The 1,153,433-nt window shown below is 37.0% G+C and overlaps 1 protein-coding gene across 3 annotated transcripts; it reads left to right on the top strand.

Annotated features, from left to right (window-relative positions):
- The first annotated feature begins 286,715 nt into the window (after window positions 1-286,715).
- Window positions 286,716-1,046,724, top strand: CSMD3 (CUB and Sushi multiple domains 3). 3 transcript variants are annotated; one of them, XM_075706423.1, is made up of 71 exons: window positions 286,716-286,893; window positions 377,631-377,853; window positions 410,487-410,599; window positions 456,132-456,326; window positions 502,555-502,762; window positions 540,811-540,923; window positions 573,391-573,693; window positions 584,648-584,725; window positions 589,685-589,772; window positions 600,250-600,374; window positions 622,320-622,441; window positions 650,393-650,496; window positions 656,323-656,435; window positions 709,819-710,001; window positions 711,127-711,453; window positions 719,687-719,881; window positions 729,497-729,635; window positions 734,722-734,909; window positions 738,103-738,291; window positions 748,508-748,624; window positions 756,019-756,234; window positions 756,875-757,063; window positions 770,619-770,788; window positions 779,278-779,434; window positions 788,925-789,116; window positions 793,860-793,986; window positions 794,815-795,017; window positions 817,572-817,763; window positions 826,880-827,018; window positions 829,206-829,393; window positions 834,001-834,195; window positions 861,558-861,674; window positions 898,081-898,194; window positions 898,872-898,967; window positions 899,847-900,050; window positions 902,782-902,906; window positions 906,874-906,970; window positions 908,997-909,101; window positions 916,175-916,293; window positions 917,690-917,759; window positions 919,454-919,570; window positions 925,109-925,318; window positions 929,100-929,288; window positions 932,331-932,508; window positions 935,343-935,488; window positions 938,161-938,241; window positions 939,394-939,507; window positions 944,729-944,917; window positions 945,325-945,471; window positions 948,036-948,224; window positions 953,885-954,070; window positions 955,411-955,605; window positions 957,296-957,469; window positions 968,955-969,128; window positions 971,497-971,670; window positions 974,487-974,672; window positions 983,632-983,805; window positions 989,829-990,011; window positions 991,683-991,859; window positions 997,940-998,119; window positions 1,001,927-1,002,100; window positions 1,005,753-1,005,926; window positions 1,006,186-1,006,259; window positions 1,015,413-1,015,524; window positions 1,017,298-1,017,477; window positions 1,028,611-1,028,676; window positions 1,030,918-1,031,076; window positions 1,040,422-1,040,534; window positions 1,042,623-1,042,710; window positions 1,045,066-1,045,201; window positions 1,046,565-1,046,724. In XM_075706423.1, exons 1-71 carry the CDS (start codon window positions 286,716-286,718, stop codon window positions 1,046,722-1,046,724), a joined length of 11,115 nt encoding a protein of 3,704 aa, XP_075562538.1. The 3 variants fall into 3 exon arrangements, with proteins under 3 accessions (XP_075562538.1, XP_075562539.1, XP_075562540.1); XM_075706424.1 differs by lacking the exons at window positions 573,391-573,693; window positions 955,411-955,605; XM_075706425.1 differs by lacking the exons at window positions 573,391-573,693; window positions 584,648-584,725; window positions 898,081-898,194; window positions 898,872-898,967.
- Window positions 1,046,725-1,153,433: the final 106,709 nt, after the last annotated feature.

Raw genomic sequence — 1,153,433 nt, 5'->3', positions numbered from 1 at the left:
TAAGGCAGTTTCTGAAACACTAAGACGTAAATGTGAATTGACAAGAACACAAGAACATTTTGGAGACAGAAAAGCCAAAAGCTTGTTTTCCCATATTTAATTGAAATAGAGTACAGGTAGACAATAAGAAATACAGCAGTAAAAAATACACTGAAAGCACACAAAGTAAAGACTGAGTACTTTAAAAAATAGCTGGAAGGGGAAACAACAGATAAACAAGCAAAGGGGAAAGGAGGGATAGAGGGAAGACCCTGAAACCTTAGATCTTGAAAATCTTCATGGCAGTCTAAGTTTTTCAGAACTTCAGGTAAAGGAAAATTTGCATAGCACCTTTTATTTTCCTTCAGTTGCAATCACATTTGCATTAAGCCATGAAGTGTAGATACATGTAACCTGCACTGATCTGCAGTGTGTGATTCTGATGTACAGCCTCCAGTGATTATCCTGAGTAAACGTGTACAATCTTTCTCCAAATACATGTGAGCTCTTAGATGACATGACTGCAGTGGATTTTGGTTCCTAAAATGGAACGATAAAAAAGGAAAGGAAGGGAATTCTTTCAGTTGCTGAGATCCTCTAATGTGGAATGTCATAGAGGAATGAATTGTATCATAACTCAATACAGTAAACTGTTTAAGCCTAGGGATATGACACAAAGCAGGCTCTGTTGGCCTGGTCCAACATATCATGTAATCACCTTTATCTGAATTCCTACTGGGAGCATAAATGCCTACCTTGTAAACTATGCAAATTATATAAGACAAATTTATTATACCCACATTTATCCACAGACCCACAGACTGACTAAATGTGCCATTTATTTGATTTAGCTAAACATAGAATTAGTTCTCAGTCAATAAAAAAAGATTAGATTAATAATTCTTTTCTCAACTCTCATTTACTTTTTCCATAAGCTACGAATCGTCTTCACAAGCTTACCTAAAACTTCACAGAGAAATCAGTACCTCCTCTTTAAAGTCATCTTATTCTCTCCTCCACTCTCAGTGTTTGGCCTTCTTGTAAAATGATTCACCCCTGGCAAGATTTCTCTGGGAAGGCTAGTTGGTCACCTGAATTTGAGAACGGTAGTTCTCTGGCAATCAGCACAGATTGCTCAGTGCTCCTCTACTCCTAGATTCAGGTCTTGCATTCTCTGAGGCTTCCAAGATATAATGTGCCATATTTGGAGGGTCAAGCAGTGAGGTCCTCATATGCTACAATACTGAAAAACAGGCTGGAGCACAAACAAATGCCGCAGCTGCAATTTTCAAGGAGATATTGATTTTCCACTGAGCAGGTGATCTGCCACTACATTTTGTTGTATGGTTTCATTTAGATAGTACATGTAGATTGTATTCACTGGTGGGTGAAACTTCGGAACAGATTTTATTTTATTGAAACTGTTAATCCATCTTTCTACTAACAATGAAACAGATGCCAGATACCCCAATATCACGCAATATGATGATCTGGCAGAAATGTAAGATTTGCAGACCTCATGACATGCACATTTAACAACAAAGTGATAATATTTTCCTTTTAAAATATAATTTTAAAACTAAAATTATATTTATAGTATTTGGATATGTATCAATCAGGAGGTTAATAACTAAAAACCTTTGTAAACAACAGAATTTAAGCAAACATTTGGGGTACATTTCAGGCTTACAAACAGTAAAGTTATTCTGTGTCCTTCCATTAGAGATATTTTAGCCACTGGGAAAGGTATTATAGGAACAACCAATTTTTTAATTAAGAAAATCAAAATAAAATTGCTTTTCTTTACTATCCTTATTGAGCTAGGACATGCTGGGTGTTGAAACTAATACAAGAAGACTGTGCCACAGTACTTGGGCTTCTTGTTCTATATGTCTACAATGACACAACTTAAAGAAGGCTATAAGAGGTATTTTTTTTCTTGAGGACTACACTGGGCAAGAAAACCCATCTAGTCTTGGCTCAAAATATCTAAGTTAAAGTGGCAGTTACTGTGGATGAGGGACAAGAAAGAAAAACCTTAGAAAAAGTCTTGAGAGGAAGAGGCATGAAGTAAATCAGAGCTGTTGATAATCCATATGATAAAATCCTTGATTCCGCTGTTCATAGAACATACACACAGCAACCACTTCTAATCACTAAACATTGGATTTAAAGAAACAGAGACTGTACGAAAGTATTTATATTTGAGATACAACCTAAGTCATGAGAAACAGTAACTGTGTGATATTTTCCCGTGATGATTCTGATTTTGAAACATGTTTTTGCTCTGGTCCCCTTAATATTTAAGCATATTAAACATGTCCTTATTCCTAGTTCTGAGATAATCTCGGTGTGCTACTCCTACAGGTAAAGCAAATTGAGGTTTTTTTTTTCCATGAAGCAGCTGTCCATCAAGAAAAGCTGTTTTATCTAACACTTTCTTTTTTGCAGGCATATGTCAAATTTTGACAACATGATTTACAGGAAAAAATACATGATATATGGTTCATGGGTTATATGAACAAAATCAAAATATTTTACTCCAGTGTTATCAGAACTTTTCACTGCCATTTATTTTCCAATCTGCTGATTAATGCTGCACTACATTTAATACGATAAAGACATTTGAGATTTTGAAACAGCATTAGAATACACTGTGATCTCTTCTGAAATATTTAAAGGTTTCTGTTGTGCTGCTAGTGTAGACAAAATACAAAGGTAGAAACTACTTTAGTTTTCTGAGATGAAATTAAAAGAAAATATTATCTCAGGCTAATTATTACTTGAACTTTTACTCATATTTGAGCAAATTTGGAGGTAAAATTGGCATCTGAAAGCCTTCTTTCCTTCCTTAAGTCTATTCTGGCATTCTGAGAAATGTGCATATGTGGAGAGGGAGAGGGACAGGGGCGTGGATATTATGAGGTACAAATGGAAGGAGAGGACAGAAGGGAACTTTGGGGGTTCCAGAAAAGGATAAATATCTTTATAAGCGAGCGGAGAGGGTAAAACAGATTGGAAAGAAATCTTTCCTACCTGAAGTATCTTCTTATCTCCTTAGACCCTTTTATCCCTCTTCTATTCATTTCTCCTTTCCTTGGCTTGGTATAACTCTCAGTTCCTCAGCCATGAACCCTCTTTTGGATTTAAAAGCCTAAATGAACCAACCAATCTTGTAAGACAAAATTTGTTTCCATGCCCTACCTTTGGTACATAACTTTTCTTTTGCCCTTTCTGTTTTGTTTATTCCCCCTCCCACACCCCCCCAACATTTTCATGCTGATGATGTTCTTCCACTGTTTGGTAACCTTCCTTCAGCCCCCCACTGCAGAGATTGATAGTTCAGACAGGTTAATCAAACCCTGATTACCCCAGTTCAATTGGAACTTCTTGGTATTTAGTCTTGAGAACTTTACGGGCTCCCAGGTCTTTGCCATGAGCTAATAGGACCCTTTTTGCTACAGGAAACATCTCAGTTTGTGTAGCTTTATGAAAGACAGCAGTGAGGATCTTAGGTATCTGAGAGATTTTTAGAGCCCATGAAGTTAGGCTGCAACCAAGTGGTAATTTTGAAAATGTTGATGTCTCCTAAAGGATTTCAGTTCCAGGAATGGAGTCTTGAGAACTTTATTTAAGTTGTAGTTTCTTACAACTTAAAACCAGCAGAAAAAAACAATTCTAAGGGAAAAAAAAATAGACAAATTAATAGTTATTTTTCTTTCTTTTTTTTTTTTTTTAGGTGAAGAAATAATAAATTATAGGTCACGTTATTTGTCTAATTTTCATACAAAATTAATTAGAATCTCTAGAGATTTCTATTAACCCCTGTTCTTCCCTGCTTTTCAGCATGGTAATTAATTCAATGGAGAACTTTACAGACCTTGTATGTACAATATATGTGAACAGTTTAGCTATTCAGTTCAAGACTCAAAGAATAATTATATCTAGCCTACAGTCGGGAATACCCATGACAGAAAGAAATACCAATTGTCTCATCAAAATTCAATTTATCAGATGACAAAAATAAATGAACCACAGAAGGCTAACAAATAGGTGAGAGCAGTCACAGGTTATCATGACCTTTGCTCCTTAGCCTTTAAAAAACAAGACTGATATCACATCTGGGGATTCATTGCTAATAATGCCTCTTCCAGTGAAGTGACTGAGCTCTCCAGGCTCCTTCAGAACATTTAATATGAAGCAGGGATGTGACAGGGTTGAGCTGCCCTTTGTAATTTATTCTTGAAAGTAAATAAGATACAGTAGTTGGAGGTATGCAGAACATGCAGAGACAGATAATGATCTGTCAGCCAGCTGCAGTCTGTGGAGGGAGTGGGGACATCATTGATTGTTCCCTTGAATGTATGCGCTGTGCTTTGTAAGTATTTGGCCAGAGGTAGGAAGGAGAATGGATCTACTGTCAATCTCTCTGCACAGGCTTGAGAAGTGCATACTCCTTAAGCAGTCCCTGCTGAAGGAACTGCCTGAAGGAGAGTGTCTCAGGCAACCTTTAGAATTAATAAATCAAAGGCTCTGAAAATGCTGTCACTGGCCTTAGAGAATGCAACACAAGATTTTTTTTTTTCCCTGCAGCAAGAAACAACCTATCTACCAAATAAACTAAGAAGGTTGTAGTAGACGTCTCTGTCTCAGCCAGACTTTCCCAGCTATGCCTGTGGTTTGCCCAGTCATTCCCCTGTGTTGGTTCATTACCTATTCATCATAAGCCTTAACTTTTCATTTGAACTTTGAATTTGAATGGGATTTTTTTCCTTTTTTTTTTTTTTTTTTTACTCTGTTTCCTGAGGGAAAGTTTTCTTACCACTTCTTTGTTATAGACAAGGTATATAAACAAATGTTATATACATATATTAATAAGTGCTTCTTTTGTTTTGAAAAAAAAAAATTCTGTATTAGCAATGGTTCAAAAACTAAATGTTTGTTCTTTTTGAATATTACAATAAGTCTACAGTAAGCCTAAGTGAAAATCCTTAATTATAAAATATAATAGATTACTGAAGTTACATTAAATGTTCACAGTTGTTGTAAACATAATTAAGCTGAAATACCAACATGCATAATATTAAATTCTTGATTATTTGTAAAATGTGTCAACAGTTTCTATAAATATGCGGAGTCTGGACTGGCCTTGTAGCAGGCCCTTGCTAGTTTGCTCACAGTATCACACAAGAAAAAAAAAAACCAACAGTTCTACACCTTTATATAAAAGGTTACGAAATAAGGTCAAGATATTATCAGTAATATTGTTATTTTTAATTTTATTAACCTTACATTTTCATAGAGAGTACACTATACCCAGTGATAACTGCAGAATATATTAATTAATTACTGTCAGAGCTCTACCCTGGAGTTTTTCTGATGTCTTTACTTAAGTCAGAATTCATTATTTTGGGAAATTCAACCTCACATTTTGATGGCTGTACAATTAATTTGATCAAGATAGTGTTATGTTGGTTCTCTGCAAGAAGTTGGCATATGTAACATAAAACATATTGAGGTATTTCTGCGTAGTGCATTTGTTATAGTTTCAAAGACCAAGAAAAATCTTTACTTCAGTTCAGATTAATTTTAGTAGGTGGTATTTTGAGCCTTTCCATTATGCCTAGTTCAGCTGAAAGAAAAGCCACAGAATATAAGAATAAGCAGAATTAAGAAATAAAAGTAATTTGGACAGGAAAGATTTTCTGCATCTGTGTAGACTAAGCTAAGGGGATGTCTGTGGGGTCTTTACACTCACTAACGTGGCCACACAAAGTTCTGGAGGGTATAGTGGGCTTGAAATGTCTGGATGCAAGCCAGATTCAGCCTGGAAGAAATATAGCTTCATTCACGCAATCCTGCACCAAAATAATAAATCATTCCTCTCCAGACTGCAGTGGTTATGCAGCTGTACTAGCTCTCATCTCTGCAAGCCTTGGAAGCTCTGCACTGTGCTCCACTGTATGGTCTAAATTTACCCTAAGTGTTTGCTACAGGGCAATTGTAGGTACCTTCAATTTCAGTACACTTCAAAGACAGAAGTAATGTGTATACTGCATATTGTGGCAGGGGCATTTCCTGAAAAGGACAAAATGAAGCAGCAGTACTTTTCAGATTTGACTGTGCTTATTTTCAGAAACCTGCATTTTAATGAACTGAACTTTTGTGGCACACCACAAGATATCGCCTAGAAACTGTAACTCCGTATTAATGAAGGACTGGTATTTTTCATTTCCAGTTAATTTCTTTAGGAATTTTTGTTTGATTCATTTTTTATTGAATTGAGACATTTTTCTTGTAGGAGATGATAATTGTTTACATAGTTAATGTTAATAGCTAAGTTGAAAGTGAGATACAGCCATAGCTAGGTAAAGATTCTGGATACAGTGTGACTCCTAAATATTTTTGCCCTTACTTGAACATATAGGTATAAAAGAATATGTTATGCTTATGCTAGAAATGAGCCAGTAATGGGCCCTTGCCACAAAGAAGGCAAAGAAAGCTAATGGCTGCATTAGACAAAAGTGTTGCCAGCAGGTCAAGAGAGATGATCCTTCCCCTCTACTCAGCACTGGTGAGCCACACCTGGAGTGCTGTGTCCAGTTCTGGGCTCTTCAGTACAAGAGAAACATGGACATACTAGAGAGAGCCCAGCGAAGGGCCACAAAGATGATTAAGGGTCTGGAGTATCTCTCCTATGAGGAAAAGCTGAGAGAGTTGGCACAGTTGAGCCTGGAGGAGAGAAGGCTGAGAGGGGATCTTATCAATGTATATAAATACCTGAAGGGAGGTTGCAAAGAGGACAGAGCCGTGCTCTTTTCCAGTGGTGCCCAGTGACAGGATAAGAGGCAAGAGGCACAAACTGAAACATCGGAGGTTCCATCTGAACATGAAGAAAACTTTTTCACTGTGAGGGTGACCAAGCACTGGCACAGGTCATCCAGAGAAGCTGTGAAGTCTCCCACCTTGGAGATATTCAAAAGCTGTCTGGACACAGTCCTGGGCAATTGGCTGTAGGTGGCCCTGCTTGAGGAGATGACCTCTAGAGGTCCATTCCAACTTCAACCATCCTGTGATTCTGTGAAATCTCTGGTGCTATTACTTACTGATAGACTGCAAAGAGGAAATGTCCACGGTTATGTTTGCTATGATCCATTACCTGTCCAAGACTTTATTTCCACATTGAGTGTTTGGATGCAATGGATCTTGCACCAGGTGCTACTTCTGAGCATGCACAACTTATACAGAGAGCCAGTTGCTGGAAGACCTTGGGTCTGCTTTGCCAGGGGGTGCTCTGGATGGTGCCCCAATGAGTGACTTTCAATCAGGACACTGAATGCATTGCTGGTGCTCCTGAATGTGTACCGCAGGACTCCCAAATGGAGACAAAATGCAAATTCACACCAAAAAGGACCCCTCCCACTAATTTGCTAATGTAGAGCACCCATAGAGCTTAACCTGTATCCCAAAATAATGGCAGTGGCTAGAGTAAATTGTGAATATGAGTGAAGATACATCTGTTTATTTCTTTCTCCATTTATCCCTTCCTAAAGATCGAACCATGTTTGTCAACATTTCTAATTTATTCTAATTTTATTTATTCTAATGACCCAGTAGGTCAACATCATTAAAATAATACTAGTGTATGAAGAGTTGCTTTTTGCTGTGTGATACCCTCTGATACTGATAGTTTTATTACAGACAGGAGCATGTTATAAATTAGCATAGGTCTTAGATACTACAGTATTAATCTAGACTTCCTTTTATGAGGTTAACCTAGCTGGACTCCCTGTCTTTGGCCAGCCCTTTCCAGCTAGGCCCAGGACTTATTCACTCAGTCCCTATGTTGGTCCCCTACCCACAAGCAGTTCCTCCACTCCTTGTATGAATCACACTTACCTCAGCTTTACATTTGAACTTTTAGATGTTTCAGATTTCCAGTTGCTCTGGACCTAGTTGCTGCCTTTTCAGAGGCAGAGAGTATCTCAGACCAAATGGCAGCCTTCTACAACCTTTGTTTGACTTTAACAGTTTGGGAAAAAAGGGAAAGGCTCACTCTCTGGGACTCCATAGAACCCATGAGGAAATCCAGCTTGTGTGGCACGAAGGAAAAGCAGTTTAGCTGCAGCCAGGGAGCCCATTTTCTCCCACAAACCCCAATGATTAGGATTGTGCTTACCTAAGGAGTCTGAGTCTTTTGTTCAGTGCCATGTTAAAAATTTTCCCAAAGGAATAAAGAATGACCAAAGCACACTGAGATAACTGTGTTGTGATAAGGATTTGTGGGCCAGTCAGAGACATGGACTGAATGTGTAGCATCAATCACTGCTGACCTTCAGAAATGCTGTATATGTAGAAGCCTGCGTCAAATGATGCGTTTTGGATACTTAATTTTATCTTACTCATGAAGTACACCAAATTCTAATAGAATCCAAATAAAAAATTGGTTATTCTACAGTAGAGGTCTTAATAAGATTTTCAGCTCAATTAAATCATTCCAGAGAGATGAAGACACTCTGAAACCATAGGTCTGAGAAGTATGACGTCTTCTGTGCTAGTCTGTGTGCTCCCTGCATACTCTAAGCACATCCATTCACTTATTACACAAAAGTACAGGACTTCCAAAGCACATAGAAAAAGAAATTCTAACCCCTAACAAAGAAATATTGGAAAGAAACCCCCTTTCCAAAGGGCATATATTCCTTCCAGTTTCCCTTGTCCTGCTGCATTTTCCACCCCCATCTGTAAGAAAAAGCCCGTTCTGGAAGGAGATTGTAGGAAAAAATGCATCCCTTGAACTCCTGGAAAGGGCCAGCTTTGGTTTACACTATACATACAGAAAGTGAAAGGGCTACTGCGTTCCTCCTTAAGGTACCTAATATTTTCAAATTGTAGGATTTTTGGTTAAAAAATATTTTTGCAATTCAGTCCCTCCATGCACAGTGTAATCTATCTGATTTGTAAGATTACATGTGCACACAGCAAGAGCTATGTTTAGCTTGTTCAAAGCTATCATTTTAAATTTCACTTTCTCAGAAAAACAGTAGTGCTATGCAAAAGCCACTAGCTCTCTGATATCAAACGGTATTAGCCTAAGATTTGAGGAAGAATCTATTGACCTCTAAGAAAGCTGCTTATTTTTCTCTTCCCAAATTCCTGTATTTCAGGAACACTTTACCTAGACTTATAGTATCGACTCTATGCACTCTTAACTTCCTAAATGCTCCAAATAAATGTACAGGTTTTTGAGCACCAGACAGCCTTCACAATGAGCCCTCATTGTGGGAGATTGGTATGCCACTGTCCCAGAGAGAGACTGCCAACACAAATATAGCAAGACTGAGGCAGGTGGAATGGCTGAAGGATGACCAGTGCTGGATAAATACCTGTTGACTTATGTTCAAACGTACTGAGATGACCTACACTTGCAGAGAAGACCATTCAAGACTCCACTAGGTGGAGCTAAAAAACTAGCCCTTATGTTACTTGGGGCTCCCTCTGCTCCTGCTCATTACAGGTATACCAGAGCTTTTCCCTTCTGAACCCATCTCCAGGTCAGCTTCTTGGCTAATCCAGCTCTGCTGCCTGAGCACATGGCGCATGCAGCCTGGGGCTTCTTCAGAGATCCAGGATCTGGTCAGAAAGTTTGACGCTTTTTTTTTCTTTGTGGAGCCGAAAAACCTACCTCATTTACTTGTGTAAATGACACAGAACTAACCTTTATGCAAAATGGAGAATAATTTCTAGAGGAAATGCAAGGGAAAACTGTACCTAAAAATTCATGAAGCTGAGGGCCACTTAGTTTGTCTATAGCCACTGTTGTATTTTCTGTTATGAATATTGTAATAGTGTAGACTTACTTGTTCAGACTGAGAACTCACTGTACAAACATTGTATAAGTAAGGACAGGAACTGGTCACTGGGTAGAACAAATTTACTTTGGAAAAAAGCTTTCTTCTTTTTTCTTTTTTTTTTCAGGTTACAAAGCATCAGAAAAGTCTAAGAAGAGAGCAATATATTTAAGGGAGACAGCATGTGTAGTGAGAGCTGTTGTTGGCATGGAACACATCACGTCTGAGAACCCAGTGGTGTTATTGTATCATCTACTGATTGTGTTGCTACTTCAGAAAACAATGCATGAAGGCTGGCTAAATTGTTTTTGAAATATCATCTTGGAAGCAGTTTTCCTCTCTTAACACCCCAAGTGGCAAAAGCAATTGAAGGAAAAGTAACACAATCAAATAGATGTAATGCAAAGGCAAATAGGCAGTAGAACCGATAGTTTTCCTCCAAAACAGCAGGAGATGGTAGAAGATTGCAGGAAAGGGAGAAAAAGAAGTGAAATAGAGGTGTAATAAAAAGTACTGAATCCAGTGACATAACTTGTAATTGCAAATCATAGACCAGTGGGACAAAATCAAGGATGACTTTTCCAGAAACTAAGAGAAGACTGTTTTTTCTTTCATAAATGTTTTGTAATTTTCAATATTCTTTTATATAAGTAAAACATGAAGAAAAAAATTAAATTGTGTGATTTTTTTTTAATGTTTATAACTCATTCAGGACCATAGTTTCTGCTGTAAATTACTATGATATGTGCTACCAAATAGGTTAAGAATGTTGGAAATTCATGTATTTTTAATAGTCAAGCCTATAGGCCACTTCTTACATACTGTTCCTTTTCCCTCATGTCTTGTTTTCCTTTCTTTGCTTTTAATTACTTTTTTCCTTCTACCAGTCTTCCTTTGAAGTTTTTTTTTCACTGTTTTTCCTTCCTAGACTTTATTTGAATGCATTTAGCAAAAATAAAGAATATTTATTTTGGGAGTTCTTTTTAGAAGGTTTATGTTCTTTCAGGATGAAAATTTTTATGTACAATTCTGATTTTGTCATTCTGTTTGTCAGTTTCTTACCAAAACATTGACTAGTGTGGCTAGTAGGTAATGAGTGGAGGCTGCACACTTTGGAAAAAATACAGATTTTATATGCAATGTATAGCACAGAATTTTAAGGAATTTAATATAGCTGGATACAAACTACTACTCTAAAATAAGAATGAGCCATAAGTTTAATAGCCAGAGTGGGCCAACATTCTCTCCAATTCCTATTTCTGAAACCTCTTCATAAAAATGTAAAATTTGATCATAAAAAGCAGTATTTTCCAAATAAATTTCCAGTTTCATCAACACTAATTCTAGCTGTTGTATTAATGAATTAGAGACCCGATCTGTTTTCTTTGGAATCAGTGGAAAACTGATTTTAGTGGATAGCAAAAAAAACCTCTTAGAAATCAGGCACTCTTTCACACTTTGACTGAAAACTCTGTCAACTGGGTGAACTTCTGTAGTCATGACAAAAATTAAATCAAAAGAAAATTCACAAGTTTTCTTAAATGAATATGATAAAATGCTTTTTATTGTAGGTTAACAGGTGCTCTCACTCATTTATCTCAGGGCAAAAGGGAAGAATATACTTGCATCAGCAATTGTTCTGAATCATACTGATGATCCTTTCGATTTTCAAAGTGATTATTTGGCAGTTAACTTCTTTATTTGCCTTCTACCCAGACTTTTATAGCACAACAGAGATATCAGCTCATAAAGAGCTAACATGTTACCTTATTATATTCCAGATTTCTTTTTTCTGACTGCTCAGATCATATTCTGTTTATCTGGGATGGTGCAACCATAAAACAATGGCATTCTCCGCTTGCAGTAACAAAGCTGCAGAGGGTTTAAAGGTGAAAAGTTTAAGAATACTAACATGAAAACCAGCTGTTATTTATTACTGCCCTGTGGTGTTGGTTCTTAATGACAAGAAGTGTGTAGTTATCACCAATTTTGCTAAAAGAAATGAAGAAAGAACAGAAAGCAGGCTGAGAAGTTAAGAATACTACAGACAAACTGTTGAGCTCTGGACAATAACGTGACAAACACAAGGTCTGTGGAAAAATGACTTTGCCAGACACTGTGATCACAATTCCTGCCCAGGGAAGCTTTAAAGTTACATTGCTAACTAGGCAAGAAATTGTACTGACCTTTTCACTGTATTACAAGCAGACCGCTATAACATAAGTGATTGCTATTGAAATTGATTTTGGTAGCAGCACAGAAGACTCGTTTCTGTTGTTCATTGTGCGTTTGTCTTTTTAACAGTTCGAACTCATCTTAGTGCTGTGTAACAATATACCTGTGCTCAAACTGATTAAACTATATTGATTAATCGTGACCTTAAACCCATGTACAGAAAAACAAACCAAAATAATCCCTCTTGAAAAAAACCCACAAGGTTCATATGCTCGCTGTTAGTTGCACTGTTTTCTCACTTCAGATGCTCTTACCTTCTACAACATGCTGTTCACAAACAAAACAGGAAAATGAATCAGTGTAAAATTCATAACATCATTCTTTTAATATGACCATGAAGTGATTCTGAAAAAAACAAAAACACACAAAAAAAGAAATATTACGCTCTTAAAGCTTTTTCAAGCAGCTCTAAGAATAATTTTTGCTGCAAATTGTGCAGAGTTAACTTATCATACAAGTATTGAAAGAAACCAATCTCCCCATTCTGATGGGAATTAGGATGACATTAAATGTAATTATTTTATGTAGTTCTACTATAATAAGCAGTGTGGTAGCCTGGTGACATACTGATATGTTTTATATTTGTTTATTATAAAATTAATTAAGCAGGACCCCTTTTTTGTCTTTCTAATACAACAATAAAGTACAAATAGTGAGAAAATTTAATTCAGCAACTGACTTGCATCCATGTTTTCATATTTTTTGTGTTACAGAACAGAAAGAAAAAGTACAGTTGGAAACCCCATGGAAGTTTCATATTTTAAAGCCTTTTCATGAGAAAATCCAGATCTCCCAGTGAAAAAGTATCTCAGACTCATTCCTAACCCCCACTCCAGCCACCACTACCCTGATGGATTCTCATGCATAGAACAATTATTTAGTCTTTTTGTCTTAAAAGCACCTACAGAAGTTTGAAGACTAAAACAAAGTAAGTGCTAACCTTTTTTCAATTATTAAGAGATGAGGTGCAACTTGATATTGAATGAGTATTTCTGAGAGTCTGTTGTTATTCATATTAAATTGTTTACTGCAACTACACCAGATTATGATGTACTCACTGTGGAGTCGTCTATTATCGTATATTTAATTCATGGTGTTACGGTCAGGAGGAAAAATAATTCAGCTTTCAGACCTGAATGGTGTGGCATACCAGTAGCTCAAGATAAAACCTACATATGGATTTTGCCATTAGCAGAAGAGATAAATTCTTATGCTATGAGACTGATGGGCTTGGTGCTAGTAGTTCACTAAATGAATAGCCTTACATGATGGCTAATAAGTTTTACAAAGCATTAAACTGCCCTAGGAATTAAGACATTCACCTATCGGAGATACCTGAAGTACTACCACAAAGTGAAATATATTTGTCTATGCAAACACAGCTATGTGGCAAGATAGAAAATGGTATAGGGAGGGAGGAAGAAAGGAAATATTTTGTGACCTTGCAAAAATTACACAGTAATATTAATTTTTATTGTTGGTTTCCACTCTGAACTTGCCTGCTACTGTCCCTATAACTATTTGATTTGACAAGGAAAGTCATCATTGTCCTAAATTACAATAACGGAATAGGCAGGTTGGGCATTAGTGACAGAATAATTTATGAATCAAGTAAGAGCTTATAAGCAAGTACTGCCAACACTTCTTATTGTGCAGTGATGGAAACGAAGAGATGATGACAGTCACTGCCTCAGTCATAGGATGAAATTCCCTACAGCATTGTTTTCAGGAGCACCAGGGTAAAAAAAATAACGTCAATGGAAAATAACAAAGGGTTGATCCTCCTCTCCACTGAAAAGAAAAAACTCTTCTCATCAATTGCAACAAAAAACATAAATAGGCTCTTCAGGTTGTTATTGTTGATGTTTCAGCATAGGATAAAAGAAAATTCAAAATCACAATTTATAAAAGTAATCTTATTAAGCTACACTTAATTGTTTTAGTGGTGGAATTAGTAGTGTAGGTTAATGGTTGGACTGGATGATCTTAAAGGTCTTTTCCAACATAAATGGTCCTATAATTTTATGATTCCATGAACAATAAATGGGGGTGTCCTGGTTTCAGCTGGGATAAAGTTAATTTTCTTCCTAGTAGCTGGCATAGTGCTGTGTTTTGGATTTAATATGAGAATAATGTTGATAACACACTGATGCTTTAGTTGTTGTTAAGTAGTGCTTACACTAGTCAAGGATTTTTCAGCTTCCCATGCTCTGCCAGGTGCACAAGAAACTGGGAGGGGGCACAGCCAAGACAGTTGATCCAAACTGGCTAAGAGGATATTCCACACCATATGACTTCATGCTCAGTATATAAAGTGGGGGGAGTTGGCCAGGGGGCAGCAATCACTGCTCGGGGAATGGCTGGGCATCGGTTGGAAGGTGGCGAGCGGTTAGCATCACTTGTCTTTTTCCTGGGTATTCTCTCTCTCTTGTTCTCTTTTTCATACAAGTTGTTGTTATTGTTGTTGTTGTTGTTATTATTATTATATTTCAATTATTAAACTGTTCTTATCTCACCCCACGAGTTTTCTTACTTTTGCTCCTCTGATTCTCTCTCCCATCCCATTGGGGACTGGGGGAGGGTGAGCGAGTGGGGCTAAACCACAACAGGGGGGTAATACTGACTCCGTGGGACCTAAATTATATCACATATCTGTTAAATATTTTATGGGTACCAAACACTTGGCTTATGCTAAGCAAATTTAATAACAATTGACACATGACTCTCTGCAGACTAAGGAAGGGTATTTCAAAGTTCATACTTTAGCAAAACATGCCCAGGAATAGGGCTTTGCTTATTCTGAACATGTTAACTTGAATATAGTAACTGTAACTCAGTTTTGACAGTAATACAGAAAAGAAAAAAAAAGTTATTTGTATTTTCATCAAGTCTTAGCTTTTGCAGATAGAAAATTACACCTATATAGATTTCCTAAAATAATAACTCTATTTTGCGGCAACTGTAGGTGCATTGTAATTATCAGTCTGTGTTTACAAATCATGAGCCTAAAAAAGTATTTACCACTTATTATCAACAGAAATATTTAATTTCTTTCTTGATACAGAATGCACTAGTAATAAAAATTAGTCTTTCTGTAGGAAATTTGAAGAAGCTGTATAATAAAGTTTTCTTTTTCTTAACCTAGGTAAATCATACAATGGCATGCTAAAAGAAGCAGTCTCCACAGTCTCCATCTGTATAAAACAGCAAGTAAATGACCTATTTTAAAAGGCCATTGTAAAATTTACTGTCCTTGTTGGCTTCTTCCTATAGATCTTACTGTGTCTGTAGTCAATGGAATTTTTATCTTTGTACTAAGAGCACATAGGGAAATGTCTGTATTAGAATATAACTGATTTGAGTTGATAGAAAGCGCAAAAACATGACAATGTAATTAAAAAAAGAAGATATTTTAAACAGTGATTCAGACAATGAATTAACACTACTCCTTAAAATATTGTATAGGCTGCAGTTTATTGTATCTGTTTGGTTTTGGTTTTGGCTTTGGTTTCCCCAGGCCCTCTGCCATAACTTCAGAAATAATGTGCCATTAGATTTGGAAAGGTACATCTAAAAATCAAATGATTTAGATTCCTATCCTACTCCAATGATTCCAATCAACCAAAGGACTCATAGTGATTTATCTGGCAGCTGAATAAGGTTATAATTACATAATAAATCAAGAAGACAACATATGTGTTGACCTCCACTATAATCAGGTTGACCATATCCCTGGACTTAATTCTGTAACAGTCAAATGAATCAGTAGTCAAGCAATTTCCTGCTTGTTTTTCATATTATTAAGTTCTATCTTCACAACCCATTTGGAAGGGAATTAAAGATTATTCTCTACATACCTCTCTAAAGAACAGAATATTTACCCTCTTTAATCATATTCTTTTCTAATTTGTTCCCAGTTTTTTTCATTCTCTCAATGATCGCAATCTTAAGCGCTTGCTTCTGGTCTTAAAGCTTTTTAACTTTTTTTAACTCTTTGAGAAAAAAGAACCCAACACTTTTTTTTAAGGAAACGAGTAAAATATCCAAATCTTTGTAATTCATCTGTAAAACAATAGAAGACTCAAATTCTGACGGTTAAGTTGCATGTAGCAGAAGTAAGTGTAGTCTAGATTCTGTAAGAATATTTTATATATTTTATTACCCTTTCAGTTACGATAACACTGATATGATTTATATTCATTTCCTACTTACCAGACTTACTAGTAATTTCCTTCAATTGTTCTTATAGTCTTACTCTTTCTTTATTAAAGTGTAAAGTGTAATCCAGTGTAAAGGTGTAAAACAAATCAGCAACAACACCCCCCTCCTCCAAATCCCAAGGTACTAATGAAAAATAATCTTGTTTATTCATGATTTATGAGATGCTTAGGACCTATTTCACACTTCATGTCACTCAGTCCTCAGTAGATCAGAAATGTAGGAGAGATTTTGTTAACTTCTAATTCATTACATTCAGTTTATGAACATGTTTTTTTCTTAATGGATAATTAAATTCAGCATCCCCCTCCCATAAAAACCACAAAAAAACAGCAGAAAATAAATAACATTCTCAGACTCTTATATGTCCCTATTAATCATTTAAAAAAAAAAAAACAAAACACCAAACCTACAAGATATACAAATTATAAACTTCAATGTTGGACAGGAAGTGAGAACAGCAAAATCTATATGATGGTATTGAGAGTGACAGAAACAGCCCAGATGTGGCTATCCAAACTGGACTTTAACCATGATCCTAGAATAGTGATTAATAAATTAGTCTGTTTTATCTATTTTCAAATTCATTAAAGCCTTGGGTGTACTGTGGTGGGTTGACCCTGGCTGGATGCCAAGTGCCCACCAAAGCTGCTCTGTCTCTCCTCTTCTCAACTGGACAGGGGAGAGAAAATATAATGAAAAGCTTGTGGGTCGAGGTAAGGACAGGGAGATCACACAGCAATTACCATCACAGGCAAACACAGACTCGACTTGGGGAAAATCAGTTTAATTTATTAACAATCAAAACAGAGTAGGGTAATGAGAAATAAAACCAAATCTTAAAACACCTTCCCCCCACCCCTCCCTTCTTCCCAGGTTCAACTTCACTCCCAATTTTCTCTACCTCTTCTCCCCAAGCAGCACAGAGGCACAGGGAATGGGGGTTGCTGTCAGTTCATCACACATTGTCTCTGCTGCTCCTTCCTCCTCAAGGGGAGGGACTCTTCACACCCTTCCCCTGCTCCAGTGTGGGGACCCTCCCACAGGAGACAGTCCTCCATGAACTTCTCCAACATGGGTTCTTCCCACGGGCTGCAGTTCTTCATGAACTGCTCCAGCGTGGGTCCCTTCCACGGGGTGCAGTCCTTCAGGAGCAGACTGCTCCAGCGTGGGTTCCCCATGGGGTCACAAGTCCTGCCAGCAAACCTGCTCCAGCATGGGCTCCTCTCTCTCCACAGGTCCACAGGTCCTGTCAGGAGCCTGCTCCAGCATGGGCTTCCCATGGGGTCACAGCATCCTTCGGGCATATCCACCTGCTCTGGCGTGGGGTCCTCCACAGGCTGCAGGGGAATATCTGCTCCACTGTGTATTGGGTTTGTGTGGCAAGGTTTTGGTAGCACAGGGGCTACAGGGGTGGCTTCTGTGAGAAGCTTCTAGAAGCTTCCCTTATGTCCGATAGAGCCAATGCCAGCCGGCTCCAAGATGGACCTGCTGCTGGCCAAGGCTGAGCTAATCAGTGAATGACTTGGCATGAATTGGGGCCAGAATGTAAAATACTGACCAAAGTCAATTATCTCGAGATCCTATAAATAGTGATCGAAAAGGAGAGCTTTCAAGCTCTCTGGGACCGCAGTGGGCTGTGTGACCCAGGATGTCCCCCTGAGTTGGGATACCTCTCAGGGTAGATTTTATGAGGATTGAAGGATCATCTGTTGACGATTTTGCGAGGACTCAAAGGCCTGATTTCGTGATGTTCACCAACTGTCCGTTGATGAATGCCAGCACATAAAAGTGCGTAACTCATTAAATTCACGAAAAGAGAAATTTTAATCACAGGTTAACCTTGGGGGGTGTGTGTGCAATCTGACTCACAATTGTTTGTCTTTCTGTGTGTGTGTGCACGATTTGATTTAGAGCTGTTCCTTGGTCTGTCTGTATGTGATTTGATTTAAACCCCTTCTGTGTGTACAACTCTGCTGTAAGTTTTGGGTGACCCTTGCCATTCTTGAATCTTTAACTAAGTCACTATTTTGATTGTAACAAATTCTGTCAAATTGCTCTTTTAAATTGGCTGATGCTTCAGTGTTGTTAAGAATTATACAACCTAATTTTGTGATATATCTCAAAAATATTAATGAATCTTAAATTGCAGCTAAACCAAAGCCATGTAAAAAAATCGTATTTGTGACAGTACCAGAGCAGAGATTCCCCTGCAGCCCGTGGTGCAGACCATGGTGAGGCAGGCTGTCCCCCTGCAGCCCACGGAGGTTAAAGGTGTAGCAGATATCCACCTGCAGCCCATGGAGGACCCCACACAGGAGCAGGTGGATGCCTGAAGGACACTGTGACCCCGTGAGAAGCCCACACTAGAGCAGGTTTGCTAGCAGGGACTTGTGACCCCATGGAAGGGACCCATGCTGGAGCACTTCATCAAGAACTGTAGCCTGTGGGAAGGACCCACGCTGAAGAAGTTTGTGGAGGACTGTCTTCCATGGGAGGGTCCCCACACTGGAGCAGGGGAAGGGTGTGAGGAGTCCTCCCCTTGAGGAGGAAGGAGCAGCAGAGACAATGTGCGATGAACTGACCACAACCCCCATTCCCTGTGCCTCTGTGCTGCTTGGGGAGAGGAGGTAGAGAAAATTGGGAGTGAAGTTGAACCTGGGAAGAAGGGAGGGGTGGGGGGAAGGTGTTTTAAGATTTGGTTTTATTTCTTATTACCTTGCTCTGTTTTGGTTGTTAATAAACTGATTTTCCCCAAGTAGAGTCTGTGTTGCCTGTGACGGTAATAGCTGAGTGATCTCTCCTTGTTCTTATCTCAACCCATGAACTTTTCATTATATTTTCTCTCCCCTATCCAGTTGAGAAGGGGAGTGATAGAGCAGCTTTGGTAAGCACTTGGCATCCAGCCATGTTCAACACACCACACACTGTTAACTTCCATGGGCTGCAGGAGGACAGCCTGCCTCACCATGGTCTTCATCGCAGGCTGCAGGGGAATCTCTGCTCCGGTGCCTGGAGCACCTCCTCCCCCTCTTTGTTCACTGACCTTGGTGTCTGCATAGACGTTCCTCTCACATATTCTCACTCTTCACTCCAGCTGCAGTTTGTGTCCTGGTTGGTTTTTCTCCCTCTTGCTTAAATGTGTTATCACAGAGATGCTACCACCATCACTGATTGGCTCTGCCTTGGCCAGCGGTGGGTCCATCTTGGAGCTGGCTGGCATTGGTTCTATCGAACATAGGGGAAGCTTCTAGCAGCTTCTCACAGAAGCCACCCCTGTAGCCAGCCCCCCTCCCAAAACCTTGTTATGCAAACCCAATACAGTGTACATAAGACAAATTTCTTCTCCAAAGATCCGACAGTAGATAACAAAAGTTGAAGTTGTTTGGTTTTTCTCTTGTTCAGCTGATCATCATTCCTGCTGCCAGAAAACCTCAAAAAACAGAATTCTCAGCTCTAGGTTATTTCTTTTTTGTGTTCTTATCTTCTCTTTGCTTGAGCCAATTCTAAATAGTTTCCTTTAGCTTTAGAATCACAATATTGGAATATTAATAATTTTTATCATTAAAACATTAATATTTGGCAAAAGAGCTCTGCTAATTTCAAATTAATTTTACATTACAGAACTGCAGGTATTTTTTTTCTTCCTTTCTATGAAATAGTGGTTTTATTGAAAATGATGGCAGGAAAGTAGTTTCAGTAATCTAGAAAAAAACATAGTAAGAACACCATGGTTTCCTCTTGATTCATCAGCAGTTTGCATCTCTCATGGTTTAACCCCAGCCAGCAACTAAGCACCACGCAAACACTTGCTCACTCGCCCTGCCCCGATGGGATGGGGGAGAGAATCAGAGGAGTAAGAGTCAGAAACACTCCTGGGTTGAGATAAGAACAGTTTAATAATTGAAATAAAGTAAAATAGTAATGATAATAATAACAATATAATGATGATGATGATGATGATGATGATGATGATGATGATGATGATGATAATAATAATAATAATAATAATAATAATAATAATAATAATAATAATAATATACAAAGGAAGTGATGCACAATGCAGTTGCTCACCACCCGCTGACCGATACCCAGACAGTTCCCGAGCAGCGATCACTGCTCCCCGGCCAACCCCCCCCAGTTTATATACTGAGCATGACGTCATATGGTATGGAATAGCCCTTTGGTCAATTTGGATCAACTCTTCTGGCTGTGCCCCCTCCCAGTTTCTTGTGCGCCTGGCAGAGCATGGGAAGCTGAAAAGTCCTTGACTAGTGTAAGCAGTACTTAGCAACCACTAAAACATCAGTGTGTTATCAACATTATTCTCATACTAAATCCAAAACACGGCAGTATACAAGCTACTAGGAGGAAAATGAACTCTATCCCAGCTGAAACTAGGACAGCATCCACATGTAGATTGTGGAAAACTGTTGCTTTTCTTTTATCATAGAATCAGAATCATAGAATCGTTTAGGTTGGAAAAGACCTTTAAGATCATCCAGTCCAACCATTAACCTAACATTACCAAGTCCACACTAAACCAATTAAGGGTAGACTAGACTAAACCATGTCCCAAAGTGCCACGTCTACCTGTTTTTTGAATGCTTCCAGGGATGGTGACTCCACCACCTCTCTGGGCAGCCTGTTCCAGTGCTTGACTACTCTTTCCGTGAAGAAATGTTTCCTAATATCCAATCTAAACCTCCCCCCTGGCGCAACGTAAGGACATTTCCTCTTGTCCTATCTCTAACTACATGGGAGAAGAGACCAACACCCACCTCACTACAACCTCCTTTCAGGTAGCTGTAGAGAGCGATAAGGTCACCCCTCAGCCTCCTCTTCTCCAGACTAAACAACCCCAGTTCCCTCAGCCGCTCCTCATAAGGCCTGTGCTCCAGACCCTTCACCAGCTTCATTGCCCTTCTCTGGACATGCTCCAGCACCTCAATGTCTTTCTTGTAGTGAGGGGCCCAAAACTGGACACATATTCCAGGAAGGGATTTGAAGCAATGTATTCCACTTCTCTGAAGAGTGTTGTGCATCTGGTTATTCCTTCTTTGAGAAGTGATTCTCTCATTTCCTCCTGATAGAGAGATTAATTTGGTCTGTATTATTTATATATTCATGTAGAAAGCAAAATTAAAGAAACCAAAGCCTGCGGGCAGTTACTTGCCCCAATGGGAAATTCAAATTGAAAGCTTCTAAAACCCATGATGAAAAAGTATGTTTTCTACAGCTAGGTTAATGACCAACTCAGTGACGAAAACAGATTTAATTTTTAGTCAAATAGAAGACTTGGTTCATTTTTTTTTTTAATTGCAAGAAAAAACATATGATAAATGTATTGAAAGATGCATCTCCCAAGGTCACTGGTGGATTTGAAACACTATGGTCTCTAGGACTTATACACCTGAATTTAAAAAAACAAAAAAACCCCAAAGAACAACTGCTTCTGAATATGGGCTAGGACTCCTAACATTGGAAGGCATAGAAGTCAGTCAGTTGCCTGTTTCCTCTTTTCTTTGCTTGTTTTGAACCATTAAAAGACATTCTATCAATTTCAGTACTTAAAAAAAGGCAATAATTGATTGAAAGTCCTCTCTGCCTGAGATATATTTACAACAATTATTGATTATGATAATTTCATGATAAGAATTCCTAGTTTCTACTGTTGTCTGTGAATCCCAGTTCAGCATAACATTTACATTCTCTGCTATGCTTTAAAAGGCACACTATGATTTAAAAGGCAACAGAGTGACTGAAATACAGGAGCACTTATCCGCAAGAGTTTTCCCTTGATCAGTATCAAGGATGGTATTTCTTAAATAAGATTTTGGATCATTTTAGTTGGTAATAAATTCAAGTGGCTGTAAAAAAAAGAAAGTGAAAGGAGAGATTTTATTTCTAGTGCTGAAGGGACATATGGATGGAATGCACTAGTACAACTTTGGGAAGAGTTAACCTACTGGAAGACAAAGTATGCTCATAGTAATATTGCGCTCTGAAGCTCTGACACAGTATTATGCATTGTTTGTTCCTGCTCTGTGAGTACCTCTGGCATGAAGGAGAAATGACATTTCATGATATGGGCCCAAAATACATTCCTGGTATACATGCCCCAGTACATGCTCCAATTACTTTCTGACATTTCTCAGCATAAGAGTGTAACAGAAAAGTGGTGCAGTAATGAAACAAGGCTTTTATTAAACTCATTCAAATATGCATTTACTGTCATTGATGTAAATGAGATGAATAAGCCCAGGTGGAAACATTCAGGCTCAGCACAATGTTAAATATGAACATTAAAAATTTCTTTTTGTTGGCATCCATCAAACGAGTGCCGGCTTTTTTATTTTTTTCCCACCTTGGTCAGAAACACTTCATTAAGTTAGTTTATTGTAAATATATTTAAATTAATTCAAGGCAGAATTAGAAAGTCAAAAGTATACAAAGAGTACCTGAAAGTCATGACATTTGAAAATCCCCATCACTTCCTGTTTCTACTTTCTGGTAGACTGCTACAGTTAGAAGTAGTCTTATATTCACAGGCTCTGGTCCTCATAGGGGACTTAGGGAGGTGTTTCTGCCCCTCTACTCTGCTCTGGTGAGACCCCACCTGGAGTACTGCGTCCAGCTCTGGAGCCCTCAGCACAAGAAGGACATGGACCTGCTGGAGCGGGTCCAGAGGAGGGCCACAAAAATGATCAGAGGGCTGGAACACCTCTCCTATGAGGACAAGCTGGGACAGTTGGGGTTGTTCAGCTTGGAGAAGAGAAGGCTGCAAGGAGACCTTATTGCGACCTTCCAGTATTTAAAGGGGGCTTATAGAAAGGATGGGGAGAATCTTTTTAGCAAGGCCTGTTGTGACAGGGCAGGGAATAATGGATTTAAACTAAAGAAACTAGACATAAGGAAGAAATTTTTTACAATGAGGGTGGTGAAGCACTGGAAGAGGTTGCCCAGAGAGGCAGTGGAGGTCCCATCCCTGGCAACATTCAAGGTCAGATTGGATGGGTCTCTTAGCAACCTGATCTAGCTGAAGATGTCCCTGCTCACTGCAGGGGGGTTGGACTAAATGATCTCTAAAGGTCCTTTCCAACATTAAGCATTCTGTGATTCTATGATTCTATGATGACTTCAGATACCGCAATATCTGCTAGAGGGACAACACAGCAGGGCAACAATAATCAGGAGATTCTGGAGAGCATTGATGACCACTTCCTGACCCAGGTGACAGAAGAGCTAATGAGGAAAGGTGCTCTGCTGGACCTTATACTCACAAACAAGAAATGGCTCATTAGGAGAGTGAAGGTTGAAGGCAGCCTTTGCTGCACTGACCATGAGAGTCAGGAGCTCAGAATCCTAAGATGAGGGGAGCAAGGCAAAAAGTGAGATCACAGCACTGGACTTCAGGAGAGCAGGCTTTGGCCGCTTCAAAGATCTGCTTGGAAGTGTCCCATGGAAACAGGCCCTGTAGGGAAGAGGGACCCAAGAAAGATGATTCATATCCAAGGATCACTTCCTCCAAGCTCAAGAGCAGTCTATCCCACCAAGTAGAAAGTGAGGCAAAAATGCCAGTAGGCCTCCATGGAGGGCCAAGGAGCTCCTGGCCAAACTCAAACAAAAGGAAGTATACAGAAGGTAGAAGCAGGGACAAGTATCCTGGGACAAATACAAAGCCACTGTCAGGCCATGCAGGGATGAGGTTAGGAAAGCCAAAGCCCAACTGGAATTGAATCTGTCCAGAGAAGTGAAAGACAAAAGAAGTTATTCTATAAGTGCATAGGTGACAACAGAAAGACTAAGGAAAATGAAGGGGGCAGGTGACCTGGTGACTCAGAACATGGAGAAGACTGGGGTACTGGATCTCTTCTTTGCTTCATTCTTTACTAGCAAGCCCAGCCTTCAGGAATCCCAGGCCCCAGAGACCGTGAGGAATGTCTGGAGCAAGAACTTACCCATGGTGGAAGAAGATCAGGACAGGGAATAGTTAAGGAAACTGCAAGTACAGGAATCCATGGGTCCTCATGGTATGCCCCCATGAGTGCTGAGGGAGCTGGCTGATATAATTTTGAGGCCACTCTCAATAATATTTGAATGATCTGGGAGAGGTGCCTGAGGACAGGAGTAAAGCAAATGTCACTCCTATCATCAAGAAGAGCAAGAAGGAGTATGCAGGGAACTACAGGCCAGTCAGCCTCACCTCAGTTCCTTGGAAGGTGAGGGAGCACATTTGCAACTGCCAGTTGTATAATTCTTTGTTGCTGAGGAAGCTAGTGGTGAACCAGAAATTTCCAGGCTAAAGAGGACACTACAATTTTTTTTTTTTTCCCCGAGACACATAGTATCTTTAAGTGTGCTGTCACCACCAATACTCTGCCAATGGTGATATCTCCAGTTTTATCTGCTAATGATATAAGAGAGGGTGTTTAGTTGGAGAACAGAGGACAGGTCTTCTCCTGGCATAGAACAGTTGAGGCTGGCAGGTAGCTCTGGAGATTGCATACTCCAGGCCCTGCTGAAAGGAGGAGCGACTAGAGCACGTTGCTCAAGGCTATGTCCACATGTTTTTTTAATATCTCCAAGGATAGAGACTCCACAGCATTTCTGGGCAACCTATTCCAATGTTGAATTACCCTAACAGTAAAAAATATTTTGTTATGTTTAAGTATAATTTCCTATATTTCAAAAAACTGAGTAATTCCGGAGAAGGTACTTCAATGTATATAATTTGAAGATCTTGCCATAAGAGGAACTCAAGACGTCCTGAGTAATTTAAGTAATGTTAGATGTGAGACTTGAATAAAATGAAGAGTTCATAGGTCATAACTGAAGCAAGACCATTTGAGGCTTCAGATACTTTTGATTTGGTGCTCTTTTCCCTCTAGTGTTCCGTCCTACGTTGGTGTTATCTTTCTTTTTACCAGCTTCTTCCACAGACCAGCAAGAATGAGTCCTCTTCTTGTTTGGAAGCTGCACCAAGGCAGCACTGCCACTGGTGACTGATCACATCTGGTGCCCCTCTTACCTCTGCGTTTACTAAGACTCTGTTCCTAATCCTGTGAGACTCTGGTGTTCATTCACTGCAGGAAGATGTCTACCTCTTTTAGCCAAAGAAGAGGTTTTAGAAAACATGTTCAGCTGATTATCCACTATTATCCTCACATCTTTTGCAAATATTCACCTTGTGAAATGTCCCATATAATTTGTTCTTAGATAAGTGAATCATATGTGCACACAGTAAAATATGCATTATTTGTTGTTTTACAAAGCAACACATGACACTGTGTTGGTGAACTGTAATATTTATTATTTATCAGTCCCCACACTTTGCACCATCTGAATACTTTACCTGTGATTATAACATTTATATAAAACGGATCACTAGAATCAAAAGAAATTCTGGGATCTCACCAGGAATAACATTCAGTAAGTGATAATTCTCTATTTACAATTATTTTTGAGAATTTAACAAATCTGTCATATTATTTTTTTATTGCTTTAGTTTCATAATTAAAAACAATATATATATATATTGGAGCTTTGAAGATAATCCTATTGCTGCATTAGTGTTGAAATACAAAATCATCTACCTCCATCTAAATCTGGACACACTTTTTTAGTCAGGGTGACATGAGCAGTTTCTTGTCTCCTTTTTCATGTATGGCAGTTACTGAAAGAAATGTGAGACTTCTGTTTTCTCTACCTCAGGACTGAATAGAGAGAAGAGAATCAGTTCTACCTCTATCCTTGGCACTCTTTCTTGTATAAGCGGTCTGGCCTTCATTCATATTTATAATACAGGTTGCAACAAAGCAAGACCTTGGCACTAGTTCTTTCCTCTCATAAATGCAGTCTGATTGCATCACAACCTTCAGGGGAAAAAAAAAAAAGTCCATTTCTTAATTAAACCCGCAAATGAAAAAATCTTTCTCCTTTTCCCTCCTGACCTTGTAGTCCCTCCAACCTCCACTTCCTTTCCTCAGTCAGGGAAGTAGAAGGTACTCCCATAAAAATATTTAGGAGACAGAAAGCAACATTATTAGAGTTTAAGGTCATTCATCAGTGTTAGTTTTGAACTTCACAGCTATTTTGTGCCTCTTTTAAAAGGTTCCTGAACTTCCATGTGTTAATCAGTTAATGTGTGGAAGCTTATTAGCAAGCCATATTTCAGATCTCTATACAGGACGCAGACGGTGGACCAGATGCTATGGGCAGCCCTCGAGACCTGAAAAGTACAAAGGTAGATTAAACAAAAGCAGGAGACAACATATAAACAGAAGTTTAATTGCAGTCATTTAATTTTTAGTCCGTTTTATCATGAGTCCACATATGCTCTGAAGTACAAGCAATGACCCCAGTCCAGCAGAGAACTTAACCATCTGCTTAACTTTCAGCACTCAAGTTGGCACACTGACATGCTTGAGTACTTTGTGGATGAGTTCTGTGGTGGTTTTAAGATGTCATAATTTCTGTGTGATTGAGACTTGAACTGGCTTTCCCTTAGAAAATGGGTTTTGACATACACTATAGCCCACCAAAAAAAAAAGATTACATTTTTCTGGCATATTGTGTTCAGCCAGAGGACTTTATTGGATCACACTTATTGACTGTGGAAATACTTTGCCATCTTACTGCTCTTTTTTAGGTGTTTACATATCCTTCTTGGACATGTTTTATGAAGAAGAATAGACGTACCTTTTTTTCAGATTTCAGCAAATTATTTAAGTTACCGGTGTTCAGTGGAAAGCAGGATATTCGACAAAATTGTGATTCAAGCACAAATGAAGATACCTAAAATGGGTCAGTACCTGTGCAGTGAATGTCTAAAACCCTGTTGTTGCCAATGGAGATCTGGACAGTCCAGTCAAAAGAGCCTGGAGAGCAATTTTGCTCAACCAGCTGTGTTGCTGTCCAGCTGTGTAGACCTCCAAGTGCTGTTGACTCCATTGTCTAAAACCAGGATTTTTTGAAATTTAGCTCATTTACAGACCCTTACGTATGCACACATAAATTTCAAGTTCTTCATCTCAAACTGAATCTCACCTTTAAATTTAGTTGAGATGAATCCCAGTCTAAATCTCTGTGTATAAACATAAAACTTGGTAGCATGCTCTGCCCACAGAAGTTTTACAATTTACAGTGCCTAGAAATTGAAGATAAGCAAATTCAGTCCAGTAATAAGAGTTTTTATTCAAATTGTGAGATAATTAGCTACAATATTAAAAAGTAGATTGGTTGTTTCTCTAGTTCACCTTATCAATTGAGAATGCTAATCCTGGCTTTTACTGTAGGTCACATTTGGTATCTCTTCTGGCATTATATAACCTATGATATTTGATCTATCACAGGATTCACAGATTTGCCTCAGCAGAATTTAGAGACAAGCACTGGTTCTTAATGACCCATTACAACCCAGTTTGTAAAACGGTGTTGCTTGTTTTGTTTTGTTTTTATTATTTTAAATGCATTAGATTTACACTGTAAGATTTAAAATGCAGACTTCTTATTGCCTTGTGAAGAACAACCCATGCAAACTACAAGTACCTATTTCAACCAATCCACCAAGCACTCTCTAACAGCATTTGTGACAACAGGACTTTAATTTTAAGTATAGATCAGTGCTATTAGTGCAGTTCCAAGATGGGACTTAATGTCATTAAATAAGCAATCAATTGTGCAGGCTTCTAGCTGTCATATAATAAATCCAAGCAGTCAAAACCAACTCTGTCCCTACATTTTTTGTTCAGCTGGGTAGTAGCCTCTTTTTTTTTTTTCTTCCACTTTTCAGAAGTGATTGATGCTCTGAAGAAGGAGAATTGAGAAAGGCTATCAAATTTACTGTCAGAACATTAGAAAGGTCAAAGAGTTGCATAGTTTGTACCAATCACTTCCAAATTATAAGGAACATTATAACTGGGCTCTCTGTTCTTTTCTTAATGATTGTGTCAAGAACAATAAATAGCACAACCTAAATAGCACAGCCTATGATAAAGAAGGCAAAACACATACCTGTGTAACATTTTTCATGAATTCCATCCAATAAGTATAGATTTTTTCCCAAGCTTTGTATGAGTTCATACTTTTTCACTTTCTACAACAATTTTTTTTTTCTATATTCTTATGCAAATAATGATCACTACAGATCACTACTGGCTTTCTCTGACTTTGAGAAATAGGAATGGTCATATTCTTGACTCTGACATTGTGCTGAGAAATAACTTGTGGTTTTCCACTGACAAATAAATGTTGCAACATTGCCTGCAAATTAGGTGAGAAACTATAGAATCATAGAATAATGCAGACTGGAAAGGGCTGCTGGATCTCATCTGTTTCAAGCCCCCAGATAGAGCAGGATCAACTTACATCAGGTTGCTCAGGGCCTTGTAAAGTTTGATTTTGAATATCTTGAAAGACTGAGGTTCTGCATCCTCTCTGGGTGACATGTTCCAGTGTTTTACCATCCTCATCGTATTTTTTTCCCCTAATACGTAATCAGAACTTTCCTTGTTGCAGCTTGTTCCTGTTGCTTACTATCATTTTACTTTATACCTTCAAAAAAAGTCTGTCTCTTCTTTACAACCTCTCATTAACACAGTTGGAAGCAACAATAAATCTCCACTAGTCTTCCCTTCTTGAAGATGAATAAACTCAGTTCTCTCAGATTTTCCTCTGTGATGTGCTCCATCTGCCTAACCATTTTGGTGGTCCCCCACTGAACAGGTTTCAGTCTTTCAGCATCTTCCACCTACAGCTTCAAAGGTGCTATGAAAGAGGATAATAAAGTCTTCATACCCCCTAGCTACAGCCAAGTGAGGAAACACAAATTATTTTGGGGAAGTGATCAATTAAGTTCAGCATGTGACAATACCACTGAAATCTTGTTCTCCTACCATTTCTTTTTAATCTGTCAAAGACTGATCCCCTGTCATGCACTAGCATGTGCCTTCATGCTCTATCGTGATCTACAGAGACAATTCATATGAAAAGCTCACTAGGAGCCATCAGGTGAGCTATGGACAGTGGAAAACTACCAAATCTAGTATCCAAAAGTTTGGTTCCCTGACTGAAAAGAATGCAAATATGGACCATTACAAAATGCATTAACAGTTTGGCTCACATGCATACAGCAGACTATGGTTTTCACTGCCATCAAATCCTACTGCTAACTGTCTCCTGCCTTGTAGATGGACTTAGTCCCATTTCAATGACGATTTGTATTTTTTCAAGAGTTGTATGTAATGCCCTCCCTACACACCCAGAATTCCTACTTTAAGAACATAGTGGCACAAGCTTTGTTCATGGTTTAGAGAAGGAGTCATATAAGAGAATATTTAGTTTGCTTTGTATCTCCTTTTGAGAAGAAAACTCTTATATATATTATCTAATACTGACCACTGTTTTTATATTTAATCAACATGATACTTCCCCTTCTCAAGCTGTTCTAAAAAAGAAATGTATGGATGCCTCTGTAATTTGGGTATGTTGTAATAATTTTTCTAAAACAGGGAGGGAGGGAGGCAATTAATGAAACAGAGAAGTTTAAGAAATATTATTTTTCAGTAGAAACTACTTTGTGTGGCCGATGCTTTGCCTATGTATTGCAATTAATCTTGCTGTACTAAGCATTGAAAAGTTTAGCTATAATGAATAAAATTAATTTTAAAATTACTCTAAGTCAGGGATGGGAGTAATGTCAATTTTAATGGGAATGAATGTTAGCATAGTGAAAATAGATTACAAAATTGCAACTCTTTAGAACTGGTCAGTTTAGTTTAAAATGTAATCACATTATTCATTTATTGAAGTAATGAACTTAAAGGATCTGGTCTGAATTCTCAAATCTGTTGCACAAATCTTTATATTCATTTAATGAAATTTGTTCCAAAAGCAAAATTAAGCCAAATTCTGTGTTATTCTCCCCCCAAAACAGTTAGTTTTTGTATATCCATCTGAAAGTATCAGTTCTAGTTCAATGTTACTGATGGTTTGAAGGGCATAAATTTAGGGGGCATCAGGAGGATGAAATGTATTTTTAATTAATACTTTAAGATGCAGAATTTCGTATCAAATTATTGGGGACAGTAAAGAAAGCCCAGACTCTGCCATTAACATGCATACTACATGAAGTAGTACAGTCTTTCATAGCAGTTAACAGCTTCAAATATAGGCAAATCCATGACTGCCATCACAGTAACACCTGTGGGACTAAAAAACATGAATATCCTTGTCACCACAGTACCAGTAAGAGCCAACAAAACCATTGCATTCTCCATTTATTTAACGTATTTGTGTGAAATTCGTGAAATTTCAAGAAAAAATAAAAAATAGAAATTGGACCTAGGTCTCCTAATCTCTGCCACAGACATTTAGATATATGTGTGTTTGCCTATGCTGTATTATGGCATTCATTGCACTTTGGTGGATCCAGGTACATTTTTGCTTACATGAAGATACTACTAAAATGTATTCACAATACAGTGAGACACCAGATGAAGGACAATGTTGTAGAATTGTCTTTCTGCAGGACTTATATTACAAAAATGAAAGTAAACAAATTAATAAATTTCATAAAAGCCTTGAAATACATATATAACTGCTACTTCCTTTTAAAAACAGGTTTTCTCATAGAGGGCAACTACTGTGAAGAACTACTTTCTGCTAGGAAAGTTGTGGTATTTAACTCCTCAGGCTTCATACTCTCTGCTTGGACTTTCTGATCTTCTACATTACTGCTTTTCTTTTTTTTTCCTCCATCTTTTCCTTTTTTTACTTTTATGGCCATATCTTAACCCTACACTATCTGCTCCAGCTAAGCAATTTTTTAGAAAAAGAAAAAGATGGCTGTGAGGAAAGACAACCTAAACCTCTATTACTTCTTCCCAGTTACTCTCACTTATCTGAGATGAGAAAGAGATGGTGGGGACAAACTATCTCATAACATAGACACAAACGTATGACCCAAAAGAAATTAAAAGCTACTTATCCATAGCCATTTTCAGTAGGGGAAAGAGGTAATAAAACACTCTGGAGTTAGAATGTCAATCTGTGGTACTATTTGTGTGTGATAATTGAGACACAAGAGACAGGACATTTGGACCAAGCCCCAAATGGTAAAATAGTAATGGTCCTGAAGACTGATTTCACCAAGAGTTGCGGAGTCCAGGAATGCCAACTTTCCTGACAGAAGCTACTTTGCTATTCATCCAGGAATTCATCCAGTGTAGAAGGGGTTTTGAGCTTTGATTTCACTGTACCCTGAAGTGGTAGCTAGAACACCTACTTTGAATTTTGCAGAGCACACAGTAAATTACAGCAGGAAACTGTCTGGTGCAATTTACTTACCATTTAGATCTGTTCATTTTCTCTCATAATTCATTTCACATTCTACTCCTGAGACAGAATTACTATATTCTGTCTCTAACCCAGAGCTGCCTAGACAGTTCTGATCTGAGGAATTTTTCTTTGGATTTTCCTAACTGAAGAACCCCATATATTAGAAGCCTAGATATAATGAGAATAGGTTGGGGTTTTGGTGGGTTTTTTTTCCCATTTCCCATCCTCATAAAAATTGTGGTCACGAAGCCTGATCCATCCTGTGCTGTTTCCTGTTCTCATTACAATCTCTGTCAGTGAAATGAGACATCAGAGAATTTTAATACCCAGTACAATCTCTGAAAGACAGTAATATACTGTGTAACTCTGACCTTTTCAGTGTTCTCTAATTTGATTGGCAGGAAGCCATTCTTGTTCTCTGTTACATTTCTGGCAATCTAAATCTCAAAAGAGAGGCTGTATGGCCAGCCAGTCGAAATGCAAAGTATGTCAGATGCAATGAGTAGGTCTCAGTAATATAATTTACAGATTACATTAGACACCACTGAGAAATGAAATTCTTGTCACCAGTCAATTATTTTATGATAACAGTGTTGATAAACAGCCAAAAGAATAAAACAATTCACTTTGCTAAAAGAGGGGTTAAAAATGCTTTTTTTCCTTTGGATACTGATGAAAAGGATGGTGTTACTAGGATCAATAAAGAGAGTGTAGTAATGCCCACACGGACAAAAGAGATATATAGCACAATATAATCCTTAACATTTTATAAATACTTTTCCAAACCCCTTTGACTGACATTTTGATTCTTCTTTCTTCTGGCATAAAAGAAAAGTAAGAAAAAAAAAAAAGAAAAAGAAAAAAAGTTGTGTGAAAATAAATTGCAAAAGAAAGAAAAGTAAATATTCTCTTGCTAATGACTGTTACAGGAAACAAAGCTAGTAAAGTCTACAGTCTAAAGACTTTATATTCTCTGACAACACATCAAAGTTGGTATCCAGAACTTAAAAGAACAAAACACAGATAGAAATCCAGATGTCTAAAAGCTTGGCATCTAAGCCTGAGCTAGTCACTCCCGTGTCTCTTTCTAATCAAGGTAACATTCACTTCAGCTTGTCCTTAGAGAGGTCAGATGCATTTCCTTCTAAAGGTGCTTATTTCTACCCACTGATTACAAAATGAAGCCTAGAGTGACTAGCAAGGGCTTAGATATTTAGCTTTCAGCAAGGTGGGTTGACCTTGTCTGGCTGCCAGACACCCACCTGGCTTCTCTCTCACCCCCTTCCTCAACAGGACAGGGGGAGAAAATAAGATGAAAAAGCTCATGGGTCAAAACAAAGACAGGGAGATCACTTACCAATTACTGTCATGGGCAAAACAGACTTGACTTGGGGAAAATTAACTTAATTCATTGTCAATTAAAACAGATTTGGATATTGTGAAGTAAAGACAGTAAGTAAACCACCTTCCTCCCATTCACCCCTTTTTCCCAGTCTCAACTTCACTCCTTCATTCCTGACTTCCTCATCTCCCTGCACCCTGAGCAGTGCAGTGGGGATGGGGAGTCGGAGGTTGCAGTCAGTCCATGACAGTTCCTCTCTGCCACTCCTTCCTCCTCACACTTTTCCCCTGCTCCAACGTGGGTCCTTCCCATTGGCTGCCACCCTTCAAGAACTGCTCCTGCCTGGGTTCTCTCCACAGGCTACAGTCCTTCAGGATACACCTTATGCAGAGTGGGCTCTCCACCAGCCACAGTTCCTATCAGGACAACCTGCTCAAGCACGGCCTCTCCATGAGCTGCAGCTTCTTTCAGGAAATATCCACCTGCTCTGGCATGGTCCTCTCCATGGTCTGCAGGGAGATACCTGCTCCACTGTGGTATCCTCCACAAGCTGCAGGGGAATCTCTGCACTGGCACCTGGAGCACCTCCACCCCTCCTACTACTCTGACCTTGGTGTCTGCAGGGCTGTTTCTCATAATTTTTTCCCCTTATTCTTCTCTCTCACACTGCTATGCAGTGTTTTGTCCTATGTTTTTTTGTTGATAGGCTCAGCTTTGTGTTGTGGTGGATCTGTTGCAGAGATCGCTGGAACTGGGTGGAACCAGCTGTATCCAGAATGGGCAGCCCCTGGCGTCCTCTCACAGAGGCCACCCCTAAAGCCCCCTCACTGCCAAAACATTAGCATGGATACCCAATAAAAAACAGCATAGATACACCTCCCAAGACTCCAGAAAGAAATGGCCCTGAGCTCTGGACACTCAGAATTTGTATCCATAACTGTGTTTTAGAGGATAAGCTGTGGGTCATCTACCCATCTGCAGGATAACTTCAGGCTGTGGACATACTATGGTACATTATCAACTTAAAATATTGCTTTTCAAATCAGATATATAGCTCCACCATCATATGTTATTTTAATGTTTTTTATTAATAGCGGTTTTCAGTTGTGGAAGAATCACATTAATCTTTTATACAACTAGTTGTACCTAGATTAAAAACAAAGATCCTTCGAGACTTCTTACATACAAAAAGCCAGAAGGCAGATATGTTTGCTCATGAAGAAATGTTAGAAGACAGTAAATATTCCTTCTCCTTCTCTTCTTCCTACATTTCAATTATGTTTCTACCTTGTTTCGCTGAAGAAAGATGGTTCCCTGTATACAACTGCAAGACACCCACTCCAAAAGTCAATGACAAGGAAGGAGCCCAAGGCTCTATCCTTCTGTCCTGACAAGCATGCATGTTGTACCTCCTTGAGCAGTATTCATGTGCATAGCCCCAGTGACTACATGTTACTTTTTATAGCAGTAGAATCTGACAATGGTAATGCTGGAGAAAGCTGAAAACTGCCTCTTCGCTTGCCTTTGTTAAACGGTCAATGACTTATCTCGCAGATATCAGTGGATTCACTTGTCATCTGGTTAAACAGAGGAAGCATTTAAAACAACACAGAGGTGGAAAGTGGCTGAAAAAATTGAAGTCACTGTCCCAAACAGGAGTTCAATAAAACAACAGATAATAAGTTCAGAATAAGTTCCCTGGAACTGTATAAAATATGTGGGAGCTGTATCATTTGTATTCCATCCGTGCAATGGTGTGTGCTTGTATGTGAAAGGAGGAAAAAAGCAACAGGGAATCAGAAGAAATGGAAGATTCATGGAGGTCAAAACACTGTGGACAAGTGCTTGTACTAACTGAAAAGGCTGGTTAGAAAAATGAGAAGGAGCAAATTGTTTCCTCTGGCTTGATAAGGCCATTTGACTGGCTCATGAAAATCAACAGGACTGAACCCAAAATAAGTAAGCTCCATCAGTAATTTCTCTTACCAATGGAAACAACCTGTAAGCCCCAGAATATTGGCTACCTGCTCAAGGGAAAAAAAAAAGAAAAAAACCAAAAGAAACAAAACCCCAATACACAAACCAAACCAAGCCAAAACCCCACATCAATTTTATTTAGATTATTATTAAAAAAAAAAGAAATGGTATGCTATGTCCTTCCCAAAATTATTTTGAATATGTTGTACAAATGAGAAGCTGTACACTTTCTTCAAAAGGCTGCTGTCTCCATTTGTAAGAATTTCTTGCTGCTGCAGTCACGGATATATATTAACTTTCTTCCCCTCCACCTTGCAAATCTGTCTGCTATAAGCTAGGAAAAAGAAAATTTGCCTTGGTCACAGTCTTGTAGGGGAAGAGGCTGTTTCTGAACAAAAATAGCTCAAAAATCTAAAATATTAGAATTATTCTGACTTTGAAATTAACATTATGAGACTGACTTAATCCTGATTTGCTTAAATTTGTTTCATTGTTTCAATCAGCTAGAAAACACTTTCTTGTTCTCTCCAACATACAAACTAGAAATCAGAAATATTTCTGAAGCATTGAGAATTGCTAGAGAATTTGCAAAAACCTCCTTTTGAGTAATACCAACAGCATAACAGACATATTCTTCATACAAAGGAGATCTTCACCTACTGGATTTATAAAATATTGTTAAATTATACTTAATGTGAGTTGGATGAAAGACCAAAATGCTGTAACTGTGTTTCTTTTACTACATGCAAAACAAAAATTACAAGTAATCAGTAAAATGACACAGCAGGAAAAAAAAAATGCAAATGCAAAATTAATTGATTTAGAAATTGTAGCAGTATGCTTCTGCTTTTGACCATTTTTTCTTTTGCATTGTCCTGCTGCATTAATTTTTCACATCTAGTATGGAAAGACCATGTAAAGAATCTCCTCACCTTTGAAGCTGTCGACTTCTTCACCTCCATAATTTTCCATATTTCACATGGTAGCTCTTACTCATGGCTCCTGCAAAGTCTGTGTTAGTGAAACCACAGAGTACAAGGGAACATGACAGTGCGTGTCTGTGGCCTATCAAAGGCTCTGTGGCCTATCAAAGTGAGGGAAATGTTAGGAAACACCAAAACATTTAATTATTTCATCAGAAAATAACAGTCTGGATAATATGAGTTTGCCATTTCCTAAATCAAAAGTATTCAACCAGAGGAGACTTTAAGGCGAAGGTCCAGCCAGGGGGTTGCTGAGGGCCAGTCAGTCACCCCCATGGATTATGACTGCCCCTGTTAAGAAGAAAAGGAGGGTAATTGTGGTGGGTGATTCCCTCCTGTGGGGAACTGAGGGCCCAATCTGCCGCCCGGAGCCATCCCACAGGGAAGTCTGCTGCCTCCCAGGGGCCCGGGTTAGGGACATTACTAGGAAACTGCCTGATCTCGTAAGGCCCTCCAATTATTACCTGTTGCTGGTTGTACAGGTGGGCAGTGATGAAGTTGCAGAGAGAAGTCCAAAAGCAATCAAAAGGGACTTCAGAGCACTGGGGCGATAGGTTGCAGGATCGGAAGCACAGGTAGTGTTTTCCTCAATCCTGTCAGAGGCAAGGAAGAATGCTAAATGGAACGGGGAGACTCACCTGATTAACAGGTGGCTCAGAGGCTGGTGCCACCAGTAGAATTTTGGTTTTTTCAATCATGGGGAGGTTTACACGGCACTGGGCCTGCTGGCAGGTGATAGAGATCAGCTGTCTCCAAAGGGGAAAAGGATTCTCACCCATGAGTTGGTGGGACTCATTGAGAGGGCTTTAAACTAGGTTTGAAGAGGGAAGGGCATATAAATGGGCCCGCTAGTGAGGAGTCCAGGGGCAGCATGGCAACATTGGGTGTGAAATTGATAGCCTATCTCAAGTGCATGTACACAGGCTGCCCAGAGAGGTGGTGGAGTCACCATCCCTGGAAGCATTCAAAAAACAGGTAGACGTGGCACTTTGGGACATGGTTTAGTCTAGTCTACCCTTAATTGGTTTAGTGTGGACTTGGTAATGTTAGGTTAATGGTTGGACTGGATGATCTTAAAGGTCTTTTCCAACCTAAACAATTCTATTATTCTATGATTCTATGACTAGGAAAGGAAACAGTCAGTAGCAGCTCTCAACTTGTTTAACAGAAGACAGATTAACAAATCTGTCCCTGAATATGGGGTTTAGGATTTTTCTTATTTCCATTTAAAGTATTGATGACCTTTATTAAAAACATAAGAGATGTTTCTTTTTTTCCTTTGTCTTTTCTTCCTTCCTTTTCTTCATTTGTCTGGTCCTTTCTTTTCACTGCTATTAGTGCTATGTGCTTAGAGTCAGAAAATCACAGGGGAAAAAATCTCTTTTCTTCATTAATAAGGGACAGGGTGTTTGAGATTGAAGCATGGGAAATGCCATGTTATATGGGGTGTGTGACAGCCATTAGAGAACACCTTGTATTTATCTGTTCAGTAATTAGACAGTTTAGACTATTTTCTCTTTTTGGCCTCTGTCCCAATTACACAGGAGATGCTTATTAGGTTACCAGTTAAATATACTTGTTGGCTTTTACTTACAAGTGGTATAGTTACATTTATTTAAAAGTTCACACTATTTCTTCTGTGCTATCTACATATTTCAATACTGAGAGCAAGAATCCATCTTTTTGTCAGTTTCTAGAGGGAAATGCCTGAAAGATCACACTGCTGTAGAACGCAATAAAAGAACCTGAAAAATCTTTTATGATGAAGGTGTAGTGGTATGAATGGAATCATCATACATCTTCATGTCAGAACATCTGTACTCTTCACTGACACAAAGACCTCTCCATTAGCTGAGGGCCCTTTACCCACTGAAGCCATTTGAATTCATTCTTTGATCCTTGACAAAACTCAGTGTCTGACATATTAATGTTATTCTGGCTCCAGGAGAATATCACAAACAAAATCTTTTATTTTGAAAAAAAAAAAAAAGATTATGACCCTGGTCTAGGGACAAGAGCAAAAGGACTTATTTTCTGTGATTTTCTACAGATAGCATTAGACAGTGAATATATATATATATATTTTAAAAGGAAGAGTTATTACTGAAAATATAAAGTCATTAGGAAAAATCTGTAGTCCAGCTATAAACTTCTTCCAATGGGTCAGAGAACCTTTTAAGGTCTGAGTCAAATGAGAAGGCATTTTGTAAGGTGAAAAACACCTTGATATTTGCAAATTCTGCATAGATACCAACAACTGTCATATCAACAGTTTACTTGAGAAAGAAAAAAAAAAGGATTCCAAAAGTTTCTGGGATACTTTAGTACAGTGATCAGCTCCTCAAGTTACAGTATTTTGGAAAATTTATATCTCATCTCATCTCGTCTCTTGGGTATTCTAAGTTTATAGGTCTCATGCATTCATTTAAGAATAAGAAAGTCTGTAAAGTTAGCCTTTAGTCTTATCAAGGATGTTACAGCATATATTAGTACTGAAATTTAATACCAATATGAAGGGTGGCCAACCAAACTACATTTAACTGAAGAAACCTGAAGAAAGTCAGGAAGAGAAACTGAATTTAAAAAACAGGTCAAGCAGAGCACACTTTAAACCATTTGCACCTGTGAGGGAGTGTCTCTTTTTGAGATACTCTGACAAATGAAGAAAATACTTCAGTAAATCAGGCTCTTATCTGGAATGAAGGAGCTCAGCATGACACAAGGTTGTTTGGATCAAAATCTTTTGAAGATCTCAGTTATTTCATGCTTTTTCAAGGAACTGTATTCTCTGTGTCCCTGTTACTTAATAGTTTTCTTTCACCACAGATAAGTTTGCAATGCCATTTTGCAATACAATTTACAACTCAACTATACAGAGAAATCAGTGAAATTAAAAAATAAGTAAAGCACCAAACAAGACAAAGCATGAAACATGATGGATTCCCTGTGTGGTTGTTATCCTCCATAGAAACTGTGTTGGACTTGGAGGTCCTGTCAAATGGCAAAAAAGTCATAATAGTATGTAGTCACACACTCTAGCACTTTACAATTGTCAGGTTAACATATCCAGTTTTAAAATATGTAGATTTTTATATACAGTTTCCCACATCATGTCTTGATAACATTAAACTACTTTTAATTGTATAACTGGATGGGAGACAGAAAGGACTACTAAAAAAAAAAAAAGAAAGAAAAGTAAGAGAGGGGAAAAAAGGGATCAAGAGCAGCACCTAAAATATTAAACTTAAGAAAATCAGGAAGAAGAAAAATTATTAATACTTTTTGGAACTGATTCTAATTTTCCTCAAGTCAGTCATAAACCTGAGAATAAACTAGCAGAAATCAGAGCAGACCCTAACTCAGGGAATTGACTGGTTCTGAGTTCACTGGGATTTTTAGTTCACCTTAAGCACTAACAGGCTGCCAACCTGGGGCTGTCCAATTGCTGTAGCTCCATATGTTTAAAAAAAATCAAAACTACTCTGTATCCTCTGAGGATTTGACCTGTTGTTTTGAAATTCCACGGTTAACAGAATTAAAGATGACAGAAAAACAAACAGAAAAACCTGAATCACTCTGAGTTTCCACTATGTCACTGAGCTGTCACCTTAAAAATCCCAGGCAGAGCGAGACAAACAAGCTATAGTGAGGGATCCCAGTAGAGCACTCTCCCTAGCAACAATAGTCATGTAAAATGAGTTTCTGCATCCTCTTCTTGTTCAGGTAGCTGTCCCTGGTTTAGAAACATGCAAATACTACAGTCAGAGTAATTTTTGAGTCAATTGATATTTGTAAAGATGCAAATGAGAAAAAAAGTTACACAATACTGTGTTTTCTGACAGCGCATACTTTGAAAGAAAGTTCATGTCACTCTTCAAATTGGAATTGTGTCTATTTTTGAATATCACCATCATAGTAGTTTATATTTTTATGTTCTGTTGCAAGCTTTAAAGACTAGAAAACTGATGTCTTTTGTTATGCTTATTTAAGGGCATTTTCATGTCAAGCTTCTGACCAACTGAGGTTCCACCTATGTTTCTTAAACAGTTCATTTTCCCTATGATACCAGGGCTAAGTTCTTTTTACATTTGTTTCTTTCAGTTTAATCAATCCAAAGATAAAAATAAATACATTCTCTGTTGCATCTTAATTCAGTCTGTTTTGGAGTACTTAGATCTTACAGTCAGTGTAAGGAGAGCCAGTTGCATCCAAAGTGTCTGAAAGTGATTAGTAGCAAAAACTGAAGGGAAAAATATTACAGACGTTAAGAATATGAAAATGAGTACATCTTGGTCTAAAAGTTTGCAGAATGCAGTAACTGAGAATTCACTTTCAGTAAAGGACTGTTTCTCTTATTCAATTTCTTGATCTATTTGGTATCCAGAACAGGTAGGAATAAGTTCTACAAAGTTACCTTGCACCTTGAGAAAAAACCTACTCATTTTCTTTAAAACTGATATTTGGCAATTCAGTTTGCTTACCTTAGTTTTTATAAGGGATTATTCCCTATTTGCATCTGCATGTCATTCATGATTTTATATTGAACACATTTTTTCAAATTTTAAATCTTATTTGGTCTTCTATGTCTCTGATCTCTTGTAGCCAGAATATTTTCTGCTTCCACTATTGCTTCATCTTCTTGAGAAGGTTTGACCTGAAGTAGGAACAATGTTCAAGTGATACCATGGATTTATGTGCTGGCATAATTACATTTTCTGCTTTGTTTTCATTTCCATTCTTAATATTTCTTAGCTGATCCTTTTTTCACATATTGCAGACTTTGTCTCCTTTTTGACAAAGCCATGCCATTTCTGCTACATTCAGGAAAGTACACATTGCACAGCATATCTAAAACATAAGTAGCTTTCCCAAGTAGCAGCTTATCCTTACATCATAACAGTCAAGTTCCAGTAACATCTGCTGTACACACTTGGGTGCACTTGGCTGTGGTTTCTTCATGATGCTTTTTAAGGACCTGTGATCTGCCTGCACAAATATCCTGTGCCCAAAGGTGAGGAAAGTAGAATTATTCCATTTTGAAGAATGCAACCAGGAGCTACTTTCCTGAACATATCTGACCTTGTTTGTATCTAGAAAATGCTATCATCTCTATTTTTCTAAATGACACTCTTCAAAGTCCTTAAAAAGCAGTACAGTATGATTATGTTGTAGGCTACTGCACTGGATTACAGTACTTCAGGATCAGTGACTCACATATGTATTTCATTACTTTATTAAATATTAGTTCCTTCTTTCCAATTATTCCTGTGCTGCATCCTTTTTGTATTACTTGAATATTTTCAGGCTTTTGATTGATTTTTGTAAAGTAAATTGCTGGCCTTCCCTTATATTGTATGGCCTGGATATATTTGTAATGGCTTTCTGGCTCTCAGTAACTTAAGAGAGTTTTTCAGAATCAAAATATATCTGAAGGCGGCGGCAGTAGGTCTTTTCAGCTTCAGTTTGACCTAAAATACTTTCTGAAAAGCTGCTTCATACAATTGCATCTCTATACCATTGTTATGTGTTGCCTTTTCTTTAATTTATTTAAGTAAGAATATTGTCTGTTATAATCAAGATGCTTGCACTTCCATTCAAAGGCTAGTTTACTTTATGTCAGTAATGACTTGCAGGCTCTGTTCATACCCAAAGCCCTTTGTACCCAATACTTGCCAAGAGGCATGTGAAACATTGTGAGGCTGTTCCAATGACACTGATACTTTGCATGTAAAAATACATGCAGTCAGCAGTTTAATCTAGTAAATGAAGTAGAGTGTCCTCAATAGCTGGCAGAGATTCATAATTCTTTTTCATTGCTTTGTTCAGTGGTTTTGTATGAATTAATCTGGACATTTTCTCTCGCTACTAAATTTCTGTTTTTATCTAGGCTAGTTGCAGTAGGGATATTGAAGTATTTTTTGCAGGTTTTTCAGTTCCTTTTGCATGGCAAAAATCTTCATTTTGGATATGCCATTATGCATGTGCACACTTTATATTTTGCTACAATTCTGTCTACAATCCCTAATGAGCGTTTTCCTTCCTTTCCCTTTCTGAGGATACCTTCAAATTATCCTTTCGTCATATCTATATGACTGCTTTGTTACCCAGCAACTATATCTCAGAGTAACACACTCTTGTATATGTTTCTTATTGCACATCTTATATTTGTCCACTGTCTTCACTATTAGAATCATTATGAGACCCCACAAACGTTTTTCCTCCATTTGGTTCAAATTAATATTGCTATTTTGCAGCATTGCTTGGATTAGAGCTATAACTGAATTAGCCACCAACCTGATAGCCTAGCTGCAAATATGGCATTTGAGTGGTCTTTGCAATATGTGTTCATTAAGGATCTCTGGATATGTTCTCCATAGGCTATAATCTCTTCTCCACTGGAGCTCTGAATCTATTCAGGCAATACCTGGACTGCAGATGATTTAGTGACAGTGGACACAGATAAGGCTGAGGTCACTAAAAGATGTCTTTGTCTCAGTCTTCACCAACGGGGCCTCTAAGGCACCTGTGATCAGTGAAAGGGTTCAAGGTTGAGAACTACCAGCAGTGGATAAGGGTTGAGTGAGGGATTACTTGAGAGAGCTCAACCTATACAAGTACCCAGAAATCAACATGTGGCATCCAGTAGTGCTGGGAGATCTGGCTGGTCTCCTCTTTGACAGGTTGTGGAGATGGAGGGAGAATTGCCAATGACTGGAGAAATGCAAATATTGCACCCATCTTCCAAAAAGGCCAAAAGAGCAATCTAGGGAATTACAGACCAGTCAGCCTCAGTTTGGTCCCTGTGGAACACATGGAGCAAGTCATGTTGGAACAAATTTATGGCCACATGAAGATGACTGGGGGTAGTAGTCAGCATGGATTTCTAAAGGCTAAATCATACTTGACCAAACTGATTGCTTCATATGATAAAATAACCAAGACTACAGACTCGGGGGAGAGCATTGGATGTCATCTACTTTGAGCAGTAAGGGTTTCAACATTGTTTCCCACAATATCCTTGAATCCAGATTGGGACATTATGGTCTGGATGGGTGGACAGCTAGGTGGGTAAATAACTCATTGCATGTTCAGGCTCAGAAGTTAATGGTTAGTGGGTCATACTCTGCCTCAAGGTAGGTAACACGTAGAATAACACAAGGGTCTACCGGGGATCCTGTCTTGTTTGACATCTTTGTCAACGACCAGGAGAAGGCACTGTCATCAATTTTGCAGATGACACCAAACTGGGGGAAACATTCAATGCCACTCAAGGCAGGGCTGCCATCCAGAGGGACCTGGAAGAACAGGCCAACAGGAATCTCAGGAGAGTCAACAAAGAAAAATGCAAAGTCCTGCACCTGGGAAAAGACAAGCCCTTGCAACAAAGTTTGGGCACTAATTGGCTGGAGAGCACCTCTGCTGAAATGATCTGGGTGTCTTGGCAGCAGGGGAAACATGAGTCAGCAGTGTGCCCTGACAGCAAAGAAGGCCAGTGCATCCTGGGCTGTATTTGCAGGAGCATTCCTGATAGATTATGGCCCTCTACTCAGCATTAGACCAAGTGTGGAATACTTCATCCTGTTCTGGACCTACTGTATGGGAAAGACTGCAGGAATTTCAGCAGAGAGGCAGTGGGGTGGCAGGGAGGTACAGCTCTTACCCTGTGAGGAAAGGCTGAGGGAATGGGGCTTGTTCAACCTGGGGAAGACTTGACTTCAGGGGAGGTCATCAAGAAGACAATTAGGATTCTGAGGTCTCCTCCAACCTGAATTTTCCTACAGTCTTATGAAACTCATGGTGTAGTTGCAACACTGAGACATGAGATGGTTTAGTTTCATCTTACCTAGTGATTGGACTATTGCTTTTTCTCAGTCTGTGGTATCTCCTTTTAACACCGTAGACACTGGACCAGAAAGTTCATGTTCTCTATCCTTTCTCATCCTTTCTCTGGTTTTCTTTTGCCTAAACCTGCGTATGCTGCTGCAGTAGTAACAATTGCTGTAGCCTTTCCTTAAACAAATCTGATGTCTTTACAAGTTGAATGACTTTCACTGTGGAGCTTTCACATAATCAATCTGTAGAACCTCTATTCTGCTTCAGTAATTGCCCACAATCAAACCTTTAGTTTTAGTTCCCCAGCTGTATCTGTTTGCTCCATTATCAGGTGTTCTTTTTTTTTTCCCCTACCTTCCAAACATATTCTTTTCCTTTCTGTGGGTCCTGGTAATCTGAGTGCTACCACTACTTCTGATTAACCACATGAGATTCCATGGATGCATCCACAAGATATAAGCTATCTCCAAATATTTTCAGTTATCCCTACATGAAATAATGTAGCCAATGTAGTGGAAGTACTAGTTCAGATTATCACTTATCCCAACCCAGTGGCCTGGTTTCTCAGCAAGATTACTGATTACTCAGTTGAAGTAAAGCACTGCACTGACTCAGGTGTAGCATATATAGTTATGCAGCTAGCTTGTGTATAACTCATTTAGATGTTTTTGAATAGAACTGTATTACCTGGAACAAATATCACCTACGTTTCTAAAACTAAAAAGTTTTTTTTTTAAATTAAAAAAAAAAATCTTAAGGAGAGAGTGTAAACCATGCAAATAACATCCAAGCCACAGTAGACAGTATAGCTAGTTTTAGAAAACTAAAGCAAGAGGTGAAATAATCATATGCTTTCACTTATTGTAAAGAAATATCAACATGGCACTTGGGGCCAAGAAGAACAGACCTATTTGTCCCTGCTTGAGCATGAGCTTTCATTAGACATATTTCAAAAAATCATATTATTTAAATAACATTAATTAAAACATAAATAAATCACTATTCAATGAGAAAATCACTAAAAAATATGCTTCGTTCATTCCCCTATTCTATGCCTTCATTCCCATGTTAGACCAGTTTTACTGTTTTCCACTGAATGCACAAATCTTGAACATTGGATTGAAACAATAAGCAGAGTCATGTACAAAAAAATATAGAAGTTGCTGTATACAGTAACTTAAAATATCTAGCTCACAGTATGGGGTCTTTGCTTTTTTTTTCCTTCATGACTACCACCACTTTTTTGCAAGTAATTGCTTAAGTAAAATGTAACAGAATAGCAAGAAAGTTTCCAAAATATATAGTACTTAATTAAAAGCAGGCGACTCCTGCCGCATTTAGGCTGAGAGTCAAGATGATTCCACATTCCAGTTTCAGCCATGGAAATGACTTTGGAAAACTTTGCTGACTTTTTCTCCTTGTTCCTTATTCAGCTCAGCTGCACAGATGAGTAAAAAGCAAGTCACAGTGACAGCCAGCTGCTGTGCCTAACCCATACTCTCTGGGGAAATAAATTGAAAAGGAATAGGGAGGGATCAGAACACACTAAATCGCCTACCATTTCAAAATAGACAATTGCAGGTAGCAAATAAGTGTCTAAATAATGTGCACAATCTGAAAGTCCTTAGTAGGCATCACCAAAATTTTTCGTCTTGAACAGGTTTTTAATCTCAAGAAAAAAACTACTGTTGTTGACATTTTCTTGGGAGGTGACAAAGCACTGTTTAATACCTGGCACTTGGATTCTACCTTCTGTACATACTGTTTTCTGCTTATGATAATGAACGTGTTTTATTTAAAACTGTGTCAGGGCAACATTAAACACTGCTAGTACTTGGCAGCCTGTGTGTAGTCAATGATGTATGAGCAGTAAAAGTCTGTAACAGTGTAAAATCTTGCTAAAGTTCCCACTGTCTCTCTAATCAGAATGGATTTAAACACTGTGAGTGAGAGGAGTTTCAGTGCTCCATCACTGACCAACGTCAGGATTGAGATATACTGGCACAGTAGTGTAGAGTGAGCAGTATTGCCGATACCCCTTTTATAGCAAACACCATTTCAACTTTGGTAACATATTCATCATCAGATTGGCCTCATGAACAGTGATAGCTTGTGTGTTTGCCATTGGGATTAATACCACCTATTCTGGGTTTTGTGCAGAATGAAGAAGTGTAACGTCCTGTTGCAGATTTTGTAAATACATGTGACTTTAAGCAAATAAATTTAGAGTTAGGTGCCTAAAATTAGGTATCTGAATTAGCGGTTAATAAATGACTACACAGCGGGCTGTTGTTTTGCTCCAAAAGAAGGTAAAAACCCTAAATTTGTTACAAAAAGCAAGAAATCTGTTGTTTTGTGTTCTACCTGATACAATTTATTTCCCAGTCCATGATGAGTCTGTTTACTAAAGAGAACAACCATAAGGTCCCCATGAATGAAAGGCAGTAGGCAGTCTCTCTCACAGTGTGCCTTGCAAATGTTCACAGATTTCACGCTCCTCTTAGTCTTTAGCTTAGTCACCAATGACAGATCACAACTGTAAAGATAGCGATACTTCAGCTTGGTCCCTAGATCAATCCTCAATTTGTTTTCACTGCCATGGGTGCTAGCAGTGTAATTCTGGGACTGTGCCACAACCACAAAATGTTTGTTTTCAAAGTAGTTTTTGCAGTAACTGAAGCTAAGTAATGCACTTGCCCTTTATGTCAACCTACTTGGTAGCATAAAACGTAATTGTGAACAGTTTATTGCAGAATTATTAGTCTTACACACTGAAGACAGCAGAAGAGGACATACTGCTGTGAGGCACCTTGCCAGACACTGGTGATATCAAAGCTGTGATGCCAACACATTTTAAAGCACATGCTTTAAGTGCCATTGTTATCTGAGCCTTATTTATATCTCATAACTGGAAAACGCTGAGGTACAGAACAGAACTCTGCACCACACAGATACAGCTGAAAACATAACACAGCCCAAGTACTGTCGTTTCAGAATAAGCTATAAACCTGATTTATTAAACATACTCTACCAATGTTACATCAGAGATGGAGTGGTTACAGAACCATTTACATTTTAAGAATGTATAATTATGATTCCTCCTTAAGAAGAAGGAGGATTTTTTACAAAATGCTTAGTATTTTTCAACATGCTGGGCTGTGTAGAACTGATAATGAGTTGAAAATTAAGACTGTCAGCAGTACATTTGACAAATGAGCACATAAGCCAGTCAAATCCAGAAGCTATAATGAAGTTTTTGTTTGGATTCTTCTGGGAGGGAGCTGGGTGGTTTGGGTTTGGGGTTTTGTTCCCTTGTTTGGGAGGAGTGGCAAGAAAGAGAAGGTCTTGGGGGAAGGGAATACACCAGTTCATTACAGCTTTAGAAACATCCCTAGAAGTCTTGTGACAGAAATAAAATTATTCTTTACCATTATCTGCAGTTTAAACTACTATAATAATCATAAGTATTTAATAGACAGAAATCTAAAGCCCTTCATCAGTACAAATTCCCAATGAACTCAATGGTAATTTTGCCTGTGTGAGGACAGAGTGTGACATACACCTGTCTGAAGGAAGCCAACACAAAGTTTATGCAGAACTAAAATCTGTCATATATTCTGTTCTGAAGGCTTATGTCTGATTTAGGTGATGAATTTTTTCTTTAAAATCTCAACTCAAAACTGCAGGATTTTCTCAGAAATTATACTTACCTCTCTCATCATAGTAATCATCACCATTTTTTAAGGTTTTTTAGTTAGTGTTGCAAGCATTGCACCACATATGTCTCACTTTACTGGTATAGCAGTCTCCTTAGACATAACTGGCTAATTTAGCATTTAAATCACTTGGGCTATGTTAATGTAAAGCAGGTAGGTGAACACTAATTTTGATAGGATGGCTATATGAATGAACAGCGAAAGATTTTGCCCTTTCATGAATTAATAATAATAAAATGCAAATCAGTTTTATAGAGACAACTGCAACAAGATAAATGTTCTTGGCATTAAACACAGATGTCCAATTACTTCATGAGAAAAAAATCTTTAGGTTTTTTTAGATCCATATGCAAATGTAAATTATATTATCACTCATTTTCATTATTTTCAGTTTTTAGCTACTCAAGCAAATATTTATAAAATATTTTCTTTGATGACTGGCAGCATGTTCTAGTGAGGCCATATCCTGGCTCCCTTATTCACAGTTATTGAATATATTCTCCATGAATACTTTACTTGCATTGAGCTGGACATCTTGAGGACTAAGATGCTTTTCAATGAAAGAATGCCAGAACATGTCTCCAAATGCTCATGTAATTGGGCATGTCGTCATGGTTTAGCAGAAAACATTTTGAGAGAGATGTTAAATAATCATGCAATTCACATTTTACACTGTTTTAGTTATCTCAGATGCACAGCATTATTCTGAGTGAGAATGGGGGATTAGTAGGAGATGACAACTAGATATCTAAGGTAAGGAAAAAAAAAAATCATCCACCTACAAAACATAAGAACATTAGGCCTGGACTATTGAATAAACAATACCTGCCTTTTGATTCAACCTATAAATGATTAACAGATATTATCAGGAAGACAGGTAGAAGCAATGTGGTAACAAACATGAACAGGAAATCTGAACTTAATCTAAACTAGACAGATGAGCAGACAAAAGCTTTTGATAACAGTAGCATGTGAAGATTTTTTTTGCTTTAAAGATATGGGAAGATTCATGCAGGCTTCTGTGTAAGGGGGACAATTAAATAAGAATGCTCAAGGAACATTGTGAAAACAATGAAAGAAGATTTGGGAATTTAATCAATATGGGAGGGTCACTATGGAAAGGAAAATATGGAAAAAGGATGTCAACAAGAAAATAGTTGCACCAAAAAGTCAGGCAGACTATGTAGCAAAGATCTTAATTGATGTTCTACCTTATTTTCAGGATATCTATACGCAGGGGAAAAAAACAAAATCCAGTGAACAAAATTATCTTTGTGAGCATCTGCAAGAAAAATGCTCACTCTTACCTGCTTAGTAATTTTAAAGGCATAAACTAGAAAGATGTCCAACGTGAGTATATAACAGACGTATGAGTGCATCTGGGAATCAATACATTATGTTCACAGAATTATCACCTTACATTCCACAATAACATTTTTTAATCTGCTCTTATTTAGTGCTTCAGCTGCTGTCATATATGTTGTAATTATACTGTGAAAGATACCCAACTGTAGTGACCAACATTAAATTGGTTTGTTGAAATATGTAGGGGGTTACACATTTTTTATATCAGTGTGCATCTTTGTAGAAATGACAAATAAAAAATTACATTAGAAATAAAGATACTAGAAGAAAGAAATTAAAAAGAAGACAGGAAAAATTAACAATGTTTGGAGATAAGTCTAGTATGTTCAAAATTAAAGACTGAAATGGATGAAAGTGATAGCTGGATGTTAGAACCTTTTGAAGCTTTTATTGCTTTGATGAAAATATGATCCACCAGTCCCTTGCAGCTTCAGCACTTCACAGTGGAGAATGATGTTCATGTTTTCTTCTTCAGTCCACTACAAATTTGATAATCTCTGAACACTTGGGTTTGTCTCCAATGTAACATCTATAATAAGATGCAAATGAAATAATATTGTACTGATTGGCTAGATAAACACATACAACAAAGCATATGGTTGCTGTAATGTTAGCGTATCACACCAAAACTATTACACCATGAATAAATTTGGCCCACTGCATTCAATAACCCAAATAATTTATGATGGAACTTTCTGTTGCTCATTCAGCCAGAACAGCATATTCATCTTTTTCTTACTGAACACACTCTTAAATTTACATTGTAAAAGTATAGAGAATTCATAGAATGAAGATCATTGACAAAAAATGTTACCACCTTTCCAGTAGAGCATGTAGAAATAAGAATTATGCTGGTGCTTATAAGCAACTTCGTTCACTTATTTTGAGGCAATCACCACAACAGAGTTCACAGCTGCACACAGGTCACAATTTTCATCTCAGGCCCTGACTCTACAGCTCAAAGCTGCGAGCACTTTATATGGCTATTTTTCTGAACTCAAATGGACTTTGGGAATCAGGTACATTTCCAGCTTTTATTTCAAAATATTTAAGATGAGTTCTTTTGAGATTTTACTTCTGGGTCTCTTAAATACGCATTTACAGCATACCATGATTTAGAGGAGCTACAAAATATGAAATAAAGCTGCTTATGGCATCAGTGTAAGTCAGCCTGCAAGCATAAAAAGTATTGGCATTTATAGCCTTTCGATCCTTCTTCAATTTATTAATTTATTTCTGTGCACACCTATTTTTGTAACCTCAGATGAATAAATACATGTACATACTAGTATCCTTGAAGCTTATTTGAAGCTTTCTGAAGCTTGTTATTAATGGGATTTGTAGCCAAGCATCTCTGCATCTCTGTTGCTTGCTGTTAAGAAGAGGATGTTCAAATTATATATGTTCAAAGGATAAGACACACATATAAATCCTTCCTTATACTCCTGTGCAGATAGTAGTAGGAGATTTTCTAGAGATGCATCTCATCACTATTAATCTTCTCTGTTACAGTACAAAATTATAAATAGTTCCCTTTATGTTGTACAGAAACATACAGAATGTTTTTTGTGGAAACTTTGCCATTGAATCAAGTTTCAAACTGTTTATGCTGAAGTCATCCTTCTCTTGCTGCACAGTCTTGTGACAAAATCTACAGAATTTAAGCTACAGCTGTGGTGTAGCAGGGTATCAGGGTTGTGCCTGTGTGTACACCCAGTGCACTTAGTTATTAATTCCCTAGATGATCCAGGAGCTCCCCACTTTGCATAGAAAAGCCAACAGACTGGTCTGAGACAAAGGACTCACCTGCAACAACATGAGATTTGGACAACCCCAGAAACTCCCCAGACAGCTTCTGCTACACCTGGGCCAACAGGCACTATTTGTGTGTCTGATGTTTTGATTAACCCCCTGGGTGGAGAATGTGGCCAGAGACTGCCACAGACCATTCCTGTTGTAAAACTGATGAAAATTGTACATGAATAAGAATCTTGTAAATAGTCAGTAGAAACTGTTCTTGCAGATACAAAAAAGCTCACATAAGACAATCTTTTGCAAATAGATGAGATAGGTTAGAGGTGTTTTGTTCAAAGTTCAATACAATTAATAGAAATGAATCATGTATGAACTGAGGTGGTCATGTGGAACCACGGCGCAGGTGGATATAAGAACTGAGCAGACCAGTGGTTTAAGGAGCCCCATTCCAATCCAGCTGGATGTTGTTGCAAGGACTCTTGCAGCAAAGACTCCTCTCACCCTCTGGACTGTGATGAACCATCCTGTCACAGAGATTCAGTTCCCTAAGCAAGCACTATATTATTCAAAAGATCCCAATAAATTATCTTTTTGTTTGGTTGGGTTTTGGGGTGTTTTTTTTAATAGACATTCTGACCCTAAGTGCAACAGCATTCAATTATATATGTGTGTGGAAAATGCAAAAAAGAGAACAGAGATGCAATACACACACACACAAACAGCATAGACATGGAAATTCTTGTAAAACATTTTCTTACACCAGCACATTTTCCACTTTGTTTCCCACCTGTGCTCAAAGGAGTAACTAGTGTTAAAGTAAATGGCAAACAGTGAACAGCAGATGAAAAAAGTGTGAAATTAGGCTCAGATGTCCTTAAAGTATGAGATTTAACATCATCTTAAGAAAAAAAGAGCTGTACTTCTCTTTTATCCCTTACTTTTATGAGGGAAAAATTAGTGACCATCTGTGCATTGGAATTAGCAGATTTTTTTACAGTGACCTATATATAAATAGTTAGCTAGTGCTATCACAGGTCTTTGTGATGACTCCTTTAGAAAGATAATATAGATGAAAAATTCAGCAGATATCAGGGTAATTGGCAGAGTCTTCTCTAGAAGCTATTTGAAACAAAAGATCTGTAAAATAACAAGCAGTAGTCCAGGAAAACTATCCATAAATTTCTGGGATAAGTAACTATCTTTATTCAAGATCTAGTCACACTTCAATGTGAAGTTGAAAAATCACAGTACAGTCTTATGCAGCAAGGATATCTTTCTTCAAGAAATGGTCTGATAAAATCACAGTGTCACAAAATTATCCACTGGTAAATCCATTGCTTCTATTTCTTATTCTTTCTGGTTTTCCTTTGTAAAACCTTAATGGTATATAAAAATGAATGAAAAGTAGTATTTGAGACTCCATATTTTTTTGTTTAATATTGTATGTTAGATTGAGAAAATCTTGATAAAACTAATGGATTTGAATGGATACAGTAAGTTCATAACATGGCCTTATCTATCATAGGTTGCAGTTTTAGATATGCAGTCCGAGAGCTGTAAAATTTCTGTTTTCCTGTAAGAAATTTTCAGTCTGAAGAACAGTCCAAAGTAAAGCTTAGAGTATTTTGCTCTCGCAGGATGGCTGGAAATTTTTGGTCCTGGTACAGTATATCATAAGGAAAAAGCTTACAGCTGTCAAGCCTTTTATCCTAAAATTTCTGTGTTGAATTTGAAAAGCATTTTCCATTTTGTGAGTGCAGCTGTGGGCAAAGAGGGCCCAAAACTTGTGGTTCGTAATGGTTTTAACTTTATATCAGAAAGAGAGACAGAATGAAAGCTATTAAGACTCTAACTGACTTACTGATTTAAAAACTGAGACGTGGGGATTAGGGGGTGTTTCAGTTTAATATCCTGATTGTAAAATGAATGGGAATTCTTCAGGGATGAAATATGCTTGAACATACACACAGGTGGCAAACAGAAAAATATAGTCACATTTGGACTTAAGTTAATAATTCACACTTGAACTATTCATCCTCTATTTTGCTTTCTAAGTGGCTATGAAAGGTATGATATGCTAGTGAAAGCAGCTTATGGTTACCACATATACACAATTTGTTGTTCAGCTCCTGTTGGCACCTAGATGATCATCCTCATGACAGCTTGGTATGCAACAGCTTGGTGTATTTCTGTATTACTCCATCAACATGGTATCTTTTATTTTTTATTATTTCTGTATGTCTATTACTTCACTGAATTGATTTATTTTACTGTATGGGTATAAGCATTTGGTACAATTTGTGGATTACATAATTTCTTTGCCATCTTTTGTCATTCAGGCCAGTTCCTCTTTTTTTAAGGTTTTGTGGTTTTTTTTTTTAAATTTTATTATTAAAAACTTTAGGTGTGTTAGTGTTAGCATGCTACTTTCTTTCAAAATCTTATTCCGCTGTCTACAGGGTCTTTACTTAGACTTCTATTTTCTAAACTATACAGGCAAATCTTTCCTTGTAATTCAGACTTGCAGGACCTGAATCATTTTGTTTGCCCTCTGCTGTACCTTTTCAATCTCAACAATATACCTCTTAAATTGCGAAAAATAGAATTGCATGTGATAAAAAAAATCAATCCAATTTTTAAGCCATTATCTGGGGACCAACATAAAGTGCAGTATTAGCAGTGCATTTTTTCTTTGAAGCCAACATCAGTTGTGAGATGAATTCAGGTCTCCCTGACTGCAGTAAAAGTAAATGGACTATAATGGGCCAAGGTGTTATACAGCACAAGGCTTTTCAAGCTGAATTTTGTCTCACAGTCAAGTGAGCCTGACATGTGACCACAGGCATTAGTATATGTAAGATTTACAGTCAATGTAAGCCCTAACAAGAGATTGGATGTCAAACCAAGAGAATCTGTGAAAAACTGAAGTAATTCATTAGATATCTATTGTAGGCACCAGCTGGAGCCATGTGTTGCCATTAATAGTAGGTTTTAAAGGTGCCACATATATGCAAGGTGTTTCACATAACAAATTAAGTCAGGAAAGTTTAAATCCTAAGATTATTCTGTGGCTTCAGTTATATAGATTCTTGGGGTTGAAATTTAAGTTTGTGCTTAATATTAAACACTCTGATGCATTAGAGTCAAGTAACATTCAGAATTGCAGAAAATTATAGCAACCTAAAAGAGAAGAGAAAAGGACGATGAAGGAAAAGACTGAGATTATCCTACCACTGTTCTTATTTCATTTTCATCCCTTCCTAAATATTGTAGTCTTATTGTTTCACTAAAATAGCAGAATTTATGTTGATGATGAATTAATCCAATGAGAAAACAATATAATGATTTGATCACTTCAGCTCTACCCTGCTGTACTAGCTGAACAGATCGATGGCTGCATTCCAACATAGTGATGTAATTCATTTGTATCTTAAAATGAAATCTTCAGTATGACCCACACTTTTTTTTTTTTTTTTTTTTTTTTATTCATTTGAGACAACAGTACCATTAGATGGCACTCTGGGTAAACTTGAAAAATTATTTGTAAGGTTATTGCAACTCAAGTGTTTAATCAAAGCATAGTAAAACAGAAAATGGCAAATGTATCATCAAATGAAAAGATATATATTCAAGATCATATTCAATATACTTTCAACAGTCATACTGAATGTCAAAGAATTATTTAGATATTATATTTGAGAGCAACCTTTTGCACCACTTCTATTTATTTTTTTTAGATGAGAGGTAATGAATGCTCCCTATAAAGAAGATACACTAATTAGTTCTTTTTTAATCTTATTTTCAGATTTCTATAGGAGATACTAAAGGCAAATCAGAAATGTCAATATCTAATGATGTAAAACAAGTATCTCACAACATGAACTTTTGACGGTGTATCTCATACATATTTTATCTGAAAGTGGAAACTTAAAATAATTTTGACTAATATCAAGCTTGGCTTTCCTTTACTTTCTATGTGTAAGTAGTAGAGTGGAAGAAAAACATGTTTTTGAAAACATGTTCCAAAATGCTTTCTTTTTCTTGACAGAGGAAGTCTCCATGTGAAAAAGAAGAAAGCAAAAATTCTGAAACTCAAAGCAGTGAATTATTTAAGGGAAAAAATCTGCTCCTAGAATTTCTAGGCCAGTCTATCTTTTCATCTTTGTCTACCACTACAGTCATCCCACATCCTGGTGGACACAAACCCAATAGAATGTTTAAGTAATGATACACAAAATAAATCTTTAAAAAATTGTTCTTTGACTCCAAAATTACCCTCGGCTAAACTCAAGCAATCATGAAGCCCGTGGAACTCTGTGCAGCTGCAAAGGTACACAAATGGAGAGCTGGGTGAGGGCCTTAATAATTAAATTATTACCTGACTTGTTTCGTATGCAAATTTAGATTGCCACAGTAAGAAAACCTTACACTTCAGAGGTTTAATTCTACTTTCAAGCTGTCATTAATAACTTGTTTTCACCCAGTATTCCAAAATGTTCCAACAGCTGTAGGTTTAATCTCTAGACACCTCTATCCCAACTAAAGCATCAAACATATTGCAAGTGAATGCTGTGAATTCTAAATTAGGCTTTTTATCATGAACACTAGCTAATATGCTTCAGTCTGCTCTAAGGTGTGAAGAAGAGCAAATGGAAGTTAAAGGGCTGGAAATGTCCTACAGCATGCATCTGGGGAGTAAAATATTCTCAGTATTATTCTGCTGCTTCAACTATGTGAAGCTAAGTTACTAGAAAATCATATTTTGGAGGATCTCCAAATTTTTAGGGTCAAGTTGTGAAATAATTTATGTCGTGGACTTTCATGTGCTGAGGAGTTCCTCAGAAAAATGGGCTCAAGCTGCACCAGGGGACATTTAGATTGGACATTACGAAAAATTTCCTCACGGAGAGAGTGGTCAAGAATTGGAACAGGCTGCCCAGAGAGGTGGTGGAGTCATCATCCCTGGAAGCATTCAAAAAACGGGTAGACGTGGCACTTGGGGACATGGTTTAGTCTAGTCTACCCTTAATTGGTTTAGTGTGGTCTTGGTATTGTTAGATTAATGGTTGGACTGGATGATCTTAAAGGTCTTTTCCAACCTAAACGATTCTATGATTCTATGATTCTATGAAAATCTTTGGTAATTGATGAAGGGAGTGACACTGTGTCCTAAACATAAGATGAGGAAAAATTTAGCTTGAATATAGTATTGGTATCCACTCACAACATGACATGTAACACTATCTATTAATAGTACCAGAAGATTAATTGAAATTTCAAAACTGGTCCCTGTATTTTATACCTTGTTTCTATCACCACTGCTGGTAAACATTAATTTCTTCTCCTTCCTGCCCACCAGTACATTGCCACAAGAACTCCCATTCAGCAACTGGATCCATAAAGATATTTTGATTTAAATTTCTGTATGAAATTTCAGTTTCCTGTGCAGTGGGAACTGTAGTCTCCAAATATCCACAGTTATTTTCTTGAGGCTTCAGGATTTCATCAACAGGGGAATTAACTAATTGAACTGTTATCAGTGTAAATGTCTATGTTGTTTGGCTGCAAAATTAAACTCTGAAATATCAGTATTTTTAAAAATAAAATAAAAAATAGGTACACAACCGCTTTTGTTTGTTTGGTCGGCTTGTTTTCAAAACTACCTTTTGTCATGGAGGAGAAATGTGAATAGAAACATAAATAGGGAAAATGGAGAAAAAGAGGGGGTTTTTTCTGGGTATCAGGACACAAAAAGGCAAGTTATATTAGTTTCAGTTAGAAAATTTGCAGTTGTTTTCCATTGCAGTTCACCTAGATGGGATAACACAGAAAGCTAGAACACTATGAGCCAAATGTCTGCTACAGAAGATCCCAGAAGAAGGTGAACAGTAGGAAGTCATCTACACTCCACATTTCCATGAAAGTATAACAGAAATCTATGCTGACCTTCATGGAGTATACTGACTATGGTGAAAAAGTAGTCATCATTGTGTCAGACAAAAGCCTCCTTAACTATGAAATTCTCCAAAGGTCTTTTACCTGGTGCCTACCTTTTTTATGCATCTGATTGATACAACTGCAGATCCATCTGTCTTTAGAGACCAAGTAATACTGTGGTGTCATTATGTTCATATCTTTCCCTTATCCTTGTCTTTGCACTCACAGTAGACTGATATGGCCATGCAGGAAGATCTGGAAGAGGTGTAAAAACAAGGCTTCCAGTGCCCTCAGCCCTCTGCATCACCTCCCAAAACCCAATGAGCACGTCAGCTATGGTTTTAAAGGTTTTAAAAGTTTTCTACAAAACCCTCGATGTATATTGGTACAAAGGCAAATTGGATGCTCTTAATACTTTGCATAAATGAAAACACTAGCTAACATGAGACTAAGAAGAGTTTACAATGGACAACAGGAACCAGCTGGGTACCCTGTCTTTGTGTTCTGGGTATACAGCTGGAGTTTGTCTATAGTTTACAATGCACGGCACAGTAGTTTGCAGTACATACACTTCTAATTACTGACTGATACTTCAAAAAAATTATTTTCTGCTTTTCTTCTCCTTTCTTTAGTTCAAACTTCCTTACTCTTTTTTTCCATGCTGGTGGACATATTAGAGGAAGTCATTAATATGCTAAACAATCCCCTATAGTATCTTCAAAAAAAGGGCAACATTTTACTATATCTAATCATATGGAGTGAACTACAGACTGACAAACAGTCTGGGAATGTCACAAATCTTTACACCTATACTGCACAGGAATTCAAATATTGTAGCTTTTTACTGTGTACTGTTAAAACCAGTGAATATAGCAACGAGTTATCAGCACTTGTTAAAGTAAATATAGTACTTTGTCTTTCTCATAATCTTCAATGAAACTATAAGACAATTGTCAAGATTTGATGGATGTTTACTACTTAACAATTCTTTCTTATGCAGCTGACCTAAGTGATCATCATCATCATCATTATTATTATTATTATTATTCTAAAATACTTGTTATTATTACATAACCATAGGTATTAATACATAATAAACAATATTTCTGTAGTATCTCTGAATAGACTTCCTCAAAAGCAAGAGTTTTATTCCACACCAGAAGTCAAGGTTTTGAATGCATTTTCATTTTGTATTAGGAAAAAAAGAAAAAAGCCCACAAACGAACAACAACAACAAAACAAAATCAAAACCAACCAAACAAAAAGCCCTCTACAAAACAAAACATGAGAGACGTGCAAAAAGAGTCCAAAATAACAAAAAGTCTAAGGAATTAATACACACTCAGTTGAGCAACTGGGCTACAACTGGTGTGGCTTACCATATGAGACACCTTCCCATCTAACTCCTGCAATACATCTTGCCCCCTTCTTTTTCCTACATTGCTAAAAACTTGAAAAGTTGTGGAAACTGTAACAGTAACATGAGTTTAATAATAGCGTTATTGGAAATGTTATGAAAGATGCAGCTTTCTACTGCTGCTAACTCTCCTCAAAGTAGTTTCAGTATGTTGATAATCCAGACAGCTGGGAGGAATATTGATTATGTTTGGTTCATCAGCAAAGACTTAACATATACCCTGGTTGAATGACCAGCAGGAATACATGGGTTGATGGACTAGCCAACTTAGAGGTCTGAGCTGTGTCCGAGCTGTGTCCAAGCTACAAAATATTCCGAACAGCACATACGGTCTCCTCGCCATAAGTGGGCCCAGAAATTACTTTATGCATGGATACAGTTTGCAAGTTGTGTAACACAGAGACTGTTCCTCTGTCTAATATGTGGAATGATGGAAACAGATGTTAAGAGACTGGGCTAAAGGAACAGAAGGAGAAGAAAACAAAAATCTCAGGGTATGTCTATATTAGAATTTACTTCGGCCCTTGAGAAAAAGATCCATAGAGCAAAACAGACGGTACTGAATATCCAATATGCAACATCTGCTTTTCAGGGGGTTCTTCAGATTAGCTGTTTTCTGATCCTAAGTGATGAATGTTCATTAATGCCAAGAATGCGTTAGGTGTGCTTCTGGGGTGCATCATCTGGTTTGGTTTCATCTAAGAGGAATCTAGTTTGTGAGCTCTAAGCCTGCACTGTGATGCAATCTGAAATCCAATGACTTGGAACAATAAGTAGATTTGTTTTGCACTCTTAATCTAAACAAATTGTAGGCACACCCTTAGGCATTAGGAATTGCTTATTCCTTTTTCTCTGTTTTGTCCAGTGCTTGTAGGCTGTATATACACAGTGCATTGAATGTCAATGAGTATTTAGGATATTAGTAGTGAATAATGGAAATATTTTATTTTAAGGTAGATCCATTAAGAATTAGCTTAGTCATAGGATGAAAAACCAATTACTAAGAAACCTGTAGGTGCTAAAACTCTAGTTCTTGCTTCAAAGATACAGGTCGTGAAAAGAGTGACTGAGATGTTCATTTATCATCATCACCATTTGTTTCCTAATGATGCATGGAATAATGTGAAGGATATGTAGATATTCTCTAAACTTGCTGTACTTTTCAGTGTGGGTGTCCCCTCCCACATAGACTAAGTTTTGCTAACTAGGTCTGGAATTCACAAAATGTGGTCAGTTTATTGAAGTTATCTGAAATGATCTGAATAGTGTTCAACCCTAAATTACTTGAAACATTGTAACAGTACAGAATTAAGCAGGTGAGTATAGTGAGAATTGGCAGCCAACAATGTTTTATAATGGCAGAAACATGATTTTATTTTTTCTTATTAAAGAAAACAAATTTATGTCAACATGTTTGAAGCTTTCACTGAATCACCCCTGACATGAGTGTCACAAGCCAGCTCAGTGCTGTGGGACTGTAATTCCTTGCTATATTTTGCAAGGGGAATGATGGAAAGCCCCAAAGGATCTCCAAGGTCACAAACAGAGGATTCATAAACAACCCCAGAGACTCCCAAGATGAACAGTGAGTTCTTCACAAGTATTTGCAATGAAAAAGATTTTTCACTTAACAATGTGAGAGTATGCAGCTTCAGAAATTTTAACTAGGCAATATTGAAAGCCATTTAAAGCTTGTGAATAAAGAGACTTAAAAACATGTGACCTGATCTTGTTTAATGTTAAAAAAACCTTTTGACTTTGGTAAGATGAAGATCATCACCAATACAGAATATACTCCTATAAGCATTTTACTGTACAAAAAAAAGTGAATATTATCCCCATGTTAATAGTGCAGGAGTATGTACAGAGAGGTTAAGTGACCCCTTTATGTGCAAAATGAGAAGATAGATGCAGATAGATCATACTTAAATTCATTCTTACTCTGTTCACTGCACTATGTCTTTTGGAGTTACAATGTCAGGGAGAGTTGCACAAAGCTAACAAAGTCACCAAAACATCACCTATGATTTAAGCCTTAACAAACATAATGTATCAACAGTTTCAATACCTCCTTGCTGGCAAATGCTCTTTTCTCAGACAAAATTCAGATTTGAATTCTGAAATTTCCCTCTTGGTTTCAGTCTCCAGCACCAGCTCTGCAACCTCTCTAGTAATTCTCCTCAGCTAAAAATTCTCATTAAGGATCTTAACTTAAAGTTAATGGGATAAGTGTAGGCAACACTGCACTTTAAGTTAAGCATACTTGAAATAACTGTAAATAAGTTAGCTCAGTATAAGAATTCTGGATGTATCTGTCCAGTAGGTGTGAACTGAAAACAGTACACAACCAGATATGACTTTTTTTTTTTTAAAAAAAAAACCCTAGATTAATTGATTTATCTTTAACCCTAACATCTCTATAGTACACTGCAGATTACCATATGGATGTGGCACTGAGGTCTTGGACCCAGAGGCACAGATGTTTTTTCTTGGCAAGGATGTCCAAGATCAATCACAGACAGGATCTGACTATTGAAATAAATCCATTAGTACACACTTTCAGTTCTAGTTATATAAAATTAGTCACCTACATTTATATTTTAGACAAGATGATATGTGACTTCATTTTCAGTATCCCAGCAAGGAACTTGAATTTCCAGTGAAATAATGATGTTAAGTAATCATTTCTAGGTACCCACAGAAAGATAATTGATGCTAATACTCACTTGAATACTTTTTTTTCTCTGAATGATTTTCATGCACAGAACTATACTCACATACATAGTTATGACAGCTTCACTGTTCATACATAGTGTTATAAATCAATCTTCATTCAAAATTAAGAATGTCTTGAATAAACATTAACAGATACTCAAGAATTGTTTTGACTTTTACGTATGAGATGATAGTTGGGAAAGGAGAGGCCCAGAAGGTGGAGATCTGAACTGTTTGCTAAGCATTTATTGTTAGATGTACCCTAAAAAGGCTCCTGATTCAGCTCCCATTTAAAACTCTTTTAAAAATCCTGTTGAGTTCATCAAGGAAAAACTGTACACCCAGCAACAACATCATTACCAAAAGTCTGTGTTATCTGCTTCTCATTTACATTTGTTAGGTAACAACATCTAAGAATGATATACTATGTCTGGTTCTAGCTGGTAGATATCGAATAAGAGTAAAGTTCACAGAGGAAGAAGAGTAAAGTTTAATTAAAATTACTTATATCAATTTTTTTTACTATTTTATATTGTTAATAATTTCTTCAGTATTATTTGGCAAAGATTTTACTTAGGATATGATACCTATATTCTTTATAATACTACAAGTCTATAGACTAAAGAATTTATAGATTTTGATTCATGTTATTTTATATTCTACTTTTTTTAAACTTAGGTAATTTCTATTTATGGGCTAATTTTAAATAACATAGAAAATGAATTTGGTAGGAATGTACAAGGCTTTTTCCAAGGTCACTTCTGTTCCACATATATAGATTTAATGTGAACAAAAAATTACATTAACTGGAACTTGAGTGCGAATGTAGAAAGCAGAAATATTGTTTCCTAAAGCCTATTTCTCTGTTGTTTATATTTGTGGTATTTAACAGCAATAGTCATTGTAAAGGTTGCCGACATGAGCAAAGTGAATTTGATTCAGCTGTTGCTAATCTTGTACAAACACAAAACTGCTAATTGAAAAGCTAATTATGATGAAGGAGTGATGAGAAGCACATTGGGCAGGGTGACATAAAACCCATGAAACACCTATTATAAACCATCTGGTATCCTTTGAAACTAGAAGTAGTATAGGTACTTTCCTATGTTAAAGCAGGGATATTAATGTTATCTCTTGGATGGCTGGCTATTGTTTTAAATTCAGAACTCTCAATAACAACAGAGTGGATTTTAAACACTCATAACAGAATAGTCCAGAATAATAATGTGTAGGTCAGCTCTACCAGTGTTGAATTTAATGGAAAATTTGAATAAACAGGAAAATAGGAGGCAGTATGAAGTACTGATAAATGCAAAGAATGAGAAGTCATCAAGTAAGAACTCTATTTCTGCTTCAGTCACTGGATTTTTGGCAAGATACTGATTTGTATTTGAACTATGGGAAGGTCAGATGAACAAGGATTTGAATCCTTTTCTTTTCAGATGTTTGTCAAAGTTCTCACTGGGTTACAGTGGAAGCCTGTGCCAAAGCAGGACCTAGCTACAAATTTTCTTATATGGTGTGGTAATTACTGGACCAGCCTTTTTCCTACAGCATGCCACCCAACTAAGTAACTCCATAGTACTATATATTAGAGAGAGTAGAAATGGGGATCAAGTTCTTTTTCTTTAAATATTTTACAGACAATTAAAAAAGCTTCATAATTTAGATGTTATAAATAACCCACTATAAATATGTATCTTATCATAGTTCAATTTTTAAATTTTTATTTTATAAGCTTTTAAATCTAATATAATTAAGGTTAAAAAAATAGAACTGTAATATGTAGCCATATTAGAGACTAACTTTTACATATAATATTAGAACTGAAGAGTGAGTATTACTTCTTGGCATAGTTTTACTGAATTTACAACAAAAAGTTCCTTGTACTGTCTCATCTCGGTGGAGGGGGGGGGAATCTTTTTAAATCTTTTAGCAACATCAAATAAGTCTTTCTGTTTGTAAGGTCAGTAAGGCTATTTAGACATACTCTGCCACAAGAAGAATCATATGACCATTGTGGATACTCTCATAAAGCCACAAGCATTCTTCATTTTCATTTGTCACAGATAAGGAAATATACTCTAAGCATTTTTATTGAAAAAAAATCTTTGCCTGATGAACTTGACATGAAAATATTTGCCAGAAATTATTCTAGTGTCATATGAAAAAATTGTGAATGATAGACATCTAGACAGAAATGAGAAAATGCAATTAAAACATTTGGTGAAAGTTATGTAGGATTTGTACACCAAAGCACATCTCATTTTCATATGTGGACAGAGTTCTCAGTTATACCAGCATAAACTGGCAGTAACTCAGTAGCTGCAGGTAGTAACACAGTTAATGAAATTAAGAAATATGTAACAGAAAGCAGAAGCTAAACAAGAACCAAGCCTGAAATTCAGTGTTGTCTTTAGTTTTATACCATTTACTAATACTTTACCCCAATTTATGTTACAGCGTAAACAGTTTCCCTGCACTGAATAGTGCTATAGCAATTATGAGATGCATTCAGCTTTTCTAATAAAAGCAGCCCTGTTTTACACAGAATCATTCACAGGGAGCATGCAGTGTTTTAACATCCCATGTTTTAGTCATAATATCTATTAGTCTATCACAACTATGAATTATGGAGTCAGAGAACACACATCAGAGTGCATTGCCAATATCTACAATTCTGTTCCTGATTTCTGTGATTTTATCTTTAAGGTTCAAAATACGTACTTCCAAATCACCATGTGAACAATCCTGTACAATACTTCCCATGAAATATATTTTATAAAAACTTGTGTGCATATGCCTTCACTTCTGCTATCCACAGATTTTTGTGAGAAGGACTGAACTTTGGATTTAGAGCTTTAGTTTTTCCAATCTGCTTGACATGGCTTTCATGCATTATCCTGTTATGGAGGAGGTAACTTATAGCAAGTAGGTCAGAATCACTGACAATTGTCTCCCTCACCCAGCTTCCATAACCAAGCATGAAGGAAACCTCCAGGACTAATAGATCTTTTCCTACATCTATTCTACTTTCATACAGAAAACATTTTTACGAGACCAACAGCAAAACTGGTCAGACCTACAAGCTATCTTCAGGAGCTGAAATAGATTCTCAGGGAGCTAGAGAGACTGATGAACAGATTTCACTGGGAAATTCACAAAATCATATTTTGCTTCTGTGAATGTGTGACATCTGTACAGAGCTAAGAATATACATCATGTGTGTACACCTGTAAAAGAAAACAACTATTCAAGCTTACCGATAAAAGACCATGACAATCCAGTTTTCTAAGAAAAACCTTTTTTAGCATATCAAATTTCATGAAATTATATGTGCTATACTGATATATTTATAGTTAGACCTCTTGATCAAACTTTTTCCAAATATATCTTTTGTTCTGTCCTTACTGCAGACACAAGAGTGCCAAAGTCTAATGAAATTTGATTAAACTTTGATGAAGTTAATTGCATAGGACTTTCAAATTCTAGCCTCAATAAAAGGACTGGATCTAGTATCTTCAGTGGTGTCTAGACCAGTAAATATTCGTTCAAAGTAACTCCAAATAAAAAAGGACAAGAAGAAAACTGTAGTCTCATTCTCTGGAAAAAAAAAAAAAATTGTTAAATGCAGACTTTGTTACCTAGAAGCAGTCTTTAAATAAGATTAAATCTAAAACATTATTTTGGTAAGACACAGGTCTGCTGAACTCTGTTTGGTGACACCATAGGAAAGGACAAGAGAATTGGTGAGAAACTGGAATTTATACCTTATATTTCATAATATTCCTCTCTTTCTGTAAAAAATACTGAATTATTAGTGCTATGCTAGTAAGGTCAGTTGGGTCATCTGAACAGTCTCCTTGTTACTTAATAAATCACTTGATAAATGAGTGAATTTCATCACATGTTCATTTATTTAGCTGGCCAGTAATTAACTGATATCTAGGCAAGTAATAAGCTACAGGACTCTGTTGACACAACCAAAAATATATGCAAACCGGCAATGAGTACCTTTAGGTAGAAACTAAAGAAAAGAGATTTCTAATCAGTGGCATTGTGAAACAGTGTTTCAACATAATAGGACCAAGAAAAACCTAACTACTTTTAAGATAAAGATTGGCCAGTCTGTATAAAGCAATATTGGAATATCATCCAAAGTGATCCTCATTCATGTTTTCATGGTTTTATTCAATATATTCTCAAAAATCAAAGAAGTCAACATATTCCCAGCAGCTACTGAACAGAATTTAACAGTACTCTGTTAGAAACTGTTGCCAAAGAGAAGAAAGTTATTCTTTAATAGCAGCACCTCTGCAAGCATACATTCTTCCCAAAATTGCAAAAAGATAAGCTACAGAGTCATATAAAAGGTGACCCATGGTAGTGTAGAAGGATTATCACTTTTCCAGTGGCTTTGTCCCAAATAACCAGTTTATTACAATTACCTGAAAAAAATGACCTTGAATTCATATTTAAATTCTGTATTCACCCTCAGCAAGTTTGCAGATGACACCAAGCTGAGTGGTGCCATTGACACACCAGGAGGATGAGATGTCATCCAGAGGGACCTGGACAAGCTGGAGAGGTGGGCCTGTGTGAACCTCATGAGGTTCAACAAAGCCAAGTGCAAGGTCCTGCACCTGGGACGGGGCAACCCCCGATATCAATACAGGCTGGAGGATGAAGAGATTGAGAGCAGCCCTGCGGAGAAGGACTTGGGGGTACTGGTGGATGAAAAGCTGGACATGAGCCAACAATGTGTGCTTGCAGCTCAGAAAGCCAACCAAATCCTGGGCTGCATCGAAAGAAGCGTGGCCAGCAGGTCGAGGGAGGTGATTCTGCCCCTCTATTCTGCTCTGGTGAGACCCCACCTGGAGTACTGCATCCAGCTCTGGGGCCCTCAGCACAAGAAGGACATGGACCTGCTGGAGCGGGTCCAGAAGAGGGCCACCAAAATGATCCGAGGGCTGGAACACCTCTCCTATGAGGCCAGGCTGAGAGAGTTGCGGTTGTTCCGCCTGGAGACGAGAAGGCTGCAAGGAGACCTTATTGCGACCTTCCAGTACTTAAAGGGGGCCTGTAGGAAGGATGGGGAGAATCTTTTTAGCAAGGTCTGTTGTGACAGAACAAGGAATAATGGATTTAAACTAAAGAAGAATAGATTTAGACTAGATATAAGGAAGACATTTTTTACAATGAGGGTGGTGAAGCACTGGCACAGGTTGCCCAGAGAGGTGGTGGAGGCGCCATCCCTGGCAACATTCAAGGTCAGGTTGGACGGGGCTCTGAGGACCCTGATCTGGTTGAAGCTGTCCCTGCTCAGTGCAGGGGGGTTGGGCTAGATGACCTCTAAAGGTCCCTTCCAACCCATAGCATTCTATGATTCTATGATTCTATGATTCTATTTAGCCAACTGCTAGTAACTAACTGAACTATAGTACCATACCGTAACTTCAAAGTTAAAGCTGGGTGGTGGATGCGGCATTAAATTTCCTTTGGAAGGTGTCTTCTAAAGGAAAGTTATTTATTTCATGTATGTAACATTCTCCAGCCCTGGTTATACTTCATTGAAGGGACTGGAGAGTTCCCGAGATGTAGCATTTTAGCCAAGGAGGACTTTCTGTCTTCTTCAACTCCAAAGCAGGTCAATAATTGAATAAGGCAGGAATTACACTGAAGGTATCAAGTTACCCTACCACTTCTGAGGATACATTTGATATAAGCACTTACAATCATCACAGATTACAATTTTCACTTAGCTTTTCTCAGGTAGGTACAATTTTGCTGTTTTGAGAAGGTAGTTTCTGAATATTGAATGACAAATATTCCCAAAAGAGTTTTTCTCTCATCGGTCTAAAAGGAAGTTGAAAGAAATCCATATCTCTGCCAACACCCAAGACTTTGTTTTTACCACCTGACAGGAGTATACAATCCTTACAACAATTTGTCCAACGAATGAAGAACAGAAAACAAAGTATAATATGGTTTATGATGTGGTTTTTGCTGTTCTCTATATGCCTTCTTTTCTTATGTGGCAATGGCAAAGGTATTAATGTCAAAGCAAAACAAGGTGAAAATTCAGTTATAAATAAGATTATGAAATAATATCTTACATTTTTGCTCTCATGTCCATTGTTCAGAAGGAACACTTTCTGTCTTTCGTTGTCTGCATGTTACTATATTGTATCATTTTATAAACCTTAAAAAGATACAGTAGAATCATTATATGTTGGTATATTTGGTGAGAGTTACAGACTTTGGAAAAAAAAAAAGTTATTTTACAGATAAAGGGACAATTACAGTGTGTAAGGAATAGGAGATAATCAGTATTTCAGGCAAAGGTAATCAGTATTTCAGGCAAAGGTTTGCTATTGTAGCTAGTCCAAAGTAGAAATCACCTTCTCACATGAAAAATTTTCCTGATGCATTGGTGGTGAGCAACACTAGCAAGAATCAGCTGAAGTTATGTATACATTCCACCCCCTTATGTTGATGTTCAATTCTTCTTCCATAGCATAGAAAGCCCCCTGACACCTTATACTTCCCAGGAAAAAAATCACACAATTGCAAGTTCAGGTGGAACCTACAGAGTAGCTCACTGCTGATCTCTAGGCCCTCCCAGGAGTAAAGCTGGGACAGGAATAAAGTCTTTTTGCAACGTGTACATTATATTTTTGAATCTGCATTGAAATTCATATGACACCTGGAAAGGGCTGTGTGAGTTAGCAGGGGATTTTCTGAAGAACGCAACCTGTGTTGTAGAATAAAACTAAAATCTGAAGGACACGAGTGAAGTAACATACATGGTTGGTCCATAAAAAAAAGATTTTTTTTTTTTTAATCTGGTTCATAATAATTCAGAATTTTAATACTTTTTTTTTTTTTTTTCTGGTAATGATTTGTCATTGTGGATTTTTATCCTTTCCTGACACTTACTATTTTTGGTATAATAAAAGACTTGCAGTACGTCAATCTTTATACACTAGCAGCAAGTGCATATATTTTCAAGTTTTCTTGGTTTCCTTAACAACTGCAAGAGCTCTGTGCAAGAAAGGGATTTCTAGTCAATTGCTGCAACATGATGTTCTATTGGAAGAAAGGCTGTAAAATAATATGATTTGCCATGTTTAATTTTTTAAGTTGTCTGCTTTTTTTTTTTTCTGTGATGTTGTTGATGTTGATGATGATTCAGTTTACAAAGTGCAGTTGAGAAATACTCAGTTCAAGTTGCCTTCTTTCGCCACTGCCAAAAGTTGCCAAGGTGAGGTCCCACATCTTGTCTGAGATCCTTTAGCCGCATCACCTTTGCTAGCTATGACACCAGCAACTAATGTTCCTTTGTACTGCCCATGGCTTTACTTTTCTGAAGTCTTAAATATGCATCTAGGCCAACTTGAACGCATCAGTTCACTAACAATGCAGAGTGAACCGTTACTGCCTGTCTATATTAACAGGTTATTGCCCTTAGTTTTGCCACAAGTGTTCAGTTCTGTTTCCCTTTTCTTTCTATCTTTCCAGGTAATTAATGTCCTCTCAGACAGTTTGTTCAGTCATGCTTTTGATGTGCACAAGAATGTGAGAAGGATGTGAGACAGGGAGTTTCATTTAACAACCCTGTGTTTGCAGTAGACTTAAAGATAACTATTCTTCCAAATTCAAATTCACTCTTTTGTTTTATATATATAACTGTTTTCCACTCTTAGTTTCTGCTTGTGTACCATCAAGCACATCTACTTTGTCCTACTGAAATTTCTAATTAATATTGGAAATGCATGAGTCACTCATTACTGACCATGATTTACATTACTTTTAAGTATTTGCCCAGTTTTAACTGTACATATTTCTTTTGATTAAATCTCTGCAAAAATAATAAGAAGCAATGGCTCAACAGAAATATTTCTAATTGACAAAAGCCAGCCACAGGAAGGACAAACACTAGAGGTTAATAGGGTTTTGATTGTTTGGATTAATTGAAAAGGTCTCCCAAGTAATGTTTTTTCAAATTCAGTCTGGGTGGTGGCAGCCTGTTTATTGTACAGTAGACTTTGATTTTGTGTTGTCTTGTTCTTAGAAATTAATTTTGTACTTGATAGTAAAACAAAGCTAGACTTGCTAAGCTTGACATGTGCTCTCTTTCTCTGCTAAAAGATGCTTTTAAACAGCAGGTGTAATGGAAGTCTAATACAATAAACATATCTACAGACAAGAGCAAATTCACAGTACTGATGATGAATGGAAATAAAATGAGCCAAGATGGAAATGCAGCCAAAAATATGTATTAGGAAAAAAAAAAAAGAAGAAGAAAATTGAAGAATTTTCTTTGAAAATTCTATTCAGATCTGTTCATGCTTCTTCATCATATGTCTGCATAGCATTTCCTATGTCAGTCTTCACACCTATATTACAAAATTTTACTTTTCTATTGTTAGTCTTGAAAAAAACCCTAAAATGACTCACCAACTCTAGAGACACTACTTTAATTTCTAGATTATCAGGCAGAGGCACATCTGCCTTAAATCTGCACACAGCTTAAATCTGTCTCAGACACCAAGTTATTCAAAGTCCAAATCAGATCTGATGTTATCACGGATAGCTATTGCATTCATTTATAAAATCTACAACATTAAGTAGACTTAAAAGATTCTAGATTAAAATAGATTTAGGAACAATCACCTCGAGGTATTAAAATACACCCTCTCTAAGCAATCCTTGAAATACCAGTTAGTGTCTTTCAAATTTGCACATGAAGATAACATATTATTCAAAGTGTAAAAGGGTATAATTTTCCATTAGGCTCAATCTAAAAGTCTATGTTTGAGTAAATGTAACACACAAGTTAAAACTTAAGGATTGTAAAATGACATAAATCCAACACTGGGAAGGTCACAAAGTTTCAAATGTCTCATGTGGTGTGCAATATTTTCCACTATTGGCATTTTCAAAAGTTACTGATTACATTAACAGAATTTGTAATGGGCAATAGTATTGGATCAGATGTTAGTAATTAGGAAAGGGCCAAGATGAATCAGACTCTGAAAGCATTCTGTTGTGCTTTAAGGTGAGATGATAGTTAGTATACAGCCATAAGGAAGTAGATGATAAAGGGAGACAGATTCTGCTCTCACATGCTATGCAAATCTAGAATAATTGCATTTTTTTTAATGCAGATCTTTATATTCTCATCAGAATGGCAGAAAGTAGGATACTGGTCAAAAAGGATCCTGAAAGAAGGAATATGGAACAAATATTCCTCAAAGTGGGAACAGACAATATTATAAAGGACAGTGAAAGACTAACTGAGCAATGAAATAAAAAATGGTTTATCAGATTCAATGTTCAGAAGATAAAATAGACTGTAGAAACTGACAAAGTGAAAAAGCAAAATTTAATAATCAGGTGCTTTAAAATATCCAACAGAAGAAAATAATCTAAGGTGGAAAAACCTAAGATGTTTCAAATATTAAATAAAAATAATAGAGATCATACAGTGAATGCAAATTACAGACAATATTATAGCATTCAAATGATGTGCAAGGTGAAATGACTCAAAGCATGCCCTGAGAAGTTCTGGTCATTTATTTTCAAAAGTATATCATAGAAATAGGGAAGCCACAAGAAAGGGCAGTGTGAAATACATTGCCCCTGATCATGTCACTACAGGCCCTGGCAAAAAGTCTTCCTCCATCTTGAAGTCCCCTTTAAGTATTGAAAAGCCACAACAATGTGTCCCCAGAGCCTTCTCTTCTCCAGGCTGAAAACCCTCAACTTTCTCAACCTTTCTTTATAGGATACGTGTTCCATCCCTCTGATCGTTTTTGCGGCCCTCCTCTGGACCCACTCTAATCAGCCCCTTCTTGGATATATACCATGAAAGGACAAAACACAATGGCAAAATTTACCAAAACAGATATTCTAGCTAGGAAAAATTCTTCACTGTGAAGTTGGTCAAAGCCTATAGCAGGTTGCTTAGTGAGTCTGTGGAATCCCGCTCTTTGGAGATACTCAAAACTTGACTGCCCAAGGCTGTGCGCAATCTCCTCTGACAGGCCCTGCTCTGGACTAGATGACTTGAAGAGATCCCTTTCAGCTGTGGTTTTCTATGACTCCATGAAACTGAGAAAAGGGTTTGTCAAAAGCGGTCAGATTCTTGTACAATATTTCCTTTACCTTTCAGACTCTTGAAAGATAGTTTGAAGAATTTTACTAAACAGATGAACAAACAATTGTGTCTGACACTACTCAGTGCTGTACCAGACAAAATTTCTTGGTAAATTCTATATTGGTAATTATGCCAAGTATAGACAAGGAAGTTTATACTCATACCAAACCCAGACTGATAGACTTGTAGTGAAAGCGGGCAATATGTAACAGTTACCGCATGATTCATGTCTGATCTGAGACACCCAAAGACAGATTTTCAAAAACTGTGTCCCATTGGACATAGACTTGTAGTGAAAGTGGGCAATACGTAACAGAGCACCGCATGATTCATATCTGATCTGAGACACCCAAAGACAGATTTTCAAAAACTGTGTCCCATTGGATCCACAAGAGATTTTGAGATGTTTAGAATACCAGACTAGGGATGCATGTCAATTCTGAAACTTGTGTTGGGGAGATGCAGTCAAGTTCCTCTCTTGAGCCGAACTCTTTTAATAACCAGCTAAAAGGGAGAAGAAAGTTGGTGGAGTCCAACTGTAATGGGCAATAGTATTGGATCAGATGTTAGTAATAGGGAAGTTACAACAGAATTACAATCTCAGATATTTTACAAGCATTTACACAGACTCAGGCCATCAAGTAAATGTAGTACAACAGAATTACAACCTGTGGCAAGAGCCTCTGTTTTACTGTTCTGAGCTCTGAAATCCAAAACTGCACCTCAAACTAGAAAGCATGATTAAAGATCTTGCTGCACATGTGGGAAATTGGCAACATTAAATGTTTCTCATGATGGCTTGAAAATATCTGGGTTAATCTTTTGAATCTGAAGACTTCTTAAGTAGACTCACAAAATGAGCCAAGTTAAAGTTCCTTGCTAGAATAATTTTTCAGTTATCTGAATGCAAGTTTCTACAGTAAAAGGAAAACCATTTTTCATATCTGTGTAACTTAAAAATTATTACTGTTTTGCTGAAACTTTACAAAAAGAAAATCCATTGTTATTATCACTAGTTTGAACATAATGAAAGTTTACAGTAGCGTATTTAATATCAATAATATTTGACCTGAAAAAAAAAATAGCAAATAAGATGGACTATGTTCCAGCAGATAGGGCTTTATTTCTGGCTTTCACATTATCCTGACGTGTAAATTGTCTTGCTTAGGTTTTTCTCCACACACTTGATTTTTCACCTTTTGTTCACCTTATCTTAGTCAACTATACACTGTTCTGAACAAAGACACTGCATTCTTGCTTGTTTGTGCTGTTCCTAGTATAATAGAACTTCTGTAGTTAGAACATCTAAATAATGCTGTAAATGAAAATTAGCTAACAATAGTAATGTCACAATCTCAGATATTTTACAAGCATTTACACAGACTCAGGCCATCAAGTAAATGTAGTACAACAGAATTACAAGCTGTGGCAAGAGCCTCTGATTTATATCACCGCATGACCTGAAATCGTCAGCCAAATAAAATAACTTTTTTAACTGACTGTTGCAATTGTTGTTAGAGTTCTCATTTTGTTGTTTCAGGCACTCTACAGACACATAACAAGACTATATGCCCTGATAGGACAAGATCTCTAGACAACTTGATCTCTAAGTGAATAAGGCAGGATTTTTTTTAAAAAGGGGTCAAATACAAAATGAGTAGATGATGAGTGGAGGAACAAAAAAAGACTTCAAAGTCAGATCTAAAGGGCATTGAAGTCAATGGTCCAACATCCCATGCAAAATAAGCTTTGGATCAGATTCTTAATTAGCAGAGAAGAAAATCTGAGTCACCCACTTCCCACTCTTTAACAAGTCTGTCACCCATGGAACCTAAAATAATTTGATAGGTTATAACTGTAGTGAAAAAACCTCATTGTGAAAAAATCCTGGTTGATCCATAAACTGGAAATACAAGGAAAATATATTTCTTTGGAGACTGAGCAATTAATGAATTTATGAACAAGCAGTCATAAATTAGCTGAAGGATAACAAGTCCTCCACAACATCCTCTTCCACATTCCCAGTGTCATCCACCCACTACTAAAATAAACTGTCAGTCAAAGAGTTTCATGTTTCAGTGGATTTGTCACCACTTTTTCTATATAATATTTCCACAATGATCTATATCTGCCAGCAAATACAAGAAACAGCTAGCAGTTGCTCTAAACATCTGCATCTAAGTGTTTTGAAAGACTTACAGGGCAGCATCAGTCTCATTTTTACCAGAACTGAATTTCTTAAAAGGATTTCTACAGCTTACAAGTTCATAGACTCATAGAATCAAAGAATCATTTAGATTGGAAAAGACCTTTAAGACCATTCAGTCCAACCATTATCCTAACATTATCAAGTCCACCACTAAACCAATTAAGGGGAGAGTAGCAATTTCAGGTTTCCTGGCTTGGTGGATGGATTATTTTTAATGAAAGTAAAAAATAGGAATCATTAAGGTTGGAAAGGACCTTTAAGATCATCAGTCCAATCATCAACCCAACACCACCTTGCTCACTAAACCATGTCCCAAAGTGCCATGTCTACCTGTTTTTTGAATGCTTCCAGGGATGGTGACTCCACCACCTCTCTGGGCAGCCTGTTCCAATGCTTGACTACCCTTTCTGTGAAGACAGTTTTCCTAATTTCCAATCTAAACCTCCCCTGGTGCAGCTTGAGCCCATTTCCTCTCATCCTATTGCTAACTACCTGGGAGAAGAGACCAACACCCACCTCACTACAACCTCCTTTCAGGTAGTTGTAGAGAGCGATAAGGTCTCCCCTCAGCCTCCTCTTCTCCAGGCTAAACAATCCCAGTTCCCTCAGCCGCTCCTCATAAGGCCTGTGCTCCAGACCCTTCACCAGCTTCGTTGCTCTTCTCTGAACATGCTCCAGCACCTCAATGTCTTTCTTGTAGTGAGGGGCCCAAAACTGGACACAGTATTAGAGGTGTGGCCTCACCAGCGCTGAGTACAAGGCAACAATCACCTCCCTGCTCCTGCTGGCCACACTATTCCTGATACAGGCCAGGATGCTGTTGGCCTTCTTGGCCACCTGGGCACACTGCTGGCTCATGTTCAGCCAGCTGTCAACCAGCACTCCCAGGTCTTTTTCGGCCAGGCAGCTTTCCAGCCACTCTTCCCCAAGCCTGTAGCGTTGCATGGCGTTGTTGTGACCGAAGTGCAGGACCCGGCACTTGGCCTTGTTGAACCTCATACAGTTCACCTTGGCCCATCAATCCAGCCTGTCCAGGTCCCTCTGCAGGGCCATCCTACCCTCCAGCAGATAAGTTCTTTTGAAACCTCTCACTACTGTGCATGGTATTTGTTTCCACAGTGTTTAGGTAAGTTCATGTCATCACTTTGAAAAGCAGGATATCAACGTTAAGATGTAGCCTCTTTCTCACTGTTCATTACCACACCCACAACTCTGTTGTGGTAACTGATTTTAAAAGCACCCTTAATCACTCAGTAAAAAGCAGGTTTTTTACAGCTTTGGGATATAGTTCTTGTATATTTTCTTGGACGGCTAAACTCATGTGTGAATTCCCGGCCCTCTCCTCTCCTAGCTTTCCTTTCTATTATCATTCTGCAGTTCCTTATTCCTTCAGATATTCTGATTCAATTTGTGAAGTGCCTCTGAAAACCTCATCGGTGAAATATTTTGGGTTAAAAAACCTCATAGTGATTGTGTGATGACACATTTAGGTAATTATAATTTTTATGATGTGTTTTTTTTTCATTTATAGCTGAAATTACTTGGTAACTTTTTTAAGCACTAACTTATATTGTGCTTTTGCTCTGAAAACATACCTGCAAAAAGATGCATTGGGAGTTGAAAAGAGGCAATTTGATCAGATAACTTAAAATGTTCTGTAAAACTATTAAAGCACCAATTTTCAGTAATAATTTGGACAACTAATTTACTTGATCACTCCAAAGGGGCATCTGAGTGGGTGGAAATGGCTGTCTGAAAAATCTTGGCTTAGAAGAGATTTTCTGTTCCTATGAGGATGCTCTATGAGGCTGCCTCTTAGAGTATGTAGTAAATCTCATTAGAAACTCAGCCACTTTATTCTGTCCCAGAGCCCTACCCAGCTAGAATTTTTTATTTCAATGATAGTGGTTTGTGTTAAGGCTTTATTTTATTTTATTTTATCCCTGCCACAGAAAAGACTGATCTGGTTTGTAGGGAACACATGTAAGGTTTAGGTGTGGAAACAGATACAGTAAAGGTGGAAAGCAGATAGTGGGAGGCTGACAGCTGACAGTGTGGAAAGAGCAGAGACAATGACAAGACCTGCAGTAAGCAGTGGGAAGGACTGAGATCTCTAGGGTTCAGAAGTCTTAGGGAGACTGAAGGCCTGAAAGAGTTGGAGGCTTGGTCCTCTCCTATGGTCCTGAGACTGTGAGGGATTTTCTATAGTAGAACTGAGGTGTTTACAGACCTGGAGTACAAGGGAATCCAAAAATTCTGGGGTATGAAGGAGCAAGGTGTCACCATGACCTTTACCCTCCCCTTCCCAGGACATTTCTAACAACTCAGTCTGGGACACACACATAAGTAACCGTTGCCATCATTCTCTCTCACGCTGATCCTCATCCAGGTATCAATATGATGATTAAAGAGGTTCAACTGTTATAATTTTTTAAAAATCTATCTTCTATGATGCCTAAGGTCTGCTATATATTTCATTCCAGAGAGCCAAGAACATACATACTTAAAATATTTACTTTACAGTGAACTAAACTTTAAATGAGATTGTAATGGATTGTGTTATGTACCACATATATACAAACACAAAGTCACAGAGCAGATCTCTGCATGCTAAAGTGGAGCTGGTCCTTTTCTCCTTCAGCGGGAAGGCAAACCCAGCCCTGAAATATACGGGAGCAACCACAATTTTATGTACACATGCAGATGGATACATTCTTCATCCTACAATTTTTATGCTGTGTAAGAGGTTAGTCATTTGTTTCCCACCTTAGTCATTTTTGTTGTAGTATTGGACAAAGAACTCTTCCCATTTACTATGTACCAGAATGATATTAAAACATGTGTTCACTTATCTACCAGATGATTGAAATCTACCATATACTACAGTGGTCTCATTGATATAACCCCCATCTTCAAAGTGTGTCTGAACCTTGCACGGAAATTCTTCTCTTTTGCACAGACAGGAATTAAAGATTCAATATAGCTGCTTAGCTGCACAGAGATACACTTCCATCTGTATACATACACACATGCATCCACACAACAGAACAGTAACACTTAGAATAAAGTCATAATGTTATAAGCACTTTCCCTTTCCTGAAAAAGATTTCAACATTTCCATTAAAAAAAAAACTAACCAAACCAAAACCAAAAAAAAGCCTGAATTAACTTCACTTCCTGTAGGACCAAACATTTTAAGATTTTTTTTTTTTTTTCTGTAGAATGAAAGGGAAGGAGCAATCACTCAGGCTATCAAGTCAAGTTTAGCATAAATCTGCTCATCTGGTACATATTATATCCAGAAGTATCTAATTAATTTTATTCTCCATAGTCACATTGTGATACTGATTCCAATAAACTGTTACAGATTTTAAGCCTAGACCAAAAATCTCAAGAAACCTAGAATGCTACAGGGAGAGTCCTGAGTATACATTTACAAAGCTTAACGTCCTTGCAGTAGGAGAGCATGTCTCAGGTAAAAAGACCAAGAAGCCTGGAAGAAAGATGCTATAGAAGAGGGGAATAAACTTACAAACAAAATATCTCCTGGTAACCCAGAACAAGGAACATAAGTTTTATCCTCTTATTCCAAATTAGAGCATGTGAGCAACACTTAACTAGGCATAAGAATGATTTCTCAGTAGTGTTCATGGTATGTGACAGGTTTTTCCACTTCATGTCTTGCACACAACTATGGAACATAAGCTGTATATGGCTTTGAAAAATAATTTAATATCTTTTCAACTCAGTTTTCTATTAGGAAATAATCAGAAATAAGAATACTTCAGTAGAATCTCCCATGTTCCCAAGACAGATAAAAGGAAATCCGAAAAGCTTTTTTCCTTTTTCTAATAAAAACTGTCTTCCTAGGGACTGCAGTTAATCAACACAACTACTGAAGTGTTGACCAGAAACTGAACTTTTGTGTTGACATAGATTTCTGAAATCTTATTCATAAACATTATAGAGGTAATCATATCTACTATTTTCTTTATTCTAACTAGCTATTGTTAAAGAGAACTGTGTTTCTAGGAAAAACAGCAGGAAACTATTGGCTTCTTAAACCTGTTACTTATATCTTTCACAGCATTTCTGATAGGAGCAAAAAGACAATTCAGTATTAATTTTCATCATTCAGTGAAAATGAATAAATATTTGTTCAACAAAAGCTATTCAGTAGTCTGGCTATCTAAACTGGCTGCCTGTATGGCTGTCTAAATTCAGTAAACTGGGTATGAAAAACTTGGTTTCACATGTGTGGTTAATTCTAGCAGTATACAATTGCAATCAGATACTCAAAGCTTTTCAGTTTTTCTTTGCTTTAAATTTAATAATTTAATCTGCTAAGAAATACACTAATTACAATACAATGTCTTTATCTCTATAATCCTTACCAAGAGTTTCCAATACAACTAAAATTTTTCCCAGATTAAGAACTGAAGAATACATATATTAATTTAGTGTAAGAAAGGAATTACTGAAAATATAAGGGGGGAAAAATCCTACTGGTGTATTGGCAAGATATTTAGATAGCAAGACTGTTACAAATGTAAATTTCTTTCCCTGTTTCTCTTGATCTTATCTATTACCTATCAGTACAATACCTACTTCTTTTAGTAGGAGGTAGAGTATTTTTAAAGATGCCAGGAGGTACTAATCTATTACTCTGCACAATTAAATGCCTTAGGATATATCTGCAAGTATTTTTAAAAAGGTAGCATTAAAAAATGATTTTTTTTTATTTTTTTTTTATTTTTTTTAGTTCTTTGGCTTAGGAATTAAGCATGATGTGTTTTTGGATACTGATCAGAGAAATTGAGAGACCAGCTTTTCTAGTCAACTTTCCATCCTTAGTCACTTTCAATCTACCAAGAGAATGTTGGCAGCAGCTAGTTTCTGAAAAGTAACTTTTTTAGCTTGCTCACCAGTCTACACAAACAAGTTTCTGTAACTAACTTATTTTAGTGACAATTACCATTTTAATTAGTAAGCCTCTGTAACACTTAAATGAAAAAATTAAAATAAAACATTTTGTCTTTCACTGGTATATGTATGTACCCCAAAGGGATAAGACTGAAACAAAACATAATAGGCATAACATTTGGGAAATAAAAGTAATTTTGTTGTTGATGTTTCCTTCCTCTTTCCTTCCCACCATATATTAAACATACAGAAAATAACAGGTTTTCTTCTACCTATTGCATACACATGCAACTAGCTGCAAATGGCAGCGGTAAGAGTTGCACTCTAGAATGTAAGCAAAAGAAAGATAGGAGTCTGTCAGTCAGGACTGTACTTATTTTATTTTATTCATAAAAATAAAATATAACCCAGGTTGCACTCAATTTGTTTTGGCCTCATTTACTTGCATTTGAGAAGCTTTAGGAAAGAAAGACGCAGAAATATTTGGGAAAGGGGAAAAAACAAACACAAAGAATACAGTAATCGTTCACATTTATTCACATGCTCCAAAATAAAAAGAAATCTCAAGCAACATCTAAACACAGTCTTTCAAAAATAGTTACTGTTTTCCTCAGCTATCAGTCAACAAATCCCCACCATTTGCAATCCCAGTTTCAAATGCATAGACACAGCAAGAGTTTCTGCACAGCTCTCTTCAGCCTCTTCGAACCCATCTATGTCTGAGCAGCCAGAAGGCATTGCTCTACAGAAACTTGCATATCAGAAAGGGTCCATTCTGATAAACAGTTACTTGATCCAGTTCTTTGATATGAACTCTGAAATCACTTTTCCAATCATGTCATGATCAGCTCTACAATCACATGTTATATATTTACTCATAGTGTTAGATATGCTGGATAGAAAAGAACCTTTTTTTTTTCCTGAAGCATACCTTTCTTAGCATGTACTAGCTCATAGCAGATCCAATGAAAGATGTCTGTGCTTTTTTATGAATAGTTGGTGATTGGAATAGTTGGTGTACATGTTATTCTTTATTTACATGTATATAAGTAAATTACATTATGTAGCTTCAATTAACAGAGAGAGAGATTGTTAATGAGGAAAAAAAAAAAAGATACTTTACATAAGTCTTCTCCTGTTAGTAGAATTCTTGTAAATCTGTTAATGTATAAATTTATTTAAAATAAATAAAACAAACTGTTTTAATTCTTGTGACTCCGAGAATGATACAATCATTGAGGCTGAAAGGCAGCTCTAGAAATTGTCTAGTCCAACCGTCCTGCTTAAAGCAGGGTCAGTTAGAGGACATTGCCCAGGACTGTATTCAATTGAGTTTTTAATGTCTCCAAGGATGGAGACTCCACAGCCAATCCGGGCAACCTGTTCCAGTGTTTCATCACCTTCACAGTAAACATTTGTTAAAGTTTAAGTTCTTCAGTGTTTAAGTTCCAGTGTTTCAGTTTATGCCCATTGCCTCTGATCCTGTCATTGGGCACCATTGAGAAGATTTTGGCTCCACCTTATTTGCTAACCCATTAGGTATCTAAACACATAGATAAGATCCCCCCCCTCGAGCCTTCTCTTCCCCAGGCAGAACAGTCTCAGTGCTCCCAGCCTCTCCTTATAGGGCAGAAGCTCCAGACCCTTAATCATTTTAGTAGCCCTTCATTGGATGCACTCCTATATGTCCATGTCTCTCTTATACCGGGGAGCCCAGCACTGGACACAGCACCCAGATGTGTGTAACCAGGGCTGAGCAGAGGGGAACGATCACCTCAGTCAACCTGCTGGCAACACTCCACCTAATACAGCTCAGGAGTCTGCTGGCCTTCTTTGCTGCAAGCGTGCATTGCTGGCTCATGGTCAACTTTTTATCCACCACCACCCCAAGGCTGTTGTCTACTAAATTGCTTTCCAGATGCTTAGCCACAACATGTATGAAGGCATGGGGTTATTCTTCCCATTTCATGACTTTCCTGTTGGCCTATTGTTCCAGCCTGTCCAGGTCCCTCTGAATGGCAGCATGACCCTCCAATGTATCAGCCACTCCTCCTAGTTTTGTCTTATCTGCAAACTTACTGAGGATCCACTTTGTCATATCATGGAGGTAATTAAAGAAGATGTTAAACGGTACTGGCTCCAGTACTGGTCTCTGGTATACCCCACTAGTGTCTAGCTTCCAGATGGACTTTATGCTGCTGATCACAACCCTCTGAGCCCAGCAGTTCAGGCAGTTTTCATTCCACCATACTGTTCATTTATCTCGTTTGTATTTCGTCAGTAGGTCTATAAGGATGTTATAGGAGGCAGTGTCAAAAGCCTTGGTAAAGTCAAGATAAACAACATCCATTTAAGTTAACATGAAGTGATAAAAGTGAGAAATTTTTTTAAAAGTCACATCCTCAGTTGGGTTTTCATGGTTTTTTTTCAGTATGCTGTCACTGAAACTACGATTTATAAGAGACTGGTTGATTAAAGACAGGAGGAAATGAGAAAAAAACACAAAGCTATACTTTTCTGATTTTGAAATTTTAGCTCATTTCCATATTAAGGAAGACAAAATGTCCACAATCTTTAAATGTAGCTGATCAAATCAAAAGAAATCATTTTGAGTGTTTAAATAAATTCCTTTACTAGTTTTAGTGCATTATATTAAGTATATGATAGCTTCTATTAGTGCTAATATGTTAACATTTCCACAGAAGTAAATACTTATTTTCCTTTAGAGATAGAAGAGTGGATTTGAAGCATTCTTACTTCCTTTCTTACTGTTGTCTATCTTAATGTAAAGATTTATGAACAGAGATAGTTTAGGAACTGAGATAATCTTCCTCTATAAAGCTAATACCATTTAAAGTTTATCTTTTTAAATAATGATACTGGCCCTACAGTGACACATACAGTTCTTGTTAAAACTTGGAACTGAAAACAAGCACTCTGCAGAATGAGTCCTTTTTAAAGTAAACAACTGAAACCAAGAAGCTTCATTACTTTTAAATCCTGTTTTCTCATTAGGACTAGAACTCCTTGCCAGTTGGAAGTGATAAGGGTCTAAGAATGGAATTTGTTCTGCTACTACTTTAATTTTTGTCAGCTTGCCAAAGCTTACCTCTTACTGCAGCCATGGACCTAAGAACAGATAGGACTTGGCACTGGTTACTGTAGTGAACAATGCCTCTTGTCAAACCTTCTTGAAAAAATATAGTGCCAGACCAATTTGCCAGGGAGCAGTCCATGCTCTTTTCTTCATTTTCTTTCTTTAAATTTCCTATTATTTTCATCCTAGTAAAATATTATAGAAAATAAACCTTTTCTAAAATATGAGGAGAGAACCAAGAGGCTAACAAATACAACAATCAACTTGAGAAACCTACCCAGTTGATCAGAGGATAAGAAACCTATTTTATAAGCAATTCTGAAGTATTGCAATTTGGTTTTATGTCACTTGGAATAAAGCAGAGACATTTATCTTTTTTCACCAGGGAAAAAGAAAGAAAAATTAAGGAGGAAAGATTACAAACCAGCATAGCAGATTTCAAACTGGTATACCAAGAAGCCCAGTTGTTTCTGCAACTTAATTTTGATGTGTGAATTAAACTGTGACAGAGATTTGAATTTGCATCTCTTACCTCTCAGTGAAATGTTTTGTCTTGGCCTTTTGTGAGAAGGAATATTGAGCAATGGAAGCATTGCCCTGTTGTAAGTTACCTATGTCTCTCCCTACAGAAGAGGAATTAAGCCACAGTCTCTGTGCTAGGCTGTTTCCCAATACAACTGATTTGTCTCCTTCAGCTATAAAAAGAAATACTGGCTCTGTTTTAGTTTTAGCTGCTTTATCAATTCCTTCTGCCAAGGCACAGGATGCATGACAACAGGTAAATATGCGTGGCAAATACGCTGCCAAATGAGGTTACACCTCACTGCCAGAATAGCCATTTGATTTGGGAACCCTTAGACATACGATAATACACCAGGAACCCAGTACCCATTTCTAAGCCAGGAAATTCAGAAGCAAGGAAAAGCTAAACCTATTTTTGTGAACAGTTTGTCTGGCACATAGATTAGCTGGCCCTGAGAAACTAGTTTTTCTCTCCATAAGAAATATATTTGTCCCAGCTTTGTTGGCAGTTTTTTCTATGCCCTTGGCACCAACTTTCTGTTCACATTTTTATTCAGATCTTAATCAGGAACATATTATTGTTGTTGCAGTAGTTGTTGTTGGTTAACATGGTATATGATGACAGATAATGTCTGCAGATTCCTAGCAGCTATAGTAAAGATCAACCTAAAATCTTACAGTCTCTCAGGATACCCCTACAGTTAAGTGATTGTTGTCTCATATTATTTCCCTTTTCCATTTCTTAGGGTTTGCTGTTACTATGACTGTGGTCATTGCTGCTCAAGAAAAACGTGCCCTACAGAAGTCTGAGCTAACCAAAATGATGTTAGCATAAAACGCATGCAACATGCATTTTACATGTAACATGTTTTTCACCTATATAGCACCTAATTAATAATTAATGGACTAATAATAGTAGTAGTAGTAGTAAAAATAAAATAAAAAATAACAAGTTTTATATATATCTAAAACAAATATCCCTTGTTAGACCAGCTGACATAGCTGAAAAACTACAAAATTTAAAGCAGAAAAGACCTTTCATTTTAAATACATTTGTAAAAATGTCAGTGTTGTTAGCACCTATGAAAGTCATTATACTGCAGTTAGACCAAGGATAAGCTATCCTGAAATACAAAACTTTCCAATTTTCCATCCTGACTGTCTAGGCGTTTCAATCTTTAGTTGGCATGCCCTGTATATTACAGATCCATACATCTCAGGGATGAGATCTGACAACTTTGATGGAAATATAACATACATCTTATTCCAAACATCTAGTATGTCATATATCAAATCTCTCTAAAAAAGGCAGTCAGCCAAACTACTGTACAATGTCCAGCTTTATGAGTTCTAAACTTGAAGGCAGAAGTCATTGAAGGCAGAAGGTGATGAGGAGAGAAAAAATCTTTACCTAAGTATATACTGAGAAGAGAACAGACTGTCCAGCACGCTTTGGGAATGCACTTTTGAAATACTTTTTGATCTTCACTGTGGTTAGGGAAACTGAGTGGAAACTTTGTTTCTAGAAAGCAAAAGTACCAATTGGGAGGATGTAGTTGAGAATTTCAGAGTCAATGGTAACTTGGATGATAGTGGCAATGAAATGAGAGCTTTCATGGAACTTAGGAAGAAAAGTTATATCAAAACAGTAATTTAAAAAAATCAGCTTATATACTTCAGCAAACAGTTCATTTATTTGCAAATTATAATAATTAATCAGTCTAAGAAAACAAATCTAGAAAAAATTTTGAAAGTATAATAAAAAAACAGCACAAAAGTTGAGCTCCATATACAACTGAATCACGAAGATAAAAAAGATGCATGGAAATGTCTACTACAAGCTCTGAGAGACAAAATGAAATGAGGCACAGAGATGAAACAATAACCAGAAGCCAATTAGTAGCAGGAGGGAAAGGTAGAATTGGGCTGATGTGCCACTCAGTGGAGAAGGAAAGATATTGATAATTGATGCCAAAGACGTGAACTCATTTTTCACATCTTTTTTTATTTAAAAAGTTAACTGAACTCAGACAGTTATGACAATTATTATCAGTAGCAGAAAGAGAAGACCTCAGTCTGACAAATACAGAACAGATAGGTAGATAAATTCAATGTATTTGAGTTGACTAACAATTTCATTGGAGGACATTTAAGCACCTGGCTGATGAAATTTGAGAAAAATATGGCCAGACTAAAGAAGGTCCAAAAGAGGACCACAAAGATAAATGAACATCTGGAGGATGTGCCCTATGAAGAATAACTGAAAGTGTTAGGTCTTTTCTCCCTGGAGAGCTCAGGGGGGACCTCATCACAGTATTGCAGTACTGAAAGAGCAGCTACAGAGAGGACGGAGGTGCTGTCTTCCCCAGGATTCACATGGAGAACACAAGGGGCAACAGCTAAATGTTGCACTGGGAGAGGTTTCATCTCTACATAAGAAATAAACCTTTTATGCTAAGAACAATCATTCACTGGAACAACCTCCCTAGGGATGCGGTAGAGTCCCCATCACTGGAGGTTTTCAAGATGTGATTAGATAATCTCATCTAGGCTTCCTTTCCAACAAAAGATTTGACCAGATAATCTTTTGAGGTCCCTTCCAACCTGGTCTGTTCTATGATTCTGTGATTCTTTGATTCTATGAATCTCAGTTTACCAGCCATTATCTCTGCAAACTTATGAAGGACAGATGAATTTCCAGAGGACTGGGAAAAAAACAAGCATAATGAATATCTTTAAAAAAGAATATTTGAGAAATTAAAAAGACTCATGATATTAATTTAAATTCTGACAGAAATACTGGATAGTATTTTTTCAATTATACAAAAAATATTTGTAAATATTTTGAATGTGAAAAAGAACCAAGGAATAGAAAATAGAGATTTATTAAGAACAAGGCTGGACAAATCCTAATTGTTTTACATGAGAGAGTAACAACATTAGATGGGAGGAGGTGTGTAGGGGGGAACAAAAACCAAAACCAAACCCAAACGCAACTATGTATGTATTAGATTATATTATTCAATAGAAAGAAATGCAAGATACCACATGTAGGAAGGAAAACTCTGAACAAACACAAGATGGTGAAAAATTAGCTCGGTAGAATCCAATGGTTAGAGCAGATCAAATCTGTAAACAAGTCAACAAATGAAACCATGTTGCTGAATGCTGGGCTGTGTAAACAACCGTACAGCACCTAGGAACATAAAGTAATCTTTCTGCTTTGTTCAACATTGGTAAAGCTCAGATAAAGTAATACAGGAAGATGTGGACTTACTAAGCAAATTGCACAAGAGATTGGAAAAAATGATCGAAACAAGCTGTCTGACAAAAGCGTGAATGATCTGGAATTGTTATTGTAAACAAGATCAAGGAGGGAGATGATAACTGTTCGGAAGCATGTAAAAGGCTCCTGCAAATGTTTTGGGTTTGGGTTTTTTTTCATATTTATAGTGGAAAAGGCAAAAAATATAGATATAAATTACAGAAAAAAAAAATCCCTATAAATTAAACATTAGGAAAAAAACTTTCTAGTGGTAATGCTGGTGAGACTTAGAGATTGCCTGAGAGGCTATAGAGTCCTCATTACTGGAGGTCTTTAAGAACACATTAAACAAACATCAGTCAGAAACAGCAGAGACATGTTTGATTCTTTCCTATGTTGGAGGGAAAGCCTTTTCTGATTTCTTGAATAACACTGAAATTCAAGAAGTCATCTTAATTCTTCAGCCTAAGTACACCTATATATGCTGCTAAAATTGGAAAAGGACTGCGCATTAATGTAAAATTCTGATAGCTTCAAAGGATGATGCTCTTTGCAATTTGAAATGTACTTACTTTGTTGCTAGCTTGACAGATCTTTATAGGGACTAAAAAGTAATAACATGAAGCCGTAGTGTAAGACCGGACTGTTAATTTGGGAGTGAGAAAGTTCCTTCTATAATTCGAGTATGTTGAATTTAGCTTCCACAGTGCTAGTGAAAGTCATGGTTACACCTTATGCTAGTATGAATGTCCTGCTGCAGTTACTAAATATGTAAAGACAGAAAGAGTCAGGGAAACTTATTACATGGCCCAGTGGTCAGGGAATTGATACAGCTCCCTGCTCCAAAGAAAATCTGGTTGTTTATGCATTGTTCAACAGATCTAAGAAGAGAGAGCAAAGGGATTCCTCATATCAGCAAAAATAGCCAATCATTTTGCAAAGCCTGGGATTCTCATCTGAGAAAGGGGAAAAAATAAAAAAGAATTAGAAAGGATCTGGGTCATTTGGGGAACGTTCCCTCATTTTGGTGCCTTAATATTTTTTTTGGTCTTAGTAGTACTCATAATTTATTTCCTTCTTTTTTATTTTATTTTCTTTCCCCACACCCCAAATGGTAAGTTTTAGCTTCATAAGGATGAAGGGCAGGAAAGAGTTCAAAATCTCCGGAGGCTTTGAAGGATTCCTCACGTTAACTTCTTTCCACATGACAAATGTTTTTTGTGATATCTTCAGTGCTCTAAATGGGTTTATCTCAATGCAGTTCTCCATTATGTAACAACATATCTAGGCTCTTCTGCTTTATTTTCAGATTTACCTTCCTCCGCTTGCTAACATTGATGGTTGTTCAGATATACAAAATACATAAACAAATAATTCCATTTATGAAATGGAAACTTTTCTGTGCAAGAAAAGCTTCTGGATGAAGTTTCACAAAAGCTAAACTACTAAGCTTCAGTCTTATGTAATTGAAGCCAATGGAAAAAAAATCGTATTGATTTCACTCAACTCACTGAGAACAGTATCAAACTTGCAATAGAAAAATAAAGTTTAAAATTTACATTCCCCAAAGATCACACATCCTAAATGTAGGAATGAAGATAACAGTCACACATATTAGCTCTGATATTTATCTCTAGAAGCACATCATAGCAATGACTCCCACATAGTATTAAAACATTAATTTAAGATTCTCATCACGCATCGAAACATAGAACAATGCAAGAAGTTTAAAAATCTGTGTAAACCTCCTCTCAAAACTGTAATTACCACCCCCCCCCAAAGTCATTAAGTTATGAGGAAAAGAAATACTTCTGAATTGTTTTCAGTATTGAGTCATTTGAAGTCTGAACTATTCAGAAACACTGTACTTTATTAGGTGAGTTGTGTGGTTGGGGTTTTTTAGTGGTTTAGTTGTGTGTTTTATCTCTTTGGTAATGCTTTCCAGTGCCTTCTAAAAATTCTGCTCTTTCTACTACCCAAATTCCAAATCTTACCTTCATTTCCCTTTCCTACCTGAAATACTCTTATTTAAAAAAAAAAAAAAAAAAAAAAAAAAAAGCTTTTGGACAAACGATTAATCTTATTCTGGCTGTTTTCAGTAGAATCTCAGGAAAGGTAAAAAGACCTTCAATTGCTCTAAGTGATACCTTTTAAAATAGATTTTATGCAGTATCAGCTGTAACTGCACTGAACAAGAATTTTGTGCAAAGTGAAAAACAAAACTCAATTCAGTAAATTTTCATCTACCATAAGGTATTTAATAAGTTGTTCTCGGCCTGTGTGTGATTAAATTGCTATTGTAGATCTGAAGTTACTGTCACTACTCTCTGCCTTCAGATATTTACACAGGATAATGTGAGTGGGTTAATAATAAAGTCATACACATAAGAAAATATTGTGCCCCAATTTGAAAATTGTTATGCAGCTAAAATACGTAATATCCAGACTTGACTTTATCAAGCTGGATTAAAAGTGATGATCACAAACACATTATTTCAAAGAGTTTTGACTCATATCTGGAGGTTTTTGTATGTCATCTGGATAATAAATGCTATAGCATGTGAAATTGTACTTGCTTCTTAGGTTTATAACAAATTTCAAAGCTGTATTGAACAAGATCATAATCGAGTTAGACCAAAATTGAGTTCCCTGCTGCAGCAAAAATATATTTCTCAAGTAAACATTTAAATATATATATTCCTTTGTTATCGTTTTATAAGACTCCTTTCTAGGAGGTTCTAAATTCTTTCCCCTTTAATGAGTAGTGCACTTAAATACTTAAAATAAGATTTATGTTTACATGATTTGCTGCACTAAACTAAACCCCTAGTGCATCAAAAGATAATTTTCTCAGTAAATTATTTCTGAGAGTGTTGAAGGTTAGAGGACAGGTATTGGACTATACTGATAATGATGGAAGTTTAATCAATAATTCATACTTTTGTTGATATTAAGAACATTCCCAGTGGAAAGAAATAAAAAGCTAAATTTAGTTTAGGGAGATAAGTCTTCCAAGGCTTTCTATACTCCTTAGAGAGACATTTCCTCAGAGAAAACCCAAATCAGTTTTACAGTCTGAATCACTCTCTTAAATAACAGATTCTTTCTGTCTGTATTGTCTAGCAGTTCAACTCTTTTAACTTCAACTTTTAACTTTCAACTCATTCAAGGTCAGGTTGGACGGGGGTCTGAGCAACCTGATCTAGTTAAAGCTGTCCCTGCTCACTGCAGGGGGGTTGGGCTAGATGACCTCTGAAGGTCCTTTACAACCCAAAGTATTCTATGATTCTATGATTCTATGATTCTTTTAGGCTGAAAATAGTTTCTGTGGACATCCTGACCCCAGCTGTACAAGAAAATTATTAAATTTTGCAACTGCTGAAATAGTTTTGCATTAATTTTTACAAGATGGGAGATCAAATGTAATAAAATAATTTTCTTTTCCCTTTTCACCTACAACTGCCTAAAGTGCTTAAGAAGAAAAGATTGGACCAGGATCAGGCACTTCTGTAAACTATTTTCTCCTTGAAGATCTCTGTTTCCTTCCATGTCCATGGCTTAGGTTCAGACCCTAAGAGCCTGGACTGAACTGTGTAAACACTTTACAATATGTTAAAAAATTACCAAATAGAAAAGGCGGTGGTAAAACTCTTTATGTACTGTGATTTAAAATGTTTATTTGAACACAGGTTTTTTGCTTGCTTGTTTAATTTTTCTCCCCCTCAAAGTGGACAAATGACCTGGCAAGAATACAGGTGGAGATGGGACATTTTATTTCCTAAAATTTTTTGAGCACTGGGATTGGGACACATTTGGGGGACTTTTTGAAAACAAGAAACTTCGTAAGAAATTGCCATTCATGCAAAACTGAACTAGAGAATTTTTCCAGTAATATTTTAAAAAAATATAGTTTCATCATTTAAAAAGCAATCACTAATCCCTCAGCATTTTTTATTGTTACCTTTCCTTCATTTTCCCTGTATTATTCATCAAAGTATGAGGAATACTAATTTATAGTTATACTTGATAACAGAGCTGTCTCCTCTTCTCTTCCTGGATTAAAAACGTCTCAGTGCTGGTTCCTTCATTCAGCGGTTCACTCATAGCCATTCCTTCACCATTGATATACACCATAGTAAATTCCCATCTGAATACTGAAATTCAAGATAAACATAATCACTCATTTCTTAAAGGTTTTCCCAATATAGTTTGATCCCACTCTCTGCCTGCACTAGTTTGCCTATATGCTTGTCCAAGCTATCAGTAGGTCTGTAATCCTAGCAGTTTGCAAACCATCTAGTTTGCATTATATTTTTTCTCCTTTAAGTCTACTTTTTATTTTAACTTCCTTTTACTTTTTATTCTATGTGTTAAACTGTTGATTCCCTACAGGATCTTAAGATTTCTTTCTCTCACTTGTTCTTTTGACATTAAAATTAGTTATAACTCTTTTTAACTAACATCCTGAGAATTTACTAGCAAATTTCCAGACTCTGATCTCTCTGATCTGAAACTCTGAAGTTTTGTCTTGACCTTCAGAGAAAGATTGCTCAGCAGTTCCTGAAAAACAAGGGAAAAAAAGAGGGGAGGGGTGGGGGGCGGGCAGAGTGGAAAGATTTAACGCAGGTGCCCAGTTAAAAATGAAGGCATCCGAAATAATTAGTCACTTTCTGAGTTATACAGAAGATTGAGTCTACTACTATGTGAGAGATGCTAAGCAAGATAAATATCTTCCATTCTAAATACCTTGGCTATCAGCAGAATCACCAGCAGTTGCAAGTCTCTTCTCAGAATGTATAAAACCTCTCTTGAATCAATGTTTAGTTGCTAGGCAATGACTATAGATATAAAAATTGTATGTTCACGAAATAATTGATGAACATGGGGAATTATATATCTTTATTTCTGAATTTGCTACTGCTATAGTTTAGTTAAAGGGACAGATGTATTAACAACTACTTGCAACTTTGAATATTTGTCTTCAGAGGACTTACCCTTGAGAAGAAAACAGTTCAAAAATTTTTGATCACAGTACTATTTGATAATTGTAGTTTGCAAATCATTTTGTTCAAGTCACTGGCTTTCAGAACCAGTTAGAATCTTGCATTATTTGATAGGGAAATTTCTCCATTTTCTAGCAACTTACCCACACAGTCAGAAACTGAAAAAAAAACCCCTCTGAGAAGTCTTGGGGACAATTGTTGCAAGGAAAAGTTCCACTTCAGTTAATTCAAGCTGTCATCCAGAACACTTCAGATTGATCTCTTGGTAAATAAGGCATAAAAGTCACATAAGCCCTTTTATGAAACATGAGAAACTTCATGAGGTAGTTTGGTAGAAAAACATTTTTTTGCACAACAATATTTTTAGATTAGAAAAATAACACTGAATTTTTACAACATTCAACAACAGACTCAGGGAAGATCAGAAGGACATGACATAACAAAGCAAACTACTAGCAACCCTGACTTTAATATTGGGTTTACATTACTGGTCAGTACTTACTTTTTACAAAGATATAGTCACCTAGGTAAATTAGTAATAAAATGCAGAGAGGAAATTACTATTTCTTATCATTTCTAACATTCTTAAAGGAACATAAAAATTATCTCACATTTATATAGTACTTTTCATTCAAAAGATTCCTGAAGCTTTTATCCATTGTTTTCGAAGAATAACTAAAAATTGAGATTCTCAACTGAATGCAAGTTGAAAGCTCAAAACATCTGACGCAGAGTAATATGCAACAATTCATAGAGAAAGAAGAAATCAGGGCAACATATATAATTTTGTCATATAAGGAACAAAGGTCTATTTGCACAGTAAATGCATGATAGCATTTGCAGGATAACAGTTCCTTGACAGTGTCTTTTACTGCAATCCATTGAAAAACTTAAGGGCTTTCTGAGCCATCCTGTCAGCAACCAAAAGTCTTGCCCTCCAGAAGTGAAGGGGCTGCAGCTGCTATCTATGCCTCTGCTAGAAAATAAAACAGGGACTGGGGCAGCTGTCTGTCCCTGAGGCTGAGTGGCATCCACACTGCAATGTTATTTTGCCCTGGGCCACCACTGTGTGTCATGACTAACAGCACTCTAACCCTAAGATGAAAAACTCTTGGTTCAAAAAGTCTGAAGTAAACTAAAGGATATTTTCACAGAATGGAAATAACAGTGTTCATGATCTGGAGTCAAACAATAGAGCATTTATGAGGGGTACAATGCTTGTCAGGATAGCATTGGACACTGAGTAGCCAAACCAAGTCCAGTCTTATCCCTATACCCTTCTGAAAATAGTCTGTGATAGGATGCCCCAAACACTGAAAATGTTAATTAATACTAGTCAAAACCACACTAGAGAATGGACTATAAGATTAAACCTCATGGGTCCAAAATTAAAAGTATTCTCTATATCACAACATAATAGTGTTTATGTTGATTAATATTACTATTCCTATAAACTGGTGATAATACTGATAGATGTTTACAGGTATTTTAAGAAGGCTCTAAACTTTATGAGGCATTATAGGTCTTGTAAGTCTTTTAGACAAAGTTAGGCAAAAAAGAGAAAGATGTCAAAAGAAGAATCAAAGGAAATTACCATAGGCAAGAGTCATCAGAAGCAATAAATCCCTGGGACTGACAAATGCTCCACCCAGGAGGTTAATCAACATGTCAGGTACACACAATGCCTGTTACTCACTTGCAAGAATAGTCAAAGGTTTTGCTGTGAGGGTAGCTGGGAGTTCAGGTAATTTCCTTGTCCCAAGTGAGTCCCTTGTCCCAAATCAGTTCATTGACTCATCTGTTCAGAGACAAGGTGAGGAGTTCCTAGACCACCCAGGGAATAAGTAAGTTAAGTGCACCGTGCGGGCACACAGTCTGATATCCATGATGCCCTCATACTGAATGACACCATAATTATAGGACAAACTTGAATCTTATCCTTATCTCTGTCTTATGACTTAAAATTCACAACTCTTACCTCATCAGAGACAGAGTGATAAATTAAGTACCAGTTTGCTACATTTGTAAAAATTCAGTTATATGTTACTGATTAGAAAATAAAAGGTCTTTGTCATGAAATTCTTCTGGCATTCAAGACATGCTGAGATTCCCAATTGCAAGTTCAAGGAGACACTTGCTGCCTCACAATTTAACACTTTGCTCAGGCAATATTTAGATTAGAAATATTAGCTAAGAAAAATTATCTTTTTCTGGCATTCTAAAATTTACAAAAAAATGAGTATTAAGAATCTTTTATTTCTGTGAAATGTATAAATATGTTAATTATATATTCTTTTCAGGCAATATCTATGCTTTTTTAATTAATCTGAGGAGTTCTATCTGAATTTTTTGGTAAAGTGCTTTAAACTTAGTTGCATGGTTTTCTTTATCTTTTTTGGAGCAGGTTCCTTACACTGTCTTGAACTCATGTTTGGGAGTCAAATAAATGTCCCTGTACCAGATGACAGACTATAATAGACATCATAAAGGATTATTACAGGAATACTTTCCTTTTCTGGTTATTTAAGGGAACCTTTGAAGCCATAATCTAGAATTAGATTTGCCATATGTAATGTATATCAGTTTTGCTGCCCTTCTAGTAAATTACAACCACAGGACTGATCAAGTGCTTTGCCTTCTCTGATGAGACAACTGCCTCAATGGAAGAGGGAGGTACTGTGGATGTTACTTATCTGGATGTTAGCAAGGCTTTCCACCTCCTCTCTCAGACTATTCTTGCAATCAAACTATAGAGATGTGGTTTTGATAGGAAAACTAAGAATGGTGTGTGGAAAGTTGACTCTTAGCTCAAAAGACTGTGATCAGCAGCAGGAAGATCAGTTGATGTCCAATTATCTTTGGCTTTGCTCAGGGAGCTGATGCTGTTAAACCTTTTCTTTAATGACCTAGGTGATAGGACAGAAGGTACCTTTTGAAAGCTTGTAGCTGACACCAAACTGGGTAACATTTGATGTGCTGGAGGGTAAGGCTGCTGCTTACAATGATCTTAACAGGTTGGAAGAGTTGCTGGCAAAAGATTCACAAACTCCTGCAAAGACAAATGTTAAAATCTGGGACAAAACAATCCCATGTGACAGTACCTGCTGGGGAAGAACTGGTTAGGAAGGAGTTTTGCATAAAACAGGCCTGAGGGTCCTAGTAGACAACATGTTGAACATGAATAGGCGATAAGCCCTTGTGACAATGGGACAGTACAGTAAATCTAAATATTTTGCACAGATGTGCCACCTAGGAGAAATACATAATCAGAACTAGCTGTGTATTGATGCCCAAATAAGGTTCGTGGCTGTGTTTTGTGTGTTAAACTACATGTGAAGATACCTGAAAAACAGATTCTATCCAGTTATGTGTTTTATCCTGGAACAAATGCTGAGAAAACTCCTCAGTAACTCATAGAATCATAGAATTGTTTAGGTTGGAAAAGACCTTTAAGACCATTCAGTCCAACCAGTAACATAACATTACCAAGTCCACCACTAAACCAATTAAGGGGAGAGTAGCAATTTCAGGTTTCCTGGCTTGGTGGATGGATTTTTTGTAATGACAGTAAAAACTAGGAATCATTAAGATTGGAAAGGACCTCTAAGATCAACAGTCCAATCATCAACCCAACACTGCCATGCCCACTAAACCATGTCCCAAAGTGCCACGTCTACCCATTTTTTGAACACTTCCAGGGATGGTGACTCAACCACCCCTATAGGCAGCCTGTTCCAATGCTTGGCTACCCTTTCTGTGAAGACAGTTTTCCTAATATCCAATCTAAACCTCCCCTGGTGCAGCTTGAGCCCATTTCCTCTTGTCCTATCACTAGCTATGTGGGAGAAGAGACCAACACCCACCTCACTACAACCTCCTTTCAGGTAGTTGTAGAGAGTAATAAGGTCACCCCTCAGCCTCCTCTTCTCCAGACTAAACAATCCCAGTTCCCTCAGCCGCTCCTCATAAGGCCTGTGCTCCAGACCCTTCACCAGCTTCGTTGCCCTTCTCTGGACATGCTCCAGCACCTCAATGTCTTTCTTGTAGTGAGGGGCCCAAAACTGGACACAGTATTCCAGGTGTGGCCTCACCAGCGCCGAGTACAAGGGAACAATCACCTCCCTGCTCCTGCTGGCCACACTATTCCTGATACAGGCCAGGATGCTGTTGGCCTTCTTGGCCACCCTGGCACACTGCTGGCTCATGTTCAGCCGGCTGTCTACCAACACCCCCAGGTCCTTTTCGGCCAGGCAGCTTTCCAGCCACTCTTCCCCAAGCCTGTAGTATTGCATGGGGTTGTTGTGACCCAAGTGCAGGACCCGGCACTTGGCCTTGTTGAACCTCATACAGTTGGCCTCGGCCCATCACTCCAGCCTGTCCAGGGTCGACACTCCCACCCAGTTTTGTGTCATCTGCAAACTTACTGAGGGCGCACTAGATGTAGACCATTGATAAAGATATTAAACAAGGCTGGCCCCAAAACGGAGCCCTGGGGAACACCACGCGTGACCAGCTGCCAACTGGACTTAACTCCATTCACCACAACTCTCTGGGCTTGGCTACGCAACCAATTTTTTACCCAGTGAAGAGTACACCCATCCAAGCCATGAGCTGCCAGCTTCCCAAGGAGAATGCTGTGGGAGTCTGTGTCAAAGGCTTTGCTGAAGTCCAGGTAGATGACATCCACAGCCTTTCCCTCATCCACCAGGCGGGTCACCAGGTCATAAAAGGAGATCAGGTTGGTCAAGCAGGACCTGCCTTTCATGAACCCATGCTGGTTGGGCCCGATCCCCTCGTTGACCTGCACATGCCTGTTGAGTTCATTCAATATGAACCACTCCATAATCTTTCCCAGCACTGACGTCAGGCTGACAGGCCTGTAGTTCCCGGGTCCTCCTTCCGGCCCTTCTTGTAGATGGGCATCACATTGGCAAACTTCCAGTCATCAGGGACCTCCGCTGTTAACCAGGACTGCTGATAGATGATGGAAAGTGGCTTGGCAAGCCCCTCTGCCAACTCCCTCAATACTCTCAGGTGGATCCCATCTGGCCCCATAGACTTGTGAGAATGCAGGTGGTGTAGCAGGTCATTAACTGCTTCCTCCTGGACTGTGAGGGCTCCATTCTGCTCCCCATCCCTGTCTTGCAGCTCAGGGGGCTGAGTAACCTGGGGATGACTGGTGTGGTTCTTAAAGACTGAGGCAAAGGAGGCATTAAGTACCTCAGCCTTTTCCTCATCCTCAGTGACAATGTTCCCCCCCACATCCAGCAAAGGATGGAGATTCTCCTTGGCTCTCCTTTTATTGTTGATGTACTTATAAAAACATTTTTTATTATCTTTTACAACAGTGGCCAGATTGAGTTCTAGCTGGGCTTTTGCTTTTCTAATTTCCACCCTGCATGACCTAACAAGATCCCTGTACTCTTCCTGAGTTGCCCACCCCTTCTTCTAATGGCGGTAGACTCTCCTTTTTTCCCTGAGTCCCAGCAAAAGCTCCCTGTTCAGCCAGGCCATTTGTCTTCCCCACCGGTTGGTCTTATGGCACATGGGGACAGCCCACTCCTGCGCCCTTAAGACTTCCTTCTTGAAGAACATTTAGCCTTCCTGGACCCCTTTGCCCTTCAGGACTGTCTCCCAAGGGACTTTTCCAACCAGCATCCTGAACAGGCTAAAGTCTGCCCTCTGGAAGTCCATGGTAACAGTTTTGCTGCCCCTCCTCTTTATGTCACCAAGAATCGAAAACTCTGTCATATTGTGGTCGCTAAGCCCAAGATGGCCTCCGACCACGACATCTCCCATGAGTTCTTCTCCGTTTGTAAACAGCAGGTCAAGCAATGCACCTCCCCTGGTAGGCTCGCTTACCAGCTGCCTCAGGAAGTCATCCTCCACACACTCTAGGAACTTCTTAGACTGTTGCCTCTCTGCTGTGTTGTATTTCCAGCAGAAATACTCTGTGAGTGAGAAAAACTCTCTCACTTCCAAAAATATTTTAAGAAACAAAACCAACCAACCAACCAACCAAACCACACAAAACCCCCCTTTAAACAGAATGGCTGAGTTTATTTTAGTTCAAATTCCAGTCACTGAACACTGTGTGATGGAATTCCTAATTGAAAACACAGTTTACACAGGTTTTTTCAGTTCAATGTAGAGGCAAGAAGAAAAGATAACAGAAAAATAAAAAAAAGATCTAGCTAATTTCTACAGCAGTTCTGTTATCATCCTCTTGAAAGAAGGCAACCAAATTCTTCAGTGCTATTTGTTCCCTCTGCCACCATCTATGTGTTGACTGACATTTCTTTACAAAAACTGACCTGAAGTTTTTCTTAGTCTAGATACAAACTACTTATATTTGACATATTTCTGTGAAACAAGCTGTGTCTTGATTAAAAGCAGGGGTCAACCTGCTTAGTCTGTCTGGCCAGAGAAAAGAAAAAAAAAAAAAAAAAGAGAAAAAAAAGAAAAAAAAGTAAAAAAAAGAAAAAAAAGAAAAAAAAGGGAAGGGAAGGGAAGGGAAGGGAAGGGAAGGGAAGGGAAGGGAAGGGAAGGGAAGGGAAGGGAAGGGAAGGGAAGGGAAGGGAAGGGAAGGGAAGGGAAGGGAAGGGAAGGGAAGGGACAAAAGAAGAGAAAAAGAAAAATTGTTTGGCTTTACTGTTTTTTATGGAATGGTAATACTTTAGCATCATCAAGGTCTTTCTTTGATACTTTAATTCAAAAATTCCTAAGTAAAATAGTGTTTTCTAATGGTGGATAGGGTGATCTGAGTGGTTTTATGCTTCCAACCCGGTACCAGGAAAGAAATAATCAGAATTACCTGTCATGAATACATGATGGGCAAATATGGGCAAAGCAATATATTTTTCACTAACCCTTCCCAGAAACATCTGAACTGTTTTAGCTGAAACTTCTCCAAAAATAGTTAGCCTGAGGGAAACATTCGCCACGTAATACATCAGTCAAATGATTAAAGACTGGCAAAGCTACAAGCAGTTGTATGAATCGTGGAGCTAGCAGGACTAGGGAAGTGATTGTCCCCCTGTACTCAGCACTGGTGAAGCTACACCTGGAATACTGTATTCAGTTTTGGGCCCCTCAATACAAGAAAGACATTGAGGTGCTGGAGTGTGTCCAGAGAAGGGCAACGAAGCTGGTGAAGGGTCTAGAGAACAAGTCTTACGAGGAGCAGCTGAGGGAACTGGGGTTGTTGAGTCTGGAGAAGGGGAGGCTGAGGGGAGACCTTATAACTCTCTACAACTACCTGAAAGGGGGTCGCAGCAAGGTGGGCGTCGGTCTCTTCTCCCAAGTAACAAGTGATAGGACAAGAGGAAATGGCCTCATGTTGCACCAGGGGAGGTTTAGATTGGATACTGGGAATAATTTTATCACTGATAGGGTTGTCAAGCCTTGGAACAGGCTGCCCAGGGAAGTGGTTGTGTCCTCATCCCTGGAGGTATTTAAAAGTGGTATAGATGTGTTGCTTAGGGACATGGTTTATTGCTGGACTTGGCAGTGCTAGGTTAACAGTTGGACTTGATGATCTTAAGGGTCTTTTCCAATGTAAAGAATTCTATGATTCTGTGATTCTATGATTTTATAATTCTATGAATGATCTGGGTTCTAAACCAGACTATTAGGAGTAATGGAGTGGGAAAAAAAATTCTGGTTTTGAGAGTTTTGATCTTGATAAATGTGGGCCTATTGAGTTATGAAACAGTTTATTGAAAAGCAAGGTCTGGTTTTGAAAAGCCACTAAGATCTGGTCAGCTATTCAGTCACATTTCAGGATATAGTTATAGAAAGTATTTGACAGCCATACACACAAGTCACAATAACCAGCTCCCTTCATAAACAGTATAGAATATCAATGTTCTCATTTGAATGTATAATGCTATCAGGGATTACCTAGAGGAATTTAAAAAACAAAACAAAAAAAATCCATAAAATGCAAAACCAAATGGATGTCTTGTGATTTAGAAATTAGAAGCAAAACCAAGTGGATGTCTTGTGATCTAGAAATTAGAAGGTTGCAAAAATGTGTGTTATGGCCTTTCACTTGATTGTGGAAAAGCATTAAGCAGCAGATAGAGCTTTGTTTGATTTCTGTTATTCTATACACTTTGAAAGGTGATCAGTCTTTGGGCTACATCTCTTCATAACTTGAGCATCTTGAATCGTAACACTCATAAAAACACTAAACGAATTCCAGAAGTTTATCCCTGGAACCAGTAGTACATTATATTTTGCATCCTGAAATCATCATAGCAATTATTAAACAATATTTTAAATTAAGTTTTTCCTTAGAATACTTTGGAAAATCACGAGTTTTAAAAGTCCTATCTAGAACGGTAGTAAAACAAAGTTTTTCTGCACCAAATATTAAAGAACCTATGGTATTTAATTACAATAAAAATATTCTGTTCATCTTTTTGAACTTCCTAGCTTTAGCCTGGCCCTGAAGCAAATAAATACAAAAATATAAGTCCCAGAACATTTCTACCTATGAAAAAAGACATACACTTGAGCATAAAAGCAAGCCTGAATATATATTCAAACCACATTCTAAACCAAAAGTGATGAAAACTATCTTTTTTTTTTCCTGTTGAAAGGAACAAAGCCTTTTAGCCTAATACTTAGGAATTACTAGTAAATAATATTGTCTACTTTTGTTATTTCTTTTGGTTAAGTGTGAAAATTGCCCATATTAACCTGAAACATAATTAAAGAGAGTAGCTGAAAAGTTGGCACTGCTGATCTTGAAAGGAACGCATTAGCTATATTACTTCCTTTTTGTAATTAGCACAATTGCCATTGTATATTGTCACAGCACTTTAAACGTATTTCCTTCTATTGTCCAGAAATATTTAGGAAGAGTTTATAGTGTGTTGTATAATAGCTTTTCATTTTTATCTTTGTCAACAGATTGCTATTCTTGTAAGTCTAAGCCTAGGAAGAGTCCAACTACAATGGGTTAGTACAGCTCCAACTACACTGAGAAAAGGTTGGTTTACCTGATAACACTGCAATTACTGACCTGTAACAGTCCTGACCAGCGTATCAGCAGCATCAATGTATGTCACTAAACTAATCTTAAGAATCCAGTACTAATTATAGTTTGCTATTCCAGACACAAATAAGTAATAAATAAAATATTTCCTTGTCATTTTCAACTAATAACTTCACACATGCAGTCTTATAACAAATTCTTTATCTGTTTGGTGGTGAGTATAATTTGCTTAATAAGGCATCTAAAGTGTGGTGCCTTTTCTATGTACACTAGGACAACAGATTTGGAATACTTAACAAAGTCAATTATTAAACCAGCAAAAGCTGGGTGCATTCTTTTCAATGCAGATGGTGGTAAAGGTATGCTGGTTTTCATCCCTTACCCCCTCCCCTCTATAAAAAAGGAAAGACTTCCAAAAGTACTTGTCTGACATCAAGTACAATTGACTCTCCTCATGGACTTTAAAGTTGATCTAATATTTCTATACTGATCTTGTCCATTATCATTCTTCTTGTACCTTGCTACTATTGAACCCTACAATATATCATTCTTGCAATTAGTATCCTCCAATAGTGCTGTCTGAAATTCTTGCCTTCTTACTTAATGATGTTTGGGTTTATATAACCAGCTGTTAACCAAACTATTCACTTGGTGTAGGCAAATGGATCTTAGTAGTTCTTGTTTTGATCAGCATTTTGAAAGGTAAAAATAAAGTTGGCATCTGGAGTTTTTTTAATTTAGAGAAGACTAATGAATCAAAGATGATATTCTGGAAAAGGATCTTAGACAATGGCAAAACACTATCTACTCCAGGGTTTGGTTTTCAAAATACTGAGCAGGTGGTGATGGTCGTCTATCTCTTCTTCTTACAGTCTCGTGTATGGCAGTGGTATCAATGCAGTAGTCAAAGCCCTGAAGAATTCTTAAAGCTTAAAAAAAGCAACAGAAGGAAAACTCAAGTTGGGACCAAGGACTCTCTTACCAACAAAATACAACTCCTTGATAAATATGCTGTGCGTTGAAAGATTGCTAGATTTCTTAGGCTGAGTTTACATAAAAATGTAGATCTACTTTATTAAAAGAATTTATTAAAAAAAAGCCAAACTCAAACTATGGTAATTTTGATGCTACAGGGTACTGACATATTTCTGTAGAACCTGGATGATTTGAATTCAAGTGAAAAAGCTTGCAAGACAGTTCAGACAACTGGAATTGGAGATACTTATGAAATAATCATCAGCTACCTAAATGTTTAGTCAGAATCAGACAGAAGTATACTCTGTTTTCTGATCTACTGCATAAAACAAAATAATTACATCCACTAATTCTTGCACTGTGACCCTAATTTCTGGTCCAGCTATAGTATAGTACTTAAGAACACAACTAATCTTCAACCAATTTCAGTTTTAAAATTTCACATAATGAAAAGTCCTGTAGCTCTTTAGGTATGTTTCCCAAAGGTTAATTATATTCTTTGTTACAAGTGTACACCGTATTTCTCAACTGAATTTGTTTCTCTTCCATTTCTATCTATTCATCCTATTATGCTGGTGTATATATTCAAAGACACATTAATATTCAGTTTATTTTCTGCATCACTGTTATGTTTTGTTTGTCTTATTTATATGTACTCATGACTATATTTGATGGCATCATCTGGCATACCAAGTTGAGAACATCTGGTCGGTTACAGCATCCAAGATGCCACATTTTTAATTAAGAACCAGTCAACCAATTTTTTTGGATATAAAGAATAATATTTTCTTATCCTAACAGTCACAAAGATAGAATATAAGAAGATGAAGTTATTCCCACATGCCTCCTTTTTTTGTATGTCTGTTGAAATAGGATATAGTTAGATAACAAAACTTTTTCCCTTGACTATGCATGAGCGTATCAGCATGTATCATATAATCACTAAATAAACAACTATATTGCATGTCTGTGAATTCCCCTCAGTTCATAAACTAAAACCACGGATCTGAATTGTGGAATTATTTTTGTAGTTTTTATTCTTTAAAAAATGCAAAAGCTGGTAATAATTCTTCCTCTTTAAACTAATCTTAGAACAAAGCTAGAACTTATCTTAATCAAAAAGTATTGATTGCTTAGAAACCAGCTGAAAAGGGGTAGCTCTTCTATGGAAAAATGAATGTTTCTAACAGATACTGAGAAAATGTTTGAAGATAGCTACTATACTGGGAACAGTCTTGTAGGTCAGAAGAGGTATTTTCCTCTGTCACAGAATATTTCTTTTATCCTTGCATGTATCCTTTCAAAGTATTAAACCAGAAACATTTAATTTTTTTAATATTTTAATTTTATGTGCATGGGATCATTCCATTCTCAGGCCTGTTAACAATCAATAGAAAAGGCTGCAACAAATTTGCTGCTTCTTGGTAGCATTACACTGGAATAATGGAACTTGGTTCCGTTTCACTGGAACAGGTTGCCCAGAGAGGTAGTAGAGGCCCCATCCCTGGAAACGTTCAAGGTCAGGTTGGACAGGGCTCTGAGCAACCTGATCTGGTTAAAGCTGTCCCTGCTCACTGCAGGGGGGTTGGGCTAGGTGACCTCTAAAGGTCCATTCCAACCCAAAGCATTCTATGATTCTATGATTACTAGGATTACTCTGTTTTCCATCCCTTCTTTTCTCTTCCATACATCTTTTCACACCTTCCAAAAGAAGAGTTATGTTTTTCCACTAATAAAGGAGGTGGTGTCTAAGAAGACTGCATGACTGATCTGGAGGTGTTGGCTGGATATATCAGTCTGAGCCTGCTGTCCAGAGAAAGAGACAATTTTGTGATTGCCACTGCCCAATGAAAAACAGTATTTAGTGAGGAACCAAATATTGGCTCTACCACACAGATGTTTCCAGCAAATGGTAGAGGGGGGCAATGAGGTATGTCCAGAAAATGGTTTCTCTTTAAAGGATTTTTTTGTCTTTTTTTTTTCATTGAAAAGTCTAAACGTTAAACTTACAACTTGAGTACATCTCAATCTGTGCTTATACCAAGTATCATGTAGCCTATCAAATTCATATCAGAAAAAAAAGATGTGTGCACTTCCTGTTTTTAAACAAAAGTTTGTCTTTAAAATAAATTAAGACCTTCACCATTATTCCTAGGACACAGATAAGAAAAGAAGTAGACAGTTTATTCAGCAGTATTTCTGTTGGTTTTGAACTGTTTAAAAGAAAAAAAAAAGAGAAAAGAAAATTCAATTTTTATAAATTATCTTCATTTTATAGAAAATGAATTTTCATTTAAATGTAAGATTCTTACCTACTTTTACTATCAATAATTTCTTTTTAAATGCTAATGTTTCAATTTACATTTAGCTGAGATTCTTTAGTTGTACTTTTGCAATCTACTCATCAATCATACAGCATTTGTAACAATGATGCTCTGAAGTAATAAGTGGAAGTTTCAACAACTGAGAATACTGCAAAACTTGTAGTTGTATTCAACTAATAAAAACAATTTAAACCCACAGCTTTCCTGTATCTTAAATGAATTACAATTTTCATGCTAATGAGTCTTGACACAAACAATGAGTAAAGATGTAATTATTACCTACTAGGGAACAAATACTTTCCATATATTAACTATATGTTGGGATTTTTCACAGAAGCTTTCAAAAAATTCAGTACTTTAACTGAACCTCTTCTAGGTCTTTTCCCTGGTGTGTGATTCATTGAGAGGAGCACAAAAGTCAACACAAACCCTTTAGCTAGCACACCACTGGCAAGGGCTCTAGAAGGTTTCCTCTTTACCTGTCCATGGCAGAAAGTGAATATACAACATAACATACCTGTTTTGGATCCTATTGTGAAACTGCATCTTCTTTCCACAACTTCCTTCCTGTTAATGCCTAAACTATTAACAGGAAACACCTAATTCCTTCCCAGTTTCAGGCAGGAAACCAGATGAGTTTCAAAGGGGATAGACTGGATACTATTAGAGTAAAGTTATTTCTAAAGGATATAGTAAGAATCTGACCCAATGTATGTACCTTCTGCATATTTCTTTTTTTCTTCCTTTTTTAAGCAAATTATTGTGTTGTATGTTTTAGGTTACTAAAACAGAAATTCTAAGTTTACTGCAAAGGGTGTATTTGGTTTAATGTTCATGAAAATGAATGAGACTAACTTTGGGAAGAAAATAAATGAAACTTATAATTAAAATCAATGATCTTAATCATAATTAAAATAAGTGTATTGGTTTTGCATGGCAAGGTTTTGGTAGCAGGGGAGCCACAGGGGTGGCTTCTGTGGGAAGCTGTTAGAAGCTTCCCTTATGTTTAATAGAGCCAATTAACAGCTGGCTCCAAGACACACCCACCACTGGCCAAGTCTGAGCCAATCAGCAACAGTGGTAGCACCTCTATGATAACATATTTAAGGTGAAAAAAAAACCAAAACCAAAACCAAAAAACCCACTGGGACACAAACTGCAGCTGGAGTGAGGAGTGAGAATATGTGAGAAGAACAACTCTGCAGACGCCAAGGTGAGTGAAGAAGGATGGGGAGGAGGTGCTCCAGGCACTGGAGCAGAGCTTCCCCTGCAGCCCGTGGTGAAGCCCATGGTGAGGCAGCTGTTCCCCTGCAGCCCATGGAGGCCCACGGTGGAGCGGAGATTCCCCTGCAGCCCAGGGAGGACCCCACGCCGGAGCAGGTGGATGTGCCCAAGGGAGGCTGTGACCCTGTGGGAATCCTGTGCTGGAGCAGGCTCCTGGCAGGACCTGTGGACCCATGGAGAGAGGAGCCCACGCTGGAGCAGGTTTGCTGGCAGGACTTGTGACCCCACAGGGGACCCACGCTGGAGCAGTTTGTGAGGAACTGCAGCCCATGGGAAGGACCCCATTGGAGAATATTGTGGAGGACTGTCTCCCATGGGAGGGACCCCACACTGGAGCAGGGGAAGAGTGTGAGGAGTCCTCCCCTTGAGGAGGAAGGAGTGGCAGAGACGATGTGATGAACTGACCGCAAGCCCCTATTCCCTGTCTTCTTGTGCTGCTCGGGGGGAGGAGGTAGAGAAAAATCGGGAGTGAAGTTGAGCCGGGGAAGAAGGGAGGGGTGGGGGGAAGGTGTTTTAAGATTTGGTTTTATTTCTTATTACCCTACTCTGATTTGATTGGCAATAAATGAAACTGATTTTCCCCAAGTCTCTTCTGCCCATGATGGTAACTGGTGAGTGATCTCCCTTGCTTATCTTGATCCATGAGCTTTTTGGTTTGGATTTTTTTTTGTTAATGATTATTGTGCTTCTGTTCTTGAGGTTACCTCACCCCTAAACTCCCCCACGGGAAGCATAAACTATGAGTTATTTGCACTATACAGACAACAAACCAAAACCAGAGTTTCTGCAGCAAACCCAAAAGTGTGCTTCTAAGTGCACACATTTTGGTATCCCTTGATAGCACAGCAGAATGCACACAGCTTTCTTTAATGAAGCTGTCCCTTTCGCTGCCCATTTGAGATCTGTGGTAACAGTTATAAGCTGATATGTTCCTTTAAATATTTTAAGTTAGGTTAGGATTGTTATCTACATCCTTTTAAGAAACGTATGAGTTGAGCTAGAATGTGTTGTCTGTGTCAAATGCAGGGTAGCAGGAACAGAGCAGGTTTCTTCAAGAGCGTAGGAAAAAGAATTAAATGAAAATGCTTGAGACAGAATCAAATGCTAAAATATCCTCATCCAGCATCTATAAAAGAGAGCCTGCTTCTCATTTTAAAGGTCAGCCTGTTTGTCAGAGAAATAAAAACATATTATTTTTCATTGCTGTCTGATTGTCTAAATTATTAAATACTTTGTTAAATTGGTAGAATTTATGTTCACTCAGAAATTAAAACAATCAGTGTGCCTAAAAATAGTCCTTACACTGACACATAGCAATGTGACTCTTCTAAGGATGTTCTAGCATTTGAATGATTAATGTGTTTTTTACCTATTAAAAATGTAGTTATGCTTTATGTAAATTAAACCCCCTCATTTAAGTGCAAGTGTACTAAGGAAATTTTCTACAGTTTAATACTCAGTTTTGAATTATTTATTCTCAGTATACAGCTAACAAAGTTCAAATACCTCTTCAGACTTTATATAGATATTTGTTCTGAACTAAGAAAGCTGTTTGTGTCTTAAACCAAAAAGAAATTTTTAAGTGTTACATATTTGCCAAAATGATTCACTTCACACATTATTCATTTGAATTTTAAAGCTCTTGTTGCCTTCCAAATGATAAATCCAATTGTGTCCTTGGCCTTTCAAAGAGATCTGGACTGGCATATATTGTTTCTGTTATTCTCTTCATTTAGATTTGATTAAAGACTGCTTTGCATTAATAAGTTCATGGAGAAAGTGAGAAGCACCCATTGAGATCTCATTACTCTCATATATATTTGTGACTTTGAGATATTGATTCCTCATGTTAGAACTGATTAAAAAAATACAAAATTCTGATTAACTATTTTTTCATTTCAGTAGAAATTACACCAAAACCAAGACAAGCTTGAAGGTTCCTTGGAAATATGGGTAAGCACCTTAACTGTATGAGTCAATAAGTAAAAAAACAAACCAAACCAACCACAACAAAACCCCTTCAAACAAACAAACAAAAAAACCCCCACCAATAACTTCGGAAAACTGAAATATTTTTCTGTTTTACAGAATCTTACCTATTCCCTCTCTGGGATCTGTGACCTGGGATAGTCAAATGGTTGCTTCCCAAATCTTTGATTTGGAAAATTAAGGTGATTAGGTATGATTAGGTTAAGTCTTATAATCATCACAAAAGTGTTTTGGTACTAAACTCCTTTTGACTGAATTTCAAACAAAGGCATGTCACTATACATCTTCATACATCTGAACCTCTTTTTCTTTTGTCTGACAAAAATCACAGGGAAGTCTTTGTCCATGCTACAAGTTATGTGAAGATGCAGGCTTTCTGAGTATTAATCATGAAACTCCATTTAAGGGGAATTAAACTGTATCTGAGAAGCAAACTAAGATATATGGAAATATAGTATGTTGAAAATTATGAGGGAATTATTTTGACATGTGAAACATATAAACAGCCAAAGTGGCAAAGAGCAAAGAAATAACTGTGACTCTCTACATAATTTCTGCTCTGGTCCTGGTTTGTGGACTTTATATTATGGAGTTAGGGAACAGATGTGGATAACTCATCAAGCTGACAACAGAAAGTATTTTACAGGAACCACTTGACCTATCAACTCTGCTCAGTACAGACCATTTTGATTTAAAAAAGGAGATGTGAAGCTTTGATATACAAGAGTTAGTTTCCACAGAGTAAGAAAGGACAATTCTGTGGTGGTGTTTGCTTAGAGAAGAGAGATACAGAGCACCTATGGCTTCAAAGGATATCTCAATACATAAGCTGCTTGCTTGATGTGACTGCTTGAAGGCTTCGGGAAGGGAGGAAAAGCAGTCTTCCTCTCTTTTCCCTACCCCCTCTCTCAAAATTAGCAGAAATCAAAAGCAGAAAGACAGTTAGTATGGATAAGTAAGAAGATAGAAGACTCAAGAATACAGTCTCCTGGGAAAGACAACCCCTGTTCCTAACTCACGATATCTACAGAGCTACCAAAAGATGACAAAAATTTAGACAGTTCAGAAACCTGCTTTGTTTCTTTGTGAGCTCTTCTTGCCTTTGCACAAGAAGTCTGCAGTGAGTACTGTTGGGGTCCCACACCTTGTTAGTTAAAAAATTAATTCTAGGATGAGCTAAGATATGGTCAATGTGTGAACAGCTGTGATTTTTACAAAATTGCAGAGCATTACAACTTCTGATACACTAGGTCTAGTGCCAGCCTAACTGTCTGATATTGCCTCATTGTCTCTCTGTTCCTCTCCATCAGCGGTTTCCTTCCTTACAGATAGTGTATCAGATCCTTAGAGTCAAGTTTGCAAATTTCATGTAAATGCTAATTTCTTTGAATAATTTCTAAAGTGTTGTAATGCATAGTGTTGTAGTTGTGGTTGGTGTTTAATGTTAAATATATTTATTTATACTTACTGCTTGTCATACATAAGCTTTTATCCCATGGAATTTCAGGAACAAAATTGCGTTTTTCATACTGTCTATAACATATATATCTGCCTGTATCACAGTAGGTTAGTTGGCCTAAGATGCCTTCATAGTCCATAGCAGACACAGACAACTCTTCTCATTTTAAAACAGATGTCTAAAATACGTCAGATAAATGTACTCTAAAAGCGTGTATATTTCTCTCTGCTGATTTTAAAGGGACTCTAGGAAGAATACCTTAGCTGTAGACATTGTCAAGGTCTGAGGGTAGGTGGAATGAAGCCTACCTACAAGCTGACGATTGTAGTATTGAATTTCTCCTTTGCTGTCATTAGTCTTTTTATAGGACACCGATAATAGTTATTGAAAGGAACATGATTATTTGGGGAGTTGATGATTATTGCTATGAAAGCTAATTTATTCATGAATTTATTTATTTTCCATATTATTCTTAGTAATTTCTTTGCCAAAATGTACTTTATGTCTCTTCTCACTTCAACACTGTACTTATGCACAAAAGAACTTTTTTTGTTTTCAAAAAAGAAATAAAGGTTTAAGTAGGCTTTTTGAGGTATTATTTTATTCAGAAGTAGCCTACATTTTATTATTTAGCTCACTGCAGTAACCCTTTTCATGATAATAGGTAATGCAAAGTCATATTGATTTCAGTAAAATACTTAAATTGTTTTCATAATAAGACTTAATATTACACACTGCATTGTCCGTGAAGCATGCAATTGTCATTGACTAACAAGAATAATATACATAACTTTTAAACTCTCTAGTAAACAGAGCACACCAGTTTATTCCCATTCTTGTTGATTTTGGCAAGTTAATGATACACATTTTATCAGAAATTTGATTAAAAATCTTTTTTTTTTTTCCAGAACACTTTAGACAGAATTCGTATTTATTTTTGTTCCCATGATGATGAACTGAATTTATCACACAAGCCATAAGTGTCCAGGTGTGCTCCAACTGAATTCATCACTTCAGCTTCATCATCTAGGAAAATGGCCAACAGAAGAGGAATGAAAATAGATGGGAGTGTTTAATAATTAAACAATTTATGATTTAGTTCAGATAAATTCATATCCTCTTACAGAGCAACTGAAATGTGTCATGGAAAGCAAGTATCAGAAAATCCTGAAATTCCATTACAAGTTTTCTTGTCCAGTGACTTCAGCTACCAACTGGAACAAACCTAGTAGAACCTTGAATTCAAAATCAGATCTAAAATAACCACAAGAACTGTAGAAATTTCAGATAGTAATATTTGGAAGATGAACAATCTTCTTTATTTCAGACTGCTTCTCAGACATGATTCATATATTTCAAATCCTGCTATATCTGGTTGTTCTTCAGACACAATATGGTCCATTTCAATGTGAACATGATTACTGGGCATTTTGTCTGGGATACTAAAATCACTTCTATTCTTGAGAAAAAAAACCATATAATTTAATATCATTCAGGACTGTGGAAAGCATATGGTTTCCCAGTATCACACCCCAGAAACTGATGGTTAAAATGATTCCTAAGTAGTAGGAGAAATCACAGATCGCATGAAATACACAAAGTCCTACACTGCAGTCCATAACTGCCTGTTCTGTAGTAGAGAAGTGTGGCCCCTGTGGACTATTGAATCCAGCACACCCTTTTTCATCTCCACTACCACTACTGTTCCTGCTTCTCTGCCAGATAAATGATCACCTGAAGAAATTCTTTTATCACCTAATTGTCTTAATACAACAGGTCGGGCACATTCTGCAAGTAACTTTCTGCTTTAGGAATCTCTCATATTGGGAGAGATCAGCTTAAAGATGACATTATCTCAGCTCACATTTAATTTTAGGCTGAATCAGTTCCTTCTGCATACAAGACACATGTACTCAATGCTTCATATGGTGTGGGATAATGAGAGGTAACAGAAACAAGAGCCTACAATGTAAATTCTCCTGCTTTTTTGTCTTTTGTGTTACAATAATGTTATCAAGCTGCAAAGAATATTACTATCAACTCAGCATACATGTTCTGTTACCTGCAGTTTATTTAACAAATTCTGTTGCACAAATGTTTGACATATAATACTGGAGAAAAACATATAAAATCTTTTGAAAAATAATCTTGCATCTCTAATGTAATGTTTAGAAATTTTACCCTCAAGGTCTGCTAAAGATGTTAATAGAAATGTTTTATTTGCGTCTTCAGAGGGGCAAGACTGCAAAAGACAGATGCAAAATGTATTTCTTAACCACTGAAAGAATACTTTAAAAATATTTAATGCATGACTGATTTCTCTGATATTAAAAAATATTCTGCATATGTGGAAGTATATCTATACATGGTTAACTGTATTAACATTTACCACTTGGAGTAGGAGTTTTAGTAAGTGTAGAATGTAAAAAAAATAAACCAGAAAGATAACCACAAAAATAATTTGTTCAGCCCAGGAATTATGCATTAGTCATCAAAACTGCTGTGGGGCAAGTGAAATCTCATAGCTAATATATTAAGAACAGAAACTAGTGTAAATTGGCTTAGCTGTTTTGACTTCAATGATTGAATTCAGCAAATACTTACTGATGAACATGGATCAGTAAAGGAAACTGTTGTGAAGTCCAGCAGAACTTTTCAAATATGTAATTTCTATGACTGAGGTAAATATGGTCATCATAAATAAAGTTTGTTATTTGCAAGCACTATTCAGACAAAACTTGTACAAGCTGTTTTGAATATGGCAGAAGAATAAGATTTAATACAATATCATCTATAGTTCATGCTTTTCCTCTATTGGTCTTAAGAAAAACTTTACTGCAGAAATGTTTGCTGTTAGCAATTGAGGCACAGAGGGGGGCAAGAAACTTCACAGGATTGTGCAGCAAGCCAATGTCAAACCATGATATTAATTCAGATTTTCTGAGTTCCAGACTAAAGTTTATACTACTAAAATGACAAACTCATACTGCAAGTAGAGCACACATAATTGGAAAACACTATTTGAAAAACATCTTCCTGTAAAAATATTTCTTTAAACAGTACATATAATGAATAAGCCTATGTGATATTTCATATCTGCAGATTAGTGTAAGCTCTCAAGTGTAATTTAAACATGCTAATGTTTTCTTTGTTTCCCAGAAGAATAAATATTATTATTTTTTAATATTTTTTTTCTTCACTACATTGTGATTTTACCTCTTCTGCCTCCTTATTCCTACATGGTTTTGGTAGCTTTATAAAAAATAACATTAAGGACGGGGTCCTGCAGCTGAATGCTTTTGCTATGCAACTGATGGAAACCCATGAAGTTTTCCAATGCAGTCAGAAAGTTCTGTATTGCAATGGAACATTCAAATGGAGCCACAGGGTAAAGTTTCAAACGCAAAGCAAACTCTCTCAGGTTTTTGCTACTGAGAAAAGTGTCTTTTACCATAGGGCTGTCTGTGCTTTTACTGGTAGGCTTCATTGCCACCCTCTTCAGTTTCCCATTTTCTTCTTTGTCAGGTTGTACTGATCCTTCTACACTAGTTTTGGGAGTTGGACTAGTAGTTAACAAAAGGGATAAGCAACCAGCAGCCGTGTTTACAGATATGGTTTGTCTCCCTTATCTCAAAAATGTTCTTTGGCTACCTTTGTATTAATAGCAACAAGAAGTACAAATACTATCTTACACTCATCAAACACTAGAAACTTTTTTTTTCCCTACCCTCCAGTGAAGAATCTTGTCCTCAGAACTGACAATGATTTTCATTTTTCTTTGTCTTAACATTTAATTGTTTCATTGACTGTAACAGTCCAAGAACATATTTCATATATATAGCTGGAATGAGCAGTGGAAAACAGAGCTGAGGAAATAACTTACAGAAAACAAAGCCCACAATAAAATGTAATTCCTTCCCATTTTTGCAATAGTTGCAGAAAGTTCTTAATTCTCACATAATTACATTTACTTACAAATACATATATTTAAATTTATGTCATTATTTTGCCAAGATCTTTGTTGCTAGTTTTGTTACTTATGGTCTGAAACTTGCTGGCAGCTGACCCTGTAAATTTACCTTAAAAAACCCCCCATTATTCAAACTTTTAAGCTTGCTGATGTCACATGATTGGCTCTAAGCCACAGAGGGATTTGTTCATTTGAAAAAGCCACTGATACAGGGAAATGAGAAGAGTTTACTTTGACAACATAGCCTCAAAAACCTCATAATCTACACTTCCATGTAGAAGCAGCTACTTAAGTTTCCTTTTTTTTCTTTTTTTTTTAAGTTTGAAAAACTTCCATAAAATGCAATAGGTATCAAAAAGTTTTCTTTGGGAAGGTTTTGAGAGAACACATCAAAAATTACATATCCTGGGTGGAATGCCACTGGGGCAAAGAACTGTGTCTAGATATTTATTTGCCCCATTCCGACTGATTTGGGATGAGAAGGTCTGCCCTAGATAAGTCAGGACAGGTATTTAAATAGGAATATACAATTCTGGACCAGTAAGAGCGTCCCCAGGCTTGAATCCAAACACAAGGCCACTTACAGTTTCCAAATCCAACAGCTCACATTTCAGTCAAAATTTTTCACAAAATTCCATTTTTCTGAGAACACTAGGAAGGGTTTCTCATTGTTCTACTTCAGAAGAAAATTAATACATTTCAAAGCCTAAAAACTTGCTCCAGAGTGGCATTGATTCTCCAGCCAGCTCTGGCTGCACCAGACATGCAGTAGCAGGAGGTTTGGGGAGACTTATAATTATTGTTTCCCCAAATACAAGGCTTCAAAAATCATAAGCCAAGTCTCTAGAACTCATTGAAGAATGTTAATATGTCATCATCTTTTTAATATATTATTTTCTGAGTTGTTATTTTTCTCTTTTTTGGTTATTTGGTACATTGCATCATGTTTTTGAATCATAACTACTAGAAACTACAGGAAAGATTTTAATCTTGGTGGGGGGGAGGTTCTTAGAGAAAAGATGAGATGAGCATTTGGAAACTGTGGCTTACAGACTCCCAGATGTTTTGGTAAAATCCTAAGAAGTCCTATTAAAGCAAAATACTTAAATAAAATGTTCCTTTTCAATATCATCCTCACATGTGAGTACCAGATACGGACCTTGTATCCTGGTTCCTCTCCCTGTACTTTAGAACTTGGTGGTGGTAAGGCACAGACAGGCTTTGTGGTCCAACCTGGGAGCATGGCTGTGAAAAGGCATCTCCAGAGCTGGGAATGTAAATTGGTAGCTCCTGTGAACTGTGGATCAAAAACTTGCCACTGATAGAGCATTCCTCATCCTAGAACTTTTGCCTGAGATTGAAGTTCATGACACAGTTGTCCTCTATGCATCTTTAACTTTGACTGGGTAAAGTTGTATCAGATTATAGTCTCTAAGAGAAGACATTTATAAGAGGTCTCAAAACACCTCACCCCTTCAGTTGTGTCAATCAACATAATACATGATATAAGTTAATTTGTGCATATGTAACCTCATAATTTGCTTTGGAGAAACTCAATAAGTTTGGCTGTACAAATATTGTCAAAGCAATGAATGTGTAACTAAAACAATTTAAAGACTGTGCAAACACTGATGAAAAAAATGGTTATGACAATTTCATCTTTCATTTTTGAACTGACTATGCCTTAGCATGTTTTTTATGACAACATGATGTAGTGACTGGCATATAAACCTGTTTCAACACAGTGCTGATTTTTTTAAAAGTCATCTGTATCAAGTGATTGATTTATAAAGTAATGTAAACTTTATTTTACAATGGTTAGGCAAGTTAGGACCCCACTTCACGATTTGAGTTATCATGAAATTTTTATTTCATTACTAAGAATACAAAGATGCACCCTTTATTTAAATTGAACTTAAAAAAAAAAGGAAAAAAAGAAGGATAAAGAAAGAATCAATTTCACAGATAGTGGAAGGCAGTACAGATTAGATCATTTGCTACAACTGAAAGGAACTACAACAATAATCCTATAAAGTGTTCTTCTTCCCAGCTGACAGCATGTAAATTAAAATAAACACATGGAACAGAATTATAGCTATAAACCAACTGAAAGACATATCATGGTTTGATTCACGAGTCTTGTCACACACATAATCAAGGCAGGGCCAGATGCAGCTACACTAACAATATTGAGATTGTACAACAACAATGATGTAATTGGCCCAGCAACTGGAAGCACTGCACAAGCTGGTGCTAACTGAAAGACCCCTTGATCATTCAGGTAAATCACTTCCTTTCACACAACAACAAAATGTCCCACAAGCATATTTAAGCTGTCTCATTCCCCTGAGGACAGTCAGGGGAATGGTTATTCCACTTTGCAGCTTCAGGAATGAAAAGGTGTACAACACTCAGTATCCAGAGGTGCCATCCCCAGCAGTAGCTCTCCTACATACATGAAGGAAGCAGAAAATGTGCATTTCCTCCTCCTCTGTAATGATAAACCTATGTCCTCCATACTTCCTGACTTTGCCACCCATCTGTACATTGGGATCCCACACATGCATCCTTATTCTACTTCTATAAAAAATAACTCACCTCTCTTTCCCCACATACCTCTACTTAGTGTATCAAAGCTCCCATTTACCTTTGCTCACTAACATCACATCTGTTACCTCAATTCGCCTTAGATGTGTTGGTGCATTCTTAGCAGGGCAAGAAGTCTGTAGGAAACACTGAACAAGTGGATACACATGGCGAGAGCAGAGGGAAATGACGTCCAGAGCCTGCTCCAGAAGGATCCATAGAAGTCTTTCCTACAGCAATTGTATACATGTTCTTTAAGACTTAACACCGTGGTCTTAAAATTCTTGATACCTTAGCAGTTCTCTTAGAATCTCTCATGTAACTCAGTCATTACACTACAGAGATCTGAGACTATCAGCCAAATTGCTAGACTGGTTCACAAAAAAACAACTGCTGAAAAACATGGATTCCTGCAGATGAAACACTAGGGAGAGAATTGTGCAGGGTTAAACTTGTGGTGTGTCCATACAAGCATGAGAATGAGCTATGCCAGAGTTTGGAAGGTCCATTGCATTTCTCTCTCCTCTAGTACAGAGATGAAAAACATTATTCCCTTAGCAAATGTTTTGTAATGCAAAATTCAAACTTGTCAAACACGAGCTCCTGTGGAGCCACAAGCAATCCCCTTGAAATATTGAGCCCTAAATAACTGGTTTTATTTCCTGACTGAGAGTTTTTGTTATTTTCTTATCTTTTATTTCCATCCAGCAGACAATGCATTGTTCCCACTAGAAGAGATGGTGAGAACGGAGATAAATACAATGAATACAGATATGACTGTTAGAACGGGGAAGATATTGCTGTTCATGTGAGCCCTAGGGTATTCTCCCATTTAAAAAGGAGGGGGAAAAGTAGAAAAAAAGTGATTTAGTGCATTATAAATCATATTTGATAACAATAATAAAAAAACCAGAAAGTAGCTTCTAGCTCTAAGTTTTAGATAACTTGCAAAAATAAAAATTAGAAAAAGTGAATCTTAACCACATTTCTACTGTTTGTGGCTATACTTTCCTCATTATTATTTCACACAGCAACTGTCAAATACATACTGTCAGTACAAACCAGAAGAGTTGAGGAAGTCAGGACTGATAACACTTGCACCTGGTTTATACTACCATCTATACTATACTACCAAAAAAAGTCCAGTCATTCAATTTCAAAGACTATGACAGAAAGAGGTTATCTGAGTGTGTTATGGCTTTTGTCAACATACCTGTCTTGGCTTTAAACTAAGAGTTTGATTACCAAGAATGATGTAACCAGAGCAGGTCACTGCCAGCAAAGCTTGTGTGGGAAGCTGAATAAACAGCTGCGACTTGACCTACTGCTACTACCATTATATTCTGCAGTTCTCCAGATAAACACTGAGTACACATATTCTCCAACAGTCTTCGTCACTTCTGAGTAATCCAGTGGTTATTTCACATCTAACTCCAATCACAGTTCATGACTTGGGCTTTCTCTTGCCTTTTATGTATCCTTGAGCATGAACTGGTGAATAAGTCACTGCAGAATGACCAGCAAGGCTCTGAAGGAATTGCAGTGACTACACCCCGATCGGGTGACTTGTAAAAACTCACCCAAAGAGCTGTGGTGAACTGGTCATCTGACCAGGGGTTTGCCATGACCTACACCACAAAAAGCTGGGGAGAATTCCTGTTGAAGGCCTTTTCAAAGAACTAGGTACCAAGGTGGAACCTGTGTATATTTGCCCACCAGAAAAAAATGTAATGGGGAACAAGTGGTGAGGAAAAGAGGAAGGGAAAAGAAGGAGTAAGAAACAAAGGTAGGGTGAGAAGGGAAAAAAAGCAGGAAGGAGAGAAGGAAAGGAGAGATTAAAAAGAAAAGGGTAGGGCTTTTACATATAATTGCAGAAGAGAAGAAGTAAATAGGTACCAGCAGGATACAAGGCATTGTCTAGGATTTAGATATGAGATGTTAGACATAACATTTTAGCAAGTTTGTTTTAAAAGCCTAGTGTAGCAAGGTTATGTCATTTTTAATTTATGCTCAGCTGGTTACTTTAACACTTTAACTAAACAGTTTGCCATGTTCAACTGTATTAAGCTTTATCTATGCAGGACTTACAACATGTGGTAACTTTAAATCATGAAGCTTTTTCAGAAAGGAAGGAAAAAAGACAGAAACAGAGTAAGAGTCTGAGAGATCTTAATCCTGGATCTCAAAAGCAAGAGCAGATTTAACCCACTGGATGTCAGATAAAAGAAAATTGAATGTTTCAGAAGTACAGTTTCTAGAGGAAAGAATGCCTGTTTGTCTATCCCTGTCAGCTGGGATAATTTTCTTGCTAGTAGCTGCCATACTGCTGTGTTTTGGATTTAGGATGAGAAGAATGCTGATAACACACTGATGTTTTAGTAGTTGCAAGTAGTGTTTATACTAGTCAAGGACTTTTTAGCTTCCCATGCTCTGCCAGGTGCATAAGAACCTTGGGGGGGGGGGGGGGGGGGGGCGGCACAGGCAAGCTGTTTGACCCAAACTGATCAAAGGGGTATTCCATACCATATGATGTCATGCTCAGTACATAAAGTGGGGGAGTTGGCTGGGGGACAGCGATTGCTGCTTGGGGACTGGCTGGGCATTGGTCAGTGGGCGGTGAGCAATTACATTCTTCATCACTTGGTTTGTATATTCTTTTATCATTATCATTACTATTATTATTATTATTATTATTATTATTATTATTATTACTTTCTCTTCCTCTGCTGTCCTACTAAACTGTCTGTATCTCAAGACACAGGTTTTACTTTTTTTTTTTTCCCTATTCTCTCCCTCATCCCACAGGGGGGAGGGTGGGTGAACGAGCAGCTGTGTGGTGCTTAGTTACTGACTGGGGTTAAACCACGACATGTTTGACGAGCAGAGTATTACAGCAGGTTTTCTGACTCTCTCTTTAAAGTCACTGCTAAAGGAACATCTCTGTTTTAAGCAGGTGGATATGAATGGTCACCATATATAGCTTATACAGCCTTTCTTGACTTTTGTTTTAGAAGTTATTAGAGAGACTGAAAGGATTGTATTGAAAGAGGTAAGTATTACTATAAATTAAGCCAAAGCATCTGTGTACTTAGTAATTAACAATAAAGATGTTATGTGTCCTACTTTTTATTATTTTTATATCCTGACATGTTTCTTGATAAGGAGCTGCACTGACAAAGGCAAGGAAAGAGAAGTGGGGTGCTTTCCAGGTACTGCCAGCAAGGCAAACTCCATGAGGATTGCCACTCACAGCAAATATGATGTCTACTTGAAAGGGTTGCATTCTAGAGTCACAGAATCATGGAATGGTTTGGGTTGGAAGGTACCTTAGAGATCACCTAATTCCAACCCCCATTCCATGAGCAGAGATAAACATGAGGTTGGGATCCCTGCAAAGACCCTTATACAGATGAGCTGCAGGGGTCTTCAAAGTTTGTTCCTTATATTTGTGGAAAAAAACCTCATAAAATCGTAGCATCATTGAATCATTTAGGTTGGAAAAGACCTTTAAGATCATCAGGTGTTAGCCTAGCACTGCCAAGTCCAGCAATAAACTATGTCCCTAAGCAGCACTTCTATACCACTTTTAAATACCTCCAGGGATGAGGACAAAACCACTTCCCTGGACAGCCTGTTCCAAGGCTTGACAACCCTATCAGTGATAAAATTACTCCCAGTGTTCAATCTAAACCTCCCCTGGTGCAACATGAGGCCATTTCCTCTTGTCCTATCACTTGTTACTTGGGAGAAGAGACCGACACCCACCTTGCTATGACCCCCTTTCAGGTAGTTGTAGAGAGTGATAAGGTCTCCCCTCAGCCTCCTCTTCTCCAAGCTGAGCAACCCTAGTTCCCTCAGCTGCTCCTCGTAAGACTTGTTCTCTAGACCCTTCACCAGCTTCAATGTCTTTCTTGTATTGAGGGGCCTAAAACTGAATACAGTATTCCAGGTGCAGCCTCACTAGTGCTGTGTACAGGGGGACAATCACTTCCCTAGTCTTGCTGGCCACACTAACTAATAACGAACAATTAATAACTCCTTGAATGCACTATCACCCACCTGTGAAACAACAATATAGACAAAGAAAACCTGTGATTCTTTCATCTTTTCTCCTACAGAAAATGGATTAGTTGGTAGATTAAACTGTCCAAGGAAGAGAAGGAAATGGTGATTTTTCCAGGGAATATTCAAGAGAATATATTACAATATCAAAATATATAAAGTGATATTTTTTTCCCTGCCAAAATGACATGTTGAGTAAGTTTCTTATTTTAGAGGAAATGATATACCAGTCATCTCCAAAATGTGCTCTTGGTAGAAACCAGAAAGAAATAATGTGATATTTGCCATTCTCTCTTCTTCTTAACCCCTTTCATAAATTACTTTTGTCTCTGTCTTTTTCTTCTCTTTATATGCCAAGTAGAGAAAGTTCATTTTTGCAAAAAGAAGCTTCAAACACCTGTAAATGATTACCAGATCACATAAGTATGCAAACTGCCTGTACAACTTTTCAATGAAAGACAAAGTAAGATGAGACAAAGAAATTTTAAAAGCAAACCACTTAGGTCTCCTAAATAGATACAGCGTAGGGTTTCTGGCTTTGTGACCTCTATGTTTACATATAAATTCAAATTTCTTTGCCACTCATCTGTGAACATATGCTATTGTTTATGTTGCTCACAGACATATGGACTATGTGTTTGGCTACAGAAACCAATGTGTAATCAGAAAAAAAGCTCCTGGAACCAGTGCTGCTTCACAACTTCTTTTCAGAACTTGTTATTACAACAGCATCCAGAGGCACTAATCAGGTTGCTGGGATGGATTCTGTAGAAAACATATAGTGATATAAAGGTCATTTTTGAAAATATGCAATCTGTTTCTAAAACATCACAAAAACTAGTTCTTACTTCTGGCAAGGGATTTTCTGACAATATATTTTCTCATCAGAAAATTGTCAGCTGGGAAGGCATTGAAATACTAGAATGAAAATAATTGGTTTTCCTGAAACTCAAATTTTGAATTATTTTTTATGGATTTTTTTTTCCTTTTTGATCCTTCTTGCTTTTGAATTAACATTTCATTTTGAAATTGTACTTATTTTTACTTTTGAAATTTTGAAACTTGTGGAAGGTTTAAATTAAAAGAAAGTAGCTAAAAATATTTTGACTGACCTTCTCTGTATCTTTCAGAATATTGCTTTTTGGCTGAAAAAAAAGAGATTTAGTCTTCTTTTTCAAACAAACCCTGAAAATCTCTTAAAGCTCAGAAGAGTATTTCTTCATCCACAAAATAAGAGTGAAAATACCAATAGCAACGTGATCTAAAATTTATCAAATACTATACAATATGATATATCCGTGCTCCAGATATTTTCTTGTTTCTTTGTTAAGCTTTTCTCAGCCTGTTCCAGCTCTTTTTTTTTTTTCTTTTTTCCTTTTTAAAGTCTTTTTGACATTTTCAAGCATTGGCATTCTTTTATCATTTATTTGAGCCTTTGCACGTTTTAGTAAGGTTAACGCTTTGCTTATTTCTGCTAGTTTTGCATTCTACTTCAAGCTGTTTAATATATTTATTTATTAAAAACATTTTTACTTATCACAGTCAACTAATTTTCTTTTCTACCATGTCCTCATAACCTTATTTCATAGAAAATTCTCACTTTTTTTTTTGTTTTTGTTTTGTTCATTTCATTCTTAACTAAATTCCCCTCCCTAGTGTTTTGTAAGAGGAATCCATACTGAAAATATTCTTCCTACTTGCTTAGCTATGCAGATGAAGATATTCACATTTAGGTTATTCACATGTACATCTATGGAGTACACACTGTCAGCAGTCAAAATACTTCACCAGGCAACCACTACTCATCAGACAACAGTCTGTTGTGAAAAGAGATAATATCTTGACCCCTTCATACACACTAACAATTTCCTTACAGTGCTCTCAACATTACACTAAGAGTTCCTTGCTGCTGTTAACAACTATTCTTGTAAAAAGAACTGTAGGATTGAAAAGTATTATCTCCTCTTCACAGAAAGGGAAAATGTGGTATGGGGTAGATTAACCGATTCACCTCATGCACAGAAAAGTCTGTAGCTGACATGAGATGTGATCTCCCAAATATCCCACATACACTAGCTCTTAGAGAAGCCACTGCTTAATAAAGTGAAAATGAACCACAGACATTGTGTGGATATTAAATGTTAAAGAAAAGTTCAGATTTTTTTTTTTTTTCCCCAAAGTGTTTAGGAATGCAAACCAAATGGAATCTGGAGATAGTGAATTGGCATCACTACATAAAGTATTTAATACATTTTCATGGGAAAAAAAAAATAAAAGAAAGGAAAATGTTACATCCAACAGCTCTCATTGCATTTGAAAGTAGTCTGGCCATTCTTGTTCTATGAACAGCTCTACCTTTGAATTTACAGTGCAATAATGACTATATTTTTCATATTTTTGAAAATTTAAGTTGAACAGAGTTCATAAAACTTACCTCTGTAGCTAACTTCCTATATTGTGTGAATATAATAGATCATATCTTCATGAAAATACTAATGAATCACTGGACATGAAATTCAAACTTTGAGAATCAATTCCAAAACCCTCTAATGTTCTGCAAAACGTGATATTTATACAGTTGTCAGAGCAAAGTGCAGTCAGATAAAATACTCCAGCAGACTGATTATCATTAATCAAGTAAAAGTTTGAAAATTTGTTTTACATGAAACAGAACAAACAAGATATGAAGTCCTGTACAAGCATCTTTTTTTTCCTGGCTATGTATAACCACATCTCTGGCAATGCCTCCTCCAAATTCAAGTGCTGACAAGGCAGGAATCTGTCACTGTGTCCAGCCAATTCAGTAAGCCAGAATCACTAATGGTAGATGAATGCATATGTTATGCTCTTAAGCCAAGATTTCCAAAGCTAGCTGCCTAAGGTTTAGCTTAGATGTCTGTTTTCAGGTGCTGTTTAACCCAACTCACATTAACATTAGTAAGCAATTAGAAACTTAATTTTATGCATACTGTTTTTAAAAAGTCGGGTCTCTCATTTTCACTCCTTTGTGTGGAAGCTCATATAGGAAAACTGTATGCTTTACTTATAAAAAAATTGCAAGTTTGTTTCCTGTGCAAAGTAAGAGTATTTTTTCAAATTTACAGTTGTGTTTTCTTCTGCACATTTCTAACATTAACTTAAACTGTCTTCACACCTAGTTAAAATTATTATGTTTTATCTAATTAAAAATAATAAAGCACATAAAAGAACAATGCACACATATGAAATTGCTATTAGGACAAGATTAGGTAGCAAAATTGAATGAGCCGCAATTCTCTTTGCAATGTTCTGCATCCAGACTGGACCTGACTAATTCCCCACTTTTGGCTGGAGGCTCCAGATTTCCATCCCCACCTTCAGGCTTGCCAAGTCTCATTCATCTGGCAGCTCTGTCGTGCATCCTTCTGCCCAGCCAAGGTGTCACATGTCCCGCTGGCAAAGCAGCGATTGCGGCCGTTGATTGCCAGGGGCCTTGGTGGCACCTGCTCAGCCTGCAGCCATCTGACCTCCTTTCCCACTGTCCCCCAGTCCCCTCCTGCAATCCCCACGCAGGCTCGGAGTGGGTTTAAGGTTGTCCAAGCTCCTGCTCCCACTGCCACCACCTTGTTCACAGGCAGCAGGTTAGATATCAGTTAGCCAGCCTCGCAGCAGCCCCCTGTCAACCCCTTTTTTTTCTTACCTGCCCTCTGTTTTCCCCACAGCTTCCAGTTCACCTGATCCAAAGAGTCAGCACACTGAAATAGGAGTGTATGCACAAGATGCTCAGCGCTGTTGTCAGGTTCATCTCGGTCACAAGCTTTACTCTCTGAAAACAGCCATACAACAGCTGCAGTTACTAGTTGTCAACAGCAATTTACTGTCAGTCTGCTATTTTGCATTTGGGTTGCAATGCTTCTGAACAGAGTTTTTGTATTTACTTGATTTATGATTCCTAGATGTCCAACCCTGATTTTTTTGCTAGTTCTTATTTTAACTGGGATTCTCAGATAAAGTCCAATCCAAACTACTTAGTATTTAATAGCAGGAGAAATTATTCTTTCACTATATTGTAGGACAATGGGAACTACATTTAAACTGTTAGCAATCATTTCTCCATGATGATAAAGAATTAAGAAGCAGAACTTCTTCCCCATGAACAAATACCAAGTAGCTTACCTGTAAGGGAAATTGTTTCTATTCTTGTGAAGGAGGGGGTTGATTACAGGGACACGGACATGAGCCACATGCCTGCACCAATGTCATATGATACAGAAGGGCACATATTACCCTGGCTGAAGGATGGGGACCCCCCTCTGCAACTTAATAAATCTGAGCCTGATTGATGGCACCTTGAGGCATTCTTCTGTATGTGATCTGATGCCAGTGTAACTGCACTGATCACTTCTACGGCTAGCTCCAGCTCCCTCTTATTATCGAGCAGAGGCATCGCTAAAATCCTCAATTCAGCAATAGCTGCATTTACAGGTTTTCATTTGCCTTCATGGTAAAGTAAATGAAGAATGGGAGAGGGTTAAGCACTAGTTGGAACTTCCTTAATATTTCACATGTAAATAATTGTCAATTAACCAAAACTCCATTAGGAAGCCAATAATGGACAATTATTTTTAATGGAAATGTTCTCACTACTTTACGGCTTTGTCAAGTGGTTCAGTACAGACAGCATGCTAAATCACCACGTTTTTCCAACAAGCTATTTGAAATCTGTGGCAGCCAGATTTGATTGATGCAGTGTACCAGAGAGCATAAGTATTGCAGAAAATGCTATTTCAGAGTTCAAAGCAGTAGAAAAATTGCTGTTTAATAATTCAGCAGTGAAATGAAAATAATGTAAAGATTAGCCATGCTTTTTTATTGGATGGTATTCATAGCAACATTCTCATTTCTAGACCTGTTTTTTCAAGTGATATTTTTAATCAAATGCTTTGAATGAAAGCTTTGTTCTTTTTTTTTTTTTTTTTTTGAGAGTGAGGCCAGAGGGGGAACCTCTTCTAAAAGAACAAACTATCTTTTATTCAGCATTATGACAGAACTAAAATTTGTTCTGTGTATCATACTTCCCTTTTGTTTCTGCCACATTGATACACAAATAATTCAGCAGAAATCTATGTCCCTCTGGAAGCTATTGTTTTCATTGTGTGAAGTATTCAAAAGTAGTTGTAAACACTCAGCTGCATCCTGTTTTAACATAGCTCAGATGAGAAGTGAAGTATTAGGAAAACTGTGATTTTCATCCATTTCAATGTTTCTCCTATCTCCAGGGCTTCCTTTACACTCAAGATGAGTTGCTTGGCCGGCATACACAGTGTCTGTTACATATGCCCATTCCCACCCAGTTGCGCTTCTCCTTCCAGAAACCCTGAAGAGCAGGAATCCCTGGACAGTTGAAATATACTAAGCTCATGCTCTGAAGACCCCTATATTGGACACCTAAAGTAACAAACACCTATGTCAATAGCACTCCATATCTCACATTTCCAGGAAGATCTGAAAATTATTTAAATGCATATCTTTGAAAAAGCAAAATATAGTTTTCTCTGATGAAAATCAGTAAAACTGCATCCACCAAAATAAATATTCAAAGCCATCTGAGCATATTTATAAGGCAGTTGGGCAATCAGGTGAATTTTCAATTTGAAGAATTACATTTCCACAACTGTTCTGCAAATTCAGCCTCAAATGTTGATTTGTCTGGTTGAATATCCTGGCTATTGGAAATCCAGTTTTCAATGGAGTTTATTTGCTAAATCCTCTCTGTGTTTGACAATATATACAGGTTGCAAGAATTGCCTCATCCTATACATTTTCCAGTGTTCAGCGTCTCTTGCCTGAGCCTTTTGCTTGCTATCAAAATACAAAAGTACAATCATCATAAGAGTAATAATTCATGCCAATGTTTCAAAATTTCAACTCATGAAACCATCCAGTAAATTAATTCAGCCATTATTTTATTTGACTACAGGTTTATTAATGAAACTGATACAGATTGCTGGAATTCCAAATGCAGTTGTAACAATGGAGTTTTCTGCTGCAGCGTATATCCCCCACTGTGCAAAACATCCCCTAAGCCATTATAAGATTAAGCCAATCTAGAGCTGTTGTTTAAAGAACAGCATCAGCAGTCACTGCTCTGTTTATCAGTTTGGAACAGCATTATCTAGCACTTCTATTCTAGTACTCAGTGCTGCTCAGAGATTCAAAGGTCTCTTTCGTGACATCAGTCATCCTAGGCACAACTTTTTGGCTCACTGTGATCTCTGATTCCGGGATCTTCCAATTTCTAGATAAATTTTCAATAAATTTTCAATAAATTTTGAAAAAGGAAGGAAAAAATTACACATCCCCAAACATGAAATATAACTAGCAACTTTATAATCTACTATCTCAACAGTATGTGAAAGAGTGCCAGTTAAGAAGAGCTTTTTTCCTTGAGTTTCCATGCTGCTTTGCCTTCCTAGATTCTTCAGATTTACTTGTGTAAAACCAAAATTAAGAATACAATTTTATATGTATTGTTTACATATGGAAGGGTATCATTGAAGAAGACTATGTTGCTTTCTCTTGTATGAGGAAATGAATAAACATTCTTTCCAGTGAAAATACAGGGCTTCCACCATAGAGAGCACAAAACTGTTTTCTTGGTTCTGCAAACAGCGATGTATACAGGTAAAGCAGCACATGTGCAAAGACCTGAAAATATCAAGCTGCAGGGTACCTCATATGTTAATCTGTCACGTAAAGTGGAATCAAGCAGTATACTGCAGATACTTGTTCTTATCACAGATGCTCTACCATATCTTGCAGCTGCTAACAAATAACTTACATTTTGTTGTAAAAGAAATCACTAGAAAACATGCTGACCTTTTTTAACAGACAATAAAATCACTTTCTGGTGAGAATACCCACACATTTAAACTTACCCAGTTGTTTAGCTGCTGTACTGGAACCATGCCAGCGTGTCCAGCTTCTTTCCATATCAGGTACATTGCAAACACTGCCACAGCGATTATTTAAGCCAGTGCTTTCAGTCTGGTCCTTAATAGGTTTCAACAGAGGTGGAAAAACAACTTAAGGAATCTTAAATGTGGCTTGCAAATAGCATATATGACCTTGTTTTTCTTAGTCATGTATGACAAACCACTGAGAAACAAGACATGAAATACCAGGGACCACAGACCGCTAATCTAAAAGAATCACTGATTTAAATGAACAAGAAATATTGTCCACAGTAATATACACCATATAAGATTACTCAAGATTTTAATTAGGAATAAGCTTTACAGGAAATGAATCAGAGACTATAAAAACAGCTGTGCATAGATCATAGATTTTTTTCATTGCATTTGTTAAAGAATTACATATTGGATTTTTTGTACCAACTGTTGGAATCCCAAAGCAGTAATAAAGTTAATTTTCTAAGAATGCAATTTATCATCTTTCTTATATAAACTCTACAAAGCAAAGCATTTCCATAATGTGTACTACTTCCTATTTAATGAATGCCCATTTAAATCAAGAGGAATTGCTACTTTGGGATTTGGGAAGAAATGTCAAAAAAAAGTTTATTTAAACAAACAGAGAGAACGGCACTGTGCACAAAGCAGATTCAAAGTTTTTTATTTTATTAAGGCAATACATTAAGATTTTATAAACCTGTGCTTACTAAATGGGCATTCTGAAGCTGAGTTTAGTTAGTGCCACTGTACTGTGAGTCAGACATGTGATGGGGCACTTCACAGTAAAAAAGTGTTTTCTTGTATTCAGATTGAACTTCCTGTTTTTTAACTTGTGCTCATTATCTCTCTTGTCACTGTGCAGTACTGATGCTGAAGTGCCTCTATACCAATGCACTACTGAGAAGAGTCTGCCTACCACATCCTGAGTCCCCCCATCAGGTGATTATACACATGGGTAATAATCCAGGCTGAAAAATCCCACCTTTCTCAGCCTGTGCCCTCCAGTACCTTAATGATTCTTGTGGCCCTTTACTGGATGTGCTCTAGTAAGTCCATATCTTTCTTGTACTAGGGAGTCCAGAAGTGGTACAGCATTCCAGATATGTCTCACCAAGGCTGAGCGAAGGGGAAGGATGACCCTCCTCAACCTGCTGGCAAGAGTCCAGGAGGCTTTCAGCCTTCTTTGCTCCAAGGGAATATTGTTGGCTCAAGGTCACCTTGTTGTCCACCAGGACCCCAAGTTTCTTCTCTACAAAGCTGCTTTCCAGGCAGTCATCACCCAGTCAGTATTGGTGCATGAGGTTATTCCTTCCCAGGTGCAGGATTTAATTTTCTGTTAGTTGAATTTCATAAGGTTCCTGCTGGTCCATTTCTCCAGCCTGTCTAGGACCCTCTGAATGGCAGTGTATTCCTCTGGTCTATCAGTCACCATACATACAGCTGATCTCACTATTTAGATCTCTAGGATTTTAGGGAGACATCTCTGAGACATCACTATTTGCCTAATTTGGAAGATAGCCAAGTTTTAGGACTCTGAATCCAAGGTAATAAAGAAAATCTATGTCCCAATGGTTGAAATTGTACTGTTTTCATCTTATTCCATGTCTCTGCAGAAGCACTGAGCTCTCTCTAAAATAAACCAACAGTACTGAGCCTAGCATAAAGCAGAGCTTCAGCTGTGTTCAAAGACATTGGGGGGTGGTAAGAACAAGCCTGCCAGGAAAAGAGCTGACTTCTGTATTACAGTCAGGAGATTATGGTAATCACCCAGGAAATGGGGAGATCTGGTCTCTTGCACTTTTCAACCCAAAGTGATTTATACCAGCATTTGTCCTTCCTCGGACAGTCTCATCTTTTCCAATAAAAAACTGACTAAATAAAAAAATACAAATCCAGAAAGAAATTTGGGAAAAGAGGTCAGATTTGTCCTTTTTTTATTTTTTAACAGGTTTCAGCTTCTGTTTAAATATTTCTCTTCTGTCTCCATGACAAATGAACTCTCAATAGTTACTTGGTAAACGATTATCTAGAGAACACTCTAGAAAAATGGTTTGGTTCCTTTCAAACTGAGACAGGCCTATAACACTAAGTCTTCATTAAATGACATTTGAGTACCACAGAAATGATACCTTCTGGAAACCATACTTGAGTCCTGATCAACATATGCATTTGCAGAGAATTACTTTAGAAGTATGTTCCAAGGGGATAAGCATATTCATTCTGAAAGCCCCACAAGCTTTCAAAGAAGCCAAGCTTTGAGTTCCAGAATTTGATTCAACAGTATTGATATAGATAGCCCTGCACTTGGCCTTTTCTACTGATTAATGCTAGGTCAGCCCTTTCACAGTATATTCATCTTTTTGGATTGCACTTTGGAAGCGACAGATGCTTTTCACTGATTGTGTGGGGAGCACAGAGGTCTAACCCTGACTCACTTGGGGCATTACTCAGATGAAAATGTTGAAGTAGCCTCTGTGGATCTCACCTGAAATTTGCATTTATCAGATGCAGCTCTTTTCTTTCCTGCTTTGGAAATAGTCCATTGTCAATATTTAACATCACTTTTAGTGTGAGGAGAAAAAAAATAATCATTATATATATCACAAAACAAGCAAATGAGAAATGACCAGAATACTAAAATATTCTTTTTTTTTTTTTTCTGATTCAGAACATAGCTGTGAAACACTTATCTCATAGTTTTGATCTTTAACATCTAATATCATAATGTCTAATATCATATTAGACATATTAATGTCTAATATCATATCACTATTATTTTTTCTGACCAGAACTTTCACAGTGTCAAATTTTGTATCTGTTTTTTCCCATGATGGATTTATTTTAAGTTCACTATTAGGTTAAAGCAACCAAAATGAAAAGGTATATCAAATAACATTGAGAGAAATAATAGAAAGTTTTTAAGATAAATGTAAAATCTGTAAGTCTGTGATATGAACACGTGTAAGTAGCCAGATCTTCTCTTCATAAATATGCACACTCAGGATTAAGTACTAGTCCTGCAACAGTAGCACTGCAAGTATACTCAAATATAAATTGAATCTGAAGAGTTGCAGAATTGTTTTGGAACTCTGCTCGATCACTGTGATAAGGCTGTATTTATACGTGCTTCCAATAGTGTTCATACTCCTTTAAGAGGTACATGAAAAGTGTGGGAAGGTATGTCCTTGTCTTGGAAAGCTACCAAGAACAGTAAAAGCTCTGGAGACTGAAGAATGTGGTTAGGCAAAGGAGGTTCCTAGCATAGTGCTGAAGCAGATCTCTAAAATGATGGTAGATCTTACCAACCTATGGGGCCTTAACAGAACTTGCGGCTACTCAGAAAGATTATTAAAGCTGAGCTAACTTGGAGATTGCATACTGTCGTGGTTTAGCCCTAGCCAGTAACTAAGCACCACGCAGCCGCTCACTCAATCCCCCTACCCCGATGGGATGGGGGAGAGAATTGGAGGAGTAAGAGTGAGAAACACTCCTGGGCTGAGATAAGAACAGTTTAATAATTGAAATAAAGTAAAATAGTAATGCTAATAGTAACAGTATAATAATGATAATAATAATAATGACACACGAAGCAAGTGATGCACAATGCAATTGCTCACCACCCGCCGACCGATACCCAGACAGTTCCCGAGCAGCGATCGCGGCTCCCCAGCCACCCCCCCCAGTTTATATACTGAGCATGACGTCATATGGTATGGAATAGCCCTTTGGTCAGTTTGGATCAGCTATTCTGGCTGTGCCCCCTCCCAGTTTCTTGTGCGCCTGGCAGAGCATGGGAAGCTGAAAAAGTCCTTGACTAGCATAAGCAGTACTCAGCAACAACTAAAAACATCAGTGTGTTATCAACATTCTTCTCCTACTAAATCCAAAACACAGCACTATGCCTGCTGCTAGGAAGAAAATTAACTCTATCCCAGCCGAAACCAGGACACATACCCACCTGGAAGGACATAGGTAGGCAGGAGACATTGTGTGCAAACCTTTTTTCCTGTTCTATCTTTTCTAGTTGCAAAAAGTGACAATCACAGCAGGTAGATCAAAAATTGTTAAAAAATAAATTTATAAGTGTAAGCTTTAGCCAGGAATTGTATTTCAGTAGATGTTCTTTGTTATCACATATTTCTGAGGGTTTTTTTCCTGCAGACCCCTGATATACGGAATGACCTAACAGAACTAGCCTTGCCTACACCAAGAATTCTGATATCTTGACCTGTGCTCCTTCACTGCAATGCTCACATGAAAGCTATCAACTTCTAATAATAAAGCAAGCTGAGCTGGGCTTATGCTGTTTATTTATAAATATGAAAAAATGTTTTCAAATTATTCAAAACAGTTAAATTTCACATATAGCTAATCAGTGTAACCAAATATTGGTACTACAGTCACTGTCATGTGCCCTCTTTCCTTCCTGTCTGCTATATTGAGAGGGCACATTTCAAATTAGATGGAAGTTCTTCAAGGTAGCTTTTCTTCATGTACACTTCATGTCCAAAGGACTACACTCTGGAAAAGGGATTTTATAATACAATTATTAAATACATTTATTTGAGGTCACAGCTTTGCTAGTGAAATAAACAGCTAAATGCCATTAACCTCCTATTGCACCAAGAGTTCACAGAGCTTCTAGTACTATAGAATTTACCTCTATTTCCCCAGGATTAGGAAGAGAAAAAGAGAACTGACATGGGATGTATCAGCAGATAAGGAACCCAACTTCATAAGGAAATTGACATTAAAAACAGCTGAAAGAGTTCCAAATTTTAGCCAAGATGTAGAAAGATCAAATGGAACAGTTCATTATAATGGAAACATTTTGCAACTTTCACTGCATCACAATGTTCACTCCCAACTGCATGGCTTCAGTAGAAGTCTTCATCTTCAAAGGGTCAATAGGTGTTGTATAAATACAAGCTATTATTAAAAAGTGCAGAAGTGACTCTTGCAGAGAACAAGAGTAAAGAAGAGTTTTGTGAACATATTTTTTGTGTAATGCTCATTCAGGGATAATTCTAGAAGAATATATTATATGCATATCTGGATAGTATCCACTTTGCCCATTAGCAAATGTTTTGCTTTAGCTTTTAAATTTAAAATTGTTGTAAACGTTGTTTGGATTATATATATTTATGCTGTGTCAGCATGTCGTGGTTTAGCCCCAGTTGGTAAAGAAGCACCACACAGCTGCTCACTCACCCTCCCCCCTTGTGGAATAGGGGAGAGAATTGGAAGAGTAAAAGTAAGAAAACTTGTGGGTTGAGATAAGAACAGTTTAATAATTGATATAATATAAAATAATAATAATAATAACAATAATTGTAATTGTAATGAAAATAAGAACAATGAGAGAGAAAGAAACAAAATCCAGGAAAACCCAGTGATGCAACTGCTCACCACACGCCAACCAACACCCAACCAGTCCCTGAGCAGCAATAGCTCTCCCCCAGCCAACTGCCCCCAGTTTATATACTGAGCATGATGTCATATGGTATGGAATATGCTTTTGGCCAGTTTGAATCAGCTGTCTTGGCTGTGCCTCTTCCCAGCTTCTTATGCATCTGGCAGGGCATGGGAAGCTGAAAAGTCCTTGACTAGCATAAGCAGTACTTAGCAACAACTAAAACATCAGTGTTTTCTCATGCTAAATCCAAAACACAGCACTACACCAGCTACTAGGAAGAAAATTAACTCTATCCCAGATGAAACCAGGACACAGTGGAAAAAATATTCACATAGCAAAGATCATTTTCATAACAAGTATTGATTACTAACTTTGGTTAAAGTCTCAAAAATATGTGTATAAAGTCTCAACTTGTAGGAGCCTCACTTTCTTTTCCTTTTATCCTTCACAGAAAGATGCCACTTAAGATAATTTCCTGTTGTCTTTGTGCTTTCTTTCCTCAAAGATGTCAACTAGTCTTTGTTATGTCAAAATCCTATTCACCTTTATTTATCTCCAAGTAGTCCTTCCCACCCAATGAAAGTATTGTTTACTCCCACAGCAAAACAATGCAAATGTAATTTATGCATGTCTCTACAGTACATTTCCAGTAATTTAGTCGACCTATAAACTCTCCTTCTAAACCTGCTTGGAGTTTTATGACTGTATCAGTATATTCATAGCCTAGCATCTAGGAAGTTCTGCAGACAGGGCTAGGTCTTAAATTCTGATTCTGTCTGCAGCTTTCTGTCTACCTCAGCAACTCTTGAAGGCGGTTGCCTGAGTGTGAGATCCATATGTCAGGCTCTCCCCTGAAAGTGGTTGTTCATGTTCTTTTTTCACAGAGGCCATCACTACAAGTAGGTTTCACAGATGCACAGCAAGTCTAACACATGTAGGATACATTAGATTCACTGTTGATATGAAAATCAATTGCTGCTTGGACCCACTGCTCATGTGTTGATCTGTATGAATGGAACAGCCACTTACTCATCACTTCCAGAAATCAATAGTTTGTTACTTGAAAAAAAAAAAAGGTGTCAGATTGCCAGCACAAAGAGAAAGGTTCACAGATCTGTCTCTGAAAACTGCACAGGGGCAGCTACTTTCATCTTTATCCACATCTTCATCCTTCTTCAATCTAGTAGGTCCAAACTCAGAACACGTACTTAGGCTGTAACACAGCTGGATTCAACATTTATTGTACCTAAAAGAAATCAAACTAATTTCTTTTCTATAGAAAAGTTTGAACCAGGTGTTCTTCTAACTGACCAAAAGAAACTAACCTACATGTGAGAAAACAGCCTGTGACATTTACATTTTACCACATGTGCTGATATAACCAGATTATATAAAGCAGATATATTTGCTAAATAACAAGGAAATGACAGAAAATATGGTTTTCTTCCATTTTTAAGTCATTATTCAAAAGAACTAAATATCGTATATGCCACACAGAGGCAGCTGTCCCTGACATGACCATATCAAGCGAAATCCTTGAATCTTTGGTATTTAAAGACATCAGCCAGCTGCAGGATATTGAGACATGCTGCAGAAAGGCTGAATGCTCACAGGGGAGTCATGTTGGGAAGAATTAAACCTTGATTCATTAAGGTGGACATTAAGTAAAGTGACAGTAAGAATCATGTTTTATGTCAAAAAATTCAGCTAGACTTCCCACTGCATGTCACAGAGAAAAGAAATGTCTTGAAGCATGGATATAGTAAAGCTATACATAGTTCGTAATGTTCATGATAGCTGGAAGGCAAATAACTTCCTCTATGTTATCCACTTCCTAGTATATATGTTTATTTATACACACATACATGCACATGCATACATATATGTGCATATACATTTGTATATTTCTAAGGTCTAAGCACAGGTAACACTTACAAAACATTCAGACAAGATCTAGTTTACACCAAATAAAATTACAGAAATGTTGCAACCAAACAAGTTTTAGTCTTATGGCCAAAGTATTTGGTATCTAGCAAACTGGTGAGCAATTAATTTAGGAGCACAAATCCCATTGGTTGAACTCAAACTTTATAGGATTTCACAAAGAAATCACTGGCAGGAAGTAGGGATATGACTCAGGTTTACTGTCAACATGAAAAAATGAGTGAGAAGAAAAGGATGGCCTTTGGGCAAAAAAAAAGATGTAGAAATGTTCAACAAAAAAGTCAGTCAAATGTTCAGAAAGGCTGTAGTTAATCCACTGGTTCAGAAGTTCATTCAAGATAAAAAGAACCTTTTAAAAATCATTGTAATAATTCTTGCAATAATATCAACTGAAATTTTCATAAAGGACAAAACTGAACATTTGAATACAGTTTGATCCTCAGAGTTGGTATGTATCGATTACTGAAAAAAACCCAAAAACCTTTCTTGAGATATCTCAAAAACATGCAAAAATCAACTCACTCTAAATATTCATGATGAAAATCTTCTTCATACTTTCACTTTGGCTAGGTAAGTTACTGTACTAGACCCCCAAATAACATTATTGAGATTGATTATTATTATAATAAGTTATATGCTAACACAGATCAGATGAAAAAACCTCCTCTCTCCTATCTCTCCAGCCTAAATGCTGGAATGTGTTTAGACAGTGCACCTAGTATTCCAAATTTATGTATCTTCTGATCCATGGACTATCCAAATGCTACTCTCTATGCAACATTGCTATTTTCTAATCATTTATCTACTATCACAGCAAAGACTTAGAAATACACACAAATAGATAGATGAAAGTAATTCACTTCAAATACAAAAGTTGTCTTTCTCTTTAAAGAAAGGTTGCTGAAGTCAATACATCTTTTTTTCCAATACTTCTCCATAGGTAGCACTAGCCATTCAGCTCATTATGATATATGACTCTGGTTCAGGTAAAGGGGATAATTGTGGTGTGTCATGGGTAACAGAGAGTAGCATAAAAGCACAGTGAACACAGGTCAACACTTACCTGTGGAGCACTTGAATTTCCAAATCAAAATATCTAATAGAACTTTGGAAGTGGGAAGTGGAATAAAGATAGAAAAAATATTTGACAAATCAGACTTCCTGAGATGAATTCTTATACAAAAAGCTTATTTTAAAAAATCTTCCTAGTAATATATGAGAAGGTTTGCTGATCTGAGCCTGAGATGCAGTGCTCATAAACACCTCCACCAATTCTATAAAATTGTTGTGGAAACACTACATTCACCCTTAGTCTGAGCATAGTGGAGTTTGGCATACTGTCAGTCTAATGTTAATGCTCTTCATTTACTTGTAAGAAATTTATTCCCACATTAGTGTATCACCATTGTTTCTTTTTCCAATTAAAACAGAAAATAATGAGCAAAATTACAGAATAAATATTTGGACAATTTTTTAATTGTCTCCAGCCTACTCACAGGGAGTTTATAAAGTCAGCTGTTTCTCTAAAATTAAAATCATATTGTAAACTTCTTTTTTTTCACTGTTCTTTTGAAATGTTTGAAAGAAGTAACAACTGTATTGTACAGAAAAATCTAAAGTTCTTTGATCTCCATTTCTAGTTTTTGGTCCAAGTCACCATTATAAGCCTAGAGAAGTTCAGTCTTCCTCTCTTACTAGGCTTCAAAGTAGAAAGAAAAAACTACAGTCAAAGACAGTATCTGGAAAACTGTTTCCTTTTCCAACTAATGCAGATAAAAGTAGTACCTCTGAAAGTACATCTAAAACTGTTTTTTTTCTTTTTTGAGCAATGGTTTATACTGGAATTAATTAAAAAGTCTCCAGTAGAATATTACTGTGCTGGAAAAGGTCAAGTCATGGCAGCTCTGTAGACCAAGATAACTTCCATAATGAAATATACATAGATAGATATGTGTATGTGTGTGTGTGTATATATATATATACAATCCTATTTATAATCAAAACATTTTTATTATCTCTTTCAACCTTACTACAATGAAATTTAACAAATTGTCATTACAGGATACATTTTTCTTGTTAAATGTATTTATTTTACATTATATGTTGCAAAATAAAAATAAAAAATACAAGTCTAACTTAAAACACTAAAAGTGCTGATGTATTTTATTTGAGTGAAAACATTTTTTTTAAATAGTTGAATAGAAATTTTCAAAACACATATTTTCATTTCATTTAGAAGGAAATCAAATATATGAAATTGTATAATTTCCCATGAAATGGACATTCCCGTTCGCAATTTTTGTAAACCCAAGTGTAAATGACTGCCCATTCATCTCATTGTTTATACATATGCATGCATGATACGTTAATTCAAGCAGAATTAACAGTGGATATTTTACCAAAGTTTTCTTATGCTGTGAATATTTGTATCTCTTTGAATAAGAGAATCTTGAAAATACATAAAGCTTCTTACAGTTTACTATGCTTGCCACGGTCTCCAAAGTCTATTGTCTTGGAATTTCTTTAACTGGCAGCTCTGGGTGAACATAAAACTCAGATTTGACCTTCAGCAAAGACCCTTCCACTTCCAGGGATCTTCTTTATCTCTCATAGGCATCCACTGTCAAATTATCTAAGTAGTGACAACACCCAAATTCTTAAAATTCCAGTTCTACCTGTGTCATATGTTTTAATCCATCAGTACTTCTGAGTCCAAAAGCAATCCCACAGAAAGTCTATAGTTTCTATGAGCCATTTGCATTAATTTTTTTTTTGAAGAAGAATCATTCTAGTTATTTGCCAAAAGTATCATCTACACTCACAGGTCAAAAACACCCTTTGTGGTGACTTAAGTTGAACATTTTCAGTTGGTCCAAAGACCACTTGAGATTACTTATATTCATTTCTACTTACTACACCAAACATTTGTGTTAATTTCCACATGGAAACTTGTGTTGGTTTGGCGGGTTTTTCCACAAAAAATTTCACCTCAGATCAGTAATGCAACTTGCCTGTTTATGCAATATCACATTCCATTGTTAATGAGAGACTCTTTTGGTTGTATCATATATTTGTGTATATATCATATCAGTCTAATTTACTAAGACTATCTTTCCTAACTTCATGTCAGAACTCGTAATTGGCCAAAATGTTGAAAGAAAGGACAGAAATAAATCAGAATATACTTGAGAGATGTTACTATTTTTCCTCATGGCAGACATTCCTTCTTTTTAGCAGAATTCAGGATAAAACTAACAGGAGGAAATCCATTGTTAGTTCCACAGTCATTTGATCTTGAACAATAATGCTCACAAGCCCATTAGTTCACAAGCTTTTGGAAAGGCTACAAAATTTGGTGAAGTTGTGAATTGGAACACTGGTGGCATAATGGCCTTGAAGAAATTGGAAATTAAATACAAAAGCCTTCTCTTGAATAATTACTAGCTGGCCTGGATATGCTCAGAGTGTACTGAAAATAAGAAAAATTCATTTGCAATGTTTCCAAGAATCAAAGCTTAAGATTCTTAAAAAAAGATGTAATTCTCTTCCTGGTGTTTTCTTGACTATTTTTCCTCACTTAGTTTTGATATTTTGTTCACAATGTTGTACAGCTTTTTCAGTGTAAAAGTAAAGAATGTGTGATTTTTAGGACATTTTGAGCTGAGTATTAGTGAAGATATTCACCAAAATTAGAAAAAAATGGTACTAAATATTATTTGAAAGTCTGTGATTAGACAATTGACAGATTTAACAAAATAATGATATTTTTTCTTTGTTTAGATTTTAAGTTTGAGTTCTGTGTCTTTCCAAATCACACTGTAGTTTACCCAAGTCTCTTTCATAAGATCCGAATAAGAAAACAAAGCATACTTAAATCCAAAGTAATTGCAGAAATTTTGGGGCAATGCTAAATGTCTCAAAGGTGATTGGAAGAACGGCACTGAAATCATTGGATTTAATAGAGGATCTTGATTCAAACAGCCTGCCAAAACCCACAATGGAATCAGTTGCCAATTTGGGACTAGAATGGGTGGTCTTCAGGAGGAGTTTTGGGTTTGAATCTGCTGTGTCTTGAGCCACTTGTGCTTCCTATTGACAGTTGGTGCAGAGACTGAGTGTGAGTTAGCCCTTTATCTCTGGGCTTCCCTACTGAAAATGCCAGACTGTAGGCAGAGTAGCCAGAGGGATACCAAAGGAGTTGGGCCTTGAGTATAAGTCCAAGACCTGAGTTCACCTGACACCATAACTGTAATCAGGATCCTCTGAATGAGGATCATCCTATTCAGCTCTGGCCTTTGAGACTTCATCAGTCTGGTTTTGGTCAGACATTCCTACAGAGCATTTGGGTTTGTTCTGTGTAAGAGAAGTAAGCAGTAAGATACTGGAGCTGCAGTGAAATAATTTGAATTAGAGTCCTGGTATTGGAGAAAGAATCTTTTCTCATTGTGATCTGAAATTATTTCATTATAAAAATCATCAGGTTAGTGTAGCCATCATAGAGACCTGTGAACCTAGAAACTCTAAGTGTATGCAAGGACATAATCAATATTAATTTGCCTTGAATTCAAATGTAAGTTTACTTAAATATTGTAATCAATGACATACAGCATATATAGCATGCGTAACAACGTATACGTTAGTATTTTAAATCCTGTGATGGTACAACGATACACAATATGTAAGCATTTTACATAAGTATGCAAGTAATGCAACCACCAAAGCAGTTAACAAAGATATATGTCATTGCATAAAGGAGGCAGCCAATTAACAAAGTTACAAAGAAGTATGTATACATATACAAAGATATGTGTAAGGCACTGCCAATAGGTGTCCTATCTAATGCACAAAAGGCATGACTGTCCAGACCAAAAAAAACCCCCAAACTCAAGAAAAAGCAATATCAAGAGAATCTTTATGAAAGGGGCAAATGGCACAAACCCACCAACCATTAAGAAGAAACAGAATACAACTCTGCTTCAGTTTTGATTTCTCTCATCAAAGAGCTGCCACACATGACCACCTTGACTTCAGTGACTAAGAGCCACCAACGACCGCAGTCATCAGTGCTCAATGAATGGCATCAGCTGTGGGGAGCTGCATAATCACAGCTAAAATAGCATATGAGTGCTAAAGAGTAACAGTACAGTTTTGTACAGTTGGTGATGATGATCAATAACATGCAAGAACTAAGCATTAGCACAAAGTGTGCTGCTAAGTAATTAATTTAGTAAAGTTTAGTTATAAACTGGCCTGATTTGTCAGTCTTCTAAACATTCCCATCACAGTGATCTCTAATTTCTTGACTGAAAAATATATATGTATGTATGTATGTATGTATGTATGTATGACCAGCTGGGTTAGCTCAGTTGGTTAGAGCATGGTGCTAATAATGCCAAGGTCACAGGTTCAATCCCTGCTCACTGCAGGGGGGTTGGGCTTGATGATCTCCCAAGGCCCCTTCCAACCCAAAGCATTCTGTGATTCTATGATTCTATTTACTTGCAATATTGGGAAGGTAAATACCAGCACAGAAGAGTTTGGTGAGAAATGCACTTGTTCAGTGTGTAATTTTTGTTTGTTTGTTTGTTTTTCCATGGTACTTTATATCCTTGGAATAGGTTCTTAAACTAATGCACACCTAACTCCCTTCCTACACATTATTAATAAATTTTCAAATAATGTAAGCCTATTTCACCTGAACTAACTTCTGTAATTCTTCATTCCTGGGCTCAAAAAGATAATTAGAAGTGATACATGCAGGAAAAAACCCCAAACAAACAAACAATCAGAAAATACATTTTTTTTGTAGATTCCCATTCACTGCAAGTGGCTATCTCCTAAACATTCATCTCTTCTTCCTCACATTCTACACTGTATGTGTTGGTTGCAAATCCTGTACGACTGGATATAAATGACTGTTGATTCTTGATCCTGCTATGGTGTCTATTCCACTGAAAGAAAATGTAAGTCAGTTCTGAATTGTTTTATGGCCCTTTTCAGCTGAGTTAGCGTTATGTGTTATGTTCTAGATAGTTGTGGTCCTTTCTTATTTATACCTGTGTGCTGTAAATCTGTAAAAAATCCTGAATCTAGGTGATTGCCCATCATTTGCTAGATTAATACAGTTATCAGATTTATATAGCACCATTCATTTTAAATCATTCTATAAAATGGTGACATTGAAAACTAAATAGCTATATGCAAAGGGTTTTTTTACAGATCCTTAAGATTAACACTGTCTATTTTATAGAAAATCAGAAAGCTTTTTTTACAGTAGATGATTGAAATGTCCTGTTATCACTTTATCCTATGACTTGCCATTTTCTGTTCTTCTGATAAATTTCTGCTTCTTTCCTGATTAAAATGATATTTCCAGTAGAAATCTTCTCATTGAAGGCCAAAATCTGCAGTATCATATGGCCTTTGCAACCTCATTAAATATAGCCTCAGTAAAACTAAATTGAGCCCAGTTCAAATCTATTCTCTGCTTTTTGATTAAATTGTCAATTTATCCTACTGGGGGGAAAATAAAGAAAAAAAACCCCAAAGTATTTAAGTGTTCATTGAAGGATGATGTCAAAAGCTAACCAAATAATTATGAAACCTGATTAACTTATAAAGCATTGCGATAATTTCTAATCACAAGTACAGTAAACTAGTGAGGAAACTGACCTCTTGTGTTCTAGCTTCACTGCCATTTCAGGTGTAGGGATAAAAGGTAGAGTTAACCATGACAAGGTCTTCTGGATTCTGGAAAGAGATTTTAATGCTCTTACTTTACATTTTGCTGCACCAAACCTTTAGATGTTTGCTTCCTAAATGGGATTTACTACCTGGATTATATACACCAGGTCTACACATAAAGCCTAGAAGCATATAAATGCATTAGGAAAATTGAATTCCCAGAAAGGCACACACTGAATGGAAGATGCCTGAAGTAGCCAGAAAAATTGATGAGGACAGAACCATATCTTAAATTTTGCTGCTCTTCAGAGTGTATGCTACAGAAATACCCTTTCTCTCATTTTGGTTTATGCCTTTCTGGGAGCAGGTGCAGAAGACCTTGTTTTACAATAGACAGATGGCAAAATTGGCACTATTTCCTTTGCTGTGCCCTTATATCCAGTATCTGAACACTCACCCAAGACCTGGATTCAGGCGCCAGCAACTCCCTGATGAAATGAAAGTCACATCCAATATCTCACAGAAGCGTGACCTAACTACAGTGGTGCAGGTTACCCTAGACTACTGCTTGGGAAGATGATCCATCTTTGTTACATAATTAAATAGCTAAGGGACAGAGAAAGAGTGACTCTTGAGACACTCATTACTCAACAGCTTGATCCACAAATGGGCCACAGCACCTCTAAGGATCTTCATGCCAAATTTTAATCATGAGGGCCTAAATAAACAAAGGTCAAACATCCGTTTCAAATAACAGAGAGCTTGTTATCAAGAAGAGGCTTACAGCTGCAGATCTCACTCTGGTAAGCAACCTTGTGGAACTCCAAAAGTGAGTGTGCTGGTGAGCTAAATGCATTTCTTCATTGCTGGCTTGTAGTGTATTATGCTAAGAACGTCACATACCAAAATCCTTTATTGTAGCAATATTCCGATATCTTGCAACGGAAAACCAGCTTTTAAAATCAGGTTATTCAAACTTTTAGAATACCTTAACCGTTGTTCATTTTTAATAGCAGCACAAGAGACAAGGGAGTATTATTCTTAAATCAAGGCCTAAACAAGCAAGCAGTGATTAGGGAACATTCAGTGAAATGCAAGCGTGCGTTGACTTCTCTGTAGTGTGCTCACTGAATATTAAAAGAACCCACAACAATATTTCCCAGTGCAACATATTAAAGGCTAGCCCATGCATTCTGATTTTCTCTCCATAGTTAGCTGCCATTAGACTGAAAAGTTAGTTTGTTAGATAAGTAGTCCAAGTCAAGTTGCTAGGCCCTGGGTGGTGGATGACAGGTAAATTTTTGTATATTTTGTATTTACATATATAAATCTATAGATATGTTAAGTAAACTTGAGGAGGTATTGTGAATATGGGTTTGTTAGATAACCTATATATTATCAAAAAGAAATTTGATGCACACTGAAATTAATTGACTTGGAGGTTTTTTTTATTTGCTAGGCCTCACTAATGCAGAGAAAGTAAAATATTCTCTGTCAAGTAACTGATTATTTGGGTGAGGGAGGAAAGCAGGTAGTAGATTTCTATTTTATCCTGCCCTACATAGCTTATTTATGGCAGATGAAAACTTCTCTCTTTAAACCTTTGGAGGAGTAAAAAGGACATCTTTCCAGTAGGTTAAGTAGAAATTTTCCAGTGCTATGTATGTAGCGTGTTCTTCATTCTATTCTATAAGCTGTATTGCATGGGTAGAAGAGATCCAGAGAATTTTGTTCTTGCTATTATAAATGAAACCCAGAGTAACTCTTCAAAAGCTGATTGTCTTTAACATGTTTGGTATTTCTGACTTATCACATAAGTACAGTAAGCCACAGTTTTATGGTTATAAGTTGTTAATGAAACTTGGTATCCATATCATAGGAAGAAAGAAGAGTAAGAACATTTTCACAAAACTGTATACAGTCTTAGAAAGAAAATGACTAATGTTACCAATATTTTTGAAAAAACTATCAATTTAAAATAAGAAGTCGTAAGTAGAAGTGCAGAATTAAAATATCATTCATTAATCAATACATAGAAGAAAAGTGATTCTGAACTGATTTTTTAAATATAGACTTGAATAAGCAGTGGAATAAATTCAGGCTGTAGTACAACAGATGTGTAGATAATACATGTCACGGTTATAATAACTAGCTTTTTGCAGTGTAGAAGACTATAAATTACTTATATTCATCAACTGGGCACAGTATAGACTTTAATGACCAAAATTTTCTATTTTATATTGCTGGCATGATTTTTTTTTTTTTTTACCCTAGAGGTAAAAGTTGAGAAAGATACAAAACTGATATAATCAAGATCTCTAAGTTGCTCCTAACAAATCTCTTTCCTCATTCCCCAAAAAATCTATAATCCTAAAACCAGTGTGATATGAACTGTTCAATCTGATCTCATAGAACTGATTGGATTTTGTGATTTTACCATGTTTAAAACTCATTACAATTAAAAAAAAAGAAGGTTTTTTTTGTGTATGTGAAATTTAAACAGCAGTAAGAAATGTAGGATTTTATATTCCTTCAATTTTTTAACTTCTTCATTACGATTATTGTGTGACTACACACATTATCACTGTGAGCTGACTGAGCAATTGCACCATCGGATCAGTTCTTCTTTATGCAGCTCTGCACTGGTTAATGATTATGTTTTACAATTTCTGAATCAATAAAAGAAAATAAAAAAAAAATGCAACAACCCCAAAACTAGAAAGCTGCTTCTGTTATTTTTACACTCATTCTTTGATTAACACCTTTCTAAAAAGTGAACTTTGTGAATCATTCAGTCCCAAATGTAAAGTAAAACCAATGAGTACATTAACATTAAGTGGGCATTTAATCTGTCAGAAGCATGGTAGGCTGGTTTGCAATTGTGAGGGCTTAGCAAGCTCACCTGGGAAATGAGTTCTCCTTTAAATAGTTAGAAAAGCATAAGTTGTCCAAAATCACAAACCAATAGAGAGATTAACAATGTTTCTGTCTGTTGTTTTCAAATATTCATTCAATATATTAAAAGCTTTTCATTCTTATTCACTGTCAGTGTGTTGTTTGTTTTCCTCTAGATGATGCAAACAATGCTTTGCCATACTAGTTGGAACATCAGATAACATATTTGATGTGAGTAACCTTCTACTGTAAAATTGCAAAGGCTTTTGTTATTACTTGGGTGCCAAAATGTTGATAGAAAATGCCTGATGCACATCTATGAATCTATTACTCAGCCTAAAGTAGACGGGCTGACTGATAATCAATCTTTTAAAGTATGTAACATTTTGAGATGGTAAAATTCAGTAGAATGTAGAAATACATGAAAATAGTCACATTCCAAGAAGAATTTTGGGGCAAAACAATGGTTTAATAAGAGTTGGATCACTACAGTGTCTGACTTTTTTTTGATTCTTGTTTTCCTCTCGTATTTTCTAGGAATTTCAAATTATTCCCAGGAGAAATAAAAAAATTAATAAATCACAAAAGCACACCAGACTCACCTCTTATACATCAGTAAGGCGAATGTTTTATTTTGTGCATACATTTAGTGGTCAACGGTTCAATGTCCAGATGGACATCAGTGACGAGTGGTGTTCCTCAGGTGTCCATTGGGACCAGTACCGTTTACTATCTTCATCAATGACATAGACAGTGGGATTGAATGCACACTCAGCAAATTTACAGATGACACAAAGCTGAGTGGTGCAGTTGACATGCCTGAGAGACAAGTTGCCAGCCAGAAGGACCTGGAAAATCTCCAGAAGTGGGTCCATGTGAACCTCATGAGGTTCAACAAGGCCAAGTGCAAGGTCTTGCACCTGGGTCGGGGCAACCCCTGGTATCAATACAGGCTGGGGGATGAAGGGGTTTGAGAGCAGCCCTGAGGAAAAGGACTTGGGAGTACTGGTGGATGAAAAGCTGGACATGAGCCAACAATGTGCGCCCACAGCCCTGAAAGCCAACCGTATCCTGGGCTGCATCAAAAGAAGCGTGGCAGGCACACTGAGGGAAGTGATTCTGCCCCTCTACTCTGTTCTGGTGAGACCTCACATGGAGTACTGCGTCCATCTCTGGGGCCCTCAGCACAGCAAAGACATGGAATTGTTGGAGCGGGTGCAGAGGAGGGCCACGAAAAAGATCCGAGGGCAGGAACACCTCTCCTATGAGGAAAGGTGGTGAGAGCTGGGGTGGTTCAGCCTAGAGAAGGCTGCGAGGAGACCTTATTGCAGCCTTTCAGTACTTGAAGAGGGCTTATAAGAAAGATGGAGACAAACTTCTCAGCAGGGCCTGTTGTGATAGGACAAGGGGTAATGGCTTTAAACTAAAAGAGAGTAGATTTAGACTGGATATAAGGAAGAAATTTTTTACACTGCGGGTGGTCAAGCACTGGAACAAGTTGCCCAGAGAGGCTGTAGATGCCCCATCCCTTGCAACATTCAAGGTCAGGCTGGACGGGGCTCTGAGTAACTTCATCTAGTTGAAGATGTCCCTGCTCATTGCAGGGGGGTTGGACTAGATGACTTTTAAAGGTCCCTTCCAACCCAAAACATTCTATGATTCTGGATTTATAAGAAGCTTTTGAAGAGGAATAAAACAAAATTGAGTAGAAAATTGAGTAGAACAAAAAGACATTGCATTACAATCTTTTTTTTTAGCATTAAAGAAATAAACTGGGGACTGCTATATAGAAAATCAAGTGTTTATTTCTTAAACTGAGTAAAGAACTTGGTTCAGTTTGACCAGTTTTGTTCAAAAACATATGGAAAAACAATAGCCAGAACAAAGAAATCCATATTGTAAATTTCCTGGAACAATGGCTGAAGGATTGAAATTGTAATGACCAAAAGACAGAGAGATATATGAATTGTAAATTTATGGACCAATGAAATAGGTGACAGACTAGTGGGGGGGGGGGGGGGGCAGGGAGCTGGGGGAAGTATAGTATTCATCAGAGAATATGGTTTTGAAAAAGAAATACTAGTTGCTCATGGCCACTTAAAATCTATGAAAGATAATATTTACTTTCATTGTCTTGACACAATTACCAATGACAATTAACTCAAAAGCTTAATATAAAGAATAAAACATTACTGTAGAAGTGGACAGCATAAAAGTGAGTGTCTTGAGAAACAAGACACTTCTTCATGCAAGTACACCTGAGTTATATGTTATAAATCACTGGATACTTGACTCTTTCACTGTAGCTGGAATCCAGCTTGTGCTTTCAAGGTAATTTTGAAACATAGTTCATGTTCCTACCACACTCTTCAGAACAATGAAATCTCTTTTCAAGGTAATATATTGCCCGTTGTGTCTACCTAGTGTCAAAGTCAGCAGTAGACTGTGAGTGAGACAGCCAGTACCAGCAACCAACAACTCACACAGCCAGTGCTTCATTCACTTGTTTCCTTGAGCATTGAAGGTCATAATTTGATCAGAGCTAGCAAAGGTGATGTTGTGTAAGTCTCTAGGATTCATAGAAAAATAGTAGCAAGGAGAACAGTGTAGTCCCCTGCTTTTTCTTTTTTGTCAAATATACACAATTTTTAGATGTTCATAGGTTAATTGCATACAATTTAGAATTCAGCAACGAAGTTCATCCTAAGTTACTAGGAACAGACTAGTCTGCTGTACAAACATATTCACATTTTATTCTTGTTCATGTCTCCCAAATAAGCAGTCAAGTCACAATTTTCTGAATGAGTCTTAATGTTATGTATGTTTGTTATGTTGCTCCTGAAGTCATTTCTCAATCAAAGTGTTCAGCAGTTTATATAACAAAATGTTCACTAAGCCATACCCTGTCCTGTGCAAATCTACAAACATGCTGGTTCATGGATAAGCATCGGCTTTCCTAAGTACATACTTACCTCCTGCATGCTATCCAAACCTATATTAATAATGTAGCATAACATTAACTACACATTAATTGCTGCCATTCAATAAAACATTTCAAAAGTAAGTTCTTAAGGGAAAAAAAAAATTGGGCCAGATCCAACAGCCAAAGCGAGGCATCAGCTGCCCCAGCTCCATAGCTCCAGGTTCAATCAGTGGCGAGGCTGAAGATGTATTCCCAGAAGACACATGCACACAGAACACACAAACATACCACATATGTACATATACACATAGCTGGGCACACACATCACAGACAGACACGCAGAGAATTCACATGAACATGCATAGCACCAACGGCCTCATCCTGCTTCCCTCTCTTGCTGAGCCAGTGGAGGTCTACTAGTGAGAATACATATAGAGACGCGTATAATTTGGACCCCTCCAGCAGCTGGGCTGAGACAGTCTGCCCAGTATTTGTTCCTGGATCTATCTCCCCAGTTGCGGGCACCTGGACATATGAGTCCCCAAGGTCACAGCTCCACTCCAGCTGCCGGTACAGACTGTCTCACTCACACATGCACACACAAACACATGCAGATGCAGACACACACCCACACACACACAAAAAAAGCAGGTTTCCAATTGACACCAAACCCTACAGTCTCTCTGGCAGCTACCCGAGACTCCCCTGGTCCCCCAGTAGCCAACTCCCCTGTGGTCTCAACTATCTCTATAGGTGAGACCCTATCTCTATAGGGTCTCTCCAGACTCCCCGCTCACCCGGCTCCCAGATCATATCACATACTCACTGGCTAGCCCACCTTGACCTTCACTGTAGTGCTCACACACTCACTTGCACACCTGCACTCACTCCATTTGCTGGCACTACGGACCCACATCCCTTTAACCCCTGGTCCCACCCCAGGGGCTGACACTTGGTTTCACTCAGTTAGGTCTCCCCGTTCACTGGCGCCCAGGTACACAGGTCCTCCAACCCATGGTCCCAGCCCAGCTGCTGGCACCCAGGCCTCCCTCTCTCCAGTTCCTGGCACCACAGACACATGGACCCCTATGACCCACGGTACCACTCCAGTTGCTGCCGCTTACATCCACTCTCTTCGGTCTCTCCAGTTGCTGGCCATAAATGTCTCATATGCCCAGGCAGCAACCCACCTCTTTCCTAAAGGTGCTCTGGCATTGACTCATTGTGATGGATTTCACACCTGGCCACTGGTGCTGAGGTACTCCTGGGACTGCCCTGGGAGGCACCGAAACAGGGTGCTCCTTTCTCTGAGTCCCTGAGTCAGGTTCCCGCCTGCCATTGTGCCTCTGTGCTCCTCTGGACTCGCAAAGATGAGCCTGTGATGGGCCTGGGTATTATTTGGGTTTCTGTGCTCCTCTGTGAGTTTGCAGATGAGCTTTTGTCACACAGCCTAACATAAGCAATGTACAAGATGCAAGAAAAACATTTTAAAAGGTAAAAACTTCAAAATAAGCCATTTAGAGTCCTCAGTTATTACTATTGATCCTAGTCTCTTTGTTATCCAATAACTGTTTTAATGGAGTAGTCCCTAAAATGGAACAACCATTGCTTCTTACAAAAAAAAAAATGGAGATACAGAGAAGCACTTGATATTGAGTTAGTCTGAAATACCTTATTGTCTGTATAGGAGATAGCCATTATTTATTACATAGTCTGTGAATCAGGAGTCATTCCATATCATTTTAGTCAACTATGATGATAATTCAGGACCACTTTATAATTATCAGGCATAGACAGGCATCTCTAAGGAGCAGATCATCCTGTAACAGGAGTGGAAGACCGATGGGATGATGGTGTTTATAGAGCCCTGTCGCTCTGTAAAGACTATTGCTGAGGGAACATGGACAAGTAATATAGCCTGGAAACCTACCTTTTGGAGGCTAAAGATTGGGGAGTTTGTTCCCATCCCAAATGCTGCTCCCACATGCATATTATGTAGGGGTTTCTTCAATGATAACTCCATACCTTCCTGAGAATGCCTCTTCCAATATGAGTGCCATCTACTGACTCAGTTCTTGGTGCAGGAGGGAGGCAAATATACACCACTTTGGAGTAACAATAATGGTCATTTTTACATGTAATGGTATTTGGAGGTTGCAAAATAAAATAAACCAGCAGCTCTACCTGAAGGAAGAAAATAGTATGTGATTCTGGTCTAATCACATTGTTTTCCATGAATTATGCTGGAAATTTAATGCCTCCATTATCCCAGTGATTTACAGAAAAGGTACACCTCACTAAAACATTTTAAAAATGTGCTATTTTTTAAAGCAAAACTTGCAAATCTAACCTTCTGAAAATTCAGTTGGTTTCTTTTCTACTTATTTATTATAATCATTAATATTTCTGCATTAATATCCGTAACTGTGTTACCCATTACATTTAGACTGTGCATTTAGGGAACACTTCTGAGATGTTATTGCTCTCAGTGAGTACATGTAGAGATGCACTTGATGCACAAAATGCAGCACATTCTAATTAACTTTCTTTTTAACTTTATTGGCAAAGCTGTGCTAACAGTAAGTAATAAAATATTAAAATTATTTTCATGACTAAAGTCTGTAATTATGATTCTAAATACACCACAGGGCCAGTCCTCTGATATAAAATCATGTCACTTGTATAGAATTTTTTATTTTTAGAAATAGAGGTACACTTTGAAATATTTAAAACCTTAGAAGTGGTTCTTTTAGAAAGAATTAATAGTAATTAAGGACAAAATTATATGGCATAGAGTTTGCTTTATTTTTTCAATGAATCTTTTAGTAAGTTGGTGAATTTTAAGTATTTGGTAAATATTCAAATAATAGGTGAATATTAAAAATTTCACACTTGCTTAAACATTTAATGAATGTCTGTCTTGTAGCAAAATACATCACAGCCTTACCCTTTAATTAAAAACATGGGTTCAAATTAAGTAACTATACCTATGTAAAACCATCACTTTATACACTTCAGTCACTGATAACTGATGTCATTAGACTTGTGTGGATTCACACCAGTTAGGCAGGATTAGAATGAGTTTTTTACTGTTGTCACAGTGACAATACAGACCACAAATATGTTACAAAATTACAAAGACTGCGGGGTTTTTTTTCTCTCTCGCAAAGTTCTAACTGTTTTCTCATTACTAAATGAGGTAAGAATTTCATCTGATACAAACATTTATTTCATTTTTAGGCTCAAACCAAGTCTTTTAACTTTCTGTAGGAGCTACTCATAGAGAAAGAGATTAGTACTCTTTCTTGTCATAATAAAGAAAAATCTTGCATAAGATATTTTCCTATATATATTTTCCTTAAAGATTCATAATAGTTTTTTATTATTATTATTATTATTTGGCATCAAAGGGGTGTTTCTTCAACATAAATATGTCTCCATATGAATTACCATATTTTTATTGTAAACCTTAAATTATCTCAGCACTCATTCTGTTGCAAGAATCATTTGTTCATGTAACAGGTTCATTTCACTGAACAACAGATTTAGCGGGTAGAAAACTGCTCATATACCAATACAGTGGAAGACAGGCAGTGTTCAATTGTTAAAAATGGTGAAAAAGATCTTGAGGATGGATTATTATGTGGCTAAGACATTCAGAGACCCAGTGCAACAGCACTTTGAAGGGCGTCCTCTGATCCATTGTGGACATCAACATTACCTTCTGAATTGAGTGGATTGTTGCAGTACTGTTTTATGGCCAAAGAAGAAGAATAGGTACTCACTGCAAAATTAATTTTATCCTAAAATGCCCATATAAGATAAGTTCTTTGAATCCTTAAGTAAGGATTCTTCCTTTGATTATAAATGGAGCCTAGTGACTTGCTCATATGTTGGTATCTACATTGCAAATATCTAAAATCATGTGACAAATTAAAAAGTTAAAGTGGGATTGATTTCCCTAAATGGAGGTAAAAGGTGACATTTGAGGCATTCAAAGCACCTTTGTGAGCCTGGGAGGCATCACAGAAGACTTATCCTCCTTGAGGGTGTTGGGGCCAGGCTGCTTGAGGTCAGGCAGCGTAACTTACCTACCTGGAGTTAAAAATTCTGTATGTCTCTGTTGAGGCAATCAAACCTCATCCTTGTTATCTTTCCATATTCTATGATTTAAAACAGAAGAAGTGGGAGTTATTTCTTATACATTTTCAAGGAGGCATCTATATAACATATTGTAATTAACATCAGAGAATCTGGAGATGCTAATGTTGTAATAAAAAGAAAAAGAAATTACTCAGGAGACTTTGTAAATAGTTTCACCAGTTCCTGAGTATTATTAGCACTGAATGGTAAAATGTGATGAGTAAAGCTCAAGTTAAAATAGTTTAATTTAATAAATATCCTCATACTAACAATTTTTGAATCGCTTTCTTTAGCTGGTAGATGTCACGTTTTGTGTTTTGCCAAAAATGGTTTGAATGTAGCAATAAAAAGTCAAAATTATCCTTCAAGCCTTAAAACTCAGCCAACCACAGACATATCACTAAGGACAAAATCTTGACATTACTGATACACACACAAAAAAGAATCTTTCCTCTTTCCTGGCTATGTGCTGCCTGTGAGAGAGTGCTCTGGAATTCTGCTGAGCAGAAACTACCCCAGGCTCTTGACACCTGATTTCCTATGTCCATATATTACCTAAGAAAATGCTGACTGTTTAGTGTTGCAGATGAAATTGAGCCTTAAATTAAAGGCAAGATTTTTTAAGGTAGAGTTGCACAAGTATGTGTATGCTGACAGAATAAAATCCTGATGTATATTAAGGCAAATAAAAACAAGGTGGTTATCTCACTGTAAAAGATGTCTAGATGCAAACCAAAAACTTCAAATTTAGATCTAAACTTCAGCTATTTCACTATTTTGTTCAGTCTGCTCTTTAGAATTTGGTTTGCATCCAAATTCAGTTTGGGTTTTAAATATGAAATGGATTAGCTTTAGTATAAGGTTCATCTAGAGATAATTTGTACCTTTTGTGCATAAGTAAGTGCATTTATGCAACCAGAAATAAGCATATGTCCTGGTTTCAGCTGGGATAGAGTTAATTTTCTTCCTAGTAGCAGGCATAGTGCTGTGTTTTGGATTTAGTAGGAGAAGAATGCTGATAACACACTGATGGTTTAGTTGTTGCTAAGTACCGCTTATGCTAGTCAAGGACTTTTCAGCTTCCCATGCTCTGCCAGGTGCACAAGAAACTGGGAGGGGGCACAGGCAAGATAGTTGATCCAAACAGATCAAAAGGCTATTCCATACCATATGATGTCATGCTCAGTATATAAACTGGGGGGGTTGGCCAGGGAGCAGCGATCGCTGCTCGGGAACTGTCTGGGTATCGGTCGGCAGGTGGTGAGGAATCGCATTGTGCATCACTTGCTTTATATAGTATTATTATTATTATTATATTGTTATTATTACTACTACTATTTTACTTTATTTCAATTATTAAACTATTCTTATCTCAACCCAGGAGTGTTTCTCACTCTTACTCCTCCGATTCTCTCCTCCATCCCATTGGGGTAGGGGGAGTGAGCGATCAGCTGCGTGGTACTTAGTTGTTGTCTGGGGCTAAACCATGACAGCATATTAAAGAACTGTAAAACTTATGTTCCTTTGTCTGCATGTATGTTTAAAAACCTGTACAGATGTTTCTTTGCTCTTCACTGCTCCATTGATGCACACTCATGTAGCACGTGCTGCTTCCCCAAAGAGCAGGTAGTCGCATTGCTGTCATTTGTGTGTGAGTGTGAAGGTGTGCTGTATGTACTGATTGCATGTACTGCCCTGCACTGTGCATAAGGAGGAGCATCACCTATCACCACAACTGTTGCTTTCCCAAAGTATGTCTGTGGAAGTGTATGCCTGTGGACATGTGTGCATTTATACAAAGACTAAATGCAAAATATCTTCCAGACTTAAAGGATTTATTTTTATTTTCAGCTGTAATTCAAATTATAATTAAAGTTTGACAGTAGGAAACAAATCCTTGTGTGCTGTGAATTCATATTACTCATTCATGACCCTGAAAAAAATGAGCAGCTTACTTGACTTGCTTGACTTGACCATAAGTCCTCTCATTGTCATTAATGCACTTAGCAGTCAAACACCCAGTATTGCTTTAATTGGACTTTACCTATTTTCTGGGGTAAATACAGATTCTGTACTTTGCTGAATAGATTTCTAGGAATGAATGAAAAGGCAAAATTAAAGGTGATATCACACTTTGTGTCTCAGTGTGGCATAACATCATTCAACAGTGAATAAGACACATGATAGCAAGAAAAGGAATAAATTCCAAACATACTTGCTTATATTTGCTGACTTACAAGGATTTATATTTTTCATTCTGGGCAACACAATTAAACACAGCCACATGCATGTGCATGTCTAAACAGGCCAATTCCAACTGCAAATAGTTTTGTGTATCTGCCCATGCTCATTTATCCTGAGAACCAGGAAAGTCTATTTCCTTCGTTCCAGAGCTGGCTTCATTTATACATTTTCATCAGACATACAAACAAAAATTTTAAAAAATATATTTTTCATAAATAAATGGTGACACCAGACAGTGCCTCTGGCAGAACACTGAGGGCACTGACAGCCCTGAATGTCCCTGCCCTGCCTCCCTGTCATGACACAAACTGGACTGTCCAGAGAGGATGGTGGAGGTTCTGTGATTCCCTTGGGCTAAATTAAGGTGAAATGACACCAAACGATGAATTAAACACTTTATTAACAGTAAACACCAACGTGAATTTGGAAAGCACAATGGTAGGCAACCCAAACCAGGAAAGCACAATAATAAGCAATGTGGGATCTAGTTCAAATACTTATAGAGCATAGCAGTAGGCAACCCAAACCAGAAAAGATGCAGGGGATAAGGGGGACCCTCCTGTTGAGTCACAGGGTTCAGAACAGACCCTCCTGCTTTCTAAACTCCTTTCCAGAGAGGAGTTTAGGTGCAGCTAGTTCTAATCTTAGTCTCAGACTTGGTCAATGGTTTATATGAATAAACATAGACAGATCACAAAATTAGGTTGTACAATTCTTAGGCAACCCAAACCAGGAAAACAACACGATAAGCAACATGGGTTCCAATTCAAATACTTATAAAAGGATAGGAAAAGAAAGAAGGAGAAGAGAGAAAGATATCACCACCCTTGGATCCCGCCATGTCAATAATAAACATGGCAGTCCTCCAGCAGTGGGCGCGCTGCTCCCGGAGTGCAGGGCCTCCGGCTGCACCAGCAGCGGGTGGCGGAGGCAGCAGGGGTGGCAGCAGCGTGGGGTCCTCCAATGGTGGGGGTGTGCCACGTGGCTCCTCGAAGTTGTGTATTTTATAGGCTAGTCCCCGCCTCTAGTCTCAGCCCCCTTGAGGCTTGCTCCAGAATGTTCTCCATCTTCTGCGCAGGTGCCACTGGGGGAGAGATGGTGGCAAGGGGTCTTTCAGGTGGTTGTGAGCGCCTTCCTCAAATGAACTCTGCATGCCCTTCGGCCATCAGAGGGCAGAACTGTGAATGCTTCGATACACCTCCTGGCTCCTCCCCTCTCCTCACCTGTGGTGCTATGCAGACCCCAATTTATCGCTATGGAGACCTTAACTTAGAATCATAGAATCATAGAATCGTTTAGGTTGGAAAAGACCTTTAAGATCATCCAGTCCAACCATTAACCTACACTACCAAGTCCACACTAAACCAATCAAGGGTAGACTAGACTAAACCATGTCCCAAAGTGCCACATCTACCTGTTCTTTGAACACTTCCAGGGATGGTGACTCCACCACCTCTCTGGGCAGCCTCTTCCAATGCTTGACCACCCTTTCCGTAAAGAATTTTTTCCTAATTTCCAACCTAAACCTCCCCTGGCGCAGCTTAAGCCCATTTCTTCTCATCCTATCACTAACTACTTGGGAGAAGAGACCAACACCCACCTCACTACAACCTCCTTTCAGGTAGCTGTAGAGAGCAATAAGGTCTCCCCTCAGCCTCCTCTTCTCCAGACTAAACAACCCCAGTTCCCTCAGCCGCTCCTCATAAGGCCTGTGCTCCAGATCCTTCACTTCAACTTGTCTCTTTGCAGACCTTAACTTGCCTACCACAATGTTTGAGACATTAACCCTTTCAGTCCCTGACACTCCCTCAGGCTTCCCCCGCGCTGGAGCTGGACCTGGACCCAGGACCCCATTTCAGCCCTCCAGGACTGTCAGCCCCTCTCCCAGTGATGCCACAGCAGGGCCAGTCTCCAGCTCCCTACAGCTCTGCCCTGCCCGCCATGGGTCCCACAAAGCCAGGCCTGCCCGCGGGCCAGTGGCCCAGCCCAGCCTTGGCCCATCCCTGTCCCACGGAGGTGCCTGATGTCCAGCACTGGGGCTGCCCTGGCTGCCCCGCAGTCTGTCCTGCTCTCTGGCTGGGACAGTGGGACAGTCCTGGTCACCAGACCCAGCCCCGCTGTCTCAGGGGTTGCTCCTCCACCCATCAAGTCCCAGGGAGACCCTGGCCCATGGTGTGCCCTGACACAATAATACACTGACTTCTGCTTAGACTGAAGGCAGTATTTCACAATTTAAATACCTAAATGTATATCAGTAAAGTGCAAAATGTTTATTATTATTAATTTGCATTGCTCCCATAAATGCCATGTAAGCTTTATGGGACAGATAAAAAGACATGGTCCATGAAATGAAGAGCTCACCATCTAATTTTCGAGAAGAGAGAGCAGGAGTAACCAAATAAGTCATATGGCTGGAGTGAGTCATCAGGAAAGGTGTCCAGCGGCAGAAAGAGGTAAGCTGGTGTGGAGCACAGAGCTGGCATCAGAGGGAGGAGTGCAGAGTCAGACAGAAACACCTGACAGAGCCAGAAGGATAAAGGTAAAGGGATGAAAAACAAGGACGTACATGTAGGCTAGGAAAATGACAATGTGAATCTCCTTGTGATGAAAAGGTGTACTGGCTAAGGCTCAATAGGAATAAAAAATTAATATATTTTCAGGTGAAAAATCAATCTGAAATCAAGCAAATGACTCTGTGAATAGCATCCATAAAAATAGGATTAAGAGAATATTAATTATGTCACTCTGAGTTCATAAATGTGCAAATTGAATGATGAAAAATAGCAATTTTATTTTACTAGAGAATACATAGAATACACAGAGTTCATTTCAGACAAATCCATCAGAGGAAAAATAAAAATCTTACACTAGTGGCTCTCACTAAGCACCTACATAATGCCAGATTTTTCATATCATATGTTAAATAGTTTTTGGCAGGTAGTACTAGGCAGCATTATTAATGAAAAGACTGTTTGAAAAAATTGGCAGACTTGGTGTGAAAGTGAAACTAATCATAATGCTGTGATGTGGGAATTATTTCAAGACTGGCAGAATTACATTTGTTTCATTAGCAGGGAATAATTTTAAAAGGCAAAAATAGACAAGAAACCTTTCTTGAAATAAACTAATCCAGTAACCAATTAGATGTGACAACAACTTCCTGTAAATTTGTAGTTTTATAGGCACTCCATACTGAGCAACCTATGAGAAGATGACATGGATTAAACCAGTTACATGATTTCCAGTTACTGTTCCAATTTTCCGAACATTTTTCTTTACTCAGACAGTCCCTTACCCTTGTTCAGACTGTCTCTGATTTCTTTTGTACATCATGTAAGCATCAGGCTCAGTTCATGCTTCAGGATAGAGATTTAAATTCTAATTCTATGGAGAAACCTATGGACTTGCTTATATTTATGTACTAAAAGTAGTATGTCTGTGGTCTATAGGTAGTACCCAGTGCATAAGGAGGAGCAGAACTTATGTCTACAGCAATGGTACAAAATAAAGCAAAAACACTACCAAGGAGTGATGGAAGTAGAGATGTTAGGTGGAAAGGGCCTTTCTAGTCATCCAGTCTATCACTTTTTCAGTGCACATTTCCCACTCTTGCCATTTCCTATAGATTTTTTCCAGTTTGGTTTTAATGGATAATTGTGGTTTGTCTTTCAGATCATTCTTTGGAAGATCATTTTCCAGTACAACAAATCACATTCTTCTTGAGTCTTTCCCATTGTTAACTTTGGCATTTGTATCTTAATAAAATACTCATCAGAGTATTCCTAATTACCGTCCAGAGCATGACCCAAATCATGGATGCTTTTAGCCATACTGCATCTGTGTAGTCCAAATTTGCCTTAGGCCCCAGACTGGACAGTAGTCTTTTTCAAACTCAGGGATGCTGTAGATGTTGAAATCAGTGTATTCCTCCTCTTTTTGTTATGGGAATGTGTTGCAGTGGAATGTCTTCTGCAGCCTTCTTCTGGGGGGGAGGGCCTGAAGTTGATCATCCATGTGTGCTCCAAATTAAACTTTCTGCACTCCACGTTGTTCTGTTCCTCATGTGTTAACTACCACATTCCTGTTACATTACTGGGAGCCTGTCCACAGCTGCAAGTGGGAGGAGAGCAGTTCTCTCTGGCACCAATGCTGCATCAAACAGCCTTCAGCATCTGTCTGCTCCCATACGACCCACCAAACTGCAGCCACAGTACTTACCAAGTCCAGTGACACTGAGCTGCATGGAGGGCTCTACTCTATGTTAGCAGGGTCAAGATGATACGTTTTACCAATGTTTTCTCCTATGTGCGAGGGAACTTTAGTGTGTCTTTGACTATATTTCATTGTTTCTGTGTTCCTGATGATAAATTGCCCTGACCAGAGGGCTTGAATCAAGCGCAGCTCTCATATGCAGGCCTGATGACCACAGTCTAAATCATGGCCTCTGGTGATTTCCAGTAGAAGATATGAAGTCCTTTAAAGGGTATAAAGAAATATTTCAATGCTTGCCCCTTTGGACATACAATTTTTACTGAAGTCATGAAAATGTAATGCTGGTTTTACAGATGAAGACCACAATACATGTTTCTAAGAGCAGTCTTGTCCTTCTCTAATATAATATTTCATGTATTTACCTGACAACTCCTGCTTTAAACGTGGTTTGTTGGGTGTTCCTGCCCAGGTGCGGGCAGTGGGGGACTGCAGGGGTGGCCTCTGTGAGGAGAGGCCAGGGGCTGCCCCATGCTGGACATGGCTGGGTCCCAGCCAGCTCCAGTGGACCCATGGCAAGGCACAGCTGTGCCCATCAGCAATGCTGGTGGCTCCTCTGTGATAACATATTTAAGAAAGGGCAAAACACTGCATAGGCAGTGAAGAGAGAGTGAAAAAAATTGTTAGAAAAAACCCTAAAAACACCAAGTTCAGAAAAGAAGGAGGGGTAGGAGGTGCTCCAGGTCCCAGATTCCCATCTGTGCTCCAGGTTATTGGAATATCTGTGCTACAGATATTCCACTGGAGTCCATAGAGGATCCCATGCTGGAGCAGGGGGATACATCCTGAAGGAAGCTGTAGCCCGTGGAAAGCTCACACTGGAGCAGGGGAAAAATGTGAGGAGGAAGGATTGGCAGAGTCGAGTTATTATGAACTGACCCTAACCCACCATTCGGCATCCCCCTGCACCACTTTGTGGAGAGGACATAGAGAAGTTGGGAATGAAGAAGTGAAGCTGAGACTGGGAGAAAGAGGATAGGCAAGGGAAGGTGTTTTATTTTTTGTCTTTGTTTCTCACCATACTACTCTAATTTTAATTGGCAATAAATTCAATTAATTTTCAGGAAGTCGAGTCTGTTTTGTCCATGGTGGTAAGTAATCTCCCTGTTTTTGTCTTGACCCACAAGTTATTCACCTTATTTTCTCCCCCTGTCCTGTTGAGGGGGGAGAATGAGCAAGCAGCTGGGTGGGCATCTGGCAGCCACAAAGGTCAACCCACCACACATGATATCATCCTTTCACCACTTGCTTTCTTTCTATGTTTTCTCATTTTCATTCTTATAATTATTTCTTTGTATTATTATTTGAATTTTAATAATTTAAGATAAATTCAAGAGATATTTATCACTATGATGCCATTTTTAGAATTATTGTATGTGGGGTAATGTTTTTGTATGCTAAGTTAATGAAGATTTGATGATATTTTATTACAAAATAAATAACTCTGCTCATTTCATCAAAAGTCAATATCTGCTTAATATTTGTTGATGAATTATTGAGTATATCATTGCACCATCGATAGATGTAGACAATCATACGAACTGTGAAATTTTCCCCGCTTTGTTCAGATCTACTACATAAGATAATCAATGTGGTTTTGATGCACAGATCACTGATAACTTTCATGATCAACCTGTAACTTCTTTGTCTATAGCTAAGGGATTTGCAAGTGTTCTGTTAATGATGTTAATCTGCCTGTAACACACTTTTGATAGTGCTTCAGGACAAACATTGCCCGTGTGAGATCTCTTTTATGCTTCTGTGTGTTTTTCATTGTCAGATCAGACCAAGTAAGTTCCTTTAATTCAAGGTTCAATTCACAGGAGTTGGTAAAAATATTCACGAACATTATCTGAATTTGGAAGATAGTTCCTATTTTATAATCAATAACTTAATATCAAGAGTAAGTTTACAGTCTGGCTTGAGAGTTACAGTGAACAGAGAACAAATATATGGAGATAGACTACATGCAGAAGTATTGATTACTGCACGGAAGTGGAAGTAATATGGGTTCTGTTTTATAGCGTGTGCTGACTTTCACATACATATTTAATACTCAACATTTTTCCATCTTATAAATATTTCCTGAATCCATGAAGTACTATTATAATAATAAATGCTATACCTCTTTTGAAAACAAGATCCCTTAGCAAAAAAAGTCCGATTTTAGTTTACCTAAAAGGTAAAAAAAAATTGATCTGCTGTCTGTTGTCTTAGATTCTGCAAAGTTAAAACTGCTTGTTCTCTCTTCTAATAGGAAATTCTTTGCTTTGGAAGAGTCTCTGACTTGCATGTTTGTTCCTGCCAGGTCACAAGAAATCAAAGTTTCAGACTTTCAGCTGAATCATAGAATCATAGAATGCTTTGGGTTGGAAGGGACCTCTAGAGGTCACCTAGCCCAACCCCCCTGCACTGAGCAGGGACAGCTTTAACTAGATCAGGTTGCTCAGAGCCCCATCCAACCTGACCTGGAATGTTGCCAGGGATGGAGCCTCTACCACCTCTCTGGGCAACCTGTGCCAGTGCTTCACCACCCGCAGTGTAAAAAGCTTCTTTCTAATGTCTAGTCTAAATCTATTCTTCTTTAGTTTAAATCCATTACTTCTTGTCCTGTCGCAATATGCCTTATTAAAAAGATTCTCCCCATCTTTCCTGTAGGGCCCTTTAAGTATTGGAAGGTCGCAATAAGGTCTCCTCGCAGCCTTCTCTTCTCCAGGCTGAACAACCCCAACTCTCTCAGCCTGGCCTCATAGGAGAGGTGCTCCAGCCCTCGGATCATTTTGGTGGCCCTCTTCTGGACCCGCTCCAGCAGGTCCATGTCCTTCTTGTGCTGAGGGCCCCAGAGCTGGATGCAGTACTCCAGATGAGGTCTCACCAGAGCAGAATAGAGGGGCAGAACCACCTCCCTCGACCTGCTGATCACACTTCTTTTGGTGCAGCCCAGGATATGGTTGGCTTTCTGGGCTGCAAGCGCATATTGTTGGCTCATGTCCAGCTTTTCATCCACCAGTGCCCCCAAGTCCTTCTCCGCAGGGCTGCTCTCAATCTCTTCATCCCCCAGCCTGTACTGATACCGGGGGTTGCCCCGACCCAGGTGCAAGACCTTGCACTTGGCCTTGTTGAACCTCATGAGGTTCACACAGGCCCACCTCTCCAGCTTGTCCAGGTCCCTTTGGATGACATCTTGTCCTCCTGGTGTGTCAATGGCACCACTCAGCTTGGTGTCATCTGCAAACTTGCTGAGGGTGCACTCGATCCCACTGTCTATGTCATTGACGAAGATGTTAAATAGCACCAGTCCCAGTACAGACCCCTGAGGGACCCCACTTGTCACCAGTCTCTATGTGGACATTGAGCCATTGACCACGACCCTCTGGATGTGACCATCCAGCCAATTCCTTATCCATCAAACAGTCCACCCATCAAACCCATATCTCTCCAATTTAGAGAGAAGGATGTTGTGGGGGACTGTGTCAAACATTTTACAGAAATCCCAGTAGATGACATCCATTGCTTTTCCCTTGTCCACTGATGCAGTCACTCCTTCATAGAAAGCCACTAGGTTGGTCAGGCAGGACTTGCCCTTGGTGAAGCCGTGATGGCTGTCTCGAATCACCTCCCTGTCCTCCATGTTCCTGAGCATAGCTTCTAGGAGGATCTGTTCCATGACCTTCCCAGGCACAGAGGTGAGGCTGACAGGTTGATAGTTCCCAGGGTCCTCCTTTCTTCCCTTTTTAAAAATGGGCACAACATTCCCCTTTTTCCAGTCAGCAGGGACTTCACGTGACTGCCATGACTTTTCAAATATCATGGAGAGTGGCTTGGCAACTACATCAGCCAATTCCCTCAGGACTCTGGGATGCATCTCATCAGGTCCCATAGACTTGTGTACATTGAGGTTCTTTAGGTGGTCTCGAACCTGATCTTCCCTTACAGTGGGAGGGGCTTTACCCCCCTGCTCCCCAGCTTTTGGTCCATTGATTTGGGAGGGATGAGGAGAGAGGTTGCTGGTGAAGACTGAGGCAAAGAAGCTATTGAGTACCTCAGCCTTCTCCTCGTCCGTTGATACAAGTTCGCCTTTCTTGTTCATCAAGGGGGGTACGCTTTCTTTAACCTTCCTTTTCTGGTCGATATACCTGTAGAAGCCCTTCTTGTTATTCTTTACATCCCTTGCCAAATTCAGCTCCATCCTTGCCTTGGCCTTCCTGACCCCCTCCCTACACAACCAGGCCATTTCCCTGTATTCCCCCCAGGACACCTGTCCCTGCTTCCATTGCCTGTGCAGTTCCCTCTTACTCTTTAGTTTGACCAGCAGGTCTTGACTAAGCCATGTTGGTCTCTTCCCTTCCTCGCCTGATTTTTTACACTTGGGGACTGATAGCTCTTGTGCTCTATGGAAGGTGTCCTTAAAGATCCGCCAGCTCTGTTCCGTTCCCCTGTCCCTGAGGACCGTCTCCCAGGGGGTCCTTCTGACTAACTCCTTCAAGAGCTGGAAGTTTGCTTTCCTCAAATTTAGGGTCCTGACTGTACTCCTCGCTTTTCCCATGTCCCTCAGGAGCATGAACTCCACCAATGTGTGATCACTGCAGCCCAAGCTGCCTCCAGTCTTGACATCACCGATGAGCTCACTTGCATTGGTGACCATCAGATCCAGTATCGCGTTCCCTTGGGTAGGTGTGTCTATTACCTGGCTTAGGAAGTTGTCGTCTATGCATTCCAGGAATCTCCTGGTTTGCCTACAGCTTGCCATGTTGCTTTTACCGCAAATGTTGGGGTGGTTGAAGTCCCCCAGCAGGACAAGACTCTGCAAGCGCAAAGCCTCCAAGAGCTGGACGAAGAAGGCTTTGTCAGCAGGCTCCCCTTGATCAGGCAGCCTGTAGTAGACACCAACCACAAGGTTCCCTTTGTTGCCTCTGTCTCTGACTCTTACCCATAAGCTTTCGACCTGCTCGTGGCTATTCTTCAGGGACAGCTCTTCACACTGTATTGATTTCTTTACGTAGAGGGCAATGCCTCCACCCCTCCTTCCTCGCCTGTCCCTTCTGAACAGCCTGTAGCCATCGATAGCCACATTCCAGTCGTGGGATTCGTCCCACCAGGTTTCAGTTATGGCAATCAGGTCGTAGCTGTCTAGTAGCACAGCAGCTTCCAGTTCCTCCTGTTTGTTCCCCATGCTGCATGCGTTCGTGTAGAGGCATTTCATCTGGGCTGTTGGCCATGTCACCTTCTTAGTGGAACATCCCTTGTTTCCCTCGGGGTGTTTCACGAAGGTTTCCTTGTGAGCTCTAACTATCTCAGGAGCCCCCGGCTCATCTCTGCCAGACTTCAACTGTGTTGCAGCATCCCCATCATACCTCTGCACAATAGGTTGAGGGCTCACAGTAGCACCCCGTCCTTCTAACCATTGCGTACCATCCCACAGCTTGTCACAGGCAAGCCTGGTACGTTCCCCCTCCCCTTCACATCTAGTTTAAAGCCCTGTCAATGAGCCCCGCAAGCTCCTGTGCAAAGACCCTCTTTCCCCTTTGAGAAAGGTGGCTCCCATTTGTTGCCAGCAAGTCTGGTGCCATGTAGGCCGTCCCATGGTCAAAGAACCCAAAGTTGTGATGGTGGCACCAGCCTCGGAGCCATGTGTTAAAAGATTGGATCTGCCTGTTCCTACCAATGTCACCTCCCACAAGTGGAAGGAGGGAGGAAAAGATGACCTGTGCCCCTGTTTCCCTCACTAAGCGTCCCAAGGCCCTGAAGTCTCTTTTAATCACCCTTGGGCTGTGTACTGCAACTTTGTCACCACCCACGTGGAAGAGCAGTAAGGGGTAGTAGTCTGAGGGCCGTACCAGGCTGGGAAGTCTCCTGGTGATATCTCTGACCCAGGCTCCTGGCAGGGAGCAGACTTCCCTATGAGGAGGGTCCACTCGGCATATTGGACCCTCTGTTCCCCTCAGGAGGGAGTCTCCTATGACTATGACCCATCTTTTCTTCCTTGTTGAGGTGGTAGTAATATGGGGGGTAGGTCTTTGTGGTCTTGGCAACTCTTTGGGTGTAGATGGATCAACGCCCACATTGTCCACTGACTGGTCCTCCACATCTAGAGCCTCATACCTATTGTGCAGAGGCACCTGGGGAGTCACGGTGGCAAGGAAAGGGTTTGCTTGCCGCCCCGATTTGTGGACTTGTTTCCACTCACCGCTTCCCTCTAAGACCCTGCCTACATCTTGGTGGGGGGAGGATACTGGCTCCCTTTGGTCACAGGCTTTCTCTGGAGGCTGTCCCTGATCAGGTTTCCAGGAGCTCAGAGCGTGGTTCCACCTGTCTATCCCTTGCTCAGACTCCCTGATGTTCTGCAGCCTGTCTACTTCCTCTCTTAGCTCTGCCACCAAGCCGAGTAGATAATCCACTTGGTCACAGCGCACACAGCTGTTTGCTCCACTGCCATCTGTTCCCAGAGCAAGCTGGTGGCACTCCCTAGAGCCGGAGACCTGGATGGCTGTGTGTTTCCCTGGGAGCTCAGTCTGGGTGGATACAGCCTTTCTGGCTAGTGCAGGGGATACAGCCTTCCGCTGGGTGGACACCATGGCCATGGCTATATTCCCTCTCACCAGCTGAACTTTCCGAACCTACCTCTTGAGTTAGGAGTGGGGGCACGCGGCCTTCCCCACGCACCCTGCCTGTGTGAACTGACGCACAAACTGACGCCCCATGCCCTCCTGACGCCCCACACCCTCCTGACGCCCCACGCCCTGCTTGCCTGGCCTGGTCGCCGCGGTCCTGGTCTCTCGCGCTCCCTGGGGGCTGCTTTTATATGTGAGGGGGTTTGGCCGCCATCACTCCTGTCCCCGCCCACGCTGCACGTCAGCAGCTCGCCCTTTCCCGCCCTTCCCCGCTTGAGGCGGGGGGCTGGGCTGCCCGCTCTCGCCCTGCGCTTTTGACGCCTCAGCAAGGGTGCCCCGGCACAAGCGGCTGCTCCACAGCCCCTCGCCTCAGGGACTGCACTCAAGTGGCAGTCACACCGGGTAACTGAGTAACATCCTTTCTCAGCTCAGTGGCCAGAATGTGGCTGATACGACTGAAGGTGCCTGACAAATGCTAGGCTGTTAAGGACCCTTAGCACCCTTGTCAAAATACAATAAATTAATATTGGCTAAATACTTAATATTGCCAAGACTAATGTATATAGAAGAGAGAATATAGCTCCACATTCACATGTATACACTAGCTTTCAGAAATGTATCAATCCTATAAATCAGACCTGTTAAATGCACAACTTCTCTGAGCAGTTCCAAACTGTACTACTCTCAGCAGAACACCTAACAGCTTTTAACATACAACAGAAGGACTTGCATCTGTATTCAGTGAGAGAGGATAAAACTCAAGACTTAGGTAAACTTCCTGAAGGACTCTGGAAAGGTCTAACTGCTGATGTAAGCCTCCTCCAAAGAATCCACTACATGAACTATGACAAATACAGTGGGATTTAATGCACACTCAGCAAATTTGCAGATGACACAAAGCTGAGTTGTGCAGTTGACATGCCTGAGAGTCAAGTTGCCAGCCAGAAGGACCTGGAAAATCTCCAGAAGTGGGTCCATGTGAACCTCATGAGGTTCAACAAGGCCAAGTGCAAGGTCTTGCACCTGGGTCGGGGCAACCCCTGGTATCAATACAGGCTGGGGGATGAAGGGGTTTGAGAGCAGCCCTGAGGAAAAGGACTTGGGAGTACTGGTGGATGAAAAGCTGGACATGAGCCAACAATGTGCGCCCACAGCCCTGAAAGCCAACCGTATCCTGGGCTGCATCAAAAGAAGCGTGGCAGGCACACTGAGGGAAGTGATTCTGCCCCTCTACTCTGTTCTGGTGAGACCTCACATGGAGTACTGCGTCCATCTCTGGGGCCCTCAGCACAGCAAAGACATGGAATTGTTGGAGCGGGTGCAGAGGAGGGCCACGAAAAAGATCCGAGGGCAGGAACACCTCTCCTATGAGGAAAGGTGGTGAGAGCTGGGGTGGTTCAGCCTAGAGAAGGCTGCGAGGAGACCTTATTGCAGCCTTTCAGTACTTGAAGAGGGCTTATAAGAAAGATGGAGACAAACTTCTCAGCAGGGCCTGTTGTGATAGGACAAGGGGTAATGGCTTTAAACTAAAAGAGAGTAGATTTAGACTGGATATAAGGAAGAAATTTTTTACACTGCGGGTGGTCAAGCACTGGAACAAGTTGCCCAGAGAGGCTGTAGATGCCCCATCCCTTGCAACATTCAAGGTCAGGCTGGACGGGGCTCTGAGTAACTTCATCTAGTTGAAGATGTCCCTGCTCATTGCAGGGGAGTTGGACTAGATGACTTTTAAAGGTCCCTTCCAACCCAAACCATTCTATGATTCTATGAAACTAGGAGTGACCTATGATATTTCCAAATAAATTATTTTCTACAGTGCAACACTCTCTGAGTAGCACTGTACTTAAGCTAGATATAATAGCTCTTTTACACAGTTTATTTATTTTAAGTAGCAATTAATATCAAGTTTAATACCTGTATATCAATTAGATTTGTACATATGCACTGTGGGGCAATAATATGTTGTTTTGCCAATCATTGTGTGATGGCAACAGCGAAAGAATGTTTATTTGAGTACTGTGCAAACACTACCTTCTATTTCCTTGCAAAAGTGAGATTCCTTCTGCGCAGTTTTTAGTGACAGAATATTTTTTCCCATTTCAACTGAAGTGCTTAAAATGTTATGAACTCCTAAAGAGTATGTAGATATATAAAAAAAATGTTTCTTTCTGTAGTGAGCACTTAAGTATTTTTCTTTAAAAAGAGGTGCACCGAGTTCTGAAACAGACATAATTTTACAGCCGTGTTCTAGGTCTCAGGAAAGGCAATGAATTACAGTGGAATTGCTGACAAACAGTTATACTAACCCTAGCAGTATTGGTGTAATAACTAGATGTATCTTTCTTTAAATAGCTTGGTAGTTTATAGTCAATTGTGAGGAGCTTTAGTTTTTCTCTTAGCATTTCCAAGAAAAACTGAAGTGGACATATTAAATACATAAATATTTTCCACTACAGAAGCTAATACTATTCATTCATGAACACTTCTGTTGATTTGTGATGTAGTATAATGCAAGGAGTTTATATTCTGCTGATAGATTCAGCTAAATAAAACTGGAGGCTAAAGTGTTTTACGGTACATCTTCAAAATGTGCATGAGCTTAATGAGCAGAAACTAAACATTTTCTCAGTTACAACCTGGAGAAGGAAGGATGGGACCCCAAAATTATATGTAACATTCATTAATTCACTTGGGGGCCCTTCTTTACTTTTTTAAGAACTGATATTTTGACTGTGCCCCTGTATTCTGAACTTATAAAATTATACTAGGAAATGGAACCACTCTGCATACTACCCACCAACCTGTAGGGTGCCAAAGTAGGTTACGTGGTGCCACTGTTACATTCTGTCTGAGAGATTTTAATAAGGGGCAGCTACATTCAGACTTAGTTTTGGCTCCTCAGCAATCTTACAGAGATTGCTGAAATGTAATTTCAGGTGAAAAAAGGCATGGTGAGATGTATCAAGATTAATATATGAAATAAAATTCTACATTTCTTGTGCCAGAGAAAGATGGAAAAAAGTGAAAAAACAACCTGAGCTGAAACTGCTACAGCCCAAGAACAGCTGAAGGTCTAATAACACCTCCCTACAGGAGAACACCCTATAGAAACTTTCATGCAGAGGGCACAGTATCCTTCAAGTCCTCATTTTTGCTTTTCAACATACTAATAGTATTGCTAGCTCATTAAGAACCAGCTAGGGCCTAAGAACCAAAGAACATGAGGTGCAATTATAAATCAAGGAATTAAGATCATTAGCTCAAAAGTTAGCTGTGTCAAATCTCATTTTCATAATACGCTGAAGGGATTCAAAGATGCACAGTGTATTTGAACAGGTTGGCCATTCCATGTAGACAGTCATTCACTCTTCTGCACTACCTTTAGCATTCCAGTTGTTAACTATTATTAGGGTGTCCTGGTTTTGGCTGGGATAGAGTTAATTTTCTTCCTAGCAGCAGGCATAGTGCTGTGTTTTGGATTTAGTAGGAGAAGAATGTTGATAACACGTTGATGTTTTTAGTTGTTGCTGAGTACTGCTTATGCTAGACAAGGACTTTTTCATCTTCCCATGCTCTGCCAGGCGCACAAGAAACTGGGAGGGGGCACAGCCAGAAGAGTTGATCCAAACTGACCAAAGGGCTATTCCATACCATATGACGTCATGCTCAGTATATAAACTGGGGGGGGGTTGGCCGGGGAGCAGCGATCGCTGCTCGGGAACTGTCTGGGTATCAGTTGGCGGGTGGTGAGCAATTGCATTGTGCATCACTTGCTTCGTGTATCATTATTATTATTATCATTATTATACTGTTACTATTAGCATTACTATTTTACTTAATTTCAATTATTAAACTGTTCTTATCTCAGCCCAGGAGTGTTTCTCACTCTTACTCCTCCAATTCTCTCCCCCATCCCATTGGGGTAGGGGGAGTGAGCGAGCGGCTGCGTGGTGCTTAGTTGCTGGCTGGGGCTAAACCACGACAGTCCTTTTTGACACCCAACGTGGGGCTTGAGATAACAACAGATTAATCAGCGTGTATTAAGGAGTCTGTTAACAGTTGCCGGTCACGATATTAGTTCTTCTGATCTGCACCATGTTCTTTTTTTTGCAGCACGCGTTAAAGCTTGCTGTCAGTTTGTGTAGTGTGCTATGCTCTGCAGTGATTCATGATCTTTTGCTTGGGAGGCTCCTTATCAAAACCCTGACCTCGAGCATTCTTTGGTATTTGGGTTTCATACAGAAGTCACTACTGTACTTCGGGTACTACCTCATAGAGAGAGTTAGCAATTATACTTCTTACTCTGAGAGGCTTGTTGTGGAGAAAATACAGAATGGCACCTTTGCTGCTTTCTTCTATGATGTTTCCTCCTTCATTACAACAACTTTCCTGTGTCTTGAACACCCCTGGGCAGTTAAGATACTTCTATTGATACTTCTTGGGAATGTTGTTTCCATTTTGATAAAGGTCAGTAAGCAGTTTAAAAATACCATCCAGAGATCTACCCCAAGGCTGGATAGTTATGAGTGGCAGGGTGTGTGGGATCGTATACGCAAGTACCTAGGGCAGTGGGGACCTCCAGTGTTTTGGAACTTCACCCCTGAACAAGTGCAGAATCCTGAAGAACTAGTAAAGTATTTGGAAGAAGTATGTTCTCACCCTGGCAACTCCAAAGAGACACAACTCATTGCAACATGCTGGGGACTGGCCCATGCCTATCGAGCCCTGTTCAACACTATTCAGTACCCTCAAGGGAAAGAGAGGGTCTCTGGATCTGATGACAAAACAACAAGCACTGTGGCTACTCCAACCACAGCCACGAGCACTGTGGCTACTCCAACCACAGCCACAAGCACTGCAGCTACTCCAACACCCACCACAGGCACTGTGGCTACTCCAACACCCACCACAGGTACTGCAGCCACTCCAACCCCAGTGGCAGGCACTGCGGCTAAACCAGAGAACCAACCTGCGCCGGTATCAGTTGCCCCTATACAGAAGAAAAAATACACAAGGAAATCAGTTCATTTAGTAAGGGATGAAGATGAACCAGGGCCATCACGAGAACCAGAGGAGGAAGAACCCATAAATGAGATGGTGACCACCTGATCCCTATCCCTGAGTGAGCTGCGAGATATGCGAAAAGATTTTGGTCGTCATCCAGGCGAGCACATCATCACCTGGCTGCTCCGATGCTGGGATAACGGGGCTAGTAGCCTGGATTTAGAGGGTAGGGAAGCCAAGCAGCTGGGATCCCTTTCCAGGGAAGGGGGCATTGACAAAGCAATTGGAAAAGGGGCAAAACCGCTCAACCTCTGGAGGCAACTTCTGTCAAGCGTGAAGGAAAGGTATCCCTTCAGGGAGGATGTTTTATACCGCCCAAGCAAATGGACCACCGTAGAGAAAGGTATCCAGTACCTGAGGGAATTAGGCGTGCTGGAGGTGATTTACAGTGACCTGAATGATGAGCAGTTAACCAAAGACCCAGATGAAGTCAGGTGCACACAATCCATGTGGCGGAAGGTGGTACGGAGCGCACCAGCATCGTATTCCAACTCGTTGGCAATACTAGCCTGGAAAGACGACGAGGCACCAACGGTGGATGAAGTGGCTAGACAACTCGGGGACTACGAAGAAAAGCTCTCTTCCTCCCTATGGGCCTGTGTCTCGGCTGTGGAAAAACTGTCTGAAAAAATATGCCAAGAGTTCCAACAACTCAGAGAGGATCTGTCCTACTCCCCACCTGCACGGACCAGTGTCTCAGCCATTAGGAGTCAACGTCCCTATGCTCAAGAGAGAGGATATAGAGGATACACACCATGGGGCACCCTGTGGTTTTACCTGCGTGATTATGGAGAGGACATGAGAAAGTGGGATGGAAAACCCACCTCAACCTTAGAGGCACGGGTGCGTGAGTTGCAAGGAAAAACTATTAGAAAAGGCGGTTCTCCCAGGAAAATTGCAGCTCCAGTTTCCAGTGAGCAGTTCCCGAGACAGAGTAAGAGGGCTAATTTTACTTCCGACCTTGATCAGGGGACTTTTGATTCACATTTACAGGAAGTGAACAGCGAATACTGTGACCAGTGTTAGAGGGGCCCTGCCTCCAGCCAGGTGGAGGAAAGGGACAACCGGGTTTACTGGACTGTGTGGATTCGATGGCCTGGAACGTCAGACCCACAGGAGTATAAGGCTCTAGTGGACACTGGTGCACAGTGCACGCTAATGCCATCAAACTATAGAGGGGCAGAACCCATTTGTATTTCTGGAGTGACAGGGGGATCCCAACAGCTAACTGTACTGGAAGCTGAAGTGAGCCTAACTGGGAATGAGTGGCAAAAGCACCCCATTGTGACTGGCCCAGACGCTCCGTGCATCCTTGGCATAGACTACCTCAGGAGAGGATATTTCAAGGACCCAAAAGGGTACCGGTGGGCTTTTGGTATAGCTGCTTTGGAGACAGAGGAAATTAAACAGTTGTCCACCTTGCCCGGTCTCTCAGAGGACCCTTCGATTGTAGGGTTGCTGAAGGTTGAGGAACAACAGGTGCCGATTGCTACCACAACTGTGCACAGGCGGCAATATCGCACCAACCGAGACTCCCTGATTCCCATCCATAACCTGATTCGTCGACTGGAGAGCCAGGGAGTGATCAGCAAGACTCACTCACCCTTTAACAGTCCCGTATGGCCAGTGCAAAAGTCTAATAGGGAGTGGAGACTAACAGTGGACTATCGTGGCCTGAACGAAGTTACACCGCCGCTGAGTGCTGCCGTGCCAGACATGCTAGAACTTCAATATGAACTGGAGTCAAAGGCAGCTAAGTGGTATGCCACAATTGATATTGCTAATGCATTTTTCTCCACCCCTTTGGCAGCAGAGTGCAGACCCCAGTTTGCTTTTACCTGGAGGGGTGTTCAGTATACCTTTAGTTGCTGGCTGGGGCTAAACCACGACATAGGGTTTCAAATATTTATGTATTTCTAGTATTGATTTTTCTAATTTTAACCTTGGGCTGTTTTCCTAGATTAAACTGACAATTTACAATAAGGTATCTCCTTGCTACATATGTATTAGCTGCTCATGTTACTGCATAGATTTCTGTTCAATAAAATAAATTGATTGATTTCTTATATTTGTGTTAGAAATAGTGTTTCCACAACCCAAATACTTGTTGTTGCAGTTTTCTGTATCTACAACAGCATTAAAAATCTTGCCAAATATGGACATCAGAACCAGACTGCTCCAGTGTATTCACACACAAGCATTGTTTTCCCTATAATACTTTTTAGTTACTTAGAAAAGGAGATGTGTAAAGTTTTCTTAGACTGTCTATTTTTACTGAATTGGACATCAATAGTAGAAACGATAAATTATCCACTTCCTTTAAAGGGTACCACGTAGCTTCTGTCTGCTACTTTTTGAATTATTATAAGGTTGCTTATATCATGGTTATTTCTGTGAGAAAAAAAAGGTTGTCTTTGTACAGTAACCTGATAAAAGAACAAATTACCCCTTGGAATTTCACTTTGAACTGAAATAGGTTAAAGAAAAAGTAGACTTGAGTTCAATTTTTGTCATGAGGGAGGTTTTTAGGATGCTAAAATCATATTCAATGCATTTCTTTTGTCATAAATTGTAACTACAGTTGTGTAAGCTTACATTCAGTTCTATCTTATTTCTTCCTCCTTTTTCCTTATTCTATACTCTAAATGTCATTCATCTAAGTGGACATTTCAGAAAAAGCTTATTGAAAACTTTATCAATATGTAATACACATTTTAGAAAAGCGATGGAATACATCCCTCAAGGAGGAGCATTCATCAGAAAGTTTATAAATTAAAGGCAGGGTTTCCAATCTCTTTCAAATGTATGAAACAAAGATCTTCATAAAAGCAAATGTATTCATATGAACTCTCTCCTTTTAAAAACTTAATCAAATTTTGAATGTTTGCAAAAAATATAAGACATGATAGATAATATGGCACAAATTTTCCCTTTTTAAAAAAAAAAAAATCTTTTTACTTCATTGCAATATTTTGCACCAAAGAGCAAAACCAGATATTGTCAAAATGCAGACAAAGTCAGTTTATAGGAGAAAAAATACCTTTTTTTTTTTTAAAAAAAAATAGCAGTAAATATGACAAATCATTAATATAATGAACTCTCTTACCATACCTTTCCAGTAATTCTGCCAACACTACACACCCATTTTAAAGTTAACTGGAAGTTGCACAGGCAAGCTATGTTCAGAGTTAAAATATAGCACCCTTATTCTTCCTTATCTATACCTAAAAGTATCATTGACCAACTGACTAACCATGTAATGATGGTTTGTGGTAAGTAAGCTCTAATGAAAACAAACCCAGCTCAGCAAATTTGATGTGGTACTCCCCTCTTAAACCTCATCACCAAACTGCCTATAGGCATCTGACAATGAAAAATAACTGTACAACAGGACATACAAACACAGCATGGAAAATATTTAACTACCTCTGCAGTGTTTTTCACCCTGATGGACCAGAAACATTAAGCAGAGGATGATTTATGCAATGGAAAGAATTACCAGCAAGGGAATGGCTATGATGTTTCTCTTACTGTTTTTTTCCTTTTTTTTTTTCTTTAATGAAGATGATCATATGATTCAGTCACATGCTAGATGCATGAGGTAAGAAATAAAGATACTGTAATAAAGGCCAAGAAGAATAGGAGGAAGGAGAAATAAGATGTGCAAGTTCAGAAGAATCAGGCTGAAGCGAAGATACTGTATTAAGGATGGTGATCAGGGACTACATTGCATTCTTAAAGTTGCAAAACCATTGCCTTTGACTACAAGGCAAATCTAGTCACACCTATTGGAAATAATTATTTAAATAGAGGAAAAGAAATTTTTAACAAACATAATTCCAAATGACTCTGTGACTATTCTGATTTGGACCAGTGAAAATGTCACCCCTTAATTTCATTTGGAATTTTAAGGAACAAGAGAAAAAGGAAGGCCAAAAATGGACAAGAGAGAAGAATATAAAAACACAAAATCATTAGTCTAGCCCAGCTTTCAAGAACTATTTAATTTTTGATACAGTCTATCACTGAATTTAGTATAATTACAAGGTAGGAGTTTTGATTTAAGGAAAAGTACATGTAAAAACCATACAGTTGCTAAAACTGCATACAGAAATACTGAAAAATAGTTGGCAATTCCAGTGCAAAAAAGGAACTGAAATTATTTTCTTTTTCTTTAATATGTTTTAGGTTTCAGTAGGAGAATCATATAAATGTATGAGCTACAGGCTGTTTTACTGTTTTGAAATATAACACTGATTATAAATAATGGAAAATCTCATAGCAGTATCTTGCAACATTTTTCAAAAATGGATGTAAAGGTATTGAATGCCACTGCACCTTGCTAATAAGTCATTCAGACTCTAAGGGTAACTGTAGGTATAGAATCCAAGCTCTTTGCCTGAATATTAAATACTTGTTAAACAGACATTTACAGACAAAGGAAATTTACCATGTGTTTCTGAATTACCAAGCATGATATTAATATTCAATTGGTGAGCTGCTGTGTAAAAAGAAAGACCTGCTAGAGGCTTAAAATGCTAAATGCATGTCTCCATTTACTGTAACTGCATACTAAAAGCACTGCTCTGTCATACATTAGAAAGAAAAGTTCAAGAGCCATTATAATGTAGGAGAAGTCCAAATGCAAGATACTTAGTTTGAGTTCTTAGAATTAATTGAAGTCATAAGCACACTAAAAGAAGGAAAAAAAAATCTTTGCCTACATGAATCTATAGTACTTTTCTTCTTAAAATTATATTTCTCCTAGGCTTTTGTATTAATCAGTACTTGAAAGGATTTCTGTTAGAGATGAGTGAACTGTTCTGGTTAAATTAAAAGCTGATTCAAACCTTTTGCCATCACTTGTGCTTATTGAACCATACTTAGTAACATTCAAATGTGTATGGCTACAGATTTCTTTTTATTCTAGCTAGGGAAAACAGAAGAAAATTATAGTCTTCCTACTATGCTGAGTCCACCCAGGTGAATTCACTGAGCTTATATGATCTTAGAAGATGCTCAGAGCAACCACCTGAGCTGAATTCAGGCATATAACATGAAACTAATTCTATATCTTTATGTAGGTAGCCAGTCTGGGGATGGGGCCAATGGAAAATGTCTGTGTTTAAAGTTATATGTTGGCCAACACCAGGAAGTCTACGTTGATAGTATGTGAATAGGACCTAATACTCCATCTCCTTAAAGGCAGGGGGTATCTGTCAGAAGCACTGCACTTTTCTCTTCCCTGCTCTGTTCTCAGAGGAGGAAGTATGGAGGTGGGTTTGTCCTGTACAAAGCAGTATCTCAGAGTTAATATATTGCAGCCTCTGTCACTGACTACCTATTACAGCAAAGAGCATCATAGCACTACAGACTCCAAAGAAATGTCTTGGAATCTGCAGTGCTTCGTGGTCTATGGCTGAAGTTAGCTTAGGCAGTTACATCGTCTGTGGTTGTATGGTGTGGCACTATGAATAATGGTCATCAGATATGTGCAGAGGGTTAGGCCATCATGCGCGTGCTCTGGCCCTCTTCACATATCTTTGAAGGGATCAAGCTATGTTCCAGCAAGATGATACCTGGGGCATACTCCTCTCCCTCCTGTCAGAAACAATTTGAGGAATAACATTGTGAGGAAGTGCCTTTCCTCAGCATTCCCAGGATTTCAGGCAGGAAATTTCATTCACCATCTTCTATATATGGGCTCCTGCAAGAGGGGGAATGAAGGAAAATTTGTAATTCAACAAGCATTATTACAACTACTACTGTATCTCTGAATGACAGGCTTTTACAGAGAGTGAATTATACTCTAAGTAATGTAGCCATAAGATTTCTGCAGCAGGTAACGTATAGGAGTATGTATACCATAAATAGATGATTCACAGTTTCAAGACTTGTGCCAGGCAACATCTCCTGCTCCTCCCATTTTCCTCTTCTTCCCCACCTTCTGCTGATCAGCTTTGAGATAGCAAGGAAGGGAAGATTTGGAGGATGGCCTCAGATATCTTCAATACAATTAAGTTGGCAGCAAATTTGCTTGTGTCAGAAGCTGGTTTTCCAGTGATCATCAGTGTTAGGATGGTCCAGGCTCCCAAGTATGATAATGCTCACCTTAGGCATGAAGATGAGAGACATAAATTATTAATAGATGTGATGTTCTTAGTCTGCTGAACCTACCACAAATCATTGAAGATGTAGGGGATATCATGGTCCTACAGGCAGCTGCTTACCCCTTTCACCAACAGTATTTTCAAAACTGAATAGACTAGATGAAACAACAGCCATGACACTAGGTAATATTGGAGGTGACAGGGAAGAGGAATAAAGGACACTGTCATACAGTGGAAAATTCTGCTCACTTTTCCTTGAAACACTGAAATCGAGAAAGAGTTTCCAAAATGGCTTGAGACATTGTGGGCCTCCTTTCCTCATCCCATATCCAATAAGGCAATGGCCTATTATGTGACCTTCCTAAAAGATACTAGCAACTGCTATGGGTGGAATTTCCAAGCTGTGAGTGTAAAAGGTAGCATGAAGGATTTGTTGAATGTGAGCACTTCTATTGAGCTTGCTGTTGTGTCATAAGATGTGCCTGAGGCAGACAAGTCAAATCGATCATATGCTGTAATAATCGGTGCTGCTTAAACAAGGCCACAGGAGAAATCTTTCAGATAGCCATAGGTAAGGAGTAGTTCAAGGATATAAATAACTGAATTTCTTCTATGCATGGGGAGGAACAGGTTGGGACATGGTATGTCACTGTATCCTGCAACAATTTAAAGCTGAAGACATTAGCAAGCAGTGCTTGTTGATCACTTTTTTTCTGAGGACTTCCTTACCCAACAACACATAAGCAAGCACATCACTTCTGATGCCAGTAGGATTTAACTATGAACTGGGAGGCATATCCAAATTTCATGCCAGCCATATGCAAATCATAAACAAAATCTGATATATCTACTTTATAATCAACGACCTGCAGAAGGATCATTTTTATTACTTCTTTTTTAAGGGTGACTGAGTCCAGAGAGTGGTGGTGAATGGAGTTAAATCCAGTTGGCAGCCGGTCACAAGCAGTGTTCCCAAAGACTCCGTTTTGGAGCCAGTCTTGTTTAATATATTTATCAACAATCTGGATGAAGGGATTGAGTGCACCCTCAGTAACTTTGCAGATGACACCAAACTGGGTGGGAGTGTCGATCTGCTCGAGGGTAGGAAGGCCCTGCAGAGGGACCTGGACAGGCTGGATCCATGGGCCGAGGCCAACTGTATGAGGTTCAACAAGGCCAAGTGCTGGGTCCTGCAGTTCGGTCACAGCAACCCCATGCAATGCTACAGGTTTGGGGAAGAGTTGCTGGAAAGCTGCTTGGTGGAAAAGGACCTGGGGGTGTTGGTAGACAGCCGGCTGAACATGAGCCAGCAGTGTGCCCAGGTGGCCAAGAAGGCCAACAGCATCGTGGCTTGCATCAAGAATAGTGTGGCCAGCAGGAGCAGGGAAGTGATTGTCCCCCTGTACTAGGCGCTGGTGAGGCCACACCTGGAATACTATGTCCAGTTTTAGGCCCCTCACTACAAGACAGACATTGAGGTGCTGGAGCATGTCCAGAGAAGGGCAACAAAGCTGGTGAAGGGTCTGGAGCACAGGCCTTATGAGGAGCGGCTGAGGGAACTGGGGTTGTTTAGTCTGGAGAAGAGGAGGCTGAGGGGAGACCTTACCGCTCTCTACAGCTATCTGAAAGGAGGTTGTAGTGAGGTGGGCGTTGGTCTCTTCTCCCAAGTAGTTAGTGATAGGATGAGAGGAAATGGGCTCAAGCTGCACCAGGGGAGGTTTAGATTGGATATTAGGAAAACTTTCTTCACAGAAAGAGTAGTCAAGCATTGGAACAGGCTGCCCAGAGAGGTGGTTGAGTCACCATCCCTGGAAGTGTTCAAAGTGTTTAGATGTGGCACTTTGGGACATGGTTTAGTGGGCATGGTGGTGTTGGGTTGATGATTGGACTGATGATCTTAGAGATCCTTTCCAACCTTAATGATTCCTAGTTTTTAATTTCATTAAAAATAATGCAGCCACCAAGCCAGGAAACATGAAATTGCTACTTTACCCTTAATTGTTTTAGTGATGGACTTGGTAATGTTAGGATAATGGTTGGACTTGATGATCTTAAAGGTCTTTTCCAACCTAAAGGATTCTATAATTCTATGATTATACTTCCAGGTTGACATCATATTATATTTTAGTACTATAGTACTGTAAGTGAAAATGTTATTACTGTCAATATAGTATCATAGAATCATAGAATGCTTTGGGTTGGAAGGGACCTTGAGAGATCATCGAGCCCAACCCCCCTGTATCAGTCTAATTGATTCATAAGTTTACAACACATTCATCGGTGCATTACATAAATCTATTCAAATATTAAGGAAGACTTTAACAAATTTATCTGCTACCAAGAAAGAAGAATGGAAAAGCCTGAACAAAACCAGCATTTTGTTTCTTCTGAGGTAGCATGTCTCTTTCTCTGTAGTCCTATTTAAAAAGAAGCATATAGCTGTATTGCCTCAGGAAGTGCCAAGAAAAGATATTATTCTATCACAAAAGCATGATTTCCTCCCTGTTCTCTCATTACTCCCAGAGGTTAGCAATTTGCTACTAGCTCTGAACAATGTCAAATGCTGTCTCAGCAAGACTGAACACCGCATGGGACTTTAAGGGAAGGAGAGGGGGAAAAATCACAGTTCCAGTTTTCCTTTTGTCCGGTTTCCTCCTAGATACAGTGATTAAGCAAGTTCTAACTCTGCCCTTCCTCTTTCCGGATTAGTTGTTGCAGCAAAGAGGCTGGGAAGACAGTTTGAAATGTTATGTCTCAGCCTAAATAAGGGTAATAGACCAAGGCCCAGAACTGTAATCAATTTGTACACACTGAACTAATAATCTTGTACCCATATGACATGAAGCCCATCCCACAGAATCCTTGTACCTTAATTCATATTACTTCTGTCTTAATTTGAAATTCTCTAATTCGGAAAAATTTCTACTTGTAGTCACTTATTCTTGTTTGGGGCCTATGATTACTTCTTTTCTTTTCTTTTTATTTTCTCCTATAGTAGATGTGCAACTTGGTCATTTTTTGAGGTAACATTTCAAATAACTGCTAGGTGTGGTATATAACTATATTTTAATCTAATCTATGATTAAACTTTATGGTTAAATTTTAGGGTTATTTCTTTTTATGAGAGACCAGAAAGAAAGACCAAGAATTTAAATTAAAAATGTAAAGTAACCTTAAATACAGAAAAGTTGTTATTAAGTAATATTTTATTGAATTCTTTTAGAAAAACAAATGTGTTAAATGGGTTAATGCTTTTAGTATTGACTCAATGACATGTTATCAGAATATATTACAGACACTGGTTTCTATTTTTTTATACATAATTATTTCTTTTAATTCATAGAATGGTATTTTCATTACTGAGATGCTAGTAGATGCTAATAAAGCTCCCCATTATTTAGTACACTTTCTCTTATCTTATTCTATATTGCCTTGATAGGTTCAAATATTGCTTTTTCTGCAAAGATGTTCAACAAATTCATACCTGGAACAAACCTTCAGAAGCAGGTAGAACTGCTTCAGGGATTAGTTTGTTCATTGCATCTAAGCATTTATGAGCTTAAAGTGTAGACATTGTCTGAAAGTGACTGCAAAAATTACATTGCGGGTTCCAATATTTATTGCCTCACAATGATTCCCAGAACCAATCTGTTCAGAATACAAAAAATATAGGCCTAGATTCTGAGCTTTGTTTGAGCTGCGTTCAGCGCGCATTTAAATAAATAAATTAATTAATTAATTAATTAATTAATTAAAAAAAGGAAGGAGGGAGGGAAGGAGGGAGAAAGGGAGGGATGGCAGGAGGGAGGGAGGGAGGGAGGGAAAATGGCATTAAGACATTTTAGTGATCCTGCAGTCCTGAACCTAGTCAGTCAAAAATCTGATAAATCCCTCCCAAAACACTTGAAGAATGCCACCCACCCAGCCACAGAAAGTGACACAGACGACCAAAATGGAGTGAAGCACAGATCACATGTGCAGACTTGGCCTGTGCAAAGCAGTAGATCTGATACCTTTTAAAAATCTGTCTGATGAGCGTAAACTGGAGTCTGAAAGTCAAGCTGAATTTTGTTCAATGCATCCCATGACAATAAATACTCCAGTAAGAATTTAGTCCACAGTCCTGATGATTCTATCACCAGAACAGAATACAATTCACTTTTCTACACATATATTGATGCCACAGTACTGACATAGACCTGTTGGACATGGTCCATGTTATTGACATGGACCTGTTGGAGTGGGTCCAGAAGAGGGCCACCAAAATGATCTGAGGGCTGGAACACCTCTCCTATGAGGCCAGGCTGAGAGAGTTGGGGTTGTTCAGCCTGGACAAGAGAAGGCTGCAAGGAGACCTTATTGTGGCCTTCCAGTACTTACAGGGGGCCTACAGGAAGGATGGGGGCAATCTTTTTAGCAAGGCCTGTTGTGACGGGACAAGGAATCATAGAATCATAGAATCGTTCAGGTTGGAAAAGACCTTTGAGATCATCCAGTCCAACCATTAACATAAGACTACCAAGGTGACTTCAGTTTTAAAAGGTTCTCCTAAGGGTGAAACCACACGCCTACCGCAGGCTTGCCACCATCTGCTAAGGCTGCTGCAGGCGAGGTGTTGGGAGGATCTAAAACCAAGGGGGCATCTAAAACCAACCGCCATCCCCTCGCCATCCCTTCACCTCAGCCATGCGCCCGCCACCATAGCAAAGGACGGGGCGGCGCTCCCCGTTGTCATGGCAGCGCGGGGGCGGGGCAATAATGGATTTAAACTAAAGAAGAATAGATTTATACTAGACATAAGGAAGAAATTTTTTACAGTGAGGGCAGTGAAGCACTGGAAGAGGTTGCCCAGAGAGGTAGTGGAGGCCCCATCCCTGGCAACATTCGAGGTCAGGTTGGACGGGGCTCTGAGCAACCTGATCTGGTTAAAGCTGTCCCTGCTCACTGCAGGGGGGTTGGGCTAGATGACCTCTAGAGGTCCCTTCCAACCCAAAGCATTCTATAGCAAGAAGGATGGTGATTTGGTGTTGATCACTAAGCTGGCAGATATGAAGCTGAATGTACAAGAGGCTCAGACCACAGGTGAGACATTGCCATTGCTGTTTTTCCAATCAGCCTAGTTAACCTGCTTTCCTCTTAAATATGTTGTATAGGAACAGATCCAAATAGTTATCATACTGTGTTTGAGAAAGCATGACACCTTTTAAACCCAATCTTCCTCTTTTACAAAAAGTGTACAAAATCATTAGACTGTTCTAAGGATAGTGTATAAAACAGGGCTGTGCTTTAGACCTCAGAAATGTTTCAGTGGAATAGCGCTGCCAATTTATAGTCTAGGCTTTAGCGGCAAGTGATTAAACCTTGACAAAATATCCTTCTTCTAAAACAGCACTGCATGGAAACATATTATTCTTTATGATTAATGCAGTGAAGTGTGCACTGTAAGATGCCTGATTCAGTTGTATGCATTCAGAGAACTATCATTACTGTAATATATTAAAAGGTCCAAGCTGCGACTGAATAATGGCTGTGAGTTACAGAGGAAAGGAGCTCTTGGAAGTCCTTTATACAAACAGGAGAACTAAATGCTCATTGTGAAAGATGTTCCTTTGAGCCATACTAAACATAGGTCTATGCATCACAGTATATTGCGCAGGACTTCCACAGACAAGCAGCTGCGGCCAGCAGACTTCAGAGGAATCCAGTTTCCTTTTTCATTGCAACAGTAATGTCAAAGAGTTGTCAGGTTAAAAACTTTTCTGGTGCTACAAAATACTTAAACAACATTTGGAGATTTTATTTTAGTCCAGTAGACATTCCTATACTGTCAACAGTATAGGTGAACCCCTCAGCTTCAAAACAGAATTGTTTTAAAATAAAGAATTACCAATAATAAAGTTTTTTAAGTTCTCTGATATGAGTCAGGGTATTTCAAGCCCAAAACGGCCAAAGGGAGATTCCAGACCATATAATGTCATACTTGGGAATAAAAAAAAGCAGAGGAGGGGGTGTCTTTCCAGTTAGCTGTTCTTCAGACACTGGCTGAACATCAGTCTGCTTGTGGGAGGTAGTCACTTATTGCCTTTACATCACTTCTTTCCTTCACTTATTAAACTGTCTTTATCTCAACCTATGAGTTTTCTTGCTTTTGGTCTTCCTATTCACTCCCCAGTCTGGTAGTCGGGGGGAGTGAGTGTGTGGCTGCGTGGGTGCTTAGCTGCTGCCCGGGGTCAACCCACTACAACTCTTTAAATATTTGTCAGGGTTGCAGGCAGGTGTGTGGACTGCTGACCTGGCCCTGGGCTGAGATTAAGTTAAATGAACAGGATGTGAGAAATTACAGGACATGACATGAGAAATGGCTGGACATGACAAATAGCAGTCTGAGAAGCTGCCGGGATTACAGACAGTGCCAGAAAGGACAGCTGGATCTCAGGGGTGTGTAAGGGGAGTAACAGAAAAGGGCTGTGCCTCACAGACTGCTGCAGAGGGGGAAAACTGGCTCCCCTTGGGAGTGTGTTTGCCCAAGGCCAGCACTGCCAGGGTAACTGTGCCAGTAATGCTGCGCACCACTGTCACCCACGTAGTGATAGCAAAAGTACTGAAGTGGGTAGGGAACTTACAAGGCTGGGACTGAAGCTGAAAAATAAATAAGGGCAGGTTTTTTTATCTGAGAGGACAAGGATGGTGAAAAGAAGGTCAAGAATGAGAAAAAGTGATAACAGCATATGTAAATCATTTAATTGGTGCTGTCCAGGAGTACTTGTCAGGCAGCCCTGTATTTGACTAACTAAACCCCAAGGGGTGGAACGTGACTCACTGAATAAACCCCTACAATGGAATAAGACTCAGTGGAGATGGGCAAGGGCAATGTGTCCATGAAGCTCAGAGCATAATGCAAAGAAACTCACTTTATCTCAACACAAAGGGGACTGGAGGATGACCTTTGTTTCGATCAACAGCTATCAACAGTTGAGTGTTTCAGTGGGTGGTGTAAATGTATCTCCAGTTCTCTGGAGTTCATTAAAACAGTGTGAAGTGTGGTGTCCCCTCACCAATATTATGGGAAAAACTCCAGGTTCCCTGACTGCAAAATCAAGTCAGACACCTGTGTTATGATCAGAACAGGTTTGTTGTTCTGCTCCAGGCTGTGCTGGTCAGGCCAGGGCTGCTTGCCAGGGACCTCCAAACAGCCTCAATCACATCCTTTACTTTATCTTATAGTCAGGGTTTTTTTCCCCTGTTTCCTCCTCCTGAATAAATAATTCTCATCCATTAAGCTTTTTCTCCATTTGCTCCAGTTTTACTGATTTTAAATACTTGCTTTTTAATTTTGGCCTTAGACATCAACCCCTTGATGAACCAGTGACACCTGCTTCACTATTTTGTGGCATCTTTTGCTTAGATTCAGCTCCTGACACTCCCCTCCCACAGCTTCTGTAGTTTCTGCCTTGTCTTAGTAGCTTAGGCCCAGGTCAGGTGGGGCCAGCTACTTTTCCCCTTATGTTTTCTGCAGAATCCAGAAATTTCTCATCTTGATACCCTGTTATTCTGGCCATGGGACAGGGTCAGCTATTTGTATCCATACCTTAAGAAAGACCAAAAAGGTTTTCAAGCTTAAAAGAAGGTTTGTGAATAGAAGCTAGAACAAATAATGTTTTCTAAATAAAGAAAATACACTGCAACTTGGTAAGACAAAATAGAAGTAAACGATTCTTCCACAGCCCATTTTGCCCTTTCAGGTTTCCAAACGGTTAGTTGAGTTGTCTGCCTGTGGCAGGTACACTGGCCCTGACAAAGACTCGGCCTTTGTTACCTTTCACGCCTTTGTTACTTTTTGTGTCCTGATTTTTGTGCTCTTACTGCCCTGTTGTGGCTGTTGTCCCATACACAGTCACCAGTAGACAGAGCCTTCAGCCAATACGAACAGCACGTGACCATATATGACCACAGGTCAGATTCAACTAGGGTATAAACCGAGTCCCGCTAGGGGGCAAATTGAGATGGTCCTCCTCAGAGCAGCGGGTCCGCAGTTGGGGACTCTCCCCCTGGGTCAGGATGCCACCCAAGGTAACTCCTTGAGGCTGAGTAGGTGAGTGACTCGAGGTGAGTGACTGTGCCTTTTGAGTCATCACTCTGAAGCTTGAGAATTCTTAAGTTGTCTGTGTAGTATTAAATTTCCATTGTCATCCTGAACCTGTGCTTTACTAATGTTTGTTGGAGCACCAAACACTTTTGGTTAGAACAAATATTATTTTTCGTTACATCTCCTGCCTAATTTGACTTTGTGCATCTCTGTGACACTGCCTCTATTTCATATCACCATTTGCAAACTCCTCTTTCCTAAGTGTGTCTTCTGCTTCAGAAGTAACACCTTACTTCCTCGAAAGGGTACATGTGATTCAGTTTTCACATAAACTTAGCACAACTGTGAATGATAAATCAAGCTCCCTTGATTATCACAGTCTATTGCAGATACTTACCATTTTTCTGCTCTAGCCATGGCCACTGTCAAAGGAAGTATATGAACATGCCTAGCATCTTTTGTTTACTACATCATATATTTCATTCACTCCTTAGTGATGATGACCTTAAATAGTGATTTCCTGTCTTTTAATATTTGCCTGTAAAATCCCACATACACTAGGGATATCTTTATCAGCATAAGTAGGGGGAACAGAAAAAAAAAATCCATCTTTAAATATTAGTTGTACCTAACTTTAGACATGAAATAATAAAAGTCTTTAAACATAGTACTACAATATTTGCATGGTATCTTTACAGGACACTGTTAAAAATGTTTATTAAAATTAAGCAAAGCATGAATACTGGAGAAACTTTATTTCCTGTATGTTTCGTAGGCAATTATTGTATTTCTGGTGAAAGGCATTAAACTAAATTCTGCACTCATTAATATAAAAGTGAAGTAATTTCAGAAATTTTTAGTAGTACATCTGCAAACCATTTTCGTATATGAGCCTAGTCAAGTTCCAGGCTTCATTAGTGAAAAAAGAAAAAGTAAAAAAAATATGGTATACATTATCTAAATATTATGTACAATGTGTAAATCTCATTAATAAATCTCTAATAGCTCATGAAAGTCTACTACTGATTTTCCCAGGATATTATTGTGCTTTATTTAGAAAGACCCTAATAAGGTTCTCATCTCCAGGTCTGCAAACTAGCTGTTAGACACTGCATAATTGGCTATGGTGTCTGCAAATAAGATTCACCTATCACAGACTTATTTCTACTGCTCACAAATAGTAAATACACAGTTTTTGTGGCATAGTGCTGACAGCAGTTTGTCCCTAAGCAGAAGGGAAATAACACACAATACAAAAAAACCTGACTTTCATTTCATCCAAGCCAACAGTTTCATATATCACAGAATGTGAACAGTATCATTTACCTCCCTTCAAAGTATTGTGGCCTACAGACCAGGGAGTATTACTGATTGCAGTTCTTCTGTTTCACTAGCTGAAGAGTTTCTACTTTATGCAAAACAGTGACACAATAATTAGCAGCGGGAACCTACTTCTTCCTTTCTCTAGCTGAAATAACAGGCTGAAGTTCACACAGTTTCTGTCTTTCTCCCTCCAACACAGTTGCGGGTTTTTTTGTTTTGTTTTGGCTTGGGGTTTTTTGTTCTGTTTTTTGTTTGTTTGTTAAAAAACATTTAATGAATCCTCCTTAGGTCTCCTGAAGCACTGTAACCTGGTGGTTGGAGAACTCTCTGACAATGGGCAGATGACAATCAAGTCCCACTGCAAAGGAATGTAACCTAGGTATCCTACAGTTTGTGTGACTGCTTTTGTGTGAAGGTTTTTAATATACACTATACACAGATCACCTTCTAGACGTGCTTTGCATGAGGCTGGCAGGCATCCTCAGACAGCATTTCCCACAGTTCTAGTATGTTCCCAGATTCTTCCATGTCTAGCTCCTTAAACAGTGATTTTTATTTTAACTAGATGTCCTACTAAACAGGAAATCCCTGGTATCACTTTGAAATTTTGTCACATTCATGTAAAACAGCCATCCAGGGTATAAAGCATTAAAGAAAAAAGACCTGAAAATTTTATATTGTGCAAGTTTAAATTTATTCTATTTATTTGTATTGGTGGCGGTTACTAATTAAAACTTCAAATCAGAATTTCACTGTTCACTAATAACCATATGTTAGTGTTCCCTTAGACTTCTCCTGAAAACAGTGTTCACCTTTAGCAATGACAAAAAGGTCATCTGTCATCCACAGCAAGAAATATTAGATATGTTGAGAGTTTGAGTGAGGTTAGAAAATGAAAAATTACCTGTTGAGTTTCTTTTTTTTCCCCTATTTGTTCTATGTTCTGCCATTTTTAAGTCTCTCTCTTGTTTTCTTCATTTAAATTTGCAAGGTTGATGTAGCAATTAGCCAGATATGACAGAGGCTAATCACCCTGATTTACTCCTGAGAGACGGCAGAACTTTGTAGTAAAAAGAAGAGTCAGATATGTGTAAAAGAGAAGTTAACTGAAAAATCAGTTTGGAAAAATCACTGGAAATTAGCACTGAAATAATACTGGAATAGTAGGACGAAAAAAAAATCTGAGAAGTGGCTGAAACTCCAGGGATAAGAACATAGGTTTCATCTTTTGAGGAGGCTGCTTATGTGGAATATTATAAACTCTTTGTGGAGGACAAATAAGTGAGGAATTGCAACTGTAAGGAAAGCTTGAACTATTGCTCAGACAGTGCAGTGACTGTGATGCCAGTGTGTAATTTTTTTCTGATGAAACATCTACAGCTGAGAATTTGTGTAAAATATAAATAGCAGCTTCTCTCCATAATCACTGACACCAGAAACTTAGGTAAGAGAGAGTATTAGTAAGCTGAGAAAGTGATTTATGAGTTTTCTGTTAAACAACTCATTAACATGGATCAAAGATGTTAAGGAGCTTATTAAAATATTACTCAAGATATTAATAAACTCATATTAATAAAAATAAATATTAAGCCAAGATCTTAGTGGAGCTGGATGAAACTGCACATTTTTTGCATCATAAATTGGAACCAAAATGAAACGTCGGTATTTTCTTGAAACAAAATACTGTTCAAGTATTACATTTTGTCTTGTCAAAACATTTTTGTTTGATAAGGTCAAAACATTTTGTACAGATAAGATGAAAAAATCTCACTTCAATAGTGTCATTTAGAATATAATAAACGATAGTCAAAATGAAGATGTTAATATGAAGTGTTTTGACAATATTGAGGCATTGTGTTATAAAAAAAATTCTGCCTATTTGTTCTGTAGTTTGGAGGTGCAGGAGATAATCTGTCAGAGTACAATATAATAGTGAGAAAAGAACAGTCCTAAGAAAGGTATTAGCTAACAAATGCTTTTATCAAAAGTATTACACTGTGACATGGTAATTTATATATATCAAAGTTACCAAAATAGAAGTGCTAGTGTTTAGAATTATCAAGTCTTGATATTAATAGCCGGGAATAGCCTTTTTAGGTATTTAGTAAACACTTCTGTTATAATTAAGGAGAAGGAAATTGGGCAAATTTATGAAAGAAAAGGTGTATAGTGTTTTAATAGAGAATTTCATCACTCAAACGTTGATTTTTTTCTCAACTCAATCCAGACAAAACAATTTACTAATGAAGCTTCATGGAAAGGAGCAAATAAACTCAACTGTGTTTTTTCAACAATTATGTTATCGAAATGCATTGCAAATGAATTATGCATCATCACTTTACTTTAATTTTTTAACTTAAATATGACAAAGAGTCCAGGTGAGGAGAATGGCCAGTGCAATGGAGAGGGAAAGGAAACATTGACTAAACATTGTTTAGTCATGTCTGATGAGGCAAACCAAACATAAAACTCTAGATTAGTGAAATAATTCAGTCTGTCTTAAAAAAATGAGTCACCAGTTCTCAGATGAGTCATCACTGTTCATAGCGCTATTATAGCATCATAGATGTGCATAGCACTTACACTGTTCATTTAGAAAAATATCATTTCATCACCAAGGAAATAATTTCAACTTTTCAGCAGTTATAATTCAAAGGAGACAATGCTCCTAGGTTCACAACATCATAAATGTCTGCACTGCATTCTAATAAACCTTTGCCCAGACTTTTCTACAGACAAATTAATAGAATGATTCTCAGAAGTGTTAAGAAAACACAATTATTTTTGGTTACAGCTAAAGCTCCTAGAAAAGCAGAATTGTCTTTGCTATCATCAACACATTTCTGGAAAGTAAAAAAAAAAAAAAAAAGCCCAACCTCACAAACCAGTTACATGACAGTGGTATTATTCTAAGAGAAGAAAGAGAGTTTATTATTGTCAATGGTGGCACTGTCTACGTGTGATCCTTTTCATATGTGGCTTTGCAACCCATATACTGAACGACTGTATGTGAATGAAGAAAATGCATTTTCAGTTAAAAAATGCAGATGAGAAACTTGGTTGAACACAGGCGATTGAAACTTTAACTTGCATCTTGGGTAAAAATAATAGGAAATATAAAAAAAAATGAGGTGTACCGATTGTTAGCACACTCTATAACCAGAAAACCCAACTGACCCTACAGGGGGTCTGATCACAAGGCAACCAAGACTGCTGTTTGATGGGTAGGTAACTTTCCTCCAGATGGAATAGAATTAATTACAATCTGAAAAATGTTCTTAGTGAAGAGTATTATACCAAACTATACTTACACTAAATATAGAGATTTTGTATAAAAGTACTACAGAGAAACGAGGAAATTTCATTAAAAATACTACAATATTCACGGCTAAAGTAAAAAAAGTGTATGACAATTTTATTGGAAGTGTGTAATGCTGCTCCTCAAAAGATTCAATGTTGTGTACAAATGGACATGGAGACTGAGAGCTGTCTGAGAGTGGTATCAAACTACTGGTAACAAAGCTGGCAACAAAGATTCCGATTGCATTTTTGTTACTTCTTTGTGAGAGAAAGTAAATGAAGTGTGTACAAATTTCATGAAGTATTCTAAATTTTAATCCCAGATTATGAGAAAGATAGACTAAAGATAGACGTATAATAGCAACCAATATCAGTGGTCAATCTACTTTCAGTAATTATCACTGAGATGGTATCATTGCAGTATTGCTATCAATTTTACACTTTACGTATGATGAAATCTGTCTGTACAATGCATGCTGGCAAATATTAATTTACTAATGAAATCTACAACAGTCACTTTAAAAACATGGGCAGATAAATACAATCCAGTTTGGAAAAATGGCTGTGCTAATGAAAGTTTCCAGGTTGGGTTTCTTTCTCCTGGATCTCTTCTACCTCATATAAGTAATTTTCTTGTTGGAACAAATTGAATACATATTACTTTGGGGAAAAACAAGTGAGTGCACGTATCATGAAATTTATGTAGATGTTTCCTGCTCTGACCAAAGATTCTCCCCTGAATCCATGACACATCTCCCCATAGCAAATTTCATCAAAACTGATACATTCCCACCAAAATTTTAGATTTAATTGACCATTATTGTCAAATAGCAAACAGCTCCATCCAGCTATAACTACAAGTATTGTCAGTGTTTATTTATTATTTTTCAATAATTTTTTCACCAAGGTCAGTGAAACAGAAGGACGAGGAGGCGCTCCAGGCACCGGAGCAGAGATTCCCCTGCAGCCCTTGGTGAAGCCCATGGTGAGGCAGGCTGTGCCCCTGCAGCCCATGGAGGCTCACGGTGGAGCAGATATCCACCTGCAGCCCATGGAGGACCCCACGCCAGAGCAGGTGGATGTGCCCAAAGGAGGCTGTGATCCTGTGGGAAGCCTGCGCTGGAGCAGGCTCCTGGCAGGACCTGTGGACCTGTGGGGAGAGAGGAGCCCAGGCTGGAGCAGGTTTTCTGACAGGATTTGTTGCCCCATGGGGGACCCACTTTGGAGCAGTCTGCTCCTGAAGGACTACACCCGGTGAAGGGACCCACACTGGAGCAGTTTGTGAAGAACTGCAGCCTGTGGGAAGGACCCACGTTGGAGAAGTTTGTGGAAGACTGTCTCCCGTGGGAGGGACCCAACACTGGAGCAAGGGAAGAGTGTGAGGAATCTTCCCCCTGAGGAGAAAGGAGCAGCAGAGACAATGTGTGATGAACTGACAGCAACCCCCATTCCTCATCCACCTGTGCTTCTTGCGGGGGAAGGAGATAGAGAAAATCAGGAGTGAAGTTGAACCTGAGAAGGGAGGGGTGGGGGGAAGGTGTTTTAAGATTTGGTTTTATTTCCCATTATCCTAGTCTGCTTTGATTGGCAATAAATTAAACTGATTTAACAGGTCAAGTCTGCTTTGTCTGTGATGGTAGTTGCTGAGTGATCTCCCTGTCCTTATGTTGACCCACAAGTTTTTTCATTATATTTTCTCTCCCCTGTCCAGTTGAGAAGGGAAGTGATAGAGCGGCTTGGGTGGGCATTTGGCATCCAGCCAGGGTCAAACGACCACACTAGGACTAAGGAAATCTTGCATGTAGTTTATGCCCAGATCAGTTAGTATAGCGGCATAGGGGACAGGAACTTCTAACTCCATTAATCATTTCAACACAAGAAGTCCATCCACAGGTAGCAAGTACAATGTCTATAATAAACTTAAAAAGAGTTTCACATACTTTTTCATTCTCCTTTTGTCAAGTAAGCTACATTTCTTGTAAACTCAAGCAATTTTCTTTAGACCCTATGGGCTACCAATTAAAGCAAAAGACTTCCCATGATACAGCATTCCAGACAGCGATTCAAGTCAGCTTCCTTTACAAGCAGCACAACATGCCATCAATCTTTGCTGTACCTTGAGGTACAATTGCACTTGACAAATGCCCCTAACTAACTACTGTGAATGGTGCTAATATTTTGAGACAGATATTTGTGGATGGGCAGAGTCAGGGCAGCAGCCTTCTGCTCTTTGTCAATGTGATTCAGCCTGGAGGCTGAATTGAAATGTTAGCTCTATTTGTTTAGGAATAGAGGCAAATAAAGGAAAGCTAAAATGTGTGTCATGAATATAACTACACTTTTTGGCACATTTAATGTCTTTTTATACTGTATCGTAGGCTACATATATCCTATGTAAGCGTGGAGTTGCCTTAGATCACACATGATTTTCAGATATACCTTTGAACTTTATCACTGCTATGGTATAAAAAGCATTTGGTCCTGAGAAAATCACCTATGGCTAAACTTCAGATTTATTTATCTTGTATTCTTGACTGCATTCTGTGCTATTGCATGACCAAAAGAGGAGGAAAAAGAGAACACAAATGTTAGGACCCTTGTGTGCGACCAGGCTTTTGAGAGATTTCTTATGCCTTCCAGAGTTAGGCATACTGAATGTGGTTAGAGAACAAAGCAGCCATGTATATTCAACATAAACAGGCTGCTTTATATCTGGAGGAGCTAAATTTAATCAGAACGTGTTCAGTGTCTGCATTTTCAGGTGTGGGGCAGCTGGGTCACAGAAGATTGACATATTACTTTGCCCAAAATCTTGTACAGAAGTGTAAACTCCTCAGGAACTGACCAAACACAATTTCTGGGGTAGAAAAAGCAACAAATGCATGCTTAGTCATCCTATCATCCTGCAAAAAGCATAGAAACAAAACTGAGAAAAAAGGAAATGACCTGCACATCCTGAAAATCTATTAACTTTATTGTTTTAATGATTTTTTGTTACTGAAAACTGAAGCAAGAAAAAGTAGTTTTCCAACAAGAAAACATACAAAATCATAGTTTATTAAAAACTTAGGAAGTTTACAATATATTTTGCATCCTGAAGTCCTAGACAAAGATTAAGAATAGTAGATGTCAGTAAAACAATTTAGAAAACATTTAAATAGAGTGGGACTAAGAATTCCATTTTGTATTAATCATTGCCACCAAGGATGAGGAAAAGGCTGAGGTACTTAATGCCTTCTTTGCCTAAGTCTTTAATAGCCAGACCAGTTATCCCTGGGGTATTCAGCCTCCTGAGCTGGAAGACAGGGACAGAGAGCAGAATGAAGCCCCCATAATCCAGGAAGAAGCAGTTAATGACCTGCTACACCACCTGGACACTTATAAGTCGATGAAGCAGGATGAGATCCACCCAAGAGTACTGAGGGAGCTGACAGAGGGGCTTGCCAAGCCACTCTCCATCATTTAACAGCAGTCCTAGTTAACAGGCGAGGTCTCTGATGACTGGAGGCTTGCCAATGTAACGCCCATCTACAAGAAGGGCTGGAAGGAGGACCCGGGGAACTACAGGCCTGGCAGCCTGACCTCTGTGATAGGGAAGATTATGGAGCAGTTCATATTGAGTGTGCTCAACAGACATGTGCAGGTCAACCAGGGGATCAGGCCCAGCCAGCATGGGTTCATGAAAGGCAGGTCCTGCTTGACCAACCTGATCTCCTTTTATGACCTGGTGACCCGCCTGGTGGATGAAGGAAAGAGTGGTCAAGCATTTGAGACCTCACCTGGAGTACTGCGTCCAGCTCTGGGGCCCTCAGCACAAGAAGGACATGGACCTGCTGGAGAGGGTCCAGAAGAGGGCGGCCACCAAAATGATCCAAGGGCTGGAGCACCTCTGGTACGAGGACAGGCTGAGGGAGTTGGGGTTGTTCAACCTGGAGAAGAGAAGGCTGCGAGGAGACCTTATTGTGGCCTTCCAGTACTTAAAGGGGGCCTATAGGAAGGATGAGGACAATCTTTTTAGCAAGGCCTGTTGTGACACAACAAGGAATAATGGATTTAAACTAAAGAAGAATAGATTTAGACTAGACATAAGGAAGACATTTTTTACAATGAGGGCGGTCAAGCACTGGAACAGGTTGCCCAGAGAGGTGGTAGAGGCTCCATCCCTGGCAACATTCCAGGTCAGGTTGGATGGGGCTCTGAGCAACCTGATCTAGTTAAAGCTGTCCCTGCTCACTGCAGGGGGGTTGGGCTATATGACCTCTAAAGGTCCCTTCCAACCCAAAGCATTCTATGATTCTATGATTCTATGATTCTATGATTCTATGATTCTATGATTCTATGATTCTATGATTGGAACAGGCTGCCCAGCGAGCTGGTGGAGTCACCATCCCTGGAAGTGTTCAAAAACATGTAGATGTGGCACTTTGAGACATGGTTTAGCAGGCATGGTGGTGTTGGGTTGATGGTTGGACTGATGATCTTAGAGGTCCTTTCCAACCTTAATGATTCCTAGTTTTACTCATTAAAAATAATGCAGCCACCAAGCCCAGAAACATGAAATTAATTATTACTTTACGCTTATTTGGTTTAGTGGTGGATGTGGTAGTGTTGAGTTAATGGTTGGCCTTGGTGATCTTAAAGGTCTTTTCTGACCTAAACAATTCTATGATTCTATGATTCTAAGATCGTTGTTTGAGCAAGACTGAGTTCAAGTAATATGAATTAGCAAAAAATACAGTAAAGCACTGTTACACTGCATAACACTGAATCTAACATAGAGTAATTATTTATGAAAAATATCAGACTTGTATTCCCTAGCTTTTTGATTCACTGGACCTGGTGCAGAGGAGTCTATAGCAAAGAAGGATCTCTGTATCACTCTGGCAATATACATCAACCTTATGCACAGGACCATCTCTAAATAGGAGTCCAGACGCCACAGTCAGTGATTCCTTGCCCTTTTACCTGGCAATATGATCAATGTTGTGAACTTGTTTTTTATGGCCGAAATATGTATGCACTATGAATTTTAACTAACTCCTTTTGTAATAGGTTGTTTATTATCTGACCTGATGCAGATGTGAACTGAAAGTATAAAACTCCAGAACAGATTTTTAGGGCTCTGTGCCAAAATAAGTTTTCTTCTTTGACCCAGTGCTTCAGAAGCAAACACATATGACCATTTTATTCTTTTAGCACTGAGAAAAAAAATACATTAATAATTCAAACTGTATATAAAATGGTCAAAATAAATTCCAGCTTTCAGAAATAATATTAATTGAAGAAAATGAGAGGATATTGCTCATTCTTTAATTTCGGAAAGGTAGTACTAGAATTCTGTCAGTCCTTTTTGCAAAAAAAAGGTTGCAGGAAAATTGCACCACAAAGAAATGAAAAGTTTATTTTTAAATAAAAAAAAAAAAGGGTCTCCAGCAAATTTTCCGTCATCATGAATATTTGTACATGCAAACAGAACTAGTAAGATATGTAGTATCTGGCAGAGGGTGGTCTTTTCTGACCAGTTCTTTTTCAAGGTTTCAGTGTGAGCCTTATTTTCTTCATTAGAATTGTTAGGTTCTAGTTAAGCTGCTTGAAATTTAATTTCTTTTAAACCTCCCAATATTTTTCTGAATTCTGGAAAGCAACTAACATTCTAAAAGACAGTCTTTATGGGTTATTAATTTTTTTTCCCACCACAATGCACTGCTTTACCAAAAAAAATTCAAGAGTCCTTTTACTCCTGTATATTCTAGATGTTTTAGAAAATAATTTCTGTGGTGTATTCTATGATTTATTGACTCTGAGTCAGAATTTCTTGCAAGTCATGTATCCATATTATATTTACAAATTGAATTATTAACATTCCCCAGAACTATAATGAAACCCTCTTAATAGCATACTGCATTATAATTAGCTGTTTATAATTGAACCTGAAGGAAAAAAAATAAAAATTAATTTCACAGCTTTAAATGAAACTAATCTGATCTGTAAATGAATTAGAAATCATTGTGAAGTTTAAATAGCCATAACCAGAAATTGTTTTTCATAAATAATGTGAATAGATTTTTTAAAAATTTTGAAGCTATCACCTTCCAAAGAATTACTTCCCATTGTCCAAAGAATTTAGCTCAGTTTTTAATTTTGATTTTTTGAATGTTAATGCTTTTAGTTAAAAAGTAAACTCATATTTACAAATGTAAAATATCAACCCATATGAAAATTCATCCTCTTTACTCTTTAGTGACGTTTCTCTTATTTGTTTCCATATGCATAATTCATTAATTATATCACACATTCCCATGGTAGTTTTGGTTCCAATGAATCAGCATCTTTACAAAACTTTTGGAAATTCTTAACCAACTTTTACTCAATAACACCATTCAAATTTAACATCATTAATGATAAATCATATTAAATCCAGCAGGTAAGGTAGTAAGCATATTGTGTCATCAGCTAATATATTTAATTACAAATAGCTTCAGTTTGCAGTTTGTCAGTTGAGGCTTTACATGGCTTCTATGTGGACCAGGGGTTTGACAGTGAGTAATGCTTCTACACTGTGTAGTAATGTAAAATGTTCAGAGTATTTTTATCCATTTCAGGCAACTGCCCATGATATATCTATTGACACTGATGTTCTAATACAGCTCATTCCTGTCAGAGTCTTTTAATCCTATCTGTCTGGACTGAAAAACCATTTCAGAAAAAATATTCATCTTTATGCTGGCTCATGCTGTAATTATTGTAAGGGTGAGGAATGGTAACAATGTGCTGCAGCCTGAGCATTATGTGTTAGTCATCATCTTTGATCAATGTTTTGAAGCTTTACTGCTGATGGAAGGGATGGAAAGCAATTATATAACATTACCATTGAGGCATTATTCAAAGTCCATCATGTTTCTCATTCTTTTTGTTCTTTTGCTCTAGAACGGGTTTTATTACATCTGATATACTTTTACATTGTGAAAATCACTCTTTTTTCTTTTGGTTAAAAACTACCAATAAAAGTGCCTTTGTTATTCGGTCCATTATGTGAGTTATAGGTATAACATATAGAAACTGTATGTTGATTTTAGGTATATGCTTGAAAATGGTGAGGACACTTTTACCTCTCCATATTAAGCAAGGAAACAAACTAAACCCACGTTTTATCATCCTGTTGCAAAGAAGTTGCTGAACCTGAGTAAGAGAAAATAAAGGACAGTAGCAGAATCAGTTCAGAAAGATCTTTCAGGTTTTCACCTAAATTATAATTATTTCTATGTAACTGTTTTCCTTTAATAATTTTTTCTGCTGTTCCCTGCCTTTGAGACATTTTCACCGTTCACATAACAAATTCTTACCTTTACAGAAAATTAGTTATACCTACTGTGTATAAATTTCCTCCTCCATAAAAGTAGGTGTACTAATATTCAGTGGTATTCAATATCAGTACTGGTTGGGGTTTTTTCCTCTCCACAGCTCACAGACTGAAATTACATGCTTAATTGTTCTTCATTGTTCTGCAGTTTTAGGATGTGGCTATCTTTTCCTTACTGCTTTGGTTACTGTTTTGTATGACATGCTTTGATTGTGGTTTTTAGTTTCATTTTCAGTCTATTCTGAAATCCTACATGATTTCAAACACCCTTTTCCCTTCTAAAATTTCCATTTTTGTGACTTCCAGAAAAATGTTGACATTCACACCACGGAGGGACTCTCATGCATTGTGGGGTTTGGTACAGTGAAATCCTTCCCTCCCACCCCACTCACATACACAAAGGTGAGTGAAAAGATAGGCATAGCTTCTGTGATGAACTTTACTTTGTCAAGAAGAGAAGTGAAAATTATAGAAGGACAGTAAAGGAGATACATTATTGTTAGGTGTCTTGGGCCAAAAGTGACAGTTACTGAGGTCTTGATTGTCAGCACTGCTAAAAAGTCATTTCGGTTCTGAGCACCACATCTTCCTGCCCATATCTAAGCCAAAGTAATTCCTCAGACAGTATGATAAATCTCTCCAACTGTGTCAACAGTGAGTGCATATTTCTAAGAGCCTTGAGATTTTGTTTCTGCTCAGAATTAGATGTGGGGCTTTTTCTAGCAACCTAGAGCCTCCAGATCTTCTCTATGCTATGTCCCTCAGAGCTGAAAGAAGTCTGATTAGAGACAGTCATAGAGTTTAGGAGAAATTACTATTTCCAGTACTCAGGCAGTCTTCATAACTCAACTGTACCATCATATCTTACATGTCTTGCTCTCTGTCCCCTGAGGTGGAAGGAAGGTGAATCTACTGTAAGAAGACGAATCTCTTTACTAGCTGTTCTAAAAGATAATTATTCTCATAAAATTAAAAGAATTGTTAGGCATTCTCCCACTGAGGAGCAGATGCAGATTCACTTAACCTCAATTTCTGTCTGACTTAGTGACTATTATATTTTTCCTAGGGTTTTTTTGAATACATTGGTTGATATAACAAAGTGACAGGGAATCTTTATTGGAGAAATTTCAAAAGCTGTTTTTGAAACCAATGAGAAATCTGAGTCTGGTAGGTCTACAAGACTATGTGAAGACTGGAAAAAAAAAAAAAAAAAAGGTTTCATGAATATAGCATACACATTTGAGGCCTATAACTAGAGGAGGATAATTTTTGGTAGATTGTCACAACTTGTTTTGCAAAGATAAGAAACTTGATCATTTGCCTACAGATCAATCAGAGAAGAGTAAAACATTTTCTGTCACCCTCTTCAATCAGTATTTGCTTTTACAGATGCCACTTTGCTACAAGTTCTTGTTTGTCCAAGTGTCCACAACTGCAGCAAGCAAACACAGCCCATGATGGGAGGATGGGGGAAAGCAACAAAGAAAAAGGAAAGGAAAAAAAAAAATCAGTTACAAACATACTAAGACTTTCTCTTAAAAATATTTTCAACACATTCAGCTGTGAAAAGAGAATAACATGGAGATGGACACTATCTTGTTCTGTCATCTCTGTATTCTAGGAAGCCAGTGAAGGCTGAGATTTCCTTTGTTCCGGCATATGTGTTTTGCATCCCTTTCCATTTAATTTTCATAATTTTTGAACAAGAGAAGGACAGGAATGTCATGGAATTGACTTCAGAGTAAAGACATGCAGGTTAATACTCCAGTATCCTACTATAATCAAAAGCTAATTGTGCAGAGGTAGGTGATAGTGATATTGTTTTTGATGGATGAGAAAATCTAAATTAAGGCCCTATCATTAGATGAGTATTCCAGGATCTAGATCCCAAGCAGAGAAATAGGTGTTTAAGATCCGCATGTGTGGGGAAGTTCAAAAAGACACCTTTGCTTAATACTTCACCTTGATTATCTTAGTGTTATTTTTAATTAAATGTGCTGTATAGTCCTTTCAAAAGACAAAGCACATTGTCGTCACTATTTATTAGGTTTTATTTATTTATAACTTAAGGATTTTTTAAGTCTGTCACCTAAATTAGACATATGACCTTAAATTCTCTTCACCACAGATTTGCCAGCTGTCTCACTGGATGGACAAAATAATGAATGTACAGTCTTTTCTACAATGTTTTTCAAGATTAGTTTGATAAGTGATATTATTTCAACATGATTTTTCATGGCATAACTTTTTTCTGCAAATACTTTGACATGTCAAGCTCTCTTTTTCTGTGAGAACACTTAGATTATTTCATTAATGTTAAAGGACCTTTTACTCAGCTGAGAAAGTCAGGGGAGCTGAAGGTTATAAACGTTATTTTTCAAGCTAGAAAAGTTGAGTCTCTCTCACTGACACTAAATCCACACTCGGTTGCTTTCCTATTCTGAGGCACATTGTGTCTTTGCAAAGAAATAGGTAAGTTGGGCCAAACAACCTCAGATGAAAAGGTTTTACTAGCACATACTGTTCTAAGATACTTATTTGTAAAACTGTACTTCTCAATGAGCTAAAAATCTCAAATATTATCTTAGAACTTATATGCTGTAGTTGCTTTGAAAAGATAAACATAATTTACACGTATACATCTTTTGAGTTCCATGTTTTCTTTATAAAGGAATATACCATTCAGAAGCAAGATTTAGAAGAACTTATTTCTCTTCTCCTTCAAAGTATATGTACGTTTGTAGTAAACCCAAGAGAAGAAAATACATCAAAAAAGGTATTTTCCAAAGCATTACTTGATATAACTACTTTCAAGCAGGTGTAAAAACAAAACCCAAAATCATAGTCTCAAAAATGAGATATTCTATTTTAAAAATTAAGCCACTCAGAACTGGAAAACATTATTTGCCTAATTTAATCCATATTCTTTTATTAGAATGTAGTAAAAGTGAGGAGTTTCAGCCCTGTTTAAAAGATATTAAATTACTGACAGGATTCAAGTACAAAAATGCAAAAATGCACAGACCATGGAAATGATATAACAGAAAAATGAAAATGTTAAGAAAAGTAGTTCTTTAAAAAGTCTGTGTCAAGGAGTTAAGACTGTTTTTTAAAGAGAAAGTTAAGCAATAAGATAATCATTGAGAAAAAGATCAGGTAGAATATCTTTTTAAATTGTAAAATTTTACTGTTCACATGTGCTATGTTAAAAATAGTGAGAGCAATGAGACCTAACAAGAAAACATCAGTTAGAACTAACAACATAGTTATGTTATTAGAACTATTATATAGTTATATAAAAAAATGAGGATGGATTTCAAAAGAGAGTACATTTATTTCTGTATGAAACCAATATTACTGAAAATATCACAAAAAAGCAGTATGTATAGGTGTGTGTTTAAAAAATACAATTAATTTTAAATATGTAGTTTAAGCATGGACATTCAGCAGAGGATGATTGGAAGGAGTTAAAAAATATGAATGAAAGTTTTAAAGTTTATGTGTATTAACAGACAATATGATTATAAGAAAAGTTTCATTAACATTTTTAAAGATTTTCTAATATATACAAAATCTCTTTATGACAGTTATTATTATCTACAAATTTTAGTTGAGACACCAAATAATCTTAATAAATTTGTGCAAGAACAAGAGTACCTGTTAGACTCCTATTTCATTTACATTAAAAATTCATGCTAGTTAATCCTTGAGTGTTTCCTGCTTTCATCTTTGACTCTTGGATGTCTGGGTCAGCTTTACATAATCCTTGCTCTTCCACTTGTGGAAGATTGTGGCAGAAAAGGTAATTTTTAAAAAAAAGTAAGTGAAAGGTCCATAAATTTGATGATTAACTCTATAAATATTTCAAAAAGAAACAATGAAGCAAAGACAAAAAAATCCTAAAAATAAATTGACCATGGTGAAACAAAGGCAAAAATACCTAGAAATAAATTTACCAGTTGTCATATTATGCAGGTAATTAAGTTAGCTTTAAGTGAGACATTTTAGGTAATGGAAACCCAAGTACCTTGGGCTCCAAATTGATCTACCAATCCTACTATAAATTTGTTAGCTAGTTCTGGTATTTCTTACTTCATTGTAAGATGTTTGTTCTCAAACTGGTTCTGTTCCTTGTGCCAGTCTACACCTGAGCAAGTGATAACCTGCTCAACATCCCATGCTGTGCCCCGGCCCTATCACTGTTACCTCTCTCACTTCTCTTCCATTAACTTCATATCTGGCAGCCTTTCCATCCTTGGGATTCATTCTGTGAGGCCTTCAGATTGAGAACTTATTTCATAAAATATGAAGAAAAAAGTGAGAAAGACAGATTGGGGACAGTTTAATTAATTCATTCAATAATAATATAACAAAACCCAAATATTCATTAACTGGAAAGTAATAAATACTATTACCTCCCAGACTGATGGACCAGTTATAAGGGAAAATAACTAGTACCAGAACACATGGAACTGAAGTTGTGTCTTACAGGAAAAATGAGACAAGCATTTTAATTACTGTTTTCCTGAATGCCATTTCAACTTGCATCTAATGGATGGTTATATCTCTGAAAGCAACACTGTTCTCCCTAAGCAAGAAATAAATCACTTTCCCTGAATGGAGGTCTGATCCTTTCAAGTGTGGGCCATATTTTCAGTCAGAACAAGATAAATTTCAGTAAAACTGATTATCTTATGAAATCCCCTTGTTGGGCCAAAAATATAATGAGATGTCATCTTTTATCTAAGTAGCAATATTAAGAGCTGATTCATGAATTCTAATTTACAGCTAATTGGATTTCTGATCCAAATACTGTCTCTAGTTATACACTTGAAAACATGCTGAATAAGGCTGTCATTCAACTAAAGACGATATATGTTGATGTTCAAACACATTGACAAAATCTAAGTTGTAATACTCCAATTAAACTTTATTAGGTTAAAACCCCAAGTTTTTCACATACTTTTAAAGTGACAATTTATTTTTATCACTGTCATATAGACATGAAGTATGACTAGATTTTCCTACAAAAACGTAGGTTTTATACACCTTTCATTAACTCCTTAGATGTTGGATAACTCTAAACATTAATTTAAATTATATTTCATTATTGATACAACAAATAATGAATTTCCATTAAAAATGCAATGTATATGAAAATATATATTTTCTAATTCTCAGTGAGTTAAAATGTCATCATTTTAAATGGTTCTGTTCAAATGAAGAAAGGTAACTAGTAACTACTGTGTGAAATATCAATTGCTATCTTAAAACTTGAGTTTTATTTCAAAGTATAGTAATGTTAAATAACAATATCTACACAGAGTAAGTTGGAATAAACATCTTCGCTACTGTTTTAAAACAAAAAGGGCAAGGTTTTGCATGTGTGAAGCGTTACTTGTTTTTAATCTGTGAAGATCCAAAACTCAATTTTTATTGTATTTTAAATTCATGTCTTTTTAATACCTATACTAGAATGTCTATGCAAGTTAAGAACGACAGAGCAAACAATTGGAAAAAAAGCACCTGGGTGCTTCTTGGAGGGGAATGTCAAATGATAGCAAATGTGTCCAAATTCTACCAACTGCTGCTGCTGCATTGCTGGAGTGCTGCTGTCGTAGGGAAGAGGTGTTGGCAACTACATCTGGAAAAGGCTGAAAGAGTGGAGAATACCCTGGCCAACAACATTTTGCAGTAAATGTCTGTTCCTAACCAATAAGTCCTATTTCTATAACTTCATTTTTTTAATGCAAATAACAAATTAAATAAATCTGTCATCTATGTTTGCCAGACCATACATCAGTGAAAACCTCCATTTTCTTTACAGTACAGTTGAGAAAGTGTTGATATACACCACCAGCTACATAGTCTCCTAAAAGTAAGTTCCAGCCAGAATATGGCTGAGAAATATTGTGGGTGATAAATTGCAGTCAACCCTATAAAGCAAACTGCAATTCTGATTTTATGGATACATATCCAACCTTTTGAGTTTATTGATTTCACACAGCGCATAGGAACAAGCCAGAGGACACTATCAACCCATTTTTAACAGAAAGATTTCAGAGGAATGGAACGATTCTGTACGGGGAAACAATGTAGTGGAAATCTACTAATTTCTTACTTCAGATCTCTTGCTTGTTGAGTCTAAGACTCAACAGTCCACAACTCTTGGTATAATTATAAGCATATTGGTACTCTAGACAAATCAGAAATTAATGAAGAGAGATGTCCTATGAAAAATCAGTTGCCTTTCCACATTTTCATCTAAAAAATATTTTTAAACTCCAATGGATTCTACCAGCTCCTGCAGATTAAACAGTGAATATTAACAAGACTGAATATGCATATATTTTCATATTGGATGTACTATACAGGGATGCTCTTTCATTTAGGCCAACAAGTCTTTAGGCAACAATGTTGTCTTTCTTTTAATAACTTACCTTTCCATTGTTTGAACAGTATTTAAGAAGGATGTTAAGGTACTTTAATGCATCCGGGGGGGCAACCAAGCTGGTGACAGGGCTGGAAGGCATGTCCTATGAGGAGCAGCTAAGGACTTTGGGCTTGTCTAGTTTGGAGAAAAGGAGGCTGAGGGAGGACCTCATTGCTCTTTACAGCCTCCTGAGGAGAGGAAATGGAGAGGGAGGTGCTGATCTCTTCTCCTTGGTATCCAGCGACAGGACACGTGGGAATGGTTCAAAGCTGTGCCAGGGGAGGTTCAGACTTGATGTGACGAAACAATTGTTAACTGAGAGGTTGGTCAAACACTGGAACAGGCTTCCAAGAGAGGTGGTTGATGCCTCATGCCTGTCAGTGTTTAAGAGGCATTTGGACAATGTCCTTAATAACATGCTTTAACTTTTGGTCAGTCCTGAAGTGGTCAGGCAGTTGGACCAAATGATCATTGTAGGTCTCCTCCAACTGGAACTTAACTAGCCTAGTACATCTAGTCTGTTCTATTCTATTCTATCTTTGGAGATAGGTGTGCAGTTGTCTTAGCTTCAGAAAAGATCTTAAACCATTACTCATATATAAGATCGAAGGTCCAAAACTAGAACTCATAAAAAAGAGCTATTATCAGTTCATTCATTCATTTATTCATTATTTTTAAGCCTTTTCATAAATTCAGAAGCTTGACTCGTAATGTTCTAAATTTTGGCCTTGGAAATAGTTTTAAACTGCCCTTTCAGAACACTGGGCTCATGTTCTTTTCTGGAATTTTAGTTAAAAATGCCTAATTTGGGCCTGGGTCACTAGTTTCTGACCCAAGTGTTTGACATGCCTTAATTCATCAGTTGTGCACCTTTTGGCTTATGATAGGATCCACAAGGGGAGATGTGTTATTGTGGCAACTACAAGTTACCAAATAATCTTCCCAGGCAACCTAAGTTTTCTTAAAAGGGCTATTTTACAGCCAAATATCCTGCAAACCCTTGTCCAGTGTAGCTGTCTGGAATTCAATGGATCAAGGTTCCTTAGATCTCAATGGCCTTCCCTCCCGGGCATTTGCTTGCTGGGCTGCATCACAATGACTGTGTTCCTTAATGGTTCCTCTAAACAGAACTGCTTGCATTTTCTGAGATGTTAAGAAATTATTCTTAGTGATAATCCTTTGTTCTTTACACAACTGTTGCAGTAGGACTTATCAAAAGTAGATTAGCCTGTTGATAATTTTTTCTACTATCCTAGAAACAATTATAACACTTTGGTTTTCTTCTTTTTATTAAAGACAAAACTCTTACAGAGTTAGAGAAAGTAATTTAGTGAATATTCCTGTGTAATCTAGTTTTATACATAGCTACTCTGAGACAAGTTTTTAAACAAAAGGCAATATTTTGTTTATGATTTGTTTATTGCTTTGTTTTGTTTTTTACCATCTCCCTATCTATTCCTGCAGAATTACAGCCTTGATTTACAGCTGGTTTTCCTTGATTAAGTCTTTTTAATATTCTAGGAAGTGTGGCCCCACAGTTTAGATTTTTTTTTTTTTCCCAGTAGTGGAAGTTGCCAGCTGAAAGTCTCATTTTTTATTGTGTTCTGCCTTTAAACAGTTGCTTCTGGGAAGTGCTTAGATGCCTTTAAGCAAACTTCATCACATAAAAGAAATTTGTAGTAAGAAGAGTGACTTGTCTCAGCAGGAAATGCAATTTTCAAAGGCATCAGACATAGGAGATGCCTACATTTGACTATGTATTATGACAAAGAATTTGGTTTCTAGCAGCAGGAGTATCTTTGAGCTATAAGCAATCACAAGGCTCTTTGAAACTGGAGAATATGCAATCTATCCTTTGCTGAAGATATATTTAAGTGATTAGGCTTCTTTGTAAAAAAGGGATAGGTGAAACAATGGCTGCAACCACACAAAAAGTGAACAGAGTGTGAAGCTGGTCAAAAACTAAGTATATGGAAGAAAAAAAGGTTTCAGTAGAATGTGATATTAAAAATAATGGAGATGGATATGTCTGAATGTGGGAGCAATGCAAAAAGCAGCAAGAGAAGTACAGAGGCAAGTAGAGAAGAAAAATAGATGAGAAAGTCTACACTGTTCTGGGAAAAGAATAAAACAGATTTGGTTTGCAATCCAGGAAGATTATTTTGGCTTCCTTTACGCTACATGTTCTGAAGAACTGAATGTTGTGCTTTTTATGTATATAAGAAGGACCATGTCAAACATATTTCATCACTAATTTCTTCCTTGATTCAAAGGGACTTTTAAGCTGACATTTATGCTAATGAAATAAACAGAGCAAGGTGCTGTACTAGCTCAAAGACTGATGAACAACTGCTCTGATGGTTCAGTCATATAGGGTCTCACTCACATGATTAATCCCATGCCAAATCGCAATCTCCCAGACAGTGCCTGAGTGTGGCTCAGGAGAATAATGAGCCAAAGGGTAGGCAGCATGAATGAAGCTACCTTGTTTTACTGTGGAAGAGAATATAACCATATGGAGGTGAATTAGACTGGATCACTTGCTCTCAGGCAAGCAAACAGGGCCTGGCTCCTTTATTTACTGGAAGATAGATAACCTATGAGCCTTCATAGGAGTCAGCTGAAATTGGACATTATGTTACGTAAAAGGCTGATGTTGCACAGTGCCAACCAGTTATAGCTTAAACATTGAAACAGTCTTCTTCCAAACTGTTGATACTGCATATTTACTGGCTGGAAACAACCTTCAAGGTTTCAAATATTAATTAGTTGATTAAGTCAACTTTTAAATACACACCTCTGATGACTGTGTAATTTGCCTACTTTTCTGCAAGTTCTATTAAACTGGCTTTTGATTTCATGATTTACAAAAGTTTTAAAGGAATGATTGGATACTGTAATACATGTAGTTCCACAGATTTAAAAAAAAAAAAAAAAAAGAGAAAAAACCCCCAAACAAGCTTTTTTTTTCTGTGAATTAAGTTGTTCTCAACATATTCTCTCTCATCTTTAGTTTAAGGCTGTTTTGTGCTGCATTATTCCTAAAAGAAATCAAATCAATCTTTGTTTATAGCAAGTAACGCATATGATTTAAAACTAGATGCAGAATACAGCAGTTTTTGTTCCAAAGAGATCCCAGATAAATGAGTGTCACTGCTATGACTGTGGACATGTCATGCAGGAAGTTCTTAGTCCTACCTTACAGTATTAACTCAATCATCTTTCTTGCTTTTCTCCTGGCATGAGAGTGTAATGACCACTCTCCCATTTTATTCTAACCTGTCATTGCTAATATTTATCCTGACACAAATATTAAATACTTTGGCACCCAAAACATTTTTGACTGGCTATTTTCCAGTCAAAAAAATGTACAGGTCCTGTCCTGAAGAATGTAGAGAAAAGAATGATATCACAGAAGAGCAAACTGAAAAATGCAATAAGCTCTTGCCTAACTAGATAAATGCTTTTCCTAAATTTAAGTTCTCTAAATGTCCCTTGCTACATTCATCACTCTGCTATATATAGAGCTGCCTTGCAATGAGATTTTCTCAGTCGGATGACCAGAAGAGATCAGCTGTCCCCAGTAAATCTTCATATATCAGAAATTCTGGTGATGACTGCAGTAAAACTTGGAAATCCTGTTGAATACATTTTATGCATATATCATGCTGTGACAACAAAAGTTCTTAAAAGGTATCGACATAAATCCAGAGAACTAAAAAAAAAAAAAATAAATTGTTGATTTAGTCTTTAAACCAAGCAGTCATTGCTTGGCATCACAGTAAATCCAATGTTTCCCAGAAATGTTCAATGGAATTTCTACACATGCATTGTCCAGCAGTTTGTGTATAGAATTAAATCATACTCTTCCCAGAAACACCAGATCTACTGACCACATGGAGAACAAGTGTAAAGTACATTCACACATATCCCGACCAGAAGGAGGGGAGGCATAGTCATATCAGCCTCTAGTCCAACCAGTTATCCGCATTTCCTGTTCACTTTTATATACGTGTCTTTCAATACTATATCCTTCTAGTCTTCTTTGACAAGTTATGTAAATAGTAGGTTAGATCCATAAAGTTGGTTTAGTTGACAAAAACACTTAACAAATGACTTGAAGGCCAATAAGATAGTAGAGGTACTAATTTTTCATTCACATTCTTCATTAGATTACTAGGTAGCATCTAATCACAAAGCAACCATAGAATTGTTATGAAGTTCCATGCAAGCTTTAAAACTTATAGCATGTATAACAGTGAGTGTCTCTTTCTCTTTTTTTTTTTTTTTCTCTGACAACAAAGCACAGAAGAGTTAGGTCAAACACTTCTGCCCCTATAAGAAAGCAGGAGATCAGGGAGGTAACTGAAGGCAACCTATGACCTTAGCAAGATGAACTCTTTAGACAGTAAAGCAGCAGCTCTGTTAAACTGGAAGACAGTACTGTTTCTTTTAAGCATATTCTTAGTTTGCACAGGTGTCCTTCAGTAATTGAAAAAAAACCCTTAAATTTGTTTAATAAGGGACTGCATACAAGCAGAATGTACTATGCTGGAAATTAATAGAAAATGTCATGCAGTTCAGCATTTTAGGCAGTACAAGTTCTGACAAGCTGAAAATTCTTGCAGTGTGGCACACAAGTGAGGCAATAAGCAGAGATCTGAAGCCATAACACTTACATGATATCAAATATGACATCACATCATGTTTCTTGTTTGATGGTTGAGGTTCTGAGCATCTGATTAAGGCCTCTGAAACAAGTCCATGGAATGCATGCAGTTAGATCCCTGGAAAAGAGAATTCCAACTTCACATTAATATGTTAGCCAGGGGGGGTCTGTAATTCAGTCAGCTTAGCATTTCAGACCAGCAAGAGTTGTAGGCACCGAGGTTAATTTTTTTTTAATGTGTTTTCTGTTTGTTTGTTTGTTTTTTTTTTAAATGAATAGAGGCATTAAACATTTAGGTGTTTCAGTTCTGCTGTTAACCTTTGGACAGAGTTTAGAGAAAATTTCTACGTCCCAAGAGAGTTCTGATGTGATCTGAACCTACCTAAAATATATTGAATTCAATCAAAAAAGCACATTAGGTATGGTTTCTTTCATTAACATTACAGGCTAGAGAAACACTACTGCCTGTATGAGCATAAAGCACTGCAAAAAGTTGGAGACTGGACTTCAGTTTTCATCCCTTTCTTAAGGTGTCTCAATCCCATAGTTTCCACTGCTTATATGAGTCTCCTAACTATATACTCCCTTCTATTCCTTCTCCTGGGCAAGGGGCAATGAAGAAATAAGCAGAAGAAAGACGAGCTTTTTAGCTCAATGACTATCCCTCAGTTCTTTTTGGTGTGGCTTAGTATGTAATTGGTTTTGGTTCTGACCTTTTACTGACTCAAATGTATGCTTAGTTCTGGGTTCAGGACCAGAATGTAAATATACACTGCTGGAAAAGTGCCATGAATATTGTTATATATCCCTGGGTTGCTACTTCTTTGTTATTCTATTAGGCTTATTGCCTCTATCACATCTTTAGGTATTAACTGTCCCAGGCAAAACCCAACAGAGCTTTTTGTCCTTCTTATTCTTTCCTTTGCCATGGCCTGGTGGAAAAGGCATTTGTTTTGGCATGAATTTCAGGTAGAGTGGGAAATCAAACACACAGCTAACATTTCTGATGAGTAACTGGTGCACACTCACTGATCAGACTGCTAGAACGCTGAATCACCTTTCCAAGGTAGCTCTCTCCATCCTTCAGCTGCTTTTATAACCTAAACAGCAACCATAAACACTCTGAATCACTCAGTCATAGGTAAAAATATGCATTTTAGGACTGCCTAAATTGGTGTTCTTTATGTAGCAATAACATTGACAGTAATAGATTCGTTTCTAAAGCATAGTCACAACCAAATATATAAATGAGATTGTATGGATATAGCTGGGCATAACATTTCAAGAAAATCCAGGCAGTATCAAAAGATCAAGACAGTATCAAAATCAGAATTGGTATTTGAAGGCTAAGCAGAAACACAGTGTCAGGCACCTTTAAAAGACCTGTGCTTAGGTATGAATTCTGATTATTTAGCATTTGGAAGAAGTTCCTGAACTGTTCCTGATAGAGTGAATAGAACAAGAAGAAACATATGGAATGGGAGGAGATTACAAGAAATACTAACGAGATATGGATACTGTGAAGGAAATGCACTAAGAATTAGGTAGAGAAATGTACACACACACACATACACGCAATATTATGTGCTTGTTAATCCATGTGAAGTGTTAATGTAACATCAGATGTAATTAATGTCATACATGCAGTATGAAGGAATTTCCAGGCTCAGTTTTCAAACACAGATTCGTAAATATAACTCCTTAACTGTATATTTAGGCATAAATCTACCATATGTGTTGGTCATAAATTAGCATTGACTAGCTAAAATATGTATTTGGATACCTAAAAAAAAAGGTTGAAGGAATATTTCAAATTCAAGCATAGAGAATTACAGGCATTTGGTTTCACATGCAGTGTGAACCGAGTATGATCTGGATTTTGATTAAATTTTGCTTAAAATAAAATACAGCTATTTGGAGCTTGCATTAGAAGGTGTTAGTAAAAGCACTGACTAAGAATATCTCACCCATTCTTATTCTTTCTAATTATCCTAAGCTCATTAAAAAAAGAAAATAAAGAAGATTAACATGAAGGATCAGTATAAATTATAGACATTAATAGCATTTTATGCAACAAGCAATTGTAAATAAGTATTATAAAGTTACAAGGTCATAATAATGGTTTATGAAAAAGAAACCCTTGGGCAAAACCAAGCATGATGGCAATAGCCTTATGCCTTTTGATGTTGTCAGAATGGTCTTCTGCATTGTTTTTTTTTCAAAGTCAAAGAAAACATATGAAACATCTGTATTGTTTCATCTGAATTACCAAGGAACTTCATTTGGCTGAGAAAATTGTTTTTCCAGTGTAAAGATTTCATCTTTGCATCTCAGCAAAAGCTTTCGAATTTTGCTAATGCATGATCAATAAGACAGGAAACAAAAGACACTGCCATTTCTAAACTGAACCTATTGCATACTATTGCATTAAAAATTAGTCTAATTCTCATCTGAAAGGGGTGCAAAGGTATCTATTTACAGTATATTTAATGCTATACATGTTACTTTAATTATATATATTAATGCCACTGAAGCAGAATTATAAGCACCTAGAAGCACCTTGTGTTAGCAAGGGAATCATGCTCAACATGTTTGAAAAAACAGTACATGACACATCCTGTCTGAGTTACAATACTAATATCACTTGAAAGATCTTGAAGTGGTGAATTCATAACATCTTGTCACAGCTCTAAGGGCATTAACAGCCTCACCTGGGACCTTCACCCACCCCTGCACATGGACCTAGAACCTAATTTCATCTCAGCTCCAGAGCCATCAGTCGCTGTCCCAGCAGCACTGTAGAAGTGTCAGTCTACAGCCCTGTCTCTGTCCCCTGGATATACCTCTCAGCCCTATGATTTGGCTTGCCTCCATCTGTCCCTGATCCTTTCTCCTTTTGCTCCCAGGACTCTGGACCTGGTTTATTACTTGTCACGTTGATGGACCCTATTATCTGTCCTCAGCTCTGCCCGTGTTCAGTCCTTGAAGGCCCGTTCTCCCTTGAGCAACGGCACAGCCTGCGTAAAGTCAGCTCCTGGATTCCCATCCCTTTGGCAGTAGCTGGCCCTCACTGCTCCCTAGCATTCCACTACTAAAATTGTTTACCTTATATGTATTCTGAATTCCTCTAGCTTCAGATTTTTGATGGCAGCTTTTGCTGTGTTGTAGTCAGCTGAGCTATCTTCTGTTGTAAGCAACTACAGATCATGATGAAGTTACTGCTTAAACCGCTTTCGGATAAAAGATTAGCAGGGTTCCTGGAACTTGAATTACTTTTCTAGCCTTTTTCTAAAGCCTATTTATCACCCTGACATCATTTTATATAAAAATACTGTGCAGCAATATAATTTTTGTATTTGTACTTTTCTAATTATAAATTTACACCTTTTATTTTTTTGATGTTTACAATTCCAGAGTGTTTAGAGTCTGAGCAAGATCTAAATGTAGGTTAAACAGACATCTTTCAGAAACATAGGTTATGGCCATTGCACTCCTGAAAACAGTCTCCCTAAGCACCATAAGCAGTACATACAATGTGGTTCCCCTGTCTGCTTTCCATAGGACTGCTTCACAGATACCCAGAAAATTTCTCAAACACGGCATTTCTCTTGTAGGTAAGGCCTACTCCGGTTAGGACCTTGTGTTCTTTACCAGACATTAATAGTCTGAACCAAAAAAAGAGAGAAATTCATTCTCTGTCTGTCTTTACCTGTAAAATATAACACATATTTAAGTAGTACAATGCTCGTAAAAATAATAGACACAGTCTTAAAGGTTAGTAACTGTCCTGGTTTCGGCTGGAATAGAGTTAATTTTCTTCCCAGTAGCAGGCACAGTGCTGTGTTTTGGATTTAGTAGGAGAAGAATGTTGATAACACACTGATGTTTTAGTTGTTGCTAAGTACTGCTTATGCTAGTCAAGGATTTTTCAGCTTCCCATGCTCTGCCAGGTGCACAAGAAACTGGGATGGGGCACAGCCAGAATAGCTGATCCAAGCTGACCAAAGGGCTATACCATACCATATGACGTCATGCTCAGTATATAAACTGGGAGGGGGGGGTGGCTGGGGAGCCACGATCACTGCTCGGGAACTGTCTGGGTATCGGTCGGCGGGTGGTGAGCAATTGCATTGTGCATCACTTGCTTTGTATATTGTTATTATCATTATTATTTTGTTACTATTATCATTGCTATTTTACTTTATTTCAATTATTAAACTGTTCTTATCTCAACCCAGGAGTGTTTCTCACTCTTACTCCTCCGATTCTCTCCCCCATCCCACTGGGGCAGGGGGAGTGAGCGAGCGGCTGCATGGTGCTTAGTTACTGGCTGGGGCTAAACCACGACAGTAACCTAAACCAGAGAAAGAAGTAAAGGAATATAAAGGTGATCAAGGAAAATGTGGTAGGATGCAAGCATATGGCTGTTAATTCATATAGAAATACCAATAGCAAACAAGAAGGGAGGAAAAGGGTACATAAAGGTCATATTATCTCAAACATTGCATTGACGATCTGGCAAAAAAGTATTTCATACCACTTCACTGGCTTGCTTAACAAATGAATTAGCAGTCATACACTCTTAAAATCATCGAGGTGGGAAGACAGCTCTAGAGATTGTCTAGTCCGTTCCCATGCTCAGAGCAAGTAGGATCAGCTAAGGTGGGTTGCTCAGGTCTGTGGTGTTGGGTTTTGAATATCTCCAAGGATGGAGACTCCACAACCACTCTGGGCAACCTCCTCCAGTATTTGTTTTTACTGTTTCCTTTAAGTAATAAAGCAGAGGAAGATAAATATTTCTTTTTTTTTTTTTCTTATGGGCTTATTTTCATTGAAAAAGCATTTAATGCTATCATTTTTGTGGTACAACCTGATACAAAATGTGAAGGATGCTGCTAAGGATTGAATTTTGCTTATGATTATAGATGTGTGAGCAGGATTGTTGGAGGACTTTGCTACAAAAAACCTCTGAAAACATTTATTTTCCAGTGACATTGTAAGGATGAAAACCACTGTTGTTTCTGCTACTACTACAGACACAGGAAGTTGGTGATGCATTAATTGTTACTAATACTTTTGAATCTGTACTAAGCTAGCAACCAAAGTATGATGCTAAAGAGCACAGACTTGCTAAATTCATCACATTTTGCATGAGGCATAAAATATTAAACCTATGATTGTAAAAGTCCCAGATTTGTGCTGACATGAGAACATTTAAAAAAAAAAAAAAAACAAAAACAAAAACTTTTGCAAAATATTTTAATTTCTTATACTGAAAATACATGTTTCCACCTTTTTGCTAGGTTTCTGGAATCCTGGAGTGTTTAGATGTCATCTTTATGAACTGAAATTCTAACCTTATTTAAGATCATTGATTAAGATTGACTTACAAGTCTCTCTCTGTGTCAAGCCCTTTGTTATAACCCAGAATAAAGCATATATGTTTGGTTCAGAGATAAGGAATCTCTCATAATTGATCAGTGCAGCTGCAAAGGTGCTGTGCACTCATACCAAATGTTTTCCCTGCAGTGCATCAACACAAACATGCTTCTCACTCATGTGAGACCCTTAGCTGTTATGTGGGTCCTTTATTTAATCAAATTATTTACATTATAAATCTTTTCTGTGGAAAATTTTCTCTCCCACTGAACACATGAGGAACCATGGGGAGTCACTACAGACCAAGGCACTGAGAGACTTGGCAGTGCCTGGCAGGCATGATACTACACCTGGCAGAAGTAGTACTTGAGTTTTTCCAGCGGGGGTGGACAGTGAGATGGACCAATTTGTCACACTGTAAATCATCAGCTTTGGTGACAAATTTAAGTGGGGAGAAAGGGCACGTTAGGAACAGCTATGCTGGAGTCCTGTCTGCAGCTCAGCACAGAAGTGGTGACAAGATATAGAAAAAAGCTGATGAGAAATAATAGTTTCACATGAAAATAAAAAATGGAAAAGAAAAAGGATCAGCGGGCTTCACTGTCATTATCTTTAACTAAGACTTCTGTTATGTATAATTGTCACCATCGTGATCATCATTACTGAAAAAAGGCAAAAGAAAGGGAACAATGAACTGATATCAACAAGATATTGTAACAGCACCCTAACAAATCTAATGTTCACCATTGTGTGGTGTTGGGTGTCTTCATGTGCCCTGACCTTTCTGACAATTTACATTGCATGATCAGATTAATTTAAAAGAATCTGTGGAAATCATTTTATGAAAAAAATTCTAAAAAATTGTTTAAATATGTCCAGTAAGGACAGAACTCTTCTCTACTTGTAACTACAAATGGCAGGAATAGAAATTACTCTATTCATTTTAACCAGAGACATTGGTCAGATCCACAACTCTGTGAAGTCAATAGAAAGAGTCTCATTCATTTTAGTAAGCATTGGACAAAAACTATGAACTGTCAGCATCTGTTAGTTATGAGACAAAGACTTACGTGTGATGTTATTTGGCATACTTCCCCTGAAATCAGCAGGCTTATTTGCTTAGAAGTTGTCGGGCAGGCCACTGTTGGTGTATTTTTCCAAAACATAAGTCATACTTCAGCTGAAAGTTGGTGTTAGTTGACTTAAAGCTATTATTTGTTGCTCTGAAAAATTCTCTATAACCTGATAAAGATACAGAAAATTTATCCCTTTCTTCCCTTCCTCACAGCCCCCTTTACATCGCAAGTGCCACTCATCTTTTTCTTTACATTATCTAATTCATTAACATAATTAAGTTAAACTTACGGTGATTTTTGGCTTGAAGTTTCTTCTTATGCATTTTAGAGAATAGGAAAGGTTTGTTTGCTCAACTTTTTTTTTTTTTTTCTCTCCCCCCCTCAGTCTCTGTTATTTATATAAAAGCTATTACCTCCTCCTATAAATTCTGTCTCACTTTTATCCATAGACCTCCATGGCTTTTACAAAAGCAGTATCTAAAATTAGGACATTGTTTATATGACTACCTATTGCAGATCAGGTGAAAAACCAGCAAATATTTGTCAGTGACCATCAGTACTATCCTGCTGATCAAATCATTACACATTTTGGCCTGCATTTTTGCTCCTCATGCATCTAGAGTGTACATCTTTAAAATAATAATAATTACAGAAATAAACTTTTACAAATTTTGAACTTTTGATATGATTTCACTTTGTTAATTATTTCCATGGAGAAAGAAAATATTTAAAATGGGGGAAAGCTAATCACCAAACTGTATTAAAAATATATGTCAGAAATCCATTCTCCAATATATTTCTTACATTATTTCTAGAGAAAAAATGCAACAGTTCTTGATTTACTGCTGATATTGTGGATGTTTTACATTTCCTGTAAACAGTCTAATGATAAATGAGAACTAATTTGATCTACTAATATGGCTTCACCTTTTTTTTGTTTATTTTATTAGTGTCATAATTTGACTGTAATTATAAAAGAGAAAAAGAACCAAAGTTAGCAGTGTAAATAAATAGGGAAATTTATTTAAAGATTTAGACAGATGAAATAAAAAAGACTGAAAAAAAATGCAGCAAAAATTCATGTATTTCAAAGGATAAAATAAATTTTTAAAATTATATTTAGCCAAAAAATTGCAAACAAATATCATACTAACATGGTTGATTTTTCCATTAAACACAGTACAAAGGATTTGATTTCAAACATAAAATGCAATGTTCCTTAGATAAGAGGAATATCATCCTTTATTACCTGCAGCACTGAGGGGACTTCATAAGAAGAAATTAATTGCTTTATTTAAGAGAAATGATGAGTAGTCAGCTAATGTAATTTGATAAGTTGTATCATAACATACAGTTTTTTGAGGATGAAGCTTCACACATAAAGATGTTTATCCATGAGGAAAGTGAGATTAGGGTACAGATGTCTCATATATTTTAAGATGAAAAACAAATTCATGATCTGGATTCGCGTGCTTTCATTCCACTCACAATTACAGTTTTTATTGTGGAATTTCCTTGCCCTCTCTCCTTAAGTAAATACTTTTTTTTAGAGCATAAAAACCATAAAAACACCACCTACTTGAATGAAAACGGAAGCCAAAGTTTATGTTCTGGAAGATCAAACAGACCTGTCAGAGGCCAATGCCATGAACCTTGTTGTCACAGTTTACATCTTGGGTTTTGGCTTTGGTTTGACATTTCTGACATCCAGTGACATTAAGCACATCTGCACCAAATTATGACAGAAACTGATCCATAACCAAAACTAAGAGCATATGACAGTCATTTATTGTTTTTTTATCAATCTATCTTTACATGGACTTTGACAATAAAAGCAGCAGCATTGGTTGAATATGGCCACTGATACACATACCACGTATAAAAAAAAGGCTATTTGTGAGCAGTAAAACATGACAGGGACATTTGAATATCATCAATAAAAGCATTCTAGTTTATGCCATATTTGTATGTAATATAGCTTTTGATTTTGTTTTGATTAAAGTGAAATAAACACCTTTATCTTCATGGCTTTTGATCGGGTTTAGTATTACTACAGAGATAAAAAATGAACTCCTTCAGGTGAGGAAAACTTGAGTTTATAAGAGTGCCATGCAATGGAGTGACTTATGAATGCACTCTGTTGTAGCTTTTGTTTTCTGTGGTGGCAGATTTTCCTGGTAATTTATAGATTCAATGAGAAAGACATCTTACTTAGGGAAGTCCCATTATTTTTCAAAATGGAATCTACAAAGCTGAATAAAATGAGGTGGATATTGCATTACAGGTAAGAACAGTGCCACTGTAAGAGAATGAAAAAACTAGCAACTAGTAGGTTTGCTGAGGAGGCTGGGTAACATTCCATTATTCTAAACCTGTTCCTGAATTTGACCCGTATTTGCCCAATAATGTCAATTAGAAAGATTTTTGTCAGAACTTGCTTCGTACAGCTAGTAGTAATACTGTTTTCGTACTTAGAAACTCGACATAGGCAGTACAGGTTTGGCATCAGTAGCTTTGAGAGTCATTAATTCCTCACGGAGAATTACTCCATGAAGCTGGAGGGATTTTGGTATGGGGGAAAAGAGACTCTTCTTTCCCATTGAATGCTCCATTTGAGAAAAACATGTAAATATCTACTACAACAGAAATAGAGCCCAGATCCCTTATTTCCCAGGTGTCTCCCCTGTTCTCACCTTGTCTGAGATTGGAGACTCATTCTCACTTAGTCTGTGCCAAAGACTGTGTGATTTTTTTACATAGTGACTTTGTACTAGCAGGAATATGGAAGAAGATGCTGTTTGTAAAAAGGTGGCCATAATGAATAGTAGTAAATAAAATAGTGGTAAAACATGCCTGTAATTTGCATTCCTTAATAGAATCATAGAATCATAGAATGTTTTGGGTTGGAAGGGACCTTTAAAGATCATCTAGTCCAACCATCCCTGCCATGGGCAGGGACATCTTTCAGTAGATCAGGTTGCTCAAAGCTCTATCCAAACTGACTTCGCACACTTTCAATGATAGGGCATCCACAAATTCTCTGGGCAATCTGATCGAGTGTCTCACCATCCTCCTCGTAAAGAATTTCTTCCTTATGTCCAATTTAAATCTACCCTCTTTCAGTTTAAACCCATTGTCCCTTATCCTGTCACTACAGGCCTTGGTAAAAAGTCTCTCTCTCTCTTTCTTATACCTCCCTTTATATACTGAATTTCCTTTATTTAGAGAGTAGAGGTGCAATCTGTATTGATACAGGGGATTACCCTGACTCAGGTGTAAGACCTTGCACTTGACCTCAGTAAGCTTCATGAGATTCACATGGGTCCACTTCTCCAGCCTTTCAAGTACTCTCTGGATGGCACCCCTTCCCTCAAGTGAATCAACTGCACCACTCAATTTGGTGTCATGTGCAAACTTGCTGAAAGTGCACTCAGATCTACTATGTCATTAATATAGATCTTGAACAATATCGATCCCAATATGGACCCCTGAGAGACACCACTTGCTACTGATCTCTATTTGGACATTGAGCCGTTCTTTGGAACTCTTTGGATGTGGCCATGCAGCCAATTCCTTATCCATCGAATTGGACACCCACCAAATCCATATCTACAAGGATGTTGTGTGGGACCATGTCACAAGCCTTACAGAAGTCAAGATAGATGATATCAGTTGCTCTTGCTTTATCCACCAATGCAGTCACTCCATGGTAGAAGGCCACCAGATTAGTCAAGCCTATCATTTTATGATAACAAATCGTGAGTTCTTCTGCAGCTATTGGTCATCTTGGCCAGAAGACAGTCATGTAAACATCCTTTACCTACTCTTTTCTGCTCAGTGGAGTAAGTCTTCATATGTCCTCAGGATCAATCAGCAAAGTGTGTCTGCAAAGAAAGTGTTCATAGACACATCTTGGCTGGAAAGAGGGCTGTTCAGTTGGATAATTAGGTAACTTAGAGATTTCATTTTTTGTGGCAGGTGCTACTGCCATTGCTCTGCCATTTTTCCTGTGCATTCCGTAATAGAGCTATATGCGTATTCCCAGTCTCTTCACTGAGAAATACTGGTTTGCTACATAGCTTACCCACAGTTCTGCAGAGTATCCCTATATCTCATCCTTGATCTGCCTACTATTGTAAACTGAGTCATGTAACCATATAGATATTTGTATTTCATCCATTCTCTGATATGTTTTGTTGTGTACTCTAACATATTGTATTCAGCTGATGCAATATATTTACAGCATGGAAACATAAGTTAATAGTTACACAAGTATTCAATATCCATGAGTTAGATGCAGCTAGATAGTATTTACTCAATTCTATCAGATTGTGTTGGTGTTTCAGGCAAACTCATCTTTGTTTTTCCAAAGCTACTTGAAAACTGACTCAATTCTAATTATTCATTTAGATATTAATTAAGAGAACAGATAGAGAAAAGGAACAGAGAAGAAAAAATAATTAAATGCATGCTTCAAATTAAAGAAAGACTTTAGTATTATTTTTGTCATTTTAAATCTAACTCACTCCTTTGTGGTTCCAATGCGCTCTTTTTTTATTAATATATAATAATATATAGAATAATATAATAATATATAATGATATATGTTTGGTAATATATATTATTAATATATAAATTTTTAATATATAATTTATATAATATATTATGTACTTCGGGTGCCGGGTCCTGCACTTTGGTCACAGCAACCCCATGCAACATTCCAGGCTTGGGGAAGAGTGGCTGGAAAGCTGCCTGGTGGAAAAGGACCTGGGGGTGCTGGTCGGCAGCCAGCTGAACATGATCCAGCAGTGTGCCCAGGTGGCCAAGAAGGCCAACAGCATCCTGGCTTGTGTCAGGGATGGTGGGGCCAGCAGGAGCAGGGAAGTGATTGTCCCCTTGTACTCGGCGCTGGTGAGGCCACACCTGGAATACTGTGTCCAGTTTTGTGCCTCTCACTACAAGACAGACATTGAGATGCTGGGGCGTGTCCAGAGAAGGACAACGAAGCTGGTGAAGGGTCTGGAGCACAGGCCTTATGAGGAGCGGCTGAGGGAACTGGGATTGTTTAGTCTGGAGAAGAGGAGGCTGAGGGGTGACCTTATCACTCTCTACAACTACCTGAAAGGAGGTTGTAGTGAGGTTGGTGTTGGTCTCTTCTTCCAAGTAGTTAGTGATAGGACAAGAGGAAATGGGCTCAAGCTGCGCCAGGGGAGGTTTAGGTTGGATATTAGGAAAACTTTCTTCACGGAAAGGGCAGCCAAGCACTGGAACAGGGTGCCCAGAGAGGTGGTGGAGTCACCATCCCTGGAAGTGTTCAAAAAATGGGTAGACGTGGCACTTTGGGACATGGTTTAGTCTAGTCTACCCTTGATTGGTTTAGTGTGGACTTGGTAATGTTAGGTTAGTGGTTGGACTGGATGATCTTAAAGGTATTTTCCAACCTAAACAATTCTATGATTCTATGATTCAGCATGTATATGCTCCTTTGCCCCTTTGTGAACACCCTGTCAACAAATTAACAAGACTTCTACAACAAAACTTACCTATAAGCAAGGCGACACTATCATAATCAAAAAAGGTTGTGTGTGGTTTCTTTTGGACAATAATCTCAGACATCATTTATTCTCAAAGGTATATTTACCATTTTACAGAAAATCTTAAACTTTCATAACATCTGGTGTTACAACAGAAACTGATGGCATAATTTACATCAGTTACCTGTACTGAATTTGACCATATTTTTTCACCTTTATTCTCATTATACTTCCTTCTCTCATCTTTCATCCTGAAATTGTTGACTTAGGTTTTATGATATCTGGGAAAGGCATTTATCTTTCTTTCCTCCCACCCTTTTCTTTCTCGCTTTTATTTCTTTACCTTCTAACTTTTACCTCCCACTTTTCTGTTCATGTTGTGTGTGTCATTTATCAATTGCAAAATAATAACAAATGTATTATTGTGTTAGTATAGAGATTTGTATCCCTGAGTTGCTATTGCACAGGTTTGTTTCCAGTTCTAGCACAAAATAATGTTTCTGAAGATTTATATAGCTTATGCATCACAAGAGAAGTCTGAATTGGCTGGCTGGTGATGTCAAGCTCAATTACTGATATCTTCTCACATAGATTGCTCTTCATAGACATTATACATGTCTAATGATGTCTACACTGTCATGAATAATATGCTTAATCTCAATTTAAAGGATGCTTGACCCCAGCTTTGCCCTAATAATATTACGTTACATTTTACTCATTTATATAGCACTTTTAATACCAAGCACTGAAAGACTGTTTAATTTTCAGAGGCTGTCCTTCCAGCATTAAGCTACATTACTTCCTACCTTGCCAACGGCTAGGAATTACTTGATTAGTGATACTTTCTAACTGAGTTATGACCTTTTGTCTTCAATTATTAAATATGGTATCATGAACCCTCTTCTAGGACTGCAGGTATAAATGACTTTCATAAACATCTATAGGGACATATATGAATGCTTATGTGAAAGTATAAATAGTTAACGTGATACGGTGAAATTCTGTTAACAACACGTGGTTGCATATAGGGACAGGCTTGGAAATAGCCTGGGGTTCAATATAGAAGGAAATAAGGGAACAAATACCATTACCTCTGACTGTGAAAGACTCATGTACTATGTAACACTTTTTCTGGGTAGTTAGTCAGATTCCAGGCTGCTTTGGACATGTTTTTACTATCCATTTGTATACTGATAAACATGATGGCACTTCCTGATGGCACTGTAGTCCCAGTAGATTGTAAAGCCAACAACAGATTCCTAAAAATTTCCTCATTCCCTCAAACACAATTTATCATCATGAAGTTGATTACTTCTTGAAAAAAGAAAGCATGGCAGTATAAATAATTTATTTCCCTATTACTAGAAATAATTTCACTCATCCATTGTATAACAAAAAATAAAGACTATAGATAATAAGAAAAGATTGTGTGATTGGACAACATGAGGTGTCTGAAATACTGGCTGATTTACTCTGTAAGGATTCCTCAGAAGAGGGACTAGGAGTCCAAATGCAAATATATGGCAAGAAATTATATGTGGAGCAGGCAGGACAACCAAGAGAGAGAAATATGGGCAAACAAAAAGGAAAAGTTAAATAAAATCATAACAAATTAAGAGAAAAAGTGATGGAAGTCATGAGTCAGACCTGTACAACTTGGAAACAATCACTGGAAAGAGGACAGGATTGTAGTATTCCCATTGTAATACAGCAGTATTTAGTCCTCTGAGAAGAAATTCATGATCTTTCAGTAAAGAATATAAAAGATGGGAAAACACTGAGACAGAGGAAAAAGGAATGGAAAAAGTAGTATCAAACAGGAAATAATTTGGAAGGTATAAAAACAAAGTTAATAATCCAAGGAAGTATTAAAATCTAACAGTAGATTTTACTATTTTGCTTATATTCCTGCAATTCTTAACTACCTATATAGACAAAGGAAGAGAACTCAGGCTTGAGGCCTGAGAAGAAACTATGATATGGTACAGCCAGGTCTCTGGCAGATCCTGAAAGACTGGTCTCCCGGATAAAGCCACTGGGAAGGGAATCTGATGCTATTTTAAGACAGAATTTAAGGCTACATTTGCAGCTATTTTGGCCTTTCCTTTCCATATTATTGGCATTTTTTCTTACATTTAGGACAAACTTCTTCAGGCATGGAACAATAGCACTTTCCATTCAGTTTACCTCTTAACTGAATTTGAATTAGGAAGACATTTCCTGCAAAAATAATATTTATTAATATAGTTCACTATAATGTCAACAGAACTAGGACATATTTTAAGGCATAACTTTATGTACTTTGTAGTACAGTAAGATAAATATAACCCATAAATTTGCTGACTCCAGAAAAATTTAAATTTATGGAAAAAGGGATTCTTTCATACTTACATAATAATTGCCTTACTGAATCATACCAAAAAAAAAAAAAAAAACAAACCCCCAAAACCCCTAAACCCACAAAACAAAAAAATCCTGGTATGAGAAAATGGAACAAAACTGGTAAAAAAAAAATTATCTTATTGTAAGAGCTAGACAACAATATATTGCATAAAAGGGAAGAAGACTACTTTGCAAAACTGATAAAAACTAGCTTCTCTCTCTCTTTTTGAGCAGCTCAGTATTAATTATTGTTTAAATTAATTTATGTCATTTTTCTCTGTCTGTCAATAACTCCAGATAACATCTTCTCAACTATTAAAATGTTGGAGGCAAACAGAACTCCTAATTTTCACTAAGTCCTCAAGTAAAATCTCACTCAGTGGCTCAGTATCCTCCAAAAAGCATTCTTCTTTTCCTTTCCTGAAAGCTATTGAAAAAATGATAACAGTACTTTCCTTCCTTGATCTGTCATGGAAACGTTCATGGTAACTGAAATCTTATTTTGACTAAAATAATAGTACTCATCATAATTTGTACATAAAGCTCACAGTAGAAATTATATATAGGTAAATGTTTTATCTTTACAATTTTAAAGATGGGAAACAGAGTTATAGAAACTGAAAACTGAGTCACAGTACAATGAAATTAGACACACTAACCAAAGACATATAAGTCAAAATTAGAATCGGGATTAAAATACAGTAAAACCTTGTTTTTCAAACAGAAATATTGTGTGGGTTAATATATACAGTTTTATCCACTCTGTTTACATGGATAATATAATGTGCACATCATTATTTGTATAACTGACATATTGTAAATTTAGTTTTATTTAAATATTCTCAAACACACTTTGAAAATCTGACAATTTACAGAATAGGCAAGTCCCAGTTCTATTACAACAGGTACACACCATAATCTTTCTATGTTCAGATAAATCTTAAATTCAATGTAAGAAGAATTCCCCATCCTCTCTCTTACAAACACTGTCATTCATTTCTGAATAGAGTCTGTTTTGTATAACTATATGTGAGGCTTTCTGAAATGTTTGTTTGAACAATATAGTTAATTGACTACCTAGTCTTATACACAAAAAAGTGAATTAATTCTGAAAGCAATCTGGATCTCCCGATTATTAGAATAATCTAACATTATGATCTTTCATTGGATCCAAACAAAATCCTTGAAGGGTTGAATTCACAGTCTTGTAATGACCATAGCATGTACAAACTTTCAGTCATCTTAAAACTTATTTTAATTCCCACTGTCCTTGTTATTTTATGTCAAGGACTAGTAAGAAAACTAAGAAGAAGATTGACAAGAAGTAGAATGCTAAATAAGAAGCCACGGACACCAGTAGCTACAGCTTCAATATTATATATATATATATAAGAACGTAACTACACATCTCGTTCCTCAGCACTTCAATATGACTTAAGCATCCCCACTTCATCTAGTCATTAGCCATTTCTTATGTTCATATTTCCTCTGTGGCACCTTTGCGCTACGCCCACATGAACAGCTTCACAAAATGAACCGGGACAGGGAGTTTACTTGAAAAATAGCACAGCAAAATACAATTAGTCTCCATAGAATTTTTTCTGCTTTTTGGTTTGTGCAATTTATAGTCAGTTCCATGCTATAAAGCCTGAGAAATCCCAAAATACCATATAGTATGGGCATTAGAGAAGGTTTATGTGTAACATGAGCCCATGTTTCCTCAGACAAATAAAGGATATGAGTTTTTATCCTTCATGTTCCAACTAAATACTCTTTTCTTTCATAAAGTGGGTGATGACAGGTATGAATTCCTCTCAGAAGCTTCTTTCTAAATGGTTTTTCTCTATCTATTTGCTTTGCTTTGTTTTGTTTACTAAACCCCTGACTCTTAGAAGGATGTTCTCTACCTCTGGAGAACAAACTTTAGGCCAACCCAAAAATAACGTCTTTTCCTATTAATACAATAACAACAACAACAGCAGCAGCAGCAGCAGCAGCATTCTTAATCCATTTGCCTCTCCCAAAAGCAAACAGTTTTCTTTTTTTATTTGTTTGGTTTTGGTAATTGCTATGAATAATATGTAGTCATACTGGAGCAATTTGATTGTTGTGGTTTGGCCACCCAGAATTGCCCTCTGTGATAAACGTAAAGATGTGCTGTACTTATTCCAGCAGTAATCTTTACTGTTTAATGATTCTGAGTATTGTAGGGTGTAACAAGGAAAAAGATTGATTGCTGAAAATCTATATTCCTGTTACCAGACCACAGTGAAAACTAAAACTTCTTACATTCAAATGTTTATTCTGTTGAAGTGGTGTCTGTATAAAGTAAACAAGCTTTGATCCCCACATTATTTTAAATAGTTTTATCTCCATAGTAACATAAGCCAGTCCAATCAAATATAAATAAACTATTTTGTCTCTAAGTGAATGACAATACCAAGTAGGCAAAAAAGTAAACAGGAAGAAAACCAGAAAGCTCAGCCAGACCACTAATTCATTCCTTATGGACAAGATAGACATCCACCCCTGCTTCATATCAGGTTTGGCTGCAGCAGAAAAATGCCCTTCTTCTTAGCAGCACTGTGCACAGGACCAGTCTGAAGTTTCATATATCCCATGTTAGAGGTTTCTGGATTGGGAAGTCTGATGGAGGTGAGGTTGCTGTGGCTCCTTGTTCCCAGAGTCCCGCAGATAGCAAGGCTGACCGTGTGCTCCACAATAGGAACACACCCCCCACACAGACACTGCTACACATACACAGCCTGCCATACATACACACACCCTGCACGCACACAACTGGCTGCACAGATAACACAGAGAGAAAACAGTGCTTTACCAGCATCTACGGACATGCACAGCGTTCTCATAAACATGAGAAGCACAGATGGCCTGATCTTGTTCCTCCACACGAACAGGGTTCAGGCAAGTCTGCCAGTAAGACATATGTGTACATGCACTATGGATCCTTCTCATAGCTGAGCCTTTTGGTCTTGACCAGAGAATTGGTCTCTGCTCCATTTCATATGCATCACTTGAACCTTTGCTGATAGCCAAGTCAAACTGGGGCCTTTTATAGACATTATGTTTCATTTCTAAGCAGTGTCTCCTTTTAACTAAAATTTGAGAAATTCCTTATCTACATGTGCACCTTCCAGATTAGTAAGGAATGCTCCCTAACATACAACCTCAAGTGCATGTAAACCAATGTACGTAGTCTGGGCAACAAACAGGAGGAAGTGGAGCTCTGTGCCCAGTCTGAGAGTTATGATACCATAGAAATCACAGAAATTGGTAGGAAAACTTACATGACCAGAAGACCACAATGGATGGCTACAAACTCTTTCAGAAAGACAGGAAAGGGAAGAAGAGGAGGTGGCGTTGCACTTTATGTAGAAGAGAAATTTGAGTGGATGGAGGGGAGCTATGGAGACCACAACAGTTCTATCAAATGCCTTTGGCTCAAGATTAGAGGGATTGTCACCAAGAGGGATCTTACGTTAGGTATCTTTTACTGACCTCCCAATCAGTATGACAAGGCTGATCAAACCTTACTTTGGCTGCTCAAAGATGTCTTGGGACAACAGAACCTAGTCCACATGGGTAACTTCAAATACCCAGACATTTGTTGGGAAACCAACACAGTGGTGCACAAGTTGTCCATCACGTCCCTGGAAAGCATTGAGGACTGTGTCCTGCTACAGATGCTGGACATGCTGACTAGGAACAGTGCATTACTGGACTTGCTTCTCACAAACTGAGGCTTACTTGACAATGTAACTACCAATGGTAGCCTTGGATACAGTGATCATAACATTGTGTAGTTTAAGATCCTGCTGAGCACACTGAAGACCAGTAGCAGGACAGAGCCTGGGTTTTAGAAGAACCAACTTCAATACACTCAGAACCCAGCTGTGAGGGATTCCATGAGAAGCACCCAAGGAGCTTGTGGGTGCTGGGAGTTATTCAAAACAGCCTCCTGGAAGCACAAAAACAGTCCATCTCCTACAAAGGAAAAGAAAGAAGGCAGAAGAAGAGACCACCCTAGATTAGCAACAAAATTTTTGGTGTAAGGAAAAAATAAGCATTCTGGCTATGGAAAGGCAGCCAAATACCCACTGAGGCCTACAAGCACCCTACTGGCTAGGGCATGCAGAGTTGCAGTCAGGAAGGCAAAGGCTCAGCTAGAGCTGAAAGTGGTCAAAGATGTCAAGAAAGCAAGAAATGGATCTTCAGATATGTGAGCAGTAAGTAGAAGCACAGAGAAGACATAGGACCATTGCTAAACAGGGCAGAGAAGCTAGTTACTAATAATGCTGAGAAAGCAGAGGTTCCCATTACCTTCTTTGCCTCTGTCTTTTCCGATGTAGCTGGACCCCAGATCACACGATCCAGTAGCTATGACAACACATTTGTAGACCCACCAGTAGCGGAAGAAGGGCTGGTCTGTAGCCTCTTTCAAGGGCTCAACCCACATAAATCTGTGGGCCTAGACAGAATCCATCCCAGGGTGTTAAGAGAAGTGGCTGATGTTGCAAGGCCACTTGTCTATAACATTTGAAAAGTCATGGGGATCAGGGGATATCCCTGATGACTGGAACAGGGCAAATGTCATACTTATCTACAAGAAAGGCCCAAAAGAGGACCCAGGAAACTACAGACCCATTAGTCTTACTTCAATCCCTGTGGAAGTAATGGAACAAGTCCTCCTAGAAACTATTACAAACCCAATGAAGCAGCTGATTTGGAAAAGTCAACATGGATTTACCAATAGCAAATCATGCCAGAATAGCCTGATCGCCTTCTACAACAAAATAACATTTTCTGTCAACATGAGGAGACCAGTGGATGTTGCTTACCTGGACTTCAGCAAAGCATTCAACACCATTTCCCACAGCCTTCTCCTGGACAAACTGGCAAGATACAGCTTGGATAGGTGGTTGGTGAGATGGGTAGGGGATTGTCTAACAGGCCACATTCAGAGGGTGGTGATCAATGGTTTTTACTCAAGCTGGCAGTCTGTCACAAGTGGGGTTCCCCAGGGATCAACAGTGGGCCCCACACTTCAACATCTTCATAAATGATCTGGATGATGGGATTGAAAACACTCTCACTATGTTTGCCGATGACACCAAAGTGGGTGATGAGGTCAACATGTCAGAAGGGAGAGCCATCTTACAGAGACCTGGACAGGCTGGAAGAATGGGCTAGCAAGAAGTGTATGAAGTTTAAGACAACTGCAAGGTCCCTCACCTGGGAAGGAATAACCAAAGAACTGAGTACCAGCTAGGATCTGTGTGGCTGGGTAGCAGCCTTGCTGAAAGGGACCTGGGGATCCTGGTGGACAACAACCTGAACATGAGTCAGCAGTGCACTGCTGCAGCAATGAAGGCAAATTGGATCTTGGGCTGCATCTGCAAAAGCATTACTAGCAGAGATAGATATGAGATCATCCCACTTTACTCAGAACTTGTCAGGCCACACCTGAATTACTGTGTCCATTTCTAGTCCTCACAATTCAAGAAAGATGTGGACAGACTGAGGAGGGCCACGAAGATGATCAAAGGGCTGGAGAACCCGCCCTATGAGGAATAACTAAAGGTGTTAGGTCTTTTCTCCCTGGAGAAGAGAAGGCTCAGGGGGGACCTCATAACACTATCTCTGTACTTAAAGGGCGGTTGCAAAGAGGAGTCTCTCTCTTCCCAAGAAGCCACATGGAGAAGACCAGGGGCAATGGGTACAAGTTGCACCAGGAGAGGTTTAATCTTGATATAAGGAAGATACTTTTTTACAGTTATAGCAATCAATGACCAGAACAACCTCCCTAGGGACGTGGTAGAGTCCACTTTGCTGGAGGTTTTCAAGAGATGACTGGACAGGACGTTAGATAATGTCATCAAGGCTCCCTTTCCCACAAAGGGTGGACCAGGTGATCTTTCAACATCCCTTTCAACCTGGGTTGTTCTATGATTCTATGACGTTGAATTCATTGATAAAAGTTTGATTTCTGCCAAAATATTTAGGTATATTAAAATTGTAAGTTTATATTTATAAGGACTGATTTTTTCTTTAATTTATATGAAGAGAAAATTGTTTGGGATAATCCACAATCAAAATTATACTCTGATTTTTAACGAAGACATATTATTAATAGTCTTCAGAAAAAAAAAAATTCTGCTATGCTTTGGCAAAACAAAGATTCAGTCTTAGTACAATTATGCTGCACACACCAGGTGTATTCATTTTTCACATAAACTGCCAAAACCTTATTGTCTTACTCTTTAAAAAAAATCTGCCCACATAATCCAATGCTTAGCCTCTCTCACATATTCTTGCCCCTATTCTGGGACAGATCAGCTGATGATATGATTCAGCTCTAGTCAACATTTATGACTTTGCTCTTTTTATTCACAGAAATTTATGTTTAAAACTTCAGGAACATCTGTTATAGACCATAATGCATGCATTGCACACCCCACTACATTAGCCATAAGGCATAATATTGGGGCAGGAAAGAACACTTGGTTTTGATCCAATGTCTACAAGTTTGATTAAATATTGTTGGTAAGAACTTATTGAAAGTAGCAAGAACATTCAGAATATTTGAAGACTACATTTTATTTTTGAAAGATAGATAAAGTTTTTTTAATTGTTCTCCACAACCCTTAATCTATTTCTCAAAAGTATTTTACTGAATTATTTGCTAAAAATAATTTAATCAGAAAATTTAATAAGGAAATTTCAGATAATGTTCTCAAAAAATTCACTAAGAATGTCTTGAAAAGCAATAATCAATAGTGTAAGAAACTGAAAATGTTTGCAATGTTAACATTTTTGTGTGAAAAGATATCTTGAAAAAATTATTTGTATTATATATTTGTTTTACATTATTTTTCATTATATCTGAATTTTAATTGTTTAGTCATTAATATATATCACATCATGTTAGATTACATTTTAATCTTTTTTAATTATCATTCTGATTTTAATTTGTCCACAGCAGAAGAAAATATTATGTATTAAAACTATTGTAGATTTCTGAAGAAAAGTTATTTATCAATTAGAATATATACATGTCTTCTCTAATCAGTTTGAACACTACCATATTTTGATATAAATGTGAAATAAATACCATATTGACTTTTTACTGAAATCACTGAGTGCACTCAAGATTCATGAGTCATTGCTTTATGAAACAACTTTCCAAGAACTAGCAAAAGCAACTTAATATTTTGTGCTGCAAAAACACGGGAATCTTCCAGATCATCTTTCCAAGCCATCAAAGGCTTAATTTGTTGCTAACAATAATTGAGGCGAATGACAAATACAATGTTTTGCCATCTTTTTATAGAGAACTTTCAGTGAAATTAAAACTGAAACAGAACTGAGTGCCTGGTATCCTGATACATTTATTTTCCTTAGTGTTTTAGCCCAGTGGACTGTCAGGACATGAACAGATTAGGAAATATATTTAAGATGTGGAAAAAAATACAAAGCACTCAATAACCAAAAGTATTTCTTATATGATTAGTTGACTAGTTTAAGCCTAGATCTACAGGCATTGGAAAGAGCTGGGAACCTACAGAGACCAGCTTACTCTAGCTATCCAAGTATGTCTCAGTTTTATTGAATAGTGTTTCATTAGCACCTCAGTGCTCCCTGGCCGTGCCAGGGTCAGTCTCAGTTGCCCTTCCCATGAACATGCAAAAAATATGTATGTGGGTATGTGGACAGTAAAGGAGCCAGTACATCCCCTAAGGGGAGTGTGAGGAAACCAACACAGCCAGGCACACTGGATATTGCCCTGGTCTGTGTTGACTCAGCTTTAGATATGCATTTAAGGAAAAAAAAGTTTTTCTCCCCAGTGGCATCTCTCTCCTTCTATCAGACATAAGCATATGGTTTCATTAGGTATGTAACTTTTAGATATCTGGATAGCACCTTTAAGCTAAGACACTGCAAAATATTTTAAGACAAGCTTCTTAAGAAACTGAGCTTCATGCAGATACATTCTTGAGATGTTAGGAGTCCTCTGCAGTTGATTGTCCCAAGTTTCTGGGACTGCAGAGATCCATCAATATTGTATCGTAGCAGAGATATCCATCAAAAGATTAAGAGGCTCTGAGGAAAGAAATTAACATGTTTTACAATGCTAACAGCTATTGCATATGTATAAAGTAATATATGACTATTGTGGATTAATATACAATATTGCAGAAAACTCAGCTAGCCAGCAAGAAGTAATAACAACAGATGCAGAGAATGAATTTAGTCACTGAACTGCAGAACATAGGAATTTTAATCCAGCTTCTGTGGAAAGATCTCAAAAAACCTTAAGGACCTATTAACTATGGATTTAATACTTATGCCTACATAATGTATTTTTCTAAGTAGGACATTTTTTTCTCTATGTAAAGCATAACTCGATCCTGATGGAACACTGTGGCTTTTCTCAGTATATGAAATTTTAATGACAAAAACACGATTCACAAATTAGACATCTATGCAGATGTACATGATTTATGCATTGAATTATTTCTGTGTAACACAGAAAGGACAAGCAGGTCCTTTTGACCCAAATTTGACTATGATTTTGCTGTTTTAGCCATGACCTAATTTAGAGCTGTCTCAGGCATGTTTATAAAATACTCAGCATTCAGACCATATGGTGCAGTTAGAGGCACAGAGCATCATTTGAACCTTCCCTAGACTTAGACTTCAAACTCTTTGCAGTGTTAAATTAAAACCTAACTTTTGAATTTAGTAAATGCTATATAACATACATGTAATCCTAAAAGCTCCTCACAATGCAATCCAGCATTAAAGCTTTAAATTATCTGTAAAAAAGTCCATCTCTTTCTAATGTCTATAAATAACATTGTTCATGGAAACACTAGGCTGCTGATTCTTAATTTATGTCTGAGTAATTAACTATCCACATAACTAAAGAGCTACTTCTGCCTTTGACATAGGAATTGCCTGCAAGTACTGAATCACACGTTGTCTTTAGCCAAAAATTAGATGTATTTACAAAAATTCCAGAAATGTAATTCTGGATGCACTTAACTGCAAATAATCCCACTGATGCAAAAACTGTTAACTACATAAATGAATCGACAAATAAAACCTGGAAGTCAGAAAATGACCACATATCCTCACATAAATTTGCATGCACAAAGGAACAAAGAGTCACAGGCCTGGTGGGGATCTAAGGAGATTATCCAGTCTTTTCACCTGCTTCCAGCAGGACATTCTATTATATTATATATAGACTATATAGATTTAGAAATTGTGACACACTTTTTAATCTGTTCTTGAAGATCCAGTGAGAAGAATCTAACCCATTCCTAAGTAGGATTTTTAATGCTTTGTTGTACTTACTGATCCATGCACAACCCCATCATTTTAGCAGTGAATTAAGGACTTTGACACAAGCACAATTTCCGTGCCAGATTTGCTAGGATTCCACCTTTAAGCTTTTTCATTCAAACATTTTTTCTCAGCTTTCTTAGTACTATCATGAGGCACAATGTCAAAAGACTTTAAAAGTCAAGTTATATGAGTCTACTACTTCTGTCTACAAGACCTATTATTGTATTGAAGAAGTAAATTAGGTTGTTTTGAAGTGATTTGTTCTTGACAAATCTTTTTTGGCTATTACTCTCCTCTTTTTTACTTCTAGGTGCTCCAGGTTTGCTAGATTGTTTGTTCCAGTCACTATTTGGAAATAAAAGTAAAGCTGGCAGATACATAATTCCCTGGCTCCTCCTTTTCCACTTTTTTTTTAAAGTGTGGCACAAAAATTGCCTTTTTCATCTTTGATCCATAAATTCTCAAAATAACTACTATTTGTGCTCTGGTTTCACCAGTCAGTTCTTTAACTACATAGAATGAAAAACATCAGTGTTACAATATGAAAACTCCTAACTTAGATAAGTAGCCTCTAGCCTATTCTTGATTTATTCAAGGCTGAAGTATTTTATTCTTGGTTTTAACTATATTTAATTCAAGGTTGCAGCTGGTATTTTAGTCAAGAATTATACAAAAAGTTTACTAAGCATGTTGACCTTCTTAACATCTGCCAGTGGTTTCCTACTCTGATAATAGTGGACCCATTATTAGTAAACCAAATTTTTCACTGTCTGTATGCCTTCTTGGTTTTGTGGTCAGCTAAAAGTCAGCTCAGTGTTCTGTTACTGTATTTTGGGATAAATCAATTCATTTGACCACATGTAAATATCTGCCATGACTATGCTGTGTAGTTAATGTAGTAAGATGGATACTCCTAGAATGTAATTCAGCACATCTTAAACCTCAGCAGACAGTGAGTACCAGTTTTCTTCTACTGCCAGGGAAAGAGCTTAGAATTACCAGATCACATGCAACAGTCTTTACCGTGTATATCTGTAGTTATGTGAGGTTGCTCACAAAAAGCCTGATTCATATGATCTTCCAGGTTTACTGGTCTATGGGGACTCCTATAATGTTAACGATCCTATTCCTTTTGCCCTGAATCATTACCCAGAACCTTTCAGAAAACTCCATTTACAGTCTCAGTGTCAGAATTTGTTCTTTATGTTAGAAGGTTGAGCTAGTCGCTCTTCTGTTGCCTTTCTTTTCTAGCAAACTATACCAAATTATATTTGTGTTCCTGTCAGGCAAATTATTTTAACCAGTCTGTGACATTCCAGTTTAATAATGAAATATGTATTAGTGATTTGTACTCATTCTGAGTTGCACAGTATGGTACCAATCCTGCAGAGGACTACAAAACATGGCTTTCCTGCCATATCCAGAGTCAAACTATCCAGCTGCCTCAACATTCTTACTCTCAGATTACTTTTTGTAGGGAAATCTTGAAGGGATAAAAAAACCCTGTGCTGGTTGTGGCTGGGATAGAGTTAATTTTCTTCATAGAAGCTAGTATGAGGCTATGTTTTGGATTTAGAATGAGAATAATGTTGGTGACACATTGATGTTTTAGTCATCGCTAAGTAGTGCTTACACAGAGTCAAGGACTTTTCAGCTTCTCATGCTCTACGAACTGAGAAGGCTGGAGATACATAAGAAGTTGGGAGGGGACACAGCTGGGACAGCTGACCCCAACTGGCCAAAGGGATGTTCCATACCATATGACATCATGCTCAGCATATAAAACTGGGGGAAGAAAAAGAAAGGGGGTGGACATTCGGAGTGATGGCATTTGTCTTCCCAAGTAACTATTACGCACGATGGAGCCCTGCTTTCCTGGAGATGGCTGAACACCTGCCTGCTGATAGGAAGCAGTGAATGAATTCCTTTTTTTGCTTTGCTTGCATGCATGGCTTTTGCTTTACCTATTAAACTGGCTGTATCGCAACACATGAGTTTTGTCACTTTTAACCTTCAGATTCTCTCCCCCATCCCACCGCTGGGAGTAAGCAAGTGGCTGTATGGTACTTAGTTGCCAGCTGGGGTTAAACCATGACAACCCCATACTGATGGTTTTTCAACAAGAGTTCAATGTCCAACAAAAAGAATCTCAGAATGGAAAATCATTGCACAATACATCCATGAATGACATTGCTTCAAAGTCATACTGGTTGCATGATGTTATGAAGGTAAGAATCTGTAAACCCTAGTTCTCCAAAGAAATTTTAGTATTTTTAAATATAGCAGTTGATTGTTCAATGTATCAGTTTCATCTCATTTGAGTTTTCCTATAAACGACTCAGAAAGTTTAATTTATTTGGTTTTCTTCTATGCAAATTAATATGCAAAAATGTATTAGAAGATTTCCAAATACCCTACTCTGAGCATTATTTTCTACTTTTCTGTCATTCCAAATGTCTCTAAATTGTGTGATGTCAACCAATTAGATGAAAGCCATCACAATCCTCTGATGGTTTTTGCTGTCCTTGTTTAGGCTGCCCTTTATATTATTTCCACACATAATTTATGTAAGAAAAAAGATGCTCTTCCACCTTGCAATAACAGCAGACTATAGATACTCTCTTAGCTATACTGGAAGAAAAAATGAAGTTGACTTATTCAGACTAGGACAGAGATGGACTTGAATGCAAATACCTCCCTGCTTTGCAGGTTTGACTCTTTCTATTTGGTTCCAGTACTGACACCGTAGAATATTAGTTGTGTTATTCCTGTTTACAGTTTGGTTTGACACCTCTGACTCACAGATTGCCAGACCTCCTTTCTTAAGCATGAGCCTTACATTGCCTTATGGGTTTTTGGTTTTTTTTTTCTTTAAATTCCAGCTTGGGAAAAAATATGATTATAGAATCTCAATATGCATTTAAATTAATAGTAAAATATACTTCATGATTGCACAGGAAAAAAATGAGATTAAGAAATCTAAACAGCCATCAGAGGCAAACAGAAAGAGATTCATCTCATGATTGCTAAGTGAATGTCATGACATTCCAGTTCTGAAATATTCAGGTTTGACAATACTCCAATATGTTTTCTCTAAATTATATTCCCACAAAATGTGTATGAAATAAAAAACCCGATAATGCTCAGGAAGCATGTCAAACTTATTCTTATTTTTTTAAAAAAAGAAAAAAGCTAACTCCCCAAACAAACAAACAAACAAAACCCCAAACAATTCAAAAGCAATTTATGAAATTATTTCCATGCAGCATGCTACTATTAAATGTAGAATAGACAGACTATTTTATCTGAATAAATCAAATACAAGCAAAGAGTAAAAACATTGTCTCAAAGAGAATGTGGGTTTGGAGAGGTAATCTAGGTCTTCACAGATTAATTGTTTCTACAAACACCAATCACAACTGAACCTAAGGCTCCCTTGGCTTCATTGGTGAGTGATTTCTGGTATGAGGAGACTCTTTCATCTCAGAGTGATTATTCCAGCATGTAAATTCTTCGCCAACATGCATGAGCACTGCACAATAGCCCTCACTGTTCCTATCTAAATAATCTTTTTTTAAATAAAGATTGTGGTTGCAACCAGAAATTAAGAGCCTCAGCTTCCTCTATTATATTGTTTTGTAACAATTTTGGCAGGGTCGCTGGCACCAGAAAAAGTATGGTTTAAAGTATCAGGTTCCTCTTAAAGTTAGCTAATAATCATCGCCAGCTCCAGACACAAACCAGAGTGTGTATCCCTTCCATTTCTTATTCTCCCCTACCATTTGCACTCTGATACTTCTTATTGATGACTAGTGAATGGTTACTGAATGTTTAGTGCCATAAAATGGTTGTCAGTTGTTAGTTGTCATAGAAATGAAGAATACATTTATGCAGACTTATCCCCAGGCTCTACAGAAAACTGAAGCCAGGAAAAAAAAAAAAAAAAAAAAAAAAGGCTTATTTTGTTACTTCTTACAGAACCAATAATTTAAATATTTTTCAGTGTCTGCACAAAATCTTACTAGTTTTATGCCTAAAGCTGATTGGAACGACAGATTTTTAAAAATTTATTCGTATCTATTTCTGTCACTTGTGACTTTGGTGAAAAGATTCTGTAATACCTAATTTGGATAATGGATGCAAAATATTAATTCCTTTGTTCCACTGAAAAAAAAAATACAAATGGGGGCCCTGAGAAAACTCTTGGTACAAATTAGTCTGTGGTCCTAAACAAGCAAGAGTTCTAAATTCCTCCCAGTTGCCCATATACTTGTTTTCATATGCATTCAAGTAGCAAAGGGTGCATGACTGAAGTTTTGGTTATAAGGAATTCATTATCCATGGTACATTAAGTACCACATCTCTCTTTATTTAAATCACACAGATAATTTTATATGTTCTATACCTAAAACCTATGAATTCTAACTAGCATAAATAACATTTGCACTGGCACAAATGTGTGCTGACCATAGATCTTGTCCTTTTCCAGTTGAGCCAGATTTGCACAAAGGTTTTCTTCCCCTTACAATCATATTAGAGTTAAATAAATTAAATAACAGACTGAAGTTAAATGAAATAACTGTGATGACACTTCTGGAAAGTAATTGGACACAGAGTTCAAAATTCTGTGAAATAACAGAAAACTCCTCTTTTTTTTTTTTTTTTTTGTTTGTTTTATCCTAAACTGTCTTTAAAATGTAACTTCAAAAAGCATTTGCAGGCACAGCTTTTCCTTTTGAAATGATCTGTTGCTAACAACTCCCACAAAAATCTTCATTGTATACATTGCTTCAATCAGTGTCAGATACATGAATACATACATTTCTCTCTTGCGTGTATTGTGTTTGGTATACTGCATTGGACTTCTATAGGGAGATAAATGTTCATCTCACTTCCAAATATCTTTTAGCAAACTGTTTGGGACATCTGCTAGTTATGTAAACATAACGGGGCTCAAGAGACCACTGCTGAAAAGCTACTCACATTTTAACCTAAAATTATCATTAGGCACAGGTTTTTTATGTTTATACAAGAAACTTGAACATATATACAAGGACCTTACACAAGAATGTTTCAACTTTTGCAGCAGATTATTTTTTCTGATGGGAGCTGAGATTTTTCTCAGCATTTGATAACATTTTTGTATTATTTCAACATCTCCTCAATAGAAATGTGCCATGTAAGCCAAAGTAGCTAAGCATCTTGATGCACTGCAAATGTCACTGCTTATGAAATTCTTTTTGATAAATCTACTCTTCTCTGGTGTGTAGAACAGGTCTCTATATACAGAAAGCAGAGAGTATAAAAAGATTTAATTTATACTGCAAAATTACCTAGACATTCACATTTTCTAATGCTTAAAATTTCTAATTCACCCTGGTAAATGAGAATGAAGGAAATAATGATGGACAGAGATTACGAAAAAGACCCTCTCATTTTTTATATTCCTTAGGAAAATGTGGTATGTGTAATGGTATTACATTTCCAGTGGGAGAGCAGGAAAAACTAAACCAAATGAAAAAGTAACTTTTCTCTTCTTAGAGATCAGCAAAATCAGGGTGCTGAGTAGAATGAATATGGACAGAGTAATAGAAATGGAAGATTATATAAATAACTCTTCCTCTCCTCCCTCATGTCTTATCTTTGCCACTTTCTCCTGCAAAGGAAAGGGCAGAAGTAAACCTGTTATAAAGTTGTGGTGAGCCTTTGCATTAATATTTAACAGCCATTCTTTAAAGGCAAGTAGCCTGGCTAGATAAACACAATCAACAAAACTGGAGAGCAAATGCTAAGCTACCGTGCCCTTTAATGCCAGTGCTCACACAGGCAACCGTACAGTATGAGACATGAGAGGAAATGGCCTCAAGTAGCACCAGGGGAGGTTTAGATTGGATATTAGGAATAATTTCTTCACCGAAGGCGTTATCAAGCATTGGAACTGGCTGCCCAGGGAAGTGGTTGAGTCACCATCCCTGGAGGTATTTAAAGGATGTGTAGATGTGGTGCTTAGGGACACAGTTTAGTGGTGGACTTGGCAGTGTCAGGTTTACAGTTGGACTTGATCTTAAAGGTCTCTTCCAGCTTAAATGATTCTATGATTCCATGAGTGATCAACACGCATATGAGTTTCTCAAGTATGTTGCTAATCACCCATCTATCTTCTGTTGGAGTCTCTTGCAGTCTTCTATAGAATTTAGAGACAGCTCTGCCTATACTGTTATGTATAGGTTCCTTCGTTAGGGTGTGACACAACTTTATAACAGGAAAAAGTCATTTGCAAGAATAGCCTTAGACCCTCCTGAACTTTCAACATTTCTGCTAATACTTTTGGGGTGGGAGAAGTCCAAGCAAGGTCAGATGTGACTGCTACAGTCTTGTGATAATTTGGTTACATATATTCTTTTTCCAAATTTATTGATAATTGTCTCTGCACAATAGAGCTCAGAAACATCTGTGTATATATGTATAACATAAATAGTACAGCACTATAATATAGTACTGTAATACAATATATGTATATATATATGTACATATATATACGTACATTTTGTAACTGGGATATTGAGATCTATTTAATTTATAATAATTCATGATATGAGTTACAACTTAGTTGTTTCCTGGATGTATCAGTGTTGCATATATGTTGCCAAAGCAAATCCTTATTCCACTAAAACTTAGCAGTAGTAACAGAAACTGATTTTAAAAGAAAAAAACCACTGTATGTGGCACACATCTAACCTTCTTGAAATGACATATATTCAGAAACTTGCTACATCAGTCATAAATTCCTACTCCAATCAGGCACTGGTAGACCCCTCCTGAAGGGTCTACCCAGGAACAAAAAGTACAGAGCGCTTTTCTTTGGTATTTTTCAAACCTGTTAAAGTCTGAAGCAAACATAAATATGCTAATACAGCTGCTAGTTCTGCAATTAATTTTAGGCACCATCTTGCTACACTTATTTCATTATCCCAACTGACATTTTATTCACTTAGTCACAATTACACTGCAGGAAAGTTGTAACTGTGCTAACGCAACTTAGAATGGAAAGACATAGAGCATCACACATTTCCACCTATTAAGAATCAACAGTTGTTGGGTTTTTTCCACAACATTAAATGCAAGATCTTTAATTCCTAAATTGTATCATGTGCTTAGTCTTTGCAACATGGCACATGTGTGTATTGAAATTGTTGGAACATAAGAATAATGAACCATGCTGGGAAATCTGAATAGAAAGAATAAGGTAAAATATATGTTTAAACTCCTTTATTTTTTTAATCCTTTCAAGATGTAGCTTATGGATAAAATCTTTTGCTGGTGACAATCTATTTAACTACATAGGTTTCAGTAGACATTTAGATGTGAATAGATTAGTCTCCAAAATTTTTCCATTATAACAGTAAGCCTCCATTCACCCACTGATTGTATTTTGTTGACACTTTTGGACAGGGATTTCCATTTAGCCCTTTTCCAGCTGTTTCAAGAGTCTGTTTCTGTATCAACTCCAATATAATTTTCAGCTTCTACTTTCTAAATTTTTCTGCATACCACTACCAATTTTTCTTACAGGATGATCTTTAGAGGCAACAGAGTACTGTTTCTCTCCTCTTGATTCAAACAAACATAATGCTGGAAAGAAGGAAAAGAAAAACAAAACCAAAACAAAAAACCAACTTGAAGACAGGTTTTTTTCCCAGCTAAAATATCCAGTCAATTCATCCCTCTTTATTTAGATTGCTATCACCTAAACATTCTAGCAATTTGAAAGTATGTCAGCCATTGCACATTTTCTGTGCAAACTTTTAGATTAACTACTCACAATCCATAAAATTATAATGACTCTTAAGAATGTGGACTCCTTTCTCCTCCTCCTTGCATTAGATATCTACATCTTAGTACCAAAGCTGTATTTTCAACACTTCAGTAAATGACCTGGTTGCTGGGCTCCCACAGCTCCTCTTGAAGTCAAGGTTAGTTACGTTTTACATTGTCCTATTTCTTTCTCCAATACATTTACATGGCAAAGCTACAACTTTGTGATCATTAATAACAGTTACAACTATGCAAGTTAAAATAATTACAATAAAATCGTATGCTTCAGGGCATAAATTGATAATCTGTGGGAGTCAGGAAAGAACTTTTCATCTCTCATTATGACATGAAACAGTGGACAGGTACTTTATGGTGGCTTTTGCTGTTATTCAAAGCATCAAACACAGGCAGCTCCTTATAGAAGCAGAATGCCAGAATAGGTTTAATAATGGCAAGAATTCACCATTATCTCTTTTTCTTCTCATAAAATCTCATCCACTATGTCTCTTATTGTGACAAATTATATTGATATTATGATGAACACATAGGCTATTTTTATTTAGTAGTTCCTTTGCTAAAAGAGTACTCCTCAGTGTTTCCACCAGTCATTTGGCAATATATTTGTTTGTATAAGTAAAAGCCCTGTGATTAATTCTGGAAGCAAATCTTAAAATGAAAAGTGAAAAGTTTCTGGAAATTAGTGAAAGTAAGAGTATTAATTAAGTGCACATGATTTCAAACTGACCCCAAAAAATGTGCTCCCAAAGCCATGTTTTCCTATATTCTATTTACCTTAGTATAGAGGAAGAGAAGGAGAAAGAAACAAAAGAAAATAATCCAGCAAATATAATGTAAGATTTACTACAGAAACCATGACAAAATGAGAGACCAATACAATACACACACCCTAGATTAAGTTCTTCAGTTCCTTGGATGATCTATTTCCAGTGAGGATATTTATTAATTCTTAATTCTTTTTATTCTTTAAAAAAAAAAAAAAAACAACCCTAAACTGTGGATACTGGGGAAAACAAAACAAAACACTTTCATCAATTTTTATTTGATAAGTTGATTGATTTGTATTCTTTCTAAACTCATTATCCTATAATATTACTCAACAGTTTTGCCAGACGGTCAATGAAATCGAGAACTAAGTTCAAATAGGTAGATTTTCCCCTTAAAACTAACATTATTGACTTAAAACCCCAGCCAGAATTTTTCAAATCACTAACTACATTCTCCTGGTACCCTTAGTAGTTAACCCTCCCCACCTCTCCCCCTCAGGATAAATGCCTAATTGTCTCCATCAATTACAGAGAAATCAGAAGGAGATTAATATCACTAGGCTACAGTTAGCCTTTGGGAATACTCCCTTAGATTCTTAACTTTGTTGTTAAAGCTAGGTGAGGTGAATTCTGGTTCTGTATATGAAACAAGGAAAACTTCATTATTAGAAAATTAAACACATTATTGTTGCATGTGGATCCATAATAAATAAAACAGGTGTAGTAGCTTGGAGAGGGAGAAGATGAGGAAACTGCTACCTTGGTTCCCCAGCAGCTGGCATGAATATCTAGTAGACAAACAGTCCAATACCAGACCATTTACCTCTCTCCCATTCAGAAAATTGTTCTCATATCAGTTTGTTATTCAGTTCCTAAATGAGGAATGTATTCAGCCAATCTATCTCAGGTCTCTTGGGAAATGTTACCTAGTGCCATCATAATTCTCCATCTTCAATGTGTTATAATTTCAATTCCATGTAATGCTTGAAAGAAAAGATATAATGAGAGTTTGCTTAATTTCACTGACCTATCTAAGCACCCAGATCCCAAAGTTCTGTGATACACTAGCTGTATCATTGTTGTCAAGGTTATCTCTAACAGCCCTTTCCACTCTTCTCTTTTTTTCACCTGAGGCTGCCTAATTGAAAAATCTGAGTTTGCAAAATAGTGTTTTGGAAAATCAGAGGAATTCCTGGTCAAAACGCTGCACAAATGAAGCTCACTTGATAGCCCTATTTTATGTTCCTTTCACATAAACAGAGGACAGGGGTTTCTTTCTTTCTGAAGCTCTGTCCATCTGTGTTCTTTGCTAAATTAATTAGGCAAACAAAACCATCTGGGCAATTGTTCCAGTGGACCTACAGATGGGAATAGTCTTTCTTGTTCTTTAAAACTTGAGAACATAGATATGGTTAATTCACAAACTTACACCTCAAATATCCATACCAGCAATAGTCAAATCAAGATATAGCTATAATGCCATGAGACCTCTATAATTAGTCATACCCAATCCACAGAACCTCAGTCTGAAATATTACATATTTATAAAGCCCTGTTTGTTATAATTCTATGAAGATAAAACCCACATTTTTTTCAGACAGGCTTGAGAAAGTCACACTGCACTCACTAGTACTGAACAAAGGAAAAGGGATTAATTTCTCAAAAAATTTAAATAAATTACCAAATTTTGGTCAGGGTGAAGATATTTAGTTTTGACAGGGTTTCATGTGGATATTTTTAGGCTGTATTCTACATAAAGGGTGTGTGTATGTATGTACAAAAGAATAACACTCAGATTAAATTGGGGGTGTAGATTTTCACTGGATCTAAATCTGTTCACTTGGACTTAATTTACTTTGTGTGAAGTTGAAGCAGGATACTGATTCAGTTTTCACAACTAAGCTGCAAACATAAATCTGAACAGATTCTAAATTCAGGACCAGTCTTTTGTGGCCTAGGCATATCATTGCTTTAAAAAACAGCAGAAATCATCCTCAGCGCACAGAACAGAGAAACACTGTATCTGTGAGAGTTGCTCATTCCTAAGAGAAATATTTTATAACAAAAAATCCCATCAGAACAAAATCTGGAAGGCTGAATGGAAGAAAACAGAAGGATTCTCTTTTGCATGTTGTTTAATTACCCCTTCTTCAAGCCAGAAGAATTCACTATTCCCTTTAGGATGTGATCTGCAATGCATGCTATGCTAATCCAAGGCTACTGGTGCAACTTTTTAAGGCATGACTAAAGAAATGTTTTCTGAATTCAGAAAACCTGAGATGGAAATCATACACAGCTGGGACCTCTAGAGGTTTAATGATGAGTTTATTTGGCTAGGAGGTATTGCTGCCTGCTTTACATTTTCATTTACTATTATTTTTTTAAGTCAAAGACTAGCATGCACCAACACCTTGAGAAGACTGCACAACTGCTTCATCTATTAAATTCATAAAGATGCTTATAGATTTGTCATTACACTCGTATATTTTTTACAATATTTATTGCTACATAGATGTGCCATCTGTTTTCAGTCCCAGTGAACACTAATAGCACCTTACATCTGGAACTCTGACAAATTCAGAGGTCAAATAGTTCCCCAGAAAGTTTCCCCCATTGCAAAGAAAACTGATAAAAGGAATAATGCTGCAAATAGCTGAGCTGTAGCTCAGCTGGAAAACACAGTCAGTCTTCTTTTGGGATTACAAAACATTTCTTTGCCAAAGACAACAAGAGCTGGAAAACAGTAATTGTTATAGAAATGAAGATACATGTTATGCATTGGGGTTATGCATATGAATACTTTAAGAAGAACTAAAAACTCACTGAAAGGTAATCAAATCTTTGCAATAACAAATCATATTAGCAGGAAGTTTCTAATGTACAGACATAAAGTCTTTTGAAATTTAGTGGGAGAAAAAATAAATAGAGGGTAAAGAAAGTTTAAAGACATTTTGGCAAAACCAAAATACTATCCCAACCAACATGGAAAAGTGCGAATGAGTGTGTATAAATAAAAACTGTTCAGATGAAAAATTATCCCATCCAGCTGAAGTAAAAAATGGCAAATGTCATTTCCAACATAATGTGGCTGCAATAGAATATACAGCAAATATTCTACAGAAAAATATTTTAAATTCAACACAGTTGTTCATTTGTGTATTGCAATCTATTGCTAGTTGAAATGACCCATTCAAGGGAGTTCGTCCAGTGAGTTTCCACACATTAGTACACTATCAGCAGTATAAGCAAGTAATGAAATGCAGTCTTCTGGAGTTAGCATGCTAGACTGGGGAACTATAGAGGGACCCAGCTGTCAGTGTAATATTAATCATCAAATTTTTTTGTTTGTTTTTACACTGCTGTATCCTGTAAAAAAAAAAATTACGATTTTATAACTCTTCTACTTTCTATTTTGTAAGAGTTCTATGGCCACATAATAGGCGTCAGGCATTAATTTAATAGGAAACAGGCTAGACTTATTCAGTTCTTCTAATTTTACTGTCGTTCTCGATCTCGTTGTATATTGCAGAGGGAAACAGTAGAAGAATAGAGTTATTTTTGTTCTGTGTAGTATCCTCTAGAATAGAAAGAGATTCCTCAATATTACCTGATTACAAATAATTATTATTATTCTTAAACAGAAAATTGAGTTGATCTCAGATCTCTTTTCAAATTTATATCTTGCAGGGATTTTTAAGTCTTTTAACAGGTATCATTCAAATGTAATGAAGATGGTTGTATTTAAATGTAATATTTGATAATTCCAGTATTTTTGTGATGTCTTGAAGAAAACCACCAAATGTCTAATTCAGCACCTTTTTTTAACTTTCTTTTCTATTATGATAAACACTGATACATTTTTTGTGTCTTTATTCAAATACATGTATATCTGCACTAAAGGCTGATTCTATGTTAACTACAAAAACTACAGGATATTATTAAGGAAATCAGTCTCATGAAAAACTGTCTAATGTCAATAATGTTTTTTTTTTATTATTTTATAGTTTGAGGAAATAAAAAATAAAATAATTTTCATACCAAAAAGTGGATTTTTTTCCTATAAAGATCTGCAGAATGTAAAGGCAATATGAACCTACTCTCTTCAGTTATCAGAGGTGCATTTTAAAATAAAATATTCTACTCTCTAATAGCACTGAACCATCACCTTTCTGTAAGTGGGTATCTTTAATATATATATAGAAATGATTTGAAGTCAATAAAAGGACTCTCATTTTCTGTAGTGACTTTGGATCAGGCTTAAAACCATTTATTTTTACCATTTAATTTTTTCTCCTGTTTTACATATCCAGTTTAACTTCAGAACATGATTGATTTCAGCTTACATGAGCCTTTAAAAATGTTAGATATTTAGGATGCCTCTATATTCATTTAAGACATCTGCCTAGGACATATATTACAGAATGATTAGAGGCGCTTGTCTCTTGCCCCTAAATACCAATGAAGCCTAAATAGGTATACATTGCTAGATTTGTGACAAGTAAAATTGTATTAAGGGAATCCCAATCTGTCTTCAAGATAAAAATTTAGAAAGTACATATCCAGATCCTCTAAACATGCATCCCAAATTTTGGATCTCCTTAGTAAATTATACACTGATGATAGCACTGAACTATTGAATGGGTAATCTAACATACATGCTAAAAAAGTACCTTGTTATTTTTAAGGATGATCTATTGATTAACATGCTAGACAGAGAAAACTCAAGCTATCCTTACATTCACAGACAGCTCCACTGAACAGGAAGAGTCTTTTGTTGGTCTTCTGTTTTTAAAGCAGAATATTTTAAAATAATTTCCCCTCCCTCTTTCCATTTCTTTTAACATAGAGCTCCTTACAAATTCAAATCCTTTGGCTTGTGGGATTTTTATTAGTGCCTATTAAATTAAAACTAATCACGCATGTATTATCATGAATAGTTGTATTGACTTGTTCTCTGTTTTTCAAGATACAATTTAAAAATTATATTAAAATGTCTACATTTATTCATTAAAATTAAGATAAAAGTCTTCTTTTATATGATATATTTTCTGTTATTAAAGCACATAGCTAGTGTACCTTAGTTCTGTAACAATACAAGTCTTTTTGGTTTTTTTTTTCCTTCTTTTTTCAGAACCATAAAGATTAACACCTTTTTTCCTGGAATCACAGTAGCAAGTTGCAAATGTTGTATGAAATGAAAAATCCCAGTCCCATGTGCAGACAGAACATGGACAATGTGCAGACAGAACATGGACAATGCTAGGCATTCTTAGACAAGACATCCGCAAGAAAAAAAAAAAAAAAAAAAGAGGGAGAAAAAAAAAAAAGGACTAGAATAAGCCAGGACACTTAAAAGTATATCCAAAGTCCATTGTAGTCACAGAAAGATTCATTAACCTCTGTAGACTTTGGATGCAGTGATTCTAGCTGGCTGCTTTGAAGGAGTGTCTTTTTTCATCTCTTCTGTTGGACTTCTTTCTTTGAATCTTTAAAGCTCCTGGCAGTCATACAGCTCTAATATCAATTTTCCTCAGACCATAGATTTCAGATCCCCTGCATATACTTGAAATATATAAACAAGAAACTTTCATAGAAAAATGACATAGAAAAGTCCAGGTTAGAAGGGAACTCTGGGATCACATGTTCACCTTTCTGTTGAAAGGAGGCATTAAATTAGGTTATCAATGGCTCTGTCAAAACAGTCTTGAATATATCCAGTGAAGGAGATTCTAACACTCCTCTGGGCAACTTATTGCAAGATTATTACCACAGGAAAGATTATGTTTCTTATATCCAGATGGAATTTCCCCTGAAGAAACTTGTGTGTGTTGTCCTGCCACTATACATCCTTGTGAAGTATCTCCATCTTTGCAGTAATGACCTTTTAGGTGCTGGAAGACTGTAATTAAGATACACACATGCCCCCTCAGCCTCTTCCTCTCCATGCTGGATGAACTCAACTTCTTCGATGGTTCCATGCATCAAGTTATCCAGTCCTGTAATCATCAGAGTGGTGACCTGCCACTGGGCACTTTCTAATTTTTCAGTTTTTTCTGTCACTTGAACTAGGGGAACCACAGCTGCACACATTATTCCAGGAGTAGCCTAAGTACCAAGTAGAGTGGACTAATCACACACCTTTATCTGCTGCATTTGCCGTTACGGATGCAGCCCAGGACATGATTTGCCATCCTTACTGACCTACTACATTGCTAACTGATGTTCATCTTCCTGTCCACCAGAACCCCCAGAGGCATTTTGGCAGAACTATACCTCAGTCTGTATTGCTACTGGAGATTATTCCATCACCTGTGCAGCACTTTCCACTTATCTTTTTTAAACCTCATACAATTCTTGCTAGCCCAATCTTCCAGCCCATTGAGCTCTCTCCGTATAGTGGCTCTTCTTTCCAGTGTATCTACCTCTCCTCCCAGTCTGTTGTTGTCTGCAGACTTGATGGGGAGGTATGCAATCCTATCATCTAGATAATTTACAAAGATTCTGAATAGTATAGGACCCAGTATTTATCCCTTTATGGGGGAAAAGCTGTTCTCAAAATGTTGTTTTCTTCACAGCATGAGGAAAAAAGAAAGCAGAAATGATTTTATTCTGATAGAATGGTGGCCCAACACAAAATCCAGGGGCACAAATGAATATATCTACATTACACACTTAGTGTGTTGGAGAGGTTTGTTAGGTGAGAATTTGTATCCATGTTTGGGGTCCTGCAGCATGCACCTGAGGGCACCACTGATGTGCTTGGCACATTTTCACTCCTGGTGGAATCAGCACTGAAGTCATAGAGCAGGGAGTCACTTATAGCACTCCACTTGCCACATGGATGCAAGGTTCTCCAGCAACTCTTTCTCCATGTGCATGGCCTGCACTAGGACCAGGATCTCATGCAAACTTCAATGCTAGTAATTACATGATGGGACAGGACATACAGTCCTAGAACCATAACAGACCATGTTAAATCAAATGTTTGTCCTTCCTTCCTTGCATTGCACTTGTCAGTAGTGTAGATACATCCAATAAGGACTGTCATTGGATTCAGTGTAATTTGATTGAGCTCCAAACACATAGAGTAATCCCGAGTAATAATCAAGAAATCTTGATTTTTCCCAGACTGTCTTAGATGTCCCTCACAAAATACCTAGTATTTGCATGGGTAGATGGATTGTAAACCATTGAACATAGAACTATTGCAGCCCTGTAAATATGGTATTGCTGGCCACAGTGTCTAAGTTAACTCTTCAGGGCCTCAGGAGTAAAAATTGTCCAGACTGATCTTGGCCTGCCTAGAGCTTTGGTTTAGCTCGTTTCATTGTAAAAACTGTCTGACCATCAGTTGAATACTACTTAACTCAATCTAGCTCTAGCTGAATTTTCTGCAATTATTACACCTCTTGTTATAATAATTTTGATAAATTTCTGTAACTAATAGATCTTAATAGCAAGCAGGTTTTTTATGACCCTACAATAAAAATACAAAGTAGAAAAGTACAAGTGTAAGATGATAGCAGAGGCCTTGAAAGGGCATAAGATAATACCTGAAGCTCCAAGATAGAAACATCTAAAAAATTATCAAATCCTGGTCAATAATGGAATACAGTCTTGAGAGCTACGTAAAACTAGTTTTATGTATAACAAAATGAACAAAGAAAAGGTGTCCAATATATGTAAAGCATGCCATATATATTAATTTCAGATATAAACTGGAGTTTAAATGAATGAATGAAATGTAAAAAATGTAAAAAAATAACCCTAGGTAGACCTCAGAGGGAGCAGGAAGCAACCCCCACTAGAAATATCATACTTTCACAAAAAAATCAGTCAACTGGTGACTCACCTCAAAGTCTCCCATAATTTTTTCTTCCGGAAGGTTAGTCCTGTTACCCTTAGGATCCTAGAGGCAGTGCAAGGGTAAACACAAAACCAGAGAAAAGAGATAGATGTTAGGAAGTGTGTGTGTAACAATTTTAACCATAAGTGATCAAAAAACAGGTAGATGTGGCACTTCAGGACATGGTTTAGTCTAGTCTACCCTTGATTGGTTTAGAGTGGACTTGGTAGTGTAGGTTAATGGTTGGACTGGATGATCTTAAAGGTCTTTTCCAACCTAAAAGATTCTATGATTCTATGATATTATCAGTGAAAGTTTTCCCCTTTTTCTGTAATAATTAGGTAATTTAGATTATAAGTGTTACTATCATTGTTAGACTATTAATGATAGTATCATTGTAACTCATTAATAGCTCTTTGGTTAGTCTATTAAGACTTTAGTCAGACTAACAAATTTTGGCTTTGCGTATAAGATATATTTCTCAGTCTACATTAATTGCATTAAGTGCAACTGTTTAAAAAGTTGAGTATATCTAGTCTTAAGCCACTTTTTTTCCTTTTTATTAATTTCATTTTATTCAAAACTGACTATGACAACTGTGGGGTATTTTTTCCTCTTTTTCAATTAAAACATTAAAGAACATTTAGAATTCAGAAAAGACCTTGAATTGTTTTGGTGAGGTAGAGAGAACTTCTTTGGGCTAGATCCATAGGGGAGGATTTATTGAACAAATAGTTCCTTTAAAGTTTACCTGAATACACAGGCATCCCAACATTCACATAATTCCTACCTAGTTGCTGTATAACCCTGTAGGAGCCAAAAGCCCTATGGACAAGGGCAAGGGAGGTGATCCTTCTGCTCAGCCCTGGTGAAACACATCCGGAGTGCTGTGTCCAGTTCTGGGCTCCCCTATGCAAGAGAGACATGGACATACTGGAACAAGTCCAAGGAAGGGCCACAAAGATGGTTAAGGGACTGGGATACCTGACATAAAAGGAAAAGCTGAGAGAGTAAGGTTTCTTTAGTCTGGAGAGAGAAGGCTCAGGGGAGGGTCTTATCAATGGGTATAAACATCTAATGGGGGGCAGTAAAGAAAGTGGTGTCAGATTCTTATTATTCATGCCCAGTGACAGGACGAGAGGCAATAGGCACAAATGAAAACACAGGAAATTCTGTTTAACCATAAGCAAAAAAAAAATTACTGTAAGGGTGATTGAAGTCTGGAATAGCTTTGCCCTGAGAGGTTGTGGACCTTGGAGATTAATAGCTCCATCACTGGAGACACTGAGAACCCAGCTGGACATGTACCTGAGCCCCTTGTACTTTTGGCCCCACTTTAAGCAGGTAGGTTGAACTAGAAAGCCTCCAGAGGCTTCCAGCCTCAACTATTTTGTGATTCTGCAAATATTTGTCTCATTCTTCATATACTGAGATTAAAAACTGAAGTGTTCCTCTACCACTCTGTTACTTTGTAATTTGTGTTTTCATTACATAAAATCTTACATATGCAATGTCCCTAACATTTCATTAAGTCAAAAATTAAAATCTTTAAAAGGGTTATCAGAAGCTTATGTTTAATTCTGTCTTCTTGTAAGCTTTTAAAACACACTCTTTTATATTTCATAACAGCATCCTGGCACTGGGTTACAGAGTACTCTGATGCGGTGTTTCCTTTAAATATTTTGCAGAAGATCTTTAACTTCCACATACAATTAAAACCCAGTTTGGTGAGAAGGAATAGATAAACTACCTCTACAGCTAATAACTATGGCATTCTCACAGAAAAAGAATATGCATGGTTAAATGTTGTCACTATACATTTATTAATTAATTGATCTTTAAGTTTTCCTTGAAGAAACAGCTAAAAGACTTTCACCCTGTGTGGAGATACCTCAGTACACCCCTTAAATTAGCTAAGATCCCACAGCCTCCATTTCTTAGGTGTGCTCTGTGACAGAGGACTCTAGGGGTCCCCAAAGCACTTTAAGGCTCTGGATATCACCAGGCTCTAAGGAACTCAAGAACTATAAAAAAACAATCTCAACTTTGACAACATCCTGCTCCCACATTTCTTTCTCTTTAGCATTTTCCAACCAAAATACTGGAGAACTATAGATCTGTAGCTAACAGTGATTTAGGACCAAATGGATTTGGGGATAATCAGCTGTGAAAAGATTAAAGAGATAGGAGCCAAAGGAATGTCAGAGGGACACCCTCTTTTACTTAGAACAGCATAATTTCAATATTATGTAGCATAATTTGGAACATTCATAACAATATTTCATGGCATTCAGTACAACTGGCCAAAAAAAAAAAAAAGTAATGTGATAACTAACATGCCAAAATTTTATGCAGCCTGGACCACAACTAATATTAAAGAGAAAAAGTTTACTCCTAGTCCTGTTGTGTGAAATGCAAAGACTAGTCTCATCCTTGAGGTTGTAACACCGTAGACAGAAGGTTCATGTAGTTATACTGATTTCTTTCTTTTTTCTTTTTAGAAAAATTGATTTCACTGTACATTTTAATGTCATATGTGTATATGATGATATATTTCTCCCATAAGTGTTTTACTGATATCATTATTCCATGGCAGATTAAGTGAAATTCAGTTCCAAATTAAAACATTTATATTTTGCTATGTAAATGTAGTTTAGTCTATATGTCTAAACTCCCATGACAGTCAACATAGAGATACCAACAGAAACTACAGAAATACTCATGTTAGCTTAGACACACCTATATTTGCTCAACCAAATAGCTCACTAAGATCTATTGACTGTCCTGATTAAGTTTTCATTGACATAATGAAGACTAGACGCATATCTCACCTGTGTGAGATATGTAACTAAGTGAGCTTATCAGAGGTAAACCTGAGGATTAATGCCTCCTGTGTGGAGGTGCAATGTGTGTTCTTCATTTCCCCATTTCTGAATTTTTAGTAAGACTTTGTACTAGAGTTACTGTATTGTCAAATCATGGATTTTGCGCTACTGAAAACTTTTCTATCTGAACACTTTCTGAAGCTTTTTTTGTTTTGAAGAAAATAACTAAAATTCTCTGTATTTGACTTAAATTGACTCCTGTACTCTGAACTTAAGTTTGCAATATTTCCTCTATACTTGCTTTCTTGTTTTGAACTTGGAGACTTGTATTCTTCTAAGTGTTAATCAGAAGAAAAGCAAAAACTGGAAACAAAGCCCACAAAACATGTTTCCTTAACACGGCTGTCTTTTTCAGTCCAGTTTCTTTTTGTTGCATTTTTGCTGTACTTTTTGTTGTACCGAGAGAGCTCTAAACTAGAATTGATGGGGTAAAGGGATACCAACAGGATTGCAGTAGGTAAGCCAAGGGTTGGCAGGGCATTACCAGAGGGTGACAATCCTCGTGGGAACATTTACACTGCTCCAGGGAGCATAGGGGGCTCAAGAGCATATCTGAAAAGCGTGTACACCACACAGTGTGAGAAACAAACACGATGAATTGGAAGCTTTGGTTGGCTCCCAGAGCTATGGTATCATTGGTATTAGCAAGATTTGGTGGAATGAGTCCCATGATTGGAGTGCTAGGATGGAGGGCTACAGGCTATTCAGGAGGGATAATAGGAAGGGCAGGCAAAGTGGAGGTGTCGCACTATATATACGGGAGAGGTTTGATTGCACAGAACTTACTGTTAGTGATGATGTGGTTGAGAGTCTCTGGGTGAGAATTAGGGAGGTGGAAAACAAAGGAGATGTTGTAGTCGATGTCTACTGTTGACCACCCGGCCAGGATGTGAGCACTAATGAGTTATTCTATGGGCAATTAGGAGAAATTTCTGGATCAGTAGCCCTTGTCCTTATGGGAGATTTCACTCTCCCAGACATCAACTGGGTATATTATACTGCTGTGATAAGCAGGTCTTGGAAATTCTTGAAATTTGTAGGACATGGAGATTATTTCTTGTCACAGGTACTCAGTGAGACCTCTAGGAAAGACTGCTAGTTGTGGATAGAGAAGAACTCAGGGGGGATGTGATGGTAGGTGGCTGTCTTGGCCACAGAGATCATGAAATGGTTGAGTTTAAATTTTTCAGTGTAATGGCAAACAAGGACAGAGGAATTCCTACTCTGCACTTCAGAGAGCAAAATTTAAAATATTCAAGGACTTATTTAGGAGAGTACACTGGGAATCTGCTTTTGAGGGCTTAGGAGTCCATGAGTGCTGGTCAGTCTTTAACAACCACCTGTTAAAAACACAGGAGTAGGCAATTACATTGTGTCATAAGTCAAGCAAGTGGGGCAGAAGACCAGCTTAGCTGAAGAAGGAACTCCTCATGGAGCTCAAGAGGAAAAAGAAACTGTATGATCTCTGGAAGCAAGGTCAGGCTTCGCAGGAAACGTACAGAGCTGTGGTTCACATATGCAGGGAGAAAACACAAAAGGCCAAAGCTCAGTTAGAGTTGAAACTGGCCAGTGTTGTCTTAGATAACAAGAAGGGCTTTTTAAAGTGTGTTAATAGCAAGAGGAGGTCTAAAGAAAACATTGGACCAATACTTGTTGAAGATGGTCATCTGACTAATAGGCATGAAGAAAAAGCAGAGGCATTCAATGTGGTTTTTGCCTCAGTGTTTAATAATACTGATAGACCTTGGGCTGCCCAGTCCTCTGAATTGGAGGACCACGACTGCAGGAACAGTGACTTTCCATTGGTGGACACTGAAATTGTACGGGACCAGCTGTATCAGCTGAATGTTCATAAGTCCATGGGGCCTGATGGGATTCATCCCAGAGTTCTGAAGGAGCTAGCGGATGTTATGGCAGGACCTCTCTGGAATCATCTACCAAAGGTCTTTGGAGTCTGGGGAGATCCCTGCTGACTGGAAGCTAGCCAATGTTATTGCAATCTACAAAAAGAGCGTGAGGGAAGACCCAGAGAACTACAGACTTGTGAGTCTAACCTCAGTCCCTGGAAAAATTATGGAGAAGATTATAACCGGTGCTATTGAAAGGCATTTAAAGAACAAGGCAATCATCATGCAGAGTCAGCTTGGGTTCACGAAGGGAAAGTCCTCTCTCATTTGAACTCCTTCTATGATAAGGTCACCCACTGACTGGATGAAGGGAAGGCAGTGGATGTGGTTTTCCTGGATTTTAGTAAGGCTTTTGATAGTGCCCGTCTATTAATTGCACCAATAACAACTTTGCTGATGATAGCAAACCGGGAGGTGCTGTTGACTCTCTTGAGGGACAAGAGGCCTTGCAGAGGGACCTAAATAGATTGGAACATTGGGCAGCCACCAGCAGCATTAAGTTTCACAAGAACAAATGCTGGATTCTGCAGCTGGGATGGAGTAACACCAGACCCTAGTATAAGCTGGGAGAGGAGTGGCTGGAGAGCAGCCCTGCAGAAAGGGATCTGGGGGTGCTGGTCAACAGCAGGCTCAGTACGAGTCAGCAGCGTGCCCTGGCAGCCAAGAGGGCAAACCACATCCTGGGGTGCCTCAAACACAGTATAACCAGCCAGTCAAAAGAGGTGATTATCCCTCTGTATTCAGCATTGGTGTGGCCTCACCTTGAATGCTGCGTGCAGTTCTGGGCCCCGCAATTTAAGAAGGAACTTTGGGTCCTTGAATGTGTCCAGAGGGGGGCAACAAAGCTGGTGAAAGGGCTGGAAGGCATGTCCTACGAGGAGCAGCTAAGGACTGTGAGCTTGTCTAGTTTGGAGAAGAGGAGGCTGAGGGGTGACCTCATTGCTGTCTACAGCTTCCTGAGGAGGGGAAATGGAGAGGGAGGTGCTGATCTCCCTGGTATCCAGTGCCAGGACACGTGGGAATGGTTCAAAGCTGCGCCAGGGGAGGTTTAGACTGGGCATTAGGAAGCCTTTCTTCACCGAGAAGGTGGTCAAACACTGGAACAGGTTTCCTAGAGAGGTGGTCAATGCTCCATGCCTGTCAGTGTTTAAGAGGCATTTGGACAATGCCCTTAACAACATGCTTTAACTTTTGGTCAGCCCTGAAGTGGTCAGGCAGCTGGACTAGATGATTGTTGTAGGTCCCTTGCAACTGAAATAGTCTATTCTATTCGACTCTACTTCCACTAAAAAAGATTTGCTCTCTTCTTCATTGGAAAAAAATAAATTCTTACCTTCTACATGCCTATTTCTTGCCTGAAAGTAGAAGCAAATCATGTAGCAAAAGCAAAAGAAAAAAAAAAAAAAGGAGAGGAGAAAAAGTATCTCCTTTATTTATTCATGGGTCAAACTAAGCTTTTCTTTAACATCTTTCCATATCTTTAATACAAAAGAATGTTTTGTACCAGTTCAGATATGTGACTCTAACAAGAACCAGCTGGTTGTGGAATAGGGTTACTGGTGTTTTTATTACTAAAGAGGTGGAAGGAGAAAAGCCTCTCTCTTACATTAATTTGATTTTCAATTTGAGGGTTAAGTTGGTTACTGTGAAGTCCTGGACAACATTGGAAATAAGAGTGGCAAATGGACATCAACATTAAAAGGTTTCAATATGTAATGCTGGTAGTACCACTGTATTCTGGTGGCTCGCTAAAAGATTAGGTAACAAACTTTAGGGTGCGTCAAAATCCATTTACATAATATCCGATTCTAGTATGCGTGCATGGTTTCTTATAAAAGTTTAAGATCTTCCTGTTTTCTTATTAGGCATTTCATAATCCATCTAATTTAGATTTATTTTTAAGCTACACTTCTTCCAGACATGCATTTTGTGAATACCTCCTTGCTGAATGATCAAATAATAAGTGGCAACCAGGTGATAGGATTATTTTATTTTCCAGCTGACTACAATTCTGAAGCAAGCTGTCTCTTGACATTCAATAGACTAGCACTCAAATGAAGGACTGATTGTGTATTGCATAAAACATTGTTTGATTTCTCTCCAATTACATTTTGGGTATTTTAACATTTACAATGTAACTTTAAAAACTTTTAGCACATTGTGAATTCAGAATCATGTCACGTACAATAAAGATATGGATCTGCTCTATATCACAGAGTACCAATTTCATTAAGCTGGCTACTTTTTCTGTTGGGTTGAAATGTAGTTTAAAAGCTTTTATTTTGTAAAACAAACTTGCTTGATGAAGGTACACAATAAACATGGAATTCTGGGATTCCAATTTTGGAAGAGCAATTGCATCAAATTTTATTGGTACATGCCATGGCTTTCAATCTTGCAAAATGTGAGATATGCAGATAATCATCCTCAGATTTGTTTTCCTTTTTTTTTTTTTTTTAATTACAATCAGAGTTTGTATGTCCAGATTTCCTTATAAGGTACGATACCTTATCTATCATGGACTTACACTGTAAAAGAACAAACACATAAAGTTAGAAAAGAGGACTAAATCAATAAACTACAACCCTAATTTTTAAGACATGTGCCATAATTTTCAAAAAGGGTTGATTAAAGTCAGGTTCCTAAATTTATGGTTAAGCCCAATTAAATTAATACGAACTTCTAAGAACTATTCAGGAACTCTTATCACCTCAGTAGCTGTAAAAAATATGCCTTTATATGGATTTGAAGACTTTTGTTTTAATTTGCTTAAGATGTGCATGGTAGCAATGTGTAAAAGGAGCACATATTGATTTTTGTCCCCTGTACACCTTACGTGCGAGATATTTCATATTCCAAAGCTAGTGGGTGTCACGACCCAAGCTGGGCTGCCCAGAGAGAATTGTGGAGGTTCTGTGATTCCCTTGGGCTAAATTAAGGTGAAACAACACCAAATGATCAATTAAACACTTTATTGATGGTCAACACCAACTTGAACTTGGAAAGCGTAACAGTAAGCAACTCAAACCAGGAAAGCATAACAGTAAGCAACTCAAACCAGGAAAGGGCAATGACGGGCAACATGGGTTCTAATTCAAATACTTAAAAGAGGAAAGGAAAAGGAAGAAAGGGGGCCGGGGGGGGGAGAGAGAGAGAAATCACCATCCTTGGATGCTGCGATGTGGATGGTAAACATGGCAGTCCTCCAGTGATGGGCGCGCTGCCCCTGGAGTGCGGCAGCAGGTGTGGGAGGCCGGTCCGGAGGAGCAGCAGCGTGGGGTCCTCCAATAGTGGGGGTGCACACATGGCTCCTCGAAGTTGTGTCTTTTATAGGCTATTCCCCGCCTCTAGTCTCGCCCCCCTTGAGGCTTGGTTCCAGAATGTTCTCCATCTTCTGCGCAGGCGCCACTGGGGCGGGAGGGTGGGGTGGTCGCAAGGGGTCTTTTGGGTGGTTGCAAGCCCCTTCCTCAAATGAACTCTGCGTGACCTTCGGCCATCAGAGGGCGGAACTGCGAATCCTCCAACAGCCTCCCAGCTCCAGGCCAATCCCTTTCTCACCTATGGTGCTATGCAGACCCTAATTTATCGCTATGGAGACTTTAACTTGTGTCTTTGCAGACTTTAACTTGCCTCACCAAATGTTTGAGACATTAACTCTTTCAGTCTCTCACAGTGGGTTAATTTATGTAACTGAGAAGTTTAAGACTTTTTCATTTTTGTTCACTTATTTGTTTATTTATGATAGCTGTTCTTCCTATCTAGATTATGGATAAGGCAGTGATTTGACATGGATTTCTTCTGGCCACAGTTCAAGTGGTAAGCAGCCTCCAAACCCTCCACAGAGCCTTCCTTCCATACCAACAACTGTGCCGATAGGATTTTTGGGGGGCTCCAGAATTGCCAGGTGAAGGAACTGGTCTTCACAGAAATAATTTGAAAAGGAAGAAAAAAGGGAAACAGAAAGTACCTTTAAACAGCCATTTCTCTAATCTCATGCCCCACAGATAGCTGTATCAGTGGAAATAACTGGGGCAGGAAGTGCCAGGGCAGCTGTAAATGGCAGAAATGGAACTGGCTAAAGAAATCTATATCAAACCACACCCTGACTGGAAAAGATTCAGCCCTTTGTGGCAGCCAATTGATTGCTTACTTCCCTTGATATTTCAGTCTCCTAACAGAGGACTCTATAGTATAACCTTTACTTGGGCTAAGTAATAGTTATTAACCCAAGCTTTCATACTGAAGTGCCATTGAAGTCAGTGGGAATATTTACGTCAGTAAATGCCACATGTGTGCGTAAGGATTATGGCACTAGACTCTCTTCCATTTGCTCATAAGCTGCTCAGTCAGCTGACACTTCTGGCGTATAAATGCCTCTGGATCTCAAGGTTTTGTTTTGTTTTCATTTACTAAACACATTTGAGTAGATACATCTAGACAAACAAAATTAAAAGAAAATGTGACAGAGCTAGTGAGTCATTCACCTTACCCAGTCAGCAGCACTGCAGATAATAAACATTAGTACTAAAAGGCAATCGCGCTAGGAGTCATCAAGTAGTAGAAGACATCTATCTACTTATTTTAAATAATGCATTATCTTTAAAGTGTTCCACTCAAGGGGAATACTCTATAAGGGCTCCTCTAGAATCACACAAGAAAGAAGACAAAGTAAGGTTTACTCTGAATGAGACCTTTTAAGAATGATACTTCTTAAGATATGGATGGTAGAATCTTAACAAATTCAAAGGTTTTTATCATAGAATAATGAAACATTTTTTTTCCTCCATGACCAGAGGATAGATAAATTTAAACAGATGACTAACTTTTATTGACCTAACACTGGGAAGAAGTGCTGAATGCTTACTTCTTGCATTTACTGGCCATTTAATAGGGCTTGGTGGGAGATTTCAAAGCACTTTCTATAGCTGATAGCTTAGCCTTACTCTGCTGCCTCACAGAATTGATTAACTTTTTCACTCTATCTTATTTTATCACATAAAGGATAACAAGGAGAACATTATTTTTTCAAGGATTCTCTGTTCCTCTTACAGGCAAAATAAATATACTGGCCACATCCTTAAAGCTGGCCCATTGAGAATTACCTTTGTTGGATATTGTTGACAATTTAAGGTGAATGAACAATTCTTAGAGGTAGATTCCTGTTGGTTTAATCTGACTTGTGCTTCCTGAAGCCCTGAGCAGTTATTAATCAGATTCATGTAATCCCCGAAAATGAATCTGTAATTCATCAGAGCCACTAGAAGAGGAGGGAGAGAAGGGCAGGAAAGAAATTCTGGCAAGCAAAAAGGGCAAAGAAGAAATAAGATGAAGGGCTCTAGTCATGTGGGAGATAAACACTAGGAATAAAAGGGCAATGTTGGTAGAAGAAAAAAATTAGCAGAAATTTGGTATCAAATATATTAATATTTTTAATAAATCTATTATTAAGCTTATTTAGCCTAGAAATTAAAGAGTATTGCAAGTATATTAGCAGTGTCTTAGTGGCAATGATGTAGTGGAATGATATACATGGGAAGGAGGGAAGGAGGGAAGGAGGGAAGGAGGGAAGGAAGGAAGGAAGGAAGGGAGGAAGGAAGGAAGGAAGGAAGGAGATGCAAAAAAATGATTTTTAATTATAAACTTCAATTTAATGATAAACTTCAATTTGTTCACAAAATAACTTATATGACTGGGTTATCTATCACAGCAGATGACTCAAGGAGCAGGAGCTCTTTCACAGTTAAATACTCTGATGCAAAGAGTACAGAAGAAAGAGAATATGAGCAAAATATGAACAAAAAACGAAGGTCCCATGACCAGTTTTGAAAGATGTTTATGTGTCTTATTAGGCAAGAAATCTCATTGCACCAGACCTTCTGTATCTGTACAAATATGAAAATTATTAGATTAGATGAAAGCGAACATTGTAATTTTCTTTTCTACTTTAACACAACTTAAATGACAGAAAAACACCGGTAAATCATGCTGTGCTGGAATAGGAGATACAGAGATTCTGGTGAGCTACTATACAATGATTGATTGTATTTTTATAAAGTGAACAACAATTTACCTGCAGTGCTAAGATTATTTACTTAGTTATTTACTTAGTATCTTTTGTTGATCAAAACTGCTTACAGTTATTGCTGCCAATATACAAACCTGTTGTCTAAACCTGAAAATCTAAACACTATATTTCCGATCAGAATTTTATCACCAGTGTGAGTTCATCTATACTGAGTTTATGCTTGTGTCTCTTTGTTAGTTTCTTTTTTAATGAATGAAGTTCATTTCTCTGTGAAGACTTTCAGAGATTCTGAATTAGAAAAGATACTTCATTAGATGTCTTAGTGGACCAACTGGGTAAATGAGTAAGAAGGATTTTGATCCAGTATTAATCTTGATCTTCTTGATCATACACAAACAAGAAATGTACAATAACATAGGGCTTAAAGTTTTTATTTTGCTATTTGTATATGTTAGAAGCAATTAATTACACAGCTCCACCAGCGGCTTTTGCATCCTAAAACTATTCAATGATTGTGTAACATGCTAGTGCTGTGTTTTAGAAAGTTATTAAAGTCTTGAAAACAAAAATACCTTCATTCAAGATCTACCAGTGAGAAGAGACCATAATCGGATAAATTAAGTGAAAATTCATTATATAGAAAATTCCAATCATCTTCCTATCTATTCTTTTTCATCTCCAAACACATAATTCTACATATTTTATTTCCTTTAGATGCAAGTCACTAACAGAGTATTTCACCTTTCACAGGTGTGTATCATCACAGCAGTGCTATATAGTGGGCAGTATCATTACATTCAGTTTGTAGACAAAAAGATAAAGAGAGATAAATGATTAACTGAAAATCAGAAAAGAGGTCTATGACAAATAAGACTTTGAAATTTGGTGTCCCGAATGCTACACTTCTATTAGGTAAGACTTTATATATTGAAAGCAAAATTTTCATCCAGTTGTCTAAAATGACATCTTTTCAATTCAACAGTATGCTCAGAAACATAGAAATTCTACCAGAGCTTAATTTGCTTATTGACCTATGAACTAAATGCATCAAAACAAACATTTTAAATTTAAAGACCTATATATCTGTTTCATTCTTTCTGATAATAATATTTTAAATATTTTGTTCCATGACCAGTTGAAGAGTTTTCACAGGTTGCTTGAGGAATTTGACTGTAAAGATTCCTCAGTTTTTCATGCTTTGAGAAAGACATAAAAACCTTTTTGATTGAAACTGGCAAATAAGAATTGAAACTACACTAAGGGAAAAAAAAAAAAAGAAAAAGAAACACTGCTGCATGGAGTAAAGCAAAATGAAGAAAAGATAAACTGTTTAAGTTACAAAACAGCCAAGATATCATCTGTCAAAAGGAAGAAAACACTTCAACAAAAATATAGATGAGAATGTGGTTGTTTTAGAAGGATTTCACTTGGTGGAATTTGCCATCATGAAAATCAATATAAGATACAAACTGAGTTTTGTTTGGTTTCATTTAACATTGAATAACCATTGAAAAGTGGATGTGCAAATACAATCTGAAAACCAAGCTACCTGCTAAAACTCAAATAACCTGTTGTAGTACCGTCAGCAAGAACTCTTAACAGCCCTGCAGATAAAAAGGAAAGAAGCATAAAGGTGTTAAGACATAGAAATGAGATAAGGCAGTCTGGAGATTTTGATAACAATGAGACACTACAGAGCATATAAAGCCAGTACACCATTCCAGGAGCAAGAGTCAAAAAAAGAAAGGAGTATTTCCAAAATGACAGAGGGAAAGTTTGTATGTGTTACACTGCAACATGGCTTATAAAGTACATAGACAATAGCTATAGATAGTTATATTAACAAGACTTAGTCCAATTCAAATTTTGAATCTCACTTCCCTTTCTCTTTTTTCCTGTAAAGATCATAATTATTCAAAATCCCAGTTCTGAATGCTAGGCCATTGTAGACAGGGCATAGCTAAACTCAGATATGCAGACAGTACCTTAATCAGCATTCAGACTGTTGTACATTCTGTAACCTCTTTGTAGGTAAGTAAACATGGTATATGAGAGCCGTCTATCTGGCATTCAGCATGAAAGCTGAACAGAGAAAAAAAAAATCACTAAAAAAGAACACACAACAAGTAAACAAGTAACAACTCTCCCCTGCCCCCAATAAACAATTCAGAAAATAAAATCCTGTGCAGCCATAACAGCATTATTTATCCTGTTCCTAGTAAAGCTCCCTGGTTACATAAATATTTTATAGATTTGTCTTAGCATGATGTTGAACTTCTTTTCTGATGTTGGTATTCCTGACTTTCTGGAGTCTTCACAGCTGCCATATTTTAGTTCTACTCCTTAAGGTGCTCTGGTTTTCTTATTGGTTTAATTACTTCTTTCTTCATGCATAAAAGAAATAGACTCTTGAGATGCTTGGATTTACACCTCACTTAAATGCCTTAACTGGACATGTAATTAATTACTTAGTAGTCCTTTTAGATATACTAAATAGTGTAAATTGCATTAACCATAGTGCTCATAATAGTCCCTACAGATTAGGACAATCAAACTAGGAGATATACAAATGTCAACAGGTAGCCACTCCAGGTTTCAAAGAGCTCACAGAGTGAATTCATACATCAAGGACAGGCTAAAAGAAAGTCACCAACACACATGGGAAAAAAAAAAAAAAAAGGAATTCAATGAATCCAGATTTTCACTTTTGTGTTGCTATGAATATTTTCCATCTGTGTTGCTAATTTTCTCCATGATATCCATCCACCAGCTCTCAACTGAGGAGCTAGCTGTTCCCCCCCAACTTTGGGGAGGGAACTTTTAGGACTTTTTTGTTATTAATTGGGACTTTTTTAGTATTAGTTGGGACTTTTCTCAACTAATTTGCTGATTATGTTTCTTCTTATGAAGTCAAATATGATAAAACCAATGGATAAGAATGCCTTGAAAAGGTGTTGTTTATGACTTTCACATCTTACAGTACAATAGAATTAAGACAATTCAGCTTTAGGTTAGAATAAGACAGAGGACAAATCCAGAGCTGAATTCAGAGACCAGTTCTCTAGATGTCTGAATTCAAAGTATCAAAAACTGGGTCCCAACAGCTGATGAATACTAATTTCTTCATTGGGAAGTAGTAAATTAAGACTAAATCTTCCTTATTATTGTAGATTTTAGAAAGACACCGATAAATCTTTTTGATGTATTAAGCATTGCAAAACCAGAATAATCACTTAAAAGTGTGTGTCAAATAATTGATCAATATTTTCTATTTCTTGTTTGAAAAAAATAAGTGTTGCATTCCAAATAGTGTTATGGGCATGAAAAGAATACATTTTATTTGAGAAGCCAAGAAATTATTCTTAGTCAATTAAAATAATTCAAACAGTCTAATCAAAATATGTCAGTTATAAAAACACAGCAGAGCATCACAGCAAGTCATCAGAGTCCAAAGCTGTCTGCCAGCGGTTTGACTCTGTCGGTGGGGGACCTCTAGGTTGGTCTATGTGCCCTTTTGTTCAGTGATTCTCAACTAATCAGGTTTTCTATCCCCTTTGTTAACTTTAAAAATAATTTTACTTTGAACGCTACCAGGTGTGATTTGCAGTTTGTGATTTCTGTTTGCAGACTAGGACTTTTTAGCCTTGTAGCCCAGTAAATATCTGGTTGCCATTGTTAGTAACAGGCTGTGTACTGACTTTGTGGGGCCTCAGGACTGATGCTTGCAAAGTTTACTTTGTCTGAATTTGCTTCAGCCTGCCTGGAACTTTGTTTTTATTTGATTTGCCTGTAACAGCAACTTTGCCAATGACTGGGGCTATGCCCAATTTGGTTTACTTATGTTTGTATAGTGGAGCTGTAGTTTTTATATAGATAGAAGTACAAGCATGGGATGGTAAGAGACAGAACACAGGCTCCAGACCTCAGGGCTATAAGCAACTCTGAGAAATGTAGATGTGAGAGCTGGTTTTAGGGTTTGTCCATAAAGAGAGCAAAGAAAAAGTAAACAATATACATAAAATGAACCGTGTGTGTAATATGGTGGCAGACCACTGAAGAAAGATCAAACTGCAAAGTGGGTTTAACAGACAGAAAAATAGCCCTAGGTAAATCCTGGGGAGAGGAGGAGGAGGAAGAAAGCGTCATAATTAACACCATACTCCTCCAGATGAAAGACTTAGGATGCTGATGACTTGCCATACCCCACTCCAGATTGAAGCCATTTACCTCAGGATACAGAGGAGCAGTGGAATGATGGGCATAACTCCAGAAAAAGGGCTAGGTACTAGGATGTGTGTGTAACAATTTAAACTGTATTATAACAGAGATTTTTTTTTTTTTTTCATAATAGTAGTACACTTTTATTTTTCTGTAATAACTAAATCTGGACTAATAAAAATCCTTTGATTAGACTGTGAAGGTTTCAACTGTATGAACAATAAATTTTTGGCTGCATATATAAAGTGTCTGTCCTAATAAGATTTCAATACTAGGGAATAGCCTCTGGTATCATTCTGTGTCCACTCATCCATACCACCTTTTTTTCACAGACAATTTATTCAGCACAGAATAACTACTTGTTATCACTATAAACTAAAGCAAAATTTTTAAAAGTTACCTGATCATTAGACAATTGCTAACATATCTAAAACAAGACAAAATAAGTCAGGCCAAGACAAGCACAAACAACTCCTGAGTCTACAAAACCTGGGACCCTCTAATTCTAATGGCAATAACCATATTTACTGGGCTACAGAAGATGATTGGATAAAGTGAAAAAACCACAGAAGGAGAGATGGATTAGTAAAAGTAATTGATAAGGAGAAATGGGAGAGCGGGGGTGAAGGGTGTGAGGGATAGGTGTACTGTGAGGGTGTGAGGGATAGGTGTACTGTGAGGGTGAGAAGAAGAAACAGTGAAGAGGCCTGGAAGTAGCTATGACACAGGAAAGATACTGGGCTTAGTGCACTAAACCCCACCATTACTTCAAAATGTTATTACAGAAGTCAGTGAATAAGAAGGCACCATTTTTCATTCTGAACTTGCAGTCTTCAAGTGAGGGTGTCACCAAGTTGCTATCTTCATAACTGCCACCTTTACCATTGTAGGAAAACTTACAATTTACTGGCCTACTTATATTTGTTTTATATAAAAGATCTATTTGTTGAAATATGAGCTAGTCACAATTACAGTGATACTGGGAGTTTAATTCTTTTATCCACACAGTATGTAAAATATCTTGGACCGAGGTCTTGGTTCAGGTGCATTCCTTGCATCTCTCCCAAGAAGAAGGAATTCAAGGTAAGCAAACTGAAATAGTTAAATGGCAAGGTGGCCAATTAATTCTTAGCCACATGAAGCACACTGATTCTCCAAAGGCTATGGAAAATGTGTATATTTATTCCAATCTATATGTTAAAAGGACATTTGCATCATAGTAAAATCTACCTAAATGAATGCTAGCTTTCCTGCGCTTTTTAAGTTTAGCTCAATATACAAGAGGTCCTAGTTAACAGTGGGAGCTGAGCCCTTCTTTTCTATTCCAGTGAAGAGACATATAATTCTTTGTAGTGATAAATCATTTCGTATCTACTCGGAAGAACTTCACAACCTTTTCTAACTTAATTTAAAAAAATCAATATGAAGAGCCAACTGTAGGTCTAAATACTGAAATTGATGTGTCACCAGAAAATAAAGTTAATGAAGACGAGATACCACTAAAAGGATTCAAGGTGTTACTAATGAATATTAAAGGCTCAGGCCTGATATCATGGAGACTCACATCAGCTTTCTATCAGCTGAGGGTCTGACCATGAACTGTAAAGCAACAAGGGGCCAGACTCAGCCTACCTCTTTGTCTGAGATAGAACACCACATAAAAGTAGTCCTCTAACTCCAGCAGGATCTCGTAAGTGAGGCAGCCATGCTCCTTCCACAGCTGATCAACAAGATCTTTTGATGAAGTTACTTTTCTCCACTGACACACATCTCCACCTGTATTTCCAAATGATATATCAACTAACAGAACCAGGCAAAAGAAAACATGAGTCACGCCAAAATACTTTATCAGGAATAGATGCCAAGTACTTTTCTGAGCAGACAGGACCAGTGGAGTGAATGTAAAATTCTTTCACACAGCAACCTAGTAGTAATAGTAGAGGAAATGGGCTTAAGCTGCGCCAGGGGAGGTTTAGGTTGGAAATTAGGAAAAATTTCTTTATGGAAAGGGTGGTCAAGAATTGGAACAGGCTGCCCAGAGAGGTGGTGGAGTCACCATCCCTGGAAGTGTTCAAAAAACGGGTAGATGTGGCACTTTGGGACATGGTTTAGTCTAGTCTACCCTTGATTGGCTTAGAGTAGACTTGGTAGTGTAGGTTAATGGTTGTACTGGATGATCTTAAAGGTCTTTTCCAACCTAGACGATTCTATGATTCTATAAGTACTTAAAGTAACAGAATTGAGACATCAAGTCTTGCCCATACTAAGAAGGCTTAAATCCATAGCTCTGCCTTCTGAGAAAGTTTCTGAACTTCCAAACTGTAGAGCAGCCTGGTGGCTGAGCTCTTATCCTTCCTGATGAAAAGGGGATACTTTTTAGTAACCAAATGCAGCATTACAGAAGTCATACAGAGAATAAGCAAAAAGAAGCCTAATTGCTGTATGAGAAGGTCTCTGCCAAGACTTAAGATCCTTCTTCATTTCTGGTCAACATTCCCAATGGCAATTATACATTTTATCCAAGTAACTTTAAATGTAAAATGTATAAATACTCTTTGACATAGAGTTCAGACTCACGGTCCCTCCCACCTCCTCACCCACCTTGTTAAGTGATGCTGCAGCTCAACAAAGCATCCATTTAGGGAAGTGCAAAATCAAGTTTTCTGGTCTTAATCAGTTAAATAAATACTTGCATGTAAATATTAAATCCTAGATATAATAATTTAACAAACAGAATAGCACAATCAAGGGCAAACTAAGAGTAGCCCATTCCAGGGTTTTTTCCAGCTGACACTGTTAATTGGAATTGTCCCAAATTCACAAATTTCATTGCTTAACCCTACGTTTTTTATATTGAGCACATCGTTTAATCCTTTTTTTTTTTTCTTGACTGTAACAATAGCAGTATATATATATGTCAGTATAATTATCAGTTAAAGAAGCTGTAGTAAAGAGGTATATTTCAATGGTTAATATGCTTAGATCCCAATAGCTTTCTCTTAATATAATATTTTAAACAAATTTGTCCATAGTATACCATGCAGTCAATGAATAATTTACAACATATATTCAATGTATATCTGCCTTTTCATATAATGGGAATGTGCACAATACATTAAATTTTTTTTTTATTTCTTGAACTTCTCCCATGAAGCCATGAATTTAATTTTCTTGTATTCCAACTGCAGAAATTACATTGAACATCCCAAACTCATAGCACCCACCTAGCTATAACATCCTTTCAGGTAGTTGTAAAGCGTGATAAGGTGTCCTCCCCCCAGCCTCATCTTCTCCAGGCTAAACAATCCCAGTCCCCTCAGCTGCTACTCATAAGACTGGTGCTCTGGACCCTTCACCAGCTTCATTGCCCTTCTCTGGACACGCTCCAGCACCTCAATGTCTTTCTTGTAGTGAGGGGCCCAAAACTGGACACAGTATTAGAGGTGTGGCCTCACCAGCGCCGAGTACAGGGGAACAATGACCTCCCTGCTCCTGCTGGCCACACTATTCTTGATACAAGCCAGGATGCTGTTGGCCTTCTTGACCACCTGGGCACACTGCTGGATCATGTTCAGCCAGATGTCTACCAACACCCCCAGGTCCTTTTCGGCCAGGCAGCTTTCCAGCCACTCTTCCCCAAGCCTGTAGCATTGCATGGGGTTGTTGTGACCGAAGTGCAGGACCTGGCACTTGGCCTTGTTCAACCTTGAAGGAACAGAGCTGAAAGAAATAACAACCTTTTAGGGTTAAAAACTTCAATAAAGAGTCTCTATTGTAAAATATTATTTTTTCAGACAACAGAAGAGACTTTTAAAGGAAAACAAAAAAATGCAGATTAAAACTAAATTTAAAAAAATGGTTTTATATACCGTGTGACAGTTGTTCTTGGAACTCCAGCTTAATAGTCTTCAGCACTTCAAGACAATCTTATTAGATTATATGATAGAATTCTCTGTGCTAACAGACTCAAATCTGATAATCTATCTAACATGAATTCCCCATTCCAATGAAGCAGCTTTCAACACTTTTAAAGAAATTGAAAAATTTACTTTTGCAAAGACTGAAACAGCAAAAGTTACTCTGTTTTCAACAGAAGTTCCACGGATTGAATACTTTAGGATTGTCCTAAAAGCCAGATTAAATATTCAATAACTTGTACTTACTCCAGTAGCTTTTTTCAGGCTAACGTCTTTATCAAACTATATTTAATGCTGAGCAGCTCTATTCATGGTAGTCTGTAAAAACAGATTGTTTCCTCTTCTAATTAGATTTTCATTTGCATGAAAAGAGTATCTTTGATTAGAAGCATTTACAGCTTATTTTTTACCACAGCCTTCTGTGAAATCATAATCATTTTCATAGCAATAATTTGTGATATCACAAACAGAAGATTATTAATTCAAGTAGAGATGATGAGCTGTTAAGATCCCGTTTTCATTCAAGGTTCTTGGCCATATGGAAAATAAGAAAATGGGTTATATAAAACTGCACAGCATCAATAGATACTGCATTGAGAGCAGTGAAGACCAGTGTTTATCTGCAGAGCAGGTGTCATTACTTTTAGCTTCTCACACACAGACATACCAGTAGGTGTTTCAGCCTTGTTTTGGAAGAAGCACATCTGAGAGAGAGTGAGAAGGTTGTTGATTTTCTTTGTTCACCAAGAAAGGGTGACAGAGGGGCCAGTTATTGTAGGAGAATGACATAGCTTCTTCTGAAAAACATTTGATGAATCACTGTATAGCTTAAGAAAAGAAAAGCTTATATAATTTATTGGGAGAGATATATCAAAACACTTTTATTTACAAATCCTAATTCTCTTTAGAGAACACTTTGTTTATAAACAATATAAACATTTTAATCTCTTTTTTGAAAAAACTTTTCATCTTCCTTCACACACTTATCAACCACCTTAAATGTAAATGGGATCTTTATTTTTTAACAGCTCATCTGTTCAGCCTGAATTTGTAATCATCTGTCTGTCGTAATATAAAATGTTGCTATAGCTTGTAGTTTTCAACTAACATATATATACATTTTGCACTACTGAAAGATATTTTCATTATAGTACCTGTATTCTGGAATTTTGATCCCTTTTTGATCAAATATTTTGATTAATTTTGTTTACCCTTAAGCTCATCTTGTAAGACAAAGATGTTTCCAGAAGCTCCCAAGGAGCAGAACAGTGGATGTTAGCAAAGGTCTCAAAGTATATCATATTGCATCAAATGCCTAGCATTATTATCATCCATGAATCATATCATGATTTTCACAAAAACAGATCCTGTAACTAATTAAATAAGGACCTACACTCATTTGTACTTGTTCATTTGTACTCTGATTTTAAAAAGTACTTATTCCCATCAGAATTACAGAACCACCATATTTCATAAAAGCGCTACTACCCATGGAAGGCCAAGCGGTAAAAGCTTTAAAGCATGGAATATTTCCTGTTCATATAAGCATACAGGCACACGATCAAAAGCAATCAGTTTATGGCAGCTTTACAAGTCACTGTTCATCAGGTGAGTTACAACAGACCGTATGTGCACACTTAGATCACCCTAACTTGTGAGGTAAAATGCATTAGTTTAAACTATTTTCATGGGGGTATAAATTTTACCTTACCTTTTGGCAAGGTTAAGATGACATGTAGTCTATTGCAGTGATACAGCAGCTGTCTGCTATCTTGTCGGAAGGCTGTAACTCAGTCTGGATTGATCCAGATATAGCTCTTAGACTATCAGGTTTGACTTCTGTAAAACGTAATTTTTATTGATCTCAGTAATTGAATATGATAAATCATATCTTTCAAAAGACATCCAGTCCTTATTCAAAGAGTCAGAAAGAGGAAGCTTTACCATTTTTCACTAATTTCATTGATTTAATTGCATCCTCCCTTTATAAAAAATGTGCCTTTTATTTCTAATTTCACTAAATTTTATAATTTCAAACTATGATTCTTCTTATACCTTTCTCTATCACATAAAGAAGCCCGGTAAGTCACTGGAATTTTCTGTACATTAAGATATTTACACATAATTTTTAGTTTCTTTGAATACTGCCTTGTAAAACATGTAATTTCTACAACAGTATCAGCCTCAGTGAAAGAAATCACTATCAGAAATGTTTTTGACTTCATCCTTCAAATCTGCATTTGTGATATACAATCTTCAGCTCTCTTAATCATCATTGAGTATATTTGATATGTTACTAAACACTGGCTATAAACATCAACCTGCTACAGTATCATTCTAAACACAGCTTCGAAGTACAACAGTGCAGACAGACATCTATGAATTGGTTTTCCAATACATCTGTAACTTGCAAGCTTTTCAATAAATGAGGAATATGACCACACAATTTCCTTTTCTTCCTGTCCTCATTTTTCTGTTTTCCAACTTTTGGAATTAACAGGATCTTGTTGTATGCTGCTTCAAAGCAGATTGTGAATACAGCTACTGGTGAAACCATATGATGAAATATGGTGAAACCTCATACACCCAATATGAGCGTTCAGATTCCATAATAATACAAATAACAGCAGACATTAATCAGTCTAGGCACATTAATTAATTTGAGATTTTTCACCTTGTCAGATTTCTCTTAAAATATTATAATTTTCTAGTCTACTCCTATTTTCAGGCTAGGATCTTACAATTAATCAGCATAAGCAGAATATTATTCCTAAATTACTAATACAAACAAAGGAGTCAGAATATGGACTTCTAAGCAATATTGCATTGGTCCTGAATGAAATACCATGAAATTCCTTCCAACTTGAACAAGAACAGCTTCATTTCTTTGTGATATTCCATTGCCTAAAATACAAGTTTCTACAGTAAATTGAAGATGGTAAGAACGCACATAGCACATACAAATATGGTTCTTATTATAACCCAATTATGTGTGAGTTCAGAGAACTGCCTCTCTGAGGACTGTAACCAAAGAACAATTGCTGTTCTCCCTACAGCCAGCTCTTCCAGGCAGTTAAAAGTCTTGTTAACCCTTGCTTAAGCTCCTGTGTTTACTATGACTGTGTGTCTTCTCAGGATGATAGCAATGGACTGAGTATGCATAAACACCATGTTACTTTGCTTCCACTGTACAACGTATACGTACCTTCAGCTCAATAAATGTTCCTGTACTCAATAAAAGTGTACTCTGGCACATACTTAAGCAAAAGCATGTTATGAGACATGAGAACGGTTCCTGCATCAAAAGAACAAGTGTACAACATGTAGATAACAACTTTTTCTTGCTTTGCTGAGATACAGTGAAGTCTAACATCAGTTGCTTCAAGATAAGTTCACTACTTCACTAATTATGACTCATATTTTTTCATTGCTCTATACACTGGACAATGACCAATAAAGAAGACTGTAGCATCAGAGTGCCATTCTACTGACTTGTGAGCTTTCAGAGCTCTGCTGAATATTTAAAATGTAGACTACTTTAGATACTTGGTGTGTCCGTGAATTGCTTTATAATAAACAAAGTAAATTATTTAGCAGAGTATCTACAGTTTTGAAAACAAATTGCCATTTTTGAAAACAGCCTTGCCTTCCAATGTCAAGAGACTTACATAAAGATAAGTGTCACTAGAGAAAGAATCTTGTAAACTATCAGTTTTTTTTTAAATTGTAATGTTTTTCAGGCACCACACTGAATAAATCAACAACAAAAAAAAAATCAGTGTTAGCTCTTCCCCTTAAAAAATCCTGTGGTATTGACAAGAACTGTGAGAAAAAACATAATTGTGTGATTATATAAAACATCTGGATACCTAAATATGAATGCATCACGTGTCTGTGTATTAAATACTAATATAACAGACGTCTAAAGATCTACAGAGAGATTGATGACCTACAAGTAGGCATGAGCTACATGATATTGTAGGGATATTTTTTTTTTCCAGAAATTGAGAGTTGTAGGTTGAAATTATTTCTGAAACTGAGCTTGGAAAGTAATGAATAGTCCATCCCTAATACCATTCAAATCAGATGACATTCATGATATGCAGTGGTTTCAGCTGAAAGCTACTCACATATTTAAGTGTCCTATTGAGTTGAACCAGACTATTCAGTACAACACAAATGATACTTAGCACATCACAGAATTCATCTTTCTGTAACACAGAGGATAACTATAATATTGGAGCATTGGCGTTGATGTCAACTGAAAACAATTTACAGATACTCTAAGGAATTGGTTATGGAAGTTACATAAGAGATCTTGCTTTAAGTTTCTGCAAAACACACATGCCTCAGAAAAAAGACCATTAGGTGTAAGCAAAGTGGAATCAATAGTACAATAAGCCCTGCAACAATATCAAGTTCTATGTTTGGAAGAAATTACTCAGAAATAAAAAAATAAAATGAAACATCAAAGATAATATTTTTTAAAATTTTCTAAAAAAGAAAGGCCACCTCAATTTTTTTATAAATTTCTGTATATTTAGAGGTTTTGTCATTTTTCAGTATTTCAAAATTTTATCAGTTGAGTGGGTCCTAGTAAAGAAAAAACAATTTCCTAACATTAATGACTATAAGAACATGGTATTTGGTTCTTTTGCATGAAAACCGTACACTACATTATTTGTATGAATTAATAACCTTTCTTAAAAATTTCAGTCAGCCATTCACACAGGCCTTACACACATAACAGATTGATTAGCCAAACTACCCAGAGACGAAGTAATAACAATGAACAGGGAATAATTCATCAATGGTATATGAAGTATCAATTTGTTCATCTGAACTGTTCAACAAAGAGAACAAAGAAAGGCTATTCAGGGACATCAGTCTATTTAAGTAAACAATCCACAAACACAGATTACAGGAGATTTTTTTTCTCTGCAGTTAACAATTCATCCTGTTTTACTTAACAATTTTTTTCTTAATAGGACTATTAACCTTAAAAAAGAAAAAAACTGTAGACATACTGAAAGGTTTTTATACAGAGAATGTATATTGATTCAATTCACAGAACATGCTGTTAGCAAACAGACACTCCAAAGGTAGCTGTTTACATTTTTTATGTCCTTATTGCTCCTGGAGGTTACCAGCTGTGACCTTTAATTACAGTACTTCTGCCTGGATTTCTGAAAAAGCAGTTATTTATTTAAAGGTTGTCCCTACAATTACATTTTCTTGTATCAGAATTATAAGCTGTACAGAACATTTCCTCATCCATTAGAAGGCCTCCTTTTATTTTAAAACTTACTGGCTACTTTGAAAGTCCTTTAAACAAATAATAATTTATGATATTCTTTTTTATGCAGGTTGGTCTATTGATTTCATAAACTACTCTCTAAGACCTGGCTAAGCAGGCCTTCAAGAAAGCAAGAAGGAGTTATATTTCCACACAGCCTTTAAGAGTTATGTTGAATTAAACATGTTCCAGCAGTAGAGAAGTAGATAATGTAATGGCTGAACAGAGATCCCCGTTCAAGGAGTTTCTTGGTTCTCTAGAAAGAAAAGTTAATCTTCCTTTTGACTTTTTATGAAGTGGATGTCTCTTTTTACTAGAATGCATGTATGCATATACTTGTGTACAATTTAGTGTATCTGATATCAAGCAACACGACCTATATGAATTACAGATGCAAGAAGAAAAATAAGCAATCAGTTGATTAGTTTCACATATGTAATGTGTGCAAGGAAATCAGATGTGTCTCAGTTTCATCTAAAGACTGAACATATTTATTTTGGTGAAATTTGTATCATATTCACTAACTTTTGAAAAAAATACAAGGTATTATAAGGTAAACTTCTTCAGTTAAAGAAACCTTAATAAAAAGAAACATCAATTTCATAAAAAGTCATCATATTACTAGTTCTATGATTTATGTCTAGAAACATTAAAGAATGCAACCTATGCTTTCCTTACAATTATTGTGTTATGCTTCAGCTAATGATATTATGAGCCCGTAGTATAACTTTATTAGGTATCCATCTAGAATTATTTCCATATAAAACATATTGATCTATCAAAGATGTACTCCTGGAAAATACACAGTTGACTGATTAAGCCATATTCAGTATGCTAATTAATATTTTCTTTCCTCTAACTTTGTGAATCTGTGTTTGTGCTCTCCAGTTAAAGAAAAAAGGTCAGTTAGCATTTGATCTGAGTCAGAAAAATAAATCAAGTGGATGTCAGAAATATTCAAAAGGCATCTTCAAACTATTTAAAAGGACCATTTCATATTCCAGATTTTTGATGAGTGATTCATATTTTTAAGCTGAGCAACAAAAATCCATCATTTTTGCAACAGGAAGTCTTTGAACTCCCAGCTGAAATTTCTCATTAAAAAAATATTTTGCAGTTAAAGAACTTGGGAACTTAGATGTTACTCCTTTTTAAACACTCTCCAAAGACGAAAGTATGGGCTTTGTAGCACCTACTTATGTGAAAAAAATTTCACGAGAAATTTATCAAATCAAAGAAAATATGTTGGCTGCCCAACAAAAATCTTCTGAATCTCCTGCACTTGGCAAGCCATGGGGTGTTATTGAAGATACAGACAATGTTTTACAAGAGAAATACAATTCTTGAGTCTTCAAATAAAACCTGAGAAACTAAGCATGATTGAACATAATACTTCTGCTTATTAGCTCAGAACTGACATGTTACTAGCATATGGACCTGAAATTAATTCACCTCACGTATATAACGTGGGGTAAATGCATCTTAAAAAGGAAACTGAATGTGAAGATTGTTCCCTACTAAGCAGTGTTTCTTATCTTTCCATTTTCTGCATTTTTTCATGGTCTTTTCTAAGTTTTCATTCTCCACTTTCACTTTCCTTTGACTTCATTGTCTTTTGATCCTATTAACTAACCCTGAAGAGTTCTATGACATCCCTACCTCCTTACTGAACTTTAAAAAGTTAAAGTAAGTATTGAGCCTACACCTTGATTACTTTTTGAGTTTCCTGCACTCGTTTCTTTGGTTTATCTTCTCCAATTGCACAGTAAATTTTTGAAGAGAAACAGGTTTTTTTCCCACTCTGTTTTACAAGAACATTTGCATTATTTTGATGAGGCCTTTAGGTACAATCATAAGATAAATAATATAAATCACAATAACAGAAAGATATTATGACCTTAAATACTCTTTATGCATTTTCCTCTCCTTTCAGTTTTTAAGCCTCATATACTGTGTCAAGCAAAATTTACACTATTTTCTGCAAGACAAAGATAATTAATTTACTTACATGAGTAAGATGATGGCAAAGTAAACTACTTTAGTCATAAGAATAGCTGGTGAGAAAGGAGCTATTGCTCTGCATTTTAGATGGCATGTTATTGTATGGTGGACCATTTTTTTTTTTTAAATAGACGTCTTGCGTTCTTGTTGCAGTGTGCCAAAAATGGAGTAGGTACAAATAAATAAAAAAACCAAAACACTTAGACTTAAATAGCAATCTGTTATGAATGATTAAATGGAATAGATGTCTTCTCTCAAGGATATGTATATCTACAGTTAGGTATTTATGTGTGTACATACATAGAAACCTTAATAGGTCAACCTATACCCACGCATCTGCTTGTGGTAGCAGCATTTTTGCTATTCCAGACTATAAAATACTGTAGGCATATTTAAATGAATTTAGGTAATTAGCTGTTAAATCTCATTTAAAAAGCCCACAGTGTTATTCTGAAAACTTCAGAATGGAATTCTGACTCCATTCTAGCAATAACACTGCTCTCTTTAGTGAGTGATGTTTTTAGGAAAGGAGTGAGGATGGTTCTTCCCTCAAGGTATCATTGATGAAAAGAGCTCTAAAATGCTTAGTTGTTACTATCATCACTTTAGCATCAGCAGGTAGAATCCATCCCACATAGATAAAAAGAACAGAAAGTATTAATTTACTTATGTGGTTCTCTGTGGTGCTCTGAGAGAGTTTTTCAACATTGTTCCATTTCTGCATAGAAATTCATGCATTTCATAAGATCATTGTTTTAACTCCAATCCCACTAAAAATCTCAGCTATTGCAAAGGACAGATATTTTACCTTTAGCTTAGTAATATTTTACCTTTAGCCCCTGTAATATTTCTTAATTGCTCCACAGTTAGGTCTCAGCAACTAATATGTCTTTATTCTGTTAGTGTTGCATCGTTCCCTAGTTTAATCAGAAGGGTAAAAGTGAGAAAACACATGGACTGAGACAAAGTTTAATATGTAAAGCAAAAGCTGTGCGTGAAAGCAAAGCAAAAAAAGGCATTAATTCACTACTTCCCATCAGCAGGCAGGTGTTTAGAGCCATCTTCAGGAAAGCAGGGCTCCATCATGCATAATGGTTACCTGGGAAGACAAAACACCATAACTCTGAAAGTCCCCCCCTTCCTTCTTTCCTCAGCTTTATATGCTGAGCATGATGCCATACGGTGTGGAATATCCCTTTGGTCAGCTGGGGTCAGCTGTCCCAGCCGTGTCCCCTCCCAACTTCTCATGCACCCCCAGCCTACTCGCTGGTGGGGTGGGGTGAGAAGCAGAAAAGGCCTTGACTCTGTGCAAGCACTGCTCAGCAATAGGTAAAACACCCCTGAGTTATCAACACCGTTTTGTCCAAACTTTCCCTGGCACAGCTTTGAGCCATTCCCACGTGTCCTGGCACTGGATACCAGGGAGAAGAGATCAGCTTCTCCCTCTCCACTTTCCCTCCTCAAGAGGCTGTAGAGAGTGATGAGGTCACCCCTCAGCCTCCTCTTCTCCAAACTAGACAAACCCAGTGCCCTCAGCCACTCCTCACAGGACATGCCTTCCAGCCCCTTCAACAGCTTTGTTGCCCCCCTCTGGACACGTTCAAGGACCTTAACAACCTTTTTTAATTGTGGGGCGCAATTTATGGGATTGCATTCTCCACAGTACAGTAATGCAATTAGTGCAGCTATAGCTAATTGTTTCAGGATGTGCTGTGTCAGAATTCATTTGCCTTGCACAACCCTTTGCAGAGAGGAAAGTATGGTCTTAAAATACACTGGCTACCAGTTCGTTTTCAAGCATAACTCATTGCATAGGCTTTAGCTCATAAATCCCATGTTGTTTGAAATCCTTGGTGCTTAAAGACTGTCTTTTTCCTCAAAGCCCTCTGGACAGGGGGCACTCATGGCAAGGGAATTTGTCTCTAGCCTCACTCTGCCTCTCTGTTGTATGAGATCCATGTTTGGACACATGCAAGGGCCTGTCTTGTCACACTCAGCTTGCATCAAAATGTTGAGATTCTTTAACTGAATAGACAGTCTGGCAGCTTTCTGCACTCATCGCACCAGTTTTGCAAACTAATTACCATGTATGTGCTAGAAGATTGTTTTTCACTTCAGTCCTGATCACACAGTGTTGGTATTTGGAGTGCTGTTGGCATTCAGGGAACTGCTGCTAAAGGCAGTGCCCTGTCTGTGGTATTCTGCGTGGCCAGCCATGTTAGAGTTCTCAGTGTGTGTGTGGGTCTGTGTCTCTGCATGTGTGTGTATGTGTGAATGCACCTCTCTGGGACACAGGCTCATCCTCACTACCTGCCAAACCTGCAAACAGGCACAGTGGCATCCACGGGAATGGGATGGAGAGACCCCTGGGTTCCCAGGCTGCACCTGGCTGGGCTTCAGCAACCGCAAAGAAACCCTGGTCCTGGAATCCAGAGGCTTCAGCAACTCATAACTTCCTCAACATTTTCACTTTTACTACCTCTGAATTAGATATCTTAGTTTTGATTTGATTTGCTTTGAACAGCTTTTACACATAGCCATTAAAAATACAAAACAACATTATTTTCAGCTGTTTGACTCATATCTTTTTCACAGGAACACAGCATCTGATGTACAAGATCAGAGATCCATTTAATCTAATTTTCAAACACTGTGTGCAATGCTAGGTGTTTCAGTGAGATGCTATGAAAGCTGTCATGTTGAATGGTTCTGTTAACAAAATCCTCATTTTAGAAATTATTTAATTATGGATCCAGGATTCTCTGAGGACTGGTGAGAATAGAGAACTCAGCATTAAGCATGGACAAGAAGAGTGCCCTTCTGAGTAAGAAGTATCCACAAGTTGAACAGCTGCTGCTTTGATGAATGTTGCAGCAAGAAAGAGAGTTTCCAGGTCCTTGCTGACAGCATGGGGAAGAGGTGATAGCAGCAATGAGGAGTCCGCTAGTCTGGATGAGAAAGCAAGAGAAGGGGACACCCTCAGGCCTGAAAGGATCCAGAGATCGAAGTAATATCTGCAGAAGATGAGGTGGCTGAAAGGACAAAACATAGTGCTCCTTCTCCAGTGGTCAGTGCTTTAACATTCAACTTTTAGGCTATTGCAACTGAATATGTGTGTGTCTATACATATACATATATATGCACATATATAATATATACAGATATGTATGTATTGGTTAATTAAGACATTGCTGTGATAAAGTATTTAGAAGACTGACAAATCAGGCCAGTTTTAAGCTTTAAAACCAAACTTTACTAAATTTATTCATTAACAACACATTTGGTGCTAATAATTAGTTCTTGCATGTTACTGATCGTCATCACTATATCTACAAAACAGTCAGTAACACTAATATGCTACATTAGTTATGAGTACACAACACCCTGGGGCTGATGATGACACCATTGGCTATTGTCCTTGGTGGTTCTCAGTTGCAGAGGTTAAAGTCATCAAGCCTGAGAGATTTTGATGGGAGAATTTAGAACTGAAGGGTGTTTGTTTTCTTTCTTCTCCGTATTTCCACTATGTCTGACGTTTTTATGCTATTTGGTCCTCCCAAGGGGAAGCAGGGATCTCATCTGCTCCCAATACTGCTTATATTGCTTTTCTTCCTTGTCTTGCAAGTCATGCTTCTTGTGTATTCCCCCAATTGCCCTGCATGCAACTACACACATCTTTGTCCCTTTGATGATCATGTTCCTCACATACTTCGTGAAGTGCTTATGCATTGTGTCTAGTTCTGCCATCACAGCATTACAAAATAATAAGTATTCATGCTGGTTACCTTATTTTAGTACCCTTATATTTGGGTTCAAGGCAAGTTAATACTGTACTTTCTAGTTGACATAGGTCTCTGCTTTGGCTACAGGGTATATAGCACCAAGACGAGTTATTTGAGCCCCAAGTTCAAAGTCTTAGCTGCAGGAAAAATACAGAAAGAGATTTGGGCATTCAGATGGTGAATTAATTGGGGTAATCACATAGACAACAGCCAGCCCTCTGAGTGCAAAGTTCCCTGAATTAGCAAATAAAGAATGACAAAGAAATGTGTCAGGAGCTTACACACCTGATTCTCAGCTAAAGGGAAATTATTTTATTATATGAGGATTATCAACCTAGAATTCTCTCCTGGACCTTGCTTCTTAAATCTTTTCTTTAAGAAACACAGCTGAGCCATTTGTTCCAAAGGATGCCTGGAAGGAATTGTGCTTAGTAAAGATCTCAGGAGCAGACAGCTTGCCAGGATTTGGGATTCAGACTAGATGCTCAGTATAGGAGACATACTACCTGGTAAGTATGGACACTGATCAAAGCAGAAAAACATGCTTCATCCCCTTGAGAAAGACTCATGAATTAGCATTCAATGATTAATACATTCTCTTAGGAGAACAGAAAAATGTGTCTAGTCCTAGTAAGTATGACATAAAAACCTTACTAAACAGCCATTACAGAAAGTAAAATTTAGTAAATTCAAACTTCTTTGTTGTATTCAGAAATATTTCCTCTTCTCTAATATTTTTTCCATTCTGTATTGACCCTGTTTCCACTAAATTCTACGTGTAATAATGTGACAAGAGATGGATATAAGGGCCATTATAAACAATTAATGTGAAATGGCATCTTTTTACTTATGCCACTTAAGAAATATCTACATACAGCAACTGAGAAAAAATTTCTAAAAGCTGCACTTTCCTCTATATGTAATAAATCTTCGGGGTTTTTTTATGCTAAATAAATATTTGGAATAGACTAGAATAGTTTAGTTTAGTTTACTTTAGTTCACTTTAGTTCATTTGGAAGGGACCTACAATGATCGTCTAGTCCAGCTGCCTGACCACTTCAGGGCTGACCAAAAGTTAAAGCATGTTGTTAAGGGCATTGTCCAAATGCCTCTTAAACACTGACAGGCATGGAGCATTGACCACCTCTCTAGGAAACCTGTTCCAGTGTTTGACCACCTTCTCGGTGAAGAAAGGCTTCCTAATGCCCAGTCTAAACCTCCCCTGGCGCAGCTTTGAACCATTCCCACGTGTCCTGGCACTGGATACCAGGGAGATCAGCACCTCCCTCTCCATTTCCCCTCCTCAGGAAGCTGTAGACAGCAATGAGGTCACCCCTCAGCCTCCTCTTCTCCAAACTAGACAAGCCCACAGTCCTTAGCTGCTCCTCGTAGGACATGCCTTCCAGCCCTTTCACCAGCTTTGTTGCCCCCCTCTGGACACATTCAAGGACCCAAAGTTCCTTCTTAAATTGCGGGGCCCAGAACTGCACGCAGCATTCAAGGTGAGGCCACACCAATGCTGAATACAGAGGGATAATCACCTCTTTTGACTGGCTGGTTATACTGTGTTTGAGGCACCCCAGGATGTGGTTTGCCCTCTTGGCTGCCAGGGCACGCTGCTGACTCGTACTGAGCCTGCTGTTGACCAGCACCCCCAGATCCCTTTCTGCAGGGCTGCTCTCCAGCCACTCCTCTCTCAGTTTATACTAGGGTCTGGTGTTACTCCATCCCAGCTGCAGAATCCAGCATTTGTTCTTGTGAAACTTAATGCTGCTGGTGGCTGCCCAATGTTCCAATCTATTTAGGTCCCTCTGCAAGGCCTCTTGTCCCTCAAGAGAGTCAACAGCACCTCCCAGTTTGCTATCATCAGCAAAGTTGTTAATGGCGCATCCAACTCCTGCATCCAGATCACTGATAAATACATTAAACAGAACTGGCCCTAGAATTGAACCCTGAGGAACACTGCGGGTGACCAGTCACCAGCCAGATGTAGCCCCATTCACTACAACCCTTTGAGCCCTGCTCTTCAGCCAGTTCTTCAGCCAGCACACTGTGAACCCACTCATCCCACAGTTGGACAACTTGTCCAGAAGGATGCTGTGAGGGACACTATCAAAAGCCTTACTAAAATCCAGGAAAACCACATCCACCGCCTTCCCTTCATCCAGTCAGTGGGTGACCTTATCATAGAAGGAGTTCAAATGAGAGAGGACTTTCCCTTCGTGAACCCAAGCTGACTCTGCATGATGATTGCCTTGTTCTTTAAATGCCTTTCAATAGCACCGGTTATAATCTTCTCCATAATTTTTCCAGGGACTGAGGTTAGACTCACAAGTCTGTAGTTCTCTGGGTCTTCCCTCACGCTCTTTTTGTAGATTGCAATAACATTGGCTAGCTTCCAGTCAGCAGGGATCTCCCCAGACTCCAAAGACCTTTGGTAGATGATTCCAGAGAGGTCCTGCCATAACATCCGCTAGCTCCTTCAGAACTCTGGGATGAATCCCATCAGGCCCCATGGACTTATGAACATTCAGCTGATACAGCTGGTCCCGTACAATTTCAGTGTCCACCAATGGAAAGTCACTGTTCCTGCAGTCGTGGTCCTCCAATTCAGAGGACTGGGCAGCCCAAGGTCTATCAGTATTATTAAACACTGAGGCAAAAACCACATTGAATGCCTCTGCTTTTTCTTCATGCCTATTAGTCAGATGACCATCTTCAACAAGTATTGGTCCAATGTTTTCTTTAGACCTCCTCTTGCTATTAACACACTTTAAAAAGCCCTTCTTGTTATCTAAGACAACACTGGCCAGTTTCAACTCTAACTGAGCTTTGGCCTTTTGTGTTTTCTCCCTGCATATGTGAACCACAGCTCTGTACGTTTCCTGCGAAGCCTGACCTTGCTTCCAGAGATCATACAGTTTCTTTTTCCTCTTGAGCTCCATGAGGAGTTCCTTGTTCAGCCAAGCTGGTCTTCTACCCAACCTGTTTGCTTTATTATACTGTGCATTAATTATATTAAAAAAATATATAGAGTTCATATAGTATATATTGTATTTTGCTATTTATTTTCCATCTTATTTTAGACATATTCCAACATTTTACTGTGCTGAAACCAAATGAATTCTTTTGAGGAACCTTTCAAATATTCAACATTATTTCCAACATATTTTCTTGAAATAAGTCTGAGATATCTACAATTAAATTGAACTTGCTCCATTTAATGATTGTAGAGCAACTAAATATTCTTTTACACTCACCCGAGTTCATTGTCAATTTTTCAACATATTCAATATCAAGGATCTCATTTTCTTTACTTGTAGCCCTTCAATGTTGCTAGTGTAAATCTTATTTCTCATTTATTATGAAATATTTTGATGCCACTTATTGTATCTCTAAAATACTTATGCCAGAGGCTATTACGATTTCAGACAAGAAACTGCCTGCTTATAAATGAAACAATTTTCTTAAAAAGACAAATAGACTGAGAATCATAGTCATGCATTCAGTAAGTCAATACAGTCCATTTTTCTTTGTTTCTATGTTAATGACAAACACGTATATGGATAGACATCATGCCTGAAATAAAAAAAAGCAACTGATTACAGTTTCATAGGAAACTGGAACTCCTAAAGCAGTAAAAATACAACAGAAGAAAAAATCAGAGGAACTTGAGGATAGAAATTGTTGATATATTATAAACTGGCACAGTATGGAAAATAGAAAATTAGTGCCTCTGGATAGTAAAACTATACTTTTGATTTATCAAAGTACTTTATTCTTAACAGCTGAAATTAGAGGACTTATAACAATGGTTCATCTAGTCCATTCATGAGAATGGGTAATGCTATACATTCTATATTTTCATGTAAAAACCAATAATCACAGAACAGTTCTAGAATCAAAAGTTGTGTACATACCTTGCCAACAAATTTTGTTACCCATCAAAACAATAAATAGGTAAGAAGCAGCACATTCAAGAGCATCAAACTAAGTAAACTATAGAGGTATAGTGCTGAAAACTGTAGCCCACCATCTGAAACGCAGACAAGGCTACCAACCAGCAAACTCTCAACAGGTGACTTGTCCCCTTTATCTTCTTGTCTCTCCATTTTGCACATTTATTGAAATAAATTATTATTTATTTTTGCACATTTGCACATTGATCAAATAATTGCACATTATTTGACCAAGAATCAAATCACCTTGATCCCTCCATTTCCCCACCCTTGGTTCCTCCCCTAAACATCCCATAATAAGTCTCACACAATCCCAGAATGCTCTTCCACTGTATCCCATAATGAACACCATTTGCCTGGGAAGGGACCCCCAGTCTGTGTGGTGCCCTGCAGAACCGCCCCCAGGGACTCATGGTGTTGGGTCTCACCCCAGTCCATGGGGCTGATGCTCTCCTGGGACAGCCCTGGGGAGTTTGGGGCAGGGGCTCGTGTCTCTGCACTCCTCTGTGTGTGTGTGTGTGTGAGCTTTTTATCACATACCCTAACACAGGTCAGCTCAGATCTACTGCATTTCAAGCTGCACAAAAAAAATTATAGCATCACCCCATCACCACTCATTACTCTTAGCTCATCGTTCTCCAAGTAATACCCGGTGCCTCTACAGAAAAAGAAGCAAGTGACAGAGCTGGTTGTGAAATGCTATTCAAAATCAGCACTGATATAGTCTTGCTGTAATGCTGCACTTGGCTAAACAGAGGAAGGGATTCAAACATTATATATCATTTGAGAGTGGAGTACAGAGCGAAATAGATAGGAAAAGGGTCTAGCTATGTTCATGCATACCAAATATCTAGCTGAAACAAAATAGCCTGAAACTAGTCCAATAATCTTTTCCACCCACTTTCTTTAATGCCCTCCAGCTTCCGATCAATGTCTAACATTAAATAATACAAACAAAAGTCTGAAATATTTTACTAGGCTACCTTGAACACTCTGAGACAAATTAATAATGCAGTCACAAATCAACATTAAATGTCTCAACTGTGATATTTGTGTTCATCAGATACACTGAAGTTCCATTTTTTGTCTTTTCTTCAAGATTAAAAATTGCAAACACCTGCCACCAAAATTTCCTAATCTGTCTGTGCCTTTATAACCTCAGCATAGGGCATCTAAAAGCCATCAGTATACTTTAGTTGCATATCCAGAAATATGTCTCTAAGCCAGGTTATCAATTCTGTCTGTAATGGCAACAGTCTCTATACTCGTGTTTATTAAAGAATATATGGCAGGCAGGTAGCATGCCAGTCTTCTTTCTAGTTATGAATTACTTCTAAATGTTCACGATATAATTTTCAATCTGAAATTAGAGTCAAGGTTACCAGTATTTTACAGGTTTAGTTTTTCTACAGCTCCATGCACAGAATTCCTGTTCAAGCCAAGGAGAATCCTTCATGCAGAATAACAGCAAAACAGAGGCCTTCTAGATTTGTTCTCCTGCAGACGCCAGAGGATTTATATATGTAACTCCTGTAAGTATCATCAAGAATAATTAATTATTAATTTTATATCTACAGTGCTTATCTTCCCTAACATTCCAAGAACCACACAAAGACATTAAAAACATTAAACATTAAACAATGCAACAGATAATACAGATAAAAAACAGTCACATAAATAATTTAAAAAAAAATCTGAGATGCAGTAGAAACCTCTTTTCTATAAAGCATTCTTTTCACCCCCTGGCTAACAAATAGAAGTTTACTGAGGAAAATCTACACTCACCAGTGAGAATGCAGTTCAGGTTTGCTCAATGAAGAATGATAGTACATACATCGCATCTGATTATCAGTGAATGACAGTTAAATAACTGGCATGTTTAATATACATTTACTATGTTTCAATCCAATGCAAACAGGAAAGTGGAATTTGGAAGGATGTTTTAATCTCCCCCACCAGCTCGCCCATTTTCCTACCTACACGATCCACTAAAAAAAAAGAATTTTTTTTCTTCCTATTTTTGCACCTCACCACCCTTTCCTGTTTTCTTTTCCTTTACATATTGCTGTATTACTATTATGACAGAATGGTAATATTTGATGCAATTCTAGACATTTCTCTTTTATTTATTAATTAAGTGACAAAGCACAGCCATTTCCTACCACACCTGTCCCCCCCAATATGTACTACTATTTCTTTTTTGTTCTACTGACACTATGTGCAGCCATATCCTATTACGGAATTTCCCTTTTTTATGTCCATGGTATTCAGAACTCCAGGTGATAATCTGCCTTTAAGTATATACTAAATAATTGCATTTGTTGCAACGATTACATTAAATAGCTTTTCTAAACTTTCGCCATTCAAGCGTCCCTTCAGCAAGCTTTCACTGCACAGTGTTGCACTGTATCACAGGCATGAGCTTGTTGGGAGCCATTTACGTATCTCAACAAAGCAGTGCATTGAGCAGAATAAACAATGACATCTTTGGTCATGGATCAAAGGTCCTAAACTGCCAGATCTAAGGGGTAATACAGCTAGTGTTCAAATAGCTATTTGAACGTCTGCCACTCAATTACTAAGGACAGGGGAATCAAGATCTAAATTCTGCCCAAGCTGACTGCCTAGCACATCTTAGTGAGCCTAGCCTCACTGCATATACCATGTAAAAAGTCATTCTGCCTCTGTAAAGAAGTCAGAGACTTCTGATTTTCACACACTCTGTAGGATTTCTAAATCATCAAACTCAAACTCTGCCAACCAGAGATGAGAGAACATTACAGGGGTGACAACTTTTGCTGAGAATGTCAGTTGTCTAAATCCCAGACAAATACAACTACACACCAAGATCATCTCGGCTGATCATGACTGATACAAAAAAAATAAATTTACTCACTAAGTTATGCAAAATCTGGTAGCAGTACACCAAAAGTAATTCCTTGAATTCCACTTGAAAACTAAGTGTTATATAGTACAATATCTAAATCAGGAAATATTGCATAAAATAGAATTGCATTCTCTCTCTTGTTGCCAAACAGATTTCAGATGTGGCCTCTAGCAGAATGAAAGGAACAATTAACAGTGAGATAACAAAATCACAGCTAATTGTGACAATGAAACATACAATCTCTGTCTCCCTGTGAACAGTGCAACTGAAAGAAGTATTCTGTTTTTCTTTATTTGGGGGCGTAAGTGGGTACACTTGAATATTGCTGCTATCTGGTTTTCTTGAAGAGATATTTTGTGCTAGAAGCGGTTTAGAACCTGATTTATGAAAACAAGTTAAAAAGTAGTCAAGAGGGGGTAGGTATTATGACACCTTTCTTCCTCTCCAGCTATTTCCATCACTATATTTGCTTTACTGCATCTTTGTTTAGGTTGTATTATACTTGACCTTCATACTACAGCTGGATTCTATTGTGAATATGGGGCAGTAACATCAGCACATGGTAGCATCTCAACATTTGTGGAATGATCCCTGCCTTACTCATGCCCATCCAAACCTCATTATCTGTTTCACACCAGTAAAACTATTCTGCTCTGAGTAAACAGAGGTAAGGAGTGAAGTGCCACCTGCCTGGGGATGTCACAACAGCGTCCTCCTCTTTATGACCTCCTCTGTAGGACTCCAACACACGTTGAAAAGCATAAGTGAGAAAATGGAAGTTTGGGAGTATACTTGTAACACTCTCCTACTGTTTTCAAGGTAAGAGAAGAACATTAGGGCTCACCAAGAGGCAGGCAGTTCAGGGTCATGGTTAGGTCTAACATAACCATATTTGGGTTTATAACCAGACAGACTAAGCTATGGGAACTCAGAAAATTCTACATTCTGCATTAGGTCAGGATGTTCAAAATAATTATGTGATATGAGTGAATGAGATTTGTATCCTAAGTCAAATACACATTTTTAAATATCACTGCCTATATGCTTTACACATGCCTACATACGCTGTCTGTGCTTTCAAGCATTGTGTATCTTATTATTCACAGTGTTATTTGTCACAGAAGACCCCATTGCATTTTTTAAAGCAAAGCAGTCAGTCTATCTACAATTAGAGTGAAGTTACCCGGGGGCGAAATGTAGGAGTTATTTAACAAAATACAGCTACCTTACACAAAAGTATATGACAGTGAATGAAGAATAACAAATCCAGTTGAAAATGTAGGAGGAATTTGTAATGTAATTATCAAAACTCAAATTTGATCTGCCTTGGCAAAGTGAACAGGGAACTGTGAAGGGGGGAAATGTGGATACCAATAGTAGCACAGTATTTGATGTATTTATTTCTTGGAGATTCTGAGGCAAGAGTGCCTGCTTATAGATGCCATAACTAACACATCACAGCATAGTTTACCTTATGAAGCATCCAACAATAATAGCACAAAGGAGCACCAACACTATCAGGTTTCCAATACACGTTTTCCACTACCATTGCTGATATTCATGTGCCTGACAGGTCAGACATTTAAGTATCTGCCTATTTCTGATTTCAGCACATTTTAAAATTCTTGGGAGTATTTAATCATAGTGATTGACTTAATGGTCCCTGCCAAGTCACTTTCATCCTTGACTGGTACCCAAACGATCAATAAGCTTGACCGTGCCAAAAGGGGGGAGAAAGACAGAGAGAAGGAGAGAGGAGAAAGAGAAAAAAGAGGGCAAGAAAGAGAAAGAATAAGGGAGAGAAAGAAAAACAGAAAGGGAGGAAGAAAAACAGGATGAAAGAGAGGAAGGGAAGGGAAGGGAAGGGAAGGGAAGGGAAGGGAAGGGAAGGGAAGGGAAGGGAAGGGAAGGGAAGGGAAGGGAAGGGAAGGGAAGGGAAGGGAAGGGAAGGGAAGGGAAGGGAAGGGAAGGGAAGGGAAGGGAAGGGAAGGGAAGGGAAGGGAAGGGAAGGGAAGGGAAGGGAAGGGAAGGGAAGGGAAGGGAAGGGAAAAGTAAGAGGGAGTATGAGGAGGACACTATATGAATATGAAACACAGAGCATAATCTACCGCTTGAACCCAGAATCACTCAAAAGGTTATGGGGTGCTAGTGCTTAACAAAACAACCACAATAAAAATACATCACAATGTTTGAGGGTTGGGGTGGGGGTGTTCTACAAAGAAATTCAAATCAATCCCTAGCATTAATACTATCAGATGTGCCTAAAATTTGCCTTAGTACCTGAAGTACTATTCTTAAAATGCATCTAAATTACCTGGAAACCTAAGGGTCTTTGAACATCAGTAGGACTTTGGCCACAGAAATTCCTTGGGCATCTCATTTTTAACTGTAAGCGTATCTTTGTTCACATTTAACGTCTAACTGATGAGCCAAAATTTCATTTTCAGAAGTAATACAGATAACTCACAGTGCAAATCTTACTGGATGTCAAATAGACATGACTTCTAACAGCATCAGAATAAGCCTCCTAAGTAAGTTAGGTATTGAAGTACTGAGCAATGCAATGCATGAATTAGAAATAATAAGTCTAGGTCTTCAATATCTATTTCTTATCCTCTATAACTCATGAAGTATTTACTCCAATGAGATTTGAGTTCCAGAGCTGGAAAGTGTTCTTGGGGGAATAAGGGCAGAACTTTATTCCAAGCACATAAAAAAGGTGAATACTAGAAGTGAGACCATTTGTGCTAGTCTGAAAGCCCAAGTCTCCCTTCAGTTTTGAAACATTCTTGAAAAATAGATTCATTACAAGCATACATATGTGCATAAATGTACATACATGTATATAGTAAAGAGAGATACATTGGAATTCTTTTAACGAATACAGTAGGCAGGTTCTGAACAGAGTGATTTTCACCCATTCCACATTACCTGAAACAGGGACCACTGAAATTTTGTCAAAAAGTTGACCCTAATGTGGCACTGCCCTTAACACCAGCACAGGGCTTGTATTGCTTGTGAGATCATATTCCTGAGCTGCTGCAGAGGAAGTGAACAAGCCCACCAAGTTTCAATTACAACGGTCATTCTCCAAGACTTATGTGTCTGCAAGAGAGGGCTGTAGACAGTACACAAGGCCGTGAAATATATACCTTTGCTTCTGCCCGGTAAACAAACCTGTATGAATCCGACGGGGCCAGTTAGTGTCAGCACTTGCAGCTGAAGATATTCTTTCCTCATGCCAGCTACATGCAGTCTTACAGCTACAGAGATTAGTTCAGCCAGCCATATGCAGGGCCACACTCTGCTAAATGCTGTTGGCCTCACTACAACAGGGCACAGTTGTAAGTACAGGTGGAAGGAAGGCACATACTGCTCACCCCTACACCCACATGGGAGCAGATGCATAGCCATGCAAACTTCCTCTTTCACATTGTGCTTTAGGAGTAAAGGATGACTGCAGATTCCTTCAATACTATTTTCCATGATATTGTGGTACTACTGCATGTATATATATAATTTATATATACATAAATATATGTTCATACAAATTTGCATATGCACCTACACGTACATAGAAAGCCTCACATAACGTCCCCACCCCTGTTGAAAACAGTTCCTAACCAGGACACACCTTTCCTCAAATGCACTCTATGCACATACAGAAACCACACACACTGTTCACCATAGGGAAATGCAAAACCCTGTGCAGACACACATGCAAAGATCCACGCTTCGTGACCACCTGCCTGCCAAAATTTCCCAGCTCACACGCTCATGTACATCAGCACTTCACTTCAGATTGCACCCATGCACTCACACACATGCACATGCGAACATATGCACATAAAAATGTACACATGCAAACCTGTATGAATGAACACATACACACACTTGTGCAAGACAAAAGCATGCGCAGAGGCACACACGTGTTGACATGTGTAAGAATACATGCACACATACGCACACATACAAAATATGCAACACAGACGCACAGAAACAGATCCATGCACACTCTCACACACACAGATGCATGCACACATAGACACAAAAGACGTGCACACACACATGCACTCATATGCAGAGAATCACGCAAACACACAGATACACACACACACACATGCACTCATACACAGATGCACACACACACACACGCAGAAATACCCATGCACACACTCACACACAGAATCACACACTGCACATGTGCATGCACATTCCACACAACAGCACATGCATGCATACAAACACACCCAAACAGGCACACACTTGCACAGACACGCATGCACGTGCGCTCACAGGTGCAAACACATATGCACCCAAACACACACGCACTCACACACAAAACGCACAACGCACGCACGAACACAAGCAGACCCTCACAGACGCACTCGCACCACGGGGACGGTTACACACCCGTGCACACGCATGTACACGCGCACACCCCCTTACGCACAAAAATGCACCCCCCCCACACACACACACGCCTGGAACAAACACCCCCGCACACACACCCACGTACACACCCCCGCACGGCCCCCGCACCGCAGTCGTTGCTCGCCCGCCCCCTCCGCACGCCCCCCCCAGTGGAGGGAACCGCCGCCCGGCTGCGCCGGGCAGAGGAGGGAAGCCGAAAGCACGGGTCCCGAGCCTCGCAAGGCGGGGTCGCTGGCGGGGTCGCTGCCGCTTTCCGCAGCTCCCTTTCCCCCTCCGCCGGGGCTCCCCCCGCGCAGCGCCCCCCGCCCCCGCCCCTGCGCAGCGGCGCGGCCCCGGCGGTCGGCGGCGCGGCCGCTAGGTGGCGCCAGCGCTCTTCCTGGCGGAGCCGCGGCCGCGCCTCTCCGCCCCCGCCCGGCCCGGCCCGGCCCGGCCCGGCCCGGCCCGCCGGGAGCTGCCGCCCCCCCCCCCGCCAGCCGCGCGGCGCTGCGGGGGCCGCCCTCCCCCCGCCCGCGGCGGTGAAGAGCCCCCGCAGCTTCGGGCAGGGCTGCGGCCGCGCTCCTGGGGGAGCGGGGCTGTGCCCGCCGCTGCCTCCCCGCGCCCGCGGGGAGACCGGCCTGTAATTAATGCCTCCGCGCGGAGCAATTAGCCTGCTAAACCCCTCGGAGACGCACGTGCTCCCGAGGCGAGGTGTGTGCCCGAAGCCGCGCGCGTGTGTGCGTGAGTGTGTGCCGGTGGTGACGATGGCAGCCCCGGGCATCGCACGTGAATTCCTAATAGCGAGGCACGGCTTGCTCCTGCGGGCGGCGGCAGGATGGAGGAGCCCCGCCGCATTCGCTCCCGGAGGCTCCTCCGGCAGGCTGCGGGGACCTCGCCGCTCTGTTCTTTCCCGAGCCGTTTTCCTAGGCAGAATTGATCCTCTTGGGGGAACGGGGGGGGGGGGGCGGCGGGGGGAGAATCTCAATTGCAAATACTGTTTGGAGTTTATTCGAGAGAGTGTCTGAGCTTTAAGACGCTCTTCCGTGGCTCCTGGTGGATGCTGTAACGAGCCAGGCTTGTGGTGGGTTTCGGCTGTGCAGGGAGTTGGGGTAGCGGGGGGGTGGGGGGAAGGAAAAGACACGATCGAGAGTAGCTGAGACTTTGTGCCCCCGTTGGAGAGATGGTTGAGTCCTCGTCAAGGTTGCTGTGGTATCCCAGAAACACCATTCACTCCGAGCTGTGACCGTGCACCATCAACAGCAACAACTCCGCTGCGCCTGGCCAAGGAATAGGAATTAGGAGCTCTCAAGAATAATATGAAAGGGATCTGCAGAGGGGAAATCCGTGCAAAGGAATCGAAATTAGCAGACTTTTGGGAAAGGGGATGTACTAAATGTGGCCGGCTGGACTTCATCCTGGTGAAGAAAATGGAGATTAAAAGTGGATTTACATTTTGGAACCTCGTCTTTTTATTGATGGTTTCGTGTGTGAAAGGTAGGGTAGTATCCGAGGGGTATATTTTTAGGGGTCCGTTTGCTTTCGGTCAGGGCGTTGCAAGCTCTCGCCTTATACCAAGGTGTATTTAAAAATATATTTATCTCTTATTTTATATTTTTACCCTGGGTACTTTGCAATGGAAAGATATAAATGATCGTTAAAGCGGGGAGGAAAGAAGGAGTTGATTCAGAGCTCTCTTCGGAAATAGGAGATGTATTTGCTTGCCAGGCTTGGCGTTCAATGCAGTGACTGAGCTGGGGCTCAATAAATATTCTTGCAGTATGCTCAAACGGAGACGTGAGTTGGTTGATATAACCTCTAACTAGTGTATATTCAAGCAAATCCCACCGGGTGACTTTTTTAAGGTGATGATGAGGGTAGTGTGGGGGGATTACCTACATTTCTGGTTTTCGGTCGAGCAACGAGCTCTTTGCGGGAATGCCTGTATCGATGCACTTATTAGTTTAACCCGTTGCGTGGGGAAAGTTACGGAGGAGCCCAGCGTGTGCGTAGCCGTCTCACAGCCCGAAATGCGCTTCACGCTCAGCTGTTTGTATGCATGCAGGGCTCCCTGGCTGTCGAAAAGGTACGTTAGCGATTCAGCCTTGGAGGCATGGTCTGTCGCTGGGTACAAAGATCGACACCTTTTCTCCTCCTTCCTTTGATCCCTTTTCCCTGATGTATGCGAGGTTTTTGGGTTGGGGTTTTTTGTCTCTTTTTTTCGGGGCAGAAGCTGTTTTGCTTTCTTCTTGCTTCTGTGTTCATGAAAGGAGAGAAAAAAGGAAACCTCTAGTTAGCGGCATAAATATCTCCACTAAGTCTGTGCTTGCAGGCAGTTAAGGAAAATGCTACATACAGAGAAAAGAAGAAATATGTGGCTTGAATAATGTGCACCTTCAAAATTACACAGGCATCGCTAAACGGTAAAGTGCTGATCCCATCACGCGTGCCTTCAGTAAAAGGATCTATTCTGCAACTCCCCACAGTACGCTGCCTACCCGAAATAATCTCCCCTTGTTTGTGGCCAGTGATTAATATCTGATTAATCACCCTTTTATCCCCCTCCTCATCCTCATCCCTCTTACATCCCTCCCCGCCACACTCTTACACTCCCAGAATATTTATGAGACGTTATCGATCCTCTCCGAGTTTTTAGACTTGGTTATCGCCTACAGAGGTTGCCTGCACGGGTGGGAGGGGGGGTGGGGGGGGGAGCATTCGAAGGCGTGCCTTCCCAAGCTGGCTCTGCCTTGGATGAAACAGTCTATTGTAGAGCTTTGCAGCTGCTTGCCCCCCCACATTTGCATCGCGTGAAAAAGATAATCCGTGTTTCACGGAGGGGATGTCGAGGGCTTTTACCTCATCCCACGTTATCCTGACACGGGGGATCCGAGGGGAAGGAGCTCGCCTGTGATGTTAATGCACATTTTAATTACAGGCGGGTTCTCTCTTGTTTGCGTCTATTGAAGCGAGCTGCTCCCTGCGCTTTGCCCCGTTCGGGAGCAGGTCTGCGATGAAGACCGACCCGGGGCTTTCGGGGCATTTCTTTCCCCTGGCTCAGCCCCCTGTCATTAAGGCGTTCTCGGTGCCGGGAGCGATCATTTGCAAGTCATGGGCTCGCTGCCTGCGCGGCGCGCAGCGGGCGCGGTACGGAGGCGCTGGGGCTAATGGGTGGCTCCGGAGCTGCTGCCGAAGCAGCTGCTTTGTGAGCACGAGTCGCGGGGCGGCAGCATCCTACAAAATTAAAGAAAGACTCGGGCGGTTCTCCCCGCGTCGCGATGGCCGCGGGAGCCGTGCAAGTTTCCACAGCACCTGTTGAGAAGCCGCTTCGTTTGCCCTCGGGGGGGGAGGGAAGGAAAAAACACTGGATTCTGAAGGCAAAAGCTGGGATGAAGCACCTAACGCAGCCCAAGAAAAAGAGAAAAAAAGGTTTTGCAAATCCGGCCCTTTCCCTTCCTGCCCACATACAGTCCCAGAGAGACGCTCTGAAGTGGTTTCCTCTCTATTGTCAGGGCCTGAGCTTCCCAGGTGCTGACCCTGGCAGTTTCTGTAGACTTGCCTTGGACTGGGGGGGGTCCTCCCAGCAGCTGTGAATCTGGTCGGTCAGATTTTACATCCTGGATGCGGGCTCCTTTAGGCAGCCAAGCTCTATAGAGCTGGCTTAGACTCACTGCAGCACTGCATCTATTCTGGGCATTTATATTTAGTCCTCTCCCCACTCCCGTGAATGAATACATTTTACCTTGATTTACATTCCCATTGTGTCAGCACACGCTTCTGCTCCCAGAAACCTTGGGAGAGGCAAACAATGAATGAATACCTGCACATTTAAAACACTCCAGATGTTGGGAACAAGATGACACCCCAGATCCTGCATCTGCTCTGCCATTGCCTGGCAAGGCCTTTTCACCACACCCCACCTCTGCAAGTTCTAGCCCATACCCTTCCTTGCTTAATCACCTCTACGGAATAGTCCAGCACCACATCATAACGTGCAAACTGTTGCTGAGGTTCCTGTCATCCAGATCACTTCCACAGCTTTGCCTGATATCTGCCTCTCAGGCCCTTCCTACTTTTGTCATCATCCTGTTGCCATTTCTCCAGTCTTGATGCACAGCTGTTCCACTGTTACAGGTGTCAAACTATCCCAGAGTGCTTATGGAGCCATGTTCGTATCTGATTAATTACGCATTCCTTGTATATACCCATATAGACAAAAAAATTCTTCCCATTTATCTATAAATTCATGCCTCTTTGGAACCTTGCAACAATACTTGGGAGGGGTTAGAAAAGGGAGAAGAAAGAAGGAGATAATGGGAGGAAGTAAATTGTCAGAACTGCTGGGGAAGGGGTGATAGTAAAAGCTGAAGTAAAGAGGAGTTGTACCTTCTTCAATGAAAATCTTTAACTGCTTACACAATTTCTACTTACACAAAAATCTTCCTTGGGTAGACATGGAGTAAAAAAGCAGAGAAATAGCATCATAGGCAAGTGAGAGAAGGCACAGAAGGCATTAAAACAAACAAACAAACAAAAAACCCCACAACTCAACCCTTAGAAAATGCCAACCAGGGTCATTCCTGGCCAGCTGCAGGGGATGATGGATGCTGTGCTCTTCCCTTTAGATGTGCAAGACACCTAGGAAAGCTCCTTCCCCTTCTCCACCACCCTCCCATGGGAGAAATGAGAAGAAACATTTTGGCATGGGAGATATAAACCAACCTTGGAGGAGCAGCAAGTGGAAACCTCCCCTGTCCAACTCCCTTACAGAAAGGGGAGGAGAGGGGGTAAAAGAAAAAAAAAGTCAAATCCATGGCAGTTCTTTTCTATGCAAAAATGAAACAAGCAGCATCAGTGAGATTTGTCTCCTGGGAATTAGGAGAGAAATCATTGATACCCACACCCCTTTGGTTTGACAGATCCCTCCACCAAAAAAAAAAAAAAAAAAAAAAAAAAAAAAAAAAAAAAAATTAGAAAATGATTCTGATCTGTTCGTGGAAGCAAACCAGAGATGAAATCAACCGAAATGACCAGAGACCACAAGACTACTCCATCTCTTCTGCTTAACTGGTGTTCCAAGACAGAGAGAATAGAGCACCAAGGTCTGTCTTTTGTCTGCCTAGCTAAAATGAAGCATTGCCTCTGCTGTTGTTCCTCTGTTCCTCTGTTGCAGTTGTGACAAGCAGAACAAGGGCAGCTTTCAAAATAAAAGGGAGGTGAAGCAGTAAGATTTTAAACGGCTCATTGACAGAAGAAGTGATGAGAAAATGGAAAGGATTTCCATTTCCAGTGATGGGTACCTGGCATGTGGGAACATTTAGCAGGGACAAAGCGTGCCTTGCTTCTTTCAGCCACCTCTGCAGTCGCCCTTCTCCCTCATTCCCACCTCAATCCTGCTCCGTTCAGGCTCCTCCAGCCCCTCCCCACCGCTTCCTTCCCAGTCACTTGACTTATGGGGTTACTGGCGGGTGGCTTTCCTCGGTGGGGCACGAGTGGGCGCAGCGAGGTGCTCGCTGTGTCCCCGAAGCGGAAACGGTTGGGCGAGTAAGAGTAGGTTCAGGTTTCCTCATTTCCATATGGTCGCTGCCGCTGCTGCAGACGCTGACCGGACCAGGGACAGCATCGTCTTTCCTTTTTAACTCCTCCGCACACGCTCAGCTCCTGTATGGTGCCTCTTCCCCCGTAAGTTCCCGCAGATCATACAGGGCTTCTGCTCAGTGGACTGCGCCGAGCACCTAAGCGATTTTATCAAGCTACACCATTCTGCAGGGTTGCAGGCAAAGTTACCCTCCCTCACCTCCGCCCTTCCCCTTCAGCTGAGGACTAAAACAAGGCTCTGCTATGCCCTCCGCTTAGCGCACGGCTCCTCCTCCTCCTTTTCTGCAGGGTAGAAATGAAGAAACACACAACCCCTCTCAGCAGCATCAGCAGGGACCGCTTCTCTCTCCCCTGCCCGGTGGCATTAAGGACCCGCAAAGGGCACAGAGGAACGTCGCCTGCAGTCTCTGCTTTTTCATTGCGAGTAGCAGCAGTCGCAAGGCGGAGCGGCGGCAGCTCGCCCGCAGGCTACACCCGCGCCCGGCACCGGCGACCGTACCGGCCCCGGCCTCCGCAGCCGCCCGAGGTGGCCGCGTCCTCCAGGGAGTCCTTAATGTGCTCTTACATCGTTTGGCTTTGCTTTCCTTAGCTCGGTGACTCCTGAAAGTCTTTTGTTTGCAAGTCTGAGACAGCATTAGGGTGGTTGGTTTGGTTTTTAACACACAGAAATAGCCCCTCACGCACACAGGCTGAAGAGGGACAGGTGATGTCTTCAACTCCGTTATCATCATCTCGACTTGGAAGCACCAGACCATGAGACCTAAAGAATCCGTGGATGTGCTTTCAAATCCCTCCTTTTATAAAAACTCCCGTGCGATAAACACAGCGAAACTTACAGCCTGCCTGGGTTTTTGTATGTTTGTTGGAGGGTTTTGTTTGTTTTTGAAGTAGGAACAAGTCAAGTAGGATCAATTGTGGGTCTAGCTCAGTGCCCTTTATCTCCAGCAGTGACTATTAGCAGCAGCCTAGGGAAAGATATGAGAAACACAGCAAGTACAGAGTGACTAGCAAATCATCCTGGATTTCAGCAGCCAGCAGTTTTGGGTCCTACTGAGCCAGAGGCTGCTTTTGGAACATCATGTTTTAAGAGACATGGACTGGCCTGGCTCTGCTCCTTTGTCTATTTTGTCTCCTTCTGCAGCCCTTTTTCCTTTTTCCTTTTTCCTTTTTCCCCTTTCCTTTCCTTTCCTTTCCTTTCCTTTCCTTTCCTTTCCTTTCCTTTCCTTTCCTTTCCTTTCCTTTCCTTTCCTTTCCTTTCCTTTCCCCTTTCCCCTTTCCCCTTTCCCCTTTCCCCTTTCCCCTTTCCCCTTTCCCCCTTTCCCCTTTCCCCTTTCCCCTTTCCCCTTTCCCCTTTCCCCTTTCCCCTTTCCCCTTTCCCCTTTCCCCTTTCCTTTCTCCTTTTTCCTTTCCTTTCCTTTCCTTTCCTTTTCCCTTCCCTTCCCTTCCCTTCCCTTCCCTTCCCTTCCCTTCCCTTCCCTTCCCTTCCCTTCCCTTCCCTTCCCTTCCCTTCCCTTCCCTTCCCTTCCCTTCCCTTCCCTTCCCTTCCCTTCCCTTCCCTTCCCTTCCCTACCATTGCATTCATATGCATCCTCCATTTTTTACACTCTGCATCTGGCTGAAAGCACTGAATAGTATGGAAGCTTGTAATACAATTGGCTTTATTATACCCAGTGTTGTTGATGTGCTACATAGGTCAATCCCAGAAATTTGAGATTTGTAACCATTGAATGCATGTGGATTTAGTAAAGAGAGAGAAAAGCACAAAGTTGTTTAGAGAATTATTAAAAGATTCTGAAATATCCTGTGGGGATGGCTCCATTTGCATGGTTGTAACATCATTTCAGAGAAAAGGTTATGAAGAATAACGTAGCCTTGTATCCCTCCTTTTTTTAAAAACTGGTGTCAGACATTATGTGATTTTCAGAGGTGTTGAGCATTTCCAATTCCAGCTGGCTCCAGTAAGAGCCTGGGGAACTAGTTAGCACCTGTGAAGCAAGGCCAAGTGAGTCCATCGTTATAATGCTAGGACGGAGAGAGACAGTATAAGTCAAAGGAAAACATCTATAAAATAATTTACAATTATATATAAAATGTTAATTCTGTAGAATCTGATCAATTGGAACTGGTAGGAACAGGAAAGGCTTTATGATCTGCTGCAAAATTTTTTTTTTCTTCCCCACTAATAGAAAACTTTAATTCTAATTCAACACGGTTGTGACATCTCAGACTCAACTTCTTCCTGATGGTTATCATTTGGCTTTTATTTCTGGACAGAGTAGTTAAGGTTGAAATGACAGAACAATGCCTTTGTGGGAAATTAGTTTACCAGATTACTCCAAAGGAACCTCCCAGGAAAGAACAGTCAGAGAACAGACAATTTGGTCTAAAGTGCTAGTTTTTTCTTAGACCCCTATAATTTTAAGGGAGCTTTTACTACATGAGATATTTGAAGAAGCAATATTTAAGTAACAAATCAGAAAGGCATATGATGAAAGGGGTTATTACAAGGCTATAAAACTTACCTTGCCATTTTGATTGAATAATTTCCATGCGAAGGTTTATTGAAAAATCCAGAAGTTTTACAAGCTTTAAACAAGTGCCTTTCAAACAACTTCACAGAAGAATGTTTCCTTCTCAATGGAATTGTACAAATTCTCTACAAAAAGAGAGAATCTTTGCATTTATCAAAAATTCAAGGGACAATATTTAGCAATGACCTTGGACCTAAATGGAAGGGTTCATGATATGTAATGTACAGGACATCAGCTGCGTCTTAAAAAAAAAAAGCCTAGTAGTAGTAGGGAATGTTGAATATCTGCTTCCCAACATCCAGATTTTCTTTTGAGAAATGGAATGGATAAGGATATTGGACTAAAACAAAGACTTTTTAAAATAAACATGCACACACACACACACAGAGACACACCATGTTTTTGTAGATGTTTACATTTAGTTGCTTAGTTTTCCTGGGCAGATTTGCATTCATGGTCTCACTGCTTTGTTCTTACAGATCATGTAAGATTTACTATGGCTCCATAATCCCAGTATTACAAGTGCTGAATACCATTGTAAATGTCAAAGAAGGAAACGATGGAAATTCATCACCTCCTTCCCAGTGTCTGAAATGTTAGATGGAATAGTTTATAGACTTAGTAACAGTGTTACTCAGTGAGAGAGAACATCAAAGTATTGGGTAATGGCATACAAGGGATTCCACCAAGACTGGTGCTCTCATAGAATGGTACTGTCAAAGAGCAAGGTGAGATGAAACCAGCACAGACATAGAGGAACTGCCCATTTTCCCTTGGATTCTACAAAATGCATCATAACATCATGTATCATATTCATATTGTATCATAGAGATAAGGTGAATAACAGTAAGTAAATTAACCACAGAAGGATTCACAGGATGATGAATTCTCACCTCCCGAGGCCTGTGAATAACACAGATTATCTTGCAATAGGACTAAAGGAATCTGGAGGCTTGAGGCAGAAATGACTTATTAGCTTTATATCTTTATACATTGTAACTTGTTTGATTTCATTCTCATGCAATTGTGTATACACATGTGTGTACACATACATATATAATATGCACATATAGAAATTATATCCATATATTTGGTTATGTTATGAAGAAATTCAACAGACTGCATCATTAGCTTACAAAGGTGCAGGTAACAATTTGAAATGTATGTGCTTCCTAAGCAATTCATTACCTCTTAATTTATTGTGTATTCCCAATCTCAGAAGGAAGTTCTGCTATGATACATAACTGATTTCACCAACAAAACAAGAGTGCAAGTAGTGATAGCTAGCAAATGTTAGGAGGAAAGCTTGATGAAAAGAAAAAACACCAGTTACTGAAAACACTAATAAAAACTGATCCTAGCACATTAAGGATTAACTGACACAATTATTTATTCCCTTGATTTAGGAAAGTTTTACCAAATATAGTTTCTATAAAACTGAAGTACAGAAAAAATATTTCTGTGCTATTTTCTGTTTTAATTTAATAATGGTATTATCATTTAAAGACGCTGACATACCACATCTCAGAGGTGGCTGTATTTCACCAGCAGTTAAAATGATCCTTCTGCAATCATTGTCTTCTTATAGAACTGTTTTCAAACCCAGCAAGTAGATATCTGTAACTGTAGTTTGGAGTCATTAGCTGAAATGAGCTACATAAATGCCCAGTATGGATATTCTTCCCCTTTCAACATAGCGTTGAGATGGAGCTACTTGAATTACAAAACCTTTCCTCCATTATTTAATCTGATCCATAAGGAAAACTTCACAGTCTACTATAGCTAGCTTTCTTGATTGTTGTGCAGTTTTCTTTGGGAATCAAAGCTTAGTCTAATTAAAACTAATCTTTTAAAAGTCTATACTAAAAGCCACATTTTTGCTTCTTTATATCAGCTTTGATCCAAAGGTGAATGGAAGTTATAAAGCAGGATACAAATTGAACTTCTAAACTGCCTGTTGTTGAGCCCATTGAAAGTAACAGGAGAGTCCAAAATAGGGCATCTGAAAGTAGATTTGCCTCTGCTTCTTCTCATACTGAGTTTTGAATTACAGTTTCGTGTACATATATTTCATTTGACTCAGAAATACAAATTATAACACAAGCCATATATTTCACAATGCACTAGAAATTTTCAGTGGAATTGCTCTTTGGAAAACTCACATTGCATTATAAACCTAAGGATTACAAAAGAAAATTGTTTATAATTCTGTTTGAGAAAAATAAATTATATATTTGGATGCAGTCAGAAAATGCTCTGTCTTTCTACATTTAATTGATGATCATGTCAGCACTTCTGGGGATCAGTCCACTAGATTCAATGTAACGGTAGTATGCTAACACAATGTTAGCTCTAGTCCTTAAAACCACAGAATACTCATGCTTTTTGTCAGGACATACGCTGAATTACAGCCAACTTACAACCTGGTTTCAGAATTCCTTATTAAATTTTTGTTCTCCAGTAAAACATTTTGTAATACGTTGAAGGCTGCTAACAGCTGCAGAGGAGCTATGAGGAACTGAGAAAATAGATTTCAGTTTAGAATGCTTTCAGATTTAATTATTAATGCAATTTGGTTTTACTTTTATTGGATTATCATGTATTCCAGTTATTTAGTTACATTTGAAAATGCTGAATTAGCTAGCAAAAACAACGCACAAAACCAGGGAAGTTTCCACATTAATTTTATTGTATTTATCTTCTCCTAGCATGTTCTTTGTATTTGTCACCATCTCAGAGTCTGAAAACATGTAATATACTGAGCCAGAATCACAAGAACTAAAATATACTGGAAAACAAGGGTCCAAATCCTGACTTTTGGAAAGCCTACCTGGTTAACCAAAGAAAAGAATAGGTCTTTGGCCACCACACATAGTCATGTCAATCAGCTCTGTGGTAAAAGATGCTTTTTTCATGCATCTCCAGGTGCATGTGGGAACGTAGACACGTACACACATGCATGCAAGTGTTTGTGTGCACACCAGCACTTCTGGTAGCAGGCGGCTGTAGCTGTGTGTGCTATCAAGAAGAACTTATGCTTAATTCATGACTATGCTCATCTTGTGTGTTTTCCTTTGAATCTATCTATCTTATCTGTGCTGACACTTATACTTTACTCATATGACTACTGCTACTGACTTTAGCAATGCTCGCTGCATGACATGGCAGTTTTAATGACCAGAAGAGAAGAAATACATATAATTCATAATTCATAATGAAAAGGCAAGACATTTTCTCCAAAATCTTTAGATCAATATAGTGCTCACAAAAGTGTTTATCTGATTAAAGAATTTGCAACAGTCTAATATCTTGAAGTAACAGGATACAAATTGTACTTTATGAAGTGAATGTTTTAGCAATATTCATGGCAACAATCCTTCCCTCTTAGGACTGTTATTAAACGGCTAAGATTTTTACAACGTTCATGTTATTTACTAAATATGAAATCCTTTCATATGAAACTGCTAAAACATTTCCTCTTAAATTAGACCCTTCAATAAAGCATCCTGGAACAGAGAAAAAGTCAACATTTTACATTTGACAGGCTTGAAAATGTCCTTTTACAGCTGAAGGAGGGGAACTGACTGCTCAGTCCTCAGTTTCTTGGTGTGATCTTCAACTTAAAAACAAATAGGAACATCATTACCTACTCCTTTCTAAATTACTATTCAGCGTATCTACCACTTTCATTCAGAATTCTTCTTTTCAATAGCTGCTCCTTTCTGCAAGCTCTTTTGAAGGGGGCCAATCATTTCCCTCACACAATTCGCAGAGTTATTAGCTTCAGAGACTTTGATAATATCACCTCTTTACCCTTCATTTCAATCTTGGCAACGCCTTCCTGGGAAAATAAAATACCTCTGACATTTGGGAGAATATTTCTTTAGAGGTTTTTATAGATTCTATTTAATGAACTTTCATATATCCTAAATGCAGCCATATTCTCCTTATAGCAATTATAGACATCTTGTAAGAATGTGAATGTTATTACCCTTCTTCAGTGGCCCAATTTTCTACCCAAGTACTTCTTCATTCTTGAGAAACTTTAATTTTCAGCCCCTTTCTGTGGAAAGAAAAATAGCATAGACATTAGACTAGCAATAGCATTTCTGTGTTTTTCATAGAGGATACAGTGCCAACAGAACCTCCTATGTCTTCTCATGCAAGGATAACAAGTTTCCCCTGACAAATAGGTGAGATGATATATTTTATTGGCATTTTCATTGTCAGCAGTGGAAAGTTGCACCAATCAACCATATAAGACAGTGATTTTTGTAAACATTCTGACAAACTTACACTTCTCAAAGCTATTTATCTGAAATAGCAATGAGCAACAGAATCAATGTTTAATATAGAATGAGTTCAACAGCACTGGTGACTCCTGCATGCCTGCCTCTGTAACTTTCCTAAGGATATGCTTCCAGATTTCCTAAATCTCTCTAGTACTACAATTGCAGGTCATTGAAATTTGCATGTTTCTACACTAATTTCAGCTAGTTTTAAATTAAGCTACCCATAAAAAAACCCCACTCTCCTAAGCTCTATCTACATATTTTTACTACACTCAAACTCTAGCTCATCAGCTAGCTCCTGTTATTTTTCCCAATTTATCCAGCCTCCTCTGCACTTCTGGGCTCCCTTCCCAAACTCTCTTCCCACTCCACAAGTACCACTGGCAAGTCCCAAAACCATAAAGCAGTAAAATATAGAAAGTTGTCTTCTGTTTCTATGTCATTTGTAAAGTCCTTTTGTGGCCCAAATAACCATGTAAGGGTAAGCTGTTAGGAAATTAAATATCCTCCCAGCCTTATGTTCATAGACTAAACTTACTAACGTTTTCAGGATGTTCTTTGGATTTTAAATCATCTGCAGGAAAGCAAGATTGGAAAAGTGGAGTTTCAGTTATATTTGTTTTCATTCAGTCTATTGTACCTGCCTGCATGATTATTTTTTGGTAACCAAAATAATACCCTTTCACCCCAAACAAAGAAACTTCAAAACACATGATTAAAAAAGGTCAAAACCTAATAGTAACTTAAAGATAAAACCCTTACTTGCATACAAACATATACTATAGAATCAGATGGTTAAAATTTGGATACTTGGTATATCTCGGAAATCCAAGATGTATCTTCTCTGTTTTTCAGTCTCTAATGTATGCAATGAAATGGTCCATGTGACACGGTAAGGGAAATCTAACAGATCTAATGTTGCTACTGTATCCTTTACTGATATCATCATTCTGGGATGACCAGCAGACTAGTCAGGACTCTGGATTCTACACAACATTGTAGACTAGTTAAAAAAAGAAATAGAAAAGGAAATGGGGAAAAAAAAAATCACATAGGGTAAAACAGGGCTAGATTTGTAGGGATTCTGTTACTCACTTGTTCCAAGATAGACTCTGAGCATTTCAAGGAAATCAGGAGAGTTTGCTAGGTATCTGACCTGTGAAAGGTACTGTTCCAAATTGCTCCCTTAGGGGCCTCTTGTACTGGCCACCTCTTTGAAATCCATTGACAGCTGAGTTAACACAGTTGTCTGATCTAAAGAGTCAGAGTGTGTCACAGATACCAGATAAGGAGAGAATCTGCTCAGCAGAACCTCTGTAATTATTAAGAAGACATGAATTGCCTGCTAGAATTTAGGGTAAGTCTGAAGTAACTATACAGAAAATGGATTATTTATTAAAAAATGTAGTACACAATACAATGAGCATTGAATCAACATTAAAGAATTTGCAGATACTTCTGAAGATATAGCTGTACTTTAATGCTATCTGAGATGTTTTCTGAAGAACATTTTCTTCATTCTTAAAAGTTTTATTTTTTTGCATTATTAAGCCAGTACACGGTGTCCTGTAGGTGAATATCCTCTGGCCAAACTGATTTGGATATATTTGGTTGATCAATTGTTTTTTCCTCATCTGCTTCCTCCACACTTCATTTGCACAAAGTTTATTTGCACCATCTCTTTTGTACCATACTTTTTCATGCTTTTAATTCACAGGCTGCTTGGGGCTAGATTCCTATCCTTTGTCTGGCACACTTGGATGACTGTGCATTTTTGGGGAAGCTGTATCATTGATTTTTCCTGTTTGCCTATCTCTTACCAGTATTTTAAATGTGCCCATTATCTACTTGAATATCCGTATTTTACAATCTCAGTGTCTTTTTTTTCCTACCTGACTTAATGCTATTTCTCTGTCTCATTTGTATTGATGGTTCAATTAATGTTTCTAACAGTGTTTCTATTTCATGTGGCTTGGTGGCTGTAAGTCTTTCAATTCAAAATTTACTTCTAAAGTGAGAACTGTATTTTTGAACAGGAGTGATCATCCATTCAATTACAACCTCATTAAAATATTTACCAGTAGATTATTTTAGAGCTTATCCCCACTGAAACGAAAAGATTTGTCATTGACTTTTAGCAGAACAGAGCAGATTGTTATAACAAAATACTTCCTTTCAATACGGAGGAGTTTATTTAGGATGTGACAGCTCTACAAAACTGTTCATACCATGCATGGGACTAAATTAATGAAACTAAAAAAGTGTAACAGTTGAAATACATCAGATTCTTTTTGGCCAGTACCCTAAAATGGTATTAGAGCTAGTGGGCTAAGTAACTGACACTCTCAAAAACATTACAGGCTTTGGTCCATTTCTGTTCACTGTCTTATGATGGTAGTTAAGTGAGTCTTGAAAAAAATGGTTCAGACTTTAAGATTATCAAGTTTTATTATAATTTTATAATCTTATTCTAACTCATCATTCATTTATAAAGATGGCAGGAGAAAGACTAGAGTTGCAAGATGAGCAGAAATCCTAAAATCCATTTAAAGCCTAAAGTAAATAATTTCAAAACTTTAGAAGACAATGAGTCAACAGTTTATTAACCAATCACATGTTTTTTTAACTGTGATTTGGTCTAGAAGTTGGCAGAAACACATGAGAAACCCTGAGAGTTTAAAGTTTCTGGCTGATCTCTAAATCAGAAACAGCTGAGTAGATTTAAATATTTTGTGTAAACAAATTTGCATCCAGGCTCCTAATCTGCATGCCAGCTTTTAGTTTGACATTTTCTGAAATGATGGAAAAATGCTAAGCCCTTAATGCTAAATGGAGTTCATAATGGAAATGCTGACAGACCCATAATTACCTGTACTGTGATTCTGTTGAAAGCTTCTTTATCTGTCTAATCTTTTACAATGGAAATTCTTGAAAGGAGGAAAAAGGGAATTTTATGTTGGAAATGCTGAACTGTAGCAATGCTATAGTTTCTTCCAGACATCTACTTACGGATATAGCAGTGACAAAAAATTATTTGAAAATTATATATATATTGTGTATATATATATATTCTCTATACTTACTGTAAAAGCAGCCAGTGATGCTTAAAAGTTTAACTTAACCTCCATTTTTCAATCTTTTTGAGTCACCTTTCTGGTAAGGTATGAGTAAACAGACTCAATCAACCATTTTTACTATAGCAATGAGGAATGATCATAGAAGAAATTTTTCATTGACTTGACATGTCAAAAAAATCCCAACCAACAACAAATACAGAAATTAACATTTCACTGCCCTAATAGTGACCACCTGTTCTAAAATCTTCTACACTGGGGGGGAGAAGGAAATAGAGGATGATATGTTTATAAAAGTTCTCCAGAAAATGAAATGGAATAATAATAAATAAAACGAGAGAAAGGTAGTTACCTGGACTTTGTAATTTAGAAACTCTGTAACTTAGAAAGTCCATTGTCTGCCAACTTTAGAGTCTTGACATTTCTCTGGAAGAGCTTTTTCTGAGTGTCTTTTTCATTCCCCCATTAGAGTCTTCCCCATTTTGTCCAGGCTATAACTACCTGAAAAACTAGACAGCATTTGGTCTGCAGAGACTGCTTAAGATAGATGATTCAGACATATCAGCCTTGCTCCATCTCCACACAATCTCCGTGTACCAGCCAGGGCACACAGCTGTCCCTGCAGAACAACTATCACACATCACAGTAGCCCTTCATTGAAACAGAACGTCCTCCAGCATTTTTGGCCTTTGTGGTTTGCTGCGAGGATGAAATCTATTTCTTCAAGGCTCCCACAGCAAGGATTGACAAAGCTCAAAGAAAATATTCTGAGGGAAAACAGAGGAATATACCCCTCTGATACCTTCTTTCCGAACTGCCACCTTCTCCAGAAAGAGTCTTGGACTTTTAATTTCTGCTTATAAAGCAGGTGCTTCAGTTCCAAGATCAGCTATTTGCCCATATCTGTATCTTCTTTAACATCACTCTTCCCTTCTTGACAAGTGGAGATCAGGATTCCAGGCAGTGCTCAAGATATGGGTACATCAGGGTTTTCTGTAAGGGATAAGTTACACTTTGTCTTACTCTCTTTGTCTTCCTCTTCCTGATTGTGCTTAATATTCAAGGAGGGGGGGCTTAATTGTCATGGAATACGAAATTGATGATTTCAGAGAAATGTCAGTGACAACTCTGAGATCAAAACTTTAAGTTCCAAGGCCAGCATTATGCAGGTATCATTTAGACATATTTTTCTATATGTATATTAATCTCTGAAACTCACCTACTTATGCAGTTGCACACCCATTCATTTTGTGAGGACATTCCAGAGTTCCTCAACATTGGTGCAACATTTCATTACGCAAAGGAGCTTAACATCATCTCCAGTCTTGCAAATTTCACTGCATACTCCTTACTCCATCAGGGATGGAGATGTTGGGGAAAACTGATCCCAACACTGATCCTAGGGCAACCCCACTTTTGATTCTTCCTCATCTAAGCAAGTGATCATTAAGCCCTACTCTGCTTCTTATCCTTTAACCAGCTTTAAGTTCATAAAAAGATCTTTCCATCTGTCCAGTGGTAACTTATTTTCTTTAATAACCTTTGGTGAAGAGCCTCATCAAAAGGTTCTTTTATGTTGACAGTGACTAAATTTAAAAAGATTAGTTATTCTGATTAATGGTTCTGTACCCAGAATTCCCTTTTCCTGGATGACAGCTTTAACTAAAGACATTTAGTGGGAGTAATATTCTGCCTGTCTCACACCTCCTTCCATAAGCTTGAATACAAAACTATAGATCCAGAAGATGACAGAGAACAAGAGCTGTAGCCACTATGCAATATGGAAAAGATTAGTTCAACCACGTAAAGTGTTTGGGAGAGCTGTTGAAGGCCTAAGTATGAAGGCTCAATACAAGGAGTCAGGCTTGTAATCACAGTTTCACGGAAGTGCCTGAATAAAATAAGAGTTCAAGCCTATGGACAGAGTTTCCAGTGTGCCTCTTTCTTGAGAGCTCCCTATTGGCAGCCCACAGAAATCCCAGCCCTCAGCACATTAGCTGCTGTTAATGCTGGTGGAGTTAAATTCTCTCATACGTGAAGTATGTGGAACACAGGACCTAATGTACACTTCTGAACTCCAGTCTTGGACCCCCTATCTTATGGTTTGGCCATTGAAAGAAGGGTAAGAATCCATCTCAGCTCCACAACATCTGACTTATAAGCACCCAGCCTCACTATGTCAAGCCCCAAACCACTGGAGAAGAGGGCTGCTTGTATACATTACCTTCTCCATTACACAGAGCAACCATAAATATTTTGTGGGCTGAATCAGAATGCTTTTCATGGTACTTCTGAGGTAGGATGAGATTGTTTAGTACTTTAATAGCAGACTTAAAAAAATATATCTCTGGAGTTGCAGGAAATGGTGCTGATTCTGTTGGAAGCACTTTTCTTTCTAGAATTTGAACTGAACTACTGTTCCGAGTAAAGCGTTAGAGACACTGAGCTCTTGCAGTGCCCACGTTTCACATGAGATGTTGCTGGTATGTCTGGTCCTGAAAGATTGTGTGGTATTTTTCACAGAATATTGTTATTAGCCTTCATCTGCTGGCTAAATTCCAATTCGGATAATTAGAGTCTGCTGTCTAAATCCTCTCAGCAGAGTATGTTAAATAACCTTCTACACTTCCTTTCCTAATCTTCTGAGGGGCATTTCTGAGATTTATTAAATAATAGTTCTGCTTAATCTAAAAGGCAACTGCTTCTAAATGCTAGGGGAATGTGACTGTTTTAGAAGGTGTGTTGACTACTCAGTGCTCAGTGATAAATTACACAGCTGCATTGGTGGTGCTTGCCATGTAGGAAGAGTTCCTTAGCACTGTACAAAAACAAAAGGAAACTACCTTCTTATCAAGATATCTGCAATTTAATTTAGAGTTAGTGGAAATATTTTAGACAAACAATACAATATGTTTTACACAAGAAGACAAGTATGAGCCTGGAGAAATCTACATAGAAAGTTTTGGAAAAGCTACAAGATTTTGAAGGTTTAAATAAAGATTTCTTATTCAAAATGAAGGATAAATATGCACAACTGTAGTACACAGGAGAATATAGAAAAGTGTAAAGCTGTGCAAAACTTTGAATTTTTCTCAGATATGAAAAAAATCAAAGTGGCAAAACTGGTTAGTTGGATCATTCATGAAGCCAAATCTCAATTTTGGAATAAATGGATGAAAAGGAAATATTTCAGATATGGTTGAGTAGAATATTTTGCTAACCACATAGTAGTTCAGTCCTTTCCTTCAATGTGAAAAGAGAAGGAAAAAAGAGAAGGAAAAAAAAAGAAGAGGAAAGGGAAAGGAAAAAAAAGAAGAGGAAAGGGAAAGGGAAAGGGAAAGGGAAAGGGAAAGGGAAAGGGAAAGGGAAAGGGAAAGGGAAAGGGAAAGGGAAAGGGAAGGGAAGGGAAGGGGAAGGGGAAGGGGAAGGGGAAGGGGAAGGGGAAGGGGAGGGGAGGGGAGGGGAGGGGAGGGAAGGGAAGGGAAGGGAAGGGAAGGGAAGGGAAGGGAAGGGAAGGGAAGGGAAGGGAAGGGAAGGGAAGGGAAGGGAAGGGAAGGGAAGGGAAGGGAAGGGAAGGGAAGGGAAGGGAAGGGAAGGGAAGGGAAGGGAAGGGAAGGGAAGGGAAGGGAAGGGAAGGGAAGGGAAGGGAAAGGGAAGGGAAGGGGAAGGGGAAGGGGAAGGGGAAGGGGAAGGGGAAGGGGAAGGGGAAGGGGAAGGGGAAGGGGAAGGGGAAGGGGAAGGGGAAGGGGAAGGGGAGGGGAGGGGAGGGGAGGGAAGGGAAGGGAAGGGAAGGGAATGGAAGGGAAGGGAAGGGAAGGGAAGGGAAGGGAAGGGAAGGGAAGGGAAGGGAAGGGAAGGGAAGGGAAGGGAAGGGAAGGGAAGGGAAGGGAAGGGAAGGGAAGGGAAGGGAAGGGAAGGGAAGGGAAGGGAAAGGGAAAGGGAAGGGAAGGGGAAGGGGAAGGGGAAGGGGAAGGGGAAGGGGAAGGGGAAGGGGAAGGGGAAGGGGAAGGGGAAGGGGAGGGGAGGGGAGGGGAGGGGAGGGGAGGGAAGGGAAGGGAAGGGAAGGGAAGGGAAGGGAAGGGAAGGGAAGGGAAGGGAAGGGAAGGGAAGGGAAGGGAAGGGAAGGGAAGGGAAGGGAAGGGAAGGGAAGGGAAGGGAAGGGAAGGGAAGGGAAGGGAAGGGAAGGGAAGGGAAGGGAAGGGAAGGAGAGGGAAGGGAAGGGAAGGGAAGGGAAGGGAAGGGAAGGGAAGGGAAGGGAAGGGAAGGGAAGGGAAGGGAAGGGAAGGGAAGGGAAGGGAAGGGAAGGGAAGGGAAGGGAAGGGAAGGCGAGGGAAGGCGAGGGAAGGCGAGGGAAGGGAAGGCGAGGGAAGGCAAGGGAAGGGAAGGGAAGGGAAGGGAAGGGAAGGGAAGGGAAGGGAAGGGAAGGGAAGGGAAGGGAAGGGAAGGGAAGGAAGGGAAGGGAAGGGAAGGGAAGGGAAGGGAAGGGAAGGGAAGGGAAGGGAAGGGAAGGGAAGGGAAGGGAAGGCGAGGGAAGGGAAGGGAAGGGAAGGAGAGGGAAGGGAAGGGAAGGAGAGGGAAGGGAAGGGAAGGAGAGGGAAGGGAAGGGAAGGAGAGGGAAGGGAAAGATTTAGGTTCAGTATTAATCACATTGTTGTTCAAAGTGGTTTTGAACACTCCGAATTATTGGACTAGTTTAAGGATAATTTGTTGAGCTTCAGTACATCATTCCAACAAAAACTGCTGTTTGCTCCTCCCTCTCTGCCCCACGGTAGGTAGTAACATTCATCAAAGTAAAAGAGATAGGAAACAAAGGGACTCCACAGAAATTTCCTGCCTCAAAAGATGCTCTAGTGTTCAGTATCATCTCCATCTCTTCTCTGTGCCTTTTGACACAGCTGTGTTTAACTAGAAGAAACCCTCTCCCATATAATTTCTTCCAATCTTATTTACTTCCCACACGATACCCTCTATCAAGCCAGAAGAAGATTTTTGCTCTCCATAAAGAAAGGATAACAGTGTTGACATTTTTGTTCATAATTGTGCAACCTCTGTCCAGGCTCATGGGTGTGGTGGGTTGACCCTGGCTGGATGCCAAGTGCCCACCAAAGCTGCTCTGTCACTCCCCTTCTCATCTGCACAAGGGAGAGAAAATATGACAAAAATCTCATGGGTCAGGATAAGGACAGGGAGATTACCCAGCAATTACCATCACTGGCAAAACAGACTCAACTTGGGGAAAATCAGTTTAATTTATTACTAATCAAATCAGAGTAGGATAATAAGAAATAAACACAAATCTTGAAACACCTTCCCCCCACCCCTCCCTTCTTCTCGGGCTCAACTTCACTCCCGATTTTCTCTACCTCCTTCCCCCAAGCAGCGTAGGGGGACACGGTATAGGGGTTGTGGTCAGTTCACCACTCATTGTCTCTGCCACTCCTTCCCCCTCAGGGGGAGGACTCCTCACACTCTTCCCTTGCTCCAACGTGGGGTCCCTCCCATGGGAGACAATCTTCCACAAACTTCTCCAACATGGGTCCTTCCCACAGGCTACAGTTCTTGACAAACTGCTCCAGCGTGGGTCCCGTGTGAGGTCACAAGTCCTGCCAGCAAACCTGCTCCAGTGTGGGCTCCTCTCTCCACGAGTCCACAGGTCCTGCCAGGAGCCTGCTCCAGTGTAGGCTTCCCACAAGGTCACAGCCTCCTTTGGACACATCCACCTGCTCCGGCATGGGGTCCTCCATGGGCTGCAGGTGGATATCTGCTCCACCGTGGACCTCCATGGGCTGCAGGAGGACAGCCTGCCTCACTGTGGTCTTCACCATGGCCTGCAGGGCAATCTCTGCTCTGGTGCCTGGAGCACCTCCTACCCCTCCTTCTTCACTGACCTTCATGTCTGCATAGACGTTCCTCTCACATATTCTCATTCCTCACTCCAGCTGCAGTTTGTGTCCCAGTGTTCTTTTTTTCCCCCCTTCTTAAATATGTTATCCCAGAGGCACTACCACCATAACTGATTGACCCGGCCTTGGTCAGCAGCAGGTCCATCTTGGAGCTGGCTGGCATTGGCCCTACTGGACAGAGGGGAAGCTTCTAGCAGCTTCTCACAGAAGCCACCCCTGTTGTCTCTGCACTACCAAAACCTTGCCATGCAAACCCAATACAGTGGGAAAACTTAATGCAAGCTCATAACAATTCGATGGCTGCCAGTACTGTTTGGCATTATTTTAGTTCACGACAAAAACATCATAATAATACTCACATACTCGCTCATGTCTGCTTAACCTACATCTAAGTTCAGTCCTATCTGTTTAAAAAAGCACAATACCAAGAACAGTTTACATAATGTTATGTGTAAATTAGGTATTCATAGTGTTGATGCATGTCTGGATTGAATGGAAACAGGGTTTGTTTTTATAGCCCTTTGAGAAATCATTTAAATCTGATTTAAAAAAGCAGTGTTGTTACAGTGCAGGTGTTTGTCTTGGTTAATCTCAAAGCTCATAGAGGATTTCTATATTTCTCTGATATTGCAGAAGCACAGAAACATTTTTGGTCTGGTTGTCTTTATGACTTATTTTTGCCAAAAAATGCATTAACGGTTATTTTGGAGTGTCCTCCATACAGAGTTTTCATTAACTTAGTTTCTTGTTTGAATAAAAAATTAATAAATATGAGTGTAATACCATATGCACAGTTCCAAACAAATAACTGTGTTCTTGCAGGTAATGAACAGGAGAAAAACAGAATAAGTTAATTTCTCTGTTAAACAGCTTCAGTATTTGTGGGTTAGTAAAACCTCAGGTACTTTGGTTTGTAATTTACTACTAGATTGCCAAAAAAAATCAGGATATACATTGTAGTTCAAAATGCACTTTGAAGTATTCAGTTCTTTACAGTTGTATAAGAAATTGGCTTCAAGGGAATTCCTACTGTCCTTTGCTAAGGAAAAACAAAAATAAAATTTTGAAGTTAGTGGGTCAAATATCATCTGCTTTAATTACTCTAAACAGATGGAAATCATGAATAATTATTCATGAAAACCTATTTATATGCCCTTTCTAGGGTTATTATTGCAAGATTTTTTTTTCAGTTACATAAATAGCAAAGTAAAAAAGAGCAAGTAATATAATTTCATATCTGCACATTAAGAAAAAGCAGTGGTTTGTTTTATAACTGTTCTGAGAAGCTGGGTCAGTCCAAATCTGGTGCACACAGCACAAAAAAAATCAAAAGTTTAAGAGCAAACTGTATTGAAAGATTTATTCCCAAACTTCCAACTATTTCTTCACTTCTATTATTGTATTTCACTAATATATGCTGTCAGGAAGGGCAACTAAGTTTCTGGGAATTAGATTTTTCACTAGGAGAAAAAAATAACTCTCTTCAGATAAACTCTCAGGTAATGCTTATTTCTCCCAGCTTCAATGAGATTTAAGTGTACATCTTACTGATTTTTCAGTGTTGGGGCTATGAATCTGTTACTGTACTATTTGGGAATGAGACTGCAATATTTTCAAAATCGCCAGAATAAGAGGTTTTTCATACCTGGAAGACATACTTTTTTTCTGAGAATTATCCCACTTTCACATTACTATTACTTTTCATTTTATGCTTGTACATGGGTTATTTCTGAGTTTCAGCTCAGTACTATGTCATGTCTTCCATCTGAAACCAAACATTTCCCTGATGTCTAGTGGAGTGAATAATCCTACTTCAAATGCTGAAAGACACAAAAAATTAAAACCACAACTGAACAAGTGTATCAACATTGCCATTTAGACTCATGCATCTGTTCAGTGTCTCATCCTACTGAGCTTGCTGACCATCTGTGTTAGCTTCTGAAACTTTCTCTGTGCCTATTCATGCAGTTCACAGAATATTGCAATACGACCAAACGGTTACAAGTGTTGAAATAATTTTCTTCCTACAATCCATCAGCACATCTCATCTGAGAGGCAGCGAGTTCTTGAATTGCTGTTAAACAAGTACAAAATAAACACATGAGCATGTGTGTTTCCTCTTTCACTTACTCCCGGCTGTGAAGTCAGTCTTTTTCTTTTTTTCTTATTTCTGTCATTTCCTAAAAAAAGTTTAACTTTCAGAAAATGGAAGGAAAAAAGGGAAGATTACCCCAGTGCCTCTCATTCTACAAATTTCAAAGACTCAGGTACAAATTTGAAAAAATGATTTCTATACTTGCAAAAATAATAAGAAAAAATAATTGTTATTTGTTTCTGCATTTTGAGAAAAATGTACTGTAGTTACTAGTTAACTGTAACTAAATTAAGGAACTTAGTTTTGACTTTGAAATATTACTTCTCCTCCCCAGTGCAGTTCTGACACCTGGGTATAGGAATCACTTATGCAACTTCACCAAAATAAAATTTTGTTATTGTTTCCATTATAATCCTTGTGGTAGGTTTTTGGTTGGTTGGTTGGTTGGTTGGTTTGTTCTTATTTCAGATGAGAGTTGGGGATTCCTTTTATCTCTGCACAATTCTGAGCTTTCACAAGCAATGGATGAATTTCCCTGTTGGGACTGAGAAAGGAGGAAAAAAGATCTAAATGATCCTTGTGTGTGCATTTAGGGCAACATGTTCTTGCCCGAGAGAAGGCTGCGAGGAGACCTTATTGTGACCTTCCAATACTTAAAGGGGGCCTACAGGAAAGATGGGGACAATCTTTTTAATAAGGCCTGTTGTGACAGGACAAGGAATAATGGATTTAAACTAAAGGAGAATAGATTTAGACTAGACATTAGAAAGAAGTTTTTTACACTGAGGGTGGTGAAGCACTGGCACAGGTTGCCCAGAGAGGTGGTAGAGGCCCCATCCCTGGCAACATTCAAGGTCAGGTTGGACGGGGCTCTGAGCAACCTGATCTGGTTAAAGCTGTCCCTGCTCACTGCAGGGGGGTTGGGCTAGATGACCTCTAAAGGCCCCTTCCAACCCAAAACATTCTATGATTCTATGACTCCAGAGACACTGCTCCATAGAGACAGATAAAGGATGGCTTGAATATCAGTTTGTAATACACTTTGTGATCCTTTGGGTTAAAAGCTGCTACTTCCATGCAAACATTACTTCAATGGCAAGCCACACAATTCTTTTAGTTGTCTTCCTGTTTTCTTCCCTTAGCTGGGAGGCTTGTCTGCTGGTGAGCCAGCCTAGGCACTCACCCGTGCAGAGCAAGTGGACCTGCAGGGAATGCTGGATACTCCTCCGCAGAGCACAAAGCAGCCATGCAGAGTGGAGCATCCTCTGTGCTAAGTAGGCCGTTTCCCACTGTATTATAAAAATTTCACACTATGTTATATTGTGAGCCTTAAATGACTGAATGTCCCCTTCGAACATTCCAAGGTTTCCTATTATGCTAGCTCATTGTGATTCCCTTTTACATCACCTTGTGGCAAATTACCAGAATATACTGTAAGAAAAGGGAGATCATCAGCATCTTATTTGCATACAAACATCATATTATTTTCAAATTATCCTCTTTATGCTTCTCATTTTCCTAGAATGTTTTCCACAGCCTGTATGAAGTTTGCCCATTCTATCTGTATTCTCCTATTAATGTTTTGTTGCATAACATAACTTTTTTTTTTTTCTACTTTTATTCCCTCCCTGAATATAAGAGCTAAATTACACAATGGTAAGAACATCAGCAATACTTCACTATTAAGTTTTACCAATTTATACCAAGCTAGTAAGAAAAGTTAAGACAAAAGTGATACAAACTTTCAACAAAAATGCAACTTTTCACTTTCTCTCTGCATAGAAAACATTTGAGGATGGCTTCAACATTCCTATCATTGTCACTTTGCCTAAAATTTATAGCAAATTTCTCAGGCTCATAATGACTTTGGCAACAGCCCCTGTGTTTTCCCCTCCACTAGAGAAGAACAAGAAAATGCAGTCAAGATGAAGGCCAGTTTCCCTAGCAGCTGGCTTCCTTACCTCAGTATATTCATGGGTCTCTGGCTCATGCCCATTACTGTATTGTGCTTGCGTTGTATGAAATCATCTGTACTTTGAGGGACATGTGAATGATAAGGGAATGGGAGGTGATTTTTCTAAGAGGAACATCATGAAAGAAAGCTAAACTATGTACAGTTACAAGTGCCTTCATTATTGACAATGTCTGAACTGCAGACATGCTGAGACATAATGGGGAATCGCAGCTTCAGGGAGCCATCTGTAGTTCTCAGTGCAAAATCATTCAACCCAGCAAAGTTAAAGCAGAAGGAGGTCTATTTTAACTTTTTCAGCTGGAAAAAGATTTTCTAAGGAAGTTTACAGCAGAATAAATAGATTTCCATTCTACCTCAGTTCTGCCTTATCTTGACCAACCTTCTTTAGGCAGTGACCCTGTTTTCATGCAGTATATAGTATTAATACTATACCTCTGATAGAGAAAATGTTAATGTATTTCCTGAAGGATGCTTTGATTGCAGCTTTTGAAAATAGGGAAATATGTAATTATGATATTTCTTAACTTATATATTCTTGAGTTTACCACCTGAAAAATATCTCAGGTAGCCTGTGTTATCAGTATTTATAATGGGAAGTGTCTGAACCTTACTGTGTTAGCAGTGACAAAAAATTAAAACTATCTTTGAAGCAGACCCTTCTGTCCATTGTTTCATACCTATACATGTCAGATGAGCAAGGCCCTAAAATATGTACAGAAAGAAAATGAAATAGTTTTTAATGAAACTGTTAATTGCCTCACATATTCTATGAGGTAAGTACTCTAAAGTGAGTCGTTAAAAAAATTAGTATAACAATCAGCTTTAGTTACCTAAATGGCTCAGCTATTTCAGTAGAGAGGAAACGGAGAACAAAATAATTAATTAATGAAAAGATCCTATGGCAAGTCTTTAAAACACAGTATTTCACAAAGATTACCATTCATACCACACTGTTTCTGGTTTACATGCTGTTCCTTGCACTGCCAAATACTGACACAAACAGCACTGTATTTCAGCATTGCACTAAATATGAATGCAAAGTTCCTTAGGCCCATTGTAGATTTCACAGGGCTTCAGGTCCATAGCAGTAGCTAAAAATAAGCAAAATAGACTTCACAGATGTGAGTAGTGAAACATAGGTAAATACAGCACTAATAGTTTAGAACTATAAAACACAGAAATGTTTCCTTTTTGTTGCTAAAAAAAAAAATTACAATGTATGATCATTTAATCATGGTTTGACATTCAAAATAAGACACAAATGTTCCTGTGTTTGAATTAGTGGAAAGGGAAATAGGTGTGTAGGGGAGAAGGTGACATCCAGGCAGATGATCTGCCCAGTGATTTGGTTCATTTTTGTTCTGAAATACAATTCTCAGTTCTCTCTACCATTGATGAGGAGCAGCATGTTTAAAAGCTGCACTTCATGTGGTGTCAGCTAGTAAATATTGGCACTGTTTTGAGGTAGAACTGTGTTAGTAAAGAAACAGCATCTTTCACGGAATACTCGTTTTCTAATAACCTCTGGTGCAGCTAACTTTTTCTTAAAGGATTTTCATAATGCTCCTTAGACATAAAAATATGAGAGTGCTTTCTAGTTAGTGAATGTTGAAGTGTGTTGTCCCGGTTTCAGCTGGGATAGAGTTAATTTTCTTCCTAGTAGCTGGCATAGTGCTGTGTTTTGGATTTAGTATGAGAATAATGTAGATAACACACTGATGTTTTAGTTGTTGCTAACTAGTGCTTACACTAGTCAAGGACTTTTTCAGCTTCCCATGCTCTGCTGGGTGCACAGAAGCTGGGAGGGAGCATAACCAGGACAGCTGACCCAAGCTGACCAAAGGGCTATTCCATACCATATAACAACATGCTCAGTATATAAATTAGGGGCAGTTGACCAGCGGGGCGGCAGCAACTGCTGCTCGGGGGCTGGCTGGGCATCGGTCAGTGGGTGGTGAGCAGTCACATCACTTTTTTTCCCTGGGTTTTGTTTCTCTCTCTTGTTGTTCTTCTCACTACAATTTTTATTACTACTATTATTATTATTAATATTTTTATTTTATTTCAATTATTAAACTGTTCTTATCTCAACCCATGAGTTTTCTTACTTTTGCCCTTCCAATTGTCTCCCCCATTCCACTGGGGGAGGGAGGGTGCGGGCAGTTGTGTGGTGCTTGGTTGCTGACAGGGGCTAAACCACGACACAGCCTTACTTTCAAATACAGACAATGCAACAATGACACAAAGATGCTGTTGTAGGAACTCCCGGTCCAATAGCCCACTAAGAGAATATGAAGTGATAGTAAAATACGAATGTAGTATATGTGAAGCAGAACTGGTAGGAAGAAAAGAGGAAAAATGTTCCCAGAAGAAATTCTGGAGGCAGCTGATCCAGAACAGATTGATTAGTCATAGTCTGTGCTGTTGTGTTTCTGAGTATTTATGATTTTTTTAACTCTATCATGCATTGCACTTTGGATTACCTTCTATCACATAATTTATTAACAGTTGTTATTTCATCAGTATATTAAGTCCATGCAAAATCTTCAGTCATTAGCAGTACTACACATTAAATTCACACGTCTTTCAATGCCACTTATAGAGACCTTTCGGTCTGCCAGTCCTAGCTGTTTTGAGTAGACTTGGCTGATTTTTGGTTACATGATGGACATTCTGCGTTTCCAGTTGTAACCTGTTGTGTATCAATATAATTCTTAAGAGACTTTCTACTTCTATGAACAGGTATAATGTTTTTTTAACTATTTTTCAGGTATTCAGAGTGTTTTTTTGATCTGTTCAGTTGCTAAAGAGAAAAGAGGACAACCAATTCAGAACAAACCAAAAAAAAAAAAAAAAGAAAAAAAAAAGCAGAGACAAAGCTATACTTTGAAATTAAACACATACAGATATTGACTTTTTAATATAAAGTACCTTTGTTATTTACAAAATATCTGACAGATAAATAATGCATCAGAAAGAAAGGAGAAAAGGAAAATATCTAGAGCTAAGACATGTTAATCTAATGTGTGACTGCATGTAAATTGATAAAAAGTACAGGGGATCTGGTACAGTGAGCAGACCAGCTCATTTAACATAAGGTCTTGCCCACAAGTTTGGTTTCTTTTTGGTTTTTTAGTCTTTACGATCCTTTCAACTCTTTTCAACCTCTGTTCAAACCTTTTTTCCAATGCACTTAATCGTTTTTGTTGCAGTCTTTAAACCACCTTTAATTCTGCAGTGTCATCTCTGGTACAGGCTGGACACTACTGTACTCAGTTTTATAGATAAGACTGCACCATTGATATTATGTAATGGCATTTCTTAATGATCTATCTTACACAGTGATATACCACCCCATGCTTTAGTATCTGGCAGTGCTATAATCTTTAATGCATGTTTCCTTATACCAATGTCATGAGGGAATACTATTACCTATCACCTTGCTTGCAGATAGAAAGTCTTTCTGCAAGTCAGTTATGGGCCAGATTTTTTAAGGGTACTTAGGTACCTAATGATCCAGGCAAGTTCCTAGAGGAACAGACAGAAGCCTAAATGTCTAAGTCCCATTATTTCAATAGGTATTAGGTACTACATTTTTCAAAATCATGCTGTGGCCTATCTGGATTTCCAGACCCTACATAACTTTTAAACATCCTAAAGAATTTTTAAAATGTCCCAAGTGACTTCCCAAAGTTACAGAAATCTTTGGTCAGGCAGAAAGCTTAAGTCATGTCTCCTGATTCCAGGACACCTCTGTTAACATTGGATCCATGATAAATCCTCTCCTTTTATATGAGTAAATATAAAATACTTGCCAAGTTATCTTACATATCTTGCTAGTATAAGGGAATAATCTCCAAGAGGTATTGTTGTGTTATTATACATTACTATTTTTTTCTAATAAGGTATTAGGTTACATACCACTTTTCAGTACTGATCTGCCATCCATCAGACTAGTGCAATAATTCATAAAATGGAAATGACACAAATCTCTAATTTTTAGGTGTTACTTTTTCTGACAGACTTTAAAATCATCCCCTTTACTATGTTAAAACATAAATGAAGCTAGTCACCAGTGACATACATGTACATACAGTCAAAACCATTGGAAAAAGACACATATACAATGAATGCATATAAGAATCATTAGTATTGACTAAAATATACAAATAACTGTACTTCCATAACACAAGTACAAGATCTGGTAAATAAGTCTGGTAAAAAAAGAATTCACATTGCTTTTTTTTAACATGCTTTATGAATGATCCCTTTTTCAGATGCTTCTTTGCTACAATTTCTCCAAACCTGGTACCTGTCAGGCAGCTGGTGAGCTGAGACCACTGCACATCATGGAGATTAACACCATCTCATTATTTCCTTGTGCTCCTTAGCCTGCATGCACTTGTTTTATCCTGTTTTTCATTTAGACTGCAGTCTTTTCAAACCAAAATCTGTGTCTTTTCTGTCTCTATGCAGTGTGTAGTACAACATACACCTTGTATATGTCAATATTTCAGGAGTATTGTCACATAATAATGGTGGAAGCTATGCACGTTGTTAATTCAGTGTGTCTAATTATCTACTGCTTAGTGCTTTTGAAAAGCATAGTTGCTATAAATGATACCAGATAATAATTTTGCATTTCGAATGTCAGTAGCAACTTATGTCCATTTTTCAGACATTCATGGCAAAAGTATATTCACAGAGATGAAGAATCAAACCTCATCTCTGTGGAGTTCTTGGCCTGGAAACAAACTGGACTTCAAAAGTTTTTAATCTTTTAAGCATGTTTCAGTAGACTGGCTAATGATTAATCAAAATGCATGCAACAATAATCTACCTAATTAACTTCAAAGTTGGTTGGGGGTTTTTTTGTTGTTGTTTTTTATATTGAAGTCCAAAATGGAAAATATTTCTCTTGAATGTCACAAGCAGCTTCATGCTTTAACTGGAACTTCCTCATATTTTAATCAATTATCAGTCTATAATGAAGAAAAATTTGGTGGTTTCTTGAAGGATTTTTTTCTAACATGAACTAACGAACAATGAATTCTCACATTATAGAGAAGATATTTTGTAAAAATATGCCTACCAATCTATAAGTATCCTGATCTTTTCTCAAATATGCATTGAGAAGGCCTGTATTTCTGTCCACATTGCATTTAATACAAGTGGAACACATATCTTTGCCAGACATTAATGGTAATGTTTACATCTGCACCCTAAACTCCCTTCCCTGCACTGGAGAAAAGTACAACTAGCTACACAATACACTGAAACATGCAGAAATCTCAGAAAAAAAATGGGCCAAACTTCCCCACCCCCCACCCCTTTGGAATCCATTCAATACCGTGTATTTAGGGTAAAGTTGTGACCCTCATAGCATTTTATAATAGACCTAGTCTATTAGATATATTTTAAGAATGTCGACTAGTTGTTCTGAAGACGTGAGCAAAGGGATGGCCTTGATCCTGTCTGGGTCACGTCCAGGCTAAGTATCAGATAGCTGCTCAGTGTCTCAATCCCATCCATATTGAAGCACAGCACAGAATCATAGAATCATAGAATCGTTTAGGTTGGAAAAGACCTTTAAGACCATCAAGTTCAACCATTAGCCTAACACTACAAAGTCCACCACTAAACCAATTAAGGTAGAGGAATAATTAATTTCATGTTTCCTGGCATGGTGGCTGGATTATTTTTAATGAAAATAAAACTAGGAATCATTAAGGTTGGAAAGGACCTCTAAAATCATCAGTCCAACCGTCAACCCAACACCACCATACCTACTAAACCATGTCCCAAATTGCCACGTCTACACGTTCTTTGAACAAGGCATGTTCAGAGTGGATTTTTGGCACCCAAGGAACTTTTACATAAAATAATGAGTAACTTTGAGTGTATTTTCTTCCCCAAATAAGATATTAGTGGAAAAGGAGATTTCTGGATCATGATTTTCATAAAGATAATATTTAAGTATCCGAATCCACTTTATCCAGGCAGTGAGGAACACACTGGAAGATAAGGCAATATCTTAGAACATAAATCCACACAATGTAGTGTGGATGGGTAGCTCAGATGCCCAGTCCATCTCTTCCTAATATTGTCCTATCTTGCAGAGTATTATTTATATGACTTGTTCTGATTTACATAAATAATTTCACTTGGCAACTTCAGAAGTACTAAGCAGGAACAACAAAACCCAGAGCAGTGTCATGACTGATGTTGATTCACACCAGATGTTAATCTGTCTATTTTGGAGCTCCATACATATATTTTTCTGAATATCTAGTCTTTATTCTTCTTGGCTAAAGGAACTCAGGCTTTTAAGGTTATTTCAGACAATGTTCTTTTTTTATGGTGGCCAAGCAGACTTAGGAGGTTTCACATTTAAGATGCTCAAATCTTCAGAGATACTTTGACTCCAACTGCAGTTGCTTCCCTGGCTTTATAAGTAACATTTAATCTCCAACTTAGTGTAACATTTCTGTATTACCTGATACTTTCTAAAAATAACTGTAGATGAAAAGAATATTTGGATAACATCAACACTTATCCAGTAGACAGAGCACATCATGGATACGTCATTATGCTACAGATCTTTATGACCCATCACTGTATGTTTGGGGGAGCTGTAGGTTGGAGAACTGGAAGAAGTTTTTAGTTTTTTTACTAAGTCAAAAGAGCATGTACTAAAGATACATCTTAATAATTAAGAAAAATATTTGAATTAAAATACCTTGGCTTAAATTTCTTACATTGGGAATTGTTTTGAATAACCAGGATTAAACAACTATTGTTGAATAATATATGGTTTGTTCCAGGAATTACATTTGCTTATGACTTCTCTCAATTCTCTGGATGGGTATTTAAAGAAATGTGTGGATCTTATTTTCATGTGGGTGTCTACCCCTTCCTTCCCTCTGGTTTCATAAATTCCCAAAGTATGAATGCATCAGAAGTCATTCACTAGCCGTGCATGAAACAGCTACGTGCAAAAAAACAGTAACTGCTCTGTTTCTCATAGCTGAGTTCAAGCCAATGCAACTCTTTGTGTGATTGGGGATTAAACCTTCTCTATTTCGTGCTACAATGTCTGCAGAAAAACTTGGCATGCACATGGACTTTCTTTATCATCTATATTGCTGGGAGAGAGAGCTGCTTTCATTTATTGTACATGACTGCTGAAACTAAACTAGCTGGACCTTGGTTTTGGTGTGGTGGGGTTTTTTTTAAAGAAGAAATATTCAAATACTAAAATAATATTTCAGTGTTCAAGAAGTAGTGAATACAGTTACTTTGCTTTATTGTTAGTGCATTTTGATAATGGAAAGTCAGTCTCTCACCTCTTTAGTCTGTTACTCTTGGCAGGTTTCTGACACTATTTATCTTGCATTTGCTAATTCATTGTCATAAAACTGACAACTCTAAAAATCCTTTTTTTTGTGGTCTAAACTGTATGAGATGAATACAGCACGTGAATATTGAATTGCATCAATTTCGTGATATAGAAAACATTCTTTTCACAAGCTATGCGTAGCTTTCTGCTTGTGTAATAGTTCTGATGCATAGTATGTAATAAAATAAATGCTCAAACCTTTATGTAAGATTCAATAATCTATTGCTACAGCTTCACCTTTACCGAAAAACTATTTTGTAAGAAGAGAAAATTCTTTTTCATTCCCTAAAGACATATAATAGGGACCAATTAATATTTACAAAGGGTTCTATGTTCCTGAGCTGAAATACTAGAGAAAATTATGAAATATCTATAGTTTATGCTGTATAATACCTATCTGTATGTTTTTACTTCTACGTCTGATCTTGCAGCCACAAATTTAATTTCATTTACAGTGAAATAATCCTATTAACTCTTTCCTGTTCTTTTTCTGATGAACTGAATGGCAAAAGCCTCACAGGACTCAAAGAACATGAAAAATTTCTCAATATGTAAAGTTAATTGTGTGGCTAGATTCAATTACATGGGTATCACAGAATAAACAGCATTTACTTGCTCCCTTAGCACTGTTGTATTCCCCCCCTTCTTTCCAGAGGCCATCTAAAAAAAGCATGCTGTAAACTAGAGCAGAGCTGTTCAACTCCTGTCTGTGTGTGGCTTGTGTTTAACTTAGGTAAAAGCTTAGATTGCCTCCAGCACATTTATTTTTTCAACAATTCTGAAGTCATTTCAGCCTGTTTTTATAGATTTCACAGAGATCAACTTGCAGCCTGCACATCCACTTTTACAAAGCACTTATAAAAAGTAGGAAAAATGTGCATGCAATGAATGCATATGTGTATATAAGGATTGTTTTTGCCTTAAGAAATTAACTGATATAATAGACAAAAGTGCTGATGAAATAAACATTGAGTTAGAATATTTTTCATATATCCATCAATTATATAATTATACATTTGAATTGATGTTTTAATTACTATATCACAGAACACTTCAGTGTTACATGCTATAACATATTCCCCAGAGACTATTTCCCAGAATATTTTAGAGCAAAAGCAATTCCAACTGGAAAAAAAAACAAAAACAAAACCAAAAACAATTTCTTTTCTTGTTATTTTTTTAGAAGATTATTTTTGAAGGTTATTAGGTAAAGTGGAAATATAAAAAAAACACTTGAAAGTACAAAGAAATGAACAGAGAGGAGAAAAACAAAGAGCAGAGAAATTCAGAGCAAACAAGGATTAACCCTTTACAGCAATACCTTGCTCCCATTTGGTGGCAGAAAGTGTCTTCAACAGCCTTATGCATAAAGCTGAAGTTACATTAAAATAAATGATAGTTCAGCACATACTTAAAATTAGGCAAATAAATTTAAGTACTTCCTTGAATTACAGGGATTTTTTTTTCTTCCTTTTCCAGAAGTTTCTCAGGTACTACCATATGAAACATCCCTGGGCAACAGAAAGCTGTTACTCCTTTTTCTACTCATGTGGTAGGAAAAAAGGCAAAGAAATTGAAGAATTCTACTATAGCTGGGATTTGGATGATAGCAGATGTGAAATGAATCTTTACAATAGATGTTCACTTTCTGATCAAACTACTAGGCAAAAGATCTTTCCTGCATTACATTTTTTAATCTGAAGCAAAGAAACTTTTGAATGGTTTTAAAGTAAGGTGTGTGGGTTTGTGTTTTGTTTGGGTTTGTTTTTTTTTTTTCCCCCCTACATTGCTGGAAAATGAGTGTGCTTTTGCAAGCCTCCTTTGGAGATTTGGAATCTGTCGATGACAAGGTTTTCCCACCCCAGTTCCATTTCAATCCCCTTAAATATCCAACCTACTATTTTTTATTGGTAAATTTGCAATGAATGCATCAGGATTCCCAGCCTTTTCTCTAACGTCTCAAAGCTCCACTTATTTCCCACAAGGTCCATTACCTTTTAGTTGTAAACTGATGTTCTCTAGGCCATAATGCATTCATTAATTCTCCAACACTGTTTATCTCTACTCAGAATTGACCCTTTCAAATTATTTTGAAAACCAGACTGCATTTTCAGTCATAGTGTATTGGATTTTTTCTCTCTTTCACTCATGACCTGCTCCTGTATGACTCATACATTATTTAAATATCCCTTTGGCTCTTATAGCATCTCAGTATCTTCCATTGTTGGAAATCAGACTGAGTCATTAGAGCAAAACCTAACCATTCATTTCACTGAAAACTGAGCCAAAAAGGGTGCTGCAAAATGCAGGCTACTTGCTTATAGGAACGAGCTAATTTATAGAGTACAGAGTTGGTTTTTTTTCTTTTTCTAAAAAAGTTTTAATTGCTTAATAATGGATGCAAAATGAATATGTAGGTAGTATGCTGCCTTTTTAAGGTGTATACATTTTCACCTGGCATAATATAAGGGGTGAGATTTTGAAAGCCCTTAGTATTGACCTAATCTTGTTCTCATTTCAGACACTTGTAGTGACTGCAAAAGAAGGGATTTCTGTCAGGGCTGGGTGCTGTTGAAAATCCTATCCATCCTGTTTAGTAGTACCCATCACTTTGTATTGTTTTATGAATACAAAGTCTCATATAAACAACTTAAGGGAAAAAGCCATGACTTTGAAGTAACAATGTTAAGCATTTCATTAGTGCCAACAGTGAGTGACATAAAAAATTGCAGCTTCAGACAAACCCTTATCGTTCTGCAAGTGCTGCATAACCATTTAGGTTAAAATTACCTATCCTGAATGAGCATGAATAAGTTAACGTGGCTTTGAGACAAACAGAAAAGATGCTTGATTGTCATAAATATAGGTTTATACTGATCACTCCTTTTAAAACTAGTAGCTTCTGAAGATACATTTTTTAAAAATAAAACTCTTATGCTGTAATTTCAATGAATTAACAAAAAGATATAACTTTAAAATCACTTAATCAGACGTAGACCACCATATTTCCCTGCTGTATTCTTGTGTTGTGTCCTAAAATCTGCATTTTGAATGAGTTCATAAAAAAGTATGTTATGCAATTTGAATTTGAAAAACCTTTATCTAGATAAAAATATAACTACCGTGTTAATTAGAGATTGTCTGGATTTACCTCTCTAACTTAAATTTCATACTACTCTCCACTGGCCTGTCAGTCAGACTTACTTCCCTCTTCCTCCTCTCAGTGAATGACAGGTAACTTGGTCTTTCATAAAAAGATCATTCAGATTATTATAGAAATTTGGGAGGGTGGTGGTGGGGAAGTTCTAGATTAATTTTCTGTATCCTTTTCAACTTTTTGAAACGTTTTTAAATCAAGAACTCCAAACACAGAGTCTGAAAGTAAGTCCTGGGCGTTCAAGTGTTCAGGAATACTGAGCATGACAGCGTGAACAAAGAGGGGGTGATGGTAGTGAACTGCCTGTCTATGGTTCTGCTACATTTTCACTGTTCCTGAAAATTGTAGGCAGGATTCTGAAAAAGGTTCTTGTAGAATTAATTCCATCTTATCTCTTGTTCTTGTGCTTCTTGGTAGTAAATACCTATCTTGTTTCTTGGTAGTAAATACCTATCTTGTTTAAGCTTTTTTTCCCCATTTGTGTCTTATTTTGGATACACTAATCAAACTTTAAGAGTATCCACTGCACCAAATGCACTAACACAGCCAATATTGCTACTGCTGACAGGTCTGGCATAAGGAAGGATGGGCTTGGAAAGTGGCTGCTCGAGGTCACGCTAATGTGGATAGGATGGAGAAGTTTGAGTTGCTGCTTTTGTGTAGAAAACCAAAAGCATGTAGCTTCCAGAAAAGTCAATCTCTTTAAAGCTGTCATTCACTTTTAAAATGTTCTTGTTTTTCTTTAATTCTCTTTCTCTGTGCTTCTTTCTCTTTGTGCTTCTCCTTATCCCCTTTTCCCAAAAGGTAGTGAGTGTTTTTCTCACCTTTCTTAGACAAGCTCCATCCACAGCAGGCTGATTTATTTCAGAGTGTTTATACAGTTTTTCAAAGGTGAAGATACTTAGCTTTGGCTTAAATCTGTGTTGTAAAAGTGACCCTGCCAAAGACTGCTGTGCAGCAACTGCAAGCAGAGTTGCTTGTGTGTGTGCCAGGGCAAACTGTCAAGGGAAGAAAGGGAAAGCTGCAGGAAATGGGGAGAGAAGTCTTGGCATTGCCTAAAATGGAGCTTTCAGATTTGCTCTATGTGACAAATCCTTACCTTTTCTAATTTAGGTCTGTTATTTATTTATTTATTCTTACTTGGAAATTAAATATATAAGAAGACCATACACTCATAAATGTCATTTGGGGAGAACAATGTATAAAAAAATTCTGGTTACCAATATCAAGTTGGAAGTCTAGGTAGTAAGGATGAAAATCTAGGATAATTTTATTCCTCTTCTTTTTCTGACTCTTTCAAAATCATTTGTAAAATTTTTATTAGACAGGAATCAAAACTAAAACGATGCACAAAATCCGGGCCCGTTATGGTGTGAAAACAAAGAAAGAAGCAGCAAGAAGGAGGAAATCAAATATAGTGGGCCTTGCATTAAATTCATGCTTTCCCCTGATAGAACTGGTTATTAATCTTTCTGTCTTGGAAATAAAAAGGTTCTTCACGTTCCACTAATCCCCCAGGTCTGCTTTATGAGCCAGACATTTGTCCTACTAGTTTGTCATGTATGCAATGGTGCTGCGAGCAGCACACAAATTACTTGCTGAGGTCAATGACATTGCTAATTTCTTCTTACTTAGGGAACCCATCAGTGACCAGCCTAATTAAGTGCAAGTTAGATTCTACTCCTATGCAAATACTGCTGATAGATTACACAAACTATATCAAGAGAAAGAAGACAAATAGTCCACTAAAAGCTGTATGTGCTATTTTGTGCTTTGCCTCTGCTAACAAAGTTGGGTAAGACATTTAAATAAGTAAAGATAGGACTTGTCCCAGGGCTATTCAATACTCATGAAACACAGCTTCAGTGGCCTATTTCTTTATTTTAAATATAGATTTTATTTTTGGTTTACTTGATCAGTATTTTTTTTTTTTTTCAGACAAGGGTAGCTAAGACTGAAGTTTAAACCAAAGGGATTATCCCTGAACAAAATTGTTGTGCTTACGATGGCATTCAATACACTTGCCTCAATCTAAGCCTTCAGGGTGTATTCAAGTATGCTATAGGAAGATGAAATCCATCTGCTAGGCTAAATTCCATTATTCAAGCCCATGTATTAGGACTTCTTCATATCTGACTGCCTTTTGTACCAGCTTTTTTTAGACAGGTTTTGCATCCTACTCATAAACACAATTTCAATCCATATTTATTCTCAGTAAGTGGGATCCGCCAAAAAGCTGTAAAGGAGGATGCTCTACTATGCCTGCAGTAGTGGTCATATTCATTAATAAGAGTTGAGATGGAGGGTAGTCTATGTCTTGATTTGCCTGAGAGCTGTATGAAAGCACCAGCAGCGAGGTGTGTTAAGTTCCCTGCACTCACTTATTCAGACAGCAAGGGCTCACATTTGAAGCCAGTTTTCTATGAAAACAAGCTCTGAACAGCTGTATTGCTTTCCCCTGTCCCACTCTAATTGGTTTTGCATGTCTTGTACCATTTTAACAAACTTTAACATATGGCTGGAGGTTAAAGATGTTTCCATTTCTATGGGCCTTGTGAAGATAAGTAAGGAGAAGAACCCCTAAATAGTGCTTTTCCATCCTACGCCAGTAGAAAGTTTTAGAAGGAATCAGCTATACTACCAGACAATAGAAAACCCATCCAGATGAGTGAATAAATTGGTTTTGGAGAAAAAATAATTGCAATCAGCCTTAGAATTTGCCAAATAATATAAATACAAAATAGTCTTCATGGACCAGACTTCAAAAATCTGCTGCTCATGGAATTGTTAGATCTTATTTCATTTTTCACTGGTTACATTTTTTCTAGTTTTGAAATATTCTTGTTTACAGTATAGAATTGTACCATTGTTTCCAGCACCCATCTCATTTAAATTTAAAAATCCATAACAATCTAAGTATTTCTGAAAATTAGCCATTGATTTAAGTACTTTGTTTTAGCTGTCCCATTTGAAAATATTGCCTATGTGGCTACTTTTAAGAGCTAAGTTTCAATGACTTAACTGAGTAAATATTAAAATACTAAAATGCAATTTGTAAAATGAATGGCAAATCATTACATTTATAAAATTTACTTGCAGTTATAATAATTGTAAGTAATATTTACTTGACAATAAGCTTTTAAACATAAACTAAAAATAACCACTTGTGTCTAGTCTTTGTGGTTGTTTCTGTTACCAATTCACTATGATTTATTTCCCTGAAACTTTCTAATATTTTGAAGTCACAAAAGGCAACAAAGGTTCCTTTCAAACTTGGAATGGCTTCATATTCATGCAGGTAGTGTTTATGTTTCTGATTGCCAATATATACTATTGGCATTAATATGACTAGGATATATATTTCAGAAGATTGTTACTGTTGCTGCTGCAACTCATTTCACCTCCATTATGGAAACTTATTAATGACATTAAGAGGAATTTGTTCTGGATTCAGTTAATTCTCAGTCTGGATAAAATGTTGCAGCTTTACACATAGCAGTACCCTTGACATAACTGTAGAGCTGATATAAGTTAATGTAATTGTTTGTGTGCAAGACCCTTGGTACTGACCTCAGAGACATCAAATTCTCCCTTTAGTAACATTCGTATAAATCAGGAGTGGTTGCATTGATTTCAATTACTCAGTATTTACAGTGAGATGAAACTGAGAATACAATTTGCCCTATATATCTAAATTTAACCTTGACACAAACATGCACAGTTCCTATTTACTTGAATGAAGTGGTTAGGGAATTCAAAGATCATATTGGTAAGTGGAGAGTAGTGATATCCTGAAAGGGTGAAAGTCAGAAAAAGTAGCTGAATGGCCAGTTTAAATTAGAGAAATCACAATTTCATCACCCCCTGCCCCTGCCCCCGAAAAGTCGTTTGCTTTTAACTTTCCTCATGTCTTACCAGAAGTAGCTGTATTTAGAGACATCCTTTTAGGACACTGTGGTGCAGTATGGATTACTCTTAATTTTGTCTCAGTGAAGAATTATTCTAAATGATGTACTTATGAGTCCAGTTTCTGCTACTTGAGTCCAAGCAAACAGAAGAGTTAGGCCTGTAGTCTCTTAGGACAGACTGGTATTTATAGTGAACAACAGCAATCTAAGCCTGAAATAATATCTAGAAAAATGGGATTATGAAGAGATGGTTAAAATGCAGCTTCAGGGATATACGTGATATATAGTAGGAAACTCAACTGATGCTGTCTTTCACCCAGTTATGTGGACTGAAAATAAATCTTTATCAGGTTTTTATATCTAATGAGACTATAATAACTAGTCTTACAAAATATGAAGCTTTTTTCCAGGAAAAGAATCCACATCTTTGCTTATGCCTGCAAAGAACCATGCAGTTCATGAGGCTCTATAAATAACAATATTAGATGTTTCTTGAGCCTCAACCTTGACTGTTTCAGCTGACTAAACCTGAAAGTTTATTTTGAAGTCTACAGCATTCTCTATAAAAATGATTTTTATGCCTCTTGCCTTCAAAATCCATTTTATTCTCTGTTCCATAAATAACAGTTCCTTGTGATTTGGATATAATGTTGTTTGCTAAAATTTCCTATGGGTGGTAAATATTTTCCCATTTTCTGTAGCTGTCATTAAAGTGTATTCCCTGTCCAGAAAATAACAAAAGATGATAGTACAAAGTACTTATCTGGGTCATCACAATTAAATTGTATAGAAATAGATAAAAGAAAACTTAAAAGAAAATTGGTTCCTTTCCTCTGCAGAGACTTGTTCCTCCAGGGTTTCCTAAGGATGGGCATCTTTAATCTTTAAAACCAGACGCAGTGCTGAAACTATGTCCCAGAAAAAAATATTTTTGTACAGTAAATACATTTTGCAAAACTGAGTATTGCAGCTGTCATATTCATCATGAAAACCTCAGCATGGAAAGTTATTTCCTCCTCTGACACCGAGACCACACTTGCACGCACACACATCCTTCTGATTGGGAGATACAAACTTGTGCTGGACGAGTCGGGTTTTTTTTTTTTTTTTGCTTTGCCCTCATGCACAGAGGAATAACCTCTTCCTAATATAAGCCTATCACTGATTGAATGTTTCATAACCACTAGTGTATTTAGCTTTGTAATAATCTTCTTTAAAGTAAAAACAGCAAAAGATTTTAAAGATAGAGAGGTGTCAAAAGATATAGATCTACATCTAGTAATAATGTCAACAGTGCATAAACAATCCAGTTACAGCTCTATCTGCATCTGGAGATGCCTAGCCTTCAATTCAAATGTCTACTAAATTTTATGTAGAACATAAGAAACAAATGGTTGAAAACTCACATTTAAGTCTTAGTTTCAGGCTGAATGACCTATTTTTCACTCAGGCATCATGATATCAATATCATTGAGCTCTTTCTCTGATTCTCATGTGGTTCTGATAAGCATATTCACTGGTATTAATGTTGCAGTCCCTGTTACATGGATACAGAAGTGCTTCCAGTTTTACAACCAGGTATTTATTCTTTAAGAAATACATTCTGTATATCCTAATGTTGTGAAGTTTGACCTTATAAAAGCTTGTCAAATTAAGATTAATTAAATTTGCGCTTTTATATTTACCCAGTCCCTCAGAAATTTAAGATAATCCCTTCAGCCTCCCTCAGATTTTACTATCTCTATATACCTGTCGTAAGCAAGATACGGTGAACAGAATTCCTAACATTTTGCATGGCTTCTTGAATCAGGAGGGGCTGAAAACTCAGAACAAAAAATTGGTGCAGGACATCAGAGGACATTAGATTGCCTTCCTATATGGATAATCCTACTTGTAGGATGTTTTCAGGGCAGAATGAAGATAACAGGCAAGACGATTACTTTTCTACTTCTAGTTTATAGGCAATATGTTGCTAACAAGCAGATGGGACAATATACGTATATGTACTAAATTCATCATAATTTACTTTGCAAGTTTTACCAGCTACACTTGGGGATGAAATACAGGACTGTCTTATAATGCATTGACTTCATTCTCCATGTGAAGTGCTGCAATATCAGAACTCTAATGTTGGTCATCTCTCAATGTAAATCACCAAGAAAATTAATTCTGGGTGTGTTCATTAGTCCTCAAAACTAACTGCATTTTAATGGGACATGAAAATGTGCATATTAGAACAGGTAGACTTTTGGTCCATCACTGAACCTGGGAAGTAACAAAACCCTGAGAGGAAACCTGAGAAAAAATACTGGACGCACGTATGGATATGGTGGAAAAGATTTCTCTTCAGAGTTGCACAGCAAGGTTATAAACTAAGCAATGTTTTAATTATTCATCCACAAGGCCAATGATTAGAGATAAGTAGCCTTCACACTACTGCTCAATCTGCAGATACCATTACAAAGAATTTCCCCATGAGTATCTACCAAATCTATGAGGGAGAGATCTATTGCACACGAAGTCTTGAAGCAATCTACAACTTAGGCATTTAATTACTGGAGAATTAAAATAGAAGAATGTCCGTGGAGAAGGAATACCTTGTTCAAAAAACCCTCATGTCAATATACCTTTACTTCTCTTTCATAGCCATAGAATTTGTCAGTTCAGTTTTTCAGCTGCTATGGCAATTTATGGCTCAGTGTGATAAGAACTCAAAACAGCACTCCACTGCTGAGATATTTCCCCCATTGCTTTTAATGTCCACCCTCATCAGGCACTTACTATAATCACATGGAAAGAAGAACTGGTTTATAAACTATGGAAAATAGTGCATCTGTAATGTACGTAGTCAGGGACTGTGGGATACTGATGTTACACTGCTTACACTACAGTGTCCTGACAGCATATATTGGGTATAGGCAAGGAAAATTAATCTTAATTAGACAAAGGATTAAAAAAATTACTATATACTTATCGCCACCATCTTTGATTGGAAATTATATGAACCTTTTAAAAGCAAAATTAGGTAAACACAATATTAAGTCATCATTTATTAATGAAATTAAGGGGAAAATATCTATGTAGTTCATGTATCCGTGACTCCTCTTGGTCTTTTAGCATTTCTTCCTTCACCTGGACTCCATTACATTTTTTTTTAATTTCTTCTTGATTGGTTTCAAAGAAGTAGATGTTTCCAACATAAAACAATGATCTCACCCAAAATAATTTGGACTATTAGAGACAGAAAATCAGAATTAAGATAGCAATGTAGGAGCAAATTTGCACTTTTAAATCATTTCAGTTTATCATGGGTATACTTAAAAGAAATCATATCAATTCAGCAGTAACTAGCAACAGAAGGGCTTATTAGGGACAGTGATTATGGTGATCCATGAAAAGAACTGAAACATTTTGTAAAAAAAATGGTTTGCACATACAGTGAGCTATTGCTATTCTACATAATGTATTTTGTTCCTATACCTTCTTGGAGAGGTTTGTTGTTTTTTTTTTTTTTTTTTTTTTCTTTCTCCCCAAGCAACACAGGTTCTTTCTGTTGAGAAATTTTTAAAATTAGCTTTTTTTAATATTAAAGGCAGTGAATTCATATATATTGCATCTTTACTGAATGTCGTCCCATGTTTAAATTGTGTCTCACCCCCACTACACAATAATGGGAAATAAAATCCCTTGAGAACTATTAAACACAAAGGGATACGTCTTCATAAATTTCCAAGAAGTTTGACTTCAGAATATACCAAGGAAGTTCTACTGCATGATTACCTTGTTTCATATTCTTCTCCAAGAATTTAATTTATTAACTAATATAGCATGCAGAAGGTAGGCCATTCTAACTTTTACTATGCTTCATTATTAGGACTGTAATAGCAATGTGAGAAAAATAAGACTTTTTAACAAACGTGTATGACTTCCAAACAGCAAAAAGTATAGGTGTAATGTGATTCATGCTCCAGGATATATTTATGGTGATAAGAAAACTTGCATTATTTTCCCATGACAAAAAAAAAGCTCAGATGAGGACCTAAATTACCACGTCCTAAGAAAATAATTACTGTAAAAACTTAAATTGTTGTAAAGGAATCCATGCAAGTCATATTCAAGGAATTAGTTCATGTTTGCTCAATGTACATCTGAGAGGATGAATATATTTATGTGAATTTTTAATGCAAAACATTTGCTTTTGAGCAATGTGTTGTTACTAAATCACTAGCTGCAAAGGATTCATAAATCTAGGAAGGGTAGTTGGTAGCCATTTTGTCTTCTGTGCTGAAATTGGTGAATGCCTGATATTACTGCTTTTAGTCCTTCTTAGGTGATTTCCTTCTGTTCTTCAGCAAAGATTCTGATGTACAAACATCCTGATAAAATAAAACTGTGTGTGTTTTCTTATGTTTCTTTGTGAGAAGAGGTGAATATATGTGAACTGATGTGCAGACACTTGTGTTCTTTGGTACCATAACCTGACAGAGCTAATGAAGGCAAATGGTTTCATTCAGCAGCTCTGCATGTGTTGGGGTTTTTTTAACTCATTTGCAGCTCTTCATGGTCTTGTTTTGCATTAGGATGCCTGTGGAAATACTACATGCATAGTGTTATTTCCTTCATATTGTTTATTCTATTAGCAAGCTTCCCACTTCTTCTTATGCTTTCCTCTTCACAGTTTTGGTGGGTTATATAGGAAGGAAGATAAGAAATAATATTGTTACTAGCATGAATTAAAAAAAAAAATCATCTTTGAGATCTACTGAGCTATACACACTGCTCTCTAATTCTTTAATTTCATGTTGAGTTTGGTTTGGGTTACATACTGATAACAAGTTTTCAAAGGGTTTTTTGCTTTGTTTTGTGTCTTTCTGTTTCATGAGGTGGTGTAATGGTAGGAATTAAAACATAAGTCAGAAATATGTGAAAGTGGATTCTCTCTCAAAACTGAGATACAATATTGATTTCAATCAACCCTCATGGAGATACATAGCTCCCTTCTTAATATAAACTGTTAGCAAAACCAACTGTTTTTTATAATTCTAAAAGGCTCAAGAAAATATATAAAGTTCTGTGGAAAGTTTAGGCTATGTTATGTTTTACATATATTTATCCTAAATAAGGATTGGACATCAACTTAGCATGGGCTGAAGAAGGTTGGAGATTAATTACTATTTACAAAACCCCTCCCAACTAGAAGTGTAATAAAATTGTCATTTAAAGTGAAAAACAATTGTAAGAGTCATTAGATCTAATTTAGAGGCTTAAAAGCTGTGGCTAAACTTTAACCAGTCAGCCAAAGGTCTTTTTATAATCAACATATGGAAAGAAATAGAAGAGGGAATTTCACCTGGTCCTCCTGAGATGTTAATCTGAAGACAAGATGAAGAAGTACATAGAAGTGCCCTTTTGTCTCTTTTGTGTATAAAGGAAACCTAGAATGAGTATCCCAGGCTTAGAAGCACAACTTTTAGATGCCTAAATCAGGCCAGAAAAACCCCATCCAACATAATGAGTGGAAGACACATACTGCTACTTAGTTTAATTTTTAACAGTAGAAATTTCTGATCACTTCTCAGGTGTTGGGGTTTTTTTTATCTTTTTTTTTTTTTTAATTATAAACAAATATGAAAAGAATCTCCTCATAAGAAAACAGGTCTTACTGAGCACTGAATTTTAAAATATCAAATAGATTGAAGTTAGTGATAAGACAAAAGAACTTTGACATTTAGGACACAGACTTAAATTTCAGATCAGATCTTTTTTATTTGGCTATTTTATATAGTTTATGACTATCATAAATGTTTGCTATGACCTGTTGTGTAAGTCTCAGCAGGGAGATGGAGGAATTAACATGGAAGCAGTTGTCTTGCTAGGAGTTACTCTTCCTTCCCCCTATCCCCTAGAAACATTAACATTCATGTTTGCTTTTGTTTAAATTCCACAGATCTCAAAATCTCTTTGAATTTTGTAGTATGGAGAAAACTGGTCTTAAAAATATCATCACACTGCATGGTGAGAACTGTAGTTCAGCAGTTTCATTTGCTTATTCTCCTCCAGAATTGAAGCTTCCTTGCTGGACTGAGGTTTCTGTGCTTATCTTCTTTATATTTCCTTCATCTATTACAGTTCACCACCACTGCCTGACTACTACTTGGTTGGGCCCCACAGCTTCTGTAGTTACTAAACTCTGGAGAAAATCCGTTACCTTCACAGTACACAAAAAATTTTTATGTGGAAGAAAAAATATCATGTATTAAAGGTTTCTATTTAAAATACTTTTGGAAGGAAATGTTTTGTCCATTCATAGAAGCCTTCAGTCCATCTAATGATTATGGCAAACTCATTGAAATGAACTATAGGGACCTGGTACATGGATAAGAATGTTCCTTGTGTAAGATGTCAAAATGAAAAGTTTCCAAAACATTAATATGAATAAAATACTGGCCTATGCTGTGTTATTCAGCAGTGAGATTCTGAGTAATGCTATTACTCCTGTCTGAACTTAGAATTATATTTTTTATCATGGTTAAATGGCAACAGCACAGATGTAAGAGCTTTCATACAAAGAGTATATGTGATACATTTCCTTTAAAAAAAAAAAAAAAAGCTGCTTATATAATTCAATTACATCTTTTTTTGCAGTACAGCTATATATCAGCTCTGAATTAAGTGCTTTAACACACTACTGAATCACCACTACAGATACCTTGGTAGCAAGATCAGGGACATTACTACAATAATTTTAACTGGGAAAAAAAAAAAAAAAACCAAACAGTGTTGGCTTTTCTCAAAACTGTTTAAAATTTTCACTGAAATCAGTGGAATTACATCTGAGTCACACTCAAAGAAGCCAGCTGGAGCTTTTCTTATCTATGTTTAATCATGGACACAGGCTAAGAAAAGTCTAGTTTATGTGAGATGATAAGCTACTAAACTTTTTCTGGCATGTTCTGACTTCAGGTAGATTCAGAAAATGTTACATTTAGGAAAAACAAAACAAAACAACAACAACAAAACATTGAAACATTGAAAACCAATATTTATAAAGCATATTTCTAGCTAATGTATCATTAATGAAAAAAGAAGTGACATTGCAGATCACAAGCTGATCACAATTCCATCCTCCCAGCATAGGTTTTGTTGTTCCTATATCTTTATAGAAACAAAGTGGTACAAAATGTAAGTTTTTGTCTCACAGTTAGTTGGACAGAGAGGCAAAGAAACATGTTTTCCATGAAAAGCAAAGGATCCTAGGTAATAAACACACTTTCATTTTAAAATATATTCTGGGCCTGTATATTTGAATTAGATTCTTAAATGTCTAGTGAAACAGTACCAAAACAATTTGATGTCTTAAAGCTAGTCATTCAAACATAGAAACTCTTTGTTTTAGGAGAAGAAAATGACAGCTTCGTAAGATTTTCTAGAATGTGTCTACATTGCTTAACAAATTAAGCTTACAGAGACCTAGAGCTAGACAAACTTTTGTCAATATTTGATAAAGCAATTGTATTTTCTAAACCCTAAATTCATCAAGAGGATTAATAATCATCCAACAGAAAAAAGATATGTCTAGTCCCAGGGTGGTATTTCAGGACAGGTGAGTGTTCTCAATTATTTCTTCTGCCAGAATGAATTGAAAATGGCTTTTGGAGGCTACTTCTCAACCATCTGCTTTAAAGTAAATGAAAAGGAATATAGTCTCCTCTCTTCCACTCAGCTCACAAATGTAGTTATTGGGCTCAAATAGGTGGTTATACTGTCCTGTCTGAAATGCAGGACAGAAAGGGTACATTCAGATAGACTCTTGAACCTAGTTAGCACTGGGATCATTAAAAAACAACCCAAAAATAAATTAAAAAAACCAACCAAACAAAAACCCAAACCTCAGAAAAACCCCAACCACAAAGCCACAGTTTTTAAAAGCTTCAGTAGTGTCAACAAAACATGATCTCAAATGAAGTGGTAGAAGATACAGTGTATTATATGTATTCTGTGATCTGTCTGAATGATTACTGTTTAGTTTTAAATTTCACTGTATCTTGTAATTACTTTTCCATTGAGTAGAGGTACAGTCTTCTTACTGTAGGTGGAAAGAGTCAGATTCAGACTTCCTAGAGAGGCAAGACCATATGATCTGAGGCATCATTTTAATTTATGATGCAGAAGCTCAGACAATCTGATGATATTAATACTTGCTTCTGGAACCATTAGGGCAAGCATCTGGTTCAATGCAATTTTCATTGGGTGATAGGACTTTTGCCTGGACACCCATTTGCCTTTCTTGAGTGATATGCAACCATACTCGGTATTGATGAAGGCGGTTGATTCCAATATGCAAGCTTCAAGTTTATGGCGCAAAACAATGTTGCCAGCTGGGAAAATAAGTTGTGGTGATCAGCTCTTCACATGAAGTTGATTTTATAAATGTACATCTGCCACTGCCACAAAAATATGACTATTCCCCACAAGCCTCTTCCTCGTGTAATCACACCATGCTTTCAATTACGTAAAACATCTCTTTTCTAAAAAGGTTGTCATGATTAAACTGAGAATTCCTTTGATTACATGAGACTTCAATTATCTGAATGTTTTGTTTCCTTTAGGACTTCAAAATACTCAAGAGTATATTGTATTATTATGTTGCTGTTGCTTGCATAAGGGAAATGATAGATATTATCTCTATCTCCAATGTGTGAGTCTCTGTAGAGGCCATCTGGTCCTTAAGATTCTGGATGTCATTCTGATGCTAGTACATTGTGTATTTATATTTGGACATATGTCCCAGTAAAGTCAGGACGGCAGCATATTCTAAAGCCATGTGAGATAGTGTTCACATCTGACCAGCCCATAGGGCTATCATATGCTACTCTTAATTTGTATTTTAGAGACTTCATCTAAAGATGCAAAAGATAAGTAAAACATTTTCTGATAAGTAGCTAATGCTTTCCTCATTTCTGAGAATGGGACAAGGTAATTTGTGTCACCTGGAAAATATGGACATTTTTATAGTTTCTAATTGAGAGTTGCTCAAAAATGGTTTGCATGTATTTGAATATGTAAAGTTCATCCTTCAGTTAATCATGGTACTGCAACATTAAGGGAAGGATTGCCATATTAATATTATTATCTATTGTATTCTGGAAAAATAAAGTGTGAATGCAGAGCTGGATACATTGCTATCACACTAGATGGAAGACAACACTGGATTAATCCAGCTCCATTTGCAAATATAGTGGGAAAAACTTCCTGAATATATTAAAGTACAAATTACTGCTTATGTCCATAACTAGTATAAAAAAAAAAAAAAACCACCCAACCAAACCAAACAACCTGTTCAATTCTTTCACAGATCTCTTTTCTAAGATATACCATCAATACAATTCTTTGATTTCTAGAAGCCATTTCAGTGTTTTCCTTGAAATTTCTAATTTGATACTTTGCTAATTATAGGGATAAAAATGCCTTGATGATATTCTAAAATATTTTTGCACTTCTGCTTCAGTGCTGTAATTCACACTTTGTTAATACATTATTTCTGTTTGGCATGCCTTTGCAAACACTGCCAATCTTAACCCTCACCAAGTCAGACATGAAATGTGATTACAAATCTATGATCATACGGTAGTTTATGTTACAAAAAAAAGATGTTGAGAAACAGAGTTCTGTTTCAGTCACCCCAATCGATACAAAATTTTAGCAAAGTAGGTAACTTAGATGACATTAGTTGGCAGCAATGATGTGTTTCATACTGTGTCATATGTCACAGAATCACCAAATCACAGAATGGTTGAGGTTAAAGGGGACCTCTAGAAGTCATCTACTCCAACCCCCTTGCTCAAGTAGGGCCACCTGGAGCAGATTGCCCAGGACTATGCCCAGACAGCTTTTGAATGTCTCCAAGGATGGAGACTCCACAACCTCCCTCGGCAACCTGTGCCACTGCTCAGTCACCCTTACATTAAAAAAAGTGCGTCTTGATGTTCAGGGGGAATTTTCTGTGTTTCAGTTTGTGCCCATTGTGTCTTGTCCTGTCACTGGACACCACTGAAAAGAGCCTAGCTCAGTCCTCTTTGCGCCCTCCTTTCAGGTATTTATATGCATTGATAAGATCCCTGCTGAGCCTTCTCTTCTCCAGGCTAAACAGTCCCAGCTCTTTCAGCCTTCCCTCACAGAGAGACAGCTTGAGTCCCTTAATCACCTTCATGGCCCTTCATTGGATTTTTTACTATGTTAATGTCTCTCTTGTACTGGGGGTCCCAGAACTGGACACAGTACTTCAGGTGTGGCCTCACCAGTGCTGAGTAGAGGGGAAGGATGACCTCCCTCAATCTGCTGGCTACATTCCTCTTAAAGCTGCCCAGGATACCGTTCACCTTTGCTGCAAGGGCACATTGTTGCCTCATGTTCAACTTCGTGTTCACCAGAACCTCAGGGCCTTCTTCTGCCAAGCTGCTTTCCACCTGTGTGGCCCCTAGCATGTAGTTGTGGCTGGTTTTTGTTTTTTTTTTTTTTTCCCAGGGGCTGGGCTTTGCACTTCTTTTTGTTAAACTTCATGAGGTTCCTTCTGGCCCATTTATTTAGCCTGTTGAGGTCCCTCTGGATGGCAGCATGACCCTCTGGTGTATCAGGTGCTCCTCCCAGTTTTGTGTCATCTACAAATATGCCTAGGGTATACTCTGCACCATCATCCAGATAATTAATGAAGATGTTAAAGAGGATTGGATCCAGTATTGACCCCTGGGGTGCATCACTAGTTACTGGCCTCCAATAGCACTTCGTGTCACTGATCGCCACCCTCTGTGCCCAGCCATTCAGCCAGTTTTCAATTCACCTCACTGTCTGCTCAACTAGCTCATACTTCATCATCTTCTTTATGAGGATTATATGGGAAACGGAAGTATTTCAGGAGTACCTTACAATGGGAAGACTGTACTGTAGAAAATACCATCACTATATTGTAATTCTTTCCATATTGCATAAAGAAGAAAATAAATAGTTATGGCTGCTACCACCCATCAACTATAAAATAGAATAAGATTGAAACTTTCCTTTATCTCTACTGGAGGCCTGCTTAAGAACTATAATGGGAACTTTCCCCATGACATTCATTTCCAGATGCATTCTTTCTTTTACTAGTTTCTTCTTGAAAATTCTTGATAACTGTAGTCAAAATTATCTCATATCTACAGTCCTTCAGGAAAGTATTTAGAAAATAAAAATTTACTTTTCAATCTAGTGAAATCACAAAGAATAATCTATTACCAAAAGATAAAAAACATTAGTGGTCATTTATTTGTCTAAAAACCATAACCTAGTCAGTTAATGGCATCTTGTTTTTTAAGGGAAATGTTTTCAAGATTGCTTGTTCTTTCTTTGCATATTTCTATTTCCTGCTAATGTTCCTAGAGGTTGTCAACAAATAGAAAGATAATATGTCATAAAGGAATTCTAGGTTTTAATAGGAAGATAGTAAACACTTTGTAGTAAATATTAACATCTTCAACAGAGTTGTGGGTAAGTATCTTTTTGCACTCTATCACAACCCAGAAGTAAGAGCATGTTTGATATGTTTTAGACTCCCTCTGTTAGTTTTATACCAAGGAGCTAAACACGACAGATGCAAAACAGAAAAGATATCCAAGTCTGTATGAACGTGAATGCAGTTAAAAATACCCAGACATCTTTAATTTATGGAATCCCAAGCAGATGGTAGAATGTGTTTACTGAACTCTTGTCTCTTTTTCTCTAAAGAACTAGAAGCTTTAAATATCACAGCATGTTTCAGAATTTGGCAGTGAGGACATGAGTTTTCTGTGGTTTCTTCTTTTTATCTAATTTTTTTAAGTCCTAATGAGATGTTCTTAAATTTGGAACACTGTTAAGATTCGTGATAGCTATAAATCTGACTCAAATATCTGATCTGAGATCTCTATGTGAAAAAATTATTTTAAAAAATTATATGAAAGAGAAAATGTTGACTTACTATTTTCAGTGTCCGTACTGCTATTTGATTTAGGAATTATAATTTAACACTGTCAGAGTTAGGCTGCTTTGAAGGCCAAAGTTACAATTAAATAATGTAGTTTGTTTTCTTGTATGATAGGATCATAATAAGATGATTTCATTATCTTTGCACATAAAGACAATGTGGTGCTTCTCTTAAGCATATCTTCCAGATAGACAGTCAATCCTACTTTGAGACAGCAAAAGATTGGAGCATGCCCTGCAGTCATGTTTGTTTCAGTCACTTATTGAGGATCTTCTTAAAACTTTCTTCTCTCTTTTTTTTTATCAGTTCAGTCAAGATGGCTTTAATTTTGCTTTATTTTTTGTTTTATTATTTCTCTACTCATGTAAATTCTTGATCATAATTCAGTTTCAGAAATTAAATAACAGAATTCAAGTGATTTAGGAAAAGTAGTAGCACAAAAATCAAAACTACTGTTACCACGTATGAGTAAGTGACATCACATATTGGATACCACATATCAGATGCAGTTTGTACCTCCATATGGCTCCATGTTCAGGTGGTTGTTTTAGTAAGATGTTTGGTAATATTCCTGTTTGAGGACTATACAACAGCAGTGCTCTACATACTTAAATAACTATTAATAATTACACTGTGTTTTCATGTCTTGCCATGTAGACATGCACTTCTTTTGAATTATTCTGAGAATTTATTTGAGGTTCAGAAAATCAAAATGATCTAAAATTTCTTTGGAGAATGCACTGTTGGTCTGCATGAGGTTGTCAATTTTTGCGAAGTGATTAGATGCAATGTGTGTTGAAGTCTGTGTGTACAACCTGCGTAGATCTATCTGAAAAGATCAAATTATACTCTAGATCTTCTGAATACATCTTTACAAAAGTTTTTGGCTGTGAGATCCTCCTTAGAAGCCTGACTAAACAAGCAGTGGCTGGGGCAGCGTGCAGAGAGGAAGCAGCAGGCAGTTCCTCAGGAGACCATTCTTCAGGATTATTTCTCTGAAGAAATTCCTGAAGCTCAGTCTCCAGATGAAAGAAGGAAAATGGATTTTTGGCCACTAAATTTTTATGGGCTTTTTAATAGATTTTGAAGGAACAGGCAAACTACACATGAAACTGCTGTTGTTCCCTACATATCCAAGACTCAAAGTGAAACTCCTGTCCGTTTTATGACTCATGTTTCAAAAATTGTGTGGGTATCACAGATTTTTTCTTCTTTCTCCGAAGAGAGAAAGTGTCATGAGAATGAATGGTAAGAGAAAGGATTCTCATGCAAGCAACTCTGTATTCTGTGTGTTCTGAATGATAGCTATAGTTGCGATTCAGGGATGGCTAAGCCTCAAAGTTTGAGTAAGGAATGTATGTGCATGTGTATGTGTATATATCCCATTTTATATATTAAAAAGTGTGGGGAACTCTGTGGAAGTTGAATTTGATCTACCTAAATCTGCAAGGTTTGCATTCAGCAAGTGTAATCCTAATAAAGAGAAAGAATAAGGTTAAATATGTAACATCTGACAGTCCCATTTGACAGCAGGGAAGAGAACTGGGTGGTTTGGGGAAGCAGGTTAGAAGAATATGTAAAAATGCAAACCTTCACATTTAGGATGGAGAGATATGTATTTGAATATCTGTTTCCATATATACGTTATTGTGATCTGTTTAAAAACTTCATTTTTTTCCTCATACATTCCTAAAATTTGTATTTCTTTGTTTTCAGAAATGTTTTTATAATAATTTGTTTTATTTATTAATCATATGATATTGACTCTTTAGAAAGTTTTCAGACCTTCTAACTGCGTAGAGTAACATGAAATATGTATAAAGATAAATAGTATTATAAATAATACTTGGCATTCTTGACATATCATTTAATTTATTTGAACAATAAACTCTCAAACACTGACATTCCAAGCTTGTGAAACATTAGTGCTGCTCTGTGGAAAGTTCTAAATAATGGTTCTGAAGAAAGTGCAGGTGTGAAGTATATATATATATTTAAAAGGAAATTGTTCTCTTGAAAATGTTCTCTTGAAAAATCTGATTGTGAGTGTGGTGTTAATTGTCCCCTTGAATGTTCCATTAAGCATAAGGATGAAAATTCACATCTTTTATTTGCATTAAGCACTTGTCCTGCTCTTCGGAGATTGCTAGTTATAAGCATTTGAACTGCACACACAATTAAATTTTTATTTTTTTAAATTAACTGTTCTGGATCTCCAGCTTTGATTTTCAAAAATGTCCGATCTAAATGTCAACAATTTTACTCAAAATAAAGGTAGGGAAATGAGAATTGTGGTTAAGAAAAGCATGCTTTCAGCTGTGACCACTTGTGACAAAGAGGTCTGAAACCTAACTCTTCATTCTTTGTTCCTCCATTTCATGCAGTGATTTACTAAGAGAAGCTTACCTTTTTATTAAGGCAGTGGCTATGCAGAGGAAAACAAATAATTTACTGTCTAGAAGGTATCACTCGGTGATTTTAGGATATGAAAATGTTTTTGTTAAACAACCTGCATCTTATTCTTTCTGGAGGAACCAAAACACTTTCCTGTGGTTATAAATTACTACATAGCAAGGCTGTGTTTTAGTAGAATCAAAGTGGGGAAGTAAGCTGGTCAGGGGCATTTAATGCCTTGTCCCTGGCTTGCATATTTCTTACACAAGGGTTTTGACCTGAACTTTTGGGATTCCTTTCATATAAGCTAAAATGATAATAATTTTGTTTAAGAACAGTTTACCTGTACAGTCGGATAAGTTATGGATTCTCTAATTTGCTTTTAAATACATCAGTCTGTAATTCTGACATATCTGTTACATGCACATTGTCTTTCTGAGAGCATAGGAGCTGGAGCTATAATAGCTATCAGAATATATTTTCTAAAACTTTTTTGTTCTTTAACCTTGTTCCTTAATGCACAATTCTTCAACAAGACAAGAAAATAGATCTAGTCAACTATTTAGCTTCCTTACTTAATAGTACCAGGTTATCCCTTAAAGTAGCCATACAAGGGGAAAGGAAGGAAGCACCCTCTGCAACCTGATCATCTTGCTGATTACAAAATTTCACATAAGCCTTTTCTGATTTCCCCATGAAAAGAAGCACTTTCAAAATGGGAAATAATATTAAAGCACTTGAAGAAAAACAAAGTTCAATGGTAAAAATAGAACTCCAACTCTATTGTGAATAGTATGTCTGCGTATATGTGTGGACAATGACTTAAACTTCTACACTTGCAAACTTGTACACTACCCTTCAAAATCAAACCAGCAGATGTTCTAAATCTCATCAGTGTAGGACAAAGCTCCTCCCAAATGCTGACTTTGTCTTTGAAACTCTATTTCTTTATTTGTTGTCATATCAGTTCCTAAATAATGGTTAATAATTTGGATAAATAATTTGGTAGACAGCCAGCTAAACATGAGCCAGCAGTGTGCCCAGGTGGCCAAGAAGGCCAACAGCATCCTGGCTTGTATCAGGAATAGTATGGCCAGCAGGAGCAGGGAGGTGATTGTCCCCCTGTACTCGGCACTGGTGAGGCCACACCTGGAATACTGTGTCCAGTTTTGGGCCCCTCACTACAAGAAAGACATTGAGGTGCTGGAGCATGTCCAGAGAAGGGCAACAAAGCTGGTGAAGGGTCTGGAGCACAAGCCTTATGAGGAGCGGCTGAGGGAACTGGGACTGTTTAGTCTGGAGAAGAGGAGGCTGAGGGGAGACCTTATTGCTCTCTACAGCTACCTGAAGGGAGGTTGTAGTGAGGTGGGTGTTGGTCTCTTCTCCCAAGTAGTTAGCAATAGGACAAGAGGAAATGGGCTTAAGCTGCATCAGAGGAGGTTTAGGTTGGAAATTAGGAAAAATTTCTTCACGGAAAGGGTGGTCAAGCATTGGGACAGGCTGCCCAGAGAGGTGGTGGAGTCACCATCCCTGGAAGCGTTCAAAAAACGGGTAGATGCGGCACTTTGGGACATGGTTTAGTCTAGTCTACCCTTGATTGGCTTAGAGTAGACTTGGTAGTGTAGGTTAATGGTTGGACTGGATGATCTTAAAGGTCTTTTCCAACGTAAATGATTCTATGATTCTATGATTCTATAATGAAGCTAATTAAAGATGCTTTTTTTTTCCCTCTGAAGATTGTAAGAAAAAACCCATTGCAAATCTACCTTGTAAGTGTATTGAACATTGTTATACCAGGATTTACACTATGTTAGAGGAATTGTAATTGGTTGGTTCCTAATTTTTTTTCTATTGTGATTACATCAAAGTCTGCAATAAAGAGTCTTTTCTTGTTGTGGAAAATTATATATATATAAACATACATTTAAATACATGAGGATATAGCCATCGCCTAAGGTGCAGATATAGTTTTTACAGCAAGGAATATAACATCAAATAAAAAAATATGTTCTATGAGATTAAAGTAAATTCAGCAACTATATACCAAATTTTGGATTTAAATGATCCGGGAAACATTTGAAGGGACAGTGGAAGAAGGAGGTAGTTAGGACTACTAGAAGTCAACCCAAGGTAATTTCAAAGAGACAAAAAAAAATGTGCAGCTCAGCAGAGAGTCTGAGCTGTGATTACCAGGGGTAAATCACACCTGACCAATCTGGTTGTCTTCTATTATAAAATGATGGGCCTGCAGATGAGGAGAGAGCATTGGATGTCATTTACCATGACTTTAGCAAGGCTTGTGACACTATTACTGACAGTTAAACATTATGATCTGGATGGGTGGAAAATCAGATGAGTGGAAACTGTTTGGATGATTTGGCTCAGAGAACAGTGGTTAATGGCTTGGACTCTGTCTGGAGGCTGGTAATAAGTGGAGGGTCCTGGGCCTGTCCTATGTAACATCTTTATCAATGACTGGGAGAAGGCTGTGGAGTACACTCTCACCGAGTTTTTAGATGACACCAAACTGGGAGGAAAAAAAATGTAAAAATTGATACTCAGTAAAATCTCCTTTAAATTGCTGTATCTCACCACATAAACTAAATGACTTAGGAAAGAATAGAATGAATTAACCTGAATGTCAGGTTAATTAATTGATCTATTACAAAATAGAACAAAATGAGTATTCAAAAAGATACAGTATCTGCAAAAAAGATTAACACAGTACGGCTACATCTCATAGGTCATTCTTTGTTTTATTTCATTTAATGGGAATGTAGAAGAAATATCTTTCTAGAACTCAATTTCAAATGATCAAGTTTTGGAAATGTGAATAGGACCTATATAAAACTGTCTTCCAAATACCTAGTTAAGCATCTGAATATATGACTTAATCTTCCAAGTTGGGAATACACAGGATTTCACACTGAATTTGCAGATAAACTTGCAGATAAGCTTAAAAAGTGTCTATTTTTTCTCTATGTGTTTTTAAAAATTCAGTAGGAGCTGCCCAATATTTCTTATTCTGTAAATTAGCTATGTACAGAGGAAATCAGACCAGTCAATTGGTAATAAATACATAGGAAGACGATACCTTTAATTCCATTCAGCGATTATGAATGCCTTTCCTTCAGCTACCATTTCCCTTGTTATTTACCATGTGAAATCCATGTCTGTTTTACTCCTCTATCAGCGCGGTTTATACAGTCTTTGTTTTAAGAACCTTATAAAGATTTATGAACCAAAACCTGCTTCTGACTGAACTCAATGCACAGTCTTTCAGTGGAACATTTCAGTATGAAAACTTTTTTAATGGAGGAGAAAACCAAAGCAAGTTGTTTTGGCAGATATCACAAAATTAGTGATTATACAAGCTGCTAGGTTTGAGGTTTAATCTCCTATGCTGTCTTAAGTAGGGCAACACAAAGTTAAATGGCGCTTTCTTTCTCGATACCAATACAATGCATCTGAAGTTTATTTTAGATTTTTGTGGTAAGTTTTATGCATTTAATTAGGACATAATAAAATGAAATTTCTCCACTATCATCTGAGTTATGATGCCATAAAGCACTCAGGTTTAACTATACAGGGAGTTACTAACTTCGGTGCCAGTTCTTGATAAAATCAGATGGTATCATATAATTTCCTATAAAATAGTTTGTTGCTGAGTAAGTTATAGAATTGTTTAGGTTGGAAAAGACCTTGAAGATCTTCGAGTTATATTACACTCAAACACTTATTTCATCATTATGAATGTAGGTGAACTGAAGGAACTTAGAAACTGCATACATTAATATGATGTTAAGCTGCTTGTGAAATTGTCTGTAAAAAACCAAAAGAAGCAGGAGTAAAGGTTAGCACTATAAGTAGACTAGCCCAGGCATAATAGAAAGAAAAGAGCTTTCCATTCATAGTTCAGCTTTTTTTTAAAAAAAAAAAAAAAAAAAAAAGGAAAATTATGTTTTATTTCTACTTTAATTAGGAATGTAACAGTCAACAAAATGGAGATCAGGGTGTAGGAGATAAAAGTAAAAGTTCCTGTTTTCCTTTTACTTGTCTTATTCTTGCTCTTATTCTTGTTCTCTTCCAAATGGGAATATTGCTGGAAATGTAGATTTTACAGGACGTTCAGAAAAATATCCCTGCCCAGGTCTTGTTACAAGTCAAGAAAAAGAACCACTAAGGATTCAGGAGTGCTCTGAACAAAGTATTATTTAGCTATTCATGCAAGTTATTGATGCAGATGGCTTTTTAAGATCATGTTGCCCATTGTTAAATTTTCTTTCAGTCTTTCTTTTCAGTTATTCTAGATCTTTCTAGACAACTTCTCTTGACTAAATAGTAAGCTGAAAATACTGATAGAACCCCCCAAGCTGACAGCTCTTCTCCCTGTTTTGTGCATGAAGTATAGGACAGAGACATTTGAGCTCGTGGGATGCCACAGAGGTTGCATAGCAATGAATGCAAGAAGCATCTCATCTCTGCTGACTGTCAGACTCCCAGGACAGCAGAGGAAGTATTTCAGGGGTTGCAACTCCAGATCTTTTAGATTCTTTATCCTTTTCTTTTTCAAAGAAAAAATTATTTTTAAACAGCACTGGATAAGCACATGTGGCTTTTCAGGTTCAACTGAGACAAAGAGAGTTGAACAGGAATATTAATACAACTTTTTATTAAAAGCTTTTTCTTCTTCCTTGCACTATCAGAGAACAAAGCTAACTATGGGAGAAAAATATGAAAGGAAATTATCATATTATACTGTCCATTGACAACATTGTGCTACAATTAATTTTTGTCAATGATAGGCCAACACCATTTGTCATATTTTTCTGCATCAGTGGACCCTTCATTGTGCAGTGAGGGCAGTAAGAGATACAAGATACACAGAGAATAAAGAAAGGGTTGGAAATCAGGAGGATTGGCAGTTAGAGGTGACAATGAAAAAAGTTGCAGCTGGGCTAGATAACACTGGTCACTAAGTGGGTGGCACTTCCCAGTGTTAGAATTTCTACTATTTTAATTTCAGAATTTTCATACTTTACAAAGTAGAAGTGGGACTTTACAAAGGATTTCAATTTCTTTACAAAGAAAACATGTGAATCCCAATAACATTTCACACTTCTATAACTGTTCCTTTAGAAGATTATAAAGCCCTTTAACAACACTAAGCAACAAAGCTTTGTGACAAATTACTCCTGGATATAAACAAAACCCAAGTATGGCTCCACAGAGAAGTAATTAGGACAAACTGGCACACTCTTTAGATTGGAAATCATCACAGAATAAGATTGCCTTTTTAAGCCTCTAAAGAGCTTGAAGTGATAAATTGTCAATGAAATATAGACACCTCCTGCATTAAGCTGGGCAAGGATTTTCAGGATCAAAAGTCTGGATTTCAGTGCCTAAAATCCACATATTTTCTCTGTGATCCAGAGTCCTTAATGATGCTACATAACTGGCTTAAAACAAACTTTTAAGGGAGTCAGTACTTGTATGTTTGTCAGTAACTGATCCAAGGTCCCAAAGGTTGATTTTTCAGGAGTACTAAGACTTACAGTTCCAATGGAGACCAGCAGTAAAGTGCTTTTGAACTTGTATGAACTTACAAAAGGTAACATAGTGTTAAGTGGTGTGAAAAATTAGATGACTCTAAATGCAAATTTTGTAATGACTTCTGGATTTGAAGACTGTGTGCTTCAGTTCCTCTCTTGTAAACTATATTACCTAATCTAGCATGGATATTTTGTGGTGAAGACATGTTAACATTTTTTTAGTAACTGGATTAGTCTATCTGATGCACATACACCATTTCAATGGTGAAATCATCTCTGTCATTTCACATGCAAGCTTTGGTTTTGTTATTTTTTTATAATTTTTTATAATTTTTATAATTAATAAATATATATTTATATATAATATATATATTATTTTTATATATTTGTTTTGCCATAGTATAAAATAAAATACTAATTCTGAATATTCATGTCTGATCTTTACTTAAGAAGAACTACATATAATTCAAGAGGTGGCCAATTTGTTATGATCCCTATAAAACAAAGGCTGACCCAACTGCAAATGGTATCTCAGTGGTTGAAAATGACTGGTTTTGAACTGCTGCTGAGCAGACACAATTAGGATCCTCATATCCCAAGATAAGAAAATTCATTTCTATGCCTGTAAACAAAAATAAGGCCAAGTGCTAGAAGTACCCCAAGGTGCAAAGACTCCAAGGCATGCTTACACAGATAAACAGACTGGGATGCATTACATTAACTGCATGAAAGTAGTCTGCTAAATAGATGGAATGCAACATTCTTGCCCACATAATGTTGTTATATATTTTTAAAGAACTATATTAAATATCATACATAAAAAGCTAATTAAGAGAGAGGCATTCTGCCAAATATGTTAGCATTGCCATTCAGGAATTTTTCTGGAGTAAATACTGTGATTTCAGAACCTGCTTCCATTTGGGAAAGGAACATAAATCTGGAAACTCCAGTTTTCATAAAATCCATTGAATAAACTAAAATAACATTATTAGATAACTTCACTTGTTTAAAAATTTTAAAGTACAGTTCATATTCACTATGGCATTGAATATAAAACTATCTATACTATTTTGAAGATGAAAATGTTTGGTAAAGCTGATCAATTGATCTTTGTTGAAACATCTTTATTGCCAACGTGTTTTACCACATCACAGATGTCCAGGTTTCAGATGGGATAGAGTTAATTTTCTTCCAAGTAGCTGGTATAGTGCTGTGGTTTGGATTTAGTATGAGAAGAATGTTGATAACACACTGATGTTTTAGTTGTTGCTAAGTATTGCTTACATTAGTCAAGGACTTTTTCAGCTTCCCATGCTCTGCCAGGTGCACAAGAAACTGGGAGGGGGCACAACCAAGACAGCTGATCCAAACTGGCCAAAGGGGTATTCCATACCATATGGTGTCATGCTCAGTATATAAACTGGGGGGAGTTGGCCGGGGGGCATCACTCAGCAGGTGGTGAGCAGTTGCATCACTTTTTTTTCCCTGGGTTTCATTTCTCTGCTCTTGTTGTTCTCCTTTTCACTACAATTTTTATTACTATTATTATTATTATTATTGTTTCAAATTATATAACTATTCTTATCTCAATCCATGAGTTTTCTTACTTTTGCCCTTCCAATTCTCTCCCCCATCCCACCGGTGGGGGGGCAGGGTGAGCGAGTGGCTGTGCAATGCTTGGTTGCTGACAGGGGCTAAACCACGACAACAGAAAATATAAAAGAAGAATAAAATTCAGTTCTGTAGCAAGAAACTTCCTGTATGTGACAATAGATTGTCCAAAAAGACCTGCTGTATTTAGCTTTACTAATATCTAATGACAGGAATCTCTTCAGACTAAAAAAAACACCTCACAATATGTATCTGGTGGTAAATAAATTCACACCTTGGTTCCCATTAAATAAAAGTTAAGATTTCTTAATATTTTAATGTCAATCTTGAAGCATATTGAATTTTCAATATGAAAATTGAGCCTACAAAAGTTTATCCATAAAAATTAAGTTACATACATGTTTATGCACCTGGATTTTTAAAAGTTTCTATTATTACCTTTCCTAGCATCAGATAATTTAGCAGCAATGACCTTTAATATTTGGCAGTGGTACCTTTTTTACAAATAGTAGAAGGAAATGAAAGACAAGAAAAAATACTTAGCCTGTTCTTTGTGGAACTAAGAATTTAAATATGTAAGCCTGAAGGAAAGAAAAATTATTATTATTATTATTATTATTATTATTATTATTATTATTATTATTATTATCCTGTAGATGGGATACTGAGTCACAAAAATTTAATTAAGATCATAATGTTGCATAAAAAGTGATGGAATAAGAACTGAAAGTAAACCTTGAAGAATTGTTCATGATTCCCATACTACTCAATTCTTCCATTCATAAATATTTTCTCCTATGCTTATTCCTCTACTTTTCTAATCTGTCTAGGCATAGCACTTACTTTATTCTTACCTTTCTTAACTTGTTTTCATATTTGTTGTCCTTTGTGTGCACTTCTGTAATTGCTGACAGTTCTATAATTTCATACACACAGGGAATTGTGTACTTGGCATGTAATAAGTATACATATAGTACGTAGTGTATGACTAAAAATACTCACATTTCCTAGCATTTAATGACTAGAATAATTGTGAAAATAATATAGTATTTTTGTGCCAGTCATCATTAATTTTTTAGGTAAAATAAAGGAGTAAAATAAACTGTTTTCTTTTTTTTGTCTTAATTTAGATCTCAAATATATGTATGAAATATGAATTGTTCTTAAAAGGCCTTGAAATCTTTACAATTTGCCCATGTAAAGTCAAATATGCAATAATTTTAGTTACTACTCAATATGATTAGGAAGAGAAGAATCTGAGGTCGATACTGAAACCCTTTTCATACTATCCTTTCAATCCTTATTTATTGCGTTCTACCACTTGCTGTATGTAGTTAAATAGGTATGACAGCGTAGTTTATATTATTTCAATATATCTAAGTTTGCAAGTTAAAGAACCTATAGTATCAGAACAATTTCTAAACATCTATATACATTTCCAGACCAATTTTGGTTTTCAGTTTAAAAAAAATAGTAGAGAAAATTATATGTAGCACAGGATATCTGCACACAATTTTCATATACTGTTTTTCAATAAACATTGGAATTAAGTTCATGATGCTTTGTCTTCAAAAGAAAATCAGAAGAAAAACACTAATTTGTTTGCTATTATGAACTCCTGAAATTCAATCTCATTATAGGATTCTAGTTGAAATTATACAGGCATCTTCCTCAGAATCTTTCTTTTAAATTAAGGCAAGAGTGTAGTATAGGTAGATAATGATACTTGCAAGTGTGCAGCAACAGCATCCTTCTCCAGTACTTAACTGCTTCTTATCTCTGAAGTGCTCTTTCCCTCTTGTCCCTTGCCACAAGACATGAGATTTTGTCCTCTGCACTTGTCTAGACCACAAAAATAGAATCTACACATGGAAACTTATGTCTGGAGCTATCCTGACCTTTGATGCTACTATGCAGATTATTGCTTGGCTGACCAATGCAGCTCCTTATTGCTACCAAAATGATTTTTTCCAGAGCTGGGTATGAGGTCATTCAACAAAATTCATTTTTTCTTAGCAGATATAACTGAGAAGGCATGAGATGAAGGCCCTCATCGGTACAAGACTCCAAGAAACAGATCTGTTCTCAAACGTTATGTACTGTGCAGCAGGGATTGTTGTAGTTTTAAAGCCGTAAGAACTTATTAAGTCCTGATCAGATAGAGGCAGGACAGAAGGGGCACTAAAAATAATTCTGGCATTTTGGACCCTGCTAACTTTTTCAGATGACTAATATTTGTGTCATGTCCGTATTTCTGTAACCCAGAAGTCCATAATATTTTAACTTCCAGAATGCTTACAGATTAGACAATTATCAATGGCTAATTAGAAATGATTTGGCTAATATGTGACCATGTAGATGAGAGAAGTTATTGACGTCATCTCAGAGAGTGTGCCTGTGAGCTGTGAAAAATGTTACTGATGCTACTGCTCAGTTTATGCTGGCTGAGGGAAATGTGAGACTTCAAGAATTTTTGCAATTCATCTGAAAGCCAGCAGATGGAGTATTTCAGTTATGCTGTTGGATACAGTTATTCCAAATTTCATCAGAAGAGCTGATACCTAACCCTTGCACCACAGCATTTGCACCTTGCCTTTTAAGCAACCAAATGCTTAAAAGCTTTGAGATGCAAAGCAGCTGTGACACAAACTAACTTACATTTGCAAATATTATTTCTATACTATTAACTGCAAATGCAATTCTGTATAAAGTATGCTTTCTACAGATTCACAAGATTTAAGCCAGTTTATGTAAATGTGATGCAGACAATCTTGTCCCTTTCTTTTCAGTTCTACCATGTCCTTTCTAGAAGGGACTATCTTGTTTGCTTGTCATATGATTTTTTTTCAGTTCACATCATTTTGTGTGCTCTATTCATAACCTTTTGTACTCTTGATTATTTTAGGATGTGTCATCCAGCAGAAATTACTATTTATTTAATTTCTAGAGACTAAAATGTGCTTTACCTTAAAGTATAGCACATAGTAAAATATAGAAATAAAGTAAACCAGTACAATGGGCAATTTTTTTTTTTTTTTTTTTTGTCCTTCTATTTGTCCCACCTGCAATTTAAAAAATTAAAAAATGAATCACACTATGGATTGCTGCAGTAATTAGTGTTAAACACTCAGACATCCCCAGCAGCTGTCCCTGCATGCCCCAGCATCCCCTTGCTGCGGTCCTCCCCCCTCCCCAAGTGATCTCTTAGTGCAAAGGAGCTGGCTGGGATCTCCAGTAGCCAACCCTCTGGTCCGTCCCAGATCCAGCTTCCACACCTGGATCCCAAGCTCTTACTCTACTCACCAGTTAGTCCTAGTTGTGAGTATTTGCCCAACGCACAGCGATGTATGTTCCCACACACCATGTATGCACTCTGGTCTGTCCAGTCACTGTCCACAGACACACGGATGCCTCACCCCTGCTTCCACCCCCTTTGCTACCCTCAGACCCCAACCACACACATGCAGGGGGTATAGTCTCTCACCCAGGAAAGAGTTAGAGATGGAGTTTAGTGAGGTGACAGGACAGACTGCACTGACTGGGCACAAGGCATGGACAGACCAGCATACCAACCAGCAAACTGCTGACAGGTGACTGGTCCCCTTTATCTTCTTATCTCTCCAGTTTTACACATTTGTTCCTCCTCAAACCACCTTGATCCTCCCTTTCCACACCTTTGATTCTTCTAAACATCCAAAGCCAAGCCTTGCACAAGCCCAGAATGCTTTCCTAGGGAAATGCAGGGCAGGGACTCAAGTCTCTGACTGGGGTACTGGGGTTTCTGCTCCTCTGTGTGTGTGGAGACAAGGCAGTTATCATATAAGGTAACATTGTGCTTAGAAAATCAGCTCAGAGGCAAGCAAATCTGGCCACAAAACAGGTTTGCTTTTTTTTTTTCAAGAAGACGCAAAATTTTGAAATGACATTTTGTTCTTAAGTGGAACATTGTGAAGCTTTCAGTTTAAAGCAAGAAAGTCTAGAAAGACTAATAAATAACCAATGAGATCATATTAGCCATGACTCGGAAATGTCTTCCCTATTAGGAGTGGGGCACATTTTAACAGCAAATGCGGTTCTTTCTGGAGGGTGTTCAAAATGAGAATGAAGTTGGATGGAAAGAGAAATAACCAAAATTACAGGACTAACATTTTAATTTTTGCACTTCTGCTAGATTTTTCAGTAAAACTTAGAATAAAAGCAAAAGATCTAAATGTCCCATGAAGAGCTTTATAAGAAGTACATGGGAAACCAACAGAGCCACATGAGGTAGCTGTGTGTTTCCAAAGATGATATTTTATTTAATGAATTATTGTTAAAGTGGAAAGAAACATGGAATGGTATTTTTAAAGAAACATAATATGAGTGGAAATTTTCTTTATGAATAAAGTATGATAGTTAAAAAGGAGTCTTGCCCAGACTGAAGTCACTCTTGCAAACTTGTGTAAGTTACATTTTTAGAACTATTGAAGAGAGAAAAATGTTTCTCAGAACTAACAGAAATTGTTTAAGACTTTGTACATTATAACATGCAAATTATTCTTAAATTTTGAAAATGCAGGATTATTTCCATTAGCTCTTAATATATCTCTTCCATGAACAATTAAAATGGAAATCTAGTTTATTTTCATAATTCCTTTGGCTCATAATTAATGAGGCACTATCATCATAAACAAAAACATTTTTGGGATGAAATCAATGAGTTCTAAATGTTCAAAGATGACCCTGCCATTTTCTTTGAGGAACATCATCATCATTGAAATGTTTTAAATAATGTGTCTATTTAGGGGAAAAAAAAAAAAAAAAGGTTATCAGCATCAAGGAATTGATACTTGAATTAAAAATCCTTTTATATTATTTAGGTGAGACTGCTAATGCCAAACTAAATGGTGTGGGATGGGGAGAAAGCTTGACTTTAGTAAGTGGTTGATATTTGGTTAATGTTAAAAAAACTCAATTTTCTGTTCATTGTGCCTCTTACCAAAAAACCCCACAAAAAACCCAAAACCCAACTCCCTGTGTGAGAGATTTGTATCTCTAACTTGCAGGTCATAAAGTCATATGAAAATAATGTTCTGATGCTACTCTATCTTGATAAGTGCCTGAATTTTTATGAAGAAAAAGCAATGATAAATACTATAGGAAAAAAATCCTTAGATATGCAAAGGCTACGTTTTACCTTAAAATTGAAAGTAAGCTTGAAAGCTTATCCTAAAGGAGTATTTTTGTTCTTGTTTTTTGGGAGTGGGAGGGTTGTGTGTGTGTTTTTTCATTTGGGAGGAAAATGTAGGTTCTTCCAGATTAGAAACATAGGCGCTTTTTTTCTTTTTTTTCTTTTTTTTTTTTTAAGCTACTGGGTCTATTTAGACTTTTGAACTTAACCCAAAAAATGCAAGTGCTTGGTGGTATTAACACCTCACCACCCCACGAAAAAAAACATCTTCTAAACAAATAAAGACTGAATGTTTTTAAAGGAGTCAGTCTATAAAGGCAAAAAGTCCCTTCCAATCTTGAAGTTTATAATGATAGAAAGAATTATGCTGATATATAATTTTTCTTATCTGAGTAACAGTAATTTTCTCTGGAGGAACAATTTTGTGAATAAAATATTTGTGCAATGCTGAGCACAAATATTTTTGCAATAGAATTTCTAATGTGTCAGATATTTTTGTTTCTCTAGAAAATAATTTTCTACTGATTTTTTTGTATAGTTTATTGTATTTACTGCATTCACAATTTTAATTAATAAAACCAAAACTCTTCTGTTTCGTCTCAATAAATGCTTTGAAAATTAATACTGATGACAAAATAATGTAAGCAATGTGTCAAGCTTAACACCATTGAGCTCTCCGAAAAGATTTTCACATTCAGTTTTGAATTAAAATGCTGCACCTCCTCTGAGTAAAAAATAAATCAAAGCAGTAACAGAATAAGAAAAAATATGATGAATAGCAATGTTGAAGTCCATTGTTTTTGTGTAGGAAGGTCTGAGTTGCATGTCTTTATCAGGGTTCATTGGTGCAATTATTACTTGGAGAAAAAACAAAACAAAAATACTCCTGTTCTACAGGAGCTTCAAGCCAATTGCTTTTTTCTGTCTCTTTCAAACTGAAGAAGGAGTTGTAGAAAGATAAAGCTGATAGCAGGTTCACACTCCAGTTCAAAGTTATTCATACTGAAAAGGTCAAATCTCACCCATTTTTGAAAATAAGTGTTTTTGAAAAAAGCATATTAGACCTTCTCAAGAGGTCTAGGAAGGGAAAATGTTGTTATAGCATAACATTTTATTTTCTCACATATGTTTATGGGAATCTGGATGCAGTCAGAGGTACAAGTTTTCCTATTATTTCAGCCAATACCAGGGGTTCTTTCCCCTATTCTTTATTTCCTTCCTTGCGTGAGAGGTCATCAGTGAGAACCTGTACTGTTTGATTGGGAGGCACTGTATGCAATAGTGAGGAAAAGAGAAAGCACCTGTGTGTGTATACAGGAGACATCTAGAAAAATATAGATCAATGTATTTCATTAACAAAAAAGAAATCACAGCCCAAAAAAAACAACACAATATTTACTAAGAAAAAAGAAATCTGAAAGAAATAAATGCTGCAGATCTTAAAATGACAGTGACAGCCATCAAAGTGAGTCTGTAATCTAGTATAGTGATGTGATATCACTTTAATATAGAGAAGAAATATCAGAGAAATATAGAAGCAAATATAAACTGGTAATTTAGTCCATCATTTTTCTCTAAGTTGATTAACAAGAAAATATACAGAGATTCAGAGACTTTGCTGTAGTTACAATATTTATGTTCCATTTATTATTTGGATAGTATAATTTCATACTCATTATTGCTGTGTAGTTGGGACAGGAAAGAACAAAACATGGAAAAGTTGTCTCTAGAACACTTTGTGATGGAGCTAAATTCTGCCTGTTCAACTGCAGCATCAGTTACCAAAAAACCCCCAAAACCCAAAAGGTTTTTGTAAGATGCTGTAGGTTTAAGAAAGGAAGAGGTTTCTGAAGAAAAGGCTTTGGTATCTTTTTTAGTCTTAGAAATTATAGAACTAGAGAAATTATACCAGGAGAGAAAATTCAGTGGCTGTAATTTCATAATCACATAATGTAGTTATAGGTATTAGCATCTAGAACACAACTGCTTGTATGCCTTTGTAATGTAATTGTAGGAATTTTCTTCTTTCCATTGAGAGAGTTTATGTTGCATTTTTAGTAAATTCATGTGCTAAGTATTTTCTTGTGTGAGCAACTTCTACAGAACACGTTAGTTAAACTGATTGTGCTTTTTGAACCTTACAATGTATAATTCTTTTCTTTTAATATTCAAGAATTAGGCAAAATAATAATTCTGGAGCATCTTATCTGAACTGTCTGACCTATCACTTAATCACTCCATCACTTTATATAACCCATTCTTACTTATCTCTTTTAAATTGCTTCCTTTCATTCAGTCTCACATTGTCTCTGCACATTTTTCTGTTTGTTCCTATATTCTTTCTGTTTATGAATGCAGTTGAACAGTTATCAGCTGTCTTATATCACTGTAACTTGCTTCATCGGATTTATTCCAATGCACACCAGAGGAAGATGTGATTTAGTACTTCAGGGGAAGAACTTTCATGTACATTGATTCACAATAAGAGCATCACATGAATTTTGTGGGATCACCCTTTTTCTTTCTTTTTTTTTTTTTTTTTTTTAATTTTAGATCATTATTTCAGTATAGTTGAGATTTTATCCAGATAAACAAAAAAATGTCCAGGTTGCCTTCTGGGTTTTTTTCATTAATTTTAAACCAGCTGCTTTTCATTTAGAAGTGTGTTAAAACAAATTGAGCTGTGTTCCTTTTCACCCACTGTTGTTTTCTCAAATGCTTTTTTATGGTCTTTACAAACATCTTGCTAGCCTTTTCTGTCTTTTAAACTCTCAAATGATTTCATCGCTGTAAAATTCTGGTGCCTCTTTCTTTACCCTTTTCCAAAATCATTAGCCATTTAAAAAAAAAAAAAAAATAGTTGCAGTACAAAGTGTTCTTTCTCTCCATTTTTAATGCTCCACACAACTTACAGTCTTAATACAAGTAATTAAACTTTCTAAGGTATTCTGTGTTCATAGGAAATTAAAACAGTGAAATTCAATTTTTGCCTTGTTCATAGATGCTGCCATAATAACCATAATTAATAATGTACTTCTACTCACCTCCTTACTACCATCTGTACAAAACATGTTATCCTTCACCCTGATTTGCTGCTCAATTTAAGGTCTTTAAAAGGCTTTTGTGAAGGAATTTGTCCAAAGCTTTTTAGGCATTCAAACCTACTGTTTCTCCTCTGTGACACTATTTTGATGACTCCATAGTCTTCAGACACAATTTTTTTTTTGTTTTACTTATAGTCCAGGTTGTATTAGCTTGCTCCATTGACACTGTCTGGATTGTGCTCTTCTGAATGCCATGACTTTCATGATTGTTTTCATCAGCTTTCCAAAAACTGAAATATGAATAGCCTTTAGTTACCATTTTTCCTTAGTAGTCTTGACGAAATGATAATGCTATCTAGTTCACTGCATGTTAACTGTCAGTTTCATTTGAAAATTAAAATTAAAAGATAATTTTATACCAATCTGTCTGCAAAACATATAAAGTGAATAATATATGACTATTTTTGTTTGCTTTCTGTTTCTGAAAGTGGAGGGTTGGGGTGAAGAGCATGGAAGTTACCCAGTGAACTTATTTTGAACAGAGGTCTTCCAAATCTAATGTAAACATTCTAGTTATTATTAAAGTCTTTACGTCCAGACCCTGTAAAAAACGCAACACATGTTCCCATCCTTGTCCTGTCTCATTCTAAGTATATTTTAATTGCAATAATGAAACAAATACTTGACAGTGAATTTTGTACTGTAATAAAGGAGAAGAAAAATACTAGTGGCTGAAAGGAAAGCACATTTCATTCAGAAGTGTTCTGCTGATTTTGCAGGTAGGACTTTCCTGTCCTTTATCTTAGATTTTTTTTTTTTTTAAAATTGAGATATTTACAGATGTTTGAAGGGCAATGCACATTATAGGTACCATTGTGTAGAGCTGTAGTGGCGTTCCTTCTCTTTTTTTTCCGAAGTCTAGATCTTCAGGTGGTATGATTATCTTAGCTCAAAGTTAATGTAGCTATGTCATTCTGTACTCATTTAGGTCTGATCCTCATGAATTAATGATATGATGTACAAACTCCTTTCTCTAACTTTTTATATAAATGTTTTGCCATAACAAATCCTAAGAAACATTAAGTTAGGGAAAATTAAAGAGAAAAGTGGCCAGGAATTTCATGATTTGTGAACCCAGTAACAGCTCAGTGTAAATCCGTAAGTGTTCTTTCATCTTTCTTGAGCTTATTAGCTGTAATAATCTTCCTGATTCTGGGTCACTCATTGAAGTGTAAAACTCACAGGGATATGATTATATTTACCTGTTGTTAAGACTTTTTTTTTTTTTTTTTTGTCATCTAGGGACTGATGAGAAGGGTAACTATAGCTAATGTTTCTGTACTATTCCCTAGATATTTCGCAAATCTTGTAACTCAGCCAGATGGAATATTCTGGCATGTTTCTCTACAATATCTCAATGTCATCTTCCCCTATAGCAGGTAATGCAAGCTACAGGAAGGTTACTAGCTTAAGGACGCAATAAATTCCCATAACACGAAGTTTAAAAGACAGATCAAGAGATGTTTTCTCCAATGATATGTTTTAAAAGCAATTATTGTTGACAATCAATTATTTTCTTTTATCTTATTCCTAAAACTATTTATCTCCACTTTTTTCATTTTACACAGTAATCTGAAGAGATATTAGAGAAATGGTATTTAAACAAATTGTCAAAAAATGCAGAAAAAAACTTGAAGAAAAAAAAGCAGCACACAATTTATTGTAACAGAGACCTGAGTAAGAAAAGAATACATGCAGAAGCTAGAAGCAAATACTGAAAAAAGAAAAAGAAAAAAATGGACTAACTGAATGAAAAAAATATTTAATGAAACAAAATAAAGTAGCAAAAATGAAAACAGATAAGATTACCAGGATATTAAAATAATGTCCATCATACATTGATACAAATATAATAATGTTCACAGTTTTCCCCTAAGATGGGAATTTTAGTGTTTGGTGTCCTAAATAAAATTAGTTATCGAAGGTAAGGATATCTAGAAGCTTTCAATAAGTGTTGTAATTTTATTTAATTTTTTCTTGTATTGTTACATAGTATATTAAGATAATGCAAAGGGAATATTTGTGCAAAAATACTTCTGAAAGGAATGCATTTTAATGATGGCACAAATTCGGTGCTGTGTTATTTAAAAAACTGGAATGTATTTAGTCTTAAGTACAGTGCTTAACACTCAGAAGGAAATCTCTTAAGCAGGCTGGAGTTACCTGATATTTTTTCCAAAGTATGGGTTTAATATAGTATTGGGGAGTTCAATGTTTGTGGATTTTAAATGAAAATAGAATCTATATCTTATATCTTTATAAAACCAGAAGCTTTAATTGCTTGTGAATTGCAAGAAACAAGTTGTTCTGATTTACTTCTGTTTACAGGAAAAAAGTCAATTCATAATTTCATAGAGGCATGAACAACCCTTTAAACAGAATATTTCAATTATTTTTGCTGTTTATTACTCCACATGGGGTCATTAACCCTAGAAACATTTAGGATTACAGATTTACATAAGCAAAATATTAATTAAATCTACACACAAAGCAGGACAGAATGTCTCATGTTGAGAATGTGCTTAATTGTTTTGCTGAATAGGAGCATCTAGGAAGATGTTACCCACAATTAATGATTGGCCTTTGACAAAACATTGTAAAGAAGAAAAAATACAGATTTCTTTTATGAAATGTTGATAAACGAATGAAGTACAAAGAAAGGAAGAACGTTAAATCTTCTGATTTTCTCCTTTCTGAATATAATTTTCAAATAGACCTCAATGTTATTAAATTATACATTTCATTAGCTGGATAGGGTTGGGGTTTTTTTCATTTTTTTACAATTTCTGATGGACTATCATGGGGGTTTTTTTGTGAGCAAGTGAACAATTTTTGTGAAGCTGTTCTGTGAACAGAATCCTAAAGTGAAAAAAAGAAATAAGATATAGGCAAGATGTCCCACATTTTCTAAATGAAATCTAAAAATATATTGAATATTCATGTAAATGAACAGTCTGGTTCTTATCGTGAGATGCCTTATTCTCAGCATTTCTGAATATTAGGATGCTTCCTTGGGTATCTAATCTCCTATTTCAAACTACAGGTAATAGATGGGTTTCATTTGGTGTTTAACATATTAAGTCCAGTGTCACTTAAAAAAATTAAATCACAATTAAAATTAATTCTTATTTCATTTTTAAGTTCTTATAAGCATTTTTCAGACAAGTACAAATGAAGTGTACTCTAACATGATTCTTTTTGAAGGTAACTTTTTGGAGTGGTCCCCATGATTTTTGGGGGTTTTGAAGTACTGAGTACTCTCTGAATTTTCTTATTGCGCATATGCTGAACTTTCAGAGAGCTTTAAAGAACTTTTAAGTTTTGAAAACAGTCACAGAATCTGGACATAGAGATATTCAGCTTCTTTAGATGGAGATCTGCTGTCTTTAAGTTTTCTGATGAGTTCTAAGAGTTACTCTATTAATCAACCCAAATTATGATAAAAATGTTTAGCCTAGATATACCACTCCATATTACATATTCAAAGAGCCTTTCCAATATTAACAATTACACTTAGTAGCACACAATTATAGCCTAGAAATCTGGATTTTTGAATGAGCTGAGCAGCAGCTATATTTCCTCCCCCACACATAAATTGTATGCAGTTTGCCACAGTAATTCAACAAAGTCAACAAATCCTTTACATCCAAGAAGTAAATGTTATTTTTTAAAAAGTTGTTAGGTTCACTGTGCATTAATTTCAGCTTATTACACTGCATTAATAACTTAGTCACATCCCTCAAATTACAACAAAGTAATTAAGAGAGACAGAAAAATATAATTACTTTTTGTTTGAAAATTCTGTAATTTCCATGCAGACTGGGTGAATTATTCATACTCGGTGTGGATTCCATTTCCGTTTCACTGCACTGATAGCATAATCACATAGTCCTAATTATAGAGATAGTAAATAAGAGAGAAAAGAATATACCACTCCTTACTTCTGTAGAAACTTCTATTGGCACACTAAGCACTAATTAAAATTCATTATTGCATCACGTTTTGCACAGATACAGAAGTTTTGTAACAAAAAGAAGAGAAGAGATTTTGTGTAGGAAGGAGGAAGACAGAGTGTTACTGTTAAGATATTTTTCAGTGAGTACTATTCTTGCTCTCTAGCCCTTGTTCAAATGCTTATGGTTGTTCCTTTAAAGCTGTTGCTGTTGCTCACTGATGTAATGTGAGCCTGGGGCACTCTAAAGAGAAAGCCAGTGCAGAGCATTCATTTGCACCAGCTGCAGAGCTGATACAATTTTCATCGTGTTTCTCTTGAAGAGCTGGTTAAGCAGTATTGCTGTTACACACTGTTCTCTCCCTTTTCACTGCCCTTTCTCCATCAGCTCCATCCTGTGCACATAAAAGTCTGATTTTAGGATTTGAGACTCTGTCCTGGGATTACCTGCATGTCCCTCTCCTACAGAGGTAGAGAGCAGATGAGCAGCCTACTTACCTTCTGCACCTCTTGGATCTGGAAGGAAACTTTTCCAGGGAGAGGGAGATGAAAAAAAACAACTTGATGCTCCTGCTGTTGCCAACAAGGTGTGATGGCTTCAGTTAGTACTGATGGAAAATGCTGACAGATTTCTCCTTGAGATGCTGGCCATCTTGCATTCCTCTGTGCATACTACGGTGATGGCAGCAATGATGGCAACTCTGTGTTGTAATGTGCAAGTAGGAAATGGAGACCAGATGTTAGTGAGTATGCACTGCTCAGGTACCTGGCCCTCATCTCCTTCAGGAAAGGCAGAGGAAAAGAAAGCACTGTGAACCTTAGAGGTATAATTACAAGTAAATGCTGAGGATTCTAAACAATTGTTCACTTTTCCTGATTTTACTCCTGTCCTTTTCTTGCTTGGGAAGAAAAAAGGCATTAATATAATCATAGAATCATAGAATCGTTTAGGTTGGAAAAGACCTTTAAGATCATCCAGTCCAACCATTAACCAAACATTACCAAGTCCACCACTGAACCAATTAAGGGTAGACCAGACTAAACCATGTCCCAAAGTGCCGCATCTACCCGTTTTTTGAACGCTTCCAGGGATGGTGACTCCACCACCTCTCTGGGCAGCCTCTTCCAATGCTTGACCACTCTTTCCGTGAAGAAATTTTTCCTAATTTCCAATCTAAACCTCCCGTGGTGCAGCTTGAGACCATTTCCTCTCGTCCTATTGCTAGTTTCTTGGGAGAAGAGACCAACACCCACCTCCCTACAACCTCCTTTCAGGTAGTTGTAGAGAGCAATAAGGTCTCCCCTCAGCCTCCTCTTCTCCAGACTAAACAGTCCCAGTTCCCTCAGCCGCTCCTCATAAGGCCTGTGCTCCAGACCCTTCACCAGCTTCGTTGCCCTTCTCTGGACACGCTCCAGCACCTCAATGTCTTTCTTGTAGTGAGGGGCCCAAAACTGGACACAGTATTCCAGGTGTGGCCTCACCAGTGCTGAGTACAGGGGAACAATCACCTCCCTGCTCCTGCCGGCCACACTATTCCTGATACAAGCCAGGATGCTGTTGGCCTTCTTGGCCACCTGGGCATACTGCTGGCTCATGTTCAGCCGGCTATCTACTAACACCCCCAGGTCCTTTTCGGCCAGGCAGCTTTCCAGCCACTCTTCCCCAAGCCTGTAGCGCTGCATGGGGTTGTTATGCCCGAAGTGCAGGACCCGGCACTTGGCCTTGTTAAACCTCATACAGTTCGCTTCGGCCCATGGATCCAGCCTGTCCAGGTCCCTCTGCAGGGCCATCCTACCCTCGAGCAGATCGACACTCCCACCCAACTTGGTGTCATCTGCAAACCTGCTGAGGGTGCACTCAATCCCCTCATCCAGATCATTGATAAAGATATTAAACATATATAATATAATATAATATAATCATTGGAAAGGTCTAAACAGCAGATATGTCTTAGGCAGAATTCCTTCACTTGACATTAGGCACCTGCACAGCAGGTCTCTAAGTTGATCTAGGTATTTAAGTCTGTGTTATAGCCAACAGAGTCTTTATGGTGTCAGTTTATTTGATTGCAGTCTGATGTACATGACTAAGCACCACTGAATCTATTGCCCAGCACTCCACTGATAATAACAGAGCCCTGTAAGGACATTGTAAACACCCACATTTAATCAAATTCTGCTCTTTGTATCTCATTTTTAAGCATATGAAAGAAGAATAAATGTCAGTACTGGAACATAAAGGTGACTTAAACCCCTGGACTGCATTCAGCAGTCAGAGGATCCTGGATACACTGGCAGAGTCATCACTGGACATACAGTTAAGTCTGGAAAACAAGTCTGCTTTTACAGAAATAAAATATACAGAAACAAAATATAAAGGTTTGAAATTTAGCTTTGATCCTAAGTGACAACTTAAATGAGAGCTAAGACACCCTAAAAGACATGAGCATGAAGCTGACTTGCAAGTAACCTATGTCCAGTACTTTGCAGGACACATAAACTGGGAGAACACAGAGAACGAGGACTTGAAATCAAGTCTTGTATACTCCAGTAATTACTGTGAACACCTAGCTGTTATGTGGGATGTCACTTTTAGTTAGACCAGGAGTTCATGTTGGCACTAGGAAATTTTAATAAAAATGTATTTGGATATACATTCAAAGAAGATTTGATTTAACAAATTTTTATTATATGGCAAAAACAAAAATGAAAAGTTATATCCAAACATTCCAATCAATTTGCTTCCAACTGCACCAGCCATCACTGAGCAGACAGTGCCACACAAAGTGGTCACATCTTCTCCTTTTGGTACAGTCAAAGCTTTTTGACTCTGCTGCAGTCTTCTGCCATGCCCCATTTTTCTGGTATTTTTTTACCAAAACGCAATCCAATTTCTGTGTTCTTGCTTTGGACTGAGCACGAAGAAACAATATACTATGCATTTGTAGTATGATTCTGCTTGTCAGCTAGAGTGATCAAACAGTGCTGTTTCTCTTGTAACCTAGGGACTAAACACAGATCTTCAAACATAATCCACTGGTAGCAAACAAAGTTGCCACGTGTGTCCTTCAGGTTTCTACTGGTATTGTGGCTGGTGTGTTCAATACACCCAGATCTTCATCAACTGCTGTGAGAAAATATTCACAACCTTTGAAGGAAGTGTCTCCAGGTTCTTCTGAAAGGACTTGCATTGCAGTCCTTTTTTAGATTCCCTGAATCCCACTTTTTGCAAGGAGTAAATATTTTAATCTTGATATACAAGAATACAAGTCTGCTCTCTGACTTCCTAAACTACTAGAAAAGTCTTCCTTCTTATGTACAACAACTCCTACATCTTATGCGGGATGAGACTGAGCATTTCCTTATCACAGTGATCAGTGCGGAGTATTAGAAAGAATATTGTAGTTTCCTAGAGAATTATTATATGTATGTGCTTTGCCTGCCTTAGTATGTATGTATCTATCTATCTATCTATCAGTTTATCAGTCTATCAGTCTATTTGTCTTGATGCATTCACACACATCCATATATACTGAAATCAAAAGTTTTCATAATGCTTTCTATGAAAAAGGCTGTCTGTATTAGTCTTTGCTCTATTATAAGCAGACATTTTAAATTTCTCTAAAGAAGCAGGAAATCAGCAACCAACAACACAATAACATGGTTTTGGTTTAGGGAAAAAAAAAAAAGATTAAAAAAAAATGAGCTCCTTAATATTTATATTAAGGTGCCAAGAGGATCAAATGCTTATTTTTTTAATGCTAAAATAAAAATAAAAGTACAGTGTTTAAAGACGTACAAAAAGAACACCTCCCACCTGAAAATTTTGTTAGGTAAGACACTGCTATTATCTAATATTTAACAAAGAGAATATAACTGATTCAACCTGAAAAAGACACAAAGGTCTCACTTCTCCTTGTTAGGAAATGAACAAGCTTTAATACTCTACTGAGATTCTTTACTACTGAGAATGTTTCATAGAATCATAGAATCATTTAGGTTGGAAAAGACCTTTAAGATCATCCAGTCCAACCATTAACCTAACACTACCAAGTCCACCACTAAACCAATTAAGGGGAGAGTAGCAATTTCATGTTCCCTGGTTTGATGGCTGGATCATTTATAATGTAAGTAAAAACTAGAATCATTAAGATTGGAAAGGATCTCTAAGATCATCAGTCCAACCGTCAACCCAACACCACCATGCCTACTAAACCATGTCACACAGTGCAACGTCTACCTGTTTTTTTAACTCTTCCAGGGATGGTGACTCCACCACCTCTCTGGGCAGCCTGTTCCAATGCTTGACCACCCTTTCCGTGAAGAAATTTTTCCTAATATCTAATCTAAACCTCCCCTGGCTAATCTAAACCTCATCTAGATCATTGATAAATATATTAAACAAGGCTGGCCCCAAAACGGAGCCCTGGGGAACATTGCTTGTGACCGGCCGCCAACTGGCGGTAGACTTTGTTTCAAAGTAATAGCTTTCTTGTTAGAGCTAGTTTGTCTTATCAGAGGGGATGGTTATTCATGATAATCTAGTGGCACTGTTACCAGAAATGTTTTAGAAATGGTGGGTACTGATCAATTTTGGAAATATTATCTACTGAAAGCAGACATCAATACTGCAGATTGGATGAGACACTTGGAGTAAAGGTGAAATAAACTAAAATCAGGGAGCACATCAATTAAAGATGAAAAGTCACATAATTTAATAGGAAATTATGTGTTTTGCTTACTTGATAAGAAGAGACACAGGCTGCTGCTGAGTATTAATGGCTAGGAGGGAGCAACTGAATGTCCAAAGCTGTGCCTTGGGCTGTTATATAACAAATAATCATTAAGTCTCAAGAAAGAATTAGCAGCTTTTTTTTTTTTTTTTGTGCTGATATAAGATGAAACCCAAGAAGAAGGACTCAGACCAGACATTTTTCCCAGGCATAAACTGTTTGCATGGGAATAGCAGTAGTGTAATAGTATGTAAAAGGCATTTGTGAATACTTAATACCTAACACATTAGCTAAAGTCTGTCCAAATTCCAATCAGTCGATACTTCAAAAAGTAAGTAATATGCCAAATTCCTTTATCCCATACAAATGAACACGAAGACATCTAATCAACAATAAAATCTTGGTATTTACAAGAATAATTTATTAAAACAGAATGGTATAACTGTTCTCTCAAACAGTTTTACATGCCAAATTAAACTACACCATTCAAGTCAGAGCTGTTTAGCTAAATATTTTTGCTTCCCATTTCTACGACTTCAGTGATGCGCTGTTTGCCTTTATTGGTTTTCTTTCCATCATTAAACATTTTTATGTATTTCTTTTCTTCAGAAATTATTCAGTCTGACTTTTCACACAACCTTTTCATCTAACTTTTTTCTGCACCTCAACTTTAGGTGATCCAGCATTTTTGGTTAGAAGATGTTGTTGACAGGAATATGGAAAAGGGTAACTGGTCAGTTCTGGAGCCCAAATGGGTTTTTCTTTGATGCTGGGATGGAGTGGTTGGGTTTTTGTTTGTTTCTCTGTTTGTTATTTTCAAGGGGGGACAGGAAAAGAAGACACCAGTGATACCATTAAATATTTATTCTTCTTTCCCCTTTCGGCAAATGGTCGCAATATAGCTCCAGGTTTTAACTAGCTGGGCAGAGAGATAATTCAGCTTTTCTTGATGGTGATGACTCTACATGGTGATTTTTATCTCATTTGGTAGACTGGCAAAATCAGCTGGGGTGGATGAATCAGTTAATGTGCTCTCCCTTGCCCTTCTCTTTGTAATTCACTGTCGTAGTTAGAACAGTTGCCCAGGGAAACTGCTCATCAGCTGAAGTTTAAAACCTAGTTATTCACAGAATCTCCCAAAATTTTACTATAATATGCTGGGCTCCTCCTTGAGAGCTTGGGGCATGTAGTTCATCTGGCTGCCTCTACAATGAAGCAGGTTGTCTCTGGAAAGGACCAGAATAAATAGAGAGAGTAGTAGCAACAGCTTCAATGGTCCTGGGACCATTGGGACCAAAATAAAATCTGAAATAGCTCTTGGATTATATTGCTTGGCTGTGTAACTTCTTAGCATTGTTATCTCTATTAAATATCCTAAAAAATTAGGTCAATTCAAGAAGCTGTCAATGCCAGCGAGTTGAACACATTTGTACTCCTCCTGTTGTAGAGTAGTATTATCAGCAGTTTTATCACTGTTCCTAGAAAATTTTTAATGACTTTGCAGTGTTTTCCAGTGTATAGATAAGTAAATCTTCTCTGTTTATCTTTTTAGCCAACTATTTCATTTGTTAAATACTAGATGTTTTAGAGTCAAACCCTCCAGTGGTGATGTTTGCTTTTTAAACAAAAATAATAAGTGGGAATGAATGTAATATAAATAATATTGATAATACTGAAGTTACTGTTCTAGTGATATCAATAAATAAGGTCTCATAAAAAAACCTTACATACTGAGATATCTCAGTGACTAATGATGCTCTTCAACTTATTTTTGATCTCACCTTAGTCTATACTGCCTTAGCTGACTACTGAATGTTATATTCTGGCTTATGATAAAAAAATATATTTATGACACTTAGAAAGAAGTACATAGTAAAGACGTTAATACTTTGACCTACTGCAAACTCAGAAATGTACAATGGGAATTCATTCAAAATTAAAAAGTGAACATAACTGACAATATCTGAAAAATTACCTTTGCATTCAGACACACGAAAGCATTGAAAAAATCATAACAGTCTGTAGATTTATAGATGAGAGGAAGAATTTTTTTTATATAGTAAAATGCTGCTTCAATCAAAAATTACTTTTTTTAGAAAGTTTATGAGTAAATTAAGACACAATTTATTTATGTTTTTTAAAAAGACCTATGCAAGTTCTTGAGGAAATACTATTACAACATACATTATTTTAAGAAGTAGACATAAAACATTGTTCTTCTGAAGATGTTTACTGGCTAAACTTTCTGGTTGGTCTAGTGTTCTTATATCTGGAGGTGTTGGTGTGTTTTATTTTAGAGAAATGCTGGATACCTCAGTACAGACACTTCAGTTTAATAATGCATCATTAAAATCACAAACAGATTTACCACAAACACTGTGGTAATATCTTTTAAAGGTTCAAAACCTAAAGTGACACAAAATAAAATTTGTTTAAAATCTGTAGCTTGATACGAGATTCCTGACCCATAAAATTGGACTTCAAAAGAAAAATCTGTAGAAATATAATGCTTGAATAGCATTGACAATCATTAGTTTCCAAGATGTTTAAATTGTTCTCCCTTCATTTTTAAGAACTGTGTCAGAAACTGTCCCATAGTGTCACATCCTTCATGAGAAGTTCTCTTGATCTCCTTGCATTCACTTGACACTTATTTAGTCTGTGGCTTTTAAATTTTTGAAGTGATGGTCTTTTTTCACTATTATATGATGTAGAAAATGAAAACCAGAAATCTCACCCCAGTGTGCCATATTGTAACAACTGTGTGTTTGTCTATGTGTCTACTAATGGAAGGACATTTTGTTCTTTACTTTATAGTGACATTCACTGTCTTTTCTCTTTTTAACTTCTGTTCCACTTGCCCATCTTCAGAAAAGCTGTATTTGCTAATACATTCACTAAAGGGGCTGAGATCCTGAGTATTTAATTCAAAACAGTCTCCTATTTAACTAAAAAATTTTTGTCACTGTTTGGAATAAATCACACTATAGTTGTTTTCTCCAACTACAGCTTCCTTTAAGTCTGAACACATCTTTAATTTTGCTGCCTTCAGGTTGTCTAGGCTGTTGTAGAGTGCATGGAGTGCATTTAGTACAACGGTCCAAACCCCATAGTAACGGCATCACAGGGTAGTTACGGACATCGGGTTTTTATATATGTTTCACTGAGAAAGCTTATGAATGAGTAATGGTAATGTTTCAGAAGCATGAAACATTAGTTAGATTTTTTTTTTTTTCTTCCCAAGTTCATAGCAGAGTTTCAAAAGTCTGAATTTCCATGTGGTCTAAAGCAAGAAGGTTTTTCTTTGGTTTTTTAAAATTCCATCTTTTCTGAAGGTAATCCCTGTAGGTGAATGAAAAGACTTTCTAGGTTGTTTATATCTGAAGCAATCTAAGCTGCCATAGAAAGATGTCTTATTTTTTTAAAGAATGAAACAATATAGGAAGATTGTCTGCTGTAGTGTACAGTAAATACAGAGCCATTCCTATGTTCAACTTCTATTGGCAGAAACTTAAAAGAGAGCCTTAATTTTGTCCTGATTTTCCAAGCACTGAGTCTTCAAAGTCTTTTCTAATCTTGTTGAAGTCACTTCAAACCAGCATCATATTTATTTGACAATGTTTATTTCCTATCTGAATGCTTACTGGAACATTTTTCATCATTCTGGGTTTTCTTCCCCCTTCTCCCCACCTCCCTTTTTGAGTTTGAATAAATCTATGATCTTTCAGAAGGATTATGGAAACTGTTTTTTTCTTTCTCTGAAGCTATATACTATTTTTAACAGGTTACTTAGATTTTGCAATAATCTGGTTTCTGTCACTTATCTGAAACTGCTGCAAGGTTTCAAACTACCAGATGTAATATATTGTAATTGTGTTTTTCTTTACTTCCCCCCCCGCCCCACACTAGATTAAGTGTCTTTGTCAATCTCAGATCCTAGAACCAGCTATATAATGTCAGATGTTTAGTGTATATGCCAATGGGTTTTAAATTTAAGGAATTCAAGTCAGCATTATATTGACTGTCCTTCTGTTACATTACAATTAGTGTGAAAACTGTAATTAAGGTTTTTGGACATATGAACTGTAATTTAAAAGTGTAGTACTAAAGGTACCTTAATTTATTCAGAACTTAATTTTGTTTTAACCTTTTTTTTAAAGAGGATATTTGCTTATATTCCACTAATGCCAAGAGCGAAGGCTCTTGAAACATCTTAGTGTGTGACTCTTTCTCTTATTTAAGAATTCTGATATTTACCAATTCCACAGTAGTGTTAATTAACTAGTCTGCTGTGGACAACTGAATTTACTCTTTGGTTTTTTCTAAATATAACTTTTTCAAGCCTTGTTATCTACTTATATCCTAGAGACCCAAAGACCTGTACTTTGTAGCAAAATTTTTTACCAACATTTTAAATGAAATAAACACAACAGTAATAAAGCTTTAGAAGAAATATATTGCATGGATCCAACTAAATGATAAACTACTTCAGAAGTTTTTGTATGACCGCTTACTGCAGCGGTTGTATCTTGCCACTATCTTTCATGCAGTTCACATGGAAAGGGTTGACTACTTACCAGCACATTTTAATGAAAAAAGAATTTTCCTCTAAGGTATGTTATTTGAAAATCAGTTAGGAAGTATATGCACATTAGAACTTGTTATTTCTAAAAGAACAGAAATGTTTCAAAATGCTATTGGCAGTTCATAGTATTTTGGAAGTGGTCTTCCTTGTCACTTTGACATGTTAAGTGATGGTTCTAAGCTAACTTTAAAAATATCCCAATTTAATTACAAAATTAACAGTCTCTCAGATCACACATAAAAAAAAGACAACAAATGAAGCACAGTACAAAACCTTTGGACATGTGGTTAGCTTTGCAGAAAAGGAAACAGTGAAAAGTAAATGTAAAATAAATATAATTCTTTCAACAGCTGATCTTTACAGTGAAATCTCTGTTCATATGTTTTCTACAGAGTAAATTTCCCATGTAATCAAACACAAAAATCTGCATGAATTCATTTTCAGACATGCCTTTGATATGGTGTTCTCTTTAGGGCTGCTGGGAAGATTCCTGGATCAATTTCTGGTTGTATGCTCTTTACTTTCCACTTTTCAAGTGGAAGAACTGCAGGAAGAGTAGGTAGAAGAAGAAAAAAGAGCGCAGGGTTAGAGTACTAATGAAGGCACTTTTCACAGTTCTCCTAAAATGAGGAACTTGTAGCTCAAAATGTTTATTCTTGAACACAGGAGAGAGAAGCAGGGTGGTCAAATGCTTCTGAGACCAGAAATTCTATTATTTGAAATCCAAATTCTCTTTTAAAAAACCAAACACCTTTAATATCTATCTACAATCTCCCCAAACATAAGAAATCTGATTCTCCTGCAAGTTTGGCAGCACTAACATGTGTAAGGGGTCTCAAATATGGTAGGCTTTCAGTCCCAGAGAAGACTTTTAATTCATTCTGTGATGAGACTCTAAATGTCCTCTCTTGTTTTTATGTCTAGTTCAATTGCCCAGATGTTTATCACATCTGAGAGTTTACCTTTCTCTGGCTGCAAGAGCAAGGAGGCAGTTATATGGAACAGATGATCCCTTGTCTATAAGGCATTTGAGATATTACATAAGGAATAGGAGAGAAGTATTGAAATATCCTCAGAAGGAAAGTTAATTACATACTGGGGATAGAAACTTGAGTGTATTTCAGCTGACTTTGTTGAAACCAGACTTTCATCTGTGGTAGTGGTAGCAATGCTTTTAAAATAGAAACAGAAGGCTATTCCCTGTCAAAGAGTTATGTACAAACCAAAGTAATTAACTGCCTAAGGGTAAGGCAAAAGAACTTTATTTTATTGTGAAAGTGATAATCTTCTTCTGTTGAATTACTTACAGGGTGGTAGATTTATGTTACATCTTTTTTAAAGTTCCTCAAAGACTGGTGACACTATTGAAGTTAAAGCCTTTTTGTTCTCAGTTATAGGAAATGACTCAACAGTTTTCTATTGTAGAAGAAGAAATACACACAATGACAATAAATATTTATTTCAATATCTGTAACAAAAATGTTGTGGATGCTTTGTTAAATGAGATCCAGTTGTTTATTTTGCCACCGTGCCATTTTAAGCTTTCTGCTGCTCAGGTTGGATTCCATGTGAACATGAGCAGTCCTGCTGTTTTCTAGACCTTATATTTCTTAAAAGAAGAAACATGCTCAATGTTGACATGGAGGGGGGGGAGAATCTTTTGTCCCTCTTCAGTTTTCACAGCTGAGACAAGCAGAAGACAACACTAAAATATTTCTGAACCTCTTTCAGAAAAGGTGGCTGAAACAGAGATAAGAAATTACTCTTTGAAGGAAAAACAGTACTTCCATAAAATTCTTCAAATGCAGTGATAATTATTTTACAGTGATAGTTTCTTTTTGGCTGGTATTCTGTACCAGTTCCAGTGAGCTTGTTATAGGGTTTCCAGCCAGCCCTACCAAATGATTGGAAAAGTCATTTTAGCACCTTGTTATAGCTTATGCAAGAGCAAGATAATCTATCTTACCCAATTATTTGCAAAGAAGTCATCTAACTATCTTTTCTCATAACCTTAAAATGATACAAATCATAAAGAGCCTTAAAACAAGCTTCTTTTGGACACTTTATAATGTCTACATATTGTCACAATTTCCAGCAATCTGTGCAGAGAATAACCATTCAAATATCTTGTTTGCGAAAGCAAATGTTTTTAAGAACAAACTGAAATGAAATGGCGATTTAGTTAAGAAATCATAAATTTCTTGAAACTCATAAGAGCTGATTTTCACAGAGGCACTACAATGCTGTTCTTACATTGTGTACTTCACAAACACAAGATTTTTGTGTTTTTTTCAAGGCTCTATTAGACATGTCTGGAATTTCTCTAGACTAAAGAAAACAGACTAAAATCAAGGAAATAAGCATTATGTGTAAAAAAAGAATGATTGACAAAAATAGAAAGTAAAAAAAAAACAACACACAAATTTAGACATAATCACAACAGAAGAAGTTATTATTACTTTGGGAACTTAAAAAAGAAGAAAAACACATAATTAACCTGTGGTTGGTTTTTTTTTTTTAATGGTCAGGCAAAATATTAGATGTAGACTTTGCTCAGCTGGTAGAAAGTTCATTGTAAAAGCTGTGGTTGGAGCTGAGATGGAAGTGACAAGGATTCTTTGAAGTGCAGAGTATTAGGTTAAACAGGCATAGAGATCTACATGAATACAAGATAGACATTTCTGAAACAGCAATAACTCTAATGCCTTGTAGCTGGTATGGATCCCTACCCCCACCGTGAACTACTACACAGGTGCATCATACTTCTGTTCTAGTGTGCTGTGGTGCAGGATTGCTGCTGGTATGTGCACCTTCCATGCCTAGCACAGGAGGAAAATGAGACCCAGAAAGAACCCGGGGGTTATAATATTCTGGTGGGAATGGACGCCAGTGAGCATCCTTAGTGTAAAAGCCACCAGTCACACCTGTTATGAAAGCACAGTAGAAAAAGAAAGAAGCATGCAAGCTGCTGGACATTTGAGAGAGGCAGAGGAAAAGTTGGAGAATAAGAAGGAACTAAATCCAGTACATTAAAGGAGACAATTATCATGCATGTTTGTACTGATGTAAAAAAAAATCAATAAAACTTCATGTTGGAAGTTAGGGCTAGAGAAAGGAAGCTTGCTTTATGTGGAAAAGAGGCTTACTGGGAAATGGGAAAGCATAAAGAAGAGAACTAAGACATGATGAGAGGAGATGAAAAGATACATTTCAAACATAGTCCAAAGTCAAATACAGTCATTACACCTGATGAGAGCTTCCTCTTCTCCCTTTTGTAAATTGTCTCAAAGATCTTGGTATAAGGCATGTCAGAACAATTAAAATGATAGAGAAGCTGAGATGGTTTAGAAAGAAAGATTGTGTATATATTTTCCAAAAATGGGAAGGATTGATAGGAGGGAGAAAAGGGTTCATGAAATAGGGAAGGGTTCACATCACTATGAAATCTATCACTGTAACATTCCAACAGGTTCTCTGAAGTGCTAAGAAACACATGTGCACATATAATATGAAACTAAAAAAGTAAGAGGTTTCACAAATGGGACTATAGGGGAGAATAAGGAAATAAGAAGCATGAACACACAGGCACCATAAAACCTAAGGTGATGATAATGCAAGTCAACAGAAAGAGAATGCAGCACAACAGAAGAGAATTAGGAGAACAATCCTTCCTGATTTATGGTCATCACATAAATTAACTGCTCCCTGCTGCCAAAGACAGTCAGGTGATCAAAGATCACAAATAGAAAAAGGCATTGCAGAAACATGCAAAGAGCAGGAGAGACAAGTGAGTAAAGTTGATGGATTCTGAATGGAAGAGGACTACCATCTGGGGGGCAAAGAACAATTTTGCAAATAGGTAGATTGCACAAAAAAAGGGAGATGAACATGGATGATGTGGCTAATTAATACTTTAAGATATGATTGATTGTGTTTTTAGCCTGGAGAAGAGGAGGCTGAGGGGAGACCTTATCGCTCTCTACAACTACCTGAAAGGAGGTTGTAGTGAGGTGGGTGTTGGTCTCTTCTCCCAAGTAGTTAGCGATAGAACGAGAGGAAATGGGCTTAAGCTGCACCAGGGGAGGTTTAGGTTGGAAATTAGGAAAAATTTCTTTACGGAAAGGGTGGTCAAGAATTGGAAAAGGCTGCCCAGAGAGGTGGTGGAGTCCCCATCCCTGGAAGTGTTTAAAAAATGGGTAGATGTGGCACTTTGGGACATGGTTTAGTCTAGTCTACCCTTGATTGGCTTAGAGTAGACTTGGTAGTGTGGGTTAATGTTTGGACTGGATGATCTTAAAGGTCTTTTCTAACCCAAATGGTTCTATGATTCTATGGTTCTAAGATGGGTGCAAGTGAAAGAGGTGAAAGAAGATCAGGATATCAGAAAAGATACAGGAGAAAAAAAGCAGCATGTGAACAACTCATCTTCCATTTTCTCAATTTGCTCTTAAAGTAAATGATAGCAAGTATTAAATACCTCTTTAAAATAAAATACACAAACAACTGAGAAATGTGTGAGTGTGTTAATCAATGCAGACACAGTATAATTATCTTATGGTGATGACTGTTATTAAAGAATCCATTAAACAAAGGAGATTAAACAAAAGGTGTGGAGTACTTGGAAGGTGAGAGGTGTGGAAATATGTTATTAAACAGTATAATTAAATGGTCAGGAGGAAAAGAAAAAGGAAAAGATAATCTTGTAGTGTACTGAGTGAGTACAGTTACGGACATCCAAGGGCAAGGGGTATGGATATGGCATTAAGTATTACTTGCTTTCTTAGAAGGCAATGAAAGTTGAATAGACAGATTAAGAACTGATGTTACTGATGCTTACGGCAATCCCACAATGAATCAAAGGATGACTGAAATCAGGAAGAACAGTGGTTTATGATTTCAAGAAATATTTATCCATGTAAAATTGATTAGAATTAAACATCTGAAGTTTAAAATCTGGTAGAAAACAATACAATGGAAACTTTGAATAATACAAACTATTAAGAGAACATTTTCAGTGATGGTGTTCATCTTCACACTTACTTCAACAAGTATTTTTCTTTTCTAGTCTAACTTCAAGCTTTTCAAAATTCTTTATCACATGCTTTGAATCAAACCTTCTCTCTAATGAAAAACAGTTTGCAAGTAAATTCTCTTTTGAATGCTAGTTCTGAAATCTAGATAAAAAAGATCACAGTATATGTTACCAGTTATTTCAGCATGAATTGTGCCATGTGGAAATAAATGTCATGTCTTCAGCATTTGATCAGACGAGTCAGTTAATGCTTGTTGTCTGTTTTGAAAGTAACCAAATTGGTCTGCCAAGGTGAAGAGCATTACAGAATGGATTAACATATGAAAGTAGAGATTAAAGTGCATGTTGTATGGATTCTATTGGCACGATTTTTTATTTTACAGACTAAAAGAGTAGACTTATCAAAATCAAACTCATTGTTTGTTTTTTTCCATTCTTGGAATTAAAAATGTATCTTCTGACACGTGCATAGCTGTATTACATTCTGGTAGTCATCACTGGAAAATATCCAAGTTATATCGTCTTGCAGCATATGAATAATTTTCTTTTGTAACAGTTTGTATATGGAGAAAAAGGAGTAAGTGCAACTTTTGTATGTCATGGAAGTTTATATCTCATATATATGTATGGATAGGAAAAATTTTTGAATCCAATATAGAGCATTACATTCCTTAATAAGTAGTGTATCATCTCACAAGGTACCTTCTCACTGTTTTGTCTCTATTCTTTTTTGGAAAAAAATAATTTTATTTTAGTCACGGAAGACTTATTATTTGAGTTTTTCTTTATAGCTTGTACTGAATTAACAGAATACTACATATGTAATTGATAGCTATCCTGACTTAGAGCAACAGTGACACAGGTTCTGAACTATGGAGCTGTATTATGACGTTGAACCAAAGTTCATACTGTGCTTTCCTCACTTGGTCTGGAGACATGCATAGAAATTAACAGTGCACGCTATTTAATTTTCAAGTCTCTCTCTTTTCTTTCTCTAATTAAATTGAAGTAGGCCGCATCAAGAGATTTATAGGAAAAACTAAATTGATAAATATATGCATACTTAGCTATTTTAAAAGTCTTATTCCAGTGACTGTATTTGGTGGGAGGTGCCAGATTTCTAGGATGAGGATCTTATGATGAGTAAGTAGTTTAGTTTTGTAAGGTGACTTGCACACAAAGTGTATTCCAAAAGATCTTTAAAATGCTAAATAGATAATAAATAATAACACATAAAGGAGATTTTAAAATAGTTTGAGTATATGAGGGAGATGCAGAAAGACATAAATAAAACAGACTCCTAGCAATGAAGTTTGATAACAAATGAAAGTGCGTAGGCACTGATATGAAAATGAATCCTCTAAGCTAATTTACAGTAGAAGGTAAACCCTGCTATACATGTCAGATGAGGCAAACAAAGCCCTAATTGCTTTCAAAGAGGATCTTCTATTCCCTCTCTGTCCTATATATCTATGATATACTGATATTTGTAGCAAAAGAGTAATCACACTTCATAAGAGGCATTTTTTTCTCATTATTGGAGATAAATTTGAAAAAGCCAAGATAAAAGTATTGGATGTGTCCCTCTTCTGTTGTCAAGAAAAGTTACTTTACAGTGTAGCAATACAAAGTGTAAAATCTTAATAGATTTCTGCTCAGTACTTCAGAGAAAGGGGTCTCTGCACATTTAAATGCTCAACACAGAGACAAGCTTGTGAATGTGCCATAAAGAAGATGATTTAATGAGCTCAAATATATACATGTGTGTATAATTAAAGAGATGGCATCTGGTTTGTTTGTTTGCAGTTTACTATGAAATGTATCATGTTTCTCTGAAAGATCATGCTGAGCAGCTGAGCACTTTAGGCTTTTTCTCAGCTGATTAAATCCCCCTGCTAGCAGAAGGGACATGCTCTGAGCATACTTGGAGAAGAGAATCTTTGGGGGTGCAAAAGGCAAAGCAGGAAAACTGATCTAATATTTAAGGGATAAGAAAGCAGAAAGCCTGGAGAGGGGATGTAGTGGAGATGTACAGTCAGACAGCAAAGCTAGTGGAAAGAAAAAAATATCCTAAGGACTTAGAGGAATTAGGAACTGCTGTAACAGCATTAGAACTGAGAGCAAGAGTAGAAACGGACCTGCCCTGCCAGGAAACAGTGACGAGGGGGAGATCTTTTTTAAATTATTCTTCTTTTCTATTTTTTCTCAGAAAATGCATTTTCTATATAAAAAGAAAATTGCTTATAGTCTAAGAAAATTTGGCTTTTGAATATAGGGGTCATTTCTGACCTTTGGGGATATTAATGTTAAAAAGGATCTATTGGCAGACCCATCTTTCAGCTTTGACCCACTATACTGATTTTGGCTAGGATACAGTTAATTTTCGTCATAGTAGGTCCTATGGTGTTATGTTTTGGATTTGCGACCAAAATAGTGCTGATAACACAAGGATGTTTTCGTTATTGTTGAACAGTGCTTGCACAGCATCAAGGCCTTCTCTGTTTCTCTTGCTGCCCCTCCCAGCAAATAGGCTGGGGATGGGCAAGAAGCTGGGAGGGGACACAGACAGGACAGCTGGCCCCAGCTGACCAAAGGGATATTCCATACCGTATGATGTCATGCTCAGTGATAAAAGCTGGAGGAAGGGAGGATGTTGAGAGTTATGGTGTTTGTCTTCCCATGTAACCGTTAGGCGTGATGAACCCCTGCTTTTCTGGAAATGGCTAAACACCCGCCTGCCAAAGTAGCCAAATAATTCCTTATTCTGCTTTGCTTCCATACGTAGCTTTTGCTCTATCTGTTAAACTGTCTTTATCTCAACCCACAATTTTGCTCAATTTTAACCTTTCCAATTCTCTCCCCCGTCCCACCGGCAGGGGAGTGAGCAAGCAGCCATGTCAGGCTTATCCGACTAGTGACGTTAAACTACAATAACCACTTAGGGTCGGTCAAAGCACATAAGCCGTTCATCTTAATATTTTATTTAGATATAGAAAAGCTTACTAAGTTCCTTCTGGTTACAACTACACAATGCAGTTATTTACATGAGATAATATAATGATGCAACAGATGGCTATTTGTCCTGGTTTCAGCTGGGACAGAGTTAATTTTCTTCCTAGTAGCAGGCATAGTGCTGTGTTTTGGATTTAGTATGAGAAGAATGTTGATAACACGCTGATGGTTTAGTTGTTGCTAAGTACTGCTTATGCTAGTCAAGGACTTTTCAGCTTCCCATGCTCTGCCAGGTGCACAAGAAACTGGGAGGGACCACAGCCAGAAGAGTTGATCCAAACTGACCCAAGGGCTATTCCATACCATATGACATCATGCTCAGTATATAAACTGGGGGGGGGTTGGCCGGGGAGCAGCAATCACTGCTCGGGAACTGTCTGGGTATTGTTTGGCGGGTGGTGAGCAATTGCATTGTGCATCACTTGCTTTGTATATTATTATTACTATTATTATTATATTATTATTATCACTACTATTTTACTTTATTTCAATTATTGAACTGTTCTTATCTCAACACAGGAGTTTTCTTACTCTTACTCCTCCGATTCTCTCCCCCATCCCATCGGGGTAGGGAGAGTGAGTGAGCAGCTGCGTGGTGCTTAGCTGCTGGCTGGGGCTAAAGCACGACACTATTTTACATTGAGTCTTTAAGTACACAGCTTTCATAAAACAGAATTATAAATTGGAAAAAAGCTTGTTCATAATAAATAGCCTTTAGGCCTCTTCCAGTCCCAAAATCTAGGGAGGAGCAGCAGAAGGTTAATAGATCTAATCTGTATCAGACTTACACCAGAAGAAGGCTCATTTATTTTGCTCTGGCTGCTTCTCTTCCTTTTTACAAAAAAGAGAATTGGTGTAAACACGTTGGCTCATAGATGACCAAATTTAGTCATAGATGTTGTTTATATATATTTATTTGCAAAGATGCTACCATATGTCTTTACATAAACAGTATGGAAAACACATTTGTTAGGTGGGTGGGGTTGTTTTGCATTAAGTAGCCAGGATTTGTATTAAAAAACAGGCTTTACCTTTCTAAACGCAATGTTTGCAAAGAAGTATTCTGATGGTTTTTTAGAAATCATGAATTCCAATGATGTATTTTATTGAAGGTTGATATAAAAATGGATTGTTAATTTTTGTTTCCTTGGGTTTTTTTTAGGATTTATTTATACCTGTGGTGGAACTTTAAAAGGACTTAATGGCACTATAGAAAGCCCTGGCTTCCCATATGGATATCCAAATGGTGCAAACTGTACATGGGTTATAATAGCAGAAGAAAGAAACAGAATACAGATCGTCTTTCAGTCTTTTGCTCTAGAAGAAGAATATGATTATTTGTCATTATATGATGGGCATCCTCATCCTGCAAACTTTAGGACAAGGTAACAAACAAACATTATTAAAATGTAACTTGTATTCATATCTTAAAAATATCTGAGAAAAAAGTTAATGTTTTAAAATGATGGATTCTTTCTTATTTAGACTTTAAGGTGCACTTCCCTTAATTAATGAAAAATGTCTTAAAATAAAAAAAAAATATATGCTTCAATTCTAGTTAAAGTAAGTGCTACAATTAATCTAGTGCTCATAAGATTTGTATCATCAAAATGTAATTAAGAAGCATATGAACATGGATATATGAATATAAAGTGAATATGAGATTGTAGAGGTTTCAGTTTGCATGATTTAGTAGTGGTGGAGCTTTTGTAATCTTTGCAACAGGAGGCTTTTGAGAGAGATCAGAAAAAGAACGCATTTAAGACAGAGAATTTTTTTTTTTTTGCAATTGTGTATGAGCATCTTCTAACACAAAGGGATAACAAGAGTGAAAAAAACAATTTGAAAAATCAAGAGTGTGATGGGTCACAACATTTTTTATCAGTGTCTACTTCAGAGTTCTGGAAGGTTGCAGCTTGAGGGATACATAATAATTCTGCAATAGCAACAGATATGTTATTCATACATTTACTTGTTAACTTTATTATCATCTATCTTGTCTTCTGTAACTCAAGTTGTCTTCTACCTAGACTTCTGTAAGACCTTTAACACAGTCCCAGACACCAGCCTTGTTCCTAAATAGGAGAGATATGGATTTGATGGGTGGACAATTTGATGGATAAGGGTTTGGCTGGATTGCTACATTCAAAGAGTTGCAGTCAATGGCTTTATGTCCAAATGGAGATCAGTAACAAGTGGTGTCCCTTGGGGGTCTGTATTGGGACCAATACTATTCAATATCTTTGTTAATGACACAGACAGTGGGATTCAGTGCACCCTCAGCAAGTTTGCAGATGACACCAAGATGAGTGGTGCAGTTGATTCACTTCAGGAAAGGCGTGCCTTCCAGAAGGACCTTGACATGCTTGAGGAGCTGACCTGTGAGAACTTCATGAACATCAGCGAGGTCAAGCGCAAGGATCTGCACCTGGGCCAGGGCAATCCCCATTATCAATACAGATTGGGGGATGAATGGATTGAGAGCAGCCTTGCAGAGAAAGGCTAGGGGATATTGGTAGATGAAAAATTGGACATGAGCCAGCAATGTGCACTTGCAGCCCAGAAAGGCAACAGTATCCTGGGTTGCATGAAAAGAAGCATGGCCAGCAGGTCAAGGGAGGTCATTTTGCCCCTCTGTTCTGCTCTCATGAGAGCCCATCTGGAGTACTGTGTTCAGTTCTGGGACCCCCAGCCAAGACAGACATGGACCTGCTTGACCAGGTCCAGAGGAGGGCCACAAAAATGATCGGAGGGATGGAATACCTCTCCTATGAAGAAAGGCTGAGAGAGCTGGGGCCCAAACCGGCCAAGGAGATATTCCATACCATATAACATCATGCTCAGTATATAAAATGGGGGGAGTTGTCTGGGAAGCAGCAATCACTGCTTGGGGACTGGCTGGGCATGGGCCGGCGGGTGGTGAGCAATTGCATTGAGCATCACTTGTTTTATCACTAGTTTTGTATATTCTTTTATCATTATTATTATTACTTTCTCTTCCTCTGCTGTCCTATTAAACTGCCTTTATCTCAATGCATGGGTTTTTCCTTTTTTCCTGATTGTCTTCCCATCTTGCTGGTGGGGTAGAGGTGAGGTGAGCGAGCAGCTGTGTGGTGCTTAGCTGCTGACTGGGGTTAAACCACGACATGATTCTAGGAGGAAATTAGAACAGCAAAATTCTGTTTGCCAAATGGGTAATGTGAGTGACCCTGGCTCAATGCCAGGTGCACACCAAAGCCACTCTAGCACTTCCTTTCCTCAGCTGGACAGGGGAGAGAAAATACAATGAAAGGCTTATGGGTCAAGATAAGGACAGGGAGATCACTCAGCAATTACAGACACAGGCAAAACAGACTTGACTTGGGGAAAATTAATTTAATTTATTACCAATCAAATCAGAGTAGAGTAATGAGAAAATAAAGACTAAACCTTAAAACACCTTCCCTCCACCCTTCCCTTCTTCCCGGGCTTAACTTTGATCCCAAATTCTCTACCTCCTCCCTACTGTGGGTCCTTCCATGGGGTGCAGGTCTTCAGGAGCAGACTGGTCCAAAGTGGGCTCCTCTCTCTCCATGGGTCCACAGGTCCTGCCAGGAGCCTGCTCCAGTGCAGGCTTCCCATGGGGTCACAGCCTCCTTCAGACGCATCCACCTGCTCTGGTGTGGGATCCTCCCCGGGCTGCAGGTGGATATCTGCTCCACCATTAACCTCCATGTGCTGCAGGGGCACAGCCTGCCTCATCATGGTCTTCACCACAGGCTGCAGGGGAATCTCGGCTCTGGCACCTGGAGCACCTCCTCCCCCTCCTTCTTCAATGACCTTGGTGTCTGCAGGGTTGTTTCTCACATATTCTCACTCCTATCTCTGCTGTAGTTGGTGTTGCCCAGCAGATATATAGAAATATATCTCTAATGAAACTGTTTGTTTTTTTTTTTCTACTTCTGTGTTTATGTTTGTATTTCCTGTTTCATGAGTATTTCTGTGCTATTTTGATACCAGCTGCAGGAAAGGGAACCCATACCTAAAATATTTGAGGGTTGTCTTTCACAAGAAAAAACAAGAACATGTAGTTTTCCTCCTTTCTGCTGACTCTTCAAAAGATAAAATTCACATGGAGGAGCCCCAAAAGGCCCTCACTGTCAGTCAGGACTTCTGTTGGTGAATCCACTCTAAATCATAATCTCAAAGAGAATGTGAACAACGTTCTGTACAAGTGCAAAACAATAAAACAATTATTACTGTTAGGAACTTATGGTTCTTACTCAGTTACAGTTTTAATGGGCATTAGAGAAAATAGGTGAAGGAAGCTGGGAGGATGGAAGGAAGAGGAAAATAATATCTTGCAAAGGCATAATTTTTTCTTTGTCTTGTTCAAGCTACTGAGGAGGTTTATATGTCTTTGTATGCACATGTATGTTCTTATCTATGTATATCTATCTACACATAGAGATATATATACCCATCTATGTATATAGATATACGTGTGGGATTCTTTTGATATTCACCTAAGGCTTCAAAGCTGGAGCTTTGAGATACCTTCATTTTAAAAAAATGTATCTTGAGAAGAAAGTCAAGGAAGCCTGGCATGCTCAAAAGTTTTGGTATTGTGAATTTAGGATGCCACTACATTCTGGTGAGGAAAAAGATAAGGAGTTCTGTAGAAGAGAATAGAATAAGTCATCACTTGGAAAAGACGATTAAGCCTCCGTATAGGTCTTGAAATAGACTACTTCTGCAAGACTTACGAGATCTTGCCAACATGGGAAGCAGCAGAAAAATAGTACACATTTGTGTGAGTGGAGAATTGGGTTTTAAATTAAGAAAGTGTGATAGTAAAATTATGAAAGCTTTACTAAATCTTTCATGGTGACATTTATTTTCTAATATTGCTGTAGCAAGTAGTAAGGTGATGCTTCCTAGAGTTTTCTTTTTGCAAAAGGTTTTTACTTAAACAAGTAAAGTTTTACCAAGGAACAGTTCCTTGTGGGAAATCTTTCTAGTATGTCAGTGGATATTATCATTTTACTTAGTGAAATTAATGAAAATGTAATCAGATTACATTAGTTACCCTCCCCTTAATTTTGTAACAGACAAAAATGTTTTCACAGGACTGTACAGGTATATTTGTAAAATACCTAGCTGGGCAGCTAAAAAAATTGTCTCAGATAGACAAGGCCACTCTATTACTACTTCAATATTTTGATTGAAAGAAGTTTCTATATGACTGAAAAAGATTTTTCAGTTGGACTATTTGTGAAGCTCATAACCTCTGACTCCATCCTCATCCAGTTTTGTACTTCTTTGTTTAATTTTTCTCCTCAGAATTGAATGTAGTTGAAATTTGCAGTGAATGCTTAACGGCCTTAACTGGTTTAGATGGCATTTAAATGGCAGCTAAACAAAACAAATGGAAGAGAAGCATGTCAGATATGGCCATTATGACAAGTGTACAGTCAATATTACTCTTTCATCTTTGTGTTACTATATAGGCTTGATTTAGCATATTTAATATGCCATCTTTGCCTCAATCTATAAATAGAGAAAATATAGAATAAAGCCATGAACTAAACACACACACACACACACAAAATCTTTTCATGAATCATATTTGTAATCACTTACAAGAAAATCTATTTGCAGAAAGATAGTATTACTTACTGTATTTGAACCAAGCTTTCAACAAAATTTCATACTTTGGAGTCTTTCTGGGTCATGTCATAGACACTGTCTATTTTTAGGGCTTTCTTGTTGCCCTCCCTGTGCATCTTTGTGACTTTTGTGTACCCTTTCTTTCACACTTCTACATCTAGCTCCCAAAAAAAAAAAAAAAAAAAAAAAGTGTCAGGGTTTTATATGTTTACTTTTAAGTTGCAACTTTGTATACACCTTATTTGGGAAAGTGGCTAATACTTCTGACTGCTATTCTGAGTCAAAGTGTTGCTTTTCCAGAAAGAACTCCTGTTCCATTTTTTCAAAATTTCTGCCTTTCACATAATTTTTGTGTGTTACTAGATGAATCATTTCAGCCAGGCTTTTTGAACATGCATATCAGTAACAGGTTTTCAATTTTCTCAGTGCCCAGCTGGAGAAACAAGTTTTGTTTGCATTAGTGATAAGAAATCTCACTTTCAAATGAAGTTAATGGAAGGTTTTGAACCGATAAAACATCACATAAATCAACTGCTTTGCAAAAGCCAATTGGAATCATCTGATGATACCTCTTGCATGTTATGAAAATATTTTTTAGTATAACTTGTAACTAATTCACTGTAGTAGCTACTGCCATATGTTAGAGAGTGGCTGGAGCAGGGCTGCTCCACGACGGGCACGAGCCAGGAGCCAAGGGTGACCCCGCTCAGGCTGTGCTCTCACCAACAGGGCACAATCTTGCAGGGGCTGAACGTGGGGACCAGAGCTGGGGACTGGTAACAGGGTCCATCAACAGCACCCTACATGGCAAGAGATGAACCACGTCCAGGGTCCCTCCAGGGAGTCCAGCTGTGAGCAAAAAGGAACGGGGACAGCTAAGCTCCCCACGGAGTAGGGCTGAGGGGCTTGTACAGGGGACAGGGACAGGGACAGAGCTGCAGCAATGTCTGGATGCCTTAGGGTGGGCTGAAATGGAGTTCCAGTACCCATGGGCAGTGGTGGGTGGGAGTCCCAGCTGAGGCTGGTCAGGGCCAGGAAGGCCTGTTGGTTTCCTCAAGGTCCTGACACTGCATAGAAAAATCTGTGGGAAAATTGTTTAATACTTGCCTTTAAGGAAGATTTAGATATTGTACAAAACAAAGTATGGGACTAACTATATGTATTGTTCATTGGGTATTCTTCATGTCACTCCTTGAATAGTCAGATGAAAACCACAATTAATTTTAAACCGTGCTATTAGTGGCACTGATATGGCGCATATGTAAGTGGATGAGAGAATGGCAACCTCAATTCTGACACTTCCTTGCAAGTATTTTACTTTACAACTTGGATAATATTTTGTTTTCTTCTTTTTTTTTAAAAGAAATTTCTGAGCATAATGCATAATATGCTATCAGTAAATACCAAAGAGTAGGTTTGTCTTTGTTTTTTTAAGGAATAAGGTGCTTAGAATTGAACACTACTTTTAAAAGATGTACCATACACAATAGTTTTCTAAAATGTAATTTTTTTCTCTAATTAGTTACCCCAGCTTGCAATGCGATATTAGAAATAGCTTTATGATTATACACCCAAGCTCTGTTCAGTTCCAAGGGAATGTATTTTACAAAATTACCAGTACCTAACCAGTTAATTGATTTGACATTTAAATATTCATCACAATTTACATAGAAATAAATGAAACAAATCCAGATCTATTTTAAACAGAAAAAAAATGCATACCTGCTGCAGTTATACTGGGATAAATTGAATAATTCAATCCAGTATATTTCTGTCTCGTGTTGACTAAAAGAATCTTTCCTATGTTTATGTTCAGAAATGAGTTTTATAGTAGCCAAGATCATATATTTTCTAAAGTTAAAAATAAAATTATTTAGAAAATTACAAGTCCACCAGAATTTTTTGGTAAAAAACATGAAAAAAATTCACTATGTGTGGTCTTCAAAAGGACAGACATGGTATAGGAGTTTGGAAAGCTCCACTGTTAGCAAAAAGGTATAATCATTTTGTGACAGCTATTCATTTGTTCACATAAGTGAAAAGAAGTATGAATACATTTATCTAAAAATCATAAGAAGTGGAGGTGTGACAAACTGGCACAAACTGGAATCTTTGAACACTTAATAAATATATGTTTTGCTTGTGTTTGAGAGCCTGCAAGACCAGCATGTATATGCAGAGATATTTTTAAATGTTGATATGGTCACTGTGTCCAAAGATTTAATTGGATAAATTAACAACTTTTTTCTACCTACTCATAGTTAATTTCGTCTTAGAAAATTTGAATGGAAGGAAGATTTAATATTCTTAGTGTTTAAAAGATGAGCTAATACTCTTCTTTTCTAATCATCTTGTTTTTAAGCAAGATGAATCATCCTTTCATCTACATTCCCTGCCAAGGCAAACAAGAATTAAATGCACAGGTTACCTGATCAGTGCTTCTGAGCTGTATAGGAGAAATTCACTGAAATTACTGGAGACATCCACTGCTTTTTCTCTATCAATGAACTACTTTCTCCTAAAACATCTGACTCCCGGAGTAGGCCTACATTTTCAAAATTTACTCCCCAACCACTTGAAGAGAAAAAAGTTTTCAGAAGATTAACAAGTAGAGCTTTAAAATTTCAGGATGCTCCTAGTATTAAATGTAATTTGCTATGCTCTCTTCACCTTAGTGCTTCCAAAGGCTTGAATTTGGTACTAAACAAGCAGATTCATACTTTGAAAATGGTATTGCAAATACTCCAAAAAGAAATTGTTATAGAATCATAGAATCATAGAATCGTTTAGGTTGGAAAAGACCTTCAAGATCATCCAGTCCAACCATTAACCTACACTACCAAGTCCACACTAAACCAATCAAGGGTAGACTAGACTAAACCATGTCCCAAAGTGCCACATCTACCTGTTTTTTGAACACTTCCAGGGATGGTGACTCCACCACCTCTCTGGGCAGCCTGTTCCAATGCTTGACTGCTTTCTCCATGAAGAAGTTTTTCCTAATTTCCAACCTAAACCTCCCCTGGCTCAGCTTGAGCCCATTTCCTCTCGTCCTATCACTAACTACTTGAGAGAAGAGACCAACGCCCACCTCACTACAACCTCCTTTCAGGTAGTTGTAGAGAGTGATAAGGTCTCCCCTCAGCCTCCTCTTCCCCAGACTAAACAATCCCAGTTCCCTCAGCCGCTCCTCATAAGACCTGTGCTCCAGACCCTTCACCAGCTTTGTTGCCCTTCTCTGGACATGCTCCAGCACCTCAATGTCTGTCTTGGAGTGAGGGCCCCAAAACTGGACACAGTAATCACATAACAGAAGAATAAGCTCAAAATTATTATTTAAACCAAATATAATTATAAATTATAAAACAAAAATAATTTTTTTTTAAAATTTCATAACATATGGAGTTAGAATAGAATAACAGATATTGCTCCACTTAGAATGGGTGGTACTGATTATAAAATTAAAATTAATTTCTTTGGTCCAACTAATTAAGAGCAAAGAAAAAAACTGGGAGTAGAAATACATAAATTTACAACAAATCCTTAATATTAATTCATATTAAATACTGTTAGGATTGCAGACAGGTGAGCTGGATGCTTACTTGGCTCTGGGTTGAAGATATGCTAACTGAAAAGAGCATGAAAAACTGTCAGACATGCCAGGACAAGAAGCCAAACCAGCTGCTCTGACCATGCTATAGGAGTTGGACCTGCTTCAATGGTCTAGATGACCACAGTAAGAGCAGGATGAGTGCTTTCCCTGGCTAGCAAAGGAACGCCCACAAGGTTGAGTTGAGCACCTTGCTGTCACCTCGTCAGTGCTTACTCCTGGCCTGATAGCACTGTCAGATACCTGTCTCTCCATCTTAAATGCGCTAGGTATTACTGACAACATAATCAAACACTGTGTTTTAGCTCAAAACCTGTCATAATTTTAAAGTATACTTTCTCTGAATAATTTATGTTATTTTGATGTTACAGTGTTGAAATGCTGGTGTCCATCCTTTTTTCTACTTCTAAAATTTTATTGAAAAACATTCAGGGCATGGGGTAAATTAAAACAAAACAAAACAAATAACAAAAAAAACCCCACCACAGTAAAATCAAGGATACTTTAGTAATTCTATGTTCTTAAAAGATAAATAGCACTAAGTAAAATACTAACAAATCCCAATTTTAAAAGGGGAAACATATATTTCTGGAAGACTAAATTTTGCCTATAAAACTTTCTCATTTTAAAGTGGAAAAATTATAATTTATATCTTACATGTGCTAAATTGTCAAAATTATCTTAGGAAATTTTACAAAGAAAGGCAGCTAGCAAAAGAATGAAATTTGGCAATAGCAGAAACTTCCAGTGCCCTCATTTAATAGCTCTGCTTGTTTTTCCATTTCTTATTCTAACTATGCTGAATATGTGTTTCTCCTTTTCATAGATAGAAGTCTGGGTTGAACAGGCAGCAATTAGTCTATGCTGCTAATATTAGTGCAACCTCCAGCTTGTTACATGTTGCCTAATGCAAGCCTGGTAGCTACAGTAATCTGACTCAGACTCTTTCCTTCTTCTGGTCCTTAGAACATTAACCTTAATTCTTTGCGAAGGTTTATATCTATGTTACATCCTCTACTATCTCCCAGCCAAACTCATTACCTTACTTTTTTCTGGAATCTATTATGCTATTGCAAGTGCTCCAATCTTTCTCATATTAACTATCATCAAAACCAGAAGACAAAAAAAGCCCCACATTGTTTCCTTGCTTTTGCCTCCTTCTTCTTCCACTGCTACTATGTCAGGGTTTCCACTTTAACAGAATTTCCTCACGTTAAGACTTCCTTTGTCTTTAGGTGTTCTACAGTACTACAAGATGTAGTACAGGGTGCCCAGAGCTAGTTCCAATGTCTTGTCTGGGCAAAATGCCATGATGGTGTGTTGGTTCTCCTTTCTGAATCCAAGCTTTGTTGTATGTAGCTCCATTTTACTTCGTGCATGAGTATCCTTTTGTTCTTTGTAAGTTCTTTCCCATATGAACAACGCCTTGTTTACTTAAACCATATAAAGATCCTTTCGGAGTATTGTTATTGTTTGGCTTATATTATTGCCATTTACTATCCTGTTATTAGAATTATCCTCCAAGTTAGTTTTGTACATTTCACTTATGGTAACAGTTGCGCAGGGTAGCAGACTCAGTAAAATAAAGAAAAAAAATGGCAACTCTAAGGTTCTAGATTAAACCTGTCAGAGACAAAATCTCTTTGACTATTTGTTTATTAAGCCTTTAAGACATGTCAGAGTGGAATATTTGCAGTCATTCAGGTCTTCATTCCCAAGTAACCTTGATGACTGGAAACGTACAAAGCTTCCTTTTTCACTGTCCTGTTTCAGTCTTTTTGGGTATTGATATAGATGAAGAGTTGTTGATAGGGAGACAATGGACCATTTACTGAACGTCAAAAAGTTTCCATTATCATCAGAGGCAACTGTAGCTCTGAGTTTTTTCTTCTCAGACTGTTTATTATGCCCTAAGTACATGTACTTTTCTTCTCTCATCACTGTTCACTTTCTGCCCAAATTGGCAACCAGAGCAGAAACTGTGAGCTGATTAGGATCAAATTAAGGATTCCGCACTTTGAAAACACCTTCAAAACGCTGATCAGTGAGTCATTGATTTTTCTTTCAGCTGATCCACAGTTCTCTAGCTTTCTCTACTATTTGCATGGAAAGAGAAGAAAGGAAGGAATTTCACTTGAGAATTTAGACACCAGTGAACAAAACCAAGTGGGATGACACTCTCCTCTTACAAAGAAAGAGGAAATAAAAAGGTATAAGTACTAGTCAAATACCAATGAAGAGATAAGGAAATGGAAGAACAGAGCAAAGACCAATGCAGACTGAAGGACAAAACAATGGCAATTAAGAAAAGAAAAGAAAACAAAACACAGTGAACCAGCAATCAAAGTGGAAATGATGAGACAGATAACAGAACTGAATGAATCTAAACAAGAAGATTTTCACTGCATGAACAAAAAATAAATATAGCAAAAGTGTAAACAGAAGATATGTGGAAAGTTGAAAATGGATTGATCATGGATAGGGACACACAGCAATAAATACAGCAAAGCTTGTAGATAAGAGAAACAAAGATAATTGAAAAAAAATGTAGCAGAATGTAATGGTAAATATATATTCAGCTCTGAGAGAGGGGTTCTGAGTGGGCAAGACATTTAAATGGAGATTTCTTTTTTTCAATCTGAAAAGTTTGCTTTCTGAAGAAAGTACATTGAAGTAATAAAATGCTTGGTATTGTGATTATAAATACAAAGCTGAAAGAACAGTAGCTCACATCAGTTGTGCTATACTCTTGGGAATATTTTGATAATGATGTTAAATTTCTAGATAGCCACTGAGAGTGAAAGGCAGAAAATTGAAACTGATTGTCCAGACAAGGTTCAGCTGCTGTCTTGAATTTATGCTCACATTACTCTGAAGAAGCCAAATTTTTATCAGGTTAGGAAAAAATGGTTAGACACTCATTTAGCTAACTAGGAAGTCCAAAGTTAAATGGTAAGGATTTAAAACTGAAACCAAAACCAACCAACCAAACAAAAAATTTTGTTAATTATTTGAAAGTGGAGGTAACTTTCTGCTAACTGACCTTAGGAAGAGACTTCCCATTATCAGCCTTCCATGGGAGATCTCTCTCTGAAGTAACTGGGATGGCCTATTTGGCTACTTTGAAGTAGCTGATTGATATTGGACTAGCTTGTATACTTAACTTCTCATGTAATGTAAGAAAAACCTCTTTTACAGCTTTTGAGAATTATTACCTTCTTTGGAAAAGCTGGTAACTAGCATTAGACAGATGAAGAGTGCATATACCAGTTTTATAGGGAGATGAGTGTGGTCATTTAGCTCTGCTAAATCTCAGTGTTGTGGTTTAACCCAGCAGGCAGCTAAACACCACAGAGTTGTTCACTCACTTCCCCCTGCCTCAGCAGGATGGGGGAGAGAATTGAGGGGGAAAAAAAATAGGACAGAAAAGGAAGGGAAAATAGTAATAGTAGTAGTAGTAATAATAATAATAATAATAGAATATAGAAAATAAGTGATGCACAATGCAATTACTCACCACCTGCCGATCCATGCCCAGCCAGTTCCCAAAGAGCGGTTCCACTCCCACCCTGGCCAACTCTCCCCCAGTTTACATACTGAGCATGACATATGGTATGGAATATCCCCTTGGCCAGTTTGGGTCAGCTGTCCTGGCTATGCCCCCTCCCAGCTTCTCGTTGGCAGGGCATAAGAAACTGAAAAGTCCTACAGTAGTGTAAGAATTACTTAGCAACACCTAAAACATCAGCGTGTTATCAACATTATTCTCATACTAAATCCACAACACAGCACAATACCAGCTACTAAGAAAAAAAATTAACTGTCCCAGATGAAACCAGGACAATTAGTTATTATTTTTTCTTTGTGTTGCTAAATTGCTTTATGGGATTTGAAACAATGTAGGAAACAAAGTTGATTTTTGTTGTGGAGACCACTCATATATGACACACATATATGACATTATACCACAGTATGCCAGCACAGACTGTGTCTTCCACCTATGTTTCAGCTATAAAAGGGGAAAAAATGAGAATTCCCCATAATAATCTTGTCCCAGAAAGTTATAGTCTATGGGAAAGACTATTACAGAGGTGTCTGACTGTTAGACTTGCTTACATGGCAGAAAGGTAACTCTTAAACTGGTGTTAAATTCACCTTGTATTGTTGCAATTGACAATATTGATAAACATACCTCATAAAGTTGATAATTGAATCAGAACGTATCTAGAACCACCATATACTATTACTACACTAAACTCTGTTTCATTCCTACATGAACAGACTATTTCTATTGGTTTTGAAGAAAAACATGATCATTCTATTTTAACTTATTTGTCTGCAGAGAGCCAAAAGAAACATGAGTGTTTGTGCAAATATATATATGTGCGTGTGTGTATATTTACATATACACTTATTAGAATGAAGTACTGTTTAGGCATAATACTTGAACTGGAGAACTTCTCTCTAATATTTGTCTCATTGTGAATGTGATAGCTTATTACTGAAAAGTGGCTCCTATAGATTACACTACATTGTACAGTTCAAAGTGAATATTTTATCATCCAATTTATTTGTGTAAATATAAAATATGTTATATTTTATTTTACCTAAGTATGAGTTAATGTCAACAGTATACTAGAAATTCCTGAATCTGCTGACATAGAAGAGCGGCTTTTCCTATGAAAAACAAACAAACAAACAAATCCTCCCCCTGAAAATCCAGAGATTCTTTCTAAGTGTTAGTAGCATCAAAAAAATTATCTCCAAATCTGCCTTCTGTACTTCTGTAGTCAGTACAGGTCTTCAGGACCTAAATGTAGTGACACAGATATGCAAAAATGTCTTTTTCATTATGATTTATAAATTCAGTCATGAATTTATACAATTTTCTTATATGGTCTTGACCAAATTAGGTGACTCCAATGTGTTTCCATTTTTGCATTGTAAAACACATATACTACACATCTACTTTTAGAGCTGCATAGGAAACTTAGCTTGATAAAATCTATACAAAGGACTGAAGTAATTTTGGTAGTTAAATGTTGCTTCCTTATAATATGAAACAAAATGTGCATAGAGAGAAATGTATAGTTTTTCCAGTTTGAAACAATATTAGAAGTTCCTCAAGATAAAATAGACTCACTCTTCTTGCTCATAGTTTAAAGTCACTTTCTGTACATCCTCCATACTAAAACTATATAGGTAGACTAAGTTTTAACTGAGGCTTGCAAGCAGAGAATCCTTATCTCCTTCAGGTCTTTTCTAATACTATACAAAAGGAATCTTCTTGGACAAATGCTGTACATTCTTCTCTATGGCCTGCAAGAAACCAATAAAGACATCTGTTGCTAAAGCATGCAGATGGCCTTTCTCTAATACTCTTTTACAAGGTGATTAAAGTTGTTGATAAGAACACTCTCTAGAGTAACAAGCATCTATGTACAAAGAATGGAGCTGGTATATTTGGGTGGAATACTGGGTGTAGGAAAAAGTGAACTAAAATGGGCCCAGTGTGATTATCTAATTAATAAGCACTAAGTATAAAATTGAGGAATGTTGTGAAGAGATAGCATATACCTATATGTATATATAGGTAGCATCTTTGATATATGTCTTTTATTGCATCAATTTCTAAAAAAAATGAGAAACTTTAGTAAGCAGCAAGTAGGACATGACAGGAATGAAAAGAGATAGATGCTGTAAAGGGTACAGCAGACCCATGCAAACTCCCAAATGGAACTCAACACATACAAAAGTGTCAAAGTCCTGAGTGAAAACAGCTGTACTTCTAGGCTATTTCTGTGCTGCAAATGTTCATAAGCTGTAATATTTCAGTTGTCATTTAGAAAGTAGCTGTTGATAAATTGCAAAAGGATTTGTATGGTTCAAAGGCAACAGTAAATATTAAAATACACAATTTTCAAATCATAACCACTAACACAAGTTTTCTCCTGTGGCAAAATCTGGAATTAAGTCAAAATATAGTTTTTTTTAAATTTGAAACTAAGTAATTTCTTAGGTTACTGCCTTCATAAGAAGTATGTAGTATGGTACTTGATAATCCAACTCTATAAATATAACCTGGGTGAAAAAGTCACAGTGGCTTGCTAATCAAGGTAATTACTTCTCATAGCCATTTGATTATTAATAATTTCAAAAATATTCTTTGCCTAGTCCCAGTGCCATTATAAACATGTTATAGCAGACCATGTGAAAATGAGTCATGGCTGTAATAGTTTCTATTAATTATTTTTATTTCCTCTGTAATTTCAAGTGATTATAGGAAGTGAAATATATTTAACTATAGAATAGAAAAAAAATGTTTAAAATATAAAATCATCACAAAATCCTCCATGCCAAGCAAAAAAAAAAAAAAAAAAAAAAAAAAGAAAAATCAAGTAAACTTCTTGATTGGTCAAAATACAGAACTCAGAGGTATGAAAAAAAGTATTATTCACTATGTAAACAAGTTAAAGTAAGGGTGTTGGGTTTTTTTCCCCAAATGAAATAATATAAAAAGTATTATGAAAAGGTACTATGTTTCCACATACAAATACCATGTACATGTTTCATTCTTGGGATGTGTATTATAATTTCTGTAATTATGGTTACAGATAGGGCAAACAATTAAAATGGAGATATGTCTCTTTTTTTGAAGTTAAAATGGAAAACAATGGATTTGACTAGGCTTTACCATGAAAAATAAGCTCTGAATGTATTTGTAGCTTACCCTCTTTTCACAATATTGCGTTCACTATCAAACCATTTTCTATATTTTATCTCTTATTCCATTCCATTCCATTCCATATTCCTTAGTAAAATTGTTTTAGTCATCTCTGTCCTGCCTTTCTAAGCCTACTCTAGTTAATTATCCTCTCATAATTTTTCTTCTTTGACTTTATCATCTCCTGTTTGTAGTTTCTATCTGTGAAATTACCACTTTTGAAGATCACTTTTTTGAAGCTCTCACAGTGGCCTTAACTAAAACTACAAAAAGAATTCAACTAAAAAATCTAGAAAAGTTTCTCTTTGTACCATAACATTTATACCTGTAATAAGCAAGATTCTGGTAGGATTTCAGCTTTGGGTATATTGAACATTGGAGTTACATTTTACATGATTGTTCAGTTTTATGTGGAGAATTTAAAAAATTCTTTATTCCTGTGTTTTGGTTGAAGCAGGTTTAATCTGTCTGCAACTAAGGTTTTCTTGATAGTTGTCTAGGGAAATTAAATCTGTTTTTTTCTCAGAGTATTACTGGACATTGTTTTCTTGTTATTCAGAACTACACTAGGTTATCGATAACCATGCTGTAATACCAGGTTTCCTTATTATGCTAATATGATTCAGATTTATATGGCAGTGGTTCTTAACACTGATTTATGCAGTGCGGCTGTAAGAAACTTTTTAACTGCTATTAAGCCATGAAGAAACCATTTCAAAAACAGAGGAGTTACTGTTTTTTTCAAAAGAATTATAAACCTGAACACATTTTTTTATTGTGTTTTTTGTTTGTTATTTTTTTAATTAAAAATATGTTTGCTTAAAACAAAGTGCTTTTTTCAGATTGCTATTTAGAGAAGTGGTCAGTTATTCCTGGTATTGAATTCAAAGATAAAATTTCGAGAAAGATTAACCTATTCTTTGATGATTGCAAAATAGATTAGCTAAGTAGAATCATATTTATATTGTCAATTTATTGTTATTTAAACCTACCCCCATTTATTAAAAGGTACATGCTAGATGTAGACTTGGAAGACCTGTAGCTATTTACAGATGTACATTTTATACATGCACAGGTATCATCTGATCCTAAATACAGAGACAAACCCTAGCTGCATTTCTTACCTGTTTTCAGCAAAAGTAACAGAATCTTTGAAAATTTCTTTCCTGGTTTTTTTTTTTTTGGGCCACAAAAATGATCCGAGGGCTGGAGCACCTCTCCTATGAGGCCAGGCTGAGAGAGTTGGGGTTGTTCAGCCTGGAGAAGAGAAGGCTGCGAGGAGACCTTATTGCGGCCTTCCAGTACTTAAAGGGGGCCTACAGGAAGGATGGGGAGAATCTTTTTAGCAAGGCCTGTTGTGACAGGACAAGGAATAACAGATTTAAACTAAAGAAGAATAGATTTAGACCAGACATTAGAAAGAAGTTTTTTACAATGAAGGTGGTGAAGCACTGGAACAGGTTGCCCAGAGACGTGGTAGAGGCCCCATCCCTGGCAACATTCCAGGTCAGGTTGGATGGGGCTCTGAGCAACCTGATCTGGTTAAAGCTGTCCCTGCTCACTGCAGGGGGTTGGGCTAGATGACCTCTAGAGGTCCCTTCCAACCCAAAGCACTCTATGGTTCTATGATTCTATGATTCTATGATTCTATGATTCTATGAAATGATTGTGGTACTCCAAGCATGAAAATAAACTTATCTGTTTGCTAAAATAGTGCATTCTTAACACATAATCAATAAAGACCTTGTCATATTGGACTTTTCTTAGTAATGTTTAGTAAAAGTGTTACTTTGTAAGGAAAAGCAATATCATACTTTGAAACTACTGTCTCTAACAGTGAAACAGTACAGATACTCACACAGCAGTATGTTCTTAAATGTGTAAATCTAATTATTTGGTCCTTGCTGCAATAATAGTTCTATTTATTCCTTAATATTTAAAAATATTAGAAAAGCATTATCTTTATTTTTCTTTTAACAATAGCACAACATTGTATGCTTTCATGCATAGCAGAATGACATGCACTAAACTACATTGTCAAAGAATATAGAAAAAAGAGAAAAATATTCTAGTTGTGCATTTATTGTTGTCATAGAATCATAGAATCGTTTAGGTTGGAAAAGACCTTTAAGATCATCAAGTCCAACCATTAACCTAAACACTACCAAGTCCACCACTAAACCAATTAAGGGGAGAGTAGCAATTTCATGTTTCCTGGCTTGGTGGGGTGATTATTTTTTAATGAAAGTAAAAACTAGGAATCATTAAGGTAGGAAAGGATCTCTAAGATCATCAGTCCAACCATCAACCCAACACCACCATGCCTCTACTAAACCATGTCCCAGAGTGCCACATGTACACATTTTTTGAACACTTCCAGGGATGGTGACTCCACCACCTCTCTGGGCAGCCTGTTCCAATGCTTGACTACTCTTTCTATGAAGAAATTTTTCCTAATATCCAATCATGGGTAAGCTGCATTTTGTCCTTACGCTGAAGACTTCTGAAATGCTTATCTATGTTTGTTATAATTATTAGGGGAAAAGAATACCCCTAAAACTGAAGGGCTCTGTACTTTTACATGCCAGCAAGTCTGCTTGAGATAGATGCTGGTTTTCAGTGATCTTTTGTGTGGTCCTTATGTGAAAATCAAGTAAATGTTTGGTTTTCAATTACTGAACAAATGTAGGTCCTGTTTAATTTAATAGCAATGTTTAGAGCTGATTTGTAAAGGAACTAAAGGTGTGACTCAAAGCCCATGGAAATTGTGGGAAGATGCTGATTAGCTACGATGGCTTTTGTATTAAATCCACTGCCCAATGGACACTAAGAATCTCTGGTGTAGGGGTGGTAAATGTATATAAAAAGTGGTGATGAGAATGATACACTTATTTTTTAATTAATTTTATATTTTTGTTAGTTTTGGAAAGATTTCTCCTTTGTTAGATCAGTTAAGGGAATATTTCCAAACGTGGAGGTTAAAATAAGGTACCTGACACCTTTCTGTTATATTATACTGGATTTAAAGTTTCACTGTCTTTCATGTAACAAAAAATTCCTCTCATAATTGCTATTTTTTTCTTTTCATTTCATATCATAGGAGATGTTTGAAGAGAGTAGTCAATTTGAAAAGTTATACTTAATTATTGACTTTTTTTTTTTTTAGCAAATCTGAAACTTAATTATACTGTGGAGAGTTTTTTTCTTCCTAGAAAGTCTTCTCCTTTTTTTTTTTTCTGGGGATTGAAAGGGAAAAAACTCCACATGCAGATTGTCTGTAGGGGAAGGAGAAAAATTTAAAAGGAAAATCTACATTTTCCAAGTCCAAACTTTTAATTTAGATATTTCTTCCTTGGAAGGGGGACCTTATTTTCTTTTTTAAACTCAAATATGATTTTCTTAAAAATACTTTTTACTTGCCTGCTAGAAATTTTCCTACGGCATTTTAGATATAATGATCAATATGGAATTAAATACTTACTGGCTATGAGACTGATAATGACATGATTATATTCTTTATGCTTATGTAGTATATACCTTGTGCTTATGTAATAGATACATTAATTTACAACCCTTTACTTTTCTGGTTTTGTAAAGATGGTTATAGGGTCCCATTTATGGCTTGATGGGATAAATAATGTCTCGAGTGTCACTGCTTTTTTTCCCAGATCTGCCTGTCTCAGAATTTTAGATCTGCAATTGAAAAATCTTTTCCATTATATCCTGGCTTTGTTATCCTCCACTTTGTGTTTTATTTGGTTGTCTCTGTTGCATTGTATTTTTCCACTTTTTTCCTGTGTTCTGAATCCCTTCCCCTCCCATAGCACTATAAAGTTTTGTTGCTCCTGTACCTGGCCCCGCCAAGGGCATTTCAGAATAGATATGGGAAACTGAAAGCTTATTTTCTCACTGCAGTGGTCAAAAAATCTTTATACATACTTCTTTCTCCACTGCAGTGGATTCCGGTTCTGCCTCGAAGCACCATATGCTCCAGACCTCTCTGTAGAAAGATAGCAATACCTAATGTTGGAGGAGAGAGACCTTCCTCTAGCATTCTCTGGGCTTCTCTCTCCTGCTCTCTACTGCATACCCTGCCTTCATTTTCTCCTTTAAAGTGAACAGGGGCCTGTGAGAAAAGTAGGTTGCTTTTGACTCAGAGTACAAGTTTTGTGGAAGAAAAGGAATGAAATGAAGTCCATGTTTGTTTGGGTTTTGGGTTGGGGTTTTGGTTTTTTTTTTTTTTTTTGAGCTATTGCAGTCTGTTTTCCAGCTAATTTAGCTGATTAATTGATAGGATTTATTCTATTTGTTGCTGTTACTCAACGATGAATTTATATTCTAAGACAGTGAGGTTTTCATATTAAAAGCATAGATTCTGAAATATATGCAAATAAATTTTCCTCCTTCGCATGCCCTGCTACTACAACTTTATCTCTGTACCAGAACAGAAATAACATGTGTGGTGATAATGTCACAAGCATTTTGCTCATGGATGAATTCCAAAACTCCACAGAATATTTAGTATAAGTTGAAGCTGTTCTGGAAGTTCCTGGCACCTATAACGGTGATAAGCAAAATATGACATCTCTCCTTTCCATATTGTGCTATTTTCACACATTGAGGCAAAGTTACAAAAGATAGCTGAGCTCATCTAAAAGCTTCTTGTCACTTACAGAAGCAAATCCTGCTCCCATATTCCTCTGACTTTGGCTGTGTGATCCTTCCCTTCACTTCCATTGGCGCTGGCACTTATCAAGCATATCCCTTTGCAGATCTGCTTCCCTTTGTTAACTGAATTGACTTGGGTTTATTTTTAATGGATTAGCTCTTCATCAGGGTGTTTAAATGAACCAATCCACAGAGGAGTGTGCAAATCAGTAGAACCAGTGTGAAGTCAGTGTCAGAACTGTGGGAAAATTGGAAGGAGCAGGCTCCCCTCCCTTGGTGTTTAGAAAGCTCCAAGATCCACTAAAATGTACTGTACATCTTTACCCAGCTTTAAGAAAAGAAGAATAAACTTTGTTGTCATAATGTTCTAGCTGCTAGAGGCTAACAATATGTAGTGCTTGCTTCATCATTTTTTAATTCTTGTTACTTTAAGGATCTAGAATGTTTTCAAGTGCTCAAAAAGTAATTGTTTCAATATGTTTTGTTCTGATCAGTTTTTCTATCCAAGAAGCAGGAAAATCCTCACCCCAGAGATTTTTAAAGACTGTTTGTATAGTAGTGAGATATCTGGTTCTTTTTACTTACCGTTTGAAGTTGTTCTTGGTATTTTTTAAGTATTAAAATAAATTGACTGTTATAGGAAAGATAATTATTTATAAAGTTTGTTTTATTTCTGATGCTAAAAACAAGTGGAGAGTTGTATAACAAAAGTTTCACACTGATAATGGATGGTGGCAGTTTTTAGAAACATGCTTTGTAAAGAATATAACGATTGTGCCAGAACCTGATGAGTAATTTATTGTTTAGTTCAAAGCAGCTGTTCAATTAAAAATGTTCAGCCTTGACCTATGATCATTATTTTAAAATAACGGATTGCATGAGCAGCTTTGCATTTTGACAGGAAAAAATTATCATTTGACAAAAATAAATTAGTTCATAAATCATATGTCAATTTGTTAATGAATTTTTGAATAAAGTGTAAAATATTTTTATTAACACTTTTAGTGAGAGTAAAACTTGAACCCAGTCAGCCACTTCTGCTCAATCTTGTTTGCTTTCTTTTATAAGCTATTAAGACAAATTCTATTTCCTTATTTTAAACTGATTGAACAGACATATAAAAAGTGTAGGAGTTACTCCTATTCATATTTGAATTGGAATTCTTTTAAAGAAGCCTCTATTTCCTTACTTTCTTCCTAATTCAATGGGTAATTGATTCCTTGGAAAGAGAATTGGAAGATCAAACATCAGTTGTATTTTACCAGGATGCTGCAGATCAAACTTGCAATAGTCTCATCCGAAATTCAACACCTTTAATAACTTCTCAACATGTACATGTGCATGCACACATGCACACCCAAAAAATTAAATACTAGTTAGATTCAGACTTGTCTATTACTCAGTAGAGAAGTGTTTTCCCTCTCCAATACACTTTTGACATTTCAAAAATGTGTGTTCTGAACTGTTGTGTAAGAAAGAACATCAGAGTTTGTGGTGCATTGTCCTTGGCTGGCTGCCAGATGTCCACCCAACCACTCCATCACTCCCCCTCAACAACAGCACAGCAAGAGAAAATAAGATGAAAAAACTCCTGGGTCAAGATAAAGACGGGGAGCTCACTTACAAATTACTGTCACAGGCAAAACAGGCCAAACTTGGGGACATTTAATTTAATTATTTGCTAGTTAAAAAGAGAGTTTGATGGCGAGAAACAATGACAAAACCTAACACACACACCTAACCCCCCATCCCCACATTTTTCTTCCCAGGCTCAAATTTACTGCATTACTATCTCCTCTACCTTCCCCCTCCCTGAGCAGCACAGGGGAGATGGGCAATGTGAGGTTGTGGTTGGTCCATAACAGCTCCTCTCTGCTGCTCCTTTCTCCTCACACTTTGCCCTGCTCCAGCTTGGGTCCTCCATGGGCTGCTCCAGTGTGCATCCTCTCCATGGGCTGCAATTACTTCAGGGAATATCCATCTGCTCTTATGTGTAGTCCTCCACAGGCTACAGTGTGGATATGTGCCCTAGCACCATCATCCATGGGCTGCAGGGGAATCTCTGTTACATTGCCTGGAGCACCTCCTCCTCCTTCTCTGACTTTGGTGTTTACAGGTCTGGTTTTCACACTTTTTTTTCCTCACTTCTCACTGCTTATGCAGCATTTTACTCCTTCTTAAATATGTTTTCACAGGGGTGCCAACAAGTTTGCTGATGGTCTCAGCTGTGTCCTGCAGGGGGTCTGTTGCAGAGCAGGCTGGAACCAGCTGTGTCCATCACAGAGCAGTCCCTGGGCTCTCCTCACAGAGCCTCCCTCACTCCCAAAGCTTGACTCCTGCACCCAATTCATACATGAAATACACACATTACAGAGTCTCAGTTTAACTCACTGCCTAGAAATGGATTGATTTTTTGAATCGTGAGATTTTCATATCCCTCCTAAAACTCTAGAATTTTTTTCAGTATATACTGATAAACTCTGAATTTACTTATTAGTTACATATCCAATCCCTTTCTGAATCCTCCTGAACACTTGGATTAATAAAAGAACTAGTTCAACAAGGTAATTGAACTTCATCTTATCAGTTTTAATTTGCCACTTTTAAATTTCATAGAATTATTTCTATTATTATGAAAGAATTAATATCTTTTATTTAAATTAAAATAGTTATTTTTCTAATAAAGTGTAGCAGAGCACTAGCAAAAAGAGTATGATTCTTGATTATTTGAGTACTATATGAAAATATATAGTGGGTCAATGGAAAAAGTTTGAAGTTAGGAAGGATTAAAAAAGAATTATTACAATTTTAATTATTCTGGACTATTTTACTTTCTAATATAATGCTGGAAAACTAGAACATATCTGCAAGAAGACAGAAATGCAAAGTGCAAGTCATTATTTCTCCCTCCAAAATTCATAAATAACTGTGAGTAGTAACTTGATTGCCATCACAAGCAATTGTGTGGTCCGGTTAATCTGACTTCTTTTGGAGCATATTTGATCCTCTCTTGGATTAGCTATTATTGCTCCTTGACTTTTTAGCTTTTGGTGTTGGAACTGGCTGTTTGGACATGGTCTGTTCTGCTCTGTTGTGGTTTAACCCCAGTAGTCAGCTAAGCCCCTCACAGCCGCTTACTCACTCCCCCCAGTGGGATGGGGGATAGAATCAGAAGGGGGAAAGTGAGAAAACTCATGATAAGGACAGTATAATGGGTAAAGCAAAAGTCACACATGCAAGCAAAGCAAAACAAGGAATTAATTCACTGCTTCCCATCAGCAGGCAGGTGTTCAGCCATCTCCAGGAAAGCAGGGCTCCCTCACGCGTAACAGTTACTTGGGAAGAGAAACACCATAACTCTGAATGTCCCCCCCTTTCCCTCTTCTTCCCCCAGTTTTATATGCTGAGCATGACATCATATGGTATGATGGAATATCCCTTTGGTCAGCTGGGGTCAGCTGTCCCAGCTGTGTCCCCTCCCAACTTCTTGTGTGGCCCCAGCCTACTCGCTGGTGGGGTGGGGTGAGAAACAGAAAAGGCCTTGACTTTGTGTAAGCACTGCTCAGCAATAACTAAAACATGCCTGTATTATCAACACTGTTTTCAGCACAAATCCAAAACATAACCCCATACTAGCTACTATGAAGAAAATTAACTCTATCCCAGCCAAAACCAGCACATGCTCAAAGTTCAAACGGGCATGGATGCATAGGTGGGTGTATAGAATACGGATGTGAGAAAAGTCCATGGCATTGAAGAGCTGAAAGGAAACTAGTTTTGCTCTGACAGTTAATAGAGCAGTCAGAAATACATAATCAGAAATAGTGTTGATGTGATCCATCAGATTAGATATAGGATATATCAGATATATCAGAGATATCAGATATATCGGATCTTCAGAACATGTACAATGGAAGTAGCAGGTTTTTTGCTCTCAGAAGTGTTCTTGTGTACTCATTTTAAAATATTATCTTTTTTTTAGGGTGAAACTTCATTTTTATCATTCTTCTGTCTAAACAAGAAATAAAAACTAAAAAAAAAACCTCTGAAAACCCACCCCAAATGTATATTGGAAACTAAAGAAAGTAGGGTGTCTTCGTGCAACTGTAGAAATACTCTTGCAAGATCTGTACCAAAAATAAAGAGTAATATGTACTAACAAAAGTTTAGAGCTGTTTTATGTGGGAATCAGTTTATTTTTACTGGAGTGACAGTAAAGAATAAAATTATTTTTTTTGTCCCTGGAGTTCTACAGTGAAGCTTGTCTTTCACCATCAGTTTTGTAGGTTGACATGTTAGACACTGTGTTTCTCAACTTTGGTAACCTCTACATTTCCTTAATATTGCTGTCTGAGCTTTGTTTTGTTCCCCCTCCCCTCAACTAGAGGTTCTGGGGAGACCTTATTGCAGCCTTTCAATACTTAAAGGGGCTTATAAGAAAGATGGGGACAGACTTTTTAGTAGGGCCTGTAACGACAGGACAAGGGGTAATGGTTTTAAACTAAAAGAAGGTAGATTCATACTAGATATAAGGAAGACTTTCTTCATGATGAGGGTGGTGAAACACTAGAACAGGTTGCCCGGAGAGGTCATAGATGCCCTATTCCTGGAAACAGTCAAGGTCAGGTGGGATGAGGCTCTGAGCAACCTGGTCTAGTGAAAGATGTTCCTGCTCACTGCAGGAGGGTTGGACTGGATGAGCTTTAAAGGTCCCTTCCAACCCAAACCATTCTATGCTTCTATGATTTTATTTAAATTAAAGACTGTGAGAAAGAACAGTCTCTTTACAGAGATTAGGGTTTTTAAAACAAGTCTGAATCCTGGTATCTTTTTCTTTGGACCTGTTCTTTCACTGGGAGAACAGCACTTTCCAACTTCGGTGTGTGTTGTGAGAATAAGAATTTTAGAATTGCAAGGTCCTCTCTCCTGTGGTATTTGTGATCACTTAGGTATGTTACTTAGATCAGGTGAAAGAGGCTATTATTACATAGGATAATTTCAATCTGACATAGTGTGTCTCATGGACAATTAAGGATTGGATCTGACTGCCCAGAGAGGCCGAGCCATCTCCATCCTTGTCGATTTTCATGACTTAAATGTAAATTAAATGATTTAATGTATAAAGCCCTGAGCAACCTGGTCTGACCTCAGACCTGACCCTGCTTTGAGCAAGAGTCTGGAACAAAGACCTCCTGATGTCCCTTCCAACCTGAATTATCCTGTTATATTGGGTTGTGGAATGAATATTTTGGGATATCTAGGCAATCTTTTTACAGTAACTTTCCTGTGTATTTTTCATATTTTCAATAGGACAAGTTTTCTATTTATTTATTTATTTGACAAGATTAATGTAGTTTTTGTAAACTGCATGGGAAAGCCAAAACAAGAGTGAAAAAAAAAATCTTCTTTCTCTTGTGACATCCATCCTAGTTTACAGTGGACACTGAGAGAGTAAAATATCATAAAACGATTAGAGTTGAATCTCAAGCAATAGGCTGTGGAATTTGATATAGAAATTCAATAGCATGAGATATACTTCAGACTGAATGACCTGTATGACTTTGTGCGTGGAATATAAACCATTCAATTTTGGGGAAGGAGGAGAAGCATTGGGTTAATATGTTAACCTTTAAAGGTGCATGGTCTTTTTCAAAAGCAAACATATATGTACATAACAGCTGTAGGTAACTTTATTTTTTAAAGTAATTTAATATCTTGACTCCTTCATAAACATAAAAGCACCACTGATGTTTAAATAGTGTATTTAATGTCATAGATGTCATCAAAGATCTTGATAGTGAAATGTATACTTTAATTTTTAAAAGCATATTACCTTGCTTTTCCTAGCTTTTCTGTTGACTACCTATTATGACTGACTACTACTGCTACTTAACTAATTTCAGTGCTTTTGGAACTTTCAGCTGCTAGATGCTTAGTTTGCTGTTCAGAGATCAGAGATGTTTACATGTCTGATGAAATATTATGGAAGATACACAAGAAAAAAAGACCACAAAACAGACTGAAAGGGAAAAAGATGCTAGATTTTACATTTTCATGAAAGAGGGCAATTAGAAATATGCCAATAGGGAAATATGTAATTTTAACGTGGCAGGCAGGATCTGGGATGTCAATTTGGATACATTGAACATTTAAAATTCATACTTTATTAAGTAATCATATCTTCTCTTTGATATCCCATTCAAAATAAGAAAATGCCATGACATATATGAGTCCTCAGAAACAAATATTTGATGAGTGTTAGAAGACAAAAATAAAACTGTGCCTAGAAAAGATACCGAAGAAACATTTTATTTCAGTCAACTGATGCTGTTCATAACAAATGCAGTAGCAAATTGGGTGAGAAGAGCATGCTTTTATCTTAGAAAATGTAAATAAGCAATCCCTTCTATCCCTTCTGCTGAGGGCATCTATGTTTTGGGTTTTTTTTTTCTTTGTTTCTTTGGTTGTTGGGTGTTTGTTTTTTTCTTCCCCCAATAATCAGAGCTAGTGGGAAACTGTTAAACAAGAATTTGGCAGGCAAAAGACCTGATTTCACTAAATTTAAAATTGAATTGGTGTAACATTAGGTTAGTCAGATGTTAAATCTAATCATCCGCTACTTAGAAAATGAATAGAAGTGTATATGGATACACAAACACACAGACAGGACTCCACCAGCTAATAATGAATTCATGAGCTATAATTAGAAATATTTTTTCTGTGCTTTGAACATATCAGATATTTCAATTTCCTGAAAACAGCTAAATATGGAAGAACATTTCTGCTGTCTTCAGAAAGTTTGGCTTTATCTGTGAGGAAGATTCTCAGTGAAGGTATACAAATGTTCATTTTACCTACTTTTATTTTATACTTGGCATTTCACTTATTATGCCTATTCTTTTTCAGAATCCATCTTCTCCATTTGACATTAAGAGTAAACAGTTCTTTGGAGATCAAACTAAAAGTGAGAATGGATGGACTTTACACGCTTCATAATTTTACGGTCAAAGTTATAATAAGTTGACATGTTGACATGTTTTATGTTTCTGCATTATTTTATATAAATTAGGGACAAACATTTCTTACACTTTTCAGATTAGCCTAGAACCCTTCCTGTTGTAAAATTCCTATGAGCTAATCAAGTTTATTGAGATCAAGTGAAAAATTACTATTCACTTGAATCTTTTGGTGAATCAAGGAGATTCAAGGAGTATACTATCCAACCCAAACTGAAATATTCTAGATGAATTGTATTTTCGTTGGAAATCAGTAACAGACTGTAGAAAAGCTAGAATTTGTGAACTTGAAAAAAAACAAAGCCTTTAAATAGATTTTTTAAAGATTACATATTTAAAAGGGTAATGCTTTGTCAAACAGCAATTAGCTAAGATATACAGGCAATGAGGAAATGCTGTCATCTTATTTATCACACTATAATCTCAAGTAAACAATTTTATCTAGGAGCACTTTTGTATGACTAATCAAGACTGCTTTCCATCATTTTAACTTTGCAGTTATGAAAAGATTGCTCTAATTTGATCCTGCAGTTGGGAGCTTGTCTTTGCTTAAGGGCTTGTGAGTTTAAAGTCCAGCATGCAGCTAAAAGTTCACTTGACATATGATTAGAGGTTTATCCCAAGGATCACAGTAAAACCAGAAAATAAATTATTGATAAAACTTCAGAAATTTCCAGTCAGAACCCTTAAAAGCTCAGAAACCGTAAATCTAAGATGATTTGTTATTTTTAAATTATGATATAGATGATTAAAAAAAGAGAGCAAGAGAGATTATAATTACTCTTGGAGTAACAGCTTTTAAAATCCACTTAAGAAAACAGAAAACAGACAGGGATTCAACTGTTTACTGTTGTATGCCCATTTTTTTTGTGAAGCTACAGGATGTGCCGGAATATGGTAACTCACAGTAAGAAGAGAGACAGTGACACACGCTGTAAATGGCGTATTTGAAAGAAAATAATTATGTAATTTTCTGTCACTTATAAAACAACAAAAAAGACCCCTACAGATTTTCACATAGATTCAAATATAATCAACATTTCTTAGAATTTATTTACTATATTTTAGTTAATGATGACAGAATATTTAGACATTCCTGCAGATATGACAGTGTTTTGTTACAGACTCCATTTGACCCTTTCCATTACTGAAAAAAATGTATATAAGGATGGAGTCAGAGAACTTCCCCACATATGAAACAGATTCCTTCAAAAATAGTCACAGCTGGAAACAGACATCCTTTAGTCACTTCATTTGTACGTAGAGAAATTTTCTGCACTTGCATCCTGAGTACATAGAGACATCTGAGGACTCAAATTCTGTCTTGTTTTGCCAAGAAGTCTTAACAAATAAAACTATAACAGTGAATATAGTTGTTATTACTAATCCACTTACAATATTACTAATACTCACACTCCAAATAACTAATTATTACAGAAAAATCTTACTGATAATACAGTTAAAATTGTACAGAAACTTCCTAGAATCTGCCACTTTTCTCTCGTGGTGTTCTCACCCTTCTGATATCCCTCTGGATCCTCAACAGCTTGGGTTTTCCTCAGGAGGATGAAGATGGCACCAGAGGGTTGTTATGGTAAACAGCAAGCAGGATAAACTCTTTGCCAAAGAGCATGACAGTGATGATGGAGATTTTCTTCTCCTCATTCTTGGGTCTACTTGGGGTTATTTATACACACATCTGCCATCACATCTCTTATGCCCTCTTCTCTGGCTCCTAGTTGCCAAGTGTTTCTATTCTCTATTCAGTCTTATACAATGAGGTGATTACAAAAACATTGCCAGATTCACCTTACTGAAACTACTTTGCAACGCATCATCATTTTGCATGGAAATAGTATCTAAATTCTAAATACATATTATGTCTCCACATGATGTATCATCTTTAATTGCACTATATTTACTACTGGAGTTTCAGAATTTCTATAGACAAGAAGTTTTTCAGGAAGAGCATCTCATCTTTCTAACGTAGAAGAGCTGAATGAATAAAAATATCTCTCAACCATTTCCTGCACTCCCAAAATTATCTGTAGCCTTTGGGTATCCACCCAGCTAATTTCATACCTCACATTCACAACTTCAAAGTCTACTATGTGGACACATAATGTGTCCTTTTCCTGTGATCATATGGTACCTGACAAGCTTGCTAAGACACCAGCAAGCACAAAGCAAACATATACATTAAAATGCAGTGTATTTTTACAAATGTGTATCACTGTTGTATGATGGATAGCACTCTGTAGCTGAACTGCAGCATCTCAATCAAATATTGCAGTAGAATGTTACAATTCAAAATCCCATTTTTTTAAGAGTTGAGACAGAAAGAAGTGTATTTCTTTCTCAGACCTCTGTAGACATTGTCATTTAGTTCCCATGGCTTCTTACCACAGAAGCCAGTATCAGCTGCTTATGTGATCTCCTTACATATTTCAGGCAACACTAAATGAGCCAATTCCAAAACCAAAAAGAGAAAGAGGATAAGGACTGGGTGAATGAAAATCCCAACCAAAAAAAAAAAAGAAAACCAACCCACCTGTCCTAGTATAAATTTCTTCTGCCAAAGTGGTAGACTATAAAGGGCCGATTGAAGTGCCTAACATTGTTATGTAGGCACATCTAGAATCCCTAAGGGATCCTGCCTGGCCTCCAGCTCTCCAGAAAAGCATGGGTCTCATATTGGTCCAATGTCGCACCTACCAGCTCTGTGCTGATTTCTCAAATACCTCAAGGAGTCTAAAATAGCAGTGGAGAGATGCCTGAATCACTCCATTAGGTATTTTAAATTTGAAAAAAGTTGATGCAAATGGAATGAAATATGCAAATGGACTGTAAGAGAGAAAATAGCTGTAGATAAAAAACCCCACAGCTACTACAGGAAATTTGAATTTTAAATGTGTTTAATATGCAGATGATACCAGCTTAAGGAGACGACTGCTTGTTTTGCATAAGTGTCCCATCTATAAGTTTTGCTTTTACCAGGGTACTTGCTCTAAGGTAGCCATTTAGTCGTGACTGGTCTGAATAAGAGACAATCAGACCTATGCACATCCATTACCTTACAGGCATTTTGCTGCTTACGTGACATTGCTCTCCAGCAGTTATTATGTACTTGCTATGTTTCATTTAAAATGGCAAAGAAAACTATTCTAGCTAACATTTATGACCTTTTGTAGAGTTTTACATACAAATGAGACTTGAGCTCTGAGGTCAATGTACTGAAGTAGCCAATGAATAATACTCAAGGGTTAGGTTACTTCAACTGTCTGAGCAAATTACATCACATTCCCTTTCCAAAAATTATAGTATTTTACCAAGTGATATTCACATGTTGTTGTATTTTTACTTATTAAAATTTTTAATTAATTTTGCATCCACTAAACCACAAATAAAACCTTTGCATTTTTTCAAATAAATTTAAGTATAGCAACCATATTAAAGAAACAAAATGAACCTTTCTGAGTAAATGCAGTTTAATGATGGTGATAAAAGGCACACCCCTGGAAGCTAAATGGTATCAAACAGCTCTAATAATGCTCTGTTTTGCATGAGGAGCTGCAATGCTTGCCACACTAGTAACACATGTTCATTTTAAAAATCCCTTACCCTTCTAAGCTGTGAATATGTACCACTCATAAAATTAAATAATCTGGGATAAATGTGTATTTCTTCTCTGATGGATATGTGTTTATACCCACAAATCCCTCAAATCATTGAGTAGATAAATAGATGCCAGCTAGACCTGCTGTGTGCTGCAAATTACAGTTTTATTCAAGTTATTGGCTTGGGTTTATGTTAGGTCAGCTTACATTCAAGTGGTGAATCTTACCAATGAATGAATGTATTTATTGGTTTATGAATAAGCTAATGGGAAAATTGCACTGATATTGACTTGTCAAAGAATTGTACATATGGCTATTTGGGAGAGGTAAGCATTTTATTAATTTGTTTTACTGTTAGTACAAAAATATATTCTCATAATCAAATTAAAAAAATGCATTTTGTAAATCCTAAGTATTCTGTAAATAATTCTCCGTCTTTGCATATGAATATAAATTCTTTAATCTAGTCTTGTTTTAATGACATTATTCATGAAGATACCAATGACAAAACAAAGAATAGGTTTCTGAATACATACACTGATGACTTGATGCGTATATATGTATCTGTATATACACGTCTTTAAGTGTCATTGCTACTTCTGTTCATGTTTTTCAATTGTCTGGTCATTATGCTGATTAATGTTATCTTATCGTATGGCTTTCATACCTGTCATGATTGTAACCAATAGCAATGTCTTTAAAAATGGTTTCGGTAAGGGCATAGGGTAATGAACGAATATTCCCTGGAAAAAAGAGACAGGCTATAGTGTGGTTTGTTTTTTTTTTTCCAAAGATTGCTTAAGAAAAAAACAACAATATAACACCCATTAATTTAAAGTATCTGTTAAGAACACCAAGTAGATGGTCATCAGAGAACAATATAAAACTTTTTATGCTCCCACAGCAAATGAGTCTCATGGTAAATTACTGGTACACTATATAGAACTCATCCAAAGGTATCTTAACATTAATAATAAATAAAACATTAAAATAAATGCTAATATTGCAATTACAATAATTTTTCAGGAAATCATTTCCTGACATTTTGAATTCTGGGCTTCTCATCACCCTGTCCTTCCTTCCGGTGAGACTAGAAATACTGATAATGACAGGACATAATTTATCAGTTCATTTCCAAAGTAGACTGAGAGTGAATTTCAGTACAAGCAGGAGAAAATGTATTAAAGCCACATTAAACAACATTGGTGTTTGTAGTATTTATATCAAGCAAAATTAAAAATATACGCCTTTTCTTCCAGTAAAAAGTACCTGTGTTTACATATATTTTTTAAGTCTCTGCAAGACCAACCTATGAACTGGGTGTTCTGGAATCCTATAAAGATGTATTGCAAATCAAACATCCCTGTGAATCTCACTTAATACATAACTGGTTTATAGTGGGTGTTTTAACAAAGTAGTGAAGAGTTTTGGAGGTTGTTTGTGTGTGTGTACACTAAATTTTATATTTCACACATAACAGTAAATCAAAACATGATTATGAATGTATGTATGGGAAAAAAAAAAAAAAAAGAAATGGTAAATTTATTCTAAGAATGGAAGGGGAAAAGGTAAATCTTGAGCAACCTGGAGTAACTCTCATGTTAAGCCTACTTTGAGCAGGAGGTTGGACTGTCTGACCTCCACAGGTCCCTCTGACCTAAATTTTTCTATAATTCTAAAGTCAAACTAATAAGTAAAAATAGGGCTTGGCTACAAACACATGAATCATTAATAAAATAAACCTTCCTAAACTGCTAGACAATTTGCCACACAGGGCTAACTGGGCTCCAGAGGTATGTCTAGATTTCACTGGTGAGTATACACAGATAAATTATTCAACTTGTTCTTTACATATTTTTGACATATAAATACTATGAGGTTTGCTGGCCTGGTATGAAACCTGATGAGGTTATTCTCCTAGAATAGAGAAAATAAGTGTTATCATATGTGCATCAAATGAAAAGAATGTGTAGAGCTGAGCATCAGCAGAGCACATCAGCAGTCCTATGAGTACACAAAAATTGTCCTTTCGCCTGTGTCTCAAATGTAGTGGTTTTAATAAAACAAACCAAACCAACCAAACCAAACCAAACCAAACAAACAAACACCCCCACCCCCAGCAACCCTGTAATTTCTTGCAAGAGAACTTGCTTTATGGATGTATGATTTCACAGTGCTGCTCTTTGGATTTCCTGTTTCAGTTGAAAGCAGAAATATCTTCTCTGAGGCTAAAGTACATAGTTTAAGTAATCTTAAATTCCCTCATTAAAGTGAATCACTGTCCCCTTTTTTTCATCATATTGCTGCAGAAAATTCATCCACTACAAATTTTAACAGAACTGTGCGTAAAATGTATAAAATAAAAAATGCAATAGATATTTGAACATAACCCTAAATAGTGTAAATTGGCTGGTGGTTTGTGGGGTTTTTTTACATCTGCTGATAATCTGGACCATCTTTAAAGTCCATGTTCTATATCTTACTATTATCTCTACTAAGTACAGTTTTCTCAAACCAATGTACTTTACCTGGTTCAGTGTCCATGAAAGCCGCTAAATTTTATATTGATTCCTTAAACTATCATATAAAAATCATTTTCTCAAGTAATATAGATTATATACTTTTAAGTCAGTTTCCCTTTCCATGATGAACTATTGTTTGGAACAGCGATCTGTCACACACAGTTTTGTTTTTCAGACAATTAACCATGAGTTGTGCTTTTTTTGTTTCTTAGGTTAACAGGATTTCATCTTCCTCCGCCTGTGACAAGTACAAAATCTGTATTTTCACTGCGCTTGACAAGTGACTTTGCAGTTAGTGCTCACGGGTTTAAAGTTTACTATGAAGGTAAGACATTCTTAACGAAAGATTCTGGATTTTTTTTCCTCTGATCTTGACACATAATAAAACTAGATGTCCCACACAAATGTATACAAATACACATTTATAACCTTATCCAAGTTATGTTCATTTTTCATGCAGTCATTCAGATGCATAGACTCACATCTGAAACCAAAATATTGAAAACTCTACCATCTATAGCCCCATCCAGACAAAAATGCTTTATGACTTTTACTTTAATAATGCCAAATTCTTTAAATTCTGAAAAACATAATCATAATCTTTCTGGTCCTTCTAAGGTATGCTTATTCAAATTACTGCCAAGACATTACTAGTCACTTTTGAATTTCAATAGATAGTTGAATTTATATCTGTAAGTTTAATGGATGGATTCCTTCTTATACTTTTGCATAGCAGAAATGCTGACTCGGTTCTCTGAACTGACATACAGCTACATCCTTATTGCAGTTTTTACAATTGTCTAGAGTTTTCTCACAAACATTGAAGCAAATGAGCTGGCAAATATTTTCCTGAAGTCCAGAAGTTCATAGTATTGTAGGTATGTTCCAGGAAGGATCGTGATGATGATCAAGCTCATTTTAGTCATGTTTGAAGCACTGGAATATATCATCCATCCAAAATTTTTACATCAATTTCTTGGTACTGTGTTTATAGCATATAGATAGAAACTGTTGTTTTTCTCTTTTTCTTTTCTTTTATTGTTTGGTTTTGGTGGGGTTTGTTTTTTTTTTTTCTTTGTTTTTTTTTTTTTTTTTTTAAATTGATGTAAAGACACTTGATCTTTCTGCTTCCATTAAGTGTCTCTGTCAGCAAGCCAGGAGCTATAGTAGACTGCCTGGAGAAGCTCTGAGGCTGTTGTTGTACCCTGTTCAGTCCCACCTGCAGCAGAAACTAATACCTGAGAAAGTAACTAGCTTACTAACACTTTGACAGCTAGGAAAATATCCGACAACTGGTAACACAATGAAGGCCTGCCACAGAAATACAGTCCAGAATCACTCTGTAGTAAAATGTATTCAGCCATTGACATAGTCTGCCTTCAGGTGTAATGCATTAAAATGCTACTTCATATAGAAATACCTTTCCACATGTACTTATGTAAAGATATGAAATTAAAAACATAAAAGAATTCTCAGGCCTTTCTTGTCCCTTGAGTTGTTATAGAAAATTATTGAGGCAATTACACACACTCTTTTTTTCTGGCTTGCACACAAGCAAGAGGTAATTTACAAAATAGAAATTCAAGCTATGTGTAACTGGTTTTGGCTGGATTATAGCTGTTAACAGCTGTAGTCTGTTAATTCAAGCTAAGTGTAACAATTGGTTTTGGCTACATTATAGATACACTGTAGTCTGTTAATTTTTCAAGTGTTCAATAACTGTTCAGGAGCAGCGTTATTTCAAAAATGTTATCTAGAAATGTACTATGCAATTCCTATGGGCTTTTAACTATGCAAAATATAGTACATACTTCTCTTAACGCATATTAGGAAAATACGTAGCATTTTTTATCATTGATTTGGTGCCATAAAGTGTAGAATTCAAATTCACTATATATGGTATCAGCTGCTGTCTTTATACATCAGTTGCCAAAAGATTTTGCACTACTAATGCTAGCAGATAGTGTACTATGCATTTCAGCTGTGGTAGAGAATGATTTAACCTAAAATGGAAGGTCACCAATAGAGTTCAGTTTGCACATATGACTGACTCCTCACATAGTTCCTTTCTAGGCTAAAATGACATGCTGATTAATAGAACTCAAGCTCCTAAATCACTGACAAGTTTGGGGAAATTTTACCTTCAATCACAGAAATCAGCATTTTAGAACAGAACATAAACTTGTTACCTTGAATTTGATACTAATCTTTTATGAATCTGAGGCTTTATTTTGTGAAATCAGGAATATTGAAAGAAGTTAGGCTAGACCCCAGACTTTTAGTTCACTGGAGTCTCCCCACAGCCAGACCTGCATTTTTAAGTACTGCATCAAGGCAGCTTCATTCAGTGAGAATTTTCCTTTCAGCTCCTGTTTTTCTGACTTCCTATGGAGCTACCTGTCTTTATACCCAGATAGCAAAGAAATGAAAACTCATTACGTTACATTCATTTCACACATCATTCCTTGACGTGAGAGAATAGATGTATTTAAATGATAATCACATCAGGGCAATCTCCATTTCTGTTCTTGCACTCTTTGTGAATGTGTATAACCCTGCAATCAACATTTTCAGATCTGGTTCTACCTAGTATCCAATTTTCAAAAATTTTGATTGCCCAGTAGCTCCTTTTTAGCTTCCTGATGAAACATCTGCATACTTAGTACCCCTAAATATCAGACCACATACTTAAGTGCTTCATTATGGATTTGTAATTTGAAACCTAAGATAGAAATGATTAGCAACCTATCATTGCAATAAAGCAAAATGATAGACGGAGATAGCGTGAGAGGGCAGGATGAGCAGTAGAGACATATCTCTGAAAGGATTAGATCCAGGTGTGATTTGAAAAAGAAGGAGCATACCTTTCATAAGCGGTGATCATTTAAAATACTTTCCTTTGAAATGTTTTGAAGTAGAGGACATAGACAGACAGTTATATGGGATGCATTACTGTTCACTACCTTTAAAAAAAACCCAAAACCAAAAACAAACAAAAAAAACCCCCAAAACCCAAATAAACAAAGCCCACCAACACCTCTTATTCTGACCTCCCATCCTCCTTGACATATTTGCAGTTGAGCTGAAAGTTGACAAGAAACTCCACAGTATCTGGCAGGTTCTGTAGGAACTATGAATCTACTGTGGACTTGCTTGATCACAACGTAGAGGAACATATTAATTTTCTGGCCTCCTGAGAATAAAAATGTGCCTGAAAAGATATAAAATTATGTCATCAACAGAACTACTGTGCTGGGCCATCATATGTAAGCCCCTGCAATTGCATCCAGTCAAACAAAGTACACAACAGACCACAGAAATACCTATTCTGGCCTCCTGCCCTCAATATCATAAGCCTCAGTCTGTACCCTCCCTCCCTCCCTCCTTCTCTCTTTCTCTCCTTCTTTCTCTTCTTCTCACCTTCTTTTTTTCCTCAATGCCAAGCAGCATATTTGGGTTAGCTTTGGTACCATTGTGCACATACTTTTTTATGTTCAGTTCCTCTGTTATTTGGGAAAGAACACACCTGAGAAATACACCTCTCTATATAGCACAATACCCCTGGAGAAAAAGGGTTTCATGAAAGAAAACAGAAACAGATTACCCAAAAGAAAAAGACTTCACTTACAGTGATGTAACTAACTTATACTTACAGAAAATGGTCAGATGCATTGAAAATTAAGGAGGAATTTAAAAAAAAAAAAAATTGAGCCTACAATAATTACCAGCAGCAATTTATCATTTTCTCACTGTCTAGCAACACAGCTTTGCTGGCTGGAGTGAGAAATGTGGGAGTTACAAGTCTGTTGATTCCATGCCTGTTTTTTTCTGAAGAGTTTTCTGGCATATTGTCTTTTTTTTTTTAGTAGCTTTCAGGGTCTGTGTAACATGTATGGGTATTAATGTATGGAGCAGAAATGCTATACTTGATCCTCTATTTGATAATTTAGGCCAAGCCATGGTGTAGCTGTGTCCTTTTTATTTTATCTCTGATAAGTTTATTTTGGTTTTGGAATAGAAGAATTTGATGCACTTTTCCATTTCCTGTTGTCTTGAGATACATAAGCAGCTTTATTCATTGAGAGCACAGGAGGGGAAATACAGCTGCTGAGAAAGCAAGTGACATAGCAGCTTGGCCCTTACAGCAAGGGGCTTCAGTGAACCTAGTCCTGCTTTGAACAGTGCTTCCTTTTGTTCTTACTGGGTTATTTTACAGCTATGAAGCAGGTATCTGACACCGTTAAAATCATTGATTTGTTAACAAATTTACTGCTCGAATTTATAGCAATCTTTGTTCAAGGTAAATATGATAGACATGTTTGTGCTATCCTATTGATCATGGGGAAGAAAAAAAGAACTTAATATGTAGGTTTTTCTGATAGTGAACATTCTGAATGTCCTTGAGATGAATCACAATTATTTATAACGGTGTTAGGAAATATAATTTTATCTGTTTTGTACTGCTACACATATTTTTAAAGCTGAATTATAAAACTGAATTATTAGACACTGTATAAATAATGAAATGGTCTTCATGTTTTTACTGGAGTGGTGCTATAGGAATTCAGCAATTCTACTGAAATGCTTTTGAGAGGGGTTTGAGAACAATGTTAAAAATTTCAAGACTGATCTCATCTTTATGAATAACGGGAGGGGGCAAGAAAGAACGGAGCAGATGGTGTTTATTAACAGAATAGGATTTCCATCTAGTGACTTCTAGTGACCGATCATGCATTTATTTCAGCAAAATGAAGAAAAATGGTAGCTGATGTACAGCATTATTGAAGCATGTGGATCAGAAATACTAGTAGGACTTAAATGTGCCAGGACGTGGCTGCTAAAGATAATTTTGGCAGCTGGTATAGAGAATGTGAACAAATAGGATAATCTATTTTAGCTCTCATGCATATCAGAATTCAGAAATGTGGCTACACATAATCTAAATCTTGGATTTAGGTAAGGTTCATGAAGTACTAGCTGTATTAAGCTAATAACATCACTGCTAACTTCATATAAAAATTTAAAGGACTACTAATAAATTGTTGTTTAATGTTGGAGTGGTCTCTTATAAAATGTCTACTCAAAAAGTGTTTTCCAGTCTGGAGTTATAAAAGCCACAGACTGGAAGCTGTAAAGTTGTCACCAGGCTTACTACTTGACAGATACTACAGGCTTTGTTGTTTTGTTTTGGTTTTTTTTTTGGTTCAGATTTTTACCATAGCTATTTTGAGTATCGCTGCTCTCTGTCATAAAATTGTTTCAGCAAGCCCTTAATAAAAAAGAAATTCCACTGAGTTTGCCTAGTGTTTCCAAAAGAAAAGTCCACAAAAAAAGAAAAGAAAAGAATAATTAAAATAGAGAAAGCTTAAATTGCCTAAACAGATATATTCATCATGGAAATTCCTGTTTTGAAAATGAAACATATTAAATCTAACAAGGAAATGTACTAAACATAATTTCCAAGGCTGGAAAGCTGCCTGGCCTAAAAGGACCTGGGGGTGGTGGTCAAGAGCTGGCTGAACATGAGCCAGCAGTGTGCCCAGGTGGCCAAGAAGGCCAACAACATCCTCACTTGTATCAGGAACAGTGTGGCCAGCAGGAGCAGGGAGGTGATTGTCCCCCTGTACTCGGCGCTGGTGAGGCCGCACCTGGAATACTGTGTCCAGTTTTGTGCCCCTCACTACAAGAAAGACATTGAGGTGCTGGAGCGTGTCCAGAGAAGGGCAACAAAGCTGGTGAAGGGTCTGGAGCACAGGCCTTATGAGGAGCAGCTGAGGGAACTGGGGTTGTTTAGCCTGGAGAAGAGGAGGCTGAGGGGAGACCTTATCGCTCTCTACAGCTACCTGAAGGGAGGTTGTAGTGAGGTGGGTGTTGGTCTCTTCTCCCAAGTAGTTAGCGATAGGACGAGAGGAAATGGGCTCAAGCTGCACCAGGGGAAGTTTAGATTGGATATTAGGAAAACTTTCTTCACGGAAAGGGTAGTCAAGCATTGGAAGAGGCTGCCCAGAGAGGTGGTGGAGTCACCATCCCTGGAAGTGTTCAAAAAATTTGTACATGAGGCACTTTGGGACGTGGTTTAGTGGGCATGGTGGTGTTGGGTTGACAGTTGGACTGATGATCTGAGAGGTTCTTTCCAACCTTAATGATTCCTAGTTTTACTTTCATTAAAAAATAATCCAGCCACCAAGCCAGGAAACATGAAATTAATTATTACTCTCCCCTTAATTGGTTTAGTGGTGGACTTGGTAGTGTTAAGTTAATGGTTGGACTTGATGATCTTAAAGGTCTTTTCCAACCTAAACAGTTCTACGATTCTATGATAAGAAGGCAAACTAAACTCTGAATTTTTACTTCCATTCAACCTATTGGATAACAAGGAAAAAAAAAGGTCCTGGAATTTCTTTCTTTTGGCTGAATGTATGAGTATCTGCCATATTGTCTAGGAAGTCACATAAATTTATCTAGAATATCCTTCTGGTCTTGGAATATTAACCGTGGACAGAAAACAGCCCAACAAATCCTGTTCCTAGACTTGTATCTACTATCCACAGCATGTGATACAGAAATAAAAGGCCTGTATATTCAGGGAAATAGAAAACATGAGAGATGCTTATCAGGCTTTAACTTTATTGTACCATTCTTTAAGATAGTCATTAATGTGGTAGGTAGTTCTGAACTCCCTTGGTATAGGGAAGGCAAAGAGAAAGCAATATTTTAAAATTAATTTAGTAAGTGAAAGGGAGTTATCAAATCATGAGCAAAGTTTAGAGAAAGAATAAATAAATATGTAAGCTATAAAATATGGTGCTAGGTCATGTTGCAAAGTGATCTTCATATTGATGTGTTTGCAGTGTAACCACTAAGAGAAGTAAAGTTACAGAAATTGTATGCTGTGATTAACAATAGCAGAATATTATCCTGCTTTTGATCATATTATTGATACTTCAACATCAATCCAGACAAGAAAAAGCAAAACAAGTTGTCCACCCTATTAAAACTTTCAAAATACCTCAGATATTTTATCTGGTAAAACTATAAATTAATATGCTTTCCTATGTATCATATAGAGATGTATAGCCACATGACATCTTCCTAGCCAATGGTTTTTAAAATCATAAGTAAGATTTCGAAAACACACTCTGTCAGCTAATACTTAACATTGTCAGTAAATAAAATAAAATTTTTTTTCTTCCAGTGTAGCCTGTGTGTCACAGTACATCATTGCCTCAGGACTATCATGCTAATCCTAATGCCAGAAGTACTTGTAATGCTGTAGCACAGAAGGGAATCACTTGCTATGAAATCAATACCAGGTTGCCTTGGCACTCACTAATTTTAAATATTTTACCTATATGTTGTATTGTTCCTACCGTTCCTGTATAGATCCAGAGAGGGTAAAGAAAAATAGGCCTGTGGACTTAATCTGTTAGTTTTTATTGCATTTCAAAATATTTTCTTGATACTGCAGTCACTAATTTGGATTTGGCTAAAGAATAACTTCTGGAAAAAAATTCAGCTCTTGAAGACATCAAGATTTAAGAAAACTATCACTTTCTTTGATTTCATTGATCTTCTGCCTCACTTAGAAGCAAGACTTTTTAACTCTGATTTTTAAACTTCCAGTCACTGGCTCTTGTTCTGCTTTTATCTGCTAAATTACAGACCCCTTAGTATTAGCATCTGTTAATTCTTTTGTTAGGTTCTGAAGTACTGTAATAAAATCACACACTTCAGAGTATTCTTTCTCTTTAATATGGGCTTTTAAAGTCTTAACATAAAGTATTTTGTTCCAAATCACAAAATATTTTGTACTGTTCTGCGTTTTCATCATTTGTGAGTGTTGTGATGTCTGTGTGAAAAACAGGTCTGATCAGTACTCTTGTCTGGCTGAGCCCTGCACTTGATCACCACAATCTGTACTATATTCTTTACTAAATCCTTTTTTAACTCTTTTTTAGCACCCAACAGGCAACAACTAAAGTCCAACTGGTAGTTATGGTAGAGTAAAACACTAGGTCTATAATGAAGAACATGTGCATGATTATTGATAATGATGATTGCTTTTTCCCTACAAATGATATGTTAGTTTGCAAATGAAAGAACAAGGAAGAGAAGTCTATCTAGTCTGTCTATTGCACTCTTTTTTAGTGCAGTCTCACTCTCTATCCTGTGTGTGTGAAGGCTTCAAGGGCTGAGTGCCAGCTACTGGAGTCAGACTGGGGCTATAGGTGCCCCTGGCCTGTTGTATCAGCTGCTGGAGCGAGTGGGGTCTCAGTGCCAGCTGCTGGAGTGGGTGGGGGTCTCAGCAGCCACTTACTGGTGTGGGAACCGTGTCTGTCCAAAAACCAAGCTCCTGGGAGGAACCGGCTTGAGTGGAGCAAGTGAGGGGCGCAGTGCTGGCAGCTGGGGCAGGCCATGTGCCTGGTGCTGGTGGGGTGTGGACAGCAACTGTCTGTATCTTCTCCAAACTGGGTGTGCATGCGTCACTCACCAGCACACTTCCATCTGGACTCGCCCACAGAGACAATGTCCTGGATCTGGGATGAGGTATCAGGTGGGTGGAGAGTCCATGCTGGACAAGTGTGTGAGAGTTGCGTGTTTGCTAGTGAGCATCAAGCTGGACCAGCCAGTGATGAGGGGACCAATGGGGCAGGTAAGAAGGCCTGGGATCTGGGTAAGGGTGCTGGGCAGACAGAGGGATTGTGCTGGTACTTGGAGGATCTGCGAATGTATGTGTGCTTGTGAACCCAACCAGCCTCGTGTGTGTGCCCGCATGAGTGACCTCCTGTGTCTGCCAGCCAAAGGAGACTTGGCTCCCGGTGCTTGTGTTTTCTGTGAGTCCTGTAGGTAGGTGCTGTTGAAGGCAGCACCTTGCCTGTGGCAGTCTGTAGCCAGTCATGTTGGTGTCTTGTGTGTGTGTGTATGTGTTTCTCTGGGATACATGCTCAGCTGTGCAACTGGTTAAATCTGCAAATGGGAAAGCATCAACAAGGACCATTGGCCTGAGTCAGACCCCCCCAGGTCTCAAGGTGCCCCAGGCTGGGCTTCTAAGGCTGAAACCTCCAGGCCCCAGAGCTGTTGGAGGAAGTGACCACTTATAATATCCCTTCACATCCTTAAATGTCATTTGGGTTAATCAAGCATAAATTGCCCTTGGTTAGCCTGTGCTGACTATTCGCAATTACCTTCATCCTTCAGGTGTTGGTAAATGGATTATAAAAGTGTGGTCTTCAGGCTGTTCCAGGAACTGAGAGAAACGTTACTATTTTATAGTGCCTGTGGTCGTCCTTCTTGCTTTCATTAGGACAAGTGTATCACTAGTCTGTCTAGTCATGAGGGACTACCACTGATTGCTGTAATTTTTCATGGATTACAGACAGCAGTTTTTCAGTCATGGCGGGACAGCTCTTTCAGTGCCCTTGGGTGAATCTATGAATGTGACTATATTCAACTTCTCTACATAATCCTTCACTTTCTGTACACCCAGAACTGACTGTCTCTCTTCTTCCCAACTGTACTGATACACAAAGAGGTTTCTTCTTATGAAGAATGATGAACAAAAAGCATCGAGTTCTTTGGCCTTTTCCATGTTGTCCATTGTTGTCTTCTCCACTCACCTGTTTATCTGCATTTTTTCCTGTCCTTCTTTTTGCTACTGGCATACTTGTAGAATCCCTGTTTTATAACCCATAGCACCCCTCACTAGTGTTAGTGCCCCTTGGACTTTGGCCTTCTTAATTTTGTCCCTAAGTACTGAAGCAACACTTTTTTACTACTTTCTTGTTGTCTATCCTTTTTCCCAGGCTTTTTTTTTTTGTCTGTACTTTTTTACATTTGAGTTCATTAAGAAGCTCCCTTGTTAGCCTCATGAGTCATTTGCCAAAGTTCATTTCCCCTTAAAATAGTTGGTTGTCTTTTAAAAAAATCAGCCATCTCTCTGGCTGCTCTTCCTCTTCATAATTGCTTTCCAGGAGATTCTGCCCAACAATTCACCAAATAAATCCAAATGTGATGTCTTGAAGTCTAGTGTCCTAATTTTACTACTTACTTCCCATCCTCCCTTCTAATCCTGGGCTCAATTTTCTTCTCTTCTACTCTGTAGTTAGGTCCCTGTCTCCTGACAAGACTATTTTTAAAGGCCCTCCTTTTGAGGTAAGCAAGTCTGCTTGCGGTTATGTTGTTCTTTGTCTTGATCAGGTGGTTTAATTTCTTCCCAGCAGTCCTACCTGATCTTCAGATGAGGTACCATGATTAAGGTGGCCAAATCCTTGAAGACAACACCAACTGTGCAGCTAAGCATTGGTCTGCTGGATGCACTTGCTTATAACCAAAGCTTTTCTCCTAACCAAAAGGATTGAGAGGGACACCAACACCATCTGGGATCATATCCTCCTTACTCTTCCCCTCAGAATCCCATACCAATCTATGATCTGCTTAAGGTTTCTCTTGGCCACGTTATTACTAATAATAGTGAATAGCATGAGGTAGTGTGAATAGCATGAGGTAGCAGTTGTGAAGCTGAACAAACAACAATCGCTCTCTGAAATTATGAGTCTGGGTTCCAGGCAAGAAGCACACCGTCCAAGACTATAGGTCTGGCTTTCAGGCAGAGGACTGTGCCATGCAGGAGGGAGTATCTAACCATTAGCAGCTCTCAAAGGCTCAGTATGGATAGCTGTGTCACTTTATTAACAGTATGCAAAAGTACAGTTAAAGATTGTTTTTGCTGCCAAGAATTTGCCATCTTATTTTAGAGATAATTCATCTAGATAGGTTTCTCTTCCTTGTTCTTTTCTTTGCAAAACAGCGTATCATTTGTGGGAAAAAGGTTCATGCACATGTGCTTCATTATAGGCCTAGTTGTCCTGGCTTTGGCTGGGATAGAGTTAATTTTCTTCCAAGTAGTGGGCATAGTGCTGTGTTTTGGATTTAGTATGAGAAGAATGTTGATAACACGCTGATGGTTTAGTTGTTGCTAAGTACTGCTTATGCTAGTCAAGGACTTTTCAGCTTCCCATGCACTGGCAGGTGCACAAGAAACTGGGAGGGGGCACAGCCAGAAGAGTTGATCCAAACTGACCAAAGGGCTATTCCATACCATATGACGTCATGCTCAGTATATAAGCTGCAGGGAGTTGGCTAAGGAGCAGTGATGGCTGCTCAGGAACTGTCTGGGTATTGGTCAGCAGGTGATGAATAATTGCATTGTGCATCACTTTTTTTGTATATTATTATTACTATTTTATTATTATTATTACTAATATTTTACTTTATTTCAATTATTAAACTGTTCTTATCTCAGCCCAGGAGTTTTTCTCACTCTTACTCCTCCGATTCTCTCCCCCATCCCATCGGGGTAGGGGGAGTGAGTGAGCGGCTGCATGGTGCTTAGTTGCTGGGTGGGGTTAAACTGCGACACTAGTGTTTTACTCTACCATAACTACCAGTTGGACTTGAGTTGTTGTTTGTTGGGTGTTAAATTGTCTTTGACAAATCTTAAAAAATAAATACATTTTAAAAGGTTGATTGGAGAGCCACATTACCATGCATAATTTTGTTCCAGGCAAAATGAATGGAAATATATTAATTTGTTTTAACATCTGAAAAAAAGTCATTATTTGAAACTTAAAAACCAATGAGTAACCTATCATTTCTTCTGCCTTAAGAAATATTTATTGGAAGAAAAACTGTCTCTCCCTTAGTGTGAAAAAACCCACTTACTATTTCAATGTTCTGTTTAATTTATTTATTTCAGAATAATGTTGTTAAATAAGCCATATTTGTCAAACTATGGTACTGTAATTTATCATTTTGATACATGCCTCATATTGAAGTTTAACTAAGCAGTGATTAATTTGAGATCTTAATTATATGTCAGCCTTATTTTAGGTTTTTTTCTTATATTTTCAATGTCATTTTTTATGAAAAAAAGAATATACACTGCAAGTCTTGAAAGAAATTTCCCATAAGATTCCGAGTTTTTCTTTGTGAACTTCACATGGACTGTCATATTATTAAGATAAGTACAATACCCTGACAAAAGGAAATCTTAAGGCAATCTAATTTAAGATTCACATTTTGATCCCATGTCTAGACAAGTAGTGATAACTATAATCCAATATAGTTGAAAGAGTATTCTGTAGGAGCTAATACACTGCTCATTAAAGTATCAAATTAAATGAAGCTCCATGTTTATAAGCAGCTGCTTCCTTCATGCTTTTCCTAAGCTACAGCTCAATGAAATTTTGAAGCAGTAATACACAATAGCAGCCTTTGAAATATCCATAAAGTTCATAAAAATGAAGCTACTGATGAGTGCCACACCTCTAGAACTACATGGCTGAATCCTTGGTATTTGACAGAATTTTGGCTTTGATTTATGTTGGCTTTGATAAAACTTCTGTATCAATAATATCAAAATACACAGATCTGCACAAACAGGTTCAGTATGCTCAGCATGCAATCTTAAAAACTCTTCAGGATTCAATAAGAAACTCTATAGGTGGAGAGGTTTATTCATGATGAGAACATGCATCTCAATAATACAGAACTATAGCCTAAGAACAGACTCATTTTGTCATCAACAGATTTTCAAAGTTTGCCAGTTTTGCACATGTGAGTTAAATTTATGGTTGATTTGGATACTTAGATCCATAATAAGATATTTATACTGTTGAGCATTCAGTAGCTCCCACTAAGCTCAGTACAAATTATGTGACACATAAAATGCTTTGGAATAGGTGAATTTTTTTTAGGTTTGTAAATTAAGCATCCAGTTATATCAGTCACTGACATTATCCAGAACAATACCATTATATCCATTTAGCTGTGATTATAATGACAATTTTATTTTAACAGGAAGAGAGGAGTAATTGCTTACTCAGCACGGGAATTCTCTGATTTTTATAATCAAATAAAATTTGTTAGAAGTTTATTTTGGAAGATATTTGCATTTTTGATCATTTTTAGCAGACAATTGCTCATTAGCCAATAAGGTCACTCAAGGAATCCTCAGTGTAAATTTAGACAGCTTTGAGAATGGGTGGGTAATAATGCTGTGAACTAGATGGTTAGTGAAACACCTTACAATTTGGAAAAAAAAAAGTTAAAATAATTGAAAACAATTGTATCTACAAGTAAATATTAGTATTCTGGCTGGATAAGACTTTGGTAATTTTTTTTTTGGTAGTCCTCCTTTGTAATTCTGCTCTTCTGTTGATGAATCCCTACCTGACTAACATAAAGAAAAAAAAAGCCATTCCTTTGTTAGATGGTTGTCAGCAGGCAGCTAAAATCCCATGGGCCCTAAGTTGCATGTTACAGCTAAAAATTAATTATCTATGCTGCTTATGTAAGATTCACACTATAGTTGAAATTGGAAAAGTTGACCCAAAATATTGACACAATTTTAAAACTTCTTTTTAAAAATGCAGCTCTGTATTAGAAATGCTTTAAAACTCCAAAGCTAACCTATTTTTTTAAATGAAGACATTTATCCTAAGGAAAAATCATAATGAATTCTTGATAAATTTTTGGTCTAAAAACCTAGAAGTTTGCATACTTTAAAAACATCAGTTCATTATATTTAGGACTTTTTGTAAAGAATTTTCTGAAAATAATGGCAATGGAATCATTGAAAATTTCATAAAAACATCAGCTTGAGTTTTGGTGCAGAATTCTTATACCTTCTTTGCTTTTGGTTTTCATCTTACTTTCTGTAGTTTCCCTGCTATAAAACAGCATCTGAAGTGAGTATAGAGAAAATGAACAGACCTGATATCAGAAAGCAATCCTACTGTTTCCGTAGAAGAAATGCAAGACTAGGAGACTTCCTTACATATTTATTGTATGACCAAAGAAGAAACTAAAGCATTAGGATCACAAATATTTAATTTATTTTTTTTTTAAATTGGATTTAACATTTATGTTGTTTTTCCCCTACTGTTCTGTCAGTGTGCCTCTAAGGAGTAAGTGTTCTTAGTTCTTTTAGGACCAGATATCATTGCCATTTGTAGCATTCAGTTCCCAGTGTCACTAAAGAGATAGTCATCACTGATGCACTTAGTGACCAGTTGTAGAGCTGATTTTGTGATGAAGATATGCACCATCTGAGAAATTATTTGTAACCACAGGCTAAGAAAATGCTACTAAACTATGGCTTCTCAACATGAATGTTTGTGTCTGGGTCTGAATTGCTCATATAGAAATGAAAGCCTGTGCCATAATGTATTCCTTTCAGCACCCTGTCTCTCTAGTTTACTAGTTATTAGTAAGTTGACAGATGACAAGAATAAGATGTTTATATACAAATAGTGTTGTAAAAAACACGCTATGTCATCTTTAATTACAGTGTATCATTGCTCAATTCTGTACTTGTCACAAGAGCTCTTATTGCAAGCAATAAGAATGTGTTATTCTGGGCATGAAGCATCTTTATATGGAAAAATGTTCTACTTTCATTCACAATTCTGCTACTGTCACATCTAACATGTATTCCAACTTCAGATATTGTTGAGGTGTAATGAAATACAGACTCCTTGCACCTCAACTTTTTCCAAGGCTACACTTGTAGGGTCTTTTTCTAAAGCCTTCTTTATCAATTAAATACATTTTTTTTTACTACTCATAGAATACCTTTTAAGGTACAGTATTAAATAAAATTTAATAAACCCAGGAAAAGTTGCTCAAAAATAAGGAGCTAATTGGACAAAAGGAATCAAAAGAAGAAATTCTTGGAAGATGATAATAGGAAAGGAGACAGATACTTAGCATTGATAAAACAGATTTGGTTGCAACTGCAAAATGGTACAAAGACTTTTATAGCACAGGAGTTTCTTACATTGGTGTTGGTGGGCAACATATTTCAATTCTGACCAATTGACCAAGACAAGTAAGCATGGTATTAGAGAATTTTTCAGAGGGTTAACCATCAACTTGGTGAGATTAAGCCAGAACTAGAGAGCAGGAAAAGGAACTGAAAAAGCAGTGGAGAGAATATTACTTGAATTTTAGTATTATCTGTCACTATTGCTTTTGAGGTGCTATGGACTTAGTCTGGCCCCCAGTCTCACATTCCTTTCTCCCTTCCTTTTGAAAAAGGCTCACTGTAGCACTCACAAAGCTATGTAGGGAGCCAGATAAGGGAATTCATATGGATGAAAACATATCTTTTTGTTGCCTCTGTATTATTCCTTCATCTTTTTCTCTGGTCCAGCCTGCTGCATGACTTACAAATGCTAACAGCAACCCAAGGCATGAATGAGATACATACAGCTGATGGCATGAAAAAACATTGCTCCTTTGACAACAGCCATTTACCTGAATTTAAAATATTTATCAGACTGCATCTTGATGTGTAAAGCAGAATGACAATAGGAGATTATAACAGTCTTACCGTTGTAAATTGTCTCACCACTTGTCTGTGTTTCTATTGCGTAACGCCTGCTAGCAGATTTACTGAGTACACAAAATTGACTCTTGCTGCTTATAAGAAAATATATCACAATATCTTGGATTCCCAAGACTGTTGTGGGTTGAAAATGCTCCAAGGAGCAAGTCTGTCATTTTTGGATTTGGGTCTTTCACGAAAGTATTATACAGTGTGCCTGTTATATTCACTTGAATCCAGTCTGATCTCTATACAGACTTGAAATGATAAATTAAAAAAAAAAAAAATCCCAAAGATTAAATATGTAATACAGATTTGAAATAGTTACAAAAGAGAAACTTAATTTAAGAAGTTGCAATCTTAACGTACACATCACACTAAATTTTTTCTCAGGCTGCTTCAATCTCCCCTGAGATTTAGGTCTCCTTTTTTGAACTTCTCCCCCTGAAAACCTTCAGTTCTAAGGTTGGCTTTCCCATGTGAGGTACTTCAGACTACACTTTCACTGCACCTTTCTAAGGGATAGAGTTCTTTTCTCTTCTTCTGTCTCTATATTTTAGAACTCCATTTAAGTTCATTTATTTGATAGACAACAGGCCCTGAATTTATGATGATCATGATATGCATCAGTCTTCACCTCCAGTACTACCTGTGGCATAAATGCAAACGAAAGAAAAAAGATACTGCCCTATTTTCTGGGATTGGTTTACTTTCTTGGGAGATTTTTTTAATTTTCATTTTAATTTCTATTGCATTCTTTCCTTAGCTCATTCCTTTAAGCCAAGTACCCTATCCTGTAGGTAACATTTTTAAAAACTGCTGCATCAGGTTATAAATCCTACCACATGTGAGGGATTAGGTGGTCAGGATTCACATCACAAGACTTTCAATACACATTACAGTGCTGATGTCGATATCCTGTATTGTCATTCCTGTATAGTAGAGGGCAGAGATAAAGAGTTCCAGAGTGTCATCCCATTTTTTTCCCACTAGTGGCTATAAAGTAAGCATAAATGACTAGTACGCATAGGTGTGTAGATAAGACATATGTAGCCACAACTGTAACATGCAGGTAGTTTTTTTTCTCTTCTTTGACAGAATATATGACATACTACTACAGAAATGACAATATTAGCTTTTTTCACCCTGTGCCCCCAAAATTTTCATCAGTTTAAAGGCCCCTATTGTCACATAACTGGAGGTGACATGGTGGAAAACATAAGTATTTGTGGCTTTATTGCTGTTCCTGCCTTCAGGTTACATCTGTTTTCTTACAAGTAGATGAACATTACATTGACTCCGTAGGGCACCTGGGACATTCAACTGGTGGGACTGCTGAAAGGTTACAGCACTATTTCAATTGTATTCACCTTTTCCTCATCAGAGCACTAGGATGAGTCAAAGACTCTTCCATACTACTACCCACAACCAATTTATCTGACCATTTCACATGTTATTTGCTTGTGCATTTTTCATTTGATTTTAGCCTGTTTGCAACGAAGGCAAGACTAGATTTTAGCATATTTCTGAATTTGTCCACTTGTTTGAAAGTCTGAAGCTAGGAAATTTATTATACACAGAATTTGCTTGGCTTTGGTCTAGATTTAATGATATGGCCTACAGATCTGGCCGAAGCATGTATGTCTGCATTCCTGATCCAAATTAGGACTTCACTACAGTTCACCTGATCCATTGCCTCTTTTTTGACTTGGAGAGTAGCTAAATTAATTAAAAATTATATAAATCAGTTTTATTCATAGATCTTTTGCAAGCAGGAAAAAAAGGACAATTTCAGTAAGTTGGTGATTAATTTTTCCCTATACTATTTAAGAATCATAGAATCACAGAATATCTCAAGTTGGAAGGGACCCATAAGGATCATCGAGTCCAACTCCTTGCTCCTCACAGAACTAAAATTAAACCATATGACTAAGACCATTGTCCAGATGCTTCTTGAACTCTGACAGGCTTGGTGACATCACCACTTCCCTGGGGAGCCTGTTCCAGTGAGCAGCTACCCTTTCAGTAAAGAACCTTTTCCTAATGTCCAGTCTGAACTTCCCCTAACACAGCTTCTTTCCACTGCCTTTTGTCCTATCACTGGTCACCAGAAAGAGGAGATCAGCACCTCCCGCTCCGCTTGACCCTATTGAGGAAGTTGTAGACTGTGATGAGGTCACCCCTCACCCTTCTCTTCTCCAAGCTGAACAAACCAAGTGGCTTCAGCTGCTGCTCGTAAGTCTTACCCTCGAGACCTTTCACCGTCTTGGTCTCCCTCCTCTGGACACACTCTAATAGTTTGATGTCCTTATATTGAGGCACCCAAAACTGCACACAATACTCAAGGTGGGGCTGCACCAGTGTGGTGTACAGTGAGACAGTCACCTCTCTTGGCCGGCTAGCTATGCTGTTGTTCTGGTTTTGGCTGGAATAGAGTTAATTTTCTTCCAAGTAGTGGGCATAGTGCTATGTTTTGGATTTATGATGAGAATAATGCTGATAACACACTGATGTTTTAGTTGTTGCTAAGTACTGCTTATGCTAGTCAAGGACATGGTTTAGTCTAGTCTACCCTTGATTGGTTAAGTGTGGACTTGGTAGTGTAGGTTAATGGTTGGACTGGATGATCTTAAAGGTCTTTTCCAACCTCAATGATTCTATGATTCTATGACTTTTCAGCTTCCCATGCTCTGCCAGGCGCACAAGAAACTGGGAGGGGGCACAGCCAGAAGAGTTGATCCAAACTGACCCAAGGGCTATTCCATACCATATGACGTCATGCTCAGTATAGAAACTGGGGGGGGTTGGCCAGGGAGCAGCGATCGCTGCTCGGGAACTGTCTGGGTATCGGTCGGCTGGTGGTGAGCAATTGCTTTGTGCATCACTTGCTTTGTATATTATTATTATTATTATTATTATTATCATCATCATCATCATCATCATCATCGTTATTATATTGTTATTATTATCATTATCATTTTACTTTATTTCAATGATTAAACTGTTCTTATCTCCACCCAGGAGTGTTTCTCACTCTTAGTCCTCCAATTCTCTCCCCCATCCCATCGGGGCAGGGGGAGTGAGCGAGCGGCTGCGTGGTGCTTAGTTGCTGGCTGGGGCTAAACCACGACAGATGTGCTTGGTGCACCTCAGGACAGAGTTGGCCCTTTTGGCTGCCAGGGCACACTGTTGACTTATATTCAACTTGCCATCAACCCAAACCCCCATATCTCTTTCCATGGTGTAAAATACAAAGTACAAAGCCAAAGTGACTTTTCAGATTGCGTCCTTTTTTGTTGTAATGAATATTGTTAATTGCGCTCACACCATTTTAAGAATAAAAAATTAACATGAGTTTCACCTTCCAGTTTTAATCTTTGTAAGTGTAGCATGGGAGAACATAAACATTACTTTGCATTTCCCACAGAAATTACACAGAATTCTAAGGATGGGTATCAACTCATTTTGCTCCCAAATTAAATAATACAGAAGGAATAGGTTTAATTTCTTCTTATTCTCAGAAACAAGGAAATTCAACACAGGAGAATTGTTATATGTAGGAGCAATCTGAAGTAACTAATTAGATGCAACAGACTTGACATCTACTCAAAGTCACTTGTTTTTTATTCTGCAGCAACAATTCAATCTGTTTGTTTGGTATTGTTTGCTGCTACATCCAGATGTTCAAACAGCAGGTTTGTTAAAGGGCAATAGCATTAGAGTTTTGAAGCAAATCAAAGACTATTTCAAGGCCTGAGCTACAGACCTTTCTTGTCTTTCCATTAAATATTGTAAGATACATCTAGTGCTGATTTTGACATCACAAAGAAGGTCATCTTCAGGGAAAAGTAAACCAATAGCTTTTCCTTGATTCCAGTCAGACTCCTTTGAATGTTGTTCTTTCTTTAAACTCTCATAGATATGCTATGCTGTCTTTTAAAAGAAAATTAATGTACCAGGAACTCTTGTTCATTTTATGTCATTCCTTTGGGCCTAAAATCATCTTTTCTGTTAGTGAGTTATTTTGGGAAAACACCAGTCTTTAATGGAATAGAATAGTCTCTTCTTGTAATAGAATAAAGGTAAAAGTCTCAACTACTTGTTACATGAGTCAACAGTGCACCCTGGAAGCAATGGTAGCTAACAGAATACTGGGCTGCATCAACAGAAGTGTAGTCAGTAAATTGAGGGAAGCAAGTATTTCCCTTTCCTCAGCTCTTAAATCTGGAATATGGCACCCAACATTGGATCTTCAGTACAAGAAAGATGCTGATAAACTATAGCAAGTTCAGGGAAAGGCAACCATGGAGCACTTGCCCTGTGAGGCGAGACTAAGAGAGATGGGCTTCTTCAGACTGGAGAAGAGACGGCTGGGGGCAGGGAGATGTCAGAGCATTCTTCAAATACCTATAAGGAGCCTAGTGAGAAGGGTCTCCATTGAGGTGAATGGCAAGACAGACATCCTAAACAAAACTAAGAGATTGCCCAGAGTGGTTGTGGATTCTCCCTTCTGAGGTCTGATTTCCTACTTGATCCTGCTTTGAGCATGTGGTTGGACTACAGCCCTCCTGAGGTCCCTCCAACCTGAATTATTTTATGATTCTACAATAAGTAACCCATAGGAAGTAATGAAAAAGTAATAATTTTCATTTTGTAGTTTAATATGAAAATTGAATGTGCATTCCTGCAGGATTTATTTCCCTGAAAACACACACAGATTTTGGAGTTGGCTTGAAGCACATCCAATTAAATGTAATTTTATTGTCAGAGAGCAGCAAGGGCTGGAAGACAAGGAACAGGAAACTGAGGGTCACTCCACACAGACTGTTCCCTCTTCAATGGGGCACAGACCCACAGGGGCTGTATATGGGGAGCAGAGCCAGGGACTGGTAACAGCATCTATTGATAGCCATGGCAACATGGCAAACAATGCACCATGGCCAGGGTACATCCAGGGATCAAAAAGAGATGGGTCCAGGGCAAGGATGGAGACAGGGTACCAGCGTAGGGATGAGAATCCTTGCAGGAGCTAAGCTCCATACAGTGTAGGGACAAGGGGTCCCTCCAGCAGACATCTGGAGACTGGCACTCCTACAGTGTTGCTGCGGCAAGGGACTGAGTCCCAGGCTGAGCTGAAATGGGACTCCTGGGCCCATGGGAAGGGATGAGGGTCCCAGGTGAAGCTGGTCAGGGCTGGTAAGGTCTATTTCTGCTCTCAGGGCCTTGATATTTATTCTATTTCAAGTTACTGAATGATATTTGTACTTTATGTACATATGTTGTCCTTTTTTGAACTGTGATAGCTGCAACAGTGTGTAGACCCTGTAGTTTCACTAGGTATCTTGTTCATGAAATCTGTAAGTAAGTGGAAATGCTCTGTTAATCTTTACTACATCATTCATTCTTTATATTTCTGAACTGATAGGTCAGAAATGCCTTCATGTGACGTTCCACAGGACTGTAACTTTAGCATTTGTAACCAGCTGACCTCTACCTTCAAAATACATCGTAAAGCATCATGAAGGAGTGTTTACACCACTAGATTAAGGCATGTAGTTTAGCTTAGAGCATTTAAGTTGGATTCCAAATTGCCCTCTGAAAACGAACTATTTTTCCCATTGATTTTGTGGAAAACACTGTCTCTTAACTTTGAGAACTAAAATAGGGACCTGACTGTGGACACCTTGATTATGTTTTCATTTCAGTAGAAAACTTTTCAAAAGAGTTCAGTGCATATCTTTGCTGTCAGAGTAGTCCTCAGAAAACCAATCAAAACAGCCCTTTATCTGCACATGCTCAGCTCTGAGACTTAAAAGTTTATGCAACTGTTTAGTTTGCTTCTTCATTGCATGTCAAAATTTTAAGCATGGTAATGTATATATAGATATTGTGTAGCATTTCAGACAATTAGAATATTATTGCACTATGGTAAATTTCTGGTTATTAAGGCATCTTCTAAATTTGATGCAATATATATTGCACCTTCTAAATTTGATGCAATAGATACTGAGTGCAAGAAAAACTCATCATATTGATATTGACAGTGACTTTCTTTTTCTTTTTAAAAATGTAATTGTACCACTTTGTCATCTGGTAAAATGAAATTAAGTGAATTATGTTTCAGATATTTTAAAATTGTCATCAAATTACACGTAATTTTTCAAGGAAGTGTAAAACACATTTCCAGCTCCTGAAAGGTTTGCAAGTTGAATGTACTACAGACCATACACAAAACAAAGGGCTAAGAGGGTATATTTCTACTTCACTTTTATAAACCTAGATTAAATGCCTAAATTACATTGCCACTACAGAATACCTTCTTGAATGTTCATTCCTCCTGGAGCAACATTAGCAATTAAATTAGTTAAATTCCATTAATTAAAGCTGTGTAAACTCAATACAGAGAATTACTTGCATATTGTCTGCTAATTTTTCTGACCAACTGCCAACTCTGAAAAAACAGACATGTGGTTAAGTGGTTATTACTATCAATAATGGACTTGTGCCTTATTCTGTTTAAACACTATTATCTTTACTCTGTAGCATGTTAGCTCCTTAAATAGATGGCACATTCTTTTAAATTTTCTTGTAAGTGTTCATCTACTTAGTCCAACAAATTATTGAGATCTTATTAGCAGAACTTATTCATCTGTGACCTGCTGTTTGGTAAACAGAAGTGTTTTAAAAAGAAAAAGAAAAAATCCCCAATTCTACTATGTAGTATAAAGTTACTCTCAATTTAAAGATTAGATTTGGGGTTTAATCTTAACTTTTTTTTTTTTTTTTCCCCCATTTAGTAATGGTCAAACATTCTGTGATTTACCTGGAGCCAAACTTATGTTGTCTCTGATCTATTTTGAGTAAGAAAGTCTCTGAAACTCATAGTACTGTCAATAGAATTCTACTGTAATATTATAGAGATCTAATTTGTAAGCGCATGACTTCACAACCTGAACCATGAAAGTAAAGAGGTTGTCAGAAAGACTGAAAGATGACAAAAGGAAACAATATCTGGTCTTATCAAAGAGCTTCAACTAGGGAGAGAGTTGTCATTGAACTGAGACTTCATGAAAAACTGAGCAGTTCAAGAAAGATAATTGGATTATTGTGAACTTGAAAGAGTGCTGAAAAGATAATAGGAATGAGAGAAGTCTACAGATTGTAGGAAAAAAAAGAACTCTTCAGCTGATTTGTTTAAATTTTAAAATAGAAAAGGAGATTTAAATCTTAGATGAGTAACTAATCTTCCAAATGAGGCTCAATCTTACAGTAATATATGGAAATGTAAAAATAATTTCTCCTATAGAAGAACCAGATGCAGTAGCTGAATAGCTTTGCAATCTGCAAAAGATACCTGTCAGCAGGATGGGAATTCCTTGTATTGATTAGAAAACTCCTTCTTAAAGAAAAGTCCTAAATTTAAATTGCCACCCTGCTTGCAAATTTAGCTAAATTCAGATTGGGCATTTATTCAAGGTCTAGACTATGTGAACCTATTAATTAACTTGCTACCAGACACTCTGTAGTGGGTATCTCTCAGTCTAGATTGTGGCAGCTGTTCCACTTGTAGAGACAATTACGTATTTATTTCATCAGGGATTGCAGTCTCTTCTATTCCAGGTGATTATTCAAAGAAGCTATAAAGTTCACTTCCTTTCTCAGCAAATTTGTATCACCCAATTAGGTACCACCCAGTTAGGTACTATTCTTCACATCTTTTTTCCCAGCTTTATTTTAAAATGCAGAAAATTATTTTCTCATTCACAAATTTGGTATTAAGAATATTATTTTTTTGCAGCAATATGGTTTTTTAGTCTATTCTGAGTTTGTTGTAATGTAATCTAAGCATTTTAAAAATATGCAGTTAAAAGTCTGTGACAGAAAAGCATTAATTCATAGGATCTGAGTAACATTACAAATGAAGAATTAAATCCTTTCTAAATTTCAAACTTTTAGATCATCTTAGAAAGAAAACGTAACATACTCAACGTATTACACAAAAAACTTTTTTACAGAGCAGTTAAAAAAATTGACTGCATTGTAAACAAACCTTTTTGCCCAACTTAAGTTTAATTCCTTATAACAGCAATATTTAACAATGTGGACCTATTGGGGATCAGATCAACAAAGAAAAATAGAAATAGTAAGTACAGGATGATAAATCATAATAAGAGAGAGATGAAGATAAACTAATATAATTAAATATTTGCATTTATAATTTAATTCTGTTGCATACTATTATAATCTATTGATTACAGTTCTTTCCTGTATGGTTCACTCTACTGAAATACAAGTTTTGTACTAGTATATATTTATGTTCACGTATTTTTCCTTCATCCAAAGAAACCAAGTACCACCTGAAACACCCTGGCTTCTCATAGCAGGAGCAAAGGCAAGATTCAGTGTTTGTGTGGTCTTATAGGCCTTATAAAAAAAGGTCTGTGTACCTACACTGGGTCTTATTTCCCATACAGCTTTACTGGTATGATTTTTGAGGAGAACCCCTGGTGGTGATTTCCATTTAAGCTTCCTGTTCTACCAAACAGGAGCAAAACAGTAGATAACTTGAAGGTTGTTCTCATCCCCAGAGCCCTTACCAGCACCTTGCTGAGGAAAAACTCTTAGGCAATACTAACTGCTCCTGATGTTTTGTGTTTTGGTTTTTTTTTTTTTTTTCCTCAGATGACCCTTTCAAATAAAGAATCTTCATACAATTTTATTGAAAAGCAAAAGAGAAAAAGAAAAGGCACAGTCCAATTAGCCATCATATTTGCTGCATTTTCGAAGCAATGTTAAGCTAGAACAACTTTATTCATTGGTGTCTCTTTCCACAGTTCAGTCCAGGGGCTCATAAACCTGTAGGTTAATGGAGATTGCAATTCAACAGCAGCTTGATGTGGATTGGATCAGTACTTTTCACTGATCAGTATTTAACTTTTTCCTGAGACTGCTAAACTGTTGCAGGCATGATGACAACTGCCAACACTCTTGCCTGATGCACTGAAACTTCCTTCCCTACTTTCTCATTAACATAGCATTGGTGTGGTGTCTTGAGCCAGCAAACTCGGAAAAAAACCTCTTAAATGCTACTATATCATATTAAGTTATTTTAAGAACATAAAAAAGTATTGTGTTTTAATTCTGCTATAAATGCAGTATTTAAATATTTTTATGAACACTGTAACATTCTAATTAATTAGTTAATAGACCCATATACAGATATGTTTTATTTTAAATAAAGCAATCCTTCTTATGGAGAAAATTTCACTGTGGTGATAGAATTTTCTCTTTTATTGTCTTTGTAGGTATTTAATTAAGCTTTGAGAATGTTGAGGTTAATTTCTTACCAGCTAATGAAAGTAAACTTTAAGAAAGTACCTATTTTTTCCAAAAGAAATTTTTACTACATTCATTAAATTCTCACTAAATCCTATTAACACTTCATATGTTCCCTTTAAAGTAGATCTATTTTAGCCTATTTTCCCTCTCCTGGAGTTTAGTGAATAAATAGGAAAAACAAAAGTGAATAAGTAGCATTTGACTATACTGACAGACGAAAAGTTAAAAATGAGAAAATGAAATAGTCATTAAAACCTTCATGAGGAACTCACTATTGAGGCTAAAAAATATGTAAGATTAGAAAAAAAGGACTCCATGTCTACACAGGCACCCCCACCCCCATCCCAAGTCTATATAGACTAGATGCAACCCAGGACACTGTAGCATTTAATTTCAGGAACAGTGATATTTTTTAAATAATCCCTGCAAGTTCTGTAACTGCCAGCTTGGCTGCCATAGAAAATCTAGAGGATTCTAGGTCACTTCTCTGTTGTGAACTGTTGAACAGAAGCTTTGATTAAAAAATGCTTCTTGTCAGCATTTCTGCTGCCTGCAACATAACAGCAGCAGCAAAACTGATAAGACACTTTTTAAATCATCAAGGAGGAATTGTGCAGGCCCTTTGAGTTTTCAAGTGCCAAGAGTCCCAGGCCTTTGGGTCCAGGGCAGACTGGAACCTTGTATTTTTAACTTCTATATTCTGCTCATGTGGATGGCAGAGGAGCTGTGATATCTGGGAGCATTTGCTCAAGCTGACAAACTTCAATAGAAGTGGACTTGTAAAAGAGATAGGATAGTGAGCTAGGAGCAGTCTTTAAAATCTTCCTCATCTTACTTTCCAACTTCCTTTTTAATTACCATTTTCCTTTACCATTTTATCTCCAGCCTGTATTTGGGCTTACCCACAAAGATGAAAATACCAATACTGACACGCAAACTTAATGACAACGCTCACACCTCTTACCAATTTGTTCATAAGCCTATTGCCTTTGCCCAACTTCTATTTCTGTGAAAAGCAGGCTTTGAGCTGGTATGCCCATATGCCCTTCCGATCCTTTCCACTAGCCCAGTGTGGTTTAGATTGCATGGAGAACTTGGGGTAGTAATTGAGATGCATCAAATAAAGCTTTCTAATACAGTAGCGAGGTAGAAATGTAAACATAGTCTGTGTGCAAAGCAATCTCCTTTTCAGGCTAAGTGGTTTATTTAGGATACACATAGCTGGAATAGCCTCTTTATAAAGGTGACTAAGGAGGAATTCTACCTATATTAGTCAGTGACAGTGATGCACACTTTGATAGGACAGTATTAGTACAATGAACCTTAAGTAAGCTGGGGAAGTGGTATTTGATATTTTAGTAGAAAAATATACCAGATAAAGCTGAAACAAAAGCCAAAATGAAGAATAAATAAACTGGTATGCTGTATGTATTCTATTTTCTGTTTGCCCTGCTTCTGGATTACAGGATTTTTCTTTTTTAATATATCTAGACACCAATCAAATTCTGCCTGTAGGTTCTGGCATAGTTGCCTACAAAGTACAACTGAGGGTAAGGGTAAAATCTACCCTCTAGTTTGGAATGACTGACCACAAGTTAGGATGACCAAATGATACCTTTTGTTTGGACAGAAAAGGTATGTTAGAATATTCAGCAGTCAGCATCATGGAAAAAACCCTTTGCTTTTATACCTCAAATTATCAGTCCTTTCACAGACTACCAAAAAAAAAGGAAATATAACCTAATGCAAACTGGCAGCTTCACAGAGCAGCTTTCCAGAGGGCCACAGGACTTAAAGTAACTTCTTGCCCTTAGTTCATTTGTGCAGCTCCCAATTACTTGAACAGCGATTCCCAGAGTCTCCTACATAGAGTCCTCTCTCAGAGAATGCCTTTCCTCCATCCACATCACGTCGTCTTCTTACAACTGCACCAAAATGAAAGACAAAACAGTAATCCCAGCTTGAGGTTTGTGAGAATAGTTCCTGGATTTTTAATTAACAAGGCTCCTGATTAGAACAGATGGAAAGACATTTATGCAGTACTCACTGAATCACTTCAGTTGTGTATATACTAGTAAACCGAATATGTCTATAGAATGGGTGCAAATCCTAGCAGATGATCATCTCTGCCATTTAGTTGTCAGAATATTTATTCCTTGGCATGTTTTCTGTTTACATCAATTAGTGCCTTGACACAATTCCCAGACAAGATGGGGGCGATTGCATGTATGGATGAGACCATCATGGTTTGGGAAAAATATTAGGACATACGTATTTTTGCCATTCCTTACCACTGGCTCTCAGAGGTACAGAATGATTGCTGACCTATTTCTTTACTATAGCATATATGTAGCCTCAACCTCCCAGGTGACATACATATAAAAGCACACCTTCTGCAGAGTTTTACCAGCTAGCTAGTTCTGTATGTTCCCATGCTCAATATCCGTATTTTTGAACTATCTTTCCTTGGCACTTAGCTTTTCCATTGTATCATATGTGGAGCTAAGATATGGCATGTAGATTTTTAGATTTGACCTTGGAAGATGGTTGTTTAAAATTTAGATAAGGCAATACAGAATTTGGCAACTTTTCAACTGTTAGGTCATCACTGGATTTATCCTCAAAACCATTCTGAAGACAACTAATTAATAATTTCAAAATGATGGCAGGAAAAAGGAAAAATTACTTTTATGATGGTTTCGCAGCATTGGAAAAAACAATCATTTCAAGACACATAGTCTTGGACAGAAGATAAAGTATCATTTATCTATCTTAAGAAAGAGGGCTTTTAAGAATTAGTTTCATGATTCAGGAACAGTCTTTAAGCACTTAGGAAAGGTGCATCTTTATCCTGGAAAAAGGGAGCAGCTACATGTCCAACTAAGAAAAAGAGTCCTTTTAAAGAAAAAGATTTTTAAGCATATGGTAGTTTTGTATATTTGAAAGTGCTTTTTGATTCATAGGTTAAGTTAATTAATATGTTTCTAGGTCATTAGAAAGCTTTGCTTTGTCTGTTAAGTTTCACATGATATCCATTAAACATAAAAGAACAAATAATTGCTGGTGTAGTGTCACAAATCAATTGAATGCTGCTTAATAATCTTAATTTCATGCAAATCACCACTACTAGTGAATGAATAATGCTTTGAGATAACCATAATTGTTTAATAAATAATCCTTTTAATTTCAAAATTTGTGTTGTTATGTATAAAGCTACCAGATGGCATCTTAAAATACATCTAACTTTGTTGATCCAAGGTTTAAAAAACCCAAGTCTTAGGATTTTCATGACATGTCACTTCTAACCTTAGACTGATTTCTCAACTCAGTCAAGGGATGACTGTTCTGGCAGACATATAAAAAGAAACTAAGTAAAACCAGAAAGAGATAAATGAATGGGATGAGGGTAAATTAGATGCTAACTGCAGAGAAACAACTGAATATTGTATTAAGCTACTACCTCCTTTTAATCTATAAAGTATATCAGGTGAAATCTGACTTAATTTGAAATTGATATAAATGCAGAATATTCCATGAGTCAGTGATGCTGTTGATATTAATTTAACCTATGCCCAGGAGCAATTGCCCCAATTTTAAATCAATAAATCTACATTATTTTAAATTTACTGCAGCACTGATGAGATCTTCACTTTACTGTTTAACGTTGTGAATAATATGAACATTATGCAGCATGTTGCAATCAGTGTCTTGAAATATATAAAGATTTGCATGATCGCTAATATTGCAAATCTCTGGCATTGCAGAAAATGAAGGAAAAAATTAAAAAAAAAAAAGGTTTGCACATTAGGACACCATGGCACCATTATTTCTCCCATCACCAAAATTACTTTTTATCATGAAAACATCACAAAATACCAACAAATATAACCAACTTCTTCTTCTTCTGCTTCTTACAGGAAAGAAGACATTGTCACTTCTTTCACCCCTGCATTTAGAGAAAGTAGACCCTGACTGCCCCTTTCCTGCCTCTGAGAGTAATTTAGGAACTTTCTGCCTAGTAGAAATAACTGCAAATTATAAAAAAGGACTAACTCTAATTAACATCAAAGAAAAAGATGGAAAGACAGACAAACAGACTATAGTAATACACTAAAAAGTTTCAGTTCTGCTGCTCCTGCAACCAGGCCCTCTTCTGCTGTGATATTATTTTACACCCTATTAAACATGCTTAGAACATGGAAGTATTTGCATGTGATAGTAGAAATAGCCCCTACATCGAGAAAAATACACTCTGCCCTCAAAATCTCCTGCTGTTGGCTCTAGAAGCCTTCATGTCTCTGGCAGCAGGACAGATAGCAAGTTGCAGTGAATATAGTTGCCCGATGATAGTGAGTGACCTAGCATCCAGACTTCGTATGTCTCAATTTATATGCAAAGTCTCTGTAGACTCCCAGAGTGCTGCTAGAAGATGCATTTGCAATAATTCTCCTTAGTAGCAATTTTTCCTTAGAGATAGCACTAAAATATGGGATTGCTAATTTATTGATATAATCTAGCAATGACAACCTTTTAAAAGAAAAATAGAAGTAGAAAACAAATTCCAAGGAAACCTTTAAAAATTTCATGACACCTTCATGCCAATGCCAATATTAAATCTAATATCAGGGCCAATTACAGTATGAGTGATTTATTCTGCCAACCTATTTTGAAATAAAAGATATTAATTTCCTAACCCAAGATACAATGCCCTGCTAATGTACTTCATTTTAAATAATATATTTTATCAGTGATTTCAGGACATTATCCTCAGTTAAAACATTTTGGAAATAGACAAATCTAGAAAAAAAATGAGCTATATCAGCTTCATGAAAAATCATTTAGTTAATTACTTAATCCAAACCAGTATATAAGTAGTGCACCATGCAGTATAAAGTGTTTTCAAAAGAAAACAATTAAATGATATTTTCAGAATGACAAAGCAATGGATTTTGATCAGAATAAATGTTTTTGAAAGCAAGACTACTGAAAGCTAAAATGTAGAGTGAGGCTAAACATCAAGTAAACTCTGAATTGAGTAAAAAGTAACTCTGAATTCTAGGAAGATGTAATTATCAATACAAATACCAAAGCACCTTTAACAAACTAAAAGCTAATTAATTTCACCAGGTAAACATTCTTCAAATGAAAATCAAAATAGTTGATGTTAATCAAAATAGTAATCTCGTTAAGAAACAGGCAAAGTCATAGATAAGAAATATTTTATGTAATGAAAAAGTTTGAGATAATCATATATCAGTGCATGAAGCATATATTGATAAAGTTAATTAACAATGCAGACTCTTATCTGAGCACTTTTCATGCATATGATATATTTAAATGGTTAATTGCATTTACTTGCCATCGTGTGCCATGGTTACATCACAACTTTTCACTTCATGCAATGCTTCTTCAGAACTACCTTTGCAGGTGATTTTTTAAAAAATTTTGTTTAGGTTATTTGTAGTGTTTGTATTCAATATTTAACTTCAGGAATAGCTTTCCTTCAAAATATTGCACAGTGGATTACTTACCATTTTTTAGTTGTATTTATTAAAGGTGCCTGATATTTTCTGTTGGTTATAATGTTAAAGTTTAAGTTTAAACAGAATTTTTTCCATTTTCCATTTTCTAATTTTTTACATTTTTATGAGAAAGTTTTTTCTTCCTATCTGAAAGCTTTGAAAGGTTTTATACGCTCTGTACACTTTCAGAGATGATCTTGAAAATTTGGCAAGGTAAAGTTTGTGCTTTTTATTCCTTTGTCTAACTATGGCTGTCATACTGAAAAACTGTAGATAGCTCAGGCTTAGTGATACTGTCTGGGAAACAGGGAAACGCTTTAACCTCTCGGACACTGTGGTTATGAAAAGGCCCATGTCACCTCCAGATCACCTACTGTTACCAGACAGGGACTGGACCTTTCCAAACTATTGGAATGAAAGTTCTATGCTTTTATGGTAAAGGCTTCTCACTGCTTCCCTGAGCTGAGTTAGACCAAACACTGGAGCTGAGATGAGGGGACCTGTCTTTCCTCGGGCCCCAAGGATTCTGCTGCTGACACCAAGTGAAGGACACATTTTTCCAGAGCAGCCATGACACAGTGCAAGGACGATACCTGTTCTGACTGTGAGATAGAACTTCTGGAGTGAAGGAGGATGCAGTTGCACAAACTAATTCTTATCTCTTACAGAAGCTGGAAGATGACTGGTAAAATGAGAAGGAATAGAATAATAAGCTTCTTTTGATGGGCTTTCTTGAAAATTATATTTTTCTTTGTCAATCACTACTTCTTTGTGCCTCATGTAGCTTAAAAATAATTCTTCTTTCATAATTCTATATTTTGTTTTCTTGAAAATTATGAAATTCATGCCTAATGTGTAAAATTTACAACTGAATAAAAATTTTACTTTTCCTTCAGTAATTTTAGTTACCACCTATAAAATCATTAGATACTAAAATATCTGCCACAGTTTCAAAGGCAGCTGGGTAATGCCTGTCATCTACTTACTGTACAATTAGCACTACAGATCTTAACCAGTCATTAAATAAGCAGCACCCTCCTTGAGAAATTAAGATATCAAAGGTCTTTAGAAAAAATCCACTATATGAGCACTCCAGACAAGCCAGTAATTGTGTCACCATCCTTCACTGTATATCTCGGAAACTCTTAACTCAGATAATTTCAAATCATCTAAAATGATCTGAAGCTAGTGTGGTTTTCACAGCAGAAAATAGATAACCAGAAAGAATAATATGAGAAACAGCTGATATGAACATATGTATGTATGGATTTGTTTCATAAATTAGATTTTTTTTTTATTGTTCTTTTTACAGATGATATCTTGTTGGAAAAAAAAGTTCTAGCTGGTTAATGTTCAAAAGGAAAGCTTGTGCTGTGAAGCACGTCTGTTATATACTCCACATACTATGTATGCATATTTCAGTTGCTAAGGGTAGGTAGATGTTTAAATGAAAACATTCTTTCTTAAACTGCAAGCAATCAGGATCCCATGAATTAAAGAATTTTAAGTTGTAGAAATATGAAAAAGATATTAATTACATTGTCAAGTGAAGATGATGTAATCATCAACAGGTCTTTCAAACGGATCCAGTATTAACCAGGACTAAAATTTATAGAATGGATCCATTATCAATCAGGAGTGAATGACATTTAGGAAAGGTTTTTACTAGGAATTGAAGTGATGTAGTTTGATTTCTGAACTTGATATATAGATCGCTATGTATTTGAGGTTGCCTTGACATCCATTTCTAACCCTTTGTTAAAAACTTGCCCATTAGTCCAATTCTGAGGTGAAAAGGACCACTTCAGTGTCATTTGATACTCTGACATGTAAAAATTGAAAATAATTGTAGGTATAAATAATAACTGGCATTTCTGGACACAGCTGATACTTTGAATTTGAGTTAAGGCTATGAGACAGAGGACTGTAATGCTGAAAACAACACTGACTTTTGAAGAGCAAGCAGAATTTCATGCAGTTGATGATGCAATCAAATTCATGAGGGGTTCTGTGGATTGTTTTCCATTTTATCACCATCACCAGACTGATCTCAGTAAAAACTGAAGTAGAAAGCAGAGCAGAGAAATGAATATACTTTTCCAAGACAAATGATTATACTAAAGTTTGGCTTTGCATAACCGAAAGTACATTTAACTTGTCTATTCCCAGAAAACAAACTACATCTGAGACATTTTCTCTTATCTTTAAGATTAAAATAAATATCTAAATACAATCCCTGTAAACAAATACATAGAAATATAGGAAATAATAATAATAAAAAGTTTTATTTCTTTGTTTAGTCATAAAAATCACAAAAATCTTCATCAGCAAGAACAGTAAGTCATTAGTCATCTGGAGCTTGAGTATCTGTTCACATAGTTAAGGTTTTGTTCAAACACAACTAAATAACACAAAGGTTTTAGTAACTAAGTAATCCCATAAATTTTAATATTGAAGGAGAAGGCAGCAGTGTAGCAATGCCAATATCATCCTTCATGAAACAGCTGCTAAGGAGTTGTAACCCCTGATTTTAGTAGATCACTATGTGTTTCAAAACATGTTTTGTTTCACAAAGCAAATAAAAAACTGTAAACAAGTAAGGATTTTTATTCCCTACTCTCAATCTAATTTTTGATATGTTACAGAATTAAAGTACAACAGTTAGCCCTGAAGCTTTCTCAATTGTATTGAAAAATGCTTTTTAAAGCTGTGAATGAGGGGGATCACAATATAAATTTGACATGCTAATCTCTAATTTATCTGCAGATTGTAGATCTGATTAATTTAGGTTTTGTTATCTTTTTCCAGTAGCCAACATTATCATAACAGTAGATTTTATACTTAAATCCTCTTGTAAAAATAACATAGGAAAGTAGAAATACACATACTCATTCCAGTTAAGAGATTATACATTTGTTTCTTATGTCCCAGCATATTGCCAGTATCTTTGTGCAAAGGTTGCTAATGTAAGAGAAGGCAGAGCATTACATAAGTGAGAGATTTAAAATGGAATAAACTACTTCAGAAACAGAAAGCCATAAAAGTATACTCAAAAGCTGCAGTTTATATAAACATACTAATCTAACTAAGAGTTAATAACTCATTTTTCACTGTTCTTAATATAACAGATACATAGAGGAAAGAAAATGTCATAATGAAGACTTGCTTGATTTTCCTTGAAACAAGGTAGACACTACAGAAATCACATCAACACTGTAGTCCTGTCTAGGTAGTGTCATATGTCTGTTAATAAATATTTGATTAGGTATAATTGATAAAGAAGAAAAGTTTTTCAGGATTTCCAGATGCTCATATAGTAATATGTATTAGTTAGTTGAGTCATCATTAACATCCAGAAAGTTCACTGCCAAAGTTATTGCAAATGAATGCTGGGTTGAGCATTCAGGGTGCTGAGACCCAGACTAAGAAGTCTGGACATCCATAAATTTCCTTGCCCCCCACTCCATCCTTTTTTTCCCTTACAGCCTTCTATTTACATTTAGCCAGTACATTAGTACCGTAAACATCTCATAACCAAGTCAACATTCATTGCAAAAGTGCTCCAATTGTCACAAATATATTTGATGAAAATAGACCTTTTCCCTGAAAGAAAACACATCCTTCTAATCTTGTTGAGAAATAAAGTAAAAAATGGATCTTTCTCCTCATTTTTCTTGTTCACCTCTATTTTGCAGGGGAAAAAGGAGGGCAAATCAAACTGAAATGTTCATCTGTTCATTAGCATCTTTCCACCAAAAATGGAAAATTAATGCTGAAAATATTTTTTTGTCCACCAATTGACATTTATAATTTTTTTTCTCCTTATACATTAAAGTAGAATTCTGTACCACATGATTGAACATGTCAGATATAGACCTGAGGATACATTTCTGCGTATTGCTTACCATTTCACACTGTGCTAACAGCCTACTTGTATAACATATATTTCTTTGACACTGTGTAGCTCTTCTAACATCCAATCTGTCACTCTTTAAAGAAGTTTCGCAAAGTTCTCTATAAGATATATGATCTTTCAGTGAGTTAGCATAGCAACAAACACTTCATAAGCTCTGTCAAACAGTGATTTGTGCAGGACTGCAGCACACTATTAAACTTATCTTTTCCTAGAACATTTTTCTTTTTCCCAATACAAGCAGAAAATATTGAAAATATTTAAAAGTAGAAGCCAAAGGAGTGTTGTTCAAGTAGTTTCTCAATATAGAAATACCAGTAAGTTCAGCAACATGACTTGCATGGCTGTTTCAGTATTAACCTGTCATGTAGAGATAACCAGAGAAACAGTGGCCTACACAGATGTTTAATGAGAAGTTAATTAAAATCTTGAGTTATTCTAATGATAAACCTTTCTCTCTCCTCAAATTATAACCATTTCTACTCATTCTAATAATAGATCAGTCAAGAGAGGAAAGACCCACAGCAGGTAACCTGAAGGGATGGGGATAAAAGTAGCTGTTATTTTGGCTGCTAACATGATTTGAGGGAAGGCTGACTATATAAGCTCAAGCTTATATTGGTTAAAAAAGGAGTCTTTGAAGGAAGAAAGTTAATATGTCTGTGTCACATAAATTACTTTGCAGATGCTCTCCAACGCTTTATCTATAAAATAAGGTTAAATGCCTTTTACTGCTTATGTCTCAAACAGAATTATTTTGATGCAGGAATAAGAAAGTTATTCTGTTCTCTGTTCTGTTCTCTGCTCCTGTAGGACTCAGACTCGAAATTACTAATAGCCCTTTCTGATTTTAAAACTTCTACCTCTGGAAAAAAAAAAAAAAAGATACCCATAACAGTCCATAACCCAGAGGCAATAGTGTACTGAATCATGTGCATTACTATATTATTTACTTTTTCACTATTAGAAAGAAAAAAAAAAATTGTAATTAAGCACTTTTCACCAAGCCCCACAAAGGATAGCTTACATATAGCTGTTCTCCCTATGCCAAATGATACTTGGTTATAGAATAATGTTGGTATATATTGAACTTGAAAGCTCTTTCATTTTGCAGACATTTTAAATCATTCCTGCATAAGGAAATAATATGTTTCATCAGAAAATACACTACATTCATTCTTCCATGCTCGAGAATTCTGAAAATGTTTTCCCAAATGTGCCAGGGAACTTGCCTCCAGCATAAGGCAAAGCACACAAATCTTGAGGCGCTGGATATGTTCTCTAAGAAATGCACATGCCCATGTAGTGAAGGTGATTATAGAATGCTAAATACCAACACAGATGTTAATTCTTGCAAAAGGAAAATGATAGCATGACACTGAAATAAAATAACAATTACAGATACTGCTTCTGAAGTGAAGGACATCTAGGAATTCTTACTAAAAGTGAAAAGGAAAGGTGGAGTAGATGGGAAAAGCAGACTTAATGCTTTTGTGTTTGGAGTAGAATGTGCTTTTCCTCCCATGTGGAAAGCTGACTGTTTTGGAAGGTACAATATTGTGGGTGCACAGCTCAGCACTGAGTTATAAACCAAAGTTTTATGGAATATAAGTTATTCAAAGGTTTTGTGCTTGCTCTTGATGAATGGCCTGTTGCAGATGTTTATTCACATTATTATTCCTCATTTGATCACATTGTCTTTCCTGGTTAATGAATCATCATATAAGTAATTTGGACAGGATCAGTAATGTTGTATTACTTCACCTTATGCAACAGAGTCATTAGGCCATAATGCAATTCAGCACTGTGAAATTATCAGGGCAAGTACCATTAAAAGCAGAATCATGCATATATTCTTGACCCAGTATTTTAAAATGTTCTCATGTCTGGACATTTTTAATGAAATATTCATATAATACCTGAGATGAATATTAACCAAAGAGACCTTTTCTAATAAAAAGGACTTTGAATATTAACCAAAGAGACCTTTTCTAATAAAAAGGACTTTACTAGGTAGCCATCTGCTTCTGACCTTAAAAGTAAGATTGTGGTTAGAAAAATGACTATAAGAATAGCACTTTATTATGCAAGATCTGAATTTTTGATGCATTTATGAGTCATATCATAAACACTGAGAAAAATGAGCAAAATAAGCCAGTTTTACTGCTATTAGTTGTACGCTTTTAATTATAAACTTTCTCTTGCCTAATATATCAGCAGTGTTTTCAGCTACATTCTGAATGTAGGATCCTTGAGTATAGTTTCATGTAAAGAGAAGGGATTACACTTCCATCCTGACATGGAGCAGAGATTTTATTTCAGCATTTTGATAAAAATATTTTGATTCGTAATAAGACATGTTACATTTGAGAATGTAATATTTTACTTTACAATTATTTATACACTACCACAAATTCACACTCTTGAGAATATGAATACGTATTAATGACAGCTATGCAATATAATAAAACATGGCTCACTGAATAAGCTGTATCATATCCATACATAGTCTGAAAGATGTGCTGGTGCATCATGAAGCACTCATGAAAATACTTTAGAAGGAAGCTTGATTTAAGGTTTTTAAATTTCACCTGATGTGCTGTGACCTTGAGACACATAAAAGCTAAAAAGTTTGTGTTTTCTAAAGAAGATGTTCTGTTGAAAGGATATGATAAGAACATTCAGAAAAGTAAATACAGCAATCTAGTCTTGACTAAACAAAGGGACTGACTAACTACTACATATCCTACCTATTGAGCAGTAGTCTCAACCTGCCAGTTGAGATTCATTATGAAATACAAAAAAGAAACCATCTCATGATGTCCCAGAAGGCTGATTATGACCCCTTGCCATCCAATACAGTAAGGACATTAATTTTACCAAGAAATAGTGGTGCTGAAAAAACAACTGTGATACAGATTTTGGAGGGAACAATGATTCAATCTTCTAAAGGAAAATTCTAAACTTTAAAACTTTCTAAATTAAAACAAAATTAAAGAATTAAGGCCCACCTTTCTTTTGTCAAAATGGCTAAACCAGACACATTTAGAAAATAACTACAGTGATGTATCTCTAACTTTGTAAACATGCTTTCTGTAAACAATGCTGTTAAGAAATCCTTCATACCATCAATAATAGTGGAAACCAGACTGAAATTTCACTGTAAGAGACAGCATGTCCTTTGAGAAAAAGAAGCAGGTAGTCAATGAAGTGATCCAATTGCATCAAACATTTGTACTTCTAACAGGGCACTACAATGTCTCCTATGAGTAATTCTATATATAAACATATATATACCAACACATACATATACCAAGCATATGTAATATATATATAAAAATTGGAATTTTATGTTGCCACTGATATATATGGAAGGAAATGTTTGTTACTCTGCCAGATCATACAACAGCTCTGAACGTTTCAGGTGTCACCTAGTGCCCTGTTCTCATGTGTAGAAGTCACTTTATGAGGAGAAAACTGGTTTTCTTTGTGCCCTTTTATGCCACTATCTAATGATATGTCCATGATACATCCCATATCCACATCTTATACTTTAAATTCCAGTTTTAAACCATGAGCGATCCACTGTAGCAGAAATAATTTTTCTCTTTTTGTTTTAAATCAAGTTGAAAAGCTCAATACCAGAAGTTCTCTGCCTTCAATGTTCAGACACAATTTGTGAAGAAGGCCTGTGGCGGGGAAACCTTGGCTAAGTCAGACATGAGGCATGGTTGATTAGCCATTGTGGTGGGCTGAGCTTGGCTGGATGCCAGGTGCCACCAAGCTGCTCTATCACTCCCTTCCTCAGCAGGACATAGCCGGGGAAGAAAATGAGATGGAAAAAACCCCTCATGGGTCAAGATAAAGGCGGTTTAATAAAAGCAAAAGCAAAGGCCGTGTGCAGAAGCAAGAGGAAAACAGATTTGATTCTCTACTTCCCATCAGCAGGTCATGTCCAGCCACTTCCCGGTAGGCAGGGTTTCAGTACGCGTAGTGGTATGACAAACATCATACATAACGAATGCCCCCCCTTCCTCCTCCTTTCTCTTAGCTTTTATTGCTGAGCTGATGTCATATGGTATGGAATATCCTTTTGGTCAGTTTGGGTCAGCTGTCCTGGCTATGTCTCCTCCCAAGATCTTGCCCACTCCCAGCCTACTGGTGAGGGAGGGGAAAAGCTTGAGCGACAGCCTTGATGCTGTGCAAGCACTGCTCAGCACTACCCAAAGCACTGGTGTGTTATCAACACCTGTCTGGCTACCAATACAAAGCAAAGCACTATGAGGGCTGCTATGGGGAAAACTAACTCCATCTCAACCAGACCCAATACATTCATGGACATGCATGTGTGTCCTCAGACTATATGCTGGTCAGTTCAGATGACCTTTCCTAACAGGAAGCTGGAAGAGAAGTTGCATACTTTCTTTTTAAGACTAGCCAGTCTCTAGTTTATAATCATTTAAACCATAAATCTTTTAGATTAACCTTTATAACAGTTTAAGAGTCATTTCACTAATTAGCAATGCCGATCAGTGTTTGTGTCAACTCTTACATTTCTTAAGTCTCCTTAAGAAGTCCCAGTACTTTCAGTGTTCCTATCATCTTGAATATAAAGGTTATACATCTTCCTAATATTTGTGTTATGCCTTGCAAAATGGAACCCTAATTTCAGTAAGAATCTAGATATGACAGTACATCAAATATATAAAATAAATGAAATCCATTGATATATGTATCTATTCTTGTCTGTGAAATTTGTATGGAGACACTGTCTATATGTTACTACACAACTTGTTTATGTTATGAGATCCTCCTTCAGTAGGTAAACTGTCTTTTCCTAAGTTCAGTTAGCTTTTTATATCTTTGGTTACTGTAAATTCTCCAGGTAAGGATAGCCAGTGAGGAAAAATGCAACATTTAGGAGGTACCTAGCATAAGGCAAAATAAGGTGAGGCACTGAGGCAACAGTGGAATGAAAATAAATAATACTATGAGATATTTCTTACCATAACAATTCAGAAATTGAAGATGAAACTCTTTTGTATAACTCTAAAAGGCATAGTAAGAAATACATTGCAGAAGGAATAGTGATATGGTACAGGGTTTAGGATTACTTTTTATTTTAGATTGTCCTGGGTTCTGAAACAATCTTCGCTCTGTAACTACAATAGCTTCTTCCCAGCTGCCTACAGAATACAGCTATGCCAAAAAAAGTGCTCAGAAACACTGCAGTCTAAATGGAACAATCCTGTTATGACATATATGGACATACCTACACAGATATTGCATGGCAGAGAGGGTGCATCTGTCTGGGCTTCATCCATCTGGGAAGCTGAACAACCACTACATGTGGCTGATACTTAGGCTTTGGACTATACTGACAGGGCTGAATACTTTCAGAGCAGTGTGAATGGAGCAATCTCTGCCACACTAGGAACTCTACACCCATCCTAAAACTTCACGTAGTCTCCAGTGGTCTTTCTCAGTCTGTGCACTATGTGAATTTACCTTCCAGCCATACTCAGGGTTTAACTGGTGCCCTCAGCAGCTGTACAGGAATTTACTGCAGGTAAAGCTTTAAGTGAAGTCAAGAAAAGGCAAATAAAGGTGGCTGGTGCTGTTAAATGTACAGCTCTCCTAGCTAATTATTTGGTCTTTACCTGTTTGTCATTCCCTTCAGGTAACACTTTAGAAGTGTGTCTGTTAGGGAAATGTCAGATTTAACCATGTCTACTGAAGCTTATAGTCATCTTTCTGTTGAGTTCACATGGTGCTGGATTATGCTGTCATGGTAAAAATAGTGACTACTGTTGTCTTTTTGCATGGTCTTTCAGCTCTCTAGTGCTGTTCTGTGTCTTCAGCTGATTTAAACTGATATTCCGAACGGTGTATTGCATGTGAAGGGAATGTATTGCAAACCCTGGACCATTTCTTGTATGACATTTGTCATGCTCACTGTATCAATGTTACTACAGTATTACAATTGCCACTTGTTTCCTTCACAGATCCTGGAGGGGTTTTTTGCTGTACTTTTTGTTGTTGTTGTTCTCTTGTTTGTAGAATAATTATGTTTATGCAGTTCTAATTTACTTAATGTTGAAGCAGGTTTGTTCCTATAAAAATAACATAGTGACTTTAATGCTATAAATAGAAACATTCTTGTGTTACTTGCAAAGAAGGCAAATACAGTGATTTTTCAATGTACTTAGAACCAAAATCAAACTCAATATAAAAATCTACATTTAAAGTTCCCCCAGGACACAGTTTTAAAAGACACCCTTATACTCATCAGTGGCTTTAGTTCAGGTAGCCAAGTTCCTCTGTCATTTTTTGGCATGAAAATAATTTCAAAGGGAAGAATAAAGCAAAATTGTGTCATTCATTAAAAAATAGGTAAGAAACTATGCAATGTAATTAGCTGTATTATCTTTAGTGAACAGTAGAGACCCTCAGTGAGGTTACTATTACAAAGATATCCATCTATCAAGAAAGAGCAATTAAGAACAGGAGAAGAAAAAACATGTTTTACCTTGTTTTCCTTTAGGGGAAAAAAAAAAAAAAATCATCTTTCTCACACTTCCTCTTGCCTACCTATTTATAGATAGATACCAGAATATGACAGTCTCTTCTGATTGACCCACATAAAATGTGGGTCAAACACAAAAAGCAAAAGCAAAACTTCAGAGGAGCTTTGGCTGTTAGACAAACTGTTATTTCTACTACTGCTGTAAACAAAGGTGAATTTCAGAATACTGACTCTTCATTCTGCACTTGTATCTTGAGGTTAGAGATCTGTTGGAATCAAGACATAACCACTTCTATTGTTGAATTACTACAAAGGAGAGACGTGGATTTTGGGGGAGGGGATTTTTTTATTTAATCTCCGTTTTAATGAATCTGTGTTGCTCATGGTAGATCTTTCAAAGCATTCATTTACAATGTCTCTTTCTTTGCTCTCTGAACCATACATATTTGTGCAGTTAAATTGCCACTTAGATATTAAGTTTTTATTTTTTTCCTTCACTGCCCTGATATTGCCTACTCCAAATTTTTCTTGTGGTGTCCCTCACTCTGTAAACTCAAGCAGGACAGGTACATATATGTATATTTCAATATGTGTGTTGGAAGACAATGATATTTCTATACTCATCAGTTAATTTTTCTATTCCTTTTAGATCTAAATCTAGACCATGCTTACTCATATATTCAGAGCAATATGAATGAGGACAAAATAGAAAATAAAGTAAACAAAATATTATGAGGTAGAAACTATGCATCTAAGTTACTGTTTTAGTTTATCAAACCTTTGGACAACTATGTGCAACTAAAATAAACCATTACAAGATTTGATATAGGTGAATTTTGGACAACTGAATCTCAGGCTACTTGATATTGTTACAAATGTATCATCTTTCCTAATATTTGAGACCCTTGGAATTTATAGCACATGTTATATCCACATACATACTACACACAGCACTTCTGAAATCAGTCTTGAGTCTTCAATGCCAAAGCATTTCTTGCTTGTCAATAAGACAAACTATATATGTATTACTTTTCCAAGGGATATCTGTGTACAGCCATGTTCTAGTATTTCCAGTTACACCAAGTCCTGTCCCAAAAGACAGCTGGAGCGGTCCCTAGAACAGTCTATTCCCTGGACCGTACTCAGGTTTGTCTGGCAGAGCAATTACTGTTTGGAATAGCAGACATGAAGTGAACAAGCAGCCCAGCACTAGTGCCATGCAGTAATACAGGGACACATCCAAACTGACAGTGCAGGGATACCAGGACTATTCAATTTTGAAAGTAAGAAATGAAACAAATATTAGCTTCTATTGGGATATTTCATAGGTTCTTCAATGAGTACTCATGAAGATATACATTTGATATTGACGATGTTTCTCACTTCAAGTTGTGAAAAATGGGATCATAATGATTTGTAATAGCTGTGAACAAAAACTGTGACAAAGATATGGATCAACCCTTTAAAAAAAGACAAAATTCTGTATGTTCCTAAATTTCTAATATCAGGTTTAGTGTGTGAAGAACATTAATCTTCAGCAGAGAAAATACAAATAGTTTCCACTGAGCTGAATGCAATGCAATGATAAGACAAATGCATTTTTTACTGGAATATTTGCAAATACTTCTTCTGGATATTTGGACATCAAATTATAAACTTCATGCTTAAACAGTTTAGAGAGGACAGGTGATACTCTTGATTTTATAAATAACATAAAAGAAAAAATTCCAGACTTAAAATCTGAATAAAAAGAAAGTAAATTTGAAATTTCCATATCTGGTTATGACTTGGTTCTCCTTGAGTGAATGAGGAAGACAGAGTCTCAACTTCTGCCAGCCTTGTTTTTGAAAGTATTGTCACAAAGAAATTATATTTAACATGATTTAATTTGAATAAGATATTAATTAGTATCTATAAGTGGCTGAATTTCTGCTAATCAAACTCTTTAAAGGAACATGTCCATTCCTGTTAAGCAGAACTCTCTGAGGCATATTTTAGCCACAGTCTTTGAACTGAATTTCCATTGAAGTTAATAGGAATTAATAAAATAGAGACTTACTGAAAAACATTGAAGAGTATTTTGATCTCAGTGTTTTATCATCGTGTAAAAAAAAAATAGAGGAAAAATAAGTTCATATGTGCCTTGCTTACAGGTGGAATATTGATTATTACAGGAATATTGATTTTAAAAAGCATTTTGGTTTTGCACAAGCAAACAATGCATATGATTTCAGAGGCAACTGGCAATTAAATCTAGGACAAAGAAAATTCTTACTTGGAAAGAGATTGAAACAATTGGGACATCTTGCTTTAAAAAGGAGGTGAGCAACAATACACAATAAAAATGTAAAAAAGTACGATGGTATAAAAAATTCAATTATGCTTATTTTCAGACTACATGAACAAGGAGAAGGTCAACCAAATTACAATGTGGCAAATTTAAGAGGAAATACTTTTCCATGCTTCATATCATTACTGAGTATCAGAATGTCACTGAAGTCAAGAATCTGTGCAGAGCTGAACAAAAATTACAATCTAGTTTGACAATTCCTGCGTTCCCTGACAGATGATAATCTCAAGGTAACAATCCGTAGCTTTAAATGGCAGGGAGCTGGTAGTACAGTGTCAGAATCAGTTTGAAAATAGACACCACCTATCAAAGACAACCAATGCAGCTACTTGGTGAGTTACACACACCCCTCCCCCCCAAAAAATAATGCACTTGTATATGTCCAAAATGAAAATACTTACAAAGTAATATATTTTAAATCGTACAATTTATTTTCTACTTTATTAACTAGAATCAGGAACCAAATGACATGACTTGAAGGGTTAGAAATAGTAACATATACACACTAGCCACTTTCATGATATTAAAAAGTTAATGGAAAATGCCAAGCATTCTTTTTAGATGAGTCATATAGTATTGCGACTGGAAAATAAGTTTTAGTTTAGAATGAGGGTGATTTTTAATTAGTGCTTTCAAATATAATTTCATAAGAATATATTGCCTCTGTAGGTAATTCTTGATGACACAGCAATAAGAGTAAAGCAAGTAACTTTAGGCAGTGACTGTTAAAAGTACCACTAATCTTTATATTCTTCATTTCAAAGGACAGGGAATCTTTCTGTGACTTTTTTACTAAGCACTGAGACATACAGGCCTGTGAAAGACTTCATCTTCTTGGAGAAGCCAAAAATAAAAACACTGTGCACAGGCAGACTTTTCAAGTTAATATAATATGATTCATAAGATAACAAAAATCCACAGGATGATATTCTTACCTCTATTTTGACATGTTATGATGGTACATAATAACTGGGGTGGCCTTGAAAACCTTTAAAGGATTTAAGAGAAATCCCTTTGAACAAATATGCAGGAGTCAACTGCAGTGTTGCCTTCTCTGTAAAGCTTGCAAGCAGATTTGAGGACAGGGGAGTTTTGCTGGAGGACAGAACACTCAGCTTGATAAAGCAGCAGTAAGGATATCAACCATTTAGGTGAGCTTTGAAGTGACTAAGATGAGACAGGCTATCTCCTTACTTCTGTGCTGTGCCCTTGTGCAAAGCAATGAAAGTCAAATCCAGTTCCACAGTTTTTTGTGCAAGAGAAAGAAAGCAATAGCAGCAATGACATCAGCAACTAACCTGCATATTTAACATCTTCACATCAAAACATGATTGGTACAGCAAGTCTTGCAGATGAGCACATTGTTAGCATATATTTTATATATAGCATATATATGTATAGATATGTATAGCAGATATAGCATATACATGGCTACACTGGATTCTTCCTTTTAATAACTGTTACATAGTTTCATTTCATAGCTGGTATCAGGAATCGAATAATATAACCTTAGTTCTTGGCAGTTCTCGGCATGGAAGTTTGACAGTGTAACGTATCTCATGAGCCATGCTGCTTGTTTTGATAGCCTTTTATACCTTTTTTCTTTAATTGAAACCTACTATAACAGTTTGAATTATTTTTTCCATACTATATTTAAATATGTTAATATCTATATATGTTATGTATGTGTGTGCCTGTGTGAACACACTCATGAGAACATCAGGGGTGCAGAAGAATAATTTAGTTACATGGAACTCGGGAAAATAAATTAAGACAATACATATATACCCTTCTGTTCTTCCATCTTGTTGCCTTACTTTGCAGATTAGGGAAATTTGCTATGAATCCAAGTACAGGTTTACCTGATTTGTCTCTTCCCTGTTAGCGTTAGGCTGGTAAGTATACTTGGTACAAGCTTTGAAGAGCTCAGGATGAGCTTATGAAACCTCTTTTGCTCACATTTGTACAAAGTCTATCTTTTTATGTCCATTAACTAAAGGACTTGAGCAGTAAATGATGGGAAATGTCGCAATGAAGCTATTTATGATGCTGAAACATCAGCCAAAAGGGTGCACAGTGGGATTGTGAGTACCACCTAGTAAAACTGAACTCTAGTTAATGTCCTCAGAGATCAAACTAACAGCAGAGCCACAACTCGTTTTGGATTCTCAATGGTTTAAAGCTCTACATTAGAGTAGAATTCACCCAGATCTATGGTATTCCATATGTTTAAATTAACCAATCCTTTGCTCAGAGATCAGCTACCCACAGTATCTCATCACCTTTGCCTCATTATCTAAAATCTATTAAATTAATTCAACAGCTTCCTGATCAGACTCAGGCTTATGTTTGTTAAAACCCTCTCCTAGTGTTCTGTCTTGAGTACTTTTATTTATTCTTCCAAATTTTGGTTGATTTGCATCTGATGTTCTTTTATGTCTGTATTACAGGGTTTTTTATTATTTTGCATTTGTATAACTTAAGATCCAGAAATATATCAGGTTCCTTTGTTTCCTCTTCCTGTGTAATGAGTTCTTTGCTACAATTAAGAAAAATATATGAATATATCTACAGCTGGATCTTAAGGAAAACCTCATGCTCGTGATCATATAATATTCTACCTTTGCATATGTGGGGACATAAGCAGATACTTAATAGACTAAGTCATAGACTGGCTTTTCAACATTAAGAATTGTATAATATCCATGAAAACACACTATCTGCCCAAAGTTACCATAATTTGTGTTCTATATTCTTCAGCAAAATGCAGTGTTGATTTATAAAAACATAATAAGTAATAATAAATATGTCTTCTCCAGAATTACAGAGTAGTTCCTGTGGCAATCCAGGAGTTCCACCAAAGGGTATCTTGTACGGTACAAGATTTGATGTTGGTGACAAAATCCGATACAGCTGTGTAACTGGATACATTTTGGATGGCCACCCTCAGCTTACTTGTGTAGCTAACTCTGTGAATACGGCATCATGGGACTTCCCTGTTCCTATCTGTAGAGGTAAGACAAATGCTACAGTAATGTTCTCAAACATATACGTTATTAGTATGAACAATTTTAAATCCCTGTTTTAATAATTAACTTTTAGACTGTGATTAAAGAAAGACTTTTTGAATATTTTGATCTCTTGCTCACATATATGATGTATCTCACCATATGCACCTGCTAATTTTTAAGTCAATACCCTATTAAAATATTTCTCTTTTATTTTAAAATATAGGTAATGAAATAAGAACTAGAATCCTAGTAATAAGTAGGATATAAATGTCTGTGTTCAAATGTTTACAGCTATAGGAATGTAAATTTGGGATCCATTAATACTTCCCAAGGACAGACCTTTTGTTGAGTATTAACTTGGATATTGAGCAAATAGAAGTTTGAAACTACTAAAACAATTGAGTTAGAGGGACTTCTGTCATTCTCAGTCAGATATGATATCTTAAGATTTCTATATAGGATATCCCTTGTATTCTAACAAATATTGCAGGTCAAATCCTTTTCCCTTGCTCACATTAGAAATATAGTAGTAGGGAATCCTGTTTTGTGGGTAAATCTTATTTTCTGAGACTATTAGAAAGAAATAATGTTTGCAGAGTAATGAAAGGTGCTAAGCTGATAAAGTGGAGAAGCTATCACTACTATACACAATGAAATACAATAAAGGTAATATTTTGGTGAAACATGTTACATGAGGCAAGCTTGAGATCCTTTTCTGGATTCACATGTTAACTTTACAGAATGTGACATTTATATTTTTCTAAAAAAATTGATGCAATCTTGCAGGGGCTGCAAAAACATTCCAACTGAAATTAGTATTCTGATAAATTTCCAATTAAAAAAAATCACAATTAAGTTGGGTTAAAACCTAGTTCACCAGTACCACAAAAAAACCCAGTTATATATGGAAAATGGATATCATTGGAACTACCATTTTATTGTTTCCTATTCCTGGCTTCGAGCTATTTAACATATTTATCCATGATCTTGAAGAAAATACAAAGTTTTTACTAATAATACTATTTTCTAGTAAAATTATTTATAACTCCCAAATCTTCCCCTCCTGCTTCCTGGAAAAATGTTAGCTAATATGAAGATGATGCACAATCAAAGCATAAATCCAAATTTTGTTTGTGGAGATAATAATAAAAAAGATTTTATGAGAATATGGTAACTTGCACAAAACTTACTTTTGTAACAAAGTAGAAGGCTAATGGACTTCACTGTAGACCATTGTTCAAATTCCTGATCTTCCAATTTTGAAATGAATTGGTGTAAAAAATTTTACTCTTAAATAAGGAAGATAAGAGACTGATGCTTCCATTTGCCAGTCAGTCATTACAGTCACAGCATTACACACACTTTCTTTTGATACAATGTTTTTCAGTAGACCTTTTGATAGATTTTGTTTTTATTCCAAGGGGATGTGAAAATAGACAGTGTAAATTTGAATTGGAATGATAAGCTGCCAAAGTAGTCCTGTGGTCAAACATAACTCTAGTGTGTAAGCAGAAGACTATCACATGAGAATATGAAAAACTTATTTCTTTTTATTGATTATTAGAGGTCATTATCTGAATAGTGTCACTCTCTAGGGCAAAACAGAGTTGATAATTTGGAAAGGATTCAGAAAAAGAGGACATAAGTTCTGTTAGGTTTTAAAATTGTCATTTTGTCTAGAGACTGAAGGAACTCAAATTTTTCAGTGTATGTGAAAGAGAATTAAGAGGTGACTTGATTTACTTCAGACTCATGCAGAAGGGAAATATTTTTTTGAGAAGACAGTGCTCTAAACAATAGCAGTGAAGAATCTAAGGGGTAAAAGCTTGACAAATAAAAAATAAAAAAACTGCCAAGGTACACATTTTAATGGTGGTTACAAATTACTGAAATATAACCTAGGAATGTGACAGATTCTTGATTTAAGTTTCATCAGGCATAATGGCTTAAAGGCTTAATGCACGAAATTACTGTTAAGATATTTTTGGTCTATGTTCGATAAAAAAAAATTAACTAATTATTTTCAATAGTTCCTTCTATGAGTCTACGTTTGATATCAGAAACATCTAATTTTGCATTTAATACAGAGACATTTGTGGTTCTGTTCTAATGAATTTGTCCTAATTTTCTCTAATGCAATTATCCAACACAGAATTCTGCAAAAGGTTGCTAAAGGTGATTGCCCACTAATGAGCTTCTTATCTCTTTCTCTCTGTTTGCCATGGAGACTCTCGTTGATTAAACACTCATCTTTAAAGAGTTCCTCTGAAATATGTCTTATTGTTCCCTAGCAATGGTCATTACATCTAAAACAGAGAATCCTGAGACAAACAAGTGGTGGGGTGTAATTTTGAGAGTATATGTGTAAGAATTAATTTTTCTCAACTCTAAACAGCTACACGGTTTTGGTAGACAGCGACATCTCTTCCAGACATGCATACACTAGTTGTTCATTTTGATATAATTAGTTGGATTGAAGAAATACAGTGTATTTCAATGTATGACCTAAGAAATATCATCGTCTGATTTGTTAGAAAAAAGGCCCAAGAATAGCACAAAAGTATACTTTATTCAATATTGATTTGGGTTTTTTTTTGGTTGGTTGGTTGTTTTTACCTATAGAAAATAGATTGAACAAAGCTCTGAACTTACAGCATGCTTAGATGTCAGCAGAGTTAAGCTCATAGATATCTTTTGACCATCTGTGTGTAAAAGTCCTCGTCATCTGCCTCGTCCTATTCCCAACAAGTAAATTTTGGGAGTAATATTTTTTTAGATCATTCCTTTTATATCACCTTGACTTTGAAGGAAGAGATCAGGAGGAGGTTATGCTTGTGTTTTAGCAATGTAATTCTTAAGGACTGATGTCTCAATGAGGGGAATTTCATTGGAATCAAAAGTACTTCATATTGCCACAAGCATCCATACATTAGACATACTTGCTTGTGGTTTAAATTTGGTGCATAACACTGATATTTGCACGTCTTTAAGTTACACTTTTGGGGCCAAATTTTATTCATGAAGAAGAGTTATTCCTCAAATGGCTTCCTTTTTCTTTACTAGTCTCCATAGGATTGTATTGCAAAATCACTGCACATACCTAACAATTGCTTTATTTCATATCCTGTTTCTCAATGAACACAGTTCAAATGCATAAAGTTTTTCACCTGTCATTTGCATGTTCTGATATTCATTAAAATACTGTAATTTTTATTAGATTTACTAGAAGTGCAAAAATACCTCAATTAAAAGAAAACTAAATTAGATTTATTGTGTAGTGGTCAATTTTGTTGCATACAACCCATGACTAGTTTTTAAATAAAGTCTTCTTCCCTGACAAATTAATTTTGATAAGGTTGTTTTCAACAATGAAACATGACAGCAGCTTTATCATAGCACCTCTTCCTGAGATAGTGTTGCAGCTTGCAGTTTCTCCATAATGCAGCAAGCTAGAAATCATTTACTGAGGCTAATAAATAAGGTTACATTTATATATAATATTGTCATTCTATAAAGGTTATAATAATTAGACACTTTCATAATCAAGGAAGTGTTCTGACTTTTATATTTTTAAAGCTTTTCTTATTCAAGGATAAAATGGATGTTGTAAGAATCTTCATTCTAGAACATTTTTTTTTTTTAGAATTCAGAAATTTCAAAACCATAATATAGTTTTATTTGTATTCCTAGAAGTTCTATTAAAATATTTTAACTATTGCCTGTACATATAGCTAGAAAATATTTGTCATTGTAAAACTTCTGTTCATATTTTTAAAAAGAGGCTTTGTTTTTCTGCTTGTTTGAATTGACATGCATTTTGGTCGGACAAGTGCACAACACATTGATTGTATGTACTTTTTTTTACATTAACAAAATGCATTTCTGCTTTTTTGATTATTTATCTGGGAGGATATTGAGTTATTTTTCCATATTTTGTCATGACATGTAAAAGACTAAAGAGGTTGTTACTAAATTCCGAGTCTGGGAATTCTGCAATTCCCCTGCAACAGATATATATATGTACATATAAATATGTGTTTATTTCTACCTATCTGTATATATGTATACTTATTTACTTCTTCTTCAGTGGATTTATTCCAAATAAACTGGTTCAAGACATAAGCTCATATTATAAAAAGTGATCTATCAGGTGTCAAATTGAATATTAGAATATTCAGCTCACTATTGAAGTATTTTGCTATTTTCTGTGTGCAGAAACCACTGGAGAGGAAAATCTTTTAATTGCAAGTCACTGGTATAATTCTGTGACTATATAGATGCATGACTATACATATTTCAACTACATGAGGTAAGTTTTAGGTCAGATAAAACAGAGCGCATCTTCAAATGAAATAAAAGTATACCTAAGAGTCTTGTAGACCCTCCAGTACACTTCTTGAAGGGGTATAACTGTTTATACACAGCCTATAATAGTATGGAACTTTGAAAAAGAAAAAAAGAATTAAACTTCACATACCTACCAGGAAATATTCATATAACACTGTAAGCATTTCACAGACAGATAAATTGGTTGCATGTAGGTAAATGATTTTATGACAGTGTGGCAAATACAGCCTAGTAATATAAGCAATAAATAAGCTGTCTCTGCCTTTGTGTCTTTGTTGTAAGCTGGGCTTTGTAGGCTGTGGAGAGAACAAAGCAGGAGATAACGTCAAAGTACTACACTTGATGCATTAACTAGTGGAACTAACAAGATACACAGAGGAAAATAAAATACACTAACTTAAAGGTAGGAATAAATTACATTTCATGGGGAACGAGCAGTTTTTTGTCTGAAGCCAGTTCTTATACACAAACATTATCACTGCTTATTCTTGGGAAAAGCCCCAGTATAGCTGTGTGAGACTGGATTAAAAACATGTTGGATTATTTAAAGAAAGATAAAAAGAAAACCAAAAAATATTTTTTAGAATTATGTAATTGTATATAAGATATGAAGATGACTTGACACTAATGAATGAGCAATTTTTCAGAGATTGTTCCACAGTTCCTTCTTGGGACATCATAAATCAGTGGCTTAGAATGGCCAACACTCTTATGATTGGCACATTAGAAAATGTAAATGGCTTACAAATGACAATGATGGTCCCCTAAAATTAGAAAAGTTAAGATTTGGGGGCCAGAGGAGAAATGATGAAAAATGTCTACCATTTTACTGAATAGTACTATAATATAGATGATGTGTGTTTTCAAGTAGAATGCTGTGTGCTTTCAAGTAGGGCCCAGAAATTCTGCAAAATAATACACTGACTTCTTTTTATCAAGAAAGTTACATTACCTGTTGTTGCTTTGAATTCTTGAAATAAAATAACTTCACATATACTATTGAAATTATGTTGCAAAATATACATAACAGTGAAAATTATACCTGCAGTTGAAAGGGGAGATTACTCTGAAGGATCAAGATGAATGAATGGGAAGGAAGAACTAGGAAAAGTAAAATACTGGTTGACACTGATAATTGACAACAGTTTGAATAGTTTGTGTTGGTAATATGTACAGTGCAGTCATCAAAGCACAATGCTAGAGGTGTTACTTCCAGCAGAGCCCCAATCCTTCACATGAGATTTAAAACTAATTTCTAATCAAGTCTATTTGTTAGAAACCCCTAAAGACTGTTTTAAGAGGAGAGGTTTTAAATTTATAACTCTAGCTCGATTCTAGTTTGGGCTAGTAAATTCTGCTTATGCTAGGTAATTGTTTCCCTATAACATCTTACATTCTTCTTTGGTTCATTTTCTATGTAGCATTCCTGGATAAATCCTTTCTAGTGATCAATTGGCATAAATAACATTTGTAAAATAATTTGAGATACTTTGAAAGTAATTACTGGTAAATCCCAGGTTCATTAACTCAATTTACTAAGCTGCTTAATCCAAAAAGCTTTTGCTGCCATCGGTTTTTAAATAGACTAGTATATTTTCCTCAGATTATTGAAATTACATCTTTATAAAACTTTCTGTATCTCTGAATTTCTGACTAAAATTAGAATTTACCTGGTGTCACGACCCAAACTGGGCTGCCCAGAGAAAATCATGGAGGTTCTGTGATTCCCTTGGGCTAAGTTAAGGATAAATGACGGCAAATGATTGATTAAACACTTTATTGATGGTAAACACCAACTGGAACTTGGAAAGCATAACGGTAGGCCACCCAAACCAGGAAAGCGCAATGATAGGCAATGTGGGTTCTAACTGAAATACTTATAAGAGGGAAGGAAAAGGAAGAAAGGCCGGGGGTGGAAGGAGTTGGGGGAGATTGAGAGAGAGAAAGATGACCACCCTTGGATCCCACAACTTCAACGGTGAACGTGGCAGTCCTCCGGCGGTGGGCACGCTGCCTCTGGGGCGCAGGGCCCTGGCACCGGGCTGGGGCGCAGGTCCGGAGCAGCAGCAGCGAGCAGCCCTCGGGTGGTGGGGGTGCGCATGCGGCTCCTAGAAGTTGTGTCTTTCATAGGCTAGTCCCCTGCTAGTCTTGCCCCCCTTGAGGCTTGCTCCAGAATGTTCTCCATCTTCTGTGCAGGCACCACTGGAGGGGCTGGTGGTCATGAGGGGCCTTTTGGGTGGTTGTGAGCCCCTTCCTCAAATAAACTCCTGGTGGCCTTTGGCCCTCAGAGGGCAGAACTGTGAATCCTCTGGCATGACTCTGGGCTCCATGTCAATCAGCTTTGCTCCTGTGGTGCTGTGCAGACCCCAATTTATTGCTATGGAGACCTTAACTTGTCTCTTTGCAGACCTTAACTTGCCTCCCCACAATGTTTGAGACATTAACTCTTTCAGTCTCTCACACCTGGGTATAAATAGAAATTGTGAAAATATTATTCAGCATTTAAGTAACACTTTGTAAACCCTGATTTGCAACTCAGTTGTAATTATGTCTGGAAAGCAGAAGTCATAACAAATTATTTTTCTGAGAAGTCTTTAAAGCCTTTCAAATATTACTCCAAGAGAACAACTGATTGCCAGTAGTGTTTTTTTGCAGGCAGAAGATTTCATTGCTAAAATCCTAGCATGACATTTTAACATTCTTCAAGACTGCATATTTATTAACCTAAAGAATGATTATTGATTTGCCTATGGAACATGAATCTTGCTCTTCAGCATTAATTAATCTTCTTGTTCTCATCATTGGCAGGAGTGTTGCTGTTTTATTTAAATATTAAGACAGCATTGCCTTTGTCTTGTGAGATGGATTTCATATCTGTAGCCTGGTCTTAGAGATAATATTTAAAATTGTTCACTGATGAAGGAGCCTGAAGATGGCTCAGTTGTGTTACAAAAATAAATTTAGAATTTCACAAAATTTAGTTCTCTTTTTATTCAGCTCTGCAAATTCAGAGGTTAAAAACAATCTGCTGTGAATTGTGTTAATGCTGGCAGGGCATTTAAATATAATAGAAGATGTAGCAGAGTTTTGCTACATGTGTATGAAAGATTCCATTTTATTTAAGGTGGCCAAGAAAGGCCCAACTGCACAGACTTCATCTCTTACAGAACTGACTCTAATGAACATATAGGTAAGAGGTCTGCTTGTTAACTTTTATCTTGTATGATGGCCTTCTGAGTCTTGGTCAGGATGAAACCTTTGATACTAGATCTGTACAAATTTAGCACATAAAATTTCTTTCACATTTCTGTCAATCAGTGGAGCTGACCTTACTTCACCAGAACAGAGCAGTTTATGGACAAAGGTTGTCTTTGCTGCTCTACATCATAAAGTTGATCTTGGGTTCTTCTAAGACTGTCTGGGAAGGGGTAAAAAACTTTAACTGTGAGAATTTAGGATCACTAGTTGCTTTATCAGTTTAATCTTCCTAATCCCAATACTTTTAACATTGGCTGGTGTGTTACATTTCTGTGCAGTTATGCATTAATTCTTTCCATGTCACAGTTTCACCTTGTATTTCATTTTGAATATTTGATGTTATGTCCCAACATTATATACTTCGTATATTTTTATAACTTTTTTCCCATATTATTGTAAGTATGTATACTTTAAATTTTTGTATATATGTCTTAGAACTTTTAAAAACTCTTTGAAGTATTATTAAAAAAACCTAATATAGTCTTTGTTTCTGAGGCCTGCTAGTTCCCAGTTTTCTCTTTTTGAGTAAACCATGAAGAGAAAAGAAACCTTGTTCAATATCAATGCTTCATACAAAGTAACCAAGTTGAAAAGAAAATAACTTTAAACTAGGAGCCATAGGAACCAGACATTTTGACCCACATTTAGGTCAGGTAGCAGTGGACAGGGGTCAAAAGCAAAGGATGCAGAGTGATGGGAATATGAGAGACTTCAGAAATGATAAAGCAGGGTGAAGGGACGTCTGAACATCTGCCTCAAGTCAGCCTGGAATCCAGGCAGGAGGAACTGCAGCTCCACGTATGGTCACAGAACATGGTGCTGTTGGAGTAACTGAGTCAAGGTGGGGCAGCTCACATGGCTGGAGTGTGGTAAAGGATGGATACAAAATCCTCAGGAGAGACATGCGGAGAAGATAGTGTGGTGGCCTCTGTGTGAAGGAGCATCCTGGATGTATGGATCCGCTGTTGGGGATGCAGAATGGGCGGGTTGGTTGGGAACTTGTGGGTCAGGATCAGAGAACAATAGAACAACCAGAGAACTTACACTGGGAGTATGTTACACACCACTGAATAAGGGTGAGGAAATGTGTGAAGTGTTCTTTAAACAGCTCAAGGAAATCTCTAATTCACAGACTGTAGTTCTCATGGGATTTTATCCTTCCTGATATATGTTGAAAAGGCAATATGGCAGGACACAAACAGTAAAGATTTCAGATCTTAAAGAACCCATACCCATGTTTCACAGCAAGGTTTATTCCCAGTAGATATTTGTCCAGATAGTCCTTTTAAAACCTTCTTATTTTCCAAAGGCAGTGGTTTCCCATATTTTGTTTTTAATATTATTAGAAAGGGTTTTTATCTTCTATTCCACATGAATTTTTCTTGCTAAAATTTAAGCATGCTATCTTTTTTCCTGTATATAGCTTTGTACCTGTGCACATTAGAAACCAATTATTTTCTTCTTCTTTACAGCTTCCTTTTACTTGCTTCATTTTTGTCTTCTCTTCTTTAACTACAATAACCCTAATGCACTCTTACTTCACAAGTCATGCTTTTAAGATCACTAGTAATTTTTGTTCATTTTCTCTAGATTGCTTTTAATTTATCTATGCTTTCTTCTGAAATGTTGTGCCTTAATTAGCAAAGAGTGGATGATAATTTTTGTGATTCATTGATCACTGCTCATAGTTACAACATGTTCCCTTCTGCTCTCTGAGGTGCTGGTGTGTCCAGTTATTCACCTAGTTAATCTATGAGGGTTACTTTAATTCTTGTTCCACTTTAAAAATAATGTTCTGGGTTTTAAATAACATTTTTAACAAAGAATGTTGTCTTGATTAGTTTTGGGTTTGGGTTTTTTTGTCAGAATGTTTTAATTGTTGCATGCCAGGTAGATGGGCAAGGCTTTTATCTTTCTGTGTTGCCCATGGAATAAGCACTTGTGGTAATGCACAAACAAAAGGTCTCCAGGACTTCTGGCCAAAGTCCCAAAATAATATTGTGTTTATTTACTGCAATCTATAAATCTCCAGGCTAGCCAAAAATACAGTGCCAGATTCCAATTTTCTAACTATATGAAATAAAAAACAAAGTGCACACATTTATGGGAATAATGCTGTGCTTTAACTCTTCATTTACTCCTATTTCATTTAATACAAATACTGAAAAAGAAATATTTGGAGATTCAGTCCTCCTGCAGCTTTGGGAATCAAGTAAAAATGCTGAGGCAGTGCTTAGTTCATGTCAAATTGAAAGTATAATGAAAATTACTTTCTACATATTTGCTCATCGGAACAGGATTAGAAAAAGCAGAGATTTAGGAATAAAAATAATGAACATAATAACTTCATAAAAAAACTATTTTAGGAATTTTCATCTCATTGAGGATGAAAGTTCAAAGGGCATCCGTCACTTATTCAAGTCATGTGGACATCATCCATATACCAAGGATTTTATAAAGTGTTCAGTTTCTATCATTACTAGGAACACCAAAGGCTGAGGTCAAATTCTAGAATCATTAACAAACACTAGCACCCCAGGAACCTGGGAAAAACAAATTAAGATGTCTGATACTCACTGAGTTAAGGTTTATCACTCATAAGTGGTAGAGCAAATGGATTAAGAGTAATGCTTCACTGAAGGGAGAAAGCAAAAGAATGAACAGTAGAATAATCAATAACTGGCTGCTCCGGATGCTCAAAGTACAATAAAGACTGTTCTCTTTTCTCATCCCCTGATGATGCAACTGCTAGGATAGTCAGTTCTTTTCATGTAACATGTAGTTAAGTGTCACTCATACTACAGGATTAATGATTCCAGGGTTCTGTCACCTTCCTTGTTTAATTGCATAACTTCATTTAAGGTGCAAGTAAGCCAGCAAAGTGACTTGTCAACCCTTTGCTCTTTCTAGCTGTTCCAAGCAGCCATGCTTACTGTAGTCATTCTGGTATCTCTAGATGCATGGTTGCTCCGTCATCCACTTTTGCTGGCCACTGCAGCTCTTCAAGTAAGCTTGAACTGTATAAGAAAAACAAGTATATATAACAGTTATATGTGCATACTTAGAAAAATCCCTACTGTTTAAAAAGACCTCTTAAAAGGGACTCTGATCCCTCAGGTTGCAAACTGATGACTTGCTTTCTGAGTCTGTAAACTCATCTTAAATTAAGATCAGCCACTGCATGCCTCACACTCGGGCATAGTTTTATGGCTCTTTTGGGTACTATTTTTCATGTTATTACTGGTATAACATTTTCTTTATTAGAGTCTTGGGTTTTTTTAAAATAGAAAGGTACTCAACTGCAATCAAAAACCAAAATATAAATTCAGCATATGGTAGACCTGTTCGTGGTCCCTTTCACTTATCCTTCCTTCTGTCAACCGCATATCAATAAAGCATGATCCTCCCCTTTTGATCCTGTTTCATCAGGAGCTGCCTGGAAGAGTAGCTGAATATTTCAGTCATGTATAGTTGACATAATTTTTTAATTTGTTTTTCTTTTACAGTAAGCTGTTTCACTTCACTTGCAAATAGCCTTATGATCATCAGATGAAAGATATTATAAGTTACATACTTTTGTGAAATGTGTGGGGCACTACCTCATTACTACCACTCATTTTTTTTTTACTTTTGTAGGTATCAATTAAAAGGCATTTCCTTCTCTGTGCTAATTCTCCTAAATTAAAACCAAAAAGAAGTCCGTCCCCCCTCAATTCCCTTATTGATGCAGCTGTTTGCATGCAATATTTCACTTGTTCATTAGCAAAAAAAGGGAAAAAAACAACCACCCCAGTGATTTTTACAATATTTGTCTTTATTTCAGACATAGTGATATGTTTTTCTATTCATCCAAAAAGCCTTGATAAACCAGGTGTTCCTTTCCACTTACATGTAATCATTTCCCACTGTTATTTAAAGAATTGTAGTTATTAAAGAGGCCAGAGTGCACTTCATGCTTGTTGGGTTGAATTTCCCATATTTCAAGATGACAATTTAACTCATCCATTTTATGTAAGAGTACAGGAACTGCAGCTAAGACTGAGCTTTTCTGGCTTTGGAAATTTTAGGATAGTTTTTGATGACCTTTCTGTGGTGAGCCCATCCATTCAAAAATTCATAGAAGTACAGGTCCTTAAAACCTTTGCAAGCAAGTTATTTCTGTTCTTCAGTATGAATTTTCCTCTACATCCCTAGTCACTTGTATTTGAAAATGATAATACCGTATTCAGTTAAGCAATGTAGTGTGTAAGTGTATGTATGAATTTAGATTCCCGCAAAGTTTGACTAAGTAAGTAGTTTCCTTGGACAGACCTTGATTTTAATATCTATTTTTACAGTATTAAAGAGCTAAAAAGAAACTAAGGAAATAGATTTCAAATACTCAGAGTCTAAGAACTGTAGTTGGAATTTGTTTTTAACCAAACCTTTTCTTCATTTTCATGCTTTCTTTTTCTTTTTAAAGAAGGAGATATTAAAAACATTGAACACTGAATGATATTTTTACTCTTAGTTCCTAGAACAGAAGAAAAAAAAAATATTTTAACTCATTGGATTAATGTTGTGTAATGGACTTGCATTGTAAAAATATATCCATGGCTTTTTAGAATATAATTTCCATATTTTGGATCATCTATTGAAGCATGTGACATTGTGTTTGGAGCTTTGGAGTTTTTGGTAGGAGTCAGACTATCCAATCACTATGTTGCTGAGCAAGCTCTGTTTTACTAGTTCTTTCAGTGTTCTGTAATTGTTAAAAAACATGGTAACATATGCCTAACAGGATATCTGATTTTTCCTCTGAATTCTGATTCTCCTTAGAGCATGCATATAACTACATAAGGGAATATTCATGTTTGTGAACAAGCTTCCTGCTGATTACTTTCAGTTTTGACTGTTAATGCTTTTTGTATGATTGTTTATCAAATATATTTCAAATAGTACATAAGTTACTAGGATGTTATCAAAATGTAAAAACCTGCAGCATACATACCAGTTAAAAACAGCTTAAGGTGAAATGCCTGTATAACACAGATGTGTTGAGATGGGAAGGAGAGATATCTCAGGAGAATTTCTTTTTCTTTGCCTCAATGCATTGATGCAGTATTTGGAGCAGAGATTTATCCTTCTGATTTATCCTGCAGGAAACTTTTTCTGGTAGTACATAGGTATTGCAAAGCCTTGCTGTCTGTGCCCAGTTGTGACCTCAAGTTGTCCTCCAGATAAGTCAAATTCAGCTGTAGGTACTGGGTAGGTAGGGAGGGAGGAAGTCAACTTCTATTGAGCAAATAGGTTGATTTGAATTAGAATTTGTTGTGGAACAAATAAACAGCCAAGGAAGTTATATGGTGGCTTGTCTGGCACAGTGAAAGGCTGTACAGAAACCATATTCCATATTCAAGAATAAGGACAGGGAATAGAGTGATGTGGATGAAACAATTTAACAGTACTAGATCAAAAGAAAAGAGATGAATTTAAAATGCAGATAACTTGGCAATATTTATAAAACTGTGAAGGCTATATGAAGTAAAAAAGACAGGGAACTTGGATGTTGAAAAAGAATATAATGCATTGCTAAATGAAAATTCTTCCAATGAACTTAATGGTGATAGTAACAGGCGAAAAAGAAAATAAAAGGGGAAGCAAGCAAGACTAAGGATTCGAAGGATGATGCTGCAACAGAGATACTATACTATAAGAAGGAAAATCTTTTATAAAAGTATAAGAATTTTGGAAATGGAAGACTTTATCTAGGAAGCCCACTATCTGACTTCCCCTTTAGTATAAATATGAATTAATTTTATATGTTTGGTCCATAGTCCCTTTTTCCCCATCCTACCTTTTACAGAACTAAGATGACTCTGGCAAAGCATATGTAAATCCAGGATGATATGTATCTGCACATAAATCTGTCTTTCAGAACTGTAGTTTTCAGGCATTTGTTTTATCAAATTTTCTGCCTCATAACTCTGGAGGTATCCACAAGAAATGCTTTTAAACATTGCTTTAAGTATCATAAGCTAATGTTGCTTTACAAACAGTATTTCTTCAACAGCACAGGCTAATTCTTAGATTCCAGATATGACTTCTGATTTTGGTCAGTGAGTGAAATTATTTTACAGTTTTTCCAAGCTCTGTTTACCGGAAAAACTACAGGTTAGTCTGGTTTTGCAGTATCTTCTTCAGTCTGTGATAACACATTTGTGTTCATGTGGCCTGTTTCTCCATTATGAATACTACCTTCTGCTCACCACCTAGAGTCTTAGATATATTGCTTGGCCTAAGGTTCATATGTGCATAGAAGAGCCAGACAAAATGGGTCATGTATCCTGAAGTGCTAAGAATGACACTGCATGTTAATTGTGTTTGGTTTGTGCTATTGCATATAGTCTTACAAGCAGCCTAATTTCAGTTATCTTTGAATCAAATTTGTTTGTGTGTCGTGTCTACCGTGCTATTTGCAAGACTACCTGCCATTTTGAACAAGGATGCTACAATGACCTTGCTATTAGCCAAATAATTTTCTCTCTGACATAAATTCCAACACTTCACATTATCTGCTCTGTGCCAGCTCTATGGAGATGGTTTACAGACACTAGTGATTCTGTAGCCCTCTAGTCCCAGAATAAATTAATGTATAATCTGCATGTCGTCAGCTCAGGAGTTGGCAGGCTTGGTAGACTCTTCTGCACTTCAGCTGTTTCCTGGCTAGGCTAGCACATAGAAACTCCAACTGAGAGATTTTCTAAATGTGCACAAATAATTACACTAAAAGCTCCCTTTTTTGTCATCTCCAGTATTTCACTCTTCCAATCTTTCTAAAGATTAGTCTTTCTTCTTAATTGTTGTACCGTCATTTGTGTAACAGTCTGAAAGATCTATGGTTCACATCACAAAGTTGCTAGTAAAGAGCTTTGCCATCAATATTTAGATACATTGTGAACAATAGCTTGAAACTTATCAGCAAATCATGGAATGTTGACAGAACAAATTTATTTCTGGACAGTGTTCAGATACCTCTGTTAGATAAGAGTTTTCAGCTAGTGGATCAATATTATACACATTTATAGAAAAATACGTAAAAAAGTGAAGGTATAAATATAAGCATTAAAAACTAACAAACAAACAAACAAACTTCCTTAAGTTAATGATGCCTGTCATATGACTTGTAAATTGAGGAAAGAAAATGCAATTCTGGACAAAAATACATTTTTCTTTTGAGTTGTGTCTGTCCCTGCCCCCTCCCCTCCCCCCTGTCATTTATTTATTTAGGGAGTTCTGAAGACAAACTGTTCATGTCTAAATATAACATTTGTCATAGCTACCTCCAAAGATTTCATGTTGTTAAACTACCATTTCAGCTTCATATGAAAATCTAAAGCAAACCAAAATAGCAAATGAAGATAAATGAACTGATTAAGTCACAGACACATCTAGCAGGTAGGTAAACAGTCAACACATAATTTTGAAGGTCTTGTAACAGCCCCCCCTGAGGTTGCAAATCTTGGTGCAATTTATTTTGTAACACTATAGATTAAAAACTCAGAAAAAAATTGACAGTATTTAATGTGAACAAATACTGGACAAGTGAAGTAGAACTGTGCAAGCTGAAGCGGTTTGTAGAATCTGGAAATGAGGAGTGCATAAAGACTGCTTTGCAGTGCTGGTTAATGAGGATGAGTATGAAAGTTCATCTAAGAATAAGATTGAAGTACAGGCTGCTTCAAAGAAAGCAAGGAACTCAGGACAGTCCTGTCTTAAGGCACAGGCATCAGGCAATTATTTGCAAGTGCCTGAAGAGCTGTTGCATGCTGTGTTTCAGGACTCTACTCCATTGACAGCAATACTAGGTTCACTGTGTATGATGGGGTTTTTTTCATACATGAAGCAAGTCTAACATTTTGTACATGCATATGTGTATACACAGATTATTTCTTCTACTAAATATGCAGATAAATGCATAAGAATTAGAGTATTCTCACCGAGCTTCTATACAAAAAGAAATGCTGTGGTGTTTGTGTAGATTGTCTTGACACCAAATGTGTTAAGTGGCTGGGTTCAATTCAGCTCGAGTAGATTTAGGAGGTTTTTTACATGGTCATTTGGAATATTGTTAACTATATTGATTCTTAAAATTTGGATTGCTTTTTATAGATATTATTTAATTTATTATTTATATATTTATATAGATATATTTCTATATTTAAACTTTGTACAGCTGTAGAATTTGTGTAAGTCAACCTAAAACATTACTTTGGCCTATGTAGGGTAGTTGCATGTTATATTGTTTTCCTTTTCTTTATGAAATGTATCCTGTGTACTTCTCTGGCAATAAGTGTGGCATTAAGTGAAGAGTTGTACTTAAAAACATAAAACAAGTTGTTACTACACAATTAGGAAGAAATGTGTTATTTGATCACCAGCTCCCTAGAGGATTCTGTCCAGCACACTAGCAGGGTTTCCATGGAAACAACAACCCTATTAAAGCCTCCAAGAAGTCCTGTCTTTCTCCAGTTTCTCCCCGCCCCCCCCTCTTTTTTAGCTAGTTTGTATTGTGCATAAGCATTTCATTTCAAATGGTGCAATAAATGGAAGAGTTTAATCCCCTCATTAAATGGAACACATTGCTTTCCATAATAAGCTCTGAAATTCTGTGGACCAAATGTTCTGTCCTTGTGCTGCTGCCCTAATTTTAAGCAGTTTTACATTAGGGGGAATATGGCTATTTGTTTACAAGTTAGCTACATTATTTGTGAGCTAAGAAGATTTAAGCTACATATGCAGGACACCTTCTCAAATACGGTGAACAATTAAGCAGTGAACAGATTGCTCAGGAAGGCTGTAGAATCTCCATTATTTGGTAGTTGCTTGGGGTTTGTTTTTTTTTTCTCCCTTCAGAAATGTGTGAGATTAGTGGGTGGTTTATAATTTGCAACCCCTTTGAATTTCCTAATGGAGGCATTTACCCCTTTTTAAGACACAGACTTATTTTTCTCAGTTAATGGCTTAAGAAGTAGAGTCACTGTTCCATGAATCAAAATTCAAAACCCACTGCTGATTCATTTCTCATTATTCTTCAAAAGATAGTCGTCATCTTCTTTGTTCTGAAGGGTTTATTTGTTTGCCTGGTTTTGAGAAAGCCAATGCCTTTTCAAGAAGTTCAGATTCATGGTTCCCAGATATAAGCTCATTCTGGACAGGTGATCTAAATATTTATTAAAAATTTTCAGTAGCATTTCAGCCCTGTACAGTACATTTCCAAGCTTACATTTAGAACTGTATTTGTAAATGCTGAGCCAGGTTAGGAATTAAGATCATAATGAGATACAAAGTTTAGGCTTCTTTCAAGAAAAGATTTTTTAAAATTTTCCAGTTTCTGGCAAAATGACTTCCCAGTGGGTAGACGTGAAAGCAGTTGTTTCAAACTCCTAATTATCACCATGCTCACTAGCCTTAGCAGATCCAGAATTTTCAAATAAATTCTTGCAAACTGAGAGAATGCAGCCAAATTTACATACATCTGTACAAAGATGTAAAGATAAGTAAAAGGTTTATAAGTATCAAAATGTGCAGAAATGTAGTGTATGCATTATTTCTTGATGGCATAAAGACAGTGGGAATGAATGAAAGCAGAATTAAACTGTGTGAAAACCAAAGACTGAGGGCGAAGGAGGAAAAGTGACCAAGAATGTTATTTTTCTGTCTACTTTCTTTTTCTAGTTGCTAAAAAAAAAAAAAAAGAGAGAGAGAGAGAGAAATACAAGTTCATTTCCATGTCACTTGACTTACATCAGCTTACTAACTTGTCTACTCCGTCTCTGAATTTCCATAGTTCTTAAAAAGTACTAACACTTAGAGTGTAGGGGTTTTTCTTGGACTGAAATGTTCGCATTTAAACATTTCTGTTGGGCTCTGAACTATGTGTATGCAATTGAGATGTTTGATGGCAACTACAGAGAAATCATACTTGGAAAAAAATATTGTTTAGCTGAGAAAATATTTTAATGAAAGATTCATTCAACAGGATAACAGTGAATACCTTGTTAAATCTACCTTTGTAATGGAAATGAAGCTGTGTTATCTTAGTAATAGAAGCATCATATTCTGTTACGAGATTCATGAAAAATAAGAGTTTAAGGAAGTCTGCTTTTTTTTTGCATGGCTTTTTGCATTTCTCAAGTGTGCTTTTCTTCTCATGATAATTCATTTTCATATTATATGACTAATTCACATAACCACCTATTAAAAGATTAATGATATCTTCAATTCATTTTATGATAGTTCTCAAAATGTTTAGGAGCTAGGAAGGTTGTTTAATGACCAAAGAGTTAAAAAGCTTCCTGTAAGATCAACTTAAGTGAAGCTGCGAATCGGAGTGCTGTTTAGCTGCATTTGGAATAGGCAGGACTTCAATACAGAAGTCTACATGTTGATTAGTTGCCTGGACTACCTTTAAGGCCACAAGGGAGAATAAAGCACTTGTGGTGTGTCTAATGTTCACTGCTAAAATAAATCATAGAATCATGACATCACGTAGGTTCGAAGGGGCTCTGAAGCTCTCTAGTACAACCTTCTGCTCAAAGTAAGGTCAAATACAAGAAGTGGCTCAGGGCCATGTCTAGTTGAGTTTTGAATATCCACAAGGATAGAGATTCCAGAATGTCCCTGGGCATCTGTTCCAGTGTCTGACCTCACTCATGGAAAATTTCTTTCTCCTTATATTGAATCAGAACTCCCCATATTCCAGCTTGTCTTCATTCTCTTTTGTCCTTTCACTGTACACCTTTTAGAAGAAACTGGCTCCATTTTCTCTGTACTTTCCCATTAGGTAGCTGAATACAACAGTAAGATCTCCCCCACATCTTCTCTTCTCCAACCTGAACAGACCCAGTTCTTTCAGTTTCTCCTCATGTCATGTGTTCCAGACCCCAAATCACCTTGGCAGTCCTCTGTTTGACTCAGTCAAGTATACCTATGTCTTGTCCATACCGGACTTTTAAATCAGATATGGTGAATCTTAAAAGGGCCTGTTTCTCATAAATTATTATGAAAGGAGCTTAGGGTAACTAGCTCAGATATAGAAGTCTACTATGTCTGTATATCAAAAGTTAGGTGAGATGTCTTGTTTAATATCTTGTTTAATATCTTTATCAGCGTTCTGGATGGGGAGATTGAATGCGTCCTCACTAGGTTTGCAGATGACACCAAACTGGGTGGGAGTGTCGATCTGCTGGAGGGTAGGATGGCCTGGCAGAGGGATCTGGACAGGCTGGATCAATGGACCGAGGCCAACAGTATGAGGTTTAACAAGGCCGAGTGCCGGGTCCTGCACTTGGGTCACAACAACCACATGCAACACTACAGGCTTGGGGAAGAGTGGATGGAAAGCTGCCTGGCCGAAAACGATCTGGGGGTGTTGGTCGACAGCCGGCTGAACATGATCCAGCAGTGTGCCCAGGTGGCCAAGAAGGCCAACAGCATCCTGGCTTGTATCAGGTATAGTGCAGCCAGCAGGAGCAGGGAAGGGATTGTCCCCCTGTACTCGGCGCTGGTGAGGCCGCACCTGGAATACTGTGTCCAGTTTTGGGCCCCTCATTACAAGAAAGACATTGAGGTGCTGGAGCATGTCCAGAGAAGGGCAACAAGGCTGGTGAAGGGTCTGGAGCACAGGCCTTATGAGGAGCGGCTGAGGGAACTGGGACTGTTTAGCCTGGAGAAGAGGAGGCTGAGGGGGGACCTTATCACTCTCTACAACTACCTGAAAGGAGGTTGTAGTGAGGTGGGTGTTGGTCTCTTCTCCCAAATAGTTATTGATAGGACAAGAGGAAATGGGCTCAAGCTGCATCAGGGCAGGTTTAGATTGGATATTAGGAAAACTTTCTTCACAGAAAAGGTAGTCAAGCATTGGAACAGGCTGCGCAGAGAGGTGGTGGAGTCACCATCCCTGGAAGCGTTCAAAAAACAGGTAGATGTGGCAATTTGGGATGTGATTTAGTGGGCATGGCAGTGTTGGGTCGATGATTGGACTAATGATCTTAGAGGTCCTTTTCAACCTTAATAATTCCTAGTTTTACTTTCATTAAAAAATAATCCAGCCACTAAGCCAGGAAACATGAAATTAATTATTACTCTACCCTTAATTGGTTTAGCGGTGGGCTTGGTAATGTTAGGTTAATGGTTGGACTGGATGATCTTAAAGGTCTTTTCCAACCTAAATGATTCTATGATTCTATGATTCTATGTCCAGTTCCATATGTTAAGTGGATTCTGGAAATGCAAAGAGAAAGAAACTGTTGGAAAAATCTATCTCAAAGTACCAGACTATGAATAAAAACAAGCATAAGCCAAGACAAGGGATAGTAGGCAAGAAGATTCTTAGAAATGGCACGGACAATTTTGATACTGTTCACAGAAAACATTGCACAACTCAAAGACAGGACAGAAGATAAGATAATATGTAAAAAAATACAGTGATTATAGGGTATTGATAAAAGGACCAAAGAGAAGGTCACAGCTGAGGCACTGCTGAGGGAATGGAGAAGGTGTACAAAAGGATATAAATATATAGAACTGGAAACAATCTTAAATTTGTCCAGAGCAACAGCTACTTGTATGTTTCCTTGCATGTATATGAATGTTTTGAAAAAAAAAAACTCCAACTTTTGAATATAAACTGTGTAAGTCTACATTTTCTTTTCTCTTTTTCCCTGCTAAACAACATATGATCATACTGAGAAGCTGCTGCTTTTCATTTGCTATAACCACTGTAGTGTGTTCTGCCAAAAATTGTACATTTCCCTTTCCTGAAATCAGTTAAAGATTTGCAGTGTGGCAAGAAGAAAAACACAAAAATTATCTTGTCCACAAACTAACAGACTGAATGGCAAGCAATCTAATTGCATCAGAAAGACCTGTAAGCATTTTTTTGATTAGGGAATAAATAGTATGTTCATGAAAAGAAAATAAAAAAAATCCAGCAAGATAAACTTCATAAATTTGCTGCATTTTTAATGAACATTTTTTGCTAGAAAAGTCTAACAATAGTCTTATACATCTGTGTCCTTCAAATAATATTAATAAAGATAAAACAAAAGTACTGAGTACATTATTTATATATAATATTATATAAATATAGATAATTTTTATTTATAAAATACATGAAGATATATTTATATAAAAACTATAATTGAGTGACTTTCTATAAGTATCTGTGATCTTGTGATATTATTTCTGAGGTAATTTAGTTCACTTATTTTTTTGAAGCTATATAACACAGGTTGAGAACTTCACTTTTGATTTTTCACAAGTTCTAATATTTTAAAAGCATAATTTTTTTATCTTAATTTTTAATAATTTCTGCAGAAGTATATGAAATTCCTGAATCAGAGAATGGGGTAGGAAGAAAGTAGAACATGGTTCCAAAATAGTAGTCATCCTCATTTAGCTGAGGTTATTGTAGACTGGGAGAAATCTAACCACTTATAGAAAAAAAATAGGTTTAGAATATGAGAAAAAAATAATTAATAGACATGTAAGTATCAAGGGTTTTTCAACATTTAAAATATAAAGTAAGAAAATTATGTAGTTCTATGCAGCTACAGCTCTAGTCCTTCAAAAACAACCAAACAAAAAAACAAGGTAAAAATCCTTATTTTCTGTGGTGGTGGTTGTCTGTAGCACAAAAAAGTAATAAAAATATTGAGCAGTAGAACTTACAAATCTTGGCTCTAAGGTGTTTTCCCTTCTGTGGATTTTCAGTGCCTAATACTATGATTGTATTCACAGTCTAGTGTTTTCTGCAGTGGGAGCTGTAATCTATGTCTATCCAGCTGCCTATTTTCATGAAAATCTTAGTAATGTTTTTCAAAATGTGTCTTTAGTGCAAAATTTGATTAAAGTTGGGCTATAGATTCAAAAGCTGCTGGAGTGGGAAGAAGCCAAGTGGAAATTCTGACTGTTTGTAATAATCAATTCAGCATCAAGTTTCAACAATGCAGTCCTGGGCTTCTCTTGCATTTTGCTATACAAGTAATCATATGCGTTATGTTCTCGTAAGTATAATGTTTAATTTATATGACAATAATTTATGGTGGTTTTGAATTATTTAACTTTCAGGTAGTCTGTGTTGTAATGTAAGGAATGTGTTTTTCATTGATTCTAATTGTTACACTGACATCATGATGAAAATAACGTTATGCATTTTATTACTGTATTATTACATCCTGTGCGTTGAGAATTATCATTTAATGCAAATATTCTGGCAGCCAACAAATTGGATGACTTTTCTCAGCCATTTTTCTTTTTTCTTGTTGATTTTCTTTCCTGTTACTGCACTGATGATGCCCAGACACGTAACTGGAAATCACATTGTGTCAGCATTGATATTAAAACCCAATTCATTTTAGAATTAATCTTTTAAAATTATTTTGATATAAAATCTAGCATGCTGACCTAGGGGTTTTTTTCCTCATGTATCTCTAAATACCTTTACTGAGTAAAAATCTTGCTTTAGTAAATTCTGTATAATGCCATTGGTCCAGACGGAATTACAAAATCTATCGGTCAGTACACATACCATCCCATCATCTTCATAAGCAATATGATCTAGCAAGTATTGGATGAGAAGTGTTGCAACTGAATATATAAATATGTCCACATGTATATATCAGGGAGTTAGAGTCTGTTGTCATGGAGTATTTAGAAAACTGACAAATCAAACCAGTTTTAAATTTTAGAACCTAATTTTGCTAAATCCACATATTAACAGCACATTTTGTACAAACAGTTCTTACATATCATTAATTGACATCATTATTCATACAAAACTGTTAGTCTTGAAAACATATCCTTGCCAATCATTCCTATGTAATGGTCAGGACGTTAGTTTGTGGTTACTTGTGCTTATGTTATCTTGCGACTTTTTACTTGGATGCCTCCTATGTGCAGCTACAAACATCTTTGCCCCTTTGGTGATCACATTGCTCACTTACTTCTCAAAAATGCTTGTGTATTGTGTCTCTCCATGGCATCACAGCATCACAAAAATACTTATATGCTACTGGTTATGCTGTTACATTGGGTACACTGTTTCAGGGCACTTATATTGGGGTTCAAAGTAAGCAAATAGTAATTATATCCTGATTAATGCACTTTTAATTTATGCATGTCATAGACCTCTGCTCTGGCTACAGGAGCCAGGGGGGAAAAAATTGAAAAAAAGGAATTCTAGCTCTCACACAGACTTCCTGTCTGGTGTGAAGTTGGTGATATTGATTCAAGTTGTCCGCATTCACTCCCTTTTGATATTTATTTCACCCAGACACTTCAACAGTATGATTCCATTTTATTCTGATATTCCATTTTCAACATGTTACAAATAAATAGTGATGGATTATCACATATGATAACAGGATACTGTAAATCCTGATTTTAATTACCTTTATCAGGAGAACACTTTGGCAGCAACAATATGTATTCAGCTTTTTTAATACCTTGAAAAGGTTTTAAACTTAGTAAGAAAAAGGATACTTCACAAGGATTTCTAAAACTGAATAGTTTGGTGTCTCTTATTTTGAAATGTATTCTTTCAATAGGAGGAGTACTTTATATCTGCAACTGAAACTAAAACCAATGTGAGCTGAAGGTATGAAACTTCTTATCTGGCGTACTGTGTTCAGCTGGCATGGAGTTAATTTTCCTCATAGCAGGTCCTATGGCACCTGTTTTAGATTTGTGACCAAATCAGCGTGGATAACATACCAATGTTGTAGCTATTGCTGAAGAGTGCTTGCACAACATCAAGGCCTCCTTCTCTGTTTCTCACTGCCTCTACTGCCCCCAGCAATTAAGTTGGAGGTGCAAAAAAGTCTGGGAGAAGAGCTATTCCACACCATATAATGCCATACTGAGCGATAAAACTGTGGGGAGAGGGCAGAGTTTTTTCAAAGTAGCCATTGCTAAAGGACTGACTTGGCACTGGATGGTGTGTTGCATCACTTGTTTTTTGCTTGGGTTTGGGTTTTTTTTCCTTCCCTTTCGTCCTGCCACCTTCACTTGTTAAACTGTCTTTCAACCCACAAGCTTTCTCACTTCTGCCCTTCCAATCATCTCCCCTATCCCGCTGAGAGCGAGTGAGCAAGTGACTGGGTGAGGGCTGACCTGCCAGCTGGGGTCAACCCACCACACCTGGTTAGGTCAGTGAAAGTTTGGAATCTGATGTTTTTGTTGGAGTAATCTGTAAAGCTCATTTTTACTTAATAGGTGCAAAATAAAGCCTGAGATGTATATGGCCACCAATGCCAGAAGAAGGTGTATCAGCAGCATGTGTAGCACATATCCTGTTTGAGGATGAATAGGGGAATAAAGGATGAATATGGCAATAAAGAGAATCTTCTTCAGAATTCAGAATTTCTTTCTGTGTTCTCTCAGAAATGTGGCTTACTATACGGTCTGTCATCAGGGACTTTGGAGTTTTAATTCTGAGACTGATACCTCTCTAGATACTTGCTCTTCAACTCAGCTCTACTTCAGTCTGGGAAGTGCCTGTAACAACTGTAGTCATACAGTTACATACAGAGTTCTGTGACCCTTAATATAAATAAAAGTATTGCAACATCCTCATTTGAAAACAGCATTGAAAGATGCATGTTATTTTTTATTTATGATTAGCTCAGCTCTGCTATCATTGTTTTTTTCACAAGGTCATTATTCCATGTTTTGGCATATATTTAAGTCCTGGTAATTGAGATTTTGTAATTTTTAGTAACTGATAACAAGCTACTGAAAATAAAAGAGAAACATTTGGACCATGGTCCAATCACTTCCTAAGTTTGAAGTAGTAAAATGGAAATCAAGCTGGGATTTTAGGTTGACTATTGCACATGCATTGTAATTTTCCAGGAAAAATTCTTTAATGATTTTGGGCACATATATTTAATGCTTTGGATTCCTATCATAAACCAGAACAGCTCTGAAGATGCCATTACTACCTGTTGAGTAAATGATGTGTGAAATAAGGATGTATATTGTAGGCCTTAATGGCTCTAAAGGAATGGCTCTTAGAAAGAACCGTTATGTAAAACCTTTTGATTATGATGAAGGGACAAAATGCACAGATATAAACGTGTGTGTGCATGTGTGTGTATTCACTGTGCAATTCGTCATAGGGGGAAAGGAATGCCAAAAAATGTAACTTGTCAGGGTTGTCAATTTTTTAAGCAGAACAACAGAGGGATAGAAGTGTCAGGGTAAAGCTTTTATGCTACCACACTAACATCCACTGTGATCACCACTCCAGAGAAGATGTCAGTGAAGCCTGAGGAAGGCCGGGTTAGCTCAGTTGGTTAGAACACGGCACTAATAACGCCAAGTTCGCAGGTTCAATCCCTGCTTACTGCAGGGGGCTTGGGCTCGATGATCTCTCAAGGTCCCTTCCAACCCAAAGCATTCTATGATTCTAAGGCAATGCTCGCTCCAGCCAGTCTCAGTGCTGGTGCTCATGTGCAGTGGCTCTGCTTCAACACAGAATGGTTCCACTGTGGGCACTTTGTTTCTATGTGATTTTGTACAGCTCTGTTCAAATGTTTCCAACAGATCTGTACAGACAAGGGTCTTTGTAGTGAATCAGATCAGTCCACAATGACCCACACTATATACCTTTCCACCAGTTTCTGGTATTGTTTCTGGTATCCTGACAATTGCTGACCTGTGGCCAGTACCAAGGCTTGTTATACTCAGTTCTTGTTTACATTATCTTGTTTGCCATGGCTCACCACAGTCTGCACTGGACTCAGCCCTTGGCTTAGGTGAGGGCATAATATTCCCAAGTCACAGAATCACAGAAACAGACAGTGGCTGAGGCTGGAAGCCACCTCTAGACATAATCTAGACCAAGTCCCCTTCTCCAGGAAGCAAGGCCACCTGGTGTGGGGTGCTCAGGACCATGTCCAGTTGGGCTTTCAGTATCTGTAAGGATAGAGATCCCCCAGCTTCCTTGGTCAACCTGTTTGAGTGTTCAATCAACCTGACAGTGGAAAAAAAAAATTCTTATGTTTAAACTACATTTCTTCTATTTCAGCTTGTGCCAAATTTTCTCTTGCCCTTTCACGTAATACCACTGAGAAGAGCCATCAAGTATTTATGCATATTTATAAGATCCCCCTTGGACCTACTCTACCCCAGGCTGAACAGTCCCAGCTCTCTCAGATTCCTCCCATATGTCAGGCACTCCAGCCCCTTAATCATCTCTGTGGCTCTTTGCTGGACTGTCTCCAGTATGTCCATATCTCTTGTACTGAGGAGCCCAGCACTGGACACAGCACTCCAGATGCGAGGTAACTGGCCTTTATCTGGACTTCATGCTGTTTCATGCACTTCACCACCCTTTGAGCCCAGCTGTTCAGTCAGTTTTCAATACACCTCAGTGACTCTTTATCTACTGAATACTTTATCAGTTTGCTTATGATGTTCTGGGAGACATTGTTAAAAGCTTTGCTAAAGTGAAGATAATGCCTATGTGTCATGGTTTAACCCCAGCCAGCAACTAAGCACCACATAGCCGCTCGCTCACTCCCCTCACAGTGGGATGGGGGAGAGAATTGGAAGGGTAAAAGTGAGAAAACTCATGGGTCGAGATAAAGACAGTTTAATAAGTAAAGCAAAAGCTACACACGCAAGCAAAGCAAAACAAGAAATTCACTCACTACTTCCCATCAGCAGGCAGGTGTTCAGCTATCTCCAGGAAAGCAGGGTTCTATCACGCGTAACAGTTACTTGGGAAGACAAACACCGTAACTCTGAATGTCCCCCCTTTCCTTCTTCTTCCCCCAGCTTTATATGCTGAGCATGATATCATATGGTATGACGGAATATCCCTTTGGTCAGTTGGGGTCATCTGTCCCAGCTGTGTCCCCTCCCAACTTCTTGTGTGGCCCCAGCCTGCTCGCTGGTGGGATGGGGTGAGAAACAGAAAAGACCTTGACTCTGTGTAAGCACTGCTCAGCAGTTAATGAAAACATCTCTGTATTATAAACACTGATTCCAGCACAATCCAAAACATAGCCCCACACTAGCTACTATGAAGAAAATTAACTCTATCCCAGCCAAAACCAGCACACCATGGCTCTCCCCTCATCTACCGTGTCAGTAAAATCATTGTAAACGGCTGTCTCATTGGCTCAGTATTTCTCCTTACCTTACCTTAACAAATCAAGGATGACTACTTCCAATCACCTTTTTGTCCTTCATATGTTTCAAAATTGTTTCCAGAAGGGCTGGTTCTGTTACTTTCCCAGTGATCAAGGTGAGGCTGAAAAGCCTGTAGCTCCCTGAATCCCCCCTCTTGCCCTTCTTGAAGATAGGAGTGATTTACACTTTCTTCCAGTCCTTAGGAACCTCCCTACAGTCACCACAGCCTTTCAGTGATAATTGACAGTGGTGTCACAGTGACATCAGCCAGCTCGTGGGTACATTCCACCAGTTCCTGTGGACTTATGTATGCCCAATTTGTTTAAATGTTTCTTAGACTGATCCTCCACCACTGAGGTTAATTCTTGCTTGTTCCAGTCTTTCCCACTGCTCTGGAATTCCTGAAGGCAAGTCTTACTGAGGCAAAAAAGGCATTGAGTACTTCAGCTTTCTCCATGTCCTTTGTCACAAAGACTCCCTGCCCCATTAGCAGGAGGCTCACATTTTCCCTAGTCCTCCTTTTGCTGATGATATACATGTAGAAGGTATAACTCATCTGTGTTTGGAATTTGTCATCAGTGCACTGTATCAAAATTGTGGATTCACATTTTGGCCTGGAGAAGAGAAGGCTGTGGGGAGACCTTATTGCAGCCTTTCAGTACGTAAAGGGGGCCTATAGGAAGGATGGAGACAATCTTTTTAACAAGGCCTGTTGTGACAGGACAAGGAATAATGGATTTAAACTAAAGAAGAATAGATTTAGACCAGACATAAGAAAGAAATTTTTTACAATGAGGGTGGTGAAGCACTGGAACAGTTTGCCCGGAGAGGTGGTGGAGGCCCCATCCCTGGCAACATTCAAGGTCAGATTGGATGGGGTTCTGAGTAACCTGACCTAGTTAAAGCTGTCCCTGCTCACTGCAGGGGGGTTGGGCTAGATGATCTCTAAAGGTTCCTTCCAACCCAAAGCATTCTATGATTCCTTGTGATCTCTGTGTTGTCCTTCCAGCAGATCTCATGGTGGTGCAAGTCCCTAAGTAGACCAGGACCTGCAAATGTGAGGCTTCTTTCAGTTGCTTGAAGAAGGCCTCATCTACTTCTTCCCCCATTATCTCCCCCCGTCATTCCTACTTTAAAGCTGTCCTAACCAGGTTGGCTAGCCTGTTGGCAAAGATACTTTTGCCTCATCTGTTGGATCCCATCTCTTCCAAGCAGTTCTCAATCCTCAGAGGTGGTCCCATTGCTATAAAAGCTGAATGCCCATTGTCCACACCAGCTGTGTAACCACTTGTTGACCAACAGGATCTGTTCACTCCCCCTCACACACTTTCCTCTTACTGGCAGAACTGAGAGAAAAAAATCACCTGAACCCCCATGCCCTTGACTCTTGCCACAGGGTTGTGTAGCCATACTTGCTATTTTCTAGGTCTCCCCTTGCAGTATTAGTGTCCACATGGAAGAGTAGCAGGGGTCTGCAGGCCAAAGAATCCTCAGCAGTGTCTGGGATCTGAGCCCCTGACAAGCACCAAAATTCCCTACATGACAGGTCAGCAGGTGGAGGCCTCCATCCCCCTCAACAGGGAGTCTCCCACTGCTGTCATTTGCCACTTCCTCCTGATTCAGATGCAGAGCTCAAGCTCAGCTGGCTCAAGTGCTTTGCTGGACACAGGTCCCAGCTCCTCATCTGCTACCAGGGCACTGACCTAATCTGTAGCTGTAGAGCTGCAAGAGGAGCAGGAGCTCTCCTCCTGGTGCCAGAAGTCACAAGCTTCCAGCCTTCATCATCATGGAGTCTCCATTTCCTGTGGTACTAAAAAGGTAATAGTAGCAGCAAAGTTAATGAGGTTTCTCTGCATTCATTAGGTGATTTGGTGATTTTGGTGATTTTCAGCTGAACATGATCCAGCAGTGTGCCCAGGTGGCCAAGAAGGCCAACAGCATCCTGGCTTGTATCAGGAATAGTGTGGCCAGCAGGAGCAGGGAAGGGATTGTCCCCCTGTACTCGGCATTGGCGAGGCCACACATTGAATACTGTGTCTAGTTTTGCACCCCTCACTACAAGAAAGACATTGAGGTGCTGGAGTGTGTCCAGAGAAGGGCAACGAAGCTGGTGAAGGGTCTGGAGCACAGGCCTTATGAGGAGCGGCTGAGGGAACTGGGATTGTTTAGCCTGGAGAAGAGGAGGCTGAGGGGAGGAGACCTTATTGCTCTCTACAACTACCTGAAAGGAGGTTGTAGTGAGGTGGGTGTTGGTCTCTTCTCCCAAGTAGTTAGTGATAGGACAAGAGGAAATGGGCTCAAGCTGCACCAGGGGAGGTTTAGATTAGATATGAGGAAAACTTTCTTCACAGAAAGGGTAGTCAAGCATTGGGACAGGCTGCGCAGAGAGGTGGTGGAGTCACCATCCCTGGAAGTGTTCAAAAAAAGGGGTAGACGTGGCACTTTGGGACATGGTTTAGTAGGCATGGTGGTGTTGGGTTGATGGTTGGACTGATGATCTTAGAGGTCCTTTCCAACTTTAATGATTCTATTCTAGTTTTCACTTTCATTAAAAATAATCTATCCACCAAGTCAGGAAACATGAAATCAATTATTACTCTCCCCTTAATTTGTTTAGTGGTGGACTTTGTAGTGTTAAGTTAATGGTTGGACTTGATGATCTTAAAAGTCTTTCCCAACATGAACAATTCTAAATGATCCTAAATAATTCTATGATTCTGTGATTCTGTTATCTATTATTAAATCACTAATCAGATGAAAGCTAATTTGTTGTCTGTTATATGCATTGTGTGTTCCTCTCCATCCACAAGAAAATTTTGAAAATAACAATAAAACCATCCAGTAGTAGGATGAGATATGAGTAGCACAGGCATTTGGATACAGGAAGGAGATACTTTCAACTTCTACTTGAAAAACTTTGTACATCCCTCTAGCAGAACACTGAAGCTCTTATTTCAAAATGCTTCTGTGGTGTAAAAATCTTTTCCCTCACATTCTGATTCTAGTTTTCCAAATTTGAACATGTCTGTGAACTTTTCAAATGTAAGCAGACTTAATTTAAGTTTGATAAATTTTGGCAAACAGGATAACAGAGCTGCCAAAGTAGTCATCGTAAATTGGCTGAGAAAATGACTTCAAAAGAGGTTAAGTCCTGTTTCTCTTTTCTGGTGAAGCAGCACATTCAGGAGTTCTGAATTTTAAGGTCTCTGCATAATTAAACAACTACAGAAATCTTGACTCGGAAATCTTGAAAACATTTTGTCATCCTTAGCCATTTTGTGCTGGGATAAAAGGCAGATTCTTTTAGATACATAACATTACAGGAGTAAAGAGATCACAAATGTGCCACAGAAATTGTGCTTCCTGACTTTCATGGTGCTCAGTAAGAATACACCCTGTTGTTTAGCTGTTTTATAAACCTGAGCATATGGAATTGTACATTTTAGGAAGATATTTTGATGAGCATTTGTGTTGTTCTTCGGTTCATAAAAGTAAATTATTTTAAGGTGCATGCTGCTTGTAATCCAGTTGTCATGAGGCCAGAAGGACTACACAATGAAAATTATGACAGCCTCTTATCCGATACTGAATGTAATGCAGAAAATTAGTAAGAGTTGATTACATGGTGTTTTACATAAAAAAACATTCAAGTGGTCTCATTCCACAATTTTTATTATAAAGATAAAAATGATTGAATATTTGCAATTGCAATCCTTTCTCCACTGGATGGTGTAAAACTTAAAGTCCATGTACTTGTACTGAGGAGAAAATGCAACTTTAAATATCAAGCCAAGAGAGTTGGAAATAAAACAAAAGGAAGTATTCTTTTTTTCCCTGATCTTGCTCTAGATACTCTACTAGATTATGTGCAGGGAAGTTTAAAAAATAGTAAGTTAATTCAGACAATACACATTCCTCTTTTTTGTTTTTCAATTTGTTTGGTGGTGGTTGTTGTTTCCTATCTCTAAGCTATCATAGAAATGACAGGAGACCTGAGGAGGTTATGAAATCCAATACGCTTCTCAAATCTGACTTTAAAGGCAGATACATTTGCTTAGGGTCTTGTTCAGCTCACTTTTGAAAATCTGCAAGGATGGAAGTTCCACAGCCTCTCCAGGTAACCTGATATCACAATCAATCTCTTAAATAACAATTTTTTTTTTATTTCTGATGTCTAAATGGAATATCCTAATTCACAATTTGTGACCATTGTCTCTTGTATTTTTGCTGTGCACTCTGGAAAAAAGTCAGACTCCATCTTTTCCATAGCCTCCTTTTAGGTAGTCAAAGATTGGATGTTCTATCCAAATAAGTAAAAATTACTGAAATCTTTTAAACTGTATTTTCTTACTCTATGTTTAAACATATTTTTCTTTCTGGATCTGCTTCCCAAATTTAAAGAGATTTAAACTAAAGAAGCTTTTTTTCAGGTATAATAAACATCCTTTACAGCAGTATCTTATAGGTATAAACACGTCTCTGAAGACACTTTGTTACACTTGAAACTGTTATGGATGAAGAGGAAGCATGCCTTGTATATAACTAAAGCCAAGAATTTATTGCTAGTGTAATGTAAATCTTAATAGTTTAATCATTATTCATCTGGATCTAATTGTTTCAGAAAAGGAAAGAATAATAACACCTTTAGAATTGTTGTACAATGGCTTGAGTATGTTATGTCAGTGCCCACATGAAATAAGCCTGCAAATAAACCTTCTAACTCACAAATTTCAGTGTCATGGAGTCAGCTAAGGATTTGGTTCCACCTTATGGATTTAGTTGCAGATTAGATTAAAAAATCATACTGTACCTATTGTTCGGTCTTGACACATCCAAATCTGTCCCATAACTCTTAAGTGTGTTAGGACACGTAAGTTCGTGTTGAAAAAGGAAACACATGTTTTATTTTTTGTTCGGAGCCTTAGACTCTTCACCAAGATGTACACAGGTATGAATGGAGCTGCCTAAGGTAGGCGTATGGCTGTACTAGGTTTCCTCTATAGGTCACCACAGAAAAGGAGATACTTCCTGTGGACAATCCTCATATTGATTATAGGGAGAGATTTAAGATTTTATTCTTATCTCTAAATTCAAAGGAAGTGTAAAGTGATTGTTCTTACATTAAGCATCTCTGTTAGGTAAGGGCATGATCTGGACCTGAGATAGTAAGATTTTATGAAGGCAAGTGTCTGTCTTTGGCTAAGTCTGATTTTTTTTGCTTTTGCATATCTCAAATGTATGAGATGCTTTGATGCTTTTTTTTTGAGGTAAGTCACATAAGAACAACTCAAAAGATTTAAGAGTTGTCAGGTGACAACTCTTACTTAAGGTTAAAATGTGTCCATCATACAGTTTTGTCAAATATTGCTATTATATATTCAGGGATTTTTGAGAAATGATACATTTTTCTAACAGGTACCTGTCAACTTAACTGCAAATTGATTTTTTAGGCAACAATATAAATTCTACAAAATTCTAATTAGGTATTATTAAGAAACTAATTTAAAATTGGAAAAATTCGTAACATGATGTGCCTGATAATAAAATAGACACTAGTAATTTTTATGATACAAATCAAGGGAAACCTGAAAGTCCATTGTTTTATTGAACTTCCAATTTGGATTTCATGTTACTATTGCATTAAAACTGACAAAAGTATCTATACTTTGTTGGATTTGATCACAAATGTATGCTTTTTTCCCAAAATCTAGTCAACTTGGTAATATTTTTCAAAATGGTATTCAGAAATTGAAATATTTAAATATTTATTGAATTATATGGGTTTTTTCTGAAGTATAGCTTTTGAGATGGCAAGGAGGAATTTCAACTGGTGATGAAACAATAATACATTTTGAAGCATTCTTTAAAAGCAGAAGGGATTTGTAGTAAGAAAGAAATTCAAGGAGGGAATTTGAGTGACATTTGAATCTCTGAAATCATATGTTTACAGACCTCTCTGGGCAATCTGTTCCACTTCTTCATTGTTCTTATAATGAAAACTTTTCTCCTTATATCCAATGCAAGCCCCTCTTCAGGCCCCTTGCCTCTTGTTCTCCATGAACCACTGCAAATAACCTGCCTCTGTCATCTCAATAGCCTTCCTGTAGGCATTGGGATCTGCTGTTAGCCCCCCCCCTGAAGCTGCCTCATCTCTGGACTTAACCAGCCCTGTTCCCACAGTCTCCTCAGTGCTCCAGTCCCAAAAATCCTGCTGATCCTTTGCTGAATTCACTTCAGTTTAGCAATGTCTTTTTGTTGTTGTTGTTGTTGTTGGGGTGGTGGTTGTGCAAAATTTTATGCTGTATTCTAGAAGCTAACAAAACCAAAACCATAATAGGGTATAATGCAGGATTTGAAAATAGATCTTCCCCTTCCACTATGACTCTGAAACCCACATCCTTCCCTTCAGCCTGCTCCCACTTTGTACACTTTCAGCAGTTTCTTGGATCAAAACAAACTCCTCAAAACTCAGACAAGTTTTTATTTTCCATCCTCTGGTATGGCTGTATGTTGTGCATTCCTGTATTATCTTTACCTGAGTGGTGAGTTGACCTTGGCTGCCTGCCGGGTGCCTACCAAGCTGCTCTCTCAGTCCCCCTCCTCAACAGGACAGCAAGAAAATATAGATGGAAAAGCTCATGGGTCAAGATAAGGACAAGGAGACCACTTACCAATTACTGTCATGGACAAAACAGACTCAACATGGGGAAGATTAATTTAATTTATTGCCAATTAAAAATAGGGTACAATAGTGAGAAACAAAAAATTAAAACACCTTCCATCCCCCCTCCCCCTTCTTCCCCATCTCAACTTCACTCCTTCATTGCTGACTCTTCTACTTTCTCCCCCCCAGAGAGACACAGGGGGACAGGGAACAGGGGTTTTGGTCAGTCCATAACACTTGTCTGCCCCTCCTTCCTCTCACACTTTTCCCCTCCTCCAGCATGGGGTCCATCCCAGTTCTGTAAGAATGGCTCCAATGTGGGTCCTTCCCACAGGCTGCAGTTCTTCATGAACTGCTCCACTCTGGGTTCTTTTCATGAGGTACAGTCCTTCAGGAACAGACTGCTGCTGTGTGGGCTCTTCTCCATGGGCCACAGTTCCTGGCAGAAGAACCTGCTCCAGCATGGGCTTTCCACCGGTTGCAGCTTCCTTCAGGGCATATCCACCTGCTGCAGTCCTCCACAGGCTGCAATGGAGATATCTGCTCCACTGCTAACCTCCATGGCCTGCAGGGGAACAACCTGCTTCACCATGGTCTTCTTCACCAGCTGCCGGGGAACCTCTGCTCTAGTATCTGTACAACCTCTTCCCCTCCTTCTTCACTGATCTTGGTGTCTGCAAGGTTGCTTCTCTCACATTTTCCTCACTCTTCTCTCAGCTGCTGTACAGCGTTTTTTACCCTTTCTTAAATACATTACCACAGAGGCATCACCAGCATCGCTGATTGCCTCAGTTTTGGTCAGCATGGGTCTGTCTTGGAGCCGTCTGGAACTGGCTCCATCTGACATGGGGGAAACTGTGATCTCTTCTCACAGAGGCTACCCCTGCAGTCCCCCTGCAGTCCCCCTGCAGTCCCCCGGCTACCAGAACTTTGCCACATAAACCCCATACAATCTGCATGTGTGCAGGCTTCTTTCTGGGTGGCTCCTTCACATCCTACCTGCTACATTCTTCATCTGAGAAGGTCATTCCAGCTAAGAGCTGTAAGCTGGTCCCAAAGGAAGTGCCAACACTTTCCCCCTGCAGACAATGTCAGATGACACTGGGTGCTGTGGCCAGGATATCATAGAATCATAGAATCATAGAATGCTTTGGGTTGGAAGGGACCTTTAGAGGTCACCTAGCCCAACCCCCCTGCAGTGAGCAGGGACAGCTTTAACCAGATCAGGTTGCTCAGAGCCCCAGCCAACCTGACCTTGAATGTTGCCAGGGATGGGGCCTCTACCACCTCTCTGGGCAACCTGTTCCAGTGCTTCACCACCCGCAGTGTAAAAAATTTCTTTCTAATGTCTAGTCTAAATCTATTCTTCTTTAGTTTAAATCCATTATTCCTTGTCCTGTCACAACAGGCCTTGTTAAAAAGATTCTCCCCATCTTTCCTGTAGGCCCCCTTTAAGTACTGGAAGGTCGCAATAAGGTCTCCTCGCAGACCACAGCCTTCTTCCTGACTGCTCCCCAACACATCGTTTTCACAGAACAGAAACATGCTTGTTTTACACAGTAAATTGCCAACAGACAAATGAAACAAGTACCACTTCAAATATTTAGGTAATTGTCACGTTCTTATTTTATACATTAGCATAATCCTCCTTTTGATAGAGCGGTGTCTCATTACAGGTTCATGAATAATTTCTCTGTGGTTCTGAGGCAAAACTGCAAAACCAGGCGTAAAATTCAGCCATTGTCAAACTCATACTTTAATGTAGTTTCTTTACTGAGAAATGAAAAAAAAAAAGAGGAGATCCTTAGTAATTTTTCAGATATCACAGAATATGTTCTTGATCATCTCTCATTTTTGGCATGCTTGTTTTAAAGACAAGACAAATTTTAAAGACAAAATTAGATTTCAAAATCATAGTAAAAACCCTTGTTCTTTGTAGTTATAAAAAATAATTAGAAAGAAAAGTAATTTCATTTCAAATTGATGAATTATTTACTTTTAGATCTTTTTTCCTTTCCTTTGACTGAACAATGAACTAACTTAATTTCTGCTTTCTTCTGTATTCCTTTTTTAATGAATTTACTCTTAAGCCCTCTGACCCTCAGCTACTCAAACAGTAAATATCAGGCTTGAGAATGATCACATCTGAATGAATATCTTAATGTAACACTGCAGAACTGCTAAACTTTATTGTTTCACAAAACAATTGGAAACAGTTTGATCAGCAAATCTTTTCCTTTTATTCTGTTGTGCTCACACAAGGAAGGCCTGTCCAAATATTTTAATCACCTTGTTCTGTTTGCAAGCAGTAAAAGCACAAACCCATTCCAACATTCATTTATATGTGAGAAAAATATATATTTCTTTCTCTTTCTGGAAGACAGCAGTAAAGGAACAGTTGGCTGATGTACAGACTGGTGGGTTATCTTACTTTGTTAAACACACTTGTGAATTAATCCATCAAATTTCAAGTCTTAGTCTAGAAGAACAGAAAATTTAAAAAGAACAGAAAATTTTTAAAAATCAACCACCTATGTACATTTTAACCAAACAGCTTCTGATGTTTTCCAAATATACAGGTAAGAATTCAGCAGACTGCACACCTTTCATGTATTTTTGTAAAAAACCCGACCTATTCGTTTTATGTGTCCAGATTCTTCCAACCTTAACATTTTTCCTCTCTTCTTTATAGATAAAATAATAAATGAGATCACTGTTCAGTGTTTACTAGAAAACAGTTACTTTTCCTATTGATGAGCCCCGCTCAGCTAAATCACACCCGCAACATGATGTTTCCTTGTAGGAAAAATAGATAACTCTGAGGATCTCACCAAAATAGGGGAGGTTTAGGTTGGAAATTAGGAAAAATTTCTTTATGGAAAGGGTGGTCAAGAATTGGAAGAGGCTGCCCAGAGAAGTGGTGGAGTCACCATCCCTGGAAGTGTTCAAAAAATGGGTAGATGTGGCACTTTGGGACATGGTTTAGTCTAGTCTACCCTTGATTGGCTTGGAGTAGACTTGGTAGTGTAGGTTAATGGTTGGACTGGATGATCTTAAAGGTCTTTTCCAACCTAAACAATTCTATGATTCTATGATTCTATGATTCTATGAAAATTTAATTTATTGCCAGTTAAGACAAACAGTTAGTTACTGATTCAGGATTTGTGAAACAAAAGAAGACAAAAACTTAAACAAACACTTAGGGAAAAGACCTTTGCCTCCCCTTCACCTGCCTCAACTTCGCTCAGAACCCTCGCCGCCCTCCCAGTCTCTGCTCCCCTTGCTTCGGTCCAACCTCACCCTCAGCCCCGCCAGCCAGGCGTGGCAGGGGGAGGTGTGTGAGCTGACAGCACCTTCTGGTTTCCTTTTTCCCTCATCCTAGTCTCCCACACTTATGCTTCGCTCAGGCGTGGGTTCCTCCACAGGCTGCCCTCCCTTCAGGACCTCCCTTCTGTACGGTCTTCAGTGTGTCCTCACGCACACCTATACGTTTTCTCCTGTGTTCCCCCTTGCGCCTCCTCCCATGCCGCCTCTTGCCCGCTCTGGCTGCTCCTCTGTGACTCCCATTTTGTCATGTGGTGGGTCAGTGCCGCTGGTTGCAGAGCCGGCTGGAACCCGCTGTGACTGATGCGGGGCAGTTCATGTCCTCCTCCCACACAGTTCACCACTGCAGCTCTGCTGCAGATTTTGCCCAGTACAGGGCTCCAGGTAGGCATGAGCTGTGTGGGAGTTGGCACCGTTTTCCCTGTGGCATAGCTCATTTTTGTGGTTCTGTCTCAAAAGACACAGGTTAGGAGGCAATTTATTCCATTTAACTTCTGCTAGAGCACCGTTGAAGCTCCCGAGCTTCCTCACCTTTTTAGCTACAGATGCTATTATTTGATTTTTTTGCTGGCTGTCAAATCTGTATAAATTTTACAGCTATACTGAGCACACAAGTGCAAAGTGAAGGATTTGAGGATGTGAATCATGTCAATTTATAATCATCCTTGGGTTTATTTGGAATTTAAAATCTGTGAGTTTTACAAAGACACAAAACATAAAGACATAGAAAATAAAACTTCCATATGTCCTCAAGAAATGTTTTATGTCCCTCTCCTCAAAAGCTTGATGAATTGTATGTAAGTTGTTAATCACAAATCTTCTGCAAAGCTATCCTTAAAGATTTTCAGTTGATCGATGTTTTGCAATCATTTAATTTAAATTTCTGAAATCTATAAGGTTATTTTGTGGATAAATTATGACGAAGGGCTGACATTTTTTATTATTGCAGGTTTGTAGAAAAGCCAACATATAAATGCTTCTCAGAAACTATATCTTTCATTATATTTGGACTTTTTAGAATGTATCAGAATATTAAATTAAAATAAATGTAATATGCATTATACTACATATGCTGTTCTCTATACTTTAAAGACCTGTTCATTTATTCTCTGACTCTGAGCATTAGATTATGGAGACTAAGTTGAACTAGTTGGATAACTAGTTTTTATTTAGTGGGGCAAGAACACCATTGCCAAGAGGCTTGTTAACCTGGTGAGAAGGTCTTTAAGCTAGGTTTATTGGGGTTGGTGACCAAAGCTTGCAGGTTTATCAGGGAACAGGGAATGGGGAAAAGCACACACAGGGGAGGGGGATGAGGCATTTTCTTCCACTCTTTTTGAGGAAGTGGGGTGACCAGAGACATGTCTCAAGCACATGTACACAAACATGTGTAGCATGGGAAACATAGAAACTGCAAATTCATATGCAATCACAGATCAATGACATTATTAAAATCGCAGAGCCCTAGCAGAACAGCTGGCACCACTGGAGTCCTGCAACAGATATATACAGACTTTCCAGGAAAGGTGGGTAGGGAACAAAAGGAGTAAGTGTTATAGATTGTGCAAAGGTGGGAGCAGAGGGAACTCTGCTAGAAAATGGTATTGCCCACGGAGCTTTTTAAAGATATTTTTGTGACTGACTATGTAATCTATTACTGTGTTCATTTGCAAATTTCATAATCAGATTCTTACACTACAGACTTTAAAACTAAGCTTCACTTTTTAAAGGGCTTTCCACTTCAGCCTATATAGTTTCCTTTCTGCTACTTGTCTGTAGCACAGCCAATGAGGAAACTTAGTAAGAAACATATTCTAAGTTGTTTTTTATTAAAGCAGTATAGGATGTGCAGAAAATTGCAAAGCTGAAGTGTATATAAGAGCATTGGATTAAACACTGGCCAAGTGTGACATTGAAAATTTGTGAAAGTTGCTGATGGATAAACCATCAAATTCAGACTTGTGGAAAATTAAGTTCAAAATGTGTTATGAAGCTGCTTCTCAGTCCTGTGCTCTGTAAAGACAATCTGAGTATATAAACATACAGACCTATAAAGGGGAAAATCCTAAGCATATAATGCTTGTGTAGTAATAATAGTCAAGTCAAGATAATTCTGAGCTTCATGCAAAAAAAAAAAAAAATCAGTAAATAATTCTATATAATTATTATCGACATATTTTAAAACATTCATAATGAACATTGAAAACATAAAAATCCCTCCCTAAACAGTGATCGGTGGAGCTGTTATTTGGGTGAGATTTTTTAATTTACTTTTTATTTAGAGCAAACCTCTGACAAACTTTCAGAAGTAACAAAAAGAGACAAGGTCCTTGGGAAAGAAACTACCTTCTGATTTAGAAATATTTGAATAACTTAAGTTATAGCTAAGAAGGTGTTCTGCTTTTTTAGTAGACAATAAAGTTTGCTTTCTCATGCCAAGTTACTGTCTGGAGAATATAATTTCATTTTCTTTACCCTTTACTTTGAATATGAAAGTAATCAATTAAAAATCATATTTAGAAAACACTGGTAGTATTTTATAACTTAACTTACAATTTTTTTCCTGTCAGAATCAAGATTACCACTAAGGGGTTGTGGTTTTGGAAAAATATCAAAAAGTATCTGCATAATTAATTTCCATTTCCATTCTACTTTATTGCATCAAATAATCGTGAGCTCTTTCAGAAAGATGTAAAAAGAAATACCTTTCATTTAGGTATGAAATACTTACAATTATGCTTTAATTTTCATATAATTTATGCATGCAAGTAGTTAATTTATTTTTCATTTATGATAAATATGGGGTGGTACAGTAGAGAATTAAATTTTTCAGGGTCCCTCTTTTCTTTAGTTGCCTATCAGAAACCTTAACAGTTAGATACCAATATTTAAGGGGGCAGGTGAGCCTCAAATAAAATTCTGCAGATGGTTAGAGTTTGTAGACACATGCATACGTGCATGTGTTTGCTATGCAGAAACATGTAAAGTAGTTTTTCATCATGCTAATGGAATCAGTAGTTAGTGTTATGCATTTGCCTATATTAAACTCTTTTGAAGAGCACTGGAGTTTCTCAAAGAATTGGTTGCTTTCTAATGTAAAGATCTTTCATGATTTTCAGGTGAAAGATGGTTATTAACGAGTATATTTAAGACCAATAATTAATATGACTGTAAAATGCTTAAAAGTGGGTGATAGAGTGCTGATTCCTTTAGATTGCTTGGCTAATTTGTCTGATATAAGACTGTCTAAAATTTGAAAGAGGAGACAACAGTATTTTTGGGTTGTATCTGAACTACACTATGAAGACTATGCCATGAATTTCATAGTCTGCGTAGCTAATATCAAGGTATAGAGGGACTACTGGAGTCCTCTCAGCTTTTCTTGATGGGTTTCTTCAAAAGTGGCTCAGCTTGCTCAGAACTTTTATTGTCTATTGTAAAGATCATTGTTTAAACTTGGAAATTTGCTATACTCTTTTTATACTCATTATTTTCAAGAATAGATAACACATCTATTACTCTGTGATGAGTTGAGTTATGCACTTAACTCTTTGCTACACTATAAATATCTAGCTAGATAAGATAATGTGATACATTGTGTGCCAGATTGAAGCTGATCTACCATGCAATCTCATTGAATTCTCATTGGAATCCATGAATTTGTGTGATCTATAAATCACTGATAACATTGCCTGTCTTTGATCATCTATCTTCTTGAAAATTACAGGTCAATATTTATGTAGTGTTATTGTAGATATCACTGAAACCTACAAGAATATAAGACTAAGTAGAGAAATATAGTTTCAAAAATTATGAAAAAGGAACAGTGAACAGCAAACCAGGAAGATGGTTAGAATATAAAATATAAAAATTAATTAAGTTAATTTTCACCAGAAATTATTTAAATATGTACTCTTTCACATTAAGTTTTACAGGCATTTAGCCATAATTAAAAAAAAAAAAAGAAAAAAAAGAAAAAAAAGAAAAAGCTGCATGTATCTATGTATATAAATAAAAAAGAGTCTATGCTCACAAAACCTAAAAAAACCCCACCCCCAAACCCTCAAAACCTTTGTACTCTTATAATCATTACTCACATCATAATATCAGTGATACTCCCTCTGCATAAAAGCCCTCATGCATATTCAAATATAGATCTTCATTTGAATTCATAATACCTTGAAAAGCTTTTTTAAGCCAAGTCCCTACTTGCATATCACTTTGAAAAATCTTCCCCTTTCAGCATATGGTTAAGATCAGAGAAGTATGTTTGGAAAAATGACATCTTGGCAGTATGCATAGCTTTTGCATTTATGCCTTCATATCACATTTGCAAGTTTGTAGGTTAGATAAATTTTCGCAGTATGTGACAAAATAAATTTAATTTGAAAATATGGGGTAGGAGCTTTAAAAGTAGATTTTTTTTTTTTAATGTCATCAATGTTAGCTATGTATTTGTAATTGCATAATGTCAGATTTTATCAAGTCTTAACTAAAGTATTGTCTTCTCACCATTCCTGTGAATGTTTTTCTCCATATTTGGTAACTGGAAATTAAAAGAACGGGGAAGGATACACAATTATTTCAAGACATTTAGGTGCTTAAGCGCTGTTTAGGTATTACATTTTGATTACAGTGATTGTAGTGTTAGGCACTTAAGTATTTTTGAGGACTCCTACCTCAGTGGTTTGACAGAGGTAATTCAGAAAGTTGTGGAAAGGCAGTGAAAGAGAAGGATTCTCAGGGCTCAATACAGAAATCACTGCAAAGATTATCTTTCCTCTCTTTCTTCCTTGTCCAGATATCATTATTGGATTTGCATGCAGTGATGAAGATAGGCCGCCGTTAGTCTTCATAAATGTTCTCTTACCAGTTATTCTTTTGTTTTTAATGTTTCAGATCTGACATCTAAGCAATTATTCTGTTTCAGTGTGAGAGAAATACAGGTGCTTGTGGTGGGTTGACCCTGACTAGATGCCAGGTGCCCACAAAAGCCATTCTATTACTCCCCCTCCTCAACTGGACAGGGGAGAGAAAATATAACAAAAGTCTTGTGGGTCAAGACAAAGATAGGCAGAGGTCATTCAGCAACTACCGTCACAGGCAAACCAGACTCGACTTGGGGAAAATTAATTTAATTTATTACTAGTCAAATCAGAGTACAATAATGAGAAATAAAAACTAAATCTTAAAACATCTTCCCTCCATCCCTCCCTTCTCCTCAGGCTAAACTTTACTCCTGATTTCTCTACCTCCTCCCCCTGAGCAGCACAGGGGATGAGGAATGGGTGTTGCAGTCAGTTCATCGCACATTGTCTCTGCTGCTCCTTCCTCCTCAGGGGGAACACTACTCACACCCTTCCCCTGCTCCAGCGTGGGGTCCCACCCACAGGAGACAGTCCTCCATGAACTTCTCCAATGTGGGTCCTTCCCACAGGCTGCAGTTCCTCATGAACTGCTCCAGCGTGGGTCCTTTCCACGGGGTGCAGTCCTTCAGGAGCAGACTGCTCCAGCGTGGGTCCCCCATGGGGTCACAAGTCCTGCCAGCAAACCTGCTCCAGCATGGGCTCCTCTCTCTCCACAGGTCCACAGGTCCTGCCAGGATCCTGCTCCAGCGCAGGCTTCCCACAGGGTGAAAGCCCCCTTCGGGCATCTGCCTGCTCTGGTGTGGGGTCTTCCCCGGGCTGCAGGTGGATATCTGCTCCACCGTGGACCTCCGTGGGCTGCAGGGGCACAGCCTGCCTCACCATGGTCTTCATCATGGGCTGCAGGGCTTCATTACTCTGCTCCAGTGCCTGAAGCACCTCCTCCCCCTCCTTTCTCACTGACTTTGGTGTCTGCAGAGTTGTTTCTCTCATGTAGTCTCACTCTTCTCTTCTGACTACTGCTGTGCAGGTTTTTTTCCTTCTGAAATATGCTATCACAGAGGTGTGACCACTGATGGGCTCAGCATTGGCCAGCAGCAGGTCTGTCTTGGAGCCAGCTGGCATTGGCTCTGTCAGGCATAGGTGAAGCTTCTAGCAGCTTCTCACAGAAGCCACCCCTGCAGCCCCCCTGCTACCAAAACCTTGCCACATAAATTCAATGCAGTGTTAAAAACAGTTTGCACAAAAACAATTATTACTTTTTTTTTATTATTTTTCAGGGTTCTATGCATTATGAAGTCAGAGGTAGAACTGCTGTCAACTTCAGTGTTTGTCAATTTACTTGAACATCAATTCTTTTTTCTAGTGGCTTCACAACTTAAGGCACTAAACATTTTCATGGGGATTAATATTTGTTAGCCTTTTCCCAGATGTGAGATTTTACCTATGAGGATCTGACTGCAAGACTGGAACCGAATGTCACAAGCACATGATATTGTAGATGGAGGAGTATAGGAACACAGCACAGTAATTCTGCTATTTATTGGGCTAATGTTTGCATTACAGAGGCTAAGATGGTATCTCATGTACTCTTGGTTATATTTACAGCACTTAAACATAGTTAGTATGAATTTTATTTGTAGCAAATTTGCTCCATGAATCAGAACAAAATACATGATGATTTGTCTGGGCCATTTTGCTGAAGGTAGCAAAATTACATTTTGGCAAAATCTCCCAACAGATGTGGCTCAGAAATAGCCGACATGCTCATTGACACAGCTTGTGTTTTTAAACACAGTCACTCTATTCTTTTAAGTATTGGAACAGTATATATAGCAGCATTTTTAGTGAACAGTTTTTATATTGCTTGGAACTAGGATAGGTTTCTCTATAATTCATTTGTGAAAAGCAAAAATATGACTTTTGTAGTACAGTATTTTTCAAAAGCATTTCTATTTTTGAGTCTGAGAAAGCTATTTCAAAGTCTTTAGTTTTTCATGATACTCCTAGTTTTCTGCTTTTAACTTGTTACATGTATTTAGTCTAGTCTACCCTTGATTGGCTTAGAGTAGACTTGGTAGTGTAGGTTAATGGTTGGACTGGATGATCTTAAAGGTCTTTTCCAACCTAAACGATTCTATGATTCTATGAGCTGAAAAGCTATATCATAAGCTACTATTTGTCTTTCCAGTTTGCATAAGCTTCAGTAATTTAGCTATGAAAATTTACCTATAAGAACTTGTTCAAATCAGTACTTGATAAAATGTATTTCAATCAGTATTTAAAAATCAATATACAGATTATTCAAAATCATTGAACCAGTATGTTACCCATTGTTTTCATGGACATTTTACTTCTGTGAACTAACAATTAAAAGTTATTCTCATGATTGTCCTTAATGCTTGAAAACAAGTCTTCATTATGACCTTTTTTATTCCTTTCACAATAAAGGATCTGAACCTGTGATGTGACAAGGTTTCTCAGTTTTTTTCTATTTAGTGGATGCTAAATTCACTGGCTAATTAGTAAGATTAAACCCAAGATATGTTTTTACTTTAGTTTTTCTATCTGGTCATATAATAATTTAAGCAGAATTTTTAAGAGACAAAACCTGGTATTTTAAACTCCTAAACTACTGTAATTAAGAGGTATCTTACAGTCATTAAAATGTTTCTTTCTGTAGAAGTGAGTCATTATGTGTGTCAGAATTGTTTAAAGCTTCTGTTCTGTGATGCTATACTCTTTTTTTTTTATCCTTGTCATTAATTTTTCAGCAATATTGACTGGTTCTTCAGGCTCTAGGGCAAGTTTTATTCATGTTAGTACTCTAAGCAGAAACAAGAATTGTTTTTCAGGTATGCTTCAAACATTTGGATAATAAACTGAATAAGTAATGTGATACAGTATTTCCATTTCTGAAAGTAATAGCACTGCATTCACAATCAATTTTATTAGCTCACAGGAAAAAAATTTACATGAAAACCTCAAAACCAATTTTTGAGTTATTAGGCATATATGCACTGCTAAGGTAGAAGATACACAACATCAGTCATGTTCTCTTACCTTACTGAATGAAATCTGTGAATCACTGAGAATGTTTTTTTCATAGAATTAGTTCTGTTGGTGTTAGAACAGATTTTGTAAATCTCCACTGTTTATCTAGTTTATTCAGCATAAGATTGTATGTTAGAAAATAAAACATTATCGTGTCAGAGTCAAATACTCTCTGACCAGGTTCTTTTAGGTATGCCACATGTGGAGGATATAATGTTTAATATCAAATTTACTTATTTAAAGATAGTTGATATTACACAGGACTTCTAATATAGCAGAGTAATACAAAACATATTGCATAATGCCACAAACATAGGTTACACTTAGCAAAATATATAGCAATTACAATATACAGTTTTATCACAATGTTAGTGTGATTCCCATTACAGGTATCTATAATATGCTCACCATCACAACACTGGGCATCCCCAGTAGCTGGAGGGAATACGTGGGTTGAAGCCAGGTCAAGCCCATTGCTCTCTGAAGTTCTTTTGTTAGTTGTTCTTTTGTTAGTATATAAATTATTTATATACTCTGTGTTGGGCTGAGCCAAATATTCACTCCCCCCCCCCATGCTAATCCAGCTAATTCAGGGACACACTGACACTCTTAATGAACTCAGGGAGAAACATTTCCACCACCAGTTAATCTACTCAACTGCTGATAGCTGCTTATCCAAAACAAAGGCCATCCTCTGGTCTTCTTTGTGTTGAGATAAAAGTCAGATTCTTTGCAACAGCTGTGCTCAGTCACACCCTGCATTATTCCCTGAAATTTATGGGCACATCACCCTTACCCTGCCTTCTTCCATTTTAGGGGTTTATTGGTGTATTCATAACCATATATTTATTGGTCAAATAATTTCACAATTATTCACATATAGTAATAAATTTATTCCTATGGTCGTGTTTGAAATACTTGATCTATTAAAACTTATACCCATTAAAATGACTCTGATATAAACATCTTAATTGTGAAAGTGTCTTGCATCTGACATTTGGGAAATCACCCATGAATGGCTTTGGTTTGAAAACTGATCAGGTGTTTGAAAATTGGGAAAAGATTATGGGAGAACAAACTTAAACATCACTAGATGTTCACTAAAATAAAATATGATAATACAATTAGCATAGGATGGGTAAGATTCTTATGTTTCTTTTCTCAGTATAATGTGACTGCTGCACATCATGCGTCAGACTAAAATCAACTTGCTTTATGAAAATATTTTTGGTTAAAATAAAAGAGGAAATAATGAAATTTTTGCATGCTATTGTAAAGTGAGTGAAACAATGTTAAACAAAAAAACAAATAGTAGATTGTAAATATATATGCTGGCACTGGTATAATAATTTTTAAATAATTTAAATTTGAAGCAATTGTTTGTTAACACCTTGGCTTTGCAGCAGCATTCCAAGTCTAACATGCTAAAAATCCTTAAGCAACTGTTCACCTAAAAGGTAATAAACTTCTATTCTCAACAAGAAAGTATACATTTCTAAGGGGTGATTTTAATTACTTTTTTTTTTTTTTTTAACAGCTGAGGATGCATGTGGAGGAACTATGAGAGGATCCAGTGGTATCATCTCAAGCCCCAACTTTCCTAATGAATATCATAATAATGCAGATTGCACATGGACAATTGTGGCAGAGCCTGGGGATACTATCTCGCTCATATTTACAGATTTCCAAATGGAAGAGAAATATGATTATTTGGAAGTAGAAGGTTCTGAACCACCTACAATATGGTAAGACAACTATTGCAATTTTATTGTGGTAAAAAAAAAAGTGTTGATGACGTGGAAGGATAACTTTTGTTACTTTTCCTTTTGTCAATAGATAGTCTTGCTGAAAACAACAAAAAAACCCAGTAATGGTTGTTACTATGGCATAAATGTTGATATTCTAATTGCAGCTGTGAAATAATTTCTGACTGTATTCCAAGGACGTGACATTGAGATGAAAGGCACTGCAGGCTCATTCACCTCATTGTCTGTAGGTCTAACCGTTCTAACCATTATTGTATTAAAATATATATATTTAGAAACAGAATGGAGTGGACTGTTGTACTGGTAAGGATTGGTGAAGCCTTCAGAGAATTTCATAATATCAGAAAGTGAATGGCATGGAGTCCTTTCAGCGCAGAGCTGGGGGAAGTAGCATCAGTCACACCTGTTGGTCACAGATTCTCTCTGGAGGAGTTTCTGTACAGAGAACCATATACTTGGCCTCACTATATAATGTGCTGGGGGTATGGCTGGCGTTACACTCATCTAGAAATTTCCATTCTCATGTGTGAGATACAACACCCTGAGCCGAGAAGCCAGAACACTTTTTGGGTTGGGTTTTATTCCAAATATACTACCTTTAGAGATGATTTCTGTTTCTTTGTTTGTTGACTTAGCTGTAGTAACAATATTTTTGCTAGGCTGGATTCTGCAATTCTTGATCTCAGTGTAGAAGCATTGTGTAAAACAAGTAGAAGAAATAAAATAGTAAACAACATCTTTCAAGATCAGGTTCAGTTAAGTAGGAAAAAAAATGATATATTCTGTGGTTTTCTGGCTTGGTAGTTTTATGGTAACATAGCATCAAACTACTCAAGAAATACGTGAATATGACAAATCCTTGTGTTTCTTATATTGGTTTAAATATACTATTGGTTCAAAAAAAAGGGGACATATATAAAACTGCAAATAACAGTGATGCTCTCCAGTAAAATCTTAAGCTCTTAACTGGTTCATAAAGTGTTGTGATGGTTCTGCACAACAGACAGACACATTTGAGCAACAGGTGGTACAACAGGTGGTTGGCTAGCCACCTTAAAATCAGTAGTCGTCTTTTCTTATTTTCAATACAAAAAACCCACCAAATATAGAATAGACCAAACTAAATTATTTTTAATTTTATAATAAGAAAATGTCCCAAATGAGATGATTACATTGTTTCAAAAACATCAGTCTCAGTTTCTACAGGTGGTGCTTACAAGTAACATTTCTTACTTACTTACACAGTAAGTAGTAGAAGCCTATACACTAAGTCTCAGCTTTAGCAAATAATATTTCATAATTGAGTTAATTTATACTGCCACCTACGTAGTTAATTACCTGTATTAGAATATTACTTAATTGCCAATGAGTTTTTCAAGTTGTTAAACTGAAATCTTTTGAACTAGCTGTCAGCTAAAATAATTTTTAAACAATAATTTGTAATTATTAGTGAGGTAACACCAATGACATACAGACAATATGAATCACTTGAATAGCTAAATGTGCATTCCATTACTCTTGTATGTGTTTTATGTACTCAGTCGTGAGCTTCAAACAATGATTTAATTTTTTTTATGCAAAAGGCTTTGGCTATATTTAAATGGTATAATAAGATTATATATGGAAATTCCTATATTATCTGTTTATAAAACATAAAAAATTACAATGCTAATTTAACAATTGCTCATGTAGAGAAGCAGATTGAGAGCATATTCTTTTTTTAGCCTGTCATTTATATTCCCTAAATTAGACTGATGTATTCAATTATGCAAAAGTATCCCCCCCATATGTTAAGAAAAGTAGATTTGGAAAGCTTAATTAACAACAATTTGTTAATTAGTTTTACAGTGGTAATACTTTATATCCCCTTAGACTATAGCTTGAGGTTTAGTTCAAGATATCTTAGTTTATAAAGTCTACGTGGAAGAATAGTTCTAAACTTAAAACCAGGCTCTTGATCTTTCATTTTGGAAAACAAATACTACATAATTTGTAAAATTGCTAAAAATATATCCATTGATCTGGATAGTAAGTGGTATTATAAAATCATTTATTTGACATTTTGTTGCTTTATATTACTATTACACCTATTGATTTAAAAAAAAAAAACCTCAAACTTTTCTTCTCTGCACATCTGCTGTGTAACAAAATATCCCTACTTTTTGGTTCTAAGTGAAACAATGAGCTACAATATACATCAAGTAGATAGTCTGGGATAACGAGGGTTAGGGTTAGCTTTAGGGTTAGGGTTAGGGTTAGGGCTATCCAGAAGACAAAACTTGGAATTCTTCATGAAGTGCTAACTTTCTGTAGTCTTCCAGTCAGTCATTATAATATTTGAGTTATGCCAAGTCTTCTTTAAGAAAATCTTGATAGGCCATTTTCATTTAAGCACTCAGAAAAAACTGCATAGATGCCCTTCAGGGTTTTTTTTGTCTGATGTCAAAGGGTGATTCTGATGTTTGGTAGCTTGAATTGAATGAAGGGTTTTTTTTTCATTTTGGAAGTGAAACTGAGATAAAATTATCAGTTTGAGGAAACTATTTTCCCCATTTTTTCTCAACAAAACAAAAAAACATGAAAATAAATGAGATATAGTGAAATGTTCCTTTTTGCCCAAGGTGAAAAGGTAGGGTTTGAGACATTCATTAGTGAAAGAAGTAGCAATGTCTTTATGGGATAATTTATCCAGCATATGGAAGTTCAGAGTTAAATATTCTGAAAGCATCTGAACATGTAAGGGTTTTCTAATGCTTACCTCTAGGATATTTTTTTTGGCACATTTCAGTCTCTTATTTTGCTGTTGGTCACTTTTAATGGAATATTTAATAACCACTAAGCAGAAAACTGTAATGATTCTCTAGGCTGCTTTGACATGAGTGTCCTGGATTCCAGCATGTACTCTAGTTTGAATTGTTAAGACATTTGTTAAGACTCTAGTTAAACTGTATAGACAAAATGGTAGAACCTCCTTCCCAGAAAACTTTATGAAAGATGTGCTTAGAGCAATCTCCTGATGAGAGCAGATGAGGATGGAAAGTATATATTTCACACTGTCCTAGACAAAGACATTAAATTAGTCCTGATTAACAGCTTAATTTAGCTGATGTTGAAAAACAAGTTGACAATTTCTCCTGGAGATCTTGGTTATTTTAAAAAAAAAAAAAAAAAAAAAAAAGATCAGCAAATTTGTAAGACTAACTGAACTTGAAATGAGGATGAGTTTTGAATTAACCAATACATTTTTGGTGGATAGACTGGAAAGTGATAGAAAATGATGGTTGTCATAAAGTATGTGATTAGAGCTCTCAATTCAGTGAACTTCTGCTGTAGTCTGAATAAGAAACACAGTTTCTTTTCAAAGAACACATAATTATGAAATTTTTTTATTATTTGTTAACATGAAGGTGTGCATTGATGTGAAGGTATTTGAGAGTGTAGCAGTGTCTCAAATGTTGTAAGGCAAATGTACTTCACTTCTACCATGACAAAAAAAAAAAAAAGCCCAAAGTTTTCAGCTCTGTTCTTTCTGCATAATTTCAGCTCTGTTCTCTCTGGGTAAGAGTGTACTTCTAAGAAAATCTTTGTGTGGTATTCTAACATTTAACTTACCACTGGCATGTTCATACAAAATAGTAGGGCAGCTAAGTACTCTGTTATCAAAAATAAATTTGAAATATGATGTAGTTACTCCTTTTAAAACAAAATAAATCACCTCACTTCTCTCTTACTGATAGTCTATTTTTGGATATTTCAAAATATTTCCTATTTAGTTTTCCTAAAATGTAATGGAGGCTTAGATTTTTCCACAGTAAATTGAAGTATTGTATTGTCTAGATCATCACTCTATTTCTGATTTTAGCCAAATTACATTTTTTTCCTGTAAATCTATTTCTAAATAAATTTCTAAATCTAGATACAATGTAAAATGATACATACTGAATGAAATTTATGTTGGTGAAGCCATAGACAATTTATTTCTGTTCTGAAATATATTTAAATATTTCATTGTTTGATGCTGCATATTTTATGCATCATATCAATTGCATTAAAATAGACAGCTGTTAGAGAACAATGGCTAACAAAATTAATTTCTTCCTTGCAACAGTGATTTTGCACATTTTTTTTTCCCAACAGAAACACTCCCTTTGCATTCATTTTAAATATTCTGTGGAGAATGAAATTACGTTTTGTGAAAAAATCTTTCCCTTAACTTAGATACAACAAATACCCATCCGATTTTAAAAGGCTTTGTCTGAGATACTTAAAGTTCTTTTGATCCTTATAATAAACTTCTTCAAGATAGCCTGATAGCTTAAGACTCCCTTGCGGATTGTATGAATGAGAAAGAATGAGAACACAAAAACATGGGTCTTTGTTTGGGTTGCCTAATCAGAAGTTATTTCAAGTAACTAGTTACTTGTTTCTTATCCATTTGGGTCGATCTTTGACTTGGGAACATTCCCAATGAACTTCTCAGTGGTTGTGATGTGTTTTCATTCAGATTTTTATATTGTGACCTTAATTTGTTTACTCTTCTGTATAGCACAGCTAAGGACAATTTAATGAGCAAACTTTATTCATTACAAATTTACAGCAATCATAATGTCCCTGTAAGAGTTTTGTAAAGCCATTTCTCATTAAAAAAAAAAAAAAAAAAAAGATTTATGAAGGCTGGAAGCTCAAATAAAAATGTGAGAAAACATCTAGTCCTAAATAAATATCAGTGTACTGATTGACCAGTAGCTTTAAACACAGCATTCTTGAATATCACAGTAGATTCTCTTTACATGTTGTAAGAAGATAATTACATTTCAACTTTAAGTGTTGTCATAATATTGTACTTGCTGGCTTTTTTCTGAATTCAAGCTTACAAATTCTGTTAATGAAGTTTTAAAATATTAGCAGTATGTTTAGAAAGCAGTTAGGCAAATAATATACAGTGTTTTATAGAGAAATAATATGCTTAAATAAATATTATAGAGAATAAAATTTATGTTGAATAAACTAATGGTAATTTACCTCTAAGTTAAATAAATTTCACAGAGCAAAAATTAATTTTATAAAGTTTTGGTGATGATGTAGCATGGTGTTGCACTAGCATCTGAACATCATTAAGAATAGCCATTTTAGTTCAGTAAATGTTTATATTTGGAGTTCAGTGTCTGATAGAGGCAATAGCAGTTGCTTAGGAAAAGAGCAGAAGGCACTAGGATGATTTGGTGTGCTCTTCCCTCTTGTGTAGACTCCCAGCTTCTGTAGTTAGTGATTTAGGAAACTCTTGAACCAATATTTGCCTTAAAATCATGTGTTAAATAGATGTAAATAGATCTTTCTTTTGTTAATTAATCATTCTTTAAGGGTCATTCTTCAAGATCCTTTAGAGAGTACCAAATGAAGGGGTTTTTTTTTAAATCCAAGCAGGCTGTATCAATGAGTTCCCTGTTACCCACACAATCATGTATTCCTTAAAATAACCATAATTGAGGTGTTAGTCATAATTTTCCTCTACAGAAACTGTATCATCCCTTTCCTTGCATTCATCCTGATATATACAATTTCTCTTCCTTTTTACCATTTTAATCAACTCTCTAAAGTAATGAAGCATATTGGCCTGTGGCTTTCTCTTCACTTTGAAATAACTTAGCTCCTCGCTGTCCTCCCAAGCCCTGGATACCTGGTCATCAAAGTTGTGTGAGGATCTGTTTTCCTCAAGATTCCCCTCTCCCTGAGACTGAAGCAGATACAGTTGTGGGATCAGTGTGTCCCAGGTTCCATCTCGGCTGACGGTATGAACAAGAATATGTCGGGCTCATCTTAATTTTTCATAATTTAGTCGCTGATAATTATTCCAGGATGGTACTATGTATTTTGATAGTGTCACACATTTTCACACACTTGTAGCCTTTATACTGTGTTGTAAAAACATCACCCTGGAGGTTTACAATAAACATAACAACAGCATATTACCTCAGACATTTTGAGCAGTAACAACAGGAAAAAATATATCTTGGAACAATGGAGAAGGGCCCAGAGGGGATTTTGTCCAAGTGCTACCCAACCTGAATCTTGCCCATTCACTCTAGAGGAGCCTTAGGTAGTGTCACTCTGCATTCATGGCCTGATGCCCTGGGATCATTCCCTGGGGCAATTGGTTTTACCACTATAGGCCTCCTGTAATATCTAGAATACAAAGTCTCTCACTCTCATATTCCTCAATGATACTTTTTCTAAAATACATGCGGCATTGTATGTGCCATGTTCCATGTCTTTGCTGTCTTTTGCAAATTAATGATGGTGAAAATTAGTATTTCCTGACCCTTAATCCCATTTTACAAGTACTATGAAAGAACAAAATTATAAACATTCAGTGTTTTGCAGAACTTTAAGTAATGTTAGTGAAGACTACATCTACTAGTGCTAATTAAAAGCAAAGTGAGGATGAGCAGACAAATGATAATTATAATGAAAAAGGGTTTGTTTGGGTTTTTTTGGTTTGGTGGGGTTTTTTTTGGGGGGGGGTTGGGAAGATGCAGTTAATTCATATTAGACACTTGCATGGTAATTTTTAATTGCCAGTTCAGTTATAATATAAACTAGCCTTCAGGAAGCATTTAAAAATGTAGTATACTGTTGTTGACGATTAACCTATAACAGATTCATACATTAACACAACAGGTTCTCAATCATATCTTTATAACAAAGCAGTTGTTTGATTTATGCAGCCACCCAGTGTCTGAATAAGTTAGATTTATTTTCAGTCAATGTACTTGATCAAATGATGCTCATATGTAAGGCTACACAGGAAAACCTCTGCCTGACATAAGTGTGGCAGCACAGGGGTAGACAAATCACACCTCAGTAGTACAAGTACCAATGAAAATAATAATGTGTTGGAGAAAAAAACAAAACAGGCAAGAGAAAAAGCAGAGGTGTTCATAAGTGGAGATTAAGATGGGGGCAAAAAACCCTACCTCAGGCCTGGCAATTGTTTTCTTGAAAAATCACTTCAAATTAGAAAGTAGCAAGTATAATTGTTTTTTATTAATGAAGGCTGTTAACACTGCCTTAGATATTATTACTGTTTTCTCACTAGTTATTAAACAAAGGTTTTAAATCTGTGATTAATGCTCAGAGGAAGGACTCAGGAAAGTAATGTTTATGAGTAATATGATCCTAATAAGGATGTTAAATGCCGCAGATGATAGATGGTTTGTAATCTGATACAGTTGAGTTCAAATTTAAAGAATAGTGGCAAAATTGATACTGTTTAACACAGGAGAAATACCTTCAGAAGAATGTTGCAGTTGTAGCCAAACAGATGGAAAAAATTATTCAATTAGTATGGCAAACAAAGTGCAGTCATAAAAACCTGCTGAAAAGTGATTAGCAGAGAATTTGTTTACTGATAGTGGATAGAATTAATTTGTTATCGGATTTAACTGCAAATAAAATAAATATAACTGCAAAAAGCAGCCAAGTTCTGGAGTGCCTAAGTCCTTCTCCCCTTCTGAAACAGGGAACAGAAGACAACAGAGATAATGCTTAACTGTAGAACAGGGTAAGCAGAAAGCCAGGAGTAAGAGGAATACTAATGATAAAAATATTGTCTGGTTTGAGTCTTTGATAATCCATGCATTGTGCATTCTAGTTTTCATCCTCTTCTTCTGAAGGACTGAGAACAGAAATGAAGCAGTTTGCTTTCCTGGAAACAAAAGCTTTCCATAGAAAATGGGTATTTCTGTCCTTTAGTGTTTGCCTCTGTGATTTGATTTTGTACATGGCAGTTCAGCATTTCACCTATGGCATTTCCATGAGGTCATTCAGAGCAGTCCAAGAAGCACAGTGCATTCTGTAATGTGTAGGGTCAGGCCCAAAGGTAGTGTTAGGAGTGGAATTTGTTGCAGTGGTTGTGGAAGTTAATGCCATGTTTTTTGTTGTTGTGTTATGTGATTCCATTTGGTAACCACCATTTGAAAAGGACTTTAAAACTGACTTTACCTCTGGTACTCTCAAAATGCTTATGGAAACATGAAAAATATTCTGATCTAAGACAGGAAAATGATATCAAATCACATGTTTGACAGTAGAGATGCAGGCTTCTCTGTGTTATATTGTACTATTTGTTCTTGTCTGCTTCTGAAGAAATAGAAGGCCCTTCTATGGTAGCCTGTTTTAGTAATTTTTTCTGCGTTCATTTCTCAGGTTGTACTTCAAAGTGTAGTGCACACAAACATGCCTCAAACCTTTCAGCAGAATAGATACATGTAGCCATGAGTTACATGATGAAAATCTTCATTCTGTCACTTAATAGTAAAGACCTTGAAGTCTATACTTTTTTAAAAAGACATATTTAGTTACTTTGTGACATTTACAACAGACTCAGTCCTTAATAAAGGGAGTATCTGACTTTAAGAAACTGTCATATCCATGGAAATACAAATCAACAGAAGGTGTAAATCAAGAGTTCAGTCCTAGAATTCAATATGTTACATATGCGTCTACATAACTAGGTTTTAAGGGAGCACAAGACAGAATCTTGACATAATCAGGATAATTCAGCATGGAAGGAGAACTCAGGAACTGTCTAGTCCAACCTACTGCTGAAAGCAGGCTTAGCTCTGAGGTGAGACAAGGTCATTCAGGATTTTATCCAGGCTGGTCTTGAAAACATCCAAAGATGGAGGCTGCACAACCTGTGTGGGCAAGCTTCTTCTGTCCTCGTGAGGGAAAAAGCTTTTCCTGTTTTTTCCTTACTTGGAAATCATTGTTTACAGTCAGAATCAACACACAAGAATTTATTATCTCCAAACACCTCTTTGAGGTCCAAACATCTCTTGTGGTCTCTTCCTTCTTCATGAATAGACAGTGGTATGACCTTTCCTCTGGGCAGGTTGGCTGATCTGTCCAGTCCTCACTCATGACTTGAAGAGGCATGGGATCATGCTGCAGTCCTTCTTTCCCCCGGCTCATGGTGTCCCACTCATCTTACAGGGGTATGTACATGACCAGACTCATGAATCATCCTGTCTTCCTCTAGACTAAAACAAGCTAAAACTTATCTGGTTCATGTTATTTATTACTGTATAATAGTAAAGCTGAGGTAAGACAACTATTTCTTAAATTACAGTGTGTAGTTGCAACAGGCATGGAGTCAAATGTAGTCACAGAATCACCTTAGCACATTATGGTACAAATGAACACTTTACACGGCCACAAAGTGATACTGCATTTGAAAAAGTATGTTTCCACTCTTATTTCCAGCTCATCCCCTACCTCATGTTGGCTCAGGCATTTACATAGTCACAAAGGAACTGCACCAGAAACTGATACAGATAAAAACTTTGTTCTTCTTGCATTAGTCAGTAGGTAACACAAGAGTTGAAGAGAACAGTGAGGCACATAGGGAGTGGAAGACTAGTTCTTGAAGGAGTAGGACCACTTTATTGTCAAAATAAAGCCTGAACTGTTTTCCTCTCAGGTACTGTAGATTGGAGGACAGCATCCATACAAGGATTTACATTTTTTTTTTACCTATTGTGCAGAGAATTCAGAGAGTTAGTTGATCTCCTTTATATTTTTCTGCTGTATCCTTAGTTTATTGTATTTCTCTGATGGCATAAAATATTTTATTGTGATTAAGGTACACAATGTTAGGAAAGCAGTATTTCATTGTTGTTGCAAAAAATAGCATTTCCTGGTAGTTAAATGCACTTCTCTTGAAGAAATATTTCTGAAGCTGTTCCTAATTTCTTACCTTTCTTATGTTCATGAGTACCGCAAAAGTGAACATTTGTAAGCCCTATCTGAAGATACATGTTTTCATTATTCCAATGGTACTTTTTAATATGTATGAAGTTATACTCATCTGGAGCCAAACAGATATCCCCCAGCAGTTTTCAAATGAGCAGTTATACATTGGATGGGCTTTTTACATACATTCTTCTCAACAGAGATAGGACTGTATTATACTATTTCCCAAAGTCTTGCTAATGATCAGAAACAAATTGAAAAATAATTCTCATGAATCCTTATATGGTAGAAGAGTACTCAGGTTTTTCCACCATCCCTCTTGGGCAAAGATTTACTGACTACTGTGTTTGTGCTTCCATAGCCCCCTTTAACCCTCTTTGGACAGAGCAGCACAGAGTGCTTCCAGTATTGGTTATTTGTAACTCTGTTTTGCAGAAACAAGATAAATACTAGTCGAGACCTAGGGTATTTTAGTAATGACTGCTTAAAAGGCATGATTGGTAATAAAAACAAACAAAGGCAAAAAATCTGGAGTCTCTGACTCAGCAGTTTCTGGAAAAAAATACAGATAGGAAGATGGCTTGATAATTTAAGAGGGAACACTTTCACTGTGCTTACTCCAGCAGAATATGGCACTTGCTTCGATGTGGTCATTTGCTATTGTCTCAGGATGGCAATTGCTGGAGTAGTAAGGGAGACTGATTGCTCTTGTCTTGACTGAAACATCAGTTGACTGAACTGGGAAATCTCACAAGTAAGGCTGAAACAGCCATATTTTATGCTGCATGACTTGTATGGTGGTGGAAAGAGTATTACGCATAAAGCAGAAGATAATATAAATCTCAGAACAAGGCAGGGGAAAAAAACCCCACAACCAACCCATAAATCAAAGAACAACCTAAACCAAAACCATGTAATTGTTTCATTTGTCATTCCAGAGTAATTAAAATTTCACTTTTCCTTGTCATGTGTTCTGAGTCCCTGCCATGATCTCTGTTTACTATATTCAGCAAAGTAAGCAATGGGTTGTGGGAGAACAGTAATTACTACAGAGACTTGGAGAACGGAGCCCTCATAATCCAGGAGGAAGCAGTTAATGACCTGCTACACCACCTGGATGCTCACAAGTCTATGGGGCCAGATGGGATCCACCTGAGAGTATTGAGGGAGTTGGCAGAGCAGCTCTCCAAGCCACTTTCTATCATCTGTCAGCAGTCCTGGTTAACAGGGGAGGTTCCTGATGACTGGAGGCTTGTCAATGTGACACCCATCTACAAGAAGGGCCGGAAGGAAGACCCAGGGAACTACAGGCCTGTCAGCCTGACCTCAGTGCTGGGAAAGATTATGGAGCGGTTCATATTGAGTGAACTCAACAGGCAAGTGCAGGTCAACGAGGGGATCAGGCCCAGCCAGCATGGGTTCATGAAAGGCAGGTCCTGCTTGACCAACCTGATCTCCTTTTATGACCTGGTGACCCACCTGGTGGATAAAGGAAAGGCTGTGGATGTCATTTACCTGGACTTTAGCAAAGCCTTTGACACGGTCTCCCATAATATTCTCCTTGGGAAGCTGGCAGCTCATGGCTTGGATGGGCGTAGTCTTCGCTGGGTAAAAAACTGGTTGGGTGGCTGAGCCCAGAGAGTTGTTGTGAATGGAGTTAAGTCCAGTTGGCAGCCAGTCACGAGCGGTGTTCCCCAGGGCTCTGTTTTCGGACCAGCCTTGTTTAATATCTTTATCGATGATCTGGATGAGGGGATTGAGTGCACGCTCAGTAAGTTTGCAGATGACACCAAACTGGGTGGGAGGGTCTATCTGCTGGAGGGTAGGATGACCCTGCAGAGGGACCTGGACAGGCTGGACCAATGGGCCGAGGCCAACTGTATGAGGTTCAACAAGGCCAAGTGCCGGGTTCTGCACATGGGTCACAACAACCCCATACAATGCTACAGGCTTGGGGAAGAGTGGCTGGAAAGCTGCCTGGCCGAAAAGGATCTGGGGGTGCTGGTTGACAGCCAGCTGAATATGAGCCAGCAGTGTGCCCAGGAGGCCAAGAAGGCCAACAGCATCCTGGCTTGTATCAGGAATAGTGTGGCCAGCAGGAGCAGGGAGGTGATTGTCCCCCTGTACTCGGTGCTGGTGAGGCCACACCTGGAATACTGTGTCCAGTTTTGGGTGCCTCACTACAAGAAAGACATTGAGGTGCTGGCACGTGTTCAGAGAAGGGCAACGAAGCTGGTGAAGGGTCTGGAGCACAGGCCTTCTGAGGAGCGGCTGAGGGAACTGGGGTTGTTTAGCCTGGGGAAGAGGAGGCTGAGGGGAGACCTTATCGCTCTCTACAGCTACCTGAAGGGAGGTTGTAGTGAGGTGGGTGTTGGTCTCTTCTCCCAAGTAGTTAGTGATAGGACGAGAGGAAATGGGCTCAAGCTGCACCACGGGAGGTTTAGATTGGATATTAGGAAAAATTTCTTCACAGAAAGGGTAGTCAAGCATTGGGACAGGCTGCCCAGAGAGGTGGTGGAGTCACCATCCCTGGAAGCATTCAAAAAATGGGCAGACATGGCACGTTGGGACACGGTTTAGTCTAGTCTACCTTTGACTGGTTTAGTGTGGACTTGGTAGGGTAGGTTAAGGTTTGGACTGGATGATCTTAAATGTCTTTTCCAACCTAAACAATTCTATGATTCTGTGATCTGTTTTGCCTGTGAAAAATACTTTAGGTGATTTAGGGTGCAAATTCACTTGTAAAATTAACCAATAACTAAAGCAAACCATTAAGCATCGTATGAACCCGCTAAAGCAATTTCTTTATATTAAGGATCAACACAATGTCAAACCAGTGTCAGAGCAATTTTTAATAATTACATGCCATCCAGTATGCAGGTGACCGGTCAGGACCCACAGCTTCCTGGTCATGACACAGCAGTCAGTAAAAAAGAAAATATGTATTCATTGTATGCTTACTGTATATTTATTTATTCTGTATACAGTAGGTCATGTAAATAAAAAAAAAACAAAATTCAGCTATCTAGAGCTTTGAAAATGAGCCTTGAAAAAATTACTTATTCTCAATGCCCCCCCTGAAGTTAGAAAAACCTTATTCAAATAATTTTGTCAATTTCAATAAATATTTTTATCCCATAAACTTTTAAACTGTTTTTAAGGTTACCAGTTTTAGGTGTTTTACAAATAAAATACAATGAATTTTCATTATTTTGAAACCCTGAGGGTAAATTAATCTAGGTATATTTAAAAAATTTAAACATTTGAAAGTTAAATGCAATTTTCCTGTGACCTAATTCCTGAACCACGTTAATATCCTGATACCTTGTGTCAAGATAGGTATAATAACATGAGAAATGGTACAGAAAAGGGAAAAAGGATGGAAATGTATATGGAAAACCATCTATAAGGAGAGGAATAAAATGGGTTAAAGTTTTTAAATCTTGAAAAGAAATAAGTGAGAAAGGATATGAAGGATTCATAAAATTATTAATATTATGTGTCAGGTAAATAAGGAATAGTCATTCTTCATTTCTTACACTAAAATACATAGGGACACTCAATGATTTATCAGGCAGAAGAGTTAAAACAAAAGGTAGAAATTTTCTGTAGCATACATAATTAAGTTGTGGAAGTCATTGGCATGTGATGTTATAGATAGAAACATTATAAATAGGTTGAAAAATGGATCAGAAATTCATAAAAGGAAAATTTATTAAAGGGTATTATACATAACGGCCTACTTGAAGGGCTCCATTCAAGAAGCCTGCAGTCCATAAAATTGCTGGAAATTGTGATGATGTATGAAGGGAGATGTGGCACTTCAGGACATGGTTTAGTCTAGTCCACCCTTGATTGGTTTAGTGTGGACTTGATAGTGTAGGTTAATGGTTGGACTGGATGATCTTAAAGGTCTTTTCCAACCTAAACAATTATATGATTCTATGATTCTATGAATCTCATTCTGCATAATCACAGTTTCTGACACTGCTGGTGAATACTCTGTTACTGTTCATTGTCAGAAATAAAATATTAGTCTCAGTGTATTTCTGATCTAACACATCAGTACATAAGTTCCTAGATACCATCAAGGATATGATGTGTATTATACAGGGTATTATAATTCCAGTCATGCCAGTAAGAGATTTTTGCATGATTTATATAAACCAAAGAAATGATCATAACTGAGATATATCAGGAGTAATAGTTTTGCATCTGTAAAACATTTTGGGGGCTGAAGTTCAGAACTTTTCAGTTTATGTTATAAAAATATTCTGCTTTCATTTAAGGCTTGTGATAAGAAAATCTAAAGCTGCTACGTCATTATTTAAGGCTTCAGCAAATATGGAATCTAGTATTTCACCTGGCATTATCTAATGTTTAATCATGACCGATGTTAAGATGTGAGCAATACTTTTCATGTAATTTTTGTCTGGTTTCATCTTCCAGCCAGTTAGGAATTCTTATTGGACTTTTCTTCACTCTACTAAAAAGCTTATTAATGAAGATATTTATATATCTTGCCTAAGCGAACTCCTGGTCTTCTTTCTTGGTTAAGTAGACCTTCTGGATGTTTCTGTGTAAGATCCAGTAAGTTGCTGGAGCCTTTGCATCTCTTGATCAGCTTTTTCTGTACCCAGACTTGCAGCAGTGGACTGGTATATTTGAATCAGCAGAAAAACTACCTACCACATAGTACATATTCTCTCATCCTTGAAGCATATAATACAGGTTCTGACATCTTTCATGTGGATATATTGCACTGCTGCACAACTTCTTTTCCCCATCATTTTTTATGTCAGAGGATAAACTTTTACCATCATCTCTGCTGAGCAAGAACATGCTGGTCTGCATGTCCTAAGTGTAGTTAAGGGTAAGGCAAAGGACTGTTGCAATGAGGCTTGATTTCTGTTTGGTAGCTGACACCATGTCTTTCAAAAAAAACCCAACCAACCTTGAAGTTTCCAACTTTTTAACAAAACTTTCCAACTGTCTATAACTTACAGAATTTGAGATTCAGTCCCAAAATGCAGACATCTTTGCTTGTTTCTGTTTTGGTTTTTTTGGGGGGTGTGTGTTTTGGTTAGTTTTTTTCCAGAGAGTTAATTATACTAAAAGGGAATTTCCTTAAAAAGATGGAATTGAGGAAGTGCTACAGTGTTAAGTTCAATAAAAGCAGAGTTCAGCTCCTGTGGGAGAGAGATTATTATGACAGCAGCAAAGGCTAACAGTCCTCAGAGTATTATTTTTTCATTCATTTTTGAATTACAAATGAATCTGCTAGCAAGACCTTCCACAAACCTGTTAACAGATTTAAACTAGCTAGCTGAAAGTCATGTTTGTACTGAAAATTTTGCTAAACATGAAACTATAGCTTTGCTAAATGTTCTGAAAATTATTTTTATACTGTAGTCTATGCATTAGGCATTTATAACCATACATTGGAATGCTGCCATTCCATTTGCTTTTGATGACTTTGGACACAGAGTCCCACAATAGGGTCCATAGTACTTTGCAATATATCTTGTATTTCTGGTCTCTAATTTTCCTTTAGCTGCATCCTGAAACACGGGACATAGATTTAAATTTTAGTGGCTCACAATTCATGACAGGAGTATCTGGCATGATGTTCAGACTGAAAGCCGGTTGATGAAAACCAACTGGGTCGTTCAAGAGAATATGTATAAGTATTTTCTATTAAAAGTGATCTGGGAACATACACTCTCAACTGAAGTCTGTGACTAACCCTAAAAGAAATCAGAGTTGGTAGTAGGATGCTATTAGTATCTGCCAATAGGGAGAATAATATTGCAGACAGATAAAAAAATTAGTATTTTTTATGGTATTGCACCAAATAGACAAAGAAAGGAGGTAGAGGTGCTGTATCAAATGCCTAGTATATACATTTATTTACATTGTCAATCAAGAAATAAAAAAGATGGTTTTCTTACATTATATCCATTATATTTTAATATATGTCTGGTATTCGAAGAAAAGAGAATAAAAGGGTAGTTCTGCCATTATTGTATGTTAAATTAAAAGAGCAAGGCATTCTTTTTATTCTGAAAAATAATCAGAAACACTTAAAGAAATTTATTGGATGAAAAGCAGGATTTAATTTATCTGGAAATCTATTGAAAGAACAGAGTGGAAGGATATGGGCCAACTAAGTTTTTAGAAACAAGCTAGGTCAGTTTTTCATTGCAGAAATTATTAGGACAGTAGTTACTTTAGGTTCAGTTATCAGAAACAGAAAGAATCTGTCTAAGAATATGAAGGATTAAGGCAATTTGAGTGAAATATTATTATTGATGGGTACATAAACATCAGTGCTAAGTACAACAGACGTTAAAAAATCCCACCAAAACAAACTTAAAAAAAAAAGGCTAAGATAATCAGCAGGAGATTTGGCAGTAAGTAGAAGTGAATATATTAAGTACATAATAACAGACTATCCTAATACAAAAGAAAGATACAAATCATAATAAGAGACTGTTAAAGCTCCTGGTGCAGTCATGAGGATACGCAGATCAGAAAGAAATTTTACAAAAGGTGAGAAAAGAACCACATGACTAATGAATAAAAGCATGAAATAATAGAAATAATAGAAAGCTGTGAGGATACAATAAGAAAGGCTACCACAATTGCTGCTACCAAAGAATGTAAAAGTCAATGATGGAGGGAGTTTGTAAATACATTAGAAGTAAAAGAAAACAAGGAAAAACAGGTCCTCAGTGCAAAGCAAGTAGCAGAGGGAAAAGGACAGGGATACGTGGGAAGTTGTAAGAAAGCCAGTTAGCTCTCAACCCTGGAAAGAAATAATTGAGGAAGTGATGAAAAATTGCTTAATGCAAAATCTAATTCTATTTACTAACCTTTTTTTTGTATTACAAACTAGCAGAACAAAGACTGAGTGCTGTCTCTAAATATGTGGTGTACTTAGTTGGGAAAATGCATACAAAGAATAGTTACTGGTTAGTCATTTTGTGTTGTCTTAGACGGCTTAGTTCTAGGTCTGGTAACGTTAAATATTTTTGCTATATCTTGGATAGTGGAATAAGAATTATGTGTAAATATCATTAATGACACCAAACTGTGGGGGGTTGCAGGCTTTTTAGGGGACAGAAGTATACTTCAAAATGATGCTGATAAATTAAAGAGAACATGCATATATCATCAGCATGAAATTTATTTCAGGCAAGTACAAAATGCTTTAGACTAAGTGAAGAAGAAAAAGGCATAAATATGAAATAAGGGGTAAATATCAGATAGAGGAATAAAGCTGTCCCTGCTCACTGCAGGGGGGTTGGACTCTAAAGGTCCCTTCCAACCCAAAGCATTCTATGGTTCTATGATTCTATGAATAATACCCAGCAACTACATCAGGAAAACACAAAAAGTAAATAGTCATAACAAACATTAGTGAACAGTATGTCCTTGTGTGCATTATTCACATAATTGTGTGTGTGTGTGCATGCACATGCTTTTGTATGTGCAGAAGTAAATTTTTATTATAGAGTTTGGCCAGCATTTATGCAGGCATGCAATCTTCATAAGTTGCAGATAGGGTTAATAAGGATGCTGAAAAGTGCTGAATTCTTAAGTAGATGAAAAAAATAGTAAATTGAAGTTCATTTGCAAATGAACTTAGCTCAGTTGGTTAGAGTGTGGTGCTAATAACGCCAAAGTCACGGGTTCAATCCCTGCTCACTGCAGGGGGGTTGGGCTAGATGATCTCTCAAGGTCCCTTCCAACCCAAAGCATTCTATGATTCTATGAAAACTATATTTGATATTTATACAGCCTTTAAAACTGTATTAACAGTTACATAATTTTTTTCATGTTTCCTAATCAGGTATTTCCCAGTATATCTTGCTAAATAAGAAAGAAAAATAAAAAATTGAAGCAATCTTATATCGTTAGCTGGTGGTGTAGCTCAGTAAGCCTAATATTTGTTCTCTGTGTCATGCTAGGATGGGTAGTAAAGGTTAGGACTAAAGTACACTAACACATCTGTGGAGCCTAAGCTTTCTTTCACCTGTCCATGCTTACGTGTAGTCTGCTCTGGTTATCTTCTTAGTCATTACATTCTTATAAGCGCAATACTTGAAAGGTCAGTCTCAATTTATAACAAGTGAATTAGTGATCTATTATCTTTGATCAGTTATTAGATCTGAATATTTGCAAACTTTCCAACTCTGAGATATCTGAATAGGGAAGGCTGTCAGAGTGCTCAGATAACATTATCATTATTACCACTAATATCAGTAAAAGACATCATATAAGAAGTTAGTGGATACTAAACTCTTATACGTAATATTTTAAAGCTAATATAGTTGGATTTTTACTGCATAATTTACATTATATCACTTTCCAGCCAAATGTCATGCAAAAAGGTAAAATTCTTTTGGTGAAATGGAACTGAAATTTTGGCAGTAATAATTGATTTATATGGCAAAGTAAATAAAGATTATTATTCTAAGGAAAGTTTATTTACAATCTGCTCTAGTCTGGAAAATCTACATAATGCCTTTTACATGAGACACCAGATTTTCCCAGACTATAAGATATTGCATTCTAAGAACACAGAATATCGGTAAATCTTGTAAACTTTGTTTTTGCTCTCCTGCAAAGCTTTTATATGTATTAGTCAACATATTAAACACTTACATGAATTTTATTATGAATAAATAGTATTATAAATAAACATGTTCTTTGTGGCCTATGTAGAAGCCAGCATTCTTTAGCAGGCCTACTTTGCTCACAGTTTTTTGAGGAGAGGGGGAGGTAAAGAGGTGAGAATTAAGAGCAAATTATAGTTGCTTGTATCACAATGAAAATGTTACATTTACCTTTTAAGACACAAACACTCATTTTAAATATGTATGTTTTTAACAGCTGTAAACAGACTTTTGAATCCAGGGAGTTTTATAAATAACACAGATTGACCTAGTAAAATCAATTTGAAATATTCCCGATTACTAATCACCTTTTGTTTTTAAATAGTATTAATTATCTACAATTAAAAATATACTATGAGATTTTATAGTACTCAGGAGAATTTTATATATTCTTCTTATTTCATAATTTCTTGTTGTATTGTTTGTTTAGGCATTTATTGCTCTTTAAATCTTCAGTATGGCCTCTGTTAATAGTGAGTGTGATGTCTTCTGTTGGACAAATTAAACTACGAATGTTCAACTCAGAGGCATGGTTCCAAAGCATGAAGAGGTTAAAATGTTGTGACATAGATCACTGTTTCACAGTCTGATTTACTAGAAAAATCAGGTGGCTAGCAGGCAAACCCATGCAGTGGTGTCCCTGAAGTATACGCTTATCTCTGAGAGCAGAATTTAGTTTTCGAAAGAAAATAATTACATAAATTGTGATTTTACACACATCTGTGTATGAAGAATTGAATCAATAAAATAATTTTTACACATATACATATACTTCAAATTAAGAAACAAAAATCCTTCTTGTCACATTTCTCATAAGATTTGCCACAAATGTTGCATTTTTAAATTGTTTTTATAATAATTTTCTAAAAAAAACCCCGAAAAAATATATATGTCTGTGTTATTGTGGATCTCTTAGCATATATAAACTCAGTAATCAATAGTATATCAATATTATATTTTGGTGCAACCTTTTTAACATGATATCTTGAAAGTCGGTAGAGTTTGACCCAGACTCTTGCTTTACACACACATCACTTCATGTGTATCTACAAGGTTCGGCTCAGTGCCACACCAGCCTAGGTCTAGAACTGGAAGCAATACAGCTGCATCAATAGGAATCCTTGCTCAGGACACTTACTTTTGCTTCTGTGTGCATGAACATCTCTATATGTTTTTTCACTTTGAAACACAGGAGTGTGTTAGCTCCAGCCAATTATGTGGCACAAAGGGGAAGGACTGTGGTGCTCTGTGGTGCAAGCCTGTTTCATTCAGTATCTGATGTCCATATTGTGCATTTTCCAGTGGTTCAGAGTGTACAAGCAGAGGTGTGATGTTCAGAGCTCAGATTTAATGAGGTGCTTGGCGCTAACTTGAATATCTCTGAGGTATTGATCTTGATTGTCTAGATATGCCAGTTATCTACAGAATCTACAAAAAACTGAATAGGTCATTGGTTCTCAATAAAGACCAGAATGGAGAATTTCAGACACTCTTAAGAACTAGTCTCTGGGGTCAGTAATAAAAACAATGTCTTGGATGAGAAAAGAAACTCCTGTAATTTTTTAAGATTCTGTATGCATTTCATAATTACAGGGTTTAGCGCCAGAAGGAAGTAGTGGATAATCTAGTACCCCCTCCTGTAAATGACAGACTTCCGTATTTCATTTGTTTTTCTGTGCTAATTTCAAAAAAACAGCCAGTCTTCTACAGTCTTCACTTAAAGTATTAAGTGATAAAAAACCCAACTATTTTTTCTTTTTATAATTTGTTCTAATAGATACTCACCATTGTTTGCAAAAATAAGAAAAAAAAAATTACGCTTTGAATGTGTTTGTCATTTACTTCAGCTGCTGGGGTTTTTATGTCTTTTCCAGGTTAGAGAAAGAGATCTGCAGTGTTTTTTTTACATTCCTTTTCTTTTAAATTTGATACATTAAGAAAAGTTGGTACATCAATTTTTGAGTGAGGTATTTTTTTAAGACATAAAGCATTCCTTTTAGTTTCTCAGTAATTTCTTATATTGTTTAAAAAAAAAGGTCAACAAAGTAAGGCTGGATGCAATATTCCAGTAATTACTGTATGCCTACCATAACCAGAACTAAACTTGTATCTGTATTTCCACATACTTCTTCCTTGGCTAAGTGTCTAAGGTTTCCTTTAGCCTTTTCGCTGCAGCAATTAGCTATATTAAAGGAAGAAGAAAAGTGCTTAGTTAAGAAAGTCACTTAGGTCACCTGGTATGATGGCCATATTTTTTCCATTACCTTATTGTCAGTCCACGAGTGTGGTGGGTTGACCGTGGCTGGATGTCAGGTGCTCACCAAAGCTGCTTTATCACTCCCCTCCTCAACTGGACAGGGGAGAGAAAATATAATGAAAGGCTTGTGGGTCGAGATAAGGACAGGGAGAGATCACTCAGCAGTTACCATCGCAGGCAAAACAGACTCAACTTGCGGAAATTAATTTAATTTATTACCAATCAAATCATAGTATGATAATGAGAAATAAAAACTAAATCTTAAAACACCTTCCCCCCCACTCCTCCCTTCTTCCCAGGCTAAACTTCACTCCCGATTTTCTCTACTTCCTCCCCCCAGTAGCACAGGGGGATGGGGAATGGGGGTTGCTGTCAGTTCATCACATGTTATTTCTACCACTCCTTCCTCCACACACTCCTCCCCTGCTCCAATGTGGGGTCCCACCCACAGGAGACAGTCCTCCATGAACTTCTCCAATGTGGGTCCTTCCCACAGGCTGCAGTTCCTCATGAACTGCTCCAGCGTGGGTCCTTTCCATGGGGTGCAGTCCTTCAGGAGCAGACTGCTCCAGCGTGGGTCCCCCATGGGGTCACAAGTCTTGCCAGCAAACCTGCTTCAGCATGGGCTCCTCTCTCTCCACAGGTCCACAGGTCCTGCCAGGAGCCTGCTCCAGCGCAGGTTTCCCACAGGGTGAAAGCCTCCTTCGGGCATCTGCCTGCTCTGGTGTGGGGTCTTCCCCGGGCTGCAGGTGGATATCTGCTCCACCGTGGACCTCCGTGGGCTGCAGGGGCACAGCCTGCCTCACCATGGTCTTCATCATGGGCTGCAGGGCTTCATTACTCTGCTCCAGTGCCTGAAGCACCTCCTCCCCCTCCTTTCTCACTGACTTTGGTGTCTGCAGAGTTGTTTCTCTCATGTAGTCTCACTCTTCTCTTCTGACTACTGCTGTGCAGGTTTTTGTCCTTCTGAAATATGCTATCACAGAGGTGTGACCACTGATGGGCTCAACGTTGGCCAGCAGCAGGTCTGTCTTGGAGGCGGCTGGCATTGGCTCTGTCGGGCATAGGTGAAGCTTCTAGCAGCTTCTCACAGAAGCCACCCCTGCAGCCCCCCTGCTACCAAAACCTTGCCACACAAACCCAATACAATGAGTCAATTGTACATTCAGTCAACTGTGGGTTTATATTTACTTCCAAAATATAGAGAGTAACACGTTTTTTTCTGCTGGTAAAACTTTGCCTGCGATCTGTTCTAACCAACATGGTGAACTCTGTCCTTATAGATATTCTTTCTTTTGCTAAGGCCTAATTGACACAATGTTACTTATATTTTGAAATTTCTGTGAGATTCCATCATTACAGAAAATATGAGAGAAACAGAGGTTTAGTGAGCAAACCCTTTTAGGACCTTAAATTCCAAATAATCTGTACCTGCTGATTTAAACGCTTCTTCTCTGTAGATGTTGTTAAACACTTTCCTTCAAATAGAAAGTACTTCATCATATGCTTATGTCATAAACAAATCATTCTGTTTCTTTCTAAATAAGAGGGATATATTTATTGAATTAATACATCATATTACATCATTATTTTCACTTTTGTATCTGGTATGCCTCTGTTTCGTGTCTTATACTATTTTATTCCTAATGTAGATTTACACACCCCCCCAAAAAAAAAAAAAAAAAGAAGAAGAAGAATAAGAAGAATTCTTACAGGAGGACTTGTCAAATTGTTATTGAATCTCGCAGGGAAAGTGTTAGGAAGGTCAAGACCCACCTGGAGTTGAATCTGGCCAGAGACATGAAGGGCAGCAAGAAGGTGTTCTACGAGTACATAATCAGCAAAATTAAGACTAGGAAAAACATGAACCTGCTGCTGAATGAGGCAGGAGACCTGGTGCCAAATAACACAGAAAAGGATGAGGTACTCAATGCCTTCTTTGCCTCAGTTTTTGTCATTACAGTCAACTTTCAGGAATCCCAGGCCCCTGAGATCAGTGAGAAAGTCTGTAGCTAGGAGGACTTATCCTCAGTGGAGCAGGACCAAGTTAGGGAGCATTTAAAGAAAATGCACACACATAAATCCATGGGGCCTGATGACCTGCACCCACAGGTGCTAAGGGAGCTGGCCAACATCATTGCGAGACCACTCTATTACCTTTGGAAGGTCATGGTGACCTTTCTGGTGCCTGAAGTCTAGAAGTGAGCAAATGTCACTCCTATCTTCAAGAAGGGCAAGAAGGAAGATCCAGGGAACTACAGGCCAGTTAGTGTCAACTCAGTCCCTCCCAGGGAAGAAGATGGAGAAAACCCTCCTGGAAATAATTTCTAGGCACATAAAGGACAAGAAGGGGAATTGAAATAGTCATCATGGATTTACAAAGTGGAAATCATTGCCTTCTACAATGAAGTGACTGTGAGACCAGTTCGTGTTGTTTAGCTCATCTCTAGTAAAGCTTTTGACACCATCTCCCATAACATCTTCATAGAGAAGCTGACAATGTATGGGTTAGATAGGTGGAAAGTGAAGTGGATTAAACACTGGCTGAACAGCTGGGCCCAGAGTGTTGTAATCAATGGCACAAAGACCAGCTGGAAGCAAGTCACTAGTGGTATCCTGTAGGTCTCAATACTAGGGCCAGAACTGTTTTACAGATTCATTAATGACTCCATCCATGGATGCTGGGACAGAGTGCATCCTCAGCAAGTTCACAGATGATACAAAACTGGAAAGAGTGTCTTGGAGCCCTGGAATTTTCCAGTTTTGTCTTAGATTTTTGTGGTGGAGAACAACATATTGTCTCTTTATGCTTTGGATTTTTTTTTTTTTTTTTAATGAAGTAAAGGATAATACAGTTTCTTCATATTTGTCAAGCACTCTGTCCTGGTTTTGGCTGGAATAGAGTTAGTTTTCTTCCTAGTAGCAGGCGTAGTGCCGTGTTTTGGATTTAGGATGAGAAGAATGTTGATAACACACTGATGGTTTAGTTGTTGCTAAGTACTGCTTATGCTTGTCAAGGACTTTTCAGCTTCCCATGCTCTGCCAGGTACAAAAGAAACTGGGAGGGGCCACAGCCAGAAGTGTTGATCCAAACTGACCAAAGGGCTATTCCATACCATATGACGTCATGCTCAGTATATAAACTGGGGGGTGGTTGGCCAGGGAGCAGCAATCGCTGCTCGGGAACTGTCTGGGTATCAGTCGGTGGGTGGTGAGCAATTGCATTGTGCATCACTTGCTTTGTATATTATTATTATTATTATTATTATTATTATTATTATTATTATTATTATTATTATTATTATTATGTTATTATTATAATTATTATTTTACTTTATTTCAGTTATTAAACTGTTCTTATCTCAACCCAGGAGTGTTTCTCACTCTTACTGCTCCGATTCTCTCCCCCATACCACTGGGGCAGGGGGCATGAGTAAGTGTCTGCGTGGTGCTTAGTTGCTGGCTGGAGCTAAACCACGACAGAGATGAATGTTCTATAAAATTATTGAGTAAGAAATTTATTAGCTTACACATATATTGCAGAAGAAGGGAAGGTCGCTACAGATAAATGTAAGCAATTTTAAAATATAAATGCCTTATGCGATAAATTCAGTAGAACTAGAAGGAAACCTTTGAGATACAGAAGAAAGTTGTTGCATAAAAAGTAACTGAGCAAAACATTAATTCACAAAAAAATAAGGTGGAAACTAACTGATGTGAATGGTTCTGTGAGTAATCTGCATGGATTCCTTGACAGCAACTATATTTAAATTATGCAATAAGAGTAGCCTTTTCTGGCAGATTTCAGTATCTATCTGGATACATTTTCAGAGGCAGAAAATAGAAAATAGGAAGGAGTGAACTCTCAGAAAAAGATCACCTGTAGTTTAAGTTGAGCAGCTTAATTTCTATCCTCTTACTTTGTATTGATGGGTTGTTCTTTAAAGGTGTTTCAGGACTTGCACTGTCTTATTATCACCTTTAAAAAAGATGAACTAACATAACTGACTCAGGCCTAACATGACAGCATTTTGAATTTTTATTCTAATATTAAGGAACAGCTCTTTTAAGATACATTTGCATTTGGATTTAATATCTAACTATGAGTAACTAGAGTGGCAGATACTCAGGAAACTTTCAGATTCTAAAAGTCTTTTTCTAATAAGACCCATGGGGTCCCTAATTTTGCTGCAGAGTGGGAGTAGTTTAACTTATATTTTAAACTTTATCTCCAGCCAGAGTTGCATGCCAATTTCCCTTTACGCTACACAGAAAATATAATTAGAGTCTTTTACCAGTTTGAATATTGCATACCTATATGTGCTTTTCATTTTAACTACTGTAGTTACGTGAAGTACTAAGAATTAGGGAGAGCAGTTAAATGAGAATTAGCCACGGGGAGAAGTACTGTTTCCTTCCTATTTCCTGTGCCTCCAAGTTTCTTTAGTGTGTATCTGGCAATACTGATATCAACTGGTAGTCCAGTAAGTATGACTTTTCCCTTATTACTTGGAAGCGGCCGCAGGCTTTGTATTGCTCTGACAGCAGGATTGTCTTAGGACTCTTCTGAGCTGTCTTGACCTGAGCTGATTTTAGCTTGTTTGAGCTCTGACAACTGCCTGCCGGTCAAGTGACTATGTGACTATCACATATAGTAAAGGTCTGACAACCCTAGACAGCTGCTGTGTAACACACATTGCGCCTCTGTGTTAACTGGGGCTGGGGAAGGTTGGGAACCAATGAGAAAAAAGCAGGCACTGTTAAGAAAATATCAAATAGCCCAAAGATGATTCAAGGCTGAGGAAGGGGAGTTTTATCATTAACAGCCTTCCAGGTACGACCTCAGGATATTGATGACTCACAACAAACATCTTCCCCTTCTGTTTGGGAAAGAATGAAGTGCTGATCTCAGGACACAGGGCGACACTGAAAGGGTGAGCATAACACCAGAAAAAAAGGATAGATATTAGGAAAATTTCTTTAGTTAAAGAAGTTAATAGTATTATTAATGAAACTTTTCAATATTTAGACTATTAGTCTGTTAAAGCATTAATTGGGCTAACAGTAAATTTTGGCTCCATTTATGGGGCGTTCTCCTCTTTACTGGGAAGATTTTGTGTGTAACAAGCTATACAATGCTACTGCATATATGGTCTATTGATCATCAAGTGGTAGTACCAGATGTAATATTTTTTGTTTGGTTCATTTATGAACACTTACCAGAAAGACTCAAGAACAAGCTTGCTTCCCCTATTTGGGCAGTAGACTTGTATGTATAATAATTTGCTATATAGAATTTAAAAAAAAAAAAAAAAAAAGTGGAGAAAATAACCGGTTATGAAACAGTAAGATGTTGGCAACATTTTAAGAGAGGTAAACTGTGTAAACCTCTCAGTGATAAAAGTCCCAATTATTCAGTTTGACTGTTACCCAAAGAAGTAATTGGTCAGATACAAGTTCTATTTAATTCAGTTTTATTTAGAGTAGCTGTGAAAGTAGAGGGAAGAAATGTGCAGAATTCCAGGGAAAATGCTCATGTAATCATATTCATCCTTAAACCTGTCCAGGGTCCTCAGGTCTCCAACCAAGGCCCTCAGAGATTTGAGGTTCTTGAAAGAGACATGAAGTTAATATGTATTTATATTGATTCTATCATCTGCTCAGGAAAACTGAGTTGTAAGCATGAGGCCACTTTGTATATGAGGTATTTGCATCACATTTATGAATAATGACTCCTTCCAAATCCCTGACATCTGCATGAAAATCAGCAATTTATGATACTAGTCCTTCAGGTAATCTGGACAGCAACACTGTCCATCAGTGTTATGTTTATTACTTGTGTCACCAACAACACATTACTTGTATCATAGAGTAACATTTCAGAGTATGTGTGTTTGGGATTCTCCTTTTACCTTTCATCACACTTTATTATTCTGCCAAGTCAACAGATTAATTGGAAAATCTTTGACATAAGATCATCTGGCTTTATAAGCTGCAATCTACTCTTGAAGTTAAAAAGTATTTCTTAATCTTGGCACTTTTCAACATTTCATATCCACAGTACTACAAACTTTCATTAATCATCAGTTGGACCTTTATTCAGTCCTTAATGGTTTCTCACACAGACTTGCTTTATGTGACAGTAACTTTACTTCATAATGGAACTTTTTCCAACCTTGCAAAGGCGTGACAGGGCTTTCATATATTTCAACACTGACATTTTTAAAACAAAGACTTTTTTTTCAGTAATCCAGACATCATAATGAACTTGACAGAAAGAGTCATAGGGTGAATTATTTTTATCCCTTTAGCAGAATAACTCTAAAATTAATCAATAGATTCTTAAAGTACTTTACAGAACAAGTAGTTTTTTCAAGGTGACATAATGCAGAACTTCTTTTCCCCTTCTTCCCAAACATTGGCTTATTTAAGTTTTCATTTGTTTGTTTTATAAATCAGAAATAAGTGATTACAGTGGAGTTTCTGCCTAAAATCTTAGTTTAGTTCTAAATAGCTCATTAGCTTAAATTTGAAGAGTGGTAATTTACTGTTCTAAAAATAAAAATAGCTTTTTGTCAGTCATTTGGCTGCAGTTCTGAGATATGGAAACAACAATCAAAGCTATATCTAGTTTCAAACTTGTCAATGTCCTAATTCTTAGTTAAATAAAATACTTAGTGCTACTACAGACAATTTTGCAGGAACTGACCTTAGGAGCTAGGTCCTTCACTGACTCGTGCCTTTGTAGCCACTTAAAACTTGGGTGATATATTACCCTGAAACTGCTAATAGAACATTATATTTTAAACACTTCTATTGGACACTTCCTTTACTTTTCTGCTGCATATTTAATTCTGAGAAAGAGCTGGTTTTAGGGAGAGAAGTCTTTGTCTTCTTTCCTCCTTCAAGACTGAATTAGTATTGTTTACTATTTCCTCTGAAAGATGTGTTCTATCCTTCCTTATGCCTGGACATTGAACTATGGCAATGCAGAAGATTAACTCAATTCCCTTCTTCTTTTGTTTTCATTATTCATATGCTTGCTGTATTTCCATGTGAATCTTTCTTTTACTGTGTTGTTTCTTGTTTTCATCATTTGAAGTCTCAACTGGGAAACTTTGCCTGTTTTGATATTGTAATTACCTTTCAAATTAGTGTATTTTCTCAAGCCAGTCTATCAAGTCACAAGCCAGTGACTATCTCACTAGATGGTTACTTCCTGAATTATCCAGACAATTAATGACTCGAATGTACTGGATGGCACACACAAGAGCAGCCTTGATACCTGCCTACAGCTTGAATTTCACATATACAATTACATGAAAAATTCTACTTACATAAAAGTTCTGTATCTTCTGTCTCAGAGATGTCTCATTAAGTCATTTGTAATACAAATATACCAATATTATATATGTTAATGTTGCATAAATGTAGGCTGCAATTAAAATTATAGGAAATTCACAGCTATGAAAATATTTATTTTCATGTTACTTGAATATTTATATTGGAAAAACTTTCACAAAAGAACAATTTACAGGCAATTACCCATCTTGTTGACCTATCTTGTTATCCAAAGATAACTGAAAATATCTATTAGCATATATTATTTATTTGATATCTTCAACAAAATTCAAATCTTGAGTTCTCAGTTTAGAGAGCAATAGATTTTGTAAGAGATAGAAGAGGGTTTTTTTTTGGCTGTTTGACAATATATGTCACCATGTCCTTGCTCTGAAATGATTCAATAAAATTTGCGTAGAACATTTCCAGGAAAAAAAAAAAAAAGTGAGGAAAAAAAAGGCCAGTACTCAAAGTTGTCATGCAATAGATGTTCACATTTATAATGACTGCCATTAGAACCCCTTAATCACATTACCAGAATTGGAAACATAAAGGATATTGATAAAAAAACTTACTTGTTTAGTGCTTGGTGAAAAGGTTAATGGTTAGGTTAGTGTCTGAACCCCAGTGTAAATGTCTTACTATCTGGATTGATGGAACAGGAGGGATATGTTAACTTACTAAATCCTTCAGGATCTTTCAAATCAAGCAATGTGTTAAATATTTGTTAAATATTCAGTTAGTTTCAGCTTTGCTTCTTTAGTGTCAATCTGGTTCTTTCTAAGCAGATCTGGATTTATTAAATCAGAGACCTGAGTTTTCATCTTGTATCCAAAAATGAGTGTCCTTAAATCCTCATTGTGGGGTGGATCTTTTTATAAATGGTGTTCATTATGAAGCTTATTACAGGAGTTGTTGTTTTATGGGATCAAGGCAAACATGGAGACCAAAGGAAAGGATGCTATAAATCTTTGCTAATGAGTATATGTTGTATACAAGTATAGGAAACACAATAAGATGTAAGCGGTTGATATTTCACATTTGTGTTTAATACACCTGCTCCCTAATTTAACCAAAATTTAACCAAACCAGATAAGTCAGTGGTCAGGTGCTGTTCTATTGGGTAGGTCTTTCCTCTCCTTTCAAGGGGGCAGGAGGCTACCATGATTGTAGTGTTTGTATTATGCTATGCAAGTATTAAACCCCACTAGCATATACACGTACATGCACATGGACAATGCATGATAGGCCTTATCATATGACACTTTGTTGTTTTTTAATCAAAGCTTTTTGTATAGCAGTTTTATTTCAACAAGCAAATAATACCAATGAGAAGGATGCCACACAGTCGCAGTTAGCACCAAAACAAGCACTTAAGATTTTGTGGTGGGTATGTATGAATGATGAGATCTGTGTATGTACCTAGTCATGCTAAGATCTAAGTCTGTGTTGACCTAAGGCTTTAGTAGTATTAGAATGTTTTTCAGCGGTGCTTATAGATGGGGTATCAACCTCAAATTCCTTTTTTGATCAATTCCATTTCTCTGAATCTCCTGGCTTGTGAGGAAATGTAGGAACTATATACTTCATGAAAAAGTTTTTTGTGAAAAACTTTGCTGTATATCTTTCCAACAAAAATACTTTAACTAGTTGGAATCTTTTTGGACATGTTTAATGCCTAAACTAAGGCATGTATTAGTGGGGCTTGCATGCATGTTACTTGATAATAATCTTTCTTCAAAATTGAAATGCACATGTTTTGCAAATAAATCAATTTCACTGAAAGAATACCTGATTCACTGTCACTGATTTCTGCTCCAAACAAATAAATAACACACAAAGCTTAAATTCTGCTACCATTCCATACAGATTCAAACATAATAAAATAGAACTGGACTCCTAAATAGAGTGAGGACTGCCTATTTGACTCTTTCGTATCTCCTACCCCTTATATGCATATTTTGTAGTGTCTATATCCTTCCTTGAAGTTTTTACACATTTGTTCACTGATCTGATTTTGAGCTTTGACTGGACCTTTGCAATCTGGGCACTTTTTGTCTCTTTTCATACCCGTATCATGTCTAAATTATTTCTTATGTTTGTATATTATGCACTGTATTTTATCTGACTAATCCAGAATAAGCTTCTGATCCACTTAACAAGATGACAATGACAATCACTGCAGATAAACAATGTATGAATAAGAAAACAGCAGTGTGAATGAAAGTAGTTGTTAAATAGTTTGGCCATCATTTCTGTAAGAATGAGGAATACCAATCTGTGTAATTTGTACAAAATCAGGCATTTTTGTCTTATTATTTGTGTCTTCTGCTAATCCTCATGTATTTGTCACCTGGCTTTAAAGAAAAAAACAGTTCTTTCTGTTTTAATTTCTGTTTGTAAGAACTATAGTTTTAGAAGATTTTTGGTAATTAAAGCTAGTTTGGTACATGAACAAGACAATGATATTTAAACTACTTAATTATAGCTAGCTGGCAGTGTGCATTTCAAATGTTAAAGTGTATAGTATTTAATGATATGTCAGTATTTCTCTGGAGGATTAGATCAGAGGTTAGATTTTTGAGGGGGAATAAAAACACTATTTGACTTCACTGGATCAAAGTTAGCCTCAAGCAGAGTGATTTTTGAAAATTACCTCCTAAATAGTGCAGAAAAGAAGGTGAGGAGGCATGATGTAATGAAGTGCAAGAAGAATAAAATTTTGGTTCTCAAAAATGTTAGTGCCTTATTCTGTAAACTGTGATTTACCCACAGTCTCAAACCAAGTAAGATGCAAAGATGGGAACTTCACTGACACATCTACATGCATGACCTTACACTTTTACTAATCCCTTGATTAGCAACAAAGGTGCGTTATTTCAGTAAGCACTTTTTTTTTTTGCAAATACATTTTAAATTAGATAACAGACTATCTAACGTAGATGTTGTTGACTGCATATAGTGGTGAGATACTTTAAATCTCTGGTTCACAACCAATGGTCTGAAGATTCTCCATGAACATTTCTAAGAGTTTATGAAAGACAACTGCAGAAGGGAAGCTTACTGTCTGTTGACTTAAATTTGCTATGCAGGATTCTGTGCAGTTTGGTGGGGAGAGCTACATCTTTTGAACTACAAAAAAAGAGACAGCTGAATTTCCTTTATGGTAGATATGGTGTTTTTCTTTGAATTTTAAGAAAATATTGTAGATGATGCAGTGTAGCTATGCTTGGAATAGTAGCTGGCACAGAAGTATGTTGGACTGCCAATGCATTATGGTAATGGTGAACAGCTTTATAATTTGCTGAGAAGATAAATTGCCATGAGAAAAGGGGCAGTTATATGAGCAGAATAAGCAATCATTTTTTGCCAGTTGCCATTATAAATTTTGTCAGCTTGCAAATCTACTTTCTGGGAACAATTTCATAAAAATCATGAACTATAAAGATCAGATTTTAGGAACTGTGAATTTAGTTATAACTCAGCTGATATCAGCATGTTCTTAGTTAGAATCATCTTAAGTATAACCCATAGCTGTCAAGGATAGATGTGTTAATGAATAATTGATTTGATACATAAACTTAACTAGATATTAGCTGGTTTAAAAATAAAACTAATCTTTTACCATGAGCGTATTTAAATGGCTAGGGTGAAGTTTTCTCATGCCTTGGACAATAAACTTGTCATTTCTTTTTCACGTGTTTTTGTGATTATTGAAGAGAAACCTTATTTCTCTTCAGAAAGAGAATATATACTAGTCAAAATAGGTGTTAGGAAATATGTTTTACAGCCTTATCTTTGTTTCAGTTCAGTAAGACGTTTTATGGTAATAGGTTTATTCTCAAATACGTAAGCAGTGAAAGGTTGTTGCCTCTATTTTGCTTAAGAATTAGTTACAGGGTGAGAATTTAAATAAAAGAGCTATTTTGTCTTGCATCATTAGGTAACAGTATTATACAGAGAAATAGCTGTACCAAAAAGGGCAGCTAATTAAACCTTTACCTTCCAAAAAAACAAGCATCAAATAAAGTACATTTCTTACATTTGTAACAAGATATTTGTAACAACTAAAGTCACTTTATGGCTGTTAGAAAGTGTGTTTCATGCTGAAATTAACAGTGACAATGCAGAAAGATTTCATGTTCTCTAATTAAATGGCGTAGGCTTCTGCCTCTTACATTGAATACATGTTATAGTGCAGTTATCACTTTAATCAATACAGAGCAATATGCAAATGTAATTTAATAGCTAGGTAGAACAATGCACCATGTAGTAAAGCTAACCAGAAAAGGAAGTTCAGCTGTTTTGGTGACTTTTTTTTTTTTTTTTTTTTTCCCATGAAACTCTGGAAATCAGTATTGTATATAACTTATGAGATTTCCAGAGTTTTAGAAGAAAACATTTTTGTACTGACTGGGTGGCAAATCAGAAAAAGAGCACTAAAAGGCCCACTGAGCACAACAGCTGAATAACCAGGCAGTTAGGGGGCCTGTTGCTAGCCTGGCAGCCAGGCAGCAAAGTAGCACCAGGCTAACAAGCTGGCAAAAGAACTAAGCAGCTGACTGGCCAATAAGCGATACAAGCAGGCTGCTGCTTTGACTTTAATTAAAGGTTTCACTGGAGTGAAAATTTCTATAGATCTTACTGACTGTCACAATTTCATATCACAAATATTAATTTGACATTAGAATTATTTGGGAAAAAAATGATACATAAATGAGAACAATTCATTGATATAAAAATGAGTCTTTCCCCTATTAATGCAAACCAAGAAGGATGCTCTCCTTAAACAAATGATTAGCGTGGATCTTCAGAACTGGAATCTCTCTCTGCCAGAGGCTGTGTGTACCACTAAAATCCTTATCCATAGGGGAACTTAGGTGTCAAGAAAGCATAAATAATCTTGGAAGAGAGTTGGAGAGCTGAGGTTTCCTTTTCATGTCTTCTGCCTATACTCTAACTTTTGCAGGCTAGAATACTTTTCATTTTCCTTCTGGCTTGATGAATACTTTGATCCTTTCGCAGAATGGCACATTAGTAATATGAATGGTAGAAAGTGCACATAAATTAATATACATATTTGTATTGAAACTGCCTTTCCTTATACGTGTCATCTTGTGTTGAGGATGATGAACTTAAGTGACAGTTTTGGATTCCTACCCCTTTGTCTGAAACAAGGATTAAACTGGTATGTCCAGTTTCTTCGATAAGTGCTGTAACTTCTTAATTGGTAATATATTTAAAAAAAAATAAAGAAAAAAAAATCAAGGGACACCACAAGTAGTGTTTCTGATTATGTTTTGCATACTTTGTATTAGGGATAGTATTGCTGGCTTGAACCTGTCAGCGGACTACATGGAAAGCCTAAATTTTACATACCAACTAGTATGAAACCATTGTTCCTTGGAGTGGTATATTTACAGACTCATGCAGAAATGACTGGCAATTCTGTGGGCAGAGGTGAGGGGGAGACACAAAAAAAGAGGTACTAATACAAGAACTAATACCAGTACCAACTAATACAATACTGATACTAATACAAGAACTTCGTTATCTATTCACCACATTCTTTTACAATCTCATAGCACTATTTTTTACATTTTGTTTTTAATGTCACCATCCAAATTCCTTGGATCTAGGATTTTGAGTAAATTTCTTAAGCTGAAAAAAGTTAGATTTTATATGTTCTCCAACTGAAATGAATAAGATCAGCTAGTGTATTTTCATAGTATAAAAACATTCTAAAGCAAGTATTTGAAGGAGCTTTAATAGCCTGCGGTGCCAGTCAAGCATTTTGTCATTTATATTAGTGCCTGAGGGAAAGAGAGTGCTAGTACAGTTTCAGAAATTTGGAAAGTGGTCTTAAATGTATTGTTTTCAGATAGTATGGTTGGGAAAAGATGGAAAGGACGCTACCTCTAAACTGTTATTCTTTCAGAAGTCTTCCTCACAAAATAATACCTACACAAGCTTTTTAGTAATTTATTTAAGGAATATATATATATATATATTTCATTTAAAAAAGCACTTCTAAATTAATTGCTTTATTATGAAAGCAGCTGACTCTAAATGCCTTGATCATTTGTCTCTACCAACACTAAACCAACTGAAAATCTGGAAGTGAGTAATGATCAAGCTAGGCACATTCCTTAGGGCTGACCCCCAAAAGAAATTTGGTTTACTCTGAGAATGGAAGCAATTTTTTCCAGTGTTATGAAGGTCACTTGCCTATCCACCTCTGGCACAATTTCGAGGTAAGGCTATAATAATGTGGGGACATCAGAACTACTTCCTGGTCTAGGAACCATATACACACTAATGAAATAATGAGAAAAAATGAGTGTTGAGTAGAGGATGAATGGGAAAAGTCTGCCTTACTTAGTCTTTAGGTAGACAAGAGAACCCATGACATTTAGCATTAATTAATAGTCTCCAAGTCAACCCCAAATGTCTAGCTAAAATTTTAATTTAAATTTTTGAAATCCATAGAATAGATAACGAGTGTTCTTGGTTGTGGTTTTCAAAGCTATCACACATCTTATTCAATGTATAATTTGTAATAAAACAGGCTACTAAGGGAAGGAAAGAATGAAAGCTTTAATATTAGTTTATATACAAGACAAGATTGTTCTGTATAAACTATTTAATGATAGTTTGTTTTATTGGCTCTTAGCCACCTCCCTCCCCAGCCCTACCTCCCCAGCCCTCAAACACAAGTGTTATAGAAATTAGGGAAGGAGAGATTTGTACAGAAGCTTCCTCCTGGGTTTACTTCAAGTCATAAAATGAAACAGAAATCTTTCCCTTTCAGGGAGCTAAGAACTTATTTAGTGAGTAAGGGGCTATTGCACTTTAAAGTGAAGTACGCTTTAAATTAAAATAACATGATCATATGTTAGAGGAGGGACTGCTATTAAATGAAACATGCAGTTTCCCTGGGTTGGTTGTCACAAGCAGAAACTAAATCTAGGCTTCTGCATCTAAAAAAACATTAATTTTCACAGCCTGAGCTGACCAGTTCCAAGTTTCCTAGCTCCAAGTCAGGATTGAGCTCAAATTTATGTCTAGGCACTGTTATGAGGACAAAGAAGAAGAACAAAAATTTGGTCTCCAGAGACTTGCCATTACTTTCTTGAATTTACTGTTAATTTGTATTACTATTTTAGCTAGCTGTGCTCTTGCACATTGCTATCACAATATGGTTCCAATCCTTGAAACAAACATTAAGCTACAAAATAACTTTTGGGAAGTAGTTTGAACTTCAGAGGGGCAAATGCTATTGTGGACAAGGGTATACACTGACAGTGGCGCAACGAATAGAAGTTTAGAGGATGCCACTGTTCTGTATGGTTGAAGCTTTGCTCTATTACTGGTGATAGTCCAAACACTTAATTTAATAAGTTTATTTTCAGAAATACTGTTTAAAGAAACTAAGTCTAATGAGAATATGTCAACACAACTTGATGTGGAGAAGAGACAAAATATTTTATTTAGATGGTGAAATATTTTAGTTTGATTTTATTTTCTTCATTTAGAGTGTGTCACTTGTGTTTGTTAAAATTATCATATTCATCTAAGTTTACTACAAAGCTTTTCATAAGACAGCTGGAAAAACCCACTTAACACTAGAATAAAAATGAAGCACTATTTCAGCACAGAGCACCGTATAAAATTCTTCAGACTTCCTATTTGATAAAGAATTTCAAATTGGCAAATTTGTTTCTACTTGAAACAGGAAAAGCATGCCTTTTTAAACAAAACTCAAAGCAAATGTTTCTAATTGAATCAAGGGGGGTAGAGGAGGACTGTGCATTCCAAAAGACTATGTGCACCCATTCACCAGGCAACACTGATTTTAGTTGTAAAAGCCAGAGCTCAAACTTGCAGGCTTTTTCTTACAATTTTCTTTTAGTTGCTGGTGTTCTAGGTGATTGAAGTTGCTTTTCCTCTCTGTGCATGAATTTCTATGCCTGTAAAATGGAGATAACTATATTGATAATGACATTATTGCATTTTGCAAAGGCACTTCAAAGGTTAGATGAAAAGTCCTTTGTAAAAGCAAGGAATTTCTAAAACAGATTCTCCTCATTCTCTCACTTGTGGATTGTCTGAATAGCTTTATGACCTGTTTCATTAGGCTTCCTTTCATTTTTCCTTTTTCCTTCTTCCTTTTTCCTTGCCTTGCCTTGCCTTTCCCTTTCCTTCAAAATAGATGAGGAATCCGCAACGTCTGAACATAAAATGGTATAGTTGTTGGCTAGTATTTTATTCTACCTACAGGAAGACCTCTGCTTAAAAATAAATGGAGGGACATAGATATAAGTATGTTGACATCCTGAAGATGTGACTTATCTTTCTGGTTTTGGTGAGAAATATATCTTGGATTATTGGCTTGAGGGAAGAATTGTTTATCTAAAGCTTATTCACCTTCTTTCTATCTATAACATCTCATCTAATAAAAAAAAAAAAAAACACCTCTAATTCAGATCTTCCTAATAAGCCAGTCAGGATAAAAGACTAGAGTAACTGGAGTAATGTTCTGATGCTAAAAAAACAAACCGAAAAACAACAAAAAATCCAGGGGAGGTTTAGGTTGGTAATTAGGAAAAAATTCTTTATGGAAAGGGTGGTCAAGCATTGGAAGAGGCTGCCCAGAGAGGTGGTGGAGTCACCATCCCTGGAAGTGTTCATAAAATGGGTAGATGTGGCACTCTGGGACATGGTTTAGTCTAGTCTACCCTTGATTGGTTTAGAGTGGACTTGGTAGTGTAGGTTAATGGTTGGACTGGATGATCTTAAAGGTCTTTTCCAACCTAAACGATTCTATGATTCTATGATTCTATGATTTTGTATACTGGGTCTAGTGGTTTGGAGTTAATTTTCTTCATAGAAACCCATATGGTGCTGTGGTTTGGATTTCTGACTAAACCAGAGTTGATAACACACCAATGTTTTGGCTATTGTTGAGCAGTGCTTGCACAACATCAAGGCTTTCTTTTTCCCCTCACTCTGTCCCCACAGTGAGTAGGCCAGGGATAGACAAGATGTTTGGAAGGGAGAAAACCTAAACAGCTGACCCAAACTGACCTAAAGGATATTCCATACCATATAACTACATGGTCAACAATAAAAAATGAGGAGAGGGGCTGCAAGGCGGGTAGCCATTGCTTTGAGACTGGCTTGGTTGATCTACTTGTGGTATGTGGTGAATGATTGCCTTTGTATCACTTCTTTTTGCTGTGATTTTTTCTCCCTTCTTTACTTATTAAACTGACTTTTGAAGAGTCTCTGTTTTGACCCAGGAGGTTTCTTGCTTTTGCTCTTCCTATTCTCTCCCCTGTCCTGCTGTCAGGGGCAGGGAGGGGAGTGAGTGAGCAGCTGTGTGGTGCTTAGCTGCTAGCTGGGGTCAATCCACCACAATTCCCTACTCTTCTTGTACTTTTAATAACCAATTTTCAGATTCACTGAAGTGATGGAGTATTTCTTATGTCTTATACCCTAAGTTTACAAAAATACTTACTCTTGAAAAATAGGTGTCTGTTTTATAGTTTTAGGTGGTGGTCTGCATAACCTAAGCTCTCGTTCCATGTCTTGAACATGAAAGTCACAGGGTATGATCCTTCTCTTGGTGCCCAGAGCAGTGTTCTGCCTAACCTGTTAACCAACAACAAACTCTTTCTAGCCTGAGTGTCATGTACTTCCATCATGATAGTGCTATGTCTGACCGATAACGTGACTGTGGGGTTTCTGGATTAACGCTGATTTGTATCCCATCACTTGGTCATGCACAGTGGACAATCTTGCCTGTTCATGCTTGTCATAACATACTGCTCATTGATAAATAAAAAGTCACGCAGAGGGCATGTCAATGACTATGTGTTTGAAAAAAAATGTTTTCCATGCAAGACCTTTATCAAAGCTTAATGAAAATCTACTGATCTTCAACCCTAATGATTTTTTAATCTTTTAATAATAATTTGTTTGCTTTAATTCAGGCTCTCTGGAATGAATATACCTCCTCCAGTTATCAGCAACAAAAACTGGCTCAGACTGCATTTTGTAACAGACAGCAATCATCGATACCGTGGATTTAGTGCTCACTACCAAGGTACATTTAAAGAAATAAATTTTTGTTGTGGTTGTTTTTGTTAAGAAAAAAAAAAGTGCCTTAAGTTGTAGAGAAAATGGGAAAGGCCATTTTAAGAAATCCTTATAAAGGTATAGTTTGTATTTGCATAAATGATAAATTCAGCTGTGCAACCTGTTATATACAAATACAGTATGTTAGAGCATGGGTAGTGTACTATCTAGTGTATCTGTGTAATATCTAGTCTACCTAAATGCAGTTATAAAAAAAATACAGCAGATATCTACTTCACTTTACCCTGTGCAAGTACCTAGCTTTTAAAATGGTCCTAATATTCTGAAAGGTACTGTGTAACAGATAAAGAAATAATGTTTTTATCATTAAAATATGTAATTGCCTCTGATTGTATAAGTCATGTTTGTAAAACAGTGAGTAAGTTTCTATTTACTAATGTAGCATTTAATCACTATTATCTCTTACTACCTATTTCTGAATGCCTTGCGCTATTAAGGGTTTAATTAGCCTATAGGATCCTTATCCACTGTTTTTATGAACAAGAATTATTTTGAGTAAGAGTGAAAGCATCTGAAGCATTAACTTGGGAATATTACCATTTGGAACAAGGTCATTATAATGATGAAGTGCTAATGAAAACTGAGCTTCATTAGTGTATGGCAATACTGTCTTTTTCACAAGCATTACTGTAAATAATATTTTTCAATATCTACAGTGTACCAATGGATCTTCAGGGAACAGTAACCCTTTTTAATCCTTGTGCTTTTGTGCTTTTCCATTTATCCAATGAAAAAAAAAATCACGCCATTCCAAACGAGATTTAGTTCAGGAATTTCTTTTACTGTTCTTTATAGGAAAATTAGCATAGGAAGAGATTAGCTACATAAATGTTTGCAGAACGTGATAAAATTAATCAGCTAATGTAAAAATTGTAACTAACAAAAGACTACAACTAATTTTTTTATGTAATTAATCTTTTATAATAGTAAACTTTTTAGAACTCTGTGTGATTGCCTCAGATAACGTATTCTGTAAAAGAACAGAGCAAAAAAATTCGTAGTCCCCGAGGCGAGGGGCTGTGGAGCGGCTGCTCATGCCGGGCACCCTTGCTGAGGCGTCAAAAGCGCAGGGCGAGAGTGGGCAGCCCAGCCCCCACCTGGAGCGGGGAAGGGCGGGAAAGGGCGAGCTGCTGACGTGCGGCAGCTCTGACGCAGCGTGGGTGGGGACAGCAGTGACGGTGGCCAAACCTCCCCACCTATAAAAGCAGCCCCCAGGGAGCGCGGGCGACCAGGCCGGGCAAACAGGGTGTGGGGCGTCAGGAGGGTGTGGGGCGACAGTTTGTGCGGTCAGGGCGTGGGGAAGGCCGAGCGCCCCTGCTCCTGGCTCCAAAGGGAAACCGAGGCAGTGGCCATCACCCTCCCAGGAGAACACCTGGCAGCGATGGTCACCACCCGCCCGAAAGCCGCTGCCAGAAGGAATGCGGGGACCCAGACGCAGCTCCCGCACAAACACGCGGCCGTCCAGGTCGCCGGCTGCAGGGAGTGCCTGAGCCTGTCGCTTGTGCCGCAGGGCAGCGGAGACGGCAAATGTCTTCGAGGTGAGCAGGGAGATGATCTGCTCAGCCTGGGGGCAGAGCTGAAGGAGGAGGTGGAAAGGCTGAGGAGCATCAGGGAGTGCGAGAGGGAATAGACTGGTGGAGCCGCACCCTGCCCTCCCTGGGGCCAGGGCAGCAGGCGGAGGCCCCACAAGGAGCGGAGGATCCCCTGCCCTCTTGCCGACAAGCAGAAGGAGGGGATCCAAGAGACTGGGGGTAATGGAAACAGGTCCCTGCCCAGGGAGGCAGGCGAATCCCCTCCCAGCCTCCCTCACCTTCCCAGCTGCCCTCACACAACAGATATGGGGCTCTGGGAGCTGAGGGCCAGGCAAGCGGGGAGGGAGGTGAAGGCGAAGGTCCAGCCAGGGGGGTTCCGAGGGCCAGTCAGTCACCCCCACACATTATGACTGCCCCTGTTAAGAAGAAAAGGAGGGTAATTGTGGTGGGTGATTCCCTCCTGCGGGGAACTGAGGGCCCGATCTGCTGCCCGGAGCCATCCCACAGGGAAGTCTGCTGCCTCCCTGGGACCCGGGTTAGGGACGTTACTAAGAAACTCCCTGATCTCATGAGGCCCTCCAATTATTACCTGTTGCTGGCTGTACAGGTGGGCAGTGATGAGATTACAGAGAGAAGTCCTAAAGCAATGCGGAGGGACTTCAGGGCACTGGGGCGATTGGTCGCAGGATCAGGAGCGCAGGTAGTGTTTTCCTCAATCCCGTCAGTGGCAGCTAAGAGTGCTGAAAGGAATGGGAAAACTCACCTGACTAACAGGTGGCTCAGAGGCTGGTGCCATCGGTGGAACTTTGGGTTTTTCGATCATGAGGAGGTTTACACGGCACTGGGCCTGCTGGCAGCAGATGGAGATCATCTGCCTCCAAAGGGGAAAAGGATTCTCGCCCATGAGTTGGCGGGACTCATTGAGAGGGCTTTAAACTAGGTTCAAAGGGGGAAGGGGATAAAACCAGGCTCACTAGAGAGGACCCCAGGGGCAGCATGGCAACATTGGGGGCGAAACTGATAGCCTGGCTCAAGTGCATCTACACCAATGCACGTAGCATGGGCAACAAACAGGAGGAGCTGGAAGCCCCTGTGCAGCAGGATGGCTATGACATAGTCGCCATCACAGAAACGTGGTGGGACGACTCTCATGACTGGAGTGCTGCACTGGATGGCTATAAGCTCTTCAGAAGGGATAGGCAGGGAAGGAGAGGCAGTGGGGTGGCTCTGTATGTTAGGGAGTGTTTTGACTGTACAGAGATTGGCAGTGGTGATGATAAGGTCAAGTGCTTATGGGTAAGGATGAGGGGGAAGGCCGGAAAGGCGGATGTCCTGTTGGGAGTCTGCTATAGACCACCCAACCAGGACGTAGAGATAGATGAAACATTCTACAAGCGGCTGGCAGTAGTCTTGCAATTGCTAAGCCTTGTTCTTGTGGGGGACTTCAATTTGCCAGACATCTGCTGGAAATACAACACAGCAGAGAGGCAACAGTCCAGGAAGTTCCTAGAGTGTGTGGAGGATAACTTTCTGACACAGCTGCTAAGCGAGCCTACCAGGGGAGGTGCCTCGCTTGACCTGCTGTTCACTAACAGAGAAGGACTCGTGGGAGATGTCGTGGTCAGAGGCCATCCTGGGCTTAGTGATCATGGTAAGACAGACTTTTTGATTCTTGGTGACGTAAAGAGAAGGGGCAGCAAAACTGTTACCATGGACTTCTGGAGGGCAGACTTTGGCCTGTTCAGGACACTGGTTGGGAAAGTCCCTTGGGAGACAGTCCTGAAAGGCAAAGGGGTCCAGGAAGGCTGGGCCTTCTTCCAGAAGGAAGTCTTAAGGGCACAGGAGAGGGCTGTCCCCATGTGCCGTAAGACGAACCAGCGGGGAAGACGACTGGCCTGGCTGAACAGGGAGCTTTTGCTGGGACTCAGGGAAAAAAGGAGAGTCTACCGCCATTGGAAGAAGGGGTGGGCAACTTGGGAGGAGTACAGGGATCTTGTTAGGTCCTGCAGGGAGGAAATTAGAAAAGCAAAAGCCCAGCTAGAACTCAATCTGGCCACTGCTGTAAAAGATAATAAAAAATGTTTTTACAAGTACACCAACAATAAAAAGAGAGCCAAGGAGAATCTCCATCCTTTGATGGATGTGGGGGGTAACATTGTCACCGAGGACAAGGAAAAGGCTGAGGTACTTAATGCCTTCTTTGCCTCTGTGTTTAATAACCAGACCAGTCATCCCCAGGGTACTCAGGACCCTGAGCTAGAAGACAGGGATGGGGAGCAGAATGGAGCCCTCACAGTCCAGGAGGAAGTAGTTAATGACCTGCTACACCACCTGGATGCTCACAAGTCTATGGGACCAGATGGGATCCACCTGAGAGTATTGAGGGAGCTGGCAGAGGAGCTCAACAAGCCACTTTCCATCATCTATCAGCAGTCCTGGTTAACAGGGGAGGTTCCTGATGACTGAAGGCTTGTCAATGTGACACCCATCTACAAGAAGGGCCGGAAGGAAGACCCAGGGAACTAAAGGCCTGTCAGCCTGACCTCAGTGCCAGGAAAGATTATGGAGCGGTTCATATTGAGTGAACTCAACAGGCAAGTGCAGGTCAACGAGGGGATCAGGCCCAGCCAGCATGGGTTCATGAAAGGCAGGTCCTGCTTGACCAACCTGATCTCCTTTTATGACCTGGTGACCTGCCTGGTGGATGAAGGAAAAGCTGTGGATGTCATTTACCTGGACTTTAGCAAAGCCTTTGACACAGTCTCCCACAGCACTCTCCTTGGGAAGCTGGCAGCTCATGGCTTGGATGGGCGTAGTCTTCGCTGGGTAAAAAACTGGTTGGGTGGCCGAGCCCAGAGACTAGTGGTGAATGGAGTTAAGTCCAGGTGGCGGCCAGTCACAAGCGGTGTTCCCCAGGGCTCCATTTTGGGGCCAGTCTTGTTTAATATCTTTATCAATGATCTGGATGAGGGGATTGAGTGCACCCTCAGTTTGCAGATGACACCAAGTTGGGTGGGAGTGTTGATCTGCTGGAGGGTAGGATGGCCCTGCAGAGGGACCTGGACAGGCTGGATGGATGGGCTGAGGCCAACTGTATGAGGTTCAACAAGGCCAAGTGCCGGGTCCTGCACTTGGGTCACAACAACCCCATGCAACGCTACAGGCTTGGGGAAGAGTGGCTGGAAAGCTGCCTGGTGGAAAAGGCCCTGGGGATGCTCGTTGACAGCCGGCTGAACATGATCCAGCAGTGTGCCCAGGAGGCCAAGATGGCCAACAGCATCGTGGCTTGTATCAGGAATAGCGTGGCCAGCAGGAGCATGGAAGTGACCATCCCTCTGTACTTGGCACTGGTGAGGCCGCACCTGGAATACTATGTCCAGTTTTGTGCCCCTCACTACAAGAAAGACATTGAGGTGCTGGAGCGTGTCCAGAGAAAGGCAACGAAGCTGGTGAAGGGTCTGGAGCACAGGCCTTATGAGGAGCGGCTGAGGGAACTGGGATTGCTTAGTCTGGAAGAGAGGAGGTTGAGGGGAGGAGACCTTATTGCTCTCTACAACTACCTGAAAGGAGGCTGTAGTGAGGCGGGTGTTGGTCTCTTCTCCCAAGTAACAAGTGATAGGATGAGAGGAAATGGGCTCAAGTTGCACCAGGGGAGGTTTAGGTTGGATATTAGGAAAAATTTCTTCATGTAAAGGGTAGTCAAGCATTGGAACAGGCTGCCCAGAGAGGTGGTGGAGTCACCATCCCTGGAAGTGTTCAAAAAACGGGTAGATGTGGCACTTTGGGACATGGTTAGTCTAGTCTACCCTTGATTGGTTTAGTGTGGACTTGGCACTGTTAGGTTAATGTTTGGACTGGATGATCTTAAAAGTCTTTTCCAACCTAAACGATTTTATGTTTGTAAGTTAGTAGTGGTTACATTATGGGGTTTTTACTATCATTTTGGTTTGCTTATTTAGTTTTTAATGGTATGTTGCTGAATGTATCTTAAAGTGTACTCTGTACTAAGTTGTGAAATGGTGCAGTAGTCCACCATGTTTAAATTGAAGAAAATACCTTTTACAACTCTTTGAAGAAAAACATGTAGGTAGTAAATAATTTAAGCATGTAAAAGCATTAAGTGTGCATACTTTAACAGATATGATAATTAAAAATTAACCTTGATAGTAGAAAATGGAAAAATGCATTGTCAGGTAATAGAAAGGAGTGGTTTCTAAGTAGATGGTAGGCTAAAGGAAAGAGTCTAAGGAAATTAAATAAACATTAAAATTTTTTCATATGTTTAGAAAACAAATAAAAATGTATAGTACAAAATATTTCATTTTTTTCAGTTAGACACAACTGTAAGCCTTTTTGTAAAGCCCGTTTTTAAACAATAATTTCACTGGTGCGCTGACATGAGTTGTCACAAAAGTAGATAACTGATAAAAATCAAAGAAAGTATTCCAAAGAGCCATGTAGTACAGATCTATGTGCCTGTTTCTCTTTTCAGGAGTTTATTTCTGCATCACTTCTGAGGGTATCTGTTAATCCTTTCAATAGCTTGTAATATCACTGTATTACACTGGAATAACTGTTGTAAGAACCTGTTTTTCCTCCTGCTTATTAACATAGATATTATTGTAACTTCTTTCTGAATGCCCTCCCTGAAACTTAATCTTTCCTACATAGTACCACTATAATCAGAATTAGTAATTTCTTAGCACTTCATCTACTTTAGCTTTCTTTATGCTATTGTTGCATCTTTTGGAGGAGCCAGATTCCAAATTCTGAACTTCAGAGGACTGCATAATTCTTATTCCCTCACTGCTTGGCACTTCAGTACTCTTTTCAGCTAATCACTCTCTTGGCTTGTTGGTTTTGTTTGCACAACGGCACATTTTGTGCTAATGGATTTTGGTGGTGGTTTGACCCTGAGTGGCAGTGAAGCACTCCCACAGCCACTTGCTCACTCCACCCCCAGAGCAGAATAGGGCAGAAAATAGAAAGAATAAGAGTGAGAAAACTCATGGCTTGAAATGAAGATGGGGAAATCACTCATCTGCCGCTGTCCTGGGCAAAATAGTCTTAATTGAAAACATTTAATTACTGATTTGCATCTTGAGAAATGAAGACAAACAATTAGGGAAAACACTTTTCCTCTCACCTTTCACAGGCTTAACTTCATTCCAGCCACCTGTCCTTCCCATTTCTCTATCTACACCACCACAGATTACACTTTGTCTCTTCAGTGAAGTGATGGGCAGTGCAGGAAGCTCAGGTCAAGGTGTAGAAGTTTCTTTCTGCTACTCCTTGTTTTTCACTCTTTTCTTCTGCCATTCCTTTCTTCTTACCCATTTCCTCTGCTCTGATGTGTGTTGACCATGGTCCACAGTGTCTTAGGGGAAGAATGTGCTTCAGTGTGGGTTATCCATGGGTTCCAGTCCCTTTGAGGGAGTTACTGGCTCTGGAATAGAACACTCCTGCTTCAGCTCCGCTCCGCTCCGCTCCTCTCCTCTCCCTCAGTGTTTATTCCCTTCTCTTAAATACGTTTTCACAGAGATGCCACAAATTCTGCTGATGGGCTCAGTTGTGTCCTGTGGTGGGTCCACTGTGAAGCCAACTGGAACCAGCTGTGACCAGCATGGGGCAGCCCCTGATGTCCCATCACAGCGGTCACATGTGCAGCTCCCTCTCCCCTCCAGCTACAAAAACCCTGCCATTTATACCAATTACAATCTGAAAAAACCCTTGTTGGTTGTTTCATTCAAACAAAAGAAAATAAACAAGTTTCATGGCCACTTTTTAGGTGGGATATGAAATAACTAAATCTTACTCCGCTCTGTTCTCAAATTTATGAAAACTGCCTTTTTAAGATTCTTTTTCACAAGGCAGCCTCACATGGCCTAGCTTTAGTGTAATATCTAAAGCTACTGTAGCTTAGACATTTGAAAAGAAGACTAAAAATAATGCAATTCAGTCTTAAAATCTAGCTGCATATGAAAAAAAAAAAAACAAACCCCAGAAAACCTAGGCTATTACATAATCTTTCGTACACATCCTAGTAACTTAATTAATTATCATATTTTGCCTAATTTTCTGTTTAAGGCTTTAGGCTTGCAAACACCTGTGAAAATGTTTAAATTGGTTCATACAGAATTTACTGAAATTTGCTGAGGTACATGAAACTATGGGAAACTCTCAGCTTCATGTAAGTACATTGTCATGCAGGTTATGTGGATGCGTTTCTTTTAATAGGCATTTTAATTCACAAAAGATATCGAATTATACAGTACTTAAAAGATGTTGGTAAATGATAATCAAAGTGATATATTTCAATTAGAAGGGAATAAAAATGTTTCTCTACCTAGGTTGTTGTGTCATAACCAAGACACGCTTACTCTTGCTTGTCTGATCACCCTTGTTTCAGCACTTCTTTCCATTTACTGAGTCCGTTGTCTTGATGTTTGTCCTTACTACTTTGTTAAAACTCCTTCTGAGTTAGAAACTGTTGGCTGAAGTAGAAGCAAAGCTTCTTTCGATGTTCCTGAAGCTGCTGCTTCAATGTTTCTTGGCACTGGTAATCCTCTTTTGCTGTTTCTAAAATTAGTTGTGCTTTTTTACTCCATCCATTCACAGTTCCTGTAAAAGTTCCTTTTTCTTACTGCTCTCTTTTGTCTACTCTTTGCAGTCCATCACTTACGTATGAATCCATATTATCTAACTGGACAGAAGGGATTAAGTTAGCTTCCCAGCGTTCAGTCTTACAGGCCGGTGTACACAAACTTCAATATTCTTTATGTCAAGCATACCTGGACTCTGAAAGGGCTTTTGGAAAAGCATTCTTCATTTTCTGATAGTTAAACATTACTTTAAGAATCTGTAACTTTGTTATCTTTTGAGATCCAGCATCCTTTCTGTCTCCCTCTCTCCCTTCTCCTTTAAAGCCCTGAAAGGTTTCAGTAGTAGCCCTATATTTGCTATTTATTTCACTTGTGAAATCCATTTCTTAACTGCGCTTGCTTCCTTCCCCTTTACCTTTGTTTAAGCCAAGTACAAACTAATGCTTCTGCTATGAAAAAAATAGTATCAAATATGTTGATTGAGTGCACAATCACATCTGCCTTCCATTAAGAATCTTTGCTTATAGGAAAATACAGATGAAGAGATGAAATATTTCCATGAGCTTTTCAGAATAGGATAAAATTTAGCAGTCATGCTCATTTTAAAAAGCATGCAAATGGTTACTCTGCTTAATACTTGACAGCCAACTATGTAGAGATGAAGTTAGATAAATGCCAACACTGTCAGTGTGTGATGCAATATGGAGAAAACTGACATTGAAAAGTTTTCTCTTTCTCTGTTTGATTTTCCATTGTTCTTTTATTTTTATTTCTGTCATTTTGTACATGGATAGAAATGTATCTTCATTCAGAAATTATTTATAGAGCTAGACTTAGATTTTTTTGTTGGTTTTGCTTTGAGAGAGAATTTGAAGCAATTGGCAATCAGGTAAAGAACAAAAGTAAGTAGTACTAAGCTGCCTCAGAACATCATGGCTAGGGTTGCCAGAAGGGGAAAAATGTCTTTTTCACTTTTTTCCAGAACATCTAACAATTTAAACAGAATTCGTCGTTCATTCCTCATCTCAAAAGGTGTTGCAATGAACAGTATACAGAACATGTACCGGAAGACTCAGCAGTCATAATGAAGTCTTAGGTGAGATTCAGCTCCAAGACACCAAAATGTAGATGTCTCTGTATTGTAAGCTATAGGCTTAGACACCTATAGGTGTCTAAATACCCATTAAAGTTGGGGAGCTGTGGGGCACAGTTCAGCTGCACTTGAATATATGTGCACTGGCATATGAAATCACCTAGGGCATCCAAGATATTTTTATGGCAGTGGCAGAAGTGCAGAGGCTCTTCTGGCAGACAAACCAAGGTGTTGCAAAGCAGTATGTTATGAAGGATCAAAATTGCACCAAGCCAAACTATTTATGGGCAACTGAATCTTCGCCATACCTAGCTAATCCTGTCAGTGCAGGTTACAGAGTGATTCAGCTGACCACATGGTAGGGGCTGGGTAGAGGTTCTCTAGAGTAAATGAGACATCTGCATGGTGTTGACAAATTAGAATTTACAGGAGACCATGTGATTCTGGCACAGAAACTAGAAGAGAGGGAAGAACACCTAAAATGACAACTAACTTTTTTTTTGTCCTGATTTGTCCTGTCTAAGGTGTGTACTTTAAGATTAATTAAAACACTACATTCCACTGAGTAGATTACCATTTATTATAATAGTTTATAAACCTAGTGCACCTACAGACATGCAGATGTAGGTATCTTAATCTCAGGTTGAATCTCATAATGTAACTACTCACTGAAATGGCTTTTTACTACCAGTGTGCTCATGGGATCTTGAGATTCTCTGGGACAAATTAAGGTGCTGCATCACCTGTGCCACATCTGTAGAAGTCTGCCTCTTAAATAAGGGTTGTGTCTGCTTCTGCTTAGGGCAGTGTAAATACGTTGCTGGTTGGATTTGTAATTTATTTGACAGATTTTTTTTTTTTTTTTAGACAGATACTTAGTTTTCAGTATTGTAAATCTGTGACTTTTCAGACCCTGTACTCCTATTGTCAAAACAGCCCAGATGGCTGCCTGATTTTGCAATGAATGGAGGGAAAAGGAACCCTCTCTTCATAGAATGAAAGGAAATTACCAGAGCTTCTCAGCAGATTTTTTTTTTCCTCCAGGCATAAGAACTTAAATTGCATACATTGACACGCGGGTAAATGTTTTTTTAGCGGATTTTCATGCTTATAGGTCTTTTAGCTCTGATTCGTCTTATACTGAGCTATACTTTCTGAACAGATGATATTTCACCTTTGCACTCTTGAGATGTCATTTATTCAGTTATACACCCACACAATGACGGTGTGCAGAATGACATTGATTTTACTGTAGTCAAGTCAGAGAGGAGAAAAATTGCTGCATTTTGTTGACCCTCCCCCATTTTAAAGTAATTATTTTTAGAATTCTCCCAATTATAGGTTTTAATAACACCACTGTTGACAGTTAATTAAGTTAGTTCTGATACTGTATACAGATCCAGAAAGATCTGTTTCTCAAATTTTAATTAAGATCACCATTCATTAAAAAAGTCAATAGAACTAATGTTAACTATGAAAACATGGTAGTCTGTGCTAACGTTTAAATTGATGGACTGCAGTTTACTTCTGAAATAAACATTAAGTGATGCAGTAAAAAGTCCTTCACATTTTGTAATGATTTAACAGATGTGTCTTCTTAGTTTCATGTTTATCCTAAGGAAAAACCTCTAATGCTTTAGGTGCATTCAAACATTTTAATATGTTTCTATTTCATTTACTATTCTACACACTTCTGATCATTATTTGCAAAAGAACAAATGACAATGTTTCATGTACTACTGACTGTAAGTAATTCCATCTCTTCTACAGAAGAAAAAAAATGTACTGAATTACACTTTATTTCAATTTAGGTAATACTTAAAAGGAAGTATTTTCCTTACTTTTAGGTCAGTTTGTTGGAAGTTCAGGAATTTATAAACTGAAATAAAAAACAACATTTCAAACAACAATAAAAAAACCCAGGAAAATAAGATATTCAGACTATAAAATCCATCGATAATATGAACACTCCTGGTTTATGGAAAGGAAAAAAAAGTATTTAAAAATCAGTGTGGTTTTAATGATCCTATTCATATATATATTTGTATATATATAAAAACATTCCCTATATATAACTTTATATAAATATATATAAAATTTTATATAAAAATTATATATCTATATACAAAATATATATTAAAAAAAAGGAATCCTCCAAGGAAACTAATTAAAATTAAAGAAAAATCACCTACTAAAATAAATATTCTCTGGCATTGGAACTCTTCTGATAATAGTACCTAAACTGTGGCATTTATAGGACCTTCAGAATACTTCATTTTGATAATGTCAAAATATTAATACATTAATCTGTATATCTGTAGGCTTCGTGACCACGAAAGAGCATAGTATACTGCACTGATGATCTGTTCATGTCAAGATGATAAAACAACTGAGGGAAGAACCTTGGATAAAACACTTCTTTACAATATTTAGTGGTATTGAGATAAAGTGTTGGAACACTTTGTTTCCCCTTTGAAAAACGTTGACATACAAATGCTTCCATAATATTCTTGAGCTCTTTCATTAAGTGATTTATTTTTTCTGCAGCGCAAATTATTTCACCATAATTGAAAGTGATAAGCCATTCCAGTTAGTTTTTAAATAGCTTTGACCCTTATGAAATTTACTGGATACCAACAGAAACAAACCTAAAGTGGCTAACTTTGGAAAACAGATTTTAAAAGTTAAAATGAATACTGTCAGTGACATCAAATGCATTAGAATTATTTTTGCTGGATTATTTACTCCCATTTCCTTCCCTCCCTCCCTCCTTCCTCACCCAGCATTTTCAACTTCTTTTAATTCATTTTTCATTTTGGAACGATTTTTTTGTACCATTAGGGGACACGCACACAATGGAAGAGATCATTTTAATAAAAAAAGACAGAGAACTAGATAACGGAATAGCTGAATGTGGGATCTTTTGTGTGTCTTGCCTCATACTTGAGTTTCCCATGTACTTTCCAATCAGACTGCATACATACAAAGAGACTGCAGAATTATCTCTTCTCAATGTCTCTATTTCTTCTCTTTGGCCTATACGCAGAGTTGTTTGTTGTTTAGTTGCTTGAGAACACTTGCATTTTTTATAGAAATTGTATCCTCATGTCCTTGAGGATAAATGTAGTGTAGTTATTGAATCTTAAATTTAATTATATGAACTGGTGTTGAGTCATAAAATATGTGAAATATAGTTGTTTTGCTCTTTTAAATGTTTCTCCCTCCTTTATTGTTTATGATGACTCTAATCACACCATATGCATGAAGACTGAGTAATATGCTGAACAGTCTCCTGCCTAAAGATAGGAAAGTTATTCTTTTAGAAAAATTAGATCCAAAATTCTGTTCTGGAATATGAATATGGAAGTGACCTATGCAATAGGTTGTGTAAGAACTTATTTCTTAGTGTTAAATAAGATGCTACAGTTTTTACTAATTCCCAGCATAGGTAAGGTTGAGGACATTTGGTTTTACTCTTCAGAACTAAGTATAAGATTATCTAATTCCAGAAGTAAAAGTACCTTCTGCAAACTATCCCTCAAACTACCTAGTAAATAAGGATTCAAATCTATTCAATGAAAAGTTAATGTTTTAATGAATTCTAGTCCAAGTAAGGAATTAAAGAATTTTCTGAACTACCTTTTCAGTTTCCAGCTACACGTTCTCCACCTTGGTTGCAGCCAACAGAACTTTTTATACCTCAAAATATGGGCTGCTTTATTTGTGTACTGTATCAGTAGCAGTACTAGAATGCTGAAAGAATTTAACTTTTTTCCCATTCACAGGCACCTGGCAATCAATTAAACATATATCTCCATTTAACAAAGTGTTTCCACTTAAATGCAGCTGAGGCAATAAACCTTGCATACTATTGAACATTATTATGGAATATATATGGAATTTGTTAATCTGTAAACTCACTAACTGGTACTAAAGAGATTCTCAGTTATGTAATTTCTTTAGATATTCATTATGTCAGATTTCAGTGCCATTCATATTTGAAAGAAGACTTGATAAAAGCTTTTTAAGAACCATTTTGGTAATACCTTTTCAATTCCAGTATTATTTTTTTCAGAAAGTTCATATGTTTTGGGGTTAATAACATGACCCATGACATTTCCTGAATGTCACCTATTTTTAGCTAATTTACAAAGCTTTGTCCATGAGTGGTGAGAAGAAGTTTACATGTGAACTGAGGTATGGAAGTTGAGAACTGGGATTAGGAGAGGAAAAAAAGGAAGGGTAAAAAGAAATATTTGTATCAGGAACCCCAAAAATGTGAGCTGAGAGTTCTTAATGGAAAGGAATATGTAGGAGAAAGACAGAGAGCTAAGTAAAGTGATTAGAGAGTGAGGGATTGTGAGGAAAAGATTTAGGTGAGAAGACCAACTGTAATAAGGAGATTGAGCCTGAAGGGAATCTGTTGAATAGTTATGACTTACTGGATAAGAAAACTTCTTGTATAATGCATAGCCTGGTTGGCATCTAGTCTGTGCTAGCTGAGAAAAATTGGCTTGAACAGGTAGCCAGAACAAACCCTGGCAGGTATAACATGGCATGTGCAGAGAGAAGTGTTCGAAATTATTCTGCCAGTGTCCTCAAATTCCACTGCACAGTTGTGAATATGTTCCTTCCTGCCATGAAATAGCTGAAACCTACCAGAAAAGTTTGGCTCAACAAGGTATTTTTTGCACTGTATAGAGTAGACTGAGGATCTGTTAAAAATAGTGTCATGCAGTGTTGGCTATAATTCCTTTCTGGTATCATTTTGAAGAAGTTAAAAGGTGATTTGTGAATGACATACAAAATTTAAGTTACCCTAAGAAGTAGCTTAGGTGTCATAAGATCATAGGATAACTCAGGTTGGAAGGGAACCTCCTACTCAAAAGCTGGGCGTTGAGATAAAGCCAGGTTGCTCAGGGGTTTATCTGGTTTTGTCTTGAAAACTCCAAGGATGGACACTGCATAATGTGTCCAGGCAATCTGTTCACAGCTTGACTGTCCTCACAAGGTAAAAGTTTTTCATTATATCTGCTTGGAACTTCTCTTGTTTCAACTTACACCTTTTCCTCTTGTCCTCCCACTTCATATGTATTGGAAAGCTCCTTTTAGGCCCCCTTGAAGCTCTCTTCTCTGGGCTGAACATGTCCCTCTTCCTTAGCCTCTCCTCACAGGGCAAGTGCCCCAGTCCCAAAAATCTTTGGGAATAATCCCTTCCATCAATGTATCAGCCATGCTTCTGTTAATGCAGTTCAGGCTGCTGCTGGCCAGGGCACACTGCTGGCTCACATTCATCTTGCTGTCCACCAGGACCTACAGGGCCTTTTCAGCAGAGCTGCTACCCAACCAGTCAGACCCCAGCCTTTCCTGTTACCACAGGTTGAATATTGCCCTTGTTTATTTTCATAAGATTCCTGTTGGCTCATTCCTCCAGCTTGTCTTAGGTCCTTTGATGGCCTGGGGAAGAGTGGCTGGAAAGCTGCCTAGCCAAAAAGGACCTGGGGGTGTTCGTAGACAGCTGGCTGAACATGATCCAGCAGTGTGCCCAGGTGGCCAAGAAGGACAACATCATCCTGGCTTGTATCAGGAATAGTGTGGCCAGCAGGAGCAGGGAAGTGACCATCCCTCTGTACTTGGCACTGGTGAGGCCGCACCTGGAATACTATGTCCAGTTTTGTGCCCCTCACTACAAGAAAGACATTGAGGTGCTGGAGCATGTTCAGAGAAGAGCAAGGAAGCTGGTGAAAGGTCTGGAGCACAGGCCTTATGAGGAGTGGCTGAGGGAACTGGGATTGCTTAGTCTGGAAGAGAGGAGGTTGAGGGGAGGAGACCTTATTGCTCTCTACAACTACCTGAAAGGAGGTTGTAGTGAGGTGGGTGTCGGTCTCTTCTCCCACATAACTAGCAATAGGACAAGAGGAAATGGGCTCAAGTTGCACCAGGGGAGGTTTAGATTGGATATTAGGAAAACTTTCTTCACGGAAAGGGTAGTCAAGCATTGGAACAGGCTGCCCAGAGAGGTAGTGGAGTCACCATCCCTGGAAGTGTTCAAAAAATGTGTACATGTGGCACTTTGGGACATGGTTTAGTAGGCATGGCAGTGTTGGGTTGATGGCTGGACTGATGATATTAGAGGTCCTTTCCAATCTTAATGATTCCTAATTTTACTTTAATTAAAAAATAATTCAGCCACCAAGCCCAGTAACATTAAATTAATTATTACTCTCCCCTTAATTGGTTTAGTGGTGGACTTGGTAATGTTAGGTTAATGGTTGGACTGGATGATCTTAAAGGTCTTTCCCAACCTAAACTGTTCTATGATTCAAATATATTGTCCATTCCCCCCAGTTTGGTGTTACTTGCAAACTTAATGAAGGTCCAATCCATAGCCTCCTCCTGGTCCTTGATGAAGTTATTAAACAAGACAGGTCACAGGATAAAGTCCTGCAGTGCTTTACTTGTAACAATCCTCCAAGACGAGTATGATCCACTAACCACAAACCTGTGACACTTATCATCCAACCAGGATCTTTGCTCTGCTACTTGCCTTCCTCACTCCCCTTGGGGTTTTGAATTCATTTCATGGTAACTGCAGCTGTGGCTGCCATTGATTACCATGTCTCCAAACAGCTCTTCCTTGTTAGTGAGTAGCAGGTCTAGTTGCGCATCACCCCTGGTTGGCCCATCCAGCATGTCTATCAAGAAGTTGTCCCTCACATCTTCCAAAAACCCATCACCACACTCCAGCCATGCAAACTGTCCCACCACATCTCAGTTACTCCAATGATGTCACAATTCTGTGATGGCATGTGGAATTCCAGTTCCTCCCACTTCTGTCCCAGGCTCACTGCATGTGTGTGTAAACTTGAGACAGGGGTCTCTTCACCCTATTTTATCGTTCCTGAAGTCTCTTATATTCCTGTAAATCTTTCATTTCCTTTCTACTTTTTTCCACCACTATGTCATTTCAACGTGGCTCATTGTCTCCATCATTCTTAGCATAAATCTCTCATCAGCAGGTTGGCCAGAGTGTGGGCAAAGATGCTCTTGCTATGCTTTGTCAGGGGCACATTTACTGCTTTGAGTAACAGCAGGCTGTAGTCACTCTGTTTAGGCAGAAGTTTATTTTAACAGCACATGAGATTTCTACCACTGCTTCCTAAATCATCACTGCATCAGTCAATTTATCTTTAAGTGACTGGGGTCTCAGAGTTATAGTCATGTAGTCTTCCTGCTGTTGGGAATTCAAAAACCTTAGCTTGTGTTGCTACTTTGTAACTCTTTGCATAGCAAGCACTGCAAAAATATCTCAATTTGCAAATAAAATGATGGGATCTGTTGATCATTACTATTGTCAGAAATATCAGCAAGATCTTATGGTCTAAGGTAGTATATGTAAGAGCACTGCATAGTCCTCAGGTCCATACTTAGAGTGCTTAAAAAAGAGCTACTTAGTGCTTTTTAAACTCAATATTAGGAAAAGAGTAGAGGACAAACCAGAAAACATGCTGCTGTGTAGATCAACCTGCACCTCGACTCTTCTTGTTACTCTGTCCTCTGCATTTCAGAAGAATATAGCAAAGTTGAAGAAAGTTCAGAGAATGAGAGCAAAGATCATCAAACATGTGGATTAGTTTCTGAATGAAAAAGGGTTGGCTAGTTTAGGACTCTGCAGCTTGGAAAATAAATAGAGCTCTGGGAGGAGAGGAGATACACAGTCTGGAAAGTCATGAATGACAGGGATAGTACTGGAAATAGTTATTATGTCTTGTTTTGGATGCCAAAACTGAGGCGCATACCAATGAAATGACTTGCCCTAAGTCACCCAGAAAGTTACCAGTGGAGTAGGGCATCAGGTATTTTGAGCCTCAGTCCAGGGTGGCTGAAAACTAGGTAACACTAACATACAAAATAATATTGACTTTCTGAAAGTAAAACAAACTGTTGCTTTTTCTATCCTCCTTCACCTGTCACTGCTTTCCCTTCTCACTCAGTAGTAAACTTGGGATTAAAGACAATACCTTTTCATTCCTAATATATATGTCTAGTGTATAGGTGTAACAAATAGGTGAATAGCATAAGAAGGTTTATAACTAGAGATATAAACAAGTATTTCTTTTCATTTCTGTGCAGCCTGGTGCTGGGTAGTTTGTCTTTCAATGAAAGAGATATAAAAGCCACATGTTTAAATCATAGTTTCCCCTGGAAAGTTCTAAAACTTGTATGTGTTAAATGAATTACAGAACAAAAAAATATATAATTATGGTCTTGAAGAAATTTTCAGTTTTAAGAAATTGATCACCTACTTTTTTTTTTTTAAGCACACTGTTTTGACACTTAGAGCAAACTGGTCAGTAGTACTTAAGCTAAGAATCATTCAGCTACCCAATGACCCTAACAGGAATTTATGAATATTAACCAACCTGGAAGAAATTAATCCTTTTACCTCTTGTGGAGGCTATCACAATGTTGTTTTTGAGGGTTTAATTGACATTTACATTTCCTGTAATCTTTGTACAGAGGCAAAATGTTTCTTTTTGTACTCATCTTTGTACTCATCTTGTATTAGAATTAATGTGGTGGGGTTTTGTATTTTTTTATTTATTTTCAATTAGTATTTCCTCAGGGAACAAATTTACTAGATACTTGCTGGAAATTCTCAGTCACTGCTATCCAGTAACCTTTTCTTACATGTGAAAGAAGTTGCTTTGGAACTCTGTAGAATCTTTCAGAAGCTCTTGCGTCTGCAAAGATGATCATAGTGCCATTTAATTTATGTAAAGTAAATATCTAGAAATGATGGTAAAACTGTTGACAGTTTTGACAGAAGCCGAATTCTAAGTAAAAATAACCAGAACCTGAGAGACACAGAGAACATGATATGCTATAAACATCAAATAGAACTTCAGTTTAAAGAATGATCAATATTTTTCAAGACCTGTTCAGAAGGTTTCTGATGTCTTTCATCAAGAAAGAGTTCCAATTGAATTTTTGTCCCCCAAAAACAAACCCAGAAAATCTTTCTGCCAATCAGAAAAGCTCACATGATTCCAGGAAAGACATGTTTAATACAAATTGGTTTCCATCAAGGTAAGTTTACATAAATCATTCTCAAATCATAGCACTATGTGCATTAGTTTGTACAGGAGAAGATATGAAACTTGATTTAGAGATGCCTTTTGTAATTTTTACTGGTATTAATCTCAGTAATATTTAAGTGATAGTTATTTCAACTTGTTACCCACTAAGGACTTCTAAGAAATTATATATACTGCAAAGAATGTTAGAATCCTGTGTAAAAAACCATAGAATTTTCTGCAGGTAAAACCACAGAGAAACTGTTCTTTTTTATATTTAGGATTTTATTTTTCCTCAGGGTTATTAAGAATAGAACATTACTCATTTAAAAGGTATAAAAAGAAATTAATGTAAATAAGTAAAAATGCAAACAGAAAAAAACCCACCTTAGTGACAATCATAACATCCCCAATAAAATTCTATACCCCAGAAACCATGAATTATTGCATAATCCATTGATGTAAAATTTAGAATTACTGCCATTCACATAAGCAGGTTGTCCTGTTTTCAGCTGGCATAGAGTTAATTTTCTTCCTAGTAGCAGGCGTAGTGCTGTGGTTTGGATTTAGTAGGAGAAGAATGTTGATAACACGCTGATGTTTTAGTTGTTGCTAAGTACTGCTTATGCTAGTCAAGGACTTTGCAGCTTCCCATGCTCTGCCAGGTGCACAAGAAGCTGTGAGGGGGCACAGCCAGAATAGTTGATCCAAACTGACCAAAGGGCTATTCCATAGCATATGACATCATGCTCAGTATATAAACTGGGGGGGTTGCCCAGGGAGCAGCGATCGCTGCTCGGGAACTGTCTGGGTATCTGTCGGCGGGTGATGAGCAATTGCATTGTGCATCACTTCCTTTGTATATTATTATTATTATCATTATTGTATTGTTGTTATTATTATTATTATTTTACTTTATTTCAACTATTAAACTGTTCTTACCTCAACCCAGGAGTGTTTCTCACTCTTACTCCTCCGATTCTCTCCCCCATCCCACCGGGGCAGGGGGAGTGAGCGAGCGGCTGCGTGGTGCTTAGTTGCTGGCTGGGGCTAAACCACGACACAGGTTTATAGAATATTCATATTATAGTATTTAATATGGTACAAAGAGCATCTAAATTCTCTATAGTGCCTCCTGCTTTCTTCTATTTCTTATTGTGTCAGTGGTGGACCTTAGAATATGGTAAATGCAGTCTATTGACTTTGGTTTCGGGTATTTTCTTAGATTGCCTTTTTTCCATATCAGTAATCTCAGTGGAATTCAGAGAGGAAAGCACATGGAACTACCTCATGTTCTCTACAGTACCTTCTTGTTGAGCATCTGACCCTGGCATTAATATCAGTATGCTGGAAATAGTGGAACATACCATTTTTATTTTGAAGTATCTTCATTTTAAAAGTATCATGACTCTGGTAGAATGAAATAAACCCCCCTTTTTTTCTTTATATGCAGTATTCTTACATAATATTTCTCTCTAAAGGAAAAAAAAAGACATTTAAAAGCAGCCTAAATGCAGTGCAGCTTCAGCCTTTAATTCATAGTTTTCTAGAATAATGAACATGTATGAATGATTCTGCACAATGTCTTTAAGTCTTTTTCTACTCTCACTGTTTGAAGTATCTGTTATATGGAAAGCATCCCACAATATGTTATCATATATTGAGAACAATGCCTGAGGTAGAGAGCTTGCACTAGTTTCCGCATTTCAGCCCCCTGATTCTACAGGCTGCTATCTGTGCTTTTTTTCCAAGTAACCTACCCTAATATTAATCCTAATTTCTGTCTTTTGTTCCTTTTGTTGTCTGAAACCTGAATACTAATTCTGCTTACCAGTACCTCTTTGGTTGTCTTCATGGTCTAATGATATGAATGCACCTTCTAATGTAGTTAGTTAGCATTTTTTATAGAGGTAAGATAATTGCTGAAAGCAGGCTCCCACAAAGCAAGAAGCCAGAAAGTCATGCTTTCTGGCATGACTAGAAAATTGACAAATTCTGTGAAAAATACTGAATTTCCATTTTTGCATGGAAGAACAGACTTTGTGATTGAGTCCAGGAATATGTATGACCTTGATTTGGATAAAGGGGACATTTCAGATAACTTGAGGAAGCTGAACAGCATGAAAAGGTATTTCACTGTCTCAACAAACTTAACAAATATAACTTCATACAAATTATTTTTTTATTTTTGAGAGTATTCTTTAGAGTGAAAATGACACGTGATCTCAGAGAGATTTTTTTTTCCAGTGTCAGCTTTGAGTTTTTCTGGATAATAAATTGATTTGATGACCTATAGAACTTATATCCAAGAATGTGATTGTCACAGGAGACAGTTAGACTTGAGAGCAAGGTATCTTTATAAGAAAAGAAAAAAAGTGGAAAGAATATGTAGAACGTATTATTTTAAATTTTTAGTTCAAATACACATTTTAAAAAATACGTGACTCCAATTTAAAGAATATTATGTTTTAAGACACTTCAACAGATCAATACTTTTAAAAGTAAACCGGGATGTTGGTGCCTGTGTATAAGTATCTGATGAGAGAGAGTAACAAAGATGGAGCCAGACTATTCTCAGTGGCACCCAGTGACAGGACAAATGGTAATGGGCACACACTGCATATAGGAAATTCCATTTAAACAGAAGAAACCTTTTTACTGTAAATGTGATTGAAAAATGGAATAAGTTTCCCAGGGAGGTTGTGAGAGTCTCTGTCCCTGGAAAGACAGAGAGTGGACATGACTGGACACTCCTGAGCAACCTGCTTTAGTTGACCCACCTTTTAGCAGGTGGGGGTGGACTAGACAATCTGCAGAGATGCCTTCCAACCTCAATCATTCTGTGAAAGTCTGAAGTGTTCAGATATGCTAGGCAACCAGTGACCTGAAATTTTGACCTCATTAACTTCTATCAGCTAAGGAATGTAAAAAGGATCCAAAACCAGCTGCCATTTCTGAAACAAACTGCCATATTTTTAGACATTGCAATATATCTTTCTCACGTAGAAGATGCCTCTTTGTGAGCATTTCTCTGTATAACATAATACACTGCTGAGGAAAAATACTTGCGGTAACCGAGGTAGCTGTTTTGGGTATTAGTAACCATTTTAGTTGTTGAAAGAGAACTCTTTCATTATTATCATTGTATCATGGCACAAAATTACCTGAAATGCACATTAAGGCAATACATATGTAACTCTCTTAAGAATACATTTGAAATTTATTTTAATCTGTAAGCATTTAGCTTAATACATCTTGAAATTGTTGGCTAATGGATCACTGGGGGCATCTCACAGGAAAGCTTTTCCTAAGGCAAAGCTCTTGTTTTGTACTGGATGCCCACTTCAGAGCTCAAAAGTTCACTTACTGCCCACTTGATGCTGACAGCACATAATGTTCTGCAGGAATAGCTTTATCTCTTTAAAGTCTTAAGTGGATTTTGAATCAATTTATATACTGAAGGAACCTTCTTCCTTGCCAGAGAATTGTTTTCATGTCATTTAGGACTTGACCTTTCTTAAAAAATGTTATTTTTTAGCCTGTCCTGACCTTTTAAATAAAACCAAAAAATAAAAGATAGTACAGTTTAATTTATAATTAATTCAACTTTGCATTACTTTATAATTAACATGCACTTTTTTTAGAGATTAACTTCATTTATTTATTCTGAGTGAGAAATAAGAGAAGAATAATACTTCTTGTTAAATGTAATTCTTTGCTTTTTTCATAGGCATTGTATTTTTCAGTGATTAAGAGACAGTAAATGTCTGGGTGCAGCAAGGGCCGATTCTTCTTTTAAACTAAAGAAGAATAGATTTAGACTAGATATAAGGAAGAAATTTTATGTTGAGGGTGGTGAAGCACTGGCACAGGTTGCCCAGAGAGGTGGTAGAGGCCCCATCCCTGGCAACATTCAAGGTCAGGTTGGACGGGGCTCTGAGCACCCTGATCTGGTTAAAGCTGTCCCTGCTCACTGCAGGGGGGTTGGGCTAGATGGCCTCTAAAGGTCCCCTCCAACCCAAAGCATTCTATGGTTCTATGATGGTTCCCTGGGGGCTGGGGGCCTGGGGACCAGAGGGGATCGGGGCAGTGCTGGTCCCACTGCCCCCAGCCGGGGAGCAGGGCAGGGCAGGGGGCAGCCAGAGGCAGACCTGGGCCTGGGCATTGGGTACCTCCATGGGAATGGGGACAGGCCAAGCCCGGGCAGGGGCGTTAGCTGCATGGCTGGGCAGGGCAGGGCTGTGGGTTGCTGGGAACCAGCACCGCTGCAGTGTCGCTGGGGCAGAGACTGATGGTTCCAGGCTAGGTGTCCTGGATCCACAGGCATGGGTAGCGGGAGGCCCAGGGGAGGCTGGGCAGTGCTGTTTCGGCCCATTAGAGCCACCAGAGTCCTGACAGTCATTGAACAGTACTTCAGTGGTATAAGATACATAGAAACATAATTTACATTTGGTATACAAAACTTCAGATCTAAAGTTAGTTGGATTGCAGTGCCCTTATTTAGTATAATGTTAGACACAGAATGTTGTTGTGGCCGAAGGGAACACAATTGATATGGAGTTAACAGTTTATTGTTATTCCAATTAAAGTTTTAATGGTCTGGTAGTCTAAATTATCTAATATAGAAAAGCCTCAATAATAATAATACACTTATAAAAGTTAAGAACTGCCTTCCTACTCCCCACTATTTTTCTTGTGTCTTATTTTCACCCTTTTAACTGTGCCCCTGGGGTGGGCATTACAATGAATTGATAGTATCCGAGAGTCTGGGTTGTGATGAGTTTGATATTTGTGGTGGTGATGCTGAGGGGGTAGGGGGGGCACTTCCTCCTCAGTCTTGGCAATCAATTGGGGGTTTTTATATGCTTTCTTAACACAGGCTGCTTCTTTCTCATTGTTCTTTATTAAAATCTGAAAGTTGCACATTAGATTCCCTCAGCCTCAGTAAGTACAAAGGGCTGTTGATTGGTACGCAGTGACTATGTAGCTTTATCAGAGCTTTACTGTATGCAGTATTCTCGGAGCACAACATTCACAAAATACAAACAGGTCAGGAAATATTCACTTGACCACTATGAATTATGAAAGCTAGTGAAAAAAACCTCAGGCTATGGCAAGCCTACATGGGGTCAACGCAAATCCAGTGGCCTTGTATTGCTAATGACAAAATTATACTTATTACGCTACAGTCTTCGGAATTTTTGTATCATTGTTAATTTTGCTAGACACAGGTAGAGTAAACAATGCAAAAGATGTGCTTAAATATTAATATTTGTATTCTTTCCTATGCAATGAACATACACAGACTGATATGAAACTGGCAAGATACCTTTTCTGCAAGCTTGTCTTTGCCATTTGCCTAGTAAATGAACGGCCTTTCTAAGAACTTCACATTAATTCTAACAAGTACTAATCTGTTTAAAAACAAAGAAAAAATTATTAGCTCTTAAAATTGTCTTCCCTGTAGTGAAGATTAGTACATTGGATAAATTTGTGGAGTCTTAAGTTACTTTAGTAATCTGTAGCAATAAATTTGTGTCAAATAGCTCCTTGATGCCTAACACTGGATTTACAATAGCAAATTTCGGCATTTAATCTGCTTAGGGCAAAGATTATATACCTGACCTAGATACTCAAGAGCAGTGATACAAAGATTTTTTGATACTAAGAGTAAATGAAAGATGATTGTTACTGATTTTATCATTCATTATTTTTCTATGCATCTGAACTTCATTGAAAAAATAAAAAGTAGGAGTGTCAAAGTCATATCAATAAGTAGTTCTGGCTTTAGCAGGTATCATTCTATCTGGAACTGTATATTTGATTTATGCATGCTAGTTTACTTGCTTATAGCACTGAACAGATATTAAGCAACTAATATTAATATCCCTCTGGCAGTAAAAGGAAAGTGTGAATTTAATTTTGCTGATAAGAAATGAGAGCACTACAATATAATGGCATTTCCAAGGTGGCACAAGAAACAGAAATCAGAACCTTTAAATTTTAAACTTATAGAAACCTCTGATTAAATGACCATGATACATGTTCACATCAGAGTATTTTTTGAAAAGGAACATACAAGATTTTATGATAGTTTTTAACTTGCTTTAATGCCCCTTCTTTTTTTTTTAAAGGGCAAGTTATAGCACACATACCAGCAATAAATTAAAGCTGTAATATTTTCCCTGTTATTTCTTGATTCTTCTGCTTAAAATCTCAGAAGAGGATGCTTTCCAAAACTATCCAAAATCCAGTCATTAAAATGCCATTCATGAAGGAACAGAGCAGCAGGTTCTGTTCTGGTGTATGGTCCAAGCTAAGCACAGTGGGTTATATTTTGCACTGCAGGATGTATAAAATGCATTCAGTTTCCTTTTATCCTAACTAGTTCCATGGACAGAAAGAAATTTATCTTTTTGTTACATGGTTGCTATATACACTGTTATGTACATAGTCTGTACAGTAATTATTCTTGAAGACTTGCCTATTTTATGTTTTCCTATCCTTAGAAAGGGTAAATAAATCTTGCTGTTGGACTATGATTCACTAGAGCAAATTACAAAGAAAATAAATACACAAGAAAATATTGGCAAGGCTTTTTATTTGACAAATACAATAAAGGTGCTCTTGTAAGTTGACTACTAGTAAATAAAGTCAATAGATGTGAATACTTTCCATTCCCAGCATTTTATCATTCATTTCATAGATTCCTATAATATTGTTGAAAGAGAGTCTTGAAGAATTTATATGTTTTTTTGTATGATTATGGTGGATTCCACAGATTTATCTTGCATTGATGCACACCTATTTTGAGAAGAAAGTGAACTATCACTACTTCTACACAACAAATGATCAAATGAAAATAATTCTTTTGTATTTCAAATCCTACTTGCTCATTTAAAAACATTCCTTTGTGTTAAAGTTTGGTTTTGTTTTGTATTTTTCTTTCTTAAAAGTAATAGGCCTCTCACTGAAGTTAAACCAACTGAAAGAATAGTATCCATATGTGTGCCTGTGTTGGTCATTTTCCTATTGTTTTTCTATTAAACAAACATATCTTACTGGAATAAAATCTATTATTTGGATAGACACATGTAAAAGAAAAAAAGTGGTAGTTCTTTGTCTATGTCCTGAGTTTAGTGGAAGGGAAATAAATCATGTTAAGGTGCTTGGCATTTCTGTATTATCAAAAACTAGAAGGTTGATTTTGGCTGGATAGAAATTCAGATTTTCAAAGGTAATTAGTTTGATAAAATTAAGATACATAAATTTACCATATTTTCAGTATCTACTTAAAAAAATTTCAGATGATCATATATTCACTGAGAGAAGCATCTGGAAAAATCATAGAGATATGCATTTGTATATACTGAAGGATGACAAATATTTTTATCTCCGGCATCCCTGTAAATTTCTGGTAGATGCTTAACGGTTACTTTCAGACTGTTCTGGTAGATGTCTTAGTGCAGCTGCTGATTTACATTTAAGATATAAAAGATGGAGAGAAAGAGAAGAAATAACAATAGAGAGGTTGAAAAAAGAGAGAGAGGGAAAAAATGCAAGTAAAAAAATCATAAGAGAATGCAGTAATGCAAAGAAGTGCCTTCTGGTACCAAAAAGAAATCAAAATTATATACTGAATCAATTCACACAAATTGTAGACAACATGAAAACAAAAGGAAGTAAAAAGTACATACATTAAACTTCTGTCTAGACAGCTTTTGGAGTCTGCTAGTTGGATAAATCCAGGTATCATTGCCTGTTTGAACTGAAGTCTAGAAACTTGTTTTGAACTGTATTTTTTCAGTCATGTATTTCTTTAAATCCACAGTTTTATTTCCTTCCTGAATAGTTGGGAACTCAAAATCGCTTTGGTCAGAAGAATGTTTTACTTCAGCCATTTGTACTGATTTTATATTCTCAAATGTATGTGTTTTGGATTTCTTTCTTTTCTATTACTTACTTGTAAATCAAGAGAAGCAAAACTGTAATTTGAACTTAAAAACAGGTAAAAATACTAGGAATTTATGAAGAATAGAAAAAGAGATTTGTGAAAATAATAAGGTTGGAATGACATCTAAAAATATGTTAAAAGAGTCAAATAAGCTGTTATATCTACACTAACTTGAAAATTCCTTTAACAGATCCAGAATACATTCTTCCAATTAGGTTTGTAACTTTATTGGAAAGTCTTGCAGGCAGCAGATATTTAGTGCCAGAGAACATCAAAGAGAACAGTTAATTAAGGTACTTTATTAGCAAAAAAGCCCCTTCTTAATGGGATGCACTGGTCACTGCAAAGTTAGTTAACTAAGGGAAGGTTTTAAGTAAGGATATTAAATAAGTCTTGACTGAAAGTCCTTGAACATCTGAAAGAAGAATGAAGATGGAATATACTGATTACTCTTTTTTTTAAAATTCTATGTATAATTGTAACCACCTCTTTTTTTCTTAAATAACATATGCATTTTATTTTTCTTAAGACTGTCAACACTTCTTTCTGATTACCCATTGTAAAAGGATGGAATAACTTATTTCTTGCTATCAAGTTACACAGGAAAAATCCCAGGCTGACCTCATTAGCATTTTATTATAGTGACTCCCATTTAGGGTTATCTGCATTAAAGACCTTTAGCTTTGTTTGGGAAGTATGTGGTTGGATCATATATGTCACAACGACTAATAAAGTCCTGCATCTTGAATTTATCCTGAATAAACAAGATAGTGAATATCACTATTTGCTCTCACAGTTTGCTCAATCTGATTCTTAGGAATTAATCAGCAAAGCTAATTCTAATGAATTAGAATAGCTGCTGAACAGTAGCCTTCTAAACTAGATCCCGTTTATTTGGTCTTATGAGCAATTTGAGAGTTTTCATCTGTTCTTCCACTACTGAAGTTAAAAATATGTAAATTTAGAGGAAAATTATAAGTGGGCTGTGAGGAGAGACTAGGGAGCTGGGCTTTTTCAGACTGGAGAAGAGGGGAAAGCTAATAGCAGCTTCCAAATGCATGCAAGGGGGTTATTGAAAAGACAGAGCCAAACTATTCATGGTGGAGTATGGTGTGAGGATGAGAGACAACTGACAAAATTTGAAATTAGATCTTCAGGCCAGATATAAAAAGCCACTTTTCTTCTATGAGGAAAGTCATGCATTTGAGCAAATTGCTCAGGGAGATTGTGCAGTCTCCATCCAAGGAGGTTTTCTCCAGACCCTACTGCATAAAGCCCTGAGTAACTGGTCTGACCTCATGACTGACCCTGCTTTAAGTTGTCGTGACAAGAAGAGACCTCCTGAGGTCTATTTCATCCTGAGTTTTTCTATAATCCTGCGGATAAAGATTGTTTTAACCCCAGTGTTATACGAACCAAACTCACACTACAGAATGTTTACTTTTTGATCAGTCTGACTCCTAATCAGCCTGGTATTACTAACCAGTGGACAAATAAATAGTATTACAACATTTGTTTGTTCATCAGTTGTCTCTGAAATAAAAGCAAATTTAGAAAATCTTTAAAACTGTTGCTGAATACTTCTTTACTTGCATTTCAGACATTTAATGGTGGGCTTTCAAATTAGTCAAGTTTTACTGGCTGTGCTTTCAGTCTGTGGAATTATTATATTTGACTTGTAATTACAGCAGTTAGAGTAACATACTTCATATCAAAACTTTATTTAAAAATGGCATTGTGCTGGAAATAGTTTCTTTCAATCAGGTTGATGGTTGATATCTGAAAGCATGGTAATTTTGTAATTTCACACTCTCACTTTAATTTACTGAACTAAATAATTTTCCTTAAAATCCTATCTATTTGAATCCTGTTAAAACATAATTCTCAGCTGTATCTTGTAAGAAAGTATGGCAATTAAATATTGGTAGTTAATTATGTTAATTTTATGAAAAGAACCTAATCTTAATTCATGTGTTAATGCATGTTGACTAATCACTGGTACTTTACTTTGTGGAAGCTTGTTGAACTGGAAAAGAAAAACAATTCTTTCAGCCACAGCTGAAATCTACATCTTAATCTGGGATTGAACACAACATGTTAACATACCATAGAGATCAAGCTTCTAAAACGAGCATAAAAATCAGGTCATCTTGTCTGAAATTAATTGATTTTGGTTAAGAAAACAACTTATTTCTAAAATTCATAGACACTCAAATTAAGATCTATAACAAGAATTGCATTTGTCTGATTCTGCTTTCCAATACACTTGCACTACTGTGACTACTTTTTTTCAGGCCTACAGTTTCTAAAAGTTGTTAAATTTTAATTTAGCATTGGCACATTACTTACAACTTACATCAATACATTTTAAATATCTCTACTGATTAGAGAGGGAACATACGTTGTTCTAGCATTCTCCATTTTAAAGGGAATCTTTCCCAAATCATAGTCTTCTAAAATGGAAGAAAAAAAATATTTTTCAATAAAGGCATTTTCACTGTATTAGATACCATTTTCTGCGTTAATTTTTTTGCTGATGAATACTTCTGCAGAGTGGGCAAAGGTATTCATTATCTCCCTAGATTATTTTATTCCCTCAGGGATTACTTGTAAAAAGTTAGTCCATTAGATTAATTTAAGTGAGAACTTCCACTATGAGTTTATTTGGGGTAAATTTCCTTTGCTGTCACGTTTACAACAGGAACCCTGTGTATACTTGTAGCATATTGCATATGCAAAGTGTGTGCATCTAGCACATATTCATAATCCATTTTTGGAGCTCTGTGTCAGGCAAATGTCAAAGGCTCTTGCCTCTTTCCTCTACTAAAAATGATCCTGGAATCAAAAGCAACCTCCACCCCTATATAAATAGAAAGGCTTATGGGTCTTCCATATGTTTGCATTATCCAAAGTTTAAGCAGTTACAACACTTTTGAGTAGTCGTTCATTCAGATTAGTTTTCTGAACTGAATTGCTCTGTAGATCATCAGCTTGATCTCCTTCCACTTCCATATAGTTGCAAATTTTTATGTGTCAATACTGCTTCAAATCTTTTCTCACCTAAGCAGTCTAATTTGACGCATGGAAGGTCCTCAGTTTCCTGATTTTAATCTGTTCTCCATCCACAGGGACTCACTTAGAGAAATGGTTGTCCAGTCTAGTAGGTCTCAGACTGCTTTAATCTGGGCTGGTCAGGTTTCCTCTCTCTGTGAACCCATGCCCCAAGCAACAATTAATTACTCTTTCTTGCCTCCACATCCTTATTGCTTCCTCCAACGGTGCAGCCTGAAAGTTCCACAAGCCTCAGATTTTCTCAGTTGCTGATTGTGGATTCAAAGTGATGACCTACCTCTGAGTTGACTTCAGCTGACTGAAAATTGTTGGTTTACACTTTATCCAAAGAGCAGAAATCAGTCTTCCTTTCTTTCTTCTTGTACCATTTTCCACTGCAAGTTTGTCTTTTTTTTTTTTTCCCTCTTTTCCTAACCAGAATATTATTTATCTATGATTCTATGAAGAGAAAATAATATGGGGTTTGGTTGGTTGGTTTGGTTTTTTTTTTTTTATCATACCGGAAATTACAATGTTTAAAATAGTCTCTTTGCTAAACTGAAATGTCAGGTTTGATTGCAGATGACTGAAGTGGAGGGTATGTTACATTGCCCATACAACATAGGCATTTCAATTGGTCTAAACCTGTTTTCATGGAATACTAAGACACCAAAGTTCATAATTTTACAGATTACAAATTATATTTAAGCAAACATGAATGCATCTATTCTATGCAGTAGCTGATATTTACCAGATTGTTTCTACATAACATTAATTTTGTCTTAAAATCTTCCATGTAAATCATACCACGTTGTTTACCTTTTCTGATCTTCTGTATGAGTTCTTTTTTGCAGTGTAAGTGGAGGCGGAAGCCTAACAAGTTAGGTGTTTTCCTTGAAAGTTGCCTCTGTATCAAAGTAGTACAGTGCTTTTCAATGCATAAGCTTTGAAGCCTTAAGTAAGCATAATTTTTCTTGCTTTTTTCTTTTGAGATAAACTTTCTCTTAACTTGTTTTCATTTAAAGTATCTCTTTAAAGCACTAGGACATAACATGCCATTTAACTGAGATTCTGAATATAATTTTGCTTTCAGCTTCATATTGGGAGCTGGTGACTGCCTGTTCTTGTATATTTGCTTGCATGATAAAAATGCATCCACATAGATTTTGCTTTAATAGTAGTGGTTATGTAACATGCAATACATCATCTTTGTTTTAATCAACACTATCCTGTTCCAGAATGTCTCTTGACCATACATTTGTGTTTTCTGTGTTTTAATCTTGATAGCAGTCTGTCAAAATTGATTGTATCCTGAATCATAACTAGCCTAGTCTTTTGATATTATTAATTGTTGTGACAAGTTTTCTCTTTTTTTCTGAAATAAAGAATAAAACATGTCTAGGTCTATTTTAGTTATACTGCTGTCATCTTAGGACAGTAAGTAGTTTTTTGTTCGGTCTCTGACACATAAACCTGGAGTCTTACCTGGTGCTTTTAAGGTTGTTTAGTTTTGCAGGGGGAACCACCACTGCATGATTTAGAAATGCTGTACTGCAGAAGAGATATTAAGACATTAAATGTAAGATAGCAAAAATAATAGGTACCTACAGCAGCCTTATCAGTTGTCTGTATAATGCTTAAATATTCTGTTAGTATTTTTTTAATAGTATAGAAAAATAAAACATTTTCAGCTTAAAATTTCTGCAGTAAACAAAAGAGACTTTATTAGCAAGACTGAGTATTTTTGACATTAGGGTCTGTTCCATTTATTTATACAGTACATTTGATAATTCTGTCAAGAGATTTGATATTCCTTGTGCATGAAAGGTGTTGTATACTGCTCAGTTCCTCTGGAAGTCTTATTTCCATTTTCTAGTGTATAGGATCTTCTAACAGTGCAAAAACTCTGTTTTCTTTCTATCCTGTCATCACCCACTACACTTAAAGGACAAGTCTCAAAGTCTGTGTGAGAGGACAGCTCAGAAGTAAAAAGAGAAATGTGGAATATTGTTTGCATGACTGTTAAAGAGCCCCTTAATCATTATTATGGAATAAAAAAGACATGTTTTAAAGATACTAGTATAACATAGTGCAGTTCATGCTACATCAACTTTGTTTATGCTAATTTGTTATTATTAATTTTATTATGCATTGCCCAGTCGTTTATTCATTCCAGTCAAGACAGAGTTACTACTGTATTAGACGTTCTAAATGCTCACAGGTGAGAGACATGGCTTCCAAACATTTACAGTTACATCTGGGGAATGGGGAAGGATGAAAAGGTTAATAAAATCTTAAAAATTCCCACATGGGTTATATATTTTAGCTACTAGAAAATTTAGAATTGCTAACTTAATATTTTCCCAAGCAGTGCATGGACAATTTTTTTAACTCATCAAATATTTTGTGGGTAGGGTTTTTGAGTAAAATAATCTGGCCTATTACAGAAATCAGAGAGCAAAAAGAGAATTACAGATGCAGCCTTTGTCCAATATCAAGTATAGATAATTATGCTTAGATGTTTTGTTTAAATGTATACCTTTTGCCATCCATATACCCTTGGTCTTGTATCAAGGTCTAAATGAGCTTTCAGAGCCCTGTCAAGCTTTGATGAAGAGAATCAAATGCATGATTGTGTTTGGCAGCCTTATTAGCAGTTGGTGTACAGCAGCTTTGCCTTCTACCTAGGTTACTATATAACACTGCTGTTTCACTCCTCAATAGGGCAGTTATCACTTTTCTATACGTGGGGTCCCTTTTAATGATATAGCTATATACATTGCTATAGCCGTGTTGATTTCAGGGCTGAATTTACAGGGGTGGAAATTATGTGCTGTCATTCTGACTGGTACAAAAGTTTATACTATAAGTTTTTGAGGACACTTAAAACTAAACATGTAATATCACTATAATTACAGAATGTTCACTATCATTAAAAACTGTTCTGATTACTTCAAATTTTTAAATAAAGCATATCAACTTTCCTTTTTTCATGTCAGTTGTCTTTACTATGTTAAACAGAGGGAAATTTAATCTCTTAGGTTGATCAGGAAAACACAATTCAAAAGAAAAAGTTAGCATCCAGTGCTACTGTGTGTCCCACAGGTTCTTCCACTTTGATCAAAACTGCCTCCACTGGTGAGTTAGAGGAGCGTATTGCGGCCACTACTGGTGCTATTACTGTTGCTAGCACATCTGTCGCTGTATCCAGTGCAGTGACCACCTATAGACAACCTTCTGAAGAGCAACAAGTGCAAGCTATGAATGTAAGAAAATCAATTCTGGAGTCGGCCACTTCCAAGGAAGCACTCTCCCTTCATCAAGCAAATTTACAAAGCACAAGACGACGACCAAGAAATGCTGAGCAGATAGAAAGAACTAAAGAACTTGCAGTTGTTACTCATAGAGGTATTGGATATTATTTTACTTGTGCCCATGTAGTTACAGAAAAATATTTTGTATAAATTAAAAGTGAAAGATCAGGTATCCATTCAGGAAATGTAATTGAACCAAATGGGAAAGGGATTAAATCTGCTTAAAGTTGAGTTCTAGTAGTTGGAAAAATGAAGGTAATAATAATATTGTCATAGTAATTTAAATTAATTTGATTTATAAAAAGACAAAAGGGAAAGATAAGGAGTTTTCATGCCACATATATTGCTATCAAGCTTCGTGTAAGTGAGATCTGATGAAAGTTTAGAGAATTTAGATTAAAATATTAATCTGTTTGGCATATGTGTTTAGACATAATCAACTATAGCATAAAAAATGTACTTTATAGGTAGCTGTTTTGTTCTAAACTAATCGCTGATGCAGTTGTAATCATCTCCCTTCTGCTTAAATTTTCAGCAAAATTTTGGCCTTTTAAAACATTTGTGAATTTTTATTCTATCAAACATGAAATTAATGAATGAAACAAAGTTTAAAACACTAGGGAATTCAGTTGCAAGTATAAATGTAGTAAAGCTAAAGATTTGATATGTTCTTCTGTTCAGAAGACTTAATCCACTTGCTTAAGCACTAATAATGAACATTCGGAATATGGACAAACCATTATTTATCATGTTAAAAGGTAAATTATGATATCTGAAACATGAGTCTGAGAAACAGCAATGCTGGAATGTCTTAATTTAACCAGCACAGACATTCAGAAACAAATTGCATGTGGTATATTTTAACACATGTAATTTACACATGAACATTTTATGTTCAGGGAAGAAGCAGCTTAATTTTGCAGGTTAATATTGTTGTATACTACTTATTATATATTTTTAATTTTCATTGTGTGTTAATCCATTTTTTCATGTTAATCTATTGTGCGTGAAGAATATATAAACACAAATATATGGAGGAGAAACATCTTTTATAGCACAAGCAATCTGTATAAGGCTCATTATATGGTTGATATTTTGTAAAGACAACTTTAGATTGGAATCTGTTGTCCTACTGGATCAGATAGTTACCTAGGATAAGTTATTATAGCTTCATTTACTAACAAACACCTGTTGAAACAGCTGATCTGCAGTTCTGCAGAATTCTGAGAGGAGGTTGTAGTGAGGTGGGTGTCGGTCTCTTCTCCCAAGTAGCTAGTGAAAGGACAAGAGGAAGTGGGCTCAAGCTGCACCAGGAGAGGTTTAGATTGGATATTAGGAAAAATTTCTTCACAGAAAGGGTGGTCAAGCATTGGAACAGGTTGCCCAGAGAGGTGGTGGAGTCACCATCCCTGGAAGTGTTCAAAAAATGGGCAGACATGGCACTCTGGGACATGGTTTAGTGGGTATGGTGGTGTTGGGTTGATCGTTGGACTAATGATCTTAGAGGTCCTTTCCAACCTTAATGATTCCTAGTTTTTACTTTATAAATAATCCATCCACCAAGAGAGGAAATATAAAATTGCTACTCTACCCTTAATTGGTTCAGTGATGGACTTGGTAATGTTAGGTTAATGGCTGGACTGGATGATCTTAAAGGTCTTTTCCAACCTAAACGATTCTATGAATCTATGATTCTAATTGTAAAACTTAAATTAAGTAGGATAACTGAAAAACAAGCACTGTATTTCATTTGCATATGAAACAGAAATCATTAAACAGCTATTTATGTTAAATTTGTATTCATTTCAGTATGAATCTGAAGTATTTTTGTGGTTATCAACTAGTATAAATTAATTAATAGAGTTTGGTTTGTACTGGTTATGTGGCTATGGATTCACTTCAGAACATATTTGGTCAAATAAAAAAAAGCAGGCTTTTCAGTTATGAGGGAGTATCTGAGGGTCTGTAATAATCTTCTAATTTAAAGGTGTGTTGGCAGTTAAATTTGGCAGTAATTGTTATACAAGTCCAGTTTCTTCCATCTCCTGCTTGTAGTCATTACACTACAATGCCCTCTCCACTGTTTCCTCACTGTCCTTTTCTTCTCAGATCTATATTTTAATATAGGATATAGGCAAGACACATACTTCTGAATTACTTTGTCATATTAAAATGCTAAAGCTTACATTATGAAAAAAAGGAAAAAGTTAGAGAGCAAGATACTGCTAAATTAATGTTATGCTACTTATTTGTCACATATTAATGTAGTACCACAGGTACTAAAAGGTACCACAGCCCACATACAGATGAAATCAGTCTTGTATAGATCTTACTGGAGAAGAAAGCCCATACCTAGTTCTGTGCGCAGTTTATTCCCTCATGCCACATCTAAAGTCTTGATTTTGCTAGCATTATTTATACAAAATCTTTCTTTTTTTTTTTTTTTTTTAAACTGTATCATACCCACAGAGCAGTATACATCTGTATAATGTTAGAGTGGTATTCATATACTGAGTAAAAAATTACCATTTTTGCTTAGCGAACACCAATATTTAATAGTATGCTTATAACAGCCATGAAAACATATCAATTTGACCCTCATTAAATAACTGGTAATGGGCTTCCATAAAATATTCCTCATTACAAAGACACAGACATATTTTGAAAGGATATTTGTGAATGTGAGACCATCATTAATTGACTTGAAGAAATTTCCATTATAGGGAGATATTCCACAGGTGTTTCTATGGAGTTTTCTGTAGGTTTCTATTGAAGTATTTTAGCCTCTCTTTGACAAGGAAATACGTACAAAAGCATAAAAGCTACTTGTCTTGCCCTGCATATTAAATTACTATGGAACTATATATAAGAGCTACTTAAGAAGTTTATGTAAATTCCTTTTTTAATTCTTTCTTTATTTAATAGATATTAAAAATTAGCATTTACTTTGGAAATATATTTTTATCCTGTGGTCTTGATCATAATTTAAGAATTATGCTCACAAATCTGTGCAAATTAATTAATACTTGAAAACATAAAATTTAATACACTAAATGTAATTTACTAAAACTTACTATATCACATATATATATTTAAAAACGTAAAAATGTACTGTACATGTAGACTTCACTGTAGGCTTTTTTGAGAATGTTCCTAGTAAGTTCAGAATAGCGCTGGTTTATGATATATTAGCATTGATGCAAAATCATAACTATAGAATATTTTACTGTTGACTTCCACAGGATTGTTCTGTGAATAAGATCTTTCAGAATGAGTAAACGATAACAATACCGTTTTTTTTTCCTAAACTGATATTTTTTCAAATGTATGTATGAAAGAGATGTATAGAGAGAACTAAAGGTCTCTATCTACCTAAAATTAATCATTAGGTATAAATTAGTCTACCACGCTTTCTATATGGACTTCAACAATAATTGTACTTTGTGTCAAAGACTGGCTGAAGAATTCCTTCTCTAAGCTTATTAGTTGGAAATCACAGAAAAGGAGAAGACTTTGTGTTCTGACTATTTAAAAGAGGAAAAAAGGAACCCTAGATGCATTTGGTGAAATACTTCCATTAGACATAGGGAAGTACAAGATTCATTTTATAAGGCAACAGTGAGATCTCATGAGGAATACCATACATGATTATAGTTCCTTCATCAAAAAGAATTCGGACTGAATCAGATGAATAAAAGAACTATAATGGTGTTACATTGTTCTGATCATCCCACCTTACAAAAGAAAATGTAAGACAGGATGAAAGGATAAATGTTTCAGGAAGTGAATGCCAGTATGTGGAGAACTTAAATAAGGACAAATGAGTATATAACATATAAATAGATACATAAGGGAGAAGAGTGAGAAGAGTTCTTGCTATTGGAATGATGAAGCCTTCTGGTAGAAGGAGGGAGTAGATGAAGAGTGAAAAGCGTACTTTCAAGATGCAGTTTGATAGGCTAATGAAAAATATATTTAGATATGATAGCTGGAAGAGAAACATAGTATCTTTTGGGTTCTGAGTTCTAATGAAACCAAGCGCTCAAACTCAGGAAACTGTCTCTCTTCCTCTATTCAGGAGTAGGGGGAAAAAAAGGATTCAGTTAAATCTAGAAGCTTCACATGCCGAGCATTCAGTAGCAATTAATGTAGATACTACAATCACAGTTTCTAGTATGATCTGTCTTCTTCAGATGTGAAATAAGGAAGGAAATTTAATGTGATTTTTTCCCCTTGTTTATTTTCTGTTTAAGTATTTAAGTACTTTTAGCTTGATCACAAGTACATTAGTAGAGGATAATCTGACATTTTTGGTCTTTTCTACTATCTGTGTTCCATACACTAGGAATTCAGAATTTAGTAATGCTGTTAGTGCTATTGAATTGTTTTATAATTCATATCAACTGCATCTTTTCTTTCTTACGGATGTAGAATTTTTATTTCAGTATATGCAAACATCATGAGAGATACTTTAGAACTTTTTCTTGTGAGTGCTTTTATAGCATATTTGTACTGTCTAAAGATGTGCTAAGAGGCATATGTCCAAATGCTAAGAGGCATTTGGACAGTGCCCTTAATAATATGCTTTGACTTTTGGTCAGCCCTCAAGTGGTCAGGCAGTTGGACTAGATGATCATTGTAGGTCCCTTCCAACTGAACCATCCTATTCTATCCTATCCTATCCTATCCTACCCTATCGTACTTTATTCTATTCTATCCTACCTTATCATACTCTATTCTATTCTATTCATGTTCATTTTAATATGGTAGTACACATGCATCCTAATTAATTGCCCCTGAGAACAATGGGAATCTTACTTCTGGTTTCAGTGGCAATAGAGAACAAGGAGTACAAAGATTTCTAAATAAATTGTAAGATAGAAGCAAAGGAAGAATTAAATAAATGTGAAAGCTGATGATGTTGATACAGCAGAGGTTTCTATCCTCTCATATAATTGAGAAGAATCCTTGATCTATCAGTGTCAAACATAATCAAGTCTGATTCTCACTTTTCCTAACATGATATTACACTTCTGGGGGTTTTAAAAGGACCACATAGTGAGTTTAAATAATTTTATAAAGTGAGTGTAAAAATTTTTTAAAGACTCCTCAATTCTACTGAAGGAGTACCAAGTGGATTGATAATGAAGTATCTCCAGTCAAGTCACTGGAGTTCTGTTCTTCATTGCAATGAACCTAGACTTCTACCCAGAAATAAATAAGAACTCCTATCACATAAGACAAACTCAGTATAAACAATTTATAGTAGCCATCCTTTTTTTTCTTTTTCAAGGACGAGCCATAAAGTTTGGCTATTTCTTTCTATTCAGCAGTCATGATCAGTGGAGGCAATTGAACAGTGGTTTAATTTCTTATATTGAAAAATGAAGAAATAAAGTATTGTGCTTTTTTTTTCCAATGAGCTGAATATTTGAAAAGAATATTGAAAGTATTGGCAGGTATATAACTATATGCACCAAGAAAGTAACAAAGAGAAAAAGATTGAAATTATTTTTAAGACTTAATTGATTTCAATATACCATTTAGAAGTCCTGCATTATAAGACAATATCCATCCCAAAGGAATTTCTAAAGTAAGACCTCTGTACTATAGACACAAATAAGTAGAAGGTGAAAATAATGTAACAAGAGCACTGATACAGTTCATAATTCGTAAATGAAATGTACAAAAAAATCAGTCTGAAAGAGAGATATAAATATTGGAGAAAAAAAATTGTTTATTGAACTCAAAATCAAATAGTACCAGGAAATCTTAATGGATGACACTAGCAATCATGTAGCAGTTCAAAAAGTGACTCAGTGCTTTCATTAGGATCTTAAATCCCATTTATTTTCAAGACAATGTTAGATCCCAACACATTTCACTACTCTGAACTTCTGTTCTCCTTCAAAAGAGCAGAAATGTCACCAAGCATTTGCAAATTTTTAACCATATATGCTTGGTTTGAGGATGAAAGTATAGATATATGTTTTAATGGGTTTACTTAGCTATTTGTTTTCAAATCTTATTAATTTTACTGATATCTCCATTCTATTTTCTTTCTCTGTTTTCAGCTCTATTTTTTTCTGACTCTCTCATAAAGTTTTTATTGTTTCTCTATCCTTTCCCCTATATTCTTTAAGAACACTTATCTGTCACACCTTACCTTATGCTTTCTGATATCTCATTTAATGTAATATCTTAGTAATAGCCAGGAAAAAATGAATCAGGGAGAACAAAACTTGCTACCGGATATCCCCCATTAAACCATCTTTTTTTTTTTGCTATGTGTTACAGGAGATTTTATGATGGTAGTAGGCAAGAAGATTTTTTTAAAGATTTTCAAGATTCGTCATGAGGAATTAAATCAGATGCTAATGCAACTTTTGAAAACAGAAGGATTTAAGAGAAAGTTATTTAATTCTCGATTTTTTTTTTTTTTTTTAAAGATTCAATGAATGATACAGCACTGTTTTGGGATTATTTGATGTAAGCTTTTTAAGGATTTGTTAGAAAATTTATTCATATATCCTAATTTGTATGAGGTTTACTTAGAAGCAGGAAAATGAAAGGAGAAGCAGGGAAGGAAAGGTTTTCTGAACAGCTGTTAAAGGTTTTTAAGAGTCAAGTAGGAAATCAATGTGCGTACGTCCTCAGGTTCTTTTGTTGGGGGCTTTTTAGTTATGAGTGAAACCCAGAACTACAAATATGGGAGTGTGAAGAAAGTCAATATTTTTTGCAGTAAGATTCTTATGTTCTTATATTTATACAAAAATATTTGTATGAAAGATTTGTGCATTTTAAAAAGTTATTTCTTAGAATAATTTTACAAGTTCCAAGAAATGCTTATTAGCATAACACAGTTGTAATATAGTACTTAATCAAGCATTTAATCACTGAACTATATTTGTTCATTATTTCATAATACTTTTGGAAATATGGGTTTAATATGTGCAACGAGTCACATAGATATGTTCTGATTGGTGGATGAACTCTGTAACCCATGGTTTGTTAATTTAAAGATTTTTATTAGAGAAAAGCTGATAATGACCTAAGCTTCTTGACATCTTCCCACTTCAAAGAAGTTATAGGAAAGGAGATCAGTTTTCATCCAGTAATGAAGTCCAGCGTGATTAGAGGAAGGAAAGGAAAAAGAAAACCACTCATACTGATTTCCAGAAATGAGCTGTGTTAATGTTTTAATTGAATTATTGATCCTTATACTTGCCTGACAATTTTAGTCTCCTAACTTGTCCCTTCTATTTATTTTTCTTGCAGTTCCTGGAGTTCCTAAGTGTTCATTATATTATACATCTTTACTTCTATAATTTATATTTGTCTTCTGATGTGTTGTGTCATTATTTTCCCTCAGTAATTCAGGTTTTATTTTGACCACAATATGTGGGTATAAATCAAATACATTGTAGTTAGAATATAAAAACCAATTTATCATTAGTGCAATTACACATTACTTTAAAAATTAGCTGAGTGGTGGTGAATATAATGTCAGAAAGGTTCAGGAGAGGGGAGGGGTGGTTTCCGTGTTTGAACTACTTTGAGTTACACCCAAGGAAAGAAGTATATACAGTCAGAAGAGGCCCAAGTTTCCATGATTACTACTCTGTACAGTTACTTGTAGTAATGCAACTTGGGTGCCTGTTTTGCATAGACTGGTGGTGTTTTAGTTGTCAGTATTTTAATGTACTTTATACTTGGTTTAAAAGTTTACAAAACGTAGATAGGACCAGCTGGAGAATTTCTTTACATAAATAATGTTGCATAACTAAAATAAAGACATGAATTTGTGGGTTGTCAGTGTTTTAAATAGATGTCCTTCACGTGGCTATATACTCCAATGCTTCCATATTGTAGAAGCAAAATTTCCATCTTGAAATTTATGTCTTGTGTACCACTCAGGATGTGAAAATTGGTTTTGAACAGTTACCATTTTCCTCCCTGGCTTCCACATTGGCATGTACAAAATAGCACATAGTTTACCAAGTATTAAAGAATGTATTTATTGTGTTTTGGGTATGGGATTTTTTGGTGATGATGGGGTTGTTTTTGTGTATGTACATGCATATGCAGTCTGACATATAGTTTGGTGATGGCATATTTGGACCAAATACATTTCCACAACTACTCCTTCACAGTGTATTCAGAAACTACTGTTCAATAAATCAACATACAAAACACAGTTAAAAGTAAAATTCTTCTTTTGTAGTGTGAAGATGCTTCAGAGATCTTGAGTTGCTTGCTTTCGTAGTGGTATTTAACAGCCTTGGCAAAGTGATGCAAATAGTTATAAAAATCTCTGATTGTTTTAAATTATGTGTTCACCAAGACACCCATGTAACTATTTTCAGTTCCACCTTAGATCTTGTGAACTCTGTTTCTTGTGTACATAAACTATGGATATGCCATTCAGGTGTTTGAGGATGAGTAGAAACAAACAAAATACCCGAACCAGTCTTCATTTTTAATGTACTGTTGTGATGATTTCTGAAAATAAAGGACAAACATCTCCCTAATGTGGCTATTTAAATCTGTCCCAGCACCTGAGATCATGTATTCAAGCCCACTCCCATTTTACTTAGGTGTTGGAAGAATAGCTTGGTCTATCTTCTGATTCATGAGGAGTTACTTTACACTGATGCTCAGAGAAGGCCAAAAGAAGCTTACAGCTATACTCCTACATTCATATTCATGTTGAAATAACATATCAGAAATCTCACACAATGATGAGAGAGCATTATTTTTATTCCAGTATGGCTCTACTGTGTAAAGGTACAGCTCTTGAGTCCATGACTTCTGAGGATAGAATTGCTTGTAGACTTCAACTAATTGGGTGGTAAGGAGGCTTCTGGTATTAAGGATTAAAAAAAAAAAATTAAAAATATAGTATTTTGTGGCAACAGATACGTTATGCTCCTGCAAATAACATATTTCCCAGAACCATTAGCAATGTTTATAGGTTACATTATGATGATACACAAGGAAATTTACCTTTTGCCTCTTGAGATAAAAGCCTCTGCATATTTAGAAGTATGGTCTCTTCCATCAGAAGTGTAAAAATACGTATCATCATGTCCTGTATCTGTCCTATAAACTGTCTTTCTTAGTAGTATGCTATTTTCTCCTGAATCGTTCTCTGCTCTTGTGCGTGGTAATGATTACTTTTATTTAATAACATCAGTAGTATTTTGCTACTTTGGTATTTATGCCTCATGTAAGAGTTTCTTTGACTATTCATTGATTTCGTATAAGAAGTTAACAGGTGCTGAAAAATTCTTTGATGACATACTATCTTTTCAGGTTAGCTTCTTTTAGACCTAGTTCTTTTAATCTGTGCTGTCTTCATCAGCAATATTTGCTTGTAGCCAACATACATCATCTTCCATATAGTATTTAAATATATCTAATCTATAAAGTCACTTGTGTATAATGTACATAAATTAGCCTACACTTAAACTGTAAATTTTTTTTAGATTGTCCTTTTTTATGTATGGTTCATTGCTCACTGGCAGAGTCTATTGGAGAAAAGAGGCACTTAGTTTAATGACTGCAAGAAAAAATTTCTTGTGCTGTTTTTGCCTTATTCTCTCTTACCTTTTGATATCTGTTAAGTTTTGGTTTTATTCTCCTTTTATTAGCTGTTTTCTTTCAAAAATATGTTAAGGCCACGTGGTTTGCCTGGATTAACTGCCTTTATCTCAAAGCCATCCCAAAATAAGGGCTTTTACACAATTAGTTCAGTGGTGCACTTAGGGGTGAGGCGGGACCCAACTGCCTTCCATATCACACTTTTTGCAAATAACAATTTTCAAGCTAGAAAGAGGACCAGCTGCAGAACCAACAGCAGAACAGTAGACTGTATTTCACTTTTTTGTATCCAAATCTCTGTAGTTAAAACAAAAAATTAGTCTGGAGTGCTTAATTTAATAATGCAGTGTTTTTTCTATGATCAAAATATTTCTGTTTTGTCTGTATAATCTAAACACAGATAATAAAATCTCAGTATTTCCTGAATAAAAATTATTCTTCCATACTAAAGCTAGGAACATAGCTAAGGTAGATTTTGAAAACAACTATTGGAGATACTTTTGGAATAGGGAGGTAATGTGGGTGCCTATAGATCTTGAGAATGCAATCTGCTGAGTTACTTTCAGAAGGACTTTTTGTGTACAAAAACATTGTAATTTTTTAGCTGTTGACTCTGTTTTGTCTTTTTCCCAAATGTAATACTGACTTTTAATGTAAATTTTAGAATCTGAAGTAACAGGCAAAATACATTGACAAAAATATGTTGGCATTTCTACTGCCAATTAAATCTTTTCAGAATATATGTGGATTAATATATGTTCTGTATTGTTTGGATGCTTATGGAATTCAGATCTGAGCATATATATTGGATTTCAGAGTGCTTTCAATAACATGTCATGGACGACTCTTTTTTTCCTTTTAAATTCTCTGTCACTGGGAAGAATAAATTAATTAAAATTTCACAAAAAATCAGCTGTTTAAAAATGTCATGGTATCTTTTTTTAAAAGGTTGCTGAATTTTCAGTTGGCAGATGTGATAGTAATCTGTACTTTTTTTTTTTTTTTTTTAATGGAGGGAGCAGGGTATAAGCACTACAGTTCTACTGTTTCTTAATGCAGAAGAAACACCAGATAAGATTCAACTGTTAACTGTTTTAAAGCAAACATATCTATCATTCTTTTCATTTTTCTGGTTCCATAAATGTGTGACAGTTTTACACAACTATATGGTGCATGGAAATAAACACTTCTGGCCATACTTTTTCACCCTTGTAACCAAGAAAAACAATAAGTTACAAATCTTACTTCTTTCCTTTGTTGGGTGCACAAATTGGTCTCAATACCTGTTTTTGTAAATTGTTTTCCACCAAAGGTACACAATATGAGCTTGTTAGGTAGCTGGTACTCTAATTTGTATGTACTTCCATGATAAAATTTGTCAAATGAAATGCAATATTTTAGACTGTATTGCCTGATACATGTTTTTGTTTGTTTTTTTTGACTAGTGAAAAAGGCCATAGATTTTAAATCTAGAGGATTTAAATTGTTTCCAGGGAAAGACAACAGCAACAAGTTTTCTATCTGTGAGTGTACTCCTTTTTTGTTACTTTTTTCTAGTGCAAGAGTGAAGTTTGTGCTGTCTGTGTTGTTTGTGTGTTTTCAAAACTGTTTATGTATTTCTGATAATATAACTGACTTAAATCTGTTTCTTCAATCTGCATGGTGAATTTTTAAATATGGTTCTACTCTAAAGGCAGGCTTTCTATAAACCTGGCATTGCAGGATGACGTTATTTTGTCAGTAATTTCACATTAAATTTGCAGTATTTACAAAGAAATACTCAGCCTCAGGAGATACCTTATTTTAAATGAAAAATAGCATTAGCAGCAAAAGTCTATGCAAACCAAAGCCAATCCTCATTTACAAATGTGCTACCACATATTTTTTTCAAGTGACACACGAGGTCACCTTCTGGATTTTTTTTTTTCATCATTAACTTTGACATTTTGAGCCGATTAAGTAACTGTAGTTTTAAAAATTCTGGAAATGCTTAGTGCCTTCAATTTTAATTACAGAAAATAGAAACTGAAAGTGCTCGGCATCTTACAGGACAAAGTCCTGATTAACTCGTAAGAAGGAGACAGGCAACTTTCTAACATATATTAAACAGGTACATTAAAGAGGATGTCTTTTGCAAAAGAACGTGCCATTTTTATAGAGTTCCTTTTTGGACTAGAACCACATTGTAAATATTTAGAAGTAATTTGTTAAAATAAAATTGAACTAACGACTTAGCTTATGTCTGCTTATACTATATTTCATTGTTCTTCACAGGAGTGAAAAGACTTTCAAAGCTCCTTAGGTTGGACATATTTGCACTAATTTTTTGTTTAAAGTGTCAGTGAAGGATTCAGTTTCCAGGACTTAGCAGGGCACATTGACATAACTTTTAACATATTTTTTAGTTTTAGATTTTAAACTGTCAACATATTAGACATGATTTTTTTTATAAAAAGGTGTCTTCAAACAACAAGACCCTTTAATGATTACCAAGTAAGAAAATAAAGCAAAACACACATCTGGTCAGTTTTTATAATGTAGCATATTGCCATGTTCAACTTTTCTATAAACTGCATATAGTTCTATAAGGCATTTCTGGTTTATTTGAAAACTTTGTATCAAGATATTTAACAAGTATTCTTTTTACGTGTATTGGGTGACTGGAAAGTAGAGTGATTATACAACAAGGAATAACAGTAAAATAATTACAGTAGTGTTTATAAGGTACATCACTGAGGTTTCTGATGGTCTATCTGTGTTTTTCTAGTTACAAATGAGAATCGTACAATGGCTGATAAAACAGATTGTTTCCCTATACATTTTTCACAAATCATTAAATATTCCACTATATAAACATTAACAGGAATTGTATGTTTATAGTGAAGTACCAGACACTTGTGATATCTAAAGGAGACTGTTATGAAATTAGTGATGAAATATGTCAATATATTTTTGAAAGTCTTTATATAATTTAATATGATATGATATTCTATGCAAAGCTGCAAACTTCTGTATCTTGTTTTATTGGTTATGCAGAGTAGATAACCTACACGAGTCAATAAAAAGTGAAGGTGAAAACCTTGATATTTGTACCTTTAGTGATCATGATCTTGTCATAAGTAGATGACTAAGGTTTTTATATTGTAATCTAGCATTTGGTCAGCTAGTCACTTTGGTAGCTGAGGAAATTGAAGAGGCACTATTTCATGAAAAGTCTATGTATTTAGCTGTTGACTTTAGATAAAATTCCCAATGTGTCCTCAGCTGGATCTGTACTTGCATTACAATGACAGATGGGGTCTTTTAAAGAAAAAGGATGACCATCATTCAACAGTTAGTGGATTAAGATAAGGATAAGTGAATACCTATTTTATGTTATGCCTTGTATTAACAATGTCTTTAGAAATTATCATCTAACATTTCTCATGTGTATGTCTTTTCCCTATTTTACTTTTTTTGAATGTATCAATTATATAACATTCAATACTAATGCATAGGTGATTTGCACATAGTAAAGCCAGAATGATAATATTTGATATGATGATATACTTTGAAACAAGTATGCATCAACTTCATTTTGCAAGTGTTGAGATTAACGAAAAAACCCATTGGGGGCCCTAGTCCAATCTGGATGAGAACTCTGGAAGTTCTTGCTCACAGTTTCATGACCAGACCATGAATGAATGCTTTCCCTAGAGGAGCCTTTAATTTACTACAGGAAACCCTTTCATTTCTTATTTTCACATGACTATCTGGGGTATAAAACAGAGAGAAAGAAAGAAAGAAAGGAAGAAAAGAAGATAGATAGATATCTGGGGAACTATATAGACCCATATTTCAGTAGACTGAAAAAAAAAAGCATTATGTCTGGAAAAGTAACACCAATACAAAAATAATAAAATGTGCATTTATTTTTTGCAAAGCACTTAACAAAAATCAGAATGGATTTAAGTTTGTGCTTAAATACATTTCTGATTTGGGATCCAATCAGAAATCAGTTTAATGACTTCTACATATAACTTGTTCTTCTGAATTTTTACTGTGATATATGTCTTATTTTAATTATGTCACTGTAATTATTTTATTGATTTTCTTTAACATAAACCTTTATATTTTTATTAATGAATATTAACAAATCCATAATTTATCATTTAAAAATCCATTTCATAGAGTATTTTCAAGAATGGAACTTTATACAGAAGATGACACAAAACAATAGGATTTTCAAACTTCCATTTTTGGTAAAAATTGAGGTATATAATAGTTGTGCTCTGAAATGAAGTAGAATATTCTTTTTTTTATATTAATATTCACTCTATTACCTGTGTATGTGGAAATATAGTGTACAAAAATAAAATAATTATTTCAAATATTAAAACATTAGTTACAATAAATAGAAATAGTTCTGTTTAAATAATATTTTTACTTTATTTCATTTATAGTAAAGAATTACTTCTGTGTGCATAGGTGTATGATACAGCCCCAAAATGGCACCCTTTTATTTTAATTTCTTTAATATTATTATCAGGCATCATGAATAAGTTTCTAGCTATAGTTTTATATATGCTTAATGTCAGAAAAGTCACAAAAATGAGAAGGTGTCTTTTTCCCTACTCATTCTCAAGTAGACTTACTTTCCCTTCCTGCATTGCTCAGTGAATCCTAACTGTCTACCCCAAGTTTTAAGGTCTTTTCTATACATACAGGCTACTTAGGATGATTCTGAATAATCCTACATCTTGATATAGGCTTTGGAGCTATATAAAAGCACCCAGATATTTCAAAAAGAGAGTTCATTCTAAATGGTCATCCAACAAGTTCCTACTAGATAGCCTTGTCAAATGCACTTTATGGAATTGTAACTGTCAGAGAGATATATATTCCAACACTAGCAGGAACTTGGGTTTCTATAGCTAATATATTTTCGTCACATCTACAAGTATTAGGGGAGGAAAAGACTGAGACACAGTAATATGGATTACTTACTCTTCTAAGGAAGATTCTTCCTGGTCCAAAAATCCCCTGAGAATAGAGATGCAGATGAACAGATTGCCTTTGTTTGCTATTAGAACAACCTTGGACATGGTACAGCTCTTTTGGGGCAGAGGAGGATAAATACTGTGGTTCCAGTTGACAAGGGCTGAGCTTGATAGGTTTTTCGAGCAGTGTGCTAACTTGAGACGTTTTCCTTTTAACCCTCTGCAACATTTTCATTTGGCCTTTGACTTCCTCAGGGGTACCAAACCCATTCTTTCCTTTCTGTTTGTGTAAGAAGACAAATTTCAAGAAAGGGAAAACTCCAAGTATTCTGAATGTTATTGTCCTTCATTAAAAGCTGAAATGGAATGAACACCCTTTAGAAGTATAGTTAGAAACTACATTTTTTTTATTCAGGTACATTCAATTTACAACGTAATGTGATTAGCCTAATTATATGCAAACTTTTTTTTAAAGCAAAGTTAAAATCTAGTACTGCAAATCCATTGGTCTATGTCCTCAAAAATAAAGATGAATAAAAGTGAAAATCTCTTTCTGCTTAGTATAAATCTCTCGGTTTCATGTCAACTAGTATTGTTGAAAAAAATATACTTCTGTCAGGCCATGAATTTTCCAAGCAACAGCAGACCAATCTTCTTCACTAATTTTTTGGGGGAACTGCTACCTCCTGGTTCATTGAACTTCAAAAATTAAATGCAAAATTAATAGCATTATTCTGGCCTAAAATTATTTTTGTAAGATACACTTTTGCAAGCTATAAAAATTATGAGAAAGTATATAAAGCATTGGAAAAAAACAAGTGAAGAGGTAGTTGAATATGCTGAGGGCTAGATCACTACATAAAAACTTCTGGAAAAACACATTGAAAGGTTCACAGGAAGTTTCTCTCTGAAGATCCATTTTAATTTATTGTAAGATAAATATATGCAAATCAAACTGGCATTTTGAGTTACCTTCAGATCACCATATTTTTGTGGGTATCTGCATTCTCAATACTGATTAAAGACAATGCATTGAAATTTTACTATATTTCAAAGAGAAAAGGTCAGCTCTTAGTGGAGATGACATTTATTAGATTATGTTCAGAGTAAAATCTTACAGTCCTAAACTTGATGAACAGTCCTTTTTAATGTTAATGTTTGTAAAGGAGTAGTAATAACATTTCCATATGGGTTCAATAATATTACAAGCAAACAAAATAACCGATTAATACAATTTATAAAAAACTTGCATTGTTTTTTTGAAAAAAAAAAAAACCCACAAACAAACCAGAAAATACATGCTTTGCTTATTATAGGGAGGAGAAATTTGTGTATTGAAACTAGAGATTATGTGGGTGATCATATTCTGTAGAAATCTGTTTTAAAGGACTAAAAATGCAGATAATGTACTTTTTAATATTTGTTAATTGCTTAACTCTGTATTTCCTAAAAACTGTATTTTGTTGTTGTTGTTTATTTTGTGTTATTTTGATTTTTTTTCAGTAAATGAAGGAGGTATTAAACAGGCATCCAATATGTGTCCAGATCCTGGAGAACCAGAAAATGGAAAACGGATAGGCTCAGATTTTAGGTAAAATATAAACCCTACTATTGTACCATTTGTCTAATACTGAACTTGGAAAATGTATATGTTAAAAATTTATTGCTGTTGTTGAGCTAGTCTTTCAAAACTGAACTTCTCAGGAAAAAGTGAAATGGAATTCTGTATAAAATTATGTAGTGCAATATAGCCTGTACTTAGTATTAAGAAGATAAAATACCTACTTGGAAGTGAGCATATATCTCTGGTAATCTAGCAAAAATTGGATTAAAGGTAAGTTAAAATAATTTTCTCGTGTAAATACTGTGTTAGATTTACAAAGTTTGAGCATACATGTGGTTCTGGAGGTTTTGTGAAGGACAAAGCAAAATTGAGTGCAACACAAAAAGAACAATAAAACGTCGAAGAAGGGGTTTCAGATATTATTATAGAAATATTTGTTGCAATCTAATAGATAATATTGTATTTTCTACAGTATGTTTTTCAGGAACCCAGAAGTTTGATACATGCAGGTGTATTTCCCTAGTAGTCCTCAGAGTCGTTTAGAACTCAACGCAGATTTTTTTTTTTTAATTAATTTTGATACATACCAAATTTGTAGTGTATAGTATATAAAAATAAAATCAGAACTAAAATGTTGTACTTCATTTCTAGCAAAATTTTACATTTCATTCTTTGCTGGCTTTTTTGAATGTTTCTAGGAAGACTCAAAAAAAATCAAAAAATTATACACTGCTAGTGATCTATTCCACCTTTTTTTGTTTAACTCAAATTTTAGCCCACTTTCCTCCTCCATTCTTGGCTATCTTTCAAATTCCTTATCTTGTAAGTAAAAAAAGGTTTACAATACTCTTTCAAAACATTCTATGTTTTTTTCTCAGTGATCGTATATGACTCCTACTGTCAGTAACAGCAGTGGTTGATGTATTGTATGAGTAGAAACACATATATAATCACTTATTGAAAATGTTTTGAATTAATTTTAAACTCTTACCTATCTGAGTTTCTGTATTGTTTCCTTTTCAATTGTTGAACATTCATTTCATTACATAATAAAAAGGATTAAGAACATATATATTTGATATATAGACAAATTTTAGACTATTAAAAGAATAAATCTAAAGCTATGTTCTTGCTTTATGTCATATGTTAATTTCACATTATCATTGTGTTTACAAATCCCTTCAAAACACCTAAGTAAGGAAATAAAAAAGGAAGTAATAAGTAGGAAGGAAACAACATTTTAAAATTAATTTGTTTCATTACATTCAGTTGTTCAAAAGATGTATTTTACATATCACACAGCATACTTCTTAACATTTGAAGATAATAAGTGTTAGAGTAATCCAGGAGATGAGCAAAGACTTTACGAAATTATGTTACTTCATTCTTTTACATAACTTCTTGTACTTTTGTTTTGTTTTGTTTTGTCTTTTCTCCCCATAATCAAGCAGAAAGTAGAACTGACAATGACATCCTAAGTAAATGTACTAGCTGGCAGTCAGTTGTTGTAATTTCTCAGTTAGTTATTATAGTCTCTCTATTCCTCTAGTTTTGAGAAAAGAAAAAATTCAATGTGCATCAGAGAAAGCTTTATAACTAATTTTATATGGAATGTCATTTCTGACATTACCTGACAAAAAAATGATTTCTTGATTTTTTCAGGGAAATAAAAATAAATGAACTGTATTTCTTAACTGTCATGCTTTCTAGAGTCATTACTTAGGCTAGTGTTTCATATTTTAACCTCAGAAATATGGCTTGGTAGTGAAAGCCTTTGACAGAGAATCTGCAAGTCCTTTTCTAGTGTTGTCTCTGCAAGTGACTACTGAAAGACCTACCTGCAAGATCATTCTAGTTAACTTATGTGAGGGGCAGTACCTCAAAGGAGATATGATGATGACCGTGCCCTCATATTTCTTTTTAGGCCAGACTATTAGGATATAATTTAACATTATTTTTCCCTGTACCCTGTGATGATGTGACTGTCAAATTTTCCTATTTCAAATGAATTTATGATAAAATGAAAGGAGAAGGCATTCAAATTACTGAACAATAGAGTACAAGATATACAAGATATCAAAATCAATATTTTTAAGTGGTTTTTTTCCCTAATTTCTCACTGAACTCAGTGAATTTTTTTCTTTTTGAAAAAAATCCCCAAATTATCTGTGAGGGAAAATCGGCTTTTCTATCAACTCCCATGAATGTGCTATAACATAATGATAAATCCAGTCCCATCATAATGGAAAAGAATAAATAACTAGGACATTTCAAATGTGTGTAAGTGAAAGAACATGGCTTAAACATACAATATCCACTGGAAGTGAAAAATTGAAAGTGAAAAGATGTGTTTGGTTTAATGACAATTTTGGTGAACAAAAAAGGTAAATAAGCTTTTGTTCAAAATAAACAGAAGAAGTAACAGACACATTATTATGCTCTTGGTCTTACGGGTTGTAATTTTGGTGCGCAGGGATGTTTATTTTGGTGAGGAACTATTCTTCACCTTCCACCAAATAATGTGTTTTCAGATAAAACTTAAGTCAATTTTTTGTATTGATCCTAATTTTGATCACTTCTTGACATTAGTATGGAAAAAAAAATTTTTACAAAGTAAGAAAAAATGAAAAAAACCCAAAACCCCAACAAACTAGTACTTAACTGATCCTCTTTCTGTTGATAGCAGATTCTAGGAACAGTCTAAAATCTTGCTGATTTTAAGGGCAGCTTGCTTCCTTCCTGGTTTCTCTAACAGGTTAGATTGCAGAACAGTAACGGTTTCTGAAAACACAGGGTTCTCAATGGTTTCATTGCCACCTCAAATTTATGCTCAAAAGCTGTCCTTGAACTAATTCCTTTCAATGAAATATTTGAATTTTCATGGTTCAGTTTATTTCAAGATAAAAACAATCTGGTCTGGATAATCTTCTCTAAATAAATCACATCTAGTGCAACATCTCCTTAATAGGCAGGTCTATTCTGAGTGTAGCTCTCAGAAACAACCCAGAAAGGACTTGTTTCCTTTGAAAAGATTGAGTCTTTCCACTATTTTGTGGGAGCATCTCTTTGTAATGCAAAAACATTGTATTTGGAAATAGTGGGAGGACATATATACACATACACGTGCACAATTTCTAGCCACTTTATTGACAGGCATTGAAAAGGGGAAAATTACTCTTTTGGTTGTATTCATCTTACACATATTAGGAATAAATAAGATGGTTTCCTATCTGAGGCTTGTTAAAGGTCTTACGAATGCGAATGGTAAGATTTGGAATAATAAAGAACAAGACTGGCAAATGTTAGCAATACATATGTCACTTATCTCAAGTTGAACACTTGATACATTGAAACAAGGTCTTACAAGGAAAAAAGCAAACTAAAAATTTTCAACAGTCTGAATAAAATTCCTTTTTAAATTAACCTGGTTTCAATTCTTGCTATTATCATAATGGTTGCTCAATTGTTTCATAACCTTCCAAAGTAAGAATGCTACTAATTCTTTAAAATAAATAAATAAGACATTGAAAGAAAATTCTTACATTTAGTTAAAAAAGTACAGTACTATGTAAAATCTTCTCCAGGTTGTCTTACACATGACAGAGAGAAAAATAGCATACTTTTCCTTTTCCCTTCTTGAAGTCACTCTCTCTCTAATGTAGGAAATAGCTTTACTTTGAGCTTGTCATTTTTTCCCCTTCTGATAAGGAAGTGAAAATCCCAATTACAATACCTTAATTTTAAAATACAGTATTTTGAAGAAGGGGTTAGATCTATCTTTGTCAAGATCAATCAAAAATGAATTTCAGTACAATATAATCTTTTTTAGAGAAGAGGATGCTCTTGTTACTTCTCTTTAGCTTTCTTCAAATGTAAAGGCATAGGTTTGGAAACATTTTATTACAATTTCACTCCTGTTCTGATTATAAACACTATCTGCTCTCTCAGCACGTTCATATATTCTTACACGGTTCTTACACAGACTTAGAAAATCTGTAATGCAAGCTCTAAGACAAGGTGCAACATTTCATGACATCGTTTAGGAGCTGACATTCCATGTTCACCCTTTTGGATAATTTTTTTGTAAAAAGAAAATTCCCCATGGCTATATTTAGAAGTTTTAAAGGCTTTGTTTCTGATGCTGGATGCCTATTTGAGCATAACAGGCCTTTGCAGGTTGAAATAAAGTCAAGAAGACTTACTAATAGCTGCCAGCTTTTCCTGTACTGAAAAAGATATTTTACCTCAGAAAGAAAACTTTTCTTCCCTAGAAGTTTCTTAAAATTTTAGATGTACTAGTGTTTGTTCTGCTGGAATTTCCAACAGCTTGTTTTACATTACCTGTCATACAGTAAAATACACATCTTTAATCATATTTTCTTTTCTAATGAAAATATATCCAAAGTTTGGGGGTTTTCCCTGCAAATGCAAACCTAATGGCAATCATCTTTTTTCCTATCAGAAATAGAAATTGGCAGATAAAGTTACTGAGAGACACAGGTCAAGCATGCATTTTTGAAGCTATGAACTGTTTTAGCACAGTATGTTGTAGATGAAAAAGCCTTATATGAGTTCAAAATAAATTTAACAGCTTGAATGAATCATAGAAATATTGATTGGAAGGATCCTTGAGAGGGTATCAACTCCAACCTTCTGCCCAAAGCAGGACTAGTGCCAACACTAAATCAGATCAGCTGTGGTATTGTTTAGCCAGTCCTGAAAATGGAATCTCCTAAGAACAGGGATTTCACAACAGTCTGGGTATGTTGTTCCAGTTCTGCCCTGCGTTTCTTGGAAAAAATTTCTTGTAATGTAAAACCTGAAGCTCCTAAACTGCCCCTTGTGTATTGTCTGCCACATTAAGAAAAGTCTGGCTTCATTATCTTTGTTACAGTTCTTGAAGTAGATACGGTCTGCTATTAGATAGCACCTTAGCTTCCTCTTTGTCAGACTAGTTAAGCCTAGCTGCCTCAACTTTTTACTCTAGGTCATGTGCTCTAAGCCTCTGACTAACCTCCAAACCCTCTAGAGTTTTTATCAATATCTCTCTTGAAATGGGAGACCAAGCTCTGGGCTTAATATTGCAGATACGGCCTCCCCAGCTGAGTAATAATTTCACTTGATCTGCTGCCACCACTTCTAATGTAGTTGTGTGTAGTTTGTTTTATTTAGGATGAGAACATATTACTGATCAGTAGCACAAAAATTTATACCTCTACTTGTTGAGTTTCATGACATTTCTGTTGGCCCAGTGCTCAACATAGTCAAGTGTCTGGATTGAAGCTCTGCTATTCAGTGTGTCAGCTACTTTTCCCAGTTTAGTATGATCCATAAATTTGCTGGGAGTTCATTCTGTCTCATCATCAAGGTTGAGGATGAAAATATTAAACATCATAAGACCCCATATTGACTTCCTAGTGCTCAACTTATTACTGGCCACCAGCTGAATATGAAGCTATTGATTCCTACCCTTTGAACACAGCTGCCAGGCCAATTTTGAATCTATCTATTCAGTGCATATTTTGTCAGCTCCCAAAAGACACTGCTGCAAGAGACAGTGTCAAAAACCTTACTGATGTTGAGCACTATTACATCAAGCACTATTTTTTGTATATAGTAAAGAACAATTCCATAGCTATATCATGCTTCAGTTCTCTTGAGATTTAAAAAACGGGTGTATTCTACACACACTTTTAAGGGGCTTCATCTGGTAAGCAGTTTGGATCAAACGTAAGTCAGGCAATCAAACTGCCTTTAGTTGTCCGAACTATTTTTTGATCATTTGTTTCCACACACAGTTTTAGACTGCTCTGCCAGGTTTCTCTAAAATAATACCTGCCTACAATTCAGAGTTTGACTACTCCAGGGACAAGTCCCCTAAAACCAGCTCCCATGATCTGACTTTCTCTCTCCACAATTTGTAGTTCTAACATACCAGCAGGCTTTGATCAGACCTCCCACATATCCTCATGCAGTACCTCTGGACATGCAATAGATATCATCAATTTCATCTGATCAAGAATTCTTCTTTCGCCTATAACACAGTCCTCAAATTATTTGAGATTCTGTCAACTAAAAAAAAGAAAAAAAATAAAAAAAAAACACCGAAATTGCTGCTATGTCACCACACCAGAGCCGCTGCAAACCCATGGCCAAGTGCTCTAGAGAAGGCGAAGCCTGAGTGTAGATGTAAGCCTATCTTTTTTCATTTTGTCTTAGAGCTCATGATGATCTTAGAGGTCCTTTCCAATCTTAATGATTCCTAGTTTTCACTTTCATTATAAATGATCCAGCCCCAAGCCAGGAGGCGTGGGGTTGCTACTCTACCCTTAATTGGTTTAGTGGTGGACTTGGTCATGTTAGGTTGATGGTTGGACTGGATGATCTTAAAGGTCTTTTCCAACCTAAACGATTCTATGATTATTTCCTGGTAATCTGCATGTGCTTTTTGAATCCTCATAATATTCACCTCATGTACTATACCCGGGGAGGGAAGTGACACTTTACCTTCCTGTACTCAGTTACCAAACTTTTTTAAGACAAAGATGGATTTTGAACTGAATTCTTGTATATCATAGATAAAAGGTATTGGAGAAAAAATATCATCAACAGAAAAAACAAGAAGGATCTCTCCTACTAGACAACTGTGAAAAAATTAATGCTTTTCAATTTTTGAAAGAATGTATAGGTAGATAATGACAGGAAAACATTAAAAAAATTTAATCTTAACTAGGCTTTTAAATTCCTGAGAGATCCATTTTCTTAACATTTTCTTGACAAGCTCATGACAGACAATATGCTGGCCTTTATGGATGCCATTCATACACTGCAAGTCCAGAAGGATTTTTTTGGCGGGGGGAGGGGGTCTTTTTTTGACCTTTCAGACAGGAGGTGCTTGTTTGATTTTTGATATTAATGTCTTTTTGAGTTGATCTGCCATAGGAACTGATCTCTGGCTCTTCCATTTTTTTTCTTAGACTTGTGTATTATCATATGCTTATCTAACTGCCCATATTAGATCTTACTCACATGGCACATGTTACAGATTTTGTAAATTTTCCAATCTCACTGTGTTTGTGAGTCCAGTATGCTTACAGTCATATACTACCAAATATCAGTTTAATATCAAAACTGATTTGGACAAGTAAAGTGGACTGAGTAATGTGAGTGTTACTTGTACTTCTGGAGGTGATAAAAATAATTATCAGACATGTAAAGTCTTCATAATCATTTCAAACCTCTGGAATTTTTGCCAGCTACTGTTCTGATACCATCAGTTCAATTTTTTTAGTAAATGGTGTATTTCCTGCTGTTGTGGTTTACCCCCTGTCAACAACCAAGTACCACACAGATGCTTGCTCACCCTCCCCCCTGGTGGGATGGGAGAGAGAATCGGAAGGGCAAAAATAAGAAAACTTGTGGGTTGAGATAAGAACAGTTTAATAATTGAAATAAAATAATAACAATAGATAAAAATAATAATAATAATAACAGTAACAAAAATTGTAATGAAAAGGAGAACAATGAGAGAGAGAAACAAAACCCAGGGGAAAAAAAGCAAGTGATGCAACTGCTCACCACCAGCTGACTGACGCCCAGCCAGTCCTGAGCAGCGATCGCTGCCCCTGGCCAACACCCCCCACTTTATGTACTGAGCATGACGTCATATGGTGTGGAATTGCCCTTTGGTCAGTTTGGGTCAGCTGTACTGGCTGTGCCCCCCCCCAGTTTCTTGTGCACCTGGCAGGGCATGGGAAGCTGAAAAGTCCTTGACTAGCATAAGCAGTACTTAGAAACAACTAAAATATCAGTGTGTTATCAACATTCTTCTCCTACTAAATCCAAAACACAGCACTATGCCAGCTACTAGGAAGAAAATTAACTCTATCCCAGCTGACAGGGGTAGACAAACAGGTATTCTTTCCTCTAGAAACTGTACTTCTGAAACATTCAATTTTCTTTTATCTGACATCCAGTGGGTTAAATCTGCTCTTGCTTTGAGATCCAGGCTTCAGATCTCTCAGACTCTTACTCTGTTTCTGCATTTTTTCCTTCCCTTCTGAAAAATCTTCATGATTTAAATTTACCACATGTTGTAAGTCCCGCGTAGCTAAAACTTAATACAGTTGAACATGTCAAACTGTTTAGTTAATCAGCTGGGCATAAATTAAAAAAAAATATAACCTTGCTACACTAGGCTTTTAAAACAAACTCACTAAAATGTTATATTGAACATCTCATATCTAAATCCTAGACAATGCCTTGTATCCTGCTGGTACCTATTTCCTTTTTCTCTTCTGCAATTATATGTAAAAGCCCTACCCTTTTCTTTTTCACCTCCCCTTCTTTCCTCCTCTCCTCCCTCCTTTTTTCCCTTCTTACCCTCCTCAGACTTACTAACATCCATAATATTAGCTGTGCCTAGACTAGGGAATAACAGTGGTCATTTAATTTGTGTTATCTATTACATATAAAGGAATTATTTGTTAATATTAGGCCATAAAAAAATAAGGATAATGAAGGAAAAGGAATTTGTGCTTTTCCACTTTTATGACATTTTCCTTTTGGAAGCCTTTTCAAAATACTGTTTTATTATATTTCTTATTATAAAATGCTAGTCTTGGTCATGTGCATGCAAGTATCTTTATGCAGTCACTGTGGAGTCTGGTAAATAATGCTGTATGGGTTTTTTTTCTGCAAGGTTCTATCACATGTTTTTAATACCAAAAACATAAAGCTTTACCAGTACACACTATAAAGGTGATAAAAGCGATAATACTCCTCCAAATTCCATTTACAAAATATCCTTTGCTAAAAAATGCAGTATCACCATACATGAGTTTTTCAAAATATTAATTTTTAGTTTACTTGACTCTTCTCAGAATTTCTTCAATAACACCTCTGCTTTAGTCTTTTGGGTTTATTCCTTCTTAATTAGAGGGGAAAACAAAAGTATTTCCCAAATGCCATTCATTTTTGGCACAAGCACGAGGTAACATACTAAATTGCAGATTTATGATTCTTGCTCCTCAGTCTTATATAAGGAATAGGAAAAATAATAACACCACCTTTTCATTCAAAAACATAATGACAATCATTTGGCAACTGGTAAGGTAAAAGGTGCTCTCTGAAGACCTTTGTGACACTATAGTCGACAGTCACAGTTTATAGAAATATTTTACAATTGGGACAGACAAGCCTTTAAAAACAGCAAGCTAAAATTATGGAGTGTAAGATTCTGATGTCAGAGACAGGCCTGATATATTGGCTGTTTCCAACTATAATCAGGACTTGAAGCAATAATGATACTAAAGGAGAATTATCTCAGTAATACATATTTATGTATTGAGTTTTTTTAACTTTTACAAACTGAAAAAAACCCCAGTCTTCCCCTCAGAAAAACATAACAAAACAAAACAAACAACAAAACAAGTTTTTCTGGGCTTATTTCCTGTTTTGTTTTGTTTTTTGCCAAGGTTGCAACACCAAATGTCAGCTCCATATGGAAAAGTACAAAATCTTTTGAAGCCAGCATTATAACTTCATAAACAATCACAGCTAAATACCTAGTAAGATGTTTTTAGAATTCTTTTATTTTCTTTCATTAATTTGAGAAACGTATGCCAGTTAAAGGAACAAATGTTCGTATTCACCTTATACCTTTCATTGTCTAGCAGTTGTTACATTCAGAATCTTGTTACTGGCAAGAGAAAACACACCACTTCTATGGAGTTAAGACTTTACTGTTAGCCTAATCAAAATCTTAACTTACTAATCAAAATATAAAAACCAGCTATTACTAATCTATTTACAATAATGCATTCCTAGTCCAAATTAATGCAAGAAAGTCTTATTAATAATCTTTTTTTTTTTTTTTTTTTAATACAAGAAACCTTATTAATACCTAATCCTTTTCTCTGGTATTGTGCTCCCCCTCCAATGCCCCTCTGGTTCTAAATTCAAAAGCACCAGACTTCCTCAAGAATAATCAGGGGTGGGGGACATTTAGAGCAAGTCGTCTGTATCCTGAGGTCTTCACTGAGAGGAATATAATGTTTATAGTGGGGATTTCTTCCTCAGTCTTGTGGATGACCTTTTGGCTCCTCTTCTATGTGATTTCCTTATATCTCTTTCTCAGTGTTTCCTAGCTTCATTTAACATAAATAGCTACTGTTTGTTACACAGTGCCCAGGTTTGTCAAACCTCTACTACATACTGCATCAAAGTCAGAAGTTAAATCAGAAAATAGTCACTTGACCTCCAGACAACTGTTAAAAAAAGGTAAACCAGCTCTGGTCAAAGTGAGCCCAGAGAAGGCTGAAAACTGTGCACTGTCAGGCTAGTGCATAGCCTGCAGCCTTTTACTACTAAGAGCAAAAAATCATTTAGTGGATTACATGTTTGTATTGTTTGTCAGAACCATCGTACCTAAAAGAATGGAAAAATTGTCTGATACCTTTTTGTAAAAAAGTACTTCTTTTTATGTCATTGTTTGATTTTTTAGCTTGGGAGCAACAGTACAGTTCTCCTGTGATGAAGATTATGTGCTACAAGGTTCAAAAAGTATCACCTGTCAGAGGATAGCTGAAGTTTTTGCTGCATGGAGTGATCATAGACCTGTATGTAAAGGTAAGGAGCAATTCTTACCCTTATAGTGATCTGTTCATTTCACATCTATCTATTGTTTGATAGCCAATCCTATTAAATTAATATTTTTTTAAGTTTTATTCCTACTGTCCCCACTTTCTTGGCAAAAAAGGTCCCACCTATGTTGTTTTGTTTAATATGAACTTTGTCCGTATTTCAGTATGCTTTAGTTTACTTGGGAACTTGATAATGTATATATATGTATAATTACATATAGGTATATATAATGAAAATATTGGTGTGTACATGTACATGTAAACTGGCATAACAGCAAAGCCTGATATTGAAGAGTACAGTTTGTTCACAAAGAACACCTAGGTATGGGAAACAGAAGGGACATTTCTCTTGTAATTCAAGGCTAGGGACACTTACACTAATGTCCAGAGAAAACTAACTGTGAAATGTTTCTGAACAGTAGAAGGAAAAAAAAAATATTGGGGGGGGGGGGGGGGGGGAGCGTATCCAGGTGGTGTATAGTAGAAATCCACAAAAACTGGAAAATTACACTGGTGATTTTTTTTTTTTTTTTTGGCTGATAAAATACCAAGACAGTCTAAATGGGACTCACTATGGATAAGAATGAAGTGCTAGATATAGGTAGCTACCCAAATCTGAGATGAAGAAAAACATGTTATGTCTTACCACTGTGGAAATAGGTTTACAATTGATCACAGCAGCATATGCCTCAATAATAGCATATCACATAAACAAGTAAAAAAGTTTAGTTGTATATGTACAAATATACATAATATTAACATTTTATATCCTACTACTGTGTACTGTATGTATGTATAATTACTAGACATTGCTGAAGAGATACACAGATAGGCACGCATGCATAGCAGAATTAGTCATGTAATGCGCGTAAATGAAACCTTTATTTATAGTAAAACTAGTAAGGCACTACCTACTAGAGTTTTTCAGCATATTCACATATCCTAAATTAGGTGTGACAGCATCTATTAGTCTTGTCTGTGGATTGCTTGCTGGAGGAGATTGTCAGACACAGCTGATTAAATCAAAGATGCCATCTCACACCTTAGGTGCCTAAAGCTATGCAGTGTGAGTACCCCTGATTTTCTGCACTATGGAAATGAAGTTTCAGGAAAGGTGTTGATCAGTGAAAATAGGACAGAAGACAATATTACAAAGGATCAAAATTCTCTAAAATATTCCTTAATACAAACAAGTGGTTAAGAAATGGGCTGTTTTGATCTAGAGAAAGAAGATTCCAGAGAAAGAAGAGGGGAAGCATTAAATACAATGGGCTACAGTTGTGCAAAGGAAGGTTTATGGTTGGACAGTAGCAAAACTTTCTGAAGAATATTTAGGTATGTGAGTAGAAGTTTTCAAGAACATGTGAGATATACATATATCCAGGAGAGTTTAAACACATGTAATCTCATCTTGAGCTGGGGTAATAGACTAAATATCTTTTCAAAGTTCTTCCAATCCTTATTTTCTGTGTTTTATAAATGAAAGAACACAGATTTCAAAACTGATTCATGAAAAAAAAAATCATCATTAAGATCACATATAAGTGTGCTTACATGACAGGCTTTATAAATTTCTTGTATGATAACCATGATAAATGACATTCTAAAAATTCTTGGCTTTCATATCCCACATAAATATTAACATAAATGGTAACTGTGCTGCAAATCTTGCTATCCTCTGTGTATGATGTATTTGATAATACAATTTAGTAATCTTTCATTGAAAAGGCACTTTAAAAGGAAAGCAGACCGCAATTAGCATTTCATTTATCAATACCGAAATACAGTTGCACACTGGCAGGTTTATTTAAAAAGTATCTATCCTAAACAGACAATAAAGTAGTATCAGCAGTACTGTGATAAGACTGAGATGTGTGCATAGCTGCTTGTAAGTTTAGAAAGGCAGCTCAGTAGCTTTTGGGGACTATGGCCTTCAAGCGTAAATAGTTGTTCAATGTATTACTTTTCACTTTTGTATAAGTTTTGAATTCTGAATAGCAGCAGGTACCAAAGTACTTACATATAAAAGGGTAACCACATTCTTCAGTCTGTTTTTTTTCCCCAGTATGACTATATTTACAACTAACATTGTACAATGATTTACAAATCACGTTTGTAAACGTGTCTAATGATAAAGTAAGCATTAATACTAAACCAGAAAGAAAAATAAAGCAATAAATCCATTGGAAGCTAGCAGTTCTGATAAACTTCTATCTAAATGTGAAACTGCAGAATGTGTATGAACTAAATATCCAAACCCACCATTATTTATAGGTAGAACATGTAATTCACAACCAAAAGGACTGTGTTTCACTTCTTTACACTCACCAACATCATAAAACTAGTTAATTCCACCTTAAAAAGCAGAGGACCGATATTAAAAAAGTTATTAGGAATTGATACAATGCCATATGGTGATAAACCAGACAGATGGTATAGATATTACAGTTTGTCAAATATGGAATGCTTTAGAGTGTCATTAGTTGCATTGAAATTACTGATTTAAGTATCTTTGGTGTGCTATAATTTTGGTTCTTTTGATTAACAACATGTTGCAGTTAGACTCTTACATATACTAACGCTGGAATATAAACATTTCTTCTAGACTAATAATTATGTCTTCTCTAAGTCTTGTGCACAGAGCATACAATAAACATTCTGAAAGAATTTTGCATAAGTAGTATAAATATCACGTAGTAACATGAAGAAAGTCTCTGCAAAAATATGTGTGCCTCTGCTTGTTGAACTTGCATATTTGTGTGCAAACCATGTTGCAAAAATTAGACAATCATGCATAAATGTTATTTTATGCAAGAAATTAATATTTTCTTGTGAACTGATGCAGCTTTGCAGATAACGAGGGCACAGGTGTATATTAGATACTTCACCTGTTATTCTTTAAAATGTCACTTAAAGTGTTGCTTTTTATCATGTGGTGTTTCCTATTTGAACAGTACAGCTTGCAATTGTTTTCATTCACTTATAGAAATTATACTGTATGCACACCAAAAATCCCACAGTAATGATACGTTTTTCAAAAATGACATGTGAATATTAATAATTAGTTACATTAATATACTGCAATTGGGCAGAGTTCTAAACAGCAGCTTTCCAATTCTGCTAGATGCACTTGATTTGATATCAGAAATCCTCAGGACTTGTTCTCATAGGGCATATGAGTGGTTGAGTATAACTGCCTGCCAAAAATGAAAGATTAACTCTCTTTAGGAGTTATCATATAATACCAGCTGGAACTGGTATAAGATCCTATTCATGAAAATGAATCTGGAATAAGTTTGAAGCATTTCTACAGGATAAATATAATAGGAATTTGAGAAGCAAAACTGATACATCACTTCCAAAATATAAGCAAATATTGTAGATGATCAACATCTTTTAAACCTTAAGACTAGTTTCCAGGACAATGCTACTCTGGAGGTTTCGCTGATTTGTGTACCTTTTGACTTCTAGAAGAGACTATGAGAAAATTGTAAAGTTATATTAGATATCATGACTAGATTTAACTGCAGTTGGATTATCTTGTAATTTACCAACAATTTTCCTTTCTTTTTCATCTTTCTTTTTATTTTTTAAATATATTTTATAATTTATGTCTCCCATCACCCTAGCAAAATAGCAGTTGCTTGGGTAGATGGACCTGGTGAAGAAATATGGCAGAAAATCAAGGCATTCACCCTATTATGATTTATGGACAAGGTATATTGAAAAGAAGTTAGAATTTGGAACTGTGAGGAAGGTATGGCTTTGTGTTGTAGGCAAGCAGATAACATAAGCAGCAGATGAAAATTAACTGGTAAATTTCTATATTTTATTGAAATTTTGAAGTGGATTGATCCTCTCAGACACTTTTTTTAGCTGGACTTTTTCAAGATTAATGCATCTTGCAAGCCTAAAATTCTACTGGGGATTTTAAAATTTGTTCCAATTTAATTTGCCTCATGCAAATCTCGTAGCATACCATTGTTACAGGACAGCAGAACAAAAACTGCCTTCCCATCCTTCCTGAGAAAGAAAAAAGAAATGTTCAACAGATGACATGAGAATCTTTGCCCAGGCAGTTATGGCACATCGAGTTACAGTTGAAGTCTGTTATTTGAAAGATGAAAATTTCTGCAGTTGTTAGTTATTTCGTATCCTTAAAAATGCTTAATACATGTGGCTATAACCACATGACTGCTTACATCGACTTCTCTCCGACTTCATTCAAGAGAGAAAGTTTAAACACTTCAGGGATTGAGACCCTACTTAAATTTATCTGCCATGGGATTCAGTATTCTTCTACAGGGCAATGCCATTATTACAAAGCCAACTTGCTTAAGCAGAGACAATTATCTACTTTATGAAACTATTTGCCAGCTGATAAACCTCTTCCTCTCATTTACGTTTCAGGAAATGAAACAGATAGACCTATTCACAGTTGGTCGATTAGCCTTTTTATTTTCATGTCTGCCGCTCCTGTTTTCTGCTTGCTTTTTTCTCAGACCCTGTGAAACATTTATGAATGCTGCCTTTTATAAGTCTGCTGGCAAGTCAGCTACAAGTTCTACAAGTACAATATTTTGGAAAAGCTCATCTAATCTGTAGAAAGAAAAAGTGGTTTTGAAATAATCCTTTGTACCTGAGAAAACTAAAGGAGAGGCATGATTTATGGTTTAAATCATGATCACCCAATTAATAGGCAGGCTATAAAGTAATTTGGATTATTAGTAGAAAAAGGGACAAATGATACTATGTATTTGAATTGAGTTCTGACAAATTTAGAACACAGTTTTTTTGCTTCATATTGCTATTTTGGTCAGTTCATTTCACAGACTAAAGTGATTTTTAAAACAAAAATGAATTCATGGACTCAGTATCTTTCATTTGATAGATTGTAAACATCGGTTTAATTAACATGGATATGCAACCAGAATGTACATTATGAATTTTAGATCTTGCCTTTTACTTACCTATAGTACATTTCTGAAAAATCCACCTTTGCCTCACTTCTCCTAAATGCAAACATGTATTTGACCTCTTAAATGTGATGCTGACTAACAATACATGTGTATATGTATACACACACCCATATATACAGGTAACTCATCATAGATAAATAGGGCTGAAAGTGGTCCTAACAGGTCAGCACTAGTTCCTTACTCCAGCTGTGTTTATTCCCAGAAGATGTTTGTCAAACATTATTTATTTCTAAGGAAAGTGCTCTTAGATCATACTCAAGCACTCCAGTCCTTCATTAGCCTTGCAAGTAATAGAATTTTTCTAATTCAAATGTGAACACTTGTTGCTGTACTTAAACAACTTATTTCAATAGGTGCTTCTATATAAAGAGCAGGTTATTTAATTCATCTTTTCAATGGCTTATTGTATACTTCAAGAATACCTGCTTTTCTTTAAACTAACCAAGAGCAGTTCAGTCCTTCCTCATGGGTCATATTTATAGACTTCCAGCCTTTTTCATCATTTTCCCAACAAGTTGGTGTCTTTCTTAAAATATAGTTTCTAAAAATGGTCTTAGTATTTTTGAAGGGGATTTCCCAGTGCTCAGTGGAGAGGAGGAATTATTTCTTGCATTTTAACACATTTTTCTACCTATAACTATGTGCATATCTTCCAGTCTGATTTCCATAACAGTAGGGTATTTTTTACTCATGTTATGATTCTGAGCTACTGTAACCCCTAAAAACTTGTGCCGGGTCCTGCACTTGGGTCACAACAACCCCATGCAACGCTACAGGCTTGGGGAAGAGTGGCTGGAAAGCTGCCTGGCCAAAAAGGACCTGGGGGTGCTGGTTGACAGCTGGCTGAACATGAGCCAGCAGTGTGCCCAGGTGGCCAAGAAGGCCAACAGCATCCTGGCTTGTATCAGGAATAGTGTGGCCAGCAGGAGCAGGGAAGCGATTGTCCCCCTGTACTCAGCGCTGGTGAGGCTGCACCTGGAATTGTGTCCAGTTTTGGGGCCCTCAGTACAAGAAAGACATTGAGGTGTTGGTGCATGTCCAGAGAAGGGCAACAAAGCTGGTGAAGGGTCTGGAGCACAGGCCTTATGAGGAGTGGCTGAGGGAACTGGGATTGTTTAGCCTGGAAAAGAGGAGGCTGAGGGGAGACCTTATCGCTCTCTACAACTACCTGAAAGGAGGTTGTAGTGAGGTGGGTGTTGGTCTCTTCTCCCACATAGTTAGTGATAGGACAAGAGGAAATGGGCTCAAGCTGCACCAGGGGAGGTTTAGATTGGATATTAGGAAAAATTTCTTCATGGAGAGGGTGGTCAAGCATTGGAACAGGCTGCCCAGAGAGGTGGTGGAGTCCCCATCCCTGGAAGTGTTCAAAAAACGGGTAGATGTGGCACTTTGGGACATGGTTTAGTCTAGTCTACCCTTGACTGGTTTAGTGTGGACTTGGTAGTGTAGGTTAATGGTTGGACTGGATGACCTTAAAGGTCTTTTCCAACCTAAACGATGCTATGATTCTGTGATTCTATGACTTGCTGCCCAATGACTTGCTCCTTATACTGGACTTGTGAACTGATCATTCCTACTTTTGTGCTTTGTCCTAAACTTGTCTCTATTGAGATGTATCCTATTTTAATGTCATTTCTTCAATTTCTCATTTTTAATTCTAATTATGTTTGCTAATATGTTCACAGTCTTTCCCAGCTGTTTGTTAAATGCAGATTTAATAAGTATGCACTTCATTCTGCTGTCCAAGGTATTAATGAAATAGTCAATGAAACTGACCCAGGACAAACCCCTGTGAAAGCCCATTCAGTTATTCTTTCCTTTTGACAGTGAGACACTGATCAAGAATCAGAGAAGTCTAGGATGGAAAGGACATCACGGAAACGTCTGATCTCCTGTTGCAAGCAAGGCCTTAGATTAGGTAATCCATCACTGGTGCAAGCCAAGTCTCCACTACTTCCATTGAGGGAGATTCTACCACTTCTCTCAGCAACCTATTCCAATGTTTAATAGTTCTTATGAGGGAGAATTTTTTTGTTATATCCAGAAGGAATTTCTCCTGAAGTAACTTGTGCCTCTTTCCTTTTATTCTGTCTCCATGCATCCCTGTGAAGAGAGTATCTCTATGTTTTCTACAACTACCTTTTAGATAGCAAAAGACTGTGATTAGATTCCTCCTTGAGGGTTCTGATCTCTAGGTCAAATAAACCCTGTTCCTTCAGTCTTTCTGCATCTGTCAAGTTCTCTAATCTTCTTGGTGGTCTACTGGATCCTTTCCAATTTCTCAATGTCTCTCTGAACCTGGAGGAACCACAAATAAACAGTATTTCATATGTGGCCTAACAAATACTGAGTAGGGCTGAATAATCACACCCCTTCGTCTGCTGGCTCTATTGTTACTGATATAGCCCAGGACAGTTTGCTTTACTGCCAAGGCACATTGCTGGGTTTTGTTCAGCTTCCTGTCCCCCAAGGCCCCCAGGTGCCTTTCAGCAGAACTACTCCCCAGAGAGTCAACCCTCATCTGCACTGCTTCTGGGGCTTATTTTATCCTTCCTAAAGCTCATGTAATTCTTGTTGGCCCAGTCTTCCAGCCCACTGAGGTCTCTGTAGTGTTTTTTTCTTCCAGTGCAACTACCTCTCCTCCCTCTGCAAACTTGGTGAGTGTGCATTCAATCCCATCACTCAGATCAGTTTTAAAGATATTGAATACTATCAGACTCATTACTGACATATGAGGAACTCCACTTATAACTGTTTGCCAGTTTGACTTTGAGCCTTTAACCATCACCCTTTGAACTCTGCTGTATAGCTAGTTTTCCAAACATCTTGTGGTCTTTCTATCCCAAACACATTTTAAGAGTTTCTGAAGAAGGTGTTGAAGGTCACTGTCAGACATCTTCCTAAATTCAAGGTAAATTATGTCTATAACTGTCTTCGCACCCACTGAGTGCCTTTTTTCATCATAGGAGGCAACCAGGTTGGTTCAGTTGGACTGGACTTCTGAAGTCCAGTCTTTATTCTGCTACTTGTCTTTCTCATGCCTTTTAGGATTTTAAACTCTATGATGCTATGGTCATTGCAGCAAAGGCCAACATTGAGGGTCATGACTCCAAACAAATCTTTCCTGTTTTTGAAAAGTATGTCTAAAAAGGCAGCGCTCCTGTTTAGCACATTCTGCAGCTGTGTTAGGAAGTTGTCCAAAGTTCACTACAGAAATCTCCAAGACTGCTTTTGCACCACAGTGTTGCATTCCTAACAAATATCAGGGTAGTTGAAGTCCCCTAGGAGAACTAGGGCCTACAGACCCAAGGCTTCTGTGAGTTATTTGCAGAAGGCTTGGTCCTGATGAGGTGGTCTGTAGCAGACACCTATCATGAGATCTCCTCTGATGGATATCTCACCGATTTTGAAACAAAGGCTTTCTACAGAACTGTCCTGTTGTTGTTGATACACTCCATGCATTCAACTCTCTCTTTCACATAGACGCCAACCACTCCTACCCTTTCTCTGCATCTCCTGAATAGCTTGTAACTATCCATTACAGTACTCGAGTCATGTGAGTTGTCACACCGTGTTTCTACAATTCTAATGAGATCACAACTGTTTGAGTAAGTATGGAGTCCTGGTCTTGCTTGTTTCTCAGACTGAATACATTTGCACACTGCAAAGTAGCTCAGGCAAGGACCATGTGTCTGAGCTGTAAAATGCAGCTCCTGAGCAGAGTGAGGAGTAACAGAGCTCACCATCACTCTTTGTCACACACATTTTCCAGCAGGCTGACCCCAGTTTACAGTGCACCTCATCAGAGCTGCCTTTAAGCAAAATCAGCTGAGCCCCTAGGAGTGCAAAAAGAAAGCATATGCAGGGTCCCAATAGTGTACAGCAAATTTTAGATTATATTAATATTACAGACTCTTCTAAGTGCATTCAAAGCTGAAAGAAAAAGGTAGTGCTGTTTTCTGTTAGTTGTGTAAAATGGAGAGGAAATCTATCATTGTAAAACCTTGATTATGGTGTGAGATCTAGCCACGTTCTTAGGGAGAGTCTTCTTCGTATAGTTTGGTATTAGATATTCATCACATTATCCTACAGTCATGAATTATGTTGTTATTCTTAGGCAATTCAATGCTGCTTATTGATATAAAATATGCAGTTGATATTGTCATTTTAACAATTTCAATATACTTTTAGTATTAATTCAGTATTTATTCACTATTAATTCACTTTTGCACATGTAGAATAACTACATCTTCCGGAGTACAGGTAATTATCAGTGAATCACATCAAGATGTTTAAGGAAACTCTTCTGAAGAAGAATTATAGATGTAGAATAATTTCACTTTTTGTGTGTGTTATCTGTGAAGAACTTTTTCTTAACTTTTTATAATTTGACATGTAGTAAGAAGAAGAAAAATCTCTAAACTAACAAAGACTCATTAGAACTCATTAGTGAAGACATGTATTGCCTCATATTCTAGAAGCAGTGACAGACATCTGACTTCACAGGCACTCCATCCCATCCCTTCAGTTCATGGTTCAGTCCCCAGTTCACAGGCACCACTTACTAGCATTATTTTACCCTACTCATTTGCATTTATTAATTTTCCAAGGTAATGTGAGAAAAACTTATGAAAAAGGACTAAGAGAGGCTGAAAGACAACATTTCGCCATTTGCTAAAGAGGAAAAAATTCCATTAGGAGCCGGTATATTGTTTTGATTACAGTACTGTAAGACCAGTTATCTGGCAGAAGAATTAGAAAGGAACTGAAAGATTGATGGATTTTCTGATATTAGCTGATCCTAATACCATTCCCAGAATGTGGTTAACATAGGGAAAACCCTGCTATAGTATCTTCCATCCTCAGTAAATATCGGCAGAAAAAATAAGAGAGATGATTTTTTGTTTTCCCCGGTTAGAACTCCAAGGCTTTACCATTTCTGTCCAAGCCTGTTCAAGAGCCAAGACAGTATTGATTGTACTGGTTATTTTCTGTTTGTTGGCAATGGCTACAAATTAAATAAGTCTATACTAAATTTTCAACACAATTGATTTTCATATTATTGGTCATGACAAGTTGCTTAGACAATTTTGTCCTCTTCACAAGTTAAATGTTATCCTCCTTTAAGCATTTTTTCCTTTTTTTTCCCCCTGTTCTCATTTCTTTGCCATTTCTTATACTTGCACATTAAAGTCATAGGTATAGTTCACATGAAATAAACATTAGGACATGCAGTCCTACATTCTCTTTCAGAAACAAACAAAAAATTAAATAAGCTGTACTGCAATACAGAAAGATAGAAGAGTTGTATTTTTCCTAAACAAAGAGTGAAGAATAAAGTGTATGCTTAAATCTTAAATGACAAAAGCCTGTGCTTGCTGATTATTTATGATTTTAAGTTTGTTTAGAGTTATGTTGATAATTGAAACTGCAGTGCATACTGTGTGGTGAAAGTCTTATTAATGCAGAACTAACATAACTGAAACACCATTAGCAAGCTGAACATACTACTATTTATATTGGCAGAGAAATCAAACTCTTCAAGCATAAGAAGACAGTTTTATTTAAAATTAACTCACCAAAAATTGCTATCTTCAAGCTTTTAAACATGGATGTGGCTATTGCCCTTGAATATTTCTACTGTTACACATTGCAGATTTCTGAAGTTAAAGAAATCTACTGTGTTATACTGCAAAAGAAATTTGAAGATAGGATTACATTTAAGTAGTTTAAATATCATGCAGTGTCTTAACTAATGGGGTGCAACATGAAAAATATTCCCTTTTTTAATTGGTATGGTAAGTAATTGTGAATAGATATATTAGCCACTAGCAGGGAAAATTTGGGAAGACTCCTCAAAACCTCCTTATTTTGAATTTACTTTAAAGCAATGGTCACCAAAAACTCATTACTGTTAGTTTATGGTTTGTACATTATGAGTGACTAACTTAAACAAGACTGGAGAAAACTATCATTAAAAAAACTGTATCTGCTGCTTCCTGCATATTGACATAAATACCATATCTCAGTGTAACGTTAGGCAAGCATTCACATCAGAGAGGTGAAACATATAAATGATGCCCTAAATTCAAAGATTAATCATTCTGGTATCGTACCATCACGTGAAGAATATATTCACGTTACACCCCCTTCCTCCTTCAAACCTAGTTTAAAGCCCTCTCAATGAGTCCCGCCAACTCATGGGCGAGAATCCTTTTCCTCCTTGGAGACAGCTGATCTCCATCAGCCGCCAGCAGGCCCGGTGCCGTGTAAACCTCCCCATGATCAAAGAAACCAAAATTCCACCGATGGCACCAGCTTCTGAGCCACCTGTTAGTCAGGTGAGTTTTCCTATTCCTTTCAGCACTCCTAGCTGCCACTGACAGGATTGAGGAAAACACTACCTGCGCTCCGATCCTGCGACCAATCGCCCCAGTGCCCTGAAGTCCCTCTGCATTGCTTTAGGACTTCCCTCTGTAATCTCATCACTGCCCACCTGTATAACCAGCAATGGGTAATAATCAGAGGGCCTCACGAGGTCGGGCAGTTTCCTAGTAACGTCCCTAACCCGGGCCCCAGGGAGGCAGCAGGCTTCCCTGTGGGATGGCTCCGGGCGGCAGATCGGGCCCTCAGTTCCCCGCAGGAGGGAATCACCCACCACAATTACCCTCCTTTTCTTCTTAACAGGGGCAGTTGTAATGCGTGGGGCTGACTGACTGGCCCTCGGCAACCCCCTGGCTGGGCCTTCGCCTTCACCTCCCTCCCCGCTTGCCTGGCCCTCAGCTCCCAGAGCCCCATATCTGTTGTGTGAGGGCAGCTGGGAAGGTGAGGTAGGCCGGAAGGGGATTCGCCTGCCTCCCTGGGCAGGGACCTGTTTCCATTACCCCGCTGTCTCTTGGATCCCCTCCTTCTGCTTGCCGGCAAGAGGGCAGGGGATCCTCCGCTCCTTGTGGGGCCTCCGCCTGCTGCCCTGGCCCCAGGGAGGGCAGGGTGCGGCTCCACCAGTCTATTCCCTCTCGCACTCCCTGATGCTCCTCAGCCTTTCCACCTCCTCCTTCAGCTCTGCCCCCAGGCTGAGCAGATCATCTCCCTGCTCACCTCGAAGACATTTGCCGTCTCCGCTGCCCTGCGGCACAAGCGACAGGCCCAGGCACTCCCTGCAGCCGGCGACCTGGACGGCCGCGTGTTTGTGCGGGAGCTGCGTCTGGGTCCCCGCATTCCTTCTGGCAGCGGCTTTCGGGCGGGTGGTGACCATCGCTGCCAGGTGTTCTCCTGGGAGGGCGATGGCCACTGCCTGGGTTTCCCTTTGGAGCCAGGAGCAGGGGCGCTCGGCCTTCCCCACGCGCCCTGACCACACAAACGGTCACCCCACACCCTGTTTGACCTAAAAAACTTATGGAAAAAATTACAGGCTTATAATTAAATGTATTCCAGTCTCTGTAAATAATATTAAACCCCAGCATAATGTGATAGCTTCTGTATTCATTACAATACATAAATATTAGTATTTTATTGGTTTTTAAACAGATATAGCAAATTATTCTGTATATATAGAATATATATACATGATCTCATGTCCAAAAGACCTGAGCACTTTTGACTACCATAAGCAATTTTGAAAACCAATAATCAAAACTAGTAACTTACCAAAAAAAGACTCATGAATTAGGGTATTGTCTAGAGAAAATAAGAAAAGGGAGAACAAAAAACTTGGAGCACCTAAAAGCTGGATAGCTGAGAATATAGGGGAAACAAGAGAGCTGAGATAAAAATGTTACTCCAAAAATCTGCCCAGACTTGATACCAAGTTGACAGGGGTATCCCTTGCCTTGGAAAAAATACATGAAGTGTACCATTGTCTACTGCTAATCTTCCTAGTTCAGGTAACAAACATTACTTTGTTTTTACACATAAAGGAGGAATTCTAAGGAATCCTGTCCTTGTATAGAGAGCATGACATGCAGTCCTGTAGCTTGGGTAGAATTTTTTCCAAAAATTGAAATGTAGAACATCTTTAAAGAGGGTACCGTAGTTTAAGGAATTTCAATACTTACAGGTGCCATTCCATGAGAAAGTTACAAGTTGTCCTCTGTCTGTACCAGCATTAACAGTAATAGCTGTTGCTCCTCAACAAAGCTGAAAGATTCTGCTGTACTTATGTTTCCACATAACTAGAAAATTTGTCTAAATTTACTTGGAATTTCGGGGGCAGAGTACAAAACTGTTAACTACATCTTTTCTTCTCCAAAAATCTTTTCCTCTTGCTTTGCAAAACAATAATATTTGATTGCCACGATTATTTTTCTAAAAGGTTGATGCTAAGTACTAACTGTGAGGTGATATCTCAGATTTTTAACCCAATTTATGTTAACAAAAATGTGGGTTTTTTTTTTTCCCTAAAAGAAAAATGTGTGAAGCTTGTTCAAAATCTGCTCTATTTTTTCTAACCTTATTAAGTCCTTTGATGTCCTGTTTTTTCTTTCTTTTTCTATTTCCCCTTATCTTTGACTGCCACTATAATGTGACATTGTTAGGTGAAAATATCACACATGCAGCATTTTGTGTCCGATTTCATTCCAATAAAAAGTCCATCTTTCTACTATAAAATACTGAGACAAGCAGTGAAGAGCTGTTCAAGGTAGGTAGGTAGGTAGAGAAAGGGCTCATCCCTTGTAGTTAAGAGGGTTTGTGTCTTCTACATTTCTTTGTCTTCAAATTTCTTATCTCAAAGATTCACAGGAAATATAAATGATACAACTTTGAAACAAACAAACAAACCAAAAACGTCTCAAAAAAACTTACCCAAAGCCTAATCTGTCCAGCACTTAAGAAAGCAGCAGAGATTAGAAAAATTTCCAGAGAAAGAATTTTCTGAAATACTTATTTTAATCATTTATTTTCAGATTATAATTATATATTTCCACTCTGATGTTTTCCAGTCTTATAAAAATGAATTACTTTGTTTGCTCTTCAATGACTCTTAGCTAAAATTCATAATGACTTGATACAAGTGAGAAGAAAAAGCATTATGTTGGCATTAAGCTCTTGAGTTCAACATGTTAATAAAGCAAGAGAATTACTTGCATAAAATTAGTATTTCTGTTCAGTTTGTTTAGTCTGTAACTTGCACAGTATTGAATAAATTCTACCAGTTGAATGCCATTTAATGTATTGTGGCCTACATCTCAAGATTTTATTTCGGGTATCTCAGTATCTCTTCACAAATTGTAGGTTTTTCTTCTGAAGAGTAATTGTGCCTTCATAGATAATCATCCCTTTCCTTTTCAGATCAGCAGAGCTTTGGCTACTGTATGGAGGGTACACTGCAGCAAGAGTTACTGTTTGGAGGCACTAAATGAATAGGTCTTGCTGCAGTGTTCTTGCATGTCCTATAGACAAAAACAAATGTCCAGAAATCTCAAGAGAAATATGGGAATTAGCGATGGAATTAATTCAGATTTGCTCCTAAAAGAAGCTACCCTAGAAAAATAACAGAGTATTCTACCAAAAAACCCTCCCTTTTCTATCATATTCTACTAATACAAATTATATTTTTCAGTGTTCTTTTTCTATTAAGTACTACCTATCAACAGAGTTTTTAGGGGTAAAGTCCTTGTAATTTTTTCTTATGTTATAAACTTTTAAGATAAACTGGTAGTAAAATCAGGTCTTTCTTTTCCCACTGTGACTAGCCTTTAAAAGAAAATGTTTTTAGTGTGTTAAATGTGCTCTGAACCCAACTACTGTATAGGTTCTGTCAGGGGATTTGCAGTTTATGAATTCTAAAAAAAGTTTTGATATGAGATTTCTACAAAGATGATGTTCTCAGTCATGATAACATTGGAAAATACGTAGTAAAAAAAACTTTCAGTGTTTCTGGGAAATACATGGCTACCAGTGAACTCACAGGCATTTTAGCAGTGAATTTATCTCTAAACTTGCACTTTTGGTATGTGAACACTTTATTGGTCTGTTTATAAGTTGCAGTCTTCTTGATGGTGATTAGTCAGGCAGTGAACCAAGTTTATAATAACTTTGACTAACTGTGTAGTGATCACAGGAAGTGCTGTTATCTCTGCTTCTTACATAAAGCATTGCCTGTAAAGAATTGCTAGTAAAATATTTAATATTTTCAAAATACTAACAGTTAAATTTCTACAATTAGACTTCAGGTGTAATATTTTATTAAAAATTTCCATGCCTTGTTAAATACTATATTAAAAGTGTCTTTGCTCGTGACATCTTTTTTATAAATTCTTTGGAATGGGACAGAAAATCATTGTCATATTAGTTTGGTGGTCTCCAAATTTTTTTGATCTAGCACCCCTATCAGTAAAAAATTTCTGACCACATCTCCCCAGTATACGTTTTTATTAGAACTACTATTGAATTTCTAATATTTTCTTCCTGCACTGCAGTGGGTTATTTTGCACAGCCCCTCGGGTGCATGCACCCCACTTTGGAGACCACTGGTTTAGTTCACATTTTGAAACTTTCCTCCAGAGCCACAAAAATATCTTTTAAGAGAACTGTGTCTATCATGAAATGCATGTTCCGGATCTCTAGAAAGTGTCCTTCATCAAAAGTGATGCTATTCTGAGCTGATCATCAGCCTTGTTTAGCTTGAGAGTCTTGCGCACTTGAGCACTGGGCAGGGGAGGGGGTGTGTGGTGGTGGGTGGTGGTGGTGGGGGAAGACAAATAGCTTTGTTCACTATCCTGAACTGGATCATTAAAAGCAAACCTTCCTCTTTAGTTATCAATTTGAAAGGTGTTTTGGGCAGGCAATGATATATAGATGACTTCTGCTGAAACCTAGTGTGATGCAACTGTCAGCTAAGAGATTTTCTCAGGACCCTGAGGGCACCAACTGCCCTTCCTGGTGCTGCCCAGCTCCACCTAAGCAAATGAAAAAATGAAAGACCTTCTTAATCTGGAAAATTTCAGTGAGATTTTTTTTTACATTATTGGGATTTGTTTAATGTTCCATACACTTTTAATACACTTAGATTTATTTTTTTAAATTCTGCACTGTATTCTTTTTACTATTCTGAAATATGTCATTGCTATACCATGTGAGCAATAGTAATGACAAAATTTACTGTGACACATGCTGTCTGAATAAACTCATGTAGTATCCAGAAATCATTTCTGAAAAGCAGTAGCTGTCAGATGTATGACATGCAAGCAGATTATTTTTTAAAGAACTTTTCTTTTTCTTTGCAACTCAAAATAGATAAGACTAAACTGCTAAAATACCTCCTTTTACTCATGTGAAGTAGGGTATAGCCAAAATATACTCATTACTTTGCTAATAGTGATCTTCTGGTTTTCACAACCTAGTTAAATCTACAAAACGTGAAGTTTTTATAAAAAACTTACTATTATCTGCTAATTATTTTCACAATGAACACATATATACAGGTAGGAGTTATTAGGAACAGGAAGGCTTCTTTGGAAACTTTTAAAGGCTAAATTTTGCAAATGTTAGTGACCAGAAAAGTTCACTAAACCAAGTAGTACATTTAAAAAAAAAAAAAAAGTTTTAAGATCACTTTTCTTTCTTTATTTGAATCTTTAAGGAAAAATGGAAAAAGTTTTGACTACTTGCTAGCTGGTAAGACTTCAGTGTATTATGTGGTATGCTAAATTTGCACTTTTCTGCAATTAATATAGAAATTAATTCTCTACATCTATGCGTATATATACACACATATATTTATGATTTTTTTATATTCTGTATATAAGAACTGTGATGAAAATGCCTTTATATCAATTCAGTGAAAAATATTCTGTTATTAAGTTCATTATTTTATCTTTTTCCAATTGCTTATCTGGTTTTCACTTTTTCTTATTTAGACTATTCTGAGTGAGTGGCCTTGCTAATAGCTTTCTGAAAATCCAATTATATTCTGACTTTATCTTTTAATTTAGAAAATTTTCCATGGAACTCCAACAAGCTGAACTTTCTTGTCTTACACATACAGCTGACCCTTTTGCACGCACACAGAGAGTGATTATATTTTTTTAATAGACTGCATATCTTTAATCAGCTTCCCCATACTGAAGGTGTCCCTTGTTTATCTTTGCTCTCAGGATAATGCATTGCTTATGCTTTCACAGTTTTGGTGATGCTGGTAGATTTTTTTGATGGAGGTTTATGCGTATTTATACAACAAACAAACTCTTAATTTGAGTGTTAGCTGCACTACCGTCAATATTAAGGATTGCAAAAAAAATTTTCTTCAATATTTTCCTTTTATTGACTTTTATATGTGATCATAGTTAATTGTTTTTGCTAAATTTTATTCTCCTTAAGAGTTATATGACATACTTCCATATACATAATTGTCATTCATGATTTCTCAATGTAGGCCTGCATTAACCTTGTAGTTTTCACATTTTCTTCGTCAGTTGAGAAAGCACATGTATGCTTTGGTAGGATAAGTTTCTATGTTTCATAAAGTCTTTTGTAATTACAAGGGAAATAGAGAAGTAGATGCCTCAGGAAGTTAGACATTTTAAGTGTGAGGCAAGGATTTATATTGTACAAAGGAAAAATCTTTATGGACACCAGTGACTTTTTGATTTAAAAAATGATACTTGTTTTTAAATTGATAGATGAGATTTTTGTCTCCTATGGATCTGTAAAGCTCCATTAACTATCATGGTTCTCTATTTATTTTAAATCAATTAAATATATACAAATAGAGGGGTTACATTTCAGCTATTCAAAATATATTATATAGGTCAGAAAAGAAATCATACTCCATAAGGAATATTTCTCCCTTCCTACCTTTGATTATATTAGTTTTCCGATACCCACTAGTTACAACTGCAGAGTTGCTATCCTACACATTTTTGTGCAAGCTTCATAATTACGTGTCTGTATGTATCACCTTTGCTTAGCTAAACTATTTGCCATACTGATCATGTTTTTTTCTTCATACTAATCTCAAATATAAAATTCATGTGAATCTCTGAAGTTAATAGCAAAACTCATAATAATTTATGAAGAGCAGATTGAGTATTGGAATGGCAAAAGTTTTCCACCAATTTACTGATTTCTGTATCCCACCAAGAGCTAATTCCATGCTTAGAGGACAGTGAGGTCTTATAGGCTGTTTTGATCTGTTACATGTAAAATGAAATAATTATCTTCTTTCTGTGTTTACAATGTGTCTGAAATCAGATCTGGTACTGTAAGAAAATTTAAATTTTCTCTTCAAATAAGAGTAGTGACTTAGAAATATAAAAACCTTATTAACTCTAAGTGGTAGATCATACATATTGGTGTGTTGTAATTTGCTTCTAGAGAGGTGTAATAAAACCCCTATTTTATGAAAAATATTAAGGGTCAAATTTTGTCAGTCTCATGTTTGTATTTTACTGAGCTGTTACTACTGTCATTGAGTAAGTAAGTTATTGAGTGGGTTCAATATGCATCTGTGACCATAAGTTAGTATAAATGTAATGTTTGTTTTATTTAATGCTTGGTTTTGAAGATGTGTCTCTATGCTTATGTATTTCCAAATACTGTATAAAATATTCAGAAGTGCAATCAGAACTAATCTTCAAACACATGAATTAGCTGCATAAGAATAGTAATCTAAGTCATGTCTTTAGATCAGTTCCAAAAAAGAAAGCAAATTCTTGCTGAATAATAAGGAACCAAAGCCAGGACAGAAACATCCAAAGACACAAAAGTAAGCTGGGAAGGAACTGATCTGTTTCTTGATTATAATAATGGTTAACTTCCTGATATTCACACTTTTAATATTTCAATTTCTTCAAAACACAGCAGCTCAGATTTTGACTAATGATTTGAGGCTAGCTTGTATTGCCACAGTCTTGAAGTAGTAACCAATGAATTTTTACAGACTAAGGCATCAAATATATCTATATTCAAAGAGGATTTTCATGTCAGAAGAAACTATTCATGGTGAATGAATCTGAATGATCTGAATGCCTGTGGAACTTATGTTCTTCATTGTATTTTGGAAACAGGTAGCAAGTCACCCATGCAGGTGACAACTAGCCAATATCAAGATTGTACGGCAAGGTTCTCAAATCCTTGAAATAAGTAGGGCCAGATTCAAGAAGTCCAGAAAAAGGTTTTATGTGATCTTAACTTACCATTATATACTTTTTTTTTTTACAATTTTGCAACTTTCAGCTTATCTGTAAACTCTTTTCATGTTAAATAGACTCACTCATGTGGAAAGCTGTGTAAATCTATTGTCTGAGGCAGTACTTCCAAAATCCAGTGGAAACAGGTGGTTGGTTTATTTATTTATTTATTTATTTAATTATTTACTTTACTTTACTTTACTTACTCTTTCCAGTGTTGTGAGAATCAGCAGAGAGTCATGGGAGGCAGTGCACACCTAGGTGAACAGTCTTGTGAGCAACTCCTTGAATTCAGAAGGGTTGTCAAAGAATGTCTTAAAAGATACAGGAAGTATTTATGATTTTCAATAAATAAAGCAAAAAGTTCATGCAGACCATTTGTGAAGTCTCTGAGAGATTTTTCTAATAATCAATAAAGGCTAAACAAAAATTTGTCTGAGTTTTACAAGTATATACTACACTGCCTGTAACCTGCAGCACTTTAAAGGTTGCAGCGATCAAGAACAAATCTTCATGTGATTCACAAAAATCAGAGGCAGAGGCAGGGAAGCTGTGATACTTATTGAGATAAAGACAACAGGCAATGGGAAAAAAACAAAAATGGGTATACTGAAGGAGAAAGTACAGTATTGAGGTTCAGAGGCAGATATACATTACTGGGTAAAGAAATCACATAAGAATTTTTCTGATTGCATTTTATTGGCAAACAATTATAGACTTGGACATAAAATAGTAGCATATTAGAATATTATATTGTCATATTATAGTAGAACATTGCTTTCACTACAGTTACTGCTGAACAGAAAGTACTCTGACAGTCACCAAAACCCACAGATGTTTTGTTCATCAGTCCCTTGACAAATACATTGAGATCAACTATATACATCCATTAAAACCCTAAATATGTACATTTTTCTCCCTTTATCTCCAAAGAAATTCAGTATGAATCCATAACATTTCAGTCTTTTATGTCACTGTACCAGAAGCCTTCCTAAACTGTGAATAAGTATAGCTAATAGCTTCATCTTTGCTGTTTCTTATATTTGTATTTTCAAATGAATGAAGATTCATATTTTAATTGCTCCTTTTTTCTCCTTAACCAGACTGTAGAAAACAAAGTGATTGGTTTAATTTGTGATTTTTTTTTTCTTCTGGATTTCAGACTATGGTACTAAAAGAAAATGTCTGTTAGGAATATTTCAAATGAGTGTGAATAATAGAAATTAGGAGTCCAAGTCTTACCCTTTATCAGGATCATTTCACTATAGAATGACATGGCTTTCCTTTGAGACCTCCCTATGACCTTTCCTATGAGCCTCCTATGAGGCTACCCTAAGAAAAGGCAACAAACACAACTCAACTCTACCACAGCATACATGCAAAGGAGATGAGCTTTACGTCCCAAGTCTGCCCCAAAAGATGGGCTCACATGTTCAGATGCAGCAGCAGATTGTGTCTAGAACACTCACTGTTTTCCCCCTCCTGACTTTCTTCCCACACACAGATATGATCCGCAAGAGTCGTAGAGTTTCTTGCTAAAAATATAGACCAAAAGCTGTGCTCAGCATTAGTCTCACTCATGACCTCAATGGCTTCAGTTACTGATCATAGATGAGGAACCTTCCTCTCATCTACCTCCTCTCTCCTTGTTTTCAGGTTTCTGGTGTGGCTTTGAATAGACTCTTCACCAGAGTATTGCTTCTCTGAGGGGTACAAGTGGTGCAGGTTGGGTGGAAATAGTGACATTCTTTCTAGAGGCTAATGGGTGGGAAGGAATGAGTCTTCATCCAGCAGAAGCTGAATCCTTAGGTGTTCAGTATTGATCAAATAAGCACACTTTGTGAAAGTGCAATATAACTGTATGGTAATTTCACATATCTTAGTGTGAATTTTTTTATTCAGTTAAGCATGATGGACTGTCAGAACACAGAGGAAGCAATATTTTTTTAGCTTCTGCAGTTTATTTGTGGTGTCATAATAATCACTGGAGAAATAGGATAAGCTCATGTTTAGCTGAGGTTTCTTGTAGGTTCTACAGCTTCATACAGGAAAAGTTAACCAATAGTGCATTCAGCAAAGATCTGAATATCAAGGCACCAACAATAAAACTTTTATTGACTTCAGCAGACCATGAATTTAGTGCCTTAAAAATGTCGTTCTCAAGCAGAAAGGACACAGTTTATGTCCTTTGTGTTATTTGTGAAATGAGATGCAACCTACAGTAAATAAGGATATCAGTTTGTTTTATTTAAGATATGCCACTGTAAATAACCATACAGACTTTCATTTGTAAATAAATGCCCTTTGTAGTCTTTAAAAATAGATAACACTATTTTGTGTAAGTCTAACTTTTACAAGTTTCCTTTAAAGTTTTCACTGTTCAATGGGTTGGATGGCAGAAAAAAGTGCTGATATGCCATACACCAATGCATATGCGCAAAAACCGCACAGTGATAAAAGTGATCTTTGTGTTCTGCTATATAAACTCTTGTCTTTTGAGACATTGGTGAAAGTAATGATGTAAGTTATTTCTTGAAGTGTTCTTTTAAAAATAAATAGAGCAGTTTCTCTTACTGTAGTTACTCTTTTTACTCCAAATATTTTTTTTTTTTTTTAAAGTTTATAAGCTTGGACACAAAAGAAAGTCTATTTTACTTTGTCAGAATAACTAAACATGAATATTCTATTATCTTGTAGGAGGTGGTTCTGGTTTTGGTCAATGGTATTTTAGTCCTTCACATCTATAAGTTAGAGCTTGTTTTCATGAATCTGCTACATGTATTTTGTACGTGAATTAAAAGGTATAACTTTTTTTTTTTTCAGTCAAGACTTGTGGATCCAGTCTTCAGGGACCTGGAGGCACTTTCACATCACCCAATTTTCCATTCCAGTATGACAGCAATGCTCAATGTGTGTGGGTCATCACAGCTATCAATACTAATAAGGTAAGTTTAAAATTCTAACTTTAAAAAAAACTCCAAAGCATATGTAGACCATGACATTTTTTCACTAATATGATTTACCTCTACAGTCCAGCTTCAGTACTTGGTGCATTGTAGACATTTCTAATATCTGATATTAAATGGGTACAGACATACCCTTTACACCTGAGTTTATTAACCAGGAAGCTGGAGGACTCAGTCAAAACTTGATTAAACTTCAGAAGCCATTTATCTACATTGGTGCATTTCTCTCTCTAATCTTACAAAGTCCTGTGTGGAGATTATGTTCCACTTTGGAGGAAAAAAGGATATTTAATCAAGTGATTAGAATATTCATAATGAAGATGGTTGTGGGGAGAGGGTTGTTTGTTTTATCCTTGTTCCAAGGACTGCTAATCCAATTTATTCAATTTATAGATCATCAAAAGTGTGTCAAGAGTCCTTGAAAGGTGATGTTTTCTCTGTCCCACAGATAGGCACAAAGTTCAAAAGTAATTGTTAAGAGCCATTTCTCTGGTCCAAAGAAGCTTCATATTTTTTATTTCTTTAATCAAAAACTGTTAGTGAGCAAGATGAAATCTATGCACATCTAGAATTTTTGAGAGAAATTTCTGTCAAATGTGGCAGTGGATAGAATTTAATATCGTACCATCTGAGGAAATTAAATGCAGATCTTACACTTTGAACAAGTGCTTTAAATGGCTTGAAAACCACTACTGAGATGTTGTATAGAATGAATTTAGGACCTTGTTGGCCATATTTTCAATAAAATGGTTTGCTTCTTAAATGCAGCAAGGGCACATCTACATAACAAAAAAGCCAAATAAGATTTTATACATTCTAACAATGGTGGAAGCAAAAATTTAAGCTCACAAACTGATATGTACCTACTAGCAAATCACAGGTCACTGCAGGGTTAAGATATTAGTGATTTGAAGAGTGTTAAGGATTACCCTCAGGTGGAGGTATTTGTGTCTTTATGCTGCTGTCCTCCTCCCTCCCTGCCAATTCACAACAGGTCAATAAAGTGTTATTTTCAAAACCTCAGAAGTTTGTTTTGACCAAAAGTATTTTTCACTGAGGCATTCAAAAACATTCCTCAGTATTATTTTCCTTACAAATTTCCAGTTTCTGCTTTTAAGGAGCTTTGAATTTAAAGCTGAATGCAGAAAATGAAGAAGTGAACAAATGCTTTGTCTCTGGTTGTCAGTGTGGTTGCAGAATGTTTGAGGTTGGAATGGACCTTTGGAGATCATCTAGTTGAACTCCTGTGCTCAAGCAGGGCCACCTATAGGCAGTTCCCCAGACGGTCTTTGAATATCTCCAAGGATGGTGACTCCACAACCTCTCTGGGCAACCAGTGCTAGTTCTTAGTCACCCTCACAGTGAAAAACTGTTTCCTGATGTTCAGACAGAATCCCCTGTGCTTCAGTTTGTGCCCATTGCCTCTGGTCCTGTCACTGGGCACCACTGGAAAGAGTTTGATTCCATCTTCTTTACATCCTCCCTTTGGGTGTTTATACACATTCAGATCCTCCTGAGCCTTCTCTTCTCTAGGCTAAGCAAGCCCAGCTCTCAACCTTTCCTCATATGAGAGATGCTCCAGTCCCTTAATCATCTTAGTGTCTGTGCACTGGACTCTTTCCAGTAGCTGCATATCTCTCTTGTACTGAGGAGGTGTAGTTGTTAGGCTTGTTTTCCTTTCTCAGATCAAGTTATTCCATGTGTATAAATTCCAGTTCTAATGAAAACAAAATAAACCCCCTCTTTAGTCAGAGGTCATGCCTGCAATAGTTCAAATAAAAGGTTTTTAAAAAGTTATTTTATATTGGATTTTTTTTTGAAACCATAAATACTACGAAATAGCATATTAGCATAGCACAAAAAATGTTCCAGGCCATGATTGATAAAAATATATAAACATATACCTAGTTTTAATATTTGGGAGTGAACCAGAATTCATAGGTTGAACCTCTGCTGGTTCAGTAAAATATTTCAGTGCATGCATGACTCAGTTTGATTTGATTAGTACTTATGTATTGCATTTACATTGTAAGGTTTTGGTAGCAGGGGGCTGTAGGGGTGACTTCTGTGAGAACTGGTCAGGAGCTGCCCCCATGCTGGACAGAGCCAGTTCTAGCTGGTTCCAAGCTGGACCCAGTCCAGGACACAGCTGAGCAAATCAGGCAAACTGGTGGCACCTCTGTGATCACAGATTTAAGAAAAGGTAAAAAATGATGCGCAACAGCAGCTGAAGGAGGGGAGTGAGAAAATATGAGAGAAAGAACCCCACAGACACCAAGATCAGAGGAGTGGGACGAGGTGCTCCAGGCACTGGAGCAGAGATTCCCGTGCATCCTGTAGAGAAGACCATGGTGAGGCAGATTGTCCCCCTACAGCCCATGGAGGATCCCATGCCGGAGCAGATAGATGTGCCCTGAAGGAAAGCCTGTGGAGAGCCCATGCAGGAGCAGGTTTCTGGCAAGGAACTACAATTCCTCCACAGTGGAAAGGAACCCACACTGGAGCAGGTTTGCTGGCAGGACCTGTGACCCCATCGGGGGCTCATGCTGGAACAGTTAGTCCTGAAGGACCACACCCCATGGAAAGGACCCATGCTGGAGCAGTTCGTGAAGAACTGTGGCCTGTCTGGGGGACTCATAGAATCATTGAATCGTTTAGGTTGGAAAAGACCTTTAAGATCATCCAGTCCAACCATTAACCCACACTACCAAGTCTGCTCTAAGCCAATCAAGGGTAGAATAGACTAAACCATGTCCCCAAGTGCCACATCTATCCGTTTTTTGAACACTTCCAGGGATGGGGACTCCACCACCTCTCTGGGCAGCCTGTTTCAATGCTTGACCACCCTTTCCATAAAGAAATTTTTCCTAATTTCCAACCTAAACCTCCCCTGGTGCAGCTTAAGCCCATTTCCTCTCATCATGTTGGAGAAGGTCTTGAGGTACTATCTTCCATGGGAGGGACACAATGCTGGAGCAGGGAAAGAGCATGAGGAGGAAGGAGTGGCAGACATGAAGTGTTATGGACTGACTGCAACGCCCATTGCCTGTCCCCCTAAGCTGCTTGGGGGAGAGGAGGAGGCATGAGAGTCAGAAACAAGGAAGTGACATTGAGCTGGGAAGAACAAGGCTGGGGGGAAGGTGGTTTTAGTTTTGTTCTTATTTTTCACTTTCCTACTCTATTTTTAATTGACAATAAATTAAATTAATCTTCCCCAGGTCGAGTCTGTTTTGCCCATGATGGTAACTAGTGAGCAATCTCCCTTTTTCATCCTGTTTGCTCCTCCTGCCCTGCTGAGGGGCAGTAGTAGGGTGGCTTGGTGGGCACCTGGCAGCCAGCCATAGTTAAATGACCATAACTTACATATTTCTCTGTCTCCTCATGTCTTTAAATACTGTGAAAGTGTTGAGGATATAGTAAAAGAGCGAAAACAATAGTTAAGAATAGGTCACATTTAAAATTAAGTATGAACTTTTAAATAAGGCCATAATCAAGAACACCTGTTAGTGGATGGTACATCAGAGAGTTATGTTAGTAATAATAATGCAAAGAAGAAATGCTAGATTAAGTAAGATATTTTATTTCAAAACATGAATGTTGGAGGCTGTTCATTCACTTCTGTGATGTACTAGTGAAATTACTAGACTCTGAGAAGTCTTAGATTCATCATGGGCAGATTGTAGTGCAAGGAGTTATCCTGTTTATTACAGATATGTTTATAATAGCTTCAGCATTACCCAGAAAATACTGTTCTTTGCATGTTATTGGTTGGACATAATTATACCTCTTTGATACTGCAATGAAATGCAGGCTCACAGATAATAATGGGGTTTTTAAAATAGTGGGTAGATAAAAGGTTTACAATGTCATCTGAAGCAACATTCAGATATGTTTATAGGTTTCAGTATAAATAGAAAAGGTGTCTAGCACTGATTAGAAGAACCTGAAGTTGTTAAGGGTAAAAGAAAATGAGATCATTTTATAAGTTAGATCAACTTCTTTTACCATATATTGAGGAATCTCCATGTATAAAGTTTTTGCTTACATAATCAGTGGTTTAATGTGCTCAGTTTTGATTCGTTCTAACATTGCCTTATTGTTCTGAACACAATAGTGCTTGCCTTGCATGACTGCCAAAAGGCATGACTTTGAGGTCTGCCTTGAAGTCAAAAATGTCATTGATGTATAATGAAGATCAGCCATTAAGAGTTATTTATAATGACTACAACAAATAATGTCATGGTGTTCATTATAACATGATAATATTTACAGTATTTTATACCACAGCCATGAGAACCATGAGGACTTATTGATCCTGGTATTTCAGGACTTATTGATCTGGTATTTCACAGCTGCTTGTGTTGCATCATTTGCAACAAAGTAGCTCAGAAATTGAGAATCTTCTAAAGGAGAAAGCGCTAGATGAAAAACCCTGTAAGGAATGTTAACTCTGGTGTAAATGGACATTCGTCCCATGTCTACATGCCTATTCCAGGATGGAATCTGGCTAATCTTCCCTGGCTGGTTTCAGAAATGTTTGATACCAGTAAAATACAGATGAAAGAAATATTGTCCCAGGCAATCATCTGCCTCCTTAGCTTTGTACTGCATTACAGTTGGTCTCTTGCCTCATACAGTTAACCAGACATGCTATTCATCCCCAGGCCTTGTTGACAGTGGAGTAGAACCATGACTCAATACCTCAAATATGTCCAGAGAAGACAGTGAGTTTACTATTGAAAAGTAGAGAAATTAAATAAAAATCAGTTGTGAAAGGAAGGTCATGTGGATGGGAGTCAATAATAAAAGTCATTGATGAATGTGCCCCAACACATCTGATATCAGTGAGAGCCACATATTTTTATTGTTCTTGTGCAATTTTTTTGCATGCTGATTCTTATCAGGATCCTGTTCTGTGGAGTTGATCTGTTCAAGAGAACATAATTAAGATTATTTTTTTGAAAGAAATCTATGATATACCAAAGCTCTGAATAGTGATCCAGTGGAAAAAGAAATATAGGCAATTTGTACATAACTTTGTAACAGTGAAATATCTATGGTTGCCTGTATGGTATTATACCCAGATAAAAATGCTTGTATTGTTTTGTAAAACAAAAGTCTCCTGAACTTTTTCAACTGCTGAAAAACGTACTCTTACATTCTGCTTAAATTTTAAATATTTCAGGACAGTTGAACAACTATCATACAGGAAAATTACAATCGATTCATAAAAAGGTAACTTTGTGAGAATGTTTTACCCAAATATTAAAAAAAAAACCCTGAATACTGAAGTAATACTGACATTTATTTATTGTGGTTGCAGAAAATCAAAGAGCAAACCATGAGTTAACCTAACCTAAACAGTATGTTGCTGGCTTATGTTCAACTTGCTGTCCATGTGAAGCCCCACTGCCTTTTCTGCAAAGCCCCCTTTCCAGCCAGTTGGCTCTGTGTGCATACTGGTGCATGGGGTTGTTCCTCCCCAGAAGCAGAAACTTCCATTTCCTTTTGTAGAACTTTATGAGGTTTCTGTCAAGCCATTTCTCCAGCCTGCCAAGGTCCCTCTGAATGGCAACACAAACCTCTGGTGTATCAGCCACTCCTCACTGTTTTGTATCATCTTAAAACTTGCTGAGGATGCACTCAATACCATCATCAAGGTCATTAATAAGAATGTGGAACATGATTGGACCCAGTATTGACCCCTGGGGTACATCAAGAGTGATGGGCCTCCAGCTGGGTTTCTTACCTCACTGTACATTCATCTACCCACACTTCATCAGTTTGTCTATATGTATGTTATGGAAGACAGTGTTGAAAACCTTACTGAAGTTCAGGATCATCATCCACTGCTCTCCACTCATCCACCAAGCCATTCATCTCATTGTAGAAGGCTATCAAGTTGATCAGGCATGATTGCCCTTTTATAAATCCATGCTTGCTACTTTCAAGCATCCTTCTGTCCTTAGTATGTTTGGAAATGGTATCCAGGAGGATTTGCTCCATCACCTTCCGCACAAATCAAGGTGAGGCTGACTGACCTGTAGTTCCCCAGATACACTTTCTTGCCCTTCTTCAGGATAGGAGTGAAGTTTTCATTCTCCCAGTCCTCAGGAATCACTTCCTGATCACCATGACCTTTCAAAGATGATTGAGAGTGGCTTCACAACGACATTGGCCAGCTCCCTCAACACCCATGTGTACAACCCTTCAGGCCCCATGGACTTGTGTAAATCCAATTTATTTAAATGTTCCCTATCCTGATCCTCCTCCAGCAAGAATAAGTCTTCCTTGCTCCAGACTTTCCATCTGATCTCAGGGGCCTGGGATTCCTGAAGGCAAGTCTTATCAGTGAGGACAGAATTGAAGAAGGTATTCAGTACACTGGTCTTTTCCATGTCCTTTGTCACCATGCAACCTGCCCCATTCAGTGGACAGCCCGTTTTCTGTCATCTACATTTTGCTGCTGACATACCTATAGAAACCCTTCTTGTTCCATTCATGTCCCCTGCCAGACTTAACCCCAGGTGGGCTTTGGCTTTCATAGAAATATCCCTGCATGCTCAAAGGAGTGTCTCTGTACTCCTGGGTGTCCTGACCCTGATTCCATCTCTCTTACACTTCCATTTTCTGTTTGAGTTTAGCCAGGAGCTCCTTGTTCATTCATGCAGGCTTACTAGTACCTTTGTTTGTTTTTCTGTTCTTTGGGATGAACCATTACTGAGCTTGGAGGTAGTGATCCCTGAATATCAACCAGGCCTCTGGACCATTCTTCTCTCCAGAACCATCTGCATGGCATTCTTCAGAACAGAACCCTGAACAAAGTCTGTTCTCCTATCAGGGATGTGTTCCTGCCTTTTGCCTTGCCTCCCTCCTTTCAGGATCCTGAACTCCACCAACCCATGGTCACTGCAGCCCAGGCTGCCCCAGCCGTTCCATTCCCGACCATCTCTTCCTTGTTTGTAAGCATGAGGTCAAGCAGAGCATGTCCCTTTGTCAGCTCTCAATCACCTGTGTTAGGAAGTTGTCACCAATACACTCCCTAAACCTCCTTGATGGCTTGTGCCCTGCTTTGTTACTCTCCTAGGAGATATCAGGGTGATTGAAATTCCCTATGAGGATCAGTCAGTACCTGCACATGAGGCTTCTCCAAAAGTATATGATGGAGGAAATTAATGGAGAGTTTTCCCGCTTCTAGACTGTCTTAACATGATTTCTACCCATTTTTTTATATACATCAAGCAACTGGTTTTTGCCACTGTTTTATCCACGGCTACTCTGGAACCAGCTAAAGCTTTGTTGATCAAAAATAGCAAAACCATAGTTCCAGGTATCTGCCTGAAAGAACATTCAAGAAAATCATGCTTCTCTGTGTATGCTAAAGGTGGAACAGAATTTAAAGTTCTTTGCTTTGGCCTGAACTGTGATTCTCATATTATTGGGTCCTTGGGTCCATAGGAAACATTCTTGTGCATAACTGCACAGAAGTGAGAATAAGGATTATAGAATCATAGAATCATGGAATCATAGAATTGGTTAGGTTGGGAAAGACCTTTAAGATCATCCAGTCCAACCATTAACCTAACATTACCAAGCCCACCACTAAACCAGTTAAGGGTAGAGTAGCAATTTCATGTTTCCTGGCTTGGTGGATGGATTATTTCTAATGAAAGTAAAAACTAGGAATCTTTAAGATTGGAAAGGATCTCTAAGATCATCAGTCCAGCCATCAACCCAACACTACCATGTCCACTAAACTATGTCCCAAAGTGCCATGTCTACCCTTTTTTTTGAACACTTCCAGGGATTTTTTTGAACACTCCCACCTCTCTGGGCAGCCTCTTCCAATGCTTGACCACTTTTTCCATGAAGAAATTTTTCCTACTATCCAATCTAAACCTCCCCTGATGCAACTTGAGCCCATTTCCTCTTATCCTATTGTCACGAATGCAGGTTTCTGAATCCTGCTGATTATGTCGATTCACTATGAATGAGTGACTTTACACAGTTTGATTTAGTAACAGTTAGAATTTACTTGTAGCAAATCACAGAATTTGATTATAGTATTTTTAATAGTACTCAATCATCAATGATTAATAAAGTGAGTAGACAAAATTGATCAAAACAGTGACTTAGTTACAGATTCGAAGATGGCAAGGTTCACTCTATTACTACATAGAAGCACATAAAAGAGAATTAAATCACAACAAGTTAAAATGATTCATAAAAGCATTGCGTATATATGGAATAAAAGCCGGGGGGCGGGGGGGTGCTCCCGTTGAGTCACGAGGTTTAGACTAGACCCCCTTGCTTTCTAAACTCCTTCTCAGAGAGGAGCCTAGGTGCAGCTAGGTCTAGTCCTAGTCTCAGTCTTGGTCAACGGTTTAGAAGAGTAGTGCTATAAGAATAGTACAGCAATATAAAACTCCTTTTAAAATTAAATCATACATCTACAAAACTACTTAAATTGATTCATGGATACACACTTACAACTATAAATGCATATATGAAAATAGTATACCTGTTAAAAATTCCCCTCAAGTTTAGTGAAATACTCACGTCTAATGCCTTGGCATTTCTCAACGAGTGAGAGCAGAGTCTCGAGGAGTGAAGAATATCAGCAGCCCAGGCTCCGTTGTCGATCTCCAGCAATGGAGTTCTGGTAGCAGCAGACTTTCAGAATCTGCTAAGTGTTGCTGACTCCGAGAGACATTTCGATCAGAGGGAGATGCTGGTGTGGCCTGCGGCTTTCCAGGAGAGCTCAAAGGGCCTCACTTAGGACTGCCGTTTATAGGATTGTGAGATGATTGACTTTAATCACCAGTAAATTTCCATCCAAGCCACAATTCGGGTCAGCTTGTTGTTGGAATTCCAGCAGCGATGATACCACCCTGTTTCAAGGCTGTCTGGGGTAGCTGTTTGTTCTCGTTCCCCACGTTAGCCATAATATGAATGTTGATAAGAACAGAGCCGCTCTCTGCTCCAGCCATGTAGGAGTTTCTGGTACAATTAAGGGGCGCTTAACTGACCAACTCGCTACACAAAATCTGCGGCCTGGAATTCCTGAGATTGTAAAGCAGCCGAAGTGAAGGGGAAAAACAGAACAGGGTAGACTAGACTAAACCATGTCCCCAAGTGCCACATCTACCCGTTTTTTAAACGCCTCCAGGGATGGTGACTCCACCACCTCTCTGGGCAACCTGTTCCAATGCTTGACCACCCTTTCCATAAAGAATTTTTTCCTAATTTCCAATCTAAACCTCCCCTGGTGCAGCTTGAGCCCATTTCCTCTCGTCCTATCGCTAACTACAAAGATTTTTCAGTATATTCAAAATGTAAACATAAAATTATAAGATCCCATTACCTAATGTCAGAATAAATTACCTGTAATTCATCGCATTGTCCAAAACCTAACTGATGAGTTTGTACAACATCCCACGAGATATTTAAGTATCATTTCCCTTACTAGATGTGAGAGATATAATGAAGTGGAGTTCAAACGGAGAAATCTTTAACATCTTTATCAACAATCTGGATGAGGGGATTGAGTGCACCCTCAGTAAGTTTGCAGATGACACCAAACTGGGTGGGAGTGTCGATTTGCTGGAGGGTAGGATGGCCCTGCAGAGGGACCTGGACAGGCTGGATCCATGGACTGAGGCCAATTGTACGAGGTTCAACAAGGCCAAGTGCCGGGTCCTGCACTTTGGTCACAACAACTCCATGCAATACTACAGGCTTGGGGAAGAGTGGCTGGAAAGCTGCCTGGCCGAAAAGGATCTGGGGGTGTTGGTCGACAGCCAGCTGAACATGATCCAGCAGTGTGCCCAGGAGGCCAAGAAGGACAACAGCATCCTGGCTTGTATCAGGAATAGTGTGGCCAGCAGGAGCAGGGAAGGGATTGTCCCCCTGTACTCGGCACTGGTGAGGCCGCACCTGGAATACTACGTCCAGTTTTGGGCCCCTCACTACAAGAAAGACATTGAGGTGCTGGAGCGTGTCCAGAGAAGGGCAACAAAGCTGGTGAAGGGTCTGGAGCACAGGCCTTATGAGGAGCGGCTGAGGGAACTGGCATTGCTTAGCTTGGAGAAGAGGAGGCTGAGGGGAGGAGACCTTATTGCTCTCTACAACTACCTGAAGGGAGGTTGTAGTGAGGTGGGTGTTGGTCTCTTCTCCCAAGTAGCTAGCGATCTAACAAGAGGAAATGGTCTCAAGCTGCGCCAGGGGAGGTTTAGATTGGATATTAGGAAAAATTTCTTCATGGAAAAAGTGGTCAAGCATTGGAAAAGGCTGCGCAAAGAGGTGGTTGAGTCACCATCCCTGGAAGTGTTCAAAAAAAAGGGTAGACATGGCACTTTGGGACATGGTTTAGTGGACATGGTGGTGTTGGGTTGATGGCTGGACTGATGATCTTAGAGGTCCTTTCCAATCTTAAAGATTCCTAGTTTTTACTTTCATTAGAAATAATCCATCCACCAAGCCAGGAAACATGAAATTAATTATTGCTCTACCCTTAACTGGTTTAGTGGTGGGCTTGGTAATGTTAGGTTAATGGTTGGACTGGATGATCTTAAAGGTCTTTTCCAACCTAAATGATTCTATGATTCTGTGATCTTACCAGAATGAACACTGGGTGGATTGATTTAGCATCTTTTGCTAAAGCTGGCAACCATCGCAATTTGATGTTCTAAAACATTCAATTTCATTTCTTGAACTTAAAGAATTATCATAATTAAAGCATTTTTGTAGTGTTAGAAACACTGCAAGATTTTCTGTATTGTATTTTCTGAATGACAAAGCCTCATTTTGTATGTTTTATTGCTTCCATAACTCAAATATCTACTGCTGCTTGTAGTGAAACAAATTCTGCAGCTGTTCCTTGACCTTTTTCAAAAAGTCTTTATTGTTAGTTTTGAAACACAGAATGAATGATATACATGAGAAAATTCCAGACAGTGAGGGAAAGAAAGCTGGTATCTGTTATTAATATACATATCATAGAAAAAAAACAACAAATAAAATGAAAGACATATGTAGATTTGTAGATTATAAACCTGCAAATTACCAGTTTGACAGGTGGAGTGAAATCACATGGCAATTCTTCATTATAGGCATTCTTAAATTATGGTACTTCAAATGGTCTAGATATTTTGCCAGTGTGGGAATGGTGAATTTAATTCTTTCATTCTTAGCTAATACCTAAACCCCCACAAATTTTCTGTATTGTATACAATAATATTAGTTTGCTGTATCCCTCTGCCTTAGCTTAACAAGATAAATTGGCCTCATTGCTAATGAAGACTGTTTCCAGTACTGTACTAAGGCACAATTATTTTTTTGTATCTTCACCTGCTTCCTTTTCATTTTTTACAAGGTAAAGTTTGAAAGTTGCACAATTTCCACAGCTTAACATAACATAAAGGGCTGTTGTTTGTTAGACAATGAATGCCCTCATTTATTAGCTTTTTTCGCTGTATATAGTATTCACAGAGCTAAACCAGACCTGTTAGGCAGTAATTGTGAGATCATTGTTATCATAGCGTCAGCATGCTAAAACCAGTTTAGGCCAAGAGAAAGCCAAATAATGCTGAGATGTTCATTGCCAGGTCAGTACAAATCCTGTGGGTTTTTTAATAGTAATGGCAAAAATGCTATTTGCTGGGCTGCATTAAAACCCAGTTCATGTTTTTTGCTTAAATAGCATGTGGGATAAGAAAATTGTGACTCTTGATTTTTCCCTTCAAAAGGATGGGCTACGAAATGATCAGTTTAAATTTAACAACAGGCTAAAATATCAGTGAAAACTGAATTAAGGCTGAAGTTAACCAGAGTTCAAGTCTTATGAATTATACTTGCTGGTTTTTTTCTAATCCACAGTGACAGAAACACTGTGGAAAACATCAGTGCTAGAATGACAGCCTTTCTGACAGATCTCAGCCATATTCACACCACATATCATTCACCACCATGCATTAAGAAGGAGAAAAATAAGCAAAAGGATTCCTTTAAAAAAAGACCAAGCTGTTTTCCAAAACTATAAGGAGAAATTAAATATATAAGCTCATTGTTAAATTTAGATGGATCAGAAAACTAGGTCCCAGTTCTGTTAATTTTACATGGCAGGAATTTTACATGATCACATGTGGTTGTTTTTTTTTTTTTTTGTCACCATAATATTCTGAATTCTTCATTCAGTGTATTTCAAGCATAAGAGTATTCTTACTACCTGCATAAATATATTCTTTAGAATGTGATCTTTAGAATATATGTTTCAAATGTGTTCTTTGGAATATAGGTTGCAAAAGTTTGCCAGTGTTCACATTATTATCTTTTTATCTATTGCTTTTTGAAATAATTTTGAAATCAATAATGTTTTATGTCTTGAGAGTTGGGAGATAGTTGGGTTTTGGTTTTAGTTTTAGGTATGGGTTTTTTAATTATTATTTTTGCTAGGTTTTTTTGCAGATGTCAAATATCTGTTAGGAAATCTATAATCTGAATTTTGTTGTAATGGCAGAGCCTACTGAATATTTATGACACCTGTTTCTAACTGCTCATGTCCTTTATTTCTTGAAAAACTGTTAAAATAGTTCAAAATATCTGGGAAACTCCTCACATGATATTTTCTGCAAGTCTGAAGAAGTTTACTGAGGGAATAACTTGCAACTGTTACTGAATTTATATTAAATATGGCTTTCATTTAATCACTCTATATTAAGATTTTTTATATATATATATTCTTATATTCCATTCTTCCCTTCCTCCTTCCTTATGTCACGACATTGCTGTTTTCCTCCTGCAAAAATTTCATCTTTTCATTTCTGAGTTTTTGTGCTTTTTAGGCCAAGCCAAAAATAAGCAAAACAAGTTCAGCAAAAACCTGAGTGTTTACATTTACCACAGCTGTGTTATTTCATTAACCATGTCAAAACTGTCAGTGGAACATTTCCTAAGTTTCCTGTCAAGCCTAAACCCAGTTACCTTCCATATTTATTCACATTGACAATATAAATCTCAAGCAGGCTGAGTGTTTTAGCATGAACTCAAGCACTCATTTAATGAAGTCTGTTTTGGTCAGGCCTATTGGAACAAACTACACTGCAGCTCCTTTTACAAACAAATGTCTCAAACTTGGCTTTTCCTAAGCCTAGTGTGAAGATGTGTTGCAGGTGTTACAGTCCGTGAAATGATTAGAAAACATGAGCATACTTAAGATCAGTCTTAACTATGTATTTTAACCATAATCCTGTTTTTCATCCATGCAGGTTAAAAAAGCTGGTACTGTATTTATCAATAGGAGAGAATGTACTTTTATTCTGTAGATGAAACTAGAAAGTGTAAAAATATTTCAGTTCTGTTCAGAACACAATTTCAATTTCTTTGTAGTGTTAGCTACGCTATTCTCCATATTATTCATGAACATTTTGATGCAGTTAAAAAAAAAAATCTGAGTGACATATATACTGCAGTTTAAAAAAAATCTTTAGAAATATACGTGGAGGGAGGGGAGATTGCCTCTGCAAAGTAAGAGCATAGGAGGGAATCCAGCTGTTTGTAAGACAGGAAGTTATCAGGTTCAGCAGTGGGGGAATAGAATCAATTGTTGAATGAGAGAATTTGGAGTCAGGGTGTACGTGCATGTGCTTTGGGTTAAGTGTTGGAGAAAAATAGTAACATAAAAGAGGTGGGGAAAAAAAGTAATGCAATTGCAGATGACTTGTCCTCCCATCCTGCAATTTTATTATAACTCCACTTTCATTATAAAAGGAGGACAGGTTAATTATTGTAGATTTTATCTCACTGAACAACGTGGGTCATTCCCACAGGCTGCAGTTCTTCATGAACTGCTCCAGCGTGGGTCCTTTCCACGGTATGCAGTCCTTCAGGAGCGGACTGCTCCAGTGTGGGTCCCCCCAGTGTCACAGGTCCTGCCAGAAGCCTGCTCCAGTGTGGGCTCTTCATGAGGTCACAGTTTCCTTCAGGGCATATCTACCTGCTCCAGCTTGGGGTCCCCCATGGGCTGCAGGGTGGGTATCTGCTCTACTGTGGACCTCCATGGGCTGCAGGGGACAGCCTGCCTCACCATGGTCTTCTCCACAGGCTGCAGGGGAATCTCCCCTCTGGTGCCTGGAGCACCTCCTCCCCCTCCTTCTTCACTCACCTTGGTGTCTGCAGAGTTGTTTCACATATTCTCACTCCTCTCTTCTGGCTGCTGTTGTGCAACATTTTTTACCCTTTCTTAAATATGATATCATAGAGACACTACCAATTTCGCTGATTTGCTCAGCTTTGGCCAGTGGCAGCTCCATCTGGGAGCCACCTGGAGCTGGCTCTGTCCGGCATGGGACAGCTCCTGATCAGTTCTCACAGAAGCCACCCCTGCAGTCCCTCCCTGCTACCAAAACCTTGCCAAGTAAACCCAACACACATTCACAATGAAAACTGAAGGTGATGCTTGCAGGAAACTTAAGTCATTAATATCACTCCTGTGTTTTCTGTCCCCTTCAGGATATGTAGCTGCTCATCAGGTTAGGCTGACACCAGTTAGTGACCTCTCTCTTTTCTTTTGGAATAGATGTCTTACCTTCATTGGGATAAAAAAGGGCAGACTTCTATGCTGCATGCAAGTATATCCCTTTTGGCTAACTACTGAATGGAAGAACAGAAGCAGGGCAAGTTAATTAGAAGAACTCAGCCCTTGACTGCAGTCATATTGGTATTTAAAAGCAATGATTTTTTTTTTCAACTCTGACAACGAGCTTAGTTTTGTGAGGGAAGGATGATCATGATTTTTCTCATTGTTGTTTTATAGATTGGTTGATTTTTTCTTGCTTATACCTATTACTATTTGTTTATAATGTTCTTGGCAAGTGATACTTTTTTAGGCTATCTGGAGCATCACTGTCTCCCTATCTGTGGAAGTAGAAAAAATGTCTTTAGGGCAAAAAGACACAAAAAGTTCCAGGGTTTTCCTAACACATCTCCTTGGGAGGTAGTAAAATGGACTGATGGGTTTTACTACAAAAAAAGCTTTTGAAAAAGTAGAAAATGGAACTCATGGAACATTATGTATTTGAAGTTAATTTAAATACAATGTTTTAAGATTACTTTTGCTTTCTTTAGAAATATTCTTAGATTTGAGTCTTACTCTAAAATGCCTTTGCTAGTAACTCTGCTGTATGATCCTTTAGTTTCAGCTCTTTTTATTTATTATTTACTGGGATGATGTTATTAATGAAATATATTTCACCTCCTTTGTAACATCAGAAGCTTAACTAAATTGCTATAAAAACCTTTCAACCTTAAGATTGATGTTGTCAGAGAGACATACCATTAGTGCTCAAATGCCACTAAAAATCAGTGAGGAAACAAATTCCAAATATAACAAATCTTGGAAAAAACCCTTCCTATTAATAGAAAGTACAAATCTTATGCTTATCTCGGAGTGACATTCATCCATAATTTTCTCAGAGTATGACACAACCCAAACTGGGCTGTGCAGAGAGGATGGTGGAGGTTCTGTGATTCCCTTAGGCTAAATTAAGGTGAAATGACACCAAATGATCGATTAAACACTTTATTGACGGTAAACACCAACCTGAACTTGGAAAGCACCACATTATGCAGGGGATAAGGGGGACCCTCCCATTGAGTCATGAGGTTTAGAATAGACCCCCTTGCTTTCTAAACTCCTTTCCAGAGAGGAGTCTCAGTGCGGGTAGGTCTAATCTTAGTCTCAGACTTGGTCAACGGTTTATGTGAATAAGGAGGCAACCTGAACCAGGAAAGCACCACGATAAGCAACATGGCTTCTAATCCAAATACTTATAAAAGGGAAGGAAAAGGAAGAAAGAGGAGAGAGAGAGATATCACCACCCTTGGATCCCACGACGTTGATAGTAAATGCAGCAGTCCTCCAGCGGTGGGCATGCTGCTCTTGGAGCACAGGGCCTCTGGCTGAGCTGCCAACAGGTGGGGGAGGTTGGTCCAGAGTGGGGGCAGCAGTAGTGTGGGGTCCTCCAATGGTGGGGGTGCACCACATGGCTCCTTGAAGTTGTGCCTTTTATAGGCCAGTCCCTGCCTCTAGTGTCACCCCCCTTGAGGCTTGTTCCAGAATGTTCTCCATCTTCTGTGCAGGTGCCACTGGTGCAGGGGGGGGCGTGGTCACAAGGGGTCTTTTGGGGGTCTTTTGGGTGGACCAGCTGGGTTAGCTCAGTTGGTTAGAACATGGTGCTAATAACACCAAGTTCACAGGTTCAATCCCTGCTTACTGCAGGGGGGTTGGGCTCGATGATCTCTCAAGGTCCCTTCCAACCCAAAGCATTCTATGATTCTATGACATGAGCCCCTTCCTCAAATGAACTCTGCATGACCTTTGGCCATCAGAGGGCGGAACTATGAGTCCTCCAACAGGCCTCTTGGCTCCCTGCCAACTCTGCACCAATCAGCTTGTCACCTGTGGTGCTATACAGACCCCAATTTATCACTATGGAGACCTTAACTTGTCTCTTTGCAGACCTTAGCTTGCCTCACCACAATGTTTGAGACATTAACTCTTTCAGTCCCTGACAAAGTAACATTAGAGAATGTTTTTCTAAGACAGATGAAACATATTTGAAAGACTGGATTAGACAGGGGGAACCAGAGTTGAGAGTTTAGAATATTAACAGTTGTCTGATCAGCTGAATGGGCAGGCACTGTACATTGCCACTGTAAAAATGATATTACTGAGAAAAAGAATTCCAATATATTTCTTATATATTGCCTGATAGCCTTGGTACATCTGGTGAATATACAGGTCAAAACCAGACCTATGTTATGAGTTTAAATGCTTTAGGGGTTAAGTGGTCTCTACATAGGATTTTATGGATCACGGCTTCAAAGTTGGGAAATCCATTTATACTGTGTTTTGGAACTAGTCTTTAACCCCATCAGTCATTTACATGCTTTTGTGAGGAAGCCCACAGATGTCAACAGACATATTAGAGTGGAAGGCCACAAAAATGATCAGAGGGCTGGAACACCTCTGCTGTGAAGAAAGGCTGAGAGAGTTGGGGCTCTTCAGCCTGGAGAAGAAAAGGCTCCAGGGAGACTTTATTATGACCTTTCATCATATAAAGGGGGATTATAAGAAAGATGGAGAAAGGCTTTTTAATAGGACCAGTAGTGAGAGGACAAAGGGTAATGGCTTTAAACTGAAATAGGGTAGATTTGGACTGGGTATATGACGAGGGTGGTGAGGACAGGTTGCCCAGGGAAGCTGTGGATGCCTCATCATTGGGGCAGTGTTCAAGGTCAGGTTGGACAGGGCTTTGAAAACCTCATCTAGTGAATGATGTCCCTGCCCATGGCAGGGAGGGTTGGACTAGATGATCTTTAATGATCCCTTCCAACCCAAAACATTCTATGAATCCATGATTAGTACTTATATTTATAAAGTACTTATATATATACATTTTAAAGATTTTATGCTTAATTCAATATTTATGCAAGACTTTTAAAAAAACCCCACAAACTAAACCTGCTTTACTGGCTTTTGTAAACTTCAATTTATTAACATTTTGATCTCTGGAATACAACTTTTTGTTGAATATTAAAGTTTAGAGATATTCCAAAACTGTTTTCTCCTTTCTATTTACAGTTGGCCTTGTTGCCATTCTGAATTTTGGCAGCCTAAAAAACCAAAAGTGATCTTCGTTAGCTATGTCCAGCTTCCTAATATGGATATACATTTCTTTTTAACCACACAGCCATGTGTTTCTATAGCCCATAACTTGTAATCAATTACATCTTCTCTCACCTTTCTCGAAAATCTAACATTCTTTTCATTTATTCCTCATGCTACTATATCAAATACTGCCCAGGCAAGAATTGTGTTCAGCTAGATGTAACAGGAAATAATTAGCATGTTATTCTCAATAGTCATCCCTGTCTTTTTCACAACTGCAGTAAAGACGATGTGGAGGGACAATTTTATGGAAAAGAGAAACTTTATGTAGATCACTGTCTTCTAACTTCAGTCAACAGAAGGTTAATTGCCATAGTTGGTAGACTTCTTATTTTAAACTCTTGGTACAGTTAATGAAGAGATATTAGTTTCACTAGAGGTACAAACCCTAATGTACTGATTAATTTGTATCCAAAGAGGAATGTCCAAATTAGGCAAGATTAATTTCTCTCCATATAGCTTATCTGCAGAAAAGCACTAGCTGCAAAGGTAGTAAGTGATTGGTTTTGAGCAGATGACTGTTTTTTACTTGATTGAATTATCACAGAATGGTTGAGGTTGGAAGGGACCTCTTGTCCAACCCCCCAGCCCAAGTAGGGCCACCTAGAGACGGTTGCCCAGGACCATGTCCAGATGGCTTTTTAATAACTCCAAGGACGGAGACTCCACAACTGCTCTGGTCAACCTGTGCCAGTGCTTGTTCACCCTCACAGGAAAAAAATTGTTTCCTGATATTCAGATAGGGCCTCTTGTGTTTCAGTTTGTGCCCATTGCCTCTGGTCCTGTCCTGTCAGTGAAAAGAGCCTGGCTTCATCCTCTTCGAACCCTCCATCCAGGTATTTATATGCATTGATAAGATCCCTGCTGAACCTTCTCTTCTCCAGGCTAAACAGTCCCAGTTCTTTCAGCCTTTCCTCATAGGAGAGATGCTTGAGTCCCTTAATCATTTTCACAGCCCTTTGTTGGACTCTCTCCAGCATGCCCAAGTCTCTCTTGTACTGGGGAGTACTGGACATCACATCCAGATGTGTCTCACCATGTTTGAGCAGAGGGTAAGGATCATCTCCCTCAACCTGATGGCAATACTTTTCCTAATGCAGCTGAGGATACCATTCACCTTCTTTGTAGCAAGGGTACATTGTTGGCTCATGTTCAGCCTGGTGTCCACCAGGACCCCCAGGTACCCAGGTACACTTCTGCAAAGCTGCTTCCCAGCTGAGTGGCCCCCAGCATATACTGGTGCATGTGATTGTTCCTGCCCAGGGGCTGGACTTTGCAATTCCCCTTGCTGAACTTCATGAGGTTCCTGTTCTATTTCTCCAGCCTGTTGAGGTCCCTCTGGATGGCAGCATGACCCTCTGGCATATCAGCCACTGTTCCCAGTTTGGTGGTGTCTGCAAACTTGTAGAGGGTACACTCTGCCCCATCACCCGGATCACCAATGAAGGTGTTAAACAGGACTGGTTCCAGTATTGACCCCTGGGATACACCACCAGTTACTAGCCTCCAACTAGACTTTGAGCTGCTGATTGCCACCCTCTGGGCCCAGACTTTCATCTAGTTTTCAGTCCACCTCACTGTTCACCCAGCCCATACATCAACAACTTGTCTATAAATATATTACAGCAGACAAAGTCAAAGGCCTATGTGAAGTCCAGGTAGACAATATCCACTGCTCTCTTCTCATCTACCGGGCTAGTCATTTCATCACAGAAGTTTATCAAAATTGATCAAGCATGACTTCCCCTTGGTGAAGCCATGCTGACTGCTCCTGATGATTTTCTTGTCCTTAATGTTCCTGGAAATTGTTTCCAGGATTAGCTGCTCCATGGTAATATTAATGTTAAAGAAAATTATACCTCAGCATAAATAATTTAAATAAAATTATACCTCGGTCTTATAATAAATGATGGATTCAATATATTTTCCTATTGAAACTATTCTTCTATAATCAAATATATAATAACACAATTATTTTGATGGAGGGACCTGTGATTTTATGGAAAATTATGGAGGTAAAGCCTATCAATCAGACAGCAGCTTTTCATTAACTTATACCATCAGATATAAATGCACATCATTTACTTACTGGGAAGTAGTCAGACATCCTCAGCACAAAAGCAATTAACCATCCTGAAGACATATGAGGACACAGATATAAACAGGATGTATTTTCTTCTCCTTGCCTAGTTTCAATTCCAGCAGTGAAGAAGGCAACCAGAGAATGCCTTTTGATTGATGAGCAAAGACTGGGCACGACATTATCAGCAGTCTATAGGTGTTTTTTTCTGGAGTTAACAGTGAAAACTGATGAAAGCAGATGTCTTGTGGATATGTTTCAGCGAGGTGGATTTCTCGCTGTTGCTAGTATGTTTGGACCATTCTTACTGTGGGGGTTTTTTTTGCAAGATAATATTTGCAGAAGTAGATTTCTTTGTGGATCAGTAATAGATGTTCTGGCACTAGAGAGGTGGCCAGAATTTCCAAGTCCAACCTTTCCCTCTCGTGTTGTCTTCTAGGTACCAGTGCCATTTCCTCACCAGGTTAAAGTTAGTTACTAATCAGTCATTTCCTTCAGTGTCTAGATTAAAAAAAAAAGAAACCAAGAAAACCCAACAAACTTCTTTTCTAGTAGCTTAATAAAAATGAGTGAAATTAACTTAATTTTATGTACAGCAACTAGCAATTTTTAGATGTATAATGAGACAGTATTTGCAAAGGTTAAGATATTTGATGTGAGAAAATATGGCAAAGTCCAATCCAAAATAATTGCTGAGAGCAAAAAAAAACCCTCCAAAACCCACAACACAATATTCTGTTTCACAAGATAAAAGTTATACAATAATTTGTATTGTTAGGAACATGATAAACACAATGACTTAAGTAAAAGCCAATGTGTTTTCTTAATGATTTATTTACACTCCTTTATTTTCCTTTACAGATGTTGTATGGATAATTTAAATAAACGGTGTAATTACTATCTATTTTTGCTTCTTTGTAGAAGGTCTTATTTACAAGATAATTTTTTTTTTTTTTGTAGAATACTTTTTTTAATTGGGGCTGCATAGGTTGACTAAGTGTTGAGCCTGTACTTCTCTGATTAATCAATCTCAGAAACTTCTTGTGAATGCAAGCCAACACAATACAGGTCATACTTCTATGAAAACAGAAAACAATAACATGCAAAAATAGAAATATAAGCTCTTCATGCTGTTATTTTAATGTGTTACCCTTCCATTTTAAGATTTTCCAATAGTATTTTTTCTCAGGATAGGGAAGGACTATACATTCGTTCTCAATTATTGTGGCCCCAGAGTAAATAATTCTAAATGACCTTTATAAATAACCTATTGCAGGATTAGCCTCTATGGAAAATTGACATTTAGCATTACTATTGGAGTTAAAAAAAAAAAAAAAAAAAACCAAGAACAAGTTAAAAAAAGCAGAACAAAACAAAAACTACTTTTAAAGAACTTCATGGAAGAAATTACATGATATGTTTACCAATGACTCCGCAAAGCAGAATTCATGTGCTATCTGTAGGATTGAGATTGCTGGCAACCGCTGACATATAATACTCCAGGATAACCCCACCTGGTCTTCAGCTGCCTTCCTAAAAGAGCACAGTTCTGAAGATCCTGTATCTGCTGTGTTTGTATGGATCTTTTGGCTGCTTTACAGCATCTCAGATGGTACTACTTAAATATATTTATGTGAGTGAATTCCATTTTAGAGGTCTGCAGTGTAGACATCCATATATAAATACCTAGCCTCACTTTATAGTCAAGGAAGAGAAATAGGTACTCAGAAACTGTGGTTGATCTAGTGTGTGCTATCTACCTTTTGATGAAATAGATTACACTCTAGACATGGTTTTTTTCACTGGTTATGAAGAAGCCTACATGAAATATAGATGTTGCACTGCAGATATCTACAGTTAAGTACAATGAAACCTATTGCCAATAAATGGACTCAACAATATAGAAGGAACTTTCCAGTTCAGCAAATGAGTATTTATATCCCGGAAATCTCTTACAGCTTTGTGCATCACCTGCTTTTTTCTATAATGTTCTATAAATCTCCAAGTTTTCTCTCTCCTTTTCTTCCCCCCTCTTCCTTTTCTCATCCCCTCTGATACTCAGAGATTAAATTCAATTTGAAGGGACAGAAGTACTTAATATTTAGGCTGTTTCACTTTGGGTTGCGTTTTGTTCATCTAATAGGTGACTACCAAAGAGCCAATTAAACTATTGTTATGCTAGCAGTTCTTAGATATTTTGAATCATTGAATTATGTGCAATGTGCAGCAAAACAGCAAGTAATAATATTGCATTCTTGGCAGGATGCTTTAATTCAAATTTGTTCCTTACTATTAATATTGTCTAAGATACAGCTCATTTAAGCTATATCTTAGCTTAATTTTTAAGTACTCTTCTTAGGAGAAAAGATTCATAACATCTTTAGAAAATTCATCATTATTTTATGGGTAAAATGTCAAATTTTATGGAGTGAAAACATTATTATACATGTGAAAATATTTTTAGAGTTACATTTGCATTGGAAGATTTAGGATAACAGATGTACATATGGAAATACATACAACTTTAAATCTTTACACTTCTCCTTCAAAAGCAGTTCTGAAGCACATATACTTGCTTCTGTTATACACCATTCTGCTTTGTATGTTTTGAAATTTTAAAAAGTTGAGTACTTCACCTGGAACACTACTTTCCTTGAAAAATCTTTGGGGAGCTAGTTCCGTCAGGAACTAGGTACACAGTCATACTGAACAATACTCTGGAAAGGTTGCTGTCTGGAACACATCCTCCAAAGCGTGTTCTCTCTCTGAAGAGCTGTAGGAAGTTCTCAAGTTAGCCGTTAACTTTTCAATAAAGTCTTCTCCTGTGTTACTTCTGAGCTGGATAACAGATCCAGTTTTTCCCAAGGAGTGCCAAAGGATATATTCCAAAGCACAGAAAGGAGGTACATCTACTGAGACCTGTTAGAAGTTATATCTCTGCTCCCATTTCTTCCGTTGGAAAAGTGGTTGCAAAATTATTAGAGACCAAAGTACACTATCATAATTTTCAGAAAGTTATTTTTCTGAAAGAAAATAGAACTTTTTTTCTGTATAGCTTAGATAATAATCATTAGTATTACCTTCTTTTTTTGTTTATTTGGTTCTGGGTTTATAAATTTCATTTCATTCAGCAATTATAAGTTGTTTATTGCTTCTAGGTGTATAAATAGTAAAAGCGGACCAGGATGTAGAAAGGCCATTGCCTTCCTTATAGCTACTTTCCTATTTATTTTAGTGAATAAGGAGTGCACAGCTCAGCATATTTAATTTTAAATAAATTTGTTGTTTATATATATGTTTATATATGGAGGAAGAAGAAAGAAAAGATTCCTTTCTCCTGACAGTAGTGTCTAGGGACAAGTTTAATAATATCCTCTGAAACAAAATTCAAAATATGATTAGTCTGTATCAGGATAGTTACAGTAGTCTGCTACCTGCTGGATAGATCATAAAAGCTACTATAAAGGTACAAAATTTCAGGGACTACTGCATAGCTGTTTCTGAAAAAGAAGAGAATAGTAGTTATTGTATGCTTAATTTTAAGCAAAAATAGTCTTCTCAGTTCTGAAGCCATACAGATAGATATTCAGTATCATTAGTTGACTTACAATGTGTGAAATGATAGATCGTGACTATGGTGGCAAACTGTCTTAGCTGGAATTCTGCATCTTTGAAATTTCCCTCTTGTGCCTGCCTTTGAGAACCCGGTTTTGACAGTATCATCCTCCTATCCAGAATCTTGTAGTTCAGGCAAATCATTGGTGAAATATTTTTGTTCATAGTATTGTTCCCTGAAACTATACTGGACTGTTTGAAAACATTTTGTGGTCCCTCTGCACCCTTTTTTTTTTTTCCCCCCAGTTTTAAATGAGATTGTGGGATGGAGCATAAATACAATAAATACATAAATACGTTTTAAACATGAGCACTGTTTATATGGATCAATAAAAACAATGGATCATATCTCATTTACATTAATGATGACTATGTCTTGCTCTGGGAAACTAGGAAAAAAAAAAAAAAAAGACTTTACTTGAATTTACAGATCAAGTATGCCTGTCCCTGTGCTTCTGATTACTGTGCATCTACTAACCAGATCAATAGCACAATTTAGTAATGCTAATCTTGTTTAAAAATATGTAGAATATAATAATAAGTCAGCAGAGTTTTCCCTGAAGTGTTTATTCTTACAAATAATAGCAGGCTAAAATGTAGTATTACCTTGATGTTTTACTCTAATGTTAAACTGATTCAAGGATGCCACCTACCTTTGGTCTGCCATTTACAGCTTTTCCAGAAAAACAAAAAAAGGGAAAATGTTAGATGACTGGTAAAAGTAGAATTTTTGGCAAGTTTGTTATGAAGTTTTAAGTTATTTACTCATCTTACTTAAATCTCAGTTTTTACTTTGAAAGGTTCCATTCAACTTCACATTCAACTTCAAATGCTGATATCATCAAAACACCTTTTTAGTATTCTAAAGGAATAATCAATATAATGAACACTGCCAAATCCAGCTGTCTTTGGGTCTGATCAAACTAAATCTGACACTGTAAAACAAGGACTCTGAAAATATATCTTATCTCTAAAAATACTTATTTTCTTGCCATTCAGGCATATTTGCAAAGATTTCAAGTACATTTTGTATTGTACACTGTGTACTTTGCATTGCAAAAATAAACAGCAGAGGATGAATCTCCAAAAAATATACACAAATGTTTTTCACTGTTATAACACATAAGTGCTTGTGTACTACATATGTAGTAAATGAGTTTGCTGCTTCTTGCATGTTGGATATTGACAGCTCCGCAGTTGCTATATGTTACTTTTGCTCCGTTTGTGCAAACTCCCTTAAAGTTAAATGTCTTCAAGTTTCAGTCAACAAACATATTTGCCAAGTAAATGGCAAGTTTATTTTGCCAAATCCAAAGTTTGTGCTGTAAATCAGCTCAAGTGTGGTATGTTAAACCTAAGTTAAAAGGGGTTGTTTATTAGTAGGTTACATACAGTTGCTTGCTTACCCTTTAATGATCTGGAGTGATAAAATATCTCATTTGTACTATAATATGTCTGGAGTAGTTATTGATAGCTGTTTCTAACCCTCTTCCAGCAGAGCTATGCATGGTATGCAAAATTATTTGCTGGCTCAAGCAGTAATATTTGACTTTTTCCTATATGTAAAATATGATCCTATTTGGTGGTTACTGTTTCTGGTTTTGTTTTATTACTAGTAGTTTTGTACAAAGTTGCAGCATTCTAATTTTCAGTTGATCCAGAAACTTTTAAGAAGAAATCATGGTAATAACAACTGCAAGAATAAGATTATCATGTTAACATTCCAAATTTAGCAAGTTACTATAAAATAAAATTTTATTTTTTTAATATATTCTTAAATTGTGAAAGTTATTAAAACTTCATTGCTACTTCTTGTCTTAAAAATGTGACTGTTTCACAGAATATGATACAAGATAGATGTAGACTAATTTATGCATCTGTGGCTTTGTACAAGTACACTTTTCAAAGTCATACCTTTCCCATTATCACACTTTTAGGTGAGTTACAAAAAGAGTGGGCCAGAAATCTTTTATTAAAACATGCTTCTCTGAAAAATGTTAATGCAGGAAAAACAAATAATATTTTTTTTTTTTTTGCATGCACAGCTATTTTAATTAAAAATAAAAAGCTTTCTTTATCTCAGAAAAGAATTTCAGATTGCAGAAGAATGAGAGATTACATCAGAGCAGCCAATAAGCTGATAGATCACAACAGAATCATCAATAATTTGGGGATTCACCAGAGACTACTGGAAAAATTGAAGACAAAGCCTATGATTTGGAAAAAAAAAACTCCACCACAACCAAATTTAGTTATTTTTTCATGTTCCATGGTATTCACTAATGAGTCAGATATTTTTCATGGAGTTCTCTTACTTTTTTTATTTGTGAGCATTTTTAAACAGTAATGAAAAAGTTCTTACATTTCTCCAGTGAAATTAAGAAAATATTCTGAACCCTGATCATATAGGTAATGATATGTATTTTCTTTCTGGCCAGCCTTAATTTAAAAAAAAAAAAAAAAAGTATCTTGAAACACTTGTAGAGGAACTCACATTTTCCTTAACCTCTATCCTCTCCCCTGCAATGAAATACACGTAGCATGCGATATTGTCAATTGTGCTAAAGAAAAGCTGTTTTAGCTTTCTGACACTGCTTATAAAGACAAGTACTTCAACTACAAAAAGACAGATTAGCAGGTTTGGCAGTACTCAATTACTAAAAAATATCTAGAAGGATATTAATTTTTAAAAAATTATTACTGTTGCACTTACCAAGAAATAGATGATAATAAGATTAGATTTCTTCTTGTGTTTAATGGAAAAGAGGATTAGGATTTAGGGGGATGAACTAATTATGCCATTTTTCTTAACAACTTGGATTTCTTGTTATTATGAATCTAAATTTAAGTTTTCTATGCTGTAGCGCTTAAGTATTGATATTATTGCAAAATGTATTTTACTGTTAATAAGTGAAATATACTTTCAACTTGAATTCAATGCTAATATTATTTTCCCAGAAACTCCCATGATTTATTGTGGAGCCTGTTGTGATGTAACTGCACATGTAATTGCACATAATTTAAATGTGGACCAAAAATGGAGATGCTTTTTCACTTTCTTTTTTTTTTAATAGTGAATGACATATGTGTTAGCCTTAAATCTGGTTATGGATTTCAGTTTAAATTCTTATGTCGAGGCTTACAAGTTTTGTGGCTAGAACAACACAAACTATCCAAAATATCTTTTTTTACTCTTAGAAGATTAAGACAACTTACGTGTCGTTTTGTCTGCTTTACTCAGACCATTAGAGCAAATTAATTATTTGCCTACACAATTTTCCATGTCCTCTCCACCTAGGCCCTCATATCCCTCTGTACTTGACTGTATTCCCTGGGGTGTAATGAACATATACATGCATGCACGCATGTGCGCGCGTGCACACACACGTGTTTGTATATATGAATACGCCAAACTGACTGTTCCTCAGTGTACTTACGTTCCCATTTACACCTGTTAAAAAAAAAAAGTTTCTTCTCCTTTTGGAACAAATTACAATCCTTGGAACATATGTAAGTTTCTCCAACTTGCCTGTACTGGCTTCTGTTCATAGAAACTTGTCCTTCTTCAAACAATTACTAGAACCCCAGCATAACAAAGTAATATGAACTTTCAAGGATGTGATATCAGTCCATCAGAATGGCATCCACAGCTTTAAACACAAACATTATCAGTTCTCAATTATAACATTAATTAAAGACCACTTATTACAGACACAAGTATTAAAAATTCCTACACGTAAGTATTCTGTCATTTTTATCTATATGAAAATTTGAGGAACTACTATTATTTTCATAAAGACAGAGTTAGCATGATTAATACATGGGTGGAAATGATATGCTTTATTTTCTTTTCTAATAATATGGCTGAATTTTGCTGTAAGTGAAAAATTCATTGTATTCTTAAAACGGAGCTGAATTTTTTATCCTTCAGCATTAAATATGCATACTGCAATTTGAATTACAGGACATAAAAAATGCCCATACTTCTGATTGTTGTATTTTACTCAGGTTCATGAAATAGGAAAATGACTTTTACCTTTGATCCAGCTTTATCCTACTTGAGCCAGATTATAGATGTCAGGAGTAAATTATGCTCTTCACCTTCATTGCATTTACCCAGTGAAGTCCAATTATTCAGTTATTATTTGAAGACAATTGTATTGCACAAAGTGCAATTAGTTATGTTGCCCTTTGAGTATATCTTAATCAAAATGTAATGCAATTATTCAGAACTGTATTAAAAATGTAACAACCACATAAATAAGTGAAATCATGGTGCTTTGAGGGCGGCAGCAGTGATGATACCTTAAAGTTATTATAATTCATATTTCATGAACCAAACCTGTTGGATCAATTACAATAATTTATGGTAAAATATGGTGAAGTTACAGGTAATTATTAATTGGAAAATCTCTTTTGTTTACACTGCTAAAAATCTTATTTACATACTTATCTCTCAGGTACATTTCTTTATTTCTAAAATATATTTACTTATCTTATTTTCTAGGTTATTCAGATAAATTTTGAAGAATTTGATCTGGAGATTGGTTATGATACACTGACAATTGGTGATGGTGGAGAAGTGGGTGATCCTAAAACTGTGCTTCAAGTGTAAGTCTTTTGCATTTACAGTTGTGTACATTACAGAATATCATTAATATGTTTTTTGATGAGAGTAAATAGTGATTAGAATCAGGTAATTCTCAATAAAAACTAATCTTATTTCTAAAATTACTGAAGCTGACAGTTTAAATACATCATTATATTTTTATTGTTCTGAAGTCAGAAAGAGATGAGCAGAAAAGAAAAAGATAAAACAGAAATTTTAAAAGACATAGTCTGTACATTCATGTGTAGACATGAAAGTTTTTAGGGGCTATTGTGCTCCCTTTATAAGTGAGCTCTCAAATTAAAAGCATGTAAGAACATAACCGAAAACAGATAAATGGATGCCTTATAAACTTTTACAATCTCCTAGCAAACTTAAGATGACAAAATATGTACTATAGGATCTTGACCTTTAAGTGGTTATTGACTATTGTAGATAACTCAAAAAACTAGTTAGTATAGTGAAGAAAATTACTACAGAGAAAATCTGGGTAGGATATTACCTAAACCACACATGATTAAAATCAGAAAGCACTAAGTATTAAATGAAATTGTTATCATCCATTAGCATTCTTCTGGAATGTGTGAACCCATATATATATATATATACATATAGATATATACTTAACCATTGATTAACATCCAATTCCATATTTCTTAGGTACTTAATTTGTGATAATAGCTGGTCTTATAATAATAACAACAGTCTCAAGAAGACAACTTCAGAATCTTATTCCTTAATTTGTAAAATTTTGAAGACAGCAGTATAATCCAGCAATTCTGTTTATTGCCCAGTCATTTGAAAATATGCAGATCACTATAATTAGGTATTAACTCTAGTCTGTCATTTTATGTAGCTCCAGTTCTGTTCTGAGTAAATAATGTTTTGTAGAAGTGAAGGCCCCTTGAAATACACTATTTTTTTCAAATCTGATTCAATTTTATGAAAAAAAAAAGTTGTTTATTGATTAGAAGCCATATTTTACTCATAAGGGATTGTCTGCTATTTAGAAAAGATTTTTGGAAAAGGCCAAATAATATTTAACTGTTATTTTTAAATAAACTGGCCTCTCAGTAAGTACCTCATGTTATCATTTGTTCAAATGAGTTACAAATTTAAAACACAGATCAGAACTGAAGCAGGTGTGGTAAATATTTAGTACAAAATGTATTTAAACAAAACCCAAAAGCACAGCAAAATTAGGATTCCTTAGAATGATATTCCCTGCATTATACTTAAAGGAAATATGTTCATACTATTTTTACATACCGTAGCTTTCCATTATTCATCATAAGAAAGTGTCATGGTTTAACCACAGTCAGCAACCAAGCACCACACAGCCACTTGCTCACCCTCCCTGCCACCCCGGTGAGATGGGGGAAGAGAATCAGAAAAAAAAAGTAAAAAGGATGGGTTGAGATAAAGGCAGTTTAATAAGACAGACAAGGAAGAAATAATAATAAAAAGAAGAAGAATGATAAGAATATACAAAACAAGTGATGCACAATGCAATTGCTCACCACCCACTGACCAATGCCCAGCCCATCCCTGAGCAGCGGTCGCTGCTCCCCGGCCAACCCCCCCCAGTTTCTATACTGAGCATGACATCATATGGTATGGAATAGCCCTTTGGGCAGTTTGGGTCAAGTCTTCTGGCTATGCCCCCTCCCAGTTCCTTGTGTACCTGGCAGAGCATGGGAAGCTGAAAAGTCCTTGACTGCTATAAACACTACTTAGCAACAAGTAAACCATCAGTGTGTTATCAACATTCTTCTCATCCTAAATCCAAAACATAGCACTATACCAGCTACTAGGAGGAGAATTAACTCTATCCCAGCTGAAACCAGGACAGAAAGATATTAAGAATTTGCTTGGTTTGAATACCCTAAAAACCAATGTTTATCTCTTTTTTTTTAAATCTAATTTCATCACATTAATATTATTAATTGCAAATCTTTGAACAGAAAATACAGTTCTTGAAGATTTTCGGATTTTTATCATGAATTCCCCCTTAGATTTATCCTTCAGAAGACCGACTAAGTGACCTTCTATTTTTAAGTGTTTTTGTAATCATTGTATCCTTTTTTATCAATGAGGAGACCAGGATTTGGCCAGGTTTTTCAGGTGCAATTACTTTAGGATAATGCAAAATTCCTTCAGTGGATTGTAGATGCGCTAATTGTTACCAATAATAGTTTTGAGAAGTGGGGAAGTACTGTAATTTCTATTTTATAAACAGTAACAGTACCAAGCCTTCAAATCATATTTCTGTCAATGCTGGAATTCAATTTCAGATATTCTGAGATTCCTAAACTATATTGACTATCCTCTCATGTAGAAAGAGCATTTATTAAGTACCAATTCACCAGGTCTTATTAACATTTAACTAAAGTATTGATTTTCATTGGTACCTGAATTACAGTAACATATTGAGGCACAGTACAATGATATTTAAAATTTTGAGTAATGTAGTAAAGCACTCTGGCCAGATTTTATTCCATTATTTATTCCAGATGTTAGTATTTTATAAAAGTATGTCTGATGATGAGACTTATACTTGGGAGAAATGATGAAATTACAGCATTAAACTTGTCATGAATATAAAGGAATTCTGAGTAATTTTCTTTAATAAAAGAGTTAATTAGAATTGTCAAGTGTTAACATGATAAGAGAATCTGTTCTGTAAATTATTTACTAGGTAAATAATTTTAAAGAATTATTACTGTGGGGATCCTGGAAAAGCAAAAAATGCCCCAATTAATTTGTGGGGTTTTAATATTAAATAACATTATATAAATGGCCACACATATATTATTTTTGATAACCAGTTGGAATGATCACTGATTATTCTGTGTTCAGAAGTATCAATGTCAAAGTTTCTAGGATTAAAATGTTTAAAAAAAATTACATGGAAGATGGAACATAATTGAGTACTGTAAAAAACTTGTAAATCTTTTCTCCTGTGAGCCGTGCAGACTTTGTCCAAGATATGATGCATGGCAAATAAATCAGCTATTATATGATTTAATTTGGGATTTTAAATTGTAAAATAATTATCTTTCCTCCAGAACATTCATTTGAATATCCCTGTTTTAGGTGTAAATGGTGTGAAAACCTTTATCTCCCATTTTATCAAAGTTAATCAGAAACCTATCCGAGTGTTTAATCCACTAGTTTTACTGGGCGCTGCTAGATAGGAAGGTTCAGAACCAAAACCTGAATTTAAATGGCCTTTAGATAGAATCATGCTTCCTAAGTTGAGAACTGGAGTCCTGATATTTCCTGCTCTGATGGTGCTAATCGCAGAAGTGGCTAAACTCCAAAGCTGTTTCTGTACTTGCCCTTACGTTTCCCTGGGTGCCTATAATTCTGTGCCTATATACATGCACCCAGCAACATGACAGACTGCTGCAGGCTAGCGAGCCTAGCATGTGAGTGAACTTAAATCTGATTGGAGTACTTTTTTGGTGTGTTTGACAAGATGACTAATATGAAGGCATTCTTAGTGTTTTCCTGTGGTACTAAGATCTTTGCAAGATAGAGCAGTGTTAAGTTTTGTTACCAAGGGGTAGAGTGGAAGAAGGAAAAGAAATGGTGGGTCCTCCTTCATACATCAGTCACAGCGCTTTTTCAGGGCACTGGTTTCTGTAGCACACATTTGGAAAATCCAGTGCACAAGGCATGAAACGCGTTCTTACTCTTTCAGTACGCTTGCTGTGTTGGGTGTACATGTAACCAACCTCCCATGTTACAGATCGTCTTCAGCAGATGGAGAGTGTCACAATATTCTGAATATCCTCTAACCTAGTCTTCAGTGTACTCTCTCGGGGGGAATCTATGTTACTAGTATGTGGGAGGGGTAGTTCTGCAGTCCTAGAGGAAGAGGTGGAAAACACCTTGCTGAGTGTTGTAACTGTTAAGCTGTTTAATAAAGGGAAGCATCATAATCACACCTATCCATTTCTGCTGTTGACAGTGTTCACTGCTCAGCTTTTGAAAGGGAAGCTGTAAGAACGTACTTCAAGGAGAGGAATCTAGGTAATGAATCCAGGGTAGAGGAAGTTGCATAAACCCCAGGAGGAAAGAAGGGATAATTCATAACTGTAGAATTTCATTACTATCTTAAATAGCTTCCTTCACATAATGCCGTTTTTTTCTGGATCTTATTGCTCTGTGGCCCCAAAGTCTTCCCAAATATTGTACAGGGATCCCTAAGCACTTAAAAAAGAGCAACAAGTGATTTCTGTGTTCTCTTTATTGATTTTTATTTTCAAAAATGCATTTTCAAATGGTATTTTTCCCCATGTACTATTTAATTGAAAAATATTGTTTCTGAAAACAGTACTCATTTGAAAAAAAGTATTTATAATTGACTTCAGAAAATAGAAATGATATAAATTTTGATGGCTGTTTATCATAGGAATTATTCTCTCTGACACAACAAAGAGATTAATACTCCTAATGACCTTAATATTCCCAAAAAGTACTGTCAGTCACCAGCGACAATTACAAAACTCTGCTAGCCATTACATCAGTGTTGTTTCTGAGGAACATCCTGTTAATCTATTAATTTGGCAAAGACTGAACTCACTGAAGACACTTTCCCTTAGTGCAGGAATGAGCAGTTAGTACATTATTTTGGCCAGGCATCTACGTGTTCAATTCTGGCAAGAGTCTTTGTAGTAGCTCCATCTGTGAACACAGATGTGGGAAATAGATATGAATTTCTCCCACAGCAGAGTATTTCACACAGAAACAAGCTAAGAAAGACCAGAGGGGAGAACTAAAATTAACTGCAAAATATATTTGAAATAGTCCATTTGAAATTTCAGCTAACATTAAAGAGTGGTTAGAACTGCAAAAAACAAACTAACAGTTTTCACTCTTAGACAGTCTTGTGCTGGTGGTCCATTTTACAAGAATGGAAAATGTTTTGATACTTTCTGCCATTCTGTTTTAGCTGATAAACTTACCAAATTTGAGACAAAGTTTTTGGAAAAATATACAATATAACATAAAACTGCAGTTTTCTCAACATTTCCTTTTTGCTATCACACTATTTCATTCAGCAAACAGAACAAACATTTAGGATTGCATTGACTTTCAAATTTTTGCAAACAATATGAAAAGTGAAAAAAAAGGAAATGCCAAGTTTAGTTTTTTCTAATTAATTAACATCCTGTAACATTAGGAGGTTCTAAAGTTCAGACATCTGGTATTTTTGTTAATGAAGGAATGAATGTCAGCTGAGTCTGTCAGGCACATTCTTCCATTGTTTTGATAAAGTTGATAAGGGGAGTTGAGAGAGTGTAGGGAACACATGGACCTTCATAATGGTATTGCTATTTAGGAGTAACAGCTTCCTCTTGAATATGCAATACATGTATTCTGAAGTGGGTAATTCTATACCAGAGAAGTACTTTTTTTGAAGAATAAACGTAGTGCCTCATTATGGGCTTCTAGTGCCATTTGATATGCTTGCATGTATCTGAGTCATGCACACAGGACTTCCAGATAAGGTTCAGGATTAGGAGAGATGCATGTCTTTCTGGACTAGCAACTGAAAGTGAGATGAAATATTTCAGTACAACACAAGCAGTAGTTGCTTGTGTTTATAGACTGCTACCAAATCTGCAGTCATTGGAACCTTGAGAGCTGTATTGGCTAACCAGCCAGTAGATAACTAATTTGGTGTGAGCTGAATACAGTGAATTTAAAAACAAACCATTAAAAAATACTTAACAGTTATTTAGATTCCTTACAAAAAGAAAAAAAGAATCTAGTTACTTAATACTTAATGGCTTTACAGATTTTTTTTCTACCTGTAGGTTAACTGGGAGCTTTGTACCAGACTTAATTGTGAGCATGAGCAATCAGATGTGGTTGCACCTTCAAACGGATGAAAGTGTGGGCTCAATTGGTTTCAAGGTTAACTACAAAGGTAAAAATACATTCCTGGAAGTGAATTTAATGATCTATTGAAAATTAAGCCAACGTTATCAAATGTTTCTCTTTTATATTAGGAGATGCATTCTATTTCCAGTTCTGTCAGGTTTAAAAACAAGAAAATGCAAGCTGAGTTGAAAAAAATACAAAAAAAAAAAATTGTTCTCTTTAGAGGTCTTATGTCACATGAAACTCCACATTTTTATTTGGTGTGTTCTTACAGCAGTTAATTTTTGACATATAGTTTTACATGTATTTTCTGTTATTTCATGTTGAAAAGTATTGAAATAAAATAATTCTATGATTATTTAAATGTATAAAGAAAATGAGTATTTCCTACATTCTTTTGAAAATTAGTCATGCTTACCATAACAGAAAAAAAAACCACCACAAACAAAGAATTGAAATTACTTATGAGGCCAAGACAAACTTACCTAACACTGTTGTTCTTTATGGTCTTAAAATGTGAGGTATCTATAATGAATAACATAAACCAGCTGTTGCTATTTGATGCTTCTGGGAGAACATACAGTTTTCATATACCCTAAACAGCAGAATCAACAAAAACTTAAGAATTACATATATATATATATATATATGCACTTCTGTCTTGTTACAGAATTATATTTATTATTTTTATATTAGCTTTAACATAGCTGCATGTATTTTTTGCAACAAATTTTTAAATTGTATGGTTCCTGCCTACCACCAAAACCAGATAATAGAAAGTGTGATTATTCATCAAAATGAGAGAGAGAAAAGGTGAAAGTTAAGCCAACAACCATGTGTATTAGAAATGGAGCTGATACTGTTGAGGATGGGCAGATGGAATGAATGGGCATACTGGGAGTAAATCTGCACAATGTGACTTTCTGTTTTTTTCTGTGCATAATTTTCTTTTGGTTGTTCATGTGTGTTAAACTCTATAGTGGAATGGCACAAGTGTGCTTGTGCACTCTTGGTATAGAGATTTAGTGGACTAAGATAGAAAGATCTTACTACTTTCTTCTATGGTAGTTACTAAGACCCAGGATTTCCACATTCCAGCTGTTGAAATGGGCAAGAGAACTGATTAGTACAAATAAGTTTTAGAATTTGTTAATATAGCAAACCTTGAACCATAGCTGAGTAGAAAAGGAAGCTTTTTAGATCTGAACTTGAAATAATTTGCAGAACTCAAAATAATTTGCACAGCTCAAGTAGTTGTTTCCTTTATTTACAGGATTCTTTGCTAGAAAAATTAATTATACTTGCAACAATTTTAGTTTGCAGAAGGCAAAGGATTATTGTCTGGTGTCTTACAATTTACCACTATATCTTGTTTTATTCATGAGTTACATTCATTCTTAGACACTATAGTTCTGTAAGAATAAAATTAATTGAATATGAATAGGTAGAAGGGGGCAGAAGGGGTGAACATTCACAACCTCATCATCACATAATCAACTTTATGATTGCACACCTAGATATTGAGCCTGTAGTTCTCTTTTGCCTGACGTTGGTACTTTAAACTAGCTCACTAAATAGCATTTGAATGCATCAAGAATTTGATGGATAGGCACTGTGTGGTGGTGGTGTGTTTTATTTTGTTTTTTTTTCCCCCAATCTAGAGTATGGGGAGTATGGGATAAATTTTATATCAGTTGCATTTGCTTTGATCCCTGAGAAGATGTATTCATTAGAGATGCCAGAAACCAGGCAACATTCCCTTAAATAAAATGGGAAGTGGGGAGAGGGGGTAGGTTTGTGGGGTTGCTTTTCTGTTAATGATGGTAGGCTCTGAAAAGAGGCATCTAAACGGGTGGTTTTTTGGATAAGCAGCTGCTTTTCAATTAAAGTTTTGGAACTTATGAACTGGAAGTTGAGAGAAAGCCCAATGAGGTAAACTGAGTAATTGAGTTAGAATGGTGCTTTCAGGGCTATGACATATCACTGACTTCTTTACTAGAATAAAAAAATTGCAAAGACTTTTCTCTCAAAAATGTTCCTAATTACTTAAGAAAATTGTGATTTCTGGGAGGTAGGATCAGAGGAAGTTTTAGTTTATGTGACTACATGAATTATTAAGAATGTATGCCCAACTTGCTTGTATTTCTCTTTAATGGACTAGATCAAATTCTGTTTCTATAACTTGTCCCCTTCCACCTCACAATTTCGATGATCCACTGAGATAGCTAACTACAGCTGATACTGTATCTATTTATATATATTATATATTTAGATCTTGTAAGTTTCTGCTTACATAAAAGGTGCAACTACATTAGCATTTTAGATGAGATCCAGCAGTGTGATTTTTGAACTGAATCTTCTTCTGATCATTCCCACTCCCCTTGCTTTAGTTTTCATCACAGAGTAATCTTGAAGGGCACAAATTACATTCCTTTGAGTTAATTCATAAGACAGTAGCATTGGGAATAACATTCCTCATGTGCTCCAGCTCCTAATGTGTGTTCATCAGGACCTGATAAATCTTGTCCGAAGTAAAACCACTAAATGACAACAAAATTCTTACAGATAGTATGGACACTGTATCTTCTATTGTTTCACTCTACAGACTTGCTTATGTTGGAGTTAATTACCTGATAATGTACTTGATAACAGTACTTGCTAATAGCTAAAATAATTTCCCACTAAAATGTTTTGATGCCTAAATATCTGCTTCTGTGCATCCTGAGACTCAACTAACTACAGAGGTAGTGGAGACGTGTGTGCCTCATCCCATCAAAATTTATAAAGACATTCTTCAATCTAGTTGACATTTAGGTCTGAGTCTGGCAGGCATTTTCAAGAATATAGATTGTTCCAAGTCCTACAAGGAACATGATGGGAGGAACAGAAGGTTGTGGGATGTCATTACCTAGTTGCCCTTTACCCATTTTCCCCCAAAATGTTATACTTGCTCAAGGTGTGAGATAGAAGGTCACATCCTTTCTGATTGGAATAGAATTGAGTATGCCATATAATTTCTAATGATAGAAATAGACCAATGAATTTTTAAATTCCTCTGCATTCTCTAATTTAGTAGGGTTTCAGCTGAAGAATTCTTTTAAATTTATGTTATTACAGGAACTAACAGTTTATTGTCTTTTATATATCTGCCATTTGAGAGAATCTAGTAAGTCTTTGTGAAATACTAAAAATCTTTGTCTTCTAGATTAACATGTGTGTGCAGTTATTTTATGGTTTTAATAGCCAAATGCCATTATAATTATTTAAATATAAAATAGAGATTTAAACTTTAGAGAGAGTATTTTAAAGTAAATATGTTTTTGTTGTTTTGAAATTCCTTTTCCAGTATCCCATAAAATAAAACTACTCAGGAAGCTAGAACAATAAATATCAGGAATGGGCAGGACAGAAATACAAGCCCTGCCTCATTAGAGGTGTATTATACCTGTTACCTCACTGTTGTGTAAGCTGTTTTCTTTGCATGCTTCAAATGTATGTGTAGATTTTTTTTTTAGTGAGAAAACATGAAATATTTAGCAATCTGAAATTGTAAGTGTGTTACTTCCAAGCCATAAGTTTGGGGATTATTTGAAAACAGTAGTCCTTCCTTTAGATATGAGATCAGACTGGTACTCGTAAAATTACCAAATAAAACAAATAAATAATGGATTCTTTTTAGGCTTCCCAAATCAGTGCTATGAAAGGAAACTACAAACTAATAGTTATTACTGATGATGAGTTACATGAACATTTTACATCATTCAGTATTTCAGGAAATGGTGCCATATTGTCACAATAGCACTTCTATTCCCAAAACCATGGTAAAGAGGAAAGAAGTTGTATCTAAACAATAGTGGAGAAACAAACTCCAACATATTTAGACACTGGAACTGAATGGTCTTCATCTATAATTGAGGAAAAAGCAGCTTCACAGAAGACAAGACAGACTGACAAAACTGTAGCATATGCTTCAAAGACTTAGAAACCCATTTTTGTAAGATCATAAGGTTTGAAGAATTGTAACTTTATTTCATTTTGCTAAAACTGATTGAGAATCTGGCAATGGAATATAGGTCTTGGAAAATTATATGTGAGAAATCTAACTGCAATAGTTTTCATATGCAATAGCTTCCTTATGCAATAGCTTCCTTTTGTAACTTTGGACATATGTGAAAGAATAAATGAAAATATGCTTTATGCACTTTTTCAAAATAAACTTTATCACAGAATGTGTGTTATTAAGGAATAAAGTAAATAATTGTGGTGTAAATTCATAGGAAAAATTATTTTAAGGAATGAAATTAGTAATGTAAACACATAGTACAAAACCATCCTGTATTAGCATAGTATGGGCAAGCTGAACTTCTGTTTTGGTCAGACTTGAGTCCTCTGAAACAGAGGAAACTATCCTCAGGGCGGTCTAGTTCTGTCTGGTCCTGGTATCACAGCCTCGGTTTCTGAGCAGTGGCTAGATCTGAGGGATTTTTTTTTCTTTTGATGTGTCTTTGTTTTATTTTTCTCCAAATAACTGGCTACACACTAATAAAACCTTGTAAATCAGTAGGTTTTCCTGATAGCTCTGACTCCTATCAGGACAAAATCTGTGTGATTTTGTTGTTAACTATAATAAAACATCAGACATGCTCAATTTTAATTGTGTAAGAAAATAAAGTTGAAGAAGGTTACTTTGACTGGAGTGTAATGATAAGTTTTGGAAGAGGCTTGGCTAAGATGTCAAACTAGATAGGAGTGTAGGTAAAAAGTGAACTTGAAGCAAAGTAGATTTGCTTATTCAATTTTCTGCATCAATGATCTAATTTTAGGATATGGGATTTACACTCTGACACCCAGTATTTAAAAAGATTTTTTTGCTTAAAACGTAACCTTCATCTTGCTTCAACCAGTGTGACTTGTGTTCCTGAGTGCTTGGGGTACTATTGCAGTCTAGGGTAACCTTCTGGAGTTTGTGACCCACTTTTCATCCTATGTTCCTAGTAATAAGCACTGAGTTGCAGACACATCTGAGTTTTTTTATCACAGATGGCACAGAGATGTTTTTCCGTGACTAAGTGCTCAACAGCACTTGCTTTTCTGTTGGTGGCAGAACACTGAATGATCTGAATTAAGTAGATAGTTTAATCCAGTGTTAGTCCTCTAACTATGTCTGGAAACACATATTCCAGAAGTATGTGCAAAGTAAGATACATTTGCCATAATACAGGCTTCAGGAAGGTCTCATCTCAACAAGTTATGAGAGTAGCTTATCTATGAAACATATATATTCATGTCAATTCTACTAAGAAAAATATAGCTTTAATTCTTGTTGTTCGTATTATAGACTAATTTTTTAAAAAAACTTAAATTACTATATCTTCATGTCAATTTTACTAAGAAAAATATAGCTTTAATTTTTGTTGTTCATATTATAGACTAATTTTTAAAAAAACCTTAAATTACTGATCTCAGTGAAATCATGGACAATTTCATTCTGTAATCTTGGGTTTCACAAGACAGGTGATTTGTTTGTTTCTTTGTTTGTTAAATACTACCTAATCCTTCTTTTATGAGGAAGGGAGAAGTGAAACTTTTGAACTTTCTGTGCTTAAAAATCAGGAATTAAATCTCTGTCACACTTCTCCTTTCTGAACTGTTCAGTCTTATCCATTTCAGTTTATATTCTCTTGTGGTATTTTCACTCTTCTGATGATTTCTGTTGCCTTTGTACCCATTCTCCTCTGTGTTTCTCAACATGTGTTTGTTTTCTTTGTGTGTGTTTTGTGGTGCAGTGACTAGATGGGATCATGCCAATGATTTATTTAATTGGATTCTAATACCCTCAGTTCTATTCTTTGTGCATCTTAACTTCATTTGGCAGAATGGATGACAAGCAGAGATTCACATTAATGGCAAAAATCCCTGTGCTAAATTAATGCAAATTATTTTAAACCTTGTAAGTCTCATGATTTGTTCAAATTCTCAAATATAAATACTGCTTTGTATTTATAAAAAACAAAATGAACACTTCTTTTTGTGCAAGCCCACTAACCAATAGATAGTTTAGGAATACAGCACAACTTTCTCTGTACCAGATTTCTTTCTGCTGAAAGCATGTTATTGACAAGTTTTGTAATTCAAGCTCATTCCTATTGCAGATCTCTCTTAAATATATTCAGCAAAAGGGTATCCACTGCAGAAACCTGGGGCACCTTCCTTGTTAACTTACTGACAGCTTGAAAATTGGTGCTGTATTGTACTCTTTTTGTTCTTCCTGCTGCTTTGGTCACAAGTCACTGCAAGCTTTTTTTGGTAATAGACCCTACTCTATCAGTATTAACCAAATGTTTTATTAATCTTTTTATCTAATTCTCAAACAATGTAGTTGGCATAAGGTATAAGAGTTCGTGTTTGTAATCCCTAGATTATAAAAATATGAGAACAGCTGTAGAGAGTCATAATAAAGATCAATTTAACTGAGTATCATATAAGGAAAAGAGAGCAAGAAATGCTATAGTGATACTTCTTCAGAATGCTTTCCTACACTCTAACAGTTTGTGGCACAGAGACTTCCTAAATCCAGTCTATTTATAGTAAGTAACTCTTGACAGATTTTTTTCATCCATGACTTTGTCTATTTTTCCTTTAAGCCCATGTACACTTTTAGTATTCTGAATATTTTATGGCAAGGATGTTCCAATGAAGTATTTTCTTTTGTTCACTTTAGTTTTACTAGCTTTGTCTGATGCCTTTTCATTCTTGTCACAGAAAATACAGTGTATTTAATCTACCATTTTAGTGCTTCCTCAGTTTTGCAGGACCTTTCTTTATTTCTTCACAGTTGGTTGTCTTCATTGCTGCTCTGTGTATCAGCAGCAAGCTTTGTCATCTCACTGCTTGCCTTCTTTTCCAGCATATCTACAAATATATTGTCAAACAGGTTAGATACTAAAGAAGTCCATTAATGACTTCTGTCCTCTGGAAGAACTGACCATTTACTTTTACCATCAGTTAATTATACTTTAAGCAAAAAATGGTCAAAAGTCTGTCTTTTTATGACAGAGATCCTAGTCTCTGTAAGAACCTTCCATGAGGCACTTCCTCAAATGCCCTTTGGAAGTGCAAATACTCTATATAAACTGGATTTCTCTCATCTCTGCACCAGCTAATCCCTCTGGAAAGCATTGGTAGGCTTGTAATGCAGGACTTTCCTTTAGAAAAGCCATGCTGTTTTGTGGATGTCATTTTTATCCATGTGTTAGCTGAATGTCTTGATTACAATTTCTATGGTCTTGTTACATCTCAGGTTTACGTCTCTCTACTTTTCAGATGCCCCTTGGAACTCTTTCTGAAAACAGATACTGTATTTGCCCCTCTGTCCTACAGTACTGAGTTGTATGTCTAAGGAGGCCCCAACCCAAGCTCTTTTCCTGTGGTCATAGGTCCAAAAAATTACTTAGCTTTTCTGCTTTTACTTTACAGCACCCACAGAAACAGCTAGGCAAATAAAAAAATTCTGTCATTCTTTCTGATGGAGTACCTATTTTTTTTAATTATGCATTTTTTGGTAGGTTTTTTGTTTGTTGGGGGGCAGTTTACAAATGATCATGTGTTGCTGCTAGAAACTAAGTTCTCTCAAAACTTTGATGCATACCATCAGGATAGGTTTTGTATGGTGTAGGTTTGTTTGGTTTTTTTTCCTTTTAATTACTATTTTTTTCTAGTAGATCTTTTGACACCTCAGTCTTTAATACTTCATCTTTACTATTAGAAAAAATTATGTTCATTGTACTGCTGAGAGAAGAAATTTCCTATGTCTCAAGATGCATGTTTTGGATTTGAGTTTGCATAAAAACACTAATGCTATTCTACCCAGCCATTGTATACTCTTAGTCAAGACTGCATACAGCAATTTGACTACGTACATGTGTATTTAAACACACACATACATACTTATAATCCAAGAAAAAGTCAAATGTTGGTACATAATCTGTAATTTATAAATGTTGAAAACAATATACTTAATTCATATATTTTATAGAGAGAAATATAGATTAATGTTGCATCAGATTTGACCTTTCAGGGCTCCTTAAATGTTATTTCTGAGCACTTAAAATTGCTACAGGTTACATTGTAATGAAAGTCTTAAAATTTCATATAGTAGGAGGTTAAAAAATTATAAAATTGTATACAGCTACTGGAATTTAGGTTTTCAATAAATTATTACCAGTATTGTTTGTAACTATGTAATTTTTCAATACAAATATACTGGTCTCAGGTTATATGAAACTAATAATAAACTGTGCCTCAAAAAGCTATTGCATCAGAATGGATTTGGGTGTGTGGTTTTTGTGGTCTTTTACAATAACTTCTGGAAGGAGTATATTTTTGTTATTGAGAAACTTTCATGTTTCTGTTAACTTTACTAAATTGGTGAAAATAAGTCTTCAGTCTAAAAGCATGTTCTTAGAAAATGAAATTTTGTGTTTTATCTCTATTTCACCTATTTCCCTAAAATATTTATTTGCTGGTGTTTGCTGCTTCTTTTTGATTATTGACTTTAATTCTGGGTTTTGTTTAATATTATATTCTCCAAGCTGATTTATAAAATGAGGTTATTTGTCTTCCCAAGTCTTAATTTAATATTCATATTTCTACTTAATGGTTTTGTTTGATTAAAAGGAAGGTAATTATTTCCATGAGACACAATTTATGATCCTTTTTCTACAACTCCCCTCATGTCAGTGGAAAGCTGGTCAGACAAATTGTTATTTGAAGGTGTCTCCCACGTCTTTTTAATTTTGTTCAGTAAGACTGTAGGTCATCCTTTCTACTTTACAATATTTAATTAGAAGCATTTAGCAATCAAACCTTTTGTGATAGCATTATCTATAAATAAGAGCGGAAGGATTTTCTCTGCTCTGATATTAGTCTGCTGAGCAATATGAATATATTACATGTGGAAAGATCATCTTTTGCTATGTCCTTAAGTATTAGCTACTGCTTGAACCGGGAAGCTGGGCTAAATGGCTGTTCATCTGACTCATCCTCCTCAGCATTTCGGTGTGTATTTAACTGCATTCAGTTCTTGTCTTCAGTATTAAGCATATGTGTTGCAAGAGACTATTTACCTCTGGTTTTGGGGTAAAAAATAGACCGAAAACTTCTTGTTTATTTGTGGGAGTTAAGTGAATATTTTCTTATGAACATTTCTGGACTTTATCTCTGTAACTGAAGGCAAGAACTGATAGGCAATTCATGCTTTCAGAAAGATCCTCCTGGGCAAAGGGTAGCATTTGAAACCCCAACATGGTAGAACAGCAGTTAGAACACCTTGAGCTGAAGAGCTCTAAGTGCCATGAATATGGAGTTCTGTGTCCATATTAAATATCTTATTTGTCTCTGAATGAATTTACTTCAATATTTACAATACATATTTTTTGTGTTCTCCACCAACTAGCCATGACCTTTTAGTTTAAGCCTGGCTCTTTTCTCCGCACATTTTACAACAGTGAGAATTTGGTATGCCTGATTAGTCTCCTTTTGCCACACTTGAATTTGAGTTGATGGAGGTCCCCATCGTGGCTGCATTGCACCAAGTTTCTTGAAGTGGTGAAGGACTGCGTGTGGCAGCCTCTGGAAATGTCTTCTTTCAAAACATTAAGATGTATTTCCTGCTACATCAGCCTGTGAAAGGATGACAAAAACACGATTTCCACTTGTTTGTCTGTTGAAGTAACATCATGGTATAGCTGTTGCTAAATTTCTTTAGCTGTTGGCATTTCATGGAACAGAGAGCTAGAAATTTATTTTACTTGGATGAAGAGTGAAGCTACTTGTTTTGTTTTGTATATTTCAACATGTAGGATAGCCACAAGCAGGTAGGCACTATATTTAAAATGGTCAGAACTTAAATTTAAAATATGTGTATGTATGAAGGTTTTTCAAAATGTTTCCAGCTAAAACACTCAGAAGAATCAGCATAACCAGTTGAGGTTTTGCACTTCTCTTGCTGGGACTTCTGAATTTTCCATATTGCCAAGCATTTTGCCATGAGAATGTTGTTTTGGTTTTTGTTTTCCTTTTTCCCCCAAGTCAGTAATTAATTTCTGTAAGTGCTATTATGCTAGAAAACAACTTCATCAGCAGTGCTTTTTCATCATGTATTTTCATGTTCTGAGAAACTTCTATTAATTAATTATATTGTATTAGAGTAGACTGTATCTTACGTTTATTGATAGTTTTTTGTTTCAGTTTGCTGTTGGTCGGCATTTTCTGTAACATATTTCCAGAAAAAAATGCCTATGAGCTATAAAGCTTTAGATTTTCTCAGCTGTTGTGGTTTAACCCCGGCAGGCAGCTAAGCCCCACACAGCTGTGTCCTCACACCCCCACAGGAGGATGGAGGAGAGAATCAGAAGGGTAAAAGTGAGAAAACTCATGGACTGAGATGAAGAGAGTTTAATAGATAAAGCAAACGCTGCACGTCCAAGCAAAGCAAACTGAAGAATTCATTCACTGCTTTCCATTGGCAGGCAGGTGTTCAGCCATCTCCAGGAAAGTAGGGCTCCATCATGCGTAACTGTTACTTGGGAAGACAAATGCTATCATTCCAAAAGTCCAGCCCCTTCCTTCTTCTTCCCCCAGCTTTCTATGCTGAGCGTGGCGTAATATGGTATGGAATATCCCTTTGGTCAGTTGGGGTCAGCTGTCCTAGCTGTGTCCCCTCCCAACTTCTTGTGCACCCCCAGCCTACTCACTGGCAGGACAGCATAAGAAGTGGAAAAGTCCTTGATGCTGTGTAAGCACTGCTCAGCAATACATAAAACATGGGTGTGTTATCAACACTATTTTCATCACAAATCCAAAATGCAGCATCATATGAGCCTCTGTGAAGAAAATGAACACTATCCCAGCCAGCTTACTATATATGATGCTTACTTCCAAAGATGGTGCACACATAGTGCATTAAACATGAAATTCCCTTGCATTAAACTAATTAATTATTTTATGGACTGTTGAGTCCATACTTTCATTTTAATTGGATTTATTGCCAGCTTTTTGGTATGATTGAATCCTCCTAGTATTTTGCTGGTGCTGAAGCAACAGTTTATTAAAAGCTAGTTTCTATGGCACAGAGAACATTATGTGAATTTCTGCCTGATGTGCCTTTTTTTTGTTTTGATTTTTTTTTATAGAAAATCTTTAGTATAGAGATTTTTAATTTTTAACTTACATGTGTTTATGTGTTTAGGCTTATATATGATCGTAATTCATGTTGGGTATCTGAAATATATATTGAATATCCCTTTTCATCATTATATCTAAAATAAGAATTTTTGTTTACCATGCTTTCATATTCTTATAGAAATTATATATCTGAAATGAAGCACTGAGTACATGGTGTTTAGTACACCTATTAGGGATGCACATGGAATACAAATAAAAACTTGTATCCTTCAGTTAAAATCCATAATCTTGTTATGTTTAATTAATATCTTATACTTTTGAATTAGCCATTGTACTCTCAGAAAGACTGCCAGAAAGTTGTGGGTTCTTTTCTTGTTTCCTTTCTCCTCTCTTTCATTCCTGTATGGTGTATTTCTATGCATAAAATATTTCATGATATATGAAAAGTGCCAGATTGACAGATTGAAGGTCCCCATGAAGCCATAAATTTGTTATTGAAGTATTTGTGAGATGTGTAATGTGAGTCTGAATTCCTTAAAACTGAGATCCAGTCTCTAATATCATGAGAGAGGGTGCCTTTGTCTCTGTGTTGTCACATCAAAAAATAGATTGTTATCTTCTCTCCTTGAATTCTAAATTTAAGCTTTTCCTTTTTTATATATATTCTGGCAATTAAGAAGGAATTCCAAATTGATTAATTTACAGCTCTTGAACAGTCAAGGCAGTTATTTTATGTACGTGTCATCTGGTCAGTTGATGCTGATGGAGAGGAACGTTTCCCCTGAGGTATATTACATTTTCTTTTTTCTGTTGTGTATGGATAGGGAGAGGGTGGCATCTGCCTTTGGTTTTAGCTTTCATTTTTTTGTTTATTTAACCACTTGCAGCATGTGCAAAATGCTGAAAGATTTAATTTTATCAGAAAACAAAATACTGTATAGACTGGCCAGTGCTCCAAGGTGGTGCTAAGGTGTCCAGCCCCTGAGTCTTTCCTTTATTTCCTCTGAGCAACAGCTCAAAATACCTGCCATATTTGTTATATTTAATTTTCTGTGTTTTAATATCTGGTTATATCTGGTCTTATCTTCTCTTATTTGCAATTAATAGATTCTCCAGATGTAGAAAAGTCCTTCCTTTTACATGAAAAGATCCGTTTTCCAGGGGCATCCTCTTCTTTTCCCCTCTTTCTTTCCCTTCTTTCTTTCCCTTTTTCTCCCCTCTCTGTCTGAGAAATATTTCTCTGTCTGTGAAATATTTTGCATATCAAAACTCTTGCAGATCTTGTAAAGAGTGAACTTCTGGTCAGCTGAAGTACCACAAGATGAGAGTAGATGATCTAAAATTCCTTTTAGCTTCAGGAACATTTATGAAAACTGGTTGAATACCTGAGAAAATGCGTGGCAAAAAAACCCTAGAAAGTTCCAAGTTGATTTAGCTAGGTGAACTTAATGATTTTCCAGAAAACACACTGTGGAATTTAGTGCTTTTGTTGCAGTCTTTGGTCCCATTCACTCTAAAAAAGATAATGAATATTCAGAATGAATTTTTTTTTTCTCAAATCTCTAAAGTTCACGTGCAAGCTTCTACACTTGTGGATTTAGAAACTGACATTAATAGACTGAGACAATGGTAAAGTCACAACTTAACATTACCTGACAGAATAATTTTTAAAAGCACTTTCATGTTAATTATGATACATCCTTTAAATAGACAGCCCACTTGTGAGAATTAGAGAACAAATTAATGAACTTTTTCTAATAATAAAAATAAGCAAAAAAATCATTATCATCATAATTAATGAAGTATAGACATATGAATAATATATCTCTATTTACTTATGTATAAAAAAGCAGTTGAAACTTTCTCTTCCCATTGAAATCTTGTGCAGTATTATATTCTTTTTGAACTTTTATATCTGCCATAGGAGGGAATTCTGTAACTTGCTGTTACTCACACCTGGAGTAGTGTGTCCAGCTCATAGGCATAGGGGGATCTTATCCATGTGTATAAATGCCTAATGGGAATGAATCAAGACTCTTCTCAGTAGTACACAGAAGAAGCAGTTGCCACACATCAAAACAAGAATTCCGTCTGGATATAAGAGAACACTCTTTTACCGTGAGGATGGTCAAACACTAGAACAGGTTGCCCAGAAGGGTTGCAGTGTACCCATCCTTGGAGATCATTCAAAACTTGACTGGACGTAGTCCTGGGCAACCTGCTGTAGGCGTCCCTGTTTGAGCAGAGGGATTAGACTAGATGATCTCCAGAGGTCCCTTCCAACCTGAATGATTCTGTAAATCTATGATTCTGTACTGGGGGGAGCAGGGAGGGGAGGGAAGGGAAGCAAGAGACATCTTTCTTGCTTCTAAATGTGGGATAAAAAATTAATGGGAGAATAACTCTTTCCCTATGCTTTCCATGAAAAATTTCAAATTCCTTCTTTTATTTTATCTCTAAATTTCACAAAACATCCACAGTTTCTATAGAGCTGTCAACATTTATAAACTGTATCATTCTGAAAATAATCTGGGAAACAAATGTTTTCTTTTTTTTAATAATTTTTTTTTTTGTAAAGCAGGAAAAAAATTAGGATTTTGGACCAGAAATTTGCACATTTGTTCTTTTGTTTATGCAGTTCCTCTGTAAATTATTTTAAATCTTTTCTGATTCTAACTTGCTTGTTGTATGACTGGCAATAAAAAAAAAAAATTATAACAATCTGGCATCCCTTGGAGACAGTTTTCTGTGGATTAGTTTTGACACATTGACAACTACCAGGAAAATACCTGTTCCTTTATGGTCAGTTATAACCAGAGTATTATATTTTTCCTTTACCATGCCATAAGAAACTAGACTCCATCATGTTAGAACACCTTTCAATATTTAAAAAAAATATGCATACGCAGAGGTATTTTTCAGCTGAATACTCTAGAAGAATTATATGTAAATACATTTTCCATTAAAGGTCTCAGTTCATTTATTTGGCAGATTGAACAACGTGACATTTTGCCTAGCTTGTAGATGAAGTGTGTGCTTTGGAGCCAGTTCCTGGAACTGTACCCACATGAAGGTACAACTGTATTATGAAGGTAAAACTGCATGAAGTTGTTGATTCTATGGTAAACACTTTGTTAATGCCGATTGACTGGTGATGGAGCCAGTTAATGAAGGAAAGCCACAGCTGACTTCTCAGCTAAGCTGAGTCTGGAGAAACAAAAAGTTCAAACAGAAGTTTTGAACTATGTATAACTTGGATTTAGGAGAGAAGTATTTGAGATTACAGTGTCTTGGAAATTTAAAATTGTTTCAAGAAACTTCAATGTTACAGAAATGAAGTTAGGGTCATTGTTTTAATTTCTGTGACATACCTTTTTTCTTTTTAAATGGAACTGGAGAGACACTAGATAGAAGGTTTTTGTTTTGTTTGGGTTTTTTTTTAATGATTAGCAAAAATGGAAAAATATCTTTCTATTAAATCATAGGGTAGACTATCAGTTTAGTCTGCATTTTAAATGACTTGGGAAAATATAGAGATGTGAGCATTTGCCTGCAAACTAACTAATCTTGATTATTGCTTTTGTTACTCACTTAGGAATTTTCACTTGAACCGTTTGGATTGTTACAGAGACCAATTTGAGAAGAAAATGAACTTTACTAAATAGGTACCATAACTTTATTAAATTATAATTAAAGAGAGACCATGACAACTTTCTCTAAGTATTAATGTAAATTACTGAGCAAATACAGAAGTTAACCTGATGGAATTAATTAAATGACATTAAACAAATGAGTTCACAAACCAAATAGAATAAACCCTGAAAAGTGAATTTTAGTAGGCATTTAATAATAAGTAGAAATTAGTAGAATAGCTATTGGTGATGTTATTTAAAACTGAACTGAATTATTGAAAATAGTCAGGGATACAAACTGAGCTTATTCCAGAGTTGAAGTAGGAACTTTGAAAATTTATACTTGGTGAAATTTTGGACACCTGATCCCTAAAATCTTCTTCAAATCCAGAAAGTGCGTTTTGAAATTCTTCCTCCTTGAGGAGGCATTTCAGAGAGGTGATCTGAAGAAACTAGGTTGATGAATGCTGTGCCATCCAGACATAACCAAAGGAAGTGATATAAGAGTAAGTCACACTTCAGTGGAACCTATTGTTACATTCAGCCTAGTTAGGAGCAAAAAGGAACACAATATAAAAAGAATTTCTTTGTCCGATTCACATTTTAAGTCTAACATTCAGGTTATCTAATTGACACAGAGAAACCTTACTAACAATACAGCTAAGGTTGTACACAGCCTTCCTAGTATCTGCTTCTTTTCCCTGGAGTTATGCTCGCCTTTCCAGTGTCTCTTTGTGTCCTAACATTAGCATCTGCCCCCTTCATGCAGAGTGGAGCGTGGAGGAATGTACTATAATTTATCAGGATCCTGAGGTCAGTGCTTGGAGGAGTATGATGTTCATAGGAGGGCTTTCTTCTCCTTTGGGTCATCTTGGGCAATTATTCTTACCTACTTCTTCAAACAGCCAGATTTTTTTTCTTGTTGATTCCCAGTTACTGTTTTGAATATGCAGAATAGCCTCCCCCATTCCCATGTGCACCAAGGGCTGTTGAATGTTACACAGTGTCTACGTGGTTTAGTCAGAGATTCAGTACATATGATTGTCACAGAGTTTAAGCTCCAACAGGGTAATAGTCACTCCATTACCAAACAATTGCTCTTTTGGCTCAAACCAGCTAAAAGCAGCTCTAGCCAAGGCAAACTCAGGCGAACACTGAGTCCTGCCATGGGAGGTCAATGCAATGCCTGTGGCCATTTAATGTTTGTGGGGTAGAAATCATATTTACTGGGCTACATAAGATGCCTAAAGCAAGACTTGAAATATTTTCATAGACTTGGGATCCAGTACCCAGAATTCTCGCAAGGCTATTGCTTAGGTGATATTAATAAATAGACTATAGATATATTTGTATATAATATACATACAAAAAATTGTGTAATGTCTGTCTGAATTATTTATGTGGAAAATAAATGATGTTGAATCCATACTTTCTTCACTCTGAGGGGATTAAAAAAAAAAAAAATCGATATTTCACATCATGAGTTAGGGATAAGGAAAAGGCCAGACAAGTGGTAAAGGTCATTATAATTAAAGAAAGAAATTACTGTTTTTATAAACTAGGCTTCTTATTTATTACTTACAACCATGCATTATTTTTAGAAAGTTATCTTGCAGTTACTTAAAACAATTATAAATGTAAGAGCTGTGGGTTATACACAGCTGCAATAATATATCTTATAATAAGCTTAACTATAAAAAGTATGAAAAAAACCCTGTAGCATAAGTGTTATGGTTCCTTTCTACACGACATTTGTAGATTATAAAGTTATAAAACATCTTCATATACAATGATAAAAACCATTGAGCACTATGGTTATCTAAAGATACCGTGTTACAACTTGTTTATTAAAACTTACTTTGCTAACATTATTTTTGCTTCAAATTTCTTATTTTTCACCCACACTCCAAATCCCCATATGCTTAACCATGCAAATGCATAGGAAGAAACAGAGAAATTAAATGGAAAATAATCCTGCAAATGTACATTATGTTAGTATATTTATAAACTGGGAAAATGTCTTGTACTTGGATTATTATGTATTCTGTTAACATGGCCATCTCTGCTGTTAACTTTTTATATCAACTTAAAGGACACCTGAAGTCTGACAGTCCAGCCACAGGCTTCATAAAATGAAAGCACGGACACAGTGTAATAAATAATAAATAACATTTGGCATAGCAGTAGGGTGCATTGTTTCCTACTCTAACACTGCATTTAAAAAGACTAAAGGCTGCACATGGGAGAATTTAAGCCCTAGGCATAGGTTTTGTCAAAATAAAAAATGTCTCTAAAATACAACCACTAAGAAATAATAGTAATCCAAAAGCTTCAAGGCACCTTTCCTACAACTTTGTAGAAACCAAATCACTTCATCTAGTGTGACATACTGTAATATATAATGTGCCAAGTCAATTAAATCACTAATTGTCTGTTTTTGAGAAAAACAGATGGTGGGTCAAATTTTATTCACTTTCAACAATTTTAGGCCCCACTCCTATTGGTGATACACTCATATTACCCAGTGGGGAGTTTAAGGAAGATTGCTAGTATCTTTTTCAAGCTGCTTACTTTTCTTTCCTCCATGCCCCCACCCTTTGTTTTTAGTAGTATTTAAGACTATGAGGTTTTGTGGGGTTTTTTCCTACATGGATATTTTTTTTCTGTTTACTTATTACAACTGTACTGTTGTTGCTTATCCAAAACAACTGTAGGTTAGAAATAATCGTACAAAGATGTACCGTAGAGACTGGAAGTTTGCCAATTTTGATCTCTTCAGCAAGTTATTAAGGGTTATAATATGAATTGGCTTTTACATGGCCTTATTACTCATCTGACTGGTGCCTGGAAATTTTTTTCCCCCATGATTTCTACAGGTTTTTTAGTTCTTTTCAGTGTCTTTTGTAATAATCTAACAATGGCTATATTTAGGACACTCTGGTAGGACATGTGAACCATAATTAAAATCAGTAAATTTGAGCCATGTTCTAAATTTTTGAGAGTTTTATTCTTAGCGAGCAGAGGCTCTCTAAGTGGTGCCTACTTATTACCTTCTATGCCAGGACAGCATTTTCTTCCTGCAGATGACCTCTTGTTCATTTTTTCTGAATTTTTTTTAATAGCCGTGTCTGCTAAGGCAGAACACTCTGTCAGGTAAGTTCTGGAGTAAATATTTTCATTTAAAATATTGTTCTAATAAGACTAAAACCCCAAAAAGTTGCAAAGAATTGAACTCCTTTAGTGTGAAGCTGTGTGCAGGTAGTCTGTGGAAAGCCAACATAAAACACTGTAACTCCCTTTTTCAATGTCATTAGCAAGCCAGAGCGAACCTGAGCAAAAGCATCATCATTCCAGAGTCTCTCTCAGTGACTGTAAGCCTCTTATTTCCAGTGAGCCCACTACTACTGAAGAAACTTAAGATCTTACCACACCTTCTCATTTTGTGATTTCTTCAAAATCAGTAGAAATTAAGCAGAAATATCATGAAAGTATTTTTGCCTTTATTTTTTTTTTTCCTTTTGCCATAAATATTTGTCATTCTTTTCCTCATAAGGGGGTTAGAGGTATTATAAAAAATCCAAGGATTTATTCATTTAAACATGTTATGAAAAATGTTTTAAATTGACATCTTTATTTTAAAATATGGTGGTTAGTTTTTTGATTCAGCAACTGGGAAAAAAAAAAAAAACACGCTTAAACTTGGACAGTATCTTCAAAAAAAAAAAAAAGTTGTTTGCACAAATTGGGCTATTCCTAAGACCTTTGGAGAGATATGAGTTAATGTCACCTACGAAAATACTTTTGTATGAGTTTAATTCTGGTTGCATTTATCCCCATGGGTGATTTGGCCATCAAGTCAGCATTGGTATCACTGGTTTTCAATCTTTAATGCAGCCAAGATAAATACATTTAAGTCTACTACCTTTGCAGTAAGTAGTTTACATATTATCATTTACGATGTGAGTCAGATCATCTGTTTACAAAGACGCGTTCATTTTTCCACTTTTTTTGTTAGTTATGATACCTCTGAAAAGCCTTGTTCACTGTAAATATGGATGGTTTCTTGTTGTTTGCCAATGCATTTAGTAGTTATGTTTTATTAATTTATTTTTCTGGAACACTTCAAGCAAGTGATCATTACTAGACTTAAATACTCCTTCTTTTTATAAAATTGTCATAATTCTAGGGTATGGCAGAACTGAACTATGGACTGATTCACTGAGGGGAGCTAAAGAATATTACAAGGATTTTGGTACTGTGTTGTGACCCAAGCTGAAAGTGAAGATGAGTCATAGGAACATAGGGTGATCTGGGCCCAGTGCAGCTGCAATTTCCCATTACTCCAGTCCCTCTGCCACCATTACTGAACTACTAGTAATATACTTGACGTACTTAACAAATGAATGTGGTTCAATAATGACAGGTTTTGTTGCCACAGAAACCTCTTTTAATGAGCAGATTGCTTAGTGTATTTCAAGTAGAATTTTGCTTTGTGTCCAAGTTTCTTTTTTTCAGTGAAATATGTGTATACATACAGTTTCACTATTGGATAAGTTCTTAGAGCTTCAGCAGCTTGACTAAAGGAGAAAATGAGGTAACTGGTTTGTTGGGGTTTTTAGCTGCTTTTCAGCTTTTTATGGCAACTTTGTTGTCTAAAGAATTTTTCTGTGAAAGGAAATATCTAGTGGCAGATATTAAATTTTCTAGAAATTATTAATGTTTGAACTAAGATCTAATTTCAAGTTACTTTAATTTCATTAAGATGACTGGTAGCAAGTGAGGGGCAGTGTAAAGGAAAGTCAGACTCCTAAAGTCATGGAGTTGGTGTGAACAACCAAATTTAGGTACTGAGCAGTGTCATAGGACTGTCATCTTCAGAAACATGGGTTGCACCCTATGCTAAAGCACAGCCTCTCCAAATCATATTTTGGACATCGAATGAAAAATGGTATAGACAAGGTGAATTATCAGTGAAAGGCAGATCACGAAGTATGTTATACAGAGAAAAGCTTCATGTCTACCTGTCTTGCAGAACTGAAATAATTTACTGGGTGTTTTTGGTGAAATAAATTAATTGTGGGTAAAGTCCCATGAGATCTCATCTGAAATGATCCGAAAATAAATATCATTCTTTAGACTTCTAATTTTTCATGCTTTCTACTGTTACCTCATTTTTATTACTTTCTTACTTTTAAGCACCACTTGTATCACTGTTTTCAGTAGTGGTAGTGAACTGATTACTGATGAAGTGAATCTATTTTTCTTCGTAAGTCGTTCCAAATCTTATTGGAGATTCCATTGTCATTTGCATTACTCAGATCTTTAAGGTGAAAGTTTAGCCCTTTCAATACTGCCATTGTGAGTTTGCATTTAACACTCACATTTATAAATTTGAATAAACATGTAGGAATATGTTTTTGTCAGCAAGATTTGTTGAATGTGCTTTTGAGTAACTGGCATCTGCTAGAATTTATCTGATTTTTACTTTAATACCTATCATTCTTCAAATAAGCAATAAATTTTCCAGCTCTAGAACTCAAAGACTCTCAACTTGGATTATATCTACAGAGGTTCCCATGAACAAAGGACATTTCTTTTGCCAACTTAGTTAAAATACAAGTCTTGTTAGGCACATTTCTTTCTTTTTGTCTTCACATAGGGAGTGGAATTATGTCTTGGCAAAATTTTTAAGTGACATTGAGGACCAGGCTATGATAATATTATGTCTTTCCTCTCATCACTCTTTCATTTTATATTTCTTCAGTTCATTTTCAGGCTTCCTTTAGATGACAGTGGACGTATACATGGTATCTTCTTAGTCTTTCAGCCCATAGTGAGCACAATTTACATTCAGCCTCTTGAATCAGTGACTTTAATTCAATTGGACTTAGAAATCCCTGCTTAACTTTGTATATCTAGAAATTGTAGGGAGCTGTCACTAAATAAAACGCATTACAATAGAATGTTATAAAGCATAACTTAAAGTGCAATACTCATATTTAGCACTGGCACGTTTTCTGGCTGCTTTCAAATCTGTTATTTTGGTTTAGACTGTTGCCATACATGTGTTTGCATCCATCAGAAACTGTAAATGCATTTAAAAGAGTTCCAAGGAATGCAAGGGAATCTAACTTAACTGAATTTAAATATCATTCTTGGTGGTCATGAGGGGAGTAGTTTTGTTTGGAAGGTGAAGAGGAAGACGTGCTATTTGTTGGAATTCATTGTTTTATATGCTTTTCTCTACTTTGCCATTGAGGCATTTCTCTGCTTTTATCCTCTTTGCCATGATTGCAGTAAATATAAAGTCTGACCTTGAAATTGCAGGAATGATGTAGAGCTAATTATGTCACTTTTTTTTTTTTATATGATCTTTGGTATAGTTCCAATGGATTTTTCTGTTATAGGGTATCTCCTCTTTTCAAAAATTAGGCATACGATTTTGATTTAGTTTTTGTTTTGAAAACTGCATGATCCATGATTATGCAGCTGTTCTAGCAAATGAAGATTTGCAGGCTTCAAAATTTCCAAAGTACCTCACATGTCCTTCTTAAAAACTGATCAGTTAATCTACTTAGCTTCCATGGAAACAAGGAGCAATCAAAGAATGTAGCGGCTCTTTGATAGGCGTTAGGCTTGGTAATAGTTTTGCCTGACTACCTTTTTGGCAAAATTAAGGTGCTCTAAATAGAATGAATAATTGAATTCTGCCTATCATTGAAAAACAACAGTGACTTGATTTTTAATCAGTCTGCATTCAAAAGGTACTCCATGAAGGGAGATTCTGTCCTATCATAGTAAACTTTTTACACATGATTGAAGGGACTGCATATACCACATTATGGATATCAATAAATATCACATTAATTTAAAAAATCTCAACAGTTAAACAACAAGTTAAACAAGTTAAAGTTACAATAAATATTCTGGCAGTAGGTTTGATATCTACTTTCTCCCATAAACCATTAAAAAGAGTAATGTCCTAATTAATAATAGTCTGCCACATAACAAAATTCTAATTATGACATCTAAGTGGACCGTATCAGAATAAGGGCTAGCTTTCTCTCAGATCGTTATAATCTTTAATACTTAGTTTTGATAAAAATATTAGGTAAAGTCTGGACCATAAAAAAGAATATAAAAACCCCAAAGATTGACTTTTATCTGAATGTCATTCCTTTGCAGCTCTTGTTAGATGACTGGCTAATACCTGTTATGCTAACATAAGCATACACAAACCTAATTGAATAACAATGTTCTGAAAGCAAGACAATTCATTAAATAACAGCCATAAAGAAAACACTTTTAAATTTAAATGGGATTGGCTGTGTGCTTGTTCTCTTAAAATTCAGATGTTTCTAAAATAAAAGTATCTCATTATTTTTTAAAAAAAATATTTCTGTCTAGAAAATACAGATCAAATGTAATTAATATTTTAAATTCTGAGTTGATAATTACAGCTTTGAGGTATTTGAAGTGACCTCTTCATTTTAGTGAAGAGCTAACTCATATACCCAGTAATATTTTAAGTCAGAGTTGTTTATGTTGAAAAGAAAGCATGAATCAGAAACCTGTTTAGTCTCTCAAGACTTGCATCTTATTTTTGGCACCTGGATGGATGGTGTTTCAGAGAAGCACTAGCACAGGTCCCTGTGGTCCTTTTCCACTGTGCTGGAATTAGGATTTCTCCAGAAGCTGTTTAACATTAGATCTATGGTTCAGTCTGTGCTGCAGTAGTTCATGTTCAAAAACTACTAATGAAGCATAGTATGATGGAGGTGAAAAGTTTATCTAAATAATATGATGTATTTTTGCCTTTTCCTTAAGCTAGGTATGGAGTGGGTTGAATTCAAGAACTGTGGGGTGGGTTTTTTTGAAGGGTAGTCTTTTTGCAGTCAACTGTTCAAAAATCAGGAAGTGTCAGAATGTAAGTTACCCGTGAAAGCATAATCAGCCTCTGTGCGCACATTCATTATCATACAGTCTTTAATTACACAGTCACCCAGTATTTCCCTTAGGTTCCCTGAGTCGTTCATTGAGTTGGATGAATGTTGCCTGGGAAATATAGAGGCTGTTTAATATTTTTAACCTCATCATTCAAGTGTTGGCCGCTGCTTTATTTACTTCACACTCTTTAAAGCCTGTAACAAATACACAATGACTCTATCTTGGTTTTAGCATATATATGATCTTATTTTCTAATCATAACAAGAATCATAATGCTTTTTTCTCCACTTCAAGATAAAAAAATATTCATTATCACCCTGGTGTTATATGTGGAGAAAATGGGATAAGGATAAATAAGAACCTATTCATATATTAGTGGCAAAACTATTGTTGGAATGTCTTACTTCATGATGCACAATTCAGGTTTTATTGCTGCTAACCAGACTGCAATTTTGGGTGATTGTTGAGCTGATGCATTGCATCTGTCATTTACTTTCCTGATATTTCTGATTGGTCATACTTTTTATTTATCAGGTACCAGGATCTCAACCTAGACACTCCAGAAATTAAACTCACTTGAGAAGCAGCCAGATGTTAAAATTGTGGTTTTTCATTCTCTCTGGGCATATACCTTAATTGTTATCATCCGTCTAATGAGGCTAGCATATATAACACATCACAAACTGCAACTTCTGAGATTCTTCATATTTTTAACTGCAACAGTATGCTCTTGTCTTCAGGTATCTCAGCTGGCATTTTACTCATGTTACTTTCTCTTCTGTGTTGACAGTATCTCAAAAATTGACATCTCAATCTGATTTATAAACACAGTTCAACTTTTTGAACTAGAGTAACTAACATAAATAAAACTAGGTTCATACGTAAAACCTGTATTTGAGCAACTGATATTACTAAATTTACTCCATCAACATTTTTCCTACAATAACCCTTTCTGACTTGTTTTGTATAAGAGATTTAACACCTAATGGTCAATATACTGATCCCCCTGCCAAGCAGTATCCCTTAGGGCCAAAGGAATTCTGCTTTCTGCATTTGTGTGTATTGCAGGTATCTGTCAGTTTACCTTTGTGCTTATTTCTCAGATTGAGCTTATAGCTATGTAACAAAGGAGTAACACATCGTCCTAACCTTATTTCTGTACACTTAATAGCATGTTGATTGGACACATGTTAGATTGGGGAGGGGAAATAGAAGAGGGGAAAAATGCATTTCAAATTCAATCAATTTTATCAAGGAAACAAAAAGCCTCGCTGAAGATAAACTTATTCAACATATTAGACTACATATTGTCATTAAAATCTGAGTCTTCCCTAAGCTGTCTGTGGTTGAAGTTAATGTTAACAAGTTTACCTCTTCAGAGTAAGAAAGGCCTATACAAGTTTCATTACTGCTATTATACCATCTCAGGCTTAATAAGCCTTCTAGTTGGTCCACAGCAAGCTGTTGAAGATTATTTTTTCTGTTTATTTTTCCCCAAACTCTTTCAGTTGCTTTCCAAACCCTGCCTTGCCTATGGCCTTAGGCCATCAAAATACAGTGTCATTACAATAAGGTTGATTAAGACCTTAAGTCTTCTGCTTTTTTGCCTTAATGGTCGTCTTATCTGTTAGGTTTAGCTGTGGTTGTGAACAACTGTATGTCAGCTCCTTCTTTATTTCTCCCCTTATACATTTAATGCTTTATTCCTCATTGGAAAAAGGAATTCTCTTGCACTGAGATTGCTGACCACTGTAGACTTGGAGTTTTATGATAGCTGGTTGCTTTTTAAGAGCCATCTTTTAAAAGCACAGGAGCAGGCAATTCCAAAGTGTCAAAAGTCAAGCAAGTGGGGCAGAAGGCTGGTTTGGATGAGCAGGGATCTTCTTCTAGATCTTAAGCGGGAAAGGAAAGTGTATGAACATTGAAAGCAAGAACACATGACACAGGAGGATTACAGAGATGCTGTTCACCACTGCAGGGAGAAAATTTGTGCAGCCAAAGCTCGATTAGAGTTCAGGTGGTCAGTGCTGTGAAGGACAACAAAAAGGGCTTTTTTAAATATGTTAACAGCAAAAGGAGGATCAGAGATTACATTAGTCTGTTACGTGATGAAGTCAGTCACCTCACAAATAGGGACACAGACAAAGCAGAGATATTTAATGCCTTCTTTTCCTCTGTCTTTAACACCAGCGATGGGCCGTGGGACCCCGAGAATCCTGTGCTGGAAGACTGTGTTGGGGGGGGATGATAAACTCCTAGCCAATTCTTAACTTGTGTGACACTTGCTGGTCCAGCTGGATGCACAAAAGTCTGATGGGATTCATCCCAGGGTACTGAAAGAGTAAGTTGATGTTATTGTGGGACCTTTCTCTATTATTTTTCAACAGTCTTGGGAGTCTGGAGAGGTCTCAGTTGACTGGAAGCTGGCAAATATTGTCCCAGTTTTCAACAAGAGTAAGAAGGAAGACCTCGTAATTACAGGCCTGTCAGTCTCACTTCAGTGCCTAGTAAAATTATGGGGAAGGTTATTCTGGAAGTTACTGAAAAACACTTGAGAGGTAATGCAGTCATTGGTCATAGCCAGCACAGGTTCATCAGGGAAAAGTCCTGCTTAACTAACTTAATTTCTTTTTATGACAAGGTCACCCATCTACCTGACCAAGGTAAGCCAGTAGATGTGGTGTTTTTTGATTTTGGCAAAGCTCTTGATACTGTCTCTCACAGTATCCTTCTGGACAAAATGTCCAGCATACAGCTAGACAAAGTCAATAATATGTTGGGTGAAAAATTGGCTGATGGGTTGGGCTTAAAGAGTTATAGTAAATGGGGTTACATCAGGCTGGTGGCCAGTCACCAGTTAAGAATACGGATTTTATTATGTAGTGATATATTACTACAACATGCAGTCTTAAAGAAATCTCATTCAATGATATAAGTGATAGATCTTATTATATATAAGATAAATCTTATTTATCTTATTTATTTATATGATAAATCCTATTATATATAATCTTATTATATATAAGTGATAAATCTTATTCACTGTCATTTTTAATATTTATTTGCTTCTCTATGCTTCATGGAGTAGCATAATCATTTAACACATCTTTCTACTTAAAAATTATTATTTATAAAGTAGTTGTCCTGGGCTGTTAGCTGCCTTACCCCTAAAAATGACCATTTTACCATTTTTTATAGATTAAACCCCCTTACGTCCCAAATATTTAACATGGAAAATGTGCATTAAATCCTGTTCTCCTCAGTACACTGTAAACACACAGCATCACATGAGTTGTTTCAAATCTCTAAGCATGTTAATGAGCTTTATGTCCACAAAGTTTTGTCTTACTGGCTATTTCACAGAACTGTAGTCTTCTGCCTGGCTTTTTGTTGGAGGAAATTTTCAGTACAATAGTATCTATCATACAGTAATACATATCTCTAAACAATTTGCTAGATCTCAGATTTGTATACCAGGAGATTTCTGGATGGTGATTACTTTTTTAGTTATTTTACCCATGAGAAAGAATAACAACAGGATTTTATTTTTTTTCTAAAGAAATTAGTGAGGTTTGATTATATTTCAATGAATTTTTAGGTGTATGTTCTCAGGGAGTGTTGACCATTTATTTCCCTTAGTAACTGGCTAAGATGTTTTCCACTGTCTTTTACTACTTAAGTGTGGGCAGGAACTGTTTCACTGATGACTTCACTGACATAGCTGATGAGTTTTCAATAGGTGTGACAAAACTCAGGCAGAGTGATGGAAGAAATTATACAAATCACATACAGTTATCAGGGACTGAACTTTATTTCACAGTAGTTCTTTATGTTTTGGTGATTTTTTTTATTTTTAAACTGAAATATGAGAACATAATTTTTTGACATTAGAAGTAACTGCAGCAGCAAAATGTAAAAAATAGTGTGTGTAGTAATTTGATTATTTTGTTGTTGTTAAGTCATAATTACAGCAGTAGCTATGATGCTCTAATGTGATTTGTTAGTCTTTTGGAAGAGCATCAGCTTCCCCATGGCTATGGGAACATTTTTACATTGATTATGAGGATGCGTTGGTAAGACATTTGTGAGTTGGACTATTCTATCACTTGGGGTCCGGATAACATACTTGTAAGACTACTGTGATTTTGATAATACTGTTCAGGTAGATACGATGTACATGTGAAAAAAAAAAAAAATCATTAGAATATAATTTAATGAAAAAATAGTGAACAGTCTTATTTTGATAACATCAAAGGAAAATAAACATTAGATGAAACAATATAAAAAGATTGTATTTTTAAAATGGTGTTAGATTTTCACAAGATGATGCCATTTTGTTTTACTTTTTGTTTTATCAAGCCAACAAAGTTTTGAAAGCCAGAACAACTGCTTTAAAATGTGCTCTTTTGATACACATTTATGTTTAATTTTGCCTCCTCTTTCTGCTGTAGTAAACCTGTGATTAAAAAAAAAAAAAAGTCAGAATCATCAAAACAAGTGTTAATAGACTTTTATCCATGTGTTTCAGGATGCTCTCTGTGTTTGGTTTTGGTTGGATGTTTGGGTTTGGTGTAATGACATGTTAATTTTCTTCTTAAATTCTTACATGTATGGGAATTCCTCCATTATTTTTACTTAAATAATAATAAGCCATAAAATTTTCATTTTTTTCTTCCCTCCTTCTAAAGCTGATGTATTTCTATGATTCTACTTCTGCAGTTTTGGGGGAAACTAGCTTTAGCTGCTTATTGCACCTTTGAGAAAAAGGAGAGAATGATGACCTCTGACTAAATGAGGTTATAAGGAGATCAGAAGAGTTGTAAGTTGATGCTATTTTTGATATCCAGTTCCAACTGAATCCATTATATCTTTCGCACTGGACTGAGACTAGCTGGAATAATCTCATAATTCCTTTGTTGTCCACAGGATCAAAGCCTGCTTAATTTAGATTGCTCCAGTTCAATAATACAGAATTGTAGTACCACAGGACATACTAAAAACTCTTTCAGAGGTTGACAGATTACCAGTCTGGTTTTTTTATGAGTCCTAAACTGTTTATTCTTCTCCATTATTTTGCAGAGCTGAGAGGTGGGCAGGTAACAGTCAGAGAAAGGGATAGCTAGCAAAAGAAAAAAAAAGAAAAAAAGCACTGTAAATCTTTTATCTGCCTACAAAGGGGTGAACAAGAGAGATAAAGACAAAAAAAGAGCAAAAACAAACAGGTGAAAAAAAAGTAATAATTTCTCCTAGGAGTGATAGAGATTTAGAAGTAGCAGATTTGAAAGGCAATAATGGGGTCCATCCCTGTGGTGAGCAGGGACACTTGAAGGAAAGGTGTGGGAAGAATTACATGAATGTCTAGACATGCTTTTCTTCTGATTACACCCTTTTACATAATAAGAACAAAATATGCGCTTTCCCCATATGTGAAAGTATCAAGGAAGCAATCTGTTCAACACAGATGTGGTGTTATATAAGGGAGAAATAACCTACAATATAATAGATGACATAAAGAAAATGGGCTGGTATATGAGATAGAAGAAAAGACAAATATTAAATATTTCTGTCTTGTTTCCACATATTCCTTTTACTAAGTACATACGTTACCAATTTGATTATCAGTTTACATTTGTATATTAAAACCATTTGGCCTGTGGGATCTCAGGACCACTAACTCCCACTTTGGATAAAGATGATGAACATTAAAAAGGGCACTTTGATAAAGTGATTCAGAAATGACTTTATGGTGTTATTTTCTCCCATCAAATCTATACATATGGACACAGTTTTGCAATGTTCATTGTAAAGACTTGCCCTCCCACCTCAGTGCAGTAATTGTAAATAAGAATTACAAATAGCAAACAAACCCATGCTATAGTTGCATGAGTGATGCTTACAGGTGTTTATTCTTTAGACCTGATCAGTTGCATGGTTTGCTTTTTTTTTTTTTTTCCCGGTCCTGATTTTGAATCAGAGGCGCTGTGTTTAAATAAGATTGGGGTTTGTATTTTGAATTGAAAAATAGGTTCTTTTTTAAATACAGGGATAAGAATGCTGGTTTCCTTAGTTATTTCTTTATAAAATCCAATGTCATCTAAGAACATAAAATAGCTAATTTGTTAAGTAAAGCTCTTATTCCGATGATTGGATGCAGTTTAAAAACATCTTACTGTATTCTTGAGTAACTTCTAGAAGTATGTTATTTAAATTATTTCTATTGGGTTAGACTAATTTACAGTGTTTGCATGTGATAAAGGATGTTTTCAAACTGCATATGATCTACCTAGTCCTGTTTCTCTCCAGGCTTTTTTTGCAACTTCGGACAGTGCTTTCCATCCATAATACATGCTCACTTGTACCTTAACTCAGATAAAAAAAACAGTGATGAGGAGTATCTCTGTCCTGAACCTTGCTGGACCGAGGCTCTGAACTTGAGTCTAGGATAAAAATACAGCTCTAACACTGAAAGGAGACATCCCTTGTTATTAACTGCTTAGTCTGGTCTCATGCACACTTATGTCTTGCTGCTTTACCATTTTCTGCGGCATATGCTTGTGTTTCTACTCTGTATTCACAAAACATCATAATAAAATTATTAATGGTATATGCTTCATCATACTTAAGCATGCTAACCAGGGGGAAATACTGAATAAGGTTGGGAACACTGGCACTGAAATATGTTAATCATAAACAAATTTTTCACCTGTGGTTATCAGATGAAGCCCTATAATCAGTGTCTAGAATTACACTGAAGCCCAAGAATATTTTAAGTCCAAGAACCTTTATGTGAATGTTTGATTACTTAAGGACTTTTAATAAACTTCCTTAAAATCAAATATAAATTTGTTGCAAAATCATAATTTGCATATCATACAGAATTGTTCAGAATGTCCATAAGATGACAAGGAAAATTCTTACCTAGCCTTGGAGCTATTATATCATTTATGATTTATTACATCATTTATAACTGACTATGCAGATAGTCATTTATCAGCATTACTAATGATGTTTCTCTAGTGTTACTGTGTGAGGCAGACACATAGTTTGCCCACTGGACAAATCATAATTTTCACTCAATATTTTTCTTTCCTGTTTGTTTTACTCTCCTTTTTACTCAGCCAACAATCTCTTTCTTCATGTTCCTTGCTGTGGTGTGTTAACCTTGGCTGGCCGTCAGCTGCCCACTAGGCCTCTCTATCACTCGCCTCCTCAGTGGGACTTCTCCTCAGGGAGAAAATAAGATGAAAAACTTGTGGCTTGAGATAACGGCAGTTTAATAAAGAAAAGCAAAGGCCACACATGGAAGCAAAGGAAACAAAAAAATCATTCTCTACTTCCTATCAGCAGGTGATGTCCAGCCACTTCCTGGGCAGTAGGGCCTCAGTACCCATAGTGGTTGCTTCGGAAGCGAAACACCTTAATAACAAATGCCTCCTCCTCCTTTCTCTTAGCTTTTATTGCTGAGCATGATGTTGTATGGTATGGAATATTCCTTTGGTCAGTTTGGGTCAGCTGTCCTGGCTATGTCCCCTCCCAGTCTCTGGCCCACCCCCAGCCTAGCACAGCATTATGAGGGCTGCTATGGGGAGGGTTGACTCCATCCCAGCCAGACCAAATACACTTCACTACATCACTTATTGTTTGTGTAGAGTGTCTGTCTTGCACTGTTTTCTCCTGAGATTTTTCCATGTTAAAACTGGGATTAGTTTATTCTGCTTCACTAGAAAATAGCAGTTGTCCCCAAGTTAGATTCTTAAACAATTCTCTTTGGAGTATGTGCATCAAAGTGATAGCTAAGAGAGGATTTAATTTCTTCCTAGAAGAGAGATGTACAGGCAAAATTTTCATCACTCTGAAAAGTGCAAACTCATGGGGGAAGCAAGTTATTTTCTGATGCATGTCTTACAGAAGAGAAAAAAGGCATACTGCTGCTGGTTATTAATCACTGCAGGTGTAAACATGTAACATAAAATATTTTTTTAGGAAAAAAGTAAAGAATTTTTAAATGTCCTTTACAGTCTTGTAGCACTTAGCGAACATCACAGAAGCCCACCCTAAAACTTGCTTGACAGCCTGTGTATTACTTTAGGATAACACTTGACTATTTTTATTTTGCATTGTGCTGCAGGTAGCTGCATAAAAATTTTATCCTAACACGCACACCTTCAATTTTAGCTTAGTGTTAGCAGTCCTTTACTGCTTTACCTAAGATAGATATACTGGCCTTCAGCAGCCTAACTCTATTGTGACTAAATTTTAAGGTTGGGAAGAAATATTATTCACCTTTATTAATCATTTAGTACATCTTTTAAATAATCTCTGTTAATTTAGAAATATTTCTCGACTTACCAATTTTTCCTAGTGGTAGAAGAAATTCCTAAGTGTAATTTAACAAGAAGCCTCTGACAATGTAGAACACCAAAGAAAATTTGTCATGAATGTTTTTCAAGCTGTTCCCTCTGAGTTTTGACTTGCAAGATTTCTTTCAAATTTCTTGTGATGTTCTCAGTTTCTGCATTAGCTTGAGAGTAGCATAGTGACATTCTGCTAGAACAGCACTCTTTTACAGAAAATTTTGCAGTTCTAAGGAGGTAACCTTTGAATCAGCTATCTAACAATGGGTTCTTTTGAAAACAATACTTGGAAGAGTGGAATTATACAGTGGCAGATGAGGTAGTGACAGAAATACTACTACTGGCCATTTATGGCAAGGCAATAATCAAGTGTTTTATAATCAGATTGTCCTACAATACCAGTTAAAAGCTTTCCCTAAATACAGATAGGGTAAAGGAGCAGATTGTAAAGGCAGTGCAGTCACTAGGTCTTGCATGAGACTGGAAAGTAAACAGCAATTTTTATCAGCTTCAGGTTGAACACCCAGCTCTGACAATTAAGGTAATTGCTGCATAATTGCTGTTTTGTTCTAAGACTTTGTTGATTTGTTGTGGCCCAGGTGTATTATATTTGCTGGCATATCACTTCGAATAATAAATCTATAATTATCTCTAGCTACTTTGTTGGGAAAACTCATGCTGTACTCTCAGTGTTCTAGCAGAAGTGACATAAGGTGTCTGAGATTGTTAAGCCATCTTGTCAGGAAGTCATGCCATTTCTCTTGAATCGGAAACAGTAAGCAAGCAAGTATAGTTCTCCTAAATCTACTTCCAATCTTTATCACTACTTCTACATCATCTGGGCTTCTGAGCAAGATGACAGATTTCCAAATAGTATTCAGCTTCACTTTTTCACTTCATCATCTATATTTCATGTAATAGATAAATGAAAATGGTAATAGGCAGGTTAAAGTAATTTTCCTGGCCACCAGGCTATTGACACTGTCATTTGCTTGGATCCTTTTAACTGGGCTGTCATGTGATGTATGCACAATTTGAATAAAAGTTATTACATCTTCAAGTGTTTTTATGTAATTCCTCTAGATGCAAGGTTTTCTCAGTATTGTTCCCGTGGATTCAAGAAAGAACTGGCCCAGGTGCATAATCAGAGCTACCAGTATTCACATTGTAGTAATACAGGATCTAGAAATGTAAATGTTTAACTATTCATGATAAATCCTTTACATTGGTTCAAAAATAACACGTGACCCATCTGATCAGGACAGGTTTGCAGTTCCATGACACAGGGCTTCTGCGTGTTTAAACAATGGCTCTACAACTAAAGCACATCTGTGAATAACCTTTGCATTCTCTTTATTTATGGAATAATTTTATACACAGTCAGTGATTTAGCTGATTCCACACAAAGATGAATATTCCTGTTCTTCAGCTTTGTCTGTAATATTGATGAGATCAACTCTAAGATTTAGGGGGTTTAATACTGCATTCTCTAATGCTTTTTAAAGGTACATGAGAGCTGTAAATTCAAATGGCGTAGCAACAGTTTCATAAGTATCCTAGGAGGTCACATCCTGACTTCTGTGAACGTGTTTTTTGTTAGTGACTTTTATAAGAACAAAACTGAAGTTTCTTGTAGCACTTTTTGGTAATTTTGGAATGATAGTCTTACTACCCATGTAATACTATACACTTGAAGTGGAAAACACCTCTGCTTAATATAAAGGTATCCAATAAACGTAGTACAGAAGTCATCAGGTATGGAATTACTGTCCCTGTGTTGTTATTTTAATGCATCTTCTGTTTCAGAATAAAATATATTCATTTTGTCTAAGCTGTCTTTCTGATACAGCAGAACCTTTAACAGGATGTATGCAGCTGTGGTATTTGAGACTCATTCTGTCTATATACAAGCAATAAAAGGTGACCTTACTTACTTCTTCGATGGGAAGTTATGTCATACTTTACCAAACTACATATACTTTTCTTCAGTACTTATACTGAACTGTTTTACAAGAAATATTAGTAATTTATAGTGCATTGAGTAGGTGGCAATGGCAGCACAATTTTCCCTGTTTACACAGTTGTATCTGCTTCTCTAATCTAACATTGTAGTTTTGTGTTTTCCTTGTTGTAAGTTTCTATGCCTAGCTTTTTAAACCCTATTTATAATGTTTCCTCAGTTGAATCCAGTTCACTTTTTGTTATAAGTCAGGATTTTAAATTCTGCTTCTGCTATTATCAGTTTATTCTTACCAGCAGTGCTTATAGTCTTTCATAATGGGACATCTGTAGTAAGCACTCTTTAGTCCAAAATGTAATGGTGTGGGTGTTCAGCTTAGTTATTCCATGAGTTGACTCCTTGTCATTTAATATGCTATAGCTCCATACTCATGTGTGGCCCATTTAGAACCAAGGTTCTCTTGATTTTTCAAGTTAACATTAGTATGGTTGAAACTTACAGCACCTCATACATTAGGTGTGCAATAGTTCTTTAATGCCAGGAGTGCAGTCTCATATTTATCATGAGCAGCAAGTGTAATAAAATACATAATGGCCATTTGTTCAAAGGAAGTGTATAACAGAAAGCATCTTCTTTTGAATAGCTCTTGGATACTAATTTCAAATGTATTGTTTCCACTCTATTTTTTTCTCTATTATACAAGTTATAAAAGTATAAAGTTATACAAGTATAAAAATGAATTATTGGCTTAACTGATCTTTGCAAGAACTGTAATGCTGGATTCAGCTTTAGCAGAGGTATCTGCATGGCATATTTACAATACAGTGAGTGTAGAAAATATATTATTTCTCTAAATTTTATTTTGTATGCAGAAAAGAGCAGTAACTAAAATCTGGCCAAAACAATAGCTCAGTCAGCATGCTAACTTCTGGTGAACTGTAAAAAAGAAAAAGTTTGAAAATCACTTGATAATTTGCACTACTGTGCATCACTAAAGCAGCTGAAAAACTATATATGGTAAGGAAAATAAAGTAACATGAGCAGGGATTTGGACCAAAGGACAGTCAGAAGTTCCTTCTAATCTAAACTGTTCTTTGAGTCTGTGTTGTAACTTGTATGTGATGTTGTACTTTAAGAAGCATTTTATGTCTGTAAGGTGTCTGAACAGTATTTCCTGAATTATATTAATTTTATTTTCTCTTTTCTCCTCATATTTAATGATAATGTCATTAATATAAAAAATGAGGTCTATGTATTTAACCTCAAAGGCATAGTACCGTGTATCAATGCAAATTAAAAAGCTAATTAATTATTATAAGCAGCTCTTGAATATGTTTTGAATCAGTCTGATACAGTGCTCATTTCCTGTGATCTTAATTTCTCTTCTATTTTTATCTTAATAAATATTATTATTATTTATATTATAAATTGTATAACTGTCACGAATGTGGGTTTGTGAATCCTGATTATGTTAATTTATTGTGAATGAGTGACTTTACACAGTTTGACTTAGTAGCAAATCGCAGGATTTGATTGTAATATTTTAATAGCACTCAGTCATCAGTGATTAACAATGTGATTAGAAAAAATTGATCAAAACAGTGACTTAGTTACAGATTCAAAGATGGCAAGGTTCACTCTATTACTACACAGAAGTGCATAAAGGAAAATTAAGTTACACTGAGTTGGAATGATTCATAAAGGGATTGTGTATGTAGGGGATAAGGAGGACCCTCCCGTTGAGTCATGAGGTTCAGAATTGACCCCCTTGCTTTCTAAACTCCTTCTCAGAGAGGAGTCTAGGTGTGATTAGGTCCATTCTTAGTCTCAGACTTGGTCAACGGTTTATATGAATAAGGATAATATAAATATATGTTTATCCAGTACATAGAAGAAGTGTATAAAAGAAAATTAGGTTACACTTGGGTGAGAGAGATCGTGGATGCAGGGGATAAGGAGGACCCTCCCACTGAGTCACGAGGTTCAGAATAGCCCCCCTCACTTTCTAAACTCCTTTTCAGAAAGGAGTCAGTGCGGCTAGGTCCAATCTTAGTCTCAGACTTGGTCAACGGTTTATAGGAATAAGGATAATGCAGCAGTATAAGACTCATTTTGAAATTAAATCGTACATCTACAGACTACTTAAACTGATTCACACATGCATACACACAAACATGAATACATACATAAAAATGGTATACCTGTTAAAAATTCCCCTCGAGTTCAGTGAAATACTCACGTCTAATGTCTTGGCATTTCTATACGGGCAAGGGTTGAGCCTCGAGGAGTGAAGGGTTTCAGCCCAGGCTCCACTGTCAGTCTTGGGCAATGGATTTCTGGTTGTAGCAAACTTTCAGAGTTTGCTGGCTCTGAGAGGTGTCTCGCTCAGAGGGAGATGCTGGTGCAGCCCATGGCAGTCCAGGAGAGCTCAAAGAGCCTCACTTAGGACTGCTGTTTATAGGATTGTGAGATGATTTACTTTGATGACCAGCAAATTTCCATCTGAGCCACAATTTGAGTTGGTAGTTGCTGGAATTCCAGTAATCATGATACTGCTCTGTTTCAGGGCTGTCAGGGGTAGCTGTTTGTTCTTGCTCCCTTCGTTAGCAGTAATCATAGAATCCTAGAATGCTTTGGGTTGGAAGGGACCTTTAGAGGTCATCTAGCCCAACCCCCCTGCAGTCAGCAGGGACAGCTTTAACCAGATCAGGGTGCTCAGAGCCCCGTCCAACCTGACCTGGAATGTTGCCAGGGATGGGGCCTCCACCGCCTCTCTGGGCAACCTGTGCCAGTGCTTCACCACCCGCAGTGTAAAACACTTCTTTCTAATGTCTAGTCTAAATCTATTCTTCTTTAGTTTAAATCCATTACTCCTTGTCGTGTCACAACAGGCCTTGCTAAAAAGATTCTTCCCATCTTTCCTGTAGGCCCCCTTTAAGTACTGAAAGGCTGCAATAAGGTCTCCTCGCAGCCTTCTCTTCTCTAGGCTGAACAACCCCAACTCTCTCAGCCTGGCCTCATAGGAGAGGTGCTCCAGCCCTCGGATCATTTTTGTGGCCCTCCTCTGGACCCGCTCCAGCAGGTCCATGTCCTTCTTGTGCTGAGGGCTCCAGAGCTGGACGCAGTGCTCCAGGTGAGGTCTCACCAGAGCAGAGCAGAGGGGCAGAATCACCTCCCTCGACCTGCTGGCCACGCTGCTTTTGATGCAGTAATACGCGGATTTTGATAAGGACAGGACTGGTCTCTGCTTCAGCCATGTAGGAGTTTCTGGTACAATTAAGGGGTGCTGAACTGACTAACTCGTTACACAAAGGCCGCAGCCTGGAGTTCCTGAGGTCATAAAGTGGTTGACAAGAAGGAGGAATAAGGGGGGCGGGGGGGATGTGCCACCACAGTAAGCTGTCAGTAAGGTTCAGTACAGGGAGGGGGTGAGGCAGAACATGAGAGGGGAAAACGACAAGAAGAACAACTGATGTGCTTCTGTACCTTGTTAGCTAGGTATGTTCAGTGGCCTGCAGTTAATCTAAAACATATAGTTTTAAAAGGCATTCAATTATCAGTTAAGTATCTTTATAATTTAGAAGCCAACCTTTTTGTTCCAGTCATTAATTATTTATTTTCGTATTTGAAACGTTTGGTATTAAATCAAAGGTACATACATTTTGGAATTTTATACCTTCATTTCATGCTCTTTAGAGATTTCTAAATCTTTCTCATGTTCAGCTATACACTAAAAGCAGATCACTTATGCATTTTATAGGCTGAGATTTACTTCAGTACATGGAATGCAAAATTTACTCTCATCATCACATTGACTCACATTGACCTCTCTCCAATATTTAAATATTCTTTCAAATGGCTTGGACACACAGTCATAGTAGTGATCTTGCCAGTATTTTAAATAATGGGGAAGTATCTTTCTTAATTTTACTTAATCTTCTCCCATCCATATGCAAATAATATTTGCTCTCTAATTTGTATATTTTAACCATAATACAGAGTGAAAAAATAAAGCATATTATTTGTGAAGCTGATGCATTAATTTGAGGGTGAATCATTGTTTCCTAAGATAAGACCTAGTTTAATTATCCTCTATTTCACCATTTAGAAACTCTGAGCTTTAACTGGGCTGAAATTATCTGTACTTGACGGCTGTCTCAAAGTGCTTATTGACAGATTCAAACAAAACACTTTAGCAGCTTTGAAGAACATGGCTTCAGGAAAATACATTCTTTTGTAGCCATTAAAAATAACCTGGTAACCTTTTTGATAAGTTCTAACATTCTTGCACATTGGATCAGTGACCTGAAATTTGGCAAGGAGGGGGATGAATATCTAACCAGATTCGGTTTGTAAAAGTCCAATTTGCATATCCTTACTCACTTGTTTAAGAGGATTTGGGTTATAGAAACTAAAATCCCTAAGAGCTTTACCCTTATCCAAGCTGTAGTCTAATCAGAGCATCTAGCAATACTTCTCTCTCTTCTTATTTTCTTTTGAGGGGGTGGGGGACGAGAACGCTCCATTTCTAATTTGAAAAAAAGGTACATTCAACAACCACCTTTAGATGAAATTTAGATGCAAATCCATGGTAGATAACCTTGGCTGGCTGCCACATGCCCACCACACTGCTCTCACTCCCCCTCCTCAGTAGAACAGGGGAAGAAAATGAGATGAAAAAAATTGTGGGTTGGGATAAGGGCAGGGAGATCACTCACCAGTTACCATCACAGGTGACAGAGACTCAACTAGGGGAAGATTAATTTGATTTATTTGATTTTATTTATTTGATTAATTAAAAACAGAGTAGGATGGTGAGAAACAAAAACAAAACTAAAAACACTCCTCCACCCCCTCTTTTTCCCAGGCTCAACTTTACTCCTTCATTCCCAACTCTTCTACCTTCTCTTCCCCCCAGGCTGCACAGGTGGAAGGGGCATGGGGATTGTGATCAGTTCATAACACTTTGTCTCTGCTGCTCTTTCCTCCTCATGCTCTCGTCCTGCTTCAGTGTGGGGTCCCTCCCACGGTCTTCAGGAACTGCTCCAGCATGGGTCCTTTGCATGGGGTGCAGTCCTTCAGGAATGGATTGCTCCAGTGTTGGTCCCCCATGGGCCATAGGTCCTGCCAGCAAACATGCTCCAGCATGGGCTCCTCTTCATGGGGTCACAGGTCCTGCCAGGAGCCTGTTCCTGCGTGGGCTTTCCATGGGATGCAACTTCTTTCAGGGCATATCTACTTGCTGTGGTGTGGGGTCCCCCATGGGCTGCAGGGTAGATATCTACTCCAGCATAGACCTCCATGGGCTGCAGAGTGACAACCTGCTTCCCCATAGCCTTCTCCATGGGCTTGCAAGGTAATCTCTGCTCCAGCACCTGGAGTACCTCCTCCGCTTCATTCTTCACTGACCTTGGTGTCTGCAGGGTTGTTTCTCCCGCATTTTTATCACTCTTCGCTCACAGCTGCTTTGCAGCATTTTTTTACCCTTAAATATGTTGTCACAGAGGCAGCACCAGCATTACTGATGGGCTCACCTTTGGCCAGCAGCAGGTCCTTCTTGGAGCTGGCTCTGTTCAATATGGGGGCAGCCTCTGCTCGCAGAGGCCTCCCCTGCAGACCCCCAACTACCACAACCTTGCCATCTAAACCCAATACAAACTCTCTGTATGATTTTTATAGGAGTAAACCCTGCTCTGTATTTTTAGAATGAATCTGGGAATGGTCTTTTTTGTGTTTGTTTGGAGGGGGGTGGTATTTGTTCTGAGTTTTTGGTGTTGGGCTTTTTTGTGGTTTTGGTTTTCTTTTTAGTCTGCCCTAGTTTCCTTTTGGAAAGACGTGGTTGCCTTGTACCAGATGGGAATAACTGACCAAACTAGAAAGGAGCAGGATGAGGGATCATAGGACCAGAACCCTGGATGGGCAAGAAAGCAAGCCACATTGACAGTCTAAAGCCATCTGAAGCCAAAGCTTTGTGCAGACATAGAGAGGCCTTTCTGAAACAGCAGTGGAATGGAAGAAACTTACCACTTATCTAAGTGAGATACATGAGTTAAACACCTTATAAAGAATATGTGATGTATAAATAATTTTAGCATGGGTAGTAATAGTAATACACCATATTATAACTTCATTTGTCATAACATAGTGTGATAGTGGCTAGGGCAAGTAACATAAGTCACAGACAGGAGGGTTTTGCAGGTATAGACCCCAATAGACAGATATTTTACAGTAGTGTGCTTACTCTCTGAGAAAATGTCAACAGACAATAGACAGATGCAGCTAAAATAAAAGTTGATATTGAGGAAGAAAGATCACTATAAATGATAATTGTTGGTCTCTTGCCATGTAATTCATATTGTCTAATTCTACTTGAGAAGTTCAGGGTGTTCCATCATTTCCCATAGCTAGTGTTTTTTTTCAGTGCTGTGCAGGTGTTTATTTTTACCATTCATGTTATTATTCCTGTGTGAGTGGATCAACACATGCATCCAGCATGTTTTGGTTTGTTTTTTTAATAGGAATTGGTAACTGTTTCCCTACAAACTTTCTTTTTTTCTTTGTTCTCTGACTTTCAGCTTGGCTGGGTGCTTTTTCTTAAATGTGACACCTTCATAATAGATTTATTACCATTCTCTCTTTCCTCTTCCTATTGGCACTGATCTGACCAGATCCAAGGGAAATTTTAGCGTCCTTACAATTCTTGTGCAATGTTCAAATATTCCTAAGACAAAAGCAACCTGGAACTAATAGTCTTACATCCTGGCTAGATGTTTAGCTCAGCAAAATTGGAAAGTTTTAATGATCATAAGGTTACTACCAAATAAAAACCTGTGTGGTGGTGTATAGTCACATGTATATTAAGAATATGATGCAGATATCCATCATGGAATCATTCAAGGCATTGGAGGATAAGATTTATTAATTGCCATTAAAAAAGAGTTGCAGAGCTGGTGCAGGTTGAAAACATTGTCTGCCTTGATATTGTCAGCAAGAGTAACATGAGCAGATTTGAATCATAGAATCATAGAATCGTCTAGGTTGGAAAAGACCTTTAAGATCATCCAGTCCAGCCATTAACCTACACTACCAAGCCCACCTAAACCAATCAAGGGCAGACTAGACTAAACCATATCCCGAAGTGCCACATCTAACCGTTTTTTGAACACTTCCAGGGATGGTGACTCCACCACCTCTCTGGGCAGCCTCTTCCAATGCTTGACCACCAGTTCCGTAAAGAAATTTTTCCTAATTTCCAGTCTAAACCTCCCCTGGCGCAGCTTGAGACCATTTCCTCTCGTCCTATCGCTAGCTACTTGGGAGAAGAGACCAACACCCACCTCAATACAACCTCCTTTCAGGTAGTTGTAGAGAGCGATGAGGTCTCCCCTCAGCCTCCTCTTCTCCAGGCTAAACAACCCCAGCTCCCTCAGCCGCTCCTCATAAGGCCTGTGCTCCAGACCCTTCACCAGCTTTGTTGCCCTTCTCTGGACACGCTCCAGCACCTCAATGTCTTTCTTGTATTGAGGGGACCAAAACTGGACACAGTATTCCAGGTGTGGCCTCACCAGCGCCGAGTACAGGGGCACAATCACCTCCCTGCTCCTGCTGGCCACACTATTCCTGATACAAGGCAGGATGCTGTTGGCCTTCTTGGCCACCTGGGCACACTGCTGGCTCATGTTCATCCGGCTGTCTACCAACACCCCCAGATCCTTTTCAGCCAGGCAGCTTTCCAGCCACTCTTCCCCAAGCCTGTAGCATTGCATGGGGTTGTTGTGACCGAAGTGCAGGACGCGGCACTTGGCCTTGTTAAACCTCATACAGTTGGCCACGGCCCATCGATCCAGCCTGTCCAGGTCCCTCTGCAGGGCCATCCTACCCTCGAGCAGATCGACACTCCCACCCAATTTGGTGTCATCTGCAAACTTACTGAGGGCACACTCGATCCCCTCATCCAGATCATTGATAAAGATATTGAACAAGACTGGCCCTAAAACAGAGCCCTGGGGAACACTGCTCGTGACCGGCTGCCAACTGGACTTAACACCATTTACCACAACTCTCTGGGCTCGGCCACCCAACCAGTTCTTTAAAGGTTCTGGAGATTATATACTAGCTGCAAATAGATTCACAGTTGTCAACAGATAAACTCTGGATGTGTCAAGAGATAAATTCTGGATGACAGCTTCAGTAATCTTGGGTTTGGACTCATTTACCTGCACACATTTACTGTTTAAGAAGAAAAAGTACAGCACTATTCAGAACAGGAGAGCCAACTACATATGTACGAGTCCGCTTGACTCCCGTAGTGCCAGAAAAAATCCCCTGAAATAGTTCATTTTCATTTATATGATCTTCAAAAGCATACTGACAGATGGAGATGAAGCTACTGAATCTATTGAAACATTCTATTTTCCTGAAGGTTTTCTAAAGATGAGTGAAATGCCTTAGTCAAATCAGCAATGACACAAATGAGTTTCCTGTTGCTACTCTTATTAGTAAAATAGTATATTGCATGTTTTTATCATAACTTAGAATATTTTGTAAACATTAAAGGACCATATTCTCTACAGATTCAATCTCTTTATGATGATTAAACACATGCTTATATTTGCCTCATTGAAATAAAATTATTTATTCTGTGGAGTTATTATTTACTCTGTGTCATTATTTTAAAATGAGAAAAGTCCCATCCATTTAAATAAAAAGGATTCAAACACAGAAATTATAGAATTTATGTAACTGCTAATAAATGGATTTTAGGCTTAATGCTACCTTAAAAATTATTTCGGACCTTTCTGCACATGGTGACTATTGCCATGTTCAAAGAATAAAGATTGCAAACACAGCTACAGCTGTTGCTTCCAGTCACTTATTTTCCTAAAAAAAGAACTTCAAAGTCAAGAATTAGAGAGAAATTCAGAAGACCTTATGCAATTTTTGGTTGCATCTTTCTTTTTGGAATATTTCTGTGTTTTGGGCAATTACCTTGCAAATATTTTACTAATTAAGGACACTTGTTCAGCTTCCATTCACATTGTTATTTCCTCTTGACAGGTGAAGCAGTAACTTGTGGTCTAAGGGATTTTTTGTGTATTCTTATTGGAACTGTTCACATAAAAGATTGTAGACTTAGATAAGATCCCTTGGTATTATTATTCCATTTATCCTTCCTTGCTAGTGCCTAGTTTCTTATAGTTCCATAAGGAAAGCTAACAGCACAGTTTTCTGCTATTAAAAGTTACATTAAAGGACAACTGCTGAAATTGAAAGATGTTTCGTCTCTTTAACAGTACTTTATTTTTTGAGGTGTAACTATAGCACTTCATACTGTGGAGTTGTATTTCAACCTTTAAAATAAAAATGTTGATAGTTGTATGAAACTTCCTTCAAATTACGCAGTGATCCATCTTTAGTCCAGCTAAAGTCAGGTACATTCAGGAAAAGCTGCCAGGAATTAGATAACTATGCTCAAATGCAGTTCCTCCAGGCTGAAGTAGCTGTGTTAATGAGAGATACAAAGAGCTTGAAAATGGTAAGTGTTAATTAGCTGAAGTATGTTTGGTAGGCTATGTTGTATAAAGTAAGAAGTAGAGTGAATATGAGTCATCTTGGGGGGTTCCTGGGTACTAAACTATATTTTCTCATTAGTTCAGGCATCGAATCAGTGTTTTTATTTTGGGTGGTACTGAAAATTTACTTCAGCCCCAAAGCATGTACTCAAAGATAAAAATATTCTTACCTGCTCCTGTAAATTAGGACCCAAAATTGTTAACAGGGTAACATATTTTTCTGTGGGTTCTAAACACTGCTAAGCATGCTGATACCTCAATATACAGACTATTACTTCTGTTTATGCTTTTGGCTGAAAGTAGACTTAATGCCTCGGCTGTTTAACTCAGTGGACTTTTGAGCATTCTAAATCTCTTTTAAACAAAGTGAATAATGGGAGATTCCAGCAAGGTAATACCTAGTAGAATGCTATAGAAAAGACAGTTAAAACTTAGAAAATAGTATTGTGCCACCAGAATTTTTAAATTACCCTAAAGACTGGTGTCTGTACATTTTAATATGTATTTTAAAGTGCTGTAGAAAAAATATCTTCCTGAATTAAATTCTAAAGACAATTCCATAAAGAGAAGAAAGATACAACTTATAGTTGAGGATATTTGAGCATTTTTGTTTATTTTTGGAACACTGCTGTGTTCTTTTGATTTGTATGTACAACTATCTTCTCCTTTCTCTCCAAAATATATGTACTTGAACCCCAGCTTTTATGAATCTCTGTACGAATAAGAAGTCCTGTGGTGCTATTAAGCTGTTTCTGAGGATACAGTTCTACAAAGCAGTTAATTTTCTAAACTTAAATTAAGAGAGTAACTTGTTTTATTGGAGGTGTAGTTATTATGTAAAGTCCCACAGGGCTCATTCATTAGCTGGGCCAACTTATTGCTAGCTGACTAGTAAATAACTTTAAAAGACAGAACATGGCACTGAATAGGAAAAGAAGGAAGTATGTATGTCCATAAAGTCTACAATATTTAATAGAACATAATTATGAAATATTTCATGTTTATAGTAAATGCTTATAAAATAAAAATCATGCTGTCCCTCCGAAAAATCTATTGTCATGGAGAATAGCTGTAATTAGCTCTTCCTGATACTGGAAATGTTGGGCATTTGCAATATATATAAAATATTAGTTTCAACGGTGGCTGCCGTTGTTTTCCCACTGCATTCTCAGAGGAACCTCTTCTGACTTCCCTGTAAGTGACCTTAGTCCCATTACCCTCCCTCAATTAACTATGCTTTTTTTTTCTTTGTGAAATGCTCACATTCTGGCTCATTGCTTTATGTAATCAGGAAATGAGAAGTACCCTGACAATTGGCACAATTCAGCAAGGGTGCAGAAGGTTAGCACCACCTACATAGCAGGGAAAGAACATCTGCTTCTTTCATAGATTTTTTTTTTTTTTTTCCCCCATAGAATTTCACTGAGTGATTCTATATCCTTGGGCAGGTGTTCTGTACAACATATTATACACTAAACATGTTGTGAATTCATACAGGGACAAGACCTGACTGTATGCATAAATCCTCCTCCTCCTCTCCTTTCCTGCCTTTGCATACCTGTTTCTTCTGTAAGGAAATCCAGGAGTGCAAAGAAGGTGCTGCAGCACACCTGGGACAGTCAGGCACAGCTAGAGGTCCTGTGAAGTGTACCTTCTCATGGGTTTGATACAGATATCATTCCAGCCCATTTGCATTTGAACTCAATGCAAGATTCATTTCCTGTCCTCACACTTGCTATTTGTTAGAAAAAATAGCCACGCCATGTATAAAAGCAGGTCTGTCTTTCCTATCTTTTAGGAAAACAAGCAAACCAAACCAAACCAAACCAAACATAAAACCTATTGTGATCAGAATTGAGGCTAAATAAATCACACTAGTTGTTCTGGGTAAGAACAGTGGCTAAGGTGGAAATTCTTTTATATATTGAGAATTCCTGAGATGTGGAATCTGTAGATAAAAATCTGATGGAATAAAGCAAGGGTATTGATAACCTTTAAAATATAACTGAAAATCACATGACACTGAGCTCTTTGTTCTTTTGGAAACGAACTTTGATCATGTGTTTATAAAAATACTCATGCTTTAACAGTAACAGTTAATAGACAAAACTATTTCCTTTATTTGAAGATACATATAAACATAGTAATATTTAGGAGAAGGTATCATCTGTTAGGTCATTCAAATTGCTTTCTGGTTTGTTCACTCGTCATAGCAATACCTAAACCTTATGACATGTAAACATGACCAAACCTCCAATCTTTTCTCATGAAAGCTGGTAAGCACAGTGTAAGATCTTGCTGAAATTGGTCCATAACTGTTTGTCTGCTACATATCTTTAAGATTCTTTTGAATATACATACCGTGAAGACATATGGCATAGTTTACCAATTGTTTGTATTATTTATCATCCTAATTGACACTAAGAAATATATGTTCTTGATTCATAAGTTATTAATTTTTATTTTCCTGCTTGCTGTTTTTTGAGTGGTTTCCTCCTCATGATGTAAGTTCTAATGTTCAAGATAAGATAGATCATTATACTACCACTTGTTCCTTGTGCTTTGTGAGCAAAAGTTTTATAAATATATAATGGTATCTTTTCCTAGCTCTTTGAATAAGCAAGTCCTGCAGTGGGAACACCAGCAAGGCAAGTTCACAGCTAAATTAGATATGTAGTGTGTTTTCAGTAATGTATATATAAATTGTACATAGCCTTGTGTTTCAAAGTGGGATGACAGAGATTTTTCCCCATTATCTTGCAAAATGTCACTGTGTCAATAGGTGATGGTGAATGTTTGTAGCTTTTGACATAGCAAGTTCAAATATCAAACAGTCAGCTTCATTCTTTTTGAATTACATACTGACACTGTTTCTTTTCACATACTAGTATCTAGTTAATCCGGTATGCTTTGTTGCAACAAATAACATGTAATGAATTCAAATGCAATTTTACTAATGACAAAACAAATCTAGTTTTGTGTCATATTTCCATTGATATGGTCAGTGAAACAAAAAATGGACATTATTCTGAAATGCTGTTAAAGAGAGATGGTTTTTGCCTGGTATTTCCCTGAAGTACTACAGATTTTGAATCTCTGCTGAAGTGATAGCAAGTCTTCAGTGTTGTACTTTTCCACTGTGCACTGGTGATCTCTTTGCTTTCAAAATTGTTTTCCCTTATAAGAACCACATTCTTATCTTTTATTTTCCCTTGAGTTACAGGAAGGAAAAGATAGACAAGTTACCTCTTCAAGCCCTAACTCCAGTGCAACTCTGTCAAAATGCATTTGTGTAGTAAGTGACAATTTCTTTTCCTCAAGGCCCATTTAGTCACCTCCAGAATGTGCCTGTCCTTCACAAACGCAGAGGATAAGAGAAAAAGAACATTCCTATCTTGGTATCCCTATACTGGTAGCTACTGTCGCTTTAGGCTCTCCCTTCAGTGCATCACTGGTTGGAAAACTACAGCACCCTTCAGTGACATACACAAAAATAACACAAAATGAGATGCTGACCTTTCTTTCTATTTTTATTTTATTTTTCCATTAATTTGATAAGTTTTCTGGATATTTCTTGTTAGAAAATAAGTTGGAAATTGTAAGATCCATTCAGTGCACTCTGACCAAGAACCCACCAATTTTGTGTGACCAAGTTTCCAAAATAATGAGTAGACTAAACAGTCTTAACAGGAGTTAGTCTTTAAAAAAAGTTAGATCTCTAATGTCACCAGAAATCATGCTTTCTTTTACTGTTGATGTCCTTCTATGTGAAATAATTTCTGAAAACAAAAATGGATTGGTTTTTTTTTCCCCTCTCTAAAGCCTTAAACCACAAAAGATCAATGCCTGATTCATTATTAACACATTTAGCAAACAAACTGTATTTATGCTTAGAGGTGCTTCTCTTTTTTTATAAGACTACAAAGAAAGAAAGTACTATCTAACGGAAATTATATTAGCAGAAGTAGGGTTTTTTTCTTAGGCACAAATAACAATATTCGTCTTTTGGATCACAGATATATGTCAGTGGGAATGACCACGGGAAAAGAGAAATCCATCCTAGACATCTCTTATTGTAGCCAACATGAACTGAAAATCTCAAAAAGCAGAATAAATAATAATGAAAACATAAATCAAAATGTAAAAATACAATGTAGCCAAAATATAAAATAAAATACAAAATTGTGCTTAGGCAATAAGATTAGTTTCGATTTTTCAAAAGTAGTCATTATATATAATTAACTTCTTCCAAATGCTTATTCTATACAATATCCTGTAGAAATGGTGTTTCCACTAAAATGTACTCTATAACAGCTTCTGCTGTGAATTGCAACTTTGTTATACATGTGCATTATATGAATTTATTATAATAAATAATAAATTTATTATAATTTAGTCCAACTAGAACACTAAAGCAGTGGACTCTTATGCGCAGATTTGTTGGTAGGAATTCAAGCTATGTTCCAAGAGCAATATATGTAAAATACTTTTTATTTCTCTTCGCTATTTGGTGACTCATACTGAAGTTTCCAATTTTATATTATTTTTTTAAAGTTTTAATTATGGCATTACTAATCGAGCTGTTTGAAAACTTACTTTTTCTTCTGCTAATCTTAAACAACCATAAATAATTTCTATTCATCATAATGGAATTATTTACAATGAGGGACTAGTGAGAGTTTATCAAGAAATGAGACTTTGTCAGGCTCTGAACGTAACTTCTTAGGAGATGTGGAAACAAATATGCAATGCAGCGAAGCTGAAACAAAAGTAGTAGAGCTACCAGTAAAAAACCATGAATATGAATATCATTTGCCCCCTTAGTGACTTCAAAGAAAGATGAAATGGTCTTTCCTAAAATCGTGTTATTTAAAATGTGATTATCTGACAAAAGCCCAGTAAGTAGGGTTTTTTTTTCCTGTCTGTTTCAAAGGAAGTTTGTTGACATTCTCTAAACAAATCTAAAAGATATTTGGACTTCAATAAAAAAAAAAAAAAAAAAAAACCAAACCCAAACAAACCTATCATTTCTGCTCCTAAGGAGAACTAAGTAATGACACAAAAATATTCTGTTTCAAATTCAGAAATGAACTGATGCTAACATGAAATTTACAGAGAGCATAAAAGTTGTGTATGCAAGGCGTGCAGGAAAGATTAAAGTAATAAAGAAAAGATTTTCTATAAATGTAAATGGATACGAATGGGGTTTAGAGGTGGTTTATTCAATTTAAAACTGTCATTCAAATAACATCTTGTTCAACTTAATTCTATTTATGAAACCAAATGAAATATAAGCCTATGGATGTAATCTCTCAAATACAGCAATCACATAGGATAAAGGAAAATAGCAACAAACTCCTGTAAATAATTATACTCTACTTAAGAATTTTTTGAATGCAGAATCAGTTCCTTTAAGTCTTCCTAATAGGGATGTCTGATAGAAGAGAAGATGAGCAATCTCACTGTATCAGCTTTGCTCAGCTGTATATCTATTTACATTTGACAAAATACATGTAAACTCTTGCCATTTAGTTTAAAATTATAATTAGAGAAAGCCATTGGCCCAGCTACATCAGAATAGTAGTCCCAAAAGAGAATAAATATAAATCAGTATAAATACATTTACTGTCTAGCATATATTCTATGAGAAAACTACATTAAGTTACCAGCAGTTAAAAATAGAGTAGTTCTGTAGGTTTCACATTAATAGTCTCATCAACATTGAAGATAGGAAGAGTGAATTTGTGTCTCCTTTGGGATATCTTAAGTTGTTTCTTCAGGACAGCTTTAACTTTTATTGGAGGTCTGTATTCTGGGGAGAGTTTCAACCTGTTTTTTATCTTTTTCTAAGTTATGAATTATATTCTTCTTTTCCTAGAACTGTTTGAACAAATACAAAATAAAGCAATAAGAATTGTTGATGTTTGTTGTGCTTTTTGTTAGATGGTTTTGTTTTGTTGGTTTTGATTTTTCTTCAATCAAGCAGAATAATAAAGCCTTTCAAACCTCTGTGAAGTCTTTTTTTTTAAATAATCAACTCTTTTTCATTTTCTTGTTGAAATGGAATGTTCTTTATTTGCTTTTTGTCACATTTCAATTGTATTCAGAGCATTAATAGCTGAAAGCTTTGAGAAACAAGGTGTATGCTGCTGACAATATGACCATTGAAAAATTGAGTTAAAATCAAAATGCTTGCTATTTGTTTGGGTTTTTTTCTCATAGTTAAACTCCTAAATGTAGAAATGTAAAAAAAGTGGCAGCAAGACCTTTAAAGAGAAATTTTCAAACTATGGTTTACGGATCTTTGTTACTATTATTGTTAAAATAATGATTAATTATTGATATGATAGTATATGATATATGATATGATTACTGATATGATTATCGATATGATTAATAATTATTGATAAATTAATTTTCTTTTAAGATTTCTGTCCTTTTTATAGTTAGGATCTTTCATGAAAGAAGTTTGTGAAAAGAATACTTTGTACTGAATTTCCATTACCTATGTACCGTATTTCCTGTATTTGTAGATCATGAATACATTCCTAAGTCTCATATCTTGAGCACAACATTTTCTTTACAAGTTTCTAAGACATAACAGACTGCATCCAAGGGTGCTGAGAGAGCTGGTGAATCTCCTTGCAAGGCCACTTTCTATCATCTTCGACACTTTGTCGAGGTTAGGAGAGATCCCCAAAGACTGGAAAAAATATGCATGATCTTCAACAAAAGCCAAAATCTTGACCTGTGCAATCGCAGGCTGACCTTTATTTCCATTTCTGAGGAAATCACGGATCAAGTCCTCTCAGAAGCCATTCCCTGGCGCATGAAGAAAGTGATTTGGAACAGCTAGCATGAATTTATCAAGGGTAAATCACACCTGGCCAAGCTGATTGCTCTTTTATAAGTCCCTAGGTTGCTGGATGAGGGGAGAGCAGTGGGTGTTGACTACCTCAACCTTATCAAGGCTTTTCACTCTGTCCACTCATCCAGAGCTGGATATGTGAATATAATGTCCTGATTTGGTTGCAAGAATACTGTAAGAGATAACCGGATGGGTGAAAAAAAAGAAAAGAAAACAAAAAAAACCCAAAAAACAAACCAAGCAACCCCCCCCCCCCAAAAAAAAAAAAAAAAACAACCAAAACCCAACCCCCCAACCCCCAAAAAACCCCCAAAACAACAAACAACAAAACAGGTTGGATGATAGGATAGAAAGTAGTGGTTAATGGATCATACTGTACTAGAGGCCACGAGTAAGAAGAGTACCACAGGAGTCTACTCTGGGATGTTCCATTTTGTCATTGACTGTGAAGAGGCTATGAAGTGCACTCTCATCAGATTTGCAGATGACATGAAATTGGGAGAAACAGTTGAATATGCCCAAGAACAATCCTGCTATCCAGAGGGACCTATACAGGCTAGAGGAATAGGCCTACAGGAGTTCTATGAAATTCAACAAGAGCCAGTGTGAAGTCCTGCACCTGGCAATGTATAACTCCTGCACACAGTAAAGGGTGGGGAGTGGCTCTCCAGAAAAGGCCTTGATGCCCTGGCGGAAAGCAAGCTGAGTGTAAACCAGCAGCATGCCTTGGCAGCAGAGAAGGTCAAAAGCACCCTTGGCTAGACTAACAGGAGCACAGATTGATGGAAGTGATTATTCTCCTTTACTTGGCCCTCCTTAAACTCCATCTAGAATAGTCCATTCAGTTTTGAGAGACTGATTAACTGAAGTGAGTTTGGTGAAGGGCTGCCAAGGTGATCAGGGGCTGCGGCACTTGCTCTGTGAGGAGCGCATGAGGGAGCTGGGCGTGTTCAGCCTGAAGAAGTAGGGTCTAATATCACCTTGCCAATAACTATGAAGAGCTTATTGAGAAGACAGAGGCAGGCTTTTTACACTAGTACTTGACAGAAGGATGGGGGGACAATGAGCATGTTAGAACAACAGAAGTTTAGACTGGATATAAGGAAAAAACATTTTCCCATGCATACAGTCAAGCAGTGGAACAGATTGCCCAGAACAGTCTCCATCCTGGGAGGTTTTCAAGAGCCAGCTGGATAAAGCCATGAGCAACCTGGTCTGACCTCAAAGCTGAGCCTGCTTTGAGCAGGAGCCTGGCCTAGAGACCTCCTGAGGTCCCTGCAAGGGGACCTCAGGGAGGGGATCAGGAAAGCCGATGCACAGCTGGAACTGAACTTGTCTAGGGATGTAAAAACTAACAAGAAGGGTTTCTTCATGTACATATGACAACAAAGGAAGAAGAAAGAAACTGTACCTGCCCTGATGAGTGAAACAGGAGACCTGTCTATGACTGACATGGAGAAGGCCGAGGTACTCAACAATGTTTTTGCCTCAATCTTCACCAGCAAGTGCTCTAGCCATGCTGCCCAACTCACAGAATCCAAAGGCAGGGACTGGGAGAATGAAGTACTGCCCACTGCAGGAGAAGATCAAGCAGGTTCAAGACCATCTAAGGAACCTGAAAGTGCACTAGTCCATGGGATCTGATGAGATGCATCTGACGGTCCTGAGGGAACTGGAAGATGAAGTTGCTAAATCACTATCCATCATGTTTGAAAAACTGTGGCAGACTGGTGAAATTTCTAGTGACTGGAAAAGGGGAAACGTAACACTGATTTCTAAAAAGGGAAAAAAGGAAGACAAGGGAAACTACAGCACAGTCAGTCTCATCTCTGTGCCCAGCAAGATCATGGAGCAGATCCCTGGAAAAGCACATGGAAAATAAGGAGGTGATTGGTGACAGCCAACATGGCTTCACTAAGGGCAAATCATGCCTGACAAATTTGGTGGCCTTCTACAATGGGGTTACAGCATTGATGGATAAGGGAAGAGCAACTGACGTCATCTATCCAGACTTGCCAAAGCATTTGATATTGTCCCACACAACATCCTTGTCTTAGAATGGAGAGAGATATCAAATGGTGGACCACTCAGCGGACAGGGAATTGGCTGGATGGTTGCACTCAAAGAGTTGCATTCAATGGCTCAACGTCCAGATGGAGACCAGTGACGAGTTGTGTTTCAGGGGTCCGTATTGGGACCAATACCCTCTTGGTCAGCGACACAGATGGTGGGATTGAGTGCACCCTCAGCCAGTTTGTGCATGACACCAAGCTGTGTGGTGCGGTTGACACACCGGAGGGAAGGGATGCCATCCAGAAGGACCTTGACAAGTTAGAGAGGTGGGCCCATGTGAACCTCATGAGGTTCAACAAGGCCAAGTGCAAGGTTCTGCATCTGGGTTGGGGCAATCCCAAACATGGATACAGGCTGGGTGAAGAGTAGATTGAGAGCAGCCCTGTGGAAAAGGACTTGAGTGTATTGGTGGATGAAAAACAATATGAGCCAGCAATGTGCACTCGCAGCCCAGAAAGCCAATTGCATCCTGGGTTGCATCAAAAGAAGCGTGTCCAGCAGGTCAAGGCAAGTGATTCTGCCCCTCTACTCGGCTCTTGTGAGACCCCATCTGGAGTACTGTGTTTAGTTCTGGGACCTCCAGCATAAGAAGGACATGGACCTGTTGAAGTGACTCCAGAGGAGGGCCACAAAGATGGTCAGAGGGATGGAACACCTCTCTGATGAAGAAAGGCTGAGAGAGCTGGGATTGTTCTCTTCCCCTGGAGAAGAGAAGGCTCTGAGGAGACCTTATAGCAGCCTTCCAGTACATGAAAGGGGCCTACAAGAAAGCTGGAGAGGGACTTTTTACAAGGGTATGTAGTGATAGGACAAGGGGTAATGGTTTTAAACAGAAAGAGGGTAGATTTAGATTAGATATTAGGAAAAAAATCTTTATTGTGAGGGTGGTGAGGCACTGGAACAGGTTGCCCAGAAAAGTTGTGGTTGCCCCCTCCCTGGAAGTGTTCAAGGCCACGTTGGATGAGGCTTTGAGCAAACTTATCTAGTGGCAGGTATCCCTGCTCATTGCAGGGGGGTTGAGACTAGATGATCTTTAAGGTCCCTTCCAACGTAAACCATTCTATGATTCCAGCTGGAATTCCCTATGAGCTTGTGAAATGCATATGGGTGAGAAATGCTTTTTAGAAGATCCCTCCATTCTTGTAACTACCAGTGAAAGTTCAGGACAATATGTAATTTGAGACAATATCATAGCAGTAACAATTGTAGAAATAGGAGAGAATCATTCAGATACCTTGCAGTTGGGTCCACTGAGGTAAGATGTTATTTGAGTATAGAAAAGTTATTTTTGCATGTGTGTACATAACGTGTGTGTATATAAATGTATATATATATGTGTATATAGACTTATATATTTATGTAAAGCCTCCTTTTGACTTTGGGCAATTCTTTTTGTGTCACTACTCCCTTTTTTGCTGTGTCACTTGTTCATCAATTTAAGCTGTATTTGAAAATGGACAGTGATTACACAGCGGGATGCTGGTCTCTGTTGCTGGTTTTAAGCACTCACGTACTGCAAGTGATATTTTACTTAACATTATTATTGCCTAAAAGTTTACAAAATAAAATAAAATAGTAATAATTTTCCTCATATCCTTTTCATTTCAAGTACTTTATTAACACAAAGAGCTCTGATTTTTCTAAGACTCTTACACAGAATTTCCTCCTTAAGAAGCTGGAGTATAGAATCAGACTCAGTGGTGTGTTTCAGCAACTGTTGTTATGTAGATGATTTTCATTTGCTTATAATAATGTATAGTTATTTTCTAGACATGAGCATATACCCACAGGGAGTTTGTTTTGCTCTTTTAGAAATAAATTCCTTATTTATTTCAACAGAAATTGAAAAGGAAAGCTGTGGGGATCCTGGAACACCGTTGTATGGTATCAGAGAAGGAGATGGATTTTCTAACCGTGATGTTTTAAGGTTTGAGTGTCAGTTTGGATTTGAATTAATTGGAGAGAAATCTATCATTTGCCAAGAAAACAACCAGTGGTCTGCAAACATACCAATCTGTATTTGTATGTACCAAATCTTTTTTTATTATTATTTGTAATACATAACTTTATGATAAGTTTTTCCATATAGGTAATAATTTGTGTGATTGATTGCAGAGTTAGCACAATGCAATTAATTCCATTGATGGGATAAATTTACTTTTGTTCAGTGGTGGGTTTGCCTAATGATTATGCCCAAGACAGGTTCTAGAACTGCTAAAATACTTTTTTCTTTTACTAGCAAATATTAAAACAGTTGTCTTTATGTGATTTGATATAATGTTTTATTATTGGCTTTTTGTAAGATTCTGTAGATTTTATATGTACAATACTTTTTATAGCTACTCTTATAAATGAATATATTTCCTTAGATTAAAAGTTGCTGAATTGTAATTGAGGTTTTAAATTATTTATGTTTTTTCCCCATGTATTAGATAAGAATATCTTTTAGCACTTAAATGATCACAGACAGTTATAGCTCTCTTCCAGTTACATTATACAGCATAAGTAAAACCAATGTTGTGATATGTATTTGTGGCAACACCTTTCTTAACATTTCCACTAAAATAATAGAGATAAATAGATTCAGAGTACAATCAGTTGCTTTCATCCCTGCAACTAAATTTAATATGGCTTAACTGAAATGGATGAATATAAAATATTATTCTAATTCTAATTATCCTGATAACAACAAAACTCTCTTGTCTCTGTGAGGTTAGTTAATTTCTGGTGCTTCTGTGTGAACAACAAATGATAAGGGTGCTACTGACTTTCTGCCTCTTTAATGTGCTCAGCGAGAGGTCTGCTCATCTAAACAGTTCCCTAAAGGAGAAAATAAATGGTACCAGCTGATTAAGACTTGTTGAACACGGGTTAATTGTAAGGACTGCTATGGGCTTCCAGTGCAACAAGGATGTTCTTTATTACCTGGGGGCTCTTCTTGGGACGTAGTTTTGTTGAGAGGAAGGGAATAAGAAGATAAAAAAATAGAACCTTCTTTCTGGCTTCACAGATCATAACAAATACTGAATTATTCAGTTGAGGTAATCAGCAAGTTTAAGGATCTCTTACAAAAACTTAGTAATAAAATAAATCCTTACTGAAATGTTTTATTCTATTATCTAATTTCTTTCTCTCTTTTTTTGGCAGTTCCTTGCCTTTCTAATTTCACTGCACCAATGGGAACAGTTCTTTCACCTGATTATCCAGAGGGATATGGGAATAATTTAAACTGTATCTGGACAATAATTTCAGACCCTGGGAGCCGAATCCATCTCTCTTTTAATGACTTTGACTTGGAATCTCAGTTTGACTTCCTTGCAGTTAAAGATGGTGACTCTCCAGATTCCCCCATAATAGGAACATTTACTGGTGCTGAAGTTCCTTCCCATCTTACCAGTAATAGTCATATTTTGCGTCTGGAGTTTCAAGCTGACCATTCAATGTCAGGGCGTGGATTTAACATCACTTATAACAGTAAGTAATAGTATTTTTTAATGTATATGTGTTTTGTTTTCAACATACAGTTTAGGAGATATGTATAAGTATGTAAAAATGATGTTATGGTAATACACCTTCAAACAAATCCTATGTACCTACAAACACCTAATTTAGGTGTTTATATTGTCTTTCAAATACAATGTTAGGGCTGAAAATATGTGTATATTTATCAGTTATGGCATTGGAGATCATTGTGATGGGAGTGTTTAGAAGACTGACAAATCAGGCCAGTTTCAAATTGTAAACCAGAATGTTACTAAATTTACTAACAGCACATTTTGTGCTGCTGGTTAAATCCTACAAAATGTTAATCACCATCATTACATGTACAAAACAGTTGCTCTTCAACACTCATATGCTAGTTTAGCTGTGAATGTATATAATACCCTGGAGCTGATGGTTGCCGTCCATGCTAGCTTCTAGTCAGGGCAGTTAACATCGGAAGCTGTAGGAGCTCTTGGATAAGAAAAGCCAAACCACAATAGGCTTGTCTTCTTTTTCTCTGTTTTACCTTCCTTATGGCTGATGTCATCCTTGTGTATTCAGGAGGAAGTCTGGCCTATTTGCAGTCCCTTGTGCTTATCTTTTCTTTTGTTTAGCAATTTTTTGCTACTTGGATGCTTTCTATGTGCAACTACACCTGTCTGTCTTTGCCCTTTTGGTGATCAAATTGCTCACATGCTTATGTAAAATGCTTATATGCCTAGCTACACCACTACGATGTTAAAAAGAATATTTACATACTGTTGTTAGGTACTCTGGTTTGGTATACTTCTGTATAAGCTGTTCATAGATAATTTCATACTATATGAATATAGATATTCGTATAGATAAATATGATAGATAACTTTGCATTAATTATATCCTGATTAATACACTTTTAACTTACAGCTGTAACAGCCACGGGGAGAGAAATTTCTAGACTGCCATTCAGAGTAACTGCAGTAAATAGTAGTTGGGCCTCTGCCTTGAGCGCTCTGAATCGTACCTACCTATTTGTAGCTTTTGGAAGGGAAACCAACATCTTCTGTCACCTTTTGTGTTTAGTTTATCTGTCAAACAGAAACAGAGTTTCCTGTTAAAATGGAATTCTGTGTATTTCAAACAGAAACAGAGTTTCCTGTTAAAATGGAATTCTGAGTATTTCACTTGTTACTCTCCTGGGGGAGGTGAAAAGGTTGAAACTAACCAAAACCATACATAGCTTCACATTTACTACTTGGCACTACATTTGCTGACAACACAATAGTTGAAGCTGATATTAAATATCTTCTCCAATACTAAATACTATTAGCACTTATTCATCTTACTTTTTGCTGGCAAAATCATTACACTTCTTCTGAAAGACATATGAAGAATTGCCTATGTTGCTATCAAATTATTTGGCATTTATCCCACTCCAAAGTCCAGGCAGGGTATATTCATAGCTAGGGCAGACATGATGATGCAATATGTAAGCCCAGAGCATGAATTACACCACAAAATATAGTGTGAAGCTTTCCTGGGAGCATATGCAAAATTTAATTTTGCCACCACAGCACTGAAGTGAGAAGGACTGGGCTTGGCCAAGTTGTTCCTTTTGGGGAGCTGGAAGGAAGTCTGAAGGAGAGGAAATGCCTGAAGTATCAGACTTGCTACTATATGTAGAGGATGGTAGGGATAAGAGAGTGGCTATTGGGGGGATCATCATATCTTCCAACCAGAGCTGCCCCACCTCACACATCTGGATTTTTTTTTCTTTTTTTCTTCTGTCTGATGGTAGAGGTAGCAGAGTAGTTTTCCATGCCAACAGGTAGACAAAATAAGCAAAAGATGATGGATATTTTTATATTCCTAAAAGTCTGATGTCATAAGTAACTGGTCTCATTCCTGTCTCTCTCCCTAACACCTAAAGGTATGATAATTCAAGAGGCTTACTTGGAATGTAAGTGACTCTTCAACTGCATCTTTTGAAGGAGAGCTGTATACCCACATCTTCCCTTCCCAGAAGAAAGTGTTACTTGCTTGGCTATATGAAAAAAATAGTCTTTATTGTTGAAGATGTTTTACTCTGAATAAAATAAAAATGATCCATTAAACCAAAGAGGAAATAAGTTTAAGTGAGCTTGGTAATTGAGAGACCCAGACTCCATATTTTTCTCCAAGGAATGTTAATAATTAATATTATTTTCATAATATTGCAAGGACTAAATTCCCCTGTGGCTCTCTACTTTTCTTGCATCAGAGTTCACCTCTCCATCTTTTTTTCCTCTCTTTCTTTTGTTTTGTTTTGTTTTAGGTTGTCAATCTTTCAGACAAGTATTTCTTAAGTCTTACCTTGAACATTGCTGTCTGAATAGGAAAGAGATAACCTGACACCAGATTGCTGTGTAAACATTATTTTTTTGATATTGTCTTCTATTTTGGTTTTCACCCCGCTATCTTAGCTGCTTCATCCCCAGGTCATTTCTTACAAATGTAGAATGCAAGCATGAAGAAAATGTGGTGTCTTCTTATTGGTTTCTATAGCTACTAGTCTTTACAAACTAAACATTGAGCTGTAGCTAGGTATCTTAGTACCGTAACTAAATATTGGAAAGTCTGGGGTTATTCAGTACTACTGAAATATAAAATCAGTTATAATGAAAATGAGATATTGGATCTATGTTTCTTAACAAAAGCTGTAACATTTGCTCTATGTTTTCTTCTGTTTCATGTCCTTTTAACATTTATAAGAGTTCTGCTTCCTTCTTTAAGGTTTCACTGTGGTGTGCTCAATAGTGTCAAGCCTAAATCTAGCAATAAAGAAAAAAAAAAAACCCAAAACAAAACATATTGGAGAGTGTAAGGCAGTCTTCTTGGATAAAAATTAAGCCTGTGTATAACTGGATATTCTCAAATCATCCCGTTTTGCAGAACTAGAACTAAATATAGGTCAGTTAAAGTAGGATTTACAGTAAAAATGGAAGATGCAGATGATTAGCATGGAATAATCCTTATATTTAATTTTTATTTAGAAATACAACAATTCACCAAACACTGTCAAGAATTCAGGTTTAATATTTCAGTGCCATATAAATATACTTATATCCTGGTTTCAGCTGGGATAGAGTTAATTTTCTTCCTAGTAGCAGGCATAGTGCTCTGTTTTGGATTTAGGATGAGAAGAATGTTGATAACACGCTGATGTTTTAGTTGTTGCTAAGTACTGCTTATGCTAGTCAAGGACTTTTCAGCTTCCCATGCTCTGCCACGTGCACAAGAAACTGGGAGGAGGCACAGCCAGGACTGCTGATCCAAACTGCCCAAAGGGCTATTCCATACCATATGACATCATGCTCAGTATAGAAACTGCAGGGAGTTGGCTGGGGGGCAGTGGTCATTGCGTGGGGGTGGGGTAGGCATCAGTCAGTGGGTGGTGAGCAATTGCATTGTGCATCACTTGTTTTGTATGTTCTTTTATCATCATTATTAGTATTATTATTTTTTCTTCCTCTGCTGTCCTATTAAACTGCCTTTATCTCAAGCCACGGGTTTTACTTTTTTTTTCCCGATTCTCTCCCCCATCCCACTGCAGGGGTCAGGGTGAGCAAGTAGCTGTGTCGTGTTTAGTTGCCAACTGGGGTTAAACCATGACAGTTTATCAGAATAAATTCTGGTCCTTTAAAAAATTTTCAGACTTCCTTGGGCACGTGGTAGTCTGATTATGGTATCTCTCAATTACAGTCACTTAAAGTATGCACTGATAGTACCAAATGGTACAATTTTAATTTTTATAAAGAAGTAACAATGCAATATTAACTTTTGCCAGTTGTATAATGAAACCCACTCACTCTGAAAAGAATTATTTTAAAGAAGTGTTTTCTATATTGGGGCAGTTTAACACATTTATGTTTTTATTTCTTTTTATGGGTGTGTTTATGCTAGAATGGTGTGTGTGTGTGTGTGTGTTTGTGTGTTAAACTCTACTTACAAAAGCAAAAATAACTCCAGAAAATATGTCTAATCTTTCTTCAGTAAAGACAGCTGCAATGTGATAAATTACAGAAGTAATCTTTCCATAATAAATAGTTTAAGGCCAAGAGAGAGGATAAAAAAGGAATTAATATCATTTTCACTCTGTCTTGGCATTTGTAAACCCAAAGTTAATTAAAAATATCCATTTTCTGCTAACACTCTAGCTTATATATGTCAAAGCTATCAGTCTCTTATTGCCCCCTTCAAGAGTAGAAACAGTATATCACAGGAAAGGTACAACATGATCAATCTTTTCTAAAAAGAATGTAAGCTACTAACGTACATACCTCAAAAACATTAATGAAGTTATAAGATGGAGAAGAATAAAACTGAGTTACTAGTACATAATCTGTTTTTTAAATAGTATTTCTGAGAAACTATTCTTATCCCATATTTATTTTTATTACATCAACATAGGTGGTCTCAGATAATTAGTCTCATTCCAGTAAAACTAAATATAAATTCAACTTCTGTTGGAAGTAAACAAAAACAGAATTTCAAATGTCTCATCTGAGTTACTTCACTAAGTCTGACAAAGATTTCTAATGAGTTAAATTTTGAGACAAGCCCACAGGAATGTATGAGTTGAAAAAGGATGATGCAGAGAATGTTCCAATAACCAAAGGGACAGGAACTCAAAAGGCTGTGATTTTCACCTTGGTCAGATTCTTATACTGGTTTACTTATATCTGGCTATGCACTACTGTTGATGCAAAAGGGGGCATGAGGCAGAAGAGTGCTTTACTGGAGACAGCAGAACACAGAAACATAGCAACCTGAAATTACATTCGTTTATGTTGCTATAGAACTGCATGCTTACACCTGGCTCCTTGCTTCCAGTTTATATCCCAAACCCAGGAGTCCTTGATGACATTTCTGGTCTCTGTGAAGGTATATATAAACTTAGTCATCCCTTAATCTTCCCTCTAGTAAGCTATATGAATTGAACTCCTCAAGGGAAAGTCTGAGCCTTTCATCATATTTGTGACTCCTTTATGAATGCTTCCTGCTTTATCTACATCTTTGTTCAATTATGGAGATCAGACCTAGACACAGTACCTGAATACAGTCACATAAATTGTAAGCAATGAAGTTATATAGTCTCTCTGCTTCAGTCTGGATTTCTTAGTTTAGGTCAGGACAGACAAAATGCATACACTAATTGCTATGCAACAATCTGAGCCATGTGAAGGAGAATGGATATTTACTGCCTGTGACAACAAGTTAATGCAAAGAAGACTACAAAGTCATGAGTGATTATCTCTACCTTCCCTTTCCTCACTGGTAGAAGAAAGGGTTGTCAGTAGTTGGGAGGAACTGTATCAGTTCCAGCTGGGAGAATTTGATCCCAGGTGTCCCTGGAGCTCCTCCTTGGGCAGGCATTCCAGAAGCCAGAGTGATGCCAACCTCCCTTCCGGCTGAGGTGGATGAGTTTTTTGAGGTGGAGAGCATCTTCCAGATTGCTTGATTTTTGCTAGCTGATTGGGATGTAGGAGGTGCAAAGCAAATATTTTTGTATAAGTTTAGATTTGCTGTTTCTGCCAGTAATGCAGATTTGTTTTGTTGTTGTTGCTGTTTTCATCACAACTGTTTAAGTGTGCTTTATCTATCAAAAGTTACAACCCTAGAGCAACATATCAAAGGTCAAACTGTGGGCCTCTGACATCAGCCTAATTACTTGAGTGATTTCAGCTCAGTAGGCCAAGACATTGACAGTCCCAGATGTTGCCTTTATATACAAAGACTGCTTTAGTCTGTTTTATTGCTGTGATGGGGTATGTCCATCGTGGCACATTTTTGCTGGCACCCACTCCGGCTAGACTTTTTCAGTCTCACTGCTTTCCAAGAGAATTCTTCAAACTGTTATGCGCTATGCAGAAGTATGAGTTTACATGTGGTGGTGCTGAATAACTTATTAGTTGTTTGCATAACTTTTAACAACTTTTCACAATAGCTTTTTATGAAGTATCACTTTATTATTTGATATTCTCTTAACTTCTGTTTCTTTGATATTTTCCTTGGAGAGGGTTACATTTACTCCAAAGCCATTGCTAGACTAAAACTCTTTGTAGGACAATCTACAAAAACAATTAATCATGCCAGTGGACCACTGCTTTTTGGCCCTATTTCCAAGGACCTTTTCGAGAAGACCAGATGAGTTATGGTTAGCTTCATTTCTGCCTTCCTACCTCTTGAGATCTCTGCAGTTCCTGCCCTTCACAGTTTTTGATGCAAAATGCAGGTTTTTAACATTGTTCTGAGTTAATATCGGAACTGAAACTACTTCACCATCACCCTGTGCTATGATTATGCTGCCTGGCTTTTTTCCAGATACTGTTTAAAATACCAGTACAATCATGATAGTTGATGAGTATAAATGCCAGGAAAACTGGATCTCCTCTTTACATGTAACATTGCATAAGGAACTTTTCCATGGTACCTTGATTTATTGATGATGGGTAAAATATTAATATTAAGGATATACCCCTGTGTTCTTTTTCTTCTTGTTTTAAGTTTTGTATATAATATTACAGCTCCACCATGAAGCTTTTCAGAACAATAGGCAGACTGAATTTTACTCAAGTAATGTAACTTCAGCCAGGCTAGGCTAAGAGTGTGACTGCTGTTGTCAGGAAGGATTGTCTTTCACTCTCTTGCCTCCCATAGCCATCCTTATACGGTACGATCTCTTCCATAGCAGCAGCAGTAGCAACCACAACTCTCAGCTCCTGAGATGAAATACAGAGTAATGAACCGATTCTGCAGCCTTAATAAACTGGTGTCATACACAAGCAAGCTATACCTGGAGTCAACATTTATCTATATTTACAGATAACAATACTGAAAATCTATCTCTCCGTTGTCTGAAGTTAGTAAGAGAAACAGACAATCAATCCCCTCACTAAAAGTGATGACTGTGCATAAAGTATTGAAAAAGTTTTTGTAACCCCTATGAAAAAGTATGGGATTGCATCATTTTTTAATGCCATCCTCAATGGAAGACAACTATTCAATGAAAGCACTTATTTTCATTCCCAATATATGTAGCATTTCCTAAGTCAAAATGTCAATAAATGAATGCTTTCTCTTGTCTGTTATTATGATTCTTAGTACTTCTGTAATGCAACATCTGAGAACTCTTTCTGCTAAGTTCATGAAATAATACTTTTTTAAAAATTTCGTGGAGGAGCTTGGATATGTTTTGTCTAGCAGACACATTAGTAAAACTGCAGAAAAATATTGTGAAAATTATCTTTTTAGTACGCAGTCCTTTCTGACGTCTCCTTATGTAGACATATTTATTAAGATATAATTTGCAGTCATCACACATAAAGATGGTAGATATTGTGCTTGTGATATTTATTCTCACTGAAAAATCAAAATTTTTTAAAACCTGAGATTTATGTGCAGTATTCTTAATAAATAAAACATCAAAATGTAATAACTAATTAATACATATCTTTTAATGATATTGCAATAAATATGACTTTGCTTTCTTCTGGTAAGACAAGTTTGTTTGTTCTCCCAGTGTAAGGTGTATTCTGTAGTAAAAGACATTGGCTATCTTTGTTATAGTATTTAGATATATATAGGGAAATTACAATTTTTTAATTTGCCTATAGATAAACTTGAAATTTTGGAAGGATTTGTACATACTAGGAATTTCTTTGACCACAAATATAATCATAGAATGATATGATATGGTTAGTTTCAGGTTTTCTTTCTTTCACCAACATCACCCCTTTTGTAGCTGTTCACCGGCTGTCAGTACAGAAATAAAATAGACTATGGCAATATCAGGCACATTGAAGTCAGTATGGCTTGAATGGATGTGACGGTGAATTGAAAATACAAAAGACGACTATAGCTATCATACTGTAGATGCCTGCCCTGCCCTTCTGGCCCATTGTAACATTGGATAGGATGGCTATTGGAAAGGAGAACTTAGCTACCATTGAAATCTGCCAGCACCTAGCTGTCCAAATAAAGATTCATGTTGGTATAATTTTATCGTATCTAGAGCAATTTTTTGTACTAGTTTATATTTTCTGCTGTTGCTCAAGCTTTTGTTTCTTATTGTTTCCTAATATAAATAGTTTGTTCTTACTAGCAGAATAAAATCCTAAAAATGTCATCTTACTTGCAAGAGTTATTCATACTATTTCCCACCCACCCCCCCCCCCCTTTTTTTTTTTTTTTTAATTTTGAAAAGCATTTGGACATAACGAGTGCCCTGATCCTGGAGTGCCAATCAATGCTCGGCGTTTTGGTGACAACTTTCAGCTGGGGAGCTCAATTTCTGTTATATGTGAGGAAGGATTTATTAAAACACAAGGAACTGAAACAATTACTTGCATGCTAATGGATGGAAAAGTAATGTGGAGCGGACCTATTCCTAAGTGTGGAGGTATGTATAATATTTCTTTCTAATTCAAGAGAACTTGATGTAATGTATTTTAAGTTGTCACCAAATGAAATTTAGATTTTTGCAAATGGATAGCACAAAGCTCCTAGTCCTTAGTAAAGGAGTCTAGTGAGGCATGAGCTTTTATTATAACCCTGTCTGCAGGTGTGAATTTTTCTCATAAATGTTATAAGGACAGAAGAAAAACATGGAAAAAATTGGCATAAGCATCAGCGATGTGAGCACTGCTATATAACCTCTGTAACAATGAAAGCTCATTGAAGAAACTTATTAGGACTGGAATGGGAATAGTTTATGCTGTTCATACTTTCAGATAGCTCTCATTTGGCAGTGGTGGAACTACAATTTCCCAAAGATGTTTTAGGCTTGAAAGGATCACTCCCGCATTCTTTTTTTTTTTCTTTTTAAAGCATGTATTTTTCTAATTTGAAAAACTGTTTGAAGCAATGAGCTTCAGTGCTAGCAATACAGCAATAATATTCACTTCTGCATTTTTGAATTCCAGTCCAACCAGTATCATGATTTGCCTTGTTAATACCTGGGAGAAAGAGATAGCAAGGAAGAAGAAAATAAGAAAATCCTTCTGTTTTCACTGAATTTCATTTTAGTATTTGAAAGATTTCTGTTCTTCAATATATAAATTTGTTCAGCTTGTCACTCAATGTTCTTAAGTAGTCTAGAGTCTGAGTTTTTTTGCATTTTTTAAATTTATTTTTTTAAATTATTTTCACCCAGTTTCATATAGAAGATTTCCTTCAAAATACAGCTGACTTCCTACTTCAGACAGGTGAAGGATTTAAAATCATTTCAGTGCTCAGTGATGTTTGCTGATACAACATTCGACTAGAATGAAGATGTTGATCTCTTTTCAGGTCTTTGGCCATGGTATTTAAAACCGTTTTAGAAGCTTTAGCTATCTGTTGCAGTGCTTATGTTTCTTCTGAAAGGAGGTTGTAGTAAGGTGGGTGTTGGTCTCTTCTCCCAAGTAACAAGTGATAGGACAAGAGGAAATGGCCTCAAGTTGCATCAGGGGAGGTTTAGGTTGGATATTAGGAAAAATTTCTTCACAGAATGAGTGGTCAAGCACTGGAACAGGCTGCCAAGAGAGGTGGTGCAGTCACCATCCCTGGAAGTGTTAAAAAAAAGGGGAGACATGGCACTCTGGGACATAGTTTAATGGACATGGTAGTGTTGGGTTGATGGTTGGACTGATGATCCTTTCCAACCTCAATGATTCCTAGCTTTTATTTTCATTAAAAAATAATTCAGCCACTAAGCCAGGAAACATGAAATTGCTACTCTACCCTTAATTGGTTTAGTGGTGGACTTTGTAGTGTTAGGTTAATGGTTGGACTTGATGATCTTAAAGGTCTTTTTAAACCTAAACGATTCTATGATTCTATGATTCTATCCACAGTGACATCTAGGCTGGGGAAGATTCTCTTAGCAATTTATCTTCCTATTTATAGAAATTAAATACTTCCATACATCAAAACCTCTAAAACACAGTGTTATGCATATGTCCTTTGACTTGTTTATACTAATAGACATAAAAATATAATATTTGCTTCATTAGTTGTCTATCTTTTAAGATCTCTTCACCTAAAGGGGGAAAAAAAACCCCTGGATTCAGTTGCTTGTAATGATTTTTTAAAAAATACATGATTTATTCAATAATAATTTCTGATTTATTGTTTGTTACTTTTTATTTTAAACAAAAGCTTAGTTCTTATTTTCACTATGTAACTGCCTTCCTAACAAAATTTCCTTAATTTTAATACATGAATGTGACTCCTTATAATACACTTTGCATCCAGTTTGCTTTCTGTGATAAATTGTTGTTGTTTCATTGATATAAGGTGGGTCAGTTTCCCTAGACAAGATTAGTATAGGCTATAATGCACTTGCTTTATTATAAGGTTCATGGAGCTGTATAACTGTTAAAAAAATATAAGGTTGTGTTCTCAATGTTACATTAAAAACTTAATTTAATGGAAATATTTTAAATATCAATCCATACACAAGATAATCTAATCCATAGGTGGTCTGAGACTCTAAATGGAACATATATTGGAATCCTAGAGGTTGGGACACTGGTATGTTTGAATTAGATGTATTTATCAACTAAAGGATTAGATGTATTTTTAAAACTTAAGATAAAATTTGAAGACAAATGAAAATATTTTTAAGCTAATAAATTATTTGGTCTGTTGGGGTGTTCAGAATTGTTATTGACTGTGTATGCATTTACCTTCAACACATAGTCATTTCACATAAGGTGAAGTTTGCTTGCCCTACACACACCTCATAATTTTATTGTTATATATATCAAGTCAAAGGCATGAACTCCACATACTGACTAGGAGACACTGAATGTGCCTGCTGTGCAGTTTTTCTTCCACTGGAGAAATGTCGGCTATTACAATATATAGGAGACAACCATTTAATAATAAATGTAGTGCGGATGGATAGGTCAGCTGTTAAGATCTGATTTGGATGACAGAAAGGCCCCCTTGCATCCTAACCTACCTCAGATGAGTCTGGGAGTCTAGGGGCAGCTAGACCAACCTCTCATTTCAGGTTCAATCCCTTCGAGCAAGATTGAGACACAAACGAGGTCAGATGTTGTACGTCCACCCATTTATTAACCACTCAGAGAAAGAAACAGTGATAGAAAAGGAAGGTAGGCAAGATGGAAAATTAAGCAAGAGTTCAGGATAGAAGAGCACAAATAGTCACCACCATGGATCTGCAGTGTCCTGGGGGTCCATGCTTCTGGGGTCTTCAGTGGTGGGTGATCACACTGGGGTCAGGGGTAGTGGTCTTTTATAGGCTGCGTGCCTCAGGCAACAACTTCACACTTGCACAGAACTCCCTCACGTCCTGCTTGCCCAGAGCAACAGCATGTATCCCGCGTCTCCGAGCCCCCCTATGCCTGGGGTCTCACACGCCGACTGCGTGCACATGCCCACAGCCAGTTATCTACACTGAGCAGGATGTTACTATGGCCTTGCTGCTGTCCTTTTGAGCGGGTGATATCTTGCACAAATTCCTACAAGATTCTGTTAGCTTCATGTGGGCAAGCTTTGAGACAAATGTTCAGCCATTTTGTCCCTCACAGTCAGCGCACTCATTTTTCAGGGCAATCCTGCCCAGCCTCTGCTGGGGCTTCCTCCCAGCCCTGTCCGTGGCCCAGGATGCCATTTCAACTCAGCCTGGGGTTGCCGGTCCCTGTCCCAGCAACACCAGCCCTATTCTCTGCCAATCTCAACACGCTCACGGGACTTCCTGGTTTGACCTCAGATCTAACCTATCAAATTGCATTCATCTGATGGTCACTTGGCTGTCACCAGAACCCTTTTTCTGTTACCAATCCAGTCCTGTTCACTTTGCTGAGGTGCAGTTGGATGATGCTCTGCCAGTGAGGGCACTATCTCTGCCTGTGTGTGCGTGTGATCATTCTTGGCTCCTGGCTTCTCTTCTCTAGTGGAGCAGCCCTGCTTTTGCTGTTCCCTGATGCTTTTGAATTTGAGATTCCTGTCCTTGTGCCTTTCATCCTTCCTGTGTGAGGTTTATATGGAGGATTTTCCCATAATTTCTTGTAATATTATGTTATTGTACCTGTGCTGCAGCTCTAATCTTGGTCTTCCTGCATAACTCCTGTAATGCTTAATATCCTGCTGTTCTGTAGCATGGGTGATAAGATCTTAAAAACGGTCTAAAACTATGAATCTACAAGATGTTCACTGATTAGCCTGTCATCCTCAAAGCTTTCTTCATACTCACGTATGGAAATTTCCTGCCCCAACCCCTGCATGTTACTATACAAAGAAATAAATAGAAACAACTTTGTGAGAAATCTTAGATCAGGCTAAGATTGGCTTTCAGTATTTGGCATAGACCTGTGTTTGACAAAGAGATTCTGGTTGATGACAACCTCTAGTTATGTTGATTTCTAGTGTTTTGGTTTTAACACACTGTTAGTAGGCATGAATCTGCCAGGCAACCATCAAATAGAACTGCAAGAAAGAACAGGGATTGCAAATCAGTGTAAAAAGGTCAGGGAAACAATCCTTTGGCAAGATGACTGGATAGTTTTATTTTCTAAAAAACAAGGCTCTCTAAGATAAGCCCAGTCACTAAGCTATTCTGAAGAGAAGGACTCCTGGGTCTAGGAAATCAGCATGTGATGGTGAAAGTCAAATAAAAATTTCTACTGAATCTTGCACTGAGGACATCAGGAAGAACCCTAACAGAGGAAGAGTAAGAAAGATTTTCTTTTAAAAATAAAAAACAACGGCAAGACACTCTATTATTGTCAGATCCCAAATACAAAGAGAAATTACTCTGAATTTAGACAATCTTATAATGTGCATTATTTTTAATGTAATATTCACAGGAGTGTTTTTGTAAGAGAGTTACTTTTTTGTTTTCCAAAGATAATCTTTAACAGTTTCATGTAAATTTGGGGAGAAAATGGAGCTTTGTACTATTCCAACTATGGTAGTATACTGGCTCAGAGTAAAACCATCTGGTATTCCTATTCTTGTTTATATATTTTGTAGTTTATAGGTTCCATATGTATTATGAATATGTATAAGTGGTTATATACAATAAAATGTAAGGATGATGAATGCTGTAAACTTAACCTTCTGTTTGCTGACGTGAATATGAGTTTAAATACCTTATTGTTTGACTGCTACTGTTTGCTGAAGGTAGTATGACAAAGGGACTTGACTTTTAAATAAAAGGTGAGAAATACTATTTTAAATCAATCAGTGAGGAAAAAAAAATCTGCATATTTATAAATGTTTGCAACATATTGAGTTCTGAACTTTATATAGCTTTTAGAAACTTTTTTTCCCACACAGTAGGAGAAAGATGGGTTATTATGTTCTTAAAATTATAAAATACCTCTTTACAACAGTTCATCATTTTAACATAGGAGCTTGATAATCTCCTGAGAAAAATGAAGATCAGACAAATGTATGATAATTCATGATCTTCAATTTGAAGGTGTGTCAAAGAGAGCAAAATTAATCTATTTTTGTAATAGAGAGGTCCAGAATAATATAGACAATGATATGTACTGTGCTGCTTTGTCAAAATGAGCAACCAATATGCTTTGCAGATGGTATTAGGTGAAAAAAATATAGAAATTTAAGAAATAGCCATGCCTTTGGGGGAAAAGGCTGTATATGTCACACAACTTTTAGTAGAGACACATGCTTGTCAACAGTACAGTAAGACCTTTCCAACTTCGTTGTGATATACAATGTAGCTCATTTATTTTCATTGCATACCCTTCTATGCATAATGTCCACCGGTACAGTGGTGTTATGAAACTTTATGGTGCAGCTTTCTCTTCCTGAAAAGTAAGATGCTTCTGCTCTCTGTCTAAATGGATACTTACATGATACTAGTAATCAAAAAAAATTGAGTGTTTTCTGATAATTAAATACATAAATTGTTATATTGGTGATGGGGCAGTGTACACCACCCTCATCGAGTTTGCTACACCACCTAACTGTGAAGAGTGGCTGATACGTCTGTCTGTGTCTTTCTTGTAAGCCCCCTTTAAATATTGAAAGGCCATTATAAGGTCCCCCTGGAGCTTGCTTTTCTCCAGGCTGGACAGCCCCAACTCTCTCAGCCTTTCTTCACAGAAAACGTGCTCCAGGCCTCTGATCATTTTTGTGGCCCTCTTAACCTACTCTAACAGGTCCCTTTCCTTCTTGTGCTGGGGACCACATAGCTGGATGCAGTACTCCAGGTGGGGTCTGACATGAGCAGGGCAGAGGGGAAAAATCACCTCCCTTCAACTGCTAGCCATGCTTCTTTTTCCACAGCCCAGGATATGATTGGCTTTCTGGGCTGCAAGCACACATTGCCAGCTCATGTCCAATTTTTCATCCACCAATATCCCAAGTCCTTCTCTGCAGAACTGCTTTCAATCCATTCATCTCTCATCATCTTCAGAAGGTCTCCTGACAGATCTTATTTGCTTTGGAAGTGAATATTGAAGTATTTTGGTAACAGGCCAAAAGTTTTGCATTTTTTTAGAAGTAAGTGACAAGTAATTGTTGCATTCGGATAGTTACAAAATACATGCACATAGAGTATAACTGACTTTCAGTGCTTTACTAAGAGGTTTTATTCAACAATAAAAGAAAATGTTAAGAAAAAAAAAAAAAATCTTTGTCTACAAATAGATGCCTACAATGTACATAAATATGTGTATGTGTCTATTGAGCCTGGCAAAGAAACAAAGAAAACTCATTCTTCACTTTACAAAATTGAATACACGGGAGCATTTCCAGCTTGGTTATGTCAGCTATGTATGAACTTTGAAGTTTGGTGAAACCCAGGGTTGTTTCGTGAATTTGTTTAGAAATGTGTCATAAAACTAAAACCAAATATGTTCAAAAATGAAAAAAAAAGAAAAAAACTGTCCTGTAAGATTTTCCTTTAGAAAACATGTTTAGTCCCTAAGGGTTCAGATCCTGAGAAGCTCACCTAGTCTAAGGCACCCAATCCTAATGCTTTCTACTGCAGTTTGCAACTTAGAATCTGCTCATTGATACCTTTTACATCTCACTAGTGTTAAAAAGTTCTGCTCTCCATAATACAGTGCCCTCATTCCAGGAGTGGAATTGGTATGGCCAGAACATTTTGTGGAAATATAAACGCTATAAAAGAGTAAATAATAGTTTTAAGTCCCCTGAAAACCATGTTTTCCTCAATGAGGAGATATAATGACACATAAGACTATTGCTTGACAACCTTCTTAAGCTGAACATCGAGAACCCTCTTATCAAGTTAGTTCAATTCTTATTTATATAACACAGAAAAAATGGTTAATTTTATTAGGACTTTGTCTAGAATAAGGAATATCCAGTGCTTGATACAGTGTTGTTGAGAACTCTCTGACAAATATATCTCTGTTCTCATCCAGGTTGCATCAGTGCACATCTGTACCACACAACAGATGGTAATGGCAAAGAGAGTGATGTAAATGGTTCTATTTTACTGTCTGCTTTGTGTGCTTTAGCACTGTCCACAAAAGTTGCTACCTACTTCTTCATGGCTGACATTTTGGGGAAGCAATGAATTTTGCTTCTGCCTGCTTGTGTAAGGCACTGAAATGTATGTTGCTTGTTTTCTTCTTTGCCTCACACAGAGGACATATAAATAGATCTGATCAAAAAGATTTATGACAGAAAAATGAGTTTTAATGCAAAGTTTGAATTCAATAGCTAAGACATGCTGAAGATTTAATTTGCCATAAACCAGTCAGCAATTCCTGAAAATAAAGAAACTGTAGACTGCTCATCATTTACGACTGTGGTCACCAGTTTAAGAGCATGCTCTATGTAATGCTTTCCTCTTTTAAATGCTGCTTTGTTGACCATCATGCAAAACATATTTGTTGCAGAAAATTAATAACATATAGCTTACATTTCACAGGTTCTAAATTATAATCTGGTACACTAAATAAGGCTTTATATGTTTCTGCTGTTGAGGTAGCCTAGTGAAAATCAACTCTTATACTATTATATCTTTCTTAACTTTATTTTTCTTTACGATAGGGCTTAACACCTTATCAGGTCCTTATCACCTTTTATTTTCATCAAAGAAATCTTGATTAGGTCTCTCCATAAGGTTGCAAGTAATGCTCATTCACACAACTCAGAGCAACTGTGAAAAAGCGCTTTTTTTTATAGTATTACTCCTAATTCCCTCTTCTATACTTAAGATTCTAGGTAATCCATTTTAGTTAAAATAATAAAAATAATAACAATTTAAAAACCCAAGTTACTAAATGTCCCTACTTTCGACAGTTTTTACTGAAGTAGCCGCAATTTGCAAGCACTTCAGTGAATGAAAAAGTTTAGATTAGAGCCAAGTATTTTACAAATTATTTTGTCCCAGGAATAACTAATTGGAATTAGTTATTTGATATGTAACATTGTAACTCAAGGAAACTATATCTTATTCTTCTAAGGGAAAGTATATTCAGAGATCAGCTGCTCTTCTATCTTGTCTCCTGTTGATCAAGGAGACTTGTATATTTGTCTTTATAGGTTTGTTTAGTATTTTCACATATATATGCACAATACACATATAGAAAGATACATAGATATGGTCTTTTGCACATGTTTATACTTGTGCTGAGCAATATACGTTCAATTTACCACACGGAATATGCGCTAAATTCATAAGATGTCTTAGATATTTTAAATTGCTAGAAAAACATTATGATTTGTTACCTATTTTAAAAATGTTAATACTTCTAGTGATGGAATTACTGCATTTCCTAGATGTCTAGAATTCAAGATAATTGTGTGAATTAATTTCTTTATTTAGGGAATATCAATCTCCTACTGAGAACAAATAAATAAAAACATGCTAGCACTCTGACGGTTTTTTGCTCACCCATCCATACCACTGAGGAGAAGGTGATCTCACAAAAGTCTGATGACACATACACTTGACTTTACATACACATGTAGATCCATCAGATATAATGGGTTTGCATTCATGCATGAAATTAGAAACCTGCACAAGGCTTGGCAAGACTTGAACCTAAAAGATCTGTCCTTTAGCAGTATTGGTCTTAATGTTTCTTACTCTTCCCACCTGTGAGATTATACCATCTTTGGGATAGACTAGCACTCTCCATAGCCAGTATCAGCATCAGTTAAACATAATTATTGCTCCTGAAAATCTCTATTCTGCCCTATGACTACTTGTCTTGACACTGATCAGCTACTGGAAACTTCCCTCATTCTGTACCAGATTCTCTCCAACTATTTAAGAAGAATTGTTATCGACAAAATGCTCTACATCTTTGTAATACCTACAGCTGTGGAGATTATTCCTGTAATTAATGTGTCATTAACCCATATGAAAACTTTAAATATGATTATCAACAACTCTGGTTTCAATTATGTTTTTATACAGTTTTCCTGGCTTATATTTATTCACTATCTCTGAGAGAATAACTACATGTTATTTCTAGTAATTCTGCTTGCAGATGTATATATTGGAGTATTTAATATATATTTGCCAAATACTTCAAAAATATCAATTAATCTTGCAAGAATGGTAAGTATGTCTTCTTCATGAATCAAGAATTTGAACTGCCAACATGACAAGCAAAATGTATGTGGTATGACAGTGGATTCCTGTCAAAGCTAAAATAACAATTCATTAGTTTCTACCTTGATACTCAGCTGAAACTTTTGCAAATTTTTCAAATCTCTGTTCACAATTAAAAGCAGCAGTAATGACACTTTTTAAACACTATGTTTTGTTGTATGTCCTTTATTACAGGAAAATAGATTGTAGCAGTAAGAGTACAGTACAAAAAGCTTTGTCAGAACTTATTGAACAGTTTATCTTTTTAAGGTTTTAATTAGGTTGTCTCCATCTAATTCTGAACCCCACAGAGTCTGTCAGTTTTGAAGCCTTGTTGAATCTTCCTGCAACTGGATTTTTTTAATTTGTTTGGTACAGATGTCCTATATTGAAAGTGATAATTGTGAATAACATATAATAACTGCTATTATAACTTTCTCTTTGTTTCATTTTTAGCTCCATGTGGTGGGCATTTTTCATCTCCCAGTGGAGTAATCCTCTCTCCAGGCTGGCCAGGGTATTATAAAGATTCCTTGAATTGTGAATGGGTGATAGAAGCTGAACCAGGACACTCTATCAAAATTACATTTGAAAGGTCTTGGCTAATATTTTTCTTATTTAATATTTTTCAGTTTTTACCCAGAAGCAGAAGTTTATTAGCTCTGTCATAACATTAATTTGCACTATGCCTAAAATCAAGCAATTGTATTATCAGGTAGGATTTTCCAAAAACACCTTAGTGCATTCAGAGCATAAAATTTATCTTTAGTGCAATTTCTATTTTGATGCACTGAAAAGCTTTTGAAATTCCTACCCTCTTGCATATATTTAAGCCTGTCTGGCCCAGTTAAAAATTTTGTCTGTTTTTAAAGATTAGCGTGTTTGACTTGCTTGTAATGATGTTGCTATGATGAATTATACTTATGAAGCAATTTTTTTCTCTCAAATCTGTGAAATCTTCAGCTCTGAAAATCTGAATCAACTGTGAAAACTGAATTAAATGCATTCATATTTTTATCAACTGTGAATATTTAATTATCAAATCAGCTGATCTGTTTTTGTGAAAGGACTGTGTGCTCTCAGGATAGAATTCCAGTTTCCCCAAATTACTGCAGCATTCCACTTTTCCTACAGTAGTGCCTGTTACTTAGGTCCCTTCCTGATTCCAAGGATTAAAATGTACTGAGAACCTTAAATTTCTCATCGTAGCAAGACATGGGCATTTCATTTAAGCTCTTTATGAGAAAGCAAAAAAGCAAATGTAATTAAAAAAAATATTATGTGTTCTACATATATTCAAGGATGTTTTAAATTCTTGTATTGTAATTGTAAATTGTAATTCTTAAATTGTAAATATTAATAAAGTTAGATGATGTTCTAGGCCTTTGATGATCAAAGTTATAGCACACAAATATCATGCAAGTACTTTTCAATTGCTATTTATGCCGTAAATTTTGACTACTCCCGGTCACACTCAACTTGAAAGAAAAAATACCACTTCATTTTAATATGGTTCAGAAGGCTGGGTTTTGTTTGGTTTTTTTTTTAGCAGGGTATGAAAATTACCTACTCTTAGCAAAATTTCTGATTGTGATAAGATTGTTTAAAACATTTTTCTAGTACTGTAGTTTGCACTGTAATAAAGTGTTCACATGACTTTATATGCAATCAGAGGACAAGTAATATGGACACTTCAAAGGTATTTCCCATCCTTAACATTAAATGAAAGCTAGTCTTCCAAAATTGCTAGTGCTGTACATCAACTTAAAATGAAACTTTACCAAATCCTTGCTAATTAAAATACAAAAGAAAAGTGCATAACTCCATCTTGCAGAAATTAATCAAACCCATAGTAGTTCAAAATTAAAAGAAAATTGTTAGTTTTCTTCATTATCTTGTAAATTAAAATGAAAAATAAAAATTTTGGAACTTCCATTAACTTAAGTTTTTGAAAAGAAAAATATAATTTCCAATAATTTATTTTTAATTCATCATTTCATTTTCAACTAAACATTTGATTTGGATAGTCATTTCAAAGTGAAAAGCATTTGCCTTTTTATTTGAAAAATTCTATGTCAGCTGGATTTTCTTCCTTTGCAACTGTTTCATTAAATTTGACAGTCTCTTGTGTATATTTTTTGTTTGTAATGCATTAACGCCTCGTCATAAATTGCACAACCTCTATCACTCTTGTAGGTAAGAGCAATAAAAACATGATGTGGTTTCTTCAGATCACAGAGGAAGGTCCTACCTTCTTTATACTCTAATCTCATTATGACATTATGACACTTCTTTTTCCATTGCTGCTCATTCATGACACTCTTCTTGCTTGCCATAAATTGGACCGATATGCATATTACTCACATGTAGCAAGGTAAATCCAGACAGGCCTAATATGTATAGCGTGTGTATGCTAATGTGTTTCTGTGCAGGAATACATGTAAAAATACATCTATATATGTTCACACAAATGCACTTATATAATTACGTTGGGATGTAAATAACAAGTTATTACATAAAACAAATAATGAAACAAATCTTCATAGTGTGAAGAAAATATTTTGTAAACTACTAATGTTAGGGTTTTTTACTTAGACTTTATTGTTTTTCACATAATTTAAAATTTGCATCCTGAGATATTAATACATTAGCTGCTTCTTGAAGACTCATTCTAGTCAGACTGTTCTTGTTCTGCTCCTTCTGTTTGCAAATCTTCAGTTGGACTTTCTTAAGACAGAAGGTTAATTTTGTTGAAATATATACATTTACAACTACAGCCAAAAGTCTTTTCCATTTGATTAAAAAAATAAACTTATATTTTGCCCAGTTAAAGAACTTTGTCCTGAAAAACAAAGAGAAATACTTTGTCTAGCCTTTTTTGGTGCAAATATTAAGACTTCCACGATATGTGTAGTTATTTGAAAGATTTTTTTTTCAGTTTCTCAGTCAGGGTAAAACATTTATAGTGCATGTCTAGAACCTTTACCTCCTTTCTTTTTGGATTTTCTAAGAGGAAGGGAACAGTTCTTACTAATACACATGTCATGCAGAGTGACACCTTAATGTTACATCAGTTTATCACTTGCACAGTAGTTTATTTCCTTTTAATCTCCCATCTTCCAGTCTTCCTATGGCTTCTCTCTTATGACACTGTATGTGTGAGGTACTGCATCCTATTATTGTATGCTAAAGTGTTCCTGTGCCAAGGAGCCAGAAACAGGAGAAAAGAAAGAGATCTACAGACAAAGTGAATAATAATAACTATTAATCTTTGTGTTTTCAGAGGTTTCATAATAACTTTTTCATATTTTGTTTTATGATTATGCACATATACTCTAAAGAGTTTACTCCTGTTGTACAGGCATAGCTATGATAGATAATCTGTTGGATTTTTGTTTTAAATAAGTAACGTTTTAGGCTGAATTGAAATGATAGAATTGAGAAATGCAAGTGCCATTCTTCATTGTAATGAAGTGTTTATCACAAAGCCTAATTATGAGTATTTAAATACTAGGGGTGTTAATCAGTAAACTACTGATTGGAGTACTAGTCACATTTGACTAATGAGTATACACTGTGCAGCAGGATATTCTACTCATATCCTGGCACCGCGTTGAGTTGACAGGGTGTCTCTTAGGAACAAAGATGCATGTTGTAAATATTAAACCAGCTTTATCTGTTCAAATAAGATTAAAAAAGTGTGTGTCACCTCCTGCATTAAAGTTTGTTTTACTCCTATCTGCTTGAATGCATTTTGTGCATCCTCCATAAGAATAGACCTCACAGAGTAATGAAGCCATCCAGGTTAATTTAGGAACAGTGACTAGTTAAGTAGGAAAGAACATTGGAGTGTTCTTACATGACATAAAGTAATTTTTATTCAGTTTCCTATAAATCCCTACTGTTTCATCACACCAGGGAATAACCAGGTGATATATAAATATATCAGATAAATTGATCATCAAGAGGAAATGTAATCAAGGAAAAGATTATATAAGTACAAACCTTATAAATTAAATTTAAGTTGATCACTTTTATGACCCAAATGACCAAGCAAAGGCATTGTACATAATCCCATCTTCAAATTTCTTTCAGCTCGTCTCGCTACAAAACTGTCTTCACTTAGGTTTTCTTAGGTGCTTACTCATTTTTTTTCATCTACTTATTTTTCTGCTGTTTGTGGTATTGCATGTACTCTTTGAGCAACAAGTACTAATGAGAGAATTTCTGTTAAGTCTTTGGAGACTCAACTTAATTTCATCACGTCTTGACTGGCCTGATAGTTGCTTTGCATTTATGAGGTTAATGCCTTTTTACACTTTCTGTCTTAAGTATGCTTTTGATAAAGGAACTAAGAAAGCAGAGCAAGACTAAACAATCTGTTTCCAATATTGTTTCCATTTTGTATGAATTAGTGGGAAAAACAAGTACTGGAAAAAGCAATTTATTGCCTACAAGCTTTTTAACAACATATCATTGTGAGTTCATGTGGGAACTAGCAAAAAAACCAAATTTTCAGTTCTGCTTCTAGGTTTATCCTGCTTCATTTCTGTAACTCCTGATTTATTTCTGTGCTCTTTTCTATATTATTTCACAGGAGTGGGACATGGATAAAAGAAAACATGTTTTGGATGTTTAATTTGGCTTCTCATCTTTCACCAGACTCCTTTAGATCTTTAGGCTCAGACTCATGGGGCATAAATACTGAAATATAAAGTTCTTCAGTACGTTGTCATTAGTCATGCAGTGCCTTGAATGGATTTCATGAAGTTGAATTAGACATCTAAATGAATCAGAGAGAGAATTAGGAATATCTGAAGGTTCCTTGTAGGATCCTGCTGTTAATTGTTTCTTTTTAATTCTAAAAGGGTTTTTTAATAATCCATCAGGGAGTCCATTAAAGCAGTGTGATTGATGTAAGGTCTGTCATAGCAAGAAAAAGAGAATCCACTGTCAAAATACCAGACAGGTGTTTGGGCTTGCTGATACCATCTAAAACAAGACAAGCAAGGAGATTATAGTAGCACTGTCACACTCAGTTTTTCCTTGGCATTTTGCTTTATACTGCTTTCTAAATAGGATTTTTAATTTTTTTTGGCCATAACTTCTGCCACTACCTTGGACTTAACCTCAGCTGGCACAAAGCCACAGGAGTCTCAGAGCAGACTTAAGTAATTTTATCTCTGCTTATAGATGATTTTAAGGGTAGGCACTCAGAGTATGATTCTTTGATAATATAAAGTACCTTGATGATATTTGTGCCAAATAGAATGGATATGATAAAAGAATGTATCAACATATCCTCTATATAATTTGCTTATTTTTTCCAAAAAAGAAAAATAATTTTCTTCTATAAAATAGTATATGCAAGTAATATTAAGCTTTGCTAACAAACTATGTGTTTCTGGCTTTTGTTTCCTGTAATACAAACCGGCTCAAGGAGTTTAAACTTATTTCTCATCTTACTAAGGCACTAACTTGAAATTTGACTATTGAATTAATTATATAGGATAATTAGTACTATTATATTGATATTGTAAAATAGATATGTGGAGAAATAATTAAAGAATATGATCAGGAAGGGAGTATATTTTTAAAATATGGTTTACTTTGTATGGATTTATTGAATTTGTTTTAACTGCTTCTTGTATTTATGCCTCTGTGTGTTTCCTCAACTCCAGATTTCAGACAGAACTCAATTATGATGTTTTGGAAGTTCATGATGGACCAAATTTATTATCTCCACTTCTGGGATCTTACAATGGTACACAGGTCCCACAATTTCTGTTTAGCAGTAGTAATTTCATTTATCTTCTCTTTACAACTGACAACAGTCGTTCTAACAATGGATTCAAGATTCACTATGAAAGTAAGTAATTTTGAATTTTATTATTTGATTTCCCAATAAATGCATATCCTAGCCATAAATACATAAAAGTGCACAGGTGACATCTTTGGTAAATTCCTGTTATTTCTCAAATTGAGAAAGATTTAGTGATGTTAAACTGCAAAAAGGATAACCAGTAATATCACTTACAATTTAATGTTATTGCTGTACTGGCCCATGCTTTAAGAATCAGAAGATAGGAATGGGAAGCAAATGCCTTTCTTCTGGATGTTGTGTCTTGTTATTCTTTTCTTTTATACAATGCATTTTTGTGTGTGTAAAACACAACGCTACAGGCTTGGGGAAGAGTGGCTGGAAAGCTGCCTGGCCAAAAAGGACCTGGGGGTGTTGGTCGACAGCCAGCTGAACATGAGCCAGCAGTGTGCCCAGGTGGTCAAGGTGGCTAATAGCATCCTGGCTTGTATCAGAAATAATGTGACTAGCAGGACTATAGAAGTGATTGTCCCTTTGTACTTGGAACTGCTGAGGCCACACCTGGAATACTGTGTCCAGTTTTGGGCCCCTCACTACAAGAAAGACATTGAGGTGCTGGAGCGTGTCCAGAGAAGGGCAACAAAGCTGGTGAAGGGTCTGGAGCACAGGCCTTATGAGGAGCGGCTGAGGGAGCTGGGGTTGTTTAGCCTGGAGAAGAGGAGGCTGAGGGGAGACCTTATTGCTCTCTACAACTACCTGAAAGGAGGTTGTAGTGAGGTGGGTGTTGGTCTCTTCTCCCAAGTAGTTAGTGATAAGATGACAGGAAATGGTCTCAAGTTGTGCCAGGGAAGGTTTCGATTTGATATTAGGAAAAATTTCTTCACAGAAAGGGTTGTCAAGCATTGGAACAGACAGCCCAGGGAAGTTGGTGAGTCCCCATCCCTGGAGGTATGTAAAAGACATGTAGATGTAGCACTCCAGGGATATGGTTTAGTGGTGGACTTGGTAGTGTTAGGTTAATGGTTGGACTTGATCTTAAATGTCTTTTCCAACCTAAATGATTCTATTACTCTATGGTTCTAAAACTGCATAAGATCAGGAAGATTATGAAAATCTAAGCAAATACCTGAATTACTGTCCTGATTGATGTGCCTGCAGTTCTAACTGAAGGTAATGGGAAATTCAGTTTACACTAATGAGCTGAAAATCAAGCTATGGAATTGCTTGATTATGGATTTTTAGGGATCTAAAAACCTGCATATGTGATTTATTCTGATGTATAGAAGTATTCTTTTTCCCTTATTACAGTCATATAAACTACATTGCAGAAAGTATCTGTAAGATTTTATACTTTATAAATTCTTAAAATTCATATAACTTGATATATTATCATGTTATTTAATTTTTGTGTTTCTAAATACACCTTGTTGTTGTAATATGTCATATTTTCACGTGAAATAATTTTTTCTGTAATCACTGTCTAGTTTGCTTAGTAAAGGTGATTTTTATCTATCCATTTCTGTTTCATACTCCTACTTGTTGGAAATACCACCAAGCAATTTTTCAGATGTTCTTAATTTTTTACATTATTTTTGAACATTTTCACTATTTCTGACCACTAATGATAATGATATTAAATAAAATATATGTGAAGGTGACTTTGCCAGTTAAAATTTGGGCTGATTTGAACTCCAGTGAATGTCAAGCTCTGGCTGTTTATCACAAAAAAAATCTATTATTTTTCCAAAATTCTTTACTGTCCTAGTCTTCACCCACATACTTCCATTTGTGTCATATTCTGCATTGTGAAGAGGTGATGATTTTTTTAAGTTATTATCCATTCTGAAGTTCGAAGGATGGCTATCCTTACACATCAGGAGAACTAGATTAATATTGCAAGCAGAGGCCACTAAATTCTTAAAATGATTGGCTAAATGAATAATGTTAATGGTAGAAATTTTACTTTGGGAATGTGAACAGCAAAAAGAAGAAAGCTGCACTTATCACAAATATCCTTATATTAAACTGTTTCCGTTAAATAAAGTTGGAAAGGAAATCTGAAGTTTCATTAGAAAAGAATTCTTCAATTTCATTATAAAATCCTTTTTTTCTAAAATTGATCCCCACCCCATAGTTCTCTTTACACTAGTGAAGATGAAAGTTAAATTTATACTATCAGAGAACATTGAAAATACACATCTTTACAATTTTTACACAAAATAAACCATTTTCAGTAGTTGCTTAACATCCTCTGTTTATATACAGACATCTAGTATTAATTTTATTTTTGTTTAATTCTTACTGCTTCATCGTCTTATATTATCCAGTACAGCTCAATCCTGATTTCACTTTTCTGGATAATAATAATGATTAATGGTCCTCTAATCAGCATTTCTATCCTCAAATATCCTATTGAAAGCTGAATTCTTTTATATGTTTTTATTTTCTATGCTAATTATATCTTTCCACATTGAATTTCTTTGTAAGGAAGGATATTTTATGGCTTTTGTGTAGGAATGAAAGCAATAACACCCATAAAAAGTCTTACACTGAATACTTCTTCTAATTTGCTAACTTCAGTGATATTCCTAGAGTTTTTTGTTTCTTTCTTTGTTTTTTTCCATGATTCTTTTATAATGAAATTAAACTTCTCACTGGGAAATAATCTAAAAGGTTTAAATTTTCAGCATACATTAAAATTCTGTTTATCAAGTCAACTTCTCTTTACTCCATTTTCTGCTATTCTCTATCTTCCTAATGTCTTCCATGTCAAATAACATTAGGTATGAAAAATATTTATGTAAATAATTGATCTATGTGAATATTTCAAGCATAAATATCAAAAGAAATAAAATGCATTTTAGCTAGGATAGCAAAGTTTGACCAGGAAAAAATAAAGGCTGGAAAACAGAATTTTGAGTGATCATCAAAGTTTTTCAACATCAGCATCAGGGACAAAATCACTTAATGTTACTGAGGTAGGATCAAACTAAGTATCGTGTAAATTATGGGATGTTTTTCTCTGCAACAGGCAGGATGCAATTTGTTATCCATAACATCTTATAACGGTAAGACAGAGAAACATATAGTGGAAGGATAATTCACTGAAAATTTGTGATAATGAAACCTTCACTGCCACTCACAGCACGGTGAATTACTTTAATTAAAAAAAAAAAAAAAATCTGTAGGTTTTTTATTTAACTCTTTTTTTGTTGTTACTTATTTGTTTGTTTTAATCTAGGTGTAACTGTTAATACTTACTCTTGCTTGGATCCTGGCATACCAGTGCATGGACGTCGTTATGGGCATGACTTCTCTATAGGTTCCACTGTCTCATTTAGTTGTGATCCAGGTTACAGGCTGAGTCATGAGGAACCTTTGCTATGTGAAAAAAATCACTGGTGGAGTCACCCACTCCCAACTTGTGATGGTAAGGATGAATGGATAAAATACAGAGTACCTTAAAATATATACATTTTGCCAAACTATTATTAGTCAAAATGAGTTAAATGTTGGCGCTTATAAAACCTCTATTTTTAGGAAAAAAAAGAATAGTTAGAGGAAATAAATGTTATATACCTCTGTGTGATGAGATATTTAGTAATAGAAGTTGAGAATAATATATAATTCTTTAAATGAGCAGATTATTGAAGATATGGCTATCTGGATATATGTTACTGTGAGCTAACTGATTGTCAATTAGCTAAACACATGCAAGGTTAATGTATGTTGGCTTGTAAAGCACTTACTACAAGCTATAAATATTTGTGTTTGGGTATCCATCTATGGACACAGGTGTGCTCACATACAAGACATGAGATGTGGTTTATTTATACCTGACTCAAAACCTGCATTTTCTCCCATTTCCTGTTGATCACTGTGTTCCTAATTTGTTAACAGAACTTGACACCCTTCAATCATGGTAGGAATTGATTAGGTCCACATTATACCTGATGATTAAGCATGTGATTGTTAAAGCAAACAAAAATGGTATCAAGTAACAAGTCATACATTTTGAAGTCTCCACCATATCATTTAAAAAGTCTGTTTGAAATATTATCTAATAATTTCAGTCATTTCTTGTTATCTGAATTGTTCATTTTAATACATTTTCCCAGTTAGGGTGATGTTAATTATACTTAATATTAAGAAAGTATTTGTAATGTTTATTAAGTCATGTATTTGAGATGTCTTCCTCTCAAATATTTTTTTTTTTTTCTTTGAGCATGGTACACACTTTTCTGATAATAAAAATATTATCAGGAATAACATACCCATTTATTTCTATAGTATTTAACAAACAAACAAAAAAATCTACTGGACTTTTATGACCTATGTAATGCACATGATAGTGCATTTTTCTAAAACAGTTCATAGTGTCTCAGGACACTCAGAAAGAAAAAACTGAATTTGAAAGAAGACTAACAAAAAAGATCATTGAATTGTGTGTGGTTTGCCATATGGATGTATTCATTTTCAATGTATTTCTTTCTTTAAAAAATTTTAGGTGTTTTCTTGGCCTTCAGCTTATTTAGTTACCAAATTCTTTGGTTTTTATATTTCAATAGGTTGAACATATTAGCATATGATGATACTCAAAATTTCTGGTGGTAGAAAGGGGCGTGAATAATCACTTTCTTGAAAAGGGCACTCTGTAGTTCAGCAAACCCATTTCCTAAAGGATTCTGCTTCTCAGGCAGGTTCTTGGAATGAAGAATTGCAGGGTTCCCACAGATTACAGTGAAGGGGACTGTATTTTGCTGAATAAGCCATAAACTTAAAATGTGTTTTCTTACGGTGATAGGCACTAGATAGTAACCATCTAAAACAAAGAGTATTAACACACTCCCCATGAATACTGTGCTCTGCTGTGAAATAAACTTACATATCGTGATAAATTTCTTCCTCAAGATGCTGAACTGGCATACAATTCATTAAGTAAATGAGATTTTTTTTTTCTCCAGAGCACATTGCTAAATGGCAATTGTCCATTGAATAAATATGTTCTAAACATGCTCTAAAGGCAGGATTGAGTACATTTATTCTAGTAAATTTAATCAATTCATGGTTAAATTAATTTTAATTTAATTGCTGATTTTCTTCTCTGGTGGAACGTTTTTAAATAGGATCCAGAGTCTTTACACCCCCAGGAAAAAAAAAGGGCATTTGCTAAATGGGCTGTTCTTTGCATAAACTGCGAGTATGCGTTTGTATTAATCGTGCCACTAATACACACATTGGTCACTGTTCCTGTTCATTCAATATATTACTCTGGCTGTTTCTGAGGAGCAGAGTTCTTTCATGATTATTCTTTCTGATAACTGCAACTCTTTTTGATAATTACATCATGTAGCCATATGCAGACAGACGATAAGAAAAAGAATTAGAAAGAAAAGAATTAGACTTCTTGGAAACAGTTCTTCCTCAAAGTAGTAGATCATGTTGACTGCAATTCTCTTCTTTGAAGGAGTGTAATCTAATTTTTTCATGAGGTGTTTAGATGTTAAACAGGTAAACATCACAAAAAGCTTATCAGGGATGTCACACTTCATTATCTACAGGAACATTTGGACAATACTGAGAATGATGGTTAAAAATGATCAAGCAAACTGTTTCCTTCCCTAAAGACTGGCCTGAGGGGGTGATTATAGCAGGCCGTATAATTCATTCATATTTGAATAATTGATATGCATGAAGGATTTCATAGGTAATTTCCTTAGTTTTGATTTTTGTGTATCTATGTAGATAAAGTGTGCACACTATTCTTCAGTGCACATATGTATTCTCTGTGTGTGTGTATAGATACACACCCAAACACTGTTTTATCTATACAGAAGTATAGCAAAGCATTTGGGGGAAAAAAAAAAAAGAAAAAAAAAATTAAAGCTCTCTGACCTTTGAGTGTACTAGAATCTATCTCTGCTCTTTAAAGATAAATATTTAAGGAAAATATTTTCAGAATCACAGAACAGTTATACCTGAAAGACACCTCAAAATGTCATCCAGTCCAAACCTGTACCCAAAAAAGAGGGTCCAATCTGATGTTAGATCAGGTTGTTCAGGATCCTACACAACTGAGTTTTATCTCCAAGAGGGGAGATTCCATTTCTCCTCTGAGCAACCTATGACATTTGTCACACAATAAATATTCTTAACATCTACTTAGAACTTCCCATCTTCCAGTCACATCCATTACCTCTCATCCTTTCATTGTGGTGAAAGCTACTTGAATTTATACAGTACTTGTATTGCTTTACAATTTTCAAGACAGCAACTCCACTATGTTAAAATAAGTTATACAACTATAAAATTAAGGCTTCTTCAAGGAATGAAAAGTAAAATCTATGATCTTTATCAAATCATCAGTCTTTTTTCAAGAAGTGAATTAGTCTGTAGACTGTTACAAAGATACTGTTAATTTTTTACTTTAGAGTTGTTATGACCAAGTTCTGGATAGCTGTCTTGGTGAAATACTTTTTTATTTCTTTTCAAAAAAGGTGGCCCTGATCAAGGCCTAGACTTCTGCCTTTTTTTTTTTTTTTTCCCCTTCTTTGGTTCATTGGTAAACAGCTTTTTTATCCACACAGACCAGGGAAAACCAATCAATATTACTGTGTACATTTATTTATTTTGAAATAGTTCATCTGAAGATGCAGTTTGGTCTATATATTATAAATATGGGACATATTACCTAGGAAAACAAACATACAAATAAATAATGATCATTCTTTTCAAATAAGAATCTGTACAGGCCTTCAGAAAATATACTTAAGAGAGAGAAAATAGACGTTTTTGAGCTTTGCTTAGAAAATAGTATTTGTGTTACATTTACACTATTCCTGCCTAACATCTACATACGATTCACTGGGTACCTATCTATCTGGACACCCCTGAATTTCTTCTGAATATATGTGAGAAAACCTATTCTACCCAATATATTAAGTATTGTATTAACCCCATTAAAAATGACTGGAAAACTAATGTAAAAGTGAGATACCTAATTAAGAGTCTGAAGTGCTTTTTATTCCCTTCATCATAACATGAAATTGATTATTAATACATAATAATACTTATTCATTATTTGAATTATGAATAAATACTTTCATTCCACTTGACTTTCATTTATTTAAGAAAAATTAATAAATAACAAGAAAAATGTTCAAACAGGATGGAAAACATTTAATATTTATATTGAAAACACCTAGATGTCCAAATGAATTAGCAATATGACTTGTGCAGTACCATGAGGAACATAGCCAGTAAATATGGCAGAGGTGTTACGTCATTTCTGTTAAGACAACTCTAAGCTAAAAACAATAGTTTTATTAAAATAAAACTGTTAAAAAATCTGCTGCAAATATTCAGTGTGGTAAATGCCAGAATTGGAAATGGATAATATGGCTTGGTCTCATTTAGATTTAAATAAGAAGGAAAAAATACAACAGTTTATGTTGCAAGTAATCTGGGCTACACTAGTTTCTGTTAAGTTAGTCTCTTGTGTAATATAACTGAAGTCCAAGATTTCTTTCTGGAAGCTGATTATAATAATTTGATGTCCATATTGTTATTTACTTGTTACTACTTGACTGCTTCCCATTTTAAGACACATTACATTTTCTGTAATTAGGGAAGACATATGCTGATGTTTAGTGATTTATGAAGCACAGTAGATAAGATTCAAATTCTAAAATTCACTGTTTCAATAATTTAACTATATTTATATTTCCCTTTTATTATCAAATTACAAAGTAAATGAAAATCACGTCAGAATTAGATTTTTAGTTGGAAGTTAGAGTAAATTAAACAAAAAAATGTAATGGGGTCTCTGTATGTGCAGAACTATATATACACAAACACAGCTATGTATAGATAGTTTTATCTTTTCACTCTGTTTCTTTCTGAACTAGCATGTTATTAGTTTTTCTTGATGATGCTTGAAACTGTTTATAAAACTAATCATTATTACTAATCAATTATAAATGCATGTTTTCTTTTCCCATCACCTTTGAAAAAAAGTAGTTTTCAATTATTTGTACTTGCAGCAAGCTGACCTTACTAAAAAAAGTAATTTCTTTCTGAAGGCTTCTCTTCCTGTTATGTGTATTTTCTCTTTTTCGAGAAAATTGAGATACAAGCTGGAGAGGTGGGCCTGTGTGAACCTCATGAAGTTCAACAAGGCCGAGTGCAAGGTCCTGCACCTGGGATGGGGCAACTCCTGGTATCAGTACAGGCTGGGGGATTAAGGGATTGAGAGCAGCCCTGCGGAGAAGGACTTGGGGGTACTGGTGGATGAAAAGCTGGACATGAGCCGGCAACGTGCGCTTGCAGCCCAGAAAGCCAACCGTATCCTGGGCTGCATCAAAAGCAGCGTGGCCAGCAGGTCGAGGGAGGTGATTCTGCCCCTCTGCTCTGCTCTGGTGAGACCTCACCTGGAGCACTGCGTCCAGCTCTGGGGCCCTCAGCACAAGAAGGACATGGACCTGCTGGAGCGGGTCCAGAGGAGGGCCTCCAAAATGATCCGAGGGCTGGAGCACCTCTCCTATGAGGCCAGGCTGAGAGAGTTGGGATTATTCAGCCTGGAGAATAGAAGGCTGCAAGGAGACCTTATTGCGGCCTTTCAGTACTTAAAGGGGGCCTATAGGAAAGATGGGAATATCTTTTTAGCAAGGCCTGTTGTGACACGACAAGGAGTAATGGATTTAAACTAAAGAAGAATAGATTTAGGCTAAAGAAGAATAGATTTAGATTTAGGAAGACATTTTTTACAATGAGGGTGGTAGGGCACTGGAAGAGGTTGCCCAGAGAGGTGGTAGAGGCCCCATCCCTGGCAACATTCAAGGTCAGGTTGGACGGGGCTCTGAGCAACCTGATCTGGTTAAAGCTGTCCTTGCTCACTGCGGGGGGGTTGGGCTAGATGGTCTCTAATGGTCCCTTCCAACCCAAACCACTCTATGATTCTATGATTGTATGTTAGTTTCTAAGTTGTGGTTGGTGACCTATGGTTAGTCTCTTGAAAAATCTTTATATATCAAAAGGTTAGGTGATATAATTTGTAAATGTGGAAAATGTTGTTAATTTCCCAGATATCACCATCTTCAGTCAGGCTAAAAAGGGACAACTGTATGGGTTTTTTTTACTGCATTGCTAGCGAATACCATATGTAGAAATACACAGATACATGTACTTATATATATATATGTGTATTATTTTCTCTAGCCTTACTAAATAACAAATACATTCTCTTGATAGTTTTCTGTCCTTCCTGGATATGGTGACCCCCTTCTCACATGAAGTTTTCTTGATAACTTCATATTATTGCTATATCCTGAGACTGACTTGTGTTGCATGAAAATAAATTGGTTTTAAATAGGTACTAAACCTTATTAAAAGACTTTGGGTGACAGAGAACATAATCAGTGGTTGCTGAGTTTTTTTCATGGTAAGAGGCTTTTCTGTGAACAAGTGTTAAGCTAGCTATACAGGCTGACCTGTGCAGGAAGACATACAGATTGTCTTCTGCATTAAAATATAAATATGTTAAAAATATAGCAGAGGACATGAAAAAAATGGAAAAAACCATCTATGAACAAAAACATCACCTTCCTTGCTTATTAGCTGCTGCCACACTCTAATGTGAAGTGTCCTAGCAATATGTTTGTGTAGCACAGCTGCTGTGACAAGAAAGACAGGTAAGTACTTGCAGCTGGTAATGCAGTGGTCATAGAGATGGAAAATGTATCCTACAAAGTACATTAAGAAAACTGTCTCATTGAACTGATCCAAAGCCAGAGATACTAATGTGCTTTGCCAGCCTTCCAAAGTGAGTCCCCAAGAGGGAAAAGAACATAATGACAGTTTAACAGAGAAACAAATGGGTAAAAATGGACCATGAATAAATTTAGGCTAGAAATTATGAGACTCTTTCTAGTATTGGAAGATTGATTTTCTATAACAGTAGCATGAAATATGGCCTGAAATGGAACTTGATAATTTTATGAATGACACTAGTCAAGTGCTTTCATTACAACTATTCATGTGTTTCAAGGATGAAGCATGGCCTGCATGTATCCCGCTGAGACACTTATGAGTAACCTGAATAATGGTTCTAAAATTGTTTGGGCCAAAAATTATTTTCAGACTATATAAGGCCATTTTCTAAGCTAGGCTTGCTTGCTGTCATTCTTTTATGACTGATCATGTTACTGAGCAAAACAAATGCAGTTATGATCATTTACAAGAAAAGAAAGTATAAGTAATCAACCCAACACTGTAAGAATTTATTTCACCTAAACAGCTGGCTTAGCCACTGAACTCCACCATGAAATTTAATCTTCATTCACATTTATCCAAAACTTGCTGCTTAAGTTGTCACATCATTTCTGATCACCACAGTGATGTAGAGGTACTTTATACTATACATCCAGGCACCTATCTGCATTTCATACAGTCACTTCTATACTTTGTTCTCTGTATTTTTTGTTCTCTTTATTTTTTATTTTCTTTATTTTTTGTTATTTTGTTTCTCACTGTTCTGAAAAACATAGAAATGGAGGGAAAAAATTAGGCATACCTTGATTCAACTTCTCTGTTTTCATAACAAAGAAATTATTAATTAGTGTGTTAGTAACATAATATTCTGTTTTCTACATTAGAACGCCAAGCTAGTGCTTCAGTTATTTGCTTATGTATTCATTCTACTTTTAGTCTGTCCTAGCCTCCATCTCTGTATAATCAGATAAGGGAAAGAAGGGTTCTTTGTAGAATCTGGAAAAATGTGTGGAGCTTATCTTTTGCTGTTTTTATTTTCATGTGTTTCTCTTTTCCTTTGCGTTCTGAAAAAGAGTCAGATACTAGTAGTGATATTATACGCTTGGGCTGTTTGCCATCTTATCAGGACCAGTGCACATTTTATATTTCAGATCTGTCAACTTGGCTTTGTTTTGTAAAATGTTGGTCCCTTGATGCCTTTTTTTGCCATCTGCTAACCTTCAAAGTGTTACACTGAGTGCCTGATGGCATGCCATAGATGTTTTGTCACCATGTGCTTTCCTGAAAGGTTTTCCAAACACCCACTGTAAAATACATTATTTGTTTGGGCTGTTTCCCATGATTATAAAAACTGATTGCATTTTCTTATTTAATAAGGCTGACCTAAGGTATAGACAAAGTAAGTAATTATCATCAGAAGCTCCAATAACATGCTGTCATAGCCCTGATTCTGTTTTACTAATGCCTAATTATAACAAAATCAGGTGATAAGTGGACAACAGTTACTTTCACTGTCTCTTCATCAGAGAAGTGAACAAGAAAATTAGTATGCTGGGAGGTTATTCCCATGTGGCAACAATTATGAGATTGGTCAGTTGTCATCCTAGAATGTCCTATTTCAGTCTATGGTACTGGATCTGCAAATTTCCAGCTTACAACTAGGCCAAAAAGGCTAAAAAGTTGGCAAGAGTAATAGCACGCACAAAGAAATCATGAGGCTACCCAGACAAAGATACATGTTTAAAACAGAAATGTGGTTAGTTAGAACAATCAAACAAATTTAACTGGGCAAAATAGGATGGTCTTCATCCTAGGATATAGGATGAAGTTCCATTTCTGCTTTATAAGAAAACTGTGATTAAACGTATACTTCTTTTTATTCAGTACCCTAAAGGCAGTGATGGCTTGCAATGCAGTAACCTCATTATGAAAAATTATTGACCTTTATGAAAACATTCCACAGTGCTACCAAAATGTCTGAAAAATGCATGTATTTCATTGAGACAAATGTCTGCCTAGGTACAGGGTAAGACAGAAGGTACATTCTGGATATTCTCTCAATTGACTGTATGGTTTGTCCTCAAATCAGTTTTGAATGTACTTCTGCAAGCAGAAAATCATGACTGGTCAACATATTCATTCTCAAATAAATAGCATTAATAGAAAAAGCAAAGGTAGTATAACTTTCATTATTTACCCCATCAATGTCTAACAGAAATTGTCATAAGTAGAATAAATAGATATAATAGAATCTATAGATGATGTAACAAATTACTCACAACACCTTTCTCCTGAAGAAGTATGAAGACGTTTGAGCGCTGTTCATATATTGAAAGGCTTAACTTCTCCCACCTTTACGATCTGTACTGTTGAGTGTTATATTGGAGGCTGCTGCTGATGTTACAGGAGGAGTAGGAGCAGGTTAACCCAGCTCGTGGTGGGCCAGGCTCATTCAGACAGTGGTACTGCTCTGCCAGCCTGTGGCAGGTCCCTTCCCTCACCTGCGCTGGTGTGGCAGCAGGCTAGGAAGCACCGTCATGAGCAATAGGTGAGCAACAGCTTATACGACAAGGGGAAGAGGGACTGGTAGTTGTATCGATTGAAATTGAAGACAAATAACTGCCATTTACCTATCTCCCAAACTGCTTTAGGGTCTGCTGAAGAGAAAACCTTACTGTGAAAAATGGGAGTGCTGAAAACTGGTTTGGGTTAAGGTGCAGGCTCAGAGAAACTATGGTTGATACCAATAAAATTTCTGAAATGACACTGGTTGAGAGCTTGACTACTTAAGGCTGAAAAGGGAGAGTTTGTGTTAATTTGGAAGAGCTGCTCATATTATGAACTGTAATCAACTTTCCTGAAACAGTCTATATTATTTGACTTAAATCTGGTGGCAGTACCATAGCTTTACTGTTTTTTTTGTATCCTGGAACATTTCTACAAAATAATTTTGGTAATGCATATAATTAGGCTAAGAAAAACAAAAGGAATAGATGTTTTTAATCTTGAAGCAAAAAAAAAAAAGTAGAAATACTTATTTGTTTTATGTATGCCCTTCTGAGATAATCTATATTCAGAGAACTATGATGTAATAACTTGGCTTGGTACTGAGTTTTAATCACTGTTATTGATAAAAGATAATTCTAAGGTAGAAGAGCCTCTTCACTAGTAAAAATTACTCAATTAATTCAGTATTTCAAAATCTCTGGAAGGGAAAATTCATCATTAAAATGTAATGGTGAATTGTGAAGATACTTATGCCAGTGTTGTGAGATTTTATTTTTGTATTTTGTATTAATTCAAGCTGTAATTTATTTTTTATATTGCTCATTAACTGACTATTTTTACAAAGTCACTATTGATACTATAGAAGGACTTATATTGGCAATTGTCATTATCACTTGCATTATAGATAAAGATGCATATCCAATAATTAGATGCAAGAAAAGATGTCTTGCTTCCCTATGATAATATTTTCAGTCAGTAATTCTTCAACAGCAAGATCCACTCTATGCTATTTTAACTCTCCAGCCTTAGCTTCTGGCTAAAGTGATATTGTTTGGCTCCATATCTTCTTCTGCCTTCACCTTCCTGCTGAACTTGTGACTTTCACAGAGTCTCAAGCAAATGATAAGGAAACTCATTTTTCATTTTCTTAGTACCTATTACAAAGCATGTTAATTATTCATTGATTATATTTCTTTTCATATTGTGTAAAAATGGGCTGTAGTTATATGTGGAATTGCTGAATCATTTGACCAACTATTTTTAAGTCATTTTAAAGCCAGAAGTTTTTTAAAAATGTTGTTCTTATATATCCTCTTATCTGTAAATTTTATATTAATTATTTTTACTATTATTTTCTTTGTTATTTCTAGCTTTATGCGGTGGAGATGTTAGAGGACCTAGTGGAACAATTTTGTCCCCTGGTTATCCTGATCTGTATCCAAATTCACTGAATTGTACATGGACTGTAGATGTTACCCATGGAAAAGGTAAATAAATTCTTTTCTCTTTTTCCACCTTTTTTTTTTTTTTATATATATATAAGTCTAGTATTCTGTGCTGCACATGTAGATCTAGGTTAGCAGCAATGAACTAGGAATTGTGTTGCTGGGTTTTGGTTTTGTTTATTTTTATTGTAGTAATTCCTAGAATTCCAGATGTGGACTAGGCCCTAATGCTTTCCACAGAACAGAAAGTCCCTAAAAGTTTATAGGCCAAGTAACAGACAATTGGATGTGTGCATATTAATTCATACAGGTGAAAGAGGATCAATGCTTTTTCTGTGTTGAGGGAGAAATGCCTTATCTTAGAGAGAGATTAGCTGGAAGTAGTCATTGATATTTAGACTTGGTATCAACAGAAGAATCTGAGGTGAAGACTTCAGTGAAGATGTTATTCATATTATGGCATAAAACCAGAATGAAATTAATGAGAGAGTTGTTTAAGAGATTGTTCATTATGTTAAATTTTACATTATGACTAGCTGTTGACAAGGAAATGTCAGAAAGAAAAGTCCTATTATTTTGAAGAAAAGAAACTGTTTCAGCTTACTGAGACACATTTTCAGGGTGGCAGCATATAAATGGCAGTTTAATATCTATTTATGGATTGAATAAATAATATAGTTTAGAAATATATAGAGAGGGAAAAAATAATATATAATGGAACCCAATAAGAGAACATTTAGAGGGGTAAGAAAGAATTAGATAATGATAGATCACAAAAGCTGAGGGACAGGAGACTTTTAAGAAAAGGATGGCTGTTGGTTGAAGGCAGATTTTAGGATAAAAATATAATAATGGTTTTAACTTTTCTCTGAGTAAGGATCTTAGGAAGAGTTATTTCAAAGAAATGGAAGACGTGCAGGAGAGGTTAGAAAATGCTTAGGACACAAATGGAATTTGGGATTTCCAGGTAGCAAAATTTATTGAAATAGCATATCCTACTTGCTTTCAGGTGAAAGGTTTTGCAGCTAGATTAGAAGAGATGGGTCAAACTTAGATTTTTGTTGGTATTTTGTTTTAAATATGGGAGTGACTGCATAGTACTCTTGTACTATGAGTTGAGAGAGCTAGAGAAGCATAAGAATTTAATGTTAAGGGAGGTAGAGAAATAGAGATAGGTGCCATAAGAGAAATTTAATATAAATAGGGTGAGGTGATAAGAACACAAAAAGGAGAATTGCATCTGTAGCACTGGAAAGGATACAGCAAAAAGAATGACAGGGAGAAGAAGGAAGGTGAGTTCAATTCTGAATTTCATCAGTTTTCTCTGTAAGGGCATGAAAAATGTAAAAAAGTATACTGATGATGTATTGAAAGAGTTATTGATAACATAAAAATAAGACTTCCCTCACAGAGAATTGTGCTGATCTGTGATCCCCTTATTCTATTTTGTACAAATAGTGTGATATTTCCTCATCTAAATGTAAAGCAATTCTGACTGGATGTCCCATTTAAAACTCCTTAAAGTGTTAAAGTGGCAAAGTGTATATCTCAAAATTATTACTCCAGCTGTTCCACAGTCTTTTTTTACTGCCAAAGGACGCCATTGTGTCAATTTAATTTGCTTGTAAGTATTTGCAGTGAAAAAGCCTTCTGAAATTACTGAGCCTACATAGATGCTACATTTGCCCTTGTTACCTCTAGGTATGATACATGGCTTTTAGGGTTGCAGCAAAATAACTGTTCTGGATAAGTGAAAAAGACTGGCAGAAGGTGCAAGAAAACTGTTAGCCCTGTAGTCATTTAGTATGCACCCTACCTGAAAAGCCATTGGATAACCAGCCCAAGCTTTGTAATCTGGGCATTGAAGAGAAGTAGCAGAGGTAGATAAGAGCTTAACTTCATGGATTAATACATGACTGAAAATTATGTAAATTCTACGGTACTCATAAGACCAGATTAAGCCTTATTTTTCAGGATTCTTGAAAGATACTATATTAATATTTCCATTTTTTTCTTAAATTAAAAATGAGATTATGAAGGAAATTACTTGGAAACAATTTTATTTTTTTTTTTTTTAGAAAATTAAGTAGGCTTTTTGTCTTTTTCTTGAACCCCCAGCTAGAGAAGTACTTAAAGGTTAGGATAAATAAAAGCTGAAATTCTAAATGTGATTACATTTTATGAGAGGCTGTTGAAAAAAACACCGTATGTAATCAGACTCAAAAAAAACCCCCAAATATATAAAAATAATATATACAGGGTACATACATATTTATAAGCACATAGACACTGGTACATATATATACACACATACATATATTGATACAAGCACATTCTCGTTTGTGTCAATACATTTTATATTATCGTATGGAAATGTTATTAAGTAAAAACATATTATTAAATATGAATGCTATGTTGTAATTTGACTTGGGCATTTTGGTTCATGCTGCTCAAAGATCTGCTGGAAGCAATTGAAGAGTGAGGATTTGCTGTGAGTAGGAAATAGGAAATATTGTATGATCTTCTAATATTTTGCTCTTGTTGGCAAAGAAGTATTAATACTTTAATTAAGCTTTTCCTGTAGTAGTGTATGAGGAAGATGTAATTCCTTTTATGACAATAAGTCACAGGCTTACTTAATTTAACTTTAAACTTCTAACAGTAAGGTTCTATGTCTGAGTAAGCTAGTCCATTAAGCTACTTCTGTATTTAATGGACAAATGAATATATCTTCAGGATATGAGTCATCTCACCCTGAAAAAGTATCTAAAGTAGATGGAATGAACCATCCTCTGAAGGTACCTATTTTTCATCTAGTGTCCAGGGGGTTTATATAGTGCCCAGATGAATTGTCCAAGGGGAGACTGAGTGACTAAGTTTTAGATAGTTACCATTTGGGAAAATTAATCCCATACACATAAATGGGTTATTAGTGAGGGAGAAAATCTTTATTCTGGAAATCTCATTTTCTGCTCTATTTCATCTCTAATATAATTCCAACTTCACAATTTCAAAGAGTATCTTCTACTGGTCATTGACTAGTGATATGATTTTTAAAAAATAATTAATGTTTCCTTTAGCCTTTTTTTTTTTTTGGCAAGATTTATTAGTTTAACGCCAGACTGCCAAGTAAATGTATATAACTTGTAGCTCCAGAATGCTGCGGGTACTATTTTAAACACACATCTTTATGTTGTAACTTCATACCACTATTACGTAATAGCAGGCAACTAAAAGCATATATTTAGTTAAGAATTGTATTTTACATCTGGATATATTGTATTGCTAAGAAAAAAATTTTCTGTGTTTTTATAGTGTCTTAAACAACATAATCTGCAATATAAATATATATTTTAATTTTACTGCTCAAGTGTATCTAAACTTCTAGAATTCTGGAATGATTTTCATTTGTGTTCTTGTGGACCAGCATTATGATTCTTGAATGTCAATTAGAACTTGACATATTTTTTTTTTTTTTTTTTATTGTTAACTAGGGAATGGAACGTTCACTTTAAATATAGTTAATATGTCTAGTAATTGGTATTATTTATGAAGAGGAATGGAATCATCTATCATGACAATAATTATTGTATTTTGTCTGTGGTCAGCATGCAATTCAATATATGATGAAGTGAAATTTGTGGAGTATTAATGATAAATTTTAAACTATTTAATAATAGAACAGTTAATTTATCATCCTCCAACAGCCTGGATTGTAATATTGAGAAATGACATTACAGTGTTATGTCTTCCTGCCTTCATTTCAGATTTTAAATATTCCCCTTACAAAGAAAAGGACATGTGAGGCAGAATGAGAAGGAAGCTACCTGAACATATCTCTTAAAATCCTTCTCTGCAGAAGACACAATCTGTCACACAGCATATATTAATGTGATTAGAATATTTTCTGAAGAAAACTGAATTGTACAGCTACTGCTGGGATATACCTTGGGGTTTTGCTTAGAAATGTCATGGCAATCTGGAAAATTGATTGAAACATTCCCTTGAGTTAAACCTTGAGTTTGGTGTATGAACAATTCTCAGTGAAGCTCAGCGGTGATTCACAAGATTTCATTATTTTGCGTTACTACCATAGAATTTTCTTTGACATTTCTGATTTTGTTGTTGCAGTATTCATGCATGCATAAAAAAGGCCAAAATTAATTTGGAGAGCAGTAAATGCAACAAATGTGGCCTGAATTTCAGTCTCATTCTGAATATATTACATTTTTCTCTTAAGAGCTCTCTTTTCATGTCAGATCAACACCATCTCCTGTGTAAAACTATGATAGAAAATTAAACCATTTAAGCGTTTATCAATCCCAAAGTTAAATTTATATGCATCAGCTCAAAAGATATGTAATGTTGTCTTGATCCCAAAATTCAGTGTGTGATTTTTGCCAATTTATTGTCACACAATCTAGGAGAATAAAAAGGCTGCTCAAAGCAGATGAATGGCTTTGCTCATAAAATTACTAAATTAAGATTTTTTAAACTCTCGAATAGATTTTTTTTTTATTATCTGGTTTTATGCTATGTATAAAATACAACCCCTTCCTGCAATTTCTATATCAGTGCTACTAAGTAAGGGTGTATTTATCTGGTTCTGCAAGTTACAGCAAGTTGAGGTGTGTGTGGGGTGGGTTCTGTGGAGCTATAAGAAGAGAAGGAGATATCTACTTGAAAAGACTGAATAGTTCTCCAGTCTCTTTAAAGGGAAGCACAGTCTACACATCTCAAAGATCGAAGGCGTTTCTCTTGTTGCTCCCATTTGTATGTCCAGCTGACAGCAAGACTAAGCATGTACTCCAAAGATGCCAATATGTACATACACATATACGGCTGGTCACACAGACTAACATGGACAGAGACAAGTGTCTTCATTGGCACACAGAGAAACACCAACAGCCCTGAAAGAGAGATGAACACCACAGGCAGCCAAATCCTATTTCTCCACTTGGGCTGATGGGAATGGGAGTTTGCTAGGACTGACACAGGCTCACACATGCACATGCATGTTCTCCCACAGCCATCCAGGTCCTGGCCGGCGAGCTGGTCCCCAGATCCCACTCCCTCCAGGTGTTGCCCCACTGTGACTGATGACCCTTGTTCCAGTTGTTGGCCCCTGACCTCATCCTGCTCACCACACATTCCATACTAACATTCACTAGTGGTCACACACATGCTTACACACTGGACAGAACATGTATTCCCCTTACCTGCCTTTGGCCCTAAAAATCCCACAAAGAGTTTTTCAGTCTCCAAATACCATTTAAAAATCTCATGTTAAGTTTTACATAATCTCACAAATTCTCTCAAATACTCCATTTCTGATTTCCATGAGACCCAAGATAATCTTTTTTCTCCCATTCTAATCTGGTACTGAGTTCTGGTTGAACTGCTAGAAGATTACAGTGATATATTCAATGGCCCACCAGTCAGAAACTTGAGTTCTGGTCTTTGTTAGGGTCTCCACTAAATCCTGCTCATTAAAGCTTGGGTATGTGTGTACATAATTTATTACTTCCCTCATTTCTTGTCTTTGCTTTCCTTACTGAAAGGTCCTTGACTACATATCCTCATAAACCAAGTCTCCTTACATTCCAGATACCCTTACAAGCTGTATTTATTAGTTGTGATTGAGTTGCATTAACATAAATGTCTAATGCCATTTGAGACAACCACAGGGATCCAATGTACTGTAAAAAAAAATACAGGATAATTGTACTGAGAGCTTGTAAAGATGCACATGAAGTCTGGAAAAGATAATTTCCAACACCTAAAGGGGTATATTGGGTCCAGCTGAGATGGATTTAATTTTCCCCACAGCAGCCCTATTTTCTCTACAGTAGCTAGAAAGGTGTTGATAACACACCAGTGTTTTGGCTGCTGCTGAGCAGTGCTCACACAGCATCAGGGCTGACTCTCCAACATTCCCCACTCACCAGTAGGCTGGGGGTGGGCAAGATCTTGGGAGGGGACATAGCCAGGACAGCTGACCCAAACTGACCAAAGGGATATTCCAAACCATATGACCTCTGCTCAGCAATAAAACCTAAGAGAAATGAGGAGGGGAGGCATTTTTTTATTATGATGTTTGTCTTCCGAAGCAACCACTACATGTACTGAAGCCCTACTTCCCAGGAAGTGGCTGGACGTCACCTGCTGATAGGAAGCAGAAAACAAGTCTTTAGTTTTCCTTTGCTTCCATGCATGGCCTTTGCTTTTGCTTTATTAAACTGCCTTTGTCTTGACTCATGATTTTTTTCCATCTTATTTTCTACCCCCCCCCCCCAACACCCATCCTGCTGAAGAGGGGAGTGATAGAGTGGCTTGGTGGGCACCTGGCATCCAGCCAAGGTCAATCCACCACAAGGGGTATGAGGTTCCTCTGTTTAGACAACTGAGTCAAGCACAGTATACCTAGCTTCAGTCTTGGATTTTGTTACCCTGCTTGGGAAGTTCTTGGCGGGGAGTGGGGAAGTAGGAAGGGGAAGTATTTGTTTGCTTTTTGATTAAATTATGTTTATTATTAAAAATCTGTTGTCTATAAGAGTACCCAAAGGTCATTATTCATATACTACGTTAATCTTCAATCACGTGAATGGACCTTCCTAAGCATTACATCATCAGATATATTTTACGGAGCCTGAATCATTGATTTATAACGTTTATGATAAAACTGAAAATGCTACTACACTAGAGGTCTCAATAATCACTTAAGCTAGTTAATGTCTTCTCCTGTTTCTTTTTCTTGACTTTTCTGTGCATTCTACCCAAAGAACATGATCTAAATCTTAGTTACAGAAATGCAGAAAAAGTAATTTAATTGTCTGTCTTGACCTTTAAGTCTTTTTATTGCTATTGTGTTCCAGGATATATCTTCCTTTCTGGATATGTGATTTGTATTTGATGGTTTGCAAAAAAACCATACTGTTGACATATGCCACATCTTATTAAGAGACTTCCCTTTTTTGGGAAGGAAGTGCTGCTGTTACTTTATGTGCCATGAGAATATAATGTCATATATTTTATAACCTTTCCTCTCACTGCTGCTATACAAGACTACTGGTAACTGTAAGAAATAAGGTTTACCTTTCTCATTCTGCCATAAACAGTTTGTATTTTGAACATACGTAGTGTGTCATTGGATTTTACATAAAAACACAATCATATGTCTTTGAATTCTATAAATCAAGCATCCACATTTTTCAGCTAAAGGCAAAAGTGAGAGGTAGTGTCAAAACCAAAAGACCTTCTGCAAAGATATTTTAATATTAAAATCAGGAAAGATACTAATTTTTGAAAAATTGGATTATCTTTATTTTCTGAACCACGACTCATAATGAAATGCATGAATTTAATCCTTGGCTTAATGACATTGATATTCACAGTGTGATATGTAAATCTAAATCTAATTCTACTTTTTCTAATAGGAGTGCAGTTCACCTTCTACACCTTTCATTTGGAGGATCATCATGACTACTTACTAATAACAGAGAATGGCAGTTTCACACAGCCATTAGCACGTCTGACTGGGTCAGAGCTTCCTTCACCAATCAATGCTGGTCTCTATGGAAATTTCAGGGCTCAATTGCGCTTTATTTCAGATTTTTCAATATCATATGAAGGATTTAATATTTCTTTCTCTGGTAAGGAAATACCTGTAATGCCTGGCTCCTGAAAAAGATTTTTTCAGTATTTTATGTAAAGAGGAAAAAAAAAAGTTTAAAATTGAAGTGATTTTGATGAATACATAACACTGAATTGCAAAATTATATAAGTTGTTTCCTAAGCACAACAATTTCAAAGCAAACAAAACTCTGTGCCTCTGTAGAGACATTTCTGCTACATGATAAATAAGATGGCAGTTAACTGTAAGGCTCATTATCAAGCGAGGGGAGGAAACGGAACTAGTCTAATTTCAGTAAGTGAAATTTCAGTAAGTGAAATTCCAGATGAGTCCAAGTGTCAATTATTTAGGCTTTTATGCTGTGCCATTGTTTTAATTTGTTTTATGTACCTGGGGCATTTATGGCTCTTAGAAGAGTGATAAAGCATGTTGTGTTATGCATCTTAAAAAAGTTGTGAATGTATTCATTAGTCTGATGTTTTAATGTAGTATAATTGCTAATTTAACATTCATGCATTCATTTTGTTTTTAAATCTGAAATCTGTATTGATAGTCAGGTGGAAATATACAGAAATTACTAGACTGCAAGATTACAAATATGACTGATAAAAAACATGTTGTTCTCACTTGTACAAGCTGACTTGCTCTCTTTTTTTTAGAGTATAATCTTGAACCTTGTGAAGATCCTGGGATCCCACAATTTGGTAACAGAATAGGATTTAATTTTGGAGTGGGAGATATTCTGACATTCTCCTGTTCGTCTGGATATCGTTTAGAAGGAGCTTCAGAGGTTATTTGTCTTGGTGGTGGCCGACGAGTATGGAGTGCACCTCTGCCAAGGTGTGTGGGTACGTGGTCAGCTGCTTTCATTTGCTTGTATGTGTAGTCATTGTCCATGGATTTGCAGATTTACAGCGTGGAAAAGCATGGTAATACACATCTTACTTTTTAATGTATTCTCATATTCTCCATATCTTCTTAGTCATATTTAGTTAATCTTTTCTTAATATATTAGTATTAGAACTACCAGTTGACTCCATAGTCTTTAACTGAAAGCATTTCAAATTCAGGGCACAATGCTTACTCTTCTTATTTTGATTAATAGGTTAGGAAAACTGGGTATGAATTTAAATCAGCATTTACCAGTTCAGATGCCTAATAAACTCTTTTTTTGTCAATGCAGGCTTCCAAGTGATACCTATATTACAAAATTGTCTAAATGTATTTAGAGCACCTAGACCTGAGCTATTTCATAAAACTAGGTCCATATATAGAAGTGCACTCAACGTGGGCTTCCTATGTAAGTTAGAGTAGAGAACCATGTCCTCAGAATATCCTCAGAACTTTTGTTCTGGTTTTAAAACGATAGCTAAGATAACTGAAACACTTTCTGATGGTTCCTATCACTCTCTACTCACTGTGGAGGTAGCCTACATATGTAACTTTGACTAAAAACTTAACTTTTAATGGCCAATATTGTCTGAGCTGAATTGTTCCTGAATGTCTTGATTTTCAGTTCTGTTGAGAACTGTTAAAACAACAACAACAAAATCTCTAAAAAGTAAGATAGTTACTTAAATGTCTATATTTTTTTATTTCTTTAAGAGCATATGCTATATGGAAAGGTTTATATATGCAAATATCTGTATCAATGTGTTTTTGAAATCTTTTATTTTTTCATGCTAAATTGTATGATAGTAAAACATAAGTTTCTTTCAGAATCTGATTGTATAATAACTATTGATTACGTGCTTGCTCTTATCCAGTGTTAGTTACTGTACCATAATTTTCATGTCCAAACTATTCCTATGCCTACCTTGGTATAACAAAAGTTCTGAATCTGGCATATGCATAAGCAACATTTATGTATGTATGCACAGAATAGATGGTTCAGAAGCTGAGTTAGTGTAGTGCATGAATAAAAGTTATTTTTGTGTTGGGGTTGATGAATTTTTAACCATAAGAATAACAATGAATGCATGCACAGTTGTGAAGACAGGTTAAATTTTAGTAACGAGTTTCTGGAAGTGTTAGTATACTGAAAATGAATTGGTAAATTATCAATAAAGAACTTGCACAGAAGCATAAATGGAAAAAATTGCTATTTAGTTTTCATGGCATAGAAAACAATGTTTATGTTTGTGTGTTTGCAGGGCGGGAGGGGGAAGAGAAAAGCTGGAACACAAGGAGTAAATTATTTTCCAGTCAACATTATTTTCTCCTTATCTTTGAACATGAAAGATATTCTCCACTAGAATGACTCAATAAGCTATTTTCCCCCTTTAAATATTAAGCCTTTGTCAATTTTGTGCTTAATTTATATGACTTAATAATGAAATTCAAACAACTGGAGAGTAGAAATACCTGTTGACCACTTTTATTGGATTCAGAAGTTTACATATTGTTACTGTTGCTCATGTTTGGCATTTTCTGCCAAAGTGATTCATCAGCTTTAATGCTTCTGATATCATATACACTTTCACATGCACACAGCTTGAGTTAGGAAATAAACACTGTTCATAGTATTTGTGTTCAGCTTGTCAATACAAGAATACAATACAAGAAAGACACAGATAAACTGGGACAAGTTTGGTGGTGGGCCACCAAGATGGTTGGAAGCTGGAGTACTGATCCAGGGGTGAAAGGTGAGAGAAACGTCTTTTCAACCTGTCATGGTTTAACTCCAGCCACCAACTAAGAACTACGCAGCTGCTCGCTCACTCCTCCTACCCCGATGGGATGGGGGAGAGAATCGGAGGAGTAAGAGTGAGAAACACTCCTGGGTTGAGATAAGAACAGTTTAATAATTGAAATAAAGTAAAATAGTAGTAGTAATAATAACAATATAATAATAACAGTAATAATAATATACAAAACAAGTGATGCACAATGCAATTGCTCATCACCCGCCAAACAATACCCAGACAGTTCCTGAGCAGCGTTCGCTGCCCCCTGGCTAACTCCCCCCAGTTTATATACTGAGCATGATGTCATACAGTATGGAATAGCCCTTTGGTCAGCTTGGATCAGCTATTCTGGCTGTGCCCCCTCCCAGTTTCTTGTGCACGTGGCAGAGCATGGGAAGCTGAAAAGTCCTTGACTAGCATAAGCAGTACTTAGCAACAAGTAAACCATCAGTGTGTTATCAGCATTCTTCTCATCATAAATCCAAAACACAGCACTATGCCTGCTACTAGGAAGAAAATTAGCTCTATCCCAGCCAAAACCAGGACACAACCTGAAGAAAAGACAGCTTCACAACAACTTAATGGCAGTTCTCAATAGCCTTGTGGAGATCAGTATGAGGATGGAGCAAAGTTCTTCACAGTGGTTTATGACTGAAAGATGAAAGGAAAAGGCATAAATTGAAATAAAAGGGTTTCAGACTGGAAATAAGTGAAACATTTACACAAAGAAAAGGTTGAATAGTGGAACATACTGCCCAAAGACATTGTGCAGTCTCCATCCTTGGAGGTTTTCAAGATCCAACTGGTTAAAGCCCTGAGCAACCTGGTGTGACATCAGGGTTGAGCCTTTGAGCATGAGGCTGCACTAGAGACCTCCTAGGGTCCCTTCCAACTTGAATTTGCTTGTGTTCTTGATCCTATATCTTATTGATAGGTATAATTGAGTTCCGTGGGTCATGATATTCCTTCTGTTGTTTTAGTAAATGTTCATAATGAATACCTGTGCATTGTCACATATCAGCTCTCTACTTTCACCTCTGTCTTGGTCATTTGATAGTACGATTGCCATAATTTTTAACTCATTCTGTGGTCTCTTCATATGTGAACCATTTTGTTTTCTTTAAAACAAAACCTATAAAACTATAAGGATAGTTCAATACAGAATACCCTTCCAGTAGGCGATATGGGTAAGACTGCACTAGTCTTGGTCCCTTTTGCCAGGGCAGACCTCCTAATGCTGTTTTTGTTGACATGCATGATCAAAGCCTGTTTTGTACCCTCAATCACTGTCATACCATCATGCCAATCTTCATTGTCATATTGCACATTTGTGTAACTTTATGCAATGAAAAAACACTAGCATTCTGTATGTAACACTGTTCTTAAATAATTTTGGATATTCTGAACACACACAAAATTATAGTCATGCTTTTGGACCACAGGGGCACCGCATAGAACCTAGAGGACATGCAAAACCATGTAATTGTTACAGACATGCTCAGGTTTCTCTAGGCAGACTTAGCTATGAGCAATGCAGGTGGACACCATATTTTACCATTTAGCCTGAGAGCCAGGGATCTCTTCCAGGGGTGGATACATTTAGCAGTGTAGACACAGGTAATGTGACCAAAGTGCTTCATTAGCATGTGATAAAAGTGCTTCCATTCACATGATAAGAAATCCTTCATGATAGTCACAGTTCTTCTAGTCATGTGATGGGAGATGGTGTTTGTGGCCTTCAGAAAGAGTGTGGGAACAAATAGGGTGTGAGAACAATTGGTGTTATATAAGACTGGTTCCTAGTTCACACGCTCCTGGGGTTTAAGACTCTAAGAAGCACAGGGTTTAGGACCAAGAAGAATGAATTTTTCTCGTGGTCATGTGTCATTCATTGGTTACAAATGGACTTTACAATATGTTGGACTACTAGTAATCCTGAACTTGACTAAATTAAAATTTGAAAAATCAATGGAATCATAAATATCTTGTGGAAATTCCTTAAACGAGAAGAGAATGAATTTAATAGATTAACAGTATTTTACACTGCTTTTTTTTGTTTGTTTGTTTCCAATGCTAAAGATTCAGTGTGATTTGGGTTATGAGATCCCTTACATTGCTTGAAATTTGCCATGCAGTTAAATAAAATAATCTTCATTTTGGTAATACATGTTTATAGGTTTATGTATTCATTCTCTATTTTGGTTATACATATCTGTGATTTTCTTTTTCTGAGAATTTGACAAGATTCATAGCTCATTGTGTTTAGAATTAAACTTAACAGGTTTTACCAGAAGTTTAATGCAAAGGTGACTTAGATGTGTTGTAACCTTTAATTTACAGAGAGAAAATAAACAGAAATATGGTAGCTATGGCAATATACCTAGTCTATGAACTAGCCGTTTAAGATTCTCAGTGAGTCATCACAGGATCATCTTCTACTGTCTTTGCTGTATTTCTGGTGCCACATACTGAATCAAAAGAACAAGACCAACAACAGAAGGCATATTTGCCAAATGTGAGATAGGTCTGCTTGACATGGTGCAGAGATTCTTGGAAATGCATACCTACACTAGATTTCCAGTAGACTGAGAATATTTAAGAGTTAGTAATTATTGTCCGAATATCTTCAAGTACAGACAAAACCAAACAATGCTGTCTACATTTCTGAAACTAGCTTTTATACCTGTTTCATCATTATACCATGCATATAACAATGGCCAACTAGAGGTCCAAACTACTGACCATACTGTCAACATTTGAAAATTCTGTTTGTATTACTCTGACTTATTCTCAGGGTGGTTTTATTTCCTTTACAAACTGAGGAAATAACAGATCATGCTGCTCTGTATATTCATCTTTATATTAGGAAAACATCACATGTACATATCTGGGACATTTTTTTAACTGGCCAGAACGCTAGGTAAATTATCACTCTTCTCATGTCCCTTTTTTACCCCATGCAGACATAACAAAGGGTTAGCTCATCAGTTAAAACAGTCTTCTTTATGGGTCAGAATTTCATGTCAGCATTCACCCAATGCTCTAGTCCTGTAAGGAGAAATAATAATTTAAAATTTTTCATGAAGATTACAGATAATTAATGGATGAAGAACTCACTAACTTTTTTCCAATGAAGCTTAAGAAACTTTCACGTGAGATTTTATGAATTTGTCATTACTTAAAAAAAAAATCTGTAAGAAGAAAAAGTTTGTTAGCAAAGTGAAGAACATGCATGCTAAATATTGATCATATAATTAAATTAATGTTTCAAATTTTGTATTAGATCTATCTTGCTTTTCTATGTTCATTACTGATCTGAAAGTGAACTCTACGATAGCAGTTGTTTAAAATAGTTACAACCAGAAGAAAACTTTGAAGAACCTGAGAGACATAATAAGCTAGATGAATGAACAGATAAACCATATGATAAAATAAATATAAGGTTGATAAATACCATGGGGTGGAGGGGAGAAGATGACTTATTGCACTTATACTTCTCAGGAATTCTAAGTTAATGGCATTAACCTAAGAAATTGATTTAAGAATCACTGAAAACAAAATAAAAATGATACCGTAATTCATACAGAAGACTGGGGATGGAGACTTCTTGTAGTAACTTGTAGTTTCACCTGAAATTTTTCCAAATATATCTCCATAAAAAATACTATAGAGGTCATAGGAGTTCAGGAAGGGCTAGGAAGAAAGATAATGAGCTTGTACACATTTTAATATAAAAAGAGAGATGATGGAAGCGTTTTCCTATAATAAATGGCAAAAGTAAACTAACTTAAGAGATTCAATACTCTTTTCCATTAATGCAAGAAAAAGGGCCATTCAGCTGAAAAGAATAATTTAAAAAAACAAAACTGTTAGAAATAAATAATTTTCCCTTCAACATTAATTAAACTGTAGAAATAGTTCTCATCAATTATATAAAGAAATTAAAAAAGCAGTTATAGATTTAGGTGGATAACAAGATTATTTGGAATTTTTGTCAGAACATTCATCAAGCATCCCTTTCTGGATACACAGAAGGCTGATGCGCTGAGACCTGAAACAGAGTAGACAATCATAATAAATACTAAACCAAATAATTTTTCAGGGAATCAGAAGCTGTCTTTCCTCTTCTTACTCAGAAGTTGGATAAATAAATTATATATATTAATTCATATTATGATTATTCAATTTATTAAGGTATTCTTTTTACAACTGAATTTGAAATCAAGACTTAATAAATGGAATTTTATAATTAAGAACTGATAAATGAAAAAGTAATGTTCAAATAGCAAACAAATATTTGTTACTGAATTTTTAAAGCTGAACTGCTCAAATGATGTAATTATCTGAATTCCGTAGGGCTTGATGTGCTGGAGCAATTTTTCTAACAATTCTTTTCCACAAAGACAGAAATATTTTCTGCATTTCTGTTTATTTAGCTGGTTCTGTTAAATGACTAATAGCTTCAAAGTTGATAAACTGTTACAAAATTAATATGACTATTTGTAAATCCTGATGAACATGATAATTACAAATAACCGCATTTCCTAATTACATGGTTGGCAGGGGTTCACACAAATACATGTGTATGTCTTGTTTATATATGTGTACATCATTGCTAATATCCTAAAGTTACCTTTTTAGTAAATGTATGTATTCTCAATATAGTAAAAAGAGTCCACTATATGATTCCATTTATTTTGGGGTAGATGTCTGTTATCACTCATGAATTGTATCACTTCTGTTTCCAGCATATGTATGGTAGTTTTAGTTAACTAACAAACAATGTTAACATACTGTCACTGTTTTGTTTTGATCTGTTTTGGGTTTTGTTGACTTTTTTTTGTATCTAAATGAATGATCCTTTTCAATACATGTAAGTTCTGGATAGTCCTAAGTAATCAACATTTTCAAGACTGTATTAGGGGCATGTCTCTAACCTGTGATACAAAGCACAGGTATCATCTTAAGTTTGTGAATATGCAGTTCAGTTGTTTTCAGAGGGTTGTAGTGCCTCTGAACTTCTTCTGATGCATTTAGAGTTCAGATGTCTCTGCCTAGTGCTCTTTACAATTTTCAATGCCATAGTTAGCTTGCAAGAAATTGTTACTATACCCTTAATTCGTTTAGTGGTGGACTTGGTAATGTTAGGTTAATGGTTGGACTGGATGATCTTAAAGGTCTTTTCCAACCTAAGCGATTCTATGATTCTAGGATAAGAAGCCAGTTTGAGTTTCCCTGTAATGGCATTATAGACAAGAACAAACGAACAATTACTGTTGCTTTAAAGGAAAAATAATAAAATAGATAAAATTAAACTTTTCTGATAATCAATAATGGAATGAAGATATTAAAGATCAGTAAGAATACTGTCATTGCTTAGTTTCATGCTTTCTTTTCATGCTTTATTCAAATAATAACCAAATGCAATGTTCATATTCAGCACACACACTGCTTTCGTGGAATTACCTCTATTTGTAGTGAAATGTAGAAAGTCATCTCTTTTATGCCAGGGTTTCTTGTGTTTTTTTTTCTCTCCCCTGTCCTCTTCCATTTTCTTTTTTCTTTCTTTTTCTTTCTTCTTCCTTCCCTTACAAGGCTGCCCAATAGCCAAATTGCTTTACCTTTCATTATAATTGTCATGTCAGAATTTATAACCCATAATTGTTTCTGTGTCTATGTAAAGATAATTTAGTCTTTTCATAGATTCCCAGCTGTGTAGGGCCTTTTCCAGTGGCTTTTTCAGGGCCATACAATTTCTTTCCAGTCTGTTAAACCTTAGCTAGAAGACACTGAATGTAAAATCTTGTTTTCTTGTGCTTATATGCTACTTCCACTTATATTTCTCCTTATAACATTTTCTGTCCATTTTTCTCAGTATGTCTTAAACAGCTAAGGTCAGAGTCTCTGATGTTCTGGTCATACAGATTTCCAAGGAACTATACTCCTTACAGTTATGAAAAGCAGACAAACATAAAAATCTACAGGCAAATCAATTCATTTATATCATGTTTATTGCATACTTTTCAGATAATATTGTGTATGGATCTTTGCTGGTAAAGATTTTTGTTAAGTTGATAGTTTTTTTCCTGTTTACCACCAAAGCTTCTTTGCCAAGCTTGCGTTAAAGTGTTTTTCAGGGAATACCTGGGGAATGAAAAATAGAAGGGTCTGAAAGGTTATATTGTATGAGAGAAAAAATAAATTCAATGTTGAACTGAAGCACATTTATGTAACAAATGAAGTGAAGGTTCTACTGCAGATACGTCTGCAGTAATGGCAAGGTCCCTTAACTAGCAGGAAAACCATCAGCTGCCCTCTGCGCATCTTATTTCATATTGCCATTAGAGTCTTGCTGCATAGCTTTATGCATTTCTGTGCATAAACAAAATGTAAGGCAAAGGTTGTTTTTAATATTTTGGGTTTGAAAAGGTGTCCTTTTGCTAGTTTTAACTGAGTTTTCTTTTAATATGTGGAATATTTTGGCAGCATGAATGCTCAGTTTAAGGACTGTAATATTCACTTGTGTGTCATAGATTCCTCTCAGAAAAAAATAATCTTAAACTTTCTTTTGTTTGTCAGAAGTAAATTTATTCCTTTAAATATTTGTCCTGTCATTTTTGAATATGTTCTATTTCTGTTATTTTCTTCAAGGATAGGATATCCTGAACAAAGCAAAATATACCCATTGAGGGCTCACCATCTGTTAGTATAATGGCATTATAATGTGATAAACACTTTCTTAACATTTCTTATGTATTCTAATATTTTACATAAAGTTTTAACTGTTCTTGTTCACTGCATGGAAATTTTAACTAAGTTCCAACAGTTCTCAGGTTATTTTGTGTTTTGTTTTGGTTTTGGGTTTTCATGGGGTTTTAGGGTTTTGGGGGGGGGGGGTTTGTTTGTTTGTTGTTTTTTTATGAGAAAGTTATAGTTAGTTTAAAGGCAAATTGTGCACATTCATTGTTTAAATTCTCCCAATATAGAATATGTATCTGTTAATGTATTTTACCTTATTAATACTAATGAAGAAACTCGTTTGTCATGTTATTTCTCCATCCTCCTTTGATCAGTTGTGGTACAGGAGCCTATTTTTTCAAGTATATGGGACTCCTCCCCATTTTGTCAGCTGGAGCTAATTATGAAAAATAATAGTAATAATGTAAATAATTGTTTCTAACAATTATTCCTTTCTTATTTGACCATTTTAGTAGCAACACCAACCTGCTGTATAATTATGTCTAGGTCTTAAATACAGGACCTTCCCAAATCTGACAAGAGTATCTTTCATTATAACATAAACAATGCAGTCAGATAACAGCAAAAAAAGTATGTGCAAAGTATATTGAAAGTAAATTTAATACACAGAAAGCCACATGAATCTTTTAATGTTCAGATCCACTCTGATGCAGATGCATGACCTACAGATACATACTTAATAAGAGTTATTCATTTTTGGCTCTGTGAAAGGAAATCTGGTCTTTTGGAAAAGTATAAAATACAAGTGAAAAACACTATTCTTACTGATTGAAGACGACCTCTCATTTTTTTCATCAGCATAGGGTTCCCTGTACTTGACTCTGTCAGGATACCAAAACTACCTGGAAAACTTTTGATGACCTCATAACTGAGATTATTAAAGAAAAGAATGCTTCAGTCACAACTTAATCATTTCAGGATTGTCTTGATATCTTCTGTTTTGTTGTCTTGTTTTGACAAGAGTCTGTTTTCTTGCTTATGTGTGCCATCAGTTGAAGCGGTAGAACTTCTGAAGATTAACAGTTTTATGAGAAACAGTTTGTTGAGCACTGAATTTAGATACACTTTCTGAAGTAGCTGTTGATTTGCAGTCTACTACCACTGTTGGTTAAAGATAAAAACCTTTTTAGAATGCTTCCACTTACTTGTCCAGTCAAGCTTTTGCAATGCATTCAGTCTTCTAATCAACAGAGAACATATTTTCAAAATACAAAACTGCTATTTGTAGCTCTTATCTTTTGATTCCAAGGGATTGTCTTGAAGAAAACAATGGCTGAATTTCAATCCGTAGCATCATGTCATATTTATTTATTTGATAATTATTTATGGTGAGCATTTCATCAGCTGAACTGTGAGAAACCTTGCAAAATTCTCCTAATAGACCATATTTTGAAAGAAAAAGCCATTCGTTGAAGAATCGTTTTCAAATGGTTAAATTACCCAAACAGATGCATTTCATTCCTCGGTTAGAATAACAATGGCATTTTACATGATTACAGAATTTAAATACACTAATAAACAGTAGTTTAAACTCATCTGTTTTATTATGGAAATGTGCAATGAACACACATTCATAACCAAAAGCATAACAGTCATTTCTTATAAATAGCTCATTATATCAGTATTTTCCTTTCATTATTTTTTGGGGGGTTTTTGTTTATTTTCCTTTCTAATACTGAAATGATTCTATATTTCTGCTAAAGTCCAGAAACAATTATTTACTTCAATCTTAGTGTTATATCCTTGTACTTTATATAGGGGCTGAATTAAAATCTTTGTGGAAACATAGCTGGATGTTGGAATATATTCCCTATTTCTTTTTTTTTTTTTTTTCTACAAGCAAATTGTGTAGGGTAGGTTCTAAGTTTCAGCTGAAATAAGTGCATTTTTAAAAAAAAAACAAACTTTGTCACTAAAGCAACCTGAATTCCTTCTCTGTGGAATAGGGAATGTTACTGAAATGAAACATTAAGACAGTGCAGAAATGTTTGTAATTTCTGATAACAGCTCTAAGTAAGTTTTTAAAGGATGGTCACGGACTTGCTGTTCCTCTAATTTTTCCTTACTTCTGAAATAGTGTTTTGCCCCTTCCTTTCTCTCTTCTCTATTTCCTTCTTTACACATTTTCCCTTAATTTTATTTGGTTTGCCTCTTCAGTCTCTGTTTTCTGTCACTCATTGTAATGCCTGTTAAAATTATTTTCCACAAACCTTAAACCAATTACATATGTTTAATATTTGTATTTATTTTAAACTTAAGAACTCAGTTAACATTTTTCCTTGACACTTTTTTACTCAGCGCTTAACTGCACATAGAAGTATTATGGTCTTTTTCAATTTATGCTATAGTATTAACATCAAAGAATAGAAGGCAACCATAGGTTACCTGAAGTTCCATGTAACTCCAAGAAACACAGCTGTCTGTTCATGTTTACAAATAGAAGTGGAGATTGGCAGATAGAAGTGTTCATGGTATAGTTTGGAAAGTCTTATAATATTAATCGTATATCTTCCCTGTTTGATTCTTCACTTATTCAGAATTATACTGCTGGGTTTTGTGTGTGCGTTTGGTGTTTTGTGGCTTGTTTTTTTTAAAGTCACAATTTTCACTGACAGGAGGCAAGTAGAGAAGCAAGGGACTAACTTGATTTTGTAAGAATCCCTCTGAGAAGTGTACAAAAGAAGCTACTGTTGTAGGCTGCAGTGCATGCTTCTGTGGAACTGTAATGATATAATTGAATGGTATGGGAGAAATTCCTTTATACTTTGGTTTTCAAGACTACTGTTCCTAAACTTGCTTTCTTGTCTGCTAACACAAAGGTTGAGATCATACATAGAATCACAGAATGGTTTGGGTTGGAAGGGACCTTTGAAGATCATCTAGTCCACCCTGCTGCCATGGGCAGGGACACCTTTCACTAGATCAGCTTGCTCAAAGCTCCATCCAACCTGACCTGGAACACTTCCAATGATGTGGCACCCACAACGTGGAATGCAACCTCTGTATCAATAAAAGTACAATCAGATTGATAAATATTATGACATGAACAATTCCCTTTTTTTTAAGAGAAAACATAGCATGATTCTCAAATATTAGTTAAAAAATGTCCCAACAGTTGGCTGACTGCTGCGTTCAGATTTGAAAAAATTGCTTTGAATTACAGTTCTAACAAAAACAGAGTTGTTGGATCAACTTAATACTATAAATACCTTGTGCCTTTTGACTTTTCTCTCTCTCTGGAATGGGAAAGGATATACCACGAACTTGAAATTACAGTCATCTTACTCCTATGTGTTGTAATTCAAACTGACCTATGTATCTTCAGAGTAGCAAATACCCATTTATTTGAGAATAAAATAAAAGGATAGACATGATCATGTGGACTAGAAGGTTTTCCACTTCTGCCTCGATTATGTGTATCCGACTGTTCTAAGACAAAGTGATGGCACGTGGATTATTTATGCACCTGTTCTATATCACTATTGAATTAAACATAATCATCAAGCATTTCTTCTGCTTTCATCAGCGCCTGATTTGGCCTTCTACACAATATTTGGTTTAGCTGTGACAGAAAGAATAGCCAATCAATGTTTCTTTGTCATTTAATGTATAGATGACATATACAAAATACATATTTCAATATCCTGGATTTCACTCAAACAAGTCTGGTGAGGGAATTATAATAATGTTAAGAAACAATAATAGCTCTTAAAATAGATGCCATAGATTGCTTAAACATCTTTTCAAACCATTAGAAGTACAACATAGTTTTGCACAATACAATTTCTTATTTTGTGAAATTATAAACCAATGACTTTCCCAATTTAAAATAGCGGGGGTGCATGCTCATGATACTGGGTAAAATAAATGGCAAGAATATTGAAGTGATCCTGAAAACAAACATAAACCCAGAAAATTTAGTGTTACAGTTAAATTTAAAACTAATCTAAATCTGTTAAAAAAAAGAGGAAATGCTGTTGTCCTTGCACTATAATGACCACATATGAAGACTAAACAAAAAGGGAAGGAAAGAACTGTAATAGTTTGTCAGTGTTAATTTAAAATACCTGGTACCTCAATTCTAAAAATGTCTTAATTAAAATTATGTAAGTACTCCAAAATGTGATAGTAAGTGAAAGTTAGTTATTAATGCCTAATGTAGCATTGTCATAAGTTTTAACGTTTGGGTTTTTTTTTGTGATTAAACTTAATTACCAAAGTCCTCAACTATAAGGTTTCTTTTTTTGAATTGTAACAGTATTACTTGGAAACACTTTTTTATTTTTACTTTTAACTCTTAATCTTAAACCCATTTCATTCGTTTTTCTTTCCTCCCCCTCCCTTCCCGGAGTTATTATTTTTCTACTTGTTTATTAATGAAAGTATTTTTTTAATTGTTTAGCTGGTAGATATAGCATAACTTTTTCTACTGTAATTTATACCATTGACTATGTTGTTTATTTTCATAAATTAATATTGGAGAAAAATTCTCTTTTTTCATTAATCTGTGTGAAAAAGTGTATATCTGCATGTATGTATAATTATACGCGTGCATGTATATATAAATATATACACAAAAACTTCTAGAGTATTTTACTTTCATTTAATTTGCAAGTCTTTATGAATTTCTGTGTTGGAGAATTAAAAACAAGTATATTTCCTCCAAAACAAAATTAAAGAGAGGTCCTTTAAAACATTATAATTATGGAATGTGCCGTTAATATGATTATAACTCTCCATATTATTTAACATACCTTTATTAAAGTTTTGCAGCAATTTAGAGATATTTTTGTAGCCTTCAATCGCTATCATGAACATATATTTAGACCTAGATTTTTGATAGCAATAAATGTTAATAATATTGAACTAGGTTGCATTACCATTCCCATTATTACCATTGCTAAAAATATTTATGTTTTCAATTAAAATATACCTTAACATTTTCTTTTACTTGCAGCTGAGTGTGGAGCCTCCACGACAAATAATGAAGGAATTTTATTGTCCCCCAATTATCCTCTTAACTATGAAAACAACCATGAATGTATTTATAGCATTCAGGTACAAGCAGGGAAAGGAATCAATATTTCTGCCAGAACATTTCACTTAGCCCAAGGAGATGTTCTTAAGGTATGTAATCATGTAACTTATTTGTTAAGCTTATAGTTCCTCATATTGCTGAAGTTTATCTGTCTGTGATAGTACAGTAACAGGTAAGTTTATATTAAGCACCTATTAGAAAAGATGTATCTAAACCAGTACCATTTTTAAAAAGCTGAAAATTAGGCAACCTGAGGTGTTTCCATAATCTGTTCCTTAAAACATATATTTTTCTGACCACATATAACTAAAAAAAAAATTGAAACTGTAAATCAAATGTTGCCTTACTCTGTATTTGTATTCTATTCCTCGTGTTAAATATTCATCAATTACATCTTTTGTAAATTCTGGGTTTTTTTCTCAGTATCTTCATAACATGAGCTGTGACCTAAACATAATAAACATTACACCCAGAAGCTTAACTTAATACAGTGTCTACATGCTACATTTTGCACATGAGGTTTATGCTTTAAATTACTCTAATCTTGTGGGGTATGCAACATCTCCTGAAAAATGATACAGAGCAATTACATGTGAAGAGAATTTCTGCATTAAGCAAAGAAACAACAAAGGGAAAAATAGGATACTAGAACATTCCAGAGATTTATAGAGCGATTTCACCCTATAAATTCAGTAGCATTTACTTCGATTTGTTCATAGATTTTATTACTGTATTCCCCAAAATATACATTTCCAGATGCATATATTGCTTAGCCTACTACATATTTAAAGGATGATGATCAGGGTGTCTTTTAGCATATACCATATAAATGCAATAATATATCCATAAAAGATATTAAATAATTGTCTAATTTTTCACAATACTCAATTTAATTAAACTTGTCTCTCAGAAATCAAAGGAACAAGAGGTACAATGCCAATCATGTTTGATTAAAAAAAAGTTTTTCTACTATATTCTGCCATGTAGTTACTAAAATTAGAAGGATTATGGAAAGATATATTTCTAAGAAACAACTACAATTCAGACTGGGGTTTATCGCATCTACCTTTAGCCATCTGAGCATTAGATAAGGATTTCTGTCATTAGTTGTCAGACATAGGCATGTCCAAAAAGGCATTAATTACACCTAAGGCATAAGCAGACCTAAACAACCAATGTAAGATGAAATCAAGCATCAAGAAGAAATAAAAAAAAAAAAGTTTTGAATAAAAATAAGTATTATGTTCTTCTTAAAACAAGACACAAACAAAACAAAATAAACCAAAGGCAACTAGATACCCAGCATGCACAGATATGTTTATTTTATTTTGGCGTCACTGCTTACTTCAGAACCAAGTAGATAGCTTTTAATTTTTACATTAATTAATTTTTTTATTTTACATTAATTTTATTTTACATTAATTAATACAGAAATATTTAATTTGAAAGATGCTTAGTATTTTGTAACATATAAATAACATGGCAAAAACCAAACAAAAAATACCAGTTATTCAAGTTGTCATTAGACCATCCAGATGATGTATGCAGGTATAACAGTTTTGGAATCTCTTAATGAAGTAGAAAAATTAGTGAAGTTATGGTAAGATCTTTAAATTAACCAACATTAGCATAAGATTTGAAGTCAGGTCTTACATTTGAACTTGAATCGTTATCCACCCAAATCACTCTCCTAATATTTCTGTCCACATTTTTTATGCCCATCCAATAAAAGTATATAGTTGCATTTTGCTCAAGACTTTTTAGGTTGAAACCATTCAACCATTCAATATAAAAGTCATAGCACTGTAGGGAGGGAGCTACAGTTATATACAGCTACATAAATATGAACTTTTATATAAATATAAATGAGTATTAACATAAAGTAATTCAAACTTTTTTCTTCTTTTCTTTCTTCCTTAATCATTTAATGCACATATGGTTTTGAAAAGATCTAGGCACTTAAGATTTCTCAAGTGCCATTCCAAACATGTGCACTACAGATGTTTAAATTTAACTAGAAAATGTTAACTCAGAGGCTTATAAAATAAAATTCTACTTTAATACTGCTACTCAATTAATGTGAACTTAAGAGTAATGCCAAATTAATTATAAATGGAGGGAGGCCACCCCTCAGCTGTAAATGTCAGTGGCAGAAATATTTGCTGTGTTTTGCAGGTGTGTTAGATGAAAGTAATATCTAGTAATTAGTGTGTTTGTTTTTCAAGGCTGCTGACTTGAATTATAATAATGAGCTGAAGTTCCTCCCAATCTATTAAAAAAACCCTACAAGAAGTAATTTTATGATTATCACTTTATTATGATTACCACTTTTTTTCAGCCTATCTGACACTGTAGCAAGACAGAGGCACTCAGCCCTTAATATTGTGGGAAGGAATAATATCTGTGGAACGCATCACATCTCTTCTTGCCTCATCTCTCAGATGAAGCTCTTACAAATTCTCTTAATCCCATCAGACTCTTTTTTTCATATGTTCATTCGATAAAAGAGTCTTGTTTCAGGAAATACAAAGCAGCAGTCACACATTCTAAAACATTTCTCATGGAACCAGTTCTGAAGTTGTCTGTTGATCCCTATTCCTGTTGATTATTCCTCATCTCCAGGAGCTGAAAAAGAATCAGTGGAAGATTTGGTGTTTGACTGACTTGGGAATATGCTTGGTATTTAACGTTACTATCTTCAAGATCAGGAAAATAGTCTTGGTTATCCACATTTTTTTCCTGTATTGTCTTAGACTGATTTACATTAATCCCAGTAAAACATCTTTGAAGATGTTTGCAGGAACTTCCTTTTATTTTTGTAGAATTAGTAACTAAAATGAAAAAAGGGAAAATACTGCCTAATTTGCCTATTTTGCTGACTGTGGAGAATACACTTTTGGCTGCAGGAGTAGGACATTAGGTTTGTACTTTAGTTTTAAGTGAATCTATAATAGTCAACAAATGCTGTAAACCTATCGAACTTATATTACGAATTTTTAAATGTATATAAATAATCATGCCTTGACCAAACTCTGAGAAATCTCTAACATAAGTAAAGAATAATGAAGTCTTCTAGAATGAAAAATGGCAATGGAAAGAAGTTAACAAAAACATTATCATCCAGTCTTATAGCAAAAAGCTGAGTGATGTACACTGAATACACAGTTCCCTTTTAACTATGGACTAGGGAGGGTAAGAAACTCACTATTTAGAAAACAACATATTTAAACAACAGCTTCCAGACAGGGCTTCCTTTTCCCAAACACAAATGAAGCAACCCCATAATATTTTGTAGTTAAAACTCAGTCTTTTAGCTACAGACTTTGGTTAAGAAATGGATAATGCATCTTCGTTCATCAGAACTGATAGATGAAAATGTTGGCAAAGAAGTTAATCTTATACTTTGTGTTACTTTTTGTATCAGCTAATATTTTAGATTACTAGACCTACACAGATAAAATTCCATTTGAAGTCTGAATAGACGGAATATTCTACTAAAATTCTAATATGCTGTTTAATCAAGTCATGGGGTCTGCTGCGTACCACATGAATTAACTGACCATGAATCAAATTTATACCTGACAAGCACTGTGTTTGAAACAATGAAACAGCTGGACTGGGAATACAGCATTAGAGGGAAGCATCATATTTAACACAAATAAATCACTGCCCTTACTGTTACTCCACAGGCAGAGAAGGAGGAGTTCCGATTTATCAATTCCGAACTGGTATAGAACAGAGGTTTCAGAACATATAATTTGTTTTTCATTTGCTTCATTTAGTATGCAATGCTCTTTTTCTCTTATTGATGTAACTGCTCTGGCTCCTTACATTAATGATGTAGGTGGGTTTTTTGTTTGGCTGATTGGGTTTTTATTAGAAACTGTAAGAAATATGTGTCCTTTTTGTGTGTGTGTGTGTGTGTGTGTATGTGTAGGGCTATAACCTGCTTTTCATAGTGCCACATCTTGTTTTAATATTCATGAAAATTTTATGAAGGCATATGAAGAATTTAAGATCTGTATAGTCACTATATGCCAATCCATTTAATATTAATCTCAGAAACTGTATAATAATCGTTTCCTTCTAATTGTACTGATGACTGAGTTTGTGTGCTATGTTTCCAGAATTCAAAAGTTTTAGTAAAATGCCTATGTGGGAGGCAGGGAAAAAGAATACATGGTTTCCAAAGTATGAGAACTTTTCTGCCTGCTTTTTTTCCCGACTTTTGTCTCCATCCACCAGTTTTTCTGGTAAACTTTGTAGTTTCTTATAGCTGTAAGCAAACCCTTTAGATTTGCATGGAAAGGAACAGAGTTACCATTCTTCTACTTGCCTGAATTGTCCATTATTAATGGTGAACTCTTTGTGTTGCAATCAGCTGAATGTAGAAAGCATTCTTTTATGTCAAAGATCTTCCAATATACTTTTCTCATTTACTGGGGGAAAGGCATCTTTTATTAAAATTGAAGCTTGAACAAAAATAATATGATTGTTTTCTTTATTTTCAGTAGATTTCAACATAAATAAAAATGTACCTATGCAAGGTACAAATTGATGAGTAGTTTCTGTTAATGCTAAAAAAAACAAACCCCCACCTCAAAAAAAATCTGCAGATTCCATAAGTGAACCTAAAAAAAAAGAGAAAGGAACACCAAATATGAAAAGGACTGAGATAGAAAGAGAACACTTTGGTGGTTTGTGGGGATATTGTTTTTTTCTCCTTTTGTAGCAGGTTATGTGCTTGGCAGTGTGTAGAGAGCTGATGTGCCAGATGAGATTGCACCTATGTGGAAAAAAAAATGGCTTTAAGAATTTTTTTTTTTTACTGTAATAAAGCAATCTTTCTTTTTCCTTCTATTAAAACACTCAGTGTGGCAAAAGGCAGGTAAGAGTGTCAGTAAACCAAATAGAAGAACTGTCATTAAGGGTCCCCTTCCCCTGTGCTTGGCTCAGCACTCTTTGTGCTCCTGCAAAATATGGAGGATTCAGTTTTACTGCATTTTTTTCCTGTCTCACCTGTGGGCCAGCTTTGAAATGTGTGCACATGATTCAGTTTTTGAGGGTTTTTATGCAAAGATTTTGAAGAGAGTTGAAGAGAGTAATGTTTGGGGCTTTTTGTTAATTTGTTTCTTAAGAATCTCCACACATGCTCTCTTAATCCTTTTAGCAATATCGTCCTGAAAACATGAGTGAGAAATAGGTAATAAATGTAGGGGACAAAAAAAATCCTGAAACATATGGCCCTTTTCTGTCTTTATATTAATGCTTCTATTTGCATGTGGTATAAATGATATATTTGACAGGGTGCTGACAGCCTCAGCTCTGAGCTGCTGATTTGGTGTTATTTCTTCTCTTTATAAAGGCACAGCTCTTCATATCCATATGCCTTTTAAGTTTCAATGGCAAATCTCAAAAATAGTTTGATTAAAATGCAGAAATTTAATATATTCACTTTATACCATTCCCTTGCTAAAATTTTATGGGTTACATAATTTAGCAGAAAAAAGGCCATTAATTTCCATTCAAAATTTGTTGATAATGGAGCCCCTCAAAAGCTGAGGTAGTTTTATTTATTCTCTAACTGTAAATGCAAATATAACAGCTCCTTCCCAAATTAAACATTATATCTATCAGTTCAAATCATATTTATGTAAACAGTGTTCACTATTAACATCCTTCCCTACAACATTTCAAAATATCATGGAGATATGAAGAACATTAATGCAACTTTTCTGTGCCTTTGCTCTTTTTTATGAATTAATCATTTAATAGATCAGGCTTTAAAATAGCTGGTAAAGATGGACCTCTGTTTTCCACATAGCTTGTCACTGGCATATTCAGACATTATACAGTCATGAATCAATTATCTTTGCATTAATGCTACAGGATGACTTTAAGGAAAATGCATCCAACCAATAATATATTCATAATGATTATTCTTGGCCATATATTTAGCACTCAGGTGACATAAATCCAGATGTGCTGGAAAGGCCTTAAGAAAGAATATTCCTATATTAAAAATAAGATAATGGTGTTACCTTAATTCACATCTAATCTTGTCTTTTGGATCAAATTATGAAGCTGAATTAGTAACTCATTCAAAATCTTTAGCAAAACTCCCACCTATTTTAGGAAGGTTAGAAAGAAAATGCTAGTTCTGCAAATCTCACAAGAAAATGTAGGCTGTTGCCACTTTCTTTGCAACTTAAATACATTTAAAGAAAAATAAAGATAGATTTGGAATATCATTAATATCTGTATCATTTGAATTGCATCTAGAAATTTCTATTTAGTGCCCATTAACTTGTATGAAGCACAAAAAAGACCATGTGACTTAAATTGAGAATTATACTACAAAATATGCATTAATTTATTGTCCTAAGGGAGACCCCACTGTCTCAAGAAGAGGGGTATATGTTACCTTGAATATTTGAAAGTTAGCAACCAAAAGAAAAAAAAAAATCAATTTCATGTTCAAATGAATCACATCCCTCTCTCATCCAAATGCAGTTCTCTTACTCAATGAATCATGGAGTTTCAGAAGTGTTAAGGTACTTTAAATTTTGTTCCTTCATACAAATGATAAAGGCTTAGAAGTATTATACAGTGGGATGGCTCATTAGCCCATAAAGTAGAATTAGTGTCAACTCTGGAGAGATGTCAGTGTGCCAATGTGAAAGTTTAATATGGTAGGACAGTTAAAACTGGCAATAAAATATGCATGGGGAAATTTTAACATGAAGAAAATTTGTATCATGAAGTGGTTTATGGGAAGTTCTGGCAAGTCATTGAGAATAGTTTGTATAACTTAGAGCTTCCTTTCATTGATTATTAGTGATACACACATAGCAGGAAATCAATTACTCTTATGTATTGTTTAAAAATAAAATAAATCCTGAATCCTTGGGTGTTATTAGTTATAAGTAGCTTGGAGAGACTAGGAGAAAGAGCACCAAATTCAAAACAGGTTTTCTTTGTGTCTGTCATGATGTAAATATCTCTGTAAGATACCAATAATTCTTGTAGAATGGGCTTTATTCTTTCAGTTACCAAAACAAAACTAAGTCCATTTCAGAATGAATTTTCTGTTGGTTATTTTTTTCTGGCTTGATTACTGATCTCAGTATAGTTTTAAAGAAATTTTAAATAAAATTAAGACATCCATTTTAATACTATTAATTGCAACTTTTTTTTTCTTTAATTTCTTATTTTTACTCCACTTAAGGACATTAGCATTTAAATGTGTAGTTTTCTTGGAATTTATTTGCTTGTTTCAGTAAAAAACCAAGGAATGATACTGAGTAATTTTGCTGTGTTTCTTATACTGCTGTACAATTATTTATTCATTAGAGGTGGCTAGAAAGGGATTATTTGTTTTATTTCAGTATATAATGTAAAGTCTTTGTTATTACTAGAGACATGAGGATTTCTACAAAATAGGATTTACAGGTGTAAGTCATTCTCACATATGGGGAGCAGGCATCAGAACATTTCACATTCACTTTTTTGTCTTACTACTATTGCTGGTGTATTTTTTTTATTTCATTGTGGTATAGATTCCTGTTTACAAATGTAAGCTTTAATTAAATTTTCCATTAATACAATTAGATTAGAGACAATTACCTATTTTTTTAATTAAGGCTTTAGAATTTCCCTGTATTGCAATTTGAAAATTATTCATAAGTCAATTTACTGATTTGCAAGTGAAATTTTTCTTAAAACCCATTTATTGAAGTTTTAGTTATTATAGAAGTCACTAAATAAATCCTACAGGACATAGTGGTTGGGTTAGCAATTATTGTTAAGTTATAGTTTAACTGTTTTTAGGAATGATAGGAATGTAACAACCTGTGATGTTTTAAAGTAACTAAGCTTGTAAGGAAATTTCCTGAGAATTATTAAATGTTGTTTTATATATTTGTTAGTCTGATAGAAGATACTGTTTCAAATACAGAAAAGAACAACTCTTGAAGAAAAATAAATTGTAAAAGTACTGTATTCCAATTTACATATAGATTACATTTGTTTTTCAACTTACAGAGGCAGTTGTTTGATTTGTTTTATTTCCTAGTCTCCTTTTACTTTATAGTTATATTTGAACATAGAAAAAAAAAAAAAAATCAGAGGTTTATTTAACAAGCCAAAGCTGGGGAGATGTGAGCTTTTCTATTATGCCACCTCAGTGATTTGAGGCAGACACAGCTGCACAAAATAGGTGTTTGCTGATAGGTTGTGACCAGCATTACAGTACTGGCAGTGAAAGAGAAAACACAGATGTTTAAAACCACTGAGCTGATATGGCACCTCTGCCCACTTCTATTGTTATGCAAAAAAGAAACAGACATATTTTAAATTGTGCATTCGAAAAATCACCACAATTAAGTCAACTTAACTCAAGAGAGGCAAACAGCATATCTAAACAGTATTTTGGGTTGACTGGCAATAGATCTCCCTTGGCAGAGCTGTCCCCCCTCTTAACGGAGAAGTACAGAATTATTTTGTAAATCAAATATCTCTTTTTTTTTTCTTCTTTTTTTTTTTTTTCATAACTGTAAAACTCGCTTTTGTTTTACAGATCTATGATGGCAAAGACAACACTGCTCACCTGCTGGGTGCATATACTGGGGCATCACTGAGAGGCCTGACGCTAAGTAGTACTTCAAATCATTTGTGGTTAGAATTTAACTCAGATGTGGAGGGCACTGATGAAGGTTTTCAGCTTGTGTATACCAGTAAGTATTTGAGAAAACAGGAGTAATAGTTTTATGATTTTAAAGGAATGAAAATTCTTTGCTCATAAGATGAAAATGTGGTCAAAAGACATATAATGATAAAATCAACAGTAAATCACTCATCACTCATCAAAATAATACGGTTTCATAATTGTACCTCAAAAAACCCAAAGCATGTAGCATACTGAAACCTTGCTTTGACAGTACTTTGCGTAGTTTGATACTTAACCCTCTAGAAAAAAACAGTGGTTTATTTTGAAGGTTTTTTCAGTCTTGGAAAGGATAAGAAAAAATAGAATAATTTTCAGCTAATTGTATTAGCACACAAAAATATCTAAGCACGTGAGTAGTTTTAAATGTGTAACCAAAACCCCACTGTTTCATAAAGATAATTCGTAAGTAAAAGACATTGTCCCTCTTAAGACTCATGTCCGATACTAGCTTTGCATTAGACTAGCAATTTCTGAGTTTGGATTATTGTTTAGAATAATCCAACTTGAAACCCAAAATGATAAAGATTCCTAACAAGAACTTCTTACCTATATGCAGACTGACAAAATTAAACTATAAAAATTAAAAGAGGAAAAATCTTTTCAGATCTCTGTCTTAGAGGGTATACAGGAAACAGCAATATACACCATTTATTGAGTGCCAACTTCTGAAATTGTATGTAATTGTTATATGTGTCTATTGACATGTAGTGTGTATGACTTCTTTAGTGTATGATTATTTCTTCACCACTGAATTGTTATATAAAACTGAATTTTTAGCAAGCAGAACAGTATTAAAGGGTAATTCTGCAATGCAACTATCTACAACCTTTTTTCTCCCTGTGCTTAAATCATTCATTTTCACCTGTTCAAAAAATGTTCTTATGTTTCAAAAACTGTCCATCATGTTTTTAAAACTAATTCTAATAAAACTAATATAAATCTAGCAGAATGAAAGGAAAATATTTCAAGATACTACAACAGTATGTAATTATTTTTCAGGTGAAAGTTGCAAAATTATACCATGTAATAGCCTGTGATAGCATAAGACTGTACCCTATGATTAAAGATAGGCCTTTCCAGAGCTGTGTTACTATGTAAGTGTCAAGGTATTTCATTTTTCTTATTTATAGAGGTATGTCCAAGCCCAACACTTGAACCTTATCATTAACATTTCCTGTCTTTTGAGACAGGCATTCTCGTAGAATACACTTTCCTAGCCTGAATAGTTATTAACCTGAACAGTGCTGAACCTTCCTCTGTAGATATTTGTAGAATGGGAAGAGAAAAGGGGAGGAAAAACACATGGGTCAAAATAAAGACAGGGAGGGAAGAGAAAAAGGAAAACCAAGTGATGCAAAGGCAGTCACTCATCGCCTCCCACAATTAGAGTAATGCCCAGCCAGTGTCTGAACAATGGCCCCTTGGAAAGGCTATCCCCCAGTTTTATTGCTCAGCAAGACATTATATGGCATTGAATATCTCTTTGGTCAGCTGGGGTTGGCTGTTCCAGCTGTGTCCCCTTCCAGCTTCTTGCCCACCTCCAGCATACTTGCTGCAGGGACAGAGTTAGTAATAGAGAATCATAGAATCATTTAGGTTGGAAAAGACCTTTGAGATCATCCAGTCCAACCATTAACCCACACTACCAAGTCTACTCTAAGCCAATCAAGGGTAGACAAGACTAAACCATGTCCCAAAGTGCCACATCTACCCATTTTTTGAACATTTCCAGGGATGGGGACTCCACCACCTCTCTGGGCAGCCTCTTCCAATGCTTGACTACCCTTTCTGTGAAGAAATTTTTCCTAATTTCCAGTCTAAACCTCCCCTGGTGCAGCTTAAGCCCATTTCCTCTCGTCCTATCGCTAACTACATGGGAGAAGAGACCAACACCCACCTCACTACAACCTCCTTTCAGGTAGTTGTAGAGAGCAATAAGGTCTCCCCTCAGCCTCCTCTTCTCCAGGCTAAACAACCCCAGTTCCCTCAGCCGCTCCTCATACGACCTGTGCTCCAGACCCTTCACCAGCTTTGTTGCCCTTCTCTGAACACGCTCCAGCACCTCAACGTCCTTTTTGTAGTGAGGGGCCCAAAACTGGACACAGTATTCCATGTGCGGCCTCACCAGCGCCGAGTACAGGGGAGCAATCACCTCCCTGCTCCTGCTGGCCACACTATTCCTGATACAAGCCAGGATGCTGTTGGCCTTCTTGGCCGCCTGGGCACAGTGCTGGCTCATGTTCAGCTGGCTGTCTACCAACACTCCCAGATCCTTTTCGGCCAGGCAGCTTTCCAGCCACAGAAGGACTTGATGCTGTGCAAGTACTGCTCAGCAACAGCAGAAACATTGGTGTGTTATCAACACTGGTTTAGTCGATCTAAAACACAGCACCGTATGGGCTGCTATGAAGATAATTAACTCAATCCCAGCCAGACTCAGTATACTTCATCTCCTTTACACTCTCCCTTCAGATTTATACACATGGTTAAGATCCCCCTGAGCCTTCTCTTCTCCAGGTTAAACACTCTCAGCTCTCTCAGCCTTTGCCCATAGGAGAGATGCTCACATCCCTTAATCATCTTAGTGGCCTTTCGCTGGACTCTCTTCATTAGCTCCACATCTCTCTTGTAATGGGGAGCCCAGAACTAGACACAGTACTTCAGGTGTGTCCTCACGTGGCCTCACCAGTGCTTAAGGTAGAGGGGAAGGATCACCTCTGTCGACCTGCTGGCAACATGCGTCCTAATGCATCCCAGGATACTATTAGCCTTCTTTACTGCCAGGGCACATTGCTGGCTTGTGTTCAGCTTGGTGTCTGCCAGGACTCCCAGGTCTTTTTCTGCAAAGCTGCTTTCCAGCTGGGTGACCCCCAGCAGATAGTGCTGCATGGCTTTGCTCCTCCCCAGGTGCAGGAATTTGCACTTCTTGCTGAACTTCCTGGGGTTTATGCTGGCCCATTTCTCCAGCCTGTCGAGGTCACTCTTGATGGTAGCGTGACACTCTGGCATAGCAGTCACTCCTCCCAGTTTAGTGTTATCAGCAACCTTGCTGAAGGTACATTCTGCCCCATCATCCAGATCATTAATGAAGATGTTGAGCAGGATTGCAGCCAGTATTGACCCCTGGAGCACACAGCTAGTTACAGCTTCCAACTAGGCTTTGTGCCACTGATCACTGAGAGAGAGGGCACCCCAGCCCCCGCCCAGAGCAGGAAAGAGTGAGATCCTGATGAGAGGCAGCTCTGACTCAGCATGAGCGGGGACAAGAGTGACGGCAGCCAAATCCCCTCACAGGAGCAGCCCCCAGGGAGCACGAGTGACTAGCAGTGTGGTGAATGGGATGGGTAAACAGGGCATCATGCATCAGAAGGGCATGGTGCATCAGTTTGCTTGGCAGTTTGCACAGGCAGGGCACAGTCCCCCTCCTGTCTCTAACAGGAAACTCAACTAGTGGTCATCGCTCTCCCAGCAGAAGACCTAGCAGCTATGGTTTCCACTTGCCTGAAAGGCATCACCAGAAGGAATGTCACGACCCAGACAGAACTACCACACAAACATACAGCCATCCAGGCCACTGGCTGCAGGGAGTACCTGAGCCTGTCACTCATACTGGAGGGCAGCACAGGCAACAGCTATTTTTGGTGTGACCAGGTGAATGAACTGCTCAGCCTGGTGGCAGAGCTGAAGGAGGAGGTGGAAAGGCTGAGGAGTATCAGAGAGTGTGAGAGGGAATAGACTGGTGGAGCCGCACCCTACTATCCCTGGGGCCAGGACAGCAGATGGAGCCCCCACAAGGAGCAGAGGATCCCCTACCCTCTTTCCAGCAAACAGAAGGAGGGGACCTAAGAGACAGGGGGAATGGAAACAGGTCCCTGCTCGGAGCAGCAGGCGAATCCCTTCCCGGCCTCCCTCACCTTCCCAGTTGCCCTTACACAACAGATATGCGGCTCTGGAACTTGAGGGCCAGGCAAATGAGGATGAAGGTGAAGGTTTATCCAGGGGGTTTCCTAGGGCAAGTCAGTCAGCCCCATGCATTATGACTGCTTCTGTTAAGAAAAAAAGGAAGGTAACTGTGGTAGGCGATTCCCTCCTGTGGGGAACAGAGGGCCCAATATGCTGTCCAGACCCTTCCCACAGGGAAGTCTGCTGCCTCCCTGGGGCCTGGGTTAGAGACATTACTAAGAAACTCCCTGATCTGGTACAGCCCTCTGAATATTACCCACTGCTGGTTGTACAGGTGGGCAGTGATGAGGTTGTAGAGGGAAGGACTAAAGTGATGAAAAGGGACTTCAGGTCACTGGGACGATTGGTTGCAGGATCGGGAGCACAGGTAGTGTTTTCCTCAGTCCCATCAGTGGCAGGGAAGAATACTGAAAGGAACAGGAAAGCTCAACTGATTAACATGTGGCTTAGAGGCTGGTGCCATCAGTGGAATTTTGGGTTTTTTGATCATGGGGAGGTTTAGACAGCATCGGGCCTGCTGGCGACAGATGGAGTTCAGCTAACTCCAAGGGGGAAAAGGATTCTTGCCCATGAGTTGGTGGGACTCATTTAGAGGGCTTTAAACTAGGTTTGAAGGGGGAAGGGGATATAAACGGGCTCCCTAGAGAGGAGCCCAAGGGTGGCATGGCAACGTTGGGGGTGAAATCAATAGCCCAGCTCAAGTGCATCTACACCAATGCATGCAGCATGAGCAACAAACAGGAGGCTCTGGAAGCCCTTGTGCAGCAGGATAGCTATGAATTAGTCACAATCACGGAACCATGGTGGGATGACTCTCATGACTGGAGTGCTGCACTGCATGGCTCTAAGCTCTTTAGAAGGGATAGGCAAGGAAGGAGAGGTGGTGGGGTGGCCCTGTATGTTAGGGAGTGCTTTGATTCTATAGAGCTCAACAATTGTGATGTCAAGTGCTTATGGGCAAGGATGAGGGGGAAGGTCAACAAGGCAGACATCCTGCTGGGAGTCTGTTATAGATCACCCAACCAGGATGAAGAGGTAGATGAAGCATTCTATAAGTGGCTGGCACAAGTCTCACAATCACTAGCCCTTGTTCTCATGGAGGACTTACCCTTGCCGGACATCTGCTGGAAATACAACACAGCAGAGAGGCAACAGTCTCAGAGGTTCTTGGAGTGTGTGGAAGATAACTTCCTGACACAGCTGGTAAGTGAGCCTACCAGGGGTGGTGCCTCACTTGACCTGCTGTTTACAAACAGAGCAGGACTCATGGGAGATGTCGTGGTCAGAGGCCGTCTTGGGCTTAGCGACCATGATAAGACAGAGTTTTTGATTCCTGGTGAAGTAAGGAGGATGGGCAGCAAAACTGTTACCATGGACTTCTGGAGGGCAGACTTTGGCCTGTTCAGGACACTGGTTGGGAAAGTCCCTTGGGAGGCAGTCCTGAAGGGCAAAGGGGTCCAGGAAGGCTGGGCCTTCTTCAGGAAGGAAGTCTTAAGGGCGCAGGAGCAGGCTGTCCCCATGTGCTGTAAGATGAACCGGAGGGGAAGGCAACCGGCTTAGCTGAACTAGGAGCTTTTGCTGGGACTCAGGGAAAAAAAGGGGAGTCTACCGCCTTTGGAAGAAGGGACAGGCAACTCAAGAAGAATACAGGGATCTCGTTAGGTCATGCAGAGAGGAAATTAGAAAGGCAAAAGCTCAGGTAGAACTCAATCTGGCCACTGTTGTAAGAGATAATAAAAAATGTTTCTACAAATACATTAACAACAAAAAGAGAGCCAAGGAGAATCTCCATCCTTTGTTGGATGTGGTGGGGAACATTGCCACCAAGGATGTGGAAAAGGCTGAGGTACTTAATGCCTTCTTTGCCTCAGTCTTTAATAGCCAGACAAGTTATCCCCAGGCTATTCAGCTGCCTGAGCTGCAAGACAGGGATGGAGAGTAAAATGAAGCCCCCATAATCCAGGAGGAAGCAGTTAATGACCTGCTACACTATCTGGATGCTCAAAAGTCTATGGGGCCAGATGGGATCCACCCAAGAGTATTGAGGGAGCTGGCAGAGGAGCTCAACAAGCAACTTTCCATCATCTATCAGCAGTCCTGGTTAACAAGGGAGGTCCCAGATGACTGGAGGCTTGCCAATATGACACTCATCTACAAGAAGGGCTGGAAGGAGGATCCAGGGAACTATAGGCCTGTCAACCTGGCCTCAGTACTGGGGAAGATTATGGAGCAGTTTGTCTTCAGTACACTCAACAGGCATGTGCAGGTCAACCAGGAGATCAGGCCCAGCCAGCACGGGTTCATGAAAGGCAGGTCCTACTTGACCAACCTGATCTCTTTCTATGACCTGGTGACCCACCTAGTGGATGAGAGAAAGGCTGTGGATGTCACGTACTTGGACTTTCGTAAAGCCTGTGACACCATCTCCCACAGCATTCTCCTTAGGAAGCTGGTGTCTCATGGCTTGGACAGGTTTACTCTTCACTGGGTACAAAACTGGCTGGATGGCTGAGCCCAGAGAGTTGTGGTGAATGGAGTTAAATCCAGTTGATGACCGGTCACAAGTGGTGTTCCCCAGAGCTCAGTTTTGGGACCAGTCTTGTTTAATATCTTTATTGATGATCTGGATGAGGGGATTGAGTGCACCCTCAGTTTGCAGATGACACCAAGTTGGGTGGGAGTGTCGATCTGCTGGAGGGTAGGATGGCCCTGCAGAAGGACCTGGACAGGCTGGACCAATGGGCCGAGGCCAACTGTATGAGGTTTAACAAGGCCAAGTGCCGGGTCCTGCACTTGGGTCACAACAACCCCATGCAACACTACAGGCTTGGGGAAGAGTGGCTGGAAAGCTGCCTGGCCAAAAAGGACCTGGGGGTGTTGGTTGACAGCCAGCTGAACATGATCCAGCAGTGTGCCCAGGTGGCCAAGAAGGCCAACAGCATCCTGGCTTGTATCAGGAATAGTGTGGCCAGCAGGAGCAGGGAGGTGATTGTCCCCCTGTACTCGGCGCTGGTGAGGCCACACCTGGAATCCTGTGTCCAGTTTTGGGCCCCTCACTACAAGAAAGACATTGAGGTGCTGGAGCGTGTTCAGAGAAGGGCAACAAAGCTGGTGAAGGGTCTGGAGCACAGGCCTTGTGAGGAGTGGCTGAGGGAGCTGGGGTTGTTTAGCCTGGAGAAGAGGAGGCTGAGGGGAGACCTTATTGCTCTCTACAACTACCTGAAAGGAGGTTGTAGTGAGGTGGGTGTTGGTCTCTTCTCCCATGTAGTTAGCGATAAGACGAGAGGAAATGGGCTCAAGCTGCGCCAGGGGAGGTTTAAGTTGGATATTAGGAAAATTTTCTTCACGGAAAGAGTAGTCAAGCATTGGAACAGGCTGCGCAGAGAGGTGGTGGAGTCACCATCCCTGGAAGCATTCAAAGAACGGGTAGATGTGGCACTTTGGGACATGGTTTAGTGGGCATGGTGGTGTTGGTTTGATGGTTGGACTGATGATCTTAGAGGTCCTTTCCTACCTTAATGATTCCTAGTTTTTAATGTCATTAAAATTAATCCATCCACCAAACCAGGAAACATGAAATTAATTATTACTCTACCCTTAATTGGTTTAGTGGTGGACTTTGTAGTGTTATGTTAATGGTTGGACTGGATGATCTGAAAGGTCTTTTTAAACCTAAATGATTCTGTGATTCTGTGATTCTATGATCATCACCCATTGGCCATTTACTGCTTTGGGAAAGACAGATAATATTTGGTTTGCATAGATGTAGACAATGAAACCTTCCAAAAGTACCATGGGTTTACCCTGATGCTTTTAAGCAGTAAACAAAATCCACACAAACTCTCATGAAACATTCTGTGTCTTCAGAGATATATTGTAAGCATTCATGCTCCTTCAGTTGCCTAAAATAACCAACTATTGCCATTCTAGATCCCCTTCACTATGCCCCTAGCTACCAGGTGCATCTCCAAAAGGATACAGTTTTCCCTTCAGTCCTGTTGCCAGAACTGCCAGCACCATGTGGATAGCTGAAATACACTTAGGGCAGCAAAAATGCTGCTAGTACCTATGCTTAGGCAATGGATTTACTTGTTCACCCTCAAGAGGGAAGTGATCAGTTATAAAGACTACTTTGGTGTTTTGGCTATAAGCAGGCTGTCCAGAGATGAGGACATCAGGGATCAAGGTACATTTTAACTTTTTTTCATACAGTGTGGTCAACAATTGTCTTGGAAGACAGGAAATTCTAACTGGTGAATAAGTGTCAAGAGTGGCAATATTAAAAAAGTTTCTTCATTTGGGACTCACATTAGCTTCTTAGAGCTTCTGCAGTGCAGTCTCTGCTGGGAAAAAATAGCTTAGCTAGGAAAGAGAAAAGTTCATCTCAGAGGTTGTGGAGGCTTTTCAGGACGCGAGCCATTTTCAGTGAGACATTAAATGAGCTGAAGGAAGAACTGGGAAGATACAGCATTTGGCCTATTTCTTTTTTCCTTATGTGAGCAAATAGCCTTATCCAACCTGAAACATTTTGTCTGTAAAATAAAATAACGTGCATTTTTTTCAATCAATCAGTAGTAATGATACAGTACCTGAGGAGAGATTGTGAAAGACTTCCAACTGTTGACCAGATGGACAAATACTGTGTAAATGACTTCACTGAACAATGCAGACATGAAAAACCCTTCATTTGCTCCCATGTCATTTACATATAGGAATATCAATCTGACACAAAGTGCCTTTTTTACCTACAAACAGTTTGAGCTGAATGATATTGATAAAATACATTTGATTTTGAACAAAGTGAGGTTTCAAGCTGCTTCTCAGTTAATAATAGAAAATCTTATTGGAACAGAAAATCTTTCTCCCAAATTACAGCTTATGTTTCCTCAAATGTTACTATACTTCCCCGTTTCTGTATAATGCATAAGTCATTTTGTTTCCTTCTTGCTCCACATCTCTTAATTCTCCAAAGTGTCCATATTTTTTTTGCTTGAATTCTCTAACATCATTATCATTGCTTCCTGCATATAGTTTTTAAATTTACAAAGTACTGAATGCAAGATTAGAGTAGGGATTGATGAATATAACAGTATTTCTTTGGTGCCATAGGTGGTGTTGTGCCATTGGTGTTACTGTGCACAAAAACAACAAACAAATCTGCTGTGCAATTTTGTTTATGAGCCTTTAAATGTCTATTCACAAACTAGATTGTCATCAAAGTAAATGGACAGTCACTTTAACTGCCATTTTATAATTTATCATAACATTTTAGAACTGATTGTTAATGATAATGAATTTCCTTCTCAGTCTTTAATTGGACTCTTAGGAAGAATGATGTTATGACACAGTTTGGTTTGCATGCTCTAAGTGAGGGGTATAGACAGTTATCTTACCTAGACAGAGAAGAAACCTTAAATATATTGTTACATGAAGTCTGAAAATGTTTGATTTCCATTGAAAAACAGAAAATCTTAACTTCATTAATGCATTCATCTGTCTGATTTTGTAACTGCAGTGTTTTATTCCTACCACAGGTTTTGAGCTTTCACATTGTGAGGACCCTGGTGTGCCACAGTTTGGATATAAAATCAGTGACCAAGGCCATTTTGCTGGAAGCACTATAATTTATGGATGCAATCCAGGTTATACGCTCCATGGAAGTAGCCTTCTAAAGTGTATGACTGGGGAAAGAAGGGCATGGGACTATCCTCTGCCATCATGTATTGGTACTAGACTCTTTTTTTTTTTTTTTACTTAAACTATGCTCTGAATATAAGAAAGAGAAAAAATTGTAAGGATTGTTACATTAATGTGAAATCTGATGTGTATGTATACAGATCTATTTTCACATACATTTACAGATCTTTCTGCATAAATCTCATCTCAATCTATGTGAGTGGTGTTGCCTTTTTTAGGTTTAAAAATGATAGTAATTATTAAACATTTGTGCATACTGAAATTCGTAATACATGAAAATCTATTTACAGTCAGCAAATAGTCAACATAAAAAGACAGCTTGATTGGAAAACACGGACCATATATGTTTTATGAGGGGTTGTAAAACTAGTGTTTTTTTTCCTAATTGTATCTATATAACATTAAACTAGAAAACTTTTCATATATTTACATAGAAATACTATAAAATAAGTTAAAAGAAAAACTTAAAGATATGAAGAGATATAGATATATTGTATTTTTGTCACTTGGCTTCTGTGATGTTGCTGTGATGAATAACACATTATACACTTTATTACAGTGTTACAATAACTTTATAAGTTGTGCAGGTACCTACAGGCTCAATTTGTTCCATAGGAGAGCAAAAAGGAGACAAGACATAAATGTTCTAGTAATTTTCTTCCTTTTTCATCTCTTTTTAGAGGAAATTGGGATTGAGTGAGTAGGGGAAGCAAGAGGTGAAATGCACTTCGTGCCCAGCTTTAAGTTTGACAAAAAACAATGTACTTTGGCATATCTTTATCAATACATAAAGCCTGTTTAGGAAAAATATACAACAAATAAGAATTGAACAGCTCTCTTAGAGTAATAATTAGGGAATAAATGCTTAAATCCCAAATTTGTGATAAACCTTAACTAATTTCTACATCATTTAGGATATATGAAATCAAAGAATTAGGGGGAAAGCATGGCATTGGAACGTGCCAGTAGCAAATAGGAAACGTACAAAGAACATATGATGGAAGTTGAAATAAAAAGATCAAATAAAAGGTGAAGGTGCCAAAAAGTTGAAATTAACAGTTTGAACAACAAATTACCTTTTCAGTTCCTTGATAAGCATTAAAAATCCTAGTATGTATTACTGTAGTAAGACTCATATACATATATGAGTCCTTGCTTAGTTTTAAAACAGATGAATGTAAATATGTCTAAAGTTATTCCTTTATTTTTTTATTGATTAGACTATGTACTGTGCACTACTTACAGTAACTGTGGGAGATTCAACTTTCTTATATTCTAAGTAAATATTCAAAATGGCATATAGTTCTAGAAGGTCTACTGGAAAGGGGTCGCTAGGATAGCTCATAGATAGGAGATAAAACACTGTTGTCATGTGTCCCCTACATGACAGAGGTTGTTTGGAGAAAAGTCCCTGGATTTAATTATTCACCAGTCCCGCTCCAAAATAGATGCATACAGCTCAAAAGGTACAGGTTGGCCACCTTTGGATTACAAAGTCAGCCAGATTCAGAACTGATATAAGCTAACAAAAAATGTCCAGAAACTGAAATCCAGAGTTGAATGTGTACCCCTGTTAAAAGAGATAATATGTTGCATATACTCAAGGTTTTCTATTCTTTTTTTGTTTCAGTACTGGTAAACCATCCAACTCAAATCACTATCTTTCAAAAAAATTACACAAATTAAGCACCTAGGTTTTACACTGCCACCAGATTCTGTGAAAACTACACTACGATTATTCCAAAATGTTCTGTATAGGTAAATCTGTTTAGAATGTGAATCAATCTGTAGTATAAACTTCTTGAGTTTTAAATTAATCTTATTCAAAACATATCTATTAGTCTGCTATTCACAGGGAGGATGCTTATCCATCCAGTTCAGCATACCATGTATTTTTATGTATTGCTCTTCCTTAAGCAAACAAAAGTACATAGATGGTGTCACTTAAATTAATTTAGGAATGATATATATTGTTTTGTTTATTTCAGTTAGGTGTTTCTCCATAGCCAAGTAGTAAAACATGCTACTTGCATCCAAAGAGAGTTAAACATCTGGAAAGCTGTTGTCTGTATTGGCAGTAGTGTCCATCCCAACCTGACGATTGCATAGGTCTGGCTAAATAGATTTTAAAAGAATTTTAATTAAAACAAGTGAGTTTTCTGTATAGACAGGCTTAAGGAATCAAATTGTTTTTGAATGCCAATTGTAAATAATGATCTTGAATTCCACATACCTCCTGGATCACTGCAGATGCTTTAAAAGGGATACTCTTGAAGGGATGCAGTATGAATCCTACAAAATGTCTTAGTTATCAGTTGATGTCGTCTCGGGCTGAAAAAATATGTAGTAAAAGATTAATGATATCTTAGTAATGATACAACATGAGGAAATTTGCTAGACAAGAACTGGAAAGCAGAAGGGCAGTTAAGAACTGCACAAGAAAATCAGTAAGAAAAAACATGTTCAGATTAGAAAAGTTCCTCAAAGAAAACAACAGAATTGCATCACAAAGGTTTTTGTACAGCACTGAGACCTCTTGCAGATATCTCTTTAATATAGCCAAACAAAAGCCTGAGTCTGAACATCTCTTACTCATCCATGATCAAAACAGTCATTTTTTGAGACTTTAAATTCAGTAATGGATTAAATAGCAGGAGGTGAAGATGATTCAGGAGTAAAACTGTTCTAACATTTCTAGTTTATAGGAATCCTTCTTTCAACATTCACTTTTAGTTAGAATCAGATTGAAACTAAGCTTCTTTGTTATGAAAGGAAATTGAGAAAAAAAATTACTTTTGCAACACTGATGCCCTTTACTTCCAGAATAGTTTTTTATGAGTCAGGTAGCTGTATGCACTCAAGTATCATTCTCACAAGAACTTGATCCCAGCCCACTACAAGATCTTTCAGGGCCTACAGATTGTTCAGGAAAACCCTGAGAATCTGTGAAAACAGTGATGCTTTGCATGAAATATTTTAGGTTGGTATGTACAAATAAAATTATTTCCTGGATATTTATGAGCACCATAAGTCAAGAGACGTTTTAATCTGCTGCTACTATAAGAAATTGGCCTAAAAATGCTACTGTTCTTGATCTAGCATCATTTTATGGAAGAATGTGACATTGACAAGACAACAGCAAAACCATTTTCAAACAGTTGTAGTAATCATAAATCATAAACATGTAGTAAATGTTAAAATACAACATACTATCCATGGAATTTGCAGGAAGTAATGTAGCACAATATATATTTCCTTTAACTTGACATCCTTAGAAGATTCTTTAACATTGACACTTGGAGACAAAATTAAGTTTCTCTAATTAGTATTGTCTTCATAGTAAGCAATCTGGAGATGCAAGATAAAAAGGCTTTTGGTCTGTTACTCCTGATTGCAACCTGAGAGGATGCTGTTTTCTGAGAAGTCACCACTTGCATAGCTGATTCAGCCACCAGCAAAACTGGGGAGCTGGATCCTTGCTGGAGGGGTAGAAATAAGCCATGGGGGAGAGAGAGGAAACCTTCAAAAATCATGGGGAAAAAAAAAAAAAAAAGCAAACTGGTTATCCTCAGTGAAAGTTAGAAATTATAAACTTGTAGTTGTTCAGTGGTCCTGGATGAAATGTAATTTTAAATTACATTCAGTTTGTTAGCAAGTAATTTTTTCTTTATAGTGTACTCTATTTATATTCTTACTCTACTGGAAGAACAATAGACTCTGCTATCCTCTGAGTTGAATAATTATGAAAGACTTGGCTTTTTTTAAAGAGTATTTAGGAATTAACAGATTGGCAAAGTGCTAAAAAAAAAGATATGAAAGGCCACCTGTCTTTGCAAATTTGCTTTTATTATGTCAGAAAATCCATCAGGAATAGCATTTCAATTATATTTTATCATGAAACTCACAGATCATAAGGTAACAAATCTCTCAACTAAATCTTTTAGGTGATGTTAAATCAAAATAAAACTGAATTTTAACTATACCAAGAGATCTAATTAAAGCATTATTTTTGCTTTGCACTTCACAAGACAGAAAGCATTAGAGGGACTTTAAAAGGAAGGAAAGTGAAATAGGAAGGCTTTATGTGTCTCAAGGATCTAAATTTAAAAAATCAGGTTTTCTCAAAGATTTGGTATTAAGATTACGAAATACTCAGTTTTGCCTAATGACTGGCTGAGGCCATCTAAGAGTCAGCTACTTACCATCTGTTATCCACTAAGAAATACTATAGCTTCACTGTGAGGACAAGTTTTGAGTAAGAAGTTTTACAACTTTGTTTTTTCCAAGCTGAAAGGCTGATTTTCTCTCTGAATAGCCTGCTTTTATGTAGTATGTTTCCTCTCTTTTTTTACAAAAATATATATATTATTTTGTACTTATTAATTTATTTAGCTTTCTTAATTTAATTCTACTGCTTTAGGGTAACATGGTGTTCTTGGATTTTTTTTTTTTTAAAGTAACCATCCATATTCCTTTCATTATAAAATGGTATGTTTTTTAATTATTATGTTGCATTCAAAATTATTGGAAAAATATAGGTGCCAAAAAAAACCCCAGAAATACTCAAATAAAACTTCATTTACAGGTTCCTTTCCCAAGGCACTTCAAGTCCTTATATGTTGTCTTAGAATCTTAGAGCATACAGTCAGTTTAGTTGTGGTACTTATTCATCAAGAGAGTAGATGTATAAATCGATTGGCTCAGATGATTAGCTGGAAGACCATCTGTAATGAATTAAAAGTAACACATTACATAATGTTGTTTTTTATTAGCTGAATGTGGAGGCCGTTTTAAAGGAGAATCTTCAGGAAGAATCTTATCTCCTGGCTATCCTTTTCCCTATGACAACAACCTGCGTTGCATGTGGGTGATTGAAGTAGACCCAGGAAATATTGTCAGGTACTGAAAACTAACCTTACAATCATAACAGAATTTTTTTTGTTATATAATAACAAAATCTTACCTGTACAATGGAGAAAAAAAGGGATTTAGGATTTAAAATTTAAGCTCCAGCTCAAGGCCAGTGTTTTTGGCATTCTAAGTTTGAACATGTAGGTTTGTGTTGAAACTGGTTTTTTTTAATAAACATTGTCTGACAAAGATCAAGCTTTAAAATTGGTTATAATTTTGTGAAATGCCAATGAATTTTAAACCAATTCATATATGTGTATTTTTAAACATATATGCAAACTAGAAGTGTTAACTGGAAATCTGATTAAAAATATCTAATACGAATGCTATTTTAGTGCCAAAGTTATAAGATTGAATACATAAAAAGTGCTGGAGTCAGCAGAACCATTTTGTGGAAAGGTCTATATTTTTCTAAGAATCTGCATTTAAATAGTTTTTTTTAGTTAGACATTTGTTCACATTATATTGCTAATTGCATGAGTTCTATTTAATTTGTTTTGATAAGAATGTGATACATAATATTGTCTTAAGAAAAACAAAACTATTTTCTGAAAAGATTGTGTGGACACATAGATTATTTGAATGGCTAAAGTAATATATTATTTCATGATAGACAAATTCAAATATTGTTAGGTTTTTTCTTTCAAACACATTTCTGTATTGGGCTTTTATGCATCCATAGGTAAAGGTGTGAAAATTATGGAAAATCACCCTTGGAAATCAAAGTTAATTTGCTTTTTTTGGTTTAGATTTGTTGCTAAAGATGTGATGTTGAGTAATATGAAAGCTGACAATGAAATCATGCTATTCTTACAGCCTCCAGTTTCTTGCTTTTGATACTGAGGCATCCCATGACATTCTACGAGTTTGGGATGGTCCACCTGAGAATGAGATGTTACTCAAAGAAATTAGTGGATCCCTTGTTCCTGAAGGCATTCACAGTACACTCAACATAGTAACTATCCAGTTTGACACAGATTTTTATATCAGCAAATCTGGATTTGCCATACAGTTTTCAAGTAAGTTGATGAATTTATTTTTTTTTTTTTTTTATAAGATAGTTCATTCACAGATAATTGTACTGCTGGGAATAACTGAAATCAGTGACAACATTTCTGACTTTTTTAGGGAAAGCAATGGCCCAGGCTTACAGATTTGTTGTAAAGCTATATTTTTATCTTAAAAAAGAAAAAAAAAAATCATGTCCTTTGTTAGTTTGGCTTTGTTTCAAGGGGAGCTGGAACAGTGCCAGAATGTTCAAAATTGTGACTAGTGTTTTTCATAAAGGAGGTGATGTAGCCATGTTAAAGGCTTCATCCTTTTCTAATCAATAAGACTTTCTGCTTTGAGACATCTGTGCAGAGTTTTCATTCCTGCTGTGCTTGTATAGGATGAAATGGGAAACAGCACTACAGGAACAGCAGTGCCTGTCTCCCTTTTGCCTTCTAGCACTATTTCATCGTATTACAGGCAGCATGATGACAAATCTAAACAGTTACTTAACTGTTATTAAATCCCTTTAGACATTTTTAGTACTGAAACAGAAGAAATCATTGACTGAGGTTCATTTTGACCTTTTTTTTTCTGGTCAGTGAAACATATATATTTTTTCAAGATTAGCAAGATCTGTTATAATATCATCATTTTGTTTAGCAGCAGCAATGTTTCTAAAATGGGTTGACAGAGACTAATGACAACATTATTTACCTTGTTGTGCTTCCTGTGCTTCGTAGTTGTATTAGCCCTTGTTTCTTTCTATGTATATGACAAATACACATGTGCACACAATAATGTCAAGGAAGAATGAAGTATGTGAATGAGAGGAAAAAGTAAAAGACGTTTAATTTTAAGTGAAAGAGTGCCTCTGCTTCATCTGCTGGTTTTTGAAGCCATGAATAGAGTTTTTAATTCCTTGGCTCCAAGATATTTTTGTCATTTTACCACCTTACTCCCTCCCAGAGCCTGTTTGGGAGAGTCTCACATATCTTCCTTCCAGCCTCAGACATAGAATGCTCCTTTATTTAATGTTGAGGCCAAAAAGGGAATGGGGAGAGCATTATGCACTGAACTTATTGAGGTAGTCATTTAGGATGAGTGGGAAAAGAGATTGATGCAGATAAGAATGGAGTTGCAAGGAAAAATGAATGGGACATGGGAGTAAAATCATAACGCAGCTACTGATGTACTTCCAGTGCTTTACCTGAAAAGAGGTTTTGGAGTTTCATCTGAAAGGAGAAGTATTTTATTTAATTCTCCATGCTCTTGCAGTCTGTTGAGATCTAATGATGACAGTTTAAAGGATCCATGAAGTGTTGCTGCCTCAGTATTTCTCTTACTCTTCAGGACAGGTTCAAAAAATCACAGTGATCCTTCAAATACTTGATGTTGCACAATTTGGGTATATATTCCTTATTAGAATCACAGAGATTCTTTTTCCTTAAGATTTTCAAAATAATGTATAGCTACAGAAACTGAATTACACTGTTGCTATATGGACTTATTATTTTACTCACCAGGAAAGAAATATATTTGAGGAGATGGAGGAAAGAGAAAGATGATTCTGTGCAACTTTGTTTCAAGCTTTCATACACTTTCTCTGAGTATAAAATGTCATCTGAGTGAAACAGATGGTGTCTGCATAGTTTAGCTACAGTGTAATTAACAAACAAAGCTCACACAGGGGAGGTATCTGCTTTACTTTCCTCTTGCCATTTCATGAAATTGGGTATGAGTATTTAACTCGATTATTGGCCCTTTTACCTCAAAAGGAATGTTATTCAATGACAACAGATATTCTATGTTCAAACCTTTTCAAGACATTGAATGCTTTTTTTTTTTTTAATATTATTTTCTTAATCTTTAAACCAAAACCCTGTTTTTAAAAAGTGGATTAACCTTCTTACCAGTTTCTTACCATTTTTAATCTCATTTTATCAACTGTTCATACACAATTCTGTATCTGTCATTTATTTAATCAGTGAAAATGTTCACCATTGATAATGTGGTTTAATTTGAATTTGAGTCCTTTACAAATCATCCAATATACACGGAAAATTAATTTGTATCTGGTAACATAAATTACAGGTGAGATAGCATCCTTTACCAAATTAAAGGGGGGGGGGGGGGGGGAGAGCTTAGAGAAGCTGAAATGTTATCTAAATAATAGAAAGAAAGTTGTAATTTAATTAGTATTACATATTACAGCTGCTACTATTATAATTCTCTCTAACTAGGGCTGCCCACCACAACCCTTTACAGGGCATCCAAATTGTTAATAATTTTGTAAAATTTAGGGTTTAGGAAGAAAAAGGGAGTAAGAATGAAATTTTCTTGTCCATTGCCTCAATTAGTCTGTTTTGTTTGTTTATTTTGTTTGCTTGTGGTTTTGGGGAGAAAAAAAAAATGGGATTTTGTTATCTGAAATAGTAGAAGTACTTCCATGAACATTCATAATCTCTTTCCATAAGAAATTAACATGAAGGAAACTATTTATTTTATGCTGAACTTCTAAGGAATACTGAATATATTTTTATGGTTGACAAAGATAAATTTTCTAAGTTAGTACAATTGTGCATTACTGTGAGAAGGAGAAGAGAAAGTGATGGATTTGGGATGAAATAAGGGAGCTCAGTCTGCTCATGCTTCTGTACTTTCCACGACCATCAAGTATCTAGGATGACTGAAAGTACAGCTTGTTTTACAAATCTAATGTAAACAAAGAAATAAATGCCACTGCTGATGGCTTCACATCTCATCACTAGGTAGAGCAGACCTTTGGTTAGTATTGTCTTTGTGTAGTTTATCATTTTCTTGTTGGACATCTGCAAGCCATGACTATGGAATCCCTTCATATCAACTTTAAAATTCTTCAGTTTCTGGGGTCTCCTTTGAGATGACAGTAAAGGAACACAATAGAGATCAGACCCCACAAAGCCGGAAAAACAAAGTACAAAACATTGTATAGTAAAGCAGAATATTTTAAAAACTTTGTATATACATGTAAAAGAAAAATAAGAACCTCTGGGAATACAACAGTAGGATTGAAATATGAGGATTTTAGAACCTGTCTAAATGAGATGAACAGATTGAATAATGTAGCTAGAGAACAGGTGTCAGAGGTCTTCCCTTAAATTAGGAGAAGAGTGAAAGGTTGACAACAGGCCACAAGCAATATGCAAACAGGAAGTACCTGTTACAGGTATTTTCCTTGAACTGTCAGAGACAGAGCATGAAGAATCCAATACATACTGGAAAAAAACCAACGAAATCAGCAGTAACTTCCTTTGGTCATTAAATTCTGCGCAAAATAGAAAATTAGCCCTTCAAGAAAAGTGAAGGAGAAAGAGAAGGGAACAAGCATGTATTTACCAGAGACGTGAGCTGTATATCTCAGGGTTGGACAGAAGTATTATGCATAATGAAAAACTTTCTCCAGCTGACATTGCTTCATGTCACCAAGCTGAAAATAGTAGCTGAGAGAGGAAGACAGTGAACTGAATAAAGTTGAATGAGAACATTAAAGTGCAAAAAAAAAAAAAAGGTGATAATAATTGTGTGTGCTTAAAATAATCTTTTTAGTCCCTTTAATATGCGTGAAGTGTGTAATATCAGATCCTACTGAAGTAGATGAGATTGTTTCCACAGATTTCAAGAGACTTTGAATCTGGTTTTACAGGGAAGTTTCTGCTCTGCTAGCTTTAACAGTTCAGGTGCCATTTATCATTTATGCAGAAAAGAAGGATCAGAAAGAAAGAAAGAAAGAAAGAAAGAAAGAAAGAAAATCTTTCATAGGCCATTATTTCACTGTTAATAGCTGCACTACTGAGTCGCTCAGCGTTACAGACTGCATTCCGCTCAGCCTGTGTGCACTCACATTTCTGACTAACTCAACAGCACAGAGTAGAGAGCATTTTTTAGGCATTATAAGACATCCAGTGTAGAACTAACCTGTAAACATGTTTTGAGTATTTGGGAGGGTTTTTTGTAAATAGGTGTTCTAGCAGTATTTTATAACATGTGACAGCAATTTCTTATGGAACGGAATATGCCTTAAAATGCTTGGATTGACTCTACTCTCAAACTACAACTGTTCCTCCTTATTTTAAGACTGCGTGAACAGCCCTTTGGAGTTACTTGTCTCTGTAGACTACAGAAAAAAACCTAGAAAACTTCTGTCAGATAGCTACCTGGATGGCTAAAGTTTGTCAATATTAATTTCCAGTCTAGAATTATAATGAATGATATTGCTAACTTTGATTACATTTAATGACTAAATGCTTACAAGTCAGCTTTATGTATTTATGTTTAGTGCTGATTTATAGCCACAATGTTTTCTAAATGACCTCTGTTTGGTATTTTTTTGTTTGTTCAAAGAAAGACATATTCACCACAGTCTCATTTAGGAAGATTTTTTGACACTGAACACCCTCCAGGTTTGGTTTTAATTTTTCCTTTTCTTTTCTCTGGTTTTCCAGTAACAGACATCTCTACTTCTGACATGTTTAACCTGAAGGTGATTTGAGAATGGATTTGGGGAATTTAACTCTTTTTCTCTCTGAGTGCTGTTTACTAGTACTGTTGGCATAGGGATCACTTTCTAACATAACTTCTTCTCTTTTCTGAAGTCAGTAAGATAGGATTTATTCTTCTTCATGTCTATTCCATAGCAGAATCAGCTTTTCATCTAAAATGTTTTCATACTCTGATTTGCTGATTTCTTTCAACTTTGAGAGGAGTCCTTTGGATTTAAAGATTTCAGGATGACTACTTTCCTGTCAGAAATAATTGCAAATATCCACACTTCTAAATTTAGCCCCATGTTCTTGTTTTGGTTTTTCTGGGGTGGTGTTGGTGTGTGTTTTCTTGGTTCTTTTTGTCTGTGTGTGTGTTTTTCGGTGTTTGTTGGGTTTTTTTTGTTTTGTTTTGTTTTGTGTTCAGCGTTGAGAGGCTTAAAAGAAAGAAGCCATTGAATAAATTTGTTTCCTTCTATCAGCTGTTGCTTTTCTTCCAAGAAGAAGATATTAGTAAATGGAATAAACATTTAGGGGTCTTTCAATGGCAATCATTCCTGTCACAGGTTTGTAAGTGATATTAACTGCTCAGTAGCTATTATCTCTTAGTTCAATAGTATGTAGGATATAGGTATTTTATGCAGGCAAATACTATAAGTTAATGCTTCCATGTAAAATGCCCTGGTAATGGCTTGTATCTAGAGAGACCTGGAGTTATGGTATGGATAGCTGAAAGCAGAAAGGTAGTATTGAAAGAAACAAACAGATTAATTTATAAGGAGACTTTTGAAATTATAAATAAATAAATAGTCCTATTCATCATGTCACCACAAAAATAACTTACTTTAATTGTATTGAAGATTGAATGTGCTTAGTTTAGACCTCATACAACTTAGTTTGGCCAAAACCTTGTGACTTACATCAAGGCAAAGCTTACTCACTCACCCTAAATTTACAGATGTAGAGTTTAAAATAGACTTTGTCTGACTTGTGACATGGCATTTCAGAGAGCTCAAGCTGATTTTGTTCCAAATTGGGAATGTCATGTGTCTCAGATTAGTGTTTTAAGCTCATATTTCAATTTTATCTGTGTGAAATCTATTCTTTGAATCTGAAAAATCTGCTTGTATGTTTTCTGTTAAAGCAATAGAAAATTGAACACTGTACTTTTGGTTTCTCAGATAAAATTTGTAATTCTGGTGGGCCATTTTACTTGCAAACAAAATCCATTACAGATCTTTATAATTGCCTATAAAGCAGAATAAATTTGGAAGTACAATAATATCTTTATGTGGAATCATAATGTTATAAATTAAACTATTTTTCTATTTCAGAAAAGGTTGTCTAACTTCCTCATCAATTGTTTTCTCTTTGGTTAATCCAATCTCTTTCATTAAATTTTTTCAATTTAACTATTGATCAAAATAGTGCACAAGACAGTCAAATGTTTATAGTGGTACGTTTGTACAAATTTCTGAAATTATTCCAGCTAAGATACTTTGAAGCTTTGATTAATAGCACGTATTTTATTTTCCATTTTGTATTATTCAGTAAAAAATATAGTCAAATGTATACAGGTTAAGCTATTTTGTGTAACAGTTGTCTTCCTAACAGGTGGTTGTGACATCAATAGAAGGGCATTACAATTTGGTCTGTATCCACATATACAATTGCGTTATTTTAGTCACAGTAGCAAATCAGAGAATGGGGGGATAAGGAAGCCTGATCGTCAAATAGTAACCTATGCTTAGTAATACAGTGTGCCTCTTTAGGCTCCTTTGGGACCAAAATTATGTGCCTTGATTGACTGAATAAGGAGTATAATCTCAATGAAGCTTTCCCTTCCTTGCTTTTCCATTATTAGCAATAACTGAGCAAAACTGCAAGAGACCAGGGCTTACTACTTTCTGTCTTCTATGTACAAAGAAGGATCTCTCAAGCCACTTTCCTTGTGGAGATTTCACCCTGAAAATTAATCTCTACATTCATACACTACATTGGTTATTCAACAGTCCGTTTTTTGTACTCTTACATAGAACTACAGGCAAACTGCAGTGTGACTGGCAAAATCATCAGCTGAGTTTTACAGGAATTATTTTGATGAAACCATGTAAAGGTGACATTTTGCATCTTTAAATGTATGTGAAATTCATCCTGCCTCATTGAAATATCTTCTTACATTATGTTTTGCATGTAGGAGAGTAATATTGAGCTGGTTTTGCAGTATTCTCCAAAAAAAGTATCTTAAGTATTTGGTACAAAACACAGAAGAAAACAGGATGGAATTGACATTCAATCATATGACTGGGGAAACCATTTTCCAATGGTAAATAAATGAGATGCCATAGTGATTCTGCTCTCTGATAAATTCTGGTATTGCATTAATGCTACTTTGGAGATGGATTTTCTGTTCGACATTTTCAGTATCAGTAGTTTCCTTTATTTATGATTCTATGTGCCATCCTTTATAGATACATACAGGCACACACACACACTTATGATGGGCTCTTTCCTGCAAGTACTGATACATCTTCAGGGCTGTTATCCTTTTTCTACACTCCGATTACAGTAGAATGTGTAAATGTAAGGGAGGGACAACTATTTTGAGATTTATCTTCTATTTCTCCAAGGTCTTATCCTCCTCTCACTTATGCATCTCTCAATTTTAGTCAATGAATGTAACTGAAGTGTGTTTTCTCTTGTATGTAACCCACACCATAAGGAAGAAAGGTGTTTTGGAAGTTTTATTGCTAGCTTGTAATGGAATGAACATATCACAAAAATGTATCTAGAGAGAAGTAATATTTTGGGACAATGGCCAAAATATACTTATATAAGTGAAATTCCTTGAAGACATCTCAAACTAGATTTACACTTGTCCAGTGATACTACTCCATGATCTGCAACTAATATCGCTGCCTTTTGAAAAGCTTTCACTAGTGGAATCCAGAGCCTATTTCTCAAGCCGTAGTTCTTTCAAATTCTGTATATGGATTTATACATCCCATATACATCTTCTTACTTCACTTTTGAGAGTAGTTCTTAACATGGAGGTTACTTCAAGTTTGTCAGCTCATTGTCTCTGCCTACTTTCCCTGTTACCCCATTCCTGGCTAGGGCTGGATGTTTTGTAACATAGTTAAATTAAAGGGAGATTTTTGTTGCTATTTTATTGCCATAGAAATATTTCTTTTTCTTAAAAGCATTCCAGTAAGCTGCCTGATCTCAACAGACAGATCTAGCAGAGACATTTGACTGAAGAAATGCTCATCTTTCAGTCTTCTATGTATGACTGTGGAAAAAATTATTTGTGGACTGCTAACTTCAGTTACTGGCTGGACATATTCAGACATGCAGTGTGAGGTATAATTAATTTACATAGAGGAATTTTAAAACCTTGCAAAAGAAAATGAAAATAAGAATCAGATCTTTATTCTTTATATTCCCATTGTTTTGGGAAGGTGTAATCTGTATAATGAGACTAAAGAAAACAGAAGCTGTTTTCTGACAGTGTTCTGTAACTTTTTGCAAGTGACTGTAATATAATGCTTTCTAAATCAAAAATTGTAATTATCTTAACAAGGATCAGAGTAATGACATTTAAGTGTATGGACAGAATGTTACCAAATAATGAGGCCAATTCTGTATCAATGCCAAACTATTCAATTATAGTACAAAAAAATCCCATTAAAGCAATGTCAACAAAAGCTGATTACTTCAGTTAGATTAAACACCTTCTTAATTTACCAGGTGTCAGGAGCTCCAAATTTGGCCCTATCTTTAAGAACTTAAGATCCAAAATATTAATAGAGTTTTGACACTGTAAGGCTATAATGCATATACACAATTTGTGATACTAAAAGACAGAATAGAAAATTGAACTTTTAAGATAGGAACAATCTCCCCCTCTCTTCAGAGGATTTCAGTTCACCCAGAGTGTAAAAGCCAAGGACAAGGCAAACAAGCAGTGCTGTTCTCTGTTGCACAACTCCATCCTTAACAGTTGCAACAGAACAGGTTGCACACCATTCTGTAAAGGATCAAATTAAACAGATGTATTTTCACTCAGATCATCAGGCTGGATTGATGGGCTGAGGCCAGCTGTATGAGGTTTAACAAGGCCAAGTGCCGGGTCCTGCGCTTTGGGCACAAGAACCCCATGCAACGCTACAGGCTTGGGGAAGAGTGGCTGGAAAGCTGCCTGGCTGAAAAGGACCTGGGGGTGTTGGTCGACAGCCAGCTGAACATGATCCAGCAGTGTGCCCAGGTGGCCAAGAAGGCCAACAGCATCCTGGCTTGTATCAAGAATAGTGTGGCCAGCAGGAGCAGGGAAGTGATTGTTCCCCTGTACTCAGTGCTGGTGAGGCCACACCTGGAATACTGTGTCCAGTTTTGGGTGCCTCACTACAAGAAAGACATTGAGGTGCTGGAGCGTGTTCAGAGAAGGGCAACAAAGCTGGTGAAGGGTCTGGAGCACAGGCCTTATGAGGAGCGGCTGAGGGAACTGGGGTTGTTTATCCTGGAGAAGAGGAGGCTGAGGGGAGACCTTATTGCTCTCTACAACTACCTGAAAGGAGGTTGTAGTGAGGTGGGTGTTGGTCTCTTCTCCCACGTAGTTAGTGATAGGATGAGAGGAAATGGGCTTAAGCTGCGCCAGGGGAGGTTTAGGTTGGAAATTAGGAAAAATTTCTTTATGGAAAGGGTGGTCAAGAATTGGAACAGGCTGCGCAGAGAGGTGGTGGAGTCCCCATCCCTGGAAGCATTCAAAGAACGGGTAGATGTGGCACTTTGGGACATGGTTTAGTCTAGTCTACCCTTGATTGGCTTAGAGTAGACTTGGTAGTGTGGGTTAATGGTTGGACTGGATGATCTTAAAGGTCTTTTCCAACCTAAACGATGCTATGATTCTATAATTCTATTCTATGATCTTAATGATCTTTTCAGTAGAAATGGTATTAAAAACCAGGGGATCATTGGTAATATTTTTCAATGCATGAGTAGCCCTTGTGTGTGGTCCAGGATCCTGGTGATTTGCTTCTTTCCAAGAAGCTATTTCTATCTCCCTGTATTCATATACATACATAAGGAAATATGCCATCTGAAATAGGGATAGATCTGGTATAAAAAGCTTAAAAAACCCTACAGTTCAAAAAAACCCCAAATCCCAAAACATGCAATCTAAACAAAATTGAGATTTTCAAAACACTTCTCCCCAGCTGGAATGCATTGCCAGCATGATTACATATTGTCACAGTATCCATTTTCTGCTGAGTTCCAGCAATTATCTGAAACCATATGTCAATTAATTTATTTTGGGGCTGGGTTTCATACCCAGTGCCAAAGCTACGAGCAAATGCTTAAGGGATAATAGACGTTAAGAACTGAGGAGTTCATATTTATGGAAAAAGAGATCTACTTATGAACTGGGAAAAAATAGCTCATAAGGTTGTCCAATAAGATATGATAAGAGCAGTGTAGTACCTAGATGGTTTTAACAAAATGCATTTTAACAACTAATGCAAATTGACAACAACAAAAATGAGATAAAAGAAAGGTTCTCTCATTAAACCTGTGTCTGTTATCTCCCTAAGAACTAAAATGTATCTGACAGTAAAATCAGATAAAGTCCCTGAGGAAAGAATTTGATCTCCACTGTTCCCCCCACAAAAAAGATGTTGGACTATACCAGGTTGCAATTAAACAACACTTTTAAAACAAGTCCGGTTAACAATTTCTAATAAATACTTTTGATTAATAGTCAGTAGAATGCATAAACTAACCTGCATACAAATCTTGAATACAATAGCAATGAAATAATAATTAAGGATGTAGTTGGCCAAGTAGTCTGTGTTTTCCAAACTGAGTTACCAGGTAAGCATCTAAAACTTATCATTATTGGTCATAAAAACCATTGCTATTGGAAACACAGAAGTATAAATCTCCAGATTTCATTAAAAAATCATATGCAATACAAAACAAAACCAATGTGATGCATATTTAATAACATCAGACGTGGCATCTATGGTAACTGCAAATTTGTGATGTCTTTCAAACTACCTCTATTGTTGAGCCTTCTTGGAAAACCTAACAAGTGAATCTACACTGATTAAAATATGTGTGGAGTGATTTCTTAATGAGCTCCAATATATACCAAATATATATAAGGGTTTAACTAAAAAAACATGAATAAGTGGCAGGAGAAAGACGCAAACACAAACCAGACAGATCTATCTTTTTTTTTTTTTCTCAAGGCCTTGGCCAAATTTACCTTTTTGTTCTGTTTTGGGTTTTTTTCTGCAAAATGACTCATAACTCTCCTACATGTCAAATAAAATTATTAAAATAGAATGTATTTTGATAGCTAAGAATAAGATCCTTGAAGCCAACTCTATGCACAGAAATTTAAGTAATTATGTAAGTCTTTGTTGTGGTTTAGCCCCATTTGGCAACCAAGCACCACACAGCTGCTTGCTCACCCTCCCCCCCAGTGGGATGGGGAAGAGAATCAGAAGAGCAAAGGTAAGAAAAATTGTGGGTTGAGATAAAAACAGTGTAATAATTGAAATAAAATAATAATAATAATAACAATAAGTTATAATGAAAGGAACAACAATGAGAGACAAACAAAACTCAGGAAAAACAAGTGATGCAACCACTCGCCACCTGCTGACCAATGCCCAGCCAGTCCTCGAGCAGCAATTGCTGCCCCCCAGCCAACTCCCCCCAGTTTATATACTGAGCATGATGTCATACAGTATGGAATATCCTTTTGGTCAGTTTGGGTCAGCTGTCTTGGATGTGCTCCCTCCCAGTTTCTTGTGCACCTGGCAGAGCATGGGAAGCTGAAAAAGTCCTTGACTAGTGTAAGCCCTACCTAGCAACAACTCAAACATCAGTGTGTTATCAATGTTATTCTCATACTAAATCAAAAACACAGCACTCTACCAGCTACTAGGAAGAAAATTAACTCTATCCCAGCTGAAACCAAGATAATCTTTCTATAAGCAGCAAATTCAGTAAAACATGTTTTAAAAACTCAGCTTTTCCACCTTTTTAAAACTTAATTTATTTGTGTTTTCTTTCAAAGTGTCTTAAAGAAAATACTTTCCCTATGTCAGGATCCTGAGTGCACTAAACAGGCCTTACTGGCAGTGAGCATCCTCAACTGGGAACGTCCTGCCCAGGAGCCCCATTTCAGCTCAGCACAAGGCTCCTGAGCAATGCTGTAGGAGTGTTGGTCTCCAGCCCTGTGGATGGATCCCTTGGACCTACACTATACGGAGCTTTGCTCTTGCAGAGACCCTTCTGCCCTGTGTTGTAGGGAGCTTGGCTCCTGGATGGACTGCAAGGATATATCTATATCTATATAGATATAGATATCTCCCTGGATTATATGGCCTGATTTAGTAGTTGTTTTCAGAGGGTAGATGCTTTCCCTCAAAATCCGTCCCGTTTCCCATTTGTCAAGTGTATACTTAGAGCATAGTATGTTGTGGGGGTTTACTTCCTGTAATTGTTTCCAAAAGATTGCTAGTCAGGTTCACCTCTAATGCTTTTTTGCAGGTTGGGATCTCCCAGAAAACTTTGTACTCAATTTACGTGTGGGTGTGGATGCATGAGCCTGTGCCTATGCCCACATATAATGCAACAGGAGTTTAAAAGAACAATACCACATAAAGACCTTACTGTTTATTTATCATTGGGATAATATTAGCAAAATGGGAATATTATTTGTTATACATCGGGAAACAGGGAAAGGAAAAAAAAAAAAAAAGGAAAAAAAATAAAGCCATTACCTTGCAAAGGACCTTGCACCAGTTTCCAGCGTGCCTTTCATGCAACTTTACAAGTTGTGGCTTGCTTGTTTCTGTGAGCCTGGGGACAGCCAGTGAAATCCCCACTGAGGGACTACACAGGTGCACAAATTTACAAGAAACCTGTAAGTCATTTAGTGTCCTTGTTTTTCAGGACAGAACAATCTGCTTGACTTAACCCTTCTTTTGACAATAGCATGCACACAACCTGTGTTTGACAATTACCTGTTTGCAAGGACAAATACACAGGGCAGTTGGGGTGTCAGGACCTTCAGTTTTGTGTTACACACCCCTTTTTGTGCTCTGCCCACGCTGCAGTCCCTGTGAGTTCAGAGTCAGCCAGGGAAATCCCTAGGGAGGGCTACTGGGGAAGAGTGTTATCCTTCCTGTTCCAGTGTATAACCCTTCTTCAGTCATCTGTTTCCTGTTCTCATGTGTGGTACCAGGCGTGGTGCTAGGATGCATTTGGTCAGTGCTTAGTGTAAGAATGAAATAAGACTCGGAAAGGTTCACTGCAAGTTATAGAGATGTGGTGGAGATGGGGCCTGCTATCTGCAAGGTAAGTACCATTCCTACGGTTTTGGATAGCAAAATGACCTGTTGGCTATGCCAGAGCCTTGGATTGTCAAGATGGTTGCTGCTGCTGCTCTGAGAAGGTTTGGGTTGTGTGACCTGGAAGCTACTATTGACAATCCACAGCATCTATTGCTCTGTCATCTCTCACAGTCCATACAGCAACAAGAGAAGCAAGCTACTGTCTCAGCTGTAGACATTCAACACAGACCTTCTCTTCTTCCAGAAATGAATTCAAGAATGTCATCTGTTGTCTGGTCTTCTTAGAAGATCTGCAACCAAAACTTAAACTGATGATTTAGCTATTTTCTTTCCCAGCTTATTTCATTTAGAATACTTAGGATTATTTGAAACAGAAACTGAAGCTAGTCCTATGTATTGTATACTGTGCAACTGCGGTCTACCCCAGTTTACTAATTTCTGTGTTTGGGGGGAGTTTGTTTGGTTGTGGTGTTTTTTATGTTTTGGGCTTTTGGTTTGTTTTTTCTCATGCAAAATAAGCCTGACCTATCTTACACATCCTAACTTATTTACTGTTGCAGAATCTGAGAGTAATGAAACCCAAAGTTAAGTGCCTAAGATGATGTAGCTAAGAGTTAGGGAAACAGAGAACTTGCCTAGACCACCTAGAAAACCCTGATTATGCAAATATTAAACTTTTTTTTGCTGAAGGGGTGCATTGTCCCAAAAGAAATTCTGATTCTATGTTTTATTCTTAATATTTTCCCATTTTAATCTTCAAACAATAACTGAGAAACTTAGATAGAATCTATGAAGTCATGCAAAATCAACAAACTGAGTCTATGGTTAGAATTTACTTAAGAATTATAATGGCTATGCTCCTAAATCTCTGTTAGATCTACAGCAGAAACAGAAGTTAAAAATAGACAAAAAAAAATTATCTCAGCAGTGCTTCTGTTGGTAGAAGACTGAATAAAACTATTGTGGCTATTCTTTTTCAGGAAAAGTTGTATAGAAGGTTGGATTTGAGATAGCAAATACCAGGCTGACCTGATTCTCAAACAGTAGTAGCGATGCAGGGAGACTGCAGTACCCATATGGGTAAAGGTATTACATGGAGTCTGGGCCAGCTTGAATTTTGAAGGTGCAGTCTGTCAGGACTGGTTCAGCCTGATGCAAGTTTGAAACACCAACAATTACGGAAAGCCTTTATTTAAAGTGGTAGGAGTTTAGAAGAACTTGTTAGTTTAAATAAGTTAAGAATATTTTTTTTGACATGCTGTGTGTTATGAAGAGTTTGCAATTTGGAAGGCTTAGAGCTTCTCTTCTGATTTTGTGATATGAGGAAAAAAAAAGGAAAAAGGAAGAAAGAAAAAAAAATGTGTTTTTTTCCCCCTAATTCTCAAATAAACAAATAAAATGCCCCTTTCTTTTCTCTCCAGAAGACATACATAAATTAATCAAAATGAAGTAATTTTGTCTCAGGGTGTCGTGAATACAATTTTTTTACATGGCTTTGGTTAGCAGCAATTTAAGATTTATTAATATTTTTGAGATAGATCACAGTATTAGGTTGTATAATTCTTAGCAACACTTAAGCATCAGCCAATTTGAAACAGCAATTTGATGGAATTTGTTATAATCAAGACAGCTACTTAGTTAAAGATTCGAGAATAGCAAGGTTCACTCTATCACTTACATGGAAGAAGTACACAAAGGAGAATTCAGCTACACAGAGTGATCGTGGGTGCAGGGGATAAGGGGGACCCTCCCATTGAGTCACAAGATTCAGAATAGACCTCTTGCTTTCTAAACTCCTTTTAGAGAGGCGTCAGTGCAGCTGGGTCCAATCTTAGTCTCAGACTTGGTCAATGGTTTATGTGAGTAGGGATACTATATAGGGATATATATATGTAACCAAATTGCACATACACACATGCACATACCAAGGTTAACCTGTGATCAAAATTTCCCTTTTTGTGAGTTTCATGGAAATTAGGAAAAATTTCTTTACGGAAAGGGTGGTCAAGAATTGGAAAAGGCTGCCCAGAGAGGTGGTGGAGTCCCCATCCCTGGAAGCATTCAAAGAACGGGTAGATGTGGCACTTTGGGACATGGTTTAGTCTAGTCTACCCTTGATTGGCTTAGAGTAGACTTGGTAGTGTGGGTTAATGGTTGGACTGGATGATCTTAAAGGTCTTTTCCAACCTAAACGATTCTATGATTCTATGATTCTATGTGCCGGCATTCATCAACGGATGGTCGGTGAACCTCACAAAGTCAGTTCTTTGAGTCCTCATGAAATCAATGCACAATCCTTTAATCCTTGTGAAATCTACAGACAATTCTTCAGTCCTCGTGTAATCTACCCTGAGAGGCGTCCCAGCTCGGGGAGATACTGGGTCACACAGCCTGCTGCGGTCTCAGAGAGCTCAAAGAGGTCTCCCTCTTGGATAGCTATTTGTAGGATCTCGAGATGATTGGCTTTGGTCAGTAATTTACATTCTGGCCACAATTTGTTCTGAGTGGTTCTGATGTACCATTCAGGCAGCAGATAGCCCAGGTGTGGACAGAGATTGCCTGACACCCAAGTCGTTATGACCAAGATAACAACACAATAGGGCTTTTCCTGGGATCTCAGAATGGCCAGGGGGGGCTGTACCATCACACAGGGTTGGGATTCAGATGCTTTACTGATATTAAGCTTGGCATGCATTAGAAAACTAAATTTAGAAATCACTGTTAACAGCAAGAAATCCCAAGATGTTTATTATATTGATCCCAGCATCAGTGGAGTCTATTACTACCTTGTCACACTTTTAATGTCATGGTTCAAAGTATCTTTCCTGCATGAAAACAGAGCTGCCATCTTAGGACATTATAATCACATATCAAATTGCCTGGGTTTATGAATTATCAGAAACCTTTGGACTCTGGCAGTAAGTTACTATTTTTGAGGCAGGAATGATAAATTTACACTAATTTAATTATCTGATTTATTGTTTAAATGTATTTCAGTGCATTATTATTATTAAAAAGATGTATCAAAATGTTTTTATAACCCGCATCAAGGACATTTGTAGACAGATCTATGAACTCTTTTGGGGTATGACTGAATGCTGGTTTAATGGCTTCTGAAGCTCTGTAGGAGCATTTGTACAGTCATGTACAGCTAGTCAATTGATGATTTAAGATACTCCCTCCTGTCATCTTAACTGCTCAGAACGTATGAATCTGTTCATATGAGTGCTCTTAGGACAAATCCAAACAAGTTGGAGGGGGCATTTTTTAGATGGCTTGGCTGCTATGAAACTCCAAAACAAGATTTTGCCCCATGTCCTTCAAGTGACATAGCAGGAATGGGATAAGTAACTCTCCAGAGTAAGTATTACTTGTGCATGTCCCTTGGCACACATTTTCTGGAGAATTGGTGGTCTAATATTCAAAGTCTACGTTAGAGAATATGTTGTATGGATATCTGAGGTAATAAGTCTCACTTGTGGATCCTTTGTCTATTTCTGTATTAGCCAGTAATATAGCCTAAGAAGAGCTGATATATAGATTGAAACAGCTGGTACTGAAGCACTGCTGGCAACACTGTTCATATTCAGAGATACTCTTAGTTCAGAGTCGTTCTAGTGTAGTTCAGAAGTGTATCTTCCAGCTCAGTTTCATCCAAAACGAATCAATTCATGTGCCCCAATGCAAAACAAAACACAGTCTAGACATATTTTGCAAACACACTCAACTCTGAAGTGTGAAAGGCTAATGTTGAAACACTCTGTCACTCTGACCATACAGAAAGACACACAAGCTCTGTGTCTCTAATCTGTCCACTAATCTCTCACCTATTGAAAAGTTTGAGCATTGAGACCCATTAATCTCCATCGTGAAGCTGGACTTCTTGGTCAAGAGCTGTCTCTTTGAATTCTTAATCTAGCACAAATCTTTTAACTGATTGCAGTGTAATTATTCCAAACTAGCACTACCCAGAGAAAGAATAAAATAGATTTCTGTATTTCTCTGTCTTCATTAGGGAAAATAAAGCTCTCACATGAACACACACACATTTATGCTACACACATAGTCATTCTTGCACCTGTCATGCTGTGTGTACCAGGTAACAGACACTTTTGGAGTCTGTCTTTTTCCCATCCAAAATGTAGTTTATAGCAATTTAATCAATTACATTTACAAACCATACCTCATCAGTTATTCAAGACAGTGTGACCATAAGAGAAGTCTTTTCTGAACTCTCAGTTTATCTATTGTAATAAAATAAAACCTGATGTATTCTTTTCTTACTTTATCTATCACTTTTAATATATCACAAAGAACTTTAGAGCCCATACATGAACTTATGGGGAATTGTGATAGCCTGCTCCATTTATTTTGCAGAAAGTTCTCGAGACCACGTTGCAGATATGATAGCAAAGTTATAAAGGACTTTATAATTCCCAAGCTTTTTACTTACTTCACAAATTTTCATGGGGAATGATGAAGGTAGTGATTGAGATGCCTGAATATATAATAGGAAAAAAAAAAAAAAAATCAGTTCTTGCACTGGAATATACACTTCATAAGTAAAACCGTATAAATACTTCAAAAGGAGACAAAAAAAATAGGCCAAAGGTAGGTAATGAAAAGGAATATTAAAAAATAACCAGAATAAAGAGGTAAACAGAGAGTTGAGAATGCAGTACAGAACACACTCTAGAAAGACAATTATAATAGAGATCCTCTCTGAAATCAAACACACACAGTTTTTAACAGTAGTAACAATAGGCTAGTCAGGCACATGAAACAAAAACTAAGGAGTAGAGCAGACATTACAGAAAGTTGTGATTAAGAAATTCCATTTGAATATATGGTTATTAGCTCTTAAGAAATACATTGGTTCTATAATTATATACAGTACTGAGATTTTCCTTCTCCAGTTTCCTTTTCAAATCATTATTTTTTAATGCCCCACAAAAAGATATTTCTGTATTTGAGGATTCTTATTTTGACAATTTGATTTATCAAAAAGAAATATAATTTCCATCTCCTTTTTGAGGCAAAAATATGTGATGTCAAGTGAGTCAAAATAAAATTTATTATAACAAATTTATTCTTAAGATAGAGGTAGAAATTATTCATACAGGATTTTTCTCTCAATGGAAAAAGATTGACAGGACAGTGTTTCCTTCCATTCCATCAATAAGAATGTTAAGTGTCTAAGACAGAAATAGGTGTTTCTCCCTTGTGATATTGACTGTAGAGGGAAGCTGGGAAACAAGCCTATTGATAAGACACCTAACTTTCACATGGCCAAAATTAAGTTAAATGAATCCCACCCCTAATTAAGCAAGTTAAATTTAGACACATGCTTACAAAGAAACATATGTGGTTTTCAGAAATATTGTAAAAGAATAATTTATTTACGCTTCTATCTCACTATAAGTGTGGAAGTGTGTTTGGATACCTTCTCCTAGTGTATTCTTTTTAAAACTAATTAAAAGGAAAAAAATGAAGATAAAAATGGTCTTTTTTAGGGCTCTATGATGTTCAGTTATTTCCACAACAAAATATGGGAACAAGTAAGAAATATAAATAAATAAATAAATGAAAATATATAGAAACCTCTACTACCATTTAAAATGACGATCAAATTAAAATGACAGGTGAAATTTTGTATGTAAATCTGTTGGTTATATTTGCTGAAATGCTCTGTAGAGGTATGTGTATACTTTGAAAAAGAGGTGAGAGATACAAAACTGATTGGAGTGCTTGCTCTCAACAGCAACAAAATATTGGAGATTTTTATATAGATATAAATTAAAAATTTAGAGCAAGAGGTGTGTCAAAAACTTATCTTTCTTTGACCTGTCCAGTGTGCATACCTATCCAAGTTTTTTACCTATTTTTACTCAATCACTTTCCCAAAATCACAAATTATACTAACTAACCTAAGTTAATAGCTTTGTAGCTGTACAGTGTACTTGCACTAAGAAGTCATCGCTGTTTTACTATCCTGATGGTGATATTGAAGATTATATCACACAACTACATGAATAAATGAATCACATATCATGCAGTAGCAGTATTATGGAGGGCTTTTTCTCTCTTTCTTAAAATGCATCGTTAAACTAACACTTTAACAGAGAACATACAAACAAAATTTCCCACAGATTTTAGACAAATCAAAACAAAATTATTATTTACTTATGAGAACATAAAAATAAATATGTCATTTCATGTATCATAGTGCTTTTAATGACATCCCTTTCTTACATTTTATTCATTGAGAATAGATTAATTTATTTTTTATCAGCCTATTGAAACTTTCTGTATGACATTCATCGTTGGTTTTAAAATGGTAGCTCACCTTGTCTGTCAGACTGTTTCATAAATCCTTCAATTAGAATTTATGATCTTAATAGAGCCTTGCAAATTGCTGAACAAACTCTGAAAAATGAGAATTAGACTTTTAGAAATTGAGTACTCAAAAGCCTGAAATCCAGATTTAATAGCGATTTATCTACTTCCACTGTGGGAGCAGAGAACCTGTCTTTTGCATTCTTACGCTGTAATGCAAAAATCAGTCTTAAAGCAGTCTTTTTATTTTTAAATTAAGTCTGTGTGTATTTAATATGAAGTTGCAAAGTTGAAAAACATCCATAGAATAGTTTAGGTTGGAAAGGACCTCTGGAGACTGTAGTGAACTCCCTGGTCACAAAAGAGTCGAACAGATCAGGTTGCTTAGGGCTTTGAATATATCCAAAGTTGGACATAACAGAACCGCTCTGGAAAAAAATTACTGGGAAAAAAGAGCAAGAAGTAGGTTGAACAAATGTGAAAGTATGCAAGAAGGTTACTGTACATGGCAAATAAGGAAAAGGTTATCAGTTTGGGATATAAATCTCATAAAGTTAATTTGCATATTTATTATTAAGTGATTAAAAAAGCCCAAACACTTTGTATCAGGAATTCCAAATAGATCTGGGTGGCCTTTTGCCTTTTTTCTCAGCCATATACAATTCTTTTGCAGAATGATACAATCTAGTAAGAACAATATGATGTACAGCTAATAACAAAATTTTATAGCAACAACTTTCTCTTGAGCACTTCAAGACTGATTACAAATTCCATGTAAGTATCAGCCCCAATTCTTCTAGAACTGATTTCAACATGTTTTAAATAAAACACAGGAATGTTACTCTTGTTTACAGCAAGATTTGAGGCAGGTAGTATTGAAGTGGGCAGAACACACTTTGTCTCCAATATGGACTGTTCTGACTGGCCAACACTAATCAAAAGACACAGTGTGTTCCATGTTCTCGGCAGGGAGGAATGCAGATTACTATATGACTCATTTTATTACTTGCTTCAATCTAAGTTTATCAGTACAGGTTGGGGGATGAAGGGATTGAGAGCAGCCCTGCAGAGAAAGACTTGGGGGTACTGGTGGATGAAAAGCTGGACATGAGCCGGCAACGTGCGCTTGCAGCCCAGAAAGCCAACCGTATCCTGGGCTGCATCACAAGAAGTGTGGCCAGCAGGTTGAGGGAGGTGATTCTGCCCCTCTGCTCTGCTCTGGTGAGACCTCACATGGAGCACTGCATCCAGCTCTGGGGCCCTCAGCACAAGAAGGACATGGACCTGCTGGAGTGGGTCCAGAAGAGGGCCACCAAAATGATCCGAGGGCTGGAACACCTCTCCTATGAGGCCAGGCTGAGAGAGTTGGGATTGTTCAGCCTGGAGAAGAGAAGGCTGCGAGGAGACCTTGTTGCGGCCTTCCAGTACTTAAAGGGGGCCTACAGGAAGGATGGGGAGAATCTTTTTAACAAGGCCTGTTGTGACACGACAAGGAGTAATGGATTTAAACTAAAGAAGAATAGATTTGGACTAGACATTAGAAAGAAGTTTTTCACAATGAGGGTGGTGAAGCACTGGAACAGGTTGCCCAGAGAGGTGGTGGAGGCCCCATCCCTGGCAACATTCCAGGTCAGGTTGGACGGGGCTCTGAGCAACCTGATCTGGTTAAAGCTGTCCCTGCTCAGTGCAGTGGGGTTGGGCTAGATGACCTCTAAAGGTCCCTTCCAACCCAAAGCATTCTATGATTCTATGATTCTAAGTTTACCTTAAGGATTTCTTCTTTACTTCTGATCTGCATTAACGTTATGAACCTTTTCACATTTCATGAAATTTCACTCCTGTGTGATCTAGCTCCAGTATCTTACTCTCTTGCATGCAACTTTTGCAAGATTTGCTAGTATAGTGCAGTGAAATTTAGCAATTCCATATTTTAGGAATATTTTTTCTAAATTAAAAAGCAGCAGCTTATTTAAAGTTATAAATAGGAGTCCTGATCATTGTGTCTAAAGCAGAAATTTTTAAAACTTGCATTATTATATAAGAAATCACTATCTTTCACTTATTATGCAGTAGTTAATATTTTAAAGAAATATTTATTTAATCATTGAGGAATAAGGAGGAAAAATGTCCCTAACTTCTGGTCATAGTTGATTTTTTATGGGGTGGGGGGTTTTTTTGTGTGTTTTTTCCCCCTGTACTCAGGACTTAAGTGGAAAAACAACTCCATAAAAAGCCCCATAACTTCATAGATCTAATTCTTTTTTTTATTATTAAGTATGTCTTGGAAAGCAAGATACACGTTTTTTTACAGAAATAAGTTATTTAGACCAAGATTTTGCCTTCAAAAACATAGTAAATATATAAACCACACACATTTCAGATGAATACATTGCTGTCTGCTGGTATTAGCTCCCCAGAAAGAGGGCATCTGAATTAAATCTTAATACTGCCACTTTGTGTTTGTGTTGCACAGATTGCTGAGCTCAGTGGGACTAGTTCCACAGACAACTCTGACATTTGTTATATATTTGTAATACATATAACATGTTGCAGTTCTATAATGTAAATAGGAAATAATATTTACTTAAATAAACATTGATGTGCTTACTATTCACATAAGCTTACATATTTTGGTGCATAATATATAAATACGTTGATCATAGTATGCTAAATCTGGGGAAAATATCTATAAATCTCTCATTCTTATCTTGTAGTCTTTGTGATTGTGTGTGCAGTCTTAGTGCTAATCTGTACTTAATGCCTTGTGTGTAGCTGTATATACTCTCAGACTAAGTCCATGTGTATTTTTTTGTGTAGGTGATTTCTTTAATATTATTACAAAAGCCTAGCATGGTAGATATGTCATGTGCAAGGGTATACATATGAGTGATTGATGAAATTCAATTCCAAATTCACTACTATTTAGTTACACCATACATACAGTTAAGAACTATAGAACTGTGGAGAATTGAAGATGTGTACAAGCATAGCTTATTGGACAACCTGCAGTTCTTAATCCATTCTTTCCATCATTCATCTTAAAAATTCCTCTAAGTTAGGACTGCTGGGTGTCCAGGGTACTAGGAAATCTCCTGCTTTCCTTTTTACATAGGCTTCGCAGATTTCTTTCTGAAAAAACATGAAATGAAAAATTAGACACTTTCAATAATTAAAGCAGGTGGCAAAAAATAATAGAATAAAAGCAGCAGATTGTTGGATGATTTCTCAAAATTTTAGAAGTGAGTAGGAAAATTTTGGATTTGCAGAGCTCCCTGATTAGAAAAATGTAATGGGAAAAAAAGGATTGAAAAGCTGACTTTTTAAAAAAATTATTTTATTTTTTTCTCTTCTCTGCTAGGTTCTGTAGCTACTGCCTGCCGTGATCCTGGTGTCCCTATGAATGGAACCAGAAATGGGGATGGAAGAGAACCTGGAGACACTGTCATTTTTCAGTGTGACCCTGGCTATGAACTGCAAGGAGATGAGAGAATAACCTGCATTCAGGTAGAAAACCGGTACTTCTGGCAGCCCAATCCACCAGTCTGTATAGGTATGCAGAAAAAAATCAAATAATGCTTTCCTAAATTTTGAAATTCTGGTGAAATGAATCACATTGCTCTAGGAACTTTCTCTGAAGAACAAATGCATACAAGTACTGAACATCTGATAGGTTATTCTGTATAAAACTCTGATGGACATACCAAAATATTTCCTCTGTTGTTGTTAGCATAATAGTTCTCATCCTTTCCTTCTCAAGGTCATATCATTTGTAATTTGATGATCTGTGACAGAGAAAGCAAGAAAGTCAATGTCAATGACCCTATTAGCTTTGCCTTAAAACTTGAAAAATGGTGGTAAACATGGAGGGTTTTGTTAAAGTTCATGTGTCCATACACACAAAATATCAGGCAGATGACCTAATAAGTTTATAGATCAGGTAAAATTATGTGAGGGTTAAAGTTGGATGCAACAAGAAAGAATGAGAAGATTGTAGCCTAATTTCTCTGGCAGTCTCCACTTTAGAAAGAACAAAATTTTCATTAGTAAAAATTATAACTTATCATTTATTTCTCGAAACATTGTCTCAGTTTCTAATGCTATTCTGGTTAACTTAGTTAATATTAAATGGATTTTGAAAGCATTTAACATGGTTAACTGAATCATCATGAAAAGTAATAAAAAATTACAAAAGTCTCTAGTACACAGCAGCCTTCCAGTAACATTTTCCAAGGCAATCCTAATCATTATTATTGATCTAGAAAAAATCTAAACTACCACTTCTAAAACCTGATGTAGAGGTAGAGGGATAAATAATGGGGTTACCCATCTGGCTAGTCCAGTAAATAATGTAATGATGCTTATTTCCAGTATGTTCTTTAATGCAGTCAAATGTGACATCATGATGTAGAATGATAGAAGATTTTGTCTCAGGGGACAGCAGCTGCTGATGAAATTCCCTAAGGGTTGTGATAGGTAATCTGTTAAACAGGATCTGCAAGTTTGATGGTGCAGAAAAGGAGGAAAATGGGCCACTCCAAGGAAGTGCAAGTGGAAGAATATTGGATAGGCCAGTTGCAGTGGTATTATCCAGAGTCCCATCATTGCAAGATACTGTGCTTACTGTGACTGTCCAAAGCAGAACTGCCTGAAAAGAGTGTCTTAAAGGAGGGGGGTAAAACAAGGGCACCTAAAATAATCAGACAAGAACCCTTGGGCCCAGAGTGGTGTAGAGTGGGCACTGCAACTGTAAGAACATCAGCTCCACAATGTCATGCTTCCTGCTTTGCTATCCCTGGTAGTCTCGTCTTGGACAAACATTGCAGGGAAGAACTAGCCAGAGACCGCAACTGCTAGGGGCACTTGTATATCTTTCAGATACTCTCTTGCCTTTATTAAAATTTGCTTGACCTTAGTTGTTACAAAATAAAATCTGTATCCTATTTGTGTATGCATGCATGCACACTGTCTGTGCATGTTTGCAGACAGGTATTTGCAAACATTACAGTACCTACTTACCATGTCAAAGTGTTATTGTGGTGGGTTGACCCTGGCTGGATGCCAGGTGCCCACCAAAGCTGCTCTATCACTCTATTACCCTTCTCAGCTGGACAGGGGAGAGAAAATATAACAAGAGTCTTGTGGGTTGAGATAAGGACAGGAAGAGATCACTCACCAGTTATTGTCATGGGCAAAACAGGCTTGACTTGGGGAAATTAGTGTAATTTATTACCAGTCAAATCAGAGTAGGGTAATGAGAAATAAAAACTAAATCTTAAAACACCTTTCCCCGACCTGTCCCTTCTTCCCTTCTTCCTAGGCTTAACTTTACTCCCGAGTTCTCTACCTCCTCCCCCCAAGCAGCACAAGGATTCAGGAAATGGGGTTGCAGTCAGTTCATCAAACTTTGTTTCTGCTGCTCCTTCCTCTTCAGTGGGAGGACTTCTCACACTCTTCCCCTGCTCCAGTGTTGGGTCCCACCCACAGGAGACAGTCCTCTACAAACTTCTCCAACATGGGTCCTTCCCACGGGCTGCAGTTCCTCATGAACTGCTCCAGCGTGGGTCCCTTCCACAGGTTGCAGTCCTTTAGGAGCAGACTGCTTCAGAGTGGGTTCCTCATGGAGTCACAAGTCCTGCCAGCAAACCTGCTCCAATGTGGGCTGCTGTCTTCACAGGTCCACAGGTCCTGCCAGAAGCATGCTCCAGTGTGGGCTGCCCACAGGGTCACAGCCTCTTTCAGGCATCCACCTGCTCTGGTGTGGGGTCCTCCCTGGGCTGCAGGTGGATATCTGCTCCACCGTGGACCTCCATGGGCTGCAGGTGGACAGCCTGCCTCACCATGGGCTTCAGCACGGGCTGCAGGGGAATCTCTGCGCCGGTGCATGGAGCACCTCCTCCTTCACTGACCTTGGTGTTGGCATAGATGTTTCTCTCACATATTCTCACTCCTCTCTCTGGCTGTAGTTGCGCAGGTTTTTTTCCCCTTCTTAAATATGTTATCACAGAGGTGCTACCACCATTGGCTGATTGGCTCGGCCTTGGCCAGCAGCTGGTCTGTCTTGGAGCTGGCTGGCATTGGCTGTATTGGACATAGGGGAAGCTTCTAGCAGAAGTCACCCCTGTTTCCCCCCCGCTACCAAAACCTCACCATGCAAAACCAATACAGTTACGTTCTCTGTTCTTACTCTCCTTACTATGCCTTCCTGTGTAGTGTGAGTGTATGGGCTTGATGACAAGAACTGTCTACACTCTTTGCTGGAAGACTGCAGAAAAGAAATACTTTATTGCTCACCTCTTATTATTCTTATATGCCTAAATATGTATTTGAAAATAATGGTAATTGAACATCTGTAGGGGTTTAAGGGAAAAAGTAAAAATAATGATAGAGCTCTAGAAACAGGCTTTATAATGAATATATTGTATCATACTGGCCTTATTTGATATTGCTGGTTTAAAAATATTTTTTCAGCTGAAAAATAATTGTCCTATTATAAAGCAGTGCTAGCAGTTTTAATCATTATCAATACTGAGTTGATGATATTATTAAATAGATTAAATGTGGGTGCTCACCTGTCATTCTGTCCTTAGTACATGTGTAAGTATGCACGCACTTGTTTTCTTAACTGCATGCATCCATTCACTTAATACTTGTAATTTCCATGCTTTATGCACAAACACCTACTGTACATAGAGTAGCAAGAATCCTTGTTATGCTGATTTATTGGCCAAATATCAGGCATGAAGTTATTTTATATTGGTTTCCTATAGTGATACATTTTTGGGGAATATGAGCTGCTAATAAACTAAAATAGGGTGTGCAAACCTTGGTTTGGAGCCCAAAGATTTCAAAGTTGTCTGTTGTAGTTCACTACATTCTGAAGTTCATAAATTTCTTTTCAAAATTGTAATGTAATCACTTATTTTGTTTCCATGCCTGTAAATCAAAACTGTACAAGGCTTACTCTACACATAGCTTCAACATCATCATGGTTTATCAGTCTTAGAAAAAAAAAAACATAATTTTGATGGAAGAATAAGAGGCAGGGATAATTCTTGAGGTGTATTGTTGTAGCATGTTCTAGATCTTTTTAATTAGTTCTTTACACTCCAAATTGTCTTCTGGAATGTCCTAATTATTAATGCTCAAAACTAGGTAAATATATACCTGTTAATTGTTCTTAGCTGTGGGACTGCCTTGGTCATTTAGATTCATTCAGTCTTACCTGTAACACAATGTAAAGAACATCTTTATTTCCAAAGGTAATAGCAATGGGAAAATTATGGAGAATTAAGTATTGATTCAACTATTGGAATGAATGATGAAAATTAGAGATTCCTCTGTACTGAAGGTATTCTGACAAACTCTAAATTTGAGAATATGCCTCTGTCAAAAGACAGTCCTTTGGCTTATACTTGTGGTGCCCAAAGTAGCTAGGTGTTTTCCATTCTGAAGACTTCTGAGATCCAATCTTGTTTAGATACCAGAATCTTAAATGATTGTATTTTCTTAGTTTGCTCAGGGATAACATTAAAAACACCAGCATGCAAAATGTCATTTTAGGATTCAGGTTTACTATATATTTAGGTGAAGTAAGGACTGCCTTCCAGAAGTTTCAGAATTTCTTCAGAAATTCATAGGTCAATTTTTTTTTATTATTTTTTTTTTTAATTGCACTGTGGGTTTGTTTCTGTTGCTTTGTTTTAACCAAGGTCTTGGTTTCCATTTTTATATCTATAGAAACCTTTTTGTAAACAGTGAATTCCAGTGGTGCTTTCCTCAAAATGGGATGTATATGACACTAATACAAAGGAAAATTTCAGCAGTTATTTCATATTTAATTACAATTATTTAAATATATCTTCAGACTAGATATAAGGAACAATTTTTACAATGAGGGTTGTGAAGCACTGGAACAGGTTACCAGGAAAGGTTGTAGATGTCCCATCCCTGGACAGGTCAGGTTGGACAGGGCTCTGAGCACCTGATGTAGTTGAAGATGTCACTGCTTATTGCAAGGGAGTTGGACTAGGTAACCTTTAAAGGTCCCTTCCAACCCAAACCATTCTATGATACTATATTTAATATCTCTTATTTTAAAAGAATAACTAATGAAATCATACATGCTGTTTCTTTTCTTAAGATGTAATTCAGTGAATAAATAAATAAATAAAATCCAGAAAGTTCTGGAATAGTACTTTGTTGCCTTCTGGAAAAATTAAATAGGTTTTAGATAAAAAAAACCCTCAACCTGTACTTCCTCCCATGAACAATGAATGCTATGATCATCATACTGACAGACTGTCTGGCACAGTGCTTGCTTACCACTGTGTCTACACAGAAGTTTAGAAAGACAGGTTGACATAACCTACATCTAGTTTTCACTGTGTAATACATTAAAAATACATTTTTCATAGTGTGTTGACATTTGCCTTTCTTTCTAGATGGGTTGTTATATTTGTTCAGTCTTAGGTCTTGTGTCTAATACCATAAAAGATAGGTGTCCTTTAAACTTTGTTTTCAGAGCTGGTCTGCCTCAGTTAAAAACCAAAGTTATGACACTTAATAATAACGTTGCACACATTAAATTCAGAAAATTGTGGATTCTGAAACACACAAGAATTTAATTCAAACACATAGAGAAAGTCTTTAAACAAATTTAAAGAAGATAGCAAACTGGAAAAGGCAACATTGTAGAATAACAGTTTTCATTAGATGATGTTGACTTTGTCAACTTACTAACAAATGAATTAAAAAATAAAATAATCTGAAGCTGCTGTATCTAAAGAAAATTCTACCTGGGTGTCGTGGTTTAGCCCCAGCCAGCAACTAAGCACCACACAGCCACTCACTCACTCCCCCTGCCCAGGTGGGATGGAGGAGAGAATTGGAGGAATAAGAGTGAGAAACACTCCTGGGTTGAGATAAGAACAGTTTAATAATTAAAACAAAATAAAGTACAATAGTAGTAGTAATAATACAATACAATAATAGCAATAATAATAGTATACAAAGCAAGTGATGCACAATGCAATTGCTCACCACCTGCTGACCGATACCCAGACAGTTCCTGAGCAGCGATTGCTGCCCCCCAGCCAACTCCCTGCAGTTTCTATACTGAGCATGACGTCATATGGTATGGAATAGCCCTTTGGTCAGTTTGGATCAACTCTTCTGGCTGTGCCCCCTCCCAGCTTCTTGTGCACCTGGCAGAGCATGGGAAGCTGAAAAGTCCTTGACTAGCATAAGCAGTACTTAGCAACAAGTAAACCATCAGTGTGTTATCAGCATTCTTCTCATCCTAAATCCAAAACAGAGCACTATGCCTGCTACTAGGAAGAAAAGTAACTGTATCCCAGCCAAAACCAGGACACTGGGTGATATTTTACAAAGTTGAGGATTAATAGGATTTTTTACTGCTGTTAATGGTATAGCTTGAAATAAAATACATTCTGACTGTCCAGCTTTGTGTACTTTCCATTTATTCCCTGGAAAGTCTTGTTGATTATCTACTAGACCTTGGGAAGGATTAGAGCAAAGAACCAGTCTCACTCTAAACAGATAAAGTAACTGCTAATGTGTGTAAATGAAAGAGTAAGTAGTTAAGAAAGAAGCTATTAATATGCAAACAGTCTATCAATGAACTTAACAGAGAACTAAACTAAATCAAGACCACATCAGGAAAGTATCAGGAATGCAGACAATGGCAGAAAGTAGTCTGGAACAAGGACATAACAGTTTAAGTTAACATCTTTGTATCATCATATGTAAATTCAGGGTGCCTCAGAAAATATCATCAGAATGACACAGTTTAGGGGTCATTTCAGAGAAACTTGGTTACAGTGAATAACCTTAATGTCCTCTTTGGTACTCTTTTCATCCTTTAGATACGCAGATAGCGCAGCCTGACCCATTAAAGTACTTCAAGAGCATGAATGTACAGGGTTATACTGAAGAACACTAGTTCCAGGTGATGAGCAGCCTTTACATTCCATATAACTTCACAGTTCAAGACTCTTGTGCGCAAACTTTTAGTTCAGCAAGACAAAAGGTTACAGTGACCTCTTTTACAGTTAAAGGAAGCATATTGTTTTGTAATAATTTCATCTTATTTTGTTTCAGAATTGTAACAAAAAAACCATTAAATAAAAGATGCTTCTGATTAGAAACACTACCAATTTTAATATTGTGAAGACAGAGAAATTGCCATTATTATCCTTATTGTAAAACTAACTAAATGTTTTGTACTAAATGAAACTTCTCCAGCCTGTTCCCTTCGAGCTAATGAAACATTCTCTGGCAACTGAAAACCTCTGAGAAAATGCTATCGTGATAAAATTTGTATTTGGTGATTGTTGAGAAAAAAAATTGTGCTAGGTCTGGAAAAATTATTATACACATTTGCTAGTACTACTGATTTACAGTATGTGTTCCTAGAACAAGGTGGTGTTTCAGCTTCTAACTGCTTTTACCCAAAGTGGTGATTTTGGAATTCATTACCACTTATAGTACCAAAATATAATGGAAGATTCAAATTTTATTTTTGTTTTCAAGGTAATTTGTCTACCCACTGCTCCCTTTTAATATAAGAAAAATATGTAAAATGTAGAAAAACTATACTCATATGTATTGTAACTGTGGATACATTAATCTACTGCAGTTTACTTGCACTACTTGAATTCTTAAATGACTTGTGATTTATTTCTTCTGACATTAGAAAATACCGCGTGTATTTCCCACTCTGTTGATTTATATCTGTACATATCATCTTGATCTGTACAGATCATCTTGACTGTCATTGCACGGCATGTACAGGACACACAGATGATCAGGCCCAGTCAGCATGGGTTTATGAAAGGCAGGTCCTGCTTGACCAACCTGATCTCCTTCTATGACAAAGGTGACTGGCTTAGTGGATGAAGGAAAGGCTGTGGGTTGTCTACCTACACTTCAGTAAAGCCTTTGACAACCTTTTCTGCAGCATTCTCCTGGAGAAACTGTCTGCTCATGGCTTGGATGGGCATACTCTTCACTGGGTAAAAAACTGGCTGGATGGCTGGTCACAAAGAGTTGTGGTGAATGGAGTTAAAGTCAGTTGGCAGCTGGTCACAAGTGGTGTTCCTGAGGGCTCAGTTTTGGGGCCATTTCCGTTTAATATCTTTAGCAATGATCTGGAGGAGGGGATCAAGTGCACCCTCTAAGTTTGCAGATGACACAAAGTTGGGAGGGAGTGTTGATCTTCTTGACAGTAGGAATGCTCTGCAGAAGGATCTGGACAGGCTGGATTGATGGGTCAAGGCCAACTGTATGAGGTTTAACAAGGCCAAGTGCTGGGTCCTGCACTTCGGGCACAACAACCCCATGCAACGTTACAGGCTTGGGGAAGAGTGGCTGGAAAGCTGCATGGTGGAAAAGGACCCAGGGGTGTTTGTCAACAGCCAGGTGAATATGAGCCAGCAGTGTGCCCAGGTGGCCAAGAAGGCCAACAGTATCCTGGCTTGTATCAGGAATAGTGTGGCCAGCAGGAGCAGGGAAGTGATTGTCCCCCTGTACTCAGATATCAGTAAAAACTTCTTCACAGAAAGGATAGTCAAGCATTGGAACAGGCTGCTAAATGAAGTTGGTGAGTCCCCATCCCTGGAGGTATTTAAAAGACTTGTAAATGTGGCACTTAGAGACATGGTTTAGGGGTGAACTTGGTAGTGTTAGGTTAAGGGTTGGACTTGATAATCTTAAAGGTCTTTTCCAACCTAAATGATTCTATAAGTTATTTAAGTAACCTTTGAGCTCACAGAATATCTATTACAGAAGACCTGAGTGATCAACTCCTTTTCCTGGTCCTCTTGATGATCACTTTGTAGAATTCAACTTTACATAGTGATGTCTTTATAAATCTTATCTAGAATCTTTTGAATAAAATTTTAGAAGTTTTTTCAAAAAAGATCTTTAGAAAATGTGCTTATTCTCTTGTTCTTATAGGAAGTCTCAGTTAAAGAATGCTGAAGTACAAAACTTCATGAGGGTAGTGATTCTTTCTTTCTATTAAGTATTTACATTTCTGGACCACAAACACACAATATTTAGGAACCTCAAAATCACACAAATAAATGTGTTTGCTCTATTCTGCCTGTGCATGGAAGTTATTTTATTTATCTTTCACTTTGAAAACTGCAATTACTATAATGTTATTTTTGAATTTTATTTATATTATGTCAGTCTTGATCTGAATAACTAATTAGTGGTGTCTGGTGAAAATGCAGGTAGTTGCATTATCAGTCTAAGTAGATCATATTTCATAATGTAAGAAGCTTCCTTCAGAATGACATTAACAAGATGTAGAAACTGGGAATCTTATCCAGTCAAGCTCTTTTATGTCTGCAGCCAGAGCATTTTTCAAGTTCACAGTATTTTCAGAAAAGCCTTGACATAATGTTATACAAGAAAATAAAAGGACATAGTGTTCAAAAAGAAGTGCTTCACTTACTAGTATTAGTATTTGTCTAAGGAGAAATGTGAATACATTTTTTGATTCTATTAAAGCTTTGTAAATACTTCACTTGTTTCTTGTTTAACTTTTGGAGGACATTAAATGTCAGTGAACAGATTGCTGGTACTTGTTTTTTTTTCTCTTACCTTCTTTCCTCAATTCCAATTTATTTTTATTCACAGCTCCCTGTGGAGGAAACTTGACTGGCTCATCAGGTTTTATACTTTCACCAAACTTCCCTCACCCTTATCCCCACAGCAGAGATTGTGACTGGACTATCACTGTTAATAATGATTATGTTATATCATTAGCGTTTATCAGGTAAACTGCTACTTGCTCATAATTTTTAAAGTCATGTTTGTAACTTTATTATTAGCAGTTGTTTAGAGCTTTTTAGGGTAACACGTATACTTAATATAACTGTCAAAGTGATTAGTAATTGTTAACTTTGTTAGCAGTCACAACAAATACATTAGAGTATTCAATACACGTAGAGGTGGAGCTTGGGAGCCCATTGCTCCTGTTCAGTTAAAAGCACTCTCAGTTTACACCGACTAACGTGAAAGTGGATGGTGGTCAATTTACCAAGCTTCTCTTCTTGAGAAGGCAGCATGGAGTAACTCACTGAATTGTCACCAGCCCAGGAGGATGGTCTTTAATGATGAAGCCTATTGAGTCATCATATTTTGTATGAGACACTCACCTGCTATTTAAACAAAATTTCAAAAGTAGTCTTTAAATTTAGTTTTATTAGTCTGTATCATTTCAGGATACTTAACAGGATACTTCCTGTGTTCTTGTTATTAAATTGAATTGTTTTACCATTTTCTTTTATCACAATGAAAGGTTAAATTGAGCTTAACAGAATCCACAGAGGAACTTTTGCTGTCTGCATTGTATGTAACCCATAAAGTATATTAATATACACATTATGTGTGAAAAATATGCATCCCAACTAGGGCATATGATCACATCACAGAAAACTTAAAAATTGTAATGTTCCATCGAATTTAAGTCCTTCTTATGCTGGATATTCTATAACAGTAATGATAATGTGATGACTTGTTTAGTGATGTAGGTCATATATTTGTCTATTCTTGATATCACTATATCTCAGTGATACAGTATGTGTTAAGAATTCCTTCCAAGCAAATTAATCACTCAATTATATTTGCATAATTAACAATTTAACTATTTTGTTGGTGATTTCAGAATGCTGTAAGTTGATAATCAACTTTCTACTATGCAGTAGCACTTTTTTTTTGTTTTGTTTGGTGAAATATCATGATCTCAAAATATTTAAGAATATTCTGTTCTTTATATTGTACATGCAGATACAAGAGATTGTCCATTTTAGAATAAAAACAATATTTTACAGTGTGACTCCATATAGTATGTGAACAGTTTATAGATCCCAAATATTGCCAATTTGTTCTTAAAATCTGGACAATTGCTATGATTCTTGACAGAAGCTGAAAAGCTTAGTCTTGGTCAAAGGAAATTGCATACTTACTGAGACTTGCCTCACTTATGACACACAGACTGTTCCAGAGTAGAAATGAAGCCCCTTCCTATATAAACCAAACTCTGGATACTCCACTGAGTACTGTTAAATATGTTTTTGAGTGGGACTTACTCCAGCTAACCCTTTTAAACTCAAGACAAACTATGGCACTTTAAAAATCAAAGCTGTTGACATATGACTTTTGCATTTCTTTTGTAAGGAAATATTTTTTAATTAATCCAAAAGTTAAAAAATTATTTTCCTTGAAGGAGCTGTATCAGGTCTTCAATGCCTACGTTTATTTTAATTAGGAGCTAGTGTCAAGTAGAGACAAAATAATTCTAGTGGTTGGATTTCCATTCTCTTACTAACAATCTTTTTTTAAACTTCTTTTGTACAGGGACAATCTTGTAAATAAATTTGGTTAACTCTGCTGTTAACTAAAATTAAGTTCAAAATTAACCAGTTAAGTTAGTTAACTATAGTTAAATAATTAACTAAGTTAATTAAATTTTTAAAATGAACGAAAATTAAATTCAAAAGAAAAGATGAGATTTCAATACTACACCTTTTCATTTAAACTGATTATAGGCAAAATGCTTCTTACTCTTAGTTTCACTGGAAGATCATGTTCTGGCTGTGTGAAAGTGTTCAGTCTGACTGGAAGCTGTGTACACTCTACTCTGCAGCTGACTGCATTATGTTATATCTGACAAGGGTTCAAGCAGACATATGTTGTTTATTTCTCTAAAGCTTTTTTCTATTTAAAAAGTTTACTGTTTTTTTCTGGCTAGCAGCAGAATATTATTTCTAAGCAGAGAACCAACAAATATAGTATTTCTGTTGTTTTCTAATAAAACACTTCTACAACCCATTATTCTGAGAGTGGAGGGGTTTTTTCATTTATGAAAACAGTGATAGTAAACTTCTATTTAAGCTAATAAGAGTGAAAATGTTAGGCAAAGCATATTCTATCTCATATTTCTCTTTTTTTTGTTCTGCAGTTTCAGTATAGAACCAAATTATGATTTTCTTTATATCTATGATGGGCCAGATGGCAATAGCCCACTGATTGGGAGCTTTCAAGATAGCAAGCTGCCAGAGAGGATAGAAAGCAGTTCAAATACCATGCATCTGGCTTTTCGGAGTGATGGATCTGTTAGTTTTACTGGATTCCACCTAGAGTACAAAGGTAAATACAGTAATTTCTCTTTTCTATTAAAAAAAGTTAAATGCATGAGTGTAAATTTTAATCTGTTTTAATTTCTCATAGTTTTCTGCCTGGTAATGTTTTGGTTTTGCCTAAGAGCATGATAATGTGTATTATCTATACATACAAAATATAATGTTATAAGCGTTCTAAATTAAGATAAAGCTTCTAGTATGATTTCATTTAGCTGACACAAGATAATGTTAAATGCATGATTCCAAAGAAAAAAAAAAAATCAGACAGCAGTTTACATGTTTCAAAAATAATGATCCAGTGACAAAACTTAACAGCACATATACATGTTTTTTCCAGAATATATTTTATTTTTATTTTTCCTTCACATAGAAAGGCATGTTGGCATATGTCCATTTAAGATCCTGTAAGATGAAATAATGTGCTAGAATCTAGGAGACCAATATTGCAAGTGAAAAAATATTTTGGCTAAATGAATGTCCTGGTTTTGGCTGGGATAGAGTTAATTTTCTTCCTAGAGCCACCCCACCGCCTCTCCTTCCTTGCCTATCCCTTCTGAAGAGCTTATAGCCCTCCAGTGCAGCACTCCAGTCATGAGAGTCGTCCCACCACGTTTCTGTGATGGCGACTATGTCATAGCCATCCTGCTGCACAAGGGCTTCCAGCTCCTCCTGTTTGTTGCCCATGCTACATGCATTGGTGTAGGTGCACTTGAGCCGGGCTATCGATTTCACCCCCAACATTGCCATGCCGCCCCTGGGCTCCTCACTAGCGGGCCCGTTTATATCCCCTTCCCCTTCCCCCTTCAAACCTAGTTTAAAGCCCTCTCAATGAGTCCTGCCAACTCATGGGCAAGGATCCTTTTCCCCTTTGGAGACAGCTGATCTCTATCAGCCGCCAGCAGGCCCGGTGCCGTGTAAACCTCCCCGTGATCGAAAAACCCCAAATTCCACTGATGGCACCAGCCTCTGAGCCACCTGTTAATCAGGTGAGTTTTCCCATTCCTTTCGGCACTCTTAGCTGCCACTGACGGGGTTGAGAAAAACACTACCTGTGCTCCGATCCTGCGAGTAATCGCCCCAGTGCCCTGAAGTCCCTCTTCATTGCATAGAAAGAGAAGCTGAGGGAACTGGGTTTGCTTCAACTACTTAATGAGAGTGTATAGAAAAGACAGAACCAGACTCTTCTCAGGGGCACATAGTGGTAAGATGGGAGATAATAGGCACAAGCTGCAACAACCTATTTTAAGTGGCAGTAGTACTCAAGTTGTACTTCATTGATAGGCCATATTTTTCATATACAAATCTCTGACCTGACCCATGTCTCAGGTCTGGTCCATAACCATGTTTCTAGTTCAGTTTTGTTCTCTCCTTTCTCCCTCCCTTCATTTCTATTTTATAATGGAGGAGCAGCTTATTAGTTCTAATAACTGCTCTGGAGAATAATTGTGGAATGTTTGTTATAGTTAGCTGTGTCTGTAATATTCTCTTTAAGAAGCTTATTATGGCTTTATTCTCTTTGAGACTTAGGGTTGGAGTAGTAAGTCATCAAGTTCTGGACAAAGCACCTGCTTCTCTTGGCTTTCAGTGTTGTTTTCTATGCACTGAGATGCTAGTTTTCTAGAGAGTTTTGGCATCATTACTGTATGCTAGCCAACAGAGACTTCCTTGTTGAGCTTGAGATTGCAGCAGTACATATCGCTACCTGTTTTCAGCCTGTATTTCAGAAGCCTTAATTGATCTAGTGGTATACCAAAGTTGTCAGAGAAGTAATTGCTGTTTTTCTTGAGGCTTGTTGCAAAATTTTATTACGGGCAAAAGGAATTTACACTTAGTATGTACAGCCAGGAATATAATGTGTAACTCAAATCTTAACTGTCTAATGAAACAATTATTTTTAGTCCATACTTAATTATTACAGAAAATAATTTAAAAAAACATTACTACAGAAAAAATTCTTCATAATAATACATCTAAAATTGTATCACACACACTCTCCAGCATTTTTTCTGATGTTCTGCTAAACCTGCCACTGCCCTTCTGTGTTTTCAGCTTAATGATACTAGTATCCTTGGGAAAGAAAGGGGAAGGACTACAGGGGTCATCAATGTCTTGAGTTCTTCAACTGGAGCAATATGGCATTGACAGTGAAGGACTTTTCCTCCTGTCTCCTGGGAGCACTTCTATTTTATTTTTATAAATTTGCTAATACAGTCTTCTTATTTTCTCTTTTTTTCACTGGCTCTCAGCTAGACCTGATGAATCCTTTTGCCACATTTTACTTAATTCTTCATATATTATAGCATAGTATACTGACTTTCCTTACAAGTTCTCTTAGCAGTTATTTCAGATTTACAAAAGTAGCTTGAAGGTGCTAAGTATTTCAGGCTTTATTTTTCAGAATAGTTATTAAGAAACTGTATTTCTATAGTGACATTGCTACTGTTTAGTCAGCAACTTCAGGAATCTGTCACAACTGCACCTTTGGGGAAAAGAAAATTACAGGGCTGTAATTTTTCCCTAGGGAAAAATTGTGCTGTGACAGATCCTGTCTTTCCTCCATTTTTGATTTATGCACCAGACATACTAGATTGCTTTATCTTCTCTCTTTAATTTCTCATGTAGCACTAATCTCTACTTTATCGAAGGTTCTGCCAGAACTATGAAACATGGATTTCTTATCATAAACTCAGGAATGGTGATCTCACAATTTCAGTTGTGTATCAATACAAATATATCAATATCAGTTCAGTAAGAAGAAAAAATAATGTTTCTTGCTATTGTCAGAATGTTAGTTATAATCCTAAATTAGATGACTTTTTTTTTTTTTTTTTTTTTTTTTTTAATTTGAGAATTTGGACATGAAAGAATTTTCAGTTTGCCCTAAGATCTGCCAGACTTCTCAAGTGACAGTGTAGTTGACATACATAATAATTATTAAAATCTATGTGATATCTTACAGACTTTCTAGTAAATTGTATCTTTTAAGTTTTGATTGTCCACCCAAATTTTTGAATATGAGTGTTACAAAAGTCTTTTTGTAATGTCACACTATATTTTAAAGCCTCACCATTCAGAACAGGAGACACGTTACAGGAACCATGCTACAACTACCTAAATGAATCAATGCGAATATCAAATGTTCTTTTGGAAGATGAGAAGTTGAAATTTCAAAGGAATTATTCTGTGTTTCCATCTTCAAATGTAAATGTACTTTTATGGTCTTGCAATGTAATTCTTCCTCTCCTCTCAGAAATACCACAATATAAAAATGGCCTTAGGGGATCAAACCAACCATCTACTTAGTTCATTAACTTGTCCCTAGTAGTGACCAATAGCTGACATGTGGCTAAACTATATAAAAGTCAAATGTATCATCATTTCTCCCTCTTATCTGTAATTTTCAGAAACTGCAGCTTAGGCACTGCCAGAATCAGATTAATTGTTTTTGTAAAGCTCTTAAATAGCCTTCCAGGAATTACAAAGCTCATATAGTCTTTTGGCAACCCCACCTACCCGTAGCAGAAAGATCCACAGGGCAAAAGTGCCTGGTAAAAAAACACCTCTTTTGATGTATTAGAATGTTGGCACTGATCTTGCAGAAAATAAATGTCTTCCCTATTGATCTTCTCCACAACACCCTTAAATGGTAAAGAAGAAAATCTGTGCTCGATAAAATAAATTACTCCAAACTCCATCCTGCATAGCACAAAATCATATGCTTCATTCCAGCTCCTACCGTTTCCTAATACATTTACAGTTTTTTCCTTCATGGAAAAACATTGCAAATTTTTTCCAAAATGTTTACCTTTTTTCCCCTTCTGCATCATAATGTTGTTAATTAGAAGTGCTGAGTGGTTATTTTTGTGTAGTTTGTTATTATATTCTGAATATAATCTAAAACTTCTGCATCATAATGTTGTTAATTAGAAGTGCTGAGTGGTTATTTTTGTGCAGTTTGTTATGTATTGGATATTAAACACACAGGTATTCACATTATAGAAGGAAGAGGGAAGCAAAGATAAAATAATATACATACGTTTGAATGTATTTCAATATTTTGAAATAAATAGCTATAAATAACAAAAAAAAGGAGATAAATTTAAGGAATATCTTCATGCTTCATCCTCCAGTGAGGAAAAAGAAAGCTATATGCAAATATATCAGTGTATCATATGCACAGATATAGATATTCATTTGGGGTTTATTAATTTTGAAGAAATTCTTGTTTACATACTTTTTATTTTGTAAAAAACTGCTTGTACTGGTTTCCTCCACTTACCAGTTTCCAGACCACATATTGTAAAACTAGTAGGTGTCTTATCTAGTGGAACAGTGTCCATAGATCTAACTTCATCTAAGTATGTAACTATACCATTGGTCACAGTGAACTCTGGAAAAATAATTCTCATAATAGACCTCTATAGGAATTATATAAAAATATTATATATTATATTTTATTATTATATTATTATTATTTGTTATATATTATATATATTAAAAAAACATTATATGTCTACAGAGTGCTCAAAGAAGACCTTGAGAGAACTCCAGAAAACATTTGTAACCTTTTAGATTATATTCAGAACTATGTGTTTGCATGTGTTTCCTCTATAGCAAAGCTTCGTGAGTCTTGCTTTGATCCTGGAAATATAATGAATGGAACAAGACTTGGAATGGATTATAAACTGGGGTCAACTGTCACATACTACTGCGATGCAGGTTATGTTCTTCAAGGATATTCTACACTAACATGTATCATGGGAGATGATGGAAGACCTGGATGGAACAGAGCCCTGCCCAGTTGTCATGGTAAGAGCAGTTTTTAATTTATTATAGTTGCTATTGTTATTATTCTTGCTTTGTCATATGGAAGAAACAGGTACAAAATTTGAAGGAGCAATTTTAATAAACTTCTCTTTTAGGACAAAGCCCTTTTCAATTATATATTTAATAAAAAGAACATTTAATAACTCAGCATAAATATTGTTTCAAGCTTTTAATAACTTGGATAAATAGTGCTACAATTTATTATTGTGAATAGAGGTTAATAGTAATGTCATCCTCTATGCTGACTTGTATTCTTGAATTAGCAAATTTACAGCAGATTACAGAGATATATACCCTATATATGTATTTAAATAGAGCATTAAGTATACTCTGGATGTCACAATAAATGTTTGTTTCTTTTTGTTATTACTGGTTTTTAAACCACGTAGGAGAAATATTTTGTATATACATTATATCATTTAACCTGTTGGACGTGCGGTCTTTAGAAAAACTCAGCCTTGAAATGCACCAAAGATCCAATCATTCAAACTTTTATGGATATTAAGAACTCCACTCATTTCAGGAATCTCCTGACTTTTGTTATATTACCACTGACTATCTCAAGTGTAAGCATTTTTAGATTTAAACTCTAAGAAAAGATTCAATTTTTATTTTACTGATTTGGTGTTAATTCTTACCAGCAATTGATAGCCCTCTTCAGAAAAAAACCCCAATATTCTTTGCACATATTCTGTAAGATTAAGCACAAAACCTTATCCCATGTATCCAGATATTAATAAAACAAAAATGCTACAATATAAAATTAGCATTTGCTTTATAAGTTAAACCAAAATCTCCTCATTACCATCTTAATTTTAATTCCTTTTCATAATTTGAAGAAAAAAACCTCTGTTAAATCCATTTCCAATTTGGATATATTTATTTTTAATAGAATACAGATTTTCCTTGTTGTGTACTTAAATTTCTATTGCAAAGTAGATGGTAGAGTACCAGCAAAACAGAAAAAAAAAATAATTGTCAACTATAAAGAATAACCAATATTATAAGCATCTGAAAAACATTAATATTTTCATTATCCACCAAAACCATCATAGCACTGAACACCAAACTTCAGTGGCATCAGATTGGAAAACTGGCCCTAGCAAACTTTTGGAAATATGTTCAAAATTGCAGACCATGTGCATGGAAGTCAGAAGTTTCTTCCTCATTTTAAAATGAGATATGAATGTTGTTTTCTAGACAGGAGTCGGTGCGGAATGTTGTTGTGTATAAGAGGAGAAAGGTTTCCTTCTTTTGTAAGGTCTTTTTCATGGATAGTGAAAGATAAGAATTTCCTTATCCATGATGCAATAGTTGTGTCTTTTCATGCCAATAATAACCTACTTCGCAATCTTCCGGTGCTATCTATTTTAGCATTCACTAAAGGGAGAGTGTTTTGCTTGGAAGGACTGCCATGTTTATAAAAGGAAAAAAAGAAAAAAAACTTATAATAAGAGGGGCAGTGGATATTCTTACAATAAACGGGGTAGTGGATATCTGTCACTGATTCTAACTAAACCATTTTCTTTCCTGGATAAACAAGGCCTTATTTCAAAGGTGACAAACCCCACACTTCTTTAGGATATGATGTCACAAAGTAGGGTCCATAAAAATGCCTTAGCTTTGCAATTTTCACTTGTTTTTCTTATATTGCTTTTGCCTACAGTTCAGAGTCAATGAAGGTTTCTAGATACGTTGCTGTGATATATTATAGTGTATTTTTACCATGCAATCAATGCTTTCCAGTTTTGAGGGATTTAGCTCAAGAAAAACAGAACATTTATATAGCTGTAAGAAAAATGTTATCAGTTGATTAGCTTTCAATTACATAGAGCTGAAAGAAACAGTTTGAGAGCTGGATTTTGCCTCCTGACCACCAGTCTCACCTACATAAAAAATTTGCTTAATAAAAAAATGAGATTCCTCCATTCTGCCAGTTGTATTTTTGAAACTCCATTGAAACCGATAGTGTTATAATCAAATGTGGTATACAATACACGTCAGTATATATGTATTTTTTTATTTTCTTATTTATTTTCAAGAAAAAAAATCGAGAACACAAACCCCCTTTATACATGTAATATTTTGATCTAATGTTTTAGGTACGAAGTAAAAAATGTTGTTAAAGAAGTTATCTGCATTCTCTCTGAACTTTTACATTTTTAGCATCAATTTAGGATCCAGGTTCTTCTGTTAAATTCCTTTGAGGCGTATTTAGCCATATAGCTTTATAGGGGGAGTGAGGCCTCTCAGAATATGGAAAAGAGAAATATTACAAATGAGTATTCTCATTTTGCTCATGTTTGGAGCCAAGTAGGTCAGAGGAGAGGAAAGGAGAACTTTCAACATTGCAGATGGCTTTCTGGGTTCAAGGGCCATGCTTTACAATGTATAGAGTTGGTCTTGTAATGAGTATAATTCAAAGAACATAGAAAAGCTTTTTCTTTTCTAAGAGAATTCATGTCAGTAATATTTGATCATTTCCATGAAGAAAATAATTAGATAAATAACATGGAGAACATGAAAATGAAACTGATACAGGGGTCCAAAGTCAGACCCTATTAAGTAAAATCTCCTCTTGTTGCAGTTAATATGGATATTTTCACTGAATAGTAGAATCTCAATAGAGGAGGATAGAGTACCATCTCTATATCCATTCTGAATAACTTCACATAACTTAAGACATACTCTTGAGAGACAGCAGATGAGTTTGAATGACCCACATAGAGAAAGGAGTTATGGGTCTTACTTGTTCTAAAATCTAGCCTTGTAGATAAAATGTGGGCAAAAATACATTCTCCATTCAGAATTAAACAGAAAATTAAGGCCATGACTCTATTATACTGGAAGGGCAACCATTTGGGATGGCTTTAAGCATTCTCTGAAAATGTCTGGTACATCAAGCCCCATAGGAAATTTTTGTTGAGGAACACTGATGTTCTGGGTCTGGTCAGGCTTCAACGTGAACTGGCTGATTAATTGCTCAGTCTGTCAAAACTTGTTTTCCTGGGAATGTGCAAAACTAGAAAATATGAGTGTCTACAGACCCTGAAAGTCAATAACTGATGATTTTAGAGTTAGATAAAAGCTGAGCAGAGGCTTTCAGGATCATAGAGGACTAATTTTCCAAAATCTACTCAGTACATAAAGCTGATGTTTTTTCAATTGTACCTTTATGCACCAAACATTTTTTATGACATAGTCCTATGTGCTTTAGGCATGACTTGCATTTGGTTGAAATCATTATTTAAAATGACCTTGAGCCTCTCTAATAAGTGTGGGAAATGAACCATATCATTGGCTTCATTCTTTTATGAACACATGCAAAGATTATCCAGGCTAATATGCTAAGCTATTTGGCATTTCATGGTGGATGTTAAGAACAGGATGTAATTAACATATGCAGATGCAATATTGCTAAGACAGAGATGGTGATTAATGAGTTCTGTTAGCTTCACCAACTATAGTTAATTTTAAATTTTTGGTAGCAAACAACAGTTGTTTACAGAATAACAAAAATCCCTGTAGTGGGAAATCACATTTATAACTGAGTGTAGAAACCTTGTTCCTACCAGAAGAAATAATGTATTGATCACTAAAAAGTGTTTCTACATTTCATTATAGTCTGTTGTTTAATCCTTGGAAATATTTGAATCCAGGCTTCAAAATATCTCCATCTGAAAGATATATCTAACAATCTCAAATATTGTCATGAACTGCCTATGATTTATTAGCTTTTATTTTTTTCCCCCCGGTAACAAAACATAAGTATTCACAATATTCATATGTACTGTTTGTCTTTTGTTTAAAAGAAACTGAAAAAGTCCTGGGATTTCTCACAGAGCAATTCTGTACTATGATATTTAAAAACAACAGAAACATTCTTAATTATGATTGCAACAAAAAATCTTAATTCCCAGTCTTATGTAAACCATTACTATACCATAGCCATGATGGTTTAGTGATTAAAGACCATGCTAAAAACCAATGCATATGCATTAGGAGGAAGGAGAGAGGACCTTGAACTACATGTCCACTCCTCTGTCATATGATCTGGGGGATAATTCGCGTTACTGGGACCTGGGAAAAGCCTCATCTTCTCCCAGAGAAATGTTTTCCTGAAAACTGAAATGTCAGAGGAAGTATCTGTCCTTTGTTTTGGCTCTGACAGTAGCTCTTGATTTAATTTGCAGTAATTCATACTTTTCTGTATGATTTTTTTTGTTTTTCTGTGTATTAACTTGTCACATCTATTTGAGGTATCTCAGATCAGGTTTATATCTGAAAACTTTTAGGATGGAAGACTGCACAGAAAAGCTTAGTCTTACTATTTATTGTTTTGTAATATATTAAATGTTGACAGCTTTTTCATTAATAATTCAATATTGATTACTTAATCAGAGGCTTTATAGATCACATTTTTATGTACTTCTTACATAGTGAAGGTATGATTCTAATGTGATTATTGCATACTGGTGTAGTCTTTTGAAACCATTACTTTAGTCAGCCAATTTTTTACATGATAAATCATAGTGAGACTGAGTACTGTTACAAAATGCAAGAAAAAAGGTGAAAATCATAATTTTCACCATTATTGACAATATTATAAAGAATTGAGAATGTTCTTGTCATAGGCAAACATAAGTCTAGAAGAAAAAAGTCTAAGACACATTAGGTTAAAATACTTTTTTGGGTGACGTTTATTTAGGATAGGTAGGTAAAGACAAGGTTTCTCGATAATCTAATTTACATTTCTCACAAATGCTCAATTATGTTAAATAAACAATCAGATATATCTGGCATGTGATAGTCTATTTTACACATGTAAGAATCAAGTTTTTTTTTGTGTTTACAATATTTTGAATGTAAAGATTTTGATCAAAACAGTTGGAACTTTCATTAACATTTTTGTCCTGTTCTGCTTTTCTGAGTACAAATGTAGAGTGCTTGATTATATTCCTAAATCCTCAACTATCATATGTAAGCAATTAAAAAGATTTTGAAAGGCACAAAACAGGTGTTAGAAGCCTAACAGTCATTAACTTCCACCTGTGGTATTTAACATTTTCATCTTTATTAAAAAAGCGACCAAACAAAATACATTATTATTATTAGTATTAGACAAAACTGCTTGGACAAAAGAGATCAAATTCATATCTAAAATGTAATTGAGATCAGGATCAGACATTATTAAAGGGATACTGTAGATGGATAGTAGTAACTGTATTTTAGGTTGGCTACAGTTAATGCTCATTAAATATTTTTTGCTAAAAACACTTAAAATTAAGTCCTTTTAATTATTTCATGAATTTAACATGACAGGCTGATACTTGGTTTTGCACTTATCTGCAAGAGGCTTGTTTCTCAATGTGATTTAATTTGCTTTAAAATAATGTATCTGTGGCAGAGAATTAAGTTTGCAGTACACATATTGTCTTCATACTTTGGAGGTCGCAGAGGATTGAATGATATAGCAGAAAAGAAGCAGAGATACAGTGAGGATACAAAGCCAGGATGGTTTATAATCACTAAGAAAGAATTCTTGCAAAATCTGAAATTAATTCTTAGAAGTCCAATGTCTACCTTTTCATGTTAGGAAAGGGCCTCGGCCAGAAAGTCTGAGGATGACATGAGTTTAAATGGTTGGTATTTATGGTATAAAGAGTAGAACAAAGGCATTGAGAGAGATACTGTGCATTGGAGTGCAAAGACCAACCTTAGTCAGCATTCCATTAAGCTAGTAAAAGTACTAAAGGCATTAAAACACATGGAAGAGGTGGAATAGGTGATGCTGCAATTGTAGTAATCCATTTACCTCCTCTTGAAGCATGACACTTTTATTTAAAAAAAAATTTAATTAAATTTGTTTTATTTAAAAGAAATTTATCCCTACTAATTTTACATTTGAGTTATGACTAGCTAAATGATATTACAGAGTGAAATTCATTAACTGCCATGGGCATGTGAACAAGTTTTGTCACCTGCTCTTGGATTTTCAATACTGAGGGGTCATTCTGACGAGATTCTTCACTACTGTAGTAGGTTGATCCTAGCTGGATGCCAAGTGCCCACCAAAGCTGCTCTATCACTCCCCTTCTCAACTGGACAGGGGAGAGAAAATATAACGAAAAAGCTCATGGGTCGAGATAAGGACAGGGAGATGTCTCTCAGCAATTACCGTCATGGGCAAAACAGGCTTGACTTGGGGAAAATCAGTTTAATTTATTACCAGTCAAATCAGAGTAGGATAATGAGAAATAAAACACAATGTGGTGGACTTGGTAGTGTTAGGTTAATGGTGGGACTGGATGATCTTAAAGGTCTTTTCCAACCTAAACAATTCTATGATTCTATGATTCAAATCTTAAAATACCTTCCCCCCACACCTCCCTTCTTCCCGGGCTCAACTTCACTCCCGATTTTCTCCACCTCCTCTGCCAGAGCAGCAGAGGGGGACAGGGAATGGGGGTTGCAGTCAGTTCATCACATGTCTCTGCTGCTCCTTTCTCCTCAGGGGAGGATTCACACTCTTCCCCTGCTCCAACGTGGGGTCCCTCCCACGGAATACAGTCCTCCACCAACTTTTCCAATGTGGGTCCTTCCCATGGGCTACAGTTCTTGACTAACTGCTCCAGCGTGGGTCCCTCCCACAGGGTGCAGTCCTTCAGGAGCAGGCTGCTCCAGCGTGGGTCCCCCACGGGGTCACAAGTCCTGCCAGCAAACCTGCTCCAGCATGGTCTCCTCTCTCCATGGGTCCACAGGTCCTGCCAGGAGCCTGCTCCAGCATGGGCTTCCCATGGGGTCACAGACTCCTTCAGGTGCATTCACCTGCTCCAGTGTGGGCTCCTCCATGGGCTGCAGGGGCACAGCTGCCTCACCATGGTCTTCAGCACAGGCTGCAGGGGAATCTCTGTGCCAGCGCCTGGAGCACCTCCTCCCCCTCCTTTTTCACTGACCTTGGTGTCTGCAGAGTCGTTCCTCTCACATATTCTCACTCCTCACACCAGCTGCAGTTTTATGTTCCTTTGTTTTTTTCCCCCTTCTTAAATATGTTATCACAGAGGCGCTACCACTGTCCCTGACTGGCTCAGCCTTGGCCAGTGGCGTGTTGTCTTGCAGCCAGCTGACGTTGGCTCTGTCAGACATAGGGGAAGCTTCTAGCAGCTTCTCACAGAAGCCACCCCTGTAGCCCCCCACTACCAAAACCTTGCCACACAAACTCAATACAACTATCTACTTCAGGAACCTTTCTTAAATGCACATTCATACAAGGTATAACTGTTATTTTTCTCATATTGTGCAATTTTATCCTGTGCTGTCATGCTTCCACAACATCTTTGAGTAGGTAAAGAATTAAACTTCATGAGACTTACACCATACAACAAGAAGATGTAATTGATGTTTTTATTATTAAACTACTGAACAGTTCCCTTAAATCTTTATAAATAAAATCTCTAAAACCAGTAGTGGGGAGAAAAAAAAAGAAAGCCATAGTCCCTTGGAGTGGCTTTGCTTATGATACTGTACAATGTCATCAATTAATCTGTTAACTCTGCATAATTTTGTGTTTAAAGTTGTAAAGAATGAAATGACACATGAGGAGAGGCAAGATGAAGTGTGTAGAGAGCAAAAATTTGTCCTTTAAAATAATAAAAATTATATTTATTATTAGTGTGGTATAACACACATATATATAAAAATATTAAACCATTATTAATAATTAATTTATGCATGTAAAAGTATTATACCATATAAGTAATAAACTGATGTGGCATTTATGTTCAAAAAAATGAAGTTGAAGGCTGAAAAATCTAATATTGAAAAGTTAGTCAATGACAGAATTAAGGCTGTCATGGAGGTGAGGGTGTGTTAGGAACATCTTCAACAGTGATCTTATATACTGCTGTGGTTGGGAGAGGGCATCAGTTGTTTTGTTTTGATCCAGTGATGATAAAGAGTTGCTTATATTTGAAGTCACCATATGAAGGGCCAGTATTTAATCTATTTCAAAGTTTGAAAGTGTGTAAGGTATGAGTCAGGCAATTGCAGAAGGCACAGAGTATTCTTGCAGCTAATGGAGCTGAATCTTACTGTGAAAGAGACTCTGTGTTTGTCTATGTTTTAGAGTTCCAAAGTAAGGTTCTGTTGAACCACTTAAGCAGCATGTTTTACTTAAAATTGTCATGTGTTGGCTACTTACAAAGCATTTCACATTTTCTTTTTGCCCAGAATAACACGTCTGTTTTATAGAATCACATAAACCATGACCTGAGTACTTAGTAGAGTCGAAATCAATTAGGATTGTGTTTTGAATATGTAAAATGCTACTCAAATGCTACATACTCTGAAAAGTCAGTTCTTAATAGTCAGACTTGAAAAGGCAATTGAAAGACTTCTGAAGAAAATATAAAGGATTTTATTTTATTGCAACTGAAATATCTTCTGAATACTAAATTTTTGTTCCCAAGCTTCCACTGCCCATTTTTTACACATATATGCCCATTGCTTTACCATTCCAAGCTTTCCTCCTGGTATAGTCAATGGAGAGAGACAGGTTTCTTAAAAGGTCACCAAAGGAGGTTCAAAGAGTTTATTAGGAAGGTATATTCTTCCATTTGCATCTGGACTGCATGAACAGGATTTACTGGGCTTGCATGCTCGGCAGGGCGTGACTCCGAGTAGCAGCATAGGAAATACTAGATATAGAGAAATATCTGAATACACTGTGTGGAAGCAATACTGCTTGAGATTAAAGCATACAACATAACACTGTTTTGGAGGGATTGTAGGATTACTTTTTGTGTGTATGTGCAAAAATTTAGCACTTAGAAGATCCCTGAGAAAGTAAAAGAGTAGGCATCTAGTTCTGAGTATCCCTTAACCTATAAACCTCACACTGCAGGTACTTTTTCTGTGTATGAACACACTCATTACTCCTCCTCCATGGAAAGGAGACCATTGTACACCAAGAACTATCAAGTCAAAAAGCCAAAAAGAGAAAAGCTAACTTCCACGTAGTGGATTTAGCAGTAATTAAGTAGAGTTTCTTTATCAGTATATACTTCTTGGAGGTAATGGGCTCATTTTTCCTCTGACAAGCCACTGACTGTTTGCTGTAAAATACACAAATGGTTTTGGGAATAGGGAACAAAATAAGATCTTTCTATATGGCTAGCAGATAGCTGCTATTTTGCTAAGAACCCCACAGTTTTTGGAAAATGTGATTAAGTTAAAATCTCAGCTTTTCTTAAAGCTGTTCTCTTCATATCAGAGAAAGTTTGAAAATGTTATTGGAATGAACTATAAAGGTTAATAATTCTAGAAAGCTCAGAAAACAATTTAAAATAAATACAGACACTTACATATGCCACACCAAGCATTACTTTGAGTCTGACCTTTTGCATATACATTTGGAATTCATAATATGGTTTTACAATATCCATTGAATAATAAATGCTGTATGTAACTATTCCAGGCTATCGTTTAAGAAGTACTAAAGTAATATAATGGTAAATAAAGCATAAGAAAGGAAGAATAGTAGTTAATTACAATGATCTCATTAAAATCAGCTGCCAGAGAATCCTAATTTCCAAGGTATTTAAGTGATCAGATAAATAGGGTGCACCATAAACCCAGGTACTTCATCTTCTATTAAACTAAATCTGCTGCCAATTTTTTAGAAGCATAATTTAATGAAGGAAATGTTAGAAAGAAAGAGAAAGAGTTTAAGCTATGTTGAGCCTTAATTTTTTATATTCTTTACTATAAAAAATGTATCTGAAATCAAGCATGTATATCCAAGCCATAATTTTAAATACCTTTGCTTAGATATGACTGTTAGCTTGAATAAACATCCTGAATGAGCACGGAAAATATAACAAGGAACTTTAGTATTATTGAGAATAGCATATAAATTATAAAATATGTAAATTAACTGACATACAGTTTCTAATTTATTTGGCAATAAAAGAATATAGAAAGCACAGATGAAAATGCAAAATAAAGTATGTGATTTATTTTTTATTTAGAATATTAAAAACTGTCATTTGGGTTTTTTGCTTTGAATATGTAAATTTTCCAATTAAAAAATGGAAAAATTTATTATTCCTTAAAAAAAAAAGTTATTCCATCATGTATTTTGAGGTGGAGAGAAAAACAGCTTTTAGCACTATTTCAAGTAAATATATGCTTGTTTCTGTATTAAGTGTTAACATCATAGGTACATATTTTTCTTTGAAGATTTTTTTAGAACAGACAAGGTGGCTGCAGGGTATTCTGTTCTTAGAAGGGAAAAAAAAAAATCCCTACCATTTATTCACACAGATAAGCAAAGATTTATTTTCCAAAGACTGCAAGACACTGATTATGTAGTATCAGTCAGTAATCAAGGTAAGTCAATTAATTAATAAGTGGAATTAAAGAAACTAATCCTGTCATCTGCACTGGCTATACCTGATAAACTTGCATTTCTAACTTAACCTCAGGCAGCAATGTGAAGGTCCTCACTCAAGTCTAATAAGACTTCAGAAACTTACTCAACTGGAAGAAGATTTATTAGGTGGGATATGTTGGTGGTTACATATATAAGACTCATATCACGTTCTTTGCACAAGTTTTGACATCTTCATGTTGACTATCACAGAGCATACTAGGGGAGGGTTCCATGGAATAGAAAAACCTGCAATTAAGAGACTGCATTGCTTTAAAACGGAACTCAGTTTTCTTTTCCTTCTTGACTGGGCTACATATAGCAGTCAACCTACTATAGGAATGGTAAGCAAGATAGTAAGACGATAGCTGTCTCTTTTAAGATCTCATATTTCTTGATGCATAGATCATATGACCAATTTCCACTCCAGAAAATTGGTAGAGATTATAAAAAAGAATAGAACTAGGAGATGCATGGTTAAACATGTTGAAGAAAAATCAACACAACTTTTGAAGAGCAATGTGGAGTGTAATGGGAAGTCTGAGAGCTTAACAAGTGTATGAATGAAATTAACAGTGGTTGATAACATATAACTGAATTTTTAAAAACTTTTGACAGAGTTGCATGATGAAAGGTTACTTTTTAAGGGAAACGTAATACAATGTGTTATGATTAATATTTGATTACATGATTAATATTTGATTACAAGGTAAAAATTGAAAGTTGTTGGTGTGATGGTGGGTTTTATGTTGGCTTTTTAAAAAAAAAAAAAAATTACAGTAAAGGAAGGTTACCACAAAGATCCCATACACATTTGTGTTGGGAATAATCCAATACAACTTCGCATAAAATTGAGATGACAAAGTTCATAGATATCACCAAATTATATTGTGTAATCAAATCTAGAGCCAAATGCACAAAGATTAATCCTCAGTCGTGTGTAACTAGGGAGAAAAATGTGCATCGATTTCACTTTTGTTAAGTGCAGGGTAAACGTTCATAGAAGAAATAACCCTAAGTATAAGCATGAGATGATAGAAAATTAGCTTTTAGTAGTTAGTGTAAATTACCTTGGAATCATTATGACTAGTCCTTTGCAGATTAGTAAAAATCTAGCAGAATTATATTTAAATATTTTTTTTTTTTTCTTTATGGAGCATTCTAGCCCATGAGACATATTCTGATGAGTCAGTGTTAATGCTAGAACAAATAAATATAACACGAACATAGTGTTTGCTTCTTGTCTTCAAATATAGGTGAGTTTATTTCTCAGAGCTCAGAGTTCAAGGAAAAATAAAATTGAAATTCTCAAAGGTAATCTTTATTACAAGGAAATAAAACAGTCTTAGATTGTTGAGAAATGCCATTAAAAATACTTTTAAACAGCTGAATAAAAGTGCCTTAAATCTACCTTTCTGATACTGAGAAATAGATCTGTACCTTATGCCTTCTTCTACTCAATGATTTGAAATGCAGCAAATAAGATTCTCTGGGTTGCTGATCACTAGAGAATGCCAGTGATACAAGAGAAGAACATGTGAAGGTGTTCCAGACACACAAAAATCAGCAACCTTGCTTTTTTTTTGTCTTATGACATCCCTAGGGATTGAGACCTTCCCCAATTAACATAATTCAAAGACTAGTAACAGTCTTAGCAAAAAATAGATGCTATGATTCCTCTTCTTCAGAGAGTAGATACTTGGGTTTTGTGTATCACTTCAATACTCGGCTTTAACAGAATTATCCAGATACTTGTAATTAAATATTTAATTATGGGCAGTTTAACTTCCATAGACTAGTCCTGGGCATGTTCAGAAGTGAAGGCTGTTAACTAAAGATGCGCACAAACTATTAAGTTGTTTCCATGTACTTTAAAAAAGATAGTGATTTTCTAACTTTTGCTTCATGTGGGTAAAATAATATATTCCCCTGCATTTCAGTCTAGCAACTCAACTGAATTTAGAATGATATTGTAGTTATGCAGCTAAAAACTACAGTCACTACTCAGGACACAAATCATATTATCTTTACTGACCATTTTTCTTAAACTAATCAAAAATTCCAAATAGTAGATTTAACAGGCCTCAAAAGGAAATAGTTCCTTTCTAAATTTTTAAACCATTTCTAACCAGTAGAGTTCATTGCAAATCTATCACATGTAACTTACTGAATTAATTTTATATTTAAAAGACAAGGAAACAAAAGGAAGGTTAAGTAAAAGAAGATTTTAGATACCCCAGAAATTATTTGAAGATGGACTCAAAATTTTATTACAAAACTTTATGGACATATCAGACAGAGACAGGATGTTCATCTAAATGTGTGTTCACACTTACAAGATCACAGTACGACTGTTGACAAAATCAGCTCTGAAAGAAAGGTGTTCTCTGGAGTCTGATGAAAACTGTGAAGCTGGGACCTTTCCAAGTTTTGTTGTCATGTCTGTATACACTTGGAACAGAAACTGTCAGGACCGTGTCATTTTAAACATGACCTCCCTCTTTTTCATAGATTTCTTCTTCTCCCTCTCCTTCCTAGTCTATCTGCTGTCCTAGACATTTGCTTTCCTTATGTATACCCAAAAGTTAACTTGCAATAGATATGCATAAAACATTAGAAATGAGTAATGTAATTGTTGTAATCTTGCTTTAAATATAATCAATCATTCAAGCATTAGCAAGAGATGCTGTAAAATCAGAAAGTAGCTACAAATAAAAAAGGTAAACAATATGCATATGTGTTGTTTAGCTCAGCCAAGAAGTAAGAGTTTGAGATTTTAACACTGGTGAAATTCTGTGCTTCATGTTATACAAGAGGCCATGTTGATAAAAATGGCCATTCTTACTCTTATATTACATAAATCTGTAACCAGTGGTTGAAAAGTCTTAGTATGTGCTGACATGCCACAATGTTATTCAAAATCAAGTAGAGACATTACTGGTAATGTCAGAGTAATGTAACTGGCTTTTACAGAAATTATATTTCCTTGTATGTAGAACCACTTCTATGAGGTATAGCAAAAGCAGTCCACATTAGATTAGTGAGTTTTGTGGGTATCTTCTTTTTTTTTTTGGTCTGTTTGTTTTAAAGGCCAATCTTGTATTATAATTTTATTTTATATTTTTAATTGGTACTTGTGCTCATAACTGCTCATTCTATAGACCAGTTATTTAGACTATTGTTTATTTTGCTATTAACAGTGTTTCTTACCCTGTTTTTCTTTCCTGTGTTTCAAGAGTGGGGTCCTTGTTCCTCACTTTCTGGGATGAATTAATTATTTTTGTTTGCTTCTGATGTGAATGTGATTGTACTTATGGATTGTGTATGGTTTGGGGGGGGATTTTCTTTTTCTTTTTTTTTTTTTTTTTTCCTCTCTCATGTGTGCCTTTTTTAGTCTGATACATCTTTGTCCTGGTTAGTAGCTGAGAACTAGAGTTCTCCAGAGTGGGAATAATAGAATTTCCCTCTGCTGGTCATAAAGAGTGCCTAGATGACCAGACAGCTGTGTATTAGAAACCTAGAATTAAGAAATGTGAATCTGTGGCCTCATCTACAATAATCTTAAAAGACATTTCTCTTGCCATTTGAGAGAGACAGGCACTTGCACATGTCTATCCCGAATACTACACAGTGAGATGAATCATCCTCTGGGGAAACCTATTTTTTTTAAACTTTATTCCTTTACACATATGTATGTAAAAGCAGCAATGCTTTGCTGCTGTTGTTTGCCTGGATTGTTTGTGTTTCAGTATATTTCTTTTTCTCTCAGTTGTATTATTGAATTGTCATATTTAATTTGCTACTGCTTTGAGAACAACCCTATGTAAACTTTGAATTAACTCAGGTATTTAAGTAGTTGAACTGAGATGACTGTTCTTACTGTTTGTATTTTCATGTATTTTTTCCCTTTTAACCACAGAACTGTGTTTATTAGAGTTAATATTGGTTTGGTGTACCATGGCATTTTATTCTCTAGGAAACTTACTAGTTTGACTTTTTTCTCTTAAGAACAGTTTGTTACAGCAGACTAATATTTACTTTCTAGGTATCAATCCATGGGTAAATTTAATTACCCACAAGCCCAGTTGGAAATTGAAAGGGGGAATCATTTAAGGAAGGGAGTTTAAAAAGTGGGGACTTCTTAAAATTAATTTGCAAGTCTGTCTTGCAAGTATAAACAGCAATGATGGCAAAGAAAGCTGAGATTGAGCAGATTACAGTGACTTCAGTTAATTTATTGTTAGTTGTCAGATCTCAAATTTAAAATTAAATTCATTAACTGTTACTGTAGTTTTCTTTCAAACTGCCAAAGCATGCACACACTTAAAATATTGGAAATCACTTGGAAACCAAGTGATCATCAATCACTTGGAAACCTAAGGAATTCTAATATTGTAATAATATTCTCAGATAATTCAAGAAAAAGCTTATTCTTTGTAGCAGCTGTGATTCACTGCTAGTGCTAGAAAATTCTTTTGGGTAAAGAGACATTCTAAGGACATGTAGATGGGCAGCATGCAACAACATCAAGGATTTTTGGATGGGTAATACACTCATTAAAGCCTCCCCACCCCTAAAATAGTGAGATGATATCACTTACCATCTCTCTAGTAATAAGTAGATTCTTGGTTCTGTGCAGTTCTAAATGAACTCATAAAGTTAGTAAGTTTTAAGAAAGCTCATAATATTAACTTTCATCCTCACATTTTGCAGGTTTCTTCTTCTGTGTCATGAAAAGGTGTTTTAGGTACGTCCTTGTCCACTAAGGTTAGGGAACAATAAATATTCTCAGTGAGACCCCACCTGCATTGTCTACCAAAAGACTTAGAAGCTGTCATCACACTCTTCATCGCATAATAGAAATGATTCTTTCTTGAACCAAATAAGTAATGAAATATAATTTAGATATAAGGAGTGAACAGGTGAATAAACAAATAATATGGAAGCTATATGGCCTCCAAAACAGGGGAAAAAAAAAGTTTCTGTTTGGAAGGGGTGATTATTTCTTGTGAAGAGATCTGTAAATCATTTTACATCTTTCATTCATACTTTCTCATGAGTCAATGTCTCAATTCCACTATTGTAGCTAAAAATGTGTTAAGATTTTTTAATCTCTGACTTATTTTTACTTCCACACATCTGTCATGTAATGGTCTTTTCCTCTTGCTATCTAAATAAACTTGAAAGATTCTGAAGCAGTCTCCCCCAGAAGACTCTATTACTGCAGATTTTCTTTTCTTATTTTTTCTTCATTTATTATGTTGGTAGATAAATGGTTTTAAAAATATCTTTTGTTTTATTCCAGAAGTTCCTTAAATATCATGTCAAAGCTTTGCTGCAGACAATTGACTTGAAAAACATTTTTAATTTTTTATTTAGTTATTGGTTTTCAGCTGTGGAAGCTATAACCCTGGTGTGCTCTTTCAGAGGAATGAACCTGTGCTGAGGCATAGGCTGACTGCAAAGACCTATTCCACCTCCATTTGTTATGAGCAGAGACTGTTTCACTGCAAAGACTTTTATTCTAGCACAAAATATGTCAGACAACATCTTCTCCTATTAGATATCTCCATTCTTAGAGCCTGCTACTTTAACTCCATTTTGTTGGCAAAGAGAAAAATAAAACGTTACTTAAATGAAGGAACCACAGCCTTATTCAGTGAGTGTTTCTGAGATGAACCAGAATCCTGGCAATGTATCTCATGGAGTTCTTGTGCATTTATCAACTTGAGCCAAAGATCTCTCGTACAGTGACAAACATGAAGGAATGGAGGCACCTCACCATCCTCCAGCTTTCCCGGGAACACTAAGCCAGGGAGACCTCAGATCCTGTCCCTTGTTCCAGAGGCAAGCAGCACTGAAGAAAGCCTTTGCCTATTGCAGAAAGGCAATGTGATCACTCAGTGAGGCCTTCATGAGCTGCATACACTTCCTTCAAAAGTTAAGAAGAAATTAGTGCTTTAAACATCACTTAGGAGTCTAGAATGCTATACCACACTGGAAATCAATTTATACCACTGCTACCTGTTGAATTATTTTCTTACAGAAAGCTATTTGTTGCACTATTGGTAGAAAAATGAAGAATTAAGGTTAATAATTGACTGCAATTTAGCTATTTCAGATTCAAAATTTGCTAGTGCATCTGTTAAACAGGGGTTTAACAAGACACTTAATTTCAGCCTAATTTCAATAAGATTAATTTTCTAGTTTTATCAATAAATTATTCAGACATTAAACATATTTATTTAATGTCTGATTATGCTTAACTGCTAGATATTTTGACATCTATATGTCACAGGCTTTGATAATAAATAATTCCTGATGTGTAGCTCTATGCTGTCATTTAAAAATGGAAACATTATACAGAATAAGATTTTGGGTTATAAAAAGTGGGACTCTTCAAGTTTTCTTTAATTTTCTCTCTAGTACTTTGACTTTTTAATAGGAGCACAGGATTTTGTTTTTATGTTTCTGCACTCTACTGCCCATCTAAAATGGACCTGGATTAACTCAGCTGGGACAGAATGAGAATATGTCTAATTTCCAGCTAATTGCATTTGTTCAGAAAAATATAGGAAAAAGAAATAATGAAGCAATAATTTTGCAAATAGATGATACTTTGGCTATCTGGATAACAGCCAATATTATGAAGGAGCTATCAACTGTGATCACATTCTATGGCAGAAAAAAATGTAGGATTTAAACATTCTGCCACATCTCAGTTCATATCAGAAAATTCATTTCAGACTTTCCATACATTTGGCTTAAATGAGTAAATTTAGTAAACTAATTTTAAGCAACACATGATATCAGTACCTGAGAAAACTATATAGAACTTTTTAAAATTGTGTGCACCACAGTTCATAAGGAAAAAAGGAATATAATTTAAATTTAATAATCATTAATCAATGCAAACATTGTTTCTAAAGTTAGGCTAAAACAATTCTCCTTTGTATTTTTTTCCCCTGAATGTAAAAGCATATCTCATATTCAACTGTATAGAACCTGCTTCTCATACGTTCAGAAAGACATTTAGTTTTGTTTTAAAGATTTCAAGGAATGGAAACTGAAGACACAAAGTTATTTGGATTTGTTTTTTATTTTTGTTGGTTTTAGTGGTAAAAGTTGATGAACTGTTAAATAAAGCTACATCAAAATAATTTGTATGATTAATTGCGTTTTATATATTAATATACATATTATGTAGAAAATAACAAAAGCATAAACTGAAAGTTAGCTTTAGCTTCTGCTAAATTTTCTTTTGCTTCTTTTTACTGAAAAGAAAGAGGTACTATCCTCTTGAAATGTCCTCCTTAAAATATATCAAATTATCTTTCTCTGCTAAACTACACAGATTTTGAGTTCCTTGGTTGTCTCCTTACAAGACATGTTTTCTTGATTAGGCATCTTTCAGGAAACTTCCAAAATTTTTATAGTTAAAGTTTATGATAGTTTTTTAATTTTGGAAGGATTGCCTTTTGGAGGTTCTCCCATTTTGTACTTTATTCATAATGTTTTATTCTTTATGAGTTTTACCTTTCAACATGAAATACTATCCTACTCTTCTAGAAAAAATAAAACAGCTCATCACACTATAGCAGTTACATTTGTGGTTTTAGCATTGCCAGCACGAAGAAAATGAAATGTATCTATTTCTCATGCTAGGATCAATTAATATGGATAGCTACATAACCAATTATAAAAAGGTGAAGTACTGTCTCTTGTCTGCTGAGATATACTTAACCTATTATGACAGACATTTATAAGTCTTGTTCTTCCAGGAATCACCAACAAATTCAATATCTTCCCAAAAGTAGTTATGAGAATATCTAAAATTAATTGATTTTACTAAAATTGTTGGCAGTTATTTCTTGTCATACCATTTATGGATGAAGAGAAAAATTAATTTCTCTAATCATTATCTCAATCTACCACATCTTTAAAAAATGACCAGTCTGCCCATGGTCTCATTCTTCTCTTTTGGAGACTAAACAAAACCAATTATTTCAAAATTTCCTGCTAGATTATGATAGAACCACTTTCTTTTTTTTTTTTTTTTTTTTTTTTTTTCTTTTTTCTTTTCTAAATGCCAGCAACCTGATGTGATGTTCCTGCTGGACTTTACTGCTGTTGAATGGAGCAGAAATGTTACCTTCTATGTTTAATACATGAAAGCCTAGCTTAGAGGTGTCTTTGTCTACAGAAATGTTTTATTGAAACTCACAACTGATATTTGATCTATTAAGTTTTTCTGCAATATCTAGTTAGTTGCTTTTCATTTTGTATTTCTACATTTTCTATTTTTTTTTAAGTTGCTACTTAGAATTTCTCTGGTTGGTTCTTTTGTTGTTGTTGTTGGGTTTTTTTTTTATAATGTCATAATTTCTCCAGTTTCTGTTAATGATTCAGGCTTTGCTTTGACAAGTTTCTGAATTCCTGAGGGGATTCTGCCAGCTTCTGCTGGACTCTGTTTTAAATAACCACTTTCAAATATATTAATATATATTGGCCTGAGGTTCTCTCTCATTTTTTAAATCAGTTTTGACTACCATAATTAAACTGTGTTGTGAAGACTGAAAAGACAACAGTATGGAAAGCTTCCATATTCTTTATGATATTTGCTTTGGTACTGCTTTCCATCTGTATGATGTTCACCTCTCTCTCTCTCTGTATTTGTTGGTGTCTTTTTATTTCTAATGTATTTCTGTATTTCCAAACAGCAACTAAAATACATATTTCTAGATCAGATTGTCTTTTACATATTCATTGTATTGTCAAAACAATTTTAGGTTCTTCATCACATTCATATTTGCAGACAGATATCCACAACAAAAGTATCTATAATTTGGAAGTTCAGAAGAAGATTGTTTACCATTTTTATCTGTTAAGATTTCCTTTGCATGATTTTTTTACATTATTTTATTTCCTGATGTTGATATATCAGTCACTATATTTGTTTTCATGTTACCTGTATATTAGTCTTGACTTAAACACTACAAGAAATCATTACAACTGAAAATCTCATCATTTGGATTAAAATGGATAAATAGAATGACATTGTATTATATCAGTCTAGAAAAAGCAGCAGTCAATGATTTAATATATTAAATTCTAAAAATATATATCATGTCACCAAATAATTATTTTTCTTAACCTACCCATTTAAACCAACTAAATATTAGGTATCCTAGTCTGGATTTTGAAACAGTGGCCCATTAGACAAAAAGTCAGTATCCCATTAGCAGTTCTTCAAGGCATATTTTTCCTCCTTTTGCAAAGTTTATGCACTGTTATTCTTCATTGGATTTAAATGAATTGAATAATGGATTTAAACTAAAGAAGAATAGATTTAGACTAGACATAAGAAAGAAATTTTTTACAATGAGGGTGGTGAAGCACTGGAACAGGTTGCCCAGAGAGGTGGTGGATGTCCCATCCCTGGCAACATTCAAGGTCAGGTTGGACGGGGCTCTGAGCAACCTGATCTGGTTAAAGCTGTCCTTGCTCAGTGCAGTGGGGTTGGGCTAGGTGACCTCTAAAGGTCCCTTCCAACCCAAAGCATTCTATGGTTCTATGATTCTATGACTCATTTTTTTATTGTGTTTGTAGTTGTGTAATCAAATTTATCTGCGTGACATAACGCCATATTGTGCCATTCATTTTTAAGTAGTATTCCCCATTGATTCCACTGAGGAATGATGCTTAAAAATGGATGGTGCAATATGGCACTTAAATCTGCAATTACAAATATATTCTATTAAATCTTAGCTGTAGGAGCTAGAAAGTAGGTAATCTGAAAGCAGTAGTAGGAATTAAAAGCTTCAAGCTGCAGGAAAAAATATTTGGTAGCAAAAATATTCATTTATTCACAAGATGAAGAGATTTGAGATTGATTCTCATACTTCTGTAGTCTATTCTTCACAGTTCTTTTACTGAAGTTTTTTCTTGTGGGTTCTTTCTTTTGGTTAAACTGCGAAGGCACGGTGGAAAACATGTAAGCAATAAGCACATGACAGGTGCTTTTAAACCTGTAATGTTTTGCTGGAACTACAGAAAGTTTTAATTTATAGCAGTCGTTAGGTGTATATTACAGGTATCTGTCACTCTGCTGCATCATTTTGCCTCTCTGCGATGATCATCTGCATTTTCTTTACAACTAGCGTATGCTGAAATGTGAGGAAAGGTGTCACTGCTGATGGGAATGCCTTTTATACTGTATTATCTATTTGCTAATGCATTGCCAGAAAGAGGTAGACTTTAGTTCTTTGACAAAAGTGCACGAATACTAATGATCAAATGGATAATCTTCCAGATAAAAAAGCTTACCAATTTAAGATACCAAGTGGGTGATACTTTATTGTTATGATAGGGTGTCCTGGTTTCAGCTGGAATAGAGTTAATTTTCTTCCTAGTAGCAGGCATAGTGGTCTGTTTTGGATTTAGTAGGAGAAGAATGTTGATAACACACTGATGATTTTAGTTGTTGCTGAGTACTGCTTATGCTAGTCAAGGACTTTTCAGCTTCCCATGCTCTGCCAGGTGCACAAGAAACTGGGAGGGGGCACAGCCAGAATAGCTGATCTGAGCTGACCAAAGGGCTATTCCATACCATATGACATCATGCTCAGTATATAAAGTGGGGGGGGTTGGCCAGGGGGCAGCAATTGCTGCTCGGGAACTGCCTGGGTATTGGTTGGCAGGTGATGAGATTGCATTGTGCATCACTTGCTCTGTATATTATTATTATTAATTATTATTATTATTATTATTATTATTATTATTATTATTATTATTATTATTATTATTATTATGTTATTATTACTACTGCTATTTTACTTTATTTCAGTTATTAAACTGTTCTTATCTCAACCCAGGAGTGTTTCTCACTCTTACTCCTCCAATTCTCTCCCCCATCCCATTGGGGCAGGGGGAGTGAGCGAGCGGCTGTGTGGTGCTTAGTTGCTGGCTGGAGTTAAACCATGACATAGAGCTTTTTCAAGGGCTGCAGGGAGTGCTTTTTTGCAAGACAAGATACCATTACAGTAAATTCAGCACACACAGAAAAGGAACATTTTGCCATTAATGCTTAATAATGTTTCAAGGAAACAGTGAGCAATGCATCAACACACTGATTCTTATCACATTCTTACCACAATCAAGTGCTTTTCACTTCTATTAGTGTTCCATTGCTGATCCTGGAAAGCAGGACAAGGACAGCATACTGAGTCATATTTTTATATGTCAGAGAATAAACTAAAGCAGAAATAAATACAGAAAGTAATACAGTATTACAGAGTATAAGCAAACATTGTTAAAAAATACTGGAATACTATTGGAGAATTACATTAGTGTTTGGTTCGTTTATTGGTTTGTTTCATTCTGCAGGATTTTTTTCATTCCTAGGGAAATGGTGCTGTCATGAATGCAGGTTTGTGAATCCTGCTGATTATGTCGATTCACTATGAATGAGTGACTTTACACAGTTTGATTTAGTAACAGTTAGAATTTACTTGTAGCAAATTGCAGAATTTGATTATAATATTTTTAATAGCACCCAATCATCAATGATTAATAAAGTGAGTAGACAAAATTGATCAAAACAGTGACTTAGTTACAGATTCGAAGATGGCAAGGTTCACTCTATTACTACATAGAAGCGCATAAAAGAGACTTAAATCACACTGAGTTAGAATGATTCATAAAGGGATTGCATATATATGGAATAAGGGGGACCCTCCCGTTGAGTCACGAGGTTCAGAATGGACCCCCTTGCTTTCTAAACTCCTTCTCAGAGAGGAGCTGAGGTGCGGCTGGGCCCACTCTTAGTATCAGACTTGGTCAACGGTTTAGAAGAGTAGTGTTATAAGAATAGTACAGCAGTATGAAACTCCCTTTAAAATTAAATCATACACCTACAAACTACTTAAATTGATTCATGGATGCACACTTAAAACTATAAATGCATATATGAAAATAGTATACCTGTTAAAAATTCCCCTCAAGTTTAGTGAAATACTCACGTCTAATGCCTTGGCATTTCTCAATGGGTGAGAGCAGAGTCTCGAGGAGTGAAGAATATCAGCAGCCCAGGCTCCGTTGTTGATCTCCAGCAATGGAGTTCTGGTAGCAGCAGACTTTCGGAGTCTGCTAGTTTTCGCTGACTCCGAGAGACATTTCGATCAGAGGGAGATGCTGGTGTGGCCCGTGGTGGTCCAGGAGAGCTCAAAGGGCCTCACTTAGGACTGCCGTTTATAGGATTGTGAGATGATTGACTTTAATCACCAGTAAATTTCCATCTGAGCCACAATTCGGGTCGGCTTGTTGCTGGAATTCCAGCAGCGACGATACCACCCTGTTTCAAGGCTGTCTGGGGTAGCTGTTTGTTCTCGCTCCCCTCGTTAGCCATAATAGGAATGTTGATAAGAACAGAGCCGCTCTCTGCTCCAGCCATGTAGGAGTTTCTGGGACAATTAAGGGGCGCTTAACTGACCAACTCGCTACACAAAATCTGCGGCCTGGAATTCCTGAGATTGTAAAGCGGCCGAAGTGAAGGCGAAAAACAGAACAGAAGAACAGAGGTGGGGGGGAAAAGTACCACCACAGGTGCTCAGCATTTGTTGCTTTTTTTGTGTTAAATAACACAGTTTACATTTGTAGGTGTGATGGGTCTGTTAGAATTTTCACTGTAGGTAGACCTTTCAATGCACAGCATAATTATTAGACATGTTGATTTTCACAACCCTTCAGGTTTTAACTTTGTAGTTATTAGGAAATGAAATAAATCACTGCACTGTAAAACTGATGCAAAGGCAATGAGACCTACATAGCTGAAATAAGCATAAGTGAAATTCAATGGGTAGCATTGTGGTACTGGAATTATATCTCACCAAACAACTTGATACTAGATATTTTCCAGAGGAAAAAATATGTTTCATTTTTTTATCAAATTAATGGTTTTAATTCACTGTAGCTATGGTTTCATGTCCCTGGATCCATCTTTGATTTCTGAATAGTAATATTTAGGGATGATCAGGGTAGAATCTCCTCTTCCTGAAACTTCTGTCATTTTAAAGTAAGCATTTCCCAAAAGGTAAGGAAGGGAATATAGTCAGTGAACTCTCTGGGTTTATTAAAATATTAAATAAACCTCTTCCTCCTTCTTGATACATTCAGAAAGGTCTTGGAGGACAGTCTTGCTGCTACAAGAACTAAATGATTTACCACCTTATGATTTATGAAGTTAAACATTGTCTCAGATTGCAAAGGTCAACTGCGTGCTTACATCTTGATTCAACTTTCCTTTAGACTATTTGTTTTTTGAGACCCAGGAATGTGAATTCTTGTGAGGATAAAGAGTCATTATAGCAGCAGTTGGAAAACAATGAGAGAGACCATAAGGGAAAAGGTAAACTCAGAAAAGGCAGAGTAAAAAAGTCCAGAATGAGAACACCAAGTGAAAAGTGAAAGAAATTACTATGAAATACTCAATGCAAGTATTTTGTTGCTGCTGCAAATTAAATTTTACATATGTCAGAGTGACAAATAGTTCATCTCTAAGTCCAGTCTGTACTGAGCACGTTGTAGCATAGGCTGCAGGCAACTCTGTTGAGAGACTTTGCACGTAAAGGAGCCCTGCTGGAAATCCTGCTTCCAGCCTTGTACCGCATCTCTTGTCCTCTTAGGTGACCAGGTATGTGCCCACTGTGCAGAGTTATGTTGCTTTCATGGGATTGAGTGTGTGGGAAAAACGTTTAGATGTTTCAGACAATGTGTCATATAAACATTTTAATTAATATCAATAATGAAAAGAAAATGGCATTATCTTCACCTTCTAGAGACATTGAAGTTGTTTTAATCAGACTTTAGTATTAATGAGAACTCTTAGATTTTTGAAGATGCTAAATTGTATTTTGTATTTTTTTTTAATTTGCAAAAATTGCTGGGTTTAATGACTTTTAGAAGTTTATGTGCATTTGTCAATGAAATTATTTTGTGTGATTATTTTTATACCAGCTGTGATAATGCTACCTTTCAAATATTGTGAAATATTTTGGTTAGACGTATACATAGTTAAATAATAATTCTACTTCAGAGAATCAAGAACACTTTGAAAGTGTCCTAGCTTTCTTAAATTCTTGTGTATGACACAAACATAATTTAGCTTCTCTGTTTTCCTAGCTTTAAAAAAAATATCCTGGTGACATCACTTTGATATTACAGTATATTATCGATAATATAGTGTTACAACATCAACACAACATCAACAGTGTTATATATTTAGTAAAGATATAACTCAAAAGTCACTGTTGATTTTAGATACATAACTATTAATATCAATATTTGTAGTGTAAGACACTACACTTAAGTGAATAAAACTTGTAAAATTTGCAGTAAATTTGATTTGAAAAATTATGCATGTTAAGTTAAATGAATTTATGGAAAAATATATGTTTATTTAAAAGAAATTGTTGGGTTTTTTTTAATTATTTTGTTCTGGTTTAAACATGCTAGTAGTTTTGTAAAATCATAAATACCTTGCTTAACTGTATAACTTGTAGGAATAAAAAGGAACAGGGGTATAAAAAATCTGGATTTTATAAGTAATGGTGCACTATATGCTGAGTACTAAATATACGGCTATTAACTTAGCTATATAGCTCATATTATTATAGCTATATATAGCTATATAGCTATTGCTACTGTGTGCTGTTAGTTCAAGTTTTATTAAAAATTAAGGGTGAAATTCTGTCCCTTTTGTTGTCAAAGGCATTGACTTCAGTGGAATCATAATTTTACCCTGAATTTGCACATTATTGTATATCTGCTGATTAGGGAAGTGTAATAATGATATGAGTGCTGGAATGGACAGTATTATTGGTCTTTGTTGAAGTAACTCATTTATTCAACTCACAAACAGTAAAGAAGGAAATGGGGTTAAGGAAAAGTAGTAAGCTTTTTGGCAATCTTATTTCTCTATTTTTAGTGCTTTTGTTGCTTATATTCTTCCATATTCACTTCTGTTTCATCCAAAATCTGGGATAGAAAATCTTGAGTACTTACAAGCTGGTAAGCAAATCTCTTTTCATCAAAAATATTTACCACATTGAGCTAGTGAAGAGTTTCTAGTTTGTGTTTTTCAAATAACTCAAGGCAAATAAGTTCCTGAATATGAGGCTCAGCCAAGACTCTAATGCTTCTTGGTAGAAAGTACCAATAATTCTATTATCTAAATAAGTTTTCACAAGACAGCATGAATTTCTTATATTTCACATGATGGTGGATTGAGGGAAGACACTGAGAGTATTCTTTTAGCCACAGAGAACAATATTCAGTGTATATATGGTAGTCTTAGTCCTTACTCCATATCTCAGAGTGGGTGCCTATCAGGAAAGCTGTACTGAACGTTGCCAAGATTATGTCCTGTTCTGGGTCCTGTGTTGCTAATACCTCATACATGTGCCACATCCACCACATGCACACACACACACACACACACAAGCAGAAGTTAAGATCCTTCTGTTGACCTATTTCAAATACCGTGACTTTCACACTAGTCCATTAAATCACTTACAAATTGTATATGCAGACTGGAGCAATAGGTACCATCTGCTCCCGTTTCAGGTACACAGTCTGTCAAGCTCTGCGATCTGTGTTAATGCAAATTACAGAAATCCATGCTCAAAGCACCGGGGCCTTAAGTTGTTAGCATTGAAAGCTGTGTTCTTTTCATGGTATACTGTACCATACACGTTGTATAAATTAACTAAAAGTAGTCTTAAAACACATGATTTGTAGCTACACTAATAAATAGCTTGTATTTAGTATGACAAGTAATGACATAAAATCTTCTGAAATAATAGTAAGAAAACTATTTTTTTATTATTTAATATGATTCAGAAAATATAAATGTTTTGAGAGCATACCACAAACCCCAGATTTTTTTGTGTTTAGCAAATGAAACATTGAGTAGTACTCATTTTGAATTCACTTACATCTTAACAAATTTGTTAAATAATTATAGTAACGTTAAACTCATTAAAAAATATTTTATAGTCCAAAGTGATTATAAGAAATATCATAAAGAGGTGCCATAATCTTGACAGTCGATTAAGCTACTAAATTACAAAGTGTATGAGGAGCAGGTAGTAGACACAGGAAAACACTAACACTTATGACTGTTTCATATAAATGCACCTGAACATCTGGTGAAGGAAAAGAAGAAAAAGCACTGTTTCTTGTTTGACAGTTTTGAATAATGCCAAATGCTAACTTCTGTTGTTAACCTTAGAATAATACATTGTTGTAGTAAATAGCATTGTTATTTATCTGCCATTTTATCAAGTATTATAGCTATTAATGGTAGAATAAATATGATGTTTGTCTGATAAAGAAAAGTGTTTGCTCATAACTTTATATATATAAAGTTATAAATAATTGAGATATAAATAAGTGGTATGTCATGTTCAGTAAAGGAATCCTGACTTTTTTATTTCAGTAGTTCTATACATTATTTTGAATTATGAGTCTATTGGCATGAGTAAGAATTTACTAGTGTGCAGAAGGGCTGCGTAATCTATGGTTTTATCAGAGTATAAAGCATCACATGAATGAATAATAGTTTTGTATGCTGTGAGTAATAGCATACTGTGTGTAAAGCACATCATTATTTTGTTGAGATGGTTGATAAATGGTAAAGAAAAACATAATTGATCTGGAAAACAGCAGAGTGCCATTGATTCTCTTTTGATATATGAGAAATTTGCGCATATTTAGTACTTCACAGGTTATACACATTTAATCCAGTGTAGAAGTGAAATAAAATTTACTGTAATAACATATAAAAACGTACAAACCACTTTAAACTGATCTTTTTCTGATATTGTATTATTCAAAACTGATTATCTTCACCTTCTAGCACCCTGTGGAAGCCGGTCAACAGGTTCTGAAGGCACTGTATTATCACCAAACTACCCCAAGAATTATAGTGTTGGTCACAACTGTATTTACTCTATCACTGTTCCTAAAGAATTTGGTAAGTAGATCTGGTCTCATTCATATCTTTTTGCTGCTTGGATACTTTCAACAATTCTGGATGATTTGTATGATTGCTTTTACATTAAACATATTCACATGAAAAAGCAGTTTTAAACTGATATTTCTGTTTATACTTTTTATCATTTTTATAGTGCACTATTTTCTCAAAATGCTTATCTTCACCATTATCTTTTGAAATTACTGTTGATCATTTATTTTTCTCTCACTGTGACAATGAACATCTAACTTAGAATACCGCTGTGATGCTAGCCAAATATATTAATGGTACTAGTTAAGGTTCTTTTCACCCAAGATCATGTGCCAAGGCTCTAGAAAGTGTAGCATAGCTCCAGTAAGTCCACGTAAGCAGGAGAAAAAATGTTTGTCTTAAATATATGGTAATATTGGTCTCATAATCCTTAGCTGCTCTGCACCATGAGGCAATGGCATAGTCTTTCCTGAGGAATGAAATCAGAGCAGCATGCATCTGTCTGGTTTTTGTAGATTCCCAGATCCTCCATCAAAATTTTGCTCCCATCCTAACATTGTTTCTGATGACTAGATGAATCTTTTAAAGATGTCTTCTGTCCCACACAAAGACAGGGCTTTTACAGCACTGTTTTATCTCTCTGGATTTATGAATTATTTTATCTCACTTTATTATTAAACAATGCTTATGATGACAGCTGACAGTTTGTTGTTCACTTTGACTCCTTGGTAAGCAGTATGCCACATGCATTCTTTAAATATCCGTGCTTCATGTTTATGCTTGGATAAAGTAGGACTTTATTCTGACCCACTGCTCACATTTCAATTCGTTAAATAACAGGTGCCTAGGGATGGGTATTTATTAATCTTTCTTCATGTTGATTCTGCAAACATTTTATCCAAATTAAAGACAATGCTTGAACTGTTGTGTATCCATCTGCCGTACTCATGATGACTGAACTCCCTTAATATCCATCACAATATCTCATCACAATATATTCAAGTAGCATGGCAGAGAAGGATAGCCATACATTTTTAATGCTGAGTTCTTTAAGATCAGTTTTAGGAAATTATTATGTGTAACTATTATTTTGGATCCTGATAGAAGACATTGAGTTAAGAAAAGAGTCTTTGCTTGCAATGCTTGATATGGAGTGCATAGGGATCACTCACTGACAAGATGGTCCCCAAAAAATGCTGGTCTTTGTGCATGAAGACACCAGATTTCATCTTGAATTCACTTGTTCATGTGCATCATGACATGTGGATTTGTCAGAGATTATTCACAACAACAAAGAGTTGAAACAAACTTTTTGGAGAATGAAGGAGTACACCAGAAAACCTGCTGACATAAGATAATGTAAAGTAATTTTCCTAAAGAAAACAATACAAACTCTTCTTCCATAATCTTCCCTATGGCTCCAACCTTCAATGTGAAATATAGCATTCAAATATTGGCTGAATGGAACCTCTTCAGGAACTATTTTGGCATCCAATACAGTATATGAGATCTTATAATAGAGGACCATTTAAAAAAAAAGTTAAAACCACATCAATACAGAAAAACGCACAAACAATGGAATAGCATATTCAGTGTGTAAAAAGGAACTCATTGGCTTGGGTTAGCTTTTGATGGAGTGAAAAGAAAAAAATTCATGTGCAGATTTTAAGGTTCTCAAGCCCAAAATTCTGTGGAAAAGTCATTGCAGTGTGGACTTTTTTTCAATGATTCATTATTCTGTCATGCAGAATCACAGTTGCAATATTTCATACCATGACAGGTTTAAGCTAGAAGATAAATGATTCACAAAAGCACACAGTATGCCACAGGCAAAATCTTTTGTAAACATGGAAGACTCATCTTCTTTGACACTCTCCCACTGATATTTTAAAATGGTGTAATGGTTGTTAATTGTTCAACATTGAAATCCAGCACAGGTTACAATTAAAATGCAGATGTTTAAGATTTTGTTTTCCTGATGCACATGAATTAATATGTATGCTCTGCTCTGCATAATGGTGTCATCTATACTTCTTTTTAAATTAATATTTTTAACAGTAAAATAAATTTTATATCAGCTTGCCTCAGCAAATGGCTTTCCTTTCTGTTAAAGCAAAAAGATAACTTGTACATGCACAGTAAGGTATGTAAGTGTGGTTTATGAGATATGCTGTCAGAAAATTAAGTATCAAATCTCAGTGGCCAGCAAAAAATATAGAATTTAAATCAGAGCTCTTTTTTTTCCTACAGAGAAGCTAAAAAACATGTATGTAATTGGGAAAATGTCTAGTTTCTATGGAGACTGTACATTTGCTTTACGTTTACAGCAAGATCTAATATTACAAAATGACAAGCACTTTATTGATAAGCATGACATTTTGGGACAAGATCTCAGAATTTTGGCAATAAAGGTAGACCCAATTTGCTTACTATAAACAAGGAAGTTAAAATCCACTATTCTCTTCAATTCTTGAATAACTGGTTTGTATTCACAGATACCTTTCTATCATACAGTTATACCATTTTCAGCTTTTCCTTGTGTCTTTTGAATTTCTCTGTTATGAGATAGCCCTGAATTATTGTAAATAAGCAACAGAGAGAAGAAACAAATAGAGCCAAACAGCAGGGCTTTGGAATTATTATTGTTGTTGTTGTTGTTATTAATTAGATCCTTTAAAGAATAATTTTTTGCAAATACTGGAAAGTACACGTACAACAGAAAGTACACTGCCGGTGAAGCCACACATTGAGCAAACAATGTTGTCAACGCGCGTTTTGTGTTACACAGCTCACTGCATCTACAATTGTTAGACAGTTTAAAAGCCATGTCACACTAGAATTATTTCAATATTGCTTGACTTGATTTCAAATTCAGCTTATATTTGGAAAGAAAAAAAGGTAGGCAAAGACACATTATAAATAGCAGAATGACCCAAATTACAACCTCACATTAAGAGGGAATAAGAACCAAATGGTATTTATGATAATACTTAGCTGTGTTAAAGTAAAATATTTGCTTTTAATAACTTGAATCTATGATCACTGCTGTGTACATCTTACTTTCATTTAAGTAATGTGGCAGACATGTATGGATTGACATTTTTAAAATGTGGAGGATTTAACTCTCCATCTTAAATTAAAATGGATGGAAATGCCTGGCTGAATATCTAGCTTTAATATTTTTAACCATGAACTAAGCAATTATTGAATTAAGCAATACGGTGCTGAATGGGATGTAGAGATGATAGAGGATGATCTGAAATATTAAAATACTACCATGGGCAGGAATCTTACTATGTTTCCTACCCTCTTTTCATACAAGTAACCACTTCAAAGTCAGTGGGACTGCATCATCCAGACAATGATTACTTGTCAGCAAAACGGAGTGAAACCACAAAGACTGCTCCAAATGCTTGTATGCCCAACTGTATAAAGGTTCAAGACACTAATTTCAGGAGAAAGGGACAATGACCCGGCTTGTACCATGTATTTTATAAAAAGTAAGTCAGCCCACCTTTCGTTCCCAAAAAGAGAATGACTCCAAAACCATATGACTTCCAAGAAAAGTGACCATTATTTATTTGTACATTTTGATTTTTTTTTTCCAGGTAATCATAAAACTGTATTTTTTAAGACAATATCTTCTACTTTTTGCACATGAGTTTACAAGAATTTGACATAAACACAGAAAAGCTGACTGTATCACAGGACACTTCATATAAAAAAATAAAAATGTTTTAAAAAGATGAATCACTTAATCCAGAAATTTAATGAAATTCAAGCTATTTGAGTGTGACAATTAGTTAGATTAGGAGTATGATACTTCAGTTCTCTGGTTTATTTTCTCTTTCCAGAAGTATAGAGTGAACACCGTGCAATACTGAAGATGTACATAAAAATATTTATTATTAAAAATAGGAAGAAGTATTTGCTGTATAAGTAAAACCAACAGACGATAGAAAGTTCATGCCCCTTTTCCTTTTTTCTTGGCATTCTTTCAACTCTGTTGCCCTGTTACTTCTGGTTTTAATACCATTCTGTTAATGCAAGATTTTCAAAGGATCTTGTACTAGCATCCGAAAACATTAGAATGATGTTTAGTAAGTTCTTACAACTGGCCTTAGAGAGCTCAGCATTAAAAAGCATATGGAAGAAGTCCTTTTCTGCAATTCTCTCCAGTCAGCTAACTAAGCTTCATTCAAAAGTACATAAACAGCAGTGTTATCTGTGATAGAATTTGGAAACTCTGGCCAGAACTGAGGTGTCATTGTCCAAAGGGTATCAGGCAGACACAGAAGTGGTTTTCATCCCAGAGACGACAAGCCTAATTCAGGTAATATGTAATCAGACATACAATTAGCAAAGTTTTTTTTTATGATGTATTATCAGTATGCAATATATGTGTAAATGCTGTTTTATGTTAATTTAGCTTATTGCCAGAATTTTGATTTGAAAATTGTCTGAGCGGACTTAACTGTGGCAGGTACATGTCTTTTCATTTGACTCTTTTGTCAAGGTAATTTTGAGAGGTAATGAAGTACACTGAAGGGGGATGAGAATGGAGTCAGGTTGCCTAGAGCCAGAAGAATACGTAGGTTGTGTACATTATGCTAGAAACAAATAATACACCCTCCCACTACAATGGAAATTGAATATTCTCAATGTGCATTCAAAGTGTATTGAATGACTGAATATGAATTTATTTTCCATTATTATTTTGATTAAATATAAAAAATAAACTATTTGTTTGAAATGTACAATGCATTATTAAAGCATGGTTCATTTCTTCCTTAAAGTAAGAAGATTATATAGCTAGACAATAAACACAATAAAAATGGGTAGAATCTGGCTTATTGTATTGTGTTCCTTTTAGCAAGAAAAGAATGTACAGGTGGTGAGCAAGAAACATAAGAAAACTTAAAAGTCTCTCTTCTGCACAATAAATGGACATAAAAAAATTCATTAAAAAAAAATCTTCATCCATAAGTGTAAGATCTGGACCTTTGGAGTCAGATGCAGTGTCATGATTTGTGTTTTAACCTGTATAACCCAAATGGGGATGCTCTAAATCTGTGAATGTGTCTTGTCTTGAAGAGCTGCCCTTCAACATTGCTGATTTAAGCGCATATATGATTTAGGCTTGCATGCAAAGTAAAGAGGTGCGTATACATGTAATTTAACACTTTGGTGGGATGTGTTTCCTCTTGGTTTAGTTAGGAACCTAACTATGGCGGTTAGATATCTCATCTAAGCCATTCAGATGCTTGCTCTAATCAACAGATATATATTCCCATAGCATGATTCATCCCATCTAAAACATAGAAGGAGATAAATTCTTTGTAATGTAAAAGAAACATCACAGCCTCATTTTGTCATATTTGTTCTGGCAGCTACCATGGGTTAAATGAATTCGAGAACATTGCTGCTAGTGTAATCTAAATCCATCCAGTAGTCACATTGCACACATATAACTTCATGATTTTGTCTTGTGAGCATATGCTGGCAATTTCAGATATGTTACAGTTAGCAGTCATTTAGGGGCTTGAGCTTGTATGATTCAAATTCAAGCTTTACTTAGTGATTCCTTATCCTCAAAATCTTTTAAATCTAACACTGGAGGCAAACAAAATCTGTGTCTTATTATTAAACGTATATTAGACAATAACATTCCTGCTTGTTTAAATGTTGTTAGATCACGTACTCAAGAAGAATTCCCGACAATGGACTGCATTATGGTAGATATCCTACAGGAACAGGAAGCCATGGCCTATAGCCTGTCTACACAATAAATACATAACAGATTCATGTTGCCATCTGGAAAAAGAAAATGAAAGACAGGATTAGTTATATGCTGAAAATATTTTTTGGTTTTTTTTTTTTTTTTTTAGGAAGTATTTTCTTCTCCAGAATATATAATAAATGTACCTTAAAGTGCTTCTTAAAATATAAATATTTTCAAAAATAGACATAAAATGAATTATGATGCAACAATTTAGGTTAAATATGCAAACCAGGAAATTATTTTCCCATTGATGTAAAAATTTCTTTCTTTGAAGAATATTTTGCAAGTTTTAACAAGGTGATGCTTAATATTTTTATTTTTCATTATATTTCAAACACAGAGCAATAATACTAACTACTTAATTCAGATATTAATAGCCTAGTAGCAATATATATTGAAGATACCTGGTAGATAGTGAATATATTTTTTATCATACTGTTAAGTACACGTGAATTACTGTGCTACCTCCTCTCCATAAAATAGCAGGAGATTGCAAACTAAGATCTTGGGAAAATAGATGTGAGCATTAGTTGTATAACTGTCAACTTCTGGTTTGCTTTTCTAATCCAAGGCCAAGTTTGTGTCATTCAGATGCTGACTATATAATTTAAAGTGCCAGAAGGTCATTTCACATCACTTTCCATTTATCTACGAATCTCCCAGGTTTATGAGAGGAAGGACTGGGAGGTTTTATATATGCAAACTCGCAGCTGGGGAGTATTTCATTCATTGGTTCAGTGCTTAACATGCTTGCCAAGTGAGCAGATGCCAATAAAAAAGTCACCATAGGGTGACTTTTAAAGGATATCAAACTATTCAATGTATTTTTGAAATAAATTTTGAAGAGATTTACTATTTTAGTAGCTTAATATAATTTGAAGTCACTTTTTCAATGTTTCTTTTAGATTTTTTCAATAAAAATGATTAGTTTTGGCTCAAATATTAATGATGTTTTTAGATATAAGAATGGCCAATTTAAGACGGACCACTAAATAGCTTAAGCTATTGAGTTTGGCTATAAAGATATGGCAACAGTATAGCTGTGTTTTTAATAGTCTAATAACAAAATAGAATGCTAATAAGACTACATCTGTGGTCTTCGAAGAAATTCATGGCTTCACAATAAGTAAAATAATTTGACTATAATACCAATGAATTGATGGCAGATTTCTAAAGATTTTTTTTTTTTTTTCTGAGCAGTGTGACTCCAGCTGCTGCATATATTTAGTTATCAAACCTTGTTCACAGAAATGGCTGTTATTAAAATAGCTGAAATTAGTCTGGGTTCCTGATTCCAAATGACAGAGGACAGACTACATTACATTTGTCACTTACATGCTTTCCAATACACATTACTATCCTGAGGAGGAGACTGAGTGATGGCAGATTTTCTAAACAATTCTGGGTTTTTGTTAGATTCACTTCTTAGGACAAGATTGAAGTACTTTATTGGCACAATACCAAAATCTTGCATCACCATTGACCAGGTCCTTTTAATGTAAAGTTATATTAATAATGAAGACGTCATTTTTACTCTTAATATCTCTATGAGTGAAAAAACTGCTTTCTCATTCTTCAAGCCTGACCAGCGTGGGGTTGAGTAGGTGGTGCAAAATTGCTTACTTCTGACCAGCAGACTTCTGAGATTCAGGAGCATTGAATGAGGCTTCAATTTCCCTCAGGATAAAGAAAGTCTAAAACTCTATTAACCTACTCAGTTAGTTCTTTAACTAATGGACTATACAAAATTATGAAAAATGTAAACCATACCAGCCCCACAAACCAGTCTAGACTTCATCTAAGCAAATGGTGTTCTTCCAGGGAAATTAGTAGATTTGGCCTTATAACTCAGATACTGAGTTCTGGAAGTAACTCTTCCTGGCTTCATAAAAAGAAAGAACAGTCTTCATTACTTAACTGTTCATAAATGTCATTAGCTTTCATTTAAATCACCTGAAAATTTTTGAAGTTAAATGCATTTTCAGTAATCAGTAGATAGATACAGGTCATTGGACCGGGCCTTTCTTTCTCTTGTTTTTTTTTTTTTTTTTAGGGGGGGTGGAGGGGGTCATTTGTTTTTTGTTTTTTTCCCCCCCTGCATTTTCCCACCTTTGTAGCTACAAAAAAATAATAGGAAAATCATCCTAACAGAGCAACTGAGGCATCTCCACATGCCTACTCCCTGATACAGAAGTTTCACTGGTTGGCAGTAAGAGTCAGAGAAACCTGGCTAGGGGATCCATGAGGAGTCATTGTGACTATTGCCAAGTTTCCATCTCGAAGTATTCTGCTATATTTCAGGGAAGGAGTTTGTTAGGATCAGGCTAGGATTGAAGAACTGCAAAAAATCCTTTTGTAAAAGTCTTGTGCTTATAAAACTTTTCAGTATTAGGCCCCGCTCATGTAGTTATAATCCATGCTTCTCACCGTTCCTCTTCAACATATTCCTTTCGATATAAATCATTCTTCTCTCAAGTAAGGTTATCTGTATCAACTCAGATGTTTGTGTTCACCACTGTGTACACAGATACAATCTTCAGAGATTTAGGATTTCTCTCAGTGATTTCCTTGTAATTACCTTTGTTTAGAAAACAAATTAAAAAGTGTTTGCAATCCTTACTAAACTTTGTTTTGTATTTGCTCCAGTTGCAGTCCTGACTGCAGAAATGGGTGATTATTCCATGCTCTTAAAACAGAATGTCTGAGCACTGTATTTTACTGAAGAAAGGTTGGTTTTTTTAGCTCTTTGCTGGTTGTATCCAATTATTTATTTATAGGCATTTAAAAAGAAGTATTCCAGTTAAACTTGGGATAGATCTGAATTGCATATACTCTGTTAACATCAGTAAGTTTCAAGAAAATGTGATTAAATCCTCCAAAGGAAAAAAAAAAAAAACCTTGGAAGCCACATTCTTGCACACATTTTGTGGGAAAAAAAACCCAAACCTTTTTATAAGAGATTAGAATTTGAAATGTATTTTGAGAAGTCATTAAAAGACTGTCAAAATATAACTATTTGGTGAGAGGAAATTGTTTTGAGTTGCTACTTAGAGAAGATGTTGAATTTCTGTTTTGGGGGCAGGTGTGCAAAGCCATTGAAGGATGACACTCCTATTGTTCCTGATAGGTTCCACCTGGGGTATGCCAGTTAGGCAGGAGAATGGAAGAGGACCATATCATTTGATGATTACAAGGGATAAATAGCAGAAGTGATGGGAAGAACGGGAAAAGTAGTGTATATGCATATGTATGGATACATATACATATGTATGTATGTTGTCAAAGGGTAAAGCCTCCCTGAAAGCAACACTCAGCTAATGAGTCTTGCCCAGTTCTAACTGATTATATGAGCATTGCATGCACTGGTGTCATGGTTTAACCCCAGTCAGCAACCAAGCACCACATCACAGCTCACTCACCCTCCCCACCACAGTGCAATGAGGGAGAGAATCAAAAGAGCAAAAGTAAGAAAACTTGTGGGTTGAGATAAGAATAGTTTAATAACTGAAATAAAATAAAATAATAATAATAATAATGATGATGATGATGATGAAGAGGAAAGTAAAGAGAGAGAGAGAGGAACAAAACCCAGGAAAAACAAGTGAGGCAAACACTCACCGCCTGCTGACTGATGCCCAGCCAGTCCCTGAGCAGCAGTCACTGCCCCCCAGCCAACTCCTCCCAGTTTATATACTGAGCATGATGTCATATGGTATGGAATATCCTTTCGGCTGGTTTGGGTCAGCTGTCCTGGCTGTGCCACCTCCCAGCTTCTTGTGCACCTGGCAGAGCATTGAAAGCTGAAAAGTCCTTGACTAGTGTAAGCAGTACCTAACAACAACTAAAACATCAGTGTGTTATCAACATTGTTCTTACACTAAATCCAAAACACAGCATTATACCAGCTACTAGGAAGAAAATTAACTCTATCCCAGCTGAAGCCAGGACAATATCCACTCCTTATTCTATATCATCTACATCATGCCGAGGTTCTACCCTTTCTAATACATTCCAATTAATCACCACAACTTTCCCTGTCTTTTGGTATATACACACAGGTATGATTTCCTTAATCTATGTCCGTTGAGTTCATTTAGTCCATGACTTTGGGTTCCATCTGTCATCACAGTCTTTCAGGGCAGGAGAGGTGGTGTGTGGTGTTGGATTGTTGCATGCTGTAGCCAGTTCTAGTTCCATCACCGTTGCACTTTGCTCGGTTTCATCAAAGTTCATTCTTCATTAATTTGGGTGATTCTTACTGTAATACCTTTGATATAGCATATAGCAACCATAGAAGAGATGACATACAGTATTATGTAGCAATTAACATCATACAATTCAGTTCATTGGCTATTTTAACCCAAAATCAAATCCCCTTGAGGTACACATCACACTTACAAATCCTTCTGCATTACCCACCAAATGCACCCAGGTCCTTGAGCAAAAGTAATCCCATGAAGGGGTTTTCCTTTGCCCGAGGTGGGAGTAACCCAGACTGTCTTCCTCAGCATATATTTTATGTGCACTACAGGGACTTTATCCCCCTCTGCAGTATGTAAAGCAGGGCCAGCTCAACTGGCAGATCCCCTAGTGTTGACTAACCACGTGGCCTTTGCTAAATCGGTATCGCAATGTTTAAACATTTAAATCTCAGCACCCATTGCTCTCAGTGTAGTCTTTAATAGTCCATTGTACCTTTTGATTTTCCCAGAGGCTGGTACATGGGAGGGGATGTGACATACCCACTCAATGATGTGCTCTTTGGCCCAGGTGTCTATGAGGTTGTTTTGGAAATGAGTCCCATTGTCTGACTCAATTCTTTCTGGGGTGCCATGTCACCATAGGACTTGATTTTCGAGGCCCAGGATGGTGTTCCGGGTGGTGGCATGGGGGACAGGATATGTTTCCAGCCATCCAGTGGTTGCTTCGGCCATGGTAAGCACATGGCGCTTGCCTTGGCGGATTTGTGGGAGTGTGATATAATCAATCTACCAGGCCTCTCCATATTTATATTTCAGCCATCGTCTTCCATACCACAGAGGCTTTAACCATTTGGCTTGCTTGATTGCAGCGCATATTTCACATTCATAGATAACCTGTGCATTACTGTCCATGGTCAAGTCCACCCCTCAATCACAAGCCCATCTATATGTTGCATCTCTTCCTTGATGGCCTGAGGCATCATGGGCTCACTGAGCTATAAATAATTCACCCTTATGTTGCCAGTCCAGATCCACCTGAGCCACCTCAGTCTTAGCGGCCTGATCCACCTGCTGGTCGTTTTGATGTTCTTCAGTGCCCTGACTCTTGGGTACGTGAGCATCTACGTGACGTACTTTTACAACCAGGTTCTCTACCCGGGCAGCAATATCTTGCCACAATGCTGCAGCCCAGATGGGTTTGCCTCTGCGCTGCCTGTTGCTCTGCTTCCATTGCTGTAACCACCCCCACAGGGCATTTGCCACCATCCATGAGTCAGTATAGAGATAAAAGACTGGCCACTTTTCTCATTCAGCAATATCTAAAGCCAGCTGAATGGCTTTCACCTCTGCAAACTGGCTCAACTCCCCTTCTCCTTCAGCAGTTTCTGCGACTTGTCATATAGGACTCCATACAGCAGCTTTCCACCTCCAATGCTTTCCCACAAGATGACAGGACACATCAGTGAACAGGGCATATTGCTTCTCCTTTTCTAGCAATTTATTATACAATGGGGCCTCTTCAGCACGTCACTTCCTCTTCTAGCGATATTCTGAAGTTTTTGTCTTCTGGCCAGTCCATGATTACGTCCAAGGTTCCTGGGCGACTGGGGTTTCCTATTTGAGCCTGTTGTGTGATTAGTGCGACCCACTTACCCCACGTAGCGTCAGTTGCATGATGTGTAGAGGGGACCGTCCCTTTGAACATCCAGCCCAGCACCGGCAGTCGGGGTGCCAGCAGGAGCTGTGCTTCAGTACCAACCACTTCCGAAGCAGCTCGAACCCCTTCATATGCTGCCAATATCTCTTTCTCAGTTAGAGTATAGCGGGCTTCGGATCCTCTGTATCCCCGACTCCAAACCCTAGGGGTCAACCTTGAGTATCCCCTGGTGCTTTCTGCCAGAGGCTCCAGGTAAGGCCATTCTCCCCAGCTGTGGTATAAAGCACATTTTTAATATCCTGCCCTGCCCGGACTGGCCCAAGGGCTACTGCATGAACTATCTCCCGTTTAATTTGTTCAAACATTTGTTGTTGCTCAGGGCCCCATTTGAAATTGTTCTTCTTCTGGGTCAATTGATAGAGCTTACAATCTGACTGTAATTTGGAATATGCATTCTCCAAAAACCCACAACACCTAAGAAAGCTCATGTTTCCTTGTTGCTAGTTGGTGGAGACATAGCTGTTATTTTGTTGATCACATCCATTGGGATCTGACGACGTCCATCTTGCCATTTTATTCCTAAAAACTGGATCTCCTGTGCAGGTCCCTTGACCTTTCTCTGTTTTATGGCAAAACCAGCCTTCAGAAGGATTTGGATTATTTTCTTCCCTTTCTCAAAAAACAGCTTCTGCTATATTGCCCCACACGATTATGTCATCAATATATTGCAGATGTTCTGGAGCTTCACCCTGTTCCAGTGCTGTCTGGATCAGTCCATGGCAAACGGTAGAGTTGTGTTTCCATCCCTGGGGCAGTCGATTCCAGGTGTACTGAACACCATTCCATGTGAAAGTAAACTGTGGCCTGCACTCTGCTGCCAAAGGGATTGAGAAAAATGCATTAGCGATATCAGTTAGCATAGCACTTGGCTTTGACTCCAGTTCATATTGAAGTTCTAGCATGTCTGGCACGGCAGCACTCAGCGGCGGTGTAACTTCGTTCAGGCCACGATGGTCCACTGTTAGTCTCCACTCCCCATTAGACTTTCACACTGGCCATATGGGACTGTTAAAGGGTGAGCGAGTCTTGCTGATCGCTCCCTGGCTCTCCAGTCGACGAATCAGGTTATGGATGGGAATCAGGGAGTCTCGGTTGGTGCGATATTGCCGCCGATGCACTGTCATGGTAGAGATCAGCACCTGTTTTTCTTTGACCCTCAGCAACCCCACAACAGAAGGGTCCTTTCAGAGACTGGGCAAGGTGGACAGCTGTTTAATTTCCTCCATCTCCAAGGCAACTATACCAAAAGCCCACCGGTACCCTTTTGGGTCCTTGAAATACCCTCTCCTGAGGTAATCTATGCCAAGGATGCATGGAGCATCTGGGCCAGTCACAATGGGGTGCTTCTGCCACTCATTCCCAGTTAGGCTCACTTCAGCCTCCAATCTGGTTAGCTGTTGGGATCCCCCTGTCACTCCAGGAATGCAGATGGGTTCTGCCCCTGTATAGCTTGGTGACATTAGGGTACACCGTGCACCGGTGTCCATTAGAGCCTTATACTCCTATGGGTCTGATGTTCCAGGCCATCGAATCCACACAGTCCAGTAAACCCTGTTGTCCCTTTCCTCCACCTGGCTGGAGGCAGGGTTCCTCTAGTCCTGGTCATAGTATTCGTTACTCACTTCTTGTAAATATGAGTCAGGAGTTCCTTCATTAAAATCAGGAGTAAGATCAGCTCTTCTACTCTGTCTGGTGAACTTCTCACTGGAAACTGGAGCTGCAGTTTTCCTGGAAGAACTGCCTTTTGTAATAGTTTTTCCTTGCAACTCACACACCTGTGCCTCTAAGGTCAAGGTGGATTTCCCATCCCACTTCTTCATGTCCTCTCTGTGGTCACACAGGTAAAACCACAGGGTGTCCCGTGGTGTGTATCCTCTGTACCCTCTCTTTTGAGTAGAAGAACGTTGACTCCTAATGGCTGAGATACTGGTTCGTATAGGTGGGGAGTAGAACCCATCCCTTGGAGTTGCTGGACCTCCTGGGACAGTTTCTCTACAGCTGAGACAAGCGAGGAAGAGACACTTTCTTCATATTCCTGGAGTCAGCTAACCACTTCATCCACCACTGCTGCCTCTTCATCTTTGCAGGTCAGTATTTCCAATGAGTTGGCATATGACATTGGTGCGCTCTGTGCCAATTTCGGCTATGTGGATTTTGTACACCGGACTTCATCTGGAACTTTGGATAACTGCTCATTGTCCAGGTCACCATAAGTCACATCCAGCATAGCTAATTCCCTCAGGTACTGAACACCTGTCTCCATGGTGGTCCATTTGCCTGGGCGATATGTAACATCTTCCTTGAAAGGATACCTTTCCTCCATACCTGACAGTAGTTGCCTCCAGAGGCTGAGGGCTTGTGCTCCTTTTCCAATTTCTTTGTCAATGCCCCCTTCCCTAGAAAGGGATCCCAGCTGTTTGGCTTTCTTACCCTCTGATTCCAGGCTACTGGCCCCATTATCCCAACATCAGAGCAGCCAGGTGATGATGTGTTTGCCTGGACAATGGCTGAAATCTTTTCACATATCTCACAGTTCACTCAGGGATAGGGATTCGGTAGTTTCCATCTCATTTACAAGTTCTTCTTCCTCCTCTTCCTCTCCTTGTGATGGCCCTGCTTTTTCATCACCCCTTACTAAACAAGCTGACTTTTTCTTCCAGAGTTTCTTCTTATGTGTAGGGCTGGCTGATACCGGCATGGGTTGGTTCTCTGGTTCAGCTGCAGTGCCTGTGGCAGGGATTGGAGCAACTGCAGTGCCTGTCGCTTTGTTGTCAAATCCAGACACCTTCTCTTCCTCTTGAGGGTATTGAATAGTGTTGAACAGGGCTTGGTAGGCATGGGCCAGACTCCAGCATGTTGCATTGATTTGTGTCTCTCTGGAGTTGCCAGGGTGACAGCATAGTTTTTCCAACTAGTCTACTACTTTTTCAGGATTCTGCACTTGTTCAGAGGTGACGTTCCAAAACACTGGAGGTGCCCACCATCCTAGGCATTTGCCCATGCTATCCCACACCCTCTGCCACTCATAACTATCCAGCCTTGGGGCAGATCTCTGGATGATATTCTTAAGTTGCTTATTAATCTTAGACAAAACCAAAATATTCCCAAGAAATATCCATAGAAGTATCTTAACTGCTCAGGGATGTTCAAGATACTGAAAAGTTATTGCAATGAAGGAAGAAACACCATAGAAGAGAGTAGCGAAGGTGCCATTCTGTATTTCCTCCATAAAAAAACTCTCAGCAAAAGTAGTATAATTGCTAATTATCTCTACAAGGTGGTACCCAAAGTACATTAATGGCTTCAGTACAAAGCTCAAATAGCAGATTAAACTCAAGGCCAGTGATTTAATAACAAGTCTCCCAGGCAAAACATCACTAATCACTGCAAAGCACAGCAAACTGCAAAAGCCAACACCAGTCTTTAACATGTAGAGCAAAAAAAAGAGCATGGTCCAAATCAGGTAAACTAATATCGAGAACAGATGAATCAATATTGTTACCCACAACTGCTAACACATATAAATTCCTTAATACACTCTGGTTAATCTGTTATTATCTCAAATCTTTTGAGCCCCACATTGGGTGCCAAAAAGGACTGTCATGGTTTAACCTCATTTCACAACCAAGCACCACACAGCCATTCACTCACCCTCCCCACCCCGCGGGATGGAGAAAGAATCTGAAGAGCAAAGGTAAAAAAGCTTGTGGGTTGAGATAAGAACAGTTTAATAACTGAAATAAAATAACAACAATAACAACAACAACAATAACAACAACAATAATAACAACAACAACAACAATAATAATGAAGAGGAAAGCAATGAGAGAGAGAGGAACAAAACCCAGGAAAAACAAGTGATGCAACTGCTCACCATTAGCTGACTGATGCCCAGCCAGGCCTCCAGTCAACTCCCCCCAGTTTATATACTGAGCATGATGTCATATGGTATGGAATAGCCCTTTGGTCAGTTTGGATCAGCTATTCTGGCTGTGCTCCTTCCCAGCTTCTTGTGCACCTGGCAGAGTATTGAAAGCTGAAAAGTCCTTGACTAGCATGAGCAGTACTTAGCAACAACTAATAACATCAGGGTGTTATCAACACTGTTCTCACACTAAATCCAAAACACAGCACTATACCAGCTACTAGGAAGCAAATTAACTTTACCCCAGCCAAAACCAGGACAAATGGGAAGAAAAAGACAAACACAAAGTTTGTTATTGTCATGGTGTGAGACTTACCCAAGAACACTGCTTAGATGAAAGACACGTGTACCACATCTGCCCAGGTCTAACACATAAAATTATTCCAGTATGTGCAGAAAAGAAGAAAAAAACCTCAGAGATTAACCTTGTGAAAGAGTTACCCTAAAGTGAAAATGGTATGTATAGGTGTCAGGATGCCAGGCAAGACTCAGACATGTCAAGCATTTGGTGCAAATATTCTGGTTCCCTGCATGTATGGTATAGCTCACAGCTTGACCAGAAGAGGTGGTGTCTTGGCCAGTGTGAGTGTGAAGTTATATATATCTGTCACAGAACAGAAATCTTAGATGATAACTACCTACTTCTATCTATTATATTATCCACACTGCTTTGTAAATATGTTTGGGATTATATGTCATTGAGTAGTGTGGTTCTCTCATTGTCACTATCACACCCCAAATACCATGCTACCAGTGTATGTATTATATGTAATGTTGGACAGACGTCTCTGTTTTTTGCTTTAATACTTGAGGCCTGCATAGACCTGTCATTTTGAAATATATGTGATGGTGAATGTCTGCTTACACTGTTTAGAAGTTATCACAGACAATCAGAAATAAGTTTCTACAAAAACTATTCTTTGTGAGGTTTCTTTTCATGATTGAACCACCAAGTCAAACTGTTATTTCTCCAGCCTATCTGTTCCTCCTGTTTGCTTCCTCCTTTTTCCCTTTCCCAGTCTCTATAAAGGACTGTGGAAGCTTAAGTAAACTGTTTTGGCTATATCTTCTTGTCTATACTTTCAGCAGTGGCATTAAGATGGCAGCAAAAATCCTCAAAATATTAACATATTCTGTTAATAATTATTAACAATGTTGAGGCTTCATATTGTGTTGTATAGAGAGGGTAAATATTGTAATAATATGACTTCTAGTCTACCCTTGATTGGTTTAGAGTGGATTTGGTAGTGTAGGTTAATGGTTGGACTGGATGATCTTAAAGGTCTTTTCCAACCTAAAAGATTCTATGATTCTATGATTCTATGACTTTGGTGGTTATTTGGTGTAAGCATTGTTGGCCAATGTCTGGTAATTTATAGTAAACAGTATTTTAAGAAAAAGTCCATGTGTTCATTTTGTATGTCACATCTAATTAAATCTTTAATTTTAAATTAATTTTTAAGATCAAAGTACACCATTAAAACCTTAAATTAGTTTAATATACCTCTAAGATTAGCATGTTTATTTTTATTTATAATCCTATGCTATTATCAACCTTTCTCCTCTTTTTCATAGAATCAATCTTAGAATTGTAGAACCATAGAATTATTTAGGTTGGCAAAGACCCATAAGATCATCAAGTCCAACCATTAATCTAACACTACAAAGTCCACCACTAGATCATGTCCCTAAGCGCCATGTCTACATGCCTTTTAAATACCTCCAGGGATGGGAACTTTAACCAACTTTCCTGGGCAGCCTGTTCCAATGCTTGATAACTGTTTTGGTGAAGACATTTTTCCTAATATCCAATCTAAACCCCACCTGGCACCACTTGAGCCCATTTCCTCTTGTCCTATCGCTTGCTACTTGGGAAAAGGGACCAACACCTTCCTTGCTACAACCTCCTCTCAGGAAGTTGTGGAGAGTGATAAGCTCTCCCCTCAGCCTCTTTTTCTCCAGGCTAAACAACCCCAGTTCCCTCAGCCGCTCCTCATAAGACTTGTGCTCCAGACCCTTCACCAGCCTTGGTGCCCTTCTTTGGACATGCTCCAGCACCTCAATGTCTGTCTTGGAGTGACGGGCCCAAAACTGGACACAGTATTCAAGCTGTAGCTTCACCAGTGCCGAGTACAGGGGGACAATCACTTCCCTGCTCCTGCTGGCCACACTATTCCTTATACAAACCAGGACGTTATTGGCTTTCTTGGCCACCTGGGCACACTGCTGGCTCATATTCACCTGGATGTTGACAAACACCCCTGGGTCCTTTAATGCCAAGCAGCTTTCCAGCCACTCTTCCCCAAGCCTGTAGTGTTGCATGGGGTTGTTGTGATCCATGTGCAAGACCTGGTACTTAGCCTTGTTAAATCTCATACAGTTGGCCTCAGCCTATCAGTCCAGCCTGTCCACATCCCTCTGTAGAGCCTTCCTACTGTCAAGAAGATCAACACTCCCGCCTAGTTTGGTGTCATCTGCAAACTTACTGAGGGTGCACTCGATCCCCTCCTCCAGATCATTGCTAAAGATATGAAACAGATCTGGCCCCAAAACAGAGCCCTGGGGAGCACCGCTTGTGACGGGTCGCCAGCTGGATTTAAATCCATTCACCACAACTCTTTGGGCCCAGTCATCCAGCCAGTTTTTTACCCAGAGAAGAGTACATCTGTCCAAGCCATAAACAGACATTTTCTCCAGGAGAATGCCATGGGATGTGAAATGGTGTCAAAGGCTTTACTGAAGTCTAGGTAGACAACATCCACAGCCTTTCCCTCATCTACTAAGTGGGTCACCTTGTAATAGAAGGAGATCAGGTTAGTCAAGCAGGACCTGCCTTTCATGAACCCATGGAGGCTGAGCCTGATCCCCTGGTTGTCCTGTACATGCCACATGATGACACTCAAGATGATCTGCTCCATAACCTTCCCTAGCACTGAGGTCAGTCTGACAGGCCTGTAGTTCCCTGGATCACCCTTCCTGCCCTTCTTGTAGATGGGCATTGCATTTGCTAACCTTCAGTCAACTGGGACCTCCCTGGTTAGCCAGAGCTGGTGATAAATTATTGAATGTTCCTCTTGGGTGAATTTATATCACCCTGTTGAAGCTGGACCAGTCAGAATTAGTATGTTAATGTGGAAGAGGAACACAAGTGTCTTGTATTACTGTAGTATGGCTTTTCATTTCTTTGTTTCTCTTTTCTTTTTTCTTTTGGGGGGGGATGGTCTTTCCTTTCACTTGGGAAAACTTTTTCTCAAAGATAATCTCATAGTTATGAACTTTACAGGTACTTAACTTTTGGGTTTGCGCTTGGGTTTATTTACTAATTTAGTTATCGCTAAAATACAAATATTCTTAGTATTTCAAGAGAGTCCCAGTCTGTACTTTAACACATACAATATTTCAACTTTCTTGTAATTTTAATACTGTGCTTAAAGTTTTCCATAACAACTGTCACTACGTCATGAATATCCGGCACATATGCATCACTAAGGTTATTAGATGGTTTGGATGCTTCCATTTGGACTTTTGGAAGCTCAAAACACTCCTTTTGTGAGCTTTTGGGGTTTTGGGGTTTTTTTTTTGGGGGGGACAGTGTATAACTGAAATCTTTAGTGTAATTGCAACCTAACATTGTGTCATAATATCAGTGAGATCTTCAGTCTGATTTCTCTGGTGGTTTCATTTCCTGTCATACTGTCTGAGATCTGAGAGCTGAGAAGTCTTAGCTCATGCTAGGATTTAGCATCTTTATGTTGTATCCAAGGAGAATAAACTTCCTTTTCATCTCTTGGTTGAAGGAGGGTCTAAATTTTAGCTTTTAATGATTTTGATGGTAGTTTAAAAGATCAGACTGTGAACTGAAGTAGGAAGTGCACTAGAAAATACAGACCAAAGCAGTGGTGTGGTGGTAATACTGAAACTCAAAAATGTAAGTCACCTAGTTTTGTCCATGGGTGAAGCTTTTGGTATTGTAAATTTGAATAACTAGTTTATGTACTGAAATGTGTGGTAAAATCCTCAGTGAAAGGGAAAACAAGGTATTCTAATATGTTAACTGTAGATTAAGACAATTTCTACTAGTATTGTGGTTTAACCCCAGCCAGCAACTAAACACCACACAGCCACTCGCTCACTGTCCCCCAGTGAGATGGGGGAGAGAATCAGAAGAGTAAAAGTGAAAAAAACTCATGGGTTGAGATAAAGACAGTTTAATAGATAAAGTGAAAGCTGCGCACGCAAGCAAAGCAAAACAAGGAATTTGTTCACTACTTCCCATCAGCAGGCAGGTGTTCAGCCATCTCCAGGAAAACAGGGCTCCATCACGCATAATGGTTACTTGGGAAGACAAACACCATCACTCCAAATGTCCCCCTCTTCCTTCTTCTTCCCCAAGCTTTATATCCTGCACATGACATCATATGGTGTGGAATATCCGTTTGGTCAGTTGGGGTCAGCTGTCCCGGCTGTGTCTCCTCCCAACTTCTTGTGCACCCCCAGCCTGTTTGCTGGTGGGGTGGGGTGAGAAGCAGAAAAGGCCTTGACTTTGTGTAAGCACTGCTCAGCAATAACTAAAACATCTCTCTATTATCAACAAAGGACAAATACAAAACATAGCCACATACTAGCTACTATGAGGAAAATGAAATCTATCTCAGCCAAAACCAGCACAACTAGTCACTCAGGATTATAAAGCAGTTTCACTCATACCACTTTGATAAATGCAGAGCAACTAACATGAATTAAGAGAGTCATTAATTTCTACAACTTTATAATATTATTACAATTAATTATTATAACATTTATTAATTAAGATAATGAAAATATTGTAATTTCATTAAGAAAATAACCCCCTCAATAATAAGATTCTGATCCTATTTAGGATGCATTCTCTATCACATTTGTGCTGATGTTCTGCTGAAAATAAAATGACAAACTTACAAGTTTACACAAGGTTTGCTTTCTCCACAAACAAAAACGTTTCTCATTTAGCTCTTGAAATGTTTCACTTTGAAATATTCCCTAAGTTTTGAGTTCACATTTCCATTATAGACTCAGGCAGACTGACAACACATCTGCCAGGCTGGAAACTCTGATAAATGGTTTCTTTAGGGATCATATTGATGAAGTCCTGTTTCTCGTATTTACAGCTATTGAATGGCTGAAATATTTTCACTGTTTTCTTTCACAGGTTTTCTCTATATACCTTATGATAGTTGAGATGAAGGAATTTTTCAATGTTTCCTAATTTTATTTTCTTATTTTCCACTGGGAGTTGTTTTGGTTTTGCCTACTAATGAAAAGAAAAAATAATTATTCAAGTATTAATTTCATCCACACCATTCAGTAAGCTGAAGTGATAATTTGTTTCAGATGAATGAACTGATGAATCATCTGATCTAAACAATAACGTTTACTAGTAGGATAATAGAAGATAATTATTATACTCAGAACGCTGTTGTACTTTTAATTAGTATCTCTAAATTGGCTGAGAGGTGATTGAAGCACCAAACAGTTTTTTCAAAGTGAATTTTCCATTAAGTCTAGAACCCTTATTACTTAATTAATAAGATGGTTTGAATTAAACCTGTTATCTTAATAAGATTTTATGCTTAATTGTACCTCCAATAAAATAACATTGGGTTATTATTATTATTGTTGTTGTTGTTGATGTTATTCCACAGTTAAAATTTTTTATTCCTTCTATTATGTGTATTACTTCAGAGATTAGTATCCCTGTCGTCCCTACATAAGCTTTAGAGAGAGGCTTAACCACAAATTTATTAAGGGGAGACCAGCCTTGAAATTCAGGCACCTTGTTTAAATGTCTCATTAGCCAATTTCATATTCCTTTACTACATTTTTTTTGTTCCAACTTACTTACATTGAAAAATCAGTTCTTGCCAGAACTATAGTGAAGAGGTTTGTAGAGTGCAACTAAGTTGAACTTCATGTTCTTTGTGTCTTTGGAGATAGTAGTTTAATGAATGGTTTTGCGATCACAGTCCCAAGAACCATCAGGAAAAATAATTTTTCTTAATCTGTCATCTCTAGCGATATTCTTTCTGTTATATATAGGTTACTCTTAAAATCTACAGGAAAACAACAAAAAGTTGCAGGCATGTTTTATTTCTTCTTCAGACCAGAGACTGTAATATAAAAATAAGCAGTAAACAAAATTCAGATGTTTTACTTTACCAGTGTACTCCTCTATCTTTCCACAAAAACTTGCTTTGATATTAAGATGTTATAAAAGTGTGATTCAGATTTGTTTTCTAAAAGCAAATAAGCAATTGTATAAGGAAGCAATGAAGCAGGACTAGACAATGCTGCCTATGCTCAAGATTAGCAAGATCTTCACATTTCCAAGATGTAGAAACAGTTCAGAACACTTTTGTAGTATCAGGGCAACTGCCTCCTACGCTGTGTTGCTTCTAACTTCTCCCACTCATTTTTGTTCATAAAATAAAAAAAAAGAAGTGACCACAGATCATGCAATGTACACAACTGGTCTCAGAATATTATTAACCTGATTAGTAGCTTTTTCAGAATAAAATAAATGTCAGTAGTTGTTAGCTGTACAGTCCTGGATTTTTTTTCTTCCATCCCTGAAAGGGAAATACTTCCCTTTCCTTCATTATCTTCAATAATTGACTCACATCTGCTTATTCTCATTGCCTTGTCACTGCTGATGTTCTTAATAATGATTTAGAAACATGAATACATATTTTATCTTAAACTAAAGCAAAAAGTCAGAATGTGTCTCTAATACTTTAAATAAATTACATTTACAAAGACTAATGTTTAAATTAAATACTTAAATTAAATAAGTATATTTTGGCAGGCCTGTATAGGGCAAGTGTTTTCCAGTGATTTCTGTAGCTAATATTAAAATTCCTCTCATCTACCTTTAATATCTTTACTGAGAAATTAATAGCAAATTGGCATAAAATGTTTCTAAAACCACTGTAAAAAGATAGACAATTCCTTCAATTTAAGGTTGGCTCAGTTACCTAATTTTAATCGTTCCCTAATTTAGAGATAGTGATTAAGAATCTAAAAATAAATGGAATGTATACCAGCTTCAGTGAGCCTTAAAATGCATTTGATTACTGAATTTTCAGTTAACACTATTTTTTTACCACTTATAATAATAAATAGAAAAACATATTTTCCTACTAAGAACACTTTAAAAAAATATTTTAAATTCATCAGTTTGGGGTTTTTTTCAGTTTTCTATTGACTAGGAATGTAATTAGACTGTTGGGAATTAGAGTTGGGTGATCACAATGTTGGTTGTAATTGTATAAATGATTGTATAAATATAAATGCTTCAAGTTTTAGAAAACAAATCTGTGTGTGAGGATGACCTTGGGAAAAAGGATACATTCAACTACTGTACCTTGTTTAGGTACCTTGTTTAGAAAAGCTTTTAGTGATTTTTCTATCTGTCTTTAATTCTGAAATAAGATACTTTAATTTTATTATATAACTTGTTTGTAATCAATAGTATGTTTCTTTTTCTTGGTTTCTGCAGTTATGAATAGCATTTTATAGTTTTAAAACCGAAGGAAGTCAAAAGAAAAATCCCAGAGAACAGTCCATCTCTGGGATATACTGATCCATTTTGCTCCATGAATGGGATGTCAAATAAGAAATAGAATTTGCTGATAAAAGCATACAGCTTCAAGGGCAGAAATCATATTGCTTAAGTGAGTTCATACTATTCAATAAGGTACATCATGCAACACAGTACAAGATGAGAGGATATGCCAGCAACTAACTTCTTCAATGGAAGTTCCATTGAATCTAGCTGTAAATATCTTAATGTCAAATAACTGCAGTGTGGATATGTATTCACACCCTGCAGTGTGAATATATGCCCAAGAGCTGAATAAATTAACAAAATATCCTTTTGTAGGTAGAGAGGTCAAACATAGATAGTTACACAGATAATGAGTTAGGTGGAGTCCAGAGTATTGCTTTGAAAACTGTTTTTTAAAAGTGAATAGCAGAGTACTCCTGGTCCCCTTAAGACAAAAAATTTCCTTAGCAATAAGGAAACACCCCTGTTGTGAGATACTTGACTGTGTGCATCTTTTCAGTGGCATTGTGTCCATTATGGCTAATCAGAGGGTGTGAGAATTTAAATTAAATCACTGCTTTTTTCTTGGTTTACTTTTTTTTTTAGATGTTTACTTCTTGTCACATAAGAGGAACAATGGAGAGACGGAACCAGAAACCCTTCTGTAAAAATAATGTTTAAAAAATAGCAAGGGAGAATAAATATTTACATGTATATATTAGTTGGGCAAAGCACTTTGCCTCTCTGTATCTATGTTTATCCATCTTTAAGACAGAAAAATAACATTAACCTCAAAGAAATCCTATGAAAATTAATTGAAGTAACACTTCAACAGTTAAGTACAAAAAGGTACTGTGTAAACCTGAAGTGAAATACAAGTCCTATGTTTTATGTTATACCAAGAAAACGAATGAAAGCTGGCCATAAGCAATGAAATGTTTTTTACAGTCTCACATGTTCCCTTTGAAGTCCTACCATTTTTTTTGTAACAAACATACCCTTGAGTTGTTTCCCATGATGTATCACAATGTGATAGAGGCTTTGCAGGCTAAAAAAACCTGAACATTTAAATAATAAAAAGTATATGGAGACGGACAGTGGGTACACTTTTCTACTATTTGGTAAAATTTAATGCAATTTACTAAAGTAGAAAAATTGGTTTACTCTTTAAAATCTTAGAATTAGTTTGAGTAATAAGAATGGTATTAATAATGCTTTCCAAAAATTTATTTTCTCACCTACTATATTTAGTTTGCTCACTGACATTCATTCAGAGAAATGAACACATACTTTTTTCTCCCTTGCTGTTCCCTTCAAGGTACATTTGAAGCTAGAAGTTTAAATAGGAAGCTGTAAGAATTGAGGGACAAAAGCTGAAAACTGACTTCTAAAAAATAATGATATTTTCTTTGGGACGCACAAGGAAAAAAGTTAATTTAAAATGAGCAGCTAGGATCAGTTTTTATTTCTTTATAAAATTCAAATAACCTGTCAACTAGTAGTTCTGAAAGGTGTATAATCATCTGATCTTCCAGCAGTGAAGGTTAATTTCTTGCTGAGAGAAAAATGGTTGAAGGAGATTCAACCTTCTGGTTGAGAAAACAGTTCAAAATATAATTATATATATTCTATGTAATATATTTTCATGTATTTGATCAGGTCTCCATTTTTAATGTTTGTAAATTGCCAGTTACTGAGATCAAATTGTGAAATGAGATTCTTTTTATAGTTAACATATAAATCATTTCCTTAAGACAAAGAATCTAGCCTGTGTCTTAAATGATTGCATAGAAATGTTGTGTAATGTAACTCCACAGAAAGAGGGAATAAAAACTTTCTAACTGATAACATATCATAGTGATTTTGGCCAATATATTTGTAAAGTTAAACCCATGCTAGATAAGGACCCGATTAGTCATCTTGCAGGATCACTTAGTATAAGTAGCAATAATTTATCTGGTGTCATAGACATTTAAGGTCTCAAGTTTTGCCTATTGGCTTGGTAAAACAAACTCAGAAAACACATCATGTGCAAAGTGGATATGAAACACATTTGTCTCATCATTCTGATTTTAGTTAGGACTATAGCATTAATCACTAGTGGATCTGGGAGGCATTATCATAGATTTAAGATGTGTTGTATTAGATACCAGAAAAATACCTAATTAAAAACCATTACGAGTGGCCAAAGACCTACCTTAGTTGTTAAGAAAGACTACATGTAGGACTGAAATCATACAGGAAAATGTCTGCATGTCTAATGATAAAAGTGTTTCAGTAGGTTATTTTGAAATGTGTACTATGGTGTACTTTTACATCATATAATATAGTACCTAACTCAACAGTAGTTTTTTCCATGCAACTTTTCTTCAAAATAAATAAATTCTAAATCTCTTATACTCACTCTAGTCAGTGATCTGGGTCTGTTCACTGACTCTCAGTCTATTAAATAAAATATGGTTATTACTTATAGCCATCTATCTCTATTTTTTGACAAACTGTTCTTCTTGGGCTGTATTATCATTTCAACCTCCTTTCCCTGGTTTAGAAATACCATTGGAAATATTTGAGAGGAACAGGCATATTTTTAACTCAAGGTTTTGAGAATGAAATTCTTCAAAAAAAAAAAGAAAAAAATAGTAAGTCTTAAGCAAATGTCATAGGAATAGAGGCCTTTTTCTTTTTAAATGTAGTGTTATGATCTAAATGGAAAAAAGATAAGCCATAAAGAATTGAAAAGCTTGCCAGCATGCCATAGGTATTAGAAAAAATGTCATCTTCATCATATATGCAGTAATGTTGCTTTTTTTCTGTTTAGTGTATATGCTTGTATCTTGGTTTATGATTTATTTTTCTTCTGTATATCTATTTTTCTTTTGTACCTTTCGCTAGCTTTCACAAGAGCTTTGTTTTCCCTCTTTTGGCCATATTATTACTCTCTCTGTTTCTCTATGTATTCTTCTTGTACACTTATTTTATAGGAACTAAGTGAAACGAAATGAACACACACACATGTTGCTGTTGAACAGTCTGTGACGTTTTATTGTTTTCAAATGTATTTGGTTTGCGTACCAAGGTTTTGGTCGTGGGGGGGGCTACAGCAGTGGCTTCTGTGAGAAGCTACTAGAAGCTTCCCCTATGTCTGACAGAGCCAATGCCAGCCTGCTCCAAGATGGACCCACTGCTGGCTAAGGCCAAGCCCGTCAGTGATGGTGGTAGCGCCTCTGTGATAACATATTTAAGAAGGAGGAAAAAAATCCCTGCACAACTGCAGTTGAAGAGAGAAGTGAGAATATGTGAGAGAAACAACTCCACAGATGCCAAGGTCAGTGAAGAAGGACGGGGAAGAGGTACTCCAGGCGCTGGCACAGAGATTTCCCTGCAGCCTGTGCTGAAGACCGTGGTGAGGCAGGCTGTGCCTCTGCAGCCCATGGAGGTTAATGATGCAGCAGATATCCACCTGCAGCCCATGGAGGAGCCCACACCAGAGCAGGTGGATGTGCCTGAAGGAGGCTGTGACCCCATGGGAAGCCCATGCTGGAGCAGGCTTTTGGCAGGACCTGTGGACCCATGGAGAGAGCAGCCCACCTTGGAGCAGGTTTGCTGGCAGGACCTGTGACCCCGTAGGGGACCCACGCTGGAGAAGTCTGTTCCTGAAGGACTGCACCCCGTGGAAAGGACCCATGCTAGAGCAGTTTGTCAATAACTGTAGCCCATGGGAAGGACAAGCACTGCAGAAGTTCATAGAGGACTGTCTCCCGTGGGAGGGACCCCACGTTGGAGCAGGGGAAGAGTGTGAGGAGTCCTCCCCTGAGGGGGAAGGAGTGGCAGAGACAACGAGTGATGAACTTACTACAACCCCTATTCCCTGTCCCCCTACACTGTTTGGGGGAAGGAGGTAGAGAAAATCGGGAGTGAAGTTGAGCCCGGGAAGAAGGGAGGGGTGGGGGGAAGGTGTTTTAAAATTTGGTTTTATTTCTCATTACCCTACTCTGATTTGATTGGCAATAAATTAAACTGATTTTCTGCAAGTCAAGCCTGTTTTGCCCATGACAGTAATTGGCGAGTGATCCCTCCCTGTCCTTATCTTGACCCATGAACATTTCATTATATTTTCTCTCCCCTGTCCAGCTGAGGAGAGGGAGTGATAAAGCAGCTTTGGTGGGCACCTGGTTGTTGTGGTTTAACCCAGCAGGCAGTTAAACAACACACAGCTGTTCTCTCCAGTGGGATGGGGGAGAGAATTGGAAAAAAAAAGTAAAATTCGTGGGTTGGGATAAAGACAGTTTAATAGGATGGAAAAATAAGGGAAAATAATAATAATAATAAACAAAATAAGTGATGCAATGCACAATGCAATTGCTACCACCTGCTGACCAATAGTCAACCAGTTCCCGAGCAGCAGTCACTCCCTCCCCCGGCCAACTCCCCCCAGTTTATATACTGAGCATGATGTCATATGGTATGGAATAGCCCTTTGGCCAGTTTGGGTCAGCTGTCCTGGCTATGCTCCCTCCCAGCTTCTTGTGCACCTGCCGGCGCTTGGGAAGCTAAAAAATCCTCAACTAGTATAAACACTACTTAACAACAACTAAAAAATCAGTGTGTTATCAACATTATTATCATACTAAATCCAAAGCACAGCACTATACCAGCTACTAGGAAGAAAATTAACTCTGTCCCAGCTGAAACCAGGACACTGGTGTCCTGCCAGGGTCAACCCACCATATTGATATTGATCAAATCACTTGCCATTTCTGATTCAGCATGAAGACAGTCAGTTTTCTGACTAGAATTATAGTCAATATTCTCCATACTGTACAGAACACAGAAAATAGATAAGATTTGTGAAGTGTGTTTTCATTAACTGTTACTGTTTTACACATTGTATGCTATGAGATTGGATAAAATCACATCCAAAAACTTTTCCTTAAAATGGCAGCTGAATACGATCTTTATGTGATAGGAACATACATCAACAGAACAGTAAAGCACAAGTAAGCAAGCATTAGTAAACCATTTGTGAAGTCCTTTGCTGGCTGGGGCATGCCAGTTAGTGCACTAGAAACCTGTAGCCAGTTAACTGGTTTCATGCCAGTTAATGCACTAGAAACTTATAGCAGCAGTAGCTTGTCATTGGTTAATGCTTCTTGTCTTACTGATACATCAACTTATTTTGTATTAAATACTTACTGTTCATTATAACTGTTCAATCTTATTAATTCAAGGAAAACCCTGAGTAAATTACTAGTATTTGAATGGGCCATTGATTTTATATATTTTAAAGTAAATTTTGGAGAAGTCTTATTCTTCAACTTTCAAAAACAATTACATATAAGCACACAAGAGAAAAGATGTCTTAATCATAGAATCATAGAATCATAGAATGCTTTGGGTTGGAAGGGACCTTAAGTGTCATTAAAGGCAAATTCTCTGTCAGTATACAATTGAATACTTTGATATTGATGTTGGATGAAAAAGCAACCTGTGAGCTTGTGCATAGGTAAAAACACATTTGTTTCTTCAACACACATTTATTTATTTTTTATTCAGTGGGATATAATTTCAGGTCTTCAGTTTACAGTTAAGTTTTTAAAAGACTACTTTGTAAGACAAGAAGAATAAATTGTGTCTGTAAGGTCAAAACATAATGGATGAGGTTCATCTAAGCTTTCTTCAGCCATCTAAAAATTGAATATATAGTTTACACTAATTGTCCAGGTTTCCACTCTAGGTAATGGAGAAAAATAGGCCCCTCCAGAGTGTGATTCATTCCACTTCAGGAAAAATTTCAAGAAATAAGCCCAAAAAACTATCTAACTTTTAGGTAGCTCAGGCAAAAAGACATAAATTCAACATTTTAGGTATACAGTCAATCTTAAGAGATTTAAAGGTAGTCAAAATGGTAAGATATGTTTTTTGTCTGTAGGGGTAGATAAACCAATGTTACATGTTTAAACAAATAATAACAATAGATGCTTGAATTTCAGTTTAATCAAACTGAAACAAACCAATATAAAGAAGGTGGTATGCTGTGGTGTTTCTTTCAGATTTCTGTATTGCATAGCAGATGCAACATCTGAGTATTATTTTTTATTATTGCAAAGAGTATATAATATAGTGTAATATACATAGTATTTAAATTAAAATGTACAGTTTTGACTTTTTCTCCTCTACTATTCTGCTGTTGCAGATCCAGAAAGGATTTCATGTGTATGCATAATGAGTCAGGACAGGAAAGAGGGATGTGAGCTGCAGAAAAGGAGAAGCAGAAAGGGAAACTGAGGTTTGAAGCCTGGAGGAGAATGATAATTTATGTAATGTAATCAACTTTACTGTCTTTAGGAGCAAGCAAGAAATGCATTACTTAGGAGAGTTCATTCCTGTTCCTGCTCAAGCAAAAGGCCTGAGTCTCACTTTTCTCCCATTTTATATCGAATTATGCCCATTTCTGGGGAAATATGCATGTATCTTTTTCTGTACAATTTCACTTGAATTCCTCATTCTGAGCTTCTAGTGTTTCTAACTGCCCCATTTCTTGTCCCCGAACACGTTCTTATTGTGTATTCATACATTCAGATAAACAGTTTATTTTCTCAAACATGAGAATATGTAGCATTTCCTATCTTCTTCTTCCTTTCCTAGTCTGGGAATGCAGGAGTACAGTAACAAGAAAGAGGACAGACTAGCATGTTTTCAGTCAATACTTTCTTTACAGAATAAAAACAAAGGAAGAACAGCAGAGTGTGTCTTACAGCTCAGACCTAGACCTGTTCACTCCTGCTTTTTGTGTCTCTGAGACAAGTATTGTTTGGAGGCAGTCCTGAAGGGCAAAGGGGTCCAGGAAGGCTGGGCCTTCTTCCAGAAGGAAGTCTTAAGGGCACAGGAGAGGGCTGTCCCCATGTGCCATAAGACCAACCAGCGGGGAAGATGACCGGCCTGGCTGAACAGGGAGCTTTTGCTGGGACTCAGGGAAAAAAGGAGAGTCTACCGCCATTGGAAGACAGGGTGGGCAACTCAGGAAGAGTACAGGGATCTTGTTAGGTCATTCAGGGAAGAAATTAGAAAAGCAAAAGCCCAGCTAGAACTCAATGTGGCCACTGTTGTAAAAAATAATAAAAAATGTTTTTATAAGTACAACAACAATAAAAGGAGAGCCAAGGAGAATCTCCATCGTTTGCTGGATGTGGGGGAGAACATTGTCACTGAGGACAAGGAAAAGGCTGAGGTACTTAACGCCTTCTTTGCCTCTGTGTTTAACAGCCAGACCAGTCATCCCCAGGGTACTCAGGCCCCTGAGCTAGAGGATAGGGATGGGGAGCAGAATGGAGCCCTCACAGTCCAGGAGGAAGTAGTTAATGACCTGCTACACCACCTGGACGCTCACAAGTTTATGGGGCCAGATGGGGTCCACCGGAGAGTATTGAGGGAGCTGGCAGAGGAGCTCACCAAGACACTTTCCATCATCTATCATCAGTCCTGGTTAACAGGGGAGGTCCCTGATGACTGGAGGCTTGCCAATGTGACGCCCATCTACAAGAAGGGCTGGAAGGAGGACCTGGGGAACTAGAGGCCTGTCAGCCTGACCTCGGTGCCGGGAAAGATTATGGAGTGGTTCATCTTGAGTGAACTCAACAGGCAAGTGCAGGTCAACGAGGGGATGAGGCCCAGCCAGCATGGGTTCATGAAAGGCAGGTCCTGCTTGACCAACCTGATCTCCGTCTATGACCTGGTGACCCACCTGGTACATGATAGAAAGGCTGTGCATGCCACCTACGTGGAATTTCATAAAGCCTTTGACACAGTCTCCTATAGCATTCTCCTTGGGAAGCTGGCAGCTCATGGCTTGGATGGGCCTAGTCTTCTCTGGATAAAAAACTAGTTGGGTGGCCGAGCCCAGAGAGTAGTGGTGAATGGAGTTAAATCCAGTTGGCAGCCGGTCACAAGTGGTGTTCCCCAGGGCTCTGTTTTGGGGCCAGTTCTGTTTCATTTCTTTATCAATGATCTGGATGAGGGGATCGAGTGTGCCCTCAGTAAGTTTGCAGACGACACCAAATTGGGTGGGAGTGTCGATCTGCTGGAGGGTAGGATGGCCCTGCAGAGGGACCTGGACAGGCTGGATCGATGGGCCGTGGCCAACTGTATGAGGTTCAACAAGGCCAAGTGCTGGGTCCTGCACTTCGGTCACAACAACCCCATGCAACGCTACAGGCTTGGGGAGGAGTGGCTGGAAAGCTGCCTGGCCAAAAAGGACGTGGGGGTGTTGGTCGACAGCCAGCTGAACGTGAGCCAGCAGTGTGCCCAGGTGGCCAAGAAGGCCAACAGCATCCTGGCTTGTATCAAGAATAGTGTGGCCAGCAGGAGCAGGGAGGTGATTGTTCCCCTGTACTCAGCGCTGGTGAGGCCACACCTGGAATACTGTGTCCAGTTTTGGGTCCCTCACTACAAGAAAGACATTGAGGTGCTGGAGCGTGTTCAGAGAAGGGCAACAAAGCTGGTGAAGGGTCTGGAGCACAGGCCTTAGAGGAGTGGCTGAAGGAACTGGGGTTGTTTATCCTGGAGAAGAGGAGGCTGAGGGGAGACCTTATTGCTCTCTACAACTACCTGAAAGGAGGTTGTATTGAGGTGGGTGTTGGTCTCTTCTCCCAAGTAGTTAGCAATAAGACAAGAGGAAATGGGCTCAAGCTGCACCAGGGGGGGTTTAGATTGAATATTAGGAAAAATTTCCTCATGGAAAGGATAGTCAAGCATTGGAACAGGGTGCCCAGAGAGGTGGTGGAGTCACCATCCATGGAAACGTTCAAAAAATGGGTAGATGTGGCACTTCAGGACATGGTTTAGTGTAGTCTACCCTTAATTGGTTTATATGTGGACTTGGTAATGTTTGGTTAATGGTTGGACTGGATGATCTTAAAGGTCTTTTCCAACCTAGACGATTCTATGATTCTATGATTCTAACTGAATCATGTTTACATTTGTTAAGCAGAACTCCCATCTTGTGCCCATGGTTTAGTCTAGTCTACCCTTGATTGGTTTAGTGTGGACTTGGTAATGTTAGGTTAATGGTTGGTCTGGATGACCTTAAAGTTCGTTTCCAACCTAAATGATTCTATGATTCTGCTTCCATATATTTATGTGTATTATGTGTATATATATATATACATTCATTTTACCTTTTGACATCTTTAGAATCTTTTAATTTTCAGTTATTTCATGTTTTCTCTTTATTTTTATATCTGATTATTTTTTGTAACTTTATTATATTAATTCCATTCAGTTTCAGCTGCTCAGTCAGTCTTGTTAATAATTATCTGTTGAGGATAAGCAGTTCTTTACCCTTACTCATGTCAGTAAGAATACCTCCTCTTATGGTTTCCACATAAACCCATCACTAGCCTTATTTTGATGTCTACTCTGTGGTGCACCCAAGAGTCTTATACTGTTAGAAATATTTTTACTGCTTACAAGTTCAGGAACACTAGATGGCTGTTTTATTCTGGTATTTGTTTTGAAATTAATTGAGATTTACACAACAGGATACTACTAGTAGGGAGTCCTCTTTGTATTCACAAACAAATAATATTTTTCCTGTTATACCATATGCTAAATAGTGTCACCATTACAGAGAAATCTAACAGATATCACTAAAGATTAGTGTTACAGACACAGAGTAGACTGAATGTATTAACAGTAACTGGCAGACAACCAAGTGTTTGGAAATGTAAGAGGAGAGACATTAAAAAAAAAGACACCTCTGCTACTAATTTTGTTTAAAAACTAAATAATGGTAGTAACACTGCTAACAGCAATACTCAGTTATTGTTATGTCAAACTGAAGTGTTCCACTGAACAGCACAAGATCAGATCTTCCAATTTGTTATGTCAAAATTTATTTATGTTTCCTTACTGAAAGCAATATTCCTATATGCATGAATTCTGTAAAATCATCTCTTTAGGATGTCTTCTTTCAGTCTTTCCCTTCAAAACTCTTCTCAGTGATTACTGAACAATTTCTCTTCAAAGACCCCAACATACATTCAGTTTATCTTGCAGTTTTACTGGACATCTTTCTCAGGCATAAGGGGATGAATATCAGTTTATTTGGTGTCTACATGAGTATAATTTAATTAAAAAATATTGAGTCAGTCTGTCATTACAGTGTATTGCTAGTTCATTCTAAATACAAAGGAAAACATACATTTTTTCTTATCTTTTGCTTGTTAGGCTAAATACTTAAATCAAAGGGGTTACTCACAGAGGAAGGCTATGTTCCAGCAGGAGGAGGCAGGTATAAGTTGTAACAGTAGGTAGCCTCAGAATTTTTTAGCAATATGGTAAAAGTAACTTTTCTCCTTTCACCATAAGTTAAGACAGCGATAGGTCACCTTTCTACATTTAGCATCTGTGAGTTTGTTAACCATACTTTCTATGATTAAACTATTTTATGTAAAATTCTTAGCTTGCAGTATATGAATGTTATGCTACTTCATATGAATAAATAACAGACCTTAACTTTAAAATCCTCCTAGGTACAGATATTCCACTGTTCATTCATGCATTCTATTTTTCTCAAGGCTACTCCATGTCTAGGTCTAGGTGTCTTGAAGGTGACATCCAAAGGAAATGGTAGAACAACTGAAAAATGTGAATGATGTCTTGTTTCTCACAAATAAAGGAAATTTTTTTCCTCCCCTCCTCCCCGCCCCCCCCCCCCCAAAAAAAAAAAAAAAAGAATTCTGTAACTCCTGCAATGAAAGATAGAGTGATTGTCATCATACTGGTGTAGGCAGGTCTTAACGCAGTTCTCTGATGTTGTGGAAAATTCCTTATTTTCTTATGAGAATGGGCACGTAACTTTCTCCTACCTGATGGTCATTTGATAGATGACCCTTAGCTGATCAGCTGTAAAGCCTTGCTGAGTCTTTCTCACTGAGAGAGAATCCCACACAATAGTTTCCTTTTTTCTGCTTCCTGTAGTTATGCCTGAATCCTGCTTATTTATAGCACAGCTTTTATCCATTGTTGTTTATTATTTAGCTGACTGGCCATGATCCACCACTTAGCGCCGTGAATGGGGTCTCCAGACGTGGGAGTTAAGATTCATGAGAATTTTGCATTTCTCATTTCTTAGTGTGTACTTGTTATCTTTAATCACCGTAGAGACCATTTCTCTAGTGAGAGATTTCTCTTTCCCTGTCTTTTAATGAAGGTTGTAGTTGGGTTTTTTTCTTGGTTTTTTTATTTTTTCTTGTTTCTCCAAAAAAAAAAAAAAAAGGTAAATATGGTATTGTAACCCCTTCATAAGACCTGATAGGAAAAATATCGCAACTAAATCATAAGCAAAGACAGGATGTCATCAGTGGAGCTCATGAAGAATCAGATTTTTTTTTTTCATTGTGAAATAAAATTTCCATGTTATTGTGAGCAAAACTCTCTTTTAGAAAGATTATTTTTACAATTTTCCCAGGATACAACTCTGGATAATAGTTATGTGTGCTTGTTAAGTTATGCCTCAGCACTTGCCTGAATTTTCCATACATAGTTTGCAACTTAATACAAAATGGGAAATAGCAGTAGAAGTCACAAGGAACTTTACTTGGCTCAATGGCAAAATGAAATTCACTGAGTATGAAAATAAGATTTGATAAAAGTACAAATGTGATAGAAACAACTAGTTGGATGAAGTTTGTTAGTTATCTTTAGCAACACCAAACAGAAGACTTGGATGCAGAAAATATTATTTTAAAAATCAACAGAGCTAGTAAAAACATCAGTGTTTAATTTCTGGAGATTGGAGGAAAAATGGTGATGATAATTTACTGTCTCACTTATGGTTCCTCCTAAAAATGGAGAAAAATCTTCAGAAGTGTCTTGCAGACACTTTTAAGATACCTTTTGTTTGAACATTTTATAAATATAACATCCAGTCTTCCCCTCCAAAAAGAGGTATTCTTTTAAAAAATTGTCTTATTTTCTTCTTGAAAAGAGGGTATGATAGAGGGTATGATAGGGTCCTGAGCTGGCAAAGTGGAACTGACTTTTTTTAAATCAATTTAAAAAAAAAAAAAGTAAACAATTTGAAGACTTCACATTTTTAATATACTGTTTTTAAAGCTCTAAAGGTGTATACATTGGAAAAATTCTAGGTGCCTAACTTCATTTTTTCTAATAAAATATATCGGGTAAAGATATTATAGAACATATGGCAAAAAAATGCAATCTAGTAGCAACACACTGAAACATTTATCCCAATTTTTCTAACCTGGATAATGAACCAGAACGGGTTTTGTTTCTCTTTATAGGTGCTCCAGTACCTGCAAATATCTAACTACTTCCACCTTTTTACTTTTGTACTCCTTAAGCCATTTTCACCTGAATTGATAGTAATGGTGATAAAATTAGGATGTAAATGTTTTGTAGGTACTAGGGACAGTATTAATCCAAACCTTTTTTCTTTCCATTGTTTCCTTATATTGAAAGTGCAAACACCTGTGATGTGAATGTGCTGCACAGACCTTTGAACTTAAGTCCAAAAATAACATTCTTGAATTGAGTTGTTCTACTAGCGTTACTTTAAAAAATAGTAATTTTTTTGATTCAGTATATATATTCTGAAAAGTGTTTGCTGCTTTGAATTAGTTGCTCATTTATTTCACAAAGGTAAAGATGCACTGAATGTTAATGTTCTTAAGAAAAATGAAACATTCCAAGGTAAGTAAAACTTACAGAGGCTTATCAACAAAATGAATTAATAAAACACAATATATAGCAATACGTCTAGAATTATAAAGGAGGATATTGCACTGAGAATTTAGATGTGTGTTGGGTGGGGGAGAGCAAGAATTTGAAAGTATATTCAACAGCAGAGCAATGGTTTTGTTCCCTCATTACTAGAGTCTTTTAAGGAGTATATGTATGGCTTGTGTACCTTCATTGCCTCTTTTATATACATAAAAGTACATTTTTATCTATTTACCACTGTAATGGTATGAAAAAAATGTAAACACCAGGACAACTAATTAAGTGATCAGAAAAAAACAATCAATAAATATAACTTTTTATTTAAATGTTTTAAAAAATATATAAATGTATATTTTGTTCTTTTTGTTTTGTTTTGTTTTTCCTTTCTCATCCTGCCCCCCCCCCCCCCCTTTTTTTTTTTTTTGCCATTGGTGCCTCTTGCTTTTTCTCCTTTGTGTTTGGTCAGTGGTTTTTGGCCAGTTTGTGTTTTTCCAGACATCACTCCATGATGTAGTTGAAGTATACGATGGCCCAACTCTGCAGTCGTCTTTGTTATCCTCTCTCTCAGGATCTCATTCAGGTATCCTTTAATAGAACTGTCATTAAACTGTTATTTATTTTTTATGAACCTAGAAAGATAGTGTAGCCAGAAAAAAAGAAAAAGATGAATGTCATATTTTCTTAGGTACAATTCAGGCAAATATATGAAATCAGGGTATTGAACTAAAAGCCTAATCACTCAAAACTCTTCACGTTAATGAATAAAAGGAAGTAAAATGGAATCTATTTTCTTCAGATTTTTTTCTTCTGGTATTTAGATTTAGTGAGTGTTTTGGGCTTTTTACTCTGCCTTTATGACTTTTATCTAGTGAGCAATCTGAAATGGGTATTATATATTTAAAAGGGAAAGAGGTGTATATTTGTAGCAAAGTAAAATTGTATAGATTATGTGCACATTGACTCAATTAAAAGAGGTATGGCTGTTTGGTGGTGTTTTTTGTTTTTTTTTTTTTTCTTTATACAGGAAACAAACAACAAATATTCTTAATAACTGAGATGAGTTTTAGTCCCCCTTTTCTAGAACAACATAGTACTGCCAACATAAATATTGAAATTGCATATGTCTTGCAAAGTTTACTGAAGCAGAACAGGTTTATGGGAAGGTTATTTCTAGCTGCAAAGATGTTGATGGCTATTTTGAATGCTTCTTTAGTAAAAAGTGGTTATGATAGCTTTTTATTTGCTCTGTTTGAGTAGGTGAATCCCTTCCATTGAGCTCAGGTAACCAGATCACGGTTAGATTTACTTCAGTTGGACCAATAACAGCTAAAGGATTTCATTTTGTTTATCAAGGTGAGACAACCTGAAAAAATGTGTACATTTATTCTTTTCATCACAAATTGTAAATCATCAGAGAGGAACAGACTGAGAATGTAGAGGAAAGTAATAGCCTGTTAACAATATAACAAGTTTTACTATTTCCATATGTTTTCAAAAATCTTTAGGACCATTCTTTTATCTGTATTTTAAAGCTTAAATCAAATATTTAAGAAGCATAAGAGAGGTTTCAAACTTAAGACGACAGTTGTACAAAGCAGCTGTTTCTGTTTGCTAATCTGTCTGACTAATGTTAAATCCATCTGGCTGCTCAAACTGGTTTCTCTCTCAATTTAAATATGAATAATTGCAAATGTTATTACCTGTGGGTGAATCAGTGATCTTGCTATTATTAAGATATTTCTTTTGGTTTACATTATTTTCCTTTTTATGGATCAAACATAGAAATGGTTATATATCAGTACTTGTAACTGCAATTCATTCTTTCATTAACTTTAAACCCTGATCTGACAGTCAGAATACACATTTAGAAATCCACGGGAATAAAGGTAAATATCTGTCTGGCACATAAATGCTATTTTGAAACCATGTATTAGCTGTTTATTTCACAGTAGTATTTCTTTTCAGTGCCATTTTAGAAAGGTTTCATTGTGGATTTTATGCATTGCTTTTAATCTTGGCAAGGATATCAGTGCTATGCTCTTCTAAATAGTGACTCAGACATCAAAAGTATGCAATCCGTATTGTGAAGATTCATTTGGGGATTATGAAAATGTTCTCAACTGGCAAATAATTGTATGTTACCTCCAATCATTTTGAATATTTGGGGTTCAAAATCTGTATTCCTCTACCATATCTAAAATTAAGAATCCACAATTGTTTGTATGTTTGCAGCTGTTCCAAGGACAAGTGCAACACAGTGTAGCTCTGTGCCTGAACCGAGATTTGGAAAAAGGATTGGAAATGAATTTGCAGTTGGGTCATTGGTTCTTTTTGAGTGCAATCCAGGCTATATCCTCCATGGGTCAACAGCAATTAGATGTGATACAGTACCAAATGCATTGGCACAGTGGAATGATTCACTCCCTACATGTGTTGGTGAGGTCTTAAGGATTTTTAATAGAACTAATTACTGCCTAAAGTGTAGACCATTCTCTCTAGCTGAATGTGTTCCTTCTTTGTCATCTGTACAGTATTTTATTCTTGCTTATTCACTTTCTTCTTCATTCAAGGTTAAGATTTCATTCCCCTTTCTATTCTAACCTTGCTGTGACATTTCACGAGTTTCATGAACATACTCTGCTACTATAAATTATATGTTAGTTTCTTTTACATTAACATTAGTGACAGTCCCTGGCTGACCCTTAATCAAGACTTAGAAAAATCTGTTCATGCCCTGAGTGCTTGGAAGACTAAGATGCAGATTTCAAATGAGATATTGCAAGCTATTAGAAAGAACACTACTATATTAAAGATTTAGAAAGGGTTACGCTAACATTTCATTGCTTGTCAGAAAAAAAGCAATAATTTTTTAGATCAGAAAATATACTTTGGTTCTAGTCATACAAGATTAAATTCTCAAAATTAAATTCTTAAAATAATTTGCATCTATTGACATTTATAAAGCTGATTTGCACCAATTGGAAATCCAGTGATTGTGATGAAAAACCCCACAGTAAAGAGATAAAATTCTAATGATACAATTTTCCACAGGTTTATATCAAGGGCAAATATGCGCATTTACATATTAAGTGTTATTAGAGTTTGGCTTGGTTTTTTATATGGAAAAAATCAGTTGTTTATAAATGAATTAAAATTGGTCATCATTTGCACAGATGTTTTTGCAATGCCATCAGACTTTTTGACCTGTGACATCTGTTGCAGTACCAACTGCATTATATATTAATTTTGTGCAAATTGAATACACTGAAACCAATTCATTTTGAGGATGAAGTCATCTGAAGAACTCCATTCCCAACCAAAACAGTAAATATATGTATGAGTTAAAGTGACTTTACTTTTCTTGACAGAGAACAGATTTCTTACAAAAATGATCCTAACCCATTGTAAAAAACACATCATGATATCGACTCCAGCGTTAAGAACATAAGCAGAGTTTGAGATGAGTGGAGGAAAGGAAAATAGAGAACATTTTTTCATTAGGTTGATTTGAATCTTCTGTGTTAATCAGCTGATGGTGCATGGTAGAGTCAGAGTGGTTTTCAGTAAAATAAAAGATATTCTCCAGAATACTAAAATCTTGATAGACATCAAGACTAAGTACCACTGGGGTAATATTAATAAAATATGATTAGCCAACTATTATACACAAATAATGTTTATTTAGACTGTTTCAGGCATGGGAATAGAACCAAATTTGTATAAGAAGCTGAAGTATATAGCTATATTTAATTTATTCTCAGTTTAATCAGTGGAGTTGTACTATTTATCCCCTCGAAATGTGTTCCCTTTGGTTTTCAGATACAACAACTCAACAAAGTATGAAATAACTATTTTTGGCCATTGATCACAATATATTATTGATGTTTTAATACATGATTTAGTGTGTGGAAGAGAAAGCTTTCTGTCTCTAGGCAAGTTGAACTGAGAAAGGGTTACAGGCCACCTTATGTGTGAAAATCACTGTGCCAATAAATGTGATAAAATATATATGAGGTGAAAATTGCATTGAACTAAATCAGTTTAATAATTGAAGTGGTAGACATGACCATATTAAATTGCTTTAACTCTAGTGAATGTTTGAATATTTCCTTACAGGTATTAGACATCAATCATTCTGTCTGTTCATCCTTTTATGAGTAATTATTTAAACACTTTAAGTGACACTGACCTTTAGTTTATCCATGTAATTCCCAATAGATTCTATCAATTATATGTCACACAAAATGTAGCTACAGTATTCATTATTAAGATAAGTTGCATTCATCTACCTGTTTTCTAAATCTTCGTATTTGTATCTAATGAAATCCATTTGGAACTTAGTAGTGTTGCACAGAAGTGATACATTAGCTTCTGATGGTTTTGATAGACCATCTAATCAATCTTTTCCTTCAAATTCTTAAATAACAACAGAATATCTGTATCTAGATTAAGCTGTAATATTTTTTGTCCCTGTTAGAACATCCAACAATCTAGACAAGATACATTCAAGTTGAACATTCAGAAGAGAAACTTGATGGTAGTGAATGCCTCTGTCCTATTTCATGCATAACACTTATTAATTCATGGGCATGAATATGATGAGTGCAGTCTTGCAATCACTTAGAAATTTCTTTACTAATGTGATAAATCCATAGTCTGTAATGGGATAACTCGCACAAGCAAAGAGAATAGTCAAGGAGCTGAGACTGGTGTTATTAATTATTCAGGCAACAACAAAGTAACAATGTTAAGAAAGAATGTATCTTTTTTATGACACATTTTTATCTTTTATACTAATACAATACATAACTGTTCAAACTTCATTCTTAACCCCTAAAAATAATGCTTTATTTTTGTAAGATTACTAGGAGACAATGGAATGGATTTCACTTTGTTAAAGGTCAAAGAAGGGGAATATGAGCATGATTCTGTCAGGTAGAAAACAGACATAATTCTAATTTTCCTTTATGCTTTTTTGGTCATTTAAAAGAAGGCTTTTGAGATACACGATTTTATTTTCCTGAGGTGAACATGAATTTTTTAATGTACCATAAATTCACAAAAGTTTTCAGCCATGGTATGCTGAATATTGTGTAAGCTTTTGTAATAACTTTTCTCACTTCTGAAGCTTCACACTTCTTTTCTTGCCTTGTGCATTTCCTTTCAGTGCCCTGTGGTGGAATTTTAACAAAGCGCAAAGGGACCATTTTGTCTCCTGGTTACCCTGAGCCTTATGACAACAATCTGAATTGTGTGTGGAAGATCACAGTACCAGAGGGAGCTGGGATACAAGTAAGTATACTTGCTATTTGCTTGTTATCATCATGTTTAAAACTGTTTTTCCTGATGCAAGAGCATGAAAAGATAATTTATTTATACATTTTTCTATCTCACTAATGATTCTTGCAATGGAATTTATTGCACATCTTTTCATTTGTGCAGTTGTTAAAAGTTATAAGATTTACAAAAATCTTAAAAGATACACTTGTAACTTTTTATTTAGGAAAAAATCACCAATAATTTAAAATGTGTTCTTTCAATAGGTCAGTGACTCCTTGTAAGTCAAAGGAAATAGAGAGGCTTTCCTGTGGGGTTTTTTTGTTTGTTTTTTCCCCTCTCCCAAAATGGATAAATCTCCTCTAACAGAGTGAAATTAAGTACATTGTTTCCATGGACAAGTTATATATGTTTTCCTAGAAACTCTGTTATTTACCCTATAGTTACGGAAGTTCGCTGTGATATAAAGACACTTCAGTATGTTTCAAAATGAGATGGGAGTTAGTCCTTTAAAATATTGTCAGAATTCTCGTTTACTAAAATTTAGGTTAAGATGTTCATGGAACACATAGCAGAAAAGTATCCATTAAGTTAAGTTTTGTATATCTCATTCTTTAGAGTTCACTAAAGAAACTGACAGAAATCTGGTTATTGGAAAGGCAGTTGAGTTTAATAAGTTAGGACTTTTAATCAACATCTGATCAAGCTCCTAGCAAAAAGCATATCAAGAAACTGTGGTAGCAAGTTTTTCATGTCTACTCTTGTTTCAAAATATAACTACTGTAGAAAATTAATAAATAAAGAGCTCAGTTTCTGTTGGTAAAGATTTAATAATGAAAATCAGGGAAGCCACTGTGGACAGTTTATTAAAGCTTTTTAATAAATTACATCACAGAGCTTTTAAGGTATTCTAATGTGTCAAGAAAAGTTATAAAAATAGTATGAGTTTATACTTTTCTACTTTATAAACATTCAGAAAAATCTGAAATTTTTTTTTTAAATAACAAAAAATAGTAGAGAAAAATGTAAAAACTTTATTGAAGAACAAAGAAATCATGACAAATACAACCTAAGTCCACACATGATAAGATTTATGAGTTCAGTTTTCAAAGCCACCAATGTCCATTAGAACAGTATTTAATAACCTAAATCAATTTTGAGATTGATTTTGAGAAACACTACTTGATTTAAACAGTTGACTAAGTTAGGATACTTTGTTCTGTGTATTTTTTATACAATCAGTAATGTAAGTTTAACACTGGAAGGATAGTTCAGAGGATTTAAGTTAGGCATTAATTGGCATCCTGACACAGGCAGTCACTGTTGCTTTTTCGGAAGTGTTTATCTCTTATCACAGACTGCATTAGGTGACTAAATTACTAACTTTGATTTCAAATTAGGTGTCTAACCTGCATGATATTCTTTTGCTCCAAAGTCATAATAAAAAGATATATTTACTGTTTGCTTTTTTACTAGTTCTCCAGAGGTTTTGTGCTGAGCTAGCAAATACCATCCTTCCTTTCTATTATCAGCTACTGAATAAGTTATTAATTTATACTTGTACAACTGTAATGACAACAGGGGAGTTTCATGGGCATACCTGTATGATTGTAATTAAATCTGTATAACATTTAATATTGTCACTGAAGCAGGACAGTCATGAAGTGTGATATTCATGCTTGATCCTTCGAATCCTATCCAATTTTCAGGGATAGGTCTGAGGAAGATAAAGCCCCTGATATGATAAACAGAATACAGATGATACAGCATCAGTAAGACAGAGTATACATCAGAAATCACCATACCATTTTTTCTGTGTTATTTTTCACAATGCTTCTTAGCTTTCTATCTACTAATGACATAAAAAATGGCATCAGAATTGGTTTTGGGTTTTTTCTCCACTTCATAGGAAAGAAAAAAAACTGAATATACTTACATAAAAATGTAATTATTCCTGTGAAAATCAGCTACTTGAGGCAACATTTGAAAACTTGGGTGACTGATTTTGTCCAACCTGAGAATACATGCAAATGCGGATATTCAAGACACTGTGATAGCTATTGCTTTTGTGTTTATGTAAATGCATAAAATATCTGGACATTTTCCCTGATCAGTATTCCCTCAAAGTAACAAAGGCACTTCCCCAGCTTTAAAGGAGATGAAAACAGTATATCACCAATGCATATTCCTCTGTGAAATGTGTAGATGGAGTTTTAAACTATTTAGGTATAACAGCTATCAATGTGTAAGATTATGTTGTTGAATTTGTTGAAACTGTGATCAGATGTAAATGTTGAGCTGTCTCATATCAAATCGAAAAGCAGACATTTAAAGATAGATTTAGGTAAATATGAAGAGTGTGGACTAAAAGCCTACCTTCAGGCACGTAACTTATATACCTTATATCAGGAAATTAATCTGCCATGGTTCCTTATAAAGTTAGGGCAGAAAGGCACCTCGAGTAGATAATTGAAAACATCTAATATAGACTCTGGCTCAGAATCACTGCCTGAAGCTATGTCTGAGGAGGGCAGGACAACTAGCATCAGTTGCATTGAAACAGATGTTTTAGATTAAGTGTTTTATGACAAATATTAAAACTGTAGTCATCAGCAGTCTAACCCTGAAAACACATAAAAAAATAGATAATTTGAAATTTGTTCTGAAGGTATCCTAGGTGCCTGCACTTCCAATTCTGTATGTCTTCAGAAATATTCCTGACAGAGACAACATCTATGCTTCACCTAAAATCCTTGTGAACCAAGAAGTAAACAGACATATCTTAAAGATTTCTGAGAAGCCAGATCCAGTGGGCCTCCTGCAAGCATCTAAAACATGCTAATACTCAGTGCCTCTGCATTGCTTCACTTTTAAAAAAAAAAAAAAAAATCCTTTGGCTGTAGTATCTGACCAATTCCTATAAAAACTATAGTGTCTAAGACCCCCATCCAAGAAATAGGCAGCCCAAACTGAACATTCCTTTTACCCAGAAGAAGGTCCAAGTCATTTATTTCACCCAGAAAAAGAACTTCATTACCTAGTTGTACTAGAGCCAGTGCTTATTTCTTCTACTGAAGTTATTCCATTTTGGAGAAAATAAAAGGCAGAATAAGTGAGGCAGAAGAACAGTAAAAGCAGCATAATTCTTTAACGTACAGTCTAAGGTATCCCTTTTTGAGAGTGGTTGGGGTTTCATCCGTGCTTCTGTCACTCTTCAAATGCCTTTCATTAAACAGCTATTTCACTAAAACAACAAAAAAACCCCACCAGATCCTCTCCCCTCCAAAACAGGACCAGGAACCTGTCATTTCTCTACTTTGTCGGGAGTATTTTCACTGTATGACAACAGATATCTCCTGCATCTTGCAGTCTATCTGCTTACTGCTTTGCATCTCCTTATGAGTGGAAGGATGTTGTCACCTCTGGAAGGAATGAAGTGAATGTTCTGCCTTTTCCTTGTAGCATGCTAGTGACTGCTCCTCCTCAGAAAATGAGTCAATGATGAAGGTAACCAAACACAGGAGGTTGCTCTTACCTGGAAGCAGAATTGAACATGGCAAGATAGATGATGTAGAGTGTATCACTGTGGAACTGTTTTTAGCTGTGGATAAACCAGTGAGAATTGCAAAGAAACTGCACTAATTTGATGATACCATGCTTTGTCTTCCCCTCAATGTCCTCCCAACAAGGGAATCATATTCTATACCGAGATGATTTTCATGGTTGTGTGACTCATAAGAGGTAATATGTGCTTGTCACTAAGAGTCACAGGATTTAGAAGTCTGAATTAGCAATTAAATACAAAAAATGTTGCAATGCAATTTTATTCACTTAATGATGATTTTCCATTCCCTTTGACAGTGAGAGCAAGACACAACTTTTCATGATTGAAAGCAACAGAGGCTACAATTTACAGTCACCTTTGTGCTTGAATACAGAGGGGAAGAAGTTTATGTTCTTTACCTCACATTTTTCTTCATAGGTGCAAGTGGTCAGTTTTGCCACAGAACACAACTGGGATTCCTTAGACTTTTACGATGGTGCTGACAACAATGCTCCAAGGCTTGGAAGTTATTCAGGTGACTGAGAAGATTTTACAATAAGTGTTTCACTGATTCAACTTTTTATTGTAAACACACAGTTCTTTCTAGTTCTTTTGCGTGTGTGTATGTGTGTGTGTTTTTCTCTTATAATCAACAACAGGTAGTAGTCTTTCTGTTTGAATCAGTCAGCCCTTAGAGGACTTTCATAAAGCTGAATATTTGCAAATGTTAGAAATTAAATAACATTCAGAGGATTCCAAACTAAATATCTATTAATCTAATTTTTTACCCATTCTTATAGGAGGGTCCAGAAATACAGACCTCTAAAAGAGATGCCTTGTGAAATTGTACATGGCTAAAGGATGCATCCTTTATCTTTATTTTAGACAAATGAGAGACTTCTGTTTGCCTTACTTTTTCTTGTTTTGCTTTGTTTTCTTTTATTCTATTTCATTCATGTTTATGAAATGAGATCACAGACAATAAGATTGTTGCTTGTCTTGTGCTGAAAGACAAATAAATAATGAATCATGTTTCTAAGAATACCGCTACAAAATATGTTCAGAGCTGCCTGATATATTTGGCTGTTACATTTAAAATGATTCCAGTTACAGGATTTGCTCTTGCTTTTATGAAAAACCTAGTGAATATTTCTCCTTTTGTGGATAAAAGCGTGTAAAATTCGGGCATACTCTTCACTGAGTATAAAACTGGCTGGGTGGCTGGCCACAAAGAGTGGTGGTGAATGGATTTAAATGCAGTTGGCAGCTGGTCACAAGTGGTGCTCCCCAGGGCTCAGTATTGGGGCCAGTTCTGTTTAATATCTTTATCAACGATCTGGATGAGGGGATCAAATGCACCTTCAGTAAGTTTGCAGACGACACCAAGTTGAGTGGGAGTGTTGATCTCCTTGAGAGTAGGAAGGCTCTACGGAGGGATGTGGACAGGCTGGATCGATGGGCTGAGGTTGATCGTACAAGATTCAACCAGGCTAATTACGAGGTCCTGCACTTCAGACACAACAACCCCATGCAACGCTACAGGCTTGGGGAAGAGTGGCTGGAAAGCTGTCTGGCGGAAAAGGACGTGGGGGTGTTGGTAGACAGCTGGCTGAACGTGAGCCAGCAGTGTGCCCTGGTGGCCAAGAAGGCCAACAGCATCCTGGCTTGTATCAGGAATAGTGTGGCCAGCAGGAGCAGGGAGGTTGATTGTGCCCTTGTACTCGGCGCTGGTGAGGCCACACCTGGAATACTGTGTCCAGTTTTGGGTCCCTCACTACAAGAAAGACATTGAGGTGCTGGAGCGTGTCCAGAGAAGGGCAACGAAGCTGGTGAAGGATCTGGAGCACAGGCCTTATGAGGAGCTGCTGAGGGAACTGGGGTTGTTTAGCCTGGAGAAGAGGAGGCTGAAGGGAGACCTTATCGCTCTCTACAACTACCTGAAGGGAGGTTGTAATGTGGTGGGTGTCGGTCTCTTCTCCCGTGTAACACATGATACGATGAGACGAAATGGCCTCAAGTTGCATCAGGGGAGGTTTAGATTGAATATCAGGAAAAATCTCTTCACCAAAGGGGTTATCAAGCATTGGAAAAGGCTCCACAGGGAAGTGGTTGGGTCCCCATCCCTGCAGGTATTTAAAAGACGTGTAGATGTGGCAATTAGGGACATGGTTTACTGGTGGACTTGGCAATGTTAGGTTAACAGTTGGGCTCTATGATCTTAAAGGTCCTTTCCAACCCAAATAATTCTATAATCCTATGATAATATAAATTTATATTAGACCCTGCTTCCCTGAGTGCCTACAGTTCATGTGTCTGGTATTGTGGTGCACTAAAAATGTAATAAAACTTTTATAGAGACAGATATTTGGTAACATCCATGATGACAAAATATGGTAGAATTGGTTATGCAACCTCTTTCTCTCTCCCCCTCCCATCCTCTCTCCCCTCTTTCCCCCTTTCTGTTTTTCTCTTTCTCTCTTTTTGTACACAGACACAACATTTATGTATGTATTTAGTTCAGTTTCTGTGCATTTCAATAGTAATTTTATTTCTTTTTTCAGGAACAACCATTCCTCCACTTCTCAACAGCACATCAAATAATCTGTACCTAAATTTTCAGTCTGATATCAGTGTTTCAGCTGCTGGATTTCATCTTGAGTATACAGGTAATGCAGAAGTGTTCAGTTAACTAAGAGTGCTTGCTGGTTCCAGGCATCAGGTGTACCTAAACTGTATGAAAGAGGAATATTCAGTTCTATTGCAGATAATGAGATTCATACTGTTACTTCAAAGTCATTGGTAAAATCCTTATTTAATTCCAAGGGAGCGAGATCAGGCCTGAAATGTCTACTTTAAGGACTGGGAAGTTTAGTTTGTCTTACTTCCACTTTCAATTTGTTTTTGCTCTCTGAAAAGGTTTTCTGAACGTACAGCAGCCAGCAGTAAATGCAGATATGTTCATGTGACAATCCTAATACTGAGATATAACATATTTATATAATTGTTGCAGGCAAAACCAGCATACTGATTTGGATGATTTCAATTTAAATTCTTTGCCAATTAACAATTAATTACTGATTCTGGTATTGAACAAAAATAATAACAAGTAAACCCTTAGGAAAAATTCCCTTGTTTCCTTCCGGACACCTCCCCATACACACAGGTTTTGGTTCTCCATCCCCCTTGCCCCACACTACCTTCTGTCCCTTTGGAGAGGCAAGGGCAGTGTAGCAGATTGGGTCAGTGCCCTGTGGTTCCCGTGGTTCCTTTAGGGTCCCACCTCTCAGTGCTGGCTCGAGCGGACACTCAGGCTCCAGCTCCTGCTCAGCCGTCTGCTTTGGCTGCAGCCTATTCTCAGTCATGCTCTTCTCTCTTTCTTCCTGCAGTGAGGTCTCCTCTCGCCTCTTGCTCTAGCCTTGCTGCTCCTTTTCTTGGTGCTTATAACCTTTTCTTAAATATGTTTTCACAGAGGTACATATCAGTAGTTCAGAGGCACCACAAGCTCCTCTGGTCTGTGCAGCTGTGTCCTGCAGTGGGTCTGTTGGACCCAACTGGAGCCTGCTGGAACCAGCTGTGTCCAGCACAGTCATGGTCTCTGCCCACAGATGCTACCCCTGCAGCCCCAATGCCCACCACCCACCACCAAAATCTGCAAATTATGCCCAATACAGTGATATATGTACTATATAGTATGTGTTTTATATATATATGTGGGACATGAAAATTAATCACTCTCAGAGAAAATGAGAGAATGAATAAACTGAAAATAGCAGCTGTGCTTCTTAACTAACTGGCAAATGCTCACAGGTTGGTGTGAGCACAGCAGAATTATTTCAGATGTTTTTATTATTGCTGAGTACCTCACCAGTGTAAAAGGCTATAATTATAAACATACTTTCTGTCTGAATGAGATTGCCTTAGCTGACTGACAGGAATTCTGGCAATCACTAATATTTTGTTGCAGATTTTGATTTTTTTTTTCTTCCTAGATCTGCTGTTCCCTCTGCTCATACTGGTTCTGGTGTCTGATCTGCATAATTGTGTCACAGTTATTTCTTGTCAGTTTTACAGTATGCAAATCCCATGCTCTGGTTGTCTGATTAGCCAGTTGGAGAACACAGCCTTGCAAAATTGCTGCCTGATCGCTTGTCTGTAACTAAACATTAATTATAGGTTAGAATTATCCTGCCATTTCCTTGAAATGCAGATACTCTCTCAGTTGCTTAAAACTTCAGAGAGTAAAAAACTGCAGGAAGTTATCAAAATAAAGTAAAATGAGACTGAATCCAGTGAAAGTGAAAATGTGTCTGTGTATTCTTATGTGTCCAAATAACTGAAATGTGTAGTGTACTGCCAGTATACAACTTTCACCTCTAAATAAAGAATTCACAGTATATCATTTAAAGTGTTGGTCCGTGCCAAGAACAATAGCTATATATGTGTGTGTGGATTTATACAAGAGTGCATGTGTGAATCTGTACCTATGTAACGTATTTTCTGTGTGAGCGTATAAACCCAAAGTATATGCTGAAAATTTGTGATTCAGGAAAGAATATTGATGTCCCTCAGTAGATACCCAATTAACCAGTAGCTCAGTGAAATACGATGTTTTACAAGATTAATGATTAATTAACTTTTTATGTGCAGGTGATAGAGATGTGGTTAAAAAGTCATATAGACTTTGGGATAGTGTAAGGAAATTGCAAAACAATGTCTAAAGCTGTAATCTTTATTGGAAACAAATGTAAACTTTAAGGTCAAAAATTTTGTAGCAAATGAAGAATTGTGGTTGGAGAGTAAACTATGATGACTTCTGATTTTCTCTGATATGTGACATACTTTATAAAGATATGCTTTATGCACAAATTATTGTGCATGTGTGGGAATTATTGAAGTAAAATCTATGGTATTCAAAGTACAGAATAGGATTAAGTGACCATAACAACTCCATAAAATCTGTGGAAAACACAGTCTATAAATTGTAAATAAGAAAAATAAAATAGAAAATGCTGTCAAGATTATTTTGAAGGTTAAAATAGAGGCACATTGTAACTAGATTCCTATACTTCAAATTGCAAAATAATGAAATTATTTTGTAGAATAAATGTGGAAAAATATAAAACATTAGGCATTCCTGTTTGTTTGCCACTCTCTGGCTAACACCACAGAACTAAAGCATGGTTTCAGAGCATGCAATCTGGATTCCTGTCATGCAAAACTAAACAGGAGTGTGTACTTCAACATCCTAGCTAATGCTTTCAGTCACTAATGGACAATCAGCCTGCAGGACCAGAGTAACTAAAGCTAATAATATTAAAACTCTTCAGTTTAGCGCTTAGTGTGGATCTTGAGTTCTAGCACCAGCTGTTTCAGTCCATAGATCCATGACTATTACTCCCCACTACCACCAAGAAAGATATAGTCTCTATTACCTGTGGACTGCAGGAAAGTTTTATAATTTTTTTTTTCATCTGTAGCTTAATTCTTTTTCAAGAAGAAACTATGGAAAATTCTGCACTGGGCTGAATCATGAATTTTGATACCAGAGATTAAGCTAAGGGACAATACTTTCTCATTATTGCTGAAAGGAAGACACCAGAAACTGTATCTTGTGTATCTTTTGGATTTTTGCTTCTTGCAGCTTTCTGCAATGGAGAGACAGGAATTTTTGTCAGGATTCCGAAACTCACAATACTGCTGTATTTCTACAGAATTGCAGAAATGTGTTGATCAGAACAGTGTTCACTCTACTCAGTTGTGCTGGTCATCTCTGACTCTCAGACACCACTTACTGCTCTTAAGGAGACCACAATCACTCTTGTGATTACATTTTTAGAGATAGTAAATAGAAAATACTGCCCGCATTTTAATGCCAATGTTTCATACATTTATTGCATTTCACTGGAGCCTATATTGACAGAGGTCATCATGAGGAGTCAGCTAAATTAAAGTCTTAGTCTTTGAAGTATCAGTGCACAGTTCTTACTGAAAATTACATCAGAGTTAAATATTTGTATTAAGCAATTTTCAAGGGAGTTGGCCATAAACATTTTTTGTTCAATATATAGTGCACCTTCCAAGTCGATTTCACTTACTCTAGGAGACACAAGTCTGAGGGGAAGTGCACCCCTCTTGCCAAAATGATTAGTTTTTCATCTCAACAACAGATTTCTGTAAGAAGGTTTCATTCTGTTTCATTTTCAATACCTCTTTTCATCCTTTATGAATAGGTTTTTCAAGCTGTCCAGTCTGGATCATCTTTTGAATGGATACAAAATCCAAATGCACTTTTTTATATAAACATAAAACAAAACAAAAGGAACTTTATTTGTTGAAGAAATGTTTTAAGACCAAATAAATGATACTTTGACATAAGGAATTAAGTATTCATATTCCAAAACTGAATAGTGGTCTTATCAATAATCTTTTTCTCTAACTTATTTTTACTTCTTTGTTGAATCCTTAAATTCTTATTATATTAATAACATGCAGTTTATGTATTCCAATGGATTCCTTAAATATGAAAATATATTGCATCAACTGAAGTATGTCAACAAAAAGCACCACAGAATGGTTTGTTAAACACATAAATATATGTTAAATAAAACATATTTATATGTTTTATGCCACTATAGATCTTAGTTTAGTCCTCATTTTGTCTAACTAGTTTTGCTAATTAGGTAATTGATTACACTGTATAAATAGTAGTAATAGTCTTTGAGATTAGTTGAGTTTGTCAGATTGCCTCATATGTAACTTCTATAACATTCAATATCTATTTAAAATTAGTAAAAAATATGACACACTAATTTTCATTCTAAAATATAATCCCTAGAAATCTATGCATTTCAACTGTATAACGTGTAATTCTAACATCATAAATACTAAAACATTTCTATAAAATTACAGTAATAACTTTAAAAAAAAAAAAGGGGGTTTATTACTTTAAGAATTGTGTAGTCCCAGAGTGCATTATCCAAAATTTCATTGGTAGCTTTTTATATTTAGAGCCATAGGAGCTGTTAGAGAAGGGTGAGACAACATCAAATAGCTTCTTTTTCTTTATATACAATTCTTCTTATCTAAAAATTAAAAGACACTGAAAGTATGTTTTCAATGAATGCCTATGTTAAAATCTCTTTTCTTTCTAATGCCATTGCTCATGAAAGTTTAAAAATCTAACACATTATACTGAGGTAGTAGTATAATGTGGTTCAAGGAACTAGTCAGGCACCACAAATGAGCCAATAATGAAAAGAGTTCAGTTTGTGAATACATTTATGATTTCTCCTGAATAACTATCATGACACTCTAAAGACACATGTTCTCTGAAGCAGCCCTCAGCTGAGAAGGCAGCAAACCCTGTTATGTTTCAGTTTGTTGAAAGATATTGTAGACATTCAAATTATTTTTTTCCAAGCATTATTTTATTAATTGAAGTGAGAGCACAATAGCATGAATACCTGTGGTCTGGTTTGAGCTGTTAAGATACCTATTCTGAGAAAGGCATTTAAATGAAATAATTTCATTTTGCATGGCCTGAGTATTGCCATAGTAAGGTTTTGCATTTCAGCTGAAGGATCAGTAATTGGAAACTGAAAACTACCAACTCTTTCCTTAACTGTTCAGAATAGATTATAAGCACTCATCTGTGTAAGCCAAGTACTGCTGTATTCTTGCATTTTACTTTTTACATGAGCTGGATCACCCTCTGAATCTCTGAATCACATAAAAAGTGGATCTAAGCCCATCAGGCATTTTCAAAACAGATTCTTTGATGTTCTCTTTGTTTGCTGTTTGAGAAGAGAACACAAGAATTTGAAAGATAAAAATCATCTGTTGTGTGGAAATAGGTTGCAAAATACATAATATTGTACATGGCAAATATGGGATCATTATGGGATCAGTAAGTGTGTGATCAATATATACAAAAGTTTTATATTCATAGAGAAAGGAACATCACATCCTCTTCTGTGAATCTGCAGAGGAGAGCCCTGAAATTAATACTACCTTTTTCAAAGTAACAACATTCCTTTCCACACAAAATGATGCAAGACAGTATTGAATATTATAGAGAACATCTTGTTGCTAAATTGTGTAAGTTCCTTAACATCAAAATATAAAATAAAATTTAAAAAAAAAAAAATCACAGTTAACAGTGATGAAAAGTAATGAGTACAACTGCTCAGTTTGTGGACCTGTATCAGTTATTTCTGATTCCCATTAACAGACATCTGCAGTAAAAAACATGTTTTTACCTCTCATTACTGTTCATAGCAGAGAAAATAAGGACTGCAAAGGCATTAAGGATTTTTTTCCAATTTAGGATTGAATTATGTTTTATTGAAGGAAGTTTATATTGTCATGGTCCTGAGTTTTACTTGTATGAACAGACTGTAGATTCCAATGATTTTAGTTCAAAGCATTTTTTCTTTTAATATAGTTTTATATAAAATGTCATATTCCCAATACATTTTTAAGAATGGGAATTACAAACTAGATTATCAGTTTAATATCTACTTTCTAGATACCAGATGTTAATTTGTTGGTTTGTGGTTTGGGGGTTTTTTGGGGGTTTTTTTGCATTTTGACAATACAATGTTATTGTAAAATTATGGTAGTGAAAACTATTATTGATGGACAAAGCATGCCTTATAGAGAAAAAAGTAATGTGCATGCTTTATAAATTCCTTAGAATTTTTGTCAGCTTTCAGCTTTCATATAGCATAAAATACATCGTTGTAAGAGTCTTCAGAGAGTAATTTTTACTTAATGAGATTCTTACATGAAGCGATCAGTTACATTAGTAAGTTTTTAAACACACAGAGGTTGATTATATATTGAAGTACTGCCACTGCTGAATCACACAACATTTCCCCGTTACCCTATGTACTGATGTTTAGTTGCTTAACAGTCCTGGCTTCACAACTAGTTAGAGAATAATTCTTAGAGTGGGCAAGGAGAGTAACCAAGCTTCTTATGCTTAATGTTACACACATTCTTAGATTCCTGGATCTTCCTGGGTAGATGCAATGAAGAATTTATTTATTTCTCTTTTTGATGACCAAGAAAAACGCATACGGTCTCTTGGCAATGTAGCTAATATTGCAATAGAAGAGATACTTAGATACTTCGTTAAAAATAGCAGACTAGGTGAAATTTGCTGTAAATATTTACTCCGTGTGTGTGTACGTGAATGGAAGAACAGAGTCAGACCTGTGAAGGATTGAATGCAGGTAAGCAGTTACACTTTGCACTGTTTTTCCTGTGTTTTGCACTTGGCGTGGTATCGGCCAGCATCCCCTGGAATAGATACCAGGAAAGGAAAATGGACGTGCTCCCAGTTTGAATTAGGTAGGCTGTAATTAGGAGTGAGACTGGAGGTGGAAGTGAATCAGTCTGAGCCCGGAGATGGTGGAAATCTGGTCTGAGCCAGGAGATAGTGGAAATTTAGAGGAGACTTTGAGTTGAGACTGCAGATTGTTGGGAAATGTTTGTTTCCACTCTGATTATTTCTTTCCTTTTCCTTTACTCCAGAAAGAAGGTTTTTCTCCTTATATAACAGTTGTTCCAAAATAGTATGCCACTTGCTTGTCCACAGACAAACTGCTGGTACCCGAGAGCTTCCTAAAACATATCAATACAGCGTGCATATGTGCAGTGTACACAGAAGTTCTATGTGAATCTAAAAACAGATTTAATGTTCCTTAGAATGTCTAAATTTCTCAATTTTTCACAGCTATAGGTTTGGACTCTTGTCCTGAACCACAGACCCCAAGCAATGGGATCAAAATTGGAGACAGATACATGGTTGGAGACGTGGTGTCTTTCCAGTGTGATCAGGGTTATTCTCTGCAGGTGAGCCAAGCTTCCAATGTCAAATGGTGTCTTTTAGTTCTTTAACATGGTTATGTTTGAGTCTGCAAATATGAAATGGACACTGAATTCTTCAGGAGTTGTGAACACATGATAATTTTGACTAATTCTGTGATTGCAGCTCTGACAATGACTATTGAAGTTTACTTCTTATGTTGCCTGATTTTAGCTGGTCATTCTTGGGAAAAACCTGTCAATTATTTTTTTCTTCTTTGTTTTAATTTCATACTTAAATATAAATGTGTGAGCAAACAAGCCCCAGTAAATGGCTGAAATAAAGAAAATATAAAGAACATTGGAGATAGACTGTGCAAACACACATGTGAAACCCTTTCCCTCCATATTATGGGGTTTTTTTTGTTGGTTTTTTTTTTTTTTTTCCTAGCAATGAGCAGATATGCCTACTTGCACTATGGAGAAAGTGTGTTTATTTTTCTTCTAGGAGAGAAAAAGAATGGGTTGCAGGTTGATGAATAAACTATTCACAGTTACCCCAGATGCTTTAGAGATACTTGGTTCCCTCAGATGTTACAGGCTCTGAATTGATGAGGAGATTTAGCGTGAAAAAGTAACTTTTCATACGAAGGTTGAACAAACAGTCTAAATGCACTGAATTTTTTCTACTAGGTCATCTTAAAGTGTATACTATATGGTTTTGCAAGATATCCCAAACACAGTTTTGTCTTAAGGTTTTTCATTTTCCTTTGCTGTCTCTGGAACACAATTACAATTACATGAGGCTGATGAACAACACAGAGGGTCACTCTGGTGGGTCTTGGAACTTATCTGTAACAGATTGCCTTGAAATCATAGCACATAATCTGTTGTAAAAGGACACATATTGTAGAGAGATTCCTTAAATATCTCAGCTTTTGGTGACTTAAGACAACTGTTTCGGGGGTAAGGACTGCATTTAGAATAGGTATTATGAATTTAAGATGTAAAGTCAGTACTGTATAATGTTTAGTTTGTAGTTTGTATAGATAGTTTGTATCTTTTTATCACATTCCACAAATGATGCAAATCAATGCTATGTAAACATTGCTTCAATTAGACCTTTAGTTTCTAGACCCTTAGTTTATACTAAAGCTGGTATTATAGAATTCAGATGGATACTGTTATACTGTTAGAAATAATATTAAGAGCATAGACACAATTATCTAGTGGGCTAACAGTCACATAGTTAAGGTTACAGTCTTCTCTGTTATATTGAAGGTATGATACAATTCACAGTGTACAATATAAATTTTATACCTTATTGTTTTTATATGTTTTGATGACATTTTAAATTATAAATTAATTTTGTTGAGATACTAATGATGTGCCATATATTGTATATTTTTTATTGTATGAATTAGTAAATATTGTGTCATTTTAGGGACATTCACATATCACCTGTATGCCTGGACCAGTAAGAAGATGGAATTATCCAATTCCAATATGTTTAGGTATGTTCAGCATACATAAACTTTCTTAAATATGCCAGAATGAGAAAGCCAGAGAACTCAAGAGATACTTATAGGGGAAAGAATAGGGAGAACTGGAAGAACTTAATTAAAAGTGAAAATGCTCAAATTAAGCTGAAGATTTTCAATGTATACTTCACACTTATTTTGGCAAAGCTTTTCTGAAACGTCCAATCAGAAGAAGAATGAAATATGTTCTAGTCAGAATCAATCATCAATTCACTATCAGTGATAAGACCTCCAGAGACCCTTGAAAACATACTTAATTTATTTATGAATCATTTCCAAGAAGAGTGGTGACTATTATAGAAAATACTAAAATAGAAATAGCATTACATTTTAATCTCTAGAAAGTTCAGCATAAGGCACGTCTGCCCAATTTTAGAAGATACATTATTTTTCAAATTAAACTATATACATGACCATATTAATATTATTGAAAGAAACATTGGAATCCTGCCAGAAGCCCAAATGAAACATCAGAAGTGCATTTAAACATATTCTCTTTATATGATGAATAAATGTGAGGGATGTAAAACTCTTTCTATTTGCATTCTTTCACTGAATAGAAATGCCTTTTTGTTTGGGTTCCCTAACAGTAAAAGTTATCTGTATTTGTAATCTTGAATGTATGGAAAGTAGGATGCTACAGATCTCATTAAAGATTTTATACTTTCCTTCAAGACAGATTATACATCCTCTTGAGCTGCCTCACATAATCCTGTTCTTAATCCTGTGAGGTTTAAAAAACCTCCTATGAGGTACTGAGCTGCCTCAGCTTAGAATTTATAAATATTCAACAAGATTCAGATATTTGTAAGAATTTTTTCAGGAGTTAGTCTTCAGTTTCCATCAATATGCATTAACATATGTCTAGGAAGTCTGATATGATAATTGCACTGTTTATGGTAAATTCTGAAGAAAAGATGCTGTACTGAAATTTTAGGGGGGAGTATTTTCCTTTTTTCCCTTCTTTTTTGCAAGTAATGATTTTTTAATTATGTTTTGAAGGATATAGCAACTAGCAATTGGACAAAACAGTTAAACAAAATTGTATTTACCATAATTAACATCTTCAAATCTAATATTGAAGTGTAAGTTACTTTATTCACTGATGTCATGCCTGATAAAAATTAAAATGAAGTTCAAACATGGATTTAGTTCAGTTTCTGGAAATATATGTGTATGTACATTTTCTAAGTCTGTTTATTTTATCTCATTTTTAGAACAGCAGGATACAAATGCAGTTTTTAAAAGGCCTCTTGAAGCGCTTTGAGTACAGAAACTTTTAAAAATACATTATTATCTTATATTATTCAGATGCTCCTTTACAAGCTAAAGTGGAATTGTTTCAATGTTTCTATGAGTTGATGTATGCTTCTTGCCTGTTCTCAAGGGCAGTTCATGCAGACAGAGTAAACATCTATTCTCTTTTCAGGTACATGTGTCCCCCAGATTAAAACCTAGTCAGTTCAGAGAAGATATATATGTTTAAAGCACCTACTTGTAAATTACTTTGTTACAGATAATTAGTGGTAAAAGAATGTTTGTGTATTTTTTGAAATAAAAACCTAGTTGTTATTATATTCTTAACGTTGGAAAGATCTTCAATGTTCTGGATTAATTTTTAGCTCATTCGACTACTCTGAAAAATGTCTTTGCTTTTTTTTTTGCAGCACAATGTGGTGGTGGCATGTCAGACTTCAGTGGAGTGATCCTTAGCCCTGGGTTTCCTGGCAACTATCCTAGCAGTTTGGATTGCACATGGACAATAAAGCTGCCTATTGGTTTTGGTATGTGTTCTTTCACGGATTATATTTGCTGGAGATTTTATGGATTCAAAACACTGAACATAGATTTTAAAATATTTTGAATATTCATCCTGGCAAAAAAAGGAATTGTAATTAATTTAAAGAAGTTATCAAAGCCTTAAAAGACAGACAGAAAATAGGAAACGTCAAGGTTCTTGGTTTTTCATTTAACATCTACTACAATTTTATGATAAAGACAAAGTTCTTTAATTAGTGTTAAGAAAAATTTTCTAACTTAACCTCTTTGTGAGATCATAAACTCAACAAAAATAAATAGCTATCACAAATATTTTAAACCAAGTCAGTACCAGTATAGAAGTTAGAGCTACATTTGAGTTCATTATTTCATCATTAAGCTTCTTTGCATATCCTAGGTGAATATTGGAGCAGCACAGGAATGTTCTTGGAAGGGACGTCTAGAAGCCTCCCACTCAAAGCTGTCAAGCCTCCCACTCAAAGTGAAACTGTCAGTAACACTAGATCAAGTCCACTACAACTGACAGATACTTCTCAGCAGGGCTGCTACTTACCTAATCAATTCCCAGCCTGTACCAACAGATAAGGGTGTTGTGCTCCAGATGCAGAACTTTGACTTCTTGTGCAAATCTTTAAGAAAGGTTTGTTTACTCAGCCCTCAAGTTTTTCAGTGTTTCTCTGCAAAATCTTTATTCAAAGCTAGCCAATACAGTTGTCCCATCTAGTTTTTTGTACTTGTGGCACTTTTATAGGAGCTTGCACTTGGATTTTTTCTTTATATGTTAGTGGAATGGCATGCTGGTTTTTCAGACATGCCTTACTGTTTTCTGTTTTATACTTGCCATCTTCTGTCTTCTTTACTTGATGATACAGAATGTCTGGGTCTTCCACAGTAACTGAATATGACACCCCAAACAGTTTTCCCTTTTGCATCTGTTCAGATTCTTTCTCTCCTCTTTTTAAAATTACTTCTGTGATCTTTTTGATTATAAGTCGCATGAGCCTGGTTCACTTATCATTTAAATGAAAGCCAATTGTTGTACATGGCTTGTTTAAACTGAATACTATTAAACATTCAGTAGCATAGACTTAACATAATCTATCTATGGGGAATACATTATGGGATGTACATATGATAACATAGGGATTTCCATTTAGAACCTAATTGTTATGTTTGCATTTTGTTCAAAAGTCACAAAATTCAAGCCAATAATTGATTTTTTGTATTAGCACTTTATAGAAATAACATCGATATTTTAATTCTGCCATTACCTGAATTTTAGGCAGCTTGATGTGACAGCTTCTTGTGTTTCATCATGAGTCATAATGCTGTCTAGAATCTTCAGATCCCATGCAGATCCCTGCTAGTTTTCCAGTTCATGTACAGGAAAACTAAATCATAGAATCATAGAATCGTTTAGGTTGGAAAAGACCATCCAGTCCGACCATTAACCTACACTACCAAGTCCACACTAAAACAATCAAGGGTAGACTAGATTAAACCATGTCCCAAAGTGCCACATCTGCCCGTTTTTTGAACACTTCCAGGGATGGTGACTCCACCACCTCTCTGGGCAGCCTCTTCCAATGCTTGACCACCCTTTCTGTAAAGAAATTTTTCCTAATATCCAACCTAAACCTCCCCTGGTGCAGCTTGAGCCCATTTCCTCTCATCCTATCACTAACTACTTGGGAGAAGAGACCAACACCCACCTCACTACAACCTCCTTTCACGTAGTTGTAGAGAGCAATAAGGTCTCCCCTCAGCCTCCTCTTCTCTAAGCTAAACAATCCTAGTTCCCTCAGCCGCAGAAGCTTTCTTATCACGTATAGATTATCTTCAGATAAACAGAGACAGAAATGATCAAGGTAACATTAATTTAATTATGCACCAACCTTTTTTCCTGTAGTATATAAAATACACTTCAGAATATATAAAACATACTTCAGAAAACCATTCATAAACTTTGTATGGTAGCTGGGGAGAAAGCTCTAAAAGACAGTGACAAACACCATTTAGCTATTACAGTTTAGGAGTTACAAAATTATTAATGACTTTTCAATAAATAATCTGACATTATATCTTTACATTTCAATTTTATATGAAATTATGTTGATTGTCTTTGCCAGAAACACCAGAGGGACTCAATCATCTTCTTAATGAAAGTAGTCCATTATCATTCCATAGTTGCACTAACTCAAGCCAAAATACAAATTCTACTTTGTTGTAACTTATATAGAAATATGTATAAACAGGAAAATGTTTAAAGAGCCCAATAACTACTCAGCTGCTGAGCATTTTCTTCTTGTCCTGCCAAATAACCATTGCAATACATCACCAGGTTAAGAGAGAGAACTTGCTAAGGGATAGTAAGCTACCTTCCTGTTCCTCACTGAATTGAATAATCAGAAATTTCTGTCGGCAAGATCATCATATGGCACAGTGTGCATATGAGAATTAAATAATTGAACTGCATGTTTAGTGGGAGAGGTACTGATGAATCATAGAATCATAGAATGCTTTGGGTTGGAAGGGACCTTGAGAGGTCATCTAGCCCAACCCCCCTGCAGTGAGCAGGGATTGAACCTGTGACCTTGGCGTTATGATGGTTAGATAATATAGTTTACATTTTTTGTGACTCAAAAATAATATATATGTTAAGTAATGTAAGGAGTGCGGCCACCTGCTCCAGCCACTCCAGCCCAGGACCCTCCTGCCCAACCACTGGAGCCCAGCCTGCTGTCCAGAGACTCAAGTTCTCTGCCCAGGGCAAGGGACATGGCTGCCACTTTCCCATTGGAGATTCAAACAGTAACGAAGCTTAGCACAGACACACAGAGGACACTGACATGGCTGGTTACACAGACTGCTACAGGGAAGGTGCTGCCTTCAACAGCACTTACATACAGATGTCACACAAAACACAAACACAGGCAGCCAAGTCATAGAATCATAGAATCATAGAATCATAGAATCATAGAATCATAGAATCATAGAATCATAGAATCATAGAATCATAGAATCATAGAATCATAGAATCATAGAATGCTTTGGGTTGGAAGGGACCTTTAGAGGTCATCTAGCCCAACCCCCCTGCACTGAGCAGGGACAGCTTTAACCAGATCAGGCTGCTCAGAGCCCCATCCAACCTGACCTGGAATGTTGCCAGGGATGGGGCCTCTACCACCTCTCTGGGCAACCTGTTCCAGTGCTTCACCACACTCACTGTAAAAAATTTCTTCCTTATATCTAGTCTAAATCTATCCTCCTTTAGTTTAAATCCATTACTTCTTGTTCTGTCACAACAGGCCTGGCTAAAAAGATTGTCCACATCCTTCCTATAGGCCTCCTTTAAGTATTGGAAGGCCGCAATAAGGTCTCCTCGCAGCCTTCTCGTCTCCAGGCTGAACAACCCCAGCTCTCTCAGCCTGGTCTCATAGGAGAGGTGCTCCAGCCCTCGGATCATTTTGGTGGCCCTCCTCTGGACCCGCTCCAGCAGGTCCATGTCCTTCTTGTGCTGAGGGCCCCAGAGCTGGACGCAGTACTCCAGGTGAGGTCTCACCAGAGCAGAGCAGAGGGGCAGAATCACCTCCCTCGACCTGCTGGCCACGCTGCTTTTGATGCAGCCCAGGATGAGGTTGGTTTTCTGGGCTGCAAGCGCACATTGTCGGCTCATGTCCAGCTTTTCATCCACCAGTACCCCCAAGTCCTTCTCTGCAGGTCTGCTCTCAATCCCTTCATCCCCCAACCTGTATTGATACCAGGGGTTGCCCTGATCCAGGTGCAGGATGTTGCACTTGGCCTTGTTGAACCTCATGATGTTCACACAGGCCCACCTCTCCAGCTTGTCCAGGTCCCTTTGGATGACATCTTGTCCACTCACACTGGTCCCCCAATAGCTGGCATTCTGGGCACAAGGTCTGTAGAATCATAGAATCATCATAGAATCATACAATAGTTTGGGTTGGAAGGGACCTTTAAAGGTCACCTAGTCCAACTCCCCTGTGATGAGCAGGGACATCTTCAACTAGACCATGTTGCTCAGAGCCCCTGTAGGACCCTCCGCAGATCCAAAGAGCTATGGCCTCTCACTCATTCCAGTAGCTGACATCACAAGCTGCAAGGTCTGCACACCCCTGGTCTGACTCCAGTAGCCGGCACCAATTGTCACCCCCCTGACACACACGCAGAGTTCTCACCAGTGACTGGCACTGAGGCCCACACCCTCGCTCCAGTAGCTACCACCGCAGGCCAGGGGCACCCACACCCCTGGTCTGGCTCCACACGGGACAGATTACACAGAGAGATAGTTAAGATTTAATAAGAAGATATGAGATGATAAGACAGACTGGTGATCAGGTGTAGAGCTCAGCCAGACAAATGTACTGACCCACCCATTCTACATGCAACCAGCTCCTTTTATGCCCTTTCTTCTCTACCACTGTCTTTGTTCCTCCCTGCTCCCCTTTCCTCCGCACATCCCCTCAGGGTTTTTTATGGGTCTATCAATTCCTGCACCCTTCCCTGTATGGGGTCCTCCTGGTTTACAGTCTTATCAGTTACAAAGTCCAGGTTGATCTTCCTGGAAGTTGTGCCTGTAGTTTCTTGATAGCCCATCAATTAGTGTGACTGGCAAGGTTTGTTTCTTGTCATTGGCTCCATGTTTCCTTTGTCAGGTCTGTGTCTTTGTATATTTTGGTTTCTGGTTTCCCCCTTTTCTGTTGGTTTCCCAATTGATAAAGTCCCTGATCAGATAACCTTGCTGCAATAAAAATTCTCACACTCTCACTTGACCTCATCAATTAGTGTGATTGACCAGGTTTGGTTCTCATCACTGCCTCCCTCAAGTTTGTGTCCCAGTACGTTCTTGTTTATGGTTTCCTCCTTTTCTTATTTTCCCTTGCTTCATTAAAAAATGTCCTTGACTGGATACCCTTAAAGGAACAGACACTCCTTCCATGTACCTTTGCAATATATATAATCCATATTATATGCATAATTTTTACTGTGCCTCATTATTTTTCTTTATATATATATATTTTTTTAATATATATAAGCTGAGACATATCAGTTTATGTACAACTGAAATGCAGCTATATCTGGGGTAGAATTCTGTCACTTTTTTTTTCCCCAGGTGTGACACACAAAGCATTTTTTTTTAATAGAACTGGAGACTATTTTATGCAATTGAAAACAGGAAAGATTTAACTAAATTGAACTTATTTAATGTTCAGAAATGAAATTTGCCCTAAATGCACAAACTTTTCCAAAAAATGACATATAAATAACCTACAGTTCAGTGCCTTAGATCTTGTTAGTATTTCAGTGTTAGCATTTCTTGCCTTGCCAGCCTCTCAGAATTAGTAATGCATGAGGAGAAAGAATGTTTCAAACTGAATTCCACCAACTGCATCTGGGAGAGGAACAGATACATTTCCACTGGTTACATTATTTTCTGATATTATCAGTGTAAAATGTACATACTTTATTTTCACTCCTGTTATTGATACTGGTGGCTTTTATTTACTGATGATGTTTTTCAGGTGTCCATTTGCAATTTGTGAATTTCTCAACGGAGACCATACATGATTACTTAGAAGTTAGGAGTGGATCTACAGAAACTAGCACTGTTATTGGGAGACTAAGTGGCCCTCAGCTACCAGCCTCTCTGTTCAGCACAACTCATGAAACCAGCTTATACTTTCACAGCGATTACTCACAGAACAAACAAGGATTTCATATTATATATCAAGGTGAGTTTTTGACATTCTTATGTGAGAACAAGGTGGCCGTTGAAGGTTATTTCTGGTTTTGGCATTCCTAAAAGATAAACATGCAATAAAAGATTTTGTGTGTTTCAAACCAAAGTGTTATACATCAAGATCAAACAGAAGAATGCAGAAAATTAAGATGAAAAAGGAAAAAATAAATGCATATTCTCTTTAAAAAGCAGTTCAAATGTAGGCAAACAGTTTCCCATATCTGAATTTGGTTGGCATATTAATTCACATTGCATGGCTTTACAAAGTAAGCATGTCTATTGTTCATTCTGTATAAGCACATGTGAATGTCAATTTTGTGTCTTGTGTTCTGGAATGGGAAGATCTAAATATTGCTTCATAGTACTGGATCCATGTAGGCTGGTACAGAATAATGCCAACTCAGAAATCTCCAAATCCGTTTTATTTCCAGCTGGCAATATTGCTGGAATGTTCTTGTTCTGTTGTACCCAAACAGGTCATGCTGAGCTGGTGAAGACTGCAAGATCATAATTCTATTTATTTAATTGCAGATTCATTTAAATGAGATTAGCTCACCACTGTGATCACACAAAAAAAGGTCAAATGTATATTTTAAACTATACCTGTTTTCATGATACGAATAACATCAAAGGATGATTTAAAGAGTTTTTACTTTAGAGCAGTCTCCTATTACTCTTTCAATAGTAACAAGTCCAAATTGACTTGATCTCTATGTAACATTCTGGAAGTGAGCCACTGTAAAAAGTGTTAGCTTTTAAAGAAAGAGTCAGTTTATGACTTAAATTGCCTGGTAAGATTTTATTCACTTCTTATTTGGAATACAATATGATTTGTAGGGGTAAGGGAACTTTAAAATTGGCTGCTAAGAGGGCAGTAAAAGACTGAAGCGTGTATACTATTACTGCTATTAATAGTAACAGTAATAATTTTGGAGATTATGTTATTTGTCAAAGAATTAAAAAAAAAAAAATTCCTCTCTGTGTTTTTAACCACATAAGGGAGGACTGTTTCTTTCAAACATATAGTCTCTGATCTTCTGATTTTGCAGATTCTGCATAACATATTTGTTCTCAGTTCTGTAATAAGAAGTCAATGTTTCAAATCTTCTTGGAAAAGGTCACCAAGATGTGTGAGAAGCTTATTTTCAAATCGTATTTGTTTGCTATAAAATCTTTGATATTCATAATTCATTATAGAACCTTTTAATCCTTCTGAGAAAAACAAGTAAAATTATAGACAGGTTTATTTCTTCTCTTCCTTAAACATAAGAATATAAAAAGAGGAACCCCCTATTGGATCAGAAAAAAGTTCCATCTAGCTTAGTACGGTATTTCCAAATGGCAAAGAAAAAAATACTACTTAGCAGCACAGAAGCCTAGCTAGTTTCTTTTGTACTCTCCCAGCATCCGCAGGTGTCAGATTCTTAATCGTATTACTGTGGATTTGATGGCATTTGTGCATTCAGCCTTTCCACTGTCTTCATGATTTTTGTGAACTGCAGTCATATTGTCCCCAATCTCTTTCCCAAGAAACCATGTTTAGTCATGTACTCAGTAATGTCATTCATTATTATAGGCTGTATCATAGTACCAGGCATAGAAGTCAGACTCACTGATCTGTAATTTCAAGGATCCCCTCTAAAGATAGATGTGATTTACATTGGGAAATCACCACTCCTCTAGATCAGATCTTGAAATGATATGATATATATCTTGACTCAGCAGTTCTTCAGGGTGAAAGCCATCTGCTCCCGGGTCCTTTGCCTTACTTATTTAGTGTAGTAGTTTTGTATTTACTTCAAACTGATGTAGTGCCTTAGACCTGTGTCATACAAGCACCATATCTTGTTTGGAAATCTCTACACCATCTTCAGCAGTGAAGACAGATACAAAGAATTTATTGAGATTTTTTCTCTATGGCACCTTAATCCATAAAAGTCCCTTTTTTCTCATTTGTCATTAATTATCCCATCAGTTCCCCAGCTGACTTCTTGCTTCTGATGTTGTCAAATAATTTTTTTTATGATCAGCTGAGACATCTGCAAGACATTTTTCAAAGTATTTTTGCTCTCGTTATTTTCTATTTAAATCTGACCTGCTATGTTTTATGACTTTTTGGAAAGGCAGACTTTCATTATTTAAATGCCAAACTTTTCCCTATTGTAGCTTCTTTAACTTTCCTACTGAGTCACACAAGTATTTTTATGAACCACTTTAGTGGTTTTTTATTCTGAATTGTAGAACATGTTTTACCTGGTCTTTAAAGTAGCGTTAATTAGCAGATTCCAATCTCACTTTTGTATCATTTCCTTTGCAGAAAATTGAATATCCCTGTGCTGAGTTTATTTGTCTTGTTCCCTCCCAGTACAATCAAACTGCATTATGACTGCTATTATGGAGCAGCTCTCCCATGAATACTTCTCAAACTAATGTTTGCATACCAAGCTGGTTCAAATCTAAAATAACATCTTTTCTTGTGGGCTTTCAAACTGTTTGTTCTAGGGAACAATTATTTCCTACATTCAAAATTTTATTTCTTCAAATCATCCTGGTGAGTTGGATATTTGGGGACTCCATTACTACTATTTGTCATATTTTTGTGCCTTCTCTAATTTTACCTAACATTTCCTGTTGACTGTCATTTTCCTGTTTAGATGTTTGTAGAAGCAGCTTAGCACTACACTTACATTTCTGGAGTTTTAATTTCCACCTATGAGTATTCTATAGTGCTTCTTTTTTTGCTGGTAATATTTTTCTTCTATGGCACTTAATATAGTTTCTAAACCACAGTGCTGCTCTCCCACCTAGAAGTCTCTGCCTTCTCAGTCTTGGAAAGGTGGTCGCCTGGCAACACTGCATCCTGCTGCTCTATGCCATGACTTTCACTTCAGGGCTCTTGGTTTGTTCAAGCATTCTAGATCCCACCTCCTGTGTTTTAGGCTCCTATATTTGTGTGAAAGGGCTTCTTAGTTTGGTCCTTGTTCTGTTTCTTAATACTGTACACATCACTCAACAGGCAATGTAGGCTACTTGATTTGCTTTTCCTATTTATTTTAATTCTAATGTTTGTCATTCTCCTGCACTTTTTGTAGAGGTGCATTTGCTGTTAACCTCCTCCCTGTCATGACATTACATCAGTCTTCTGTACCTGTTATTTTTTTCCCATGCTCCTAGTTTAGATACTCTTCCACAGCCTTTTCAATTTTCATTGTCAGCAACTTGGATCCATTTTGATTAGGATGTACTTAAAGGTGCACTTGGAAGTAATTTGTAATCTTAAAGAGCCAGTCAGTGGCCTACCTTTTTGAAGATCTAAGTGGATAAAACAAAAAGTCTAAATTCCTTTCTACTCTCTTCTTCTCTAGTGCAGTAATCCTGTACTTACTAAAATGAAAAGATAAAATTAAGAGGCTAGTCTTGTTTTTGCCTTCATGGACTCTGTTCCAAAAACCTGTAGGGTAAGGTGTTGGGTATCTGTGTGTTTACACACACACACACACACAGAGTATCAAAGTGTAAAGAACATAAGATCATTTAAACCTTGGTTGTAGTATTATGTTTTCCTTATGAGGTTTGGAATTGGAAATTAATTTTTATGCATATTTCCAGAATTGCTGTGGGAATGTTTCACTATGCTTCTCTTGGTGTAGGACCAATGATTTTGACTGTCGCCATGATGGAACTTAAGACATATGGGATGTCCATGTTTTTTTAATTTTATTCTAATGAAAAGCTTTTATTTTTGAAGCAATAAGATTTGTAATTTATTTCAGCATATCAGCTACAAAGCTGTCCTGACCCTCGACCATTTCGTAATGGTTTTGTTATTGGGAATGACTTTACTGTGGGACAAACTATTTCATTTGAGTGTTTTCCTGGCTACACATTAATTGGAAATTCAGCTCTGACTTGTCTTCATGGCATCAGCCGTAACTGGAATCATCCTCTTCCCAGATGTGAAGGTATGTTCTGAGTGACCTATGAACCCTTCATTATTTTTAAGTCTCCCTAAGGACTCTTAACTGAAAACATTTCAGCTTTTCACTTTATAGAGCCCTGTATTTTTATATTGTGGTCTTTGTAGAGGAAGTATTCAATTTTGCACATGAAAATTTTTGCAGAGAAGCTGAAATGTTTCATGGAAATATGAAATCTCTGAAAACTTATCTGAGATAATAAGTTTATTTTTGGAAGGCTAGACTTAAGGTCTGGAGTGTGGAGACCTGTGCTGCTTTTTAATGTAGGTGGTGCTACAGAGTAAAAGCTCTGCACTGAATCAAGAAAAAACAATTTCTTAATTCTGGCCACTAATGTTCTGTCTTATCAGTTAGAATTAAATGTCAAAGGACACATAAAGTGCAGTTGTCCTCCAGTCAATGCTGTGTGAAGTCCTTTCTACATTTTTTTTTTTGTGTGTGTGAATGGGAACTTTTTTAAAATTATATTTTTTAGCCTTTTACATTTTTTTACACTGATATGCTTGCAGCAGGTAAGTGAATTCAAGAAACTGTGGCTTGCACATAGCATCAGATTCTGAAACAGACAAGGATGGATGTTTTGGTAACACAGAAATCTCTGAGAAATATCTGTGCACCACAAAATCTATTTGTGGAACTGAGGACTGAATTTTCTTCCATATGAAATAATTACTTTCTTCTGGAACCTCCATGTTTGTCACATTTGTGGCAACATTCAGACAGCAATGTTAGATTCCTGGAAAAACATAGACACAGTGAAGATACTTCATATTGAAAACTGTCATCCCAAAATCCTATACTCCTGGGACCACAAGATCCAAACTCATTTAGCAATTAAGTTATTGATTGTAAAGTTCTCTATATGCCTAAACATAGGTTTCCACAAAGATAAGATCTGTACAAAATGTTGAATGCCCACTTTCATATGCCATAAAGACCCTCCACAGTTTCAGAAGGGGTATTCAGGACCTGAGTTAAAGGTCTAACTTCCCTCTGTATTGAATGGTAAAAGCTCAGCATTAAGAATGGAATCCTTAAAACTGAGCAAGTTGAAGAAGAATGCCGGTGTGAGGCGGGGCAGGGGGGGGGACACAGGGGGATGACATGACGACAATGACACCAAAATAATAAGTTGCCTTCTTTTCTGGATTTTTGCATCGTATTCTGAATCATCTACCTAAATTTAGGTACTTAAATTAGAAACTTCATTACTCAAATTCCTTCTGGAATCAGTGAGCCACAGGCATTTCTGGGGGATGTGGTAGTTAAATTAAGAAATATTTGATACTGAATTCAGAGGAAGCCTTATCATATAAAAGAGAGATGACATGTACACTGTCTGTCTTTTGAAAGGGGAAGAAGTTAATTCATCACAATTAAGTTTCAACCCCCATTTTCCGGATCCTGAGGGAACAGCAATCGTTCATGTCCTAACTGCTAAGCAGCTTAGCTTTTCCCTATTACTTAGTTCTAGCTGTATTTTCTGTGCCTCAGAATCAAGACAAATAATTTACTGAATGGAGTGATACATTTTCTTTGAGTTACCTTAATGAAACCAAGAATTTAGTTAGTAAATTCTAAGCAGCCCAAAGTATGTGTCACAAATGCAGGTTTGTTAATCCTGCTGATTATGTCAATAAATTGTGAATGAGTGACTTTACACAGTTTGATTTAGTAGCAGTTTAGAATTTACTTGTAGCAAATCCCAGGATTCGATTGTAATATTTTAATCGCACTCAGTCATCAGCGATTAACAATGTGATTAGACAAAATTGTTCAAAACAGTGACTTAGTTACAGATTCAAAGATGGCAAGGTTCACTCTATTGCTACATGGGAGTGCATAAACGAAAATTAAGTTACACTGAGTTGGAATGATTCACAGAGGGATCATGGGTGCAGGGGATAAGGGGAACCCGCCCGTTGAGTCATGATGTTCAGAATAGACCCCCTTGCTTTCTAAACTCCTTCTCAGAGAGGAGCCTAGGTGCAGCTAGGTCTACTCTTAGTCTCAGACTTGGTCAACGGTTTATGTGAATAAGGATAATATATATAAGTGTATATCTAGTACATAGAAGAAGTGCATAAAAGAAAATTAGGTTACACTCGAGTGAGAGAAATTGTGGATGCAGGGAAAAGGATTCTTCTGTTGAGTCACGAGGTTCAGAACAGATCTCCTTGCTTTCTAAACTCCTTCTCAGAGAGGAGTCGGTGCGGCTAGGTCTAATCTTAGTCTCAGACTTGGTCAACGGTTTATAAGAATAAGAATAATGCAGCAGTATAAGACTCACTTTGAAATTAAATCATACATCTACAGACTACTTAAACTGATTCACACATGCATACAAACAAACATGAATACGTATATACGTATATACATATATATATATATATATAAAATTGGTATACCAGTTTAAAAATTCCCCTCAAATTCAGTGAAATACGTCTAATGTCTTGGCATTTCTATATGGGCAAGGGTTAAGCCTCAAGGAGTGAAGGGTTTCAGCCCAGGCTCGACTGTTAGTCAACAATGGACCTCTGATTTTAGCAAACTTTAAGAGTTTGCTAGCTCTGAGAAGAGTCCTGCTCAGAGGGAGATTCTGGAGAGCTCGAAGGGCCTCACTTAGGACCACTGTTTTATAGGATCGTGAGATGATTGGCTTTAGTCATTGTGAATCTCTATCCGAGCCACGATCTGGGTTGGTAATTATTGCTCTGTTTCTAAGCTGTCAGGGGTAACTTAATCAGGGAATAATTTAACCCAATCCCTAAATATTACTTTAGATCCAGTTCTAATAGTATTTGTGACATCAGGATTACTTTTGTTTTTCTTTTAGATTTGAGCAATAATGTCAAAATAGACTTCTGACCCTGTAAAAAACTCAGTAAAATCTGTTTTCTATACACAACAATGGCTTTACATAATTTCTAGTGTACAAAATGTGTTTAAAAGTATGACTTTTACATGGTCTAAGAAGAATGCAAGAAGCATCTAATATTTAAAAAAAAACAAATGTCTTTTTTATAGCTCTCTGTGGAGGAAATATAACTGCAATGAATGGCACCATATACTCTCCAGGATACCCTGATGAATATCCAAACTTTCAAGACTGCTTCTGGCTTGTAAGAGTACCACCTGGGAATGGAATCTACATCAATTTCACAGTTCTCCAAACAGAGCCAATATATGATTTCATAACTGTCTGGTAAGAAAACACTTTTGGCATTTATTTAATCTTCATGTGACATTAATGCAACAAAGCATGAACGAAAAAGAGTATATTTGTGATTTCTCCCTTGACACCAGTATTCTGTCTAGGGGAAATGAATGATTTGCACTAATCCATGTTTTCTAATGTACCATCCTCTCTAGATAGCACTGGATGTGAAGTTTCATAGTCCTTGTATTAAGAATTCAAAAACAATAATAGTGTGCCTCAGTTCCTCGATGAAGAAAAGCATTCAGAAGTATGCTATGACAGCTTATCAACAACTAAGAGAAGTAATACTTAGGAGTGATAATAAGCTGTTGCAGCTGTGTGTATTACAATGCTTTAGCGTGTTAATGCAAGAAACTACAGCAACACTTTCTTCATTTCTTCCAAGTTGACTTCTTTTAAACTGCTAAGAGTACATAAAAGGAGAGTATTTGTACTTGGCTATGACAAAAAGAATTGAGTTAACAATAACTGTAAACAAATTATGTCTTCTATATACCTGAATCCATGTCTATCATGAATCTTTTCAGATAATGAAGCTCCCATTTTTCTTAGTCGCAAAGTTGCTACTCTACTGTTAATTGGTTTAGTGGTGGACTTGGTAATGTTAGGTTAATGGTTGGACTGGATGATCTTAAAGGTCTTTTCCAACCTAAACGATTCTATGATTCTATGAAAGCTGGTAAAGGCAGGAGGCTGTAACCAAATGTAACAGATCCTATAGTAATCTTGGAACTGTTACCAGTGAATCTCCTAAACATTTCAACAGTGCCTAAGACCTTTTGGAAGCTTGTCTGAAAAAATGATCCACTGAATATTGAATCTGCAGATTAAAAATCCACAAGTTGAGGGACTAATCGTGTAGTCTGAGTAGTTCAAATTAATGAGAATATTAATTATTCATTTTATGTTTCTGTTGCACAGAAATCTAATTTGGATTCATGTAAATTCATATAACTCAGGATTTCATTCTTCTTTTTCTAAACATTAAACAGTTCTCTATACACAGCTGTGATAATTTCTGTAGGTCCTGGGTTTTTTTTCATCTTAGGTACTACAACCTGTCTTGTTCTGCATCCCAGATACTCAATTGCTTTGCCTTAAATTCTAACCAAAATTTGATCAGGATATGTACCCAGACTATTGCTCTGATAAAACTCAGATAATTCTGAATCCCTTTAACTCTTCACCACTTGTTTTCTGTATCAAATTTAGGCTGACCTTCAGAATCTTTCCTGAATTAAATGATACTTTTCTGTGCATATATCCATCTTTTCTCTATGTCATTCCACACAAACTAGAACACTACTGTCCACTTCTAGTACTTCTTCTGTTCAGCTCTTCATTTCTACCAAGCGATTTCATGTGCTTTCAGTTGTACTCCTGGCTCTGTTACAAACTTAGTTCTTACAGTAAAAGTAATTGTATATACCATGACAAAGGTAAAACCTGTTCTTTGCTGATTTCCTTTTAGATGTTTTGTATTCTATTTAGATTAACAACACTTCTAGGAGAATGTTCTGAAATGAAAGCATCTATTATGTTATTCATGTATCTATCATGTGTTGTTACTTATGTATGATTTATGTACTTATACAAGATGTATCATATACATGATGGTTATATAATTAAATAGCTTATGTCACTTCTGGGATATTATTTATTTACAGAACTGATCAGAAATTGTGATAGCTGTTTGCAATGGAAAAAATACATTTTATTCACATTTCAAATGCTTCTTCAAATCATACTATTTCCCTGATAAAACAGAAGGGGAAAGGGTAATGTGCAAGAATTTGGACAAATGTATTACTGCAAAATTTTCAAAACAAAAAATATCCATAATTTTATTTTGAAATTATTTTCAGTTAAAATATCTTATGCCAATAACAATTAGAAAATTTAAACTTTTAATGTTTATCAATTCTGATCTGGAAGGAAGCGAGTATGAAAATTTAATGTCCTTGTATCATGATTTTGTCTTCTGTGCAGTTTCACTATTGTTTAGTAGTGACTTTGATCAAATTTTTCTATTGAAATGAAGATTTCATTCTTCCCTAAGGTACCAGTGATCTTACCAGCAGTACATGTATTGTCTAAATCATAATAAATACTACAAAATAATATTGATCAATGTATGAGAACAAGGATTTAAGAAATTAGCCAACTGTATGTCACACTTTTGGTTATAACTACCAATATTTATATGTTTACCTGAGCCAAAGAGACATAACCATTTATACAATATGTATGGCACATCACTCTTAACAAGAAATTGATTCAGAAAACTCTAAACTAGTCATAAAAACAAGCTTTAAATGAATTCTTATGTCTCCATATGTACTATAAATTATAAATGATAGCATTATAACATTTAATTGTGGGCATTTAATTTAATTAATAACATTTATTTAATTTAATTAATAACATTTATTTAATTTATTTTTTTTCTAATAGCCACATTTGAAAGTAAACATGAGCAGAGTTTGTGGCAGGAAGATGAAATATGATCACAAATTCAATCATTTTGAGCTTGCTGCAATTTTTATTTGAAACTAAGAATATTACTTCCAAAAGGTGGTTGAATGGAGCATCTTGTTTTCTAATAAATTTTGATGGTCCTCTGACCTACCACCTGCTATATTCCAATCCACATACAGAATTTCAGAAGGCTTTCAGCCCTTAAAGTCTGTGTTATCTGATTATAGATGACTTATACCTTTTAGAGTAATCTAGAGAAATTTTACTACATTATATTAAAATTTGGAGAAACTAAATTGTTTGTTTGGGAAAAGAAATGGGTTTGTATCTGTTTTTCTTAGGGATGGACCAGACCAAACTTCTCCTCAAATTGGACAATTTAGTGGAAACACTGCATTAGAATCAGTCTACAGCACTTCCAATCAGATTCTGATCAAGTTCCACAGTGACTTTACTACCAGTGGCTTCTTTGTACTTAGTTACCATGGTAAGTGTGACAAATTGCACTTTTTCACTGTCTATACTGATTACTGCAGGAAGAAAACTCAGGAAAAAAATACTTTAATTACTTTTGCTAAGAAGAGTTGCTATTATTAATATGACTGACCACCACTAGGGAAATTCAAACGTATGAAAGACTAATATAAATGATGAAAACAAGCTATTTTCTTGACCAGATATTAAATTTACTAGTAGTCAAACAAAAAAAGAATGCACTTTGAAGATACACGAGCAAAGAAGGTAGCATCAAGCCCCTGCAGTTCAAGTTGCTCATCTCACTGCTTACAATGCTTCTAAAATTCCTTTGCAATCTAAATGCTTGTGGGCGTCATTAAATTTCTGTAGGCAGTTTAATATTTTGAAGAAAGTACTGTTGTTCTAGAGATTTCAGTGGTAGTGAACTATATTGTGTAGTTAACGTTAAACTGGCCTTAAATTAAATACTGACTGAATAAAAATGCATAAGTATTAATGCACCATATTCTACCTCTTTTTTTAGTCATTCAGACCTTCTCTGGCCAAGTGTTCTGTTGCATTTCTGTCATTACAAGGAAACAGATTCAGAAGCAAGGGTGGTTTTAGGTGCTCTGTGAATGCCTGTTGGATTGACTATTCCAGGAAACATGGACAGACTACAGTCTGTGTTCTGGATCCTGATCAGATTTTGTGACTAGAAAGCTTTCTTTTTGACTTAGTAAAGACCAGGGTGAATACAGATAGACAGAACTTGGGGTATTAAAGGAACTTTGATCTAAACAAAACAAAGCAAAACAAAAAAAGACCTCAATCCCACAATAAAAACCCAGCAGCAACAGCACTTGAATTGATTATGGAGTATAGACCCCAGTAGGATTAGGCGGAGGGGGGTCAGAATTTTCATTCTGAATCTGGGCATCTAAATTACATGTGGCAGTTTGTGAAGGACAAACTGCCCCTGTGTGTTCATCAACGTATGAATTGATTTGTATTGATATATATGAATATATCAGTATATGACCAAACACATGTAAATGCTCATACCTAGCAATAAAGTGTCTCTAAAGAACTTGAACTCCTTGTGCTTGGGTTTTTTTTTTTTTGTTATTGTGGAAATTTTCATTCCAAAAGTGTGGGCTCTAATGTGTAATAAAGATGCAAAATGAGCAGCGCAAAGGATTATTCATGAAGAAACTTAAAACACTTTTTGAATTGATGTTGTCAAGATAAATAAATCTCAGTATCCTTAAGTCTGTGATCCTTCATATCAGCTGCTACATGCAATTTATAGCAATAAAGGCAAGGCAGTGAGAGGAGTCAAATTTATTTAAAATAGATAATTTGGGGGATTAAAATGAATGATACCCCTAAATGAGAGACTATTGAAATAAATTATATGAATTGTTTATTGAATCAATTTTTTAATTATGTTGGGGGTTTGGGTTGAGGGGTTTTGGGTTTTTTTTAATGCAAATAGCACAGCTGTTCCATATTTGTTTGGTGTGTTTTATTTTAAATTACTTTATCCTAAGGCAGGATGTTAGCTTTCTGACTCACTGATTTAATTGGCTCTTCATTACATGATCGACAAAAGGAGTGGAATAGGAAGATGTCAAATATGGGTGATTCAGTAGCAACAAAAACTCTTGCCTGGATAAATTATTAATTTTGGGATTGACAAAAGTTTGACCAATTCAATTACTAAAGGGTCCAAGCACAGGAAGTAGTAAAGATGTGTATAACTGAAGCTGAATCGTCATCTGCCATATGTAGATGATATTTCCTTGCTAATGAGAGATGCTATAAAACAATGCTATATGAAAATGTAATATCAGTGAAAACCAGGCATACTTGACTCATTGATCAACCTGAGTGTACACCTTAAAATGCAGAAGACTACATGGTCAGTATAAATACTTCAGTGTGCGTTCTTTGGCAAGATTTATTTGTTAATTGCATTCAGATTGAAGGGAATTTAGTCTGCGTCCAGACACAGGCCCATCCTCATGGGTTCTCTGTAAAAAAATAAAGCTATACAGCTTCTGCATTCTTTTCCAACTTGTCTTTTTCATCGTTTGTTTCACCTAATTATTTTGCCTGGCTGTTGCATACATGTGTTAAAATTCAGAAAATTATTCCACGTGAGACTTCAAAGGACAAGTTTGAAAATAGAATTATTCTCTGACCCTATCTGCAGGTGACGTGCTCCACAACCATTCATTTACTGGGAAATTTCACATGCTTCCTCTGGGTAGAATCTTTTGGATTCTAAAACCTGTCTTTATTATGAAGTTTCAAAAGTGGAAGAGTTTAGCGGTAAAAATATATTGTAAAAAACCAAAACAAACAAAACAATTGCATAATACAAACTATTTACTTTTCAGATGAGATCACTAAAGTGAGAAAATTGGCAACCATTTCCAAGCTTCTTAGGTTATTTATGAAGAGGGTTTTGTCACTGAAATTAAATAACTAATTAAGAACACAGAAGCAACTTTCAATTCGTTATTGGTTCTGCAATTCATCTGTTTCCTTTCTTTTGATTCTATTGAAAGTTCCAAAGTAAATTAATAGATGTTTATTTTTATCTTGTTAATGTGGGTATTAACTCAGTTAAGTTTGCATGGCTATGTTAACTGTTTAAGTATGGGAATGTCAATTGTGCTTTTTTCCTGTTTATAGCCTATCAGCTCCGGGTCTGCCAGCCTCCAACAAATATACCAAATGCTGAAATTCTAACCGAGGATGATGAATTTGAAATAGGTAATATAAGAGAAAATAAAAACAACATTTGCTTCAAAAAAAGGACTGCTATGCACAGAAATTTCTTGGTTTTCAGGGTGCAAATCATGCCTGTAATATGTTAGATTTATATTTGAAAATAAAATTTTTAAGTCTTTCCTCTTCCCTACACTTCCTGAATCGCCTCTATGTTTCAGAGATCACATATAAGTAACACAGTAACTCCGTTCTAATTAACTTTATTTTAAAATACATTTTTCATAATGTTTAACATAAAACATTGTCTTATACTGAAACAAACAAACAAACCCACAAAAAAAACCCATGTAGCAATGGTATATTCTGTAACAGAATTAAGTTCTGTGACCTGAAGGGTAAAATAAAATTTGTAAAACTTTGGAGGGTCTGAGAAGAGGACGATATTCTGACCTTCTAAGACATGTTAATAATATTACTTAGTCACCTATTGTTCAAATAAATATGACTTGCATGATCAGATGTCAGATGTCTGACCAGCTAGTTTTGCTCACATTATTGCAAAGAAAAATAAATTTATTTTTAACATATACCAATATTTTATTAGTTATATTGCTAACAAATAGAAAAGTCTTCTTTTTTTCTTTTCTGCTCTGTAATCTGGAGCAAAGAGAACTGTTGGGATGTAGAATTTTTTTCTTTTATTGGTACATAAAAATATATAAATTTTTAATTTCTTAATTAAAAAATGACAATTTCTTATTCTCACCATGCAAAATTTAGATATCATCAGCTAGATCCAGTTCCTATTTAACTTTTTTCCCTCGGGATTGTACGGGTTACTGACTTGATCTTATCTCTTTATTTAGTTCCATAATGGTTATCCAATAAATTACATTGCTTAAAGCTTTGCGGACACATGGTTCACACAGCATCAGTCAAACCCAGACAAATTACCAACTATCCGGCTAATAATGTGGTGGAAAACAGTGATAGATGCAGCATAGTGTGCAACACAATGCTCATTTACCACATTTCTTAGACTAATCAAAGTTGTTTATGCCAGAGGTCATTTAGCCCATTATATATGGTGGCAAGAAACTTCATTAATCAATAATGTTTTCAAAGCTAAAAGTCCCAGTTAATTGCTGTTTAATGTTTCTTTTGTTTGTTTGTGTTTTGTTTTTTTCCAAACAGGAGACATAATAAGATACCAGTGTCAACCAGGTTTTACATTGGTTGGTAATGAGATTCTGACATGCCGACTAGGTGAAAGGCTGCAGATGGATGGAGCACCACCTACTTGTCAAGGTTTTTTCTCCTTTTTTTTTTTTCCCTCCTGCCAGGCCAGCTGAATAGTGATTCCTTAAATACCCTCCACTCTCTTTTTACATAGGATGGCACACTGAAAGATGTTTTGATGCTATTCCCAATAGTATCATTGATTGTTATGGTGAATATGTGTCAAATATTAACGCAAAATAATTAGTAATGTTTTAACGAATTTAATGAGTTTAAAGGACTGCTGCATCACTTTGTGAAAATAATTTCACAATTCTTTTTTTTAGAGGGAGTCTAAATTTAATAAATAACGAGATTATGTAATTTTATCTAGTACATAATAGTTTGAAAATTTATACAGACATTTTAAAAAATGCTAAATTAACATCGCATGGATTTGGGTAAACAAGACCACAACATCGTTTTTCACTGCAACTTTAAGTGTTTCTATTTTTATTCAGGGTATTCTAAAGAACAGCTTTTCTGTATGTGTGTGAGCATGCCTGTGTGCGTTCATGTTTTCCTCCTTTTATTGAAAACTGTGAATAAAGAGATATAACACTACCTAATTGTTAAGGTCAAAACAAGATTACAATCCTGACAACCACTAACATCACAGTTTAAACCAGTCTTTATTAAGCTGACATTTGATGTGTTATGCTAGAATAGAAATTTTCCATCATTTTTTAAGAAAATGCAAGAGTTTTCTTTCATACTGAACCAATTAGGGAGCTAATGGAGATAAACCATGGACATGATTTATTTTAAAAAATGTAATCTTCTTAAAGTTTCAGTGATAGGCACATGATTAAGTTTTCTTACTAATTCTTCTATTTATTTCCAGAAAGACAAATAAAGACATACAGTTATAAAGATGTATGATAAAACATTTCAAGGGGAAAAAAAACCCAACAAACAAAACCCCACAGCCTCATAAAAGTGTAATTTATGTAAACTAAAGCCATTTTGAATCCTGCTAGTTGTTGTGATATTCCTTCATGAAACATTTACTCCTGAGCTTAATATTCTAACATCTACTGTGAGATTAAAATACCTTCCCAAATCAGTCATAATAAATGCAGTTGATTTACATTTCTATTAAATGAAAAATACTGCTCTCTGGTTTTTCTACCAATCAGATGTGGGGTCTCCCCCCCCCCCCCCCCCGGAAATTTTAATTAATTAGCATATCTATAAAACACTCATGATAAAAGATTTATTTAGAAATAGTAAATTAATTGTGAGTAAATCTACTCCTTTTACAAGTAAAGCTTTAACATTTGACTGTTTCTTACTAATTCCTGAAGTTTCAAACTGGTGCACAATTTAGTTATTAATTTAAACTTCAGTATACTCATTTTTAGAACTTAATTATGACTACAACGCTCAACTCAGTTTTCAGCTAAGAGCTGAAAAATCACTGTTTTATAAATATACCCCTTTCCTCTGTATTCCTGAAAAACCAGAAGGGTCAACTACTACTGCTGAATAAACTATATTCCCCTGGTTTTATGCACAAAACTATGCAAAAGTCAAAATCATCATAGTAGTAAATCTAGGTCTTAAAAATGCAAAGTGATCTTGAATTGTGAGTTTTATGATAATTTTAACACTGATAATTTCTGAAAATCCATGCATTTCCTTAGGTACAATTGTGTCTAGGAATAGCTTCCAACACCCCAATTTAAACTAAAATCCTCACTTAGCAGTCTCATAGCATTTAATGGGTGGAAAACCATAGTAATGCTCAGGCACTACTTTAAATGTTAAAATGATGTAATGATAGGACAAACAGAGGCATATGTGCTGATCCTGAGGCATTCTCTCAGCACATGTTGCTGAAAGCTTATTTATATTAATTGCAAAACCCAAGACAAAAACTCAGGAATGATGACTTCAGTTACCACAGTAGATCTTTTCTCTGTCACATATATATCCTAAATATTAGATCAAATACTGAACACTAAATCAGTGCTCTTATCATTTCAGTCTAAAGCTGAATGAAATTAACATAATCTTCAGAGTTAGTAGACTCAGAAAATTAAAAAAGAAAAGAATCAAAGGAATTAGTTAAAACGTTTAAAATGACAATTTAAACCAATACATAAGCTAAATTTCAATATTGAAACCCAGATCAATAGAAAGCTTTGTAGAATCTACAGGCAGCAAAATGATATGCCTAAAATTTATGTCTTTTGTGATTTTAGTATCCTACACTGGTTTATGTATAAGCTGCCATACTTTAATTGTGCAGGCTGAACACATCACATAAGAGTCACTCTCAAGAAATAAACTCAGCTCTTGTATTCGTTCATATTTGTATTAGTTTACTAATTGTTTTCACCGGGCATGAGCATATGTTTGTTGTTAGGCTTTGTAGTGTTAACTTCTGTTGCCTTAACCTTGTGCATATGTTAAGTGAGTTTTGGTTGAATTTTGTTTCAATTTCTAACTTGAAATAAATGAATACCCACATTCAACATTCATTTATTTATTGAATCTGAAGAGTATTGCTGAACAGAATTTAAACAACAATATTTTAGGTTTGAATCTAATGTATTGCAATAAAGATAGAGCAATCAATAACAAGGTATCTCTAGGAGAAAGTATTGAAGCAAAATCTATTTAAGATTTTATTTAGTGATTTTAATTGTTGCAGGTTAGTTTACACCACATTTAGTGCTATTTAAAACTATGTCACCTTTTTTTCTATTTTTCTCTGATATGTATAAGTTGGATGAACATTTCTTATAATTCTTGAAGATTCCCTTCTTTAGATCAGAAAATAACCAGTAACTTCCACAAACTTATGCCAATGCCTATCATCTCCTTTTGTTAAAATAGAGTTTTTCCCATTTGCAGTATGTAATTTTGAACTTAATTTTCCTTGAAATTAGTTTCTACTTTCAGGATAAAATGAAAGCTTCAGAGTAAGAAGATTCAAACTGTATTTTGCATCACTATTAGAGGACCCTGGGAAAATTCTTGAATGATGACTCTCAGCTATATCTCAGCTATATTAGGTCAGATTCATTAAAAAAAAAAAAAACCCACAAAACCTTAGCTACCCGACTCCCAGGGGAATCCATTGTACAGAAATAAGTCTTTAAGCTCTCCATAAAATTCCTAAAGGATGTTTACCTGGAGATCCTGAAACTGAGGACAGTTTGCAAAGCAGAATCATATGGAGACAGCAAAACTAACTGTAAATAAACTAGTGCAGCCAGATGGCTATGATGCTCTTTCTGCCACACCTCTCTGTGTGTTTATATATAAATATGTATGTATATATACAGCTTGAGAGGATCAGTTCTTTCATTTGCTTGAAATAAAGTCTGTATCACAACTGGCCTAGCACTGTAGTTTGACAGCCATATTCTAGCCATATGAGTTTTCTCATGTAGAGTGGAGATGTTATATTCAATCTCTTCTTGATTAATTGAGAAAAACATAGGGCATGAGAAACAACTGCTTAAATTTAGCAATTAGATCCTAATTTCGAAAGTGAGAGATTAATATTTTAAAATACATCTACTCATCAGAAAAATAGTCTGTTTCTGTGTTAGGAGGAAGAAAGTATCCAGTGGTCTGAACTTGAAAGTTCACTAGAAATATGAATATATAACCAAAAATCTCTCATACAGAGATTTAATAAAAAGGAAGTTGTTTGTAGATATAGATTCAATTTGCACATAACATATATGACACAGTTGAACATCTGTTATGCTTACCAAAGAACTGAAGGATGCTGAGGAATATGGAGTTAAAATAAATAATATGGAGTTAAAATAAATATGTTTTTTTATATATATATGTTTATGTATATATCTCAAGGTGATATTTGGATTTGTACTTTTAAGTGAGGCAGAAATCACCTATTTTTTTTCCTCCTAATTTGATCTTTATTTCCTCAGAAAGTGTTTGTCATATGGTGAACTGTTGTACCTGTTTTTAAAAGGAGGAGCAATTAGACAAATTGCCCTACATCAGCCTGTGATTCTCTAGCTCATTCAGGATTGCTGCTAGTCATAGGCTTTGATTTTAAGAACTCTTCTTTGCTGCTTCTTCTGGTAAAAGATAGGAAAGAAATGGGACTGTATTAGGTGTGGTGAAAGAAAAATAAAATTTCAAGCATTTTGTATTGCATGTAAAGGAAATAACCTAGCATGGGAGACCTTATCGCTCTCTACAACTCTATCGCTCTCTACAACTACCTGAAAGGAGGGTGCAGTGAGGTGGATGTTGGTCTCTTCCCCAAGGTAGCTAGCGATAGGATGAGACGAAATGGCCTCAAGCTGCTTCAGGGGAGGTTTAGGTTGGATATTAGGAAAAATTTCTTCATGGAAAGGGTAGTCAAGCATTGGAACAGGCTGCCCAGAGAGCTGGTGGAGTCCCCATCCCTGGAAGTGTTCAAAAAAAGGGTAGACGTGGCACTTTGGGACATGGTTTAGTCAAGTCTACCCTGAATTGGTTTAGTGTGGACTTGGTAATCTTAGGTTAATGGTTGGACTGGATGATCTTAAAGGTCTTTTCCAACCTAAACGATTCTATGATTCTGTGATTCCATGATTTTCTGAAGTTTGTATGAATCTAAAGACTAGGTAGCTGGATTAGCACAAGTCATCTTCTTGTTTAATTAGTCCTACTGAGCAACAAAATGTCATCCTGAAGTGTGTCTTATTTCCTAGACCAAAGGCATCATGTCTGAATAGTGTTTACATTGTATGCAGGTACATCAACATTCTTGGAGCTTGATTGAGGATTTCAAAATTTAGGTGCTGCTTTATACATATTGTGGAAGGGATTTGTTACTCTATTTAGAATCTGACAATCAAAAATCGCAGTGTCTTCAAACTTTGCTTTCATTGCAAGACTTGGAATTATTGCTCACAGCAATAATAATGGGGGGGGGGTGGTGTGTGGCAGAATTCTATGGTTCATTTTTTGAACAATGCAACAATTTAGTATTTAAGCAGAGCCTACAAGAATATCTTATCTTCTAGAGAACAAAAGAAGAAAAATGTCATGAACGGAAATTCTGAGGGTTGCAGGGCTTATTTTCAAGATAAACATTACTTTAGATTTTTTTTTTCTACTAACTGACTTTGTTCCTAAAATGATGTCGGTCTTTCTGTATTTATGGAAATAAAATGAGTAATGAAGATCCTTTAAACTCAGGAAAATCTTGCCAATCACATAAAACAGAAATAGTGGGCTTTAGATTTTTTTTACGAATCTTTCTGTTTCCTAGTGCTCTGTCCAGCCAATGAAATGCGTCTGGATTCAACAGGAGTAATACTGAGCCCTGGATATCCTGATAGCTACCCAAATCTCCAGATGTGTGCATGGACCATTACTGTGGAAAAGGGTTATAATATCAGCATGTTCTTCGAATTCTTCCAGACAGAAAAGGAATTTGATATACTTGAGGTGTTTGATGGTAACTATAGGATGCACAACTTTGGATGATACTTTTTCCTCTATATATGTGTTTTTACATTGCATCTGTGTAATCACTATTATTTATGCATACCACAATTTGTCAGTATAAAAAAATCTTTAATAAACAATTATTTGGATTTGTGGTGCTAAAAAGAACTGTTGGATTACTGTGTTTTAAATTTGTACTTCATTATGTTTAGAAATAATTTTGTTTCTGAACAAATATCTCTAGTGTATAATGTGTAATGTCAATTTCCATTTTTAATTCAGATTAATTTACCATTTGCTTGGAGGAAGTTTTCTATGTATATTAATTGTATGCATATAATTTATTGTATGTTATTTTAAACTTTGTAACTCCTTTTTTTTTTTTTTTTTTTTTTTTCCCCCCTTCCTTGTGTCAAGGACCAAATAGTCATAGCCCATTGCTCATTTCTCTCAGTGGGGACTATTCGTCTTCTCTAAATATAACCAGCAATGGCCATGAAGTATTTCTCCGGTGGTCAGCAGATCATGGCACCAATAAAAAAGGTTTCAGGATAAGATATATAGGTATGTAAATCAGACTTTCTTTACTGTGTATAAAATTTCAATATGGAACATATTTATTTATGTGAAAAGGGCAATGTAAACTATATTTTATAACATTAATTGCCCAGACTGAAAGGAAATCCAATCTGTTTTATATATGAACCTGATGATACTGATCTTGTGGAGAAAAAAAACCCACACACCCTAAGTAGGATATATGAAACACTTGTGCTCTGTAGACAATTAAGCAAATGTTTCACAGGTCTTTATAATGGCATAAGCCAGTACTAAAGATGAAAGAAGTGGCTTCCCCTTTCTCCCTCCCATTTATTTGCACTCATGTGCTTCTGTTCTTCATACTGAATCTTTATGCAATTCATCATTAACACTTTTTGGGGGACAGAGAAAGAAGTGGCAACAAGGCAGGAATGAGCAACTATAAGGTGAGAAACTGTGAGACACTGATTGAACTCTTTAATTAAGTTCAACAGAAGCAGCAAACTGTATTAAAAGAGGTCAATTAATATGTCAAAAAAGCCAACACTGTGGGTGTTACTAATTCAAATGAACATATTTATGAATAGCACGTGAAGATGATACTTAGCAAAGATTGATTTTTATATTTTTTATATAATTGCTTTTATAGCATTATTATATAATATCCATATTTACAGGATAATAATATTCATTAATCAAGCTAAAGTAGATCTGTTGCAATTTACAGCAATTACACAAAATCTATATTTGACTTTTTTTATCATGACCAAAGGATACACAGGATGAAAAGTACTGGGTAGAGTATATGTAGATACTAGAGAAGTTATTGGCATAAAACAATTTCACTTTACAAAGTGGAGAAAGCAATATAGAATTCTTCTTTCTGCTGTGTTTTTTTTTTGTGGTTTTCCTAACTCAATTTTTGGCTACTTCACTATCGCAGAAAAATAATTAGGCTCACAACAGTCTGTAAAACAGTATCAGTGTCATCTTTCCCTTCAGGAGAGGACAGTTTTCTCAGAGGTAAAATGTTTGCTGCATAGCTAGATAAAATTCACTGTTGGCTAGACACAAAATATTGTATGGTACCTATTTTCATTGCCTGTAGTACCTGTTGGATCTGTTAAAAGAGAAAGAAAAGAAAGTTCTTAAAACTCTTTCCCTACTGGCAGTGAGAGAACCATTGAGAGGTAGACACGAAATATTTACTAGTGATCAGTATCACTCAGAAAATACCAGTATATTTTCTTATACACTAAAGAAGTAGAGGTGTCTGTATCTCTGATTCTTCCAACAGTATAAGGTAGGAGCAATATAGCGTAAGGAAGAAAATATTTTCATAGTATGTGCTCTGAAAGGTATGTCAGTGCTTCTCATTCTGCTACTTGCTTTAACAAAGAGTAACCAAACAGCCCCGTGATTCCATCCTGATCAGAGGAAGCCTTTGCCTGAGAAAACCATTGACCTGAATTAAGTCATGGGACATGGAAAGGCTTAAAGAGCAAGTGAAGCAGCGCTTTTCTATTTGCCTGAGAAAATAGATACCAATAGTTACCAACTTTTCTTCAAAGCATGAAGGAAGCACCTGGAAACAAAATTCCAACTTAATTTTCTTTCCTACAAAATGGGAAAATGGCCATCTTGGCTAACCAGTCTTAGCTCATCCTTGAACCAAAACTATCAGAAACCTAGTTAAATTCTTAAATAATCTGCATTTATCTTAAACTGGCTAGCAAGTTGTAAGTCCATTCTAGTCCACTCCTTTGGCAAGATAGCCAAAACCAAGTGACTTTGTACTTGTAGACTTAATGAACGAGGGGCTTAAAAGAAATATAAGCATAATGACAGTATAATAAGTAAGTAATCTTTAATGTCAAAGAGATGTAAAGTATATAAATCCTTTCAGCTTATAACAATTATATCTCTTAAAGACCTTTTTGCTCTCATAAAGATTTCTGATTTTTTTTCGTACTATCTAAATAAGACTTCTGTAGGATGTTTGTGCTCTAAATAATCACACACACACAAAAAAGCAGATTCAGGTTTTTTTGCCATGGATTTATGGTGGCACACATAAATATGATGACAATCTATTTTAGATTTGCTAGTTCACTTCAGTTCATTGTATCTCAGAACTTGAAAGAAATAACTTTTTTAGGACCAGAAGGAAAAACTTATTTGGAAAGAATTATATGCAGTATGCCCTTGATGTCTCCTTCTTAAAAAAAAAATTTTTATACTACTGAAATTTATATAACTGCAATAAATTTCATCATGAACTAAAATTACGTAGCCTACTTGGTTTAAAAAAGAAGATGGTGGAAAAAAAAACAGTTATAGAATTGAGCTATCACTACATTTCCTTTGAGGCTACTAAAACCTGAAGCCCTTATAAAGCCATATTCTTCCACCTTTATACTTAGTGAAATTTCTTGATGCATGCATGATCAGGATACAAAATACAACAAATTTTAGGGATGTTTTCTCAGCTTGCTATCAGATGTCCACTGCAATCAACAGGAATTTGTCAAGAATTTTCATCTGGATTCTAAATGTATCTTTTTCTTATTTAATATTTATGTTTAAAGCTCTCTACTGTAGTACTCCAGAGTCCCCTCCACATGGTTTCATTGTCAGTCAGACAGGTGGACAACTCAACAGTATGGTTCGCTGGGCTTGCGATCGAGGTTTTCGTCTCATTGGGAAAAGTACTGCTGTATGCAGGAAGTCTCCATATGGTTATTACTCATGGGATGTTCCAGTCCCAGCTTGTCAAGGTAAATTCTTTCATCATAAAATAATACACCCTAAGAAACTTTCTTTTTCCTTTTGTAATGTAAGCCATCATTTTTCTGACTTAAAATGAGTAGCAAGTAATCATTTAATGCTCATGATTCTGTATCAAAATTTTTCTACCTAGTAAAACTTACAAAAACAATTGTATTTTTAAGAAACAGTATTTCAGCAGAATTTGCTAACACTGGCAGATACTAAAAATAAGCTAACTCACTGTGAAGGAAAAAACCTCACAAATTTAAAATATGAAATGATTCAAAAAGTTCATTTAAAACTTAAAATTTAATAAAGTTAATTTATTAAGATCCAAGAACTATATAAAAAACAGTAAGACCTGAAACTTGCTACATTTCCAAGAACAGGAAACTGGGCCAAAAATGCATTGCTTATGATGCCATTCTAATGTCTCACAGTTTGAATTGAAATTTAAAAGAGAATTCATTGGGTCAACTGTATATTTAGTTTCTTCTGCCTTATAAAACAAAACATACTCTACTTAACAAGGAAAATGAAATGGTTATTTCATACCCATCACAATTGTATTCTAATTCTTCCTTTCCTGAAAAGAATGCTATTGTTCTGATAACTTACCTATGTCACTCTTCAGTGAACTATTAGAATGTGTAGACATGTTTATTCAAAATATGTACATTTTGTTCATGTTGACCAGTGCAGACAAATGCTATAGGAACTTTCCATGTTCATTTCCCACGAGGTTTTTTTTTGACAAATTGTATGTTTCTAAAGCAAAACTACCTAACCTTTGTCAAAGGTGAAACAATCTCAGTTTCTAAGCTTTTTGATAAATTTCTATTAATATATAAAAAGCATGCCTGTATTTTTAAAAACTGAAAGTCCTCAAAAAAAAAAAAAAAATCATTCTTTGGCTTTTTCTCCTCATCAGTTATCTAAGGACTGCCTTCATGACAGTTATTTGTAGAACTTGATCAGACTGTTAATTCGATGTATCAAGCAATGCAGAAAGAAAAAAAAAAAAACAAAACAAAAAACTTACCACATTCAAATAATGATGCAGATGATTATTCTCAACCTACTGAGTAGAGTTCAGTAGTGGAAATAGTTGCAATACTCAGATAATACTTTAGGAACAAGTGGAGTTAAGTGCTTAGTAATCTCATGGTGTCTGATCAACTACAAAGACTGTTAGTAACAACTGTGAGCATACTGAAAATTATTTAATGTATGTATTAATTGAATTACAGTTAACTACAATCGTGCATATAATGAGGGCTAGCTTTGATACATGGTATGATCTTTATCCAATTCTTCCAGCAAGTCCTTGTGCGTGGAAAATGGTTTGTGGCCATGATATGTAGCTGCAACTCACAACAGCAAACTCTTCAAGTTCAACCTAAAGACACATTATTATTGCAAAAATCCTCAGGAATAAGCTGCTTCTGTACATCAGTCATACATCTAAGCTTCCCGTTGTTTTGCTAAGGTGAAGATTATCCCCCGTACCCAGCTGATATGGAAGATTTATGATATGATCTCTTGTATCAAAAGGTTGAGAACACCATCAGTAAATATCCCTCATGTTCTTTCACAGAGGATATTTACAAGGTGCAAGGGCTTTGCCGTTCCCCCTACTACTAAGCAGTACATCTTCACCACAAAGTAGTTCTAACTCTTTTAAGTATGGGTTAGATAGTAGACCTTATCACTCTCTACAACGACCTGAAGGCAGGTTGCAGCGAGGTGTGTGTTGGTCTCTTCTCCCAAGTAACAAGTGATAGGATGAGAGTAAATGGCCTCAAGTTGCTCCAGGGGAGGTTTAGATTGAATATTAGGGAAAATTTCTTCACAGAAAGGGTTGTCAAGCACTGGAACAGGCTTCCCAGGGAAGTGGTAGAGTCCCCATCCCTGGAAGTATTTAAAAGAGGTGTAGATGTGGTGCCTAGGGACATGGTTTAGTGGTGGAATTGGTAGTGTCAGGTTAACAGTTGGACCTGATGATCTTAAAGGTCTTTTCCAACCTAAACAATTCTATGATTTGAAAAGGAAACTGCTTCAAAATCTAATATTGTATTAATATAATGGTAACAACAATACAAATTAATTACAAACGTGTAGTGTTCTAACTTTTAGATATTAACTATTCTGTTTAGATAGACATGCATTAAATGAATAATAATGTGAAAGTTCTGTCATCCATGTATCCATTTCAGCTTTAATGATATTAAGCGTCTGATCACAAGTCAATAAAAGATTCCCATGGTTAACTAAATTATGAGGTCTGATTATGATAAACTTCTGAAAGAATGAATAGGTTTACAATGATCTGAATACAAGAATTAACATGAATTCATACAAATGGTTGAATATTTACAACTGGTTGTAGATCTCCAAAGATTCAAAGTGTTTTAAAACATTTGGTTTTCTCCCAGTTATTTTTTACATTTCAATTTTTTATCCCAGCATTACATGATTCTTGGTTTTAATTATGAAATATTTCTTTTGCAAAGAAACATTGTCTCACACAGGTCTCATCAGAAATGAGTATTAATATGTTATAATATCATGTATGGAAACCAGGCAAATGTTTTTACAGGAATTCTAAGTAGAGATGTTAAGTAAAGTTTAAAACATAACACTATATCCAGAAGAATTCTCTATCTCAGTAACCTAAATTGTCCATAACAACAGACATAAGTGTTTCATAACTGTTGATTGTTGTGCAAATTATACTAAAGCATTAGAAAAATATAAAAAGGAAGAGAATGCCAAGAATACCTGACTAGGTATGATACTTGATGAGTTATGATTTTTTCTCAAAAATTAAGCTAATATACATTTGTAGTGGTCTGGAACAAATATCTGGTGTGTAAAGCATAATACCTTCTACCTTTACATTTTTTTAGATATGGCTATATGTTTGAGATAGTCATATTCATATACAGTAGAACAATTAATATAGTTATGTATAAGATAAATAAGTCTTGTATTTATTTAAAATAAACTGTTTATTTCCAAATGCATGTCTGTATTGGGACAGGTGTGAAAACTCAATAACTTCTTAAATGCCAAAGACATAACTGGCATCCTTTAAAGTGATTTATAAGGCAATCTACATGAAATTTAGTTTTCATAAAATTTGTTAATTCTTCACAAGTTGAACGTCCAGGTATTTAAGTTCAGAAGACTATGTCAATATGGCAATAATTTGTCTTGATCTTTTCACATTTTTTTCCTTAACTAAAAGCTAAATGCAAGCTTCCACATATGTAAAATTCAGCTCATAACTGCTGTAAACTAAAAATTTTATTGAGTGATTTCCTTGGGACCTCTCTTGTTTATATAAAAAGCAGTTATCAAGCACCTGGTGAGCTGGGATGAAACTTGTTTCTTAAAAAATTAAGGTAAAAGGGAAGGATATATTTTTCTTGTGCCACAACATTGATTCTGTTAACTTCAACAATACGACTCAAGATTTATCATGTCACTAATGGAGATTTTTGAATACTGAAGGAGTAATTAATCTTAATAGCACATATAAAACATCTCAGGTTGTATCTACAAAATATCTGATATATGTCTTGCTGATTGCTAAAAGAGACAGAATTTGCATTATGTAAACAAGTAGTGCTGTAGCATTTGTTGGTGGTCAGGATCATAAGCAACAGCTGTTAACATGTTACAAGTCTTTTGGGGATGGATATTAGTTTTTATACCCTGCTGAATGCTGGCCCTAATATAACTGGAAGTGGACTTGGTTCTGGCAACTCCATTATTGCCTGAAACTTCTTTTTGTCATTAACATGTGGTTTTGAAGGAAGAGGTTAGTTTGGCCAGTTATGCAGTAAACAGTGTTATTTGATTATACCTTGGTTATACCAGCTTTTGGTTATCCTCCTCTTTTCACAGATAGGTCTGCCTAATGTTAGTTGCTGCAAACCAAGATATTGAGGAATTTTATATATAATAAACACCAACTTGGACATGTGTTTTTATTTTAGTGTCATGGAGGCTCATTTTCTTCAGTGATATCAAGTGATATCCCTCCAGGGGAGATTTAGGTTGGAAATTAGGAAAAATTTCTTTATGGAAAGGGTGGTCAAGAATTGGAACAGGCTGCGCAGAGAGGTGGTGGAGTCACCTTCCCTGGAAGTGTTCAAAAAATGGGTAGATGTGGCACTTGGGGACATGGTTTAGTCTAGTCTACCCTTGATTGTTTTAGTGTGGACTTGGTAGTGTAGGTTAATGGTTGGACTGGATGATCTTAAAGGTCTTTTCCAACCTAAACGATTCTATGATTCTATTCTATGTTTCTATGAAATAGTACAGCTTTGTCATATGTTTAGTAAGAAGTGGAAGATGGATCTTCTGGTTTAGTTAACCTGTCACTTTTTATACCTCTGGGATCATGTCCTCATACCCTCTGGAAGATGCAATTCAATGACTCTTTTGGGGTCTTCACTGTCTCCTAATCACTGTTTTCTTATTTTCTGCCAAACATGTATTTGTCTCTGGTTGCCAGTAGATATTGTGATAGCCATAAGATATATGTTTTTATGGTTGCCCAGATGAGGTGATAAGCAAATTAATAATAGTTTTCTGTGATCTTTTCAGTACAGTGTGTCCCTTTTCTTTCAATTTACATGTCATATGCAGTTTCTTTTTATGGCAGTTCAAGCATATTTTAACACTGATCCTACCACCTCTGTTCTGCAAGTTGTGATAGCATTAGCGCTTTACCTGTGTCTCAGCTGCGATTATTAGATTTGGTACAGTGCCACACTGTTGTTATATTGCTTATGAAGCATACCTGTCTTATTCAGATCAGCTCACAATAGGGGCAAAAACAGATTACTCTTTTTTTATCAAGTATTTATACATAGTCTGAGAGGCTTAACTTTTCCTATCTCTGTGTAGGCAGGATTAGGTGGTCTCTTAGGGTTCAAGATTCCACTTCAAAGTCAAGTACTTAAGAGTTAAGTGCCTAAGCCCTACTTTTTTTGTATCTATCTGACCTGCATTAGATGTATGGTGTTAAAATGTGGAAAATATTTAGTTTTGATTTTATTTCCTGAACAGACACAGCATTATTTAGAACCAGATCTTTTCTTGGTCCTGTCTTTCTGCTTAATTAAAAAAAAAAAAAAAAAAAAGTGGCTTACACTTTCATTTGTCAATTTCAATATTCTCAAAAGGTTATTCTCTTTCTGCTTTGCAGGAGGAAAAATAGAATGTTGAAAGTTAATTTTATTGCTTTGCCAGAGGTCACACAGTACATCTGATGGAAGAAACCTGAAGTACAAACTAGATTCCTAATGTCTCAAACTGGTGCTTTACTCATTCAACCATGCTGATCATATTTTTTCCAGATATTCTCTGTTGCCTCTTTTTTGATTATCTTCTAAATTTTGAATGGATAGCTGCAGAGTTACAAACCATTGTTCTTATTTTTAATATCCTCCATCAAAACTCAAAAACTTCCTGAGATTTAATTCCCTAAAATTTTAAGGGATTTTATTTGTAGGCTTAAAACACACATTAATGATTTAAAAAGTCATTTTTATGAATTTAAGACTGTTGATGTTACAATGCATAAACCCTTTGAGATTAGTAGAAGCTTATAGAGAAGAAGATACAAAATACCTATGTCTTTCTCTTTACTCAGCAATATCTTGTGGAATTCCTAAAGCTCCATTAAATGGTGGAATATTAACTACAGATTACTTAGTTGGCACCCGTGTTACTTATTTCTGCAATGATGGATATAGACTATCAGCCAAGGAACTTACTACTGCAGTCTGCCAGCCAGATGGTACTTGGAGTAATCACAATAAAACACCTCGCTGTGTAGGTAAGTAACATATAAAATTCTCCAGTGAGTAAGAACCTGGCTATACATTTTGTTTATTTATCCAAGGTGCAGATCTTTACATTACTTAAACTTTCAGCTTCAGGTTACTTTAATCTATGAATAATTGCTGGTATTAAATTATTATGAAATATATATTTGAAATGTATATATCTGAGATATATTGAAACATTCTGTGACAGCAGAAGAAATACACTAGGGATTATAGAATACATTCAAACTAATAATTAATTTGCAGCTAAATCAAAGTTAATGGTTGCAGACATTTATGCAAATGTCATCTCCAGTGAGAGCTGCACAGTTCATATATTGTTAACAAACCCTGTATACTATCCAGAATTGCAAAGTCTCTGGTACTCTGGGATACTTGTTTGAAACTGCTGCTTGTTATTTATAGTCAGCCCATCATTATAATCCTACACCACCTAATCTTGGGGGAACATCACTGAAGAGCAAATGCATGTTCTGTCCCAAAGAGAAGTGGATACCATCAAAGTTATAAATGGGGTATGAAAACCCAGGTGATCATAAGAGTGATACAGAAATGTCAGAATATCTGATGCATATTAGGCTGTGGATTATCTCACCCAATGAATTTTGGAAAGGAAGGAAAACATACCCTTGAATAATTTTCAAGGATTTTCCATTTTTTCTTTTTTTTTTTCCCCCCTCGTTCTTGTAAATTGCATCCCCTCATGCTTTTTCCCTTATCTAAAGAACCAGTTCAAATGGAGAGAAAGTAAGCAGTATCCAGCAAAGATGGTTTGTTAACCTTTTTCTATTAGATTAGGATTGTAGAATGTTTTTGTTTGGTTTTTGGAGGAAGAACACATAGAATTAAGACATGAGATAAAAATGCGTAGCTGCTGAAAAACCATCTTGGATATGGATATTATTTTACTTGTCACCAAGGTGCAGCCTATCCAAATGAGTCTTTAAGATCTTACAGAATTTACCTGGGTAGAAAAATAATTCCTATATTGAAATATAGCTAACATTTTAGTAAAGATTTTGATGTCTGATACAAAGTGTCATGGGAGTTCCATGACTATCAATCTACAGTGAATCCAACCATGGTATAGATTCTATCTACACCAATTGCATAACTCTGCATATACAGTTACTGCTCTGTCTAGGCCATTGATCATAAATAAGTGACAGAACTTGTACCTGTTAACCACAGACAATTTCAAATATAGCCTTACTCTTCAAACATTATGTCACTGTGTCTAAAACATATTTCTGAATTAATAATGGTACAGATTTTCCTAATTTGTCTGTATTAAGCCACAAATAATTATGTGTTTTTGTTATTCTGGAAGTTGTTACATGTCCAAGCATCAATTCTTTTACACTGGAACATGGAAGATGGAGAATAGTGAATGGTTCACATTATGAGTATAAAACAAAAGTAGTTTTCAGCTGTGATCCAGGGTATTATGGCTTGGGACCAGCATCTATTGAGTGTCTTGCTAATGGCACCTGGAGTTGGAGAAATGAGCGGCCTTACTGCCAAAGTGAGTATACATTGTATCTGTATCTTCTGTACAGACTTCAAATAAAAATATTTTATTTGGCTGAATGAGAAATTAACTAATTAAATATTGGAATCAGTTAATTAGAAGAATGTTTCCTGGCTGGAATTCCTGGGTATCCTAAAGGCTATTATTTGCTAATACAATCCATTAGGTTTAGTGGCAAGGAAACATCTGTAAGCACACTTCTGGATTTTAAATGTCCCTAAATCTATAAAGGTACAAATAAGTAATAGAGAACATTTTCCTACATATTTTTCTAGGTCAGGAATGCTGTATAGTCTAGAAAAATGCAAAAACTTTCTAGCCTGTCTGCACACTTGATAAATAAAATAGTCTCTCCTTTCAGCTGGGTACGATATAGTCTGCAAGTCCACATCATTCCTACCATTAGCTTGTATCCTGATAACCTGCAATAGCTACCTTTCAAAAAAATAAGTAATGAATATTCAGGTACTTTAAACAAGCTAAATGTGTGGCTACAGTTATGTTCCCTTCCCCCACTCCTGTGAAAAGCAGGTTTCTTTATGTATTTAAATTTAGACATCTGTTTTTCAAAATTGTGGGGTTTTGGGTATAATTTGAAGTCTCAGAATTCCTCCTCTTTGTGAAACACCACATGGCATACACTCTGATAGAATGGGATATGACTGTGGTTTTGGTGCATGTATCTAAACTGTGTGTATCTGCACGTATGTGTACAAACCCACACATACCTAACAAGCAGAAAAAAATGCGTAGATAAACCAGATAATTGTGGTTTAGAATATGTTTAGAATTTATTGCAAATATATTTGAAACTAATAAAAAAGGTTCTGAAAAATGCAATTCTGAAGACATTAATTATATTGGAAATTAACCTTAATTTTGTGTTCTTTATAACCTACTGGAAATTTCATTTATAATTTAGAAGATTTAGATATGTCTGTATCTATCTCTCTCTCTCTGTATATAGATATTTTACATACTATATATGTATTTTTAACCATTTTTCCTTTAAAAGACAAACATTTTTCACTATGCTTTGGTAAGTTTTGTTTGCAATATTGCCACTTACATTATTTTTTAGCATAAAGTGTATTAGCTGATTTCACCCTTTGATAATACATCATCTTGTTTACTAATAGTAAAATTCTTGTTACCAATTCTTAAAAGAAAATTATTAAAGAAAAAATATGATTTTGAATGAAAAGGTTCTTTGAATTGTAAATAAATAACAAGGAATTTCATGCACATTGTTCACTCATTATAACAACTTATTGTGTGACTACTAGGGTAAGCATTTCATTATGAACTAGAAGATAAAAATTATATCTTTCCAAAGAAACATAAAGATAATTTTTAAATGGCAACAATTGTGATATTCTAATATTAAGAAGAAGTAATTGATAAAAGCAAGGTAATTAAATAGCAAATAGTAATGTTCTGAATGGTGGCATTTTTAAAATTTACAGAAACAATTCGGTGCGTCCCCCACCTCTTTCTTAAGTATTATTTCTGGGGAAGTAATTGTCTTTGTATGCAGTGGTTTTTATCTGTTTTTTTTCCACAGAGCAAAATATTTCAAGTTGTGAAATTTATTTATCTGCTTGACTGGTTGATAAGTATTATTGTATGTGGTTTTGTGATACTCAGCTGTACATTTCTGTTTTGTTTTGGTTTTGCCATAAAGTTATTTCTTGTGGAGAACTTCCTACACCTCCAAATGGGAATAAGATTGGAACTCAGATCACTTATGGATCTACAGCTATATTTACTTGTGACTCAGGATACATGCTAGTTGGCTCTGCTGTGAGGGAATGTCTGTCTTCCGGACTCTGGAGCGGAATTGAGACCAGATGTTTAGGTATGGATACTACTGTCATGGCTTACCTATTTTCTTTCTCTCTAGCAGACAAAAGTAAGCAAAGCTTGTCTCTTTCTGTTAGCACAGACATTGAAGAGAGTTCTGAATTTTAAAAATGTGTGTGGCTGGGGTGTTTTTCTTATCAAATTATAAATATGGTTTCCTTTCCACAGATTGAATCCCTTTTTCAACATCTTCCAAGCATGCAAAACCTGTGTCACTGGATTGCTGTATATGTCTCTGAAGTAGACCAATACATAAACAGCAAGACTGATGGATTCCAAATGTGTCAGCTTTAATACATACCCTCAGTAAAATATCTGCATGGTAGACCTGAACTCATCGGTTATGATATAGAATTAATCTGTACACTTACAAAAGATACAGAAACTTTGGAAAATTTGACAGGAGCACTGCAGCCTTATTTCTGAGACAAAATCACTATCCAGACTCTATTTATAGAATTTGACACCCTTTAGTTGTATATGTTTAGGAATCTTCACTTATTTAAGATACTCAGACACCGGTCCCTGAATTGTTTATGAATAAAATGAACATGTGATCTCAGTGAAACAATTGCAGGGCTTCTTTTTAATTCATTATTATCACATGTACCTTGATCTGAGTTATTGTGTTAACTGTAGAAACATTGATTTTAACTCTATATGCAATTAACATTTTAGTTTCAGTTGAAATCAAAGCTATGACAGTGTTCTGATTTTAGAATGCAATATGAAAGTCATATTGTACCTTTTCATTTGTAGGGTCATGAGAATATAAAGGAATATCCATAAACTGAGGCTTTCAAAAGAATCTGAACTAGTATATTTGTTAAATACAGTTTTTTTTCACAATATCTCTTTGTGCAGATTGACATTTGCCTTTTTAAACTACTCTCCATCCCAAATAATTTCCCTTTCGTAATACAGCATTATTTGGTGCAAATCTTCACTTAAACTTAATTTGAATGAGTCATGAATGAGCAAAAGTGTTGCTTATCAAGCTACAAGTCTGAAGCTGGAATATTTCCTGACATATAGCTGAGGGGAGCAGAGAGGCTTTGTTTATGTTTCACTTTTACAATGAAAACCATTTAGCAGAGGGGGGAAAAAAAGAAAGAATCTTCATGTCTGATTTTCTTTTTCTTATAGGCTGTCAGAAATGGTAAGACAGACTGTTTTAAATCTAAAAGTTTTGGGGCACCATAGTATTTGTGTAATCAAAATGTTCTGACTTTTTGTTTTTTTTTTTTTTTTCATTTTTACTGGTTAGTCTGCAAATGTCACAGCTATTGAAGTTTGGAGAGATATAAAAGTTTTCATCAGAGAAATATTAATCTAAAACCAGCCAAATTGTTTGCTATTTGTGAAAAACACCTTGGAAACATACTTGCATTTAAGAACATTGCCAAAAAATCTTTATGCCAAGTAAAGATCAACACAGAATGAATTTAATTTCTCCTACATTTTCCTGTAGAAATAAAAATGTAATATAAGCTTAATGATAGTAACAAATTGCACGATCTTTACTTTAAACTTAAAAGAAGACCCTGAAGTAATCAATTTTCAGATTAAAGAATTTTTTTTTTACTTCTCAGAAGAAATTTGTTGTTAAGTTCATATATTATAATGTTCAGTAACAATAGTTAAGACAGTGTGCTGAAACAACTATATGACTAGAGGGGAAAACAGTGATCTAAAAGATACCTTTTGTATCAGACTAATAGGACTACAGTAAATCTTCAAACGTATATCTTCAAAGCTTTAATGATGGCAAATTGTTGAAAGAGCATAAATAACAGTTTTATTTAAAGAAATAGAATGTAGTATACATCATATATAGCATACAAAAAGCATGTATAGCTTTTTAAAAAAACCCCCAAAACAGCCAACAAACAAAGGAACAAACCCAAAACCCAAAAGCTAGTGACAGAACAAATTTATAAAGGGGAGAGAGTAATGGCTACCATAATTGGTCTTGCAGCAACACTGCCTGCTGTGCTATATCACTGTGCAGGAATGAGCTTTCTGGAAAGACTCAAGCTAACTCTGTTCAATTCCTGTTTCTTCAACAAGTAATTTGACACTTAAGATAGAGGGATGTGTTCAGCTGATAACAAATCAAAAATCAGAAATTTGTTTAGGAAGGTTGAGAAAGCAAATGTCAGAAGGTGGAGGAAATGAAAGAAACAGTAGAATGTGGGAGAAAGGATATAAAATACAGCAGGAAGATCTACAGATTGGGTATTGTAATGATCTAAGAAATACATTTTTGTGCAACTTGTGAATAAATTCTGGTGTTTGTTTCCAATCACTGAAAAATAGTAAAAAATTTAAATTTCACTTTCTACTTCTACAGCTTTTCTGCTCACAGCTGTAAACTTTTTTTTATCATTTATTGTAGAGCCTTTCCACTTTTAGTTGCTGAAAAATGTAGTTATGCTTGGACTCAAGTAGCTGTCAGTGTATTTCTATTTTAAGTGTTGAAGATGCCTTTAAGAGTACACTTAGATGACATTAATGAAATCCTACAGGATAAAATATCCTTTTCCAAGTGTTTGTTTAAAAATACAAGTTATTTTTTCAAAAGTGCTACTCAAATTTCACTTAATCATTGTGTTAGACAACTTAATTTTCATTCCAGTTATGTACAATTTGAAAAATTTATGAAAGGGGGAATAATTAAGAATATAAGTATCAGCAACAGAATCTAAAACTAGTTAGTGTTGAACCTAATTAGTTATAGGAGAGAACTAGAACATAGGTAAGCTTTAAATCACAAAAAAAATATTGACTAAAATCCAAATTTTATTACAACACAAATAAAATTCCATGACATTGCAGGCAGTAGTGCATTATTTTAATGAAGGCCATAATAGCGTCAGAATATGTTGAGTTTTCACAGTCCTTTTTTGTCTTTCTTTTTCTGTTCCTGCTTCTTTTGTTACAAGGAGAAGGATAGTACTTTATGGCTTCTGAATCTTAGGAGACAGTAGGTAGCAAAGAGAATTAGAACATTTAAATGTCATGGTTTAGCCCCAGCCAGCAACAAAGCACCACGCAGCCACTCGCTCACTCCCCCTACCCTGATGGGATGGGGGAGAGAATCGGAGGAGTAAGAGTGAGAAACACGCCTGGATTGAGATAAGAACAGTTTAATAGTTGAAATAAAGTACAATGGTAATTATAATAATAACAATACAATAATGATAATAATAATAACAATATACAAAGCAAGTGATGCACAATGCCATTGCTCACCACCCGCTGACCGATACCCAGACAGTTCCCGAGCAGCGATCGCTGCTCCCTGGCCAACCCCCCCCAGTTTATATACTGAGCATGACGTCATATGGTATGGAATAGCCCTTTGGTCAGTTTGGATCAACTATTCTGGCTGTGCCCCCTCCCAGTTTCTTGTGCGCCTGGCAGAGCATGGGAAGCTGAAAAGTCCTTGACTAGCATAAGCAGTACTTAGCAACAACTAAACCATCAGCGTGTTATCAACATTCTTCTCCTACTAAATCCAAAACACAGCACTATGCCTGCTACTAGGAAGAAAATTAACTCTATCCCACCCGAAACCAGGACATTAACGCAACTGCCCTCCTTTCTAAACCTCACTTTTTTTTTTTTTTTTTTTTTCCCCTGAATACCTAAATAACCATGTAGTACTGTGTGAGTAATCGTATTAATGTAGTGGTCTTTCTTGGTTTGGTCTTTCACTGAATGTAGTGGAAAATTAAACTCTGGATCAGTACTCTTGTTCTCCATAGCTGGTGAGAAGAAACAATGTTCAAATTGAAAAAATAAAACAACAGAGAGGTTCTGAAGTAATTCTGTTGTGGAAGGCTTAAGAACAAATACATGTTTCACAAGATTTTATACAATTTATATATTTGGAAAAGTAAGGTAGAACAGTAGAGCTGGAAAGTTAGCTTTCAATTCTTTTAGTTGAGAAGAAGTTATGTATACTCAGGAGTGAGTGTACCTTTAAATTTCTATCAGGTAAGGACAAAGGAACCATAGTATTTATATTTTCCTAGTCAGCTTTCAGTCACTGAAAGGTTTCTGTGGCTATGCATCCTCTGAAGTGTAGCCTTTCTGCCATTATTTTAATCCTTAAAACTTTTGAAAAAAACATACAAACAACTAACTTCTTCCTCTTCACTGTTTTTAAACATATATTTTTAAACTCATGGTATTTCACCTAAAAGGGAATCTGTATCACCAGTGATACTGAATTAATACATCTAGAGTTATCCATATATTTCTCTTTGTTCTTCAATGCTACTGCATAATAAAAACAACTAGACTTTCAAATGAGGCATATGATGTTTCATCTTTAAAGAATTATTCAGCCATTTCAAGGAATTTAGCAGAGAACTTCCCTCCGTGGGCCAGGGATTAAAAAACATTTACAAGAACATTACTATTCATCCTGAACAGTTTTAGTACAGCTTGAACAGCTGACAATGTGAGGATCTTCTGAAACTAGCAGAAGAAAAGCCCCAAAACTAGTTTTGTCCAAGGCTGTGCCAGTGTCATTTCAATAGTGTGATTTTCTACAGAAGATGTTGTTTGTGAACAGGAGGATGTAAAAAAAAATATATGCTTATCAGAAATGCAAGCCCTGTAGAGGAGAAAGAAGTTCCAGCAAATAATTCTTCCCTCCTCAGCTGTGGTCATCTTGACAGGTTAATTAACTTTGTTGAATAATAACCTAAATCTCTTTTTTCAATAATATATTGATATGTAGATTTCTTTTACTGCTGTGCTCATGTTTGACATTACTGACAGCTAAAATACGCATAGGCACGTTTTTGCCATTTAATGTAAAGATTCTGTATTCATTTATTCCTACTCTTGCATCTCAGAGAGTAACCTGCAGAAAGGAAACCTCATTTGCAGCTGAGGTTTCAAAGGTTCTGACAGTAAATTATTATGCTCATTCTTCGTTGCTAGAGCTGGATTTCATGTCAAGTTAGGTAATATATTTGGTGCTCACACATTATTAATATCCTTCATTCCTACTTTTTTGACTAATTTTCTTTCTTAATAATATTTCAGGCCGTTATTCTTCTCAAGCTTTGCTAGGCTGGAAATTGAGAATGTTATAGTGCTTATTTCCCCCCTCGAATCTGCTATTCAGTAAAACCTTCATATTTAATCTCTTTCTTTGTAGCATTCACTCATAGCCTTTACAAAAATGACATCTTTTGATTCAGTATTATAAATTATGGGTTACATTAAGACCTAGGGGCCTCAACTGGATTTATAGAACTGCTGTATAGGTCTTTTATATCTGTATCATAAAAACAGAGGAACTACACCCAGTCTTAGGATACAGCATTAAAATAAAGACATTGACAATAAACAAGGCTATCCTGAAAACAGTCTAGAATAGCCTAGTCTAAAATAGCCTAGAATCCTAACCTAGTGTGAAGTCAGCTATTTACTACTAAGGTGTTAGAATATTCTTGCCCCCCAGTAATAGTAATTATGATAATCTAATTGTTGGAAATCTCTGAATGGAGATTTTCCTTAACATTTGCTAATTTTATTTCAGCTTTTCTTCTATCCATAACCCAGTTCTTAATGCCGTGCAGTAAATGTTCCATTTGTTATGTGTTTGTATTTGGCAATGTAGTATACAGGGGTGTATTTTTTTTTTTCTCTCACATTCATTCTGACAAACACAGATCAGAAGTAAAACATTGATCTTACTGCTTGAACCACTTCCTCTGTTCCATATTTCCCACAAATCTTATATCAGAGGGGTTTTTTTGTTTGTTTTCAATAGCCTTCCAAGGTGACTACAACAGTTTTATATTTGCTTGCAATTGGTCTTATAATATTACTTTGGGGATAAAAAAGTGATATTCCATTATATAAAAACAGTACTATTAAGTCTCTAATCCATGGTAAGTAAATATTCAGTGACTTATTGGCTGTTTAAACAGGAGTGTAAATTGATAATAGAATGAGTATTTTTTTAAATGTTGTCTCATCTATTTGCAAAATAAATTTCCTGGCAAACAAGAAAAATAAAAAAAAAAAACAGACAACATTGTTTCTCAGTATTTGAACCTTTTTTTTCCCAGCAGTACTCTTAGTTTTTTCTCAGCAGTCCTTTGTTTTCTACTTCCTTATCTTTTTGCATCTGTTTTCAGTTTTCTGCCATAGTTTTTCTGGCAGATTTTTTTCATGTTTACAGACAGTTCTTTCAATATGATACCCAGTTTTCAGTATTTGCATTCAGTCCCCAGTGAAAACACTCCACCTGCAGAGCTTAGCTCCTGAGCAGTTTTGTATCTGGATTGCATTTAGGAGAAATAATTTAGCTATCTCATTGCAAAAGAGAGTTAGCCAACCTTATGGTTACATTGAATGAAGGCTAGTTAGTACAACAATCAGTTTTATAATTTTATTATACCAAATTTCACAACTAAAATGTTCCTCTTCCATAATGATTCAATTGGAGTAAGTATGACATATTTCTCAAATGAGAGCAAATTTATGTCCCTTTACGGCTTTGCACTATTTTTTGCAGTAGTGAAATCGTATGTTACTCCTTGTTTATACCCGTGTGACAAAACTGACATCAATTACATGGTAGATGATTTATATATAATACAAGCAAGTGAGTGGAAAAAAGTTTCAGGGATATGGCTGTGAGATAAAATGAAGGAATAGAGTTGATCTTTGATGCCATTGCACATAAGTATGTCTCAGAAACAAAAGCAGTTTCTCAAAAGACTATACATGTGCAGCATTTGTTTTTCTCAGACTACCAAAGAATCATCAGTAATCTGAAAGCTTTGAAAACTTTCCATAATCAAAAAAAACCTTCAAAGCCCCAAACTCACTATTTTTATATATCTATATATATATGCACCTATATATATAGATGCAAACACATAATACACAAAGAAAAGCATAAAAGGCTACTAAATGGTACTTCAAAAATTCATTTCAGAATGTTAATAAGGGGAAATAAGTATCTTCATTTGTCACAAATCCCTTAAAATAAACATTTAAAATGGAACTCCTGGAAAACAATTAACAGCAGAATTGATCATAAAAACTACTGGGATATGCAGTAATGAATATCTGCATGTCCTTATGTATAATGAACCTTTTGGAATTCTTTTCTTCACAGGTATCTTAAGAGAAAAAAACCAAAAGGGAAGAATTCTATTAATAGTCATGAGAAAAATAAATAAACACTTTGCTTTTAGAAGAAATACAACAAAACCAGAATAGAATGGAAAACAAATTCAGTAATAATTACTCTTCCAGATATGGGTGTGGATGGTGGTGGGGTTTTGTGTTGTTTTGGGGGTTAGTATCTTTTTTTATTCCTCTTCTTTTTTTCTTGGTATTGGAGAAGTAATGATAGCAACTATTATAAGTGAAAGGTCTTTATTTACTCTGAGGGAGACCAGCTCTGTGGATGTGTGAAACAAAGTGGGGAAAATAAAGCAAACAAAGAAAAAACCTTCTGGAAAATATTAATGGGTCTCTGACTTTATTGCAACTTAGGGAATTTATTCAGCTGCATAAATTACTGGAAATTTCAGTAATGTTCTCAAACATTCTCTTAACAGAAACTATGTATACTATTACATACACTTTCAGTAGCAAACATACTGAAGTGGTTACCACATGCACCTACATGACAGATGGTATTTTGAAAATGAAACAAATAGGGCTGAACCCATTGGTTGGTTTTTGGGGGATTTGGTGTTTTGGGTTTTTTTGGGTGGGGGGGGGGGTTGTATTTTTTTTTAATGTCCCTCAGTCAGACAAAACTTCCTCTGGAAAGCAGAGTGAAAACTGGAGACAAATCCTGCAATTCCTAAATGGTTTTTATTTGTTTTTAAAACTGAGTTGAAAAATGTGTCACAAGTCTGGCATATACTGTTTTTAAAAGATATTTAATTCCTTAAAACTGACACAATAAGTTGATTTAGAATTTTGTTATGACAGAACTACTCTTTTATAATATTCTTCATACATTTAGATTTCTTTATTTTTCAGTTTAGAAACCTTACACAGGGACAGAAGTAGGAGCTACTATTTAAATAATATATACTTTACTAATAGTGACTAGTTCACAATTAGTCATGCAATATATTAAGTGCTCCAAAGATGTAACTGTTATACAGAATGGGAGGAAATAATCAAGGCAGAGGGATTTGAAGTAATAAAATGGTAGAACAGCCCAAGTTGGAAGGGACCTCAAAAGATCATCTGGACCAACTTTTCATGGGAAAGGGAGCTGAGATGGGATTTTCTGGCACTCTGTCCAATCACACCTTGAAAACTTCCAGTGATGGGGACTTCATCACATCCCCGGGGAAGTTGTTCCAATAAATGTTTGTTCTTACTGTAAAAAAACCTCTTTCTTATGTCAAGATGAAACCTCTCCCAGTGCAACTTTTACCCATTGCCCCTTGTCCTCTCCATGTGACTCCTTGTGAAGAGAGAGCCTCTGTCTTTGTAGCTGCCCTTTAAGTGCTGGAATACTGTGATGAGGTCCCCCCTGAGCCTTTTCTTCAGGGACTAACACCTTCAGCCTTTCTTCATAGGGCAGGTTCTCCAGCTCTTTGATCATCTTCATGGCCATCCTTTGGACCCTCTCCATTCTGTCCGTATCTTTCTTCAGTGGTGGAGACAAGAATGGACACAGTACTCCAGGTGCAGCCTGACAAGTGCTGAGTAAAGTGGGGTGATCTCATTTCTATCTCTGCCAGTAATGCCCCTGCAGATGCAGCCGAGGATCCAATTTGCCCTTGTTGCTGCAGCAGCGCACTGTTGACACACGGTCAACTTGTTGTCCACCAGGACCACCATCTCCCTTTCAGCAAGGCTGCTCCCCAGCCACACAGATCCTAGACAGTACCGGGCTCTTTGGTTATTTTGTCCCAGGTGCAGGACCTTGCACTTGTTTTCATTAAACTTCATACACTTCTTGCTAGCCCACTCTTCCAGCCTGTCCAGGTGTCTCTGCAAGATGGCTCTCCCTTCTGACATGTTCACCTCACCACCCAGTACAGTGCCATCAGCAAACTTGTTGAGGGTGTTTTCAATCCCATCATTTATGAAGATGTTGAACAGCATGGGGCCCCGTATCGATCCCTGGGGGATCCCACTTGTGACAGGCTGCCAGACTGAGTAAAAAACATTGATCACCACCCTCTGAATGACGCCAGTTAGCTAATTCCCATCTCGCAGACCACCTACCCAATCTGTACCTTGACAGTTTGTCCAGGAGAAGGCTGTGGAAAACAGTGTCAAACGCTTTACCGAAGTCAGGTAAACAACATCCACTACTCTCCCCTAGTCAACAGAAGATGACAAAGAAAGTCAAAAGAAAAGAATAAAGAAAAAAAGAAACTCAAAAGTCAAAAGAAAGAGTCAAAACTAGGCTCTGAGAGGTTTATGACAATGAGAGGAAGTAGGCTGAGAGGATGGGAATTTTAACAGAGACATTAATGCAAGACTTACAATTAATTTTTCACCTGTTGCAGTTGCGTGTTTTTTATAATATCCACACACAGCTGCAGAAACTGAAGTGTGATCTTAGTCACCTGATGTGTTGAATTATTTCAGTTTTATTCCCTCTGCATAGGAAACAGAGCTTGACCTTTCTGGTGATGTATTCTGCTTCCACTCTACTGCCATAAAGCAACACTAAAATCTTAACTAAGAGCCAGGCCAAATACTGTAATTAATTCCAATTAGAAAATTATTTCCTTGAACATAGGCTGAATCACTGCAAACTGTCTGGTTGCACTTCTAATAGAAACTGATCTTTTCCACCTCAGTTTTGACTCATCATCCAGTTAGTCCTGCTTATCATCACAAATGCGATAGAACAGGGAAATTGGGCCATTTGTGGCACATTCAAGAAAGTCTACTACATACTGAACAGATTACGACTTTCCTGGAGAATCAAGTACTCTGACAATAATTTTATAAGCATGTATTATGCCATCTTATCCCAGAAAACATAAACCAAATTTCAAATATGCCTGGTCCTTAGGTAACACTGAGGGAAATGGGGAGGGGACAAACAGGGGCGAATATACCCTTGAACAGTACCAGATTTGGATTCCTCTTTGTTATATAGAAGTCAAATTGCACTCATCAATTTATTCTCTGTGAAAGCTCACATACTACCTATATTGTAAATTCTGATGGTTTTATCATGATTCATACAATGAAATACTATACAAGTCTTAAGCTGACAGACATAAATTATAAGAAAATCTCAGATTTGCATTTTTTTTAATAGGAAATTTCTAGCTCTGAAAGAATGAGGCTAAATGCTGAAAATTGCATCAGAGTATTATAAATACTTAAATGTTCAAAGGAAAAAACAATCCAAAATATATTGCTTCTAAATGTCCTTTCTTATTTGCAACCCCATGTTTTGGCAGTTTGTTTGCGGGGTTTTTTTTTGAGGAGAAGTAGAGGAGAAAAGTAGAGCAGAGGAGTTTGGGTGGCTGGTAATATTTTTTTTCCTTGAAGTACTAGCTGAAGCACTGCTCATTTTTCTTGCTTGCCTTGCTTTTTGTTTGCAGTAAGTTCTCTGCCATATGTCATAGTTTCCATGAGATCAACCATTCTCAGAGGATTTTCCATTACCACATTATTTGCTGAATCACAGTGCCTATTTTCCAGAGTTCATTAAGAAAAATAGTAACAAATGACACATGGTTCATTCTTTTTCCCAGCCTCTCTCTAGATTAAATATGTTTGTGATTCTCATACTGTAAATAAAATATTTCTCATATTTTGAGAATACAGGGTAGAAGATTAGGCCAAGACATAGAAAGGTTTTTGGTTACAGGACATTTGGATGTAGTTGCACTGACTGCCTTTAGCCCAAACATGTTAATCTCTTTGGGATTCCTCTGGGATCAATAGGAGAGGAAGAATGGAAGACAATCCAGAAAGTCAGATTCCAGCAATAAACTGTCCAAGTTAATTTGTTTCCATTTAAGAAGGCTATATTTATAACATCCACATGGACTGAGATTTATAATGGATTGATATTTATAATATTTATATTATTTTTATTTTTATTTAGTTTTTATATTTGTTTAAATATATAGGTGTAATGTTAACTTTATTGGTTTAATATTAACCAAAATAAAAGTAAAGGAAATAATACAGATCTTTACAGGGTTTAATAAAAAGGAGTTACTCATATTTTTTGAAAAGAAATTTTATAACATATATGACATTTAATCACTTTGCTACATTGTCTTTTTGTATTTTTTATATGTGTACAGTCCTACTTATACAAATGCAATATGCAATTTTCCTCAAGTTAATAAAAATAAACTTTTGAATCAAGTAAATAAAAAAAATTGAAATGTTCAGCATTTCCTTGTTTTAATTAAGAAGGTATATTTAAAATTTCTCTGACTTTTTTCTTTGTTTTTTTTTTAAATTTACTTTCAAAAATCTAGCTGGTCACTGTGGTATTCCAGATCTTATAGTCAATGGTCAAGTAATTGGAGAAAATTATGGGTATAGAGACACAGTTGTATACCAGTGCAGTCCTGGTTTTCGGTTGATTGGTTCTTCTGTACGCATATGTCAACAGGATCACAACTGGTCTGGTCAGCTTCCGTCCTGTGTGCGTAAGTAAGCTTGGCAACACGTACTGATTTATGTTACAGGAATGTCTATCTCAGACAAGATGAGGAGTGACTTTGCAACTTAGTGTTCATTTTTCAATTAAAAAAAAAAAAAAATAAAGCAGATCCTCAGAAGTAATTGGCCACCTAAAATCTATGATTCATGAATCAGGTGAAGTTTAATGTTGTCACTTAAAATTTCCATTGCATCTCTTGGCTACTAAATAGCTGTCATTTATATACAAATATGAAACTTCTTCAAAAAATGATGGGACTTAGGCACCCAAGTACTCAAATTTGAAAAATGGCTTTATGTCCCTTAGTGGTTTTGGGAAATATTTAATGTACATTGACTTTGGTAGTTAGATAACTAGATACTCTTGAATTACACTGTCAGCACTGATGATTAAAATGTTTGCTTCAACAACTTACACTCTGTTTTCTTCTCACAGAGATACTGTTATTTTGTTTATTGGTTTGGGTTTTGGTTGGGTCATGGTTTAGTAGGTATGGTGGTGTTGGGCTGATGGTTGGACTAATGATCTTAGAGGTCCTTTCCAACCTTAATGATTCCTAGTTTTACTTTCACTAAAAAATAATCCAGCCATCAACAGGAAACATGAAATTATTACTCTACCCTTAATTGGTTTAGTGGTGGACTTGGTAATGTTAGGTTAATGGTTGGACTGGATGATCTTAAAGGCCTTTTCCAACCTAAATGATTCTATGGTTCTATGGTTTTTTTGGCATGAATTTTGTATTTTGTTAATGTGGCTCCTTTTGTGTGATAAGTATGTCAACATATCAAATGGAATACTTATAAGTAATAATAGAACATATTGTATTCCATTTAGGAAAATTTGAGAGTTCTTGAAGGATTCTCAAATTACAACTATGTTTCAATAATTCAGGTTGGGTAATATCAGTGTATTGAAAATTTATTTGTCTGCTTCCAAATATTCTATTTTTATAGCTACATTTTTGTGGCAGAAACTATCTGAATGAGGAATCATAATACACAATGTTAATTCATTACCCTTACTGCTCACTATTTACTTTGTTTTACATAGAAATAGATATACATAACACTACTATAATAACTGTATTTCTTAATTTTGTTTCCACTTTATAATCTAGTAATAGATCATTACTTCTTTATATTACATTTCATGCCAACACACTTCTTTACAGGTAACTGTTAAGGCAATAAAATTAGACACCATTAATGCTAGAACTGGAAAAAAAAAATTGTTTTGAATGTGTTAACAGCAGAGAAAATGGACATATTTTCTTCCTCTAATCAAACAGAAGCTGCTTGTTTGATTACAGGAGGATGCGCAATACAACAATTCAGAAAAGGAGACAAGACTTTGGAAAAACTTAGACTTATAAAAGGTTGCTATAAACCGCAGCTGCCTCTAACTTTGTGATAGATATTTAAGAACAGCTCCACCTCAGATCAAAAGTCCAGATGAAGTGTAGAAAAATAAGGTCACATTTCTTTATTTATTTAACTTTAGATGTTTTAATTGAATTTCTGTGATTATATGTTTAAATTTAGTGATTCTGACCTTTTTATTTTTTTAATTCACCATTCTTCTTCCTTATACAGTGGGCAGACATATTGCTACTGTTGTACAGGGAGAAAAAGAACATATGTTTGTCAGACCTAACAAAATTAATTTAGAAAAATAATTAAAAGTTTCTAAAGTGATAAAAGTTTGAGAGTTAAATAATTTATTCTGTGAAATATTTATACATTTTAAAAATTATTTTGGGAAAATAAATTTATATTTTATTTTCCTTACTATTTTTACATCTGGTCTTTGTGGGCACAGAAAAGGAACTTTACCTTCTGTAGTCAGTTTTTTTATAAATACAAGAAAAGTTTCATGGTGCTCATAATGTTTCATATATCCAGTCATAAATGCATAACTTCATTAAGTACCTAGGTATCAAAATTAAAACAGAGTGAGTCAATACTAAGACATATTTGTAAGAAATAATACCTGAGGAACTAATGCACTGAAATATTTCCTTTAAATTTCAGACTACATGTAATGAAAATCAAGTGCTTGCTTTTCTCCTGATTCTTCAGAAAAGTTTTCTTCATTTGTGTTCATTACTTCATGGCAAATTCCATTCAGTTTATTTAAATACTTAAATAAATGCTTGAACATTTACTAAAATATGTCTAAGTTCTTAGTTTGGAGAAATGTGAATCTTTCATGGAAAGTACTCTGTATCTTATAATATCAAAACTTTAAAATGTTAATATATAATGATTATAATTATTATCTATTATATCATAAATCATGAAAAGTGATAACAGCCTGCTCTGGTTTTGTTTCTTTGTTTTGTGCTATGCTAGCTGTTAGCTGTGGTCACCCTGGTAGTCCTATTTATGGAAGAACAAGTGGAAATGGTTTCAACTTCAATGATGTTGTGACATTCTCATGTAATACTGGGTATGTTATGCAAGGACCAACCAAAGCACAGTGTCAAGCTAATAGGCAGTGGAGCCACCCACCTCCGATATGCAAAGGTAAGAATGCAAGCATTTACAGATTGCAAACTTAGTTGGAAAATAAAGGTTGAAAAATAAACTGAAGGTAAAGGGACACTGTCAAGACAAAATGATGCCTCTCCTACTAAAAGGCATCAAATTATTAAAGAAGATGTTTCATGATTCTACGATTCTATGATTTTTCAGTTCGGTCTCATCTATATTCAGGTTGCCAGGATAACTGTTGCAGAGAAACTTTCTTATGTACCTGTAGTTTGTACTGATTTTTTAAAATGGTTTCTAAAGTTCCTTAAGCAAAATTATGCAGAAATAATTAAGAGGCTAAATCCTGACATAATGTTCTCTGCATTCTTAGCCAAGATAGTTCTAATAGATGCATAAGAAAACATGCTTTTTTTCCTTTTAAATTTCCATTGATCTGACTGCTCATCTTGATTTTTTTAAAATTTTATTCTAATTTGTTAGCATAATCCATTTAGTTTGGTTCTCAACACTTCTGGATATTATATTTAAAATTCTTTCACTGAAAATAAAAGTATATAAAATTAGTTCTGTTTGAGTTTTCATAAGCACTTTTAGAAAGGTTTTATTACCATTGTACTTTTTAAGTCTGTTGTTATGTGCTTATGTGCTTTCTTAAATGTTTTAATTGTTCTTGTTTAGAAAAATGTACCTTTTGCTTGCACATATGCAGAAATTGTATTGATTGTTTTTCAGCATCTTCCAAGCAGCTTCTATGGATTTTAACTGTACACAGCCTAAGTCATGTTATGTATTTATAGTAATTTTATTTACTATATTTTTCTTCCAACAGGTGTCCTCTACTTTCCTTTGATGACTTTGCCTTAAGCGATACTGCCAAATAGTTTACAGAACTTAAATTTCCAAAGGCCTTTTTGTTGATGAGAAGTTACTATTTTTTAAAATTTACAATACTTTCCGTACTGTGTATTAAGAGTACCTAGTAAATCTCATTTTCAGTCCAGTTGCTATAAATCATCTCAGTGTTCTGGTATTGCAGAGTAATGTGCCAAAATGTCTGGTATGTTGTTGGCCTATATGGATCAGTAAATAAGTTGATCAGGTTATTCTTTGAAATTGTACACAATCCTGAAATCTTCTATTGGTTTTAGAAGAGACTTGAAAAATAAAAAGAACCAACTTTGTGTAGAGAATTGTTAGTGGTGTCTGTAATGTGCAGTGAAATCAATTCTAATATGTTTTTGCTCTATTTTAAATAAAAAAAATAAAAATATGTTACCTTGCATATTTGGAAACTGTCTAAAGTACAATATTATAGAAAAGACTGCACTCCTTTGTGAAGGCTGAATTTGCAATCTTCATATAAATTCAGTGGTGCACTTGCTGTTTTTATACTGTCTACAACTGCTGAATAGCTAGTTTCCTAGATAACTATAGTAATAGTGAAAAACTATTAAAATCATAAAAGCTCTTTGTATTTTCTTTTATGTGTTCAGATTTATTAATAAATAATTTTCATTATTTAAAGTACGTGCTTAATAATGTGAAGATAAATGTTCAATTGTTATAAAACACTTGTCTACAAAAATGAAAATAGAGAGAAATATAGCTCAAATTTTCCTGCAGGAAAAAAAATAACAAATTTTCAACGCTATCTATCAGTATAACTAAAAAAATTGATCTATCATTTAATGTTAAAGTCAAATCCAAGCAGAAAGTTATTTCTACCCTTGAAAAATACATGTATTCTAGTATTGTGGTACCAATATTTGAGAACTGCTAGGAGGAGCACACAAACAGACTCCAACATCTAGGATAGTGACTAGACAGAAGTAGGTGTTCCATAAAATAACTACATTGAGTGATGTAGGTAGGAAAAATGATCTTAAATTGCATCTGGCAATAGCTGTTTTTTCTTTTTAGATTACAGAGCTTTTTAGCATATTTTGATACTTTTATGTACACACATCCATGCACATACACACAGAGATATATTATATATATATTTGCACACAGGTACATACACATGTACGTATATAAACATGCAAGCGGTTATAAGGATATAGGCATAGTAATTTTTACATGAACTGTATTTTTCTAGACTAACTTTGAGTAGGTGATGATGTTTTTAATTGACCAGAGGAGTCTATTGCATGGAAATTGTTACAAAAAATCTCCATGACCTCACAAAATAAGTATTATACTCCCTTCACCAGACAGCTGTAAGGAAATAAAAAAATCAGTCTTCAGCGATTTTCAAACATATGGAACCTAAAGCAGTTGAGGACTCAAAAAATCTGTCAGTTTTCTTAACCATCAAAGTATACCCCTATTTTTAAAAATATCCCAATTTTTGGGATATTTCCCTGTTCTAGCAGAATCATCACAGTCTTACCTAACTGACCATGTGCCCTTTAGCTCAAAACATCTGCCTCAAAGGTGCTCTTATCAAAATGTTAGTATAGGAACATAAGTATATTTGCATGGATGTGTGGGTTAGACCAAAGGCACATCTAAGCTCATAACCTGTTTCCAGCTGTGGGCAACAGTTTATGTCAAGGCAAGAGTATAAAGTGAATATAATGACATGTCCAGTCACTTTTAGTGGCAAATACTTTTACAGCATCATCACACTCTGTGAAGAAACATTTCCTTTCATGTGCTCTGAGTTTAGCATCTCCTGGTTTCATGTCATCTTCCTAATTCAGTATCATTATACATAAAATCAGGGTGTATAAAACCAGGGTAGCAACACATTGGAAGTCTCTCATACCAAGGACAGGAAACCATGTAAAGGCTATTTTAGTAGACTGTATTTGTATGACTGAAGTCTGTTCTCTTTTTCTTTTTAGTGGTCAATTGTTCTGATCCTGGAATTCCTGCAAATTCTATAAGAGAAAGTAAAATTGAACATGGAAATTTCACATATGGCACGGTGGTATTTTATGACTGTAATCCTGGATATTTTTTGTTTGGCTCTTCAGTTTTAATTTGTCAACCAAATGGCCACTGGGACAAACCTCTACCTGAATGCATTAGTAAGTAGATAATGTGTATGCTTCTACAAAGAATGCGGACTAGACTAGGTATTACTTTACATGACATTTCCATCAGTCTCATTACAACAGTTAGAATAATCATATTTGTATACATTTGTGTGTGTGTAGTAATGATGGAAGGTCTCAGTAGCAGCTGAAGTAGCGCGGTTCTATCATTACTGTATGTAGCAAATAATATAGAAAACTTGGGAAATGCAGTAACCAAAACAAACATCTCTGAATGCTTCAGCACAATGATCCCTGAGAGCAGGGATAGAAGGTCAAAACATAGCCATTGAATTTGCCAATATGGGGCCTCCATTGGCCACAAAGCTATAATCACACTGAAACTTAAAAACTGTAGTACCCAATTATTGACTTATGTCACTGTAGTGCTTTCTGGACTTCTCTTGGGACAACAGCAAGATCAGACTATCTATGAAGACAGCAAGCAGATAGTAATGGCACTGTAGAGCACCAAGTGTCCTCTGAATCATGTCCTCAGCTTACTACACTACCAGATGTACCTGAACAATATAGTCAAACACAACCTACCCACTAAGGCAAGCTGATCAACACAAGGAGGTTGTTTTTGTTCTGGCTTGTCATGAACAACTTTCTAACTGTGATGTAGATATAGCCACAGACGTTTCATAAGTTTTTAATTGGCTGGGACAGCTGGTTTACCCAGTTGTCTATGAAAAAGGTTTTGGTTTAGGATCAAAATTTCTCTCTGAGTAAGGCTGAAAGCTTTATTTTCTACAGATTAAAGGGAAAACAGGCTAAGGGTTCCTTATTCAGGAATCATGGACTGATATTTGCAATATTGTAGATATTAGTTCTCAGTTTTTCCTTTATTAGTCTTCCTTAATCAAGGTTTCTCCAGTTCTGCTATTTTCTCTCTTAAAAAAAAAACAAAAACCAAAGCCAAATCTGAAACTTTATTTCTTATTACTGTTAAAACCTTTAGTTCTGGAAGTTGTGCCTTTCTTTGATGGGATAAATAGCTTGAGTGCAAGTCACAGTCTGCAAGTCTAACAGTTTCACATTAAATTTTAAGGTGACATTACCATTGCAGAAAGATAAATGTTACCTAATAGTAACATATCTCCAAAGAGAAAGAAATTCTGAAGGTAAAAGTGCAAAGATTTCTTTCTGCTTTTGTATTTTTATCTCTTAGTCTTCTTTCAGAATTGTCACAAGTAATTTAATAATACAAATTTTACCCTTTTAAGCTGACCTTTGGGAGTAAGAGCTTTATATGTACTTTTGAAAGGGCATCCTCAGCTTTATTTGTGTCATTTGTATAGAGGGGTCAATGAATTCTAACCTAGGCACTATCCATGATATTTTGTAATCATAAAGCTTACCAAAACTTACTCGGATGCAACTACTGAATATTTTTTATAAGAGCCTTTCAGCTTCTGGAGTGCTTTGCAAATTGTTTCCCTTTTGGACATATGCAGGGCAATCATTTAGTAGACTGCACATTTTCCCACTGTAACACCAATGAAAAAGAAGTGGGAAGCTTGCTGGGTGTTTCCTTTGACCCAGGCTGGATTATTTTTTTGACCTAGCTGGATTTCAGTCTCTCTCCAACTAGTCTCAAAGAACACACTTTTTTGAAATATCACTAGAGTAATGGAGAAGAGACACAGTAACAAAGGAAAAGTTGTTCACTTGTAAAGTGACTCAACTCCTTTGAAATGTGTTGTAGCTAGAGTACTTCTAGCTACTATAAATCCTATAAGAAGCAGAATTCAGTGTTGGCCTGGATCATAACACCCTTTCAACTCTCCCTTTGAATTAAAGACTTTCAGGGGCATATGCTACTTAGGCACATGTTGCTAGTCAAACACTTGAAATTTTAAATGTACTCAAAAGAAATGTTTGGACAATATACCTCAAAGAATTCCAGTGACCATATCAAATTTTTTTGTAGTGAAAAGTATTCTCAGTTTAGTTCTGATAGACATGCTCTGATTTGTTATTTTTAAGCTACTGAGATGTGAGTACACACAATCCACACCTTCCAAGCTTGAAATCCAATTAATGTAGACTAGTTTTTTGCTGATGTCTGTGCCATCCTCTCAATAATTCTATTGCAGCACCTGGTCCTGACTTTTCTTTCCTTAAAATATGACATATGCAGCCATTCCCAGCTGTCAGATAGAATGACAAGAATTGTTGACAACTGTACAGATTAAAGAAACTTAAATGTACTTTTTAATTCAGTAGTCAAGAATAAGGGTACAACATTTGTAAATTTAATTGAACAATTGTAAATTTAATCAGGCTTTAAACTAATAATGCTGTAATTTTACTGATACATCATCACATATGACCATAAGAGGATGTATATTTATACTTCTTTTTTTCTTGAATGTCATATATATATCATCAATAATCAGTATTAGCTGTGTATTTTGTTTATTAGGTATTTTTTCCAGGGAAAAAGAAATAGCCATTGAAATGTCACACTGTCAAAAGAATTATGTTCATATCTTTCTTTCAGAATTTCTTTCTTTTTTTTTCCTAAGGAAAGTGAGGTGCTGGTGTGACAGAAGTTGATTGATAATTGTTCATACTAATGAAAAAATATAATTTGACTTGATATTTTCATGTACTCTGAAGAAGACTAACAATATTATTCTCTTCTATTTTTCTTCTTCCCTTATTGATTCCCTGAATCAAAGCTTAATGTAAAATTAAATTTACATGGCTAAAAAAAGGTACTGTGCAGGTATGTGATGGAACAGGACTAGGTCAGCTGGCAGATCTTTAAGGATGCTTTCCATAGAGCACAAGAGCTCTTGATCCCCAGGTGTAAGAAATCAGGAAAGAAAGGCAGGAGACTGGCATGGATAAATTGAGAGCTGCTGGTTAAACTAAAGGGCAAGAAGGAAATCCACAGGCAGCAGAAACCGTGACAGGTATCCTGGGAAGAGTATAGGGACACTGCCTGGTTGTGTAAGGGTGGGGTCAGGAAGTCCAAAGCACAGCTGGAGTTGAACTTAGCAAGGGATGCAAAGACTAATAAGGACTTCTACAGGTATGTCAGCCAGAAAAGGAAGGTCAATGAAAGCATAGTTGCCCTGATGAGCAGGACTGGCAAACTGGTAACAATGGACGAGGAGAAGGCTGAGGTACTCAACAACTTCTTTGCCTCAGTCTTCACCGGCAACCTCAAGTGAATGGACCGCAAGATGGGAACTGGGGGAGCAAAGTCTCTCCCACTGTAAGAGATGATCAGGTTCATGACCACCTGAAGAACCTCAATGTACACAAGTCTATGGGACCTGATGAGATGCATCCCAGAGTCCTGAGGGAATTGGCTGATGTAGTTGCCAAGCCACTCACCATGATATTTGAAAAGTCATGGCAGTCAGGTGAAGTCCCTGCTGTGGCAGTCAGGTGAAGTCCCTGCTGACTGGAAAAAGGGGAATGTTGTGCCCATTTTTAAAAAGGGAAGAAAGGAGGACCCTGGGAACTATCAACCTGTCAGCCTCACCTCTGTGCCGGGGAAGGTCATGGAACAGATCCTCCTAGAAGCTATGCTCAAGTACATGGAGGACAGGGAGGTGATTTGAGACAGCCAGCATGGCTTCACCAAGGGCAAGTCCTGCCTGACCAACCTAGTGGCTTTCTATGAAGGAGTGACTGCATCAGTGGAAAAGGGAAAAGCAATGGATGTCTCTACTTGGATTTCTGTAAAGCGTTCGACACAGTCCCCCACAACATCCTTCTCTCTAAATTGGAGAGATATGGGTTTGATGGGTGGACTGTTCGATGGATAAGGAATTGGCTGGATGGTCGCATCCAGAGGGTCGTGGTCAATGGCTCGATGTCCACATGGAGACCGGTGACAAGTGGTGTCCCTCAGGGGTCCGTACTGGGACCGGTGCTATTTAACATCTTCGTCAATGACATAGACAGTGGGATCGAGTGCACCCTCAGCAAGTTTGTGGATGACACCAAGCTGAGTGGTGTGGTTGACACACCAGGAGGATGGGATGCCATCCAGAGGGGACCTGGACAAGCTTGAGAAGTGGGACATGTGAAACTTATGAGGTTCAACAAGGCCAAGTGTAAAGTCTTGCACCTGGGCAGAGACAACCCCTGGTATCAGCACAAGCTGGTGGATGAAGGAATTGAATCATAGAGTCATAGAATCGTTTAGGTTGGAAAAGACCTTTAAGTTCATCCAGTCCAACCACTAACCTAACATTACCAAGTCCACACTAAACTAATTAAGGGTAGAGTAGCAACCCCATGCCTCCTGGCTTGGTGGCTGGATCATATATAATGAAAGTAAAAACTAGGAATCATTAAGATTGGAAAAAACCTCTAACATCATCAGTCCAATCATCAACCCAACACCACCATGCCCACTAAACCATGTCACAAAGTGCCACGCCTACCCATTTTTTTAACTCTTCCAGGGATGGTGACTCCACCACCTTCCTGGGCAGCCTGTTCCAATGCTTGACTACCCTTTCTGTGAAGAAATTTTTCCTAATATCCAATCTAAACCTCCCCTGGCACAGCTTGAGTCCATTTCCTCTTGTCCTATCACCAGCTACTTGGGAGAAGAGACCAACACCCACCTCACTACAACCTCCTTTCAGACAGCAGACCTGCAGAGAAGGACTGGCAAAGAAGGGATACTGGTGGATGAAAAGCTGGACATGAGCTGGCAACATGTGCTCACAGCCCAGAAAACCAACCATATCCTGGGCTGCATCAAAAGAAGCATGGCCAGCAGGTCGAGGGAGGCGATTCTGCCCCTCTTCTCCACTCTGGTGAGACCCCACCTGGAGTACTGCATCGAGCTCTGGAGCACAGGAGAGACATGGACCTGTTAGAGTGGGTCCAGAGGAGGGCCACAAAAATGGTCTGAGGGATGCAACACCTCTTCTTAAAAGAAAAGCTGAGAGAGTTGGGGTTGTTCAGCCTTGGGAAGAGAAGGCTGCAAGGAGACCTTATTGCGGCCTTCCAGTACTTAAAGGAGGCCTGTAAGAAAGATAGGGACAAACATTTTAGCAGGGCCTGTTGCAATAGGATAAGGGGTGATGGTTTTAAACTAAAAGAAGGTAGATTTAGGCTAGACATAAGGAAGAAATTTTTTTCAGTGAGGGTGGTGAAATTCTGGAACATGTTTCCCAGGGAGGTTATAGATGCCCCATCCCTAGAAACATTCAAGTTCAGGTTGGATGGGGCTCTGAGCAACCTGATCTAGTTAAAGATGTCGCTGCTTATTGCAGGGGGGTTGGGCTAGATGACCTTTAAAGATCCCTTCCAACCCAAACCATTCTATGATACTATGATTCTATGATTCTGTAATAGAAAGGCAGAAAGGAAGAAATTGATGGAAATAAAATGGAGGATGAATTAGCATTAGGAGACAAAAAGAAGAAATATGATCAAATCTTCATATGAATTCCCCACCTAAGAACATGATTATCAAATTAAATTTTGTAGAATGTATAATCAAGTTAAGGGTAGCATTACAAGGTGGTATAATTTTCTAAATCAGTTGTTACGATTCCAGGACTTTTAGACGTATATATAAACATAAAAGAGAAGTATGTATAGGAAAGCTGAAAACTAAATGCTGTAAGGTACCAGTATGAAATTAACTTTTCATCTATGACAACATCTGAAAAAGGCAAAAAAATCAATCAAGAAAAATACAGATAATAAAAACACCCTAAAAAATGGTGAATGTTTTTCACAAGAAGAAATAGTTTCATTTCATTTAAACCTGCATGACCAACATGCTTTTTCATTAACAATGTTCTAAGTTTACCTACTTTACAATCATACATAATTAATAGTAGATTTTATTTATAAGCAATTATTAGACAAATAACATGCTAACAGCAAATGCCCGGTTTGTAAAGCTGACCAATCTGAACATTTTACTTAAAGTCCTGCAAACCTACAAAATGGTCACAGAGGTCAGTGGCACTAGGTAGGAATCAACATCAATCAATAACATATCACATTCCTATATCCTTTGTGGGGTTGTCAGGAAGGTTCTGCACTTTGCAAGTTGGACCCCTAAGAGAACATGTGTCACTGAACACCAATCAGTGTATGCATAAATGTAAAGCTCTAAGACCAAGCATAATCATTAGAAGAAGATAAATCATCACACATGACTTTGGTCATATGTTGGATTGTAGAACCCTTGTGCTGTTGTATACATCTGAAGTGCTAGGGAATTGAATCAGGCTTCTGATCTGGCTTTTTTCTGATAACAAAATCGTGCTGAAAATATTATGGTACTGAAGATGATGAAGTATTGATAGAACCTACATTTGTATGACTTAGGGGGCTGTTCTAGTACCCTGGTATTTGCAGCTATAATTTGTGGTTTTCATGATGCATAAATACAAGTATCTCTGGCCAAGATATGCCACAGGCCATGGACAGGTGTAAGATAAAAAGAAATCAAACATGCAAGGTTAGATTCATTCTGTGAACAGGGTGAATTTGGTTTATGAATCTTAACTGTGTATTTCCTGAACTGGACATATGTAGCTTACTTTTAAATTAACTCTTTGCTCTGAATTCTTAAAAGTTTTCTCTATATTAATTCCACATGTGAGTGGGTTTCTTTTGTATGTTTTTGATATGCGCTCTTAATCTTAAAAGATAGACTAGCTACTTCTTTTCAATACAGAACTTCATATCCATTACATACATTGTCTATGTAGATAATGTTCTCCATAATGATGCATAAGACCTTTTGTCATTTTACTTTAGTCTTATGGAGTAGCTAGCTTCTTCTTGATCTAGCCAAGGTAGTTTCACTGTTGCTTTATACTATTTTCTAGTAGATAGGGGCTGCTTAAATTACTTCAGTGGTTTTATCCTGATTTTTTCCTGATCAGGTTTCTATCATTTAGCCTGTTTTTTATTCCTAAAAAGATTACTGCTTTTGATAATTTATAGCAGGAGCCACTTATCATAATTTTCTGTGTAAGAGGCAACTAAAGGACAAAAGCTATTTATGCTAAATTTTCCTATTTTCTTTCCTGAGTTAACATACTTCATGACATTTGAGCCATTAGCAAAATTAGATGTAAGCTAACTGTTGGATACGCTTACGTGCAATCTGTAAGTGGAAGTCACAAAAATGTCAAGATTAAGAGTACTAAAAACTAATCACGGTATGGAAATAGCTAGCAATTCTTGATCAAAATTTACTCAATAAACAACCGATAGGGAGTTTATCCATGACCGTTTATGAGATTGGGATCCTGTAGAAATTCCCTCCAATCTCTGTGCAATTAATATCAATGGATGATGCCTAGGAATATGTTAAAAATACGTCAACAAATATTTTATTTATTCAATACAATATTTTAAGTAACCAAAATAATGAATATAAAATTAGTATATTAGCATTAATATTCATAGCAAAATTTAGCATAAATTATCTTGTTTATAAACCTAATAGACTTCATGACCAATGATTTGGGACTAGTGGATGAGAGATGAAGGTCTGCATATTCTCTACCTCAGCAGTGACTTGGGCAGATACTGTCTTCTTGTATTTTTTCTCTGAAGAGTACATGCATGAGTGTGTGTTTGTGTGTGTGCATGTGTTCATGCCATAAAGACCGACTTAGTGTATGAGTGTCCTGGTTTCGGCTGGGATAGAGTTAATTTTCTTCCTAGCAGCAGGCATAGTGCTGTGTTTTGGATTTAGTAGGAGAAGAATGTTGATAACACGCTGATGTTTTTAGTTGTTGCTGAGTACTGCTTATGCTAGTCAAGGACTTTTTCAGCTTCCCATGCTCTGCCAGGCGCACAAGAAACTGGGAGGGGGCACAGCCAGAATAGTTGATCCAAACTGACCAAAGGGCTATTCCATACCATATGACGTCATGCTCAGTATATAAACTGGGGGGGGTTGGCCAGGGAGCAGCGATCGCTGCTCAGGAACTGTCTGGGTATCGGTCGGCGGGTGGTGAGCAATTGCATTGTGCATCACTTGCTTCATGTATCATTATTATTATTATCATTATTATACTGTTACTATTAGCATTACTATTTTACTTTATTTCAATTATTAAACTGTTCTTATCTCAACCCAGGAGTGTTTCTCACTCTTACTCCTCCAATTCTCTCCCCCATCCCACCGGGGCAGGGGGAGTGAGCGAGCGGCTGTGTGGTGCTTAGTTGCTGGCTGGGGCTAAACCACGACAATGAGTGTGTTTGGAGACCAATAGAATAGAACGAATTGAATCGTTAAGGTTGGAAAAGACCTCTAAGATCATTTAGCCCAACTGAACCGTCAACCCAACATCACCATGCCTACTAAACCATGTCCCCAAATGCCACGTCTACCCATTTTTTGAACACTTCCAGGGATGGTGACTCCACCACCTCTCTGGGCAACCTGTTCCAATGCTTGACCACTCTTTCAGTAAAGCAATTTTTCCTAATATCCAATCTAAACCTCTCCTGGTGCAACTTGAGGCCATTTCCTCTTGTCCTTTCGTTAACTAGTTGGGAGGAGAGACCAACACCCACCTCACTACAACCTTCTTTCAGGTAGTTGTAGAGAGCAATAAGGTCTCCCCTCAGCCTCCTCTTCTCCAGACTAAACAATATCTATATCTATATCTATATCTATATCTATATCTATATCTATATCTATATCTATATCTATATCTATATCTATATCATCTATATCTATATCTATATCTATATCATCTATATCTATATCTAAAATACCTTTTTGACATCTCCAAACATTTGTTTCACAGCTTTTGGTCTGTAATGTATTTTGCATTTCTAATCACGCAATGTATCCCTCTTCTCCGAACTCTAAAAAAGTCAGCCTCTTCACAAAGTTTATGTATGAAGTTATGAAAAATATAACTACAAACTGTTTGATCAGTGATAATAACCTTTTTTTATCTCCAATAATTATGCATTGTAGTGATTGACTGTGGCCATCCTGGCGTTCCTCCGAACGCGGTCCTCTCTGGAGATAAATATACGTTTGGGTCTACTGTTCATTATACCTGCACAGGCAGACGATCGCTGTTAGGGCAGTCATCTCGTACATGTCAGTTAAATGGACACTGGAGTGGATCTCTTCCTCATTGCTCAGGTAATGTTTTTGAATTAATGAGTGTGCCCTGAAGTTGTTTTTAATTTATTTTGATTTTAACAGAAAGCCATTTTAAAATCTGGAAAATCATGTATAAAACTGAAGTACTATCTCCGTAGAAGTAAAAAAAGTAAAAGTAAAATAAGTAAAAACTATTAGCAAGAAAATAATTTGGGAGAAGTAGGCTTTCTCAGTGACATTTAATACAAATAGGAAATTGCACATTCAATAAAATGTTAAAGGAACAGGTTTGTTTTGAAAATATTTTCTGTGTGGCTTCTGGAAAGTGTATTAATTTCCACAGGGAAACCTTACATCATTATCTCTTCAAGATGATGGTTTTTTGTTGTTTTTTTTTTTTTAACTTGCTAAATATCTACTGACTTGATGACACCTCAGGTATATCTTAATTGCATAATACATCCATCTTTATAATAAGGCCAAGTGGGCTCCATATAATTTCAATATAGGATGCTTGGTTTTTGAGAGAACACCATATAATCATTGTAATAGATTAGCTCTCACCAAAGCTGAGATATATTTTCTGAACAACTTAATGCTTAGGAATGTTCTGTTTCACAACTTCAGTTTTATTCACTTTAATAGCAGTGATCAAGTGAAAAACAGAAATCCAAGTCACACAGTAATTTGGGATTTCGCTAAATCCTATTTCTTATCTTAGAGTATGTAAACACATGTAAATCATGTACAGTATGTAAATCACAGATTGTGATAGAGGTTAGTCATGTTATCAGTTTTAATTCTCAATAAATGTTGGGGGGAGGTTCCTTCTTGTCATCCTCATGTTTCCATTATATATTTTAAAGAAATCGGTGAGGCTTTGGACTTCATTCAGGACCTATGATAACTGATATGCAAATCTGACAGTACTGCTATACCAGTTTCACAGTAAAAATCCAAGGTTCTTTACAGCCTTAGTGAATCATAGAATCATAGAATGATTTGGATGCTTAAAAACCATCTAGTCCAATGACCCAGCCATGGGCAGGGACATCTTCTACTAGAATCACAGAATCATAGAGTCATAGAATTATAGAATCATAAAACAATTTGGATTGGAAGGGACCTCTAAAGCTCATCTAGTCCAACCCCATTGCAGTGAGCAGGGACATCTTCACCTAGACCAGGTTGCTCAAAGCCCTGTTCAGCCTGACCTTGAACACTCCAGGGACGGGACATCCACAACCTCTCTGGGCAACCTGTTCCAGTGTCTCACCATGCTCATTGTAAAAAATGTCTTCCTTATGTCCAGTCTAAACCTACCCTCTTTCAGTTTAAAACTATTGCCCCTTGTCCTGTCACTACAGGCCTTGATAACCAGTCTCTCTCCATCTTTCTTGTATACTTTATATATTGAAAGGATGCAATAAGGTCTTCCCGGAGCCTTCTCTTCTCCAGGCTGAACAGCCCCAACTGTCTTCACCTTTTTTCATAGGAGAGGTGTTCCAGCCCTCTGATAATTTTTGTGGCCTTCCTCTGGACCTGCTCTAACAGGTCCATGTCCTTCTTGTACTGGGGACCTCAGAACTGGATAGAGTACTCCAGGTGGGGTGTCACATATTCCAACACTTTTTTTTTTCCTCCTGCCTTCATCTCTTTAGTGTATTCAGATATAAACTGATTGTCAGCTACAGTTTTAAAATATGCATTTTTGTACAGCCCATGGCACCAAAATGGTTAAAAATTAATAGCAAATATTAAAATAGTGCTTCTTGTTTAAAATCTTGCACTAAATTCAACAGTGTTGGAAGAATTTTTCAGTATCTGAATTTTCCACTGCAAACTTTTAGGAAGTGGTTGCTGACAATGACAACCTAAATGTTATTATCTTGCTCTATGAGTCCCTCTTTTAATAATCTGCCATTACAACCTACAATGTGACAGAAACTAGAAAATGTGAACACCTAATTTAATCCCTTAAATTTGTATCAATAAAATCAGAAGGAAATTTGCCACAATAGGAACAAACATCAAGCTCTTGTAACCTGTGATATGTAGAGTTATGCACCAGAAATCAAAGCTTAATATAAAATAATATTACTCAATAAATAAGGATATATTTATGTGATTTGCAAATTCAAACTAGGTTAACAAAAATTTTTGTTAAAGCTAGTATGCATACTTTTTTTGGGGGGAAAAAATCCTCTTTAGATAAAATTTAAGGCTACTTATTGTAGCTTTCTATAGTTTTCCATAGTCTTCATAAGGAAGAAAAAAATCTAATTTGTGAATGAAAAAAAAATTAAAGAAATAGATAAAAATATCAAGGAATACAAATAGGAAGCCTAGAAATTTAATTGAAAATATCAAAGAAACCTTACTGAAAATAAGACTATTCTATAATCATACTGCTATTAATTTAAAAAAGTGTTCAAATATCTTGGTATAAGTATTCGTAAATTAGGTAGATGCAAATCTTTATTTTTCTAATGACAATTTTTGTACCCACAGATAGGAAACTGTAACCAGATCTAATGAATTTTTCTCAATACATGAAGAAACATTTACTTGACATAGATTCAAATGTTAATCATAATGAATCAAGTTGTGACAGAATATAAACTTATTTTTTCCAGCTGTACTGTACCAAACTATAATCTAGCTTAGGATGACTTTGAGACTTTGTTTTCAAAGTGTATATCTGAAATGTTTTCTCATTTTAAAATAATTTGCAATTTACCGTACAGAATTTCCATATTTTGTATCTAAAAATAAGTGAAATCATTAGCTTTCATTATTAGCCTTGATAACTTGATTTCTTCATTCTTAATGCATATTAAAGCCTTAAACTTTGTATTCTTTTGTGGATTATATTAATAATAAATAATAGAGAATGCTTGACTGACAAAATGATACAACATGCTTGTCCTTTTCATATATGGAGAAGAATTCAAACAGAAGCTGCTAGGTCGGCAAACATAAGGCAACCAAATTTTGTTACATCATCCCTAAGACAGTTTCCTTTTTGTCACATGGCACTCTATGTTTCAAATCCTAGAGCTAGAATGAGTTGTCATGTCCCATTGATATTGATTGGCATTCAGAAACACAGGTTTCAGTCATCACATGCATATCACTTGGAGTCAGAATTTTGCAGCAACTTAGAATTCCTCATAAGTGCAGCAATGGTTGTGCACTTACTTAAGTGGTCTAAATACCCTCCTTTTCAGGAAGGTGAAGGATGGCTCATAAATAATTGAAAATCACTTAGTTGAATCTCTGAATGAGGTAATAAAAATATGTTCTCTTATGATATCATTGATTATATCACTGTCACTTCCTGTGATTAGTCATTTAGAAAAATTATTTCTGTAACCATCAATCAAAAAAGATGGTGGTTAACCTCCCTAAGATTAAAAGAGTAATAATTCATGGTAATAATTAGGCATTAAGAAAGAACACATGATTTCATTTACAAGAGAAATATGTAATTTATACTTGTCATAGCAAAAAGCCTATTTTCATTTTTTCATCATAAAATTATTTTAGGCATAATGCCAAGGAACTTGCCAAAAGCTGAGCTGTTACTGTAGAGACTTTACAAGTATAGAATAACGAATAGGGCTTGTCCCAAATTCTTCATAGTCTAAGTACATAATACTGGAAAATGTAAGATATAGATTCCCAAAATAACAAAAAAAACCAAATCATGATCTAAGACATTTTTAAATTGTTCTAAAAATATGTAGCAGACTATTTTCAAACTAGAGGCATGTTAAGTCACCTAAACAGCTTGGACATGAAATATTTTGAAAGCTTATACAATTCTTTTACTTACTATAATTTAGAACTATTTACAATATATTTTTAAACAGGGCTGGCAGGCTGCTTTACTGATCTCTGTCACATAACGAAATGGGTAAACAGAGAAGATGCTAAACTTTTGAGTCTGTGATTTTGAACAAGACAGTCAGCTAGCTCTTACACCTACTTGAGTTAATTTGTAATTTCTGAAAGCATTAAAATACATAGGACCGGGTACTTTTTGCACATACATGCTATAAAATTTCACAATGTAATAAGCATGACTACATTGGTTTGTTTGATTATTCTGAAATGAAAGGTGTCAGTTTAAGCTTGGTTAACTTAAGTAATGATAAAATTGGCTCCTAAATTAGTGAGAGTGGTTCACGATTAGCCTACTTCGTCAGCTGCTTCAGCAAGGGGTTGGATAGGTAGAATGAGCTGCCAGGTTTGTTCTCTTCTGCATTTCCAAGCAAAGTTTTGCTCTTTTCTGTGACCCTCCAGATGTGCCTTCAGACTGAGGTTCCATAGCTGCATTCTCTTCTCCCACAAGCCTATAGGAGTTTTGCAGATTGGCTCCTGTAAGGTGCTTAGTTACATTGTTTTTCAATTAATTTGTGGGGAAAAAAAGAAGCATGGCCTATATGAAAGAAAATTAAAAGTAGTAAGCATGGCCTACAAAACTGCAGGTTGGCACATGAACTACCTTCATAAGTGACAAAAGTATGGTCAGCTTCTTGGACATATTGGACTAAACCAAGTATTTGCTCGTACACCATAATTCTCAAAGCAAACTCTTCTTCCTTTCGCTATTCAGTTCTGTACATGCTTTTGTGAGTAAAGAGATGTGTCCAACCAGTCACTCCAACAGTATAGTTTACACACATACAGTGCCAACCAAGGCAAGGGAAGCTCTGTTTTTCTCTGCATCTACAACTCCAGGGTCCTAACTTCGCATAGAACCCCTAGGTAGTGAGTTTGTGACTTTTGGTCTTGGAGCAGACAACTTTGTTTACTACTTCTATGTAAGAACTTCTCTTATTACTGTTATTTAAGCTTAGATAAATACTAGAGAAGTATGGTTATTCTACAGAAAGCATTCTTTGCGTAATTTCTACAAATCTTTTAATATAATTAAAGCTTTCTAGATGATTCTTAAAATATTTCTTCTTTTTTTACATTAGTGTAACTAAGTACAAAATAATGCAGATATGCTCTCAAAAATATTATGATGTTTGAATTATGTTTTGTATAGAAGACTGATCCATTTATTTGCAAGTTGTCACAGAAATCCGTAAGCTGAATATCTATGGCTGAAAACTTGAACAGTGCAGCTCCAAGAATTCTAGAATTCAACTCTTTTGTATTGGAAGTCATTAATACAATGTACCTTCATCTCTTATTACATAGAAAAATAGCTTAAAGATCTTTAAAAGGATAAAACAGCAGATCCTAAGTACATATTAAAAGATTTAAACAACTGACCTGCTGTAAAATAGTTACCTACAGCTTCCTAAAAGTTCTCACCATAAAATAAGATTTAGATGTATAATCTTAGATATTATTATTATTATTATTACTATGTTGATTATTTTAACTTTGATATACAACAGATAGTAGAAAACATTAACCCTCTATCTTATAATTTGCTTAAACATTTCTGGCTGAGGGAGATTTTAGCTATCATGCAGTCTTGAAGTGAACTTTCAACATTTCTATAAATCAGGCAAATGCTTCATGTCAGATGTATGTAAAATTGTTGACTAGAGCTTTCATTCAATGGTAAAACTTACAACTCTAAAAATATCATAAAACTAGGAAGTATTTTATGAACAAGTTATAGGCAAACAAGAAAATTATCTTTCTGATCACTCCCTTGTTTTTCTTCAGAATCCCTTGTTTTAAATGAAAAATGACCATGGTTTTGTGGCTTTCTTTTTGTTTCCCTATTCTTGTTTGATGATTCTGTTACCAAAAGTCTAGTATGGTCACAGAGGAATCTTGAGATAATTATAATTTCTGTTCTTATAAAAATTCTTCACTTATAAAAACTCTTCACTTATAAAAAATAAGTGAAAGGAATTTATTTGAGAATCAAATAGTTTTGTAATTACAGGGACTCACAGCCACTGAGATACAGGGGTTTTTCTAAAAATATAAATAGAAATGTATTTATAAACACATGGAAACATATATTTTAAATGCAGTATCATAGTAATATTTCATATTTATTCTTATCTTTGAACTCTAAATTCTAGGTGATACAGCTGGTTCTTGTGGTGATCCAGGTATCCCAGGTCATGGGTCTAGAGAAGAAAACAATTTTAAAATTAAAAGCACAGTACATTTCAGCTGTGATATTGGATATATCCTCCATGGCTCAGAAGAAAGGACATGTATGGCAAATGGAAGTTGGACAGGAAGGCAACCTGAGTGCAAAGGTAAATCACAGAAGATCGACTCTTTTTAAACTGTCTTGTTAACACTGCTAATCAGAAAACAAATTTTACAATGCCAGTTTTGTGTTGTGGATGGTATACCATTCATTTTGGACTGACCATTAAAATTTTTTAAATAAGTTGTTACATCATAGCAATGGCTTGGCACCAGGTGACAAATTTGAAATCAGTTCCTGGCACCCATGAAACTGCATGACTTCAAAGTTTTGAGGAAAAAGGTATACTAAACTATTTATTTCTTCTCAATCTTTTGTCAGTGTCAACTATATGTGTTACCCAGTACAAAAACTAAACAGAAAACAAAATAGATATGGCCTCTAGAACTCAATTTTTGCTGAAAGATTTTTTCCGTAAAAATCTCACCATCACCTGATCTTTAATTACAGCCATTACACAACTGAATTTCAGAGAAAAGAGCTGAGTTTTAGGAAAATGCTAATGTCAGGATTTCATTAGATACAGCTACATCATAAATGATTGGCTTAAAGATTTTATTTACTAATACTGTTGACATTATTTTTCAATAGAAAACAAAATGCTGAAACAGGTTTATTTGGAAAAAATAATTCTAGAAATTTCAAGTTAGAGGTATTATCATAAAAGAAAGCTCTAATGGGATATTTATGGAGAATCATTTATTACCTTAATTATCTTGATTCAAATAAGAAATAACTCCCAACAGAATTTAAAGTATGGGTTCCTGAAAAGCAGAAAATAATTTGAGAACCTGTACTCTTATTTTCCACTTTATCACTGTTGATTTTGACTGCGTTTTCAGTATGAAATAGTCATCTCATTTTAAAGAAAAACAACTTATTTCACAAGCTGGTTTTATAATATCCTTTCTGCTGAATGATTGCCATCCTGACACAACTCAAATATATATAAATATGTATATGTGTGTGTTTGTATGGTGGTATCTGAAGGGATATGCTTTCTGCTATTCTTCTTTGATCTTAATCTATTACATAAATTAATGACCCCTTTTACATTTTAAGATACTTTTGGTGTTATTTTTCCCCCTAAAAATCTCTTGAAATGGTGAATCTGATTCACAGATATATATAGAGAGGTGTGTGTGATGCACACACAGGTATATTGTGCTAGTTTAGGTCACATGGATTAGATCCATATATGTAATCACATAAGACAGACACATTCAAATTCCAAAGTTGAGCATTGAAGAACTGGGAAACATTAGGCTTACACCTGCCTATGCTTTGAATTAGCATCGGAAATGCTAAATAGAATCCTGTGCTTTGAATTAGATAGGGAATATACTTTGGTGATGCTATAAATGCATATGTGCTATAGATTCAAATTAAATCTACAATGATAATTGTAGATCAGGCATTTTCTTATAATTGGGAGTTTGTCTTTGCAGCTAAACTAGCTTTCCTTTAATGCAGATTTTAAAGTTACCTTCATAGGCTGTGTTTCCCTAAATACAAAATGGTTAAAACAAATAATTCATGCAAATAGCTATTTACTGTACAATATGCCTTATCAGTAGGTAACAAAACTTACATTTTTCAGACAACAGCATGGATTTCTACCACATAACACTGCTCGCAGCAGGATTGTCCTTAGACATTACTATTTAAAAAATTATCTTTACTACATTTTAAAAATATTTAACAATTTGCTTTATAGCTGTGCAGTGTGGTAATCCAGGAACAACCGCTAATGGAAAAGTATTTCGTATTGATGGAACTACATTCTCTAATTCAGTAATTTATTCATGCATGGAAGGTTACATACTTTCTGGATCATCTGTAAGACAGTGCACTGCCAATGGAACATGGTCTGGATCTTTGCCAAACTGCACAAGTAAGACACATGTCTAATAAATAGTCTTTGCTTTTCTCTCCTCTGAAAGACAATAAAGTAAAATATAGAAGTTGGATGCAAATAAATCAAGTCTTCAGTTTTTTCTTGCACTACGTACATAACTTTGTACATGAAATACTTTTAAAAAAATATAGTGCTATGAGAAGATGAAGAATATGTTTTTTTAAAGACAGGTTTTTTAGAGACTGCTGTTACAGTTTAAAGGAGTTATATGGTTACATGCTCAACCTACTTTAATTCTTTCCTAGTATATATTTTTAATCTTGTTTATGTTTTGTGATATGTCATATTCAGACATTATTCATTTAGTTACTATTCTTCATCATGATAACTTAGCAGTATGATATTCTGGTCTTCCAGAGGGCAAAAGATAAAAATCTTAAAATGAACGTTTGAGAATTCTTTTTGTAGTGACTCTGAGGTCAAAACTGTTGTCCTGTTCTCACATAACATCTTCTGTTTGGCCTCTTCACTAACCTTATACTTGCTTTGGTTACTCAGCAAACAGAAGGTATTTCTGCTTCTCTCACATTCGTAATAAGCATTTTGCAACTGTTTATTTTCAAGCGCATCTATTCCTGCTTTATTACATGTCCTAGTTCATCTTTTAGTAACAATTATGAAAACTTTACATTTTTGTGACGCATGAGACTGCCTATCATTTTGAGGAAACATATCTTCATCAGAGGTATAGCAAGCTGTTGCTTAAAATTTTGAACTATTTTTGTGTTGTGGATGGTATACAATTCATTTTGGACTGACCATTAATGTTTTTTAAATAAGTTGTTACACCACAGCAATGGCTTGGCATCAGGTGACAAATTTGAAATCTGTTCCTGGTACCCATGAAATTGCCATATTCTAGTTTTTGTAGAGCTGGCTACTTTACACACTTATAGCAACCCAAATAAAGGTCAAAAGTTAGATGATAAAGAAAACTACTCATTCTTGTGTTGTTTTTAAATCCATCTTTAATGGTAAGTATGTGAACAGCTGCTCTTGCAGTCAGCAAACCTGTGAAAGAGCCCAATGTTTTTATTTATTTATTATTTTCCAAATTATAATGAGAACCAAATTAATTGTACCAAGGATAAAGGTGTTTTGTGATGGTAACTGTATCAAAATTTTTCTCTTGTATTTTAGAATGACATTTAGCTGAAGTACATTCTAGAACAGTCTTCTCAAAAAACACTACTCAGGTAGAAACTTGGAATTTTTACTTAAAACCTAGAAAAATGTCTTAACAGAGAAAATATCCTAATAAAACAGAGAAGCATTGTGAAGATTATATGTAATAGAAAGAAGAATTCTTGATTTGATTTATATATATTTTGACTTTGTTATACAGTAAATCTATTGAAATTCCTAATACACAGTTCTCTCTGCTATGATTACACATCTAAAAAGTACATACCCTTATATGTTCATTCCAGTGACAATGTTATTTAGGGGTTTTTAGTTTGATGTATATCCCCTGGAATGGTCAGAATATGAAAAGAATGATTGAATGAAAATCTTACCAAAAAAGGTACAAACTCTGAGAATCTCAGCCTGACTCATTTCTGCCTTTTTGATCATTGCTGACTATTAATTAATTCCTAAAGGGGGGCAGAAGTGCTACTAGGTGCTACAACTTGTATCTAAGCTGATACAGGTTTTAGCAGCAGCTCTAAAATACCCAGAAAAGGAGAGGGATTTTACAGCACTGCGGAATGGCTGAGGTCAGCAGTCACCTCTGGAGATTGTCTAGTCCAACCCCTCTGCTTGTGGCAGGATCAGCTAGAGCAGGTTGCTCAGAGATGTGTCCAATCTGTGTCTCTTTCAACAGACCTTTAATTCTACAGTTCCCTAGCACATCTAAATATGAGATAAAAATATATATTAAACTTCATCATACATAACTTGCTATGTTCTCTCTTATGACAATTTATCAATTTTAAATCTCTAACAGATAATTAACAAGAGTTAATGGACAACATTAACTAAACAGCTAGTTAACAGATCATGAGTTAACAATCCCCTCTGTTTCTCCTGCCAGTTTTATCTCCAGGTCTGTAAAATATGCCTGAAGAAGATTAGCTCTTGTAAGGGAACAATTTTCTCATAATGTTTTCAACATGTAACCAAAGGGTGTAGAACTGTCAGTGCCAAGAGACTTTGTTGACAGGGCAGGTTTTTGGGTTTTTTTTTTCCTAACTGTCCCTGCCATGCTGCTGTGGTGTAACCCCAGTAGGCAGCTAAGCACCACACAGCCATTTACTCACTCACTCACTCATTCACCCACCCACCCACCCACCCACCCACTCACCCCCCAGTGGGATGGGGGAGAGAATTGGAAGGGTAAAAGTGCAAAAACTTGTGGGCTGAGTTAAAGACAATCTAATAGGTGAAGCAAAAGCTGTATATGCAAGCAAAGCAAGTAAGGGATTCACTCACTACTTCCCATCACCAGGCAGATGTACAGCCATCTCCAGGCAAGCGGGGCTCCATCACACATAGTGGTTTCTTGGGAAGACAAACACCATAACTCCGAATGTCCCACACTTCTGCAGCTTTTATTGCTGAGCAAAACATCATATAGTGTGGAACACCCCTTTGGTCAGCTAGGGTCCGCTATACCAGCTGTGTCCTCTCCCAACTTCTTGAGCACCTGCAGCCTACTTGCTGGCAGGACAGCATGAGAAACAGAGAAGGACTTGACGCTGCGCAAGCACCGTTCAGCAATAACTGAAACATCCCTATGTTATCAACACTGTTTTCAGCACAAATCCACAACACCGTATGAGCTACTATAAAGAAAACTAATGCTATCCCGGCCTTTTGGCACATGCTCTCCATTTTTTACTATCACAAGATTTCCCAAAATTTGTTTATTGCCTGTTCAACTCATGGGACCCCATGGAACCATTGCGGGTTTCCAGAATAGCTTAAGCAAGCACCTATCCTGAGTGGCTGTCATGGGTGACACAAGGTAAACAGAAACGCACAGTGGATCTGGAGGTTGGTGTCCATTTAAGAACCATGCAGTTTAGAGCTTTTACCTGCCTGATTATCTCACACTTCCTCACTCCCCTCAGGGTTAACTTGGGGAGTTCTCTGCTGTCCTGGGAAGGATAGGTTCAAAGTCCCATTTCTTCATGTTGTGCTACTGCTCATATGAAACTCAGGTGTTATCAGTCAGGGTCATCCCCTGATATCTCTTTATTGGGGAGATATGGATTTGATGGGTGGACTGTTCAGTGGATAAGGAATTGGTTGGATGGTCACATCCAGAGGGTAGTGGTCAACTGCTCAATGTCCAAATGGAGACCGGTTAGAAGTGGTATCCCTCAGAGGTCCATACCGGGACCAGTGCTGTTTACCAACTTCATCAATGACATAGTGGGATTGAGTGCACCCTCAGCAAGTCTGCAGATGACACCAAGCTGAGTGGTGTGGTTGACACACCAGGAGGATGAGATGTCATCCAAAGGGACCTGGACAAGCTGAAGAGGTGGGCCTCTGTGAACGTCATGAGGTTCAACAAGGCCAAGTGCAAGGTCCTGCACCTGGGATGGGGCAACCCCTGGTATCAGTACAGGCTGGGGGATGAAGGGATTGAGAGCAGCCCTGCGAAGAAGGACTTGGGGGTACTGGTGGATGAAAAGCTGGACGTGAGCCAACAATGTGTTAAAGCTTTATTCCTACGTTTATGACAAAACACAGTATCTCAGCAAAATCTAGGTCACCTCCTTACATCTGCTTTTGCTTTCTTTGAAAGTCAAATGCTGTAGTATAAGACAAAAGAGAGAAAGGATCTTTTCCTTAACACTCCTACCCCAGCTCTATGAACAGTTCCAATGTTACAACACAGTAATATGAAGAATGACTCTTTTTTCCCCCTCAGTCTTTTCTTTCAAGCAACTTTTTTTCTATAGTAAGATAAAGGCTAGTAAGTACAGAAGGCCAAAACCACATAAAATAAAATCAGGTCTGTGTTTTTGTTTTTTTTTTCTTTGAACTATGGCTTGAAAAGTTAATGATAGAAAGGTAGGAATTTTGAGAAGGTAGAACAATCTAGAGATCTGCTAAAGCCTTGGTGGCTCTTGCTGTATAACGGATCAATCTTAAAGTGTCAATGTCAGGAAAGGGTACAATAATTACGGTAAGAGTAGCAGTGGAAGAAGCAAAAAATTTGTATTAATGACAAAAGGAAAGAAATGGAGATTGGAAGGAAGATGAATGAAAAAGCTGAGAACATGGTTTTAGTTGGATTTAAATAAACAATGAAAATAGTTTTCAATAGTACAAAATAAATAGATAGTTTATGGAACGGTTTGATCATAAATGGTGCATGGTGTTTTCACATTATTAAATTGGTAAGGCAATGATTTGAAATACTCTTCATACAGAAAAATCTAAAGAGATAAAACAAGGATTAGGGAAAAAAGGATAAAGGCATGATCATTATGTTGTAATCCAGTCAAAACAATAATATACCTAGAAAAATATCAAGGATGATTTTAGTTGAATTTGCAACACTAAGGGTAGTAAATGGAATATGTCAAATAAAGAAAGGTTGAACACGTAGAGTATTTGAATATACTTGTGTAACTAAAAGAAATAGTTCTGTCTTTTGCAGCTCTATATTTTTTGAAGAATGACAAATAAAAAGCTATGACTTTAAGTTTAAATAAAAATTAAAATTACTATGTTATCAGGTAAAATAAAATAGGCTGATCTCCAATTTTCTTTATCACTGCACTAGCTACCTTTAGACTAACCCAGATAACCCTGTAGTATGTTTTATAGTCTCTTCTGTATCCATAGACAGCAATTGTGTGGGACTTTTTTTTTTTTTTAATTTAACACATGCAGCTTAATTAGTATCTGCTCACTCAGACTGTGATAAACTGTACAGCAGGCATTCTATATAGCTTGGATAGTCAGTTTCCCAATTATTTAGATCAAGGGACCTGGCCAGAATACAGTACAAACATGTAGTCATGGGTATTCTCATTTTGGAAACCAGGATATAGAAAGGGCGCCATTCACATCTGTCATGATTTGGCATTGAGTTAGGATGGCCAGGATGTGCTTTCTGCCCAGGAAACTGCATCCTACAATTTTCCAGAAGTAATAACAATGCTGTAGGGGGATTGTCAAGTTTACTGTAAGGTAAACTGTAAAATGCATGGGAATTGTATTTGTGTAAATTAGTTTTTTTTCCCAGTGTTTGTTTTTTTCCTGAAAACAGTAGCTTCTTATCATTGCCACTAGGTTCCTCAAGATTTCTTACTCTGAAAACTGTTGCAGAAATTCATAGATCTAATTGGCTATATCTGAGAGAAACTTACCTATTTTAACATCATTCTCAGATTATAATGATATAACTCTTTATTGACTCCTTATGAATATTTAATCTCATTAGGAGATTAAATTGTCTCCTGACTAGAAGTCATAAGAGGTTTCAAAACCACTCCCACTCTTTAAAATACTATAGGCCTAATTTTGGCATAAGCCATGGCCCATGTTTAGGGGTTGCCTGAACATTTTCATCTGTTTACGTACATAGTAACCATGTGAGCATTTACAAAGTGGGAGCTTTTTGCCAATACATATCTTAAATTTTCCAGACTGTGTTTCCATTCAGGACGTACCCATGGAAAAGTAAACTAAACAATAGATGCTTCTTTAATAATGAAACTCTGAACTGATAGGAAAATTTGAGGGTATGAAAAGGTGGTAGTGACATATGCATTATCTCTTGCTTTTTTTTTCATTTTATAATCTTGAAATTTTACTGATCAAAATTGTACAGTCCATTACTTCTACTGTTGAACAGATGTATCAATGTTCTCCAAACATAACTGTTATACAGCTCCACGTGTTGTGTTTGGCAGCTAATTCAGATGACATATATGTTTATCTTCTCCTGATGGAGATAAGATTTATGATACTTTTTCTTTCTCCTCCCCCCCCCCCCCCCCCCTTCCTAGCTTTGCCCTATGTTTTTCCCCTTGTATATAAATAAATCACATTCAGGTTTTAAAATCTGTTCCTCAACTGTTTACTTGCAGTTATCAGTTGTGGAGATCCAGGAGTCCCAGCCAATGGCATGAAATACGGTGATGATTATGTTGTTGGACAAAACGTTACTTATATGTGCCAACCTGGTTATACAATGGAATCAAATAGCTCCCTAATTCGCACTTGTACTAGCAATGGCACATGGAGTGGAGTAATTCCAGCATGCAAAGGTACAACATTTATTTTGATTGTCAACTATTTCTTCTATGACATTTACATCCACTGTTTATTGTAATGAGTCAGCCAAATATTTCCACAGAAATCAAAACTTACTGTTAGTATAAATATACTGAATTGATTTTTTTGGCTGCAGGAACAGTGATTTCATCTTTTGTTTCTTTCCCCTTTTATTTTTCATACCAGCACAGTATGTTGAACAGTTTTCTGTAGCTTTATAGAATGTTTTATCATTTTGCTGCTAAACTGAATTAGCCAATATGAAATAATGTTTAAATTTTTTCTTTGTTTGTTTGTTAAGATTAGCATGTCATACCAAAAATGACTATATATGTCCCTGTCTTTAGAAAAAGACCACTTAGGCATGTGATAGACACCTCTGGGGAAAGGTCTGCATATATACAACTGAACTTTGTCAAAGGCAAATGTTTCTGGGTTACCCTATCCATAATACTAAGATTTTTCTCTGATCCCTCCTTTATTAGACGTGCATCTTTGAGCATCACTGTGCTATATCAACATACTCAGCAAAAAGACTAAATTGTTCTAGTAAATTTCCTAAGAAATATTTTTATACTTCATGTTATTTTCTCTACCGTGAAAACTGAAAGGGTTAATCTCAAGATCTTCCTTTACTCTCTTTTACTAATTGCATTCCTGATTTTTCTGTTTTATTGGATTTTTTTAATGCTCTCTGTTGAAATTTAAACAGCAAAATTCTGAATGTTACTGAAAGACCACCTTATCTGTGTCATCAAAACAATTTTCTCCAAGAAACTCACTTTCTTGCTAAACCCTAAACCATCTTCTCTCTAGAGTAATTTTTCTCACTCTTGCTGATATGAGAGCTGTAGAGAAACAGCACTACTATTTTGGTGTTTTCTTTCTGGGTTCACACTATGTCTGATCTCTATTCTTTTAAAACTTAGTCAGCTAAGTTTGTACTTAGTTTGTTCTCATCCACCTTCCTTCTGTTTTGTTTTCAGGAAATACGGTTATATACCTGCCTAGCAGTTCTCATCTTCCTCCCCTGAATTCATTTATCAAAACAGATCAGATAAATTTCAAATCTCCATTTGCAATTACTTTCTTTGTTGAGTACAATTCTCCCAATATCTTGCAAATTCCAGTTTAATTCTAATTTACCTTTAATAATGTCAATTTGTAAAGTTATTTTCCCAAGGCATTCTTGAAGATGTCAGACTTCGAGATCCACCCAACAATTTGCTTTGTTTTTCTATTTGTATTGTGCTTTTACTCAGCCTCAGGTTTAGTTACAAAACCAGTTTTAAGAACAGAAGAATGGCCATAATGGTCTTATTGACCAAGAGTCTCTCTGTCTCCAAGAGTGGCTGTAAGCAAACAGCTAAAAATCATAAGACAGAGCAAGTATTTATGATATAGTCTCCCAGCCTCAAATTTTTAAGGACTACAGGGCACTTAACTGGAAGCAGGAGATCTAACTCTGATTTGATTCAGACAGAACCATACAAAGAAGGAGTTAGACTGTCAATTTTGGCTTTGTGTTTTTGAGTCTTTCTGGTTTCAGGTCGTACATATTTATGGCTTTTATAAATACTAAATAGTAATCATGCAGAATCTCTAGTGTTCTCAGAAATTCATTCTACTCCGCACAGGTTTGTGTGAGTGCAATAGCTAAGTTAAAACCCCCCATTTCTTTGACTGTGCAATTAAAAGTAATATATAATATGCAGTAGTATGTTTGAAATGTATAACAATTAGTTCTTACTGTCAGGAGGAAGTGCCAGGGTCCTATGGTACCATTTAGTTAAAATAATTGGAAAATGAACTGGACAGAAAACAGATGCGTAATTGTTGCCGTGCCATTGAAACAGAAGATATAAATAATTCTCTGGTTTTGCCTAGTTGGAAAAGGATGCATATTCATCTGCTGCTAAATATTCAACTATTCAAGCATTGTCTTTTCTGCAGACTTGCATTTATAATATACTTTCAGCTCTTAAACTGAGAAATGTTTCTGGACATATTTATGGTTAAATCTCTGACCAAAATATTTAGAGAGGCATTCTGCCTTGTTGCTGGGTGTTGTTTTGTTTTGCTTTGTTTTTTTCACCCCAAAATTCTGATATTACACCTATTTTCATGCTGCTACTTCTGCCTCCTTTCCTAATTATTGACCAGTATTTCTTCCTTTATTATCCAGCTCAGAAGACATACAGTCCTTTTTAAAAGGACTAGTCATGAAGCTCTTGGAGAATGCAGACAGACTTTTGCTGCTTGGAGTACTTATTTTGACTTACTTTTAATAAAGCATCATGGAAGTGTGGCAAAAGCTATCATGTTCTTTTCTGGGTTGCTTGTTTGGTGGGGTTTTTTTTCAAGAACTATGAACCAGAGCAAGAGAAACAGAAAGTATAAAAGATAAGGCCTTAAAATTTAGATTTGGTTTACTGGTTGGCAAAGGATTATTTGATAATAGTACTACTTTCATCCAGCATTCTCAAACAGCCATGAATGAAGATGCAGAGCATCTTTGTGGTGCAAATGGTTGAGATTCTCTCACTGAAAAGTGTAATAAGAATGGAGAAATGGTACATGGTGAACTTTCTGCAGATTACATTCAAATATGCAGTACTCCTGATCTAGTGCCTCTGACTTCTTTTGAGCCTGCAAGATGACAGCTGTCTAAACATAAGTTTAAAGTTTGAGTGCAACATTTCATTTCCTCCATTCTTGACCTGTGTGCTCTCTGCTTTATTTTTTGTCACCACTTCTTCTCATTTACCCCTACTGTCTCCACTAAATTGAATCATACTAGTTTAATTTGCTTTCTTTCTCTTTTGCTAGCACAGTTTCTCCCAAGTTTTCTCCTTTTTACCCATTTTCTCTTTCTCATTCATTCTAGTAACTTTGGCCTAAGTTTCCCCCTTTCACTTTTTGATTCAGATTTTTTTTCATTTAACTTCTTCTATACCCTTTTCCCTTCAACTTTCAATTAGCAATTGTCTGTTAACACCCCGTTATCCAGTGAATAACACTTTTATCTTCGTCACTATAGTTATGTCTGCTTATTTCTACTGTCCTCCTGTGGTGTCTTTCAGTCCTCTTTCCTACAACTGAGTAGATGTTTGTATTTTTTCCTGGGAAGGCTGTAAATGAGAAACTCTAGTGAAATACTTCTTGTTGGCCTTCTTACATGTACCAACACTGACAATTTCAAAATGTTGCAAATGCTTAAATTTTCTACCTCCAGCTAGAAGCTAGATGCTTTTTGGTGAGGAGCTATTCATGAAGCAAATACTAACCAAATTTTGGTACTTAGAAACAGGCTTTCCAGTCATATTTTGGAACAATAGTCCTGGAATTTCATCCCTGGGCATTAATATCTAGCAAATGCCTAAGCTCGTTAACAAGAAGAAAGTATTTGTCTATTACCATAGTAACTAAAGATAATTGTTCTCTATGTTGTCTAAACAGACCAAAAAAAAGAAATTTGTAGCATACCACCAGACATATCTTAAATACCACCAGACACTTCATAGTCTCCATAATGATTTTTAGGTAGTCTTCCTATTTGGTTTGATGCAGCGTCCTGTTTTATTTAAGATACTTCATCAATCAGCCACTGTCTCCTAAATGGAGGAAACCAGAAGTACTAACTTCAGGAAATGTGGCAAGAATACAGTGAGGAAGATAGCATGTCCTGACTGTATTGTCCTCTAAAAAAGGTGAAATTAGCACATATGGTTCTTCTAGTAATTGTGTACACTGGGGATATTTACAGCAGCTGGGCCTAATTATTTTGAATATTATTGCAGCTGTTACCTGCCCAACTCCTCCGCAGATCTCTAATGGAAGGTTGGAAGGAACAAACTTGGACTGGGGATTTAGCATTAGCTATATCTGCTCTCCAGGATATGAACTTTCTTTTCCTGCTGTTTTGACTTGCGTTGGAAATGGAACATGGAGTGGTGAAGTACCTCAGTGCTTGCGTATGTATTTACTATATAGTCCTGTATTCAACTATAGTGCTTTTTTCCTCTTTAAGCACCTTTTTTTTTCCTTTCTCCCCCCAGCAGTGGCTTGGTTCATTTCAAACCTGGAACAAATACAATCCTTCTATATTTTCCAAAATTCTAGCATAATTTGTAGATTGAAGAAGACAGCAATATCTGTAAATCCTTTGTGAGCATATAGGAAAGCCTTAAATACAAAGACACAAAAAAAATTACAGGCAATGTGTACCAAATGATCCAAGGCAAAACAAGATTAAGAGGTGCTGTCTTGTTTTCCGATCCAGCTACATATAGAAAAGGGGAAGTTTCATTATAATCTCTTTTATTTGCTCATTACTCATCCTAAGCTTTCTCTGATGTCACAGAGAGTTTTTTCTGATGGTAATGTTGACTAGGCCCCAGGGTGATTCCTTGAAAATTGGCTATTTTTCCCCCTACATTAAATTAAGTTATATGTTTTATGCAGTAAATTTTGTTAACCTGAAAGCTATAACATTGATGGATTTTTATATTGCTACAAATTTCATTACAATAGTAAATGTGACTTTTTCTTTAGGTTGGTGTCATTCCACTCATTATTTAAAAAAATCTTTTTAAAGAAGTGATTGTGATGAGATATTAAGTTGATTGCACTGAAGAAGGATATTTTGCAGTTATTTGTAGAATAGCTATACCACTGAAACTCTGTAATGGTCTTGAGCAAGGAGTCTAACTGGAAGAGGATAATTTCATCTTCGTGGCTTTACAGTTTCTGAAGTTCAATTTGAGATTACCGAGTAGCTGAGATTGCCAGGTAGCTTGCTAAATGTTGCAAAATGCAGTTCTCCATTCTTTTACTAATTTTTGCATTTTTTCATCTCTCCCTTTCAAAAATGCTTTTTGTTTTGGCTATATCCTACTACTATGAAAACATATCATGTAAACAATCTTTTCCTTTTTTTTCTAATGATATTCTCATATCATCAACAACAGTTGCTTAGCACTGCTGAAACTGTGCCAGAGTTGGAACATGGTGAAAGGCATTGTTTCTGGAAGAAAAAGAAACCACACCATTTGTTGTTTAAGTTCTCTAGATGGAGCTCTTCTATAGTCCATTATATTATGAACATCAAAGACCATGAAAAATTATATTCATCATTTTTTCTTGATTGAAATATTGTGTCCTTACATTAATTTTTGGATACCACAAGCTATTTGTCATCTTTGAGGCTGGAATACTCAATACTGCAATATGCTCTGAAAAAGGAGTTCTACCTTTAAACTTTTTAAAAGGTATAGTTAGCACAGAATGCAGCTGCCTGGGAATTAAAGGTTGCTTCATGCAGAGATTACATTAACTGAATGTTGTTGATGTGCAATGGTTACCCATTGGCTTGCAAGAGAAATCAATTGGCAGCCCGTGCTTGTCAAAGAGTTTAAACTAGCTGCCATCTGGCAGAAATGAGAGGGAGCTGGTGAAAGTCATTCTCAATGAGCAATCTTTAAGCAGTTCTTGACATTAGAAATTTAGTTCCCAGCTTGGTTCCATAGAACCTGTAGCTGAAGATATGCAAGGTATAGTTATAACATGGAATAATTATTCAGAATGGAATATTGTCATGTCTTTGGTTGAGTGTTTGTCATCTATGACCTAGTAAATTTGTCTGCTTAATTATTCATAAAGTAATTTGAGTAAAGGACTGCTGTTTTTATAAGCTTGGCAACAGATGGCAAAAAAAATACAGGTGTATTCCTGAAAATTCCTAACTACAGATATAACTTGCTATTAATCAATTAAATGTCTTTGAAGAATGAGAGTAGCCTCACAGCCTCAGTGCGAGAGCTCCATGGCCCTATCTCTGTTAAAAGCTCTCAGAGTCCTTAGGAAAATATTTCCACAGGGAGGGGGAGCACTCACAGAGCTTCCAGTTTGCTGCAACTTTAGTTTGTCCTGGAGTTCCCTGTTCCAATGTCAGAGGAAAACTGCTGTGTTGTACCATGGTGCCTGGTTTCCGTGGTTACCAATATAGAAGGCAGATATTCAGTAGCTATTCAATGATTGGGTAAAGTTCACTGACAACCAAGTGGTGGAGTTTACTTGGTTTTATTAAAAAATATTAAACTTAAGAAAAAAACCATTTTTTAATGTGAGGATTTTTTCCTTGAGAGTGGTTGCTGCTTTGTTGGTACAAAGAACTGTTCAGGAGACAATTTCAAGCCTCTGTGATAAAAATCTGATTCATGTATTTTCAAATTAAGACTTCCACAGAATTTTCTAATGAAAACATAAATTACCACCATGACCTGTCAATCACACAGTGATGTTCACTGTGTGGCACTATCCCCAATTCATATATCTTTTCAGAATTTGGTCTATAATTCTGCAGACAGTCCCATTCCACTTAAAGCCATTAAATTGTATACCTTTCTAGTATGTCATAGATTAAGCCCTTTTTCTTCAACAACATATGTGTGCATGAATTTCCCATACAGTCAGTGTCTGCAGTAAGAGGTAGAGAGCACAAGCATTTCATGTGAGCAGGTCCTTTGGAAAGCTTAAGACATAGGTGACAAAGATAGAGATATTAGAAACATTTTGGTGACTTAAGAGATGTAATTTAAATTTGGTTTGTAGAAGAGAAAGATGGAGCAGAAAATTCCACTCTCTGTACAACATGGCTTTTTAGAAATATGTCATTGAACACATCCAGGTTCATGTTTTATTTTTGTGTGTGTGTATTACAGCATTTTCTGTTGATATGAAATTAGACTCTACAATATTGGACTTCATGGTGCAGCAGGGAATAATATAGTCTAGTGGCACAGGGCTTACCATAGCTGATTGCATTTCCTGAATCAATTATTCAAAATCCAGCTTCTGACAATAATCAGTAATTTACACTGAAGAAGACCAGCAAATTTGCCAGCAGTACATTTACTTAGTTGCGCTATGCTATAGACATAAGGAATCTTTAGGTGAGAGGTATAAAGTAAAAAGATCAGTTTAAGAATATGTTCTTATCAGTGACATTTATCCTATCTAGTAACAGCTTATTAGTGTCTGACTTTTAGATTGCTGCAGAAATTTCTTTACTATGTTTTGGGGCTTTTTTTCTTAGATATACTAACTTTCAAGTGTTGTAATTCCATACATACCAAATCTTATCTTTCAGTGAAGGACAAGGAAGTAAGAATTTATGATTCCTAAAATCTGTCTGACAAATCCTTTAATCATAGAAAAATATTGAGCACTGGGTAGGTGGCAGAAAGCAGGAAAGGACAGGAGATTGACATGAAAGTTTGGTACACTCTGCTTGCTCTATATAGGAGGATTTGCAGATTGAAGTGGTTGGGGGCAGAGGTGAACTGTGGGTATTTAAGCCTTAATAAAACAAGTTTTGTAACCTTGAGTGTCAATTTCAAGTTACTGACCAAGCCCACTACGTAGGCATTTTGAACAGCTAGCAAAGCTACTGCAAACTGAAGCAGACTAAAGATTGGTTATCTGGTCAATGATTCTGTATTTGACCTGTGTTTAATAAAATAAATACAAAATTTAGAGTAACTGCTTGACTGGGTTCAGGTAAGTGTTATTTTTATGTATTTTAATAAATGACACATTCCATTTCTATCATGTCTTTTCTCACAGCAAAGTTTTGTGGTGACCCTGGAGTACCTGCTCAAGGGAAAAGAGAAGGCAAAAGTTTCATCTATCAGTCAGAAGTCTCTTTCAGCTGCAATCCTCCTTTTATTTTGGTTGGCTCCAACACCAGGATTTGCCAAGCAGATGGCACGTGGAGTGGTTCTTCTCCTCGATGTATAGGTAAAGTTACACCCATATTATTGAAATTTCTTGAAATGCTTATTATTCCTTTTCCTGCTAAGTCAATATAGGAGTTTTCAGCTATTTTAAATTATCCTGGTGTTATTCTATACTCTCTAAGAATCAAGTCACTTTCATTTTGTTTCTTTTATTAGCTTATAGCATGTTGTTGAACAAGCTTAATTTTGTGATATATTCATGCATTTAATTAAAATATTGTAATTTGTTTTGTCTTTAATTTACTGTAATTTTTTTTAAGAACCGACTCGCACAGCATGTGAAAATCCAGGAGTCCCAAGGCACGGCTTACAAAACAACACATTTGGCTACCAGGTAAAGTGTACAGTTTTATATTGATTTGCATATTAAAATATTTTTATACTACCTCAAAGTCTAGAAACTTCTGATTAGAGGTCCGAAAACTGTTCAAGCCTTGTAAGAGCTGTTTGCTGGAGTGTTGCTGTGTTTCCTTACTTCTAGCTGTTGGATTACATTGATTTTGTGTCCCTATTAACAATGTACTCCGTGAAACCCTGGTGATGAAGTTCTGCTTGGTTTCACCTTGGAGTTCAGTAGGCTCATGGGTAAGGACAGGGAGAGATCACTCACCAATTACCATCATGGGCAAAACAGACTTGATTTGGAGAAATCCGTTTAATTTATTACCAATCAAATCAGAGTAGGATGATGAAAAATATCCTTCCCCCCACCCCTCCTTTCTTCCTGGGCTTAACTTTACTCCTGATTTTCTCTACCTCCTCCCCCTGAACAGCACAGTGGGACAGGGAATGGGGGTTGCTGTCAGTTCATCACAAGTTGTCTCTGCTGCTCCTTCCTCCTCAAGGGAAGGACTCCTCATAGTCTTTCCCTGCTCCAGTGTGGGGTCCCTCCCATGGGACACAGTCCTCCATGAACTTCTCCAATGTGGGTCCTTCCCATGGGCTACAGTTCTTCACAAACTGCTCCAGCGTGGGTCCCTTCCACGGGGTGCAGTCCTTCAGGAACAGACTGCTCCAACAGGCTTCCCACGGCATCACAGCCTGCTTTGGGCATGGGGTCCTCCATGAGCTGCAGGTGGATATCTGCTCCACCGTTAACCTCCATGGGCTGCAGCGGAATCTCTGTGCCAACACCTGGAGCACCTCCTCCCCCTCCTTCTTCACTAACCTTGGTGTCTGCAAAGTTGTTTCTTTCACATATTCTCACTCCTCTCTCCGGCTGCAGTTGCGCAGTTATTTTCCTCCTTCTTAAATATATCACAGGGGTGCTACCACTGTCACTGATTGGCTCAGCCTTGGCCAGCGCTGGGTCCATCTTGGGGCCATCTGGCATTGGCTCTATCAGACATAGGGGAAGCTTCTAGCAGCTTCTCACAGAATCCACCCCCGTAGCCCCCCCACTACTAAAACCTTGCCACACTAACCAAATACAGCTAGGAATCTGATAAGGGGCTGATAAACTGTAAACAAACTACGAGAGAGTCTAAACTATCCTGCTACATCGATGTTTGTTGTCCAGGCTGAAAGCTCCAAACAGGTGAAGAGGACTAGGCAGAACAGTAAGCTAGCAGCTCCCTGGTTGTATGTGGTGTCTGTGTAGTAGCAGGAGCTAAATAAAAACTGCAGATTGCCAGAAATACAAGAAAGGGCTGATTGAAATTCAAAAAGATTTGCAACATGAAATTAGTTTTTATAATCAAAGCTTGTAGGTCAAGATTTTTCAAAGTTTCATGGCCAAAAATTTCTTTGGTTTGTCATTTTGGTGGCAAATGGCAAAACGTAGTAATTCTCCTGCTTAGTGATTTTTTTAGCAATCTTAGGGTTTTCAGATTGTGCTAGATCACAATCATATGCAAGGTGCAAAATAATTGTCTCAGTTTTCTCCAGGGAATGGAGTGCTGTTTCATGCCAAAATAGAATATGCAGGGGCAGTCCTTGGGCTAACTTCCTTTGGGTATAACACAATATTATGCTAGAGGGTAAATCTTTATTCAACCATGTAGGAAATGAATCATTGCAATGACCATCTTCCACAATTTTATTGTCACAATTTCTCTGGCATATTAATGAGCTTTCTATCACTGAAGAGGCTTATGCAGACTTTCTCATTTGTGGTGTAGTTGTTGTAGTTGTGAATGAAAGCATCACTCACAGCTAGCATGGAACTGTCACAATACCGGGCAAAATTTCAACTGATAAATAATTTCTAAAAGAAGTGTAGCTGTTGGCAGAATTTACAACCTTGATCCCACAGTTGTAAGGTTAGTGCCTAGCAGATCTAAACTGTATGAGCTATAGTCTCTCTATCCATCCAGCAACTTATCCTCATGCACTTGTATCGAATTTGGTTTTATATAGTAACTAAATGTCTGCATGCAATTTTTGGTTACTCTAAATATGATTGCTTAGTTAATACAGAACAGGGTAGGAGTATCATTCGTACAGATGAAACTGTGTTTAGCTCTTTATTGGGTGGAAATGTCAGTGAAAATGATCAGTTCTAGACAAGTTATTGTCTGTAGACCCTGGAAAGAAATATTACATTACCATATACGCAATAATGTTATGACTCATTTAAACCACAAATATATTTTAAATGAATTTATATTATTCTATAATTAACTTCCTGTATGAACGGGATAATAATGACTTTTGCTTCCATCCATAGCAGAATGTTAAAGAATAATTCTAAATTATACCAAAACACTGAATATGAGATGTCTTTGATTTTCTTTTGTGTGATAATTCCATTGTCTACCATTTTAAACAAAAGACCAAAAGACCTTATGCAAAATTAAGCAAAATGTTTTGCAGTTGGCAAATGCATAACAAGGAGTTGTTACTGTTGAATATATAAGATGGTTTTCTGACTCTAACCCAGGGTAGTGGTTTTTTTTTTCTCTTTTGGGGGTTTGGTGGGTTGTTTGGGTTTTTTTGTGGTTTGGTTTTGTGGGTTGTTTTTTTTTTTAACTCTCTTAAATACTTCATATTTAAGCTTATATTAATAGTGTCACCTAATGGCTTGACTGTTAAGTTTTAAATTTATGTCTCTCTCTCATAAAAAAAAAAACCAAGCTGTAGCCTGACAGTAGAATTCAAGTCTTCATATGTGGAGTCCTGTTTAAGTACTTTTCAACAGATGACAATACCTCCTCTTTTACCTGACTACCTGTCACTTGCTTTTCATAATACTAATGTCAAGTCATGAACTTCCACAGCACTGGGTTTTGTCCTTGTTGTTTCTCCTACTCTTGATTATCTGTTTTCCTGTCTCATTCATTGCACTGAAAGTTCAGGCATATCCAACATAATTCCAGGCTTGACTGAAAAGCATATCAAAACCTGACCTCCTGGAACCTACACTAACAAAAGCACAAATATCACCACCTCAACATTTGAATGGTTTTTCAACTGTTAAATAGGAATTTTGTAACAAAGAGGTAACAGAATTTTGTGTGGATTTTATTGTTCGGTATTGAATTCAGCAGGCAGAAACAGATCACGTTCTTGTGTGTTCAAATAACATCAATATACCAGTTCAGTGCTACTTGGATATCAGGCATGGCATGTATATGAGTAGCATCACCTGCTTTAATTGTTATGAATATATACCTCTAGGATGTTTACCTTTCATGTGGGTTTTTTTTTTTTTTTTGGTTTGACAGATCTACCTTAACAGTGTGTTACAATGAAGTCAAAACATCTTTAGAACTTAGTGAATACTGACTTCATCTGTAATTTGGAAAATAAATTGCTCCTTGGAAAGTAACTGTGGTTTTGAAATATTTCTTCAGATATATTGCTGGTAACATAGAAAACTGCTTACAGCACTTTGACCATAAGCTGTTGTAACACAAAATATTACTGAACTGAAGAAACAGTTTAGAGCTGCTTAGACCAATCAATCATATATGTAAGATTTATTACTTCTCATAATTTTCCAACATATTATTTTATAGAAATTCAGCTATTTTCCCCTACTTAATGTAGGGGAAAGCCTGAAGAGAGCCAAAGGGCAGTCTGAATTTAGAAAAGAAAATATCCACGTTACAGCAGTGGTAGCCCCACGTTAGCTCTTGGGTTCTATTTTATGAAAGACCATATGAAACTTGATCTGCAGATGTGGTGCAACCTTGCAAATAATCTCCTTCTGTGAATGAAAGTCTAAAAAAGCTTTAGTGTTGATTGAACTGTAGGATGATGTTCCAAGAGAAGTGCTGTACTACCACAACATAGCTGTCTCCATTAGCACAGCTGGCATCATCACTGCGTCAATGAAAATGCAATTTAAGCCTTATCAGACATCATATAATTTTCCTGGTTCCTTCTGCTTCTCAGGATCCTGAGGTCTGTGGCTTCAGCCTAGTGTCAGTGGTGGATGTTAGTGTCAGAATCTGGAGCGCTTCACTGGCAGGAATGTGATTTTGACTTTTTTTACCTTCTTTTTTTTTTTTTTTTTTTTTTGTGTCTGTCATTCTTGATTCACCTGGGGTTATTTATAATGTTTTTACACACTTTTACACAACTCACACTGTAGCTCCACATTATATTTCAATTTACTCTATAAGGTGCATTTCACCTATGTTAGATACTTGTTCTTTTTTACCCATGAAACCTGGTTCTGTCCAGGTCTGCATTTCTTTAAGTGACCATGGGTGAGTTGTTCACAGCAATAGAGTCTCCAGTGCCAAACCTGTGTCACACGTCTTATCATACCCACACCTGTAGTCTTCTTCACAGTGTGCTGTGTCTCCAATTCTCAAGGCCTTTGCCATCATTCCAGTGCCAGGCCTGTATTTCTCTGTACCACATCACATTAGTGGCAAATAGCTCATTCTGCACATAATAGCTTCTTGTTACTACTATGGATATAAAGCTGTGATTGTACCATACAAAGATAAAGAAAAACATAAAAAATCAGTCATAGACACCTGGTCACAAGAAAATTTGATGTTGCAGGAAACCAAGTTTAAAAAAAACCCAAAACAACCCAAAACAAAACAAAACTCCAGGCAGCTCAAGACACTTTCAAACAAAGGAATCCTGGCAAGCCTCTGCCCAGAGATCTTGCAAACTCAATAACCTGTTACTAGTAGTGGCAATACTGTATTACTGGGCTAGCAAACTACAGATACAGCAAAGTTTTAATGATTTGTGTTTTCATTCACTTAAAACATGATGCTAAAAGTTAGTGAAGAGAAATAACTGCCATTCCCTTAGCCTCTTGATCCTTTGGCATGAGTTGCTGGGGATGGAGAGGCTTGTCAGAGTATCTTCGTGTTCTTTGGTAAAATGAAGTCTAAGAAAAAATTGATTGTAGAGTAACTCATGAAAGTTACAAATATCTTCTATTCTTATAAGGATGTAAGAAATAATAAGGACAACAATTTGTTATTTATATTTTTCTAATTATTATACATTATTATAATATTATTTTGGTGAAAAAATTTATCTAGAGTACTATTCCATTCTTTACAAATAGATGCAGATTCATATTTATGCATTTTCTTCTCAGATTCCTGTGTCTCCTGTTAAATAATAACAAGTATATGATCTTTGGTTCTTAGCAAAAGGAAAAGTTAGTGATGTTGATTTTGGGAATATCCAAACCATAACTGACACTATGGAAAATGCAGCTGTGGAACAAAGATGATCAAGCAATATACAAGGAAAACTTTTTTTCACGATTGGATTCAAACACTGTTGCACATAGAGCAGTTCTTCCCTAAAAACAGAGACTACAGTGAACAAAGATATTTCAGCTGTTTCCCCAGCTTTCCTCACTAGTGCTTCTATTCAAGCTGTATAACAAAAAATTGGAACAAACGAGAAAATCTCAAGACTGGGAATATTTTAAGACCATAGAACGCTATATTGTAGCGCCACCTGGTGCCTCTGGCAAAAGAATATTGCAAAATAGACTTCCCAAAAAGTAATTTCTAAATTACTTCTTGTTTTTTATTTTTTTAATTTTAATAATTACATATTGCTTGTAAGCTTTTTTTTTTTTTTTTTTTTTTTTTTTAGGGGCAGGGAGCCTCATCCCTTTATTTATTCATTACCTTGAATAGCATGGCAGCACTTCTAAAAATATCTTAATCACTTGAGCAACTGTTGTATTTTTGATGCTACTTTTGGGGCTTATGTATATAAAGGTTGTTTCCCTGACAAGGATAATACAGCTGACCTCCATTTTTTTTGGAGGAAATAAGGAAAACACTTTCACCAGTAGTTACTGTTTTGGATAGACAAGGTATTACAACAACTGGTTGCAATGTCAGCAATGGTTTGAGTTGCATTTGTTTGCTGGTTTTTTGGTTTGGTTTTTTTTTTAAATTGTGGAATGCTAGCAACTCAACCTTTCCAATTACTTGGCAACTTGAGCCATTTCCTTACCTCACCAATATATTTCTAGTACTAAAGAACTGGTTTGATGCTTAGTCAACCAAGCTTCAGTGAAACCATAAGGTAGGCAGAGCTGCAGTGAAGATGGGCAGACAGTGGAAAAAAATTCTATGCATTTCTTGGTCCTGCTCTTCAGGTGAACAGTTTTCTTTCAATATATCTGTCCAGCAGATGACTCAGTTCATTAAGAATTAATCCAAAGTCATGAACAGGCAGCTAAGAAGAGAGAGAAGTTACAGAAAACTAAAACTACACACCTCCTTCTTTTTTTCACTGTTAATCATTGAGTCCTGTAGGTCTAAAGACTTTATGAACATGATTTTGCAGCCCTTTCAACTCACAAAGTATGAACTTTCTGTTCAGGCTATTCTTGATGAGTAGAATTACAACATAATGAATTTTACTGAATATACTGAATTCATTTTTTTTATCTGTTGACTTTGTATTCCTCTAAAGAGATTCTATACAATGACAAATTTATTTTAGGTAATAACCGACTAAAAATCAGGTGAAAATTTCAAGATTCCAGTTATCTGATTAATTCAGTATTGCCTATATTTAAGTAGTGTTGAGCTAATATATGAAAGATAATCACATTGTGAGAACTGTCGAACTCTGAAAAGAAGATACTTTTTTTCTAAAAAGAGAATGTAACACATAAAATGTTAATTGAAAATAAGTGAGCTCGTGTAAATAAACAGTTAAAGCCATACAGTAGCTACTTCTGGAGTTGCTATTGACTACTAGAGTTTGAATCTCTAACTTAGTTACAGTTTAGAATTAGATATCTGAGTATAAGCAGCCAATTAACCTCTTACATCATTGACTTCCATGCTGTCCAGCTATTACACATCACAAAGCAATTATATTTTTTCTTAAATATTTTATATTCAGGAAGATCATAGAGTCAACTTTGAAAAAATAAAGTGGAAAGAAAATTAAGTTAATATTCAGATGTATATTAAGAAACTACATTTAACTGTTAAGCTGAAGTTTGGTTTTGGTTGGATATTTTTTGGTGTGAGCAAAGGTGAAAATGTCCTGGTTTTAAAGAGAGTGTTGAAGTATTGTCTTCCTTCATAGCTAAAGATTAAATTGGGCAGGTGTTCCTTCCATAGTTATGAATGGAGATTGCTTCAATAGAGGCAGATTACTGAAATGAACAAATCTTTCAGAAGACCAGTACTTGTTGTAAAGTAATATATTGGTGGTGGTTGTTTTAACTAAGCTCTTTACCACACAAAAAAGTGCTTCTATTTCTATTTGGTGCAACTCCTAAAACTTTTAGTGTTTTCCCACTTTGTGCTTAATCGTGAAAGTGTATTTTCTTCAAAGTCTTTTAAAAGTAATTACATAGTCCAGTGAACACAGTAAAGAGGGAAAAAAAGGGAGATGAATTTTAAATCACATGCTGTGTTGATGAGCTACTATCTGTAGTTCATGGGTTATTATTAAATTTCATTCTGATGAGAAGCTTGAGCTGAAATGGAATAGTACTATAAAGTAACAAATGACTACTTGTAGCAGTGAAATGCTGTTTCCCAGGACTAAACTATTGTGAAAGAGTCCATATTTTACCTTGGAGCATCAATTTGAATCAAGTGTTATACATTTAAACAAAATAATGAAACAAAACCCCAAAACCAGAACCAAAAATGTGCTGTCAAATACAGTTCAGTTTTCAACTTCTTGTTTAAACATGAGTTGATAAGTACAGTAATACAGGTCACTGCAGAACAGTAGATGTGATCTATGCACCTTAATATTTCAGTTAACCACTCACAGCATGTAATAAACTACCCTCTGAATGATATACTTGCAATCTAATTTCCCTGCTTTTGATGAAAATTGAGAATTATTTGCATTTTCATCAATGTCACCATGACTGGACATGCTGAACAAGTTATTCTATGTTATGTTTGTGCAGAAACTGTTATTAACTGAAGAATTCTATTTTCCTTTTTATGCAACACATATCCATAATAAGATTAATAATTAAAAACTAATCTCAGATGAATTGCTATTGTAAATTGTAATGTACTTGTGTTCCAGTCTCTATTATCTGCGTGGTATAAAGAACAATTCTTTTACCTCTTGTTATCAAAAAGGAAAATTAAAATATAGGAACATTACAGTTTCTGAAGCATGAGACAGTGTTGTTGACCAGGCCTTGTGTGTTCTAATGAAATATTTCTCATTATAATGTGTGAATTCATCCAGCATTCCACAAAGGGAATGTTAAACAAGTTCAGCAAAGGTCCAGCAGAATCTATTACCCGTTTCGGCTGTGCAACTTCCCCGGTTTGCTTCAACATTGCCTAACTGGCTCCTCCTTGGTCCAGAGCTAGGAAGCCACAGTAGGCTTGCGTTCCAAACTCGCAGTGCCTCAGCTGTTCCGGGCCCAAAGCAACACACCAGAGAGACCACAGCAGATGAGATTTCAGTTCTTTTCTGTGGAGGACTTCAGTTTGGGGAGAGAGTAATTTCAATGAGAATAAAGCAAATTTTTATTTCATATCAAAATGCTCTCTGAAATTAATTTACTTTCTACAGAAAGAGCATCACAATTTATCGAGACTGTATTCATAGAATCATGGAATGCTTCAGGTTGGAATGGACCTTTAGAGGTCATCTAGCCCAACCCCCCTGCAGTGAGCAGGGACAGCTTTAACTAGATCAGGTTGCTCAGAGCCCCATTCAACCTGACCTTGAATGTTGCCAGGGATGGGGCCTCCACCACCTCTCTGGGCAACCTGTTCCAGTGCTTCACCACACTCACTGTACAAAATTTCTTCCTTATATCCAGTCTAAATCTGTCCTCCTTTAGTTTAAATCCATTATTCCTTGTCCTGTCACAACAGGCCTTGTTACAGCCTGTTCTGATACCGGGGGTTGCCCCGTCCCAGGTGCAGGATGTTGCACTTGGCCTTGTTGAACCTCATGATGTTCACACAGGCCCACCTCTCCAGCTTGTCCAGGTGTTATTATTTGAAGGAGTTTGCTATCAAATTTAAAAAAAAAAAAATACAACAAACTGATATTTCCTCATAACAATATTACTGTGTTTTCTACTTTTTAACAGGTGGGAAATGTTGTTCAGTTTCAATGTGAAAAGGGACACCTTCTCCATGGCTCAACAACACGAACTTGCCTTCCTGATCTTACATGGAGTGGAATCCAGCCAGAATGTATACGTAAGTAAATTACAGATTTTTGATCCTTTTTTTTTTTTTAGGCTATGAAGTTACCGTAACATTGTTATAAAGGTAATTTATGTAGTTTTTTAACTTAAAGTTAATACAAATTCACATTACTAGCTTACAGCAGCTAGAAATGTGATTTTGTGAGTGAATTTTTCTACAATAGCCTATAGAATGAAAACAAAACCCAACACAAAATGAGAATAACAGACAGCTCTTCATCCAGAAAGATGCTAAAAATATTAAGTTTCTATCTAAGAAGGTGCAACCCTTCCAATGAAGAGAGTGAAAAATTTGGGAGGAATTGGTAAGGACAGGACATATAGCAAAGCCCTACACAACCCAAACTTGTACTGGAGCAGATAGTTACCATCAGTTCTAGTAAAGAGCTGTTTCTCAACTAAGGAGTCAGGGTATTTTAAGAAGGGAGAAAAAGGGCTTTTAATAGGAAATTTTTGAATCTGAAATGGAGAGAATCTTCTCCAAAATGATCTGAGGGCTGGATCAACTCTCCTACAAGGACAGGCTGAGAGAGTTGGGGTTGTTCAGCCTAGAGAAGAGAAGGCTGCGAGGAGACCTTATTGTGGCTTTTCAGTACTTAAAGGGGGCCTATAGGAAGGATGGGGAGAATCTTTTAGCAAGGCCTGTTGTGACAGGACAAGGAATAATGGATTTAAACTAAAGAAGAATAGATTTAGACTAGACATTAGAAAGAAGTTTTTTACAATGAGGGTGGTGAAGCACTGGAACAGGTTGCCCAGAGAGGTGGTGGAGGCCCCATCCCTGGCAACATTCAAGGTCAGGCTGGATGGGGTTCTGAGCAACCTGATCTAGTTAAAGCTGTCCCTGGTCAGTGCAGTGGGGTTGGGTTAGATGACCTCTAAAGGTCCCTTCCAACCCAAAACATTCTATGATTCTATGATTCTTACCTGGATACAGGAAGTAGCATTTCATTTCTTAGATCTTTTACACTTCGGTAAATAGTGCTAATTTACTGCAGGTATAACATTATGGTTAATCTTTCTAGTTTTTCAGCTATTCAGCTGTATTTTTGTGGAAATAGTCTCACCTTATAAGGTCTGACCTTATAAAATCACTTCACTGTATGGAGACCATATCCACAGAAGAAAACATCATTAGTGTTTCAGTTGGTATTAGCGTTCCCCCTAAACGAACAACAAATCAGTAGCTCACTGTGTTGAAAGGTGAGCTCTGCTCTTGGACGTAGGCTGGTTTTGAGATAACACACGACTTTCATATTCTAGTGGTTTTTAAAGATATAAGACACTTTCCATGAGATTAAGAATGGTAGTTAATTTTTCTGCCTGTTATTTAAAACTTGCCTCCCCTACAATGTCTCCTTGACCTTTCATAGTGTTTTCCAAATGACCTATTTAGTTACTGTTATTCAATGCTACACAGATATCTTAAGTCATGTAAGTCACAAGCCATGATTGCTTTTAACTGTAGTAAGATGTGCGCTGTTTGTGTTCCCATGTGCAGACAATTTTGTTTGTGCAAGTGCTTTTCAGTTGGTTCTTGGTCCCTTGAAATTGAAAGGTCCATTTTCAAGAGTGTATTTACAAGCTCAGGACAGTAATTCATAGGCTATGTAGTTATTTTTAATGTGAATTAAAAAGATATTAATATGTTATATTTCTTGATGCTTTTTTCTTCATTAGTGACCTGTCAGAATGAGTAAAGATTATTTTTTTCAGAAATATTTTCACCATTTTGACTGAAGGATATTTTATCTTTTCTTTGTAGCTCACAGCTGTAAACAACCAGAAACACCAACTCATGCTAATGTTGCAGGAATGGATCTTCCCTCACTTGGTTATACATTGATTTACACCTGTCAGCCAGGCTTCTTCCTAGTGGGAGGATCAGAGCATAGAGCCTGTAGATCTGATGGCACATGGACTGGGAAAGTTCCAGTTTGTGAAGGTAAGCTCTTCTGTTTCCTCCTGCATCTCTCATCTACTGTATTCCAGTGATTTTCTTTACTTGCAGTCTAATAAGATAAGGCAGAATGGCAAGGAGAACTAGGAGGGAGAACATCTAAGAGGATAACTCTAATCTTTTGTCAGTTGTGTTTAACAGGACTATGCTTTCATGTACTTGTCTTTTGTTTGCATGCTCAGAGGTGTCAATTCCAGATATAATTCTGGAGGCCAAATATTTGGGTAACACCTACTTTTAGACTTCTGACTCAGTCAGATGTGGACTACATTCTCATAAGCTCAGTGAAGTAAGAATCATGATGGTTTTGCATATACCTACTAAACTTAGATCAGGATAATTTTATTTACAGAGATTGTGTTGGCTGCAAGACAACAATGACAGTTGCAATATTGCAAAATGGTGTAGTTGCTATCATGGAAACATGGTGGGATGACTTGCACAACTGGAGTGCTGCAACGGATGGCTATTATATCTATAAATATATATCTAAATATATATAAATATACAAATATATATAATATAAATATATAGGTTGTTCACCCTATATATATAGGATAGACAAAGAAGGAGAGGCATAGCGCAGTATGCTAGGGAGTGTTTTGACTGTCTAGAGCTTGGTGATGGTGATGACAGGGTTGAGTGTTTATGGGGAAGAATCAGGGGGAAGGCCAACAAGGCAGATATCATAGTGGGAGTCTGTTATAGACCACCCAACCAGGATGAAGAGGCAGATGAAATGTTCTACAAGCAGCTGAGAGAAGTCTCACAATTGCTAGCCCTTGTTCTTGTGGGAGACTTTAACTTACCAGATGTCTGCCAGAAATACAGCACAGCAGAGAGGAAACAGTCTAGGAGGTTCCTGGAGTGTGTGGAAGATAACTTCCTGACACAGCTGCTAGGTGAGCCAACTAGGGAAGGCACCCCACTGGACCTGTTGATCACGAACAGAGAAGGACTTGTGGGTGATGTGATGGTTAGAGGCCATCTTGGGCATATCACAAAATGATAAAATTTTAAATTCTTGGAGAAGTAAGGAGGGGGGTCAGCACAACTGCTACGTTGGACTTCCAGAGGGTAGACTTTGGCCTGTTTAGGAGACTGGTTGGCAGAGTCTCTTGGGAGGCAGTCCTGAAGGGCAAAGGAGTCCTGGAAGGCTGGACATTCTTCACAAAGGAAATGATAAATGTGCAGGAGCAGGCTGTCCCCATGTGCCGAAAGACGAGCTGGCAGGGAAGAAGACTGGCCTGGCTGAACAGAGAGCTTTGGCTGCAAGTCAGGAAAAAAAAGGAAAGTTTATGACCTTTGCAAGAATGGGCAGGCAACTCAGGAGGACTACAAAGGTGTCATGAGGTTATGCAAGGAGAAAATTAGAAGGGCCAAAGCCCAGCTAGAACTTAATCTGGCTACTGCTCGGCAGTCACCGAGGCGAAGGGCTCCGGAGCGGACGCTCGTGCCGGGGCACCCTTGCTAAGGCGGGAAAAAAAAGCGCGAAGGGCGGGAGTGGGCAGCCCAGCCCCCCTCCCAGAGCAGGAAAGAGCGGGAAAGGGCGAGCTGCTGACGTGCGGCAGCTCTGACGCGGCTTGGGCAGGGCCAGGAGTGACGGTGGCCAAACCCCCAGACCTATAAAAGCAGCCCCCAGGGAGCGTGAGCGACCAGGAGCGCGGCGAACAGGACGGGCAAACAGGGCGTGGTGCGTCAGGAGGGCGTGGCGCGTCAGTTTGCGCGTTAGTTCGCGCGGTCAGGGTGCGCGGGGAAGGCCGAGTGTCCCCCCCCTCCAAGTTCCAAAGGGGAACCCAGGCAGTGGTCACCATCCTCCCAGGAGAACACCTGGCAGCGATGGTCACCACCCGCCCGAAAGCCGCCGCCAAAAGGAATGCGGCGACCCAGACGGAGCTCCCGCACAGACACGCGGCCGTCCAGGTCGCCGGCTGCAGGGAGTGCCTGGGCCTGTCGCTTGTGCCAGACGGCAGCGGGGACGGCAAATGTCTTCGGTGTGAGCAGGTGGATGATCTGCTCAGCCTGGTGGCAGAGCTGAAGGAGGAGGTGGAAAGGCTGAGGAGTATCAGGGAGTGTGAGAGGGAATAGACTGGTGGAGCCGCACCCTGCCCTCCCTGGGGTCAGGGCAGCAGGCGGAGGCCCCACAAGGAGCGGAGGATCCCCTGCCCTCTTGCCGGCAAGCAGAAGGAAGGGATCCAAGAGACGGGGGGGAATGGAAACAGGTCCCTGCCCGGGGAGGCAGGCAAATCCCTTCCTGGCCTCCCTCCCCTCCCCAGCTGACCCTACACAACAGATATGGGGCTCTGGGAGCTGAGGGCCAGGCAAGCAAGGAGGGAGGTGAAGGCGAAGGTCCAGCCAGGGGGCTGCCGAGGGTCAGTCAGTCAACCCCACGGATTACGACTGCCCCTGCTAAGAAAGAAAGGAGGGTAATTGTGGTGGGCGATTCCCTCCTGCGGGGAACTGAGGGCCCGATCTGCCACCCGGAGCCATCCCACAGGGAAGCCTGCTGCCTCCCTGGGGCCCGGGTTAGGGACATTACGAGGAAACTCCCCGACCTCATGAGGCCCTCCAATTATTACCCATTGCTGGTTATACAGGTGGGTAGTGATAAGATTGCAGAGAGAAGTCCTAAGGCAATGAAAAGGGACTTCAGGGCACTGGGGCGATTGGTCGCAGGATCGGGAGCGCAGGTAGTGTTTTCCTCAATCCCATCAGTGGCAGCAAGGAATGCTGAAAGGAATGGGAAAACTCACCTGATTAACAGGTGGCTCAGAGGCTGGTGCCGTCAGTGGAATTTTGGGTTTTTTGATCATGGGGAGGTCTACACGGCACCGGGCCTGCTGGTGGCTGATGGAGATCGGCTGTCTCCAAGGGGGAAAAGGATTCTCGCCCATGAGTTGGCGGGACTCATTGAGAAGGCTTTAAACTAGGTTTGAAGGGGGAAGGGGATATACACGGTCCCGCTAATGAGGGGCCCAGGGGCAGCACGACAACGTTGGGGGCGAAATCGATAGCCCACCTTAAGTGCATCTACACCAATGCACGTAGCATGGGCAACAAACAGGAGGAGCTGGAGGCCCTTGTGCAGCAGGATGGCTATGACATAGTCGCCATCACGGAAACGTGGTGGGACGACTCTCATGACTGGAGTGCTGCACTGGAGGGCTATAAGCTCTTCAGAAGGGATAGGCAGGGTAGGAAAGGCGGTGGGGTGGCTCTGTATGTTAGGGAGTGTTTCGACTGCATAGAGCTTGACAGTGCTGATGACAAGGTGGAATGCTTATGGGTAAGGATGAGGAGGAAGGCCAGAAAGGCGGATGTCCTGTTGGGAGTCTGCTATAGACCACCCAACCAGGAGGTAGAGGTAGATGAGGCGTTCTATAAACGGCTGGCAGAAGTCTCACAATCGCTAGCCCTTGTTCTTGTGGTGGACTTCAACTTGCCGGACATCTGCTGGAAATACCACACAGCAGAGAGGCAGCAGTCTTGGAAGTTCCTAGAGTATGTGGGGGATAACTTTCTAATGCAGCTGGTAAGTGAGCCTACCAGGGGAGGTGCCCCGCTTGACCTGCTGTTTACCAACAGAGAAGGGCTTGTGGGAAATGTCGAGGTCGGAGGCCGTCTCGGGCTTAGCGACCACGACATGATAAAGTTCTCAATTTTGAGTGATGCTAAGCGGAGGGGCAGCAAAACTATTACCACAGACTTCCGGAGGGCAGACTTTGGCCTCTTCAGGACCCTGGTTGGGAAAGTCCCTTGGGAGGCGGTCCTGAAGGGCAAAGGGGTCCAGGAAGGCTGGGCCCTCTTCAAGAAGGAAGTCTTAAGGGCGCAGGAGCAGGCTGTCCCCGTGTGTCGTAAGACCAACCGGCGGGGAAATCGACCGGCCTGGCTGAATAGGGAGATTTTGTGGGGACTCAGGAGGAAAAAAGGAGAGTCTACCGCCTTTGGAAGAAAGGGCGGGCAACTCAGGAGGAGTACAGGGATCTTGTTAGGTTCTGCAGGGAGGAAATTAGAAAAGCAAAAGCCCAGCTAGAACTCAATCTGGCCAGTGCTGTAAAAGACAATAAAAAATGCTTTTATAAGTACATTAGCAATAAAAGGAGAGCCAAGGAGGATCTCCATCCTTTGCTGGATGTGGGGGGGAACATTGTCACCGAGGACAAGGAAAAGGCTGAGGTATTTAACGCCTTCTTTGCCTCTGTGTTCAACAGCCAGACCGGTCATCCCCAGGGTACTCAGGCCCCTGAGCTGGAGGATAGGGATGGGGACCAGAATGGAGCCCTCATAGTCCAGGAGGAAGCAGTTCATGACCTGCTACACCACCTGGATGCTCACAAGTCTATGGGGCCAGATGGGATCCACCTGAGAGTATTGAGGGAGCTGGCAGAGCAGCTTGCCAAGCCACTTTCTATCATCTGTCAGCAATCCTGGTTAACAGGGGAGGTTCCTGATGACTGGAGGCTTTCCAATGTGACACCCATCTACAAGAAGGGCCGGAAGGAAGACCCAGGGAACTAAAGGCCTGTCAGCCTGACCTCAGTGCTGGGAAAGATTATGGAGTGGTTCATCTTGAGTGAACTCAACAGGCAAGTGCAGGTCAACGAGGGGATCAGGCCCAGCCAGCATGGGTTCATGAAAGGCAGGTCCTGCTTGACCAACCTGATCTCCTTTTATGACCTGGTGACCCACCTGGTGGATAAAGGAAAGGCTGTGGATGTCATTTACCTGGACTTTAGCAAAGCCTTTGACACGGTCTCCCATAATATTCTCCTTGGGAAGCTGGCAGCTCATGGCTTGGATGGGTGTAGTCTTCGCTGGGTAAAAAACTGGTTGGGTGGCCGAGCCCAGAGAGTTGTGGTAAATGGTGTTAAGTCCAGTTGGCAGCCGGTCACGAGCGGTGTTCCCCAGGGCTCTGTTTTAGGGCCAGTCTTGTTCAATATCTTTATCAATGATCTGGATGAGGGGATCGAGTGCACCCTCAGTAAGTTTGCAGACGACACCAAGTTGGGTGGGAGTGTCAATCTGCTCGAGGGTAGGATGGCCCTGCAGAGGGACCTGGACAGGCTGGATCGATGGGCCGTGGCCAACTGTATGAGGTTCAACAAGGCCAAGTGCCGGGTCCTGCACTTGGGTCACAACAACCCCATGCAACGCTACAGGCTTGGGGAGGAGTGGCTGGAAAGCTGCCTGCCAGAAAAGGATCTGGGGGTGTTGGTAGACAGCCGGCTGAACATGATCCAGCAGTGTGTGCAGGTGGCCAAGAAGGCCAACAGCATCCTGGCTTGTATCAGGAACAGTGTGGCCAGCAGGAGCAGGGAGGTGATTGTCCCCCTGTACTCGGCGCTGGTGAGGCCGCACCTGGAATACTGTGTCCAGTTTTGGGCCCCTCAATACAAGAAAGACATTGAGGTGCTGGAGCGTGTTCAGAAAAGGGCAACAAGGCTGGTGAAGGGTCTGCAGAACAAGTCTTATGAGGAGTGGCTGAGGGAACTGGGACTGTTTAGTCTGGAGAAGAGGAGGCTGAGGGGAGACCTTATCGCTCTCTACAACTACCTGAAAGGAGGTAGTAGTGAGGTGGGTGATGGTCTCTTCTCCCAAGTAGCTAGCGATAGGACGAGAGGAAATGGGCTCAAGCTGCGCCAGGGGAGGTTTAGACTGGAAATTAGGAAAAATTTCTTTACGGAAAGGGTAGTCAAGCATTGGAAGAGGCTGCCCAGAGAGGTGGTGGAGTCACCATCCCTGGAGGCGTTTAAAAAACGGGTAGATGTGGCACTTCAGGATATGGTTTAGTCTAGTCTGCCCTTGATTGGTTTAGGTGGGCTTGGTAGTGTAGGTTAATGGTTGGACTGGATGATCTTAAAGGTCTTTTCCAACCTAGACTATTCTATGATTCTATGATTCTATTCTAACAGTAAAATATGTTTCTATAAATATATTAGCAACAAAAAGAGGGCTAAGGAGAATCTCCATCCTTTACTGGAAGCAGGGGGAAACATAGTGACAAAGGATGAGGAAAAGTCTGAGGTACTTAATGCCGCCTTTGCCTCAGTCTTTAACAGTAAGACCAGTTGTTCTTGGGATACCTAGCCCCCTGAGCTGGAAGACAGGGATAGAGGGCAGAATGAAGCCCCTGTAATCCAAGGGGAAATCGTTAGTGACATGCTACACCGCTTAGCCACACACAAGTATATGGGGTTGGATAGGATCCAGCCAAGGGCACTGAGGGAGCTGTGGAGGTTCTCACCAGCCACTTTCAAACCTTTGTCAGAAGTCCTGGCTAAAACGGGGAGGTCCCAGTTGACTGGAGGTTAGCAAATGTGCTGCCCATCTACAAGAAGGACCAGAAGGAGGATCTGGGGAACTACAGGCCTGTCAGATTGGCCTCGGTGCTGGGGAAGGTTATGGAGAATCATCTTGAGTGTCATCATGTGGCATGTACAGGACAACCAGGGGATCAGTCCCAGTCAGCATGGGTTCATGAAAGGCAGGTCCCGCTTGACTAATCTGATCTCCTTCTATGACAAGGTGACCCACTTAGTGGATGAGGGAAAGGCTGTGGATGTTCTCTACCTAGACTTTAGTAAAACCATTTCCCACAGCATTCTCCTGGAGAAACTGTCTGCTTGTGGCTTGGACGGACATACTCTTCGCTGGGTAAAAAACTGGCTGGATGGCTGGGCAGAAAGACTCGTGAATGGAGTGAAATCCAGCTGGCGACCAGTCACAAGCGGTGTTCCCCAGGGCTCAGTATTGGAGCCAGTTGTGTTTCATATCTTTATCAATGATCTGGAGGAGGGGATAGAGTGCACCCTCAGTAAGTTTGCAGATGACACCAAACTAGGCAGGAGTGTTGATCTGCTTGAGGGCAGGAAGGCTCCACAGAAGGATGTGGAGAGGCTGGATTGATGGGCCGAGGCCAGTTGCATGAGGTTCAACAAGGCCAAGTGCCAGGTCCTGCACTTGGTTCACAACAACCCCATTGTTGTGGTTTAACCCAGCAGGCAACTAAACACCGCATCGCCACTATATCACTCCCCTTCTCAACCAGACAGGGGAGAGAAAATATGACAAAAAACCTCATGAGTGAGATTACTCACCAATTACCATCAGGGGCAAAACAGACTTGACTTGAGGAAAATCAGTTCAATTTATTAACAATCAAATTAGAGTAGGGTAACGAGAAATAAAACCAAATCTTAAAACACCTTCACTCCACCCCTCCCTTCTTCCCAGGCTCAGCTTCACTCCTGATTTTATCTACTCCTTCCCCTGAGCAGTGCAAGGGCACAGGGAATGGGGGTTGTGGTCAGTTCATCACTCGTTGTCTCTGCTGCTCCTTCCTCCTCAAGAATTGGACTCCTCACACTCTTCCCCTGCTCCAGCGTGGGGTCCCACCCACAGGAGACAGTCCTCCATGAACTTCTCCAGCATGCGTCCTTCCAACAGGCTACAGTTCTTCACAAACTGCTCCAGCGTGGGTCCCTTCCATGGGGTGCAGTCCTTCATGGGCAGACTGCTCCAGCGTGGGTCCCCCACAGGATCAGAAGTCCCGCCAGCAAACCTGCTCTAGCATGGGCTCCTCTCTCTCCAGAGGTCCACAGGTCCTCCCAGGAGCCTGTTCCAGTGTGGGCTTCCCACAGGGTCACAACCTCCTTTGGGTGCATCTACCTGCTCCAGCATGGGCTCCTCCATGGGTTGCAGGTGGATATCTGCTCCACCGTGGACCTCCATGGGCTACAGGGGCACAGCCTGCCTCACCATGGTCTTCAGCACCGGCTGCAGGGAAATCTCTGCTCCAGTGCCTGGAGCACCTCCTCCACCTCCTTTCTCACTGACCTTGGTGTCTGCAGAGTCGTTCCTCTCACATATTCTCACTCCTCACTCCAGTTTCAGTTTGTGTCCCAGTGGGTGGTTTTTTTGTTTTTTTTTTTCCTCCCCTTCTTAAATATGTTATCACCGAGGTACTACCACTGTTGCTGATTGGCTCAGCCTTGGCCAGTGGTGGGTCTGTCTTGGAGCCAGCTGGCATTGGCTGTATCGGACATTGGGGAAGCTTCTAGCAGCTTCTCACAGAAGCCACCCCTGTAGCTACCACAACCTTGCCATGAAAACCCAATATACACATGCAACACTACAGGCTTGGGGAAGAGTGGCTGGAAAGCTGCCTGGCCGAAAAGGACCTGGGGGTGCTGGTTGACAGCTGGCTGAATATGGTACAGCAGTGTGCCCAGGTAGCCAGAAAGGCCAGTAGCATCCTGGCTTGTATCAGGAATAGTGTGGCCAGCAGGACTAGGGAAGTGATTGTCCCTTTGTACTCGGCACTGGTGAGGCTGCACCTCAGATGCTGTGTTCAGCTTTGGGCCTCTCACTACAAGAAATACATGGAGGTGCTGGAGCGTGCCCAGAGAAGGGCAATGAAGCTGGTGAAGGGTCAAGAGCACAAGTCTTATGAGGCACGGCTGAGGGAACTGGGGTTGTTTAGCCTGGAGAAAAGGAGGGTCAGGTGAGACTTTATTGCTTTCTATAACTACCTGAAAGGAGGTTGTAGCAAGGTGGTTGTTGGTCTCTTCTCCCAAGTAACAAGCATTAGGACAAGAGGAAACAGCTTCAAGTTGTGCCGGGGGAGGTTTAGGTTGGAAATTAGGAAAAATTTCTTCACTGAAAAGGTTATCAAGCATTGGAGCAGGCTGCCCAGGGAAGTGGTGGAGTCCCCATCCCTGGAGGTATTTAAAAGACAGGTAGATGTGGTGCTTAGGGACATGGTTTAGTGGTGGACCTGGCAGTGTTAGGTTAATGGTTGGACCTGATGATCTTAAAGGTCATTTCCAACCTGAGTGATTCTTTGATTCTATCCTAGTATTGGAGAAGGATGCCTAAAGTCCAGGTGGATGTCTGAATCACTGCATGGAATTAATCCATAGGGTTTAATATTTTTTTATATTTGTATGTAAGCAACAATATACTACTTGCAAGCAAAATGTATCTACTTTGTCCTTGATGTTCCAACTTTTCATTTTGTTTCTAATTTTTACTACATACTCATGGAAAAATCATGCTAAGAATGGTGTTTTTCATGTGGGATATGAAACATCCCCAAGTAAAGCAACTGTTTGGAATTGTATTTCCTGAATAATTAAAGCATCTTTCAGGTTACTGATACCTAATGTTTCAGATGTGGTTATCCCCAGGGCTCTTACAGAGGCATTCAAAGGCTATATAGCCAAACACTGCTACTTGGAAGGGAAATAGGAAATGAATATTTTGTATTACTAAAAAACAGGTGTCCTGGCATTACATGTCAGGCAAGTGCTGGGGAAAAATAGAGCAGAACTTTGGGAAAGTGTTAGAAAGCAAGCTGCCAGGAAGCTTATGACTTGTTCAGCACTCAGGAAGTGTTACAGCAGGCCAGATATGATTCATGGGTTGTATTTTGATCCAAGAATTTTCAGCTGATGACATTGAAACAAGTAGTATTATCTGTCCTATCTGATAGTAAGGGATGTTTATGAGAATGTTTTAAAAAATTATTAAGTAGTAACTATGAGTGTGTTTACCTTGTCATATAACCTGTTATCCCAATGTTCTGAGAAAATGTTACACAAATGCAAAGTGTTTAGGATCATAGGTCTCGCTTTTTAGCAGTGGAGAAAGCTAAGAATGAGCAACATATTGTAAAATATTAGCTCTAATCAGATAAAGTAAAATATGTCATAAATATTTTCAATTTTACCTCTTACAAAGGGGTGAAACGTCTCTCTGCTATGGGAGGGAGAAGAGCACCAAGTCAGTTTGTTCACCTGTGATTGTGAATATCACAAAAATAACTTTGAAATGGATGGAAAGGAATAAAACATTTGCAGTCAAGAGCTCTAAAAGGATCTATAGGGGAATTAAAGGATAATTTGGTCCTTTAAATACAAAACTGCAATCTTGAGAGTCCTACTTGGCAAATATCTGGACCTAGAAAATTAAACTCCATCAATAACTTGTTTTAGTTTTGGGTTTGTATTTAAAATATGTATTTAAGTTTTATTTTGTATTTAAAATTTCAGTTCTGAACTTAACTAAAAATGTATCCACCTTGACAAGGCTGATTGGCTCAGCAGCTTTTTTATACTAAAGCCCTTTGGAAAGTATGATCCAGATATTTCTAACCTGAGCTTGATGTAGTCAAAGAGCGTATGCTGTTGAAGCACGCCCTCCAGGTCAGCCACGTTCAGTGAAGTTCAGTAAGTTTCTTTCAAAACAGAGAGGAAATGGAGATTAATCAATGAGTAGTAACAGGCCATGAGAACTTTAGACTGAATTCCTACCCCTGCCCTTGTTTCTTGCCAGTTTTAATCTATATACCAAGAGCAAGCCTTCTGTAATAAGCAAAAAGTTATTCTCAAGAAAAATATTCTCAGTGCTTCTTGTTAAAGTTTCCTTTTATGCAGAAAAATATTCCACTCAGGGAGAAAGAAGTTGTTTTTCTTGTCTACTTTTTTTAGCATATCGATCAGAGAGAAAAGGCCTGGATTCAAAGCCAAGATCCAAAATCCAAAATATTGAAATAACCATTGGAGCAAGGAATGGAGCCTAGTGCTGCATGAGAGTATTCTACATTAGTACTCAGTACTGTTGAAGACATTTAAGTCCAGGAGAGGACCATAATTTAAAATGCCCTTGTTATGTATCTCTTCACTGTTTGGTGTTCCATTGCTTCCAGTCAAAGCACTATTCACAGTGCTATTTTGTATGCATCCCTATTTAAATGACATAACTTGCCTTAGATGACATATTAGAAGACATCTCACATATTAGGTGCATAGTCCAGGACCGTGAATTCTGAAATGTGGATTCTGAAGTGAAAGCCTACACTGTTTGGGTATTGAAAATGACTTTGTAGCATCCAGGTGAATGACTTAGGAGAAAATGTAGCAGTGGAAGAAATCAGTGGGCATGTGCTCCTGTGATACTAAGGCTTGATACTGACTGAAATCTCATTCGTATTGGAGTTTGAAACATCATCTTGTATACTTTGTAACAAATAAATTCCACTATGGAAATTATTTTCTTAGTTTCTGAGTAACATATTTGCTACTGATTTGTCTTTTTGTCATTCATTCTTTCTAACAGCTGGTTCCAAAATATTAGTGAAGGACCCCAGACCAGCTTTGGGAACACCAAGTCCCAAACTAAGTGGTAAGTACTTTGAGGTATATATAGTTTTAAACAATTTCTGTAGAAAAGACAATGAGAATTGATTTTGTGACACCGCACTGAATGGCTTAGAATGAATAAAGGGTATTAGATTAGGCATTATGTTTACAGAACAAAAACGTCATTAATTAAATTATTCCCCAATGTTTAAGTTCGTCTAGACTATATGGTATTATTTATATCCATATATAATTTCTAACTGTTATATGATGAAAGTTTTATTGGCTTCACTGATATTGCTGTGTTCTGTGTAAGGTCCTATGCAATTTATCCATTCAGAAACTATATTACTCACCCAGAAATAATTTAAAGACATGTTGTTTCACAGTTTTTTTCATAGTCTTGCACTTCTTTTACATATTGCTAATTTAAATTGCTTTACCTAAATACTTCAATATTAGCCTTCAACTTAACTTTCAAAAAAGCTAATTTTAGCCTAGAGAAGGTAGTGTCTCTAACTCCAGCTAAAGTCAACTCCAGTTTTAACTGATTTTCTAAAGAAGACTATCTTTGGATGTCCTGACTAGATCCAAGAGAAATCTTTCTCTGTCCACTGAAGAGATTTTTTGAAGAGAAGTCTGCTTGACTAAAATTAGCCTTGACTAAGTAGCTTGACTATAGCTTGACTATAACCTATAGGGTTATATATAGTCAACCTAAATAGCTTGACTATAACCCTATTAAATGTCTACCAATAATGAATAAAGGTTTAAAAGTAATTCCTTAGCACAGGGTTTTTTGGAGGGTTTTGTGGGGCTTTTTTGGGGGGGTTGGTTTTTTATTTTTAACAGGTTGTACACTACTTCGGAACTCTGTTTGTCAATGAGGTACTGCATGGTAGTCATATTATCAGGTTTTTTCATTCAGAAGTTTTTTGTACAATCCCAATTGCAAATAAAGTACATAAAGATCAGTTTTCCTGAAAGTAGGGAAATAAATTTCAGACAGATCACAAATCAATAGCATCAGACTGTTTGCACTATGCAGCTTCCTTGCTTGCAGTTTGCAGGCCCAGTATCTAGGTGTTTTGTTTTTATATTTTTACTTGTAAAAAATTATATGCATATATTCATATACATACACAAATGAAAAACTAGGAAAGCTTTTTTTACCCTCCATGGGGAAGACAACCTGTCTCTATGACCCATAAAATAAATGATGAAGGAATATTGTTGGGTATTCCAGTGTGCCCCAGTCTTGAATTTTGGGATATCCTGAGAGAGAAAGGGGCAAATATTCTTCTGTGTTTATCTGACATGAGATGCCAATGCACAGATGAACCCAGAGCTTTAAGTTCAGTGTGAGTGACTCCCAATAATGTGAAAGTGCTGATTTTAAATAATGATTAATTGTTATAGGGCTAAGTTTGAAACATTTCCTTTGGAAAGTGTAGTAAACCCATCCTAAGTGACCTTCAATTTAATTGTTTAAATGGTATCTCTTGTTAAGATTTTAAAGATTTGCATGTATCTGTTTTTACTGGATAGGTAACTTTTTTTTTTTTTAACCATACTGTTGCTGGAATAACATTACTTAAATTAATCATTTTACAGTTGCATAATGATAAAAATTAAATGTAAATGTATAAATCTAGCATAATTATTCTCCCTGCAGTCTATGATCTCTTTTTAATTTTAAATTAGGGATTTTTTTTTTCTCTTGGTGAATCTCATAGCGTTTTTAAGCATTTGAAGACAGGACAAAAAATTCTTACATAAATTTTTCATTAGAAAAAGTGACTAGGTAATAAAGAAAATGCTTATCATCTTTTAATGTCATTTAAATATGCTTATAAAAATTTTGATATCCAAATCAATATTAATTTCTGCAAAATTTAATCCTAGCTATATGTCCTTGCCTATCTGTGCTGGTATAGAAAGGATTCTACAATGAGAGTATTCTGGTCTTTTGGTTACAGCTGTTAAATTAGATCTTGTGAAGTTGGTTTAATTTTAGGACATGTCCATATAAGAGCAAATGAAAGTACAGTTGTAGTTATGTTCTTCAATGCAAATACATTTCTTTCATAAAAGTTCATGCCAGGTTTCCATGCTTTATATGTGAAGATTATACCTAATAGACTTAGACTTAGAATTAGACTTACCCCTAAGAGGGTAAAGTAGAACAAAAATGCTAATATTTATCTTATATTTTGTTGGGTGTTTGACTTCATAAATACTAAATATTGCAAAATGTATTGAAACATGTTTGATGTCTGCATAGTTCCTGATGATGTATTTGCCCAAAATTATATATGGAAAGGATCTTACAATTACAAAAGCAAGAAACAGCCCATGACTTTGACCGTCACCAGTTTCAATGCAACTTCAGGAAGAGTAAATGCAACACTTACAAACAGCAATATGGAATTGCTGCTATCAGGTATGGGATAAGAAAAACATTTCCATTTAATTTTTTCTGCCTTATATACATTGGTTCCTTGTAACTTTATGCATAATACTTAAACTTTTGACATCTGGAAACTTTCTTAGCTTATCAAAGAAAGTTTCATTCTAGTTTTGTTCTTTTTCAAAGGTAGGGATTTTTCCACCTTTTCCAACTCTCCCCTTTTTTAATTTCCCAGGTTTTTATTATATTTGGAGTTAATAGTCAATAAGGAGTGAAAGAATTATCCTAATTCTCATGCTCCTTCCTTAAATATTATAAATAGACTTAAATTACTGTTCCTGAGATTTTCTTAATTCTTAATCATACAATTTCCCTATGATAGCCTATTAAGGACTAATAAGCAATATGATGAGATTGGTATGTGTTGACCTAGCAAGGCAGAGATACTTAATGAACATGGAGAGCAAGAAGAGATGGCACTTGTTAGACTAGCTGATATAGTTGTAAAAAGTAGCTACCCTTCATGCTGTGGTTTCAGAAAAAGCTCTTGATTTCAATCTTGGTTTATGATATTCCACAGTCCCTGCCACACAGAGCATGGTTGCCATGGTTATGTTGGCACAATATGCACAGTTGTCTATAGTGTGAACCATCAGCAGAAACTACAGATATGGCTTGACAAGCAAGCAAACAAAAATACTGTAAAAAATGTTTTGGTTTATAGTTTTTGTTTTTCAAACTCTGTCAGTCCCTTGATTGAGACATCTCAGCCACACAGACAATGGGCTTGTCACACCACAGGAGTGGCAGGCTGTAACAAAGTGGGGTGAATAAGCATAAAAGAAACACCTGAAATCAATATTATCACTCAAAACTTAGTTTTTGGAAACTTCACCCGCTGTCTACAACACTTTTTGCAAGGACTGAAGAAGCCTAAAAATCTCAGTTATGTATAGACTGGACACTTTGGTTTTAAATTGTCCATCCCTTAAGGACCCCTTTCTCTGAAGTAGTTTAACACCACTGTTTATCCCAGAGGTGTCAGCAAGGACACAAGTGAGAGAATATTAATCTGTTGGAAAAAAACAAGGGGGAAAGTTCAGCCCATATGTTTCTGAGAGGATGTGGTCTACAGGAAGAATGTAATGGACCAAAGAATTCATGTCTCTGTTGAGCATTAAGTTTCTAGTATCTAGTAGAGTGGAGAATTTTTGTCACTAGGTTTGTCTGTTGAACGTATTTTGTAGATGTCCTTTGAAGAGTCACACTTGAGAGGCCATAGATGGACTGAATGTTTCATAAGATATTTTCTGACTGGTAACTGTGTTTGTCTTGACTATGTGAATTTATTCTATCATATGTCTGTTTAGTTTCAGCCATGTAATTTTTACGAGGATCTTAGGTGCAATGGATGTAGTATTTCATATTTTTAAGATTAGTAAAAGTAAAAGCTGTGTTTTCTCACCCAAACAACCTCCTCCTCCAAATAAAAAGGTTCCCTCAATTGGACGCAAAAATGATTATAAATGCCCATTTTCACTCTACATACAGGCATTGCATATGTCATGAGGTAATTAATATTATTTTCTTTCCTTATTTTACAGATAGAAAACTGAGATCTTGTATACTGAAAGAGTATCTTAGGGCCAGGGAAGTAGGGATGTATCAGAAAAGACATTTAGAAGCCAGGAAGCTGATTTCTCCTATACTCAACTTGTAGGTGTATGAAATGAAAAGTAGTTCCCTCCCCATGCAGCACTTACTGTTTTGCATTCCATCATTTGCTGCATCTTTTTTTACTTCTTTTTATTTTGACAACTGTGCTTGCTGTAATTATAGTATACATGTCTGTCACAGGTTAGAAATGGGCATGTTCTTTTGATCAGGTTAGCATGAGTGAAATGCTATGCTATTATAGAGAGTAAGAGAAGAGAAAGGTACAGCTTTTACTTGTTTATTTGGCTCAGATTAAACACTCTTTTGTTGCCAGCTCTGAAGAAGCACATTAGCCTTTCACCAAGAAATGCTTGTGAATCCACCACTGTAAATTAGTAGAAAAGAGTGGTGCCTTGGTCTGTGGGATAATTTTCCTCTATGCTTTTGTTTGAGTGCACATACATAATGTTCATGCTCATGTACACACACCACAGTCCTCAGCCTCATGCAAGTATTTCCTAATGTGTTTTTATAAGATACATCCATAGCAGATGTGATTGATTTTTTTCTCCCCAAGTTCCAAACGATTTCTAGATGCACACTGTTCAAGCTCTTGAACTGGCCAAACACTGTGTGATAATGTTAACACAGCCCTGAAGACAAGAGAATAACCCCTTTCTTATCAAGACACATTCATTTGAGCTCATTGCAGTGTCAACACAAAAGTAAGTCTGCTTTTAGCTCAGAGATCATAGAATCATAGACTCGTTTAGGTTGGAAAAGACCTTTAAGATCATCCAGTCCAACCATTAACCTAACATTACCAAGTCCACCACTAAACCAATTAAGGGGAGAGTAGCAATTTCATGTTTCCTGGCTTGGTGGCTGGCTTATTTATAATGAAAGTAAAAACGAGGAATCATTTGAGCAAGAGGTAGAGAGGTGGAATCACACTCTGAGCTCCCGGAAACCTGACCAGGGACAGCCTCCAGAAAAAGCCTGTGACCAAAGGGAGCCAGTATCCTCCCTCCACCAAGATGTAGGCAGGGTCTTAGAGGGAAGCGGCGAGTGGAAACAAGTCCACAATCGGGGCGGCAAGCGAACCTTTTCCTTGCCCACCGTGACTCCCCAGGTGCCTCTGCACAATAAGTATGAGGCTCTAGATGTGGAGGACCAGTCAGTGGACGATGTGGGCATCGATCCATCTACACCCGAAGAGTTGCCAAGACCACTAAGACCTACCCCCCATATTACTACCACCTCAACAAGGAAGAAAAGATGGGTCATAGTCGTAGGAGACTCCCTCCTGAGGGGAACGGAGGGTCCAATATGCCAGGTAGACCCTCCTCATAGGGAAGTCTGCTGCCTGCCAGGAGCCCGGGTCAGAGATATCACCAGGAGACTTCCCAGCCTGGTATGGCCCTCGGACTACTACCCCTTACTGCTCTTCCACGTGGGTAGTGACGAAGTTGCAGTGCACAGCCCAAGGGTGATTAAAAGAGACTTCAGGGCCTTGGGATGCTTAGTGAGGGAATCGGGGGCACAGGTCATCTTTTCCTCCCTCCTTCCACTTGTGGGAGGTGACATTGGTAGGAAGAGGCAGATCCAATCTCTTAACACATGGCTCCGAGGGCTGGTGCCACCATCACAACTTTGGGTTCTTCGACCATGGGACGGCCTACATGGCACCAGGCTTGCTGGCGACAAATGGGAGCCACCTTTCTCAAAGGGGAAAGAGGGTCTTTGCACAGGAGCTTGCGGGGCTCATTGACAGGGCTTTAAACTAGATGTGAAGGGGGAGAGGGAACGTACCAGGCTTGCCTGTGACAAGCTGTGGGATGGTATGCAATGGTTAGAAGGATGGGGTGCTACTGTGAGCCCTCAACCTATTGTGCAGAGGCATGATGGGGACACCGCAGCACAGTTGAAGTCTGGCAGAGATGAGCCGGGGGCTCCTGAGATAGTTAGAGCTCACAAGGAAACCTTCGTGAAACACCCCGAGGGAAACAAGGGATGTTCCACTAAGAAGGTGACACAGCCAACAGCCCAGATGAAATGCCTCTACACAAACGCACGCAACATGGGAAACATACAGGAGGAGCTGGAAGCTGCTATGCTACTAGAAAGCTATGACCTGATTGCCATAACCGAAACGTGGTGGGACGAATCCCATGACTGGAATGTGGCTATCGATGGCTACAGGCTGTTCAGAAGGGACAGGCGAGGAAGGAGGGGCGGAGGCATTGCCCTCTACGTAAAGAAATCAATACAGTGTGAAGAGCTGTCCCTGAAGAATAGCCACGAGCAGGTCGAAAGCTTATGGGTAAGAGTCGGAGACAGAGGCAACAAAGGGAACCTTGTGGTTGGTGTCTACTACAGGCTGCCTGATCAAGGGGAGCCTGCTGATGAAGCCTTCTTCCTCCAGCTCTTGGAGGCTTCGCGCTTGCAGACTCTTGTCCTGCTGGGGGACTTCAACCACCCTGACATATGCTGGAAAAGCAACACAGCGAGCTGTAGACAATCCAGGAGATTCCTGGAATGCATAGACGACAACTTCCTAAGCCAGGTAATAGACACACCTACCTGAGGGGACGCAATACTGGATCTGATGGTCACCAGTGCAAGTGAGCTCGTTGGTGATGTCAAGACTGGAAGCAGCTTGGGCTGCAGTGATCACACATTGGTGGAGTTCATGCTCCTGAGGGACATGGGAAAAGCGAGGAGTACAGTCAGGACCCTAAATTTGAGGAAAGCAAACTTCCAGCTCTTGAAGGAGTTAGTCAGAAGGACCCCCTGGTAGACGGTCCTCAGGGACAGGGGAACGGAACAGAGCTGGCAGATTTTTAAGGACACCTTCCATAGAGCACAAGAGCTCTCAGTCCCCAAGTGCAAAAAATCAGGCGAGGAAGGGAAGAGACCAACATGGCTGAGTCGAGACCTGCTGGTCAAACTAAAGAGTAAGAGGGAACTGCACAGGCAATGGAAGCAGGGACAGGTGTCCTGCGGGGAATACAGGGAAATGGCACGGTTGTGTAGGGAGGAGGTCAGGAAGGCCAAGGCGAGGATGGAGCTGAATTTGGCAAGGGACGTAAAGAATACCAAGAAGGGCTTCTACAGGTATATCAACCAGAAAAGGAAGGTTAAAGAAAGCGTACCCCCCCTTGATGAACAAGAAAGGCGAACTTGTATCAACGGACGAGGAGAAGGCTGAGGTACTCAACAACTTCTTTGCCTCGGTCTTCACCGGCAACCTCTCTCCTCACCCCTCCCAAATCGATGGACCAAAAGCTGGGGAGCAGGGGGGTAAAGCCCCTCCCACTGTAAGGGAAGATCAGGTTCAAGATCACCTGAAGAACCTCAATGTACACAAGTCTATGGGACCTGATGAGATGCATCCCAGAGTCCTGAGGGAATTGGTTGATGTAGTTGCCAAGCCACTCTCCATGGTATTTGAAAAGTCATGGCAGTCCGGTGAAGTCCCTGCTGACTGGAAAAAGGGGAATGTTGTGCCCATTTTTAAAAAGGGAAGAAAGAAGGACCCTGGGAACTATTGACCTGTCAGCCTCACCTCTGTGCCTGGGAAGATCATGGAACAGATCCTCCTAGAAGATGTGCTCAAGCACATGGAGGACAGGGAGGTGATTTGAGACAGCCAGCATGGCTTCACCAAGGGCAAGTCCTGCCTAATCAACCTAGTGGCTTTCTATGAAGGAGTGACTACATCAGTGGACAAGGGAAAAGCAATGGATGTCATCTACTGGGATTTCTGTAAAGCGTTCAACACAGTCCCCCACAACATCCTTCTCTCTAAATTGGAGAGATATGGGTTTGATGGGTGGACTGTTCGATGGATAAGGAATTGGCTGGATGGTCGCATCCAGAGGGTCGTGGTCAATGGCTCGATGTCCACATGGAGACCGGTGACAAGTGGTGTCCCTCAGGGGTCCGTACTGGGACCAGTGCTATTTAACATCTTCGTCAATGACATAGACAGTGGGATCGAGTGCACCCTCAGCAAGTTTGTGGATGACACCAAGCTGAGTGGTGCTGTTGACACACCAGGAGGATGAGATGTCATCCAGAGGGACCTGGACAAACTGGAGAGGTGGGCCTGTGTGAACATCATGAGGTTCAACAAGGCCGAGTGCAACATCCTGCACCTGGGACGGGGCAACCCCTGGTATCAGTACAGGCTGGAACATGAAGGGATTGAGAGCAGCCCTGCAGAGAAGGACTTGGGGGTACTGGTGGATGAAAAGCTGGACATGAGCTGACAATGTGCGCTTGCAGCCCAGAAAGCCATCCTCATCCTGGGCTGCATCAAAAGCAGCGTGGCCAGCAGGTCGAGGGAGGTGATTCTGCCCCTCTGCTCTGCTCTGGTGAGACCTCACCTGGAGTACTGCGTCCAGCTCTGGGGCCCTCAGTACAAGAAGGACATGGACCTGTTGGAGCGGGTCCAGAGGAGAGCCACCAAAATGATCCGAGGGCTGGAACACCTCTCCTATGAGGCCAGGCTGAGAGAGTTGGGGTTGTTCAGCCTAGAGAAGAGAAGGCTGCGAGGAGACCTTATTGCGGCCTTCCAATACTTAAAGGAGGCCTACAGGAAAGATGGGGAGAATCTTTTAGCAAGGCCTGTTGTGACAGGACAAGGAATAATGGATTTAAACTAAAGAAGAATAGATTTAGACTAGACATTAGAAAGAAGTTTTTTACAATGAGGGTGGTGAAGCACTGGAACAGGTTGCCCAGAGAGGTGGTGGAGGCCCCATCCCTGGCAACATTCCAGGTCAGGTTGAATGGGGCTCTGAGCAACCTGATCTGGTTAAAGCTGTCCCTGCTTAGTGCAGGGGGGTTGGGCTAGATGACCTCTAAAGGTCCCTTCCAACCCAAAGCATTCTATGATTCTATGATTCTATGATTCTATGATTCTATGATTCTATGATTCTATGATTCTATGATTAAGGTTGGAAAGGAGCTCTAAGACCATCAGTCCAATCATCAAACCAACACCACCATGCCCACTAAACCATGTCCCAGAGTGCCACTTCTACCCATTTTTTTGAACACTTCCAGGGATGGTGACTCAACAACCTTCCTGGGCAGCCTGTTCCAATGTTTGACAACCAATGCTTCCAACGCTTTTTTGGTGAAGAAATTTTTCCTAATATCCAACCTAAACCTCCCCTGGTGCAGCTTAGGCCCATTTCCTCTCGTCCTATCGTTAGCTACTTGGGAGAAGAGACCAACACCCACCTCACTACAACCTCCTTTCAGGTAGTTGTAGAGAGCAATAAGGTCTCCCCTCAGCCTCCTCTTCTCCAGACTGAACAACCCCAGTTCCCTCAACCGCTCCTCATAAGACTTGTTCTCCAGACCCTTCACCAACCTTGTTGCCCATCTCTGAACACGCTCCAGCACCTCAATGTCTTTCTTGTATTGAGGGGCCCAAAACTGGACACAGTATTCCAGGTGCGGCCTCACCAGTGCCGAGTACAGGGGCACAATCCCCTCCCTGCTCCTGCTGGCCACACTATTCCTGATACAAGCCAGGATGCTGTTGGCCTTCTTGGCCACCTGGGCACACTGCTGGCTCATGTTCAGCCAGCTGTCAACCAGCACCCCCAGGTCCTTTTTGGCCAGGCAGCTTTCCACCCACTCTTACCCAAGCCTGTAGCATTGCATGGGGTTGTTGTGACCAAAGTGCAGGACCCGGCACTTGGCCTTGTTAAACTTCATACAGTTTGCCTGAGCCCATCAATCCAGCCTGTCCAGGTCCCTCTGCAAGGCCATCCTACCCTCGAGCAGATGGACACTCCCACCCAGTTTGGTGTCATCTGCAAACTTACTGAGGGTGCACTCAATCCCCTCATCCAGATCGTTGATAAAGATATTAAACAAGGCTGGCCCCAAAACAGAGCCCTGGGGAACACTGCTTGTGACCGGCTGCCAACTGGACTTAACTCCATGCACCACTACTCTCAGGACTCACCTACCCAGCCAGTTTTTTACCCATCGAAAAGTAAGCCCATGCAACCTATGAGCTGGTAGCTTCCCAAGGAGCATAATATGGGATACAGGCTGGGGGATGAAGGGACTGAGAGCAGACCTGCAGAGAAGGACTTGGGGGTACTGGTAGATGATTCCGGTTTCTGTTGCACAGCAGGTTTTTTTCCCCTTCTTAGATATGTTATCACAAAGGTGCTACCACTGTTGCTGATTGTCTCAGTCTTGGTCACGACAGGTCCATCTTGGAGCTGGCTGGTATTGACTCTGTCGGACATAGGGGAAGCTTCTGGCATTTTGTCACAGAAACCACCCCTGTAGCCCCCCAGCTACATCGTGTGGCTACCTTGTCACACAAACCCAATACAGAGAGCCAGTACCTTCTCCTATGCCTCAGTGCTGTCTTCAGTTCTTGTTCACATCATAGAATCTGGATGAACATAAAAATGGGAAATGACCAAAATTAAGGGTACTGCTATGTTACTGGAGTTTTCAGTTAATAAAAAGAGGTCTAGTTTAGTTCATGCGTAGCTAACACATACTAACTAAATCTAGTCTGCAGTCATCCACATTTGTTAGTCAGTATAATTTAAAAAAAAAAAAAAAAGGAGGGATGAAAGCCAGTGTTTAAGTATAATTCATTTACAATATGAAGTCTGTTCTGTGATGTATTGAGTCAATAAATCAGTGAATTTCAATTTCAGTTTGGTGGAATTTTCTGGAGGTGGAAGTATAATTGTTTGGGGTGTTTTTTCATTTTATTGGTTTTGGTTTTAGTTTTGTTTCTGTTAAAGTTTTAACTGCCACTAGTTTTTGTTCATGTAAAGTGCCACATAACTTTGCATGATTCTACAAATAGAAGACTTCATATGAAATGAACAGTGTTCTGCCACAAAGAAAGTTACCATACTAGGGAGGGCTTCTATTTAAATTCTGGAGTTGTAAACCATTAATTGATAACAATGGTTAAAAATGTGTATGTGTGTGAAATCTTGACTGTATCTTCATTATTCATTGTCTTTGTAATGGAAGATTAAATCATTAAGCATATTGTACTATTTCATTTTCATTCTCTAAATTAACAAATAAGGTTATTTGGGTTCTAAATATTTCTTCTGCAGGAATGAAAAGGAGTCGGTTATTTATGCCTACAATGTAAATAAGGTTATATACAACTCTTGTAATTGTCTAGAAGAAACTGTGTCATAATATTGACTGATGAACAATTACATTTTTTGAGATATTTTCAAATTTAGAATTTTTTAATTTAGCACCAGCTTTTGGAAAAGCATTTAGATGTGGATGTTGCTATTATCATCTTCTTTACCTGATGACTAAACTACAAATATTGAAAGTGGGGATGTGAGGTTCAAATACACTCAGCCTGATTCAGAACAGTATTTTTCATCTCAAATCAGATTACTGTCAATGTTTGTTCTGTCTAAGGCTTGTTACCATAACTGTTAAGTAACAGCTGTGTGTATAGGGTTTTCCTTCTGTCCTTTCTACAGGCTAAGCTAAAAAAAGGTTCTATTGAAATCCTATGCTAATTGAAATAATTTCACAAAAGAATGAATTTTCTTAAAATAAAATGTTGGTAACAATACTACTTATTTTTCCTGCTTTCCCTTTTTAAGATGAGATTAATTGCTAATTCTTAAAGATGAAATTATTTCTCTACTCAACACAAATATGATTTTTTAAAACTATATTCTACAGGAGTGTATAAAAGCCAGGAAGCTCGGCTAATGCTCCATATATATCTCATTAAAGCACCCTCCCATACATCTGTGAGCAAGCTGAAAGAGGAAAAATGGGCTATGGATGGTTTTGTGAGTATATTTCTGCTACAATAGAGAGAGAAAGGGGTTGGCTTTTTTTTTTAAATCATGCCGGTGTTCTACACCCAAAAAATCCTGAGACATGTCAAATGGAATCTTGTTAGCAATGCTGATTTATTAAATGAAATTAAAATTTTATTGTAAGATATAGGAGACCCGTCTGAGGGAAGATATGGAATAGTCATACTGTGTAGATACAATTATAATGCATGTTAACACAGAAGCCTTTCTCTTACTTCTTTTTCAATTTTATTCCAATATATTGAGGCATTTTATCATCATGATAACATAATATCGATTTATAATAATATTTTAATATATAATATTAAAATAATAGCAATTTTTATCATTAGGCTAACACTCATGGTTTAGTTTTTGGTGATATTTTTAGAAATAACATAAAAAAGCTGAACTGTTACTCGTATGGGGAAAAGAAAATAGATTACTCCAATTAAGCGTTAAGTCCCTTGGAGTTTCTGGGGCTGAGCTTATTCTTTAAAAAGAAGAAGAGAGCACATAACTAAGAGGAGGAGAGGTGAAGGAGAGGAGTAAGAAGAGGAGGCAACAGCCCAGGTTGCTGGGATGTGCTTAAACCATGAAAAGGAAATCCCTGCAGAAAACAAGACAGAAAAAACAAACGTTGCCCAAGACCATGCTAAGGCTGGTAAAACCTGAGTGTAATGGGGGCCTGAGACACTTTATTTGCCAGAGAAGAAAGTAAATTTTTTTGAAAAGAAAGGGCCTAAAATAATTCGGATGGTGATGAACAGTCATACATCCCTATTACACTGTCTCAGTTTTCAAGGAATCTGTGTGTTTTCTTACGTTTCACCTACTGGTAAAGCACTACAGGGACACCAGTATGCGTGCACATACCAAAAGAGAAGAGTTGTACATTGAAGTGCATGAATAAATGTGTATTTGTATAACCTGTGGCACTCTTCAATAACAATTTAAAAAAAGGTGCAAAACGAAAACCAAAGCAAAAACCCTAAACCACTCAAACAATAAATGTACTGGTAAAAGAGCTTAACTCCCTTGGTTTGTACAAATTTTAGGCTTCATGAGCATGCTCCTGAGGTGAAAAAAAATATGGTAAAAGCAAGAAATTTACTTTCAGACTTCTAAATGTACAAAAGTACACATTACAGTCCCTACATTCCATATGCTATTTACATACTGTTCTTATTTGACTTCTTTTTTTTTAAAAAAAAATCTTGAAATAGATCAAACAAGCTGCTTTACCCCAAAGTAAGAAATTCACCTGAGAAATGCACCCTTTCTTCACTGAAAACGTAGCTTCAGGTCATTGCCAAAGACATACTGTTGCCTTGAGAAAAGGAAGCTTAAGGGAAAATCTTGAACAAACCTACCTTGGGACCACTGAATTTAAACCTAATCACTATCCTGGGAAACAAGTACCTGTCAATTTGCATATAATGTGTTGGTTTAGAATGTACTTACCCTAATAAGGGAGATAGTCATAAGATCACAACGCTTTCCTCTCTCCCACAAGTCTTTTAGTTTCTACTAGCGTATTTTGCTCTTGTACCAAAGTCTCATTCAATATTCTTCTGGTCTACAGATGTGTAATTAAGTAATTACTGGGATAAGCACTGAGTAAGAACAAAGGAACTAACTGTCAATTGAATACAAGGTCTTTTTTATTTACTTTTAAATTATTAATACCTCAATACTTGCATCCTTAGAATTGTCTACAGTATAATTTTTTCCATCTACTTTCTAAACAAATCAGATAATTATGAAGTATGCAAGAAACTTACAAATACTGACATCTTGAATTGCCAGAAACATAAAGTTTTGTTTGTTTTAAAAAATAATACAGTTAAAGGTATTATAAAGTAGTACATGTGGCCACAAGCCACTATGTCTAAGTTGTGCCTTTAACAGTTCTGTCTTTTCTTTTGAAGTTTATAGATTTCCTAGAGAAAAGAGGATGTTTTTAATGGGGAATAACAGCTACCAGTCAAGCATATTAAGTTAACTCTCTTCCAAATACATACTTGCAACTTGAAACAAACTTTTTGCCATTTAATTCAGCGTACTTTTTGTTTACAGGTTTCTGCTGAACCTGATGGAGCAACGTATGTTTTTCAAGGATTCATCCAGGGTAAAGATTATGGACAATTTGGACTTCAAAGATTAGGTATTCAGCAAATTCTAAGTTTGTGCCAGTTCATTGTTCCATATTCTGTTTTATTATTTCCAGTAGTATAAGGGCATCTGCAGGATGTTACCAGTATTAACATTTTGTAGAATATTGAGATATTCATATCTTTAAAATCTCATTTAAGTAGTACTTACAAAGAGTGCTTTTTCAGAAGTTATAGGGAGTAAAGATGCCTTGCAATCTACTGCTTTAGTATAACTATACATTTGTTGTATATTAGGCAATATTTTTCTATGAATGTGTGTAAAATGCATTTAGTTTCACATCTTAATAACTATTTAGAAAGTTATAGAATGTGCTCCTAAATTGATCTCTTGCTCATGGTGCTGAAAAAACATGTCACCTAAACATTTGCTAGAAAGGTGAAACTGCTAAATATTTGCAAGTAAACCTTTATGTTATGCTTAAGAAGAACAAAATCTTACTTACTTGGTAAACATTTATTTCCTATTGACTTTTTGGTTCTATACATTCAGTCCTACACCAAACTACTAGTCTTTATTTATCCTTTCTTGGAGAAGACAGCTCTGGTAACAGAGCTCTGGTAACAACATTCTGTTGTGCTTTTTAAGAAAAAGAATTTAATTTACTTTTCTGATACTGTCTTAAGAACTGTGATATTTCTCTTTCAACAAGAATTTGCATTTAGTTAATACTGAATTCTTGAATGATAAAATATTATTGAGAATGTCGTAGAAGAAACATTATTTTTCAGTAACATAATGGCTCCTTAGATAGAGTGGTTATCTTCAGATAAAATTCCTATATGTGGAGGAAAAATTAGTTTATTTAGTTGCAAAGTATTGTGCACCCTTATTTTTTTTCAGTGAAACCAGGAAATTCGTTAATTCTTGAATGTGCTGGGAGGATTTATTAATGAATGTATGAGATAAAGGCAAATTTTTCTTTTTTCACAATTCTAAGTCACAGTAAATGCACTGCTTCTGAACTTGCTTTTCACTGTATTTGCATATGCAAATTCTTTAAAACAATTTTTAAAAATATCTTCATCAAGAAACATTTCCTTTAAATTAATATAAAAAGAGATATTTCCCTTTATTAACTTCTTCAAAATACTTGAAAGTCATCTAACAGAAATTAAAATACAAGACTTCCTTGGCAAATTGTTTTGATAGATTCTTATGAAAATTGTATTTCTTAATTTGATTTTCAGAGGGATTTTTTGTGTTTTTTTTCTTTTTTCTTTTTTTTCTTTTCTTTGTAGTTGTGAGATTCTTTTCTTTAATATATTGAAGGTACTTTTTATTGATTTATATCTTCTAGGAACAGAATAGTTCACTACAGTATAAATTCTAGGCAAGAATTAATTGTAGTATTAATACAGTTACAGAGAGATTTACAATCCTTGAACAAATTTTGTTTAGCATGTTTACCACTTCATTATTTCACACATACAAACACAAAAATGGTTTCTCTCAAACAAAATATTTTCATTGTTGTTCCCACACAATTTTCCTCAGAGTATTTATTTTTTTGTATTTTTGTGTATTGATGATCTGTTTGTTTCTTTTTCTTTGACAATTTGAGTGTTTCTTTAAATTTCTATATATTGCCTTGTAAGACCAAGAAAGTTAGGAAATATTATGACCTATACAATTCTCAAAAGGTCCAGTTCAAAGCTTAAAAAGTAACTTTGAAGCTGCATTGGTATTCCTTTCCTCACATTACAAATGTGTATATCTTGTCTGTGTAGATAATCTAGATAATGTATTCCCCAACCATGCAGCAGATCATATTCTTATTTTTCATCAATATCTGGCTTTAGCTCTTCACAATTGTTCCTACCTCCTTCACTCTGTGAGCCTAAGGAATAGCAGAGCCTAATGAAATCAACATGATAAATTTTCAGTTTGCCTCTTCAGGTGATTTACCCTTTTCTCAAAATCATGTTTGCTTTTTATACACACAGTATTTATTCTTTCTGAAATATACAAATATAATCAGTGATGTAATAATCTAACATATGGGTTATTATAAATTTGACCTTTTGTAACACAGTACATTAATGTGTATTAATAACATCCAAAACTTGAATCCCATACAGAATTATTCAGTAAGGTTTTTACTATACCAGAGTATACGTATTGTTCTCCTAACATTTTGCATCCACTTATTAATCAGAATATGGTACACCACACTACAGTTACTTTCCAGGTGGTATCAGCACACAGCTGTATGTAAACAGCTGAACACATTATGATAACCCAATCACAAGCTGTTGTTGAATTCTGAAGTTTATGGAGTAGTATGTGCTGGGGTTAACAAGACATATATTATATTACTTTTTTTTGTTCTTCTTATTATTTTTAGGTCTTAACATGTCTGAGGGTTCAAATACTTCTAATCAACCACATGGTACAAACAGTAGTTCAGTGGCCATTGCTATCCTTGTGCCTTTCTTTGCTCTTATATTTGCTGGTTTTGGCTTTTATCTTTATAAACAAAGGTAAGTACAAATTATGTACACAGAATTCCTGTACGACTTGGTGTTTTTGTTACCTTCAATCTTTATTAGTGTAATTTTTTTCTGTAAAACCACAAAATGTTTGCAAAATATGCAGGTAGAAAGTTCTTCCTACCTCCATTAAGGTCTGGCATAATGGCTGAAAGATCAATTTATTGTACTGTGCTATACATTTATTCCTACATATTTTAAATGATATAAATTTCTTTATGATAACAAAATGGATGCTATAAATTATTGGCATATGGGGAATAATATAATTAGTAGATTTTGTATGTGCTTACAGTAGATTGCCTGTGTTAGTTTTTTTTTACATGTGACAGAATTATGAGTCACATCTTGAGAAATTTATTTTAATTCCTGCTCTGTTTACTGGCTTGCAAGTATATGCAAATATTATGTCATTGAGAGGTTTCATTATGGAACTGTTTCTGCATCTGAAATTATTTGTTCATACGCAGTTACATTTCCCAGCCACCAGTCTTCTCAGTTTCATTATTCTAAGTTCAACAGTTTTGTTCATGTTATTGAGATGAGTATTAGTTCTTTGGATTTAGTGTCAAGTAATCTTTTCCTATAGCTTTAAAGCATTAGATGACTAAAGAAAATTTAATCACTTTAATGACAAGACAATTCATTGCCTACTAGCTGTCAAAATGGTGATTTATGTCTGGTAGCCTGACAATAATAATTGTAATATACTCTGTAGGATAACATCAGTTTAAAATATGTACCATCATTTTTAAATGGTACCACTTGTCTTTGAACTGCTTCAGGGTATGAAAAAATGTTCATGTAATTTTTTTATATGTTTGCTTTTAACTATATGCTATAAACACTTGTCTATTTTTTATATTGATGATTTACAGTACAGTATATGTTTTGCATAACAATATAGATGAAACATTTTCAAGTGATTGAATTTTGGTATTTTGAGTTATTTAGTGAAAAGGAAAATGTTTCAGCTATAAATTCATTTGTGATAAAATTGTTGAGTCTCCAAAGGGAAAAAGAAAATCTCAGCCATCTGGCTGAGGAATTATTGCATCTTTACAAGATTTTGTTGTACTCCTAACTATTTAACATCTGATCATCCAAGTGGAAATATGTACCTCTTCTCAGGTCGTTAACTAAGTTTTTAAGTGAACACCATTTTAAATGAATCATAAATCCCTTAAACTTTGGTAAAGAGAGTACTAATTCTTAACACAGATATAGTAAAAAAAAATTGAGATGTGATACTTAGCTCCCATAATTGGAATTGGGAGCTAAATTCTGTTCACAATCTTAAACCATACCAAGTCAGTCAGGAAAACTGCAGTTACAAATACTCTTTCTTCTACAGGACTGCACCTAAAACACAGTATACAGGATGCTCTGTACATGAAAATAATAATGGACAAGCTGCTTTTGAAAACCCCATGTATGACACAAATGCAAAGTCTGCGGAAGGGAAAGCGGTACGATTTGACCCCAACTTGAACACCGTTTGCACAATGGTATAATGTGGTAATGATATGTCTTCAGAGTCTAGAAACTGACACACAACAAAGTGCACACACAATTCACTTATTAAAAAAAAAAAAAAAAAAAAAATTAAAGCACACTTTTCAGGATATACTGGGTCACCTTTTCCTGACAACGATAGACAAGAATGGGTTGTGGTTATTTTGTTTTGATTTTGTTTTTAATAAACTGGATCAGAATTCTTCTTCGTGTATACCATGGAGAGTTTTAAAAACATTTGCTGCACTCCATGAGTGCTACTCACAGTTTATTTGCTTTTTTAAAAAAGGAGGTTATTCTAAAACATAAAACATATTTGCATATATTGGAGGAGCATCCACTATCAGTATTTCTGTGCTTTATAAAAACTATAATAGAGGGACTGGGTTAAAAAAAGATATAGGTAGAAAATAAGAGCTATACTTACAGGAGACAATAGATCACTGACTTCTCTTTAACAGTCATATGCTACATCTTTCTCATCAGGTTGTACTTTTTTTTCATTTATTCAGCCTGTTTAGTATTTTCTTTTTCTCAGAACAGTTAATTTTTTAAGTCCAGGATGTAGTATTCAGAAATCAGCAAGTACAACTTACTCTTTCCATGTCACAGAAGCAAAATTAAAATGTCAGGTTCTTATTTAATGAATTTCCTTCCCTGCTTCAGATCTTGCTTCCTTTTCATGTTCCAAGTCAGGCTCCTTTTCTCTGTTTCCATTAACAATACCCACAAATGTCAATGTTTCTACATTTCTTTGTTCAATCATACAACTAGACAAATTTTGCAATCAAGAATTTAGTATGAATTGAGCTTTGTCATGTGGCTATGTTCCTTATTGTTGGAGATCATCCAAAAAAGTGACCATCTTACATTTTTTTCAAATGTGAAAACATAATTTAATAGTTCAAATTAAAAAGTGCAGTTCACAGTAACATTAGTAATCAAATCCATATATTAAAAATTTAAGAGTACATTTTTCAATCCATGCTAGTTAAATCTCGACTGTGACTGTATCACATCAGTTTATTCCTTCAGCGTTTTGTCAAAATTAATCCACAAATCAGGGTGAAATCCCATTGAAGTTGATGGATTCTAACAGACTTCAGTGAACTTTGGATCAGACCTACAAGGCAAGAAGAAGTTATAATTTGGAAATGCTGTGTATTCACATCTATTTTATCTATATATTCCATACTTTATGGAAACAAATCCTTACAGCTAATGATTGAAAATGGAATATATTACCATAGGGCAATGAAAACAAATATATACGTATAAATTTTTTATATATATACATATACATAAAGCCATGATTTTATTAGGGACAAACCATTCATTTTAGGGACAATTCAGATTCCACAGCCCTCAGATATGAGTCTTAGACATTCCAGAATCACTTCTAAGGAAATGTAATTTTTAGTTTTACATTTATTTCATATCAGAATTATTCAGTGGCAACTCAGTAATTTAGTTGATATAGGTCATCGTCTTCCATTCATAGCATGACTCACAAATGCTGTGTGTTAGCCAGTGTGAATTATCTGTTTTTGTCCCTTTCAGACATTAATAATTCTGTGAAAATCTAAACTTTTTCTTACCGTAATAGAGAGTGCCTACCAAAAATCATTGTACCCAGGATTGCTGCTTGGATTTCTATAATGTTTGATGAATTTCTTATAAACCATTTTACAACATGTTGTTTTGAATATTCATACAACTCTGTCAAACTGTATTCTACTAAAAGGATGCTGTTTTATATTTTATACCATTGATTGTTATTTATTCCTGTTTATTCAAATGACTGCAATAACTATGATTCATTCATTAATGTTAAGGTTAATACATTTGAGATCATTTAAAATGTTTCTTCTGCAACTGGCTACTCCTCTTATATTAATGCATACACTTTTGTAAAGAAGTATATTTTTATGAAAAAGGATTTGTAAAAGTATGATGTAAATTTTCAGTGCAATGTAAACAAAATAAAAACGGACAATTGCTTTTTTTAACCATGTTTCTTCTTTGGAAGATGAGCTTTAAACTCATTTCAGTTGTGAAGATGAGAAAATAACCAAATTCATAATTCAAATTTGGTATTTTTGTGGGTCTTAAAATCATGTTATTTTTTCTGAATCTTCCTGTGAATTTTAGGTGAAGTAGAAAGACTTAGATTACTTTCACAAATAACCATTGAGCACAATGTGTAAAATTATCTATTTACTAAAATAAATTTTCTGTGTGACTTGAAGAAGCAGATTTACAAAACAAAAGGCCTATACTTGTCAACCCAGTGAAAAGTACAGAAACAACTTTTTTTTACTTTGAAAGAAAAAAAAAATTAAGAAAATCTGAGTGTTCCTCAAGGTTGTAGACAGCCTACTTTCCACATTAATTTTACGACCTTTCTGCAGAAATGTACAGGATGTACATATTAACAGGTAGTACCAGTTCATACAGTATTTTCTGGCCTTAAAAAAACCCCAGTGCTGTCTTTTAATGACATTGAACTGGCGGGGAGGATCTTAATTATTTTACTATAATTTTAAAACTGTATTTTAACTACACCTTTTGCTTGCAAGCATGGAAAGTGGATGACGAATCCTGATCTGAAATACTATTCACAGGATAACTGGGGGGAAAAAAGGTCTAATGTTCTTTGTGAATTTGGTGCTCTGTATAAACTGAAAAGGCCCATTCAGGCCCACGTTGAAATCACTGAAGTCTGTGTTGTTAAATACATTGGAAAGAGAAGCAAGGAGCCACTCTAGAAATGACATTGTGAGGATCATACACTAATGTTTTTTTGGGGGGGTCTAGAGCAAATCAGTTAATTCTGAAAAGCAAAAAAATCCTGGTTCACAGTGGCCAAGCTTTCATATGCAACCTAGAATCTGAAGTTAAGCTCTTAATTTTTTGGTTTATGCATTATATGTTTTAACGTATAAACGTAAATAAAACTTATGTTGAACTTCTTCAACAATTCTGTTAATGCTTAAGCTAGTATCCAGCTTGCTCTTTTCAAGAATTATACTGACTTCATTGTAATAGAGAATGAACTATTCATAATAGATTGGAGGGGTTTTTTGTTGGGTTAGGTTTGTTTGTGTGTGAACTGTCCAATTTTCTAGTAGCAGAGTGGTTAATTTTCACTGTGGCATATGAAATTTCCAGCTTCAGTTGCTTGACTGGAGTTGGTTAGCCAAGTCTGCTCACTGTTTCTTGTTTTTCTCAGGAAGATAGCTGAAATTAGACTGTTCTGTCCTCCAAACACTTTGGCTACATTATTCAAGCAAACACACTAGACAGATAAAATGTGCAGGAGTACAGAGATTGTTGTGCAACTCTGTGAGTCTTTCAAGTTTAAGGCAACTTCTTCAATACTAGGGACTGATATTTAAAACTTCATTTAAGTTTCTTTAACGAATAGCCATAATAAACTGGGTAACTCTGGAGACCCTGAGCTGTCTCCCAGATTCGTTGAGCTCTTTTAACTCTACATTATCTGCATGTCAAGAGACTACCGGTCCATCATGTCTCATTAAAGTCATACTACAATCTGGTTTGTTACTGGAATCCAGAAACCGCATGGTATCACCTAAACTCAGCAAAGTAGCAGTTCTAGTAGAACTACTCAGAACAACTAGACCACCATAAAATGGAGCTAAAAATGTCTGATTTTACTTTTGTTTGTGAAACAGAGCTGGCATTAATATGTAGACATCTTATCCTGGAGGAATACCTTGACAAAAAATACAAGAAGCTGTTCTTGTCAAGGAAATAATTTAATATCTACAAATTTTGCAGCTTCTTATAGAGAGCTAATGGAAGTAAAGTGAGTCTATAGCCAAGTCATTAAGCTATTAATCTAGGTAAAAGACAGCTTTTCTTTTCTAGGCCTTAAAAGTGTATGTTATACCTCAACCCACTAGTACAGTTGGCTGAAGTGTTATAAAGTATTCATCATTTTCTCCAATATTAGTGAAACGTGAGGAATTTAAAATCTTGGATATCACTGCATAAATAGGTCAGCAGATCTGTATCCCAGTGTGTAGATTCAGCTGTAAGTCCCTAACTACTACCTAACTACTACAATATTTGAGTAAAGCATAGATCTCTTGGGCAGGAGTATACCATTTTTTTACCTTGTATGCTTCTGCCCATGGTCTTTCTATAAAAGACGATCTGTTCCACAATGAGAAAGTCGGTACGTGTTGCAGCATGCTTCTTTATAGGATGATCAGAGTTGGAGAAAAATATGGCTTGTATAATTTTTTATATTAAAACCCCACAATCTTTGTTAATTTGTGAAGATATTTTCCAATTTCAGACTCTCAGTAGGGACTAATATAGGTACATGAGGTGTCTGTGACTACAGGAGGACCACCCAAGCAATGGTAAGCTCAGTAACCGAGTTCCAGAGCTCCTCTCAAGCATGTTGTTAGTAGTCTTACTAGCCTTACATGGTACTACAGAAAATCTACTTAGCATCTCTCAAAACTCCCAAATTTTCTCCTTTTTTTGAGTTTCTGTGATTTCATTTTGATTTGATCACCAAAAGTTCAGTCAAACAAGATGGAGAAAGACGCACTGCATTGGTTTTCTGGTAAAGCTGGAAGTTAATAAAATCTGTATTACTGGTTAGAAATTAAACATGATATTCTTTGCCTCCTTTTATATCATTCTCTATGAAATAAATAAATCTTACAGAAGAGAGTATTAATGTGAGGGAAGCGTGATATAACATTTAGGAATACCTTTGTATTTAAGATTTCTGCGCTGTATATCTATCTAAAATCTTTGTGTGATTCCAGCTGGCATTTTTTAAACAAATGTTTAAGACTTGTCATTTCTGCACTAAGTTGGTTTTATCTTTAGTTGCAGACTAACTGCCACTGTGTGACCATTTTTTTCATCATCTACTTTGTACTGCTGTCCTAAGTGACAACTAGGACAATGGAAAAATTATTCGTAATTTAATTTCCTTATGTAGTAAAATAACTACAATGAGTAATAGCTCAGGCAAATAATTTTGAGTATGATTTTGCAGTGTCAAAGATTAAGCAGGACCAATATTAAATTAACTTTGATTACATAAAAAATATTCCAGTGAAGTAGCTGTGTTCCCCTTTATTATCTTCTTGATACTGAAACTATGGCAACATAATAACCTGACTTGCCCAACCAGGAGTAAGTGTGGTAGTAGTTCTGAAAAGTAGGTCCCATCATTTTGTGAAAAATTATGAATGTTGAAGACATACATCATTCTCTAGCAATTTGTCAAGTAACCAGTGAATATCTATCAGTGCGGCATACTTTGCTGCATATAAAATCATTGCCAAATAATGATTTTGGCATGATTTTTTGACAGTCATGCTAAATAAAGCTATAGCTAAATGTATTCACAAGGTGATAATGTCTACATCTTATTATTTGCAGTCTCCCAGAGAAAGCAAAAGTAACTATAAATAGCGCTATGCCAGAAATTGGTTTCTTGACCAACAATGTTGCTTCAGCAAGATGTGGTCAAAATACTTTTTTGTCTGAAGTATATTGAGAAAACACTTGTAGAAAGTGCCCTAGCTACCAAACAGACTGAAGAGAAATTAACTTCCTTTGATGGAGCTGCACATCCATTTTAAGGTAACATCTGAAACCACATTAACTAGCACCCAGAATTTTATGCTCTAGCAGCATGTCCACATTTCTAAGAATACACATAATGCTTATCAGAGTGAACTTTGATCCCAATTACCTAGTACTGATAAAATAATTTATATTCCTAAGATAAAAGATGCTATGTAGGGGAAAATTAATTATATCATCATCTTCTTTTCCAATACTGAAATGACAGGAGAATATATCTGCACACTCTTAAGTCTCCTGTGGTGATTCTTGTGAGACAATCTGCTTGGTGTTTTATCACATTCTGCAGTGATAAGAATTTATTTAGTGAAGTGTTACAATACAGAAACTGGGAAATAAAAAATAAAAATGACCTCTTCAAATTGTAAAGAATAGACTCTTCTTTAAGAGTAGCATAAGACAGGATTCTGCTCCCATATATCAATTGAAGGATTTGCAAATCCATGGGGAATCACCACATTTATGGTTAGCCCAAGAGAATGCCCAATAGTGCAATTTGAGTAATGAGTCCCTCAGATTATTTCTTTTATTTTCACTCATGTGCATTCAGAAACAGGTTGATGCTAGAAAAGTGGTCAGAAAATCTGAAAAATCCATTAAAAAAAACCCAAACAAACAAAAAAAACAAAGAAACCAAAAGGAATCTGGGAAAGCATAAAAGAATAAATAATTTTATGTTCTATGCTAAGAAGCTAAACGGTGTTATATTTGGTAAGTGATTCTGAAACCAGATGAGTAATGTCAGGCTGATGTGACTTTATCTTCCAGGCCCTCAGAGCAGTTTAACCTGTTCATTCCACCTATGCCTGACAGGTTTTTTTTCCTCCACCTCTTATCTGTTGAGTTATTTCTTACATGGTTTGAAAATTTATTTGATCCAAAAAAAGGTTTGAAGAACAACTCTCAGGGACAGGAAATTAAAAATCATTGTGAACAGGGTCCATCTTATTTTAATGACCTGCTAAAAACTATGATTTACATGCTTTTTGATAGCATTTCTGGGCTTTGTTTTTTATTAAGGTAGAATTAATATATTGTGTCTCTTAACATCAAAATGTAAAGATATTTTGAGACTTGCAAATTTATACTTCTGATTTTATTTGTAAAATATATTTTTAAATGACATACATAAAGTCATGACAGTCTGCTGCTGTCAGTGTTATGTAGAACACAATACTTATCACTAAAGTGATGGACAAAGAGAAAATTAATGAAAAGCTTTCATTGCATTTACGACTGCTATTTTTACATTGCCTATAAGTAAGTCTAAGATTGCCAAAGATGAAGCAGGACCTATATTAGATGTAAGATCAATTAAATAAAACATATTTCCAATAAAGTAACTGTGCTTTCCTCCTCTTATTATCTTTTCTGGATGCTGAAACTATGTCAACATGATATAGATTGTCTCTAACCAAATCTAGAAAAGGCTAATTGCACAATATCAGTCACGCCTGTGATTCTAAAATAAGATGATGATGGACTTTGTCATTAGTGAAAAGCAAAAATAAGATGTTTGGCCTGGAGTACAGAGCTTTCCTGTAAATGAAGAAATTGATACTTACCACATGTTAACGAGCTAAGATTATATCACGTTAATGAGCTAAGATTGGCTCATAAGCTCATTAAGCTAAAACAGCTAAAGAGCTGTCAATTGCTCTTTGAGAAAGGGATTATATAGCACAAGAAAAATTCAGGAGAACAGGCAACTGTCCTCACCACAGCCGTGGGCTCCAGAGAATAATGCAAAATGACAAAAGCAATTAAGGAAGCTAAGGAGCTGATAGTTGAGGAACCAGTTAAGGCAGATGTCTTATATCATTCCTAAGCACGTCTAGAAGATACTGAGGAGTATATATGTACTCTCTCTATATATAGACTGTATCTATATATATACACACAGAGTATATATATTTATACTGTATAATAAATAATAAACTATACATATCCATGCACACATCTAATGTAAAATCAAGCCAGTGGTGGTGAAATTTTCCCTATTTTTTTTAGTAGAAAACAAAAATATGCACAATATATACTATATACACTATATACACACTATGTACTATATACATATGTTAAGTATAACTACTATACTACTATATATAACATAGTATATGTATATAATATGTAGGTGATATATTACATTGTACATAGTATAAATATTTTATACATATAATATGTAGAGGTGTATATACATATACTCATATATTAATTTACTTATATGGTTAAGTCAATTTTGCAAGTAGTGAATTCTCATAAAACATTTATTGCTTCATATTGCAATATATTTACCACATATTGAGCCATAATTGCAGAAAGACCTTGTATGTAGATAACTGCAAAATGTAAATGCTTATGGTAATAAGAGTATCCAATATCTGTAGTAACATGCTATAGTTAGCGTTAAAAAACTACAAGTGTGAAGTATGGCTTGCAAGTGCCTTTATGTTCATGGAAGATAAGGTGTAGCTGTCTGAAAGAGTGGCTTTATTACACTGAGAAGACTAAATCAGTTTTAAAAATACAGGGACTATAAAGGTCTTCATAAAAATGTGGCCTGATTTTTCTTAAACATACATACATAAAATACAGTAGTAACTTTCCTCCATTATGTGGCAGAACTATGGACCAATACAATGTAAGTAACACTGGAAGCTGTTTGAGGTGGAATTCATCAATGTTAAATTCTGAAAGCTAAAGCTGCGATCTCACACAATGTTCAAAGAAATTTTACAAATACACCATAAACAATAGGGAAAGGTACTGTATAAAATGCCATATTAATAGACACCTACAATGAACTTAGTCATTAGTAGCCTCCTATCTTAAAAAAAGTTAAAACCTTTCTAAGACCTTTTCGGTCTAGTAACGATTCTATGCTTCATGCCTTAAATCTATGTTTTGATTCTAAAAATTAAAATACTTTCATTATACGACAATAAAAATAACCAGCTACATGTAACTCTGTCCCTTATCATGGTTACCTCTGTGGGTAAGACCTGGATACCTGCCTAGATGGGATGTCATGACCCTAGCATAGCTAGCTTTATTTTGTCAACTAATCTTAGATTTGAGAAAGATGCAAGAGATCTGAACCCTACTCTCCTGCAGCACAAAAGTATGATGCAATGGAAAGTAATGTGCTACATGCCTTCTTTTATCTGTCCTTTTCCATCCTTCAACATACCAGGACTAGGGTATCAGAAAACAAAACAAAATGCTTTTCTTCATGTGTAAAACTGTCAGAATATGGTGCTTAATGACAAAGCATTACCCTCTTTACAGTGCTTTTAACTGTTGTTTCCTCAGCAAGCACAAAAGGTGAAAAACTAAAAGAAAAAGGATGAAAAGGATGAAAAAATCATTAACACCAGCCAAATCCTTCTCCACCTGAGACTCTTTAAGAATGAACAGATAATACATCTGCTGTTGGATTTGATGATCTTAAGGGTCTTTTCCAACATAAATGGTTCTACAATTCTATGATTCTATGCTGTTGTGCAACTTGAGCAAGATGCAAGGATTCTGGGAGGTCCATATAGCATTTGTAAGTGATACAGTAATATGGGTCCCAAAGGGGAACAGATTGTCAGTTTTGTTTCCTAGTCATAGAAAAGTTCATGAAAGTCACTAAGAAAACAATTAATTCCATTCTGTGGAGGGTTTTGAAATTTCAGAGGCTTGTTTAGTGTTTATGAGGGAAGACATGCCCAGCTAGAATCACATTCTATGTGTTAGTTTCCTGAGAACACTCACTGTTCACAAATACCTCCAGCCCTTGACTTCTAGAGCCTGGTAGTTGAGACTCTCTAAGTCCTAAATGAAGCTAACAGGTTTCTGGCAGTATTGTGCTGTCATTTAAAGTGTCTTTATAGAATATTTCTATTTTGACAGAGCAATAAATTCTGTGGAAAAAATGGTTTTGTGAAAATGTTTTTGCTACCTCTACCAGTCACTTCTGTGTTGAGGAGATAAGGCTATATAACTCATGTTAGACATAGAAACAAAATTATAAGTTCCTAGAACTAAAATATGCATATAAAACTCACAGTCTTTCTTTCTACTCCATTTTTCTCAACTTCAAGCTCAGACTCTTCTGGACTGTTCTACAATAACGGAAAGCTGCAGTTGTCATAACCAGGAATAGGAAAATGGGATAGGAAAAAGTTTCAAACAGACTACCGAAGTAGTTCATTCTCAGTCATAGAATCATAGGATTATATGATCATAGAGTAATCCAGGCTGGAAGGTACCTCAGGAGCTCTCTATTCCAGCCCCTTGCTCAAAGCAGGGTCAGCTCTGAGGTCAGTCCTGGTTGCTCAGGGCTTTATCCAATTGGGTCTTAAAAACGTCCAGGAATGGAAAGTGCACAACCTTCCTTGGTAACTCCTTTCACTGCCTGACTGTCCTCATGGGGAAAATATTTCTCTCCATGTTAAGCTGGAGCCTCTCCCTTATGAATTTTGACTGTTGTTTCTTGTATTCCTGTCATGTATTGCTGCAAAGATTTTGGCTCTGTCTTCTTGAGACCATCCTTACAGGTATTGGGTGAATGGCATTAAGTCCTCTCCGCAAAGGTGTCTTTTCTCCAGGCTAAATAAACCCAGCTCCCTCAATCCTTTCAAAACGAGTTTTGCAGTTCCCAACCATCTTGGTGGCCAAAACAATTTATCAACGTCTTTCTTGTCTTGGGGGTCTCTAAACTGGCTGCAGTGTTCTAGGTGTTAACAAGTCTTGAGTAAAGGGAGAATCCTTCAGTCTACTGGCTGGATTCCTATTAACCCAGCCCAGGATTACTATTGCAACAACACATGATCAGTAGGGTAAAACTAACCTGTCTCACAATGGTCTAAACCCAGCTCACGTTCCCTATTAGTGGGTGAACAATCCAATGCTTGGTGAATTCTGCTTCACAATGATAGGAAGAGCTGACATCGAAGGATCAAAAAGCGATGTCGCTATGAACGCTTTGGCCCTCTGCTTGCACTAATGGCTCATGATCAGCTTGCTGCCTCCTGCGACTCCCAGACTTTTCAGCAGAGCTTCTCCCCTTGCAGTCAGTCCAGCTTGTATTGCAGCCAGGGGAACATCTTTGCCAGGTGCAAGATCTGCTTGTTCTTGCTGAATTCCATAAGGTTCCTGTAGTCCTGTGTAGGTTCTTTTGGATGGCAGCACTGCCCTCAGCAGTATTGGCTGTTCCCTCACTCACACTTTGTCATTTGCAAATTTGCTGAGAATTCACTCCGTCAGCTCCTCTGTGTCATTGATATGGATATTAAACAGAACATATTCCTGAACGAGCCCCTGAGGAATACCACCAGCCTCTTGGCTAGGGTAAACACTACCCTTTGATCCTAATCTCCCAAACAATTTTTTACCCATGCAGTTATCCACCCATTCAGACCATAATGTCCTAAGTCAGATACAGGAATATTTGGGGAGACTCTGAAAGACTAATTGAAGTTTAGCTCAATGACATTAGTACTGTCCCCTCATCTACAAATACAGTTAATTTTATTATAAAAGGCGATCAGGTTGTTTGGGCATGACTTTTACAATGGGCATGATCAAGTATTCTAACAGGCTGACCATAGATGTTGTGGAATCTCCATCCATCTCTGGAGATAATTCAAAACTCAACTGCACACATCCATAAGCAACTTGATCTAACTGGCCCTAGTTTAAGTAGGAGGTTAGTCTAGGTGACCTCCAAAGGATCCTTACATTTTTTTCTGTGTTTCTGAATAAGTCACAAGGGAATGATAGGGCATCCAGGTAGAGAAGACGACAGGAAAAATGTTGCTGAGTTCAGTCATGTATTTTGTCTAGTATGGCCTGAAGCTGCATCAGGGGAGGTTTAGATTGGATATTAGGAAAAATTTCTTCACAGAAAGGGTAGTCGAGCATTGGAACAGGCTGCCCGGGGAGGTGGTGGAGTCACCATCCATGGAAGTGTTCAAAAAATGGGTAGACGTGGCACTGTGGGACATGGTTTAGTGGGCATGGTGGTGTTGGGCTGATGGTTGGACTGATGATCTCAGATATCCTTTCCAAACTTAATGATTCCTAGTTTTACTTTCATTAAAAAATAATCCATCCACCAAGCCAGGAAACACAAAATTGCTACTCTACCCTTAATTGGTTTAGTGGTGGACTTTGTAGTGTTAGGTTAATGGTTGGGCTGGATGATCTTAGAATCATAGAATTGTTTAGGTTGGAAAAGACCTTTAAGATCATAGAATCATAGAATCATAGAATCATAGAATCGTCTAGGTTGGAAAAGACCTTTAAGATCATCCAGTCCAACCATTAACCTACACTACCAAGCCCACTCTAGACTAATCAAGGGTAGACCAGACTAAACCATATCCCGAAGTGCCACATCTACCCGTTTTTTAAACGCCTCCAGGGATGGTGACTCCACCACCTCTCTGGGCAGCCTGTTCCAATTCTTGACCACCCTTTCCGTAAAGAAATTTTTCCTAATATCCAACCTAAACCTCCCCTGGCGCAGCTTAAGCCCATTTCTTCTTGTCCTATCGCTAACTACATGGAAGAAGAGACCAACACCCACCTCACTACAACCTCCTCTCAGGGAGTTGTAGAGAGCAATAAGGTCTCCCCTCAGCCTCCTCTTCTCCAGACTAAACAGTCCCAGTTCCCTCAGCCGCTCCTCATAAGGCCTGTGCTCCAGACCCTTCACCAGCTTCGTTGCCCTTCTCTGGACATGCTCCAGCACCTCAACGTCTTTCTTGTAGTGAGGGGCACAAAACTGGACACAGTATTCCAGGTGCGGCCTCACGAGTGCCGAGTACAGGGGGACAATCACCTCCCTGCTCCTGCTGGCCACACTATTCCTGATACAAGCCAGGATGCTGTTGGCCTTCTTGGCCACCCTGGCACACTGCTGGCTCATGTTCAGCCGGCTGTCTACCAACACCCCCAGGTCCTTTTCGGCCAGGCAGCTTTCCACCCACTCTTACCCAAGCCTGTAGCATTGCATGGGGTTGTTGTGACCAAAGTGTAGGACCCGGCACTTGGCCTTGTTAAATCTCAGACAGTTCGCCTCAGCCCATCGGTCCAGCCTGTCCAGGTCCCTCTGCAGGGCCATCCTACCCTCCAGCACATCGACACTCCCACCCAGTTTGGTGTCATCTGCAAACTTAGTGAGGGTGCACTCAATCCCCTCATTTAGATCATCAATAAAGATATTAAACAAAGCTGGCCCCAAAACAGAGCCCTGGGGAACACCGCTCGTGACCGGCTGCCAACTGGACTTAACACCATTTACAACTACTCTCTGGGCTTGGCCACCCAACCAGTTTTTTACCCAGCGAAGACTACACCCATCCAAGCCATGAGCTGCCAGCTTCCCAAGGAGAATATTATGGGAGACCGTGTCAAAGGCTTTGCTAAAGTCCAGGTAGATGACATCCACAGCCTTTCCATCATGTACCAGGTGGGTCACCAGGTCATAAAAGGAGATCAGGTTGGTCAAGTAGGACCTGCCTTTCATGAACCCATGCTGGCTGGGCCTGATCCCCTCGTTGACCTGCACTTGCCTGTGGAGTTCACTCAATATGAACCTCTCCATAATCTTCCCCGGCACCGAGGTCAGGCTGACAGGCCTGTAGTTCCCCGGGTCCTCCTTCCAGCCCTTCTTGTAGATGGGCGTCACATTGGCAAGCCTCCAGTCATCAGGGACCTCCCCTGTTAACCAGGACTGCTGATAAATGATAGAAAGTGGCTTGGCGAGCTCCTCCGCCAGCTCCCTCAGTATCCTCGGGTGGATCCCATCTGGCCCCATAGACTTGTGAGCATCCAGGTGGCATAGCAGGTCATGAACTGCTTCCTCCTGGACTATGAGGGCTCCATTCTGGTCCCCATCCCTATCCTCTAGCTCAGGGGCCTGAGTACCCTGGGGATGACCGGTCTGGCTGTTAAACACAGAGGCAAAGAAGGCGTTAAATACCTCAGCCTTTTCCTTGTCCTCAGTGACAATGTTCCCCCCCCCCCCCCGCATCCAGCAAAGGATGGAGATGCTCCTTGGCTCTCCTTTTATTGCTAATGTACTTGTAAAAGCATTTTTTATTATCTTTTACAGCATTGGCCAGATTGAGTTCTAGCTGGGCTTTTGCCTTTCTAATTTCCTCTCTGCAGGACCTAACAAGATCCCTGTACTCCTCCTGAGTTGCCCGCCCCTTCTTCCAAAGGCGGTAGACTCTCCTTTTTTCCTCCCGAGTCCCCACAAAAGCTTCCTGTTCAGCCAGGCCAGTCGTTTTCCCCGTCAGTTGGTCTCACGGCACATAGGGACAGCCGGCTCCTGCGCCCTTAAGACTTCCTTCTTGAAGAAGGCCCAGCTTTCCTGGACCCCTTTGTCCTTCAGGACTGCCTCCCATGGGACTTTCCCAACCAGGGTCCTGAAGAGGCCAAAGTCTGCCCTCCGGAAGTCCATGGTAATAGTTTTGCTGCCCCTCCGCTTAGCATCACCCAGAATTGAGAACTTTATCATATCATGGTCGCTAAGCCCAAGACGGCCTCCGACCTCTACATTTCCCACAAGCCCTTCTCTGCTAGTAAACAGCAGGTCAAGCGAGGCACCTCCCCTGGTAGGCTCGCTTACCAGCTGCATCAAGAAGTTATCCCCCACATGCTCTAGGAACTTCCAAGACTGCTGCCTCTCTGCTGTATGGTATTTCCAGCAGATGTCTGGCAAGTTGAAGTTGCCCATGAGAACAAGGGCTAGCGATTGTGAGACTTCTGCCAGCTGCTTATAGAATGCCTCATCTACCTCTACATCCTAGTTGGGTGGTCTATAGCAGACTCCCAACAGGACATCCGCCTTTCCGGCCTTCCCCCTCATCCTCATCCATAAGCACTCGACCTTGTCGCCATCCTTTACTAGAAGCAGGGGGGAACATAGTGACAAAGGATGAGGAAAAGGCTAAGGTACTTAATGCCACCTTCACCTTAGTCTTTAACAGTAAGACCAGTTGTTCTTGGGGTACCCAGCCCCCTGAGCTGGAAGACAGGGATAGAGGGCAGAATGAAGCCCCTGTAATCCAAGGGGAAATCGTTAGTGACATGCTAAACCACTTAGCTACACACAAGTCTATGGGGTTGGATGGGATCCAGCCAAGGGCACTGAGGGAGCTGTGGAGGTTCTCACCAAGGCACTTTCAAACCTTTATCAGTGTGCTGGTTTTGGCTGGGATAGAGTTAATTTTCTTCATAGTAGCTAGTATGGAGCTATGTTTTGGATTTGTGCTGAAAACAGTGTTGATAATACAGGGATGTCTTAGTTATTGCTGAGCAATGCTTACACAGAGTCAAGGCCTTTTCTGCTTCTCACATCACCCTACCAGCAAGCAGGCTGGAGGTGCACAAGAACAGCTGTCCCAAACTGACCAAAGGGATATTCCACACTGTATGACGTCATGCTCAGCGTATCAAGCAGGGGAAAGAAGAAGGAAGGGGGGCACATGTTCGGAGTTATGTCATTTTGCCTTCCTTGGGAAGAGGGGCAGAGATCACAGCAAGCAGCTGTGTGGTGTTTAGCTGCAGGCTGGGGTTAAACCAAGACAATCAGTAGTCCTGCCTAACTGGGGAGGTCCCGGATGACTGGAGGTTAGCAAATGTGACTCCTATCTACAATAAGGGCTGGAAGGAGGATCTGGGGAACTACAGGCCTATCAGATTGGTCTCGGTGCTGAGGAAGGTTATGAAGCAGATCATCATGAGTGTCATCATGTGGCATGTACAGGACAACCAGGGGATCAGGCTCAGCCAGCATGGGTTCATGAAAGGCAGGTCCCGCTTGACTAATCTGATCTCCTTCTATGACAAGGTGACCCGCTTAGCGGATGAGGGAAAGGCTGTGGATGTTCTCTACGTAGACTTTAATAAAGCCTTTGACACCATTTCCCACAGCATTCTCCTGGAGAAACTGTCTTCTTGTGGTTTGGACAGGTATACACTTGGCTGGGTAAAAAACTGGCTGGATGGCCAGGCACAAAAAGTTATTGTGAATGGAGTTAAATCCAGTTGGCAGCTGGTCACAAGTTGTGTTTCCCAGGGCTCAGTTTTGGGGTCAGTTCTGTTTAATAACTTTAGCAATGATCTGGAGGAGGGGATTGAGTGCGCCCTCAGTAAGCTTGCAGATGACACCAAGTTGGGCAGGAGTGTTGATCTTGACAGTAGGAAGGCTCTACAGGGGGATGTGGACAGTCTGGATCGATGGGCCAAGGCCAATTGCATGAGGTTCAACAAGGCTACCTGCCAGGTCCTTCACATGGGTCACAACAACCCCATGCAACGCTACAGGCCAGGTAAGAGTGGCTGGAAAGCTGCATGGCCAAAAAGGATCTGGGGGTGTTGGTCAACAGCCAGCTGAACATGAGCCAGCAGTGTGCCCAGGTGGCCAAGAAGGTAAACAGCATCCTGGCTTGTATCAGGAATAGTTTGGCAAACAGGACTAGGGAAGTGATTGTCCCTTTGTACTTGGCACTGGTGAGGCTGTACTTTCAATACTGTGTTCAGTTTTGGGCTTCTCACTACAAGAAAGACATTGAGGTGCTGGAGCGTGTCCAGAGAAGAGCAATGAAGCTGGTGAAGGGTGTAAAGCACAAGTCCTATGAGGAGTGGCTGAAAGAACTGGGGTTGTTTAGCCTGGAGAAAAGGAGGCTCAGGGGAGATTTTATTGTTTTCTACAACTACCTGAAAGGAGGTTGTAGCAAGATGGTTGTCGGTCTCTTCTCCCAAGTAACAAGCAATAGGACAAGAGGAAACAGCCTCAAGTTGTGCCAGAGGAGGTTTAGGTTGGATATTAGGAAAAATTTCTTCACTGAAAAGGTTTTCAAGCATTGAAGAGGTTGCCCAAGGGAAGTGGTGGAGTCCCCATTCCCAGAGGTATTTAAAAGATGTGTAGGCAGGGCACCTAGAGACATGGTTTAGTGGTGGACTTGGCGGTGTTAGGTTTATGGTGGGAACTGATGATCTTAATGGTCTTTTCCAACCTAAGTGATTCTATGATTCTGTGATTCTATGATTCTGTGAAAGGAGAGCATGTGAGCTAAACTGCCCAAAGGATTGTCTCTACTTACATGACTGTGCACAAAGTACTATGAACAAGTAAGTTTAAAGTATCTTTCAAATCTTGCTACTGGATCAGTTAAATTGTCATCCCTTCTGAAAAATTCTTCTGTTTTCCAAGTGATGTTATTTTTAAAAATCTACTCAATTAACAAAACCTACTTTTAAATTAAATTCATTGACAATTCAAATGTACTAATAAACAAAACAACAAACAACAGACAAAAAAATAGAAACAGAAGGGGTAGCTTCCTGAGTTATACACTGCATTTTCATAGTGTTATGCATCACTGAGAGCTTGTGGAACTTGCAGTACCAGGTATGACTTACACATGTACATAATGTCATCTGAAGTTGTATTGGTTTTTTATAAACTTCAGGGAATACATTAACTCCCTGACCAAATATGCAAATAGCATTAAAAATGTCATTAGGATAATTTGAATCAGCAAAGATAATATTGTCAGTGTTAACATCAGCCTTGAAGCTGATAGAATATAGATTAGAGAGCTTGTTAAGCAATTGTCTTAACTTACAATGCTGACTGAAAATACACAGTGTTGCTTTGTACAAAGAACAATTAAAAACAGATTTGCTATCTTTTAGAGTAGGAGTGGGGAAAACTTAGGAAGAAGGCAGGAACATCCTATAGAGAGTGACTCTTCCTTATCCTCAGTCTCTATCTCTGAGTTTCAGCAGCACTTGATTCATCCTACTTTGCTACCTTGTTATTCCAAGCTGTTGCAAGTAAATATACTTCGAAATAAAAAACATTGTGTTATTTTTTCAGCCTAGCAAAATAATAACCTTCACTTGTATAATCTAGGAAGCATACCTGTCTGTTTATTTAAGGTATGAAACATTAAGCTTTAGGGGAATTATGCAAAAGTAGGCAAGAGAGAAACACTATAGAAATAGCTCAGGTAAAAAAGAAAAAAATCCACCCACAAACAAACCATGAAAAATTGCAATTTTTTTCCCATTATTTTACTGTTGTGACTATAGTGTAACTCTACCTATTCCCATCACCCAGGTTTTTATCCTGCTCTTGAGTTGGTAGCATGTGAAAGCTGTATAATACTATGTGAAAAATAGCACAAGTTAGACATAGACCTAGACAGAGAGGTTTCCACACAGTATATATGGAATGGTTTACTAAATAATTAAGAGCATTTGCTTTTAGGAAAACAAGGACCTTAGAAGCCTTTAAAGTTCATTAAACAAATTCTTAGACAAACAACAAAGTTATTAAACAACATACGGCAGAGTAGGGAGTCAAATCGCTAGCCGTATAGCCAGAGATTTTATCACTTTTTCTGAAGTTCTCCTTCAAGTGTTCAAGATGGGATGAACTATTCATGTAAGACAATGCATTTCTATCACTAATCTGTAATATATTAGACCAATATATGAATAAATCCTGCTGTACAGTGAAAAGGTGGGAAAAAACCCACATCTAGTGAGTCTTGTACAGGGGCTGTGAGAACTAAGATGGGTGAAGAAATGTATTTTTCCTGTTTCTTTAAGCTGTTGACCATTGAGGCTTATTTTTCTGCTGTCAACAGACAGGCAAAGAGCATGAAAAATGTGTCAATTATATTGGATGGGCCTGAAGTCCTTTAAAAGGAGGTTTTGCCTCCAAAAGAAATGGGAATTTGATTAATTTTCTGTTTACATAACATTATTCATTCTGCACACACTGTTATGCCTAGCTGAGAGAGGTCTGAAATCTCAAGAACGTGAGTTATTGTGAGTGGTTCATGAAAACTGAGGGACCTATTGTCTAAGACAGGAAGTATTAGGGCTCATCTGACATAGTAAAATCAAACAGTGTAAAGAAGATGTTCTTTTCTGATTTGACTTTGGCACTCATTGTATGTAGGGCAACACAACATTGTACATCTTTGATGTCAGTGCAGGCTGAACATAGATTTGCTTGCTGCTGTGATCAGGAACATAAACCAGCCACAAGGACAATAAAGCAACTTTTGTTTTCACTTTACAGCTTTTTAGAGCATATAAACCAGGAAAGAGTGTTGAGGAAATATATTTAAACTGTATGATTTTTACCAGAAGTAATTACACCAAATCAAATTAGAAACAAAATAGATGCAGTTAAAGTCTCATGAAGGACTTATTTACAGTTCTAAAAGAGTCAAATAGCACATATTATTCACTAGAGTTGCTGCTTTTTCCTGTTTTGTTGAGTTCTTTGTGTCCCTGACAAAAAGCTGACATTTCACTAATTGCTCTTTGACTAGCAGCCAACATAAACACTACTTTAGAAAACATACAGGCTGGGTTTAGATGGCTTTTTGAGTGCTTGATTGTGCTCCAAGCCAGATGCACCTCTTGGCAGATCTCACCACTGAAGAACAGCTGAAGTCAGCAGGTAGAAACCATGAGTCCCTGATATCCCTCAGTGGGGAAAGCCCACACATACCTTACTTGCAATGTGGATGGAGCACATCTATCACTCCTTGTAGTCAAGTCTCGTGGCCCATTGGGCAGATGGCATGGTGACAAAGGCCTTCCTGGAAAGGCCCTGTATGTGTGCAGCAAAGGCTGATGTGGTACACAGAATTTTGGAAGTGTGTGCATTCTGCATTGCTCTTGCTGATGGTCTCTAAGTAGTGAAATGACCAGACAAAACACAGGTCAAAGAATACATTGCCTTTTGTCCAATATTCTATCTTAAGTTTTTCATTTAACACAGGAAGAATTGCAACATTTTGAAACCAACAAACTCTGCTTCCAGAAAAGAAAAAAAAACCCAATGACAGTCTGCATTGTTTTTGCATAGAAAAGACTAAAAGATCCGTGGTAAACCATTATCACAGCTTTTGCTTCTGAGTCAGAAGTCCAAAAAAAAAAAAAAAGACAGAGGAAGTTTGGCTGTGGAGCTTTTGTGAGGTTTTTTGGGTTTGTTTTTTATTTTCAATCTTCCCTCACTGAGTAACCTTTCCTTGGAAGACAGATCTTTTATTTAGTTTCATGTAGGTGTGATCCTGCAGGCTCTGAACTTGCATGACAGTATCTCAGCTCCTCTTGACTTCTTCCTTAGTGGGAACTGAAGAATGGTGCTGACCACCCACAGTATTTTATAAGATTAGAGGAAAAACTATAAAGTTTGCAGAGCACAGAGAGATGCATTTTTTGACTGTACGAAGAAAGGAGATAAATCAAACAAATGAAATGACTGTTGCACAAAATCATGAAGAAAAAGTTCTAGTTGCATGAACAAATGTCCCACCCTGGTTAACAGAACTGTAATTGCTCATGTTGATTTTGTATATTCTGCATTCACTTCTGGCTCACACCTGAAACGCGAGCGGCAGAAGACAGAGGGAAAAGCAAAGAAAGTGATTAAGTGGAGAGGGAAGGTACTTGAGGCAGAAAAAGTAGGTGGTTATGGGATGACAAAGGTATAGCTCTTTCAAGTGCTTCTTTTTTGAAATACAGGAATAATTCATGTGATGAAAGTGTTATATATCTAAGTTATAAGAGTTCAAAATCCTGCAAATTGTACATTCACTAAACTCTGTCCAAGAGATCAGATACATTTAATAATGAGTTGTATTGGGTTTGTGTGGCAAGGTATTCATAGCGGGGGGGCTACAAGGGTGGCTTCTGTGAGAAGCTGTTAGAAGCTTCCCCTATGTCCGATACAGCCAATGCCAGCCGGCTCCATGACAGACCTACCACTGGCCAAGGCCGAGCCAATCAGTGACAGTGGTAGTGCCTCTGTGATAACATATATAATAAGGGGGGAAAAAAACCCACAGGGACACAAACTGCAGCTGGAGTGAGGAGTGAGAATATGTGAGAGGAATGACTATGCAGACGCCAAGGTCAGTGGAGAAGGAGGGGGAAGAGGTGCTCCAGGCACTGGAGCAGAGATTTCCCTGAAACCAGTTGGTGAAGACCATGGTGAGGAAGGCTGTCCCCCTGCAGCCCATGGATATTAATGGTGGAGCAGATATCTACCTGCAGCCCATGGAGGACCCCACGCCAGAGCAGGTGGAGACCAGCCGGGTCAGCTCAGTTGGTTAGAGCATGGTGCTAATAACACCAAGGTCACAGGTTCAATCCCTGCTTACTGCAGGGGGGTTGGGCTCGATAATCTCTCAAGGTCCCTTCCAACCCAAAAGCATTCTATGATTCTATGATGTGCCCAAAGGAGGCTGTGACCCCGTGGGAAGCCCACACTGGAGCAGGCTCCTGGAAGGACCTGTGGACCTCTGGAGAGAGAGGAGCCCATGCTAGAGCAGGTTTGCTGGCAGGACCTGTGACCCTGGTGGGGACCCAAGCTACAGCAGTCTGCCCATGAAGGACTGCACCCCATGGAAGGGCCTCATGCTGGAGCAGTTCGTGAAGAACTGCAGCCTGTTGGAAGGATGCATGCTGGAGAAGTTCATGGAGGACTGTCTCCTGTGGGTGGGACCCCATGATGGAGCAGTGGAAGAGTGTGAGGAGTCCAGTTCTTGAGGAGGAAGGAGCAGCAGAGACAACGAGTGATGAACTGACCACAACCCCCATTCCCCACCCCCCTGCGCTGCTTGCGGGGAGGAGGCAGAGAAAATCAGGAATTAAGCTGAGCCTGGGAAGAAGGGAGAGGTGGAGAGAAGGTATTTTAAGATTTGGTTTTATTTCTCATTACCCTACACATGTTCCCACTCCTCTCTCCTATTCAGTGTTGATTGTTAATAAATTGAACTGATTTTCCTCAAGTCAAGTCTGTTTTGCCCCTGATGGTAACTGGTGAGTGATCTCCCTGTCCTTTTCTCAACCCATGAGCTTTTTCATTATATTTTCTTTCCCCTGTCTGGTTGATAAGGGGAGTGATAAAGCAGCTTTGGTGGGAAATTAACATCCAGCCAGGGTTAAACCATGACATGAGGAAAAATTATTATCTGCAATATTTTGAAACAGGTATACTAAAAAGTACCATAAGAGAAAGATCTGCACTAGCAGGGCTACAGATACAACTTGTTTCTATCTCTGAAACCTGAAACTTTGTAATTTAATCCAAGTCCTCATATCAAAACAGTTGCTTTACAAAATAGTGAATAAAAGAACATGTAGAGCATTTATTTGTACTCAATATTTCAAGAAAAGCTTTTATTTCAACAAATATATACATTTAAAACACATAGTTCCTCACTGTTCTACAGATGTATCAGGGGAAAATGAATTACTCACAAGGAGCTGGGTGCACCCTCCCCCCCCCCCTCCCCCCCGCGCCCCTGCAGAGAGGTTTCTAAACTATTTTGGAATTTAAGACATCATCAGGAAGACCTTTGGTTACTGTGATGGTTAAAATGAAATGTATCATTGCAGATCAACTGCATGCTCTTGACTGAGAACACTGAAAGAGGATAAAATAATTAGAATTTTTACTGTAAAGAATTTTTAACATTTGTGAAACAAGGGAGTATATTAAGTGGGAGCTTGTAAAATCATAGAATCACAGAATCGTTTAGGTTGGAAAAGACCTTTAAGATCATCCAGCCCAACCAGTAGCCTAACTAGCAAGTACACCACTAAACCAGTTAAGGGTAGAGTAATAATTAATTTCATGTTTCCTGGCTTGGTGGATGGATTATTTTTTAATGAAAGTAAAACTAGGAATCATTAAGGTTGGAAAGGATCTCTAAGATCATCAGTCCAACCATCAAACCAACACCACCATGCCCACTAAACCATGTCCCAAAATGCCACGTCTACCCATTTTTTGAACACTTCCAGGGATGGGGACCCCACCTCCTTCCTGGGCAGCCTGTTCCAATGCTTGACTATCCTTTCCATGAAGAAATTTTTCCTAATATCCAATCTAAACCTCTCCTGATGCAGCTTGAGGCCATTACCTCTCATCCTATCACTTGTTACTTGGGAGAAGAGACCAACACCCACCTCACTACAACGTCCTTTCAGATAGTTGTAGAGAGCGATAAGGTCTCCCCTCAGCCTCCTCTTCTCCAGACTAAACAGTCCCAGTTCCCTCAGCTGCTCCTCATAAGACCTGTGCTCCAGACCCTTCACCAGCTTCCTTTACCTTCTTTGGACACTCTCCAGCACCTCAATGTCTTTCTTGTAGTGAGGGGCACAAAACTGGACATAGTATTCCACGTGCGGCCTCACCAGTGCCGAGTACTGGGGGACAATCACCTCCCTGCTCCTGCTGGCCACACTGTTCCTGATACAAACAAGCATGCTATTGGCCTTCTTGGCCACCTGGGCACACTGCTGGCTCATGTTCAGCCGGCTGTCTACCAACACCCCCAGGTCCTTTTCGGCCAGGCAGCTTTCCACCCACTCTGCCCCAAGCCTGTAGCATTGCATGGGGTTGTTGTGACCAAAGTGTAGGACCCGGCACTTGGCCTTGTTAAATCTCAGACAGTTCGCCTCAGCCCATCGGTCCAGCCTGTCCAGGTCCCTCTGCAGGGCCATCCTACCCTCCAGCACATCGACACTCCCACCCAATTTGGTGTCATCTGCAAACTTAGTGAGGGTGCACTCAATCCCCTCATTTAGATCATTGATAAAGATATTAAACAAGGCTGGCCCCAAAACAGAGCCCTGGGGAACACCGCTCGTGACTGGCCGCCACCTGGATTTAACTCCATTCACCACTACTCTCTGGGCTCGGCCACCCAGCCAGTTTTTTACCTAGCAAAGAGTATGCCCATCCAAGCCATGAGCCACCAGCATCCTTAGGAGAATGCTGTGGGAGACTGTGTCAAAGGTTTTGCTGAAGTCCAAGTAAATGACATCCACAGCCTTAACTTCATCCACGTAGCTGAGTCACCAGATCATAGAAGAGGATCAGGTTGGTCAAGCAGGACCTGCCTTTCATGAACCCATGTTGGCTGGGCCCAATCCCCTGGTTGACCTGCACATGCCTGTTGAGTGTACTCAAGACAAACCGCTCCATAGTCTTCCCCGGCACTGAGGCCAAGCTGAGAGGCCTGTAGTTCACCGGATTCTCCTTCTGTCCCTTCTTGCACATGGGCATCACATTGGCAAGCCTCCAGTCATCAGGGATCTCCCCTGTTAAACAGGACTGGTGATAGATGATGGAAAGTGGCTTGGCAAGCTCCTCTGCCAGCTCCCTCAGTATTCTTGGGTGGATCCCATCTGGCCCCATAGACTTGTGAGCATCCAGGTGGCATAGCAGGTCGTTAACTGCTTCCTCCTGGACTATGAGGGCTTCATTCTGCTCCCTGTCTCTGTTTTCCAGTTCAGGGGGCTGAATAGCCTGGGGATAACTGGTCTGGCTATTAAAGACAGAGGCAAAGATGACAGTAAGTACCTCAGCCTTTTCCTCATCCTTGGTGGCAAAGTTTCCCCCCTCATCCAATAAAGGATGGAGATTCTCCTTGGCTCTCTTTTTGTTGTTAATGTATTTGTAAAAATATTTTTTATTACCTCTTACAACAGTGGCCAGATTGAGTTCTAGCTGTGCTTTTGCTGTTCTAATTTCCACCCTGCATGACCTAACAAGATCCCTGTACTCTTCCTGAGTTGCCCACCCCTTCTTCCAATGGCAGTAGACTCTCCTTTTTTCCCTGAGTCCCAGCAAAAGCTCCCTGTTCAGCCAGGCTGGTTGTCTTCCCCGCCTGTTGGTCTTATGGCACATGGGGACAGCCCACTCCTGTGCCTTTAAGACTTCCTTCTTGAAGAACATTCAGCCTTCCTGGACCCCTTTGCCTTTCAGGACTGTCTCCCAAGGGACTTTCCCAACCAGTGTCCTGAACAGGCCAAAGTCTGCCCTCCAGAAGACCATGGTAACAGTTTTGCTGGCGCTCCTCTTTACTTCACCAGGAATCAAGAACTCATATCATGGTCGCTAAGCCCAAGACGGCCTCTGACCATGACATCTCCCACGAGTCCTTCTCTGTTTGTAAACAGCAGGTCAAGTGAGGCACCTTCCCTGGTAGGCTTGCTTACCAGCTACATCAGGAAGTTACCTTCCACACACTCCAAGAGCCTCAGAGACTGTTTCCTCTCTGCTGTGTTGTACTTCCAGCAGATTTCCGGCAAGGGTAAGTCTCCCAAAAGAACAAGGGCTAGTGATTGTGAGACTTCTGCCAGCCACTTATAGAATGCTTCATCTGCCTCTTCATCCTGCTTGGGTCGTCTATATCTGCCTTGCTGGCCTTCCCCCTCATCCTTACCCATAAACACTCAATCTTAACATCACCACTGTTGAGCTCTATACAGTCAAAACACTCCCTAACATACAGAGCCACCCCACAACCTCTCCTTCCATGCTTATCCCTTCTAAAGAGCTTATAGCCCTCCAGTGCAGCACTCCAGTCATGAGAGTCATCCCACCATGGTTCTGCAATGGCAACTATGTTGTAGCTATCCTGTGCTTCCGATCCTGCAACCAATCGTCCCAGTGCCCTGAAGTCCCTTTTCATCACTTTAGTCCTTCCCTCTACAACCTCATCACTGCCCACCTGTACAACCAGCAGTGGGTAATAATCAGAGGGCTGTACCAGATCAGGGAGTTTCTTAGTAATGTCTCTAACCCAGGCCCCAGGGAGGCAGCAGACTTCCCTGTGGGAAGGGTATGGATGGCATATTGGGCCCTCTGTTCCCCACAGGAGGGAATCACCTACCACAGTTACCTTCCTTTTTTTCTTAACAGAAGCAGTCGTAATGCATGGGGCTGACTGACTTGCCCTAGGAAACCCCCTGGATGAACCTTCACCTTCATCCTCATTTGCCTGGCCCTCAAGTTCCAGAGCCGCATATCTGTTGTGTAAGGGCAACTGGGAAGGTGAGGGAGGCCGGGAAGGGATTCGCCTGCTGCTCCGAGCAGGGACCTGTTTCCATCCCCCCCGTCTCTTGGATCCCCTCCTTCTGCTTGCTGGAAAGAGGGCAGGGGATCCTCTGCTCCTTGTGGGGCCTCCACCTGCTGCCCTGGCCCCAGGGATGGCAGGGTGCGGCTCCACCAGTCTATTCCCTCTCACACTCCCTGATACTCCTCAGCCTTTCCACCTCCTCCTTCAGCTCTGCCCCCAGGCTGAGCAGTTCATTCACCTGGTCACACCAAAAATAGCTGTTGCCTGTGCTGCCCTGCAGTATGAGTGACAGGCTCAGGCACTCCCTGCAGCCAGAGACCTGGACAGCTGTATGTTTGTGTGGGAGTTCTGTCTGGGTCACCACATTCCTTCTCGTGATGGCTTTCAGGTGAATGGAAACCATAGCTGCTGGGTCCTCTCCTGGGAGGGTAATGACCACTAGTTGAGTTTCCTGTTAGAGCCAGGAGGAGGACCGCACCCTGCCCATGCAAACTGCCACACCACACCACGTCCTGATTGTTCGTGGTCCTTAGGGGCGGCTCTTGTATGTGAGGGGGTTTGGATGCTGTCACTCTTGTCCCCGCCCACGCTGAGTCAGAGCTGCCTCTCATCAGGAGCTCACTCTTTCTTGCTCTGGGCAGAGGGGCTGGGGTACCCTCTCCCTCCCTGCACTTTTGTCTTTGCACTTGTGCCACCAATTTGCCACTTTAGGAAGGGTCCCTTGTTGTGATCCTCCACTCCAGAACCCTTTGCCTCGCTGACTTATGGCTGACTCATGACTTTAATATGGCATTAAAGATTTATATTGAGAAAACTATACGATATCTCTTGTCCTGATTTCAGCTGGGATAGAGTTAATTTTCTTCCTAGTAGCTGGCATACTGCTGTAGTTTGGATTTAGTAGGAGAAGAATGTTGATAACACACTGATGGTTTAGTTGTTGCTAAGTACTGCTTATGGTAGTCAAGGACTTTTCAGCTTCCCATGCTCTGCCAGGTACACAAGAAACTGGGAGGGGGCACAGCCAGAAGAGTTGATCCAAACTGCCCAAAGGGCTATTCCATACCATATGACATCATGCTCAGTATATAAACTGGGGGGGGTTGGCTGGGGAGCAGCGATCGTTGCTTGGGGACTATCTGGCTATCGGCCGGTGGGTGGTGAGCAATGGCATTATGCATCACTTGCTTTGTATGTTATTATTATTATATTGTTACTATTATCATTACTATTTTACTTTATTTCAATGATTAAACTGTTCTTATCTCAACCCAGGAGTGTTTCTCACTCTTACTCCTGTGATTCTCTCCCCCATCCCACTGGGGCAGGGGGAGTGAGCGAGCGGCTGTGTGGTGCTTAGTTGCTGGCTGGGGCTAAACCACGACACTTTTCACTAATTTTTCATCAATTATGTTGATCAGAAAATAGCATGGTTCTAAGCATTCTTTCTGTATCAAAAGAACCCGACTAGTTTCTTCAGCGAAATTTGAAATTTTTATTGTTGTTTGTTCCATATGTATTGGAACACTAATGGTGGCACATTAGACAATTTTTTTCTGCCACAAATAAATCTTTGCAAATTCCCCTTCCTCCTTCTCCAGTTCCCTGAAAATTTGAACAGTTGATCAGGCAAAATAAAGAGACAACAGCAGTATTCCTGGGTTTTTTTCCAGTTTTTGTACCATAATGACTGACTGTAGTCAGGCATGCTTAGAGTGCCAAAGTAAAAGAAATGGATTATAGACTGTTTTGAACAATTTTGTTTGGAGAATTTTAGAACATTCAGTTGTGCTGGTTTGGGCTGAGGTAGAGTTAATTTTCTTCATCGTACCTAGTATGGGGCTATGTTTTGGGTTTGTGCTGGAAACTGTTGATAATACAGGGATGTTTGAGTTATTGCTGAGCAGTGCCTACACAGAGTGAAGGTCTTTTCTGCTTTCACACCAGCAAGTAGGCTGGGGCTGCACAAGAAGTTGGGAGGGGACACAGCTGGGACAGCTGTCCCAAACTGGCCAAAGGGACATTCCATAACATATGATGTGATGATCAACATATAAAGCAGGGAGAAGAAGAAGAAAGGGGGAGACATTTGAAGTGATGGCGTTTGTCTTCCCAAGTAACCATTATGCATGATGGAGCCCTATTTTCCTGGACATGGCTGAACACCTGCCTGCTGATGGGAAGTAGTGAACAAATTCCTTGTTTATCTTTGCTTGTGTGCGTGGCTTTTGCTTTGCTTATTAAACTGGCTTTATCTCAATCCACGAGTTTTCTCATTTTTACCCTTCTGATTCTCTCCCCCATCCCACCAAGGGAGAGTGAAAGCGTGGCTGTGTGGTGATTAGTTGCCTGCTGGGGTTAAACCATAACATCAGTTGCAATGATACATCCCTTCAGCTTTATCTCATTATTGTTATTATTATAATTTCTATTATTATCACTGCATTTACTAGAACAGATGTGGAAGTTATTAACCAGTTTTATGTAAATGAATGTTTAGGATTGGGTGAGTAATTTATATCTACAGCAAAGTGCAGAAATTCATACAGAATAGCTATCAAAACACCACAATGCTGGGGTGTCTACTGTCTACAGAGACATTACTTGTAAGTTTCAGGAACAAAATGTCTTAGAAGAATAGCTTTTGTTTATTTTTATTGTATTTTTATCATTATTTCTTATTATCTTCATTTCTCTTTTTTCTTGCCTTCCTTAAACAACCTATGAAATCGCTGATCATTCTAAAACAAATGGTTCTGTGAGTTAATTTCTGATAGTTTTACTCTTTACCGGTGAATTCTGAAGGAAAGGGACCCTAGTTGTTAATAATGTGAAACAACAATTTTATGTTATACAATGTTGACGATAATGTAACGTAAATTCACTCATCTTTCTTCATACGGCATCTCCTAATATTGGGGAGAATTAAGGATCTCTCTGCCATTTTTAGGATTTTTACATAGGATTCTGCCCTTTACTGAAATAATCTGGGAAAGTAGAGAAATAAGGATACAAACAAAAATCAGTCTAGATCAAGCACTGTTTAATATTTCATTTGTTAATTAAAAAAATATATTAAGTATCCAGTAAAAGCTGCATATATCACACAGATTGGTTTGGTAATAAATAATTTGTACAGATAGCGAACAGTGATACAAAACTTACTTATTACAAATCTACCAACCCAAAGAATGAGTTTTTAAATAGTCTAAAGAGAACTGGTTTGGAAAAAAAAGTAGGTCATCTCTAGAGAGTGGAAAATTTTATTCTGCACAATGGTCAGCTGGAATCACCATAGGAAACAGTAACATGCAGTGTCCTAGTGACTTAAGGCAGAACAAGAAAAGGGGATTTTGTGATGTGCTCAAGCTACCATCTTGTTTAAACAAAAGACTTAATGAGTGCAAAAGCTGCAAAGCTCACAAAACCTTAATATATTACAAAGCCATATACTCTTTTACATAATGTTGTTCTCTATAAAAAATCTCAGTATGATCTGTTCAGTGAATTAATTGATGTATGTGACTAAGAGCATCAAAACTGTACATCAGAAAAGTTTTTCAAGATGTCACATTGCTAAACTAACTAAAATAAATTTCTCTGCCATAACAAAATGATTTTGCATTTTTTGAAAGCAGATTAATATGCTTCTTTTAGGTATACTAACTAGTGCATGTTTCATTAGAAAACAAACCTTGAGTGTTGTAAAAAATAAATTAATAGGAAAATACTTTACCTTGCAGCAAAATGGCCAGTAATTATCTTCATCTTACTTTGTGTACTAATGTGCAATGGTATTGGAAACTTATTATTTTCTATTTACACTAAAGGAATGAATCAACTAATAATAGCTCTATTACTTACTAAAGACCTAACTTGAAACACACATTTGTAAGCCAAACAATGTATTAACAACTAAAGCAAACTACTTCCAAAAGAATTTAGCTTTTAGCGAAATAGCTAATTAAGTTTAGAATAAAATGATGATCTAAATAAGTAAAATGAGGAAAAACAATAACAAAAAACCCCAGATGGATGCCTACCTCAAAAACATTTAGGTAAATTTTATCCAATTATTACAATAAAAGCTAAATACCCACTTATTTTTCTAAGAAATAGGAACATAGTCATTCTGGAAACTACTTATACTGTTACATAGGTAAAATTAAATAGAGCTTTTTTAAGTGTGAGATTCTCATCACCTTTTGGAGAAGGTTAATAAGGAATTAACATGAAAACTTTGTAGATTGTATTACGATATATAGCAACCACAAGAACTCTAATGTAGCTGAATTAAAAACTTGCATTCAAAAAACTTTAAAAATTCTTTATTCAGACTTCTCATTTATTGATTTGTATAACCCAAATTAGCTTTTGATGAAACTTTTCCACAGAGTATTTGTAGAAAAAAGGTTTTTTTACCCTGTGCTACATTTTGTCATCCAAAGGTCCAAAGGTCCTGATAAATTTCTGATAAAGGTCTGATAAATTTCAGGGTGTCAGTCTTCTCCTACATGCTGCCAAGCTGACTTTCCACTAGTTAATCTTTATTTTATATGCAGGAGAACCTAATTCTGATTATAAATACCTCTTGATTAAAATAGGTGTAATTGTCTTGACTTCAGTTATTTCAGTGGGGATCTATACTGCTGTGAAGAAGAGGTGACCTTGTCCCTAAAAATAATCAGACAGCTTGACTCATTGATATGCACAGAAAAGTGCAGGATGTTAAAAGTTTCCATTAAGGACATTATTATGGTCTTTGATTTACTGCTTTGTTTCATTTTAGAGAACTCCTGTAAGATTATAATTACAGAAGGAAAAACTAAAACACTCTGTCCATGAAGATAAGCAATAAAAACCTTCAGATCCTTACACTATGCTGATATTCTCTAAGTAGCAGACAGTATTCAAAGGCCTAAACATAAATGCAATAAAATATTTTTGTAATGAGAATACATCACTGGGAAATTCCATAAACATACCATGTTAGTATTTACCAAGGTCTTTAAGAAAGTACACTGTAATTGCAAACTTACAAGAGGAAAAGAAATGAGAAAATAGAACTTGTCATGACTATTGCAAATCAGTATACCCTGTATTTCTGTCAATATAAAAAAAAAAAAAAAAAAAAAAGGTAGCATTTTAATACAGACTTCCTGTTGCGTGGCTGAGATATTAATAGTTTGCATAGAAAATTATACATGCACTCATAAAATGACCACAGTATTTCTAATGATTTTCCATAGACATTTGCTCAGGCCATTGTAGATCAGAAAGATGAAACCTGTAAAAAAGGTAATTTAACATTTCCTCTTAACTCACTTTATGGAAATGCAATTAACTCCAAGTAAGTTATTTTTTCTTTAATTGAAGTGCATACACAATATTAAAAATAAAGTAGCTTTAAATTCAGATTTTACTCTTTTCATTTGTGGACACTCAGGTGTGTTTATTTTCAGCAGAACTTGTAGCAAAGCTGTAAGTTTATGTGGAATGAAAGAGCACCTGTTTCCTTAAGTTATCTGGTTAAGGACTATTCAGTATGAAAGGAATAACAAACAAGAAGAAAACTGAATAATTAAGCACACACAAACTTGCAGACTTTATGGAATGGATGGCAATGGAGACAACGGAGAAGACCAGAAGCCATGAGCCAACTGAGGGTTGGGCTCTTAGAAGAGAAGCTCAGGCACTGCCTTGAAAAGGATCAGTCTGAATTTGTCACTGATACAAAGAGGGAAACAAGACTGACATGATATTTGAGGGTGCTTGTGGGACTGTGCAAAATTTATTTTGGTATGTTTAGGAGAAGGGCCAAAGGCAGGGAAAAGGAATGAAGCCGGTGGATCAGCGAGGAAGAAGGATGGGGAAATGCGGGTGGGTGGGTAAAAGGAGCCCATCACATGTGAGCAGGTCTTTGTGCTTGTCTGACTGCATCCTGTATAAGATCCATGCAATCTAGCCTATCTTCTATTAAATCCTTAACTATTTTTTTTCTGTGTAACCTCACTATCCTGCCTGAGTGCTGCAATATGTGAGCATCAGCAAACGGAAAAGCAGCTGGGAATCACAGGACATATAGCTCTGTGTGCCAGCAACTGGAGACACCTGGTGTATTTATCTTTCCTGAGTTACTTTATTTGTGAATATGTATGTGCATGTGTCATCCATTAACAAACCTCAAGTTGGACTAGCCAGCAAGCAGGAGACCAGCATCTGGAAAGGCACAAGGTCTGAGCATGGATTTCAGGTAGATTTCGGTTTTGTGCTAATGGTTGAGGAATCTGTGACCGTGTGGGTGCAACATTGGTGTGAGACAAGTATGCAAGTTTGCTAGTGAGACTAGCTGGCAAGCAGGAGACCTGCACGACAGATAAGGGGCCCAGGGTCCAGCCATGGGCATTAAATGGACTGAGAGGCTGTGTGGGTGTTTGAGAGATCCATGACTTTGTGTGTGTGTTTGTGAATCTACAGGGTGAGGATGTATGTGAGCTTTTATTTCAGTCCTGATCAGCCAGAAAGGAGGAGCAGGACTGTGCTGCTTTATATAAGTGCTGTTGGTGTTCAGGAGGCTGCTGCTAAAGGCAGTACCCTGTCTTTGGTAGTCTGTGTGGCTAGCTATGTTAGTGTCCTCTGTGTGTGTATGTGCACGCATCTCTGGGACACGGGCTCACGTTTCTGTATTTTGCAGTAGCGTTTCTTGCCTTCTATTCAGAAGAAAAAAACCACAAAAACTCAAATATGGGAGGACTAAACTCCCAGAAAAGAGAAAGAAAAAAGAAAATTTGATTTGTAAGTCAGGGAACTCTGATTATTCTGAAAATCGATGAGAAGATTAAGCCAAACTGTTAGGTATAAACAAAGGAATTCAGTAGCCAAGAGGTAGGAGTTTTTGCAAGACGGTATGTTTGCCGTTCTTCTCAATAGAGAACATGTAAGACTTGTTTCCCATATTTGCCTTAGCATACACTGAGGGACACCATCTTTAATCATATCTTAGATTACTTCAGTACTTGTGATAGAATTTCTTTGATTCAGATTAGTAATATTCTATTTCTGTTCTTCCATATGCATTTCATGATGAAGACAATAAATAACAATCCCTGAAAACAGGTTCTACTGTAGCAAATGTAATACTATTATACTCAGTATCTGCTGTCTGAGGGACAAAGAAGCAGTTATCTAAAGAGCATGAAGAATGCTACAAAACTTGGAAATAAAAATTAAGCCCTTGAGCTGGCTGAAAGTAGCAAAAAAAAAAGGGGGGGGGGGGTGGGCACGGCAAAAGTCTCAATACATGAGAAAGTAATTCTAAAAGCTTTAGGACAATGCCTTTCCTTTGAAAACACCATTTTGTCCCCACTCCAACTCACTCTATTCTTTCTCTTTCTCTCAATCCTAACTCTAACTTTTCTGCAGGCATTTAGAAAACACCCAACTATCACCCAGAAGAAAATGTTCCCACAGCTCAATTCTGTCCTGCTGTGCAAAGGAGACTGCAACAGGTTTGCATGCAGAGATCTGTTAGTGGAGAGTCTAGCCGACAGCATCCAGCAACTTGATGATGAAAGCTACTCCAAAAGAAAAAAAAAAAAGGTGACAGAGAGAGAGGGGGGAAAGAGAGGGAGACAGAGGAAACAGAAAATCAAAAACTCTCCCCAGGTGGCCTGTCTGGAAGAGGAGAAACATGGTCCCAGATGAGCATTTGCCAGTGGGAGCTCTCACCAGTGCAGCAGGTGGCAATGATGAAGATAATGATGATGATCTTTTGTTGTTTTGTTGTGCTTTACCTCTAGTTCTATAGACTTTCCATAAGGAGCAGCATAAATTCCCTATTGGTTGTGACTATTTATGATGTTGTTAGCACTGATTGAAGTATGTTAATCAGAAGTAAATTTGCACACTGATTGGTTGTTAAGTTTCTGTCCACAATGTTATTAGATAAAGTTTGTCAAGTATTCAAATTACTATTATCCACTCAGCTGAGAATTATGCTTTAGTTTCTTTAATATAAGCCAAATTTCACAAACAAGACATGGAAAAGAAGGGGGGAGAATAGAGATGACTGAGACTACTGATATGTACTTCCCATGCAAACACATCAAAACAACAAAATCTAAGTATATGTGTGGGTGCATGAGAATGAGAAACAGCAATCTGAGACTAACAGTATGACCACTCAAAACCAAAAGTGTTGCCACACTGGAAAATATTATATAAAGAAGTGAAAAGAAAGGTCACAGAATTGCAGATAGGAGACCACTAGCATTAATAAGGACAAGTCACCATATTACCCAAGAGAACTTGCAATAAGAAAAAGAAAGGTTTTCTCTTTCTCTCAACCCTACCTCTAACCCTCATACTTCCTTTGCACCTTAGACAAGGCCCCTAGCTGTGGCCCCAGGGAAGGATGTCACACAGGCTAGGGCTCTTTGCAGCCTGCTGTTCCCTTTCTTAGAGCCTTGCCAGCTCTGCAGCACGTCTCTCAACCCAAACCCTAATCCTAAGTGTAGGCTGAGCTTGAGGCACTGCTTCTGTTGTAGCAGGGTTAAGTCTAACAGTATTTTTCCATGAGTTGTACCGCATGTCTTCTATAAATTGTCTTTTTTTTAAAAAAAAACAAAACAAAACAACAAACTAAACCCAACAGACACTCTACATGTAATGCCTTTCTTTTTTTTCTCAAGATATTTAACGTCATTAAACATTTATATTACTGTGTTTCCATTTCTGAAACCCATGAACCTGGAGAGGCAGATGGCTAAATGGTTTGCAGATGGTTGAAAATGATAAATGGCTGTGACAAGGTTAGCAATAGTACTTTTGTTCACTCTATTAGTGCAATCTGTTTCTGCCTAGGAAGCAACCTGAGCTATTAAGTGAACTTAAATTAGCAAAATCTTTTCCTCTACTTTTTGCTGTTACATTTCATAGTTTTGTTTTCAACATAGTTCTTATTTACCTGTAATGAGTGCCATTTTTATATCCTGTGTAGTTTTGCAGCTATAAGATATATCTTGGGTGTCACCTACCATTTTATCTGTGTATATTATATAAACCTTTTTTCAGACACATTTACAGGTTTTTCAATGTCCTTGAGTTCATAACATATACTAATAAAAAAAGAAAAACCATATGGCCTCACAGATGCATACCGCAATTATCCTGCAAAGCTGATAGAAGGAAGTGCTTGTGTTTGGTTTTGTTTTATTCCTTTGATTTAATATGTCAGCTACAATAACTGGGAATGGCAAGAGCACTAACAAAAAGATGTATTATGCAATCATAGTTTTTTAAGTGTATTTATTGATTATTTTCCCTTTCCCAATTTACAAGACTGACAATGAAGAAAGGAGATAGTGAAGGATAATTAGGGAAACAGAGCATTGGTGCAAGGTAGGGAAAAGATTACCACAGAAATATGGGAATGGATACTTACTGTGATTCAGACCAATGGTTTGTCTGGTTAGGCCTCCTTTACTTAACAGTGTCCAGCAACATTTATTTTCATAATAACATAGAAGAAAAACTAAGGCTGTAGTCATTGACATTCCCAGTAATTCAATGTGGCCTTAATTTTATCTCCATTCCATTTCTGAGGAATAATTTTTTTTCCTGGAATAGTTTCTCAATAAACTATTTATTTAAAAAACAAAAACAAAAAAAAAAAAACCCAAACCCACGAACAAACAGAACAAAACCAATTATTAGCATACAACAAACAGATTTTGTCCAGACACTGCTTTGTTTTTTACAAAGTTTTGTTCTAGCACAGTTTATGAATGGCCTTGTCATTTTCAACAGGGAATTTTATCTACCATTGTACTTCCCATGCCAGAAGCTTTATTAAATTCTATAAAGCTCTTTACCATCTTCTCAGATTTTACTAAGAGTATTCATATGCAAAACAGTGATAAAAATTTCTAACATAATTTCTACTCGGGACCCATCATTATAAACATATTGCAATGGTACAGTTAAAGCAACAATTTATACTAGTCTTCCTCTTATCTAGTTGAAATCAAGTAGTGTATGTCTCATGTCCTTTCCAAATAAAAATATGTTCATGAGAGTTTATGGTGTGTGTGTGTATATATATATATATATAGTATTTTAGCCATCTCATATGTCTGGCTCTTATATGTTTATGTGACTACTTTTGACACCTTTAATCTTCATCATTGGATTTCAGACTCTTTTTTTTTTAATGCTTCAGTTGCTGATAATCCCTTAAAAAGAAGGATAAGCTAGATTGTGCCCTTGTAAAAATAATTTAGTTTCTTGTCAATGTTCCTATTCTTAATCAGAGTTATAACTTATCTATGTAAAGGTATTTTCAGGGAGTGTTGGACGGAAATGCATTTCATTGCATTGAGTCACAGTGCTAAACCAATCTTCACCAAATTTTCCTAATTCTTAAACTGAGTGTCCCGTGACACTTATTTCTCCTGTTATCATCTTTGCACTTCAAATGTCCACTTTGGTTTTCTAACTTCCACTATCCATTTTCTCCTTTAAAGTATTTTATGTTTTCTATTGGATTCAATAAAGTTGGATTTCCATTTTCTGAAAATGTATTTCAGCATGACAAGAACACTAGATATTTCCTTTGAGAATACAGGTTTTTTTCACCTGTCCTTCTGTCTGCCTTCCTGCTCCCTCTCCGCCGTCTCTCAGCACTTCAGAGATATTCACCCACTCTTTGATGCTACAATTTGCCAGAGGACAAATCTTTCAGTACAAATCCAAGTGTTTCTTTTTCATTAATTCTAATAATATTTTTGACTAGTATGTACTTAAAGAAAAAAAAAAAGTCCTCTAAAAAAGTCTTTTTTTCAAAGTTTCTGGTTCAGGACTAATTTTGGCTCTAGTTTCAATACTTTTCAATAATTTTTCTCCTAATATTATTCTTTAAAAAAAATCCTGCCCACTTGGTAGTTTTGTACACTGTGATGACTCAGAGTGACTATTTGTGCCTTTTAGTAGGCATGTGATCAGACTGCACCCTTGCCTTGGCCATTTGGTGTATTCCATGTAATGTGCATGACTTAAGGAGACCATCAAGCACCTCTAATAATCATTTTGTCCACCTCTTATGCTATGGTCCTCTTTTCCCCATTCTCTTCAGCCTTTGTTATGCTGAGTGCTGCAACATTAACAATTGCTTGCCAAGTTTGTCTCAAACTTTTGCAGTTGTGTCTCCTGTTGTCAGATTTGCATTACAAACCACAATGTGAATAACAGTGGCTTTCAGCTGTTGACAGAACCTGGTCTGCCATTCCACTGGATACATAAAAATTATGCAGTATGTAGCAGGCAACAGCAAAAATTTTGGAACAGACGTGCCCAGGTCAGTTGTTTGTAGCAGGTCTTGCACCCGCTTAAAAGTAACTATCATCAAGCTTTTCTTGTCTACAAAACTGAGCAGAAGAAAATGTAATTGTTAACTGTGACATTAAAGGATGAAATAGTGCATGGGTTGTTTAAACACTGAAAATTTTAAAGAATTTTCTGAACCTCAGTGCTAAACTAAATTGCCCTCAGTCTATAAACTAGATCTCCCTCTTTTCAGGGTCCACATATGAGATATAAGGAACAAAAATACAGAGCACAAAACTTATTTGGTTTAAAACATTAAGTGCTCCAGAACTCTTAATTTGTAAATAACTCTACTGCTTGCCTTCTGTAGTCACTTCTTATTTCTTGTAAAAGTCCAGATCTTGAAAAACTGAGGAATGAGCTTTGTCCAAATTGGCCCCATTCCAGTTATTATTGTGTCATGTGTGGTCTTTCTTGTGTTTCAGATTACATGTGGTGTTAGGAGCTGGGGAGGTGGAGGGGAGAAGTACAAGTGAAAATTTTTGAGAATGAGAAGTAGAAGATTACAATAATTTTCCTAGACAGGAAACCAACATAGTTAAAGTAACTGCATAAATTCCAATCCTAGATAAGCCTGAACTGTGTTTTACTTACATCCTGAAGACATGTGAATCAAAGCAGCTAATACAATTTATTTCCTCAAATTCATTAGTCAAAGGAAGTTTAAATGAAAGGAAGTATTTTGCAGATTAATTTCAGATGATAAGGGAGATGCATTGCAGGGTCCAGCATTGAAGATGATATATAAACTGAGATACTGTTTTCTGACCATTATCTACCACAGCTGACAGATGTTTGGAGAAATTCTAAACAAGATACAAAATAAGAAATTAGTTTTAGTCTTATCTGAAGTTTCCTTCATTTGAAAGGGGACAGGGTGGCAGAGACAGGTGCATTTGTAGCTGTGTTTCTAATTCTGTAAGGGAGAACATAACCCACTATTTTGCCAGAATGCAGCTTATTTTTATTTGAAGACTTCCTAAGTATTTAAAGTGATCTCAAGAAAATTTCAAAAGTACAGTCACAAATCCAGCCAATTCTACTGTAACTTGTAAACCCAAATAAATTGTTGCCTCAGGCCAACCTGCAAAGATATATGTGGGAATCTTAGCAAATGTATCCTGTTGCTCATTAAGGTGAAGGTTTTCCTCTGGCATCAAATAGAACAGGGCAGGATCCCGCCATTCTTTGACAAGAGGTGTACAGTAGAGCTATAATACCTCTTTTTCATAGAATCACAGAATGATTGAGGTTGGAAGGCAGCTCAGGAGGTCATCTGGTCCAACCTCTCTACTCTAGCAGGGTCACCTAGAGCAGGCTGCCCAGGACCATGTCCAAATGGCTTTTGAATATCTCCAAGGAGGAACATTCCACAGCCTCCCTGGGCAACCTGTGCCACTGCTCAGTCACCCTCACAGTAGAAAAGCATTTCCTGACGTTCAGAGGGAACCACCTGTATTTCAGTTTGTGCCCATTGCCTCTTGTCCTGTCCCTGGGCACCACTGAAAAGAGCCTGGCTCCACTTTCCTTTCACCCTTCCTTCAGGTATTTACATACATTGATAAGATCCCCTGAGCCTTCTCTTCTCCAGGCTGAACAGTTCCAACTCTCTCAGCCTTTCACCATATGAGAGATGCTCCAGTCCCTTCATCATCTTAGAAGCTTTTTCTTTGACTCTCTATTTAAGTCATGGGAAGGACATATACACAAAGCCTCCAAAGGAGTGGAAACCTTACAGTTTGCCTCTGACTCGCTTAAGAGTCTACTGAAACCCCAGCCTGTTAAATTACATACAGCTTAAAATTTTCTAGGGCAATTCAAAGTGCTGATAAAGATTCGACTGTGAATTCAAGAAAAAGTACATATGGTCATGAATGGTATGTACAAGTGAGGTGGCAGGTTGGAATTTTGCACTGTTTCTAGGCACTTTTAGCTCTGTGTTGGTAATACGTTTTCAATACTTAGACAATAAAAATTGTGTAGGCTATAATTATGCATTTCATTGACCAGAAAAGTTTCCCCAGATGTGCAGTTTTATTTATGAGCTTCCAGAGAGCATGGTATGTTACTGAAATTATCATCAATAGCATGTAAACAAACATGCTCCAAAATACTATTCAGAATTGATTTACCATACTTTAAAATAAAGTCAATATTCCCTTTTTTTTGTACATGTAGCTTTCTCTCATTGTCTGAGACAGTGATAATGACAAGGAATCAAGGCTATGTCTGAATTATAATGTTTCATGGTATCAAGAAGCAAATGTACCATCAGGCTTACTCTTTAATTGCTTAATCTTTGGCACAGTTTCATCCCAGGTCAGCTAGCGCTCTCCTAAATTCCAGGACTTGTTTAGGGGATAAACTGATCAAGAATTCCAAAAATACATTATGGAAAAGATTGCATTGATTTGTGTGGGAAGATATTAACCCAAGAATAGGTCACAGTACCTCTTAGTTTACTGATACAGGTGTAGCCCTAAAAATGAACTTATTCCCACCTATCCAAAATCATAATGTATAGAATTTTTTTTTTCATGTTTTGCTTTACACTTTCAATTATTTATTCATGAGCTCTAGAAACTATTTGTTAATGAGAAATGGAAACTGAAGTTTTCCCTTAATGTCATAATGCTTAGAATGGAGTCTAGCAAACTCACCAACTCTTCTCAGGCTCCTGAAACTAAAGGAGTTAGAAACAACGAGATATCTTACAGAAGCTCATCTCTAGTAATGTGTACATAAACTAGTAATTTTTTTAACTACCCCAGCAACTTAAGAATTCTGCAGTGTAAATATCTACATTGATTTTTCTTCTTCCAGGCTCCCTTTATAATTAAAGAAATAAGTAATTCTGAGGAGAAATTGGTCTGACCTGGTTTAGACTTCTACTTCATAATAAAATGAATCACTGTATAAAGGTGACAGTTTCTCTCCTATGGGTTAAGAAAATCCAGGTACCTAGCTGTAGTGGTCCTGTCTTGGCCACAGGATAAATTTAGCTGGCTAATTGCAATGGAGCAGCACATAGACAACTCCCCCTTGGCACCAGTGATTGCCTCCCTGATGAGACTTCTTCCCTATCCAAAAGTGAAGTATGTTCTTATGCAAATATCCTTTTGCTTGACAATAGAAATTATGAATAGAATTGTTTATATCTAAGAAAATCCTGTGAGAGCTTTAAAGACTATAATGCCGATGAACCTTTCCATGGCAGGCAGCATGTCATGCCATAGCTGCAGGTCCACTCAGTGTGGCACAGCTCAGGATTCCCAGCATCTGAAGATATGTCAGATTATCTATCCTCTTTTTCTTTATAGTGTTTGTGCCAATAAATGGTATTTAAATGAATACAGAGTCCAAATGCCTTTCTTACTGAGGTCATAATGAACATTAACACTGGTGCGTTATGGTAGTTCCAATATGGTAGTTCTAAGCCTGGATTTGGTCAGCTGAATCCTTGACTGCTCTACAGCACTATATATGTCTATTGTAATTTGGTAGTAAGAGGCAAGTTTATGGACAAAAGTTAATGCATAACATACTGTTAGATGGCTCCACATCAAATATGTGTTTTGGCTGATGTTATAATCTTTTTTTCCATTCTATGTTAAAAGAAAATACACTTGATATTAAATTCTTCTTATTCCTTACTCATTGTACTGCATTTAAATTACTTAATTTGACCAACAAAGCCTACTATATGATGATTATTTATAGATTTGAGTGACTATTAATAATTCATTTATAAGTTGTGATCAATAACAGCCTTGTGAGAATTAGCCTACAATATTGCTCTATGAATATGTATGCATTATTATAATGTTCATCCTTCACAAGACCAGAGAGGGAGAATGGTACAAATAAAGCACACAGTAAGTGCTACATTCATAAAAGGTTATTTTTGCAATTTCTATGTAAATAGACTACTCTCTGTGGAGAAAATGTGTGGAATGAGGAAAGAGGGAATGCAAACTATCTGTTCATGACTGGAGTCCTGGGGTCAAAGGCTTTTTAAAGTAATTACCTTCACAGTTTCAGGGCAGCAGTCAGCTCCTCGTGATGTTAATGAAAATATTCCCATAGACTGGGAATCTAGGTGGTGGGATCTGCTCAAAATTGAAGTGGATTTTACATTAATAAATAAATCTTTCAATAAATTTCACATATTCAATGTGGCTTTTTATTTCTTGGGGCTTTTTTGAACAATAAGGTAGATGGTGCATGACTAAGTTCAACTTTATGTATGATTAAGAGGGCCTGAATTTACTTCTGCTTGTGTGAGTAAGGGGAGTGTAGGTCTACGGGAGAAAAGTTGTGCCTGGAAGGACAGTTAATTCTTTTTGTATTAGCTATCACTAGATTACATGAACATTAAAAACTCTTGTCTCAAATACCAAGTATTAAAAGTGGTTATTGCAAAGTATACTAATGCTTTTAGGAACTAAACACTGTTTATTTTCTTCCCTGTCTGTCATTCAACATTGAAGCTTCAAGGATTCTGATGGTAATATTTATGAGCAATATCACTGTCAATTGCTATGTGCTGAATCTCTTATCAGAATTACTGCTGCTCAGATTTTGTAGCTTGAATTATTTCTCCTTATTTTTCAAAGTAGAATTGCAGCTATATATTATTTGTGTTTAAACAATCCATTAGTAGATCCCCCCACCCCCTGCCAATGCTCATTGCTCAATGGAAGTTTCAGTTCTTCCATAGGGCAGACCTATATCGCTTTTGCCTTCACAAACAACAGTTGCTGTTTTACTGGACTTTAGTCAGTCCTTCCTGGGCTTCCTCCATGTAGCTGTCATTTGAAAATCTCTGTCTTTCAAGAGATGTGCTAAGCTGTATCAGTGCTGTGGGAGAATTTATTTAAGCATAATTTATAATTGTGGCCATATCACAGTACTGTGTAAGACTATTATGATGGATAAAGATGAGGTTATGAATAAGCTTCCAACTTCCAGTATGTCTGATTCTAGCCAAGTGTGATAAAGTTGCTCAGATGTATTGCTGAAAGACAGAAATGTTCGTTAACTATTTCTGTTCTGTATTCAGAGTGAAGCAGGTTAATGTTTATGTGGATTAGAGAGACTTCTAGTTTCAGTGAGTAAAGAGTATGTTTCATAAATACAGAAGAAATATTTAAAATCTGGAGAGCTGGAAAAGCTGCATGCAGGATGTTAAGAAATTTCTTGCAATATTTTTTAATCATTGGAAGTGATTTTTAAGAAAGTATGGAATTCTGAGAAAGCACCAGAAGACTGAAAAATGAAGGAGGTGATATTCAAAAGGACTTGAGGGAATGAACTTGGTAACTGTATGGTGAGCAGGTCATCACTGATCATAGGTTAACAAATTAGAAAGCTATTTAATAGTAATAATAATGATAATAAAAATTTCAAAAAAAAATTGGCTTCTGAGTAGATTTTGACATTGTTTTTGATGAAACCTTGGTTAAAGTAACAAATTTGGCACACAGAAGTTTCTATGCAATGTTTTAATGGCAGTCTGGTTAGAAAAACAGCTATGACACAGAATCAGTGTGACTCTCACCAGATGGATTAAAAATGATTAATTCATACCTTCACATCTACAGTTATGCTATGAGGCCTGTCGGACACTACATGAAATTTTTAATGTGGTCCAGTAATGATCTGTTGTCAGCCAATGACGTCCACTAGATTTTATCAATTTTCCAGAAGAAAATGTAGAAACAGTGCTAGTATAATCTTGTCAATACATATATATTAGAGAAATGGTAAATAGTTTGGAAAAAAATGAAAATAACCTGGAATCGTATCTGTCACATTAATTTTTATATTGCTACATATAATCATAGAATCCTAGAATGCTTTGGGTTGGAAGGGACTTTAGAGGTCATCTAGCCCAACCCCCCTGCAGGGAGCAGGGACAGCTTTAACTAGATCAGGTTGCTCAGAGCCCCATCCAACCTGACCTCGAATGTTGCCAGGGATGGGGCCTTCGCTGCCTCTCTGGGCAACCTGTTCCAGTGCTTCACCACCCTCACTGTACAAAATTTCTTTCTTATATCCAGTCTAAATCTACCCTCCTTTAGTTTAAATCCATTATTCCTTGTCCTGTCACAACAGGCCTTGTTAAAAAGATTCTCCCCATCTTTCCTGTAGGCCCCCTTTAAGTACTGAAAGGCTGCAATAAGGTCTCCTTGCAGCCTTCTCTTCTCCAGGCTGAACAACCCCAACTCTCTCAGCCTGGCCTCATAGGAGAGGTGCTCCAGCCCTCGGATCATTTTGGTGGCTCTCCTCTGGACCCGCTCCAGCAGGTCCATGTCCTTCTTGTGCTGAGGGCTCCAGAGCTGGATGCAGTACTCCAGGTGAGGTCTCACCAGAGCAGAGCAGAGGGGCAGAATCACCTCCCTCGACCTGCTGGCCACGCTGCTTTTGATGCAGCCCAGGATACGGTTGGCTTTCTGGGCTGCAAGCGCACCTTGCCAGCTCATGTCCAGCTTTTCCATTGTAGAGTAAATACTCCACAGTGATGAGAAGATACATCTTGTAATTCTGAAAATAGCTTTGGGTCTTGCTATATAAAACCCTAAGAACATGAGTTCCTTTCTATTGTAGTAATATGGCTCTATGAATTAACATAATATGCAGATTTTTAGCAGATGACTATAAAGCAGAAACAGTAGGTATTTTCTACACAAACAATTAGGTTTGACTACTGCTGGATTAGTGCATCTAGTTCTGATGCCTGGATCTTCAAAAAAGATTTTAAATCTATGAAAGACAACAGAAAAACCTTTAAGGTTGATTCGATTTAGGAAAAAAATCAATTTCGTGTAAGAGTAACCCAATTCAATAAGTTTAGTTCTTTAAGAAGTAAAGATCATGATTTACAAGAGTCTTCAGAAGAATCTTTTTGTAGCATAAACTTTTAAGTCATTCCAAAAAAGACATAATATACTCAGTAGCAAAACACTGAAATAAGGGTTGTTCAGACTAGAATTTTCAAGTTTTTGAATTATAGTATTAACAATGAACTAAATTATTTAGGTTACTTCTATGTTCTCCATCCTATTTATTGTGTAACTCAACACAAGATATCTGTTAAAATATATATGAAACAAACTGATGTAGAAATTGCTCAATATTTTTCTTCCATGTTACCTCTTAAGATAATTATCTGATAAAATTATTGTAACTGTTCTGCATGGATTGCAAATCTATTAAAATTGGTATTTACTACTTTTTGTCTTGGAAACACCAAACTTTAAAGGAAATTATAAAAATCAGTTACACACACACAAAAAGAGTTAGACACTTCTGAGAAGTTATGCTTTTATTGCATTTCTTCATAACTCTCCTATGGTTCTTCATTTAAAATATTTTGAGACTAATAGACACTCACTTATTTCAAAAAGTATTGAATTATCCTTGTTACAGCGTATTTCCTCTGAAGCAATCCAGTGTGCAATAAGTGGATTGGATACTTAAAACCTGCGTGGAAGTTCTGTATCAAACTATACATCATAATTATACAGTTACATGCTGACTCTTTTTTGGTGGAAGGGAAGGATGAAAATCTTTAAGAAAGCAAAAAAATACCTTTCAGTGAAACCAAACCTGTATGCACACCTTAATGGTGGCTGTTGAGGCTGTAGTGCTTTTCACAGTGTAACCTCAAAATACTGCACATTCTGGCTCTTGTCCTGTGGTGCCTTATACGATCTAACTACATGTAGACTGGACTATCTAAATGCTGTTAACTTCTGTTACTAAGTGCCTTAGCTTCTGTTTCTGAGTTTTCTTCCATTGTAGGGCATTTAGTATGGGTCACTATGGCGTGATGATATAAAAGCAAAGAGGCAGTATACCTGCTAAGTTTGATCAGCAGAATGATCTTCAGGCTCGAGGAAAGAAAATGGAGAACATATTTAATATCTCAGGAGATTATGGTACAATGAAATCAAGGCAGTGAAAAAAACATGGAAGTATTTCTCTACTTGAGTCACTGAAGTGAAAATTACTTTCTTTCTGTTTTCAGTGCTGTAATAGTTTGTTATTATTTTTTTCCTATAAGTTTTGAAGAGTTTATTGATTTTTATAATAAAATTGAGAGCAACAAAATTATACTACCTTGAGTATATTACCCCGGCTTATGAAATGTTGCTCTACTACATATATGACTGAATGTGCAATCATAAAAAAGAAGAGACAGGGGCAAGGAAAGGTGGGCTGACCTGTCACTGTATATATTTGCATTTGATATCCACACCAGCGGGGATTATATGCCAGCAGTTAGCAGCCATTTCAAATATACAGTTCTGTCAGAACATCTGCTGCATTAAACCAATAAAGGTTTTAACTTTCCCATTGGAAATCATTCTGTATCTTTTTACATTTTTACTAGGTAGTATTTCATGGTGTGTCAAATCACAATATAATTACATATTTCAGAAAAATTAAGTACTAACTTCCTACTGGAAATTTAAAAGATGCACATCTGTTTCCCCATGGGAAAAAAAGCACTTATTTCACTAAGTATCTTTTCAAATAGCCCTTGAAAAAGACTTACTTGGACAAATTGTTGAAGTTATTCAATTAAAATTCAGGTTAGAATAATCTAAATTACTTCCCAAACTCGTGTCTGGAATGTTTACTTTCACAGAAAGTAATGTTTTCAATTGGCCAAATTCTGTAGAGTTTGCATGCAACTTTCAAACTCTAACATGAAGGATTGTGGAACAATTATAAGATCAAATATTTAATTTTTTTCTCTATTTTGTATTTTAAAAGATGAGAAAATGTTCTTTAAAGTTACAGCAAGAATTTCTTCTAAGAAACACAAATAAATATCATAAAGGTATATTTCAGTGATCTTTTGTAATTTTCCACGTACTTGAGTAAGCACTTCATATTTTTATTAGTCAATATCTTCTTAACTAAATATTCCTGAATAGTATATTTTATAAGTACTATCTCTGTTATCTCACTGATCTGCATAGGAAACCAGCCAAATACTCACCCAAGTAACTGCACTTAATAAAGGAAAATAAAATAAAAACAAAACTACATATATTTTTCTGAGGAAAATTTCTCTACCTTGATATTATTGTCAAACTAAAACTGTAGTCTTTGATCTCTTTATTCATAATCTCCTCTGTACCTCTGTTAGTTTTAATTATGTTCTCCAGTAGACTCTTAAAAGGACATGGAGAAAAAGTCCTCCTAAGCGTCTTTTAAAGCAATGGGGTCTGGAAAGCAAGGTTATTATACGTTCTGTAACAGCAGGCATGCATATTCATAAAATAATTAAAAAATAAGAGCTCCAAAAAGAACAGCCTTGGTTTATTTCCAGTTTAGTATTTTCAAACATTCCAGGAAACTTTGTCAGGAAATGTTCTTAGTGATCAGAAAACTGTCTAGTAATATCAGTTGATGCGACTGTATATATTGCAGATTGGTAATAACACATAGATGGAAAAAATAACTATGTAGATAAACTCTCCTTCTAGTACTAGTCAATGTACATTGTTTTGTTTGGGGTTTTTTTTGTCTACTTAGAGGGATGTGACAGACTGCATGGAATTTTTCAGTCAAGTGCACTTCAAGACTTTGTGCTCCAAGAACACAAACTACAGTAAGGTACAGTTCTTGGGGGACTTATGGGCCATATCCACAGTGATATGAGTCTGACATTTAAGGAATAGATCCAGTTTTGGATCTATTTAGTTTGGCAAATAAATTAAGCTTAATTGCCAGAAATTTCAATTGCAGTGTCATAACTGTTGTGTAGGATTTATTTTCTCAAGGAGGCAAAACTAATTCACAAAAATGAAAATGTATCAAGAATGTTTATTACAAAATAGAGACTCCATTTGAACAATGGAAACACAATAACATCTTAATTTTTGTTATTTGAAGTTAGTCACCCAGCAAATATGACTGAAAAGTTATGCAGTAGAAGCATATCTGTTATGTTATGTTGAATCCAATAGTAGCCAAATGTAATGTAATTGAACTGAAAGTGTTAAAATGGGATAGATTGGGGATGGAGGGTAGGTTGTAGCAAATATTTCTCAGATGGTCTTATTCTTCTCTGATGTGCAGATGCAGAAGAAAAGCACTTTATTACAAGCTAGGAATAACACCTCATAGAAACTATTTCAAATATCTTTTCCTCTACTTAATTCTGTTCAACATTTGGTGACACTGATTCTGTCTTCAATATAATATAGATTTAACAGAGCTGTTTAGCAGGGTGATAGAACACGCTCACTTTTCTATGAAACATAACATTAAAAGATTCGAGCATAATATTAACCAGGAAAATCTTCAAGAACTTCCTCAGTGATGCTTTGACAGTATGCTTTAAATGTGTAAAAGAAGGTGGAAAGGAGCTCTGATGAACATAAAAGATTGTGGTATATTTGAGAATAGATTCTGTAACCATCCAGTTCTTCTGTGAGGTAAACAGTCCTTACATCACAGACAATTTGCTCCTACCATAGGAAAAGGTAATACTGTGCCTTTTGAATCACTCATTTCCAGGCAGTATAAATATTTAGCTCTCACTGAGGAATAGACTTGACTATATTAGACTACAATAGTAGTTCATTTGGAAGGGATCTACAACAATCATGTAGTCCAACTGAAATATTTAAATATTTTAAACTAATATTTAGTACTTTTCAGCTTTGGGCCTGCATGCACAATATGGCTATATTTGTCCTTGTTTCTCACAGGAAAGCTATACCTGCATTTGGAACACTGAGAGAAGGTGCAGAATTTTCACAAGTATAAACTGCTTATGGCATAAAAGTTCCTGTTTCTCTTATTTACCTTTCACAGTGCTGTAGCCCACATACTTCAGATTTTCAACTGGAAACATGTTGAAAAATACTGATGCAAAAAAGACATTATTATGAGCCATTATCTTTCAATGTGTGATAGTTTCCACCCTCTGTCTTTTATTTTCATAAGCAAAACCACGAGGGGGCCAAACTGTGCATATGTATGTCTTATGTACAGAGGAAGTGTATTTGTTCAATCCCATTTCTAGGAAAGCACAGATGAGGAGAATGTCTTTTGAACTGGAAAACATTGAAAAGAGGAAGGATCTTTCTATTTTGCTCTTTACCAGGCAGACAACAGCTACAAACCATTCTATGTGAAAAGAGGAAAAAAAGTGGTTATTTTTCTCAATATATTTAACTAAAAACTTTCTTGTAAGAAAATATGAGTAAAAACTTCTGTTGCAGCAAAGGATAAACCAGGGCTTTATACTTATCTGTTTTAATCAGAGACAAATGTTAGATCTCTAATGTTATTTTTATAATGTATATTTGTGTCAATTAAGCTTTATTAACAAGCTAATATCTGTTGTATCTGAAGAACATGCAGTTCTGAGGTTGACAAAGTACTGGCCCTGGTTATTTTTAAAAATCTGCAGAGAGAAACTGAAAAATCACAAACATGCACTATCCTACGTTTATCCTCTACTATACACCTACGGTCTATTTGTAACAAGTTATAAATGAAAAGGGAATACATAAACATGGATATGGGACACAGACTAGGGTGGGGTACCTGCCCTGTGGGATGGAACTCTTTATGGGATGCAGGGGAAGAGCATGCTGGGATTGTGCAAGAGAGGTGGTGGAGTCACTATCCCTGGAAGCGTTCAAAAAACTGGTAGACGTGGCACTTCGGGACATGGTTTAGTCTAGTCTACCCTTGATTGGCTTAGAGTAGACTTGGTAGTGTAGGTTAATGGTTGGACTGGATGATCTTAAAGGTCTTTTCCAACCTAAACGATTCTATGATTCTATGATTCTTATGGGATGCCTGAGGAAGGAACCAAAGACAAGGAAAGGGAGGAATCCAGGTGGTTTGGGGAGGAATAAACACAGCAAAATGCAGGAAGCAGGGGATAAAAGGGGACCAGCTGCTTGTAAACACATGCATGTCTGTCTGACCATGCTCTGTGACGGGTCAGTGGAGTCTGTCCTGTCTTCCCATTAAACTCCATTTCTAACTCTTTTTCTGTGCGCATTTGTGTTTGGGGCCTGAGTACTGAAACTACAGTCAGACCACGGCCCATGTGTCCATGGTGCAGCAACTGGAGAGAATGGAGTACGTGCATAGCATGTGGGTATGTATACCAGCATGTGATCACTAGCTCATACCAAGCCAGAGTAGCCCACAAGAAAAATATGAGACTTGGGAGCCAGATACTGAAGCAGCAAGAAGTCTGGGACAGACATGGGTGTGCCTCTTTGAGCTGGCTATCACAGGTCTGACTGGGGACACCATGAGGTCTGGGCATCAACTGAGAGACCCTTTTGCATGTGTGTTTCTGCGCATGAGTTAACCAGCGATGAAATGTTCCTGGGGCCTGCTAAGGTCAGCTACTGGAAGGATCTGTGTTGCATATGTGTAGACTTTCATCTGGGAAGGGAAACAGAATGAGGCCATTGATGCTGTTTATGTTTGCATGAGTGATAGTGGGTTTTTTTTTTTATGTTGATCTGTGTGGACAGCCATGCATATACAGCATATGTATATAGTATGTGTGTGTGTATGTGTGGTTGTGTATGCCTACTAGTATTACATTCTCTGCTCCACTCCTGGCCGGACCTGGGGACCTGGAGCTGCAACAGCCTCACCTCCACTGGGCCACTGGATTCAGCAATGCCTAACAGCTGCAAATAACATCCAGACAAAACATCTTAAAAAATAATAATACATGCTGTATATAGCAAGGAAAGAGTACAAAAGACTTTCTTCTGCTTTCCCACGTAAACATCTTTTAAAAATTCCTAACTTTATATATATCCCATTGTTCCTAACTTAGCCAATTTCATTGCTCTATACAGCTTAGTTTTATTGTCTGTTACTAATAGCAAATCCTTTTTTCTGTACCTAGAGTTGATTTCTTCTGGCCAGTACCATTTACTGGCAATAAATCTTTGTTAATAATATTCCTATTCTGGGAATTCAGGCCAACAGTTTTGTTAAGACATTAGCTAAGGTCTCATCCGCCTTGGAAAATGGCTGTGCAGTTAAAATGTTACATAGCATCTCTACCTTGTGTTAACAGCAATTTATTTCCGATGTGACTTATTTTAGGCTTTGGCTCTTCTGGTTCCAGTTGGAGTGATTAAGGACAAGACTTAGCTTCTCTAGCTGCTTGGCTATTGCTGTATACTGGAAGCTCCCCAATTTTCAGTTCTGCCAAAAGACAAGAACATACAAGAACTTACTCTACTTCAAGCAAAACAGCCAGTTTGGCTTAAAATGTTCTTTTATACTTCCACGCTCTGAAGGAGTAGAAGGAGGCTATCATTGCAACACCTGTTAAACAAGAATGTCTCTTCTTTCTCTGCTGTGTAGTTTATTCTCAAGCCTTGCCTAGTTAGTCACATAGGGTAAGGTACAGGAATTAGGATGGGTTTGGAAATTTAAACACAGTAACCTGTAATAATGAAAGCAGTTAATTTAAGAAAAATATTTCTTTCTGTCTAACAGCTTTAAAACTTTATTTTCTTGAGACAAAGATATAAGCAACCAAAAAATCAGTAGAAATGTACTTAAGGGTCAGGATCAACCCTTCTTCAAGATACTATGTGACCTCTATGTAAAGAAGACTTGTATGCAAACAAAAGAAGGAAAGGGGAAAAAAATGTTTTCCTGAGCTTTAGCAGTTGGTAAAACTAATCACTGATTTTAAAAGAAAGCATCTGTGATGCTAACTTGGAAACAGGAACAATAAGAATCAGATTATTATATTGCCTGTTCATCAGGCTGAAATAATCCCTGTACTTGTGGTCAAGGAGTGAATATGCTGCCCATCCTTGAACAGGATGCCAATACCCTCCCAGGCAGAAACACTACAAAGCCAGCTAAAAGAGAGTGCCTTGCTGGCTTTAAACACAGTAGGAAATTTACTTAGCTTTTGTCAGCTAGAAGTCACTGTTCTGTACATCACACGCATTACATTTGGAAGCCTTTATTCTCAAATGAGAACTACAATACCAATAATTTTAAACAGTTATTTTTAAATGCACGTAATACAATTGTGAAATATGTTTTATATAGCTTTCTAATTTCCTCCTACCAACTGATATGTCATTAACAGAGAATAACTTTTTTATTTTTTCCAAGGTTGTCCAACAGGCATACTCTTAACAGAAGTACCAAAGGAGAGTCCAGAGTGACTTTACATGAATTTTCAGAAAAATAACATTCTCTAGTCAGAGTCCTCTCTACTCTGCTTAGGGTCCACAACCTATCTCTAACTCTTTATTGAGACTTTGAGGATGTTCTTATTTGACACCTTTCTGGGTAGTAACATTACTGTTTTAGAGAATGAAGTATTTCACCACAGCTCTGAAGCCTAATTTCACTGATGTTTTTTCTTTTCAGCATGCGCAAGGACAATATCTGGACGAGCAGAAGAGTGAGGACACTGTTGCTCAGGTTTAAAAGGATTTCAAATTATTTAACATTATGGACATTGCAATATAATCATAAAAATTACTGGGTTTTTTCTCCTTTGCTATTACCGTTCCTTTGTTGAACAGGGCAAAATGACAGTGGAGATATATTAAGCTAATAAATGCAAATGTCATCCCTTGTTCCTCTTCGTATATATACTAGGCTGACTATCAGAGCACTCAGTAATTCCTTTCTTACACTAGTAAATGAAAGAGCCATTTTCTTGAAAATGTCTGATACTCATCAGTTCCGTTAAAAACCTCATGGACAGGTAAACAGCAAAACCTGAGTGTTTTAAAAAAATCTATGTAAATGCATGAAAGAATTCTAAATTTATTGTCCTCATGTACACTATTGGACTCTAGGTAGAATCTTTAAATAGAATCATAGAACCATTTAGGTTGGAAAAGACCTTTAAGATCATCCAGTCCAACCATTAACCAAACATTACCAAGTCCATACTAAACCAATTAAGGGTAGACTAGACTAAACCATGTCCCAAAGTGCCACATCTACCCATTTTTTGAACACTTCCAGGGATGGTGACTCCACCACCTCTCTGCACAGCCTGTTCCAATGCTTGACTACCCTTTCTGTGAAGAAATTTTTCCTAATATCCAACCTAAACCTCCCCTTGTGCAGCTTGAGCCCATTTCCTCTTGTCCTATTGCTAACTACATGGAAGAAGAGACCAACACCCACCTCACTACTACCTCCTTTCAGGTAGTTGTAGAGAGCGCTAAGGTCTCCCCTCAGCCTCCTCTTCTCTAGGCTAAACAGCCCCAGTTCCCTCAGCTGCTTCTCATAAGGCCTGTGCTCCAGACCCTTCACCAGCTTCCTTTACCTTCTCTGGACATGCTGCAGCACCTCAATGTCTTTCTTGTATTGAGGGGCCCAAAACTGGATACAGTATTCCAGGTGTGGCCTCACCAGCGCCGAGTACAGAGGGACAATCACTTCCCTGCTCCTGCTGGCCACACTTTTCCTGATACAAGCCAGGATGCTGTTGGCCTTCTTGGCCACCTGGGCACACTGCTGGCTCATGTTCAGCCGGCTATCTACCAACACCCCCAGGTGTCATATTGGCAAGCCTCCAGTCATCAGGGACCTCCCCTGTTAACCAGGACTGATGATAGATGATAGAAAGTGGCTTGGTGAGCTCCTCTGCCAGCTGCCTCAGTACTCTCCAGTGGATCCGAGGTGGCCCCATAGACTTGTGAGCATCCAGGTGGCATAGCAGGTCATTAACTGCTTCCTCCTGGACTGTGAGGGCTCCATTCTGCTCCCTGTCCTTATCTTCTAGCCTGAGTACCCTGGGGATGACTGGTCTGGCTGTTAAACACAGAAGCAAAGAAGGCGTTAAGTACCTCAGCCTTTTCCTTATCCTCGGTGACAAGTTTAATTTTTTGAAGACTCTGTGTGTGGCTGATGCAACTGTCCTGATAAAAATGGGGTCTTTGTTACTTTTTGAGCCTTACTTTTCATGCCCTTATTGCCCTGTTGTGGCTGTTGTCCCATACACAGTCACCAGTAGATAGAGTCTTTGGGCAATAGGAACAGGACATGACCATATATGACCAGAGGTCAGATTTGACTAGGGTATAAATGGAGTCCTGCTGGGGGGCAAATCTAGTCAGTCCTCCTCAGAGTAGTGGGTCTGCAGTCACGGACTCTCGCTTTGGGTCGGGATGCTGCCCAAGGTAACTCCTCAAGGTTGCCTCTGTAACATTAAATTAGCGTTGTCAGCAGGATGTCAACAGTGAATTATTATGGAGGCACAGCTGTACCCCTTCTGCCCCAGGCATACAATGGGTGAAGGAGAAGTGGTTCGACCCACAGGCAGTCATAGAAAGAATAGCACAATGCCACAGAAATAGTCAGGATGGCAAAGGTGGAGGAACTATTTGTTCCATCCTAGCTCCCTGTTTAATTCAGGTGCAAGATTGTTATAATTATTCCGGAATGTTAGAAAAGAAAAATTTTAAAAAGCAATTAGAAATAGATTGATTGAAGGGAGAACTGAAAAGAGAATGAGAGCATACACATCTATTTGAACAAAAAATCAAAATTATGCTAGCACAAGCAAACTGTCCAAATCTGAAAGTTAATCGTGGGCGCAGATCCCAAGGATTTGGATGGGGACATATGGGCACACCTGGATGAAAATAGCTTGGAAGTTGAGGAACTGGAGGAAAGGGATGTACAACCCCTTATTAAGACAGAAAGGTCCACGAGCCCGCAAAGCAGTAACCCCCTGAACCAGTCTGCAAAACCCCATGGACAGGACCTGAACTCAGTGATCTCCAAGCCAGGTTTTTGTGCAGACTGGGAGAAACAGAAACCAAATATTTGTGGAGAGTCTCTTTAACAGGGTGGGAACAAATATTGAGGTAGAGGGGGTTCTGGGACCCCAGAGTGTTTCTGAGTGACGGACCAGCAGGCGACCAGCAGATAACTTCCTGAGTGGCTTACTGGGCTGGGGGTGTGGATCCCAAAGAAAGAGGAGAGCCTATTACTATCAAGGTGAAGGGAGTGTCAGAACTAGCAGGAGTACAAAAGGCTGTTGCATCCAGGCAATGTATGAAAGAGGGCAGCACGGGATACCGATGGCTGCACCGGTGGACCCCAGCCACCTGGCCCCTCATTAGAGGGCTACCAGATGCTTTAAAAATACATGTCCAGCCTCTCAGAGAAAGGATTCAGAGGGCCATAGAACACAATCAGCAAAACCCTCAGAATCCGTCTGTGCATGTGCTGACTTGGGCGCAGACATTACACAGTATAGTTATTTATGGGTGTGAGATGGGATGGACTGATGCAGGCGGTGGTGCCAATGGGAATAGCAGGACCTGACACGCCAGTTGCAATCCTCACCTTGGATGGTCCCTCCGCCCAGGGAGTCTGAGTCCTCCCAAGGTAAACTGGATCGAACCTACAATCTAAGAAGGAACAACCTTTGGCAAAAGGCACTAGACTTGGGAGTATCCCTGGCGATGTTGCATGGGCCATCCACCAACCATATCTGGAGGCTGGTGGAATTGTTAGAAAGAAAACCTCAGGGCCAGGGAGATACGCAGGTAACCGCCCCTCCTCATGGGGCCCCTTCACACATCTGCAAGAGGAACTGAAAGGGTTCAAAAGATAGAAGTTGCAGTTTGGGGTTAGGGCCACCCACTCCACATGGTGAATTTCTACCAATGGTCTGCTGACAAGGAGCTTTATATACACATTCCTGGGGGCCCAAGGTGAATGAATTTAGAATTCCTAATTGACTTGGGGGCCCAAATTAGTGTTCTAAATAGACAACAAGCTGATGAGTTAGGAATTAAACCATCAAGAAAAGCTATCAACATAATAGGAGTAACAGGTGTAGCAGAAAGATGTCCCTTAGATCAAACCCAACTCTGCCTACCTGGAGAAAAGTGGATGACGGCTGTGGAAGCAGTTCTAAGCACTCATAAGGGGAATATATTGGGATTTGATGTGCTGGTGGGCCAACGATGGTATTTACCTGACAGCAGTGTGGAGTTTTGGAGGCAGTGGGGCAGAGGCCATCCATGTGGGAACTTTGCAAGTCATCCCCATGCTACTGCAATCTAGAGTAACCCAAGCCCCTCAATATCTGCTACCAACTGCTGCCAAATGGGGCATTTCAGAGGTAATTAGCAACCTCAAGAAGAGACAGATCATAAGCTGCACACACTCCCCTTATAATTCTCCAGTCTGGTGAGTCTGTAAGCCAGATGGGTGATGGCGTTTAACAATTGACTACAGGAGGTTAAATAGTAATACTCCACCAATAACTGCTGGACAGCAATAGAGGCAGCCACCCATCTGTGGATGTCCAGCCTAGATGTTAAGGATATATTTTTTCATGATTCCCCTAAGGGAGGACGAGGATAAAGCACAGTTTGCTTTTACTTGGAAAGGGACACAATGTACCTTTAATCTACTCCCACAAGGATACAAACACTCCCCAATATTGCCCACAATGCCCTAGCCAAACTCCTCAACACTGGAATTGCCATCAGGTATCCATGTATATCAATATATAGATGATATTCTAATTAGTGGAGATAATAAAGACCAGGTAAGGCAAGTGACTGGAGCCATCTGGCACCTGTTGACTGAGAATGGACTAGATATCCTGCCTTCTAAATGCCAAGGTCCCAGCCAAGAAGTCAAATTCCTGGGAGCTTGGTGGATAGCTGGAGCAATTGCAGTGCCCGATGACACCCTGTCAGCTATCAAGAAGGGGTAGACTCCAGGTAGTAAAAATTAATTACAGCAGCTGACGGGCACACTGGGCTACTGGAGGAAGCATATACTGGGGTTTTGGTGATTGCCCACCCTCTATATGACTTGTTTGGAGAGAGTAGGGAATGGGTTTGGACTCTGCAACACACAGAAGCCTTTAATATCCTGAAGGATGAACTCAAGGCCTACCAGAGGCTAGGCCCACTGCACCCATGAGATCTGTTGAGTGGAGTGGGGATTTGTCACCCATGCCTCATACTGTGGCATGTTCCAAAAGGGACTGCAGGGACAAGCAAGGCCTTTGTTGTTCTCCTCCACCTCATGCAAGGAGACTGAACAATGGTACTTGGATTGGGAAAAGGGGCTCCTTTCCCTCACTAGAGCAGTTAAAGAGGCTGGGAAGTTGTGCACCCTACAAGATGTCATAGTACAGGACCCTTTTTCCCTCTTAAACTTGATACTCAATGGATCACTCCCTACCTAGAAGGGGTCAGCCAATTGCTTCCATTGAAAGAACGCCTGATGAAGGCTTCCAAGTTACAACTACCTGTAAACCCAGGCCCTACATTGTTAGGGTGACCTTATAAGCACTCTTCAATTAAGGAAGCACTTGAGTTCATGCCGAACTCAGATTTGCAGGGAGTATGGTTTACTGATGCATCTGCTCGTTGAGTGGAATCCATGTGGCAATATAAGGCAGTGTAAGGCAGTAGTGTTTGAAATTGGCACCAGGAAGACACTCAAAGAAGAGGGTGAAGGCAGCGTACAAGTAGGAGAACTGCGAACTCTCCTACTGGCTGCAGAAAATGGTGTTATATCCATTTACACCAATTCCTACGTGACCTACAAGGGTGCTATGGAATAGATATGTCAATGAGCACCTAGTAAATAGGAAGTGGGTCACACAAAGGTGTGAAGAACAGAGGAACGGCAATGTCTTCTGGCAATAGGGACATCCCAGCCTTTGAAGGTGGGGTGGGTAAAAGGCCACATGTGGAATGCAACCAGTACTACAAAACGGAACCCGCAAGTTAGACCACTTAGCTTGGATCAGGGCAGTTGGTACTGAAAAGGAAGATTGGGATTGACTAGCTGAATGGCTGCACAGTAAGTGAGGACTCTCAGGGAAAGCAGATCTCCATTATGAATGCCAGTCTAGGGGTTGGCCAGTGTCTATGAAAACCTGTGAGGCAATTCTTACTGCTTGCCCACAATACTGAATAAGGCTCAAGACTGATCACCTGAATCAAGCTCTGACCCAGCATTTTAGACAAGGCAAGGCTCTTTGGAGCACCTGGCAGATTGACTGTGTTAGGCCCTTGAGACCATTCCAGAGGAAGAGATATATTTTAGTAGCAGTAGAAGTGATACCTGGACTGTTGATGGCTACAGCTGTTACCACTGACACTGGAGATCAGACGGTTGAAACATTGCGAGGCTGGTTTGGTGTTTTACCCATTCCTGAATGTATCTAAAGTGATAACAGTTTGCATTTAATGGCCACAGTGGTACAGGACTGGGCATGAGAGGAAGGCATTAAATAGGTGTTCCACACACCATATTATCCTCAGGCCAACGGCATAGTTGAACAAACGAATGGTTTGATTAAGAGACATGCTGACATCTCACGCCATGACTGGGATATATGGTTGGCACAAGTGGTCTCTATTTTAATAACTGCTGAGGAAGTTACGGGAGCCCAAAAATTCGAGCATTTTGTCCTACGGGTTCACTGATTGGTGACTACCCCATACCTGATGATCAAAAGGATAAGTTCCCGCTGAGGACATATGTGGTACAACCTGTTGTGGTAAAATTGCCCTCCATCGGTGTGGTACCAATGACACTGGCAAAATCTAGAAGCTTATATGCATGGGAAGCACTGGATGGGAGCGGGAAGACCCACTGTATCAGAGCTTGATGGATAATTCCCAAATTTTAATCTTTATCCTGGCTATACCCTATCACCAAGGTTCAGTTTCTTTCTGTTCTCTTCCAGGAAATGACAGACCATCATCATTCTGTCCCTCCTGATGAGTGGAGCAGCATCAAATTTTGAAGATAAGCAAGGCCTGAACAACAATGTAGTGACGAAAATCATAGTAGGATTCGCCCAAATGATGAACTTAACTTCGGTTATAGTTTGGCTACCCACCCCTAAGTCGGCTGAAGATCCTTTGACAATTTTTGTGCAAGACCTTAACATTTCATTAGCTTTAGAGCTCACTTGGAAAATTAATACCTATTACATATAGCCATTCTCAGGCTACTGTAACTTGGGATTTAGGCACACAATAATATACATGAAACATGAAATATATACATGAAAAATATACATGATACATGAAACCATTAAATGCTTCGTGGTGTATCAAACACCCCGAGCAGGACAGTAATGATTGTCCCAATGTGTGCAACCAACAGACCAACACCAGGTGTCCATATAATTATTTATGGAATTGTTTATGGTCCTGACTGGGATGGAAGCAAAACAAGAACACCCCCACCAGGAAGATCCCCATTCTGGGATTGCCAAATAGAAATTGGACGTAAAGATACAGATAAAATGTCATTATTGTTATACCCTCCTACTCAAGAAGCTTTAATCCAAAGTTGCCTGTGTAGTAATAGTAGTTACTTGAGACCTGCTGTGTTAGAGTGTCTGGAAGGTGACATGGAGGGACTCGACTTCAAGGGGTCTAGCAAAGGATTCACCCCAATAAGTTGTGAAAAGAGATCTTGTAAAACTTCTGCTGTTACCACACCTCCTAACTTAGTGTGGGCATGTTCTGATGGCCACCTATATTGCTGATTACATCCTACAGTTCCTGGATTAGCTTGTACTCTTGCTGTGCTTTCTCTTTGTCCTATCAATCGAGAAGGACCCATGCCACATAAATGGTGGGATCATTCTCTGCAAAGTGTGCAAGATGGATGAAAAGATGGAATAAAACGACTCAGATGGTGGACGGAACCACTTTTTGGGCTAGGAATCATGAAACCGGCAGGCCATTCTAGAACTACGTTTACAAATATCAACCTTAGCCAACGCTACATCTGATAGTCTGGGGCTCTTGAAGCAACAGTTGCAACATGCCAGCAAAATGACCATCCAAAACCGAGCTGTATTGGACTTAATGTTGCTAAAAGAGAAGGGTATATGTGGTGTCCTGAACCTGACAATGGATGAGTGCTGTGTCCACATCCGAAAGGTGTCAATGCTGCTTCAGGATCAGATCAACAAAATGAAGAAAGTAGCAAGACTCAGAGGCAATTGTTGCTGCGCTGGGGACTAATTGGTTGGGGAAAGTTTTTGATATGTTTGGGTTTTCCCTGTCAGGATGGCTAACTAGCCTCCTCCAATCTTTAATAATGACTGTAGTTATGGTTGTTGTGATCTGTATTGCAATAAGCTGTATTAAGAGCACCATAGTGAAGTCCATGCTAACAGCAGAGTATACCACCTTAAAACCTCTTTGTGTATTAGAAGTTCCTGTTCAACCTTAGAATGATTGAGTAATGATGGCCCACAATGATCGATAACCCCACCGAGACTGTGCTCCCTTTTAACTTTAGAGGCAAGAGGTGACTGTACCACCACTCCAAGGAAAACAGTTGAATCATGACTACTGTCATGGGGTGGATTGTGTTGGCACATGCACTCACTCTGACAAAGAATGGGCCTTTGTTACTTTTCACACCTTACTTTTTGCCCCCTTACTCCCCTATTGTGGCTGTTGTTCCATTCACAGAATAGAAGATCATACACAGAATATTAGATTAAATATTATTTTTGGTTACCTCACCTGCCTAATTTGACTTTATGCACCTCTGCGACATTACAGTGTACTCAAAGCCAAGCTCTAATTACTATCTTTGACACATCCAGGTGTGGCAGACGTAGTGCAGAACCATGCTGTCACAGTCACAGCACAAACAAGCCTACGTGGAGCTTTATATTGCATTTTTTTCCCACATTCTGCTCACTATTTGGATGCCCATGTGGGTACTGTATACTGGCTTCTTTACTGCCGTAGATTTTGAAGTTATTTGTATCAGTTATTGTCCTTTGGTTGTCTTCTAACTGAAATATAAGCAGTTCTATAATCAGAATATAATATGCTTCAACTTCATCAAGCATCTTTTTATCAAAGTGTTAACAGTCGAGTATGATAAATCAAGAAGGATTGTACAGTTTAAATACTGAATTTTTTATTAGGTCATTAGACAAGTGTAATGCGCATTTGACAGATGATTTTTTAATATGCAAAAGAGCAATCTCATTAATACTGCCATTTTCTTTGTATACCTGATTGCCAGTGTAATGCAGGTAATTACGAGAAGAAAAGTGAAGGTACATATCCATATAATATATAAGCTATTTGAATTAAGCTAAACCTTATCTCTGTTCTGCACTACTTATGAAGTGTCTCTGAATTTGAAGTGAGAGGTCTTCATATCCACTGAAGAAGATAGCAATCACTGTAGAGAATTTGAAATTATATTTGGCTACTGCTGTTCCATAGCCCGTGGAATTCATGTTAAAAGTCAATCTATAAGGAATCTGTACATTTCACCTACAAAATAACTCAGGCTGGGACTGAAGTTACTGCGAAAAACCTTTGCTAAATTAACTTATTTAGCTGGTCCAATTAGTTTGATTCATAGTAGTATAATTGGCATATTTCAGAAATAAGTTTAACAATCCATTTCTTTTTGCACATATGCACCAACCTCTACTGTGGAAAATTCATTTAACATACTGGGCACTGTAATACTACATATTACACAATACCGGGTCATAAACCCTTGATGTCTGTCCCGCAAATATATGTATTTACAAGCAAAAGAGAGGTGGCTCTCAAAGCAAAATTATACATTTAAAAATACATATAGAGGCCGGGCACAAAATAATAGTCAAAAGTACTTTTAAATGTTCCTTGTGTTATTTAATAAATAAAAAGCAAAGAGGAGTCTGTTTCTTTTCAAGAGTAGATTATGCAACAGTGTTATATCAATTGCACTGAGGTTTAAAAAAAAAAAAATTGAAAGATAGATAGCTTCTGGTTTAGGGTTTTTTTTATTATTTCTTAAAGCTAAATATTTTCATTTACCATATCTTCCAAAGGTGATTTTACTCAACTTTGGCTTATTTATATTTAGATAGGAATAAAATACAAGTATTTAAATAAGTGTAGTGATGGTGCTTTTTGGACTTAAATGATGATGATCTTCGTAGTGTGTTATTGTATCAATGGATTGCTACAGTTAGGTTGCAAGTTATTTTCATTGCATCTCTAACTTCACAAATGCCAACACATTGAGAATCTGTTATTTTCTCACCTTTTGTTTTCCTCTTTGTGTACCTTAATAAAAATAGTTATGAAGAGTGAATATTTTCCATCCAGCTGAGATTCAAGCATATTCCAGGTTACTCTAGTGAGCATCCAAAGTTTTCATAATTAATGCTGGCAATCAGAAAATACTGATATAAGCTTCCTCTAGAGAGCAGGTCTCAGACTCGCTTGTGAAGGTACAGCAAGACTCTCTGTTATCTGTTGGATGTATTGGACAAAATGCGTTGTGGTAACAGTTACTGAAAAGGTGTTCTGGTGTTCTAGTTTTAACCATATACACTCTTTCTTGTTAGTCCACAACACCCTCTTCATTTACACTGAAACACCCAACATTAAAGTTACCTACTTGACAGGCCATGCTAAGGTAAAGCAAACAAAATTACCAGCTGGCAACATTAAAACCAGGAAAAAATTATTGTCAAGTTTTACTGAGCAAAATGTAGTAGACTAGAAAGAAAATTATGTTTAATCTACTACAATACCTTCACACTTCCCTCTCCACAACATGCTTTGAACTCTACCTGCCTATGTAAACTAATTGTACAAGGCCCTAATCCTAGAGGTAGCCAACATTTTGAGGTTAAGTTTACTAAGATAGTGCCATCATCCAATGTCTGGTAAGAATTTATTTTGGATTCAGGGCACGTGAAGATTGCCTCTAAGTGTCTCCAGTTTCCTCCAAGTCATTGGCAGCTACCTCACATAGCAAAGTTTGAGACAAAGCTGTATTTTTATCCTGCACCTACAAGAAAGTTATCTAAAAGATAATGAGGCATGACATGAAAACTTTTCTTGACAAGAACAAAGATCTTCAAAGCCTCTTAAGGTATCTGCCTACATCATAGCATCAGAAGGTGGAGCACAGATAATGCTGTCTAAGTTTCTCACAATTTTAGGACAGTGAAGTTCCCAGGAAACATTCTTGTAGGATGGCTGAAAAATTGTATCAGAGGTAAAATACAAGGAAAGAGACTGCAGGACCTTAAATGAAAGGCTTAATATGCAGACCACCACATTTATGCAATAGAACAGATAGAGTTTTAGAAAAGGAGATAAAAAAACTACAGATCTAGCAGTCTGGACTTCCTCTTTAAAGATCCCAGGCTACATACCCAGTAGATGGTCCATATACTCATATACTGGTATAGGACTACATAGCATACAGGTATATAGAAAATGCTGAATATGTGTTTTATTTATACCTTTCTTTATACTTTGTACCTTTTATGCTTGTTTTTATACTTTATCATGTGTATTTAAGCTTTAAGATAGAAACCATAAAATATTAAGTAATTTTAATCTTTCATTGTTTAATTTGGTTTCTTAACCTTAGTGGTCAGTTTATGAACATTCAAATACATTAACTTATTTAATGTTTTAACACAAAATTTTCTTGTGTCATCTGATGAAAGGTAGAATTGCCTATAAGTGTTGTGGATCGTATTCAGAAAATGTGTAACACAGTGTTTGTTGTAGATGCTATAAATGGTGTGAAATGGGTCCTATTTGCAAACTATTGATGCCCAAGAACAGAGAAAGTTAAAGGTATCTATCACTGTATTCTCCCATCTAGGAGGACTTTCTGCCACCAATGGCTCTCTGCCCTTGGCTGTAGCAGGAAAAGGCAGTCTAATGCAAGGCCCAGTATTTGACATAAGGTTAATATTGCTCATAGCTCACAGTTATTATATCAAGCTTGGGTGAGAATTTCTACATCAACAAGAAAGCTGTTTCCTACCACTGACATCCTCTCCTTTTTTTTTTCCCTTTTCCCTGCTGAACTCCATATTTCCGCGCTGCATCTGAAAGATTAAAGTCATAAAGATGTGGAATGACATTGTACTAAAACATTTTGCCTATTAAAGATTAAATTTCCTTCTATTTTTTAATTAATACAAGAAATACAAACATGTTCATTCTTATCTGGTTCTAGTTACTCCTGAAATATTGATTTTTTTTTTTCCTTGGGTTTTTTGTTTGTTCATTTGGTTTTGGTTTTGTTGTTTTGTTTTTTTTTTCTTGCTAGTCTTTCATTGAGATCAGAATATTACTTTTGTAGATAAGATATTGCTAATACTTCAGCAAAACATGGAAACATGGATCCTGTTTCACAACGGGAGTTACACTGGAAGAGGTCTGTGGAATTGTGATGCGTTATAGCAAACTTCATTAAGAACTTTATATGGAGGTTTGTCACAAAAATTATGATTGGTCACAAGAATGATGCAAAAAATATTTCTTTTTCTTCTTGCTCAAATTTCTTCAGAATTAAGTACTGCATTTTCTCTGTAGTGAACATTTTATGGAAAAGTCAAAATGACACAGAAGAGAAGAAACATAACTGGTACAGTCTTTTTTATTTGTTTCTTTCTTACTTAGATTTTTCTTTCTCTACTTATTCTTTTTTTCCCCTCTTTTTTTTTTTCTCCTGACAGTTCCTCTTCCTAAATTAAAGAAAAATCCAGTGTAAAGTTTAATTTCTAGATATGTGTTCCAAGGAAATTCATCAAATCCTCCAACTTCATATGAGAGCCTCTTGTATTTGTGTGCTTTGTTTAATTCTTTATCAAGTAGGAGTGTATGAAAGTTCCTGTCTGTGGTTTTGAAGGTTTCTGCACTGCAAATTTATTAGATAACATTCAAATGGACAGAAGGGTGGATAATTTTGCCTTCTTATACAGTCACGACCAAAATGCACGCAATATTATGGAATAAAGAAACTAATTTTCCACTTGTTGCCCATCCACACTGGGTGGTGTGGTCAAACAGAAAAGGACCAGCTGTTTCTCTGGCTGCTGGATATGGATCCTGTTCTTGAATGTCCTGTGGTTTTGCAGTTCACCATTTAGATCCTTTTGTATACAGTCTTACAAATATCTCCAAATACACAGGTGCATAACAGGCAAATAACTGCTGTGACACAGATTTTATAAAAATACTAAAAGACAAATAACATATGGCATTTATACATATAATTAGTTTTGTAAATTTCAAAAAATCCTTGAAAAGAATTTTTACTGTATTTATCCCAGCACTGTTACTAACACCTTAATTTAGAACCTATCTACAAAATATCTGCATTTTTGCTTCCTAGATTTCATTAACAAAAATGAAGCATTTTCCCACAGTTGTAGAGTGAACAAGGGGCATTGCTGGAAGAAGAAACAAGTATATATGCAACATTATACTCCATTCATATAGACAGGGTATGCATGGACTGATTACGTTCTTTCAGATTCTGAATATCTTCAGGAAGGAATTTATGGACTTAATTGTGTCCAGTCTAAATTATGTAATTAATTGTCTCTAGACTATCACGGGATCACTGTTGTGTGAAACAGGTCTTTTAGTGAGAGAAACTACAAGAAAGGCTGAGGTATTCACTCCTTTTCTTAAGAAAAGCTTAAAACAAAAAGTTAACAAGTTCATCTCCTAGGTTTTCCAGGTTTGGGAGAGAGGGGAGTAGAGGAGCCTGAGTTGGGACTCCTCAGGTGAGCTGGTCATTTTCAAGTTCATGGGACCAGGCTGGATGCATTTGAGAGAGCTGACAGATCTCCAAGATTTATGAGACCAGTTTCTATCATGTTTGAAAAGTCCTGCTGATCAAGGGTGGTCCCTGAACACTGGAACACTCTCTTACACAATGAAGGTAGTCAAACTGGAAAGATATGGAGTGGATAGGTGTATTGCATGGAAAGTGAAAGTCTAATTGGACTGTTGGGTTATAGGGTAGTGGTCAAAGTGAAACTGGTTACTGGTTCTGAGTAGTATTTTTAAGGGGTTTATACTGGGAGCAATTCTGTTTTTAACATCCTTATCAACAACCTAGATGATGACCAAGATGTACTTAGGGGTTTGGAATATATTACAGACTGAATGAACCAGAAACTTAGACTGGATAGGAAAACTAATGCAGAGCTAATCACTGTACAGAAAATATAAAGTTTGTTCTCTTGCACTGCAACTTTCCTCAAGAAATGATAAAACTATCAATCATGCACATATTGCACTTATATAAGGAAACAAACACATTGTGTAAAAATGCTCCATGCAGGGAATATATTTGGTTTGGTGTACAATAATAATATTCATATTAGGTCATACTTTATTTGGCCAACAGCAACTGAAGAGTACTGTAGAGAAAGTGTTTTAGACCTCCTATCTAAAAAAAGATACAGGCCTTCAGCTCCATTTAGGATACCATTAATCAAACATTTCTTTCTGTTGTGCATAATGTGCATAAAGTGAAGTGATACAGTATTCAACACCACAAAACTCTTCTTTTACTAGCTTCTATATAAGGTAAAAATTGACAATATGACCTTTCTTGAGAAAAGTCAATGTCTTGCTGAAATCCCACTGCACACATGAAGAAATTTTCAGATGGGAAGGAAAAACCTTATCATTTAAAGCTTTGTATGTAAAAAATTTTCAGATGAACTTTCAAAGAGGCACAGGTATGTGTTTTCTGTCATAAGGAACGTATTGTGTTGTGTCAATGAATGGCACTAAAGATCATTTGAATTTCTTAATATCTTGAGGCTGTCAGAGGGCACAAGGACAGATTAATTTTCTTGGTTTCATGATTCATGTGTTGAATGAGCAAGAGAATAAGTTTTTGCATATTTTTTTTTTTTTTTTAAGCAACCTCTAAATTGTCTAGACAGGACCAGTAATCAAAGATCTATTGCCCACTGCAGATTGTTGTAACTGGTGGAGTCAGCTATCTAGAAAGACCTGTACTTGGGGGAGGGGATAAAAAAAATCCTTGGTAAGTTTGTACATTTGATTTTTTTGTCTTCATTAAGCTGTGTGGCTACTTTTCTCATCAAGCTAATCTAGGGGTTTTGTTCATGCTCCCACATTGGTTATGTAGCAGAGATAGTTGAGCATTTGATCACACCTCTGTTTTAATTCTCTCTGTTGTATTCTTCATAAGAAAGGAAATGGAAGTAATAATTCTTGACCAGTCAAAAAGGGCAGGCAAATAACAGAGACCTAGATAGACTGTATGCAGCTAACGGTTATGGAAAGAAAGGAAATAGCTTCTGCAACTTGATGCAGATTTTCTACAAGACCCTTCCTTGTCTTCTGAAGATTGTACTGGTTTATACTGTGCAAACCGGTGACCAATCCAAAGGAAATCTGGTGTCTTCGATAGCATTCAAGCAAACTGAGACTTCTTTGCTAAGGAAATTAGGCAATAGTTGGTATCAGTGCCATGACAAGAGCATTTTTTGATTGGCAGTAGAGTAACTGAGGAAGTGGGCAGATTATGATCAATAAATCAAGGGGAAAATAGTGGTTTTTTCATTCTGCTTAAGTGCCACTGAAGTAATGGTCCTGTCTGGGACAATTTGAACAGAATGATACAGAAGGCATACCTAGGATGTTGTATAGCATTCACAAACACAAAGTTGTGGAGGGTCCTTCACAGGATGCTTTGGGTGCAAACAATTACACTGTTACAGAGAAAACTAGAAAAATCGTGAATGAGAAATTTGTTGACAATTATTAAACACAGAGATATTTTTAAATTTTGGAAATTCCTGAGTAACTTAGGAAGTATTTGAGGGAAATATATATGCTTGTGCTTTTCTTATACTCTCCCACAGACATCTACCTTTTGCTACTTCTAGAGACAGGACACAGAGCTGGATGGATATTTGATCTAACTCTGTAAGGTTGCTTTGACATTCTTAGTTATTTCTGCTTCATACCAGTCTTTTTTGGGGTTATTATTTTCACTTCCTAGTTGCTGGCAGTACTACAGTGGTTCAGTGCTGTAATCACAATTATCCTTGGTAATAATTATCTTTTTAGTGTAATCTTTTCCTTAAAATGTAATGCATTTAAGAAGATAGCCTTCGCGTGGCATGTAGTTACATATGAATTATTTTTTAGAGAAGAAAAAGCACTGGTGTTTGATAGCTATGAACTTGTATTGACAATCAGATTTGAGGTTGCAGTTTTCAGTTAAAACTATTTTTTTAAAAAAAGTACACCAAGCAGAAAAGGGAATGTTTAAACTTCTCGTAAAATTCACCCCATTTAAAGAATTTATTGACACTTAAGTAGTTTTAGTGATGATTCACACAAGAAGCAAACTCAAAACCCTGCAGAAATGTGTAATCATTAATTTTTACTCTGAGTGATTCCAAAGATGGTATCCTGTGTACAACAATTAGCTAACTAATAAATTAATATATTGAACAAATTATTTAGGGCAAAACAGACAAAAAGAAGGTTTTAACAGAAGGGTATAGTAACCAAGACAAATGATCAACATAATGATATGAGAGACCTACAGGCAGTGCAGAAGATGCCAATGCAACTGCCTGAAGAGTCTGCCAATGAACCAGATGCTGCTGCAGGGAAAATATATTTCTCAGCTGGTATCTGGGTAGTGTTTGTCATCTGAAAGAGAAAACAACCTATGATTATAATGTGTTGGGTTAAATAGCACTATTCCATCACTGTATAGTCACCTTTATTAAGTGTCTTTGGAAATCCATTCTGTATGTGGATTTTACATTTCATACTTCATTTGTGACAAGTACCTCACCTAAGTAATCAGGAGAAAAGTATTTGATACTCTTATAGATAAATGGTAGCACAGATAAAAAACATTTTCTATTTCATCCACAGAAAGAACCGCACTTTCCCTTTACTCTTTGCATTTCAATGCATGTTTTTTTCAGACTGTATGAGAATAATAATGAATATTTTCTCTCTTGAGATTGGACAAAGATGAAGTTAAATGACATCAATGACACTGAGATTCAGAGCATTTTTTTCCTAGTTGAAAAATTCTGAAAGGATACTTCACATATTTTTTTATATCTCTGTATAGATAGATCATAGATATCTATACAGAGAGAGATATCTAAAAATACAGAGAGAGCATCACAATCCCCTTATTACACTATGTGTAAAACAATCAGACTTCACCTTTCAACATTTCTTCCACTAAAAGACCCTCAAAACAGAATTACCGATGATCCAGGTCATGCTCTACTTCTGACTTTATGACAGCTCTGGAATTCTTCAGACTTCAGCAGAGTCTTCATGGATTGTCAAGGGATTAAGAACATTAAAAAGCCAAAAATATGGCTTAGTGATACATCAAATTGCTATAAGAATTATTTATTTTTGATCTCAGTACAGAAAAATTTAAGTTGTCATTCTATGCTCTTTCACGGTAAAGAGATCCAGTGATAAATTAAAAGTGAAAAAGGCAATAGACAGAGTGAAATGGCTGGTTTTCCTGCTGGATTAAGTGTGACAAGTGAATGCACAGTATACAGTCATTTTTTAAAAATGTCACTGTTCTTATACAGCTAAGAATTTTTAAGAAATTAATTGCAACCCATTGACCATGGGTTTCTTTTGGGTTTTGTTTGTTTGAAAGAATGCCTTACATCCTTAGCTAGGGTGCATCACCTCTCTGTGCATGTTTGTTTGTTTGAGTGTAAGTGATGATAACTTTTGTATTTCCCCAACACTGAGTTTCTGTGGAGGACTAGTAAAGCTAGTGTACTCAGTTTCACAACAGAGAGTCTGGAACTGAAATAAGAAATGTTATCAATGGGTGTTGTCAAAATCTTGGCCTAAAGACACTTCTCCCAGCCAGCCCATTTATGTTAAACATAGAAACAGAGAAGAAAGCAGGAGACATGGCAGCCTGAGCTGCCCTGGGACCAACCATTATTTAGACAATCTTCCAGTGGTTCTAGGGATTTTCTGCATTTGAAAAGTGACTGCAGGAGAGAACCAAACCCACTAGCATAGAAAGCCAAATCTAAATTCATTAAGGTAAATGTCACACAAGATTTTCTTTCCATTTTGAAAACTTACATACAGTAATTTTACTGAGAGATTCAGCAAATCAGATCCGTATTTTACAGTCCTAATACTAAATGTAATAAAAATCCTACCTTCCATAATAATATACAGCAGGTGAGAAGTATAATTACTCTGGTACTAGATCACAGAATCATAGAATCATAGAACCATAGAGTCACAGAATCATAGAATAGCCCAAGTTGGAAGGGACCTCGAAAGATCGGCTAGTCCAGCCTTTCATCAGAAGGGGAGGCTAGATGGGATTATCTAGCACCCTGTCCAGTCACATCCTGAAAACCTCCAGTAATGGGGACTCCACCACATCCTTGGAGAAGTTGTTCCAGAGGTTGATTGTTCTTACTGTAAAAAAAAAATCATTTTTTATCAAAATGAAACTTCTCCCAGTACAACTTGCACTCATTGCCCTTTGTCCTGTCCAAATGATGACCAGCTGTAGCAGATTAGCACAAGCCCATTGAAGTCACTGGAATGGCACCATTTGACAAAAGATTACTAGTAGCCCTATTAACCTATATACCCAGCCCAATCTTCATCCAATAGTTATATCAGGATCTGGGTCTGCTCTTTAAAGTTCTAGAAAATTGCATTTGGCTTAGTGAAAATTTAATGGCTCAAATAATACAGTAATTTTTATATCAGTAATTGACTCCCATGGAGACTTCTACATAAAAGCTGGTGCCGTGTTTTGTTCTAATAATATTTGGTAGAGTTCGCTCTGGTGACAAGAAACCACCCACAGAACAGATAGCACTTCTAAGGCTCTGGGGCTGTAAATAATGTCCTGATACAGTGCTTATGGGGATCTCAAATTCATTTTTAAACATAGGATTTGATGTTGAAGTTTCATGAAAAACAAAATATAGCAACCAATGAATGTTTCAAGGAAACTAATATTGTCATTTACTGTTTTATGAGTTTTGCTGCTTGGATTGCATTTACATGTCCTCCCACAGCTAAATAACAATAGTTGGAGAAAAAAAGAAAAAAGATAAAATCAAGAATTCTGATTTGGAGAATGAATTTTTGTTTTCATCAGGGATAAAACATTTTCAAGCCTATCTATTCCACCCATTATTCAATTTCTAAATGAAAAAATAATTCTTTCAGTGTTCTACTGTATTTAGCCATTCTTGCAAAACAAGAACATTTCATAAGCAAGAATTCCATCTGCATATTTGAAATCTTGCTCCTACCTATACTGCAATATGAAATAATAAATTATATTTTTAAAATAGTCACAAATATTGGCAATACCTGTGTTATGACATTTTCTGATAAATTAAATGGCTATATAGCATAAGTGTTACCACCAGGAGATTTCAAGGATAAAACGGGTCAATCTCAGTTAAACCATCTGTCACAATTTAGTAAAGTTAAAATAATTTAATTGAACTTGTGTTTATCCAGCATGAAGAGGTGTTGTGGTTTAACCCCAGCCAACAATTAAGCACCACACAGCTGCTCACTCACCCTCCTCCCCTCTGTGGGATGGGAGAGAGAATTGGAAGAGCAAAAGAAGGAAAACTTATGGGTTGAGATAAGTACAGTTTAATAGTTGAAATAAAATATAATAATAATACAACAACAACAAATTGTAGTGAGAAGGGAAGCAACAAAAAGAGAAACAAAACCCAGGAAAAACAAGTGATGCAAGCTCTTACCACCCACCAACCGACACCCATCACATCGCCAAGCAGCAATTGCTGCCCCTCAGCCAACTCCCCCCCAGTTTATACACTGAGCATGATGTCATATGGTATGGAATAGCCCTTTGGCCAACTTGGGTCAACTGTCCTGGCTGTGCCCCCTCCCAGTTTCTTGTGCACCTGGCAGGGCATGGGAAGCTGAAAAAGTCCTTGACTAGTGTAAGCACTAGTTAGCAACAACTAAAAGATCAGTGTGTTATCAACATTATTCTCATCCTAAATCCTAAACACAGCACTATGCCAACTACTAGGAAGAAAATTAACTCTATCCCAGCCAGAACCAGGACATAAGGGCAGTGGTACCCTTAGAGGATTGTTTTGTGAAAATAGTGGCTTGGAAAGGAATTTGTCAGCTGTATTCAGAGCCTGATAAAGTATGAATTAATTGAGAATTTCCCAGCTGACAAGGATTCTACATTAAAAAAAAAAAAAAAAGATCCATTTCTGTGGGTCAGTTCCATTAGAACTATTGCTCTAGTGTGTTACTAAAAAACACACCAGAGATTTCCAGACTAGACTGCTTGGAGTAACAGGAGGCCAGAAACAATTTAACTTGTAAATAATTTAAGAATAATAAACAGTTGTCTATCCAGTATTTCCAGAAATATAATTCAATATCTTCACACTAGTTTGCATCGGTAATCCATTGCCTTGCCACTAGAATCTGCTTTAAAAATTCTCATTAGAAACTTTTTTAAAAATTTAGATTAATGTTTACATTATTCTAAATGAAATATAAATCACATTCATTAAAATTAATAATGATAAATGTCCTTGTTTGCATGAAATAGAAATGCATAATCAGAGAAGATTAAAGTCATACAAATTAATTAGTTCACAATATTGGGAGATGGTGGGGATGCCAAACAGATGCAAGTAAATAAATGGTTGGATGGATAGTACATTATCAATTTGTATAGAGGCTGTTCTGCAGTAGGCACAACAGTCCCTTCCAGTTCCACAGGGAATAATCGAAAAATTAAACTAAGTAATAAATTGATGTGTTGTTTTTTAAGAGAAAACAAATCTGCAAATGAACCCCACAGAGTATGTGGTATTGCAAAATCAAATTCAGCCTTACCTTTTCAATTTTATTCATTAAAGGCCTGAGAAAATAAATGAAAATGAGAAAATTATTGATCAGATGTAACCAGTTTTTGTTTAATAAAGATGGTGAAATTTCTAGAATATGGGAGGCTTATTTCTGAAATACTTACCGTACATGATTACTTCAAACTTTGAAATGTATGCTGTGTGTTTTTCTATGTATTTTTTTCTGTTCTCTAACAAGCTGACTTTGTAACTAATGAACTCAGTGGGAAATCTGATTATCATAATCAAAATATATCATTCCAAATTTTCTTTCTACAAATACAGGGCACAAGAGCTTAAAATCTCTATAAACACTCATTCTAACAATGGCTGCTATATCTAACAGGATGTAATTTGTCACCAATAACAAAATTTTTTCCACTTTGTAATCTCATTATTGTTTTGTTTATGTATCTTTCTTCCACTTATTCTGTCTGAATCCTCAAAAAATTCTCTCAAGTCCAGCATTGCACATTATTTGCAGAGTGCTCATCACCTCATATTGCATGAGGGATACTCTTTGCTGTTGCTGTAATGCAAACAGTAAATAAGAATTCTAAAATTATATTCAATTGCTAGGAGTACTTGAGGCAGATAAATACATGTGTAAGAATATGACCATAATTTTTGTCTTTTTATTATCATGTGATTGAGGTGCAAATGAGGATGGAGTTCCACTGTTCTGGGCACTGTACAAATAAATGAAGTCCGGATGAAGCAGTGGTGTGGATGGATGCATGTGACCAGCTTTCTGTCTCATGAGCAAGAGGAAATGTTGTGCCAGGCAATGATAGCAAGTAGAACAACTGCTGGCTGCTCTCTCTAGCCAAGAAAGTAATGCAACAGCAAAGGAAAATCTTTATCAGGCCCGTGACTAGAGTCACTGGTAGAAATTGCCATATGTGAGTTTCTGTGCTATTAGCTACACCAAGTTGTGACTTTTCCACCTCCCCAGCTGTACTTTGTCATGTTTGCTCTGACATGAGAATGCTCCAAGCATATTTGCAACTACTGACTATGCTGATGGGATGGAGAACAGAAAGGTTATTTTGAGATTCTGTTTTCAGGAACTTTTTGATCCTTGATTCTTTCGTTAGCTATAAAGCAAGAATCCACATATATTTCCAAACTCAGACACAGGACTAGGTGCTTACAGAACAAAATCAGCTTGGGTAGTCCATTCATTCAGTATAATAGTATTTTGCAACATATGTGTCAGGCCATTTTCCATGACTAATTTATACCCATGGATGTTTTTAAAGCCACCTTTCAGGTGCCTGTAACTCTTTAAGTAAAACTTAGCTGATTATCTGTAAAGAAAACAACAGAAATAAAACTATGGATCTCTTTTTTTAAAATAATTGCCTACAAAATAATAATTATTTTGAATAAAAATTCATTGTAATATAAAGTAATGAAATCTTAGAGTTATAAGGCCTAAAGAAATTTATAAAAAACAAAACCAGTGTTGCAGTTTAACGCCAGTAGGCAACTAAGCTGATTCTCTCTCTCATCCCACCAGGGGGGAGTAAGTGAGTGGCTGGAACGGTAAAAGTGCAACCAGAAAGCATTCTGTAGCCTATTTCTTCCAAGCTAATATTTATTAGACTGAAATTTATTAATTAATTTTACTTACTTAAGCTTGGGTGTTTTGATTTGGTGCAACATTATGGATTTTCAAAGAAGAGATGATGAGTCACATTGTTCAGATATAAACTGCATTTCACTTATTTAGAGAACATGTTTATCACTTAGATATAAATCACAAGGAAAATATCTGCTTTGTAACTTGAAAATTCTTGATATTCCTTTGTTATTTGATTTCTAATTCATAGTGTCTGTTATTGGCAAAAATAGGGAAAATTCTTTAAGCAAGATTTTCTTTTTGGGAAGAAAACAGTTAACAGTGATCAATAGTGGCGCAATAGAGCCAATACAGTCTGATTAAGTAGCTGTCTAAGCTGGGAGTGTTTGCTACACCATGGAAAAAAAAGAAAAAAAAAAGAGCAGGGAGATGTTTATAGCCCTGGCAAGCAAGCAGAATAGCCCCAGAGCGTGAATAAACATTACAATAATGTAATCATTTATATGAGAAAAAATGGCCTAGAAAATATATTGTACTTACTTAATCCTGTCACCTCAGGCTTGCAAATGTAAAGAAAGTGACTTAGTGCTAAGTGATTTGTGTTATTCAATCCTGTACTGTATTTGACTGGCTGATAATTTAGACAGACTTTAAAAGACAGCAGCATTAACCTTGTCTCTTCATCCCAGATCATTGAAGATAATTAGCCTTTCTGCTTCATTAGATGCCTAAATCCACTACTTGGGCACCTGTGACATCTTTCAAAATATGTGTTAGTTATCACTAACTCAATAGGTAACTGCCTGTTTGGTGAATGCACCAAGCTATTTAAGCTAACAACATGACAGGAGTTTCATCTGAGACCTCTCTGGAGAGAAAATCTCAACATAAGTGTTCCCCAGGTGCTGGCCTCAGAAGGGACCTTTTCATCTATAGCTATCTAGTGTGTGCTTTGGCTGTTTGAGCAGATATTAAAAATACACAGGTCTGTGTGAGCTGAAGATGAACACAGATGTCCAGGGTGATTATCAGGCTCCTATCTGTTCTGAGATATCTCAGTATATGCCTCTGGCAGACATGTTCTGCTCTATAATTGGAGGACTAAGGGAATTTAGGGATGAAAGAAATTGTTCACATTTTTTGCAAAAAGGTTTCGAATCTTGGCCTTTCACATCCCTTTGGGAGGTGGCTATCTCAAGGTAGTGGGCATTCAGTGGTAAAGTGTTGGCTCTGTTCCATCATAGATATGATAGATAGGAATGTAAAAGCTGTGTAATGACAGCTTTTGCTTAGAGGACAATAGTGGTCCTTGGCCTTGTCAGCAACAATTTTCCAGGCACAGTTTGGCCAGGATCCATTATCAAAAAGCAGTTTTGTTACACTCAAAAATTTGTTATGGGAAAAAAAAGGAAACACCTTATACATAAATTCAGGAATTTATTACTACAATAATTAAAATCTTAGCAGCTTAATCCAAGAATCATTATTAGTCCAGATCTAAATATCAGAAAATTAAAATAAAATCAAGAAATAAATACTAATATATATGTAAAGTCTCAATAATAATAATGCAGATAAAATTGATATGCATGCAATTCCTTTTTTCTGTTCCTTTTCCTAATATTATGGCCACCTTTTCATGTCTCCTCTGGGTCCTAAGGTTCAAGCTAGCACTGGTGGTGTTATGGTGAGCCATCAGTATCATGAGTCCTTCCAGGAGGAATATGATATTGATGGTTTACTCTTCCTCATTCTAGGATCCACTTGAGGTAATTTTTATTTTTGCTAACACATTTTTATACCATACTTTTGCACCTTCATTGGTCTGCAGCTCCAAATTAGATCCAAATGTACTGTATATCATAGAATCACTGAATAGTTTGGGTTAGAAGGGACCTTTTAAGATCATCTACCCCAACTCCCTTACCATTGACAAGGACATCTTTCATTAGATCAGGTTTCTCAAAGCTCCATCCCACCTGACCTAGAGCACTTCCAGGGATGGGGCACCCACTACTTCTCTGGGCAACCTGATCCAGTGTCTCACCACCCTCACAGTAAAAAAAATTCCTTCCTAATGTCCAATGTAAACCTACCCTCTTTCAGTTTAAAATCGTTGCCCCTTGTCCTGTCACTACAGACCCTGGTAAAAAGCCTCTCTCCATCTTTCTTATAGCCCCCTTTATACACTGAAAGGCTGCAATGATGTTGTCCTGGAGCCTTCCCTTCTCCAGGTTCAACAACCACAACTCTGTCAGTCTTTCTTCATAGGAGAGGTGTTCCAGCCTCTGAACATTTTTGTGGCCCTCCTCTGGACACAGTCTAACAGGTCCTTTACTTTCCTGCGCTGGGAACCTCAGAACTGGACACAGTACTCCAGGTGGGCTCACACGAGAGCGGAGAAGAGGGGGAGAATCACCTCCCTTGACCTGCTGACCATGCTTCTTTTTACACAGCCCAGGATACGGTTGGCCTTCTGGGCTGCAAACACACATTGCCAGCTCATATCTAATTTTTCATCTACCAGTATTCAAAGTCCTTCTCCACAGAGCTGCTCTTAATCCCTTCATCCCCCAGCCTGTGCTGATAATGGGGATTGCCCTGACCCAGGTGCAGGACCTTGCCCTTGGCCTTGGCAACCCCGATTGTGCAAATTTAGGCTTCAGGAAAGCTAAAAGAATTGACAAAAGTTCCTGAGGAAACAGCACTAAGCTTTAGTTTGATTTCTGGTACACTCTGGATTGCAGTGCTTTATGCACTTGATTAGTTTTCATCTGTGTGCATGGGTCTTGCTCTGTGCCCTGGTGCACTGCCTGCATTTGCATTTTTTTTTTATTCTGCTTCAGTAATTAGAGTGTGGGATTATGTGCTAGAAGTACTGTGTTACTGCTGAGATTATATTTATTAATGGAAATTTGCTTTCTGACAAGTCCTGTTATTACCTGGCATGCACACTTTGTGGTGTTATGTTGGCCACAGGGTGCCCTTCTACAATAATCATGTGACTAGACACAGTCTTCCTTCAGATGAGAGATGTGCCCTTATGAAGCCCTTGTATGCATTTTCCTAGATGGCTAACTAGATTGGATTTCCCTGACCAAAGACACAGAAAGTAGGCAAGAACCATCCTTTGCACTTTCTAGAATACAGCAGAAGATGTTTGATGGTTCTTAACACTCTGCCAAAGGAGAACAGAACTGTTTGCACGCTACTTTCTTCTACCCTTGGCTTTCCTACACAAAGGACATAGAAAATTTAGCCTCATGAGAAGGATGGTTATCACAACTGACTTTGGCATATTAGCGTATGTTTAGGATGCAATCTTTGAAAATACTGCAGGCCTTTTGCTCTCAATAGTGGATTTCCAATAATATTTAACAATCTAAAGATGAAGTTATTGTGAAAAATGTGGTAGCCATGAATAATAATAATACAGCTTTAACTGCATTCATATTTGGAAGTAATACTGAAGCATGGAGGAATGAGGAGTTAAGACACATAGAATAAGTCATACAATAGAACAATACCAAAGGAAGAAATTGTTCAGGTCCAGTTATATTGAAAGTTTTAAGCAGAAGGCAGCTAGAAAAGTCCTGTCACTTCTTACAGTTTGCAAGTCTACCTTCTGTCTTCAGCAAGATTTCCAGATACTAGTATAAAATATGAAGGAAAGATGAAGAGAGTAATTACTCTGGGTTCTTTTCCATTAAAATCAGATTATAAAATGTATCAGGAGAACAGTTCAAGTACCACGATTTGTCAGTCATTAAACCTGCAAGCACAAGTTGAATAGCTACATGTAGAAATGTGCTGACATTTGCATACAAGCATATTTATGGATTTTTGTACACATATTGTATATAATTCTCATTTGACATGCCACACAGCAGACCCTTCAAGAATCAGCTCATCCTTACATGAGAAAGAGCTAACGTTTTTGCATGTATGCATCTGTAGCACTTCAGACACAAAAGAGATGAGTTTAGTGGACTCAATGGTGTTATTACCTTTTGGATTTTCTGATCAGTGAATAATCAGAAACTTATACTGAACGTCTCACACTCCAGACATTTGGAGGAGTATAAAATGTCAGTTAGGTCTTTATTTATTATCATTAACTTATGATCCAGTAAGCCTTCACCAGAAAGACTGTTTTGGTTTTTTTCCCCCCACAATGTACAGCACCTGGTCTCTTTTGGCAATAAGTTCTGTGTGATATACAGCAATTACCTCTGAAAAATAAAAAACTCCCTGAGATTTGGAGTTGAAAGCTAACTTCATGGAGTCTTTTCACAGTCATCAGAATTATATATGTTTTTCATTGACTGTTTTACATAATTTTCAAAAAGTTTTTGATGAATTCAACACCTTTAAGCTGTAATTTTTAATCCATTTAGCATTTTTGACAGGCAATTGTGAAACTCAGATACATCTAGCTAGCAGAGGAAGAAAAACTTAGAATCTGGGACTTTATACATTGCATATTGACTCTTTGGATTCAATTCACTAAAATAAGCTGACAAAATGTTCCTGTAGTATAATATTTTGGCTGCTTTGTATTTTAGAATAAAGTCCATCATTTCACTGAGTCATGTGATGATAAGTATGATGGGAAACTGACATAAAAAGCTACAATGTGGAATTCAAGAACTTGTTCCCAGAGTAACAGAAGAAAAAGTTCCTGAAAATTCAGAAATATATATTTGTCACTGCCACAAAGAGAAAGTACTCATTTTCAGTGCAAAAATGTAAAGAAATAGCCTTTTTTTTTACCAGCAATTAATATTAAAATATTACTGACATTGTATGTGCCTACTATTTATATGTTGTGTTATTATGTACTGACAGTGGCATGATGATGTTGTACTTAATGTGACAGTTCCTCTGTTATTTTCACCAAGAATCACTTTTAATTTTGAAGACCTGCAGCTTGGGTGAGCTGCCAGGGAATGAGACACAAGGCTAGAGGGCAGGAATAATATCACAAGGGATTTTGATGAACTCAGAAAGGACTGTAGCAGGGTTAGGAATGGCATAGTGTGCATCAGCCTGAATAGAGAACAGCCAGAGAGAACAACTGTAAAAAGTCAAGAGAATATCAAATCAAAGTCAAGACTAAAGATATCTCTTGGCCAGGGCTCAACCTCAGAGCAAGAGCTTGCACTACCTCTTCCATTTTCTAAGGAAAAAATCCAAACTATTTTGCTGACATACTTATGAATCTCATTATTTATTTGTTTTCTTTTTGTCATAAGCTTATTAAATAGCCATGGCAGTGAGATCTGGACTTTAAATTTGTCTTAAAAGGATCAGAACATAGCAAAAACTGTCTTAGAGCTGGAGTTCCAGGAGTCTTAGGATGAAGATTTCTGTGTCTTCTCTTCTTGCTCAGTGGTGCCCCTAGTGTGAGGCAGTTTGTCACTTCTCCCTTTCTGGTCCATGCCTAATCTACCTGGATTTCTCCAAGGCTTTCAATGCAGTTTCCAACAGCGTCCTCCTAGAGAAACTGATGCGTTATGGTCTAGACAAGTCGTCTATATGGTGGGTGGGGAACTGGCTGACAGGCTGCACCCAGAGGGTGGTGATAAATAGCTCCTTTTCAAACTGGCAACCTGTCACAAGTGGGGTTCTCCAGGGATTGATATTGGGCCCAACACTGTTTAGTAACTTCATAAGTGATCTGGATGATGGGATCAAGTGTACCCTTATGAAGTTTGCTGATGATACCAAACTGAGTGGGGAAGTGGACACTGCAATGGAGACCCACCCTGCAGGAAGACCTGGATAGGCTGGAACAGTGGGCCAACAACAGCCTTATGAAGTTCAACAAGGATGAGTGTAAGGTCTTCCACCTGGGAAAACATAATCCAGGGGTGCAGCACAGGCTGGGATCTACCCAGCTGGGGAGCAGCTCTGTGGAAAGGGACATGGGGGTTCTGGTGGACAACAAGCTCAATATGAGTGAAGAGAGTACTGCTGTGGCAAAGAAAGCCAACAGGATGCTGCGTTGCATCAATGAGGACATCACCAGCAGAGATAAGGAAATCATTATTCCACTCTACTCAGCACTTGTCAGGCCACATCTGGAATAATGTGTTCAGTTTTGGTCCCTGCTATACAAAAAAAATGAGCACAGGCTGGAGAGGGTCCAGAGAAGGGCCACAAAAATGATCAAAGGACAAAGGAAGGGTGAGGAAAGGCTGAGAGAACTGGATTTGTTCAGCCTTGAGAAAAGAAGGCTTAGAAGAGACCTTGTTACCACGTTCCAGTGTTTAAAGGGTGGCTACAAAGAAGATGGAGACTCCCATTTTACGAGTCCCATGGAAAAGACAAGGGGTAATGGGTACAAGTTACTCCTGGGGGTATTCTGATTGACACAAGAGGAAAATTGTTCACAATGAGAACAATCAGCCATTGGAATAATGTCCCCAGGGAAGTGGTGGATTCCCCAACATTGGACACTTTTAAGATTTAGCTGGACAGGGTGCTGGGCCATCTTGTCTATACCATACTTTTGACAAGAAAGGGGGGACCAGATGAGCCTTGATGTCCCTTCCAACTTAGTATTGTATGATTAAATTGTGGAATCAGGAAATCACGTCTTAACCTTCTACATTTAGTCAGATGTGGCATACACATTGAGTGTCTGCTGTTAATTTTCTGACCTCCTGTCATCATGTAAGCCTGAGCATGGTGGTGTAACAGAGCTAGCCTCTTGGAATTAAGATGTCACAAACAGCAGTTTAATGTTTTAAATTTGGCAAAATTTATTCTTTAAATGGGCTGACAATTTTGTCTCTAGGCATAGACAAAATTGGCAGTAGGACACCCTGTGACAACAAATCTGCTGATTTATTATTTTTCTAAACCAGGAAGACTGCTTATTGCTTGAAGGGGAAATTCAAATTGTAACTGCTCAGCAGTGGTAATTTGTGACCAAGGGATGATCTGGCATGGAGGACAAGAAGGCCCACCTGCAGAAGGGTTTACATTGGCTGGAAGCAAGAATGCCAGAGACAGAGCAACTCCCTTTCAGGGAGTCAAATTTCCCTTGGTGATGAGACAAGAAACAGCAAGCATTAACCTGTCTTGTAGCCATCCTGGAATGTAGGCACTCAGGGGCCACCTTTGGGCAGCAGAGCTGAGTTGGGGTTTGGACTCAAGGCTGGGCTTGGTGCCCCATGCCAAAGTTCACAGGATTGGTGCTGGTGCAAGTATCTATAAGGATTTGGCTCATGATGCATCTTTGCAGACTCCTTGTAGAACGGCTTACGGTGGTAGGATTCTGTCCAATGCATTGTTCATTTTTTAAAATACATATTTAAGCACAAATGTATGTTTAATTCACTGCAAGGGGTACAATAAAAAATCTCCAACATGCTGATATCACTGATGTAATGGAAAAGGGACATTATTTGTCTCTGTCCCTCTGCCTATTCCATAGTAGCCGTGGAAACAGCAAGTCCAACTCTTCTACTATGCTACATTGTCCCACTTCCATACCTTCCCACTACCTTGCTACAGAATCTTTAGGGCAGCAATATTCAAATTACCTAATATAAAAGATCTGAAAATAGTGAAAGAGCTCCCTGGTAACTATGAGCAGCTTCTGAAGCTGTAGAATGCACAATACAGGGCTTTTGGGAACCAGTAGTTAGAGTCGGACCCAACTGGGTAGAACCAGAAATAGTGTAATTTTTTTTGCATAGCAATTTTCTATGCATAGCAATCAATTCAGAGCATTTGGGCTTACCTGTTCCTATCCTAAGAATACATCAACAGTACAATAGGTATTAAGGATAAGAAAATTACCTTATGTCTGTGTGGTGGAAAATATGTAATTATGTCATATGTCTAAGAAAAAATATGAGGCACTGAGCACTAAATATTTTTGGAAGATACACACATGTATTTGTGACAAGAATAGCTCTAGAGTAGGACAAGTCCAAAAATAATGTACCATAAGAGCTTGAATCTTGTCCTCATTTTTCACATATTGATGGAAAAGCTCTTCCAAATTTAAAATGAGTCTCAAGAGAAGTACATGTTCTGGAGTGCAACTTAAGCAGAGTCTAGCTTACACCAAAGAAGTAGAAATATCCTTAGCACAGAGAAACCATCTCTCCGAGGTATAATAATCTATTCTGCATGTCAGCCTGGTGCCCACAATGAATGTAGATTGTTGCATTCATCACTTGTATTATTTAGGGTCTTAGAATCAAATCAAAGTAGATATACTACTCCTTCCTTGGTTTCTCAGTTAAGTTATGGAAGAATTATATTTTATTTAAAAAACAAAAACAAACAAACAGATAGTTGGTTCCTGGAAGGGACTTTATTAATGTCTTGAAGAAAAAAATACTAGGCATTAAATGTGTTAAACCTTTTATCAGAAATTATCATACATTTTGATCATACAGAAGCGACTGGTCATTTTCACCAGTGCAGCCAAGTTGTTCTTTGCCTAGGACTAAGAGAATGAAAGGACAAAGTAAAGATTCTTTTAGCACTGTGGCATGCAGTTGCCAATAAACTTGTCTGACCTTCTGGAAGCTTAACCCATTGGCATCATAGACACATCGGATCAATCAAGCGGTATGAAGGCCTGAAAGCAGAAGACATCTGACTGTACCTCATTCACAAGAAAAAAATTCACAGTTCTGTCAACTATATTCTGTCTGCTTTGAGCTGTTGAATACACCAGACATAGTCAAACCCAAACTAGCATTATAACCCAAATTAATAATACATACTTTTTACTTTGTGGGACTGTTGTAATGTGGTCATAGTTATTACGACTCTAAACCACTTATATTATTTACCACTCTTAAAATGACTGTAGATGTTTAGATGGTGAGGAGGAGAAATGAAATTATAATGATATCAGAAATTAAAAATTAATGCACATATATAAAAGCTAGTTAGAATTTAGATAATAAATTTAGATTTGGATGAAAATTAGTAATTACATTTATTCATATGCAAAGTAGATTTTCATCTTCCAATCTGTCATCTGAATAACTAGCTTTAGTATGTCCACCAATCTGAATTTCAAATAAATCAGTAATTTGATAGGGTAATATTTGGATAAGACAAAGTAAGCAAACAGATAATTTTAAAATGTAGTACAACTTCATAGGAAACATTCATCTGATGTCTTGGATCCTTTTTTTTAATAAACTGAGGTTCAGACAACTTTAATATAAACACTTCCCTAGTTTTTAACACTGTTTTATCAAGAATGATGGCATAATCCCATATATTGCAAAATAAAATTATACAGTATGCAAATGGGCATTAGAAATCAGGAAAACAAATCTGAACATTTCACAAATGATCAAAAGCACATATTGCAGACAAGTCAGACTGAATTTTTAATTGTCCTAATGCTTCAAAAGATGATATGACCTTTTTAACATTAATCTTATAATGTTAAATAGTGTCTGTTTTCTGTTGTGTATGAAGGAATGAATGTGCCAGCCATTTGAGAAACTACCATACTAAATTGGAGATGGATTCTGTCATTTCTGGAGAGATGTGTGTGGATTTTTTAATCAAGTAGAGTGGATATATACTAAACTTGTGATTTAATTTTACAACAAATAATCATCCTAAGTAAATTTCTCTATTCCTTATACAGACACTGAAGAGAGATAAGCTAGGAAGCTGAATCTTGTCTGAAAGTCTTTATAAGCATCAGTCTTATCCATTGAATACAGACAGCCTGAACTACACAGGATGACTCTGGTGCTTCTAGACATATTAAAAATAGTTGTGCCTTTATAGTTAGTTAGAAGGATGTATTAAAATTTGCATTGCACTTGAAATTCAAAAGGTCATTGTATAGTTGGCTTATCTACACATGCTTTAACTGGTGATTTTTGTCTTTTCAGAGAGAAGCACAAACCCCTGTTTCTGACTGCATATTACTACCACCTCAACAAGGAAGAAAAGATGGGTCATAGTCATAGGAGACTCCCTCCTGAGGGGAACGGAGGGTCCAATATACCGGGTGGACCCTCCTCATAGGGAAGTCTGCTCCCTGCCAGGAGCCCGGGTCAGAGATATCACCAGGAGACTTCCCAGCCTGGTACAGCCCTCGGACTACTACCCCTTACTGCTCTTCCACGTGGGTGGTGACGAAGTTGCAGTGCACAGCCCAATCATAGAATCATAGAATCATAGAATCATCTAGGTTGGAAAAGACCTTAAAGATCATCCAGTCCAACCATTAACCTACACTACCAAGCCCACCTAAACCAATCAAGGGTAGACTAGACTAAACCATATCCCGAAGTGCCACATCTACCCGTTTTTTGAACACTTCCAGGGATGGTGACTCCACCACCTCTCTGGGCAGCCTCTTCCAATGCTTGACCACCCTTTCTGTAAAGAAATTTTTCCTAATTTCCAGTCTAAACCTCCCTTGGCGCAGCTTGAGACCATTTCCTCTCGTCCTATTGCTAGCTACTTGGGAGAAGAGACCAACACCCACCTCACTACTACCTCCTTTCAGGTAGTTGTAGAGAGCAATAAGGTCTCCCCTCAGCCTCCTCTTCTCTAGGCTAAACAACCCCAGCTCCCTCAGACGCTCCTCATAAGACTTGTTCCCCAGACCCTTCACCAGCCTTGTTGCCCTTTTCTGAACACGCTCCAGCACCTCAATGTCTTTCTTGTATTGAGGGGCCCAAAACTGGACACAGTATTCCAGGTGCAGCCTCACCAGTGCCGAGTACAGGGGGACAATCACCTCCCTGCTCCTGCTGGCCACACTATTCCTGATACAGGCCAGGATGCTGTTGGCCTTCTTGGCCACCTGGGCACACTGCTGGCTCATGTTCAGCCGGCTATCTACCAACACCCCCAGATCCTTTTCAGCCAGGCAGCTTTCCAGCCACTCTTCCCCAAGCCTGTAGCGTTGCATGGGGTTGTTGTGACCGAAGTGCAGGACCCAGCACTTGGCCTTGTTGAACCTCATACAGTTGGCCACGGCCCATCGATCCAGCCTGTCCAAGTCCCTCTGCAGGGCCATCCTACCCTCCAGCAGATCGACACTCCCACCCAATTTGGTGTCATCTGCAAACTTACTGAGGGCACACTCGATCCCCTCATCCAGATCATTGATAAAGATATTGAACAAGGCTGGCCCTAAAACAGAGCCCTGGGGAACACCGCTCGTGACCGGCTGCCAACTGGACTTAACTCCATTCACCACTACTCTCTGGGCTCGGCCACCCAACCAGTTCTTTACCCAGCGAAGAATGTGCCTGTCCAAGCCATGAGCTGCCAGCTTCCTGAGGAGGATTAAAAAAGACTTCAGGGCCTTGGGACGCTTAGTGAGGGAATCGGGGGCACAGGTCATCTTTTCCTCCCTCCTTCCACTTGTGGGAGGTGACATTGGTAGGAACAAGCGGATCCAATCTCTTAACACATGGCTCCAAGGCTGGTGCCACCTTCACAACTTTGGGTTCTTTGACAATGGGATGGTCTACATGGCACCACGCTTGCTGGCGACAAATGGGAGCCACTTTTCTCAAAGGGGAAAGAGGGTCTTTGCACAGGAGCTTGCGGGGCTCATTGACAGGGCTTTAAACTAGATGTGAAGGGGGAGGGGGAACATACCAGGCTTGCCTGTGACAAGCTGTGGGATGGTATGCAATGGTTAGAAGGACGGGGTGCTACTGTGAGCCCTCAACCTATTGCGCAGAGACACGATGGGGACACTGCAGCACAATTGATGTCTGGCAGAGATGAGCCGGGGGCTCCTGAGATAGTTAGAGCTCACAAGGAAACCTTCATGAAACACCCCGAGAGAAACAAGGGATGTTCCACTAAGAAGGCGACACGGCCAACAGCCCAGATGAAATGCCTCTACACAAATGCACGCAGCATGGGGAATAAACAGGAGGAGTTGGAAGCTGCTATGCTACTAGAAAGCTACGACCTGATTGCCATAACCGAAACGTGGTGGGATGAATCCCACGACTGGAATGTGGCTATCGATGGCTACAGGCTGTTCAGAAGGGACAGGCGAGGAAGGAGGGGCGGAGGCATTGCCCTCTACGTAAAGAAATCAATACAGTGTGAAGAGCTGTCCCTGAAGAATAGCCACGAGCAGGTCGAAAACTTATGGGTAAGAGTCAGAGACAGAGGCAACAAAGGGAACCTTGTGGTTGGTGTCTACTACAGGCTGCCTGATCAAGGGGAGCCTGCTGATGAAGCCTTCTTCCTCCAGCTCTTGGAGGCTTCGCGCTTGCAGACTCTTGTCCTGCTGGGGGACTTCAACCACCCCAACATTTGCTGGAAAAGCAACACGGCGAGCTGTAGGCAATCCAGGAGATTCCTGGAATGCATTGAAGATAAATTCCTAAGCCAGGTAATAGACACACTTACCCGAGGGGATGTGATACTGGATCTGATGGTCACCAATACAAGTGAGCTCATCGGTGATGTCAAGACTGGAGGCAGCCTGGGCTGCAGTGATCATGCATTGGTGGAGTTCACACTCCAGAGGGACATGGGAAAAGCAAGGAGTACAGTCAGGACCCTAAATTTGAGGAAAGCAAACTTCCAGCTCTTGAAGGAGTTAGTCAGAAGGACCCCCTGGGAGACGGTCCTCAGGGACAGGGGAACGGAACAGAGCTGGCAGATCTTTAAGGACACCTTCCATAGAGCACAAGAGCTATCAGTCCCCAAGTGTAAGAAATCAGGCGAGGAAGGGAAGAGACCAACATGGCTGAGTCGAGACCTGCTGGTCAAACTAAAGTGTAAGAGGGAACTGCACAGGCAATGGAAGCAGGGACAGGTGTCCTGCGGGGAATACAGGGAAATGGCCTGGTTGTGTAGGAAGGGGGTCAGGAAGGCCAAGGCAAGGATGGAGCTGAATTTGGCAAGGGACGTAAAGAATACCAAGAAGGGCTTCTACAGGTATATCAACCAGAAAAGGAAGGCTAAAGAAAGCGTACCCCCCTTGATGAACAAGAAAGGCGAACTTGTATCAATGACGAGGAGAAAGCTGAGGTACTCAACAACTTCTTTGCCTCAGTCTTCACCGGCAACCTCTCTCCTCACCCCTCCCAAATCGATGGACCAAAAGCTGGGGAGCAGGGGGGTAAAGCCCCTCCCACTGTAAGGGAAGATCAGGTTCAAGATCACCTGAAGAACCTCAATGTACACAAGTCTATGGGACCTGATGAGATGCACCCCAGAGTCCTGAGGGAATTGGCTGATGTAGTTGCTAAGCCACTCTCCATGGTATTTGAAAAGTCATGGCAGTCCGGTGAAGTCCCTGCTGACTGGAAAAAGGGGAATCACGTTGTGCCCATTTTTAAAAAGGGAAGAAAGGAGGACCCTGGGAACTATTGACCTGTCAGCCTCACCTCTGTGCCTGGGAAGATCATGGAGCAGATCCTCCTAGAAGATATGCTCAATCACATGGAGGACAGGGAGGTGATTTGAGACAGCCAGCATGGCTTCACCAAGGGCAAGTCCTGCCTAATCAACCTAGTGGCTTTCTATGAAGGAGTGACTACATCAGTGGACAAGGGAAAAGCAATGGATGTCATCTACTGGGATTTCTGTAAAGCATTCGACACAGTCCCCCACAACATCCTTCTCTCTAAATTGGAGAGATATGGGTTTGATGGGTGGACTGTTTGATGGATAAGGAATTGGCTGGATGGTCGCATCCAGAGGGTCGTGGTCAATGGCTCGATGTCCACATGGAGACCGGTGACAAGTGGTGTCCCTCAGGGGTCTGTACTGGGACCGGTGTTATTTAACATCTTCATCAATGACATAGACAGTGGGATCAAGTGCACCCTCAGCAAGTTTGTGGATGACACCAAGCTGAGTGGTGTGGTTGACATGCCAGGAGGACGCGATGTCATCCAGAGGGACCTGGACAAACTGGAGAGGTGGGCCTCTGTGAACATCATGAGGTTCAACAAGGCCAAGTGCAACATCCTGCACCTTGGATGGGGCAACCCCCGGTATCAATACAGGTTGGGGGATGAAGAGATTGAGAGCAGCCCTGTGGAGAAGGATTTGGGGGTACTGGTGGATGAAAAGCTGGACATAAGGTGGCAATGTGCGCTTGCAGCCCAGAAAGCCAACGGTATCCTGGTTGCATCAAAACAAGCGTGGCCAGCAGGTCGAGGGAGGTGATTCTGCCCCTCTGCTCTGCTCTGGTGAGACCTCACCTGGAGCACTGCATCCAGCTCTGGAGCCCTCAGCACAAGAAGGTCATGGACCTGCTGGAACGGGTCCAGAGGAGAGCCACCAAAATGATCTGAGGGCTGGAGCACCTCTCCTATGAGGCCAGGCTGAGAGAGTTGGGATTGTTCAGCCTGGAGAAGAGAAGGCTGCAAGGAGACCTTATTGCAGCCTTCCAATACTTAAAGGGGGCCTACAGGAAAGACGGGGAGAATCTTTTTAGCAAGGCCTGTTGTGACATGACAAGGAGTAATGGTTTTAAACTAAAGAAGAATAGATTTAGACTGGATATAAGAAAGAAATTTTTTACACAGTGGGTGGTGAAGCACTGGAAGAGGTTGCCCAGAGAGGTGGTGGAGGCCCCATCCCTGGCAACATTCAAGGTCAGGTTGGATGGGGCTCTGAGCAACCTGATCTGGTTAAAGCTGTCCCTGCTCAGTGCAGTGGGGTTGGGCTAGATGGCCTCTAAAGGTCCCTTCCAACCCAAAGCATTCTATGATTCTATGAGTCTAGTTTTGCAATTTGCAATTATCTACTCCTAAAATATTTTTCCTCTGGTTTTAATAATTGGATATATTTTTTATACAACTGACCTTGTTTTAAAGATTTTATTCTCTGTGTCTAAATGTTCAAACTAACATCTTTCATTCTGTATCTGTGCCTGAAAATTTATTAAATTTTCATGTTTATTAATTCAGTTGCTACTTCTTCTGAGGAAAATGGATAATCTGAGTAGTTTTAGAAGGGCTTATCTTTTTTTGTGTTTGAATAGCTGCAGCATATCTACAGCTGGGAGAGAAATTTAGAAGGCCTTGAACTGAAATACGCCTTTTAAGGTCCTTCTGAAAACCTGCCATCATCTCACAGGACTTTACAAGCTTTTAAAAATGTAATTTTTGTCCTCAGCAGAATGTCTCAGGAATTTGCTGCAGTTTCTAAGCATTTCTCAGAACTTTTCTGTTCCCCATAGCTCTAAAAATGCCTTTCCCTGTTCCAGCATCACACAGCTCCTTCATAATTGACTGTCTCCCTAAGAATGTACCGAGACATAGAGACAGTGACTGAATATAGGAGCCGGACTCTGAGCTAAAGACAAGTGCAGGAGTTCCTGCAACCCCACCAGAGTCAAAAATGAGAAAGTGATAGCAGGGGACATGACCTGGTCGTGGCTCCTTGTCTAACCTCTTTCACTAGTTACTAGAAAATGTGTACATGTCACTCCTACCTAGGTGTACTTCTAACTAACAAGGTCCTCATGACCTTATCTTGAGGGATATGATTTTTTTCTTCTTACAGAGAGAATCAGAGACTTCTCAGGAGATGCAGGTTGGCTGGCTGATAGAAGGAGGTGAGCAAAGGTGCAGTTAAGGCACTTCACCTTTTCAAAAAATGGGGCTTTTCTCTGCTTGTTACCCTTGGTCAACTGAAAGGTCTGTATTAATTTATGGTAGATACCTCTGAAGTATTTGTATATAAAGGGCTCCTCAGACACATGCACAATCTGTGTATGCACAGTAGTTTAGGTAAAGCCAAGAAATGGTTGTTATAATTGTTATAAATTAAATCTTAAGAGTCTAACCATTATTAGTTCATAAAAAATTGTTACAGAAAAAGAAAGAATAATAACGTGGTTCAAATTGTTACATATACACTGTAGTTACCCCTTTCCTGGTATTACGTTCATCCTTGCCCTTCTCTGGGTTCTAAGACTGGTGGTCTCATTCTGATCATGGTGGTGATGGGGTGTTACAGTGAGTTGTCAATTCCTGGAGACCTTCATCACCAAGAGGAATATGATGTGCATGTTGATGGTTTCTTTTTCCTCTCTCTAGGATCCACTTGAAGTCATTTTTCTGTATATTTGTTAACACACTTTTACACCTTTGCCCTTTCTTCATTGATCTGCAGTTCCACATTGCATCAAAAGTTACTATATATAGTGGCTTTTACCTATTTTGGATACTACTTCATTGTTCTCCTTGTTCCTTCTAAAATCAGTTTTCTCATATTTTCAATCTGGCCTCATATGAATATGATTTTATATAAACAAACAGGTGTGCATCCATTTTAGCAAGATCCACCTGTGCAATCAGATCATACAAGTAGTTTCATTTCTGTTATTCATATTCTGAGTTACTTATAGCCATTTTGGGAGAACCATCCACGTTTCCTAGCAAGACTTATACTGTGTATTATCATCACAGTGTCTGCTTGCTTGCTTTTGTCTCACTAGCTGAGGAAACCTGTTTCAATTTTATTGTCAATATTTGAGCACCTGTAGTGATACTTTTATGATAACCACATATTTTAAGCCTGATAACACTGAGTGTTATGCCCAACTGAATAAGGAGATAAGGATGATATAAAATGGCTATGCCAGGCATCTACTGACCCTCTTACATCCTTTCATTGGATTAAAATGGAGCACTCTTACATTAACAAGAAAAACATCTGCTTTTTTCTCCTCTCTCCTGTGTTCTCCCATGCCCACAAGTTTTTTTATATTTCAATTCCTATTTAAAAGTTTAATTATTTTGCAGATTACTTGTAATGTTTTGTCATGGCTTAACCCCAGTCGGCAACCAAGCACCACAGAGCAGCTCGCTCACCATCTGCCCGGTGGGATCGAGGAGAGAATTGGAAGGGCAAAAGTAAGAACATTCTTGGGCTGAGATAAGAACAGTTTAATAATTGAAATAAAATAGAATAATAGTAATAATAGTAATAATATTTTTTTATGAAAAGGAAAACAACAAAAGAGAGAGAGGAAGAAAGGCCAGGAAAAACAAGTGATGCAACTGCTCAACACCCACTGACCAAAACCCAGCCAGTCCCTGAGCGGTGATCATTGCTCCCTGGACAACTGCCCCCAGTTTATATACTGAGCATGATGTAATATGATATGGAATAGCCCTTTGGCCAGTCTGGGTCAGCTGTCCTGGCTATGCTCCCTCCCAGCTTCTTGTGCAGCTCATCACTGGCAGGGTATGGGAAGCTGAAAAGTCCTTGACTAGTATAAAAACTACTTAGCAACAACTAAAACATCAGTGTATTATCACATTATTCTCAGCCTAAATTCAAAACACAGCAGTATGCCAGCTACTAGGAAGAAAATTAACTCTATCTCAGCTGAAACCAAGACAACTCTTTTCTTTAAAATCAAATGTTTTGCCTCCAAATAACTTTTTAAAAAAATTCCTTCAAAATTACAAAGTTAAATTTTCATTAGAACATGACTATTCATCGTGACCTTAATTTTTACTGACACATTTTTACATGTTTTTTTATTTATGGGAAAGATTGTTGGGACTTTTTAATGGATTTTTTTAAAAAAAGATTATTCTTGGAAATAGAAGCATGAAGTCTTTCTCTCTTTTGTAATCACTTACTTCCAGAGGCTGGGCTATTTAGGGAAAAAAACAGAAAATTCAAAATATCTGACAAAAAGACAATTCCATACTGGGAACTGGCAACATTGCAAGCAAACACCCTCTGGGCAAGCAATTAAGATGGGTCAGAATTAAAAAAATGTAACATGTTTGAAGTGTCCTTTTCCTCAGAGCTCCATCTGTTCCCTGATGGTGGGAAAGTCAGATTTGGAAACAGCTCCACCTGTACAGCTGGTTGAAGAAGAGCTCCCCCTGGCAGCACTGGATACAAAACTCAGCCAACACAGGTTAGCATCTGAAAGGCTAAAAGTATCCACTCTCATTTAAACAAAATAAAACTCTTGTTTATTTCTGCTTTGGTTGTTTTTGTTTTGGATTTTTTGTTTGTTTGTTTGTTTTTTAATTAATATTTGTTTCTGCATCTCTGTGCATTCCCATAAAAAAGTAATAAATGCTGATAAATACTACATTAAATATTCATTTCAATGTGTGTACTAGGTTCTTTCCAAATATTCAGGAGGGGAATACTCATATTCCAAGAAAATCACCATCTAGGGATAAATAAAAGTAAAGATGTGGTGTAAACAAAGGGAACAGAAACAGGAAATTCCCGGGGGGGGCGGGGAAAGGAATAGAAAAAGAAAATAATAGCTGAAGGTGCAGAGCAATTTAAAGTATTACAGCAAATCAGTAATGTGTTGGAAAACCTCATGCACTGTGATAGGGAAAAATGAAATAAAACCAGTGAACTCTATATATTTTCAGTGTGAAAATTCAAGCTTTTCTTTTTTAAAATATTACATTGTACATCTCCCTTATACATTAGCTATTAAAATCCTGGAAGCAAAAAGGCTGGTGGTATCAACACATACCTAGGGTTCACAGAGAATTAGAGGTTGAAGCATAGCCCATAGATTGATGAAAGTGAATAGAATCTAGAATACTATATCCATTTTGGGGCTCACAATATAGAAAAGACTTGAAGAAACTGGAGTTAGTTCAGTGAAGGGCAACTAAGCTGGCTGGGGCTGGAGCACCTGCCTTGTGAGCAGAGGTTGATGCGCTTGATCAGCCTGCAGAAGGGACAGCTTTGAGGGGGTGGAGGACTGTTTGAGGATGGGGCCCGATAAAAACAGCGCATGGTGGGTAGATGAGCAATGAGCATAACTTGAATTTTTTCCCCAGCACTGGAAGAGGCTGCCCAGAGAGGCTGTGTAGTCCCGATCCCTGGAGGTGTTCCAGACCTGGACAAGCCAACTGGATAAAGCCCTGAGCAACCTGGACTGACCTCACAGCTGACCTTGCTGGACCAGAGACATCCTGAGGTCCCTTCCAGCCTGAATGAGCCTACCTATCCTATCTTTAACTGCTGTATAAGTTAAATGTAATATTGTGAAACACCAGACAGTTTTTTATGCTTATTCCAATATCACCTATGTTCATTACATACTCAGCATTTATCCTTTTTAATGTGTATTAACTGGCATGAAGTCAGTGTCATTTCCATGACTGAGAGATTCTCTTTCATACAGAAAGAAATCTCTGGCTTCCAGCAGCCTGCTGCAATGAACAACTGGGTAAGAGGCAAAACGATGTAGTAATAAACCATGACTTCTAACTCTTTCCCCACTGTTTTCATTAAAAATACATAATCAATAGGGCTAAAAGCCACACCATTAGAATGATACACTAGGTTTCAGCCTCAGCATATCTCCTCTACTATGCTTGTTAATTTAGACTACCTTTCTTAAGTATTTATCCTATTTTGCTTAAAGTATATGAGATGGAATAAGATGTTCAGCTGGTCTGCTGGCAAATGATAATAATAATTCATGAGGTAAAGATAGATACAATTTTAATATAATCCATTGGAGAAGGTCAGGAAACATAATGTAAATCTGTATCTTCTTTATGTTTGCAATAGTGCATGAATTTTTTAATTCTTTTTTAGAAATTCATACAACAAACAGAATGAACATTTCTGAAAAAAAATTACTTAATTTCTTAATTTCTTCCAGAGTTCTAAAAATTTCATCAGCCATTTGAAATTAAAAATTATTAAAATAGGGGGAAAAAAAAGGAGTTACTCAATTACAAGGTTTTTGTTTTCCTGTTAAAGACCATTAAGCTGTTTTAAATACAACAGTGTGTTGAATGGGTAATATTACCATTGTTAAAAGTTGTCATCTTAGAAGGCTGAAAAGACTTACAGAAAATTTCAAAAAAAGAGTGCTATAGGAAATTTGAATATTTTCCTTCTACTAAAATGGCACTTCTCTACCATTTATGAATCTTTTTGTCTATCTATCTGACTGATTATAGACTCATAGAATCATAGAATAGTTTGGGTTGGAAGGGACCTGTAATGGTCATCTAGTCCAACCGCCCTGCAGTGAGCAGAGACAGCTTTAACTAGATCAGGTTGCTCAAAGCCCAGTCCAGACCTTGAATATTTCTAGGCATGGGGCCTCCACTACCTCTCTGGGCAACATGTTCCAGTGTTCTACCATGCTTATCATAAAAAAATTCTTCCTTATATCTAGCCTGAATCTATCTTCTTTTCATTTAAAACCATTACCCCTTGTCCTATTGCTACAGGCCGTATTAAAATTATCTGTCATACTGATTGGCTATCATCAAGCCAGCCAACGTGTGGGACTCCAATGACCTCAGTACAAACCATGGGTTAAAATTCTATCTGTTCCGTATTTGTTTTTATTTTAACATCTTATAGATTCTCTTTTATCTGTCTTTCAGATTCATCGGTGAAGTTTTCCTTTGAACTACTCAATTTCTGGCATGCTCCACTTTTTTTGAAAGGTTTATTCCTGGTGTTACTGCTCTCTGCTTGTGATAGAGTTGTCACATTCAAAAACCAGATCCATCTTTTTCTATGTTAAATTTCTTCGAATAGAGTTTGGTCATTGAGTCTGTTAAAATTTCCATCTACATATAACAAAGAAATGATCTGTCTTTTCTGGAAGAACTTTAAATTCTAGTAGTCAACACATATTTTCAAAGTCAGACTACAGATCATTTTGTGGAAGCCTAAAATTTTTAGGAGTACCTGTGTCCTAACAGAATATCCTATTCTTAAAGTACAAGACAATCTGGTTTTTGTTGCTATATTGCACTTGTTCATATTTGGTAGTCATCCAATCAGATTCACAATCACCTCATCTTTGTGTGTACTTGTGAGATGGGAGGATTTCTAATTATGTCCGTATGACTTGCTAATATTTAGGAAACTGGTACTCCTTCATGAATGTCATATTGCTGTATATTCTGTGTTATCAAATATTGAATGGTGGTGAATATCCTATCTGCAGCCTGGAAGGATGACTGTCACATAAATCTGCCTGACTTCAGTTCTGTGCTAGCATGTTGCCAAGTTTTCTGTAGTGAATATGAACCTGTTGGAGTTGAGATGATAAGAAACATGAGATGAGATGGAATTCTTCAGATGGAATGAGGTTTGGGCATTTGAGGGATATAACCATTTTGATCATAGAGTTAACTGTGTTCAGTTCTTGACCTCTTTGAACGCCCCAGAATATCTGCTCTGTATTGTAAAAACATAATCTTTGGCAGGATTTTTGCCTTCTAACATAAACTGCAGCATATTCTATGTAGCCACTGATAGCAGTGTCTGCATGTCTTTAGGAAAGGTATTTTCTTACTTTTTGCAAAAGATAAAACATGCTTTCTATTGGGGAAACTGGCCCATTAACAGAGATTTAATTTGACATTAAACATTCCAATATTCCCAGAGGCTGTTGACTTTCTACTTTCCTGATCCTAATCAACATACTTAACATCCTTACACCCCAAATCATTCTTCTTGGATATGAATGTATAGCTCCTTCCTGATTTTTAGTATAAGAATATTTCACTTCTGGATCCATTTTAATCTGCTGAACTTTTTTTTTTTTTTTTTATATATATATATATATAATCTGTATTTCATGCACTTATGGAGCTGGTAATCATTAACTAATGTTAAAATCATAGAATCATAGAATAGCTCAAGTTGGAAGGGACCCATAAGGATCATCAAGTCCAAATCCCTGCTCTTCACAGGAGTACCTAAAACTGACCCTAAGACTAAGAGCATCATCCAGACACTCCTTGAACTCTGACAGGCTTGGTGCTATGACCACTTCTGTGGGGAGCCTGTTCCAATGACCAACCACCCTCTTCTTGGTGAACTTTTTCCTAATGTCCAATCTGAACTTCCCCTGATGCAGCTTCATCCCATTTCTTCATGTCCTATAGCTAGTCACCAGAGAGGAGATCAGCACCGCCCCCTCCACTGACCCCATTGAGGAAGGTGTAGACTGCAATGAGGTCACCCCTCAGCCTTCTCTTCTCCAAGCTGAACAAACCAAGTGACCAGCCTCTCCTCATAAGTCTTGTCCTTGTGGCCTTTCACCAACTTAGTCTCCCTCCTCTGGACACACTCTAATAGTTTGATGTCCTTCTTATATTGAGGCACTCAAAACTGCACACAGCACTTGACGTGGGGCTGCACCAGTGCAATGTAAAGTGGGACAATCACCTCCCTCGACTGACTAGTTATGCTGTACTTGATGCACCCCAGGACACGGTTGGTCCTTTTGGTTGCCAGGGCACACTGTTGACTCATATTCAACTTGCCATCAACCCAAACCCCCAGAACTCTTTCCGTGGGGCTGCTCTCCAGACTGTCATCCCCCATTTGTGTTTATAACCAGGATTACTCCCTCCCAGGTGCAGAATCTGGCACTTGTTCTTGTTAAATTTCATATGGTTGGTGATTGCCCAGCTCTCTAGTCTATCCAGATATCTCTGTAAGGCCTCTCTACCCTGGAAGGAATCCATTGCTCCTCCTAGTTTACTATAATTGGCAGATTTAGTTAATGTACATTCAATTCCTGTGTCCAGATCATTTATAAAAACTTTAAAGAGCACTAGTCCTAAAATTGAGCCCTGGGGAACCCCACTGGTGACTGGCCACCAGCCTGATGTAACCCCATTTACTATAACTCTGAGCCCAACCCATCAACCAATTGTTCACCCAATGCATTATGGACTTGTCTAGCTGTATGGTGGACATTTTGTCCAGAAGGATACTGTAAGAAACAGTGTCAAAAGCTTTGCTAAAATCCAAACCCCCAAGTCTATTGGCTTCCTTTGGTCAACCAGATGGGTGCGCTTGTCATAAAAGGAAATTAAGCTAGTTAAGCAGGATGTTCCCCTCATGAACCCTTGGTGGCTATGACCAATGACTGCATTGTCTCTCAAGTGTTTTTCAATAACTCCCAGAATAACCTTCTCCCTTTCCCCCTTCAAGTCTAGTTTAAAGCTCTTTCAATGAACCCTGCTAACTCTTGTACAAAAATCCCTTTCCCCCTTTGAGAAAAGTGTACTCTGTTTCTCGCCCGCAGGCCTGGTGTTGTGTAGACTGACCCATGATCAAAAAACCCAAAATTCTGCCAATGACACCAGTCACAGAGCCAGGCGTTGGTCAGCTGGCTTTTCCTGTGTCTTCCCTCGTCATTCCCTGCACCTGGACAGATGGAGGAGAACACTACTTGTGCTCCTGATCCCTTAACCAGTTGTGCCAAGTCCCTGAAGTCTCTTTTGATCACTCTTGGATTTCTTCCTTAACTTCCTGTTAAGGAATCATTTCCTATGGTTTAGAATTAATCACATTTACAAATTAAATACTTTCATAGGTCAACTATCTTAGCAGTTAAGCATTTATTTTATCTACACATGCATGATATTGCCATTGTGCATGTAATTTTTTGTACTTGCGTATAATTTTCTACATCTACTCTTTGGGTTCTCATAATGTTGTGAAGTTCCTGAAAGCACTAAATGTTGCTAGCATTGGGCTTATGATTCTTTTTCAGTCTTAAGGTGAAGATCACTCTATGACTGGATGGACAGGGAAATGTAACAGCAGTCCAGCCAGCAGTTTAAGTGCTCATGCATGCAGAAGCTTTCATCATCTCTGAGTAAAAAGGTCATTACAGGTTGTCTACAACATTTATGATAACCAGATTTGAAGACTCAAATATTTCTGGGAAAATCAAATGCAGCTGTTATTTCAGGAGAGCACCCTCATACTGGAGCAAAATTTAGGACAAGGCTATATCTGTAAATTGAACAGTTCATTAGGGTGTTTTCTGGCACTATTGAATTTAGTAGTGTAGAAATAGTCTTAATAGGTTGATTGGCTGGGCCTGAACTTCCCAAAGATTTTCCTCTGGAGTAACGATATACACTTGACATGCAACTGTACCTAGGCTAAATGAATATCCATTTCAGATGGAGTGTGTTTGTGAGGTAAATGAAGATACAGAGGGTGAAAATACACTGTCTACACACACTGTAGGATAAAGTGCCTACCAGAGTGGATATCAGATGAAGAAAAGCAGAGACTGTTCCTTTGGGATGTGAAACCGAGCATCTCTGATTTCATAGAATCATAGAATCATTTAGGTTGGAAAAGACCTTTAAGATCATCCAGTCCAACCATTAACCTAACACTACCAAGTCCACCACTAAACCAATTAAGGGTAGAGTAGTAATTTCATGTCATTTGAAGGGTAAAATGAGACATTTCTGAAAACCAGTGTGGGTCTTTTATGAGATAAAGCCAACTTTCTTCTGCTTATATTTAATTTTTATATACTGTGATAGCTTAAGCTCAGGTTGTCTATCTTCAAGCATCTCAGCATCTCACTACTCACATCTTCAAAGGGCTTTTTTTTTTTTTTTTTTTTTTTAATGGATAGAGTGTTCTGGAGAATTATGTGAATTATGCACAATTTCTGAAGCTAGTTAATGGGTCCCACTGAACTGCCAAAGCTTTGGAAATACATCTTTAAAATGCTAATTTTCAAAAAAGATAATTATGCTGATATGAATTACTACATTGTGACACAATTCTATGAAATGAAAAAGAGGAAAGTGCTCAGGGCATATTTGTTTCTATCTATGAGAATCAAATAGAAATGAAATAATATGATGACCTACCCTTACTAAGCTATATATCACCTACCTCTAGGCAAAAGAAACTAGTAAAATATGTAATAATCTTTTAAACAGATCATATCAGAGAAAAGTGTTCTTATTAGATCCATGGGCTGATTTAATTGGCCCAAAGTACTTGACATACTGTGTTATGGAATTTTTGTACTTTCCTCTTGGACAGTGTTTATCTTCTACAACTACTTCACAAAAATTTTACAACAATATTATTCTGTTTCCATCTATTTTAATGCCTTTGAACTTATTGTCTTGCCTTGTATATACGTAACATATTAATGACTGCAGTTTTTAAGTATAACAAAGTTTCAAAAGTGAAGCTCTGTATTTGTCAGTGATCAGATACATCCTCAAGGATTTGTCATCTTCAGTGTCAACCTGATGAGAAGAGTTTAATGTGTAAGTGAAGTATTTGGAAGAGGATGTCATAGCAGTGAATGAGTGAAGCTGCAGCATGTTTCCTCTGATTATCCAAAGGTTTCAGGTGTGTCTCACAATCTTCAGATAATATCTCTACTGTTATGTCACTGCTGTATAATGGTATAATTGTCTGCTTCTTTAACTTTCAAAGGGGAAAGCACACATCTATTCACACCCACCCACAAAATGCACTGTAGCTTTGGGTTGTTTTTTGTTTTGTTTTGTTTTTCTTTTTCTTTTTTTTCCCCAGCTTGATAGGAGTAGCAAAACATCATCTGGCACTAATCTCCACTCTGGCTAATAAAATAACATGGCATCAAGACAGACCTTCTATTAAAATGGGTACTTCAGCAGTACAAATGGACCAACACAGAGTACTCTGACATAACATAATATGAATACCAGTACTCTGAATGTGGGTGTTTATTGTTTTTTTATAAAATGAATGAAAGGCATATGTTCTTTGACCTAAAATGAATTAGAATTTTATTAAAACCTTAGAGCCAAACTCCCCTTCTGCTACCAGAATCACTCAAGAGTGATTGAACAGATTACAACAGAAACAGTATCACTATTTGGCCTTAAGGAAAGCCTTATGGTCCTATGGTTCAGCAAGATGCTGAGCTGGGAAACAGAGAATTCATTTCTAATCTTGCTTCTGCAACTGATATCTTCTACAGTGTCACTTCTTTACTGGTATCATTTGAAGGGTAGATTCAATTCCTAGATTATGCAATTTTACAGTTAAAATACAGAACTTGTGCTTTATAAATGTGCAATTTCCATCTGTAATGTTAATTTTTCTCTCGATCATAGCAAAAACTTTCTTTAAATCTTATGTATTAAATTAATGTATTAAACAGTAATTTTATGGCAATTTCACATTAATTTTACAGTAATAACAGTAATTTTAAGAAAAACATTGCAATTGTCATTCTGAAGGGCTAAAAATGATGAATTAATCAACTCTGCTCTTCAAAATCTTGAGATTAGAAGGTTACTGAACATAAGAACTTTTCATGATTTTTAAATAATTCAGTTTTTGTTTATTTCATAGAATTTGCGTGCCAGCCAGCCAGTAAACTGAGGGTTGTTAAACTAGTCAAGAGGAAACACCAAGGAAAAGCTACTATAGGTAATCAGCTTCTGTTACCGTAGTGCCTCCCTCACTCTGAACTTCAAAGAAGCATCTTCCTGCAAAGAGAAACTAGAGCTTCACGCTCCTACCAGGCCATGGACCTTGTAACTCCAAATGAATAAAGGTCATAGCACTTATTCAGGAGGTCAAAAATCTACTGCCAATTTTCTTCTTGTGTGAAAGAAGTTAACCCACATTCAGGTACCAGAAGGTATAAAATATACACTAGTGTGTGGGGTTTTTTTTTTCTTACTTGAACTATACTAATTTGGATAAATAGTCAGTTTATTTGGAGAAAAAGGAGGAAAAAAAGAGATATGCTTAATATAACTTACTATGCAGTGGTTAGGGTGATCACTAGAGAAATAGCGAATGAAAGTTCAAGTCAGCCTTATAAACTGTGAGATTTGATATTATACCTCTTATTCTATATTAATGTCCTAAGCACTAACTTAGTATGATGGAGATCAACAGTGCTACAACTTTCTGTATGTTGTGAGTAATGATTAAAAGACTCTTGTGAATTTATCTTTAAAAACTGTAAATTTTTAAAAGGATGGAGATAAACCATTATGACATTTTAATTTCTTTCTTCTTTCTTGGGGGGAGAAAATTCATATAGTATCATATTACATAAAGCTGCATTTTTGGTGAATAGGTATTCTACAAAAAAAAAAAAAAAAAAAAGGCCAGTTTGTAATCATAATAGTTCAGTAACATAGAGTAAGTAAACGCATATAGTCTGTTTCAAGTCAGACCTAAAAGAACAAATAGATAGAAAGAAACTATAAATCAGTACTTTTTGCTGGTTGTAGTGCAAAGATGTAGGTTCATAGGTTCACAGTTCTAACTTTTTTATTCATTTTTCTGTAGTGTTATGTATTTATTCCTGCAGAAAAGCATGATATTACGGAAGAACAGAGAGCTTGTAAATAGCAGAATAAAATCATGATATTCCTATCATAGATGTTCCAGAACTTTTGGTTCATGTTGGTTCAAAACAATTTTTTTTTTTCTTTTTTTTTTTGTATCAGTGAGTATGTTTCTTACTTTAAAACAGGTAATAGTACTGAGAGGGTGAATAAATTATTTAAGTGTTTGTACTTCAGTTTAAATATTTTGACAATTAATGTAAGTATTTAGATTCCTAAGTGTTGAACTAAATATTAGTTGATAAAACTGTATCTTTTAGTTTTTCAAGAACTGGAAAAATAGAAACTTATTGTTCAGAAACAGTGGAAAAAATACTCTAATCTCCCAGTCGAATTTGATATAGCCCTTAATAGAAAGTTATAGACGTATTCTGGCAGCTAGGAAAAGAAGGACCTGTGCATATTTAAACAGTAACAAATTAGTTATTTCTGTAAGGGCCATTTGTAAACACTTGTAGGGTGACTGCAGTAGCCAGGAAATGCCACCTAATTAATTATTTTTTTAACTGCTGAAATATATGGCTAAATTTAGCTTTTTTCTTAATATTTGGAAGTCATATAAAAGAGGGACAATGAAAATGGAGATGAGCAGTGCATATCAATAACATGGTGTAAAATCACTTCAAACCCCATTTAATATATTTTTTCCTCACTAAGAATTTCCTAACTAGAGTAGTAAGATTCAGCTCCTGTGAGGTAAAGGACAAATGAAAAGAAAGAAGAAGAAAAAAAAAAAAAGATTAAAAGTTCTGAGAAACATGATTTATTTCTTCTTCTGGAAGAAACAACTTAATTGGGAATTTGATTTTTGCAGACACAAAACTTTCATTGAGCTCCTCAAGTACCAAACCACAGGATGCTGATGTATTTTAGTAATAGACCTGAAATATTTGAAATTTGACAATGCTGAAGGTCATGGTCTGGCTTTGTAATCCCTTGTTTTAACTTCCTTCAAGATATTAACCTTTAAAGTCTTACACAGCTCTACTGGTCTGAAACTTAGGGTCATTTTCTCCTTGAATGTTATCATTTGAGGGTTGATGGCTATCCCCATTACTACTGTTCTTTAGCCACATGTCATCTGGACTATTAGGTGACTCTATCCACACTCAGTGGGAAGCCATTGTGCTATTCTTCAGCCCTGCCAACAGTGCTGTTCTGAATATACTGTAAAAGATATTCTACCAGCCAGTACTGTCTGTTCTGCCCTCTAGTAATCACTCTCCTCCCTCACTATTCACAACAAAGACTCAGTGTGTCTCCATTCTGGTTTTAATCTCTATCCTGGTCTATCCCTCTACTTTAAATTATTTCATTTTATTCTCCTGTTATCCTTGTCGTCTCTGCATTTTATCTTGAACTGCTCTGCTGAGCTTTCATGTTCACAGTTCATTTCCCTTTGACTCGGCATGGATAAAAGTTCCACCCATCGTCCAGTAGTGAGCTGGGATTACAGCATGAGGCTAACATGTCTCTGCTAGTCTGCCATTGAAGTATATGTCCAGACATTTTTATAGCAGACCATGGTAATCTCATATTAAAACCACATGTAGCTTCCAACAGGTCTTTGCTTTTGTTTTTTTACTTCCCTTGAAAGTCTTCAGTTCTTAGAAGTTTTTCTTATTTAAAAACTGTCATCAGGACAACAGATTTGTAAGACATTGCATATATCTTCATAAAGACTGAATTGAGTTACATGGCTTCTTAAATTCTACTTTTTGTTTTAAAAATATCACACAAATATGTGGCATATTTTGAATGGGCTCTGGATAATATATTATTTAGGTACTTGTTCTTCCTTTGATAACAGTTGTAGTAGTATACATTGTATCTTTCAAGACACAATTCAAAGAGAATGAAACTCCAAGCAAACTTTTTGGGTTTTTTTTTTTTTCTTTTTTTTTTCACTCTGGCAACAGTTACACATGATAGCATGTCTTGAAACCTTAGCAATTTAAAAACTGCTTTTGTGAATGCTTTGGTTAAGAAAGGATAGTATCATCAACACAGCCACTGTGAACTCCACTTTGACAAAAAGGGCTATGCTTCCATTTGCAGTATAACATTTACTTCTTGGACATCCTGGAAAGATAGGGGTTTAAGAAAGGGAAGAGAAGATGATGAACAGAGAGATACCAAAAAGAGTAGTTAGAAAATACAGAAGACGTGACAGATGTGGTTTTTAGAGCATATCCCAGTTGTCAGGTCAGTTACTTTCATCACAGTTTATGGGCACCTAGAATGGAGTTCTCAAAATGGAACGTTAACCTGGTTACAATGCCATGCTCACAAGGCTATGGCATTTGGATGAGAGCTAGTTCATATTTTGCCAACTTAGATCTCAGCCAGGCTGAGCTCAGCTGAGATCCATGACCAAGCAGTTATGACTATGAGTGATTTAGATGAATCAGCTTTAATGGCCTGGCAGCTCATGGGCTAGTTAGTTGTGTGTTTTTATTGAAAGTACATTTTATCTCAGCAGGTACACTTAAGCGGCTAAAATATTATAAAATAGCAACCTTCGTATACAGCAATTTAACAAGTTAATAAATCTCACTATCATTGGGAATCTGGCAGGCAATAATAATATATTATATATATGTGGTGGTACATCTCCCCCTGCCCCTGTTCTTCTGTTCTGTTTTTCCCCTTCACTTCGGCCGCTTTACAATCTCAGGAATTCCAGGCCGCAGATTTTGTGTAGCGAGTTGGTCAGTTAAGCGCCCCTTAATTGTACCAGAAACTCCTACATGGCTGGAGCAGAGAGTGGCTCTGTTCTTATCAACATTCCTATTATGGCTAACGAGGGGAACGAGAACAAACAGCTACCCCAGACAGCCTTGAAACAGGGTGGTATCATCGCTGCTAGAATTCCAGCAACAAGCTGACCCAAATTGTGGCTCGGATGGAAATTTACTGGTGATTAAAGTCAATCATCTCACAATCCTATAAACGGCAGTCCTAAGTGAGGCCCTTTGAGCTCTCCTGGGCCGCCGCAGGCCGCACCAGCATCTCCCTCTGATCAAAATGTCTCTCGGAGTCAGCAAAACTTAGCAGATTCCGAAAGTCTGCTGCTACCAGAACTCCATTGCCGGAGATCAACAAAGGAGCCTGGGCTGCTGATATTCTTCACTCCTCGAGACTCTGCTCTCGCCCATTGAGAAATGCCAAAGCATTAGACGTGAGTATTTCACTAAACTCAAGGGGAATTTTTAACAGGTATACTATTTTCATATATGCATTTATAGTTGTAAGTGTGCATGCATGAATCAGTTTAAGTAGTTTTGTAGATGTATGATTTAATTTTAAAAGGAGATTTATATTGCTGTACTATTCTTATGGCACTACTCTCCTAAACCGTGGACCAAGTCTGAGACTAAGAGTGGGCCCAGCTGCACCTCGGCTCCTCTCTGAGAAGGAGTTTAGAAAGCAAGGGGGTCCATTCTGAACCTTGTGACTCAACAGGAGGGTTTCCGTATCCCCTACATACAATTTCTCTCTCTCATATAGTCCAGTTTCCTTTATGTACTTTCCTATGTATTAGATAATACATATATGCATATACATACATTACCCTTATCCATATAAACCGTTGACCAAGTCTGAGACTAGGACTAGAACTAGCTGCACCTAGGCTCCTCTCTGAGAAGGAGTTTAGAAAGCAAGGGGGTCTAGTCTGAAGCTCCTGACTCAATGGGAGGCCCGCCCCCCCCCCCTGCTTTTATTCCATATATACGCAATGCTTTTATGAATCATTTTAAGTTGTTGTGATTTAATTCTCTTTTATGTGCTTCTATGTAGTAATAGAGTGAACCTTGCCATCTTCGAATCTGTAATTAAGTCACTGTTTTGATCAATTTTGTCTAATCACTTTATTAATAATTAATGATTGAGTGCTATTAAAAATACTATAATCAAATTCTGCAATTCACTACAAGTAAATTATAACTTTTACTAAATCAAACTGTGTAAAGTCACTCATTCATAGTGAATCAACATAATCAGCAGGATTCACAAACCTGCATTCGTGATAACATATGGCTTCATCCTAGAATCATGTCTCCCCATTCTGAGATACTGCACTAAGTATGCTTTGTGTTGATATAAAAATAACTTGGATTATGTGTGCAGTACCTTCCTTATGGGTTAAAAGTGAATGTCATATTCATTTAAAAGGAAGGGAGAAATGAAATTTAATCAGTTATTTCCCTATCATATATTTAACTGATGTGAATGCTTTCTGTTTCTCAAAAATAATTATTATCACTGTTGTTTTTTTCTCTCCAAAGCTGTTGTATGTCCTATGTTCTTTAAAGTTCTCATTATTTCATAGGCTATTTTTTGGTAAGCAAATGTTGTTTATATACGTACCCAGGAAAGGCATTCATTGTTATTGGAGTCACTGGGTAAACATCGATTTGTTGATACTAGACTCATGCAGAACCTTAGTTATGTAACTTAATCTCTTGAATTAACCCTGTTAAAGTTACAGTTTCAGATGGAGAGAGTTATATTTGCAAATCTGCATATGAAATGGGTTGGACGTCTAGTAGGGACAGTGGTACATTTGGAGAGAAGTGATTAGCCATTAGTGATTAGAAGTGATTAGGTCATTGTGCACTGTACACAGGCATTGTGGTTACCTTGGGCATATTAAGGTCAGAAGAATCATACTGATCTTCTTACTGAGCTGTTATATTAATTTTGTTGTATAGTTTTACTTGTAACTTTAACAATGAGCTGAAGTGTGGATTACAGTAGGAGACTTACTTTTGTTTTTAGCTATTCATGATTAACACAATGTTAAAAATCTGAAGCTTATTTCAAATCAGAATTTTCTAATTCCTGGTAATTGCATCTTGTTATGCTTTTGTCTACTAAATTAAATAACTCAATTATAGAATAGGATCTCATGGGATGGTGATCAAGTTGCTTCTTAATCTTCTTTGCAACAAACTGTACAGTGATTTCCTTACATTTCTTATCAGAAATTGTATTAACCAGACCACAAAATACTCTAGAGACAGTTTTATGAGACTTTTTAAAGGTTTTACTATCCCTTTTGTAATGCAGCCTTTGATCTCTCCTGCTCCCTCTCTCCAGTGTTTACAGTATTTGTGTCTCAAGTAGAATCACAGAATCATAGAATCATTTAGGTTGCAAAAGACCTTTAAGATCATCCAGTCCAACCAGTAACCTAACATTACCAAGTCCACCACTAAACCAATTAAGGGGAGAGTAGTAATTTCATGTTTCCTCTCTTGGTGGATGGATTAGTTATAATGAAAGTAAAAACTAAGAAGCTTTAAGATTGGAAGGGACCTCTAAGACCATCAGTCCAATCATCAACCCAACACCACCATGCTCACTAAACCATGTCACAACATGCCACGTCTACCCATAGTTTGAACACTTCCAGGGATGGTGACTCCACCACCTCTCTGAACAGCCTGGTCCAATGCTTGACTACCCTTTCCGTGAAGAAATTTTTCCTAATATACAATATAAATCTCCCCTGATGCAGCTTGAGGCCATTTCCTCTCGTCCTATCACTAACTACTTGGGAGAAGAGACCAACACCCACCTCACTACAACCTACTTTCAAGTAGTTGTAGAGAGCAATGAGGTCTCCCCTCGGTCTCCTCTTCTCCAGACTAAACAACCCCAGTTCCCTCAGCCGCTCCTCATAAGGCCTGTGCTCCAGACCCTTCACCAGCTTCGTTGCCCTTCTCTGAACACGTTCCAGCACCTCAATGTCTTTCTTGTATTGAGGGGCCCAAAACTGGACACAGTATTCGAGGTGTGACCTCACCAGCGACGAGTACAGGGGGACAATCACTTCCCTGCTCCTGCTGGCCACACTATTCCTGATACAAGCCAGGATGCTGTTGGCCTTCTTGGCCACCTGGGCACACTGCTGGCTCATATTCAGCCGCCTGTCGACCAACACCCCCAGGTCCTTTTCTGGCAGGCAGCTTTCCAGCCACTCTTCCCCAAGCCTGTAGCGTTGCATGGGGTTGTTGTGACCCAAGTGCAGGACCCGGCACTTGGCTTTTTAAACCTCATACCGCTGGCCTCGGCCCATTGGTCCAGCCTGTCCAGGTCCCTCTGCAGGGCCACCCTACCCTCCAGCAGATCGACACTCCTACCCAGTTTGGTGTCATCTGCAAATCTACTGAGGCCCCACTCAATCCTTTCATCCAGATTGTTGATAAAGGTATTAGACAAGACTGGCCCCAAAACTGAGCCCCAGAGAACACCGCTCATGAGCAACTGGACTTAACCCCACTCACCA

The sequence above is a fragment of the Pelecanus crispus genome, chromosome 2 (assembly GCF_030463565.1).
Source record: "Pelecanus crispus isolate bPelCri1 chromosome 2, bPelCri1.pri, whole genome shotgun sequence".
Classification (NCBI taxonomy): Eukaryota; Metazoa; Chordata; class Aves; order Pelecaniformes; family Pelecanidae; genus Pelecanus; species Pelecanus crispus.
The sequence above is the reverse complement of the archived record's forward strand: the minus strand, read 5'-3'. Positions and strand labels throughout refer to the sequence as shown.

Coding starts and splice junctions, on each gene's coding strand:
- CSMD3 (XM_075706423.1), top strand. CDS start 286,716: ATGAAAGGGATCTGCAGAGGGGAAATCCGTGCAAAGGAATCGAAATTA. Junction 817,764..826,879: donor CAATCCACCAGTCTGTATAG/GTATGCAGAAAA, acceptor TTTTATTCACAG/CTCCCTGTGGAGGAAACTTG. Junction 898,968..899,846: donor ATTTCATTTTGTTTATCAAG/GTGAGACAACCT, acceptor GTATGTTTGCAG/CTGTTCCAAGGACAAGTGCA.